The sequence below is a fragment of the Balaenoptera acutorostrata genome, chromosome 10 (assembly GCF_949987535.1).
Source record: "Balaenoptera acutorostrata chromosome 10, mBalAcu1.1, whole genome shotgun sequence".
NCBI classification, from domain to species: domain Eukaryota; kingdom Metazoa; phylum Chordata; class Mammalia; order Artiodactyla; family Balaenopteridae; genus Balaenoptera; species Balaenoptera acutorostrata.
In genome coordinates, this window is record NC_080073.1 from 85,822,123 (window position 1) to 86,975,555 (window position 1,153,433).

A 1,153,433-nucleotide genomic window follows, 5' to 3' on the forward strand; every position below is an offset into this window, starting at 1 on the left:
ATGTTGTATAAAAAGTAATAGAATGGCATGATTTGCAAGGGAATGTGAAAGTAGAATCCGTTCACATCCATCGAGAGCCAGCGCACGATCAGGAAGATACAGTTTATGAAAATGTTTCACTGTCTCCTACTGGATCTGGCTATCTCCAGAGTAGCAACGCTGTAGCTGAGTTGCTCTGGGGCACAGTACTCTCGCTTTTTCCATCTTCCTTAAACACTAGAGCTGAGTTTTCCTGTTCACATTTCTTTTCTTCTCGCCTCTTCCATCCCGGGCTCTCTCCAAAACTAAACGACCCCAGCAATTCCTAGGACGACCACTCTTTCCGAATAGGCAGAAGAGGATCCGAGCTCTCGGCCAGACCAGGAACCGCAGAGAAAGCCGAGGAGCAGCGCGACCAGCAAAGTCCTCAGGGAACCCTCGCTAGGAAATGTCGGGGTCCCGTGGAGTAAACTCCGCCGTCACCAGGGACGAAGTCTATAATTCAGTTCATTTGCCCGCTTTTCCAGGACAAGAAAATTTCCTGGTGCAAACGCCAAAAGCAGCGCGTGCAGCATTCCTGCTTCATTTCCTCCCACCTCCCACTCGCTTTGGTCAGGTATTTCATGTCCCTCCCAGATACTCGAGTGTTCTTGCTTGGCTGGCTGAGAGCAATGGCTCTCTACTCTTAGAGCGTGATTTACTGCTTATCTCATCACATCTCACACATGGAAGTGATGTGGCCTCGACCTCTTGGGGACCCATAGGAAAGGTGTCTTGAAGGCGTAAACCCTCCCTTCCATCACATGGTGGCACAAGTTGCAGAGCCAAAGGACCCAGAGTTTTGGTCAGAACCTGGCTATTCCCTCCTCTGAACAATTTAGAGGGTAAGCAGGCAAAATAAGTTGAAGAGTGTTGGTTTAGTGGACGCCCAAATAAGAACACCTTCAAAGCAACAGGTAAAGGAAGAGAACAGGTCCCTCTACCCCCATCTTCACCTTATTTCTATATTTCCGTTTGATTTTTTAAAATTCTCATTATTTAGGGTGCTTCCTGTTTGGAGGAATTTATACTTCCTTGTCATAATGTAAGGACTCGTTAAAGAGTACTTTCACTAAAAAGTTTTCCTCAAAAAACGGAAAAAAATTTTTTTCCTAAGACGTCCATGTGTGTGTTCCCCACCCCCCCCCCCCGAGCTTGACAGTTAGATAGTGATGCACAGATCTTTTTATTTTAACACATTCATTTCATTTTCTCCTGCCATTTCACATTTAACTCCTTTGCTTCTGTTTTTCCCATAGAGTGCACGCGAATGGTGTCTTCATGGTAATTGCAACATGTATTGCTTTCAAAAAGGATTCACAAAACATTCACATTAACTTGATCTAAATTTGATAAATCATGCATAGGAGCGAAAAAAGAGGCGACAAAGGGTAGGAGACTCGCGCCCAAGTAAAAATGCAACATAGTCATCGGGCAGAAATCAGGAAAAAATGTTTTTCTTTCGAGTGTAAAGAAAATATAAAACCCTAACTGGAGTGAAGTGTGTATTTTATTTCCTGGAAGAAATAATACTGATCCATTGGAAATGAACGGTAAAATTTTAAACTATTCTCGAGTGAGAAGAGCTAGAGATTCGCCTCTCTTTTGAAATGAGTGAGGAGGATGGATTGTTCCCCACCTCCGTCCCCCCCCCCCAACTGGCAAAAGAAAAAAGAAAAAAAGAAAAGGAAAGGAAAGGAAAAGGAGGGGAAAGGAAAACGCTAACTGGTTTGCAACGATTAGGTAGGGGCTGGCAATGGATTCTAGAGGTGGTGGAAGAAGAAGGTGCATCTGTAAGTTGACGAAATTTCTTCATGCTACGTTGTGCCTGCGATCCAGGAGAAAAGAACTGGGCGTTAGAAGAAGGAAGCTTAGCAGAGGATGGTTTCGATCCATCGACCTCTGGGTTATGGGCCCAGCACGCTCCCGCTGCGCCACTCTGCTGACAGGCCGTCCCACCGAGCTCCTTTTTTCCCACTATGAACATCATGAGCTATGTCATGTGTCCTCGTATATACAGATACATTTTGGTTTGTCTATAAAATCGAAAGAATAAACTTCCCAGCAATAAGAGGAACAAAGTTCTGTGACATTGCACGTGTAAGGACTCAGATCACTCTCAAAAATATCATGCTGGACCCCCAAAATGCCTCACAATAGGATATGCTGTATGATTCCACTTCTATGAAGTTCAAGAGCAGGCAAACTGTCTGGTACTAGAAATCAGACAGCGATTAGCTTGCAGGATGCAATATTGACTGGTAAGGGGGCATAAGGCGATTTTCTGGACTAATGGGAATGTTCTCAGTCTCCAGCTGGGTGGTGGTCACATGGGAGTAGGATACATCGGTAAAGTTTATCAGCTCAAGCTACACATAAACTCTTTTCATTTAAAAATATACTTCAATAAAGTATTGGGAAAAGGGTACCACAGAGAAGTAGTAACCTAATGGAAAGGAGAGACGGGCGTGTGTGTGGGGAGAGAGAGAGAAAGAAAGGGGACTAGAGGCAGCAAGGGAAGGAAGGACGGAGCGGGGTCATCCCGGTGGACTCAGGTGCTGGGCGGGTCCCACTGATTCATCCAATCTCAGCCTCTGAGGCTGTGCTAAGTGGCAGTCATCACCAGGCCACCGAGAGGACGACCGGAATTCACGCACGGGGAGGCACTGACGGAGCACGTAGGTGTTCCGATGCCCCGCGGGCGACAGCGGGACGGCGATAAGGAAAGAGCGCCCGGATCCCACGCCCTCCAAGGCTCCCACCCCCTCATCAGAAAACTCCCACCTTCAGCCCGCCAGCCGGACAGAGATCCGAATGCCCGTTTTGGCGGCCTCAGCCCCTCAGCACTCCTGGACTCAGCCCTGCTCTCACACAAGAGCCCTCCTCTCCCTCAAACAGCCCTGGCCCAAACCCCGCCCCCCCCGCCCCCCAACACACACACACATCACACTCACACACCAGAGGAGACCATCTGACCAGCGCTGAGGCCTGTAGCCTGAGCCCTCCAGACAGGTTGGCCCAGTTGGAGCCTGGAGGCCCAGTGCAATACCTGTGCACACTGCTTGCCACACGCAACATGAGGCCCCACGTTTCCCAGAAAGGCAATGCCAACTGCCCTGAGACAGGCCGCTGCACTAACCAGCCCGCCCCTCTCTGCTCCCCCGGAGCCTGCAACCCGCAGCACACACCGAAGAGGCCTCAGCTTTCCCCCTTCGTCCTCCAAAGGGCAGAAAGTCCTGTTTCCAGCTAAGACGAAATCTCAAGGATCAGATACACCCTCCTGCTTGAAAGAAGCAAAACCTGACAAAACAGACGAAACAGTTTTCAAGACACCAAACATCAGGCAAAGAAGGATGGTACTCCCTGACAGAAAAAAAGGAATGAGCGATTTTGCTGGGAATGAGGTGAGATCTAGGACGGCACCCTAGTCCTTACCGCCTTGAGAGAGTTTCCGGGCCCCAGTGCATGCAACAGGAACCCAGGCGGAGGCTGGTGAACTCCCTGAGTTGAAGTGACGGGGCGGATAGTCCAGGAGACCAAGGCAGCTAGAGCTGGCAGGACAGAGTACCGGAAAGGAGAGAGCCGTGAGAAGAGAAACCTCCAGAAAGCACTCCACGTGGAGCTTAGCACTGGTCAGCGCACGCAGGTAGGGAAACTGTACAAGTCTGGGGAAGGACTTCCCACAAAGATCAGAGAAGTTACCATGATACTGAACTGTCCTTTCAAGTCAGAAGCAACGATATGAGATGCACGTCTGTCCAAGGAATCCAGATTCGATTCCTGTCCTTAAAAGAAAAGAAAAGAAAAGAGAAGAGAAGTCTGTGTTTTGTGTTTCTTGCTCAAAGTGTTCAAAGTGCTGCCGACATGGAGGGAACAGGAAGTATCCTGAACCAGTCCAGCTGGCGTGGTCCTTCCTCACAGGGCAATCTCGGCTGTCAGTTCCTCTGAAAGAGTCGTCGGAGACGTGGAAAGAACGACCTTTGAAGAACGCCTCCTTACTTTGTATCTCTTGAGGATTTGAGACAGGACGTTGATTGCGCAACTACTTTGGAAAGAGAATTTAAAAGCGAATAAGCTTGTAACAAAAGGTTGCAAGTAATCTTTTCCACTTTTTCCCGCCCAGTTTTCGTGTTAGGTCGAGCTGCCACTCTTGTGCCCTCTGGCCCTGCACGTCTCTCTGTCCTCAGCCACTGGTCCCGGAGGAAAGAGAACACTGCCTGCCGGGAAGAATGTTCACGTTGTAGTAGGCCGAGAGCCGAGTTGGCTAAGGAGTGGATAAAAGGTATGCGAGGGAGGTGGATTTGGAACGTGTTATTATAGAGAGGACTCTACATTCCTCGCAGTCGCGTGTAGGTTAAGAAGCAAGTTTCCTCTGAGAAAGAGTTAGCAGGTGAGGGTCCCTGCAGAGGTGACCGAAGGAAGTGGCCAGTACGGGGATCGAACCCGCGACCTTGGCGTTATTAGCACCACGCTCTAACCAACTGAGCTAACCGGCCCCCGGGGGCCGGGGCGTTCTTCTCTTCTTTCGTTCCTCTTGCGCCCTCTCTCCCTCCCCGCCCCCAACCCCGAACCCCTTTAAAAGGTTCAGTTCCAAGTGTAGCTTCTCTCAGGAGAATTTGGTTATTGTTGTTGCTTTCCACCCTTAATAAACAGAATGAGACGCTTTCTCTTGAAAGAAAACCAAAGGGAAAGAAGGCACACTGGTTTTCAGTCGTATTCCTGGACGTGAAAGAAGAAGCCGACGTTTTTGGAGGAAGCTGCGGCCAACGGCCGGGGGAATTCATGGAAGTATGTGCTGTTGTGTAAATGGCTGGCAGTCAGCCCCTGAACTAGGAGTGAGTGCAGGCTCTGTCATACAAGACGGAATATGGTGCCTGAAGGATATTCCGACGGGTCCGATTGTCGATGCTCGCGGAGTCCTCCAGGTTTCCGGGTGAGACTTGGTCGGCGTTCGGGAGCCGTTCGTAACCAGCCGCCTACCTGGTTTCTCGGAAGATTCCTGAGAGGTTCAGGAGGATGCTTCAAAAAGCAAACTCCAGAGAGGTGAGATGTTTCCGCCCGGTTTCGAACCGGGGCCCTTTCGCGTGTGAGGCGAACGTGATAACCACTACACTACGGAAACTGCGCTTCCCCTGCTTGTGCTTATTCCCCCCCACCCCACCCCACCCCCACCCCCACCCCCCCGCTGGTGTGTCTAAGAGAGAAGAGACTTTCTGGCTAGCCCAGGTTCGGCCACGTTGAATTGCTTCTCTCTTCCAGGAAATGATCGGGGGTACTGCGCTTTTGCATTAAAACCAATAATACTAAAGTCAATGAGTCACACCAGGCAAATACTACCCTTAAGCGAAGAATTCCTTTCCAAAGGCAGGACAGACATTTTAGGCAGCGTCCGGGTACAGTAGATTTCTGAAAATTGCTCGATTTTGTCCTATGTGGGTTATGTGACCTTAGGAAGTTCTGTGATCACCATCTCTTAGGTGCCAGAACATGATCGCAGAAAAGTAACGGGGATTCGGTGCCCTTGAACTCTGGCAGCTGCCCATTCTGTGCCGCGGCAGTGTTTGACCGACAGAAACCGAGGGACGACGGAGAGGGGGAAATGCTCACTGGTCTGCCAGGCCGTCCTTTCTTGTCCCCTCTGACCTCAATTCTGTGCCAATTGAGCACTAATCAACCAGAGTCAGACTAAAATTGCTGTTGTTGATAACATCGTTAATGTAGTAAAATTGCTGTTATAGATATCATCACTAACGTCCAACGTCAGTTTGTTTCTGCAGGGCAAGTTGAGCTAAGAGATCCCCGAGCCGTGGACCACCTGGCCAGAGCATGGTAAACCGGAAACATCCTGACTCCTGAAGCAATGATTCCGAAATGTCAGAAGTCGGTGGTCAATGCCAGCTTCTTTGTTCCCCCTCCCCTTTAAAAACACCCGTATCTCAAAGACGAAGGCGGAGTGGACGTGAGACTTGTCTCGCAGTCCCTTGCTTGGCGCCGTGCAACCCAAGGCTTCCTTTTGGACAAAGGGCTGCTGTCCGAGTTTGGCTTTCTGTGTAGAGGGCACAGCAGATCTTTGGTGGGTTACACATGGAGCAGCTAGGTATCCGAGGACCGTGAAAAGTAAACGTTTGTCTTTGCCCGAAGAGGTACTGCGGGAAATGGTGGTTAAAAGTTTTAAGCGAAAGGCTGTGTTGTGTCGCGGCCGGTTAGCTCAGTTGGTTAGAGCGTGGTGCTAATAACGCCAAGGTCGCGGGTTCGATCCCCGTACTGGCCACGGTCGCTTTTACTCCTTACCGCTCAAGGCGGTTACACGTCTCTAGCTGAGACGTAGAAAGCTCAGGTTACTTAAAGAAAAGAAAAAGAAAAAATTTCAACACGTCACTCACCTTACCCCCTCGTTTTGGAACTGTCGAACCAGCGCTCTTCTGGAAATCGCGGTGCTGGGAAGCAAGCTGCGGCCTGGAATCTTGAGTGCGTGGTGGTCAGGACCAGCTCCGATATCCGGTCCGCACAAGCCTGGCCTTTCTGGATTTAACCATTGCCTCAGACATAGCCTCTTGTCTTTCTATTCGGAAGGGGTTGAGGGGTAAACCAGTGAGGCTAATATTGGTGAAGACGCTCGTAGATCCACATTGTTTCTTTCTTTCTTCTTGTTCTTCCTCCTCCTCTTCTGTTTTCTTAAAACCTCTGTGATTTGAATCTGTGTATAGGTGTCTCTGCGTGATCCTTTCTCCATATTTGCGGTATGAGATTGAAACCAGAAAACGTTAGATTGTGAACGTTCCTGTGATCGCCTTTGAAGGGTCCTTCCGAGTTGCGCAAGAGGCGGGATTGATTGCCCTGCGGGGCAACAAGAAGCAAGGTGAGGGAGCTTTTCCCAGCACGTCATTGTGATCCGAGAAAGTTTGAAGAACTGGTCGGCGTGTCGATTGCAAGGCGATTGGGTGTCAAAAGGGCTCCGAGCCAGCCAGGAGTCGAACCTAGACTCTTCTGATCCGTAGTCAGACGCGTTATCCATTGCGCCACTGGCCCCCTCGGGAAACAAGCGCTTAAGTATGCCTGTTTAATTAAATGAGACCTCCGAAGTCGCTGGTTCCGGAATGAGGATAGAAATAACCGCAAAACCTTTGACTCCGACAGATTCATGTAATTTGCGGTGAGTGTACATAATACAACGTTGTTTTCAATTTCTATATTTAAAATCATAAGAATTGTAACCCTTAGAACATTCCATACGTGATAGCAAGAATGTCATTCCCTGAAAGCAAGTTTTCGCCTGCGAGTGCTCTTTGCTAATTTTTGCAATCAATCTGTTGATCTGCCATGCTTCCACCCGCGTCATATATCCTTATGTACTTCTATTGGACCCTGAGGATGTGTGCGCGGATGACTAATGACTGCCCTGTATTCTCTTTAATTAAGTGTTATAAAGTAGTGCACATTTATTTGGTTTGGAAATGCATTCGGCTGTAAGAATCACATCTTTTCCTCTTACTGTTAAAAGAGTAAGCCTCACTAAGAGGGAGAATCATGGGCAAATTCTGTGATAAACCATGCATCGGATAAAAGCATGCAAAAGTCAACGGTAAAGGCAAAAAGAGGCAAGAATTCAGTCATTCAGTAAAGGTACACACATTCCAGAAATCAAATTTGACACAGAATGTGGGAAGTTAGCAACTGATTTAATACCACATACATTTCAAACACACAGACATGCTCTTTTTAGACAACTTGGTTGTATGTTTATTTTAGTTTTCAAACTGGGCAAAAGAGACGCCTCAAAATGTACAACTGCCTCGAGAGAAGGATCTTGGATGTTGAGAGAGAGACACGGTATGGTAATGTTCTTGACGGCACAAACTTGGAATCCAGAATGCAATGCTTTCTCATCCCAGCTTTGCCATCTTTCACCAAACTGGCTTTTGCCATGAAAGACAGGTGTACAGTGCTAACAGAAATGTGAAGATTTACTTAGAAAGTTTTATCTGAAGGAGTAATGGTGGAGGTCAAGTTTCAAGGTTGAGGAGATGTTCACTAGGTATAGAGAAGTATTTGAGGTAGAACAAATAATATGTGCACACATCCCTGGGAAATAAGAGGAACTGCTTGCAAGTAGGACAGTGTGGTTGGGAGAGAGGGGGCAGTGAGGTACGAAATGAAGCTGAAGACATAGGAGTGGCCATGGAGAGGATTTCAGGCCATAATCTTCAGGGCCACATAATAAAATAGCCATCAGATGTTTAGGTCATAGGCAACTCTTTTAGAAACACTGCTTTCTGTCTGTCATACTTTTGTCCTCTCAAAGTTCACAGAATCTGAGATCTAGTCTGACCTAATCTAAGCAAAAGCCAGCTAAAATCCCCCCAAACATTTGAGAAAACTCCCAGGCATTCAGATCATGTGACTCCCCTTAGTCCACGAGGGACAAGAGCCAGGGTCCCTGTAGAGAGGAAGTACTACTGGCACTGGCGTCCCAGGAAAGGAGGCGTTTAATCTCCATCTTTAAAATAGACATTTTTACTTCTGGTAATGGTAAAAGTTAAATGGTTAAAGCAGATGTAATGGTATGGTTTTTGGGGTTTTTTTAATGGTTAAAGCAGATGTAAAAGGTATGTTTAATAGGTCGAAAAACAGGCTGTTCTAGTCAGGGTTAAGTTTTAGTTAAATCATATGTAAGCCATAATGACTTCCCCATATCTTAATATGTGAACATTTCTTCCATAACCATCAAGTAGAAATACTGTATGCGGTACTTCATGTGTTTTTGTAAATAAGAAAATCGGTGCCTAAAACACACACGCCACCAGCTCAATATACTATCAGGACATTTCCCCCTGTCCTTTCTCTCTTCTGAGAAATCCCTCACACAGCCCGGCAAATCCAGAGTGCGCTGTTCATGGTCCTGACTCCGGGAAGAGGCGGGCTTCCTGGTGGCAACGCGGGCCATCTCCGCCCGCCGGGCACGCACCTTGAGTTGAGCGGGATGCCGAGCCCCTGAAGCGTCCGAGAGGAGCCCCTGCCGGCCTCGGTACCCTGCCTGCGAGGGCCCCCGCGCCCCATTCCGCGTACGTCTGTCCCACAGACTTGTCTCTAAACACACGCGCCGGTAAACCCACCCTCACCCCTTTCCGAGCCCGGCCGGGACTGTTCTGTGCCTACAAGGCAACTGCCTTTTGAACCCACGCAAGCGACAGGTCTCTGCGCCCAAAGGACAACTCGTGGCAGCGAGCGGCCACCCCTCGCAGGCAAGCCTAGGTGGCTGAGGCGAGTCGGCCTACGGATCCCGGCGCGCAGCCTGGGCTTCCGGAGAAGGGGCGGCTTGGCCTTGACCGCGTTGTGGAAGCACCTGAGCAGAGAGACCCGGATCAAGGCGGGCTGCAGACCGAGTCCCTGAGGGTATTGACGGGGGTACGAACGCGGACCCCGGGAACTAGGAGAAAAAGGAAAGGACAGTGAGGTTAAGCAACGGCCTCTGCCGGACACGAAATCCCCGTGTAGTTTCTGGGGACGGGAAACGTTTCTGATTCATTTCCTCCGCCCCCTCCTCCATTCCTTTCCACCCTCTCCACACACAAATTTTATACTGAAGGTTTCTGAAAATGTTTCTGGCAAGGAAAAAAGAAAATGCCAGAGATGGAAGACATCTGGAAACATCACCTTTTGTTTTTCGTTTGTTTGTTTTACATCCTTGTTTGTCTGATGGCATTCATTCACTTATTCAATTCTAATTGCGGTAAGCACACCTCAGCTGCTTCCTGGCCATTTGCTTGCATTTCAAATCATTTGCCTATACAGTGAAAGTGAAAACAGTAAGGTCTGTTGAAGAAAATTTAGCAAAATACTCCACGCCTTTGAGATGAGCAACTATATGTTAGACAGGACATAATAAGGACTAAGCATACAAGAAAGATTGCTACACTGTATCCCCCCCAAAACTGAACACGTTTTTCCTCAAAAGTCCATTAGGAGAGAAAAACATTAGGCACAGACTGGAAGGACATACTCATAATTCACACATTGTAAAAGGTGTTGGAGTCTGAGGAACCTACAGATACGTGAAAATACAGTAAGTACTTTAACAAGATGTAGGTCTGAGCACTGCTGCTGTGAGGATAGGTTGGAAGCCCTTTGTTTTGAAGTCGGGCACCTTAGAGAGGGCAGCAAGGTAGTAAGGAAGTAGTTGCACTTGTGGGTAAAGTGTCAAAAGCCTAGGCAGAGAGCTGTTTCCGCCCGGTTTCGAACCGGGGACCTTTCGCGTGTAAGGCGAACGTGCTGACCACTACACCACGGAAACGTCGCACGCACGTCGCCTTTTACAAGTCCAATAAAACGGCATTTCTTTGGTGCTCCCCAAGTCTAATAATTTTGAGTATTTCTCTTTTAGTATATTTTCACTCACTCACCTTGCTTTCCCTCCTTTTGAAAAACGTGCTAAAACAAGAATATAGGAACTCTACGACTCATAACCAAACGTAACTCAAAAGCAGAGTCCAAATTCCTTCCCCAACATCAGGCAGGGTAACCTCAGGCTCCTAGGGCATGTGATTACAAGGAACTACCCGATAGTACCCTGTGACTTTCATTTCCATCTCTCTTGCTCATCGTAGGACCCAGGACATAACACACAGAGCCCTGAAGACCCCCAAACTACCGAGAGGGCATGCTTGTCTGGAGGAGACTGCTGAGCGGGGCGGGGTGGGCTGTGCCCCAGGAGGGAGTGACGAAAGGAGTAGTGTTTGGGAATTCATGGGACCGGACTTTGTGCCGAGTAGGTTGAGGTGGGAGTCGTCAGTCAACTTCTTATCCAGTGTCACTCACACTGCCCTGGAACGCCTGTGCTTCGAGCCATGTCAATCTGTGCAACAGCTGACGTACTAGCCTATACTTTATTTTTCTCCTCACTTCACCTGCCCTTCGTCACTGTATTTGTCCACTTCCCAGCTTTTACCTCAAGGATCAGGAAGTTGCTCGGCAGCAAAACCGTGGTCTTTCCTCGAATTCTCTGTGAGAAATTCGTGATAGGACAGCTCTGCATCAGCACGTCTGACAAAGAGCAAAGCTGAAAACTCCTGCTCTCAGCAACTCACACTTGGATTGGTCACAAGACTGCAGGAAACAGAGAAGAGAGACAGTATTTCCCAGCTAGCAAGATTGGAGTCCGTTTTTTCCCTGATATCGAGTTGGCAGCATAAATGATGATTTATTATTGTCCAATAATTTGATTAGAAGTTTATTGTTAAGCAAGTAATGAGTAGCCCCCAACGTGGCCAATCCTGACCCTACCAGATGTCCTGAAAAAGTATGCAAGCCTGAGGTAGCAAAGGGCGCATGCACTGAGTATTATAATAAGTTTGCATGAAATCAGTTAATTACTTTTAAAATTGCCAAATGAAACCACAGAGATAAATGGTCGCTCATTTTCTGGTACAGATTAACTTATTTGCAAGGCAGAAATAGAGACAAAGATGTAGGGAGCAAAGTTATGGATACCAAGGTGGGAAGGGGGAGTGAGATGAATTGGGAGATTGGGATTGACATATATACACGACTATGTATAAAAGACATAACTAATGAGAACCTACCATATAGCACAGGGAGCTCTACTCAATGCTTGTGGTGACCTGAGTGGGAAGGAAATCTGAAAAAGAGGGGATATATGTGTACGTATAACTGATTCACTTTGCTGTACAGTGGAAACAGACACAACATTGTAAAGCAACTACACTCCAGTAAAAATAAACTAAAAACAAAAAAAGAGGAAACGGTTATAACACTACTTGGTTTACACTACTCTAATTTATATTAGAATTTTTTTCTTGTTCTTTTATTTGTTTTGGATTAGATTTGACTAAAGGCAAATGAGTGAAAACAACTCCAGATTAAGTAATGGGTGTGGAAAATAGCTGTAAACATATGAAAGTGCAGAAATTGAAAGCACACCCATTGAAACTAGATCACTAATTCAGTAGCCTTGCCTCACACTGTATGGTCCACGTAACAGTAATGTAGATGTCACTCATCTGGGAGACTGTAGAAATGGTGACTTTCAGGCCCTGTTGCAGATGTAGTAATCTAAAATCCTCACTGTAATGGACCATACCAGGTCATTCATGTGCTCACAAAATTTTGAGAAGCATGGCTCTAAGGCGCTATTCAATGTGCCAAAAAGTTATCGGGCGCAAAACTGGGGGGATCTGAGGGGAGAGGTTGACCATTCAATGAATCAATCAAGAAAAACGAACGTCTCCGTTGTGTTAAAAGTTCTAGGAGGCAAAAATAATTGAAGAGGTCACACAAAACCGAACTGGCAATGTCTGACACCTGATCTAAAAGGTAAAGGAAAGACCAAGAAGCAATCACTCTAGGCAATTCTAATCTTCATCTCATGATTTCAGGGCAAGTATTCTGGGTTTTTAGCACCTTTCAACACTCTTGGGAGAGTTGTTGATATTATATTTATTTTGTAAGCAAGGGGACTAATGCTGTCCCCTCTCCTCGTAGAACTTCAACGCATATTAACTCCAAGTTAATTCCAATTTGTACTTGTCATATTTAAAACATTGCCTCCTAAGGCCCCGCTGGGATTCGAACCCAGGATCTCCTGTTTACTAGACAGGTGCTTTCACCAACTAAGCCACAGAGCCAATTATGACACAGTGCTGATTCTGATAGTATTTGAAGTAGATGTCACTTTCCTGTTTCACCAATGCATTTCTCAAGAATTTTTGACTAATGCTAGAGTCTCGGGACTATTTCTCAGAATTTCTATCAAGTTCTTTTACTTTCTCTCGCCTGAAATATGCACAGAAGTTTACATGCTGTGCCAAGACACGAAAAACTTTCTGAGCCTCTGGACCCTTGAAATAGGTAGCCAAACCACTTCACTTCTAGGAGCTTCTTCAACTTCGTTATAGGAGATTCTTCTCAGTTTCAAATCTGCAATTGGGAAATGATGGTGCTTATCGGTCTTGAAACATAACATGAACTGGAGCACTTTGAAGGACTTCACCACACCTTTTGCTACTCTTACTGTGAAAAAGCAATATCTTACAAAAGAGAACTGTGCTTTCCAATATTGATATTGGAGCTATGTGGCAGGTAAAGGCATGCAAAAGGAAAAAAGAAGGTAAGAATTCAGCAAATGTATACACGTTAAGAACGATGTTTGACACAGAGATATAGACAATATAAAACTTAGGTAGATATGTCTTACTTAAAAATGTCATAAAGTTCTTAACTGGTCCTAGTTCCTGAAATAAACAATCAATGCATAAATATCAGAGAGTTATCCTCTCCTTTGAGAATGAGAGGCAGTATGGAATGATGCTTGAGAGCACAGACTGTGATGCCAGGCTCCATTGGTTCTTTGTTCCAAACCTGTCATTGTATTTGTGACCTTGAGAAAATAATGTAAAATCTCTATTTCTTGTTTTCATTTACTCAAATTCTCTGGGGAGTGCTGGCAGATAGTGTAGGTTATGACTAGCCTCAATCTATAAGACTTCTACAAGCGTGTTATATCTAGGCCAGGTACACAACATTGCTTCCTGAGCTGATAGAGAATAGTGTAAGGAAACTGCCTGTATCTCTTGCAATAGCAGGCAATTTGTTTCCTTTTGTTGTTTATTTCAACAGCTATAGCTGCCTTCTGTAAAGGTAGGTCACATTTTCCACTCATTTCTATTTGAAGAACTCCTTTGTTGTAATCAAATCTGTATGATTTAAAATTTTCTGCCCAATGCAATACACCTCTCCTATTGTATTTTAAGTGTCAGGTATTATGTGTATTAATGGGAAGACTAAGTTAAATTAGGAACCACCTGCATTTATGCATATCAGAGATGCCTAAAACTTACACACACACACACACACACACACACAAATCCACCCAGCATTAAAGTAATCTATGAAGTCTTTAAGAACAAAAAAGAAGGCGTGATGAATATTACCTGGGAGAAGTCTGAGCTCTGTGAAGAACCCACCAAAGAACATTGAACTGGCCGCTGTTCTTTCTGAAAAACTTGGATTTTATAATGGGACCATGGTGTGATAGATAAACCCAGTTTTGTGGGGCAGGATGTAACAAAGAGAAGTGGTTCAGATGTTTATTGGCCCAAATGGAAATAGTTTAGGGCCAAGATAGGAAAGAAAACACTTTGGGTGTGATTTGAAACTTTGTGAGAGAAACCCACCAAACTTCAAGTTCAACATAAACCAGATGGCTCCATTTCAGATGTCTTTTACAGGCTAAAGACAAATCTCCTTGGTCTGGTTTGCATTTCAGTGTGTGAATGGGACTCTAGGAGAGTATTTGGCAGGACAAGTATACATCATCTAGCACAGATAACCATATAAATATCTCTGCCATGTCCCTCACCAAAATAAGACAACAATATCACATTCCTTCAGCTTTGAACAACTACTTATCATGGACCTACTGTCAACCAGGCGTTTGCCTCAACACTGGTTTCAGTGGTGGCAAAGAGATATGTTCCTTATTGTAATTTTTAAAATTAAATTTTTATTTTGGAATAATTTTAGAAAAGTTGCAAAGACAATACAGAGAATTGCCTTATACCCATTACCTAGTTTCCCTTAATATTAGCTCCTTCCATTACCATGGTACCTTTGTTAAAACTAAGAAACCAACGTGGGTACTTTACTAATAACTAAACTCCTGACTTTGTCTATATCACATCAGTTTTCACACTGATGTCCCTTTTGTTTCCAGGATCCTACATTGTATTCAGCCTCCTCTAGTCTGTGACAGTTTCTCAGTGTTGATGAAGTATTTCTGTAGTATACTTGACTGTTTTCCAATCTGGGTTTGTCTGATATTTTTTACATGATTGGTTTGGGGTTATAGGTTTTTGTGGGAGACCACAGAGATAAAGTACTGGTCCCATCGCACCATAGCAGATGTTACATGATAGGAGCATAGCTTACCATTGGTGATGCCAACCCTGATCATTTTGAAGGTAGTGTTTGCCATTTTTCTCCCTTGTGAAGTTCCTATTTTTTTTCCTACTTCCTACTCTACTATTCAGAAGTTAGTCACTAAGTATGGCCCATATACCGGAAGGGAGGGGATTAAGCTTCATCTCCTGGGGTGGGGGTGGGGGGGGTGGGGGGGGGAGTATTTACTTATATTAGTTGGAATTCTTCTGTAAGGAAAATGTTTCCCTTCTCCTGTATTCATTGATTGATTTATATCAGTATGGACTCGTGAATATGTATTTTATACTTCGGATGATAATCCAAAACCACACTATCTGTTGTTCAAACTGTTCCAGCTTTGGTCATTGGGAGCGCTTTCCCTGTTATAAAGAGACAATTGGCAAAGCTCTTTCTTTCCTACTGTGTTGATATTAATAATTTTTTTTTCACACATCATATAAAAAAATCGTGTTTCATCTTTCGCTGAACTAGTTAAGACCCAAGTGTGGAAGTGTAGAAAGTGTGGATGGTTTCCCAGTTTATTTTTGGACGAAAATAATCCAATAGGGTCAGTTTCTTTGCAAGAATCAGTTACCCAGAGGAAAAATAATACGCCCAAAGCAGCTCTATTTCCCTTGCTGGTCACTCACTACTATCCTTTCGCCCTGTAGATGGGATTCAAACGAGGACTCCAACCTTGAGGGAAATCAAAGATGTACGTCTAAATTTTTTTAAGTTCTCCGCGCGAGGTTTGCCTCTCACCCTGACGTTGATTGTGACATCGCAGTGGACCTGAGACTGGAAGAACTCTCATCTGTGTTGAAATCTAAGAGGAAAGCCTTGCGGCACAAATTGCCCGGTACGGGGACCGAACCCACGACCTTGGCGTTATTAGCAGACAGGCTCTAACCAAACTGAGCTAACCGCTAGTAGGCTTCTCTGTAAGCAATTAAATGAAAAGGAAACAAAATGGTTTCTTCAAATTCTCGGGGCGGGGTGCCGGGGGGCTGGGGGGCCGGAGGGGTGGGGCGTGGGAAGGCGGGGAGGGAGGAGAAGGAGAGGGAACACAAAGAACCGAAACAACTGAAAAGTAACGTTAATTTTTTAAATCTCCACATTCTTCCTATTTCACTCTCCCCCATCTCGGAGTTACGAAAAAGAAAAAGAGAAAAAAAAAAAAACATTTGGCCTGATTGAACTCTGCTTCTTGGAGGCCTCCCTCTAACTGACGACTCTGAGCCCCCCCTAAAGATCAGATTCAAAGTCCCCGAGTGAGGCTTCCTTCCTCCTACCTATTTAAAATAATTTATAAAAATAAATTATTTTTAAAATAATTTTATTTCATACTATCAGAGTCCTTAATCCATCTGGAATTCATTTCTGTTAATTGTATGAGATGAAGCAATTTTCTTTTCTTTGAAGAGTTTAGCTACTTGTACCAACTGCACTTGAAAAGTTCATTAACTTCCTGCCGTTCTAAAACGACGAATTTAGCCCTGTTTTTCATATTCTATACCCTCCCCGTAAGGGATCTCACCTTTTCCGAAGGTTTCGGTATTCTAAGGTACATTGACAATGCTCCAATCTTTCCCTAGCCCTCACCAGACACTCCATACATTCATTTGCTCTAACCAAAAACCTTTGCTTTATCCCGGATTCCTCTCTTCATCTCACACCTCACAACCCCTTTAAGAGCAAATCGATTAAATATATATATAAATCTGACCACTTCTCACCACTTGCATTGTAAGCGTCCTCGGCTGGGCCACCTTTGAATCCCACCTGGATTCCTGCAGAACCCTCCTCCCAGTCTCCCCGCTTTCACTCCTCTACCGTCCCATCTCAGCCAGCAGCCAGAACAATCCTAAAAATGAGTCAAGTCATGTCATCTATTTGTCCCAAAGCCTCTACTTGTTCCACATCTCACTCTTGGGGACTTCCACCAGGTTTTCTCTTTGCCTGGAATCCTCTTCCCTCATACTCTGGCATGGCTAAGTCTGTCAGTGAATTCAAGTCTTTGCTCAGATGTCAACCTCTCATAAGAGCTCAGATGAAACTGTAGCGCCATCTTAATCCACCTACCCTGCTCTATATTTTTGTCATGCCGGTTACAATCTCTTTCACATGGTAGTTATTTCCTATTATGTTTATTGTTTATTTTTTAATCACGCCCCCTACTAGAACATAAACTCCACAAGAACAGGAATTTTATCTGTCACTGAGAACATCCCAAATATTAGAAGAGTGCCTAGTAACCAGCATCAGACGCCCAGTATTTTTTGAGTGAATGAATGATTGAATGTGACAAATATTTCCTTCATATTCCTTGGTCATTTCACACTCAGTCTATACAAAATTCCATGTATTCTGCCAAAATTACATTTTCCATCCTCCAAGTCAGATGGCTAAGGGTCGGTCTTCTCCAACTCCCCCTTACCCTTATTCTGCCCATCTCCTCTGCCCACACGGTGCAATCTGTCACCAAGTCCTGCTTCTTAATCCCTCCTCTCTCTACTGCCTCCCCACGCCCACTCTTAACTACCTGGTTAACAATCCCTGTTAACCAGGTAATTAATTACCTAGTTGGAATGTATTGTATCTTTCATCTTTGTTGGTGTCTCCGCAGTCTCCCACACATTTCCAAGCCTCCAGCCTGTCCCCATTTGACTCCTCCCTCACATGACAGCCAGAGCAATCTAAACCCAAGCTTGTCTCTTTCCTACTTAAAATCTTTCCATGACTCTCCATTGCATTTGGAATCCTGTGCACACTGCACGATATGGTTTATAAGCATATCCATAATCTGCCCCTTCTTCTCCCAAACCATGTCTGACTCCTTGAAAGTTATCCAGATAGATGCGTTCTGTCTTCCAGACCCTCCTTTGCACGTGTTTTGTCTTTGGCCTGAAATACCCTTCTCCAGTTGCTAGAACTGGAGAACACACACCGTAAAACAGAATTCAAGTTTCAAGACTTAGATAAGAAAGGACCTTCTGCCCTGCTTCCATTCCCTTAGTACCTGTCGCTTGTTATGGAATCACTGGCTTATTTACCAGTCTCCCCACTAAGTTGTAATCTCCAAAGCAGAAGTTTTCCTTCACCTCTGAATGTCTGGTGCAAAGCACGATACAAGGTATATAGGCATCACCGTATAAATGTTAAATTATCATGTAAAGAGCTGTAGAAATTGTCTAATACTTTTCCTCTTGCCCCCCTCTGTAAGATGGCAATCTTGGGTTGTGGAATGCCTTTCAAAGTAGAAACAGCATGGATATTTAGAGTCGTATATACCTGGGTTAGAGGTCTGACTTTGGTGATTTGCTGTAGTGAGGGAGAAGCGAACACAGACTTTGGAGCCAATAGGGTTGAAATCCCAAATCTAACCTTTTCTAACTGGTTGACCTTGGGCAAGTTTCTTAATATCTTTCTGCCTCTGAATAGATATGAGTTTTATAGCAATTCCTGTATCATAAACTCATTTCAACAATTTATTTTTATTTTATCAACCAACTTAAGATTGCTTATTTTTCCAATGAGGTCTCTTCCAATGTATCCATAAAACAGGAGACAGATGTATTCAGGGAGTCATTCTTGCCTTTTCTTTTTTCCCATCAGGATGACATGTGCTAAGGAATATATCGTAGCTACTCAAAGACCTCCCATTGGTTACAGTACAGAGGTCAGCTTAGGTATCTGCTCTTCCTCCCTTTCTCCCTTTGTTCTCAGGCCCAAGAGTTTTCCTGCCCTACCCACCCTATCTGGGGGAGATGTGAGGTAGAGGGTGATTTTATAAGGTACACATTAAAAGAAAAGTAGAAGCTTTGGTTCCTTAATTGAGCATTTCTCACTCGTAATTATGGAGGAATTATGACCTATGGTGTAAGGAAAAGAAGCAAGGTTACACCACTCTGTTTTTTCCTCCCCTGGCCCTCCCACGGATGCTCTCATGGGTAGACCATTGATCCTCAAGGAAAAGTTGGCTTCAAGGTCAAATTGCATTAAAAGCTTCTCCAAAATAAATAAATTAAATTAAAAAAAATCTTCCCCAAGAACCAACTGAGGAGCAAAATGGCAAGAAATGAGGAATTGGCCTCCCTAGGGGACCAGATAAAGGAACCACTTCTTTGAGCCAAATAAAAGCAGGCTAAGATTTAGAGAGAATCTATTCCTCTTCCCGAAGATGCAAGAGAATATGGGTTGTACTTTTTGCCTCCCTGGCACGTTTGTTCCCAGAGAAAAAAGCAGGAGGCAGTGTCCTGACTGAGCTCACCCTTGACACAGAAAGGAGTGGGTAGGGAGGGGAAGGCAAGTCTCCGTTCAATTCCAAAGCTTTGGGTCCACTCATTTTCATTCTGCTATCACCACTAGATACTTTAGTCCTTCATTTTCCTCTAGAATGTAGGTTAGGACCACAAGGTGAATGTGTAAAGCTCTCACCTTAGATCTGGGGTATTTTTGCTGTAGAAAATTAGAAGTGACTGAGGCACTTCACTATGCTGAGGTCCAAATCAGAGTACGAATGGCAAGGAACACAAGTTATTTTGTGTGGGCATGAGGCCTTCGGGAATGCCCTTGCTCCCTATTCTTTGGGGATTTTGATTTTGCACCAATGGAAAATGAAGGGGCTGACAGTCTGAAAGATCTTCTCCCAACAGAGCCCTGGGGTGGTGGAGAGGGCATCCCAAAGCCAAGGCTGCTGCCTGCCTTAACTGATCCAGTGACAGGGGTGCTCTGAGCAAAGGGGGTCATGGAGGGGTCCCCAAACATAGTTTTTCTTGCAGAAATGCTGGCCTTCCCCAAGGCAAAATGTGTGCCCTGGCTGGTCCGACCCTGGTTGTTTGGGCCGCAGCCTGTTCCCAAGGGTGTGATGCTGCTAGTGGTCCCACTTGGCTCTGCTCCAGTGCTGAATGCTCCAGGGTTGGAGCTCATGTCTGGGGCAGTGACGCCCATCCAAGTCTCCTCACAGTCTATAGGGGTCACCAATCCCCCAAAGTCAAAAGGTCGTGGGGCTGTACTGCCAAACACTGAGCCACAAGCCCCACTCCGGTGGGTTGGGGTGACAACTCCCAAACCGTTCGTATTAGCTTGACTGGAGTGCTGCCAAAGGCCGGCCGGAAGCTGGCGGGGATGTGAAAGGTGGAGGCTGATGGTGCCAAACCCCCAAAGGCTGACTGCGTGGTACCGCTGAAGGATGGCTGGGCTGGAGTCGGTGTTGGGATTGAGGAGCCACTGGTGAGCTTCCAAAAATGAAAGAGCTACTGAAGCTTGGGCCAAGGGCTGGTTGGGGGACTTCTTGCTTCTGCACATATGCAGCCCCAAACGCAGGTTGGGGAGTGGCTCCCAGGGATAGTGGGAAAGGTGGCCTTGAGCTTGACTCCAAGGGAATTGTGAATGCTGCGGTCGAACTGGAGATCCTGGATGACAATGCAGGCTGGTTGGTGGTTACTAGGGCTGACGTTGCCAGAGGGCTACCCACAGCGCTACAATTGGCAGTGCTCCTGGTAGGGGATATCTGGACAGCACTGGGAAGAACCTGGCTAAAGATGGTGACTGTGTGCACAGTAGGAACGGTTGGACGCTGGCATAGTGGGAAAGTGAAGACTGCAGCTGGGGAGAAGCTGGCCCTGAAGGCACAGGCAGCCCTGAGAGGGAAAGGCGGGCAAGTGGAAGGGATGGAGCAAGTGTTGCCCATGGTACTGGTAACATTCACTACACCAAGATCCAAAGGTGGCTTAAAAGAGCCTTTGGATGTGCTGGCTGGGGTGGTGGACACGACTACAGAGGTAGCCTTGACCAGGCCATGGAAGAGACGGGTAGAAGCAGGAGTAGGTGGAGGAGAGGTCTGCTTGAAAGAGAAAGGAGCTCTCACGGGCATAGTTTTAAGTGGTCTTAGGCTGCCAAAGATAGCCTTGAAGGTGGGAGTTGAGATACCCGGAGGTGTAAGATGCTGTAAGATGCTGCAGCTGTGCTTGAAATTCTGGAATATGAGGAGCCTCCTATCTCACTATTGGCTGGGAGCCCCAAAATGGGCTTTGACAAGCGTTCAGCAGAAGTTGCAACAGGAGGTGCAGATGCAGGAAGATGAGGACCTGGGCTGCTCATCAATCCAAACAAAGTGCTTTGCATAGTGGGTGCTGCAGGGATAATGGCAGGTGAGTCTCAGGGTATGGCAGCCTGAGACGTTGAAGGTGGCCACGTGGTGTCAGTGACTGGTGATGTGGGAAAACAAGGGTCAGAAGGATGAAAGTAGTTGTGGGTTTTGAGTCTGAAGAGGTGCCTGAAAGGGGCTCTGACTGTGAGCACCCACGTGGGGCCAGCAGGCTCGCTGTCTTCAGAGGCGAGTGGGCCACACTGATTGCCTCTCCGGTAGGTTGTGGGAAGGCCAGTGGACTTGGAGACTTCTGCATTTTATGTAAGCTTTCCAGCGGAGGATCAGCGCCCTGGGACAGGGAAGGCTGAAGAGCAGACCAAGTGTCAGGGACAGAGTCTGTGGTGACCTCAGCCGTATCCTCTCTGGCTTTGTTGCTCCGTTGGAGTCCAGCTTTCTTCCCTAAGGCCAGGTCTTCAGGGACTGCATAACCAAGCTGAGGAGGTGGAGTCAGGGACAGCAGGCTGCCAGGGCTTGATAGAAGCAGGGGAATCTGATTTTGCTGCCCAGAGCTGCCAGAGGTTTCTCGGGACTCATCTGATACCGGTGGGACTGGAGAGTGAGACGGATGGCCATGTTCTTTCCTTGTTATTGGCCACTCTGGTATCTGGAGTGATGTACTGGGAATACTTCTCTTCCAAGGCTCAGAGAAATCTCTAGAAGAGCTGTAAGAGCTTGTAATAGCATTTCTTTGGGAGCTAAGGGGGCCACCTGTGTGTGTGCTGGCCAAGGAGTCCACGGAGGAGCAGCTGGGCCTGTTATTCAAGCTGTGATCCGAGCCCCAGCAGTCGAGGCTTCTCTGCAGAGGCCCAGGCCTGGGCACAAAAGAAGTGAGGACTCCATTTTTCGTCAGAGGCTTAAACGCAGATGGTCTGGTCTCTGGAATCCTTCTCCTACTGTCCAAGCTCTCATGGAACAGTCGTTCTTCCCACCTCACTTTCCCCTTCTTGCACTCTCTGAGGGCCCTCAGCACTGTCTCCTTCGCACATGGGTCTGGGGGCTTCTCAGAAGGTGAGACCCCTGCAGTGTTCGTTTCCTCTGCTGGGGCAGTGGAGGGGGGCGCTGTCCGCTCACGAGGAGCGAGCCTGGTGGTCACCGGGCTCCAGATTGCCCTGGGGTGCCGAAGAGACCGGATACTCCGCTTGAAGTAACTTTCCCACCCGTCTGAGGGAAGAGGCCCCATGATGGAGCTCCGGGACCTGTTCATGGGAAAGCGCCTCCAAGCCTCGTTGACCACCCACGCGTTGGGACTGGTAGGATCCCCGTTCGGCAGCCTCCTCGCAGGTCTGTGCCGAGGGGCAGGGTGGGCACGATGGACGTGCTGAACCCGGGGGACCTGATGAAGGGGCTGAGCTGGCCGGCCGTTCAAGGGCCTCTCCGACAAGTCTGTGCGCCCCTCTGCTGGGGACGACGGCGAGAGTCCCAGCTTGCCCACGTAAGTGTCCATGTGGAGCAGTGAGGCGGAGTCGGTGACTCTGACTTCGGGTTTGGGCTCCCGAGGTTTCTGACGCCTGCTGACTCAGCCGCAGTCGAAGTGTTCCGGTGACGGTTGGGATCCCTGCGCGAGGAGAGTGAAAGGGTCTCGGGGCGCTCCTCACCCTCCAGGTCCTGCATCCGAAAGTGAGCGGCCGGTGGAAACAGAGGACACGCGGGACCTCGGCAGCCCCCGTAGCCTGCTCTGCTAGTTTGAGGCCTAAGCTGGCCGCTCTGGCCTCTCTTCTCTCCTCCCCGGGTTGCAGCGCGCGGCACGAGGAGTGGGATTGGAGAGGAAGCGCGCGGCCGGAGTCCCAGAGCTAGAGTCGAGCAGGCGCCGGGTCTCCAGACTCCGGCTCCCGGCCCCGGCATCGATCCCTCCGCCCGCCCGTCCGCCCGTCCCCCGGAGTCGGAGTAGGGAGGGCAGTCCGAGCCCCTCAGCGTGAGTCGGTGGAGGTTGGGGGCGGGGGGCGGGGCGCTGGCGGGAGCGCGGGACCGGAGACCCGGGCGCGTGGACCTGGGCAGCCCAGACGGCGTTCGTGGCGCCAGCAGCAGGGAATAACGGAGGCCGGGTTTGCTGCTTGGGGATTCCCGCCCTTCTTCCGTTCCTTTGCCCTTTCCTTTCTGCAGCCAGTAGGTGTCAGTCATTTGCCTCCGGGATGACAAGCTCCGGACGCAGCCACCATGCAGGGTCGCCTCCCCGAGGCTGAATGTGTGTCGCCCTCAGATTGTTCGCACTTTGAGTATGCAGGTACGATGGCACCGTGGCGGGGTCTCGAGGCTCCGGAGGGGGCCAAAGGGATTTCTTGTCTACCGACCGAGAACCTGAGCGCCTCCGCAGGCACCCGGCTTTGTCCCTCGCTCAGCAACCCCCCTGCCCCCCCGCCCCGGCCACCCTCTCCAATGGCGATCCTCACCTAGCCCAGTGGGGTCGGAGCTCCAGGAGGGGAGCAAAGAAGTGGGAGATTTTTTTTTTTTTTTTTTCCACACACACACACTGTATTTTATTTTTACAAGAGATAGATAGACTGACACCAAGCATTGTACATGGATGACCACAACAAAAGCAACAATGATTGCAATTACCAAACATGAAACACACTTATACTATGTCATAACATTGACATTCAGTCCAGTAATCCTCCACTGTAACAGCTCCTTTACTTTGCAGAGAAAATTGATTTGTATATTCTTTTCCTCTGAGTCCTTGTGGGATTTTTTTTTTTTTAATTCAGACAGAAAGTCACAAAAATTATACTCATCCTCATCAGTTCACTCAGTCCCATGTAATTAATTTCTTTTTTTTCATCTTGATCTTTTGTTAGCACTTTTATGAGTTCATCAGTTTTTCATTAGAGTTCTGAAAATGCTTATTCATTCAGTTCAGCAGTACAGTCAGTTACCAGAAACCTGTACTTGTCAGAGTCTTTTCCATGAATTTCTTGAAGATGAAACTCTTTTATAGGAACATATTTGCAAAATCATCAGAGTACACCCAGAACTGTCTGTAAATGACAAAAGACTTAAAAATGACCATGGTTAAAGATTTGATGAAAGTTCATAATAATGCAGTTGACAAGAAAATTAGTTATTTCTGAGATATACATTTTAAAGTAATAACTAGGATTATTACTTATAACATTATACCAGAACATATAAGATTTTTAGACGTTTCCTGTAATGTCTGAAACATTTATATTAACATATTTCCATACATATTTCCATACAAATACAAATATAAGATTTTTAGAAATTTCATGTAATGAGAAGTGGGAGATTTAATTTGCGGCTGAATATTCAGGCTAAGCCAGAGTGAACTAGGGCACTAACATTCTGAGAAATTCAAAAACGAATAACGTTTTAAGATTTCTAATACCATTCCTTCCAATAACGATAAAAATGACACGGATTGAATACGATTCTTTCAAGAAAGGTCATTTTTTTTTTTAAGAAAGGTCATTTTAAGGTTGTTAAGTTAAGGAACTCGGAGAACGAGTTCCATTCAAAACCCACACTGTCCAAAAATGGGTCCAGACATATCCCACTTCATCGATCTCTTTCTCCTTGAATTTGTATTTCCACAGAATTTTCCTCAATATAATGTATGTTTAAGCTTAAAGTCTTTATTCGATCGTCCTACTATACTAGTCTGCACCAAATAGAGGTACAGACACTGAAATCTGAAATTTTGATATGTGACGGAACCACAAATCTGTTATAATTAATTCTTTTGGTTTCATTTATATTTGCATTTACTAATAGAATGCAATCAATCAAAACATCGTAAGGACATAATAAATTTGAAAGGCCCTTTACTGGAAGTTGTAACAGAAGTAAATATGGAATGTATCACCTCTTTCTCCAAGAGGTCGCATACAATATATTGATATAAGACCACCTCCACTGAAGGAATATTTCCATTGCTCCTCTACTGGACACCAGGGATGGAAGGAAGTTTACAATTCGGGGCAGTGTGTCCCTTCAGACAGGTAGAAGAGTTTTGGAACTGCCTAGTGAGAGAATGGTGGGATTTCAAAGTAAGGTGGGAAGCAAGAAGCCCAACTAGAGGATTCTCAAACTCGTGAATGTTAACTGGTTGAACATGGAAGAGGTAGAAATTGATTCGGTTTTTGTGCGTGCTTGTAGCCTAGTTAGAGTAAAGTTGAGCAAGGGACGGAAAAAGCTCTGTAGCAGAGGATGGTTTCGACCCATCGACCTCTGGGTTATGGGCCCAGCACGCTTCCGCTGCGCCACTCTGCTTCACCTCGGAAAGCTGCCACTGTTCTTCCCTTCGATGATTATGTCACCGTTTCTGCGCTGAACATTTTTTTCGATTTCCTTTCTTTCTGATGGTTTTCGTCGCCTCTCTCTCTCTCGAGGCACGTAAGAGATCAGCTCTTCCGCAACCAGATGACCTCGGGTCATCACCTTCGGGTCTGCAATTTTCCAACCTGCCCAAGAGTGCCCAAGCTCGTCATTGAACCCCCTCGCCAGCACCCCTCCCCACTCCCTGGAGCCGCTAGCCTCTCGGAGCGGAGGAAGAGCCCGCGGAGCAAAACTCTGGGTGGACCCTTCTCGGGGAGAAGATCGGAGGTCGTGGAGCCAACTCTGCTGCCGCCGGAAAGGAAACGTGTTAACCATCTCCTCTGTTACCCGTCGAAAAATCTTAGATAACACTTTGAGTAAAAGAGAGGCATTTTGTTTGCTCGCAAGGGCGCAAGATTTTCAGGACGGTGAGCCTGAAATAGAGTTAACCCAATTTGCTTCTCAAATTATTACACGGGGGTCACAATTTCGATTGTATCTCGTTTGGGGCCGTTTGGACTAAACACAGTTTTTAAAAGATAGGACCTTCCTTTTCTCGAGGCTTATATTAGAAAGCAGAGCCTTTGGGAAGTTCCTGGACACAGCTCTCATTTGCAGCTGCCTCTGCGATGACGCTAGAAGGGGCCGGTCTGGAAGGTTGTAAATCTTTTCTCTTTAGTACTGGAAGCTTTTGGAGAGTGAGCGTAGAGTGTTCCTTCAGTCACATGGCTAGGCCGAGGCTTGTATGCTAGTGTGTTTTTGTTTGTTTTTTCTCCTTGTACTCCATGTCCCCGTCCACAATAAAACTTAAGGAGCGATGGTGGAGTGGCGAGCTTAGCAGCTCGCACCAGCAGAGGACCCTCCTCGGGTCCCAGCCACGCGCACTGCCCTACCTGAGCCCAGCTATGCAGCTACCCCAGCCAAGGAAAGCGAAACTCGATTATTCCTTTGGGGCCCTTACCCCGACCCCCCACCCCGAGATCTTTGTCATCTCAGGGAGATGCTGCCATCTTCAAATTGTACCCTCTCAAGAAAGTCTTTTTTCAAAACTTTTCTGACTGCAACTCAGTGTCGAAATACATTTTAAGTCACAACTCAATATAATATGCAAACAAATGTATGTATATATATATATATATACATTTATACATATGAGAGATTTATATATATAAATGAGAAAGATAACTATCTGAATCTATCTCTATCAATAATCTATACCAATATCGATATAGCTATAGATAGATGATAGATATTTGGAGAGTCAGAGAGTCCAAACTCTACCAAACAGTATTTTACTGCATGGGTTTATTCTGATATTTCCTATTTCTATTCCTATATCTTCTATTTCATTTATTAAAATACCATTCATGACCTTTTTTTACATTGATTTTACACCCATTCACTTCTGAGTGATTTCAAAAACACTGTCACTTATATAATGGTATTCGAAATGTCTCTTCCTTTTAGAGTCAGATAAGGAAGATGTGAAAGACAGTGACCGTTCCACAGTGGTCAAAGAATTAAGGAAATGGTTCTAATGCCACCAGCATTTTTTTGGTATCAAACAGGACACAGTGTTAACTCTCCCAGAGACTACACTCCACATGCCCCTATCTGTGATTATTCCTGCAGTTAGTGAAGGGAAATCACACTTATTCTAAACAGTCCTCTCTGATTAGGGTTTTGTTTTGTTTTTTTTCCCACCTCTATTTCACAGTTGTGATGTGGATTCTTTTTCTCCTCTTCTGCTGAAGGATTCTTGCCTGTGTGACTAAGTAGGTATTTGCCCTCACCTCTTAGAGAATATTTTGCTTTATTTCTCTATTTTACCATGTCCAACATATTGTTCTGATGCTGTTTCCTCTGTGTAGAGAATTCTTACCTCAGATATCTATAAGATTTACTCCCTGGCTTCCTTCAAGCTTTTGTTCAAATGTTGGGATCAATGGATCCAAAGGTTTTGGACAAATGCGGTCTGCCCTCCATTTTCCATGACTACTTCAAACGATTTGTCTATGAAGTTCCCCTAACATTTCTTCTAGGATGAATAATTCTCACCTTCCTTTGCTGTGTTGTCACAGTACACTGGTTGCAGTGTTACCCCATTCATTTAACATTTACTCTTGCTAGCTGTGGTTTATGGCTCTCTAGAATCAGTTAGATGTTTGTATACTGGAAATTTCAACCTTAAAGTATTTGGGATCATTTGAGATACTTGGAGACATGACTCACCACACTTCAGCCCCACACCGAGAAGAAAAAAAAAATAATAATAATAAGAGGGTTAAAAACCTTCCTTCAATCTTTTAATAATATTTTAAAATAAGAAATTCCTGTTATTGATGTCTGAGGGTGATGACATCTACTGGATGAGTTGATCTGTCCAGCTAATTGTTCAGTGGCTGTTCTGAAGTAGATTTTATCTGGTAGGTATTAATAAATGATAAAAGATCCTCAACATTGTGACAATTCCCACAAGTCAATCCACATGCATTTCTCCACACCTCTGGTCTCTAATCTTCAAAGCTTACTCTTTTCAGATTCCTGACCTTCCAGCCAACCATTCCCTTTTGCCTAGGATTCCGTATACAGCTTTATCTTAGGCCACTTCTCTCTCCAGGTAAAGGGGATCATCAAATGAACCATCCAAAGCTCTAACCACTGGGAGGATTTCTTTTCACCACTATCTTGCAGGGTTACTTCTGAGTGGGAGATTGTGTCACAGCAGTTCATTTAAAGCTCACAGCACCATACAGAACTCACCTATCTATGAACCAAGTGATTTGATTACCAAGGGCTCTTCTACCTAATTCCCCACATAATGGTTCTTAACTTCTCTGATATGTCAGACTGGACATTTCCACGGACATTTCATTAGTCAAACCAAGTCACATGGCCAAGTTCATGAAGAAGAGGAAGTGTTTATATTATATAATAAATGTATTATTTCAATGAAATAATCATAAATAATTATAAATTCACATGAAGTAATTATACTTATAGCTATAAATTCACATGAAGTTGCAAAGATAATGTATCAAGGTGGCATGTATCAATAGTTCATTTTTTTTACTTTTGAGTAGTAATCCATAGTATAGATGGACCACAGCTTTTTTAACCTATTCACCTATTAAGGAACATTTTGGTTGTTTTCAGGTTTGAACTATTACAAATAAAGCTCCTATAAATAATAATGCACAGGGTTTTGTGTGGATATAAGTTTTCATTGTTCTGGGATCAATGCCTAGGAGTGGAATTGCTGAGTTGTATGGTAAGTGTGTGTTTAGTTCTTTAAGAAACTGACAAACTACTTTTCAGAGTGGCTACACCATTCTACATTCCTATGAGCAATGTATAACAGATCCAGTTTCTCTGTATTCTTACCAACCTTTGGCAGTTGTTACCATTTGTTATTTTATCTCTTACAATAGGTGTGTAATGATATCTCACCATGGTCTTAATATATATTTCCTAAATGACTAGTGATATTGAACATCTTTTCATGTATTTATTTCCCATTTGTATATCCTCTTTGGTGAAATATCTTTTCATGTTTCTTGCCCATTTTTGATTTGGATTGAGTGTTGTTAATGTGGAGTTTTGAGAGGTCTTTGTATATTCTAGATACATCTTAGCCAGATATGTGATTTGCAAATATTTTCTCCCAGTCTGTAGTTTGCTTTTTTTATTTTCTTAACAGAGTCCTTTGCAGAGCAAAAGTTTTTAATTTTGATGAAATCCAGTTAGTCAAATTTGGCTTTTATGGATTGTGTGTTTGGTGTTATGTCTAGGAATTCTCCACCAAGCCCCAGGTCCCCCAAATTTTCTTATATTTTTTCTAAAAGTTTTAGAGTTTTATATTTTATTTTAAATCTATGAACCATTTTCAGTTACTTTTTAAATAAAGTGTGAGGTTTAGGCTGCAGTTGGCTTCTTTTGCCTATGGATTGCTCCACCCCAATCTTGTGAAAAGACTTTTCTTCCTCTACTGAATTGCTTCTGCACTTCTGTAAAAAATAATTTAGATGTACTTGCATGTGGTGCTTTCTGGATTCTCTATACTCTTTCATCGAAATATATCTCTCCCTCTGCCAAAAATGTACACTCTTTTTTACTGTGGCTGTATAATAAGTCTTGAAATAATAAGAATGTTTTCTTCCACTTTATTCCTGTTTCTCAGAATCATTCTAGTTATTCTAACTCATTTGTCTTCCTATATAAATTTTAGAATAGTCATGTCTATAGCTACAAAAATATCTTACCTGGATCTTGATAGGAATTATGTTAAATTATGTTAAACCTCTATATCATTTTCAGGAGAGTTGACATCTTAGCTATGTTGAGTTTTATAATCCCAGAATCTCTCTGCACTTATTTAGGTCTTTGATTTATTTCATCAGAATTTTATAGTTTTGTTCTTTCCAGCATGTACATGTTCACATGTCTGGATAGATTTTCATCTAAGTGTTCCTTTCCTTTTTTAAAAAAAGTACTGTCTTTTAATTCTGGGGTCCACATGTTTATTGTTAGTATATAAAAATACAATTGATTTTTCTATTTTGATCTCCTATTCTGTGACTTTGCTGGACATAATTATTAGTTCCAGGAGGATTTTTGTTTGTTTGTTTGTTTTTAGATTACTTAGGATTTTCTATGAAGACCATCACATAATCTTCAAATGGCATGGGAAGTACAATCCTTCCACAGAGAGGGAGGGGGGAAATGTATATTTCTAAAGAGAAATACAATCCACTGAGCAAGAAATTGCACCATCAACACACAACAGGACAAAATTGCAGAAACGTACGGTAAAGTATGCCAATATTTCTGGGTAGGGTGAGCATTTCACCTAAAGATCATACTGCAGTATTTGTGAAATAACTCCCTACCATTTGGGTTTATCATTAGAATGTGACATTTCCATGGTTTAGTGGAGGGCTTTCCCATCTGCCAAGTAGCTCAGTTGTGAGAGTGAATAACTGAAAATCTAAAGGTCCTGACCCAGAGAATACTTTACCCAACAAATATAGTTTCCAGTTCCTTTTCTAAAACACCCTAGTCTAGAGGGATAGCTTTCTTATATTTCATGGGCTATAAGGGTTTTGTACTGTGTTCCTCAGGAAGTCTCTATTATTAAAAACTGCTAAAATCATCTTTTGTTTGGAACAGAATATCAAATTTCAACCACTAGTTAAGGCTGAAGGTAACTGACTTCTTGGCATTTTCTCACTGTAGGTACTGACTTCTTGGCATTTTCTCACTGTAGGTAGATAAAACTCATCAAAGTTTAACCCAAATTTTCTTGGGAGAAAAGCTTGAGCACCACTGACCCATGGAAACACAGGTCTATAACGCCTGGACAGGGACTTGAACCCTGGACCCTCAGATTAAAAGTCTGATGCTCTACCGACTGAGCTACCCAGGCTCCAGAGGTAGCTCTTTATTCGGTCTCCTTTGTACACTTCAATTGCTTTGGGGGCATTCTTAACCACCATCACAATTTTGATAAATTCGATATTCCCCCTCACATTTTTTTTTCAGTGGACATGTAACATTTTTCTTCGTAAGGTTCAATTTTTCTGAAGGATAGAGTAACTTATATCAAAGGAATTTTAAAACTATAGTAATTTAATACTTACCAACATCTCTTGAGAAAGAGAGAGAAGAGAAAGCCCTTGTTAAACTTCTGTGAAAGATTTTCCTTTGATCTTTTATTTCCTTGAATTCGTGATTGCCATCCCGTGTCTCTCATAAAATTTTATTCCAATACAACATCTTTATATATTTAGTATCTTCTTGATTTTCCTACCATGCTTCTCTGTACCAAATACAGGTATAAACATTGAAGTCTGATGTTTTTCTTTTGAACCCAAATCTGTATTAAAAATACTTCTTGTGGATTGTGCTATATCTGCATCTACTTGCACATAATTAATCAAAGCATAATAAACAGATAATAATTTAAAGACCCTTTAATGGAGGACATAATGGAAATAAATGTGGAATTTGTCCTCCTCCCTCCTCCATGAAATCGTGTACAAGACTACGTCTACTGAAGGATTCAGTTCTTCCCATTGTTCCCGTGATGGGAATCCGGGAGGAGAGCATATTTACAGCCCGGGTCACTGTGCCACAGCCAAATGTGTCTTAATTTATCAGAAATGTCTTAATTTATCAAGCAGAAGGGCGAGATTTTTCCATGAAAGGTGAGAACGTGGGACTTACGTGCCACACTTCTATGGCAGGCTGATCCTCTGAGAGGCGACTTTTGAAAGGTAAATACCGTAGGAAAGGTGAAATATGTAAGATCTAGAAGTAGATTTAGTTCAACTGTTTGAATACAGCTTAACGATGGAGTTGCTATAAAACTTGCAGCCAAGGTTGGTTCCGATGCATCGATCTCTGTGTTTCCTGTCCAACACGCTTCAGCTGGTCCATTCTGCTTATAAACGGATGTTCCCTCGTCGATATTCAACTCCGTTATCACAACTGGGTTTTCAAACACAAGAATGGCTTCTTTTCTTTCCTTCTTTCCCCCATCTTTTTCTTCCTCCCCCCTAGCTCAGCTCACTGCTCCCTTTACTCGGCCTCTTTTCGGTCCCCTTGAGAACCACAGGGTTCCAGCAGCGCCCCCAGGTCTGCTCGTTTCCAATCCGCCAAATATTCAGTCTCTGAACCCGCTTCTTCAGAAGCTTGTCTGGGCTCACAGGAGGAGCTGCAGGGGGAACCGAGGAGGGGGCGGCGGGGCAAAGCCTTGAGGAAAACCCTCGCTTGAGAAGAACCTGTCAAAAATTTCAAGAGGTTTTTCTTTGCCTGCAAGGGAGCCAGATTTTCAGAATTCCATTTCCGATTGGATAACGTTTGGATCCGTTCTGACAGAGGACAGGAGTTCCTGTGTCTGAAAACAGGATTTTCGTTTTCGGAGTTGGTCTCGGAATAGGGCTTTTGGAAGTCTCTGCACATCAAGGCTCCTGTTGTTCGCGGCTGCCTCTGCGTGCTACCTTCCAGAAATTGCACTGCTAGATGCCGAATAAGAACTTCACTCCACACAGAAGTAACTAGAAGCCACTAAAATATTGCTCACCAAATCCAAATCTTAAATCTCTCTAATTTAACTTCCCTCCAAATGTCTATAGTCCTTCCTCCAGCAGGAGGGTGAATGTGACAGAGAAGTTGGAGTGGAAAGGGGCAGGGCAATTCCCGACTGTTTCGTGTCCTCTCTTGCTTGTGGACGTCGAGGTTGCATTTCCCCTGGAATTCCTTCTCCCTTTCCCATTTGCCAGTTCCTACTTGTCCTTTGGATCTCAGTTCAGACATTACCCACTACCTCTTCCCCGAAGCTTTTGCTGACTCCTCAAGACTTGTTTAGAAACTCCTAGAATACACCCAGGATTCCTGAAGTTATTTCAATCTTATTAATAGTCCTATTTACATGTTGTATTATAACTATCTCTTGTATGAATCTTACATTTGCACGCTCAGGGCTCAGTCCTTAAATACCACGTATATGCAAATGTCTTTCCATCTTGGACTGCTCCTTCAAACTCCAAATTCACATACGCAGCTGCCTTCTCGACAAGTATTTTATACTTAACATTGCCAAAGACTGAATTACTAATCTTCCCCCCAAACATTCTCCTCCCCAATCTTCCCCCATCTCAGTAAACAACTACTCCATCTGTGCAGTTATCTGTGAATCTTTGCTTTTGCTCAGATCTTACATCTCATCTAACAGCTCCACCTTCAAAATATATCCATAATTCAACCAGTTTTTACTATTTCCTTTACTATCATACAAGAAGGCCTATCAATCTCTTGCCTAATTTAAAAAAAATCTTTAGTTTATATTAGAGTATAGTTGATTTACAATGTGTTAGTTTCAGGTATACAGCAAAGTGGTTCAGTTATACATATACATATATCTATTCTTCTTTCAGATTATTTTCCCACATAGGTTATTACAGCATATTGAGTAGAGATCCCTGTGCTATACAGTAGGTCCTTGTTGAATATTTATTTTATATATAGTAGTGTGTATATGTTAATCCCAACCTCCTCCCCTCTCCTTTTTTTTCCTTTAACACAATTTTACATTAATTTTTGTTTCCTTTCTACAAAACCATTTTAAAGGCATTTTACTGATTGAGCACCTCAGGTTTTATGTGAAGTTGCTCCTGTCGTGAATAAAGAGGGAGTTCTTTATTCTGGAATTTTGCTTCTGTCTTTTCCTCCAGGCCAGTTCTACCTGGCAACAAGATACAATTTGAGGTGAAGTCCAAACAGTCCTCATTTCACTTAAGAAAGAACAGAGTCTTAGCCTGCCCTGTGACCAATAGTGGTTGTGACCATAGCTGGCCATTGGGAACATTTCCAGTATGTAGATCCGCAGGTGTTTCTCGGGTCCGTCACTTCAATTTTTGCAGTAGGCCCGTCACTGGTCCCCTGGTTTCTAGAAACCTTGCCCCTTTCCTGTCTATTCTACACACAGAAGTAGTGCAAAATTCCCCAAGGGTTTGAAACTCTCCAAGAGTTTCCCTCCTGTTCAGTAAAGAAACTGAAGTGTTTCTAGTGGCCTGCAAGAGCCCTCCCCTCCTCCCCTCCACCCTCCTCTCTAGTTCCTTGCTCTTCCTCAACAAGTCAGACATACTTCTGCCTCAGTCCTTTGCACAGACTGCTTCCTCTGCCTGGAAACACCCTTTCCCAAATACGTGCCTAACTCATTTCCTCATATCCTTCAGGTCTGCTCAGATATCACTTTCTCAGTGCAGGCTTACCTGTTCAACATATTTAAAATTACAAGACATTAAAAAGAAAAAAAAAGCCATCCCTATTATCTTTTTGCTATATTTTTTAATTCATACTTATCACCATCTACTGCACTATACATTTTACTTATTCATTGGTCTGCATTTCCCATTACAATGCAAACTCCATGAGGATAGAGTTTTGCCCATTTTGTTTGCATGTTTAGTCCCAGTATCTCGAGGAGTACATGTTAAATAGCAGCTACTCATTAACAATTTGTTGAATACATGTTGAATGAATGGTCTACCAGGGTACAATAAATTAGTTTTTCCACAGGTGGATATACAAGCAAATTTCAAAAGTTTAACCTTGAAAGGGGACAGGAATGGTCTGTTCATAGGTAAAGGTTCTGAATTCCATTTATATAGCTCCCTGTTGTGGGTGTGTGTACAAACCTGACTGAGTTGCTAACCGTGGGTCTTCTGTTTAATTATGTGACCCACCATTGCTAGTCAGTGCTTGTGCAAGGACTTAAAGCTTGACCCTGCAGTTAGGACTAAGCACCTAAGACTTCTAATCCCATCTGGAGAGGTGCAGATGTTCATCTGTGTAATCACTAGTTGTTCCACTTTCTAAACCTTCAACTGTCCAGGAATAAACCCTGACTCCTGAGCTACTGGAGCTAAGGCTGGATGAAGATAATACATGAGGCTCCGAGGGAGTGGGAATCTGTTCTAAAGAGGACACATTTTCCTATAAGGCTTCTGAATAGTGCTTTTAAGAAATTGTATTTATTTGGTTGTTTTGTATTTTGAAAAAGTAATATAGAGTTCAAAAATTTATAAATAGTTATACAGTTAAAAGTTTCCTTCCCATCCCTGTTACTCACCTACATGGTTCCTTCTCTTTTCTCCACCATCCACAGGTTTCTACTATTATTAATTTGTTACTTAACCTTCTGGAGTTTCTTTGTCCACTTGCATGTAAATATATAGATTCATATGTTCTGGGTCTTGCTTTTGATACCTCACAATATATTTTGGAAAACGTTATGCATTGATAACATAGAAAGCTTCCTTGTTTGTCTTTGCTTAGTTTTACACTTTGTTGCAAAACAAACATACAGAGAAGTAAATAAAACCTTATTTCTACAACTTAACAATTAATTACAAATTGAACACCCATTTAACCATTACTCAGGAGCAAAAAAAAAAAAAAAAAAAAAAGAGCATTGCTGCACTCCAGAAGCCCTCAGTATGTCCCTTCCACTCACCCTGCCTTCCACACTCTTCTTATCCCCCCAGAAAACCACAATCCTGACTTTTATGGTAACCATTTTTTACATTCTTAATACATTTTACCATCTACACATACATCCCTAAACAATATACCATAATTTTGTGGTTTTTAAATTTATATAAGTATAATCATACTAAATGTTTCCTTTGTGTCTTCTTTTCACAAAATTATGCTTGTAAGATTCATCCATAGTTTTGTGTATAGCTCTGATCTGTTCATTGTCAACTGTTGAATAGTATTCAACATTATTTATCCAATTTACTGTAAAGGGTCATTCAGGTTGTTTCCAGTTCTTGGCTATACACACAATACTACTATGAACATTCTTATACAGATCTCCTTTTGCACATATTTCCTTTGGGTATATGTCTAGGATAATAGGGTATGTATATCTTCAACTTACTAGATAGAGTCTAACTGTTTTCTAAAGTAGTTGTATCAGTTTAGACAATAGTGGTGATGAAAGTTCTTATTATGTCACATCCTTGCCAAATAGTACTTCTTGTCATATTAATTTTAGTAATTCTGGTGGAAGATCAGTAGTATTTAATTATAGGATAACTTGCATTTTCCTAATTTCTAATAAAGTTGGTTGCTGTAGTTTTAAAAATATATATTTCCACAAATTCTTTGGCACTCCTCTTATCAAAAGGTGGAATCTGATTGCCTTCTCCTTGACTATGGGCTGGGCTTAGTGACTCGCTTCTAAGAAAGAATGAAGCCGAGGTGACGCTGTTTGACGTCTCAAGCTAAATAAAAGACAAACATCTTCTGCCTGGCTCACTCTCTCAAGAAGTCATAGACTTCATAGAGTCATGGACTCATAGAAGTTCTTTATACCATATTTTCATGCTAGTCCTTTTCATTATTTATATTGGAAATATCTTCTCCCATTCTGTGTTTCATTATTTTATAGTTTTTTTTGATAAACAGAGTTCTTCATTTCACTTAAATTTATCAAATTTCCCCTTATGTTTAGTGCTGTTGTGTCTTATTCCTTTAGAAACCTTCTCCTATCCCAAAGTATAAATATAAGTGTCTCTTACAAAAAGGTAACTTCTATAATCCAAAACCACACTATTTGTTGTTCAAACTGTTCCAGGTTTGGTCATTGGGAGCTCTTTCCCTGTTATAAAGAGACGATTGTCAAAGCTGTTTCTTTTTTAGTGTTGATATTAATATATTTTTTTCACACGTCATATAAAAGATCTTGTTTCATCTTTCGCTGAACTAGTTAAGACCCAAGTGTGGAAGTGTAGAAAGTGTGGATGGTTTCCCAGCTTTTTTTTGGACGAAAATAATCCAATAGGGTCAGTTTCTTTGCAAGAACCAGTTACCCAGTGGAAAAATAATATGCTCAAAACGGCTCTATTTCCCTTGCTGGGTCACTCACTGCTAACCTTTCTCCCTGCAGATGGGAGTCAAAACAGGACTTCAACCTTGGGGCACATCAAAGATGTGTGTTGAGATTCTTTAGAGTTCTCAGCGAGAGGTTTGTCTTCTAGACATTAATTGTGACATCGTAGTGGACCTGAAACTGGCAGAACTCTCATCTGTGTGTAAGTGTAAGAAAGTGGTCTATCTTACACAGCTTGGCCCCTACGGGGATCGAACCCGGGACCTTGGCGTTATTAGCACCACGCTCTAACCAACTGAGCTAACCGGCCACTAGACATCAAAGGTATTCCTCCTTAGATAATTAAATGAAAACGAAATAAAACGGTTTCTTCAAATTCTTCTGGGGCTGGGGAAAAGGGAACATAAAGAACCAAAATAACCCAAAATTAACATTAAAAATAAAATCACATTCTTCCTATTTCACTCTCCCCTATCGTGAGTTAGGAAAAAGAAAAAGAGAAAAACTTAACATTTGGCCTGAATGTACTCTACTTCTTGGGGGCCTCTCTCAAACTGACAGTTCTGACCCCAAACGATCAGAGCCCCGGAGTGAGGTGTCCTTCCTCCTACTCAGGGAAGCCCGGGGGCCAACGAGAAGATGCTCCAAGCCAGATTTGGCGGCGGGCGGATCACGGAACTGACCACGGAGCGGCCACGGAGCGGCCACGGAGCAGGGCTCCGAGGGCTCGGCCCCTGCGCGCGCCTCTTGCGGATGTACTTCGCTCCTGGAGACCCATTCGGACAGCTCCCAGGACATGAGACCTGCGAACTTGCACTCTCTTGCCGCCGGCCTCGGCCTCGGCCTCGGAGTGATCCTGAAATGCCTTCCGCCCCGCGCACTGTGTGGTGGGCCCTGACCCGGAGCAGAACTACGTCCCCAGAATCAGGGGCCTTTATCTGGACCAGAAGAGAAACATCTAGATCTGAGAAGGGTGGCAGCGTCGAGACTCAAATTGAGCAACTTCAGAGGAAAGAGGCAGAAACACCTGCACCTGCCAGGTGCAGAGCAGCCCCGGCTTTTTTCACTGGCCAAAGGGCCTCCAGAGAAAACCCTCAAAGGCTGAGGTAATCAATATTCTGGAATACCTGAGAGCTAGCCCTGGCACCACAGACACATTGGTAGGGAAGTTCTGAGAATACTTAAGGGAAGGTAGCCCAGCACCAAACCCAAACCCATTCGAATAATAAATGGAGAAGAAGTTTGCAAAGGAAAATGAAAGAAGTTGCATTCAGCAAAGTAGGAGGAAAACCAAAAGTATGTGAAGAGTTGAGGGTTGACCTCATTCTTTCATTTCTCAACAGGTACTGAGCACCCACGATGTGTCAGACCATGGTGCACATGCTAAATATATAAAGGGACACACTGAGGCTAGACCTCAGCATGAGGGGCTGTGGTTAAAGAGCAGTAAGTGGTACAGGGTAGCACCCGGTAAGCGGGGCTGGGATTAATCCTCAGAAGAAAAAAAAAAAGTTACTCCTCAGGGTTTGGAGTCAAGAAAGGCAGGGAGTGACTTCCTCACAGAATGGGCTTTATGGCTTCTGTTACCATCCCAGCCCCCAACCCCTTGTCCTGACTTGCCTTTACTTCTCCTCCACTTCCCAGCTTCCCAGAGGCACTCAGTCGCCCTGACTTGGTAATTCCTGCTCCTGGTGGCTGCTGCTCCGAGTGGTGAACAGGGCACTGCTGGCAGTGCTAAAGCAGGCTAAGCGGGACCCTTAGTACTGGGGTTGGACCCCTTGGTACTGGGCCCAACCTCTTAGAACTTGGGGGTGTCCCCATCAAGAAGGTTTGACCAGAACCCTAAATCCCTAGGGTTGGAAGCTGAAAATGCCCGAGAGTGACATTTAATTATGGAAAAAGATGGTGAGTGAAAAAGATGGAAAACTGAAAGACAGAGAAAGACAAAGATTAAGTGACAGGAAGAGAAATAGAGACAGTGGGGAAGAGCATAAGGGACAGAAACAGAGCCTGAGGGAGAGAGATATTGAGAAGATAACGAAGGAGAGATGGAAAGTCTGAAGAGAGGGAAATAGAGGCAGAGAGAGAGAGTGAGAGAGAAAGTGACTAAAGGGACACAGGGACCAGAAATGAGAGACAGGAGTAGAGCAGTGGAGATAACTAAGGACCGAGCAAGAAAGAGAGGAGAAGAGTAGAGGAGATACTGACTGAGAGACAGGGACAGAGACACAGACACAGAGAAATAAACAGAAACAGACTAAGACACAGAGAGAGACAGAAAGGAAGATATCCAGAGAAACAGGAGGAGGTGGAGAGACAATTAGAGACAGAGACAAGTTAGACAGGAAGAGACTGAGGGAGGAGGGCACAGTGAGACAAACAGTGAGAAGCAGAGACAGGTCAGGGTCTGAGGTCCAGAGAGAGACATGAAGCAAGGCACCCAGTCCAGGAGCTGAGCAGAATTTGAGCCAGAAGCTGATTTGCAGGGGGAGGAGAGGAGCATAAAGAGCCATATTTCTTTGACATTTAAAATAACAATATTCACGATGAGAATAATCACTTATATTCACATAACTCTTTGTCTGTAACAAAGCACTTTTAGTTGGGAGTGAGGACGTTTGCAGACACAAGTCAGTTTTATGCAGAACAGGTGCTAAATCTGAATTGCTGGGAATTTCCTCTTTCAAAACAAGCTTTCTCTTGTCCAATAAGTGTATACATCCAGGACTGAGGTGGCCACACAGGGAATGGTGAGGATGTGGGGCTCAGACCCCACCCCTAACCTGGCTCTTCTTTGCCAGACCAAGCCAGGTCTGCAGCTGCTGGAAGATGTTCTGTGGTGAGGTGGAGAGAATTTGGACAGTCAGACTCCAGCACTTGTAGAGAGCAGGAACATGCAAATTAGTATGCAAGTGACAATGCAAATCACCCAGAGCTTTTTCTCTCTTACCTGGCGTGCTAGGCGGAGGCTGGGGGAGTCTGAGGGTCTCTCAGGTGCCATGTCCAAGCAATGAGAAGCACTAGGGATGAGAAGGGCTGACTCTGAGGGTCCCAAAGGCTGTGTTATACTTAGCACATGCCAGGGGTCTATATCCCCTGGAAAGAAAGGAGAGAATGGTGTGTTGAGCTAGGGCCAGGTAGACACTAAGGAGTCAGGTTCTGATAGCATGCTCACCATTAACAAACAGCACTTGGGTGGCCCCTGGGGTCTGGCCACCATAGTAGGAGTTCGTCTGGGACACAGCCTGGGCTATGGATGAGGCTGAAAACCCGAACACCTGCTCACATAGCTCTAGTTTGGAAGGCAGAGCTGGGAGCTGGGAGAAAGGGCATCCAGGGACCTCACAGGTGACATCTGTGGAGAGAGGTATCCATAAGTGTGGAGTACATAGCCATCCCCCTACCTCTTTAATAATCATTTACAGAGCTCTCCCCACTGATGACCAAGACAGCTCTAGACCCTCCTTTCAATGAGTTCACGGTCCTGTCAGAGACATACTCAGCCCCAGACAGCGATGGCCCAGAATGATCAGGGATGTTATGGACAAAGGCCTGGAGTAGGGGTGGGGCCGTCTCAGAGGGAGCACAGTGGGCTCAGGGACAGCATCCTGCAAGGGATAAGACCTTAAGGAATTAGCTGGTGTGAGGCAAACAAAGAGAGAAAAGAGGAAACCGCATGTGCAAAGGTCTAGAGGTGAGAAGGAGCCTGGAGTGCTGAAAGCACAAATTGGACACCTGCTTAATATCCATAGCTCCCCTGTGCTTTCAGGGTAAATCTAACTTCTCAGCCTCACATTAATTCATTCCTTCCTTCACCATTTATTTGAGCACCTACCATGTAGTCAGATATATGTTGAACAATATATTGGGAACATAGTGACAACAAAACAGCCCCAGGCTTTGCTGTCACAGGACTTACCATCCAGAGGGGAGACAGGCAATAAAGAATGTATGATAAGACTGTGGAAAGTGCTAAGGAGAAGAACACGGAGCTAATGGGGTAGGGGGCAGGGAGGCAGACTTATCTTGAGAGATCGTGCCCCCCTTCCTGAGGAGGGGACATCCTGTGTTGAGACTTGGAAACGAGTAAATTGTGTGAAGAGGGGAAAATAAGTAATCCAAGAAAATGCCTGAGGATTAGGAAGATTGGTGTATCGGGCAGGGGGTGTCAAAATATGCAAAGCCCTGTGAGGGAGTTGCATTGTATCGGTGAAGGGAAGGCCTAGAGACCAGAGAAGAGGCTGTGTCAGGAATCCAGGCAGGAGAGCATGGGGACCCCTACCAGGACAGCAGAGGTGGGAAGAGAAAGGGGTTGGGTGAACTACCGAGTTGTCCAGGATAAACAGTGGGCAAGACTCAGTGATTGACAAGCTATGGGGATGACAGGAAGGAGGCATGCAAAGCACTGTTAGGGTTTCTAGCCTGGTAACTGGAGAGGGTAGGGCCATTCCTGGGACAGGCACATAGATGAAGAGCAGATTGAAGGGACAATCACTCATGTTGAGGGCTAAGTGTGTGAGTGAGAAGGTACGTGAGGGTCAAGCACACATGCACACTCTAGTACGGCTGTTCACCCCACACCCCACACCTGCAGGTTAAACGAGGCCCAGCAGTCCGGCTAGTTGTCCTATGGAAATGAAAACGAGTCCAGACTACCTGTTAGATAGCTTGTCTGGGCAAAGCACAGAATGTATGTTTTGGGGGTGAGGGTTAGTCCAGTCACTCACAGTAGCCAAACTCGGTACAGGTCTGGTACAACCACTGCCGGTCGCCAACGCCGGCCACTTGGGGTTCTGTGACCTTCAGCTGTGCCACTGTCTCTGCTCGAGAAAAGCTTAAACACTTCTGGCCCAGGCTGTGTGTGACAACCTAGGGGACAATATACATACATACATACATACATTCCTCCCTTCCTCCCATCAAGCCAGAGCATAGAGCCATAGATCCCTACAAGTCAAAAGTCAGAAGTCAGAAGAGTGAGTCCCTGAGTTCTCCTGGGAGTCAGTCGTCAGAGGTGGTGGGGACCTAGGTCCCTGTGCGTTAGAGATTAAGGTACTAGATGACCAAGAACATCTTACCTGTGAGATCTTGGACATGTGAGAATATCTTAGATCTCAGTTTCCTCAGCTGTGCCTACCTCGAACTATTGTGAGAATTCAATGAAATAATAAATGTGAAGCACACTGCACACTACTTGGTGCAGACAGCGCTGGAAAAGTGACAGCTGGATTGTAGCTGTGGATTCCGAGGCTGGGAGCCCGGTCTCTAGGAGAACTGTGTCCCCAAGGCTACCTTTTTTCATTCTATAAATACTAATTGAGAGCTTGCCGTGTGCTAGACGCTTTTGCAGGCTCCAGGAAGAGGCCAGAACAAGGTAGGCAAGCTAGATAGTAAGCATAGTCGTTAACATTTGCATACGGTGTGCCAGGCTCCCTGTTGAGTGTTTTCCATGCCCCTACTTCATTTCACCTCCGAGGTCCCTGAGATGTCATACCCATTTTACAGATGAGGAAACTAAGGTGCAGAAGGCTTTACGCTTGCGGAAGATCACACAGCGGAGGTGGAGCAGGAACCCTTGTCTGCCGACGCCTGGCGGTGCTCAGGGGTGCTCACCTGCACTGCCCGACGAAGCCCGCGGTAGGGCGCAGGCCTGCTGCAGTTGTCCCGGTCCCCGAGGAGGAGTCCGCAGAGCTGTCGCACACTCAGCGGCGCTCCCGCTTGCCCGTCGTACTGCACCGCCCCTCCCACGAGTGCCTGCAGCGCCCCCAGAAGCTCTGCCTGGTCCGCAGCGCGCCCCAGGGACCCACATGCGCCCAGCTCCGCTCGCAGCGCTGCCTGAGCCGAGCCGCCCGCGCGCAGCCGTCGCTCCACCTCCGCAAAGGCTGCGGACGCAGCAGCCCGGCACTGTTGGGAGCGAGAGGCAGCGTTGGCGAAAACTCGGACCCTGGCCCCGGCCTTTCCCTTTCCATGACCTGCATCCTCCCCGGGCTCCCACACTTTCCCGGCGCCAGATTCATCCCGGGGGCAGTTGAACGCCACTCAGACCCGAGGCCCCGCCCTCTTCCGGCTCCTCCTCCGGGTCGTCCCCCAGGCCCCGCCCCACAGTGGAACAGCCTCCTGATAGGGTGTTCTGTCCCCAGGCCCCGCCTCCGTATCAGCCCCGCCCCTGTTGGGTCTCCTCCCTTCTTGGTACCCGGACCCATCTTCAGCTCCCGCCTTCTTCCCAAATCCACCCATCTCTCGGGGATCCCAAGTCCCTCAGACCCCGACACCTTGCAAGCTTCAACCTTTTCTTTTGGCCCCCATCCTCAAGGCCTCTTCTCTCTCCCTATCCCCCTCGGACTGGGTCCCACATCCTACCTCCGGGGATCCGCCAATCGCAGTGTTCATTAGGCTTCTAGACACCACCTAAAAGTCCGACCGCCGGAGAGTATCAGGTGACTCCGACCACTGAGGCCCTCCTCCCCACCCGGACCCACCGCCCGCCATCCTTACGTCATTATACTCGGAGAAATCCAGTATGGCCCGCACCGGAGCGGAAGAGGCGACGGAGGCGAAAATGAGATGGGGAAACTGAGGGAAGAGAAGTTGTCAGCCTGGGGGCTTAGGGACTGGGATCCCATATCTTCCTGCCCCTGTGTCACTCACTCGTTGTGTGATCTTAGGCAAGCCCCTACCTTCTATACACGGGACTCCCGTGAAGGCAGATTGTAGGAAGCTCTTCTGGGCGGAAAGGAGGGTGTGGGAGGAGGGAGTGTGGTGGGCAGGTATTCTATTATCTGAGTTGGGGACCCCGGAGTCCAAGTTCCCTCCCCCCAGTCCTCTCAGAGGGGTCCCGGGACCTTCAGCCTGGCCCAGGCAGCCAGGGAGCCGGCATAGGAGCCTCCGAAGCAGAGCCAGGGGCTGGAGAAGGAGACGTTGAAGAGGCGGGAGAGTGCGAGGCGGGCAGAGACCACATCGGCCAGCCTAGGGTCAGAGGGGAGGCTGGGTCAGTCCCCATCACTGGGAATCCCTGAAGATTCCCCCATTGTATAGGCGGGAATGGAGAGTGGAGGGAGTCTGGCCAGAAGCTAGGGCTCTTTTCTCATGATGTATTTCTGAGGACTCCCCATGCCCACAAACTCATTTCTACATGAGTGCCTAGGTCAGGGGAGACCCATCTGGAAAGCCTCCACCATTCTCTTCCAGACTAGGTGGGAGAGGAAAAACCTCCAAGGCAGTTTGGGTGAAAATCTAGCCTGTAGGAGAGATCAGAGAGTTAACTGGGGAGCCAGAGCCAATCAGACCTTGTGGCCACTGCAAAGCTTTTGTCTCTACTCTGAGTGTGATGAGAGACATGTGAGGGATTTGAGCCGGGAGAGAGGTGATCTGGTTTATGCTCTAATGATCACTCTGCTTCATCTGGAGAATAGACTGGAGGGATCAAGGGCAGAAACAAGGAGACCAGTGAGGAGGCTGTGTCATCCAGGTAAGAGATGCTGGTGGGCTGGACCAACAGGCCATAGTGAGACAGCAAAACGTAAGAATACAGTGGAAGGGGGGATTGGGGGAAAGGGAAGGAGAGAGACCCAGAGATGGGGAAAGAAAGAACAGGGCACTGAAAGACAGAGGCAAAAACATGGGACCAGAGACTCAGAGGTCAACTTCGGGCAGTGGAAGAGAGAGACACAGATGCAGAGATGCCAAAACACAGACATCCTCAGTGCCATGACCCCAAACACTTTCCCGATCCCTACTCACGCATGGCGGCTGGACAAGAAGCGGAGCTGGGCCACGTCGAGCCCCTCAGCGGGTATACTCAGGCCATAAAATCTATGTTCCAGACCTATCACCAGGGCCCCCCAGACTGGGGCCAGGGTTGCAGGGTGCCCTGTGAAGAGTCCAAAGGGGGTGTGTGTGAAGTGGGTGTCAACTCCTGCAACCTTCAGACCTCATAGCACTGCAATATGCAACTCCCCTTCCTGGCCTCCACCAATTCCTCAGCTATGTCTCTCCTCACCCTTGCATCTTACCTCTCATCACTGAGCCAGGTCCAAGGCTGCCTTCGCCTCCCAGATGCAGGAATACAGGCCCATCCTGGCTGGTCCAATGTTGGTCATTTACCCAATACCGCTAAGAGGTAGGATGGGGAAGAAGAAATGGGATTGTGAGAGTTCTGACCTGTTCTTTATTCCCTGTTCGCTCCAGTCTCTCTCCCTAATGGATCTCTGTATACTTATAGTATCTGAAATAGGTTTGTTTATTTACGTGTTCATTTCTCTCCTGTTTGTCTCCTCATCTAGAATGTAAGATCTACAAGAGCAGATATTTTTGTCAGCTTTTCCACTCTTATATCCCCAGGGTCAAGAGTAGTGGCTAACACTTGGTAGGCACTTGCAGTATACTGAAATAATAATTGTAGAATAAGTAATGAATGCAGATGGATTTAGGAATAGGGCCTACGTGAGATGACCTCTGGAGACTGTGGATAGAGTAGGTGTGAAAAATGGTAAATCTGTTCATTCATTCAGTAGATATCTTCAAGTGCCTATTGTGAGCCAGGTCTGGTTCCAAAGACGGTCCAGATTTTTGCTCCATACTGAGACTTGGTGGTGGGTTTAGTGTTTAATCTGAAGGATGTGGGGGCGGTGTTGAGGGGCAGTGAGGGAGTGAGAGTGAATGACAGGGAAAAGGAAAGACTGAAGGACAGGACCTGAGGGACAAAAAAAGTGGGAGGCTGAAGAAAGGAAGGGGAGACTAGGGGCTAGAGGGCAAATCCAAAAAACAGAGGGGCTAGACTAAAGGGCCATAAGGGATTCTGACAGCAGGCATCGGATAAGACTGAGGGGGAGAGGGATGTGGAGACAGAGGTGTAGAGATAGGAATGGAAAGCAGAGACTGAGGGGCAGGGTAGGGAGACTGAGGAAGGGGGCAGGGGACACAGTGGACTCCCCTTCTCCAGGCCTCACCTGCAGGAAGGATCGTCTGTCAGAGGCATTGAAGGGGTCCAGTGGCTGGTCCAGCCACCGCTCTTTTGGGAGGGCCACACCTCCCTGGTCCAGGCTCAGGCCCAGGCCAGAGCTCTCCTGAAACCGCTGAATGTGCTCACCTAGGCGCCTAAGGAGGGAAGCTGTGGGACGTGGAGGGGAAAGAGTCAGTCCAGGCCCCCTTAGGAGCCCCTGCCTGACCCTCAGGATCCTCCTACCTGGAGCTGAGGACCCCCAGAGGGAAATCATGAGCAGAGGGCCCAGCCACGGGACAGGCCCAATGGCCATGCCGTCCAGTCCTCCGTGCAAGGGCTCTAGGTGCTGTGTTCTCCCCGCTCACTCAAGACTTCAGCTAACATTCCCAGGGCTGGCCTTCAAATTTATAGTCTTTGATCAGGAGCTCAGGTTTCTTTTCTGACTCCTGTCCTGGGACAGGTCAAGCTTCTGTTGGAACCACTAAAGCGAGGAAGGGACGCCAGAGTCTGTATATAGAGACCTGCTGGTGTGTCCCCTGGATATCCAATTACTTCTCTCTCTGCTCCCGATTTTCTCCTCTCTTGCCCCCTGATCTCCCTCCCCTCTGGCCCTCAGTCTCCCTGCCTGCGCCTCAGTCTCTTCTTTCCTTCAGTCACCACTTCTTTCTACCTCAGGACCCCCTCTTGCCCTCTTCCTCTCTCTGCCCTCAGCACACTTTCAGTCCCCCTCAGTTGCCCCAACACTCAGTCTGTCCCTCTCTTTGTTTCTCGCTTCTCTTTCAGTCTTCTCTCTACTTCAGTCTCTCTCTCATTTAGTCTCACCATGTCTATTTTCCAGTCTCCCCCTTTTCTGCCCCTCATCAACCCCACCCCCAACCTTCTGACCCACAATCTCACCACGTTCCTTACAGTCCTTAGAACACTTTGAATATCTCAGGCTTGCTCCTGCCTCAGAATGCTTGCTTCTGCCGTTCTCACTCTGTGGATTCCTATTTCTCCATAAACACTCATGTCATGCTCCCTCACCTCAGTCAGATCTCTATTCAAAGGTCAGACAGGTCTTCCATGGTCAGCCCTTTACAAATTGTCAAACCTGTAGGTCTCCTTTATTCTTTACTCTTCTTCATAGCAACTTATCACTATCAGAAGTATACATATTTTATATGGTTCATCATCTGTCTCCCAGACTAGAAAGTAAGCTCCATGGGGCTATGGATTTTCATCTCTTTTGTCCATTGCTAAATGTTGGGTCCTTACTACAGTGTACATAGTGGGCAATCAATAAGTGTTTGTTGAGGGAATGACTAATACATCAACTAATGTTGCTGGTTCTACTCTAAAAATTTATCCAGAATCCAATGACTTCTCCCCATGTCCAGCACTATCACTTTCTTCTAGCCACCATCATCTCTGACTTGGACTATCAACAAGCCTCTTAGCTTTATCTCTATCTTCAAAACGGACATATTTTACTTCTGGACAATGCACCCTTTTTAATGGTTAAAGCAGATGTATAAGGTATGTTTGATGGGCCACAAGACAGGCTGTTCTAGTTAGCATAAAGTTCACGCCAAATCATGTATAAGTCACAATGACTTCCCCATATCTCAATATATGAGGTGGCAACCTTGTCTGGGTTTGATTTCAGGGTAATGCTTGCCTAGTAAAATGTGTTTGGAAGAGTCTCCCCCTCTTCTACTTTTTGGACGAGTTTGAGAAGGACTGGTCTTAATTCTTCTTTGAATGTTTGGTAGAATTTACCAGTGAAGCCGTCTGGTCCTAGACATTTGTTTGTTGGGAGGTTTTTGGTTACTGATTCAATCTCCTTGTTAGTAATAGGACTGTTCAGATTTTCTGTTTCATCACGATTCAGTGTCGGTAGGTTGTATATTTCTAGGAATCTATTTCTTCTAGGTTGTCCAATTTGTGGACGTATCATTTAGTCTTAGGCAGGCACAAGAAGGTGAAACTTATTGTTATTTTATGTGAAAAGTAACTTTTGTCACATGGCCGGTTAGCTCAGTTGGTTAGAGCGTGGTGCTAATAACGCCAAGGTCGCGGGTTCGATCCCCGTATGGGCCAACTTGTGCTTTTGGCTCTTCACTTACTAAATAATCTTGCTGCAGGCACCTATCAAATTGGAAATAACCTCGCAGACGTAAAATTGGGATTAAATGTTGACTTCATTTGTTCTTCAGCAATGGCACCCACCTTCCTTGTCTCCTCCCCAGGCCCCGCCCCCAGCAAACATAGTCCCAGCAAGAAATGAAATTTAGATGTTTCAGGTTTGACAAAGGTGCATTTTCATCACTCGATACTTGAAATACAAAACCAAAGTTCATTTAAGGAGGGAGCAATGTTGGTAAGGCACAGTCCCTTTGAAAGAGCTGATGGCTGATGTTTTCTGGGAGGGGGCTTAACACAGGCTTTCAGAGGCTAAGTGGGTTGACGTATTCTATGGAAGCATGGTTATTGGGAGGAACTGCTGTTGTTTGGTTGGCACTCAAAGATATGTTTATTGGAGTGAGTGCATCCCTGGCTGGCTCACTTTCAGAAAGCAGGGGTTGACAGTGATTGGTTGTCATACAAAAGTATGTTCACAAAACAATTGTCATGGATAGATTGAATTGGTCTAAATTCAGGTCTGGTGGCTACTTGTCACCACTGCTACAGGACAATCAGTCTTTTCCTAAGTTTATGATTAGTATGTGTTCTCAATATTTTACTTTGGCATAAAGCAAAATTAGTTGTTTAAATATGCAAGTAATGTATAATAAAACACTGATTTTTACTATTAATGACTTTTCATTAATTTTTTAATTACCTTGAGGGTATTATGCTAAGTGAAGATAAGTGAGACAGAAACAGACAAATTTTGTATGATCTCACTTACATGTGGAATCTAAAAAACAAAAACAAAATCAAAATCCAGTTCACAGACACAGAGAACAGATTGGTGGTTGCCAGAGGCGGGGTGTTGGGAGATGGGCTAAATGAATGAAAGGGGTCAAAGGTACAAATTTCCAGTTATTAAATAAGTTATGGGGATGTAAGGTACACCATGGTAGAATAGTTAATCACTTATTATAAAATAAGTTATAGGGATGTAAGGTACACCATGGTAGAATAGTTAATAGCACTGTGTTGAATATTTGAAAGTTGCTAAGAGAATAAATCCTAAAAGTTTTCATCACACAAAGAAATATGTAACAATGTATAGTGATGGATGTTAACTAGACTTATTGTGGTGATCATTTTGTAGTATATACAAATATCAAATCATTACATTTTATACTTGAAATTAATATAAGGTTTATGTCAATTATACCTCAATAAAAATACTGACCAAAAAAGAATTACAATAATAGAATAATAGAAAAACTCTTGTGTATGTAAACGTATGGGGACTCCTTTCTCTGATATGCCCTTTCTTGCACCCACTACTCACCCCTCCCAATTCAGCTCTGACCCAGACACTGACAGGCCTGGATTTCCCTCAATATGCAAAGGCAAGAATCTCTCAGGCCATGTCTTTGCTCATTAGCACATAGTATCTAAAAGGCCAGAGACAGAACCTGGCACTGGATGGACCAATGAAGTGAGTGACATATTCCTTTCTTCTGGTTTTATAAGGCAGTGGAGGACATAGGTTTTTGAACTCAGTTGTGCATTGCCAACAAGGGATGGACTCCTTCTGCATCAGTGGTTTTAAGCTTGAGGAGAGTTACCCTTGGACCTTTTGTGCTTGTATGTTACAGCTGACACAATCCTCTCATATTATCTCATATTATTGTATGGGATACAGAACCCACAGACAGGGAGAGCCGACTGTAAGGAACTTAATCAGCCACAAATTTTGGTATCTGAGGGGGTTTCAGGAACCAGTCTCCGCAGATGCAGATACCAAGGGGTGACTGTATTTAATTATTTTTGTGGCTTGCAATAGATGTTTTATGATGTTTATAAATTAATTCTGTTCCAAACCCTACTTCAGGATTTAATTTCATCTCTGGTTCCAGAAGCCTTCACAGACTTTCAACACAACTCCCCAAATACCCATCTGAAACCTGTTTTAATGAGTTCTGAAACAACCCAGTACCCCAACCCCGAAGTGTCTGGCAGCATCTTACTGACTTGGTAGATTATGTACACCTGGCTCAGTACTTAGCACATAGTAAGTACTCAGGAAAGAAATTTCATTAGTGGAGAGATAGAACTTCTGGTTAAAATACTTCCTTATTAAAACCAATGTCCTGTATTCAAATTCCAAACTCCATATGCTTGCACTAGGGTTTTCCAAATGTACTCCAAGAGGAACTTGTCTCGATATTAACTGTCCTCTGATTCCAAACCTGAAGCCCTTACCTGGGCAATTAGATTCAGTGGGTTTGGAATGGGGCAAAACAGTGTTCTGTAGTGAGTAATAAAACATGTACGTTCCACCTTTGTAGAGTTGTGAGACATGGTTCATGAGGCTGCATTCTCACCACCTCTGTTATACCACTTCCTTTCCTCTTTGGTTTCCACTAAAAGAAGTGTCTTCTCTTGAGCATAGTGAGTTGGGTCTGGAAAAGTATGTATTCCTGTAGCATCATGTGCTTTTTTTTTTTTTTTTTGTCATAATATTCCTCATCTTAATGTAAGTCCATAAGATCAGGGGTGGTTCCGTGTTTCCCTAACCCTGGTTAAAGCGTGGCACAAACTTTGTGATTAGATAAACTAATAAACTAGTGAAAATAAACGTTTTCATTAGTTTTTTCCAAGAAACATTACAAGGATTTGTTTTCTCTCTTTAAAGCTTGGTCCCAGATTTCATGCGTGTAAAATTATTCATAATCTTCCAGGGACTAGGAAGTCTAATTAATTTTAACCCAGTAATACTTGACATGTTGCTTTTAGTAGTCGCGACCGGGATGGCCGAGTGGTTAAGGCGTTGGACTTAAGATCCAATGGACGTGTGTCCGCGTGGGTTCGAACCCCACTCCCGGTAGGCTTCTTTTAGCGGGTGTCTTACCTGAAAATGAAAATTCCTTGTGCAAAGTTGGAAGATAGTACAGCATGTAGATTGCTCTGAACTTCTTTTATCCAATCTGACAGGATCTATCTATAATTGGGTGATTTAGATAATTTAGATATAATGTAAATATTGACATATTTGTATAAAAATCCGCTATCTAATTAGTTGTTTTCTATGTGTTCCTTTTGTCCTTTGTTCCTTTCTTGTATCTCTTTCTTCCTGTCTTTGAAATGTATGAGCATTTTGCATGATTTGATCATATCTCCAGCATTGCCTTATCATTTGTATGTCTTAAAAAAATCATTAGTCGTTTCCCTAGGGTTTTCTATATACAGCTACAATTAATCAAAGTCCACCTTCAAATAAGGTGGAGACTCCTTTCTCTGATATGCCCTTTCTTGCACCCACTACTCACCCCTCCCAATTCAGCTCTCAATATTTTGTTATGCTGCTTCCGGTGCAGTGTAAGAAGCTTGCAATAATATTCTCCCTCCTATATTGTGTGTTATTGTTGTCATAGATTTTGCCTTCATGTATGCTGTAACTGTACAATACGTCAGTACTACTTTTGCTTAATGCAGTCTATCATTTTTAGAGTGATTAAAATTGGGAAAAAGTATTCCTTATATGTACCTCCATTATATGTACAGAAATGAATATTCATTCTTTTGTATTCCTTTTTCCTGAAGTCCATCTTATAACATTTCCTATTTTGCAGGTCTGATAGTAATGCACTCTTCAGTTTTTGTTTGTCTGGAAAGACCTTTATTTCTTCTTCGCTTTTGGAAAATATTTTTTGCTTTTTTTTTTAGCCTCTCATCACTTTAAAATGTCATTCCGTTATCTTCTGGTATACTTAATTTCTGATAAGTCTGCTGTTTTAGATAGATAGATAGATAGATGATAGATAGATAGATAAATGATAGATAGATAGATAGATAGATAGATAGATAGATAGATAGTTAGATAGATAGATAGATGGCTTGGAATTCTCTGACCTTGGAGCTGAGGTTTGATGTACAGGTTTCCTCTGCTATCGGGAAGTAGAGCATTCCTATAAAGCCTTTCACAAGCTGAATTGGTGTGAAGTGAAGAAGCAGTTACCTTAGGACACTTCTTGCACATGGATGCACAAAATAAATGTAGGTAAAGCGCAGATGCTCACAGACACAGTTCAAAGCTATAGCGGCTTGATGCTGAGATGCTGACTGTAGTTCCTGGGGGAGGAGCTTGGCGGTCCCACCCTTGCTGCTCCTGATGCGCGCTGCCTCTATAATGGCTTTCTACAAAACAGGTACAAACGTAGGTCTTTCCTAAAAATGAAGTGGAAGCAAAGTGAAATTTTGAAAAGTGAGGGACACCTGTATTTCATTATCTTGGGAAAATACTCGGCCATAAACTCTTCAAATATTTTTTCTGCTCTTTTCTCTCTCTCTTCACCTTCTGGGATTCTGATTACGAATATATTAATCAATAATTCTTCAGTGCTCTTTTTTCCTTTTTTTTCTTGGTGTTTCAGCTTGGGTAGTTTTTAGGCTTACCTTCAAGTTTATCACTTCTTTTCTCAGCTCTATAGAGTCTACTAGTTAGTCTATCAAAGGCATTTGATAGACTAACTAGTAGACTAGTTAGTCTTACTGTGTATGTGTGTTTAAATTTAACATATTTATTGGACTTCTAGTTTGCAACAATCTACTGAAATGTGTCATCTGTTTATGTGTTGGGGTAACGTGGGGACCTACTACTTTCCATTGGCATCTGAAATGGGTGCGGTCTCGAGGGACTAAGCCTGTAACCTGTGGGATCTGATGCTATCTCCAGATAAATAGTGTCAGAATTGAGTTAAACTGTAGGACACTCAGCTAGTGCTGTAGAATTGCTTGGTGGGGGGAAAACTCCCATGTAGTTGGTGGCCAGAAGTGTCAGATGCAGTGTTCTTGTGCGAGTAGTGAAGGAGACACACAGGAGGAAAAACAGGTTTTTTTCTAATGCACTTCTCAGCCACAAATTCACCCTTTTAGACTACTGTTTGAAAAGGGTTCTGGGCCTTTTAAACATTTATTTTCTTGTGCCAGCTGGCACTGAAATTTTGTCAGTAGAGGGTGCAGGAGAGACACAGTAGGAGGAAAGAGTTTTGCTTTCTGGTTCCAGGAGCTCCTGCAGCCATCTGCATCTCCAGCATCCAGCTCCATTCTACTGACTTCCAAAATAGTAGAGAAAAGAAACTGGATATTCACAAATCCATTCACAAATATTTATTGACCACATCATGTGTGGTAAATATTCCAGGATGCAAAAAAGAATTAAGACTGTTTGTGGGAATCATACAAAATAAAAAACAGTGGTTTCCAGTAACTGCTGTAGCTCTCATTGCAAACTCTCAGATGGTAAAGTCATTGATTAGATACAAAATATCCAATGATTTGCAAAGCAAATCACTGATAATCTCATTGCATATGAGAGGGGCATTGTCATCTGATGAGAATTCTGAACTGTTTGGTGTCCAAATAATAATTTACAGTGCTTCATTCATGCCATGTATGGAATGATTTTTCATGCAACTTTTTACATAGCCCATCCAGTCTTTCCCTCTCTTCTTTGAAAATTTCCAGTGCCTGCCACCTTCAGAAACCACATCTATAAAGTAAACATCAGGCTCTTAGTTTTCCACATCATACAGCAATTGAACAACACGGGTTTGATCAAGGATCAATTCCCCAAACTGTGTTCAACAAAATGAGGGCTAACACTTTTCAAAATTATAAAACCTATGGAGATAGCCCCGCCAAATTGCAATCCAGGATCTTTTGTTTACTAAGCATGCTCTTTAACCAGCCAACCCACAGAGCCCTCTTGAACAGAAAAAGAAAAACAGGTAAAGAAATATAGTGTGAGAAAGTTTTCATTTTCACATACTAAGAATTGCATTGGAGAAGAATACACATATTTTTTGAAGTAAAGAACAAACAACTTCTTTGGAATATGACACTGCCATGGTGCCTGCTTCAAAGAACCACATCTTTGGCAAGCTGATCACACTTTACTGATGTTGCTACATCAAAAACCGCAAGAAGATGGGAGAGTTAACAAATAATATCACATAAGAAGTAAGTTAATTTTTCTAGTAGTCATATTTTAAGAAGTAGAAATAAACAAGTGGAATTAATTTCAATGTTTTAACTCCAAATATTATCATTTCAACATGCAATCAATAAAAAAATTAATGAGATATTGTACATTCTTTTTTAAAAAAACTAAATTTTAGAAACGTGTTAATGGGTATTTTTTTGGACAGGGCACTTCTACAACATTCTGGGGGAAAGGAAAAATTACTCACTTCACAGTATAATCTCTGTAGATTATTTGGGGGGGGGCAGGGACGTTCCCAATACGCAGAGTTTTGAAAAAACCTAACTTATCTCCTTTAAGTCCAAGAGTGATTTATTATATCAAAGGTCTTTTTGTTTATTTGAGAGGGAGTTTGAAATGGGCGTCTTTCTAAAACAAGCTTCCACCACCAAAAAAAAAGTATTCAATGAAACTTACATGTTTATAAAAGAGAAAAACAAACCAAAAATCTTGAGAGTAGAAAAGTCGGTTACCTTGGCTGATTAAAGCCTAGTGGAATAATACTAAAGTTGTGAGCGTCTCCATATAGATGTTCTATTTTTTTTTTCTTCTACCGTGGAAGTTCCCTGTTGATGTTAGCTGGAAAAAGTGGGTAATAAAATACAACGCACTAGTCCAGTGCTGCTTAAAGTATGGTCGGCGGAATAGCAGCAGAAGCATCACCTTGCTAAAAATTCATGGGCTGCATCCTAGTACCAATATAGAATCTCTGGGGGGGGGGGGGGAGCGGGGTGAAGCCTAGAAAACTGGGCTTAATACTTTTTCTTAGCGATTCTTCTCCGCGCTAAGTTTTGAGAAGCATTTACATCAGGAAGTTCCAAATCCTTTGGACCTTTCTTCTCTCCCCACCCCGCTCCCCTTTTAAGTCGGTAACAGCCCAACAGATGATGTATCAAACGAGGTCTAGACGCGTGGCAGGTTCATTCTTTCGGTTGCCGGCACCCCTCACAACGCACACTGTCCAGAGTCAATCAACTTTTGTAAGATAAATACATGAATACCAACAAATGAAAGTCTCCTTTGCATGTTTTTGTTCCTTTCCCAGCTTCACCTTGATTTCCTTCCCAGGCTCCTCCACTCGGCCCCAAGCGTCTGAAGTCACGCCCCAGGAACACCTAGAAAGGAGATCCAGCTGTTGAAAGAGACACCACCCCCAAACTGCCACTTTCCTCTTCTCCTTTGACACCGTCGCCCTTTTCTTGTCTGTTTAACTTTTGTCCAGGATCGCTTACAACTCGGAACACTTTCTTAGTCTCAGTCTTCGGCGGTGAGGCTGCCGCGCTCTTCTAGTTGAGATCCGGAGCTGGGCGGGGAGATAAGAGTCTGAATAGCTTTCTCGGGTGTCAGGGCAGATCTTTGCCAAGATCGCTGAATTGAGGGCCTAAGGGGGACGCTATGATTTCGTTTGTCCACAGAAGCGTCTTTCCTGCTTCAGTTTCTCCAGTTGATGTCCCTTCTTTTTCCTCTAGGACCGATGCTCAGAGACAGAAAGTGTGCAGGGGAAGAGCCGGAAGAGTGAGAGCCCTGCCCAATGGGGGAAAAATTAATGAAGAAAATACTGGTCAGACTTTGTTTCTTTTCTTTGACACTTCTTTGATCTTTAAAAACTAATATATACTTCACATTCTATAATATTCACATAAAAGTGTACAATTCAATGTTTTTGAGTATATTCCCAGAGTTGTGAAACCATCACCATTATCGAGTTTCAAAACATTTCCATCACCCGCAAACCAACTCTGTACCCTTTCCCCAGCTCTTGGCAACTACTACTGCCGCTGTGGATTTACCTATTCCGGACATTTCATATAAATGGAATCATACAACGTATGGCTTTTTGTGTCTGGCTTCTTTCATTTAGCATGAAGTCTTCAAGTTTCACTCATGTGGTAGCATGTATCAGAAATTCATTCCTTTTTATGGTCAAATAATATTCCGTATTTAATTTTTTAAAGTTGTCTTTCTAAAGACCTTTCCGTCAACTCCCCTTCTCAGTATCATTAAAAGAAACGAGATTAAAAGGACATTTCAGAAGAGAGATAACTTACGCATCCATTCAGACTTAAAGGACAGCCAAAATTGCACTGTGTGGCGGGCACCATGCAAGGCGAAGAACCAGGTCGAAGGAGGTTAAGAATTTGTTTATTATCAATTTGAAACATGTACACAGAGACATACTTTTATTTTTTCCTAAAAGGCAAGGGGAAGTCGAGCCAGCCAGGAGTCGAACCTGGAATCTTCTGATCCGTAGTCAGACGCGTTATCCATTGCACCACTGGCCCCCCCCCTTGTCACAAACCTCTCTATTACTCATTATTCACTAGAATCATTGAGAAAACAGTTGATTCATGATATAGACGGAAGTTAGTTGTACAAGAAAGACCTATGGATTCTAGTAAAACTGATTGGTTATCTTCGGGGTCAATTTGTATAAGTTACATTCACTTAAAATATTTATAATTATGAAAGAATTTTCTGCCTTGGAGCATCATGTATGTGATAGAACGACTGTGGTTAGCATTCCCCCCCCCCCCCAATTATGTGCGTGATTGTCTGTGTTGTTTCTACTTATGAACGCTTCTTTAACTTCTGCAGTCGGTTCATCTGTCCATTCATCAAGTCATTTCATTTTCCTTTGGCACTTACTGATGTTGAGTATGGGTCAAAAATTAGTGACCCATTTAATTTTCAATTTTGATATAGTGAAAGAGAAAGTGGAATAAAACACATTCTTGAGGTATTAATCATATTTTTCAATCTCACTCTCCAAAGAGTCGAAACTCTTTACACAGGAAATAATTTCAGACTCTATGCAGCAGAAAAACATTCCGAAACACCCATCCTCCCAAATTGGGCGAAATGGGGATAATAATTTAATAAAGGTAAACACTTTAAGAACCAAATTCATATAGGAACTTAGAAGTTCAGAGTTAATATAATTATAAAATTAGAGAATACCGGTATCATTACATAAATTGGCTAGTTATATTTAAGGGCTCAATGTAGGCGAAATAGATATGTGGAAATACAAAAGTGTTTATAAGTGAGGGCAGTTCTTTGAGCGAGAAGTACAATAGTTTGGGTCCGAGTGCAGTCACGGTGCCCACAGCTTTTATCCATACTCTTCCCTCGTTAGATTTATTGCGTTGGCCCAAGTTGTGTATCTTCTCTTTGCCTCGGTTTCCTCATTTCTATAGCACAATGTTTTAAAGAGCGCGCGCGCGCGCGCGCACACACACACACACACACACACACACACAGATATTTATGATCCTAGACCTTCATGGTTCTCACTAGCCTGTTTTATTTGTTTGTTTTTTTAAATACCAGAGGACTCTTTAAGGAAGCTACCTGCATCTCCATTAACAGAGCGGGGAATTTTATTACAGATTTTTAAAAACAGAATTTCTTGTTTCTCTTTGCCATTGGGACCTGCTGCTACTTTTAGATTTAACAGAATGGATACAAAACAAGCAGCTGTTTTGAGCGTTCACTAAGTCTCTAGCTTCCCGGGTACTGAGGGGTAGCTGCAGATAGTTGGGCTGAAGGAAGCCCCGCCCCCGCGCTCAAGGGAGTCACAGGTGCCCGCCCAGTTTGGAGGAGGATGGAAGACCCAAAATACTGAGAGTGTACTCGGGACGGGACGGAAAGCTGCCTCCTTACTCCTCAGTTTGTTTATGGAATAAGACGAATAGTCGAAAACCACACTGAGAAAGTCATCTCGTAATTTGAATAGAAAAGCACTGAGAAACGCTGTGAGCAGGATTTGAACCTGCGCGGGGAAGCCCCATTGGATTTCGAATCCAACGCCTTAACCACTCGGCCATCACAGCTTGACTCACTGTTCTTATCTAGGTATTAAAAAAACACCATCTAGGTCCCTGATTTATAATCCTGTTTATCAATTCTAGCTATCCTTGCTTATTTGGCGTGTTTACTTTAAGCAGTACGTAAAAGGAGATCACTCCTCAAGTCCCCTCATCAGATCTCTCCACTCAGCCTCATCCAACTTGTCCCCATCCTGCCAGGCTCCAGGCTGCGAAGTCTCACCTCCTTGAGAGAAGGCAATATTCCAGCATCACAAGAATCCTTGATTTTCTAAAATTTTCTACTGTCTCCATGGATTGCCTGGTTTAGCTTCATACTGGGCATGGAATGAAGTAAGAGTTGTATTAAGTGTGTCTACGATCCTGCTCATTTGTGTTCTCCACAAATACACTATGCCTTGCTGCTAGGAGGACAATGTGGCAGGATCTACCAATATTTCAAACGCATATACTCTTTGAAACAGCATTTCCACAAATGTAAAACACAGACTTGAACACATAAGAAATTATATTGTGTTCTAACTTATTCTCTGCAGCATTAACTGTAATAGTAAGATTGAGAAAAACCTAGTTAGTCAGAACTATTAATTAGATAAATTATGGCATAACTACACCGTGGAATGCTATGCATATTTAAAACAAAATGATAAAGATCACTATGTACATACATATACTATAAAATAGAAGCAAGGTTCAGAGCAATCTCTATAGAATGATACTATTGGAGATATATTTGTGTTAGATTATATATGCACTTTACAAAAACAAAACAAAACAAAAACCAAAAAAAAAACCCCCAAACTCTCAAGGATAATCAGTAAACTCACAACAAAGTTCCCAGTTGAGGGGCTGGAGACTAAGGAGGTGGAATTCTTTGGAAGCAGGAGGAAGAAATTTACTGCATGTCACATTAGACTTTAGATGCTACCTATTTAAAAAATCAAATAAAAGCTCAAGAAAACACTATAAATGAGGAAGTGGAGGAGAAAATTTTTCTTACCAGAGTTCTCCTCTGGAATGGTGACTAGCCCTTCCTTTCTGGAACTCAGCAATAGCCAGCACTCTGAAGGAAGCCTCACTTCGAGCCTCAGAAGGAGCTAATCACACAAATAAGATTTGAAGCCACTCAGGAAGCCTGAGGCAAAAAGGCAAGAAGGTTCTGGAATGCTGTCCAAGCCTAGCCCTGGACACACAGGGCACGGGAGACCTGGGAGTCTCTAGGAGAATCACCTGACCCAAGATCAAACGATTCTGGAATGTTCTTCAGACACTGAATTGGATCTTCCATTTGTGAGCAACCAGGACCAGCTCAGTAGGTCCATCTTCACACCCTGACTTCAAGGCCCTTGATTTGCTCTAGGATGTTCTGAAGGAAGTGGAAGAATTAGCAGAATTTAAATAGCTTAAACTTTCTCCTTTGGGTCTAGAAATACAACTTTAAAAGTTGTTTTTGTGTGTGTCTTGTTTTGTTGATTTGTTTTTGCAGAGAAAAGAGCATAGCTCTCTTTTTATTTTCTGTCTTGGCCAGAGTGTAGTTCTCTTTACAGCGGACAGTGCCCAGGAGTTGTTTTCACAGGAAATCCTTTCCCGGGGCAAAGAGAACTGAGTGAAGTGACTCTCTATAAATCTCCAGTGTCCTGTCCCCAGTTTTGTCATTTAACCAGTGCACAGTTCTGGCGGTTTCATAGCTCTTCCAACAGAACACTTTGGAGAATTAAATAATCTTGGGGTGAAGACTGTGAAATCCACTCACAAATTAAAAAGCTCTTTTGAAATGTTTGTGTTTTTTTCTCAGCTAGATCTTGATTTTCTTCCTAGTACTTCTACTCTACTAAGGAATTCACCCCCAAGTGGAGGTGGGGACAGAAAAAGGAGGTTGTTTAAAATAACGTCATCCAAAAGCAGTCACTGTTCACCCCGTCCTCCCTGTGTCCACCTTGGGAGTTTAACTTTTGTCAGGGATTCTTTTCAGTTCTAAATGGTACCACATTCTTCTACACATCAACATTCCCCCAGGAGATGTTCTTTCTCTTTCCTCCTGGATTGATGTCTGCCGACTGGTATTTTCTTTAAAGCGTCTTTGATTTTAAAATTTGTCCAAGCGTCTTTCTCAGTCAACTTCCTTTCTCAATTTCAGGAAGAAATGGGAGGTAAAAAGATATCTTAGAAAATGCCTCCTTTGATGGCTACAAAGACTCTTTCAGACTCAACTGACAGTCAGGACTGTATGGTGCGGCAGCGCTTCTGGATGTGAAGGACCAGTTCAGGATAATTTCCTTTCAAAATGTTTTAATAATTGGTTGCAACATCACTCATTGGCCACTGGCCTCCCTGCACAAAAAGTCAATATCAACTTATACTTGACTAAACGTAGTTGAAGTCAGAAAAGGAAATGGATGTTTTGGTGATTGCTATAGACTGAACGTGCCTCTCTCCCCCAAATTACGTTGAAACCTAATCCCCAATGAGATGGTATTTGGAGGCAGGGGCTTTAGGTCATGAGGATGGAGTCCTCATGAGTGGGATTAGGTCCTCATAAAAGAGATGTCAGAGAGCTCTTTCACCCTTTTCTTCATCTGAGGACACAGTGAGAAGACTGCTGTCTATGAGACAGGGAGCCAGGAGGCAAACTTTCACCAGACTGAGAATCGACACTAGCCTCCGGAACTGTGAGAAATAAATGTTTGTCCTTTAAGCCACCTGGTCTATGGTATTTTTGTTACAGCAGCCCATATGGACTAAAACTGGGATAGAGATGCAAATGAGGCACACAAGACTCAGCCAATTCTGGAAAGGTAGACCCATTCACTTGTGATCAGTTTGCACAATATACATTTGCCTACAGTGTTCATATTTAAAACAACAAAAATCAGCTTTCAACTTTAGAACAAATGGTAAGGTGGTGAAGGTCTGTGTAGACTAATTTATAACATATGATTGAAGAGCTGATATACCCCTGAGGTAGCGTAGGTAAGGTGTACTGTTGGCTCAGCCAGCTGAAGGCTCACTGCTTCTGATGGTCTTTCTGACTGGGTATAGAGAAAATAGCACTAACCATATCAGTAGCTGCATACCAGGTGCCAGGGCATGTGTTAATTTTCTCCATTAATAAAAGAACATCTGGAATAGCAGATGCAATGGAAATAATCACTTGACTAGATCTACAATAACTGTCATTTTCCACAACCCATTTACCTTCTACAGTTGAGTAAGTGAGTTGAATAGAAATTTGGTGAATCTCTGTCCCTGTATCTTTCAAGTTTTTGATGTTGGCACTAATCTCTGAATCGGTCCAGGAATACCAGTATTGCGTTTTGTTTAATTATTTTCACAGAGGAATTTCTGGTGGCCTCTAATTGGTCTTTTATGCCATAATAGCCTTCACTCCATTAGTCATGGAAATGATATAGAGATTCTGTCTGGAATTGGGAAAGTAACCACAGGGTGGGCTCAGGGATCCACTGTGCCCACAGTGAAATGGACAGGGGGCAAAACTTCATTGGTTGTCTGACCTTCATGAGTACCTACTGCCTGGGGACAGCAATGATGTTTTTTATCTCTAGCAAGTAATGCCGGTTCCGAGCCATTGTCTAGGAATTCCTGAAAAGTCTGATTTTTTCCTTTTTCCCTAATGCACAATCACTTTGGTACATGAGCGCAGGTCCCTTTAGGAAAGGCTAGGAAGAAGAATAACAGTATAAGTTTTTGGCAATGTGCCGGTAGTCTTTCTCGAGGGGAAACAGATTTCTCTTCATTCAAAATTGGCTTGAGTCTGGGAGACTTTTCTGCTACAGATCAGGTCCAAGATCAAGCTGCCCTCAGGGTCGGTTCCTGGTGAAGCCTCTTTTCGTAGAAATCCAAATTCCGAAGAGAGCAACCACTTCCGCGGCGCCGGCTCATCTCTGATATTTTCCCAGGGACCCTCACAGGCCTCGTCGGAACCCAGCAGAGGAGAGAAGGGAAAAAGGGGAAAACTGCCCCGTGTGAACAGCGAAACCATGCATCGGCGCGGGACTCTCAGGATAATTTCTTCTTTCAAACAAAGAATAAGTGCGAAGATATGTGGGGTTTGTTATTTTTTAATATAAGCAAGTTTTCGAAATCAAGCAGAAAGTACATAACATTTCAGGAAAAACAACTTGTTTTTGTGTAGTTTTGAACTGGGAATCTTTTGTGTGTGAGGCGAACGTGATAACCACTACACTAAGGAAACACCTGCTTGTGTCTGGCCCAGCCCTTATACATAACTGAGTAGACTTTGCCTGTAGAGCCCAGGTTTGTTAACTTCATGCCTGTTGAGGAAATGTTCATTGTTGCAGCGCATTTCTCTCCCCTTTCCTCCATTTATGAAAACAAAAACAAAAACAAAAACCTTTCATAATCCCAATTCTTGAAAAAATTCCAGTCTTGGAAAGCTAAGGCAGCATCCTGGAGAATTTTTTTTTTTTTTTTTGGTGAATTAAGGATGTAAGTTTGTTGTTGTTGTTGTTGTTTGTTTTTGTTTATTTGTTTTACTTTTTTGTTTGCTTGTTTTTTAATGCTCTGATGCTTGCATTCAGACTCCACTGCTCTCCATAATATATTGGTGTTACGGAATGAGAATGCTGCAGCCTACAGTTTCCAAGACAGAATTTAAGGTACTCTTTTGAGGCCCCACTGGGAGTGATTTTTCACGCAGTCTTTTATATGAACGAATCCTTCCACCTCAGCATTTCTATACAAAATACCCCACTGTCATCTCCTGACCTCAGGATCCTCATTTCCTAGCTGACAACAGGTTCACAATTTTCTCCATCATTTAACTTCTAAAAATATCTGCTTTATCAAGCTGTCTTCAACATTGCTGGTGATATTATTCTCCAAAATTACAAAAAGCAAGAGATAGGATTCCAAACAGGATATTCTGTTTAAGCAGATGTGCCGAGATATGGAAGATACGTGCCCATATATGGAAGTTTTCCATGGCGCATAGTATAAGTGCTTTCACTGGATAATGTTGCTAATCTGTCCTGATCATTTGTGTAGAAAATACACCAGTATCAGATGCAAAAGACTGAAGAAGATATTTCTTAAAGTAAAATGAAGATACCGCTTCTGTGGAGAAGGCCATCTCCACTGTTAGACAACTAATCAGAAGTCATGGTGGTATTGGATTTTAAGCTCTGGGAGGGTGAGGAAGGGATCATGTGTGGCTTTGGGACCATTATACTGGTAGTTCTCAATAAACATTTGTCAAATCAGGGGACAATATTCGAGGTAACTTTCTGAAATGTATCCAAATTCTATGTGACATTATTTTTCCCTGCAAGTGCCCAGCAGTATCACCTGGAAGTCTAAGTAAAATCTGGCAACATACCTGCAGGTGGTCACTCATTTCACTTCTTGACGTTTTCATGGTGTCGTATGGATATTATATCTCACTTCTTCTCACTTCAATATAAGAACAAAACTGGCTATTTTAAAATATCAATTGAATAAATGACATGTGACATAAGGATTACCTGAAACAATATGCAAAGCACCTGGCAACATGGTTAATTTCCTTATTGAGAGAGATTAGTCTGTTGCTATATATTTTAAAGGAAATAGTTTCAAGGAATGACAAAAGTACTTTTGGCACAGAAATTTGGAAATATTTTAAAAATACAAAGCACTGAGTTCCATTTTGGTTAAGTTGTAGGAAGTTGCAAGTGTGTGTCCCTATCAACCTACTAACTAAAGCAAAGCCATAAGCTTAAGGGGAGTAGATTTTCTGAACCCATCAGGAGCTGAGGATACAAAAGAATCAACATAAACTAAATTCTAGAAAGAGGCCTTCATAGGAGGAAAGAAGCCTCTGGCTGTCCTTATTCCTAGCAGATGGGCAGCGGCACAGAGGAGGAAAAACCTGTGAAGACCAGATTAGGAGAAACCAGAAGAAACTTAGACATTTTTAAGGTTTGCTTGTGGGCTTGCTTGACCCAAACAGAATTTCAAGTAGCCAAAACCAGTTCTGGTTGTCGCTGATGAGGAGAGTAGGTCAAAAGGGGGTGAGGAAAAAGGCCAGAAAGTGGAAATACCCACTGAGGCACTCTCAAGTTCAAAACATTCTGAAGTTGGGGACCACCGCAGGAACACAAAGAGCAAACAGTACAAGGCACTTTGTGTTTTAGCTGCCAACAGCCAGGACTGGAGAGCTGAGAGAAATCTCTCCAAGGCTTACTGAATGGAGAGAGATCTCACAGCCAAAGAAACCTGGGGGAGGACAGGAGAGCAAAGAGAATGTCCAGTCACCCAAACAGCTGACATTCTGGCTGTTAAGCAGAGAGAGGTTTCTCAAGGTTTGGAAATCCGGGAGAGTGGCAGTAAAGCACAAAGGGAGGAGAAAAGACTACAGATCAAGTACTGTAGTAAAAAAAAATTTTTAATAAAAATAAATAAATACATACAATTAGATTTTAAAAATTGGTTTTTCCACTCACTTTCCACCGAATTTTTACTAAAGGACAAAGAAAATGAAGACAGCTACTAGTTCATAAGGTGGATGCTGATACAAAGTTAAAGAAATGTACTAAAGATAAGAAATACCATCTTGCAGCTTTTTAAACAATTAAAACCAAAATTTATAAATTGCATAATGTAAAACAAGTAAATGAATAGTTAACTTGCCTTATTAAAAGAAATAGCTCTCTTTAGAATAGTCTTTCAAATCTTACTCGATATACTATATATATAAAATGAGTCAATTAACTTCAGATGCAAAAAAAATAGAAAAAAAAAAAAGAGAGAGAGAGAGAGAGAGGGTTGTAGAGTCCAACAGAGAAAAGAAAGCAAGCAGAAATTTGCTGCTCTACTGGTCCCTGCCATCGTTGACACCTGCTTGCAGGTAGATCAGGCCAGGCTCAAAAGGGCAAAGGTTTCCCAACTCCTTCCTCTGAGTTGCCTGACCTTGGCTTCAGTTCCCCTACTCCTCTCAGATTCCGGTGTTTCTCCCTGGTCCGGAACAAGGCCCTAACTCCGGACTCGCTGTGGTCTCGACTTCCCTCGTCATCGATCTGGAGATTTTGGGGGGGATGGGGAGGGGTCAGAGGTTCAGGACGGGGGCGGTCTTCACAGTCCTTTTGCCTCAGACCTCAGCCTTGCACTCGGGCGCCACCAAGTGGCCTATGGCTGGCATTGCAGCGTCAGGTCCCTGTCTTATTCCGCTCGGACGAACGGCTACAGATTTAGCTTAAAGGCGACTGCGGAACCACCCTGAAGCCAAGCGGCTAAAGGCCTCTGGGAAGAGATGACCCGCCCGGTATGACCTCCGAGAGCAGAGAATCCGCACCCCGTGCCCGGAAGCTGAGTCCACCAAGCTCTGCTCTGTGCTCAGTTCCGTGATCCGCCCGCCACCATCTCAGGCTTGCAGGGGCTTCGCGTTTCCCGAGGCCTTCTGGGAATAGTTGCAAGGAGGTAGTTGCTCCCGGACATTGATCTGAGTCTTCCTCGGTCGGTTTGAGAAAGACTGAGTTTTCCTGGGGAGAAGCACGGTTCATCCGTGCAGGCAACTGGGATTTGTCTTTTCCTTTTTGATAGAAAAAAGAACATATTTAAAAACATTTTACAAAGAAGACCGCCGACTTTAATTAGGTATGACTTTAAAACATGTAAGTGAAAACCTTTTTTGCGGGGTGGCCGGTTAGCTCAGTTGGTTAGAGCGTGGTGCTAATAACGCCAAGGTCGCGGGTTCGATCCCCGTACGGGCCAGTACTCTCCGCATTCTTTTTCTCGTCCTACCTATAGACCTACATCACCGGTGGAAATTGCACCCGTACATCCAATTACAGACAGTCCTAATATCACTACCGCTGAACGATTTGATTGTGGGTTTTTTTTTGGTTTTTAAAGAAATAAAGTACCAGAGTCAGGATGGAGAGCTTTTAAAGAAAATTGAATGAGGTAAGGTGGATGTATTTAGGGGAAGAGGAAACTGGGAGAATTAGAGAAATGTCTTGCATCATTCTGTAAAAAACTTCAGGCAATAATGTTTTGATATAGTTTATACTTCTGAAATGTAAAAGCATCATTCCTCTTCATGGTAAGTTGCTCAGTTGGTTAGGGTATTTATTGTTTTTATAATGTCAAGGTCGCTGATTCGATTCCTCTTGAAGAATATGCCTCGTGGTATTTCGGTTTTCTTTTTCTCAGTGTGGGAATATCTCAGGCTTGTGGCGTAGCCTCAGACCAGCAACCGAATGCTCTGCGATAAAATGGAGCAATGGTCAGCCTTTGGGTTATATTTGACCGTTACCTCGGTGCTGCCAGTTACGAAGCCATTTACAACTCGTCTAAATTGTTTTCGAACGTTTATCATAAAAGCGTTGGATTTAAGATTTGAATCCAAAATGAAAACGGGGTGCGCAGTGGGGGATAGGAGGGCAAGAGCCCCTGGGGCTACTCTCAGTCTAAGTGCCTCACTCTCCCTGTCTGTCCTTTTCTTGAAGTCTGGCGCCTGGGTCTCCGTGTGCCCAGCACGAGACTCCTGTTTCTCTCCTCGACCCTTGCAATGTCCCTCAGACTCCCAGCATATGTTTACTCTTTCTCTTGTTTAAAAGTATGGGGTTACTTTGAAAATGACATACATGATATTGATTAAATAATGACATAAGTAATGTCTCAAGCACAGTGCCAGGGACATAGTGGGTGCTCAATAAGTCCAAGAAAGCAAGGCCTTCCTCTGCTTTGGTCAGTGCTGCATCCTTCGTGTCAAGTACTGTGACTGGCTCAAAGCCAGCGCCTGAAAAAATGTTTTTAATTAATAAAGGGCATCCACTACTCCATTGCATATTAAATAATATACTTACAGATTTTAAGTATGAGAAGGCCTCGACAGGTCATTGCTAACTTTGAAGATGAAGGCGGCCACCAGCCATGGAATGTGGACATTCACTAGAAACCGAGAATGACCGCTAGCTGACAGCCTTCAAGGAATGGGAAATTCCTAGAGATTTATCAGTACCCACTGTTCATAACATATTTCCATTTGTCAGAGTCCTGGTGTTGTTTTGCCTGATATTAGACAACATCAGTAGAATACAATGAGTCATAATTTCAGTTATCTTTCTAAATGTTAACTTGGTACACTTTGAATCTAACATCTAGGCAACTGGCTTTCAATTGAAGATTTACATTACTTACCTGTGAAACCTTATTAATATATAAATGTGTAGGACCTACTCCAGACTTATTGAATCTCTCTGCTTGATGTTGTTGATATATTGTTTATATATTCTTATTACATGGTTTGGATATTCATGGCATATTGTGTCTCAGAATTATTATATGTTATGTATCAAGAATTTTTTTCTCTGTAAAGATTATGTTCATTCACATTTATAAATTAGATGCACTATTTTCTGTCTTCTTTGAAAATATGGTTGATTGTTATGTCTAAAGAGATTTTTGTCTAAAATTTATTTTGGAATGGCTCTGTTATTCCTTGCTATTCTTGTTCCAAAATTCCTTGTTAGTGGCATTAGTCTTGTTATAAACTCTCATCAGATCTTTCACTTCAGAAAGGCTAGTTAGTAAAATTTGTTATTTAGATTCCAGGCTGATAGGGTCTAAAGTTGTCTCTGGGGATTAATCTTTGCCCTTCTTGGTGGTGGGGGGGGGACTTTTTAAATGTATTATGTCCTTTGTATGTCCTGCTTTATAGGCAAATAGGGAAAGTGCAGTGAGCTTTTCTTGTATCTGCTTCTTCTCATTTGTCTTCAGCTCACAATGGTCCTTATGCCAAAGTGGTATATTTTGGGGTGGCATAATCTGCTACCCTTCATGACTACCTTTTTTGCTCACATTCCTTGGGAAGTAGATGGGGAAGAACTCTATGGATAAACTGAGGAAAATGAAACCAGGTTTCCAGTGAAGTATAAACAGGATTTCAGGCATAGTGCAGGACTATTTCTACTAAAGTGAAAAGACAGTGACTCTGGTGGAACTCCAGTCATAATCTTTGAAATTTCTCTAGATAAAAGGGAAAAGCCCAATGTATAGACCAGTGCTACACAGTGTACATTTTAGCTATAAACTACAATGTCACTTAAGATTCAAGAAAGTGATAATCTACTTGTAATTTATTTCCTCAAAATGTCATTGAGCTCCAATTTTCCCCCTGTGCACTCAGTAGGTTCTCCTGATGCACAAACAAATACAGTTCTTAGGGCTGTACAAAACCAAAATGATGAGGGTCTACATTTGACATTGCTCTCTTGTTCTCAAAAATAAAAATGAGTCTGATTCCAAACCAAATGTCGTGGCTTATTAATTCTTTGCCTGACACTGATAACCAAACTCCATCATTTAGCTGACTATGTTGGATGTCACAGGTTAAGAGAGCTGAGACTGAACTTCCAAGACAGAATTTGAAATCTTACTCTCTATCAGGTACTGCAAGATAATTTGTGCTTAATTCATATACCTATCATTAGCAAATCCATCACTTTCTATCAATTATGGGAAACTTATTCACTTTTCCCTTCATCACAACTCTTCATATTGTGATGCTATTATCTGGAAAAAGACTCTCCACAATTGGAATAACAATTCAATATAGACTTTACCAGCAATATAAATTCCTCAATGCATCTCCAGCATGTTTAGTGGCAACTACACTGTTGAAATACAAAAACTGAAAGGGAAAGGCCCCGCTGGGATTCGAACCCAGGATCTCCTGTTTACTAGACAGGCGCTTTGACCAGCTAAGCCACAGGGCCCCCTCTCAAACTACAATTCAGTTATATCATATTTGTAATATTTTCTGTGAAGTGTAGCATTTTGCCAGAAACATACTTGCTTTTGTGACAGAGAGAACGCACCTGTATTTCTGAACTATATTTCTACACTAAAGCAGAAACTTCAACATTAAAAAATAAAAATGCGTTCTTCAGCGCGAGGTTTTAAAAATTATTTTAAATTGGAGTGAAATTCCTATTTCATGGTGACTATCGCCCTCTAGAGGAAATATTGGATATTGCAACACATTTAAAAATTTTCTCCGTTAATTCATTTTGTCCACAAATGTGGTCACTACTGTATTTCAGGTAATTTTCTAGGTATTGGAGATAGAGCAGCGAACCAACCAAACAAAAACTTCTTCATCTATAGGATTTGTATTCTAGAAGCAGGGAAATAAAGCAAGTTTTAAAAATTTCTCCCTCCAACCCCCTCCCCCCGCCCCAAACGAGAGATGTAAGCACTAATTCCGCTACCGCAAGGTTACAGAGCCCACGGTGCTACTTTCTGAGCTAATTCACTGCACATGAGCAAGACTATCATGCTTCCTTCTATTTTATCTAACCTGGCACAAGAAAGCAAGCAAAGATAAGGACACGCTGATGCACAGGAGATTCTGCTCATTGCACCGTTGAGTTAAAACTGACTTGATTCCTGTCTTCATAGGTTGTAAAAATGAGTGGAGGATGCAGAGAATTAAAGAGAAAATTAGGGTACAATGTGGTAAATAACTCCCGCAGGATGCCGTGGGAGCCTCTAACTTGGGCAAGATGCAGGGCGTGTCTTAGCAGAGTCACATGACCTCTCCTCAGTTTCCAGGTCAGGTTGATGATTGCAGAAGGGGTTGTGGCAGGTTGGCCGAATACAGCTTAGCGTGGGGGAAGAATAGATGAGACCATCATTCTGAAATGTTTAAATAACCGCCTTGTGCCTTGTGCTTTATGCGAAAGGACGAGGGATTATGTATTCACTGAACATCCATAAAATGCAAGACCCTGGAGAAAAGAGAAATCACTTAGGAGATCCTGTGACAGATCTACACACCCGATTTCCTCTAGGCAGCCCTCAGCTCTTCCCTGCCTGTCTAGCCTGTACCTAATCTACTTGCCCTTTCTTACAAAAAGATTTATTCATTCCCTTTGTCCCTATGTCCTGCTGCCATTCCTCTTCTTACATAAACAACTTTTCTAATTTGTTTATTGTGTATCACTTTGATCATATTTTTTTTTTGCAAAATTGACATTTTTGTTTTGTGCACATATATTATAAATTTATATAAATGATATATTATATATTCTTATGCCTTTAAAAGAACATTATGACTTTAAGATCCATCAAAGTTGCTCTGTGTGCACTTAAATCATTGCTTCTAATTGCTATGTAAGATCCCATAATGGGCACTGTATTTCCTTTCTTCTGTCCCAGTGATGGGCTCACAGGTTGCCTCCATTGTCCCCCCACTCCATATAACACCACTTCCTCATCCATCCCCCTTTATGTACTTGTGCGAGTGTGTATATATATGTGTGTATATATATACGCACACTGATTAGTGTATATATATATGTATACTAATTAATCCCAGTTTATTTTTGTAAGTCTACACTCCCACCAGCACTGCATATCCCTTTATCCCTGCCCAGGCTTAACATTATTCAGCTTTCTACTTTGTAATCTAATATGTGTAGAGTGATAAATCTCATCATTGTTTTCTTTAAAATTTTATTTATGTTTTCTAAAGATTTTGAGCATCTGTCTATATGTTTTTTAGTCATTCGAATTGCATCTTATGTACACTGATACTTTTCTTATCATTTGTCCATATTCGTATAGAGGTTGGTGTATTTTTCATGTCGATATACCTGGGGTACATTGTATATTGTAGTTATTAGTCTATTGTGAATTTTAGACCTTGCAGTATTGTCTACCGTTATGTTACCTGTCTGTTGACTTTGACAGAACTTCATGGCAGAGCCTTGATTTTATTAAGGATTTATCTTTTTTTCCCCTACTGGTTTGTACTTTTGAGGTTATGCTTAAAGGGTCTTTCTCTGCTACTAGGTTAAAAAATATTCTCTCTTTTAAAAAGTATAGATTTTCTTTTTTATATTTGAGACATGATCTGTCTAGATATCTAGAGAAGTGTACTGGGGTTTTAAATGATAGTCTATTGGGGTTGTGTCTTCTAGTGTCCTAAGTTTTGGTTTAGTAAGGGTCTCCAGGATGTGTTGGTGGTCATGTAGCATCCTACACTTCCTTTACTTAGCCTTCTCACATTTTCATGACATTATGTATTTAGTAAAATTGTGTGCTTTTCCTGTTAAAATATATGTCTGCAAGGTCAGGGAGAGTCTAACAACCCAGCACAAGTCATAGCACATAAATAGTAAATTTTATGAAAATAATTGTTTGAATTATGTTTTATGAATTTCCCATCAAAGAACCTTCCAAAGATTTGTTTTTTGTTTATATTCTTGTAAGCCTGGGCCAATGTTTCATGGACCTATGAGGTCAATCCTAGACTCCCCAGATTGTAAACAAATACTTTTTGGTTTCTTATAAGAAAAGATATGAGAACAAGAATCCTATGTTGCAGTGATCGGTGAGTGGGAAGGTTTTGAACTTAAAGTTTATAAATTGCATACCTGCTTGGGTTCAATCCTTGCTTCTGGCACATGAGCTTATTTTCTAATTTGTCCTTTTCGATAAGAACTGGAAACCTCTCACGTTTGTTCCAGAAAACTTATGAGTTTCTGTTTTGTGCTCAGGCTATTTGGTTATTTTTCGCTCTCCTATAATCCTACACCTTACCTCCAGAGCATAGAAAAAAAATCCAAGTAGGCAGTGTTTAATAGGTACATGGTTGAATCTTTCTACTGTGGTCCTTGCCCACCATCAGTTTGGTATAACCACCCCAAGCCCATCAGTTTTTAAGTCTACTGTAAATTGATTCTAAAGAGAAATGAAAACTGAGAAGACCTTGAACAGCTAGGATTATGTGACCTGCAAACAACCTCCTCAGTCTGGTGGCCCTCACCAGTGACTCGATTTCCAAAAGGCTCCCGACTCTTCAAGAAGGCTCTGGAAATCAGGGCCCAGAGTTTGAAAGAGATGTGTTGGACCAATATTATATCACAAGGAAGGAGGGAGGGAAGAGAGAGAGATTGTGAACGGGAAGTAAAATTTCCCCTCTATTCTTAGGGTTTCTGGCTGGGCCTGAGAAGTAAACTAGCATAAAACAGATAAATAGGAGAAAAACATACAAATTTTATTAAGTAAGTTTTACATGTACGTGGGAGCCCTCACAAGAAAAATGAAGACTCAAAGAAGCAATCAGAGCCCAACGCTTATGCACTAGGTTGGACAAACGTTGTGAAAGCGTGCCAAGACGAAAGGGTTTGGACTAGGGCAATTATGTGGAAAAGTGACTAGGAAGATAAGGGTTAGTTTAAGGAGGTTTTTTGGTACAGATTTCTCTCGGCTTGGACTCCCCAGTCTCTGGTGATAAGAATGCTTCCTTCCTTCTGGTACAGAGAGGGCATATGGGTATTTTATCTCCTGCTTTTGGAAAGAAAAAGGAAGGTAAGAGTGCCCTTCTTGCATCTGCTGTTTTTCAAGTGTCTTTAGCTTAAAACAATCAACATATCACAGAGGCATATTTTGGGGTGGCATGCTCTGAACCCCTACAATTGAAAACATTTTTTTTGCCTCCCATCTTAATGCACAAATATCCCAAGTTTAACTTAGTGAGCAGTCCCCAATTGGCCAGCTCTAACCCAGCTGCAAAAAAAGGGAGGTCATGTGAGTGCTGTTAACTTCGTTTATAATTCCCTTGAAATAAAGATACGTTTATTCAGTCCCGGTTATTTGCTAGGAACTACAGCAAAAGATGCGTACACACAGGGGTTTTAATTGTTGCACTTCTCTATCTGCAGCACTTCGACAAGTGCTTGGCACGTAGGCTCAAAATAAATACTCTCTGAGTGACTGGATAAATATAGATTACTTTAGAAGTGTTCAAAGGGGCACAAATCAAGAATCATGTGTTCACAGATGATGCAATTTGAGGACATATTTCAAGCTTGTGCGTGAGTGAGATGCACTAGAAATGTAATTAAGCTCCAAAATTTCCTGTGTTCAAAGTTATCTATCTTTGAATCGAATAGCTATATTTTCTGATGTATTTTTCTGGAAACTTTTGTATCTGGGGACAGAAAGCTCACATACTTCTGGTTCCATAGTGTAGTGGTTAGCACATCTATTTTACACGCAGAAGGTCCTGGGTTCGATCCCCAGTAGAACCAACTTATAAACTGGGTGTCTTTTTGTTTTTTGTGTTTCCTTTTCCTTCTCTCACTCCAAGGCTAACAGAGTGGGTTTTCGCTTTCGTTTTTGTTTTTCTAGATTAGGCTTCTGAGAGCTATTTATGAAACAGAATTGCAGATTCTCTCCCGACTTTTCTTTGGGAGCTCCACTTTCATACACTGCTTAGTTCTCTGAGGCAGTGTGGAGCATCGGGTTGTTACCGAAAAATAGTCTTGTTATTTCTGTTATCTCCAGTCATCATAAAAGTCAAGCAGAAATAGATTTCAATGAGGCCTGAGCGCTGGGGACAATAAACGTCTCACCTCAAGAGTGAGAGAGCCTAATCAGAAAGAATTTCTAAAATTGTAAAACTGGGCGGAGGGGCGAGGATCCGATTTTAGGTCAAAAGGGTGTAGCCTGGGCCTCAGATTGGGAACAGTGCCAAAGAAATGTGTGGACGGGTCTCAACAGAGGCTGAACCCTACAGCATTTCCCAATTCTTCAGAGGACTCAGGTTCTCTCTCCTAGAAAGTCAAGCTCTCCTAGCTCCTGCCTGGAAGTGTCAGGAAGAAGGCTCCAGGTTTATGCTCCTAAAAGGATAAAACAGTGATCTCTGTCCTGAGAGGCATTTGATGTGTTTGATGGCTGAGGTTCCAGACTAAAGACATGAGACATCTATGAAAACCTTGACCTTACCCAGTGATCTTCCCAACCCTCTTCGACCCCACTTCCACTCAAAATAAGCAAGCACCATCCAAAGGGTCAGAGTTTGCAATAGACTTTCACATATCCTGCTCTAAACCATGAATAGAAAGTCAGAATCATGATATTTCTGAAGAATGTATTAAAGAAATGTAACAAAAACAGAAACAAAAAGCAACTTATGGACAAAGGCTACATAGGTAGAACAATGCTGAGAATAAACTAATATTAATATACTCAGAGAGATGGGAGACAACATTGAATACTGAAATAAAGATAAGTGTATTTGCACAAGGAAAGAGGCTTTTGTAAAATAAAAATATATTATCAGAAATGAAAATTTTAATAAATAGATCATAAAGTGTGATAATATCCTGGAATATCAAGCAAAAAAGTTAGTGATACAGAGAAAAAAAATAAGTTCATTAGAGGAAAAGTCTAGGATGTGCAATATCTAAGTAGTATTACTTCCTGATATAAAGAATAGGGAAAATGCAAGGATGATAAACCTCAAAAAATTAGGTACATATTACAACACTAAAAAAAAAATCTAGATAGGCAGGGATCACTGAGTAGTCCATAAAAAGGATTTTTGAAAAGTCACAGAAGGGATAAGTTAACAGAGTAGCTGACTTTTCAAAATTGGCACCAGAAGCTAGATGACAATAAAGCAATGGATTCAAATCTGAAAGAAAATGAAATCCACCCTAGAATCCTATATGAAACCCAAGTATCCATCAAGTATGAGTGTAAAAGAGAGACATTTTCAAATATACACTGCCTTGTATAATTTACCTTCAGTACTTCCTTTCTTGGGATCCATGGGAGGATACGTTCTACCAAAATGAAAGTGTGGGTTAAGAAGTAGGAAGACTTGGGATACAGAAAGAATGAGATGCAAGTGCAACATAGGAGATAAGTGAAGGGACAGTCCAGGATGACGGGAATATCATACATATGGAGTGTTAAGGGGAGCAAGACCAGACTGTAAGAGTTCAGAAATGTCTGGGGAAGAATTCTTCAAGGAGATGAAGTTGAGAGAAACCTGGATGTGGATAAACACCCTGAAAAGAGATTTAAATAACTGGTGGATGGATTTGGGGGTGAAATAATAAGACCTATTGAAAATTGTGCAAATAAAAATATGATTAATTATTCCATGTGGGAGGAGTAATAGTAGTTCATTAGGCTGGTTTAAAATTAGAAAATATGTATAAGGAGTGAAAAGGAATAAATAAGTAATCATTAGTTGCAGATGACATGATATCTACAGAGAAAACTGGAGAATCAATAAATGTTTAAAATCAATAAATGAGTTTAGCACATTTGCTAGATAACTTCATAATTTTAATTCAGAAATACATAGAAAATAAGGTTTAAAAAATTATACTTAAGAATAAATCTGACAAATTATGTACAGTACTTTCACAGGGAAAGTTATAAAATATTATGGAAAGATATAAAAAACTACCTAAATAAATGCAGTGATACAACATATTAATGAGAGCAAAAGTTCTATAAAATAAAAATACAAAATTTCTTTAAAATTATATAAAATTATATATATACAATGAGATTTCAATCAAAATTCCAACAGATTCTAATACTTGGAAGAACTAGAGAGCTTTAGCAAACTAAATTATTTTAAAAAAGAAAAGAATGTTAGTGGTGTTTTCTTTTCTAACGTCAGTTGTATTTTAAAGGATAGTAATTAATATGTGTGGTATTTTTGCAGAGATAGATAAACCAATGGAACAGAATAGATAGCACAAATAGTCCAAGGCAAATAATGAAACACCAAATACCTATATAGGACAGTGGAGGTAGAAGGGAGGGAATTGGAAAGAGTGGGTGGAATATTCATGACTTATCTGAGAACACGGGTGTGGTTTAGGCCCAGAACTGATGCAATCCTCCTTTTCAGTCCTTGTATGAGCTTTTCCCATTGTTGTCATGGTAACTCTCAACTGTCAAGGTGCTGGTGGGTGTGTCATTTAGCATGCTAATGTATTCTAATAAACATATAATGAGGCTCAAGGTCTACTGGAAGTCAAATCTTCTGCCATCTTGCGTGTAGTTGGTTCTAAACAGTTCTTGTATTTTTTCTCTTTGCAGCTTCCTCCTGAAACTTAGATAAGAGTAGTTGGTTTCTATTTGAGGGAGGGGGTAGGGGTATGATTCTGGGGAAACAGCCTTGGTAACACTATGGCAAACATTTTGGCAGGCATGGGGCCGAAAAATAGCCTAGCTGAAATCTTGAAGTGAACCTTAATTCTGAGGACAGACAAAACTCTTCCTGCCATGGCTGGAATTAACTTATCACCATCAAAATAGCTGAGGACTGTAGTCGATTTAAGTAGATGCTGAGTTCAGCATCAGTGTTTACAACATTACTACTACAAAGGCACAGATAGCAATCCTATTTATTTACTTATTTATTTAACAATAACAACAATGGCTTATTTTATCATGTTTTTGGTTTGTACCTCACTGAGTTAGTGCCCCATGCATATCATGTCCTTAAATCTTTAGAACAATTGTCGAAAGTGGTAACTCTCATTAACTTCCATTGAGAGATGAGGATGATGAGCCACAGAGAAATTAAAAAGCAGACCATGAGTGCCATAGATAGAGGAGGGCAGTTTTCCCTCTGCAAACGTGATTGGCAGGTTGTGAATGATGCTCCCAACCAATATTCAAACAATCATAAAAGGACATCTGGAAAATGCAAATTTTTAACCTTATAATTCCCCTGCTCAGTTTATATCAGATTTGCTAGTGATGTCATACAAAGCTACACAATATAATTGTGAACCAGAGAAACTGACAAGTCTAGTAGAAATGTATTGGCACTAAGTATCATGTGGTGCATGCCAAGCAAATTCTCTACTTTTTGAGCAAATCACCAAGTGTAGGTCTTCTTTAACCCATTACTAGCCTGGCACTACAAGTTCATTCTGTGCCAGATTTAGGACCCTAACCCTCTTACCAAGAAGTAGCCTCTGGGCCATAGTACATGGATTTCCTCTACTCAGGCCAGTAAGTGCTGGAGAAAGTATGTTCTAGAGAATTGAAAGATCAAGATGTTTGTCTCTGTTCTAAATCTGAGTTTCCTCACTCACTGGTGGGAAAAAAAAATTGGTAGGAGCCAGTCTGGGTTAATACATACTTGATCCCTGAACTCACCCTTATAAAACTGAGTAGAAATAACACACACAAAAGAGAAAATTGAAGTAGATGTGAGCCAAATGAACATGGATGGTCATTGTGAATATTGTTAGACTACTGGGAAGCAGCCTCAAACCTGGGCTGCTTAAGGGATGACACTGAAAATATAAGGCATTTCAGCTTAATTACAATATCTCTGAAGCTTTGTTGGTTCGAGTTTCAGAATCCGTGTCAGGTGGACACTTGGGGACGAAGTGGGGGCTATTTTAGCCCTATGAATGGAAGGCTTTAGGAAATCGAAGACTATATCTTCATGCTGAAACTTCTAATAAGCTGCTAAAAATATGAGAAAGAAGACAGAAGACAGTATTTTTTTGAGCACTGAAAATTTACAAGGCCCAGGGGAGATGAGGTACCATATCTGTATTCTCAGAGTGCTGTGCTATGAGAAGTGAACTCACCGCTCCTCTGGGGATCTGCTTCTTTTTAGTCACCTCACTGTGGTCCCCAGGTAGCATCCACTGCTTCTGCTTTCCAGCCACCTCCCCACCTCAGATCAACGCTCTTCCACTCCCACCTGACCCAGTCCACTTGCCTCTTTCTAACTCACTCAAGAAACTGAAGAGGCTAGAGATAGTGGCTATTCTTCTGAGTCATGATCCCCACCCCCCCAAAAGTTCCTCTAATTTTTCCCAGATTATCAAAGTTTACAGTTTCTCAGCACTGACCTAGCCACAATACTTATACACCCTACTATATATAAAATAGATAACTAATAAGGACCTACTGTATATATAGCACAGGGAACTCTATTCAATACTCTGTAATGACCTATATGGGAAAAGAATCTTTAAAAAGAGTGGATATATGTATATGTATAACTGATTCACTTTGCTGTACAGCAGAAACTAACACAACATTGTAAATCAACTATGCTCCAAGAAAAATTAAAAAAACAATAAAATGCATCTAAAAGAAGAAAAAAAAGAAATGTGTGATTCATAATCAGTCCTTTGTGTGCTAGAAAAGATTGCCACAATAAACCGGATCTGCATTTGAACAGTCATTTCATCGTGTTTAGAAGAAAAAGTTTTCTATTTTTATTGTTATTACCTCAACTTCTTCATTGAGACTTCCAGGCAATGCCAATAGGAGTGTTGGACATGGGTATGGTTGGGAAGAGAAGAATTGGAGAAAAACAAACAAACATAAAAACCCCCCAAAACCATGGATACTTTCTGTTTGGCTGGCCAGTGGGGGCAGGATGCTGAACATTTGTCTTCAATTTTGCAAAGGTTTTAGAGAGGCTGTCTCCATGGCAGTGTTGAAAAAAATCGGTGATGTGCATATGAGGAATAAAGCTACTGCCATGACTCGGTTTCGAACCGAGGTTACTGCGGCCACAACGCAGAGTACTACCCACTATACGATCACAGCATGCCTTCAGGAAGCATCTACTTTAGAGCTGTACCTCTGCTCTTTTCTCAGGAACGTCTATTCCTGTCATCTAAATAAACATGCACTTTGTTTTCCATCTTTAGTTAGAAATGCCTTCTCAGTTTATTGCCTTATTCTGCTCCTCCACTTGCTAATACAGTATGTTGCTCCTGGCAAACAAACCAAAAGGAACAAAAATTAAGTTTCACTACATGGAATTTTCCAAATATGATGGCTCCTCTCTGGGGTTGCTAACACTTGCGGACTGACTACTCTCACTTCCATTTCAGCCCATGCAGGTCTCTTGCTTAGTTTTAAAAAGCGTGGTCCTCAGACCTCCAGCGATAGAATGGAGAGGGTGTCGCTTCGAATTGAACCTTACTGGGTCCCATTTTTGGCCAAACTGGTCAGAATCTCCAGGTGCTTGGCGTAGAATCTGGCATCATATCAGGTGCCAAAAGTGAGTTCAAAGGAAGGGATATGGCGCCATCCTGACCCACACATCTGTGACTCTGGCACGCCCCTGGGCTCAGCCTGCCCAACTGAGAAAATGTTCAGGGCCTCGGGGTGCTTACACCTCATTGAAACTTGTTTCTCCCAGTTTTGCCAGTTGCCCGAGGGGGACAGGGGACAGTGCTTCTTGTATGGCCTGGAAGCTCTATGGGCCGCCCGCACCCCGTCACAGACACCTCTGCCTGCGCACCGTAGAGTCAGGGTCCTGGACATGCTCTTTCCTTGGTACAGAATGATTTCCTTTCTTCTCTTTACCTGGTTAAATTCCATTCATGCTTCAGCTCTCCACGGAATTCACTGGGGAAGCTTTTCCTGAACTCCACTCCACACAACACGTTCCTCTCGGTCTAAGTCAAATTTATTTTCTCTGTTCCATGATTCTTTTTTTATTTTTCCATCAGTGTCCCCATATCAGTTTCTTATGATGTATTAGTTACTGGAGTTATTTTAAATTAATGTCAGTCTCCTCCCTCCCTCCCTCCCCTCCCCAGCTGTGCTCCAAGAGGAGATAACTGTCGTGTTCAATATAGTCTATCGCCAGGGTTCCACATTTAGTAAGTTCTTTATGAATATTGCTCGGGCGCACAATGAATGAATGAATGCACAGAGATTCCAATCCAATCCTTTATGGAGGCAACTTCTCCCAACAGCATGTGGCCAGGCACATGGCTTTATTGTGTGCAGAGGCTGTGGGTAGGAAAGATCGTTAGAAAATGAAGGCAAAGGAGTTCAGAATTACCTCAGCAGCTGACCATATAAAGCTTCTCAGCAGAGCCAAAATGATGTCTTTAATTTTCTGAGATTTTCTTTATCTCCTTTCTTCTAGATCACACAAAGCCACCCTAATTACTGGCAGGTTTGCTGAAGAATTACCTGCTTCCCAGTATTAATTTGATCAGGGAAGAGAGCTAGGGATTTTCTGTCTCAAGGAAATGAGCTCAGTTAAGCTGAAGGAAAGGAAATGCTGCCTGTACAGGGAATGCAGGCTGCTTTTGTCTCAGGCCTGTTTGAGTTGGACCTCTCCTTCCTTTCTTTCCCTCAGGGACTTCCTCTCACCCTATTTAGAAAGCACCCTATTTATGGACACAAGTGCTTTTCTGCATTTTCTGCTGGGGTGTTTTTGGCAATTGGACTGATTTGCATGTGCTTCTCTATAAGAAGAGAGAAAAGCCAATCCTGTGTGTTAGTCCTTGGTGTGGCACAGGCCTAGAAAATGGCCTCTCTTCTTGTGCTTTTTATTTTTGAAAGCCTTTCTGAGGATTTTGCCTGACACTTTTACTACAGTGATTCTGAGTAGGATAAGAGACAGGGTGGCCTAATCCAACCTGCTAGCTCTATGTTTATCAATGCCATGGACTTTTCTACTTCTGACTTTCCTAAATTTTCTATTAAAAGTAAATTTAAAACTCTCTCTCTTACTCAGGAGCATAGCTCCAGCAACCCTTCCCTCTCTTTCCTATATTATTTAAATAAAATCTCTGTAGGGGGAGTTCCCTGATGGTCCAATGGTTAGGACTCCATGCTTTCACTGCCTTGGGCCCAGGTTCAATCCCTGGTTGGGGAACTAAGATGCCATGTAATGTGGCCAAATAATAATAGTAATAATAATAATAACCTCTGTAGGATCTTTCCTATCAGCTTTTATTTCTTTCATCTGAAATGTTTTCTTGCTACCCTTTGAGCTACTAACATTATTGTCCTTCAGTTAACAGTCATATTTCCCCAAAGTGACATGTACCATATCTGGATATGCTACCCTCACCAGCTATCAGATAATTTGTAAGCCTGCTGGTTTTCAGTTGGCCCCACTTTGAAGTGCATATCCTGCCACTTGGGCTTTATGATGCATAAGAGTCATTGGTCTGGAGTTATGCATGGCAGACAGAAATGCTCTAAGGAGACTCTTGCAGAACTCATGAAGAGTATCACACCTGGGGATTTAGAATAAGGCCAAGTCTTACGCTGATGGCAACTATTATTTATTTGAAAAGTAGCTTCTAGCATCTACTGAGCCATTTTAATTACTGAATGCCTGACAGTGGGACATAAAGCAAATATGTGCCCCAAAATATTCACCAGGAACTGGGTGTCCTATGATCTACCAAATTATAAAGATGGATATCACAGTAGCATTTCATTTTAAAATGAAATTCTATAGACAAGACCAGATCTGTGATGGTCTGAGCAAGATGTGTGATGCCCAGACTCCTGTGCTATCTGTTTCTATTGCTTTGCTACCTCTCCTTCAACTCTTTTTTATAACCTCTTGGTAAACTCCCTATGACCAGTTAAAAAAGGATTAACAATCATGGCCTTGTTTTAGAGTGGCTTTGCAGAGCATTTTAGCACTAGTAGAATTGGATAGCTGTGCGCTACTAGTTATGCCTCCACTTAGAGATGGGAGGTCTTGAGAGAGAGTAGTGAAAAGAAATCCCCCCTGTCAGCAGAATATTGGGTGGTACATCTGGTTGTCCACTTCTTATGGTAGGGAATCTGGCCTGATGCAGGAAAAGCGAGTCTATATGTATCTTTACTAATTTATAGACAGTGACTAGTGAGTTATCCAGCTAATCAAGGACATGGAAAACATGACTAGAAAATTATTATCATGAAGGTCTTGTGGAGTGTAATGTACAAGGACACAGTCAGTATATGAGTTACCCCAAAATGACCACCAGAGGGCTTCCACCATGAAGGAGGCTCTTAAGGATGGGGTAGAAATGATGATCTATCCTGTGGATATTAGTCAACCTCTTTCCCCAACCAATCAGTGATTGCAAAATTGCCCATGTACAAATTTTTCAACATCTCTCTTTAACATTCCTACTCATACCTTAGACCAAAGTGTATAAGACCAGGTAGTTAAGAGAAGGCAGTTATGTGTGGGTTCTGTGTTGAGGTAGCTAATATCTTGATTTATAGCTTTATCTCTTACAAATTGAGAATCTGATTGAATAAATTACATTGTGCTTTCTTGTCTTACTCAGTTTGGGCTGCTATGACAAATATTATAGGATGGGTGGCTTAAACAACAAACATTTATTTCTCATAGTTCTGGAATCTGGGAAGTCCAAGAGCAAGGTGCCAACAGATTCCATGTCTGGTGAAGACCTGCTTCCTGGTTTGTAGGTGCTGCCATCTCTCTGTGTGCTCATGTGATTTCTTCTTTGTGGGCTCCAGGAGTGCGTGGGGAGCTCTGGTCTCTTCTTCTTACAAGAGTGCTAATCCCACCATGAGGATTCTACCTTCATGACCTCATCTAAACCCATTTACCTCCCAAGCCCCCATCTCCAAATACCACCACATTGGGGGGTTAGGATTTCAATATATGAAAGGGGGGCAGGGGGCTCAAACATTCAGTCCCATAGCATTTCTTTTCTAAATTGTAACTGGAACGATACCCACCTAAAGTGCATTCATGTTACATATGTAGCCCATAAATGGTCTGTACTGAATATCTCTTCCATGTTTTCTTTAAAGCCTCATTCTCTTCTCTTTTGGGGCCTCAACTATTCACTTTGAAGCCTTCACATTATGGTACAAAACTGGAACCCAGGACTGGATAAGTGAAGTGATTGCTGGATCTGGAGGAGGGAGAAAAGGCCAATGGAAGATTCTCTCTTATTCCTTATTGTTTTATATCACCTTCCATTTGCAATGACTGTGGCGTCTAAAACTCTTACAGGAGTATATGAAATTAGTAAAGATTTTTAGAAAGTAAGTTTTCTCATTTCTCTAAAAAGAAAACACATCCCTTTTAAATTCCCCAATGAAGGTAAAGAAACCATGTATGCTAAAGTCAGTTTTACAAATACCATCATAGACATTACTCAACACTGATACTTATATTCATGTTAATGTATGTCATAGACATGGAAATGCAGTATCTAGATCCCCCACCAAGGAAAGAATTGCTGCCCAACTGTAGAATGCACTTAGTAGATAGGCAGCAGCTCTTATCTCCAGGGTTCGCCAGAGTTGCAGATCTCCACCCAACTCAAGGCACGCCCTTCCTCAGGGCAGTCCACATCAGTGGCAGAAGTAAAGCCTGATCCAGGGACATTTTCACCGAATGTGGGGCAACTCTGACAGGCAATACAGGCTCCATTGCTCCCCCCATGTTTGTCTGGCCTGTATCACAGTTTGACATTCTCTGTCCAATCCTAGTTCCTTCCTCCCTTCACAGATGTTGGTCCCTAATAAACATCTTGCACCCCAAACTCCATCTCAGCATCTGCTTCCAGAGAACTCAAGCTACATCACTATATCACCATAATTTTTTTCCTGGGTGTCTTGCATTTTGTTATCACTTCATTCGACAGGGCTTCTGCAAGCAAAGACTAGGAGTAGCAAATAAATCCTGTATTGAATTATAAACTATGTTCTCAATCTTTCAGTTTTTGAACCACATAATAAAGTCGATATTATTTTTTTAATTAATTTTTATTGGAGTGTAGTTGTTTTACAATGTTGTTAGTTTCTACTGTACAGCAAAGTGAATCATCTGTACGTATACGTATATCCCCTCTTTTTTGCATTTCCTTCCCATTTAGGTCACCAGAGAGCATTGAGTAGAGTTCCCTGAGCTATATTGTAGGTTCTCATTAGTTATCTATTTTATACATAGTATCAATAGTGTATATATGTCAATCCCAATCTCCCAATTCATCCCCCCCCCACCCAGTCAATACTATTTTTATGGTGTCTTTTTTAAAAGGTGGGTTGGATTCCACAGCTTTTTCTATCTAGCTAATCTGTATTATCAAATTATCTCAGAGATCAGGGTTGCTATTGCTTTTGATTACTTATACACATTAATTTACACACCCGAAGTCCTATATTATGGTGTCCTCCCCCCCGCCCCCTTTAAGTTCATCGCCTAATGGGCCTTCTGGCTGTTCCCAAGAAAAACACATTTTCTGTCCTAAGGCTTTTGCATTTTCAGTTCCCTCTACTTGAAATACTCTTCCTCTAGTATCTGCCTGTCTCGTTCTTTTTTTTAATTTATGTATGTCTCTGAGCAAGTAACACTTTTAAGAGGTAATCTCCATTTACCCCCTATCTAAAATGAGTACCCATAATGCTCTATGGCTTATCTTCTCACTGTGTTTTTCACAGGATGTGTGTCATCTTACATATTATATATTCACATGTTTATTTATGGCTCCCTCACCTAGAGTAAATTTCAGGGAGGTAGATTTTCTAGGTTTGAATTGACTGTTGTATTCTGAGTTACAAGAGTGCGTTAAATGAACATGAGTCCCAAAGAAATAGGACCAAGGATTTACTAATGTGGGATTAAATAACTTCTGCATATTTTTAATCGACAAACTCTAGTTCCCATTAGAATTAAATCTTAAAGAAAATGTAAACGGCTGCTGAGTGGAATTTTAAGAATTTCATCATCTGATGTAACTATCCTTTAGTTAGGTCACTTAACCAGGATGCTCTTTCAAAGGACTTTTCTAAACAGTACATTCAGAATTGCTAAGTTTCCTAAAAGTAATCAGTGCATCCGTATTTTGGCTGCCTGAGGACACTACTTGTAGATAACATTAGCTTTATTAACTGACTTCAGATACTTGCCTATCGGATTCATCTCCCAACTTCTGAACAAGCCTCTCCACATACTATCACTCAAAACACAAAATTGTGTGTACCAGCTTTCTCTTTGACAGTGTAGGTGGCTCTGAAAAGAGCCTTTGTTTTTCAGCTTTTCTCACCTTGTTACTTATTTGGTCTTGTGGTGGCTCTCGGTCTTCTTAGGCAGCAGCACGGCCTGGATGTTGGGCAAGACGCCGCCCTGAGCGATGGTGACTTTGCCCAGCAGCTTGTTGAGCTCCTCGTCGTTGCGGATGGCCAGCTGCAGGTGGCGCGGGATGATACGCGTCTTTTTATTGTCGCGGGCCGCGTTGCCCGCCAGCTCCAGGATCTCGGCCGTCAGGTACTCCAGCACCGCCGCCAGGTACACCGGCGCGCCGGCCCCAACCCGCTCGGCGTAGTTGCCCTTGCGGAGCAAGCGGTGCACCCGGCCCACGGGGAACTGAAGCCCGGCCCGCGAAGACCGAGTCTTAGCCTTAGCGCGAGCCTTACCGCTTTGTTTGCCTCGTCCGGACATCACGAGCTGACCAACGTCTCCTCAAATAGCTATCAAAAAAAAAAGGGCAAGGGCAGCACTTTTTATAACCCTATTGGGCGCGAAAAAGAAAGCGTGTCATTGGTTAGGATGTGGCTTCATTTTAACCAATGGAAAGGCGAAATTGGGATTCTTGCGTTCTGATTGGGCAGAACTAATTTCTGACGGCTTCTTGAACAGTCACCAATCAGACATAGGACTTCAACTTACCTTATTTGCATAAGAGGTTCTATATAAATGAGGTACGGTGGGTTTCTATTATTTTTTCGTCGCTGTACGTTGCTTGATTTTATAGATCATGCCTGAGCTGGCGAAGTCCGCTCTGGCCCCGAAGAAGGGTTCTAAGAAGGCGGTGACCAAAGCGCAGAAGAAGGATGGCAAGAAACGGAAGCGCAGCCGCAAGGAGAGCTACTCCGTGTACGTGTACAAGGTGCTGAAGCAGGTCCACCCAGACACCGGCATCTCGTCCAAAGCCATGGGCATCATGAACTCGTTCGTTAATGACATCTTCGAGCGCATCGCGGGCGAGGCGTCGCGCCTGGCGCACTACAACAAGCGCTCGACCATCACGTCCAGGGAGATTCAGACGGCCGTACGCCTGCTGTTGCCCGGGGAGCTGGCGAAGCACGCTGTGTCCGAGGGTACCAAGGCTGTTACCAAGTACACCAGCGCCAAGTAAACTTGTCAAGTAACTGTTTTTTAGATCTAACCCCAAAGGCTCTTTTAAGAGCCACTAAGTTGTCAGTATTAGAGCTGAAAATACGAACTCTGAATTTAGGTTTAAGTTCTAGCAATAATGTGAGCGACTGAGAATTCTATTGTACTGAATCATATGTACTGTGGTCGTAATTTGCCTCTGAATAGAAGGAAACCAAGTGCCTCAGAAACACGGCCCGTAGACCTGGTAAGTTAACACGTGAACACAAAGCGAATCATTCTTGTTTCGGGGGTCTTCTGTATGTATTAGTAAACTTGGTCTCCAATGACCTCCCAAAATGTAGCCTTTTAACTCAGCAGTTATCTCATGTCCCTGGCCGTACGATGTACTTAAAAAGAATGGCGGGAAGAGCATTAAATTGGCAAAACAATGCTTTCCCTCGGCTTTTAAATTTTGGCCTTTCCAGCCCATTTGCGGTCAGGACAATGCTAGAACTCTCCGTCGCCCTCCCTGCCCCCCCCGCCCCCCCCCACCCCCCCCCCCAGCCAGGAGGAATAAAGTCTGCAAGGCAAAGAGAAACATGTCTTCAGAGTAAAGATATGTAATATGAGGGCCCACAAAAAAGATTTTATGTGGCCAATTTACTAGTTTTTAAAAACCATATACGGCTAGAGAAACAAGTAACGGGTGGTAAAATGGGGAAAAACAAGGTCATACCCTTCACCCCTGACATTAAGAAATATAAAGGACTGGAGGGAGGTTTTAGAGTTGGGCCTGAGTCCAGGCCTCTGGTCTCATAAAACTCAGGCCTCCAGACAAATCCAACCCGCAGCCGAGAAGCTTGTTGGAGGCCCCACCCGTGCCCGGGGGAATCTTGGCCCGCGATCACTAAATACTGTGCTCTGCCCATATTTTCCACACCCTAGAGTTAACTATGTGAACTGCCTTGAGCGATCTATTTTAAATGGTTTAAGACACCAGCGTACAGACGGATTGTTACTTTAGCCCTTTCCTTGAAAAGTTGGGGGCCCTAAAAAGGGCCTTTTTAATAAACAAACAGGATCCAACTTTTTTCTTTTAGCCGCCGAAGCCGTAGAGAGTACGTCCTTGGCGCTTGAGCGCGTAGACTACGTCCATGGCCGTGACCGTCTTGCGCTTGGCGTGCTCGGTGTAGGTGACGGCGTCCCGGATCACGTTCTCCAAGAACACTTTCAGCACCCCACGGGTCTCCTCGTAGATGAGACCAGAAATGCGCTTGACACCTCCACGCCGGGCCAGGCGGCGGATGGCGGGCTTGGTGATGCCCTGGATATTGTCGCGCAAGACTTTGCGGTGGCGCTTGGCGCCCCCTTTCCCCAAACCTTTCCCCCCCTTACCACGTCCGGACATTCTCAGGAAATGAGCAGAAAACTGCATTCAACTTGTCGCAGCTCCTTTTAAAAAGTAACCTCTGCGGACCAGAGTGAAAACCAAAAGAGCTGTGGCGGGAATCCCTCTGGGTTGGGGGAGGGGACCTAAAGACCTAAAGGAACAAGCCGGCCATACTACTCCTGTTTGTTCTCTTTCAGTTAATTCTTTTGATTCCTCAAGACCTAGGGTATTTTTCTCCCCTTTTCTCATTTAATGTGTTTCGCTCCTCATCCTCGTTAAACAACAAAACTTTAACATTGTAGATGATACATAAAATAGCACAGAGAATAAAATATTCTGCTTTTATCTATACCTATATACATGTGTCTTCTTCTTCTACCAGTATTTGCATACGGTTAATACCATTTTATGAAGTTTTTCTCCTAATATATGGGGGAAATATACTACCTAGAAATAGAGCAAGATGGGCTAATAAAATAGAGAATTTCAAGATCTTCCAGGTATATTGCTAAATTCTCTTCCACCAAATGTGTGTCAATTTTCATTTTTAATATAAGTTCCTATTATTATTTTACTGATAATGGGTAGAATCATTAAAAATTTTAACTCTATAATAATCCAGACTTGGTTTCTTGTATAGAGAATTAACTTTTAAAAAATTAACCAGCTGGCTAATCAGTATAACATAGTAAATATTTTCTCCACTGATTTGAGGAACTTAAGTGATCGTTTCTTGAATATTTCACTTAAAATTATTTCGAGTTTTTATTGTTCTGCTGATCAGTCTATGTATAGTGCTCTAGCATTTTAATTATTTGTAATGTTGAAAAATAAGTATTTGCCTGTGAATTCATACCTCATAATTATTTATTTCAAATTAATTTCTACTATTATAGAAAAATAAATCATTTTATCTAGCTGCAACAAAGTAGTTTTTTGGTACTCTTAACTGTATTAAATCTATACAATTTATTAGGGTAAATTTGTTATTTTTGAAGTACTGTGTCCTCCTAACCTCCAAAATACCGAATCTGGGTCTTTAAATGTCTCAGTAGATTTTTTTTTCTAGGTAACATATAATTTAAAAAAAATTTTTAACTTTCATTAATTAGGAGAGCAGTTAATTTGTCATTAGTGAACAAGTAGAAAATTCAAATGCAGAGAAAAGAAAGTCTACCTTTGTCTAAGAAAGCCTTTATTAAAAGAATGATTATATATTTCAAATATTCTTGGTTATATATACTTAATTTAAAAAATATATACTATTTTACTATTAAATTCTGAGAAATTTTAATCCCGTCTTTCAGCATTAGCATATAATCCCATTGTTATTCAATGATTTTCTTTCACTTTATTTCAATGAGAGTTACTTTCAGCAAGGTTGCAATACAGTATTTTCAAAGTATTCCTATAAACTATAAATTTCATAAAATAAATAAAAACCTTTGCAAAAACAAAACTGATTCAACCAACAGGAACAAAATTCAGTATATATTACAGAGATGGGTATAGAGCCAGCATAATTCAACAAGTTAAGTTAAGGCCAAATACAAATTGAATATAAGAAGCTTAATTCTCCCCAAGGGTCCCTTTCCTTTCCTTTTTCTCTTTCAAAATTTCTTTCTCTGTTCTTTTCAAATGTACTTAAAATGGCTAAAAAAGCCCTTTGCCAGCCTCTTAACTCAGGAAAGTTTCCTCAAGGACCTTAGAGTCCTCTCTTTAATCATCAAGGAAAATAGTACTCTATTTCCCAGTTTCCTGACTCCAGATTGCAAAACCTACCTAATGTAATGGGTAGTATCTACTTACCTATATAAAAGAGTGAGATTTTTTTCTCTCTCTTTGCAATCTCTTTAAAAGATTGCCCGTGTAGAGCATAATATTTTGAATAAGCATTAAGCTTATTCAATAATAAACTTTCTTCTTTTGTTTTACATTATATTTTCCCAACATTAGTTAACTGGAATATATTTTACAGACCCTTCTCTACTTTAAAAAAAAAAAAAATTATTTATTTGGCTGAGCCGGGTCTTATGCGGCACGCGGGACCTTCGTTGCAGCCTGTGGGGTCTTTAGCTGCGGCATGCAGGGATGGAACCCAGGCCCTTTGCATTGTGAGCGCGGGGTCTTAACCACTGGACCAACAGGGGAGGCCCCCTTCTCTACTTTAAAAATGAGTAAAATTCCCACCAACTATCTGATTTCATAAGTTTTTGCATAACAACTAGTGATTATAAGACTAGCAATGGATGGATATCTGAAAAGTTTGTCAGATTCTTTATAATTTCTGAAATTCATAAGCGAAGGTTTATTGTTCTATAAACATACAATATATTATTTTATAAAAAGACAATGCTCTTCGGGCCATTTTCTAACATAGTAACTGACTTAATATGTCGAGATGAACAGTTCAAATAAAGTATTTTCTTTGTATCTTTATGTTCTTTCACTGTTGAAGGGCAGCTGAATATGCCACCCCAAACTATGCCTCTTTGTCATAAGGGTTATTTTGAACTAATTATTTTTGAGAAACAGCATAGACAGGTGAATCTCTGAAAACAGAAGTTACCTTTTTGTAAGAAACACATATTTATAGAGGAAAGCTCCATTTGTGTCTCCCTCTCTATACTATGAAGAGAAGGATGATTCTAAATCATGAAAAAGATCTTATGGGAGAAGACACCCACTTTAACCTGCATAACAAACCCTTGTTTATTATGCTTTTTTCTGATAATGTGTCTCCCCTCCCCTACACAACTTTCTTTTGTCTTTAGCTAAAGATGGTGTGTAAGGTGGTGGCTTGGGCCATCTTGAGGAGTTTACTCATTTTTCCTGTGTCTCTCCTGTATACATGAGGTATACATGTTAATAAAATTTTGGTGGTTTTTCTCTTTTTAACTTGTCTTTTATTCTAGGCAGTCGCAGCCAAGAATTCAAAGGGAAAATTTTTTTTTCCTCTCCTACACAGTACAAATCAAATCCAGCAGCAAACTTTATTGGTTACACTTGTGAAATATATCCTATACCTAACCATTGTCTATTACTCCAATTTAAGCCAAACCACCATTATCTCTCAAAAAGACCACTGCAATAGCTTCCTAATTTATATCATTACTTCTAAACTTTGTATTCACCATACAGTTGCCTTAGTGAACTTTCAAAGAAATGTAAATCAGGTTATGCCATTCCTCTGTTCAAAACTCTTAGAATGATTTGCAAAAACTTATAGCATGGCATATAAAACCCTACATGATCATAAAGCCCTACATGATCTGACCTCTGCCTATCTCTGTGAACTCACTTTCTACCCTTGCTTTCTCTGCTCTTGATCTTCCTTAAATATTCTTAATCTTAAACTTGATCTTTAACTTTCTATCTCAAAATGCCCAAATAGATGGGCAAATGCCCAAATAGTTTGGGCAGAATAGATGCCCAAACTGACTGTAACGGATATACACACAACTAGTAAAACAACTTTAGACCCTTATCAATGGAGAAGGCATCAATTTAAATATGCCTAACAAAGCTTACCCTTGTTTCCCTGGTAACCTCCCTGTACCTGACCTCCCTTCCATCTTTAGCAGAAGATGGTATTTAAGCTGGAGTTCTTTTTGTTTGTTTTGTTTTGTTTTTTGGCCGCACCTCACAGCTTGCGGGATCTTAATTCCCTGACCAGGGATTGAACTCGCGACCTTGTCAGTGAAAGCCACCAGGGAATTCCCTGGAATTCTAAGGCACCTCTAGAGGTACTCATTTTTCCCTGGGTTTCTCCCATGTATACATGAGGTATAGTTGTTAAGAAACCTGTTTTTCTCTTTCGAATTTGGCTTTTATTACAGGGCTTGTTACCCGAAAACTGGGTTCGCCTCTTGGTGGGTGTCGCACCAAAAGACACAACCAAGCCAAAGATCAGGGGAAGGAAGAAAGAATTTATTACTACTTGCAGCAAGTAAGGAGAACACTAGGGATCTTCCCAAAGCAGTGTCTCCCTGAACAGCAAAACTGGGGAAGTTTTAAGCTAAGGGTACATGCATATTCATGAAGGGGCTCAAGCAGAGAATTCAGCACAGAATTGGGGCAAAGGCTGACATAGTCCAAGCTTTAGTTGATCTGAAGTCACTAGGGGCAAAATTATCATTCCATTCTCCACCTAGGTGGGGGCCTTAGTTCCTGCAGAACTCAAAGACTGTATCAGATTTTTATCTATATCCCTTGAGGAGGAACTAGGACTTTGTTTTTATTGTTGAACTATTTTTTCTTGACTGCTTTTCCTTTGTTCCTGCACTCCCTTACTTTCCTTAAGATCATTGATTACTGAGACACGTTCAAGGGCAAGCATTGCGGCCACGCTTAGATCACAAAATGGCTTAGGCCAAAATGGCTTCTCATGTAAATAAAGCCATTCCTGGGAATTCCCCGGTGGTCCAGTGGTTAGGATTCCACGCTTTCACTGCCAAGGGCCCGGGTTCAATCCCTTGTCAGGTGCGGGGACCCCCCTAACCTATCTGCTTACAGGCTCTCAGCCAGAAACTCAGAAGGGTGGAGGAAAAATTATTTTTCTTCCCTACAATTGGAAGACATATTTAAAGACAGAACAATTGAATAATGAATGAAATCATTTGGGTTACCTAACTTCTAAAAAGCCTATGAAAAGTCAAATATTTTACTGCTTTTTGATGGGTCATTTGAGTGTCTATCATTGTTAGATATTGTTGTTGGCATTTCTTTTTATTTCAAGAAGTCTTATTTATACTAGGATTGGAAGTAGTTCTCTTTTAAGTACAAAAAACAGAGACAATAAAAGGGTATGAATAACTATATGAGATATTAGTAGACTTAAGTGCTAAAGAAATTCCAGCTATGAAGAGGCAGCGTCAGTGAAAAATCATAATTAAGTTGCAAAAGAATAGGTTAGATTGACCAAATCTTACAGCAAGGGTTTTTCACCTGGGATCCATATATGCCACAATACCTCTGAGGATAAAAATCAGCAGGATGTGGATGGGGTGGTGGCGGTAGTGGTGAGGGGGGAAGTCCATGAGTTTAGATGGAGAAAAATATATATTTTAATTAACCTTTAACTGAACTTTGGCATTTCACTTTATTATGAATTTAGGCCTCAAACCTCAGTACCTGTTACTTTGTTACCCGTGGAAATCACAGATGTTTCATTTTTCATAGCAATTGCTGAGTTATCTTAAACCATCTTTTATACTTATTACTGATGGCAGTTAGGCTCCCTAAAAGATTGTGTTATGTACTGTGTTAACTATATAAGCACATATGTCACTCTATCAAATTTACTTTTAAAAATACTTTGATAACTGTAATGTAATAAATTTTTTTGCAACTTTTGCATTTTGTACACTTAAAACATTATTCTGAGAATTTTCCAATTAGTCACCACACAGCCAAAGGTGTTCACGATATTCAAGAAAAAAAAAAGTTAACGTCTTTTATTTTGAGATGACATCAATTAAAAGAGTTCAGTGAGTGGAGAGTAAGAGGCTAGATTCTGCGACCTAGGCAGTAAAAACCATTGGCAGGGGTATTCCTTATTTGGTTACAGCAACAGAAGTTACTTGTAATGTCACATCAAATAACTCTTTCAAAGGTAACCCTGTCAGTTTTGCTGACTTGGTTTCTGTCAGGAGCCCACAACACACATTTCTCCACTACTTACCAACTATTTTGTCGAAACATATCATAATCCTCTATATTATTTTCCTTACCCCACACTTACTTTAAGTCTACGAGGCAGAAGTTTAAGTCTGCGTGATTGGCAACACTTTACATTTCAATAGCAAAAGTTATGGAAAACATTTCCTCAAATGTCTTGATCGGTTTAAAGTTTGTTAGAAATAACTAACCTGTCAAGTTCTCCTGAGGCAACAGCACTTGATATTTAGGCCGCATCCCAAATATGAGAAACCTTTCTCGGGCTCCAGAGTGGTGTCCCATCTACAGATGTAATCCCAATATTTTAACGTAGCAACATTGCCTCGTGGCACATGTACTGTTAGGGAAAACGTATGTGGCTGACAGTATTTGGGTGGGGGAGACTATTGTGCCACGAAGCTCTCCGTTGATCTGTAGGGGAACTGGATGTCCTTGGGCATGATGGTGACGCGCTTGGCGTGGATGGCATACAGGTTGGTGTCCTCGAAGAGCCCCACCAGTTAGGCCTCGCACGCCTCCTGCAGCGCCATCACGGCCGAGCTCTGGAAGAGCAGGTCGGTCTTGAAGTCCTGCGCGATCTCGCGCACCAACCGCTGGAACGGCAGCTTGCGGATCAGCAGCTCCGTGGACTTCTGGTAGCGGCGGATCTCGCGCAGGGCCACCGTGCCGGGCCGGTAGCGGTGCGGCTTCTTCACGCTGCCCGTGGCCGGCGCGCTCTCGCAAGCCGCCTTGTCAGGTCCTTGCTGCACCGTCTGCCAAATTCGAGTCAGGGTAGTGCCTCTTTTGTACCAAAATATTTCAGAAACTGATGATGCTAATGGTTACCTGTGGACGCACACCTATTAAAGATTAGCGATAAAGTCCTAATAAATCCGTAGACAATCACTGCAGCTAACTTTCTTTAAAACGTGATGAAATGTTTTTACCTTACTTTGCTTTCAACAAGGCAGAAAATGGTAAAGTGACTCAAGCTTTTATTAAATCCCACTACCCCGTTTCATCGTCCAACGTAACAAATGTTAAGCTCTCCTACAGAAAATATGGGTGGCCCTGAAAAGAGCCTTTGGTTTTAACTTATTCCAGTTGCTATAATCTGGGCAATTACTTGCCCTTGGCCTTGTGGTGGCTCTCGGTCTTTTTGGGCAGCAGCACAGCCTGGATATTGGGCAGTACGCCACCCTGAGCGATGGTGACTTTGCCCAGTAGCTTGTTAAGCTCCTCGTCGTTTCGAATAGCCAGCTGCAGATGACGCGGAATGATACGCGTCTTCTTGTTGTCGCGGGCCGCGTTGCCCGCCAACTCCAGAATCTCCGCGGTCAGGTACTCCAGCACCGCCGCCAGGTACACCGGCGCGCCAGCCCCGACTCGCTCGGCGTAGTTGCCCTTGCGGAGCAGGCGGTGCACTCGGCCCACGGGGAACTGGAGCCCGGCCCGTGAAGAGCGGGTCTTGGCCTTGGCGCGTACTTTCCCGCCTTGCTTGCCCCGTCCAGACATCATAAAACGATACGACTACACCTCAGAAGGCTAACAGAACAAAAGCATAGGGGCAGCACTTTTTATATCCCTTATTGGGCGCGAAAAAGGAGGTATGTCATTGGTTAGGATTGTGGCTTCATTTTAACCAATGGAAAGGCGGCATTAGGATTCTTGCGTTGTGATTGGGCAGAACTAATTTCTGACGGCTTCTTGAACAGCCACCAATCAGACACAAGACTTTAACTTATCACCTTATTTGCATAAGAGGTTCTATATAAAAAGGACACATCGTATCTTTCATCCCGCTATTTTTCTTTCTCCTGAGTGCTTTTGAGTTGCTTTTTATCATGCCGGAAGCGGCTAAATCTGCTCCTGCTCCGAAGAAGGGATCCAAGAAGGCGGTTACTAAAGCGCAGAAGAAGGATGGTAAAAAGCGCAAACGCAGCCGCAAAGAGAGTTATTCCATCTATGTGTACAAGGTGCTGAAGCAGGTTCACCCGGACACCGGTATTTCGTCTAAGGCCATGGGCATCATGAACTCGTTTGTCAACGACATTTTCGAGCGCATCGCGGGCGAGGCGTCGCGCCTCGCGCATTACAACAAGCGGTCGACCATCACGTCCAGGGAAATCCAGACGGCCGTGCGCCTACTGCTGCCCGGGGAGCTGGCCAAGCACGCCGTGTCCGAGGGCACCAAGGCTGTCACCAAGTACACCAGCGCCAAGTAAACAGTGAGTGGGTTGCAAACAGTTTTAACGGCTCTTTTAAGAGCCACCATATGCTCAGAGAGAGAGCTGGTGCTGGTTCTGTTTCTGCGCTGGGCCTTCGTAGCTCATTACAGTATTTAGTGTGCGAAGTAGAGCAATTACTGAGCAGTTCTTTAGGACTTTCCTGTCACGGTAAGCTTGAGATACGCTAACTACAAAAACGCTAACTACAAAGATGATGTTACCTGACCCTGGCAAAACTCTGAAACTCCTTGTAACCCTGCCCTGGCCTTTTCATTGTCGTTTAGGTACTTCGTATGTTTAAAAGGGCTCAGGTACCAATTCTGATATCTATTAGGGTTACCATTTAGGGTTAAGTAACGAGGGAGGAGTTAATTTTTAAATTCGTAGTAAATCCAAAACGGCTCTGGGACAAAGAATTGGATTCCCGCGGGGGTGCAGAGATTGCGCGGGCAGTTTAAATTTGCCCGGGCGCCCGCTCTTTCCCTCCACGGCCTGATTGGTTGCCGGCATCCAGGAAGAGACAGGGGGTTTCGGTGCGCGGGAGGAATCCACTTCCTGTTTCTCAGTCTAGCACACAGAAGCTCCTTAAATAAACGTTTTTGGGTAGTTCCTGCTTTTTTCATTTTTGTCTTTTTCTTAGTTCTTTTTCCCTTTCGAGAATGAGATTTATTTAAAAATCGAAATTTTCTTTGGAGAGAAAGGAGCTTGGTGGATGTGATTTTCAGCTTGAGAAATACCAACGGTTTATTTCTAATGAGAATATTGTTTTCGTTTTGCGCTATATCCATATAATAGGAAACATTACAAGACTAAACATGACTATTTGGGGTCCGATGAAGGCGAGAACCTTGAGGGCGTTTATCTCAAACTTTTTTCTGAAAAAAATCCGTTTCTATTTTAAAGTTGCTTTGGTTGGTATTTTAAATGCTGTTTTAACATTGCCTGGAACCAGTGAAGAAAAACAAATTCCGCGTCGTTCAGGTTGTCATAAATGAGAACCAGGCACTCAACAAACAATGCTTCTCTAGATTACGGTTGTTTAAAATTACGTGTCTCTTTTAGGTCAAAAGCCATTATCTATAAAGTTTGGAAGCTTCCACTATGGCTGTTTTTTGATTTAGGTCGTGATTTTCAATGAATTTAATTTACGTAAATAAAGCACCTAGTTTATCTAAAATGGATCTAAATTTAGCATAGTAATAATGTCTAAAAGCAATTAATATTTGTTAAATCCACTATCAAATGTACTCTTCCCCTTTGTTGACCCAAAGCCTACCCATGTTTCAACGCCCACTTTAGCCTTGCCTGCTCTCTGAAATTTCTTCCCTTTTTTGAGCTTTTTCTAACAGCTTGTCCAGAATTTGGAAACTGCTTCCACAGTGTCTCATATATCTATTTGAGTTGCTGCTAACTGGCTTGTTGTGTGTTTCCATATAGAGAATGTACACTCATTATGACATGAAAAATAAAGAAAGAAAGGAAGAAAGAAAAAAGTTCTTTTCTTTCACCATCTCTATCCAACACTAATGGTAACCGAGTCCTGTAAATAAACAGAACATAAATGATTTTTGTTTCTTGTTGTGTCATGTGTCACGTGAACCTCCCATCTTCTCCATTAATCCAAACAATTAGATGATAATTTCCAAGCTAAATACTTTTTTGGTTGTTTCTTTGTCTTTTAGTATATAGCAATCAGAATAAAATCTGTGGAAGAAGGAGAGGGATTGGAATAGAAGGTGAGTCATCCTTTATCCCCAGATGAAAATTCATAAAGACTAAATTTTTTAAAACTACAAAGTTGAAAAGGTCCCAGCCAATTCTCCTGTTACGCAGAAAATGAAACTGCCTAAGAGATAAATAAACCAGGTAAATAAATCAAATTTTCATCTTTTGGGTTGTTTGCACCTTGATGGAATCCCCTTATTAGTAAGGGGAGGATTTACTCCTTTGCTTGAAAAACCAAATGCTATCAGTTTATCTCATTGGTAATCAGCTTCAGAAGAACTGGTTCAAGGCTAAACTAACACAGTATGTCATTTGAAAAAATGTACGTTGTGATGTATCTTATCACAAAATAAATAGACATTTGTTGCTCACAATACTTAGAACTAATTGCCAGGTCTTCCCCAGAGGTCACAAATCAAAATGATGCCTTGACTATTGCCTTAGATGAACCAGCTGGTTGTAAAGGACTTTTTTTCAAGGTACATTAAATGATTATATTTCCTTTTCTACTGTACACATTTTTTTTTTAAACTAATCTACAATGGTTATTGAAATCAGGGCACCCATTCCCTCAGAAGTTAATAGAGACACACTGACAGAGTCTGTCAAAAGATTAGTGGCCCTATATGTAGATACCATGCAGATATCTGTTCTTCAATTATAACCTTATCTTTGCTATGTTAGAGTTAATTTCATTATAATATAAATTTCCGTTAATTTTATTTTCAATTGTTGATGATATATGGAAAATACTCAATTAGTAATAACTACATTTACAAACTATCCATTGATTTCAATAAATTTTGTCCTGGATGAGGCAGGGATTTGTCTCCGACGAGGTAGACACTTACTCTAGATTTGGATGTGCTTCGCTTTCTCTTATGTTGTTGCTAGCAAGACTATCTGTGGACCTCTTGAATACTTTATACCTCATCTCTCACAACATTTTTTTAACCGATCTCAATACATTATAGAGAAAAAGTAAGGCGATGTACAAATGGCAATGAGACTTACTGCAATCTTTTTTTTTTTTAACATCTTTATTGGAGTATAATTGCTTTACAATGGTGTGTTAGTTTCTGCTTTATGACAAAGTAAATCAGTTATACATATACATATGTCCCCATATCTCTTCTCTCTTGCATCTCCCTCCCTCCCACCCTCCCTATCCCACCCCTCTAGGTGGTCACAAAGCACCGAGCTGATCTCCCTGCGCTATGCCACTGCTTCCCACTAGCTATCTATTTTACGTTTGGTAGTGTATATATGTCCATGCCACTCTCTCACTTTGTCCCAGCTTACCCTTCCCCCTCCCTGTATCCTCAAGTCCATTCTCTAGTAGGTCTGCATCTTTATTCCCATCTTGCCCCTAGGTTCTTCATGACCATTTTTTTTTTTTTAGATTCCATACATATGTGTTAGCATACGGTATTTGTTTTTCTCTTTCTGACTTACTTCACTCTGCATGACAGTCTCTAGGTCCATCCACCTCACTACAAATAACTCAGTTTCTTTCCTTTTTATGGCTGAGTAATATTCCATTGTATATATGTGCCACATCTTCTTTATCCATTCATCTGTTGATGGACACTTCAGTTGCTTCCATGTCCTGGCTATTGTAAATAGAGCTGCAATGAACATTGTGGTACATGACTCTTTTTGAATTATGGTTTTCTCAGGGTATATGTCCAGTAGTGGGATTGCTGGGTCGTATGGTAGTTCTATTTTTAGTTTTTTAAGGAACCTCCATACTGTTCTCCATAGTGGCTGTATCAATTTACATTCCCACCAACAGTGCAAGAGGGTTCCCTTTTCTCCACACCCTTTCCAGCATTTATTGTTTCTAGATTTTTTGATGATGGCCATTCTGACTGGTGTGACATGATATCTCATTGTAGTTTTGATTTGCATTTCTCTAATGATTAATGATGTTGAGCATTCTTTCATGTGTCTGTTGGCAATCTGTATATCTTCTTTGGAGAAATGTTTATTTAGGTCTTCTGCCCATTTTTGGATTGGGTTTTTTTTTTTTTTTAATGTTGAGCTGCATGAGCTGCTTGTAAATTTTGGAGATCAATCCTTTGTCAGCTGCTTCGTTTGCAAATATTTTCTCCCATTCTGAAGGTTGTCTTTTCGTCTTGTTTATGGTTTCCTTTGCTGTGCAAAAGCTTTTAAGTTTCATTAGGTCCCATTTGTTGATTTTTGTTTTTATTTCCATTTCTCTAGGAGGTGGGTCAAAAAGGATCTTGCTGTGATTTATGTCATAGAGTGTTCTGCCTATGTTTTCCTCTAAGAGTTTGATGGTGTCTGGCCTTACATTTAGGTCTTTGATCCATTTTGAGTTTATTTTTGTGTGTGGTGTTAGGGAGTGTTCTAATTTCATTCTTTTACATGTAGCTGTCCAGTTTTCCCAGCACCACTTATTGAAGAGGCTGTCTTTTCTCCACTGTATATTCTTGCCTCCTTTATCAAAGATAAGGTGACCATATGTGCGTCGGTTTATCTCTGGGCTTTCTATCCTGTTCCATTGATCTATATTTCTGTTTCTGTGTCAGTACCATACTGTCTTGATTACTGTAGCTTTGTAGTATAGTCTGAAGTCAGGGAGCCTGATTCCTCCAGCTCCCGTTTTTCTTTCTCAAGATTGCTTTGGCTATTCGGGGTCTTTTGTGTTTCCATACAAATTGTGAAATTTTTTGTTCTAGTTCTGTGAAAAATGCTAGTGGTAGTTTGATAGGGACTGCATTGAATCTGTAGATTGCTTTGGGTAGTAGAGTCATTTTCACAATGTTGATTCTTCCAATCCAAGAACATGGTATATCTGTCCATCTATTTGTATCATCTTTAATTTCTTTCATCAGTGTCTTATAATTTTCTGCATACAGGTCTTTTGTCTCCTTAGGTAGGTTTATTCCTAGATATTTTATTCTTTTTGTTGCAATGGTAAATGGGAATGTTTTCCTAATTTCACTTTCAGATTTTTCATCATTAGTGTATAGGAATGCAAGAGATTTCTGTGCATTAATTTTGTGTCCTGCTACTTTACCAAATTCATTGATTAACTCTATTAGTTTTCTGGTAGCATCTTTAGGATTCTCTATGTATAGTATCATGTCATCTGCCAACAGTGACAGCTTTACTTCTTTTCCAGTTTGGATTCCTTTTATTTTTTTTTCTTCTCTGATTGCTGTTGGTAAAACTTCCAAAACTATGTTGAATAATAGTGGTGAGAGTGGGCAACCTTGTCTTGTTCCTGATCTTAGTGGAAATGGTTTCAGTTTTTCACCATTGAGGACGATGTTGGCTGTGGGTTTGTCATACATGGCCTTTATTATGTTGAGGAAAGTTCCCTCTATGCCTACTTTCTGGAGCGTTTGTATCATAAATGGGTGTTGAATTTTCTCGAAAGCTTTCTCTGCATCTATTGAGATGATCATATGGTTTTTCTCCTTCAGTTTGTTAATATGGTGTATCACGTTGATTGATTTGCGCATATTGAAGAATCCTTGCATGCCTGGGATAAACCCCACTTGATCATAGTGTATGATCCTTTTAATGTGCTGTTGGATTCTGTTTGCTAGTATTTTGTTGAGGATTTTTGCATCTATTTTCATCAGTGATATTGGCCTGTAGTTTTCTTTCTTTGTGACATCTTTTTCTGGTTTTGGTATCAGAGTGATGGTGGCCTCGTAGAATGAGTTTGGGAGTGTTCCTCCCTCTGCTATATTTTGGAAGAGTTTGAGAAGGATGGGTGTTAGCTCTTCTCTAAATGTTTGATAGAATTCGCCTGTGAAGCCATCTGGTCCTGGGCTTTTGTTTGTTGGAAGATTTTTAATCACAGTTTCAATTTCAGTGCCTGTGATTGGTCTGTTCATATTTTCTATTTCTTCCTGGTTCAGTCTCGGCAGGTTATGCATTTCTAAGAATTTGTCCATTTCTTCCAGGTTGTCCGTTTTACTGGCATAGAGTTGCTTGTAGTAATCTCTCATGATCCTTTGTATTTATGCAGTGACAGTTGTTACTTCTCCTTTTTCATTTCTAATTCTATTGATTTGAATCTTCTCCCTTTTTTTCTTGATAAGTCTGGGTAATGGTTTATCAATTTTGTTTATCTTCTCAAAGAACCAGCTTTTAGTTTTATTGAGCTTTGCTATCATTTCCTTCATTTCGTCTTCATTTATTTCTAATCCGATCTTTATGATTTCTTTCCTTCTGCTAACTTTGGGGGTTTTTTGTTCTTCTTTCTCTAATTGCTTTAGGTGTAAGGTTAGGTTGTTTATTTGAGATGTTTCTTGTTTCTTAAGGTAGGATTGTATTGCTATAAACTTCCTTCTTAGAAATGCTTTTGCTGCATCCCATAGGTTTTGGGTCATCGTGTTTTCATTGTCATTTGTTTCTAGGTATTTTTTGATTTCCTCTGATTTCTTCAGTGATCTCTTGGTTATCAAGTAGTGTGTTGTTTAGCCTCCATGTGTTTGTATTTCTTACAGATTTTTTCCTGTAATTGATATCTAGTCTCATAGCGTTGTGGTCGGAAAAGATACTTGATACGATTTCAATTTTCTTAAATTTACCAAGGCTTGATTTGTGACCCAAAGTATGGTCTATCCTGGAGAATGTTCCATGAGCACTTGAGAAGAATGTGTATTGTGTTGTTTTTGGATGGAATGTCCTATAAATATCAATTAAGTCCATCTTGTTTAATGTATCATTTAAAGTTTGTGTTTCCTTATTTATTTTCATTTTGGATGATCTGTCCACTGGTGAAAGTGGGGTGTTAAAGTCCCCTACTATGATTGTGTTACTGTCAATTTCCCCTTTTATGGCTGTTAGTATTTGCCTTATGTATTGAGGTGCTCCTATGTTGGGTGCATAAATATTTACAATTGTTATATCTTCTTCTTGGATTGATCCCTTGATCATTATGTAGTGTCCTTCTTTGTCTCTTGTAATCGTCTTTATTTTAAAGTCTATTTTGTCTGATATGAGAATTGTTACTCCAGCTTTCTTTTGATTTCCATTTCCATGGAATATCTTATTCCATCCTCTCACTTTCCATCTGTATGTGTCCCTAGGTGTGAAGTGGGTCTCTTGTAGACAGCATATATACGGGTCTTGTTTTTGTGTCCATTCAGCCAATCTGTGTCTTTTGGTGGGAGCATTTAATCCATTTACATTTAAGGTAATTATCGATATGTATGTTCCTATTTTATTGCAGTCTTAATGTGTACCACATCCTTCGTTGATAAAGAAGCAGCCTTATCAATTATTGGGAGACTCAAAGTGGCACCTAGCAGTTTGGCACATTACTGGAGTCCTGTTCAACTGGATACTGTATGTGTGCTGAATAGTGACAAAGAATTGGCATAATTTCTCCCCTTCCCCTTGTCAAAACACATTTGTTAAAGAACTAAGAGGTAGAAATGGAGTGGTACCACTGCTATTATTACACTTACTTAATTACCAACTTGAAAAATTTCACTTTCCATCCTTGCATCTCTGCTGTGTTTATTTTACTTTATTTTTTTAGAAGTTTTAGTATCCAAAGGAGGACTGACAAAATCAGGTAATTTCAGTCAAAATCCTAGCTTTGGAATTTTGGAAGTTAATTCTAACATTTATTTGAGGATCAAAAGGGTAAAAAAAAAATCCAAGAAACTCCTGATGAGGTAGAATATGATTCAGTGTTAAAAAAAGAGTCATATAGCTATAATACTGGGTGGTATTGCACAGAGATGGACACATTTACCAGCTGAATTAGATAGAAAGGCAAAGATCATATCTAATATTTTGTTGAATCTTTAGAAGTGAAAATGGTGAGGTAAGTGAGGAAAAGATAAGCTGTTCAAAAATTTATCAGGACGATTGGTTACCCACAGGGGAAAAAAGACCCTTAAATGTAACAGGAAAACCATTAAGCCTTTTTAGAGGGTAAGATAAGAAAATATCTCACAGTACCAAAGGATTTCTTAAACAAGAAACAAAAGTACTAACCGTGAAGATAAGAGTGTTATGTTACACTTCATTAGAGGAGGCATTTTCTTTTTAAACTATTTTGCAGCGTCAAGACTTCTATGTTCTTAATTTGGGAAGGACAGAATATTAGTGAATATCAATTTTAAATGAGGAAAGAGTTGAAAAGTCTATTTCTACTAAAATCTGACCTTGACCTCACTCGAGGTCAGATTTTAGTAGGTTCAAACCTTTCTTTTCTTTTTCATTCTAGTTTCTAATTCAGAATAATTAAAGTGTTAAGATGTCTTTTCTTATTTTGTCTATAGAGAAAACAAGTCTTTTTTTATCATATAAGAAACTAAGTTTTTCAGAATAAAAGAATTTCAATTATAACCTTAAAGATGTTAAGTAAAAAAAAAACAAAATGGTGCTGATGAACCTAGTGGCAGGGCAGGAATAAAGACGTAGACATAGAGAATGGACTTGAGGACACAGTGGGGAGGGGGAAGTTGGGGCGAAGTGAGAGTAGCATTGACATATATACACTAACAAATGTAAAATAGTTGACTAGTGGAAAGTGGCAGCATAGCACAGGGAGATCAGCTCAGTGCTTTGCGAAGACCTAGAGGGGTGGGATAGCGAGGGTGGCAGGGAGGCTCAAGAGGGAGGGGATATGGGGATATATGTATGCATATGGCTGATTCACTTTGTTGTACAACAGAAACTAACACAGTATTGTGAAGCAATTATACTCCAAGAAAAATCTATTAAAAAATGTTAAGTAAAAAACTCTTTTGACTTAAATTTGAATGGAAAATATCAGTATGATCTTTTTTTTTTTTTTCTTTTAAGAAAACCCTTATTTCCCCCATCACTTTTCAGAGAAAAGGTCTGCAAGCAGTGACCACCCATGGACAATGAGAATTCCCATCACCCAGATTATAGTTTCTCAACTCCTTTTCCAAAGAGCAAACTCAGATTTGGTTAAACATCATGAATTAAAATAGATTTAAGAGACACAGTAACCAAATGCCATTTGTAGATCTTATGGAATACCATTCAGACAAAATCATTGTAAAAAAATATTTGAGGCCATTGAGGATTTTTTTTTAGTACTAGATATTGGATGATGTTACAAATCATTTACAATTTTTCTTAGGTGAGAAAATCTTGTATTTTGTTTAACTCTGTATCCGTTAGGATGTTTGTGAAAATATTCATGATTGAAAAAAACATGTTTATGATTTCTTTACATTGCTACCCTCCCCCACAATGTATGCCTGGATAATGAAACAAAGCAGATGTTGGTAATTGTTGAAGCTTGTCTGATGGACACCTGGAGGTACGTTTTCGTGTACTTTTGGGTATACTTCAAGACCTCCATAATCCTTTCCCCGCCTCCCTCCCCCTTACCCTCCTCCCCAAAAAAAGGTTTCAAGAAAGCTGGCCCAATTAACGAACATAATTCTCTTTCAGTCAACAAGGGGTGACAATGAGAGGAATCAAGTGCTGGCAAAGAGAAATTCTGGCGACTGAACTAAGGGAACAAGAAGGCCATTTGCACAAGGGAGGAGCTCATAGCAGCAGCCGTCCCCTCCTCCCATCTCACAGGCTCGACAATCAAGAAACGCTATCGCCATCTTGTGGCCCTTTAAGAAAATGTAGCTAATATTGTTTTGTGGTTTCTACTAGGCAGTCCATTGCTAGGGTTTAATAATTGCATATATAAATAATACAATAAACAATCCTATTTCAAACACAGCCCTCATCTGCCCAGTTCCCCCATCAATAACAAAGAACCACATTTATTAGTTTCCTGTGTACCCATCTGGAATTTCTTTATACAAACACAAATATGTAAGGGTGAATTCTGTTATGTCTCCATTAACATAAATGGCCAGTGGCTATATTCCTTTCACGGTTCTGTGCCTTGCTTTTCTCATTATCTAGCTTGGAACTCTTTCCTATTAGTAAGTAGAGTGGCTGAAACTTCTCAGCAGGTGCACCTGAGCCAGTGATCCTAGGAGTGTAACCTGAGGCCAAACCTTTTCCTACACTGGCTGCATCTTCCCTGAAAATAAGCCTGATGCTTATTTGAGAGGAAGCCTGGGACTCTTCGATGAGCTGCCCAGGGGCTGAACCTGGTCCGGAAAGCTCTGGGGTGGCTGAATTCCTGTTCCCTTCCTGAGATGGGACTTCCATGCTTTGTAATAAGGGGCATTGAGGTCCTAATGCAAGTATTCGTCTTGTCAGTGAGGCCGCCTTTGACTGTCATCTTTAATAATTAAGCCACCCCATGCAAATTTCCTATTTCTATTACTATATTTTTCTTCATAATGCGTATCAAGATCTGGCATGCTATATACTTATTCTTTTGCTTATAATCTTCACCATACTGCCCTCTTCACCAGAATGTAAGTCCCTTGGGAGATGTATTTTTCTGTTTTGGTCTACTTTGATCACTACTGTATCCCCAAGCTTCTAGAACGGTGCTTGGCACAAAGTATATCTGGATAAAGTAATATTCCTTGGCTCCACTGCTGTTATGGGAAACCCTCAAAGAATTTTCTTTACTTCCTTGGGTGTAAAGGAAGTAAAGAAATCCTTCCTTGGGATTCAACAGATCAAAGACAAATTGTTTTCACTTCCTGCCATTCTCTGAGTGCTCCTTCTGGTGACTCCCAGTTTTCTCTCCCCTGCAAAAACCTTTGGTTTTGTTAAAACTCAGATTGCTTCTTCTTCCTAAATATTTTTCATTAATGGTTATTGGTACATACATTATTTTATTTTTATATGCCAAATAAGGCAAGTGACACATTGTGTCACATCAAGATAGTCTGCCCTCTCAGAATTTCAAACTTAGCGCCATTCTGTCAGGAAAAACATGCAGCCTGGTTGGTTTCAGGGGTTGTGGCTAACAGGAAATGACAAATCTCCCTCCCCTCAAAGTACTGTTTTCTGAATTAACATTTCTCCCAGTAGAGAAACACTGGTATCTAAGGACTTCTCCACATGGGCCAAGGCTTCCATTTCACCCCTGCAGTTAGAGGGACCCAGCACTAGAGGGCAGTGCTGTCGATGCCATTCGCTGCTCATCCAGCGGGAGGACCCTGTGGACATGTGAGTGGAGACAGTTGTGTTCGCATTTGGCTAGTCTTTTTTCTTCACCTGAACTCCCTTGCCTTCCGAAATTTCAATCACTCTTTCACTGCCCATAGTCTCCTCTCTGGCCATAGTAGATGGAGTATTCTATCTAGTCCAACCAATGAAGGGACGAATTACTGCCAAACTTGTCTCCAGCCTAAACGCCTTTAAATCTGCACTTCCAACCAAGTGGCCTGAGATCCTCTTCAAAATACCATCAAAAGGACCTCATAGCAATAATCGCCACTATCTGTCCAGTGCTGTGTACCACAGAAATATAAAAATCTAATTACTCACATTGCTTTATTTAATCTAATTTAATTTATTCATGAACATATATCATTATCCCCATTTTAGATGTGAAGCTGAGGCTCAGGGGAAAATAAATTCTTCAAGTCACATGGCTGATAAGTGGCAAAGCCAGTACTGGAAAGCAAATTTTTTTGATTCTAAAATGTGTGTTCTTTCTTCCATCTCAGCTCATGTTCTCTCCATGTTCCTTCTCCATGTGTCCTTGCAAGTTCTCTTAACACATATTTACAGATTTGAGGATTTCTTCACCAGTTAAAGAGATATCCCCACCTCCGAGGGCTTGCCAGATCTTGTAGATTATTCCTGCACATTCTTTTTCTTTTCACTCATTCCTTCAGCCATTCGTGGTACATAGTACTGTAGAGGAAATGCTGTGTCACATATAGGCCACCTCTTACTTCAGAGGCTGATGGAAGGAACATGGCCCAGCATCTGGGGCCCTTCCATGTTTGAATAGCTTCTGGTTTCTTCACCTCTAGACACACCATCTTGTAATCTTTCTGACACAGCTAAAGAAGTGTACTTCAAAACTCAGTTTGAAATGTAACTCCTCTGCTCAAAGTTCTTCAAAAGATCTTCCATCCCCTTAATCTGAATTTCAAACCATTACTCAACATTATGTGCAACTTTCGAGCTTACTAAAAATTCATTTCTATCCTGAATGAATGTTTTATACCCAATTAAACAAGTTCTTCTTTCCTCAGAGAGAAGTTCCCATTTCCATGCTTGTGGCCTCTACGCTCTTTTCTTGCTTCAGTTTTATTCTTTAATGCCCATTCTTGATTGCTTTGATCTGATACATTGTTTTTCTCTAAACTCCCCACAGCTTTTTATTTATACTTGTTTGGTGTTTTTACTTTCCCACCATATATTTTTTTGGGGGTGTGTGTGGCTTCTTTTCTGAACATCTCCATCTCCCCAAGAGCAGTAACTATCACACTGTAACCTAGCACATTTTCAACACCTAGCTTGTAAACTTCAGTATTTGTTGATTTGTCCTGGAGAGTGGAAAGACCTGTGTTTGTTTTTTTTTTTTTTGGAACAACTTTTTATAGCTGTCAAGATAGGAAATGAAAAACAGACAATTTGTATCTTTCCTTTTCCACAATTGACAGCTTCCTTTGTTCAGGCCTTGACAGTGTTTTGTACCAAGGAGCTTTGTCTTGGTATGTTTCCTGCTCCAAACAATATGTGACTTAATGACAAATTCTAAAATTCTACTGGCATGCTCTTAAAAGTTGTCCATATGATGCATATCAAATAAATTAATTTTAATACAATATAAGGATTGTTGTTTGTTGTACATTCTACTGGTAAGCAAGAGGTGTTGGATTCAAATCTGTACAGGATTTTGTTTTTGCATTGTCTAGTACTGCCTGATACTCATTTCTTTCCACAAAACTGTTGCCCTGGATTGTCTCATTTGTTTTATTTAGGGGAGAGAGACAGAGAGAGAAAGAGAGGGAGAGAAAGGGAGGAGAAGAGAGAGAGAACAGGAAAGAGAAAGAAAGAGTCATCTAAACTGGAAAGGAAGTCCACCCCTGAAACTTTCCAGTTTTTCCCCATAGAACCCTTTTCACTCTAACTGGCGACTTGGAGATGGTTTTTGGGAGGCAAGTCTGCCATCTCCCCAGGTTGCCTGCTTCCTAAATAAAGCATCTTTCTTTTTCCATCAACGCTTGTCTCTCGAACATTGACTTTTGAGCAATGAGCAGCCAAATATGAGTTCTGTTCCGGCTCCAGCCAGTAACATTCTGGCTGGTGTAAGAATTAAATGGACATGAGACAGCTTAACAAGAGAAAAATCAAACAAAACTTTAATAACATGTATATGTGGGAGAGACCCAGGAAAACTGAGTAACTTGACAAAATGATCAAAATCCTCATCTTAAATACCATTTTCAGCTAAAGACAAAAGAGGATGTTGGGGTAGTGGTTTGGCACGTCAGTGGGGAGGGAGACAATTCACATGGAGGTGGGAAAACATATGCTTGGTAAACAAATGTTCCCTGGGCTAGGCAGAGACAATGGGAAATGGAGTGAGGTCTGATCTCTATGCCCTGCCAAGTTTCCCCTGCCACAACTCGCCCAGATATTTTGTAGATACCTCTGGTGATAGCTCTAGTCTGGAACAGGCCTTTTATCTAAATTCTTTTAGGCAATTAAGGAGGAGGTAACAAGGAAAACTCCCCAAGTCTTGTTTCTTAAAAATAATCAGCCTAAATGAATCCTCATGCCAAAGGGATGCACTTGGGTTGGCAAATTTGGCTCCCCTACAACATGTTTACCTTGTATATACATGGGAGATACCCAGGAAAACTGAGTACAACTCCCTGAAATGCCCCGAGCCACTACATTAAGTGCCATCTTCAGCTAAAGACAAAAGAAAGATGGTGGTGATTGGGGACATCAGTTACAGGAGGTTATCAGGAAAAACACAGTAAGCAAGGGTAATGTTCTTATGCACATTTAAGTCGGGTACTTTCTCCATTGATAAGAGTTTCTCTTCCTGGTAGGGATTCACCCTTACAAGTGGAGACTTCCCTTATAAATGTAAAGTTCCCTTATAAAAGGGTAAAGTCTACTGTTTTTTAGTGCATCTCCTGTGTCTGTTTTCTTCTCAAAAATAATCAGCTCAAAATAATCCTTATGCCAAAGAGGCGTATTTTGGGGTGGCGTATTCTGCTGCCCTTCAATTGCCTAGGGAAGAATCTGCTTCCAAGCCCCCTCAGGTTGTTGACAGAATTTATTTCCTTGCAGCTTTAGGACTGAAGGCACAGGCTTCTTGCTGGTTGTTAGCTGGAAGTATCTTTCAGTTTTCAGGGGCTACCTGCACTTCCTAGAGGTGCCTGAAGCTCCTTGCCAAGTGGGCTTTCCCTCCTTGACCATTTACACCATGAAGCCAGCAAGGATACTCTCTAGAGTGAATCAGCTAGCAAGAATGAGTCTTATATAGCTCAGTATAATCACAGGAATGATCCAATCATCTTTGCCATATTCTATTAGTTAAACTAAGTCCCAGGTCCAACTCACACTCAAGGGGAGGACATAGACAAAAGCCCAAACACCTGGATGTGGGGCTCATGGGAGGGGTCTGTCCACCACACACATAAAATGGATAAATCTCAGAATAATTAGGCTGAATGAAAGGAGTCAATCAAAGTAAAGTACATACTGAACTATATTTATACAAAACTTTAGAAAAAGTGAGCTAATCTATAGTGACAAAATGCAGATCAGTTATCCTGTGGGGATGGGGGACAGAGGGAGCAGGAGAAAAGAATTAAAAAGGGGGACAATGAGATTTTAGGGCTGATAAGTTCACTATCTTGATTGGGATCATGGTTTCATGTGTATACATATGTCAAAATTCATTAAAATGTACTCTTTAAATATATGCAGTTCATCATATGCCAATTATACTTTAATAAAGCTGTTTTTAAAAATAAAAGCAAAAATTCAATTCTTTGGTCAACTTAAAATATAATAGGAAAAGGAAAATTTGCAATATACTTTCTTAAAATTAGTTATGAAAAGCCTACAAGTAAGGAACAAGAACTCTAGTTCACAAGTGGAAATGCATTAGAGCCTGCAAAGTACTTCCAGGAAAATTTGTCTGGTGTCCACTTGGTGGCTTATGAGAGTCCCACCCTATGTATAGTAAAGGATGTCACTTCCTAGCAGGCTAAGAACATTAAATATGTGTACCTCAGGGAAAGAGGACACCCTTTCTTTCAGTTTGGGGTACTTTAGTGGCAATGTGGTAGAGTGAAGAACATGTATGTAGCATCTATTACCAAAAAGAACAAATATTAATCTCAGAATGGGGTAAAATATTGCTTTATTGTTTCCTATTGATTCAACCTTCAATTCATTTAAAGTTGGGCTCAGATAGGTCCTACAAGTCACTCTTCCCAGACTTTCCGACCATCTCCCCTACCAAATCCTGGGACACTGTGTTCCTCTGAATCTCTCTAAACCATGCATCTCCTTACCATGTGGCCCTTACATGGGGCATCTTCATTTTCAAGTCCTCAGGGGTACGGTCTGGGAATGTCCAACCCAATCAATCTTCAGCAACAGGTTCTTGGTTCCATCCTTAAGCCGCATCCTGCCTGTGGCCTCTTGGAAAGAGGTTTGTGTGGTTGTCACTTGAAACCAACTTACCGCTGAATTTCTTAATTTTTAAAAAACTCGTGTACTCATCTCTTCAGTGCTATACATTTCTTCGATTTTGGTCAGTAGATTTGTTTTTGAGAATCTAAGTAATTGAAATTCTACCTTGGTGTGTTTGTCCTGTTGAATATCTTTTTGATGAATTTATTTTACTGCTCATTGGAGTAATGACTTCTAAAATGAGGGACTAGAGAGACCAGACTCCAGTTTCTACCAGCTTCATCTGTCTTTCACTTTCTTCTCCTCCTCCACCTACATGAAGGAACTTTATCAAATGACAGTAGCCAATCAACTATCAATGGGAACCATCATTGGGAAAATCCACACATATGACAGTTGGGAGTAGGGAAGGGAGGGCAGGTTTCTCCTAGGTGGATTCAAAGTTGAGATCTCGGCAGATGGTCTTCCTTTCTCCTTAACAAAAGGCCAAGCCGACGAAGGTGGGATTCGAACCCACGCGTGCAGAGCACAATGGATTAGCAGTCCATCCCCTTAACCACTCGGCCACCTCGTCCACGTATGCTCGCTCCTTGGCGTGCTTTATTTCAGAATTTATACTCGGGAACTCGCTGGCTATCCCGGAGAGAAAGACGCTTAGGAGACGGCTTAGACACGTCTGGGAGACGTGGAGGTGGCTAGCTTCCACACGAATGGACAAAGAACTGGGATGGAAAAGCTGCGACGGGGGCAAAAAACGGGCTTAGCTTTCACAGGAGTCATAAAATTGGTGGAGACGTTGTAGAAACACATCTGCCTGGGCTTTCACTCCCCTTTCTCGGGCTGCCTGGTCGCCGGCAGGAGGCGCCTCAGCGTCAAGTCCTGGCAGGCGGTGGGCGTGACGCGGCCAACCTGGGCTGAACCAGTTTGCTGTCACCGTCCCTCGTCAGGGGAGCCTGGGCCCGCGGGCCGAGAGCGCGGCCGGGTGTCCGCAGGGGCAGAGCTTCCCAGAGCCGGTTCCACTGGAGTCGCTGCCAGGGGAAATGGCGAATGTGGACTCCTAATTCGTGGTTAACGAGACCGTCTGGAAAATTAGACGACGGATCTGAATAGGGCTCAATTTCTATTCCGTGTTATTGCCGCTTCTACAATACTTTCGGGTGAAATTGCAGAGAAGAATCTTTAACTTCGTGGGGCTCTCCTCCCGGGTCATCCGCATCTGAGGAACCATGAATTCTGTTTTCCTTCCAAATTCCTGTGCGTTTCTTGAGTGGCTTTCTAGGGGAAATGTTTCCCAACTTTCATTCTATATTCCAAGGGATGCGGTGCTAAAAATGTTGAGACTCACTTCTAGAGAGAAAATGATTCTGGGAAAGGGTGAAAAAAAGCTATTTTAGCTGCTTTTTTTTTTTTTTTTTTTTTGGTTTTTGATTGGTTTGTTTCATGGAATGAATAAAATGCACATGAATGAACACGAGTAGGGACTAATTCTGACTAATCATAATGAATCATAAATGTCTGACAAAAGAAGGTAATATCGAAGGTGAGTCTTGAAGAGCAAATTTTCTAGAGGTGCAAAAAATGAGGGTGTCCAGACTGAGGAAAGCACGTGATCAAAGGTGAGTAGTATCTAGAAAACTGTTGGAAATCACTGTGGCTGGAGCGTTGAAGCACGTGAGTGGCTGATCAGGAAGCATCAATAAATCTGAGAATGGAAGGTGGTCATGAAGATTTTTCTTTAGAAGCCCAAGCAAATCAACCACAACAGGATGAACAACAGGAAACGTGGGGGAAATCCTGTAGGAACGGATCCCTGCGGCATTTTCACACTCTAAGTGTGGGGACACTACCTTAGGTTGCTCTAACATCTTCTTGAGTGAAGACCACCCTTTGCTTGTTCCAAAAAATTAATCTCTCTTCTTAACCTGGACAAGTCCTTATATTTTAGTGTTTGTTGCATTGTCCTGCCTGGATCTTCAACCTCAATTTAACCCACTTCCCTCCACCTTGTTTTCTATGCTTAGTCCAATTTATGATTTTGTATCAAGAAGAATCTATTTCCCGTCTCTTCCGACAAGTCATTTTCCCTCACGGGGTGCTCTTGACCTTTTTCATTTTAACCTGGATAAATGTTTTTATCCATACCTGGTTGTCAGTTTAAAGCTTATTTTTTTTAATTAAAAATTTAAAACCAAAGTTAACCACACATGTTTAAAAATATCAAGTAATTCAGAAATATGTGCATGTAAAAAAGTGTTCCTCCCCCGCTGTGGTAGAGGCAAAGATTTTCAGCCATTTGGCTTTTTGTTTGTGTTGTTGTTTCTGTTTTTACCAACATGTCTCCAAATATCATGCTATGGCAGAGATGGCTAGTTGCCATCAACATTTGTGCTTTCCTTCCAAGAAATGGAAATTTAGCAGAGTTCATAGCCACCCATGAGAAGATTACAATGCACAACTTTCCTTGATGTATGGTCATGTGGCCAATTTCTAAACTAGGGCATTAGAGAGAAAGTGGATGTAAAACTTCCAGGTTATGTCCAGAAGAGGAAAGAAATACCATTCACTTCTCTCTTCTTACTGTATCTGCTTGCTGGAAAAGGCAACATCATAGGAATGAAGGTGTCATGAAATATAAAGAGATTGGACCCAGCAACCCATAGAAAGGAGGGATCCATGAGATAGAAGACTGGAACCAACACCCTGGAGCCGAAGTATCACCCTGCTCTTGATTATAGCTTCAAACTATTACATGAGAAATCAGTAAACTTCTGCTTCCTTCAAGCTACAGTTCATTGGGGTCTTTGTTACAAAGATAAAACTGTATTCTAATTAATACTGATGCTTTTATTTCTACTTTTTGATTTTTTAAGTTTAGTATTTTCTATTGATTACCCCTTATACAAAAAGAAGATTCACTTCTCTTTCCTCACCTTAAACACCACCATATACAGATACTCTTCCTATCAAATTTTCTTCCAAATATAATTATACCATAATGTGTATTGAATTAGTATCACTGTTCATATATTATGATTGGCAAATATCATTCACTGATCTCTCATGATATTTTGTTTCATGAACATTAGATTTTTTTCTCAAATTACCACAAATAACCATAAGTTTTTGCCAAAAGAAATTGGGTGTTTTCTATACTTGCTATACGGTTTTCATCCTGAGGTCTTCCTTCACCATCATCTGCATACTTTCTTCCCCTGGAGACCCCATTTCCCAAGTAAGTAGCTTCCTGAGAAAGAGTTTATTGGAGATAAGACTTTGGAATATTTGGGTATTGGAGAATATCTTTCAAGTTTCTCTAACACTTGATTGAATACTTGGTTGGGTATGGAATGCTAGGCTGGGGAGTATTTTCTTTCAGAATTTTGAAAGAGTTCTCCATTTTCTTCTAGCTTCCAGCATTGCTTTTGAGAATTACAAAGTCATTCTAATTACTATGCTTCATTTGTAATTAGTTTTTCTCTCTTTCAGGATGATTTCTTTGTCCTAAATGCTCTGAAATGTCTGAAAGATATGCCTTTGTATGTTTGTATTTTCATTCACTGTTCTGGGACCTCCATTACATCATTAAATTTGGAAAATCATGTATTTCAGTTTGAGAAATTAGCTTGAATTATTTGTTTCTAATTTTCTCACTTATGTGTTCTCTATATTCTCACTTTACCTTTTTTCTGGAATTTCTTATTCTTGGATTTTAAACCTCCAGGATGTCTCCTCTACTTTAAAAAAAAAAATTATTATTCTGTCCTAGTTACATTCTGTTTATACTTTTTAAATAGACTCTATTTTTTAAGGTAGTTTTAGGTTTACAGAAAAATTAATTCAAAAGTACAGAGTTCTCACATACCTCCTCCCATGCCCCACAGCTTCTCCTATTATTTACGTCTTATATTATTTTGGCACATTTGTTACAACTGATGAACCAATATTAATATATTATTATTAACATGATTCATGTTAGGGTTTACTCTTCCCTTTAGACAATCTATGGGTTTTGACAAATGTATAATGACATGTGTCCATCATTACTGCATCATACAGAATAGTTACGCTGCCCTGTGCTCCACGTCTTCATCCCTACAGCTCCCATACCCCTGAGAACTCCTGATATTTTGTCTTTATAGTTTTATTTTTTCCAGAATGTCGTATAGCTGGAATCATACAATATGCAACCTTTTCAAATTGGCTTCTTTCACTTAGTAATATGCTTTTAAGTTTCCTTCATGTCCTTTTGTGGCTTGATAGCTTATTTCTTCTTATTACTGAATAATAGTCCATTGTACGGATGTACCACAGTTTGTTTATCCATTCATTTATTGAAGGACATTTTGGTTGTTTCCAAGTATTGACAATTATGAATAAAGCTGCTATAAACATTCATGTGCAGGTTTTTTTGTGGACATAAGTTTTCAACTTATTTGGGTATATAACCAAGGAGCATGACTGCTGGAGTGTGCCTTTATATTTTTACTCTACATTCTGGAGGATGTCTTTTACATTTTATTCCAATTACTCCATTACGTTTTTCGTACCTACTCTCACAATTTCAACTTTAAGAGACATCTGTACTTAAGAGTTACCCAGCATTCTCTTAAAAAAACAAGAATAGATATAATAACTTTCCTGAATGCTTTCTCCTCTCTGCATTATATTTTCCTCTATTTTTTTAGTTCACTTTTATCTCTGTCTTTCATATTAGACATTAACTTTAGATGTCTAGTGATCTTTGGTTGCTGATCTATAGATATAATTCGGCCCTACAAATAACTGAAAATGAGATTATGAGGCCAATTTATTGATTGTGGGCTATATGATAAAGTGATCTGCCTGTGCCATTTACTATCAGACAATATATTTAACTCATCCTGCTTGGGATAGTAAAATCCCTTGAAGAAGGATCATTCATTCAATCTGCTTAGATGGCATAAAACTGACTTCTTGCATTCTGAGAAAATTCTTAAAGGACAGGAGTTGGAGGAAATTCTTTTTGAATCTCAAGCTTAATGAATGACACCATCTACTCCAAATTATAGTTAAATTACAAATAAATTATAAATTTATATTCGTATATACAAAGAGACAATATATACACACCACTTCTGAATAAGGACCTGTATCTTCATACTTAATGGGTTCCCAAAGCTGATCAAGGAAAGATTAAACAGAACAAGGAAAGGTAAAAGGATCCATACTATTTCAGAATACCAAGATGAGCAGGGCCAGGTCAGCCTCTGTGGTGTCATGAAGCAAGGAAGAAACTGCGGTGGTGTGTGTATATGTGTGTGTCCACTTTCAGTTTTGGCCACATAACCACACGGTTATTCTGAGGAAATAATTTAGCTAGCATGAGTAAAGTAACTGGATTAATACCTTCCTCTCCATCTATTTTTCGTCTTCCAAATTTCCATACTAATCAATTCACCTGAGCGTTTTCAACAATTCCAAAGTGAGAGCTTTTCCTGGGGCCAAGGATAAGGGTACTGGTAAGTTTCCACGTTTGGGGTGGGGAAGACCTTGAACTTCCAGTATTAGCGATTGCTCCTCGTGGTTTTTCTCCCCGGGGGGAAAAACTCTGGCCCGCAATATTCCCCGGAATCTACAGGTAGGCTCTGGTGCTATGTGCTTCTGTGGGAATTCTACACTTCTTCATAGGACGCATGATAATTGTAAACATTTAGTTACTTGTGATATTAAATTCCATTGAAACAAAACCTTCTTCTTCTTTTTTTTTTTTTTTTAATTCCTGGTCCTCCATCGCATTCCTGGCATCCAGCAGAGTCTGACACGCAGTATTCACTGAATATCGATTCGTTGAGTGAATAAGTGAATGAACTTTGACCAGGGAATGCAGGTCCATGGCGCAACGCAGGAAAAGAAAGAGGCAGATTACAGTGGGATTAAATGTAAACGGTTGATTACAATGGGAGCCGTGGCAGCAGCAGCTGGGGTGACTTTTACTTTAGTCAGTGCGGTAGCAGTAAATGCTGCGAATCCGAAAATGATCACTCAAGTTGGACGTAGCAGTGGAAATGAAAATTCACGTCTCTACGAGAGGAAGGAAGGTACGGGTTGACCGTAATTCACGCTTCCCCGCCCTACTCAGTCAAGTACGCACACGCACGTACGTATGCACGTACACACGTACGCGCAGACTAGATGCCCAAGGCCTTCCTTCTTGACTTTTTTTGGGAAGGGATCCACAGGAGAACTGGAACTGGGCCGGCGCCAGCAAACTCGCATCAACACTCCTGATACCTCCCAGTCAAGGAGATCTGGAATTAAGCACCCAGCTTCTCCGAAGGCAATCCTGCTGCCAATGTAATGAAAGCCCATCTTTCTGGCAATAATACTAGAGAAAATACTTTTTCTGATTCCTTATTCCAATTGGTCGAAAAGGAGGCGGGCTCGTCCGGGATTTGAACCCGGGACCTCTCGCACCCGAAGCGAGAATCATACCCCTAGACCAACGAGCCACCTCTGAAAGTAAGAAAATAAAGTATCCCCATACTTAATATAAAGAGAATTAGAATCATTTCTTTTTCCACACTTTGAGTCAGAAGGATGAGCCCCAATTTTCCTATTTAATCAATATAACTGTATTTAACTTGCAACTAATATACATTTTGGGGCCTTATGATGACCTCTTAGCTTAGGCTCAAGTTACTAAATTTTTCATCCTTCCTCCGGTCAGTTGTGTAATAACCACTCCTAAGTGAATTCCCTCAGTAGACTAATCTGTGATTTAATTGACATGATTACATGATAAAGGTTACATTAGGGCAGTACTCTATTTTTCATCCTTATTTTTTAAATTGAAATATAGTTGAGTACAATATTATGTTAGTTTCTGGTTTGATCCATATTTTTATCTAAAGTGGTACATATTCCAAATTTCATTATGTATTGATACTTCGTGGTGTGACAAATAATTTGAGTGACATTCATGTTAGTTTTCTATACTTTACTTTCATAGCGGAAATTGTCTGACATTTTCTTTGACAAGTCCCCTAAAAACTTGCTTTTTCATAAGTAAGCATTTTTGTCAAGATATTATTTCAATATGTGGTCCCCTAAAACAGGATTGTACCCCAAGTACAGGTCATTATTATTGCATCTGTTTTATGATTTTGAAATCTCTATATTCTGCTAGGACTAAGAACAGAATCCTTCAAAGATTTAACACTTTAGAAAACAGCTTGCAAAGACCTTCTCTTCAGCGCAAGCAGTTGTCTTCAAATTCTTTATAGATTGGCATCCCTGCTTGCTGAGTTTCCCATAAGACTTCTCTGAAAAGTGGCAATGCTGGCAGATGAATGCTTAGTTTGGCTCCCTCTTGTATATCTCTTTAGCTTTAGAAGAAGGTTTTGGCTTTTCAGAAAGGATTGAGAGAGAGGAATCTGAAGTGCCAGCTCCTTTGAAAGATGGTTCTTTTTCCCTGTTTATGTCACATCCTTATGACACCTCATAATCATAGCTAAAACCTCATAGCTAACTCCTGTTCGTTCATCATAAACCAGCCATTATGAATGTTTGTTTCCCCCCAGATTCGTATGTTGAAATCCTAACCCCTAATGTGATGGTATTAGGAGGTGGGGCCTTTGGGAGGTAATTAGGTTTAAATGAAGTCATGAAGGTGGAGCTTCCATGATGGGATTACTGCCCTTATAAGAAGAGACCATAGCCCCCTCTCTTTCCCACACCCACAAAGAAGAAATCATGTGAGCAACAGCAAGATGATGCCTACAAGCTAGGAAGTGGACTTCACCCAACACTGAATCAACTGGACCTTGATCTTGGACATCCCAGCCTCCAGAACTGTGGTAAATAAACTTCTATTGTTTAAACCATCCAGTCTCCAGTATTTTGTTATAGCAGCCTGAGCAGACTAAGACACCAGCTTAGACTTCCCTTGCCTAATAAGCCCTCACTAAATTCATTGAACTGTGATGCTGTTGCTTCTCGCTTTTCTTCCTCCACTTCTAAGCTACACGGGTAACTTACTCTCCACCTAGTATCTAAATTACCAGGCTCTGTATCTGCAAAATAATATTAAATAAACAGTCTAAAAATAAACAATCAAAATGAGGCATGGAGTTATGGTTGTAAAAGTACATGTTAATGACAGAGATGAAGTTAGGGGCCAATTAGGAGAGGGATTTGAGGAGATTCTTTTTCTTTATGAATCTAAAAGTCGGTGACTTGGAGAACTCAAGTCAATCTATGTTGAGTGGCACATTTATTGGGGACCTCAGTGTCTCCTCAGATAAATAGGTGGGTTTGAACTTCAAGGCTCCCATTAATGTTATCGGCTCCAATAAGACACATGTGCCATCTTTCAAGAGACAGCAAAATCTGACAAATTTACACTTAGCCTTTCACTGCTTCTGATTAAATAGTTGTTACTTGACAGACACACCACTCTAAGACACCCAGAGCAGTTTTTGGATTGAGAATTTTTTTCTTTGCTATCCACAAGAGGATGAAAAATGGACTGGGCAGGTGTTACTTTTATATCTACTCTGGTTGCTGGGAGGGGTGAGAGGTTACATAAATTTCTAAAAAACCTTTGCAAGGCATTTTCAGCCAGCATTTAAGGATCAACTAAAGGCAATCTGCAAACATGCTATACTCCTCCTGGAGTTCTTTGGCAGAGCCTTTCTACATGAGGACCAGCATAACCCAGAAGAGATATCTGGCCATGAGGCCTAGTGATGTTTAAATCTCTGCCGATGTAGCTTCACTAGTGAGATTATTTTTCAAACCTATAATTAAGGAACATGGGTTCAGTATCAAGAAGGAGAATTTCCAGAAGTTTTAAACATTTAATCATGGTACATATAAAGCCCAACTTATCTTCTGATTCTGACCTAAAGTCTTCATTTATCATCATCTATATATCTCTATCTATCTATCTCACTAGTAAACATTTTTCTGATTTGAGACTTTCAAAATGGGTTAGACTCAGATACTATCCCGAAGTACATAATGGATCAGCTCCCTCATGGACTAAAAAAAACCCAGATGTTTCTGGATGGCAGCTGGGAAATGATCAGCTGTTTTTGCCCTGGGTTCTGGCAGCTTCCTCTTCCATAAGTGACAAAAGAGCTCAGAGTCTTCTCTCTTACAACCTGCCCCTCACCAGCCCTGCCTCCAATGGCCTCTCTTCCAAAGCCAAAGGCTGTCCCAATCCACGGTTGTCAGGTATACTCACCTTGGTGCAGCACTGGGCAGTGTTCTGGCAGAGCAGCACCAGCCAGGCCCTGTTTGTAGTTCCCAAAGTCCCAGTACTCATGCCTAACTCTCACTGTTGTCAAGATGTCAACATCATCAGTTTTGCCTTCACAAGGGGTAAAGAGCTTCTTCTGCACAATGTTGATCCCTGGGGCACATCTCTCTCCTCTCCCTAATGCTCCATAATTTGCTGAGCCCAGAAACATTCCAAAGCCAGTTACAGTCAGTGGACAGTAATGAGTAGGAGGCACTGTGAGTGTGAGTAGTTACCACTGCACAGCTCCCTGAGAGATTCAGGTTTCCTAGACTTTATTACAGCCTCCTGCCATGCCCTCCACTCACCACCAAAGCTCAGCAACAATTTGGAAGAAACATCTGAGAATCAGAAGTGGCCATTTAAAAAAAAATGTATAACTATCCTCTTCATTGATAATGAAAAAATCATTCAGTGTTAGAAGAAGGATACTGGATACCCATGATAGGTAGTAACTAGAAGACAGCAAAAGAGGAAACTTCTGGAGTGCTGGTTTCTTGATATGGGTGCTGGATATATGCATATGAATCAGTTCACACAACCAATTGAGATGTTCACTTATGATTTATGTACTTCCTTGTATGTTTATTTCTATTAAAAATGTACTGCCATTATATAGAAACCCTCTCTGGTCACAATAATGCTCTTTTATCTTAACTATTTTGCCTTGTATTAATATGGGTTCTCCAACATTCTTATTGTTTGGTATTAGTCAAGCCACCTTGGGCTTCCCTGGTGGCGCAGTGGTCGAGAATCCGCCTGCCAATGCAGGGGACACAGGTTCGAACGCTGATCGAGTCGGGGAAGATCCCACAGGCAGCGGAGCGGCTGGGCCCGTGAGCCATAATTACTAAGCCTGCGCGTCTGGAGCCTGTGCTCCGCAACAAGAGCGATAGTGAGAGGCCCGCGCACCGCAATGAACAGTGGCCCCCGCTTGCCACAACTAGAGAAAGACCTCACACAGAAACGAAGACCCAACACAGCCATAAGTAAATAAATGAAAATTAAAAAAATAAAAAAGATATCTTATTCCATAATTTTATTGTCAACCTAATCTCTCGTTATGTGTTGGATAGGTCTCTTGAAAATGGAAAATAGCAGCACTTAATATCTAGTTTTATATAATATAATATAATATGATATGATATAATATAATATTCACAGGCAGAAAAGAATAATGGTTTGATCTATGGCCTCTAGAATTACTTTTCCTGAGTTTGATGCCACTAATTGCTAGCTCTGAGACCTTGGGAAAATTACTTTGTGCTTTCTCACCAGTAAATTGATGATAGTGAAATTAAAATTTTAATATATAGGAAGCATTGTATAAATGTTTAATGTTTGAAAGAGTAAAGCTTGTCTGGATTGAAAGAGTAAAAAATCAGCTCATACTGAAAAAGGAAAAAAAAAAAAAAAACCCAAACACTGCCATTCACCAGGCTGGGAGAACATATACAGATAAAGCAGGCTGCAAAATTAATAGGAAGCATTTTTGCATGTGCCTGTTGGTCATCTGTACGTCTTCTTTGGAGAAATGTCTATTTAGGTCTTCTGCCCATTTTTTGACTGGGTTCTTTGTTTTTTAGATGTTGAGCTGTATGAGCTATTTGTATATTTTTGGATATTAACCCCTTGTCAGTCACATTGGTTGCAAATATTTTCTCCCATTCCATAGGTTGTCTTTTCATTTTGTTCACGGTTTCCTTTGCTGTGCAAAACCTTTTAAGTTTGATTAGGTCGCATTTGTTTAGTTTTGCCTTTATTTTATTTTGCCTTTGGAGACTGATTTAAGAAAAGATCGCTATGATTTATGTCCAAGAATAGTTTGCCTATGTTCTCTTCTAGGAGTCTTATGGTGTCATGTCTTATATTTAGGTATTTAAATCATTTTGAGTTTATTTTTGTGTATGGTGTGAGGGAGTGTTCTAATTTCATTGATGTACATGCAGCTCTCCAGCTTTCCCGACACCACTTGTTGAAGAGAATGATTGTATCTTGTTTTAATGAATAAATAAATTGGAAATAGGGGGGGTTTTTTAAGACATCATTTGATAGTTTCCTGGTACTCCCTACAATACAATCAGCCTTTTCATTATCAAAGAGTTACAAAGTAATCCGGCTCTACCTTAATTTAACTGAAGGATTCTTAAATTAGAGCCATTAAATATAGGTATTTGGTACAATGCATAGTTCTGGCAATAAGATATCTGATGAATCCATTTGGAAAAATACCTGATGCTTTTAAATTTGTTACACATGTTTATGGTACAAAATCTTAGAACTGATATAAGCAGGCTTTACTCCATTTTTAAGACTCTCTACCGTATTCCATTATTGTCCTTGTACGCTAAGGTTTTTTATCCCTGTACTAAACAATGGTAAGTGCCTACTTTTTGGCTTCATTATACCATGTCCACACAGTTTTTGAATAACTCAGCTATATTATTATGTTATAGTAAATTTGTTTAAGAGCTTATTTTCCTCACATTACTGTGGTTTGCTTGAAGGCAAGGACTATGTTATTTACCTTAGTTTCATAGCTTTCCTGTGAAAGTTTCACAACCTTTTCCTAATATCTAGCATGGAGAACAAGAAAAAACACTCTCCAAGTTGTCATTGGAAATTGTTGGAAAAGCAAGGGATATAAGAGCCTGGAACAAATTAAGAGCATCATTTTAAAATTTAATCATGAAGAAAAGATTATTGAGCACTAAGAACAGACAGGAAGTATCTATATAAATAAGGAGACGTTGTGTGATTGCTGGCACAAAATGGTTAATGGTAAATTGAAATCTAAGTTCTCCAAATAAGTGCTATTCTGTGCTTACCTCTTAAAAATTCGAATTGAATTTAGAAATTTAAATTAACTCTAGAATCTTAAAAAGAAAATAATTTGAAATAGAAGAACACATGACTAAATTGTTACATATCTAAAGGAGTGTCAGGTAGGAGGCAGAAACTGATAATAATTTTAGAACACACAGATATGGCTGGTGGACATGTCAACTGCCTCTTACCTTTCATGTATTTATAATTTTTGTTACCAGTAGGAAAGAAGTAAGACGATGAACTCTGCATCAATTTTTCCTGTGAAATCGCACATGAAATTAAAGGAAATAATGGCTGAAAAATCTCAAATTTGGTAAAAGACATAAAGCTCCAGATTTTAAAAATCTCAGAGAACTCAAAACTGTTTATACTCAGGCCAATCACAGTCAAGTTTGTAAAAATTAAAACATAGAAAAAATCTTGTAAATGGCCCAAGAGAAGCAGTATTTTTACCTATAAGGGAACAAAAAATTCTCAAATGACAGTGAATTTCTTACAAGAAATGATGGACTTGAGACAAAACTCCATTGATCACCTGATCCTATAAAATCCCTTACTCTAACTGGTGGTCCACAATGACACTATGGATCTTCAGGAATTATTGTCAATTCAGAGCCAGTGTCTATTAATCTCTGAAAATACTGATTACATTTCCTTTCCCATTACATAGTGCTCTAGTAAATGACTGCAGGTCCTTTTGGGGAAGGCTGAGAGGTAGATTAACAGTATACAATTTTGGCAGTGTAGCAGGGATGGGTTCCAGTCTTCTCCTTCATCCCAGGCGTTCCGGATCTGTGAATTGGCTGAAGTCTGGGAATTGATTGATGATCTGTTTTAGTGATTCATGTCACATTTCTGTTCACCACATCTGAGGCTTTTCTCCTTATACAGTTCAAGTAAGACTTCGGTAGACCTCTCATATGCTTCAGCTCTACAGACACCATGATCAAACAGTCATTACCAAAGGTTTCTGTCAGTCAGCCTATTCTGATTAACATCTGTAATCGTACCCACTTTGTCTTTGATGATTAAGTGCTATCACTGGCCCCTGTCACCTTGAGTTCCAGTCATCACCATTATGTTTAGGGATTCCAGTACAATAGGGAAGACCCACGATAGAGGTCTTCTTTTATGCTGGGGCTATCCTCATGAATTTACTAGTCACAGCCATGGTGAAAGGCATTCCTCCGGAACCCCTTGGTTTGGATGAACAGAACCAACAAAAACACTGTCTCTAGCACCCCTAAGACTTTGGGTACTTCCCTCTACAGTATAGTAAGAAGGTCCTGAGATTTCAACTTCATTTAGTGTAGGCCATATGTGGGTCTATTTTTTAATCAACAAACATAGAAAACTTTTAGAGTCATTCCTAGGCCCTCAAGTTAAAATTTTGAATTCATAATCTCTGCTCAGTAGTCCCATATCAATATATTTTACCTGATCTAACTTTATATTACTTTCAGCTTGATCCTGCACCCTTAAGATCCATTCCCACACGTATATCTCTAGCTGGAATCACAAGCAATCTGGGAACTGTTTCTGAATTCGTTTCTGCATTGCAGATGGCTTTGCTCTAAAACCTGTTCCAGGATTTTCATGTTTCCAAAGAGCATACTGAACTGCCATGGTCATGTGGGTCATAATTAGATCACCTATTTCATAAGCCCCCTAATGGAAAACCTACCTCCTTCATGTCTGGACCTGACCAAAACCAAAACATCACACTGAATCCAATCAAGCTTATACATCTAGTTTTGAATTTACAGGAAATATGGGGGATGACAGCATATTTAATGACACCATGGGAATGAATAATATTCAGATGTCAAAAGTTCTGTTGCACAACAGTCCTGGTTTCAGAAAAAAGTAAATGATATGAAATTTAAAAAGAGGAGTGAAAATTTTACAGACACTTGTTAAAGAGACTTAACAGACAATTGAAAAGAACACAGTGTTGGATCTTTCTGGAGTCTTGTTTCAAATAAATCATATGACTACTGCTACTAATAACAACAATATAGTTACAAAGATTACTGAAGGTCTGCTTCGTATTAGGTGTTATTAAAGAATTAGTATAATTGTTGGGTGTGATATTGGCACAGTATCATTTTGTAGTATGTATTAGCAATGTATCCTGAAGTATTTACTATGGAATAAAATAATATCCTGAATTTACTCTAAAATATTCTAGCGTGGTAGGGAAAAAAGAGACAGGATACTTGAAAAGGACTGCCATTATGTTACTGATGGATGCTGAGGGATGGGCCCGTGGTCGTCGTAAGTCATTACATTCTTCTGTATTTGAGTGTATGTTTCACATTTTTCATATTAAATATAAAGGCTCAAGGGCCACATTCTGGAAGGCTGAAGCTTGAGGGGGTTCTACAGCTCTCCCAAGCCAGCCGGGACCTGGCAGGGGAGCTTGGGTCTGATCTGGTAGGGGAGCAGAGTCTCGTGGAAACTGAGGATCTGGAAGACAGAAGCGACAGGAAGCCACAGAGCCACCGCCTCCACCCTCCGGACACATTGGCCATAATCACATTACAACTACAATTGTAAATATTATAATATTATAAATATTATTGTAAATTGTAAATAGAGCCTTTGGGATCTGCAGCACTATTTAGCCCGGAAGTAACCAGCAAGGTCTTCCGTAGCTGGGACCTGTTTGCTCTCTGCTCCTCTTACAATTCAGGATCTTGAAACTAGCGAATCAGAGCTTTCCCGCCGCCACCTTCACTTTTCTAAGTGCTGAGCAATGAAGGGTCCCCTTGGCCTTGGCCGAGCCCTCCTTTTTAAAGACTTAAAGCCTCCTTAAGTTCAGATGGGTTTGTATGGTACTGAGACTGAACCCACGTCAGGCAAAGGTTTCTAAGGGAGGGAGTTTGCCTGGAAAGTTCTGGTGGGACATGGCATCTAACGCTCTGAAATTAAGGGATACAACTGGTACTCGGGAGGAATAGTTCAAATGGTAGATGCCAGCGGACACGAAACAGGAGGATCAATGCCCATGTTCCCCAAAGTTTCTCTTCTTGTGGTAGGTGCGTTGTGGGTTCTTTGTAGAACTGTAGCCATAGCATAAGATGCTCTATCTTGAGCAGCACGAATTTTTTAACTTACATATGTTTTCCTTTCTTGCTGACCCTGACATGTCTTAGATAATGACTAGTTAACTAGGTGAGAATTAACCTTGCTTGTTTAAGAATTCCAGGGACTGGCCTTAAAGAGGTGGAAGATGGCTGAACTTGGGATAGAAGATTAATTGCACATAAAACCATCAGAGGATGCTGATCAGACCACCCCACAACCAGTTTCGAGATGATTATCAGAGCTGACTGTGCTCTTCTGCACCTAGTTCCCCCACCTGTGCACCCCTGACACTCCCTTTTAAAACTGTTGTCCTCTAACTGGTAACTTGGAGATGGTCTCAGGACATGAGTCCACAATCTCCCCAGGTTGCTGGCCTCCTGAATAAAGCAACTTTTCCTTTTCCACCAACACCTGTCTCTCCAATATTAGCCCTTCTGGCAGTGAGCAGCAGAACCTGAGTTGGACACTGGCCTCCTCCAGTCACAGAACTTAATGTGTAGGTAGTGTAAAAGGCAGGAACCGTGCGGCTTGTAGAGAGGGGAATATTTTATAAACTTCTGGTTTTGCTCAGATCAATGTAGAACACAGGAAGATGAAAGTTTTAATCAGTTCTTCAAATTAATGTCTATGAGTCATAAAGGAAGACACTAAGGTAGCAGTGGGTCCATGTTTAGAAAGCCCGTATGTGTTGGACATTTTCCTCTCAGGGTTCAAATGACCTTCAGCAAATCTTACTTCCACCCCTTCCTTCCTTGCTCTCCGTACCTTAAAGAAGCCAACTTGTTCTCTCCTTGGATACTTTCCAATACTACACATCTCTCTGCTCTTCCAATGCCTCTGTAGACCCTCCTAACACTTTTTCTTTCTTTTTTTTTTTTTCCCTAACACTTCCAATGACTTGTTTTAGGTTTAGATTTAGAGCCCTTGAGATTGATGAGGGCAGGAGCACTTGGTTCATCCCATCATCACCAGGGCCCAATCCTCCACCTTCAAGAAGAAATTATTGAGTGAATGTGAGAATGAGTGAATGAGTTAAAATATATGTCATACAGGGTTGGTAAGTAATGTAAGATAAAGTTCTCTTCCAGTTACTCTTTAGGACAAGTATTAAAAATGTTTGTAGAGAGAAATGACAAGGATAAAGAATCATTTGGGGTATGAAGATGAGGGAGGAAAGATAAAAAAAAAAAATGAGAAGTTTGGAAAGGTGCATTGCAGTCAGCCAGAAACCACCATCTTTAAGTATAAAAACACACTGCCTTATTGCACTGCTATAAACCACAACCTGGATATGATTTTCACCAAAAATGATACTATACACTGGAGTACTTTTATTTGAAAGAAAAATATTTGCTTCAAATTGGCTTTCCACAGAGCACTTGCTTCTGTGAAGCCAAGTGTTTCATCAAAGAGTCATATATTCAGATTTCCTTTCCCATTAATGCAGTTTCTTTTTCTCTTCTTCATAAATAACCAAAGACTCTAAATAGGTTTGCAAGCAAGCCTAATGAAGTTTGTAGGTGGTAACTGCTCTAGGGGATGTGGAAGAGGGGCTGCCAAGTTTCAGTTTCCTGATGAGAGGTTAATTTCCCAAAGAGAGGCATTGGGAAAAGCAGACCAGGAGGAGACTCATAGGCGAGTCCAGGCAATAGAGGGGTTAACTGAAGCTCTGAGATGAGTTTGCAGATACTTTTTACATTATGTCTAATTTTCAATATGTTTTAAAATTGCCAAAATAAAATGTTTTTACTTTTTCTTTTCAAAAAGGAAGAGTTTGGAAAAATATTTTTACTAAATAATCTTTAAGATAATAATTTTAAAAGAGAAGATAATGTAATTGGAAAAACTATGTAAGATAATGTAATTGAAATTTGAGGAGGGAAAAAATCCTCCAGTCATTCTCCTAATTGGATAGACCTCAAACATTTATACATACATAACCTATACTCTATTGTTATGTAAATATAAAATACTAAAATCATTGTGAAACTAGATTGTCCTTTGTACTGAAGAATCTGGCTTACTCAAGTATGAGTGGAGGCGTTGGAAAAAGAAACAAAAAATATGGAAACAAAATTGGTCGATTGTTAAAAAGATCCATAGAGTTCAAAGCCCTTAACCAATTAATTCTCCTAGATACGAGTTGCTTGAAAACAAAAGCTCCTTCAAGAAGTCTGTTAAATATCAAGAGAACAATATGTTATGGTAGAGCTGAAGAATAATCTGCAAAACCTGTTCTAAGAAGTCAGCACCTTAAATGCAAGTGCGTGCACACTTACAGAGGGGAGGGAAACACGACAGAGATCATAGAAAGTGGAGAGAAGGGCAAACCTCATTAGGCCAAACTCAGAATACTGAACAAATACTTAAAGAGAGCATAACTGGAAATGCTAGGAAACTTTCGAAAACACTCCCACTTCTTCACACCAAAAGCACACGCCCGACGAAGGTGGGATTCGAACCCACGCGTGCAGAGCACAATGGATTAGCAGTCCATCGCCTTAACCACTCGGCCACCTCGTCCACGTGTACTCACCCCTTGGCGTGCTTTATTTCAGAGTTTATACTCGGGAACTCGCTGGCTATCCCGGAGAGAAAGACGCTTAGGAGACGGCTTAGACACGTCTGGGAGACGTGGAGGTGGCTAGCTTCCACACGAATGGACAAAGAACTGGGATGGAAAAGCTGCGACGGGGGCAAAAAACGGGCTTAGCTTTCACAGGAGTCATAAAATTGGTGGAGACGTGGTAGAAACACACCTGCCTGGGCTTTCACTCCCGTTTCTCGGTCTGCCTAGTCCCCGGCAGGAGGCGCCTCAGCGTCAAGTCCTGGCAGGCGGTGGGCGTGACGCGGCCAACCTGGGCTGAACCAGTTTGCTGTCACCGTCCCTCGTCAGGGGAGCCTGGGCCCGCGGCCCGTGAGCGCGGCCGGGTGTCCGCAGGGGCAGAGGTTCCCAGAGCCGGTTCCACTGGAGTCGCTGTCAGGGGAGCTGGCGAATGTGGACTCCTAATTCGTGGTTAATGAGACAGTCTGGAAAATTAGACGACGGATCTGAATAGTGCTCAATTTCTATTCCGTGTTATTGCCGCTTCTACAATACTTTCGGGTGAAATTGCATAGAGAAGAATCTTTAACTTCGTGGGGCTCTCCTCCCGCGTCATCCGCATCTGAGGAACCACGAATTCTGATTCCTCCACGGCCTCCGCGCCCCCCCAGATACCTGTGTGTTTTCTAGGGAGGGTTTGTCCAACTTTCACTAGGTTTTCCAAGCGTTCTGGTACTGAAAACGTCAAGAAACTCAACACTAGCGAGAAAATAATTCGAAGGAAGAAAGAGGGAAAAAAAGAGTGTTCAGCTCCATCTCGTTGTTTCATAAGAATGAACACAACGGACAGATGAACGAACAAGAATAGGAACTAATTCTGACTAATCAGATTGATCATAAGTGCCCAGGAAAAGAAGGTAACATTGAAGATGAGTCTTGACGAGCAAGTTTTCTAGCGGTGGTGAAGAATGAGGTTGTCCCAGACTGAGGAAAGGGCCTGAGCAAAGGCAAGGAGGCGTACAAAGCAATCATAGGATTCATCCTGTTGTCAATTCTGATAGCAAAGGGTAAAAGAATTATATTCCTTTCACAAGGAAGGACAGTATAATTAACAGGAAAATTGTCAAAAGTGGGCCTTTCACAGGAAGGGGTGGTGAATCATTGGGAAAGTAATACACTAACTCTCATGTATTTAAAATTATTAAAGAGGAATTTGAAAATTAAAACACTGAAAACATATACTTAAACAGATTTATTAGATGGCAGATTAGATAGAGCAGAAAGGAGAATTAGGACACTGGAAGTTAGATTTGAGGGAACTATGTAAAATACTATCCACTGATACAGGTAGTTGGAAATTAGGAAAGAGGAATGGGAAAAATGAAGGCTAGGAGAGAAGTTCTACCATATATCTAATCAAAGTCCCAAAACAAATTATTGAGAGAATAGGAAAGAGTCAAGTATCTCCAAGTACGCATCACATATGCTTCATCAATTATCAACATTTTGCCAAACTGGTTTTCCATATTATTGTAAGGTTAATCTCAGGCATTATATTATTTTGTGTTTCCTTTCATCTGTTCAATAAGAATCTTTAATAGATAAAGAGGGTGTTCATTCGTCTTCAAAATTCTAGAAGTTATCAGTATAATTTGTTGAATAAATAGTTTTCAATCAGCCAATTCTGCCACTATTTTCAGGAACAGCTGTGGAGAGAACAACAGTTTTTGTTTGTTTGTTTATGATGCTATTGTCTATTACCTGTGTTTCCATTTATTTTCTATTGCCATTAAAAGTCTACAAAGTAGGAATGCTTCTAGATTTCACTGTTTAAAATGAGATGATCTATTCGTAAAACAAGAAGCAAAATTATTCTCAGTAGATTTCTACAAAAGTGCAAGGCTTGAGGAACATAAGCTTGCAAGTTCAAGACTACTACCTTCCTAATAATCTGCCCTGCCGCTCTCTTCCACTCCCGCATTTTAAAATCAAGACTAAAGTTGCTCCTCATTGCCTTCATCCATCTCTTCCCTCTTTAGGCATCCAGTCCAACTATTCTTGTGGTGACTTAACTCTCAAATACCTGACTGAGTTATCTCACTCTCTGGCCATGCTCTGTGGATGCCAGAGGTCTCCTGGTTAAGTAATCAGCATGCCAGCTCCAGCCCACTGTCTACCCAGACATCAAGACTGTAAACTGGCACCCTGAGCATACTATAAGCCTGATTAAAACCCTTTAATAACTATCGATGACCTACACCCTGGCGATAGACTTCTGCCCTCTCTCACCAGCCTCCCTTGCACTCTTCCACTCACACTCTGGCTGCATCCCGTATTTGGTAGCGATGTACTTGGGGAAAATCAAAATACCTTCTTTGGGGAAAATGTGTGAGAGTAGCTCATATTTTTTCAGAAGTCACATGTGGAAAAGCCTGGAGTGTGAGGCTGTGCTGGAGCTTTGCTCTTCTTTACACCTGCAGAAGTCTCTAAACTTCTCTATTCAGTGATAGCCCGCCTTTTATTACAAAAGAAGAGCGCAGAGCATTTGGAGAGAGCTAAGTGATGGGTCGGTGGTCCTGCTCAGGGCTTCCTCTTCCTCTGCGGAGAGGTCCAGGAAGTTAAAATAGGGCGAAGCTAGAGCTTTCCTAGAGCGACCTTCCAGGTCTAGCTGTTTTTCACTCTCCTTTGCTCGGTGGTCGGGGATTCCTGCCCGAGGCTGCTTATGAGTTGTCTCAACTCCATTCCGTACAGTTTGGCCTTGGTGGACATAAAATTACCAACAGATCCTAGAGGGCCTGAAAGACATATGGATATAGAGATGACATCGATGACGCCAACTTATAGAGGAAGGGGAATTAGCTCAAATGGGAGAGCACTCGCTTTGCATGCGAGGGGTAGCGGGATCGATACCTGCATTCTCCATCTGCAGTTTTGCGTCAGCGGCTTATGAGGCAGATTCAAAGCCAGGAATAATTGGATGTGTTAAAGGGAGGTAGTTAAAACATTCATGTTTTTTCTATGAGGTTGTTTACCATTCTACAACACCCAAGACAAGAGCACAGTGGTGGGGAACAAATCTAGAGCAAGTGATGACACTTAGGAAAAAAAGAAGGCCGTGGTGCATATATTTATTTTAGTCCCTGTAATTATAGAAGTTTTAAGGATTAGAATTGAAACCTAAGTGGAGCCTTGACAGGATCATATAAACTTTAAGATATCTCATTTTCATTATTTTCTGACTATATTATGCTCTGACTACATTTTTCTTTTTTCTCAAAAAAAAAAAAGCATTTGAAAATATATATTAGTAGAACTACTTTGTTTTCTATGTGCTACGGTCTGAATATTTGTGCCCCCCTAAAATTTATATTTTGAAAATCTAATGGTCAGGGTGATGGTATTAGGAGGTAGGGCCTTTGGGAGATGATCAGCTAATGAGGGCAGAGCCTTCATGAATGGGATTTGTGCCTTCATTTACAAGGCCCCAGAGTATAACTGATTCACTTCACTGTACAGCAGAAACTAACACAACATTGTAAATCAACTACACCCCAATAAAAAAAAATTTTTTAAGGCCCCAGAGAGCTTGCTTGCCCCTTCCACCATGTAGGAAGTCAGCAAAACCAGAAGGCTCTCACCAGACACCTGATCAGCTGGTGTCTTAATCTTGGTCTTTCCAGCCTCCATCACTGTGAGAAATAAATGTTGGGTTTTTTTACAAGCCACGCAGTCTATGTATTTCTGTTATAGCAGCCCAAACCAACTAAGACACCATATTTACTCTTTTCATGTAAGTTTCTAATTTTATAAAGCCCAATTTTATTTTACTAAGTTTACAATGTATGTTTACTGTATGTTTTTATACTATTCTGTAAAAGGAAAGCACAATTTGGTAGGACTTTGTTAAAGTAATTAAACAAGGAGACCATTAGACTGAGGTGGCTCTAAATGCCTTGGTGGATTAGGTAAGCAAACCAAAACTGGAATCTGAGAAAATGAAATTTAAGAACAGCTTATCACAATGAGCCAGCTAGGCTTTCCCACATAAAGCAGTCTTAAGCTATAGCCAATCAAATAATTGCTTTGCTTTGCTTCTGACATATCTACAGAAGTCTCCCCTCTAGCTTCTGCCTGCAGAGCCTCCTAACCACTTTTTGTTTGGCACTCCCTAATTTGAATGGGTGCTTGCTCAAATAAACCCTTGTAAATTTTAATGTGCTTCAGTTTATGTTTCAATGGGTGCAATGGTTAAGTTTTTAAATCTAAGGAATTAAAATCATATTAAATAAAACAAAATGTCTAGTATGATACAAAATACTGCATATAGCCTAAATATATACTTTGACAGCTTCCAAGATACTCTGGTGGCTTAGCAGGAGCTATGAAGTGATAAAGCGTCCACTTTATTATCTGGTGCTTTTCTGGATGGGACCTCCCTACCTTTCCCAAAGAGATGACTCTGCGACTGGACAATGTCCTGGTACATGCAGGACATATTTAGGAATCCAGACCTCAAGAGAGAGTTCTCTGGACCCAGCTTTATTCCATGCACCTTCTGTGACTTGTCCTGGGTGGGACATACATGCTTTCAAGTATGGGATAATATTTACAGCTAGGAAAAGTACTCTAAATTACTTAGCTCAATTCACCCTCTTGGGGTGAAGTAAGGAGGCATGTGATAAGATGTATGACCAGGCAGACTCCTTGCGTCATTGTGGAGGGGGGAGCATAATTTTAAGTCAAAATCACTACCTACTTCCTATCTACCCCACTCACAACAATATGCTTTTTCCTGTAATGTTGTTCTACAGATTTCTGGTTTCTGGGCCTCATTATCACTCATCCTTTTCCAGGCCCAGACAGTTGGATCATATGAGGATGCCAGGTTTTGTTTCTCAGTTGATAAAAGCTGCATGGCTGTTAGTTCATCAGGGTGAAATTAAATGGGAAAAATACTACAGGTGACTCTCTTTTCAGAAAACAGTATTTTAGTTTCCCCCAAAACCAGAGATTTAATCAAGCAGGAACTCCATGCAAGTTCCCACTTTTGATTCCCTCTAATGGAGTTCAATGCTTATCACCTCTGGGAAGTTACTTAGCGATTTCTAAGTACGCACCAGGGGATCCCTGAGGAATGATGGTCATAAGAGCAAAGTGACTATCTTGATGTGAACTTCTATGTTTAACTGATGATTTTAATAATCGGTTAAATTATGCAGTCACACTTCCAAACTCCTACTTCCTCACTGACTTTTCTCTATCAGTAATCTTGTCCTGAATGCTTCCTTAGCCAATTACTCCCATTGCCACACCCTGAGTTATTGTATACAATACTACTAGCAATTGTAATTTTAGTCACACCACCCTCTGTGACCACTATGTCTAGATCCAGCAATTAACTCCACTTAACTTGAACTTAAAGTCAGAAAGAGAAAAAGAAATATCGTATAATATTGCTTAAATGTGGAATTTAGAAAAATGGTGCAGATTAACTTATTTGCAAAGCAGAAATAGAGACACAGATGTAGAGAACAAAGATATGGATGGATACAAGGGGGAGGGGGTGGGATGAATTGGGAGATTGGGATTGACATATATACACTACTATGTATAAAATAGATAAATAATAACCTACTGTATAGCACAGGGAACTCTATTCAATGCTCTGTGGTGACCTAAATTGGAAGGAAATCTAAAAAAGAGGCGATATATGTATACGTATAGCTGATTCACTTTGCCGTACAGCTGAAACTAACACAACGTTGTAAAGCAACTATACTCCAATAAAAATTTTTTTTAAATGAAAAAAACAAAAAAAGAGCAAAGTGAGCCGGGGGGTGGGAGGGAGGTCAGGAAATGTTCTTTATTTGAGATCAGCTTGCAAGACAAGGTGGGGATAAAGAATTAGAGAAACTAACCCACTGCAGCACAAAAGATTCATTCAGTCGGTAATTGCTTGACGCTAATTGGCGCTAAGGGAGCGGTAAGAATAAATGCTATAGGACAAATTCAAACACATCAAAGATGGTGTAGTAGACAGGAAAGCAAAGGGAAAGGGTCTCTTCAAGGGATGCTATCTCCGATTGGAAAATAATGCTCCAGGTGAGGATCGAACTCACAACCTCGGCATCACTCGCACACATACTGCCATATAAGTACCGCGCGCTGTCCGATTGCGCCACTGGAGCTTCTATACCCTCGCTTCCGGTCACCCATTACATGGCCTACGCAGGAATATTCAGAGTTTTTCTCCGGTAGTAAAGGTCCAAGTACCTCCATCCTTCCCGGAGTCCCGCAACTGCATCTTGCGCACAAAGGCGGACTGTGGTCAGCTGCAGACGCCACCTGGCCACCAATCCTGAAGACGCGGAGGGTGCTCTGCTAGCGGAAACGGGGGCGGATACTTTCAAGACGACCGCGAAAAGTGTAGACACTCGGGAGACTCCGACCTCCTCGAGCATTCGAAGGAGGACTTTCAGTGGGCAGAGTGGGCGGGAGAGACTTCTGCTGCTGTGTGGGTCCCGGAGCCTTTCCATTTGTCTCTCTCCGGGATGCTTCTCCTCGGGGCGTCGGAGGGAGGCTTGCTCTCTGAGCCTGGGAAGGGGGTGAATGTGGGAGGACCACGAAGCCGTTGCAGGCTGTCTCAGAGTGTGTGAACATCCAGAATTCCTGTGGGCTTTCAGAGCACATTTGCTTAGTGCTCTTTACTTTGGTGGTAATCTTTCACGAGTTAGAAGACAATCTACCCCCAAGGTACACCTCTTATTGAATGTCTTTGACTTTTTTAAATGTAATATTTGGATAACTTCAGAAAGCAGTATTTGAACCTAAAACGCACTTGTATCATCGGCCTGCTGGGATCCAGTTGACTTTCAAGTATTCCGAATCCAAGCATATAGTTTCAAATATGCGCAACGATAGCTCATTCGGCCTGTGTGCTGCTAGATTTTAAATTTGGGCAAGAATACAAACTACCTGGTGTATAAATTTTTATACTATCCTAGGAGATTCTTTAAAATACTTAGTTTCTTTCTAGTCACTTCTTTAAGTTACTTAATTTTCTTAATGAGATAATAGCAATCTCCATGGAGCAATGCTTAGTGTCAAATTTTGGTATGATGTTTAAAAATGGAGCAAAGGATTCAAATTTCCGATAATAATTATGATGATGGCTTGAAGTAGAATTTATACAGGGCTTCTTTTTTTTTAAATACTTTTACATTTATTTTCTCAGTCTAGTTCTATAGCAATCCTACAGGGGTAGTTTTTTTTATTGAAATAATACATAAACAATATTCTCTGACCACTTACTGTGTTTAATAAAAGATAAGTGTAAATGAACAAAACAGTCAATCTCTTGTGGAGTTTATATCTGAGAGACCCAGAAAAGTCATAGAATTTTAAAAATGTATCAGTGAGCATAATTGAATATAATAGAGAGCAGGTAGCATTTTCAGTCATGTGAGCAGAGCGTTTACAAAAGAAAAAGAAATTAGCTTCTAGCCTTTTAGGTGACTGAGATGTCAAATTTATATTTCTAAACATATTATTATGGAAATTTTCAAGCATAATGAAGTTGACGTAGTTAAAGAACTCCCATGTAATCGATCTTACGATCATTAACATGTTACCAGTCTCGTTTCCTCTGTCTTACCAGTACTATTTTTGTGTTGGGGGTAGGCGGTTGGAGGTGGGAGTGAAAGTAAAATCTAGACATATCATTTCACCCTAACTTCTTCAGTTTGTATGCTTAGAGATAAGAACTCTTTTTCTTTTATTTCACTTTCTTTTCTTTATATGAGTGCAATATTTCTATTACATTCAGCAAATTTAGCAGCAATCTCTCACTATGAGAAGTGACTTAGCCAAAAAGTAAGTGACAAAACTAGGATTTGAATCAAGGTTCTCTGTCTCTAGCTTCTCCTACTTGATTCCTTTTCCAAGTCATTTTAAACAAAGAACTGTCGTCTTATATTAAGGGAGTGTGTGCCTTCAAGTGAACGTGGAGTAATTAATTAATTCATTTTTTTAATGTGTAGACTGAGAAGTTGTCTATAAGGGAAAGAGTAAGTGACCCACTGTTTACAGTAAACAATTTGCTTGCTAAATATATTTATAGTTTCCCTTTATTCCTTTTTTGACATCAACAGAAATCTATTTGCCTGCATACTTTGTTTTCTGGGGTCAGTTCAAAGCTCAGGAGAAAGTATGGTGCTCTTCTCAATGGGGACCCCACCAACCTTGAGACTTAAAGATATTGTCTTGCAATATCTACTCTTCCTAAGTCTCAGGGCTGGGTTTCCATGTGCACATGATTGTCAAAAGCAGTCTTTACCTTGTTGAGTTACCTCTGGTTTCATAAATAGTCCTTCTCTTCCCAGCCAATAGAGTTATCATGCTATCCTCTTTTAATAGTTTAACTGATTGACACATAAACCTATAGTGCTAAGCTGGAAATGTATTACTATTGCACACTCTAACATCCTAGTTTATCCTAGGAATATGTTGGTATATAGTGCACATACATCAAAAAAAGTCAGTTGAGGGAAACTGACAGATATGCCAACCCTCTGTCCTAAGAATGATCCTTTTGTTCCTGAATTAGTCATCGATTCCACAAATATTTATTTAACACCTGCCTTGTGCCAGAAGTCATTCGTGAATAGAAGAGACAAATAGAATCCCTGCATTCCCAGAGCTTACATTTAAGAAAATTTTAAACAGAGGTTCCTAGCAACCCTCTGCTTTTTTGTCTCACTTCCATTTATTCATTTATTTGCTAATTCCTTCATCAACAAACATGCAGAATGTCCACCATTGCCAAGCAGTGTGTTAGACAAAAGGTTGAGATCAAAAGGCATTACGTGTCTTAATATCATTCTGGTGAAGGAATTGAAGGGTGTAGTATGAACCACTGTACCCTTAACACAAAACGGATTTCCATTTAAATCTTCCCAGTTATTTCCCTGATTATCCCATTTTCTCTCTCAAGTGTCCTTTAGTCTTGTACGAGAATACAGTACTCTTGCTTATTCTGTATTAGAAGTTAGAACTAAGGACACAAGCCATAACTTTTGAAGCACACATGTATCAAAGAAAACAAAGGCCTTGCTGGGTGGAGGGGGTTGGGAGATGACATATTTTTTAAAAACAGGGCCAGCAGGATAGGATCTCACATTTTTGTTGGGATGTAGAGTTCACATACTTATGATGTCACTAAATGTTTCTGCCAATGAGGAGACGGGAAGGCACCACAAGGTTCTACTCTTGAAGAGAAGGCTAGGATGGGCCTCTGTGTTAAAAAGTGCTGTAGAAAACAAAGTATAATCAAAAGATGAAAGCTGACACAGAAATATTAAAAGAAGAAATAAGAGAAAAGGTAAGCTGGGATCATTAACAGTGAGAGAAGAGGGGAAGGGGGCTGTGATTTGAGGGGAGTGATGATGGAGGGGAACGTTGAGGCTGCAGAGCATCAGAAAATTGTTACTTCTCTTGACATCACTAGGGAATGTATTTGGTATATGCTATGTTTTTTTTTCCCGTTCTGTTAACAGATATTCACTGAGATCCTGTTACATGTAAAGCACTACGCTAAATGTGGTGGGAGATTAACAAGTTGGGCTGTTGTTTTCCAGGGACTTCTAGTGTAGGTGATGAGACAGGATACCTGGACACCCAGGAAAAGCATAGTAACAATACAAGGCTGTGGACGGTTGTGTACAAGTGGTTCAGAGAAGACGTATAGATCAAGGAGAAAGATCTCAGTTCTTGCTGGTGAGGGACACAGGGTCAGTCTGTGACCTGGAGAGGATTTGGTTAGGAGATGAGGAGGGAGAGCTCTGCAAGCTGAGTATGAGAAAAGACAAGGAGGTTGGACTTATATGGGTGTTTAAGAATGGACAGAAATCCCAAAGAAACTGAGGAAATCTAACTCTGTGCCTCCTCCCCACCCACCCCCCGCCTTTTTTTTTTTTTCAGTCAGCACCCTTTTGTGTGAAATGTGGGATAGTTAAACCATATCGCATTCTTATCCTCATCTGTACTTTCACTGGTTCTGCCCTTCTGTGGTGGGCCTTCAGCCTTTCTCCCTGGGTGAGGATAGAAATCCCAAGCAATTCCCAAGTCCTGTTCAGCGCCCTCTTTGCAATATGCAGTGGTGAGATCAAATGTTGGATCCTACCATCAAAATCAAGTAAGTTCTGGCCTTGAAAGGGAGGGCTCTGCTCCAGCCCTGTCCCTTCCCAGAATTTTCAGCCTCCTTTCCTGCCCCAGTACACCTGAAGGAAGCAGTTATATTCCCATCAGTAACATTGGCTCATTTCAGAATGAGCCAGGGGATCAGGCCTCTCTAGGGATACCAGCCCAGCTAGAATCACTATTCTGGATCTTTTTGCACCTTACTTCTCCCTCCATCCCTAAGCTTCCCACCAGTTGTCATTGGTTCCTACCTTAAAGTCTCTGCACCGCTTCTTTAGTATTCTGGGGATTCAGACCCAGAAAAAGGGGGACCCTAGAGGGAGTTCCTGGCCTTTCTCCCCTCTCCCTACCCAATTCAGACTGCTATATATTTGGTCGAATTTTCATGATCAGCGCCCTCCTTCTCTCCTTCTTCCTGAGCTTTATACTCCTGGCCTTCCCTCATTCCCTTCCTGATACCCGGAAACAGTATTTTGTCTTCACAATCACCTTCTTCATCGTAGGTAAGCGATGAAAGAAAGAGGATTCCTTCAATCATTCTGGTTCTGGGCTGGGGTGGTTGTCCACTGGGCATAGCCGCTTAGAAACTGTTCAGGGACTGTAAAGGAAAAAGGTAATACAATGATAACAAAAGGAAAGAAATAGTGTATGGGGAGTTAAAAAGGCAACTTAAGGTCTTGGGAATTAACCTGAAGGCCATAGACTAAGCTAACTAGATGGGTTGTTGCCCCACCCCCTTTTTTTCTGAGTAACAGGTATCTGTGTGTTCCTTGCACTACTGCTGCACTCTCTGCATGTTTTGAAAGTAACTGACTTTTACAAGGACACGAAAATCGCCTTTCTCTACCCCTCTTTCATCCTTTCATTCAGCACCGCACTGTTTTTCTTATCTGGTGAGTGTTTTTGGGGCTCTCTGAGTTTGGGGGGTAGGTCCTGAATTCAGAACAATTATATTTGTGGGTTTCAAATATTTCCCTTGAGTACTGTTAATTTTTGGACATGGATTTGGTGCAATGACATCTCATTTGCTCATTGCAGCTGCTCCTACTCTACAATGTTAGAATTTTGACTTTATAGAAAACATAGAGTCCATTGCCCCTGTACATACTGTAAGAACCATGTCTTGGAGATTGAGAGAGAAAGTGTAAGATAGATGGTAGAAGGGCACAGGGTGGGTGGAGTAAAGAATGGGATTGACAGAGTAATCTGCACTTTAGGTTCCTAGACCATTCTCTCATTTGTTAAGCCCATTTAAGAACTGTAAATTTCATAATAAATATCAAGTGTTGTCATTTTCATCTTCAACATCGTCATTCTTTCCTCAGGAATTCTCTGCTTGTTCAGCTCCCATCATTGTTGGCTTCAGTGTGTCTTAGTGCAACCAATCCAAGTGAAACCCTTGCAAATATCAGTGGCCAATGGGAACTCAATAACAGTCACAGAAAGGACACCGGGTAGAGATGGCTAGCCTAACCTCGGTGGTGGTGAGAAGGTTAATTTGAGAAGAAAAATCACGTCTAGCTTGTAATTCAAGACTTCACAACTATACACACACTCTTGTTTAATTACTGTGTAAGACTGGAAAACGTTGGCCTGTTACTAATCATTGTTCAGATATGGATTAGGATTCCGGGAACTTAGATTTTCACAAGAGAGAAGACACAGTTGGGGTGTGGGGAGGGTTGAGTGTGTTTGGCCTTGGAGACTTGGAATGGAAAAACTTCTCCTCACCTTGAAAATTCTCTAGGCACCTACCTCCCAACCCTTTCACTGGTATTGGGGGTCTCCTGGCAGTAGTTTTTTTTAACAGTAGCAAAACTCTTTCTTCACCTATGAAGCCTGAGTTTTGATAAAAATTTTCTGTTCCCTGGGAATTTTATGAGTGGAATCTATTCACTACTGTATTGTTCAGGACTCTTTTTGTTGCAGGTAACAAAACCTTATCCAAAGTACCTCATACAACAATGACAACAAGTGAATTTATTGGAAAGATGAAGGGGGTAGCTCATAGACTCAAAGAAAGTTCTGGTAGAATCGGGGCTACATGAGAGACTTTGGGGACTAGAATTGGAGCTCATTTCCTTCAGGAAACTATGTTTTTTACTATTCATTAAAGGTTAAAGGAATTTCCTGATCCATAAATGCAAGCACTCGCCTAATAACCCCTTGCTCATCACTTTCAATGAATCATCAAAGCCTGTCCTTTCCACTTCAACCAAACCTTTGTTCCCCTCTCTGAGCCCTCCTCACACCTAGTCATCTGGACCAGGCCTTTGTTATCCCTGCCCAGACTGCGGTCTACCTCTACAAATGCTGCTCAACTCTAACTTCCTGAAACACAGAGCTGAGAAGTTTCTCCTTAAAAACCTATTTTGCCTTCTTCTTGCCTTCAGGATAAATTCCTTATCTTGATAAATAAAGTTATTTATAAATTGGCACCAACCTATCTTTCGAAATGTTTTAACTTTTTTATTGTGATGCATCTCATGCATGTCATACATGCAAAAAGTATTAAAATGTATATGCACAGTTGGAAGGATAAGAAATGAACCACCATATCTAGAAAAAAATAATATTCCCAGTATATTAGAACCCCCTAGTGTGCCCCATCAAGCTGGCTTTCCAGCCACTTTTCCTATTCCTCCTCTCCATGCCAATTAAAACTGTAGTTCTACCACATGACACTGCTTTCTTCAAATATACCAGGCAACTTTTGTAACTTTTAGTCATACAGGTACTGAACCCTCTGGCTCTTTATTTCTTCCTTCTTCACAAAGTCAAATTTGTTTCTCCTTCAAGATTAAGTTGAAATGCAATGTCATGAAGAGCTTCCCCTGACTTCCCCTCCAGAGCTAATTGCTGTACTTCCATGCTGCTGGCACATTTTCTTCTTTATTTCTGGAGTAGCATTTCTCCTGTTGTATTGTAATTATGAATTTAGATTTGTCTCTCTGACTTGATGTTAGTTTTTTGAGGAATTTGGATTAAACTTTACCTATGAATCCTTAGGTTTTCACATTTTGCTCGGTAAATGAATATTTGATATATGCTTTTTGAGTTATCAAGATTAAGCTTTAGAAGACTGGGAAGCGGTTGGACATTGCTATCAATGACGTCTACTTTTTATTGACAGCCTAAATAGTTGCCAGGACTTTACCTGCTTTGTGTAATTTAATCTCACCACAAACCTGCAAAGTAAGTATCATCCCATTTTGCATATAAGGTAGTGGGGTGACTAAAAAGTAAAGTGATTTGTCCAAATTCACATATTCCAGTAAAAGGCAGAGTCTCTCTCTAAGTCTGCTCTTTTTTTTTCCATATCAAGTTTCTTCTACATGAACAGTGATAAGAATAGAGAGTAAACATTAAGACAGAAAACGTTAAACTATGCTTATTCTGGAAATGAACAGATTGTGATGAAGAAACAAATTTAAACTGCCAACTGTTATTTAAAAAGCTGCAAAAATAAGCCTGGGACCACTGAGTGTTATATACTTTACAGACAAGTTTAGGTAGCATAAACTACTGATCTCCAGAGTTAGGAATTTAAGATTCCTGCCCTGTTCTGGAACTATTTAAGGTTGAGCTTCAGACCTCTACACTATTATACATGTGTCAGCCTCTGACAGTTCAAATTCAGAAACTGTAGTGTCATTTTACTATGCAGTCATGAAGATCGGTGATGTATGGCATTATTAATAGCCAAACTTAACACAATTCTGATTTATAAGTCAATATGTCATCATGTACAATTAATGTACTTGTTCTAAATACAAATACTGAATATAAGCTGTGTATCAAATGTCTTTTATGATGGTTAGATCTGGAATTATCTATGTCTAATGTGAATTAATAATGTAAGGAATGGAGCTCTTAAAAATGCTTTTAAAAAGTATTTCATTTTATTCCAAATATGGGGATGGTGTAGGGTATAACAGCTAATACTGCTTGCCTATTCCACCACCAGTCACCAACACCAGCGCCCCCATTCCTCCTTTCCAACAGAAACATGATTTGATTCACATAGCCTTCTCTATACTGCCTTGGCTTTCAGGAGGTGGGCCCAATTCTCAGCTCCTGAGGCAGAATCATGATTGATCTAATTAATCACAGTGGTCACATTCTTGGCAGTACTTGGATTAGGTGAGAATATATGATACAAATTTAGCCAATGTGGGGGAAATCCACTGGGAAGCATATCAGAGAAATTGTTCTCAACAAGAGATACAGTAAAGAAGTCTGGTTTCTTTTCTGGACTTTACCTTGATATTGTGAGAGTTTGAGGTACTGCAAGGAAACCAGCTGGAGTATGAGATCCATGTATTGAGAACGACAGAACACAAAGATTCAGAAAATCTTGGTCCTGATAACATCATGGAGCCACCGAGTTAACGAGGCACGTCGCCTCTCTACCTTCCTGACTTGTTATGTGAGATAATAAATCCAGTTTGTTTAAGCCAATTGAATGCAGTTGTTTGAATTATTGTAGAGCTATTACCGAAAGTTTCCTTGACTGGGGAGGGATCTTTGGGCTAGATGTCTTATAGTTTTATAAGCATTGTGTTGTAAGTCTTCCTGATGACTGGCATCATGAAAAACTCGAAGCCAACCACTAAGTGGTATTAAATATATCAGTCTGGTGCGCACTTGGTTCACTAAGTTTTTTTCTTTTATATCAGCAGACTAGACATTCTCTTCACTTAGAAAGCCTACTTCTCAGCCACTAGCTCCAGCCCAGCCCTACCGTCTGATTGTCGCTGGCTTTAGACTTAATGGACCCATGCCCAGCCTCAGCCCCTGAGCACATAAACAGCCACTGTGAGCCGCAAACCTATATTCGGGAAACTAGAATTCTGCTGCTGTATACGGCACTCCACTGCTCTTCCAATTAAACACCCGGGTTGAGATAGCATGGAATCATAGACTCGTGATGCCTACCTGTACCATAAATTATTTTCCTGTTGCTCACTGACATTTTTCTCACTCAACCCTTCATTCACGCATGCAGACTTTTAATGTAAGATTAGTCCTTGTAGATACGGAGCGTGCTGCCCTTAAGGAATATAAAATTGAGTGGGGAGGACCGCTGAGGAAACAGCTGTTCACAACACTGTGATAACTGCCAAAATGAGGGGGGTGTTCTGCAGCCTAGGAGTGCAGGAAAGAACACCATCCAAACTGGGGAAGAATTAGTAACTCTATTAGGTTTGCGAGTATTTCCGCTATTCCGTTTGTTTACTCTGGTCCCTGTTTCCTGGTTTCCTTCCTTCATTAGCAAAGCCCTAAAAACTCCATCATTTGCTACTTCCAGGTCCCTCACCACGAGGTCAAGGACCTGAGGCTGGCAGGTTATTGCTATAATGAGGCTTCAAAGTAGACTGCGAATCTTTATATTCCATCATCTGGCAGAGAAGAGGGCAGACAAGTCAGAAGAGGGACAGTGCACATCAGCCACATCCAGAAATTCGATGGTATGAAAATGCGAAAACCTCTTAAAGGCTAATTAATAATAGTTTAAAAAGTGCTCGCAGTAGCAGGGCCAGTGGCGCAATGGATAACGCGTCTGACTACGGATCAGAAGACTCCAGGTTCGACCCCTGGCTGGCTCGGGGCTATCGTTCCATGTTTTCGGGGAAGCCACGTGCTGTGTTATTTACAAACCACTTAAGGCTGTTTTATTATGAGGAGGTCCTTATAAAACCTGTGTTGTTATTCTTGTTCAATCACCACACAACCGAGAAGAATGGAGGGAAGATGGGGCGGGGCGGGGCGGGGCGGGGCGGGGCGGGGCGGGGCGGGGCGGGACTAGAAAACATGTACAAAAGACTAGGACAAGAATCTTGCGCAAATCGACTAATAATGTCTTCTGTACCCGGCCGTGTTGCCTGAAAAACTCTCCCTTTTCAGGACACTTGCCTCATGAGAACCCAGTGCTCTCTTGAGAGTTAGTATCAATAGAATCCTCGACGAATCCTGCTAAATTTTCTCCAGTGTTCAGCTGTCCGAGTCCACACCGAAACAAACTACAGCGATGTCATAAACAACAAAGGAGAGAAACGTAACTAGGGAGGGAATCAGCAGTCGGGTGTTAAAGGAACCACGAGTGAGGAGAAGCAGCTCGTAAGCGATGAGACCTTCACACAGTAAACGAGAACGATGTGGATCTTGTGTCTATGAAGTGACTGAGATGGGTTTGGGATCTGCTGGGAAGAGCAAGCAGCAAGTTTACCTGCCCCGCAGGTATCTGCAGAACATCAATCCAACGCCGCGCATCGCGTGCATCAAGCGCAGCCCAAGCTTCACGGCTCAAAGGTGAGGAGTCCCTGCGGTCTCTGCCCTCGAGAAGAGCCTTCTCGTGAAGGTCAAGGATGCACAGCATCCGGGTCCGCTGACAGAAGAAGGGCACGAGTTTTTCCATCCTTGTCTACTGAGACCCACGCTGAAAGAGCGCGGGAGGCGGCTGATGGAATTCGGGCGACAAGCAAAGCAAAGAAAGAAGAGAAAAGAAGGAGAGCAGCTCCTTTCAATCCCTGCTGCGTTGTGGCCTTTTAGGATAATCCAGCTCAAACCTTTTCTCTAAAAGCTTGGAATAGGAGATACATTTCTGGAGTCAAAAGGCAGACGCCACCAATACCACTGCCCAGGTTGCTGAGCCAATGACAACCACTATTAATAGCAATTGTGTGTGTCGTGTAGGAGACAAGTCTTTACGAATTTACATTCTCATTCCCTTCCTACTTTCAAACTCATTGGTACTGACACCCCCCCCCCCACACACACACCTTGTAGTTATGCTTCACTCTGTTTCAGGGATTTCTAACAAGGTAATGGCTATTTAGGTTATCCAGATTACTGACAAGGTAATGGCTGTTAACCGCAGGCTGTAACCAACAGAACCATAAGAAAACGAACACCCTAATCAGATCTCTCAAGTGTTGCCCAGAAAAGTGAATAATAGACCACGTTCCAGTATTTTCCCCCCTTCAAATTCATTAGGAAGATTGGAAGACTTTATCATCTCCTTTTTATTATCAGCCTGAAACCTTGGTCACTATGAAACTTTACAGCTGGAAAGTTCAGATGTCATCTGTTCAGTGTGATGAGCAGGAGTTAGGGTAAAAGAGCCTAAATGGTGATAAGGTTTCCACATTCCACTTAAATTATAAAATATTTATTCTAAATACACTGTGAAAATTTAAGTGTTTATATGGAAATCCCTAGAGCAAGTATTTGGACACTTTCTGTAAGCAAAGTTTGCTGGTAAATGAATTTAGGCTGGGCTGTAACTAAATTTGCACTTCAGTACCATTCCAACAGGGTACAGAATTGGAGGAGGAGGAAAATAGAAGAATGAAAAGAGAAGAAACAAACAGAAAACAAATTATAAAATGGTAGACCTCTATTCAAAAATAGCAATAATTACCTTAAAGGTAAATGGTCTAAATACATCAATTAAAAATCACAAATTGTCAGAATGGATTAAATATAAACAGTGACCATAAGAAACTCACTTCAAATGTAATGACAGAGGTAGGTTTAAAATGAGAGAATAGGAAAAGATACAACATGAAATCACTAATCAAAAGAAAGCTTAAGTGAATGTATTGGTATCAGCCAAAGTAGACTTCAAAGCAAAGAAATTTACCAGCAGTAATGAAGAATGTTACACAATTATAAAGGGTCAATTGACCACGAAGACACAACAATCCTAAAAGTGTAGTCCCTGGCCACAGAGCTTCAAAACCATTCTCTTTCAATAATTAATAGATCTAGTAGACAAAAAAAAATCATCGAAGAGATTGAAGAACTGAACAATGCCATCAACCAATGGATCTAATTGATCAAGATCACAATGCAAGTAGAAACAAGGATCAGTGATCGAAAGAGAGACAAGATCATAGTAGAATTAAGGAATCAAGAATGGTTAGAGAATAGAAGAATGGTATCATGAAACTCATATTTTAGAAAGAGTTTCTTAGCTGTAAATACCTGGAGATTCAATTGGAGAATCTGGAAGCTGAGCATCCCACATCCACATTTTTTTTCTGCTATCTCTTGAGGCCAGGGTAGTATGATCCCTTTAGAACCCCAGAAGCTACTGCAGTGTCTGGCAAAGCGCAGCTCCCCAGTGAATTATGTACCAAATGAATGGAAAGGAAGTGCCAGATTCAAAAGAGCTGCACAAGAATAACGTTCAATATTTGGCAAGTCATTGGATATGGGGTTTGAAGGAGGAGAATGAGTCAAAGTTGACTTGGAAGTCTAAGCCCAAAGGCCAGTACAGAGGAGGTTGGGAATTGGCTAGCTGGTGCGTGGATGAATGGACTACTGTGGAGAAGAACAGACAGTGAGATCATGAGCTGGAGTAGAGAAAGAGCTCATGTTTTGCAATCTAATAATCTGGTTCTCAATTCAGGCTTTGCCATTTAGCAGAATGGAACCTTAAGAACATAACTTCTCTGAGCTTCCATTATATCTGGAAAGTGCAAATTATTGAAACCGAGCAGGACCCTGCAGGGCCTACCTGGGGACAGATTCCCCCCCCCATCCCCCATATCCCCTGCCTGCCTCTTGTTTGTAGAAAAGCTTTAGCATCCTAGGCCTTCCCCCAGTTCAAAGAGCAAATTTAATCAGAGAAGTGAGAAAATGAAGACACAAAGGAAAGCAGTCAAACAAGACAAATATTAATATTGATAGTTTAGCCATAAAACAAACTCAAGAGCATTTAGTTCCTCCTTAAGGGCTATGGATAATATTCTGAGCCATATCTTTCAGTTATTTTGAAGGTACTAAAATTCCCACCAGATGGAAAAAGTTGACTGCATGCTGACCAGTAGTATGTAGATCCCAGACTTGTTGGAGCCAGAAAATTGATAATTGAGTTTCCCGAAATACCACCTTGTTACCTCACCATCAGTTAATCAGGGAATTTCGCATTGGCTGTATACACCCTGTGAATGTCTCCCTCACACTGTGTTTAAAAACCCTTCTCTGAAAGCTTTTGGGGCGTTTGGGTCTTTTGAGCCAGTTCTCCTTGCTTGGCACCCTGCAATAAATGCTGTACTTTCCTTCACCACAACCTGATGTCAGCAGACTGGCTTTGCTGCACTGGGGCCATTGGCCCCAAGTTTGGTTTGGTAACATTATGATAAATAGTTTTGTTTCCAAAATTCAATTAGACTACATGAAATAATCTCCATAAATCTCTTAGCGTGATGAATGACACATACAGCTGGAAAAAAAAAAAAAAGCAGGGAGACTTTTCATTAAGTTCAGTTTAAGTTTTTGTAGGGAAGAATGTCTCCAGTCATGTAGATGCAAGTGGAGATGTAGACTAAGACAGAGAAATATGGACTGTAGACAAATTTGAGGGCTATTGATTCATTCAGTCAGTGAACTAATGTTAACTGGGCACCTCCTACTTTTCTTTCAACAAAGGAGATCATGAAAGGTGTAAGATCCACTGAGATCTCTGAGGGCAGGAAATACGACGTCATTCGAACACAAGACCAGCAAAAGACAGACACAATGAATTGTCCCTAGTGCCGAGGTCCAGATGGTCCTATCTTAGGGTGAATATCGGAAAGACATGGACTCCACCTTTCATAGGTGTGGAATCTTACCCGGGTAACATTGGTTTAAACGGAGTGGTTTTCAAGTAACATTGAGTACATACACTCTTTAAAAGCTGGAAACAGATGTTCTTAGAAAATACTATTTCTTATTTTACTTTCAAAGCAAAAATCATAGAACATCTGCCCTCTTAGCGCAGTGGGCAGCGCGTCAGTCTCATAATCTGAAGGTCCTGAGTTCGAGCCTCAGAGAGGGCAGGTCGAATTCTTTTCACAGTCAGCCTGGCGAAGTATGTGTCATCTGTGCTTAAAGAAATCAACAGAAAGGAAAATTAGCAAATGTTTCCAGGTAAGCATTTGATAAGTGTTTCAATATTCTATATTTGCTCAAGAGGATGAAATCAGCTTTCTGGTTTGTTGCACCTCTCAGTGGTTTGAGTGAAATAGACAAGAAATTTAGATTACACCAGAAAACAAAATCTATACCATATTTTTGGTCTTCCTCTCCACCCGATGGAAGAAGCAGGGGAATTTTCTTTTCTAAATTCGTGCTCTAAATGTCGTCTAACCACAGTTAAGGGATGGGGAAGGGCAAAATCATTTATTCTTTTAATTATGCAACAAATATTTCTTGTTAATGCACTGTTCTGGGTGCAGTTAGAAAGTTGGAGCTCTTCCACACATCGTGTATTTCTCTATAAAAACAGCTGTGGTTGTTACGAGATTTTGGAAATATGGCACATAGGAGGAGGAAGTGGGGTAGCTTCTGTAGATCTCACATCTGCACCACATTCTAGAAATGGTACTAAAAGTTTATTAATTGTATGCAAGTCATTTGATTTAGCCTTGCAGCTAACCCAAATATCATTATTTCTATTTGAAAGATGAAATTGAATTTCAGAGGAGTTGAATCATTTTTCTCAGGTCTAATAGCTCTAAGGAGCAAAACCAGACATGAAAAGTTGTTTTTTTCTGTATGAAAAGATGTGAGCTTCTCTTTTAATTTAAGGTATAGTCTCATAAGCAGTTTTTCTCCATACCACTTCCTTTCTTCCTTCATACATTCATAGAACAAATATTTTTAAATAAGTGGATTCATTTTTCCATTCATCAGACATTAATTCAAAATCACTTCTGTGTCTGCCACCCAGGTTCAAGACTTCTAATTGTCCTTGACTCCTTCTTCTCCCTCAAATCTCTACATCCAGTGTCTTGAGACATCGTCAAATACTGTAGATCTTTCCTGCACAACCTCTCCAGAGTCTTTCTCTTTCTTCTCATTCATCTATGCCTTCATCCATTCTATAATGTTTATGGAGAATGGATTCTGTGCCAGACAGTGTACTGAGCTGGAGATGCAGAAAGACTCATGTTATTTCTAATCTTAGGAGCTAAAAGAATAAACCTCACTCAATCCCTTAATATCTTATAACTTCTTTTTCATTCTCTTCAATTCTGGTTTCCCTATTTCCTACCTATTTGGCATTCAAAATTAAAAACCTTTCATAAAATGTTACCTTGATCACGTAAGCCATCTGCGTGGAATTTTTTCAAGGGTTCTTAAGCCTCCACAATGTTTTCTCCAATGTATCTTCATGTGTCCAGGTTTTTCAATCACTGTTTCCCTCCATGTCTATTTTACACACACGCACACGCACTTACACCCCCTCCAACTGAACCGATATATTTCTGAACACAGGATCCCTACCTCCACGCCTGTTCCTTCCATCCTGTGTTCACTCTTCATCTGTACACTTCAATGTCCATATATTTTTCCTTCGCTCTGATACTTGTGGCTTCTAAATTCCTATGGCTCTTGTATGTAACAGTATGTATTTTTGTTCTTGCATATGGTGTAAATATGTAACGTCTCAAGACCCGACTCAGCAAGAATCCAAAAACTATCTCAGAAAAAACTTAAAGCGGAGGTTTCCGTGGTGTAGTGGTTATCACGCTCGCCTAACACGCGAGAGGTCCTTGGTTCAAAACCAAGCGGAAACAAGTGCTGCCTTTTGCTTTCCACCATCGGGGAAATTCAGCCCACCGCCTCCCCTAAAAGGAACCAGTGATCATCCCACTTATGTTCCTTTGCTGCTTTAGTTTCGTGCTTAAGAAACAGGTAATCAACCTGAGATAGTCCTCCCGCATTAGCCTGGTGTTCTGCGTGAGTCCTCTCAACTGGGACGTGATCTTTTCCGTCCCGGAAAATCTGAAACCTGTACTTTTGCGGCCAGACTTTTCCCAAGGCGACTTTCTCCCTTCCTTACCAGAGGAATAGGTACCAACCGCCCGCTTGCCTCAGAGTATCTTTGAGAGGATGTGCCCTTACTCCAGCGTAATGGCCTTGACTTTTCCTGACCTTCTGGCCGGCCCCAGAAGAAGGAATGACGTGGATGGAGATGGTCCTCTGAAAAATGGGAGGAAAAGCAGAAAGCTGGAGGTGGGGAATTAGCTCAAGTGGTAGAGCGCTCGCTTAGCATGTGAGAGGTAGCGGGATCGATGCCCACATTCTCCAGCCTTTTACTGGCTCAACTGAGGAGCTCTCGTTGATAACCGCAAATCTTCCAAACTATAGAAAGAAATGAAAAAGCTATACACTTTGGACCCTTTTCTGGGCAAGGACAAAACGGGGCAACGCTGGTTCTACTGGCCTTTGGTATGTACATGTCTCATTAATGATAAGTCTAATAGATTTAAAAAATCAACAAACACATTGAGAAAATAACACCATGCACCAATGGGTGGAATTGACCTTATAAAGCAAAATCACAGTGAGGTTCTACCAAAGAGTTGTAAGAAAAGCAAGATCATATCAAAACTTAAGAAATCAAAAATGGTCAGAGTGAAGCAGAGGGACATTATGAAAACAAATATTTTTAAAAGCATTATTTAGTTGCAAATGCCAGGGAGACTGAAAGTAGTGAAACCGGAAGAGGTTTCATTCCTTGTCCATATTTATCCTTCTAGCTCCAGAGATCTGTGTGGTCAGATTCGTTCTGAATCACCTGAGCCTACTGCCCAGCACAGAGCAGCTCCCCAATGAATATGTACTAACCGAATGGAAAGGAAGGGATAGATTCAAGAGAGCGTCACAAGAATAATGTTCAGTATTTGGCACGGCAGTGGATGTGGATTTTGAAGGAGGAGAATGAGCCAAAATTGACTTGGAAGTCTAAGTCCAAAAGGCCAGCACAGAGGAGGTTGGGAATTAGATAGAGTGTGGATGAATGAGCTACTGTGGAGAAGAACAGACAGTGAGATCACGAGCCAGAGCAGGAAAAAAGATCACAATTTGGAATCTAAAAGTCTGTTTCTCAATTCATACTTTGCTGCTTAGCAGCTCTAGGACCTTAGAAACATTACTTAACTTCTCTGAGACTCCATTATATCTGAAAAATGCAAATCATGATACATACTTTTGTTGCCAAAATTCAATTTGAATATATGAAATCATCTCCATAAATTTCTTAGTATAATTATAAGGCTGAAACAAACGAGGAGGTTTTTTTATTAAGTTCAGTTTGTGTTTTTTGTAAGGATAATGTCTCCAGTCATGTATATCCAAGTGGAGATTTAGAGTGAGACAGAGAAATATGGACTGTAGACAAATGTGAGGAGTATTCATTCACTAAGTCTGTCAGGGAACTAATATTAACTGGGCACTGTTCAAAAGTTTCTTTTGAACATAAGGTACGAAGGAAAGTATAAGAGTGACTGAGATCTCTGAAGGTGGGGAGAGGCAGATCACTGGAACACAAGAGGGAAAAAGAGCAGCAAAAGACCTGTACAATTCTTGGGTACGGCAAGCCAGAGTGTCCAATTGCTGGGTGTATACTGGAAAGGTGTGGACTCCACAGTTCCTGGATGTGGAACACTTCAGGTGCAGCACTGGTTTAAATGGAACGATTTACAAGTAACATTGATTACATTCTTCAAAAGCTGGAAACTGATGGACATACCTGGAAAATAAAATTTCATATTTTATTTTCAAAGCCAAAAGCAATGAACATCTGCCCTCTTAGCGCAGTAGGCAGCGCGTCAGTCTCATAATCTGAAGGTCCTGAGTTCGAGCCTCAGGGAGGGCAGGCATCTTCATCTTTTATCAAGCAACAAATATCTCTTGTTAGTCCCTTCCTCGTGGAGCTACACCCCAGTCGGGAGGAGTGGGAGAAACTGAACAAGAAGCAAGTAAGAAAAAAATGCATCATAAGCACAGGAGAAAATGTGTGCTGGGGTGTAATCATTAGGCAGTACAGCGGCTCGGGAGTGTGGAGGTGGCACGTTCAGCTTTCAGAGGGAGAGTCAGGAAAGATATCGCGTTGAAGATGCCTTTTAGTCTCTCCTTTCACGCTTGCTGAAATCCTTGTGTCCGAAGTTTTTCTAATTCAGCTCAGTTTCAGTCTTCAAGGAATGAATGCTCTGTGTCATTGGTCTATAGACAAGGAAGGAAAACCTGAAAAAAGCTGTGAGGGAGTGAACATGGTCTGTACTGGACAGTGCTGGCCTTTCCATCTCAACGTTCATGGTTTTTGGCCAGCGGGAGGGTGGACCTCCCACATCTGTTGCCGAACAGAGAGATCCTGGTGAAAACAAGGCCTTTCCACTATTTTGTACTTGAATTTTATGGGGCAGTTGGCCTGAGGAAAGAAGGAAGGCTGTTGAGGGACACCTAGAGAGACAAGGCATACAGCAGAACTTGTCCTCCTGAGGTCTGAGTAGCCTAGGTCTGCGAGAGAATCAGAAAGACCCAGACGGTCAAACGACAAAAACAACAACAACAAGAAAAAAAAGAAAATTGTGAAACCAGGGGAATTCTTAGGAAAACTCATGAAAGAAGAATAGGAGTAGGATCTTTGGGTAGTTCTTCCTTAAGAAGGTTTCTTACCCATCTGTCCCAACCCAATCATCACAGTCCAAATCAACACCTTCAGAAATATCTCCAAAAAAATGAAACAATCAGGTGGTATTTAATTTCCACACAAACAACCCCAGATAGAATTTTTCCTCTTTGCACAGGCAGCTTAAATATGGTTTAAAATGGGGGTGGGGATGATCCCAGGAGATAATGCAGGAAATACATTAATCAGCATTAGTGATCAGATCCTGATGAGGACCAAAAACATTGAGAAAAGAGAGCATCATGATTCTGCCATGCTGAGCTGTGAACAGCCCTTGCACTTTGTTTTTCACTGAGAGACTTCCTTTTCCCTCAACTTGAACTTAAGCTTCTTCAGACACAAAGAATCCTTTGGGTGAAGTTCTTCGAGACTCTGTGAATAGGTGGGACTTCAGCAAACCCAACATTTGCTTAAGTCAGTGGCACACAGTCTTGCAAAAAGATAGAAAATGTCTTACATTTTGACTCTGTTGTGGGTATTTGGTAACCGGGCTCTGTCTGGGCTAGTTTCCCAGTTGCCCACAGAGGGCCTTTCTTCACCTCTCAGCTCCTGACTAATACATCTTCTCATTTTGAATCAGACTTAGTAATAAGGTGCCTACTTCTAGGTACTCAGTCCCTGAATCACATGTCACTTTACTACTGACACCACCCCCCCATAGCTAATGCCTCTTACTGTGATTTCAATCTATTACATCAACTTATGCCACCTTCCTCACAAAGTGTCTTATGAAGTGTTTTAGAAAGTGTCTTATGAAGTTTTAGAAAGTGTCTTATGAAGTTTTTCTTTTTAAATTTCTTGTCTCTCCTCTAGAATATAAGGATCTTTAGGCTCAAATCACTGTGTCCTCAGTGCCTAGAGTTAAGGCATAAATATGGCCTCTGTCTTGAAATGGAAGTAATAGGTAAATGGAGTTAATAGGCAGATCAAATACAAGTTAATAATTTAATAAATCATTGTATTAACTTCCAAAATATTAATCTCTGCATCTTTCAATTCATTTCGTTCTTTCTTTATGACTTATTTGTTTTGACTTTTATTGATGAATGGCAGTTTATTTATAATGCATAATTTTAATTTTTCCCAGACAGAATTTTCTACCTTCTAATTAGTGAATAACAAATAAAGGTGTAAGGGACCACAGATGTTTAGGACTCCTCTTATAAAAGTCACAACTGATAACAGTTTGAAGTTGGGTGAAAACTAGAACCGAATTTAAAGCCTATTTCCTTTTGCATGTATTTCCTCCAAACATTTTCTTCTACACAGGTTCTTAATTTCCACTTTCTTTCTCTTTTCAACAGTGAAGCCCAAAAATGTTCCCTCGTCTCTTCTTCTAGGTTTCAGGATGAAGAGAGCTTGAGGATTTGGAGGCTTGTGAGAATTCTTATACAGGTAGACCACAAATCTTTGACATTGCGCAGCTTAGAGGCTGCAGGGAAGAAGAGGAGACGGTAGTCATGTCCGGAATGATGACAATGTAGACAGTGTAGCAGCCGTTTCAGGATAATCAAGTATCTTGAAAACAGTTTATTCTTTGTGGGACCAATGACAAAATGGTGACATATATGATTATAGTTTGTAGGATCCCAACTATTTCTCCATGATTTTCTTTTAGGGAGTGGGGACTTGGAATACAGGTGAAGAAAGATTAAAAAGGAATGAAATAAATCCTCTTTCAGAACCATGTGCTAGAAATTGTACTAAAATTTTATTAATTTATGCAACTTGTTTGATTTAGCATTGCAGCTAATCCATGCATCTATGCCTTTATCCATTCTATGTTTATGGAGGATGGATTCTGTGCCAGACAGTGTACTGAGCTGGAGATGCAGAAAGACTCATGCTACTGCTAACCCCAGGAGCTAAAAGAATAAACCTCAATCCCTTAATAATTTATAACTTCTTTTTCGTTCTCTTCAATTCTGGTTTCCCCCACCTTTCATAAAATGTTACCTTGATTATGTAAGCTTTGTGCCTGGATTTTTTTCAAAGGTTTTTAAGCCTCCACAGTTTTCTCCCTAGTGTATCTTCATGTGTACAGGCTTTTCAATCACTTTCCTTCCATGTCTATTTTACACACATACACACACATACACACACACACACACACACACACTAGCACTCCAATTGAACAGGTATATTTCTGAACACAGGAATTCCTACCTCCATGCCTGTTCCTTCCACCGTGTGCACCCTGTTCCCTCCATCTTCACCCCTAAATGTCCGTATTTTTTCCTTCACTATGATATGCTCTCGCGTCTTATTTCCGATGGCTCTTGTCTGTAATATCTTGTATTTTTTATTGTTCTGCCCTATGGTGTAGATATGTAAATCCTCATGACCTGCCTCAGTAACAACGGAAAAATATTTTAAAATGATGTGAGACACGAGTTTCCGTAGTGTAGTGGTCATCACACTCGCCTAACATGCGAGAGGTCCCCGGTTCGAAACCAAGCGGAAACAACTGATGCTTTTTTGCCTTCCACCATGCGGCGAAAATCAGCCCTCCGCCTCACCTAAAAGGAACCAGTGGTCATCCCACTCCTGTTGGTTTGTCGTTTTCATTTCGTTTTTAAGAAACAGATAAACATCCTGAGATAGTCCTGTTGCGTTAGCCGGCTGTTCTGGGTGACTCCTCCCAACTGGGACGTTTTCCTTTCTATCTCAGAAAATCTGAAACGTGAACTTTTGGGACGCCAAGCTTTTCCCATGGCTACTCCCCGCCTCCTTTTCCTTAGATGAGGAGTGGGTACCAACCGTGCTCTTGCCTCAGGGCATCTTTGAGAAGACTTGCCCTTAGTAGAGTCAGGGTTTCAAGTGAATGATGGAGATGGGACTCTGAAACTCGGGTAAAAAGGCAGAGGAATGGTGGGGGATTAGCTCAAGTGGTAGAGCGCTCGCTTAGCATGTGAGAGGTACTGGGATCGATGCCCACATTCTCCAGCTTTCGCTCTCAGTCAAGGAGCTGTGGCTGATAACCGCAAATCTTCCAACCAGTAGAAAGAAATGAGAAAAGTAGACACTTTGCACCCAGCTCTGGTCAAGGCCATGACAGAGCAGCGCTGGCTCACTGGCCTTTGGTATGTACCTTTACTATCAGCCTATAGTTTATTCTCTGTTTTTTCAGAATAGCTGGTCATCTCAAGGGATATGCCCAATTCCTCTTTTTATTCCTGTTTCTTCCTGCTACTTAGCCGCAAGGTGGTACAGTCCTGAGAGGCACAGGGCAGAGCGGGGTCAATAAAGCCCCAGCTGTCTTGTCAGGGACTGAAACCGAGTGCCCCAAGTAACCAGAAAATATCAGGAAAGACACTGTGGAAAGCAAACACGTGAAGTTATTAGTGAATTTCTGGATGAACCCAAGATCTATGTATAAGTGACTCAGGTCCTAAACAGCATAAACTTTGAGAACTGAAGTGATAGCGCACTGCCCAAGTCCACACTGGTCACTGGATTGCACACACTCCAGAGACCTCCAAATAGCATCAGAAAGGCTTTGGAAATGGATTGGACTATGAAACCACAACACACAGAAGGCTGTTCCGTACTTGGAATTTGAACACAAGGCAGTCAGGTGCCTGCCAAAGCAAGATTGGCAATATTCTCCATAAGCTTTGAACAAGACATAAAGCCTTATAATGTAATACAAAAATGGCCAGGTTATAATCTAAAATTATTCAGCATATGAAGAACCAAGAAAAATCTTAATTCACTTGAAAAGAGAATCAGCAGATTCCAATACTGAGATGACACAGATGTTGGAATCCTCTGACAAATATTTTCAATGCTCTGAGAATTAGGGGTGAGAACTCTTTGAAATGAATGTAATGTTAGGAAGTCTTAGCAAAAAATGGGAAGATATACATCCAAATTGCAACTTCAGAACTGAAAAATATATTAACCAAAATTATAAAGAACATCTCACTGGATTGTCTCAATAGGAGAAGAAGATGACTGGAAAAAGTCAGTGAATGTGTAGATAGAACAATAGTAACTACTCAATCAAAATGACATAGGGAAAAGTGTATTTCAAAAGATGGACGGAGCCTTAGGGACAAATAGGAAAATAGCAAAGTTCTTATAGTCACATCATTGGAAACCCAACAGAGGAAGAGAAAGAGGTCCTTGAAAAGAGGGGGAGGGGGGGAACACTGGAAATATTAATGGTTGAAAACTCCCCAAATTTGGCAAAAGATATAAACCAGAATAAAAACATTCAGCAACCCTAAAGCAGCATAAAACCAAATAAATCCACACCCAGACATATGACAATTAAACTGCTGGAAACAAAAAAGGGAAAAAATGCTTGAAAGCACCAGAAGAAAATGAAAGGGAAACTGCAATCTGAATGATTGTGGATTTCTCATCAGAAACCATAAGAACTGTAAAGAAATGACATGACTTTTATTAAATGCTGAAAGAAAAGGCCTGTCACTCCAATAGCTAAATATAACAAAAATACCCTTCAGACATAAAGGTGAAAGAAACACATTCTCATTTGAGGTAAACTGAGAGAATTCATTGCTAACAGAAGTGCTAGAAAAGAGTAATGTCGTGAGACAAGATAAAATGATACCAGAAGGAAACAGAATAGCATAAATGAAGGAACAGTTAACCAAAATTTCAGAAACAGAAACCTGTTTGAAATAAAATGATGTTTATTGGGACTGCAGCCCGGGAGATACAGATTTAAGAAGCACATGAGTGGTGTTCCACTGGACTACAAAATGAAGGAAGCTTATTAAAGGGAAAAACTGCAAGGCCACACAGTTAGTTACATAAGTTGTTTGTCCGTAATTATAATTGGAACTGGCAAGAAGCAAGACTGCTTGTTAAGCAAGAATTGGTTAGGGTCTGCAATGGTTACATAGTTACAAGGGGGAACCTTGAGACTATAAGTTTGCAGCTTGTGGAAGTTGCTCCAAATATGGCTGGTGGTGTCCTTGGGTTTGGTACAGTTCAAAGTTCAAATTCTCAGTGATGTAGGGACTGGTCTAAGACCAGATCCTCGGTGGATGTCCACCCTATTTTTATATGCCTGAACTATGATTACTCCATTATGATTTCAGTTTGTCATCAGAACCATAACAAATAAGGAAATAACTGGGTAAATATAATAGACTCTTATGTTACTCTTCAGTTCTTTAAAGTATATTTGATGCTTGAAAGTGAAAATTATTACATTATCTGGTGGAGTTTTCATTGTATCTATATGTATTATATACATAACATAAAGGGGTTATGGTAAAGGGACTGAATGGTGGTGAGGTTTCTATACTCAACTTGAATGGTAATTTACTGATTCTAAGTATACTGTGAAATATTAAGGATGTGTATGGTATCACTAGACCAGCTACTATGTTTAAATAAGTCAAGTGAAGGTAGGAAGGAAGAGGAACAAAGAAATATGAAAAATAAAGGGAACAAACCATTAATAAATTATTAAATAGTAAATGCAAACTTATTAGTAATAATATGATGTGAGTTTCTTATAGTCAGCATATTTATTTTTAATATATTCTGACAATCCAGATATATCAATTAAAAATCAGAGTTTGTCAGTGTATTAAAAATAAATATGCTGATTATAAGAAACCCATTTCAAATATAGTTAAATGTGAGATTAAAAGCTATATTAAAGAATAAAGGAGATATAGGAGATTAAAAGAAAAGAATGGGAAAAGAGACCCCACACGAGCATTAATCAAAAAAGATAAAGTGGATATATTAATATAAGACGAAGTGGATTTGAAAGCAAAGAAAATTGCCAGGTATTGATTGGGAAGGTATACAATTATAAGATGTCAGCTCACTAACAAAATAACTATCCTAAATGTGTATGCCTCTGACCACAGAGCTTCAAAACCCATAAACAATAGCTAATGAAACTGAAAAGAAAAATAGAAAAATCCACAATTATCGTTGCAGATGTCAACAATCCTATCTCTTTCACTGATAGACCTAGTAGATAACAAATCAGGGAATAAATACATCAAGGAACTAAACACTATCCACCACTGGATCTAAATCACCTTATTAAGTAAAATTGCAATGTAGGTAGAAGAAGTTGAGAGAAAAGCAAAATCATATCAAAATTAGGAAATCAAAAATGGTCAGTCTGAAGCAGAAAACTGGTATTTTAGAAAGAGTTACTTAGCAACCAATGCCAGGGAGACTGAAAGTGGTGAAACCGGAAGTGGATCATTCTGTGTCCATATTTATCCTCCCTGCTCCTGAGGTATGGGTGGTCAGATTCCTTCTCAGTGGCCTGAGCCTACTGCAGTGCCTGGCACAGAACAGCTTCCCAACGAATATGCACTGAATGAATGGAAAGGAGGTGATGGATTCAAAAAAGCTGCACAAGAATAATGTTCAGTATTTGGCAAGTCATTTGATGTAGGTTTTGAAGGAGGAGAATGAGCCAAAGTTGACTTGGAAGTAGAAGCCCAGAAGTCCAGCACAGAGGTTGGGAATTATACAGTTGATGTGTGGATGAATGGGCTACTGTGGAGATGAACAGACAGAGAGATCATGAGCTGGAGCTGAGAAAGAGCTCACAGTTTGGAATCTAATAATTTTTCTCGATTCATACTTTGCTGTTTAGCAGCTCTGGGACCTTAGAAAAACTACCTAACTTCTCTGAGCCTCCATTTTATCTGGAAAGTGCAAAATATGATACATAGTTTTGTTGCCAAAATTCAACTGGACTACATGAAATAATCTCCATAAATCTCTTGGTATGATTTAGCCCGTAAGGTTGAAAAAACAAGGTGGCTTTTTGTTAAGTTCAGTTTGTGGTTTTTGTAGGGAGAATGTCTCCAGTCATATAGCTACAAATGGAGATGTAGAGTAAGACAGAGAAGTACAGACTGTAGACAAATTTGAGGACTATTGATTCACTCAGTGAAATAATATTAACTGGGCAGCTCCTATGTTTCTTTCAACAAAGGAGATCATGAAGGGTGTAAGATTGACTGAGATCTCTGAGCGCATCACTGGAACACAAGACTAACAAAAGACAGTACATTGTCTCCAGTCAAGCAACCCAGATGATCTTATCTGTAGGTGAATACTGGAAGGGCATAGACTGCATCATTCCTGATCTGGAGATTGGCTTACTGGAATGATTTTCAAGTACCATTGATTGTATTTATTAAAAGCTAGAAACTGATAAAATAGTGGTGGTTGGAAAGTACTGTCTCCTATTTTATTCTCAATGAGTAGAACTCAAACTATCTGTCCTCTTAGTACAGCAGGCAGCGCGTCAGTTTCATAATCTGAAAGTCCTGAGTTTGAGCCTCAGAGAGGGCAGGCAGGTCGTTATCTTTACACAGTCCTTTGAAAAATGAGCCTGCGTTTGCTTAAAAGGGTGAAATTACATTTCAAGTTTGTTGCATTTCCCAGTAACTTCAGTAAAATCATTGGTGAAAACACTTAGATTACACCAGAAAACACGAGTTATATCACACTTTTGATCTTCCTTTCCATCTGATGGAAGAAGCAGGGGAGAGTTCTCTTCCAAATTTGGGCCCGGGAGGTCAGCCATTGGCAGTTAAGGAATGGGGAGGTGTAAAATCATTTATTCTCTTAATCATGCAACAAATATTATTAGTGGACCCCTCTAGGTGCAGTGATTCAAGAGTGAATAAAACCTCAAACTTTCCTCCCTTATAGAGCTACATCCCAGTTAAGAGGCGTGGGAGACACAGACAAGACGCAAATAAGAAAACTGCATAATAAGCTAGGTGAGGAGATGTCTGCCGTGGGGTAATCATTAGGCCGTAGTGGGGCTGGGAGAGTGGAGGTTCAGCTTTCAGGGGAGAGTCAGGAAAGTTGTCACCTTGAGATACGTTTTAGTCTCTTCTTCCTTCTTGCTTGCTGAAATCCTTGCGCCCCAATTTTTCTAACACTGTCAGTAGAGTCAGCTTTACCTGTCCAGGCAAGCGGGGGTTACAAGAGCTTTTTGCACATAAGGCAGGTGGGCTTCGCTGGATAAATAGTGGTACCCGATACATCCTTCACATGTTTCTTCACATGGAAAATGAGACCTCCAGAATTCTCTAGGTGGTTCACAGCAACTGGTGCAGGGTCAGAACAATAGGAAATGATTAGCAAGCATTAGCTACTGCTTTTGCCTGTGGAGTGCTGCCCTTACTCACTGAGTTTGTACTATGGACGCCCATTAGAGGCTTGAAGAATGGATTTACAGATTGAGATTAGAACCCACTAGGGTTCTGTTCTTGGAAAGAACAGGCTAAGGTTTCCCTTAGTCCCTGGGTAAGGAAAGAGCCCTAAATGAGTTTGAAAAAATGAATGTTCCCTGGGAAAAGCAGGAAGCTTTTCAGTCTGATCACATACTGGGTCTCAGGATACTGGTGACTGCTCAGGATGTCAGGATGCTTAAGCAGCCAATCTGAGCAGAATGTCCAAGGTGGAGAGAATCAATCTTGGTTTCATATCCACAACTTGAAAGGCAAATGCAACAGAGTTGTTGTCTACTGACCTTAGGAATGAAACAAATAAAAGAAACTTTGTTTCTTTCATGATGAAAAAAAAACAAAATCAAAACCCAAAATCTTTACCATTATATCTGACTAAAATTGTGACTAGAAAACTCAAAATATCTGACAGATATTTAGGATGAGAAGGGATTCTGACCTGTGGAGCATCAGTGTTTTTGTTGAACTTTTCTTGTTTGATCAGTTTTTTCTTGATTTTGTGTTGATATTTCCTGACCATTCCTTCATTTCTTTAAAATTAAAGACTGAGTAAAAGCCCTGATTTCCAGTTTCCAATGTTCTCTTGAAAATTCTTCCTCTTCCCTCTGCTACCTCATCCTTGTCCAGGATCCCAGTGTCTTACTATGCCAATCCTATCTTTCTCTGGAAGACAGGAGGAGGGATGAAGCCCTACCCCGCAACCTGGGCCACGTTGGGAGGGCTTAACTGTGCAGGTGAGAGGGCTGCAGAAGCCGCCCCTCCTCCTCCTCCTCCTCCTCCTCCTCCTCCTAGGTGGCCATATTTCCAAAATCTCTAACAATCACAACTCTGTTTTATAGAGAAATACATGACATATGAGACAGCCCCCCGCAATTCCACCTGGGCACCCCACCCAGCTGGGACCTTTACTCGCTTTCTGGCAATTCAAAAGAGTGAAATGGTTTCAGAGCTAGATCATTCCCATGATGAAATACTATAGATCTCACTTCCCCCCGACTCCTTAATAGAAACAGTAGTTTTTCATTGTGCTTTTGCTGAAGTCACATTTCTGATGTTCTGCTCTCTCAGGTCCTCTTTGGTGGCAATGAAATAACCTTGTGGCACCAGGTTAGACCCACACAACTGATTAGGGCACATGTCTAGAATGACCCCAGGTCAAAAAGAGGGTTAGAGCATGGGAATTAGGTTGAATGTTACAAAGCCTTCTTGGCACTGGGAGCTAGTGAGAAAGATATCTATTTTCCCCAGTTTTGCTCCTTCATTCCTTCTCCACAGGCACCTGAGTCCTCAGAGCTTCTCTCCTGAACCCAACTCCAGGAAATATTGGATTGCCTTTAAAAATGACAATTTATACATTTATATTTCACACAGAAGACAGCACAGACTCAGTCTTTAACCAATACTCTTTGTCATTGTACTACAACAAGGAAGGAAAACCTGCTGTGGAGAGAGTGAACATGATCTGTACTGGACTGTGCTGGCCTTTCCATCTCAACATTCATGGTTTTGGGCTAGTGGGAGGGTGGACCTCCCACCCCTGTTTTCCAAACAGAGAGATCCTGGTGAAAAGAAGGCCTTTCCACTATTTGTAATTGACCTTTATGGGGTCTATTGACCTAGGGGAAGAGGGAATGCTGTTGAGGGACACCTAGAGAGACAAGATGTACAACAGAATTCGTGGGTGTGAGGTCTGAGCTTCCTGGGTCTGGGAGGGGACGAAAAAGACCCAGATTGTCAAAAACAAAAAACAAAACAAAAAAGAAAATATGAAATTAGGGGAATTCTTAGAGAAAACTCATAAAGAAGAATAGGAGTAGGATCTTTGGGTAGTTCTTCCTTAAGGAGGTTCCTTACCCACCTATCTCAACCCAAACATCGTAGTACCTGCAATGACAGTTCAAATCAACACCTTCAGAAATATCTCTCAAATTATGAAACAATCAGGTGGTATTTACTTTCCACACATAGAATCCAAAATAGATTTTTCCTCTTTGCACAGGCAGCTGAAATATGATTTAAAATGGGGGTGGGGGGATCCCAGCAGGTAATGCAGGAAATATATTTATCAACATTAGTGATCAGAACCAGATGAGGTCCAAAGACAGGAAGGAAAGATAAAGAGGGTCATGATTCTGCCATGCTGAGCTGTGAACAGCCCTTGCACTTTGCTTTTCACTGAAAGACTTCCCTCACCTTCAACTTGATCTTAAACATCTTCAGGCACAAAGAATCCTATGGATGATGCTCTTGGAGACTCCGTGGATGGGTGCTCCTTCAGCACACCCAATATTTGGTTAGGCCAGAGTCACACAGTCTTCAAATGAGATGGAAAATTTCTCACATTTTGGCTCTGCTGTGGGTATTTGGTAACCGGGCTCTGTCTGGGCTAGTTTCCCAGTTGTCCACAGAGGGCCTTTCTTCACCTCTCAGCTCCTGACTAATACGTCTTCTCATTTTGAATCAGACCTAGTAAGGTGCCTACTTCTTGGCATTCAGCCCCTAAATCAAATGTTACTTTGCTACTGAGACCACCCCCCCCCATAGCTAATGCCTCTTATCGTGATTTCAGTCTATCACATCAATTTATGTCACCTTCCTCACAAACACTCTCTGTTTCAGAAAGTGACTTATGAAGTTTTTCTTTTTAAATTTCCTGTCTCTCCTCTAGAATATAAGGATCTTTAGGCTCAAATCACTGTTTTGCCCTCACCGTGTCTGAAGTTAAGGCATAAATACGGCTTCTGTCTTGAAATGAAAGTATTAGGTAAGGCTAAGGAATAGGCAGATCAAATATTGAACAGTTAATAATTTAATAAATGATTTCATTAACTTCCAAAATGTTAATCTCTGCATCTGTCGATTTATTTTACTCTTTCTTTATGCCTTATTTGATGTTTTTAATTTTATAGATGAATGACAACTTATTTATAGTGTATAATTTAAAATGTTCCCAGACAGAATCTTCTACTTTCTAATTAGTGAATAACAAATAAAGATGTAAGGGAACACAAATGTTTAGGACTCCCGTTATAAAACAGTCACAACTGATAACAGTTTAAAGTTGGGTGAAAACTAGAACAGAGTTAAAACCCTATTTCCTTTTGCATGTATTTTCTTCTAACCATTTTCTTCTACACAGGTTCTTAATTTCCAGTTTCTCTTCAACAGTGAAGTCCAAAAGTGTTCCCTCTGTCTCTTCTTCTTTTTCCCACAGCCACTCTCTCTCCTCTTCCTTAGCAGAGGAATAGGAACCAATCATGCTCTTGCCTCAGGGCGTCTTTGAGTAGATGTGCCCTGAGTCCAGTCCTGGTTTCACAATAAGGACCTTGAAATCTGAAGTTTGGGGCACCCGGAAGAGTGAATAATGAAGTGGAGACATTACTCTAAAACACTTGAGGAAAAAACCTAGAGGTGGAAGTGGGGGATTAGCTCAAGTGGTAGAGCGCTCGCTTAGCATGTGAGAGGTAGTGGGATCGATGCCCACATTCTCCAACTTTTACTCTTTCAACCACGGAGCTCCAGCTGACAACTGCAAATCTTCCAACCTGTAGAAAGAAATGAGAAAATTAGACACTTTGGATCCTTCTCTGGGCAAGGACAAGACAGGACAGCATTGGCTCTACTGGCCTTTTTTATGTACCTCTACTATCAACCTATAATTTATTTTCTGTTTCTTCAGAATAGCTGGTCATCTCAAGGGATATGCCCAATTCCTCTTTTTATTCCTGTTTCTTCCTGCTACTTGGCAGCAAGGCGGCAGAGTCCTGAGAAGCGCAGGGCAGAGCGGGGTCAATAAAGCCCCAGCTTTCCTGTCACTGATTGAAACCAGGAACCTCAAGTAACCAGAAAATATCAGGAAAGACACTGTGGAAAGCAAACACATGAAGTTATTAGTGAACTTCTGGATGCACCTGTGAGTTGTGAATAAATGGCTCTGATCCTAAACAACATACCATAGACTTTGAGAACTGGCTAAGCAAGGTTTGGTTGGGGTCTGCAATGGTTACATAGTTACAAGGGGGAACCTTGAGACCATAAAGTTGCATAAAGTTGGTTATGTTGTTCTCAACAGGGCAAATGGCATCCTTGGGTTTGGCAAAGTTCAAAAAAAATTCAGGTTCTCACTGATGTAAGGAGGTGTCTGAGACCAGATTCTCAATGGCAGACGTCTCCATTTTTATATGCCTGAACTATGATGACTCCATTCTCATCAGAACAATAGCAGAGAAGGAAACATCTGGATGAATAGGATAGACTATTATGTTTCTCTTGAGTTCTTTGAAGTATGTTTAATGTTTGAAAGTGAAAAGTACAGCATTGTCTCATGGAGTTTTCATTGTATCTACATGTACTATATACATGACATAAAATGATTAAGGTAAAGGGACTAAATGGCAGTGAGTTTTCTAAATTCAACTTGAATAGTAATTTATTGATTCTAAATATACTGTGAAGTATTAAGGATGTATAGAATAATCACTAGAGCACCTACGGACAATGTTTAAATAAGCTGAAAGAAGGTAGGAAAAGAAACAAAGAATAAAAAATAAGGGAACAAACCATTAATAAACTATTAAATAGTAAATCTATATGCAAATTTATCAATAATAACATTAAATATACATTATCTAGACACATCCATAAAAATCAGAGATTGTCAGAATATACTAAAAATAAATATGCTGACCTTAAGAAACTCTTTTCAAAGGTGTTAATATGCGAGATTAAATGTCATAAACAAGATTAAAGTTACACAGGAGATTGATAGTAAAGAATGGGAAAAGAGACACCACGCAAGCATTAATCAAAAAGAGCCAAAGTGGATATATTAATATCAGACAAATTGGATTTCAAATTTCCAGTTATTAAGTGAGAAGTTACATAATGATAAGGTGTCAGCTCACCAACGAAATAAACTATCCTAAGTGTATATGCCCCTGACCACCAAGCTTCAAAATTCATAAACCGAAGCTGATAAACTTGAAAAGAAAAACAGAGAAATCCACAGTTATCATTGTAGATGTCAACACTTCTCTCTCATTAATGTCAGATCTAGTAGTTAACTAAACAATACCATCCACCAATGGATCTAACTGACCTTATAGAGCAAAATCGCAATGTAGGTAGAAAGAAGGGCCAAAGAGTTGAGAGAAAAGCAAGATCATTTCAAAACTAAGAAATCAAGAATGGTCAGAGTGAAGCCGAGGGACGTTATGAACATAAATATTTTTAAAAGCATTATCTAGCTGTAAATGCCAGGGAGACTGAAAGTGTGAAACCGGAAGTGGATTGTCCCTTGTCTCTATATATCCTCCTAGCTCCAGATGTCTGGGTGGTCAGATTCCTTCTGAATCACCTGAGCCTACTGCCCTGCACAGAGCAGCTCCCCAGTGAATATGTACTGACTGAATGGAAAGGAAGGGATAGATTCAAGAGAGCTTCACGAAATAATGTTCAGATTTGTTAATAATGTTCAAGGGATGTGGGTTTTGAAGGAAGAGAATGGGCCAAAGTTGACTTGGAAGGCTAAGCCCAAAAGGCCAGCACAGTGGAGGCTGGGAATTAGATAGTTAGGGAATACATGAATGGGCTACTGTGGAGAAGAACAGGCAGAGAGATCATGAGATGGAGCAGAAAAAAAAGATCACAATTTGGAATCTAATAATCTGTTTCTCAATTCAGGCTTTACTGCTTAGAAGAAATATTACTTAACTTCTCTGAGCTGCCAACATATCTGGAAAATGCAAATTATGATACATAGTTGTTGTCAAAATTCAACTGGAATACACAAAATAATCTCCATAAATCTCTTAGTCTAATTAATGGCACAAAAGGCTGGAAAAAAAAAAAAAAACCAGGGAGGTTTTTTGTTAAGTTCAGTTTGTGATTTTTGTAAAGAGAATGTCTCCAGTTGTATCAATGCAAGCGGAGATGTAGAATGAGACAAAAGTATGAACTGTAGACAAATTTGAGGAGTATTCATTCACTCAGTCAGTGAACTAATATTAACTGGGTACCTCCTAAGTTTCTTTTTAACATAAGGTACCAAGGAAAGTGTTAAGAGGGGTTGAGATCTCTGAGTGAGGGAAGAGGCAGATCTCTGGAACACAAAAGGGGAAAAGAGCAGCAAAAGACAGGTATGATTGTTCCTGGTCTTGCTGTCCAGAGTGTCCAAGACCTCTGGGTCTGCGCTGGAAAGGTGTGGACTCCTCCATTTCAGAATGTAGAATCCATCAGGTGCTTAGGTGCTTATAAGGAATGATTTTCAAAGAACATTGATTACATTCTTTAAAAGTTGGAAACTGATAGACATGCCTGGAAAATGTTATTTCATATTTTAAGTAGAATGTGGGAACTTAAGCTTGTGTTCCTTCTTAGCACAGTTGGCAGTGTGTCAGTCTCATAATATGAAGGTCCGGAGTTCAAGCCTCAGAGAGGGCAAAGCAGTTCACTTGTCTTATGTTGCTAAAAAGAAAAGGTATGTAGACTGTACCAAAACAAACAAACAAAAAAACAAAGTAAAATGATCAAATGCTGCCAGCTAAGCTTTGATAAATTATCCAATTTTTGCTCAGGAGGGTGAAACCAGATTTCAAGTTTGTTGCACTTCCCCGTAACTTCTGTAAAATCGTTGGTGAAGTAATTTAGATCACACCAGAAAATACAAGCTATATCATATTTTTGTGTCTTCTTCTCCCTCTGATGGAAGAAGCCAGGGAAATTTCTCTTCCAAATTGGTGCTGTGAAGGTCGCCTAACAGCAGTTAAGCAATGAGGATGTGTAAAATTATTTATTCTTTTAATCATGCAATAAATAATTCTTGTTAGTGGACTCTTCTGGGTGCAGTGATTCAAGAGTGAATAAAACCCCCTAATTCCCTTCCTCATGGAGCTATACCCCTCCATCTTCTGCTTCTTCTAGAGTGGCAGGATCCAAGGAGCTTGAGGATTTGATTAATGAGGTTTGTGAGGGTTCTTACACTAGGTAAACTATAACTCTTTGACATTCTGTGAGCTTGGAAGCTGGAGGGAGAAAGCGGAGACAGTGGTCACATCTGGAATGCTGACAGTGTAGACAGTGTAGTAGCCTTTTCAGGATAATAAAATATCTTGAAACCACTTTATTCTTTGCGGAACCAGTGACAGTATGGTGACATATATGATTATGGGTTGTAGGATTCCAACTTTGCCCAGTTGATTTTCTTTTAAAATGTGAAAGAGAAGTGATGTTCTGTTTTACTTCTTATACACATGTTACCAAAATGATACCCAGAGATGGATTTCTGAAGGTTAGCTTGTCTAGAGCGTGCTTCCTAAAGATCAGACCATGCTGTTTCTTCCCCTTAAGGGCTCAAGGAAGGGAGGCATCTTCAGGCTGGAGAAAGCACCGCAGTGGTTACGAGGGGATTACCTCTTTCCATCTGCTGCCTCTCTGAGCCTTTGAGAGAAGGATGACCACCACTGGGGACTTGGAATACAGGCTACGAAAGAATGAAAAAAAAATACTTTTTCAGCACCATATGCTAAAAATTGTACTAAATGTTTATTAATTTTATGGAAGTTGTTTGATTTAGGCTTTGCAGTTCATCCAAATATCATTATTCCCATTTTACAGATAAAATTGAAGCTCAGAGTAGTTGAACCATTTTTTTCTCAGTTCGAATGGCTGTATGGAGCAAAACCGGAAGTGGAAAACTGATTTTTTTTTTCCTATATTAAAATGTAGGCTTTTCCTTTAGCCCTGTGCATAGTCTTATCACTTTTTCTCCAGACCAATTCATTCATTAATTCATTATTAAAACAAATACTTATAAATGAGTGGATTTAATCTTCCACGCATCAGATATTAATTCAAAATCACTTGTGTCTACCACCCAGGTTCAAGTATTCTATACATGGCTTTGACACTTTCTTCTCCCTCAAAATCTCTACATCCAGTGTCTTGACACATACTCAAATACTGTAGATCCTTCCTGGACAACCTCTCCAGAATCTTTCTCTTTCCTCTCACGTATCTATGCCTCTATCCATTCTATGTTTATGGAGAATGTATTCTGTACCAGACAGTGTACTGGGCTGGAGATGCAGAAAGACTCATGCTACTGCTAATTTCAGGAGCTAAAAGAATAAACCTCGATTCTTTAATATCTTATAACTTCTTTTTCTCTCTCTCTAATTCTAGTTTCTCCATTTCCTGCCTATTTGGCATTCAAAATAAAAGCGTTTCATAAAATGTTTTGATTTTAAAGCCATGTGCCTGGATTTTTTTTCAAAGGTTCTTAAGCCTCCACAATTTTCTCCCTAGTGTATCTTCATGTGTCCAGGCTTTTCAATCACTGTTTCCCTCCATGTCTATTTTACACACACACACGCACACACACACTCCACTACACTCCAACTAAACAGGTAATTGCTAAACACAGGAATTCCTACCTCCATGCCTGTTCCTTCCACCCTGTTCACTCTTCATATTCACCCCTCAATGTCCCTATTTTATATCTTCTCTCTGATATGATCTCGCTTCCTATTTCCGATGGGTCTTGCTTGTAATAGTTTGTAGTGTGGGCTTATTCTCTCACACGGTGTAGATGTGAAACCTTTCATGACCCACCTCAGCAAGAATTGAATAAATATGCCGGGAAAGAAGCAGAGCATGAGTTTCTGTAGTGTAGTGGTTATCACGCTCGCCTAACACGCGAGAGATCCTCGGTTTGAAACCGAGCGGAAACAACTGGTGTTTCTTCTACCTTCCACCATCTGGGAAAAAATCAGTGTACCACCTGCCCTAAAAGGGACAAGTGATCATCCAACTTCTTTTGGTTTGTTGTTTCGGTCTCCTTTTCAAGACACAGATAATCATCCTGAGATAGTCTTGTCGCATTAGCCAACTGTTCTGGGTGACTCCTCCCAAGTGAGACGTGTTCTCTTCTGTCCCAGAAAATCTGAAACGTGAACTTCTGGGGTATCAAACTTTTCCCGTGGCTACTTTCTTTTCTTAGCGGAGGAATAGGTACCAACCGCGCTCTTGCTTTGGGGCATCTTTGAGAAGATGTGCCTTTAGTCTAAATTCTGGTTTCGCATTAATGGCCTTGACATTTCCTGAAGTTTGGGCCTACCAAAAGAGCGAATAATGAAGTACTCTGAAAAACTGAAGGAGGAAGGGTGATGGGGGAGGGGGGGGGAAAAAAAGAGAACAAACTTGCCACAGGGGAATTAGCTTAAGTGGTAGAGCACTCGCTTAGCATGCGAGAGGTAGTGGGATCGATGCCCACATTCTCCAGGTTTTACTCTTTCTACCGAGGAGTGCCAATCTTCCAGCCTGTAGTAAGAAATGAGAAAATTAGACACTTTGGACCCTTCCTTGGGCAAGTTCAAGGCAGAGCAGCGCTGGCTCTACTGGCCTTCGGTATGTACAGATACTTTCAGCCTATAATTTGTTTTGTTTCTTCAGAATAGCTGGTCATCTAAAGGGATATGCCCAATTCGTCCTTTTATTCCAGTTTCTTCCTGCAACTTGGCCACAAGGAGGCACAGTCCTGAGAAGCTCAGGACAGAGCGGGGTTCAATAAAGCCGCAGCTTTCTTATCAGGGACTGAAACCGAGTGCCCCAAGTAACCAGAAAATATCGAGAAAGACACTGTGGAAAGCAAATACGTGAAGTTATTAGTGAATTTCTGGATGAACACATAGTCTATGTATAAGTGACTCAGGTCCTAAACAGCATAAACTTTGAGAACTGAAGTGATAGCGCACTGCCCAAGTCCACACTGGTCACTGGATTGCACACACTCCAGAGACCTCCAAATAGCATCAGAAAGGCTTTGGAAATGGATTGGACTATGAAACCACAACACACAGAAGGCTGGTTGGTACTTGGAACTTGAACACAAGGCAGTCAATTGACTGCAAAAACAAAAGTAGCAATATTCTCCATAAAATTTGAACAAGACACAAAGTCTGATGCAAAAATGGCCAGGTTATAATCCAACATTATTCAGCAAATGAAGAACCAAGAAAATTGGTTAACTGACTTGGAAAAGAGAATCAACAGATATCAATACTGAGATGACACAGATGTTGAAATCTTCTAATAAATACTTTGAAGTAGTGATTATTCAGTGCTCTGAGAATTAGGGGTGAGAACTGTTTGAAATGAATTGAATGTTAGAAAGTCTTAGCAAAAAAATGGGACATATAAGTCCAAATTGAAACTTCAGAACTGAAAATGTATTAACCAAAATTATAAACAACAATGCCTCAATGGATTGTCCTAATAGCAGACAATGACTGAGAAAAAGTCAGTGAATGTGAAGATAGACAATAGTAACTATCCAGTCTAAATGACAGAGTGAAAAGTATATTTTAAAGGATGGCTGGTGCTTCAGGGACAAATTGGAAAATAACAAAGATCTTATATTCACATCATTGGAGACACAAAACAAGAGGAGAGAGAGGACCTTGAAAAAAGGGGAAATTTTTTTTGAATTTCCAAATTTGAAAACTTTCCAAATTTGGCAAAAGACCTAAACCAGATTCAAAACGTTCAGTAAACTTGAAGCAGGATATACTCCTATAAATCCACACCCAAACATGTTACTATTAAACTGCTGAAAACCAAAGGAAAAAAATAAAAACTTCTTGAAAGCAACCCGAGCAAAACTAAAGGCAAACTGCGATCTGAATGGTTTTGGAGTTCTCATCAGAAACCACAGAGGCCATAAAGAAATGACATGACTTTCTTAAATGTTGAAAGAATAGACCAGAATGCTGATACAGCAAAAATATCATTCAGACAAAGAGCTGAAAAATACATTTTGATTTGAAGGTAAACTGAGATAATCCATTGCCAGCAGAAGTGCTAGAAAAAAGTAAAGTGTGAGACAAGAAAAATGATACCAGAAGGACACTTGGAACAGCATGATTGAACAATAGCAGAGCTAGGAAAGATCTGGGTAAAAATGACAGACTGTTATTCTCTTGAGTTCTTTAAAGTATGTTTGATGATTGAAAGTGAAAATTACAACACTGTCTCATAGAGTTTCATTATATCTACATGTACTTTATACATAACATAAAGGGCTTATGGCAAAGATACATAATGGTGGTATAGGTTTCTATACTCAACTTGAATGGTAATTTATTGATTCTAAGTATGCTGTGAGATGTTAAAGATGTATAGGGTAATCACTAGACCACCTACTAACAATGCTTAAATAAGTCAAATGAAGGTAGGAAGGAAGAGGAACAAAGAAATATGAAAAACAAAGGGAACAAACCCTTAATAAATTATTAAATAGTAAATCTGTATTCAAACTTATTAGTAACTATATTACATGAGTTTCTTATAGTCAGTATATTTATTTTTTACTAGTTATCCATTTTATACATATTAGTGTATATATGTCAGTCCCAATCTCCCAATTCATCCCACCACCACCCCCAGTATGTTTATTTTTTAATAATTCTGACAATCTAGACATGTCAGACTGTACTAAAAATAAATATGCTGACGGAATTGCTTCTCAGCATTTTCTGCTGTGAAGTTTTTGCATATCTGTGTCTATCTCCAGGAACCTCTAAAACAAAAGAGGAAAAACTATCCAAGTTTTGTGTGTAGCACATGAGAATGGCCTCTTTGTTTCCTTTTATGATTTTGAAGGGTTTCTAAAGTTATTGCTCAGGACCGGCATTACAGTTGAAATACAGAGGCAGGGACGGTAATCATGGGGTCCTAGGCAGATGGGTAAGCATCTCTTTAAGGACAGACTTCCCAACACTCTCTTTCTTCCCCCTTTTCCTGCGTGAATTCATTTTCTATAAATTCCACTGGGCGTCAGAACCTTCCTTTGCCCGACTCTCTGGCTCTTTGTCATCCCCTCCCCGACCGGCATCTACTAGGAGACCTTAGACCCGCAAGTCCCCTCGTAATCTAGCTTCTCTAGGTCCCCGTCATTGGCCATTTAATTAACTTTTCACCATTAAAATTAACTTATCTCGGTTTCTATAACAAGGGGTTGAGGACCCACCCGACATACAGCACCGCGCATTGCTGTGATGGAAAATGACCAGCCCAGCCTCGCACAGACCTTCTTCCTCTTTGAGCATCTATCTCTGCCTGCTCCGAGATCCCCCATCTCTCTTCCACTGTTTTCCTCCACCGGCTACAAAGTTGGAGTGTCAGTTAAGACATCGCCAGCCCTGTCATGTGTGGAACCATACGAGGAAAAAAATCAGAAAGATTCGATTTACTACACTTCCAATATTTCAATGTCCAATATTTCCCTGTCTTCTACGGGCTCATAAAAAATTTTTTTAAGACACCCGCCCCCCCCAAAAAAGTCAATGTTTTCTATATCTGTATTGAGCTGTAGTCAACTGGGAAGTTGCTGTTACCGACCAAGAGGGCAAGGAGATGCACAGCCGAAGACCGCGGGCGTAGACCCTGCAGGCACCAGCCAGAGAAGTTAGTGAAGTACAACTTCTGCCCTATTGGCTATTTTGAGCACGTGGTTATTTCGGCACTAGAAGTTTTATGCCCCGCGTGGTTTTTCAGGACTAGTCTGGAGTCCCAAGCGTCACCGCCCTCAAGGCAGAGCTTCTCCAGAACCCCTCGGGAAACAGCCGTTGTGCGGAGCGGCGAGCGCGTGTCTACTGGGGACCCTAACGGTTATTGTAGGAAAACTCTGGCTCTGATACCATCTCACTTCTTGATACTTCAGAGCAGAAGAAAATACGTCCCAGAGGTAAATAAGTGCAAAAACAAAGAAAACGAACACGCGGAATAAAGGAAAGCGTGCCTTCTCTGAGGCTCGAACTCAGGACCTTCAGATTATGAGACTGACGCGCTGCCCACTGCGCTAAGAAGGCGCTGGAAGAACGATTTTCGCGAGACTGTAAAGGAATTATCTAATTTCTTTCCCTTGAAACGGACTACTTTCTGGATTTTCAGTTTTCTTGGTCCAGAGTGACTGGCTATCCAAGATATTTCCAAATATCTAGATTCCTTTCTAGCCCCGCTCTCAAAAGAGCTTCATACCTGGAAACTAGTGTATCCACTGAACAATTGCGCCTGACCTCTGGTTGGTGCTGTCCTTATTTTCTAATCATCTGGATTGTCGTTCCCTCAGTTATCACTCGATTTTTTACCATCCATAGTCTCCTCTGTTGGAATAGTAGACTCTCACCAAATAGTAGTTGGATGAATGCATAACTCCCAAACATATCTAAAGTCTACACTTACGTGTCTTCATTTAAATCTACATTTCCACCTATGTTGCCTGAGATGTTCCCCTCAGTATATCACAAACTGATTTTGTAAGTCTGCATGTTTTCTTCACTTCTATGTACCAAAAATCCTATTAAAGATTCTATTCACTCAATTTCATTTAGTCCAATTTAATTTTTTGCCATAAATCTGTATATCATTATCCACATTTTACTGATGAAACTGAGGCTCAGTAGAATCAGATTCACAGCTGCTAAATGGCAAAGCCAGATGTTGAAAGCAGATTTTGCTGATTACAAAAAGTGTGCTTTCTTCACTCTAGATTATGTTCTTTCCACCATTCTTCCCCACATCACCACATTCACTCGTTACACAAATATTTATAGAATTATGAGTTCTTCAGTCCATTCAACAGACATTAATTCACAACCTGCCATGTGCCTGGCACCTGAGTTCAAAACTTCCAAGACAGCCTTGACCTTTTGTCCCTCAAATCCTGACAAATACCTTAGACTATCAGTGCTCAAAGTGTGGTGTCCAGACCCATGGGGGTTCTGAGACACTTTCAGGGTATCTGTGAGGCCAACAATTTTTTCATAATTATCAAGGCTTTATTTGCTATGAAAAAAAAATCCGATGGCGCAAAAACAGCAACGCATAAAGCTTCTGGTGCCTGCTATGGATCAAGGCAGTGACATCAAGCTGTGCTAGCAACCACTGTGTCTATCTGCCACACACTCAGAAAAAAAAAACATATTTTACTTAAGAATATCCTTGATGGAGCAGTAAAAAATATTTACTAACTCTCACCCTTAAGTACATGTCTTTTTAATAATTTGTGTGAATAAATGAGAAGTGCAGAAAAAGCCCTTCAGCTGTGCACCACAGTAGAATGATTATCTCTAAGAAAAGCACTTGGGTGACTTTTGAGTTGTGAACTGTTCTAGTTATAGGTTTTGTTTTGGTTTTTTTTCATGAACACCACTTTTATTTGAAAGAAGTAACAGACAAAACTATGACATATTCAGGCATTTTCTCAAGAATAAAAAAATTCAGCCTGTCACTTCAAAGAAAATAACTGACAGAATTTGTTTGCAATGATAAAATATTAGCCTTCAAGTGAAAATTAGCATTTAGGAAACTTCATGAATTTACAGCTTCCCAATATTTAGAGATGTTTCTGATGAGATTGGTGATGGTACCAATGAATGTTCTTTTCTGTTTGTTTGATATTGTATACTGAAACGTTTCAACATTTGGAAGAACTATATATCTCAGTGGACCAATATAACCAAGTTGTTACCAAATCACACATGGGTAAAATATCCATTCAAAGTTAGCAATAAGGCGTCAGATTCTACTTTACAACCAACCCTAAAGAAGGTACTGCTTGTCAAGTATTGGTGTAAAATCAAAGAAGGATGTCCACAATTACCTGAAAAGGTTATTAAAATACCCTTTCCTTTTCTAACAGCATATATGTATGAAGCCAAACTTTCTTCATATGCTTGAAACAAAACATTATATCTCAAGATTTTTTTGAATGTGGAAGCAGATATAAAAATCTGTCTTCTATTAAGCCAGTCATTAGAGTTTAAAATTATATAGTTATTTTCCATAAAATTATATTACTTATGATAACATCTAATAGGTTGATCATGTTATTTTAAAAATCAAATAAACATTTTAAATCTTAACATAATAAACATTGACAGATAAAATTCACAAAGATCTTTGGGTTTCATTATAAAGTTTTTAAGAGTGTGATGAGTCCTGACACCAGAAAGCTTGAGAACTACTACACTAGATTATTTTTTACAGAACCTCTCTTGAATCTCCCTCTTCCTTTTCATTCCATCATTCTTTCTACTCATAATTATTGAGGACGTGTTCTGTGCCAGGCTTGGGGAGTCAGAGGCAATTGGGCAACCCCGACCTCAGGAGCTGACGGGATAAACAAAGGCCCCGTTCCCACACTCTCAAACTTCCTCAATCTCTCAGCTAAAAACAGCCTCTTAAATATATCATTTTGATAATGTAACCCTTCTGCTCTGTATTAATTTGCTAGAGATGCCATAACAAAATACCACAGACTGGGTGGCTTAAACAACAGAAATTTTTCTCACAGTTCGGGAGGCTACAAGTTCAAAATCAAGGCGTCGGCAGGTCTGGTTTCTTCTCAGGCCCCTTGACTTGCAGATGGCCACCTTCTTGCTGTGTCCTCACATGGTCTTTCCTCTGGGCACATGTCCGGTATCTCTCTCTTTGTGTCCTAATTGTCCCTTCTTTTAAGGACACCAGTCAGTTTGGATTAGGGCCCACTCTAATGACCTCATTGTAACCTAACCACCTCCTTAAAGGCCCTGTCTCCAAATACAGTCATGTTCTGAGATACCACGTGCTAGACTTTCAACATATGAATTTGGAGGGGCAAAATTCAGCCCATAACACGCTCAGATTTTTTATATTTTCAACTCCAAATTTTCACCCTTTGCTGTCATTACTTCCCTTCATGAGTATTTTAAAGCCCCCTCAATTAGAAAGGCCATACACTTTTTCTCATAGAGGAGTTCCCACTTCCATGCCTGGTTCACACATCCATGATTTCTCCTCATCTTCATTCTCTAAGGCCCATTCTTGACACTTCCATTCTTATATGATCTTGACTTTTTTTCTGGAATCCATGACTCCTTTTCAGTAACCATCTTATGGTTTTTGCTGTTACAGTATTCAGTATGGATGTGCCCCATCTTTCATTAACATCTTCCATCTAGCAGTCACTGTATCCATAAGGAAGTGCAGCCAGTGGAGCTACACTCCAAAACCTTACGTATACATAGACTAATTATTGAGTTGGCCAAAAATTTCCTTTGGTCTTTAAGTAAAAATAAAAGACACATTTTTCATTTTCACCAAGAACTTTATTGAACAACGTATTCACCGTTTTGTTCCACTACCTTCTGCCATTTTCCAGGCAACTTCATGATTCCATCTTCCCAAAATGTTTTATCTTTTTGAGCAAAGAACTGTTCCAGGTGCCTTTTACAGTCGTCCAGGGAATTGAAATTTTTTCCCTTAAGAAAATTTTGTAAAGGAATAAATGGAAATCCAAAGGTGTAATGTCTGGTGAATATGAGGATGAATCAGAACTTCCCAGCCAAGCTGTAACAGTTTTTGCCTGGTCATCAAAGAAACATGCAGTCTTGTGTTATCCTGATGGAAGATTACGCATTTTCTGTTGACTAATACTGGATGCTTTTCATCGAATGCCTCTTTCAGTTGGTCTAACTGGGAGCAGTACTTGTTGGAATTAATCGTTTGGTTTTCCAGAAGGAGCTCATAATAGAGGACTCCCTTCCAATCCCACCATATACACAGCATTACCTTCTTTGGATGAAGACTGGCCTTCGGTGTGGTTGGTGGTGGTTCATTTCGCTTGCCCCACGATCTCTTCCGTTCCACATTATTGTACAGTATCCACTTTTCATCACCCGTGACAATTTGTTTTAAAAACGGAACGTTTTTGTTATGTTTAAGTAGAGACTTGCATGCGGAAATATGGTCAAGAAGGTTTTTTTTGCTTAACTTCTGTGGAACCCAAACATCAAAGCGATGGACATAACCAAGCTGGTGCAAATGATTTTCAGCGCTTGATTTGGATATTTTGAGTATGTCAGCTATCCCCTGCGTGGTATAACATTGATTGTTCTCAATTAATGTCTCAATTTGACTGCTATCAACTTCAACTGGTCTACCCGACTGTGGAGCAACATCCAGTGAGAAATCTCCAGCACGAAACTTCGCAAACCACTTTTGACATGCTCAATCAGTCACAGCACCTTCTCCATACACTGCACAAATCTTTTTTTTGTGTTTCAGTTGCGTTTTTACCTTTCTTGAAATAATAAAGCATAATATGTCAAAAATGTTCCTTTTTTCTTCCATCTTCAATATTAAAATGGCTACACAAAAATTCACCAGTTTTGATAAGTTTTTCTTTAAATGCACGCTGATAAGACAGCTGTCACAATACAATCTAACAAAATTGCTTCGAATGAAGTTAAAGGCAACTAAGCGCTACTAGAGACATCTTACGGAAAACCAAATGAACTTTTTGGCCAACCCAATATTTATATTGCCTAAAGAAATTCCTGACTCTGAGTCCTGATTCTGAAGGTAGCCATTTGTTATCTTCTTATTCACTCAGGTTCTTGCCAAGCTTACAGGATCCAATGCAGGTCCCAGGAAAGTGGGAGGAAGGTAATGCAACCCCGCTTCTGTTTCTACCTACCTGGTTCCTTTAGCTGGAAGCTCTGTAGCATCCATGTCATGGGATGATTTATGCCATAGTCTCAGGAGTTTTTCTAATGTTAAGAGTATCTTTTCTAATGAACTCTTTTGTTGGTGAACTCTTGTCATTTGTCTTGGTCAATGCCAGTAACAGGTCTGCATGTCAAAATGTTTGTAGGTACTTGGGATGTTCTTCTCTTCCTCCATATTTGGGTGAATCATTTTCTCTTAATTAGGGAAGTTCTTTCACTCTTGTTTCAAAGTCTAGTCCAGTATGCTTCTTTTACAAAACCTCTTCCTCCATGCTACATTTCTCTTCAGATTCTTTTCAGACCCTCTTAGATCTTTGGGGTGATGGTTGTGGGGATCCTGGCTATAACTACTTTCTACATTGCTACACATCTCTATTTAAATTTGAATAGGGACATAAAATGAGAAAAAAATACACATTCGTATCTCAAAATATATAGCACAAATGCAAATAGGGAACAGCTGACAATAGACCAGGAATTATCTACTTTCTGCTCTGGTTTTAAACAGTTTTTATGTTGTGGCATGTTAAAGACAAATAAATGGGAGTTATTGGCTAGAACAAGATATTATTCCAAAAGTGCAAGTAACTGGGACACATGAAATTCATGGCTTTTTATTTTATTTGCCATCTCTAAACAGAAATTATATTTACACCAATACTCAGAAATTGAAAATGTCAAGTAGATTTACATTATAAACATTGTTGTATCTGCCATGTGTTTGGAATAACCCAAATGGAGCACTGCCTCTTAGATATCTGAGATGTCATTTTTTGGTATGATAGTAATAATAACAAAACTGATTAACAGATAGCCATATAACTTTATCAATTGGACCTCTCCAAATTCTGTGACATGAAAATGACCAATCTCTGGGATAGAATAATACAGAAGATATATTTAGGTCTTCCATTATCATTTTACTTTTATTCACTGGATGCATTCTTTTCCTACCTCCATATGAAGTTTTATGACTTATCCTGACTCATACCATCTCAGTCTCAAAAATTAAAGTGCTAAGCTCCATGTAACACTCTAAAATGCAAACTTGACCTAAAGATAAAACTTCTCCCTTCACCCACTGGGGATTTTGAGTCATGGCTACTTGGATAACTGCTAGGGAAAATATTTCATCTCTCTTTGCTTCCCTGAACTCCTACCCTTCCCCTGCCATCTTGGTAACTAAGGCTTTGACCCTTCCAAGTTTGAGTGTAGTGGAGGGATGAGTTAAGGCAGAGCGAGGTGAGATTAAGGGGACGGGGGTACAGTAAAATTCTTACTTAAATGGTGATGTCATTAGTGTGACCCTCTCTGGTTGTTCAGATTTTAAATATGAATAATTCTTCTTTGAACAACACACAGGATTGTGGGTTCTCTTTTGCATTTCCCCTGATGATGATGTATTCTCCTCCACTTCCTTCCCTGTGACTTCCTTTTCAGCAGCTGTGAAACTCAAAGTTTCCTCCTGCTTCTTTTTTCCTAAGCTGCTTTCTTTTCTCCACTCAGCCCACTTGAACCGGCTTTAAGTCGATCCCCTGCCATTGCTCCCTCTCTCCTGCTTCCCACACATGTTTTGTGGGAAATGCCCATGCCTGGTTGTCCCTGATAAGCTCTGGAACTACAGGCCAATCCCAAGAAAAGAGCAACTTCAGGCAGTCAAGCTGCCCATCTCTTGCCTTTATATTACCCATGCCCCTCTCCACCGTGTCTCCCATATTTTGATGACATTGACTGGCCTTGCTGACACCTCTCTTGTGCAGATTTAGTAAAAGGGCAGAGACACCGCAATCTGCACCTTCATGTGTAGGGAATGTGCAGAAATAATAGCATACCAACAGCTCACTCCAAAATCCTTTTCATAAATTCTATTTCCATTGCCATCGTTTTGTACTATACGGATGCTCTCCTCACCCTGCTCAGGATCTGATGCCACTGGCTGGGCTCCTGCTTCCCACAGACACATCCCTCCTGCTGATTAGGCTTCAACACCTCATGCTGAGCTACCCTCTTCATCTCACTGGGGCTCCAACACTGTGCTTGGAGCCCCCTTCTTAATTAAGTGGATGCCTTCTGCACTACGCTTGGGTTGAACAACCAGCAATAGGCAGTTCTCCTTGATACTTGTCTATGCATTTTCTCACCATGATTTGCATTGCAAGTCTGATAGAATGTAAATTCTTTGTCATTTTTGTTTACTGATTGGTCCAAAAAGTCTAGAACAGTGTCTCTGAAAATATTTGCTGAAGAATATATCTGTGAAAATTTCCTTCTTTCTATAGTATATTATTGAGATTTCCTTTATTGAGGATCACTTGTGGGATAAACTCTCAAATTTTCTTTTGTCTTCTGGTATCTTTATGTCACTAATGTTCTTCAAAAATAGATTCACTAAATAAAATTTTAGTTGAAGAGTAATTTTATTTCTTCAATTTGAAAATTCTAATAAGGTATTTTCTAGCTAACAGTGTCACCTTTGCAGGCAATCTCTTTTCTATTTTTTGAGGATTGTCATTAGTCTCTAGTGCCATTTTGATCCTTTTTTCCCCCTCCTCCCCCTCCCCCCTCCTCCTCCTCCTTCTCCTCCTCCTCCTTCTTTTTGCTCTCCTCTTTTTCTTTTACAGTTTCACTATGATGTAACTGGCTATGGATTTCTTTTTATATTTCCAGCTTTTGATGAATTGGACTTCTTGAATCTTCTCTCTCCTATAAATCTTGAAGTAATAGGTAAAAAATTCTCATGTATTATGTGTTCAGTTTTTCATTGTGGATCTCACACCCAACCTCCTCTCCTGTAGATAGAAGTTATCACAATTGTCACTGAACATGCCAGTGTTCAGTCAGATGACCATCCCTGATAATCAGCAGAAAAGAACTGATGGAGGCATAGCCAAGAGTTAGAAATGTTTGAATACTAAAGAGCATTAACTTATTGCTTAAAATGAAATCCATATAGAAGAAAGTAACAAAACCTCCCCAGATTATATTACCATCAGAAGCAGCCTCCTCAAATGAATAGCAAATATAAATTCTAGAGCTTTAAATTATAATGCTGGCAAGGGGTGACATCAGCAAGATGGCAAAATAGAAAGCCTTGTTCCCTGACAGAGACACCAACTTAACATCAATATATGGTCCAAAAAGCTTTTATGAGAGCTCCAGAAACCAGTTGAGAAGTTGCAGTACGCCAAGTACTGCAAAGCCAAGAATGGCTACATTGAAATGAATAAATAAAACCATTGCATTCTACCCACTGTAGACTTTCCTCCAAGCTGACAGAGCCCAGCAAGATCAGGAGAAAATGCTCAACTTATTGTTTCCCTCTTGGGAAGGAAAGGAAAGAATGGAACATATGTCCAACATTTTGGTTTTCGGGGGGGGTGCAGGGGAGGCTGCCCAAGGGACAAGTTTCTGTCTCACGTGATTACGAGCACTGACACGGAACCATCATACTTCGGAGGCCTGGGGCCACAGAGAACACCAGAGAGTTTGGCAGCTTGTGGCAGCTCCACAGAACCTGCAGCACCACAGATAAACACCAGAGGGAGCAAGAGACTATGAGCTCCAGAAAAAGAATCTGCTGTGGAATGCCTCTAGTGTATTTTTCGGTTCAGTTACTGTATTCTTCAGTTCTATGCCTTCTGTTTGGTACTTTCTTATATTTTCTATGTCTTTGTTGAGGTTTTCATTGCGTTCATCCATTCTTCTCCCAAGCTTGCTGATCATCTTTATGACTATTACTTTAAACTCTTTATCAGGTAAATTACTTATTCCTTTTTACTGGGTCTGCCCCCCGCCCCCAGAGGTTTTATCTTGTTTTCTCCTTTAGAACATATTCCTCTGTTTTCTCATTTTGCTACTCGGTGTTTTTTCTATATATTACATAAAACAGCCCTTTCCTAGTCTTGAAGGAGTGGCCTCACGTAGATGAACCTTATCTTCAACCTTGCCCTAGCTCTTTTTTTCACACATAAAGACATTTATTTCTTGGAATTATTCTTGTGGTTGCCTGGACTGGCAGGTTCGAATTCTGTAGGGTTTACTTTTGCTTCTTTTTTTTTTTGCTCGTGTTTTAGGTGTCATACCTAGACTCATTCTTTGACCTCTTCAGCTGGCTCAGCCCTGGCATTTGGGGTTCCTAGCTGAGGACCAGGCTCCAGGGAGGACTGGTCATACTCCTAGGTGTAGTTCTCTTAGTGAACCTGGTAAAGTGCTCTCTCAAAAGGACAGAAAGTCTCTGCCAGTGAGCTGCATCTGCACAGGTTGTTCAGGGAACCCACTGGACCCAGTTATGCTTCCAAATATGAGGTAGACTAGGGTCCTACCAGATCTGACATGCTTTATCTATTGTTTCAGTAGATTTGGGGTGGATTCTTGAGAAAGGCAGTCTCGTGTGCACAGTCTTTCAGCCCCTGCTTGGTCAGATAAGAATGGGCCTTGTGCCTGGAACACATCCTTACCAAGAGATAAAGAGCCCACACAGTCTGTGCCAGGCTTATTGCCTTATGTGGGAATCTATTTCCCTGTTTCATAATGTGTATTCCTTTGTTCTGCTTAAGCACATGCATCAGTGACCCTCAGGCATGCTCCCAGCTTCCAGTATTTCAGACCCCACGAGAAAGGGGTTGTGGTCCTCCTACTGTGGCATGAGAGGGGTGAGCATAGCTGCTGTGGGGACCTGCTAGACATGGGGGACGGACACACATATTAAAGCTGACCTTGCTCTGTCTCTTCGCTGTGTAAGTAAAGTGTTGTTCCATCCTGTGCTTGACTGTGTTGTGTTTTCCCTGGTGACTCTGATAGCAAGATGTAGTGAGCAGACTTGTTTGGACTTCTATTTCTGGTGGTTGGCAATAATGATGAACTTTGTTACCCTCCAAGTCGTTAGAGTCCTCCCCTGACATGAGCAATCAGTACAGGAGGAACATGTGAATATATTACCATGATGGCAAAAAGGACTTTGCGGATGTGATCAAGTTTACAACCTTGAGATGGGGAGATCATCCGGGTGAGCCCAATCTAATCATATGAGTCCTTAAGAGTGGAGAAATTTTCCTGGCTGTAGTCAGAGAGTTTTGCAGTGACAGAAGGCTTGGAGAGATGTGACATAGAAGAAATTGGTCCTTCATTGCAGGCTTTGGAGATGGAAGAAGAAGGCTATGAGCCAAAAGCTGCAGGAAACCTAGAAGCTGGAAAGAGCGAGGAAGCAGATTCTCCAGAAAGCAATGCAGCACTGCAAACACCTTGATTTTAACCCAGTGTGCCCTGAATTAGACTTCTGAACTACAGAACTGTAAGATAAGAAATTTGTATTGTTTAATCCACTAAGTACATGGTCATTTGTTAAAGGAGCCATAAAGAACTGACTCACACCCCTTTCAGGGAATACAAAGGATTCTACAATCATGTCTCTCTTGAGAACTGCCACTTCTTTCATTCACAGCAATTTTGGGGCATGATGTCTGTCACATGCATAGCCCCTCAGTTAGTGTCTGATACATATTAGCTGAATGAGTAAATTAAAACTGTTTGCCCCAATTGTGTTCAGGCTGTGTACCTAGATCATTGGCTAGGCTGATGTTGAGTTAATACATAATTGTTCTCTAAAAAGAAGAGCCCATGTATCAGCTTACAAAACAATCTGTTGAGCCCTAACTTATTTCTCTACTATGTTTTACCTGATTTTTCTTTTTCTTTTTTCTTCCTTATCCCCCAAATTCCAAAGGTTCTTCTTTATTTGTTTTGAAGGTTTCTGTTGTCTTAAACACATCAGCAAACATCAATATCAACAACACATCAACAAAAGCACAAAAGTTTTTATTAACCTAAGAATATTGTTCCTCAGCCTGCAGAAGGGGAAGGATTCTTCAGTTATGTTCACATGTTTTGTGAATTAATATTGCAGAATTTCTTTGGAAGAGTTTGAGATGCTCTATAAAAACATTTGGGGCAAGGAAGCAGAGCAGACAGCTCTAAGTTCCTGTCCCTTGACAAAAACATTTAAAAACAAGCAGAAAATGTGAAAGCTAATTTCATGAGAATTCTGGAAGGTAGTCCAAACTTTACAGCAACCAATGAAATCTGAATCAAGAAAAAGTCAACTAAAATATGGTAGGAATCTTTGTGGCATGTTTACTTGCTCTTGCCCCACTCCCCCTCTGGCTCAGCAGCAGACTTAAAGACAGAAGTGTGTGTTCCCAGTGTGGGAGCCCGCTGCCTGATTCCAAAGAAAGCAGAACAGTCCTTGTTCTCAAATTATCATATAGGTCTGTTCTAACCTGTCTGGGGGCTACCTGGAGGACTGATGCAACGTGCTCATCTTGGTTTGGTTTGGTTTGGTTTGGTTTAACTCAAAACTCATGCCAAAAAAAAAAAGTGGCAACCATTAGTTGAAAAAATTTTAAGTTAGAAAAACAACCTGAAGACACTTGAGGCAGAAGATTATACTTGAGATTTATGATAGATCTCCTCAAGCATAGGAGGAGAACTTTTTTTGAAAATTAGGGCTATCAAAGCATCTGTGTATGTAGGCTTGAGTCAGTAATACCCACCTAATAAAGACCTAGCCTGCAACAAAGTAACCACTCTCTCTATAGCCGTCCCGGGTTGCAAAGGGTAAGTGATCTTGCTTACCCTTTGCACCAGGGGAAAGCCAAAGATCATGTTCAAAACAGATGTCCCAGACACTGCTAAATGTCAGTGTCTAAGAACAAGATTTGTACTCAGTAAGGGGAGATAGAAGTCTATTTCAGCAAGAGGGGAGCCTCGAGGTTGAGGGCCAAGACAGAAACTCAACTTAGTTCCTTGAGTTCTCCTTGAGAGAGAAACATGTTCTGGTAAGGAAGGAATGGAGCCACTAACAGGATAAAACAAAACACACTCAGAAATTTCCCTCTGCTCTTTCTCCCCTCCAGACTTGAGCTAGCTCCCTCCACTTGAGCTCTTTTAAAAGGAGACTTCAGATATGGCCAAATCCCTGGTGGCTTTTCATCAGATTTCCCAAAGGAAGTTCTGCCCTCTTCACATAATTCACTCCCTCTTTATCTACTGGACCCTGCATACTACCAACTTCATTTTTTGCTTCTTCAAGCTGATTCTCTCCAGATTTCCTTACCTTTGTTACCCTTCTTATTTAGTGACTATCATTGTCTCATTATGCTCTGTAACTGCAAGGGAGTTAATTTTTATTCTGCTGTCCATATGCTTTCCAAAAATATTGGGTTCTATTCCTATGGAAGAAGATGAACATGCATATTATGGGGGGGGGGGTTATAGCTACAAGAGTCATGCAGAAAATGAAAAATAGACCACTTGATTTAATCCAGTATTTAACAAAGCAACTTCCCTTCTTCCTTCCCCCCATCCCAGATTCCCATGTAATATCCATATTCACCTTCATCCATAGGATTAGTACTTGCTACTCCATGTGACAGTGTGACTGAGGTCTGGCCAATGAGATGCAGGTGGAATGATTGTGTGGCAGCTTCTTGGAAACTTCCTTTACTAAAAGCTGGCACATGCCCTTTGCCTTTTCTTCTTTGTCTCTTCCACCATCTTTCTGTCTCAAATGTGAATGTGATGGTTAGAATTCTACCTACCAGATAAAGGCAACATTCCAAGGAATAGGGGACAATGAACTGGAAGAAACCTGGCTCTCTGAAGAGTTGTGGAACAAAGCAATCATAACAGCCATAGACTGCCTATCTCTTTTTGTAAAGTCTCCTCTGATCCCTCCAGACAGAATAACCCACTTCCTTCAACATTCTTATGGTACTTTGTACAGATCTTTCCTCTAGTTCATATGCTATTGAATTAAACTTCTCTCATGCACAGGGGTAGCAAAGCAAAATCCATCCTGATTGACTGACAGTGGATATTGTATTGAGAAGGTACCTGAGCTTAAGTTTTTGTAAAGTGGAAAAGAGAATTCACAACTGATTGGTGTTAGTGCCATGGATATGGGGGAGGAAATTAGTAATTTACCCCATAGATTTGCCACCTCTGAACTAGGCAAATATCTATTTCATTTTTCAACTATGATTTATTAATGATAGGAATGAATTTTTTTTAATTTTCTATTTCCAGTGCCAACTAGATCACAGGGTAGAATGCAAATTGCATGAGTTTTAAAGATAAAATGAGACACCCAAATTAACTTTCCAACTGTGAGAAGCCACTTTGAGGTACTTGTTCATTCTCCTCTTGCTTGGTAATCCTTCAGTGGCAAAATCTGAGATACCCTAGGAAATCGGGAGCTGAAGAACAGCAATGCTATCCTACTGGAATTGTTGAAACATGAACATGGTGATTTATTTTCTAAAAATATATCACTGATTTTTATCTTTGGATTCAATCAGACAGAAGATTATTTCTTATGAGAAAAATCCTCTGAATCAGGGTTCTGGCGAATGACTAATAGAATAGATGGGAGCCTGATGAATACAGTATCTATGGCTAGTTGGGGTTCCTCCCTCCAAATTCTAAAGGTAAGGGTTTCTGAACAAGACCAAAGCAACACAGATATATTTTCCTGCTCTGATCTCAGATTCCTTCTCCCATTCAAGGCTAGTTCTTCTTCGTACTGCAGACCTCAGCTTCTCCTGTCTCCTAAGTGGCCTCTCTACATCATATACTCCTTTCCTGAATCCTCATCCTTTCTATGAACTTGTTTCCTTTAGCAACATATTAAAATCTCCCCCACCCTGAAGCCCTAGGCCCTGCTCACTGTTTAAGTCCTGTGTTCCATGCTAGAGATGGTCTTTCTTTGTTCTTCTTCATAGCCAAGCTTCTGAAAGAAAAGATGATGCTACCTGCATTCTCTACTTCCCTTTCCACCACACTCCGCAGAAGCTGCCCTTACTAAAGAAAAAAACCTCTTTTTTTTCTAAACTCCGCAGAACCTCTTTAGAGAGGCAGGATAGGGTAGTGGTAACAACACAGACTCAGAAGCCAGACTCCCAGTGTTTAAATCCCCATTCTGCCTCTTATCAGCTGCATGATTTTGCCCAGATTACTTATCCTCCTTGTACCTCATCTTCCTCATCTATAATATGGGATTATTGTGGGAATTAAAGCACACAGGGTTGTTGGATGATTAAGTGAGCTAATACTATAAGGTGCCTATAACAGCACTTAGAACATAGTAATTCTCATGTAAACTTTATCCAATGTTCTTTGGTGACATCTCATCTGATCTCTTTGACATTGCTCTCAATAACCTTTTAATTGAACCTCTCCTCCCTTGGTTGCCATGACCCATTTTTTTCATTTTCCTAATTTTCAGGCTACTCTACCTTATTCTTTATCCTTGTCTCCAGGCTTCCTGTTTTGCTTCTCTCTATATGTAAAACTAAAATAAAATCATCCTTCTAAAGATTTTAAGATTGGGGATAATTGAGCTACTCCAAGAATGGATTCCCATTTCTTACAAGATAAAGTCCATTAACTGAAATCGCATTAAAACATCTCTGACCTATTTCCCATCTTCCATTCCAGTCCCATCTTCAACTCCTTGCTACCATTCCTTCAAGCCTCACCTCATGCCCCACGTTCTACAGAGTCATTTCTGACCCTTTCTCAAACAAGTGCTCCTTCTCTCTGCTCCCACACTACCTTATGTAACTTCTACCTCTATCACACCACTTGCTCTCTCCATAGTAGGCTGTGAACCGTTAGAGGAATGGGACTGATTCTTTACTGCCTTTAAATTCCTAATACTCAGCATCGTGTCAGGTGAATTGGAAGTGCTCAATAAACATGTGTTGAGTGAATGAAACAATGAATAAAATGAGCTCTTTGCTTGGGTCAATGTATCTTCAAAGAAAAAGCTGAAGAGTTCAATTCAACAATTATTGAGACCTTCCTATACACAGTGCAGGAATCAGAACTCAGTACTTTTCCACTATACAGTCACCACTATTGATACAGCCCTATAAGTACAATGATGGCAAACACAGGCTCTGGTATGAATGTTCATATTTCAGCTTCACTAGTTACTAAATGTGTGATCTTGGGCAAGGTACTCAATCTCTTCCTGCACCAGTTTTCTCCTAAGATAAAAATAATAATAAACATCTCATAGAATTTTTTTTGAATTTTATTTTATTTATTTTTTTATATATCAGGTTCTTATTAGTTATCCATTTTATACATAGTGCATATATGTCAATCCCAATCTCCCAATTCATCACTCATAGAATTTTTGTTACAAGTTAAAGGGATAATACGTGTAAAATGATGAGAACAATGTCTGGAACATATCACATACTCTAAAGTTATTAAAAATTATTTCAAATATTAAGAAGGCTCTGGATAGAATATTTGGGCTTTACTTGGAAGTTTTGATTAAAAACAAACATGAAACTAAGCTGCAACTACTCTGGGGAAGAATTCCAGAATTAGGAACATGATTAGTTAATCTTGAATAAACGACTGTTATGACTCTGATGATACTCTCACCACTCCCTAAACTCAGTATTTTTCTCCCAATCCAAGTTCTTGGTCTCATTACCCAGTTTTTTGTCCTCTATATTCCTAGTACTAATCCTTCCCCTTTGATGTCTGAGGGATTTTAGGAAACTTTTTTTTCATTGAACAACTGAGCAAGGGGAGATGTAGATATAGGTATATTTACTTCTCTCTGAAGGAAATCTCATTTCTGCTCCAACCCAAACATAGGTGATTACTTAAGTTGATTCCAGCCCATAAACAATCAGGAAGGACTGGGAAACCTACAATCAGAGCAGTCCTATCCTCCTCTGCAGTTTTCTCTACCCACACAAAGCCAACACTATCCCCCCTTTAAAGCATTTCATTCATCTCTCTGGCCACATCTTGGGTGACGGAGCGCTTCCACTGTGTTTTGGGATCCTCCATTTCTTCCAGATCCTTCGGGGTGTTTTCCACTGGGTCGGTGGCATCCATGTCTTCTGAGGCTCCTCCTGCCTCGAGTCCTCTTTTAACAGCCTTCAGGAAAGAGAACATAAGTCGGAAACTGTAATATAAACAGGGTTGCTTCTTCTTAGACAAGGTGGCAGTGGGGTCCTCTCGTCACCCCCAGACGTCCGTAGCATCAGAAAGTATTCCTAAATAAAGTCCTCCACTGCTCCGCCCCGAAACACCAAGGGCCCCGGGGCGCAGGCGCCCCAGGGCCCCGCCCCCTGTCCAGAGGCTCGGCCCCTATTGGCCCAGAGGCCGGGGGTGGAGCGCCCTAGTGGCTGAACAGGGGGTGATCATGTGATTCGAGGGGGCGGGGCTGCGCCGGCCGCTTCCCAGCTAGGCTGAAAGGGCTCGGGTAGCTGGCCTTGTCGGCCCTTAAAGCGCCCCCTGGATGGCCTGGCCCTAACTGCCCTCGCCGAGCCACGCAAAGGGGGCTGCTTCTGGCTCTCGTCGGCCTCCCAGGTTGGCTTTCCTTCTTTTCCCGAAGGTGGGCCCTTAGGTTTACCGCCCGGAGCCTGCGGCCGCCGGGAAACCCAAACCCGAGTGTCCGGAGAGTAACCGGAAGTGCCGTCCCAGGCGGAGAGGCGGCGCCGGCTGCTGCCGTGGTAAGCGCGGCCCGCGGGGCCTGGGAGGGGCATGGCCTGCGGGGCCCAGGGATCGGGGGAGGGGTTCTGCGGGACCGGAGACCCCCTCGGCCTCCGCCTGGTAGGAGCAGCCTATGGTCCTCGCAACAGAGCAGGGTCTGGGACCCCCCCCCGCGACGACGACTGAAAGGAGGTCAATGAAAAGTTGAAGGAAGAGAAGCTTAGTACTATCGTTGCTGGAGATAATAGTAAACACTGCCAGGCACTTTTCTAAGTGATCTAAGTGTATCTTTCACTTTGGGGGGAAAAAACAAAACAAGGACGTTGAATGTTCTCCACCCACCGCCCACCCCTATCTTTAAGGCAGAGATTGGTCATGTTGCATCGAATCTGTATGCACAAAAATCTGGTTTGTTTAATCATTCCATAACCATTTTTGGAAACAGGCATTCTATATAGCTTTGTATCATATGCCCTTATCAACTGCATCTTGAGGTTTATAGTGGTAGAAGAATGGGTCATTGATCTCAGAAGTTGAGGTAAAAATTGAAACAAGTAGAACAGGACTCAGGGCTTTATTATGAAGTTAAGGTTAGTCATTACCCAGAGGGATTCTCGATGTTTTGTCTAGAGCTGTTGGGAAGGAACTGATGGCTACCAGTGGCAGGTGCTTCTCGCAGGAGAAAACAGAATGTAAGGAAAGGTGGGAAGAGGTAAGTTACGGTTGAAAGATACTGACCAGACTGGGGAGTAAATGGAACCAATTTTTTGATGTCCAAGCCTCAGAAAAGTTATAAATTTCACAAAAATTATAAATTTCTACATTATTGATTTTTTTTCCTTTAGGAGAGGGAAGAATTGAGTGTTGTGAATAGTTATGGACTAGAGACCTTTTGGAGCCAAAAGGAAGATAGTCTTGAGTCTTTGTTGTTAGGGTAAGTAACATACCAGGCTGTATGTTTCTATATAAACGGTGGATTTTTGAGGGCGGAGGAGAGGGAAACTGGGGGAGATAAGGAGGAATGGGAGAAGATACATGGAAAGAAGATACATGACCCTTTCTTAGCTCCTGAGATAGCAGAGTGCTAAAACCGAGTCCTGTCCTACGAATTTAAGTGTATTTTCTACTCCTTTTCAACAGGTTTATTCACAATAGGCTTTTAGTAATTCCTTTGTGATTGATTTGCAGCCCCCAAAAGGCAGTATGCCCTATGCTTAAGCAGGCCCTGGAGTCAGAAGATGGAGATTTAGATACTGGCTTTGCTACTTACTAGCTGTGAGTTCTTACGTAGTTATTTAACTGCCCTGAGCATCAGGTTTTCTATCTGTAAGGCGAAAACATTGGTATTCATACCTATTTTACAATCTTGGGAAGATTAAATGAGATAATCCATGTAATCAATGAAAAATAAATGAGGCAATCCCTAGCCTGGGACCTGATACAGTAATCATTATCTAGTTTTTTAGATAACACTTTATCGACTTTATCTGCTTGTCACGTACATCCTTTAACTGTAAGGGTAGCCTTGGGCTTTGAAGTTCTGTACTCAACCTGTCTGCCTATTCTGTGTACTCTGATCCTAGCCATGGAAGAGAGAACCAGTCTTTTCCTAGGAAGAGGTAAGAGAAACCTCTTAGCGAAGGGTACCCTGAAGCTAAGACTTGAAGTATATATTTGGGTTTGCCAGATGGACCAGCCAGGGCTACTAGCCTAGCCTGTTATATTGCTACTGAGGCTTAGAGGATGACGATGGCTCTTTTTTGGTTCTGATATTCATTCATATTTTTCATTCATTCTACAAATGTATTCTAGATGCTAGGACTATTACAGTGAACAAAAGACTAAGTCCTAACCCTAATGGAAGTTATATTCTAGTAGGAGAGAGACAAGTTAACAAATATAAGATATATACCACAAAGTTGGATGATGATAAGTGCTATGAAGAGAAATATTGTAAAACAGGCTAAGGGGACGTAGCTATTTTAGATGAAGTAGTCAGGGTGTGCCTCTTTTTGAGGAAATAATTTTCAGTCAGAGACTTGATCAAATAAAGGAGCAAGCTACTTGGGGGGAGAGCATTCTAGGCAGAAGGAGCAAGTGTAAAGATTCTGATGTGCTGTGTGAGGCTGAAGGTAGGGAGAGGTACCACATTATGCAGCGCAGTGAAAATTTTAGGTTTTATTCTTAGAGTGGTAGGAAGCAGTTATAGTATTTTGAACTAGGGAAGTGTCATGGATTACTTTAAATTTTGACAGCCAGACTGTATTTTATTTTCTAGGTGCTGACCTCTAAAAGACTTCCTTATTTTTAATTTTTTCCTTATTTTTAATTTTTTTCCTTGGTGCCCTACAATTGATTGGCTATTTAGGGCAAATATGATACCCTGGGCTGATAAAATTAGGGAATATTGTAATTCATTTACCAGGCTATGACCATGCTCAGAATCGTTTATTTCCACTCTACTCTCCTTTTGACCTTAACAGTAATACACCTTTTAAAAGACAAAACTCCCATACAGCCAGCATCTTAGAGTAGCTATTTGTCTGTATGGATGCATATCTTTACTTAGTTGTGATTCTAAAGTCTTCCTTTTCCTCCTAGCATTCTCCATAAATGTTTTTCTGGTTTTTGCTTAATCTTCATATTAATCATTAACTGATTATTATTTATTATTTAGTTAACTCTTTTAAATGGATTTTGAACAAGGCTTTGCATAAGAGACAGGCACAGAGGATGAGCTCAAGAAATGTTAGTGTTTTTGTGACTGTGAAGATGGAATTAAGAAAATAATAGAACCTACCATTTATTGAGCATCTGTTGAGACCCAGGCATTGAGCCACGTCCTTTATTGACAGTGTCTCGGTTCCCATGGCAACTCCTTAAGATATGTAATGGTATCTTAGTTATTTTATCGAAATTGAAGTTTGAAGCTGAAGGAAGTAACTTACCCAAGTTCTCATAGCTACAAAAGAGCACAGTGGGAAGTTGAGCCAAAATCTGATTCCAGAGTTTGAACATTCAGCTTTAACTATCACAATATACTAACTCTCAGCTCCCATGTTCTTTTTTTTTTAATTTATATATATATATATATTTTTTTTAATTTATTTATTTTTGGCTGCATTGGGTCTTCCTTGCTGCACGCTGTCCCTCTCCAGCTGCAGCGAGTGGGGTCTACTCTTCATTGTGGTGCACAGGCTTCTCATTGCGGTGGCTTCTCCTGTTGCGGAGCACAGGCTCTAGGCGTGCAGGCTTCAGTGGTTGTGGCAGTGGGCTCAGTAGTTGTGGCTTGGGGGCTGTAGAGCACAGGCTCAGTAGTTGTGGCGCACGGGCTTAGCTGCTCCACGGCATGTGGGATCCTCCCGGACCAGGGCTCGAACCCGTGTCCCATGCATTGGCAGGCGGACTCTTAACCACTGCGCCACAAGGGAAGCCCTCAGCTCCCATGTTCTTAAAAAACAAAATAAGATACATTTAAATTTTGAAGTAATTTCAGATTTACAAAAAAGTTATAAAATAATATAAAGAATACCCATACACCCTTCACCCACAGCCCCTAAATGTTTACATTTTACTATGTTTGTTTTATAAGTCTGTCTATACTAATTTCTCTATACATACATGTACCTATATGTACATTTTTTCTGAACCTTTTGAGAGTAAGTTATAGACATAATACCTCATCTCAAACTACGAGAGAATTAGGCCCTAAAGTCCTAAGACATGCTAAGCCCTGAAGTAATAGGTATGCAATGAATTAACTTCTCTCCCATGTGTGTTCAGTGCTACTAGCTACATGCCATCCTTGGGAGAATTGAAAAAATAGTTACTCAAGTCATTTTCTGTAGGGCTTCGTTCTTTGCCAGAACTCTAGTTGAGAAAGCCTGTCCTAAATACTCAATTGTTTATTCCCTGAAGACAAGGCTATTGTCTTATATTATCATTACAGTTATCACAGTCAAAAAATTAACATTCATATAATACTATTATCTGATCGCCAGACATTATTGGAGTTTAGCCAATTGTTCCACTAACGTCCTTTGTAGGAAAAGAAAAATAAGTTTTTTTTGTTGTCCAGGATCCATTCCACCATCACCCATTTCATTTAATTTTCATGTCTTTATTGTGGAACATATCCTCAGACTTTGTCTTTAGACTTTTTTTCTTTTAAGTTTAGGCCATTTATTTGGCAGAATTTTCCTCAGTTTGGGTTTGTCTGATGTTTCCTCATGATTAGATTCAGGTTATACATTTTTGGCAAGATAGCACAGAAGTGATGTTCTGTTCTTCTCTTTGCATCATATTAGGAGGCAACTATATATCTTGTTACTGGTGATGTTAACTCTGATCATTTGGTTAAGGTGGTGTCTTCCAGGTTTCTATACTGTGAAGTTACTTCTTTTGTCTTTGTAATTATTAAATATCTAGTGGGGAGATATATTCAGATTGTGTAAATATCATGATTCTCATAAAACTTTCATCCACTATATTTTTGCCTGAAACAGTTGTTACTCTTCATTGGACATGTGATGTCTTTAATTCCATCATTTATTCTACATTTAATTGTTGGCTTTTTTAATATAATAAAAAACTTTCCCTTCTCGCTCACTATTTATTCACTTTTTTTGGGGGGGGGGATAAATAAAACCAAACGTTTATTTACACCAAAGAATTCCAACACTGGATCTTTCACATATGAAGGACAAAGTATTATGTATATACAGACAGCAAGGGGTGGCAGGGCTGTAACAAGAGAGTTTAGTTTTCCCACAATTACAGGTCTACCATTTCAGTTTTACTGGAAATAGTGGCTCTGCTCCTACCTCTCAGGTACATTTACAAGACTGAGGGGCAGGTCTTCTCAATGGATGGCATGTGAGGGAAGGGGAAGGTAGGAGGAAAAGAAGGTAGAAAGCTTAAAATAAAATGCAGTGGCCACGTCTCTCATTAGCTCTTCAAGAGTTGCTAGCATGAAACCAACATAGACAGTGTTTTTTTCTTTTGTAAAAAGCAGTAATTATACACAGTAACTAACTGAATTCAAAAGGGCCAAGTCAAAGAAAACTGAAAAAGATTTTGCCTTCCCCCTCCTACCAGCTGTAGAGCATGTTGGGAGATGAAAGGGGAGAGGACCAAGGTAAGGAGCCTGGGAGGGACGGTATTAAAGTTTTAAACTGAACTGAAACTAAATTATAAGTGAGTTGCATTTAGGTTAGGTCAGTAAGACATGATTCATACTGAACAGTCGTTTTCAGGACCTGTCTGCACTTTGGGTAGATTTTCAGCATCTCAGTGTAACTAAGACATATTTCCACTAGATTCACCAGTATAACCCCACTGAAGCACTTTCGGAGTAAAGTGATATAAGTGACTAGCAGTACACTGCTCTTGTAGGTTGGGTCCTTTCTTCCTCCTTCCTTCCCACCTCCCTTCAAAAAGCTGCATTTTTGTAATCTCTGGAGGAGAGCATGAAATACAAACCCCTCAAGGTGTGGGATGGTAGGGGAGCAATGGTGGGCATGGGAAGAAATCTCCACCCAAACGCAACAGCCAGAATTGAGACTGGTTTATTTTTGTTCTTTAGGGATGAGGAACTGAATTTGGAAGGGGAGAAAAAAAATTTGTCCGTGAAATATTCCACCTGCAGATAATTTTTCAGGGACTCCCCTGAGTTATGAAAAGTTCGAGTTAAAAAAAAAGAAAGAAAAAAGAAAAAAAAAATCAGCCTATTATAATTTTTTTTTTTATAACTGAACTACTATAAATCCACAAGCAACGGTTCAGACACGGTGCTTCTGAAGTGTTTCACTCCTCCCTGCCAGGCGCAAGCTGCATCAAGGGAGTGAGTGGACTCCCCAGCCTCTGCTCAGGCATCAGGAGACAGAAGGGGCCATTACTGCTGAGCGCCAGCGGCAGCTGGAACAGGCACCTCGAGGGGGTTGGCAGCAGCAATCACTGGTGTAGTCTGCCCGAGGTCCAAGGGGTGAAGGGGTTGGCACTGAAGAAATCCCTGACATCATATTGGCGCTGCTGACAGGCATACTGCCCCCTGGCATGCTAGATGAGCCCATTCAAGCCTGGTCCTTCACAACAGTGTAGAAATAGGGGTGCTCCATGGCCTCTCTTGCGGTGAGCCATGACTGGTGGTCGTACCGCAGCAGCTTGTCCAGGAAATCCAAGGCCTCAGGGCTGACCAGGTGCTGGTTTTCACTGTGGACAAAGCGTTCCCATCGCTTACAGGAATGTCTGCCCAAGATATCGTTAAAACGTGGATCTAATTCAATGTTGTATTTGTCAATATAGTCATGTAAATCTTCTGTCCCCAGAACCTTGGCTGTCCTCACCAACTGATCATAATTGTCATGTCCATGGAAAAATGGCTCCTTTCGGAAGATCACACTTGCCAGCATACAACCCAAGCTCCACATACCCAAACTATAATCATACATCTGAAAGTCTGCAAGTAGCTCAGGACTTTTGAAATATCGGGAAGCAACTTGGACGTTATGTTCTTGGCCAGGATGGTAAAACTCAGCCAAAGCCCGGTCTATTAGCCGTAGCTTTCTGTGCTCATGATCAATCACAACATTATAGGGCTTTACATCTCTGTGCATAATCCCCATCCTGTGACAGTAATCCAGGGCCTTCAGAATCATACATGTAAAATCGAATATCATAGTCTGTTAACGTCTGGTACAATTGCTTGAAGTCTGTGTTGTTTACGTGTTCAAAAACCAAGGCGGGAGTTCGTGACACAGGGTCTTTTACAATGTCTGCCAGTGTGATGATGTTGGGACCGCCTTGCAAATTCTCCAAAATCTTTATTTCACGCTTGATTTTCTTCTTCTTTACCGGCTTGAGAATTTTAACACAACTTTTTCATTATTTGTGATGTTGATGGCTTCAAATACTTCACTGTATTTACCCGGGCCTAATTTTCTAACCAGCTGGTAGTCATCTTGATTTCCCCATTCCACCACATGTGACTTGTAATCCCAGTACTCTCAGGGTCTGTGCGTATTAACATCTGTGTAAACTCTGGCCCTGCTTGGCATGGGTCCCGACATGTCAGACAGGTTGGCGGACAAAGCTGGACTTGACATTTGGAGAGATGGCAGTCACTGTGTTGAGAGGCAGCTGGGGGTAAGACCTTGTTTCAGAACTGTTTCCTTCAAACTGTGGTGGAAGCTGCAGTGGAGGCGGCCACTCTCCCCTCTCTTCACACAGACAATATGGCGGCGGCAGACTATTTATTCACTTTTTAAATGAGTATGGATTCATGGATTCTTATTGTGTTACTAATTTATCACTACCATTATTTATTTTGATGTTGTTTGTTCCAGATTTGTATAGTGGCAGCCCCTTCAGCCTGGCTCCTGGGTCCACTTGGCATATTGTCACCACTTTTTGAGCACTTCCTTATTTTCTGACACAACAAGATGTTCCAGGTTCATCTTGTACTTTCTAAACCCTGGAATTAGCCATTTCTCCAGTGAGCCTTGATTCCTTTCAATGGGAAATGGTGTTTAGAAACCACGCTCTAAGTGCTTGGTGTGCTCATTACTACTGGGATTTCATCGTTTCTGTGACCTCTCAGCTAGACATTAGTAGAAAAAAAGTACACACTTTCACACATACACACATTTCTATTTTTTCTGTATATACTTAGAAACCTTGACCTCATACTGATACTTCTAATTCCAGTTAAACACTACAGATGCAGAATTCATTCTAGCCTTTCCCTTTTCTGTGTTTGTAACCCCCTTCGCTGACAGTGAAGCATCTGGGTGCCGTTATATTTATTTATTTGTTCATTCCTAGGCTATACATTAAGTAGTGAACCTTTTCCACTCTGGGGGAAAACTCCTACTAATTAGAGTTCAGTAATTGTTTATAGTCCTTTTTATCTTTAGTTTGAGTTTATATAATCCTAATACTGTATTATAAAATTATTTGAGTTATTTTTCCCCCTCCTGGGTGGTTTTGTTATTAATTTGATATACAGACTTGTTTGTTTTATTTGTATTCCATTTTAATTTTTTTCTCCCCCTGCTTTTCTATTTATTTATGTATTTATGTATTTGTTGAATATGTGAAATGTAACAGTTTAAAAAGTAAAAATGTGTGTTTTACAAAAATGTATATACTAACAGAAGTATGACTCTCTTTCCATCCACCCTTTGATACCAGTTTCATTTTCCTGTCCTTTTGATCCCATTTACACCTACCTTGTGATGATAACCAAACTCATTAGTTTCTTCTTTTCTGAGCTTCTTTTTGGCCAAATGAATAGATACATGTGTAGTTTCTCGTTTCTACTTCATTCTTACACAAAATGTAGCATACTTTTTTACACCGTTGCTTTCTAAAATTTACGGTTTATCCTAGAAATTGCTCCACATCAATTCATAAAGGTTATCTTCATCCTGTTTTACAGCTACAAAGTACCTCATTATATGTGAACATACCTCCTCTGTGTCAGGCACTGTCCCAGGTGCTAGGGAAACAGCAGCAAATGAAATGAACTAAAATCCTTGTCCTTTAGGGGCTTACATTCTATGGAGAAAAATAAAACAGGAAAGGAGAGAAGGAATGTTGTATGTGCGGGTCAGCTGGGGTGGAGGTGTGTCATAATTTAAAATAGGATGGTCAGTCAGGCCTTACTGAGACTATGACAGTTTACCAAAGATTTGAGTGAGGTGAGAGAGGGAGCCTTGAAGATCTAAAGGAAGAGCACTTTAGCAGGGAGAGACTACAAGCACAAAGACCTTGAAATGGGAATGGACCTGGCTTGTTTGAACAACAGCAAGGAAGCCAAGGTGACTAGCGTGCAGTACACACGAGAAGAGCAGGGAAGTGTGTCGGAGTGGTAACTAGGAGTCAGATTTCCTAGGGACTGGTAGGTTCTAATAGGAGCAGTTTTGGTGGAGTAGTGAGGGTATTTGATTGGAGTATGTTCCAGAAACCTTGGAAAGTAAGAATTAAAGACAATAAACAGGTTGATTTCTTTTGAGGAATTTTGCTGTAAAGAGAAACAGAAGTGAGACAATAGATCGAGCGTGAGGTGGTTGAGAGAAGTTTCTTGTTAGTGCTTTTGTTTTAGGAGAGAGGTAACAGCTAGTTTGCTGATTAGTGTGATCCAATAGGAAAGAACAAATTGATATTGCAGGAGAGAGAGGATAGAATTGCAGGAGTGATGTCTTTGTGGCAAAAAGGGGTGGAATCCAGTACACCAATGGACAGGTTGTCCTTAGATTGAGCAGGGGCAGTTTGTTATCTGTGGTAACAGAAGGAAAGATGGAGAGTGCATGACCACACTTGGAAGAGGTTGGTTGATGTGGTGGGAGCATGTGGAAGTGTTTTTTTTATGTTTTTGGTTTTTGGCTTCCTTAGATTTTCTCAGTAAAATAGGAAGCAAAGTCATCCTATTTTTTTTTTTATCAGCAGTAAGTTGGGATTTTTCTTTTTGAGCAAGCTTTGTGCTCATACGACCATATCAAAGCAGAATCTTAGGCCCCTTTATCATAATAATAGTTATTATAATAGCTAACACAGAGTGCTTACCATGAGATAGATCGTGATTAATTTATTATTCACCTCAATGATGTGAGATAATTTCCATCATTAATCCATTTTATAGATGAGGAAACTACATACAGAGTGATTAAGTAACTTACCTGACATCACACAGCTAGGATGATAGTCATAGAAACTTACTTTCTCTCTCTTTGCACTGGGAATTCTAATGATCATTAACCATTTTCTTCCAAACCTCACTATAGAAGGGACTGCACACATACTCATAGCCCCTTTTGGATTGTTTTCTTCATGAGCAGGCGTACTAATTATTAGGCGTCTTGATTATTCAGTTGAACCAAAGGAAGAGGAGGAATCCTGGTTTTGAGATCACCTGAGTTCATTAAAGAAACAATTCTTCCTGGTACTTGCCCTGTATGTGTTGCTGATTGGTTTTATACTAGCAAAGAGGAAAACTAACTGCTTTCAACCCCTGTAAAACCTAGAGCACTTGTGGACTTTGATGCAGAAATTCTGTCTTTTCTGCAGCAATTTTAATTTTGAGCATTTTTTCTTAGTTAAAGGAATATAAATAATACTTCTTCTTTGTCTCACAGGGTTGGAAATACCAAGTAAAGAATTAGTATATATGATGCTGGAAACTTGCAGAGAGGAGCTGCTCATGACTGAAAGGTCTAAAACAGATGTATCTTTCAAGTTCTCATCGAGAAAATGACTGTGAAGAAAATGATGGGTCAGGAAGACCAGTGGAAAACTCCCTAGGAGAGAGCCATAGAAAATGTACACTTCAGAAGAGAGGTATAATCAGAGAACTCAAAAAAGGAAAATATATCATGTGTGCCCTCAGAAGGGTAAAAAGATTTTTATTCATGTGCATGAGATTGCTCAAATAGATGATCAGATATACCAGTGCCTTGAACGTGAGCAAAACTTCTGTGAAAACTTAGCTCTTATTATGTGTGAGAGAACCCATACTGGGGAGAAACCTTATAGATGTGATATGTGTGAGAAAACCTTCATCCAAAGCTCAGATCTTATTTCACACCAGAGGATCCACAATTATGAGAAACCTTATAAATGTAGCAAATGTGAGAAGAGCTTTTGGCACCACTTAGCCCTTTCAGGACACCAGAGAACACATGCAGGTAAAAAATTCTATACATGTGATATTTGTGGCAAGAATTTTGGTCAGAGCTCTGATCTGCTTGTCCACCAGCGAAGCCATACAGGCGAGAAACCGTATCTATGTAGTGAGTGTGACAAATGCTTCAGCCGAAGTACAAACCTCATAAGACACCGAAGAACTCACACAGGTGAGAAACCATTTAAGTGTCTGGAGTGTGAAAAAGCTTTTAGTGGGAAATCAGATCTTATTAGCCACCAGAGAACTCATACTGGTGAAAGGCCCTACAAATGTAATAAGTGTGAGAAAAGTTACCGACACCGTTCAGCCTTCATTGTTCATAAAAGAGTTCATACTGGGGAGAAGCCCTATAAGTGTGGTGCCTGTGAGAAATGCTTTGGCCAGAAATCAGACCTTATTGTACACCAGAGAGTCCACACAGGTGAGAAGCCGTATAAATGCTTAGAATGTATGCGAAGTTTTACTCGGAGCGCCAACCTAATCAGGCACCAGGCAACTCACACTCACACTTTTAAATGCCTGGAATATGAGAAGAGTTTCAGCTGTAGTTCAGACCTTATTGTGCATCAAAGAATTCACATGGAAGAGAAACCACATCAGTGGTCTGCATGTGAGAGTGGCTTCCTCCTGGGCATGGACTTTGTTGCCCAACAGAAAATGAGAACTCAGACAGAGGAGCTGCATTATAAATACGGTGTCTGTGATAAAAGCTTTCACCAGAGCTCAGCCCTTCTTCAACATCAGACAATCCACATCGGTGAAAAACCATATATCTGTGATGTGGGTGAAAAAGGTCTTGAGCTCAGCCCTCCCCATGCATCAGAAGCCTCACAAATGTCTTGACCAGACAAGAAGTTATAATGCCATAAAAAATGTATTTACAATGTAAGAGAACTCCTTAAGATGAAGAACTCTAAGCAAATCTCAGACTTTCCTCAGAGCTCAGATTTCACTGCGGACCAGAGAATCTGCAGTTGTAGGAAGTTGAGAAATGGTTTGCCCAGAGAGCTGTCCTTACAGAACCTTATCAACCACTCCAATGAGAAACCTTACAAATGCTCTGAGTTTGGGAAAACCTTTAGTCCAAGCTTGTATCTGATCACCCACAAGAGGATTCATACAGGTGGGAAACCTTACAAATTTGGTGAATGTGAGAAAGCTTTCTAGCAATGGTCACCTCTTCTCATTCCAAGAGAATTCACATTGGTGGACAGCATTTTTAATACCCTGTGTCAACAGTGCTTCAGAGAGTGTGCACATTTCGTTGGACGTCAGAACGCCCCACTGGGGAGAGACCCCCACAAGTGTGAAGAAAGCTTCTAACAGAACTATGACTTTCTTACCTATCAGAGAAGCCATACAGGTGAAAATTTCTATATTTACCTTGAAGGTGGCAAAAGCATTAGGTGGAGAGCCTTCTTGGGTTTGCACCCCCCCCCAAAAAAAAAAAAACAATCTGAGGAAAGACCTTATGAATTCTCTGAATGAGGAAAGCTTCTGTCAGTGATTGGTTTTTGTGGTATACTGGGGAACTCACATAAGTGAAAAACCCTATAAATAACCTTGAGTCTAAAAAAAAGCCTTGCAGGAAATCCCTACCTTATTGTGCCCCAAAGAACCTACTCTGCAGATAATTTTGTTCTAGTAAGAGATCTAACTGAGGACTCTGTACATTTAATAGGTATGAGAAGAACTGTTCTCATAGTTAGTTGACCCATATAGTAGAGATGACTTTTAATGAGTCAATATGTAAACTTTTTTTTAGATACCCAGAAACTTTTTCTGGGAGGAGCTAGGGCAGGTCAGAGTAGGCCTGATGGGAAACTCAGGTAAAGATGCTTTTCTTTTATCTGAACCACTTAATGATTGCTTTACTTACAGTTTTTAAAATTTGGAACTCCAATAAAGAAAAGGACTGTAACCTTGAGATAGATGGTGTGGCATGTGTTACTGTTGGGGGAAAGAAGTACATTTATTTTGCCTCTGTCGATTTTGTAATTCTTGGCTGGAATGGGGACTAGTGTGTTGATAGCAGCATGGGAACCTTTTGCTGGTTGTGAAAAGAACTAAGCAGCTAGGGAGTAGTTATCATAGATCAAAACTTCCCAAGGCTTCCCCTTTGGAGGGCCAACCTCATAACGAGGTAGAATACTCAGCTTTTTACTTGTGAGTTGAGGCATACCCTCACAAGTTTCCTTTCCCTAAAATCTTTCAAATTATTACTGGTATTTGCAGTTTCAGCTTTAGAGATTCATTTCTTCTCAACTCAGAGATGCACGTTCCAGGATAATAGTTATGATTTTTGCTAGTACCCATACTTTTGTGACTTCATTTATCATGTGTCTTTCAATGGTAAGATATCCTCATCAGCTCCTTGCAAAATAATTAAGGGAAAGCTGAAAGAAAGGTTTAAGCCTGAGTAGGCTTTAAACTTTACAGAGTAAAACACATCATGATGCATTATTAATGGAGAAGCTAGACTTTGATTTTGAGAATCATGACTCAAAAGCTGGTGTTTTGTTTTTTTTTTTCCACTCCATTATCCTGCTGTTTATAGCAAATCAAGCCGCATAATGACATGCCTTTCATTTACTTCGGTTCTGCCAAGGAAAGAGAATACTTTTTATTCCTAGGGAAAAGACTGCAATCACCACAATATAAGGTATATATTTCGCTTGTAATGTAGGATTCTAAATGCTAGAAGGGAAAAGTAGTTAGCAGATTCATCAGAGGTTTAAGGATAAGCACTTATCTCCAACTTAACAGAATAATTATGATTACCTTTAATATTCTCCAGAAATACTCTAATTAATCTAGGGATCTGTAAGTGGACACTTCTGAGGTTTTTTTCTTCCCTCAGATTAAAATACATTTAATATAAATACTTAAAACTTCTACAGTATTTGGGACTGTAGGCTTGGTGAATAAGTATTTTGAGTCCTCTGGTTTATCTTAGCAAATCCTGAACTCCGGAGAGCGTTGGTGTTCGGACTCATGGCGGTGGCCAACTGTTGCACTGCCACCTTGTGTATGGCTCTAAGCTTTGATCCTGATGACTGGTTGATGACCTTGATAATCTTAGGGTCAGAGGATATAGCTCATAGTGATAATAAGGAATCTGATTCTAGGGTGTTTTTTTCTTTCTTCTTTTAGAAAACAGGTCCTAGAAGTTTATTTGATCTGATGTATTTTAGTAATTTTCATAAATAGCTCTTATACCATAAATAGTTGCTCGGTGTGATAAAACACACAAGATGTATTTGTTTCTCTTTGGTGAAAATCATGCCTATCACTAGTATATGTTTGACAATTGTAATTCTTAAAATAGTATTGGGTGTATGGCTTGGTGGTGATGAAAATTAGTCCTTATGGCTACTTGTTAGTCATTAGAGAGAACTTGGAGAAGGGAACAGAGTTTGTATCTTTGGCAGGGCAATGACTTGCCCCTTCTTTCAACTAATCTTCCTGGTAATTGTCTCTAGTCTTTAAGTAAATTAAGAATGGACCATCCCTCAGACAGAGAACTTTGGGGGTATGAAACAGGTCTGAGGGCTTTTAACCATGGGGGGAAAAAGGTGTTGGTATTACTCATATAGAATAACCTGAGGTTGGAAAGGACCACTTGGGAGCCTGTAACCAAAACTAGAAGGTAACTTCTGGGATGGATGGAGGTTCTCTTGAAACAGTGCCAACCTAAATCTACCTCAGGTAAGTAGTCAGAGTGACTTTTTCACGATTTCAGACCAAACGAGACACTTGTATTCAGTCAATGTATTCCTATGCTTTAATGTTTTTGTTTTCCCTTAATTCTTAAATAAAAGCATTGTTCTGAAAACTCCATTTTTGCCTCCACTGTACTAAGAAAAAGCATTTCCCCTATACTTGCGTTAGAATAAAGCAGATGTTCAGGAGTCCTTTCACAGTGTATACATATATCAAACTATCATAGTGTACACTTTAAATACCTTACATTTTTATTTGTCAGTTATATCTCAGTAAAGCTGAGGGGAAAAAGAATAAAGTGGATATTCATGTGACCCTTTGGCCTGGTGGTGATGATAGCCATTGGACCATCTCTAGAATTCCAAGATTTTTTTTTTTTTAAGAATTCCAGGAATTTTTGATGCTAAGGCAAATAATGAATGGAAACCTGGAAGGAGTTATTGTCTTTGCTCTGCTGTAGGCATTGGATCCTTTTGGAGCCTCCCCATTGCATTACATACAGAGCACAGGGAGGAGTAATAGCTTAAACTGACCGTATTTGGGACTAAAATTCAGAAACAACAAAACTTCTGTCTATACCCTCAAAATAAAGGACAATTTTGAATTTTCAATTCCCAGTGGAATTCATGTATGACTCCAGTTCTACCTCTTATCACCTCATCTTACCATGTGTTGGAGTGAGGCAAAGGAGATGGTGTAAAAAGGGTGGCACTGATTTACCTCCCATTATGAAGTTTGCCCCAGTTTACATCTGTTTGCTCTGCCACAGAATAGGTCCCAGCGTTTTAAGTGGCTCTCATTGTGGGAAAAGAAAAGTTAAGACAATTTGGATGGATGAAAAGGGGAAGGGAAAATGGTACAATTTCAAGTTTTGTTTTTTCTTTTGACATAAAGTGGTGTGGCTAAAACAAGGCCTGTGGCCTTTATGCTTATCCCCCCGCTTAAAGTGATGCTACATCCCAACGTTTAGCTGGGCTGTGGCGAGAAATATTTCTGGGAAAAACACTAGTCATGGCCCTTACAAGTAATTAGAAGAGAAACGGTGCCACACTCGGGTAGAAGAAGGGAAAGGTGCCTCCCAGTACACGGGTATGCCCCAAGAGTTTCTTGAAAGAGTTCTTCACATTGCTTCCTGACGGGCTGGGGAGGACTTGTATGTGACTGAAGCTTTGTTGTTCCATGCCCAAAATATTAGCTTGTGTCATTACCCAAGCAGAGATTTGGACTTTAAAGTGAGGGAGACTGAAGGCAGTTAACGCTTGCAGAGAGAATCCTTTTTCCATCTGGCACAGGACACTTTAAAAATAGGGGTATAGGAATCCAACTCTCAGTAGTAACTGATAACATCAAATAATTGGTAATTAGTGAAGAAAGGAGAAGTCTCTTGGAGTAACTCCTGTTGTTTATCTTTTATACCCACTTTCAAATTCTCTGCAACCCTCTTGTATCCAGGAATCTTGGTCTTAATTGCCTGGCTCAGCAATTTGCATTAATGTATCTGAAAATGAGAAGTCTTTTGTATGGAATTCAAAGTGAACCTCCTCACTATTGAATCCAGCACCTCGTCTAGATGAGGAGCCTCAGTCTTGCAGATGAAGTTGGAGCTGCTTTGGGAGACATGAGGGCAATTGGTTCGGGGGCAGTAGGGCCATATCATGATTTACCAACAGGCAGTTTAAAACACATCAGTTGTTTCTGACTGAGCAGGGGACTGATAAGGGAGTTGTTTGGAACAGTCACAGTTGTTTGGAACAGGGCTGCAGTGACCTGTCTTCTCTCCTCTGTCAATGTCATAAGCCCACACTCTCAGCCCTCATTCTCCAGCCCTATTCAGCCACCACCACCCCTGCATAGGATCATCTACTCCAATGAGAAAAATCTCTAGTAGAGGCCTCCTGACCACTTCAAAACAAATCTCTTTATCCTGCCTTTCTTCTCCCAAAGGAATAAACGTCCTGACTCCTTTAACATGCCAAGCACATTCTCTTCAACAACCTCTGAAACCTTCCTCATTTATCTCTCTCTAGATTTTTTCATTTATTTCCTTCATTGAGATTTCCCCTCATGTCTTCAAATATGTATAGATGTCCTTTCATTCCCTGTCTTTTTTTTTTTTTAAGCTTTAGGTTGCCCTTAATAGGCTAGTGTTTCTCTTAATTTTCCCCCTTCCAGAATTCACCAGCTTAAAATCTATACTGCCTCCGTTTCTAAGTGTTCATTTCCTATCATGCTATAATCTGGCTTTACACAGTTTCCTGCCTAGCTATTCTCTCAAAGATCATGAGCGACCTTTGAAACAACGTGGATGATGTGCTCGCCAACACGGCACATCAGTTGCCTGCCTCTTTTTTTTTGTCCTTAGCAACACAGTATAGTACTGATTCTCACCCTCTCTTTCTGACATTTCTTTCTGTTGACGCCTATGTTGGCTCCTTTTTTCCTAATCTCATAAAGCATAGGGGCTGATTACCTGCTTTTTCTTAGAAAATGTATTCATCTGTATTGTATGTCTTTTACTCAGATGTAAGTAACCTCCAAATTCTCATTCCCATAAGAGCTAATTTTAGTTTTCCAGCATCCTGAGTCATTTCTCTTAAAGGTTCAAACCATGTAAAATCCGACTCATTTCCATTTCCAACCACTGACCCATGTCCCAATTTTTCCATTAGGATTGATGGCACCACCTTTGCTGAGCCAGGGTATCATCTTTGACTCTTTCTTTTCTCTCCCTTGTCACCAGATCCTGTTATACTTTCTTCATGTCTCTCACCCTTATTCCTTCATTTGCATTCTCATTATAACCACTCTAGTCCAGAAACTTATTAGTTTTGATTTTTACAATAATCTCTCTTATCTCTCCTCTTTCTCTCCATCCTACTCAGTTCAGTAGGTTTACCTGCTTTTTACACTGTCTTATGCAACCTTAAATAGATTACTTTCCATTACTTATAGCATCAACTGTACGTTTTCTAACCTAGCTTTTACGGAGCCTAAAATTTGATCCCTTTTTAGATATATTTTCTGAAATTAATCTAGAGCTGACATTTCACCCTCATCTGTTGTGCGGCAGGAGTGTGGTTTGATGAATCGAGGGCAACTTCAAGCATGAAATACCATTTCCTTTGGTTTGTGAGCCCAAGTTTAAGCTAATTTAGCACCTAGCATTATCCTGATTAGCATTATGGGTCTAAGGTGGGCACATAAACTATGTTGGCCCAAATAGACTAAAGGAAAAATCTTATATAAACTCCTCCCCACTCATTCCACAGGCATGGTTGATCTGGCTCTGGGGAGTGACAGAAAGCAGAGCTGAGAAAATTGCCAAGAGATGGGTCAAGAACCATGGCTGAAAAAAAGATGAGAAAAAAAGTCCTTTTTGATGACGTCTTATTGAGTTGGGTTTCTATTACTTATAACTGAAAACATTTTCATATATTCCATAAACTCTTACCTAGTTAGGCAGTTTTCCTTGCTATCCACTGAACATACTTGTTTTTTGTTTACTGTGCTTTCTGTACTTGGACTGTGTTTCATATTGCTTTCTAGCTACTCAAATCTAAATATCTGAATATAAATATCTGTACAAAATATGAATTTATATGGAACTCATACATCCTTGGAAGGCTCTCTGGTATCTGTTCTCTGATGACCGGAAGTGACTATGGAAGATATCCATGGATGAAGGACTCTACTGGGCTTGCACAATTTTATGGATTATGCGTCAGATGATACTCAATATCTAAAAGGAAGCTCAGGTCACATGGCCATCCTTTGTATCCCATTGTGTAGCATTAAGTCTCTACAAAGCCCAGTAAAGAGTGAGGAGCTTTTTCTCAGTTATTCTTTTCCTGTGAATTGACAGAGGCTTCATAGAGCATCTCTATTTAACATGGACCCTTGATGCACCATTGGATCTGGTATCATAAAGCCCAGTTACACAGCAACTTGTTCAATACTCTAAATCAGCTACAAAGTAGCTTAATGGATTTGGGGACTGAGATGAAATAAGGTAGGTAGAGTTTTGGTAAGGCTCCATCTATCCCTCATTTGGCACTTATAGGGAGGAGCTCTCCAACTATTCTTACTCATGGTGTTACTGGGGCTTCTGAGTGTTTACTGGACTTCTCCTCCCATGGGTCCTTCTCATGGAAATGATAGGACTCCACATTTCCCGGTGATCAGAACTAACACGTATCCCCAAACTGTCCAACTGATGATAAGTATCAGGCATTTGAATCTGAGCTTTTAAAGATTTCTAATTAGGGTCAGGCAGGAAATTTTAGTGGGAGCCATACAAAGAGAGAACTAAGAATGTAATGACTGTTGAGTGAAGGTCCAATATTTGAATCACTCCTGTCATAAGGAAAAAGAGGCCAATAGTGACTGGTGTTGTCTATTTTAAGACAATGTGTGGCCATTATTGAACATTCGAAATATTCCCCAAAAAGTAATAATTAAAAAAGTGATACAGAAGGGAATATCCCTCATCAACTCAGCAATCATCTCAGACTCTGAATTAGCAAATAATTCTGCTCTTTTTCTTAACCATAGTAAAGTAAAATATCACTGGCAGCAAGCCTATGCATTATATGAAAGCTGTTTAATGAAGAACAAGCATGTTTGAGGCTTATTAGTAGCTTAATCTAAAAGTGTCAACTGACAAAGAAAATAGGGTGAATGAAAAAAGCTTATTGAACAAGTTTTTCCATGGGATAGAGAACAATGAAATCCAGGGACCAAGATGTCATTGTTAACTTTGGAAGAAGAGAGCCTGCACAATAGAATCAACTGGGAAGATTTTTAACATAGCAATGCCTGGTTTCTTCCGAAGAGATTCTGATTCAATGAGTCCAGAAAGGTCAGGTACTAGAAAACATTTTTGAATCATCTCCTCAAAAGATTCTAGTAAGTATCTAAGTTTGAGAACCACTCAGAGGCAGGAGAAATTGTGAAGATGTTTAAAGCCAGACATTAGGTGACTATTTCAAGCAGTCTGTATTATTAATGATGAAAGAAACAGATCATTCTCTACTACCTGGTATCAAAAACAAAGCTTATGCTGGAAACAGAAGCAATTACCTTGATGACCTTGGAAAAAATTGAAGATAACTTCACCAGTGGAATTAAAGGCAAGAGACTAAATCCCTATGGACTAAGAAATTTAACTAGGGGAAAAAATCCTAGGAATTTAAGCCTTTTTATTTACTCAGTGCTATTGTTTCTTCTTGGGAAACACCAGAAGGTAAGATTGGAAAAAGAAGTTTAAATTTCAAAATTTCTAGCACCTTCATGGTTTCAATGAGGCAGAAATGGATGACAACCTATACTATTTTAGATACTTTCAAAGCAGTAGATACATTTTCATCTTAACTTGGCCTACCTTAATTCATCTCATATTTAAAAGTTGAGAAATATTAGTCTTGTCTAGGTCTTGGGTTCTTTTTAAAGAATATTATGTGAATATAAGACATTATGATTTGACTGTACTATAATGTACACAACTTTAAAACTCATTCAGAGAATCTCTTCATGGATCTATTTAATTAAATCTACACTTTTTTTCCCCTAAGAAGCACATATTGAACTCTTTGTAAAGCAAAGTTCTGTTTGATTAAAACAGTACTTTTTAAAATGACATTATCTTTTAGTGACCTATACTCTAGTTTAGAGAATAAGTCATTATACAAAATAATAGGATAAAAATAAAGATGGAAGTTAATATATGTTTTATGGATTGAATTGTGTCCCTCAAAATGTATATGTTGAAGTCCCAGTACCTCAGAATGTGACCTTATTTGGAGATTTGGTCCTTACAGAGGTAATCAAGTTAAAATAAGGTCAATAGGGTGAGTGTTAATCCAGATGACTAGTGGCCTTATAAAAAGAGGAAATTTGGAAACAGACACAAAACAGCAAGATTGCCATGCGAAGGTGGAGGACACATCAGGGTTACTTTCTACTAGCCAGGGAATGCCAAAGGTTGCCAGCAACCACCAGAAGCTAGGTGAGAGGCATGGAACTGATTCTTCCTTGCAGCACTCAGAAGGAACCAGTCTTGCTGACACCTTGATTTGACACTTCTGGCCTTCAGAACTGTAAGACAGGAAGGTTTGATTGTTTAGTCCTCCTGGTTTTCGGTACCTTGTTATGGCAGTCTAGCAAACTAATACAATATGATTAAATACCAAAAGTATGGTAATGGTAATAAGATGGTTGAAGCTTATATTTTCTGAGTTTGTATGTTTTGGATTAAGCTTTATGCTGAGTTATCTTTTATTATCTTTGCAACAACACTGAGGGATGATATTGGTCTCACTATAGAATTTTTTTTTTAAAGAGGATTCTTGAGAATATCACTGTTGGCAGTAGAGCAATGATTCAATCACAGACCCATCTGATCTCAAAATCCCAGTGCAGCACTCTGGTCCAAGAGCAGTAGAAGAGACCATATGACTGAATTTAGTGAATGGGGAGCATATGATCTATTAAAATGAAATAGAGTTCATGAGGGTGATGTGGTTGTTCTAGAGCTGGAATGAAGGAACGAACTGAAAATGTTGGGGTGAGTTGGAGAACAAAGCTGCTTCTTCATGAGGGAACTAACCTGAGCCAAGACCTCATATTAGAAAATATTTGGGGATGAAAGAGTAGAATTCTCAGGGTTTGTGTCGAAAAACAATGAGGAGAAACCTCCTGAGATGGTGGGAGTAACCTCTTGTGCAGTATCCTGACCCCCAAAAGAAATAGTTGTCATTCGATTTTCTGACAGTTTGGAGCCTGTGGAGGTCTCTGACAAGGAGAGTGACATAACTCAATGGTACTAAAAAAAAAAAGCTATCAGAGAATATTGTATCCACGAGAGGGGAAGTAAAGGATTTACTTTATTGGAAATTTAACAATGTTACTGGGAGAGGCAGAGGAAATTTTCAGAAGTAGCCCTGTGTTTCCAATAGGTACTAGCTTTTCTCTATATGGAATGCCATGAGAGGGATCTCTTCGAAAGCAGGAAGATGGACTACAGCAGTGGTTCTCAAACAGTAGCCAGCATCCAAATCACCTGGAGGCTTGTTAAAACATATTTCTGATTCAGTAGGGCAGAGGTGGGGCCTGGAAATGTGCATTTCCTGCAAGTTCCCAGGGGATGTTGATGCTACTTTGTTGGGGGATCGCACTGTGAGAATCACGGCGCTAAGTGAGTACTTTCCATCTGTCCTGGGGCAGGCTTTTTACTGTGTTCTGCAGGAGGAGGATGTTGCTGTGTTATAACTAAGAGAAAATACAAGTTAGTCTGGCATCCACAGAGGAATTGACCTCTTCATACTTGGTATGCCCTGACCATGTCCAAATTTTTATCTGTCCTCTCCATGTGGTTTCTCCTCAGTTTCTTATTCCTTCCAAGTGTCATTTTTGCTCAAAATTTAAACTAATTCAGTCATCTTCCTCAGCAGAGGTTTTTCTCTGTTCCTCCTCTCTCCAGTTTTCCTTTTACATATATATGTATTTAATTTATATTTGGAAGGTCCTCCTCTTGGAACTAGGAATACAGGTAAACTCAATCTCATTCTGTACTCTAATGAAGTAATTAGGCATAGCCATATAGTGTTTAATGATACATTGTTTGTAATGATCAATGACACGTGGGCCCTTAATTCAGGATTATATAGCAGAAAGCATTTTGCGAGCATTTGGATGTGGATTTTCTTTTGTGCGAAAGAAAGTAAAATACAAAAGATTGAACTAACACAGTTTAAGATTTTAGGTGTATTACTATATAAAACCCTTTGTATTACTATTTGTATAACTAAAGACAGTCTAAGATGTTCTTGAAAATTATTGAACCACAATTTTTTTGACCACTAGTGTTGCTGCAAGATATAGTTTTGCAGGTGTGACAATACAGAGAAGTTTTAATCAGCTGTTACTTTAAGCTCTCTAGCAAATTTTAAAGATTAGTTTTTGATCAGAAATTCTTATCGTTGGAAGGAATGAAGAAACACTACATGTTCCCATGAATAGTGACACACACACACACACATAAACACAGAGACAAACACAGGTACATTCCCTGTATTAAATAATTCTTGGGAGAGTCTGTTAAACAATGCCTTTGTATGATATTGAAAAGCAATGCCAACTGCCTTTTTGCCTTATTTCAACGTTTCGATACTGTTACTTAACACGTGTCAAGAATAGGAAATATGCCAACTGAGTGAGGTACAATATTCCTATGGAAAATTAAACTCTATTTAGTAAGTTGATTACATCCTTGAACACGCTGAATGTTAGGTTGAAGTTTCTGGAGTTTTTTGAAGTACAGTAATGGCCACTAATATATATGTAAAGGATGAGCTGGAAACTTAAGGATCTTCAGAAATAAGGGTTAATTAGCTTGTATAGTAACTATCAACATATGAGGATTAGGATTGTGGATTTTGGGTATAAAAACAGATGCACTTGTATGAATGAGAGAGTTAGTTTTGATAACAAATTTGTATGACTGTGTGACTGAGTCTTTGGGGATAAAAAGGAGTGAAGAAACCAAAATTATGGTTTATGATTATTGAGATGTACAGTTAAAGAATTAAGGGACACTATGGTTATAAATATTTTCAGAAGACAGAATAAAGAAATGGCTAAGGACACTGGTAACAAAGTATTTATGTTTCATGGAGGTGAGAACATATATGTGCATATACCTTTGGGTATCTGTACATATGTAATAATTATTACAATACAATTTGAAAAGTGCTGTTGTAAAGGTGTGTTTAGAAAGTGTTGGGAGGGTTTCCAACTCAAGAGTACTGAAGAGTATGTGTAGCAATAAACAAGGACAATGATTTAGGGGGAAGAGAGGATCAGCAAAATAAACATTACAAGGGATACATGGAAGGATCAAAGCACAGGGGTATCTGATGAACAAAACAAACCAGAGTTGATGCAGTCGTGAGTTACACACAAAGGTCCCACGTGAAAAGGCATTAACTGAAGATCTGCTCAAAGAATGCTGTTCCAGTCAGCCCCACCACCATTCTCTCTCCAACCCTCATTCCTCATGCAGAGCAGTTGGCAGCCAAGTGCATACCTGGAAGCAAAACAAATGAAACCGGTACTGCTCTGTAGGACAATAATGACATTGGCTCAGAACATTAAGAGTTCTCCTAGGGTGTTGGCACCCCTACATAAAGTTCTCCTTATTTAGGTATTTGGCCATTTTAAGTGTTAGCTCTCCTCTTACAATGCCCACATCTAATTTTCTCATTTGCAGGCTCCCCTTAAGTAACCAGTGTTCACAATTCAGTTACCCCTTCAGGGTAGAAACCTGTAGTTAATCAGAGAGTAATCCGTGCTCCTACTGTTTGCATTGTTTTAATATCACAAAATTTCAATTGGCTCAAGTTTTAAATCAATAAACAATCATCATAAGATCTTTCAAAAAGACATTCTAATAAATGTTGTCAATAGGAACAATAGTTAGTGAAGTAACACAGTGAGAGATATAGGTACTCATCTTTCTCTCTAATGAATCCAGTAAAAAGAGAAATAGACTTTTAATAATGTTTTACAAAATTAGAGAGATAATAGAAGAAACAGATATAAAAAATACTATAATTATCAAAATGTATGATGAAAATGGGAAAGGAGAAGAAAGGCTGTTTAAGAGAATATTTTATTATTGAAATATAGTTGATATACAATATTGTTAGTTTCAGGTGTACTACATAGTGATTTGACATTTGCATACATTATGAAACGATCACCAAGATGTCTAGTAACCATCTGTCCACATACAGAGTTATTACAATATTACTGTCCATATTCCTTATGCTGTATATTATATCCCCATGGCTTATTTATTTCGTAAATGGAGGTTTTTACCTCTTATTCCCCTTCACCTATTTCACCCAGTCCCCACGTCCTCCCATCTGGCAACCATCCATTTTTTTTCTCTGTATCTATGAGTTTGTTTTCAATTTGTTTTGTTTTCTAGATTCTATATGTAAGTGAGAGTATGCAATGTTTGTCTTTCACTTTTAATTTCAATTAGCATACTACCCTCAAGATCCATCCATGTTGTTGCAAATGGCAAGGTTTCAGGGGTTTTTTTAAGGCTGAGTAACACTCCATTGCATATGTATGCCACATCTTCTTTATCCAGTCATCTATGGATGGACATTTCAGTTGCTTCCATATCTTTGGTATGTAAATAATGCTGCAGTGAACATCGGGGTCATATAACTTTGGGGATTAGATTCAAATCAATAGAATCAAATGCAATAGAATATGACTGATCATATCGCAGTTCTATTTATAATTTGAGGAACTTCCATACTGCTATCTATAGTGCCTGCACCAATTTACAATCCCACCAACAGTGCACGAGAGTTCCCTTTTCTCCACATCCTGGCCAACAACTGTTACTTGTTGTAAAAGACATAAATTTGTGACTTTCGTGTCAAGTCTGACATGAGGAAAAGTGTATTATTATGGCTGTAACCAGCGGGTGAAATAAATTATTAAAAACTGTATACCTGTGGGGAACAAGATATGAGAATTTCCATTTTAATATGTGCATTTTAATTACAGCCTTTTTAAAAATTAAAGTTAAAACAAATAATATGGGAGAATAGCAGAAAACTCTAGAGATAGTTGAAATACCCTGATTAATAAAAACCAAGAATTTGAAATTTGTTATCTTCATTGATTGTATTAAGATGAGAACTCCATATTTTTGGTAACACTTGTTTTGTAAACTTGTCTATTTTTCTAATAACTTATTTAGAAAATAATTTTGCATAGATATCTGAAAAGTAAAACTCTTGTTAGTTAATGCTATCATTAGTAAATAGGGATATTGATTATTTGATGTTTCCAAAATAATTTTCTGAACATGGTAAAAGTTTTAAGTATTAGCTGAGTGAATACTGATTGAATTAATTTAATCAAGACATTAATTTGTGTATTTTTATTGAAATAATCTGCACAGTTGATTTCATTTGAATGTTATTCAGCATAAAATACTACAATAAAATTGAAGTGTTATTAGGTTAAAAGTAAATATACCATTACGTTATTATCATGAAGGCTCTGGATCTAAAACCTAGTGTATTCCAGAAAAAGCAAAAGGCTAAATATGGATTTGATCAGTGTTCTTAATTAGTACTAGTGTCTAAGTAGACTAGATCAAAGCGCATTATAGCCCTCATAGTCTCCTCCCACAAACCACACACACAGATGCTAATTTCACCACAAAATTTGGAGGAAGGGCAGTCTAGAGTGGACATGAATCTCCAGAGCAGGGAGGATGAGAGTAGGAGAAAACAGGAAAGATACCGTTTGCAAAGGATACCCACAGTGCAATAATGGGTCACTTGCCACAGTCCAACATCAAGGCAGGAGATGCAGACAGTCTCTGAATGATAGAATCACATAGGCCTTCTACCAATGAAGGGATGAGAGCAAGGACAGGCCAATTCTGGCTGGGCTTGAAACTTCTAAAACACTGAGGGGCCCTCTTTAAGAAAAAAAGAATATACAATGGTGAATAAAAAACTGCTAGGTCCTTCTAATGGACTTAAGCTTCAGTTAAATCCTCCTCTGGGTAGGGAAATCTCAAGAACTGCCCTTTCAGACTGAAACATAAATCATAATTTTGATTTTTTTACTTCCTCATCCACAATTAAATCATCTATTCATGATGTATAAATTACTTGCAGTTATTTACCAATTATTCTGAACTGGAAGTTCATCATCTATGTAATTGTATAAGTAGTAGTCCTGTTTAGTCTCTAAGTTTGGTGCACAAATAAGATTACATAAATACAAAAGTTAATATCTCTTGGAAACAACAGAATATTAGTCGTTATTTTACTTTACTATATAGGCAATGACATTCAAAATGCTCTCATCCTCTGTTACAGAATTCACTACATACTGACATATGATAAATTTATGGATATAATCCTGTCTAATAATAGCTTATATGTTTCTTGAGAAGTCAGATGCCCTGTCCAGATGCTGTGGTTTGCATTGATATCTTGTTTAATAATCACAACTTAACTAAAAAGTTATCTCTACTATGTAAAGGAAGTAAAATGAAGCACGTAGAAATAACTTGTCAGAGGACATGCACGTTGGTAGTGGTGGAGCTTGAGTGTGATTAACGCCACCTGACTGCAAAGTCTCTGCTCATCCTTTTCCCGTCCTGACCGTATCGTGTATGTTGGTTTACCAGGGTACCACACATAGAGTGGACAGTGAATAAGTAACTGTCCCAGATATTTAACATTTATAACTTCTTGTGGTTCTAGATAAAGAAAATATTCATCATGGAATGGGTGAATCAGACATTTAGCTCTGACTTCACCTTGATGGGAATTTTTAGTCACACGCCACTCATATCTTTCTGTTCTCTCTGGTCCTGGGCCTCTTCACAGTGGTGCTCTTGGCAAACGCTGTCATGGTTCTCCTCATCTACCTGGACACCTGGCTCCACACCCCCATGTACTTCCTCCTCAGCCAGCTCTCCCTCATGGACCTCATGCTCATCTGCACCACTGTACCCAAGATGGCCTGCAACTACCTCTCTGGCAGGAAGTCCATTTCTGTAGCAGGATGTGAAGCCCAGATATTCGTCTATGTGTCCCTATTTGGCGCTGAGGGCTTCTTGTTTGCTGTCATGGCCTATGACCACTATGTTGCCATCTGCTACCCTCTTCAGTACCCTAATCTCGTGAAGTGGAAAGTTTGTGGGCTCATGGCTGCCTCCTCATGGATCCTTGGTGTCTTTGATGGGATTGTTGATGTAGCTGCTACTTTGTCCTTTTTGCATTGTTGCCAAGAAATATCCCAGTTCTTCTGTGAAGTCCCAGCACCCTATGTCTCTCATACACAGATGCTTCCACATTTGAAACACATTTATCTGTTGTGCATTAATGCTCGTCTTCCCTTTGTCACTCATCATCATCTCCTACACACATGTAATTATAACTGTTGTTTGCATGAGTTCTGGGGAGGGTCAGCACAAGGCTTTCACCACCTGTACTTCACACCTTATTGTTGTAGTGATGTATTATGGAGCAGCTATATTCATATATATGAGGCCCACTTCTAATCTTTCCCCAACCCAGGACAAGATGGTGTCAGCCTTTTACACCATTCTCACTGCCATGCTGAATCCCCTTATATACAGCCTCCAGAAGAAAGACTAGGGAAGTACTAGGGAAGGGGAAATCTAGAGAATAAATTGAATAATGGTTTACAGGGATTATTTTTCTCTCATAACTACTCTCTCTTGCACATTTATTTATGAAAAAAAGGCCCCATATAATTTAACAACAAATACACAAACATATATATTTTATATATACATATTAGTATATGTGTGTGTGTGTGTGTGTATACAAAACAAACAAACAAGCAACCCTCCCATATATTCCTTACTGAAATGTTCTCAGGTGTTCCCTGGGGTACATTCTCACTTGCCTCAGAAAGCTAAGTAAGTCTAACTTTTTTTTTTTTATAAATTTATTCATTTATTTATTTATTTTGGCTGTGTTGGGTCTTCATTTCTGTGCAAGGGCTTTCTCTAGTTGCGGCGAGCGGGGGCCACTCTTCATCACGGTGCGTGGGCCTCTCACTATCGCGGTCTCTCTTGTTGCGGAGCACAGGCTCCAGACGTGCAGGCTCAGTAGTTGTGGCTCACGGACCCAGTTGCTCCGCGGCATGTGGGATCTTCCCAGACCAGGGCTCGAACCCATGTCCCTTGTATTGGCAGGCGGATTCTCAACCACTGCACCACCAGGGAAGCCCTAAATCTAACTTTCTTTAACTATAGGTGTGTTCCTGCTGGCCTTTGCTGGTGGGTTTTTGTATTGGGTGTTATCCAATAAGAAGAATTATGAAATGACTGACAAAAAATAGAACATATTTGGGACCTAGGTCTAGGCTAAGAGTTCTTCAACTTGACAACAAAAGCACGATTCATAAAAGTAAAACAAAAAAATGATAAATTTATGCCCCCTCCTGGCAACCACTCATCTTTTTACTGTCTCCATAGTTTTGCCTTTTCCCAAATGTCATACAGTTTGAATCATAGAGAAGCCTTTTCAGATTGGCTTATTTCACTTAGTAGTGTGCATTTAAGATTCCTCCATGTCTTTTCAGGACTTGATAGCTTATTTCCTTTTAGTGCTAAATAATATTCTATTGTCTGGACACACCACAGTTTGTCATTCCTTTCACATAATGAAGGACATTTTTGTTGCTCCCAAGTTGTGGCAATTATGAATAAAGCTGCTACAAACATTCATGTGCAGGTTTTTGTGTGAACACAAGTTTTTAAGTCATGGCTGCATCATATATTAACACTATTTTAGCTTTGTAAGAAACTGTCAAATTGTCTTCCAAAGTGGTTGCACCATTTTGCATTCCCATCAACAAAGAATGAGAGTTCTTATTGCTCCGCATTCTTGCCAGCATTTGGTGTTGTCAGTGTTTTGAATTTTAGCCATTCTGATAAGTATGAAGTGGTATCTCATTTTTGTTTTAATTTTCAATTCCCTAATGACATATAAGGTGGAGTGTCTTTTCATAAGCTAATTTTCCATCTACAGATCCTTTTTTGGTGAGGTGTTTATTTAGATCTTTGGCCCTTTTTAAAACTGGGCTGTTAGGATTTCCCTTTGGTGACATCATCAGCTTCACAACGACATAGAACATCTCTCCTTTCTGTCCCTCTTTTTTTTTCAAACTACTAATGCATTGTAATATTTCAATTAAAAACAAATTTTTTTTTTTTTGGCCATGCTGCACGGTCTATGGGATCTTAGTTCTCCGACCAGGGATCGAACCCAGGATCTTGGCAGTGAAAGCACCGGGTCCTAATCACTGGACTGCCAGGGACTTCCTGATTTTTTTAATTAATGTTTTTATTTTTCACAGATTGTAGATTCATAGACAATTATAAGAAATAATACAGAGACATCCCAGTTTCTCACAGTGGTAAGTTACATCTTGTAAAACTAGAGTACAGTAATACAACCAGAATGTTGACATTGATACAGTCAAGAAACAGAACATCTTTGAAACCACCAAGATCCCTCATGTGGCCTTAAATCACACCCACCTCCCTACCTCATCCTTACCCATCGAAAACACTAAGCTGTTCTCTATTTGTATAATTTTGTAATTTTAAGAATGCCATTTATGTGGAATTATACAGTTGTTTGTAACCTTTTGGGATTGACTTTTTTCACCTAGAGAGGTTCTTTCAATATTTTTTATTATTAAGTAGATTATTTTTCTACTTGTGCTCTTAAAATTTATTTTTCTAAAGGCAAGACAATGTGGAAGCACTATCAACTTTCATTGTTTATTAACTGGATAATTATAATTTGTTTTTGAATAAATTGACAGTATCTCCTCATTGCATGGCATTTATTCCTATGTAGTATCATTATGACTACTGAACTTCACTTTTTTAGTCATCAATTTCTACTTTTCTTAAAAACAGATGACCAAAATCTGTGGAGTTGGTTGTCATTGCTGAGAAGTATCACAGGGCTTAATAAGGTAAAACTCACCCTGATGAACTTCTTAGCATTCAAAGACACAGGTTAAGTTTTTGAAAAATAACCTAGACTGAAGGAAAAAAATTATATCAAGCTTATAGACAGAGATGAAACACAGAGTCAAATTGATTATCTTTTTAGTTGCTCTCATCTCAGGGCTCATTTTGAAATGAGTGCTTGACCTGTGAAGGTGCTGTATTTGCTTACGATGTCTGTAGAGGCGAAGCATCATATATCCACTAGTCCAGCACATAGAACCCAGGAAGGAGGCATCTCGAAGGACCATGAATGTGAGAAAGAATCACCTAGTTAGGTCATCCATTTCCAAAATGAAGCAAGATTTGACAATGACTCTGGATAGAGACCCATTCCTTAAGACTGTAACTGAGATTATTAAGTTAGAAGATATGAGTAGATTAAGCATCCAGATGAATATAAAGGAGTAAAAGATGTACAATGGGTTTCTGGCTTTAAATGCTGCCCAGTAAGACCTACCAGGACCCATGGTGATAGCTTGAAGAATGCTTAAAAGACTTGTCAAACAGGTGGAAAGGCCATGTGACACTCTGTGTAGGTAAGTATTTGCCTTACATATAATATTATCCATGAGAGTCCTGAAGCCCAAAGCTGCTCCTGCCTCAGGGATACCTGAGTATCCCTGAGTATAGTACAAACTAGTAACATATGAACCAAGGATAAGTGGGTTATTATGAAGCATATGGGCCTCTGTTTGATACTCAACAGTGAAAATATGAGCACAGCACACAAAGAGAATGGCATTCCCAAAGACACCAAGTCCAGTTTGAAGGAGAAAAGCAATTCCCAGGGTGCCATCCATTGAAATCATTCTGACATTTCATGGACTGCAGAATTTTCAGGATGAACTTCTGTAACCTGTTTTTAAAAATTCCTCATTTTAGTAATTATTACCTGTGACCTCAAGAGGCATTAAACTGGTGGAGAGTAAAGGGAGATGGAAGTATACAAAGAAGTACCATGTGGGCATTAGAAGAAAAATAGTAAGTATGGGAAAAAGAGAAAGAGATACAAACTATGTGTATAAGAAGAAAGTGAAAAGGAAAGCATCCACAGAAGAAAGAGGGAAAGGGTGAGGAGGGAAAGTGGGGAACTCAGGAGAAACAGTAAAAGGAAAATGACAAAAAAGAAAGTTGTGGAGGGGAGGTTACCGTTGAAAAACATATCAATAAGGGAAATTAAAACCCATCAAAATATAGTGGGAAAGGAAGAAAGGAAAGAAAAAGTGCGAGTACTGGAGACGGGGGTGAGAGAACCAGCCACTTGGCATGCTCTTCCTTTTTCCTGCAATCATGACCCTCAGGGATTTTCTGCTCCTTCTTCTGCCACCAGGTTACTGGTAAAAGCATAGTGATTTATTTAGGAGGATAAATAAAGTGCTGTTTTGTGAGCAGTAAATTTAAGGCAGTGCACTTACAGTTTTCGGGCTCTGCGTTTGAAGCAACAAATTTCCCACATCCGAACATCTTCTTACTGAATGAACTGGTATGCAGAAAGCTTGAAAATTTAAATGTGTCTGGATCTATTACTTTAGATTGAGAAAGAAACACACACACACACACAGACACACACAGTCTCACATTCTGAAAATGCATATGCTGTCTATACATATGCTCATTACCATTTCTGTAAGTGCTTTGCCCCTTATCAAAGCAAATATGAATTTAAAATTATTCCACCTCTAGCCTGCAATACAATGAAAATGCTCTGCATGCATACTTCCTGTGCGTGCATGTGTGGGTATGGTTGTATGAGGAATGGGGGTGTAGATGGTCACGCGTTTCTTTAAAGAGCAGCAACAAATCAATTATAGAGCCCTCACAGGGGTGATAACGCATATCTTCATGCATTGTTACTCTGGTTCTTCTTTTAATACCATCTTCTCTGTCCTTTACTCCCTGTCCTGTACTAATGTGATAATTTCAAAGTACAACTCCTGGGCATATCTCAGGTACTTCAATCAGCTCTCTCTGGATACCACATTATTTAAGAGACAAAATATGCAGAAATATGCTGCCAGGATTACACAATTTATTTCCATGGAAAGCTGTATTTTCATTTCTTGGAACTAGTGTTGAGGATTTACTTTGGTTAGAATCATCACTTACATTTTGTTGTGGAACTATATTGTGACACTCTTGGAATGAAGAGTATTGCTAAGTATTGCTCAGTCCCAGTAAAGAATACTGGTTAATCTCTAAGAGGATGGATTAGAAGTGTGTGTGTGTCTGTGTGGGGTTTTTTTGTTTTTTGTTTGTTTTGGCTGCATTAGGCCTTCATTGCTGCATGCAGGCTTTCTCTAGTTGCGGCGAGCCGGGGCTACTCTACTGCAGTGCGTGAGCTTCTCACTGCAATAGCTTCTCTTGTTTTGGCGCCCGGGCTCTAGGCTCGCGGGCTTCAGTAGCTGTGGCACACAGGCTCAGTAGTTGTGGCTCGAGGGCTCTAGAGCACAGGCTCTTTAGTTGTGGCGCACAGGCTTAGTTGCTCCACGTCATGTGGAATCTTCCCGGACCAGGGCTCGAATCCATGTCCCTGCATTGGCAGGAGGATTCTTAACCACTGCGCCACCAGGGAAGTCCTGTCTATGTGTTTTAAAAACATACTTTTTAAGAGTTTGAAAATATGTTTAGGTATTTATATAAATTTAGAATAAATATGTAAATTGTTCTCAAGTTGTTTTAAATCAGCAAAATTCTTTATCAAGAATGACAAGAAGAAAATTCACCAAAATGTTATTAATGGGTGATCATATTCTTTGTTCAAGTATGAGTGCTTTTTTTTTTTTCTATTCATTCATTCATTCATTCACTTCGCATTTGACAAATTTAAGAACAAGCATTGGTTTTTCCATTGAGAAATAAGTAAAACTGAAATTTAAAAAATAAATGTAAAAGATAGTTTAAAAAGGGAAATTGGTAGTAGCCTGCTAGGAAATTACAAGTGTGATTTTGAGGATATTTAAACATTTTGAGTCATTTTTTCAAATATAAATCTCACATTTTCCCACTCACTAGGGAGGTAGCCTCCCACTTAATCTTTTAAGATCTTCCAAAGAGTAATATGTGTTTACTGTCCAATTCTTGATTCACTTTGTATGATACTGATATATCAAGTAAAAAAAGAAGATAAGAAAAGACTTATATGTTTAAGACAAACAGGAAAAAAATCCCACCGAAGTCATCAGAACTGTAATGAGACTATAGGAAAATTGAATAATAAATATTCAATAATAAACAACACTATGAGGTGAGTATAATGATTATTTCAATGTTATAGAAGAAGAAACTGAGATACAGTGAGGTTAATATATTGCCTAAATTCATAAAACTAGTAGATGACAGAATCAGGATGTAAACCCTGGCAGTCTGTCTGCAGATACATGCTGTTAATACCTACTCATACATGTGATCTTACATATTTAAAGACTCATTCCTATCAGATCCTAATAGAGTAAGGCATTATTGGACAGCACTAAAATAGTACCAAATGGAATAAAAAACTTTTGCAGTCGCACTCAAGGAAACTTAGTCTCCTTTTCAGCCATCAAGTTTATAATATATGAGGATTATATTCAAGTTTTCATTCTCACTTGAGCTCTGATACTTCCTGACTTACTTGCCTCCAATGCTCAAATAGCACTTTCTATTCTTGACCCACCATTATTACTGCTTTAATTAATTTTTATTTTTGGCCTCTTTTTTTCAAATCCTAAATTTTCATTTTACTCACCCAAGAGAGTGAAGGCTCTTATTTGCTGTGAATCTTGGCTCTGGGTTTAGTTTGTATTTGTCGTATAAGGTGCAATTATACCTTTTGAACTCGCTGAGTACATGTGTTTGCTGCAACCTCCTCACACAATTGTCATGAGCTCAACTGTGAGATTCAGAGGTAAGATTTCTCTGGAGAGGCTCCCGTCCATGGAAAATAAGAATTATAATTGTACTAGCTAACATACACTTAACAGCAGTGATTAGGATGCTGTCAAAAGACAAGGAATTGCACCCAATGTAGCTGCCTTGTTGGTTAGACTTGAGTGAAATTTTTCTTCTTTTTAATTTGTGTACTTGTCAAAAATTTCATGAATGCACAATATGTTTTATGATGCAAAAGTTACATGTAGATTATTGTTACATGGTCAAGGTTATGGAAGTGAGAAACATTGTCTCTATTTGGGAAATCTCTGGTTAAAATTAAAAGAGAAGTTAAATGGTCCACATGTTTTCCAGGTTTTCAAGGTAGGTGAAACCCCGGTTTCTATTTCTATCAGTTCATAGTTTCTGAGTTAAAAAATGGTTTACATGAATGCAACCTCTATATAAGATTTTAGAAATTGGATTTCTCCCCAAAACTAAATATACGCTGTAAAGAAAAAAATTAGGAAAGCAAGGACCATATAGACCATATAGAGCCCCTTAATTCTTCAGAATAGTGTCACAGTGTCAATGACATAGGAATACAATAGGTTATTTAGCTGTTATCATCTGATTAGAGTAGGTTGATTCAAGAGTTTTGTTGTACATTTTTTAGGAATCAAACTTACTATGAAATGTTATGAATATATCTTTAAATTGTTATGCTAGTGATTTTATTCAAAAGAATCCTAAACTTTGTTGGATCATAAAAGTTTTTTAATGTTAAATACTATCTAGTAGTACTCCAATAGTATTGACTAAATTTACACAATCTTACCAATAGGTTAAAATGTCCATCCCTCCACTGCCTGTCTATAACAACAGTGAATATAAACAGTCACTTTTTACATTTTTGTCAAGTTGGTGATCAACTAGTTATTTTAAATTATACTTCATAAATCAGAAGGGAGAGAAGCCCATATTTTTATATGTTTACATGAAATTTGTTTTCCTAAAAAATTGGGAGATTGCTTCTTCATAAGTGCCGCATAGTTTCTTTGGGGGTGTTTTTTATCGATTGAAGGACCTCCTGTCAGATTATTAATATTTCACTTTTGTTATATATTTGCAGATATTTCCTCTAATTAATTATTTGTCCTGCCTCCTTTTTTATGGATCCTTTGACTCTATAGAAATTCTAAATTGTCACGTAGTCAAGTCAGACAATTTATAATGGCTTCTGGGTTTGGGAAAGTCCTTAGATTAATTTACCCGACAACAAGTTTATAATATTCTTAATATATTTCTTTATTAGTATCTTAAAGTTATATTATATTTAAGCCATGACTTACTTTGAGATATAGTGTAGGATGTAATATATGGATCTAACTTTGTTTTCTTCCAAAAGACAGTAATTTGCCTCAAAACCACTAATCCAAAATTTCTCTATATCTTCTTTTTTTAAAAAAAAATTGAAATATATATGACAAAAGTATAGAACACTTCATGGCTTGCATGTCATCCTTGATTAGGGGTATGCTAATCTTCTCTGTATCCTTCTAATTTAAGTGTATGTGCTTCCCAAGCAAGCACCAAGATTTCTCCAAACCTATGCCATATTTTATGTTAAACACCGTTTGTTTATATTTTTTCTGAATTGTGACCTCTATTCTATTAACCTATCATAATTATGTTTTTCATCAAAGCTATACTTGAACATATTCAAAAATACAAATAGTTCCAAACGCTTTGTTTCATTCAGTCTTTCAACATAGTATCACGTCGGCTGTAAGAATTTTTGTAGGTGCTTTTTATCCAGTTGAGGAAGTTCACAGCTATTTCTAGTTTGCTGAGAATTTTGTTTGTTTGTTTGTTTTTGACCATGAATGAGTGTTGAATTTTGTCAAATGTTTTTTTTCTACATCAATTGATATAATCATGTGATTTTTCTTTAGCCAGTTGTGATATAACTGACTACTTTTTGATTATTGAAACTGTCCGTAAATTTCTGAAAAAAATTCCACCTGACAGTGGTATATAATTCTCTTAATTTATCTGGGGTTTGATTTGCTAACAAATTGTTGAGGATGTTTGAATGTTTGTTCATGTGGGTGTGAATTTTCTTTTTTTACTGTGTTTGTGTACTCTTGGGAATAGGGTAATATTAACCTCCTAAAATGGGTTAGAAAGTGATCTCTCCTTTTTTATTTTCTTGAAGACTTTGTGTAAAATAGGTGCTATTCTCATTTAAAGTTAGGAGTAATTAATAATTGTGGTAAAATTGAACAATATGCAAAGTTTTACAAAAGCTCAAAATTTAATCAAAGAGAAGCAATAAGGCAAACCTAGCTAAATATATTCCTTAATGATGTCAACTTTGTATTATTTGAATTACAACTTGAGGACTTTCATGAAAAATGAGCATTTTTTATTGGAACAAAATACATACATAATAGAACAAAGCACAATACCCAATATCTTCTTTAATACTAAGAATTATGGTCTCCTCTTACTGTGGAATGCTTGAATGTAGAATTACCATTCCTTAACCTTGAAAGTGTTAAATATGTTTTTGTTGACAAAACAAATAAGTAAATGATAGAGAAATAGAACATGCCAGGAGGGCTGTCAGTATCTAATCAATCAATTGTCAGTTTTTGTTACAAGAGGAGCGAAGTCAGTTGTGATGGACTATATTTTGATGGAGGAAGTCGGGGTACAAATATTGATCCCAAATCAGAGGAAGGCAAAAATGTAAATGTCTTGAAAGAAAGTCATGGAAAAACTAACAGATAAATGTATTACTTTACAATTGTTCCAGAGGCAAATGATTAATAGAATACAGATACCATTACCTTACACATGCACTTAAGGTCAAAGTTCCTTCCTGAATCTTTCGGGCCTTGATTGTTTTCAGCTTGAAATAATCTGCATAGTCTAAAATAATCAAGATATCAAAGTTGGACAAATATATCATAGAAACAAAAGTATAGAACTTTATATTATATATAATTTTAAAAATCCTAAATAAATTAACTAGCAAATTCACTGTAGTAATATCCACATATTTCCAATGTCATAATTGAAAGGGTTTATCTCATAAAGAGGAGAATACCAATAAATACATTAGCCTGTATTATCAAATTCAATGGAAAAAAACACAATCATCACAATACTTGCAAAAAAAAGTTCAACTAAATTTAACACTCTATAATGATAGAAACCTTTAGCAATCCAATTAAAAAAATACCTCTTAATCTTATGAGGGGCATCCAGGAAGATCTTACTTAAAACCTCAAAATTAATTGTGAAACATTTTAAATATTCTAATTAAAATCAGGAATAAGCAAAGACACTCACTATTACCACTACTATTCATACATTGTCCTAGAAATCCTGGTGATTCAAAGAGATAAAAAATAAAAATTAAAAATTAAAATAATTTAAAAGAATGACATAAAATTGACATCATTTGCAGGTTGTATGATTTCAAGATTAAAAATCTCCAGAAAGTCAGTTTTGTTGTTGGATTTGAGCATAATACTGTACATGAAAGTAAATAGCATTCTGATACACCATATAAAGATGCCACACATATAAAAGACAGTGCGCTGAAATAGATACACAAGTGGGTAATGAACTTATAAAAGATGTTCAACCTCACTACTAAGACAACAGTCAGTTATATAGAGCTGTGGAGAAAAGGAAATCCTATACACTGTTGGTGGGAATGTAAATTGGTGCAGCCAATTACAATGCAGTATGGCGGTTCCTCAAAAACCTAAAAATAGAACTACCACATGAAAAGAGCTCTCACCAGACACCAAATCTGCCCATGCCTTGACCTTTGACTTCCCAGCCTCCAGAACTGTGAGAAATAAACTGCTGCTGCTATAAAAAAAAAAAAAAAAAGAACTACCACATGATCCAGAAATTCCACTTCTGGATATATATCTGAAGAAAATGAAAACACTAATTCGAAAAGGTATATGCACCCCAATGTTCACAGCAGCATTATTCACAATAGCTAAGATATGGAAGCAACCTAAGTGTCCATCAACAGAAAAATGAATAAAGAAAATGTGGTATATATATATGTGTATATATATATATATATATATATATATATATATATATATATATACACACACACACACATATACACACACACACAATGGAATACTAGTCAGCCATAAAAAAGAATGAAATTTTGCCATTTCCAACAACATGGAGGGACCTGAAGGATATTACGCTTAGTGAAATAAGTTAGAGAGAAAGACAAACACTATATGCAATCAGTTATATGTGGAATCTAAAAAATTAAACAAACTAGTGAATATAACAAAAAAGAAACAGACCCACAGATATAGAGAACAAACTGGTAGTGCTTACCAGTGGGGAGGGGCAAGATAAGGGTAGGGACTTAACAGTACAAACTACGATGTATAAAATAAATAAGCCAGAAGGATATATTGTACAGCACAGGGAATATAGCCAATATTTTATAATAACTATAAATGGAATATAATATACAAAGATTTTGAATCACTTTCACTATATTGTACACATGAAACTAATATAATATTGCAAATTGTTATACCTCAATAAAAACTAAATAGAATATAGGATAATGCTACTGTAGTAACTGCCAAAACTCTGGAATATAAGTGGTTCCACCATAACATAATCTTCAATTACAGAAATGCTCAGTGCATCAGGGAAGTCAAAAACTAAGCAAGAGAGCGAGAGAGAGAGGGAATAAAGAAAAAAAATTGTTTTCCTCTGGCAAAATAAGTAACATTCATTATAGGACAAGCTTTTTGGTAAATGAAAAATATCCATGACTTACTTGCTGGTTAGACTATTTATTTAAAATGAAATAATAACAAAATGAATTAGACAAGTGTGGTATTTAACTTATTACATAAGTCATAATATAAGCACTTCAACAAGACACTGGGTTTTAAAAATAAGGAAAAGCATATAATGCAGTTTATTTACTATTTAGTTCGATAAACAGAAGTATATCTGTTTATTAACATAATTTTTCAGTTTTCAAGAACTTTAATTGATTTATGCTTAAAACCAAGATGAATATACAGTGAATGCAAAATATACCAATTAACTGAATGTGTACCCAGAGTCCATCAACTCTGATGGCTGTAAATAACTTAGGAAAATGGTCTGTATATTTGTTGCTAAATCATGTGTTTGTTTTTCATAAATGAATGTGCAAGAGAGAGAGTAGTTATGAGAGAAAAGAAGTCCTTGTAAACCATTATTCAATTTATTCTCTAGATTTCCCCTTCCTTAGTACCTTTGGCCACATCTTTGTTCCAGAGGCTATATATAAGGGGATTCAGCATGGGAGTGAGAATGGTGTAGAAGGTTGACACCATCCTGTCCTGGGTTGGGGAATGCTTAGAAGTGGGCCACATATACATGAACGTAGCTGCTCCATAATATATCCCCACAACAATAAGGTGTGAAGTACAGGTGGTGAAAGCCTTGTGCCTACCCTCCCCAGAACTCATGCGACCCACACGTTATAATTACATGTGTGTAGGAGATAATGATGAGTGACAAAGGGAAGAGGAGCATTAATACACAACAGCTAAAAATAGGTGTTTCAAATGTGGAAGTATCTGTGCATGAGAGACGTAGGAGTGCCGGGATATCACAGAAGAACAGGGATATTTCTCGGGAGCTGCAACAGGAGAAGGACAAAGTAGCAACTACATCAACAATCCCATCAGAGACACCAAGGATCCATGAGGAGGCAGCCATGAGTCCACAGACTTTCCAGTTCATGAGATTAGGGTACTGAAGAGGGTAGCAGATGGCAACATAGTGGTCATAGGCCATGACAGCAAACAAGAAGCCCTCAGCGCCAAATAGGGACACATAGAAGAATACCTGGGCTTCACATCCTGCTACAGAAATGGACTTCCTGCCAGAGAGGTAGTTGCAGGCCATCTTAGGTACAGTGGTGCAGATGAGCATGAGGTCCATGATGGAGAGCTGGCTGAGGAGGAAGTACGTGGGGGTGTGGAGCCAGGTGTCCAGGTAGATGAGGAGAACCATGACAGCGTTTGCCAAGAGCGCCACTGTGAAGAGGCCCAGGACCAGAGAGAACAGAAAGATATGAGTGGCGTGTGACTAAAAATTCCCATCAAGGTGAAGTCAGAGCTAAATGTCTGATTCACCCATACCATGATGAATATTTTCTTTATCTAGAACCACAAGAAGTTATAAATGTTAAATATCTGGGACAGTTACTTATTCACTGTCCACTCTATGTGTGGTACCCTGGTAAACCAACATACACGATACGGTCAGGACAGGAAAAGGATGAGCAGAGACTTTGCAGTCAGGTGGCGTTAATCACACTCAAGCTCCACCACTACCAACGTGCATGTCCTCTGACAAGTTATTTCTACGTGCTTCATTTTATTTCGTTTACATAGTAGAGATAACTTTTTAATTAAGTTGTGATTATTAAACAAGATATCAGTGCAAGCCACAGCATCTGGACAGGGCATCTGACTTCTCAAGAAACATATAAGCTATTATTAGACAGGATTATATCCATAAATTTATCATATGTCAGTATGTAGTGAATTCTGTAACAGAGGATTAGAACATTTTGAATGTCATTGCCTACATAGTAAAGTAAAATAACAAATAATCTGCTATTTCCAAGAAATACTGACATATACATTTACATATTTGCACACCCAACTTAGAGATCAAACGGGACTACTAGTTATAAAAGTATATTAATGATGAACTTCCAGTGCAGAATAATTGGTGAATGATTGCAAGCAATTTATACATCATGAATAGATTTAATTATAGATGAGGAAGTAGAAAACCAAAATTATCATTTATGTTTCAGTAGGAGAAAGACACTATCTGGGGATTTCTTTTCATATTCACCAAAATGAAGAAACTTTAAGAAGGTATAGGAAAGTACCCAAATTCCATACCCTGTGGTTCTGCTGAATTCCCTAAATCAGCATCTAATATGGGAAAAATAAATAAATGTCTTGGTATATCTCTATCAGTGTAGGAGTGAGCTAAGACCAGCTTGTTGTGGTTAGGGAAAATACGGAATTATGCTACAAAAGATTAGACTAAAAGAAACTGAAGAGAGACAGCTTTTATGTTGTTGAAACATCAAGGAAGAGGAACCCAGCCAACCTCATGACATGATTTATTTTGTCATTAAAGGAAAGGTGTTCTCTCATGCTACCTACCACTGCCTCAACCTAACTGTGCTTAAAGATTGGACAGGTTTCATGCCTTTACTCCAGAATGCTGTTGAAGCCAGCTTTCACTGGCCCTGGTCTAAATGTCTCTGGCTTCTACAGTATGGCCCCATTCCAAGAAATTTTTCAGGCAAAGAGTTAGCACATTTTAAAATTTCCTTATTCTCAAATCTCTTTATGTTTTGTCATCCTTACCCAGAGGAGAATTGATTTAATTGAAGCTTAAATCCATTACAAGAACCTAACAGTTCTGTATTCATCATTTTATATTCTTTTTTTTCTTAAGGAGGGCCGTCAAAGTTGTATAAGTTTTTACTTACGATAGTATTAGCTGACAAGAATTTTACTTCTCACATATTTATACAAAATTATTTTTCTAAATAAATGGTTAGAGAAATAGGGAAGTTTACACAGGAAGAGTGTTGCCAAAAATATAAAGACTTCTTAGTGAGAATACAAATTTCAAATTCTTGGTTTTCATTAATCAGGTTATTTCAATTATCTGTAGTATTTTCTACTATTCTCCCATATTATCTGTCTTAACTTTAATGTTAAAATGTTTGTAATTAAAATAAAATGCCCATGTAAATGTGAAATCCTCAGTCATATCTTGTTCTCTAGAGGCAGTTTTTTTTTTTAATTTATTATTTCACTCACTGGCTACAGTCATAATAATATGCTTTTTCCTCTATTTTATAATTCACCATACCTGACATGAAAGTTAAGAATTTATGTATTTTACAACAAATGACAAGTGTTGGTGAAGATGTAGGGGAAATGGAACTCAAGTGCAGGTGGAATGGTACATTGGTACAGCCACTATGAAAAGCGGCGTGGAGGTTCATCAAAAAATTAAAAGCAGCACTGCCATATGAGCCAGCAATTTCACTTCTGGATGTTTACCCAAAGAAAACAAAAACACTGATTCAAAAAGGTATATGCATCCCAACATTCATTGCAGCATTATTTGCAATATCAAAGATGGAAGCAACTGAAACGTCTACCAATAGATAAATGGATAAAGATGTGGTATATATTATACACAATGGAATATTACTCAGCCATTTAAAAAAATGAAATCTTGCCATTTGCCATCTATTCCTTTACTATTAGGAACGTAGTTAATAATAATTTATTAACTTTATATGGGGACAGACAGTTACAAGACTTACCATGGTGATCATTTCATACTGTATGCAAATGTCAAATCACTATGGAGTCAACCTGAAACTAACATAATATTGTACCTCAACTATATTTCAATAATTTAAAAAAAGAATTTGTCTTTCAACATCCTTTCATCTCTTTTGACATTTTCTTCATACAGTTTGATAATTATAGTATTTTTCATATCTGTTTCTTCTATTATCTCTCTTTCTACATTCATAAAACATTATTAAAACTCTATTTCTATTTTTGTTGGATTCATAAGAAATGTGAATACCTAATATCTCTGACTGTGTTACTTCACCATCCCTTCCATAACCAGTATTGTCCCTGTTGACAACATTTACTAGAATATCTTTTTGAGAGATTGTATTATGATTGTCTATCAATTTAAATATTGTTTAACTCCAATGCAACTTTTATAATTTTAGACAATAATTATAATTTTAGGAGCACAAATTCCTCTGCTTTTGTAAAGACAGGACTGATTTTTTAGAGACCTGATATTTTACCTTGGAGGGGTAGCTGAATTGTGAAAGCTGGTTACTTAAGTGGAGCCTGAAAATGAGAAAATTAGATGTGAGCATTGTAAGTGGAGTTAACCCTTAAGATGGGACTTGCTGAATACCTAAATGAGGAGAGCTTTATGTGGGGGTGCCAACCCCTATGAGAACTCTTAATGTTCCGAGTCAATTTGATTGTTGTCCTACAGGGCAGTACTGGTTTCATTTGTTTTGCTTCCAGGTATGCACTTGGCTGCCAACTGCTCTGCATGAGGAGCGAGGGTGGGAGAGAATGGTGGTGGGGCTGACTGGAACAGCATTCTTTGAACAGATCTTCAGTTAATGTCTTTTCACGTGGGACCTTTGCGTTTAACTCACGACTGCATCAATCTCTGGTTTGTTTTGTTCATCAAATAGCCATGTGTTTTGATCCTTCCATCTATCCCTTGTAATATTTAGTTTGCTGATCATCTCTTCATAATCATTGTCCTTGTTTACTGCTACATATACTCCTCAGTACTATTGAGCTGGAAACCCTCCCACTACTTTCTAAACACACCTAAACAGCACCTATCAAATTGTATTGTTATAATTATTGTATATGTACAGGTACCCAAAGGTATATGCACGTATATGTTCTCACTTCCATGAGACATCAATACATTGTTGCCAGTGTCCTTACCCATTTCTATATTCTGTCTACTCCAAATATTTATACCATAGTCTTCCTTAATTCTTTAACTGTATATCTCAGTATTCATAAATTGCAACTTTGAATTCTTCACTTCTTTTCTTATTTCCAATGACTCAGTCACACAGTCATACAAATTTGTTATTAAAACTCTCTCATTCATACAAATGCATCTGGTCTTATATTCATAATCCACAACCCTAATCCTTATATGTTGATAGTTACTATACAAGCTAATTAACCTTTATTTCTGAAGACCCTTAAGTTTCCAGCTCATCCTGCACATACATATTTGTGGCCATTAGAAACTTCAACTTAGCATTCAGAGTGTTCAAGGATGTACTTGATTTACTAAATAAAGCTTAATTTTCCATAGGAAACTTGTATCTCACTCAAACTAACTGTTTTTGATATATGTTAAGTTACAATATTGACAACATTGAAATAAGGCAAAAAGGCAGTTGGCATCTCTTTTCAATATCATACAAGGGCATTGTTTAACAGACTCTCCCAAGGGTGATTTAATTTGGGGAATGTACCTGTGTTTGTGTATGTGCTTGTGTGTGTGTCACTATCCCTGGGAATACCTAGTATTTACAATGATAAGAATTTCTAATCAAAAACTGATCTTTTAGGGCTTCCCTGGTGGCGCAGTGGTTGAGAATCTGCCTGCCAATGCAGGGGACACGGGTTCGAGCCCTGGTCTGGGAAGATCCCACATGCCGCGGAGCAACTAGGCCCGTGAGCCACAATTACTGAGCCTGCGCGTCTGGAGCCTGTGCTCCGCAACAAGAGAGGACACGATAGTGAGAGGCCCGCGCACCGCGATGAAGAGTGGCCCCCGCTTGCCACAACTAGAGAAAGCTCTCGCACAGAAACGAAGACCCAACACAGCCATAAATAAAATAAATAATTAAAAAAAAAAAAAAAACTGATCTTTTAAATTTGCTAGAAGGTTTAAAGAAATAATTGATTTTTAAAATCTCAGTATTGTCACACCTGCAAAGCTATATCATGCATAATATTAGTGGCCAAAAAATTGTGGTTTAGTAATTTTCAAAAGTACCTTTGACTGTCTTTAGTTAGACAAATAGTAATACAAAGGACTTTACAGAGTAATACACCCAAAATCTTAAAGTGTGCTAGTTCAATCTTCGGTGAAGTAGTTTGCTTTTTTCTCACAAAAGAAAATCCATATCCAAGTGCTCACAAAATGCTTCATGCTATACAATCTTAAATTAAGGGCTCTAGTGCCACTGGTCATTACAAACACAACATCATAAAACACTATATGGCTATACCTAATTAATTCTTTTGAATACAGAATGAAACTGAGCTTACATTTATTCCTACTTACTAAATGAGGATTATTCATATACATATATATATGTAAAAGGAAACCTGGAGAAAAGAGGAAAAGAAGAAAACCTGTGTTGAGGAAGATGACTGAATTCGTATCAATTTTGAGGAAAAATGTACTCTTGAGAGGAATAAGAAATAGAGAAGAGACCATATAGAGAGGACAGATAAAAATTTGAACATGGTCAGGGCATATCACGCTTGAAGAGGTCAATTTATCTGTGGATGCCAGAGTCCCTCCTAACTTGCATTTTCCCTTATAAGCCAGCAAAACCATCCTCCTGCAGAACACAGTAAAAGCCTGCAGGAAGTCAGTTGAATTTTCATATCACACAAGCATGACCTAAGATGGTCATCTAGTGCAGTGGTTCTCACAGTGTGATCCCCCCAAACAAGCAGCATCAACATCACCTGGGAGCTTGTGGGAAATGCACATTCCCAGGCACCACCCCAGACCTACTGAATCAGAAATATGTTTTAACAAGCCTCCAGGTGATTTGGATGCTGGCTACTGTTTGAGAACCACTGCTGTAGTCCATCTTCCTGCCTTCGAAGAGGACTCTCTCATGGTATTCCATATAGAGAAAAGCTAGTACCTATTGGAAACACAGGGCTACTTCTGAAAATTTCCTCTGCCTCTCCCAGTAACATTGTTAAATTTCCAATAAAGTAAATCCTTTACTTCCCATCCCGCGGATACAATATTCTCAATTCAATTCAATATTCTCAAATATTCAATTTTTTTTTTTTTTTAGTACCATTGAGTTATGTTACTTTCCTCCTCAAAAGCCTCCCCAGCTCCAAACTGTCAGAGAAGCAAATGGCAACTATTTCTTGGGGGGGTCAGGATATTGCACAAGAGGTTATTTCCACCATCTCATGAAGTTTCTCCTCATTTTTTTCCAACACAAACCCTACTTTTCATCCCAAACACTCCACCACATTTTCTGACGTAAGGTCTTGGCTCAGATTACTTCCCTCATGAAGAGTAAGTTTTGTTCTCCAAGCCACCCCAACATTTTCAGTTCATGACTTCATTCCAGCTCTAGAACAACTTCATTATCCCATGAACTCTACTTCATTTTAATAGATAATATGCTCCCCACTCACTAAATTCAGTCATGTGGCCTCTTCGACTGCTCTTTACCAAAACTGTTGCAGAGTGCTGCACAGGGACATCAGTTTTGAGATCAGACATATCTGGGTTTGAATCACTGCTCTACTGCCAACAGTGATACTATCAGGCTTCCTCTATTTTTTTTTTAAGTTCTATAGCGAGACTAATATCTATCTCTCAGGATTGTTGCAAAGATTACAAAAGATAACTTTTATAAATTACACAGCATAAAGCTTAATCCAAAATATGAACTCAGAAAAGATAAGCTTCAACAATCTTAATCATTATTATTATCATCACAATTTTGGTATTTAATCATATTGTATTAGTTTGTTAGACTGCCATAACAAAGTACTAAAAATCAGGTAGACTAAACAATAGGAACTTATTGTCTCACAATTCTGGAGGCTAGAAGTGTGAGATCAATGTGTCAACAAGATTGGTTCCTTCTGAGGGCTACAAGGAAGAATCAGTTCCATGCCTCTCACCTAACTTCTAGTGGTTGCTGGCAATCTCTGATATTCCCTGGTTTGTGGAAATATAACCTTGATCTCTTCCTTCATCTTCACATAGCATTCTTGCCCTGTTCACGTCTGTCTCCAAATTTCCTCTTTTTATAAGTACACCAGTCATTTGGATTAATACCAGCCCTAGTGATCTCTTTTTAATTTTATTACCTTTGTAAAGACTGTATCTCTGAAGAAGGTCACATTCTGAGGTACTGGGGTTTAGGACTTCAACATATACATTTTAAGGAAACACAGTTCAATCCATAACACATACATTGATTTGCATCTTTACTTTCACCTATTATTTTATGTAATGACTTATTCTCTAAACTAGAGTATAGGCCACTAAAAAGTAAAGTAATGGCTTACCTTTTTAAGATACTATCTTAATCAAACAGAACTGTGCTTTACACACATTTGGACATGTGCCTCTTAGGGGAAAACAAACTGTCTTGAACTTATAAATGAGATCCATGAAGAAATTCTCTGAATGAATTTAAGGTAGTGTACATTGTATTGATGGAACAACCAAATCATAATAATGTCTTACATTCACATAGTATCCTTTTAAAAACTCCAAGATCTAGTCAACACTAATATTACTCAAGTTTTAAATATGGGATGAAGTAATGTATCTCAAATTAGAGAAGAAAATATATTTATTGCTAAAATAGTATAGGTTTTCATCCATTTCTGCCTCATTGAAACCAGGAAGGTGCTAGAAATTTTGTAATTTAAACTTCATTTTCCAATCTTACCTTGTGGTGTTTCCCAAGAAGATACAATAGCACTGACTGAGTAAATAAAAGGGCCCAAGTTCTTAGCGCCTTTTTTTTTCCTTGTTAAATTTCTTAGTCCACAGGGATTTAGTCCTTTGCCTTTAATTACAGTAGTGAAATTATCTTCCAATTTTTTCTTAGGTCACCAAGCTAATTGTTCCTGTTTCCAGTATAAGCTTTATTTTTTATACCAGGTAGTAAAGAATGATCTGTTTCTTTCATCATTAATAATATAGACTGCTTGAAATATTCACCTAATGTCTGGCTTTTAAAATCTTAACAATTTATCACACCTCTATCCCAATGGTTCTCAAACGTAAACACTTATTAGAATCTTTTGAGGAGATTCAAAAATATTTTCTAGGACCAGACCCTTCTGAGTCCAATTGAAACAGCATCTCTTGGGAAGAGGCCAGGCATTGCTAATTTCAAAATCTTCCCAGTTGATTCTATTGTGCAGGCTCTATTCTTTCCAAAGTTAACAATGCCATCTTGGTCCTTGGAGTCTACTGTTCTCTATTTCATGGCAAAGCTTTTTCAATAAGCTTTTTTAGTCCTTCATATTTTCTTTGTCAGTTGACACTTTTAGATTGAGCTACTAATAAGCCAAAAACATGCTTGTTCTTCATTAAATAACTTCCATACAATGGATAGTTTGCTACCAGAGACATTTTACTTTACTATGGCTGAGAAAAGGAGCAGAATTATATGCTAATTCATCAGTATAGAGCCTGAGATGATTACTGAGTTGATGAGGGATTTTCCTTTTTGTACCACTTTATTATTATTATTATTTTGGAGGAATATTTCAATGTACAATAATGGTCATACATTGTCTTAAAATAGATGCCACTACTCACTATTGGTCTCTTTTTTCTTATGACACTAGTGATTCAAATATTGGGGCTTCACTCAACAGTCTTTACATTCTTAGTTCTCTCTCTGCATGGCTCCCCCTAAAACTTCCTGCCCAATCCAATTAATATTGTTTAGATGGCCATACTACCCAAGGTGATCTACATTATGCAATCCCTATCAAAATCTCAATGACATTTTCCACAGAAAGAGGACAAACAAGCCTAAAATTTGTTTGGAATCACAAAAGACCATGAATGGCCAAAGCAATTCTTGAGAAAGAAAACAAAGCTAGAGGCATCACACTTACTGATTTCAACTATATTACAAAGCTATAGTAATCAAATCAGTATGACACTGGCATAAAAACAGACACACAAATCAATGGAACAGAACAGACAGCCCAGAAATAAACCCATGCCTATAAGGTCAATTAATTTATGACAAAGGAGCCAAGAATACACAGTAGAGATAGGATGGTCTCTTCAATAAATGTTTTGGGAAAATTTGATAGTCACATGCAAAGAATGAAACTGGACCCCTATCTTATACCATACACAAAAATCAACTCAAAATGGATTAGGGACTAAAATGTAAAACCAGAAACCATAAATCTCCTAGTAGAAAACATTGGAGGTAAGCTCCTTGACATTGGTCTTAGCAATGATTTTTTGGATTTGACACCAAAATAAAGGCAACAAAGGCAAAAATAAACAATTGAGACTACATCAAACTAAGAAGCTTCTGTAGAGCTAAGGAAACCATCAAGAAAATGAAAAGGCAACCTACCAAATGGGAGAAAATATTTGCAAATCATATTCTAATAGGGGTTAATATCTAAAATATATAAAGAACTCATATAACTCAATAGAAAAAAAAACAATCTGATTATAAAATGGGTAGAGGAGCTGAATAGATGTTTTTCCAAAGAAGACGTACAACATGGAGTATGTTCATCTCCATGTTAAGCAATGAATTCTTTCTAGATCAAATATTCTCTGGAATCGCATTTCATTTTCTTGAATGCCACTAACTTTCTCCTGAAGACTTTGAAACTCACTTTCAAATGGAGCATTCTGTCTGCATAGATTCTTCCCAAGCTTGTATATATACAGTATGACCTGGAAGTGCTTCTTTTGTATTCTTTTTCAGCCAATTTAGTACATTTGATTTCTTTCTCCTTTAAGAGTTTTTCAAGAAGTATTTGATTTAGAAGCATAAACAAGTTTCTTCAATGATTCTTTTAAAGCAACACAGAAGAATATCTATTTTCTGACTTAGTTTTTGTTTTATTCTTTATTTTTCTGACAATTCCATCAATTTACAACATCCATGTTATCTTCTCCAAGTACAGCAGCCAGATCTGTCAACTTTAAGTTACTCTTGAGAGAACTGATCTGACATTCCTTATCAGTAAGACTTTATACATATTACAGGGTTTCAAACATTTTGTTTTTCCTTCTGTTCTTCTGTTTCTTATGAAAGCAGATTGAGACTTTTCTGAAAGTGGGTCTTTCTATCCAAACCAGTGTTTTTTTAAACTATCAGAAGGTGTTCTTCCTATTTCTGATATATGTTGAAGGCTTCAGCCGCTTGGTATTGAAAGCTGTCAATTCATCTTCTAGTTCTCTGTCCTTGTGAAAGTTGACATCAAATCACCTTGTTTGGGATATTGAGATTTCTCGTCTTCCATTTTTTTAATTTCAGTTTTGATAAAGAGCTGAATATGTTCAATTTTTCCTTAATTGGTCCCAGACTTAGTGATCATGAAAGCTTGTTCTCAAGGCTTCCTCCCTTAAAAATGACTCTACACCTTCATACTCCCTTCTAATAAGACTAAATCCTTAAGATTTTTACAATTTTTGGTCCTCTAAAGCAGAAAATATTACAGAAAGCTGATTTTTCAAACTTACCTAAATAGACTTTTAACTGTTTTTAAAAATTACAGCTACACAAACCACCAATTCCCACTGACCCTACATCCTTAAGTAATGCTGTCACAGCCTCCCACGGCTTCTTCAGAACTTGATCAAAGTAAAGCTGCTCACCAATCCACAGGCTCTCCATGTTTACCACAGCACTACTGGGCAACAGCAGACCGCACGACACAAAGGTGAGCATTGTCTTTGGAATCAGAGCAGTGCTGGCAACCAGAACAGACCACCTGTGAGGCCAACGGAGGGGGCTTAACATGTTTAGTAAAGTAACACTTGTCAATCTCTTTCTGTAGGTGTCACACACAGTTATCATTGCTCCATTGTCAGCACATGGCACACACTTCAAACTATTTTCTTGCAGAATCAGTGAATAGGGTGCCCTGGTTAACCAAATATTCTGGTCAGTGGTGTTTTTGCTTGCCCAGCATTTTTCCTTTAGAGAAATAATGCATTCTCCACTAGATGTGATTCTGATTGTTTTTAAATGGTAGAACATGAGTACCCTAACCACAACTGTCAGTTTGTAACACAATATAGATGAAGCAGATTGCTCTTTACAGGACCTGAGTGGAAATGACACAGAGAAGGATGCACACTAGTAGCCAAGGGCAGGCTATTGGGGCTGGAAGGTGCGAAAGGGGGATCCTGCTATTAATCAAGCATTAAACAGGTTGCTAGGACCATATTGCTGCAGGGGGTTTGTAATCATGGAATCTATTCCTAGGGCAGTGTTTTAAGGAGGGAGGCTCTGCCTCTCTCAGTTTCAAATTAAATTGTATCTGTCTTCATTGACCCCAGGCTTTTTTTTTTTTTTTTTTTTGCCTCTGGGTTTCTGCTCCTATATCTCTGAATCTCTGTCTCTCCACATCTCTGAAGGTCTCTCAATATCTCTCCATGACTCTCTTTCGCCTGTCTCTCTGCCTCCCTCTCTCTCCTTGTCTGTCATTTGTACCATGTCCTTCTGTCTCTCTTCATCTCTAGACCACCTCACTGAGGTCCCCATAAATCCTACACCTGTCTCTGTATAAGGAGCAGAGGGATATGAAAATATTTGTGTCTCCAAATTGGTTCCTCATGCACCCACAGATGCCCTTAAATTAGTGACTTCCTGAGACCTCCCTCCCAGTTTTTACTTTTAAGATCTTAATTACTGATTTCTGCAGACAACTCTACCCTGACTGTAAAGACTCCTGTTCTCTGACCGCAAAGAGCTCCCAATTATTAAACCCTATAAAACTTCAGTCATTGACCGCAAAGCCAATCCCTGAATTCTGCGGATCATTCTCCCCAACTCTACCCCTCAGTTATCACACACGCCTGTGTGATATTCGATGAACCTATCCCAAAGACAACTCGAGGAAACATGTTCGTTAGATTTTCATTTACAGTAATTTGTGAAAAGTATCGAATCTGATATTGTCAGACACAAATTCGAAAGTAAAACACGTGCAGAAATTTCTTAAGGAAGCTGTCTATAGCCAAGAAACCGTCCCTGGGTGGGCTTGAACCACCAACCTCTCGGTTAACAGCCGAACGCGCTAACCAATTGCGCCACAGGGACAGCGACGCTGGCATCCTTTTTCTCCAACAATATTATTTTATTGTTTTCAGTCTAAATTTTATGACATATTTTAGAAATGCACCCTTTGCTGAGTACATATATTGGAAAAATGTTCTTTCACTTCTTGATTTTCACTGTTCTTATGTTAATGGTGTGTTTTAAAAACAGAAGTTATAATAATATAGATATTATTCTTAGAGAGGAAAATCAGAGTATTGACTGGGTGGGAGCAGGACGCGGGACTGTTGTTTACCCGAATAAGTGTGAGCATAGTCTAAGGAAAGACACGCGGACAGAATTTACTCTCAGTTCAATGAGAGAGTTTTCGCTAATAATTCACCTGATGGAGAAGCCCCTGGAAGGATTCCGTATACATGAAGATACATTAAATGGGAAAGACACCAGTAAGAGCAAAGAGGAGGTGGAAATCATTTAGGGGAAAATCTGTTGCAAGGTTTCCAACAGAAAGTTGGAAAAGGAGTTGAGAGGAAGCAAATGACCATCACGAAAGCCAAGCCAAGCAAGTTGTTCCTTGTAAAGGACTCGGGCGAGGGCTTGTTTTCTTTCTATTTTGTATTCCTTTAGGTGAATAAAGTTCTATCTTTGGGCACTTTCACGTTTAATTAAGTGAAAACCATAGCTCTGGACTCCGTTGTCTTTTTCTTTATTCCACAGTAACTAGTGCTTCATTTTAAAGTTCTGCCCAGAATGTTCAAATGGTGCCATAGTAAAGTGTACCCAGAAGTGCAAGACATTTTTCATTAGGTTATTTTCTCTTTATATAAAAAACTATACCATAAATGTCGTGTTCTATTGATTTCCAAGAAAAAGCCCCTTTCTTCTGAAGAATTAGTATTTAATTTCTATCTTATCCTAATATCTTTATTTTCCTTGCCCTTTTGCATATAACAAAATGCATTTCTGTTTCTATATGATTATCATACAATTTTTTGCCTCCCCTTCATTTTTTATTTACTGGCTCTATCAGAAAGCAATACTTATTGAACTATGTTACCCTTCATATTTACTTCATGTACATGTTTACTCTTCATGTACCCTTAGTTCATAAGTGAACTAATACTTACTGCTCAATTAATGTATTTGGACTCTGAACAACCTCTTCCTAAATAGGTTTGGATACCCCTTACCCCTGCTCCCATGTATTTTTAAAGGTTTGTAGCTGACTTCTCAACAGCAACTGTGGAAGTATATTTACAATTTGCTAAAGTAGTTACCAACCAACATCATAATGTCTGCTTCAGTTTCCTGTGACTGCTGTAACCAATTACCACAAACTTGGTAGCTTAAAACAACACATTTATTCTCTTAGAGTTCCAAAGGTCAAACGTTTCACTGGGCCAAAATCAAGATGTTTGCAGGGCCACTCTCCTTCCAGAGGCTTTAAAGGAGAATCCCTTTCCTTGCCTTTTCCAGTTTCTAGAGCTCATTCCTATGTTCTTTGGCTCATAGGCTATTCCTCCATCTTAAACTGAAGTAACATCTTCTGTCTCTGACTCTGTTTTCCTCTCCTTCCATTATTATATGGACTTCTCTTCTGTGTCAAATCTCTGCTGCCTCCTTCTTATAAAAACACTTGTAATTAAATTTAGGGCCCATCCAGATAATCCAGGATGAGCTTCCTATCTCAATATCCTTAACTCAGCACATACAGTAGCCCATCGGCGGAGGAGAGTGGGCAGGAACAGATGCGAGTGCAGGTTATTCTCAGGCCCACCTTAGGACCAGTCCTGGGGCATGGCAGCCGCGTCCTTGTGCTGGAAGCGGCCACCCATTGAAGGCCCTCTAAACTGGTTAGAAGACGTGCTTCTCAAATACATTTTCCTGTCCCTCCCTCTCCTTTTGTCCTTTCCCTGTGGTTTTCACGCTAACCCCAGCCCGCCTTCCCTGACCCTGCTGTGAAGGCTTTGGGACCCAACTGTTTGGTGTTCCTGCCTGCATCAGGCTCCTTTGTAAGTTCTGCATTCTCCTGAGTGTCTTCACGCCTGAGAGGGGAGGCTGAGGACAGGGAAAACCGAAAAACTACATTGCTGTTCACGGAAGCTTAGTTCAAGTCTCAGGGGTTTTCAGGATTTTGATATATATTTTTTAAAATTAGAGCCCAGAAAAGCACACAATTTAACCCATTTCTTTCCATTTCATTCTTCTGGCTGAGTTACTAGTCAGCATCTCAGATAATTTTGTGTGGCCATTGAGAGTGATGGATGCATTTACCAAAAAGGAGATTACCGCTTTTGCTGGGAATTGCAACTCCCTCTTAAAGGTTGGGAAATCAAATACAGATCTTCCTCTATTGAGGATGGGGTTACACTGGATAAACCCATCGAAGTTGAAAATATCTGTAATTCAAAAATGCATTTAATACACCTAACCTACTGAACAGCATAGCTTAGTCTAGCCTACCCTAAATGTGCTCAGAACACTTCCATTAGCCTACTGTTGGGCAAAATCATCTAACACAAAGCCTATTTCATAACAGTGTTGAATATGTCATGTAATTTATTGAATACTATACTGAAAGAGAAAAACAGAATGGTTTATCCTTATGATTGGCTTCCCAGCACCGGGAGAGAGTATCACACCACTTATCACTAGCCATGGAAAAGATCAAAATTCAAAATTGGAAGTACAGTTTCTACTGAATGTGTACAGCCTTCACACTACCCTAAAGTTGAAAAATTATACATTTAACCATTGTAAGTCAGGGACCACAAACAATCTGCTAAAACATTAACTCTCCTGTGGGAACAGGGCACATCCCTGAGGCTTACACAAAGAGTTTTTCCCTTCAACTCTACTGTAATAACAGCAAGACAACTTGCAGAGATATGAGGAACCTTGGAAAAGTAAACTGAAGAAGAGTGCTCTAATTGTGACTTTTGGACATTTTCAGGAATAATTTCACATGCCTAGACACACCCTATTAAAAGCCCTCTTACTCTCTTAAGGCAGATCCCTTCCTTCATTTTACTAATTTACTCTTTGTGGCAAATGCAGAGTCCCAGCTTCTTGGATGGTGTGGAACTAAGCTGATTTAGAGTATTCATTGCAACAATAGGTTCATAACTTAATCTAATCGTATAGGGGATGATTGAGAGTTAAATCACCCAGTTTGCAGCACTTGGTATTACATAAATCCATTCATATTTGCTGTAACTCTTCCCTCTATAAGTTTATGTCACATGAGATTCATGCAAAAAGCACTTACCATATACACACTGGGAAAGCAACTGGGGAAGATGTTGGTAATGAAAAATATTAAGTGGCAAATTATGTCAATTCTGAGGCTAGTTTTAACGATGGAAATGTGGGGATAATATGATTTTGTATGGTTGTGCATTAAATATTAATTCACATAAAAAGGTAAGTGCTGTTCAAATGGGAACAAAATTCTAAGTGTAAAAGGTATTTTCCTGCTTTCAAAGGGCTTAGAATTGAGGAAATCAAGATTATAGCTCCTGGAAAACTGATTACCTTCCACCTAGTCTTATTGTCATTCCTCACTCCAACCGTAACTTACCCAGCTTTTCTGGCTGCAGGTGTGAGCTCTTTGTGCAGAACTGTTTAAACTTGAGCCTGAAATGCTGACCTTGAATATATTGGTATCTAAGGCCAACCTGGGAACACAATTTCATTCATTCAAGAAATTAAGCCCTAATGTGTTTTACTTTCTAAGCTGTTAGAACTTAAGAATTTTCTTCTTCTTGGTATTCACTTTATCTAGCAAAGGTGACAATGGGCACTCAGAACTTTGAATAAATGAATATGACAGCTTGTCAAATTCTGAAACTCAAATCTTCCTGGTTCGCTTGGAAGACATCATGACCTTAGGAATCCACATAGAACAAACTCACAAGAAATGAACACAAACAAGAATACCAAGTTCCTAAGATGAGGGTATAACATTACACAGATGTGTTTGTGTGCTGGGTGTGAGGAGTATGGATTGTGAGAAATGTTACACCAAGCAGACCATAATTTTTTTATTGTTTGGTCATTTTTATTCTCCCAAATAAACTGCACCTCTCAAATTGAGATCTTAACATGGCTAAGTTATTTTAGAGCCAAAGTGGATGAATCCACTTCATCCAAAGAACACATAGATAATTATACTGATGACAGTGAAGGGAAAAACAAAAAAACAAACACAGCACAAGCAAAACTCAAATTATTTATTATTATCACTCTAACACCTCCTGTAAGTTTAAAAGCCTGGTACTGACCAAAGTTTTAATCTGTTATGAGGCTGTGTGTAGATTTTTCTCAGTTTATTGTAACACCTCAGTTTTCAGTTCCCCTTAGTGGCTTACACGGATTCTTTGTCACCTCCAGAGCTGCTTTGCATGTTGCTTATGAACTTTCTCGTCTAAGCGTAGACAACATGTATAAGTGCACCAGAGGGACATCATGTGTACACCTCCTAGGCTTTGCCTAACTTTACAATGGTTTGAACCCAACACTCCATCTGTGGAGCTTTGTTTGCAGTTATAGGAATACACTAGGCTCTTTCAGACTTCTGTTCACTTTTCAGGAATGATCTGAAAAACTTGGTGAAAACTGACCCATGTCAGAAGCCTCTGATCAGAAATCAACTCCACATTGAGAGCATTGCTTCCCTTCCCAGATAGAGTCATCCATGCCTTCCCATGGCCCCACTCTACCCCTTATACACATCTATGATGATGCCTGTAGTACTTCTGTGCATTTATTTCTTAAACACTTATCTTTTTTTAAGTGGTCTGTAACAGCGGTCCCCAACCTTTTTGGCACCAGGGACCGGTTCCGTGAAAGACAATTTTTCTACGGACAGGGGCGGGGTGGGGTGCGGGAATGGTTCAGGCGGCAATGCGAGTGATGGGGAGCGGCAGATGAAGCTTCGCTCGCTTGCCCACCGCTCACCTCCTGCTGTGCTGCCAATACCGGTCCGAGGCCCAAGGGCTGGGGACCCCTGGTCTATAAGACTTACAGCAAGGGCCATGTGAACCACTGTCACTCTATGTCCTCATACAGCGACTTAGTAAATGCTGAATTAGATAACTATTAATAACATGGCCTAAGAAATTGATTAGATACATAGAAAAGGGTCCAGATTGAATTCGGGGGCGTGGGGGGGGGGGGGTCCGAGATCAGGAGATGGAGTGAAGGTGAGTGAATGGGACACAGACAGAAGTTGGAACTTATCCAATGACCATCCCCACCCCCCATAAACTACAAAGGCATATAAAAAATATACATATTTTTTCTTTTCTATAAATACATTTGGAAGGTGGCTCCCAAGCCACTCTAACGCATTAACCCCTGTCCCTATTAATCTTTTCTAAACAAAAAGGATGTTGCTGATGCCCAGTAATGTGGTGGGTAAACAGCTGTCTGGACTAGCCATTATCAGTCTCGTTCAAAGTAAAGGCTCTTCCTGGGGCCAGAAAGCAGGATTTTTAGAGGGCCCCAGTGGGCAGGAGGCAGGTAGCCAAGAATCAAACAAGGCAAAACAGATATGTGCAGTAGTCATAATCATGCTAGTAAGAACTAAGTGCCTCAGCGAGGCATGTATAGGAATTGGAGGGGGAAGGAGAGGCCTTCAAAACTTTTATATCTGAGCACTCACCAGAGACTCCTGGTTCGAGAAACACAACAAAATGTCTGCCTGGGTAGTCATTATCAGGTAGATAGGACGCTGGGCTGGGCTAGGAGGTGGAAGGGGCCTCCCTGCCCCTCAAGAGTTCCTGACTAGTGAGGAGTCCTCCATGCTCTCTGAGGGGGTAGGGGATCCAAAGATCTTGGCCAGAAGCCCTCTGTTGGAGCGGGCCTGATCCTGAGCGTTAGCCAGGCGAGCCCGTTCACGTCCTCCTGGCCGAGCTGCCTTCCGGGCCCTCAGCTCCTGCTCAGTAGGACGCTGGGCAAAGGCCCAGGAGCCGTTCGGGCGGGTAGAGTCCCCATCAGCGGCAAGGAAACGCTGTCCGCGCTCCACGCTTCGAAGATAGAAGTCAGTCTCACGCTTGGCCTGGGCAACCTCAGCCCTCAGGCGCTGCCTGCGTACCTGGCGCTCAAAAGCAAGATGCTCGCTGAGGTGGGACCAGGTAAAACGGTGCAGGTACTGCGGAAGGGAAAACAAGAAAAGATCTGAGTAGGGCAGATCTGGGATGGAGAGGAGATGGGAGGGCCGGGGCCAACAAGAGGTGAAGGGGTGCGCCGGCTAGGGCTGGGAAGATGGAAGGCTGAGCGGTGCGGCAGACAAGCCGATCCCCTCACCCTGAGGTTCCACAGGTCATAACGGAAGGGGCTGCGCCTGCGGGAGCCCATGGGCGTGTTGTGAAGACTGGCCGCCACACGCTTGGCTACTCGCTTGTCCCGGAACTCCACCCAGCCCTCGGTGTAGTCCTTGCTGTACTTGGACCGCTTTTTTCCTCCCGCAGCGGGGGCTGCCGCTGCCTTCTTCTTGCGTCTCACGAACCCGTCTGCGAAGCAAAGACAGAGCAGTGGTCAAGGAGGCCAATACAGCACCCACTCAACTGCACCTCCCATTCGCCGAATTCTCCAAACCTTCCCTCAGGCCAGAGTCCCACCTCAAGGTCTTTGCTCGGAAGCGGATAACTGCAAAGTCCACCCTTTTCCCCTTGTCTAACTCAATCCTTTCCTCAAATGTTAACTCCTTTATCAGGTCTGCCCTAAACGCTCTCTTTAAAACCCGCACAGGCCCCCAACCCCAATTCCAATTAGTGTCTGTATGCGAGCTGGGGGCGGCCGATCATAAACCTTCTCTTGACCTGGGCCGCGATGACAAAGAGATACGTTCAGTTTTGTGGAAAAACCACTGAGATTTTAATTCAGGCTGTACCCATTTAACAAACTGGTAAATTCGGCTCAGGAAAGAAGGGTGGGCGGAGCCGAAATTAAAATCCAAAAATTAGCTATCCGAGAACTAAGGCTCAGCGAGGTATACTGCGCTATCCACATCCCATCGCCGCCTCCTAAGAGACATGCGCGCTACCGATTTACCAAAGAAGCCAGACGCCGGTCCCCGGCTCCGTCAGCGCCTCGGACCAGGGCAGCTGAGGCAACAGAACACGCATTGAGTGCTCACTGCCAGCGAGCATCACCCTCCTACCCTCACCGCCAAGGCCTGAGCACTTACCTTCCGGCTGGAAAAAAACGCGCCCGACCTCGCCGTAGGCGCTGAGAAGGTTCCGTACGTGCAAAGGCCTAAAGCGGGGCGGTATGTGGCCCAGGTACACAATACCTGGCACTACCCGTTTCTTGCTGCCGCCAGCCGCCTCTTCGGATTCCTCCTGTCCCTCCCCTGCCTCTGATTTCTGGTCACTCCCTTCCAGAGGTTCCAGCTCAGCGGCTCCCTTCTCGGATTCCTCTGTCTCCATGCTTGCGGGTAGGTAAAGCAAGGCAGCCGTAAAACGCCGCGCCTCTGACGCGCACAGTGTGCGACGGCCTGTGTCGAGGGGGCGGGGTCGGTCCGGGTGACGACAAAGGAAAGGACAAGATTGGGCGGTGCCCGAGAGTCTAGGCCTAGAGGAGAGGGCGGAAGTGGGCCCCGGGTCTGCCGGGAGGTTCAAAGCGTGAGAGAACTTGAGCTGAGGAGGCAGAACCGGAGAGGTAGAGCCCCAAGTAGAACATACCCTATAGCACTCCTCGGTGAGATGCAAAAGGACGGGATGAGGCAGGCTCTTCCGGAAATTTTGTAGAACTGTTTTGGGAGTGAGGGGATGTTTCTTTGTGTTCTAGCGGTCAAAATAGCATTTTACCCAAGGGACTCGGGTGAGACTCAGGTTGGGGGATGACTCAACTTTTAAAGGTTACTTAAATTTCAATTTTTTAATTAATTAAGTTTGAAGTTTTAATTATTTTTCAAAATTTAACTTAGAGATTTGAATATTTTAAATTTAAGTTTTGAAAATGTAATTTAACTTTGCAAATATAAGTTTTGGAAATTTAGTTGAGATTTAATTTTTGAAAATTTCATCTGTGACCTTTTCATTTAGTTAAAAAAAATTTAGTTTAAGATATTAATTTAAAATTTGATTTTGTGAATAAAATGTCTAAAAAATTTTAATGTTTGACAATTATTTCTTTCAGAAACTTATTTGGCGCCTGTTTTACATTTGTGTTGATGCATGGTTCGTATTTATACTTATGTTACAAATACCTATTGTCAAATGTATACATGGCCCTGATTTAGGCGACTGCCTGTACCGCGAGCTTTATTCTCTCCAGGACTTGTTTTCAGTGTTGGGGTCCAGGGTAGGCCACCCAAAAATATGCCTCAGTGGTGTACTCATTATTTTGAATTAAAGGTACTGAAGAAATGGTCACCACAAGAGGACACTCTGACTCACCTTCTGTCTCGCTGAAGCAACCTTTGACAGGCTCCTGGGCGTACCTGAGGATCGCTTCTTTGTTTATACACTCATTCCTACAAGAGCTGAGCACAAATCACTGTTCACTGTTCAATTTTTCTATCGTGTTCAGGCCTGCAGTGTCAATGACAACCTTTCAAAAAGGTGAGTCCTTCGAGCCGGATTCGAACCAGCGACCTAAGGATGACAGATGATGAAGCCACCTACAGTCCTCCGCTCTACCAACTGAGCTATCGAAGGGCCTTTAAGGGGTGGTCTTAGAATACTTTAAATAATCTTTACCTCAATCCTGTAGTTTTGTTTTGACTATAAGTTTATTTCAAAACTAGAAGCAAACATGAAGGGTGCTAGAAATATTCTAAAACTGATATGGGTAGTGATTATAGGAGTATATTAAAAAATTAATGCCCTTGAACACTAAAGAGTTGTGCTTTAATTCATTATCCTGCTCCCTTGGGTACAATACAGATAGGACCATTACCCTTGACACTCCTGCTGTCTCATCAGCTTAGCGCCTTCTCTGTCAATCAGAAGTGAGCCATAAATGAAAGGGTTTTCCTAAATAGGTTGAAGAGGGAGCTATTATCTTGAAGCGGAGTTACTATCCAGTTTATTCTTTTGGACCGGAAAGAGTTCATTCGCTTTATGTGTATGTTTGATTTGTTTCGGTCTACAATTTTCAAAATTCTTGTCCTTCGAGCCGGATTCGAACCAGCGACCTAAGGATATCCAACATGTTGTACCTACAGTCCTCCGCTCTACCAACTGAGCTATCGAAGGGCCACTTATGACCATTATTTTAGAGTCCCTCTCCTAATGTCTACCCAGATGGTTTCCGCTTCGATAATATTCATATTCACTTTTGAAAGTATAATCAAATTTAAGCAGTCTTTTAAGACACTGAATGGGTTCTATGTCATCATCTGGGTAGTTGGTTTCCTGGGTTTAATAAACATGTAAAATCCATTGAGTTGTACATTTAAGACGTTAGGATATTGTTCTATGTATATCTCAAAACAAAAACCCTACGGGTATCCCATGTCCTCCTCCCTAAGTATTATATACCTAGGGTGAATTCCCTGGATTACGCCCGATTTCCTGCTGTCCCCTCTAATTACTTTCTCCTTTTTCTCTCAAAAGTGTCTAGGTTGGCTCAATAAATGATATAATTACGTAAACACAGACATCTGGGTTGCAGAGGATCCCAAAGTTGTGAACAGAGCAATATCCAGTGCATTTTGGTATCATTGTGATCCTCCTTTCTGAAAATCTCATGGGAAATTGTGTGTATTCATAGCTCTAATGATGAAATATGTGGAGTGTGTGTGTGTGTGTGTGTGTGTGTGTGAATTTTCTTACTTGGATAAATAATTTGGGTGGTTCATATATTGCATAATTATTGTGGAGCAATTAAGGTGAAACAAAAACCCCTAAAAAATTTAAATGCAAATATATTCTTTTTTCAAAGAAAATCATCAAACATCGAGGTTCAACAGAGATTGCCTTACACTTGTGCCTAAAGCAGAAATAGACACAAATGGAGAATACACTAAATTATCTGGAGAGAAAAGGCTTTCTTTGGAAATATGCTTAAGGAAAAGATTAAGTGTATTTCTCTATAAAATATCTGTGCTTATTTCTACAAATTTATACAAGACTATTATTTCTACAAAATGATATTATTTTTAAAATTCCAAATTTTTTTTTTCCAAATGGCAATCGCCAATGCATTCTATTAGGGGTACTGAGAGGACGTAGTCGATACTGAACTCAGTAATTAAATCCCTTTCCATGACAAACTAAGAAAATATCATCTAGCAACTTTCAGTGTTCCTGACCTAATAGAGAATTAGCAGCGGGAGAAGAGAGATTGTAGGACGTGGAGTTTCTCTTTTATTGTCAAGTGTCCTCCTATCTGTGCCTTGAATACAAGGTGGAAAATAGCGGAGATGCCAACAAGTGTAAAATTTCAGCATGGTGCTGGATTCAATTGCTGCTACAGAATTGTCATCTCTTGGGATGCAGAAGTCTTCCTGGGATGATACTTAGAGGAACAGGAAGCTCTCTGAAAGGAAACAGAAAAGACAAGTCCACCTTTCCTCTTCCTCCTCCAGCCTTGCATTCTCCCTCTAGCTTCCTTTTTGGCAAAGCCTAATATGGAGCCAAGTAGTAAATCAGCAGTGTGGTTTACAGAGTCCTACCTCCTTTATCACAAGGCAGATTAAAGAAGGATGAGTGTCTTAGTCTGCTCTGGCTGCTATGACAAAATACCACAGACTGGGTGGCTTAAATAACAGAAATTTATTTTCTCACAGTTCTGGAGGCTGGGATGCCCAAGATCAAGATGACAGCCATTTAATTCCCAGTGAGAGCTCTCTTCCTGACTTGAGAGAACTCTGGTGTTTCCCATTATGAGAATAGTAATATTATGGGATCAGGACCCCACCCTAAGGACTGCATTAACCTTAATTACTTTCCAGTTTTGAATACAGTCACATTTGGATTTTGGAAGAACACAATTCAGTCCAGAACAGCGAGCCTAAAGTTGAGTCAGTAGTTTAACAACTGGGAAAACTTCCATGTGAATTTTAAGATATTATTTTTGATCTTCATTTTACCTCTGTGCAAGCTAAGCTGTTGAAATTTTAATACCTAATCCAATGTTATTGGAAACAAGAACTCCCAGCTCATGGTTGAAAGCCCCCAGTTGCTCCCAGTTCACAGTCAGTCATCCCAAAGCTTTATCCATGGATCTGAGCTATGGAATTAGTCCACTTTCTTTCACTCCAGTTCCACACTTGCACCCCTAATAGAATCATGGAAAATAAATGGAGAAAAAAAAATGAGTGGAGGCCAAATTGACTTCTGTAGCTGGGTAAATTCTGTCCAAGGAGAAGGAGAGAACACCCAGATGGTGGAGAGAATCAAGGCAAGGCTGACCTTGAGCCAAGTTTTGAGATGAATGGTGGGTTTCTACACACCCACTTAGAACACCTGAGTTTTGAACTCTTTTGTCTCAAATGGAGGGGGTGCAGGAAGGTGGAGGATTTCTTTCCACAGAAGGTTATTCACTTTTTTGTCAGCCCTGACTGCAATGAAAAAGAAAAGAGAAGAGCAAGCATTAAGGGCATTAAAAGGGTCCTGGAGAGGCCTGTGCAGCGTGCCTGCACAGCATAGGGACATAGAGTCACTTTCTTAAGTAAAATGTTTTATCTTCTCCATTTCATCACCTTGTCCCAATTTCATTGAGACTAGAAAATAACATTAAACCAAAAAAAAAAAAAAAAGTTTCTAATGATGGAATTTCAGACAAAGAAGCAGTTGACGGGAAGGGTCTTCACTTGGCTTTCCTGCAAGTGATGGGTCTCTGGCAATGCTCCAGAGTTCTCTTCAGAACTAGCTCTGTGAAGTACCAGCACCTAGCACAGTACCTGGTACCTAGTACTCCACAGGCCCAGAAGAAAAAGAGGCAACTACTACTTTCGGTTTTTTGCAAGGAATCCAGATCTAAGCCTGCAGCCATGATTATATTCACTTCTCCTATTAGTGCTTACCTTAGAAAAATAACTTGTACACCCTTGATCGAAATCGGGACTACGAAGCCAGAATGAAGGGAGAAATTAACTGGGACGCTCGCCCCCTCGTGACCTTGTGTCCACCGACGGTGGTTTTTATCGATAAAAAAAGCCAGACAGAAAGCAGATCTTAGGGGACATTCGTAGGAACTCTGGAGCATCTGTTTCTGGTGCTAGCAGAATCAATTGGTGGAAAATTTAGGAGTGCGGGGATTGGCAGGAACTATTGGGATGGCCAAAAGCCGAGTCTCATTGCCTGAGAAACTTGATTTGCCCTCCTGGATGTACCTACAATTTCCTTCCGGTCCCCGGTTTCCGTAGATATGATTCCAGTGTTAAACTCTTGCCCAATTTCGAAGACAGGTGTTTCTATGGATTCCACGCCCTGGTCCACCTGCACTCTGCAGTCTTCTCTCAACAGGATCCAGCACCGTAGAACAGATTATAGGTGGCGCCCCAGGGGCTGTTTGATAACCCGTACTTTGTCCTATTGTCTAACGACTAGAAGCCAAGGTGGCCACGAGTTCTGAATTACATTCGGATATTAAAGTATGGGAGGCAGAAGTGCCTAACAGGCGGGGGAATTAGCTCAAGTGGTAGAGCGCTCGCTTAGCATGCGAGAGGTAGCGGGATCGATGCCCGCATTCTCCAGCTTTATGTTGCGCCTACCCTTCGGCCTTTATTTCCCTACTTCTGTAAATAAACACCTTGCTACAAAGTTACTACGTAAGGGCCCAATTCCTAATTGATGGCCTCTCCCTTGTCTCCAGTGACAGGATAGGGAAGGTTGGATTCTTTAAGATTTCTCTCGCATTTTGAAGATTTGAATATTGGTCTCTGCCAGGTGGATTTACAAATCTACACTTCAATTATTTATGCATTAATATTACATTTTTATTCTCAGAATCTATTTCCCACATGTATGACCTATTGAGGGCCACCTCAAGTTCTTACAACTGGAACAAATAATTTCCACTTCTTAATGAAATTTTGAAGAGCCAAAAATATGTAGGTATGTTTGAGGTTTGTTGTTTTTACATTCACTCGTCCTCTTCTGGAGTCATCTGGCTGTTTCTACGGGAGTCGTGGGGCCGCTACTGCCAATTGATACTGGAATATTGCAGAATATGGCCCAATTATGGGAGGGAAATTGCAGTGGAGAACTTGTTTGGGTTGGAATCTATGGTGCGTTGGTGAGAAGCTCAGTCCAGGACTATCTAATAAAATTTGCAACCAAGGCCCATGTTATCTTTGAAAATTGGACAATTTTTCTTGTTTACTCTTTTGCCCTCGATTCGCTTTCAAAGAGCAAGGGAGCTACCAGTTTAGACCAAAGTGGGTAGAAAATTCTATCAATTTCCCCCTTGTCTATTATTTTTAATTCTAAAATTTTTCTCTTCTGCAGTGGTTCTCAAACCTTGCAACACATTAAAATCACCTGGGAGCTTTTAAAACTACCAATGCCTGGGTCCCACCTTCAAAGTGGCGCAACTATAGGCGCTTTGTAAAATAGTCCTAGGTGCTTCTGACATCCACCCACTTTTCTGCGCCAGGGTTGAGAATCACCTTTACATAATTAAACGGAGAAGGGGGAGTAGTGCCCCAGGGTCTGTGGGCGACTGCCAGTAGTTGAGCATCCACCTGGGAAAAAAACAAACAAAACCTTCGGAGAGACTCAGGACTCTAACACCACGAGGGGGCGCCCGTGCCCAACCAGTTACTAACCTTTGGTCAGCTACGTTCCTAGCAGGCCGCCCCTCCCCTAGTCTTGGGATGCCGGGTAGGGTGGCGGAGACTTGTCACAGGATCCCTTGCTTAGTGGGCCCACCTCTGATCCGCCTGGTCGGGGCTCGGGACTTCTTTGCGGCACGGGCCCTTTATGAACCATGGACCTGAAGTTTGATCGCGTATTAGTAATTATTACGGAGAATAATAATTTAAAAAATTAGATTCGTTGCACACTGAGATTAGTCTTAAATAGATGCTAAAGAGATGAACAGCAAGGATATATATAGGTGAGATACAGCTTTTTAAGGGTGAGGGTGAAAAAAACTCACACACAAAACGTGAACTCCTTCGAGCCGGATTCGAACCAGCGACCTAAGGATGCCTGGTTGGGGGGTTATTCACTACAGTCCTCCGCTCTACCAACTGAGCTATCGAAGGAATCACAACGACATTTCCCCCCGCAGAGCATGCCATCTCTACACGAGGTTGGAGAGCCGTTGGCGCTTATTGTTTTATTCACCAGTGCTGTTGATTAGGTCTGCTCTAGTGGCCTCCACATTTTTTTTGTAACCCAGCACTTCTTCACAGGACCACTGCCCTGGACCAAGGAGAAAACGGTAGCACCCACTGGTTTGCAAAAAGAAAATAAAATAATGAGGTATGAGGAACTGACAAAAATTTAGCAATGAGTGTCTTTTACTGTGATGAATGAATTTAAATAACCAATCTTAGATAGAATTTGAAGTACTTTAATCTGCAATTTTAACAGATAATTAACAGAAGGAGGAGGAGGAAGAAAACAAGCACAGGGTTAAACTCTTCAAAACCATACTAAGACGTTCTTAATTGACATTTAGTCCCTGTAGATAAACCAGACGAACACACTAATTCTAAACTCAGAAAAAACCTGTCGATGGGAAGCTAAAATATTTTTTAAATTATCTTAACAAGGTACAAAGTAATGTCATTCAAACACTAATTTTACAAAGTGTGAGTCTAGTCTAATTTTCTGTGACAGTCTGAAGCTCAGAATGGCTATTACTCTCATGTAAGTGAAATCCACTTGAGGTGGCAACCGACATCAGGAATCTTTGTTCTTCACGTTCCACCAAAAATCATTACATTGTCATACAGTGGAGCCATACACATAGGACAAACGATCCCCCTTGTGCAAGTAGAACATTCAGACCAGTGTTCACTCCTCTACGGCACAAGATTTTTTTTTTTTTCTGAATTGAAATTAAAAGCAAGTTGCTAATCACTTAATTTAGCCATTTAGCTCCTCAAGTCTTCATTAAACGTCTGTTTTGAGGGGGCTAGTCTGAATAAATTAAATATAAAATTTTATCTCCTCCCCAACCCCAATTGACTGAATAAGTTGTCCTATTTTATAAATGTATTTAGTACTATCCATTTTGTAAAAATACGCTTTTACAAAAAGGATCCATTCCTTCCTTCCTTTTCTCCCACTCCACATTATAGAAGATTCAGACAGAGAGAAAGCTAGACAGGCCTTAAGGAGCCTTGAGAAAAGAACAAGCAGCAGATTTGAGGGATTCTGAGGTGTGTGTGTGTATGCGAATAAATTGAATTCTCGTAGGTCAAGAATCACGTCTGGTTCTTCCATATATATCTAGCCTTCTTTTCCATATATTTACACAATAAAATATAACAGTGTGAAAATATAAGAAGCAGGAAAGTTTTGGTGTTCATTTCTTTTTCCCCTTCCTCAGCACTCTTAGATGCAGGTGGGAGATGAATTTCGAATCCTACCACAATAGGGAAGAACAAATATGACTCCATACTGGATATGTTTCTTTTTCTTTAACTTTTGCATTCTATTAGTTTTGCTATAAATTAATCACTAGAGGGACGTTGCCTAAGGCTTAAAGTACACATAATGGCCCGTCTCCTGGAACCCTGCCTCCCATGCCTGAGGGGTTAAGCTAAAACTACCTTTGCTTAGCTCCCAGGGAAACATCCTGACCCAGCCTCCCTGTGAATGGCTGCAGGAAAGAAGAAATTAACATATCCCCTTCTAAGTCTGGCCAGAATCAGGAAATATTTGCAACAACTTATCGCCTTTTTTACTTTATCTCCTCACCTCCCCCTCTTTTTTCCATAAAAGAAACTAGCATCCAAACCCCGGCAAGATGGTTCTTGAGGACTTTTGTCTTCCATCTTCTCGGTCCGCCGGCCTTGCCCCAATACTGTAACAGGGGAGAGCAAAATCTGACTGCAATGTTGGATCTGTTTCTTTTACTTTGACCTTTGCTTTCCATTGCTTTTATTCGGTCTATAGCTATAGGCATACATAATGGCCTGCCTCGGGGAACCCTGCCCCTCTGCCTGAATGTTAAAGTGCCTTTGTTCACCCCACAGGGAAACACCCTGACCCTGCCCACCTGTGAATGGCTGCAGAAAAGCAGAAATTAAAGCATCCCCTCCCCGAGGATGGCCAAAACCGGGAGATATTTTGCAAGACTTAAGGCCTTTTTACTTTACTTCCTCATCCCCTCCCCCTCTCTGTTCTATAAAAGAAACCAGCGTCCAGCCCCTGATAAGATGGTACTCCGGGACGCTAGATCACCATCTTATCTGACGCCTGGCTTTCCGAATAAAGTCACTATTCCGAGCCCCCAAAACTTGTCTCTCAATTTGTTGACCTGTCATGCGGCAAGCAGTGGGAACTTGAACTCGGTAACATATACACAACAGTGACCTTTAATATTCACAGACATGCATTGAGCACTGACTATTCCAGGCACCATGCTAAGTGCTGGGAACACACAGAGGCAAATAAGATAAACTCTGTCCCCAAAAGGTGTCAAATTGAAAAGCTCAAAGAGTAAGTTTGAGTCATGGAGGTAAAGATTTTCAGCTTTGAAGGCTCTGACTCAAAACGCTTGGTATTTAAGTTAATGGGACCTCTCTTGTTGGTAGTTTAGACCATACTATATATTAAAAGTGTATTCTGCTAATGTAAACATTTATCTTTTAGAAAAAGTCCTAGTACTCTGAACTCTGGAATCCAGCTGAATATGAAAATATGTTCTGGCATACATATATTTTCCTCTTTATTCCATGTTCAAAAAATAATACTGGCTTGTTTCTGGAATGCCTGAGCTATTGTCACCTTGGGCTGCTGGTGCAGATAATACTCTTGAGTAGAATACTTCCTTTTTCCTTTACCTATGACCCCAGCTTTCCAAGTCTGCTCTGGAACAGGGTTAAACCCCTGACTTCTGTGTCTTGTTTACTCTTCTCAACTACCAAGACTTCCTGAAGCACACCTGACTATACAATTTGCTGTTGGTAACCTTCTCTGAACGGACCTGTGTATTCACAAAATTGTGGTTGTGTCTGTCTTTGCTTTTCTTCCAGAGACTGTCCTCCCAAGTTCAGACCTAACTGTAGGCTAACATGTTCTTGTAGGCAGCCTCCAAATTACTGACCTCTGGCTTTTCTTTCATATCTGGCTCAGTCCAGTATCAGTCAAGCTCTAGTTATGAATAGAGAGTCTGTGGGCTCCGCTTTCAGATTATCTATCCCAAGGAAAAGCCACTAAGTTTTTTTTTTTAGTTAATTTGATAAGATTTATTAAACAATGTTATCTATATAAAAGATTGTTAAGTATCCTAAAGGCAATGCAACTAAGTTATTCTTTCAACAAATATGTGAGAGCTTACTGTGTGTCAAATTCCTGAATTCCGAAATGTCGTAGTGTGTTTTGCTTTTTTTGTCCCCCCTACTGTAGACTGAATATTGTCCCCCCCAAACTTATATGTTGAAACCTTAACACCCACCCAACAGTGTGGCAGTATTTGGAGTAAGGAAGTAATTAAGGTTGGATTGGTGTTCTTTAAAGAAGAGACATCTGGAAGCTCACTCCCTCTTTCTTCCACTGAGGACGTGGCAAGAAGGCAGCCCTCTACAAGCCAAGAAGAGAGCTCTCACCAGAAATGGAATCAGCTAGTGCCTTTATCATGGATTCTTCAGCCTCTAGAACTGCAAGAAAATAAAATTTTTCAGTTAAGCCACCCAGTCTCTGGTATTTTGTTCTGGTAGCCCAAGCAGACTAAGACACCAGCCCCCAGCCCGTGCCCTTTTTAACCACCTTTAATCAAGGACTCCTTTGCAGTTGAAGTGTTATGTCTAAGGAGTTAGGTTAGCTTGTGCTCAGGACCAAGCTCAGGATGGCCTTGGCCTTGGAGATGTTGGCACAGGTCTTGAGTTCAGAAATGCAATTTTTAAGTATGTCAACTCAATTTTAACAATATAGTCAAAGGGCCATAAGAATGGGAAAAAGCAGTCTGTTCCAAGCAACTCAAAAAATGTTTATAAACCAGAAATCCATTAAGTTAATTGACAACAGGACATGTGGCTTATTAACACCAGCAATACTTGTTCCTCTATCTAGGACATCCCTTTATAGTTTTCATCATACCAGGAAACCAAAACATTAAGCTGAGGCTGCTGGGTGATCAAGAGTTCAGGCTTTACAATAAGACTTAGGGCTTAATACCCACAACATGTAGTCTGTAAATCTTCAATGATTGTTCTCTCTAGTAAGTAGAATATTCATATGAGTCAGATACAGGGTCTCTGTTCCCTTGATTTTACTGGATAAACACCGGTAATTTCTTAACTCCGTTTCTGTCACCATCACCTATTTTTTAAAACAGTCACTCCAAGCACCTTCATTTCCTAATGCCAGACAGTTAAAATACCACTGAGAATTTAATTTTCACTTGAGTCAGTTACATTCACCCAGTAAGTAAATGACAGCATTCTTGAAGGCACGGCCCATGTTATATGCATGTTTTCATTTTAAGTATCCAACAGGGAAAAGGCGCTTAATAAAAATATGTTCATCAATTAATTTGAAAGATGTCTTGAGACATGGAAAACAGTCAAGGCTCAGTGTACTCTTCTAGGAAAGTTGTTTCTTGTCCATCCATTTTAAGTTGACCCGTGATTCTCGGTTTCATCGTGTATATACTGACAATACTCCCAAATTGTAGGGAGTCTACCTAGTTTAAAACATGTGATTCCATGTGCCCAACCATAGGTGCTATTGATCTAAATAGGTAAAATATGGAACAGTTTTAAAACTGAATATAACATCACATGGAGCAAGGGATATATTAACAATATTCAGGTTCCTGAGTAAAGAATAAAGGAAGGTTTAGATGGGGGAGGATGGAGAGTGGTAAATTGTCCTGTCTCCAGCATGCTCAGAAGTGGGCATTCTTTCAATACAATATTGATAGTTCTGGGGCTCTTGCTCTCAATGGGTGCAGACAGGATTATCAGGTTTTCAAAGCGACATAAATATTGTTAACATCTAACTCGTTTTGCTCTGATTATACACTAGGCAACCTTTCATATGAATTTTGCCTTCCCAAATTTGAGGGCAAATAAAAATACACTGCGCCACTTAGTTTTTTTTCTTAGTATAAACTTATAAAGCTGGTATTCTGACTTTAAAGTTATTCCTGACTATCCTTCACACTCCCATTCAAGAGAGAATGACAGAAATGCAATTTGGACTATAAAAACGAGGCTTAAGTCTTTAGATTTTATTTTGTAGGCAGTTGCAACCTGTTGTGGGTTGGTTGGTTATTTTACTTGCCGAAGGAAGGGAAGAAAGGTTGGAAACAGCATTATCTATAAGGAGGTCCATTGTGTTGTTTCGGTGTGGTTGATCAGGAGCTGAAAGGGTGTATGAGGTACTGGTAATAGAAAATCTGTCTCCCGTTATTACATAATGACACTTGCTTGGGCCAGAAAGTAGTCACCATTCTCAAAACTCTCCATGGACATTGCTGCTTCTGAGCCTCTGCCCATCAAACTGTTTCCTTTGTTTGGATCGTCTCCACCTTCACACTACCTTTTCCAACATCCCTGCATCCTAAACCTTTTTCGGTGGGGATAGTGCTTCAGAATCATCCCAGGAGCCCAAATGCCCTACCAGAGACCATTTATCTCTAGTTATCCAAACAAAAGCGCTAAGCCAGAGAAGTGCGTTGCCGCCAGGGGGCGATGAGGCTTAACGCTGCAGGAGTCATAGAGCTGGCCGGAATAGTTCAACAGAGCCAGTAAACCACAGCTGGTCACGGATTCCACAATTCAATACTTTCTAAAACTTCTCGTTTGACAACGGTGAGGCACTTTGTTTTGGAGATTAGAGGAAGGTGGCGAAATGTAGCTGACAACAAAATACTAATGGAGTACTCGCCCAACGTGGGGCTCGAACCCACGACCCTGAGATTAAGAGTCTCATGCTCTACCGACTGAGCTAGCCGGGCACCCCGTGAAAACATCTTCCCTCAGTGAATTAAGAGACCATAAAATTCTTCCTGGACCGACAGGGATGAATAGGATTCTAGATTTTTTGACTGTTTCTGTTATATAAGATGACATGAAACGCAAAGAATGTAAGCATTATCTGAAATTACTGGCATGCATTCCATTCGCTTTCACTACATCTTCCCTCTTCCCCTCATTCTCACCAACATGTCTTGATAGACCACAAAATGCTTCCGGAATCCAAGATTCGGAATCTCTGAACGCGCTGAGGGTGAGCCCAACTCTGGCACTCCCAGAGCTCCAGGCCTGGTTGCCAATGTGGCTCCAAGCTCAGTCCCAAAGGTACCAGGTCCTCGAACCAAAACACTGCACTGGGCCGTCTCCGTAACCCACTGAGACATTCCTGTTTCTATCACCTGTCAACTCTGGCCCCTCTTACCACGCTGTGTAAATGTGGTCCTAAAGGAATTCCCTGCGGTTTTCTCCCTACTTTTCAGGCCGCTTGTTCTTGTTCATTTGTTGTTCTTCTCCACAATCAAGGCTTGCACACACAAAAAAGGGAGGCGGGAAGGGGTGTTGCAACTGCATTTTAATATAAAATATTTGACAACCACTGGAATATAGGATCCAGTGATTTTTGTGTATTTTGTTTACCACAGACTGCAAAAGCTCACTTATTATAGTAGATGCTAAACAAATATCTGTTTAAAGAGTGTACCAACAGTACGCTCCGGGAAGAGAGAAAAAGTGCCCCTTCTCAATAATGAAGCAGAGCCCCTATTCCTGAATGATGGAGGAATACGCAACGAGGAAAGCCGAAATAACTTGTATAAAGGTTTCCAGCACCCCAACTCTATAGGTCAATATTTGATTTTTCCACTTGAACCCATTTCTTTGATGTGATGAATGAATGATGGATGACATTGAATTGAGATATGACCATCGTCTTCCTATACTTTTTTTTTAATTTTAAAAATATAATGTTTATTACCTGGATTTTTAAAAATTAACTTTTATTGGAGTATAGTTGCTTTACAATGTTGTTTCCTATACATTTCATATGACCACAACCGTGGAGTCGAACTTCTAGAATAACCAGAAACCCTTGCTTTTGCAAGAGTCAATTTAGAACTGATGGAAAACTGAGTAAGAGCCAAAACTGAAAAGTACTTGTCTCTCTTAATTAGAAGAGTTATCTAGTTACTTATTGGAATCAAGTGCATATACAGCCTACATATTTCTACATGAAAATATAGCAGTTTAATTTAACAGCAGAGGTACCAATTTCTTTTGAGTGAGTTTAATAAAAATTCAATAGCGGGGGTAGGCTGCAAAACCTGGGCTCGTCCGGGATTTGAACCCGGGACCTCTCGCACCCTAAGCGAGAATCATACCCCTAGACCAACGAGCCATCTGTTGGAAAAAAAAGTTCTTCGAAACAGATTAAATATTTACTTCTCCGTTTTTCTTTCGTACTTGAATATGTAACATTTTTTTCCGCCTCTGTTTCTCTCTATTTCTGTCTCCCTGCTACCCTCCCTTCCTAGTTTTAAAACCAGATCGACTTGGCTCAGAAGTTCCCTGGATCTCCCCGCAACCGAATCCTTCGAAGACTGGTCTGTATAAAGCCTTATTTCTCAGAGATCGCTGATCCACCCTTTGTAAGAAACAACCGTGGCGTTTATTTAAAATGCAGAAACCTGTAGTCTTCCTCAAATCTACTGAGTCAAAGTCCCTGGGGGTGAGGCCCAATAAGCTGCATTTTTGACAAGCTCCCGAACTCCTCTTGGCTTGATCTCAGTATTTTCCACGGAAAATAGTGAAAATTCACTCAACGGGATATAAAGTTCTGAGGTCGTGAATGAATAAAGAAAATTCGTTGTACAAGGAACAAGGGGATACATAATTAGTGTTCAGAAAGTCGGTTTTGGGGGAAAATGAGACATTCAAGAGGCATAACATCGAGAAGTGGACGAAACAGAGGGTCTGCTGGTGTCGGTCAACGTAGACCAACTGGTTGGTGACAGACGGCAAAGTAGATTCTGGAAAAGGGCTTAGTCCTTTCTTACCTAAAAAAATCAAAGTAACAAGAAAACACTTTTCCCAATATGGGAGTTCTCCCTTCATGTGAGGGATGATCTAACCGAATAGAAATCCTCAACTGAGCAATCGGAGATGATGAACACTGCCTTTTCACACTTGCCCCGCATCTCAGTATGTTTTCAGACTATTTCGAGGGCAGTGTTTGGCCACTAAACAAACTGGTGACAGTGTTTCCTTCTAATAAACTTAATAACTCCTAAGGTGTCTTGCTGCTTTTCTGCTTCTCTTGGACAAAATTTTGAGCAATCTGTCTTGCTCAAAGACGTGTGCTCTGGACTCCCTAGGATGGTTTGGACTTGTGGCACAATGTCTTTTGTGTAGATACCGCGGGTTGTCTCGTAGGACAGTCCTTGGACAGTTCGTTCTTCTGGCTGGGGGGAAGTAATCAAAACTATTTCACAGTTGTGCTTAAAAAGGGACTCTGGCCCGTACGGGGATCGAACCCGCGACCTTGGCGTTATTAGCACCACGCTCTAACCGACTGAGCTAACCGGCCACTCGCTTGGAGGTTTTTTTGGAAGCTTTTACAAGAAACTTTTCTCGTTTTGATGTTTTGATAATAGGAACACTATGGTGCATCTGAGCTGCTGGATTCGCCTACACCAAACAAGGCTTCGTCCTTTTTCCAACATTTGTCCTACTTTTCAGTACCATGACTCAGCAACAATACCCCCTCCTCCCCTTTGAGTGTTTTCAGACCAGTTACCTCAGCTAGCCGTTCATTAATGGATCCTGGGCAAGTTTCCAGGTTCTTCGGCCATCTGTCCATTGGGTGTGTTTTTCTGCGTTTTCGATTTCATTCATTACAGATATCCTAAAAAACCTCAAAGGTATCCTGTTTCCCTCTCTACGTATACAGTTATATACGCCGTGGCTAAAAGAGTACCGAGAAAATTAGAGGAGTATACAAAGTAGGCATTAATGTTTTTAAAGTGCAATTTCTGATTATGTAGATAAAAGGACCTGGAGATGCCGGGGATCGAACCCGGGGCCTCATACATGCGAAGCATGCGCTCTACCACTGAGCTACATCCCCGCCCTGCGTAAAGGACGTTTGTAGCCCTTCCCAATTCTTTGAATCTGAATTTCTTTTTTTTCCCCTTCTGCAACTCTAAGATTTTCTGAATGCTTAAATTAAATTCTCCTTTGCTTATTCAGCAAAATCTTGAAATGGTTAATGGGGCAACGTTCATGGGCATTCCGAGTGGAGAAAGCCTTCCAGTCATTGGACCCTTGTCAAGCACTTAACTTAGAGACGGAACGAAATCTGACGAGAAAAAAGAGAGTGGGACTCTCCTTTAAAAGCTTCTTTCCTTTTTTCTTTTTCCTTTTTTTCCCCTCTCTAAAGACAGCTGAGACCCAGCACGAAATCGAATCGCTCCCTCAGTCCCTAGACCCATATTTAGGTATCCAAAGCGCGGCCGAAAGGTGATTTAATTATCCCTTAAAAGCATCAGCATTGGATTGGCTTCCTTTTGAAAGTGTTTGGGCCCAAATGTAAAATATTTGACTTGTTTCTCTGGGAAGCCTAGGAACTAAAGGCCAACCTTCTGCAGTTTTTGACTGCACTGAATTCTATATGGTACTATAGAATATATCTCTATATGCTACATAGAGATATAGTGTTTATACATATAGCATATATCTAAACTAGAGAGAGAAAGAAAGATACAATTTGGGGAGACATTATAATTAATGTAATATGGTTTTATCGCGGCCTTAAAGACCTTCACTGTGGCTGAGTTTCTATGCCAAGCATTTTCTGAATAACCAGCTCTGAACTGGCATCACAGGCGAAATGCCCAAAATCGTTCTTCCGAATGTATGCATAAATTGACTATAGTTGATGTGGAACAGCATTTGTTGTGTGAGCCCGGATAGCTCAGTCGGCAGAGCATCAGACTTTTAATCTGAGGGTCCAGGGTTCAAGTCCCTGTTCGGGCGTTGTCGTTTTCTTTTTCTATTCCTATATATTCATCACAGAAAAATAGTGACAGAAAGGAAGGTAAACTCAAATCACAAGCTGATTTACCTGAAAAAAAAAAAAAAGAGGGGACCCTGAGTATGGCATAGTTATCACAACCTAGGACCTGTTCAGAAAATAGAAGGGCCTTTTAGCCAGAAGCCACAGCACAAAACATTTCATCTAGAGCACGAGTAAAAGTTTCATTAACAATGGTCACAAATTATCAAAGGCCAAACTCTTTCTTGAAAAGCAACCAATGTGCAGAACTGCTCGCTCTTCTCTACATTGGTGTGCTCCTCTCGGAGCTCAGCTCTGGGGATGCCCAGGTAAACTGTATGGAGGAGGTGGTGCCATACTCAGAATTCATGGCCTAGGGGCAATGCTTTCCAAACATTTTTGGCCATGACCAGTTTGTAGTTTAGTTTACATCTGGACCCATACACACACGTGTAACAGGAACAAAGGTTGCCTGAATTACCACTTAGCACATGCATTGCATTCTATTTCAGATTCCATGTTATTCTCAAAAATGCTGGGTGATACCCATGCTTAAATTCATTTTATATCTCCCTCATTGAGAAACACTGGGCTGTAGGGTGATCATAAAGATGAAACGTAACATATAGTACAGAACAATGGGTACTGTGCTTGTTGCCGAGTCCAAGCTCAGACCGCTAGCAGAATCACAGGCCAATAAATTGAGAAACGAGTTGCTGGGGCAAGGAATAGCGACATTATTCAGAAAGCCAGCAGACGGAGAAGATGGTGGACTAGTGTCCCAAAGAACCATCTTCCCTGAGTTAGAATTCAGGCTTCTTTTACACTAAAAGGGGAGGGGGCAAAGTCCTGGTTCTAGGATGTGTTAATTTCTTCCTTCCTGCTGCCATTCACAGGTGGGCCTGGTCAGGAGGTTTCCTGTGAGCTCAACAAAGGTATTTTAGCTTAACGCTCATTACATGGGAGGAAGGGTTCCCAGAGATGAGCCATAATGTATAAGCTAAGCTTATAGGCAACATCCCTTTAGTGACTAACTTGTAGCAAAAGCAATAGAATACAAAGGTTAAAGTAAATTATTCTTCCCCATTACATGCTGAGTAACCTGCCTATACTGCCTTTTCCTCTAAATCCAAGTTCACTCTTCTAGAGGACCCAAAGCCTCAAGTCACCTGAGCACAGGGGCACCAACACCATCTCTGCCCTGCTAGCAACTACTGAAGCAGCCTAACTTGGCGGCCCTTGATTGAGACCTCGTTTGGTAACTCCCCAAAGCAGAAATTTCATCCTAATGGATCCAGCAGATAACAGACAAATAAGATTTTACTTTGCTATTAAAAATTATCAAACAAGATATAAAACCTCTAGAAAAGAATAACAGAACACTCCTGTCATTTGCCTTGTTGGCATGGTAGGCAGCATATGAGCCTCATAATGTGAGAGCCTCGAGGCCAATCCTCAGAGAGTGTAGCATTTTGCAGCAAGAAAATACTGCAGAAGAAGTAACCCAATGTGATCATCATTATTATTGCTGTTAGAGTCACACAAGAAATCTTTTCTTTAAGCGCTTGTCACCTTGTAACTTTGATAAGGCCACACACCTGTAGACGAAAGCTTTTTCTGTCTGTAAGGAAGCCCATTTGGGCTGTGACCCCACAAGTTTTTTTTTCGTTTTGTTTTTTACAATGCTCCGAGCTTTTTTTTTTTTTTTAAGATTTCTTTATTGATTGATTGATTGATTGCTATGTTGGGTCTTCGTTTTTTTGTTTTTTTTTTTGTGCTAGGGCTTTCTCCAGTTGTGGCAAGTGGGGGCCACTCTTCATCGCGGTGCGCGGGCCTCTCACTATTGTGGCCTCTCTTGTTGCGGAGCACAGGCTCCAGACGCGCAGGCTCAGTAGTTGTGGCTCACGGGCCTAGTTGCTCCGCGGCATGTGGGATCTTCCCAGACCAGGGCTCGAACCCGTGTTTCCTGCATTAGCAGGCAGATTCTCAACCACTGCGCCACCAGGAAGCCCCCGCTCCGAGCTTTTTGAAAAGAAAAGAAACTTCCTCTAACTTTAATTAAACATTCCTCTTTCTCACAACATTTTAAAAATGTTTCTCACAACATTTTTAAAATAAGCGGTGACGGGGGGTGATCACAAAATTGAATATTTCCAGATGATTCCCACCTGGTCTCAGAGAGTGTCCCAAGCAGTAAAATCATAAATGTTGAGCTGCTACACTTCTTGAGAAGATGAAGGACTTACCGATATGTCAGTGTGTATGATTAGCTGAGAGTCAAAAGATTCTATTCGCAGCCTTTGGGGGAAGTTTGAGATAGAAAGGGAAGACAATCACTTGAGCTTTTACATTTTGCAGCTTGGATCTTAGTGGGCTGAAACACCAGCCTTCCTGAGCTGACTGTTATCTGTGTGCAACCTGGATGCGATTGGTTGACTGACAGACTTGCCAAGAATGTTACTCCAATTCCAGGAGTCAAGCAGCTTATATAATAGGTAGTTACAAAATGGCACTGGATTAAATTAACAGATAAATTATATCTCCATCCTACACTATTCTCTCGATCTCTAAACCTGTCCCCATTAGCCTGGATATCTTCAAACACTTAAAATCAATGAGTTCTGGGTAGGGGATTAAGAGGTGCAAACTACTACGTATAAAATAAATAAGCTACAAGGATGTATTGTACAGCACAGGGAATATAACCAATGTTTTATAATAACTATAAATGGAGTATCATCTTTAAAAATTATGAATCACTATGTTGTACACCTGAAACTTAAATACTATTGTAAATCAACTATACCTCAATTTAAAAACAAATTAAAAAAAAAAAACTCAACTAATTCTAATAATTTGCTTTACCAGTCAAAACCTGCATCCTCCATTCAAGAAGCCTAGGTACCTTGAGGTAGTGCCTAGAGGGAAAAGCTACTAGAAGATTCCATGGGTCATTTACCCTTTTATTAGGCAGGTGACTTTAGATAAACCTTCAGATTCCCAAGCTACACTGTCAACCACACTTCTTTTCTACTGTTTATTAAAATATATATATATTTTAAAAAACCAGAAAAAGCATACAAATAACTAATGTAGATGTCAACAGTTCTGTGGAGGTTCTTTGGAGCTTCTGGCCTGTTAAGGTAAACTGGCCTCACTCTATTTCACTTTTGAAATCTCACGTACCCTCTACCCAACTCATCTAGTCTTGGAAGACTTTGTTTAAAAAACAGAACTCAGCTAGTGAAAACAACTCATTGTTACGAGATAATTAGTCATGGATCTCTCACATTTCTGCATGTATTGCTAGTGACGAACTGACTGTCCTTTGTTCTGGATTATCTTTTCAAGGATGCTTATATAGCAAACACCGTTGGAAGACAGAGATAATGTTTCTCTCCAGAGCAACAGGCAGGCATGCTTACTGCTCATTATTAAAGAATTGGGATCCCCAGGTTCAGGGTTTCTGTCCTGTAACACAATCCACTGAATGTACAGATGTCATGTGTTGCCCTCTGGAAACTGGAGGCGGGGAATCAGAGAAAGTATGCTGATAATCTGGTTATTGCTATTCCTGGAATAATAAACTGTGCATTGTCTCTGACCCAGGAGTCTCGTGAGTTGAACCAGCATCCATGAAACTGTGTGTGTGGCAGGCTAACTTAACAAGCTGAGCTCGCAAGTTGGGTAAATTTCAGAGCTTTCACATTTCTTTACACTCATCAGTCTCTCCCCTCTCCTCTTCTCTCTCGTATATTCCTTCTCTCAGTTAGTTTTACAACTGTCCACATAAATGCCAAAGCTAGGAATTAGGGTCCCTTCTCAGACTCCTTTCCCTCCCTTACCCCACTCTTTCATATCCAATCCCTAACTAAGTCTACCTTTTAAATACTTAAGAGAGAGGATGCAGGGAATTTTGTGAAACATTTTCCATTTCTGCTCCCAACCTACCACCCAAATTCAAGTTCTTGCCATCTCGTGTGAGGAGCATTGCAATTGTCTTATAACTATCTTTTTTAGCAAGGGAGGCATGTGTTCTGCCTCATCCTCCTGAAAGTCCTTTTCTTAGGCCTGGATAAAGCAGTATACTTTACAGGCGGGAAACCTCCACTTCCAATATCCTCCTTCTAATTCAACCATACAAAGGCCAACGACACAGAGGTTTTTGTAAAATGCAAATCTGATCTGGCTTTTCCCCAGGGCTAAAACTTTCAAGATCAGCAGGATAAAACTGAAATCCTTTGCAAGAGAAAGACCTTTCTGAACTGCTTTGCCTCTGATGTATTTCTCCCCACAACCTACTTCTTTGCTCTTATGCATCATCTTACCTCAACTTAACCTGTGGCTGCAGGGTTGTGGAAGGATATGGGCACTTACTAGGTCTTCTCATCAAAGGTCATGCCTAGAGCTAAATCCTTTGGGCAAAGCAGCCTTTGAGTCTTTCCTTGCAAGGATGGATGGTCTAGAAACGACAGAGTCAAACTTTGGAGCTTTTCACTTTTGCTTTTTTCTACTCTTCCTTCAGATGCGAGAGCCTTTTCTCTGTCTCTGGGAGCTGAGTACCATCGCTCTTTGGTGAAGGCAAGGCCCTTGGGCCTGCCTTGTAGTCTTGGCACATAATCGAAGCTCTAAAAATATTTGCTGGATAAATCAAGGAATTAATCCTTAAAAACATGTCATCCTCTCTTTCTCTTCGAGTTGCCAACCCCCCACTCCCTACAACCACCAAATTCACATTTTTCTTTCCTTTATACCTCAGCTGGAGTGTGCAGACAGCACTCTTTTAGAACTCACATCTAAATGACTGAATTTATATATATATATGTATATATATATATATATATAAAATAAAATATATGTTATATATATGTAACCCATATATAACATATATTTAGTTACATTTGTTATATGTTATTAACTAAAATTAATATAGTTAATAATGCTGCATTACATCTTTGAAAGTTGCTAAGAAAGTAAATCTTAAAAGTTGTCATAAGAAAAAAAATGTTTGTAACTATGTAAGGTGATGGATGTTAACTAGATTTATTGTAGTGATCATTTCACAATGTATACAAACATCGAATCATTATGTTGTACATCTGAAACTAATACAATATTATATGTCAGTTATACCTCAATAAAAAATAATTTAAAAAAAAATGACTGAATTAATGGGTTGAACTCTTGATTTATCTTCGTGCTCCTTCAAGAGTTCATTTGATTAACTTCATCATGGTCACCTAAAAGAAATTTGAACAGATGCGAGAAAAGTACTAATAAAATTACTAATATCTACATGTTAAGAGGGGACTTTGTGCCAGGCACTGTGTTAAGCACTTTTGCAGGTTTTCTTAACTTGGGGACTGGTGAACTTGGATAGGAAAAAGAAATTACATTTTTAATATCTCTAACCTCTAACTGAAATTTAGCATGTCCTTCACGGATGAATGTTGGCAACAAATTACAGTCAGAAGATAAGTACCTGCGGCTTTGTCACTAAGAAAAGTTACATTTTCATACCCCATATTTGAGATATGAAGTATGTTACAAATATCTCATCCTTAACTGTTTCGAAGTTACAGTAGTTATAAGACGGGTCTTGATGTTTAATATTTAATATATTAATGAAGAAGCACACGTGTTACTATACCGCAAATTATTTTAATTGTTTAATAACTGTTTCTGTAGTACAACTGGTTTTCTTTATCCTATTTTAATGCTTTTTAAAATATGAGAAGGGCTCCATTGGCTTCGTCACGAAGCCAGAGGGCTCCCAGGCATCTAAAAGGTTAAGAAGCCCCGCGCCCGCAGCGACCTCCGGGTGCTGGCAACGCCCTTGGCCCAGACTAGGGCGGGGCGTTGGAGACCGGGACCGGAAGCCCGAGCAAGGTCTGCGAAGGGTCTGAGGAGTAACCCAGGGAAAGAACTTCATGGTCCCAGCCTTCAGCCGGGCCGGCGCGAGGCGACTCCGAGCAGCGCGGACTTCGGGGCGGCCTAGAAGGGCTCGGAAGTGTGTCCCGGAGCCGTGCGGCCGCAGGGGAGGGGCGTCGGGGTGCGCGTCTGGCCGCGTCTGCGGACAGTTCAAGTACGGCGTTTGTAGGTCATTTGCATGACCCCGGGTGGAAGCCATTGCAGGGTCAGCAAGGGAATGACGTACATTTCCCAAGGAGCACAGTGACCACTGTTGAGACTAGAACGAGGAGGGGACAGGGCAGATACGAAAAATGTTTCCCTCCCTCTTCTTTCCAACTCTTCCGGGACCAATGCCTCAATTCTGATGGTCAGAAATTTGATTACTGAAAACTCTGGATCACTCAGGCTGTTTCATGTCAGACACCCAAATTCTCAGAGTATTAATAAACCAGGAATGTTAATTTATGAATTTACAGATAGGAATGTAAATGCCAAATGGATCAGAAGAGTGGGCAAGAGAGATTTAAAGGCTAATTTATAATGTCCTAATTTGTTCTTCTCCACTTCATAAGTATTTGTCTAAAAAATTATCATCCTTGTACAGAAATAATATCCCTTCTAGCTTTATGTTGCTAGAGATACAGTAAAATTCTAAATTCCATATGACCACTTTTCCCCTGGAATTTATTGTCCTTGCATTACTAATCTTCTTCGTTGGAAATTACAACTGTTTAGCTTGTAGAATATTATTACTTACATTTGACTGTTTTCTAGTGGTATCTTGGGAAATTCCTTAATTTACTCAGAAACACCAAATATATTTTTGGATGGATTACCTTTGAGGTTATACCAATGATCTTTTTAACAATGAGGAGCCTTCTAGGCCTTGGAGTTCTAGACATGGGTCTTAATCTGGATTTTACTCTCACTGTATGATCTCAGGGCAAATTATTTAATCTCTGTCTCAGTTTCACTAAATATAAAAATGGGAATAGTAATATGATTCAGTTCATAGGGTCATGGAAATAAAATTATGCATGTATTATAAATCACTGAGCAGAACAGTGTTTGGCAAACAAATTAGCACTTAATGAGAAATACCTTATTATTGTAAAAAGCCCAATATAACTTATTTGGTTACACATTTAAACTTTTTTTGATTCAAGAATACTTTATGGAACACCTACTATGCACAATATTCTCTTAACATCTTTGCAAATGTTACTACTCTTACTAGAAGCCTTTTACCCACTCCTTGCTTGGCCAACTTCTCTTTTCATTTTGCTGCTTAGGTGTCAATTATGCCTCAGAAAGTGCTTCCTAATACCCTTTCATGCTCTGGCATCAGAGTCAGGGCCTCCTGCAGTATTATCAAAACACCAAGCACACAGTGGTGACTTTCCTGAATTTGACTTTGGATTCTTGACAACAGGGAATGTTTATCTTTGATCCTGTTCTATTGTTTGGCAAAGAGAAAGCACAGATAATATTTGTAATTTACCAGTTAAAATGGGGTGGGAATAGTTGAGCAGAGGAAGGATGGTAATATTGCAGGACAAAGTAGAATTTCCAGCAATTCAGTTGTGACAGCCATCTAACTGGTCTTCCTCTTTCAACTCTTTCCCCCCTTACACCCTATTGCCCATGCATCAGCCATACATACACACACACACACACACACACACACACACACAGACACACACTGATAACTTATACTGTGTGGTTTCTCTATTCAAAACTCTAATGGCATCCCATCATTTTCAGAGAAAAGTGACAATGTGGAGAATCTTCCATTTTCTGGCCCCTGGCTATCTCTGCAATCATATCAACTTTCACTCTTACCCTCTCTCACGCCAATTCAGCCACTTCTGCCTCCTTGTTCTTCCTCAGTATGCCAAACACATTTTCACCTAATCTCTGCAATCATATCAACTTTCACTCTTACCCTCTCTCACGCCAATTCAGCCACTTCTGCCTCCTTGTTCTTCCTCAGTATGCCAAACACATTTTCACCTCATCTCTGCATTTGCTTTTCCCTCTGCTGGAATGTTTTCCCCTCAGAGTCACCTCTCTTATTCCTTTACTTCATTAAAAGCTTATTCTTTTACTTCATTAAGAGCCCTGCTCAAATGTCATCTCATCAGAGAGGACTTCTCTAACCACCCTATCTAAATAGCACCCACTTACACTTGTTTATTTAAAGCACCCTGACACATAAATTTGTGCATCTTCTACACCCTCCCCCACTAGAGTATAAGCTTGGTGAAAGCAGAGACTTTGTTTTGTTCACTGTTGTACCTCCAGCACTTAGACAATGCCTAGAACAAGAAAAAGGAAAAGAAGGTATAATGACTGTGAAGAAACAAAACAAAACAAAAAGAATATACGGTTATCTATGTAGAAAGCCCCAAAGAATATACAGACATTAAGAATTAATGAGTTTAGCAAGGTTGTTGAATATAAAAATCAACTTTAGCTGAAAACAGAAAACGTAGCAACTAAAAACATACCATATAAAGTAACATCCAAAAGTGTACAGTCCCTAAGAAATATTAACAAAAGAAAATGTTTATGGAGAATTATAAAACTTTATTGAAAGACATTTAGAAAGCCTAAATAAATGGAGAATTACACCATGTTCACGGATCGGAAGACTCAATATTATAATTAATCTATAAATTCAATACAAATCCAATAAAAATTCCACCTTTTGTTAGTTTGATTTGGAACTTGTCAATCTAATTCTAGAAGTTGTATGCAAAAGCAGTTGGCTAAGAATATAGCCAAGACACTCCAACGAAGAAAAGTTTGGTGGTGATGTTAAAGGTGGAGGTGGTATTTGTCCTGAGATATCAAGACCTTTTTCTAAAGTTGTAGTACTCAAGATTGTATAGTATTGCCACAAGGTTAGACAAATTGACCAGTGAGTCAGAATCGAAACCATCAACAGACACCCCCCCCCCCCGCAGAAGAAACTTGATTTATGAAAAGAGCCAGTATTACAGATCAGTGGGGAAAGGAAGAACTTTTCAGAAAAGTTGGGACAACCAAGTGGTTGAGACAACCACTTACCGTATGGAAAAAATATTATTTTGAATTACTATCTCATATTTTTGCAAAAAATCAGTTCAGGGAAGACTAAAGACAAATGTGAAAAGCAAAACTATAAAACTTTTACAATGCAGTAAAGGATATCTTTATGACTTGGAGTAGGAAATGATCCCTCCCCTCCCATGAAGCCAAAGTGTATCCAGCTTTATAAGATACTTTTCAAAAATAGTTACTTCCAGCAGGACATGGGTGACAATCCATAACATCTTACAACTTTCAAACTCCCCTCTCCAAAAAGTCAACAAAGTTTGCTGCTGCAATGAACAGGAAAAGTTTTCAGAAAGGGTGAATATTTCACATGAGGCATATAAGAGCTTTTCACAGGTCACCTCTGACATGGAGGAAAGGAACTAAAAACTCCAGGATTATTAATGAGATGATCCACAAACTACAAACAGGAATCCTGGCTCTTTTGAGCAACACCATCTTGATGTCATCACCAGAAATCCTGAGTATTGTTACCTGACGCAGCTGATTCTAGGGGTGCCAAGGCCGCATCATGACTCTTGGTTTCAGGAAGTCAAGGATGTGTTGATGGCATCAGGAAAGGAGAAGACATGAAGTTTTGCTTCCCCACACGGTAAGGCTTCTGAGCCATAGTGGCTGTCACGTGTGAATGTCGGAGAATCTCTCCTGGGAACCAAGAATAATCTTCAAATATGAGGATAGAAAATTCTGTTTTCCCCCATTTCAATCCAGCTTCTGAAACATTCTACTAGTGGTTATTTTGCCCTTTCCACAAAAGATAACAACAAAGCGTCTTGTGTGCTAACAACATAACTTAAAAAAAAAAATCTACGTTTTTACAAAATTTGATTTAAAAAAAATAGTATTTCAAACAGTAGAGTCACTAGAAGTACAGAGCTATCAAAAAAGTACACTTCACTTGGCATCCCCGGTGCCTTCTGCTTTCTGTGACTGGACTGTGGAGGCATCTCGGTTTTTTGCAGGGTTGTTCCCATCTTTGTTGCCTTCTGCTTTCCCCTTTCTCCCTTTGGCCAGCTTCTCTCCCTTCTTTGCAGGGGCCTTTTTTGCCCTGGACTCTGGTTTTGGAGGGGCAGGTTTAGCAGACAACCGTGCCGATCTCCTCTGTGGCTCTTCCTTCACCTTTGCTTTGTCACCTTTAGCATCTCCTTTTGCCTTTCTCTTGGGCATGGTGGCAGTAGTGCCTGGCAGATGGCTTTACCAGCCCAAGCGGTTCTTCTGTCTTCCTCACTGCTCCTAGAAAGATTTCTTTAACAAGACACAAAAAGTGTAAACCGTAAAGGAAAAGACTGACAAATTTAATTACATTAAAATTCAAATTTGACTATATTAAAATTAGTAATTTTTATATAGCAAAAAGATGCATAAAAAGTAAGAAGATAAGTTACAAGCTGGGGAAAAGATATTCATAACACATATAACTGACAAAGGATGAGAGTCCAGGATATGTAAAGAATTCCTGCAGATCTATGAGAAAAGGACAAAATGAAAATTTAAAAACAATGGGCAAAAGTGTTAATACGTACTTCTTAGAAAAAGCGTGAATGGTGAATAAGCAAAAAAAAAAAAAAAAAGTCAACTTCATTAGTAATATGGGAATGAATACAAAAATCACAGGATATAACATTTCACATCCATCAAATTGGTGAAAACTATATTGTCTGACAATATTAAGGGCTCAGCAGATGTGGAACAATTAAAACACATACACTGCTAGAGTGTGTGTTTATATGTGTGTAAATTAGTGTATGGCATTATTTAAAGCAATTTCACTTCTAGGTGTTTACCTGGAGGAATTCTTGGGGCTGTGCACAGGAGACCCCTACAAGAATGTTTCTAGCAACCCTGTAATTTCAAAAACCTGGAAACCATTCAGTGTCCTTCAATAGAATAGATAAATACATTTTGATAATATCTAAGCAAGGGAATACTATTCAGCAGCAGAAATGAATAGATTACAGCTATATGCAAAACCATGGACGAATCTCAAGAACATAATGTTGAGCAAAAAAAAGCGAGTTACAAAATGGATCTACAGTATGGATCCATTTATAAGTGTAAAACTAAATGACTTGTTTAGGCTACAAGTATGTAGTCAAAAAAGCAAGAGATAAATATAAAAATCAGGACAGTAGTCACCTCAGGGAATTAAGAAAAGGATGGTGGTTGGAGAGGGCATGGGAGTTCTCTTCCTTAAACTGGAGGTGGGTGGGAAACAACACAGGGGTAATACACCATTATTCTCTGTATTTTACAGAGAGTAATTTTATGTGTCTGCTCAAGAATAAAAACCACTTTAAGAAGGTGCGTAGCCCCGAGCACAGATTCAAGGGCACACAAATAGACGTGATTTATTTTGATTTGGGGCAATTAGGACCTGGGTCCATGGCTGGCATTCAAACACTGTGGGACATTTTTAAAGCTCTGGGACAAAACTAGCCACTCACACCTTCTGCCCCACCCCTGAAAATGTTTCCTGGGGAAGTCTGTAACCCTATGCCCTGACCTACTCCACAATGTTTTATTTCAAGAAAAAAAAAAATTATCTTTTCTCTAAATTGCTCCAGAGTTTTGTTTTGTGTTTTTGCTGGACCTCACCATCTAGATAGAATGGGCAAACATGGTCCTTGAGCAAACTTAGATTTTTTTTTTTTTGAGCAACCTTATATTTGATTTTTATGTTCTTCGGCTAACAAAGGCAACCACCTGTAAATGGTGCTAAAACATCAAATTATCACTTGATAATTTGGTTATATGATAATTTCATTATCTATTATCTATTTTTCTATTTTCTATCTACTTTCATTATCTATTCTTCCCCCATTTTTCCACTATGACTAGAATTTCTGGAAATTTTGCAGTTTTCCTTCTTTCTCATGGAACAGAGGGAGAAATGAGAGTTAGTATAAAGAAGAGGGAAGGAACCAAAGTGGGAGTGCGCCTTCAATCAGTCATTATTTCCCTTGATACCTTGTAAGGAACTTTGGGAACAGAGATTAAAAATTGAGAGGAGAAACAGTTCTAATCTCATGTTGAACAGTAGTTCACTGAAAAGCTAATAAGAAATTAGCTGGACCCTTCTCTTCCCCTGCTGTGCTCTTGCCTTGCCTCTAAATATTCTAAATTACTGGTGGGTCCAAAAGTCCCGGTTGCCACAGAGACACCCTGCAATTCTGCTGACCCAGCCAGACCCAACCTGCTCGCTCCCGAGGACATCTTTCCCTAGATGTTACATGAATTTATGCCTAGTTTACTCCTCTCCCAAATGCACCACTAAAGAAATGTTTGGACAATTCTTTTTTTTTTTTTTTTTTTTTTTAAGTTATACAATTTTTATTTATTTATTTATTTATGGCTGTGTTGGGTCTTCGTTTCTGTGCGAGGGCTTTCTCTAGTTGCGGCAAGTGGGGGCCACTCTTCATCGCGGTGCGCGGGCCTTTCATTATTGCGGCCTCTCTTGTTGCGGAGCACAGGCTCCAGACGCGCAGGCTCAGTAATTGTGGCTCACGGGCCTAGTTGCTCCGCGGCATGTGGGATCTTCCCAGACCAGGGCTCGAACCCGTGTGCCCTGCATTGGCAGGCAGATTCTCAACCACTGCGCCACCAGGGAAGCCCCTGGACAATTTTTAAAGAACAAAAGTGTTGTTTTTTTTTGTTGTTATTGTTGTTTTATCTGAAATCGAACACAATGAAGAAAAAAAAATGTGTAAAGAAAATAATTGAGAAGGATGCCAGAGATCACAAAGGTCAACTCTGGGTATGGTAATGGTGTATCCAGAAAGGAACAGGGAGGAAAAGACAGCTGTTCTTACCATGAAGAAAGCAATATTGAGAGATTTTTTACGGCATGAAAATCATTTGGTCTAATATTTGGGTGACTTGTTTTGCGCCTGTTGCCCTAGTATATTATTAATAATGCTCCCTTTTACTCTCAAAAGTGTGCCAACTTGGACAATAAATAAGGTCACCCTAAATAATCTGCATATATTCTTAGAGGCCTTTTTGTTACCAGAGAATGAGAGAGGAAACCAAAGGGTGAGCTTCTGTTCTACGACACACCTCCCTAAACAATGGACACTCCATACCATTCTCCTTCCATCTCACTCCAAAATTGTGTTTCTTAGCCCATGTCCTGCCCTGGGAATGCTCACAGTCTGTTTCCTAGGCTCAGTCTTCATGTTAGATCCCTTGCAGTCCATCCCAAGCAGGGGAACCACGATCGGCACGTGTCAAAGGCCCAAACACAGCAGGTGACAATAAAGATAAATTCAAGGAAAAGAGGCCACTAGCTGGATTCTGGATCTGAGTATGTGAATATGGATTAGTTCCCTGAAACTCACATTTAGGAAGCTTATCAGGAGAACAGGTGGCTGACCTTACAAATATAGGAGACAGATGCACAAATAATGAAAAAGGGCTGGTGGGATAAAAGGTTATTTCATTTTCATGAAGGCCAAGGAGGTTGGAGAGGGAGAGGCTCTCACCACACAGTGGTGTTAATTTAAAAGAAATTATTTGAGATGGAGTACAGGGAAGTTTCTTAGGGCAATGAAATTATTCTGTATGCTACTGACTGTAATGGTGGATACATGACATTATGCACTGGACAAAACCCATAGAACTGTATACAAAGCATGGAACCCTAATGTAAATAATAATAATAATTAGTTAACAATAATAATTAGTTAATAATAATGTATAAATATTGGCTCATCCATTGTAACAAAAGTACCACACCAATGCAAGTAGTTAATAATGGAGAAACTGAGGTAGAGGGAGAAGAAATATATGAGACTCTATACTTTCTGCCCAATTTTTCTGTAAACCTGAAACTGTTCTAAACAAATAAAGTCTACTAACTAAAAACAAACAAATACATTTTAAGAATTAAAAAAAATAATAATTTGTTAGGTAATAAAATATATAAGTCATAGGATTACAAATATTCTATCATGCATGTGAATGAAAAGAAAAATTATTAACTGGCAGATAAATCTTTTTTTAAAGACTTTTTTTTTACTTTAAAAATTTTATAGTTTTTTAAATTGAAATATAGTTGATGTGCAATATTACTTTAGTTTCAGGAGTGGCAGATAAATCTTTTAAGTATATAACTTTTGGGAACACAGAGATTTATCAATGAGGCAAGAAATTATCAAGACAGATACTGAGGTTATTTTCCCAAGACATGGCAACAATTTTAAAAGTTTTAGGAATCTAACAATTCCCTTTTGTTAAAATAACACTTTCCAGGGCAAAATTATATTAACAGACAACAGAACAAGTTAGTGAAATTTTTGAACAACATGTCTTCATATTGTAAAGAACTGGACTGAAATTCTTGTAAAGTCTCAGTTTAACTCTTCATTTAATGAACTTGCTGGTTTTAGGATGTGGAAAGGTATCCCTCTTAACAGCCTCAAGGGGGGAGGGAACATCCATTTCTTAAAGTCCTTTTCTTACCTATGAAGACTTGAATTTTTTTAATTTTAGAAAAAGACCTATGAAATTTAAATGTACTGACAGAAATAGCCTAAAAAAAAGACTAATAGAGAAATAAAAAGGAAATGACGTATTTCTTCTACAATAAAAATATGCAAATGATTAGTAAGATGAGGAGATGCAGGTATGCTAAAATCTTCTGCGAAGTTAACTTCTGGGAATTCCCCAAACTGTTTCAATAATATACAAAACACATCAATCTCTGTCCCCAGAAACGGGATGAATTTCTGTGTCCCACCCCCCGCAAATTCATAAGTTGAAGTCCTAACCCTCAGTACCTCAGACTGTGACTGTACTGGGAGATGGCGCCTTTAAAGAGGTGATTAAGGTAAAATGAAGTCTTATGGGTAGGTCTTAATCCAATATGACTAATGTCATACTGGCGATTAGGACACAGACAACACAAACAGAGAGAGGACCAGGTAAGGATACAGCAAGAAAACCAAACCTGCCACCACCTTGATCTTGGACTTCCAGTCTCCAGGACTGTGAGAAAATAAATTTCTGTTATTTAAGATATTCAGTCTGTGACGTTTTGTTATGGCAGTCCTAGAAAACTAATACAGAAGGAAAGAGTATAAAGATCTCAATGACCTATGACGCATCTCAGATTAGATTAATTTTGATGTTTTGCCCAGCTCTCAGAATTTTTTTCCATGTTTTTTTTTCTCTTTCACCATGAGTCTGTCTCCAGTATCCAAGGACCAAATCCCACCTCATCCGATACACACTCCCACGCCATCCCCAGAAGAGGCACATTTTAGCAACGTCCTTTCTCTCCCTTGACTGTTACTGAACTGGGTTCCAAGGAGTTTGTTCTAACTTGGGTTTTAGTCTCAATGCCACCCCAAAGCCAGAAGGCCACCCTCTTCTCTCTGCCTCTTATTTATGGCAAGATAGTGCCTTGGGGTTGGACAGAAGACTTGGAAGAAGATTACAACACCAAGCTTAGGAAGGAGAGAATAGAGGATATAGTAAAAAAACCAAACAAATAAAAGACTCTATTCAAGGTGCAGTGCTATACAGGAGCAAGAGGTCACACAGTGTCAGTCACTCCCCAGGGCCTATTTGTTCTCCACCTTTCAAAGAAAATATCAGACAAGGTGAGCAGCTTCCATTTGAGGTTAAATGAGGGAGACTGGGGGAGGGAGGGAGGGATAGTAGGAGAAGGTGAGAAAGGGCAGAGTGTCTAAAATGGTAGGGCTGCTGCTTCATCTTGCCAGAACACACCTGGTTTAAAGAGAAGGAGAGAGCCACAAGCTTCAAACAAACTGTCACCCATCTGCAACAGGTTGGCGTGGGGCACACTCAGCTTCCCAGCTAATGTATTCCTGCCCCTTGGCATCAGAGAAAGATGGAGAGGACAAATCCCCATCACCTCCTGGGCCCCTGAGACCCTTGCTCCTCGCAGGGCACCACATTAACTCACTGTATTTCTGAGTGGTATAGAGGGAATTTTTTTTATTTTTAAAAAAATTTTTAACATCTTTAAAAATGTATTCACTGTATTTCTGAGTGGTATAGAGGGAATTTTTTTATTTAAAAAAATTTTTTTAACATCTTTATTGGAGTATAATTGCTTTACAATGGTGTGTTAGTTTCTGCTGTATAACAAAGTGAATCAGCTATACATATACATATATCTCCATACCTCCTCCCTCTTGCGTCTCCCTATAGAGGGAATTTTAAATGAAAATGTCTTAGACAAATTTGCATTGAGCACCTGCCAAACTTATTGTCTTGCTAACAAGGGAAACTACAAGATGATAAAAGCATGGGTCTTTCAGAGAAGGTATGAAAATGGAGGAATAATAGGGCTGGGGAAGGGATGCCTATAAAAGTTGCCTGTAAAAAAAAAAAAAAGGAAGAAACGAAGGGAGGGAGGGAGGGAGGAAGGGAGGAAAACAGTTTATTAGGTAAGGATTGCCCTTTCTTGTCTCATGGCCATAAAAAATCACATTCCTATCAGTCATTTGAGGGAACCTGGAGCAATGCGATCTCAGAGACCAGGCTTGGCTAACTCTTAGAAATAGGAATAATAATAATAATAATAATAATAATAATAATAATAATAATAATATATCTAAGAAGAAGATCCTGAGAATATACCTGAGGCTGTTTGGTGTTATATCAAGAGTACTTTCCCAGAAAAGCGTTTGATAGATCCAATCAACATGGAACCAGGCCATGTCAGAAACAGACGTAAGAGGCCAGACACCAGGGCACAAGTCCTGATTTTAAACAAGTGCTGTCAGTGACCTTTCTCAAGCTTCAAGGCAGTACGCAAAATCCACAGTTGCCCCATTTCTTAACTTTGGAATCTTTTTTTTCTTTTTGACAGGAAGAGCAGAAGGCCAAAGCGGAGGAAGACTCAGCCCTTCGGTGTCCCCTCAGGAGGGGGGCACCTCGTAAGCTGGGGAGGGGAGGCGAGAAAGAGCCCAGGCCAGGGCAGCCCAGCACCCCCGCCACGACCTCTTCCAGGCCACGGCCCTGCTGGCCCAAAGCTTTCAAATCCCCTCCTCGCCTCCCGTTTTTCTGCCCTAGAGTCTCTGTGGGGATTTATGCCAGAAGGGCCTGCGATCTTCACCTCCCGGCTTCCGCTTTTCCCAGAGATTCACAGTCGAAGCCCGGGAGAGCCACTGCAGCTGTTCTGGAGAGTGGAAAGCAAGGTGGAAATGTCGGGAGCCCGAGGTCACCTAATCACGACGAGGGCCAGATCGCAGGAGGGTCCCAAATCTGGAGGGCGGCGGGACTACCCCATTCTCCGGAGACGCACGCTAAGGCCCCCAAGGTACTCACCCGAGTCTCGCGGCCGTGTGAGGGGCGCGAGGCTGCCAGCTGCGGGCCTGCCGCGCAGGTGCTCTCGGCTGGGGCAGGGCCGGCGCGGACAGTGGGCCAGCGAAGAGACGCCCGGAGCTGGGCGCTGCCGGGAACAGGAAGGCAAGGCGAGGATGCGCTTCCGGGGCTGCGGGCGTCGGGCCGCCTTGCAGAGCCGGGGACAGCCCGGTTCTCCCCCTCGCGATGCGTGTGTCCGCCTCCGGGGCCGCGGGCTCCGGACCCACCTTGAGCAGCGTCGCTTCACAACCTGGGGCAAGAGAGACAAGAAAAGGAGGCGTGCAGAGTTTTTTTAAATAAATGGATTTTTCAAGAAAAGCCACATATTTAGGGAAAAAAGGGAACAAACCTTGTTTCCGCCCGGTTTCGAACCGGGGACCTTTCGCGTGTGAGGCGAACGTGATAACCACTACACTACGGAAACTCGGTGAAAACCTTCTTCCTCTGTCGACAGTTCTCCCTACAGAACACGCCCCTCCCTCCCTCCCTCCCTCCCTCCCTCCCTCCCACTTCCTCACTTCCTCCCACCCGCCCCTCCCCGCCCCGCCCAGCAAATGTGCGTCGTTAATATGCGCATGCGTCTTGTACCACTCTCCCAAACCGGAGAGGCGAATTAGATGCTCAAACCAAGCCCGTGCAGCGTACATATCTGAAGCGAAATTCTTAATAATTTATTCTGGAAATGACCGGATGGGGGAGAACAAAAGAGACTTCAGTCCCTTCGCTATTACTTCTCATTCTGAACTTCTGGATCTTAATTTCTTCCTCATTGCTTACCAGGTTACCTCAAACCCATCCTTAAGCAGGAATGGACTGGTGGGGCTGGACGTGACACGGGGCCCACGCACATTTCTCAGTCTGGCTTTGGCTAGCGCCACCGCATGGCCGGACGCGGAATTTGCTCTGCAAAGGAATGATGACCCTGGCTGTGGTCAAAAGCGGGGCCTTCTCGCTCGTGAGACTTCCAGGCAAAGTTCACCTTGTAATGGATTTTCTAACTCCATTGGGTTCCTCAGTGGTCGGCAGAGGAAAGAAGTAAAACGGTGAGGCGTACTCCGAGCCAGCCAGGAGTCGAACCTGGAATCTTCTGATCCGTAGTCAGACGCGTTATCCATTGCGCCACTGGCCCCGCTCATAAACGTTTTGTAGGCGGACATGCCTTCATCAGAAACCAGGCGGCAGCAACCGGTCCACTTTGTGGGGTCTGCGCCTGGCCGTGAAAGCCCCGTCCTCCTGGCTAGCTCAGACTGCAGCGTGTGGACTCCCCAGGCAGCCAGTTCGCCTGCACGCGCCCTAGCATCTGTGCTGCTTTCTCAGTCTGTCTGTACAGACCCCGGCATTCTCTGCCCCAGTATCATCTCTTCGTTCATGCATTCATTCATTCAACCAATATGGCACCGGAAATACAACTGTGAAGAAAACAGAGGTGATCCTTGCTCTCAAGAAGATTGCATGGAAGTAGCGAAGACGATAATAAAGCACTAAATAAATAAAATAATGGTGATAAGCACTTAGAGGGAAAAAGACAAACGGGAAAGAGAATAGAAAAGCCCAGCAGGAAAGGTGATGAACAATAAATACGGGTATCAGGGAAAAGAGCGACCTGGAACTGGGGAAATCTCCAGGGCAAAGGCATGGAGGTGGGAGCGTGCATGGGATGTTCCAGCAATGTCGAGGAGGCCAGTGCTGAGCGGAAAGGGCTAGGAGACCTCTGGGAGATGACCTCTGGCCTTGTACACCCTTGTATGGGCTTTGGCTGTTACTGTGTAGGAAATTGGAAGCCGTTGCAGGGTGACAATATATCTGACATTCTTTCTTGTCTCTCCTTGGGTCGTTGAAAACATTTTATTTCCAATATTTACTTAAGCAAGACTCTATGCTAAGCACCCTCACCGCATGCTGCTCCTACCTCAGGACATACATTTCAGAATTTGACACCTTTAAAAGGAGCATTTGTTTGCTTTCTCAGGAAGCGTCTCTTATGTGTGCCTTTCAGCCTGTCTGTATTTCTGAGAAGGAATCATTATCTCCATGCCTGGTGAGCATCGTAAATAAGTTGAGGGCTGGGGACACACAGTTTTGAGAGCATTAGCCCTCTGTGGCCCCCTTTGCCTGGCAAAGCAATAAAGCTATTCATTTCTACTTCACCCCCCCCCCCAAAAAAAACTAAGTTGAGGGCTACTAAACAGAGTAAAACTGCCTGACATTGAGAATGTACACATTGTGTTTAGAAAATCTTTGTTTACAGTTCATAAGGTTGCAACAGCCCTTAAGAAAAATGTACATGTTCCTGTTTCTGCATAAACATTAAGGTAGATCTAGTTAGGGATTTCTCCCTAGATAGTAAATAGGGGTCTTCTGACCAGATTTGGTATTATGTACTCCTAGGAACTTTGGTGGTTATGGACTCCATCACAGAATAATACTTTTAAATATAAATTAAAAAGATAAATACATAAGATTTCAAGGGGAAAACAATTATATTGAAATATGTTATCAAACTATTAAAAATTTATATTATAATATTTATGCTCCTTTATTAATGCACCAAATGATAATATCCAGCAGGAGTTCTAATAAATACTATAATTCAAAGCAGTAATGAGCATAAATGATATTTTAAGAAATTTGCAACAACTGTAATTTTCTGTGAAAATATTTGTGATTGCCAATAGTGAAAAAGTGAAAAGGACTGAAATACACTGTGCTTTGTTGCCTACATTCATAATGGAAGAAAATACAAAATTTCAGTAAAAAGTTAGTCAAAATAAAAATTTATTTTCCCATCCAAGCTTACAGACTATCCCCTCCCCATCAGAAGAAAAAGAGATTTCTGTTCTAAAGAGGAGTTTGGAAACATGAACAATTGCACCTGAATTTTCAGAAATGAAGCTGTATGATTAGGCCACCCAAGATGGCTGTTCTCTGCTCTCTGTACATCCCCTGCTCTACCAGTGCCTGCTTCACCTACACGCTACTTACTTACGTGACTGACCTTCCCTCCTAATTGTAGAGCCAAATCAGTAAATGCCTACATACTCACCCGGGGACCCAGCTACTAATTGTTCTAATCTTTAGATCAGAACATCTCCACCAAGATAGCTTATCAAAGGGGTGGTGAGGGGTATGCTCCTCAGCTGGTTTCCCTGGTAACCGATGAGCCAACCCGATGCCAATTCCCCGTGTAACTGGTAACCTCCCTCTTCCCCTGGGAGCGAAGGCTACTGCCAAGTACCGAACACGGTGGGGTGTCACTCCAGGACCTGGCTTCAGATGTGTAAGATCCCCCATCCATTAAACCACTGATGTCTCTGTAGCTGACTCTGAGCTCTTTCTTCCGTCTTGAGGTGGGGCAAGTACAGGGCTTGCAGGCTTGTGGGGTGCAGCCCAACAGAAGCAAACTGAGGTACCTCTTGACTCTATTTTATCCTCATCACATACCCAGGATGGGAAGGCTAGATTCCAGGGCATCCCTGGAAGTCACAGGTCCCATCTTGCTCCTGTAAAATGGGTTTAAACCCAGCTAGCTGGAGGCCATGTTCACATCTGCTCTCCTCATGTCTGCAAAGACCTCCCTTTGTTTTAGAGGGGTTTTGTTTTTGTTTTTGTTTTGCTTTGAAGGTTTTGAAAGCTTATTTTGGCTGCCTCAGATTTCTCTGCTCATGCTCTGACATGAGCTGAGGCATGCTTTCATTTTGTTTTTAGATATCTTTCTACTGGGTCTTCTTTCTGAGAGTTCCAGTTTCCAGCTTCCAGTCTTTTCTTCAGTAGTTGTTCCAGTCAGAGAAAGAGAAACAGAGAGTCCAGAAAAAACAGAACCAGTAGGAAAATATACATGTATTTCTAGGAGTTGGCTTATGTGATTGTGGGGACTGGGAAGTCTGAAATCTGTAGTGCAGGCTAGCAGTCTAGAAAATCTCAGGCAGGAGCTGATGCTACAGTCTTGAGACAGAATTTCTTCTTCCTTAGGAAAACCTCCATTTTGCTCTTAAAGTCTTTAACTTCTTGGATAAGGCCCATCCACATTACTGAGGATAATCTCTTTTACTTTTCGTCAGCTAATTGTAGAAGTTAACCACATGTACAAAAATACCTTTACAGCAACATCTAGATTAATGTTTAATTGAATAACTGGGCTCTGTAGACTAAGTTGACATGTAAAACCAGCCATCACTGCGGTGGACTCTCCTCCTCCTCTGGGTCACAGTGCACTATTCTTCCAGTTTCTCTCCCAAGCATTTGGAAAATAGTAGCACTGCCAGCCATTTCCACTGTCAGCAGTCTGTGACACCACGATCTGCACCTTCTCCAATTTCAGTTGTATGGAACAGAGCCATTGTGAGGGGCCTTTCCATGGTCTTTGCAGGTCACACCCAGATTTCTGGAAGTGATTGCTCTGAGTCTTAATTTTTCTCCCAAGACTTGTCTCTGGCTTGTTAAAAAACTCCTTTGACTTCCCAGAATTACTGTGCAAATTTTGACAGCTGCCAGTCAAAGGAAAAACCCAAACCAAATATTGTTGGCTCTGTTGTCTTTCTGAATGTCTACCACAGTTTGGTCAAAGCCATGTTAGGTGTGACTCTGCTGTTTATGATTATCTTGGCTCCAAGCACATTAATAATACAATGGTTAATCTTATACTGTGAAAGAAATCGGTGCTTATTTCATGGAGTGAATCAGACTGTGTGTTGAGTTCATAGACTTTCAATCGTTTTATGAAAAAGAAATCTAGCAGAGTCATGGGCTTTTTAACCTCTCCCCCAAATCATGTTTGCAGGCAGAGATTAGTGCCAATGGCTGGTTTAGAGTGAGACAGAGAAATCCTTCAATATTGATACAGTTCAGAAATACTGAAATGTTAATTTCAACATTTTCAGAACGGCAACAGATTTCAAGCAAGCAGCCAATCATAATTACAGGTTTCATTTGGGAAGTTACTTTCACAGCTATGGCAACAACTTGTAAACTCTTCCGAATTCCACTAAAGCCCTTTGCCTAAGGACGGTTCTATTTCACAGAGAATAGAATAAATTTGGAACAGTTACAAACACACAAGCCCCCATGAAAATATAGAAATTTTTGTGAATGCTTTCAATTTGACAGCTTGTCAAGCAGATCCTTTGGACAAGTTTTCGGACAAGAAAGCGTCTCTCTTCCTCTAGCTGCAGAGGAGAGGAGACTGCTCCTTTATCTCTTTCCAAACTAGGTTTTAATGATGAAGTCTTGAATTTTTTAAAGATGCAGCTTAGTTAAGCAAGAAGCAGGCAGGTGGAACCCAATTTTACGGAAAGAAATGGGGTAAGGAAGAGCTGGAATTTTAATTAAAATCCGTGAACTAAAGAACACATAGCTTGCTTCCTGCAGGAACCAGTTCTTGGTGTTGGAAGTGTTCTGGTGTAAATGTGGCCGATTTCCTCTCCTCCAGGGGCCCCAGGTCATAATTCACCCAAGGAAGCTGCAGCTGCTGAACTCTTGCCCTTCCTGGCAGTTCCTGGAAGACTCCTCTGGCGCCGCCTGAGGGTTCAGGCTCGCGCCAGAGCTTCCCTCACCCCACCCCCGCGCGGAGGGTCTCAGTTTTCCTATGGCTGCGCGGTCTCTTAGGTCTTTGGGGGCGAAGCAGAGGTTCATCTTTAGGGTCTGAGAGACCACCTGGGAGGGCTCGTGAACCTCAATAACGAGGAAACAGATGCACAGAACAAAAGCTAAGATCATTCCTTTTCTATGTCGATTTGGGAGCTGGCGAACGGATTGGCTCCGTGGCTTAGCTGGTTAAAGCGCCTGTCTAGTAAACAGGAGATCCTGGGTTCGAATCCCAGCGGGGCCTTTTGTGGTTTTCCTGCCTTCGAAAAGGGTATGGGGGATTAAAATGTAATCAATCTTGAAGGTAAATTTTTCCTACGGAGTTTCACGGGGCTGTATTATATGAGTCTGAGAGTGGGGACAGTTTTATCGTTTACAAAAAAGAAAAAGAAGAGACAAAGATGAATTTGTTTTTCTTTCAGAAGAATATCTACCTTTCTTGACGTTCTTACATTTTTATGCAATGTTTTTTCAGCAAACAAAAAAGGAACCAGGGAAAGCAGAAGGCAAAGTCGCCAGATTTAAACTGTAAGCAACATCATAATCTCTGGTCATTCTATTATTTTTCCTGGGGAAATCCCAAATGGATGCACTTTCATAATCTACAGGCAATATTTTTTTAGCAAGATCAACCTCTGGAATGACTGATAAATGTGTTGTTGAGAAGTTTGCAGCATCTCAATTCATAGCAGCCACTAAAATCCAACTATACAATGCAAGTTGTAAATAACTATTTTTAAAGGTGGTCTTGTGCTCAGAGATTTTTGGAAAGGAAAATCAAAGAGAAAAATATTTGTCCCCGTGATTTCAGAAAAGAAGCTGTGAGGGAGAAGCATCCTATTGATTGCATATCCACGGAGTGGATAGCCCACTAGAACAGACGGACCTGAAGCTGTTAGCATGCAGGCTGACTTGAAGAAGCAGTCCAGGAAGGGCTGAGGTGCCTTCTTCCAAACTCTCTAAGAGAGAGGAAGGAAACATGAGAGGTGGAAAAGAAGTCTGGAGTTTTAATCATTACTGGGCCCCTTTACATAGAAACTCAAGACCAGGGAAATGAAGTTCACTGTAACTGTTACCCTCTTACTCATCTCCCAAGACCAAGCCCCCCTCCACCTGGCCCAGAAAGTCCCTACCAACCTGGCTTTTACCTTCAGACCACATTATTTTATGTAGATGGTCAAGGGTTGAAATATGATCTCCTGTTCTATCTGCAGAAACAAAATGTCCCAACACTTTGAAGAATAGTTCAGGAAACAATTCTACTTTTATGGAGACTTTCTCCACTCACTCTGAAGCTTGATTCCCCACTTTTCTTTATAAGCATCACACAACAATGGAGACTATCAATGAAAATTCAATTAATAATCAAGTTGAGAAGGAAAAAAAGGGGATTTTATTTGAGCTAAACTGAGGATTATAACCAGGAGACAGATTCTCAGAAAACTCTGAGAAATGTTCCACCTGTTCGAAGTCGAATGCACAGTCATATACATTTTTGAGACAAAGGATAATACATCAAAATGTACAGATATGTATGCTGATATTTTACATAAAATTCACCAAGCCTATACATAGTCCATATAAGCACATACAAAGTGAGCAGCAAGTCACCATGACCCCCTACAAATTTGGTAAAGAACGCTATTCTTTTAAGAAGTTACAGCGCTAGCATCAGCAGAAAGAGGGAAAATACGATCTTTATGGCGGAGCAGTCACTCCCATCTTTGAGGTGCTCTGGTTAATGTGTAATGCAAATGCACACTGCACATGAGGGAGGAGCTCCAAACAAACACAGAGAGAGAATATTATGTTTAATTTTTCTTGCCCTGCCTTAAAATATAAATTTTATTTCGTCAAAAGACAGACACTCTTTTTCACATTCTCCTATCTTCTGCTCAAAAAAGCCTTCTTCCCAGGCCCGGATTACACACCTCCCTCAAATGGTGAGGCCAGCTGTGTCCCAGTGTAGATGTCAACACTAGACCACTCCTTCATCCTGTTACCAAACCTGCCTTAACCTTCACCTTTCTGCTCCATCAGGCTCTAGGAATACCTTTACAAGGATGCTTCCAGCCAAGTGGCCCTCAATAGATTGCCTGATCTGTACGAGTGAGGTAGTGTTGCTGGCTACTGAAGCTATAGAATATTCCAGGTGAGGAATCTAACCATCTCTCCCAAAAGCCTAAAAATCTTCCTAACTAACTCTCCATGTATCAATCATGAAAATGATTTACGTGTACAAGTGGAAATGGTTTACAATCAAATGCTTGTTTATCCACCTCGTGCCTATCATGTGGCAGGCACCATGCTAATCTCACATGGGTCATGAGTTCCGTCCTAAAGAGGCTGGTGGGAGGATGCGTCAAATAGTTCAATAGCAATTACAGTAGAATGGGATATAACACCATTGGGAGTGGAGGGTACTGTAGGCCACGCTTTGATACTTAACTCAGACTGGGTGGAGATAGAAGGAGGTGGGGAAGACGTCATGGAAGAAGTGACACCCAAACTGAGCATGGAGGAGATGTAGGCAAGATCGAGGCAAGAGAGTGGGCTGGAGAGAGAAGTGGAAGAGGTGCTCCAGGCAAAGGGAACAGTGTGTGCCTAGAGGTGAGAAAGAGGATGCTCAGTTCAGGTAAGCGGAAGCAACTAGAGAATGGGGTGTGCAGATCTTGAAATTCTTCTTTGTCTGGCAATGACCATAGATCCATAGGCATCCTCATAATTTGTGGCAGGGGTCCCCAACCCCCGGGCCACGGACCAGTACCGGTCGTGGCCTGTTAGGAACTGGGCCGCACAGCAAGAGGTGAGTGGCGGGCGAGCAAGCAAAGCTTCATCTGTATTTACAGCTGCTCCCCATCACTCGCATTACCGCCTGAGCTCCGCCTCCTGTCAGATCAGCAGCGGCATTAGATTCTCATAGGAGCTTGAACCCTACTGTGAACTGCCCATGTGAAGTTGCGCGCTCCTTATGAGAATCTAACGCCTGTTGGTCTTAGGTGGAGCTGAGGCGGTGATGCTAGCGCTGGGGAACGGCTGCAAATACAGATTACCATTAGCAGAGAGGTCTGACTGCACAAAGACCGTAATAAATCAATTGCTTGCAGACTCATATCAAAACCCTATCAGTGAGTGGCAAGTGAAAACAAGCTCAGGGCTCCCACTGATTCTGCATTATGGTGAGTTGTATAATTATTTCATTATATATTACAATGTAATAATAATAGAAATAAAGTGCACAATAAAGGTAATGCACTCGAATCATCCCGAAAACATCCTGCAACCCCCTCCTTGGAAAAACTGTCTTCCACGAAACCAGTCCCTGGTGCCAAAAAGATTGGGAACTGCTGATTTATGGCATCAAGAAAACCACAACTGGACTTGGTTTGACAGTTGCTAAGTCTCAAGTGTTTCATGTTTTCTTTTGAAAAGACCATACATTACCAAAGCAGTATGGATGGAACTTGAATTTACAAGTTGTGGATTAAGTGGGACCTCTAGCTGGGCTGCTGAGGTTCTCCTATGGAGATGTAAAGCTAAAAGGGTCTTTATTTCCCATTTCTTCCTGGGTAGCAACACTCATCTACTTGCTCCATACCTGCTTTTGCTGCCAACATGTCTATTCCTCGGGGTAGGAGCTGCACCTGTCCTGTTCAGAGGCCTTGGCAAACAGCGGGTGCTCAATTACAACAACAACAAAAAGATTTATTAGGCATTTATGCCAGGGATTTATCAGGCCTTTATTATTTGCCAAGCACTTTGTATATACCAAATCATGCAATCTCACAGCATACATATGGTGTAAGTTTCAATTATTTCCTCCATTTTAAAGAGGAAGTCACCAAGGCAAGGGATACAAAGTCATTTGACTGGAAGGTCATACAGCTCATAAGTGGCAGAGCCCAGGTAGCCTGAATAGCGTTGGACCCACCTAGTGACCCTCCAGGCACTTCTGAGTGCTTCTCTTATTACCCTAGGAGTTGTGCCTATTTGCCATTTCCTCCTTTCTCATATGTTTCCAGGGCCCACGTGGGGACCCTAAATGGGCAGAAATGGACAATATGTGGTCACCTAGACAATAAAGGGAAACTTCATTTGTTTGTTCTTTTCTAGCCTTGCTAATGACCATCTTTCTAAGACATACCAATTCACTTTTCTTTCAGTGTATGTATGAGCCCTTCTGTGAGTTCTGAGGAATTTAGAGGAGAGAGAGGGCAGAACAATTCTAAATATCAATGATCATAAGAGATTCACCCTGTTTTCTGCCTTTGTAAACTGTTATTAGATTTCTTTTTTAAAAAAGGAATGGAGAGGAGAAAATTCCAGTCACCTGAGGTTTTTGATTTTGGGGGGCTTTGCAATAAATTATGTAAAAATAATATTCGCTATCCAAGTTTTGAGTTCAGAATAGAAACACTGCAGGTTAATATTTGTAACTGTAGTATTAATGCTCAAAATAAGCAGGCTGGACGTCAGGAAAATTGAATTTGAGGGATGTTTCTGGAGATGTCACTAAACATGAATTTGTGTGTGTCTAAATCTCCCTTCCTGGGTCCTGGGTCCTGGGTCCTGGGTGCTGTTCTGAACTGCAAAATTTGTAAACTGTCAGACCCTCATGACCTGCAAGTCAATCCTGCGGAAAATCTTACACAGCTTCATAATGGAATACATAGGAAGATGTTCATTGATGGCACCCTTATTTGTGGTGGGAGGGCGTTGGACCTAATCTGGGAGTCATCCCTGTGTGAGGACACACATTGCAGACCTCTGTACAGTAATTAAAAATAATAGTTCTAGATGGGGTCTAGAGGTACGCACAGCAACACAGATTAAAAAACTGTGGCACGAAAGGGACAAAGTAAAAATAGAATGAGATATATGACACAGCGTCACTTATATAAATTAAAAACGCATGTACCGAAACCAAAAATACATGTTCTACAAAAACATATAGCAAGAAAGAAAGGGATGATCTTTCCAGTGATTTCTTATGGGGGTGGGAGACGAAAAAATGAAATTGAAAGGCAATTAAAAAGGAATCCATAAATAAATAAAACAAAAGAAGGGCCCTGTGGACATCAGTGATAATTGAGGAGTAACATTCATTCGACTCCTTGAATGTGAAGGAGAGAGAGAGGGACAGACAACTAGAGACAGTGAAAGGAGATGAAGATTAAAATGACTAGATCTTAAATTGTGTTCTGGGTACAGAGTGCTTTCATTCTAGAGCTCGGATCGTTTCTTTTTTTTAAATATTTTAATTTTTTTATTTCGGAAATTTATTTAAAAAAAAAAAAAAAGGATGAATCCACGAGATGAACATGGAAGAATGTAAGTAAGTGATACACATACAATCGTTAACGATTTAAAAAAGCGAGCTGTCAGGAGTGGGATTCGAACCCACGCCTCCAGGGGAGACTGCGACCTGAACGCAGCGCCTTAGACCGCTCGGCCATCCTGACTAACTGCTCACAAGTTGCGCTCGGATTTCATTTCCGTGTTTACCTGAACGCTAGTCAACTTTTTTTTTTTTTTCTGAGGATTTGGAAATTCTTCGGTTAAAAAGCGAAACCACAAGTTTGCGAACTGCCCTGGACGCCGACCCTGGATGGAAGTGCGGAATAAGTGCCGGGTTGCCGGGGCCCCCGGGGGGCGTCTTCTTCATGAAAGCGGATTCGATGCCTGGCTGCCGCGGGAGTGGCGGCGCAGGCCTGGGTACCCAAGAGTAAGGGAACTTTTTCTCCATTCTCGACAGAATTCTTGTTCAAATAATGGCACCCACGTTGCTGAAGTTGCCTTACTTAAATTGACACCTGCTCCGGGAGGTTTTAGGCTATTTATTCAGTTTGATGCTCGCCGAGGCCCAGCCCTCTCGGGTGCTCGCTCACTCCTCCCTCCTGTCCTTTCTGTTGTAAATCTCCCCGCTGGGGTTTACGCTGGGGACCGGTGTAAGGGTGTCCGGGTGTCTTGCTTCTTGTTCCGAATTATCAAGCTGTACACTGAGGATTTGTGGACTTTTCTGTATGTATGTTATACTATTCTCAGAAGGAGGCATCAAACTGAGACCAGTTCTGCCTTTCACTTTCTACAAGTGTATCGCTTTATCTTCCATTAATTCTTATGGCTTTCCTAAATCTCTGTTTATGTCCAGCAAAGCTACCAGATCTGTACCACAAAGAGTTTCTAATTGGTATGGAACACTCCTCAAAGAGAATTTAGTTTAGGTCCTTAGAACTAAACCATGGAGATATAGTTTTGTTTTGTTTTTTTAAGGAGAAGATAAACCCAAATTTTGACATCGGTTATATTTGAATGATGAGATTTTGATCATTTTTATTTTTTAAAATGAACTTCCATATGTATTCAAGGAAAAAGGCTATTTCCATTTTAAATTTTAAAATGAGAGTAAATGTGCGTGTAGTTGGGAGCGGACTCAGGTTTTGAGAAGTTTTGAGGAGACCTGAGTGGGTCTGGAGGCAGAAGGGACAGACGAATTGGGATATGCAGAGAGATGGCGCGGAAGAGCTGTTGTTGATAAGGGGTGATAGAAGTTGTACAGTTATTTTTCTCTTAATTTGAATGTCTGAGCTCAACTATCTCACAGAATCTCTGTTAAAGAGAGGCAGGCCCAAATGAGACAATGCAGGAACAAGAAAAAAAAAAAAAAAAGAAGTGTAGGAATTTTATTACAACAAGGACATTTTCAACTGGAGCTTTGGAAGCGACACAAAATTAATTGCTATAAAATTGCCTTTGGTTGTATTTGATATTTCAGATAACATTTATACATTTTGTATTTAATAGCTTAGAATGGAGCATGTCTAAAACCATATTCTGCTCAAGTACAAATCACCCTGAACCCTCCCTTTAAATGGTGCACAATGTGAAAACTCAGTAGATTTCTAAGTAGTTCCACAACTTTCCTAATTTAATTATCCCCCACCAGATTCACAGGAATTTCTTGACCTGATTTCTTGTCATTATAAAAGCAATTCAGAACTGATGTAGAGGATTTGCAAAATACTGTAAAGTACAAAGTAGAAAATAAAAGTTACTCAGAAATCCGCTACTGTGAAACGAAAAAAAAAAAAAAAAAAAAAAGAATTTATAACCTTTACTCTTTTTAGCATCTGCTGTCAGATGCTATCAGATGATACACTGAAAGTAAGGTTCCTGGTGGAAAGAACATGATTAGCTGAACTTTGGTCACCCTGTCTATCTTTAAGGCATGAAGGCTGGGTCTAGGATCAGGATGGGAGAGGAAGTTAGGAATATTGGCCTGAAAGTAAGTAGCTACTTTATGTTATTATGTTTCCCTGCATCTCTGAAGATGAGTCTAGTGATCCACTTTGGACGTGTACTTAAAAAACCAGTGAGGTATTGTTGGGCCATAACATTTTGTGGGCCACATACCTTAATAATTGGAGTACACATATATATGAGCTAAATGAATGGGACCATGTATATCATCCATTATGGAAAAAAATTATTGTTAACAAGCCCACATGTAAATACAAAACACATGATTTTGACTTCATCCTGGATGATGATGATGATGATGGTGATGGTGATGATAATGATTATAATACTGGTAACAGTCTGAGTAATTCCTAACTGTGTGGTGTTTTGCAAGTTACTTAATCTTTCTGAGATATTTTCTTCCTTTGTAGAGATAACTACTGTATATATCAGAATAATATATATAAATTCAGTTTCTGAGATGTGCTCAAAAAAAAAAAAAAAAAAAGAGAGGCAGGCCCTTTCAAACATGTGATGACCAGAGTTGGCATTTGGTGTGTGAAATGAAGTCTATTACTATCATTACAGTAGCATTTGCGTTTTGGGGCTGATCTTTAGCTGTGGGGTGAGAGGCTTTTGTTTCTGATTAAAAAAGAAAATCAGGCCTTGGAAATACTACAATTAATTATTTGCAGTGGTGGAAGAGAGGCCTTTTTGGTGCTTCTAAAATCACAGTATCACCGATTCTGCTTCAGGTGATTAAGACGGGCTTTGGCAAAGCACCAGCAAGGCCACCTTTCTTCTCTTTTGGAAGATATGAAAATAAAGCCAGAACGACCAAGACTGTTAATTTCTTCCAGGCACTGGTAGCTGGTGCCAGCTGGAAAGAAAGCCTCAAGGCTCATCAGATAAGTTCTCCCTCAGGGTGCCTCATGTAAAGAGGCTAAAAACCTGGGAGGGGGGGTGAACACAGATGTTTCCTAATAATCTACTACCAGCTCAGTACTGTGTTTGGTAACCATTTTCCTTGAAGATCATGAGGAAATAGGAAGGGGAGGGAAGTCGCAGAACTAATTAAAACCTATGACGATTTCTCTTTCTACTCTCAGAGAAGGGTTCCTGTGGCAGTCCCATCTATTCGGAGTGAGATTTTACATATACATTTCAGGATACACACTGTACATTAAACTAGCAAAACAACTGCTTGAGCTTCTCAAGTATTTTTAAAGAAGTTTGGACTTTGTTTTTTGAACTTTTTTACTTTCTAAAAGTACAATTTGAACACAAATGAATACTTTTAAAGCAGGGGTAAATGATGTTCTTCTCCCAGGAGTACAGTGTAGAGCGGGGTGAGTAGGGTTTGAAGAAGGGGCAAGGAGAGGAGGACCTTGGGTGCTGGGGGGTCCATGAAATAATGGAGGGAGGAGCCCTTTTTATCTGGTTCTCCAGGTACCGGCCCTCAGTTCCACCTTGGTAATTCCTCTAAACAATTTTCTGAAGCTCCAGTCCCCAGATGAACTTAATCTATCCTCCTATTCAACTGTGGTTTGCTCAGTGGAAGATAGCAAGGACCCCTGCTTTCAGGTCCTGGCATGGGCACATACTATGTGCCTTTAATCAAATCATTTCATTTCTCTTACCTTCAATTTCCTCATCTGTGAAAGGAGGCAGTTGGAGTTAATGTTGACAGTCGCTTCTCATCTATTACATTTTCTTCTTGACCCCTTCCCAAAGTAAGACCTCTGTGGTCTCCTGATTCATAAGCCTGGATGTGGATTCACTTAAAAATAATCTAGCAATACATCCATGAACATATGATTATCTAGATATTGTTATGTAGGTCCCAAGTCAGTAGGGGGACACCAAAATCATAACCAAAACCTAAGTGGAGCCGACAATGACGAAAAGTGAGTGGTGGAATATTGTTGTCCTTGTCATATTTCACTTAAAGTATCCTGAATGTGATGATAATAGACCTGTCTGGTGTTCAGAATTTCCACCTAAGAGAGAATGCTTGGTTTTAATTTGTCATAGTCCTCTATGAGGGTAGCAGGTAGACTGAAAACTTATAAAAGTTGGTTTTTAGCTTAATCATGAGAAATATAATGTGGTGCAATAATGGAAATAATATGTTAGTAAGAACATAATTTGGAGTTCTTGTCTGATGAGTAGAGCTCTGATTTTAATAATTTCTCAGCAAGAGGCATACATAGGAGATGATCTCCCACCACTCGGTGAACCTTTGGAGACTCACAGTCTGTCCCTTTGGGCAACAGAGCTGCTTGATTTGCATTAAGGTCAGACCCTCTGTGAGGGGGACTATTCCTGATCCTTGCTTGGGGCAACATAGGGAAAAGTGGGCATCTCACTGAACTATCAGGACCTTCAAAGTAGGAATCCAAAGGGCCTTTCCTCTGGAACAGCGGTTTAAAGATCACCCAAGTTTGTTTGTTTTTCCAATTATGAGGCATCACCACTAAAATTTCCCCAACATTTCCTCCAGAGGCTAAGGGTAGGTAGCCATTGGCACTGTGGCCTTATTGTAAGTAGCTGGACCATCCTTGGACAATAGCCCCTTCCCTGGTGAGCCCACTGCCATCAGGTCTGGGGATGGGTCTTGGATAAACAGAACCACACTGCTTTGGCTCACTGCATACCCACGCAGGTTTCTTTCCTCTGTTTTTGCTTCAGTCCCACTTGTTGGGATAAAGAAAGGAAGGTGCCGATGCTGTTTTCAGCAATCAGACAGACTTATTTATTAGGTTAAGACCATGGGCGACATCTATCCTGGAAACTGGAAAACCCAGTGGAAATGGAAGCTGGGAGCCTGGATAAATTTGCAGTCTATTGGCAAGACAAGACACACGTATACAGGAAAATGCAAATGCAGGCAACTGTGATCAATCCAGCTGTGCTGAGCACAATGATGCAGCCTTCAGGGACCCTGAGGAGAAGCAGCGTGTAGGAAAGCTGGGTGGGGAGAGTGCGATTGGTGGTGCGGTGTGGAAGTGGGTGGTGGTCGAAGCTAATTAAAAGTATGGTGGAGGCTTTAAACCAAATGTTGGGCTGAAGCTGAGACAATGGCTGATGAAGTGGTGATATTACTGAATGATGATGCCTGGAAAAGCCTCTGAAATGGATAGATTCTAGATCAAGAAGAAGAAGAGAACCTGAGACTTGTGGAGTCAACAAAGTGAGGTTGAGATGAGCCCCAGGCAAGGGAGAAACACGGGTGCAGAGAGGGGAACAGGGCCGAGGCATGGCTGTGAACACAACCTTTGAATTTTATCTAAAATTCTCTCCTCTATCAAACGTTCTGTCTGATCCCTTAGCCCTGTTCATTTCATCTCTTCTTTACTCTCCTCACCAATTGCTCAGATCCACCCCAGAGGATATGACTTAAAAAATTTGACATATAGGCCCTAAAACTCTAGGGGCAGGCCAGATGTCCATCACTGGCCTGGGTTCACTTCACTTTCTTCTATCATGACTTCCCCTCCAAGTTCCTTTATGGGATTTCAGCCTCGGATCTTCCCTTCCCAGGGTCCTTTGGGTTTTCTGCTTGCCTAAAACCTGTTCCTCTACATATTCCTATTCTGGACACCAAGATGTTTCTGTCACAACCCTAGGCCAGCCTAAGCCCATCTCGATCCCTGAGCTTCAAGTGCCTTCCTATAGGCTTTGGCCTCAAGGGCCAGGAGAACGTGAGAAGTAGTTTGAGTCACCTCTCCGCCCCCTGAATATTGAAACAGAAACGGAAACAGATTAGGAAGGTCCTGCACCCCACACTCTATCAGCAGCAACACAATCTTCTCAAGAGTAATTAATCCCTACCCAACAGAAGAAACAGGGGCTGGGTACAGCTGGCAGATGAAGCCCCAGGGGATGATAGAGAAGGGGGTAAGAGCGAAGGGAAACGGTTGAGCTGGGGTATTCCTTAAGGTACCCGTTGGCTGGGCTGGGGAGGGATCAGTTTAGAATGGAGGGTGTCTGTATCCCCAGAGGCAGAGTCCTGCCCCATGGGCGAGAGTGGGATGTCCTTAGAAAGGTCCTTGGGATCAGCAACTACTGTGACTCCCTCAAGCCCATCAGTGATTGGGCAGATGGTCAGGGGCTTTTTACCGCAGGACCACAGGCAGAAGAAGGGCCGGAGGGGGCCTGAGAAAGAGGCATTAGAGAAAGTATAGATATGGGATCCATCAGTCATGTTGTAGAAGCAGATGTCTCCTGATTCACAGTCCAGGAAGATCCCAACTCGGCGGGGGGGTCCCGCCAATGGGAGAGGGGTCCGCAGGGGGGTGAGAGCCCAGTACCCGTTTCCATACAACTCCACAGCCCAGAACCCATTCTCGGGAGTCATGGGGTCAAATCCTTTCTTCATCACGTTCTCCCTACACACCCCGATTGCCCAGTCAGTCCTGTCTCCCACCTCCACCTCCCAGTAATGTCTCCCCGAGGTGAAGGCCTCACGACCCAACACACAAGGCCAGGAGTCAAATCTCTCTGGTTTCTCAGGCAGTTTCTGACGTGAATCTTCCAATCGGACGGATTTTGAATTCTCATACAGAAAGAGGTGGGGGTGGGCGGTATCTGGATCCAGAGTCACATCAACTAGAGACAGAGAGAAAGTGAGTCTGAACATCAGTGAATGGTAAAGGTTGAAAGAACTATCCTTTCTTCTCCAAAGAAGTGGGACACTGCTCTAGCAGTTGACAGGTCTCCTCAGGAAGAGAGCTGCCTGGCCTGCTCAGCTGCCTCTAGTCCCCTCTTCCATCCACAGCCACAGGGTGATGTATGAACTGACTGTCCCCAGTGCCCCATGGGACCCTGTCAGAGGGGACTTGTCTTCTAGCCATCTTCCAAGGGCCCTCTGTGTGCCTCAAGGAAAATGTTGAGGCCATTTGCCATCGTCTATCCCTTCTATATCCTCATCACTAAAATATGTTAGTGGTTTTTATTTCCAAGTACTGTAGGACTTTGAATCCCTGCAAGGTAGATCCTCGGAGCCCTTGAGATATTTAGAGTCACTGACCTGCATGCAATGTAGCCTTTTTCCATTCTGCAAGGGGGGAGGGGGGAAACAGTGTTATTGACATGTTTTATAATAAGAGAGAGAAAACCTTGTGGATGAAATAATTAGAAGAAGATAGAACTTACTGAGCTCTTCCAGGAGTTTCTCTGGAAAACAAACAGAAGTATCTTAGTGACCTTCTAGAGTGGGCATGAGGGAGGGGACAAAACAGGTGTAAGAAACACACAAAGGAGTAACTGTTTACTTCATGACTACCTGATTGTTGAAGCATTATCAATAAATGAAGAACAAGGATTATGTTTTGTTTTCTAAGAAATATGCAGGAAGTTCCTACTGGCTTGGGATCAGATCTTTAGTCGTTACTGGGAAACCAAGTTAAAAGTAAGGATAGAGTCTGAAGGTGAGTAGTGAATAAACATCAGGTCTATTCTCTCAGAATTGGTTTTGACTCGTCGTGTACCCCAAACCTCTGTTATTCTTCATATTGGGTGCCACTGACTTCAGGAGCCTTATAATCCCCTCTGACTTTCAGAATTCTAGAATCAATTATCTTCCCATTGGCAGTCATCCTAAAGGACTTGGATCCAATCCCACTTGGAAGCACTCCCAAAAAGAAGACTGGGATTCTATGACTTACCTTTAGAGCTGAATTCATGCCTCCTCTGTCGGGATCTTTCCTTGTATAGTCTCCAAGTGAAAAATATGGACCCAATTGTGAGAAGTCCTAGGACCATCAAGACCACAGCCACAGCCACCATCCAGGGAGTCAGCCTTGGGAAGAAGGGAGCTAAAACAAAATCCCCAAGAAGGACATTTGTTGAGAAACTCAGAGCAAGTCCAGCTCCTCTCCTGATTCCAAAAGGGAGTGGAAGAGAGGATGACCTGGGCCTCTCACATTCCTCCCATGGCAAAATAGTCCCTCCAATGCCACTCTGAGCTTTTCAGATAAATTTAGTCTTAAGTAACAGAGAGCAGAGAAAGAGAGGAATGAAGATGAACAAGAGTCATTTGGGGACAGGACCTGTGAGATAAAGAATATAATGGACCAATTCCTGTTTTCATGGAAATCTCTCCTTAGCTATCAATGCAGGATGGGAGCCAAGGGGTTGAGGGAAGTAAATAAGGAAGGGGAAATGGCACATCTGAGTGCAACAGAATGGAACTCAAGGACCAAAGAATAAGGAAAATTTCCTGCCTGAACCAGAGATAGTGTGTAGGGAATAATGAGAAGATTTGCTTCCCTGAGGACCCTGGAAACTTAGACAGAGCTCTAGCATGGAATGGGGAGGAAGGGGAGGCAAGGGTGGAAACAGGAGAACTAACTTAGTTAGATCCATAAGACCCCCCCAGAGACAAAGCTTCTCTACCAAGATATATCTCCCAAGATGGAAAGTCTGGAATTTGCATGAGATCTAGGTAAAATGTATACCTTCAGAATCTCTACTACTCTAGTGAGGCTGGTGGGGCTCGGTGGGCAAGAGTTTAGGTGGGGGAAAGCTTAAGGTGAGGAAAATAGACAAGTCTGCCATGAGGTTACAGCCGGGCAGGGGTCCCATGTGATGTGCCCCTGAAGCTGTGTCAAAAAGGAACCTAGCACTGATTTCATTGACCTGGTATAGAAATCTCTACTTCTTTCTCTTGGCCGAGAAGGAGGTTCTGGATACAGCAGGATACATTCTTCATGGAGGTGTCCCTGATGATCACTGAAGCTGCCACGGTGAACAGACCTTCTTCATCAGGGTTCCTGGACTCTGACACGGATGGAAACTCCTCTCCCTTGGGAGTTCGCCACTGTACCTGGGGCTCTGGGTACCATCCTACTGAGGTACACTCCAGCCAGATGTCTCCACTCTCTTGAACTTCCATGTGGATGTGAGGATCAGAACCCAGAGCTATGGAGAAAGGAGGCAACTTACTCTTTTAGCGGACATCCTCTGGGAGCCTTATAACCACAGGACTACATAGTTTGAGAAAGAGAAACCCCAGGGAACTGGGGATGAGAGGGACTCATCTCCATATTTTATTACACAAGGAAACAGAGGTATCAATAAAAGAATACATCTTATCAGAAAGGGGTGCTGTGTTGGGATTTAGTGTTGGAATTGTGGGCAGGAGTTTGATGGACAGACATGGGGTGCTTGTCCAGTCAGCGGGAACAGCAAGCCCAATGGCTTAGGGGTGGGTTAGTGAGTCTAGGCTGGGAGCTCCAGAGATGCGAGAGAGCTCTGTGGTTGGAAGTATCATGAGAAGGCTTTGGGTAGGAAAAGGGCTAGGATTGAGAATGTAAGGATGAACAGAGAAGGAGTATCCTTGAGGAGAAGGGGGATTGGAGGTTCTTTGCACTGAGATTGTAGCTGACAATTTAAGTTTCACTTACCTGTGATACTGATTCAGGAATTTTCTTAAATGATTTCAACCTCATCTACCCCCACCCCCCAATTAAATTCTGACATAAATCAACATGAAGCTGTTTTTCCTTTCTGTTCAGCCTAATTATTTTCTTACAATTCCACAAAGTACAGAAAAACAGCAAGCTTCAGAGAAGAGTTCTTAAACACATATCCACAAGTATTGGTTTAAATCCATATCCCAAGTTGTGCATGTACGTGAAAATGTGTATTCTTTTCATGAAAAGGGCCACCACCCTCAGCAGATTCTCAAAGGTGTCTGTCACTCAGAAAAGGTAACAATGACAGCTTTATGCTATCAAATCTCTAGGGCTTTATAACCAACCTTTAAGATACTTCCCTAAAAAGGAAATATGAGTTATATATGATGCTGCCACGTGGGGCACTCTATTATGAGGCAGGGACCCAGATTTCACCCAGGTATTTTTCAAACTTTATCTTTTTTTGACTACATACATGAAAAGCAATATACTTGTATATTATACATTGTAGGGCAGTTCAAGGCACAGTAATAATATCTTACAAGTACATAATGCTTTTAGAATTGACAAAGCAGTTTCTCATATATTGTCTCATTTTATTTCATTTCTGCAAAACCTTGTTTGAGAGGTGGTGCTTCCCCAGTTTTACAGTAGGGAATATAGCTCAGAAAGAGATTTGTTTGATGCCAAGTGGGAAAGTCAGACCTCAATGCATACTTTCCTCCTGAGTGTATACCATTTTCCTTGTTGTTTTACTCTGAAATTTGGCTTGAAAGGAAGAAGGAAACAAAAACAAAAACTTTTGTAGGTAGATCAAGACCCTTAACAAGCAGCCATGCTCCATGATTTTAGGAAATTGGTCTTTGGGTACTAATCCATAAAGCAGCGTCAAAGTATGCATTGAGGTTGCTCACCACAGCCTTAATGTAATGGTGAAAAATAGACACAACTGAAATGCTTAATTCTGGGCTTTGATCAAGCAAATTATGGTCTATTAATAGAAGAGAATGTTATACAGTCATCACATCTTACACTTATTTAATTAATAACATGGGGAAATGCTTATGCTATAATTGAGAGAGAAAGGCAGGACATCATTGAAATAAAGCTCCGCCCAGAAAGATAATTCCGCTGCTCCCTCTCCACGCTCAACTCAAACCCCCTTCCTACCCATCTCCTACTCTAGGCCTGCCAACCTCTTCCAACCTAAAAGGGATTTGGGGAATGAATCCGATGGCTTCCAAAGTAACAGATCCATAGGAAAATATATCCCTCATGGAGTCACCGGAGAAAGTCAAAACGGGTCTACTCACCCGCCACCTTCAGATGCACGGTGGCCTCTTCGTAGTTTTCGTCCTGCCTGAAAAAGCATCGGTACTCCCCATCATCAGAGGCCTTGACATCCTGTATCCTCACAGCGACGCGCCCCTCCGCGATGCGGTCCTCCACCAGCGTCACTCTCCCCCGGTACTCGGCCATCTGCTCTCCGGGCTGCTCTCGCCCTTCCCGGCGCACGAACACCGCGGGAGAGACCTTCTCTCGGAACCACCGCAACTCCATGCGCTCGGCGCTCACGTTGGGGGAGAGGTGACAGGGCAGCTCGGCATCTTCACCTACCACCGCCAGGATGGGCTCCGGGGGTCCAATCACGTCAAAGGGAGCTGCCAAAAAACCAGGAGGATCAGACAGAATGTGGAGGTGGGAGTTGAGGACTGATACAGACCAGGATCCTGCCAAATGGATTGTTTACAATTACTGAGAAATTTCAACCTTGTAGGCCAGAGAGAGAGAGAGAGAGAGAGAGAGAGAGAGAGAGAGAGAGACAGGGGAGACCTACCAGAATCCAGCTCGGGCACCTGGAGGAGAATGAAGACGAGCAGACACCCGGGGAGACAGGAGTTTGGAAAGACTGCCATCTCCAACCTTTGTGGGCAGCAAGATGCTGGCGGACTCGAGTTTGTCAGGAGCTTCAGCCTAGGAGAGAGATGAACGGATAGGAGATAGCTATGGGTTGTTGAGACACTGTTCTCCCGAGTCCTCCCAGCACTTCTTTCCAACTTGGAAAGAGTCATTTGCACCTGAAGCTTCCTCCTCACCTCCCCCCACAGGGCAGACTTTCAGTCCAGGCGGCCCTCAGCACTCTCTCACCGACCACCCTAAGTCTGGTCAATCTTGTCTGTATAAAACAACAAAATGGGCCCTAAACCCCCAAGAGAGACTTAGGAGAAGGGAATTGTGAGGCATAGTACCCATTAATGGGTTTCATATAAATAGACAAACCTTGGAACCACTGCCCTAAAAAACCTCTTCTTTCAAATACAATAATTTGGCATTTGCTTTTAGCAATGATAGTAAAGATACTGTGATGGAGGTAGAGATGGAGACCAGGGGAATAAGTTGGAGGAGAAAGGAAGAAAGATTGGGAGCAGATGGAACGAGAAAGGGGAGCTGAAGAGAGCTAAAGGGCTTGAAGAGTAGAGCACCTAGGACTAGGGAGGAAGGAGCCAGGGGGAGAGAAAATGCCTCCTGGCTGCTGGCTCTCTCAGGGGGTGAGAGTAATCCCAGATACTGACCTCTGATGTTGGAGGAAAAGGCACCAACAAGCTTCTGCTACCAAATGAGAAAGCTGGTTGTGGCCCCAGGGGCAAAAGTTAAAGGAGAAGGAAGGGGGAAGTGCTCTCAGGAAAGCCTGCCCCCAGGTCCCTGATGTATTTACTTTGGGGAAAAAATAAAGTTTTCCAGGGAGGAGAAGTGTCTGTGGATTTGTGGTCTTCAGCTGAGAAATCAGGATATGCATTGATGACCTGGGCTAAACAGAAGGGGACAGGGCAAAAAAGAAAAAGGATTCAAGAAAACACTAAAAGAAAATGTAAGGCCTTGGGCCGTTAATTCACCTCTGGAAGCCTCAGTTCTTTTATCTCTAAAATGGGAGTATTGTTAATAATACCTTCTTTGGAGTGGTGTTGCAAGGATTAAATGAGATTAAGCATGTTAAGTGCTTAGCATATAATAGGGACTTAGAAGAGAGAAAGTTGTTATTCTATTATTATTTATGTGAGTTGAAAATTAAAGATAGGCTAGGAATACATTTGTGTGATTCAGTTTTCAGGGCCCCAAAGTTGTCTCTCTGCCAAAGCTGCTTCCCTAAAAGCAATTCATGAGGCCTGCAATTTCTTGTTTTGGGTTAAACCCCTTATCATTATGGAAAATTAAAAAATATGTATATTTTTGAAAGTAGAAATCACTCATAATGTCAGCAAATAATGACAGCCTCTGGCAGAATTGTTGATACTTTTGTAAATATAATTTGAAACATTGTTAATAGCTACACAATATCATATTGAAGGTTCCTATAATTCCCAAGATTGTGGGACATCTTGAGTTTTTTGCCTATTATAAGTAGTGTGCTTTACACACAAGTCTTTGTCCACATCTTTGATAGTTTCCTGATAAACTTTCTGATGAATTCCCAGAAATATTGTCATCAGGTCAAATGGTATGAACATATTGTCAAAGTTTCTTCCTGAAATGTCAAGCCTATCACACCATCAACTGAAATGTCCTTCTCACCTAATTCCTGCCAGCATTGAGGGCTATTATTCCTCATCATCACTAATGGAATGGATGACGTTGACCAAATTATTACTTCACAATGCATTTATATAATGAGGCTGGTCATTTTTCATGTTTATATATTTTAATATATTCCAGAAGTGAATTTTTCAAGCTAATTGCCTTTTTTTTCTAGATAGATTCTGGAGCTCTTTTTTTTTTTTTTTTAATCTAAACGTCTGAACTTTTTAGAAATTATAGACATCAACCCTGTATTATATGTGTGGCAAAAACCCTTCACCACCCGTTTGTTCTTTGCCTTTTAATTGGGACGATGATCAAGACCAACAAAAAACAGTTCCTCCAGTGGACCCACCTGAGTGCTAGGAGAATGAATTTTCTCAAATACAAATCTGATCTTGTCACTTTTTGCTTAAAAATCACTACATGTCTACTTAGTGGACCCCAACTCCCAGTTCTGGCACCTTAATCTGGTCAAGAAAATGCTGTAAGATCTAGTGGCCTCCCCTCTTTCCTTCCTCTCAGCCTCTTCTCCCCAGAGCCTCTGAGTACTGTCCAACTCACATGAGAAACACTTTTGAAGTCTTTGGTCTTATCTATAATGTTTAAAGTAAATTAAACAATTTGCTGCATTACACATGAAATTTAAAAAAAATATGACTCTGGCTAGACATTGCCCCCTCCAAGTGAAATCAACTCTCCAGGAAGATGGGCCAGGTTTATTCTGTGACATGGACAACTTCCTGGTCCCTCTTTGCTGGCACAAATCTGACCTGAATCCTACTGTGTGATGCAGATGTGTTTATTTTTGTCTTTTGTTTCCAGGTCTTTCTTCCCCTCCTAAACTGAGCTCTTTGAGGTCTCTGACCTCTTATCAGCATATAGACCCGAAGTAGAATTTGCAGCTTAAATCACACCCACCAGTCCTTGGCTTTCCTAGTTTGAAACGTGCCTGCCTCATTCTCAGCTCCCATTTGTGCTTAACTTTCAAAAATATCACCGATAATGTGTTTCCTCTCCTCAACCCATTCTGATTAGACTTCTATCCCTTGCTCTACATTGTCAAAATATCTTATAGGAAAATTTGGGGCAGGGGGAAGAGCTTTTACTTGCACGCAAGAGAGCTAGACTGAAAGAAAGGGGTTGGGGAAATAGAGAGCAAATGGTATTCAAGGTATTATGTGGCAGCCAAGGTTCTGACTGGATAATACCTGAGTCATTTCGACAGAAACTAGCAGTTTTGGACAATCAGTGGCAGGATCTCTGAATTGTCCAGGCTCAATCAGGGAACAGAGATTCTAGATGCCCCCAGTTTTCATGGCTCCCATTGTTTTTTAGGTGCCTTTGTGATGTGGGGCTGCTATGAGCAAGTTCCTGTTATTCTGGGGCCCTAGAAACATAAACTGTTTCCTCTTAGACATGAAACTATTTGGGCTGAGGAGTGTGATGTGCTCCGGATAAGAGCAAATGCAATGACAAGACGTCAGGGCTTCTCCCCCTACACTCCCCTTTTCACCACACACGATTCAAATTTCCTAATATTATAAATTGTCAGATCCAATGATTATTCTCTTCCTCGTCTTACTTGACATCCAGCAGCATTTGACTGAGGCAACCACTTACTCCTTTTCTTTAAGAAGTAGTTTTTATTCTGTCAAAGTAATTCATACAAAGCATTAAAAAAAACAAGTATAAAAAGCTTTTAAGAAAAGCACTAGTCCCACTTCCACCCTATCCTTCCTCATCCCCTAGAAATAGCCTCTTCAAATGCTTTGCGGTTTTGTCTGGTATTTATCTAGATATGTCTCAGGAGTAACATTTATGTTGCTATTTCTTGATGAATCCATTTTTAGATATTACTTTTTGATGCTCTATTATGATCAGTGATGATTTCGTTCTTGTGATGGTTGAGTTTATGTGTCAACTTGACTGGGCTAAGGACTACCCAGGTAACTGGTAAAAGGTCATTTCTGGTTGTGTTTGTGAGGCTGTTTCCAGAAGAGAGAAGCATTTGAATCAGTAAGTGAAGAGATTGTCCTCACCAATGCAGGTGGGAATCATCCAATCCTTTGAGGGCCTGAATAGAATAAAAAGATGCAGGAAGGGCGAATTTGCTCTGTGCTTGAGCTGGGACTTCCAGCTCCTTCCCTCAGACATTAACACTTCTTGTTCTCTGGCATTTGGACTCTGACCTGAACTTACATCATTGGCTCCCCTGGTTCACAGTTCTTCGAGTTTGGACTGGAATTATACCACCAGTTTTCCTGGGCCTCCAGGTTCCAGAGGGCAGATTGTAGGATTTCTTTGCCTCTATAATCACGTGAGCCTATCCCTCATAATAAATCTCCTTCTATATATCTGTATACTGTATATCCTATTGGTCCTGTCTCTCTGGAGAACTCTGACTAATACCATTCTTTTATATCACCAATAGAAATATATCATTTTTGTTCAGCGTTTCCAATACCATGGTTTTGTGGCTACATTTTTATGGAGCTGAGGATCACATATGATTACATTTATTTTCCTGTACAACTTTTTGTGTTTGAGGGGGATGGGGGAGGGACGGAGTTAAATGATTCACCTTATTTCCTTTGTTTAGTTTTCTGTGTTCCCATCACAGATTTTTCCCAGCCCTTAACAGTCTCTAAGTACAGTTTCCATAGTCAGACGTCTCAGGTAATTTATTAGCGCTATTACAATCCCTCCCTAGCCCCATCCCTATCCCTCCCAGGGATTTAGGTCTGGACTGCTACCAGGATTCTCCCTGCTGGCTGCTGCCGGTCCACAGGAGCTTTTTCCTCTTCTTATTCAGAAGCCGCAGCTGAAGAGGCAGCTGCTGGCTCTACATGAATTGCGGAGATGACCCTGGGGGATGGTTCTGGCTCAGAGTCTTGGGCTTTTCTTTTGCACGTGGCTAAACCGAGCTAAGACAAAGGGCTGGGTGCGAATGGGCACATCATGCACAGCACTGTATTCTGTGGCTTGTAGTGACCTTTGAGGTCAGCTGCTCTTTCTCAGGGCACACACTACTGGCATACTGGTAATAACTAGATGTGACCTCATGATATGTTGACATTATAATACTGACATAATCCCCCTATTTACCAAGCCTGTATTAAATTTATGCGCATCTTGTAGTGATCGCTTTGTAATGTATAGAGATATTGAATCACTGTGTTGTGCAGCATGGACTAACATAGTGCTGTAGGTCAATTATACTTCAAAACAAACAAACAAACAAACTCATAGAAAAAGAGATCAGATGTGTGGTTATCAGAAGTGGAGGGTGGGGAGAGGGGGAATTGGGTGAAGGTGGTCAAAATGTACAAACTTCCAGTTATAAGCTAAATAAGTACTAGGGATGTAATGTACAACATGATAAATATAATTAACACTGTTGTATAATATATATGAAAGTTGTTAAGAGAATAAATCCGGAGTTCTCAACACAAGGAAAACATTTTTTCTTTTTCTTTGATTTTGTATCTATATATGATGGTGGGTGTTCACTAAACTTATCGTGGTAATCATTTTACGATATACATAAGTGAAATCATTGTGCTGTACACCTTAAACATATACAGTGCTGTACATGAATTATGTCTCAATAAAACTGGAAGAAAATAAATTATGTGCATTGTAGCCCAACAGAGTTTGCATATGTGAATGGGGGTTAGAAAGAAATTGAAGAGGTCTGAAGAAGATGCGATGGATTTCTGTGTAGAAGGGGGTGCATGGGGATGGAGTGATGTGTTCCCAGGGAGCAAGAGGCTGAGGTCTGGTTGAGTGGTGACATCTCTGAGTCACATCCCGGGAAATGCTTTTGAAATGGAGAGTTCCTAGAACAAAGAAGAGGGTTAGGAAAGGAACGTATGGGAGTCAATAAAGTGAGGTTGGATTGTGCAAGGGAAAAATTAGAAGATTTAGGGAAGGGGAACAGTTGTATGGACCACTCTGAGTTCTTCCCAGAATCCACCCCATTGCACCCTCTCTTCCTGTTACCTGGTGGGGCAAATTCCTCCAAAGCAGGGCTCTATTCACCCTCTGGAGGACAGGCTATAGAAAACATGAAAACACAGAGTTTATAGTGTTTTAGAAGCAGGCCATGAATTCATTACTGGTCTGACTTCACCTTGTTTTCCTCTTATCACAGATGTCACTCCATGTTCCCTGATCAGACCTTGTCTTAGTTTGAGTTCTTCCCAAAACAGACCCTCAGACACAGATATGGATGCAAGTAATTTACTTGGGAGGTGATCCTAGAAAACATGGTGGGGAAGGCAAGAAATGAGATAGGGGAGAGCCAATAAAGAGTGTGATAACACCCGGATTACTGTTATGGGTCCCTGGGACTCAGTCTTGCTAGGGACTCTCTGAGAGATTGTGTGGAACTGGAAACTACCCAATTCAGAGTTGTCAACAAGGGAGGAGAAAGCAGAAGGATTTATCCATAATCCAGCCCCTCATTGGCTGAGGATTTTCTAGGTGAACACCAATAGGAAGGGTATGCAGGTGACCACCAAGGAGAGAGAGAGAGAGAGAGAGAGAGACAGAGAGAGAGGAGACTGAGAATCAGTGAATGTGAGAGATTCAGAGGGCATCTCTTTTTCTCCAAAGAAATGAGACACCGTGGTAGGAATTGTCAGGTATCCCCAGGAGACATTTTTCCGCCTGCCCCCTGGTCGCCACTCCCAGCCTTCCCCACTCCAGCCCCACACCAACTTCTTTCCTGATTATCAACTACTGATTAGTGTGCCTGAACTTCAAGTTTCTTGGGTTAGCTAATCTTATGGTCATATTCCAAGGGACCTGTATGTCTCCTAAGGAGAATGTTGAGGCAATTTACCACCATCTCTGTTCTCTCCACCCTCATCAGTGAAATGCTGTCAGTATTTTTCATTTTTGTGCCCTGAGGCTGTGAATCCCTGGGAGATATAAGCTCTGAGTCCCAGAGAAATGAAGAGCCATTGACCTGCACACAATTGTACTTTTTTCTATTCTGTAGTAACAGAGAGGTTTTATAAGAGATACAAAGCCTCATTTATAGAACAATGGAGGGAACACCAGAATTCTCTAAGCTCTTTTATGAGTTTCTTTGGAAAATAAACAGAACAAAACCAGTTAAGATTTGAGTTAAAGATGGGGGAAGGAGGATGGAATGTGAGCATGAAACACACAATGGAGTGACTGTTCCCTTCTGTGAATACTTGATTATTGAAAAATTATCAATAAGTCCTGAACAAAGAATGCTTTTTGTTTCAATTTTTGTTCTGAGAAATCTGCAGGAAGTTCCTCTTGGCTTTAGATAATGAGAGATTTTGTTGTATATGGAGAACTGAAAGTCTGGGGCCAAATTTGGGGTGGATGGGAGTGAGCACGGGAGGCTGATAGTGGGGTTCTGCTTGCCTGTGACCATGTTGAAGGCCACCAGCCAAAGCCCAACTGCAGTTGAACGAAATTGGATTTGTTGCTACTTGTTACAGCAGCGTGGATTCAACACACCATGGGGGGTTGGAGGTGTATGTCTCAGTGATAGGGTGTGGAAGAACTTATTACAGGATTTAGGTTTGTGTTGGGTGATTTGGGGGAGGTTCAAAGAATGAAGGGTTTGCTCTTGATGACTGCTGTAAGAAAGCAGCAGACTGATGTATGATTGAATATTCCAATTTTTATTAGGAAGTGGAGGAACAGAGTGGGCTGGAATTTCCTGGTGGTCCAATGGTTAGGACTCCATGCTTCCACTGCAGGGGGCCGGGTTCAGTCCCTGGTCGGGGAAATAAGATCCCACAAGCCGAAGGGCACCGTCAAAAAAAAAAAAAAAAAAAAAAGATTTAAGTGGTAAAGAAGCAGCAATTACTGCAGTCAGCCGAGAGAGGGAGGTGTATGGTGACTACAGACTGACGTGACTGCAGAGTGGATTTGTTTTTGTCTCACTCCATCACAATCACAGAACGGTCTTGCCTGATGTTGGTGTCTGTGAAATGTTTAAGTGGAGAACACTGGAGCCACTGCCAGGCTTGTTTCTTTCTTCCTCAGTCAGAGGCTGCGTTTTCCTTCAGATCTAAAGGTATTTGGGGCTTTATAACCTTTAGAGTCCCTTCCAACTTTGAAAAATCTAGAATCATATTTCTAAGTTTCTAAACTAGGATGACTTTTGAGTGGAAGTCATCTCAGAGGGTATGGCATCCCAGCACATGTCTACAGATGGGAGGAGTCCTGTGGATGGAAATACTAAGAGAAGGCTTTGAGGAGGATGTAGAAATTTGGTTGGATCTTGAACAATGGTGTGAAAGATTGAATGACTGACCTCAATCCTTCACTCCTCCCTGAATCCTCATCTTTGGTATGGCCTCATCCTGGGCAAGTCACCCCTTGACTTTGCCTTTGCCTTTGCCCACATGATTTGCTTTGGCCAATGGCATGTGAGTGAAAGTGACAATGTGTCTGTTCCAAGACCTCTTAAGAGGCCTTGCATGTTTCTACTCACTCGTGAACACCATAAGGAACTGTTTGTCATAAGAAGAAACTGCTCTGATCAGCCCTCTAGTCTTAGGAGGATAGGAGACAAGTGGAATTGTTGTCCAGGCCAACTCATAGAGCTGTTTAGCCACTGCAGCTTGAAGCAGAAAAGCCCAGCTGAGCTGAGTAGATTAGCCACACTCAACTGACACCCGGACATAGGAACAATAACAAATGAGTGTTATTTTAAGCCAGTAAGTTGTGGGGTGATTTGTTGCTCAGTAATAAGTACCCAATGTAGAAACTGGTTCCTAGAAGTGCCGTGCTATCATGTTCAAAAACAACCTTCTAGCGGGGAGGAGCAATATAGAGGTTGGGGTATGCTATTAGGTATAAAATGAACTACAAGGATATATTGTACAACATGGGGGATATAGCCAATATTTTATAATAACTATAAATGGAGTATAACCTTTAAAAATTGCGAATCACTATATTGTACACCTGTAACTTATATAATATTGTACAGCAACTATACTTCAACAAAAATTTCTTTTAACAAAAAATAAAAAACAGGGCTTCCCTGGTGGCGCAGTGGTTGAGAATCTGCCTGCCAATGCAGGGCACACGGGTTCGAGCCCTGGTCTGGGAAGATCCCACATGCCGCGGAGCAACTAGGCCCGTGAGCCACAATTACTGAGCCTGCGCGTCTGGAGCCTGTGCTCCGCAACAAGAGAGGCCGCGATAGTGAGAGGCCCACGCACCGCGATGAAGAGTGGCCCCCACTTGCCGCAACTAGAGAAAGCCCTCGCACAGAAACAAAGACCCAACAGAGCCATTAATAATAAATAAATAAATAAATAAAATTTAAAAATAAAAAATAAATAAATAAAATAAATAAATAAATAAAAAATAAAATAAAAAACAACCCTCTGAGGGTCTTTGGCTGGGTGTGAAAATTAAACTGATAAGGACAGATTAACAGGAGAAGAGCATCCACATTTTATTGAATTTTTACATGTACATGAGAACCCTCACAAGAGGATGAAGACCTGAAGAAATGACCAAAGCAGGAAGCTTTAATACATTTTAGGCAAAGAAACAATAAATGTGTGAAAAATTGACATGGCGAAGGGGCTTGGGCTAGGGGTAGTAAATGGTTAAGAAGTAGCAAGGTTTGTTTATATAGCCTTCTCTCTGGTGATAAGGATATCTCCCTTCCTCCTGGTACAGGGAGGGTACCTTTCATATGCGAGATTTATTTCCTGCTTTCAGGGAAAAAAGGCGAGAGTGGGAAGCCTTCCTCCTGCAGTTTTCTCAGACTTTTTGGAGTAGCGTGCCCAATACCAGCTTCTATAGGCTACCCATTTCTCCAACTTCAAGTCTAGTAGCATAGCATCTTCAAATCTTTCTATCTCTATCCTCTGCTTCTGTTGTTCTGTCTCCTCTGACTCTCTTTTAGAAGGAAATCATTAGGTGTTTCTTTTTTTTGGTTTTGTTTTCTTGTATTTGGCTGCGGCGCGACCAGGAATTGAACCCGCTCCCTCGGCAGTGAAAGCGGGGAGTTCTAACCACGGGACCGCCAGGGAATTACCGGAAATCATTATGTTTCTTCCTTGTTTAAAATCATACAGTGGCTTCCCATTGTATTTAGAAGAAAACACAAACTTCTTTCGCTGCCCCAAGAGTCTACACTGATCTGGCTCTCCCTGTTTCTCTGGTCTGCCCACTCTTTTTCCTACCATCCCTTGACTGCTCTCACCTTTTTGTTCAGGTAGTACCCCAAATCCAATTGCACCCTAGTCCTTTGCCCTTGATGTTCTTTCTCAAACTGTGTAGTAAGAGGTCTGGCCTTTGTTCAGGCTCCTGGGAAATAACCTAAACCCTTGGAATTTCCCGAGTGTTAAGAGTGTTGTGTTATTCCTGGTGAGCTCTCTGGATTGTACCTGATAGTTTACTCTAATGAGATGACTCATGGGGAATCACCAAGCCAGAAAGTCCAATCATGTGATTAGGGGGTTGGGGCTTTGGGCTATGTGCTGTCAGCTCGACTCAGGAAGAGAGAGGGGCTGGAGATGGAGTTCAATCACTATGTGGTCAATGATTCAATCAATCAAGCCTACATAATGAAGCCTCAATAGAAAGTATGGCCATCGAAGCTTGGGTGTACTTCCTGGGTTGGCAATACCCCACGCATGTCACCTGCCCTAGTCACTATTATTTTCCTCAGCGCCTAGACAGTGCTTGGCTCATGGCCAACAGCCAGCGATTGTTGGATGGATGTAAGAATAAGCTGCAGGTGTGTTGACTCATTCTCACCAGAAACTGCTTGGATATAAATGTTAGCTTATTTACTGATCATTGTACATGTACCTTATCTGTGTCAGATTACTTCTGTCTCTGATACCAAAGTCCTCTAAGTTTGATCAGTAACTGTAATTGAAAGGTCTGGGATAATTATACATGTGCCTTGTGCTTTGTGGTACAAAAGGGTTGGTTTGGGGTCAAGCATGGGGGAGGCTGGGGAGAAAATGAAATGATCCTGTGAACCAGCCTGGCAGCAATGTGCCTGACTGCTTCCTGTCAGACCTGGGTAAATGGTTATATGATTAACCAAAAGCTCTTCATGAGTCCAGGGATATGTAAGTTTCACTTTCCCAGAAGTTGGGAAAACTTCTAATTATGGTAGGATATGCCAAGAAGGCCTAACTTCCAATATCCCCACCCCATCTCCCTCCTTGGCCCAGCCTACTCTCTCCCACACGGGGATCAAAGGGTAACAAGATTAACCATTGCCCAGCAATAACCACTGATGATAACTCTCAGCCCATCTGAGGTAAAAGATTAAAGTCTCTCTTTAATCCAACATGCCAAAATCTGAAAAACTTCCACTGGAAGGTCTTGATTCAGAATTCTTTTTTTTCCCCCTCCTCTTGGGGTTGATCTAAGTTACAGAGCCAAGAGGGCAGGTGGGATCACAGATACCGTGGATCTCAGCCACTGAGGGCGCTGGGATCACTACGCCAGGCCTGAGCCATGACACCCAAAGAAGGGGAAGAGTCCCTGGGGGGGCGTTCCCCTTTTCTCCATACTCTACTCCACCCAGCCCCCAAACCCAGGAAAAAGGAAATTCTGGAAAATTAAATTACTCATACTGCTAAGAATGAGTAACCCAGGAATTGCCTGGCGGTTGGGCGGTTAGGCCTCCGTGCTTTCACTGCCAGGGCGGAGCCTGGGTTCAGTCCCTGGTCGAGGATCCAGCAAGATGCGCAGAGCAGCCAAAAAAAAAAAAGGTAATCCTTCTGGGAAAAGGAAATAAAAATAACTCTCGGGTGACTCCAGACATCTTCTGTTCATTTGAGCTTTGGTTTTCAGTAAGACTCTGTTTGATTCTCAGCACTTTGCTACGAGGTCCCAGATAGTCTGCTTTCTACTTGTTTCCTGCCTGTCCCATTCTCAATCTTTGCTCTGACTGTAGGGGTTTATGTTCCTTTAACTAGTTAGTTTATTTCTGCTTTGGGGCTCGTAATGCACAAGATTCCCGATGGTCGGGAATCTTTCTTAGTCCTCAAGTCTCAGAAAAACCATCACTTCCTCTAGGAAGCCCTCCTTAACATTGCCATCTAAAGTGGTCCCCCTCAGCCCCCACCCATTCCTCTCCATAATATCACCCTGTTTATTTCCTTCGTGGCACAACAGACTGTACATGGTCGACACATTAAAGGTGATAAATTTGTTGAGAGTGAATGAATAAGTAAAGATATGAAAGAAGACAGTAAAGGATAGGAGCCGAGTTTTATACTATTTACATATTTTATACAGTGACTAGCAGAGCATTGGGTTCATGCTTAGTTTCAATAAATACTTAAAACATTTGAAATTTATGTTTATAAGGCACCTTAAAGATGAGGCATGATTTATCAAAAAAAAAAGTATGAATGAAAACTCTATTTTCCTTGAACAAAAAAAAAAAATCGCTTTAACTTACTAGACCTCACTATTTCACTGTGAAATGGGGATCAATATATTTGCAATGAGAAAGCAAGGATACTGCATGAGTGAAAGTGTTTTGTAAACTATAATAAAAGATATGCAAACCCACTCAAAGCCTTATTTTACAGAATATCAAAACACCGAAAAGCTGTAACTTGCCTAAGATTAATATAGGCAGTTATTAGTAGTACTTGTTTCCTGACTCGCAGTCTGGTGCTTTTAGTTAAAACTGTTCAAATATTATTATAACAACAATACCAAAAATAAAAACAACACACACACATACACATTAATAAGCCAGTCTTCCATCTCAACAAATCACCTATTTCAATGTTCCTGATTTTTTCCAGAATGTCTCCATTTGAAACTGCAGTAAAACAATTTTGAACTTTAGAAATACCTTTTAAAGTTTTCAGCCAAGTTTTACAATTGGATGGCTGAATTATGTAAAGTCCAAAATACTGCCATTTATGTCATCATTTTAGATGACTGACTCAATTCCAGGATCCTCTATCCTGGTTCTCAAAAGATGTTTTGCAGATTTCTGGGTGGTCCCCGTAATACTTGCAAGGAGTCTACAAGATTAATACTATTCCATAATAATGATACTAAGATACTATTTGTCATTTTTGCTCTCATTCTCTCACTAGTGTACAGTTACATTCTTTAGAGCCTACATGACCTGTGATATCCCAGTACTGAATACAGAGGCAGATGTGAGGATCTAGCCACCTTCAAGAAGCCAGACATTAGATTTGCAAAAACGTTAAAGAATACCACACTTCTCAATAAACTTTATTTTGCATTGGGAACAACAGACAGTTATTTTTCATGAAATGTTTTTTTATATTAACCTATAATTGGCTTGTTGCTATTTTTAATATAAATTAATAAATAAATACATTTTAAACATTTCTCAGTTCCAATCTCTAATGCCACAAATATTGATAGATATATAACCCAAATGAGCAAAAGCTCTCTAGGGTCCTCAGTAATTTTTAAGTGTCTAAAGGCATCCTGAGGCCAAAAAGCTGGAAAGCACTGCTCTCCCCACTGAACCTGAACCTTGAGATCCACTTGGTCCGATGCTTACCTGCTCAGCTGGGACCTTAAACCTTAGGCCACTCTCAATAACTAAGTACTGACACCTTTTATTGTAGGGACACCTGAGCCAGGCCATGTCCAGAAGTATCCTCATCCTTCATCCTTCCTCATCCAGATCTAGGCCTGGGGAGCTTTACTGTATGCCCTGGAAATCTTGGGGGTGGGTTGGAAATGGCCCATCAGCTCCTGGGACCCCTTACCTGTAATGGTGGGGCTTAACCACATCCATAGCCTCGGCCCACCTCTCAGGTCTCACTTCCTCTATCTCTGACTTCCATCTGTGGTTCCCGCTTCCCTCTTACATCCTAGTGCGTCCTCACCCCAAATCCACAGTATCTGGTGTCAACTCCAGTCTCAGGCTGAATGTGTCACTCTGATGTTAAAGCAACCGGTTTTCCGCCTGTCAATTTCTCACACTTCTTGGTTGGGAGCCATGTGGCAGCACTCGTGTTCCTGAGACTGGCCCCTGCCCCATCGTTACGTGCAAATGAGTTACTAAAGCAACAGCCTAATGAGGGAGAGATGGGGCTAGGGCTTGAGGAGGTGTCCAGGGGACCTCTGGAGGAGATTCTCTTCTGTGACCAGAAGGAAGGAGGGTGGTTTTCCTCCAGGGGGTGCTGTGCTGTGGCAGTAGAGGTGGCCTGGGTTCTCTACTTGGCTCTGAGACCAGGGAATTGGTCCTGGAGGCTGTGGTGGGTCTCTGTCCTGTGAAGGACCAGGCCGCCCTCAGGCACCGTGACCCCCTGGGCCCCTGTAAACGCTGGACAGATAAAGAGGGGGCTGTCATCAGACCCCAGCCTGAAGAAGGGCCTCAGGGGCCCAGAGAAGGGCGAACGGGGACACGTGTAGATGTGCGACCTGTCCCTCATGTTATAGAAGGACACATCTCCAGCTTCGTAGTCCAGGAAGATGCCCACCCGGCGAAGGCGCTCTTTCAGGGGGAGAATCTTCTCCGGGGAGGACAGGGCGCGGTACTGGTTCTCAAACATCTCCAGGGTCCAGAAGCCATTCTGAGGAACCAGTAGGGCCTCCCCTTTCCTCTCAACACTGTCTCTACAAACACCCACAGCCCAAACCATCACGTTTTCGACCTCCACCTCCCAGTAATGTCTCCCTGAGGAGTAGTTCTCTAGGCCCAGGACACAAGGCTGACAGTCAAATCTCTCCGGGTTGTCAGGCATGCTCTGCCTGGAGGGACCCCGTCTCACACCTCTCCGGTCCTCTGACAGGAAGAGCTCGGGATGAGCGGTGTCCGGGTCCAGGACCACATCAGCTGCAGAGGAAGTCTCAGGTTTAGGCCTAGGATCTCAGGAGATTGTGAGATTCCTGGTCCCCAGAGAGATCCCAGAAAGCTGGTGGGAGATTCCCCCATGTAACCGCCTTTTCCGTGAAGGCCCCTCGATCCCAGATCCCAGGCAGCTCACAGAGAAAATTCCTGAGGCTGCACTTCTGTCTCTTAAGTGGCAGGAGCGCTGCCTCAGATCGAGGAGAACTGGGGCTCTAAGAAATATAGAAAGTTCAGCAAATGAGCTGAAATTAATGGCTCCTGCTTTCTCTCAATGTTCTCAGATCTGCCCCCTTTTCTATTCAAAATATATGGTCTCTGGGACTCTCTTTAGTTAAAAAGCTTCCCACATGGCTTAAACCAGCAAAGAGGACCTATCCCCTCCCCCTCCGCCTCCCCCAATTAAGCCATTAAGGCCAATTTTTCCCTGCACAGATAAGGGCGATAAAGTGTCCCTACACTGGTCCTCTGTGTTCTACCAGTTTAACCAGGTGACAACTGATTTACATGACTAATAAGCGCACCCTTCAAAGGGTAAAAAAGAAGGATAATGTCCCCCAAAGTCTACCTGCCACACTTGCCTGAGAGGTGAGTATGGCAAAAGGTAGTTTTGCTTTAATAACGTTGGTGTGACATCTACAGCTATGACCTCTCTGGATATAAGAAATGCCTCAGACCCCCGACGTTCTGCAGCCCTCTCCCATCTGCAGTTACTATTACTTAGTCAGTCTACATCTAACACAAAATCATTGTGTTAAAATGATTTTCTTCTTTCTCCAAGTTGTTATGTCTGATGGTGATAATTTTGAAATTCGAAAGAGGAAAGGTCCAAGTGCCGTGGGATCTAGTAAAGCCTGCATTCTTTGATGCTTGTGAGCAGAAGGTGACAAATCATAAAACTCAAAGTGCTCATTAGGACCAGGCAATTGGACCCTGTGTTCTCCCACCTGCTCAGGTCCTCTCCGCTGGCAGGCTATACACAGAGTTATCAGCATTCTCTTGGAGCAGGAAGGCATTTCTGGTCCCTATTTGTACACCCGTCAGCCAGGCCTGGGAAGCTTATTGCTTTTCCCACACGTGGCTCTTCCACTGTGCAGTCTATACCATCTCCCAGGTTATAAATAGCTAAGCCAGTATTGTCTTCTTTCAAATTAATCCAGGATCCAAAGAGCAACAGCTACTAAAAGGTAACCTTTCGGGACGTCTATTATGTATGGCAGACCTTTGGTAATCATGGATGAAATTATTCTAAAAAAGAAAGGATGGTGGGAAGTAAGCTATAGTTGGTTAAGAGCTGCAGGGCTTCCCTGACAGCAGAGGTAGGCTCCGGCATTGGGTGGGATACTGCTAGTGAACCGACCCCAGGCTCCTGCTCCCCCTAGCCAGCCTTGGGTCTCCTTGTTCATCTCCTCTAATGTGTCCTGTTGGCTGCCTGGTGGGGAGAAAGCTCGGGATCTGAGGGAATGTCAGAGGTGCTCACCCGCATGTAAGAGGCTTCTTCTCCATCCTGCAATGGGACAGGCAGAGAGGTGAGCTTCAGGAGATAATGCAGGGCAGAATGCAAATCATGCAGGGAGTAGTTCAGGAAATGCTCAACTTACGCAGTTCTTCATGAAGTTGCTCTGAAAAAGAAACAGAAACAAATGAATGTCCTCAAGAGAAGAACTAAGAGAATTTGAGTTTGTCTTAAATGATGATGGCTGGTGTTCTATTTGAATACCACTGTCCCCCTCCCCCGCTGCCTTGGGAATTGTCAAGATACCAGAAATAATATATGATCAGGTGGCTGGAAATTATCAGTACTTATTTGGGTTTGCTCTTGTCCAACAATATAGGGCTGTACGTAGCCAGGTGAACGGATGCAACATTTGCAGAATGGAAGAAAGCGAGGTCTGAGGGATTCATTACTAGGACATGAAGAGTTCTAAGCCCTTGCCACTGCCTTTATTCATGTCCTCTCTCTCTTTCCCAGGCTTTTAGCTGCCCGAGCTGTGTCCTTTTGTATGACAGTGAACTGTCTTCCTACTCTTTTACCTTTTATTTGACGTTCTTTCTCTTTTTCCACACGTTCTTTCCCCAGTTCCTTACGTGCAATTTCTTTCTCTTCATTTTCAACCTCTATTTGCATGGACAGAATCTTTTTTTCCATTCGGAGTTTCTTGATGAGACAGATGCCCCCAGCGATGAGGAGGAGCAGAGAAGGCAGGATGACAGTCAGGGCCACCATCCAGGGAGATGTGCTGGGAATAAAGGATTCTGAAAAGGGAGCCCAAAAGTCCCATTTAGTGAGAAAAAGGAGCCCTGGGATTAGAGCCCTTCTGGGTGCAGATCTGAAGAGCGCCTCTCCTGCACCCCCTGGCCCCCACCAGCTCACTGCTCTGTCAGCTTCTGTCTCAGGAACCCCAGCTAGGGAAGGAGACTTTGGCTCTGCACTGGCTCGCTCCACAGTGATTGCCAGGGTTGGGGCCCCAGCAGACAAAAAAGCAGTAACATCTGGAGTCACCATGGGTAAGACCAGGGTGACTAAAAGCTAACCAGCCATACGGCCACCACATGGTATAAGCCACCATCCCTTCTTGCCTAGAATATTGCAATGCCTTCTCCCTGCTTCTGTCCATATCCTCTGCGGTCTGTCCTCAGCACAGAGGCCTAAGTGAGATCATGTTATTTCTCTGCTCAAAACCCTGCAATGTTTCCTATCTCACTCAGACTAACAGCCAAAGTCCATTTGTGGCCTACACTGCCTCATATGATCCGGATCCATTGTCTCTCTTAATTCATCTCCTCCAACTCTCCCTGCCCTCAATCCATTCCAGTCACACCTGTGTCTTGGCGGGGGGTCCTTGAAACTGCCAGATATGCTCCTGCCTCAGCCCTGTGCATATGCTGTTCCTGCTACCTGGCTTGCTCAGTCCTCAAACATCTGCATGGCTCACTCCTCACTTCCCCAACTGCCATCTTTTCCGTGAAGCTTTCCCCGATCGCCCTATTTACAATTACAACTGCCTTATGCCCCTGATACTCTCTATCCCCCACTCACTAATTTTTTTCTAGGGTACTTATCACCAACTGATATAATCCACAGTTTAATTAATTATTTCACTCCTTGTTTTAATTCATGATTTCATTTATTGCCTTCTGCTGTTCTAGAATGTGAGCCCCATGAGGGCAGGTATCTTCATGTATTTTGTTCACTGATTTACCTTCGGTTTCTAGAACAGTGTCTTGAACATATGAGACTCTTGTTCAGTATTTAATGAATTTATGAATGTCTACAGACAGAGAATTTCTCCAGCTCTGTCCCTTGGGAAATCTCTTGGGCAGGAAGGGAGGGCTTCAGCAGATACTACCTGCCCATACCACTGTCCATTGAGTTATGATTGTTCTAAATGTTTGAAAATTGCTGCAGGATAAGGACCATAACAGAGAAAAACAAAACTATCAGATTTACCCTCAGAGAAGAGGCTTCCTATTCCTGTGTTTTGAGACGATTTGATTTTCCTCTTGTGACAAGGGGAGAGGCCTCAGCTCAGCTGTAGCCTCTAGCTCTTCAGGGCCCAGGACCCTTCCACTCCACGCCCCTACTCCCCATCCCCACGCTGGGCTCCAGTCTGTCTGCTGGGGATCCCGCCTCCATGAGATGAGCCTCCAGAGAGCAGGGAACTAACCTGGAATGAAAATCACAGTTTGCTTCTCCTGGTTGAGCAGGGTGTTGTTGACAGAGCAGGACACGTTCCTCACAGACTGGTCCCTGATGATCACAGCCATGGTGACCATGAAGAGGCCATCTGCATTCGTAGTGTAAGCCTCCTCCAGGGGGGGCATGATCTCACCATAAGGGTCCCTCCACATGGCACAGGGCTCTGGATACCACCCTATAGATGTGCATTCCAGCCGGATGCCTCCATCCTCATGGCCCTTCATTTCAATAACGGGCTTAGAACCCAGGCCTGGGGAGAGAGACCAGCTAAAGAGGTAATGGTGTCTTAGCCGAAGTGTCTTAGTAGATCAGCTCTTAGTGATGAGAGCCAAGGGATGCGGGGAGAGAGCAAGAGGCTGGTGTCCGGAGAAACTGATTACGCACATTCCATGCACTCCCTTCTGTGAAGGGAGAAAGGAAGGAAGGAAAGGAGGGAGGGATTGAGGAAGGAAGGAAGGAGACAGTAAGGAGGAAAGGAAGGAAGAAAACCTTGATGTTGGAGAACACCAGGAGACCAAGATGTCAAAAAAATTGTGAGATCTCTAAGTGGGGAAAGGATTACATTGTACTTTTCTTTGTGCTCCACCTACGGACCCCATCACGGGAGCAAGCATTTATCTGCCTCCTAATAAATGTTGGTTGATTGATTCATTCAGCTAGAGATTTTAATTTTCTCACTTCCGGGTGGGTGTGTCCACTCTGACCAGAAAGAAGCAGGCTTTCACTTTCTGCCCTGAGAGGACTTCTCAGTAGCTCTGGCTTCCTGAAGTTCTAGGTCAATACAATAAGGACAGAAACCTGCCAGGCTGGCAGAATCTTAAGAAACTTTTTGACTTCAAGGCACTGACCCTCTTCTCCTGGTTTAGGACTTCACATCGCCACAGCTATCTGATAATCATAAGCAGCTGTTGGATTTTAGGAAAATTGACAGAGCCAGTGTGCAAAGCCAACCCTTACCCCAATTCAGAGATGTTTACCTTCCAGTCAATTGGGCTCAGTCAATTAGGTAATTTTCTTACCGTCCCTTGACAACATTCTCCTATTAGATCTGGATGCTCCTGGGATCCTTAAGATAAAAACATCACCTCCTTAATGTCAGCAGATCATCGTCAAAAGTCCTAAGAATCCAGACTCTTCCTAACTTATTCTATCTTTCAGAGAATCCTCAATAAAAGAGAATACTGGGTATGAGAGAGCTGCAAATGCATGGTCCTGGGAGACTTCTGCCCCTTTAGCCAGGTATCCAGCAATCATCCAAACTTCTTTCAAGGAGTTCCTTTGTTAAGCCTATCCAACAAATTATACCAAAGACAAAATTAAAGCAGTCACTTAAGTCTTACTGCTTCTTGCTCAATTTGATCTTTTCAAGATGGAAAATAAAAAACAACTAGTTGCGTATTGAAAGGCTCACACAGAAACTTTGAAGTGGGATAAGATTCAAAAGAACTTGGTAAGATGGAAAGAAATCCTACAAAATGTTCCAGGGGGGGTTCGATAAGGGCAAGCAGGAGACAACAGACTTAAGGACAAAACCAGCCAGCCAATTAACCAAACCGGAAAACAGTAAACAAACAAACAAGCAAACAATTGTACACCAACTCACTTCAGAGTGGGGCAGGTCAGGGTCATGTTTACAGGGGAAGAATGGAAAATTCCTGCCACATACAAACACATGGTGGTCAGCTCTGTAGTGCTGCTGTGAACAGAGTCAGGACACAAGGGTGGAGAAACCCTTCTTCCATGATATTCTACATTAATCAGATACAAAACTGCCCTTCTGAGTAACGAAGATGGGATCTCCTGCCAGTTATGTTGGAGGCCCACTGGGAAGGTCGCACTGTCCACAAACCTCCATTGGTCTGGTGGACTGAAATGCCATTGATTTATGTGTGTCTTAAAGGCATTTTCATTCTTCAAACATTTCTTTTAAAGTATAATACTCTGACACCAGAAGCGAGGTCATACCTTAAAGCCAATAAACTTGTAGAAATCCCCATTTAAATGCCATTTCTATCCTGAAGCCTGGCCAAATTCTCACTCACTTTCTCTGTGGGACCAGTAGGCTTAGTATATAATTTATATGTCAGTCACTCTCACGACAACTAGTATTTGAGGAAAGGGAAAGAAGGCAAACTTAATATTTATCAAGAAATGAGATGTCCATATATGCTGTAGTTTCCTGGGCAGTCCTTGTTGATTCCACTTGTCCCTGTGCAATTATTGACAGTGCCTCCTCTCACTCTCAAAAGTGTACAGTTTGAGTGATAAACTATATGGTCCCCTATCAGGAGCCCACACGCCCTGTGTTGTGCTAGATGGGATTTCACACTGGATGCCCTCAGCAGCCCTAGACGTGCATGGCTCACTTCCTCACTTCATTCTGGTTTTGTTCAATTACCATCTTTTCCATGAAGCTTTTCCTGACCATTCTATTTCTAATTACCTTACCTCCATGCCTCCTAGAACTTTCCATCTCTTCCCTGCTTTATTTTTTTCTATAGTACTCGTTGCCATCTGATATAAAATCCAGTTTGATTATTTCATGTATTGCTCTGTGCACCCTCCAGAATGTCAGTTCCACCAGGGTCGGGATCTTCATGTATTTTGTTCACTGATTTATCCTCAGTTTCTAAAACAGTGACTTGAACGTAAGAGACGCTTGTTAAGTATTTGTGGAATGAATTTATGAATGTCCGCAATGAGGGGTGCCCAAGGGTAGATTTTTCCACTCTGATTTTGATATCAGCAATTCATCTTTTTCAGTCCTTCATTTTGCAAGTACTTATTAAGTACCTGCTAGGTGCCAAGCAATTTGCTAGATGCTGGAGACATAGCTGTGAATAATTTCTGGTCCTGATTGGTTCTGATTGTGATGTGGACTATAACGCTTTAAAAGAATGTCTAGTAACAAAAACCTGAAAGAGTACTTTTTAGTGCTGTCTACAAAAATGTTCAGTTCACCTGGGCCCATGGTTAGGCTTGTACTTCCCTCTCCTGTATAGTTAGGCATAACCATGTGACCTGCTTTGGTCAATGAAATGTGAGTATAAATAACATGTAGCACCCCCCAGGGAGAAGCTTTACAAACCAGTGAGTAATTTGCCGGGCTCTCTTTCCCTCTGCTCAGGTGAACCACAAAGCTCCAGGCAGATCTGTATGAAGTAGAGCCCCACCAGACTCATGAAGGATATATTTCATGTGTTAGAAATAGACCTTTGTTGATTTAACGTATTAAGATTTGAGGGCTGCTTGTGACCAGAGCATAACCTTGACAATCCTGACTAATGCATACTTCAAAGATGATTAAAAGCATGGACTGGTAAGAGGCTCATGGAGAAAGGTTAAAAAAAAGCAGATCTCAGGCTTAGAATAGAGATAGCTCAGGCACGATGTGATGACCACTTACAGCTTTATGGAGCAGATTCATTTAATCCTTCAATAATATTTGTTGAGCACCTGTTATGCTCCAGGTTCTGTTCTAAAGATGTGGATACAGCAGGAGCAAAATAGAAAACAATCCCTTATGAAATCTACATTCTAGTGGAAGAGCCATAATAATCTGGATAAATAAGTAAAATGCATATACGTAAGAAGGTGATAGGTGCTAAGGAAAAAAGTAGGGAAGGAGGGTAAAAAGGGTCAAGGATGGTGTTTGATCCTCACAGTCATGGAAAATAACTTATGAAAAAGAAAAAAATAGATTGAAATCACATGTGAAAAACTTCTCTTTGGACTTAATGAAAAAGGTACGGAGCATCATATACGATTGGCGAGTGTATATTGGTACAAACACTTTGGAGAACAAATGTGTAGTACCTATTAAGGATGTATATTTCTCATTATACAGCATGTCTCTTCCTAGGAACCTGTCTAAGTTGGGGATTTTGAGAAGCGGCATGTTGTGGACTGAACTGTGCCCTCGCAAAATTCATATGTTGAAGCCCTAACCCCCAGTCCCTTAGAATGTGCATGTATTTGGAGAGAGGGCCTTTAAAGAGGTAATTAAGTTAAAATGAGGCTGTTAGGGTGGGCCCTAATCCAATCTGACTGGTGTCCTTATAAGAAGAGGAGATTAGGACACACAGAGAAAGACACCAGGAACATGGACCCACAGAGGAAAGGCCACATGAAGACACAGAGAGAAGACCACGTGAGGACCCAGTGAGAAGGTGGCCGTCTGCAGGCCAAGGAGAGAGGCCTCAGAAGAAACCAAACCTGCTGACAGCTTGATCTTGGACTTCCAGCCTCCAGAACTGTGAGAAAATACATTTCTGTTGTTTAAGCCACCCAGTCTGTGGTTCTTTTGTTATGGCAGCCCTAGCAAACTAACACAGTCAGTAGAAGGCAGTGTTCTAGTTCTTGACGTGAGTAGTGGTTACATGGGTTATAGCTCATAATAATTCAGTAATCTGTACATTAATGTTTTATGAGTTTTTCTGTATGAGTATAATACTTCACAATAAAGATGTCTAATTCTAAAACATGTTACTGAGGAAGATGCTTAGAGATCTCTCACAAGTAGGCATAAGAATAATTTGTAGGGATTAAGCATTTGCCCCTACTCAAGGTGACAGCTGAGTTCCGTGTGTACGTCTCAAGAGTCGATGCCCACTGTTTAGCAGAGCAAACCCACTCACTGGGTCCTTGAGCAGGGGAAAGCCACCCTCCCTGTTTAAAGGAGATTCTAGGCAAAAATCTGCTGGTCTGCAGGGGGCCTGAGGGGAGGAGAAAAACTTTCCCTAAGAGTCAGTCTGTGAAAAAGCAACGGAACAAAATGAAAGGACGTACCTGCCACCATCAGGTGCATGATGGCCTCGTCGTAGGATCTGCCTTCTTGGAAATAACAGCGGTAGATGCCGTTTTCGCCGGCTGTGATGTTGTGTATGATCAGCCCCACGCTCCCTTTGCTGATAGCTTCGCTCACAAAGGTTGTTCTTCCCCGGTACTCCTCCATCTGCTCCTCCGTTCTCTCTCGCTGGCCCTTGTACACGAACACTGCAGGGGAGAACTGCGTCCGGAACCACCGCACCTCCATGCCCTCAGCGTTTTTCTCAGGTGACAGGTGGCAGTGTAACTTGGTGTCTTCTCCCACCATGGCCAGGATTGGATCAGCTGGTCCCAGGACAGTAAATTGGACTGTTCAACAAAGCGGTAGAGTCAGACAAGGGCACCAGCCATCAACTCTCTAAGGTGGGAAAAGAAGTGGATATACCAGGGCACAGACATGTTCTTTCTAAGGGGCTTCCTGGGCTCAGGATTCTGGGGGCCAAGAGATGTGGCTGGTCGATAGTAACAGACACCTAGCAGGGGTAGGAGGGGTGTCTATTGAGGATGCTAATGCTTCTTGAACAACACATTGAGAAGCATACCCTGATACCCCCCCCCCCCATGGACCCTGAGCTTACAGAGATCTTTTTCTATTTCCCAAACCAGCACAGTGCCTGGAGTATACTATAAACTTGAGCTGTCCAATATGATAGCCATTAGCTAGTCCCAATTGGAGTGTGCTGTAAATGTACAATACACACAATTTTGAAAATTTAGGAAAAAAATGTTAAATATCTCACTGTTAATATTTTACATTAATTAAAAGTTTAAATAATAATATTTTGGTTATGTGGAGTTAAAATAGATTATGAAAAGTTGTTTTATCTGTTTCTTTTTACTTTTTTAAACGTAGCTACTAAGAATTTTAAGTTATATATGCAGCTCGCCTTTGTGGCTCTCACTGGATTGCTAATGGAGGGCGCTGGGATCCGTTCGAAGACCATATGCAGAACGAAAAGGTGAGCGAACACAACTGCAGCCCTTCTTTACCCTTCTTCTTTGCAGACTGAAGTGCTGATTTTCCTTTCTGAGAAGCTGATAGGAGTTAGTGGCATGCACCCCTACCTGAGACCGCTGCAAACAAGCTGAGGAGGTGGAAGAAGAGAAGGGAGCCTGGCAGGGAGAAATGCAGAGAAGCAACTGGCTCCATAAGCACCCACGAGAGGCAGGGACGGGAAGCCTAGAGAGACGTGGAGAATCAGCCAGGGAGACTCGGCACTACAGTTCTGATCTAGGTCAAACTTTCCTGTAACCCGTGTTGGTTATCATCAGCGCCCCAACTGCTGTCTTGGGCAGTCCCCTTCCTTTCCCGGTTCAGGTATTTCCCGATAGATGGCTTCATTAAACATTCCATGGAATAAGCCAACAATGCAACGATCGGGAAAACAGTTTTCCGCCCTCCTCGGCTCACTTCTCCGGCCAGAGTTGAGTTTCTTCAGACGTCACTTGATATTCTTCTAAATCCATCCTCCCTCCCTTCCCTTCCTCCTCGCCGCGAATCTGGCTCGGCACCAAGTCAAGACAGGGGTGGAGAGCCTCCCTCCACTCGCCCCCGCCCCCGGAAGCATCCCCTACCCGGGACCCCGCCTGTTCCTCCCGCCTACTGCCCCCCACTCCCCGCCCCACCCCGAGCGGTAGCGCGTCCCCTCCGTTTCTTACCTTCTAGAATTAACTTCCGCGTTTTCTTTTCTCCTCTGACGCTCAAATGATGATTTTCCGGTTGTCCGTCTTCCCCCTAAACCCGCCCATGGGCACAGGCACAACCAGACCAAACCTTCCCGAAAGCGGAGAAGGAACTTTTCTTCGCCTCCTGTTAGTCACGGCCTGGGGGCTGCGGTCCCTGGGACCCGGTCCACTCGGGGACCACAAAGTCACAAGATCTCCAATGAATGATTTAGAGCAGGCCGTGGGTCAGCCAGCCAATGGCATCCCTGAACCTGCTTTCTCACCAGTTACTGGGTAGAATACACAGAAACAGCTTAGGACTTAAAAACGCACAGCTGCACGGAGCCTTTAAAAAACTTTCCGTTTTCTTTCTTCAGAAGCGAGATACTTTTCATGTTTTTATTGAAAAGCCTTGAGATTCCCCGAGGATTTTGGCGTTGCTGCTAATCACCAGGAGAGGCCTGCCGTGTGTAGAAGTGTGTGTGTGTGTGTGTGTGTGTGTGTGTGTGTGTGTGTAGTGTTTGGGGTTGGGGGTGTGATGATGTAAGCATAAGCATATCTCACAGTTTCACATGTTTCTTAGTCTTGGGTGGGATGGAGCCCAGTTGCCCACATGATAACCAACTGATTAATGTACCCTTTATGTAATTTTTCTCTCAGTTAGCTTTTCTCTTTTTATTTATTTTCGAACTTGAGTTTCCTGGGATCAGTTCTCAAGTAGACAACGTGACTCCGAGTCCTTGACTCAGAGTCAGCTTTTGGGGAACCCAAAGTAAGAGATGGATTTGGTAGAAAGTTCACCAGACATCATCAACAGTGAGAATTATCTTTTCTGCAAAAGGACACTCTGACATGTATACCTGGGTTTAGTAAGTGAACGAAGGGCTACAGATAAAATTTCCAAAACGAGTCACTCATTGAGATTCACGGGAATCTCCAATCATGGAGGCCCTTAGTGTATACAGGACGGAGGCCTCCTCCAGAGTGAGTGAGGCTGTGACTACGTGTGCTAGCCTGAAGAGTTCACACCAGAATCTTTTTTTTTTTTTTTTTAATTCAGACAGAAAGTCCACACCAGAATCTTTACAACCTGTGTTTATGACGCATTACATGGCAAAAGAGACCTTAAGGTTATGGATCTTAATGTAGAGAGATTATCCTGGATTCATAGGAAGATTATCCTGGATTATCTGGTTGGACATATCTAATTACATAAATTCTTAAAAGTGGAAAAAGGCAGGAGAGTCAAAGAGATTCAGTGGAAGAAGAACCAGGGTGGATTCAAAGACTGAGAGGGATTCAATCTGCCATTACTGCTTTGAAGCTGGAGGAAGAGGACCACGAGCTGAGGAACGTGGCAGCCTCCAGAAACTGGCATTAGCCCTCAGCTGACAGCCAGCAGGAAATGACAGACTCAGTCCTACAACTGCAAGAAACTAAATTCTGCCAACAATCCGAATGAGCAAGGAAACAGATTCTTCCCGAGAGCCTCCAGAAAGGAATGCAGCCTGCAGACATCTTGATTTTAGCCCACTGAGACCCATGTTGGGCTTCTGACCTACAAAACTGTGAGATAACAAATTTATTTTGTTTTAGGTCACAAAATTTATGGTAATTTATTATGGCAGCAATAGAAAACTAATACAATAAGGACTTTGTGAAAATGTTGCCGTGAGGTAAATTGTGAAACTGTGGTGAGTAAACTGTAGGGGCTTAAAATCTAGAAAATGCTCAGTTGAAGAGTGAAGATTATTAACACATTTATTTAACAAATGTAACTTGACAACCACACGCCCGGTAGAGGGGATACACTGGTGAACAAAATAGTGATGATAATGAAGAGTAACTTCTGCCCGGTACCCATAGCTGCAAGGAACATCCATTAACATCAGTAACTGATCAGGCGTGGAAATATCCCTTTCCTGGAGATGGACTCTACAGCGCGATCAAAATACTGCTAAAGTTCATCTAGCTTCATTCCTCCCAAATTCTTGTTCCACAGGCAGTCTTTAGGTATTAAGTTAGGCTTTCTAGAGACGTGAAACGTAGGAGGACTGGTTCTGGCTCCACGATTACCTATCACATTGGCTGGGGGGTGGAGGGGGGTGGGGCGGTGGTGGTTCTCATGCCCTTTAGTAGTTAAGATTTTGGCCTTTAGTCCCTTTGCAGTCCTGTGTGATGTAGTCACTGTGAATTCATTCTCTGGACCAACTCACCCGGCAGAGCCAATCCAGCGAAGCGCTGGACCTGTGGCTCTGACTGTTGACCTTGAAGGAACCCAGTGGGGTGTGGCCTCCATAGACACCTACAGTGATCCTTACCCTGGGGTGCCCTGGGAAGGGACACTCAGGGCTGCACATGGTCCCTTCCCCACAGGGGCAATCGGGCTGGAAAACAGGCTAGGGGGTAGAGGGTGGGTGGAGGTGGGGGACAGGGGCCAAACATCCCCCATCAGCACAAACTGATGAATTATATAAGTCGCTTAACTCGGCCCTACCTCAGTTTCCACACTCGCGCAATGAGGCTATATCACAGGGTTGCTGTAAGGGTTAAAGGAGTACATTTATTTAAAGCTTTGACACAACCCCCAGTACACTTACATCATCCGTAAATGTTTTATATTCAAATCCCAGCTGTCATTTACTAGCTGAGTGACCTTTGGGAAGTGAATTCACTTTTCTGCACCCTGGTTTCTTTCTCTATATAAAGGAGACAATAAAACGGTGTCAAACTCAACTGTCCATATGGAATAAATAATTGTATTAATATTAGTGAAGTGCTTCACACAGTGTGTGTCGTCAGTATTTTATGGTTGTGATTTGTTGCTGTTAGGGAAGAGGCCCTCAGCTTCAGGCCGGGCAGGGAGAAGCAAGGACTTTACTTCAGCCTGAGGCTCCCCATGCTCATCAGCTGAGCCCAGGGCCACTGGGGTCTCCAGAGAAAGGTCAGGCTCTAGGTCAGGAACACCGGAATTCTCCACTCCTGTCAATGCTGGGCAAATGGTCAAGGCAGTGGGCTCCAAGGTCAAAATCCTGAAAACAGGCCACAGAGGCCCAGAGAAGGAGGTGTGCGGGAAGGTGTAGACATGAGATCCATCCGCGGCGTTGTAGAAGGAGACCTCACCAGTCTCGTAGTCCAGGAAAATCCCCACTTTTTGAGGAGGGTTGGCAATTGTCAGTTTGGTCCGGGGGTCAGTGAGAGCCCGATAGTCATTCCCATCAGACAGCCCCATAGTCCAGAAGCCATTCTCAGGTGTCATTTTAATCCAACATTTTCTCTCCACGTTCTCCCTGCACACCCCGACGTGCCACTCTTTCCTGTCCCCAACCTCTACCTCCCAGTAATGTCTCCCTGACGTGAAGCTCTTGCAGCCAAGCACACAGTAATGCCAATCAAATCTCTCGGGGTTGTCTGGCAGATTCTGTCGTTCGCCTGCTCGCTGCAAGCTCCTCTGGTCATCAGAAACAAGCAGGATGGGGTTTGCTGTGTTCGGATCCAATATCACATCCGCTGCAGAAAGTTTGGGGATGGGGTCATGGGTCAGCCATTGTTCCTAGATCTCAGAGTCTCAGCCCTCAAGGCCTGGGTCTGGTTGAGGAAGCCCAAGTCCAGAGCTGGGTGTCCCCAGCCTGCCCTGAATGTGACCCCCTTAGCAATACCAAAAGAAAGCCCCCAGGGGTCTTAAGTTCAGTGGGAAAGAGGAGGGTGATGAGGGTCAGGGTCTTCTTAACTGACACCTGGAGCTGGCTCTTTCCTTCTACCTTTTTCCTGTTTCCCTCCCCGAAATGACTCTGCCCACCTGTGCTTCACAGGCACATAGGTTTAAATTTCAATCCTTGTGCTACCACTCGTGAACTGAATGTCTTTTCCTTTTCTCTTTTCCCATAGACCCAAGCTATATAATATCTTTAAGCCTCAACTTTCTTAACTGAAAAATGGGGATAAAAATACTAATCTCTAGGGTAGGAAGACAACACATGTTGTGTATTTGGCTCAGGGCTGGGCATGGAGGAAGTGGCCTGATGTTATAAAAGCTGCCAGGCCTTTTCTGTGCTAAGGGCCATGTTGGGGGCTTTATGTGCTCCCAGACCCACTCTCCATCTTTCTCCACCCTCTTCTGGGCCCTGGCAATCTGTCCTCTATGGACAGTGTCACTGGGTTCTCTTGCCTCTGGTCACCTGCTGGATTTGGCCAATGGGAGGTACTAGCTGAAGCCTGGAAGGAGAAAGAAGAGAGGCACAGCATTTATTTTTCCCCCTTTCTTCCCTGCCAGCTTCAGATGGTGATGCTCTAACAAAAGGATGACTTTTCTCAGGCAGCCCTCTCCTTGAGCTATAGCTTCCTCTGGGCCGCACCCTCTCCCTATCTCTTCAGGCCCAGGGGTGGTGACAGCTCCCCACTGTTGTGAGTCCTGGGGGACAGAATGTTCCTTTGTCGGCTTCCCTTTACTCTCTTTTTTGCCTCTGTAAATAGTTCCTTCTTTAAACTCTCTTCAGCCACCCATTTTGAATATACCATCTCTTTCTTGCTGTTTTTTTGACCAAATACACATTCATTAGCTCATTTAGTCTTTACCTCAACTCTCACATAAATAGGAATTACAATCATCATCTACAATTGAGGAGACTGAAGCTCAAAACATCAAGTAACTTGAGGACACACAGCGACAGGAGGTGGCATACGGAGCTTGGGAAAGGACAAGATCTTTGAGCATTGTTTTCTCTCCTTGGTCACGTTGCATCCCCGCTCTCCCTGTAGTATTAGTTCACTCTGCCTGTCCTTCCCCTCAGCTCCACCTTTGATGCCTCTTCCTTCCCATAAAGGTCTATGGAAGCCCAGGAGAGCAATTCTCCCTGGTTCTCTGGGCTCTCAGTGGGAGGGCATGGGAGATGGGCACAACCTTGAGATCGAGACCTCAAGTCATCCGCCCAGAACTCTCCCAGTCATGGGGACTGACTTGTCCCAGAATCTCAAGACTTGGAGAAGAAAAAGGGAATATGGTCCCTCGGGTTGTTGTCCTAGGGGACATAGTGATTCACTCACCAGCTTGGAAGAGGGCCTTCTTCCACTCTGCAAGAAAAGAGACACAATAAGGAAAGGTCATTAATTCTGATCTTTCCCTTATCCATTCTCCTCAATAAGCCTTTTCTGTGTCCCTTCAGTCTCTTCCAGTATCCGGCTTCCTTCATCTACAGCTCTGACAGATTAGGCATAAGAGGTCTCAAAAATGGTGGACTTCCTCATCATGCTGGGGCTGCAGGTGACATGGCCAGGCTATAGTAGGCTGTGTGCTTGTGTGCCAGCAGGGTGGGGAGTGGCTGAAAGTGCCCAGATGCTGTATCTGAAGGGCCTCTCTGAGGCTGCAGAAAAGCAGGGGTGGTATTCCCAACAGAAAATGAGCTTCTTGGTTAGATCTGAGTATTCCTACTGGGAACGCCAATGGGTCACACAGCAAGGAAAAAGTTTGAATGCTTATATACATGTGCCAGGAAACTCAGAGGACATGCAGGTCACTCACCAGGATAGGCCTGAGACTTCTCCCCACCTACAAGGGAAGAAAGGCAGAGACGTCAACTGAACTCTGTCATTTCGGAGTCATTTCCTTTCTCCTCCTTTTGCACCCATCTCTCCTTCTTTTTAACCGCCTACCCTTCTTACTTCCTCCCTCTGCCTGTTCAACTCTCTCCTCCCCTCTCTTCCTTACGGGGGCAGCGGGCGAGAATGAAGGCCCCTTTCTCCATTAAAAAACAAAACAAAACACTCATGAGTCTCTCCTCCTTTCTCCCCAACAACCACTTCCCCCCAGTCGGCCTCCCATATTTCTTTTCTTGGGAAAAAGGATCCAGAACATTCCTTCAGCCCAGGGCAGAGTTAGGGGCTGAGGAAACCGGCTGGAAAATACTCAGGCAAAGACAGTCTTAGATGAGAATTCGGAGAAAATGTCAGAGCCACTCACGAGCCATGTACTGGATCTTTCTCCACTCTGCAATGGAAGAAAGGTGATGAGTCATTACGAGGCCCAGCGGGGGATACGAAGATGAGCTTGGGTCCCCGGGGGCATCAGAACTTACTGAGTTCATACTCGAGTGTCTCTGGAAAAGAAGCAGAAAAGAAAAAAAGTACTGTTATGGGGATGGAGGGAGGAGGACCTCTAGAAAACAAACCTTAAAAATGACCTAGTGGGCTTCCCTGGTGGCGCAGTGGTTGAGAGTCTGCCTGCCAATGCGGGGGACACGGGTTCGAGCCCTGGTCTGGGAAGATCTCACATGCCGCGGAGCAACAAGGCCCGTGAGCCACAATTACTGAGCCTGCGCGTCTGGAGCCTGTGCTCCACAACAAGAGAGGCCGCGATAGTGAGAGGCCCGTGCACCGCGATGAAGAGTGGTCCCCGATTGCAACAACTAGAGAAAGCCCTCGCACAGAAACGAGGACCCAACACAGCCATAAATGGATAAATAAATAAACGCAAAAGTAAAAAAAAAAAAAAAAAAAAAAAATGACCTAGTGCCGGGTTGGGTGCGCAGGATGGGGATGGGGTGAGGTAGTAAGTACTGCTCCCTCCTGTAGGCACAACAGGCCTTAGATTCCCTCTCGGTGTCGGATACCTTTTATTCTTTGTTCCTGCTCTTTCTCTGCCCGTGCCGTTTCTTTTTCCTCTTCTGCTCTCTCTTTCTGCATGAATAGAGCCTCCTTTTCTTTCCTCTGTAGCCACAGGAAGTAACCAGCCCCTGCGAGAAGCAGCAGACAGACAGGCAGCGTCCCCGCGAAGGCAGCGATCCAGCGCTGGGCCCTCCTGAAGAAGGGATCTGCAATGGGATCCAGTCTTAGCCTCTCACCCTCAGGACAGGGATCATGGAGTTTATCTCCTGCCGTCAAATGATCTTTCTCTTCCTAAGTTCTCAGAGAACTTTAGGGAAGACTGCAGTAAACCCTAGTAAGGGTTTATAGTTATAGCAATAACAAGTACCATTATTTGTCTTGAAATGTCTGCCTCTCACAAGTAAATGATACTTGACCATCAAGTTTTTTCTAATTAAAATTTACAATAGGTTATATTCACGTGGCTCAAATATCAAATAAAAAAACATAAAACATCACCCAAGTCTCCTATTCACTTTCTCTGCCCGCCTCCTTTAATTAGACTCATTTAATCAGCCTAGTATGGTGACTAAGAATGTGCACTTGGGAGCTGGGGGGACTGGGTTCAAATTCTGATTCCTCCACCTGACTAGCAGTGTGACCTTGGACTAATTACTTAACCATTCTATTCCAGGTGTCCTAATCTGTAAAACGGGGGCGATAATAAAATTAATAATAATAATAATAGAATAATAAAACCTAACTCATAAGGTTAAAGCATTAAGTTAATGTTTATAAAGCATTATAAACACATAGTGAGTGCTATGCAAGTGTATATTAAATTTAAAAATATAAACGTATTCTTATTTTTTCTTGTTTACTCCAAAGATAACATTCTGTATAAACTGCTCTGTATCTTGCTTGTTCTGTTTACGTTGTATCTTGCAAATCTTTCCACATTAGTACAGACAGAATGGCTGTGTTTCCTTTCAGAGCTGGGCAATATTCCATTGCATAAAAATTCCCCATTGGGCTTCCCTGGTGGTGCAGTGGTTGAGAATCTGCCTGCCAAGCAGGGGACACGGGTTCGAGCTCTGGTCTGGGAAGATCCCACATGCCGCGGAGCAACTGGGCCCGTGAGCCACAATTACTGAGCCTGCGCGTCTGGAGCCTGTGCTCCGCAATAACAGAGGCCGCGATAGTGAGAGGCCCGCGCACTGCGATGAAGAGTGGCCCCCACTTGCCACAGCTAGAGAAAGCCCTCGCACAGAAACGAAGACCCAACACAGCCATAAAAAAAAAAAAAAAAAAAAAAAAAAAAATTCCCCATTAGTGGATATTTGCATAGTCGCTAACTTTTTGCTCTTATAATTAATGCTATAAGTAATAACTTTTTACATGGGTAGTTTTCTACACATGCAAGCATATCTGTCAGATAAATTCCTAGAAGTGGGATTTTGGATCAATAAGTAGGTAGTTTGGATATATATTGCTATATTGCCCCCAATAGCAATTGTGCCAATTCATACCAAAAATATATCAAATTATGTATACCAAAAAATGTCTAAGAGTGACTGTCTCACCACAATCCTACCATCAGAATGTTTTATCAACCAGCACTGTTTTGTTTTGTTTTATCTTGTTGCCAGTCTCCCAAGTGGAAAATGTTTTTTTTTTTTTAATTTATTTTTTATTTTTTTAATGCTATTCTTGTCTGATTACATTCTTTTTTTATTTATGTATGTATGTATGTACGTATGGCTGTGTTGGGTCTTCGTTTCTGTGCGAGGGCTTTCTCTGGTTGTGGCAAGCAGGGGCCACTCTTCATCGCGGTGCGCGGGCCTCTCACCATCGTGGCCTCTCGTTGCCAAGCACAGGCTCCAGACGCGCAGGCCCAGCAATTGTGGCTCACGGGCCAAGCCGCTCCGTGGCATGTGGGATCTTCCCAGACCAGGGCTCGAACCCGCGTCCCCTGCATTGGCAGGCAAACTCTCAACCACTGCGCCACCAGGGAAGCCCGGAAAATGTTTTAATACACATTTCTCTGTTGAGTGAGGCTGGACACTCTTTCATATGTCATTCCTCTTCTGTGAACGAATAATTTATATCCTTGCTTTTCTTCTACTGGTTTGTTTTATATTTTAAGGAGATTAGTGCTTTCTCTAAATTATGAGTTGTACATATTCCCCCCGCCCCCACTTTGTCATTTGTCTTTGCTTAAGGATTTGATCTTTACCATTTCTCCCCCAATTCCCATTGCCTGTCACAGTTTCTGGCACATAGGAAATGCTCAGTAAATACTTGTGACATAAACAGGGAAAAAGAAACATCCCTGGAGCAAGAAGACGACTCTGGAACCCTGCTCAGTGCCTCGTTTTCACTGCAAAGTCAGCACAGAGAATCACACGTCCTCCTTCTTTCTTTTCTTTTTTCCTTTTTTAAAATTCATTTTTATTTCATTTTATTTATTTTTATACTCTTTTTAATATGGCTATGCTAGATTTCAATTGGTTAATGTTTAAATTGTCATTTTTTCTAATTTTCTACAGATTAAATTTTACATATGCCTCTTTTAAGGTGCATTTAATGGAATTTTAAAAATTGAAGTATAATTGACTTATAATATTATATTAGTTCCAGGTGTTCACATCTTTCTTCTTCTAATAGGCACAGCTCAATATACCTGAGGCTAAGCAGGGTACTGACCTGCAATGGAAATCTGGGCTGTCTTTTCCTGGTTGAGGAGGGGATTTCTGATGATACAGGACACCCCTTCTCCAGAGCTGCTTTTCACCATTAGAGATGACGTGACTGCATACAGGCCCGCTCCATCTGTAGCTGGAGGTGCTGCCACAGCTGGCATGTTCTGGCCCTTGGCATCTCTCCACTGTATTTGGGGCTGGGGATACCAGCCGGTGGATGTGCACCCCAGGTGAATCCCTCCATCCTCATGGCCCTTCATTTCAATGTGAAGATCCGAACCCAGCGCTGTGGAAGGGACAAGTGAGCCTCAGTTCTTGGGAGCCTCCAGTATCAGTGAGGGTCTCAGCAGGAATTGGAGGGCACACCCACATTAGATAATTAAAGTAGGGTTTCATTAAGAAGCTGTTTACAAAAGGGTGGTCATTAGTGAGGAGAAAACTATATGGGGTAGAGCAATACCCCAGTGCCAGGAACAATAGAACTGTTACCACCCACCCCTAAACCCAAAGGGAGGTAGAGAGGAAGCTGTTTTGAAGACCTAAAAGGAGAGAGTCAGGTAGAAGGGACTTTCATAAGAGGAGCTGTGATCTTTGGGAAGAGCACGCAGCCAGCTAGAGGTGGCCCTGCAGGGAGAAATCCAGGGGCATAAGTACCCGGACTTCTCTCCTCCTTCCCTCCTCTATCTTCAGCTATGGCTCCCCATTGACCAAACTCAGCCAGAAGCCACAGTGCAAGAGAATGCTCTGAGAAAGAGAAATGCAACCTTTGACATTGGACATGGGCCTGGTCTTGGTGTTCTCCTGGGGAACACAAGCCATTTCATGGAACGTCAGCATCAAAGGGCCCTTTGTCACTATGACGGGTCAAGACAAAAACAAGACCAACAACAATCATGTTTGAACAGAGAGAAAAACACGAACAGTGTCCAAAACACAACAAAGACCAAACATCCTCCTGTCCTGGCTGTGAGTGACGATGCTCCTTTACCAGTCCCAGCTTTAGCTTCACTCTAGTCTTCCTCCTGGGTAAGATTTATGAAGATACCCACCCACAGAATTACACCCCCCTCCTCCCTGACAGCATCCAATCCAGAGCAAAGCCTACTTCCATAAACGCTGCCCCAAATCCCCTAACAGAAGCCCAAAGTCTGTACCAAGTCTCCTCTAACAGCCTCTTCCTGAGACCCCCAGTTCCCACATGGCATGGACTCCCCCCTCCTGCAACAAGGATTAAAGTCAACTGGTGCAACTGCAGGGGTGTTCCTGGGAACTCGGGTTGGGGAACAGTGGCTGTACAGACGCTGTCCCTGCAGGTCAGCCTCCCAGGGCTCACAGCAGCGTGTACCTGGAGGGGCGCCAGAAGCCACAGGGAATGCAACTGAACCCACACCACTGTGCACCATCTCTGAGGAGATGTTTTCTTATCCTTCTCATCCCCGACCTTCCACTTCCCAGCTTAGACCCTGGCGACCAGCAGGAGGGAGTTCTCTACTTGATATGATAGGGTACAGGAGGGAGTCTTCCTGGAGGAAGACCTGCATCTTTCCCGGGGGCCTCAGAGAAACAAAGTTGGAAGGCAGCGGAGGCAGTTCCTGGTGATCAACCAGGAGCTCTGCGAGGTGGATTTGGAGCACGAGCTCTGCCAGGGCCCACAGAGGAATGAGCTCAGAACAAAACCCGGAGGCTCACCTGCAACTTTCAGCTCCACCAAGGCTTTTTCGTAGAAGTTGCCATCCTGGAAATAACACAGGTAGTTTCCACTGTCAGAGGCTCTGACGCTGTGAATTCGGAGAGCAGCCTTCCCTGCAGTGATGCCATCTCTTAAAAACTCAGTTCTCCCTCGATACTCTGCTGTCTGTCTGTCTTCTACTTCCTTGCCATGTGCATACATGAAAACTACTTGCCTGAAGCTGGATCTCACCCACTTCAGTTCCATGTTCTCTGCGCTCATCTTCGGGGACAGGTGACAGGGCAGCTCAGCATCTTCACCCACCATGGCCAGGATGGGCCCGGGGGGTCCAATCACAGCAAACTGAGCTGGTCAGCAAAAGGGGGAAGCTCCATGAGAGGGAGTTGGGGCCATGATGGTAAGGGGGTGTCTCAGGCAGAAAAACCTAGAGAGGAACAGGATCCTGACAGAAGGACATTTGTCTTAATGGCATGTGTACTTTCAGTTTGTGACGGGACTTCCAGGAATGAACGGTCAAATGTTCTGACTGGGCGTTAACAGGTAATTGTCTGCTTCCGATACATAAAAGCAGCATCGTTCCCTACCTGAGCAAGAGGTGAGCAGCTGGACCAAGATGATGCAGACAAGGAGGTGGAGCAGAGGGGAGTCTAGGGACCGTGCCATTTTCATCTGTGCTGCAAACAGAGAGATGCCAGGAGTCAGGCAGAAATACGGCCTGGAAGAAGATGGATAATTCTGCGTGGAATTCTGAGGTTTCCGCGCAGAATTCTCCACATCAACAGGGCCAACTCAGGGCGAAACACAGGATCACTAGTGTGATGACCCAAGATCTTCCTCTGCCAAAATGTCTGCTTGTCTCTTCACCTTTGAGTTCCAATATGGAAAATCTCCCATAAAAGTATGTATGTTAAGTGTACAGACAGTAACCCTAACCCATCAGGAAATCCTTGGCGCTACTGTCTGAATATGTTCAGAATCTTCACCCTTGCCCACACTTCCCCAGCTACGCCAGGTCCAAGCCTCCACCATCACACTCTGATTAATACGGGACCCTCCTCTCTGGGTCCCCTGATTCTGCATGTATCCCCTACAGTCTCAACACAACATCCAGAACATTCCTTGAGTCACATCCTGTCACTCCTCTGCTCAGCACTTTCCAGTGGCTCCCATTTCACTCAGAGTAGATGCTGAAGTCCTTCCAGTGGCCGGCATGGTCCTCCAGGACCTGAACTCCTCACTTCATCTCCCCTGTTCTCCCTGTCTCTGCTCCAGCCACACCGCCCTTCCTGCTGCTCCTTGAACAGGACATGACAGAGGACCTCGACCTCAACTCTTCCCTCTACCTGGAACCCTCTTCCCTGCATATTCACAAGCTCACCCTCTTGCCTCCTTCAAGTCTTTCCTTTAAAGTCAGTTCCTCTATGGGACCTTCTCTGACCACAGAAATATGGCAAACTGCTCCCATCTCCCTGAACCCGCTCTGTTTTTCCCATTGAATTTTCACCAGTGAACATATCATACATTTATCGTCTGTCTCCACCTGCTAGAATGTAAGCTCCACAAAGCAATGATATTGGTCTGTTTTGTTTCCTGATGTGTAAGAAGCCTGTAGCACGGTGGTGGTTCACATGGAAACCTCAGTAAATATTTGTTGAATGAGTGAATGGATGAGGGGTTACATATTAAACCATCAATACTCACTAGCATTTTAGTTCACTTTAGATGATCAGATTAGTTGGTGGTCATCCAACTAATGGATGGAGAGGAGGGGAGGTGGAGAATTTATGAGGATAAGTGTTTTTCTCCATAATGACAGTGCTCTTTTGGTCTGGCTTAGAGAGCAGAGCCTGGCCTCCTGTGGTCCCACTGGGCCTTGCCTATATTAATGTGTTTGTTCTTATTTTTCAATAAAGTGGTTTCAAGGAGCAAGCCTGTCCTGCACATGCAAGTGTTGCAACTTGATGTGCCTTAGTGCACTCTTTTCACAATTGTTCTGGGAATTCCCTGGCGGTCCAGTGGTTAGTACTCTGCTCTTTCACTGCTGGGTTTGATCCCTGGTTGGGGAGCTAATCCCATGCGTGGCCCCCAAAAAGTTGTTCTTTGGGGGAGAAACATCTGTTCTTTGGGGGAGAAACATTTCTGGAAAGGAAATGATTCCTTTCTTTCTTCCCTTTCCTCATGTGTTCACCAACGCTCCTTGGCAGATGGCCTGCCTCTGGGCTCACCAGCAATGGATAATTTTCCTATCTTGGTCTTTGCACTGCTAGAGAAGTGCCTTTTAGGGGCAGAGATGTATGTGCTAGCACTTGCACAGAAGGGGCAAATATGTCAACCGAGAAGCACACAGCAGCCCAACACAGCTCACACCTCTATGCAGTGCTGGCGTTCTTCCAGCTCAGAGGCAGGGCCCCTGCAACTCCCCAGTCCCAGACCAGTGTTTCCAAATGTATCTTGGCTCAGAAAAGCACCTTTACCTCCTTTTAGGCATGGTCTGTGGCATCACTGTGAACTTTAGTGATAAGGGAAGTGTGTGGCCCTTGCCGACTAGCCAGGCTTGATTCTAGCTGGAGTTCTAACTCGGCTTCCATCCCAGCCACCCCAGAGTTGTCTGCGTCCCTAAATAGTAGAGACCCTGAGAGTCTGCCTAGGTGGATTACTCCAAGACAGGACTGAGAACTCCAGAAGTAGCCCCCGCCATTCTCCCATCATGTATTCTTTCCTTCCCTGAAAATGTCAGATGGAATGGTGTGCCGACAAATGACTCAGGGTGTGCCCGTCTGTGGAGCAATACTGCCGTCTCCTCTAGGCCCCAGCCCATGGCCACCACCAAGTTCAAATCACTCTTCCATCAGACTCTGGTCAAGATCCTGGCAGATTCCCTGGGTCACCCAGAGGCTGAACTTACCACTTCTTTTTTTTTTTTTTTTTAATTTTGGCCAAGCTGCACAGCTTACAGGATCTCAGTTCCCCGACCAGGGACTGAATCCGGGCCACTGCAGTGAAAGTGCCGAAACCTAACCACTGGACCGCCAGGGAACTCCTATGAACCTACCACCTCTTAATCCCAAGGCAAGTGAATGGGAGAGTTAGGAATAAGACCAGGTCTCACCCGTGTGTTTTCATTCATTCAACAAATGTTTACTGAGCACTCACTGTGTGCCAGGCCCACTACAGGTTAGGTGTCGGAAATAAAAAGGGTGTGGGAAGTGAGTAATGGCACTATGATTCACAAGCTTTGTGATCTCAGTCATGTGACAAAACCTATTTGAACTTCAGTTACTCATGAAACATTGTGAAATAGGAACTTTAGAATGTACATAATTGGCTCAGCAATTTCACTTCCAGATATCTGGTCCAGCAAAGCACTTGCATGGGTGCAGAGAGAATTATGTGTAAGGATGACACTGAAGCGTTATTTTTAAAAGTAAAAAAAAAAAAAAAGATAAACAACCTAACCAGCCACTCTAACCACTAACAAGAGACTGGTTAGTTAAATAAAGGCTCATCTATGTGAGGGAATTCAATATGGCAGTTAAGAGTGATTTAGTCACTAACCCAGATAATCAAGATATATTAAACAAAAAGCACACTGCAGAAAAATACGAATGATTCTATTAAAAAACAAAAACAAAGCTATAAATCTGTATATACATTTTTATGGGATCGCCTTAAAAGAGTTCTGAAGGGCTACATGCTAAAATGAAAATCAGAGATTGAGTGAGAGACACTTGTCCTTTGCCCCCTATACTTTGAAAAGTGTTTGGATGTTTTCAATTTTAAAAGTTTTCACGTTTTACTTAACAATTAAAAATTGTTACAAATAATTATTGTGACTGCAACATATTCGTTGTTCAGAAAATACCGACTCCTGTAAATCGACTATATGTCAATAAATAAATAAATAAAAATAAAATACCAACTCTTCACACCAATTCCCCCAAAACAAACCAGCATGAGGCCCGCAGTCATAGTACCTGCTGCCATGATAACCTGCGCCGGGAACAAGGCCCGCAGAGGGGGTGGGTTGAAGAGGAGCTGGGAGCAGAAATCTGTGCTGCTGGGAATTCTCTGGAGCCTGCCTGAAACCCAGACAACCCTTAGACAAAAGATTGCCTTTCACCATATCGTCTGCTCTTCAAAACTACTCTCTAAGCTGCTAGAGAGAGGACAGTATTATTATTATTATTATTATTATATAGGTAACAATTTCAGTGCTGTCCTCAGAGTGAGGAATATATTTTCACTAAATTTTTTAGGATATTTATTGGTTTTTGTTCCTGACTATAGGCAACTTCAAAATGGAGAAAAATATGAAGGAATAAAATTTAAATAATCTGTGATGGTAATCATATACTTTGCTTCATGGGAATATAAGTATTTCTGGAAGTATTTTGGCCATAGATATATACTAAATGCCTGAAAATTGTCAAAATTATAATTTGACCCAGAAATTCCACTTGTAGAAATTACTCCTAAAGAAAAAAAAAATCAGGTATTAACACAAACATTCATGTTTAAAGCTGTTCATCATAAGTACAATAGCAAAATCTACAATAGCAAAATGTAGAGACAATTTATATCTCCAAATTCGATCCAGTTTTGTTACAATTAGAAATAAAAACTCTTTATTAAAAATATGATTCCTAATGACTATATGAAAATCCCTTTTATGATTGGACAGTGTGTTTGTATCCATTCTCCAACTCTTGTATATGCAGGCTGGCTCAGATTTTTGTAATTACAAATAATTCTGTAATGCACAGCTTTACATATAAATCTTTAAGGCACATCTCTTTTTAGAATCTCTTAGAACAGATTCCCAGAGATGACTAAGAGAAATAAGAGTCCTTTGCTCCTTTCTGACCACAGTAAGCTCCTAAGAACATGCAGTTAGCAAGGTTTTTCATTCACGTTGTCTCCTTCCCACAAATTTTCCAATTCAGGTCTTTAGCCTTTGCATTGTCCTGCTGCCTCCACCCCCTCATCCTCTGACTGGGGCACACACAAGCACTAATCCCTTTGTCTGGATGCAGGTCTCCCTGGAGGCCCACTGTCAGCTCTTCAGCCTCTCTTCTTCTAGGGCTCGTGGCCCTGGCGTTTTACCCATTTTCCCACACTTACCTCTTGGCTATCCCATCTGAAAATCACAGCCCTCAGAATAAAGGTAATCAATAGAGGCTCTGTTACCTGGAAGAAAGGAAAAAGAAATATGCCTGCTCACTATGAGAAGCAGTAACAGGGTCATTCTGTGGAAGAATTAGTTTTTGGATTGGCTCAGAGGGGTGTTTCTCATCAGTTGCTGGGCAGAAACCAGTGAGGAAGTTTAAAATGAAAACTGAAACTGTATTGGATTGTACGGGGTGAAGAAAAATTCCAGCCTAATTCTCACACTGTGTCACTCTGTTTTCCTAATTGAACCACTTATGTATATGTATGTGTATAATTAGTTTCTCATTATATATACCTGTTTTACATCTTCTATATGATAATAGATTTATTTTATATCATAAAAGATTTACTGAGTAGAGAAATAAAAGATTTTAACATGTGAAGAGAGGAAGATGTGTGTTAATTAAAATGTTTCTGTGGCTATTTGCTAACATCTGTTTGCATGTACACAGGCACATGGGGGAGGATTTATCTTTTACAATAAGCCAAATGAGAGTATGAACAGAAAACCAGACCCACTCCACCTTTTTTAGCACCTCTGAAATTCAGGTCTCAGATCCATTACCAAATAACATAATTTTCAGATTTCCCAAAGCAGTGTTGCCGGTGACCAATTGGCATGTTTTACATTTTTCAGAAAAATTCTTATTTGGGGTGTTGCTCAGAAGCCTCATTCACCCTCTGAGCCTTATTTGTGCTACATTTGTATTTTCATGTGTATTTCTTTCTACTCTGCCAGCAGGATTCTGTATTTTCCGAGGTTAGATTCTGGATAGTCTGTGGATACTGTTTCTATAAGGGGCCTTTGGGACAAAGTGGTCTTACCTGTGGCCTAGCGCCTCCCAAGACAATTTATTTGCCTCTTGAGACAATGATTAAAGCTCAAAGGACTTTGATATGACTTGACTGATGGAATTTATTTATATATGGGTTGGCCAAAAAGTTTGTTCGGGTTTTTCTGTAAGATATTATGGAAAAAGCTGAACGAACTTTTTGGCCAACTCTCTCTCTCTCTCTCTCTCTCTCTCTCTCTCTCTCTCTCACTCTCTCTCTCTCTCTCTGTGTATATATATATATATTTTTATTTTTTTATTTTTCCCCCGACCAGGGATTGAACCTGGGCCCACAGCAGTGAAAGCATGGAGTTCCCAACCACTGGACTGCCAGGGAATTCCCAGAATTTAATTATATTACAACAGTTTGAATTTAGGCTCCGTGGTAGAGCTGGCTGGTTGCTTGTGCAAGTTCTATTTCCTGCTTTTTTTTTTTTTTTTTTTTTTTTGATGTACAAAGAGCTAGCATTCTTTCTGTGGTAAGGTAGATGTCTTGGATGGCCCATTCAAGGAAGTTCACGGAGTCCAGCTTAATGAAGCCTACGTACCTCGCATACTGATGGAACACTGGCAGCCCATATTGAGGCAGTATTTCTGGATCAGACTGTGAGGGTTCGAGCAGAAACGGCAAGACAACCCTGGCCAAATTTTCTCAGATGGCTCCAGTAGAGCTGGTGGTGACCCATCTTGCTTTCTCATTTCCAATGAGGCAAAAGGTCCCTGCTTCTTAGTACTCAAACCCAATTTTGGGGAGTAGTGCAATGTGCCCATCCTTATAGATAAGAGAGGCCAAGGGACTAAGTTTGAGCCAATGATTTGCAGGCGGAAGTTGTTGGGTTATGTTTCTCAAGACAGGCCCACGATCTTCTACCTCTTTCTTCCTCTTGCCTAGAACATGGTCTTTGGAGCTGGAGTGCAGTGACCAACTTGTGACCATTAGGCAACCTTGAGAATGGAAACTACATGCTGAGAGGGCAGAGAATAAAGACAGAAGGAGGCTGGGGCATGGATGCATCTCTGAGCTGCTGGACCAGCTCTGGACAGCTGCCCTCTGAATTCACCTTACATGAAAGGAAAAGAAATCTTGTTTTATTTGAGCCAGAAGTACTTCTGGTCTCTATCATCAGCAGCAAAATACAATTCATCCCTTCCCAGTCCCCACTTATCAACACTTTATCTTGAAACTTTTCAAACGGATAGCAAAGTTGAAAGAATTTTTCAGTGAATGTCTAATATACCTGTGGTCTAGATTCTACAGTGAACATTTTACTATACTTGCTTTATTATAATCTATCTTTCTGTTCACATCACTATCCATCCTTATTTATTATTTATTCCAATATTTATTGATTTATTTGGTACCTTCTAAAGTAAGTTGCAAACATCAGTGCACTTTCCCTTGGAAACTTCAGCAGGCCTATCAGGTAGAACATAGTTCTGAAATGCTTGAGGCACCAATGCTATGTCTGAAATATAAATGTAGGAGTATCTTTCAGTTATATGTTCTAAAATGATCAGGGGGTTATTTTTATCTGGCTATCCCTAGCTCCTAAATGCCCAGCCATCCCCAAAGATATTGATGGTCTGGACCCAGGTACCTGGCCACTCTTACTAAGAGTCAGGGCTACCTCCAACAGGCTATGTGTAAGCAGGAGAGCTCCAGGACCGCCTGTCAGGAACAACCTGAGGCAGGGACAAGCACTGCCTCAGGTCCCTTTTGTCCCTTCCCTGGCACCTACTCAGAGAAATGCTCCTTTCTCTGCTGATACCACAAGAAGGGACTTGAGGTTCTTGAGGACCTGTAGGATTTAGGCCCCCAAATCACATGAAGAATGGCAGGCATAAAACCACTTATAAAGGAAACTGAGGAAAGGCATGGGATTGAGTTCAGAAATAAAATAAAATAAATAAAATAAAATAGAAGAGTGGGCATGATATCACAGAGGGGTGAGAAGGTAAAACTTAGCTCAGAAAGTAAAAATCTGCCCTCCCAGTCATCAGGCTGGGATAACAGACATGCCTGATAAAGCCAACTCCATACTTAACAGGAAATAGTATTTCTCTCGAGGTCATGTTGCAGCTGCAAAGGGGCAAAACAGCCCCCTTCTCTAAGTGCTTCCTGCTTTCTGACTCACTGGGAAATTTCGTTTTTAAAATTCACAGTCTATCAAAAAGCTTTGCTGCTGGAAATCATATCAACGAGAATGAAATATTCCCCTCTTGTCTGGAGGATCCAAGCTACTTTGACACAGAGAAGCAGCCTTGATTTCCAGCCTAGATGCTAAACTTCAGAGAAGGTGTTTCTAAGCACAACATTTTGTACCTCTTAACTTTATGGTTTCCAAAGAAACCAAACACCTGAAACTAACACAATATTGTAAATAAACTATACTCCAATTAATACAATTTTTTAATCTAAAAAAAGGCATTTTAAGTTATGCAAGGTCACCAAGAAAAGAAGAAGATACAGAGGAGCAAAAAGAATAAGTTATATTTCTAGCCCTGACCTCCTGTATGGACTGAGCACTTGGTTATCCAGCTGCCTACTCTGCATCTCCATTGGATCACTGATACCCTCTTCCACCTTTCCATTCCATGCTACCTACTCCCCTTGCCCCCGCTAGCTGTTTCTTTATCGGTTTCCTACCGCAGAAAATGGCAATTCCATCTTTACAGTTTCTTAGGCCTTGGACCTTGGCGTCATCCTTGATCCACTCCTTTACTTGCACGCCACATTGAAGTCTATCAGCAAGGCTTTTTTACTCTATTTTTAAAATAACTCCAGCACTGACCCCTTCTCACCACTTCCAGCACTCCCCCTCTGTATAAGCCATCCTCACTTCTCCCCTTGATCTCTGCAGCAGCTCCCAGCTGGTCTTCAGGCTTCTATCCTGCCCCTCCTAGCCTCTCCCTTTTCCCCCCCATCCCAGTCTCAGTTTAGCATCTAAAGTAATTTCTCAAAACGTTAAGTCAAGCTCAGTTCCTCCTCTGCTCAAAACTCACTGGTGGCTCCTTTCTCAGAGGCAAAGCCAAGGCCAGCATGATGACTTTCAAGGCCGTATGTGATCTGGCCCTCCAGGCCCCTCTGATCCTACCCCTTCTGATTCTCCTGGTCGCTCCCTGTCCGCTGGCTACACTGGCTCCTTTGTTACTCTTCAGACAAACCAGTGTGCTTCTGCCTCTGGGCTTTGGCACTGCGGTTCTCCCTTCTTGGAATGCTTTTCCCCCAGCTATTCCTGTGGCTTGCTCCCCTACTTCATCATCACCCTATTTTATTTTAATTTTTTAAATTGAAGTATAGTTGATGTACAATATTTTATCAGTTCCAGGTGTACAATTCATCACCCTATTTTAAACGACACCTTCCAATGCAATATTCTGTTATCTCCTGAGTATATATTAACGTGTGCCAAACTGTATATTTTACTATTTCTTTTTTTTTTTTTTTTTCTGTCTTCTTCCACTGGAAGGTAGGTTCTTTGTGAATGGGAAAGTTCTGTGGTGTTCATTTCTGTGCCCTGGGCACTTAGAAGAGTAACTGGCACATAGTTAATAGTCGTGGATCTTTGCTGAGTTGATGAATGAATGAATGAAATGAATAGGGAATCCCTGAGGGAAGCTGGAGAGTGAGGGGTCTAGGACGAGAATGGGGAAATAGCCTCAGAAAGGAAAAAAGACATCTGCTCTGTTGCAATCAGAGCAAACAGATTAGAAAGGGCAGGTGCAGGTCGTGGGGCAGGAAGTTTGGCAACTCCCACTTCTCTTTTCTCTCTGAGGTTCCATTACCTTCAGAGATGTGGGAAAAGGATGTGGTGATGAAGGATCACAGCTAATGTTCACTGAACTTAGCTACGTGCTACGTCTGTACTGGGTGTCCTCCACACCTTTATCTCATTTCCTAACATCTGCTCAAAGTAGTAGTTGTAATTAAATCAATTTCTGGGTGGGAAAAATAGAACTTCAGAGAGGTTAAGAAGCCTGTCCCAGTTTGTCTGTATGAGTAGAATAAACAAGGTCAACCAGGTGTGGTGAACAGGCAGAGGAAATGGGCACAGAAGTAAGAAACGGAATGATGGATTTGGGGCACTGCAGGTGGTGTGGTCAGGCCAGTGTAGGGTGGTGCGTGTCATGGAGTGTCCAGGGATGGAGCAGAAATAGGACTGGACCACCGAGTGACTGCACTGCGGGGTTAAAAAGTGCACGGATTGGACTTTACCTTTTCGTGTAGTGTTTCTTCAACTGAGTTACGTAAGAAACTTGGTTGGGCAAAAATTAATTTCCAAATACATTTGAAAATATACCTTCAAAGTCCTGAGGGAGCCAATTAAAAAATGTAGCATTAAAAGTTAAAATCTGTCATTAGGGAGTTCCTTTGTCACTAATGCAATTATGAACATAGCAGTTAGCTTGGAAACTGGAACCACTCAGCAATAATTGATTACAAGGATGTTAAACAGGTGATATAGGATCTGCTTAGGTTGTGTTTGTTTTGATTAAAATTAAGACAATTTTTCAAAAAAAAAAATTGAAAATCCTTTTAGGATTTACAAATGTCCATAGCATCCCCCCTCCCAATTAGACTGCAGAAGGCAATGGGAAGCCACAGAAGGTTTGGGACTTGAGAGGAATGTAATCGGGTTTCTATTTTAGCAAGTCTACTTTGAAACCCTAGACAATGGTAAACTTTTCAGAAGCAATGTCTTGTTTATGCTGGTTGTTTTTCAGATTTCTTGTCTGTTTCCTAATATTTATTTAAACTAAAAGTCTTAAAAGGAAAAGGGCAGCAGCAGCTCTTGGGGGAGTGGAAGCAGCTTGCTGTTAAGAGAACGGTCTTGGTAACCTAATCCCAGGGATCTGTGATAAAAGAAGAAAGAAAAATTGAGGGAGGTATTCTATGCCTCAGAAGGGGTCCTGGGCTAAGCAGTAACAGGACTTGCCCTGAGGGGAGGAGAGGAGGTTCCTTGGGTGGGTGCTGGCAGCATTGTGCAGCATGGGTTCGAGGAGGAAGGGCCGGTTGACAGCAAAGGAGATGGAGTTCAGTTTTGGCCACAGGTTTGAATACCTTTGGGGGACTTCCCTGGTGGCGCAGTGGTTAAGAATCCGCCTGCCTACAGGGTTCGAGCCCTGGTCTGGGAAGATCTTGCCGCGGAGCAACTAATGAGCAACTAAGCCCGCGTGCGGCAACCTCAGAAGCCCGAGCGCTGCAACAAGAGAAGCCGGTGCAATAAGAACCACGTGCTCCGCAATGAAGACCCAATGCAGCGGAAAAAAAAAAAAAAAGAGAAGAAAAACCTTTGGGGCATCCATGAGGTATGAACAGAACTATTGGGATTCTATGGCGTAACTCCAGATAGTGTAAGAGTAAGCAAGGCCTCAGGGGAAAGAATCAGGAGAAAGGCACCTATTAAATGAAGCGCATAAAGTCTTAGATGAAAAAGAAAAATTCCAATTTACTCACCATCCACTTTCTGGGCTTTTCTCCAGCCTGAAGCAGAACAAAGAAACCTCATGAGATAAATGGCACATGAGAGGGTCTCAAATCGTATACACAGGGGAGGGAAGCACAGAACTTACGGAGCTCTCTTTGGAGTTTCTCTGAGAAAGGACAAGAAATGAATCAGTACCGTCCACAGGAGATGAGCCAGGTTTACGTGGAAAGGGCCTCAGGGAGACCCATTCCTGCATCATGTGTGCAGTGAGTCCTGTGAGCTGTCCTAGAACTAGGAAAGCTAGGGCACGGTCAGCGGCACAGGGTGGGGGAACTAATGAGGTAGGGTTGCTGGTTTTGAGGGAGGAAGGACTGAATTAAAAACCTCACCTTCAAATCCCCTAATCCTCTTCATCCTTGTCCTCTCCCTTACCCTCTGTCCAATCCCTTTTCCACAGTCTTCTTTGGACCTCACTGTCTCGGTCTTCTGATTGCTTTACCTTTGGTCCAGCATTCTCTCTCTTCCTCCCGGTGAAGCTTCCAGCTGAAACCAAGAGCAGCCAGCAGGAGAAGTTCCAGAAGAAGCAAGAGTGAAGTCTGAGCTGCTGCCCAAGGAAAGTCCTTCAGCAAGAGAGTACCTGAGCCGGAAGTGCTGGGCGTTATTCCTGCAGAGAAAAGCAGGAAACGGCCAAGGACTGTGGGTGCTGGAGCGCACAGAGGATGTCTCCGGACTCTCCGAGATTCCTGGGCCAGCCCAGTGGCAGAGGGGCCTGGCTGGGAGAGTGACTCCAGCTTTGCCCCATTCTCTCCCACAGGATGGTTGGGAAACCAAGATACCTTGAGAGTCATCATGGAAAACAACAACAACAAATAAACATAAAGGCTCTGGGACCCATTGTTAAATCAAGGAGGGGCAAATCACTCCTGAAATATGGAACTGAAACTGGGATCCAGAGGAAGGGATGGAAATTGTTCCCTTTTTCTCAGATCATGAGAAGAGGAGCCTTCCACTGAGAATCACCCCGAATGTGGGAGCCCCTCAAGTTACTTGCAATCGTTGAGAGAAGTATATTTTTGGTAGGGAACTGGATGCTGCTGGGAATCAGAAGCCCTGGGTACTAGTTCCACCCCCACTGCTGTTTCCACCTGTGGTTTCAGCCAAGCCATCCAGTGTCCCTCTGTCTTGATTCCTATAAAGTGGAGAGTTCAATAATATTACCTGTGCAATCAACACCACCAGCTCAATAAGAAATTGTGAGAAGAGAACTTGGCTATCTATATGAACTTTTATGCATGTGTTTCTTTTCAATCTCCCTTAGCACCCAGCCCATGGGATTCATTGAGTTAGCATCCAATAAACACCACTGAGTTGAAAAAGAAAAGTGAGAGTGTAAACCCTTTATTTCTCTATCAGAAAAAGGATTCCATGTGCATAGAGAGATTTTCCAAAGAGGTTTTACAAATTCAGTGACACATTATATGTGTAGAAAAAGTTAAATTAACAAAATAAAAACTACCTGTACAGCCAGAACAGAGTCATAACTGGACATAAACGTAACAGCCTAAGGTCAATGCATGGAGCATAAGCAAATTTCCTCCCAATATCTGACAAATGTCATTGTCGTGAGGATTAAAGGAACAGTGAAAAATCAGTTGTTGTTACCTTCCTAATACAGTAGAATTTTTATTGACAGAGTAGGTTCTGGCAATTTTTCCTGAAACTAAAGCATCATGTTTTTTTGTTTGACTAGTCATTATTTCCCACAGCAACCTACAGAGGACTTCCCCATTTCTGTACTTTTGTTCTTCCTCCATAAAATTTAACCCTAGATTGTGTACTGTTTTGTACCATTTCCTAGCTATTTTGTACTGGTAATGGCTTTACAGTGAAAACCCTGTATGTCCTAATAAAGGATAATTTTTTTAAAAGGTAAATATATAAAAAGAACGTGTCAATGATTCATTTAACTTATTAATTAATAAGAAAACCAGTAAAAATGTTAAAAGTGGTTCAAATGAGGATTTGATTTATAAAATCTTATATTCTCTATCAGAGAGAAGTAATCTGCATCACCAAGCACAGGAACCATTTGTATTACTCTCACTGTTCTATAAGTTAACATCTGTCTCTACAAAGTTGTAAATGGTCTAGAAAAAGAGACAAGGGCTCAGTCCTACAGAATCAGAGATCTCCAGTGTGAGGTCTGCTAGACAATGTCAGTATTCCATTGAAGAGATACCCAGTAATCTTTTTTGACCATTAAAAGTCTTTCACAAATTTTCCTGGCAGTTCTTTCTTTCCCCTACAGTGTTGAATACAAACAGACAGTGGAGGTTTACACAAAGGCAGCGAATATTTGATAAACAGACCATTTCCCAAGAAATACTGCCTAAGTAGTGCTTTTAAAAGAGACCAAAAGGAATTTCCAGAAATGATTCAGACCGTTTGCAAAGAGGCTAAAATGAAGAGAGAGAACTACACATGTGCACAGCTCTCTGTCCCTTTAAAGAGCAAACTCACCTGCTTCCTTCTGCCCAGCAGTGGCTTCAGTGAAGTCCCATTGCTGGGAAAATGGTGAGTGTTCAGGGACTCCGACTTGGCATCTCCCGGTGGAAGAGCTGCAGGCCTGCCCTGTGTGGTGCTGATGGGTCCCATCCTTGTCCAAGCTCATGACCTAAGAGGACTGCTCCTGCTGGACGTCCATGGGCCCCAGTCTCACCTCGGGGGAGAGGGGACAGGGGAGCTCGCTGTCCTCTACACCTTGGCTGGAAAGTCAGTCACCTCGGGGGTTACTTCCTGCCGAATGAGCTGCTTCCCAACCAGTAAGAGGGAGAAGAGGTGGAGGCAGGTGTGAATAAAGGAAGGACACTGGACTAACCTAAAGATGGGTCACACCTCTCCCTCAGGAGTCTGGGAGAACAGACGCATCTGAGACCCTGCTTTATTTTTGTCCGTAACACTTACCATGTTATCATCAACATATATGTATAGTTGATTATCTAGCTCCCTGCTCTAGAATATAATCTCCACAGAGACAGAAGTTTTGGGCTGTTTTGGCTTCTGCTGGATTCCCATCACCTAAAACAGAAGGTTGGTAGGGTCGCCAGGTAAAATACATTGTATTTCAATTTGCTAAATCGGGTACCTTAAACACAGGAGACTCTCAGTAAATATTTTGTGGAATGAATGAATACTGTTTTCTGCCTGGAGCTTTAATGGGGAAACAGAGAACCCAAGCAAGGCAGCAGGCAGAGGGGAGCTGGTCTGGGAGACAAAGGAAGCTGGGTTGAGTTTATAAGCAGAGCACCCTGTCTGTTTGATGTGAGCCAGACCCTGTGCTGAGCACGGAGGTAGAAGCAGTGGAGTGAGGAGAGGATTCAGAGAGTCCGGGCTTCCCAGGAGCCCACAGACCTCACGCTCACACCCGCCGTCCCTTGCCCACAACGGCTGGCTGCCTCCGCACCATGAATCCTCATGCACTCACATTTCTCTGCTCCTCTGATTGACTCTGTCTTTGGATCCCTTGGTGATTCAGACACTAGGCTGCACCAGGGCTCTAGTCAGGACTCTCCACTGCCTGGTGTCTCAGGGGGGAGCACAGGCAGAGGCCAGGGAGTGCTCACAGGCTGGGCGTGGCCATCGGCAGGGCTCCCCTGAGGACCCCGAGCAGATGTGTGTGTGGTCAGGGTGCCACGTCTCCACGCCTGCCCCCTGGTGCTGACACCAACTATGACAGCGATGAACTCTGGACTGTGAACCCCTTTACTCTGCATTTATGATGTAAGATATTGATGTTTTCAGGGAAAAAAGCCAAGTCTAGAGATCGGCCTACACACACCTGCGTTGGTCACTTTCGCCACAGCACTGCCTACTTGGAGCTCACAACACCTGGCACAAGGCCTTTGAGCTCAGCCGGCCTATTGGCAATACCTCATGTGTCACCAGAGAGAGCCGGTGACGTGGCTGGGGGACCTGGGAATGAAGAACAAGCTGTAGAAAAACAATTTTATATTAAAACAAAACCAAAAAATAAAGTGCAATGCAGGATGCATCTGAGAAACACTTTTCACATCTTTAGTCCTACAGGGATTTGCAGGAAGGTTGGGGGGACAATGGGGACAAGGAGCTGGTGCTAGGAAGCAAGGTCGGGTAGGGTCAGAATCAGAGATGGTGTGCTTTTCTTATTAGGAGGGAACTTTCACAGCCGGCAGGTAAAATGGCTAAAGCTGCTAAAATGATGCTCCACAGGAGTTAGAATCTAGGAAAGACACAGATCAGGGGAATCACCAACTATTAATACCCTCAGTAAACTTCAGTGGGATAAATGGTTTGCAAGCTTCCCTTCCAAATCTGAACCTCTCTCTGGTTGTGGCAGCATTTAAGGTCAACAGACCCAGATGCAGGGAGTAAACGTGTTCTTGACCAAGAGGCATAGCATTTTGGCTAAAAGGGTGAGCATTTCTAGGGTTACACCATCTGGATTCATGTTTGGCTCCCCCTCGCTTTGCTGGCTGTGTGACCCTGGGCATGTTATTTACTTCTCTAAGCCTCCTCTACAAAACGTGCTGAATTGTAGTGATGGCTTCACGGGAAGGCTGTGAAGATGGAACCCGGGTGCACGTGTGAAGCCTCTGGTGTGGTGCCTGGTACAGACGCTCAGTAAGTATTAGTTACGGCTCTGTTAACTCTTACTCCAATTGACCCAACACTGTGGTTGTTGATTAACATCTAGCTATCCCTCTAGATGGCAAATCCTTGAAGAGAGATGTCTGGGCTGGTTAATTTTATTTGCACTTCTCTCCCCCTCCCCCTCTCCCAATCCACTCGCTACTTTTTTTTCCAGTGGCTGACCCCTGAGGGCTGATTCAGCAGTCTTTGCAATCTGGCTTCTGGGGGGGACCTGCCAAGAGGAGACAACACCAAAAGATCCAAAGGGCATAACAGAGACTCCAGGGTCTCTATTCCCCTGTCTCAGTCCCTACTGGGCAGCAGGTGACAGTGGCTGCCTGCCTGCTCTAGAGCCACAGCTCTTTTGGGACACTTCCATGGCTACAACTCTCCCCTGCTTTGGAAATACTCTCCCTTTGCTCCTTCAGACCCACTGGGGTTGCTCCTGCTGTAGCCCCAGAGCATGTCACAGTTCCTTGCTGGTCTCTCTTCCCTGACCTTTGCAAATGGTCCCTCCATTAAACTCTGTTCAATTGCTTTTCTGGACTGTGGCCTATTTCCTGCCAGGGCTGTGACTGGTTTGGTGCTTTATCTCACTCATTTGTTCATGTCTTCAAATATCACCCCATCCGTGAAAGTCTTCCTTGATCCTTACAGCCAGAAAAAAAAATCTCTTTCCTATGCACCTTCAAAACAATTTATAAGGCAGGAGAGGGGACCTGGAACTCCACTACCCCTATCAACTCAACCATTTTAGAGCTCAGGCTTTCTCAGAATTCACAATATCACTGATCTCATCTAGTTCCCCTCCCTTTCACCTTATCTTTTTTTTTTTTAAATAAATTTATTTATTTACTTTTGGCTGCGTTGAGTCTTCGTTGCTACGCGCAGGCTTTCTCTAGTTGCGGTGAGCGGGGGCTACTCTTCGTCGCGGTGCGCGGGCTTCTCATCTCGCTGGCTTCATTTTGTTGTGGATCAGGGGCTCTAGGCTCTAGGCGCACGGGCTTCAGTAGTTGTGGCTCACAGGCTTAGTTGCTCCGCGGCATGTGGGATCTTCCTGGAGCAGGGCTCGAACCCATGTGCCCTGCATTGGTAGGCAGATTCTTAACCACTGCACCACCAGGGAAGTTCTCTTATCCTTTTGCAGAAGACAATCTGAGGCTAAGATGCTTTAATGGACGTATCCAAGGTCATAGCTAATTGGTTTTCAGATTTTTAGCCCAGTGATCTTTCCCTGGCCCCAAGCTGCTCCTGTTTAAATCTGAGAGCCTGATCTGGAGGCTTCCTAGGGGGAAATAGTCCCTGGTCCCTGGTATTTGGAGACAGGAATTGGCAGTTTTGCCTTTGCATCAGTCACAGAGATCTCCCACGGAAGGGATCATTCCATGAATAGGAAATGAAAGCAGCCCCTGATGGTGCAAAGGCAGGGGCCTAGATAGAACAGGTGACCCGTGGGCACAGGAAAGGAATGCACTGAAATGGACCGGAGAGGCGGGGCCTGCAGAGGAGCAGAGGCGGTGGAGGGCAGGGTTGTCAGCTCACTTCTGTTGTGACGTCTTGCTGTGGGCAGCACCCATTACACCCCACCATTGGTCTCCTTCCAAAATGCTTCCCTCTCAAGTCTTTCTCTTCTCCATTCCCTCTTCCCATCTCTGCTTATGGCTCACATTTTCATGTGAGACCCATCATTCCCCCCAATTTCTTTTACAGCTTGAAAAGCTGCCGCCCCAACAATGGGATTAACATCCCCACAATTGGCTGCAGACGGTTCTTCCCAGAACAGCATGTGTCTTCAGGATATTCTCATTCAACCTTGCTGCTACTATGGGTCTGGGGATGCTGAGACTCTAGGATCCTTATAGGTTTTCAGTCCAATCCCTGCCCCTCAACTTATACAAACAAAGCAAACACCAAGATCCAGGGAGGCTGAAGGTCTTTTCCTTAACATCCCTTAACGTGATGACAGCTCTTAATCTCTCTAAAGTGAGTTACTTTTATTGCAATTCACTGCCAGTGTTCTTTATACTCAGCCTGGCCTTCCTAATCATTTTTAATGTGAAAACATATTTAACAAATTTGGGGACTATTGGGGACTAACATATTTGGGACTGTGCCTCCCAAACCTTCAACATCTTTTACATTCTTGACATTTTTTTTTTCAATAGTATGAGAAGGTCTGTGCAGATGCAGCTTCAGGCCTCCCAGGACATATACACACATCTGCCCTCTATATAGAATTCTGAAGCCTCCTCTCGCTTTCTCACAAGAAAACTACAGAGTTCTCTGAAGTGAATCAGATCACAGAAAAGGAGGGAAGAATCTCATTCATTCCAACTTTGCTCCTTTTTAGGAGCAGATCACATTTCAGAATCCTACTGTACCCTCTTTCTAAGATACCAATCATAAAAGCCGATAGTTATCCAGTGCTCTCCCTGCTCTAGGAGCTGTGTGCATCCCCAGGACTCAAGTAAGCCCCAGGGGTACAAGTTTTTGTTTATTCTCCTCTCTGCACAAAATCTGCCAGGGAGGTATCATGGTCCCAATTTTTGCATAAAATTGAGGCTGAGAGAAGTTGAATAATGGAGCAGTCACTCAGCCAGCGAGTAGCAATGCCGGAGTGAACCTGGCTCAGTCTGGCACAACGCCTGACCTCTAAACCCATTCAGCTGTGCAGCAGGCCTGCCCTGTTGCTGTGGTCGCCTGCGCTGACCCCGAGGAACAGGACCTCAGCTCAGACCAGCCAGTTAGGGGGCAAATCTGCTTCTCTGCAGGCCCATGAGCCAGCCAGTGAGGGCAGGAGAGGAAGCTCTGGCCAGCTGAGAAGTGTCACACAACAGCGCAAAGTTCCTTGGCTCAAGCCCAGCGGGTCTTTTTCCTGCCCGAACAGAGTTTATTTGGCCAGAGAATAACATGAAAGGGATAATATGGTTTTCTTGTTCCTTCTTTCAGACTTTTATCTACATTTACCGCCCACACATGTTCCTGCCCATCTCCCCTTTCTCCTCTGCTCCCCGTTTCTAGCACCTTGGCTTCAGTGATAGGAAACGTTTCTTCTCCGGAGTTTGTCAGAATTGGGTCACAGGAGCAGAAGAGTCTGGCCCAGATGCTGGACCAGGAGAGGCCAGGCAGTGGAGGTGCACAATATCGCCCCCCACCCCCTGGCGCCTGCAGAGCGGGGCTCAGCTCCACATCCAGCAACACGGCTGCTGAGACAGGAGAAGGGAAGAGCCAGGGCGGTGACGAGGCCTAGAAACAGGGAGTGTGTGGAAGTAACAGAAGCCAGGGTGGAGAGCTGCCCCAGGAGGACCCCCAGGGGCCTGGGGAGGAAAGAGCCCTGTCAACAGGAGCCTTCCTGGTCCCTGGATAAAGCCTTAGGTCGGGAAAGGTTTTTATAATCTTCCTTCTCAAAGTTCAGGTTGGCATTTAAAGCAGATACGTTCATTCAACAAGCACTCCTCATTTGTGTGCCAGGTATTGTATTAGGAGCCAAGGGTGCAATAAATAGAACACAGGTTCTGCTGGCCAGGAATCCACAGCAAAGAATTACCATTTATTACGTGCCAGCCATCATTCTAAGTGGTTTACACATGTACCAACTTGCGAGTCCTTAAAAGAACCCTGGGAAGCAGGCACTGTTACCCTCATCACCACCATCCTCACCATGCTCACTTTATCGATGCAGGAAGTGAGGCAGAAAGAGATTCAGTGACTTGTCACAATTAGAGGAGAGTGACTCCAGACTTTGATATCAGGCTGCTTGGCCCCAGATCTGCTGGGGGCCAAACATCACGGACCAAAGAGAGCAATGTGTTGGTGTTGTGATGAAGGAAGTGACAGGAAACCCAGGGAGACTTCCAGGAGGGGGCAGCCTCTGAGGTGTAACTTGGAGAAAAAGAGAGATCCAGTGGCTAATTCAGTTAACATCCAGTTCAAATTTGAATGTCAGATAAATAACAAATAATATTTTTGGTTAATATGTCCCAAATATGCATGAGACAAATTTAAATGGGCATCCTGGATTTTTATTTGCGAAATCTGGCAACAGTACTCATCAGTCAAATGTTTGCTTGGATAAAGACTACTTTGTCAGGGGTTGAGTGTTGGAGTAGGTGAAACTGTAGGGCTGATGGGGACAGGTCACCGAGGGCCTTGGATGCCATGCTTAGTGTTTTATACTTTATTGTCATAAAAGGACGTAAAAGGAGAGGGGTTAGAAGGACCAGATTCAATGTGTGCTTTATGAAGGTCTCTCTCAGGACAACATGGAGGAAGGACAGGGAAGGCAACAGGAAGTAGGGAAACTATTGTAACAGCTGCGAGAGAGGTTCCAGTGACTTGGATGGAGACCAAGGGGCTGAAAAGGAGAGGGCAGGTCCAGGAGAGTGTAAGGTGACTAGGCCGGCTTCAGAGGCGCGTCACGTATGCAGGGTCATGGGATCCACACTCAGTAGGGTGCCACTCTTGGGTTAATACTCTGCTGTTGCCATCTTGAAATTCTTAATAATTTTATCTTTGAACTTGTGTATTTTAAGTGAAGTCCAGTGGGGCACCAGAGCATGCTCATGAGGGGAGGATGTACGCAGAATATGTGTGTCCACCATTTCAGCAGCTGCATTCCAGTTACTGTCTTTGCGATGCTCCATGAGCACAGAATTCCAGGGGGCCCACAGAGCATGCGAATTCAGTGAGACTCAGGGTGAGTACAAGGTAAGCAAGTTACACATACAACTGAGTAAACGGGGTGCTGACAGCCCCTAGGGGCCATGCTTCCCTTTTGAACCAAACTTTGTTTCAGATGCAAAAAAAGCCAATGAAGTCCTAAGAAACACAATCCTATCATACCCTTTCATGTGTTACTTCCTTGTATTTGCCAACCACTTATGCTTAAAATGATGACAGAGAAGGTCAGGAAAAGATAGGGCAATACATCGTTCCTTTTCCCTCAGTCCTTCCTCATTTATCAATAAGTCGAAGAGTGTGTTGGTAGGATGTACATATATGAAGAAGAGAAATAAAAACAGTGGAGTTAGTTTTGTTCATGGTTTCCATTGTTCTGGTAAGAGTGGAATACGTGTACACTCTATGAGATACAAATGGTGTAATTTTAGTGATTCTACTCCGGAGTTAAATGCTCTGATATTTGCCTTTACAACTGACATTGCACATTATAAAGATGGACAGTGAAATTCATGTTAAGAATTAAAAATCTAATCTTTCTTTACTCAGAACAGTATTAACTAACAAATAAAAGCCACTGTGATGAGTTGAGGGAAAGACAGACTGTAGAGGGAAGAGAAAAGCTTTCTATTTTGTATTTTTAAAGGCTCTTTCCCTGAGTTTTGAACAAGGGGCTCCACATTTTCGTTGTGTCCTGTAAAATCCATTGCCTCAGCTCTGGGTAGAAATGGCACCTGCTGGAGGAGGGGGTAGAGAGAATGACTTTGCTGGCTTATTCCAAGGTCATGGTTTGGTGACTGAGGAAGGCAGTAGTACTTCTACTACTGTTAGGGACAGGGCAGCCAGGAGGAGGAGTAGGGCAGGTGGTGATGGCATCTCAGTATCTCTTGTGTTGGAGGTGCCTGGGAGACGTTTAGACAGAACAATCCTCAGCTGGAGAGGCAGGCCTGGTGCTTAAGAGAGAGATGGGTTATTCATGGGAGGCGGGCCTCGGGTAAATGGTCAAGGTCTTTCAGGGAGCAGTCAGAGAGAGGGAGGGAGAAGAGCTGTCCACATTTGCAGAGCACTTGCTAAGGCCTGTAACTCATTTGTTCCTCACCGGAACCTTAGGAGGTGAGGGCTACTGTCCACGTTTTACAGGTGAGGAGGTAGCTCAAAACCTTCCCTGACCACTCCCTCCTCCTCTGCCTCTCTTTCTCTCTCTTCTGTGCTTAATTTTTCTCCATAACATTTAGGTCACCATCTGACATATTGTATATGTTACTTATTTATTTTCTCTCTCTCTCTCACTAGCATGCCACTCCCTGAGGGCAGACTTTTGGTACATTTTGAGTACTGCTCTATCTTTTTGTCTCAATTGAGCTTGGACATGAGGACCCGTGGGTGACGGGTTTTTCAGAATTACCAAAGAAATGGATTTAATAAAACTGTAAGATAGGGTAAAGGTCCATTACTCTTGATACCCCTCTCGCATGTGTCTCTTCATTTTGTCATGTATAAAGCATACTTGTTTTTCTTTGATCCTCAACATTTCAGGTTGAGATAAAATAAAATGTATCAATATTAACATATACACACTACTATATATAAAATAGATAAACAACAAGGACCTATTGTATAGCACAGGGAACTATACTCAATATCTTGTAATAACATATAATGGAAAAGAATCCGAAAAAGAATATATATATACATATATATGTATATAACCAGATCACTTTGCTGTAAACTTGAAACTAACACAACATTGTAAATTACCTATACTTCAAAAAAAAAAAAAATCTCAGAAAAAAAGGTGGGTAGGAATGATTATCCAGCTGGGTTGTTTTTGTGAGGCAAAAATGAAACAGTATGTATTACATGTTGTAATATGTAAGGTCCCTATGAATGTCATAACCGCTGTCCAGAAAATTATTTTTTCCCTTCAATAACTTGCTTGTCCCTCTCTCCTGCTCTACGTCTCATTCCTCCTTCCAGCCCTCCTACGCCACCTCTTCCTCCTTCCTCCCCTTCCTTCCCATTCTCCACGCCCCCCACCCCCGCCGCGCTTTCCTCCTCCCTCTCTTTCCTCCCTCCGCCTCCCTCTTCCTCTTCTGGGCTCTAGTCCCTTCCCCCACGTCTCCTTCCGCCCCCTCCGCCGCCTCTGACTTCTGATGATAATCTTTAGGTTTTTCCGCCTCCTGGTGGCCAATATGCATCAGTGCATGTGCTACGTGCCTGGGAAACAGTCTCCGTCTCTCTACCAGTATGTAAGGAGTGGGTAATAAACAGGCAAGCCAAGGGCTGTGCTGTGCAGAATCCCAAAAGCCGAAAGACGTGGTGTTTTCCCGCAAGAACATTATAAAAGATTTAGAAGGTCTCATGAATAGATTAGGATTCTGTAGGCCACAAATTCAGGAGTTAATTCTGTATGTTTATTTAATATACAATATAAACTGAGGTATATCTCAGTCCCCAGCCCTTTTCTGCTTAGTGGCAGGACCTTAGCCAAATCGGGCTACACCTAAGTCAGTGGGCTTTGTCTTAGTCAATTCAGGACTTTATCAACTAATTTGGGGACTCCACGTCTTTTCGGAATTTTATGTCAGTTTGCGCATGAAGAGAAGAGCTCTTTGTCCAGGTACCCGGAAGAGTTGCCGGCTCTCAACTGATATCTGCCCACTAGGAGATCTGCCTCTACATCCCTGTGCTTCGGTTTCTCAGCGTGGAACCCCGCAAATCCCCGCGTCTTTCCTCTGCATCCTGGCGAGGTGTCCTGGGGACTCTGCGCCTCTCAGCCACATGCACACCGAGCGGGACCCGGAAACCTGCTTCCGTGGAGCTTCCGTTCCACGCTGTGGTTCTGCCTCAGCTCCTCCGGAAGCCGGGTCCGCTGGGTTCCTACATCTTTTTCTCTAAAGTAATCTTGATTTTTTTTTTTTTTTTTTACTGTGATCCACAGTAAGAAATACATTTTATATTGTAACTCAAGACAGCATCCATATTTATATACATACCATTTGCTCTTATACCTTTTTGTTCTATTTGATATTTTTAAAATGTTGGTCGCTACTCAATGTATTGATTTTACAATCCAGTAATGAACCAGGACCTGCAGGTTGAAAAGAGGGTGAAAAACACTGTCCTATGATTATTGTCTGTGGCATAAACGTTATGCCTCAAGTCCTGCAGGGCTCTGCTTTGTTACCCAAAAGACAGGATTTTGAGGCTCGAAAGTTTACTTTCAAATTATAGTTTTTGACATGGATATTTAAAAATGATTTTGAAAGTAAAAAGGCACTTAATGTCATCATATTAATGCTGTAAGAACACTTTTATTCTGGCATGAGGACGAACAGAGAGTTTTCTGATGCAAAAGGATAAATACATGAGTTAATATTTCTTAATATTTTCTTGCCTACACCTTCTCCCAAATATGCCAACGTGGCATATTGATTATTTTGCATTAAAGTTACTTGAGAAACGTTCAGTACAAGAAGAATACTCTGACCCTCCTTTTCTTCACTGAGAAACAAAGTTTCTATGGAAAGGTATCCTCCCTATGCAGAGAGGATGGAGGGCATCCTTATCTGGGGAGACAAGGAATTGGAGGCTGAGAAAGCTGTATACACAAACTTTGTTACTTCTTCATTAATTTGCTACCCCAAGCAAAAAACCCTTTGTTTTGTCAAATCTTCGCAAATAATTGATTATTTGTCTAAAAAGGAACATAAAGAGCCTGCTTTGGTCACTTTCTAGGTCCTATGCCTAAGGGGCTTCCATATATACCAAATTAAATTTCTTTTTCTCCTTTTAATCTGTCTTATATCAATTTGATTGTTAGACCAGCCAAAAGAACCTAGAAGGGTAAAGGAAAATTGTTCCTCGCCTACACGAGGGATCTGGAATTTTTTCTGTAAAAGGCTGAATATTATATATTTTTGGCTTTTCAGGCCATGTGGTCTCTGTCATAACTACACTTGTGTCGCAGCCATAGATAAATGGACATGGCCATGTCCCAATGAAACCTTATTTATTTATGGGTGCTAAAATTTGAATATTATATAATTTCGATGTGTCACAGAATATTATTCTTCTTTCCATTTATATTCAACCATCTAAAAATGTAAAAACAGCTGTGAGTGATACAAAAACAGGTGATGGGCTAGATTTGGCCCAAGGACTATGCTTGCCGACGCTTGCTTTAATCTAACGACTTGACAGTTGAGAACTTTCCCAAGGCCTGGTTTTAAAATTCTACAAAAAAATTGGGAAGTGATTTACTCAAATGAAGGAAATCTGGTGAAGGAACTGACCTTAAATCATAGCTTGACTCTTTGTTAAAGTGCTTTATATTTAATACAAATCAAAATGCATAAGTGAATTATTAGCATTTCTATGCCTGGGATCTAGTGTGTGTTTTATATACTGGACGCTTATATCTTAAAAAGGAAAACTTTCTGCTTAGTGGAATATTTGTAATTTGTTGTTCTCTATGATGTTTATGCCATAAAACTTAGGCACTTCTATAAATACATATAAAATGTAAATGTGTGCAATACTAGAATTCTTATAAGTGTTACTGCATACTAAAAGGAATTGGTCCAAAGGGCAAACTCTAATGAGAAGATTCATTTATAGATTTCTTAAAAAAATTTTTTTTTTGTAGATTTCATACTTTGATCATAGCTGGGGCGGGGGCGGAGGGTGTGGGTATTGTGTCAGTCAAGTTGCCTGTTGTCAGGTTCATCCCCTACCCTTCTCTTGCTCTGCTCTGTACCACAAGGAACTACGTTTCCCAGGCTTCCTTCCCCTCTGGCTTCTGGGTAGGTGTAGCCAATGGGAGGACTGACAAAAGATTGGAATGCGGGAGGAAGGCAGAAGCCAGGGCATTTCTCCATCTCTCTGCTTTCTATAGCATTTTCTGCTGCAGCTGCATCTGTTCTCAGACTAGAGCTCCTCCCTCTGGCATCCTAGCTCCTGCTGCTCGTCCCTGGGTCATCCTCTGTTCTAGCCCCCGCTCTGGGCTCTAACGCCACCTCTTCCCGTTGTCCCTCCATCTTTAGGAGAATAACAGCTTCTTGCTGTTGGTAATCTCTGCATTACCCTCCTGTGAGTCCCTATACTGACAGCCAGTTCATTTTGCGCTCTCTTACAATGTCTTTCAAATACGGCCCAGACCATCTGCTCCTTGAAGGTCGGGAAGGCAATCTCTGATATGAAATCATAACTCAAAAGACAGACTCCTAAGGACTCTTAAGTGTAAACTTTAATTTTCTCTCCTGAAACGTCAGGTTACTGACACTGGTAAAGTCCGCTGACCAAAGACCTCCAGGAATACGCTTGTAGTCAAAGTTAGGTTTGGGGAGAGAACACACTGGAGGAATCTTGGGGCATCTAACTAAGAGGGAGTTGGGAGAAGCTTATTATTCTGAGGAGGGTGTGAGGAAATCAGACATAAGTTATGGATTGGGTGTTGTCAGGAAGCAGGGCAATTCAGTGAGTAGGTATTTCAGTAATCTTTATGTAGGAGGAAGGAGGACTAAAGTGAGGCTGGAGCTGTTACTGGTCAGAAAGCACAGTCACTTAAGCTGGAAAGGGGTTTACTTATCTCTGTGATTGCAGAGTATCCTTATCTCTTTCCTGTTTCAGACATAGTTATGGAGGGACCTTGTCTCCACCTTGTTCTATCACAGGTAACAGAGTGGCCTTGTCTGATTATTGTTGATACTGTAAAACATTGTGTTCAAGTGTCCTAGCGTTTAGCTTCCAGCTCCTGGAATTTTTCTCTTTTTTAATAGTTTTAACACCAACCTCACAGACGTATTGATAAGATTGAAAATAATTATATAACACCATATGAAAATTCAGAGAAATGTTTTCGGGCACATAGTAAGTGCTTAAAATAAATATTAGCTTCTTTTTATTGTCGTTATTGCTAAGCAATGATAGACTAGACCTTGGAGCCAGCTTGTACTAGTTTGCAGGAGCCAACTGTACACATCTCTACCTAGCTCAACATTCAATGATTTCAGTGACTTCACAGCTGTAGCTTGAGTCAGCTATGGTAGGAGAGTCTATACCAGAATAGTGTTTTTCCCTGGAGAGCTGGTTATTAAACATATCAACATACCACTGCCTGGGATGACCAGGAGCCTCAATAGCCCAGTGAGAAATGAATGTGGAAATGGAAGGGCACTTAAGAAAAGTATTTGTTTTGATTGGAGTCAGAAGAAATTGGAAAGTCAGTCTAAAGTAAAGTCATACCTAATATGAAGTCCACATTATTATGAGACTTTTAGGGTAGTGTAACATTTGCAGAGCACCACTATCCATTTCTATATTTCTTTTTTTTTTAATGTGTACAAAGCTTTATTTTTTCTTGATCAATATTTTTTTATTGAAGTATAGTTGATTTACAATGTTGTGTTAATTTCTGCTGTATAGCAAAGTGATTCAGTTATATATATATATATATATATATATATTTATATATATATACATTCTTTTTTAAAATATTCTTTCCCATTATGGTTTATCATAGGCTATGGAATATAGTTCTCTGTGCTATACAGTAGGACCTTGTTGTTTATCCATTCTATATATAAAAGCTTACATCTGCTGACCTCAACCTCCCACTCCATCCCTCTCCCAACCTCCTCTCCCTTGGCAACCACCAGTCTGTTCTCTATGTCTGTGATTCTGTTTTTGTTTCATAGTTAGGTTCATTTGTGTCATATTTTAGATTCCACATATAAGTGATACCATACGGTATTTGTCTTTCTCTTTCTGACTTACTTCACTTAGTATGATAATCTCTAGTTGCACGTTTCTATATTTCTGCCCAGCTTGGATTTATAAGGTGAGGAAGTGAAGTGCAGGAAGAATCCTAAATTAGTTTACAAAATAATTATACATTATTAACGAGGTAATAATTTTTAGAATTTTGGAGAAATTTGTGTATTTTCTGCCATATTTGTAGCATGTGTGTGCTAATGACTCCCATTACTTTATCACTTGTTGTATTATGAGAAAGATGTAATTATGATATTTAGAGTTAAGCACTAAAATGTGGGACATTAATAAGCAAGCGATAATAAAACACTACTGTATTAGTGATGTGTTAGTGATACCAGTTGCTTTATAGCACCCGTAAAAAACCCATAAATAAAAAAACCCCCATAAATCTCAGTTTTTCACCTCAATAAATGTTTTTCTCTCAGGCAACATCTAGTGCAGATTTTCTGGTTGGTCTTCACATGTTCGCTAAGAGACTATCGTGTGACTTTGGAGTCTAGGACCACGGAGTCCTCTGTGTTTGACAGATAGAAAGGCAAAGGGACATAGAGAGGAACCTCCCAAACCAGGAGAGGTTTTCCTGGGTCAAGGCTCAAAGTTTCAAACTGGCTGGGTACAATTCTTTCCACATTCCATTGTCCAGATCTCAGCCACATGGCCGAAACTAATTGCAAGGGAGGCTAGGAAATGTAGTTTAGAGTGAATGTTTGTGTCCTCCCCCCCACCCCACCCCCCCCCCCCCCCCCCCGCCCCAAGATTCATATGTTGAAACCTAATGCCCAGTGTGATGGTATTTGGAGGTGGGGCCTTCGGGAGGTGAGTCGGTGGAGCCCTCATGAACGGGATTAGTGTCCTTATAAAAGAGACCCCAGAGGACTCCCTGGCCCCTTCCACCATATGAGGACACAGCCATACTGAACTGCTGATGCCTTGATCTTGGACTTCCCAGCCTCCAGAACTGTGAGAAATAAATGTTTTTGTTGTTGTTGTTGTTTAAGCCACCTAGTCTATGATATTTTGTGATAGCACCCCAAACAGACCAAGACAATTGTATTTCCAAGAAGAAAAGGAAAGAGACTTTGATAACTACTCTAGCAGCCTCTGCTGCAATAATTTACCACGTGTTCTGTGCCACAGGGGATCCACAACCAAAATGAGGGACATATATCAAGTCTGAGAGTCTGATTTCTTAGAGAGGCCACCATCCCTCTGGGTCAACTTCCTGGTGTTTGTTCTTAGCAGGGAGTGATAGCCATGCTATGGTGAGGTGGGTGTGGTAGCCAAAGGGGATATGTTACGTGGAGGGCAAGCTGACCTCTCAGATGGGCCCCTAAAGAGGCTGTGCCTTAGCTTTTAGTTTAGTTATTTTCAATAGGTAATCAATAAATATATAAGTAAAATATATGGTATACTAGATGCTGATTTATAGTATGCAGCATCTAGCCTAGGAAAAGCAAGGAAAAGAGATAAGGAGAATCAGAGGTACACAATTTTGAGACTACTGGACAGGATATTCTGAAAAATGATCCACTACTGTAAAACAGACGCACCTCTCTCTGAAAATTAAAGTTTCCAGTTCTTAATCTTGAAAAATGGGTCCAGAGCTCAGAATTCATTTTTCAGAATATCTTTTTCTAGGCGTTCAAAGCGACCTCTCCCTTATTTACATCTCGGGAAAAAATCTCATTGAGATTCGAACCCCGCCTGCAGTTTCCCAGACAGGCGCTTTAACCAGTCAAACCATGGTGCCGGGATCACTTGCTTCCTCCGGCAAAAAAGATTTCCTGCTCTTCTTAGGGGCAGTTTCAGATCCAGTGATCAGATTCGAAAGAACTCTCGCAGTATGAAATCGATGATTTCAACTAAGGACAAGAGCGGGTGTAAGGAGACGCCGTTGTCTCGCATATGGGAGGCGGCACAATTAAACCGGCCGACCCTGGGTGAATTCATTTCACGGAAACACTAGTATGTGGTTAGAATCTACCATTAACTTTGGAAACAAATTCAAAACCCTGGTCAGCGTCCCTGATTAGGGAGAGGGGTAAGAGTAACACTTGTTGTTACGCTTACTCCAATCCCAAAAGCCCGACTTTACAACCGAATGTCTATTATTTCTAAAAAGACAAAAACGAAAAAACTTCCCCAAACGTCTATTTTTGACGTATACGGAGAAAACTAGGAAAGAAAAGGAATGAAATAGAACAGGAAGCAATGAAAATATCAATAGAAGTAATTCGGAGGCAGAGAGAATCAGGAAGTGGGCGGATGGACCGCGTTTTGACCCAGGAGGCCACTAGGCATCATTTTGTATCCAGCTGCGTGGTCTTCACTTAGTACAGATAATTAATTTCATAGATCATGTTGACAGGTAAAGGAGCAGAGGGGCTCTCGCAGGACCTCGTGGCGCAACGGTAGCGCGTCTGACTCCAGATCAGAAGGTTGCGTGTTCAAATCACGTCGGGGTCAACTGTTTTAGTGTCTGTGGGGTGTACTGGTCTATGAAGTGAAACGTAGAGAAAGACAAAAATGCCTTCTCTGCTTTCTCCAAAGTTGGATACCCTTAAAACACCTTTAGAAAGTAAATAAATAGGTAGGTGTACACTACTGTTACGTGCTTTGGGGGTTTATCTCTGGGCCCATAAAGACATTTTTATTCTTTTATTGCAAAAGACATTTTTCTTTCATTGCAAACGTTCTGAATTTCACTCTTCGCTAACTCCCAGCCTTCTCTCCACGCTCACTTCTGTGCTCCCTGACCCATCTCCTCATCCACATCTCTCTCCAACCGCCAGCAGCTTAGCAGATCTTCTGAGACAACTAGTCAGGTTCGGTGGGGTGACCTCAGCTCACCTGCTTCACACCTGGGTCAGCTTTTCCTTGCTAGAGAGCTTACATAGCAAGCAGATTCTTGGCTCTCTGCAATTCCCCTACTCCTGCAAACCATGGAAAGAGTCAGTTCATTTCCGGATGCAGAAAACCTGAACGTAGTTTTTTGTTTGTTTGTTTTGTTTTGCCAAATTGAGACGAGAGGAAATGAACCATTACATCAGAGAAAGTTAATCCTCTGGGCTAGAAGTTCCGTGAACCCCCTAAAACTCTATGTTAAAAAAAAATGTACAGGAATGTGCATTTTTTCTTACCTGGAACTCGAGAACCCTCCAACAGATTATGAACCATCACATGACAGCATGGAAGAAAGGGAAAGCACAATTATTTCAACAGAGCCTATTATTTTGTATAACTTAGAATGACTTTAAAACATGACATATGGAATATCAGCAGATATTTTGTTATAGATGTAATGTACACATTCACATAGTACCCAGTAACAGACATTACATCTAAGCATGCTTTTGTGCACGGGGAAGAGTATCCAAAGCAATATTTATCCATTTCTTATTAACCCTATTCTTAGTAGTTAGTTCAGGCCCTTGGCCATCGCATTACAAATGACAGATTCCTGGTATGGGGGAAGAGAAAGAGACAGAAACAGAGAGAGAGACAGCGCGAGAACACATTTAATTCTGCAGGTTGGGGAAAAAAAAAAAAAGACAAGTCTGAAAAAAGCTGAATACTAACTATGTGAGGGTGTGTGTGTGAGTGGGCGTGGGGATGCGTGTGTTCACAGCAGAGTGGCGCAGCGGGAGCGTGCTGGGCCCATAACCCAGAGGTCGATGGATCGAAACCATCCTCTGCTAGAGGCGGTTACTTTTCCTCCTGAAGAGACCCTTGGGAGAAGAGAGTTTATTAAGAAAATTTGCCTTGTGTACATCCTCTTTGGTGAGGTGTCTGTTGAGATCTTTGGCCCATTTTTTAAGCATATGAAAAGCATATATCTTGAGAAGAATGCAAATTAAAACAACAATGAGATACCACTACACATCTATTAGAATAGCCAAAATCCAGGACACTGAAGATCAAATGCTGGTGAAGAGGAGGAGCAACAGGAACTCTCATTCATTCCTAGTGCAAATGCAAAATGTTAGAGCCACTGTGGAAGATGGTTTGGCAGTTCATACCATCCAGCAATTGCCCTCCTTGTTAAATTGCCCAAAGGAGTTGAAACTTACGTCCACACAAAAACCTGCGCACAGATGTTTATAACAGCTTTATTCATAATTGCAAAAACTTGGAAGCAACCAAGATGCCCTTCAGTAGGTGAATGGATAGATAAACTGTGGTACGTGCAGACAATGGAATATTATTCAGCATTAAAAAGAAATGAGCAAAAAAAAAAAAAAAAAAAAAAAAAAAAAAAAGAAATGAGCTACCAAGCCATGAGAAACATGGAGGAAACTTAAATGCACATTACTAAGTGAAACAAGCCTATCTGAAAGGCTACATACTGGTCAGCTCTACCCACCACCAGAGCCTCCCATCAAGGCTCTTAGATAGCCTCAACCACCAGAGAGCAGACAGCAGAAGCAAGAAAAACTACAATCCTGTAGCCTGTGGAACAAAAACCACATTCACAGAAAGATAGACAAGATGAAAAGGCAGAGGGCTATATACTAGATGAAGGAACAAGATAAAACCCCAGAAAAACAACTAAATGAAGTGGAGATAGGCAACCTTCCAGAAAAAGAATTCAGAATAATGATAGTGAAGATGATCCAGGACCTCGGAATAAGAATGGAGGCAAAGATCGAGAAGATGCAAGAAATGTTTAACAAAGACCTAGAAGAATTAAAGAACAAACAAATAGAGATGAGCAATACAATAACTGAAATGAAAACTACACTAGAAGGAATCAATAGCAGAATAACTGAGGCAGAAGAACGGGTAAGTGACCTGGAAGACAGAATGGTGGAATTCACTGCTGTGGAACAGACGAAAGAAAAAAGAATGAAAAGAAATGAAGACAGCCTAGGAGACCTCTGGGACAACATTAAACGCAACAACATTCACATTATAGGGGTCCCAGAAGGAGAAGAGAGAGAGAAAGGACCAGAGAAAATATTTGAAGAGATTATAGTCGAAAACTTCCCTAACATGGGAAAGGCAATAGCCACCCAAGTCCAGGAAGCGCAGAGAGTCCCATACAGGATAAACCCAAGGAGAAACATGCCGAGACACATATTAATCAAATTGGCAAAAATTAAAGACAATGAAAGGCTACATACTGTATCATTCCAATATATGACATTCTGGAAAAGGCAAAACTACAGAAACAGTAAAATGATCATTGGTTGCTAGGGGTTGGTGAGGGGAAGAAGGATGAATAGGCAAAGCACAGAGGATTTTTCAGGCAGTGAAAATCCTCTGCGTGATACTGTAACACTGGGTACATGTCATTCTACATTTGTTCAGACCGATAGAATGTACAACATCAAGGGCGAACTATAATGAAAACTGTGGACTTTGGTACATAGTAGATTCATCGATTGTAGCAAATGTACCTGCTCTGTTGATAATGGGGGAGGCTATGCATGTGTGAAGGTGTGTGTGCTTTCCTCTCAATTTTGCTGTGAACCAGTAACTGCTCTAAAAAACTAAATTCTAAAAAAAGAAAGAAGAAAAATTGCTATCTAGAAGTCTTCTCTTTGTGAGACTTCCAATCTTAACTCTCAAAGAATGATGCATTTGAAAGGTCCCCTCTTTTAATTTCCTTCACACATCTAATGAAAGGATTCGTCAGTTTCGAAAACAATCAATTTAGGGATGTGATTTAAAGAAAATGTGTGTATGTAAAAGAAGAGTAGCAAACTATAGCTGAAGTCTGTTTATTAACATTTTTGTCATTTTGTATTAAGTGATATTATAAAATAAATACATTTTTAAATTAAAAAAAATTAACGCAGAGTCCTGGGAAAGATGGGAATTTGTGGAACTTCAAAGAGTTACGAAAGTAGCGAGCCAGCCAGGAGTCGAACCTGGAATCTTCTGATCCGTAGTCAGACGCGTTATCCATTGCGCCACTGGCCCACCCACAATGAGTGGCAGCTTACAGTTTTAGAAAAAGGAAGTAGCAGCATTACTGTTGCTCTAAATATGAATGTGTGAAATCTTTCCTTTCAGCTTGCGAACCTCAAAACCTCAGAACTGAACTAAAAGAAAGTCTTACTGGTTCTTCTTTCTCACTCATGCAGTAGGATTCCTTCGTGGTCTATGAGAACTCTATTTTGATGTAGCTTGAAAAAGGTCTGAGAGAATGTTTAATATTTTAAAAAGTATGTGGAAATTTCTGAAGGTCCATCCTACCTCTCAAAAAGGCACACAATTTTGTATGTTACAGAGGGAAGCGTAGTCGGCAGGATTCGAACCTGCGCGGGGAAACCCCAATGGATTTCTAGTCCATCGCCTTAACCACTCGGCCACGACTACACACACAAACTTACTTCCTCAATCTTCTTCATGTTACTATGTATCATTTATTCTAAGCTACTTCAGTATTTAGTAATTAAAAAGGGCAAAACAAAGGAGGCTAAGTTCCATTAATAGTTGATGAAACCGAAGAGGATTCAACCAACTTCAATTCCAGCATGTGGTAAACTGAGAATGCTCTTTGGTCTTTTCTAGAAAGCAAATCACCATATATTGCAATACTTTAAAAAAATCCCTATTTTTGCTGGAGTAGGAGACTTATCCTCAATAAATAATCTGACAAAGCTGTTCCTTACAGGTACCCTATGTCTTCAGACATTTAGTCTAGTGCCTGGAATATAGTAAGGGCTCAACAAATGTCAGCAGCTATTGTAATCCTCATTTTAAAATTCAAGAATGAGGATCTATCAAAATGTTCCACAGGGAACCCTATCTTCTGTCTCTCTGCAAAGCTAAAAATATTTTAAAGCAGTAGACAGAATATTTTTGAATAAAATAGGAAAGTAGAAAATATTTCTGAGAAACAGATCCACTTCATTGCATGGGGCCTTTTCTCACAAGAGGAAAAACAACTTTATCTGATACTCTATGGATAATGTTTAAAAATATTTGCAAAGACCACCTCCAAAGCAAGAACAGAACCTCAGGATCTCCACTTTTCTGAAACTATACAACCATTATCACAATCTTATCTGTATGTGTATGCATGTGGGTGTATTAATGTGTAAGTAGAAGATTCTGTTTTTCATCAACAGCTTCATTCCATGAACAGAAGAAGGACAGGGCATGATTGATAAACCACAGCTTATGTGCTGATGGATTGAAAATTATCTCTAGCCCAGATCTCTCTTCTGGGCTCCAGAATATACAATTGTCCTAGTTATTTCTTTTTGCATGTCCATGGGCATCTCAAAAGCAACACATCCCCAAACGAACGCTCTATCCTTTCCCCCAAAACTTGAAACTCGTCCAACAACCCAAATTTTTGACAGGAGCACTCAGGTACCAAACCCAAAGACTCAGAAGTCCCCTTATCCCTCCTCTCTCTGACTTTCTCTCCACAGCCCACAGGTTACCAGGTCTTTGGTTCAACCTCCTAATTTTTTCTCAGATCTGGCTCTTCCTCCCAACCGTCAGACCCATTTTCTTAGATCGGGTTCTAACAGTTTCTCATAGGAGTTACTGCAACGACTTCTTGGAAGTCTTTTGGCCTCCGGTCCCTTGTCCCTGAACAGATTCATTCTTCATTCATTTCTTCATTGTTTCAAAATTTTTATTCTGGGCACAATCGCATGCCAGACACTTGGCTAGGTGCTGCTCATTTAGTGGAGAGCAAGAAAAGTGTGGCCACTCTTTCTGAGGGATTTCTAGAATAAACGATTACAGAAGTAAACATTTACCATGGAGTATAAGTGAGAGGTCCACTGTGCTGTAGTAGCCCACAGGAAGAGTGTAGATCCCAGTCATGAAGGTCTTAGGTGGCTGCCTGGAGAGAGTCACTCATTAGACTCCAAGTTTCACGAAGAAATATTCCAGTTATACATTGATTACTTCTGAATGGGCAAATGGACACATTAAATATATGTGGAATGAATCATATTTAAACTCAGATCTGAAGGATGTGTGGGAGTGAACCAAATTGGAGAGGGGAGTGGTGGTCTAGACTTAAACCTCATAGAATAGGGGAGAAATGGAAGAAAGTGCTGTCTGGCTGGAACGTTGCTTTTTGGAGGCGTACAGAGAGGGGCAGCAACGAGAGATAACACCAGAGACGTAGTTTAGGGCAGATTACGTAGGTAGGGCTATGTCAACACTAACTGCTGTGTTCATCTGAGAACGCAAATCAGATTGGGTCCCTTCCCTCCTTTAAAGTCTTTAAAATTACTCTGTAGCTGGCGGGGAAGATCACAGATGGCATAGGAGGCCCTCATCACGGGCATCTATCTAACCTTCTCAGATCTCTTTCTGGCCACTCTGTCAAGGGAGCCTGGACTCCTGAGGCATAAAGGATCTGTCCTTCCTCACAGGGTGCTGGTTTCTTGATGCTGACCCTCTGTTTTGTCTCCTAGGAGCCCTGTGCTCTTCCATCAGAGCTTTTCTTTAAACAGGACAGCTTCTGTCAAGCTTTTTTTTTAAAAATTAAACTTTTATTATAAAAATTTTCAAACATTTAAAAAAGTTGAAAGAATAGGGAATTATCTGTATAGCCACCACCCAGATTCAATAATTGTTAACAATTTGCCCTCTTAGTCTTATCTGCCTTTTTCTGTTGAATCCTACGAAATTCATTTGCAGACATCATACCCTATATACATAAACATGTAACGTCTAAACATGTCTCATATAACCACAATACCATTATCATAACTAAAAATATCTAGCAATTCTTTATAAAAACATCTAATATCCCGTCCTTATTTAAATTTCTTTAATATGTCTTTTGGAGCCAGTTTCTCTTACCTGGATCCCACCAAAGTTCATTCACTGTTTTGGGTTGTAATGTTTCCTTAGTTCCCTTTAGCTTAGAACAGGCTCCCAGCTTTCTGTTGATGTTGTTATTGTTTTGACATTGACTTTTTAAGAAGTCCAAGCCTCTTCTAGAATGTCCCACATTCTGAATTTTTCTCACTGATTCCTCATGGCAACTTTTAGTTTATTCCTCTACTCTAAACTAGAAGTTAAGTCTAAATGATTGGTTAGAACCCTTTGATGGCTTACATTAGATTCAGGTTAAAAATTGTGGGCTTGACACTGTGCACTTTATACAGTACTTCACAACAGGAGGCACTTGTCAGGATACCCCACTGATGGTGAAGATAAAGTAGTGCCCCCAGGGCTCTTTCTTTTTCTCTTTGCAACTAGCAAATAATCTTGGGGTGATACTTGACCACACACATATTGTTTTCCAATAACCTTTTCCTAAGGGTTTTAAGATCATTAATGCTCTTTGCCTGGGTCTGTTATTTCTCTAAGGATTACAGATGATGAGTCTTCTACTATTTTCCTGCATTTGTTAGAAGGCAGTTTGGCAAATTTTTTGACCTTTTTCTTGCCTTTCCCTGCAGCCCGGACTTCCCTCGGTGTTCTATGGCAGCTTCACATTTCCCCTATTGTAACAGTCTTAGAATGCAGGTAGGTACAAACTACTATGTATAAAACAAATAAGCTACAAAGATACGTTGTACAGCACAGGTAATATAGCCAATATTTTATAACTTTAAATGGAGTATAACCTATAAAAAATTTTAATCACTATGTTGTACACCTGAAACTAATATAATATTGTAAATCAACTATACCTCAACAACAAAAAAATATGTACATTCAAAAAATAAAGTAAGCTGATGGACTAAGTGTCCAATGGAGAAATCTCATCGTAAAGATAACTAAATCAACCCCATCTCCGAGGAAGCAAACTGCACCTGCAAAAAAAAAAAAAAGAAAAAGAAAAAAAAAAACGCCAGGTAGTTGGCGTGAAATCATGAAAGGCTGTGTCTGAGGTATTTGCACCACTGTCGAGTGGGCTGGAGGAACCTGAGAGACGTTACTCAGCCTCTAAGGTCCAGAATGGTTCTCACACTCGAGTGTGTATAGGACTCAGTTTTGGGTAGTTGGTTAAAACCCAGATTCCTGAGCCCCACTCCCCAAATTCTAATTTTGTAGTTCAAGTGTAGTGCTGAGACGGACCTGGGACTGGCTGGGAAACCTTGCATTTCTAAGAAGCTCCCGGATGTTGCCACTGGTCCGCAGACCAAATTTTGCGAAGAGCAGACCGGGAGAACCGAGAACCGACTGTTTGGTGGATACTGTGGAGACAGAGATAAGCAGACACTGGGTGGGTAAAAAGAAACAAAAACAAAGGAAAGGGTGTGGAGCGGAAGTACATGGAGTATAAAACTATCAAGATGAAAAGGAGATTTCTGATTACCGACTTTAACTAAGAAATTTTAGGAACGATCACCATGCATGTCCTCAGGTAATTGGTAAAGTAGCAATAGGTTGACCCCTAGCAACCACGAAGGGATTCGAACCCTCAATCTTCTGATCCGAAGTCAGACGCCTTATCCATTAGGCCACGTGGTCCTGCTCTGGCAACAGGAATCTGTTTGAATAATTTGTTCAAAGAAAATAATCTCAATTATAATTGTAACACTGAAACTACTATTGCAAACGAAAGCATTTCCAACGCCTCAAAAATCTTACAGTCTAGCTGGGGAAACAAATTGAACCCAACGGTCAAAAGTACTGCAAAGTTACAACCGACATAACTACCAAGGAGTTATAACTAATAATAACAAAAAATAGAGTTCTTTACCTTTTGATGGAAATCAGGGAGAAAGGCCACAGCAGGGAAGGAACGCTTGAGCTGAGAGCTGAAGGAGAGGAAAAGATAGAGCCGGACTGCTTTATATACTCAGGGAACCACCGCTGCCTTGCGGTGCTTTCAGGTAAAGATTGTGGATGAAAGACAAGAATTCACTTTTGTGCACTCCAGAAATCCCACTCAAAACAACTCTAAAACATAAATTCAAATTGGACCAAAAGTTCGGGAGAGGAGATAATAGCAACAAAATTATGTAATCTGGAAAGCCGATTGAAGTGTGATAGTTGCCTTGTCAGACCCGAGAAAGCTGAATCCTAAAGAGGTCGTGTAGGAAAAGCGAAGAGGCTATGAGATTTACACCACAGAACCTCCATCCTCACGCTCCATGCCAGGCTCAGGAATTGTCAGCAGTAGCTTCACCTGGGAATTGCCTGTTAGGAGCTGAATTGTGTCCTCGTGTCACCCCCCCTACCCCAAATATGTCGAAGTTCTAACTCCCAGTACCTCAGAGTGTGACTTTGTTTGGAGATAGGGTTTTTTAAAAGGTAATTAAAGTAAAATGAGGTCATATGGGTGGACCCTGATACAGTGACTGGTGTCCTTATCAAACAAAGAACAGGACACAGATACACAGAGGAAAGACCATGTGAAGACGCACGGAGAAGACCGCCATCTACAAACCTGTTGACAGGTTTGTTCTCGGACTTCTAGCCTCCAGAACTGTGAGAAAATAAACTTGTTGTTTAAGTCACTCAATCTGTGGTCCTTTGCTATGGCAGCAAACTAATACCACATTGCCCCTCCACCGTCCTGGAAGAAGACTGAAAGTTAATCTTTTTTTGTTTTTTTGAGTGAGCAAAGTTTCGGGTGGCTAGGCTGGGGCAGTGATTCTCAAACTTTTCCCTGCATCACAATCAGGGAGGACTTGTTAAAACACAGACTGCTGGGGTCTGCCTCCAGAGTTTCTGATTCTGTAGGCCTGGGGTGTGGCCGAGGACTTGTATTGCTAACAAGTTCCCAGCTGATGCACGTGCTCCTGATCCCGAGCACTTTTTAAGAATCACTGGCTGGAGGAAGATCTACCAGCACAGGACTGGTAGAAAATGGCAAGAACTCAGTAAATATTAGCGATTTGCTTCGAGTTGTTGTGAACTGAATGGCACGTGTACACTGTAGAGACCCGAAGGCCCACGGAATCCCACTGAGAAGTGAGGGTTTTGGGAAGACATGCCATCTACACTAGGCTTTTGAGGATAAAGCAGTTTTTTTTTTTTTTTTTTTTTTTTTTTTTTGATAAAGCAGTTTTTCACCAGGTTGAGAATGAGGTCAGGCGAGCGCTAAGAAAAGAGGGGAGGGGGAGTGGGAGGCGAGGCCTGACACCGCAGGGCAGTGCAAGGCTGGTAGTTTTTTCAGAAGAGGAGAAGTCTAGTGAACTTATAGGAAAAGTGGTAGTTCGAACATCGTGGCAATTCTTATTCCTGTTTCATTGCGTATCTAAACTCAGTACGTACACAGTTTTTTCTCAAAACAGGAAAATTCCGACAAGTGGAAAGATCGAACGCGAGAAACCACTGAGTTTCCCCTACATGGAGCACCTAGGCTCTTTGGATTAATATTTAATCTGGTTAATCCCTTATTTTTTTCCACCAAGCATTAGCGAAGCTATGAATAGTGGCGAGAAAAATGATCAAATCTACCAATAAAAAGGAATAAATCTTTAGACTGGGGGCGAGGAGAAAGCATTATTTAAATTCTAATTTAGAAGAAAGGCTTCCTTTTGTGTGTGACCTCGTGGCGCAACGGTAGCGCATCTGACTCCAGATCAGAAGGTTGCGTGTTCAAGTCACGTCGGGGTCAAAATCTTGGGTTGCCTTTTGAGTAGGGGGAGAAATAAAGAGCAAGGCTTCTTCCCTCTTCGGGATGTGTAGTCGGTCTTGAGACCAGTTAAGGCTTCCAAACCCAAGATGCGGTAAAGAAAACAGATTATCTGCTCTGACAGTTTCAGTGGCATATGTCTGCCCTTAACTTGCCATTGGAATTCTAGAACGAGGACGAATTGCCCTAATGGGCAACTTTCTTTAACCGAGAGATTTAATTTAAACACGCTCCCTTTTGGCGCCAGAGAATGCATAGTCTTCTGGTTTCCCTTTCTTCTATGATCGTTTCTTTCCGCGTCTTTAACTGCTGAGGACCCCTAAGGCCCTAAAATGTTGGCGTTTTCCCAGGGTCACCCTCGGCACTCTTTTGCCTCCTGACTGTTCCTTTGCCTATCTGCCTACAACAAGTCGTGCGTTTTTCTCAGATTCATTGCCCGCCACTACCCCGCTTAGCCTGGAGCCTGGAACCATCCTGGACACTTCTTCTTCTCCTCCTCCCTCCCACTCCCCCCACCCCGTCCATCCTTTTCCCAATCCGAGCAGGGAGTTCGGGAGTTTTACCTCCTAAAGTGTTATATCCCATGTATCCTCTTCTCTCCGTTACCACAATGGCCTCCTTCCTTCCATCATATGTCTTGTCCGGGTGTTAACATGAACCTCTTAAGTCCTCGTCGCAGACCTCCTCCTTCTCAGTTAGATCAGTGTCCTTATTATGCTTTTTTTTAAAAAAATGCAAATCTTATCCTGACATTCCCAGCTTAAAACAAAATAATAAGCAACCATTCTGATTAACCCTGTCCCACAGGTCTTCTTTCAGTTCCCCAAATAGTGTTGCTCTGTCCCAGGGCAGGACCTTACTTTCTTTTCCTCTGATAGTGTTAAAGAGAAATTGCACTGGACACTTGTTAAAAAGGATCTGACAGATTTTTATTCAAGCTAGGATGGTAAGAGACTCCAGTACACAACTGAACTCAACTCTGAATAATAGCAAGGACAGCTGGGGATTTATAGCAAGTGGGCAGGGTGAGGGGGGGCGGTCAGAGGATGGAAAATTACAAACAGGAGCTTGATTAGTTATCAGGGGTAGAGGGATTCTCAATAAACTGGCTTAGCAGGATTCTTGCTAAAATTGGACTCAGTAGACCAAGGTTAAGGCCTAGCAGAGAGGAGGGCTCAGAGGAGCCTGAGTAAAGTTTGGTCAAAGAGGGAGTCCTTGTCAATGGTATGTCATAAGGCCTCCTTCTTATTACTAAGTTGGCCTCTAGAGAGCCTCAGGACCAGGATCAAGGCAATCTGAATTGTGGCTATGAGTATTACAGTCTTGAAAAGTTATAAACTCCCTTCTATATTAATAAATTGTATTCTGATTTGTAACATCAGGATCCTGTGAGTCCTACTAGGGAGAATCAGTTTCTAGGGCCTAATTCCCTTCAGGTGATAATTTCACTGAGTTTGCTCTACCAGTAAATCTGAGGTCTAAACCTTATAACAGGTGGTCATGACGAGGCAGTAATCAGGTCTGGATGACTGATTTTCATAAATGACATTTTTACTCTATCTCACACATGGATTTCCCAATTTTAGATTTTCTATATGCTCTTCTCTTTTCACTAGATTTATCTTGAGCCAAGCATTTGGGTCTCATTCTCCACCTCCATCCCCAGCATATCGTCTAGTTAGAGTATCTGACATAATTATATATTATAACCATATTTATTGACTCCAATATTTATTTGATAAGGGCATGTTATATTCTCATCTGTTTCGGTGTAGAAGCCAACATATCATTTCCATAAAATGTCAAACCAAATCTTCATTAAAAAATTCAGAATACTAGGAAGTAGGTTTTAACACCCAGTAGAAGGGGACTCTTGCTCAGAAAGATAAAAATTGCACGTAACTTTGTTTATTCCAAGAACTTTATTGTTTATTCCAGGAATCTCTTGAAAGATCCATCAACTTCTTAATAGAAGGCAACAAATGACAGTTTACCAGACTACATGCAGTACTCTTTCAGCCCTTGCTTTTGTTTCAAAACATGTTCACTCCTTCAAGACATGGAGATTAATTTTCCTCCCTTGTGTGTGGACTGGACTTGGTGACTTGCTTTGAGTGAATAGAATAATGTGGAAGTTGGCATTGTCATACTAAGTACTAAGAGGCTGCAGCTTCTTCAAGTTTCTGTCTTGGACCACTTGATCTGATGGAAGCCAGCTGCCCTGTCAGGAGGATACCCCCATGGAGAGACCCATGTGGTGAAAAACTGAAGTTTCAATTCAATAGCCAAGTGATTGAGTTTAGAAGAGAATTCTCCAGAATGGTTGGCAGCGGCAGGAAGCACAGGCAGGTTGGGGAGGGGCAACAGTGTGAAAAAGCAGTTGGTGTGAAGATGAGTAAATGAAGCTGATATCTCTGGTGATCTTTAAAAAGAACTAGAAAAGCATTATAATCTTTCTCTGCTTCATGATTTCTATCACTTCTGGAAGTTCTATGAAGAACGTGATCCTGAAAAACCAGCTGATTCACTGTCCGCAAGCCTTGTATTCAATTACTGGGTCCTTATGATGTCCTTGCTAAAAAATGTAAAATGAAGAAAAAATCAGCAAGGCTGAATTTTAACCTTAAGTGGAAATAGTACTATGATACTCCTGAGTACCACACCATTTATTGGAGATAATAAAACTCAGTTCCACATGAGGTAATTCAAGAATTCTCCTGATGAACCTCCTGTATATGTGAGCACAAATGAAGCAAAGAAAAATTATATAATTGTTCAAAATGAAGATAAAGTGTTTGTTGTAGTCAATTATTTTTGATGAAAAGGCTTAAAGAAGTAACAGATAAAAAGAAAACTAGTGTCTTGAAAAACACAGATGAAAAGCTCACAGAAACAGCCAGAGAGACAAGAAACCAGGGACATAAGAAAGTTGTGACAAAGACCATTCCTGGTGCTGGCTTGATTGACCCAGTAAATAAAAATGATGTTGGGTACAGAGAGCTCCCTGAAACAGATGCCAACCTCAAGAGAATTTGCAAGACAACTGTTGAGGCAACAAGTGATGAAGAGAGACTAAAAGTTTTTGCCCCCATTCAGGAAATGATGACTTCTGTGCATTTTGCTAATGATGAAGGTGATTATGGCATGGGGCTTGAGTTGGGAATGGACCTCTTTTGCTAGAGTTCACACTATTTTCATAAAGTTGCTGGCCAGCTTTTACCTCCTGTATGTAATCTATTGAAGAGGAATCTCTTCCCAGAAATCATTGAAGATCATCTGGCAAATAGAAGTAAAGAAAATATAGACCAACTTAAAGCATTGGTATTAAACTTGTGATTTTAATTTTGTTTTTAAGGAATACAGAGGAGTAAATTGATGGACACATTGAAGAAGAGGAAGAGGAAGAAGAAGAGGAAGAGGAAGAAGGAGAAGGAGAAGGAGAAGGAGAAGAAGGAGAAGGAGAAGGAGAAGAAGGAGAAGGAGAAGGAGGAGGAGGAGGAGGAGAAGGAGGAGGAGGAGGAGGAGGAGGAGGAGGAGGAGGAGGAGGAGGAGGAGGAGAAGGAGAAGGAGAAGGAGAAGGAGAAGGAGAAGGAGGAGAAGGAGAAGGAGAAGGAGAAGGAGAAGGAGAAGGAGAAGGAGAAGGAGAAGGAGAAGGAGAAGAAGAAGAAGAAGAAGAAGAAGAAGAAGAAGAAGAAGAAGAAGAAGAAGAAGAAGAAGAAGAAGAAGAAGAAGAAGAAGAAGGGGAGGGGGAGGAGATGGAGAAAATTCTCTAGCCCCAAGTAAGCAGATGTCTGCAACTTCTGTCAACATCTTGTTTGCAACCTCGTAAGAGACACCCTACCTGGGTAAGCCACTCCTGAATTTAAGACCCACAGAAAATATGAGATAGTAAATTTTTGTTGTTTTAAGCCACTAAGTTTTAGGGCAATGTGTTATACAGCAATAAATAATAAATACAACATTCTACCTCAAAATCATCTCCTAACTGTGTCTACCAATCCTAAAATATATCATGATCCTTATCCTGTCCTTACTACTTTGACTCACCTAATAATCCAGATTTTGAAAATCTCACTAAATAGCTAAACTTTTTCCTCTCCCCTCTGAGACACTATTAAGACTCCTGAGATAGTGTTCTCTCTTGTCCAATAAACTTAGCTTTGTTCTTTCGGTGAGGTTTTTGGTGACATTTTGAGGCGGTAGCATTTGAGAAATCGTAAATAAAATCTGAGGAAATAGAGTGAACATTGTAAAGATTATTTTTATATCACACACAAAGAACATACTTTAGATATTTGTTTTAGAAGAGCCTACACTATGCAACCAATTCAATACAACTAACATGAGCATCATCTATGATCATTATACTGAAGATTTCTGTTTATAACAGAAGATAAAACTTCTGACTTTCAGTGGTTCATTAAAAAGTTCCATGGAATAAAAAATCAGTAGCTAATATTTATCTGGTGGTTTTATACTATTTTTCAAGGCTTTAATAGGCATCATTTTAATTTACAATACCTTTACAGTCTTTAGAGGAATGTAAGTCAACTACTGCTAGGCTCCATTTACGTATGAATAAACAAACAAATTAGGTAACTTGACCAAGTTTATTTATATCTCTCATACTGTTCAGTTATGTATTATTCTGTTGCTAGGATTTGGTGAAACCTAATTTATGGCCCAAATTCTTCCTTTAAGAGCAACATTAATAACCTCCTAATTTGCTAAAAGTCTTTCTGCAATTCTTTCCCTTCAAAGCATCCTAATCACAGCTGCCAAATAAATACTACCACTTCTCTATTCTGAAGAAGAGGTGAAGAGATAGAAACTAGAGTGAAAAACCTCCTGGCTTTCACATGCTTTATAACCCAGGCTATCAGAGTCCATTACTTTCCTAAAGCCCAAACTCAAGACTCATTTCAGTAGATTATTTTCATTGATCGTCAGTGGTTTTCTCATGTTGGTTTTTTCTCCAAACGAACTGGAAAGTCCTGAAAAACAGAGATGATAACTCTTATTTATTTCCAGGCCCCTTTTGGCTTTTTGCTCCAAAGGGCCACAGCGACCTCGGCAACTGGTGGTCATCCTCTCCAGGGACAAGTAAGGAGAAGGAATTGGGAGAATTATTTTTTTCCTTTTTTATTTTCTTTGTTATCCTGCTTCCGTTGACAATACCCTCCGTGCCAAACTTGGGTCTCCATAAACAGAAGGACAATAGAAGGTCTTTTTTCCAAAATGAAGTAACTTGGTGTTTCAAACTTGAACTGAGCACTTTGGCCTAGTAATTAACCGAACTTGCTTGCATCCTAAATGAGAGATTTTCAGAAAGTGTTTTCATTAAAGATATAAATTGAGGGAGGGATGGAGAAAGATATTTTTATATGTCGGGTATTTATAGGTGTTTTTCATTTTCAAAAGCCTCCAAGAGTCACATATCAGCAGTTTCAGCTTCCTTCTAGTTCACAGGTTTTCCTAGAAAATTTAGATATAGTATTTTATTTAATTGGATTTAAGAAAATCCTAGGGAAAAGAACATACATCTTCACTATTTTACTAACGATTTAGGGACAATATAATTGTAACTATATGAAGACAAAGAAAAAAGGGGGTGAACGGGTAGGGCATTGGTGGTTCAGTGGTAGAATTCTCGCCTGCCACGCGGGAGGCCCGGGTTCGATTCCCGGCCAATGCATCTTTCGTTTATCCCCCGGCTGCGGAGTAAAATATTTTCCCTGAAATATAACAAACAAAAAATGTTTAAAGATAATTACGGTTCTGGTATCCGGGTGTGGCTGAGAGAAGCCAAAGTTAATCCTCCTTTTACAATTTCACCTTTATAAATTGTACCCATTGACGTGCATTTGGTTTTCCAATAACCTGGAAAGTCATGTTGTCCGAGCTCAAGGAAACTCCGACTTCAATTGATAGAAGTCTTTCGAAGGTGAATTCTAAGTCGGTAGTATTTGGAGGTGGAGTGTAGCCACGTGTGGACATAAATATAGTATTCCTACTCTTACAGCCGTAGAAAGATATTCACAATCTCTTAGAGCCAAGAAAGTGCCAAAATTTATCCCCTTGAAATATGAATTGAAAAGTTTGAAGCTCCGTGTTAGCAGAGTGGCGCAGCGGAAGCGTGCTGGGCCCATAACCCAGAGGTCGATGGATCGAAACCATCCTCTGCTAGCAGTGGGGTTTTTCGAGAAACTTGATTTTAGAAAGAAAGAAATAAAGGAATTGAATAAAGATTACAAGAGACTCTCAGATGGAGCTTGTGGGACAGTTCGGGCTGTGTAAGAATCCCCAAAGTGGTTTGTTAAAAATACGTATTTCCCGTTTTTAACAGAGGTAAATTTTATTCATTATGTCTGGTAACTTGATCTCTCAGATTTGGAGATCACTACACCTCTTAGGGATTGGAATGTGACCTTGGTAAGGTCTTTGGTATCTTGTCAGACAAGTGTTACAATTTGTAATTACGTCTGTAACCAACATCTCAATCTGCAAATTGCTGAGCTTTTTACCATGATGACAGGCATTCCAGAACTGTTGTCGAAATTAAAGGACGTTTGTAAGAGGAAAGATATTATTCCTCATGGGAATATATCTAGACAAGTTAGTCAGTTATGTAGTCGTGGCCGAGTGGTTAAGGCGATGGACTTGAAATCCATTGGGGTCTCCCCGCGCAGGTTCGAATCCTGCCGGCTACGGAGCTTCGTTTTTCCCTCCAGGTAAAAATACCTGCTGTACCAGCTATAGAAACGGTAAAACAACACGGAATATACTGTTTTACTGATTATTATTATCTTTCTCCATAAAATTGGAAGCAGGTAGTTCTAGTCCTTTAGTATAACTGTATGTAGAGAAAATGTTTGAAAATTACTTTAGTAAACGGTAGGGATTTCTGAGACCATCATAAATATGCTGAAAAAATGTTCAGGCTTTAATTCATTTTGAATTGCTATCTCCCTATCCGAAATTCAGCTCAGGTCTGACTTCCGAACCTCGACTGCCTCTATTTTTTCGATGTTCTTCCAAGAATTTGGGTATATCCAGTGCATCACTATTCCACTCGTGAGTATTTTGATGTTTGGGAATCAGTATCTCAAACAGAAACTTCCAATATTTCCTCCTTCTGGAGCCCTCTTATCATTCCACTTAGGAGGCCAGATTGTAGGGAGGAAGTACCAGTTAAAGAATTTTCAAAACTGTTTTCTGATTTTGGCTTAATTTTATTACAAAACAACAACAACCACAAAACTGTTTTGCTCGCTAAAACTCTAATACATACACATACAGTATATGCAACATAAATAAGAGTAAATATAACAAAAATTCATCTTGTATTAAACTTGCAATCGATCCACTAGGAAATGCGGATAAGCAAAAAGAAGGATGTAAAAATACTCAAAAAGGAAAAAGTTTTTTCTTATTCCCTAAATTACCAGTAATTTCCTATCTTATCTTGAACTTTTTTTTTTCTTCTTGCGTTTTTCGATATTCACACATGTCCTAAGGGATTTTTAAGTGTTGACACAATATGTAGACAAACGTTCATGGCCCAGGTTAGAAATTCAGTAAAGGCACAGTTTTGATTTTGCAAGGAACGCCGGTACTCAAACCCTCCGGGGGCCCTGAGAAAAAAATTCCAAGCAAAGTGAGCTCTGCTAGGCTTTTCGCATTGCGGAGCGCTGAAGGTGAGGCCTTCGCTCATCTCAGACAAATCTTTCCAATGAAGCGCATACGACGCACAGCAGACACGTTCCTAAAAGCGTGGGCCGAGATTACGGCAGGGGCCCCATGGTGTAATGGTTAGCACTCTGGACTTTGAATCCAGCGATCCGAGTTCAAATCTCGGTGGGACCTAGTAGTCTTTTAGTGTCTCCCCTCCTCGTCTCTTAAATCTCCGTGGTACCTCGAGGAGGCTAGAGACACCTAAGCACTTGCACAAGGTACCCCATCCCTGTCAGCAAGGAGACGCTGTCCTGCAGAACAGCTTTCCTTACCCTTTCCTCTGGGATTCCACATCTGTCCTCTTTTGCTCCTCCTCCTTCTCTAGGCCACAGAATCTCCTCCGATCCTCGTAATTTAGATTACCCCCTGGGTGACTATTCACGTTTTCCACCCCTGACCTCAGTCCTGGGTTCAAGTTCCATCAGTTTCTAACACGAACTGGGTCCTGAGAAGTTCGTAGTGCCTGTGAACCCTGGTCGTCGCGTTTCACTTGGAGCTTCTGCTGATTGGCATACAGCAGATTCTCTATGAATATTTTTTAAATGAAAACGGTAGTCCATAAAACCCTGAATAGAATGACAGACTCTTCAATGAATATTCATAAACCTTTCAGCAAGAGGTGGCCCCATGGTGTAATGGTTAGCACTCTGGACTTTGAATCCAGCGATCCGAGTTCAAATCTCGGTGGGACCTACTGTTGTTTTGGTGGCCAGCCTATTTCCTCCGTGTTTCCCTCAAATCGATAATGTACACTGGTTTCTGGGCATAACCTTCCCACTCAGGTTTCCTTCTCCCGAGGAGCATCCTTACTTACTCTATTCTCGGACTCCTGTGAAGTACACTCTTCGGGCTCCTTGGAACACCATTCACTCTCTCGACAACTACTCTTGCCTGGGTTCCCGAAGACAGTCAGATCCTAAGTAATTTGCATGCTCAGGGTCTTAACACTTCATGTCTCAGAGGCTCCTCTCGCAAATCTTTTCTTCTCTGAAGCCTCCTCAAAACGTATCAGCCTAATGTAAAAATATATATCTATATAAATTATATATATAATTTATATATAATATGTATGCTATATACAATAATATATAACATATATAATATATGTTATACATATATAATATATATAATTAATATGTAATATATATAATTTATATATAATGTGTATGTTATATATAATATATATAACATATATAATGTGTATGTTATATATAACAATATATATAATTTATATATAATGTATATAATTTACATGTAATATAATTTATATATATATATTTTATATATATATAAAAATTGCAGTAGCAAGTAGAAAGTTCCTCATGTAAGGACCCCACGGTTAGCATTCTGGACTCTGAATCCAGCAATTTGAGTCCAAATCTCTTTGGGACCTCAGCAACATCTTAGCAATTTTCCCCCTATGGTTCCCCTAAATCGTTAGCCAGATGTACATATCTGGCTGTAGGCGCTGCTAGTTACTTCCAAGTCAACAACCAAAGCAACATAGAGCCACTGGCCAAGAGAAGATTGTCTCTGATTACCTTCCTCCAGAATTCTAGCCCTACTTCCCCTTACACCTGATGGCCCTTTTTGCCTTTTGCCCAGAGTTCCTCAGATTCTGCTAAATTAGAATCCTGGTTCCAATGATTAGGTGTTCATGTTTTACAGCCCCTCTAACTCAGGTCCTTCCTTTCCTGGAGCCTACTTTAAGTGCTCCATCGGCTTCCGGACACTAACACTGTCCTGAGAAAGTTCCTACTACACAGCAGTACCCTTGTTGAGTACATCTTAGAGCTGTACCCATGACAGGCTCTGTTCAAACTCCACAAGTTTATGTGTTGCCTACTTTATTTTGAAGATAAATTGACCTGTTAGGAGTACACATCAATCTTTCGGTAGAGACCTAACTTCAAGGGCCTCATGATGTAATGGTTAGCGCCTGGACTTCAAATCTCAGTGGACTTGTCTCAGTTTTGGTAACGTTGCCCTCACATTTTCCCTAACCAGGAGTACACTCTGATGTATAGACACTCTCTTAGACTTGCATTTCTTCTCTCCCATCAACGTCCAACTCCTTGCTCTTTCCTCTGGCTACTGAAAATTTCCCTCTCCCCATCACCCTCACCTCCCCCCTAAAATCTCTCCTCTTGATGTTTTTTGCTTTGCCTGGTGCCGGCCTAAAATCAATCAGATCCCTACAAGTCAATTACGTGTTTGGGTGATTAGGAGTTCATATGTCACAGGCCCCACCTGTGACTTTTTTCTCCTCTGGAACTCAGGCAAATGCTCTGTAGGCTGCAGAACTCTGAACACAGACCTGAAAATATCCAAACCATAGAGTGAGACCCTAGCTATTGTAGTCACCTGAGAGCCTCCACTGTCTCCTTAGAGGAGGCTCTCTCTTAATATTCCTTAGATTGAATCTATGCTGAAACATTTTAAAGATCAACAGACCAGATGCATTAGTATACAAGTCTTAACCTTGAAGGTTTGTTATACCAAGGTCCCATGGTGTGATGGCTAACCCTCTTGTCCCTGAATACAGCAGTCCCAGCTGTCAGTGCGACTCTAAATGCTTTCTGTTGACTTTCTCCACAGTTTAAACATGTATCCTTCAGTGCTCTGTGACAGCAAAACAAGAGCACCCATGAATGCCTCTGGTTTCTAAAAATTGTTCCAGAAAAAGCCCTGCAAGCTTCCTTCCACCTATTAAGCCCCAGTCATGTCAGTGCCTTAGAACCTCTGTCTTAGCTTCCTATTGCTGCTGTAGCAAATCACCACAAATTTAGCGACTTAAAACAACACAAATTTACTCTCTTACAGTTCTGGAGTTCAAAAGATTACAATCAAGTTGTCAGCATGGCTGTGTTCCCTCTGGAGACTTCAGGGAAGAATATTTCCTCGCTTTTTTTCACGTAGTGGCCTCTTCCTTGTATCGCCTCTTGCTTCTGCAGTCACGTTTCCTACTAATGAATCTGATCCTCCTTTAGGTTCACTTAGATAATCCAGGATAATCTTCCATCTAGAAATCCTCAATTTAATCATATCTGCAAAATCACTTTTACCATGTAAGGCAACATATTTTTAGATTCCACATATAAGTGACATCATATAGTATTTGTCTTTCTCTGTATGACTTACCTCTTTTAGCATAATGCCCTCAAGATCCATGTTGTTGTGAATGGCAGGGTTTCCTTCTTTCTCATGGCTGAGTAATATTCCTTTGTATATATATACAACCACATTTTCTTTATCTATTCATCCGTTGACAGACACAATTTCTTTCCATATCTTGGCTATTGTGAAAAATGCTGCAATAAACATGGGAGTGCAGATATCATTTTAGTATCTTGTTTTCATTTCTTTTGGATAAATACCTAGAACTGGGATTGCTGGATCATACAGTAGATCTATTTTTAATTTTTTGAGGATCCTTCATGCTATTTTCCTCAGTGGCTGGACCTCAGCCCCTTCTTTATTTTTTCTTCCTTTATCAAAGCAAGAGGGCCATTTATAGGGAGAAAAGACATTATCTTCATTAATAATAATATAAAAAACCAAAATAATAATATTATTTGGCAAATAGAACGCTGCTGAGTAAAGAAATACAATTTTAATCAAAACCTCCTACGCAAGTGACGAGGTGGCCGAGTGGTTAAGGCGATGGACTGCTAATCCATTGTGCTCTGCACGCGTGGGTTCGAATCCCATCCTCGTCGTTCAATTTCCCCGCTGAACTGTGGGAGTGTGGTTTTAGTACCTTGTAAACAAGGTATTTCGCCAGCACTTGTCGGTAGGTGCTGTGTTAGAGACAAACTAACGTAACCAATAACTTTCACTCTCAATAACGTCACTTTTTAGCCCCTTTTATACAGAGATTAGGATTTGAGTCACGTCACGTGGATGAGAGAGTTAAGAAACTCTGCTGCCTCCGCTCAGACACAGGTGTGCTCACGTATTCTCCAGCTTCTCCACCGTTGTCAAAAACTGATGTCTGGCCCTCTGACTTCCGTTATGCTTGTTGACCCCCTCCCCAACCAGCCCATCTTCCTGCCTGCGTTCCTAACACTGGTAGCAAATTACAAGCAACTAGCGAGTTTTCTCAAGATGTCCACCTTTCCTCCACCCCTCGGCACAGTTGAATCAGTATCTCCGAGGGTGACGTCCAGGCGTGGCTGCAGGGGCCACAGGTGATTCTGATGGGTTTCTTGAGCTGAGAACCACTGGCCATTCGCCTCTCTTCACTCCCTGCTCCCACCCGCTCCCCAGCTTTGATTCCCCGTCTCGGCAGTTTTTGTTGATTTTTTTTTTTTTTTTTTTTTTTGCCTCTTAAATTCTAGACACGTTTCCAGGTGCAAGGCGCTCCCTCTTTACACCTTATCACTCCCTATCCTCCCAAACTTCATCAAACTCTAGTTTTATCTGACCACTGGTCCCTGTCTTCAGGAGCAGAAGCTGTTTACATGCTCTGCTTTTGCTCAAGTAGTTCCTTTTGCCTGGAGAGTCTCTGCCCCGTTGCTGCAAAATCCTCTTGCAAGACCCACATCAAATGCACCTTTTCCGTGAATCCTCAGATGAAAGCATCACTCTCCTCTTTGTATTTTACATGAATGAATTTAATCAAAGATCTTTTCCAGGTGTTCCAGCCTCTATTAGTTTCTTCCTTCTTTGATCATCTTCTGACACTTATATCTTAATTTTAGCACATAATACCATAAAATCTCACCAGTTCCCTCTTTTCACCTTATAGCAAACTATAGCAAAGGGCTGAGTGCACGGTGTAGAATAACAAAATTTGAAGGGACTGTAAAGATGATCTCTCTGAAAATTCCCATCCCCCCTCATCACCTGTCTCTATTTTACACCTGAGAAAACTGAGGTAGAGACCAGACAAATTAATTGTTTTTAAAAAAATCATATAACCAACGTTTCCTTACGAAGGTTCATGGGAACCAAGTTCTTTAAGATCAAGTGGTTAAGGTGATAAGATCTTTCTCACATGTTCAAATCCAGTGACTGGGATTGTGACTTTTCATACCTGGAAAATCCTTCTGAAGTACACTTGTCATAGATCAGCAGAGCTCCAAAGGCTCCTGAGGACTGAGACCTATGAAGCACAAATTTTGAAGTAAAATCTGTTTTTGAATTTTACCTAACAATATATGGCTTATGTAGTACCTGTGATTCAAAGATAGTTCACAAATTTTAACCCATTTTATCTTGAAAATAAAAACTCAGGAAATGCTGATCCAGACTGGAGGCCAAAGTGGGGTCTTGAGGAATTGGGTGATATGCTTTTTATATTTTTGAATTTTCTCCAAAAAAGAATCAGGGATATTGGATGCCTGAGCAGTCTTATCCCTCTTGTCCCTTCAACCCCATGTTACCTTGTTTGAGAATAAGGTTGTAGGGGTACCACCCTTTTATATCCTTGTCTCTCCAGCTTTGCACACTGTAAACATTTAACAGATATTTATAAAATAAACACAGGCATATTGTATATGTGTGTATGTGTATGTGTGTGTGCGCATGATGGTGACATGGTAGGGATTGAAATTTTGTCCAGGCAGAATATACCTTAGGGTATTTGTCACTCCTTTTAATACACATTAAAGGATAATTTTAAATGTGCTAATCTCTTGTATTGTTTCCAAAATAGGGAGGTAGATCTGGAGCAATTTTGCCTCTGCCCCTCACCTCTTTTAAACCCAAAGGGTATGTTTTTTCCTTAACTACCAAAGAGAGAAGGAAAGAGGGATACATTAAGTAGAAAAGAGTTAAGCCTCCGTGTGATTTGAACCAGCGTTTGAATCTGAAAACACCGTATGTTTCACTAGGAAGTCATCAACTGGAAATGAGATTTTCTTCATCCTAAATTATTAATCAATTCAGTTATTTAAGCACGGAAAAATGTTTTTGTATATTTTGCCCAGCTCTGCCTTCCTGTTTGTATACACACTCCGCAAACAGTCCGGCTCTTTCAATGACCTTAGTATTCTGTTCTGTAATTTAGGTTTGAATATAAGCTGTTCTCATCCTTTTGACGGCAGCAAAACCAAAGGAAAACAAGAAAGTTAAGATGGAAAAGATAGGGGAAGAGTGGAAACCAGTGACAGATTCCAGCTGCCGGAACTCAGACTAGAAGAGAACTGTGAAGAGGTTGTGGCCTTGGGCGAAGCCACAGGGAAGGAGAAGCAGCAGGTTTCCGCCCCCCCGCCCCCGTGCTACCCACTGGGGGCTCAGTTCGAGAGAGCTCTGTTTACCGATCGGAATTCCCTTTTCAAGGACAAGCCGAGCCTGTGAAAATGAAACTCAGGAGCTCAAATCCAAATTTGGGGAGAGCTTGAGAGCCCCAAATTATTGGAAGGCCTTATTTCGGTTTTGACTTCCAGCCACTCTTTACACTGGTTCTCCCAAGGCTTTTGAGAATAACCTCTTTAAAATAGGGCAGGAAGAAAAGGGTTCGAAAAACACATTATTTTCTATCCGCCTACCCATGAGATGTGGCTATCGATTACTAGAAGAGGGCATAAAAGCTGACACTAACCACGAAGGGATTCGAACCCTCAATCTTCTGATCCGAAGTCAGACGCCTTATCCGTTAGGCCACGTGGTCCCCGAGTCTATTGTCTTGCTGCGACACTTAGGAAGTAAGTTTTCTGCCCCGTTCTGAGTCGTGAAAGTTAGGTAATGACAAAAAGACAATGGCCCCCACGCCGCCAGCACTCTCTGTCATTGGAAAAATAGAAACTCGAGATTACGGGGGTTATCTCGGGCCAAGGAGTAGGGCCTTGTGAAGGGTAAGAACAATTATTTCGGTCTTGGGTACTCCATGGAGGGAAAAGTCATTGACTGGACGACTCCCGAGCAGAAAAACTGGAGTTTATGGCACCCAAAGGATGCCAAAATACTGCATATTGCCTGCATCGAGGGATATTTTAAAAAAAGAGAACTCAGAGTTTCTTCCCTATTAATATTCAGTCACGCTCACAATTTTCAAACTTTAGGTACTTGGGATGTCTGCCTGGACAGTTGTCAGTAAGAAGGCAGTCTTACTACATAAGGCAGCATCTACACGATTGTCTTTCTTGTCACCCGGCATGGATATCTGCAGGCCCCCAGGCATAACAATTTCCCCTTTCCCATGGTTTTCTGGTATTTTCCCTGATTGTCATAATGTGACATCAAAGCACTTTTCACAGTATATTTCTATCTGTTTGAAAAGAGAATGCTTTTTTTTGGGGGGGGGGTGGGGTTTCTCAGGGTTTAGGGGAGTCCAGTGCCATTACTATTATTTGAGGCTTCCATATACTAAGAAATAAGCACTACGGTACAATTACAAAAATTTTGACTGTGACAATTTTTACATTTAATAGATGAATCAACACAAAAACGTGTTACAATAAAATCATTCTATGGTCAAAATATTTATAGAATTTATAATGTTTTGTAGAGGGCTTGGCCCAATGATGTGATATAAAGTTATATTTTGGATGGCTTCTTTTAAGTTTGTCAGTGAATCTCTATGACCTCATGCACCTCGTTTGAAGATAATGTCAACATTATTAGTCTACACATTAGGCATTTCCTTAATTTTCTTAAATTCTAGACCCTGGGAGCATTGGCCTTCCTGGCTTATTTGTGGTAGGTCTTGGCTTTTCTTGACTAGTAAATTAGCAGCTTTCTGGAGTACAGAAACGGGCCCTTTCACACAGTGTTTCTTCCCTGTCCACGGAATAACATGTGGCAAATAGTAGGAGCTCAATAAAAATGTGCTGAATTTCTCATATACATACGTTTTTGAATTTTGAGATTATCTTTAAGGTGGAGATTATTTAACAAGATCCTTCTCTCCTGAAAATATTTGAACATGGACTTGTTTTCTCTCTTTCTCTCTTCCTGGAAGCAGGAAGATGGTGGCTAAACCATCATGGGTAGTGTTGGTGGAAGTGGTAAGAAGTGGTTGAAATCTGGATATGTTTTGAAGGATTTGCTGATTGGATTGAGGGTGTGAGAGAAATAGGGAAGTCATACATAGCTCCACGATTTTTTGCTTTAACAACAGTTTCCATTTACTGAGATGCGGACCACCACAGGAGGAGAGGAAGGAGCATTTTGGGGGTGGTGTGTGTGGGGTTAGGATAAGTTCTGTTTGGACATGTTAAGTTTGAGTTGTGCACTTAACATCCAAGTTTGGAGTGGTCAAATTAGGATTTTATATGTATACATACATAACATTGTGAATATACATATTGAAATGGATATATATATATATTAATATATATATTATATATATATATTATATATATACCATATATATATATATATATATATATATATATATATATATATATATATCTCCAGTCTGTTGAAGACTCCATCTTTGAGAAGATTATCGGCAAGGAAATACAGTCAAAATAATTTTTGACCATGCCTGGTGTGTTGCTTTCCATGACTTTTCCCCTCAAGCAAGAAAGAGCATCTGTGCCATCCCTGAAGATGGAGGACAAGAAAGCCTTCTCCAGTATTTCCTTGTGTATATCTTTTTCTTTTGTGTCTGCACTTTTTCCTTTGCTGTAATAAATCTTAACCTTGGGTAAATGTTGATTCATGTGACTCCTTCCAGCGAATCACCAACTACTAGGTGGTCATAGGGCTACCGGGAAACAACCATCCTTTTCCCTTGTTTCCACTGCACTTAATGTACAATCTTTTTAAAGAAATATCTGTACTATACATACTTGCACTATACATATGTATTTACTTGTTTAAAAGCATGTCTACACTGTAGGCTACTTAATGCCTTTTCTTAGCGCCTAGCACAGTATCTAACACATAAATATATGAATAGGAATCCTTTCTGAGAGAGAGAAAACTATAAAACAGTCCACACATATATTTAAAAAATGAGCATAGCACATTCACAGAAAGATAGACAAGATGAAAAGGCAGAGGGCTACATACCAGATGAAGGAATAAGATAAAACCCCAGAAAAACAACTAAATGAAGTGGGGATAGGCAACCTTCCAGAAAAAGAATTCAGAATAACGATAATGAAGATGATCCAGGACCTCGGAATAAGAATGGAGGCAAAAATCGAGAAGATGCAAGAAATGTTTAACAAAGACCTAGAAGAATTAAAGAACAAACAAACAGAGATGAACAGTACAATAACTAAAATGAAAACTACACTAGAAGGAATCAATAGCAGAATAACTGAGGCAGAAGAACGGATAAGTGACCTAGAAGACAGAATGGTGGAATTCACTACTGTGGAACAGACTAAAGAAAAAAGAATGAAAAGAAATGAAGACAGCCTAAGAGACCTCTGGGACAACATTAAACGCAACAACATTCGCATTATAGGGGTCCCAGAAGGAGAAGAGAGAGAGAAAGGACCAGAGAAAATATTTGAAGAGATTATAGTTGAAAACTTCCCTAACATGGGAAAGGAAATAGCCACCCAAGTCCAGAAAGTGCAGTGAGTCCCATACAGGATAAACCCAAGGAGAAACATGCCGAGACACATAGTAATCAAATTGGCAAAAATTAAAGACAAAGAAAAATTATTGAAAGCAGCAAGGGAAAAACGACAAATAACACACAAGGGAACTCCCATAAGGATAACAGCTGATTTCTCAGCAGAAACTCTACAAGCCAGAAGGGAGTGGCATGATATACTTAAAGTGATGAAAGGGAAGAACCTACAACCAAGATTACTCTATCCGGCAAGGATTTCATTCAGATTTGATGGAGAAATCAAAAGCTTTACAGACAAGCAAAAGCTAAGAGAATTCAGCGCCACCAAACCAGCTCTACAACAAATGCTAAAGGAACTTCTCTAAGTGGGAAACACAAGAGAAGAAAAGGACCTACAAAAACAAACCCAAAACAATTAAGAAAATGGTCATAGGAACATACATATCGATAATTACCTTAAACGTGAATGGATTAAATGCTCCAACCAAAAGACACAGGCTTGCTGAATGGATACAAAGACAAGACCCATATATATGCTGTCTACAAGAGACCCACTTCAGACCTAGGGACACATACAGACTGAAAGTGAGGGGATGGAAAAAGATATTCCATGCAAATGGAAATCAAAAGAAAGCTGGAGTAGCTATACTCATATCAGATAAAATAGACTTTAAAATAAAGAATGTTACAAGAGACAAGGAAGGACACTACATAATGATCAAGGGATCAATCCAAGAAGAAGGTATAACAATTATAAATATATATGCACCCAACATAGGAGCACCTCAATACATAAGGCAACTGCTAACAGCTATAAAAGAGGAAATCAACAGTAACACAATAATAGTGGGGGACTTTAACACCTCACTTACACCAATGGACAGATCATCCAAAATGAAAATAAATAAGGAAACAGAAGCTTTAAATGACACAATAGACCAGATAGATTTAATTGATATTTATAGGACATTCCATCCAAAAACAGCAGATTACACTTTCTTCACAAGTGCGCACGGAACATTCTCCAGGATAGATCACATCTTGGGTCACAAATCAAGCCTCAGTAAATTTAAGAAAATTGAAATCATATCAAGCATCTTTTCTGACCACAACGCTATGAGATTAGAAATCAATTACAGGGTAACAAACGTAAAAAACACAAAGACATGGAGGCCAAACAATACGTTACTAAATAACCAAGAGATCACTGAAGAAATCAAAGAGGAAATCAAAAAATACCTAGAGACAAATGACAATGAACACACAATGATCCAAAGCCTATGGGATGCAGCAAAAGCAGTTCTAAGAGGGAAGTTTATAGCTATACAAGCCTACTTAAAGAAACAAGAAAAATCTCAAGTAAACAATCTAAGCTTACACCTAAAGGAACTAGAGAAAGAAGAACAAACAAAACCCAAAGTTAGCAGAAGGAAAGAAATCATAAAGATCAGAGCGGAAATAAATGAAATAGAAACAAAGAAAACAACAGCAAAGATCAATAAAACTAAAAGCTGGTTCTTTGAGAAGATAAACAAAATTGATAAGCCATTAGCCAGACTCATCAAGAAAAAGAGGGAAAGGACTCAAATCAATAAAATTAGAAATGAAAAAGGAGAAGTTACAACAGACACCGCAGAAATACAAAACATCCTAAGAGACTACTACAAGCAACTCTATGCCAATAAAATGGACAACCTGGAAGAAATGGACAAATTCTTAGAAAGGTATAACCTTGCAAGACTGAACCAGGAAGAAACAGAAAATATGAACAGACCAAACACAAGTAATGAAATTGAAACTGTGATTAAAAATCTTCCAACAAACAAAAGTCCAGGACCAGATGGCTTCACAGGTGAATTCTATCAAACATTTAGAGAAGAGCTAACACCCATCCTTCTCAAGCTCTTCCAAAAAATTGCAGAGGAAGGAACACTCCCAAACTCATTCTATGAGGCCACCATCACCCTGATACCAAAACCAGACAAAGATACTACAAAAAAAGAAAATTAGAGACCAATATCACTGATGAATATAGATGCAAAAATCCTCAACAAAATACTGGCAAACAGAATCCAACAACACATTAAAAGGATCATACACCAAGGTCAAGTGGGATTTATCCCAAGGATGCAAGGATTCTTCAATATACGCAAATCAATCAATGTGATACACCATATTAACAAATTGAAGAATAAAAACCATATGATCATCTCAATAGATGCAGAAAAAGCTTTTGACAAAATTCAACACCCATTTATAATAAAAACTCTCCAGAAAGTGGGCATAGAGGGAACTTTCCTCAACATAATAAAGGCCATATACGACAAACCCACAGCGAACATCATTCTCAATGGTGAAAAACTGGAAGCATTTCCTCTAAGATCAGGAACGAGACAAGGATGTCCACTCTCACCACTATTATTCAACATAGTTCTGGAAGTCCTAGCCACGGCAATCAGAGAGGAAAAAGAAATAAAAGGAATACAAATTGGAAAAGAAGAAGTAAAACTGTCACTGTTTGCAGATGACATGATACTATACATAGAGAATCCTAAAAATGCCACCAGAAAACTAATAGAGCTAATCAATGAATTTGGTAAAGTTGCAGGATACAAAATTAATGCACAGAAATCTCTTGCATTCCTATACACTAATGATGAAAAATCTGAAAGAGAAATTAAGGACACACTCCCATTTACCATTGCAACAAAAAGAATAAAATATCTAGGAATAAACCTACCTAGGGAGACAAAAGACCTGTATGCAGAAAACTATAAGAAACTGATGAAAGAAATTAAAGATGATACCAACAGGTGGAGAGATATACCATGTTCTTGGATTGGAAGAATCAATATTGTGAAAATGACTATACTACCCAAAGCAATCTACAGATTCAATGCAATCCCTATCAAATTACCAATGGCATTTTTTACAGAACTAGAACAAGTCATCTTAAAATTTGTATGGAGACAAAAAAGACCCCAAATAGCCAAAGCAGTCTTGAGGGAAAAAAACGGAGCTGGAGGAATCAGACTCTCAGACTATACTACAAAGCTACAGTAATCAAGACAATATGGTAGTGGCACAAAAACAGAAACATAGATCAGTGGAACAGGATAGAAAGACCAGAGATTAACCCACGCACCTATGGTCAACTAATCTATGACAAAGGAGGCAAAGATATACAATGGAGAAAAGACAGTCTCTTTAATAAGTGGTGCTGGGAAAACTAGACAGCTACATGTAAAAGAATGAAATTAGAACACTCCCTAACACCATACACAAAAATAAACTCAAAATGGATTTGAGACCTAAATGTAAGACCGGACACTATAAAACTCTTAGTGGAAAACATAGAAAGGACACTCTTTGACATCAATCACAGCAAGATCTTTTTTGATCCACCTCCTAGAGTAATGGAAATAAAAACAAAAATAAACAAGTGGGACCTAATGAAACTTCAAAGCTTTTGCACAGCAAAGGAAACCATAAACAAGACGAAAAGACAACCCTCAGAATGGGAGAAAATATTTGCAAATGAATCAACGGACAAAGGATTAATCTCCAAAATATATAAACAGCTTATGCAGCTCAATATTAAAGAAACAAACACCCCAATCAAAAAATGGGCAGAAGGTCTAAATAAACATTTCTCCAAAGAAGACATACAGATGGCCAAGAAGCACATGAAAAAATGCTCAACATCACTAATTATTAGAGAAATGCAAATCAAAACTACAATGAGGTATCACTTCACACCAGTTAGAATGGGCATCATCAGAAAATCTACAAACAACAAATGCTGGAGAGGGTGTGGAGAAAAGGGAACCCTCTTGCACTGTTGGTGGGAATGTAAATTGATACAGCCACTATGGAGAACAGTATGGAGGTTCCTTAAGAAACTAAAAATAGATTTACCATATGATCCAGCAATCCCACTACTGGGCGTATACCCAGAGAAAACCATAATTCAAAAAGACACATGCACCCCAATGTTCATTGCAGCACTATTTACAATAGCCAGGTCATGGAAGCAACCTAAATGCCCATCGACAGACGAATGGTTAAAGAAGTTGTGGTACATATATACAATGGAATGTTACTCAGCCATCAAAAGGAACAAAATTGAGTCATTTGCTGAGACGTGGATAGATCTAGAGACTGAAATACAGAGTGAAGTAAGTCAGAAAGAGAAAAACAAATATCGTATATTAACGCATGTATGTGGAACCTAGAAAAATGGTACAGATGAGCCAGTTTGCAGGGCAGAAGTTGAGACACAGATGTAGAGAACAGACATATGGACACCAAGTGGGGAAAACTGCGGTGGGGTGGGGATGGTGGTGTGCTGAATTGGGCGATTGGGATTGACATATATACACTGATGTGTATAAAATTGATGAGTAACAAGAACCTGCAGTATAAAAACAAACAAAACAACTCATAGTAAACTTTCATTGGGTTATTTGTATGGAAATATGTTAATATAAATGTTTGAGACATTACATGAAATTTCTAAAAATCTTATATGTTCTGGTATAATGTTATAAGTCATAATTCTAGTTATTACTTTAAAATGTATATCTCAGAAATAAAAAAAAAAAAGATTAACTATGAGTTGAACCTGGATAATGGATACAGAAGAGTTCATTATACTGCTATTTTTGTTTATATTTTATTGTTTTTATTGTTTTCTATAATAAAATGTTTTTAAAAATTAAAAAAAAAAAAAAAGAGCATAGAGAATAGTTTTGTTAGAGATTGTAAAGCAAGGTAGAGCGTAGAGACACATTTACCAGTAGCCGCCAAAGTGGTTTTCTCAGGTCAAAGTACAATCATGGGCACCCAAACTCTGCACTCTGTCCCAAACTGCTACTTATTTACTCCAAAGATTAAAACTCTAGTAGTTGCAAAGAATCTGGGCCGGGATGGCCCAGGAGATTTCTAGTCTATCACCTTAACCACATGGCCACAATTACCTAAAAGTAGTGCTTTCCGAATTATGTTATAGAAGGAAATGTAACTCAAGATCTTGGCTTCCACCCCTGCCCTCAGTTTAATTCAGCTTTTCGCAGCTTCATAGGGCAACGAGAACTGTCGTGATAAAATAGCACGGTTACTTTGGCAACCAGAAGAAATCACGTAAACGGTTTCACGTTTATTTTCAGGGAGTCATTTTAGCTCCAGAAGTTAAAAAAAAAAAAAAAAAAAAAGGGTGGGGCGCCATTTTATTTTCTTTCCTTACTGTGAAACAGAGTTACACAGTTTTAACTACAGAAGGAAAAATAGCAGAGGATGGTTTCGATCCATCGACCTCTGGGTTATGGGCCCAGCACGCTTCCGCTGCGCCACTCTGCTGCCTGTTAACAACCTGTCTCCTAATAACACACTTAGCTCTATACAGAAGCGACTTGGCCTCTAAATTTAGAGGACTGTAAGAAGGCGCCTATTTATTTCAATTCCTTGGCTACAAGTTGCCAAGTCTCTGGAATAATGTCGCTACCAGAATCACAGGAAACAACGAGGAGTAGAAAAGTAAACATTAACAGAGTTAAGTTACTGGGCGCAGAGGTGAGGGGTGGTTAGATAATTAAGTGAGAATTACAGGTTTTAATAAACAGGGAAGGAAACGAAAACAAGAGGAAAAGGAACACGGGCGTCCGCGCGGCGGGCGAGAATTCTACCACGGAATCACTAACCAATCATGTATTCGCCTTTGGGAAGAAAATCCTTTTGGTCAGATTTCCCTTGGCTTCGTGATGGAGAGGGTGAAGTCCTGCAGTTTTAAAAGTCCTCCGGAGCGGGGGTTTCGGTTTGAAGGGATTTTGTTGTAGGGAGGAGTAATGCTGGAAGCACCGTAAACTTGGGGGCAAAGCGGGGCTCCGCATTCCAGCGAAGGTTGCAGCAGTTCCGGTCGTGTGGGCCAAGGCTCCTGAGCAACCGTTCCAAAGCATCCCAAGCAGCAAAAGATAATTAGTAAAAAAAAAATGTTAACTTTTTTAGTCTGACGCAGCTGTTAAATAGGTCCGAAAAGTCCCACTTAGGAACGGAGAACCTGCTGGAGACTCCGTGAAGGGCACACTCGGTGAGCGGGGACTAAGTCATCATGACGTCATCGAGAACTGAGACGCGAGGAGAGGGGCCGGAGGGCTAAATGAAAGTGCCGGCGAGCGCGCTTTCAGTTTTCAATTCGGTCCGAAACCCGCTCATATAAGGGAATTGCCTCGGGGTTTCTGTCGCTGTTTTGAAAGTTGTCAGAGCAGTATTATCATGTCTGGACGAGGCAAAGGTGGTAAAGGACTGGGGAAGGGGGGCGCTAAGCGCCATCGTAAGGTTTTGCGTGACAATATCCAGGGTATCACCAAGCCCGCCATCCGGCGTCTGGCCCGCCGAGGTGGGGTCAAGCGCATATCTGGTCTGATTTATGAAGAGACCCGCGGGGTACTGAAGGTGTTTTTGGAGAACGTGATCCGGGACGCGGTCACTTACACGGAGCACGCCAAGCGGAAGACCGTCACCGCCATGGACGTAGTGTACGCCCTCAAACGCCAGGGACGCACCCTCTACGGCTTCGGCGGTTAGGTCCCTCGTTTTCAGCGATTTAACATCTTTTACCACCAAAGGCCCTTTTCAGGGCCGCCCAAATGTTTCGGTGAAAGAGCTAGCACTTTTTGCTGGTTTTTCTTGGTTTTTATAAGGTGTACTGCATTTACTTTTAATTAGTCAAAAGTTATTTTTCGTGCTTTCTAATTTCTAGTTCACATTTTAGGAGGGCGGAAGTTGGCTGATCTGTGTATGTTTCTGCTTTGTGGAAGTGGTTTCGGGTATAAGTGGGCATTTTAAACGTTTCGTGGGGCAGTGAAGAAACTCGCAGAGCACTGTCTTCCCTAGAAAGATTCCATTTCAGTTCTGATGTATTTCAAGTTTGAAATCGTGTATGCATAGTGCTTGAATACTGGAGAGAAGTCGGCTTACACTGCCCGCAGTGTAGTGATGCGAGGCTCCCTTCCCCCGCCTGTGGTCCGTGCTCAAAATGGCGGCGAGGACGAGGAACAAAGAAAGCCTGCGCCCATGGCGGAAAGCGGGGCCCGGAACAAAGGCGAATTTACGAGTGGGGCGGGTCGTCCCCTGCGCGGGGGGCGCGTTCCTGAGCTCTGCTGGAGTTGTGGCCCTGCTGCTCGGCTCTGCAGACTTAAAACCCTTGTACCAGTGCTTTGGGGGTAAAATTAAAATGCACAGGCGGGGAAAGCTAGCACGTGTTGCTAGGCATAGAGAACACTATATTCTGACTTAGTATTAAGAAAATTTTAAAAAGCCGATAGGAAGTATGTTACTTAATGAACAACATAAATGTTACCTAAGCTTGACAGTTAAGTAGACATGATTTTAAAAAAATACTACACAGGCATCAGTATATTTTACCTCAAATTAAGTACGCACTATTTTTTTATTTTTTAAAAAAGCTCCCATATAATCACTGCCAAACTAAAACCAGATTCCCTAATATCTAATACTGGGTTCACAGTAACAAATCCCAGTTATGCCCCAAAATGTCTTAGATATCTGGTTTGCTTAGGAGGATCCAATCACGCCTTTTCAGTCTCAGGTTTCTCTCTCTCTTTTTTTTTGTCTCAGGTCTTTTAATCTACAAGTTTTCTCCTCTCCTCCTTGATCTCGTTTAGTTTTTTGATATTGATTTGCTGTAGACCTGGCCTATAGGATGTCTTGGTTTGGCTTGTTTCCTGATGGGGTTATTTTCCTTGACTTCTGTACCCTGAATGCCCTACAAGTGATTTTCCCTAGACTTGACTGAAATCACGTTAATTTTCTTGTCAAGGAACAGTTACAGATGATTGTATGTAAATACTATTGTACATCGGGGTTATCCAGATTCGATATGATAGATCAATTACTGGTTTAGGGTAGTTAGTTTCTTTGTAAAAGCAGGTTTTTCCTCCTTGTGGCCTGCAAGTAATTTGTAGGGTGATACTTTGCGAGCCAGGAATCAATGGAGTCATTTGTAATCTCATCTGTTTTAAAGATACAGGCTCTGGTGCTTAAATATGAAAAGGATCAGATGTTATTTGAGCTAAGGCACTGGTTTGAGGAAACAAATTCATATGATGATAATTTAATAAACAAACAAAATTGAGCACATGGCATATACCAGGCACTGTCTGATGCTATGGAATCATAGCAGTGAACAACTGTGAACAAAACAATATATCTATATTCATGGAGCTTATATTTTGTTGGAGGGGGCACAAACAAAACAGGTAAAACAGTATGTAAGATGGTGCTATGAGGACCACTGAAGCTGGGAAAGGCATTAAAGTATGGAGGAAGGAGGTGACATTTTAAATGATATGGTCATAGAAGGCTTTACTCATAAGTGATGCTTGAGGGCAAAAAAGATTGAGAAAGTGAAGTTCCAAATGGAAGGAAGACCAAGAAGGAAAGCCTGGATGTAGAAAGGAAGTATTGTGGTTGGGCGGAGGGAGGTGAGTAGTTCTTATATGGTCTTCTTTATAACCCAACACATCTGACTATTAAAAGAGGTACCTCTAATCCTAGTGAGGCATGAGAAGGCCCTTGGAAAGTAAGGCACATGTTGCTTGAATTGGCCATCAAAGGCAGGGAAGACTTACAGTCACAGGCACTAGGTTGTCCTCAGAACAGTTCAGGGGAAAGAACTGGTTTCAAAGAGGGGCTTGGACTGTTAGAAGTGGTTTGGATTGTTCACACTGCCAGACAAGGAATCCTAATTGGTGTTAAATGCTAGTAGGCTTTCCGGCCTACTGCCTTGTTTATGGCTTCAAGATTCTGAGACTCCAAATTGGGCAGGACTAAGAGCAGCTTCCCAGCACTTCAACCAGAGGCTTTAGCCAACAGCTAATATTTTAGAAGACCTTCTCTGTGCAGTCACCACCCTGAGTACTTTACTTGTGCTCTTTTATTGATCACCCCAGCAATGCCACACAGTAGTTGCTAATTATTATTCCCATTTTAGAAGGAAATGCTCACAGAGGGTTTAAGTAAGATGCCCAGATTTAGCATGCAAAGAGGCAGTCAGGACTGTATCTTATGCTGGGGGATTTCCCCTTAAACCATGCTTATCCATTTCTCAAATATACTTATGTATTTGTTTTCAAGAATACATTATTTTAAAATGTATTTAAAGTTAACTTCGGAAAGAAATGAATGCCTTAATTATATGTGGAGTTTAGGAAATTTTCTTCACAAGCACCATTCAAAATATAGTAACTTATTTAATGTTCACAAAAATCACTGTGTAGATGTAGGGAAGAAATTTTTTTTCCTTCTTCCCTTCTAGATTCTTTGGCTGGCCTAATAATTTATAGAAGACAGGTTGACAGGAGAAAAACAAAAGGTAACAACCTGTATCTCCTGTATACATTGGAGAGCCCCAGTAAAACAGAAAATCTACAAAATGGCTGCGGCCACCACCTTAAATACCATCTTCAGCTAAAAACTAAAAACGATGGGGATGGGTAGTCAGTTGTGGGAGGCAACCAGGAAAAGCACAGGGAACACGGGTAACGTTGTTATGCAGATTTAAGTTGTGGGCTTTTCCATAGATAACAGATTCGGCCATCCTCCTCTTCCTGGTACAGTAAGAGACACCCATACAAAAAGGATATTTCTCTTATAAATGTAAACGTCTCTTACGAAAGAGTAACTTTCCGAAGCTTTCAGAGCTTTTTCTCTTTCCTTGATGGTCATACATAAATATAATTTTGAAGTCTTGAGTTACAGACCCTTAAGAGACAATGGGGGTGGCTCTTAAAAGAGCCTTGAGTTATTAGAGAGGAAGCGAGCTTATTTGGAGCTGGTGTACTTGGTAACAGCCTTGGTGCCCTCGGACACGGCATGCTTGGCCAACTCCCCGGGCAACAACAGGCGCACGGCCGTCTGGATCTCCCTGGACGTGATGGTCGAGCGTTTGTTGTAATGCGCCAAACGCGACGCCTCGCCCGCGATGCGCTCGAAGATGTCGTTGACAAATGAATTCATGATACCCATGGCCTTGGAAGAAATACCGGTATCCGGGTGAACCTGCTTCAACACCTTATACACATATACGGAATAGCTCTCCTTGCGACTGCGCTTGCGCTTCTTGCCGTCCTTTTTCTGAGCCTTGGCCACCGCCTTTTTAGAGCCCTTCTTCGGAGCAGAAGCGGACTTAGCTGGCTCAGGCATCGCAAAACCAAAACCCCACCACGTAACGAACGAGAAACAAATACGCCCACCAGCAACCGGCCTCAGTATTTGTTTGGTCTGTATGCAAATTAGAGATGGCAGAATTACGATTTGTGATTGGTCTTTTCAGCATCCTAATCTCTGATAGGCTCTTTATTACAAAGTCTCATTGGCTCTTCCCTTAGCTCAACCTTACATAATTTGACCTTTCAATTACAAACTCTCTATGTAAATTAGTAACGTTGTTGTTTTAGAACTGGCTTTTGATTGGCTAAGGTTTGTGTTCGGCCAATCGCACAGGCTGTTTTACCAAACCGCCGCAGAGTATAATAGTTTAGTTTCTTGTGTTCTGAGGGTCGTTTTCTTTGGTTTCTGTCTTGTTCTTAGTGTTTCGTCATGTCTGGTCGGGGAAAACAGAGTGGTAAGGTACGTGCCAAGGCCAAGACTCGCTCTTCGCGGGCCGGGCTGCAGTTTCCCGTGGGTCGTGTGCACCGCCTGCTCCGCAAGGGCAACTACGCCGAGCGGGTCGGGGCCGGCGCTCCGGTGTACCTGGCAGCGGTGCTGGAGTATCTGACGGCCGAGATCCTGGAGTTGGCGGGTAACGCGGCCCGCGACAACAAGAAGACGCGCATCATCCCGCGTCACCTGCAGTTGGCTATCCGCAACGACGAGGAGCTCAACAAGCTGCTGGGCAAAGTCACTATCGCTCAGGGCGGCGTCCTGCCCAACATCCAGGCTGTACTGCTGCCCAAGAAGACTGAGAGCCACCACAAGGCCAAGGGCAAGTGAACGTATCCCAATATCAGTGCGTGTCTATAACTTTTTACCCAAAGGCTCTTTTCAGAGCCGTCCACATTTTCACACTTAAAAAAGCTTGTAACTAAACTTGGGCTGGGTCTATGAAACTTACGCGGTTAAAGCCACTGGATAATCGCCACAGATTATTATCGCAAATTATCTTTGCTATCTAAAGGGACTGCTTGAAATGTGATTCAGGGAAGCAGGACTTTTACAAAAAAATGGTTAGTACCGTAAGCAAGGGCTTTTAGTAGCAATGAAGGAGCAAGTTTTGGTAACGTTTTTAAAACCTGGGGTAGTTTGGTTATTTAGTGAGAAGGGAAACATTCTATCCTGCGGAAAAGGCGGGTGGGGGGTGGTAGCTTAGAATGTCACTAAGACATTTGAAACAGCCAAACGAAAGAACGGCTGGCAAATCAGATCAGCGCGGGCTTTTCAAGTTCTGAACTTGTTGCCGAAACTCGGCCTCTGTTCACCCGTGCCGAATAGTAAGCGGCGACATAGTTTTGGGTGAAGTAGAAAAGAGTAGCTTTTATTGCTTTGCCAGGCAAAGGAGACCACGTCAGACTAGTGCTCTCAAGACTGTGCCCTCCCTTGAGAGAATAGGAAGGAATCTTACACAGTCTAAGAGTGGAAAATAGGGCCGCAGATAAGAATGCAATTTTGCGTTCTTTTTTACTTCAGGAAAATTTCAAAATCATCAAAGATGGCGTCCGGCGGTCGTGGGACTGGCTCTGGTGGTGCTTGAGGTTATCGCACCGTGATCTTTCTGGAATGAAAAATGTTCACTGAGGAAGGGAGTGTTTTCTCGGAGAAGTAAACACCAGGTGCATAGTACAATTCTAACTAGAAAATAATCATTTTCAAAGTGAAGTTAAGTAAAAAAGAAATCTCTGAGAGACTGGCTGACTGGGCTAAAAGAATAGAGTTCAACATGATGGAGGCTATCTTAACTAATTTCTGCTGGAACAAACTGAAGCAAAATCCCATTTGGCCACCATAGGAAAGTCAAACATTTGTTGCGCACTGTTTGCCGTTCGTCCCCGGCCCGTCGCTTTCCCCGTGGTTTCCCAGTGGAGATAGGGAGTGGCAGCCCAGGGGAATCTAAGTTCAGTTCAGAAAAAGTAACCACGGAGAAAAAAGAATATAGGTAAATCTGTTCTTAAAGCGTAGTCCTCGGAATTCTAGGCCCCATTACATAGATTTGAATCAGAATTGGCATCTTCCACGATCCCCAAGTGGTTCCTTATTTATAATTTGAGATGCGCTGAACTAGAACATTAGAAAATTAGTTCGTTTGGGTCGCAGACTATAACAAAAAGAGGGATTGAAATGTGGAGTATTTCATCCAATCAGAGTCTCTAGTACTTCACCAATCACTGCGTTGACTCTTCAGCCAATGGTTTTGTTTCGCGGGGCTTTTGAAATAGCGCAAGGCCAATCGGAACGTTTCTGAGGGTATATAAAGGAGGACCTCTTCCTACTAATTTACCGACTTTGTTTCTTTTGTTTTGTTTTCTTACGATGGCTCGAACTAAACAAACTGCGCGTAAGTCCACCGGCGGTAAGGCGCCGCGCAAGCAGCTGGCCACCAAGGCGGCCCGCAAGAGCGCACCGGCCACGGGCGGCGTGAAGAAGCCGCACCGCTACCGGCCCGGCACGGTGGCTCTGCGCGAGATCCGCCGCTACCAGAAGTCCACGGAGCTGCTGATCCGCAAGCTGCCGTTCCAGCGGCTGGTGCGCGAGATCGCGCAGGACTTCAAGACCGACCTGCGCTTCCAGAGCTCGGCCGTGATGGCGCTGCAGGAGGCGTGCGAGGCCTACCTGGTGGGGCTCTTCGAGGACACCAACCTGTGTGCCATCCACGCCAAGCGCGTCACCATCATGCCCAAGGACATCCAGCTTGCTCGCCGCATCCGCGGGGAGAGGGCGTAAAGCTTCCCCAGCTATCTCAATCCAACTAAAAAGGCTCTTCTAAGGGCCACCCACAGTTTCTTTAAAATAGCTGTCATTTAGTCTGTTCTGTTTCAGTGAGTTTTGGTTTGGGATGTTAAGGTGGAGATTTCCTCATGAGTTACTGGGTAAACTTGTTTTTTGGGAGTGTCGTGTAACTTTACAACTGTCTACTATTTCAGTTAATTAAATTCTGGCAGCTTTGTATACCTTCAATTGGTAGGTTATGTGCAAAAGTTGCTCAAAAGTAGGAACTTAGCTGTCTCGTGGGAAATGTAGTATAAGCACATGCAGGTGGACTGGGGGATTGGTAGGATTGGCAATAGAATAAGCCGTGTTTTAGGTAGTTTGGAAGGAGCAGTAATCGTGATGTGAAGGTTGGGTTATTTGATTACGTGGATTATGTATGGAAGGTGAGCTGCTTTACCCACAAAAGGTTGAATTTGGGTGAAGGTGGGTGTGGATTTGCTGTTTACCCCTTCTAAAGCTTTGTTCCCACATGTTTGGGCATTGACAATTGAGAAGCTAGAGCGTTTGTCTTTGCTTTCTAATTTCTCTGAGACCTCAATTTATTCAGTTCCAATCTCTGCCAAGTTAAAAGAAACAGTTTTGGCTTTCCCGCGAAATGTTTGACCTTTTACACAGAGAACAGTGAGGGCGTTGTTTTGCTGATAGTTGACTTATATAAAAAAAATTAGACCTCTCAGTCAGGATTTCTAATAAACTTATTGGTAGCAGAACCCAAGACAGAGAACCCTGCTGGCTTCTACAGTTTCACTACTCAAAGTGTGGTCTACCACCAGCAGCATGTACATCACTTGGGAATTTGCTAGAAACGTCGATTTTCAGACCCAACCCAGGTCTACTGAGTCAGAATCTACGTTGTACCCAGTTCACCCCAAGTGATTCTTATGAACGCTAGATTAAGAAGTCTATTTTTTAAAATGGTGTTTTTGGTCTCATCAAGAAAAGCAACCTGTGTGTGAACTCTTACCAGGAGAAAGCATTTGCAAACTACACTTATTTATGTAATAGAATGAAATTTCTGTCAAGCAGTTGCACATAACAAGGTGCCTCTAGAGTTTGATTTCATTGTGGATCAGTGGTCTCAGTGGTGACTGCACATTACAGTCAACTGGAGTTTTTATTAAAATATTTTTGCTTGGGGTCCAATCAGTATGACTATAATTGTATGAGGTGGGCCCAGGCAACAGTAATTATTAAAACTCAGGTGCTTCCAATAGGTAGCTAGGGCCGGGACTAAATATTGCATAAATTCCAATCTTGTGGTTAGCTCCTGTTGGACTCCAGGCTTAGCAAGGAGTTACCTAACTGAATCAGGCTTTCCTTGTAGTTCCAAAGGAGGACTTTCTGGCTTGCTTGATGACAGTTTATCTCACTGCAATGAATCAAATAGTATTTGGCTTTTATAGCAATTTCTGAGGACAGGGGTAATGTGAGTCTATATTGAGAAATGTAGCTGCTTTCAGTGGTTGACATTACTAGGTTTTCAGGGATGCTACACGGAGGAACATCCTGGAGAGTGGACACCTCTCTGTCTTCACATTGGGCTTTCCTGTACAGATTAGCACAAGGTCCTGTTTGGTCTTTCAGATGGCCTTTCTCCATAGCCTTTTTTTTTTTTAAAAATTATTTAGGTATTTATCTCCCCACCCCCACCCCCCACCCTGGATATTGTTTCATTTTTTAAAACTTAAAAAAAAATTTTTTTATTATGCAACATTTGAGAATATATGGAAGTAGAAATAATAGTTTAACAGACCCTAGGTACTCCTCACCCAGCCTCAACATCAACATTGGCCAAATTTATCTATACCTCTTCTACCTTGATTATTGCCTTGATTATTGTCAAGCAAATCATATCATTTCCTCTCTCAACATTTTAATATACATCTATTTTAAAACCTAATTGTGATGCCATGATTACTCCCCCAACAAACAGCATTTAACATTGATGACTTTTTAAATTTATTTATTCCACATACATTTGTTGAGTTTACAATGTGCCAGATGCTGTTCTGTGCACTGGGAATATACTTGGAGAACAAAACAGACAAGATTCTTTGCTCTCATGGAATTTACATTTGACCCTGGGATAGACAATAAATCAGATAAATAAGTATCATATGTAGTATCTAAGATGGCGAGAAGAACAATAAAGCAAGAATAAGGATTGTCATGGGGAGTTGAAATTTAGATAAGGTGACCAATGAAGACGGCAGTAAGGAGGTAGTTATTTCAGCAAAGAGTTGTGAGGAAGAAGTTGTGGAAAGAGAGAACAAGAGTCTTCCCTGATGAGTGCCGCAGTGGTTAAGAATCCACCTGCCAAGGCAAGGAACGCGGGTTCGAGCCCTGGTCTGGGAAAATCCCACATGCCGCGGAGCAACTAAACCCATGCGCCACTACTACTGAGCCTGCGCTCTTGAGCCCGCGTGCTGCAACTTACTGAGCCCGCGTGCCGCAACTACTGAAGCCCGCACGCCTAGAGCCCGTGCTCCGCAACAAGAGAAGCCACTGCAATGAGAAGCCCACGCACCGCAACGAAGAGGAGCCCCCGCTCGCCGCAACTAGAGAAAGCCCGCATGCAGCAACAAAGACCCAACGCAGCCAAAAATCAATCAATCAATAAATTCTAAAAAAAAAAAAAAAGAGAGAGAGAAGGAGGAATGTTGAGGGGCCGGGGTGGCTATGTGAAGTGGAGTGGGCTGGGCGCTGTAGGAGGAAATAATGGCAGAGAAATGAAAGGAAGCCCGATCATGCAAGGGCTTGTAAGTCACGGTAAGGAATTAGGCTTTTCCTGAGTGAGATGGAAGGTCTTGAGAGGAGTTGCGCATAGGAGTTTTGTGTCCCTCTCTCTCATTTAATCAGGTTCTGCTTTACTTTCAGGTGGTCTCAGTTGTGCTCCAGCACAAAAATCAAGGCCTATTTTTCTTTATTTTGTGCTATTCAAACCTTGAAAATAGAAGCTGACCTGGAGGATTTATAGTTAAGGAGAAAAGAGAAAATCATTTATAAAATATAAACATTTGGGGTTAAAGGTGACTCATAGCATAGTACTTCAATTTACTAGTTTTATGGCCACAGGCAAATTGTTTACCCTCAGGTAACAAACGATTTATTTGAATTGAAAATCAAATGTCTTCAGGAACCAGGCAAGGGGTTTTTGTATCAGGAACAGTGGTGAGCTATCCAGCTTTATATCACTGGGTCAGTCACTAGTGACCTTCTGGCTGAATGCAAGCCCCCTGAGTTGCAAGGTCCATGTAGCACTCTTGGTCTTTATTATGTCATTTACCAAGTAGAGATGTTAACAATACCGGCCTTGGGAACTGTCCAGGTGGTAAGAGATTCATGATTTTATCAATTCAAAGTCTATAATTTAGTTCCTATATGGATTATTTAATTTAATCCTCACAATAACTCTGTGGGTTGGGGGGCCGTTATCAGCTCAAACATGATGATGAAGAAATGGAAGCATAGTGAAGGGAACTACCTCTCACAGGGGTTCATTTGGATAAAACTGTCATGGACTTTATCTCCAGCACTAGAGAATGGATGGACATTTTGTGTTATGTGCATATGTACATTTTACTTCATCCATCCATCCATTCATCAAAAACTTTTTGAGTGCTTATTATGTGCTCAACAATGTTCTAGGCGCTGGAAAGAGCAATGCGTAACATGGCAAAGATCCTACTGTGCAGAGCTCACCAACGATTCTTGTGGGAGACAGAAAATAAAGATAAACAGTCTTTTGGTAGGTAAAGAGGATTAAGAAAACACAAAGAAAACAGACTAAGGGGATTAAGGACTGCCACAGAGTGGGAGATGGGTGGTGGATAGTTGTCATTTTAAATAAGGTGGGTGGGGAAAGCTTCACAACTGAGATGAGACATGAAAGCCAGTGTCATGAAGCTTGGAAAGGAGAGGGGTCTTCATACATCTGTAAGAAGATCATTCCACAGAGAAGAAACCGTGATTGCGAAGGTCCTATGTTGGGACCATCACTTGGAATGATGGTCGCAGGTCTGATAACCAACTAGATAGAACCAGGTTCCTCTTCTGTTTTCTCAAGCTGGAGTTTCAAGTCTCAAGCTCAGCAGTGATTTTACACATTTTTTTTTTTTCCCCCAAAAGTATTGTTCTAGTTTCCTGAGCACACCCAATTCAGATGGTAAACTGAGGCCGGGGCAGGAAGAGATGAGTACTAATCCCAGGAAGGACTGCCAGCCTGATTCAAGGATACCAGTGATTAAGGAAAGACTATTAATTATTTGATAATTTATTTAAAATAAAAAGTAAGATATTTTGAGGTTCCAAATAATCACCATCATCGTTTTACTTTTCAGAAAAAAGAGAATCCAAATGTAATATTTCTAAAAAGGCCTTATACACTGTAACAAGTAAATTTTCTGAGATTACATTGGCTAATTATGGATAAGTCCCCAAATATAAATAAAACTGCTCATCTGTTGGCTCATGGCCAATAGAACTCTATATTAAAACCTTCAAAATGGTGATGATTTGATGGCCAAACCCATGATTTAAAAAATAAAACAAAATTAAAATAAATTTATTTATTTATGATAAAGGTGTTACATGTTCTCAGCTGCAGATCTTGAGCTATAGCTGTGTCTTGGCACAGAACTAAGAGATCACATCTCTTCTGAACCCTTCCTATTGGGAGAGACTGCAGTCCAAATGCAGGGATTTTCATTATGGTGTGTAAACTATTAATTACTTTCATTTTTAATAAGTAGTGTTCAAGGAAAGAATGGAAAACTGGTGTCCTTCAGGTTTTGCCAGATAACTATGAAACTGTCGGGAAGGAAGAAAATGTCCTCTATCCTTTGCCAACTAAAGAATGTAGCTAGCCATCTGGTTCTACAAGGTTTGAGATCCAGGAACAAGTAACAGAACTTCCTTTTAGAAAATAGAGATTGGGACCCTTCCTTGGTGGAGGGTATATTAAGATAAACCCCCAAACCTTGTGGACGAAGAATGTCACCTGCCATATCAGTAAACTAAGGATGTGGCGGCCATCAAGCCATCAGCCCCTGCAACCGCCCCAACTGTGCACCCTGAGGGGCTTCAGGATGGAGAAAAACAGGATACTGGCCCTAGATAGTTAAGCTACATATGTATCAAAGGAATGATTTCAGTGAGCCCAGACTCTTGCATCTTCCCAGATATAGAAAAGGGCTAAATTCATTAACTTGAGATGGCTGTTTTCTTTAACAGTAATCTTTTGACGTTGCAACTACCTGTTTTTTTTGTGTTGTTGTTTTTTTGTTTGTTTGTTTCGTTTTTGTTTTTTTTCAAAAACTCCTATATATCCTGGCTCCTCCTTTACCTCTTCAGGACAAGTCCCTCAGAGCTATCTGAGAGGCTGTCTCCTGGGCTTAAGTCCTCCATATACCTGCTGAATATAACATAATTCTCAACTTTTATGTTATTATTATTATTATTTTTTCAATTGACAACCTTACAGCTTATTGCAAGTTTATTCTCTGCTTTTATGAGGTCCAGAAAGGGTGTTCTAGATCAGCAGGTAGCTCTTTCTTCCAAGCAGTGGTTCTGGAGCCCAGGTGTCTCAATCATCCTAAACACATTGCTTTCACATGTTAAAAAATAAAATTCAATGGAGTAAATTTTAAAGATCTTATTGGCTTTATTCAGTGATTCATGAATCAGGCAGCATCCAGTCTAGCAGATAGAAGAGAGCTGTGAGGAGCTGTACAAAATAAAAGATTTTTCTAGGCAGAAGGGAGCAGGAACAGGGAAGTTACACTAGGAAAAAAAGTGGGTAGCTTATTGCAAGGTTGCTTTCCTTTAGGGTTTGGCAGGGGTCTGGCCGGCTGATTACCTAACTGGTGCTGATCAGGCAATTCCTGATTGACTAGTTTAAGATTTCATTTCTGGGGAAGCCAAAACTGTAATTAAGTCTTGGTGTGATGACATAACTCTATTTTGGGCCTGTTTTGTTTCTAAAACACTTTTGTCTTGGGAGGGGTAAGAGCTTGGAAAGTCTTCGTGGGAGGTTATTATGCCCCAGACCTGAAAATGTCAAAGTACTTTTATTTACATTCCATTGTTAGGAACTCAGCTATGTGGCCTAAGAAGGCCACACCCAACTGCAAGGGAAGCTGGGAAACAAGGTCTCTGAGGGCTCAGGAAGAAGAGGTTAACAGCCAGTGTGCCTCTACCTCTTAAGGTTTATAGAGTTTATCTGTGCAGAACTGGGGCCCTGAAGTTAGTATCATGCATCTGTCACTTCAGATATCCACACTTGCCCTAATTCTCTTTCCAGAAAACCTGTGTATCTTCTAAAATCACTATGCACAAGTCCTCTGTTCTTTCCTGATAGTGGTAGACAGACCATTGAAACAACAGAGTTCTGGGGTAGTCCCAACACTAAATATGCTTGAGCAAGTCACCTATAAGAGTTACTGTATTATCTCTACAGATGGGGAAGCATGCTGAATGATTCTGCATAATGCCCAAGGTCACCTGGCTAGTAAATGGTGACAACAAATTTCAGCCCAGGTAGTGAGCCTCAAAGCCCTTCAATTTTAAGCATATTTCATTACTGTTCTATATTTGTATACATTATTATTTGCTCTATAGGACAATGTTATATGTCCTAGGTAACAGGGACCATATCTTATTAAGAATGACAACTAGAATGACATGTGAGAAATTACCTTAATGCAGTGGTAGCCTCCAAATACACTACCGGGCAGGCCATTTCCAAGGTCATAGAACATAAAGTCTCACAGACCGATTTAAGTTCCCTGATTAATTTTATTGAATCAATTTTAAATATATAGCAAGAAACAAGGGAAAAGATACTGGACAAATGAACACATTTCAGATAGGTTGCAAAAGATCAGTTGAATCCTTGGTTTCACTTTTCATGTGAAACCTCCCCTTCCTCCTCTTCTCCCCCTTCTCCTCCCCCTCCCTCTCTCCTATCTCTCTCTGACCCTCCCCTCTCCCTCTCTCTCCTCTCACTCCCTGCCTTCCTTTGAATTTCTTCTCTGCTGAGAACTAGGTTGGACTTTGAGCAAAGGGATCCAGCAGATGGAAGTGATTTGGAGCCAACACATGCTTGCTCTGTTGGAGAGATGCAGGGCTGAGTATACAGCCTCCCATCTAGGGAGGTCACCAGTGACATAACAAGCAAACATATCTTTTATGTGCGTGTTGTTTGTAGAGGGCAAATGGTACCAAAATAGGAGTCACCAATGGGTGGTCAGTTTAAGAACTCATAAATATTGGGTACTTCATAAATACTTAGTGTCTTACAAATACTTGGCCCTTCTTGGTTCTTTCATCACTTTCTATCTCCATGTAGCACACACAAGCTCTACTTTCTCTATGTCTAACATCTCACGAGGTACTAACTTCATGACTTACAGTAAATACAGCTTCTGAATTTTGTATCTCATAAATGCCTTGCTTACCTATCCAACATTTCTTATATGTTTCCTACTTATGAATTACCTACTTAATATTTATGAATTTCATCCATCCAGTTTGTTCTTGGTAGGCTCTCCGTAGTAGAATTCAATAGAATATATTTGAGAATATTCTCAAATAATAGAGCGAACATACCTTATACATAGAAAGGGATGAGTTCCCTAAGGAGAGTGGAGCGCCCATTCCAGGCCTGAGCTACATATAGAGAAAAAGACTTTAATTTTGCTTAACCACTGACTATTTTAGGCTGTCTGTCACTTTTAGGGGTATCTAATACTAAGTCATACAGGTACACATTAAAAAAAGAAGAAATCTTATTAAGGAGAATCTTTAAGAGGAATAATGGACAAGATCTGTTAGTATAGTGTTCCTTTCTACATTTCAGTAAGATCCTACATTTCAGTAAGTCACAGCACTAGGACCAATACAAAATTCTTGTAGACCAATGATAAAACATGGTCACCTGAAAATGTAAATATATAACATCTGTTGTTAACCATAGTCCTTAAATACAAACTTGAACTCTGCACATTTTTGTGATTCCTTTCTCTCCTTTACTGTCTCCTCTTCCCTTGCCATCTCTCTTACTCCTCCTCCTTTCCAGAATTGCCTCCAGGGAAATTAAAAATTTAAGGTTAAGTCAGTTCAGCTTTTGGCAATGCTAAAGTGACGTTTAGACTGATGCTTCCCTTCTGTTCGTTTGGGTACCGTCTAAATATTCATTTTAGACTATGAGCCCTGTGAGGAGAGAGATTGTTTCTATCCTGCTCATTGCTCTGTCCCTAGTACCTGTCACTTTTTGAAACTTAATAGGCTCTCAATGAATGAATGAATAAACTCAGAGTCCTAGTTTTTCAACTCAAGAGTTCATTTAGAGAAGAATCTTGGGCACACTCAGATCTATGATCTCACAATACTCTGCAACTCCCCCCCACCCTCCCGAATCCAGAAGAGAAATGGCCACGAGTGGACTTACCAAAAGTGAGGACAGCAACTAAAGAGCTCTGATCGACATTGCAGGTAGCCTGTCGTGTATGATCCTTAGTCTCAGGGTATTTTGAAAATCTGTAGCTGAAATTGTATTGTTGCTAATTACAATCAGCCTTAAGGAAAGACTGACTAACCGACTCACTGGGCTGCCAGACAAGGACTACCCAAAAATAAAGAGGTTTTATTTCCAGGCTACTTGAGGTTTCTTACCTCTTCCTTTTCTCTATTACGTGAGCAACTAAAGATTTAACAATTATTTGATGGTCCGACTAGTGAAATTCTTAATAGCTCAGCAAGTAAAACTGACTTCTCAGTTCTTAATATAAAACTGTTTCTCTGCTCTGTGCTTGCTAAAGTTATTTCTGCTCAGTAAAAAGAGCCCTATTTCTGAAAAAATTAGAATGGTAAAGATGCTTATTAGTCAATTTTCAAATCTGACCTTCTCTCTAGAAACGAATAGTATGCAGTATTAGAGCCCCTTTTGAAACTGTGAGTGGCTCTGAAAAGAGCCTTTGGGTTTAACAACACCAGGAAACATTTACTTGGAGCTGGTGTACTTGGTGACAGCCTTGGTACCCTCGGACACGGCGTGCTTGGCCAGCTCCCCGGGCAGCAGCAGGCGTACGGCCGTCTGGATCTCCCTGGAGGTGATAGTCGAGCGCTTGTTGTAATGCGCCAGGCGCGACGCCTCGCCCGCGATGCGCTCAAAGATGTCATTGACGAACGAATTCATGATGCCCATGGCCTTAGACGAGATGCCAGTGTCCGGGTGGACCTGCTTTAGCACCTTGTACACGTATACGGAGTAGCTCTCCTTGCGGCTACGCTTGCGCTTCTTGCCATCCTTCTTCTGCGCCTTGGTCACCGCCTTCTTAGAACCCTTCTTGGAAGCAGGAGCAGATTTAGCCAGTTCAGGCATGGTGTACAGTTATCAAACAGACAAAAACTGACAACACCTGTTACAATGTTGGCCTATTTTTGTAGGGCTTCTATGCAAATAGGTGCTTAATCTATCTCAATTCCTGATTGGGTCAAATCAGCCTGTAGAAGTCTTTTATGCAAATAAGGTGATTTCAAATCTGCTTTTTGATTGGCTGTTTAACTGGAACTAACACTAGATATCCCCACCCCCACCATCAGAAAAAATAACTTTCGTTTTCAAAATAGTGCAAAAAATTAATGTCTTGTCCGGAAGTATCTACTTGTGAGCCTTGTTTCTCTCTAGATCCGGCACTAAAGAGACAAACGCCCGATACAAATTTATGACTAGTTTTCTGCCAAAATTCAGTTACCGGGTTAGTGATTCTAGAAAACAGAACATAGAAATTAGCTAAATATATAAATATTTTCAAAATTATGCCATTGGCATTCCCAATTCGGCTTGATCAAAGTCGGCAACACTTAAGCTTTACCAAGAATTAAAGATCGTCACATTTCAACGGCGGTAGTATTTTCATGTTTCCTAGGAACAGTGTCTGGAAGTGATGCCAGCGTTTGTTGGAGGGCTGGGAATTATGTAATATGGTGCTTGCATTGCTAAAATAAAACGTTATTCAAAATCAGAACCTTTGATAAGTGACGAAACTGGACTCGATCAATTACATTCAAAACCGGAGTTTTTGAAAGGGCTCAGAACTCTGGAACGTTCATTTTCGTCTCTTTCCAAACTTAATCCCGAGCAAGCAGATTAAAACAAAACCAATTAAGGTATATATAAAACATGTAACATACAGGGTGAATAAATGGCGGAGGACTTTAAGCGAGAAAATATTGAGCATACTGCAACAGATCTAGATTTTCTAAAGTGAGACCTGGTATCCAATCACAAGGCTTATCCAGTTACTTAATTCATGGCGCGGAATTTGAAGATTCGGACCAATCAGGAGGACTTCGCCTTTATAAATAAGAGCAAGAACAGCACACTTTGTAGTTGTAGCAGTGTTTGCAATCTCTCATTATGGCTCGTACTAAGCAGACCGCTCGCAAGTCTACCGGCGGCAAGGCGCCGCGCAAGCAGCTGGCCACCAAGGCGGCCCGCAAGAGCGCACCGGCCACGGGCGGCGTGAAGAAGCCGCACCGCTACCGGCCCGGCACGGTGGCCCTGCGCGAGATCCGCCGCTACCAGAAGTCCACGGAGCTGCTCATCCGCAAGCTGCCGTTCCAGCGGCTGGTGCGCGAGATCGCGCAGGATTTCAAGACCGACCTGCGCTTCCAGAGCTCGGCCGTGATGGCGCTGCAGGAGGCGTGCGAGGCCTACCTGGTGGGGCTCTTCGAGGACACCAACCTGTGTGCCATCCACGCCAAGCGCGTCACTATCATGCCCAAGGACATCCAGCTTGCTCGCCGCATCCGCGGGGAGAGGGCGTAAATTGGCTTTTTTAATCGAGTGATAACTAAAACCCAAAGGCTCTTTTCAGAGCCAATCACTTTATCTATAAAAGGTGCGGTAGTACTTGGTCATTAAGAGCACAAATTTCGCGCAGTCCCGAGAGACCTTTGCGGAGAGAGTCTCGGAATTAAGCTCTTTAAAAGGCCTATGGTGTTTATTTTTGGGGGGGGGGTTGTGTTGGGTCTTAAGTGCTGCATGTGGGCTTTCTCTAGTTGCGGCGAGCGGGGGCTACTCTTCGTTGTGGTGCGCGGGCTTCTCATTGCAGTAGCTTCTCTTGCAGAGCACGGGCTCTAGGCCTTCAGTAGTTGCAGCACGTGGACTACGTAGTTGCAGTGTGTGGGCTCAGCAGTTCTGGCACACAGGCTTAGTTGCTCCGTGGCATGTGGGATCTTCCTGGACCAGGGCTCAAGCCCGTGTCCCCTGTATTGGCAGGCGGTCTTAACCACTGCACCACCAGGGAAGTCCTAAAAAGCCTGTTATTTTTAAGTTTCAGTGTAGGAACTGCCTCCACGGCTTTACTTGCACACCTGTTTGGCTTATTTTGTGTAGGTTTGGTACATTTAGGCGTGTCTAAACGCTTGGTCTACACCAGGGTGCCCTTGCTCACCAGAATTGTGAGGCCCAGCTCGCTAGCAACCACCAGGACCCTGTTGAGAATGGTCACGGATATACCACGACCACCCCTAAAACGGAGTCAAGGCTTAGGTTATTAGCTTTATCACCAAAGGGAAGACCCTGACAGCTCCTGAGAACTTGGTGGCGGTCTTTACCCACCAGGTCTTCTCTACAAAGGGCCAAAGCAACCAACAGGGGCAGCTGGGTGGGTCTCTGAGTAGGAAAAAGTTGAATGAACTCGAATGCAGGAATCATGAGCCTTTCAGCAGACGCCATTAAAGGTGTCTTTTTCTGTTTTCCTAAATTCCCTATCTTAATCTCTAAATCAAATCTTATGAAAGTACCTCATATTTGTCAGTAAAACATGAAAATCAGCTGTAAGCTTGAGAGTTCTCTATTGCAGAAAATATTGTCTTTGCTTTCTTCTCATCCCTACAAAACAGCAGTGTTATACTATTCTGTATAGAAACGATATTCCCTTCTTGTGGAAGTAACAAATTCTTCACTATTTCTAAACTGGTAGCTGAAGGGAAAAAAGTAAGGAATTTTGTTCTGAAACTATACAGTCTGTTATTTGGAAATGTAGAAAGGTTGTTACTAATTGGGTTACTGTAGACCGTTTGGAAGGATTTTATGTCTATTCAAACACTTCAGCAAATTTCAGGTTCAAGATGGGTGAGGTATCAACTACAAAATTGAGAGCCTTCTATTAATCTTTTGTTTTTTAATGGGCTGTTTCCCCTTGAGGATCACTAAGGAAAAAGGTCATGTGGTAAATTTAACAGAAACAAAGCTGTAAATAAATACACAGGCCAAGTTAGCCATTGTAAGTCCTAGAGGTTTTATAAAAGAAATCTTTGTTCTTGGAAGTCTGTCAGGCATTGAGACTCAGGTGCTGAGATCTGGGGAGCCTGGCCCCATATAAAGAAAAAAGTTTAACTATTCATAATTTCAATAATGGAGTGTTAGATATTTGTAACGCTACATAAAGTCATTCCATATTAGAACGTACTTTCCCATATCCTGTACTTTCTTTGAGATTCTAGCACAGTAAGTTTTTTAATGTCTGTTTCTGTCTCACCAGATGGTGGATGTCAAGATATGAGGACCAAGGGGGCACATAAAACACCTAGTTGTATTATTAAATCCATCAGAACATCTAGAACAGTCCTTTGCCTAAAACAAACCCTCAGGAAATTATTTAGTCAAATTGGAATTTAAAATAAAAATTATTGAACAAACAGGAATTACCATTCAGTTTATTCCTGATTACAGAAGTAAAAGATTGATAGAGTTCATGTAACTTTAATACTATATAGTTTTACCACGTAGAAATAATCAACATTAATTGAGTGGTTGCATTACTGAGTTGGCCAGAAGTCATGTATTAGTCTATGAAGTCTCCAAAATATAAGGTAAATTCAATAGTTCTCTACTAATATACATAATTATTATTCTATTAGTTCTTTACAGATGAGGAAACTGAAACTAAGTTTCAGTTAAAAAGGATAGAGCCAAAACTTTTCCCCTTTGGCATTGCTATAATAAACAATAGCATCAGTATGATCCTCAACAGTTACCTCTGAGGCTTTATTCCTTGGAAGAGCTGTCATAGGAAGACTGATATGTTTATCTTAATATTTTCATAATACGTTAAAGGAAATGGGTGGATTTTGAAAATGTACAGGATCATATAAAACTGTGTTCTATTATACTACAATTATTACAGCCAATGGCACAGAAATATAATTGATGCACAGCAATAAAAATATAACATTAACTTGGACAATTTTTAGCCTTTCTGTCCATCATCCAAACAATGATCTTGATTGTTAAGATACATACACACACACACACTTTTTTTTTAATCTTAAAGGCATACATTGAAATGGTAGTGTTTAACATGAGATTTTTTTAATGAATTTTGATTTTCTTGGGGAAATATCACAAATCTAAATCATGTCACATTTTATTTGTACCTGTTGGAAAATTAAGTTGTATAACCATTTCAGGCTTGCCTGGTTGCCTATAAGTGCATGTAATTTAAAAACAAACAAGTATATAATCTCTGAATGGCCAGTAGCTTTATTTTATGGAAGTGATAGCTAAAAATCAAGACAGTTCAGAAATGCCATTTCATTCTTTTTCCACATCCTGCCTATCCCATATGTACACAGGTAAATATTGATATTTTACATCTGAAGACTTTTATACTGCAAAGGTTTTTTTTTTTTTTTTTTTTTTTCAGTAGCCCCAACACCTTGGATGGCATACCTCAGAAAGTAAGGGAGCTAGTGCCTAAGTCAAGCCATGAGGAGGGTCATAGAAGGGGCAGAGATTTATTACACTTAGCTTTCCACAGAAAAACAGAAAATCACTGAATCTGATTATTATGGGGATAATTCCACCCATTTGACAGGATTTTAAAGCTCAGTCAATTAAAACACACCTAGAGTAGTGGGAAAACAAGATAAAGAAGACTAATGCCCTAGGGTTTAGTTTAATGACAGAAAAGAATAGATGCATTATAAATTTTCCATTGATAATAATGGTACCCAATTATTGTCATCAAAGCACATTATCAGAGAAACTAGATTTTTCTAATTAGGGGAATTTATTCATGGAGTTGGAACTTGAGATGAAATTGGAAAGATTCTCCCAGGTAGAAGGAGAGAAGGAATTGCAGATGAGTAAAGTTGTTCAAAAAACAAAAAACAAACAACAACAAAAAGGAATAGAAAGGTAAATTTGAGTTATTAGTGCTGGTTAGTGTGAGCAGAAAGTATCAGTATGAAAAAAGGCTAGTGTGAGCAGAAAGTATCAGTATGAAAAAAGGCTATAAAGTTCTCACTTGAACCTAAGGCAAGAGTGACAATTTTTATAAGACAGAATGACCAGAATTTAGGAATTAGGGGCTGGAGAAACTGGTTAGGAAGAACCAGTTAGGAAGAAACTGGTTAGGATACTGGTTAAGAAACATGGAATCATCCAGGTATGAGAGGATAAGGAGAGAATGTGAGAGGAGAGAAACTGTCAGTTACTGAAACTTATTTAAACATCTACCTAATTTAGTGACTGAGTGACATGAGTAATCAAGGCCTCCACACAGTGACATGAATTCCATCTGCCTCCTCCAGTTAAAAGGAGTCAGGCAATTATTAAGTAGAAGGGAGAAAGTAGTGACTTCAGCCTGGCCCCCAAAATTACTTTTGGCTTAGACCTATGCCATATGCATAAGTACCCTCCTGCAGCTAAGAAAATATGAACATGCCCTTCACACCTTCCATGCTAAGACGTCCTTTTTTCTTTCTTTCTTTCTTTCTTTTTTTTTTTTTGGTATATTTTGGAGACAACTACTCACACAGGCTCCTGCTTGATATTTGCCGTCTTTAAGTGTAGATCTGTTGAGTTTTTCTAAACCTGGGTTTTTGCCACTGTGATTGACAGACCACCTTTGTTCAGCAAAAGAACATCAGAAATCCAAGGATGAGTGTTTCAGGAGACCCTCCTAGGTATGTGGTTTACTGATGAAACACAGGGACTAGGAATGAGCTTTCTGATCCCTCATCATCCTGCTGCAGAATATCAAGACCATCCCAAGATGTTCATTTTAACCTGCTTTAACTGCAACAAAAAATTTGGGAGATGGAGTAAGAGTTAAACAAGTTCTGATTTCCTTGTAAATTAGAAACTGTCCCAAGGAAAGGAATATGAATATTAACTTACATAAACCAGTGTAAAACTAGAAGAGCATTGATTGAATCGTGTTTAATCCCTTCTGGTGCATTCCAAAGGGATTGTGAATTGGATAGCTCACAAAGGGCCTAAAATAGAAATACATGAATGTTATGTTTTTCTGGATGAGCCTAAGAAGGAAATAGAGAACTCTACTCCTTTTCCAGTTGACATAATAGATGGGAAGCAGTGCTCAGAAAATGACACTAGGAATAAAGAAACTCGTGTTTGAGACCCAGGTCCATCATTTATTGACAAGGTGATTCTGGCCATTTCATCTTTCTAAGCCACAATTTTCTTAACTTTAAAACAAGTAGTTTAGGGAATTCCCTGGCAGTCCAGTGGTTAGGACTTTCACTGCCATGGACTGGGTTCAATCCCTGGTTGGGGAACTAAGATCCCGCAAGCCACGCAGTGCAGTCTAATAATAATCAAGCAGCTTAGCTATACCTACTGCAAATGCTTTATAGTGAGGCAGGCATAGAAGTGGTTTGTAAAATGTAACGAACTACAGAGATACTATATAGTAACCACTCTTGTTGAATGTCACATTCCTACATAATACTTATTCCTAATCACTCATAATCAAAAGTCAAACTCTCTCATTCTGGGTATTAAAGACCTTACAGGTCTCTTCCCCCTTATCTTTCCCCCTTGATGCAATCTCTTATTTTCAAAAAGATTCTTCTGAGTAACCATTTCACATCTTCCCATTTATCCAAATCACCTTCTCAACCAAACCAGTCTTCTAAGAGGAGGGTTTTTTGGCCCTTTCTAGAAAGAAGAAAGTATGGAATACAGTTGTGATGGGGAAAAGATGAACTCCTGCTTAGAAAAGCTAGAAAGGTAATCACAGGCTACCTCCTTTTTTTTTTTTTAAAGAAAGTTTAAATAATAAAATTTAATAAACTATTAACCAGTAAGTTGTGTGTGTGTGTGTATGTGTAGCTGGGGGCGGGGGGCGGGGGCCGCTGGGTATGTTGTAAACAAAGAAATAAGACGAAGTCTTTCAACCATGAGGTATTTGCCACTGAAGATCTGCTCAGGGACTCATGACTTGTTTTGTATAGTGGACTCTGGATAGTCTGGAGAAACCTATAAACAAATATCTTCTCAATACAATGTTTTAAAATACTTAAAGCATACAGGATAAGAAAATTAGCCACATTAAAATACAGCTGTCAAAATGTATTTCTTTTACGTAAAATGTGTTTCATTAGTCACATCAAATAACAAGGAGCAACAGGTGGAATAACAAATGTCACTTTCAAGGAATAGGTAAATTTTATTACAAGATATCTGCAATATCTTCAAAGTGATCCAAAAACATCTGTGATGGCCACTGTTGAAAAAGTCAGAGGCACTGCATAATCCATTGTGATTAGCTGCCTACAGATATACTTGAAGGAAATGCTTAGCTGCATTTAGAATTTGGTAAAATAAAGATGTAATTTTTCCCCATCCATGTTTACAACCCCCTAATGGTCTGCAGAACTCAGATTTTGGTCAAGATTTGCCAGTAAAATCGAGTGGCCTTCCCCAGAAATTAAAATAACAACAACAAAAACAGGGATGAAGGGGAAATGATGTAATATCAGGTCAACCCATCTTCCTAGAGCCATTTATTTTGCCCTAATTACTCCAGCTCCAGGAGCTCTCTAAGCAATCTCGTTGCCTTTACCAACGGTTTTTATTTGTTTCTGCCTCCCTGTTTGTTGCCTATTCACCAAAAGGTATTAGACCACCTACCCAGCTCCCTGGGTCTTGTCAACATCTGAGGGGGAAAAAATCTGGCAAAGAAAAGGGTAAATTATAAACCGCCAGGGGTAGCTTACTTTTTTACTATCCCTTGGTGTCAGGGTGGTAGCAACATTATGCAGATTTAGGCAGAATAACAATAGCATGACTACTCCCCCCAAATAGGACTACATTCATCAAGCGGAATAATCCAAACTTTTCAACTGCTTCAAAGTATGTATCAATACAAGTCAATATCTCAACCTCTAATTGGTGCAGTATTTTCTCCTGGAGCCCATGCAAGTAACTCCAGAAGTGCGTTCTGATTGGCTAACTCTCTGAGTAGCCTCTACAAACCAATGGGAATGGAAATTTTAGAAACATCCAGAAACTATAATAACCTCTTCCTCAAGCTGCAGTATTTCTTTCCTAACATGTCTGGACGAGGAAAACAGGGCGGCAAAGCGCGAGCAAAGGCCAGGAGTCGCTCCTCGCGGGGCGGGCTCCAGTTCCCCGTGGGCCGAGTCCACGGCCTGTTTCGCAAGGGTAACTATGCCGAGCGGGTCGGGGCCGGCGCGCCTGTGTACCTGGCGGCGGTGCTGGAGTACCTGACGGTCGAGATCCTGGAGCTGGCGGGCAACGCGGCCCGCGCATCATCCCGCGTCACCGGCAGCTGGCCATCCGCAACGACGAGGAGCTCAACAAGCTGCTGGGCAAAGTCACCATCTTTCAGGGCGGCGTCCTGCTGCCCAAGAAGACCGAGAGCCACCACAGGGCCAAGGGCAAGTGAATCTGCCGCAAAGGCTCTTTTGAGAGCCACTAAACTCTCCTTAGAGGACTGTGATCACAACATTCGGATAGTTCTGAACGTGGCGGTGCGCGCGCACCCTGACGCACAGCCAATCACATTAGGGCGGCAAGTTTAAAAAAATTGCTTAAGTTTAAAAAAGAATTACATTACAAGGCTTGTTGTATTACCTACGGAGACACATATCCGGTTAAGCTCTTTACCTGAAATTAGTGGGTGGCTCTGAAAAGAGCCTTTGAGATTTATCAAAGTAGGACGTCCCGCTACCGATTTACTTCTTCTTGGAGACCGCCTTCTTGGCCTTTGTAGCCTTGGGCTTGGCAGCTTTAGGTTTGGCTGCCTTGGGCTTGGGGGCTTTGGCCTTGGCCGGACTCTTAGCCGCCTTCTTTGGCTTGGCTGCCTTCGCCTTTTTCGGGCTCTTAGCCACTTTCTTGGCCCCAGCAGCCACCCCCGGTTTCTTGGCTTTCTTCGGGGTCTTCTTAGCGGCCTTCTTGGGGGTGGCCGCGCCCGTGGCCTTCTTGGGCTTCTTAGCTGCCCCAGCAACCTTCTTGGGCTTGGCCGCGCCCGCCTTCTTAGCCTTGGGCTTAGTTTCCCCGGTGGCCGCCTTTTTGTTGAGCCTGAAGGAACCTGAGGCGCCAGTGCCCTTGGTCTGCACCAGGGTGCCCTTGCTCACCAAGTTCTTGAGACCCAACTTGATGCGGCTGTTGTTCTTCTCCACGTCATAACCAGCGACCGCCAGCGCTTTCTTCAGCGCGGCCAAGGACACGCCGCTGCGCTCCTTGGAGGCGGCAACAGCCTTGGTGATGAGCTCAGACACCGGGGGCCCGGACGCCTTGCGTTTTCCAGCAGCTGCGCCCGTTTTCTTCGTCTTCTTCTTAACAGGTGTTTTCTCTGTAGGTGCAGGAACAGCAGGAGCAACTGGAGCAGTTTCCGACATTTTTCTGTTTAGCCAGGAAAGACAAAAAGTAACCTTAAACTGTCAGAACGGCGTGTCCCGGGCGTCGCCGGCTGGGGGTTTATATAGAGAGTCGCTGCGTGATGATTGGTTGCCTGTTCGGTGCGCCGCGCTGCTACGAAGGGCTCCTCGGCTCTGCCGAATGGCTGTGTTTTTTGCCCCTTAAAAAAGAAGAAAAATATAAGAAGTCTGGGCACGAAATAATTAGGGATTTGGGGGAAACTGATCCGAGACTCTTCAGGCTTCATTCCTGCCTTATTTGCTATACCTAGTTTCAAAGCCGGCCCCCTGAACCTTTCCTGATTCCCCCAACTCTCTTGGAAACTTCGGTCAAATTGAGACAACTTTCAGATTTTCCTTAAAATTACTAGTTCTCTCTGCTTCCTTTGCAAATCTTTCTTCCAGGGCATTGTCATACACATTGTTTTCTTTTCAACCTTATATAAATAACCTCATTTTTACTCAAATATACAAGGAAAATCGGTTTTTTCGCGGGAGCAATAGCACAGCTCTCCTGCAACTTGTTTGCTCTAAGCACTGGGAATTGGCACTGGGGTAGAAAATTCTACGTACAAGATGGATAACTATTTTAAAAAAGATAGATTTAAAAAAAAAGTATTTGAGTGACCAGTGTGTAAACTGGGTTTGCTCCCAGTGTTTCGGTGATTTAAACATTTTTGGAAGGATGGGGTGTGAGGCTGCTCCATTTATTTTCTAGATAAACAGCTCCAAATAGAGTCACCAACCTTCTCTAAAAATTAGTATAATAGATTTTTCTGACCTAGAATGGGCATTAGAGATCAATCACACCATCTATAAAGAAGAAAAGTGAATCATGAAGCAATAGATTGGCAGTTCTACATCATTTTACCAGCTCTGAGCTCAAGAACTCTGTAAGATCACGTGGGTTAAAATTGTAAATTGCCTAATGATATTCCATCCATAAGATTTTTTTCCTCCAATATTTAGCACAGAATTACGTACATATTTCCTATATTTCAAAATGATACTTAAAATACAAATTTGATTTAACTTTTTTCAACATTGCAAATAGGGACACAGAGGACTAGAAAGTAAAAAAAAATTCTCATTAAACTAACTTTCTGAATCTTCATAAGTTTCCTTGGGATTTTTACTAACAAAATATGAACCAGGCTATCATGACCTAAATTAATTGGCTGAATGTGTCCACTAAGGAGTTGAATAAACATTTCATAGCAAACATGACTGATTTACTACTCCATCTCTTTGTAACACAGAGAGCTAATGGAATTCGATAAATATTGGATAATTAAGCACAAAATTAATATCCACCAAATAATCAGATACTGAAATCAATCCTCATGTTTGTCAAAATAAATAAACAAGAAAAGTATTTTGGTGTTGTGTTTTTTTTAAATAAATACCCCTACTTCCAAAAATCTATTTATTCTACATTCAATAGTGACCTGAGAATTTTCTCATATAACTCCAAGACAGGATAATCAACTTAAAAGATGTCATCTCTCTGCACAGAACTAATTCCATAAAACTGACTTGGCTTGTTTTTAAATAGTCATTATTGGCTGGCACTGTCTGAAACTAAGTCTCTGGGACTTGAGACCATGTTATATACCAATTACAAATAGGGTGTATAAAGAGGGAAGCTTATAGGATTGGATCTAGAACATTCCAATTTTCCCAGGGAAGGCATTTTACATCTGTCTGGAGGATGGGGCTACTTGTCATCCTCAATATCATCACTGTCAATAGCAATAGTAACAAACATTATATACGCCCTTTTCCTTTTCAGCCCAGAGCCTAATACTATCTAGACCTAAAGATAAAATTAAAATTCAGATTTTTAAACCCTTACCATTTTGGTGATCATTGTAGTCATGATATCAGTTGTTGAATACTTGTTGGAATTGTTCCCTAAGTTGTATGTACTCAATTTAAGATAGGTGAAAAGTTCTTCCTGCAGCAGATGCCACCATTTCTTTCTTGTGCAACTGTTACTGGTTCCCATGGCTATTTAGGTTCCAAATAAGTGAGAAGACATTGGGGCTTAGGGTCATTTGCTTAATTGTTTATAGGTAATCTCTGCCCTTCCTGGAGGGCAATAACTGAGACTTGATTTCACCTGAAAAGTTCTTCCTTAGCTGTGTATAGGAGGATGGAGCTGTGCTGTGTGTAGGTACTGTTATCTCTTGAGATCCAGGTATTACGCTCTCTCTAACTGTAGCATTGACAAGGTTCTTGAAAGCTGGATCACCCCATGGGACTATAAAGCTGAAAAGTTTCACCTATTTCTTGGTAGCCCACAAAAAAGTTGTCTGTATTACTTCTGAATCCTAAATCTGTATATATTCTAAAACCATGGATTTTTTGCTAGACTAAGACTTGAACTATTTTTACTTTATAGATGTAAAAAATAAATAAGAAAAACTAAAGTTAAACAAGTGATGGATGTCTCACGACTTCATGTTCTCTCAATTTTGGTGTCAAGTCTCCACTCACCATAGTAAATGACTGTGAAAGAGATAGGTAGGGCTCACCAGGGCAATCCACAGGGGCTGTACTTAAGTGTTCCAAAATTCAGTAAATTTCAAACATTTAAGGAGAAGAGTGACTATGTTGACTAAATATCAAAAAGGCCAAATTAAAAATAAGGGCTAGAGAGCAAATAGAGCATTGTGTTACAATGTAATGTGTTCAGAAGGGTAATGAGAAATCACATCTATTTTAATTTCCTATCAGATGGTCTCACCTGAGGACACTCTACCACTTGAAACTCCCCTTCAAGCACAACTATATATCAATATTATTCATTTTATTTCCTAAAAAGGACACTACTACTCTCAAACTTCCACTTTCCTTTTTACATGTCCCTCTGTGTATCTGTAATATCTGGTACACACAGAAGATGACTAATTTCTATTATACCTCAAAAATACTCCAATCCTCTTTTCCTGCAGCAAGCCTCATTCTCAGATACCTACCACACTCTCTTTCCCAGTCTGGACTAGAAGTTCTCCAGAAGAAGTTCTCTATCACAATACAGCCCAATGCAACCCATTGCAATGATGGAAATGTTCCGTATCTGCACTGTAGAACAGAAAACAACTACACTTGCCTGTGATTATTGAGCACTTACCTAAAGGTAGTTAGAGTGACTGAAGAAATTAATTTTTAATTTTATTTAATTTTAATTAATTTAAATTTAAATGAGCATATGTGGCTAGTGGCTAATATAATATAGCAAAGCACAACTCTAAAACAATTCTTCTCAAACTTGAATGAGCAAACCACTCACTTGAGGATCTTAAAAATGTCCTATCAATTCAGTAGATTTGGGGTTGGTCCTGAAATTCTGAATGTCTAACAAGCTCCCAGGTGATGCTGATGTTGCTGGGATACGGCTGCTCCACCCATCACTACCAGGATGAATCTAGGAGGATGCTGGGCTGATTATATGGCCTCTCACCCCGAGTTTACTTTTCTCTTCCTTCTGCTAGATTGTGAGTTCTTTAAAAGAATGTGTGATTGTCTTTGTAAACCTGGTATTTGTACACCATTCTTGGCGTATAGTAGACCCTAAATTGTTGAATGAATGCATGCAATGAATCAATGATTTTTGTTTAGTGCTTTTCTCAAAAAGGAGAGCAGGGGAGATCATAATGTCTAAATCCACAGGTAACTGCACCTGAACTGAATCTCAAAAAGTTTGTGACTCAAGGAAGTTAATAATCCTCTGACTGCCTATATGGTAAGCACCAGCAGAGAAGGCTTTTTTTTTTTTATTTAATCACCTCTGTAGTTACATAGAAGGCACTCAATGTGAATCTGTGGACTGTGAGTAATGTTGGCATTTGTCTATTAAACATATCAATACTTATCTGTGTGTAGAACTTCAGTTCCCCTTTTTACTTGGACAGTATTTCACTCTAGTTATTTTTTTAAAATTCTGTTAATTTGCAAACTTATTCATCCTAATGTATCTTCAATGCTTTAATGACATAGCTCGGTGGTAGGTGGCAAGGACATAAGGCCACAGAATCAGAAGGCCTCAGTTCTAACCCCAACAATACCACTTATTAGAACAGGATTATGTCTTCAATCCTGGGATTCTTCATCCTCACAATGTAAATAGTGCTTTATAAATTGGGGAGAAAAGAGCGGACATTCATTTAACGTTGGCTCCCCTTCCTAGACCTCGCTCTTTATCAGGAATGCTGAAAAACGATGGTTATGTAAACGCTTTGCCAAACGGAAACGTTCAGGATCAGCCAAACTTAATAAGTGTTACTAGAGTTTTTAAGAATACTTACATTTTTTTAAAGTATCTTCATGTTTTCAAATTAATTTTATTCTGCTTTCTCTCCCTTTTGTAGACAAATGTGGCGGTACTGCCTCCTTTTGTTAAATAACAAAAGTGGTGAGGAGACTTGTACAATATTAATTGAGAAATCCCACAGGCACACGACTAGAGTCCACAAAACCAACGACTCTGGACCCCAACCAGGAAACAGGAAACAGATACTGAGTCGCATTTCCCCGCCCCCTTCCCTGCTAGGCAATAGCAGACGGCCAGTGAGGAGGGGAAGAGGCGGGGGCAGAGGTCTCGTTCCCGCCCCCGCCGTTTCAGTTTCCTAATAGGTCCGTAAAACTGATATATAAGAGGCTGCAGGCCACTGTTAAGCGCTGTAAGAGTTTAGTAGTAGTTGGTAGCTATGTCTGGCCGAGGCAAGGGCGGGAAGGGTTTGGGCAAGGGGGGTGCGAAGCGTCACCGTAAAGTTCTCCGCGATAACATCCAGGGCATCACCAAACCTGCTATCCGCCGCCTGGCCCGGCGTGGTGGAGTGAAGCGTATTTCTGGTCTCATCTATGAGGAGACCCGCGGGGTGCTGAAGGTGTTCTTGGAGAATGTCATTCGCGACGCTGTCACCTACACCGAGCACGCCAAGCGCAAGACTGTCACCGCTATGGACGTGGTTTACGCGCTCAAACGCCAGGGACGCACTCTGTATGGTTTCGGCGGCTAAGTTTCTACGCGGTCTTCGTCTGTAAAGCTCTTGTTTACTCACAAAAGGCCCTTCTCAGGGCCACCCACTTGGTCATATGAAGGGCTGTTATCTAACACAAAGGAAAACCAAAGGTAATATTTGATGCTTTATATTAATATTGGGTGCCGATTTTAATTAAGGCAGTCACTCTTTTTTTGTAGACTCCGGCTGTCGCGTTTATTTGGTCTTTTCCGAGTTAGACATCATCTCAAGATGGCGGCTCTCAGACATGCCAAAAACAAAATCTCTTATAGTAGAACTGCTGGAGTTTTTACTCAGATTCAACAGAAGTGAACTGCATTTGACGTGGCATCAGTTTTCTAATTTCAACATGTTTGAGTTTGTTTTACTCCGGAAGCATTAAAATTAACTTGTCCAGAGTGTCCCAATGACCCAGCATCTACTGTCCTGAAGAGGGCACCTGGGGCCTTTAAGCAGCCTTCTTCCTACAGAAAACGTTGCAGATACCTCTGAATAGATAGAGCCATAGTTAGTGAACTCAAATCGGGTGGAAGAGACATTATAAAGTTTTGTCTTATCTAGTGTACTCCTGAGGACGCGTTGGAACTCTAATATGACTAAGAGGTCAGCAATCTTAATGCTTTGTTTACAAAATGTTGATAATGCGACAAATTCTTTCATATGGCCATCCCACCTCTGACTGCATCCTTACCTCTCTGTTTTCCCACCAGGCGGAAGAGATGCTCTTCAGACCTTCTCATGCTCACCCTGCCACCTGTGTTCTAAATCTTTCACTCCCAGAAGCTTTGTGTTTGTGTCAGTGAAAACACACCCAGAGACAGTTTCATTCTGTCCCTGTTATCTTAAGATAGTTATTAATGGAGCCAACTTCCACTATCAATAACTTATTTGCACAGTAAATTAGTTGGTCATCCTGATCTAATCATAGTGATATCCCAGCTTAAAATTTTATTCCTCTTTCTACTGGCTCCTTCCCATCCACATATAAATATGTTTCAGTGTCTCTCAATTTAATCCATACCTCTACCAATTACTAGATCCTTCCCATTTATCAAATCTCCAAGCCCTTGGGTAATCTGGAGTCACTATCCTCATGTCTTTTCATGATTATATGACTTCTTCACAAATCACTCACTGAATATATCCTTGGCATAGTTACCAGTGACCTTCGAATGGCCAAAACCACGCACAACTGACGCTGTTTATTACTCCTGCCTTCACAATCTTCTCACAGTGTTTTGTGGTACCTTTCTTCCTAACCCGGATCCTATTGTTCTCCATGATCCTTCTCAGTTTGCTTCTTTGGGTCCTATTCCTCTGTTCTGTGGTTCCACTCAATTAACAAACTCTTGTTCTCCATTATCAGTTCATAGATCCTCCTTGAGCCGTCTCTTCCACAGTGTGCCATAAATGGTGAGGCATCTTTGCACCCCAAAAATTGAATATCAGCTGAAATGGAGCAGAATATGCCACCCCAAAATATGCCTCTTTGGCATAAGGATTTTTTTGAGCTAAGGCGCTTGAAAACCAGCTAATGCAAGAATGGGGCTCTGATCTCCCCTTTTCTTCTCGAAAGCAGATAATTATCCCATGTGAAAGGTGCCATCCCTATACCAGGAGGAAATGAACATTCTTATCACCAGAAATGGGGAGTCCCGGATGAGAGAATCTATACAAACAGACCTTGTTAAAATAATCCTTATCTTCCTTTAGTCTCCCCATATATTTTAGTTGCTATTTCACAATTACTACTCTTTGTTCAACCTAGTATATAAGCACTTAGGCTTAACTGCTTTTTGGGTCTTCATTTTCCTGTGAAGACTCCCATGTACATGTAAAAAGATTAAATAAAATGTGTGTGCTTTTCTCCTGTTAATCTGTTTTATGTCAACTTAATTCTCAGGCCCAGCTAGAGACCCTAAAAGGGTAGAGGAAAGTTTTGTTTCTCCTATACAGCTTTCTAATCCCTATAGTGGCCTGACAGGTCTCTCTACCTGCATTATTCCCAATCTACAATCACTCTCTCCCACTGCAGAAATCTGAGTGAGTTGCAAAGTTCATCATGCCGTGTAGGAAAAGAGAGAGAGAGAGAGAGAGAGAGAGAGAGAGAGAGAGAAAGAGAGATTCTGAGGCTGGACAGCCTAACATTTATTCCAGGCCTGATAGTGCCACCAAGAGGGGCAGACAGCTATTGAGGATCTCCCTGGAATAAAATGCTGCACTGGCACCCTCTCTCTCTCCCCCACCCCTTCTCCTCCTCCTCCTCCCCCTCCCTCTCCACCTCGCTGCCTTCTCCTTCTTTCTTCTTCTCCTTCTCCTTCTCCTTCTTCTTCTTCTTCTTCTTCTCCTTCTTCTTCACTTTGTGTCAGAGTTTGTGAAGAGTCTGGGATCTTACCCTACTTACAAGATAATAAGATAACCTGTAAGTCTTTCATGGCTGCTGGCAGTAGACACAACACTCCTAGGTCAGAGACAAGAGGCTTTATTACAGCACAGCACAGCAAGCAGCAATTTTGCATTGGATCTCCTTGTCCACCAAGTCCCACAGGGGCGACCTGGAGGAGCCCAGGCGGATACTGCACACACAGTGGGTTTGCATCACAGCCACGGTACAGCTTGGGGGATTGAACTGAGTGTACTAAGCAAATTTGCTCTTTGTCTGGGGATAGCCACTACCCCATTCTTTAAGGTTCCTCAACCCTGATAAATGGCATTCTTGGCACACCCAGTAAGAACCCTCAGGGCCCGTGGCAGATTGCCTCTGCCAACGCTGGGTTCGAAGGCTACACAATAAGGGTGTAATTGTGTTTTGCCCCAAGTTAGTGTAACCTCCTTGAATATTCAGTCTATGCATTGAAATATGAGTGACACCAGGAAAGAAGAAAGCTTAGCCCTAACTTCCAGTAATTTATAGCTTGGTTGAACCAGAAGGTTAAACAAAAACAATTAGAAAAAATAAAGTTAGACTATATTCAAGTAGGAACACTGATCGTCAGAAATTTCATTGTTAGAGCCCTTTGCAGGAAAGGGAACGATGAGGATATGAGGAAGAAGGTCATATTGTAACCGAAAGTGGGGTCTGGCTGCTTGCTGCTCAGAAGCCAATAAAGAGGCAAGGTTGGTAGAAAGGAAAGTTTGCTTTATTTTGGATGCCAGCAACTGGGGTGGGGGGAGGGGGAGGGCGAACGCCTGTCCAAAGGCTGACTCCCCCCCACTGACAATCAGTGGGCAAGAGCTTTTCCAGGCTGAGGGAGGGCGCTACATGCAGAAACAGTAGTCAGCTCTCACAGGCATCTTGAAATGAGTCAAGTGGTGGTCTGACCAGCATCATCTTGATTATTAAGTACAGTTAGTCTTTACTTCCAGGGTCGGTTTGTTCCCATTTCTTTGAGGCCATTTCTCGGATTTGTGGCAGCTTATGTCATGGCTACAGTCTGGTCATCATGTAGTTAACTTCTTCCACCTGGCGGGGGTTTCAGTACCTACAAGACAGGTTACAGGACGTGGCTCAGAATATTATCTACAGCCCTTGAGGAGGAACTAAAGGTCCTTGACTATGCTTAAGGACTAAACTATTATTATTTGGTCTTCTTTGACAGTTTTCCTTTGTTTCTGTATTTTCTCACTTCTCTGATTAAACTTATTCTTTGGCTAAAGTCTTTCCACAGACAAAAGTCAGGCTGAGGACCTGGGGGGGGAGGGGGGTGGGCAAGAACCATAGGGTCCTGCCCCTTTTCAACATGACAGCCGGGCCCAGAAGGAGTAGCAGGTATTTGGCTGAGGGAAGAGCAGGGAAGAGTGAGGGGAGAGGAGGCAGGTGTAAGGGGGATTCTCTATGTTACTGAAGAGTGCTCAGTTCTGCGAAGGACTGAGTATACGTTAAGTTACGTCTAAGTATACGTTAGACTCAGAGACTAAACGTGTGCTGAACACAGAGGGGATGGGATTGAAGGACCAAGTAGGCACCACACATTCATGAGTCACATAAAATTCTCAGTATCTATGAGGCATCTCATACTTGATATCTTAAGTCAGCCACCCACTTGACCTCTGTCCATAGGATGAAGACAAAACCCATTGGTGAGTGACAACTATAGACCAAGCAAATATACCCCTGGATGTTTAATAGAGCAACTGTGTGTGATTGGCCCAGCTACCTTCCACCTGCTCAGTCCCCTTGTTCAACTTAACTCTGGTCCTCAGAAGCCCATCATCAGGAAGGAAGGCTGATGTGGCAGAGAGCAAAGGAGATTATATGAACATTGTGTAAATAACAGGATTCATCTAGTGAGGACCTTCCACCTGCTTGTCTTATCCTAAGTATGCTGTGCTGTCCATCTATTTCCCCATGCTTTTTGCAACATGGTTTAAATTGATTAAAATTTCTAAGCATTTTAATTTGGTCTGTGAGCCTTTCTGCTCTGTGACCTCTGGGAAAGTTGCCTGGTAGTGTGCTTGGAGGTGAAGGGTGGCAGAATATGTCACCCTAAAATATGCCACTTTGGTTTATTTTGAGCTAAAGGCACTTGAAAAACAGCAGGTGCAAAAGAGCACTCTGACCTATTTTCCTTCTAAAAACAGGAAATCAAACTCCCATATGGAAGATTCCCTCCCTGTACCAGGAAGAAAATAGCATTCTTATCACCAGATAGGAAGCTTAAAGCAGAAAGAACTCTGCATTGTTAAACTAGCCCTTATCTTCCTAGTTCCTTTTCTACCATTAACTATCCTAGCCCAAGCTCCTTTGTCTTGTCACATTTTCATAATTTAGTTTAATTTAGTATATATATAAACCAGGTAAGAGCTGTACTCTAGTGTCTGTGGAGACACCCCAAATATTTCTACTCAAAGAACTCATGACCCTTTACTTACCAGTTGCGTGTCCACATTTAGCCACTAGACACCTGTTGGTTCTCAGAGTTAATCTATACATCAGCAACGGCGATAGTAACACCTCCAGCATTGTGAAAACACCTTAGGGACTGAAGACCCAACTATGGCTAAGCAACGTTTTTGTGCTTCATTTCTCCCATCTGTACCGAACTACCCTACAGGCTACCAAATGGTAAGTGTGAACTCTTTCATAGAAAGAGTAGGTGGCCCTGAAAAGGGCCTTTTAACTTTGCTACAGAAAAGAAAAAACCTTACAAAGCTCAATCTTAGCCGCCGAAGCCATAGAGAGTGCGTCCCTGGCGCTTGAGCGCGTAGACCACATCCATGGCGGTGACAGTCTTGCGCTTGGCGTGCTCGGTGTAGGTGACGGCGTCCCGGATCACGTTCTCCAGGAACACCTTCAGCACCCCGCGGGTCTCCTCGTAGATGAGACCGGAAATGCGCTTCACCCCGCCACGCCGGGCCAGGCGGCGGATGGCAGGTTTCGTGATGCCCTGGATGTTATCACGCAGAACCTTGCGGTGACGCTTGGCTCCCCCTTTCCCCAGGCCTTTCCCGCCCTTGCCGCGTCCAGACATGGTAGAAGAAAAACTAAACACAGCAGCTAAAAGAGTAACGCTAACAACCTGCAGCCCATTATGTAGCGATTGTGCGGACCTTTCTGAAAACTGAAAGACCAGAAAGGCGGGAAACCGTACTGAGTCCCCGCCCCTTGCTTCTAAGACCTGAAGTGAACAGGCGCTAGGGCGTTTTACTGGTATTCAGAAAATAAGAATCTTTAAACAGAAGCATCAAATGTATACACAAAGGGAATTGCCTCGTTTAAGTATGTTTGTATGTGTTTAAAGACTTATCCATTCCATATATTCTTGGATCTTTGCCACTGGCCTTTAAGCCCAAATTCCCAAAACAAATTTATAAATATATTGACAAGCAACCACGCCAGGCTTTGGGCTTGGAATCCATGAGCAAGCTGCTCTCAAACTGTATTATCGGGCATGTTTATTAATCTACCTGAGACTCAGTGGCCTTATCCATAAAATAGGATCAATACTATGGATAATGGAGTTATTGTAAACAAAATAGCATCTAGTTCGTGAACAATAAATTCCTATCGCCCTGGACTTTGTTCTTAAAAACAAAGTATTTATAATACCGACAGGCCTAAGACACATGGAAAGATTTCAGAACATTTCTAATATAACACCAGTTTGTACAGTGTGCTTTCACTTATACAGAGTAAGCATATAAATTTGAACAATGAAGGATTTCAGAGGAAAAGAATGTAAATTGTCAGGGGCTAATAATACCCTGTTCTTATATAGAGGACAGAGGGTGGAGGGGTGATTGTCCTTTCCTGTGGTTGGTGCATGGAACTCATGCAAAGCTATCATAAACGCCAATGTTAGGCAAAGAGATTTTATGTAAGTGCCAGAAGTAAAAATGTGATCTTTCCTAGATTTTTATATTATTTAAAAAAAATTGTCGAGCACATGGGAGCACTAAGATTTAAATGATGTCCTTGGAATAAATAGAATGTTCAAAATAAGAGATTATTTTTACTTCACACTATGATATACCAAGCACACTGTCCTAAGATCTGAGCAGTAGCTCAACCAAATTACCCCATCAGTAAATCTGAGATTACAAATATCAAATTTCAAAACTCAATTTACTTTTGAGGTAGTGGCAGCAATAGCTAAAAAAATCACACACCAACATAAACGAACCAAACTTCTGTTCAATGGACATCACTAGAACAATTCATCACTAGAACAACCAGAAGAAAGGAAAACACTGCTATTTATGCAAAAACAAAACAAAACACACCAAAAAAAGAACATTAATTTGTTAAACAAGCCTTGGAATCCAAAGCAATACACAGTAGCAATTGCTAAAGAAAGATCACAGCTCTTTTTACATTGTTATTTTGAAATAACTAAATTCACAAAAAGTTGCTCCAATAGTACCTAGAGTTCCTCGAACCTAGTTTCCCTTAATGGTGAAATCTTATTATATTATAATATCAAAGGCAGGTAATTGACATTGGCAAAGTACTTTTAACTAGCCTACAGGCCTTATTCAGCTCTCACCAATTTTTCCATGCACCCATTTGTGTGTGTGTGTGTGTGTGTGTGTGTGTGTGTGTGTGTGTGTGTAGCCCTGTGCAATTTTATGTGTCACTACCATCTCAACGCTGACACAAAACTGTTCCGTGATCACCAACGAACTCTTTAATGTAACACTTTTATATTCACATCCACCCACTTCTCCCCTGTCCTGGGGCAATCACTAATCTGTTATCCACCTCTAGAATTGCCATTTTGATAATGTTATATACATGGAATAATACAAAATGTAACATTTTGAGACTGGCTTTTTTCACTAAGCATTACCCATCTAGGTAGTTGCATGTATCAATAGCCTCCCTTTTTATTGCTGAGTAGGGCTGCATTGCATGGGGTATGAGAATTTACTTAACCATTCACCAGCTGAAAGATATTAAGTTGTTTCTAATTTATAAATAAAGCTGTTATGGACTTTCATGCACAGAATTTTTGTTGTTTCTCCCCAGCTGCTCCGCCCCCCCAATTTTGGTTTGCTTTTTGTATTTCCTGCATTCCACCTGAAAATTACATTTTTTAAAATGGCAGAAGTGCTGCGATGATGACTGGGAGCCTAAAAAGCCTTTCAATAGTCACATAGAAATCACATTGCATTGCCATTATCACTTGCAGCTTTGCTTCAAGGTTCAAAAACATTGCACTGAGCTATTCCCACTGTTTCTGAAGTGTGACTTCTGGTTTCTGTAGCTGAGGATTTGCTCCAGTAACAGTCTGCAACATTTGTTAAATTAACTGTTGGTGTCCAGTTTCTTTGGTTCCTGCCACGGGACGTGTGTTCTCACTTTTCTGCAGAGGTATTCACTTAGCTCCTGAAGAGCCTCCAGTGTTGCCTAATCCCCCTAGACCTGGAGTAAACCCAGGAATAAGGCTGGGCGTTCCCATTGCCAACGTCTGTAAAACCTAACTGAATCTACAAACCTGGCATTGCTCTAGGGTTTGTCCTAGGATTCTGCATTTGTTAGAGGAAAGTTAGGAGCTGTTGTCTCATTGGCTCTTTGAGGATGAATAATAGGTGATTATGGCAAAGCCTAAGTTCTGCCTTAGTGACTATATCATGTTTCTCATGCGGGTTGCAGACACATTCTGCACAATCTGAATTTTCAGTTATATGCTGCAACAACCTATAAATTCCTGGTGTGCTGAACATACTTATTAGTTCAGGCCCCAGATTTGGTGCACTAGTGCTATGCCCAACTGTATCACTGACAGCCCTGCTGCCCACTCTGCTGGTGGTGCTGCTGGAAGTTGAACTCTGGAAATCCCATGGAACCCATTTTTTGGGTACCAGGTCTCTATTTTCAGTACAGAAAGTATGACGACCTTTACCAGAGGATGTATTGCTCAGTACAGAAGCAAATAAGTTAACACCAAACTGCTCTCCAGTAGTACTCAGCCTGGGTTCTTGAATATGTTCATGTTCATGTGCACACACGTGTATGTGTGTGCATGTCACATAAAGCATCCCTAGGATGCTTTCCAGGTTGCTCAAGGACCCACTCTTTTTCTCATACCTGATGTCATCCCTGGACTTCTTGTATCAGGGAGAGGGAAATTTGAATTATTTTGCCTGATCTTATAATTAAATTGACATAGATTAACGGGGGAAAAAAACAATTTGTACGCACGGAGGTCATTCAGAAATGAGACCACCGAAGTAACCAAAGCAGGCTATATATATATTTACATTATATATATATGCCATATATATATATATATATATACATACATATATATATATATACACACACATACATATGGCTTGTACTTGGGGTAGCAGACAAATGAAGTTTGCTTATACAGCTTTCTTAGCATTAATTCCCAAATTCTATTAAGGATACTTTCTATTCTCATACTGGTATAAGGATATCTTCACATGGGAGGTTTATTTCTCTTTTAGGGGTTAAGAGGATAAGAATATTTATATATCACCTATTTTCCCCTGGCTGTTTCTCAAATAACTTTAAGGATTGCAGAGGAAAAGTAGTTTCAGGGGTCAATGTCCTGTTCTTATATGGAAGACAGAGTGTGCAGGGGTGACTGTCCTTTCCTGGGATTGGTACATAGAATACTTGGGGGGGGGGAAGGGAGTTCTGCCCTCCTCCAGCCTTGTCTTGGTGGGGGTCGCGGGGATTTTCTGTTCCCTTGCGATACAGTTCCTCAAAGTGAAATTATAGGTGGCTCTGAAAAGAGCCTTTGGGTTTTAAGTTGGCACTTGTTGGCAATAATAATTTATGCTCTCTCCCCGCGGATGCGGCGCGCAAGCTGGATGTCCTTGGGCATGATGGTGACGCGCTTGGCGTGGATGGCACACAGGTTGGTGTCCTCGAAGAGCCCCACCAGGTAGGCCTCGCACGCCTCCTGCAGCGCCATCACGGCCGAGCTCTGGAAGCGCAGGTCGGTCTTGAAGTCCTGCGCGATCTCGCGCACCAGCCGCTGGAACGGCAGCTTGCGGATGAGCAGCTCCGTGGACTTCTGGTAGCGGCGGATCTCGCGCAGGGCCACCGTGCCGGGCCGGTAGCGGTGCGGCTTCTTCACGCCGCCCGTGGCCGGTGCGCTCTTGCGGGCCGCCTTGGTGGCCAGCTGCTTGCGCGGCGCTTTGCCGCCAGTCGACTTACGAGCGGTTTGCTTTGTACGCGCCATTACTTATTTGCAAAATAAAGGGACTAAACTGGAAGGTTTGCTTCTATATTTATACAGGAACAGAATCACTCTGATTGGATTGTGAGCAATTCCTGTTAGTCATCCGCTGCTAAATTACGGAAGTGCTCCGAGCGATTTAGGATTGGTTTATCTTCGGTGCAAGTTTGGGATTGGTGAATTTCAATTAGCAGACATCTTCCCAGCCCCTTAAAAAAAAAAAATTTTTTTTTTCCGAGCCGTTTTATCGATAATACCCACACACTCAAGTATTGTCCAAAAACACATTACTCATTTAATATTCTTCAACTTTTCTCCTGTTTGGATATACAAAATAGAATGTGTTCGGAAAAGTTCTTTAGACTTTAGACACCCGCCATTTTCTGCAGTTAACCCGTTTTCATCGGATCTTAGTCCCAGGCCTTCCCCCTATTTAAAAATCCATCGTCTAAGCATCTCATGAATCCTGTTCCACATTGACCGTAAACATCTAGTTCACTGTAACATGGTCTTCTAAGAAATACTGTTAAGATGTAAGAAATTTTGTATTATTCAGGGGACACGCAGCAAAATCCCAATATCCTGGAATCCCTGGATCTTTAGTGTCGTGTTTGACTCAAAACTGGTTATTTGGCTCTGTTGTTTGGTTTTGATGCATTTAAGATGTCAGCCTGGGTCTAATGGTGAGAGCCGTCATGAAAAGCTTTGCGATGTGGAACCTTAAAAAGATGGCGGCGATCGAGTCTTTCTTGATAACACTGCAATGGGCCGGCATTTCGGGACTCTTTCCGAGAGTCCCAAGGTGTCCCGGACAAACCCGACAGAGCTGCGGTCAGCACTGGACTAGGCTAGATAACAGGATTTCCTTACCTGGTTTCCGCATCCAAACGCGAAGACTTTCATTTAATTAAAAAAAAAAAAAGTGTTTTTTTTGTGTGAATGAATTTATAGTCTTATAACAGTGTTGTAAATCAACCAATAGGAATGTACAAAAGGGTTCGTTCTTGATCCAATAAAAAAGGGAGTTTTTGAATCCTAGTTTACGTACTAGTAATCTATTGGTCGACTTTTGTCCAATCAAAGTTTAGCTTTGTGAGTGTTCGTTTGTATATCCTTGCTATAAATACTCGCGATGTCCCTTTTGTTCTCGTTCTTTTAATCCACCAGTTTTGCTTACTTTGTTTACCATGCCAGAGCCGGCTAAGTCTGTGCCAACGCAAAAAAGGGCTCCAAAAAGGCACTGACTCAGGTTTAGAAAAAAAATGGTAAGAAACGCAAGTGCGGCCATAAGGAGGGCTATTCTATCTTTATCTGTGTCTGTAAAGTGAAGTAGGTCCACTCGGACCCCGGCATCTCGTCCAAGGCCATGGGCGTCATGAACTCGTTCGTCAGTAACTTCTTTGCATCGCGGGCGAGGCGTCGCTCCTGGCGCATTGAAACAAGCACTTGACCATCACATTCAGGGAGATTCAGAAGGCCGTGGGCCTGCTGCTGCCCGGGGTGCTGGCCAAGCACGCCGTGTCCGAGGGCACCAAGGCTGTCACCAAGTACACCAGCTCCAAGTAAATTTTTCTATGCCTCTAGCACTTCACAATAGTTCTTTTTGAGCCACTCATTTTTGCATATGGAGAGCTATAATATCAAGATTTGTCAGTATTTTAAAAACATGTTTTTTTCTTTTTTTTTTTACAGTCATTCTTTAAAGCGCAGGAAACAGTATTGCACTATGAGAGGTTTATTTGAATTTTTGTTCTTCAGTGCAGCAAAGAATTTGAAATGTGTGTTCTATGAACCAGTAGGAAGTTCTAGTATTCTGGGTTTTGTGTTTTTATTTCTTAAAATCTTTAAATTGTTCTTGTAGCTAGTCATTGCTTAGATTGAAAATTTTATAGTGCGTAGCTGTGGACTTAAAGTTGTGTAATGCTGGTACTTGTATTTGGGTTCCTTGTTTTAAATATAATGCCCATGTTACAACAAAATAATTTTATGTGCTTCACAAATATTAACTCATGAGAAGGTGTTCGTACTTTACAAAGGCTCGGAATCTCAGTTATACAGTATATACTGGACTAGGCCTGGGGTATTTACTGGAACCTCAGAGTTTAATCTCAACTACAAGTATACTCTCAAAGGTGAATTTTCAAATTTGTATTAAAAAGAAAAAATTTTCACTTTATTTGGTCTTGAGGCTATTATTGATATAATCAACCCTACATGGTACTGAAGCGGGGTCTGAAATACTCAATTTGACTCATTTTTCTTTTATATTTCATTTTTGTATTCCTTGCCTTCAGTCAGTGTTAGGTTCAGTATTCATTTACACAGGAGGAAAAAAAAAAAGAAGAAACAAAAAACAGGAGTAAGAGAAGATGTACAAGTGCAGGGAGAACAGGGTATATGGAATGAAATGTACAGTTTTCCTGAGTTAATATTTTCATAGTTTCTGTATTGCTGAAAGCAAAATGACTTCGATAAATTGCTTTTAGTGCTTCTAACGGCTTATAGACTTGCTATTTGGGCGGCCAGCAAGACACTATCAATGTATGTGCCAGGTCAGTATTGGGTGTGTGAGTAGAGGTTCACATAGTTGTGAAACAATGTTGTTCACATTAAAGTTTTTTTTTTTTTTTTTTTTTTAATGTAGGTCTTCTGTTAGATAAAGATTGCAGTTTCAGTTCATCATATCTGTCATTTTCTATGACATGGATTGATGAAGATGCCAAATGTGTTGGCTGTCTTTATTGCTGCATAACAGATTGCCTTGAAATTTCTAGCTTCAGACAACACACGTGTATTATCTCACAGATTCTGTGGGTCTGGGCAGGGTTTAGCTGGGTCCTCTGTGAGGATGCGATTGAGGTGTTATGCAGGACTGAGGTCTCTTGGATGTTTGGGGAAATATCCGCTTCCAAACTCATTTACTGGTTGGTTCTTTGTAGTTTTAAGACTGAGGGTCTTATTTTCTTGTTGGCTGTTGGCTTGAAGCCCTTATGGGCTGTTAGTTGAAGGCCTCCCTCAGTTCCTAAATAGCCCTGTGAGTTTCTTGTCATTTGGGCCTGACAACAGGGTTAATTGATTCATCAAAACCAGCATGCAAGAGTCAAGGATGTTACAATCCTAGATAACATAGTCATATACACAAATTTTTTTACATCCTGTCACCTATGGTCACCTGGTTTGATGGTTAAAAGCAAGTCACAGGTCACATCCACACTCAAGGGACTTGATCACACAAGGGTGAACCTCAAGAGGGGAAATCCTGGGGGCCACCTTAAGAGACCATCACAGGACCCAGCAGGACCAAAAGACAGTTAACTAACAATTGCTCCTTCTTTCCCAACCCCCTCCCCACACCCCTGCCGCCACAGTACTGGGATTGGTTCAAATGGCCTGCAGGCAGGAAACCTATGTAAGGAAAAGGCACCTAATACCTTGAACTCCTTTTAAACAGGCCTCTTCCAGTGACTTTCTTTTGAAGCCAAGACGCAGAAGAATTTGTTCATTCATTAATTTGGGGACTTCTTTCCCCTTTTCCTTTGCAAATACTGACAACATGAGAAAACCTTTGGTGTGGCGGCGTCCCAGCACAGGGCTAGATGCCCATGTAGCTCGGTTTCTGACATTATAGTTGAGAAAAGAAACCGGAGGATTCTTGAGATGAATTAAAGTTGTTGCTTTATTACAGACTACCAGGGAATAGATTTGAAAAGGCAGGAGACAAATCCCAAATTCTTTGTAGATTAAAAAACATCTGGTAATCAGTTTATATAATCCAAATATAAATGCTTTTAAGGGAGAGAAGAAACGGCCCATGTGCCACCTGGGCCTCCTCATGGGTGCCTTCACTCTCTACAGTCTTAGCTTCTTTCATTATACCTCTTCCCTTGAGTTGCCCTACTAGGGGCTGAATAAAATTTACCAAAGTTTTGAGTGAGATTTGAGCAGGCCAATAAGGCATTGCCTTTATTTGTCCCCCAACACTATTCATAGTTTGTCAAACAGTAATTCTGTATTTTGGAAAACCTAATAAATTAGTAAAATCTTAAAGTTCACTGGTTAATTTTGCAAGACCGAGAATTCCTAAGAATCAGAAATACTATTCAAACAATGTGAGACGCTTAAGGGTTCTACACTGGAAAAGCCGTCGTGGGGCATTAAAACTGCAACACGGTGTAAACGTTTGATGCACTCAAACCTAAGCAAACATGAGCTGCATTAAAGCAACTGCACCCAAAAATGTAACAAACTTCAGAACTCAAGTTCCTGACAAAAAAAACTGAAAACCAATTCAGTGCAACGAACTCTTTCAAGCGAAGAGTTAGGTGGCCCTGAAAAGGGCCTTGGGCATTGTTACAGAAAACTAGTTTGTGGGTGCCGACTTAACCGCCAAATCCGTAAAGGGTGCGTCCCTGGCGCTTGAGCGCGTAGACCACGTCCATGGCCGTGACAGTCTTGCGCTTGGCGTGCTCGGTGTAGGTGACCGCGTCCCGAATTACGTTCTCCAGAAACACTTTCAAAACCCCGCGGGTCTCTTCATAAATAAGACCTGAGATGCGCTTTACTCCACCGCGACGAGCCAGGCGACGGATTGCAGGTTTTGTGATCCCTTGAATGTTATCCCGCAGGACTTTGCGGTGGCGCTTGGCGCCCCCTTTACCCAAGCCCTTCCCGCCTTTGCCACGTCCAGACATCACTGCAACTAGTTCAGGTACTGTACTCACAAATATGGAGAACAAACCGAAATTCGCATTTAAAACCCGGCAGCGGACCTTTTTGAAAACTGCAAATGAGGGTGGGGAGGGGGAGGGACTAGTTCGTAACCTAATTTATCCCCGCCCACCATGCCTGAGAGTCAGTGGGGCGGAGCCGAAAAGAGAAGATTGCTTTGTCTGCTCATTCTCTGAATTCAGTTTAACACCTCCTGTTTAAGGGCATTTAAAAAAGTTCTCTTGTTTATCAAGGGAATGAAATAATTGTACCTCTTAAGCCAGCATCTGTTTTTCAAGTTTGGATATTTAGGCCAAGTCATTAACCGAAATTGTACATTGCCTCTCATTTTAAACGCATATCTGAAATGCAAACGAGTCCCTGCCTTCTCCCTTCCCAGAGAAGCATTTTTGTATACTTTAAATGAAGGTGAAATAGTTATGGTGGTAAACTTGTCTTAGGGAGCGAGGAAATTTCTGAAATCCATTGGGCAACAAGGCTTTACCGCTGGCGTGTTTGTTTTGGGGAGGTATGACTCCATTGCTTGCGCCCTCAGTACTTGCTAGCTTTCACCTTCTGACGTCCAGGACCTGTTTTGTGACAGGTGTTTTCTTATTTTTTGGTTTATTTTTTTCATTTGTAGAATGGAAATGTTAACCACGACATCACAAAGGTGTTCTGAAAATCAAAAGGTGAATTTTGGGTCAAATGCTCAACACAGTCATTGAGGACTACTGTAATTACCTGCGGAAATTCCATCTTCACGATTCCATCTTCACAGATTGACTTTCTCCCCAATATTCTTAAATCTCTCAATCTAGGATTTTGCCATCTGGGCCTATGTTCAGTTGCTTTCATAATCTCCATATCTTTTTGTGTGCAAACTTTTTATTTAAGAAGTTAGTGCTAAACTTACATGATTACATTTAAATTTATATAACTCCCCCAATTTAACCAGCAGTCTCCATTGCCATCTCCACGCTCCGAACACAATTCCCCCTAGGACTGTATTGTCTGATAAAGTAGTCAGGAATAACTTTTGAGCATTTGGAATGGGATTGATGTTGCTGAGGAGCTGAATTTTTAATTTTACTTAATTTTAATTAATTTAAATTTAAAGGCTGATACTCCATTTCAGTTATTGGAAATTTTTAGGTGTGTTTGAACAACCTGGGCATGTGAACTTAATTTTAAACAACAAAGTGTATGTAATTTAAATACAAATAATTTCCAGTAAAAAATTAGTGTCCAAATGACTAAAATATAAACCCAATTTGGTAGATTTAAATTGAAAAAAAGAATGTAAGATATTGCATTAATAATATCTCTATATTTATTACATGTTGAAATGAACATATCTTGGATGTTTTGGGTTAAATGCAATATATTATTTAAAATATTGCATCTCTTTGCTTTTTAAAATGTGGCTACTGAAAATTTTTTCATTAAATGTTTGCCTTGCATTGTTTTCTTTGGTCAGTGGTGCTCTAGAATTTTTCCTTTCCCCTCTCTGTTTCTTGCTCTGTATCCAACCTTGCTATCATGGGCTTTGGAACACAGTGGACATTCAATGTATTTCTAAGAAACCCAATTACAGATACTCGTCTCAACTAGAATGAAGCATTGCAAAAATAAATAAAAAAATAAAATCACATTAGAGAACTAAGGCAGGCTTGTGGAATAAACCATTACTTATCAAGGCAAGAAAAGATGAATACTAGAAACACTGTTGACCTTAGAATTCTTCAAGGGCAGAATATCAGGAAATGGAGAGTACCTGAAAATTTATGCTTATTTTTTTTTCCCAAAAGTGTGTTTCTTGAGAGGGAACATTCAGAACTGATTATGAAAGCAATGAGTGTTCTTTGATTGATAGATTGTGTTTGATAGATTGTGCACTCAGTGGTTTTATTAAAAAAAAGAAGAAAAGAAATCATTTAGTAGAAGTACGAAAGCATTTCCTTAAAAGAAGGAAGGCCAGAAAACAATTTACTATTTCTGGAAAGTAGGTAAAGACCAAGAGAGAATGAGGTTAAAAAATCAGGTAAATTACTTTGGAGTCTAGAAAGAATAAAAAGTTAAAGTGTCCATTATTTGATTCATGAGTAAAATAAGAATGTCAAGGAGTTACACCACGGTGTGTCATAGAAATTTATCTTGAAAGTTTATATATATATATATTTATATACATATATGTGTGTGTGTGTATATATATATATATATATTTTTTTTTTTTTTTTTTTTTTTGGTAAGGATTCACTGTGTTGATCTTGGGTGGCCTCAGCCTGCAGGATTTCAGTTCCCCGGGCTAGAGACCGAAGTCAGGCCACGGTAGTGAGAGTGCTGAATCCCAGCCACCAGACCACCAGGGACAGTGGCCAGTGACAAGGCCCCTGGCCCCCTGGCTTTGCAGAAATGAATTCCCACAAAGAGACGGGAAGTAGTGAAACAACTAAAGTGTTTATGAGGAGGAAAAAGAGTACTCGTGAATAGTGTGGACTTAAAAAATATTCACCGCCTAAAAATTGAGAGTTATGTTTTATTCGGCGGAGATTTATTTTTAATTAATTAATTATTTTTGGCTGTGTTGGGTCTTCGTTTCTGTGCGAGGGCTTTCTCTAGTTGCGGCAAGCGCGAGCCTCTCACTATCGTGGCCTCTCTTGTTGCGGAGCACAGGCTCCAGACGCGCAGGCTCAGTAGTTGTGGCTCACGGGCCTAGCTGCTCCGCGGCATGTGGGATGTTCCCAGACCAGGGCTCGAACCCGTGTCCCCTGCATTAGCAGGCAAATTCTCAACCACTGCGCACTAGGGAAGCCCCTCGGCGGAGATTTTTAGGACTTAAAAGCCTGGGAGGCAGCATCTCAAGTAACCCTGAGAGAACCGCTCCTAGGAGGCTAGGGGAGAGCCAGGTTTTATAGACATTTTGCAACAAAGGGCAGGTAGTCAGGAACATCAAAAGATTATTGTTAATTAAAGGAAACTAGATATCTCAAGTTAAGTAATTTAGCTCTTTTCTATGTATGGGAAGATGCAAGAGTCTGGGCTTACCGAACTCATTCCTTTGATATGCACCTCACCTGTCTGGGGCCAGTATCCTGTATTTTCACATCCTGAGTTTCCTCAGGGCTCACTGTATGGAGTGGCTGCAGTCTGATGGCTGCTAGATGGCGGGTATTCTTTCCTTCCTAAGTTCCCTCAGGGCTCAGCAGCTCACATTGGAGGGCTGCAAGCGCTGCTGACTGTGACATCCTTTGTTTACTGATATGGCAGGAAATATTCCATTTCTCAATAGGTACACATGGGTGAACTCAGAGAGAATGTTGAGTGCTCGCAGTAGTTTAAATCACTTATACGGGGCATCTCTTCCAGGTTTCTTTTGGCCAATCATCTTGCTTTTCTTGGTTCTGAGTCGTATTTGGATTATCTCAGGGTCCTGCCATGTGTGCTCCTGCATCTCTTAGCCAAGATGGATTCTAGCAAAGAGGCCTATGGGTAGGTTGACATCACTTACTATGGGATGGTGCCCCCTCCTTATTTGACCTCCAAGGAGTGTTTCTGCGCATGTGTAGTCTGGAAGGTTTCCTTGACCTCGAGAATGAGGTATATGTGGTCTCTTTATCTTTTATCTGGGCAGGACTCAGCTCCTCTCTGCTCCTGCTATTATCTTGGTCTTGGAGTATCTGTCCACAGGCGACAAGCTCCAGCTGCTCAGCCTGGGGCTCATCTATCTCCTGCCTCAGTGTGAGAAAAATTGTCTGAGACTTGGAAGTAAGGAAAAAAGGAGGGCCCATGATGTCCAATATACAAGGTTATAGACCACACAAGGATTCTATAAAAATGTACTTAGATCATCTATTTACTATTGACTGTAGGTACCAAAATTAGTGAAGTTACTTAACTGGCAGAGCTTTGTTTGGCAGAGAGGCAAATAATTTCTGTCCAGTGGAAGATTTATGACCTATTGGATAATAAAATAATTTTATTTTAAACTAATTTAACAGTCCTGTTCTAACATATCTTTGTTACATTTTCTGTAAGTACCCTAATTTATTAAATGTTCTTTGAACCTACCATGGCATTTTACCTGTTGGTTCATTTATTGAAAAGTGAAGCTCTTTGACACATGCTCATTTTTATTTGCTGAATCCTGATTTTGCCTTTTTGAAAAAAAATGCAAGTGAGATATCATGTGATTGTGACTTGATTGGAAATAAAGGGGGATTTAGGAGAGGTGCTGGTTCTTTTCACCTTTTTCTTTAGGCCCGGGAAATTGAACACTTGTCACTCAACGTCATGGCAAATCATCATTGGTAAGCAGCATACAGGAAGGTGGAAATTGCAGACAGGAAAGCATACTCTTTATCAGGCATGGGCTCACTGAGGATAAAGGAAAGGTTCTGGTCACTGCAGAACAGCTCTGAAATCTGTTAAGATATATATAAATATCAAATTAAGGTAAAGGAACCGACTGAATTTCGTTTTGTTGTCATATGAGAACATAGTCTAAAAAGCCTGCCCAAGTGTTTTTTAGTTATTCGACGGGAAAGAGTTTCTGTTTAACTATTTATTAGGGTCTAATATCTGAAGTGTCTATGAATTTAGATGCTAATTTATAGGATATTGAAAATGTCAATGATTTTTGTCCATTAGAGATGACTATTATCTCTTTCCAGTAGAAAAGATAACGTAAAGGTAATAATATAATTGTACCATAGGACAATAAACCTTTTCCATCTAAATTTGCTCATTTGATTTTAATTCAATCTTCTTTCCTTTTCCCAGGTGGAGGGCGGGTGGTGGTGGTGGTGGTCACGAATTTTCCCGCTGTATATCTTGGTTCTCAGCTGGGGCCCCTGCAACAAAACACAGATTAGCAAAGGAAAAATAAACAGGTTTGTTAACATGTATATTTCATACATACAGTAGCAGAGACCCAGGAGAAAGTAATCCAAAGAGGTGGCTTATAACTCCACTTTACATAGCATCTTCAACAAAGACTAGATTTGTAGAGAAATGACAGGACAAAGAAAAGCACTTTTAGGCTTCTAAGGTCAACAAACTTTGAGAAGGTAAATATATGGGAGGAAACGAACAGCGAGGTTTGTTAGATTCCTCTGGAGCCTCTCTGGTCTAAACAGCCTGTGCAGTCTCCAGTACAGAATTTATATCCTGCTATAAGGCAGAAAGAAAGAGTAGAGAGAGGTTTTTCTTCGGATTATTGCTTATTAACTGCCTAGGGAGGTAAAATAAGGGAAAGCATTACAACAGTTCTATCGACAAAGTAAGTGGCTCTAAAAAGAGCCTTTTTCAGTTCAGAGTAAGCAATAGCCTTGGGTTACGCCCTCTCCCCGCGGATGCGGCGGGCAAGCTGGATGTCCTTAGGCATGATGGTGACGCGCTTGGCGTGGATGGCACACAGGTTGGTGTCCTCGAAGAGCCCCACCAGGTAGGCCTCGCACGCCTCCTGCAGCGCCATCACGGCCGAGCTCTGGAAGCGCAGGTCGGTCTTGAAGTCCTGCGCGATCTCGCGCACCAGCCGCTGGAACAGCAGCTTGCGGATCAGCAGCTCCGTGGACTTCTGGTAGCGGCGGATCTCGCGCAGGGCCACCGTGCCAGGCCGGTAGCGGTGCGGCTTCTTCACGCCGCCCGTGGCCGGTGCGCTCTTGCGGGCCGCCTTGGTGGCCAGCTGCTTGCGCGGCGCCTTGCCGCCGGTGGACTTGCGAGCGGTCTGCTTTGTACGAGCCATGACGATAACAGAAAAGAAAACTGGCTTGAGAGTAGTATGGTGCTGTTGCCGGTTCTGACCTTATTTATAGGTGCAGATCAGTCTGATTCCTAGTTCCCGCGCTGTGATCCAATTGGTTGTCACATTGCCTTCAGGAGAAATATGGTTGGATTCCATTAAAGATTAAATGAGCTATCGAAATTTTATTTCAAGTTTACAGTCCACTTTGAATTGAGTTCATAACAGTAAGGTTTCCTTTAGTATAGATTTTAGTGTACTTCATTCATTGCATTTTTCTGAAAAGAGAAACAACAAATGGACTAAACAATTCTAATGATGGCGTCATTCGCAGAATTTAAAAAGCCCGCCCAGACATGTCATTGGTCAGCTATTCCTCCTTTGTTCTCCCATTTATTTTATTCATATATTACTTTTGGACACCAAGTTCGTTTGACTATACATGTATATGTAATAATGTATATACCTCGTGCACATACAAAACCACCACTCAACATGAGGCATTATGGTCTGTCTTGTCATTTACATACATATACGTTATCCATAGCCTACAAGCCCTAATTTATGTCCTGACACAGAATTCCCTTAACAGGGATTCTTTACGTGAGTTTACAAACGTATTGCATCTTTTCAGCTAAAGGAATGGCAGAAAGCTAGTTTCATAAATTTTTCTAAGAATTTATGGTGCATAAAATGTGACCAACGGCTAACAATTTAACCCCTTTGTGGCAAAGATGGGAGCGGTTTCCCAGTTTTAAATGCAAAACTTTTAACAGGCTAGTATAAACAAAACTTAAGCGTAACGACACATTAAAACTTGAACACGTCTCCTACACTTACGAAGTATTTCAGCGCTTTCCGGGAAAAAGTGGGTGGCTCTGAAAAGAGCCTTTGATTTTCAGAACGGAGACTGAAGACCTGCTAAACGTTTCACTTGCCCTTGGCCTTGTGGTGGCTCTCGGTCTTCTTAGGCAGCAGCACAGCCTGGATGTTGGGCAGGACGCCACCCTGAGCGATGGTCACGCGACCTAGGAGCTTGTTGAGCTCCTCGTCGTTGCGGATGGCCAGCTGCAGGTGGCGCGGGATGATACGCGTCTTCTTGTTGTCGCGGGCCGCGTTGCCCGCCAGCTCCAGGATCTCAGCCGTCAGATACTCCAGCACCGCCGCCAAGTACACGGGGGCCCCGGCACCTACCCGCTCAGAGTAGTTGCCCTTGCGGAGCAGGCGGTGCACTCGCCCTACGGGAAATTGGAGCCCAGCTCGCGAGGAGCGGGTCTTAGCCTTGGCGCGAGCTTTGCCTCCTTGCTTCCCGCGCCCAGACATACTGAGAGCTAACAGGGGAAAAACAGCCACAAGAAAAGCGAAAAAGAAATGTTCTATAAAGAGCAACAAGATGACAGTTATAGAGCTGGGTGGAATTGTCAAATACGAGGTAGGATTGGTTAAAATCGTCTTTTTACTAGACAACCAATAAGAAAGGAGATGTGATGCAAGTAAATTTACATAATCTCGTCATTAATGCATTATCAAATCAGTTCTGGATATTCTTGAATACCTTATTTGCATAGGTCGCCTATAAAAGACGAGATTCTAGACGTAAGCGGGCATATCAAAGTTATACTTTAGTGTGCGTTTTGAATTCGGCAAATATGCCTGAACCGGCGAAGTCCGCTCTTGCCCCGAAGAAGGGATCCAAGAAGGCGGTGACCAAAGCCCAGAAGAAAGATGGCAAGAAGCGCAAGCGCAGCCGCAAGGAGAGCTATTCTGTATATGTGTACAAGGTGCTGAAGCAGGTCCATCCGGACACCGGCATTTCGTCCAAAGCCATGGGCATCATGAATTCGTTTGTCAACGATATTTTTGAGCGCATTGCTGGCGAGGCGTCGCGCCTGGCTCATTATAACAAGCGTTCGACCATCACGTCTAGGGAGATCCAGACGGCCGTGCGCCTGTTGCTGCCTGGGGAGCTGGCCAAGCACGCCGTGTCTGAGGGCACCAAGGCTGTCACCAAGTACACCAGCTCTAAGTAAATGTTGATAGGTGCTGTTAAAACAAAGGTTCTTTTCAGAGCCACTTACATTTTCATCGGAGGAGTTGTGATGCCCTCTTGTTGCCCGTTTTGGGGATGTTATCTAAACACAGTTAGATACCAGAGTTGGCTGAGCTGTTTCTTTAAATAAGTTTATGTATAAAGAAGCCCTTGTGCTTATTAAAACAGGCTCTTTCTGTTTCACCTCTTTCCCAAACCTTCCTATATTTTATACTAAAAAAGCCAGAGTTTCTGTCCACCGCGCCTTATTTTCAATTAGGAAAGCAAGGGAGGCTGGCTGGGTGGGATTAGGAAAGGGAACTCTTTCTATCCTAGCCATGGTTTGGCACTCTGGTACCAGGAGTTGGTTTCAGTTCCCAGCTTCCCCCGGCCCTTTCCCCAGAATGGATTCTACACTCCCAGAATCATGCCCCACCACACAGAATTCAGAGCCTTACCTCCACCTGGCCTCCCCTCCAAACTTCGACATTCTAGTACCTCTGCCTTCTCCTGTGTGCCCGGACCCCTATATGTGGTCCAGTTTCAGTTGTTTCTGAAACACTTCAGCTCGGATTTTGCTCTTTCTTCCAAAACCTGTTTAACTTTTATTAAATTATCTTTGTAAAAATAACCAATAGTTTTCTCTTTTTCTGACTGGACACTAATGCATGGTGCCAAGCCTCCCTTGATTTAAACCTTTTGCTTATTTCACTTCGTTTCAGCATCAGGCACTTTGATAATCATACATTTTCTTTACTCTCGATCTCAGAAGGGTTTATCACCATCAGTTCTCCCAGGTAGGTAAAGCATTTATTCCAGGAGACAAAAGAAGTGAGTCGAATTTGAGTGCAGCCTGCAGGCCTTTGGGATCTGGAGCTTCATCTCCTAGCCTAACCATGTCTTTTTGGCTGATTCGGGACACTTCATGAAAGATGAATAAGAAATGCACCAAGAAAAGGGATGTAGCCTAGTGCTGGGAGAGGAGGTAATTCATGCAAAAATACTTCCTAAAGTGTTAAGAAATCTGTACATGTGAAGTGTTTTTGAGTTCTATCTAGACGTCTTTGAAAGAAAATTGCATCAGAAGACATTGGTTGGAATTTGAGTTCTGTGAGGTAAATAATCTTTGGTTCTCACAGCCTCTGTTCCTTACTTTAAAAATGAGAATGTTGGGCTTCCCTGGTTGCGCAGTGGTTAGGAATCTGCCTGCCAAATGCAGGGGACACGGGTTAGAGCCCTGGTCCAGGAAGATCCCACATGCCTCGGAGCCACTAAGCCAGTGTGCCACAACTACTGAGCCTGCGCTCTAGAGACCGCGAGCCACAACTACTGAGCCTGTGTGTCACAACTACTAGAGCCCGTGCTCTGCAACAAGAGAAGCCACTGCAATAAGAAGCCCGCGCACCGCAACGAAGAGTAGCCCCCCCTCGCCACAACCAGAGAAAAGCCCGCGTGCAGCAGTGAAGACCCAACACAGCCAAAAATAAAATAAAATAAATTTATTTTAAAAAAAAAAAGAGAATGTTATGGGAGTTCCCAGGATGTCCAGTGGTTAGGGATGCGCTCTTCCAACTGCCTTGGCCCCGGGTTCAATCCCTGGTCGGGGAATTAAGATCCCAGAAGCCGCGTGGTACGACCAAAAACAAAAAAAAGCAAACAAAAAAGGATATTACTGAAACCAACTCATTGACAGTTTTGTGTAAACAAATGCAGTAGTTACAATGAAAGCAAACATTACAATTTGATTTGTAATTCATGAAGTTATTTATGGACATTATGAGGTAAAATTTCCCATTAGTCCTACACTTTACATATAATGAAGACAAGCTTTTTGATATAGTATTATAATCAGAAGTAATAATACTATAATGAATGAACAAAGTGCTGCTCCATGAAATTAGACTTTCTGCTGTTAAAATCAGACACCCTAGACACACTAGCTAAAAAGGAAACGTAGGGTACTTCCCTGGTGGCGCAGTGGTTAAGAATCCGCCTCCCAATGCAGGAGACACGGGTTCGAGCCCCCGTCCTGGAAGATCCTACATGGAGCAACCAAGCCCGTGCGCCACAACTACTGAGCCTGAGCCTGAACTCTAGAGCCCGTGAGCCACAACTACCGAAACCCGCGTGCTCCGCAACAAGAGAGACCACCGCAATGAGAAGCCCGCGCACCGCAACAAAGCGTAGCCCCCGCAACAAAGGCCACCCGCAAGAGGCCACCGCAACTAGAGAAAGCCCGCGCGCAGCCGCGGCAACGAAGACCCAACTTAGCCAAAAGTAAATAAAAATTTTAAAAAAAGGAAATGTAAATTGCCGCTGTTAAAATTAAAGCAATGTCAAAATTATGTGAGCCTGCAATTTTAGGAAGAATTTACTTGTATCTATAGTCATTTTTATATTTACACTTTTAAATTTAAACGTATGTAGTTATAATCTTAAAGATCATTGAATACATTAATCAATAATTCTTAAACGTGAGTGCCTTGATTTTCAATTGGTGGTCTGACAAATTATCACAAATACAGTGGCTTACAACAATACATTTATAATTTTATGGTTCTTTAGATCAATATTCTGAAATGAATTTCATTGAGCTAAAATGGTGTCAGAGGGCTTGGGCCTCTAACAGTGAAAATCTGTTTCCTGTCTTTTCCAGCTCCTGGAGGGTTTTCCTTGTTCCTTGGCTCACAGCCCTTTGCTAGATTTGAAAGCCAGCAGTATCTTGCCAAATTCTTCTCACACTGCCATCTCTCTGGTTCTGTACTATGATTCCCTCTTCCATTGTTAAGGGCCCTTGTAATTATATTGGGTTCGCTTGGATTCTCTAGGATAATCCTATTTATTTATTTGGCCATGCCGCGCAGCATGCGGGATCTTAATTCCCCGAACAGGGATTGAACCCATGTCCCCTGCAGTGGAAGTGCGGAGCCCTAACCGCTGGACCTCCAGGGAATTCCCTAGGATAATCCTATTTAAAGTCAGGTGATTAGCAACCTTAGTGCCATCTGCCACCTTAATTCCCATTTGTTATGTATCCTAACATATTCACAGACTCCAGAGATTAAAAGGTAGACATAAGTGGGGAGGCATCATTCTGCCTAGCACAGTAAGTGACAGTATTTTTAGAATTTGACAGAATGCTATATACTTTCTGTTCTGGTGGGAGGACAAACATATGGACACACTACTGTATGTAGTTTCTTGGATTTCATATACTCCCCTAAAGCTCATATAGACCTGGTGTAGATGTTTACCTCTGGGACTACAGAAAGCAAAAGTTGACTATTTACAATAACATAAACTCTCATATACAGCCATCTGGTATTTTTAGTTTTCATTCTTTTACATTTTTTTATTTTTGCTTTTGTTCTTTATATGTATTGTTTGAATGTTTATGTATTTTTTTGTGTATGTTGTGTGTGTATATTTATGTGTTGTGTTGGGAGTGGGAAGCCTGGTAGTCATTAATTACACAAGATTATAGACTATTAGTACTTTTTTCCTACCAGGGTTGAAATCCTAAAAATATGTTGTAAATACATTCTTAGCATTTGATCCATATGGGATGCCGTTTATGGCAGGTTATAAACTTAAGCAGGTTTGTAATTATGAGAAAAGTGTCAACTTTCATGACCGTTATATATGTATACATAGGACAGGAGAGTGGTGGCGGTGTGAATTATTTTCATTTAAAAAGTTTTTTTTTTTTTTTTTTTTTCTGACTAGGACAAAATAATCATAACATCCACCCTGAGAGAAAATAATATAATTTAAGGGAGAGGAGGCACCAAAATATTTTAAGGGTATTTCTTTCCTGAACTGCCAGTGTCATCAGCCCCAACATGGTGGTTCAGCAATGGTCTAACTTTTCATTAGCCAAACCTTGGAAAAATTCTCCTTACAATTAAATGGCCCTATCCTGGAACCGGTGATACTCGCTTTTCAATTTCTATACACATTAACTGTGCTGCTCCCATTAATACTTAGAAAAGTTACATTGTTTTAATTAAATAAATCGAATCCATGTACATATTCTTCTTACTACCACACAGCACTAACAAGGCATTGCCAAGGATTTAAGAGGATTTCTTAAATCCTCTTCACTTTTCATGGAGTCAGTTCGTAGGGCACACTGCATCACAGCAGTTCAAATGATACTTACATGTCCACACTTGGCTAGCCTTGTAGCCAAAGTGAGCTGTGAAAGCAATAGAAGGCCATTTACCTAGAATGTAAATACATGTTTTGTTTTCAAACCAAAATGCTGTGTACTTCAAATGTTAGCACCATACAGCAACAAGTTCGTTTCAATATATTAAAATTGAGTATTATGGCAGTCATATCAGAGACAAATCATTACAGCTCTTTTGCTGAAAAAGTGGGTGGCTCTTAAAAGAGCCTTTGAAACTAACCACGAAAAGCACTTTCTTGCTAAGGTTACTTGGAGCTGGTGTACTTGGTGACAGCCTTGGTACCCTCGGACACGGCGTGCTTGGCCAGCTCCCCGGGTAGCAGCAGGCGCACGGCCGTCTGGATCTCCCTCGACGTGATGGTCGAGCGCTTGTTGTAATGTGCCAGGCGCGACGCCTCGCCCGCGATGCGCTCGAAAATGTCATTGACGAACGAGTTCATGATACCCATGGCCTTGGACGAGATGCCAGTGTCCGGGTGGACCTGCTTCAGCACCTTGTACACGTACACAGAATAGCTCTCCTTGCGGCTGCGCTTGCGCTTCTTGCCATCTTTCTTCTGGGCTTTGGTCACCGCCTTCTTGGAGCCCTTCTTCGGGGCGGGAACGGACTTGGCCGGCTCAGGCATGACGAACACCGTGCCAAGTTAAAGAAAAAAGTAACTCGCGAAAACATCACTCAGCATATTTGTAGAGCTACTATGCAAATATGGTATTTAAAACTTTACACTTTGATTGGATAAATTTTCCACGTTGTTCGGTGGTATGCAAATTATGTGATATCAGTTCTCCTTTTTAATTGGTTGCAAGCTTTTAGACCCTTTTAACCAATCAAACAGTGTAATTTACAATTCGGCTTCGAAGTATAATTGCTTCTCATTTGTTAAGAGAATTTGTACTTTCGTTTTGCTTCTTCTTTGCTAAGCACCTTGATTAGATTGATCAGATGTCGGGACGCGGAAAACAAGGTGGTAAGGCTCGTGCCAAGGCTAAGACCCGTTCTTCTCGGGCTGGGCTTCAGTTCCCCGTGGGCCGAGTGCACCGCCTGCTCCGAAAGGGCAACTACGCCGAGCGGGTCGGGGCCGGCGCGCCCGTGTACCTGGCGGCGGTGCTGGAGTACCTGACGGCCGAGATCCTGGAGCTGGCGGGCAACGCGGCCCGCGACAACAAGAAGACGCGCATCATCCCGCGTCACCTGCAGCTGGCCATCCGCAACGATGAGGAGCTCAACAAGCTGCTGGGCAAAGTCACTATCGCTCAGGGCGGCGTCCTGCCCAACATTCAGGCCGTGCTGCTGCCTAAGAAGACCGAGAGCCACCACAAGGCCAAGGGCAAGTAAACTGCAGTATTCAAATTCTTGATCCTTGAGGAATCAGTCTTAACCAAAGGCTCTTTTCAGAGCCACCCACGTATTCGTTAAAAGGGCTTACATTTTCCTTATTTAAGCAGGTTGTTGAAAATGATTTTCAACACATTTTGTCAACTTAGAAGATGTATTTACACTCTTAGGAAATGAAAACTAATCATACAGTTTAAAGTAATCAAAAAAGTACTCTTTAGCTAAGTAAAAATGATATAGAGAGACTTTGTGTCACAAGTAATTAAGTCGATCAATGCAGCAAGCCCTCAGTTGTTAACCCTCAGGAAAAGATAATGGTAGCATAATACTTGGTAAATGTTGAAAGTTTAGGTGCAAATCTAGTTAGTGATCTACAAGATCATTTAAACCACTCCTTTAGTACTATCTCATGTTGAAAGGAATTGTTTTGCATCCTAATGGGACAAGTTGATCTGTAATTCATACTTATGTTTTTAATAGCCAATCTCAACTCTACTGAGCTGGGCCCTAATCAATTGTAAATAGGAATACAATACTGCATAGCCTGGAGCTAGAATTTGTTTAGGCAGAGCTTAACAAAGGTTTCAGCATGACTTTAAGGGACATACAGTAACACTTGTGTACCATTTACAAGTTTGAGTTTTTCTTAACACCATTTTACACGAAGGTCAGTTGAAATTGTGAAACGTAGTGGGGTGCTTTTATGTGAGAATGTTATAGTGAAAAGTAAACATTTGTTAATATAGTTATAATAGCAAACATGAAATTAATTCAGAGTTAATGGTTTTAGTGCATTCCGAAAATCTCGAAGAATTGAGGCCTGCCCAGGTCCCAACCTGTCTGTGGTTTGGGGTTGCTATCTACCTCATAAAGCAGAGGGTTTGTCTTCTGGGAAGACAGAGTCGTCCTCTCCTCTGATAAAACCTCTCACACAGTTGGCTTTGGCATCTTCCATGAAGAGGACTTCAGAGATTGAGGACTCATGCGGCTAGGCTTTCATTTGAGGTAGAGAGAGAAGACCGTGGTTATAACCAGACTGTCCAGAGTTGGGTGTAGTTACCTCCAGAACTTTTCACTGTTAACCCAGCCTGGGATTCATGGTAGTCATACAAGTAGATTCCTTAATAGTAAATAATAATATTAATAGTTTCCAAAAAGTTTTATTTCTTTCTCCTTTCCTCTCCCCCCTCTCTCTTTTTTAATATGGCCCTAAAGAACCCTCAGACATATGATCAGATCACAAGCTATATAGGTGTAAATTCTTTAGTCTTTGTAAAATCTGAAACTTACATATATCTTTAAAACACAATGCATCTTAATAGTAGGGATTCCTTTCTCCTCCTGTGGCCACAGCTCTTACCCCAAGCCAGAAAACTGACAGTGGAGCATGATAGCTTGGAATGCAGTGCAAGGGCTCATCATAAGACTTACAGGCAAGCCACGTTAAGTCGTATGGGGAAGGTAGAGGAGGGTGTATTCAGGGGGCCTGGATTGGGGATAACAATAAGTGTTCGGGATTCTTTCCGAGTTCTGCTTTCATATGATCTCTGGACCCCTAAACTGATGGTTCTCAATTCTATCAGATCCAACACTCTTTTTCTATAACAAATACTGTAACTACCCCCTTTACTATCCTGAAATGAAATTCATAGATAATATAATCTACCAAAACACGACTTAACTAATATAAAAGGGGAAATAAAAGGAAAGTATTTTGTTATTTTAAAAAATCTCTTAAGAGTTTAAAAAGAGAAATCAAGAAATTGACGTAAAATTAGCCTTACTACATTTGAATTAGGGTATAAAAATCTCTTGGCGCCAATCACATCCAACACACGCCTTTTCAAAAAGTTGATCAAAAGAAAGCCAGTTTCACGTACCAAAGTTTAAAAAATTTATTCTGCAAACAAGATTAAGCATTGTAATAATTTGTGTTAAGTTCTGCGGAGAAAAGCCAAAGAACATTGTAAAGAAACTGCATAAGGAAGATAGAGGCGAGAAAGGGTTGAAAACAGCCATTCAAAGGGAGGCTGATGTCGGAGAGTGAACCTCGCTACCAATACCTTCACTGCAAGCCGTAAGGAACAAATGCCTTGTCCAATCAGAAAGGAACTCTCTTTATATATACCGGTGCGGGGGGGGGGGCGGGGGGCAGGCTTTCATTTTTCCACCAGCTAGCTGCTTTCGGGGAATCTGTCACGGCTCGTACAAAGCAGACCGCTCGCAAGTCCACCGGCGGCAAGGCGCCGCGCAAGCAGCTGGCCACCAAGGCGGCCCGCAAGAGCGCACCGGCCACGGGCGGCGTGAAGAAGCCGCACCGCTACCGGCCCGGCACGGTGGCCCTGCGCGAGATCCGCCGCTACCAGAAGTCCACGGAGCTGCTGATCCGCAAGCTGCCGTTCCAGCGGCTGGTGCGCGAGATCGCGCAGGACTTCAAGACCGACCTGCGCTTCCAGAGCTCGGCCGTGATGGCGCTGCAGGAGGCGTGCGAGGCCTACCTGGTGGGGCTCTTCGAGGACACCAACCTGTGTGCCATCCACACCAAGCGCGTCACCGTCATGCCCAAAGACATCCAACTTGCCCGCCGCATCCGCGGGGAGAGGGCGTAGATTTGTGTCTCCCGATTAAGTGCCAACCTCTGAAAAACCCAAAGGCTCTTTTCAGAGCCAACCACCTTTTCTGTGAAAGATTCCTGTGCACTGGGACCTCCATTCCGAGCGAGGAAATAAAACCTCTCCTCCCAACCTCCGCCTCCGGCAAAAATGGTGTTACAAGTTCTTTAAGATTAATTGGGTGGCTCTGAAAAGAGCCTTTAAGGTACTCAAGTCTTTTTTTTCTCTTACTTCTTTTTGGGGGCCGCCTTCTTTGGCTTGACCGCTTTAAGCTTGGCTACCTTGTGCTTATGAATTCTGGCCTTGGCTGGACTCTTGGCCATCTTCGGTTTGGCTGTCTTCACCTTTTTCGGGCTCTTGACCACTTTCTTGGCCCCGGTACCTGCTAATGGTTTCTTTGCCTTTGGGGTCTTCTTGGCGGTTTTTTTCGGACTGGCAGCGCCTGTGGCCTTCCTGGGCTTCTTTGCCCCAGTAGCCTTCTTGGGGTTGGTCGCGCTCGCTTTCTTGGCTTTGGGCTTCGCTTCCTCGGTGGCCGACTTCTTGTTGAGCTTGAAAGAGCCAGAGGCGCCGGTGCCCTTGGTCTGCACCAGGGTGCCCTTACTCACCAGGCTCTTGAGACCTAGCTTGATCCGACTGTTGTTCTTCTCCACGTCGTAGCCGCCAGCTGCCAGCGCCTTCTTGAGCGCAGCCAGGGACATGCCGCTGCGCTCCTTGGAAGCGGAGACAGCCTTGGTGATGAGCTCGGATACCGGGGGCCTGGACGCCTTGCGCTTCACGGCACCAGCAGACTTGCGAGCCTTCTTCACAGGCGTCTTTTCCGCAGAAGTAACAGGAGGCGCAGCAGGTACGGTTTCAGACATGGTTGTTGATGTGGATGCCTAGCAGTAAGAAATTAAAGACTCAGAGTTGAGTACCCAGACCGGGAATGTGTGTGTTATATATACACACAGCGCCACTGCGCGCTGATTGGTTCCCAGCTGGCTTCCAGCTTGACAGCAACCTAGTCTCAGCTCTGTCTCGGAGTTGTGTTTGTTACAATTCAGGAAAGCAAAAAATTAAAGATCTCCTGTGGAGGAACCACACCAATTATATTGTACAATGAACCGGGACAGCTCAAGCTTTGAGACCTTTATAGTTTCTTCTTCCAGTTTTTATCACTTTGGTCTCAGCCTTTTTCAAAATCCCCCGACACTCCTACAGATTCACAGGTCAGAGAGACAACTTTTTGAGTTTCGTTTAAAATATAAATTCTTCTCTTTGTGTCTTCAATAGCTTGCTCTCAAGTGACATTCTATACATTCTTGGCTTTTCATACCTTCAACAACTGCTTGATTCTCATTGACATTTACCTGGAAAATTTGTTTCATGTGAGGAGAAATAACACAGGCTCTTTCAGGATTTTTCTACAAGAACTGTAGTAAAGGCTGCTTGGAATAACAGCAATATCTGATAAGAAAAGTCATTATTTAGTTTGGAAAAGTTTTATCATAGCTTTTTTGTGACTACATAGAGGGTTAGTTAATTTGGGGGCTTTAAGCATTCAAAATTTATGTAGGAAAATAGCAAAAGCAATAATCAATGATCCTCTTGACCTGGTAGTTGGGCTTGTGTTGCACAAGCTGATGGCAGAGGAGGTCCAGGTACAGGCATAAAATAGAGTTGGACTGCTTTATGGGGTTTTAAAGATTCATTTATTTACATTGACTTTATTAGGAAGGATCAGTTATTAAAATGTTCACAAGCTCTTGGGTTCAGGGTTCTGTCATGCTTCTGGAAGATAAACTTTGGCGAAGTATCCAAGTAAAAGAATTAAGGAATATACACACGCACAATACTCTCACACATACTTATATAGAATTCCCTTAAGACAGGGAAATTGAAAAGCATTTATATTCATTACTACATTTCTTATTTAAGCAAGGATACAGGTTTATAGGAAACACATTATAGGTTATGCATTATGTTCAGTAGGAAATAGATTGATGGTAGAAAGTGCTTTGATTTTCTTCTTCAGGCCTCAAACTGTTCGTCTTTAACATATTATGTTTATTTTGAAGCAGCCATGGATTTCTTTGTATTTCTGGTAAACCTTATGAGCCCCTTCGCAGAATAATGCTTTTCAGTGCTTAAGATAATATACATAGGATTACAAAGGAAAACAGTTGTATTAAAATACCATTATCAAATTTATCAAAAATTCAAACTGGTGAAACATTAACATGTGCTTCTTTATTAACACATTAAATAACAAGATTACCCATATGACCAAGAATTACCACAGTTTAGAAGGTGTAATATTTTAAACAATATTAGAGATTGAGATATTGACAGCTGCAACTGCAACATGGTATGAATATAGCACAGGTCCTGCCACTCACACTGTTTGTTGCCTGCATTCACAAGTGGAGGAAATGCTAAGGTTCACTTGGAGTATAAAGTAAAGATAAAGATGGAGTTTTTGTTCAATACAAGTTTCCAGATGCTCTGAATCTATCTATATAGCCGAGGTTAAGAACGCCTTTCTGGAATTTGTTTCTGTGCAGTGTAAACTCATGGAACTGTTTTGATGAACTTGGGCCTCTTCACAGACCATGGAGAAAAAGCCAAAGCTATCCAAGTCAGCTGGAACTCAAGGGAATTAACCATAAATTAAATCTTTACATATTTATTATTTTGAGGAGTTCTCAAAAAGAAGGTTTTAGTAAATTAGATAATCACTTAGACTTTCACTTTAGAGGAGTGAATCTTGAGTGGAGGAGTTAAGAGCAGACATGATACTATAATGTGTCATAATAAATAATGCTGAGTGATTACTTATTTACAGATATTATTTTAAGAAATCTGGATTATCTCTTTTAAATTCAAGTGCTCTATAATTTACACTTTCTTATACATTTATCGATAAAAGGAAAAAACTGAGTATAAGCTGCCCAAGGTCACAAGCTAGTATGTAGAGAAGGCTGTCTCCAGAGCTTGACTGGACACTGTAATGCCACCTGGTTGCAGAAATAGAATGCGGTGACAGATACAATGCCAGATACAAACTGTCCACAATTAAATATATAATCAAACCATAAATCTTAGACTTACAGCAGAACAAGGTTTTTTATCACTTTGGGATATACATATTTATAAATCTCCAATGTAGCGCTCAGTGATTTTTAACCTGACTTGACCTCTTAAACGCGTAACCTTCTTATATTCTTAGTTCCCTCTGTGGGGTCATCCAGCCTGCATACCAAAGAGCTCTGCTTAGTTAACCAAACATAAATGGACAAAACTAATGGAAGCTTAAACAATAAAGATATGATTTATTTAAAACCGTATTTAAAGCATTTTATAAGGGACAATAGCGTGTACTAACTGATTATTTCATATTTTGGAAAGTCTGAAGAACAAGTATCAGGCTTCTTTGTGGAAAGTGTATGATCTGTTGCCCCACTTAACGGCTGCCCGCATTGTACGGATGCACAAACACACGTATCCATATACAGGAGCATTTATTAAATCCCATCTCCAGGATCTACTGTCCCTTCAGGCGCCTCTCATAGCTGCCATAGCTCTGAGCAAGGGACAAATAAGCGAAGGGTGGGAACTGAATGTGGTTACCGCCCCTCCTCTTGCAGTTTTCAAACAGGTCCGTCACATTACTATAAAACTTGTAAGTGGCGCTGTGGAGATCACTTCGCTGCGGGTGTGATAGCTGTATTTTCGCGATGTCTGGGCGTGGTAAAGGTGGAAAGGGGTTGGGGAAGGGTGGTGCCAAGCGCCATCGCAAAGTTCTGCGAGATAACATCCAGGGCATCACTAAGCCGGCTATCCGTCGCTTAGCCCGACGTGGTGGCGTCAAGCGTATCTCTGGTCTTATCTACGAGGAGACCCGCGGGGTGTTGAAAGTGTTTCTGGAGAACGTGATCCGGGATGCTGTTACCTACACCGAGCACGCCAAGCGCAAGACTGTCACCGCCATGGACGTGGTCTACGCGCTCAAGCGGCAGGGCCGCACTCTTTACGGCTTTGGTGGCTGAACTCCAGTTGGCCATCTCCGTGAGCCTACTAAAACCAAAGGCCCTTTTCAGGGCCACCTATTCTTTCACTCAAAAAGAGTTTTGCGCTTTCTGTTCTAATTTTTTGTTAAGATGTTTGGGTCAGTACTGTTTACAATATGTAAATTTAAATTGATTTTATCTGATTCGTTTTTGGTATGTTTCAGATTAGTCGCAGGTATGTAAAGCTGGTCCATAACTTCAGGTCGAATTGCATATTCAATGTATTTAGTGTGCTTATAGCTAGGAGACCAACAGGACAGTAAACTGCAGGTGACATTTTGTGCAACTGTCAGTGAAAAAAGGTGGAGAACATCACAGAAGAGGTAAGAGGTAAACCATGATGCTAGGAAAATGGAAAATGGAACGTAGACACTTCTGTGGGCTGAAGACATTAAAACAGTCTTGCCTTCTTGGACATCACATGATAAATGGTGGGGGAGAAAAGGGGAATGATCAATCAACATAAAATATGTCGAAGACAGTCAAGTTCTACCAGAGAAACAATAAGAGTACTTGGAAATTAACATTGTGAATCAACTATACTTAAGTAAAATAAGAGTACTTGGGGTTCTCTCTTGTTTAAAAGTGGAATGGAGACAGGACAACTTGTCTCTGCTTCTCTGAGCTGTCTTCCCATGTCCAAAGCTACTGGTTTCTCAATCGAAAAGAAGCTTTTATTAAGGTTGATATAAATGCTTGATATAAATATACAGGTTTATGTTTACCAACTTGTTATTATGTTGACTCTTTATCTTGAATATTCTTAGACTTGATTACAAGCAGATTTACCTTAAATTATAGATGAGAGTTGCATAACACCTATCCTGACAAAATGCTGGACTGGGCCTTTCAAATTCAGGTCTTCCTGAGTCAAATCCCACCTTGTTCTCTACACATCAGGAAATGAGGCAAAATAAGCAGTTCTCAAGTGGGTTACCCATTTCTTTTTCTTACCTACTGTAAACTTTCTACAGTCTCTCAGGATTGTCAGCATGCCACTGTATTCTTTGGTGTCCTCAGAATGGGCTTTATTCTGTGAAAAAATCTTGGGTTATTGTGATACAACTGGTATTTTTTTCCAATGAAAGTGGTTCACTGTATTATAATAACGTATAGCTGGACAGGAGGCTCCCTAGTGTGAGATAACATTCCTGGCTTGTCTGGGAGCAGAGGGGAGTATGTGACTAAGTGCTCTTTTTGGAGTGTAAGTAGAAGACACTCCCAGGCTTTAAAACCTTTCCTCTTCCTGCCGGCTATGAAGGTGCTGATCTTGTTTGACCCAGCAGACACCATCAGGCTCTAGGGGTGGCAGAACCATGACTTGTAAGGAACAAGAGTTCCTGATTGATCAGGATGGGCAGAGCTGCCCCACAGAGCTGGACTAATCATAATGTATCTGTTCCATGAACAAGACTGTTTTTAAGCTAACTTATTTTTGAGTCTCTGTTACAGCAATGTAACTTTATCATACCAAATACTGTTTTCTCAACTTATTTACCAGTATGACTGTCCTTCCATTGGCCAGAAAGCTCTTTTAAGGAAAGCTAATGCCAAGTGAGCCTCTCTCCTTGACATCTCTTCCACTGTGTTCCATGCTAGACAGAACACAGAATAGGGGCTCATTACATGTTAGAGACGGGTGGGTGGGCTATCCGTATGTCTTAAGCAGTTGTAATCTGGATATTTCAGAGTACTGTTTCCCCGAGGAGAGTAGTTCTTAACAACATGTGGATCAGAAGCTCCTCTGAGCAACTGGTAAAAAGTTCACATTTTGGACATAGATATTTCATGGGGCTCATACAAGGAATTTCCAGGGCTCCATGGATTCCTGTCAACAGCTTGGAGTCTAGGATTTGAGAGTCTGAGGTGTAAAGATCCAAAATTTAAGGCTAGAGAGGAAGGGACAGACAAAATGCATAAAGAACAGATTGAACAAGAGTAAATTTGTCACCATTCATTCACTATGTGCAATAGACCTATATATTCTCGAGAAGTTAGGTCAGGTCTTAACACTTCATAACTCAGAATGCAAGATAGCCCATTTGGAAAAATTTTGATTCTCAGAGGCCTGAAGGCCCAAAATGACTGTATCTCATGAGATTTAAAAGTAAATAAAAACAGTGGGGTGTTTATTTTTTAGCCTGATTAAGGAGGAAGTCCATGAATTTCTTCTTAAGGCCCTTTGAACTTGTCTTCCATTGCTAGTCTTGGTAAATATATTCAACAGGGTCTATGCCATTGAATAAATCATTTATTAAGTTTACAAGAAACATTCCCAATACCCCTTTTCAGAGATAAAAAGGAGCTGGAAAGCTTGTACAGAGGGATGCTTATTCTTTGTCTCTGTGTCTTAACCAACCGCTCTATGCCCGTTTCCTCATAAATGGAGATAACAGTAGTTCCTATCTTATATGTTTGGGGGTGAATAACATTAAATATTTGTTAAGCATTTTGGCCAGTGCATGGCACATGGTAAATGCTCCATGTTTGGGCTATTATAATTGCTATTATTAGCATTCTTATTTCTCATGACATTTCTCAGAGGCCCAGAGGAAAAAAAAGTGGCATTTGAACCACGAAGACACACACTTGAAGTCTTGAGTTACCATTTTCTATCTTTGTGGTCTGTGGTAAATTACTAACCACTGTTCCCTTATCTGTAATGTAGGCAAAAATTCATATTTTCGTGAGGACTGAGTGAAAACATAGGATTATGTGTTTATGCATATGTTTGACAAGTATAGTTTACATATATTCTTAAGAAGTTGCAAGTGCATAAATGGAAGTTCTTTTGGTTGTAAACATAAAAAAAAAAAAATTCCAGATTATTTAAACAAAAAAAATTCTCTCGAAAGTTAAGTTTGCTGACCACACTTAAGCAATTACTGAACACTTTGTCCTGTCTTTTTCTTCAGTTCCTTTTCCTAATTTCTACGAAAACAAATCTGATTGATCCAGCTGGGCAGATGCCTGCATCGATCAAATATGATGGCCCAAGACAGAGGGTAAAAACATAATGGCCACACATGGCGCTCAGCCCTGAGTGGAGCTGTTCCTAGGAAAGAAGTAATAATTGAGTCCTGAAGTTGTCCCAGATGATGTCTGGGCCGTCCTTCAGTACCCATAACCCGAGTTCCCAGGGATCTCTATTAACTATATCCAAAGCTTATGTTTGTTCTTAGCCTTCTAGACATCACACCAACTTGGTCATGTCCTCCTTGGTGAAATACATTATTTTCTTGACTTTTGTGACTCCGCTCTCCTGATTTTCTCCCAAACTCACTTGTCACTCTTTAGAATCTTTTGCTGTCTCTTTTTCTCTAAGGTTTGGAATGCTTCCAGGATAAACTCACTTCTTTTTTCTTCCTCCATGGGTAATCTCCAACTCATGCCATGCTGACATTAAAATATCTATTTCCAAAATTTTCAAAAATTTCTATGTCCAGTCCCCATTTGCCTTTGAATTCCAGACTCGCATATACAACTACTCACTTGACATCTAGAATGGAGTGCTAAGGGGATTTAAAAATTGTCATGTTCCAGTCTCAGAAAACTCATTCTCTCCTAGAATTCTTGATTACCCAAGACCTTCATTAGCACCGCAGGGCAGCAGATAAGCACAGAACCTCCGCAGCCACACTGCCTTGGGTCTAACACCAGCCGCACACTTTGCTCAATTAAAAGGAGAGAAAAGTTGCATCTAGATAATGTGGATGTTGAGCAGATGAAGTGAGTTAACGTTTCTAAAGAGCTTGGCATAGTTTCCTAAACATATAAAGGGCTCAACAAATGTTAGCTACTTGATTCTTCACCCATAAAACCTAACTCTTCAATAAATCCTTTTGACTTTCTCCTCCTAAATCTAATTCTAATAATTTCACCAGAATTATTGCAATAAGCTTTCAATTTTATTCCCTGCTTCTTTCTACTTTTGATCCCATAAAATTCATTCTCCCCATAGTGGCTAGAGTTATTAAAAATTCTAAGAGTTTCCCATGACACCATAAGAATCTGGTGCTTTCTTTAGGCCTATAAGGTCCAACATGTTCAGGTACCTGTTTAATCCCCAGCCTCATTTTTTACCCCTTTACCTTACTAATCTCCTAGCATACAGACCTTATATTCCTTGAGCACAAACTCCTCCCTGCCTTGGCCTGGAACTTTTATTCCCTGGGTTGTGGGTTCCCTTATCTAAAGCATCACGTAGTTACTATCACAGCACCTGGTCTTATTTCAAATAATTTCACAGGCCTCAGAACTTCTCTCTATTTGAAATATCTTGCTGAGTTATCAATGTGTTGATTATCTCTCTCCTCCCACTTGGATATCAGCCCCAGAAGATCAGCCTGTCTGTCTCACCGCTGTAAATAAGGCCTCTCACAGAGAAAATCCAATCATTATTTGACAAAATACTGAATGGAATCGCTTCTCTACTGCCATTATAGACACCTTCCTAACACTGGAGCCAATTATGTCAGTCCCTGCTCTGAAGCTTTCTATAACTTTTTGTCGTCTGCAAAATAAATCTAAACTTCATTGTTTGACATCCACACCCTTTACCTTCTTCTATCATAAACTTATCTTTGCCACCAGGAAGCTCATGTGGGCAGGGGCTTTGGTAGCTTGTTCTTCACCATATATTAGATGTTCTCAAAGCCTCCTAGCAAATAAGCAGCACTGTATCTGCTGGGCACTTTTTAGTAAGCCGAGTTCTCAGATCTCCCCCAGAGCTAATGAAACAGAAACTGTGGGAATGGGACCAGCAATCTGTCCTTTAACAAGCCCTCTGGGTGATTATGATGCACACTCAAGTCCTTTATGTCCTCAGTACATAATTTAGTGCTTGGCACTTGAATATGAATGAACTTGGTGGATGCTCCTTCTATCTGCCTAGAAGGTCCTTACATCAGGCAGTGCAAGTGCCTTGCCAAAAGTCATCTGCCCTCTTCCCTTCTAATATAGCCTCAATTTTGTTAAGGTCTCCCTTTCCTCCCTGCCTTGTGCTCCAGAGAAGGCAGAGTCCGTCTCTTAGCCTCAGGAATGGGGTTCTGATTCAACCACATCAATCCTAAGAGTCCCATGTCCCCTTAGTAATGATTAATTTGGGGGGCTGGGTATACATCCAGTTGTTTGTGACTGTGAGAGCCTTTAACAATGGAGGCCAGCTTCCCTAAGGATATAATAATGATTAAGCTGAAATTGAAGTTGTTGATCAATAAACTGTGTGTGTGCTGGGGATGGATGTGGAATCAGGGGCATTTCAGACAGAGAAAAACGGCAAAGGCCTGGAAAAAAACCAAACCAAAAAACAATGAAGAAACACAAAACAAAAGGGAGAAAAAGAATCCTCTGAGGTTGGGTTGGAGAGTTAGGTGAGGGCCAGACTTTTCAGGGCTTGGGGCCATAGCACAGATTTTTGATTTTTGTGAGGTGGGTGATCATCCAAAGGCTGTGAGCAGGTAAAAAACAAAAAGCCCCCACGGTGACTCTGGAATGGAAACTAAATACCCTATGAACAGAGGAGTTTTAGTATGACCTCAGACTAAAATCAAGGTGATCAGAAACAGTCGAAATGCAATTGTAATTCAGTAACCTGAAAATAAAGACTTGTTTGTATCTTCGTGCTTATTTTATTATCTACCTTTTTGAGACAATAAAATGGAGACCAGATAGACTGGCCCTGGAGGCTGGCTAGGAGTTTTTCTCAAGGAGAGTGATAGCAATTCTTGGGTGGATTTGGCATTTCCATTTATGGGTGAAGTGCCCTCAACTGAACCTTTTTCACCTGGCTTCCTGAAGGACACCTCTACCTTGCAGTTTCCGGAGAAATGAGGGAAGAGCCCTGCTCTTTATTTCCCAGGGTTTAATCTCCTGGGCACTATGCGATCACAAACCGTAGAGTTCCAAACCTCAGTGTTCAGCTCACATTAAAAAGCATCTCTACTTCCACAGTTCTTCCTCTCTGCGTTCTGAGCCGACCCTGGGTCCCTCTCTTCTTCCTTGCCAGGATCCCTCCACAGTTTCTGAACTGAGCAGAGGGAGGAGATCTGGAGGCAGGATAGGGCGATGGGCTCAGAAGGGAGCTCACCGGGGACAGAAAAGGACAGATTGGAGGCGGCAGAGCCAATCTTTATATTATGTGGCTACTCTAGTGAGAAGACAGGTGGCTGAATACAGAATTCTGTGAATTTTGCAGGTCTAGTTTGTAAAACGAGTCAGGAGAGTGGGGAGAAGACTGCATTCTTCAAACAAAAATCTAATGACCAGGAAAGAGATAAAACAAAATAAAAAGTTAGTAACTATTTTCCCCTTCCTGGAGAGCTGCAGCCACCCAACATAATATGCTTGTAAAGAATCTTAGATAAAATGTTCAGCCAGGACTTGAAAGCCCTAGGCAAAGGGCTGGGGGTGAGGGAGTGTGAGGAAAAAGAATTAGATCCACACAAATGAACCTAGGCGGAAGACCCGCAAAGTTATACTAAGAAAGTGCTGGTTTTAGACAGTGGGATTTTCAAACATAACTGTGGTCTCTTGGACGTTACAGCCTGACGCTTTACATAAAACCAAGACCAGAGCGTCACAAAGCGCCGATTCCAGCCCAGAGAGCACCCTGTACAAAGTTTATAAAGGTGACCAAGAGGTCCAAGGATTGGGGTTAGCACTAAGTGGTTTCAGTGCACGTTCGCTTTGGCAGTTGGGAAGCAACCCTCGTACGCGGAACAGTTGTCAGTAACCATATACAGTAGATTCGCCACCCGAGGATCGCTAACTTTTTAAGTACTTTGCTAAGCGTTACCCTTGACGCTAATTTAAAGCCCAGAGTTCACAAAACCGCACAAGCTAGTGCTCAGCTCTGATTGTGAAAACGTGAAATGGCTCTGAAAAGTGGCTATAAACATTTACTTGGAGCTGGTATACTTGGTGACAACCTTGGTGCCGCCGGACACAGCGTGCTTGGCCAGCTCCCCGGGCAGCAGCAGTCGTACGGCCATCTGGATTTCTCTGGAAGTGATGGTCGAGCGCTTGTTGTAACGCGCCAGGCGCGACGCTTCTCCCACTCCCGCGATGCGCTCCAAGATGTCATTGACGAACGAGTTCATGATGCCCATGGCCTTGCACCAGATGCCGGGGTCCGGGTGGCCCTGATTCAGCACCTTGTACAAGTACATGGAGTAGCTCTCCTTACGGCTACACTTGCGCTTCTTCCCATCTCTTTCCTGGGCCATGGTCACCGCCTTCTTGCAGCCCTTCTTCGGGACCAGAGACTTCACTAGTTCAGGCATCGTACCGTCGATGTCTTCTGAAAGACAAGAAAACTGTGTCCGCGCCACCGGATCCTGCTTATTTGTAGGCAACGTTATGCAAATAAAGACTTAGTTATGCAATTGCTGATTCGTTCGTCTTGAGGTATGCATGCAAATAAATCATTCCAGATATACTGTCTCACTGGTCATATCCTGAGACAGTTTGCCAGCAATCAGGCCACCTTCTTTAATCCAGTTAACCTATTTTATAATGAGTTCTGATTCGTTTATAACAATTCAGATTAGTCTGTTAATTTTAAAAACTGGAAGTCACTCTCTCCAGTGTTTTGAAATACCAAGGAGGCAAAGCTCGTGGCACGGTTAGTCTCCGATTTGCAAGGCCCGTTTACAGCTCCTGGAAAAGCTGTATCTTTACATTTGAATCCAGTGAGAGGGAAAGGAAGAACTGAGAAAAAATAGGCGATTATCCAGACAATTCCGAGTACAGTGTTTCCCACTGTACAGAAAATGCAGAAATACAGCGTAAAAACAAAGGGCAGGGAAATAAAATTACATCACTTGAAGGGAGATAAGAAAGAAAAGAATTTCGTAGCCTCTATGGCTATAAACCTTCGAACTGGAAAGGAGCAAATCACATCCAGTTTAGCCACAAAGGAGGGTCAGAAATAGTTCTTCAGTCTAACTAGTGAAATGATAAAACAAACAAAAAACCCAAAAACTTACTAAAAGTTAAGAACCCGGTGTTTAACACATTTATTTTAAATTTATTATTATTATTACCATCATCATCTTCATCTGAAACCAGCTTCTTAGTTAGTTCTTTCAGTACCCTCTTTCCTTTCTGCAGAGAGGTGTCCTCCCTGAATTTGACTTTTTTTCCTAACATTCCTCAGGCTCCCCAACCTTCCGCTCCCCCCCACCCCGCCCCCACCGTGTTTCAGTGAAAGCTTCCTGAAATTAGTAACCTAGGTTCATAGCGCCTCCTAGTGACTTGTGAAGGCAAACATAAACACCTTCAAGAAGGAAGCATCGTGAACCCAAGTTCTCTAGATATACTGTACACAGATTGATTGTGATTTATTTATTCAGTAATTATTTAGCATCTATTACGTGCCAGGCATTCTACCAGGAACTTGGAATGTCCAAATATAAGCTTATAATAAATGTTATCAAATCGAAGAGGAAAACAGACACTATGGAGGGTCAGGCATCCAAACAAACAAGAGCTTTAGATTCCCTCTCTTTCCCTCGGGCAGTGAATTTCAGATATTGAAATTATCAGAGACCATAAAATAACTGTTTACTGGAAGTTTGAAGAAATAAAAATGTAATAATACAATCAAGGAACAAGGGACAATCAAAACCAGGCTAAATTTAAAAAAATAATAAAATAGAACTAAAAATAAAAAAGAGCTATATTCCATAATGATAAAATAAAAATCCACTGATAAGATGTAACATTCAGGACCTTATATGCACCTGACCACACAACCACTAACTATATAAGCAACAACTGGCAGAATTAGCAAGAGAACTTCAAGTTTACAGCTGTAGGGCAAGCTTTCATATACTACTCTTATAAATTCACGTAACAAGCAGAGGAAAACATGTATGGTTATAGAAGATTTGGACAACACAATGAACAAACTTGATCTATCTGTGATTGCTGCACTTAACACAAAGAGAATGTCCAATTTTTAAAAGCATGCATTTAATAATTTCAAAAATTCAACACCGAGTTTAGAAAAAGTCACAAAGGATACAAAAAAAACAGTTTCATATATACGGTACTCTTTTATCAGCTAATTAAAGAGCAATAGAAAATATTTTTTTTAAGATAGTAAAAATAAAACAATCTTCCCATATGCTTGGAAACTAAAAGTGCACTTCTAAATACCATGGATTAGAATATCGTAAGGGAAATTATGTAATATTATGAGATAAATATGAATGAGAGTAATACATATAAAATGTGTTGAATGTATCTGAAGCTGTACTAAAAGGGAAATATATAATATTATATGCATATATTAAGGAACAAGAAACACTAAAGATATGCAAACTAGGTGTTCAACAAAAAAAGCTAAAAAAAGAACAGGAAAATAAATCAAATAAAGTAGAAAGAATCAGCCTTAGAATTCTTAGAATGTGTTGTACTGTTGTGAATGATGTTCTATTTCAATTCCAGATAGGTCATTGCTAATATAAGAAAGGTCATGAATTTTTATGTGGTGAGCATATTTACCAACCCTCTTGAGCTCTTATTAGAGCTCATTGTTTATAGAGTCTCATGGATTTTCACATTGACATATTATTTTAAATATGTCAACCCTGACCTGAAATTAAAAAAAATAATAATTAAAGAAAAAAATGGAGATAATCCATAAACCACAAGCTTGTTCTTTGAAAAACCTTATAACAATAGACAAACATCTAGAAAAACTAGTGAGGAAAAAAAAAGAGAGAGTGTGTGTGTGTGTGTGTGTGTGTGTGAATAAATCATAGGAATAGAAAAGGGAAAGTAGCTACCAAAAAAGAGATATAAAGAACCACAAGAATGCTATGAATAACTTTTACAAAAAATTAAACTTAACAGAAAAGGATAATTTTCAAGAAAAAAATTAAGTAATGGGTTGAATAAACAAGTTATGATTATGGAAATATGACAGGCAGTTAAAAAAAAAAAAGCTCTCCTGTACTCTTCAATCTAAATGATACCAAGCACAACTGGGTTTTACAGGTATTAGTGAAATTTAAGTAATTGATAAGCCCTATTTTACAGAAGCTATTTCAATAGAAAAATAGCTCTCCTTTTTTTTCTTTTGAAATTGTGTACACTTACCTAAACTGGACAGGAACAACACAGAACGAAAACAAAGGGAGAAAGAAAGAGAGAGATGAGAGAAAATTATAGTCTCATTTTACTCATGAAATTCATTTTTTTAAAGAAAAGCTCTAGTTGAAATGCAAGCAAATGGAAACCAAGAGACCACATTATTAAAAAAAAAAAATAGTATACCATATAGGGTTTACTCCAAGAATGGAGGAAAAGTTTAACATCAAATCTGCCAGTGTAAGAAATTAATAGAGAAAAACTGTTATCATTTGCATAGATACTGGGAAAATATTTGTTTGAATATGACACTCCATCTTTATAAACATTTTTAACAAACTAGAAGGATAAGGAGTAGCTACTTACTTCTAAGGAGTAGCTACAGTGAGCACAACATTTAATAGTGTAATTTTAGAATGATTCCCAAAGAGTCAAAAGAAAGACAAAATTTGGTGGTACTACTCCTATTCAACATGGCACCAAGGGTCTGGCCAATAGCATGAGACAAGTACAAGTAAGAAGGGTAAGGATGCAATAAGAAAAGATGTTATCTTTATTGTCTGAAAATAATATGTCATTGTAAAAATTCATGAAAATCTATAAACAAATAATTAGACCTTACAGAGCTTAAAAGCATTGGTTGCTACATGAGCATCACATAAAAATTCATGGCCTTTCTGGGATCGAAACAGAAAAACCAGAAATCATTTACAACAGAACAACACTTTCTAAGGATTCTAAGTCCAGGAAAAAATATTCCAGATCTGTATGAATAAAACTATGAAATGCGATTGGAGGATACAAAACAAGATTCACTCAAATTAAGAAATAGATATACACTATACTATGTTTTGTGATGACTCAATATGCTAAAATGTTCATAAACTCCAAAATAACCTAAAAATTCAATGTTATGCCACAAAACAGCACTGTATTTTTGGTAAAGCACTGTAAAATTCATGTTAATGAGCAAAAATAGTGAAGATGATTCTCCGAAACAAAATAAAACAAATCAAAAAGAAAAGAAAGAAAAAAGAAATAGTGGGGCAGGGAACCTAAGAGAGGCTAGGATCATCAGACCTTGAGCTGTCAGAAACTATATTAAGCATTTGTTCAAATCTTTGTAGGCCAAGTCAAGAAGAGGGCTCAAAGTAGCCTGGCTAGTTTGCTCTAAATTTTACCTGCTATGATTGATTCAGATTGCTTAGCGTTACCAAGAGATAATGTCTCTAGTGCAATGGTTTAGAGCAGGGACCCTGGAGCTAAGCTGCTTGGGTCAGAATCCCCTTTGCCATTTATTAGAGGACATTGGATAAATTATTTTAAGCTCTAAGTGACTCAATCTATCTGGGTAAAATTGGGATAACAATAGTTCATAGGTGTGTTACGAGTATTAAAGGAGTTAACATCTGGAAAGCACTTGGAAATGTGTCTAGGTGTCTGCCAAAAAAAAAATTTTTTTAAGTAAATAAAAATAACTGGAGATGGTTGTGTGCAAACTGCACCCAGGGCTGCATTATGTTTTGCGGGCCCTATGCACTTTTGCCTTCCTGGGCCCTCTCCTCCATAAAAATAATAAGAAAAATAATAACATTATTAAAATTATATAAACATTAAAATATTAGTATTACACAAAACGTTTTCATCGACCTAAAAGTTCATTTTTAATTCTGATTTTAGAAGAAATTAAAATATTTTCGTCAACCTCTAAGAGTACTGTGGGCCATAGGGTCTGTGTCTACCGTAGCCTAATAAATGTAGGCCCTTCGTGCATCTCAAGATGAAATTTAAAACACATATAGTTATTCAAGTGGGAAGTAATAATAATTCACACACACATACATATACACGCACTTAATCCTCACACAAAGTGCCCTAGAAATGTGCTGATAATAAACAGGGGTGGTGCAAGGAAGGTGTCCTGGGGATCAGTTATGAGGGAAAGCGTCAGCTCAGAAAAAGTCGAGAGAGGAGGAAAAAACTACCGGAGGTCTGCTGCCCTGTTCCTCGGTCTTCAAACTGCTCGGTTCCTCGTTTTAATCTGCGCATGTCCTCATGGACTGTTGGGACTCTCCAGTAACCAGGGGTAGCGGGGAGAAGCTGGGTCCGCAGAGCCTGCGCATCAGCAGGTGGCTGCCACGCGAAATCTCGCGCGCGGAAGGGGCTGGCGGAAGCCTGCAGCTTACTGGAGACCCCGGGGCGGTGGCGGTGGGGGGAGCCGAAGTGACGTAACGTGGCGTATGCGTAACGTGGGTTCTGGGAGAAGCAGCGGAACGTGAAGTTGGGTGAGACGATCCAATGAGGGAGCCGGCGTGGAGCGGCGTGGCGGGACGGCCCTTTGACAGACCCTGCGTGGGGGGGCGTGGCTACGGGCGGGAGCAGACAGAGGCCGGGCGTGGAACGCCACGTTATTCTTTCCACCCTTAGGTGGCTGTACCGGAAGGAGGTGCGAATTTTCAGGACTTGACACTTCCAGTTTAAACCTCAAGGTGATTTTTCAGTTTTGTGCGGCTATTGGGAGTATCATTTCAGGGACATCCCAAGTCGTAATTTAAAGCACAGTTCTCCAGGTGTGATCCCTGACCAGCAGCATCAGCACCACCTTGATAATTTAGAAATGCAAATTACTGGATCCTACTCCAGGTCTAGTGAATCAGAAACTGTGAGGTGGGGCCCAGCAATCTGTTTTTAAAAATCCCTCAAGGGAATTCCCTGGCAGTCCAGTGTTTAGAGCTTCGCGCTTTCACTGCCGAGGACGCGGGTTCAGTCCCTGATTGGGGAACTAAGACCCCGCAAGCCGCGAGGCGCGGCCAAAAAACAAGAAAAAAATCCTTCAGGTGAGAAGTAATGTGTTCCCCTTAATTCAGATGTTGAAGGTGACCTTTTAAATGTCAGCTTAGCTAAACTAAGTTTTTACCTTCGAGATCGTTAACAAAGCCAAAACAGTTCTTAGGTCTTACCCACTCAGAACTTAATGCCAGAAAATAAACTGAAATATAAATAAATTGTCTGTCCAGAAAGGGGAGCGCTTAGGAGAAGAATTTGAATCAACAATGAAAGCGGAATTTCAATTATCCATAGAGTTTATTAAATATAGCATCTCATTTACAAATGTTTTGCCATCCTTTCAGACTTGCCCCAGCAAAGGTAGTCCACGGTAAATAATGAGTTCCCAGTAATTACGCCTGTAACAGAAGTAAATTCTATTTTTATAATGTAAATAAAAATAAAATGAAAAAGATAAAACACCTTGTTTAGGATCTTCCACTCAGGTAGTGATCTCCTTTTGATAAGTCAGTGTGCAGCAAATCAGAATGGGTAGGATTTTGGTGGGATATACACACTAATCTATCATCTCAGACAGGTCAGACATCATACTTCATAACTTCTATGGCCAGATTCTCATTTTCAGTTACTGTTTGCATTCATTTCTTCTCTGCACTTATATCTCTCCCCTGATTGAAGAAATAAAAAAGGTTTATATGTTAGGTGCCATTTTGCCATCAACATTAATATCTGCTATACAAAGAAGAGGGTTCTGTTTACATACGCTTGTATAATGTGCTATGAGGAATCTCTGCTCCAGAGTTACCTACACTTTAGTCATTATTAGCATTAACAGGTAATGACTCAAACCATGCTCAGTCAAGAGATATTTCTCAATAATATAATCTTTGTTCCAAATCTCCCAACTACTCTTACTGGGATGGAATTCAAATAGTTTAAAAGCTTATATTCTCTCCCTTTAGTTTTTGACCTGAAGAGTCACTCTGATTTTCATTTTAATTCAGAGATTAAGGAAAATATAACAATTGCTAACAACTGCTAAATGCTTACGAAATGACTATAACTGTTTTAAGAGCTTTACACAAATTATCTCAATCCTTAAAATAACTCTAAGAAGTAATGCATTATTATTATTCTCCTTGTATAGATGAAGAAAGTGAGACCCAGAAAGGCTGAGTCACTCATTCAACTGAACCATTTCAACAACCAGATCTGGCCTCTATTCCTGTTGTTGCAGACGTATGTGTATTTTAATTAATTAATTAATTATGTCATGCTGCAAATGGTTACTGAGAGCCTACTCTGTGTCTGAAACAGTCAAGGCATTAGGGAGTCAGTAGCAAAAAAGACTAACCCTGCTCCAATGAGCTTACAGTCTTGAGAATGGGGAGGGGAAACAAATAATAAACAAATTTATGTCAATAAGTACTAAGTATAACAAAGAAGAATGAATGGAGGAAAGTAAAAAATGGGATAGGGAGGTACCATTTTACATCTGCTGGTCAGAAAAGTCTCCCAGATATGATACCATTTTGATTAATCCACTCAACCTAAAACCCAAAAAATGTGAAGAATATTTCAGTTATGTAACAGGTATTATACCCAGCTGAAATACCAAATACATGACTAGGTCTGTCCACCCACTGCCTCTCTCCTATCACAGTCTTTTATAGGCTTCTCTTTGGTCGCTAGGCCCTTTCTCTCCCTTTTGTAGTAGTTTGCTTCTTCCATTCTTTTTCTGAGTCCTCATTTTCTCTCACCTTTCTTCTTTTCCCCATGCTCCTCCTCCTTCTTTCCTAAAAAAAATAGCCATAATTTGGCTATGATACTTCTGTTGTTTTGTATTTATGAAATACAGCTTAACATTCACTGTTAAAACTTTTAAACAAAATTCTAAAGCATAACTCCTTTAGTTTTCTACAATTCCTGTTCCCTGTGCATGATGGCAAATTTCATGGTTTATGAAAGGAAGAGCCACTCAAATGCTGCTTTTCATGTAAAGAAAAGGAGCCTTTTCTTCTATTTAGCACTAAATGCTCATGCCACCAACATGAAACTTTCCCCAAACTTTTCCCAAAGTTGAACTCTACCTCTCCTAAGTCTTCTTTTCCTGCAGCTAGGGTTTGGAGGGAAGTTGGGAGTATGAATCGAGACTACTGCTGAAGTTGTTCATCTGAATAAAGTACAAAAATTAGTCTTCCAAAAGAAACCTCCTTATAATTTCTGGGTTCACAGTTGATCTAAGTATGCAAAAATATGTGACAGAACAATCATAAAAAGCAAATAGTTGTAGAACTCAAGTTACAGTTGATAGATATCTAATTCAAAATTGTAAAAATATAGTTTTTCTTATGACTTTGTTCAGAATTAACCTTATCCAAGGAGGTATGTCCTTTGCCCTTTGCTGAAATGTGATCTGTAGGCCCTTGGAATGTCCTGCATGATAAGAATTATCTTTGTTTACCAGGAGGCATTGAGCTACGCTGGATAGTGTAATAGGATCATTTATGTTGGGTGCTTTGGGCCATGCCATATCTGTACTCGATCCAGAGGAACTGGATACTAAAGATCCAGTCTGGACACCAAGGCTTGCGTGAGTTTCCCTAGTTGGCAATACATATTGTGTTGTCACACATTGTTGCAGGAAGGTGTTGTTAACACTCCATGACTCCACTGGGAAAGGGTTACCGGAAGCTCTGAGTTTGGAACCTTCCTAGAGGATGCTCCATGTGTCTCTTCCCTTTGCTGATTTTGCTTTGTGTTCTTTTGCTATAATAAACCCTAACCTTGAGTATAATAGCTTTTAGTGAGTTCTGTGAGTCCTTCTAATAAATTATCTAATCTGAGGGTAGTTTTGGAGAGACCTCTGAACCCTGAAGTTGGTGTCAGATGTGTGAGTGCAGCCTTATGGACTGTTCTTAGCTTTGCACTATGTCAAAATGGTATTATTATTATTTTTATATGCAGTTTTTATGTTTTTAATATTTATTTGGTTACACCAGGTCTTTGTTGTGGCAGGTGGGCTCCTTAGTTGTGACTTGTTGGCTCCTTAGTTGCAGCACACAGGCTCCTTAGTTGCGGCATGTATGTGGGACCTAGTTCCCTGACCAGGGATCGAACCCAGTCCCCCTGCACTGGGAGCGTGGAGTCTTATCCACTGCGCCAGCAGGGAAGTCCCACAATGGTATTAATATTACTATATTTTTTTATCACTCAAAAATTAGGATGATTTTTTTTTGCCTTAATTTAATGAATTTGGTAGTTCCCACATGAGCCTAAGTCTATTCACCTAACTGCAGATTTCCAAAGAGTGATAAACACTTGTTTGGGCCTTAGTGAAAGATAAAGGGAAATGAAAGCAGTTAACTGTAAGCTTCCTTGACGATCTTACAAAACTGAGGGCTCCTGGAAGTCAAGGACAACCTTATTTCTCTTTGTATCTCCAGTGCCCATGCCAGTGACTAGCCCAGAAACATTCAATGACTATCTCTTAAATAAATTGATTTATAAATAAATATGCTAACTACTGCCATGGTACAATTTGCTAGGACATTTTGACACACATCAAGAATCTCCTTATAAACCTTCATAACTGAATTCTTCAGTTTAGTTTCTTCTTTTACAGAGTTTCTGCAAACTCTTAATCTGTTACCTTACACTTTAAACGTTGAATTTTTTTACTCATCATCAATCTTCACTCCTATATTTTAAATAAATTTTTGTTACCTTTAATTTCTTGTCAATTTTAAATTTCATTACTATTTTCTATATTATTATTTTCTCCTATTTTCTTTTTTATTTTAATTTATTTATTTTTGGCTGTGTTGGGTCTTCCTTGCCGTGCGGGGGCTTCTCATTCCCGTGGCTTCTCCCGTTGCGGAGCACCAGCTCTAAGCGCGCGGGCTTCAGCAGTTGTGGCTCGCGGGCTGTAGAGCGCAGGCTCAGCAGTTGTGGCGCATGGGCCTAGTTGCTCCGTGGCATGCGGGATCTTCCCGGACCAGGGCTCGAACCCGTGTGCCCTGCACCGGCAGGAGGATCCCAACCATTGCGCCACCAGGGAAGCCCTATTTTCTCCTATTTTCATATGCCACAGTATTTTCTGAAATTTTAATTTTTTACTATATTTATTTTCTTCTTTGTTTTCTTTTTCAAAAAGACCAAACGTATTAGTTTGTTGGACATTCCAAAACAATCGTGCACCAGAGATTTGCTTTCCTGATTGCAGTTTAGGATTTCTCAGATGAATTAATTCAATTCATTCAATATTTTAAAAAGTACCTGCTATGTGCTGAGAGAATGTTTTATTTAACTGCAGAGGCCGCTATTTTGTCCTTTACAATCTCAGAGAAAAGTCCATCAGGACATCATGTGGGAGTTTTATTGACTTTGTCTCTGTGGATAGTGGTTTATTATAGTCTAGGTTGCTGGAATTCCTAAAAATCTACTAAGTATAAAGGTATTAAGTTCAGGTGATTTTACAACTTATTTCTATCTAATCTTTAAAGCAAAAATACTTTTTACATTCAAGTATTTAAAGCATAAAAAGAATGATGTGGTGGTTTTAAAATATGTCCACAAATTTTTAAAATATCCTTACCTCAAAAGTGGATTCTAATTCCCCTTCTGAATATATGCTAGGTTTAAGTGACTTGCTTCTAATGAATAGAAAGTGGCAGAAGCATCAGTGTGTGATGTTCGAAACTAGGTCGCAGAAGGCATTCCTGACACTCTCTCTTTCTCTCTATAATTTCTCTTTCTGTGGGATAACAGCTACCGTGTTTTGAAGACAGTCATTTAGCCCTCCAGAGAGGTCCATGTGGCAAGGAGCGGAGTTCCTCCTGCCACCAGCCACCAGGAACTTGTCTGGCATCCAAGATGGCATTCAAGCCATCTTGGAAGGGAATCCTCCAGCTACAGTCTGGAGCCTATGCTCCAGATGACTGCAGCCTATGCTTACATCTTGACTTCAACCTCCCGAGAGACCCTGAGTCATAACCACCCAGCTAAGTCACTTCTGGATTCCTGATCACAGAAACTGAATGAGATAATAAATGTTCATTGATTTAAGCTGCTCAGTTTGGGGATAATTTATTATACAGCAGTAAGTAATAAAGGAGAGCCCTACAGTGAAGTTTATGAAGCTACCATAACCTTAAGGACAAAATCTGATGAAGGTAAACCCAAAAGAGAAAATCATAGAATGATTTTATGTATGAATAGTAGAGATTTTTTAAATCCATGTAAAATATTAAAATTTATCCAGCCATTATTTAAGATAATAATACAACATGACCAAATAAGATTTGTCCTAGGACTGGAAGCATGGATTAACATTAGAAAATCTACATGTACTTTATTGCAAAAGGTTAAAGGAGAAAAAGGACATTATTTCATCAGATGACAAAACTTCATAAATCATTCCTAATAAAAACTCTTAAAAAAGAATTAAAAGGAAACTACATCAATACAATAAAGACTACTCTCACACACACACACAGGTATTATTATAAATAATGAACTACCAAAGCTATTTCCTTGAAAAGGAGGAAAAAGATGGTGACATCTAATAGCATGTCTAATATGAAACAGTTTGTGATTTTAGTTAACACAATAACAAGATAAAAGAGATTAAGAGAAATTGTTACTGGAAAGAATATCAAAGATTTTTTATTTGCTAATGATAGTATTATATGCAATGAAAATCAAGATAGTCCATTAAATATGGATTAGCATTAACAGAATTTTTAGCTAGATACAACATGCATGTAAATAATCAATCACTCAAGTCCCCTCCCCCCAAGAATTTCAAACAGTGCTTTGGTCTGATGCCATGTGTCCACACGGATTAGAAGGCACAACCCTATGAAAATCAGCATTATATTTGTTGTAAGAATGTATATGGCTTAGTTTAGTGTCACACAGTAACCCTTTCTGTTGTATCATTTTTCACTACATTTATTTTTCATTGTATGAGTAATCCATCAATTCTAAAAAACTGTCAGCCATGATCATTTAAATCTCACATCTGCATCATTTTCTGCGTGTCCTGCTACTATGATTAGATGCATGCCAGACAATTTTACTACTAATTCCAGATCTCTTAAACTCACTTTGACATTCCTCTCTTTTCATTTTGGATAATTTCTTGTGATCTGGTTATATAATTCATGAAAATTCTTCAGCTGGGTCCAGTTGGCTATTAAAATAATCCAGGGCTTCCCTGTTGGTGCAGTGGTTGAGAGTCTGCCTGCCAATGCAGGGGACACAGGTTCGACCCCTGGTCTGGGAGGATCCCGCATGCCGCGGAGCAAGTGGGCCCGTAAGCCACAATTGCTGAGCCTGCGCGTCTGGAGCCTGTGCTCCGCAACAAGGGAGGCCGCGATAGTGAGAGGCCCGCGCACCGCGATGAAGAGTGGCCCCCGCTTGCCACAACTAGAGAAAGCCCTCGCACAGAGACGAGGACCCAACACAGCCATAAATAAATAAATTAAATAAAAAAAAAAAAATCATCCAGTAAGCTTTTAATTTCAGTTCTGTTAAAATTTTATATGTATATATATAATTTGTTATATATATATATAATTTTATATGTATTATATAAATTTATGTTTATATATTTATATAATATATAATTATATATATAATTTATTATAGAATAGTAACATTTGTTTCTATAGAAAACAAATAGAAATTCTGGAAATAAATGTATATATATTTCTAGAATTTCTATTTGTTTTTTTCAAATCTATGTGATAATTCTTTGTATTCTCTTAATCCCGCACATATTTTTTTTTTTTTTAAGATTTTAAAGTTAGTCACTTGAAGTCTGTATCTGTTAATTTGTGCTTTTGTTTTCATTGTCTATTGCTCTTGGTCATGGTGCCTTGTTTCATGGTGTGTTTGGTTAATTTTGGTTGTGAAGCTGCTAATTCATTTTCTTGGATATTTATCTGTGAAGATTTATTGAGGCCTAAAATGAAGCTTATTCTTCCAGAGAGGATTTGTATTTGCTTTTACCAGGTGCTCAGGGGCACCAAACCAGTTTGGGATATCCCTAAATTAAATTCTCAGCCTGGGTGTCTTGAATCCTTGTGGTACTAAAGCCGAAACAAGTAAGTATGAAGTCTGGCTTGTAGTCCAAATTCTCAGCAGTGGAATCTACTCAGCACCAAGGTTCAGGGCAGACTCTTTGCCATCATCTATGGTGTGTTTGTGTGTTTATTTCTAGTTCATTTTGGTCTGGTGTCTCAGCTTCACTGGGAAAGTGTTCTTATCATGCTCTCCACCATGGCCAGGCATCACATAACATCCTAAAAAACGAAGCGCAGGTTTGGGTGAAGTCAGCTGTGGTGCTTTGGGTTTCACGTGGGCCAAGCCCCTGGGACCGAGAGTTCCTTACTTTTGTGGTGGCTCTTCGTTACTTTTATAAATTAAAAAAAATATTATTCTGGATTTTAATCGTTCATCCAAGTACCCAGCTTGCCATATTATGTAAAATCTATCCCCATAATCCATGAATCCCTGTTTCTTTGGGAGATCGTGAGAACCCTAGAGTTTCTAAATTCATTCCTCCCTCAGTCAACAATACCCTCCACCTAAATTTTCCATCTCAACCAGCACTTCATTCCCAGCCCAGCCTCATCTACCTGGCAATTTTCTTGGTGATCTCTGACTATTGATTCCTTTCCTCCCGGCCACTCCCTCCCGGCCCCTCTGAACCTCTTTTCAGAGATTTATCTTCCCGACAAAATCTATTCCGCAGCAGTGAAAACCGTTACCCCTATCCTACCTAGTGCAGCAAAAGCCACATCCTGCCAGAAAGGGCTTTCCTTCTCATTCTACTTCCTCTCCATCCTTGACGCTCGGGGACATCAGGGAAAGCGGAGAGGGTGCTGAAAATGGGGCCTCAGACCTTAATCAGGCGCCTTAACTGATTGAGTACTGTGCTTCCCTCTTGTGACCCACAGGACTTTAAAGCTGAATGCTGCCCCCAAAGAACTATATATTAAATGTGACTTTCTGGGAAAGAAGATATAGTAGCTGACAGGGTTTGAAGGCTTCCCTTTCCCTTTCCTCGGTGCCTTTAGGATAGTGTAGGCTCCTCCTCTCCCTCCCCCACCCGCTGCTCAGAACCTCAAGCAGAAACTGCACCAATTACAAAGCAAGAAAACCAGAAAAACCTGTGTAACATTTCAGTGAAAACTCCCATTTTCTTCAGCATTTTTTCCAGAAATACATGTCTATATGGTTTTTTTAAAAAAGGGAAAGAGAAATGGAAAAGCTCTGAGCAGAATTAAGTTATCAGAGCATGCTCTTTCGTGCTCTGGGTAAGGGGTCATCGCCAAATTCTGGATCAACCTCAGGATCAACTTGGAGACCTACGCACGAAAAGGAAAGCTGTACACTTGAAATGGCATTTTCAGTGCAAATTGATATCTGGTTATGTGGTATCATGGTTCTATAGAAATGTACTTGCCCATAGTGAGCGCGCAATTAACGGCACATATTGTTATTTTCTAAGTTCCTCATAAGTATTTTAAACGCGACTGTATTAGAATATTAAAGAACAGTAGCGAAGCTTTAAATTTGGCAGGAGACATCCGAAAATAGCCTTTGGAATGAAAGGATTACAACTCATCTGCTGAAAGCATGCGTGGCTCTTAAAAGAGCCTTTGGGGTTAGGTGTAAAGACGCTTACTTGGCAAGTTTACTTGGAGCTGGTGTACTTGGTGACAGCCTTGGTGCCCTCAGACACGGCGTGCTTGGCCAGCTCCCCGGGCAGCAGCAGGCGCACGGCCGTCTGGATCTCTCTGGACGTGATGGTCGAGCGCTTGTTATAATGCGCCAAGCGCGACGCCTCGCCCGCGATGCGCTCGAAGATGTCGTTGACGAACGAGTTCATGATGCCCATGGCCTTGGACGAGATGCCGGTGTCTGGGTGGACCTGCTTCAGCACCTTGTACACGTACACGGAGTAACTCTCCTTGCGACTGCGCTTGCGCTTCTTGCCATCCTTCTTCTGCGCCTTGGTTACCGCCTTCTTGGAGCCCTTCTTCGGGGCCGGAGCGGACTTGGTGGGTTCAGGCATTGTAGCGTTAAAAATTCGAACCCTAATGCTAACACACACCTGGGAAAAGAATCGCCCCCGCTGAGGCCACATTTACTTATAGATGCGGTATTCAAATTAGGTTAGTAAGATTTCGCTCATGATTGGATTAATTTTATTGTGGCGTCACAAACAGGAATGTAAATGATACTAGCAGGTCTACTTTTTCATTGGCTGTTTAGTTAGTGTGCTTTGACCCAATCAGAGGGGCCTAGACTAGACTACCCATAGCTAGTACAAATAGCCTTTTGAAGCACCTGCACGGTATATTTCACAGCAAGGAGATGAAAGGAAGTGACAACACGCTAGCTTTAAGTTTGTAACTGAAAGCAACTTCTCTTTTCCTCTGGATAACTTCGTGCATTGGTCCGGGCCCCGCAACTAGTCGCCGTGTTAATGTCCAGCTGGGGCTGGGGAACAAGCTCGATAAACACATTACCCCGCGCCCTGGGCAGCTAATCAATAAGCAACCACCACTTGCACATAATGTGCTGGGCTGGGTCACTCTCTTAAAAGTTCACAATCCTTAATCTCTTCGCTCTCCATCAGAAGTCCTGATGATTTTTGTTACTTATTAAAAAACCATGATGCTTAAAATACCTGGGAGTATTTTTCCCGCAAACATGCCAATTTTGCCTGTCGGCATGTCCTTGTTAACCAAAGAAAATGCAAGTGGCTCATTAAATGATAAACCATCTTTCATGCAATGGAGTAAACATTTAAATTTCACTTTAGTAGTCTCCAGACACCTACAGAACGTAGTGCCTGGTATACTGGGGGGAGAGTTCCTGCCCCTAAGTTTGTGCTCTCTCTTACCGCGCCCTTTGGGGCGAAGTGGGGTCAACTTCCAACCAGCGATCTCCAATCCCTCCGCACCCTGGAGCCTAAAACAAAATGCTTACACTCAGGCCTGTTCCCTGGTCAGTCTAATCACGCTATTACCAGTTTCCTAAAAGGGACTGTCACGTTGTACTACAGCTGCTGCCATCAAGACCCACCCTGGGGAGGACTGCCCCTCACTTGCTGCCTTTTTCTCCCAGCCACGCCCCCTTAATAATGTGCCAACAGCTCTTTTCCTGATATCTTTGGGTGGCTCTGAAAAGAGCCTTTGGGTTGTGTCGAACTTCTAAGCCTTAGGCCAAAGGAACTTCCTATTTCTTCTTGGCTGCTGCCTTCTTTGGCTTGGCTGCCTTAGGTTTGGCGGGCTTAGGTTTAGCCGCCTTGGGTTTCACCGCCTTAGCTTTCGCTGGGCTCTTAGGCGCCTTCTTCGGCTTGGCTGCTTTCGCTTTTTTCGGACTTTTTGCTTTTTTGGCTCCAGCAGCGGCGACAGGCTTCTTCGCCTTCTTTGGGGTCTTCTTGGCGCTCTTCTTGGGGGTGGCCGCCCCCGTCGCCTTCTTGGGCTTCTTAGCTCCTCCTGCGGGCTTCTTAGGCTTGGCCGCGCCCGCCTTCTTGGCTTTGGGCTTAGCCTCCCCGGTGGCCGCCCTCTTGTTGAGCTTGAAAGAACCCGAGGCGCCGGTGCCCTTGGTCTGTACCAAAGTGCCCTTGCTCACCAGGCTCTTGAGACCCAGCTTGATGCGACTGTTATTCTTCTCCACATCATACCCCGCGGCCGCCAGCGCCTTCTTGAGCGCAGCCAAAGACACGCCGCTGCGCTCCTTGGAGGCGGCGACAGCCTTAGTGATGAGCTCGGACACCGGGGGCCCGGACGCCTTGCGTTTTGCGGCACCTGCAGCCTTACGGGCCTTCTTTTTCACCGGCGTCTTCTCGGCAGGGGCCGGTGCGGCAGGCGCGGCGGGCGCAGTCTCGGACATGTTGAAGGCGGGTGTTGGGAAAGCAATTCGAGCCGGAAGCAGAGGCACTGGCCGGGACTCGGGCCGCGCCGCTGCGCCCGCCCGTTTATATAGGGCGGAGCTGCGCCGTGATTGGTGCGCTGTCCAGCCCGCCTCGCTGGCAGCCTCAGAGTGTCCTCTCGGATCCCGAGTTGTGTTTGTTACACCTCAAAAAATGCCAAAAATATCAAAATTCTCTGCACTGAATTGCCCAATTTTTCCCAGAAAATGATCCCCGAAGTCTCAGGCTTCACTCAGGTCTCAAATTATGAGGAAAGCACAAAACCTTATGCCAAAACCCAGCAATATTTCCCGCCGTGCTTGTCAAATTTCAACTCAGAGAAACAAAACTTTCTATTTTCTTCGTAAATTATAAACCGATCTTTAACTGTGGAGTTTTCTGACCTCTCAAATATGATTCTCCAAGTGGTTAGGTTCTTATAGGTCCAAAAAGCATGTAACTGGCATTAGGATTTTTATTACAAATCTGCACTTAAGTGAGGGAAGTAACACAGGCTCCTCTGAGAGTCCTGCCTATTGAGCCGAGGGCATTTGAGTTCATCAAACTGGTTTAGTTTAATGCTAAACAAATTATTGCCCATATGAGGTTAAATGTTGGACCCCTGGGACATCAACGTATGCAGCCATGGTTTTATTTCTGTCTGCTGCGTCTGGGTTTTTAAACAATTCCTTAGGATATTTCTTTTCCTGTCTGTTCCCAGGGGTTGGGGGAGGGGCGGTTGCTTCTCCTCCTCTGGACAACTGCTCCATGAGTTTAGATACCTTGAATTCAGGATATTTGGGAAGGAAAGGGAGTCCAAAACACAGGATACACAGATGGAAAAGGATTAATTTTCAAATAACACGCAGATGTTTTCTGTGAAGTCACTGGAAGCGGAGGTGCACTTGGAAGAATTTGTTTGCGGTCTTGCCGAGTTCTTTTGGCAAATGCTTCAGGATCAAACAGAAATATACTCTACAGAATTGGAATTCAAGCGTTGATCATAAGGGGAACTAAATGGAAACTGTAGATTATAACATATCTATTCCCTTTACTGGAGAAACCCAGACCCTGTTATCACTGAATAACTGATGAATGACTAGTCCACACAGCAAATATGGCTTCACTCATGAAGATTATGGCCCTATGCTTCCCGGAGCTCCATCAGAAAGAAAACAAGTTCCGTGTAGGATCGAATGAGAAGTTCAGATTTCCAGCTCGGAAGCAGAGCTTTGAGGGACCATCCACGTTAAGTTTTTGTCCTCTGAAGATATCCTTTGCAAGGTCTTTGAAAAAGTGGTTTTATTTAGGTAGTACATATTGGCAATCACCAAAGTGTACACGTTGGCAATGAAAACCCAACTAAAGGAATTATTCCTGGAAAATGATCTGGATGGAATTGTCTTTAAAAACTGCAAGCCATGTACTTGAAATTTTGGCCAGCGCTATAAGGTGATAGGATACAATTCTGTGGGTGTAGCTGGTTGTAACATGGCATTTGACATCACATTAATTTTTAGTTCCATTGCCCCTAATTTTCTCCACACACAACAGACTCTACTACTGAAATAAAAGAATACAGATCTTTGATTCAACATTAATGAAATGTCTCAACATTAATGAAATGTCTCAAAAGAGTCTTGTTTAAGTTAATGCTGAATCTGGTATAAAAGACATATAAATTATCAATATTTTTTAAACCCTTAATGTGTAAACATTTTCAATGTAATTTGTGCATGCTAGTGAAAAATAAATATGCGCTTTGTTATATATTAAAATAAAAAGGGAGGGGATTAGGGTCCAAAACAGACCAATTGATGGTTACTACAGAAATTGATTTTATGGGCACTTTAATCCCAGAGCAGTGGGGTTATGCTCATTTGCAATGACAAGCAAAACCACTCCCCTACATAGTTGAAATTTGCAGAGCACACTGGAATTTTCTCTCAAATGCCTCACTTTTTTCTATGTATCCCTAACGACTTCTGATTTGGGGGTACTTAAATTCTTCAAATTCTGTGATCTTTTAACTCATCTATGCTCATCTCCTATGGTGCAGTGCGTTTTCTATAAATAAAACTATTTGACAGGCTTAAAGAAGATGTAGAGGATCTGCCACTGTTACATCAAGCATTTATTTGAAATAGAAGTAACACCAAAGGCTCTATTTTCCTATTGATCTGTCAGTTATATCAGAACTACCTAGGGTGTTTGTATGTGTGTGTGTGTATATGTGTGTGTTGTACCTGTGCTTTAAATATAGATTCCAAAGTCTTGCCCCAGATAATTCTGAATCCTCCCAAGAAGACTGCTGGTAAGAGGTGCATCCAGGATTCCAGCTCACATCTGTTTGACTTCAAAGCATTTGCTCAGTGTTTTTCAGGCTGCAGGTCTGAACAATCATTAAAGGTTGCAAAATCAATTTTGTAGCACAAGGCCAAAATGTTTCCTTTTTAATGAACTAGAATGGAATACAAAGTATCAGAGCCCAAAGCATGTAGTTTCAGTTATCTGCATAGCTTTTTGATTGTGTGCTGGATGCCACCGTGTAAAATGTATTTCTTACAGTACAATCTCATATGGCCAGAGTGGGAGGAGTCTTCCTCATGCAATTTCTTGAACTTTTATAGCCATGAAATATTCTCAAGTGTATTAATCGCTAATGATCTACAAAAAGTAATTTCCTATTATTGGCGTTTTTAAGCCTCTAAGAAACCCCAAGTCATAAAAAATGGGAAGCACTCTGCAAACATTTCCATTTTTTCCCCCCCCGGGGAACAGAGGACCCCAGGCCCTGAATTTTTTTCTTTTTTAATTAATTAATTAATTAATTAATTTTTTGGGCTGTGTTGGGTCCTCGTTTCTGTGCGAGGGGTTTTTCTAGTTGCGGCAAGCGGGGGCCACTCTTCATCGCGGTGCGCGGGCCTCTCACTATCGCGGCCTCTCTTGTTGTGGAGCCTGTGCTCCAGACGCGCAGGCTCAGTAGTTGTGGCTTACGGGCCCAGTTGCTCCGCGGCATGTGGGATCTTCCCACAACAGGGCTCGAACCCTTGTCCCCTGCATTGGCAGGCAGATTCTCAACCACTGCGCCACCAAGGAAGCCCAAACATTTCCATTTTGAACACGATAGCAACTGTGCTAAGAGTAATGACGAGATTTGTGGAAAAGCTGAAAGGAAAGGGAGGCTTATACTTGATTCCGTTTACTCCAAAATTCTGGGCTCCAGAATCAAGCACTTGGTTCTGGACTTTTCTATTTCAGTAGGTTACCATGATTGCATTACTCAAGACAGAGTTTGGGCAAGAGGCGCTTTTTTGCTAAACAAATTAGCCCTTCTCCAGCTTCCTCAGAGCAGGCATGTTGTATGATCGCAGCCATGGTGACGCTAAGAAGACCACCTGTAGATCTCTATCTGTTGGGACAGCCTCCCCTTTGTAGACTCTTTTAAGAGGCACTCTATCTTGGCTTTTGGTATAGAGCATTTCTGGAAAACTTCTTAAAATAGGCTATATATTATTTCAGAAATTGTTATTATTTTTATTTAATTCAACAAATAAAACTGGGGCATGGTGCATACTCAAGGTTATTCATTGCAGCATTCTTTGGAACTGTAAAATATTGGAGCAAACTTTAATATCCACATATAAAAGTGATTGAATAAACTAGGACACATATGTACAATTGGGTAATATATAGCTACAAAAATGAATGAGGAAGATCTCTATGAGTTATTAAGGAATGAATTCCAGGATAGATGGTTAAGTGAAAAAGCCAAGTGCAGAAGAGTATCTATAGTATGATACCCTCTGTAAGAGAAAGATGAAGATATAAGAAAATACATTTTTTTCCCATTTGTGCAAAAGATACACAGGAAGAATAAACCAAAAATGAAAGGGATTTGTTATCTATGGGGGTGGGGATTATAAAGGAATGGAAAGAAGGGAGAAATGGGAACAGAGTCGCAGGGATGAGAAGGGAGTGACAGTTTTCTGAGTATGTCTTTTTGTATAACTCTGACCCTTAAAACTATAGTAATGCTTCATATACCAGCAAAATAGTCACACTATTAAAAGCAGTAGAGATGAGGGAACTCAGAATGGAATATAAGCACTAACAAATTAACCAAACTATATTAAATTACAGTTATTACATAATAACACTAAAGGGATTGGGGAAGATAAAAATTAACTTAAGTAACTGTAGAAAACAGTATCTTGATTGGATACTATAAGGCTAAAGACAAAAGCAACTACACATAAAGGTTGTAATCTAATAATAGTGTTTTTCTCAGGGTTACGGGTTAACAATTCTGAAACTACTTATGTGTCTAGAGTTGAACAAAGAAGTAAACACAGTGTAGAAAATGAGATCCAGTGTTCTCACTAGTGCAAAAAGAAGTATTTGGCTAAAATGAAACTTGTGCTGGATTAGAATCAGAAGTATTAATATAAACTCATATTTTAAAATACATCTCCAGTTTAATAGATATAGACACCTAGAAGTGTGTGTATGTGATTGGGTTAACATACAGATATACTTCCTTGCTCTGTCAGTGGAGCAGACCTAAAAGCAGTGACACCCTAGTAGCAATTAGCACACCTGGAAGACAATCTTTGGTTTTTAAGCATCATTCTCTAATCAAAGGAACCAGGACCACCTGGAGAAGTGATTGGCTCCAAGGCTGGCGTAGGGAAAATACAGGGTGGGCCTGGAACATCTTGTGGTGCCAGAAAAGCAAGATGCTTAAAATAAAATGAAAATTTGTTGAAACACCATGCAAGCCACTCTCAAGGAGCTACTAATTGCTAAAGCTGGTACCATTTGAGCAACAAAATAAAAATTGATAATATTGGATGTTAACTCATAGATAAAATATATATCCATAAATAAATACATACATACATAAGGAAAATGGACAACTTTTCCTTGTTGCAGATGAAATCCACAGGTGGATACTAAAATCATTGAGTGAAATTTGAAGGACAATCAGGATTTGCATAGTTTCAAAGTATCTTCCCCAAGATATCTATCTACTACAAAGAGAAAGGTAATGAATTTACAGTGGAGAAACCCAGACACCACCTTAACTAAGCCCCACAAATAGTAAGACATATCAACATCATGAACTCCTTGCATTGAGAAGGATACTTCATCGTTTTTGTGATATTTCCTGGCAAAATGCATAAACTCATTCCAGGGATGAGAAAACATCAGACAAATTCAACTCAAGGAACATTTAAAAAAATAACTGATCAATACTCCAAAAATGTGAAGGCCATGAAAGGACAGGACAGACTAAGGAATTGTTACAGACTGGAGGAGACTAAGGAAAAGCATTAAGTAAATTCAATGTGAGATCCTGAATAAGATCCTGGAAAAGAAAAAGGACTTGGTGGAAAAGTTTGTGAAATTTGAATAAAGTCTAAAGTTTAGTTAACACGGCGGTGGGGATGGGGTGGGTGGGTGGGGGTGGGATGAATTGGGAGATTGGGATTTACATGTTTACACTAATATGTATAAAATAGATAACTAATAAGAACCTGCTGTATAAAAAAATTAAATTAAATTTTAAAAAAGAATTAAAAAATAAATAAAATGAAGTTTAGTTAGCAATATTGCACCAACATCCATTTCTTGTTCTCCATAACTGTACAATGGTTATGTAAGACATTAACATTAGGGAAAGCCAGTTGAGGAATATAAGGAAACATTTTGTACTGTTTTTGCAACTTTCTTGTAAATCTAAAATTAGTTCAAAATAAAAAGTTTCCTTAAAAAAAAAAGTTTCTCTTCATATCTCACCATGTTATAACACTTTTCATAGAAGGGGGAAATATACCTAAATGTGACATAGATTTGCCAAAGTGGCGGAAATGTAGGTGATTTTTATTCTTGTGTCCAAACTTGAATCGTTTTTCAAAGTTTCTACCATAAGCACAATTACTTTATTATTAGCAAACAACATGTTTCTCTTTAAAATATGATGAAGCTTATATGGGTGCTGAGTTTCTCAGACATTCAGGTACTATCTGTCCCCTCTTTCTGCTCTTTATCTGGACTTTCACGGAAATTATATACTTGTTTTTTCATTTACAGATTCATCATTTATCCATAAACAATGCTTTAGTTTGGCCTGATTTTGTTATGTATACGTGCAAAATCACAGTGTATTTAATCTTTCATGTATTGCTTTTTTTCCCTGAACAAGATCCATCCCTCTGTATTATACTGGTGCAGAGAGCTCTAGTTTGGTGATTTGCACTGCAGTTTAATATTTCTTTTATACATGTGGCCCAATGTATTTACTTGTCTAGTCTACCAATCCTGGACATTCTCGTGGTTATATAATATGGCAAATTTAATTTCTCAAAAACGGTCGCAACTATTTCTCCTGACCCACATTCCCTTCTCCAATGTGTCTTGTCACTCCCCCATCAGGTCTAGTTCTGGTCCCCTTGAATCTGAGTGACCTTGTGACAGCTTGTACCAATAGAATGTGAAGGAAGGGAGGCTGTGTGACCTCCACCGCTAGGTCTTAAAAAGCAATGGAGGGCTTCCCTGGTGGCGCAGTGGTTGAGAATCTGCCTGCTAATGCAGGGGACGCGGGTTCGAGCCCTGGTCTGGGAGGATCCCACATGCCACGGAGCAGCTGGGCCCGTGAGCCACAATTGCTGAGCCTGCGCGTCTGGAGCCTGTGCCCCGCGACGGGAGGGGCCGCGATAGAGAGAGGCCCGCGCACCGCGATGAAGAGCGGTCCCCGCACCGCGATGAAGAGTGGCCCCCGCTTGCCGCAACTGGAGAAAGCCCTCGCACGAACCGAAGACCCAACACAGCCAAAAATAAATAAATAAATAAATAAGAAAATCCTTTAAAAAAAAAAAAAAAAAAAAAAGCAATGGAGCTTCTGCCTTATTTGCTGGAACACTTAGGCTTCTGTTTCTGAACTATCTATCTCATAAGAATTTCGGTAGTTCTGAGACCACGTTGTGAGAAAGTCAAGCGGCCTGTGGAGACCACGTTTGGGCACTCTGGTTAGTCATAGCAGTTTTTGAACCATCCTAATACAAGGACCAGCAATGTGAGAGAAGGAGTCTCCAGCTGATTCCAGCTTCCAGTGGTCAAATCTTTTCAGGTGAAGTCCCAAACATCATGGCAAAGAGACAAGCCAACTCCACTCTGCTCTATCAGAAATCCTGATTTGAAGAATCTATGGGTATAATAAAATAGTTGTTTTAAGCCACTAAGTTTTGGGTGCTTTGTAGCCTAAATGGTAATGGTTTCAGTTTATTTCAAATATTCAATAGCTGGCCAGTTATTTATTTTTTTTTAAGAACTCTTTTTGACTATAACCTACAGTAAGAAACACATTTTACATCATACACTCACACTCATATGCACTCATGCTTGCCCTAACTGAAACAAAACTTTGAGGGAGAAATAGAAATTCCTTTTAAATGCAATTTGCTTTGCTATTTCTTCTTCTCATCTCTTCCCTCTCCTCTTTTCTCTTTTATTTCAATAGAGAAATCTATTGATTTCTGATCACAACCAAATAAATTGATTTAATAAATAATAGGTCTTAATCAGCAGATTGAAGGTATAGTTTAAGAGGTGATCTTAATCTCTTTATCTTTATATCTTGCAGAGTATGTATATATTTTGGTATCTTATGTATTTTGCATTACACACAAGCTCACACACATTTTGCGCTCTAAACTCAGAGTTAAATTGTTCACTGGCCTAAGTCTAAATAAATCAATAAAACCGAAACAAAAAAATATGAAAAGAGTGAATCTAATAAATGATTCTAAACTTAATTTGGATGTTGAAGCATATGGAAACTCCAAGAACCCATTATTGTTTCAAAACGAAAGCCTGAGAGAGGTTAGTGATTTGTCCCCTGGGCTGTCAGGAAGGGAATCCTGTGGCATCTGGAAGGAGGCAGGGTCCTTGCAGAAGGTGCAGGTGGAGAGCAGTTTGGATCTGGCGATGGGATGGAGGATTGGGTATCCTTTCTTGGCCCAAAAGAGCTTAAGAATATAAAACATAAGTGACTACATATATACTCTTAAGAGTCAAAACACAGATCCTTTAATTCTGGCAAGAGCTTGAGAAATATTCTCTTCTGTCTAGAAAGTGGACCCTGTGAGAAAGAATGACTTCAGAGATATTAACTACCTTTCCATTAACCTTAATATTGAACTCATAATCATTTTCCTAATCAATCTCTTCAACATTTATTTATTCAAAGATGTTGCTGGTGTCTTCAAAAGAGGTGGTTCAAAGAACAAGAATAGATTGCATTTGAGCCTGTGTATCTTTTCTCTGTTCTTGACTTTTCTCTCTTTGTCTTACTTCCTATTATTCCCTCAGCATCCCTTTACATTTCCCTCTCTGTTCCCCCTAAATTATATGAATTTGCTGGTTTGTAAATGTAAGTTCCATCCACTTACACAATATTGTTAATTCATACCTGGTGACAGTTTGGCATAGTTATCCATTGCTGTATAACAAATTATCCCAGAATTTAGTGGCTTAAAATAATAATGAGCATTTATTATCTCACACAGTTTCCATGGGTCAGGAATTTGGGGGTGACTTAACTGGGTAGTTTTGACTTGGGATCTCTGATAAAATTGCAGTCAAAATGTTACTCTGGCTGCAGTCATCTGAAAACTTGACTGAGAATAGAAGATCCAATTCCCAGATGTCTCATATGGCTCACATGGCTGGCAAGTCAGTGTTGGCTATTGGCAGAAAGCCTCAGTTCCTTGGCATGTGTACCTGTTCATCGGGCTGCTTGAGAGCACACTCCATCACAGCTGGCTTCTCCAAGAATGAGTGATCCAAGAGAGTGCAAAACAGAAGTCACAATATCCTTTATGACATAACTACAGAAATCACAATATTCTATTAGTTCTATAGGTCCGTCCTATTTAGTTTGGGAGTCTGCACATGTGCATGCATATCAGAGGATGAGAATTACCAGGGCCATGTTGGAGTCTGGCTATCACAGTTCTGTAGATGAACAGCTCTATTTCAGATCCCAATCCTATCACTTACTAGGTTTGCAACTTTAAGAAATTTACCAAACGCTATTTCTCAAGTTTCTCATGTCTAAAATTTGCATGAGGATAGTGCAGTAGATTTCACTTTTACTCCCAATTTTTGCTGCCCTTTTTGGGAGAATTATACATCCCTGCCCACTGATATCGATTTATGACATGCCTACCCCTGTGAGGAGTATACTTCCACACCAACTCGATATCAGTCACTGCCATGGGAGTTGCTTTGGTAGATCAAATGTGAGTAGAAGTGAGGTGTACTCACTTTCCAGCAGAATTGTTAGGAGCAATGAGATCTTTTCATGTCGTGTCCCTTTAGTCTGGGTCCCTCCATGAAGAAAATGTGGAGCAGAACCACAACTGATCTATAAAAAAATGCAATGTGAGCCTGAAATAATCCTTGACATTGTCATCCACTTAGATTTGGTGTTTTTTTGTTATATAATTTAGCAAAATCTAACTGATACAGCTATTATCTACTCAGGAGTATGCTGAGATTTGATAAAATATTTTTGAAGTGCTTATAATACTGAGACATAGTAAACAACCCTGCATATTACATATTATCTATCACCTATTACTATGATTATACAAACCTAAATTCACATGAAATGAGTTTATAAGCCATGCCATTAATTAATTTATAATGAGATGCCCTTGATATTGAAAATAAATATCAGAGGTGTACATACTTTCTGGTCAGGAGACCAAGATACAGATTAGAGGATGCTTTTTGAGCATATAGTTCGAATAAGGGATATTTTTATAAAGCAGTGGTCACCCAATCAATCAGCTCCTCCACCCTGAGGACACCCGTGTACTGTGTTTTGTTTTGTGGAAAAGACACACTGAACAAGTTACCATTCTACAAACTCTTCTTTTTCTAGGTGATCACCAACCTCCCTTTTCTCACAGTTGCTCTTATATGAATTCTCCAGACTTACAGTAACCATGATATTCCAATATAATTTATATCAGTTACAGTACAAATATAGTCAGTTATAATTTAGAATATTGCAATATATTTATAAAGTTTACCATAGAGTAAATACAATATGCCAGTAAATACAATATGTTCTAAGCACTTTACAAATACTCACTTAATCCTTGTAATAACAAGGATTATTACAAGTCACTGGCACAATGGTGCTATTATTACACCATTTTCCAGAAGACAAAACTGCATCCAAAGATGTTAAGTAACTTGCCCAAGGACTTAAACTATGAGAGCTTTCCTGTACTGTCTCTCCACCTTGTAAGATTATTCCAGTGACTAATTGTGCCATCCTTTATAAATTATTGTTATACCAAGTACAGTAAAATTTTATTCTCATGTTTTGAAACTTTATTTCTTTTTTTTAAAATAGATTTATTTTATTTATTTATTTAGGCTGCGTTGGGTCTTCGTTGCTGCGCGTGGGCTTTCTCTAGTTGCGGCGAGCAGGGGCTCCTCTTCGTTGCGGTGCACGGGCTTCTCATTGCGGTGGCTTCTCTTGTTGCGGAGCAGGGACTCTAGGCCTGCGGGCTTCAGTAGTTGTGGCACGTGGGCTCAGTAGCTGTGGCTCGAGGGCTCTAGAGTGCAGGCTCAGTAGTTGTGGCGCACGGGCTTAGTTGCTCCGCGGCATGTGGGAATCTTCCTGGACTAGGGCTCGAACCCGTGTTCCCTGCATTGGCAGGCGGATTCTTAACCACTGCACCACCAGGGAGGCCCTGAAGCTTTATTTCTAAGCACTATTCTTTGATTTGGGGTGGGGTAGAAAGCAGGGGCTGGAGTAGGAAATGGGAAGCAATTTGTAGGACAACAGTAGTTTATGAAGTCATAGTACAATCCTCATTAACTTCCCCCTCTCCACCAGTGACCCCCCTCTTCTGTGACATGGACAACTTAGGGTTTGGGGTTTTTGTTTGTTTTCTTTTCTTCTCCTTCACCCCAACTTTGGTCTCATATAAAGTGCCTCCACCCACTTCCCAAAATATGGTTCCTAAACTTTCCCTATTGGAGAAATTCTGGAGACCCTAATATTCAGGGATTTAAGAGACCACAGATGTCACAAAGCCTCTCACTTTGTAAAACAGGAAACTTAAGCCCAGAGTGGTGAAGTTACATTCTGAATAAGCAATCACCCTCTGGACTTCCAGCAGCATGAGGACTAGGGCAGATATTTAGCATCGCAAATGCTTTAGAAAACTTTTGCTGCAAACACTGCTCTGTACATGAGTTGCTCAGGAAAGACCAATGTTTATCAGTTGGGTTCAGTCCCACTGTTTGTCAGTGTATTAAAAACTGCTCCAGGGATTTTATATACGATGAATTTAATAGAGGTAATCAGTGAAACCGATCATGAAAGAGTTAAGAAACCAAAAGAGAGATGAGGAGTAACCAAAGATAAGCAGCAGCAAGAAGTTGCCACTTCTCCAAGAGCTAGGACAAAGGAAAAAGAGGTGCTGCTATCATCTAGGACTTGGGGCTGGATCTCCAGTGAAGCTGGAACAACACAGGCTGGTAAGACAGGAGTGGAGACCACCAAGAGACCAGCTCTCTGGTGGGACTGGAACCAAAGAGTGCCAATGAGGCTGGAGAAACCCCAGGAAGCAAAGGCAGGAACGGCAGAAATACCTTGGTCTCACCATGTTCCACTGGGGCCTCCCATTGGTCATATCTACTGGAAGACAGAGAGCAAGGGAGCCTGGGAATTGTAGTTTCCAGTGACATACAGCAGCTTCAGAGAATAAACAGGCAAATGACCGAAACAATCAGAAATTCAAATATTTCTGCGAATCTGATGCCTGAGCATGAGTCCTTGTATCTGAACTCAACCAGAGGTACACTTCCATCTTTAAAGACGCGGGATCAAGAAGACAGTTTCACCTTCTTTTAATCAGGTTGTGATATATCCAGTGTGGTGGGGATCCTCTGACAGAATCAAAACGATCCCTGCCTCTGAGGGTTCATATCCCTAAGTTATCCCCTTTTCTTGAGTGTGTGCTGCACCTGGTGACTTGCTTCTAACAAAGAGGATATGTCGGGGCTTCCCTGGTGGCACAGTGGTTAAGAATCCGCCTGCCAATGCAGGGGACACGGGTTTGAGCCCTGCACCTGGAAGATCCCACATGCTACAGAGCAGCTTGAGCCCGCGTGCCGCAACTAATGAAGCCCACGCTCCTAGAGCCCGTGCTCCGGAACAAGAGAAACCACCGCAATGAGAAACCCGAGCACCACAAGGAAGAGTAGCCCACACTGCCGCAACTAAAGAAAGCCCACGCACAACAACGAAGACCCAACGCAGCCAAAAATAATAAATAAATAAATAAAAAATTTTTAAAAAGCACAGACTCTTAAAAAAAAATAGAATATGTCAAAAGCTATGGTGTGTCATTTTTGAGATTAGTTTACAAAAGGTTGTAGCTTCTATCTTGGGCCCCCACTTGCACTCTCTCACTTGCTCATTTCCTCAGAAGAAAGTCATTAAGCCACCGACATGACAAGAAACAAGAACTTGAGGACTTCAGTCTAACAAACAGCCCTTGAGGAACTGAGTCCCTCCAACAACCATGTGCACGGGTTTGGATGTGGATCAATCCCACATTGAGCTTTGAGGTGATTGCAGTCCTGGCCACATCCTAACTGCAGCTTTGTGAGAGACCCGGAGGACCCAGCTCAGCTACTCTCAGATCCTGAAGCTGCTAAGTTTGAGGATAATTTGTGATGCAGCAATAGATAACGGATACATCCAGAGATAAGCCAAAGACATACAAGGGGAAATAAAGGGAAGAGAGGGCATGGTTTTCAGTGTCTATTATGTACCGAGCACATTATCCCCGCTTAATCTTTGCATCTATCCTCTGAGGTGGGCGATCATCATTGGTTCCATTTTCCAGACAAGGAAACTGAAGATGAAAAGGGAAAATAGTTTGCTCAAGGTCGCATTGTAGGGTTGCAATGGAAGGGTTGCAAAGTAGGGTCTGATGGATGGCCACATCTGTGTTTTCATTTTCATTATTTCACACTGTTCCAGAACTCAAAACAACCAGCCTTCAAAGTTGCAGTCACTTCATTTGGATTGAGTACAAATAAAAAGAGTAAATTGTTTAAAATCAAATGCCTTCTTGCTTTCTTAAAATTGTATACCCACTTCTTTCCATCACAGAATATCATAACTCAGCTAAAAATTAAAAAAAGGAGCAGGGCCTTATTTCTGCTCCTTTCTGCACTTCAGGATGGAAGTGTACCTCTGGTTGAGTGCAGATACAAGGTCTCATGCTCAGGCATCAGATTTTCAGAAATATTTGTTTGAATTTCTCATTGTTTCCCTCATTTGCCTGTTAACTCTCCGAAGCCGCTGCCACTGGAAACTACATTTCCCAGGCTCCCTTGCTCTCTGGCTTCCAGTAGATTTGACCAATGGGAGGCCCCGGTGGAACATGTTGATGAGGCCAGGGTATTTCTTAAAGACTAAAGTCCAGAGAACAATATAAAATTGGTGTAACAAATAACCAAATTAAAGCAAACAAAGCCTCCAAAGAGACAGACAGTTTTTAGCTCTTTGGGCTACTAGACCACTGGTTGCATTGTGTAATTAGATAATTACTGTTATGATAATAGCAGCAAACAGCAACTAGCATTTGTCGAGGGTTCCCTTCGGATTGGGCGCTCTTCTGAGGTTTTTACCTGTATTACCTCATTTGCCTTCCCAATAACACTATGAAGCTGCTTCCCTGTGTGCGTCTTATTCTCATCTGCACACTTCCCCCATCCGTCCTTTTTACCAGGTACATGACCTGGGCAAGTTAGGTAATCTCTCTGTGCCTTGGTCTCCCAATCTACAAAATGGGACAATAATAGCACCTACCTCATGACATTATGAAGATTAAATAAGTTAGTGCTTGAGTGAGCATTATAATCTAATGAAGTGAGGTAGGAATCACATTCTTCCCAATCCAACTCTAGTTTAGATAGCAGTAAATTTGGATAACAAGTAATATTTGTCTGATTCTGAGGCACAGCTTCTGAGTCACAGGTGAGATCCGAGCGGCGTGGTTCTTACTGATGGAGCCAGAGGACCGTTCTGCGGCTCCATAACACAGACGCCGGCACCGGAAACCCGAGCTGAGCCTGTAGTTCCGGCGTGACTGGGTCCCACTGGGGCATGCGCGGAGTGCAGCGGTGGCAGAGTCTCCACGTATTTCAACACTGACCACCTAGTGTGAAAACAAGGTACTTTTAAAAAGTGCTCCTTAAAAAATAGCTGATGCTAAATGGAGAGGAAAGAGAGCAGGAAAACGGGCAAAGGAAAGGGTGGCGGGTGTGGGGGTGGGGTGGGGGAGGAATACAAAGGGATAAATAAGAAATTTCAGAAAGAGCTGTTGGTTTGTAGCGTTCGTGGAGAACATTTGAGAAGATGAGACACAAGGTGATTAGAATAATGATTAAAAAGTTCGATCTCAGCCCATAATGAAGGCTGTTTATAGCCACTCCTTCCCACCGACTCCCTCCTCTAGAGGTCATTAACTCCTCCTAACAGGTCTTCGTACTTTGGGCTCCTGTCCGGTTGGCAGGCACAGTGTCAGTTGTGTCTGCTGGAACTCGTGGGCAGAAGTCGGCAGATGCGCAGTGCCTGCTCTCCTGCAGCTCTGAGTCACGTGCCAGGGAAGGGAACAGCCTGATGCACAGAGGGGCTGTGCTCCAGAAGGGGACCCAGTGCCTGTGCTGTTCCTTTTCATAGAGAAAACACGAGACCAGACTTGAATGAGAAGAAACCTTTTCTGTGTGGGTTTCAGCTGGGAGCACCAGCCTCCCAGCACCTGAGAACATTGGCTGATTCTCCCACAGGGAGAGAAGCAGCCATTGTTCCCAGTTCATTGCCAGGCAACCCAGAGGAAATCCCTGGGGTCACTGGTTAAACAGCCCTGCTTGTGTCCTAGCAGTGCCTTTGTTCATGACATTCCTAGCCATGCTGTACTGACAGTCCACACTCCCAGCATCACTCTCCGCCAGACCTTGGCCACCCTCCCAGCAGGCATCTCTCCCCTCTGGGAGTAGGAGGAAGGCTAGGGAGGGTCTCACTGAGAAGGTGACATTTGAGCAAAAGCCTGAAGGAAGTGAGGGGTGAGGCAGGTGAGGATGGGTGAGAAGAGTGTGTCAGGGTTCCTCATAAAATTTGGGAAGTCGATATGAGAACCCAGCAGATGGGAAACAATGCAGAATAATCCACAATAGGTGCGGATCATAGGACTGTGGGAATTAAATCAGCCCAGAGACATGGGGCTCATTTGGGAGGTGAGACAGAACCCTTTTAGGTAGGAAAACAGCACAATAGTGTGAGCCAACTTGTGTGCACGAGAGAGAGACAGAGACAGAGAGAGTCATGAGAGGTATGAGAGTATCTTTATGGGGTAGAAACAAAGGATGTTTAAGGTAGTGGTGTGCTGGTAAAGGTTTAACAACTGATTCTTAAGGAAAACTCCCCCAATACTGACTTGTAGCCAGTTCTTGTTGTGTATATACTCCCGCTATGGCCAATTCCAGGCTACCCATGTTACCCTGAACACAGAATAGAATGCAAGGAAGGTTCAAAATGACATGTAGATTTTCCACTGGACGCCTGAGAGGATGAAGACGGCGAGGGCAGAAATATAACTCTGTGGGTGACGTGTACAAACCGCTGATCTGTTTTGTGACCACACAGAGACCAGCTGCTCAGGGCCCCAGTCTCTTCATCCACAGCCTGAAGGACTGAGCTAAAGGAAATCGAAGTTTCCTTCTGTGCTCTTCCCTTCCTTTATTCTTTCCTCCCAAAGAACCACTGTACCTAGGCCCCCTTTCCTTAATGGTCTTGCACATATTTCTCTTCTCTGCCAAAGTTGCACAGGTAACCAGTAGGGGCGATGCTCCATATCCAGGGAGTCAAGCTGAGCGCAAACTGGAGTAGCCACAGTTTGGAGCATCCCTGTCTTAGGAGTCTCTGCTCTTGGAAAGGTGGCTCAGCTGAGTTCAAAGTGCCCATCCAGTCCACTGGGGCTGCTGCTTCTGCACCTGGAAGAGACCTCGTGGCAGGTGAGTGGGTGCGTCCACTGCCATTTCAACACCACATGTCTGCCAGGCCCACTCCTCTGGAAGCTTCCTCCAGCCATGGGGGAGTGGCTGCCAGAAGCAGGCAGTGATCTGGCTTATCACAACCTAAGTCACCTCAATCTCTGCAGGTGGAAGCTGGCAAATCCCAACTTGGAAATCCCAGCATCCTCTTCAACTTCCCACATTTGTGAATAGATCAACAGGTGAGAGATAATTTCTATCTCTACTTCTATCTTTATATAATCTTACACATGTTTATGTTAGGTTTTACAAGGAACAAAGTGCTTTCTCATGTGCTCTCTTTTGACTGGTTTTTCAAAACTCTGGGAGGTACTATTATCCCATTTTACAGATGAAAAGCCTGATTTTTCAGGGATGGCAGGTGACTCACCCCCAGTCAGACACTTGGTAAATGGCAGAGCTGGAATACAGACCCAAGTATTTTCATTCCAGATTCGCATGTCTTTCCAGAATATTTCACTGCATGTCTGTGCTGTGTGTACATGCATATGTATATGTATGTGTGTACACACACAAACCATTTTGTATAGACTTATATAGGTATTTTTTAAGACTAAGTTGTGTGTGTCCTTCTTACAACCCAGCCTTAGGAATTCATCAGCTATTTCCTGAGTGATTAGTACATGCCAGGCAATGTCAGACACCAGCTGAGAGCTGGCAATACAGCAGTGGACCATCCAGGCCCCCAGTCCCCAATACACAGACACTAGAGTAGCAGAAACATTCTTAAAACCTGACCTTGACTTAAGATGAAAGAGCAGAAGGGGCAAAGGGGCAGGCAGATTGGGAGGGTGTGCCTTCTAACTCCTGTGTGAGGAAATGTCCATTTAACCAGGTAATTAATGAAACTATCTTCCTCTGTCTTGGTACCATATTAGCCTGATCCTATTACAATTTATTATATATAACTCTCACAAAAGAAGTTGAAAAATTAAATAATTTTGTTTGTGCTGTTCTTTAGAATTCCAAACATTTTTTTTTTCATTTTCATAGTTACTTAAGGTACGTATTACCTCCATTTTACAGATGAAGAAACTGGGGTTCAAAATGAGCTTGGCTAAAGCCACAGTTTTTAAGGAGAAGAACCTTGAGTCCAAGCCAAGAGTGACTTGAATTTCTGTTCATTTTCCACCATCCCAGAGGAATATTAGAACAATTTCCATTTTGCTGTACATCAGGGTTTGTTATTCTGGAATTGCTTTATGTGCCTACCAACAGGAGACAGGTTCCATGAACTGTGCTGTACTGGGTGATGCATTCACAGTACAATACCATGAGACAGTGTACAGGATGCCCCCTATGTTCATATCTGGAAAGTTTTCCAAGATACACTGTTCTAGAAACGAGTAAGTGTATACAGTCTGCTATCTTTTAAGAATGAAAATTGGGGGAGATAAAATGCATTCATTCTTGACTCACATCAGCATGAATTAACAATAGGCAAATACACAAGGAAAATAACGTTACCTAGGGAGCAGTGGGGTAATCCAGTGAGGAGTGGATTCTCCACATATACCTTGGTATTTTGATTTGGTTGAACCCTGTGAATGTATTACTTATTCAAGAAATTAGGTACATTTTGTACTAAAGAGAGCTTCTCCACAGTAATATTTACCACCCCTTCCCTTTTACTCTCCTTATCCCCAAGACACACAGTACACACGAAGAAAGAAACCCAGAGTGAGTTTTTAATTGGAAAAAATTTGCAGGTGCGGAATCAATCAAAGATGTCAGAACACAGATGCCAATCCATTTATTTCTGAGAATTGATGAGTTTGACAGACACTCTGGATCTAGGCGTCTCTTTGTAGTGAGAAGCTTTTGAAACCTAAGGGGAGAGAAGAAACCAAAGTAAATGTATTTGGGAACTTCTTTCTTAACCTTCCTCAACATATGCAGAAAAACTTACAAACCTCTTTCCTCATAATGAGTTTGGTTCATTCTGTGTATCAGCCCTTTTATTTCCTCATATACACACTCCCCATGGTAAGAGGACCCAGCCTCCCCGGGAAGATGCTCTAATTTTGCTCTTCAGATAGGGTTGCCAGATTTGGCAAATGAAAATACAAGATGCCTAGTTAAATCTGAATTTCAGATAAACAACATTTTTTGTTGAATTATAGCATGTTTCATGCCATATTTGGGGGCATACTTATACTAAAACAATTACTTGTCACTTAACTGAAATTCAATTTTAACTGAGCATTCTATATTTTATCAGGCAACTGTATCCTCAGATGCTACCTGGAGGGAGCTGGTTAAGTGCACTTGAACATGTTAGCTCAGAGGGACAAAAAGTACCTAGCCCAGTGTGCTACCAATAGAACTTTCTGCATTGACAGACATGTTCTACATCTATCCGTCCAATGTAGAAGCCACCAGCAACTTGAAATAGGGTTAGTGCAACTGAGTACCTGAATTTTTAGTTTCATTATTATTATTATTTTTTTGGCTGTGTTGGGTCTTCGTTTCTGTGCGTGGGCTTCCTCTAGTTGCGGCAAGCGGGGGCCACTCTTCATCGTGGTGCACGGGCCTCTCACTATCGCGGCCTCTCTTGTTGCGGAGCACAGGCTCCAGACGCGCAGGCTCAGTAGTTGTGGCTCACGGGCCCAGTTGCTCCGCGGCATGTGGGATCTTCCCAGACCAGGGCTCAAACCCGTGTCTCCTGCATTGTCAGGCGGACTCTCAACCACTGCACCACCAGGGAAGCCCCTCATTATTTTATTTAAATTTAAAATGTCACATGTGGTCAGTGGCCTATCTTGGACAAAGTAGCTCAAATACCAGTCATGTATCTCCCTCCAAATGTAGCAACTGGAATTTAAAACCGAGTGGTGGCTGAAAAGGTACATCACCCGGAAATAAACTCACAAATCCCTGCAGCTTAGTGATTATTCCGTTTCCGTGCAGATATAAGTTCCGTTGCCAACACATTAATTCTGAGCATTCATTCCGAGTATTTACTGAGGATGTGACATGCCAGGGCGTGGAGATGTATGATAGAAATTTTCAACAAACTCACCCTGTAGATGATCGTGTTAACTGTATAATCCAGCATTAGACTGTAAAAGCCACCAAGGTACCCTTATGTGCAGAGCAGGCATTGTAAGGGGATGAAACAGCATTGATTTGGTCACACACATCAGCTGTGTGATCTTTTCCTTCCATGACTCTAAGCAAGCATTAGTAACCACAGACCCAGTAGGGTATTAAAGAGGATTCTTTTATACATGGTATCAGCCAGCAGAGAAAACAGGCCCTTAAAGGAAATTGGGCTTCCTGGGTCACTGAGGCTTATCAGGAGACATTAAGTCTGGTGAGGTTAGTGCAGAAACCTGGCAAAAGGTAGAGTGTGGAAAACAAATGGTGTATATGGTACTTCCAAATTTCACAGCTGTCCTAGTAGCTGCGTAGGGCAGTAGGCAGTGTATTAACAATGGTTAGTGGGCATTTTTATACAGAAATTCAGATACACATGTGCTTTCTGGGCTCTGAGAAGGCTTTTGGGGCTACAACATCCATTCCCTGGTTCATTCACCAGCGAGTTGAGTCCCAGGCCTTCTGTTAGATGTTAGGATGTCACAGACCAGGTCCCACTTCATGGAACAGAGAGTATAATGGGGAGAGGCAAACAACAAGGGATCTGATAAATAAAATCTTAGACTGTATTTTAAAGAATCTCAACAAGATGATTGATAGAAAGTAACTTGGAGTGAGACGTGAGCAGAGGGAGGTAACTTTTTTATTTTACTTTCTATATTTGAAGTTACAAACTTAATTCATGCTCCTTTTAACACTTTACACACATGTTTATACAGGTTAACAATCTCTCCTCATATAACCTCACATAATGGGGCTTTTATTTCTAGATGGTAGACCCCCTCTCTTCCCTAGTTTCTACTATCTATCTATCTATCTATCTATCTATCTATCTATCTATCTGTCTGTCTGATACTGCTTTGCTTTACAAAAGGTTGAGTGTCTCTTAATAAATTTTCATATATATTGCCAGGAAATTTTCTCAAAAGATAATATGACTGTGGCACTCATCCTCAGCATCCTAAGTATTATTGGTTTTAGTGGTTGTCTATCCATAGGTAAGAAATGCTATTCCTTTGTTGCTATGATATGCATAACCTAACTTTTAGGAAGGTGAACAGTTGTATGTATTTTGGTTTGTTTTTTCTCATATGCACTATTTGAATTTAATAAAAGGTATAAAATATCCTGTTCAGTAATTTTTTTCTATTATTGTTTGCCCTTTTCTTAGCAGCTTGCAGGTCTTCCTTGTAAATTAAAGTCATTAACCTTTTGTGTATAATGTTTTACAAATCCTTTATCCCAATTTACTGCTTGTTTTCTACTCTTTTTATGGAATATTGCATCTTAAATTTATTTTTGTCCTATGTGGTCTGTGTCCCTTCCTATATGGCATTTGTATTTCCTGCCTGGCTTAATAATGACACCTCCCCCTCAAAATACACACATACAAAACTGAGGTTATACAAAGTGTTCCCTAAAATATCATCTAGTATTTGTATTTTATCCTTAGATCTTTAATACATCGGGGTAGGTCTATTTCAGATAGGCCCGTCTGGAGAAGAGCTGAGAACATGCTCGCCAGAAGAAAAATCAGAGGATGGGCACTGCAGAGAAAGAGACCAACAGTACAGATTTCTTGAAGCAGCAAAGGGCTTGGCAGGTGGAAGAGAGACCAGTGTAGCTGGACAGGGAGATGGAGATGAAGTCAGGGAGGTGGGCAGAGGCCAGGGTGGTCATGGATGGCTCTTCAGGTCATGGTAAGGAGTATGGTAAATAAATTAAGATATGTATTAAAGGTATAGGTGAAGTGACTTACAGATAGTTTGTATTTGTGGAGATGAAGGAAAGGGAGCAAGGCTCATTCCTAGAATTTTCGCTTGAGCAAATGGACTTACAAGTAATGTCATTTACGGAGCTGGGGAGGATTGGAGGGAATAACAGGCTTAAGAAGCATAATGTAAACTCTTGTGTCTTGAATATATTTAGGTTGAGAGGCCTGGTAGGGTTTCAAGTGAAGGTGTCAAGTAGAAATTTGTATGCACACATTTGCATTTCAGGGAAGACAGCAGGACTGGAGATGTAAAATTGGAAGTTTATTGCATATAGACAGACTTTGAAACTACACTACTGATAAAATCATCAAGGAGACAGAGTAAACAGGGGCTAGTACTGAGCTCCAAGGTTCTAAAATTTAGAGCATTTTGAGATAGAGCCATTCTGAGATAGATTTTGAATGCAAGGGCAATTTGTCATGGTGTAAAGTCAAGGCCTGTACTTTCAGCTCAGGCTATCACTGAGTACAGGAAAGAATAGACATGCTCAGCTGCTGCTGCCTGGTGCCATGAGAGTGAGGAATGTGGTAAAACTTTAAGCTCCAACTGGCAGACCAGCAACATACAACAGAGACCCTGAAGCTTAGCACACTTGCTTCTTTCAGGAAGAACCTCTACTGTAAGTAACATGTGTAAGTCTAAGTCTTAAGAGATGCTTGTTCTTTCACCCTGCCTAAACTACAACTTAACTAACAACTGTAATCTAATTAAGTCCAATGAATTTCTGATATTTTTTTTCAATATGACTACATTAATTCCATGTCCTAGAATTCGTTTTATTTTAAAGTATACATGTTATGTTCCAAATTCTTTTGGTGTTATAATGATTATACTTATTGAGTTTTTTCATAAATTTGTCTACTTATGAATAATACAGTTTTATGGATATAAATATAGACTATAATCTGCCTTTTGATAGATCTCCTGATGATGCTAATCTTAGTTTGCTACAAGATCAAGGTACTGAAATAAAATATAGAGGGAAGAATACTGGGGCTACATGTGAGCCCTTATTCTCAATTTTGGTATGTATGGGGATTCCGCAATTAAATTCCTAATGTCTTCTAGTAACCCACATGCATTATACTTAACAGGTGTATTTACATTTATAATTATAATTCAGGCTCAACAGATGACAAACCCCTAGAAGGTAACCTACTTCTAACCTTAAAATATACAATTTTTTTTTTTTTACAACTGGTTATAAAATGTATCACACTTGTAAAAAAGAGTTCAAATGACACATTTAAAAAATAGAACGTGAATGGATAATGGATGGAGTAAAGGAAAGGATATTGCTGCATAGATTATTTGGAAATTTTAAAGATGATTTTATAATTGGCGATTTTGTATCAAAGTGATCTGTGTTGTTCGGAATACGCTATATGATTGAACGATGATTCTGTTTCAGCCTCACATCTCTATAAATCCCTTTAATACATATCTTGTCCCTGATGCCCAGGTGTCTTCAGTAACTGGAAGCCCTGGGTTTACGATTCACATCAACTTGCCCCAGTTTAAATGGTCCTCTCCAGGACCCTTGAGGCATGGCAGATGGAGACCTACTCAAGGGCTGGAAACCAACTAAAGCTACTGAGAGTTTACTGCCCACTACAGAATTTTCCCAAGTGGTAACTAGGGCTTTTGGATATAAACAGTGACATTTCAAAGTAGGAGGCGAAGAACTATGTTGGAGAGGAGAAGCTAGGCCAGAGCTGTGAGGAATGTCCTCTGGGGAGTAGCCCCTTAGCAGTACCTGTTAGGTAAGAGCTTATCAATTGGCACCTTCTGTGTTTCTTTGAAGCTCCCAAAATAAGTTGCCAATGCAAACTGGATTTTTCAGAAGGGATTTTCTACTGGTAGGAGAAGATATTATTAGCAGTTAGTCTGGTGTGTAATTAATGTCTCCTCTGGTAATAAACTGACCCTCTAGAACAAAGAGTACTTCCTGATGGCCCAGCCACTGACTCAGCTCAACGTTTACTCAGTGTCCGATTATCAAGTGTTTATTGTATGCCAGGGTCTATGCTATCAACAATTTAACAAGATGTGGTCCTTGACTTTAAGGAGGTCTCAATGAAACACACAAAATTAACACAATGTATCATTCACTCTTAAGTAATCCAATACAAAGTTTTGCTGTTGAAGCCCAGAGGGGAGAATTCAAATTCAAGCCCTGTCTAACTCCTTTCTTCACTTACCACAATAAATTAGTTTATCAAGTCCTTTGGTTCTTTACTAAACCATCTCCCCACTTGTCCCCTTGTTTCACTTGTCACATACTAAATCAAAAGTGTATTGGTTAACACAAAAATATGTGGCCAGCACACTGTCAGGATTTACCTCCCTCCCTTTATGTAGATTCCAGGGAGATTACCTCTCCTCCTTCTCTTAAATTTCTCAGAGTTTAGGATACAATTAGTAACATTCTGGTATGTGGGCAAAGTTACATCCATTATGTATTGAATTTTTACTCGTTTCATTATTCTGACAACCTCTTAGGGAGCAGTTGGTTATAAAATAGCCAGTGATTAGAAGTACTGGCTTCCTGACCTTGGGGCTCAGACAAGTTCTTTATGCTGTCTTCCTGTTTCCTCATCTTTAATATTGGGATATAGAAATGGTACTTATCTCTAAGATTGTTGGGTTAAATTAATATGCTGGAAGCATGTTGACACACAGTAAGTGCTTACTAAGTGTTGGCCATTACCCGAGCACCCCGTGTTCTAATTTCAGAACCCACACTGCTGAGCCCACTCCTTTCATCACAAGACAAGCAAAGGCATATAGGAAGAAATGGATGCAGGGAGAAGTTAAGCACTTAGCCCAAGGTCACCCACCTAGTTAAGTGTTGGAGCTGGGTTCCAAGGCAACCTGGAAAGTCAATGAAAAGTATCCCAAGACTTATATAAAGCAATTGCAATCTAAGGATCCAAGTTCTCCAACATACAAGAAATGCTTGGCGTAAAGAACCCGGTCCTCTCAGTGGACCCCTACCTGAAATGCTGTGAGGCCGGACCTTCTCCAAACTGATTGTTTCATTCCGGCTATCCTTAAAAATTCAGGAAATTCTAACGTGCGGCCATCAAGGTGCTCACTTCTTTTTCCGCCAATTTGCCTTCACCAAACACCCAGACCCTCTAGCCCCAGTTCTTTGGCTGGTAGTTTCAAGGCCAGGGTGGGGGTGGTGGGTAGGGGGTTGCGCGGGAGGAGGGGAAGAGGGATGGAGGCTGCCTCAAGACCGCAGAATGTCTGTGCCACCATGAGAATGAGAAAAGTGCGTTCACGGGAACCAGCTTCTGTTTAGATTCTCTCTCCCCACACACTCGGATTTGAATGGTCCAAAAGAACTGATGCCACGCAAAATGCTTCAGTGAAGCTCCAGGAGTGTTTGAATGAGGGTGCGTTTCCCTGGGCCGCACAGGTCCCAAGTTTTGGCCTACTCAGCCTCCTTGCCTACTCATCCAAGCACAAACTGAGTCATGCAGAAGAAATGTTTACTTGATGAGACTCAATCCCGGAAAATAGGATCCTAGGAATTTTTGCACAGTACCAGATCGACACTTTTGGGTTGGAGCAGCTAATTTACCAGATCCTTAGTAGTTAACTATTTTAGGGAGGCCTGCAGCCCTATTCTATCCCTTTTGGGGCTGCATTAGGAGCCTAGGCATTTGAACCTCTATTAATTTTAGTTCATTGAATGTCAGGCACTAATCTAGGTTACGGGTGTTAAGGGGTTTGTCAAAAAAAAAAAAACCGCCATCATTCTATCCCCAATTTACATACAACAAAACTACCAGGTTAGAAATTGGCCCCAAATCTCACAATTTGTAAATGTGGGGAGAAGCCACAATTCGAGTCTAGATTTAGTCTGTTCTAAGCTACCATATGTTAACTCCAGGTAATCAATTTTTCAAAAGCCCCTATCAGTACGTGGTAAATTTCAGATGACACGTTGAAAGTTAGCGGGAGCAGAGCCTAACTCCCTTGCGGGATTAGGAAAGACGAGTTGTCTGCAGCCTAGAACAAGGCGTCTAAGAGGTTCTGGCCATTGCACTCGGCATGTTAGTTTGAGACCACCATGTATCCATTCCTGCAGTTAAACCGTGCTTAGGCTTTACTGACTAAAGGCAGATCACTCGACTGTCTGAAATGCCTAACCACTTCGTGGATCATTAGGCCTTAACCGATTTACCACTTTCTGCAAAGAGAGGCAGATTTCTAGTAACAGTGAGAGCCTTCTCTAAAGATCTAGAAAATTTTTTCTTCCATTTCTTATCTTGGATAAAAATTAACTTACCTTCCTTTTTTTTTAATATTCCAAGTGGTGTTAGCTCTTCCTTTGAAATAGTGGGGGGCTCTGAAAAGAGCCTTTGGGTTTGAAAGCACTTCCGGAAACTCAAATCCCTGTCAAATCACTTGCCCTTGGCCTTGTGGTGGCTCTCGGTCTTCTTAGGCAACAGCACCGCCTGGATGTTCGGCAAGACCCCGCCCTGAGCGATGGTCACGCGGCCCAGCAGTTTGTTAAGCTCCTCATCGTTGCGGATGGCCAGCTGCAGGTGACGTGGGATGATGCGAGTCTTCTTGTTGTCGCGCGCCGCATTACCGGCCAACTCTAGTATCTCTGCCGTCAAGTATTCCAACACCGCTGCAAGATACACCGGCGCACCAGCCCCGACCCGCTCAGCGTAGTTGCCCTTCCGGAGCAGGCGATGCACTCGGCCCACGGGAAACTGGAGGCCAGCCCGCGAAGAGCGAGACTTCGCTTTAGCGCGAGCTTTACCACCTTGCTTGCCACGTCCAGACATTGCAAAAAAAAAAAAACAACAACAAACAAACAAAAAAAAATATTTCCCAAAGCAAACCAAGTTTGAAAACACATAGAACACTGCTGCTTTTATAGGCATTTCCTGGGGAGTAAGTCCGGTTGTCTGATTGGTTAGTACCAAGATTCACCTAAGTGGCCAATAGAAAAGCTCTATTTCCATACCTCATTTGCATAGTTCTGCCCATAGATGACAGCCTTGCTGTTTGTCTTCCAATTAACTAAGACGCAGTCTGCATCCTTCATTAGCATAAAGGCCCTATAAATAGCAGAAATCCGCTTTTTATTTTCATTTTATTTTTGGTGTTTTGAGGTTTTAAAATGCCGGAGTCAGCGAAATCCGTTCCTGCCCCAAAGAAGGGCTCCAAGAAGGCGGTGACCAAAGCGCAGAAGAAAGATGGCAAGAAGCGCAAGCGCAGCCGCAAGGAGAGTTATTCCGTGTACGTGTACAAGGTACTGAAACAGGTCCACCCGGACACTGGCATTTCATCCAAGGCCATGGGCATCATGAACTCTTTCGTCAACGATATCTTTGAGCGCATCGCGGGCGAGGCGTCGCGTCTGGCGCATTATAACAAGCGCTCGACCATCACGTCCAGAGAGATCCAGACGGCCGTGCGCCTGCTGCTGCCCGGGGAGCTGGCCAAGCACGCTGTGTCCGAGGGCACCAAGGCTGTCACCAAGTACACTAGCTCCAAGTAAAACTTGCCAAGTAAGCGTCTTTGTATCTAACCCCAAAGGCTCTTTTAAGAGCCACCCACATGTCCACAAAGAGTTGTAATCTGCTGCTTATATTCTGTAAGTTGGAGTTTGGGCAAAAGTGCATTAATTAGAAGACAAAGGTTTGGGCAAAAGCGCATTAATTAGAAGACAAAGATAGATAAATTTGTAAGTCCTATTAATGGGTATAAGGAATGACAACTGAATTTGTTAAAAGCACTGCAAGGTTGTTGGTTTTGGCATTGTTGTGTCAAATGTTATCCATTACCCTTTGCAATTAGGGGCTCACCCCAAGTATAAAGTCAGCTATTTTTTGAGTCCCAGTGATCAATGTACTGTAATTGACCTCCAGGTATCTGAACATGAAAATTAACTGCGTAGGTGGCTGGTGGCTTGTAATACGCAGTCGGGGTTCACGAACTGCTTTAGGAGATGCTTGCAACTTGGCAAATTTCCATGGAGGTTGAACTGAGGGCTGGCACCGAAAGGCGGGGAAACTAGGCGGGAAGAGAAAGGACACTGTTGAACTTGGCATACAAAGTCTCTAGAAGAGAACCTTCCCAAACCAGGTAGTCGCGCGGCGGGGAGGTGGGGTGGCGGGAGGGAGGGAGTTGGCAAGTTCCACCTTCCCTTAAGCAGTTTAATCTTTGTTCCAGGGGAAGATTTTAAGGTGAAAGAAACGCATTTTCCATTTAATTTATCCAAGTCTAGAACACATTTTCAGCACCTAGGAGTCAACTTTGCTTTCTCTGTAAAAAAGTGGGAGGCTACAAGAATAAAATTTATGTTACAAGGAAAACAGGGTTTTTTGTTGTTGTTTAACGATTTGAGGTAAGATACAATGTGATTTAGATTACTTAACATTAAGACCCCGTGATTCTAAATGTGCAGTTTTGATACCTGGGGAAGATACTAAGGCCTGTCTGGCGCTAGACAGGCGTCCATTGGAACACGGCTCCACAATTACTGGCTGCCTAACCTGGAAGTTACCTGAGAAATGAAGTGCAGCCCTGGCTTAATTAAGGTAGAATTGCAAATATAGGACAATGGCACATGCTTATCACACAAGCTCTTCAGCCAAACTATAAGGTTTCCCAAGTCCTTCAACAACTGAAATTGGATTTTTTTCTATACCCCTAGTGAGCCTGCCCAAGGACTGATCATCCAAATCAGACTAACCTCTCCTCACTGCCAACTAATCAGTTTACCCAAAAAATGTGCAAACATTCACTATCCCAGGCTGACTACAAGGTTTTGTTTTGTCTTTGTTTTCTCCTTCTCTTCCCCTCTTTTCCTCACATATAAATTCTGGTTTGCCTTTGTTGGATGAAATAACAACTATTGCTTGATTTCTCTTCAATACAAGAGCAGTCTGGCTAATCATTAACACTTGGACCATTTATTTCTGAAGATTCCACCAAGACGTTGTTTACCAGAGCCCTATCTTAGGAATCAATAGAAATGTGAACTGAAAATGTACCTTGTCTAGCCCTGGGCACTTTGAGTTTTCTGTTCATCTTCCTTTGGCTCTTGTATGCTAAAATTTATTTTTGCCCAAGTTTGTTTCTTATTTTGGTTCTTAGACTGTACTTTGTCGATTGGATACACATTAGTGGTTTTATCGCTAGATCATTAATTAGTTGGTGGCAGAGGACAGGGTATCTGGAATCTGGTTCATTTGTTCATCTTTTTTGGGTTGCTTGTGTTTGTCTGAGGATTCTGATCATCTCTGGCATTTGAGAACACAGGACCAGGAAGTTGGTGTTTTTCTTTCTGGCCTTTGATGGGATCCACTGTGTTTGGTGTTTTGTGTTTGTATACTGTGGGTTCTTTTAACTAAAAATCAGAGTTTCTTTCTTCCTCTCAAAACTGTCTGTTTTCGTGATTACTCAGTATGAGTCCAAATAATTGTCAGTATCTGCAAAAATAACATTCCTGCTTCAAAGATAAATGAATATAAAATGGCCGCCTAAAACTGTTAACTTTAATAAAGCGTTAGACCTAACAGGAGACTTAAGACAAGAAAGGAAACAAGGAAACAGAATCTCCAGCCTACAATTGGCCTGTCTCTTGCTATGCTGAAGCCTCTAAAGTTTATTATTCAATAATTCCAAAAAAATATTGTCCCTTCTTGCTCTTTAAGTAAGGTCAGAGAGGAGAGAGAAGAAATATGTCATTATAAATAGAGCTGAGTCAGAAAAAAGAGAGGGCTTCCAATACCTGTATAAAACAAACATTAAATAGTTTATTAACCTTAATGAGTTTATTGTGAGGGATATGGCACTGGAAACTAGAATTTCCTACCAAACTTAGAAGGATATCAGAGAATTTACTCATATTCCCAGCAGTGGTGTTCCCTGAGGGATCTCTGATCTTAATCACAATTGTTTCTTTAACTGATCAACATACTTAAATCTCTGGTTGCTTTTAAATTAAATCTCTTTAAGTTTTGTTCCAGTTTCACAATTAGCTCCTCTAACTTGTACAATGATTGAGAATGTTTTCTGCTTTATGAATACAAATAATTTTGAGCAAATTATCTACCTCAGCAGAAAATTTTAAAAGTTATAATGTAAACGTAAATAGCTTATATAAAGACTAAAAAACATACATCAATTTAAAATAAGAGCAAAATCAAATTCTCCAGATGCTTTAAATGTGCTACCTCTTTAAGTTGTAACTCAGACAGAAAAAGAAAGTTTAACTGAATTTAATTAGTGGTCTTAGTTAACACTTTACAAGATAAGAAACAAAACAGAACTACTCCATTATTTTTGAACAACTTAAATATTTTAATACATGGCATGTAATTCTATAGGAAATTTTAAAATCACATATTTCTAATCAAGTTAACCCTTAGGATAAATTTACTGGCTTAACAATTTTGCTTTACAAAATGGCTCTACATCTTTTTCTTTATTATTGTCATAATGTAAGAATAATGTTAGTATAGTATTCTAGTTTACACAAGTTTAGGGGTTATTTTCTTTAAAAAAAAACTAAGTTAAAATTACTAAATTTCTTTAACTCTACTAATTAGATGAGTTATCATCACTTTATTTAAAATTTTACATTATGTAAATTACGCATTGAACTAAATTATCACAAAATAGTGATAATGTAGATAGGTAATGTCATTTTTAAAATGGAATTAATTTTTATAATGTTACAAATCATAAGGACTCATTGTGTCAGCTTAAATACTGAATTCAAAGTCTATAGATAACTTTAAAATTTTAGATAAATATTAAATTGAGTAAATTAAATAAATTGGAGGGTACAAAATACACATCACTAAAAACAGATCTATGCAAGTCTTTTATTTTCACACAGTTGAGAATGACCATAGATTAACAGGTTAGAGAACATATAGATGCCGTAAGAGAATAGAAATAGGTATGCTTGTTTTTGCTACTTTAAATTTGTAGAAGGGATATGTAAAGTGTATATGTGGTCTGAGAGGACAAGGCAGGTTTTGGACGGCCTCCCGGTTTCCTTATGCCTATGAGGGAACACAGTTGCCTGCTTTTCTAAAGGGCTGTCGTTAATACAAACAGCTCTGACTCTACCAAGTACTATAGCTGCAGAGAAACACAAATATGTACACAAGCAATGGCTATGTTTGGTCTGTTTATTTATTAGAAAGTTGTTACTGTTCATTAATGTAGTAAATTCAATTTTATATGTATTGTCTTATTTATGCTGATAAGGTAAAAATACGTTAGAGCTGCCAATAAAGACTGAATTTATAACTATATTAATTTATCAACCACCCCCCAATAAAAATTGACTATCCAAATCTCTCATCTCTCTGTAGCCCAACCACCTCCAGACTTCATGGTCATGTAACAAAAAATAACTCCAACAACAAGCACAAACTAGTTCAAGTTTTACAAAGATACTGATTATCTCAAAGACTTGGCAAGTGATTGAATCTTGCCATATATCCAATTAGTACAAATTGAAAATCAATAAAGGTGGGACAGTGCTTCAACCATATCTCAAGAACCACAGCATTAACAAATCAATTTCATGTTATTGCTTTGAAATATATGGATCTTTTTTGCCACCTGGGAATACTTGTAATAGTTTTAAATAATAAAAAATGAGATCATGGATAAAATATAAAACTATTCTTATTAGAACATATCGATCTATATCAACCCCTAACTGCTGAGAAGATAATACAAATAATTTAAAGTAAAATTCCCAAAAGAACATAAACTTACTGTGCCAAAATTTTACTTCTAACCTTAATAATAATGATAATATGACCTACATCTAAATATTCCCATAAATTCTCATCATTTGAAATTGTACCACAAGATCCATGTGACTTGTCTTTTCTTCTCTTTTGACATGTTTCAGGTGTCAGATATTATCTAAAACTAATGTAGGCTACACTGTCATATATACAACAAATGCAATCTACATTTCAAAAAAAGACTTCAACAGACACACCTCTACATAATATACAATTAAAGATTGTATTAAAAGAGACTCCCCAAAGTGTCAACTTTTAACAGTGCTAGAAAAGGCCATTTCCAGTATTTTTAACTACAAATGTTGTTTTTAAGCTTCAGGACAAATGGAGTTTCTGTTTTTTTTCACAGCATAAACATGTTTAGAATCCTACCACTTGGATATACACTCTCATTGGAAAGCCAATCTTGACACATTAAAAGATTTCCAGAATTTTGGAAGTAGGAAGCTTCCTCCTAAGGTTCTACAGATCAAGATGAGATCTAGAATAGATAGCTTTTTCCTTCTCCTTCCATTGTTTTATTCTTTGTCCTTTTCTCCATTATCAGTTTTTCCAAAGATTAGATTTCGGATTTGTTCTTCCCAAGTATTAGAAAAAAATTAAAAATCCTCAGAGCCTAGCCCTCTATCTATACCTTGACTAAAATTTCCTGAACAAAAGAATGTGTACCGCATAATTTATTTCTGAGTATGGCTCAAATTAGAGTTGAAACTGTGGTTAGGAAAAATGACACATTTAACTTAAATCCATCAAGGTAATCTTTGAGGCCTGTTCTTCTAATTAAGACACGTCAATTAAGTACTTGAAGATAATAGAGATTTCAAATATTTCTTATTATATTTGTGATTGTCCTCATAACTTTTTTGTCTTCCTCCTCTGTCTAATATGCAGATGACTAAGTGTTACAAAGAGGAGACTAAAACCCGCTACTCTATTATGAGAGTCTTGACCAAAGTGGGGAAGTTGAGAGACTCTGATGCCAGAAATGGTGAAGATATGACCTACCTAAGATGGAAATGCTGACTGAGAGTCAGTGGACCATATTATACAGAGGCAGCCTGTCACATATTCTTCACAGCCAGTCTTGAGAGTTTTTAGACAATCACTCTTTTTCTTTTTTTTTAAAATCCTCTTTGGTCTGTGTAAGAACAGATTGTCCACACTGAACTCTTTCCTACTGAAAATAATGTACAAACATGACATCCTGTTCCTAGACAATCCAAAGACATTTCCTCCCCTCTTTCTCTTTCATAGTCATCTTTTTTGACTTTGTTGGATGAAATCAATCTATTGCTTGGCACACCTTATACACAAGTTAACAGTGTGCTAATAATTAACTAAATGTCTTTGAGTTACTGTTTGACAAACCTAGTACTCTGAGCCTGTGGGGTGATAGTAATTACCTACTTGAGAAGATGGGGTGAGGATTAAATGAAATAGCAAATATAAAATATTTGTCCTAGAAATGGTATGGATGCCAGTAAAATGGCTGCACAGCATTGCTCCCTGTTGACAGAAGTGTAGCCCCTGGAGATAGAACCTCCAGGTTTGACTCCCAGCTTGCCACCTATTAGCTGTGAGACTGATGCAAGTCATTAATCTCTCTGTGCCTCTTCTATATCTTGAGGATGATGGTAATAACACCTACCTTCTAGATGTTTGTGATGATCAAAGACCTTTAATGCATAGAACACACTTTGAAGAGTGCCTGGCACATGGTAGGTGCTCAGTTTTTGTGTGATGTTTGACAAGTTTCATTTATAACCTTCTTAGTACCCTAAAGGGAACTAAGGCAGCTTGTGACTGAAGACCTCAGTCGGTAGGAGCTGGTCTTTCTTAAATGATAGGAATTTCACAAGTGATATAAAAAGATTGCCAGCGGATTCCTTTGCATTTACCTTGGTCCAACAGGTTGAAAGAAAATGCATTTTTTTCCCCACACTTGTACTTAATTAGCTCTCTAGGCGTATACCTAAAGACATAAGGAATGATAGCTATCACTTGTCTTGAAGCGTCCAGATTTCGAAGGGTGTGTAGATTCAGTACTTTGCAGTCCAACAGTCCTAAATTTAAAAGGTATTAAAAATTATTTAGCTTTTCCAAACTTTCACCCTGTGCAATCCTGGATGACTAAGCGTAAAATTAATTGGGTCAAATACACAGCTGCCTTTGACCTTGCCAGCAAGACATTCTAGGCTCTGGCTAAATTCTTTGGACTCTGAAAATCAGCTTGACATATCTTCAGGTACTATGGGTTTATTATAAATTAGGAAAAAGTGAGTAAATATGGAGAGTCAACTACTTTCTTATTGTCCCATCTCAGTTCTGAGGAAGGAAAATGAAGCTTTGGTTTGCTCATTTAAAGCCTTACATAACCTTATCATTCCAATAAGCAATTTGTATAGTATTTAATGGAAAGAGCTGGTTTCTTCTTGCTATGGGTATTCATGGTATTAGATCTCCCCAGCTGCAGGCTCCAAGGGATGAAGGAACAGAAATGATGGGACTTGTCTCATTCTATGAAGAGACTGATATACTTAGAGGAAGCAATACTGGGATGAAACCTTGACTTCATCACTTACAGCTTTAAACTTGTCTTCTGACAAGATCGAGTTCTCCAACAGTAAAAGAAGTGGCTTCAAAAGCAATAAGGAAGAAACTTTGTTCTCATTTTCTTTTCTCTCTCCTCTCCTCCCCTCCTCCCTTCTTTTCTTTTCTTTTTTCCTTTATTTTCTTTTCACTTTTTTCCCCTACTATAATTGGCCCAAACTCAGCTGTAGGACAGGATATAAAAATATCAAAGATAAAATGTGCCCCTTTTAGGACTCCCCTGGTGGTCCAGTGGTTAAGACTTCGCCTTCCAATGCAGGGGGTGTGGGTTCGATCCCTGGTCAGGGAGCTAAGATCCCACATGCCTCGTGGCCAAAAAACCAAAACATGAGACAGAAGCAATATTGTAACAAATTCAATAAAGACTTTAAAAAACGGTCCACATCAAAAAAAATAAAAAGAAATCTTAAAAAAAATGTGCCCCTTTTATTGTTAGATTTGCTTAAACAATTAAGGTGGTAGATGCTGGTCACTAGATTTTTAAACACATGCATTTGGGCTTTAATGCACTGAAATACATATATTTTAAAAAATTGAAATAAATAAACAAATAACAATTGTGTGTTTAAGAATTCTACAGAGATGATGCAAGTTCTGAGATCTTGAATGGAAGAAAGGCTGCTAGCCTCAAAGGTGGGTCAAGGATACCCAGCAAGCATCAGGATAAGAGCTTTTTGGAGGTTTTGGAAAGCACTTGGCCTCCCTGACTCTAAGCATCAGAGACTGAGCCTGGCCCCATCGATTCTAGACATAAATAATGCTGAATGGATTGGAATTTTTTTTCCTATATACTTTTTTTATAAGTTTTTTTTTTAGAGCAGTTTTAGGTTTACAACAAAATTGAGAGGGAGGTACAGAGATTCCTCAAATACTCCCTACACGCACACACCCACACATGCATAGCCTTTCCCATTATCAGCATCACTCACCAGAATGGTACTTTTTTTTTTTTTTTTAAACCAAGGATGAACCTATATTGACATAGCATAATCACCCAAAGTCCATAGTTGACCTTAGGGTTCATTCTTGATGTTGTACATTCTATGGGTTTGGTCAAATGTATAATGACATATTCATTGTTATAATATCATACAGAATTTTTTACGGTCCTAAAATGATCAGAAATTTTAATAAGCTGGAAATGAGGGGAAGGGGCTGTGGGGTCTTTATCCTTCTGGCATGTGAGCTGGGGCATCATGGATGGTCTGGAATGGGTCTGAAAGAGCTGTATCTTCCTTTAGGATACTCCAAAGACCTGAAACACGGTTTGATGGACTCTTCCCCTGCCCACTGTCTGTGGCCTCTTTCTCTCATGTTCTGTACTGCAGCCAGATTTGCACACACTCTGCTTTTCCTGGTTTTCATCCTCCCACATATGCTGGACCTCGTCTTTGATATTTTCACCACAGAGGGAATGAAGACAGAGTTTTGGGATGGTCTAAGGAGGGGATTTCTTCCCTTTCTCTTCTGGTCCTAAGGACCACCTTCTGGTTTTTGTTCCTCCGGCCATCTTCAGTGACTGTCTCCTTGGAAAAGGACAAAGTCACTGTCCTCCTGGAGCTTACATCTCAGCTGGGGAAGAGAGACAACAAACAATCGTTACTATGAGTAATTATATAGAAAATGAGAAAGGAATAAATGCTATGGAAAGGGAAAATGGAAAACAGGAAACGGGGGGATCAAGAGGGGCGGTAGATATAATTTGCACATTAGCACTAATTAAAATGCTTAATATAACAAGAGTAGCTAACACTAGTGTAGCACTTAGTATGGGCCAGGTACTGTTCTGAGTGCTTTACACTATTAACTCAATTTATTCTCAGACAATAAAATGTTATTTGGAAAGCACATACAAAACTCTTGGAGGAAGACCCAGTAATGAAGAAAAGAAGAGAAATCAAAGCCCTATTGATTCTACCTTGAGTACCTGTCCCTCTTTTTCTAGTACCACCGTCACTGCCCTCATTCTGGGCGTGAGCTGGTGAGAAGAGCTGTGCTTCCCTCCAGCACAGTCCTTCAATTTGGTGCATTTTCAACAGTGTTTAAGATAACACGTACCACTTGCAATTGTTAAGGCTGCTAAATCTGAAGCAACAGTGAGTTTGTTAAACTACTGGAACATCAGAGATCACACCATGAGTCAGCAGAGATGGTCAATGGTTTGTGTGGGAGACTGTGACCCTCACCAGCTAAAGAGAGGACTGCTTCCCCCTTGCCCACCCGCCACTACCACCAGGATCTGCTTCCAGGCAGAGCTTTCTCAAAACTTAAATGTGTAACTGTGACTACATTTTTACAAGCACACACAAACCATGTAGCAAGAGCCTCTCTCTGTAAAGTAGAGTGATGGCCTGAGTGTAAGCTGTGTCAAGCGTGGCTTATAATTACGAGTATTCACATTACCCAAATGTGCGACCAATTTTCACAGAAATCCATATGTCCCTGCCCCACTAATGTGTCAGCCCACGGGTAGTAAAGCGGACTCCTAAGTAAGCAAACCCTGCATATATTTCCTTGCACTGAATTTGGACACCAAGGGAGCATAAAATCAGGTTTGCCTCTGTCTACTTGTGAAGAGGAGTTGGAAAAATGCATTTTAGAACAACCCAAGAAAGAGACTAAGCATTTATTTGGGTACATTTCCATTAGATGTTTGATTTGGCTTATTTGAGAGTGGGGAATGATTTCATCTGCCAGCAGCCCAGAGAGATGAGCATGTGAGAGAAGGGAGGCTTTTGGGAACTGTTAAAACTGCTTCATGTGGGAATAACAAGCTTGAACTCTTCAACCTGTTGTCATGCAAGGGCCTTCCTCATCCTTCACGAGTGGTTCTACAAGGCTCACCCCCAAGCACCTCACCCTAGACAGCCCCCACCACCTGGCCTTTGTCACTATGTCTCCTTTGTGAAAAGCCCTAATACCCTTTCCTCACCTGACAAATTCCTACCCGCCCTTCAAGACTTAGCTCAAATGTAAGTTATGGGACACTGATGAGATCATGCTCGTCTTTTATTTACGAGTGCACATAGACTCAAATGCTAGAGGGTGTGGGTTTACTGTAGAGCATGGCTCACCATCCAACAGCTGTGCCACCTGGGAAACTCAGTCTCTCTGAGCCTTAATTTCCTCATGTATAAAGCAGGGAGGACCATCATAACGTACCTCAGAAGGTTGTTGCAAGATTAAATGCATTGGTATCTAAAGTGCTTAGAGCACTGCTTGGCACAGAACAAACACCAATGAACATTAGCCATCGCCATTATTACTGTTCTCAGAATCAAGTACAATATCAGATATTTGATGAATTATAGAAGTGAATTAATTAATCAATCTCTCTTTTTACAGGAGGAGCAAATGGGCTTTAGAAATGTATTTTCCCACCCCTGGTCACTGCTGGACACTGTTGCACCTCACAAATAAGTCAATGAAAATGACTGATACTAGAAGAAGATAAAAAGAGGTATTTTTAACAATCACGGAAGGATCAATAAGAACTTGGCTAAAACATTTATTTTGACTATAAAAATATTAAATGGTAATTGCAGAAATTTGTAAGAAGAGAAATATATAACAAGCAAAATTAAAATAAATCTTAGTATCTTTTCTATATGTATATAAGATATATGTATATATGAATATGAACATATATATGAGATCCATCTCTAATAAATACATATCATATATAAAGCAAATTTAGGTATCATGCTACATATACACATATAGCTAATTTTCTAGGTAACATGCCTAGAAACACACATTTTTTATAGATGTATTATTACTTATTAATTAGTCCTCTGTTACTGGCTATTTAGACTGAGTTCCATTTTTATGCATTATAAATCATACAGATCACACTTCTTTTTACATAAATCTTTGTTTAAGTATTTGATTATTTCCTTGGGACAGACTTCTAGAAGTAGAAATACTATATCACAAGGTAAAACCATTTTTTAAGGCTCCTAATATATACATTCATCAAACTGCCATTCAGAAGGACCATGCCAACTTATAATACCAACATAATACAAAATTTCCTATTTTACAGCAGTCATATTTACTGAGAATATTTTTAAAACACTGTTAATCAGATAGACCAAAAAAAAATATTGAAATGTAATTTCCTTCATTATGAGTGAAGGTAGTTTTTTCCCCATATTTTTATTAGCCATGACCCCATAAGAAATAAGCTGCTGCAAACAATGAACAGGATTGCAATCGTTCCATGGGAAAGCACTCTGTAAAGAATAAGTAAGATCTTAGGGATCTTACCAAAAAAGGGAATATTTATCAGGTGCCTCCTTTGCCCAGGACTGTGCTGGAATAATCAACCATGTTTGGCTATGTGTAACTAAAACTACTTTTACCTAGGTTGTCTCTAATAAGCCTCCTAATCATTCCATAAGAAAAGTATCTGCTATGGATTGATTTATGCCCACCCCTCCTCCGAAATTCATATGCTGAAGCCCTAACCCCCAATGTGACTATATTTGGAGACAGGGCTTTTAGGAGGTAATTTAGGCGAAAGAGGTCATAGAGGTGGGGCCCTAATCCAATAGGATTCATGGCCTTATAAGAAGAGGAAGAGAGAGCCATCACTCTCCTGGTGTGCATGCACTCATGAAAGGCCATGTAAGGACACAGCAAGAAGGCAGCCATCTATAGGGTAGGAAAAGAGGTCTCACCAGAACCTGAGCATGCTGGCACCCTGACCTCGGATTTCTAGCCTCCAGAGCTTTGAGGAAATAAATTTCTATTGTTTAAGCCACGCACTCTGGAGTATTTTGTTTGAGTAGCCTGAGCAGGCTAAGAGTGAGATGGGAGGAGAGCCTTTTGAAGCCAGATTTCTTGAAATCAAATCCCAGCCTTTCCTGCTCACTAGCTCTAAGACTTTGGGCAAGTTATGTGACTTTTCTGTGACTCAGTTTCCTCATCTATAAAATGATTTCCTACATTTTTTTTTCTAATTTTTTTGGGGGAAAATACTTGGGACAATGACTGGCACATATATACGGTGTATATGTGTGTGAGCTTGTTTTTATGGTATCTTTTAGATTTATAATGCAAAATATGAATCATGGTTTTTTCTCTGGATCTTAAATTATGGAATCTAAGAATTTTAGAAAAGTATCCAATTCTCTGTTACTTTTACAGCGATGAGTGATATGTTCTGTCAACCTGTAAATATAAGGATCAATCCACTCATACCCGACCCTAAGCCACTGACATTTAATGGTACGACCTCTCAGGGATCACCGAGGTTCAGAGAAACCAAATAACACGTTAAAATAGAGCTCTTGGTAAGATGCACCCGTAATCTCTCTAAGGAGAAAAAAATTTTCAAACTGAGGGTCACAATGTATTAGTAGGCTGTGAAATCAATCTCATGATTTGCAACCAGCATTTTTTAAAAAATAAAATAAACTAGATGAAAATATATCAGAATGCACTTAAGGTAGTATTGTTTTCAGAATTTATGTTTCAAATGTGTGTGTAAGTGCACATGTAAGCATGTATGTGAGACAGAGAGAGTGAAAGAGACTTTTCTACCTCACTTTGCAATCAGAAGTTTGAAAGTCTCATCATCTCGTTTCCTCTTCAGAAGTATTTCAAATGTAGACTCTCTCTTTTCCCACACTCTCCTTAAATGAAGCTCTTGTCTTTCTTCTGAGACTGTTACAACAGACTACCAACCTCTGACATTAGGCTCTCCACAATAATTGTTTATGTGAAAAATTGAAAATCAAGGCAACTACAACAACCATACAAGAAGACAACTACTACAAAAATACACAAACTCTCTCCTTAAAAGCCTCCAGTGGTTGCCCAGCCTGTAGAATGTTACCAAATTTCTCATGCAGGCATTTGTGGATCTTTACAAGATGGTCCTTATGGGATTTTCCTTTGCTGAACCCTGGACTCTGGTCATATTACACCGTTCCCTCAACATCCTCCTGGAAGGCCGGGCCTTGAAACTCTTATACACCTCTGAGAAAGGTGAGTCCTAGAACAAGCCCAGAGAAGCATCCTAGACATTATTCCAATAACTCTTTTCCCACAGCTCTGCAGGACACCTGCCAGCCCAGTCCTGTTATAGATCTGGGTCTGTCGTTTCCACTGAGCTCTTCAGACCAAGGTTCCTGCCTCATATTTTATAGTTAATTAAGTGCAGGGATTGTATCTGTTTCCTTACATTTTTTTTCTGAGGGTGGAGGATGAAGGGGGTGGGGGTGGGTATAGGGGTAAGGTTTGAACTAATGAAACCAGAAGCAAAACTCAGTTCAAGATGCCCTCCACAAGGGGGACCTGATTTTGGCCAAGCAGATTATCATGTGTGAGATCCATGTAATTTACTCCATGCTTGAGGGTCTGCTATCAAGCCTTAGGGACTGAGAAGTGGTTTTAGTCACAAGCAATCCACATGCCTGTAGATCATCGTTTATTAGATTGTTTGCCCAAATGAGGTGTCATCCTGAAGTTTTTTGACAATTCTAAAAGCATCTTCCAACTCTGCAGTGAGACATCTAAGATATCTGTGTTGCTTCCCTCATATACATAAATATTTTTCAATAAAAATCAGGGCGTGAATAATTTATTTTCTCCACCAACTGAAAGCCAACCATTTGGAAGACCACTTAAAAGAGATGAGATAAGTCATTCGTTAAAAATTACTTTTATATTTACACGGAAAAGAGGAAGTTTTGTTCTTCCCTTTGAATTTTGTTGAAAATCGAGGGCTTTATTGAATAGTTTTGGCATGCAGGGTCATTTTTCATTAAAAGGCGAAAAGGCATCTGAAATCTGTATCTCTATGGATTATTCGTCAGTGGAACCAGGGCGATTCCGTGCAGAGGGTATTCGAGGCGTTCAACTTTTGGGAGTGAAACAAACACAAATGCTCCTTCCCCAAGGGGCGGGGGCGGTGCCTGAGCGACGCACCAATCACAGCGCGCCCTGCCCTATATAAGGCCCTGAGGCCCGTGCAGCAGTTTACGCTACTTGCTAGGTGGTACTTATTCCTGTATTCTAAGGCAATGTCTGAGATGGTACGTGCTGCTCTAGCGGATTCGGTTCCACCGTCCATCGAGAAACGTCCCCCCAAAAAGCGGGGCAAGAAGCCGGTTGGCTTGAAGGGTGAAAGTCACAAGACCACAAGCGTCTCATTGTCCAAGTTGATCATTGAGGCCCTTTCTATTTCTCAAGAGAGAGCTGGCATGTCTTTGGCAGCGCTGAAAAAGGCGCTAGCAGCCGTGGGCTATGACGTGGAGAAGAACAACAGCCGCATCAAGCTGGGTCTCAAGAGCCTGGTTAGCAAAGGAATTCTGGTGCAGACCAGGGGTACCGGTGCTTCCGGCTCTTTCAAGCTCAGCAAGAAGGTTGCCACTGAGCCCACCAAGGGAAAGGTCAAGAAGCCTGCTTCTACCAAGACGAAGAAGCGGGTTTTGGCCAGAGACTCCAAGTCTCCACAGAAAGCAAAGACCAACAAAAGAGCAAAGACGCTGAGGACAACAATGGCTGAGAAAGCTGGTAAGAGTGGCAGAAAAGCTAAAGGTGCCAAGGGCAAACAACAACAGGAAAGTCAGCGAAGGCCAGAGCAGGGAAGCCGAAGGCTGGGAATTCTAAACTGACCCAGTCGAAGTCTAATCCGAGGAAAGCAACAACCAAGAAGTAAAATTTCTGCAACGGCCAGTTTACATAGAACCCAAAGGCTCTTTTAAGAGCCACCCAAATGATTTTAAGAGGGTGTAACATTGCGTTTTCAGAAGACTCCGGAAGAAAAGACTATTCGTCAACCTTATCGCTTGCCAATAAGCAAGTTTGTGATGCAGTGATAGTGTCTTGTCAGACAAACGGTACAGACTCTGAAGAGCTTCAGATACTTAATGGTATACTGACTGCCCAGTTGCAGAAAGTTAGGTTGTCCATCCTAATAAAAATAAGGCACATTCCTTGTATGTAAGTTCCTAAATGCTTAGAGAAGTGCTGGATTTTAAGTCTAGAGAGGAGAGGAGATCAGCTCCGTGCCCAACCATACCTGACCATGTTTTTTCACCTAATGCTACTCTAGTATATGATTTAATGTGCCTTTCCATGTAAGATTTCTGAGCTCAGTCTCCATGGACTTTACAGGGGTTAATATACAGAAACCAAGGTCTCAATTTGGATTAGTGAGAAGTTTACTTCTCGTTAAACAGATTTCTTTCCACTATGAGTGATTAGTTGTGTAAATCACAGACGTTTCCGTTTTACATTTGCAAGAATATTGAAATGCCTTTCACCTTCATTAGTTTGCAAGTAGTTACCAGATGACTTTATATATTAAGCACATACTGTTACATTAAAATTTGGTTTGATAATATAATTAGTCTTAATGTAATTGTTCTCTATTTATGAAGAGAATGATAGGCTTGTTCAGATTGTGCTACACAGGCTGAAAAATGTTAACTCTAAAACATGTATGGAGATGTTGGAGGTTCAAATATTAGGGTGTGATCTTTAAATCACAAACCTGCTTGTACTAGGAAACGCTCAGGGTCGGAGTTAAAGCATCTTTTTCGCTTTAAACAGTTTAGTTTGTTTTCACTTAGTTTGTAATTTAGCATTCTTAAAGATCCTCGTAAAAAAAAAAAAAAAAAAAAAAAAATCCTCGTAAATAAATTTATACTGTTAATCTTATTTTGGGCCTTGGTATTGGGGGCGACTTCGAACAAAGCCCAGTGCAAAACTACGTTAATTAATGCATCCTCCCATGCAAACATGTTCTATATCCTGTCTGAATTCATTTGTATTATCGGGCCACAGGAAAAAAAAAAATTAATTGTATCCTATATGGAAAACGACTAAATACAATGGTTTCTTTGTTTGGATAAGGTGGCCATTGTTTCCCTCTGAAGTTGGAGTTGGGATAGTGCAGGAAAATTCTTCACTTGCCGGACAAGGCAGTGAGCTACTTCTCTGTGCCCAGCAGTGGACTGACCCCAGACTATCATCGCAGAGGGAAAGGAGGAACAGCTGGCTTCATCCCGCCCAGAAGCCAGCCGACCTCCCAGCACTACTCCAACCTGTGTAGAACCGGCTCGACCACTCTGCGATTTTGCTCCTCGGGCCCTTTAGCGCCTGGCAGGCATCGGATTAAAGAGTTAACCAATGAAGGTTTTCCCTTAAGTTCCGGGTACCGGTATGAAACCCCTTGTTTTGGCCAATAGGAAAACAGCCTTGTAACACCACCCTCCGCAATTTAACAGTGGTTTCTTCGCCACACTGAGAACCAGCCAATGAAAGCTTGTCCCCGAAGAGCCTTCATTTGCATAGCTGTGTGTTGTGTGGGTGATACTGTGAACTTTTGTGCCATGGATGCCTCCAGCCGTCCACTTAAGGACAGTTCTCAGAATATTTCCAGATGCACAAAATAGGCACATTTCTCTCATGGATCCAATCTTATATCACTTCGCGTTTCACCGTTTCGGCTAAGCCTACTTTCTTCATAAAGACCCAAGTTTCTTACCACCTTAGTACAAGCGCAAAGCCCTAAATAGTTACATAACTGCGTTGTTAATGCAGCTTCCGACCATACTTCACATGTGAAATTAACTCTGACATTTGGCTTTCACACACCTCCGCAACGTCCAACAGCCCTTCAGCGAGTTTGTGGGCGGCCCTGAAAAGGGCCTTTTTGTTTTTTTTTAGATGTCGAGGTCTGTCTCAGCTGATGCCGTGATCAACCACCGAAGCCGTAAAGGGTGCGGCCCTGGCGTTTGAGTGCGTAAACCACGTCCATGGCGGTAACAGTCTTCCGCTTGGCGTGCTCGGTGTAGGTAACAGCGTCCCGAATCACGTTCTCCAAAAACACTTTCAGCACCCCGCGAGTCTCCTCGTAAATTAGCCCAGAAATGCGCTTGACACCACCACGGCGGGCCAAGCGACGGATAGCCGGTTTGGTGATGCCCTGGATGTTGTCCCGTAAGACCTTGCGGTGACGCTTAGCGCCGCCTTTACCGAGACCTTTACCACCCTTACCGCGACCAGACATGGCTACTGTCGCAGTAACTTTTTGAACTTAGCACTGCTCTTTAAATAGCATTCTTCCGGACCTGATTGAAAACGAGAGCCCTGGTGGATTTTTTTCCAAATTAGGTCATCAAGGGGTGGGGCAAGGAGGGGCTTATTAACATTTCAATGTTTTGATTGGTCGAAATACCTCGCTCTTCGTCTGGCGGGCCGGAAGGTGAGGTGGCCTTCAATCGGCTGAAAAGCTTTAGTTTCTCTTTTGCCTTGCCCTATTTTTTTTCTGTGCGCGTTTGCAAGTTGAGTGTATTCAGCTCAAAGACACGGAGCAAAGAGCTTCACTCCACATTTCCTTTTGGTAACTTGGTAACTAATAAGTTAGATAATGGTTCCTTGGGGAAGGTAAAAATAATGTGTAAACGAAGATAGAGTTATAGGTCAAGGGACTTTCCCTTTCAGTCCTTTTAATGTTTCAATTTTAAAAGACGCATTTTGATGGGGCGAAGTATAAGCCGGCCATGAAGAGGCTCTCGTCCTAAAAGATCTGTGTTTGGAAAGACAAAAAGGTAGACAAACGACTGCAAATTAAAACTTCTTCCTTTTCTTCTCTTCCTCCATTCAAACATGTACTGGGTGACTCCTTTTTCTGCAAATGCATGTGAGAGAAGGAATTTAAAACTAGGCTTGGGCAATCAGTTACCTCTGGACCCTCTTCCTGGCCTTCTGCGCCTCATTGGCCTGCAGTTCCTAAAAGCTCCTTTCCTTCTTTCATTAATCCTTTCTCAACCTCCTCTAGTTTTAGAGACAAGAACATACGTTTGTTTTGTAGAGTCCAGGATTAATAGTAAGATAGGGCTAATACTTGATTAAGGCCATTACAAAGCCTACAGGGCCCTCCCCTGGGAGGCCTATGATGAGATTATGGGTGTTTTGAACAGGTTAATCCCATTTTTGTTTTCATTCTTTTTTTAAAAAAGCCGAACAGAACAGAACTGGATCTGAATATGGTTTGAAGAGAAGGATTTCTCAAATCAAAAAGTTTCTCTTTGGCTTCCTGACAACTTTTAAAAATTTCCACAGTAAGAGTCACTCTAGTTAAATTGGAAAAAAAAAAGACACCCCTCCCCCCCACCTCCTGGTTAGTAAATAAATGTCTGTTGGGGAGATTTAGAATGAGATTATGGCCTGAGAGAGACCTCATATAATAACCTAAGACTTAGGTAAAAAGGGAGAAGAGACCGAAAGATGGAGACAAAAGACCCAGGAGAGGGCAGGAAAGCTCTGGATGACACATGGTTTTATCACTTCTGAAATAATTAGATGGTTACATTCTTCTGCCCCAAAGTGAGTGTTTTTAGGCTCCTGACTTTCACTACCCTTTCCCACCACAAACATGCACCTTATAAGCGGAGACTTAGCTAGGAAGAAATGCCATTCATTACAGAGGAAAAGTGCAAGGTCAGAGTTCACAGGTAAACATGAAATCTCAACATGCTTTTTAATTCATGAAAATAAATTTAAAATAATGTGTATGACATGGTTCTTTTTTTCTTATTCCCTTCTCCTAATTTCTTGTTTTCTAACTTTTTCTCAATGACATTGACTCAAAAATCATGAATGTCAAAACAGAAATATTGGGCTTCCCTGGTGGTGCAGTGGTTGAGAGTCTGCCTGCCAGTGCAGTGGACGCGGGTTCGAGCCCTGGTCTGGGAAGATCCCACATGCCGCGGAGCCTGCGCGTCTGGAGCCTGTGCTCGGCAACAAGAGAGGCCGCGATGGTGGGAGGCCCGCGCACCGCTATGAAGAGTGGCCCCCGCTTGCCGCAACTAGAGAAAGCCCTCGCACAGAAAGGAAGACCCAACACAGCCAAAAATAAATAAATAAATAAAAATAAAAATAAAGGAATTCCTTTAAAAAAAACCAAATATTTAAGAGGTATACAATTATAGATTTACATTAAAAATGGATTCTTCCACTCTAGGAAGAGTTCAGGTATTCCTTGGTCCTGTAGCTTGGGAAAAGGTGGGTCACCCTGGAACTCTCATTCTCAGAGTGAACCTGGCTTCACAGAGCCCCATTCATGTGAGCGAGGCTCTCCAAATAAAAACCCTACAAACAAGTTGTGGCTAAATGGACACATGAAATATTCACACAAATAAAACTGTGATGTTAAACAAAAGTCTTCTAAAAATATAAAATGCCCAGAACCACTCTCCACAAACTAACTCAATCAGAATATCAACGTTGAGGAATATATATATATATAATATATATATAAATATGAGGAATATATATACACATATCATCCCATGGAATATATATGTATTCAAAAGACAATTCTGATACTTAGCCAGAGTTGAAAACTACCAGAATATACCAACACTTTTCAGGGTACAGTTGTACTTTAGGAAAAAGAAATCCCAGGGTAGAAATACTTTTGAGCAATATTATAGTTGCAGAAATACATAAGTACAATCTCGCCCCACTTAGCCTGACAGGGATTTATAACATGACAGTAGTTAGCTCTGGGCATTTGGGGACACCACTCCTGGTCTGGGGCAGACAGCTCTTCTGACCCCTGGCTGATTTATCTCCTTCTCACCTAAGTCTTTAATGCATTTCTCTTTTTTCAGCCACCTGATCTTTACTTTGGTATGATGTATTTTCTTATTCATTTTTCCTGAATTAAACTGTCATTCCCACTGGCATGTTTTTGGTTCCATAACATACATATACTGTGTCTCTCCATATTTTTCTCACTTCCTCTCCTTATCCTTCTAGGAAAACGTTCCTGCTTTTTCTCCTTATTTTATTTTTTAATTTTGGCTGTGCCATGTGGCTTGCGGGATCTCAGTTCCCCATCCAGGGATTGAACCCGGGCCACAGCAGTGAAAGTGCTGAATCCTGACCATTAGACCGCCAGGGAACTCCCTGCTTTTTCTCTTTAGTTCAAACTCTTTTACTAAAAGTTCTTGGCACTTGCACTTTCTAGGCCTGCTGTCCTTGTGTGGGTTTTCTCCCCTAAATATTCATAATACATTTTGACCTACTAAAGAAAATGTTATTTGGAAAGAGAATTTCTAACAGTATCCTTTCTTAAACATTTGCTTCAAAATTTTTATAAACATGTTTGTAGTTAAATTTGATTTTCAAAATTCCATTGAATACTTCCTTAATCACACACACAAAGCCCGAAGAAAGGATTTTGCATTTTTTTAATGGTGAAAACTGAACACAAAAGTACACAAAGCAAAGATCATTAACTGTTACATCCATGTTTAAAACAGGTGCTTTCTTGCACACATAGTGAAGCTCCTTTGGCAGTATCCAAGTTGCTTGCTGACTATCTTATGAAAATGCCATTGTGGTCACTCTGTTTACAGAATAAGATCCAGGATATTTCATCAACTCATAGGGTAAGGTCAACTGACAAGACTTTCACTGAAGTTTATACAAATATTGGTGTTATCCTCACCTCCCCCTCCACACACAAATGCACTGAAGGCTCCAAAATTCTATTTTAGAATCTTTGGGTCAAAAGCCAGAATTTGTTTTTTTTTTTTTACTTTATTACTTTATTTACAATACTTTCTACGCAAATCTGGTGAAAAATGATTCACAGGTGCTTCAGTGCTACCCATCCCATAATACCTCCCTGAATGATAAATAGAATAAATAAAAATGTGAATTTGATAGTTAGAATTTTGTGTGTGAACAGAAAAAAAAAATTCCCAAATGTTTCAAATATTTATGAAAAAATTATAGAGTATATTCTGAAATGTTAAAACAGGTTCTCTCCTCACTCAGGAAATAATCAGAGATGCTGCCACTAGGCAGCAGAATGGATACTCAAAGGAGTATCCTAAAAAGATGCAACAATGCCAACCACACGTTTTCTTGATTCAGAGAGAGGGATTGTGTAGTGGCTATGAATCTGAGCCAGGCTAGCTGGGAAAAAAATCAATACAATCATCTTCCAGCTGTGTAACCTTCAGCAAGTTAACCAACCTCTCTGTGCCTTGGTTTCCATACAGCAAAATAAGGGTAGCAGAATAAGAAGAGTTTCTACCTCACAGGATTCTTACAAAGAATTAATATTTAGAACAGGGCCTGACATCTAGTAAGTACTCGGTAATTATTAGCTGAAAAAAAATTAGTTTTAGAAAATATTTAAGCCTAAGAAGACTTTTCTGAGAATGAAAATTCATTCAGCCAAGAAATAGAAGCTACAGAAGCATCTGCTTAAAACACATCATATGTATCTCTCGTACACATGAGTAAACACCTTAGAGAATTACTCAGAATCAGCATATGTAAGATACCAGCATGCATGCCAGGCCAAGTAATAAATGCACGCAGGATGTCAAGGCAACCCAGGCTTTTTAATCAAATTGTCACATGAAATGATTTAATATTGTATTAATATTCTACATGTTAATCACTGATTCAAAAAGGGAGAAGAAAAAATGATGACCCAAAGTCCACAGAAAGAAATCAAAATTAAAAATATCACTCCACGCATGTGAAAATTTTCCATGGTTAAAGTCATGCATTTTAAAATTCTAGTTATTATTAGAGTGTGTAGCTTATAAGAACCTTGCAACATTTTAGAGAAGGTCTTTTGTTTTTAAGTGTGTGTGTGTACCTGAAGAATGTATCAAGTACATGGTACTCTAAGACTATATTATTATAACTTAAGCCGAAGTTTTGCCTGTACCGCCCAGCAGCCTTAACCAACTGCTGGCAGGTTGCCTCAAAGATCACCAGGTTTGTTCGTTTTCCTTCTGTTCTGTTCCCAGTTCTGGTAGCTCAACATTGCCTTGTGATTCCAGCGATTCAAATAGCTGGTGAATAGTTTCAGCTTTGCTCTCTCAAATTTTCAGGGGCTTTTCTCCAAAAGTGATCCCCAGCGCCCCACCCCTTGTTTATTCTTTCCTCCTGAGGAACCCCCGCCCCCCACCCCATAGTCGAAAGACCACTGTGACATTTTGGGCCACCAGATGGCGCGCTTCTCCTTACGACCACCCTTGTAAATGGTTTTGCCAGAGGCAAAATAAGATACAGATTTTTAAATGTACAGATTTTTAAATCTGACTTTTCAAATGTAGTTGACCTTAAGAATTGATGAACAAGGCCAGAAAAATTAAGCTAAGAAACACTGAGAGAAAATGGAGATTTATAACTACGGTTATTAAAAAAAAAATTAGCAGGCCACAGTTGCCGACTGTTAATAAATGTGTATTACTGTGAAGAGTAGAATGTTTCTTGAAATTTTGGCCTGTGTGAAACAAAACCAATATAAGACAAAGGTTGCCTAATTAATTGTAACATATCCTTAATGAGGTAGGAAGCTCAGTATGAGCCAGGAAGCTTTTTGGCAGTCTGATTTGAGTATAGGATGATGTTTAAGGAGAAAGAATTTGTCAGTGTGCTTCCACCATGGTTTGGAGGTAAAATGACCAATGTGTTACAGCTTAGATGGTAATGTGTCTAGTGTGAAGAAAAGCAATTAATTCAGTTACCATGGTTTAATGAAAATATTCCATGAAACAAACCATTAAGAAATTAGAAGCAGTAAAATGTCCCCAAAATAACGTGATGATTAAGTCGATTAAGTATATACATAAGATGGACAAATACATCAGGAAAACCATGCAGTACACAACACAATGAATTATGCATTTATTAAAATATATGTATCTACTAATTTTATATATTTTAATATAGCAATAATAGTGAGAGGAAATACGCAAATTTTTAATAGACTTTATTACTGGCTAATGGAATAATAGTTTCAATTTAATTCATTTTCAACTTTTCTGTAGTAAGCACAAATCCTATATACTTTTATCCACTTAACTTTGGGAACTGCAAAAAAAGAAAAGTTTAAAAAAATAGTTGAGATCTCTTTGCCCGAGTTCAATATCTACCAAACAAATGTTTGAGCTGTATTTGGTCTGAGGCAGCTGCCCTCCAAGACAGAAAGCCTTGTTCACAGTTATGCCGCCAAATACACGTGGCAGCACAAAGTAAACACAAGTTTCCTGCATGTATATATTAGTACTCTTTTGAATATGGTCAGACAAATTATTTTCCCAGAATCGACTAATTCCTGAGTGACCTGGTTAGATTAATTTTTTGAACGTGCACAGCTGGGGATGAGAACCAGACTCTCAAGGACCCCAGGAAGATGCTGGGGTCAGCATCTTGGTGCTGACCAAGGCCACTTGGTGGCTTCTAGTTTTCTATCTTTAATATGAGAGAAGTTGCTCCAGTTTTTGGAGGGAAATGCCTCCACCCTGGTGGTCCTGATTGGAGCAGGACACTGTGAGGTCCAACACAGTAACTAATTGACACCCCCACTCACAGTCCCATGAGTGATGCCAGATAGAGCTGGCCGGTGGTGGCAACAGGCGTCACATTCCAGGGTTCTTCCCTCAGGGACTTTGAAAGGAAACAGGGCTGATATTGTTTTCTGCTGCTTTTTCCCTTCATTTGGGTCGAACTCACCGAGAATATAGACAATGAGACAAGAGAAGAGCTATCTCCACAGCCATCTCCTTCCTTCCCCATTTACTCCAGGCATCTAACCATCTGAATACAGCGCCAAAGAGCTGGATCAAAGAGCCAGATTGACTGAGTTTGAGACCTGTCTCTGTCCCTGGCAAGCTGTGAGATACTCTACTTTTTATTTCACTTTCTTCATCTTAAAAAAAAAAAGAGGATAATAGTACTTACATCAAAGAACTATTGAGATAATGTATGTAAGTAGGCACTCAGAACTAAGTCTGGCACCAAGGAAGAGCTTTATAAATAAGTGTCAGCCACCTTAGCATTATCGTCATCATCTTAATTATCATTTTCATTGTCAGAACAAGGAGAGGGTGTGAGCAGAGATCAAATCCTGTGCTACTTCAAGTCTGGCATTGTAAGTGCGGGTATCATTAACCTAAGGAAACCTACATGGCACCTTTGTGCAAATTAGAAAAAGACATTCCCTCCTCAAGACACTTCCCACCCATTTTTGGGAAGACTATCATAATGCGCACAAACATCCATGATGCCTCTTCTGGGAAAGGTGCCTCCTCGGGTTGTGCAGTGCACAACCTTCACGCTGTACAAAGGTCCAGGTCTCCCTCTGATGGAAGAGACCATGGGGCTTGGAGACAGGTGAGTTCTTTGCATAACAGAGAGAGGGTTAAAAGGAAACTTGAGTGGGTCCAGGAAATGCCTGGATGTGTGTGTCAAATTCTGGTAGGGGTATTAGAGTGTATGTCCCGAGGAGAAGGTTCAAAGCTATTCTCAGATGTTTAAAGGAATCACAAGTCCCCCCAAATTTAAGGAGCCTCATTCCACCATTAGGAGATGAGATGACGTAGGTGTATGGAGTCTGAGGTGATGCAGGAAATGAAGGCAGGCTCTAGATGCAGCTTGGGATTCAGGAGAATCAGTTCTCGGGGAGAGGTCACAACTGGGGCCCTTTAACAAGCAGGAACTCAGAAACCTAGATGGGGAACGTTTTGACAGTGAACGGGGAAGGCTAAAAGCAGAGAATTCCTGAGACAGTTCCTATTTCTTAGGTCCAGCTGTCCGGAAACATGAAGAATGCCTCAAGTGCACCCTCTCTTTCCCCACAAGGAGTCTGCAGGCTGCACTTCATTCACATTCGGCTAGGACATAGTCCCCTGCGGCTCCTCCTGTAAAGACAAGATCCAGGAAAGAAGCATCACAGACCTGCGATCCTCTTGCCTCCTCCCCTCCCCGGCCACTCATGTCAACTCTTACCACCCCCTTCCCAAGGAACTCCTGGATTTCAGGCACCATTATCTCTCATCTGGAATTGCTGAATAGCTTCCTAACTGGTCTCCTTGTCTCCCATCTCACCTCCTAACAACTCACTCTCCATATCGAGGAGACTGGGTCCCTCCTTGCTTATTTAAGTCCTTGCATTGATCGCCGCCCCTCCAGTGCTCATAACATAACATCCCAAAGGCCCCCAGGGCTCTACAGGAGTTGGCTTCTGTCTGCCCCTCTTTCCCCTGCACCACCAATGTTCAGGGAGTAGAAATGCAGACTGAAAAGTACGTAAAGTCAAGGGTCAAATTGATAATAATTTCTCACCTCCCAGCATGCCTCACACTCTCCCACTTGCACGGTTGCTTCATCTGCATTGACTTCCCCTCGTCCTCAACCTCACCTAAAGAAATCTTACTTCTTCAAGATCCAGAAGCCTTTCTTGATCCCCAGATGAACGTGGTCATCCCTTCCCTTGACACCCCAGAGCATTTGCTTCATATCTGCCTTAGGATCTTTGGGGGTCTTTAACTGCATTTACCTGTCATGGATTTCATTCCTTACTAGACCTGGGTTCTGAGATAGCAAAGGTGACTTAACCTCAAAGCACCTGCACTACCTAAAACAGCACCTTGCAAAATAAGAGGCGTTCAAAAGATGTCTGTTGAATTAGGAGCTTTCATTCTGAGGGAAATCATTAATTCCTGCTCCCAGGGAGATGCCAGGGCTCCCAGAGAAAGACAGATGAGAAGGCTTCTCATGGATGCCAACTCCCCTTTGCCCTCCCCCTGCTCCACTTCCTGCAGGAGGGTCAGTGTGTCCTGGGGGCAGAGATGCTAAGAGGCTTCCTCCTTCTTCCTACTCACTGGAAGCCTGCCTTCTCCTCAAGATTCTGAACAAAATTCCAATAAGGAAGAGGATGATACAGACAGCAATTCCACTGATGATTCCAGTGACCAGGGTGCCAGACAGCGAGGGCTCTAAAATAGCAAAAGCAAGGGAAAGCCCATGATCACTGCCCCATCCCAGAGCCAACCCTCCCCTCTCTGCCCTGTTGACCACTCCCATCCCACCCACACCAGGTTTTCTCAGCCCCTGGCTCTCATCCTACCCCAGGTGGCAGTGAGGGGCTGATCCAGGCCTGGGTGTTCCACCTGGCAGCTGTATCTCTGCTCTTCCCCAGGGAGCACGGCCAAAGCCACCCAGCCCTGGTAGGTTCCGTCCCCGTTGGGCAGCACGTCCTCAGGCTCAACGTCCTTGGCATCCAGTGGCTGCCTGTCCTTCAACCACCTCATGGTGATGTCCTGGGGGTAGAAGTTCAGAGCCTGACACCGTAGAGTGGTCACTGCAGAGGCCACGTGATGAGTCACTTTCACCAAAGGAAGTGCTGAACAGGAAGGAGGGAGGATCTGGAGGGGGGATTCCTACCCACGCCAGGAAGACCAAAACTTTCACTTCACTTTCTCTACAGGTTGGAGGAAGGAATTTCCCTGTGCAGATAGAGCAAGTTGTAGGAGAGACACACCATTTTGTGCCCTAAAACATGTTCCACGATTGGGTTCTGATGTGGTGTCACATGGAGAACAGTCACAGTCATATCAGCCTGTTCTCCGGTCCCACATGTAAATATGCATACCTGTTGCCCATGTCTTACGTTCTTTGTTAATACATTAAGTGGAATCAGATGAAATTGCCCCTATGAGGCTCAAAAGTGATTGAATATGTACTACTGGTAATTTCACCTGGTTCAACCCAGTAAGTATTCTTGTAAGAAGGGGCCTTGTAAGATAGGCAGCCTACGTGACTACTGCCATGTTCTGTGAACGTAACCTTTACCCTCCAAGATTCTGTTACTCTGACCGGTTGCCTCCTTGGTATTCATCTCTTGCCTTGGTATTCATGTAATAATTGGCATCTCTGAATTCCTAAAAGTTATAAATATACATAGCGGTCTTGGTTAAATCAAGAGAAAAATCACAGTTACTTCTTCTTTAGCTACGTGCATGGAAAAAAAATGAACACCATGACTCATGGCTGGATGATACATTTCAATTGTAAGGTGGAGACCTCAGAGCTGGAGACCTCAGGGTGGAAAACTCAGACCTCATTACTTTCCCAGAGAGTTACACAACCTCGACCATCTCTGAACACCCAGCCGGGGATCCCATGCCCTGCATCCGCCTCCCCTCCCTCACAAGAGGGGCAGAGGGCGCTCCCGCCATACCTTGCTGGTCCAGGGCCCCTCTCCCCAGCTCCAGCAAGCGCCGCAGCTGCTCTGGGCAGTCCCGCTCGAGGTAGGCCCTGTTCTGCTTGGCCCGAATCTTGTTCACTTCCCATTCCAGCTTGGTGGTCTGAGCCCTGGGCTCTGCTGCTCTCCAATCCAGCATCTCAGGGCGGAATTCAAGATGGTCCTGCCCATCGTACCCGTACTTCCAGAACCCTCTGGTGCTGTTGTCCTCTTGCACCTCACAGCCCAGGATCACCTGCAGGGTGTGGGACTCTGGCAGCACTCCCAGCTTCGTTACTGAAACCAAAGGAGCAGGCCCCTGTTTTCGCCATTACAGGGACCCAGTGACCTCAGGAATCAAACTCCTGCCCTCTTCCCTGCCCCCGGATCTCAAATAGCCAGTTCTCTCCCTCAAGATGCATCCCTGAGGCAGGGACACACTCCGCCCACCTCGGGAAGGCAAGGCGCGCTCTCCACATACCCTTGCTTTGGTTGTGGTTGTCCATGATGGTCCAGAAGTCCACGATGAACATGTGATCCCAGCCTTTCAGGCTCTGGCTCAGCTGCAGCCAGAGCTGGCTGGTGGCCCTGCCCCAGCGCCACGGGGCACGAGGCTCTACACGGCGACTCTCGTGATCGTAGGACACGAACAGCTGGTCGTCCACGTAGCCCAAGGCCTCAAACAGGGGCAGCCCAAGGTCTGGCTCGGAGGCACCCATGAAGAGGAAGCGCAGGGAGTGTGACCCTGGGGAGAGGGCGACAGGCCTTCTCAGTGGGCTGCCTGGGGAACTGGGAGGCAGACCTTCTGAATCAACTGGTACCAGCTGTGTCTGGTCCCACCCTGTGAAAGTGACATGCGGTGCCTGCCTTCCCTCCGCATGCCCCTCCCGTCTGCTCTCCCCTTGTGCCCATCTGCCACGTGTGCCTGCCACCCCGTTGCAGGCCCCAGCCTCTGCCCCAGTAGTCACGATTACAGCAGCCTCCTTTGGACCCAACAGACTCTAGAAAATCCCAAGGTCTGTCTAGCTAGGGCAGTTGAGATCAAGAGTTAGTGCTCAGAGCCAATTAGATCCAAGTCCAGAGGAATTATTGTTGGTTTTTATCACTACTTCCATCTCTAAATGCTTTACTGTGTACAGGCAGACTTCGTTTCATTGCACTTTGCAGCTAATGTGTTTTTTACAAATTGAAGGTTTGTGGCAACCCTGAGTCAAGCAAGTCTATCAGCACCACTTTTCCAACAGCCTTTGCTCACTTCATGTCTCTGTGTCACATTTTGGTAATTCTCGCAAGATTTCCAGCTTTTTCATTATTATTATATTTGTTATGGTGATCTGTGATCAGTGATCTTTGATGTTACTATTATAAAAAGATTTTGCCTCACTGAAGGCTCACATGATGGTTAACGTTTCTCAGCAATAAAGTACTTTTAAATTAAGGTATGTATGTTGTTTTTTTAAGACAATGCTATTGCACACTTAATAGAATACAGTGTAGTAAACATAATTTGAATATGTACTGGGAAACCAAAAACTTCATGTGAGTAGCTTTACTGTGACATTCCCTTTATTGTGGTGGTCTGAAACCGAACCCACAATATTTCTGAGGTCTGCCTGTAAATGTTTCCTGTCAAATGCTGGAAGATGTGCTGATAAACAGCTCAGGGCAGCTTTTCAGCAACAAAACAGTTCCAAATCAAATGCAAATATAGAAAAACCCCAGTAAGCCCAAGAGGACAGATCTCTGGGCAGGTGAGAGCTTCCTTACACCTCCCCTCAATTCTAGAGTGAGGGAGTTCAGGGATGTATCCGCAATGCCTAGAACAGTGTCTGGCACGTAGTACATGCTTAATACATACTTGTTGGGTGACCAAATGCTGACTTCTAGATTTTTGTCTCTGGCCGTGAACTCTAGACTCTTACACTCCAACTGCCTACATGATACCACCAGTTGGATGACTCACTGGAATCTCAAACTTGAGCAAGTCCAAAACCAGGCTCTTGATTTCCCCCAAAATGCTCTTTCTTCTGCCTTCACCATCTCAGGAATGGCATCACCTATCCCCCTGTTGCTCAGGCCGATAAAATAAAAATAAAAATAAAATAAAATAATAACAGAGGCACCTTCGACTTTGTCTGTCATGTGATCCTGCATAGATCCCTCAGCAACTTCCTTCAAAATAGATTCAGAATACAACCGTTTCTCACCACCACTTCCGCTCCCACCGGCCCAGTCCATCAACTCCTGCCTGCCTGCTTGCCCTGTTTTTATCGTTGCCGCCTTCACTACGCTTTCCACAGAGCAGCTGGAGCAATCTTTTCAACAGCTGTGCTCGATCACATCACTCCTGGGCTGGAATCCACACTGTAGCCTGTGAGGCCCCAGGAGACTCACCCGCAGCTCCTCTGCTGAGCCCATTGCCTATCCTAGGCCTCCGGCTCCTGCGCTCCTGCTGCACCGGCGCCCTTACTCTTTCTTCAACCAGGACATTCCGTCTCTTAAGGGACATCTGGCAATGTCTGGGCACATTTTCGGTTGTCTCAGCTGGGGAGTGTACTAACATCCAGTGAGTAAAGGTCAGGGATGCTGCTAAACATCCTACAGCTCACACGACAGTCCCCACAACAAAAAAAATGTCAGCAGTGCCGAGGCTGCAAGTCCTTGCCAGCTCTCCCCAGCCTGTCCGGGACGCGCTGCTCCCAGGCAGCGTCACCTCTATTTCCTTCAGGTCTCTGTTCAAACCCAGCCAGGGGGCTTCCCTGGTGGCGCAGTGGTTGAGAATCTGCCTGCCAATGCAGGGGACACGGGTTCGAGCCCTGGTCTGGGAAGATCCCACATGCCGCGGAGCAACTAGGCCCGTGAGCCACAACTACTGAGCTTGCGCGTCTGGAGCCTGTGCTCCTCAACAAGAGAGGCCGCAACAGTGAGAGGCCCGCGCACCGCGATGAAGAGTGGCCCCCACTTGCCGCAACTAGAGAAAGCCCTCACACAGAAACGAAGACCCAACACAGCCAAAAATAAATAAATAAATAAATAAATAAAAATTAAAAAACAAACAAACAACTCACATTATTAAAAAAAAAAAAAACCCAGCCAGGGAGAGTGGCCTGCCCTGATCTCTGTGCGTCCCACGCCTCAGGGCACCCATTACCTGATGCTCTCTATCCCTTTGTGTATTGTCATCACCATCTACTTGAATGCAAAGCACCAGAGGACTAGTCTCCCCGCTCTCTCCTGGGTCTAGAACAGCGTAACACATGGGTGGTGTTCCTTCAATACTTGTGAACAGTGAAGACTTGTGTCCAACAAATTTTATGGTTCAACCCCTAATGCAGTGTGACTTTTAGGAATCGCAGCTATGAAGCGGAGACACGGGCTCTGCCTCAAAAGCCCTGAGTAACGTTGAACAAAGTCACCACCTGTGAGCAAGTCTTATCTCATTCTCGTCATCTATAAAGTGTGGATACACATACTACCTACCCTCCAAGTGTGGTTCTGAGGCTACCTGACAAAGTATAAAGCATCCAGAGCTGTGCCAGTCAACAGTAAGGGCAAACACTGCCAGCTAAGATTAGAACCAGTGATACTTCATTTAATGTCAGAAAACCAGATTGCCTGAATTCTTTGTAACCTGGGGAAAGGATTTAACCTGAGGTCGTTAACCACTAGTAAAATCAACATACGAATAGCTCCTACCTCCCAAATGCATAGTAGAGTCAAACAAGATCACAGATCTGAAGGTGATTTAAAACTGAGGTCATTACTTACATGTTAATTACCATTCCTTTGGCATCCTTTAGTAAAGGCCGGTTAATTATACAATACTATTAACACTGCAAATCAACAAACCAGGGCTGAAAAGGAGAACTGTGAGATTCAGTTCAAAAGTTCAAAAACAGCAGATATGTTATTTTTCCAGGCAAAAGAACAATCACCAAGAGTCAGTCAGTCCCTAGGCCGACCTCTGTCAAGAACCTCCCACCCACAGCGCCAGTGGTTCTGAAATGGAAACCCGGCTGGGTCCGCCGTGCGTTCGCTCGTCCCAAAGTCTCCCAACCCTTAGAGCGCCCGAGGAAGGAAACACCGAGGGGGCGCTCCGGCCGAGGTCGCCCTTGGTGAAAAGAACTTCCTGTTTGGGGATGATCGGGGGTAAACCGACACAACCACCAGTAGAAACAAGAATACCGAGATCCGAGTCCAAGGACCCGTAATCCGAGCTTGGCCTCGATGAGAAAAGGTTTATATCTAAACACGGCACAGTCGGAGGAGGGAGTGGGTGGTTCCGAGCGTGACTCCATAGCAGCAGGGACAGCGAGCGGGCCGGGGGTGGGGGTGAAGGTCTTGGGGCGAGAGGCCCCGTAACCCCATCTGCACCCCAGTGACTCACGTCCCCTCCGGGGAAAGTTGGGGGAGGGGACCGCGCACAGGGCTGAGCAGTCGTTCCGAGCTTAGCGAACTCCCAATCGCTAAGAAAAGCTAGTTTCGATTTTTCCTCCCCCCCACCGCCCGCCGCTCCCCTCTCTGGCCCGCAGCCCCCGGACTCACGCGGCGATCGCCCCTGCGTGGCCACCGTCCGCAGGAGGATCAGGAGGAGAAGCGCCGGCCGGGCTCGCGGGCCCATTTCGCCGGCTCGGACCGTCCGTCCTGGCGCTTTTCAGCCGCTTGGGTAGGGCGGAAAAACGGGGGTGGCCCAAGAAGTCACCCTGGAGCCATTGCCGAGGCTCCGGGGATCCCAGATGAAACTTCCTGGACAGTGGGAACCTTTTCCGGGTCCACTGGCGAAAAGAAATGGGTCTCCTGCACTTGAACTCTCTCTCTCCTGCAATCCAGAGTACCTGCTTGGGAAACACTCGGTGACGCAGCTGTCCTTCTGGTTTTTAAACCCAGAGAGGAGGTTGCTGACTGGGGAAAGTATATTTCACGATTTTCTGATCTAAATATTTAAATATTGAATAACTTGAATTTTTAATTATACATTTTCAAAAATTTTAAGTTCAACTTTCCAAGCCTGATGTTTTTGCATAAAAATTTTATTTTATTCTTTGATCAGAATTAGTTAAATCATAAGATTAACAGATTAGATCCTATCTATCGAAACATCTTTCACAATTTATGTATTTAAATTATATGTCACAAACTACTGCACATTGGAATCACCTGGAGAATCGTTAAACCTATTGATGCCCTGCTATAGCCCCCAGACACTCTGATTTAATTGCTGTATGGTGCAACCAGAGCAATGGGATTTTAAATACCCCTCTTCCCGCCAATACACACAACAAAGTTTGAGAACTACTGTCTGATAAATTTCAAAAGGATATTAATATCTGATTTTCCTGAAACCTTTAAGTGCCTAATAAATATAAGTGATACCTTTTAAAGCATGTATGCAAATTTTGGCCATCTCAGAAAAAATCAGAGTTGGAAATTAAGACCTCTTAACTGTGTGGGGATATGAAATAGGGTGGGGAAAATGTTGAATATTGCTGATGAGCACATGGGGGTTGATTGTACAATTACTTTTTTTTCTTGGTAACAGCTTTATGGAGATATAATTCACGTACATACAATTCACCCATTTAAAGTATAAAATTCTACGGCTTTAGTATATTCATAAAGGTGAGCAACCATACCACAATCAATTTTAGAACATTTGTCATCCCCTCCACAATGAAACATTTTAGTACCGTTTAGTCATCATCTCCAAATTCCACCATCCTCCCTCTCTCTCCCCTTACCCAGTCACTAAGCTGCTGCTAAAAAACATAATTCAGCAAAGTAAATTTTAAAGATTGAATTGGCTTTATTGAATGATTCATGAATCAGGCAGCATAACATCTAGCAAGCAGAGGAGAGCTCCAAAGAGCTACAAAAAGGGAAAGATTTAACGGTACTATGGCCTTACTCCAGTTTCTCTGAACCTCAGTTTGCTCATCTGTGAAATGGGGATAATTTCTGATCACCAAATAATACTCTATGTGAATGACCTCTTACAGCTGTTAACAGATATGGACACCCCTAGAAGGTAATAATTACAGACCGGCAGATTAGGAATAAACTGTATGTTGTACGTTTTGGTTTAGAGTGCCATCAGAACTAACGAGATACCATGGTATAAATGTCTCTTTCATTTGGGAAAAGTTTGGGACGATTGCAATGACTATTTTTGTCAATTGTTATCTTTCAGCTCTTCCAAGAGCCTTAGAAATTTTAAGGGAGAAAATGTCCTCGATATTTAATATCTTCTAATGAAAACTGTCGTGTATATTTTTTTCATTACCGATGAGAAAAACAACAAAGTCTACTCTTGCTCACTTTAGTATAATCAGAGTTTTTGTAAACTACCCTATTGTATCTCATTTCTGATGAGTATATATGTGTGCTTTAGAGGCACATAAATTATAATCAATCTTCAAGGCAAAGTTATACTGCAAAGCCACTGAAACTCTCCGTCTCAACTTTCTCATTTGTAAAGAGGTGATAATAACAGCTACTTCATAAAATGATTTTTAGAATTAAATGAAAAAGAATAAAAATTGATAAATGAAGCCCTCAACAAGTGCCTGGCAAATAAACAAGGCTAAACCATGTTTATTATTAGTACATATTCTAATATCATACTAATATTATCAATGACATTTTTTATCTGAGGATGCTGCTCCCTACCAGGTGATAGGTCAGTATCCTCTTACAGATTGCCTGTATTGTGGTTATCTCACTATCAAAATAATAATAATTTAAAAAAGATAAAACATATGCAGTCTCTTTAGGTCTTTGGAGTTCTTATGCCTAATTTGCTACTCACATTTAAGACACAGTTGAAGTGGTTTCTGCACAAGACTGTTTCTACCCCCTGTGATTTGGTAAAATTGGCCATATCCTCCTTTAGTCTCTACTCCACACTCTACTGCCAGATGTAAAACATTTCTGTCCATTCTCTTTCCATACCTTTCCCCCTTACTCTAAACTGTATGCACTTTGAGGGTAGTTATCTGTGCTTCTCCTCCTTATTAATTGCTTGAGGAGGTGAATGAATCAACCATGGGTTTCTTGTCCATTTGACAATTTATTTCTCTTTATAAAGATTATTGACTCCAAAGGTCCCGGTAGCCAGCTTGGTACTTGACTGCTCTGGGCCTTTACTTCAGTCTCACAGCTTCTCAATACTGTCACTGTCAACTGTAGGTAATAATCATTTCTTTCCATCAAAAGACTATATATGAATGAGTTTTGAAATCTTCTGGGTAATATGTCAACTCAGAGTTAATGATTGATGACTTAGCCCGGCTATAAGGAGCATCAGCTGTCCACCAAGGACAGTGTTAATTTGGAGCGCCATCTAGTGCCTATTGGTACCAACGACATCCTACATTGTAAATGCCCTTGGGCAGGGAAGGGTAAACCAAAACAAACCCATTTATTAAATTGTTAATTGGACTTTTACACAACCTACACTTCAGTGCAGTCTACTTCTTGGGGCTTTGTTTGGAGCGTGTGTGTTACAATGAAGGTGCTGGATTGATCTTAGGCACATTGCAAAGTCCCAAACCCTTTAAACCTTTTTATCCTTATTAGCACATAGTGTGTAATAAATTTGCTATTACTATCACCATTGTCGTAATTGATATACCTTAACCAAGATAGTACCAGTGTTGTTATCTTTGCACAATAGTGTTTTCTTCTGTCATCTTCCTCCTCACTGTGGTCATTTTTACTTTAAGAAAGGAAAGAAAAATAATTTAGTATTTTAAAAGTTGCCTTTGTAAGACTATGGCTAACCTCCATGCCTGGGGAAAGTCGACTGTTTCCTCCTTTTCATGTCCACTCTGACCTTTTCCACAGCCATTATTCCATATCATTTTCTAGGTCCCCATCCTCCAAATTCCACCATAAGGGTAGAGCCTGTCTTATTTACTTCCTTATTCCCTAAACCCAGATGGGATTATCGAAGGTGCAGATTAATTTTTTGTGGAATGAAATAATTATCCAGCGTGATATTTCTGGACTACTTAGACAACTGTCAGTCCAAGCCACTTAATTTGTTCCTGCCTTGCCTTGCCTGGCTATAGACTTGCTGAAGTCTCAGGGCTTCACAGTGGTGTCAGGATCACCATCTGTCAAATGGGAATAAAAATTTCTGTTCACCAAAAGAGACAGAAAAGTGTTAAGTTATAACTAAAGGTTAAAAATTACATAAGGGCCTGGAGAAATTGTAACATGCCAGCCGCCAAAATGAGCTTTGGTTGGTTGGGATCGCCATCTAGTGTCCGTCAGAACAGACAGCAAGATGTGTTGTAAACACCTTTGATTCTACCGGAAGGGTATGATATTCATGCAGAATTCTTTGCAGGGGTGAAAACACTTTCTGCCTACAACTCATTAAACAGACTAGTAAGTAATTAATAGTTATGGGAGTATTTTAATTTTATACACTTTATAATAGAAAAACAAAGGTCTTTGACTTTAGTTCAGTTGATATTTGTGTGTGTGTGTGTGTGTGTGTGTGTGTGTGTGTTCAGGGTACATGAATTGTAATCAGTCTGCAGGGCTCTCCTAGGAGAAATCTGAAGTCTCAATCTCCATTTCCTTATTGGTGAAGTGCTAATGCTTGTAATGGTAGTCATAGGATGGTGGTGAAGACAATGAAAATAGTGCATATAATGCCTGGTGCATAGAAAGTGTTCAGTTAACTGTTATCTTTATTAGTATTATTGACACTCTTAAACCAACAGTTACAGAATGGTGTTGTGTTTATAAGAATGTATGTATAACTTTTAAAATAATTTTAAAAATATGTATATAAAAATTTGTACTTACAACATGGCAGGTACTATTCTTAGAACTGTATAAACATTAACTCATTAATTCTCATAGCAACCTATAAAACAAGTACAACTATTGCCACTTTATAGATGAGAAAACTGAGGCATAGAGAAGGTAATAAAATTATCTAATGGCAAAGTTGAGTTTGAACTCAGGCATTCCAGCTTCTGAGCCAGTCCTTTTGATAAATATACTATGCCACATCTGTATTTTTCCTGGACTATTTTATAAAATTAAGAGGAAAATATAAGTGCTACTATCATTAACCATGAAAAGTGTAAGAAATCTATGTATTAACTGAAGCATAGCTACAAATTCTTAGGTAAGCTAACATTGTAAGGATTTGGTCCCAGCCAGAAATTTTGTTTAACTTAAGAAGGTTTAGGTGAGTTCAGTAGTAAAAAATGCAGGGTGATGGGATACCTTGGTCCCTCTTCTGTATTGACAACACACGGTTCTCCCTGACAGCTATGCCTGTCTGCTGTTGGAAGTATGCACACACTTAGGACGCAGAATGCAAGGAGGAGGTGACTATGTGAATGTCATCATAATCTTTTCCTTTTGAGTTTTGGTCAAGGAGTGAGCTCCAAGAACAGCAATGCAGGGGGTAGATTCTGAGTGACAGTGTTCGTCCTTGATTATGTTCTCTCCTCTCACTCCCCAGTACACATACACACACACATCTCCCATCTCTAATGGGCAAGCTTCTTCTCTTCTTATTAGAATCTCTTCTTGAGGTCTTCCTTGGGTTAGTTCCTAGGTCTGGTGACCTTTCAGAAGCTGCCAGGGGAAGCATACATAATTGGAAAGAGAGAACCAGCTTGTTGGGCTTGCTCTACTCTTACCCACTCCTCCAAATGAAGGAGAGTATCAACTATCTCAGGGTCACCCCAAGACAGGAGACTCCCATGGTACAAGGATGTAGTGGAAATAAACCTCAAATAAGAGGCTACTGTGTGCTCCGTCCAATCCCAGGAACTGTACGCACATTATCTAATTCAATCTTCACTATATTCCTGGGGCGAGGGAGCAGTGGGGAGTGTTACAGAGGAGGAAATGAGTGTGCTGGCTCCAAAGCTGCTGTCTTGCCTTCCGCTCTTTTGCACTAACAACTCAGCTGTGTTCCCAACCTTCAGGCAGCCTTACAAGTCTCAGATTAGCCTGGGGCTGCCAGGATTTTGAATGGTCTAGGGAATGAGGAAATTTCCTGAGTTGACCTTCTATCATTTACATTTATAATACATATTATATATATAGTATTACATATTATAGATTTCATATCCAAGTCTACATATAGCATATATAGTATATATAAAATATACATACTATGTAGAGATTTATATGTAATATATAGTAGTATGTATTTAATATTATATATTTATACTACTATATATTTTACATATAAATCTCTATATAGTATATATAGTATTATGTGCTATACTTTTTTTTAAATTAATTTATTAATTAATTAATTTATTTATTTATGGCTGTGTTGGGTCTTCGTTTCTGTGCGAGGGCTTTCTCTAGCTGCGGCAAGCGGGGACCGCTCTTCATCGCGGTGCGCGGGCCTCTCACTATCGCGGCCTCTCTTGTTGCGGAGCACAGGCTCCAGGAGCGCAGGCTCAGTAGTTGTGGCTCACGGGCCCAGTTGCTCCGTGGCATGTGGGATCTTCCCAGACCAGGGCCCGAACCCGTGTCCCCTGCATTGGCAGGCAGATTCTCAACCACTGCGCCACCAGGGAAGCCCAATTACATGCTATACATTTTATGTACAAATCTATAGTATATAATGTAAATGAATATATTATATGCTGTTTGTTATATATAATTATGAATAGATATAATTAATTTTATAGGTAGTAAACATCATATACATGTGATTATTAAATTTAATACTCAGTTTTAATTTCTAAAGTAGTAAATATCTACATATATATGTAACTTACATTAACAAAACTTACCGGGGGGCTACTAATTTTTAGAAATGTGAAGGGGTCCTGAAATCTGAATTTTGAGAACCACTCTTCTAGCCTGTTCTCTGATGTCTTAATTTCCCAATTGGATTGGTAAGTACTTGAAGGCAAATGTTTAAGCAGCACATGAACATTTTTGGTTTTTATACTTTTGTTCTCTCAGTGGTTTGTGTCTTTCTTATCAGATTTATCACACTGTATGATAATTATACTTGTCTGTGTCAGTCTCAAAACGTATAATTCCTTAAGAGGAGACACTTCGCTTGGCTTATCTTTGCTTTTGTTACCTCCTGGTGTCCTTTGCTTAACAAGTGCTCAGTAAGCATATGTGAAAAGCTTATGCATGGCATAGTGATGAGCTAGGAAATAAAAAGCAATAACATGTCCTAACAAATCTACCAAAATTTGTATGCCCCTGTTTCCTCCAAAATAGTCATCGTGTAAAGCCATATATTTATTCTGATTAAGGCTATTGCCTAATATATGTTTTCATCTTATGCTTTATAATTGCCTTCATTAGCGGCCTAAACTGAGAAAGTGTAAAAATGTATATCTTCTTGGTATTGACAAATCCTTTTCTTTTGAAGGTAGGTTTCATTTTTGAAACCACTTAAAATCATTTGAAAACAAGCTTGAAAAATAAGGTGGCTATTAATGCCCTAGTTTCTTGTGTCACTTATGTGCTTCTAATAGCAGTTCCAAATGTTTTGCAATGTACTGTTCCTTTTGTAATACTCTCTATGTATTAACTGAGCTCCCACTATGTGCTTTACTACTATATTCTGTGTTGGTTTCCGCAGTGTATTTTGAGAGTGTGTCAGGGAATAAGATACAGAAACTTTAGTCTCAACCGAAAGTTTCCTTGGCGAGTCAGGAAAAAACAGGTTTTAATAACTTCCAGTTGGGGCCTATAACGAACAGACAGAACACTCTTCTGGCATGGTAGAAGGAGGAAGTGAAAGAAAAATCAGTTGTCAGCCCCTGATCCATACACCTGTCCCAACAACTCCTCTCACTCTCCTTTGAGTGTGTCTTGCTGTTTGAGTCTCCCTCTCTCTCTCTCTCCAGCTCCATTTAGGCTTGACATTCTGCTCTGCATCTTTAACTTTGTCCACCAGCTTTCCTGACCCGAAGAACATGAAACAAAATTAGCCAACCCATAATATTTAGGATGTGTGTAAATACAAGAAAACACAATTTATTGCATGGCAACGTTTAACTTTGTCCTCAGTTTATTGCTGGCTATCTTGACACCATCAATTTTGAGTGGGCAGACCACACCCTTAATCTGAATTTTCCCTGGAGCTAATTTTAGTAGGTCTTTTGTTGCTCACAGGTTTGTTCAATCTTATTTCAAAGACTGAGACTTCATGGGACATCTACAAGATCTAAGGTGGCTTTATAGCTCATGGTCAAAAAATCTTGTATCTTCCAATTTTTTAGAATGGTTTCTAGAGATTCTGATTCAGAGTTTGTAGGACAAACTGAATAACCAAGTGTCAAAGTATAATTTTCAAAACATGACTCTCATACAAGTACTGTGTATAGTGAGCTTGTGCATGGGTCAGAGAATGATTTCAGTATTAATGACGGAGCAAGCAGAATGACAAAGTTAGTTCAAAGCAGGATACAGGAGAATGAAATATGTGTTCAGTCAGGGCAACAAAGAATGCTGGGAGGCTGAAAAATCAGATACAAAATTGTTTAATGTCCTATTAGGCAATGCAATCATAACTTTTAGGGTTATCTTTTCTACCAGAAAGAATTCACTTGCATCTCTACTGAACAAAACCTTTATTAATGTATCAGTCTTCTACAAGTAAACGTATAATTTTGCGTACTCTGAGCCCAATCGAAAAGGAAATATTAAGTCATAGTGGACAGCGTGCTGTTCAGTATGACAGCTATTAGTCACGTGTGGTCATTGAGCACTTGTAATGTGGCTAGTCTGAAATTTTACAAATGTAAAATACACACCAGACTTTGAAGACTTACCATATGAAAAAAAGAAGAGAAACTGTCTTATTTTTTTAAATATCGATTACATGTTGAAGTGATAGTAGTTTGGATATACAGAGTTAAGTAAAATATATTATTAAAATTAGATTCACCTATTTCTTCTTATTTTTTCATTGTGACTACTAGAAAGCTTAAAATTACGTGTATGACTCACATTCTATTTTACTGTATAGCATGGCCTTAGAGCATTAGATGAACCACAAGTGGACTTGTGGAGAATTCTCTACTACAGCTTGAAAAGACATGAAGAAATATCTTTGCTTTGTTTTTGACTTTTCTCAACACAAGTTACAGGGATCTAGAGAAGGGCTACTTGTTTTTCTGCCTTCCGGCCTCTACTATGTAGCCAGGAGGTTGAGAGCAAGAATTTGAGTGGCTGGTGGCTGGTTCTGGACTTCAGATTTGCATATAGAGAGATGTGATTTGATTGATTTAAACTGAGTGGTCATATCAGAAAACTGAATTACAGTAATCAAATTTACATGCTGCTGATTTGTAAAAAGGGACACCAATTTATAGTGAAGGGAGGTTCAGTGACCTGGTAATCAAGACTCCACACAGCTCTTTTCCTGGTGGTTATGCACACTTAGCTGAGTTTCAGATGAAGAGGGGGCTCATTGCACATAGAATCAGAACAAAATGGCATGTTCTTTTTTTTTTTTTTTACCAAAACATATTAGTATGATGAAGGTGCTTTAGTTGTTCATACACTTTCAATGATTTCTTACAATTCCTATGCCCAAAGTCACACTGATGGATGGCAGGTCTAAAGCGATTTTTTGTGGTTGCTAATTCATCCATCACTAATCTTATTAGGCTGTTAATTCCCAGAGGACATGACCAGTAGTAGACATAGTTTCCAAATGTTGAATGAATGTTATTCAGTGAAACCATGGGGTTATCCTTAGTCTAAAAGAAGATACCTCATTTTTCATTCATCACTGAACTTAATTTGTATAACCCCTTTTGACTATCACATCTAAGACTGACATCTTTAGTACATATTTTCATCTAGATGTAGTAGTAGTAAAGGGAGCTTTAGAATAGAATACATATGGCCGGCTTTAGAGGGGATAAGAGGTGAGCTTATCAGCAAAAAGTGGCATAATAATTTATTTGTTCTAGTACTTTTCCTCTATTTCTGTTAAAATTTTGCCATTTCATGATTTCTGTTTCAAATCTATAGTTCATCTTAAAAGTCAAAAGTGTATCTTGTTGAAGTCAGTTGCTTTATTTCCATCTGTATCTTTGGGTTCCCAGCTAGAGAGTGTCCTGTACCACGACATGTGTTAGATATTGTTACTGGAAGTAACCTAGAATTTTCATGTGCTGAAATTCATCTTTATTGCAGCATGCAAAAATAAATAAATAAATGCTTGTTTTCTCTGAAAACAGATCATCTACACGTCCCTAGCTGCCAAGTCTATTTGGGGGTTATTTGCAGGCTTAGGGGGTCTCCTTTCTTCCCTCATTATCCCTATTCTTGAGGGCCAGACCCCCTGTCTTGCACAACCCAAAGGGAAACCTAAGAGCTTTTAAAAAACAGCCCAATTTCTCGCCTTTGGAGAAGTGAGAAGAGTGCCCCGCCCCCATCTATGAAAAGAGGGATTTGATAGAGTTTCAATGTCTTCAAATCAAAGATTTAAGTCTCTAACCCCCCATCATCCAGAACCCCCCCCCAAGGCTTACGAACCCCCTCCCATCCCGCCCTAACTGCTTTGGACTGGTCCCAGTCCACAGTTCCTGTGGGTCTGTACGCAGAATTCACAGAGGATCTGTGTTACTTCCCTTGCGAAGAAACAGAATTATGGTGAAAATTTAGGTGGAAACCATTTCGTTTTTGGCTCCAAAAGAAGGGAAGCATGTACCCAACCACCCCTGAGAAAAAGAACTTTCAGGGGCAAAGGAGCGAACAGGTAATTTAGAAGAAAAACAGAAAGTGGTCTCCGACTGCCCAGGACTTCCCTAGGAGTTGGGGGAGTTGGGGACGACTGGACGAGTAGTCTTTGCGGTTGCGGAAAAAATAAATGGAGAGCACGAAGGCTGAGGCTTCTCGGATCCTTTCCCGACCAAACTCGGGTGATTTGGTGCTGGGTATTTTAATATTTTCCCCCTTTTGTGAAGTGGAACAAACACAACTTGGGCGCACCGCTGCGACTCAGAGCCTGCCAGCCAGGCGGGCGACCGGAGCACCAATCAGCGCGCGCCTGCGCTCTATATATACGGCGGCCCGGGCCGAGCGTAGTTCTATCGGCGTTTTGCCACTTGTACCCGAATCCTAGATCTTCACCATTCAGCATGTCGGAGACTGCTCCTGCTGCTCCCGCTGCCGCGCCTCCTGCGGAGAAGACCCCGGTTAAGAAAAAGGCGTCCAAGAAGCCGGCCGGGACGCGCCGGAAGGCGTCTGGGCCACCGGTGTCCGAGCTCATCACGAAGGCTGTCGCCGCTTCCAAAGAGCGGAGCGGTGTGTCTCTGGCTGCACTCAAGAAGGCGCTGGCGGCTGCGGGCTACGATGTGGAGAAGAATAATAGCCGCATCAAGCTGGGTCTTAGGAGCTTGGTGAGTAAGGGCACTCTGGTGCAGACCAAGGGCACCGGTGCTTCCGGCTCCTTTAAGCTCAACAGGAAGGTGGCCACTGGGGAAGCCAAGCCCAAGGCTAAGAAGGCGGGTGTGACCAAGCCCAAGAAGGCTGCTGGGGCAGCTAAAAAGCCCAAGAAAGCCACGGGTGCGGCCACTCCGAAAAAAACCGCCAAGAAGACCCCGAAAAAGGCCAAGAAGCCAGCTGCAGCTACTGTGACCAAGAAAGTTGCCAAGAGTCCAAGGAAAGCTAAAGCTGCTAAACCCAAGAAGGTTGCCAAGAGCTCAGCTAAGGCAGTGAAGCCCAAGGCCACCAAGCCTAAGGCTGCGAAGCCCAAGAAGACTGCACCCAAAAAGAAGTAGGCTGTTAATCGTCTGCTTCTAAAACCCAAAAAGGCTCTTTTCAGAGCCACCACTGATCTCAAAAAAAAAAAAAGACCTGTATACTCCTTCCATACTTGCTGTTTCTGTGTATACCTATCACCTTTGGCCTTTTAATCTAGATCAAGGTTGCGCAGGAGTCGTTGCAGAAGGCTGCTCACACTACACTAAGATGGGCAGCGAGGGCTTGGAAGGGTGACTGCGGTGAGGTTGCAGGGTGTAGACCCATCCCTGTGGGTTGTTCCTTGCTCTGCGGTGCTTTTGGTTAGTCTCCTGGTCAGCAATTACAAGCGCTGTCCGGAGGCTTGCGTACTTCGGCTATCCGCCTGCCCCACTCGACTCCTGTGAGCAGCAAATACAACCACAAAGAAATCCAGCCAGTTTCTTAGTCTTAACGAGATATTCCGATTGGGCTAAGAACTCATTCAAAAGTCCCGCCCTGCTCGCGGGTTGGCTCACTTCTCCAGCCCGTGATTTTCACCCCGTATTTAATTGGATGGTGGCCGGCCTCCATCCTTAGTCTCCAATGTTTGTTTTCCTTTCGTTGGGTTAGCACTATTCGCTTAATACAGAAATGTATCTGGTATTTCGGACATTTTCCATGTTTCGAAAGTCAAGTTGCTGGCTCTCGGGGACGTTGGTATCATCCGATCCGGGGAGGAGTGTGGGTGCAGGCACTCTGGCCTCGCATTCTTTTGTTAATTCCTGTGGGCTGTGGCAGCAAAGGAACATTTGAAAAACTGCTACAGCGGTGGCAATGACTCTTCCACCCAGGGCAAGGCTGGACCAGGGATCTTTCTGTTCCTCGCATCGTGTAACTTAAAACAAATGTGTGATGGATTTGAGCGCATGAAAAACAACTTTTAGTCGGCCATTTTGTCCTGGCCGGCCAGTCAAGGATCCTCATTTTAGGTGGACTTTAAACTTCTAAAACTCGAAGATGCTTTAAACGCATTTTTGTGCAATCCAAAATTTTCTACGCGAAGGAGAAAAAATATATTGGTAAAGTTTTGGAAATAGTGTGTGTATTGGGGGGGGGAGGTGATGTCTCTAATAAAGGGCTTTAGTTTTCATTAACAGTATTATATGTGGATTCTTTCATATTCATGGCGTTTCTCCTGGATAGAGAAAGTCCAGCGTCCTATTCCTATTCTGGTGGGCAGAGAATTTCTCAAGACAATTTCCCGGGTCAGGGGCTTCTGCAGACCTGCAGCTCAGTTCTTCAACCATTGCCACAAGGACGAATCTGTGAATTGAGTTATTTCCTGCATTAGTGGTAGTGGCAATAGAGTTCATTCCTCGTCTTAGTCACTGTGTAGGAGAAACCAAGAGATCTACTGGATAAAAAGAGTAGAATGGAGCCAAAGTGCGTAGAAAAGCAGAGATGAGAGATGTACAGAGAGTGCTGCAAGATCTGGGTTCCTGACACCTCCTGAGTTCCTGGTTCTTTGAGCCACCTGAACTCCTGCCACCGGGGCCTCTCCACTTAGCTCAGGTTGGGTCAAGTTGCAACAACCAGGAAACCTAATAAAGACACTCCAAATATAATCACAGATAGGGCTTATAGCAATAGCACCATGTACTTCTATTTTCCCTTTCTCCTTCAAATAATTTCAAGTCCACCCATTTGCTTGATTTCACATCAGCTCTAAGAGGCAGGGAAGGAATCAACCTAAGCAAAGAGAGTTGATTCTCTAATTTTTCTTCAAACCTCTTGTGAATGCCCTTTGGGGTGTAAATTTATTGGGTTTATATACAGTTGATCCTGTCATTGAATGTTTCCTGCAAACGTATTTGCATAGTTGAAACATGTCCTTTACTTTCAAGTAAAACATATTCCTCAAAAACAAATATAACCATTCTTTAGTAAGGCTGCAGGAAGAGTTCATTCACAGAGAGCTAAGTTATTGTTAAAAATCTCTAATTTTACCTAGTCTTTAGATAGTCTTCAACAATGTTTCCTCAATTTTGTCCGTGTTCTTTTTGTTCCATTCCCTCACAACTGTTCACATAGTTTACTGGCTTGGGTCTAATAAGACATTCAATTCTAAAAATTGGCTAGTTTAACGAAAAGGTCTTTGTCACGATTTTGTTTAGTTTATAAAACCTATATTTTATTTTTACATTATTAATATTATTTTCAGTATTCACTTATTATTATAAAATAATATTGACAACATCAATAATATACTCAAATCATTGGCCAAACATGCTGATTAGCCAAAAATAGCAATGAATACTGCATAAACTAAACTGCTGACTGATAAGGATGAAAATTCATGAAATGTTCTTGTACTTTGGAAGTGTACACAGAAGTTAAAGGCTCCTTGTAATGCATTATTGTAAAAAAAGCTTTTTTTGTACATACACAGTGCTCTCATGGCTGAAAAATTAAATATCCCATTACTTCCCCTAGGCAGTGCTCTAGATATCATTTCTTCTAAGCCTGAGGGAGATGTAAAAGGTAACTTTGTGGTTGAAATCCATGCCAGAGAGGAACAGGTCCAGTACAAGATGTGATTACATCATTAGAGAATTTCAGAAGGGAACAGGGATATAGGGCACAGTGGTAACAGCAATACTGTTGACAGCTAGCATTTCTTTTTTTTTTTTTTTTTTTAACATTACTTCCAATTTCCAATGTACTTAACTTTTTAAAATTTATTTATTTATTTATTTTATTTTTGGCTGTGTTGGGTCTTCGTTTCTGTGCGAGGGCTTTCTCTAGTTGTGGCAACCGGGAATCACTCTTCATGAATCGCGGTGCGCGGGCCTCTCACTATCGCGGCCTCTCTTGTTGCGGAGCACAGGCTCCAGACGCGCAGGCTCAGTAGTTGTAGCTCACGGGCCTAGCTGCTCCGTGGCATGTGGGATCTTCCCAGACCAGGGCCCGAACCTGTGTCCCCTGCATTAGCAGGCAGATTCTCAACCACTGCGCCACCAGGGAAGCCCAGCTAGCATTTCTTGAGCACTAATTTACAAGGGTGCCAAGCACTATTGCTGAACACTCTTCATTTATTTTCAAACACATTCTTGTCACAGCACCTTGAGGTAGGTGCCATTATTACTGAGGCTTGGTCAGATTAAGGACATAATGAGTTAATATCTGATCAGTGAGCCAGTATAATTATCCTCCATGTATGAGTGCTGTTCCTCACAAATATAATGAGCCACATAAGTAATCAAACATTTTCTAGTAGCCACATTTTAGAAAAGTAAAACAAGTAAAATCTATTTTAATAATATTTTAACCCACTAAAATAAAAATATTTCAACAAGTCATCTAAGGTAAATATATTAAGGAGATTTTAAATTCTATTTTTCATACTAACTCTTTGAAATTTGGTATGTATTTTTACACTTAAGCTCATCTCAATTTGGACTAGCCGTGTTTCAAGTGCTCAATAGCCACATATGGCTAGTGGCTACCGTCTTGAACAATATAGATCTATAGTAAATGCTGAAAGGAACACACAAGAGGATACTTGCTCTGGAGTAGAATCTAGATGTTTCCAAGGAAATAATTATGCTGACCTGATCCTATAATTATGCTGACTCTATCTCAGAGTCCTGAGTCATCTGAGACTAGTGTTTCTCAACAGGGCACTCTGCTGAGGTGTGGTATAACAGAGTGGTAGGAGGGCAAGGAAGGCCATATGTCATTTGGAAAAGCATAGCAAGTGCTGAGAAGCAGATTTACCCTGAAGATAATGAAACTCAAGTGTCAGACCCTGTACTTCCAAGGTCCTGGGAGGGGCCCCTGGGAGTATAGTATGTTCACTTGCCCTCATTTAAAAAATACTTTTTTTTTTAAATTGCAGTGTTGACAGATTTTAATCACAGCTGGTAAAAACCATTTATTTCCATTCAATCTTCTCTTCTGTTACAATTCACCTTTTGTCTGATTATGTTGGGATGTTGATGAGAATATTTGGGACTTGAGAAAATTTACCTGCATCTATATTGTTTGGGGTTAATGACATATATAAAGTGATGTGCAGATGTGCTCATATATATTGATAGTTCTGTTGTTGCTAGCCAGTCTGATCTAAGAATGGCTTCAAGGAATACTCCTACTGCCCACTGATAAACTCACCTGGATTAATGGCAAGGAAATATGGGACTAGATGTCATATAGCCATGTACCTAGCACTGGGAGTGAGTGCATAGGGGAGAATTGAGATTTGAAATGTATAGAGCCAGAAGCTAGTCTGTGAAGAATTCTCCCAAATTTTACAATTCACATATGAAAGAAGCTTGACAGAGGATTTTCCAAATTTGAAAACAATCCTAAAAACTTGACACCACCTACAGTGCTTTGAAGCTGAAATTCTTCTAAGTTATCAAGGGAATAAAACAAATTGTGATCAACCACCGTAGAGGGAATACTGAATTCTCTTCCCACTGTCTACACTCTATAGAAAATATTACTAAACAATTTTCCTTTAAAGAGGGAATCAGAGTATGCTGTCAAAAATATAGGAAAATAAAGCATTACAGTGTGTATTCAACTTAATAAAATGTGCTATTTTTCTGAATCTTGTGATAGCTATGGTTTTGTCTTTTTGTAGAATTGTAATTTGTTAATTTATTTTCTCATTATAAATATTCAGTATCTACTTTGTAATTTTGTTTGTAGTTTTAAGTCACCGCGTTGTGTAAGCCTTAAACCTCAGAAAACCATCTGCTCCATCAGTTACATTGTACATCAATATGTGGAAATGTTTTTAAAAAATTAACATTTAAATAAATGTTCTTTGTATTAAAAGGGGGCATGGGTAAAAAAAGCTCTACAGTTGGTACCCTTCAATATCTCAAACCCCCTTGATTTTAAGATGCATAGGCAAATCTTAAGGTTACATAAATTTAGTGGATCTCTGCTGGTGAGTACTGAGGTCAGTTCCTATTGCCTGAGCTACAATTCCATTTTAGGTAGACCAATTGACCTTAAGACAGTATTTTAATTATCAGAGATAATTCCCTGAATAACTCTAACCCGAATAAAGGCTTACTTTGGTTTTTACGAATACTAAATTCCCTTACTTGAATTTTTACTATACGCTTTCCACCATTAGTGATTTCTAACGCCTCAGCAATCATGTCACAACCGCCTTTAAGTAAAGTTGTGGGTGGCTCTTAAAAGAGCCTTTTTTCAATTAGGAAGATAACTTTATGCCCTCTCCCCGCGGATGCGGCGCGCAAGCTGGATGTCCTTAGGCATGATGGTGACGCGCTTGGCGTGGATAGCACACAGGTTGGTGTCCTCGAAGAGCCCCACCAGGTAGGCCTCGCACGCCTCCTGCAGCGCCATCACGGCCGAGCTCTGGAAGCGCAGGTCGGTCTTGAAGTCCTGCGCGATCTCGCGCACCAGCCGCTGGAACGGCAGCTTGCGGATCAGCAGCTCCGTGGACTTCTGGTAGCGGCGGATCTCGCGCAGAGCCACCGTGCCGGGCCGGTAGCGGTGCGGCTTCTTCACGCCGCCCGTGGCCGGTGCGCTCTTCCGGGCCGCCTTGGTGGCCAGCTGTTTGCGCGGGGCCTTGCCGCCGGTGGACTTGCGAGCGGTCTGTTTAGTGCGAGCCATAACAAATGATTGACCACACACCCACAGTCTGATGCAGGCTTAGGCAGTTGTCTTTAAATATAGTTAGAAGCATTCTGATTGGTCTTGTAGTTTTTCAAAAGTACCGCGCGATAAAACCATTGGCTGAAAGGTGACCGGGAAGGAGAATTAATTACTAGAGAATCTGATTGGATGAATTACTTTACCACCCATTGCCGGTGCCTTTTTTTGCCTCTGGGATCTGAAGGAATTTTCATATGTTCTATTTCATCCTGCCGACAACTACAGCGTGCATAACGAGACATTTAAGGACCATGTTAACTTCCGACTCAGTTAATGAGTTCCCCTGATATTCTCAATTCTTGACACGCTCGCGGGTTGTCAATAGTGCTGGTCCACACACTAAATTGAGTACAATTGTTTTTTCTCCCCCAGACAGCTGGGTTAGGTTTAAATAAATCTCGAACCGCTAGGACTGCCACTTTCTCTGGTCATCACAGCTCCCCTAACCCCGAGTTTTTCTTTTGTGAAACTACATGGCAGTGTCACTGGGTGGATGATTCAAAAAATCACATGTAAAGACCGATTTGATGACAGCTACACACTGGACCGCAACCAAACATTCGTCATAAAAAAATAGATTTTGCTTAAATTTACAACCTTGAGAGCCCGAACAGGGTTATTACTGGCAAAAGGAAAATTTCTTTGCTTTTTGTTATTCTCAAGCCCGAGCGATGCTCCGCCTCCTCTTTAGAGAAACGCTTTTGTTGACTACAGAAGTTTCACCCGGTATGCACTAAAATAATGCTTGTGGGAAGTCCAATTTCCCTGGAAGTCAGTATTTTGACGTCACTTTGTCTTTTACAAAACAGAGACAGATAACCTGGCTACCAGCTTTTTTAATGAAAACGTAGATGGCTCTGAAAAGAACTTCTAGACAGTTTATAAAAAAGAATTTCGTATTTTGTCTAGGCTTTACTTGCCCTTGGTCTTGCGGTGGCTATCAGTCTTCTTGGGCAGCAGCACAGCCTGGATGTTGGGCAGAACGCCGCCCTGAGCGATGGTGACTTTACCGAGCAGCTTATTGAACTCCTCCTCCTCATTATAGATGGCCAGCTGCAGGTGGGGCGGAACGACCCGCGTCTTGTTGTCGCGGGTCGGGCTGCCCGCCAACTCCAAAATCTCGGCCGTCAGGTACACGGGGGCCCCGACACCGACCCGTTTGGAGTAGTTGCCCTTACGGAGCAACCAGTGTACGCGGCCTACTGGGAACTGCAAACCAGCTGGGGAAGATCGAGTTTTAGCTTTAGCCCTAATCTTGCCTACTTATTCACCACGTCCAAACGTAATTACCTTATACAATTTAACAACAAACATTGTGAGCAAAAGGAGAAAACGCTGGATGACATGTGAACAAATCATTTTACGGACAGTACAGGGATGCCCCAGTAAGCTATCCGATTGGTCAAAAGTATGCTGTTTTTCTATCCAATAGAAAAACAAATAGTGTATCCTTTATTTGCATAAACTACCCCTCCCGCCCTTAGTGAACCAGTACTACTGTTATCCAATCAAAAGTGAGAACTCTTGATTGCTCATTTGCATTGAACAACTATAAATAAATGGGTTCTGAACTCTTCACACTACTAGTTTTAGTTGTGGAGAAGGCGGTTTAACGTTTACTGCAGCTCTTCGGAAGAACTATGCCAGAGCCATCGAAATCTGCTCCGGCCCCTAAAAAGGGTTCTAAGAAGACCATCACTAAGGCGCAGAAGAAAGACGGGAAGAAACGCAAGCGTAGTCGTAAAGAGAGTTATTCCATTTACGTATACAAAGTTCTGAAGCAGGTCCACCCAGACACCGGCATCTCATCAAAGGCCATGGGAATCATGAACTCCTTCGTCAACGACATCTTTGAGCGCATCGCGGGTGAGGCGTCGCGCTTGGCGCATTACAACAAGCGCTCCACGATCACATCTAGGGAGATCCAGACGGCTGTGCGCCTACTGCTCCCTGGGGAGCTGGCCAAGCATGCTGTTTCCGAGGGCACCAAAGCCGTTACCAAGTACACCAGCTCCAAGTAAGTGCTTGTATAGGCACTTCTTAATCCAAAGGCTCTTTTCAGAGCCACCCACTTTTTCGAAGAAGAGCTGAAACTTCCGTTTTTTTGATGATGAATGCAGTTCTCTACTGGTTATATTTACTTTCAGGTTTTTTTTTCCGGTGGTGTTGATAGCTGAAGCAATTTTGGAGCCATGAGCCCCAAGCGACTTGGAAGGTTTATCGGCTTTAAAAGACATGAATTACTGTGTCGCATTACTCAAAAAAAACTCACTTTTTCCCCAGGGATTAAATTTCCAGATGCTTATTAAGCTCTTGGAAGTGTTCACTCCTTTCTACAAAGCCTCCTGAAATTTCTAATGGTGATGGGAATGTCCCTCCTTGGTAAGGAATCGGTTAGGGGATTTCAGAGAGTAGAGACCCTGAGGAGATGATTATCCAGGCTGTCTTTTCAGGGGTAGGGGTGGGGGTGGGGGGGGCGGGGGGTGAGGGGGAGGGATGGGGGCGGGGGGGAGGGGCGGGGGAACGGGGGGAGGGGCGAGGGGGCGAGGGGAGGTGTGGGGGAGCGGGGGAGCGGGGGGGAGGGGATGTGAGAGAGAAGGAGGGGAGGGGAGGAGGAGAGGGGAGGGGAGGAGTCCCGACGGAACAAAGGGCAGGTAAGTGGCATTTTCTCCGGTAGCCTGAACTCCCCTGGGATTGTAGAAACAAGCAAAATTGCCTGTTGTTCCTTTAACAAGCTGTGGGCACTTCTGTAGGGTATTACCTCAAGCTCTCTTCACACGGTTGAAATGAGATTTTCTAATTTCGCATTAGAATTGTTTACTGATGGCAACAGCCAATCTAAAGCCGTTGCAATTTTTCTTTCATTCCTGAAATCTGGGGTCCCGTTTCTTGGGTCATTTACCGTTCAGGGATGCCTCTAGAAGAGCTTGAAAGGGTGGCACTCTAGCTCTAGGAGGGACAAAGGATTTGAATTTCCCGCCCCCCCCATCTGGTGTCACCTCGTCGCAGAGCGGGAGGGCCCCAGTTGGAGACGAAAATGTGCTGATTTTTCTTGGAAACCCTTTTCAAAGAACCCGCGACTCCAAAAATAATCCCGATAGGAAGGGCCTTGGTTGAGGAAAAGGAGTCAGTTGGGGCTGGTCTAGGCCTCGGACTGGGGGAGGGGAAAAAGAGCCGGGAAAAGGGGCAGCAGTTAACTGCCTATTAAAAAGGTGGGGAAAAGTCTCTTCCTTTGGTTTATGAGCAGCACCGTATGTAGGTGACATACAACAGTGTGTCTGGATGAAGAAATAAAACTTGAAGTAGAATTTCTCAAAAAGGACCACTTTTAAAAGAAAATTTAAATTTAAATGAGCTTTTCCCAGCTCCCACACAAATCAGGTGACTGCTATATGAGAAGCATTTCTTATCTCAGCGTACACAAAACATAGTTGTGAAAGAGAAGCTTGTCTTAGAAGTTAAAATTTTTGTTTTTTAGATTATAACTTCCCCCCCCCTACCCCCGTAAAAAAAATTATTGAACTCAAGCTGCAGTTTAAGAATCACTCCCTGGAGGGGTGAGATCTGGGAAATAATATCTCAGCCTCTTCAAAATGATCTCCTGAGGTAAGAATTATTTTTTCCCCATCTTGCCTTTCATAATATTTGCCTACTTGCTTGCTTCTATCTTTCTTCTCTCCTCTCTCCCCCTTCTTCCTAATAGTTGATATTTTACCTAAAACTATACCCTTAAATAAGAAGCCCAAACCAAAACCTGGGTCCCCTAAGCTCAAAGCTAGGCCTTTTTGACATCTATACTGATACCTGGCTGATCTTTAACAAGCAAAAAGGACATTAAAAATCAGATTCCTGGACTCAGGGCTAGACTCCAAAACTATGTGGGGAGTGGTGAAAAGCCAGAAATAAAATTCATACATCTCCCCAGCTGATTCTGATGAGGCACCAACTTTGCTCATTTAAGTGTTTTTATGATGGCTGGTTTAGAATCCTAGTTGGAGAATTCTAACATATGTGTCTCTTGGTCTTAATATATGTTGATTATCTTTATTCACTCAAATGGAGGCTTTGGTATGACAGTGATCTTTTTGTAAAATAAACTTATCCTGGGCATCTTGGGTATTGTTATGAGACTCTACATCTTATTTAAATTTAAGGTTTAGGAGACCTGCCCCCCTTCCCAGCCCCCTTCCCGCCTGGGGTAGAAGGAGGGGCACTGCCTCATTGTCAGGTGGGAGTGGCATCCAAGTTTCTTGCTCAGCCTGTTTGACATTGACAGGGAAGAGGTGCCTCATTATTGCTATTGCTGGGGAGGGGTTGGAAGTTCAGGATCCCCATGTGGCCTCTGTAGGAGGGGGAACAATTTTCTTTGGTTGGTCTAATAATTAAACTGATATGGCAGTGATGGGTTTCAGGGCAGGCCTTCCCAAGATGTGCCACTTTGTCATGCAGAGAATTTAGAGCTGAAAGCAATCAAGGCCCAAAAGATGCAAGAAGAAGCTTTGACCTTCCCCCTAAATGCTTAAAAGAATTTTAGATGGAGAACCTGTTCCAGGAAGGCAGCTCTCACCCTAGATAACTACAGTATAATTTGAACGAGGTGTGCAGACAGGGGGGAGCCTAGCAAAGACTGTTCATTAAAATTTTTTTCTGGGTGCCATTGTTTCTGTTTGGCCCAGCAAATATTTGTTCACAAAACATTTTCTTTTTTTCATCTTCCTGTGAATTGCCTTCCTACCCTTTGAAGTCCCAAGCCCCTAACCTCTTCTCTCAGATGGCGTAACAAGCCTCAACTGCCTAACTTGTCCTTGGGTCTCATTTTTCTTATTGTGTCCGACCCCCAAATGAAATGAAATTTAACTTTTTCCTGTTAATTTGTCTCATGTCAATTTAATTCTTAGACCAGCCAGAAGAACCTAGAAGGGTAGAGGAAAATTTTTTCCTCCCCAGCGACCCCAAGGTCACACCATGTCATCACCTGGAACACTTTGGCACTACTTATTTATGTTGAATAAATGCTAAATGTACATCTCTTTCAAGTTCTCTTGACCCTTCTGATTCACAGTGATTACTCTTCTCCATGTGCTCTTATAATATTTATTGCTTAAAACCTTCAGTTTTGGATGCAAAAAATGCTGTACTATTTAAACTTCAGGTATACAACCCCCCACCTCCCCACCCCCTGCCCTTTTCAAAAGAGAGTATGAAGTCTTCAAGGCAGCACCTGAAATACCTTTTTACATCTCCATCACGGTTTTTGAAACATTTCAGACACGGCTGAGCCAGTGTTGATGTATATTGCTGTTGTCCATGGTGAAGATAATAAAAAATAAGGAAGTGAATATTGTTAAGAGAAAACGTCATAGAAGTCAAAAGACTTGAGAGAAGGTAAAAAAAGAAACAGGAAATGAGCATCTTTACTCTCCTGCTTGGTTGCCTGGATCAAAATATAGTTCTCTGACCGAGTTGGTTTAGAAGTAATTTTCTCACACCCAGGCTCTTGTTCCTTTTACCATCCTGTTAGTTAGTAGACTTTTAGGCTGGAGTCCTCAGAAATTCCTGAAATAGTAATCCGCCTCCATCTGGGCCCCATCTATTTCTATTTCATGGACCATTAAAAGAAAAAACGGCAAGATCTCCCTCGGTAATTTCTCTTAATTTTATGTTCCTCAACATGAGAGCTTAAGACCAAACACTCTGTAGTAATATTAATATAGTGTTTTATATTAATATACTGTAATCTCATTTTGAGTATTTATGTGCTGTGGGGTGTTTGTTCTCTCTCATTTCTTAGGAGTCCTCATGTACTGCAAAATTTTCAGCACTCTAACTGCAAGAAGTGCAGTACGATATGGAGAATGATGGAGGAGTTTTCTAAAGTAATTAGAATCCTGTGTGTGGTAGCCAAGTGAGAAAAGAGGGAGGGTAGGAAGGTTGAGAGGTGGCACTGGGGAACGACGACAAAGTTTTTCAGCCAGGATTTTGTTGTCCTTGGTCCCATTAATCTTGGCCAAGGCAAACAAACTGGGTCTCTCAGTTTCACAATCTCTAAAATGAGGACAGTACTCACTCTACATACCTCCCAGGTGATCCTGGAAGGCCTCATAGGTAAGCTATGAATGAAACGGAAGACTTACTGGATCATCCAGTTCTTGCCTTCAGTTTTCATTGTTCAGAGAGTTTAAGACTTGGGCCAGGACAAAAAATTAATTGTTTCCTCTTCTCCCTCTTTCCTGTCAAACGAGTTAAAGAGTTAGGTAAGTTAAAGTAACACTGGGAATAGAAGTACCTCCCTCTTAAATATTATGTTTCGAAATTGTTCTGCGTTTATTCCTTTCCAAAAATCATGAGGCACAATTTCAATAGCAAAAAGTCAGAACAATAAGAATAATCACTCCTGCTTCTGACTGCATTTAAGAACAGTGCTTTGAAAAAACCAAATAGACTCCATTATTAACAGTATTAAAAGCCCACCAGACTGTATGAGATTGGAGCAAACGGAAAACTCACACTAGACGGAAGCCTCGTATGCAAATGAAGGATGCAGGTTCTGATTTCCCATTGGTTCTTAAATAGTAGCCAATGGGAAACTAGCACAAACCTACCTCTGGTTAGTATAAATATTGCTCTCGCCGTAGCTTGCTTTATTGTTTGCTTTTTGTTTTGAAGGTTTAAATTTGAGGGGTAATAGTTATGTCTGGCCGTGGTAAACAGGGTGGCAAGGTTCGTTCTAAGGCTAAGACCCGCTCCTCGCGAGCTGGGCTCCAATTCCCCGTAGGCCGAGTGCACCGCCTGCTCCGCAAGGGTAACTACTCCGAGCGAGTCGGCGCCGGGGCGCCGGTGTACCTGGCGGCGGTGCTGGAGTACCTGACGGCCGAGATCCTGGAGCTGGCGGGCAACGCGGCCCGCGACAACAAGAAGACGCGCATCATTCCGCGCCACCTGCAGCTGGCCATCCGCAATGACGAGGAGCTTAACAAGTTGCTGGGGCGCGTGACCATCGCTCAGGGCGGCGTCCTGCCCAACATCCAGGCGGTACTGCTCCCCAAGAAGACTGAGAGCCACCACAAGGCCAAGGGCAAATAAAGCGTTTATTACTTTTGCACGGCATTTTTGTTTTCCATTATCCAAGAAAAAGAAAAAAGTCAACTTACAAAGGCTCTTCTCAGAGCCACCCACCCTTTTCTTTTAAAGAGCTGTCATGCTTTTCAGTTCTGCCCATACGAGGGTTGTGACATCAGAAGAAAAATCACGGCTAATAAGTGAGTGTCCTAAGGGAAATCAATAAGAATATGTGCGAAAACACCAGCTGTGAGGAAAGCCACACGAGTTTAAATTGACCGGATTAAGTAGGTGAATCAGTTTATAGTCCAACTACTTTCCTCTTCGTTCCAGAGGTGACTTTTGGAAAGTTTTTCGCACTGGAGAGTGAGGAAAGTATACTCACTTTCAGTATAGTGAAAAGCGCTGTATTCTTCAAAGTTAACCTTCAACATTTTTTATTGACTTGAACACCCCAAACCTCTGCATCTATTCAACTTTATAAAAAACATTACACATTTCCTGAAGGGATTGAGTAAATTACAGATCCTTGGTACTTCGCGCTCGTGTCAGAAACATCTTCCTGACTCTCCACAGTGTTTGTGCCAGACTCAAGAAAATCTGAGTATCATTTTAGATGCAGCCCATCTAATTTTTCTAAGCACTTCCAAAATATCTTTGGTGATTGTACTTTAAAAAAAAAAAATACACAAAAAATCAATCCGTTGGCGGTGCCCGCGTTGCTTTGTGTAACTGCTGTACGTTTTGGAAGCGAAAGCGTAAATAAAATGATGTCAGGGCGTCGGAGTCGCTATAGTTAAAGGGCAGGGTTTAGGATTCATTCACCAACCCGAAAGCAGCTCTTAATTCTTCCGGGCCAGGCACAGAAATGGACCAATCCGAGGAGGGCGCGGGTACTTTTGAATGTTCTTGGGTCCAATAGTTGGTGGCCTGGCTGTATAAAAGAAGGGCGGCTGAGTGCTTTCCACTGGCATTCGGGAGAACATTCATCGTGAGGTTTTGTCATGGCTCGTACTAAGCAGACCGCTCGCAAGTCCACCGGCGGCAAGGCCCCGCGCAAACAGCTGGCCACCAAGGCGGCACGGAAGAGCGCACCGGCCACGGGCGGCGTGAAGAAGCCACACCGCTACCGGCCCGGCACGGTGGCTCTGCGCGAGATCCGCCGCTACCAGAAGTCCACGGAGCTGCTGATCCGCAAGCTGCCGTTCCAGCGGCTGGTGCGCGAGATCGCGCAGGACTTCAAGACCGACCTGCGCTTCCAGAGCTCGGCCGTGATGGCGCTGCAGGAGGCGTGCGAGGCCTACCTGGTGGGGCTCTTCGAGGACACCAACCTGTGTGCTATCCACGCCAAGCGCGTCACCATCATGCCCAAGGACATCCAGCTTGCGCGCCGCATCCGCGGGGAGAGGGCATAAACTTGTTTTTCCGTTAAAGTGCCAATCTTAAACCCAAAGGCTCTTTTCAGAGCCACCTACAGCTTCATTTTGAAGAGCTGTACCGTAAGGAAGTAAGATTCTCCCCTCAACTAGGGTGAGTTAGGGTAGAATTCTTCCCGTCCCACCCCCTTCCCCCACAGCCAAACATTTCTGGAGTTGTGTGAAGCGAGGGTCTAACCATACTTCCTTAACAGGTAGCCATCCAGGCATAGTTTACCAAACCTTATTTATGACCCTGCTTGTAAATAGTCCAGTTGATTGCATTGCTTTATCTCACATTGCTTTTGTCTCTTCTAGGGCTATGTACCATGGTATGCTATGCTGTACAATTTTTTCACATTTCTTTGCTGTAGTTATTACTCAAATATAGGACTTTAGCCATTTGACTCAGTGATCTTGCTTCTACGTTTTTTCGGTTTGGGGATTCAGTACTGGGTGAAAAGTGACACATGGGATAGTGACCAAATGTGAGAAGGAAAATAACCTTTTAATTGTGTAGCTTTTACACTATATTTTACAAACTATAAAACAATAGAGAATGCTAAAAACATGACAGCCACCAATTCTGAAGGCTTTGCTTCAGTTTTTTCCATACCTTATTCCTAGTAGTCTATGCCTAGCTCTGAGATGAGAATTGATTCACCTTGCTAAAATGATTTGCCCAACTCCCACCTACAACAAAACCCACAAAATACACAGAAGAGTAATGTGTGTTGTGTTGTTCACTTGGATTTATTTACATTTCAGGGTTTCAATAAAAACTTTTGGTTTACAAAATAATGTATTTTTTTAAATGACAAAGTTATTTCTCTCTGTGTATATTGTTTTAACATTTTATTTTTTCCAGACTGGTATAAGCCTCTGCCTGGCACAGACCTTTGTTACCCATATAAGGGGTCTGTCAGAGGCACCAATGCCCTTGGCTTAAACCAAGGTGATTTTGCCCCTCAACTCTTGGCCCCTGAAGTCCAGGTATCTTGGTTTTTCTTGTTTATTGCTGTGCTGGCTCTTATGTACACTGTTTGACTTTTTCCTTTAATATTTTATGTATCTTGGGAAAAAAGTGTTTTATGTACAGGGCCTGATAGGATAGCTTTAAAAAAGTAAAAGTGCCCATTGCTGGTTGAGGATCATATAGGCAGGGGACAATGGCTGGGACTGGCTGATCCTTCCCCTCCCCAGCCAAGGAACATGAATTTGGCTTTAAGTCTTCATTTACTTGAGCCCCTCAACAGAACAACTATGCAGTATCTAGGAAAAAAAGGTTAACACAGTCTTACAATTCATAACCTTGTTAATTTTTCTCGGGTATACTCAGCAAGCTGGCAGCACTTGGATGCTAGCTTACCTGGGTTCATATCCCAGCTTTACTACTTAATGTGTCATCTTAGACAAATCACCTTCTTCATCATCAGAAAAAATGGGGGTAACACTACCCACTTCGTAGGGTTGTTATTGGAATAATATGCATCAAGTTTTGGACACATAGCATCATATAAATGCTATTAATTTTCCTGAACTGTGTATAATTTTCTCTCATACTCTAGGATTTTTCGAAATTTGAAATAAAGACAAACTTTAGCTTCTAAATTTCCTTTTTATTTGGCATTACTTACTTGCGTAGATTCTGCTCAGTTTAGAAATAAAATTCAGCAGACATTTTAAAATCAAACGTGGAAGAAAATCAAATTTGTGAAAGAAAATTTACTGAACACTTTGGGCAGGGGGGTGCTGCCAGCATTTTAATATCATTGCATTAAGCATCTATTATTTTATATTAGGGGAGTGACTAAGGTCGGGCTGAAGACAAAAGGGGGTGTTTAATGTACAGATTGTATCTTTTAAATGGCTGCTGCAAGGTCTTCATTCAAAAAGGGTTTTTCTTACCCAGGCTGCAGAGTGATGTTACACCACAGGTTGAAGTTTACAGCTAATGCTGTTGGAGTCTAGAATGAGTTTTGGTTTGTTATAAAGACTCTCAAAGGAAAGGAGGAGGAAGTCAAGGTCAGGGTGAATTTTTCAGACTTAAAAATTTAGTAGTAGGCTTTCCAGTTGTCCCAGTAGAAGTGAGTTACTGCTCAATGAGTGTTTTCAAGAAATTTAACACAATAGTGGGAAACTGGTATGGAGATTTGAACAGCACCCCAGCCTTGGCTGCAGGAAAGCTAGAAGCCTGAGATTGTCAGTGCACCTTTGGAGAGGGCCCAAAGGAACATATTTGGACCCACCATGTTAAACATGTCACGTATGAAAAACAAAACAATGCTTTGATGCTTTGTCCTTTATTAGATGCTGTGATTTACAAAAAAAATTCTCGGGGCTTCCCTGGTGGCGCAGTGGTTGAGAATCTGCCTGCTAATGCAGAGGACACGGATTCGAGCCCTGGTCTGGGAAGATCCCACATGCCGCGGAGCAACTACGCCCGTGAGCCACAACTACTGAGCCTGCGCGTCTGGAGCCTGTGCTCCGCAACAAGAGAGACCGCGATAGTGAGAGGCCCGCGCACCGCGATGAAGAGTGGCCCCCACTTGCCACAACTGGAGAAAGCCCTCGCACAGAAACGAAGACCCAACACAGCCAAAAATAAATAAATAATTAATTTAAAATGAACATCTGCTTATAAATAAATAAATAAATATGGGGAGGAATAATATTAAAAAAAAATATCCTCAAGAGTAAATGCATATTTGTGTGATTGATACTGTGTTAGGAGTAAAGATGAGACCTCAGGGCAATATCTCAAGTCCAGGAAGATTCTTTAAGAAATAATACCAGGGTTTCCCTGGTGGCCCAGTGGTTGAGAGTCTGCCTGCCAATGCAGGGGACACGGGTTCGAGTCCTGGTCTGGGAAGATCCCACATGCCGCGGAGCAACTGGGCCCGTGAGCCACAACTACTGAGCCTGCGCGTCTGGAGCCTGTGCTCTGCAACAAGAGAGACCGCGGTAGTGAGAGGCCCGCGCACCGCGATGAAGAGTGGCCCCCGCTTGCCACAACTAGAGAAAGCCCTTGCACAGAAACGAAGACCCAACACAGCTAAAAATAAATAAATGAATAAATAAATAAATAATTTTTAAAATAATAATAAAGGAATTCCTTTAAAAAAGAAAAAAGAAATAATACCAACTGAAAACAAGTCACATTTATATAGGACTTCATGGGCCAATCTCTGTTCCAATGCTTTGCTTACAATAGCTAAATTAAATCTTCACTAGAATTCCATCAGTGTTATCATTACCCAGTTTTACAGATAAAGAAAACAAAGGCAAGGTTAAAGGTCACACAGCTGTAGGGAAGGAAAAATAATTCTCCCTCTATGAGACCCCTGAAATAAAAGACAAATTAACAAGAGAAAAACAAAACAGAAGTAACATGTAGCCCTCATGTATACATGGGAGATACCCAGGGAAAAATGAGTAACTCCTCAAGGTGGCTTAAAATTCAGACTTAAACACCATCTTAATAGGGAAAAGGGGTTGGGGGTGGTATGTATGTAGGTCTCTTGGGGGAGAGTAAATAATTTTTAGGAAAGATGATTGGGCCCTTAGAAGAATAGATGGGAGAGGTATGACAGGATAAAATAAAATTATGTTTAAGGCAGGATAAGAAAATTTCTAAACATAAAATTTTCTCTCTGCTTATTTGGGCCACTACCCCTCTTTAGTGTGTATTGTGCACATTACAGATTGACCAGACTTCCTTAGAAGACACAGGAATGCCTGCTTCATTGAAAAGAGCAATTTTCTCCTGGTTCCAGCAAGGTAACTCCTTAGGAGATAACATTCCTTTCTCAATCCTGTAAGGGATTGTGATGCCCCACTACTCACCTTGTACGTGAAGGTCTGGACTATGTAGACTCAATATGTAACTTTGATATATGACTCTTTGTCTCAAAAACTTATATAGCTGTGCTTTGACCTCTGACAAGCAGAACAGTCCTCAGAGTTTTCTGAAAGACTGTCTCCCAGGTTATAATCCTCAGGTTGGCTCTAATAAAATCCTCTATTTCTGTCTTAGATTGACAATTAATTTTTGTGGACAATAGGTTGTGCCAAGGTTTGTCTGGGTGTGGTGTCAATTTTTAGTGTCCTTTCCTCAGATAAGTGTCACTCTTCCCTAGTTAATGAAACTCCTTGGGAAGGGATTTATGACAATTGAGTTCCTTTTGGAGGATCTGTCTTTAGGCAGATAATGGGAGTTCAGAGAAATCTTCCCTCTACATTTGCTGTTTTTCTGCTACAGCTCAAAATAATCAATATACCTATAGGTATAATCAATATACCTATATATATACCTATATAATCAATATACCTTGGCTGAGAACCACTGTATAAAAGGTAGATTAACAAGAGAAAAGCAAACAGAAGCTTAATAACATGTATACCTCACATAGGCTTGAGAAATACCTAGAAAAACTGAGTAAACTCCCAAAATTGGCCCAAGCCACCACCTTAAATACCATCTTCAGCTAAGAAGTGGGTGGGAGCCAGTTATGAGAGGTTACCAGGAAAAGGAACAACAAGGGTAAGGTTGTTATACAGAATTAAGTCTAGTGCCTCCTCACTGATGAGATTCTCTGGTGATTTAGTCATCCTTCTCTTCCTGGTACAGAGAAAGAGACACAAATCAAAATTCCCTTTATAAATGTAAATGTCCCTCACAAAAGAGTAAATTCTACTCTGTTTTTAGAAATGTTTTTGTGTATGGTGTTTTTAAAAAAATAATCAGCTCAAAAATAGTCCTTCTGCCAAAGAAGCATATGGGAGTGGGGGAATGGGGAGTCATATTCTGCTACCCTTAGCAACTATCACTTCCTCCTGAATGAGAAAGTACAGTATTTGCCATAAAATACTGTATAAGCCTCCACTAAAATTCTCAGCCGAAGAAATAAACAGCCTCAGATGCAAAGAGCAAAGGGAGCAAAACAATCCAGTTTAAAAGTGAACCTCTTTACTAGCTTCTCTCCCACATAGTCATTGGATCACTGCCGAGAGGGGCGGAGCCAAAGGGGCGCTGTCAGTGCCTCTTTTCCCGCCTGCGCTTTCAGTTCTCAACGAGGTCCGACTATAGCTTATAATTACTCTTGACCAAGTAATAGCCTGTTGCATTCTGTACGTTTGCGATAATTTAGGTAATCATGTCTGGGCGCGGCAAAGGCGGCAAGGGTCTGGGTAAGGGAGGCGCTAAGCGCCACCGCAAGGTTCTGCGCGACAACATCCAGGGCATCACCAAGCCAGCTATCCGCCGCCTGGCCCGGCGTGGCGGCGTTAAGCGCATTTCCGGCCTCATCTACGAAGAGACCCGCGGGGTGCTGAAAGTGTTCCTGGAGAACGTGATTCGGGACGCCGTCACCTACACCGAGCACGCCAAGCGCAAGACTGTCACCGCCATGGACGTGGTCTATGCGCTTAAGCGCCAGGGACGCACTCTCTACGGCTTCGGTGGCTAAAGTCTCATTCTATACATTTTTTTTAAAGGCCCTTTTCAGGGCCGCCCACCTCCGCTCAGGAAGAGCTGTATGCGACTTACGTGCTCAAAACGTATCTCTTTTGAAAAAAAAGTGGTTCTGTTTTAAGGCTACCGTGGCCTTAACTACAGGCCAAACGGTTCGCTTTCACTGCCGGTCTCCATCAGCCAATCTTTGGGCACCTGCTAAGAGTAGCGGTACCTTCGCCTAATCAGGCTGCGAGGGCTTGCTTGTGGGTGGGGCTAACTCTGGACTAAGGAAAGCTAATGAGAGGGGTCTGGAAGTCCCGGTAACCTCGATGAAGGACTTATGGCCCGGCGTCCCCGGCTCTTTCTAGTGGGAGGGATCCTGCCTACCCCACATCGTCTGTAAAAGGAGCATCAGTTGCCGGCCGGAGTTTCGTCGAGGAGGCAGTTTCTTTCCTGGGAAGCGGGCATTACTGAATCGCCGCCGATCTTGTTTTTAGTCCTGGGAGGGTTCAGTAGATATTTGTACAAATTGCCAGAACCTGCGAGGGTGCTGCTTCGCTCACAAGAAGTCAGAAGGCAGATCAATTAAAATACATTGCCAGCAAGACGCCAGGTGTTAATTCCTAGTGTATTTGCCTTTAGCAACGTCAGGAAAGATCTGCCTTCTATGATCTCTCCCTTCCCACCACCTCCCCGTCCTCCGCTGGGTCGGCCCCAGACCCTGGCCTCAGGTACCTCTAGAGTTTGAGCCAGGCATCATGCTGAGTGTCGTCACCCCCCTGTAAAGCCAGTGATCTCGGGTTTAAAAATGCCTCGGCATTGCTGATTTTCATCCTCGGGCTGGGGGCCCTCCCTAAGCCCCTGGCTAAGCAGAGTTTTTAAGTTCCCATTTACTAGACTAAGGGAGTCTGTTCTGAACCCCTAGGCCTCTGTCAGGGCCTTTGAGGTTGTAAGGGAGAAGCTCCCTCCTTTGCAGTTAAGTGGCTCTTAGGTGGCTCTCTTGCACCTTCACCTTCCTTCCAGCTCATCTCTTTCCTCTGTCTGCAGTAAACTGTATTTTTTTTAATGAAACTTTCAAACATGACAATATGGTTATTATAAAAGGTTTTTTAAAGTATGTCCTCAAATTGATAAACCAGCTAACTGCATAATCAGCATCTTTGATTTAATGTTTGAAAAGGGTGTACTGATGGCTGCTCTAGAAAACACTTTGCTGCCTGGTTACTCTGCTAATGTCTCTCTCTTGACACTGGAGGAGATACTGACTAGGTGGTTGGGAAAGCGAGATTCTAAAGTTCAGGTGAGAGGTCTGGACTAGATAAAAATTTTGGGACTCATCAACATACAAACGGTGAGACTGGATGAGATCACTAAGAACTTAAACATGGTTTCATGCAGCACATTGTTTGTAATAGTAAATGAGTGGAAACAATGTAAATTGTCATGAGAAGGGACCAGATAAAGAAAATATTATCTATATCCATAAAATGGTGTTTTGGTTCAGGCTGCTATAATAAAAACACCATAGACTGTGTGCTTTAACAACAAACATTTCTCACAGTTCTGGAGACTGAAGTCCAAGATCAAGGCACTGGACAGATGCAGACAGATCTGGTGTCTGATGACCCATTTCCTGCTTCATAGACTGCTGTCTTCCCTTGTGTCCTTTCATGGCAGAGTTGAATGAATGCATGCATGAATTTTCTACACAAGCGCTCAGGCCCTCTCCCACCCACCTAGCCCACCAGAGGGCTGCCATAATCAATCCCCCATCTACAATTCCTTGACTTGGCACTGCCTGAATCAGTCAGCATGCCAGGTTTTCTCTGGCTCTTAGGAATGATGCAGGAGTGGCAAATCAGGCAGCATTATCTTTGTTCTGAACAAGGACTTCATGACTGTTAGGCCTGAGGAAGGCTCACAGGTTTTTCACTCAGGTAGTGGGTATGACTAAAATGAGTGTGATACTACCTACACGGCTTATGAACTAAAAAAGACAGGCCAACCATAACAGAAGCTGGTCTATTGAGCAACCACACCTCCCTCCAGTGTAGGAAAACTATCCACACACTTCATTACATATGCTCTGAATGGAGGACAGGAAATTCTAATTTGCTTACTGGTGTACCCCAATGCCTACAACAGTATCTGGCACATTACATGAAATCAATACATATCTCCCGACGGACACCAGGACACCAGCTAAGGAAAACATAAAGTGACCACTCTCCCAACCAGGCCCACTTTTGCTCCTCTGGTCATCTAGGATACAGCCTTGAACTCTCCCCATTGTCAGTTTAAATTAAGCCAGGCTCTGTACTTTTATCATTCCCCCCAAAATCTTGGAGGACAGTTATCACGTGGGAAATGGGACCAAAAAAGCTAGGAGAAATAGTGACTGAAACTAACACACTGAGGCTGAAATCAGCCTTCTATAAAAATGATACAAAAAGGAACCCAATGATAGAGGCATTTGTAAATATCTTTTTAGATGAGGATAAGCTGTTTCCCTTTTAGCTAACTTCAAGTGAATTCACATCCCTTCTCCAGCTGAGTTCTAAAGTCTGGTATGCTACTGAAACATATAATTGGACTAGGGATATTCTTGCTTAAAAACCTGTGGCTATAATGACAGACTAGACCAAGCAGGCCATACTTTCAACTTTAGCAAGAGAACCTCTTCACAGACCAACAGTGCCTACCCTACAATCTCCTGCTACCCTGCCTGGTGATTATATGTGTGTGTGTGTGTGTGTGTGTGTGTGTATATACACACATATACATATATATACACACACACATACATATACATATATACATATATGTAAAACAGCTTTATTGAGATATAACTTACATACCATAAAATTCACCCACTTTAAGTGTACAACTCAATGAATTTTAGTATATTTACTTAGTTGTACAACCACCACTACAATCTATTTAATTTTAGAACATTTCCATCACCCTAATTTCCATTCCTCTGTGAAGTAAGGAAAAAAGTACGGCTAACTGCTGAGGGCTGTGTTGACACCGAAAGAGAAGGAAGCGCGTTTTCTTCATAAACGAGATTTTAATTTCGCCTGAATTCATTGCCCTGGGTTTGCTGGCAGTCTGAATTCGGTTTCCCCTTCTGCCTAACATTTGAGATTATTTTTTTAATCGAGACAAATCATCCTATTAGCGGCGGTAATTTCAGTACTGTTCTCAGGACATGACTGAGAGCCATTCAGATGTCTCGTCGGAGTCTATTTCATAACCCGTAAAAACACAAATTAAAAAAAATTCTCTAAACAAGGGCTTTGGCGTTTCTCGCCCGATTTCCCATCCCCCAAATTTGTGTCGCCGCGGGGAACCACATGAGATCATCAGTTCTGATTGGTTGAAATCCATGGATGGGGCTTGCTGATTGGGCAGTGCTTCTCTTTGTTCCTGCAAACCGATTCAAGTTTCTCGCCATACTTGGTTTTTTTCCACTTTTCTTTAGTAAGTTTGAGTATCATCTTTCCCCCCTACCTGTGTCCAGTGAATGGAGCCGAGAGTGGGAGTTACATGGATATATACAGACATTAATTCCCGCAATGTTTTCTGACTCGGGGATGTCTCAGTTTTCATTTTAACCACACCATTGAGCTGCAGACTCCTGTGCCTTGGCTAATGGTTACAGCTTTCTTTTATGAGTAGTTGGGTGGCCCTGAAAAGGGCCTTTGGTTGAGAAATGCTAATTCTTGATGGCGAAATCGGAAAGCTTAACCGCCGAAGCCGTAGAGAGTGCGTCCCTGACGCTTAAGCGCATAGACCACGTCCATGGCGGTGACAGTCTTGCGCTTGGCGTGCTCGGTGTAGGTGACGGCGTCCCGGATCACGTTCTCCAGGAACACTTTCAGCACCCCACGGGTCTCTTCGTAGATGAGGCCGGAGATGCGCTTCACACCGCCACGCCGGGCCAGGCGGCGGATGGCAGGTTTGGTGATGCCCTGGATGTTGTCGCGCAGAACCTTGCGGTGGCGCTTAGCGCCTCCCTTACCCAGACCCTTGCCGCCTTTGCCGCGCCCAGACATGGTTTTGAGAGAAGCAAACCAACAGCAACTGACAAAGAAGGGGAGAGCGGATCCTTATATACCTACCACCTCTCCCCCGCCCAACCCCCCCCAAAGAGAGAATGGAAAGCGCGCAAACCGGAAGTGTGACGCCAACAGTCCCCTCCCTTAATCCCGCCTCCAAGCCGCGGGAACTCACGCGGAAGGGCGGGGAGGGCGGGGAGGGCCGGGAGGGTGGGGCAGGTGGGAAGAGATCAGTTTGACCAATAGTCTTTGCTTCCGTGACTGGGCTACTGTTTTAACTACAGTACTTGGAGGAATTAGGTTTAGAGGAAACATGATTCCAAATATCCTAAGTAGAAGAAATACTTAAAAAGGGGAAAATTTATTATCAATAAATTTTGATAATCGTAAAAAATATCAAGATCAAAGTTAGAAACGTAAAAATGTTTATACTCATACTATTACTGTTTGTTTCACAACTAATACAAGGCCATGTTTTTAAAATGCTCTGCAAATGCCAATCATTTCGCGTGCCTCTGAAACTCTGGCTCTTTACTAAGGTAAGAGAAAACAGTACTATTTACATAAACACTTATAAAGGGCCAGTGTGTTCGCATACGCAGTGGATATTTAGACAAAAATTATCCATAATCCGATAAGTGTTGATGCATGTCTTTTCATTCCCAAGCAGATGCAAAGTTATACTGAACAACTTGAGTTGGAAAGTTAGTTTCTTACAGCCCTTACTTGAAAACGTGGGTGGCTCTGAAAAGAGCCTTTGGTTGAAATTTCAGAGAAAAGCAGTAATTATGCCCGCTCCCCGCGGATCCGGCGGGCTAACTGGATGTCCTTGGGCATGATGGTAACACGCTTAGCGTGGATGGCGCACAGATTGGTGTCCTCGAAAAGACCCACCAGATAGGCTTCGCATGCCTCCTGCAGTGCCATCACCGCTGAACTCTGGAAGCGCAGATCGGTCTTGAAATCCTGGGCAATCTCACGCACAAGGCGCTGAAAAGGCAGTTTACGGATAAGAAGCTCCGTGGACTTTTGGTAGCGGCGGATCTCGCGCAAGGCCACCGTGCCGGGTCGGTAGCGGTGGGGTTTTTTCACGCCGCCGGTGGCCGGCGCACTCTTGCGAGCCGCCTTGGTGGCCAGCTGCTTGCGAGGCGCCTTGCCGCCAGTGGACTTACGAGCAGTTTGCTTAGTGCGAGCCATGACAAGTGACAGGTACACAGACGTACCGAATATTAGCGCAAAAATATCGCCCAGCAGTTTGCTAGTATTTATAGTACCTAAGGGGAAGTGATTGGGCGAGAAAAATGTTTAAATATTACGTTACAGGCTCTGATTGGTCTACATTGAAACTTTACAACAACCGTGCAGTTTCATTGGCCACTACGTTATATCCTCGGCTCTTTCGAAATTGTTTTGTTCTTTTCCGCACACGATTTTCATGCGAATGCAATGCCTTGAGCGTTACCTTTTCGAAAAAACAGACCTTAACTTCATTGGTACTGTAGTTCTGTATATTTATTTAGGTTCTGGGGGGGAGGGGAGATTGAGGGAATATTGCCCTAATGTACTCTACATTCCCTGCTCGATAACCCGATAACGGATTATAAATTTCCAAAACCATTTCACAAAAAAAGTAATCCCTCTGTAACGCTTAAACTGACTGAGAAACTTCTTTGAAACCTACAAGATGTAAACTCAAGCATAGTAAAATCAAACTAGCATTTCCAGAAATATTTCCTGTAACAAGGCACTTTTTTGTTAAGTGTTTATGCTCTGACTTTACACTTGGTACTTCCTGAAACTTAAGTTTTCTAAAGTTTAGAATACATTTAGCCGGGTACAACGCCGGACACACAATCACGCCATGCACGACGTCTCAGAAGTTCACCTATGAGGAGCAGGCGATGGAGTAGGGCCTATGAATGGATTACGGACCAAAACGAGGACAGCTTAATATTGCCAACGACTGATCCTATACGTCATGTAAAATAGTCGACTTTAAGAACACCGAATGAGAACCTTTTATACGAAGAGGCGGTAACCCAGATTCTACCTTCTGATTGGCTAAGTTTATTATAGTGGGTAGCCATTAAGAAAGGAGATATAGCATCCTTCATTTGCATGGAGCGTTTCTATTGCATTTGAAGCTGTTTAACCCGTTAGACACGGGAGGTACAATTATCTAAATAAGAAAATGCTGCGTGCATATTTTCTCTTTTAAAAGCTTTGTTTGATTAGAAGCCACGTTTATTACTCTAAGAAAAATTTGTCTTTCCAGAAATTTTCACCTACGAAACCTTCAGCTTGGAGAAAGATTGTATACCTGTGTTATAAATGACTATCCTTCAAACTAAGACGCATAGTTCCAACTGTTCTTTTTCAAGTTCTTAGAAATTACATAATGCATTTTGTAAATACAGACTCTCAAGAAAACAAGTTACAAAGGGTGGTAAAGAAGATGGACGAATCGTGCGTCTGGAACCCTTACGTTATTGGCCACAAGCCGAAAACAAGCTCTTATGTTATTTGAGGGCTACCAGGGAAGCGCCGGTTACTGAGGCCCGTGCGGACTTGTTTGAAAACCGCAGTCGCGCGCGCGGGAATGGCTCGTCATTGCATTCTCCCTGCTGCTAGGCGATCCCAGGGTAGAATTGTGAGGGGATGTCATCCAGAACGGGGCTGTGAGAGGGGCATTTTATTCTTTCAGTAGTTAGCCTGATTTGCAGTCTGAAGTCGTTTTAGCATTGTTGACGCTTTTACAACCACAAACAAGTTCTAAAATGTTATCCCCGGGCTGTGCTTCCACACTAAAGCAACGTATCCCCCACCCTCGCCCCGACACCCACACCCACACTTCCCCGCGTGCAATGCCTGTCCGGGAACAATTCAGTCCACCCAGTGCTTACTTGATGTTTCTCTTGTGCTAGCTTTTGAGCTTGGGATATGTTGTGAGGATGAAAAGGGGTCGAAAGTTCGTTAAGTGCATTAGACTGTAGAAGCAAGTTGCAATTACAGAAATTGCGTGCTGTTTTCCACCGGTGCAGCTTGAGTGTTAATTGCGGTGTTAGCCAGTTCTTTTGCTTTCTACAATTCTTTGCCCCAAATAGATGCACGCTGGTTCAGACCAAGGGCACCGGCGTCTCGGGTCTACCACACATCACTCAGCGCTGCCAGGAAAGGCAATGGCATCGATGAGAACTTGTCCCAAACCTGCAGACCAGGCCTACATCCCCTCGCTTTCTGCTCTCCCTCCCCAGTCACTCAAGACACGTTTTGCATTTATTGCAGATTAGAAACAAATGTTCTTTTGACATTGCTTCCTAGAGGCGAGGTTTCACGTGAAACTCCTTAGATTCTTACGTGATTGCCTTCTTTACAGCTCTTTCCCACCCCACCTCCCCCTAGGAAAAAACCCTGCTTTTTTAAAGAGAAGTAGCACCCTCTGATGGTAATGGGCGGCAGAGCCGTACCCTTCCCTGCCTAGTATTTCTGTCTCCATTAGGCGACCGGCGGGGGGGATGGGGGGAGGAGGGGGGCAGGGTGCTGTCTGGGTGCCTCAGTGCAAGCGGCAGGGAAGAAGGCCTATAGGCCCCAGCGGCCGGCATTGGCCTTCGGAGACCCGGCGGGGCGCGCAGGGGGCGCTAGGGTGCCGGGGGCGGGCGCCAGAGCGCACCAATCACAGCTCAGCCTCGCCCTATAAATACCGCGCGCTGGAGCCGCTCGCGTTTTACTGCCTTGTCAGGTCTTAGTAGTTTGTTTAGTCTTTCTTTGTTTCCGTCATGTCCGAGACCGTACCGCCCGTTCCAGCTGCTTCCACTCCCCCCGAAAAGCCTTCAGCTGGCAGGAAAGCGAAGAAGCCTGCGAAGGCTGCAGCAGGCGCCAAGAAGAAACCTGCGGGTCCTTCAGTCTCGGAGCTGATTGTGCAGGCCGTTTCTTCTTCTAAGGAGCGCAGCGGCGTGTCCTTGGCTGCGCTCAAGAAGGCGCTGGCGGCCGCCGGCTACGACGTGGAGAAGAACAACAGCCGTATCAAGCTGGGCCTTAGGAGCCTGGTGAGCAAAGGCACTCTGGTGCAGACCAAGGGCACCGGCGCCTCGGGGTCTTTCAAGCTCAACAAGAGAGTAGCCTCGGTGGATAGCAAGCCCAGCTCCACAAAGGTGGCAGCGAAAGCGAAGGTAACAAGTTCTTCTAAGAAGCCCAAGAAGGCCACCGGGGCGGCTGCTGGCAAAAAAGGTGTCAAGACTCCAAAGAAGGCTAAAAAGCCTGCGGCGACAAAGAAGTCCTCCAAGAGTCCCAAGAAGTCCAGGGTTGTGAAGCCTAAGAAAATAGGTAAGAGTCCTGCTAAAGCCAAGGCTGTGAAACCCAAAGCGGCCAAAGCGAAGGTGACCAAGCCAAAAACTGCCGCCAAGCCCAAGAAGGCAGCACCGAAGAAAAAGTAAAAGTCCCACTTGGAAGCTGCTTCCAATAACCCAACGGCTCTTTTAAGAGCCACCTACTTATTTCAGGGAAAGAGCTTTAAGTACACAGCTCTCCTGTCTTACAAGTTTCATAAATTTCAGCCCCCATGCAAATGCAGTGTGTTTAAGCCAATCCTTGCTCCACGTCAGAATTCTTTTGAGGTTAAGTTAAATTCTCGCTGTGGGATTTGTAAATTGATTCCTGAGGAAGCTGGTGTTTTTGTTTTTGTTTTGGTCTCCCACGTGATTTAAACTTCAACGCTCAGGAGCTTATTTCCCTAGTCCCGTTTTAACCTGAAGCTTACATCTCTACCTGTACGTTAGAAATACCTGGGGGAGCTTTTTGAACCGATTCTGAAGTCCCACACCCCAAACATTCGTCCTCAGTGGTAACTACCTGTAACTGCGATTGAACCCGTGGCTGAGGCTGGGTCCGTGTACTATGTGCTCGTTTGTCTACTCAACATTTCCCTGGCGTTCTCTGCGAGACCAAAGTGGGGACATTATGTTCTTGGGCAATATTGCTAAATCGGCTTTTTCCAAAATTGGGTGGCCCTGAAAAATGCTTTTGAGATGTGGCTCAAGAGCTGTCTGACCTTGGGAATGACGGTGATCCTCTGGCTTACATGGCACTCAGATTGGTGTCCTTGAGCTCACCAGGTAGGCCTCACACGCCTCCTGCAGCGACATCACAGTCGAGCTCTGACCTTGCAGATCGTCCATGCTCGGCGACTTACCCTGGGTCCATTTGCAGGTTGTCAGCTAGTCCTGGTTTCTCTTTATAGAAACAGAACTGCCCTGATTGGATAATATTTGAAGCTCCCACTCTGTGTCTAACTAGATCGTATTTCTCCGCCTGCAGGGTTTTCAACCCTGGTGCGCTGCACCACGTTAAATACTCTGGGACACTTTCATAGAATTGCCCCTTTAAGCTTTTGAAATTTTAATTCTGGGATTCATTTTAATAACGTCTTTTTTCACATCCGAGAAAAAAAAAGTACCATATGTTGAGCCAGGTTTACTCACTTTCACTTAATGAAGCTCAAATAGTTGTAAAACTTTTACATATGTGCATACAAATTCTTTAATAGTCAATTGTTTTATGTTTTGTCTTTTTTTCCCCATTGTTTTGCATGGCTCCTTTCATCCCCTTAATGTCTGCCTTACTGTCACTTCACATCCCTACTCCCCTTCCCCAAACAGGTATGTAGCTATTCATGTTTTCCTTTGAATTCAGTCTTTTACATACACTTATGCATAAACATGCATGATTGTTTTCTTTTTCTGGCAGGGTTTTATTATTATTTACAAAATGGCGGTATATACGCTTCTCTGCTTTTCTCTTAACCCTAAAGGAAATCCTTTCAAGTCAAATCTTTTTTTTTTTTAATGTCCTGCATGTGGAGTAGAATAATTTATTCATCCATTTCATATTGATAAGTATTGACGTCTCTATTTACAACTGCTGAGCATGGTGCAATAAACAATAGAATTCCAAAGCTGAAATTGCTAGATTAGTTAGAGTGTATTTTAAATTTCAGTTGGCCCTGACATAGCCTGAAAATGGCTCCCCCTCCTGCATTCCAACCATCAGCGTGTGATCTCATTAATTTCTGCCAGTCTAAAGGGGGTAAAATTATTTCACATTGTCACTTTGATTTGCATTACCATGACCACCAGTGCATCCTTTCTTTAGGTTTATTGGCCATTTGAATAAGCTTTTCAGAGAATTTCCATTTATATATCTGTTAATTTTTCATTAGGCAGTTTGTCTTTTTCCTGCCTAATTGTGTTTTTTATATGATAGAAAAATGAACCTTATACTTATCACCTGTGTTGCAGATAGTTTTCTACTCTTGGCTTTTATCTCTATATTTCCTTTGTTTATGGTATATTTTCCATTTATATGTATTATATAAAATTTATTAGATATATATAAATTTTGAATATTAGACATTTTAATCACAAATGTATCTTTTATAGCTTCTAGATTTCCACTCTTGGTTTAGAAACTGAATCCCACCCCTCCATTATTTATTCACCTCCTAGCTCTTCTTCTAAAATTGTTTGCTTCTTAAAAAATGTTTACTTTCTAATCCATCTAGAATTTGTTTTATGTAGTTTAAGATAGAATCCAAGTTTACATCCTTCCAGATGGATGGCCAGTTGTTTTAACACCATTTGTTAAATAATCCATTCACTTCTCACACTGAAGTGAAATATATCATTTTTGTTATTTATTAAATTCTTATATAATGAGATCTATTTCTGTATTCTCATTCTTTTCTACTGTTCTCTCTGTATGAGTCATGTGTCCTTCTCAATTCTATTCCTAATTAATTTATTTCCTTGTTTCTATTGTGAATGGAATACTCATTTCCTATTTTTAGGTCTTACTGCTAGGAAGGAAAAAATGTATTGATATGTTATATCCAGCAAACTTACTAATTTCTATAATTCTACTTCCTTTACTCCTTAAACTGAGAGCCCCTTGAGTTTTTCCTAGTCATTAGCAAAATAATTTTAACTTTTTTTGTTTTCCTTAAATGTGAATACCAAACATTTAATTTTCTTTTTGTATAGCATTTGCTAAGAATTTCCAAAATAAAGTTGAATAATATTTTTAGGAGGCATCCCTTTTTAGTTCTTGGTTTTCATTAGCATGGTATTAAGTGTTGTCCTTTAGAATAATATCTGTTATTAACTTTTTGTATCTCCATTATATTTAAATGGTTAGCTTCAATTCCTATTTTACTTTAAAAAAAAATTTTTAATGGCTGCCGTACTTCTTGTATTGATATAATCATATGGTTTTTCTCTTTTAATTTGTTCAGTGCTTTCTTAGATGTTAAGCCCTCAAACTCAATGTGGCTGAAAGAATGAGATGAGTTTTCCTAAGACGGTCATCTATAAGAGAGAAGCAAGTGTGTTATGGTGGAGTTGGGGAGAGTGAATCAGAAATTCTGTTGTGAAATTTGCAGAGTCCAAGAGATTACCAAGTGGATAAGGGAGTAATCAACTGGGTTCAAATGTTGATGATAGACTGAAGTGATTAGAAGCCTGAGAATAGTTCCTTGATTTAGCAGTATGGAGGTCAGTAGTTTTGACAAGAGAAGTTTTGGGGAGGATGGAGTTGAATTAAGATGGAGTCATTGGTCTATGGATGGCATTTAAAGTCATGAGACTTGGTGAGGTCACCAAGGGGGCGACTGAGGTAGAGAAGAATATAAAGAAAGGGGAAAGGACAGAGGAAACCTGGCCCTGATCATTTATCATCCATAAATCTGAATCATTATTCTACCTCTTTGTGCTTCCATTTGCTTATTTAAAAGCAAAATGGTTAGATTAGTGTTTTTCATGGCCTGTTAGGAATAGAATCGACTAGAACATATTAATTAATTTATTTATTTATTTGGCTGTGTTGGGTCTTCGTTTCTGTGCGAGGGCTTTCTCTAGTTGTGGCGAGCGGGGGCCACTCTTCATCGCTTTGCTCAGGCCTCTCACTGTCGCGGCCTCTCCCGTTGCGGAGCACAGGCTCCAGACGCGCAGGCTCAGTAGTTGTGGCTCACGGGCCTAGTTGCTCCGCGGCATGTGGGATCTTCCCAGACCAGGGCTCGAACCCATGTCCCCTGCATTGGCAGGCAGATTCTCAACCACTGCGCCACCAGGGAAGCCCGACTAGAACATATTAGAGTGTGCACATTGTAAGGATAAATACGGCTTCCTGGAATTTAGGCTTCAGACACTTATGTTGTTAGGCATATGCGTGTACGTTCTGGGTCATAAAGAAGAAAGCATATCTTATTGGGGTTACAATCAAAGAAGTCTGAAACCCAGTGGTTAACATGCTCTTTATGGTCTTTTACAATTCCAGGAGTCTATTGTTTTGATGTTCTGACCACAGAATTATATCAGCTCTAACATCCATGTAAGAGGAGACAGACTTGAAATCAATCTCATTGATTGTCTGAGAGATCTTCTGAGACAAGTAGGTAAGAGTGGTGACACAGAAATTATATTCTTTACTAATAATTGGTTTGATTATCCCTGCCTGTGGGGTTTTTTGAAAGAAAAGAGAAAAGAGAGGGACAGAGAAAAGAACAGAAGGTTATATGACTTCCAGAACAATTGAAGACCAGTGGGGCCTCCTTAAGAAGATATAAACCATAAATAAGGGGTTTTGCTGTGTAAGATGTACAATAATAACACATAAAAGAAAAAAAAAAAAAAAGATGAAGGGAGAACTCTCTCATCTTGATGCTACAAGTTTTATTGTATCCTATGTGGCCAAAGTAAAAACGGGGAGTATTGGGAGAGGAGAAGGGAATTTGTTCTTTTCTTTATACCATAACATATTTTTCAGCTCTTCAACAATGTGCCCATGTAGAAAACTATAATTATTCTGCATATAAAAACAGAACTGGATTAAAAAAGAAGTACTAACTCCTAAATAGTAAAATGGCGGCCTTGCAAATACCCACAGTATTCCACTGTGCGATGCTACATAGTTTATTTCACCAGTCACCTATTGCTGGATTCTTAAAAATTTAGTTAACAACAATTACATAATCATTTTCAAGTGTGTCTCAAAAGTAGGTCCTCAGAAGTGGGAATTCTATTTCAAAGGGTGAAAAGTAACATTGCAAATAACAGGGCATGGTAAAAGTATAACGATGGAAGCTTAAAAACAAATACAAATACCTAAAGACAAGAATATTACTAGATTTCAACTATCATGGGTCACATCTTTTTTAATTTTATTTTTTAATAAATAATTTGATTCAAAAATCAAAACCGTATGAAAAGATATGCACCTAGAAGTCAAGTTCCACACCACTGTCCCTGACAACACAGTTCCCCTTCCACTATTTCTTTATGCAAATAGAAATGAAAAATATATATACTCTTCCTTCTCACCCTTTCATAGGATAATATATACATGTTCTCTACCATTGTTCGCTTAGCAGTATGTCCTGGAGCTGTGCCTACAACAGGAAACAGAGGTCTTCCTTTTTCTTTCCATGGGTACATGATATTCATTGTGTAAAGGAACAACGGTTTATTCTGGTTTCAGAAGCTCTCTGTATATTAGTGAGATTAGCCCTTTATAATAAGAGTTGCAAAATATTTTTTTCAGATAGTCATTTGTCGTTTAACTTTGATTATGATAAAATTTGTTATGCAGCCTTTTTATTTTTACGTAATTGAATTTACCAATATTTTCTTTCATGACTTTTGGATTTTGAGTAATATTTAGAAACATCTTTCCCACTTCAAGAATCAAAGGAATTCGCCTATATTTTCTTTAAGTACTTCTGGCTTTTTGTTTTGTTTCGCTTTTATGTTTCAATCTTTGATCTACTTGAAGTTCCTTCTGGTGTTTTACAAATGGCTATCTAGTTGTCTCAGCACTATTAAAAAAGTCCATCTTTACTCCTAGTGATTAGAAATGCTTTCTTTATTGGATACAAAATTCCTGTATTACTTGTCTATTTCTAGACTTTCTATTCTGTTGTGTCAGTCTTTCTGTTAAGCACTAATACCACATTGTTTTAATTGAGAATTGATGATCCTTTATAAAATATGAATAAGATCATCCACTCTTCCTGTTCTTATTTTTCAATTATAGGGCAATTGTAGGACAATTCCAGCTTTTCAAAGAACTGTGGAATTCTTAGAGCTAGAAAAGCCTTGGAAGTCATTTAGTTTTTGTTTCTGCCAGGGAAAATTCTGTAGGAACTAACGTGCTCTCTGAACTCCACCCCACAGCATCTCTTTACCAGCTATTAAAGGCCAATAATACCTTAAGGGTAGTACGCTGTTATGTCAAATCTATACTGAGCCATGGTCAATGCAAAAAAGTGAGAAGAAAGGGGAGTACGTTTTATAATTTGTAGGTGCTCTCTTTGAACTAATTTATCACTTCTTCCTCTAAACTCTCTGGAGGGTCACGATGCTTCCCTTTCCACATGGGAACTCCTAACTACAAAGGGAGTATGTAAGGAAGTAGGTGAAATATTCTCATTCCAGTGCCTAGGAAGACGATGTAGGTTTGGTAAACAGCCACTCTCTGCCACACTTCTGTATGTTTCTGTTTTTTAAAGGCTCATTCACTTATTTGTTGACTCTTCAGAGAGAGGGCAAAGTCCAAGTGTGCAAGCCTAGACAATGTGTAGGTTGAATTATGTCCCACCCACCCCCCCTTCCCCCAAAAGTTATGTTTAAATCATAACCCCCATTGCTTCAGAATGTAACCTTATTTGGAAATAGGGTGGTTGCAAATGTAATTCAGTTAAAATGAGGCCACGGTAGAATAGAAAGGGCCCCTCTGATTGGCAATTCCTCGTAGACCAGCTCCGGCCAGTTCGCGGAACGCAGGGAGGCCTCGACTCCATCCTGCGGCCGCCCGGCCGCCCGTCCCACCTGCCACCCGCCCGCCAATGTGGAAGGGAGGCCGCAGCCCAAGGGCAGTCCCCAGGGGTCCTGCCGCCCGCCCGCCCTGCTTTAGCTGGGGGGACACACGTGGCCCGAGTGGGGGTGGGACCTTGAACACCCCCAGGACCCGCATCTGGAGATAAGTGAGAGTGCCCCGTGGAGGGGGGGAGGTGCTGAAGTTATCTTGTGGCTCATCTGGGGTGTGGTGGGCCTGGGTAAGGCCAAAGAAGTGACACCTGGAGACACTCCCCGGGGAGAAGACCCTTCAGCGTCACCTACAGAACCGCAGGATGTCAGTCCTCTGCCTGAGCTCCCCTCCCTCACGTCCACATCCCTTTTTAATTTGTCTGGAGCAGGCCAGTCTTCAGTAAGTTATTTAAAAGCTCTCTAGGTACCGGAATTTGCTTCAAGGGTTGAGAACCACTGATCTGGGCGCAGCCCCTCACAGTAGTGAATGTTGTTTCTTCGTCGATCTCTAAAACTGAGTTAATATTTTTCTGGAGTAATGGTAGGCCCAGAGAAAGAATTGAATTACCCAGGATTCCACAAAGAATAAGTGATGGTGGCCCAAGAATTCCTCTTCAGCAGGTCAGAAGTATAAAAGTGCTTTGCAATCATTATATAAATTAACAAAAATCCTGTTTATTGTGTTGTATACCTAGGGCTTTGTGCCTGAGCACTTCTCACTACAAACTGGGATTACTGCCCCACTATTACACTTGAGGAAGAGGATGGAGGCAGAGAGGGGTGGTGTCACTTGTCCACTTGTAAGTAAAATCAGAAATTGGACATAGATCTGGCTGGACCATAGAAAGGTGGAAATTTCTATTTTTAAACTTTACCTAATATCTTTAATGGATTACAGGATGTCCAGAGAACTAAAACAGGAACTCAGGAGTGGCATCAAGATTGAAAAAAGGAAAAAAACCAGTCCCATCCTCAGAGAACCTAGAGAAAAGAGACACAGGGAGACTGATGGCGGAGATACAAGATGTGGGAAAGAGAAGGAGCTCTGAAGACTGGAGGCCCTGCCCATGAATTGGAGTGATGAGCGGACACCCAGTTCCTGGAATATGACAGATTGGATCATTTTTACTTGTCCAGGGGCATCAGGATAAACTCAAGGAGATTAGCATAGTCTCTTGGCCACAAGCTAATTAATATGCTAATCAAGCACCTTCTTGAAAAATGATCGCTGTCTTCCTTATTCCTGGTGAAGAAGGGACTTTTTTGGGGTGAAGAGCCTATGTGCAGAGCTTCCTGCATTTCCAATCCCAGCTGACTGATAACGCCGTTCCCTCCCTGCGAGTCCCAGAGAACCGGTGCACAGACTCCACTTGAGGCTGTTGGTGTGAGTGGGCATGAGAGGCAAGGCTGAGAGAGGAGGATATGAGGAGCCATTCTCACAGAATCCCAGGCACTGAGGCTGTTTGTGTGGATGAAGAAAGTGCAATTATTGATGGCGCTGAGAGCTCTAATAGACCTTGTCTTTGGGGAGAAACTGGTGCTGAATCTATGGAGGACCAGGGACTCAGAATGTCTCTGCATCTCTGTCCCTCCTTAATGTAGATTTTGAGACTGTATGCAGCAAATTTCTTATGATAGATTGCAAAAATTGTTCTAAATTTATCTCATCCTATTGCTCGTTACAATGTGACATTGTAGCTCCTCTCATCAAGAGGTGGAGTTTATATCTCTGTCCATTGAATCTGGGCTTGGCCAAGTGTTTTAACAAATGTGACCTGAGCAGATGCTTGAAAAGAGCCTGGCACATTGCAGCTTGTCCCTGTCTTGGTTCTCCGACAGCCCTGAAACACCCATGTTATGAAAGAGACTGAGCTTGTCTGCTGGAGAATGAAGCACCCAGTCAACAGCCTACCAACTGCCAGACTTGCAGGTGAGGCCATCCTATATTACCCAATGCCAGCTGACTCTCCAGTTGATAGAGGCACAGGAGAAGAACCAGCAGAATTCAACCCTGACTACAAGAACCACCAGCTGACCTACAGAATTGTAAGTGAATAAATGGTAGTAGTTTTAAGCAAATAAGTTTTGGGGTGGCTTGATACTCATCAAAAATTGGCATGTGCTTAGTGAATGGCCATGAATTAGTCTTCTAGGACAGTGACAGCTTTGCCTGTCCTTCAGGAGAAGCAACCATGCTTCTGCAGCAAATCCCAGATGCATCCAGCTCCTTGTTCTCTCCCCTCCCCCTCCTTTTTTTTTGTTTTTCATTTTTATATCCCTCCCTTTCCTACGTTAGGAAACAGAAGTGGGGATTAATGAAGTGGTCTAGGCTCCAGTGATGTTTTCACCTGCAAACTTTAGCATTCTCCATTCCCATCTCCTCGGAAAGATTCTCCCATCTGATTCACCAGCCCATAGTTTTCCACATTATCAAAGCCCCTCCAGGTTCCCAGCTCCTGGAGGGGTTGGCTGATGACAGTGAGTTATGGAAACAGAAGAGGTGGGTAGGGGAAGTGGGGGAAAGGGAAAGAGGGAGATAAGAATATATCAATAGTATTTTAAATAAATGTTCATATACTGTGACTTGGAAACTTTCTTTCAAAAACCCACCCTGAGGAAAACAAGAGAAGTGAAAACCTACTTACATACAATGATGTTCATTTGAACATAAGTTATAATTGCAAGAAACAACCTGAGCGTATGTGCAATTAGATCACTACAGTCATTTAAAACCATATATTAGCATGTTTAATGCCATGGGGGAATGCTCACACTGAGAAAAACATGCAAGATCAAATATATGTATGGGGAAGGTGATTTACCACCACAGTAGGAGTGTTCATTCCTTAGAACTGAGAGTATAATTTATTGTATTTTACAGTATTCCATAATAAATATCTGTTAATTTAATCATTTAATATCTATATCTTTCTATACATATATTTATATATAGAAAGCGGACAAGAGTGGGGGAGGTAGCAGTGGTTGCTGTCTCTGAAAAGTTGAGCTCAGATCTGGTTGTGGGTGAAGGTGGTAACTAAGATGTGACCCCAGAATGCAGGGTGCTGGCACAGGGAAGGTGGAAAAGGCAGTCACAGGTGCATTCCTGACCTGGTTCCCACTTTGAGCACTTGCTTTCATTTCCCTGGATGTCCTCTGAGGCACTGTGTAGATGGGGTCTCAGAATTGTTCGTCTGAAGCTCATCTGGTTGAAGCTTTATCCATCCACACCATTCCCTCTTCAGTTGAAGTTTTACTCCTGGGATGTTAATTCTCTAACACTTCCTGTCTGCCAAGCTGGTGATCCAAATGAGCTCACCCAGCTTCAGAAAAAGCTGGGAAAGACTACTCTGAACCTAGAACACATTATGCTCAAAGGCTCTTGGACCAGAATGACCTTGGCGTTGTCTAGGACCGAAGAGGAGGCCACTGTATATGGAAAATGAGAAGTGGGAAGAACAGATTATTAATCCAGGATGGCAAGGTCTGTGGGGCCAGAATTTGCCTTCTAGGCCGTTATAAGGAGTTTAGACGTTACCTGAGAACAGACTCTTTCTGTGTCAGTTGGACTGTTTATGTTCCTCTGCCTCCCTCAGTTGCTATCCTGTCTGTCATTCCTGCTGTTCCCTGCCTGTCTGTGTCTCTGGTCCTCTGCCGCAGCACCACGTACACTACACATACCTGACCCTTCGTGCAATTACAGGGGGAGGGGGTGTCAAAAAAGTATGAGGAAGGGGCACCAGAGGGCCCTCTTCTTTTGTTTCCTGGCTAAATATGTACCAGATGCTGAGGGTTTTCCAGACTGGACACGTGAGACATTAGGCTGGGTGGTTGTGGGAGCCGCACTCCCTGTAGCTCTCTGATGAATCTTGCTCAGAATTCTAACAACGTAGAGCTAAGCTGCCCGAGTTCATGTACTGCCTCACCAAGGTGGAAGGTGGCTTTGGACTAAGTTCTGGCTAATGGGATGCAAGCAGAAGGTTGTAGGGTAGGTAGTAAAAGATAGCTCTTGGATACATGCCCTTTGCTCAACTTCTGTATCTCTTTCTCCATCTTACCTCTTGGAATGAAGGTGTGATGCCTGGAGCTTTAGAAGCTGTCTTGGATCCTAGGGATGGTGGGAGGGTTGCTGGAAGGCTTGGCGATTTTGTGGAGTTGCCATACCAGCCCTGGACTTTCTGGATTTCCTGCACTTCCCCATCTGGACTGCCTTTACATGAGAGAGACATGAACTTGTTTCAGCCACTATCCTTTTGGGTTTTCTATTCTATAGAACTTAATTGAGTCTTCAGTGGTACAATGAGTTGCTATGCTTAAAAAAAAATGCAGTCATAAATCCATCTGCTCTTTATTTGTTTTGCTTTTTTTCCCTTATTTAATTGGAATTCTGTAACTTTCTGAATTTCACTTCTACGTATTAGTCTGTTTAAATTTTCTTTCCCCTTCTTCGGTCAGTTAGGTCTTTTAGTTTCTTTTTTAAAAAGTCACTTAGTCAAGATTTTCAGTTTTATATGCACATAATTCTTCAAATTGTTCTCAAAATTATCTCCAGTATATGCTTTCTCATGTTTCCATTTTTTCCGTATTCTCCTTTTAAAAAAATCTTTATTAGAGCAGCCAATGGTTTATCTAATACAGTAGAACTTTTAACCCATAAGGACAAGCAGGACTTATTTTTCTTTCTATAACTTGCCTGCACCACAATCAACTTGTAATTTTATCTTTATTATCCTATAGTTTCCAAAGATTTACTTTGTTAATTAAAAAATTTTTTTCTTTAGTTGAATGGTTATCATCATTTTTTCTTGGTCAACAATTTAAGTGTTTAAGGACATAGAATTTTCTCTGAGCAAAGCATTCTAGGCCCTGCCACCGTTTTAAGGAGGCCACCCCTCACTGGACAGGACTATACTTGGATAAGACAGGACTGCAGGGCACCTAGAGGTAGAGATGAACTTAGCAATATCCAGATGGTGCCTTCATTTATCCTGCACGAAGGCGGGGTCTCAGTTATCCAGTGGGTCTGAGGCTCCAGAGTGGGTACGTGTGCTTGGACTATGGGGACAGAGAACAAATAACATTGGGGTTGCTTGTATAGGGGAGGAAACAATCATTTTCCTCTACCCATCTTAGGTTCTCCAACTAGGAACCTGTAAATTAGACTAACAAGAGAAAAACAATAAGTTTATTAACATGTTGTGAAATAATAATAAAACATATGTATGTGTATATATATATATATATACACACACATATACATGAATACACACACACACACACACACACACACACACACACACACATTGGCCTCTTCCCTTGGTTCCTAGTACAGAGCTCCTAAATCCCTTGGAACTTCCTAGGTGATAGGAATGTCTCTTGCTCTAATGAGGCAACTCTTGGTGGGCTCCTGGATAGATCAGGATGGGGGCTGATCACCAGAAGAACCAGGCCATGATTAGTTGCTTGGAACTTTCAGCCTCACTCCCTAGCCTTCGGGAACGGAGGAGGGGCTGGAAATTAAATTGATGGTTGATCATGCCCACATGATGAAGCCGCCATAAAAGTCCTCAAAGTACAGGGTTTGGAGAGCTTCAGAGTTGGCGAACACATCCACGTGCTGGGAGGGTGATGTACTCCAACTCCATGCGGACAGAAGCTCCTGTGCTAGGGACCTTTCTGGACCTCATCCTATGTATCTTTTCATTTGGTTGTTTATTTGTATCCTTTATCATATCTTTTATTATATAAGAGACCAGTAAACAAAGTGTTTCTCAGAGTTCTGTGAGCTATTCTAACAAATGATCAAACCCAAAGAGGGGATCATGGGAACCTCCAATGTATAGCCAGTCAGTCAGAAGCACAGGTGACAACCTGGACTTGCAACTGGCTTCTGAGATGGGGGTAGGAGAGTGGTTATTGCTCAAGCAGATCTCACCAGGTCTGGTAGCCATCCAAACTTACTACATCGGATTATTGATGGCTCAGATTATTAATGGCTTACTATGGCTCAGATTATTAATCATGTCAGTGGTTAGATGAGTCATTGCATTTTTGATTTTCTTGCTCTTTTCTGCAGTTGACAGAGACAATTGAAGCTTTTCCTCATCCCCCATCTATGAGTTTAAATGGCACCAAACAAACTGGGAGAAGTCAGACCTCCTGGTCTCTGAGTCACCCTCCTGGTCACTCAAGAAACTCTGAACCCATTGAAGAGGGATGGAGAGGACAAAGCATAATCATCACTATTATCTTGCTTTTCCTCAGCTCAGGCTGACCACTTGGGGTATTTTTACAGTCATTATAGTCATTTATTCAAGGCAGATTTATTAAGTATACACTAAAAACCCAGCATTGTTTTAGGTACAAGGAAATAGCAGCGAAGAAAAGAGACCACATTTCTGCCCTCATGGGATTCAAATTATACTCTCTATGCTAGTTAAATCAAGGAGGAGACTTTGCTCCTTCCCTTACTCATCTGGGGGAGGCAGGAACAAAGGAGAATATTGATAGACCTGGAAATAGGGCCGGAGAGTGTCAAAGAAGGAGGCCTTTGGGAAGGTGAAGATGTGGGAACCAGTGGTCATGTTGTAAAAGGATACAACTCCAGCCTCAAAGTCCAGAAAAATCCCCACAACCAGGGGCTGCTCCCTCAGCTGAAGGGAAGTTAGGGGAGAGGTAAGCGCTACATAGCCTTTCTTTTTGCACAATCTGATGGCCCAGAATCCAGACTGAGGCGTCTGCACCATGACAGTGTCCCTCTGCACATTTTCCATACAGACTCCTAAATCCCACCCAGTCCCTTCTCCCACATCCACTTCAAAGTAATGTTTTCCTGAGGTGAAGCCTTCACAGCCCAGGATACAGGGTAAGGCACTAAATCTCCTAGAAGAAATATTAAGATTCTCCTGGGGGCATCCACGAGTCACTTGTCTCCGATCCTCAGACAGAATTAGTTCGTAATAAGCTGTATCTGGATCCAGAGTCACGCTGACTGGGGGGAGAAAAAAGGACATGATTTTTGTAGCTGAAAGCACAGTTTATTTTAAATAAAACCAGCCTGCATTCAAATCCAAGCATTGTTTCTTTTTTTATTTTTATTTTTATTGGAGTATAGTTGCTTTACAATGTTGTGTTAGTTTCAGGTGTACAGCAAAGTGAATCTGTTATACATATACATATAACCACTCTTTTTAAGATTCTTTTCCCATATAGGCCATTACAGAGTATTGAGTAGAGTTCCCTGTGCTATACAGTAGGTCCTTATTAGTTATCTATTTTTTATATAGTAGTGAAAATATGTCAATCCCAATCTCCCAATTTATCCCTCCCCCCACTTGCCCCGCTGGTAACCATAAGTTTGTTTTCTATGCCTGTGACTCTATTTCTATTATGTAAATAGGTTCATTTGTACCATTTTTTTAGATTCCACATATAAGGGATATCATATGATATTTGTCTTTCTCTGTCTTACTTCACTCAGTATGACAATCTCTAGGTCTATCCACGTTGCCACAAATGGCATCATTTCGTTCTTTTTTATGGCTGAGTAATATTCCACTGTATATATGTACCACATTGTTTCTTACTAGCTGTTGTGAGCTTAGGCAAATCATTCTCTGAGCCTCAGTTCTGTTAAATATAAAGTGGAAATCATTGTATCTGTCACCAAGCATGGTGGGGAGGATTGAAGGAGCTAATGTATGCTTAGTGCTTAGTAAAATTCCTGGTATATAGTAAGTGCCCTGTAAATGGTAGTAATAATAATGATATCATCATCATCATCTTCAACATCATCACCATCTTAGTCACTCAGAGAAGCCAAGGAGCAGAACTAACCAGAGTTAACGTGGTTATGGTCCTCTCCAAAGCCCTTCCTCTCCCTTGTAGGACTTCTAGGAATCATGGAATATTGGAGCAGAAATGAGCCCTTCATCATCTCTACTAAATTACCATTAACACTGAGGATCAGAGAAGGAAAACGACACAACTAATGTCATAGCTTGTTATTGGAAAACCCAAAATTTTACCCAGGCTTCAGGACACACACCTAGTCCCCTGACTTTTAAGTGTAAGCTCTTCTTTCTTGCTTCAGGTAATGCTCTATAGGGATTAGTATAAAGTAACACACCAGAGACCAATATACATGAAAAATATCTGACTAGAGTCAAGTAAGACATAAAAAAGTATAATAAAGTGTGATATTGGCCAGCAATGCAATTTTAAAAATGAAAGGTGGTAATGGGGTGGTCCAGCAAGAGAGTTAGCAAACCACTGTGTTACTGGGTTAAACACTGATCATTTGGGCTGTGGCAATACAGGAAATCAAGTATTAGGAAACACTTCCACTGCTGGATGTCCTCCACTTGCCCCTACAGATCACTCCCCACCTTTCTCCAGCCTGCTCTGTGTCCAGGAAGGCTAACCCCTATGGACACATCAACCAGGCTCCCTTCCCTCTGACTGCTATTTGGTTAAGCCAATGAGAAGCACTAGAGGAGACCACAGGGCAAAAAGAAATAGAGTTAGAAGTATTTAGTACCCCAAGTCCCTCCCCACTAGCTATGATTTGGAGGGTCTGCATTCCTCTGCCTCTGGTTATAGCTCCCTCCATCTGTTACCGAAGCCTTGGGGAGGTGATGACTCCCTACCTATTCCTAGCCCTGGTTTGCTTCACTGTTCCTTGATGATCACCCAAATCCTCGTCTTTGTAAATAATCCCTTTATTAAACTCTCTTCAGTCAGTCCTTATCATGAGCCTGACTCACAAAAGTTTTGGGCTTCATTAATATTCCCTGAATGATCCAGGAAAACCAAGCTGAGAAATTAAAATGTTTACAGGTTGGTAATACCACTAGAAAGATGGTTGATGCCTGAGCTCTTTGGAAACAAAAGTCATAGACCTTGAAGACAAATGTGTCTACTCTAAGTTTGAATCTCTATACATCAAAAGATAGGATGAAAATGTAAAATGCCATACACATAACAGAAGATATTGGCTATAATAAGCTCCCATAAATCAATAAGGAAAAGAACCCAAAAGAAAAATTCTTAAAACACAGAAAAAGCCTGAAGGGCTAATGGACTTACTGAAAGAAGCTCAACCTCACTAGTGACACTGGAGAAACTCAAATTAAGTCCACAATTAGGTACCGTTTCAAATCCATCAGATGGCCAAAAATTATAAGCAGAGAGTCAGGGAGATGAGAAACAGTGGGATCTCTTATGTTGCTGGTAGGGTATAAAGTGATACAATTTCAAGATCTGTAGTATCTAGTAAAATTAGATGTGCATCCCTACACAGCAGCATTTTTAATTCAAGGTATATCCCCAGAGGAAACCATTCACAGGACACAAGAAAGCATGGACAAGAAAGTTCACAGTAGTATTGTGTGTAATAGCAACAAACAAACAAAAACCAACTACACATACCTTCAGTGTCCACTCCACAAGACAATGAATTAAAAAATACATCATTTTCATTTTTTGCCACATTGCAGAGTGATTAAGAGAGTGAGTTCTAGAGAGATACTACCTGAGTTACCACCTGCTGGTTGTGGGAATTTACAACAGTCACGTAACCTCTCTGTGTTTTGGTTTCCTTATCTATAAAGTAAAAAATGCTTCCTACAGAGAGGCTTGTGGTGTAAAACAAGATAACACACGTGAAGCTCTTCTCATCTGTCACAGAAAGAGTGTTCAGTATATGTGAATCGTTTTTCTTGGTGCTGGTGAGAGAGTGCATGTTGCTACATTGGAACAAGTAATCTGGTAACATGTGTTAAGATTAACAACAATCCCAGCTTTAGGTATACACCCTACAGGAATGAAAGCACCAGGATATAAGATTGCATGGACCAGAAAGTTATTGGTGCAAATGTTATAATACCCAAGTGCTGAAAGCAGCCTGAAGCTCCATCAGTAGGAATATGGTTACATATAGTTATGATGTACTATGGAATATTAGACAGCTTTAAAAAGCAATGGGTGAATAGGAAGAGACGATCTATGTATTAAATGTTTGTAAAAACATAGAGAAAGACCTAGGTCTTGTTACCTGCAGAAGGGTAAGAGAAACCTTGAACTTTTTTTTTCATAGCTCTCTATACTGTTTGACTGATTACAATTTATTTATATTACTTTTTTAATAAGAAAAGCTTTAATAATGAGGGTTTCAAAAAGAAGAATTATCTAGTTAAAAGATGAGCTCATTTTAGAAACAGATTGACTTGAACCATGTTGTAATGCCTTCTGTGAAAGATAAGAGTAGAAAAATCAACTCAGTTAAATCTGGACATAATCAATATAAAGTCCTTCCTTGCATCTGTATAGGATCAAATACAGAGTTGCTATTTTTTGGTAGTTGTTATTGTTGTTTGTTCTTGTTAACTTGAGGGGAAACTGAATACAGGTTCATAATCCTTATCTGAAACCCCTGGAGCCAAATGAGTTTTGAAATTCAGAATATTTTTGATGTTATAAAGGCAAACAATACAGATGCTCTAAATTATGTGCCCACCCCTGGAAGGGTCTAAGGCATTGTCTTGTAATCTAATGCATCAATATTTCTGCAGTAAAACATAAATTCAAACTAAGCGGGATAAATAAAGACTTTAAATAATCTCATATCAGTGCAGTTCAGGTTTGGCCACCGTGTCACTCAGACACAAGGGTAGCCTTCCGTGATCCTGCCTCTTGGTGTTCATACCCTTATGCAGTTCCTTTCCTTTGAGTGTGGGCAGGACCTGTGAATTGCTTCTGACCAATAGAATATGACAAAAATGATAGGATGTGACTCCTGTGACTATATTTCATTTTATAAGCCTCCATCTTTCTGGCAGACTTGCTCTAGGGACTCTCTCCTGAGCTTACTTTGAAGAAATAATTGGCCATGTTGGGAGGCCCATGTGCAAGCAGCTGATGGCTCGCTTCTAGAAGCTGAGGGCAACCTCTGGCCAACAGCCAGCAAGAAGCCAGGGCCTTAAGTCCCATAACCATAAAGAAATAAATTCTGCCAACAACCTGAGTGAGCTTGGGAGAGGATTCTTCCCCAGTCTAGCTTCCAGGTAAGAACACATCCAGGCTAACACCTTATTTTATTACTTATTTATTTATTTATTTATGGCTGTGTTGGGTCTTCGTTTCTGTGCGAGGGCTTCTCTAGTTGTGGCAAGTGGGGGCCACTCTTCACCGCGGTGCGCAGGCCTCTCACTATCGCAGCCTCTCTTGTTGTGGAGCACAGGCTCCAGACACGCAGGCTCGGTAATTGTGGCTCACGGGCCTAGCTGCTCTGCGGCATGTGGGATCTTCCCAGACCAGGGCTCGAGCCTGTGTCCCCTGCATTAGCAGGCAGATTCTCAACCACTGCGCCACCAGGGAAGTCCCCAGGCTAACACCTTAATTGCAGCCTTGTAAGACCCTAAGCAAAGGACCCAGCTAAGCTGTGCCAGGCTTTATCTCACAAAACCTGTGAGATAATATATGTGTGTTCCTTTAAACCACTAAATTTGTCTGCAGCAATAGATAATTAATACAGCCACCAAATCATTTTAGGTTAGGTCCAATTTTGCAGCCAAACAAGTTATGAAAAAATTGTCAGTTTTCAGAACTTTTGGAATCTTGTAGTTGTGGATAAGGGATGGTGGAAATATAGCAAGCACTGATGAAGAGAATCAAAGGAGCAGGAAGCTCAGGCTTTGGAATTGGTAAAACTTGGTTTTTGTCGTGGTTCTAACATTTACCATCTGTGTTATCTGGGCCAAGGCCCTAAAACATTTGGACCACAGTCATAATACTCACCTACCTTTCTTGCATTGCTCTGAGAATTGACCAAAATATTAACAATAAACACTATGTCCCAGACACTGCTAAGCACTTTACACATGTTGACGTATTTAATTTTCCCGACAACCCAATGAAGTGAGAGTTGTTAATATTTTCATTTTTCAGATGGGGAAACTGAGGAGGTTATTTGCCTGGAATGACATAGCTGATAAGTGAGAGAGCAGGAATTTGAAGGGTCTGCACAGATAACCAGTACGCCATGTCCCTGTCTAAGCACTGGAGCAAACTAACAAGGGACAGGGTGACAGCTCAACTGAAAATATCTGAATGACCCCTCTGGCTGTGAACCTGCCCAGGGATAGGTGGTGAACTTGGTTACCACTTAAGGTCCCTTCTGTCCGTAGCATTTAGGGCTTCTTCACCTACCTTGGTAGCTCCTTAACACTTTCTTCACATCAAAGTAAAGCTCAGAAACATTGCACACAGTATGAAGGTCCAAAGAGAGGGCCTCTGGTTGTTCTAGCTTCACAGCCCAACTCCTAGAATAAGCAGAGACCAAGAATTCTTCAGTGGTAAATTCCATTCAGCTCTATATACCCACACCCCTTCCCTCCTGCATTTGTACAGGACTCACCTGCTCAAAGTATCTTTCACATCCTATGGAGAAAGACAAAATGTAAGTGTGGGAACATCAGCATTTCATGGGACTTGGCATGTGGGGCTGTTCTCTATAAACACTCCTTACAAAGAATTAAAGAGAGTAACCCTGGCCTTAGATATTGATGGATACCCAGATAGAATGATTTCCATCCCGGCCCCCTGGGATATTCAGCATATCAGAATGTTTATCTGTTATCTTCCTTGCTGTGGTCTGTGGAGAGCTGCAGTGTCTGCAATCACATCTACCTGCGGGCTGCTTAGGATAGAGGGCCAAGAGCTTTGCCCATGCTCCCTCTGGAAAGACTTGCTTTCAGTGACCTAATTTCCTTCAGAGTGAGCCCACAGTAGAGACCATTCATTGCAAAGGTCCGTAGTGGTGAATCCATGCATAGCCCCTGTGACTGGGCCATTAAGATGGTAGCAGCAGGTATCACATGGTGGTGGGGCAGTCATGCTACATTCTCAGGCTACAGTGTGACCTCCATTTCTATTAGTGGGGAATAGAAAAAACAGCTCCAGTCGTAGTTTGTCTTAATGGGCTGGATCCATTATGCAGCTGAAGGAAGGCCCCAAAAGAGCTCTGGAGGGCTCTACAAGCAAATCAGGGAGAAGGTTATCACTCATAACCTTCTTTTGGCTGCCCCACTTTGTCACCCACCAGTCATCTGGAGGAGTATTTCAGGAGACAGTTTGACAGTCAGAGTTTTGTGAACATGGGACAGAGGCAAATGGTAGCAAAAGTTATCCCATGGTTCCATTTGGCCAAGGAGCCCACCATATCCATATATTTTCTGATTCACCTAAAGCCGCTCTATAGACTAGTGAAGGCCATCTTGCAAATATTGATGTGTATCCAAAAGAAACATTACTTTAAATTCCCTACACTAATGTGCCATTTTTGAGTGAAACAGACAGGCCTCACCCAGCTTCCCATGCTTCCTCACCATTCTCCTCCTAAAAGCTCAGGAACAGATACCTTCCTTCCCTTCTCCAAGTGCATGGCCTTACCTGCAGCAAATTTTGGGCTGAGCCCTGACATTTATGCTCTAGTTCCAGGATGTAGCACTCGAGTTCATGGCTCTTCTGTTCAAGCTTGGCCTCATTGTCCCTCAGTCTCCTCAGAGTCTGCTCTTTTTCTTTCTCCAGTTTCCATAGGTAAGACTTCTCTTCCTCATGAAGGAAGCTCTGGAGATTCTTAAAGTCAGACTGGATTTTTTGTTTCTGAACTTCTGTCTTCTCCTAGAGTCAAGAAAGGTGGAAACAAACCAAATGTCCATTGATGGATGAACTGATAAACAAAATGCAGTATATAGATATAGTGGAATACTATTCAGCCTTAAAAATGAATGAAATTCTGATACATGCTAAAATATGGATGAATCTTGAAGGCATTATGCTAAGTGAAATAAGCCAGAAAAAAAAAGAACAAATATTTTATGATTCCACTTATATGAGGTATCTAGAATAGTCAAATTTATAGAGACAGAAAGTAGAATAGTGGTTACCTTGAGTTACGAGGAAGAACTGTGCACATAAAAATAGTTAAACAGTAAATTTCATTATGCATATTTTAACACATACATACACAAAAGAAAGTTTGCTCAGCTACCATAACATTATTTTCCCATGAATCATTCAAGCTGGAAGAACGTCGCAAATTGCCCGCTGCAGAGTCATGCCCGAAAGGCAGGTACTCAGATGTGGGAGAGGTTATCACCTTATTAATTTCCTTCTTCAGCCAAGGTGCAGGAGTGCTAGATAATTTAATCATGGGACTAGGGCCAAGGTTAAAAACTTTATCAGTTACAAAGATAAAAATGAGTTTTTATTCAGGATATAAGAAAGTAGCTCTGAGTCTGAGGGAATTTCTTGAAGCAAAAGCTTGTAATGAACATCACCAAGACTGGACTTTAAGACAACCAGGCTATTAGGAGAGTCCATGATTCTCAGCAGCGGGAGGTCTGGGTATCAGGCATTTGTCATAGTTAACTATGAAATAGTCATCCACCAACTCGGGTCCACCTACTCATCCTTATATATAAGAAACCAAATGGTACAGCTTGTCAGACTCAGCTTTCATTTGGGGAGATAAGAATTGCAATTTCCATGAGTGCTTTTTCAATTCATGCAGTGTTTTGATGACTGTGATGTTGTGGTAGAGGGTCATTGACAGGGTTTCCATATGTATTAGTTATAATCAAGATCCTCCCCATTGCCCAAGATCCCAGAAATGAGGGAAGCAAGAGTGTCCTCTGAGAGTTCGTTTAACAACTGTACACAAAGGATTGGGCAGAGGTTGGAAGGTTGGAAGAGACCTCTGAAAGAGGCAAAATGGCTCACTGGCCTGTGGGATTTGACTGTAAGCTGATTAATTACATAAATAGTTCCATAAAGGAATGCATCTCTGATCATGGGGAAGCTGGTCAGCCACGGAAACAGTCTTTCAGACCCTAGAGGCTACAGTGCCAAGTGTGTAGGTTCTTGGAGCACTCTGGTCCTCCTTATAAATCAGATAGATTTCCTTCTTCAGTCTAATGAGCTTGAGTAATACGAACCTCAACCTGGAGTGATTCTGTTTTCTTAGTGCTCACAAAGGGTGGCTTCTGAACCTGTAAGGCTGAAAGCCATACCCTGCACTGTGGTACATGTGCCAAAGCAATAAGGTTAATAAGGCCTTCAAATCCAGAAGGTACTTTGAGATATTAAGAACTGAAACCCAGTCAAGAATGGCTCTAGGTAAATGGGCACACCAGTTCTGCTTCTCCTAACTGAGGTTTCGGAATCCTAGCCGGTTACTACTGAAAGGTTGAAGAGGTTGGAGATAAATGCTCATAGATATTAGACAATGAGGGACATAAAAACAAATGTGTTTTCTTCTTTGGGTTTTATCTGTTTGGTCTCGTTTAGTGAGAATAAGCCATCACTATGCTTTGCTCAATCGTCCCCTGTACCTAAGCTCTAGGATGGAAACTAGCTTGAGATCAGTAAACCCAAACTCTTACATTCCATTCGGTTATTTGCTTTGCCGTGAACACCTTCAAGTTCATACATTCCTCTTCCAGTTGCCTCAATTTTGTCACAGCTTCCTGGAGCTTTTCCTGAAGGAAAAATTGGGTGAATAAAGTCTTTTCAATTCAACAATTCTTCATTAGGCACCTAAGGAGCATCCCAGCCCTCCAAGACTATTAGAATAGCATGACTACTGAATATGTATTGAGTCCTTACACTTTGCCAGGAAGCATGCTGAAGGCTGTATAGGCAGTAACATATTTGATTCCCTTGGCAACACTGAGCAGTTAGTAGGATTTTTAACATCATTTCTGTGCCGCAGAAACTGAAGCTTAGAAAGGGGATAAATAACTTGCTCAAGATGCTGTAACTGGTGGGTGGTTGGGCTGTGATTCCAGCTCATCTGCTGACCCTGAGCCTGAGCTATATGCACCACTAACAGTCTTGCCAGGGAAATTCTACACATAAAACAAGATAATAATCACCTGAAAAGATTTTATGAAGTAATGTGCTGACCCAAACAGAACCAATACCAGAGTGTTTGGCACACATGGAACTTTGTATGTATTATGGTGAGTCAGGAAGGAAAGACAGACCAAGATGCCAGCTTAAGTTATTAGAAACAGTTAATGGAGGAGGGGAGCTCTGAGACCTTTTGAAGAATGGTATCATGAAGCCCTTTAAAAATGATTTAGTATCCATATCAAGCTTTTAGGTTATTTTTCAAAATAGTTTCTCACATTTTCATGGAAAGCAAGTTTAAGCTAAACCGAATTGCTACTTGTGATCAACACTAAAAGAACTGGCTCTTGGGACTTCCCTGGTGGTCCAGTGGTTAAGAATCTGCCTTCTAATGCAGGGGACACAGGTTTGATTCCTGGTTGGGAAACTAAGATCCCACATGCCGCGGGGCAACTAAGCAACTAAGCCTGTGCACTCTAGAGCCTGCACGCCGAAACTAAGACCCGACACAGCCAAATTAATTAATTAATTAATTAGAAAAAAGAGAAATTTTATCTTGATTTAAAAAGAAAAAGAATCGGCTCTTGTCCTAAAGCCAATAAGTATACTCAATTCTCACGTGCTCTCGAGAAAGGGTTCTATAGAACTTGTTAGCAAAAGACTGTATTGCCCTCACTATGTGCCAAGTGCTATTCTAAGCTTTACATGTATTAATGTCCCGAAAGCTTATAACAACCTCCTGAGCATGTATGTTGGAGAGGAAGGGAACTACTGTTATCCCCATTGATAGTTGGGGAAACCAAGGCATGAAGACATTAAATAACTTTGCTCAAAGTCACCCATCTAATAAGTAGCAGAACTAAGATTTCAAACTAAGCAGTCTGACTCTCAAGGCTTAGAACCATCACCCCGTGCTGCTCCTTTTACTACTTGGTGGGAAAATAACTCCAATGGGAATATCCCCATTACAGTAATTAGCTGCTCCATGGAGTTTAAGGAAGAGTTGCCATGTGGCAAGTGGTGGTCAGTATTGACGTGTCCTGATGAAGGACCCAGAACCTTAATAGAAGACCACCTCCACGTCATAGGGGAGGGAACAAGGAGCTCACACTGGGGGCAACAATTTTCTCAAATCTAGCCAGGGCAGAGAAGGAATAAGGCAGCAGGACCATGTCCCCTCCTTCGTTCCACAATAGCAAAGGTCAGCCTTCCTTTATATGCTCTTAAGTGATAAACAGGAGTTGCCCAAAACCTCTCCCTCCATTTCATACTCCATGACCAATCACTTCCAAACCCTTCCACTCATTCCCCTTCCTGAATCTTGCTTGGAACTGCTCCCTTTCCCCCTTCTTATAAGAGTAATCTGACTTTTACTCTTTGGTATTCCTTTCATTGTATCTGTACCAGAATGTTCTTTTCAATGTCAACCTGATCCTTCACTGTGCAAATGAAAATCCCCCCGTGGCCAGGACTACTCTGGGCTAGGGCTTAGACTCCAAGCGGATACCAAGTTCTGGGCCCTGACTTCCTTTCCCATGACATCACCTGCCTTCCCCGCACACACCCTCTGGCCTGGTCACAGCGAGTCAGGTACACTCTCATGGCTGTGCCTTTGCACATGTGGGCCCCTCGGTCTGGAATGCCCTCTCTCTTCTCCATACTTCTATATCTGGTTAATTTTTATGTGTTCTTCAAGTGTCACTTTTGGGAAGATTCCTCAGTTACCACTCCACACCCCTTGGTGCTCCTCTCCACCATCCAAATCAGGGGACTCCAGGCAGCCTTTTTGCTGGTTTGTCTGCGCTACTAGACTGTAGGATACCTAAAAGGGGGTGTGTCTTCATCCCCTGTGTTTTCAGACTCTATCCCATGGACTTGCACATTGTGGTTTCTCAAATTACACACACGGTGTGAGGCAATAAAACATGCAGGTGTGCATTGGAGCACATGGCGTTCTAGAGCAGGGAGGAGTTCATCAGAGCAAGAGTGGATAGGGACAAGAGTGACCGTCAGGCCTTGATTCAGTGAGGACCCATCATAAACTACTTTTCAGAAGAATGACATGATGAAAGCTGTATTTCAGGATCCTAATCTTGGGCTTCAGGCTAAATAATCTCAGGTCTTAGGGGGCAACATGAGGCCGGGTATTCGCCAAGGACCTCTGGGCCACCACTCACCTTGTAACCTTGGCATGCATCTTCCACCAGAGCTGTGGTGTGCCCTTTGTGCTGCAGTCCTCGATCACAGCGCCAGCAGATGAGCTGGCCCTCGTCTTCACAGAACAGATGGAGCTTCTCTCCATGCTCCTCACATGACATTTCCTGGTCCACCTCCTTGATGGCTTCAATGAGGTTTCCCAGCTGCTTGTTGGGTCGGAGGCTCGCCATTTTAAATGGCACCCGACACTGGGGACAGGAGAACAACTCCAGCCATGGTTGCATCTCACAGAAGCTCATGATGCACCAGTGGCAGTAGCTGTGACCACAGCTGATGCTCATTGGCTCGGTCATCAGTTGCAGACAGATGGAACAGGTGGCTTCCTCCCTCATCTTCTTGGTGATTGGGGTTGAGGCCATGGCTTTTCCTGAAAATCTCTAATATTGGATCCAGAGGCCGAGATGAAGCAGCCAGAACTTTCCCACAGTGATGGAACTTCACCTTGTCTGAGGCTCTTGCCGATGCACTGGCTGCCACTGGCCTCCACAGGTCACGTGGTCTTCTCTCTGGCGAGAAGAAATAGATTGGAATATAGAAGACGCATCAAATGTAGCTCTGCTGTGGAATATGGTAGTGACTGTTACATGTGGCCACTTTGAATTAATAACAATTAAATAGTATTTAAAATTCTGTTTCTCACACCCATTAGCCACATTTCAGTGCTTAATAGGTGCCGGTGATTGGTGGCTACACGAAAGCCCAGATACAGGACATTCCTTTACTGTGAAAAGTTTTCTTGGACCAAGCACTGAGAGAGATAGAGAAATGAGGCAGACTTCTTCAGCAAAGTTGCAGTAAGAGAGAGAACTCAGTGAGGGATTGTCAAACTCTTTACTGTTCTAATGAATATTAAGAATAATTAGTACCAGAGTTATTTCTTTGTAACTGCTAGTAACACTTACATCCAGGTAACCCAGGTAACTGGGTGGTCTATGAAGGATTTCATTGAGACAATCACATTTGATTCTAATTTTTTGTTGTTGCTTCTCTGTTTGTTTTGGCCGTGCCTCTCAGCTAGTGGGATCTTAGTTCCCCGACCAGGGATTGAACCCGAGCCCTTGGAAGGGAAAGCGAGGAGTCCTAACCACTGGACCGCCAGGAATTCCCTAAATTTGACTCTAATTAAACCCTCACTCCCACCCCACAAAGAACAAAAGACACCAGGTTAATAAAGTCCCCAGTGGAGACCCAACCAGTATGATAATGAAAGTAAAAAAGACAACCAGAAAAACCAACAAGTTTTTTTTGCCCTCCCTGACCTGAGGAAAAGAGAATTGGAAAGAGAACTGGGAAGAGAAGTGGTTGGTCCTGGGGTGCAGAGCTCCTGGAGAGCTAGGGAGGTGACTATCTATCTTTTCAGGCCAGGACTTTTCTCTCAGGAGAAGTTCAGGGTGACTGGAACACAGGGGGTTGGCAGAACCCAGGATGTGGGGAGGTGGGAAGCAGATGGGGAAGGTGGGGCCTCTGTAGGATCCTGGGTGCTGGACACCTAGTGTCCACCAGCGAGGACCTGACAACCAATAGACAAAGGAGGAGTGACTAGGAACAAAGGACTCGGTCCCTTCAGCCACTGCTCCGGCTGCTTCGTGAACCTAGCCCTGCTCCCTGCTTCCCCATTCCTGGGAGTTTGTCAGGGAGGGCAGCAGAGGCTGGAGGAAGAGAGTGGCCTTTCCTTTGAACTGACAGTGGCAGAATTAAAAGCAGGGATTCAACTAAAGTTACTGGATAGGCTATGTCCCTCTAATAACCAGGACCAGTCTCTTGGATCCGTAGAGAATTTCTTCCGGAGACTTCTATTCTTTGGCAGGTTATCTCCCCCAAGAGATACACTAGGCTCCACTCTGCCAGGGGTGCTTTGCTCCCAAGGAGAAGGACCTCCCCTCCTCTGAGGCCCCACGGTTCCTGTCCTGGGCCTTCACTCACCTCACATCCTGGATCTTCGGAGATCTGACATGGAGTCTGGCGAAAGAGAAAGCAGACAGGGTGTGAGAGCTATGAAGCAAAGTCCTAACCATTTTCAGAGTTCCAGCAGCTCTTATCAGGAAACAAACTCCCTTCCCCGTGCCGCCACACACACACACACACACACACACACACACACACACACACACACACACACACACACACACACACACACACACACGTCTCCTTTCCCTCCACCGAAAAAACCTGGGCCTGGACCCTTCTCACTCCCTTCACCATGCAGCGAGCACATATGCACTGCTAGCTCCCTCCGTCGCTGGTCGCTGCCGTTTCCTGTGATCTGGGTGAGGAAGTTAACTCAGACTGGTCTAAACTCAGAAGTGAAACTGCTGTGGGAGGTGCCGCCCTGTAGATCCAGGGAGGAAGCTCGTGAAATTGCCCGTAGCTTTTACACTCAGCTTGTCCTGAAAGGGAGGGGAGACAGTAGGAAAAATATTTTTCTTTTACAGCAATAAAAGGAAGCAACAAGTTAATAATTCAGTAAAATCTTTTGTGACCCCAGCACAGAGGATCTAAAAGCAGGAAGTCTGCAGAGTTCACAGACTCTGACGTGAGATCTTTCTACTTTTGCCACCAACCCCCTTGGGATTTATAAGCCTTTCTGGCTGATGTTATGCTTTACTATTTTTAGTCGCTGATTGTTTTATAACTGCTCTGAAGGGTATGGTGAAAAAAGGGGCGGTACAATAATAGGGCGCATCGGTATCAGAGAATTTGCTCAAGCCGTTCTCCCATTCTTTTCTGTCCTGATGCTGTGTCTCATTTTCCTCCTCGGTATCCCTCCGCAAGATTCAAATACTTATCAAATACTTATCGGAGTCAGGCACCAAGGCCAGCAAACGGGAGCCACTAATGGCCCAGAGTTAGAGTTATTATTTAATGGTCAAAAAATAAATAAGACACTGCCACATTTATAGCCTTAGGTGTAAGAGGTATTTATGATAAGTGCACAATAAGTGTTTGCTTAGGAAATACATATATGCAGTGGCCCAAAGGAGCCAGTAAGGAAGGCTGAGGACACAGGCAGGGGAAGTTAAACTTGGCTTCTGAGAGCTGCCTGGGGTAAACTCTGGGCCCCTGGCCCGGCAGGTCAGCTGCTGACCCTGAAAGCTCGTGGAAGCCCGTGCTCAGGGCAGCGGACCCACAGATGGAGCCTGGGGAGGGGGGGGTGTTGGGTGCAGCCACAGTCCTGCTGGTCCAGCAGCTCAGGCTGGAGGCAAAATTGTGAAACAGGCTCCTCTCTTCCCACCCAAACAGGAGTCTCTCTTCAGCACTGCATCCTCCTGGGTGCCCACAGGGCCTTCTGCCATTTTGCCACCAGGTGACTGAATCATCGTGCTCAGGCATGTCCTGTGGTAGCAGGCCCTGTACACAGTACAGGACAGATCTACTCCTGAGGCAACCAGCACACAGACAGAAGAGAAAGAACGAGCCCCTGTATCCCTGATCCAATGATGACTCCTTACAGATTCCCACGACTTTCATTGTTGTGGCTGTGACTCTGGACGTAGGCACAGCTCACTCCAAATTTGTCCTGTCAAAGGATCAGGAAAAGGAAGCTAGTGAATGCCCAAAAGAAAACAGACTGCCACTACAGGCAACAAAAGCAAGACAAAAGCATCAAGCTCATGATGGGGACTGTCTTGTGAGAGCCGCCCCATCTTGCACCTGTTTCTTGTTGCATGAAGGAGGGACAGGTTCACACAGAGAGCTGCAGGTCTTAAAGGGGAGAGGGATGCAGATGAGGCTTCAGAGATCTGTTCTCCAAAGGTGAGCCTAGGGAGAGACCAATCGGAGCTGCCCCCTGGGGGATGCATCCCCTCCAGTAAGTGAGGCTGGGCTTGACCCTGCGAGTCTGGGCTGTAGGAAGCTGAAGACCCAGAATGGGGAGTGGGTCACTGGAGTCTCCTTAAAAAGGCCTGGACTCTGGCTGTTCCTTCTGTGGGGAGCAGTCATCCCTTAGATATCCCTAGGGTGCCTTCCCTCAACTCCTTCAGGTGTCTCTTCTCAGTCAGGCTTACTCCAACCACCTAGTTTACAGTTGCACCCCTGCCCCACTCCCAAGCCCTCTAACAGTGCTCTCTTTTGTTCCCATGGCACTTATTACTGAATATTTTATTTATGTATCTTGCTTATTGTCTGCTTCCTGCATGAGAATGCAAATTCCACAGAGGTAGAGAGTTTTGTCTGTGTTTTTAATTGATGAATCTCGAGTGTCTAGAGTGGTTCCAGGCATAGTGGTATGTGTTAAACAAGAGAGTAACTTTCTATGCTGCACTAAACACACATCATAGGAGGTGTGCACACATGTGTGTAATGTATGTAGTGTGGCGTGGGTGATATGTGAGATGTGTGATGGTTTGTGCTATATGTAGTCTGTGATGCATGCTTGCATGTGTGTGATTCGTGTGATATGGTGTCTGGTATGCGTGTGTATGTGTGTGTGTACAGTGTATGTTGAGGGGTGTGGGGTGGTGTGTGCTAGGTGTGGACTGTGATACATGGTTTGTGTTTGTGTGATACGTGCGATGGGGTGTGTCTGTGAAGTGTGAGCAGAGTGTGTGTATGTACATGTTGGAGGCGGTGGGCAAGTTAACATGGCGAATAGTGCCAGAAAATACCAGAATCCATGATGGCTACTGGTTTTCTAGAGAGCTGTTTCTCTCTCCTGTAGGATATATTAATGATTTGAACTGGAAGAAAATGAAAATGAAAGAGAAGACCTAGGCTTCTGAGAAAGAGAGCTTAGCAGAGGTTTGATAAGAGCACACTGCAAAAGTGATCTTGAGGACAAACTTTTCAGATGAGCAAAGGGGAGAGAGGAAGCAACACCCAGAGGTAAGAAGAGAGGACACAGGATTATAGGTTTAAAAAAAAAAGCCTGAGAGAAGACTTATCTGAGCTATTCAGAATGATGAGCATAACAAAGACTTCTCCAAAGAAGTCTAGCACCCTTTGCAAATAGTTTGTACCTATATCTCTCATAATATAGATGACTGTTTCACTGAAGCCTGCTCTGAGGTGAGCTGGGACTTAAAGAGGAGCATTTTCCTTGGCTGGCCCTAGGAAGAGCTGATAATAGCACACCTAACAAGAAAAGGATGTGTGCTCTTACCATTTCTATTCAACATTGTACCGAAGGTTCAAGGAAATAAAAGGCATCCAGATTTAAAAGGAAGAAGACAAATACTCTATTTGCCAATAACATAATTTTGTATATAGAAAATCTTAAGGAATCCGTATACAGAAAATATAGATCTAATAAATGAGTTCAGCAAGGTTGCAGGATACAAGATCAATATATAAAATTTCATTGTATGTCAATATACTAGCAATGAACAATCTGAAAATAAAATTAAGGAAATAATCATTTATAATAGCATCAAAAATAACAAAATACTTAGGAATAAAATTAACAAAATCAAAACAAAATTGTACACTGAAATTTGCAAAACATCATTGAAAGAAATTAAATTGACCTAAATAAATAGACATTGCATGTTCATGGATTAGAAGGCTTCACATTGTTAATTAGCAGTACTTCCCAAGTTGTTCTACAGACTCAGTGCATGCCTATCAAAATTCCAGCTGGCTTTTTTTTAGACATTGGCAAGCTTATCCTAAAATTCATCTGGAAATACAAGAGGCCCACAATAACCAAAACAATCTTTAAAAAGATCAAAGTTGCAGGACTCGCAGTTTGCAATTTCAAAACTTACTATAACACTACAATAATCAAGGCTATGTGGTACTATCATAAGGATAAACCTATAGAGTAATAAAATTTAGTAAAGAGTCTAGAAATAAACCCATACGTTTATGGTCAATTAGTTTTAACAAGAGTGCCAAAACAGTTCAATGTACAAAGAATAATCTTATTAACAAACAATAGTGGGACAACTGGATAATCCATATGCAAAAGAATGTATTTGGAGCCCTACCTCACACCATATACAAAAATTAACTCAAAATGAAACAAAGATCTAAGTGTAAGCACTAAAACTCCATAAAACACTGAGAAGAAAACTTTGGGGCAAATCTTTGTAATCTTAGCTTAGCAATGGTTTTTTGGATGACACCAAAAACACAAGCAATAAAAGAAAAAATAGGTGAGTTGGAGAGCATCAAAATTAAAGACTTTTGAGCTTCATAGGACTCCATTAAGAAAATGAGATGGCAGCCCAGAGAATGGGAGAAAATTTTTGTGAATTATATATCTGACAAGGGACTTGTATCTAGAATTGTAACTTGTATATAAAAAGTTCCTACAACCCAATAACAAAAAGATAAATAATCCAACTTAAAAATGGGCAAAGGATCTAAGTATACATTATTCCAAAGAAGACATACAAGTACCCAATAAGCACCTGAAAAGATACTCAACAACATTAGTCATTATGTAAATACAAAACAAAACCACGAGATACCACTTCACATCCTCTAGGATAGCTATAATAATAATAATAATAATAATAATAAAAAACCAGACAATAACAAGTGGAGAAGTTGGAACCCCATACATTGCTTGTGGGGATGTAAAATGGTGCAATGTTTTTGGAAAACAGTTTGGTAGTTCTCTAAAAAGTTAAACATAGAGTTATCATATGATCCAGCAATTCTACTTCTATGTAAATACCTAAGAGAATTGAAAACATACTCATGTAGAAACTTGTATATGATTGTTTATAGTAGCATTATTCACAGTACCCCCAAAGTGGAAACAACCCAAATGTCCATCTACTGATCAATGGACACATACAATGTGTTAAATCCATACAGTGGAATATTATTCAGCCATAAAAAAGAATGAAGTACTGATACACGTTCCAACACTGATGGACCTTGAAAACATACTAAATGAAAGAAGCCAGACACAAAAATAACACATATTGTATGAGTCTTTTTACATTACATGTCTAAGATAGGCAAACTCATAGAGACAGAAGGTAGGTTAGTAGTTGCCAGGGGCTGAGAGGAGGTAATGGGGAATTGCTACTTAAGGATATAGGGCTTCTTGTTGAAGATCTTGAAATGTTCTGGAATTTAGTTAGTGATAATGATTGTACAACTTTGTGAATACACTATAACCACTGAATTGTACACTTTAAAAAGGTGTGTTTTATGGTATATGAAATATATCTTGATAAAAATTTAATATTGGAAAAACACAGATATGCAAACAAGAAGGAAAATATATCCTAGGATAAGAGAGGAATCAATCCATCAAAATTCACCCAGAACTGACACAGGTGTTGGGATCAGCAGATAAAGACATTTAGAATGTTTTTATAACTGCATTCCATATGTTCAAAAAGTTAAATAGAGACCTGAAAGATTTTTAGAAGACGCAAATTAAACTTCTAGAGATGGAAACTATGAGATAAAAAGTACTCTGGATAGGATTAATGACAGATTAGACTTTGCAAAAGAAACAAGTAGTGAACTAGAAGGCATAGCAATAGAAACTATATAAATGAAATGCAGAGAGAAAAGAGAATAAAAATAAAAAGTGACTACGGCACCAATGAGCCGTGGAAAAGCTTTAAGTCTCAAATATATATGTACTTGCTGTCCCTAAAGGAGAGGAAAAATTGGAAGAAGAGACAAAAAAGAATATATGAAAAAATAATGGCTGAAGTGTTTTGAAATTTGGTGAAAACTATAAACCTACTAATCCATGAATCTCAATGAACCATAAGCATGAGAAACAGGAGCAAAACTAAACCAATACATAACATAACCAAATTACTCAAAATCAATAATAAAGAAAAGATTCTTAAAAGTAACCAAGAACAAAAGTCATATTATGTATAGAGGAACAAACATAGATCACAGATTTCTCATTGGAAACAATGCAAGCAAGAATACAGTGGAGTAAAATCTGTAAAGTAATGAAAGGCCTAGAATATTTTACCTAGCAAAAATATTTTTCAAAAATGAAGGTGAAATAAGGACTATTTCAGATACATGAAAGATAAAGGAATTCGTCTAGTCACATGTAGGAATTGAATGATGTTCATTACACCATAGATGTAAGTTTTCTGTTTTATTTTTAAAAATCACCTGTACAATTAAGTATTTTGTTAGTGGATAATCTTGTTTTTTAAAATTGACTCAGCCCTTAACTGAAATATTGTAAAATATTTTTTCTTTATCTGACCAAAAGCAATAAACACCTAATCAGCAGATTAGAACTACGAGAAATATTAAAGGAAGTTCTTTAGACAGAAGATACCAAATTGAAATACCAATCTGCACAAAAGAATAAAGAGCACCAGCAATTGTGACTTCACGGGAAAATAGGTTAAAAAATTTTAAATGTTATTTAAATCTCTGTAAAAAGTGGTCGACTGTTTTAGCAGAAATAGTAACAATGTAATGTGGAATTTATAAGATGTAAAAGTAAAATGCAAGGTAACACCAGCACAAAAGTAAGAAAGAGAGATGGAATAACAATTTTAAGGTTCTTATTCTATATAAATGGTATATCACCTGAAAATGGACTGTGATAAATTAATGATGTACACTATAAAGTCTAAAGTAACCACTGAAATTACAAAACAAAGAATTATGGCTAATAAACCACAAAAAGAAATAAAATAGAATCAAAAACTATTCAAGTTGTTCAATAGAAGAGAATAATGAGGGAAAAGGGAACAAAGAATAGATGGAACAAATGGAAAAGTAATAATAAGGTGACAGACTTAAATCTACACATATCAATAATCACATTTTTTACAAATAAATTTATTTATTTATTTTTGGCTGCATTGGGTCTTTGTTGCTGCGCGTGGGCTTGTCTCTGGTTGCGGTGCGCAGGCTTCTCATTGCGGTGGCTTCTCTTGTGGAGCACGGGCTCTAGGCACGCGGGCTTCAGTAGTTGTCACACGCAGGCTCAGTAGTTGTGGCTTGTAGGCTCTAGAGCACAGGATCAGTAGTTGTGGCACACGGGCTTAGTTGCCCCACGGCATGTGGGATCTTTCCGGACCAGGGCTTGAACCCGTGTCGCCTGCATTGGCAGGTAGATTCTCAACCACTGCGCCACCAGGGAAGCCCTCAATAATCACATTTAACATAAATGATCTAAATACTCCAATTCAAAGGCAGAGGTTGTCAGATTGAATACACACACACACACAGATCAAGCCCCCTCTATATGTTGTCTACAAGAAACTCACTTTAAACAGAAATACACAAATCGTCCACCGTCACTTTTCACAGGTTTATTGAAACTTCCTAACTAGTCTCTCTTCATCTATTCTTGCTTCTCGCCCTCCAGTCCATTCTGTGTGCTTGGTTGTTTTACTATTATTTTCTTCATTGTTCTCGTAAAATTATTTGTGGTTTTGAGGACTGGGATGAAAGTGCTTTCCTTCAGAGGTGATTTGTGTTTGCTTTTGCCTGGCAGCTAGCATACTACCAGTCAAGAAGTAAACTCAGTTCATGGCTTGAGGGTTTTTTGCTTTTGTTGTTGTTGTTTTTTTGATAACCCAAGTGACGTGAAATTTTACCCCAAATATGTATAAAAATTGGCTTGTGGTTACAACTTACCAGAGTGTCTTTCTCTCTCTCTCTCTCTCTCTCTCTCTCTCTCTCTCTCTCTCTTTCTTTTCTTTGTTCCCTGCTCTGCTCAGCACCAGAGTTCCCAGAATTCTTGCAGTTTCCAGGAAGTGAGATCTGTTTACTTCTAGTTCACCTTTATCATCCTTTGGGATCTCAGTTTTATAGGTGGTGATGGAGGTGTGTGTCTTCTCTTAAATATACCACCTTCACAGGATCTAAGCTCTGATTTTTTATTATCTTTGTTTTCTAATGTAAACAGTTTAAGCTATAAACTTTCCTCTAGGCACTGTTTTAGTTGCCTGTCACAAAGTTTTGTATGCTTTGTTTTCATTATTCTGTAGTTCAAAATACTTTATAATTTTTCTTATGATTTTTAAAGTGGTAGATTATTTAGAAGTATGTTTGATTTCCAAATATTGGGGGTTTTCCCCTAGATATCTTATTTTTTATTGATTTCTAACTTATCTCTCCTGAGGTCAGATAACATACTCTATAGGATTTAAATCCCTCTAAATTTATTGACTTGTATAGTGGCCCAGAATATGGTCTATCATTATGAATGTAACCATGTGTACTTGAAAAAAATGTGGATGCAAATATTCAGTATAGTATCCTATAAGAATTCATTCAAGGTGATAGATAGGGCTTTTCAGATCTTCTATGACTTTTCATATATTTTATCTAGTTATTCAATCATTACTGTAGGAAAGGTACTAAAATCTCCAACTGGGATTGTAGAATTGCTTATTTTTCCCTTTAATTCTTTCCATTTTTACTTCATGTATTTTGAAACTTTGTCATTAAGTTCATACACATTTATGATTATGCTATCCTGGTGAACTGACCCTTTTACCAATATAAAATGTCACTCTTTATCTCTGAAAATGTTCTCTGTCTTCAACTCTACTTTATCTGTTTTTAATATAGATAATCCAGTCTTTTTATGCTTACTGTTTGCATAGTACATGTTTTTCTATACATTTATTTTAAACGTATCTGTATTTTTATATTTCAGGTGTTTTTGTTCTAGCTAACATATGTTCTGTTCTTACATTTTTAAAAGCCATTCTAATAATCTTTGCCTTTTAATTGAAGTACTTAGACAATTAACATTTAACATTAACCTTTATTTTTCTTCCCATACTACAATGGCTAGTATATCTCATAAAACATTGAACATAAATTGAAATAGTTGGCATCCTAATTTTATTCCTAATCTAGGGGGGAAGGACAGAAGTGGAAAAAACTTTCAATAGTTTATCATTTTGTATAATGTTTCTTGTTTTACTGGTTTCTTTTTCATTTAAAAATATCTTTACATTTTGCATAAATTACTAGTATAAAATATTTTCCAGGAAAATATCATATAACATCTGTCAATTTTGCTCCCATCTTTCTTTCACATTTTATACAAGCTACATAAGGGACACATTATTCAAAGTAAACATATTTTACCTGGCTTCTTAGTGCCTTATCTGTTTATATGTTTACCAATAGATGGCACTCTTGCATTTTTGGTGGCTTATGTTCCTATGGTTTTGTCTTTATGAAAGCATAACTACTTCTTTGACCAATATTAAAGAAATGTAAATTTAATCTGGCTCTTATGAATGATTTTAAGTGAGTCATACTAACAATGGCAATTAAATCCACTCATTTAAAAATGTATTCATTTATTCACCCAATGAGCATTTATTGAACAGCTTTTTTATGGCAGACACTAGTCTGGACCCTATGGATATATCAACTAAAAAAAATGTATTTCCTTTAAAAGTTTCCAGGAGGTTAAAATATTTTTTTAAAAAATAATTATATTCTATATGTTATACAAGGTAAGAAAAAGTGTTGAGGCTGAGGAAGGAAAACAAAGAAGCAAGTAACTCTTGGCAGAACTTGGATACTTCTGCAGAGGTGATAACCTCTGAGCTATGTTCTGAAGAAGAAGTAAAATTTCACCAGCAGAAGAAGGGAGTCCAGGAGTTACAGAAAGACTCTTGTAAAAATGTCAAGGGTCATTAAAAATATTCCATATTATTTGGAAGTTCAGGACTGAGAGCCTGGATTACATGAGGTGGATTGATTTCAAACAAATCTGGCGGGACTTCCCTGGTGGTCCAGTGGTAAAGAATCCGCCTTCCAATGCAGGGGGAACGTGGGTTCGATCCCTGTTCGGGGAACTAAGATCCCACATGCCGTGGGGCCACTAAGCCCGCGTGCCACAACTACTGAGCCCACAGGCGCCTCAGTGAGAGAGCCCGCAGGCTGCAAACTACAGAGCCCACGTGCCACAACTAGAGAGAGAAAAACCCACACGCCACAACCAGAGAGAAGCCCGCACGCTGCAATGACTGATCCCACACGCCGCAACTAAGACCCAACACAGCCAAAAAAACCAAAAAACAAAAACAAATAAATCTGGGAATGAAATAGTCAGGCATTCAGCAGAGCTCACATCTCCTTCCTCCCCTTTCCCGTGCACATTTCCTTTATGGAGTGATTACATGGCTGGGAAAATTCATAATCACCGTTGGTCCAGAGTGCTGGGGTAAGGTGGAGAATGAACCTGTTTGTTTGCTCATTCCAAGCTAGGCCCTTCCTCTTTCTCACCCAATCCCCTCCCCTCAAAGGGGCCCAGGCAGCTTAAGTCTAGATCTCAAGGACCCCTTACCTACAGACAGAACCTGATTCCATCCAGAGATGAACAAAAACCCTTCCTTGACTCAGCCACAGCCAAACTCAATCTCAGCCTCCCTTCCCATAAGTCTCCCACCTCTAGGAAGACTCCTCTACATTCTAACACCCTTCAGGACAGTGAAGGTGCTGCCAGGTCCCTAGATCTATACCTGATAAAGCAGTAGTGGGATGATAAGGCCTTCAGCCCTTGGATCAGACCCTTTTCTGTGGTTCCTATGTATCTTACACTTGTTTCAAACTCTGCTGCCAATACATCTTTGGTCTTCAAGGGCACATTGCTGGGAAGTTTTAAAAATCAATCTATAAAACACCTCACCAATAATCTTTAAAAACTCACTGTCATGAAAGATAAAGAAGCTGAGGAACTTTTCCAGATTAAAAGAGACTAAAGAAACATGACAACTAAATGCAATGTGTGATCCTGAATTGAGGGAGGGAAATGTTATAAGAGACACATTGGGACAGCAGGCAAAGTTCAAATTTAGGGATAAAGTATTAAAGCTAAAAAAGGATGAGACCTACAACTTATTCTCAGATGCTTCAGCAATTATATATATAGAGAGAGATACAGATCTATAAATAGATGGATAGGTGGAGAGAAGAGTAATATTAACAATAGGTGAATCTAGGTAAAGGTTATATATGAGAGTTCTTTGTATTCTTGTAACTTTTCTGTAAGTCTGAAATTATTTCAAAATAAAAAGTTTTTAAAAGCCACAAGTCCCGTTGACCCTTGACCCATATCACTAAGAGTGCAGGCCAAGTAGGGGCCCTGTGTCTTTAGGCTGCAAGATGGAGGGATCCTAGGAAAGAGATAAGCTGTTTGGTTCCTCCCTATTGGGGCTGGGGCTCTACCTCTCATTTTGTCTCTGTCTATGTCTGTCTCTGTCTCTCTGTTTCTCTCTCTCTCTCTCTCAAACACACACACACACACACACACACACACACACACACACACACCCCTCTGAATATCAAATCACACTATCACTCCTTAGTCCGGTCTTCCTCTCTCTCCCCTCCACGGTTTTGTGTTGTGGTGGCTTGTTTGCTTGCTTGCTTGTTTTGTTCTTTTTCTCTTTCTGCAGCTGGGAGAACTTCCAGACCAGCCTTTTGCCCATTAGAGTTATGATGGCTCCATTCAGCCTTCAGAGAGAGAGATCTGGGTCAACCCAGGGTCGGGCACTTGGGGTTCAGCAGTGGGGAGCATTTATCCAGTTCAAAATAATGCATTCTCTCCAAGATATAATTTGAAATAAAACAATACTAAAACACAAAACTTGATATATGCTGAAAGTTGAATCATATTTTTCTGTATGTCTGGGGTAGAAAGTCATGCACGCACACCCACACACACTCCTGCTTTGCCGATTGACACAGTGGTCAGTTTGGTAACACTTCACTGGGAATTAGTTTTAGAGTGGGAGAGGGTACAGTCTAAAGCCAAGACTCCTATTGCTTCATCCAGCATTTTCTGGAGTATCTGTCCTGGGTCTGCTTTACATACAGTGTGTCCAGGGCTTCTTTATACATCTAGAAGAGGACAACGGCTTTCTTTGGGAAATGAGTCTGTGGCCTCTCTTTTATTTCTGGTGACTGATCCATGGTCTAGTTCAGCTGTCCAGAATAAAATTTCCATGTGAAGGGTTTTAATAATTTCAATAATGTTCAGCCTGGCTGAACATTAGAATCACCTGAGGAGCTTTTAAAATTCTCATCACCGAGGACACACTTGAGAATAATTACAACAGGATCTCTGGGGTTTGACTCAGGCACTAGTGCTCTTTAAAGCTCCCCAGGCAGTTTGAATGTTTATCCAAGGTTGAGAACCACTAGGTTAAGGCCAAGCTTTATAATAAAAATTTTAAAAGCTGTCTTCATTTGTCTAGAGATGCAGCATCTTATTTTTTAAAGGGGAAGTTTTGCTGCCATCCACATGCTTAAGCTTCACTCCTGAGAAGCCTGGCACCTGTCTTTTCTTAAAATTCCCCAGGTGATTCTGAAGCTCCCTCCTAGATAAGAGCCAGTGACCCTGGAATGTCTCCACTGCCAGTCTCCCCCATGAAACTTGGGAAGTGGTAAGTTGATTGTTGGAAGATCTTGGGCCTTTAAATCCTGAAAAATATTTTCTATCTCATTCAGACTAACATTTGGTACAGTGCAGCAAGTTAAGTGAATTTTGGAGACCGAGTCCTTTCGCAGATTTTGCATTGGAAGATGCTCAGGTGGTAATTATGTAGTTAAAACTATAAGCTCGGCTGAAGGCTTGAGAGGCAGTGTGTTCCGTTGGATGTGGTCTAAAGTTTCAGTTAAGAATTCAGACAAATCCAGGTATCAAACTTCAGGGGTAACTGCCTATCCTGAGACCCAAGTCATGCAAAGAAATTAGGTGGAAAATGACATTGGAGAGACTTGAGGTTATGACGGATGGACATTTTTCTAAGAGGAACTTCTGCCTCTGTTCTGGAGGAGATAGAGTTGGTACTCCCAACAGAATCAACACAGGGTTACTGAGGACTTGGGGTGTTGCATAAATTAGAGAAATAAAAGTAGAAGAACTGGAGACTAGTATTGCATAAAGTACAAGGACATGGGCCTTGTTGGAGAATTGCCTGTTGTAAATGTGAAGTAATGACCACCCTGGAAGGCAGTCTGGTAGTAAATTTTACAACTGAGCCAGTTACTTTACTTCCAAGACATTATCTGAAGAAAATAATCAGACCAGTGTGTAAAAATATGTTTTTTTTTTAGTTTTTAAGTGTCTTTTATTTTTTTAATATCTTTACTGAAGTATAATTCCTTTACAATGTTGTTACAATGTTAGTTTCTGCTATACAACAAAGTGAATGAGCTATATGCAATACATATATCCCCATATCCCCTCCCTCTTGAGCCTCCCTCCCACCCTCTGTATCCCACCCCTCTAGGTGGTCACAAAGCATTGAACTGATTTCCCTGTGCTATGCAGCAGCTTCCCACTAGCCATCCATTTTACATTTGATAGTGTATATATGTCAATGCTACTTTATCACTTCATCCCAGCTTCTCCTTCCCCCCTGTGTCCTCAAGTCCATTCTCTACCTCTGTGTCTTTATTCCTGTCTTGCCACTAGGTTCATCAGTACCGTTTTCTTAGATTCCATAAATATATGGTTTATAATAGCATATGTTTAGGTAGGCATATATTTATGATAGAAAAACATTGGAAACAAATTGCATGCTAAGAAATAATAAGTTAAATAAATTATGATTCATCTATACAATATATTATATACATATTTAAAAAGGAAGGTGCTCATATATACAAAGATTCAATATTATATAAAGATCTCAACAAAATATTAAGTAAAGAATATGTCACAAGACAACATGAATACTTTAATCCTATTTTTCCCTTAAAAAGTGCATGTTTTAATGACAATGAAAACACGACAACCCAAAATCTATGGGATGCAGCAAAAGCAGTTCTAAGAGGGAAGTTTATGCAATACAATCCTACCTCAAGAAAGAAGAAACATCTCAAATAAACAACCTAATCTTACACCTAAAGCAATTAGACAAAGAAGAACCAAAAAAAACAAAGTTAGCAGAAGGAAAGAAATCATAAAGATCAGATCAGAAATAAATGAAAAAGAAATGAAGGAAACGATAACAAAGATCAATAAAACTAAAAGCTGGTTCTTTGAGAAGATAAACAAAATTGATAAACCATTAGCCAGACTCATCAAGAAAAAAATGGAGAAGACTCAAATCAATAGAATTAGAAATGAAAAGGAGAAGTAACAACTGGCACTGCAGAAATACAAAGGATCATGAGAGATTACTACAAGCAACTATATGCCAATAAAATGGACAACCTGGAAGAAATGGAAAAATCCTTAGAAAAGCACAACCTTCCAAGGCTGAACCAGGAAGAAATAGAAAATATAAACAGACCAATCACAAGCACTGAAGTTGAAACTGTGATTAAAAGTCATCCAAAAAACAAAAGCCCAGGACCAGATGGCTTCACAGATGAATTCTATCAAACATTTAGAGACGAGCTAACACCTATCCTTCTCAAACTCTTCCAAAATATAGCAGAGGGAGGAACACTCCCAAACTCATTCTACGAGGCCGCCATCACCCTGATACCAAAATGAGACAAAGATGTCACAAAGAAAGAAAACTACAGGCCAATATCACTGATGAGCATAGATGCAAAAATCCTCAACAAAATACTAGCAAACAGAATCCAAGAGCACATTAAAAGGATCATACACCATGATCAAGTGGGGTTTATCCCAAGAATTCAAGGATTCTTCAATATATGCCAATCAATCAATGTGATAAACCAAATTAACAAATTGAAGGAGAAAAGCCATGTGATCATCTCAATAGATGCAGAAAAAGCTTTTGACAAAATTCAACACCCATTTATGATAAAAACCCTCCAGAAAGTAGGCATAGAGGGAACTTACCTCAACATATTAAAGGCCATATATGACAAACCCACAGCCAACATCGTTCTCAATGGTGAAAAACTGAAACCACTTCCACTAAGATCAGGAACAAGACAAGGTTGCCCACTCTCACCACTATTATTCAACATAGTTTTGGAAGTTTTAGCCACAGCAATCAGAGAAGAAAAAGAAATAAAAGGAATCCAATTTAGAAAAGAGGTAAAGCTGTCACTGTTTGCAGATGACATGATACTATACATAGAGAATCCTAAAGATGCTACCAGAAAACTACTAGAGCTAATCAGTGAATTTGGTAAAGTAGCAGGATACAAAATTAATGCACAGAAATCTCTTGCATTCCTATACACTAATGATGAAATATCTGAAAGAGAAAATAAGGAAACACTCTCATTTACCATTACAACAAAAAGAATAAAATACCTAGGAATAAATCTACCTAAGGAGACAAAAGACCTGTATGCAGAAAACTATAAGACACTGATGAAAGAAATTAAAGATGATACCAACAGATGGAGAGATACACCATGTTCTTGGATTGGAAGAATCAACATTGTGAAAATGACTATACTACCTAAAGGAATCTACAGATTCAATGCAATCCCTATCAAACTACCAAAGGCATTTTTCACAGAACTAGAACAAAAAATTTCACAGTTTGTATGGAAACACAAAAGACCCCGAATAGCCAAAGCAATCTTGAGAAAGAAAAACAGAGCTGGAGGAATCAGGCTCCTGGACTTCAGACTATACTACAAAGCTACAGTAATCAAGACAGTATGGTTCTGGCACAAAAACAGAAATATAGATCAATGGAACAGGATAGAAAGCCCAGAGATAAACCCACGCACCTATGGTTAACTAATCTATGACAAAGGAGGCAAGGATATACAATGGAGAAAAGACAGCCTCTTCAATAAGTGGTGCTGGGAAAACTGGACAGCCACATATAAAAAAATGAAATTAGAACACTCCTTAACACCATACACAAAAATAAACTCAAAATGGATTAAAGACTTAAATGTAAGGCCAGACAATATAAAACTCTTAGAGGAAAACATAGGCAGAGCACTCTATGACATAAATCACAGCAAGACCCTTTTTGACCCACCTCCTAGAGAAATGGAAATAAAAACAAAAATAAACAAATGGGACCAAATGACTCTTAAAAGCTTTTGCACAGCAAAGGAAACCATAAAAAAGACGAAAAGACAACCCTCAGAATGGAGTTATATTTCAAAAAAGTATTTGCAAATGAAGCAACTGACAAAGGATTCATCTCCAAAATTTACAAGCAGCTCATGCATCTCAAAAAAATATCAAAAAAACAAACAACCCCATCCAAAAATGGGCAGAAGACCTAATTAGACATTTCTCCAAAGAAGATATACAGATTGCCAACAAACACATGAAAGAATGCTCAATATCACTAATCATTAGAGAAATGCAAATCAAAACTACAATGAGGTATCACCTCACACCAGTCAGAATGGCCATCATCAAAAAATAAATGCTGCAGAGGGTGTGGAGAAAAGGGAACCCTCTTGCACTGTTGATGGGAATGTAAATTGATACGGCCACTATGGAGAACAGTATGGATGTTCCTTAAAAAACTAAAAATAGAACTACCATACGACCCAGCAATCCCACTACTGGGCATATACCCTGAGAAAACCATAATTCAAAAAGAGTCATGTACCACAATGTTCATTGCAGCTCTGTTTACAATAGCCAGGACATGGAAGCAACCTAAGTGTCCATTGACAGATGAATGGATAAAGAAGATGTGGCACATATATACAAAGGAATATTACTCAGCCATAAAAAGAAACGAAATTGAGTTATTTGTAGTGAGGTGGATGGACCTAGAGTCTGTCATACAGAATGAAGTAAGTCAGGTAGAGAAAAACAAATACCGTATGCTAACACATATATAAGGAATCTAAAAAAAAAAAAAAAAAAAAAGTCCTGAAGAATGTAGGGACAGGAATAAAGATGCTGACGAAGAGAATAGACTTGAGGACACGGGGAAGGGGACGGGTAAACTGGGACGAAGTCAGAGTGGCATGGACATATATACACTACCAAATGTAAAATAGATAGCTAGTGGGAAGCAGCAGCATAGCACAGGGAGATCATCTCAGTGCTTTGTGTCCACCTAGTGGGGTGGGATAGGGAGGGTGGGAGGGAGATACAAGAGAGAGGAGATATGGGGATATATGTACACATATAGCTGATTCACTTTCTTATACAGCAGAAACTAACACACCATTGCAAAGAAGTTATACTCCAATAAAGATGTTAAAAAATGCATGTTTTTATGAATATGTGATTTGTCTGTGCACCAGAACAAATTGTAAGTAATAAACACCAAAACTATGATTATCTCTTGATTACTATTACTGGTGATGCTTATTCTCTTCTTGATAGTTCCTGTATTACCTTTATTATTTTTAGAATCTGTATTTTACTCCTTTGGGTATAGAAGCCTTATTGGCGTATAGATTCTTTTATCCTTCCTCATTTATGTTTTAGTCATCTTTTGTATTACATCTGCATACATCGATAATCCCATCAAAAAATGTTATAAACTTTGCTTCCAATGTCAAACATATTTTAAGGAACCAAAGAAGAGAAGAGTGGTCTACTACTCAATATATTTACCTAGGTATTCACTATTTCTGTTGCTCTTTCTTCATTCCTAGTGTCCAAGTTTCCTTCTGGTATCAGTTCCCTCCACCTGAAGAACTTTAGCAATTCTTTTTGAGCAGGTTGGCTGTGAGTTCTCTTGTTTTTCCTTCATTTGAGAAAGCCTTTATTTCATCCTCATTCCCGAGGGATATTTTTACTGGATATATAACTCTGCCTTGACAATTCTTTTCTCTCAGCACTTGAAAAATGTGATGCTACTCCTTTCTGGCTTTTTTGGTTTCCGATAAGAAATATGTAGTCTTCAAATCACTGTTGCCTTCTAAGTTTTCCTCTGGCTGATTTCAAGATTATTTCTTGGTCTTTATCTTTCAGTAGTTTGATTATGGGCATAGATTTCTTCGGTTTTATCTTGTTTAGAGTTTTCTGATCTTCACAAATCTGTACACTTATATTTTTCAGTGTATTTGAGACTTTTTCAGCCAATATTTCTTCAAATATTTTTTTCTGCTTCTCCTCTGAGACTCTGATGACACAAATGTTAGAGTTTTTCAAGATTGTTCCACAGGCTCCCCAGTCTCTGTCCATTTTTTTAAAATCTTTTCTTCCCCCTTTCTCTCTAGTTCAGATTGGACTTGAAGATAGAACACTACAAATTATTCACTGATTCCTTCCTCTGTCATCTGCATTCTGCCATTGAGCCATTCAGTAAGGTTTTTGAGGGGAGGGGGTATTGTATTTTTCAGTTCTAAAATTTCCATTTGGTCCTTCTTTATATCTTCTGCTTCTTTGCTAGACTTTCTATCTTTCCAGTCATTTCAAGAGGATTTGCAATTTTTTGCTGGAGTGTTTTTTAAAAATAGTTGCTTTAAGTCTTGCCAGAAAAATTTCACATCTGTGTCATTTAAGTATTGGCATCTGTTGATTGCCTTTTCCCTTGTGAAATGTTGCCATTTTTCTGATTCTTCATATGCCTAGTATGTTTGGTTTGTATCCTGGCCATTTTGAACATTGTCTTATGAAATCCTAGCTGTCGTTTAAGTTCTGTTGAGAAGGTTGATATTTTTCCCTCAGTAAACAATGAACCTAATTAGATTCAGGCTGTATGTCCCCATCAGCTTGCTGTGGGTCAGTTCAGTTTTCAAGGCTCTTGCAATGCTATTCAGGTTTACCGCACATGTGTGCCACCCAGTGGTCAGTCAAAGTCCTTGGTGATAATATATCCATAGTTCGTTTCTCAATTCTATAGTATACTGTACTATAGAATTGAGAAATTCAATTGAGAACTTCAATTTCTCAATTCTCAATTCATTTCTCAATTCTATAGTATACTGTTTAAGTTCGGATCCATGCACATGCTGCTTGGAGGTGAGCCCAGGGGTTCATAAACAATCTCATGGGATTGATTTTCCAAGCCCCTCTTTCTTCAAGATCTCCCTGGCACTTTCAATTTCTTGGTTCTCCCCTTCGAGAATCCCTTTGTCTGGAAAGCTGGGACTTTATTTACTCCATTCTGCTGCGTTCTTCCTGTGACTGCACCTTTGTCCAGGGCTAAATATCAGAAACACTGAAAAAAGAAATGGGCATTCACCACATCATTTTGAGACCCCTGACATGAGATGAAGTTTCACTTTACTTGGAGTTTTGGCTATGGGATTGCTTGAGGGCTAGGGTTGGAGAGAACGGAGAAAAGAAAAAATGGGTTTACTGCCACTCTTTTTAAGGGTTAGAAGAGCCTTTTTCCAGTTGAGCCACAACTGGAGGGCATCTTTTGAATTTGTCTTTGTGTCCCTGTGCCCACTTCTGGGTTGTGAGCTGCCTGGAGTCCAGGTCAAGGGATACTGAAGAAAAATAAATGACTAATTCACTCCAGCTCAGTGGTACTTCAGATTCTCTTCTTCCCCTCTCTGCCTGCTACTGTTTATATTTCAGAGTCCGCAGTTGCATTATTCCAGTATGCATTATTTCCAGGTTTTATGGCTGAAGTCAATGGAGGGACAGCATGGAGTATGCTTATCCACCTTACCCTGAAACTCCCAGGGTAGTTTTAAGGCAGAAGTTAACAAATAAGTTATCTATTTCTTTTGTAAACAGAAAACAATGAAACTACTTTTATTTAAAAAAAAAAAAAAAACTTTGGTTAAGATGAATATAGGGCTTCCCTGGTGGCGCAGTGATTAAGAATCTGCCTGCCAATACAGAGGACACGGGTTCGAGCCCTGGTTTGGGAAGATCCCACATGCCGCGGAGCAACTAAGCCCGTGAGCCACAACTACTGAGCCTCCGCGTGTAGAGCCTGTGCTCCGCAACAAGAGAGGCCGCGATAGTGAGAGGCCCACGCACCGCGATTAAGAGTAGCCCCCGCTTGCCGCAACTAGAGAAAGCCCTCACACAGAAACGAAGACCCAACACAGCCAAAAATAAATAAATAAAATAAATAAATTTAAAAAAAAAGATGAATATAAAATTCATTCTCCTTTATTTCACTTCATTATATTTTATCTATTTAATAGGTAAATTATAAATAGAGGAGGGAAATAACAAAACTTAGAAACAGTATAAACATCTCTGTAAGCTAGAAAGTAAGGAGAAATCTTTGCACAGGGCTGAGGCCACAGGCCTGCTGAACCCCAGGACTGAGAGCTGGTAGTAGTGTCTGGGAATTTGACCTCTCAGCATTAAGAGGACAGAGATAAAGAGTGGTCTCTGTAAGGACATGGGACCAGAGACAGGCTCACTGTTTGACATCTAGTGCTGATAGACTCTACTGCTCATGGGTATTAGTTATCTACTGCTGCAAAATGAATTACTAGAAACTTAGGGGCTTGAAACAATGCATATTTATTTTTACCCAGTGTCTGTAGGTCAGTTCAGACATGGCTTAGCTGGGTTCTCTGCTTCAGGGTCTCACCTGGCTGCAGTCCAGGTGTTGGATGAGCCTGAAGTCTCATCAGAGGCATGATCGGGGAAATATCCACTTCCAAGCTCCCTTGAGTTGTTGGCAAAATCCAGTTCCTTGCAGCTACAGAACTGAAGGTTTAAATTTCTTGGTGGAGGCTGCCTCAGCTCCTACAGGCTCCTAGTTTCTGCCTGGGTGGGTGTTCCCCAATACAACCACTTGCCTCCGCCAAGCCAACAAAAGAGTAAGAGAGCAAACTTGTTAGCAAGATGGAGGATGATATAATATAATATAATAAATATAATATAATATAATATAATATAATATAATATAATATAATAATGGAAATGACATTCCTTCACCTTTTCTATATTCTGTTGGTTGGAAGCAAATCACAGGTCACACCCATACTCAAGGGCATGAACACAGGTATGAACATGGAGGAGACAGGGGTGACTGAGGTCATCTTAGAGTCTAACACATGATGAAAGAGGCGGCATATCATTCTGTGACTGATGACATCCAGGGCTATGGGCCTTAGCAAGATAGAGTCCTGAGGAGGCAGGGGGCCAAACACAGACTAAGGCTGGCAACTGGGACCTCAATCAAGCTGCCCACAGGATCAGAGACCAGATTTGGGATGACCAGAATATTATCACAGAGCAGGAGACCTGGAATGCTAGGGTAAGCCCTGGAATGGTTCTGGAACATGAACCTTAAAATGCAGATGAAGGAGACACAAAAAATTCTAGGCAGTGTAGGGTAAGCAGTGAGAGAGACAGTGAGGGGAGAGAAGAGAGAGACTGAGAAAGAGAGATAAGTAAAGACACTAATTTGGTTTGTACCCCAAAATTTCAAAATTTATGAATATAGACCTAAAAGACAGCAGTCAAACTCAACAAACGGAACATGAATTTACTTTAAAAGAAAATAATTTTAGTCAGACAAAGGTAACTATGTTTAGACTGCTCAAGGAAATAAGTGAAGGATTAACTTCCAGTTAAAATCACCAGGAAATTACGAAATTGAAATAAGTAGAAATTAAACAAGAAAAGTTGACTATTTTTACAATTTAGAAATCCTAGGAAAAATATGGGCATTGAAAGAAGGACCTCTATTGCTAAATAAATTTTTGACTAAATATTATTCCTGGAATGAATTATAGACTAAATACAATGGAAGAGAGTATGAGAGCATTTCTTTCTACACAAAGTAACAATGGGCCAGCAGCATGGGAACTTGCACCATCTGGAAGCTTGATACAAATGCTAAACCTCAGGCCCACCCAGACCCATATATTTAACACTTTAATAAGTTCCCTATGTAATTCATATGCACATTAAATTTAAGAAGTGCTATTTTAGGGCAGTGGAAGAAAATTTTGAGAGATTTGTTCAGAACACAGAACAGAAAAACAAAGAAACTCATACATACATATATGTATGTAGATGTACGTACACACATAGACAAATGTGTGCATATGTAAATTTACACACACACACACACAATTCTACATGCACAGGCTATAACTGTTGCTTTTTTGTAGCCACCTTTTTGTTTAGTTTTATAGGTTTCTTTTAGCATCTCACTAGTTACCCAAATCAGATAACCAAAGTTAACAGCCAGGTCTGGCTCATAGAATCTCATACAAAAATACTCATAGAGGCTTTTCTTGGGTAAATAAATTAGAAATTGGATAAATAAATAAAAAATTTAGAAAAATGGATCTCTTTCTATGTACTCTGCATCTGCTTTACTCATTTAAAATTACATGACATTGTACAAAAGCATCCAAGTCAAATGGTATAGATGCAACTCATTCTTTTAAACTGTTGCTTAATTTTCTGTGATAAGGCTGTATCACAATGTATTCTGTTAGTCCCACTGATGAACATTTAGACTATTTCCAGTTTGTCCTTCCATCTTTTCTTCTTCTAGTTGGATTTTTACTGAATCTGTCTATTAATTCAGAGGAGATCAATATTTTTATGATATTAAGTTCTCCCACCCAATCATATAGTATATAGTTCCATTTAGCCAGATCTTGTTTTATGTCTTTTAATGCAATTTTATTGTTTTCTTCCTTTGAGTCATACTTTTCTTGTTCAAATAATTCCTAAAAATTTTAGAGTTTTTGTTGCTAGAGAACATTAAAAGCTTCTTTCAATTTCCATTCTTGGCTAGTTATTTCTACTACTGAGAAAAGCAATTGATTTTTTTTTTAGTGTTTGTCATGTTTCCCGTCAGTTGACCAAATTTCCTTTATGCTTTTGTACTTTAATCCCCAGGGATGTTGAACAATTCTAATTCCCCACACCTGCCTCTATGGCCTTGTTCTTTCTGGAAAGTCCTTTCCCTATATTACTGGCTCTTTCACGGCACCCATAAAGACTGACCAGACTGCCTTCTCCAGAAGGCCTTCCTCTGACACCCCTCTGTTGACAGGGGTCCTTATTTGTTCTCTCCTAGTGCTTTGTGCATGCTTATATTGTTAGTTTTTATTACTTTTCATCCTAGTTGTCTGTCTTTGTGTATAGTCTCGCTCAGTGGCCTCTGAACTCTGTGGAGTCATGGGTCAGGTCTTAAACAAATTGATATTCTCAGAAGCTAGCATCCTGTCTGGAATATAATAAATTCTCAAAAAAGAGTGTGGGATTGAACTGCTCTGATTAGAAACAGCTGCTAATGCCAGGCCAAAGAGACTTAACTTTTTAAGATTCTGATCTTTTCTGCTACATTACTCTTGATATTTGTAAATAAGTTATAGATACTTATTAAGTGTGGAGCTCACTGAGTTGATTTAACACTTTGTTATGTGAAAATCATGATGGGGGCTAAGGGGTTTGGACCAGCTACAGAAATCTTGATTTTTAATGGCAAGCGTGACTCAAGAATTCATCCATTCAATGAACTAATGTTTACTGAATATATTCTATAGTCCAAATACTGTGCCAAGAGCTATGGATATAGAAATTCTCAAAATATACAAGATTCCTTCAGGGAACTTGCAAAATCCAACTATAGGATTACGCTATTTAAACAAAATATGTAGCTTGAAAAATATAGTTTAAATCTTACTTCTGGCATTGGACACTGTTGATCACTCTTTCCTTATTATATTTAGTCCTATTTTGGGGATCCAGTCTCAGCTACTTTTTCTGCCAAGGCTGCTGCCAGGTCATGCTGTACTTTTGCACAAGTTAGAAAATGTCACACCTTCATTGGGGCAAACTAGGCAAAAGAAGTTCTCATTTGCCCTCTTTTTAACTATTTTTATTGGCTGACCAAGTACAGAATGACTTTATAATAAGTCATAACCAGAATTTTCAATTACAGGAAGGAGGGCACTGTTGTTTCAGCTCTCCATGCTACTTCTGCACTTTTCAAAAGTGGGCTGCGGTAGGCTGAGTAATGCCACCTGAAGATTTTCACATCCTAATCCCCGGAACCTGTGAATATGTTACCTTGTATGGCAAAGGGGACTTTGTGTGTATGATTAAGGATTTTGAGACGTGAAGATTATCCTGGATTTTCCAAGTGAGCCCGATATAATTACAAGGGTCCTTATAAAGAGGGAGATAGGAGGGTCAGAGTTAGAAAGATTTGAAGATGTTATGCTGCTGCCTTTAAAGATGGAGGAAGCGGCCATGAGCCAAGGAAGGCAGGTGACATCTAGAAGCCAGAGAAAAAGAAATAGATTCTCCCCTAAAGCCTCCAGGGAGAGTGTGGCCCTGACGGCGTCTTGATTTTTGGCCCAGGGAAACCCATGTGGGACTTCTGACCTCCAGAACTGTAAGAATAAATATGTGTTGCTTTAAGTCACTAAGTTTGTGGTAATTGATTACAGCCACAATAGAACACTAATACAGAGGAACCAAGTAGCTAATCTAAGGTGCTGGTTCCAATAGGCTCCTTGGGCAAGACTAACTGGGACAGGGAAACTCAACTAAGGCAGTTTAAAGCTAACAAAGGCAGAAAGGGTAGGACTTCACCCCGTTTTATAAGGGCTGAGAGTCAAACTGGGAAGACCGAGTAGCAACCACAGTCCAAAATTTAAGAATCTCAAATAAAACACAAGTCCAGGGGCTTCCCTGGTGGCACAGTGGTTGGGAATCTGCCTGCCAATGCAGGGGACATGGGTTCGAGCCCTGGTCTGGGAGGATCCCACGTGCCACGGAGCAGCTGGGCCTGTGAGTCACAACTACTGAGCCTGGACGTCTGGAGCCCATGCTCTGCAACAAGAGAGGCCGCGATAATGAGAGGCCCGCGCACCGCGATGAAGAGTGGCCCCCGCTTGCCGCAACTAGAGAAAGCCCTCGCACAGAAACGAAGACCCAACACAGCCATAAATAAATAAAAATAAATAAATAAAAATTAAAAAAAAAAACACAAGTCCAAATACCAAGCGTCAAGCAGAGACTGGATGAGAAAGAGCACAGATAAGAAGCAGGAAGGAAGGATGCAGGGTAGCTTCATGGGAAGATGTCAGAGTAGCCAAAGTTCACATTTATTAAGCTGTGGGCACCAAATGCTTAAGGAAAGTCTAGGTGATTTAACAGAACCCTTTTATGGGAGCATCTCATTTATTGAGGACCTATTACTGGTTAGCATATGTATTTCATTTTATTTGCCCAATAACCCCATGAGCTGAGCATTAAACCCCTGTTTTACTAAGGTAGAAACCAGTTCAAGGAGGTTAAATGACTTGTCCAAGGCCACAGAAAACACTAGGAAGTGAAGGTGGGGTTGACCTCATTCCTGCAGTCCCAGGAGCCCTGATCTTTCTTCCACATCATGCTGCCTTCCCTTCAGGAAAAAGTCGTGTTGACTTTTTCAGCTGTCTGCAGAGTTCAAAGCAGAAAAACATGGTGTCATCTTTTGAGATATTCTACCAGTGAGAACTTGAAAATGAAGTTAAAAATTAAGCAGCAAAGCCAAACCCAGGCTCTCTGCTCCAAGAACGTAGGGCTAAACCTGATGCAGTCTGCCTGCCATGTGACGTGTTATTTATCCTTGTGAAACTGTGGAATTATTTGAAAGAGAAGAAAGGACGAAAATGCCTTCTTTCTTCAAGGTAGCCTATAGTCTAGGGCTTACAATACTGGTTTAACGGTGAAGGTAAGTGCATTTCTTCTTTTGGGGTCAGAGGATAATTACTAATCAATCAGAGATCCATTAAAGGGAGGGAACAGTTTAAGGGGAAGTCAGAGGAAAACATTATCAGCAGCCTAAGGATCTCCACCTGGGAATGGTTTCTGATTTCAAAACTAAGAAGAAACTTTCTAAAAAATGTAATCCACTCAATCAAGACCCTACAGCAAGGCTTGAGAGGCCACCAGTGTCAATAGACTCTGTGGACAATTATCACTTCTCCAAGGATTCCATAAGTATTTACTGTGACACCTTGATGAGTCGAACAGGCTTTGGCTGCAGAATAAAATACTGGATCAGAACTAACAAAGTTTGGGATTGGGGACTGTGATTCATGGGCCTTTTCAGATTTCTGTATATAGTTGACATTGTCTCTCAGGAAAAGGAGAATATGAACAAAGTTGTGGATAAGACTGAAGGCAAGAAAACTTGTACACTTGTGGAGATCACCTGTTCTGTTGCCCTCATTGTACAGCTGAGGAAAGGTGCCCCAAGAGATTATGGTTAGTACCTATCAGTGCTGTGATGGGAAGCCCTAGGGGAAAAGAAGGAGGGAAGGTGCCCTCTCCCAACCTGCCCAGAGAAAATCCCAATTCCATAGCATAGATGGACTCATACAGGCCTGGAAGACAGCCTGAGGTTGTTCCTTGGAGGAAAGGTGCCCAGGCACTCCTGTGTTATTGCTTGGTGAGCAGAGCTGTGAGTCCCCTGTGGGCAGGGCCCCAGTTGCACCTTAATTTTGACCTAACCCTGCCTTCTAGGATTACCTACTATTGGTGCTTAGTACATTTTTCTTTTTCTTTTTTTCATGATTACATTCACATGAACTAACAGCATGATGTAAATGATCTACTGGAATAACCAATTTTATTCCAGAACTACCAATCTTTCAGAAAAGTAAACAGGTGATAAAAGAGGCCTCAGTTTTACTAGCATGGAAGAAATTACTTCTTGGCATGTTCTCTGATGTTGGTAGCAAGCTGCATCCCTTCTTCATCCATCTTCTGGATTCTAGTCCAGAAGAACCCACTTCTAAAAGGAAACATTTAAAACCAATTTAACAATCAATCAAAAGCATTTTTATAGAAAGATATTTCATTTGCTGTAAACCTGTATTTATTAATCTGAGAGGGCCCAAGTGCCAATCTTGTGACTACTTATTATTATTTCTGTTGTTAATATCAATAACATTTTACAATGTATGATATTTTACATTGAGAAGGCATGTCTCATACCTTTGTTTTCATTCCCAATAGTCCTGTGAAGTAATATTATCCCCATTTTTCCTATGAAACTGTGACAGCTCTGGGATCTTATAAAATCTGCTCTGCTTTACTCAGACTGTGAAAGACAGAGAAGAATTGGTCCTTGGATACCCTTTGACCTGCAGGTTCCTGATCTTTCAACCACATGTAACATTTACCCTGAGTAAACTAGGGGACTCGGCTAACAGAGGTGATGCAAGACAGGCTCAGTATTAAGGGAAATCTAAGAGCAACAGAAAGACCATTATAACAAAATAGTGAGTTCTAGACTAAGAGTAAGAGGATAAAAATTATTTTGCTTATGCATAAGTCATCTTGTCTATGTCTATATTGTTTTTATACCAAATATAACTCTATTTTGTGTCATAAAATTATTTTTAAAGTATAGAACTTTTCTTTTACTTAATTTTAATTCAATTTTTCTATGTCTATTTACAGCTTTGACACTAGGATTCACTCTTTTTTAGAAATGTCACTCCTGAGTAGGAAGGTCCTTGACAATGTTTATAATTGGGCTAAAACTCATTCCACTGTCTCTAAGTGATATCAATTTTGCCAATTCTCAGATCCCATACTATCATATGCTTCTGTGATTATTTTAGAAAAATAGTTGCCATTACTATGTCACAGAAGGACCCTCTTTTCGATTAGTTTGGGATGTCTGCCTGATTTCTGCATTTGTCTCATACACAGGAAACAGGGCAATTAACAACTGAAGTTAGCTATTAAGGCTAATTTCAAAGTAGCATTTGAAATGATGAAAGCCAAGGTAGGGATGGCAGCAGATGGAATGAGAACTGAAGTGATGGGTTTGTGATATAATTCCACTATCAAAAAAGCAAGAAAGAGTAGTCTTTTTTATTTTTTTAAATATTCAAAGCTCAACCTGAAAGTATTTTCATCATCAAATTTCCTTCTGGAATAAATGATTAAAACTTAATTTAAAATCATAGATAAACAACAAGGATATACTGTAGAGCAGAGGGAATTATGGCAATTATCTTGTAATAACCTAGAATGGAGTATAATCTGCAAAAATACTGAATCACTATGCTGTACACCTGAAACTAATATAATATTGTAAATCAACTATACTTCAATTTTTTTTAAAAACCTTAACTTAAAATCATATAAATTCCTATCTGGAATACCTTAAAATGAAACTACCCTATTGTATTTTAAGCTTGTGCTTAAAATATGACCATAAAGAGGAAGTAGTATTAACAGACAGAAAAAAGCAGCAGTCTGGACATCGGGAGACCTGGTGCTGACTCAGTATACTCTGTGACTCGAAGCAACTTTTCAAGCATTCTGCACATCAGTCTTATCATCAAAAAAAAAAAAAAAAAAGAACGGTTGGGTCAGAGAATCTCCAAGTCTCTTTCAGCTCTAGAGCTCAATGTTTGTCAGATTGGTTGGAGAGGTTGGTGGGAAACCTTTAAGTGGAGTACAAGTACTTGTAGCTGAGTGTACAGTTGAAAAATTGCCTTCTGCCAAGTCTTGGGATCTTACATAACAAGAGAGATCAAATAGAAAATGGTCCAAACTCCGGGTCAACCAGGTGGCCGCTCCCGTTTATTCAGCTAAGATCTGAGTGTAGAGCCCTGAACTGAACTGATATCATCCAGATGTTAGCAGGACTGGAAAGCCTTCCAAAGCACAGCAAAACTTTTTGACCCACCTCCTAGGGAAATGGAAATAAAAACAAAAATAAACAAATGGGAACTAATGAAACTTAAAAGCTTTTGTAGAGCAAAGGAAACCATAAAAAAAGACTAAAAGACAACCCTCAGAATGGGGGAAAATATTTGCAAATGAAGCAACTGACAAAGGATTAATCTCCAAAATTTACAAGCAGCTCAATATCAAAAAACAAACAACCCAATCCAAAAATGGGCAAAAGACCTAAATAGACATTTCTCCAAAGAAGATATACAGAATGCCAACAAACACATGAAAGAATGCTCAATATCATTAGTGATTTCTCACTAATCATTAGAGAAATGCAAATGAAAACTACAATGAGCCACATCTTTTTTATCCATTCATCTGTCGATGGACACTTAGGTTGCTTCCATGTCCTGGATAGCACAGAGAGATCAACTTGGTGCTTTGTGACCACCTGGAAGGGTGGGAGGGAGGGAGATGCAAGAGGGAAGAGATATGGGGATATATGTATATGTATAGCTGATTCACTTTGTGATAAAGCAGAAACTAACACATCATTGCAAAGCAATTATACTCCAATAAAGATGTAAAACATAATTAAATAAAATAAAAACTACAATGAGGTATCACCTCACACCAGTCAGAATGGCTATCATCAAAAAATCTACAAACAATAAACGCTGGAGAGGGTGTGGAGAAAAGGGAACCCTCTTGCACTGTTGGTGGGAATGTAAATTGATACAGCCACTATGGAGAACAGTATGGAGGTTCCTTAAAAAACTAAAAATAGAACTACCCTATGACCCAGCAATCCCACTACTGGGCATATACCCTGAGAAAACCATAATTCAAAAAGAGTCATGTACCACAATGTTCATTGCAACTCTGTTTACAATAGCCAGGACATGGAAGCAACCTAAGTGTCCATTGACAGATGAATGGATAAAGAAGGTATAGCACATATATACAATGGAATATTACTCAGCCATATAAAGAAACGAAATTGAGTTATTTGTAGAGGTGGATGGACCTAGAGTCTGTCATACAGAATGAAATAAGTCAGATAGAGAAAAACAAATACCATGTGCTAACACATATATGGAATCAAAAAAAAAAAAAAAATGGTTCCGAAGAATGTAGGGGCAGGCCAGGAATAAAGACGCAGGCGTAGAGAATGGACTTGAGGACATGGGGAGGGGAAGGGTAAGCTGGGACGAAATGAGAGAGTGGCATGGACATATATACACTCCCAAATGTAAAATAGATAGCTAGTGGGAAGCAGCCACATAGCACAGGGAGATCAACTCGGTGCTTTGTGACCACCTAGAGGTGTGGGATAGGGAGGGTGGGAGGGAGATGCAAGAGGGAGGAGATATGGGGATATATGTATACGTATAGCTGATTCACTTTGTTATAAAGCAGAAACTAACACACCATTGTAAAGCAATTATACTCCAGTAAAGATGTTTTAAAAAAGCACAGCAAAAGCCAACATGTTTCCTTGTGCTGACATTCTCTTGTTGGCAACTGGGCATCTATTTGGGTCCATTGTAACAAAAAAAGAAAATTTCAAAACTCAGATGGGGTGATCTTGTTCTCAGAATTCTAGAGCCATTTGACAAGCAGAAAACTATCCTGACTGGCTTTATGAAGCCTAATTATTGTTCCTTCAAAGACACTGGGTATAAAATAACTACTAATTGTTTAAAAAATCACTAGATAAATATGGAAAATCATAAATAATTACATGACCACAGTGTGTTCTGTAACCCAGAAATAGCCATTGCTGGCACTTGTGTGAATCCATTTCTCTCTTCTTGGATGTGCGTGTATTAACACAGGCATAGTGCTTGTTTGTATACTAGAGTACAGGCATTTCCTTAATATTATTCCATATCTTTGAAAACATCATTTTAATAAAGTCCACTATAAGAATCTATTAAAATTGACTCACCAAACCCTTACGGTTAGGTTAATTTGTCTCCAATATTATGTTGTAATAATACTGCAAAGAATATTTTTGAACAAAATTCTTCACCTGTCTCTTCCATTATGATCCTCCATCCTAAGGTCATAGATCATAAACATTCTTAAGTGTGCAGATAAGTCTTGTTAAATTTATGTGCAGAAAGAATGCAAAGCTTTGAATGATGCAATATAAGCATGATACATGTGTTTGTGAGGCCATGGATGCTTCAGTTTAGGAATGACTGCAAAACTGATGATATTCTTAGCATGAAGATTGTACCTAAAAGAAAAAAATGTATGAATCCCCAAATATTGGGGTACAGATATCAAATTAGATGTGTCCATTTCAAGGTCATGAATTCTCTTTACCTGTCAAGTAGCTGGATTTATTCATAATTATAGTAGAAAGCCCTCATTCAGGTGATTTGAAGAACTTTTCAGCCCAGTAAAGTGTCCAAATTTGTTAGCAAAGACAAGAATAAACATTTTAAACCATTAAATACTACTAGTATTATATAAATGTGTTATGCAATGTCATTCTTCATGTTCAAAGAAGGAACCATGGGACATTGTTCTGGTTGTGCAGAAAGATGTACAGAAACATGGTCAAAATGAAAGAAAGGGCTGCTCTGGAACTTTCCTCCCCAGCTCTTGAGCTTAATTTAATTTTCCTGTCTTCTGACCTTGCTTCAAGCCATAATATGCCTTACCTTTGCATGGTTCTCTGTGGTTTGCAATTTTCTCATTCAGTTCTTGCAGCACCACTCAGAAAGGAGATTTATTTTTATTGAACAGACAAGGAAATGGCCAATTAGAGAATTTAAATGACTAGCTCTACGTCACTTAGCTGGGACTTAGCCAGATTTCTTATAAAAATCGAGTCCTCCGTAAGCATAGCAATAAGGAAGCGTACTGCAAAATGTAAATCATATACCTGTGTTGGGTCAAAACTTTCATTGATGCTGAGAGAATGCAACATTAACACGAGAAAATTATTTGTGTGTCTTGTTTTGGATTGTTGTTCTTCCCCATAGATAAAAGTCCATCGTGGTAAAAGAGATTCAGGACAGAGGGAATCTCCACCACAAAGTGTGGTACAATTTCCCAGAGGAGCCAGATGGATGAGAAGCCTTCCACCAGGAAAAGTAAAGTCACATCTCTCTCTCTCTCTCTTTTGCTTTAATATTAATTTATTTATTTGGCTGCACCAGGTCTTAGTTGCGGCACGCAGGACCTTTAGTTGCGGCATGCGGGCTCTAGTTCCCTGACCAGGGATCGAACTCGGGCCCCCCTGCATCGGGAGCATGGAGTCTTAACCACTGGACCACCAGGGAAGTCCCAAGTCACATCTTGTATTTGCAGGCTACCTTATGGAAGAGTGGAAGCTTTATTTCCACATCCTCGTTCTCCATTCCTTCTCCTTTGTTTTTTATCAAGCCTCCCTGTTGTGGAGATTCTCCCATTATAACACTGGACCAGATCCAGCCCCTCATCCTGTTACCTGCTACTTTTCCCTTAGGGAGCCCCAATGAGTTATCTATGAGAAATTACGTCAAATGATCACTGAATCCCAGGACATAAGGAATGGAATGAGTCCAGAAAAAGTCATTTTAAACAAACCCCTAACCCATATATGAGTTCCTGCTACAATATCTTTGCTATGTAGCTGGTTATTTCCCATGAGCTTTGGAAACCTCCAGTAATAGGGAAATAATTCTTTTGCAGGCAACCAAATCTCATCCCTGAGCCTATTTGGCCATTAAAAATTATTTCTCCCATTATATATATATTTTTATATGTTTATCTGTCTCTTCACAGGTTCTCTCTTTGTTTCTCTTTAGTCCCAGTTCTCCAAATGTGCAAAAAAATTTAATCCATCATTCACATGGGAACCCTTTCAATGTAGGCCCATTGTTCCACTTCACGGGGACCTAAAAGAACGTGTTGCTCTTGTAACAGAATGACAGTTCCTCCAGTACCATATCACCTACAAACAGTAAAAATGGTTCCCCATATTAGTTTTTTTTAAGCTGAATATATGTGAAGGCAGAGCCTAGTGACATACAACAAAAATACTTCCAAGTGAACATTACACTAAGGAGTTAGTGGTTGTGCTCATCTATACACTATATATCAGGTATTTTAAAAGAGAACCCTTGGATGTTAGCTTAATTCAAAGGCAGCTCTCTAAGTATAAACTTTCAAGCTTTATGGTAGATGAATATGCAAAACAGATGGGACCACAGACTTGAGACTAGGAGACTCAGGTTCTGTGACTGGCTCTTCCCCATCTTCCTCATTCACTTTATTTTGGAACAATGTGACATAAATGCCTTCATTTAATTTTTCTTATATTTTCATCTGCTTCCCACACCTCTGAAAAAAGGCCATATTTGTTTTGCTTGATGGTAAGATCCCCGATTTATTGTCTTGAAGCCAACTAAAGAATATGACAAAGAAGGGTTGTAGTCATGATTATTTCGGTGAAAAAAGATAGTGGGACTGCGTGAAATCATCTGTAGTTTTCTCAGACTTAGCAGTGGGCGAAATGGAAAGAAGGTGATCTCAGTCAGGATACTCACTGCAGACATCTGTGTTATTCTCTAGTTCCCAAATTCTGTTCATTACGCTATGGACTGGCTCTCATCATGCACTTCTCAAACTTTACCGTGATAACCCAGCGTGTGAGTCTGAGCATTGCAATCATTGCCATGGTGAATAGCACTCAGCAGCCTGGTTTATTCAATGCCTCCACAGAAAGACCTCTTGCATTCACCCTCAATCGCTCCAACAGATCCACCAAGGAATTTAATTCAGGAGTAAGTATAATGGAGACCAAGGCTCTTTGTTGAGAGGGAAAACCCAGTTTGAAAGGAAGACTTGTATCTTGATTCTGTGGCATATAGAAGCATGAATTTTCAGTGGCAAACTAAAAAGGACTAGAATTATTTTTCTTTGAGATATTGCTTACCTCTGTGATTAAAATGGTCTCACTGAGATTATTATGATTACAAGGTTGGGAGTGGGGACTATAGGAAAAAATTGTGAACACTTCTAGAAAGGAATAGATTACTGGGTATCTTCAATGAAAAACTAGGCACTAGGATGTATCTAAGCACATCCTTCTGCCTGATTCTAAGCAGGTCTCTGTACTTTTCATAGTCTTTGAGCCATTTTACAACTCAGTAAGTTCTATGTAATAAATAGTAATGCAAATGATTCTTGCCCATAGCTCTGCAAATGAATCTTGTTCTGTGAAAAATCAATTGCTACTCTCCTCCACTTGCCCCTCAGTTGAATAAGCCAGTTTTGCTATATATTTAAAATCTATTTCAGCATTACTTCCCACTTATAAACGTGTGGGTCTTTGAATTCTCCTTTGGGCCAGTTGTAACATCTTACCAATTCCCCCATTAATCAATGAGTTAAATAAAATCTTTATTACATGTTCATTTTTTATTTGTATAAGGATCATGATTATAACCCATTTAAATTTTTTCTTTAAACTAACATTTATTTCACATTTCTAAAGTCATCCTCGTATTTTATGATTTTGTTACCTTGAAGCCAGCTTATTTATAATGACCTCTCTGTCTCCAGTCTTTCTTCCATCATTCATTCTACACATTCACACACCTGTGCTCAAGAATCCAGGATACCTTCAAGTCACGAACTCCTCTCTTGAGATGCTGTACTTCTCCAGAACCTGGGCGCACTTCTCAGCACACTCATATCTGCTATCCATGGCCCAGGGAGAGTCTTTGAGCAAGTCAGAGTTCCAGTTAGTTTCATTGGGTATCATTCCAAATACTGCAAGTCCACTTTTGCTGTTTTTCTTCAATAAGAATGAGTTTTCCTATTTCTCTTTATACAAATCATAGGCATTCTTCAAAGAATGGTTCAAGTACTTCTTCCTTCCTGGGACCTTCCCAAATTGTTCTTCCCTCTTCTCAAAGTCCCTATTTTACTGCCATTCATCCTCAAACTTGAATTCTGACATGAGTCATATATCTTGTATTATTTATAGTTATTTTAAGTGGACAAAATATTTCATATTTTACATTTTTTGGCTCTTTACTTCAATTTGTACCATGATGCCATGTATCTAGTGGTCTATCAAAATTATTTATTGGGTTACATCAGAAGAAAATGTGATCTTATTAATGTGTAATATGTGTTTTAGGAAGTCACCTCTGCTAGGGCAGACCATGATTCCTAAACTTGATTTTAGGGACTAATTTTGATAAGCATTCAGTAAAGATGTGTTTTCCTTATTTTTTGAAATGAGAGTCAGCATGTCACCTGAATTATTTACTAGAACCAAAATAGTTAAAAGAAACTCTTTCACTATATTTCGTTTACATCTTCCTATCAACTACCTATGTAATCATTTCTTTATCTCTTTTCTTCTTCATTTCTCTATTTTTTTTCCTTTTCTTCTTCATTTCTCTGTTTTTTTCTCCCTCTGAGAGGAGCAAATTAGAGATATAATTGGTTGTTTGGAAAAGGTGGAATATTTGTTTGGTTAAAAAATGGAGGAAAGCCAAAATTGGTATTTTATAGGAGGGTCAAAACCCCAAGCAGCTCTGGCTATAAATTAGAATTTTTATAAAAGAAATTCTTAGCAAAGAATTTTCCTTTTTTTCCCCCCAGGCCTCTGTATATGAATGGAGCCCAGAGACTCAGGGTATCATCTTTAGCTCCATCAGCTATGGGATAATACTGACTCTGATCCCAAGTGGCTATTTAGCAGGGATATTTGGAGCAAAGCAGATGCTTGGTGCTGGTTTGCTGATCTCCTCCCTTCTCACCCTCCTTACACCACTGGCTGCTGACTTTGGAGTGATTCTGGTTATTGTGATTCGGACAGTCCAGGGCATGGCCCAGGTAGCCGGTTACTTTCTCATTCTGTGTGCGATATGGATTCCTGAATTCTACTAGAGATCAAGAGTCTTAATGATTTTCATTTCAGGGAATGGCATGGACAGGTCAGTTTACAATTTGGGCAAAATGGGCTCCCCCACTTGAACGAAGCAAACTCACCAGCATTGCAGGATCAGGTAAGGATATACATACAGATCACAAGTTTGTAATCTGCTTCACCCTATTACATCTTTCCTTCTATGCATAGGATGGTTTGGGGGACAGGGAGGAAAGTGCTGTAAAAATATTCAGCAATATAAGACAGTCACATAACAAATAAGACAGATACATCTGTGCTGTAAAGCCACCAAGACTCAGAAGCAGAAAAGACCATTGTGAGCATTGTGAGGTTAGTCAGAAAAGCCTTGTAGGGAAAAGTTTAGAACTTTAAGAATTTGAAAAAATAGAAAAAAAAAAACAAAACAAAACCCAAGTAAACTGCATAAACACCATTTTAGCAAAGATATGCAAATGAGAATTAAGACTATCAGTGGTAAGGAGATAAATCAGTCTGGAAAGCAGAGTTTCAAGAGCCCACATTATTCTGAGTTCTTTACTCTTCTGAGCTAATATTCACAACATCCCTTTGAAGATAATTTTTAACTCTCAATTTCTTTTCTTTTGAATTTTATTTTATTTATTTTTTTATACAGCAGGTTCTTGTTAGTCATCCATTTTATACACATCACTGTATACATGTCAATCCCAATCTCCCAATTCATCACACCCCCACCCCCACCCCCCACTGCTTTCCCCCCTTGGTGTCCATATGTTTGTTTTCTACATCTGTGTCTCTATTTCTGCCCTGCAAACCAGTTCATCTGTACCATTTTTCTAGGTTCCACATATATGCGTTAATATACAATATTTGTTTTTCTCTTTCTGACTTACTTCACTCTGTATGACAGTCTCTAGATTCATCCACGTCTCTACAAATGACTCAATTTCCTTCCTTTTTTGGCTGAGTAATATTCCATTGTATATATGTACCACATCTTCTTTATCCATTCGTCTGTCTATGGGCATTTAGGTTGCTTCCATGACCTGGCTATTGTAAATAGAGCTGCAGTGAACATTGGGGTGCATGTGTCTTTTTATGTTATTGTTTTCTCTTGGTATATGCCCAGTAGTGGGATTGCTGGGTCGTATGGTAGTTCTATGTTTGTTTGTTTTTTTTTAATTAATTAATTTATTTATTTATTTTTGGCTGTGTTGGGTCTTTGTTTCTGTGCAAGGGCTTTCTCTAGTTGCGGCAAGTGGGGGCCACTCTTCATCGCGGTGTGTGGGCCTCTCACTATCGCGGCCTCTCTTGTTGCGGAGCACACGCTCCAGACGTGCAGGCTCAGTAGTTGTGGCTCACGGGCCTAGTTGCTCCGCGGCATGTGGGATCTTCCCAGGCCACGGCTCGAACCCGTGTCCCCTGCATTGGCAGGCAGATTCCCAACCACTGCGCCACCAGGGAAGCCCCCAATGTTTAGTTTTTTAAGGAACTTCCATACTGTTCTCCATAGTGGCTGTATCAATTTACATTCCCACCAACAGTGCAAGAGGGTTCCCTTTTCTCCACACCCTCTCCAGCATTTATTGTTTGTAGGTTTTTTGATGATAGCCATTCTGACTGGTGTGAGGTGATACCTCATTGTAGTTTTGATTTGCATTTCTCTAATAATTAATGATGTTGAGCAGCTTTTCATGTGCTTCTTGGCCATCTGTATGTACTCTTTGGAGAAATCTCTATTTAGGTCTTCTGCCCATTTTCTGATTGGGTTGTTTGCTTTTTTAATATTGAGCTGCATGAGCTGTTTATATATTTTGGAGATTAATCCTTTGTCCATTGATTCATTTGCAAATATTTTTTCCTTTTCTGAGGGTTGTCTTTTCATCTTGTTTGTAGTTTCCTTGGCTTTGCCAAAGCTTTTAAGTTTCATTAGGTCCCACTTGTTTATTTTTGTTTTTATTTCCATTACTCTAGGAGGTGGATCAAAAAAGATCTTGCTGTGATTTATGTCAAAGAGTGTTCTTCCTATGTTTTCCTCTAAGAGTTTTATAGTGTCTGGTCTTACATTTACGTCTCTAATCCATTTTCAGTTTCTTTTTATGTATGGTGTTAGGGAGTGTTCTAATTTCATTCTTTTACATGTAGCTGTCCAGTTTTCCCAGCACCACTTATTGAAGAGACTTTCTTTTCTCCATTGTATATCCTTGCCTCCTTTGTCATAGATTAGTTGACCATAGGTGTGTGGGTTAATCTCTGGGCTTTCTATCTTGTTCCACTGATCTATGTTTCTGTTTTTGTGCCAGTACCCTATTGTCTTGATTACTGTAGCTTTGTAGTATAGTCTGAAGTCAGGGAGTCTGATTCCTCCAGCTCCATTTTTTTCCCTCAAGACTGCTTTGGCTATTTGGGGTCTTTTGTGTCTCCATGCAAATTTTAAGATTTTTTTGTTCAAGTTCTATAAAAAATGCCCTTGGTAATTTGACAGGGATTGCATTGAATCTGTAGATTGCTTTGGGTAGTATAGTCATTTTAACAGTATTGATTCTTCCAATCCAAGAACATGGAATATCTCTCCATCTGTTGGTATCATCTTTAATTTCTTTCATCAGTGTCTTATAGTTTTCTGCACACAGGTCTTTTGTCTTCCTAAGTAGGTTTATTCCTAGGTATTTTATTCTTTTTGTTGCAATGGTAAATGGGAGTGTTTCCTTAATTTCTCTTTCAGATTTTTCATCATTAATGTATAAGAATGCAAGAGATTTTGGTGCATTAATTTTGTATCCTGCAACTTTACCAAATTCATTGATTAGCTCTAGTAGTTTTCTGGTGGCATCTTTAGGATTCTCTATGTATAGTATCATGTCATCTGCAAACAGTGTCAGTTTTACTTCTTCTTTTCCAAATTGTATTACTTTTATTTCTTTTTCTTCTCTGATTGCCGTGGCTAGGACTTCCAAAACTATGTTGAATAATAGTGGCAAGAGTGGACATCCTTGTCTTGTTCCTGATCTTAGAGGAAATGCTTTCAGTTTTTCACCATTGAGAATGATGTTTGCTCTGGGTTTGTCATACATGACCTTTATTATGTTGAGGTAGACTCCCTCTATGCCCACTTTCTGGAGAGTTTTTATCATAAATGGGTGTTGAATTTTGTCAAAAGCTTTTTCTGCATCTATTGAGAGGATCATATGGTTTTTCTTCCTCAATTTGTTAATATGGTGTATCACATTGATTGATTTGTGTATATTGAAGAATCCTTGCATCCCTGGGATAAATCCCACTTGATCGTGGTGTATGATCCTTTTAATGTGTTGTTGGATTCTGTTTGCTAGTATTTTGTTGAGGATTTTTGCATCTATATTCATCAGTGATATTGGTCTGTAATTTTCTTTTTTTGTAGTGTCTTTGTCTGGTTTTGGTATCAGGGTGACGGTGGCCTCATAGAAGGAGTTTGGGAGTGTTCCTTCCTCTGAAATTTTTTGGAAGAGTTTGAGAAGGAAGCGTGTTAGCTCTTCTCTAAATGTTTGGTAGAATTCACCTGTGAAGCCATCTGGTCCTAGACTTTTGTGTGTTGGAAGATTTTTAATAACAGTTTCAGTTTCATTACTTGTGATTGATCTGTTCATATTTTATATTTCTTCCTGGTTCAGTCTTGGAAGTTTATACCTTTCTAAGAATTTGTCCATTTCTTCCAGGTTGTCCATTTTATTGGCATAGAGTTGCTTGTAGTAGTCTCTTATGATGTTTTGTATTTCTGTGATGTCTGTTGTAACTTCTCCTTTTTCATTTCTAATTTTATTGATTTGAGTCCTTTCCCTCTTTTTCTTGAGTCTGGCTAAATGTTTATCATTTTTATTTATCTTCTCAAAGAACCAGCTTTTAGTTTTATTGATCTTTGCTACTGTTTTCTTTGTTTCTATTTCATTTATTTCTGCTCTGATCTTTATGATTTCTTTCCTTCTGCTAACTTTGAGTTTTGTTTGTTCTTCTTTTTCTAGTTCCTTTAGGTGTAAGTTTAGATTGTTTATCTGAGATTTTTCTCGTTTCTTGAGGTAGGCTTGTAAAGCTATAAACTTCCCTCTTAGAACTGTTTTTGCTGCATCGCATAGGTTTTGGATCGTCGTGTTTTCATTGTCATTTGTCTCTAGGTATTTTTTGATTTCCTCTTTGATTTCTTCAGTGATCTCTTGGTTATTTAGTCACGTACTGTTTAGCCTCCATGTGGTTGTGCTTTTTACGTTTTATCCCCTGTTATTGATTTCTAATCTCATAGCGTTGTGGTCAGAAAAGATGCTTGATATGATTTCAATTTTCTTAAATTTACTGAGGCTTGATTTATGACCCAATATGTGATCTGTCCTGGAGAAGATTCCATGCACACTTGAGAAGAAAGTGTAATCTGCTATTTTTGGATGGAATGTCCTATAAATATCAATTAAATATATCCGGTCTATTGTGTCATTTAAAGCTTCTGTTTCCTAATTAATTTTCTGTCTGGATGATCTGTCCATTGGTGTAAGTGAGGTGTTAAAGTCCCCCACTATTATTGTGTTACTGTCAATTTCCTCTTTTAGAGCTGTTAGCAGTTGCCTTATGTACTGAGGTGCTCCTATGTTGGGTGCATATATATTTATAATTGTTATATCTTCTTCTTGGATTGATCCCTTGATCATTATGTAGCGTCCTTGCTCGTCTCTTGTAACATTCTTTATTTTAAAGTCTATTTTATCTGATATCAGTATTGCTGCTCCAGCTTTCTTTTGATTTCCTTTTGCATGGAATATCTTTTTCCATCCCCTCACTTTCAGTCTGAATGTGTCCCTGGGTCTGAAGTGGGTCTCTTGTAGACATTTATATATGGGTCTTGTTTTTGTATCCATTCAGCATGCCTGTGTCTTTTGGGTGGAGCATTTAATCCATTCACGTTTAAGGTAATTATTGATAGGTATGTTCCTATGACCATTTTCTTAATTGTTTTGGGTTTGTTTTCATAGGTCCTTTTCTCCTCTTGTGTTTCCCACTTAGAGAAGTTCCTTTAGCATTTGTTGTAGAGCTGGTTTGGTGGTGCTGAATTCTCTTAGCTTTTGCTTGTCTGTAAAGCTTTTGATTTCTCCATCAAATCTGAATGAGATCCTTGCTGGGTAGAGTAATCTTGGTTGTAGGTTCTTCCTTTTCATCACTTTAAGTATATCATGCCACTCCCTTCTGGCTTGTAAAGTTTCTGCTGAGAAATCAGCTGTTAACCTTATGGGAGTTCCCTTGAATGTTATTTGTTGTTTTTCCCTGGCTGCTTTCAATAATTTTTCTTTGTCTTTAATTTTTGCCAATTTGATTACTGTGTGTCTTGGCGTGTTTCTCCTTGGGTTTATCCTGTATGGGACTCTCTGCACTTCCTAGACTTGGGTGGTTATTTCCTTTCCCATGTTAAGGAAGTTTTTGACCATAATCTCTTCAAATATATTCTCGGGTCCTTTCTCTCTCTCTTTTCCTTCTGGAACCCCTATAATGCGAATGTTGTTGTGTTTAATGTTGTCCCAGAGGTCTCTTAGGCTGTCTTCATTTCTTTTCATTCTTCTTCTTTATTCTGTTCTGCAGCAGTGAATTCCACCATTCTGTCTTCCAGGTCATTTATCCGTTCTTCTGCCTCAGTTATTCTGCTATTGATTCCTTCTAGTGTATTTTTCATTTCAGTTATTGTGTTGTTCATCTCTGTTTGTTTGTTCTTTAATTCTTCTAGGTCCTTGTTAAACATTTCTTGCATCTTCTCGATCTTTGCCTCCATTCTTTTTCCGAGGTCTTGGATTATCTTCACTATCATTATTCTGAATTCTTTTTCTGGAAGGTTGCCTATCTCCACTTCATTTTGTCGTGTTTCTGGGGTTTTATCTTGTTCCTTCATCTGGTACATAGCCCTCTGCCTTTTCATCTTGTCTATCTTTCTGTGAACGAGGTTTTTGTTCCACAGGCTGCAGGATTATAGTTCTTCTTGCTTCTGCTGTCTGCCCTCTGGTGGATGAGGCTATCTAAGAGGCTTGTGCAAGTTTCCTGATGGGAGGGACTGGTGGTGGGTAGAGCTGGCTGTTGCTTTGGTGGGCAGAGCTCAGTAAAACTTTAATCCACTTGTCCGCTGATGGGTGGGGCTGATTTCCCTCCCTGTTGGTTGTTTGGCCTGAGGCAACCCAACACTGGAGCCTACCCAGGCTTTTTGGTGGGGCTAATGGCAGACTCTGGGAGGGCTCACGCCAAGGAGTACTTCCCAGAACTTCTGCTGCCAGTGTCCTTGTACTCACAGTGACACACAGCCACCCCCCACCTCTGCAGGAGACCCTCCAACACTAGCAGGTATGTCTGCTTCAGTCTCCTATGGGGTCACTGCTCCTTCCCCTGGGTTCCGATGAGCACACTACTTTGTGTGTGCCCTCCAAGAGTGGAGTCTCTGTTTCCCCCAGTCCTGTCGAAGTCCTGCAATCAAATCCCGCTAGCCTTCAAAGTCTGATTCTCTAGGAATTCCTCCTCCTGTTGCCGGACCCCCAGATTGGGAAGCCTGACATGGTGCTCACAACTTTCACTCCAGTGGGTGGACTTCTGTGGTATAACTGTTCTCCAGTTTGTGAGTCACCCACCCAGCAGTTATGGGATTTGATTTTATTGTGCTTGCACCCCTCCTACCATCTCATTGTGACTTCTCCTTTGTCTTTGGATGTAGGCTATCTTTTTTGCTGAGTTCCAGTGTCTTCCTGTCGATGATTGTTCAGCAGTTAGTTGTGATTCTGGTGTTCTCACAAGAGGGAGTGAGAGCATGTCCTTCTACTCCGCCACCTTGAACCAATCTTAACTCTCATTTTACAAAGGAGGGAATTAAAGTATGCAGAGATTAAGTAAATTGCCCAGAGACAAATAACTAGCTGACAGTAGAACTGAGATTTGAGCCCCGGCAATTTGGTCCCAGAGTGCACCTTCTCAATCACCATGTTACACTCCCCCACCAGAGCGTGTGATCATAAGGACTTGACAACTACATCATTGCTATTTGCCCCAACTGGTAGCACTGAGAATGTGTACTTGAAGAACAGAACTGAGGGTCATCAAGCCTCTCACTCCCCAGTCCAATGCATGACTGCATCCTGCAGATTTTTACTCTAAAGCCACCGTCCTGTGTGGCTCCTTCCGTTGCAGTTGTCACCATCTCCTCTATCTACAAATGCTCAGTTGGTCTTCTCTCTCCTCTAGCTTTGTTTCCTTCAAACTTCTCATCAAAGCCAAGTTATCTCCCTAAAGCACAGACAGGGCATTTTTGCTAACCTGCTTAGGAATCTTCAGTGTGTGCCTTCATGATTACAGAAGAAGACTGACCCCCTTATTGCATGGATATAAAGATGCTCTACCATTTGGTCCCAACCTGCCTTTGTGCTCAACATCCCTCTGTAAGCAGTGCTCAGATTGTAGCATGTACAGTCTGCACTTAACTTCTCTCCTACTCTATTTCTACTGGCTCATTTTCCTGGAAGGTCTTTTGCTCCCAGCTTCTTTTACCAAAATTCCATCCATCCTACTATTAGCTCATGTAAACAATTTGTGAATCTTATCATCAGTTTTAATTTTCTCCTCATGTATACTTTCAAAGAAAATTGTAGTTTTATTGTCATATTTATATTCCACATTCTTTTTTTTCAAATTGCATATTGGGACCCATTGAAGGGGTCATAAAATCAATTAAGTAGGTCAAAACCAGTATTTTTAAAATGAAAGTGAATAGAATAGAATGGAAAATTTTGGAGTGAGTTGCACACGGTAAGATTAAGTATTGATTCATGAAACTCTTGTTTGAAGTGTGTGTGTGTGTGTGTGTGTGTGTATTTGTGTATATATTGTGTTGCCATGAAAGATACATTTCTTATTATGGGTCTCTGAAAAATATGTTCAGACTCCAAGGTCTACCTTGTATTACACTTATAATAGTGAATTTTGTTCACGTTTTTCTCTGCAACTGGGCTGAAATCCCCTTGAGGTCAAGGACTTTATCTTATTAGTTTTTGTAAGAGTTTCCTTTTCTGTTGCCAACCTCATATTGCCCCTGCCAGAATGTAACTCTAATTATAAGGAAATACTTGTGGGCTATGTTTGCAGAGAGTTTCTATGACAAACAAAGGGATTTGTATTTGGTCACATTGGAGTTAAGGAGCCATTGAAGTATCAGGTGGCATATTGTTATTATTTATTAATTCTAACTACTTCTCATGACTTCTCAAGATCTCTTATCGGGGTAGATCTGTGAGCTGGAAGAAAGACTCTCATCACCCAGTAATTCTAAGTCTGCCACCTCTTTGTTGGGACAACATCCAGGGAAGTCACTCAGTCTCAACCTTTGCTATTTTCCTCAGTGTTTTTTATCCCTCTTCTCTTCAGGGGCAGCGTTTGGGTCCTTCACCATCCTCTGTGTGGGGGGACTAATCTCACAGGCATTGGGCTGGCCTTTTATCTTCTACATCTTTGGTGAGTCACTTTCTCTTAACTCCTAACACCTCCACTTCCCAGGCATTTGTTTTTATGCTTACATTACCTATCGCCCACATTCTTCCCATTTGAGAGAAAATGTCCATTGTTAAATGGAAGATGACGAAGAATGTTGAGGATTGGTAGATTTCTTAGTCTAGTCTAAGAGATGACCATCTTCATGGTGCTGACTTCTGAGATATCAGGAGTGTAGCCTTACACACCCACCCCAGGCATCTTCTGTAGAATCTCTGCCACCACGTCTGAAACACCAGGTCTAGTTGCTCTATGTGGTTAACATGTCAGAGCTGGTGAAGCACATTTTCAATATGTCTTCATATTTTATTATAATTATTGTTTCTGCCAAGATGCCCTTAACCTATTTTCTACCAGGTGAATCTTGCAAAGCTCAAATTAAACGTACACCTCCCTATGGGGACTACCAAGACTTATCCCATCAGATTAAGTCTTTCTGTCCTCTATGATGCTTACTGATAATTTCTTTTCTAGGCTGTGTTGGCATGTAATTATTTATTTCCCCTTGTCCCTCTCCACTAGATTATGAAATGACTGAGGCAAGAAATTCATTCCATATTTTTTTTATCACTTTGGTACTATCATAGTGCCTGACTTATAGATTTATAAATAAAAGAATGGATAAATCCAGTAATTAGAGGAAATTTAAAGAACATTAGTCCACAGAGTCTTTTAACATAGAACCTCTTCAGGTGACAAATCTCAGCAATGAGACAAGTTTCTATTCTCAATATGGTTCCAGCTAGGATGGCTTTCTCATTAATGATGCTAATCCCAGGTCATTTTTGTCCACACATGTTGATCAGGTACTGTCAATAAATATTTTTCTGGAAATCCATAATGGATGTATTGTTTGAATACAGATAACACTGTCTTTTGCAAATGTGTTGGAAAATTTTCCTCGCCACACTCATTTTATGGCAGGTTGTTTTGTATATGGTTGAATACCTTTCTCTTCAATCCTGACTATTCAGATCTTCTAAAATAAGACAGTAATGTGTGTATTAAGAAGTTGTTGCTAATGACACACCACGATATATCCACTGGAGTCTGAAGAGTAACTGATCAACTATACAGTGGTACGTTCATGCTCCTGCTCTGTCGAGAGGGCTCTGACATTCACAAATGGCACTCTACATTTAGTCAAAAGGGGAGTTGTAGATGAGTTGAGATGAAGAAGTGGGAAACTTTAGGTCATGATGGTGGAACAACCATGAATTGATATGTGTGTTTTGGGGTGAGGTGTGCTACTTCAGAGGAAACTCCCTTCCCCTAGCACACAAATCTACCTGAAAACTAATTGGATCCCAGCTTCCCAGGTAGCATTGGCTGCGTCTGCTGTCTCCTGTGGTTCATGGTGATTTATGATGACCCCATGCATCACCCATGCATAAGCGTCAGGGAAAAGGACCACATCGTGTCTTCACTGGCTCAACAGGTACAGTGCAGCCCTTCTACCTGTGGGCCATGCAGAGATCTCCAGGGTAGGGTGTGGGGCTCTCAGGAGAGGCATCCTCTGTCCTGTTCCAATACCCATACTGATTAGATATTTCCTTTCAGTCCAGTTCTCCTAGACGATCTGTCCCCATAAAGGCTATGGTCAGATGCCTACCACTTTGGGCCATTTTCACGGGTTTTTTCAGCCATTTCTGGTTATGCACCATAATCATAACTTACCTACCAACGTACATCAGTTCTGTGCTCCATGTCAACATCAGAGATGTGAGTATGCTTCCTGTACTTCTATGAACATGATAATGGCAATAAGAAGAAACTGTTCTGTGCTGCCTACTACATTCTGGCTTTACACATAACCACTCCTTTAACCCTCACAATGATTGAGAGACATTGTAATGATTTCCTTTGCACAGGTGTAGAAATGGGGACACAGAGGGGAGATGACTTGCCCTGGATTACACAATTACTGAGTGGTAGAGCTGCTGCGGTATCTGTGTTCTTAACCACTATGCAACGCTGCCATACTAGCTGATGCTTCAATTTCTCTTAGAAATGAGTAGTGCTTTTCTCTGGAGACCAGTGTAACGCAAGTGCTGGCTCTCTTACCTGAGAAAGTGTTCTCCTCATGTGGAAAAGGATGCTAATTTCCTTAAAGCAACTCCAAGTGTCAGGAGGGTGGGCTAACGGTTGGTCTGTGTAACTGATGAACTCTGGTGCCATCTGCACCTCATATGTAACTACTCACTGTATACATTTCCTTCCTTCAGAGTGGGGTTCTGTCCTCCCTGCCTTTTATTGCTGCCTCAAGTTGTACGATTCTAGGAGGTCAGTTGGCAGATTTCCTCCTGTCCAGGAATCTTCTCAGATTAATCACTGTCCGAAAACTCTTTTCATCCCTAGGTAAGGATGGGGGGACTCGGTTAACCAATCCCTTTTTCCACACATGGTCAGAGAAGTTTCCTGATGGTGTGTCCCCATTGCCCAGGGCTCCTCCTTCCATCGCTGTGTGCTGTTGCCCTGCCTTTTGTGGCTTCCAGTTACACAACAACTATTATTTTGCTGATACTTATTCCTGGGACCAGCAACCTGTGTGATTCAGGATTCATCGTCAACACCTTAGATGTCGCTCCCAGGTAAGATTTTACCTCTTTTATCTCCTCCCCCAGGCCCTTCCGGAGGTTTAGGCCTCAGTCTTCTTGCAACTACTTCTTGTTGTTGACATGCACAAAATGATGGCAGAGTAATAGCAAATAACTAGAAATGTCAGTACGTGGCCATGACCTAAGGCGTTTTTAGAACAACGGTGCCCAATCTTGGCCAGTAACAAGTAGATGAAACTTCCTTAGCTTCTCCACTAGAGATTGGACTGTGCGTTCTGGGAAATGACCCACACATGTGTTTTGGAAAAGCTTCCAGAGTGTTGATGATATTAGCTACCACATATGTATACACTTGCCCTGAGCCAGGTCCTATTCAAAGGACTTCTCATATATCAGCACATCTGATCGGCATAACTACATGTCCTATTGTTATCCTCACTTTATAAGGGAGATGACTGAGGCACAAGAAGTTTAAGTGACATGTCTGAGGTCACACAAAGGCAGAGCCAGGATTTGGACCCAGGCTGTCTGTCCAGTGTATGTTGTCTCGTCCACTGCACAAACTGCCTGCCATGCTGAGATGCTGTGGTGGGAACCTGGGCTCCTGAGAGACAGAATTGTTTCCTAGTTGTTGAGTCGGTGGATAGGTGATTTCAGGTTTGGCAAACAGACATTGCCCTAACTATCTTGAAGTGAACAGAAAAAACTGAATTAGGCTAAATGACTTTGCTATTAGAGCTGAACTGCATTAAAGTTGAGTTGCTGAAAAGCAATAGGCAGCTTTCTATATACAATCATCTCCCCGCAGGTATGCAAGTTTCCTCATGGGAATCTCAAGGGGATTTGGGCTCATCGCAGGAATCATCTCTTCCACTGCCACCGGATTCCTTATCAGTCAGGTTGGGCCAGTTTATTGAACATCTGAAAGTGGCAGGTATTGTTTTAGGCACTGGGGATTCACAACAGGGCCTCTGTTCTCAAGGATTTTATGGTCTGATGGGGAAAGTAAGCCTGGATGCCAACACAATTACTCTGTTTGTAGGGGACTCTAAATCAGAGTCTGGGAGTTCACATTTCCCAGGGAAAGAGAAGTAAAAGCTGAATTTCTAAAAATGAATAGGTATTAGATTAATGAAAATGAGCAGTTCAGGCACAGAAAATAGCACATGTGACTTCCTAGAGGAACAAAAGTATGAAACAGCTCTTAGTTATGACCAGAGTGAATGATACATGTCAAGGATAAGAGATGAAGACACAGGAGCAGAAGGGGAAGGTTATGAACAGTCTGTTCAGATTAATTCCAATTTCTAAAAAAAATCACAAAATGGAAACCCAAAGGGTCCCAAGGCCAGCTTGAAGAGAGGTTAAATCGTGGGTGGAAAGAGAAAGGCTGTGACACAGAGCAGGGAGCATAGCCCATGAGGCTTGCTCAGTACCAAGTGTGGGCTGGTAGGGAGGATGGAAAGGCAGAACCAGGCTGGGATGGCAGGATGGCAGGAGCCAACTTACAGAAAAAGATTTGTTTTGTTTTCAGTACATCTCTAGGTGATCTATTTTCAGGTTGCTTTTTGACCAAATTGCTAGGAATCCACTTTGACTATAATGCCAGAAATGAACTGTGACTTACAAGGGCTGTATGAGGAAAATCATACAGTCAGACCAAGTGTAACTCACATCATATTGAGATGTCCGTCCAGGGGGTTGTTGTGACTGATGTCGACAGTCAAAAACAAAACAAATCAGAGAGAGCACAAGAGTGAAAATCTTAAAGCTGTTGTTTTAGGCATAATTTTAAATGAGTAATACGATATTTTCAAGAATGCTGAGATCCAAATTTCGAGAAAAACATTAGTGTAGGTTAATTTATTTGGGTTTAAAGAAAAGTTCATCCCAAGCCAGAACCCAGTGTTCATTTTAGCATCCTCTTGTTTCCATCAGTTTCATAAAACCTTCTTTGAGAATTCAAGGTGCTCAGTGGTTATTGCATATTGTTCCCTAGATTCTTTGTGATCAGTGTTGCAATATACAAAATGGAGGATTTCTAGAACTAGTGGAGAAGGAAATGTGAGGCTGATAATTCTGTGTATTTTTTAAAATTTTCTCCAGGATTCTGTGTCTGGATGGAGGAATGTCTTTTTCCTTGCTGCTGCTGTCAACATGTTTGGCCTGGTTTTTTACCTCACATTTGGACAAGCAGAAATCCAGCACTGGGCCAAAGAGAGGACTCTTACCCGTCTCTGAGGATATAGTTGCAGACTTAAATGTAGTACTGACCATTAACTTTTTCAACATTTTTCACTTATCGTCATTCTCTTTTCATATTCTTGGCCATAGGCTCAGCAGTTCTCAATTTCGGTTACATGTTAGATTTCCCTGGGGAGTTTCTAAAATATACAGATGAATGGGCTCTACTCAGGGGATTCTGAATGAATTGCTCTGGGATAGAGCCCAGATATCACTAATTTTTAGACACTCCCCAGGATTTCTAACATGCAGCCAGGGTTGACAAACTGCTAGACAAACATGAAACATCAATTCCTGTTGCCTTTGAATTTTCCTTTTTGTAAGAAACTAGATAAAAAACTGTGTGAAAATAATCACTGATAAGTACCTTCATGAGGGTGATTATAGACACAGAGAAGATCTACTAGAACCAGAGTTGTATGTTCTAGAGCTCAGCACAGAATCTTAAGGCTGTAATCCACAGTGTTAACATTTTTATTGTTTTTATACATTGAGAAACATGGATGTTTATTTATGTGGTTGCATTCTATTAAAATTCACATGCTAAAATTAAATGGGCCATTTAAAAATTATTTACATTAGGATTATTTCCATCAGGCAAAATAGATATTTATTTATCTTAGGTAATTTCCAGGAGATTAACAACCAGGAAATGAAAAGGAGAAGATTAAATTAGGCTAACTGAAAATCATGGGAGAGAGAAGATAGAATTGGAAAGCTTACAATGTAAAAAGAATGGATGTGAAGGGAGGCAATGTGGGCAGTTCTAGAAGAGACATTGAGATAGTTTGGTCCATAGAATGAAAATTAGAGGAAGATGACAGAGGCACTTTCAAATGAAATGAAGACTTAAATGGAGGAGAAGAATACTGAAGGTATAACAAGATGGAAGAAATCATGGAACAATATCACACACCAGAGAAATTCCTTTTTAGGATTGAAAAAGATCATTTGATCTTCTTCAGATTTTCCTTATTTGCCCGAGATTCTCAGATAGTCATCATCAACCCCAACAGGAATTAATTCTATCTCCTAACCCTTAAAACACATCCTCTAGGTTGTCTCTACACAGAAAGCTGATGTCAGTTTTGCTGCAACTATTCCAGAGGAGAAATTCTTAGCATGTTTAGAAGCCAAGTAGAACCACAGGGACTAAAGCCTTGGGCTAATTTAGCAGATAAAGAGAATCTCCTAATGCAAATCAACAGGTATTTTTGAGCAGGTGCTTTAAAGAAAACAGATTGACAGGCTATGAGAGTGATACTGAGATAAGAACACTCTGGCTCTGTCTTCTAGGTATTTACAATTTAGAGAGGAAGGAGAGTTTGTAGTAAACAAAATGAAGAAAAAAAGAGAGGAGTAGTAAAATTAATTAAATTAAATATAGGCAAATTAAATACAGGCAAAAAAAAACCAGACAACACAATAGGCAAATATTTTGAACAAAGACTTCATAATAGAGAAATTCTAAGTGGTCTATAAACATATAAATCGGTGCTCAACTTCCTTAGACATTAGATAAATGAACATCAAAACCACAGTGAGATACCAGTACATGCTTAACAGAAAGAACAAAATAGAAGATGGAAAACAGCAAACGTTGGCAAGGTGTGGAGCAACTGGAATTTTCACACCCTATGACTGTAAGTATAAATCGGAACTCGGGGAAAGCTTCTTGGCAATATCTCCTAAAGCTAAATTTAGACATTCCAATGACTTAGACATTTCACTTAGAAACGTACATAGACATTTGGAAAAAGATGTACAACAGTGTTCATAGGAGCACTACTTATAGTAGCCCAACAGCAAACAAATTGTCAAGAGAAGAATGAGTAAAATAAAATGATGGTGTATTCATACAGCAATGAGAATAAATAGACCACAATACACAACACCATGGATGGATCTCATAAACACAATTTTAAATGAAAGAAGACAAAAAAAACTTCTTTAAGAAGTTTAAATAGTTTTAAAAAAACAGACAAAACTAATCTATCCAATTAAAAATCAAGTTAGGAATTCCCCTTGAATAGGAGTGGAAGGGGGCACTTCAAGGAGGCTCCTGAGGTGCTGGTAATGACCTATTACTCGGGTGCTAGTCACATGGGTGTTTTTACTTTGTGAAAAGTGTATATTTATGATTCGTACGTTTTTGTGTATATAAAAAGTAAAACATTTACTTAAATTCAGTGTTTCATCCACTTCAAAGTTTCTCCTCTCTCTTCAGCTTACGTCTGACAAATGGAGCAGTTGGGAAGGAGGCGTGGTCTCTACTTTCACGTGCTCCCTGATTCTCTGTCTCCTCCTCCTTTGCCCGACCCTCCAGCATCAGAGCAGGGAGGAAGGCAGCACGACAGTCTGTGTTGTCAGCTTTTGGATTAAAGTCTAAGTTCCCAAACAGCAAAATGAATGAGCTTGTTCTTCCTAAGAAACCCAGTCCCTGGAAGCATTGGTTGTCATCGGTGGTAAAGGTAAGAATAATGGCTCAGCACTTCTAGGCTTTCTGAGCACCTGCTATGATTGATTCCTGACAAATAACATCTGTGTGTCAGAGACACTTCAGTTATCTTTCTCCATTTGATGGTTTGAAAAAGTTACCATCCACTTTTCCTAATGGCTTCAGAATAGATGCATTCTGAGTTGATAGGAAGCATCTCTAACCCATCTCCCCCATCCTAAAGAGTTGTTTCTGATTTAACAATTCTTTTCTAATATTCATTTCTAACATTAATGTGAGTTAATTCGCTTTTCTCGAATAGCTTACTGACATCTATTGAACAATGAGATGATCTGCTTTTTCTCTTTTGACTGTTAAATATTGAGTTATATTAATATAGTTCTTAATGTTGAGCAAACTGTTCCTTGAGTATCCTTTCGATAAGCCAGAGGATTTGATTCACTGTTTATTTAGGACTTTGGCTGCTGTATTGGTATATGACACTGGCTCTGTATGCGTGCATGTCATATCTAGATATGGGGCTTATGCTGATTTCAAAAAAAGAAAGGGAAACTTATTCCCCAGTACTCTGAAAAAATTAACTAGAACAGAAATTTTATCATTGTTATTATTATCTGAAGGATTGAAAGCATTGCTTTGTAAAATTATGCAGACTTAAAGCTACTTTGAGGAAAGTTCTTTGATAAAGTTCTTAATTTACTTCATGGTATGGGCCTGTTAAGGGGTTCTATATTTTCTTCCATCAGTTTTGACAACTTAAGATATCTTGGAAGATCATCCATTTTATACACAATTTAAATTATATTTGCAAAATATAATTATTATGTTTATCAAGTATCTTTTTACAATATATTCATTTTTTCTGTAGCTGAGGTTTGAGCTTCTTTTGTACCTCTGACATGATTCATGTGTGCTTTCTTTCTGCTTCTTCATTAGACCACTTATGATTTATTTATTTCTAAGAGAGCTTGTCTTTTATTTTTTAATATATTAGCTTAATCTTTTGTCATTCTTACTTCCTATTTCCCTTTGTTTTACTTCCTGTAAATTTTGTTTTGAATATTGAGTTCATTTATTTTTATTTAATTATGAAAGAATTTAAAGCGTAGAGGAAGGCTTCTACTCTAAGTCCTCTTGTGTGGGAAGATTACATTTTACTGTGTTGTGACCCCAAATTTATTGTTTTCTAAATGCATTATTCCTTAAGTTAATAACCTGTGGAGTAAAAGAGCAATTGTTGACTCCTACCTTACATACAATGAGGAAACTTGTTCACTGAGACATCCGAATATCTCACCTAAGTACAGTCCCTTGTTTTCATTGCTGTTCTCTGAAATTTTGCTCTAACTTGTTGCAGTTAATGTATTAGTGTTGCATTAAGTACTTTGCATACAAGAACTGCATTCTATCGAGCATCATAATTGTCACTGTTACTTGGATATAATTCAAGGGTCAGTAGGGTGAGGCAAGCCAGGTGCCCAGGGAGGCACTCTTCCTCAGGCTCATTTCGTGCAAGCACAAGATTGGCACATGAGAGTGAGTATCTCCTTAATTTTGCACCATGGACACCTCTCGCTTACCTTAGCATAGCCCAGCCCTCGCCACTGACATTTTTTTTCATGAACCGACCCCCCTCCCACTTCTCAAAATATTTCAGTGGAGATTATTTTGGAACAGTACTTGGATAATCCTCTGAATCCCATAATAGTGGAGAATTTCTGTTTTCATATGTCATACTATCATTATGGAGCCTTAATACATTAAAATATTAACTTAGCCAGTATTGACTTCCTTCAAGTCTTTTCTGGTGTCTAATATAATAAGGAAGTCTGGTTAGCCAGCTAACTTTTGTAGGAGAGATATATTTAGGCTCAGTGGTGCAGGATTCTCTCTTTAACCTGGAATTCCATACTTTCCCCAAAATGTTATAAAGTGTAAATTACTTTCAACCAATGTTGCCTTGAACATTATGAATAATTTGCTTTTCAGCTAGTAGTCTTAAGAGTTTCTTTCCTTGTATCTTTTTTTTCTTTTCTTTTACTTTGCTTTCTTCATGGACTTCTCAGTGCTGAAAGCACATGAACACATTTCCCAAGGTCTTCCCCGACTTCCATAAGTTCCAACTTATTTCCTAAAATTGCCTGAAAATATGCCTATGTTCACACTATCCCTCTTTCCATTAAAAAAGAAAAAAGGCATCCACGATCTATTGTGGAACAATACCTAGAATGTAAACAAATCGTTTCCAAATATTGCTTTGGGGATTACCTATTAATGATTAATATTCATCTGGCTTTTGGTTTTCCTGCCTTTCCTTGTCTGCTGTGTGTGCTCTTATTAGAGACTGGCCAGAGTTGGAATGTTCTGAGTTCAGAACAACTGAAGCAAGGCAGGTTAGGGAACTGGTTCTTTCAAATGAAGTTGGAATCTTTTCCTAAAGTACAAAGTTTCAAGATATATTCGATAAAATCTTCAGACAAAAAAGTTATGTGATTTCTTCTAGATTTGCTATAAATTATACAATAAGATGGTTAAAACTTTTTTATTAAAATCATGTCATGAAATATTTATTCTAATTGTAGTCATTCCTCATTTTATGTTTCATATTTTCTTTTATTTACAAAGCAAGTCATTTCTATTTTTGATGAAAAGTTTTAGATGTCAAGTTAAAAATATTCAAGGGAGTACCTGAAGTTTTCAAAATTCTTTCATGTGGTACACAATCAAAAGAGTTTGAAAACCACTTCTCTATACAAATTATCTATTTTTAAGCAGTAACCATTCTGATATTTACTATTTCCGGTTTGCTTTAAAAATTTGCCATAGCATTATTTGTTAATTAAAATCTTTCTTTAATACTATCAGTTTCTTTTTCCTCTCAGCGAGTGTCATATTTTAATTTTTATAACTTGCCTCAGAAAGTACATATTTGTTCTGAGTTCTTTAAAAAAGTTTTAGGAACTTACTCTTACTTCCTTGAGAACGTTTTAGGAATTTACTCTTACTTCCTTGAGAAAATCTCAAGAAAAATGTGCCCATCATCTATACCCCATGATGTTGATTTCCTTTTTTTCATATTGAGAATTTTTTTAAAATGTTTTCATCAATGAGGCTGGATTGTTTAAGCCACAGTGGATTTATTCAAAGAAATTGAAGGAGGGGCTGCTGCAAGAAACCTGAAGCGAAACCTGAAGAAGCGGGCAGCCTCAAAAGGTCTGAGCTACAGCAGCTCGCTCCATTGCTAAAATATATGGTTTACCCTATGTTCTCCATTCTCCTGTCCCTCTCCTCAATAGTTAAGGTCTCAGGAGAGAATTTAATTGGTGGAATTTAGGTAAAGTGCTCACTCCTTGGCTTTAACAGAGCCTGGAAAGCTGATGAGCAGAGTCTCAACTGACCCTTTCAGCTTCCAGAAGGAGATCAGAGCACCATGATTCACTATCACAATATGGTTACACACAACGGGCAAGAGATAGTTCCCCCAAATAAAGTTGTGATGCAAGTAAGAAGGAGTAAGAAATATTGGAAATAGATTTATATAAAATCTAATTTTTTTCCTTTTTATTATTGTGGAATAGAACTAGTTCTACCCAAGCCAGCTGTTTGCCCAACTAAAGCAGGGATGGTTTCTCCTCGGGAACCCCCCTTGCTGCTCCGACTGCCACTACGATTCTTAGGACCTGAGCTCTTTGCCAAGTGATATCAGTTTATATGATGAATAATTCATTTAAATGACTCAGTTGTGCCAAGGGAGCAGAGGCATGGACATCCCCAGCAGGTGAATGTAACGGCTTCCCTCAGTTTGTGTTGAGACCACTTTCAGAGTGGTCATGTCCTGTTGTTTTTCTGAAACCAGGGGAGTGCCCACTCCCTGTTTATATGTGATTCTTTGGTTCCAGAAAGCACTCCCTAGTTTCAAGGGTGAATTATCCCCAATGGTCCAGCCCTACGGACCCATCTCCACCTCTAACCCTGGCCCCTAGGGAACCAGAAGAGAAATTGGGTACCGTAGACATAGTCTCAGTAAAGCACAGAGGCTGAACATCACTGAGATTAGTGGACAGTAGCCATACTTACAACTCTGTTATCACCCAGGAGCTAGAGAATTCCAGCCAGTTTGGCAACTGAAGCTATAAATTTTGTTGAGGCTCTTGGAACCAATCCTGAGAATGAGCTGTTTAGCCATTTCAGGGTATGGTGTATGTTGATGCTGCCATCCAGAAGTTGTATGTAAAGGGGTCTTTGACCTCACATACAGATATAGGGAAGAACCAAAATGTGTCAGACAGGTTCAGATTGGTGGCCTAGAATATTATTTACACGTGAGGTACAATGAAATTGAGGAACTATTTCTTTTCATGCAGGTATCATCATTATTCATATATTTCTTCAAAGTCAATTTTTATCAATCTTTATGAGTTCTTTTACTCTTTCAGTAATTCAATAGTTTCTTCTCAAGATTAGTCTTTAGTCTTAAGGTTGAACCTCTCCATGTTATTTCATAAAATGATTGGTTGCTCATGATGTATCCTGGCCTCCAGATGGGATTCTCCTGTTTTGTTGTTCATTTATCTATGCTTTGAGCCACTTCTGGGTGACTGGAGGTGAGGTGCTGGAGGTAGAGTGATAAGTGATATCATTGTTGTTCTCACCACAGAAGTCAACATCCTAAATGGGGGCTTATACGCCAGTTCCAAAAATACACGTCACATGCCTGCCATGTAACCTACTTGGGCGAAAGTAGTGACAGGGACAGACACACAGTCCCATGTGAAATGGAGGAAGACATTAAATAAACTGCATATTGTATACAAGTGATAAACACTAAGGAGAAAAACTTAAACAGGGAAGCAGGACTCATTGAAAAGGTGACATTTGGGTAAAGTCCTAAAGAGGGGAAGGGAAAGAGGGGAATTGGCTTTGGGGGAAGAGCACTCCAGGTAGAAGGTTAAACAGTGGATTCTAAATCAATCACATATTACAATTAGGGTGAGAACTAAGGGAATGTAATGAAGAAGAATTAAAAGGATTGGAGGGAGAAGAGGGTGGCCAAGGAAGACCTCACTGAGAAAGTGATCGTTGAGTTGAGCTGAGCTCTGAAAGTTAAGGAGAATTACTAGATAAAGGAAAATGGTAAGTACGTTCCAGGTAAAAGAACCATCATGAATAAGAAGAAAAATGATAAAAATAATAGTATAATAGCCAGCATTTTTGGAGTGCTTATTATGTGCCAGTTAATTCTTACAACAATCCAACAGGTAGGTAGGATTTTTACCATCATTTTATAATGAGGCAACAGGGGCAAATAAGATATTACATAACGGGATTTAGAATCTTGGCAGTCTGGTTGGATCTTAATGATCAAGAAAATTTGGAAGATATGAAATGGTTCTTTTCAGAAACTGAGGATAGCAATGGTTTTGAATAAGTTGACACCCTTCTGGAGGTTACTGGTTTATGATACTATGCAGGGTGCTGAGAGCCTTCTTAGTGTGTAACCAGTGTTTTAAGAGAACTTGTAGAGAAGTAACAAACAGTTGGGAGAAAATTTAATCCAACTTTAAGCCTTGCTTTAGTTAAAGTGGCTCCACTTACAAGACAGAAAGTTATTATCTGGCATTTGACTTCCAGTGAAGGCTAATAAGACTAATTAACGAAAAGCTTTCAGAACACAACAGAGCACAAAGAAACCAGAACTTTTATGGTGTGCGTAATAGTTCTGCACCCCACAGTGTGCAGAACTCCAAGTGTGCATGAGTGGTGTGCACAGAGGCAGCCTGAGGTTAACGCCTGCTTATCTTGTAGGTTGCCCATTTCTCTCCTAAAATCAATGTTCCCAGCTGATCAGCTGATCAAGAGCCCTAACTAAACACAGCAGCAACAGTGGGAAGGGGTTGCTTTTGGTAGGCAGTTGCCTGACTATGCTGTGTGGTGAACATGCTCTACCAGGATCCAACCATGTCTCCTGGTTCCCCAGTGTTCCTGGTGCCTGGAAGGGACCCCGGTACCCTCATAAGCTGAATGGGTTCTCCTGTCTGCTTTACTACTGATAACTCTTCTCTAGGTCTGGGCTTTTGTCCGCTTCTATTTGATTTGTTTTCCAGCACATGATTTGGCACCGGATATGTCACTGCTGCTAGCTCAGCAATTCCAGGGTCATTGCCCCATTGCCCCATAAAAGGATTTCATAGCATCTGCCAGCCTCCTCCTTCTTTATACTTAGATTTCAGCATTGCCATTTCTCCCCTCAGGTGTTACAGCTCTCTTTTCCCCTTCCCCATGTGTTATTGGCTTTCCACTAACTCCTCCTTTCCCTAGATTTGTGTTTTCCTTGCTCGTAATCATCCCACCTATCCAGAAGCACCTGCAAACCTTAATTCTTTGGAGGCATCAAACCCTAAGACTCTCCACTAGTCATAATATAGACTCCCCAATTCCCAAGCCAGCACAGTCTTTTATATATATTCTCCATTGCACACGCTTTCCCACCTGGAAAACTCTTATGCCAACACTCCTTCCCCTAGGAAGCCTTTTAAAATATTCCCAGGCAGTCAGTCACCCTACTTGGTCCTTTTCATGTCTCATTTTAAAGTTCTGCACTTTTATTTGTTCTATTTGAATGAAATCTCCTGGAGGGTGGTAATCATCTTTTCCTTTTCAGCTTTTAACAAATAGCTTGATACAAAATGGATGTGTGATAATAACATTTTGAATGGTACATAACTGAACGAATATTTCAAGATTCCCTGGTGCTCTCAATGTTTTGTAATACAAGAGAAAAAGAAACATCTTGAAGTACTTGCCTTAAATTTTATCTACACTGTGATTTCCAAACAAATGAAAAAATAAGTAGGGGTAAAAAAAACAACAAGGAAAATACATATAACTGAAATTTGTGGGTGGGGGTGAGGATGATGAATCTTGGGTAATTTTCCTGTTTCCCAAGTTTATTTGAAATCGTATTAAAGTTTTTTTAAATGTATACTAATTTATTTAAAAAGAGGTAGCCTGTCATCCTTTCTGTTAACAAGAAAAAAATATGTTAAAAAATTGTCTCTGGAAGGATACGAGGAAACATTACTCTGGTTTTTTTCAAGAGGGAAATGAAGAATTGGAAAACATCACTAAGCAGGGTTTTTTAATTTGTTTTAATTTTGTTTGCTTGCTTTTTATTATCTTCTTTTATAGGTTTGAATTTCAAACCACATGAATGCGTTACATGTTCAAAATAATGTTATGTTTCAGATAGAACTTTTGAGAGTTCCCTGGTGGCCTAGTGGTTAGGATTCAAGGCTTTCACTGCCGAGGCCCAGGTTCAATCCCTGGGTGAGGAACTAAGATCCTGCAAGGCACATGGTGCAGCAAAAAAAAAAACAACTTTTGTTTCAAACTATGCAATATTTAGTACTAAATAATTCTGAATTTTAGAGTTAGAAGTACTTAGGGGACAGTTAATAACAATGGTCTCATTTTAAATGATTTTTATTGAAGGATCATTTATAACAGGAAAGTTATACATATCAACAAGCTAAATTTTCACAAAGGACAGGCCCATATAATTAGTTCCCAGATTAAGAAGAGAACCACTACTACCATCTAATAAGACCCTTCAGGCTCCATTCCAGTCCCTAGGCCTCTCAAGGTGATCCTTATCCTGACTTAAATTAGCATACAGTTTTTTATTTTGGAGTAATTTTAATTTTCAGAAAAGTTGCAAAGATAGTACAGAGAGTTCCCATATACTTCTCACCCAGTTCCCCCCCCTCGTTAGCATTTTACACTATTGTGGTACATTTGTCAAAAATAAGAAACTAACACTAATACATTAATATTAACTAAACTCCAGAGTTTATTTAGATTTTACCACTTTTTCATCAATATTTTCTTCTGTCCCAGGGTCCAATCCAGAGTACCACATTGCATTTAGTTGTCATATTTCTTTAGTCTTTCTTGTTTTTCAGAACCTTAGCAGTACTGAAGAGTCCTAGCTAGGTACCTTGTAGAATGTTACCCAATCTGGGTTTGTTTGTTTTTCTTATGATTGGAAGCAAGTTATGGATTTTTTGAAATAATACCGGGGAAGTGAAGTGCCCTTCTCATTTCATGATATCAGAGAGTACATAATGTTCACATGACATCATTGTGATGTCAACCTTCATCACCTGGCTGAGGTGATATTTGCCAGGTTTCTCCCCTGTAAAGTTATTATCTTTTCCTCACTCTATTCTTTGAAAGTGAGTCACTAAATCTAGCCCAGCCTCAGCTTATCAATTTTTCCTCCCATGGATCATACTTTTGGTATTATAGCTAAAACTGTATGCCAAATCTCAAACTATAGCTAAAACTATATGCCAAATCTCAAACCATACATATTTTCTCCTATATTTTACTTTAAAAGTGTGATAATGTTATGTATTACATTTAGGTCTATGATCTATTTTTAGTTAGTTTTTGTGTAAAGTGTGAGGAATGTCTCTAGGTTCTTTTATTGGCATATGCACATCCAACTGTTCCAGCACCATTTGTTGGAAAGATTATCCTCTCTCCATGTCATTCCCTATGCTCCTTTGTCAAAAATCAGTTGATAATATTTGTGGGGGATTATTGACTCCAAATTGCCAAAGCAGTCTTGATTTAAAGAAACAAAACTAGAGGTATCATGCTCCCTGACTTCAGACTATACTACAAAGCTATAGTAATCAAAACAGCATGGTACTGGCACAAAAACAGACACATAGATCAATGGAACAGAATAGAGAGCCCAGAAATAAAGCCACATACCTATGGTCAATTAGTTTATGACAAAGAAGGCAAGAATATACAATGGAGAAAAGACAATCTCTTCAACAAGTGGTGCTGGGAAAACTGGACAGCTACATGTAAAAGAATGAGATTAGAACATTTCCTCACACCACATACAAAAATAAACTCAAAATGAATTAAAGACCTAAATGTAAGATCTAAGACCGTAAAACTCCTACAAGAGAACATAGGCAGAATGCTCTTTGACATAAATCATAGCAATATTATTTTGGATCTCTATCCTAAGGCAAAAGAGATAAAAGCAAAATAAACAAATGGGGCCTAATTAAACTTAAAAGCTTTTGAACAGCAAAGGAAACCATGGACAAAATGAAAAGACAACCTAACAAATGGGAGAAAATACTTGCACATGATAAGACTGAAAAAGAGTTAATTTTCAAAGTATATTTACAGCTTGTACAACTCAATATAAAAAAAAAAAATCAGAAAATGGGCAGAAGACCTGAACAGACATTTTTCCAAGGAAGATATACAGATGGCCAACAGGCACATGAAATGATGCTCAACATTGCTAATCATCAAAGCAATGTAAATCAAAACCAAAATGAGATATCACCTCACACCTGTCAGAATGGCTATCATCAAAAAATCTACAAATAACAAATGCAGGCAAAGATGTGGAGAAAGGGAAACCTATTACACTGGTGGTGGGAATATAAATTGGTGCAGCCACTATGGAAAATTGTATGGCAGTTCCTCAAAAAACTAAAGAGAGAACTACCATGATAGAATTCAGCAAGGTGGCCAAATACAATATTACAGCACAAATTATCAGTAACATTCCAACATAGAAAAGCAATAAAAAATATAATGGAAAAATTCCTTATTATATTTCCACCCAGATAAATTAATTTTTATCAGATAAGGTAATAGACATTTTAAATAGAAAGGATAAGAGTTTACAAAGAATGTCAACTTTACAGAACCCTGGACAATTCACAAAGAGGTAACACAGATATTTATATTAGAAATATAAATTCATTATAACTATTAAATGAAAATGTTGATGGCTCTGAAAAGAGCTTTTGTCTTATGTTGTTTAAATCCTCCTAACAGCAGCTCATTTGGGTAGAACTGGTGTACTTGATGATGGCCTTGATATCATCAGATACAACATGCTTAGTCAATTCCCTGGGCAGGAGCAGGCTCACAGACAATCGGATCTCCCTGGATGGTCCAGAACCTGTAACAAGGAGCCAGGTAGGAAGCATCTCCTACTAAGTGCTTGAAGGTATCTTTGGCAAAATACTTCTCCGTACACTTGGATGAAGTGCCCATGTTGGGGGTATACCTGTTTCAAAAGGTTAATAAGGTAAATGGACATCTACATGTCTCTAAGCCATCTCTCCTGCAAATCTGAGTTTTGGTAAAATTTTCTTAGAGTCGTTTTTAGAGACAGCAAACAATTTTTCTTAGAATCATCTATGGAGATAGCAAAATCCTTAAGGGAAGACCCAGGTATAATATATGCAGCCTTCCACTACTTCGAGGTAAAGAAAATGGCAGATAGGACAAAGTGGGACCTATTTACAATTGCTGTAGTCAAATGAGGTGTTGGGGCAACCCAATCTTTGATTGGATGAAAAGTAGAAAAAAGAATACATGTAAATGAGCTGCTTGAAGTTCACCCTGATTGGATAGTATTAATACTTGGCATCAACCACTCAGGAAGCAAAAGTCAACCAGACAGCCTAATAGCTGACTGTGGCTTCTACCAAGAGCACTTTGAAATGATTCTCTCTACAGCACCTACATTTTGTAGATTTCAGTTTCAACCACTTGAGAGAGACTGACCCCCTTAATCTAAATCCATGAGGAATAATGTTGGCCTACTTTGGGTCATATATCCACCCACCCACAACCAACTGTTGTTAGACTGGACCACCCTTAGATTGAGCAAGAACTATTTGACCTGGGGGAGGAGAATGATCTTGGAAAACATGGCACCTGGGCTGAGGCCCCAGTGTCTCCAGGACTAATTGAAAACCTCAGTAAGTTGGAAAAATACTACACAATTTATAGAGAAGGAATTGGACTAGCATATTAGGTAACAGATTAAATCAAGGCACTATCAAAGATTGAGAACATCATGAAGATGTTATTTAAACACTGAAGAAAAGCTTTAAACATGGCATGAAATGACATTCAAAGCCTCTAATCAAAAAGTAAAGGATTGAAGTTATCATTTCATAACTGGTACATCAGAGCACATGCACACAGTACTATACAACCTTGGAAATAAAAAACTGCAAAAGACCTATTTTATTCATAAGGAAAGGTGTCAATGCCGAGAGAAAAATTAAACTGCCTTTTTTCCCTGCCGTGTTAACTTACTAGTTGACTGGGTGATTCACAACCAATGAATTATTAGCAAAAACACATGCTAACTAGAACTTTAATGTTAAACACTAAGATGGCTCTTAAGAATGTCTTTGGTTTATGATATTCAAGTCTGGTTAAAAACAACTTGCAGCTGGTGTAGTTGTTGATGGCTTTGGCACCCTCAGACACAGTGTGCTTGGCCACTTCTCCAGGCAGTAGGATTCATAAATGTCTGCACATGTGGTAGAAGTTAGTCTAAAACTTGCTTTTATTAAACCTAACGCTAGACTACCTTAAGCTTCTTTAACAACTGCCATTGTCTAACAACCAGAATGTAAGGTCAGTTCCCAGACTGGACTGTGGAATAGAGTCTGATCTGGAGTGAAGAATGAGGCACACCTGCAAACCTTTGACCTTGGAGTTCAGAGGAGAAATGGATGTATATTGCCATTAATCTCTGTAGAATAATGAAAAGTGATTATGTGATTAAGCAATCATTTTCTTTTCTTTTTTTGGAACATCAAAAGCACAAATTTTAATTTATTATCCGAATTGTAATAGAATTTCCTGTGTTTTGGTCTTTTCTTTCCTATGACTGCTATCTTCAATAGCATAAGATTTTGCAGTTTGAGTTAGGCATTCCTGTTACTGTGGTTGCAGAAGTAAGGGGCATTGAAACTAGAAAGTAGAGTAAAAGAAAGCCATATCTAAGGACAAAAGCAAGGAGTATTTGCAGTATGGCAATCTAGCACATACTTGAATGTGTTGTGTAGATAACAAAAGACATACCATACTGCTCAGGTGATAAAAGTCACAATAATAGAGATGGTCTTCCAATATGAGCTTGATGACCGGATTGACCACATTTGTTTATAGCGATGGTGAGGCAAACAGGAGTTTGACTTGAACTTGGAGAAGAAAGGATTTGCCAGTACCATGATGTGGACTTAAGATTCTGAGCAGACATAACACATCATTTGGGTTCATGGTTTCCAACCTTTCGAGTGTGTGTGAAAAAGCATCCAAGCTCCAGAGAGTGACCGTTATCATTTAGTCAAGTCTTTCATTTCAGGATTCAGATTCATCCGACAGCTGTCCCTGAATCACCGCTAGACATTATGAGGATTGGGGCAGAGTGTGCACATGAGAGGTGCTTCCTTTGCTGGAGCCTCCTAGACTAGAAACAGCAGGCTTTCTGTGTTTACAACGGGACTATACACTGGTGCCCTCTGAAATATCAGCCAGACTCAGAGCCCACATCTTGCCGAGCTGTCGTATGTCTAATTTTTTTTTTTATGCCTTTTTTTAAAAATAAATTTATTTATTTATTTATTTTTGGCTGTGTTGGGTATTCGTTGCTGCACGCGGGCTTTCTCTAGTTGCAGTGAGTGGGGGCTACTCTTCATTGTGGTGCGCTGTCTTCTCATTGCGGTGGCTTCTCTTGTTGTGGAGCACAGGCTCTAGGTACACAGGCTTCCATAGTTGTGGCACTCAGGCTCACTAGTTGTGGCTCACGGGCTCTAGAGCGCAGGCTCAGTAGTTGTGGTGCATGGGCTTAGTTGCTCTGCAGCATGTGAGATCTTCCCGGACCAGGGCTTGAACCCATGTCCCCTGCATTGGCAGGCGCATTCTTAACCACTGTGCCACCAGGGAAGTCCCCATGTGTCTAATTATTAATGACAGTTGTTCAAAGTCTTATGAAAACAGCTCTGAGGATAACTTCAACAGTTACCACAGGAGAAATGTGCACCCAATCCTTTCTAATAATTCTAGCTACTAAAAGAAAGCAATTTAAAAACCAACCCTTTTCAAAAGGAAAACATAAAATTTTTAAAAGGTAGATATCACAATCTAAGTCAAGGTAATATTTCTATCTATTTCTATCTATATTCAAGTGTTTGAAAATTAATTATAGAAATGAAGCGAAGTTGGAATTTTTCCCACACAGAGACAACTTACTTCTATTTCTACCAAATCAAAACAAGTTGAATACAAGAATGCTCCAAGTTGAGCATTTTAAGATGAAGTTAAAAATTAAATTGCAAAATCAAGTCACATTTTCTGACTTGGATAATAATTCAAGGTTAGATGTATTTGAATTCTAAAGTTGTTGATTATTTATCGCAGGGTACAGAGTCCTTCAGAAAATGACTCAGGGAAAAATCTTTTACACAGGAAGGTGAAATTTTCATCCCTTTCTTCTATATAATGGACTTAGATTATCCATGCTTAAAGTCCCAAAGTGCAGATGGAACAAATCTGTTTTTCTTTTCTCTTCTTATCTCATAATGAATATAATAAGACTTACCTGAAAGAATTGTGAGGAGGACATAAAATAAATGCTTGAAAAATAGTAGCTTGGAGGACTTCCCTGGTGACGCAGTAGTTAAGAACCCGCCTGCCAATGCAGGGGACACGGGCTTGATCCCTGGTCTAAGAAGAACCCACATGCCACGGAGCAACTAAGCCCGCGGGCCACAACTACTGAGCCCGTGTGCCACAACTACTGAAGCCCGTGCGCCTATAGCCCATGCTCTGCAACAAGAGAAGCCACCACAATGAGAGGCCCAAGCACCACAACGAAGAGTAGCCCCTGCTCACCACAACTAGAGAAAGCCCACACACAGCAATGAAGACCCAACACAGCCAAAAAAGAAAAGAAAAATAGTAGCTTGGACTCCCCAAGACCCAGGGACCTCCTTCAGAATCCTTGATCTCAGTAATAGACTTTGCCAGGATCCCACTCCTCCACCAGAATGCTGGGAGGTGATTTACTCTCCTATGATATAGTCCAAATAGGTATAAAGAGTCAAACTCAAAATCAAAAGGAGATCTCCTCAGGGGCCATAAACTAAGAACTAAGAAGGAACTTAAAATCAAAGTGATGAGCCGGAGCTTAAGCCAGGAAAGCTCAAAGGAATGCAGAACCAGCTTTAATTCTCCATGGCTGGAGACTGACTCTCATGCTCACACAGGGAAAGGTGTCTGGGTTGCAAGCACAGAGCATACAGGGAGCTGGAAATGAACTATCTACATAAAGCTGGGGATCTGAAGGCATTGCTTCATCTCTGAGACAAAGACAAGTAGAATCATATGCGAACTTGGAAAGCAGTGAGGATGTTTTCAACTGCATGGGCATGTAGTTAAAAAGAAGTCAACGTAAACTGAGAGAGGTTGGCTTCCACTGTGCCCATATGGGTGTTCCAAATGCATGTTGTTTATTCTCCAAAGTGAGTTATAGTGTGGCCCATACCGCATGATAGCATGTACACAAATTTAGAAATGATACAAAACATTATTTTATATAGTTTGTGAACATACCTATAGATAGCAAAAACAGAAAAATGTAGAGAAACCTCACTAAATTTATGTGAGACATATTATTGTTCGTGTGTGTGTGTGTGTGTGTGTGTGTAAAAGAGAAAGGATCAGGGAAAGCAATAGAGTAAAGTTCAACTTTATCTGTTATAGTTCAGTATTTCAAAGAAAAAATTAAAATTTCAAAGAGAAAAAAACCCAAAAACAACAAAGAAGGGAAAAAAGTACTAAACTGCATTTAATTATAATATTCTCTTTTTTTAACCTTTTCAAAAGAGAACTAAAGTCATCGAAGACACAGTAATTCAACGTAAAAACCACACGCAAATGTCTGAACTAGAGAAGGCATCTGAAGTTTTGAGGAGATACACCTGAGGAGAAAGGTCGAGAATCACACGTTGGCAGAGAAGCAGGCAGAACTGCAGAGGGGGTTCAGATTCCGAGTACTCAAGGCACACTTTTCTGAAAATTTCCCCAAAGGCCACTTGGCAAGAAGCCTTCTCATTCAACTTCTAGTTTGATGAATCTCATTAATGATTACCGAGTCAAGCCCCAGGTGGCCAAGCATCTTCAGCTGCCTGCTGGCAAAGCTGTGGAGGGACAGAGCGTGAAGGGAGAGCAGGTTCTAAGTTGAAGTCCTTCCTCAGACACCAAGTAAGTCACTTACCTTGGTGTTGCTACGAAAGCTCTCGAAGGGTCCTTTCTGTGTAACAATCGGCAGTTTTTGTATACCCCCCAAGTCGCAGGTTTTCTCATATTGAGTTTTAAAAAAGAGTGAATGAAGATGTAAAAGCCTTATCTCCTTAACAAGGCAGAGAAGAGAGGTAGAAGCAGGAAGCTGAAGTTTTGTGCCCGATCAGCCATAAGCTTTGAGAAAATGCCAACCGTGGAAGACATTTCCAAGAAACAGGCGCTCTAGTGAAATGTTTAAAAGGCTGAGTTTGGGGAGTTTAATTTTGGGGCTTGTGAGCAAACATCAACTCTTTCATTTGCCAACGGATGATCTGGCTGAAAAGGGTCAGTAATAGCTCCATCTGGGGTTGATGTAAACTGCCTGGGTTAGTAGTTAATTACAGTAGCTATCATAGTTTCTTTTGTAGCAACAGCTGGTGGGAGAAGAGCTGCAGAGTGGTTGTGAAGGAACACTTCAGATAAGAAACCCTTGGCAATCACAGCTCCATCTCTTACGTGAAGATTCATTGCCCCCGCGAAGGTTGTGCAGGGCTTTTCTCCTGGGCAGATTCACAGCAGCAACAGGACTATTGCCAGTGTCCTGAGGGACTCCATCCTTTTGTAATCAAGTTCTTTGCCTTAGTTTCCCACCCAGATCAATTAGGGTCCAGGGCTTTGACACAAGACAGGGCTGGGGGTGACTCTAGTCTAAGACAGCATCTAGAAGAATGCTGAGTCAGAACCAGTGAGATGGTGTGAAATTTAACCAAACTAAAATGGCTGGGGATAGAAGAAGAAATGTCGAGATGAGGCAATGGAACAGTCACCAGGGCCACCAGAAAATGGTAGGTGGGCTGAAGACAGTTGGAAGGAGGTGATCAGGGAGAGTCCTCAAGGCAAAGATGTAGAAGTTACAACTTTTTGATGACACTTGTGCCCTCACAGATGTATAGGGAGGGTACTATTGGTTGCACACCCCCAGCCTTTAAACCCAGTGGTCTCTGCAGGAAGGTGAACCTCAGTATAATTCCTGTGAACACTGCTTCGAACCAGAAACATCTCAGGATGCCATATACAGTCTCTGACTCAGGCAACCCGCAGCGTTTTCTGGACCAGTAATGGAAAATAAGGTAGCTGTTAAAAAATATGTGTGCGTGTGTGTGTGTATACACACACATATACAAAACATATATAATATTTAAATATATATATGTAGTTTCTTTTGTATAGTCCTATGCCTTGGAGGCTAGCGGGAGTGGAATTGTATTACCCTTGCAACCTCACTGCCGGGACATCCAGCCAGAAAACTTTCTTGAGGTCACCAACCTTCCCTGGAATTCAGATGTTCCCTTGGCAGCCACTTGCTCTCAGAACTTTCCCTTATGTGGATCCCTGTTTGTTGCCTATACTCAACCACCTGTTTAGCTGTGTGAGTGAATGCTTGTAAAATCTCCTGGGAGAATGATCTCTGTGTATTGAATATATGGTCACATCTGCTGGGACTGGGCACTCAGGTTTCCAAGACAAGGCATGCCTGGTTGTCTAGAATAGAGATAATAGAAAACTGGAAGTAATCTGACATTCAGAATGTTCCAGTCCAAACAGTCCCACAGCAGGGGGATGGGAAAGTCTCACAGCCACAGAGTTACATTGACTGACATCATAGCAGAACATGGAAGTGAGAATAAATATCACTCATGGGGAAAAGGTGTTAATAAAAACAACTTATTCCTGTTCAGCATTGCCAGGCTGTGCAAGACAGTGCAGGTGGCCACATCTTTGTCTTTAGTAAAGTATCTCCCAAGCAATCTTTGCAATTAAAATCAGGGCAATTTCCCTAGGTACAAAAGCCCTGTTTTTTTCAATTGAAGTATACTTGATTTACAATGTTGTGTTAGTTTCACGTTTAAAAGACCTATTTTTGAAATGTTCCAGCCACACCAGGGAATTAGAATGCCCAGTGCCAAGATTTGAAGAGACACCTCTCCAAAGAAGGTATATTGATAGCAAATAAACACATGGAAAGATGCTCAACCTCATTAGAGAAATGCAACTTAAAACTGTGATGAGATATTACTACGCATCCTTTAGAATGTCTAAAACTAAAAAGACTGACCACATCAAATTGTTGAGTACGTAGAGGATCTGGAACTCTCTCATACACTGTTAGTGAGAGTGTAAAATGGTACAACCACTTTGGAAAACAATTCATCATTTTCTCAAAAAGTTAAACATATACTTACCATATGGTATTTATCCACTCATAGGTACCACTCGTAAGTATTGATCTAAGAGAAATGAAAGCACATGTCTAAACAAAGACCTGTACATGAATGTTCATAGCATCTTTATTTGTAATGGCCATGAACGGCAAGCAATGCAATTTTCATCAAAAGATGAATGGATAAACAAATTGTGGTATAACTGTGCAATGAAATATTACTCAGCAATAAAAAGGAATGAAGTATTAATGTACACAACATAGATGAATTTCAAAATAATTATGCTGAGTGAAATAAGCCAGGAAAAAAGTGAGGACATACTATATGATTCCATTTCTATCAAATTGCTAGAAAATGCAAGCTAATCTATAGCACAGAAAGCAGATCTTTTGTTTCCAGGGGTAGAAGAGCAGGATGAATGGGCAGGAGCTGGGAAATGCTGCGGAGAAGGATTACAAAAGGACAGGATGAAACTTACAGGGGGTAATGTATAAGTTACTATTTTGATTGCATTGATTGTCTCATGGGTATACATCCTTCAAAACTTACAGAATTGTACACTTTAAATAAGCATAGTTCATTGTCAGTTATACCTCAATGAAGCTGTTTAAGAAAAACAATGAATAAAAACAGAGAGGAGACATCCAAAGGCCACACTCTGAACTTGACCTGCACCCAAGTAGGATAATTATAACATGAAAAGAAAATAGAATTACATTGAAATGGAATCGTTTTAAAACCATGATTCCATAATAACTCTCTAAAATGAAGGTATTAATGTAAGAAATGCTCATATAATAGTTATAACACAAAGAAGGATAGCATTATTAGGGATGTTTTAAAAGTAAAATTTCAATATGTAGAGGGGAATAGACAGAAGTGTGCCCCATTTTTTAAAGTACATATGTCTTCTTACAAAGTTCATTTATACAAAGAATGGTTGGATTTGTGTCCTGGAAGTAGGGCAAGCAGTTGAGGGAAAGTGGGATCAGGAACAGGAAAGACCAATCAACCCTGGTAACCCCACACTCTCACAAAGTGAGAAAGAGACGCAACATTGCTGGCCGTGTGCCACCAGAGAGGGTCTAACTTTATATCCTAAGGGGGCAGCCTATGGCACGTGCAGTAATGAAACTTTTACTGCACTAATGAAACTTTTAATTTTTATAAATGCTAAGAAGCCATGCCTTAGTTTGCAACACTGGTTTTAGACCAGGTCTAGTTAAGTGCCAGTGTTTAAATGTTTAAGAGGATATTACTTATTGAACCAACAACTTTGATTTATTAGTGGCATAAATAGTTACATGTTTTGAAACTTTTCCTTTAAGAGGTTTAACATTTAATAAATTGAGCACTAAACATAGCACAAATATTGTAATTCTATACACAGTACCATACAAAAATCCCCTTGGGTATTAAAGATCTTAAAATTGTATGTAGGAAAGATTTTTTTACTTCTCTTGTAAGCAGAAAGGTCAAGATCTCTGTGTTAGTTTTTTCTATAACTCTGTAGACATATCATCAACTTGTGGCCAAAAATGATCAGGATTAGAATTGTATCATCTTGTGGTATATACACAATGGCATATTACTCAGCTATGAGGAAAAAGGACATCCTGCCTTTTGCAACAGCATGGATGGATACTGAGCACATTATGCTGAATCAGATAAGCCAGACAGAGACAGACAAATACAGTACGATATCACTTGCACGTGGAATCTTTAAAATCAAACATGTAAAAAATCCACAGAGAGTAAAACAGTGGTTACCAGGGGATGGAGGGTAGGGAGTAACATTGATGGTATTTAAGGGTACAAATTTGTACCAAGTACTAAAATAGCCATAGAGATTTAATGTACAGTTTATTGAACATAGGCAACAATATTGTACTAAGTATATAATGTGATAAATATCATCACAACGGCAACCATTTTACAATATATAAATGTATCAAAGTAACATGAGATGTACACCTTAAATTTACACAACATTACATGTCAAATTTATCCAATTAAAAATCATATCATCTCATTATGCAAATTTGGTCTCCAATTATTGATGACACATGCTAGTGACACTCACAGTGGGTCAAACGGGGAAGCAGTGTAGGAGTCATCAGGGGTACCAGAAGCCAGGTTCTCAGGTGCAGTAGAGGATGCCAGAAGGACACAGCTCCGAGGTGACCCACATCTGTAGTAGCTCCAACAACGATGGCAATAAACCACATAGCAACCACTTGCCGAGCACCAGGCACGTGCAGTCTATTGAATCCTTACAGATCCTTGATGAAGGTGCTGCTGCCGCGCTGTTGTTGTCATTGTTCTTGTTAACAGCAGATGGGAAACTGAAACACAAATTTGTTCCTGGTAGCACTCAGCACATTAGGTAAATCACAAGCCTGGATTTGAACTTAGAAATGCCTAGCTCCAAATCCAGCGCTCTTAAATTGGCAAACAGTGAGTACTCCAGATCCTAAATAATAAACAGTTCCACGCCTTAGGCACAGTACACCTGTTGTATTGAGCCAAGAGTAGGTAATGATCCTCCTTATACCCCATCCAGATGGAATGGCCCAGCTTCTGTTTGCCTGTTGCCCACTTTTTAAATGTTTCAAAGAAGTCTCATTTCTCGTGGCTGACACCTTGGATAACATATCACCCTGTAGGTGAAAAACAGTCATCAGGAGAGAAGAACGCAATGGCCACCATGACAGAATTGAGTCCCACGGCAGGGAAGTACTCCCAAGATGTACAAGGGGATGAGAAGCTCAGTCCTGGGAAAGGTAAACTCAACCTCGACTATGTGGTTTTAGGATTTTATGGTGGATTTTTACAATATCGTAATACGAAGAAATGAATTCATGTCTTTTAAGGTGTTTAATTGTTTTTAAAAATCAAGTACTATTAATGTACATTTCTAAAAAAGTATTTTATTTTTGATGATTACCTCCGAATCTTAGTCCATATGCACTTGCGTTCTTGATAAATGCTACCAAATCGTCTACACATAGTATTGTGTATTCTGCTTGTTATTGCATGTAATATTGTAAGCATAATTGTATTGCTTAATTAAGTAAAGTACAAAAAGTTATTTACAGAAACCTCAAAAAATCAAGATATGAAAAAAGATGTTACTAAGCTTAATGTAACCACTGTAATTTGTTTTTATTGCCTTCCTTTACATGTATATTTTATATAGTTCTGTGCTGTATATATTATGTTGTATGTTTTAGACCACACATAGTTTTCAATTTGCTTTATAATACAATCATTATTCTTAAAGGATACATGTTATTATTCCAATATATCCAATAGATAAAATATTATTTACCTGAAAAATCCCTGTGGTTGGATATTTAAGTTGTGGAGTTTTGGGGGTTTTTGCTTACCTAGCATACAGATAGATTAATTGATAGATATAGTTATATAGATATAACATATTGTATATGTTTTCTATAACATATCTATCTATCTATATATATATATCTCATGATATCCTGTAACATAACACTTGTCTACAGTTCGAATTATTACTTCCTCAGGGCTTTTTCCTAAGAAAAATAAAAATTTTAAGCAAAGGTTATAAATACTTCATTTCCATTGGCCACTATAAAGACCTTAGTTTTTAATCTGAAAAAAAGTGTGGCCACGTAGAGAATTTTGAGCAGAAAATGGCGTAATCAAATTTATGGAATGACTAGAGCGCTCCGAATGCTGTAATGAGAGTAGACTGGAAGCAGGAAGTCAAGTTGAAGGCTATTGCAAAAATCTAGGCAAGAGATGTTGGTAGCTAGAACCACATGGAAGAGGCTTTAAACAAAAAGATAGCAGTGGCCGAAGTGGTTGAATTCTACATATATTTTGAATGTAAAGAAAGCAGTATGTTCTAGATAGATTGGATGTAGGCTGTGAAAGAAAGAAATCAAGGATAAATTGCAAAGTGTTTGGAAGGATGGAATTTCTATCACCTGAGTTGGGAAGGAATTCGGGTGGAGCAAGATTGGGAGGGGGAACTTAGGAGTTTAGTTTTGGATCTATTAAGTTTGATTTGTTGATTAGTTGATCACTTGATTTTTAGTAGAGCAAAAAATGATGCATTTTAAATCAATGACAACTTCGATTTGACAAAAGGCAGTATTATTATGTTATATATTGAGTTTTTAAATTTTAAGACATGAGATGTACCAACATTATTTTTCATATATCTTAACTAGACACGGGAAACAAATAACTTTTTTTTTTTTTTTTTGGCTGTGTTGGGTCTTCGACTCTGTGCGAGGGCCCTCTCCAGCCGCGGAAAGCAGGGGCCACTCCCCACCAGGGTGCGCGGGCCTCTCACTATTGCGGCCCCTCCCGCCGCGGAGCACAGGCTCCAGACGCGCAGGCTCAGTAGCCGTGGCTCACGATCCCAGCTGCTCCGCGGCACGCGGGATCCTCCCAGACCAGGGCTCGAACCCGCGTCCCCTGCATTGGCAGGTAGACTCCCAACCACTGCGCCACCAGGGAAGCCCACAAATAACTTTTAAGGACACACGTAGTAGCCTGTAGGGAACGCTTAATATGCAGCAAGCACCAGACTAAGCCGTTTAAATACAGCGTCTAGTGGATCTTTCAGCAATCTCATGAGGCAGGTGTTCACTCCACCCATTTGTGAGCCATTAGTCTCCTGGTTTGCTGATACTCGCTTTCTGTAGCCTTTGGCCTCTAGGATCCCAAAGCAAGTTGGGGAGATCAGAGGCCAAAGAACTGATAAATTATTAGTTGATTTGATTGACATAGGAAGTCATCACCCAGCCCTGAAAAAGAAAGGAAGACCTTTACAAAGATATTATTTTTTAGCTCCTCGCTCTAATTACAGTACACTTACCAGTTTCTTCCAAATTCTTCCTTCCCCACTACATTCACTACAAGATTTGTGTTCTACTTAAGGAGAAGAGAGTATGGTCTTGAGGGAAAGGCTCTTTTGTAAACCTCAAGGCACCTCTTTTCTTGAAGTTTTGAAGACTTCTTGATGATGCATGATGTTGTTCTCCCCTACACCATACAGCCATACAAACCCCATAGATGAGTGCACTTGGGTTGTGGCAAAGGTATTCTCATGGAATCATCTGGGACAAAATAAAAGCCACCACACACATGCAGTGCAGTGGTTAAGAGCAGAGACACTTGAGCTATACTATTAGCTGACCGCTCTGCACCTGTAAAATTGGAATAGTAGTAGTAGCTGCTTCATAGGATTATTGTGAGGATTAAATGAGTTAATTCTCAGTCATCATGTTACATAACCTATCAGAAACATCTGACACACCTACTGACTCCCTCCTCCCTGTAGCCCTTTTCCCCGTGGCTTCCAGGACACCACACTTTCCTGGTTTTCTTCCTACCCCACTGACCATTCCTTTTCAGTTTCCATTGCCAGTTTCTTCCCATTTATCCAACCTCTAAGCATTGGAGAGCCCTAGAGTCAGTCCTTGGTTATCTTCCCTGTTTATTCTCATTCCCTAAATACCATGGCTTCAAGTATCATCTTGAAGGTTATTAACTCCCACTGTTTTGCCTCAGCCTCTACCTCTCTTCTAAACTCTAGAGTTTTATATGCAACAACATTCTCAACATCTCTTGGGTGCTTAAAAGGCATCTTTGTCTTAACTGTCCAATAATAAGCTCTTTATCAACCCCACTGCCCCTGCTTTTTCTGCAGAACTCTCTTCCTCATTGAACAGCAACTCCATTCTTCCAGCTGTTTAGAACAAGAAACTCTCCAATGCCTTTCCCTCACCCATCTGTAAAATTGAAACCAAGATTCAGTTATTCCCCTACTGCAATCTATCTAGGATCTTATCACATCTTAGTTCCTCTACTGCTACCACCCTAGTTCACGGTTCTTCACTTCTTTTCTGGATTGTTGCAATAGTTTCTTCCTGGCAATAGCCGTCTTTCCTGGAAGTACAAAAACAGATTATGTTAATTTTGTGCTCATTTCTTCTTCTGTTATTTTTTCACTTTCACTATATTTTTTCATAGTTTGTCAGTGTCAATTTTTCTCTATTGAGAAAATCTTTCTAGAGGTTTAATTTCAAAATTTAAATGAAAGTTTGCCCTCACTGCCTGAGACATATGAGAAGAATAATAAATCTACACCAATGAACAACTCCTTCACCGTTTAAAATTTACATTATATATGTATATAATATAGTACATATAGTAAATTATATAATTTAAATATGTATACTATACATATTTCATTTATATGTATATATTTACTTTTAATATATATATTCTATATATCCATATCTATATATATTTAAATATGAGTAATTTCATCAACCATAGAATACAATAACCTAGGAATGGGAGAGACAAAATTGCAGGAAGAACAGAACACCCCAGAGCAAGTCAGGGTCTATAAAGCTGTGGTATAAAACACCCTTGACTCAACTCAGTCATTTTCTGCTTTTGTAATCTTTCTTTCCCAAAGACAATAGAAGTGCCACTTAAATCATTAGGTGATACCTTTCTGTATTATAACTTGTGAAAAATAAATGATGGTTCAATAAAGAAAGCACTAATATAATGTCATAATATTTCCAGCTCCAAGCTTATGTTCCACTCGCTATGGAATAGCCTTCATCACACATCTCTGCAACTTCACAGTAATGGCACAAAATGTTTTCATGAACATCACCATGGTAACCATGGCCAACAGCACAAACCATCAGTCCCAGTTTAACAGGTCCACTGAGGGGCTGCCTGTTGACTCATTTGATGACCCAAATAATTCCCCAAAAAGTCTTCCTGTGGGGGTAAGCAATGCAAGATTTAAGTTGTGTTCTTGTTTTTGCTATTTGTTTGTTTGGATATTTATTTTTTCTAGAGTTTATATGTTAATAAGTTTTAATTGAGGAAATAGTGATTTGAAAGCAAGTGGAAGATCTAAAGAGGCTTCTAAGTTATGCAACAGCCTTCCTGTAAATGGCTTACCAAAGCATTCTCTGTTTCTTTAAGGCCCCTGTGTATGATTGGAGGCCTCAAATCCAGATCATCATCTTTAGTTCTATCAACTATGGCATGATCCTGACACTGGCTCCCAGTGGATACCTGGCTGGAAGAGTAGGAACAAAGCGAGTGGTTGGTGCTGCTCTGTTTGGATCCTCATTTCTTGTTCTCTTCACCCCTCTGGCAGCTGACCTTGGACTAGGTTTCCTCATTGCAACTCGAATACTTCAGGGCATGAGCCTGGTACCCAGATATTTTATAAATATGCGCTGGATATGAATTTCTCTATGGGACCACATATCAAGAACTCTATTTTTATTTCAGGGGTTACGATATGGGGGTCAGTTTGCACTCTGGGAAAGATGGAGTCCTCCACATGAACGAAGCCGACTCTGCAGCATTGCTTTCTGAGGTAAAAACATAAAACGGAAATGAGTCCACTACAATCCAACATTCTTTCACTGAGTTCTTCGACTTTTTTTATTGCAGGGTTCTTTGTCTTCTGCTCAATGTCAATCAAGTATTTATAAACTAGGGGGATGGGTCCTTTGTGACATGACTTTTAGTTATTTTCCCCAGGTTGTCATTTGTGATTTGACTTTGCTTATAATGCCTTTTGCCATTTTTTAAAAATACATTTTTATGTAGTCAAATTGATCATTCTTTTCTTTTACGGTTTCTGGATTTGAGTCATAGTTAGAAATGTTACAAAAGCATCCAACCATGGCTTTTATCGAATATGTATGATTTCATTTTTTATATTTAAATTTTTGACATATTGGAGTTTATACTAGTGTTCAGTGTGAGGCATGAACCCAACTTAACCTTCTTTGGAATTGCTCTCAGTTGTCCTGAGAACTGCTTTCTGATAATGATCTGTCTGGACAGTGTACCTGGAATGAATATTCTGGAGGAAGAAAGCTTCAGTTACATTGAGTGAAAATGAAAAATGGAAAGAGTAGGGCTAACAAACTGGAAATTGCCAAAGTATGGGTGCTGGGTAAGAAAAGAAGGGTAGGAGAGCCAGGGATTCTTCAATTCCAGAAAACGAGTCACGTGCACACACATACACACTCTGCCTGACCTTGTGCCTCTCTAGAGCACTTCACAACCCTGGAGGATTAGTCTTTGTCATCAGAGCTCATATCCACTGATGGGGAATGGAGGCTCCAGTCTGGACTAAGGAAACTCACTTTGGTTATCACAGCTGACTAAGGGATATCCTCAAATATAAACAAGGATTGGCTTTCCCAAATCCTCAAACATTTGAAGGAAATCAAGAGCATGAAAGAGAGAAACCAAACTCAAAAACTGCAAGAACTAACCCAAATGAAAAAGAAATTAATAAAGGAATTGAAAGAAGATTTTAAATAATTAACAAATAACATCAGAGAGATCCACGGGAATATGTGTAGATGATATTCATTTTAAAAGAACATACTGCTATAAAAAACAGTTGTTGCTGGGACTTCCCTGGTGGCACAGTGGTTAAGAATCCACCTGCCAATGCAGAGGACACAGGTCCAAGCCCGGGTCTGATTTTCTTTTTTTTAAACTGTGAGATCAGGAAAGCCCTTTTAAGCAAAGGAGTAAATCTAGAAGTCATTACAGAGGAAACTTACAGATCTGACCCCATGAAAACTCACAACTGCTAGATTACAAAAGACACCATAAACAAAGTTTAAATTGGGAGAATAGAATTGCAGCCAGCATGACAGACAGAGGGTTATTATTCACAACATAAAGATTCTAGGGCTTCCCTGGTGGCGCAGTGGTTGAGAATCTGCCTGCTAATGCAGGGGACACGGGTTCGAGCCCTGGTCTGGGAAGATCCCACATGCCGCGGAGCAACTAGGCCCGTGAGCCACAACTACTGAGCCTGCATGTCTGGAGCCTGTGCTCCGCAACAAGAGAGGCCGCGATAGTGAGAGACCCATGCGCCGCGATGAAGAGTGGCCCCCGCTTGCCACAACTAGAGAAAGCCCTCGCACAGAAACGAAGACCCAACACAGCCAAAAATAAAAAAAAATAAAAAAAAAAGATTCTATAAATTAAGACAAAGTTAAACAAGTGAAAGAAACAAAAAAAAGATTATGAACAGTTCACAAAAGAAATAAAAATGAAAAAAATATTCAACTTCACTATAAAAAGAAAAAATGATATACTGTTTTGCACTCATATTTGGAAAACTATTTAGGAGCTTTGAGGATGTCCAATGTTGTCAAGAGATGAGGAAAACAATCTTTGTTGTCAGTTTAATTTAGTATGGACTTTTAGCAGGATACTTCAGCAGTTCTGTCAAAAAATGCACAGTCTTTGGTTTAGCAAGCCTACTTCTGATATTTTACTGTACAGAAATAAATTATGTTTAAGTTCAGAAGTGATAATTAAGTTTATGTTCATAAATAACAACTAGGTAGAATCTACAGTGACATGGAAATATTTACAAGACCAATTGTTAAATAAAAAATAAATGTAGGGCTTCCCTGGTGGCGCAGTGGTTGGGAGTCTGCCTGCCAATGCAGGGGACGTGGGTTCGAGCCCTGGTCTGGGAAGATCCCACATGCCGCGGAGCAACTGGGCCCGTGAGCCACGGTTGCTGAGCCTGCGCATCTGGAGCCTGTGCTCCGCAAAAAGAGAGGCCCGCGCACCGCGATGAGGAGTGGCCCCCACTTGCCGCAACTAGAGAGAGCCCTCGCACAGAAACGAAGACCAACACAGACATAAATAAATAATAAATAAATTTTAAAAAAAAAAGAAACATTTTGAAAAAATAAATAAATAAATAAATAAATGTCACAGGACAATAGGTACATTATGGTCCTGCTTATTTAAAATTAATAATAACTCACATACATATATATAAAAGTTGACAAGTTGATGTTAATGTTCATCTGGAAAATTTAAAAAAGCATAATAGTCTAGTTTTGAAGAAGTTGTAAAGGGAAATGCGCCTCACAATATATGAGAATACTCGATAAAGCCATGGAAATTAAAACAGTGGTATTAACACATTAATAGACAAATCTATCTTTCTGTCTACATATTACATAAGTGCATTTACCAAGAGATGCATGTATGTATAGATATACATTATGTATGTGTACAGAGAGGAAAATGTATGCAATTATACATCATATAATAAACTGTAGCTGTTGGTTAACATTCGAGTGGGGATGGATTGGGGGGCATGTGAGGGGAACCTTGGTTCTTTGCAGTAATTTACTTTTACAATAACATATATTATATGAATTGTGTAATTAAAAATTAAAACAGCATAAAAGGAAGCATGGTTGTCATCTGCAATGTTACTAGGGAACTGCCAGAAAAATGGGTCCTCAGGAGAACATATGAACTCAATCACAAGTTTGAAGTTCATATATTCTACTATGCTTATCTCTTTGTGGTGATAATGCTTTGTAACATGTCATCTGTCATTCTATAGGCATCTATCAGGTGGCAGTCCAGAGCCCCACAGCTTATTCTCTCTTTGCAGGATTGATGCCGGGAAGCTGCATTGCCATCCTCCTGGGTGGCATCATCAGTCAAGCCCTCGGGTGGCCTTTTGTCTTCTATATCTTTGGTAAGCTGCTGTCTCCCCACTCCTAGGTTTTCATATTCAGGGAGATTCTTCTGAGTATCTATCTGTGTGTACTTTTCTGGAGGAAATGAATCGAGACAGAAAGATCCTAGTAAAAGAAAATGTCTTAATATAATAGTAGGGAAGAATTAACTTATACCATCAAAGGATTTGGAAGTCCTCCTGCCTATGATGCTGTTAACCTGCCATGATGCATTATTAACACACAGTGATTGGGCAAAATCTGCTGCCCTAGCAGGCAGTAGGGGACAGACTTACAGAGCGGTGGTTTGTGAGAGACAGAAGAATCAGAGTTGAGGAGATGGAGGTAAGAGCCCTGAGAAAGTAAGGCAGGTAGAGCTCACAGGAAAGAGTGCCTAACAGGAGACAACTGTACCCAGAGAAAACCCTGGCTGTCTGCAGAGTCCCCCTTGATACTCAGCAGAGCACTGATTAGAATACCTGTGTGGAGACATCAACTGAGGCCGGTGTGGGGGGGGGGGGCGGTGCCGGAAATCATTGAAAAAAATTAAAGAATAGTGTCCAGTACTTATAGAGAATCAGGGATAGTGCCTGTTTCCACAAGACAGAATGAAAAAATGTATAATTCTTGGGCCATTGGGCAGAATACTGATAAATGTCTTTCCTCAATCGTGAGAAATAATTAGCTCTAGAGGACACACTATTGTGGATCCCTCTAACAAATGATGATGACCAGACCCAAAGTGTCAGTGTTTCCATGTAATTTAACTGTACCCCAAAACAAAGCTCAAAAATATTTATAGGAACACAAAAATATTCAGCACCCAACAAGATATAATTCGTAATGTCTGGCTCAAAGCATAAGTTACCAGGTATGGACAAAGGCAGGAAAACACAATCCATAATAAGGAGAATAATCAATCAATCAAAACCAACCCAGAACTGACACAAATGTTAGAACTAGCACACAAGAATAGTTACTATAACTATAACATAACTTTATTTGTTCAAAATTTAAGTAGAGACATGCAAAATACATTTTTAAAGACCCTAAATCAAACTTCTAGAGATAAAAACTACAATATAAGGATTGAATTAATGACAGACGATACAACAGAAGAAAAGATTAATGAACTTAAAAGTAGCAATAGAAACCATCCAGAATGACCTACACAGAGAAAAAAGTAATAATAAAATGAGAACATAAGTAAGGTGTGTAGTGCCCAAAGGAGAGGAGTGGGATGGGGGAACAGAAACCTTTGAAGAAATGATGGCTGAAAGTTTTCCAAGTTTGTTGGAAACTATAAACTCACAGATCCAAAAAAGTCAATGAATCTCAAGCACAGGAAATATGAAGAAATCTGTACCAAGTTATACCATAATAAAATGGCTCAAAACCAGTGATAAAGATAAAATCTTAAAAGCAGCCAAAGTTTAAAAATAGAGAGAGAAGAACAAAGATATGATGACTGCAGCTTTCCCATCAGAAACAATAAAAGCAAGAAAGCAGTGGAACAACATCTTTCAAATACTGCAAGAAAAAAGAAAAAAAAAATCTGTTAACATAGAATTCTAGAGACAAAGAAAAACTTTTCAAAAACAAAGGCAAAATAAGGACATTTTTAGACATACAAAAGTTGAAAGAATCAGAAATTTAAATTAAACAGAACAGTACCATTTTCAATAGCATCAAAAAATATGTAACATTGCTAAATCTGACAAAATATGTGAAACATGCACTGAAAACTAAATTATCATGAAAATAAAAAGATCCTAGAATAGCCAATTTTGGAAATTAATGACAAAGTTGTAAGACTAACACAGTCTGATGTCAAGGTATATTATAAAATTACAGTCATCAAGACATTGTGGTATTGGCATAGAGAAAAACAGATCAGCGAAACAGAATACAGTCATAAATAGACATAAACATAAATGATAAACTGATTTTTGACAAAGATGCAAAAGCAATTCAATGGAGAAAGGAGAGTCTTTTTAACACATGGTGCTCAAAAAAAAAAAAAGAAAAAGAATTTTGATCCATATCTTGCAATCTATACAAAAACTCAAAATGAATGTTGGATGTAATTGTAAGATCTGAAATTATCATTCTTTTAAAAGGAAACATATGAGAAAATCTTCGTTCTTTATTTAGGCAAAGATTTCTTAGCTATGACACCAAAGGCTTGATCCATAAAATAACAAGTTGATAGATTGGATTTCATCCAAAAGATATTATTAGAATAATAAAGAGACAAGTTGAGACAGAGAGAAAATACTTGCAAAACACATATACAATAAGGACTTTTATCCAGAGTGTGTAAATAATTCTCAAAACTCAATAACAAAACAAAAACCCAATTTAAAAATGGGCAAAGACACCTCACTAAAGAGGATAGGGAGAGGGAAAATAAGCATGTGAAAAGGTGGTCAACTCAACATCCTTAATGATTAGGGAAATGCAAATAAAAACAATGAGCTACCTCTACACACCTATTAGAATGGCTAACTGTGACATAATAAGAAATATATAGGTATGGTTTCTGCCACCATTTCCTGACCCAGAGCTCCTAAAACTCTTGTAATTTCGTGGTGAGTGGTGGGGATGATAGGAGCTCTAAGCAGAGTTCCTAAATCCCTTGGAATTTCTTGAGTTATAGGAACATCTTTTGTCTAATGAGGTGACTCTTGGTAGCCTCCTGGATAGCTTCAGGCTAGAGGCCACCAGAAAGGCCAAGCCGTGATTAGAAGCTTGGAACTTTTAGCCCCACCCTCCATCCTCCCAGGAGGAGAGGGTGCATCAGATTGTGTTAATAATCAATTATGCCGACATGATACAGCCTCCATAAAAATCCCTAAACTGTGGGGTTCTAAGAGCCTCCAGGTTGGTGAACACATCCACGTGCTGGGACGGTAGCATATCCCCAACTCCACAGGGTCAGAAACTCCTGCACTCAGGACCCTTCCAGACCTCACCCTATGTATCTCTTCATCTGGGTGTTCATCAGTATCCTTTATCATATTTTTTATAATAAACCAATAAAGATAAATGAATATTTCCCTGACTTTTGTGAGCTGTTCCAGCAAATTATCAGGCTAAGAGGGAGTTGTGGGAACCTCTGAATTTGTAGTAAAGTTGAACAGAAGTGTGGGTAATTTGAGGACTCACTACTTGCAATTAGTATCTGAAGTAGGGGGCAGCCTGTGTGACTGAGCCCTTACTCTGTAGGGTCTGTGCTAATGCCAGATAGTGTCAGAACTGAACTAAACTATAGGATGCCAGGTTGGTGTCTGTAGAGAGTTAGAGAATTTCTTAGTGTGAAACCCCCACACATTTGGTGTCAGAAGGGGTGTGAGTAGAGAAATAGTTTTCCTTTATTAGTATTAAAAAGGTTGAGATATCAAGTTTAGTGCCATTCTTAGGGTCTGTGATTTTTGTGCACACAGATAATCAAGAAATATAAAGGAATGGGTTCTAGAAAGCTGTGATATTCATGTGAATATTTTGAGAAATGGGAAGAAGATATTAAGAGCAAGAGCTTTTCCCAGGAACCATACCAGAAAATATCCCAATGTAAAAGAAATTCACACAGAAGTTTACCAATTTTACCTCTGCTTGCAGGAGGTGTTGGCTGTGTCTCCTGCCTTCTCTGGTTTGTTTTGATTTATGATGACCCCGTCACTCACCCATGGATAAACATCACAGAGAAAGAATACATCATATCCTCCTTGGCCCAACAGGTACACATAAAAACTCTGACCTTCTCCAGAGATCTTGTATCAGCATCTGGATTTATCAGGGTGACTAAAACGTGTGAGCATGTCTCAGATCTTACTTTTCTAATCAGTAAATTTGTTTTCAGGTCAGCTCTTCTAAGCAACCTCTTCCCATCAAAGCTATGGTCAGATCTCTACCCCTCTGGTCCTTGTGTTTTTGCTGTTTCAGCCATCAATGGTTAATTAACATAATGGTTGTATACACACCAACTTAATCAGCTCTGTGTTCAATGTTGATATCTGAGATGTGAGTATATTTCCCTCCACCTGTTTCTCCTGTTTGCATGACTCTCGAATTACTCTGCCTTCACAAATCATCCCATCTAGAAAAATGTATCTTTTATTACCAAGAGATAATGTAACAGTCATGTGAGTAGCTTTCTGAGGGTATGATGGAAGAGGCTACTGATTTTCTTAGGAAAGTATGATTTCAGAGTTGTCGGTATGATTATTAGTGCTTTATCAATACAAGGTGTGATCTCACAGCCTTTATTATGATGGTTTACTCAAGTTTTTCCCCTCAGAGTGGCTTCCTGTCTGCCCTTCCTTTTATTTTTGCCTGGGTCGTTGGCATCCTGGGAGGTTACCTGGCAGATTTCCTTCTGACCAAGAATTTTAGGCTTGTTACAGTGAGGAAAATTGCCACAGTTCTAGGTAAGAACAAGACCAAAAGCTCTGATAATTCATAAGGCATACAACAGCCAAATATGTATCTTGGTTAATTCGTCTGTTCCTGGTTCCATAGGAAGTCTCCCCTCTTCAGCATCCCTTGTGGTTCTGCCATGCGTTGCCTCCAGCTATATCACAGCAGTGAGCCTTCTGACACTCTCCTGTGGACTAAGCCTGTTTAGTCAGCCAGGGATCTATATCAATGCCTTAGATATTGCTCCAAGGTAGGACTATAATTTCCACTCTCATTTTCATATTTTCTGAAAAAGATTTAGCCCGCAGCCTTCCAGGAGCCCCAAACTTTGTGAAATTATAAATCATGGGCAAGGACCACTGATAACCTGTGGTCATTTTTTCAAGTATGTGGGAGGAGGGTGTTGTTGATTTGCCTCAGTACCTTTCAATGAATATACACAGAGAGTCCTTTTTGACATAATTACTATATGATGGATTCATATGCTAAGCAGGGCTGAAGTGTCTGTGGATCAGCTTTCTCATGGGAGCCTCGAGGGGGTTTGCACAGATATCTGCTATCCTGGCACCCACTGTCAGTGGATTTCTTCTCAGTCAGGTAAAGTTTTCTTGTCAAGGATTCTTAAAACACTCTGCTGAATCTATTCATAAAGGTAATAGCATAAAAAAATGTTTTCACATTTTGGATAATAAAATTAAATTGTGGGTAACTTTGTCATAAAGATCAACTTGGCAAAGAAAAATATAAAAGAATTTCCTTCATGACCTCAATCTTTACTTATTCTGAAACCAAAGCACTCACTAGCGATCCACTGGTAATATCCAGTCTTTGAAATCACACAGCCACATAGATGTCCTGTGAGAAGATGATGAATCCATGCATATATGCAACTTGCCATGTCTTCTGCAACACTTTGAAATTTTCATTTGCATAACCATGCAAAAGCAAAGAGATAATAAAATCAAATATGTTTAAGTGCCTGATACATGCAGGTATTATTACAGGTATTTCATATGCAGTAATCTCATTTAATTATTGATTCTCCCACCAATTATGAAAATGAAACATTATTATCCTCATTTCCTGATGATTAAAATCTGATAGAATATGTCTTTCCACTAAGAGGATGTAGAATCAGAATTCTCCTAACTTAGACCTGTCTAGCTCCAAAGCCCACAATCTTCTTCCTGCAAGATTCTTCTTGCACTGCAAGAAGAAATATTACTGGCATATATATAGTCATGATTCGCACAAAAGAGAAAATGTATGGCACTTTGATAAATAGGGACAAATACAATTCTGGAGGTTAATTGTAATGGTCCTTAAGTCCATTTTATGAAGAACATTCTGAATCCATTTTGAAATTCTTTCCACCAAACTATTAAGTTGTGTTCAGGAAATGAATTTCTACATGAAAACCCACTGGTGAACGTTGTCTTCTAAACTATTAATGAGTTTCATAGAAAAAGGGATGAAAGGGGTAATATTTACTTGAACTTTTGTCTCCTCAGGACCCTGAATTTGGGTGGAGGAATGTCTTCTCCTTGTCATTTGCCATTAACACATTAGGACTGATCCTCTACCTTATATTTGGAAAAGCAGATGTCCAAGACTGGGCTAAAGAAAGGAAACGCACTCATTTATGAAGGTAAAGAAAAATGATTTCATCTATGGTTATAACCAGAGAAGCACTATTTAAATATTTTTAATTTTTATTTTATATTGGAGAATAGTTGATTTACAATTTTTTTAATTTTTATTTCATGTTGGAGTATTAAATTTTTAATTCTATGCCATTTTTCCTTCTTAGTTACCCCACCTTGTATGGAAAGTCATTAGGCACCTTATTTCATAAACGAGAAGCCTTCAGTGATGAAAATACCAACAAAAAAAATTTTCTTTGCTGTAGCTCTTTTCAAATCTGAGATCAGTTCTTTATTTTACTCAGATTTCGTTTTGAGAAAAATATAAGACGAATGAAAACTCAAATATAATGATAGCCAAGAACAAAGTTGTCATCTTCATAGAATTAACGATGGATTCAGAGGAGCTGCTGTATGGGAGCCAGCAGGCTAGATTCACAGTTTTTGAATCTCTAAACAGGAAACTATGTTTTGAAACTCTTAAGCGAGGGCAGTAACCTCCCTAGGGCAATGATTCCTCCTATTTGTGAAAATGAATATTAACTTATATATTTGTTGGGCTGGATATTGTCCATGTGTCCCTCCCTTTGTGTGCTCCACTCTCCTGCATCCTGCTTGGGCCCCAGAAGGCTGACCTGAGTGCTTTGCATCCCACACTTCCTTGTCCACTGCCTTCTGCTGGATTTTCAGTGGAGACAGGAGAGTGAGGATAGGGAGTATTTATCTCTAAAGTTCCTCCTCACGGGGACTGCAGGTGGCTGATCCTTCCTGTATAGTTCACAGCTCCTAGCAGACAGCCCTCTCCACATAGTCTGGTAATTTCCTCTCTTCCCATGTCCCATCAAACCTTTTTTGACCTTTATGTTGCAAGTTCTGGGATTCTCGAGAATTATCTTGTGGTTTCCTTCCCACCTTCCCAATCCTGTGTAAATTGTGTCATTTAACACTGTCCTCAAGTTACCCAGTGTGAGTCTGTTATGTTTCTCTTTCTAGGATCCAACTAATTTCAGTAGTTAAGTCATATATAAAGCTCAAAACATGAAATAGTTCAGTATTTCTTTAAATTATAATTTGGGTCATAGGTCATAGCATGTTCAGAGGGGCCAAAACTATGTTCTAGGTTGCTCCCCATGGTGATCTCTACTGTGTTGAATAGAGATTATAGCCATAAAGTTATTTTGTATAGACATGATGTGATGGACGCTAGTTCTGAGTGAAAAATTAGGGCAAGGATATAGAAGGTCAAATTTGAATAAGCAACAGCAATTACTGAGATTTTGCATAGTCTAGAATCTAGGCCCTTGGAACACTAGAGTAAATTAGACACAGTCACTATTGTCCATTCAGATGCAGAAGACAGACATAATAATACATGGCAAGTGCATTGTCCCAGCTACAATAGCAGGGGGACATGCAGGTCATTACAGGAGACCAGATGAGGGGTTCTAATCCTAAGCTGAAGAGCACAGGGGAGATCTCCTTCTGCAAGTAATTCCTGATCTAAATGTTAAAAGAGGAGTGTTATGGTAGAATTTTCCACATTGGAGCCCAACTTGCACAAAAGCATGAAAAAAAAAAAAAAAGGAGGATTCTGAAGGGAATCACTTGCCTACACGGTCAGTTAGGGAAGGGCAAAAGATTAAGTTAGGGAGGTGGGTGTGACTAGAACATGGAGTTCTTGTTTGCCATGTCAGGGAGCTACAAGCAATAGTGACATGGGCAGATTTTCTCTCTAGGTAGGACACTCTGGCCCAATTCCAGAATCAGGAAGACTAGTTAGTGGTCCACACAGCAGCGGTGAGGACTGGACTAGGGCTGGAAGAGCTGTGATGGAAAGAAGAGAGACATGAATAACGTTTAGGAGATAGAAGTGAAAGATCATGGCATTTGGTTAGATAGATGCAGGAGAAGAGAGGAGTTAGGAGTCCTGAGCCTCTAACCTGAGATACTGAATAGAGAGTGGTCTGAATAAGTAAGCCAGAGAATGCAGGAAGAGTCCTTTTCAGAGGGAAGATAATGAGTTGACTTTGGACATGTGTTAGCAGTAATACTGGGATAAACAAGTGGGTGTGTGTATTAGTTTCCTGGGCTGCCATAACAAAATACCACAGCGTGTGGCTTAAGCAATAGTAATTTATTGTCTCACAATTCTAGAAGTCCAAAATCAAAATGTCAGCAGAGTTGGTTCCTTCTGAGGTTTGTGAGGGAGAATCTGTCCCATGCCTCTCTTCTGGTAGCCTCAGGCATTCTTTGGCTTACAGGTAGCTTTCTCTCTGTGTCTTTGTCTCATCTTCCCTCTCTACATATCTGTCTCTGTGTCAGAATTTCCCTGTTTTATAAAGACACCAGTCATGTTTGATTAGGGCCCACCTTAAGGACTTCATCTTAACTTGATCATCTGCAAAGACCCTATTTCCAAATGAGGTGACATTTGGTACTGTGGGTTAGGACTTCAGCATCTTTTTGGGAGACACAGTTCAATGCACAACAGCAAGCCCAAGAAAAGCCAGACCATAAATCTGAAACTTGTAAAAAGAACCGGGATGGAGACAAAGATATAAAAGTACAGATGTTCAGTACTAAAGACATGAATGTTTAGTGCTCAGGAGGAGCCTGTGAATGAAAAAATACCAAGCCAAAGACAGAATGCCAACATTCAAGGAGTGGGCAGAATAAGAAATGCCCACACATAACAGAACCAAAAGGGTCAGGCTTGTACATGTGAGGAACAATGGGAGGACACAACTATTATAGAAACGCATGAACATGGCCTTTAAGAAAGATGACAGATCAGCAATAAGTACACTGCAATTCAATTAGATGAGGTCAGGAAAGGAACATGGTCAACTTGTGGTTAGAAGTTCACTGGTGGCTTTTTCATGACACATTTAGCAGAGATATGGGTGTGCAGGTCACTTTGCAGTTTGTTGGTGAGTGAATGGGAATGAGAGAGTAGAGAAAGCAAGAAAAATATTTTCAGGAAGGGATGGGAATATAGCCAGAGGAGAATAGAGGGAAAGGAAGAGTGACCTAAGTGGGAAAAGGACTGGCCCAGGGGAGGCTTTGGGGAAGAAACAGTGGAGTGGGAGTGAAGATATGGAAGGACAGGGTGAAGAGGTGGAGCAAGGTCTTTGAAGACACAATAAGGATTCAGATACAGGTTTGTCTTGAACATATAGAAAGAAAATATGAAATCAAAAACATGAATTTTCTCTTTAAGAAAGGGAGTCCAGGGAACCAGCAACAAACGAAAAAGCAACCTACTTAATGGGAGAGAATATTTGCAAATCATATATTTGATAAGGGGTTAATATTGAAAGTACATAAAGAACTCATACAACTCAATAACAAAAAAACAAAACAATCTGATTTAAAAATGGGCAGAAAAACTGAATAGACATTTTCCAAAAGAAGACATACAAGTGGCCAAAAAGTACATGAAAAGGTGCTCAACATCATTCATCATCAGTGAAATGCAAATCAAAACCACAAGATATCATTTCATACCTATTAGAATGGCCATTATCAAAAAGACAAGAGATAACAAGTGTTGAGGAGGATACGGAGAAAAGGGACTCCTTGTACAATGTTGATGGGAAGGTAGATTGGTGCAGCCACTATGGAAAACAGTATGGCAGGTCCTCAAAAAATTAAAAATAGAACTACCTCATGATCCAGCAATCCCAGTTCTGAGAATACATCTAAAGGAAATGAAAACAGTATCTCAAAGAGATATCTACACTCCTATGTTCACTGCAGCATTATTCACAATAGCCAAGATATGGAAACAACCCATCAATGATAAATGAATAAAGAAGATATATCTATATATACACACACACACATATACATATATTTCAGCCATGAGAATGAAAGACATTCTGCACATGGATGGACTTTGAAGGCATTATGCAAAGTGAAATAAGTCAGATAAAGACAAATACATATTACTTACATGGGAAATCTGAGAAAGCCAAACTCATAGAAACAGAGATTAGAATGGAGGTTACTAGGGGGTGGGGGATAGGGGGGGAAGGGGAGATGTTTGTCAAACAGTATAAACTTTCAGTTATATGAAAAATAACTTCTGGGGATCTAATGTACAGCATAGTGATTATAGTTAATAATACTGTCTTATACACTTGAATGTTGCTAAGAGAGCAACATTTTAAATCTTAAACTTTTAAATCTTAAAAGTTCTCAACACAAAAAAAGAAATGGTAATTATGTGACGTGATGGAGGTGTTAGCTAACACTATGGTGGTAATCATTTTGCAATATAAGTGTCTCTAATCAACACAATGTATACCTTAAACTTACACAATGTTAAATGTCAATTATATCTCAATAAAGCTGGGGGCGGGGAAGAAAAAGAGTCTATTTTTTTTCTCAGTAAAATGCCTGCTGACTATACTTGTTGAACTAAATTAAGGAGTTCCAAAGTAGATACATTTTTGTTTGATGAACCCTCTTTGTTCCTTATGATATTGATGTCCCAAAAGAAAAAGAAAATCCAGTTGGTGCTAATGAAACCTCTACGTTTTCCTTGTTGAGCAGTGTAACCTAAAGGCTCCATATGCTCGTATCAGCTGCAAGATCTTGATTATTAAATATATTATTAAAACTTCTACCTTGAAATGAAAGGTGACTTAAAATTGAATCAGTTGATTAAAATGATTCTACCTTTAGGTGTATTATTTTTTAAAATATTACAGACTATACAGTGAAAGCTCCTAAAGTTTAGGATAGCAATTTTACTCGTCCTATTGCAATCAAGTTTTTAAGAGTGATTTCTGCTATCTTTTCTGAAATCCAGAACACATACAAAAATGTTTTCCCCATCCCGTTGTTTTGTTTTTTGACTCTAATCTTCCCTAAATAGAGGATGCACACCTGTATTGCTTGACAATAAAGAAGAAGAGGTAAAAATGGGTGCAGTGATGATGATTATGAGAGAGGGAAGACATTGGATGGGATTATGGTGCCGCTTTGCCTTTGTGAGTGAAAGGTTGATCTGTGCACATGGAAGTTCATTCATGCAAGTCCACATGCCAGTGCCGTGGTGGGTTAGATGGGAGTCCATACGACAATATATTGGGTTATACAGGCCTGAATCACAGTACAACAAGGGTTGGTAACTCCATATGAGATGATACTGGGTATTAAAAGGTCCATGTGGGAGCTTACTGATGGGTTTGTAGGTCTAGATGACTATACATTGGGCGTTGTCTTGTGTGATATTGTGATTTATAATAAGAATTTTATATTTGGTCTTTGTCCCTTCCTAGCTTCCTAGCTCCTAAAAACCTCGGAATGTCCCAAGTGGAGAGGTATCTTTTGTTATGTTAATGTGGTTACTTTTGGAATGCACCAAAAGATGGGGGCTGCTTGCCAAGGGAATCCAATCTGGATTAGGGGGTGGAATTTTCAGTCCCACTCCTGTGACCTTTGGGGAGGGGAGAGGGGCTGGAAGTTGAATCAATTGCCAACGGCTAATGTTTTAACCAATCATACTTACATACATAACGAAGCCTCCATAAAAACCCAAAGGAGTTGAGTTCAGAGAGCTTTCAGGTTGTTGAACCAGAGCATGTCCATGTGCTGGGCTCCCAACCCCATAGGGAAAAAGCTCTTGTGTTTGGGACCCTTCTGGACCTCACTGTATGTATCTCTTCATCTGGCTGTTCCTTTGTAGCCATTAATGTCCTTTGTAATAAACTGATAATCCAGTAGATAACTGTATTCCTGAGTTCTGTGAGCAACTCCAGCAAATTAATTGAACCAGAGGAGGGGATTGTAGGAACCTCTGATTTACAGCCAATATGTCAGAAGCACAGGTAACAACCTAGGTTTATGAGGAGCATCTGAAGTGGGGGCAGCCTTGTGGGTTTGAGCCCTTAAGCTGTGGGATCTGATGCTACATCCAAGTAGACAGTGTCAGAATTGAGTTAAATTGTAAGACACCTGGTCAGTGTCCATTGAGAACTGGAGAATTGCTTGGCAGTGTGTGAAAAAAGTCCACATTGTACCTTGTGCATATGACAGCGTGCAAGAGGAAGTAAGCCAGCTTGGAAGCATATCATGTGTTGATTTATTCATTTGTCAACACATCGGGTGTTGGTTGCATATGACAGCACATTATTTGACAGGACATTATTTCAGCACAGCCATTGTAGAATTTGTGATTTCATGAGACCTGTTCATCCTCTTCCTTTTCTCTAGATGAACCCACAGGTGTGAGGACAATAGTGCAAGTGGGTGTGTGCTGATCTCCAGAACAACCCAGTATTTGCAGCAGCCTCTCTGAGTGAGAGTTTTTCAAGAAAAGGGAACTGATTTTTCTTGAATAATAACAGTAGTGAACATTTTCTAAAAGTTGCAGAATGGTTAAGTTGCTTGTCCAGGGTCACAGCAGTGAGTAGCAGAACTGAGATTCAGTCTCAGGCAGTCTGACTGAAGAGTGAGTGCCTGAAACTTCTACCCTAAACTGCCCCTTAAAAGTGTATTTTACTTGGATCAGGAATAGCTACTAGCTATCAAAAATTATAAAATTTAATATAAAATATTTTATTAAATCTTCACAACCTTATGGATTAAGAAATTATTTCCATTTCCTCACAGGGAAGAGATTGAAGGGCCAGAAGGTTAAATGGCTTCCTCAAATGCTATTTGTGTTAGGGGCAAGAATTTTACAGCAGCCAAAATTCCATTGTATAGATTGATATAAATGTTAATCAAGACTGATATTTCCGTTGTTCTTCAAGTACATTGTTGATGTTGCACTGAGCACTTCATCATTTTATCCTCCTGGGTTGCTATCAAAGACTGTTTGCCATGAGCTATAAGTTTCATCTGCTGGTCCACATTAGCTCAAGTCTCACCCCAGAACTAAGTGCCCATCAACCTGCTGGTCCTTCTGCACACACATTTCATTAGTTGCTATTTCACCACCAGAGTAAATTCTGAATCAGAAAGCAGGAAGGCCACATAAGGGTAGGTCAGCCATCGAGGTCTGACTCAACCTCACGGAGGAGGTCTCTTCTCAGAAACTAGGTCCTAGAATTGTTCCAATCAAGGGCAAGGGAGTCTTACCCTTCTGCTCTTCGTATGTGCTCACCTTTATCATTTCTGAATTCTTCAATTTGGGTCATTTGGGCAGAAGTGACCAGTGTCCTCCATAAAGACTTCAGCCATCTGGCCTCCCCATTTGAGCACATATATGACCAGAGATGTGCTGACTGAGGATGGATTTTTGTTTGTATTCTGTATCCTTGCCTTCAGCCTATACACTCTGATCTCCCTTCTCATCACTCTGTCTGCAAACAATTCATTACCAGGCATACACACAGCCTCTAGTACAACATCTTTCTTATAGTAGTTTTAACGTGAATTTTTAAGTAGGCATAATTTACATGATACAAGGAGCGAGCTTTTAAGTGTAAAACTACTGAGCTACTTTATTAAGATCAGAAGTTTACAGGTGATATTCAAAAAAGAATGACATGTATTGTGAAACTTTTGTTTCCCCAGGCAACACCAACCTGGGGCGGAAGTGGGGGAAAATGATTCACACTTACAGGGGAAAGATTACACTGATCTGACTCCAGCCACAACCTGTTCCTACCAAGACTTCACCCTCCAATAAAGCTCAAATATTTCTGAGAATCCCAATGAGGGACTTATTATCATGAGTTTTATATTATCATTGCTATGTCAATATTTGGTGTCAAACCAACAAGAAATTTAAAACCATTTCCAATATGTTCATTTGATTCACTCCTTTTCATTATTTGTAAATTCCATTACACACATGAGTAGTCATTGTGGATGATATAATAAGTATCCCAGGAAGCTGTTCCTATACCAGATTGGCTAGCAGTAATTTAACTCTATCCATTTTTGACCCAAACCACATAAATGTAGCCGAATTTTTAGCCCAAATTAAGTATATTCCCACTTAAGCTTTGCCTTAGCAATATTCAACCATTCCCTCCATTACTTCATCACCCATCACTAGGGGGAGTCCAAGAGAATGGTGATGGATGGTGGCCTTACACAATTGTGGTTAAAACTGGTTAAAATTTTCAAACACCTAAGACTATGTGAACACATTTCTAGTGCCCTGCCCCCCTCCACCGGAAGTTTGGAAACAGCCCATGCAAATGACAGGTTCTTAATCTTGTCACTGAGAGTACTACATGGATATGACTGACCGCTGAAGGCCCTGACATGGCCGTGCCATGCTTCTTTGTCTTCAAAGTAAGCACATAATGAATATCTAGTGAACTGAACTGAAGCACCAGTGTACGGTCAGCCCACTCAGGATGGCTGTTCTCTTGCTCTCTGTACATCTCCTGCTCGACCTACACCTGCTTCACCTACGCCCTACTCACAGAAACGTGCTTTCCCCCTGCCCCTTAGGCCAGAATGGCTTCACCTGCTAGTTTATGAAAGGGAAACAGCTGTCCTCAAGACGGTCGTTAACCTGAGGGGCTGCGAGGGACGTGCCCCAGCTGCTGGTTTCCCTGGTAACTGATGAGCCAACCTGACATCATTCCCCCTATAAATAGTAGCCTCTCCACGCCCGCCCCCTCCACGGCGAAGGCTGCTACCATGTCCTGCTCGCTGGCGGCCGCACACGGTGGGGTGTTGCTCCAGGACCTGGCTTCAGACATGTAAGAGCCCCTGTCCAATAAGCCATTGATGTCTCTGTCGCTGTCTCCAAGCTATTTCTTCGGTCTCGAGGCTGGGCAACTACAAGGCTTGCAGGCCTGCGGGGTGCAGACTGGTGAGTCAGCCAGAAGGCCAGGGAAACTCCTGTGAGCGCCACGATGTTGGGAAATAAGGACAAGGCATGGAAAGTTGCGGGGAAAGATGTGGCTGTCCGCTCGCGTGTGGGGGCCCGTAGCAGCTGTCTGCCATGAGAGGTATCTTGCTCTTTCCAGTATATTCATGATATCCTGTTAACCTCGGAGTCTCTTTCTAGTTTAAAAGTAGCACCCCCATGCTAGTGACTCATCTGATTGCACGGAGATGGCTGGTGAATAAGCCACTGTTTGGGGTCTAGAAGAGCTATGTGTGACCTACAGGACCCCCATGGACATCAGTAGTGACCAAGGGATCCACTTTGTCGGCCATGAAGTTCAGGAATGGGCCGATAAGAATGACACACACCGGCATCTCCCCCCGCCTCACAACCCCACTGCTGCTGGGCTGTGAATGAGCTGCTTCAACACCAACTGAGACGGGAAACCCGCTCCTTCAATGTGTGGACACATCCCAGGAGCGATCGTCCCAGTGCTGACGCCATGTTAACCCAGAGGCAACTAGTCAACGCCATTCGGGTTCAACTGTTGACCACTGAAGGACCGTTGCCAACTGCTGGCCAGGACGATAACTCACTTCTGCCCTCGCCACAGGCTCTACTCCCAGGAGAACACATTATAACATGGCCCTGGGACTGGCAGGTAAGTCTCTGTGGTTTGGGTTTGCTGCCTCATGGGGAAGAGGATTAGAAAGGGACTTAGAGCTTTCACCTGTCTCCTACCCAGCCCCACCTAAGAGGACTAAGGTAATTAATCCGGGCCCCCTACTGGAGAAGGGCACCGTTACACTAACCCTGCGGTCTGTTGTTCTATGGCCTCTCCAGTACTCGGCACTGGCTGTGGGGACTGAGGGTAGACAGGCTGTGTGGTCCTGCAGGCCAGGACAGAAGCCACGGTCAGGGGGGATGGTATCTCAGAATGCTGTTACTGCTTGTATTTTGCTCAGTGGTCATCATCTCCCCTGTACTGTGCCTGTTAAACACCTTTCATTTCACCCCTAGTCTGAGCAGAGGGGATCTGTCCACAGACTGGGCGACAACAGTGGCTCACTGTGAAATGAGTCTGATGGCTGGGTCTACAGGGAGATGCCGTCGTGGTCCTCCTCTGGCCCCTCCATGACCTGATAAGCACCTGACTCCATACGTTTGCCCACCTCTTGGCCTCCTGGTCCTCTTTAGCTGCTGTTGTCTGTATTGCATTTGTGGTAGCTGGTTGCAGTTTGCCTCTGTATACCTGACCCCTTGGACCCCTCTCTCCTCAACGTCTGAGGGGACAACGCGGAAGGTGGGGGGGCAAGATTGTAAGGGTCCTGCGGGGTGTATAAGGGTGGAGTATATGGAGGCTGCTCAAGAAGGCTGTTCTCTTGCTCTCCGCCCATCCCCTGCTCGACCAGCGCCTGCTTCACCTACACCCTACTCACATGACTGACCTTCCTACACACCTGCCCCGGCCCCAGCTAATGATTGTTCTAGCTTTAGATCAGGACATCTCCATCATAATAACTTAGCAAAGGGGCCATGAGGGGCATGCCCCTTTGCTGGTTTTCCTGGTAACCGATGAACCAACCTGACGTCAATTCCCCACCTGAACGTGCTTTCCCCCTGCCCCTCAGGCCAGAATGGCTCTACCTGCTAGTTTATTAAAGGGAAACATCTGCCCTCGTGATGGCTGTTAACCTGAGGGGCTGTGAGGAAAGTGCCCCCACTGCTGGTTTCCCTTGGTAGCTGATGAGCCAACGTGATGTCAAATCCCCCTATAAACAGTAGCCTCCCCCTCCCCACCCCCACACAGCGAAGACTGCTGTCATGTCCTGCCTGCCTTCCGCCCCCCATGGCGCCACTCCAGGACCTTGCTTCAAACACGTAAGATTCCCGATCCATTATACCACTGATGTCCCTGTCACTGACTCCAGGCTCTTTCCTCGGTCTCGAGGATGGGCAAGTACAGGGCTTGCAGGCCTGAGGGGTGCAGCCCCTCAGTGTCTTCCAAATGTCCTATTCCACTTCATCATATGAGTTTCCAAGCAGAACTACCTTGTCCACTGTGCCTTAAAGAAGTTTTGGTAAAATTGCTCCTTTAGTTTTTACCTGCAAACCCCTCGGAACCCTCTTCCCTCAGAGTCTGAGGGGCTGAACCACACTCACTTTTTCTCTCCCAGTAATTGCCTCTCTTTATTTCCTATGCAATTGTTACTGAATCAGCAATATTGAAATTGTGTGCCTGCCTTCATCATCCCTTTGGGTAAGGTCTTTTCCCAATTGTCCTCATTCCCAGGGGGTCTTTAGTCACTTATGAAGAGGTTCCCATCGGATTCCTCCATAAAACAAGCATATTTGGATTTTACTGATTATTATCAATAAAAACAGCTTAGGTTCATCCTGAGACAATCTCTACCTTAGCTGTATGTGTGCTTAAAAAAAAAAATCAATGTAGAGGTTCTTTCCCATCAAAAATTAAGAAGTCTTTCAATTAGTCAGTAACTGCAGTACACATTCTCAGTTCCCTTTGCCAGAACTACATACCAATTTGCAGTGAGCTTTCATTCCCAACACCTGGCACCTATTTGCCTTATTGGGTTATAGGAGCCTGTTTTGCCTGCCAGCATGAATGTGCCTGGGAATTTATGTCCTCCTGGGAACAGGAGGCCAATAATTCATTGCCACAGAGATATAAATACTCCAGCTCCCTTGCTCCGACTTGGGACGTCTCTGAGGCAAAACCTATACTGTCTCCCAAACTCCTAAGAATTGATCTGGACCTTACTTGATATCCCTTCTAGATCTTCTCTTCTCTGCCAGTTTTTCCTGGGAATGTGTCCTAACAGATCATTTTCACAGGAATCCTCATTTCAGGATCTGGTTCTTGAGAATTTGATCTAAGACAGTTGTTTCTGCAAGGGAACCTAGGATGCAGACTCTCAGGATAGACTTCTGGAGTTAAATCACTCACAGGCCAGATGGCACAAGGACCCTCTTGATGTTAGTAAGAGCAGTGGTAATAATCCTGGCCTACTGTAGCAGTATGATTACTAAGACCCTCTCCTGTGGAACACTGGGATGGGAAATGGGATACTGGTGAAAGGACATGCACTGGCTTGGTTAATACTTCTAGTGTTGAGAGATATGGGGACGTAGCAATTATAACAACTTCGAAGTTGGCTCTTTGTTGGTCAGTACCACTGAGGGACTCAAGCAGGAGAATTACATCAGAGCATGATATGAAAGTCAGAAAGTCTCCCTGGCAGCACTTAAAGATACCACGATCTCCAATAGCCAGAAGGAAGACCTGTTCTGAAGATCAGACTCAGGATTTGATGGTCAGACTAGCAGAAACACAAAGAAGACTGGATTTAAAGGCACAAAAATTATCTTATACTAAAGACAAGTTATGGGTAAACCTGAAACTTATCCTGCAGGAGTGGCCATACCTGGTGCTGGAAGATTACAGCCTCTTTGTCTGAAGACCACATAGAAAGCACAGTTGATACAGATGCCTTGCAAGAAAAAGCTTACTTGGTCAGTTTCTCTTATAGTTTCCTCTAATATCTGACAAATAATAAACCTAATGCTAGACAAATAACTAGGTCAGGTCTTAGTATGTCCTAACTGGTATAGTACTGGTCTCACTAAGGGAGGGAAGGGATTTTTCACCAATAAAGTGTCAGGAATAAGGAGAGTGTGTCTGGAATATGGGACCAGGGTTTTGGGGCAGAATGTAAGACTGGATAAGGGAGACTTTGTCAATACGGGGATACAGTGCTGTGACTCAGGACTTAATGTTATATAAGCCTAAATGGGATGCCTGAAATGGTCCACTCGTGGAAAATTAGTAACTCAAAAGCAATACTGCATGCCAGGTGGAATGGCGGAGAGTAATGCCATTTTAAAAGATTTACAGGATGCTAGGATGATGGCCTCTATCATATTCCCATTCAACTCACCATTTTGTGGCCCCAGCAAAAATGAATTGTAACAGAAGATGAAGGATTACCACAGACTTAATCCAATGGTAGTCTTAATTGCGTGTGTTGTGCCAGATGGCATATTTTTAATAGAACAACTTTATTTTCAGCATGTATAGAAGTCCTAGTTCCCAGAAGAGAGGAATGCTTCCAGGAACGGGCTTAGTAAGGCTTCCAATAAGCCTAAAACTATGAATGCTGACTTGTCATGTTGGGATCCTCTTGCTGGTAGACCAAGAGTGAAAGAAAGAAGTCGCCATACTGGCCAGGAGTATTTAACCCTGATCATTATGAGACGGTTGGTTGCTACCACATAATAGGGACAGGGACAAGTATGTCCAGAGCTCAGGGAATCCCACGTCCATTTTAACTATGAAAAGGTAATTACAACACCTACATCAAAGTTATGGCATGAAACCTTCAGAGATGAATTATTGGGTTACCCCACTCTGCAGGCAACCCAAAGCAGCAAAAGTGCTGGCCAAGAGAGGAGACCTGTAATGGGTAGATGAAGAAAGATCATGAATATCAGTTAAGTCCTTGGGACTGATTACAGCAGCAGGGGTGTAAATGTTTCATTAATCTTTTCTTCCTGAAGAATCAGTGCTATGAACTTAATGTGAAGAGAGAATGGAACTGAAGAGTGTGAAGGGTGACAGAAGCTGTTGGTGCTCTGCCCTTATCTCCTGGGGTCCTTTATATTTTGGAGCACACAAATTCCCCTTGTGCTTTCACCGGCAACAGCCAGCACACCCATCACTTGGTTCTAGGGCTGTCCTTGGGCTGCTGGAACCTACTTGATCTGTACTCACTGAAAGATAAAATTGTCTGGGGACTCAGGACCTCCCGGAGGCAGCCCTTAGCCAGGGATTAATGGGTGCTGGCGTATACATACTCCAACTTCTTTAGCTTTGGTTAGGAAAACTCTGAGGTATGGTCAAGACTATGCCCGCTGCTCCCTTGCAGAATGAACCCAAAATTACCTTCCTCCAGATTTAGCTTGTTACCACACACCTGTTTACTCTCCTTTCTTTTTCTGCCCACTTCCCTCCTTCCCTGCTGTTTTCATTGTTTTTCTGAAAATACTACCTATTAAATCACTTTTACAGGAATCTTAATGTCAAGGTCTGCTTCTAGGAGAGGCAACAAATTTATTTTGGTAATAATGTTAGTGTTATTTTGATGTTAATATGGGTATATTATAATAAAGCAAGAAAATTAATTATATTAACTAAGATGTTCAACATAAGGGGAAAATGCAAGAGTATAAAATTAACGAACTTTAAAAGAAATCACTCTAACATTCAATTTGAATTGGAAATATTAGAATTTATGATTTTTCTCTTAAAAACTGTTTCCAGATTCTTCCACTGAAAAGGCCTAGACGCAATGAGCACCCCAGTGCCCAGTGTGTGGTCTCCAAATGTTATTTCTTTCTGAAAGGAACCAGCACTCCTTAAAGTCCAGGTCTGGGAAGATAAAATATTTGGGGACTCTAGAATATAATTTGTGCTGGAAAATAAGGAAGCTAACCAAGATCATTAGGGTCATGTCATAATGACATAGAAGCCAGCTTGAAGGGACTCTTGCTGGCCAAAGAGGAGACAATCTGAGAATCAAAATAGAGTAAGGATTGTGATGGATTGAAACACATCAAATTCCATGAGGTCATAATTTTACTTGGTCATCTTTGCTAAGGCACTAAATTATTATTCTGGAATTTTATAAAGTATTTATCCTGACTTTCCTATTAAATCTGTATTTAAGGGTAACCAAATATTTGATTAAGTATATTTCCTGTTTTGTAGAAAATTCCAGCTCATAAATGAAGGCATGATAGAATTACAAAATCACCATTTTGCAACTTCTAATGAAATAACAGTTCTAGGTAATATTAACAACAGCTAAAATCACAGGTGAAAGGTTAAGTACTTTATTAGTGGATAAGTCAGAGAATATCTGAACCCCCTGATCAATCTTACCAAAAGTGAGACAACCTGTTATGGTGAAAACATCCAGCACCCCTACGAAGTATTCTTGTCCTGAATCTAACCAAGTCTCTCTATATACTTAGCAGTTCCCAGGATGTAAGGGGATAAAGAAATATATCAAATGACACAGGAAGTAATTAGCCAAATCAATTATGAGAGTCATTGCAAATGACTCTTGTATTATTGTTGCTTTAAATAACAGCAAGTAGAAAATAGGGGGAGGAATTGTTATGAAATTAAAGAGAGCCGAGAGCCATAACAATTAAGTGTCATATGTGGATCTTGTTTGGATCTTCATTTAAATAAATCAAGTATAAATGGATAACCTTGAAGCAATTAGGAAAATTTTCATAATGACTGAATATTAGATGATATTAAGGAGTTATTGTTTATTTATTAGATGTGCTGATGGCATGTTATGTTTTCAAAAGTCCTAATGAACTATGTAGTCATGCTATACTTTTTGCAGGAGAAATGACATGATATCATACAGAAAACAACCTTTGGATATATGGAAACTTGAATGGCCAATTACTGAAAATTGTGGAAACTGGTTAATGGGTACATGGTTATATTAGACTGGTCTACTTTTTTTTTTTATGTTTGAAACTTTCCATAATAAAACATTAAACTTAAAAACTTAATAAGGAAAACACAGAATCCAGTTGTAGAATCCAGAAGTAATTTCAAAGGGTATGACCGAGCAGTGTAAAGCTTTGGGGCCAGCAAATAGAATGATGGTTCCCTCCTGGGTAATCAGTACCTAGAACTGGGGATATTGACACCAGATAGGAAGGTTGTTTGCTTAAAACATGGACATTAAACAGCTGCTGACCTGGGACTTTCAATCAATAAAAGGGCCCCTTCCCAGAAAATGTCAGAAATTGCCAGCCTTCGTGTCAGACAGGACAAACAGCACAAACATCCTGGAATAGCCAGATGAAAATCAGCAGAACCTAGACTTCAGAAAAAGAAAAAAAAAATCCAGCTGTATATGACAAGACATCAAAGCCTCTTGGGCAAATGGGTTAAGGTTTTCAACATTTTAAACTTTTTATTGGAGTATAGCTGATTTACAATGTTGTGTTATTTTCAGGTGTACAACAAAGTGAATCAGTTATACATATACATATATCCACTTTTTTTAGATTCTTTTCCCATACAGTTCATTACAGAGTATTGAGTAGAGTTCCCCGTGCTATACAGTAGGTCCTTATTAGTTATCTATGTTATATATAGTAGCAAGTATATGTCAATCCCAATCTCCCAATTTATCCCTCACCCCCTTACCCCCTGGTAACCATAAATTTGTTTTCTACATCTGTGACTCTACTTCCATTTCAACATTTCTTTAGAGAGAAAATAACTTGTTTAATTTATAGAGCATCTTCTATGTGCCAAACATTTATTGGGCACTTTAAAAGTACAATAAAAAAATTTTAAATGCTTAAGTATGTAAGAAACTATAGTGCAAAATTTTTTATTTAAGGGTTTAGATGTCCCTATCTGCTCAGTAGTTTGACTTTAAAGAGTTCCAAGGTAAAATGCTCCCAACTACTGCTATAGATAGGAGGCTGAACCAGCAGAACTTACAGTCAATGCAGGAGAAGCCACAAGGGAATTCATACTCTTCAGAGGACACACCTCAATAAAATGTACCTCATTCTGAGTAGCTTGAATATCAAACAGATGTGACCTTTGGAAGAGATGAGGAAAGGAGTGTGGGGGGAGGAGGGATGAGACAAAGGGAGAGGAAGGGAAGAGGAAAGGAGAGGAGAGGCAGAAGGGAAAGGAGGGAAGAAGGAAGGATGGAAAGGAGGGAGGGAAGAAGGGGGAAAAAGCCAATAGGTCATTTATAAGGCATTTAGAAAGCCATAGCATGCCTGTCAAAATAGTACTGTACACACAGAGCCATCCTCAATAGAAAAATCCTGGAAGCTCTTATGGAGCAGGCAGGTTTTACTTCCTGGTAGGGACAGAGACTGGTGGTGTCTGTCTGTCATGGTCATGAAATTACTGGCAGATTTCTAGGAGGTTTCTGGTCCATTGCATGACTTTAAGACTTGCACTCCTCCCCTGAAGATTCAAGGCAAGAATGTAAGTGAAGTTAAAAATTAAGTTTTCAACTTTGACCTAGGGAGATCAAAAGATATGGTGAAGAATTTAAATGGCTGAAATTAGCAAATCCAGTAATTCAGTATTTTTAAAAGTTGAGAGGAAAGTCTTCACAGGGGAAGAAGGAATCGCTTTTCTGTCCTGAATCAGGTTAGTGACTATATGCTTATCTGCTATTCATTAAATGAAATTTACAATTAATTAATTCCCCAGAAGGATTAATCAGGAGGGCTCCTTTGTTAGAGATCTGATCAAAGGTATTTAGCAATCTGGGGAAATCTGGGGGGAAAATATGTATTTTCCCAAGTTTTTCACAAGGGAAAGAAAAAAAAGCTCGTAGGGATGAATGTGAGCTGGACAGTCATGTGGATAGACAAGGAAAGAGAAGCGTGTATTGTGTAGTGGATGGTGCTTGTGTATTTGTGAGTGGTGTGTATGTGGTGGAGAGTACATGTGCGTTCGTGATGTGTGTGATGGTGGTGGTGTGTGTGTGTGTACTGAAAAACACAACAGCCAGATGTTCCAATGTGTAATAATGGTAGTTGACAAACTGCTCATTTAAATACACTTTGCAAATCCAATCTTAGGAATTTTAAGTGTCTTTTGAGCATCTGATGTCATATATGCTGATATGGTCAAAATTCTTCGTTTGATTCGCCCACTTTTCTGAGCTTCCTACCAGCAAAGGCAGACCTGGCAGCAGGAGTCGTTTTGTCCAAGGTAGTAGGGAGAATGATTTGCCTCTCCTTATAAGGGTGCTATTAAAAAGCAGATCTTTAACTCTATGAAGATATAAGAAAAATAAAGGAATTTATTTTATCTTTAATTCCTTTTCTGACATCTTTCCTTTCTTTTTGTACATCCAAGTTTCTGACCTTTAGCAATCTCCTTCTGCCTGAAAAACTTCTTTTCATATTCCCTGCAAGGTAGGTTTCCTGGCAATAAATTCCCTCATGTTTTATGTGTTTCATAGTCTTTATTTCTCTTTCACATTTTTAAAAATTCATTCACATTCTTGCATGTAGCTCAAGTTTCTTTTCTTTTTTTTTTTAAAATCTTTATTGGAGTATAATTGCTTTACAGTGTTGTGTTAGTTTCTGCTGTATAACTAAATGAATCAGCTATATGTATACATATATTCCCATATCCCCTCCCTCTTGCGTCTCCCTCCCACCCTCCCTATCCCACCCCTCTAGGTGGTCACAAAGCACTGAGCTGATCTTTCTTTTTTCAGAACCTTTTTTTTTTTTTAGATTCCATATATATGTGTTAGCATACGGAATTTGTTTTTCTCTTTCTGACTTACTTCACTCTGTATGACAGACTCTAGGTCCATCCACCTCACTACAAATAATTCAATTTCATTTCTTTTTATGGCTGAGTAATATTCCATTGTATATATGTGCCACATCTTCTTTTTTTTTTTTTAACATCTTTATTGGAGTATAATTGCTTTACAATAGTGTGTTAGTTTCTGCTGTATAACAAAGTGAATCAGCTATACATATACATATGTTCCCATATCTCTTCCCTCTTGCATCTCCCTCTGTCCCACCCTCCCTATCCCACCCCTCTAGGTGGTCACAAAGCACTGAGCTGATCTCCCTGTGCTATGCGGCTGCTTCCCACTAGCTATCTATTTTACGTTTGGTATGTATATATGTCCATGCCACTCTCTCCCTTTGTCACAGCTTACCCTTCCCCCTCCCCATATCCACAAGTCCATTCTCTAGTAGGTCTGTGTCTTTATTCCCATCTTGCCCCTAGGTTCTTCATGACCTTTTTTTTTTTTTTTTCTTAGATTCCATATATATGTGTTAGCATACGGTATTTGTTTTTCTCTTTCTGACTTACTTCACTCTGTATGATAGACTCTAGGTGCACCCACCTCACTACAAATAATTCATTTCTTTTTATGGCTGAGTAATATTCCATTGTATATATGTGCCACATCTTCTTTATCCATTCATCTGTCGATGGACACTTAGGTTGCTTCCATGTCCTGGCTATTGTAAATAGTGCTGCAATGAACATTGTGGTACATGACTCTTTTTGAATTATGGTTTTTGCAGGGTATATGCCCAGTAGTGGGATTGCTGGGTCGTATGGTAGTTCTATTTTTAGTTTTTTAAGGAACCTCCATACTGTTCTCCATAGTGGCTGTATCAATTTACATTCCCACCAACAGTGCAAGAGGGTTCCCTTTTCTCCACAGTCTCTCCAGCATTTATTGTTTGTAGATTTTTTGATGATGGCCATTCTGACCAGTGTGAGGTGATACCTCATTGCAGTTTTGATTTGCATTTCTCTAATGATTAGTGATGTTGAGCATTCTTTCATGTGTTTGTTGGCAATCTGTATATCTTCTTTAGAGAAATGTCTATTTCGGTCTTCTGCCCATTTTTGGATTGGGTTGTTTGTTTTTTTGATATTGAGCTGCATGTGCTGCTTGTAAATTTTGGAGATTAATCCTTTGTCCGTTGTTTCATTTGCAAATATTTTCTCCCATTCTGAGGGTTGTCTTTTGTCTTGTTTATAGTTTCCTTTGCTGTGCAAAAGCTTTTAAGTTTCATTATGTCCCATTTGTTTATTTTTGTTTTTATTTCCATTCCTCTAGGAGGTGGGTCAAAAAGGATCTTGCTGTGATTTGTCATAGAGTGTTCTGCCTATGTTTTCCTCTAAGAGTTTTATAGTGTCTGGCCTTATATCTAGGTCTTTAATCCATTTTGAGTTTATTTTTGTGTATGGTGTTAGGGAGTGTTCTAATTTCATTCTTTTACATGTGGCTGTCCAGTTTTCCCAGCACCACTTATTGAAGAGACTCTCTTTCCTCCATTGTATATTCTTGCCTCCTTTATCAAAGATAAGGTGACCATATGTGTGTGTGTGTTTATCTCTGGGCTTTTTATCCCGTTCCATTAATCTGTATTTCTGTTTTTGTGCCAGTACCATACTGTCTTCATCACTGTAGCTTTGTAGTATAGTCTGAAGCCAGGGAATCTGATTCCTCCAGCTCCGTTTTTTCCCCTCAGGATTGCTTTGGCTATTCAGGGTCTTTTGTGTTTCCATACAAATTGTGAAATTTTTTGTTCTAGTTCTGTGAAAAAATGCCATTGGTAGTTTGATAGGGATTGCATTGAATCTGTAGATTGCTTTGGGTAGTATAGTCATTTTCACAGTGTTGATTCTTCCAATCCAAGAACATGGTATATCTCTCCATCTGTTTGTATCATCTTTAATTTCTTTCATCAGTGTCATAGTTTTCTGCATACAGGTCTTTTGTCTCCCTAGGTAGGTTTATTCCTAGGTATTTTATTCTTTTTGTTGCAATGGTAAATGGGAGTGTTTTCTTAATTTCACTTTCAGATTTTTCATCATTAGTGTATAGGAATGCAAGAGATTTCTGTGCATTAATTTTGTATCCTGCTATTTTACCAAATTCATTGATTAGCTCTAGTAGTTTTCTGGTAGCATCTTTAGGATTCTCTATGTATAGTATCATGTCATCTGCAAACAGTGACACTTTTACTTCTCTTTCACTTTTGAGGGATATTGTCACTGGATTTAGAATTATAGTTTAGCAGGATCTGTTTGTTTTCTATAGTTTTCAGCTTTTCTGTATATTTAGTAATCAACAAATACATCATAAAAATGAAATGTGAAAGCAAGAACGTGATAGAGTTGAAAGGGTACTGGTATGACAAAGCAAATTTCCCTTGGATTAATGTTTTAAATCAGAGAGGAGTGCTAGATGGATTTTGCTCAGTTCCTCCCTGAGTTATGCTGACATCAGTGTGTTTTGCACTTGCAGTGGATAGAGAACAAACCCTTCAGCAAGAAGAGAAGCAACCGGAACACCCTTATGTAAATGGATAACCAGGTCCCTCCCAGGAAAGGTAGAAATTATTCTCTGCTCTGTCACATAGGTTTTCTCCTTCTCAAATATGACACCATAGATTCCATGTGAGAGGCTTTTGTCCATAAAAGTATGTGTGGGGTCTTAGAAATGTTCAGGAAAGGAGGTGAAAGAAAAAAAACAAAGAGTCCTGCTATGGTTTTCCATTAGAAAAACCCTAAATAAAAGAATCCATGTACCTAGATTGTTCACACTTTGTTATTTTGATTCTTATACACTTGTCAGTTTATCACTTGATGGAGAATATCAGAAAGAGGTGCACTATTTTGGTTTTATCTCGAGGAGAAAGAGACAGATCCATGTATGCAAGTGAGGCAGGATGAATGTTCTTGAGTCGCTGCACCCTTGTATATCAACAGGTGGATATTTACAGAATATTTTTTTAGACTAACTGTTTATCTCAAGCAGGGCAGGAGAAAAACAATACGGAATTACTGCTATCAGATTAGTGTTAGGTCCATGTCATGGGGGACAAAATTCTAGAAGAGAGGGTGGGCAACAGATTGCATACCCTTTCAACTTATATAAATGTTAGTGGGCTATTAAATTTTATATTTCTTGTTGTATCAATTTTGATATCTTTATATTCCTTTGAATTTGAATCTATATTCAAATTTATACATGAACATATAAAAGATATAAACATGTATAAGATATAAGCATATATACATATATATATATATATATATAATTGATTTCTGCCTTTATGCTTAACATTTCCTCCCTTTTAGGTTCTTTGGGTTTGTCCCTTTGTTCATTTTCCAAGTCTTTGAGTTCTCTCTTCTTTTCTGATAAATATGTTTAGGAGTGTACAATTTGCTCTAACTTTCCATGAGTTTGACATGTAGTATCTTACCATTACTCAGTCCCAAGCACTTTAGAACACCCCTTGTGATTCTTTTTTTTTTGATTTTTAGATTTTTAAATTTTTTATTGAAATATAGTAGATTTACAATGTTGTGCTGATTTCTGCTGTACAGCAAAGTGACTCAGTTATACACATATATATATATTACACATAAATATACATATACACATATATATATATTATTTTTCTATATTCTTTTCTAATTTCCTATGATTTCTTTAATTCAAGACTTATTTAGAAGTAAAGCATGTTCTTCCTGGAGCAATGTAGAGGAAAACAAAACACAAAAGGACACCCTTTACTGACCATGACAAGCCCTCCTCCATACATGGTGAGGATTAGGTTGTTTAGAAAGCTTTGGAGCAAGTCATCTTGGTGTATGTGTGTACATGTGTGGTTTGAGATGTTTTTCAGATGACCCAAGGCCAGTGAGTTTAAAGTGAAAGGAAGGGCTCGGTAATGATTAAATTTCTGAGGCAATCTTTTCTTCCTTCTGCTCAGTTCCAAGGTTCAAACAGGGTAAAAGTTTTTGCCTGTCTCCCTGCAAAGTTAGGAGGCAGTGTATTTACCCTTCACTGACTCAGTAAGTCTTTGGCATCTAAACGTTTAGGGAAGGCGTCTCTTACTAGACCTTCCCACTGCCAGGGCTTTGGTAGCTGACTCCTGTTGTCCCCATTCCCTGGGAATCCAAAAAAACCCCTGAGATCAAATGTCTTCAGGGTAAAATCTGCCTTCAATGATCAGTTTATGCCCTGAAGACTGTCTTCACAAAATCTTTGGCCTGAATATCTCATCTTTCCTGCCAGATCATCCACACTTTCAATGAAATGTTATTTTAAATATATTTTATCTAATATTCTTATCTGTTTACAAAAGGAATCAGTCCAGAAAACTTATTTTCCAGGCACTAATGTTTCTCTTTTCACTTAATATATCTAAATAGTATCCCACATTTGTACCTAAAGAGCTTCCTCATCATTTTTTAGAGTTGCATATGAATTTGGTATGAATATATTATAATTTATTTAACTAATTATTGATTTATCTAATTTGTTTAAAATCTTTTACTGTTTCAAACAATTCTTCAAAAATGGATAATGATATAAAATTCAATTCATTGAGATTACTGAAAAAATATTTATGCAACTAAATAAAATAGCCTCAAATATATAAAAGCAAAATTAACAGTATGTTAGAAAGATACAAAAATCCTAATAAAATATTAGCAAAACAAATTGAAGAATTTATAAAAACATTTTTAAAAATCATGAACACTAAGTCCAGCTTAACCTAGGAAAGGAAGAATAGTTTTTTTTTTTTTTTTTTTTTTTTTTAAGAATAGTTTTATATTAGAAAGTAGATATCTGTCATTCAACACAAATTAATTTAAAGAGGAAAACTGTATGATGATCTCAATAGATATACAAAAATATCTTTATGAAATTAACATTCATTCCCAATGAACACTATTAGGTAACTAGTAATATGTGATGGACAAAACTCTAAGATGGCCCCTTTGCACTCTTGGGTGGAACCAAAGTGCAAAGGACAAAGCAGAGAGCTCAGAGGACAGAGCCAAGAGCCACAGGGATTATCCCCAGGCCTTGAGAAAGATTCAACATTTGTCTAGCTGAACTTCAAAACTCTTATGGATCAATGACTCCTTTTTATTCTCCATTTTTACCCTTTGGAACTCGAATGTCTGTATCAGTTATTCTGTGCCTGTCCCACCACTGTACAGTGGAAGTTTTGGGGGCATGTAACTTGTGTCCTTAGTTTCACAAGTCCACAGATAGATACTGCACCAAGGGTGGTTTACTTTTAGAAGCCTCATCCACACCTGTTTTAGATGATTTGGATCATGAGATTTTGGAAATTTGAGCTAATGAGATTTTGATGAGGCTTTGGACTTGAGTTGACGCTATAATGAGATGAGACCTTTAGGAACCTTGGGAATGGGGTGAGTATGTTTTGCATACAGGAAGAACATGGATCTTCCGGGACCAGATGGTGAACTGAAGTAGGTAGAATTCTAAGCCTGCCCACAAGATCCTGGCCCCTGGTATACATACACCTTCCTCCAGTTTTTTAAGCAAACACTAATCTACGTGCTGCTTGAAGGGATTTTGCAGATCTAATCATGGTCCCTAATCAGCTGATCTTAAAATAGGGAAATTATCCAGGTAGGACTGATCTAATCATGAGAGCTCTTCAAATCTGGGTCTAGAGGTCAGAGAGCAGTTAGAGAGGTTCAAAGCATGAGAGGGATTCAACGTAAGAGAGATTCTACCTTGCTGGCTTTGGGGATGGAGGGGACCATGTGAGAAGGAATGTGCACAGCCTCTTAAAACTAGCAGCTCTTAGCTGACAGCCAGCAGGAAAATGGCAATTTTTGTACTACAACCATGGAAAACTGAATTCTTCCAATAGCCTGAATGAGCTTGGAAATAGATCTTTCCTTAGAACCCATCTTGGCTGATCCCTTGCTTTTAGCCTTTGAGACCAGGAGTGGAATATCCAACCATATCATGCTAAAACTTCTGACCTACAGAACTATGAGCTAATAAATGTGTGTTGTTTTAAGCCATTAAGTTTGTGAATTTTTTTTGCATAGGAATAGAAAACGAATACACTTCATAAAGCATATCTACAACAGAAACTTCAACAAACATTATCCAAAATGTAGAAACATTAGAATCACTCTGTATAAATCAGGAGCAATGGCATAAAACCAGGATGCTTAATGCAATCAGTAATACACCAGTGCTTCTGATCCAGTGAGACCATGAAATTAAAGACAGGAAGATAGGAAAAGAAGAAATAAAATCGTCATTATTTGCACACACCCTACATAGAAGACCTTCTCAAATTAGCAGATGAATTTTTAGAAACAATACTAACTTTGGCTAGCTAGCTGGATATAACGTCAATATTTAAAAGTCAAATTTATTTCTTTATACCAACCACAGACAATTTAAAAATATAACCTCCATTGGGTTGTAACAATGTAGGTTCGCTCCTCTTTTCTTTCAGGCTGGCCAACAAATGTGCTTTTGAATCTATGCCAATCTGACATGTCATCATAGTTTCTCTCTCTACACAAATGTTTTTGGTGTGTGGGGGGCCATTATTCTGCTTACCACACATCCCATAACAGTTATTTGAGTTATAACAAGTTCAACCCACAATAACAAATTCTACTTAATTTAAGTTATAATTTTATTTCTAGAAATCTAATTGGCACAAACTTTTCTGGAACATATTTATTACTTAGACATTAAACCACATAATTTCCTACAGATTTTTTTCTTTCTTCCCTCCTGTCCTTTCTTTTTTTGTACCTCCTTAACCCATTTTTTGTACCACCCTCCTCACCACTGGCAACCACTAATCTGTTCTCTGTATATACGAGCTTGATTTCTTTTTTTTTTTTTAAGATTCCACATATAAGAGAGATCATACAGTATTTGTCTTTCTCTGTCTGACCTATTTAACTTAGTGTTAATGTCCTTGAGGTCCATCCATGTTGTCCCAAATGGCTAGATTTCATTCTTTTTAAATAAAAACACTAATTCAAAAAGATACATGTACCCAATGTTCATAGCAGCATTATTTACAATCACCAAGATATGGAGGCAAACTAAGTGCCCATCAACAGATGAATGGATAAAGAAGATGTAGTATATATGTACAATGGAATGTTATTCATCCATTAAAAAATCAAATTCGGCCATTCGTAACAACATGGATGGACCTAAAGGGTATTATGCTTAGTGAAATAAGTCAGACAAAGACAAATATTATATATTACCACTTATATAAGGAATCTAAAGAATAAAACAATTTAATGAATATAACAAAACAGAAACAGACTCACAGATATAGAGAACAAACTAGTGGTTACCCAGTGGGAAGAGGGAAGGGGGGAAGGGGCCAGATAGGGTTAGGAGATTAAGAGATACAAACTACCATGTATAAAATAAATAAGCAACAAGGATATATTGTACAGTACAAGGAAGTATAGCCATTATTTTGTAAAAACTTTAAAAGGAGTATAATTTTAAAATATTGAATTACTGTGATGTATACCTGAAACTAAAATAATATTATAAATCAACTATACTTCAGTTAAAGGAATTTTATTCTTTTTTAAGGCTTAATAATCTTCCATCATATATATAACCACATTTTCTTTATCTATTCATCCATCAGTAGATACTTAGGTTGTTTCCATATCTTGGTTATTGTAAACAATGCTGCAATGTACGTGGGGGTATAGATACATTTTCAAGTTAGTGTTTTCATTTTCCTTGAATAAGTACCCAGAAATGGAATTGCTGGATCATACAGTAGGTTTTTTTTTTTCTTTTCTGTAATTTAATTTTAATTTTTTTTAATTTAATTTTATTTTTTTAATACAGCAGGTTCTTATTAGTTATCTATTTTATACATATTAGTGATACATGTCAATCCCAATCTCCCAATTCATACCACCACTACCACCCCCCCCCACCTTCCACGTTCCCTCCTTGTGTCCACATGTTTGTTCTCTACATCTGTGTCTCTATTTCTGCCTTGCAAACCAGTTCATCTGTACCATTTTTCTAGATTCCACATATATGTGTTAATATACAATATTTGTTCTTCTCTTTCTGACTTACTTCACTCTGTATGACAGTCTCTAGGTCCATCCACGTCTCTACAAGTGACCAAATTTCATTCCTTTTTATGGCTGAGTAATATTCCATTGTATATATGTACCACATCTTCTTTACCCATCTGTCCGTCAATGGGCATTTAGGTTGCTTCCATGACCTGACTATTGTAAATAGTGTTGCGGTGAACATTGGGGTGCATGCGTCTTTTTGAATTATGGTTTTCTCTGGGTATATGCCCAGTAGTGGGTGTTGGGTCATATGGTAATTCTGTTTTTAGTTTTTTAAAGAACCTCCATACTGTTCTCCATAGTGGCTGTATCAACTTACATTCCTACCAACAGTGCAAGAGGGTTCCCTTTTCTGCACACCCTCTCCAGCACTTTATTGTTTGTAGATTTTTTGATGATGGCCATTCTGACCAGTGTGAGGTGATACCTCATTGTAGTTTTGATTTGCATTTCTCCAATAATTAGTGATGTTGAGCAGCTTTTCATGTGTCTCTTGGCCATCTGTATGTCTTCTTTGGAGAAATGTCTATTTAGGTCTTCTGCCCATTTTTTGACTGGGTTGTTTTTTTAATATTGAGCTGCATGAGCTCTTTATATATTTTGGAGGTTAATCCTTTGTTGATTTGTTTGCAAGTATAGTCTCCCATTCTGAGGGTTGTCTTTTTGTCCTGTTTATAGTTTCCTTTGCTGTACAGTAACTTTTAGTTTCGTTAGGTCCCATTTTTTAATTTTTGTTTTTATTTCCATTACTCTAGGAGGTAGGTCAAAAAAGATCTTGCTGTGATTTATGTCAAAGAGTGTTCTTCCCATGTTTTCCTCTAATTTTATAGTATCCGGTCTTACATTTAGGTCTTTAATCCATTTTGAGTTTATTTTTGTGTACAGTGTTAGGGAGTATTCTAATTTCATTCTTTTACATGTGGCTGTCCAGTTTTCCCAGCACCACTTACTGAAGAGACTGTCTTTTCTCCATTGTATATCCTTGCCTCCTTTATCATAGATTAGTTGAACATAGGTGCGTGGATTTATCTCTGGGTTTCTATCCTGTTCCATTAATCTATATTTCTGTTTTTGTGCCAGTACCATATTGTCTTGATTACTGTAGCTTTGTAGTATAGTCTGAAGTCAAGGAGTCTGATTCCTCCAGCTCGGTTTTTTCCCCTCAGGATTGCTTTGCCTATTCAGGGTCTTTTGTGTCTTCATACAAATTTTAAGATTTTTTGTTCTAGTTCTGTAAAAACTGCCATTGGTAATTTGATAGGGATTGCATTGAATCTGTTGATTGCTTTGGGTAGTATAGTCATTTTCACAATATTGATTCTTCCAATCCAAGAAGATGGTATATCTCTCCGTCTGTTTGTGTCATCTGATTTCTTTCATCAGTGTCTTATAGTTTTCTGAGTACAGGTCTTTTACCTCCTTAGGTAGGTTTATTCCTAGGTATTTTATTCTTTTTGTTGCAGTGGTGAATGGGATTGTTTTCTTAATTACACTTTCTGATCTTTCTATGTTACTGTATAGGAATGCAAGAGATTTCTGTGCATTAATTTTGTATCTTGCAAGTTCACCAAATTCATTGATTAGCTCTAGTAGTTTTCTGGTGGCATCTTTAGGATTATCTATGTATAGATATCCTGTCATCTGCAAACACTGTCAGTTTTACTTCTTCTTTTTCAATTTGTATTCCTTTTATTTCTTTTTCTTATCTGATTGCCTGGCTAGGACTTCTAAAACTATGTTGAATAAGAGTGGCAAGAGTGCACATCCTTGTCTTGTTCCTGATCTTAGAGGAATGCTTTCAGTTTTTCACCACTAAGAATGATGTTTGCTGTGGGTTTGTCATATATGGCCTTTATTATGTTGAGGTAGCTTCCTTCTATGCCACTTTCTGGTGTAATGTGTTGTTGGATTCTGTTTGCTGGTATTTTGTTGAGGATTTTTGCATCTATATTCATCAGTGATATTGGTCTGTAATTTTCTTTTTTTATAGTATCTTTGTCTGGTTCTGGTATCAGGGTAATGGTGGCCTCATAGAATGAGTTTGGGAGTGTTCCTTCCTCTGCAATTTTTTGGAAGAGTTTGAGAAGGATGGGTGTTAGCTCTTCTCTAAATGTTTCATAGAATTCACCGTGAAGCCACCTGGTCCTGGACTTTTGTTTGTTGGAAGATTTTTAATCACAGTTTCAATTTCATTACTTGCAATTGGTCTGTTTATATTTTCTATTTCTTCCTGGTTCAGTCTTGGAAGGTTATACCTTTATAAGAATTTGTCCATTTCTTCCAGGTTGTCCATTTTGTTGGCATAGAGTTGCTTGTAGTAGTCTCTTAGGATGCTTTGTATTTCTGCGGTGTCTGTTGTAACTTCTCCTTTTTCATTTCTAATTTTATTGATTTGAGTCCTCTCCCTCTTTTTCTTGATGAGTCTGGCTAATGGTTTATCAATTTTGTTTATCTTCTCAAAGAACCAGCTTTTAATTTTATTGATCTTTGCTATTGTTTTCTTTGTTTCTATTTCATTTATTTCTGCTCTGATCTTTAGGATTTCTTTCCTTCTGCTAACTTTGGGTTTTGTTTGTTCTTCTTTCTCTAGTTCCTTCAGGTGTAAGGTTAGATTGTTTATTTGAGATTTTTCTTGTTTCTTGAGGTAGGCTTGTATAGCTGTAAACTTCCTTCTTAGAACTGCATTTGCTGCATCCCATAGGTTTTGGATCATCGTGTTTTCATTGTCATTTGTCTCTAGGTATTTTTTGATTTCCTCTTTGATTTCTTCAGTGATCTCTTGGTTATTTAGTAACGTATTGTTTAGCCTCCATGTGGTTGTGTTTTTTACGGTTTTTTTCCCTGTAATTCATCTCTAATCTCATAGCGTTTTGGTCAGAAAAGACGCTTGATATGGTTTCAATTTTCTTAAATTTACTGAGGCTTGATTTGTGACCCAAGATGTGATCTATTCTGTAGAATGTTCCGTGCACACTTGAGAAGAAAGTGTAATCTGCTGTTTTTGGATGGAATGTCCTATAACTATCAATTAAATCTATCTGTTCTATTGTGTCATTTAAAGCTTCTGTTTCCTTATTTTTTTCATTTTGGGTGATCTGTCCATTGGTGTAAGTGAGGTGTTAAATTTGCCCACTATTATTGTGTTACTGTTGATTTCCTCTTTTAGAGCTGTTAGCAGTTGCCTTATGTATTGAGGTGCTCCTATGTTGGGTGCATACATATTTATAATTGTTATATCTTCTTCTTGGATTGATCCCTTGATCACTGTGTAGTGTCCTTCCTTGTCTCTTGTAACATTCTTTATTTTAAAGTCTATTTTATCTGATATGCGTATTGCTGCTCCAGCTTTCTTTTGATTTCCATTTGCATGGGATATCTTTTTCCATCCCCTCACTTTCACTCTGTATGTGTCCCTTAGGTCTGAAGTGGGTCTCTTGTAGACAGCTTATATATGGGTCTTGTTTTTGTATCCATTCAGCAAGCCTGTGTTTTGTTTGGAGCATTTAATCCATTCACCTTTAAGATAATTATTGATATGTATGTCCTATGACCATTTTCTTAATTGTTTTGGGTTTGTTTTTGTAGGTCCTTTTCTTCTCTTGTGTTTCCCACTTAGAGAAGTTCCTTAGCATTTGTTGTAGAGCTGGTTTGGTGGTGCTGAATTCTCTTAGCTTTTGCTTGTCTGTAAAGCTTTTGATTTCTCCATCGAATCTCAATGAGATCCTTGCCGGGTAGAGTAATCTTGGTTGTAGGTTCTTCTTTTCATTACTTTGAGTCTATCATGCCACGCCCTTCAGGCTTGTAAAGTTTCTGCTGAGAAATCAGCTGTTAACCTTATGGGAGTTCCCTTGTATATTATTTGTTGCTTTTCCCTTGCTGCTTTCAATAATTTTTCTTTGTCTTTAATTTTTGCCAATTTGATTACTATGTGTCTTGGCATGTTTCTCCTTGGGTTTATCCTGTATGGGAGTTGCTGCGCTTCCTGGACTTGGGTAGCTATTTCCTTTCCCACGTTAGGGAAATTTTCGACTATAATCTTTTCAAATATTTTCTCTGGTCCTTTCTCTCTCTCTTCTCCTTCTGGGACCCCTATAATGCGAAAGTTGTTGCATTTATTGTTGTCCCAGTTGTCTCTTAGGCTGTCTTCATTTCTTTTCATTCTTTTTTCTTTATTCTCTTCCACAACAGTGAATTCCACCATTCTGTCTTCTAGGTCACTTATCCGTTCTTCTGCCTCAGTTTTTCTGCTATTGATTCCTTCTAGTGTAGTTTTCATTTCAGTTATTGTATTGTTCATCTCTGTTTGTTTGTTCTTTAATTCTTCTAGATCTTTGTTAAACATTTATTGCGTCTTCTCAATCTTTGCCTCCATTCTTTTTCCGAGGTCCTGGATCATCTTCACTATTGTTATTCTGAATTCTTTTTCTGAAAGGTTGCCTCTCTCCACTTCATTTAGTTGTATTTCTGGGGTTTTATCTTGTTCCTTCATCTGGTACATAGCCCTCTGCCTTTTCATCTTGTCTATCTTTCTGTGAGTGTGGTTTTTGTTCCACAGGCTGCAGGATTGTAGTTCTTCTTGCTTCTGCTGTCTGCCTTCTGGTGGATGAGGCTATCTAAGAGGCTTGTGTAAGTTTCCTGAAGGGAGGGAGTGGTGGTGGGTAGAGCTGGCTGTTGCTCTGGTGAGCAGAGCTCAGTAAAACTTTAATCTACTTGACTGTTGATGGGTGGGGCTGGGTTCCCTCCCTGTTGGTTGTCTTGTCTGAGGCAACCCAACACTGGAGCCTACCTGGGCTCTTTGGTGGCGCTAATGACAGACTCTGGGAGGGCTCGCGCCAAGGAGTACTTCCCAGAACTTCTTCTGCCAGTGTCCTTTTCCCCATGGTGAGCCACAGCCACCCCCTGCCTCTGCAGGAGACCCTCCAACACTAGCAGGTAGCTCTGGTTCATTCTCCCCTGGGGTCACTGCTACTTCCCCTGGGGCCCGAGGCGCACACTACTTTGTGTGTGCCCTCCAAGAGTGGAGTCTCTGTTTCCCTAGTCCTGTCAAAGTCCTTCAATCAAATCCCGCTAGCCTTCAAAGTCTGATTCTCTAGGAATTTCTCCTCCTGTTGCCGGACCCCCAGGTTGGGAAGCCTGACGTGGGGTTCAGAACCTTCACTCCAGTGGGTGGACTTCTGTGGTATAAGTGTTCTGCAGTGTGTGAGTCACCAACCCAGCAGTTATGGGATTTGATTTTACTGTGATTGCGACCCTCCTACCATCTCATTGTGGCTTCTCCTTTGTCTTTGGATGTGGGGTATTTTTTTGGTGCGTTCCAGTGTCTTCCTATCGATGACTGTCTAGCAACTAGTTGTGATTCTGGTGTTCTCGCAAGAGGGAGTGAGAGCACGTCCTTCTACTCTGCCATCTTGGTTCCTCTCCTAATGCCAGTTGTGGTTGTGGTTCTTGTTGCTGTTGGATAATCTTAGATGTGTTTTGAAAAATGTATAAACTTACAAACAAGACTCATAGAACACTACATTAAAGTCCCTTCATGTCCTTTTGCCCTCCTCCCCAAGAGGGAATTGTTTTTGTAATATCTAGCCACATAAATTAATATTGCCCATTTTTGAAATTCATAGAAATAGTATGCATAAAAATAGTATGCACTCTTTGGTGTCTAGCTTCTTCAGCTGAGCATATTTTTTTTGAGATTCATCCAGACTGTTAAGTGTATCAGTGTTTCCTTACTTTGTATTTCTGAGTAATATCCATCGTATTAATACACTATGGTATGTTCATCCATTCCAAATATCCAGCTATTTTGAATAAAGCTGCTATAAACATTTCAGTACAAGCCTTTTGTAGACACATATTTTTATTTCTCTTAAGAAAGTGCCGTTTGTTGAAAAGACTGTACTTGCCTCCATTGATTTGCATTAGTGTATTTATTCAAAAGCATATGATTATTTATACTCCTCTCTTTCTGGACTCCCTACTTTCTCCTATTGATGAATTTGTTTGGCCTTACACCAACACTACACTGATTACTCTAGCTTGAAACTACTTCAAATACATTACATTTTTTAAGTGCTGTTTTTCTCTGCAATGTGCACATATGAGTTTCTCAACCAGACTAGTCATATAAGTTTTGAGAATGCAGCAGTTTACTTGAGGGAAGGTCTTTTTTGTTGTTCAGGGGACTTAATTCCAAGAGTAACTCAGGGTATTTGTAAATGGTCCCTTTAAAATAGACATGAGCCAAAGTACTTCAAAGACTGGCTCAATTTTCTGGGACATTCTATTAGGGATTATATTTTAGTTGGTATGAAATTATAAGATCAGTCCCACATCTTCTTATTGTGTCATAACTTCTCAAAAGCCAGTTAGTACAATAAAATTTTAAATTAATGTATAGGGGTCCAAATTTCTAAGTGGCACTTCCTAAAGTTAAAATATGTTATTACCTCAGATGTGTTAACGATGCATACTTTCTGTTCTACATTCCAGTTCCAAATTTTTGTTCCATTCGTTATGGAATTGCTCTCTTACTGCTCCTCTGTAATGTTATAATAATGTCACAGCGTGTGTGTATGAGCCTCACAATGATAACCATGGTGAACAGCACAGAGCCACATGGTTTGTCCAATACCTCCACAAAGGAGCCACAGGATAACATAAAGGTATATCAAAAATATTATAGACAGTCATAAGTTTAAAATCCTATCTTGCTAACTAATTTGTGGAGAGGTTGAATGTTATCATAATTGATATGACAGTAATTATTAGAGAAAGAAGCTCAAGTCTTGATCTGCCTTGCCAGTAATAACCTAAATAAACATGTCTCACAACTAAAATATGTCTCAGTATTTGTAAAGGGCAAGAGAAGTTTGGACAGGAGAAAAAAGGAAAGCATCTTAAATGAGAAGTAGAAGTCAAGACACTTTTTCTTTCTTATTTACATTTTTAACATACAGTACATTTACATGTTTCATTAATTTCATCTATGGAAGGTAATGAGTTGATACCTGTCTGAAGATATAGTACAGAAAAAAATGAAAATAGGTGGGAAAAATATTTTCCACTATACTCTTCCTATGTTCCTTTATGAATACACAGGCAAATAAGAAAATATTTTCTTATTATCACCCCTATTTACATTAAAAATAACACTATATGAAGTATACTGCACCCTGATTTTTTTTAACATAAGCATCAGAACCAGGCTCAGATTTGACACATATGTAGGAATTCCTAGACAGGGAATTTAAAATAACTATAATTAATATGTCAAGGGCTCTAATGGGAAAAAAAATGACAACATACAATACCAGATAGGTAATGTTAGTAGAGAGATAGATATTATTAGAAAGCATAAAAAAGAAATAGTAGAAATCATGGCAACTGTAACAGGTACAAAGAATGCCTTGATGGGCTTATAAGTAATCTCAACACAGTTGGGGAAAGGATCAATGAACTTGAATATAGGTCAATAGGAACTTCCCAAGCTGAAATGAAAGAGAATTTAACAAATAAACAAACAGAACATTGCAGAACTGTGGACAATACCAAAAGTTGTAACATATGCATGACTAGAACACCAGGAAGAGTAGGAAAGAATGGGAAGAAGAAATATTTGAAAAATTAATGGCTGAGAACTTTTTGAAATTAATGGCAGACACCAAGCCACAAATCCAAGAAGCTCAGAGAACACCAAACAGGATAAATACTAAAAAGAAAAATAATCAACAACAACAAGAACAACCACCCAGACATACATATTTAAATTGCAGAAAACTAAGACAAAGAGAAATCTTGAATGAAGCTAGAGGAAAGAATCACCTACAGAGGAACAAGGATAAGAATTACGGAAGACTTCTTATCAGACACCACTCAAACATGAAGAGAGAAATGAATTCTTTAAAGTATTGAAAGAAAAAAAAAAGACACCTGCCAAACTAGAATTCTATATCCAATGAAATTACCTCAAAAGTCACAGAGAATAAAGACATTTTCAGGCAAAGAAAAACTGAGGGAGCTATATTAATTTCAGACATAGCAGAATTTATAGCAAGGAAGATTATTAGAGTTAAAGAGGACACTGTCTAATGATAATGGGGTCAATTCTCCAAGAAGACATAATAATCCTAACCATGTATGTCTCTAACAACAATCCTAAACATGTATGTCTCTAACAAAGCAGCAAAATACAGAAGGCTAAAACTGCTAGAACTAAAAGGAGAAAAGGCAAATATAAAATTGGTAACTGTTTTCTATTTATTACATCTGTTCTTTGTTACCTTTCTTTTTTCCACTCCTTTTTTTGCCTTATCTTGGTATAATTGAGCATTTTATATGATTCAATTTTATTTCTTCTCTTGATGTATCATTTATACTTCAAAAAACCTGTTTTAGTAGTTTCCCTAGGGTTTACAATATACATTTTTTAATAATAGAAATCCACCATCAAATAACACTTTACTGCTTCATGTGTAGTGCAGGCACTTTATAACAGAGTATTCTTAATTCCTCTCTCCCATCTTTTGTGACACTGCTGCTATTCATTTCCCTTATCCATATGATATAAATACCCAATACAGAATTACATTATTGCTTTAAACAAGTAGGTATCTTTTGCATCAATTCAAAATAAAATAATTTACACCTTCATTTATTCTTTCTTCATGCTCTTCTTTTTTAAATGTACATCCAAGTTTCTGAACTATATAATTTTCCTTCTGCATAAAGAACTTCTATTGGTTTTACCAAAACTTCTTCTGGCTTTATATCTAATAAATCTTTGCATAGCCCAAAGTAAAAATATCTGTTATGTTTTCTTCTAGAAGTTTTATAATTTCAGGTTTTACATTTAAATATGATTCATTTTTTTCAATTTTTGTATATGTTGTGTTGAAGATCCTTTTTTACATATGTATATACAACTGTTCTAGCATCATTTGTTGAAAAGACTTCTTTCTCCACTGAATTGTCTTTTAAGTTTGGTAAAAAATCAGTAGTTATAGGAATAACGCTACCTACCTGATTTTAAGACTTTGTTATAAAGCTACAGTAATCAAGACAGTGTGTTATTAGCATAAAGACAGAAAAGTAATCATTGAAATAGAACAGAGTGTCCAGAAATAGACTCACACACATATGAACTACTGATTTTTTTCATGATCCACAAAAGAACAAACAAAAAAATTAGACTTCACCAAAATTCTAAAAACACTGTTAAAAGACTGAAAAGACAAACCAGAGACAGTGGTAAATTTTTGAAAATCATATCTAGTAAAGGAAGTTTATCAAAACTCAGTAATAAATGAAACCAACAATGCAGCACAAAAATGGGGAAAAGATGTGAATAGGTACTTCATCAAAGATGATACATGGATGTCAAATACATGAAAATATGCTCCACCTCATTAGTCATTAGACATAAACAAATTAAATCCACAAAGGTATATGACTACACACCAATTCAAATGGCCAAAATTATAAAGATTGGACATAAGTGTTGGTAAGAATGTGGAGGAACTGGAAGTCTTCTACACTGCTGGTGATAATTCACAATGGTACAACCACTTTAGTTAAGCATACAGCTACCGTATGATCCAGCCATTCCACTGCTACTAAAGAGAAATGAAAGCATGTGTCCATACAGAGATGTATATATAGATTCTCATTGTAGCTTTATTTGTAATAGCCAAAAACTGGAAACAACCAACATGTTCATCAATAGGTGAATGAATGCACAAACTATGGCCCGTCCATAAAATGGAGTACTGCTTAGTACTAAAAAGGGATGAACTATTGATACACAGGACAACATGGATGCCACTCTAATTATGCTGAGTCAACTAAGCTAGACAAAATGAAATAGTACATACTGTATGACTCCATTTATATATATAAAACTTCTAGGAAATGATGACAAAGCAGATCATTGGCAGCGGAGGAGCAGAAGGGAGGAATTACAAGGAATAAGAAAACTTTTGGAGGTGAATAATATGTTCATCATCTTGGTTCTGATGATGGTTTCATGAGTGTACACATTTAAAAATTTAGCAAGTTGTACACTTTATGACAAAGATTAAATATACAGTTTACTGTGTCAATTGTACCTCAAAAAATCTGCCAAATCTATTCAAAATTTTTTTCTTTAATTCTTAAATATTTGTAGTATTCCATTGCCTTGGTTTAAAAATCGAGAACCCCATTTTCTAGAGAGATGACTATTCACAAAGCCTGTGTTTTATTTCCTTCACTGTAGCAAAAGAAGAGGCAAGAGAGATGGCTACTCACAAAGGCTGTATTTTATTTCCTTCACTGTAGAAAAAGAAGAGGCAGCTCAAGCTGTGGAGCTTGGAACATTTCTTTGGCACATTCACCCCCACCCCACCCCCCATGGAACCTGCTGCTATAATCCAGGACAGTTGATCTTCTTCAAATATGAGTCACAGAAAAGGATTTCAGTTTGTTGCTCTACAAAGGTACTAGATGAAGAAACAGAGCACATAATTATTCTCAAGTATGAAAACTCACCAGGATATCATTTTCCCAAAGCAGATCTAAATTGTAACCTGAAATTACAAATGAACCTAAAAACTAGGAAAGCAACTCTAGCTATGGAAGGAACACTACAGTGCAGCATATCCAGGAGCTCAAAGCAGAGATAGCCAGGGGGTAGCAGTCTATGCTCAGACAGCAGATGAATGGGGGAAAAAAAAAGGAAATTAACAGAACTCAGAAAAGGATTATGATAAAATGAGACAGAACATTTTAGGAAAGAAGACAAAATAACAAGGAAAACAAGAGAGAATAGGAACCACAGAGACCACAGTAAGGGACACTGAGTATAGAAAGGAAAAGGAAGGAAGATGAGAAAAAGTGTGACATATAAATGAGGAGTATTCTCTATCAGTCTTCCCTCTGCCACAACAGCCAAGGAGTATGTATAATTATTCTATTTAAAATTTACCATTCTGATAGAAATTGTGCCATAACTTGAAATTTTTTATTATTAATGAATGTGCACATTTTTATATTTCTGTGACCTATACTTATTGATCATTTCCATTTTTCTCTCATAAATTATCTATTGATACCCTTAGTCCATTTTACAAGTAGATATTATCTACTTGTTATTCATTTATGTGACTCATACAGATGTATATATATTTATTCCTAAGATTTATATAGGATAATGTAAACATTTATATATGTGGCACTTTGTTTAATGACAACTAGTTAATGCAACTTAGGTTTTATCCTTCTGGTGTGGGGAGTTTATGAGTTCAGCAGTTTTAATTCAACTATGGTGGGCTTTTTTTCTTTTTTTTTACATCCTGCTGTGAAGAGTGATGGCTTTATGCTATTAGAAAAACAACTCAATATTCTGAATAATCTGCACAGGGAGAGTTGAACAAATGTGTGGTGGACCACCTGATATGGGTAAGGGTGAATATTGATTTCCTTGGCGTAATTCCTGTGATTTAGAAAAAAATGGCAGAGCATCTTGTTCCATCCTCTGAGTAGCTTCCCACCAATGGAAAAGATCTGGAGCTTCCATGCTCCCTTGGCTACTCTATGGATGCCTCTCACTATTCAATATTCTCAGAGTTGTACTCCTACCAGATCTCTCATGAAAGTCCTTTCCATCAGAAAGAGACATCACTATACAGAGGCCACAGCTACAGGATGACAGAGATTTGAGAAAGGGAGGGGAAAAAAAGGGGTGAAGGGTGAAAGATAACAGTGATGAGAGAACAAACACATAGACTCCTACCTATTTCATTATTTCATAGTCAGCCAAAAATTTCATTAAGAACATTCATTATTTAACAAAACTCTTCATTTCTTAATATAAAAACTAATTATGCAAGTGCAGAGAAAGTTTAGAGAAGCAGACTATCATACACATTACCAAAGAGGCTTTATCTTGTCCTCACCTACTAAAATTAAGGCTTCTCCCTGTTCAGTGGGTCCAAAAATAACACAGCCTCTTCATAGTCCAAAGTATAAGTTCAATGTTCAGAATATCTTATATCAACTTTAATAATGCAACAAATTTATGCAAGACCACCTAGCCTAAAAATTGACAGAGGAAACCACTCCCAAGACACAACAAAACATGCCACATCAGAGCCAAGCAAAAGAAGAGAAATGGTCTTTTTCCTTCACTATCCCATTTAATTATTTCCATAGTTCAGCCTGAGAACTTCTCTTCATGATTTGATATTCTCTCAATTGCTGCTTTTCTCTCTGGGATCATGTGTGTGTGGGAAAAATGTTGTTTTGTGAATGAGGTTAACTGAATAGAGAAATTAGAGGGTGAGAAGGGGCAAGAGGAAATTAATGATTGCAGTAAATGTAGTATTACATGACACTCTACAGAAGAGTTTACATGTTTTTTAGCAACATTCAAGAAATAAGTATTAGAGATGTTGAAGATGGAGAGGTAGAAAGGTCCTGGACTCACCTCTTCATACAGACACACCAAATATACAGCTACATATGGAACAACTTCCTCTGGAAAGAAAATTGAAAGCTGAGTAACTCCTACACATCGGGCGAACAAGAAAAAGCCCACAACCAAGAGGAAATGCTGAGACACAATCTTACTGTAAACCCCACTCCTGGCAAGGCGACCCAGCAAGGCAACCCTGAGGAGTGAAGAGTTTGAACCCCACAGTGGGCATGCCAACTTTTAAGACCTGCGCCTGAGAGATACGCCACCCAAATATCTAGCTCTGAAAGCCAACAGGGCTCGTATACACAAGTCCCACAGGGTATAGCGAACTGAGAAGTGGTTCTTAAAGGGCTTGCACATGGACTCACCTACCCCAGAGCACAGAACAGAAGCAGCCATTTGAAAAGCACCAAGATGTTCTATGAAAGAGGCTTATTTGCTTACCATAAACTATTGGCCTGAGGGGCGGGCATCTAATTTAACACACATCTAGGGCCTGCTGGAGTTCTCTTTGGGGATGGAGACCAGCAGATGCCATCCTTGTGTTCTCTCTTTGCTGTGCTCTGGAGAGCCAGTATCTCCCAAAGGGGAGCTTTTATATTCATCTGGCCTCTTGTTCTGGCACCCGATTTTATTTTTCTTTTTAACAGCTGCCGCCTTGATCATCTGGCTCTGGTGGCCATCAGGGTTTGACAAAATTAATATCCAAAATTCTAAACAAGTGAGTATAGAGGGAATGTACCTCAACATAATAAAGGCCATGTATAACAAGACCACAGATAACATCATACTCAATGGTGAAAATCTGAAAGCTTGTCCTCTAATATCAGGAATAAAACAGTGATTCCCACTCCCACCACTTTTATTCAACATAGTATTGGAAGTCCTCACCGGAGCAATTAGGCAAGGAAAAAAAAAATGCATCCAAATTGAAAAGGAAGAAGTAAAATTGTCACTATTTGCAGATGACATGATATTATATATAGAAAATCCTGAAGACTCCACTAAGGAAACTGTTAGAAATAAAAATGAATTCAGTAAAGTTGTAAGATACAAAATCAATATACAAAAATCTGTTGCATTTCTATACACTATTAACAAACTAGCAGAAACAAAATTAAGAAAACAATTCTAATTGCATCAAAAAGACTAAAATATACAGGAATAAATTTAACCAAGAAGGTTAAACACCTATGCACTGAAAACTGTATGACGCTGATGAAAGAAACTGAAGAAGACACAAGTAAATGGAAAGATATTTTGTGCTCATGAATTGAAAGAATTCATATTGTTAAAATGTCTACAGATTAGATGTAATCATCAAAATTCCGATTGCCTTTTTCACAGAAATAGAACAAACAGTACTACAATTTGTATGGAACTACAAAAGGCCCAGAATAGCCAAAGCAATAATGAGAAAGAAAAACAAAGCTAGAGGCATCAATCTCCCTGATTTCAAACTACATTCCAAAGCTATAGTAATCCAAAAAGTATGGTATTTGCATAAACTCAGACACGTCAATCAGCGAAGCAGTGTAGGTAGCCCAGAAATAAACCCGTACGTATTTGGGCAATTTATCTATGACAAAGGAGGCAAGAATATAAAATGATGAAAAGACAATCTCTTCAATATATAGTGTTGGGAAAACTGAGCCACTATCTTATAATGCACACAAAAATTAACTCCAAATGAATCCAACATTGGAACATTAAGACCTAAAAATATAAAACTAGAAGAAAACATAGGTGAAAAGCTCACTGACATTAGTCCTGGCTATGATTTTTTGGATTTTACATCAAAATCAATGGCAACAAAAGCAAAAATAAACAAGTGAGACTACATCAAACTAAAAAGCTTCTGCACGACAAAGGAAACCGTCAACAAAATGAAAAGGCAACCTACTGAATGAGAGAAAATATTTGCAAATCATATCTGATAAGAGATTGGTATCCAAAATATATGAAGAACTCATTTAACTCTATTGCAAAAAAAAAAAAAATCTAATTAAAAAATGGGCAGAGGATCTGAATAGACATTTTTCCAGAAAAGATGTACAAATTGTCAATAGACACATGAGAAGGTGCCCAACATCATCAGGGAAATGCAAATCAAACCCACAAGGTATCACCTCATACCTGTCAACATGGATATTATCAAAAAGACAAGAAATATCAAGTGTTGACTAAGATGTGGAGAGAAGAGAACCCTAGTGCACTGACGGTATAATGTAAATTAGTACAGTCACTATGGAAAACAGTATGAAGGTTCTTCAAAAAATTAAAAATTAAATTACCATATCCAGCAATTCTAGTTCTGGGTATTTATCCTAAGAAAATAAAAACACTAACTTGAAAAAATATCTACACCCCCATGTTCATTGCAGCATTATTTACAACAGCCTAAGGATCCATCCAAGGATGAATGGATAATGCAAATGTGGTGTATATATACAATGGAATATTATTCAGTCATAAAAAGTAAGAAATCTTGCCATTTGCAACAACATGAATGGACCTTGAGTGTATTATGCTAAGTGAAATAAATCAGACAAAGAAAGACAAATACTATACGATCTTGTTTATATGTGGAATCTAAACAAACAAATGAAACTGAGCTCCTGGTTACAGAGAATAGGCTGGTGGTTGCCAGTAGCGGGGGGTCGGGGGAGGGCGGTGTTGGGCAAAATGGGTAAAGAGTGTTAAAAAATGTAAACTTCCAGCTATAAAATAAGTTATGGGGGGACCTCCCTGGTGGTCCAGTGGTTAAGACTTTGCCTTCCAATGAGGGGGTATGGTTTCAATCCCTGGTTGGGGAGCTAAGATCCCATGTGGCTGGCAGCCAAAAAACCAAAACAGAAGCAATGTTGTAACAAATTCAATAAAAACTTTTAAAAAATGGTCCACATCAAAATAAATCTTTAAAAAAATTGTTATGGGGGTGTAGCATATAGCATGGTGACTATAGTTAATGATATTGTATTGTATAGTTGAAAGTTGCTAAGAGAGTAGATCCTAAAAGTTTTCATCACAACTATATATATGGTGATGGATGTTAACTAGACTTGTGATCATTTCTCAATATATACAAATATCGAATCATTATGTTGTACAACTTAAACTAATATAATATGCCAATTATATCTAAATTTTTTTAAAAAGGCAATTATTAAACGTCTATGCTGTGACAGGTATGGGTGGTACAAATGATGCCCTTGACTGCAAAGACTTTTCGTTATAGTTGAGGGTACTGATGATAAAATGTAATTACACACAGAGAATGATGTTATTAGGAATAAAGAAGTCCCATAATAGAGGATATTAGGCAGAGGGCAGCTATTTTACATGGGGTAAGCTGGAAGACCAGTTTTCCCATATTCCTGAACATCATAGAAAATCATCTGCAGAGTGGCTAGATGTGTCTCCTTTTTCCTTTCAGAACCCTGTGTATAACTGGAGCACTGAAATCCAGGGGATCATGTTAAGTTCCATCTTCTACGGTATACTCATCAGCCAAATTCCTGCTGGATATTTATCTGGAATATACTCCTTAAAGAAAATGGTTGGTTCTGCATTGTTCCTCAGCTCTCTATTTACTCTGCTCATCCCACTGGCAGCTGAATTTGGAGAAGCTTTGGTCATCATATGCCGAGTAATCCAGGGACTATTCCAGGTATTAAGATAATACAAAAACTGAACCAAGAGTTTAAATTCACAGAAAGTGTCGGAGATCAAATGTTCTAATTATTCTTCTTTCAGGGGATAGCATTAACAACTCAGCAAGTAGTATGGATCAAGTGGGCTCCTCCCTTGGAACAAGTCCGACTTACCTCTCTGAGTTTATCAGGTAATGACTACGGGCCCAGAATGTTTAATCTCATTGTCATCTCATGGTAGCATGTGCTGCCCTAGAGCCGTAAGAAACATGTATGTTTTGAACTGTCAAGGGCTTTGGAAACCATCCTCACTTTAAAGATATGGAAATTGTCTGGGATGGAGAAGAGGCTTCCTTATCTCAAACAACAGAGAAAAGAGAGAAAAGCAAATATTTTATTATTTTCTTCTGTTCGGTGTTATGTTATACAAATATTTCACTATAAATTGTTCACTGCTACCATGAGACTACATTATTTCTACTTCCAGATGCCTGCATTCATTGGGGGTGTTCTTTGTGCCTTCTGATTAGGACTTCTGCTAGGACCCTGTGTTGTCCTACTTATAACTGGATTCATCTGTGACTCCCTGGGATGGCCTATGGTCTTTTATATTTTTGGTGAGTCTCTTTCTATAAAAATCCCAGTCATTATTCAGAATTTTTAAAACTTAAAAATAAAAATGGAATATAGTAGTTTATATGAAGTTAGCAATATTAAAAATCATAAATCCCGTTGAAGGAAAAAGAGCAGTCAACATTCATGAATTTCTTATTACAAGCAAGACATCATGCTCAAAACTATATATGCATTACTGTACATAATTTCACAATTCTACAACATCGATGCTACAGATACATATCCCTTACATGAAACTCTTGGGGAAAGGGATGATCAGAATAGATCAAAGATAATACGAGTATACTATTTATACTTAACATCCCAAGCAAAAATTAGAGCATCATCTCATAATCAAACACATTAATTTCTGAAGTGAAACCTGAAATTCTCATAAATTGGAATAAATGAAAAACTATAAAGGATTGGGGTTTCTAAATACGTTAGAAACTCACTTGTGGCTTTCAAATCTTGGTTTCAGATTTGTGGATAAGGGACTGCGGATGGGTGCTATTGTGCTCATTTGATACGTAAGGAAAATTACAGAGGCTTCATTCAGAAGGATCTGTTACAAAGTGATTCTTTAAAATGGTAAATAAAGATGTGGCAGAATCAAATGGATAGAGCAGTAATCAGGTGCTAGCAAAATGGAAGCTAATACCATCCCCAGGTCCAAAAGGGCAAGCAAGGGTGTAGTCGATGGGAATCTACTAGGAGAGGGTCCTGTAGAGATGGCTGCCTTGAGAGGACCCATGACTTTTCATAAAAGAGCATATAGACGGAGGCAATGCTAGGGAAGGTGATAACTAGAGAAAGAGACACCCTAATCTCATTGAACTCTCTCCCTCTCATCTTCTGCTCAAGCTTTCTGCTGCCTAAATATATCTGGAAAGCAGAGAACATAGGGGCTGGTTGATATTCATTCAAGTCTGCCATCTGTGGCCAAAGCAGGGTAAAGAAGGGTGGAGAGTGGATCTAGAGGGACAAACGGAACCCCCAATACCCACAGTGAGCAAATGGCAGAGGCATGTCTTCCATCCTCACAATTTCATTGTTCTTCATCACTGCATTAATCATCAGTAGTAAGTAATGGTCAGTATAGTGATATTACACAAACCGTATGTCAGGAAAGGGCTGGAAGACTTGTAACTGTCTAACCTGGTGAAATGAAAACTTGAGCAGGCATGCCTTGCAGGACTCTCATGTAAGAGAAATGCATACCTGCTCTGCATTGCAAAACTAAAACTAATACGCAGGAAATTATAGGGAGGTGAAGTTTCGGCTCCATGTAAGAAAAACTTTTCAATAATTAACGCTGCCCAACATTGCTGATCAAAAGTTGGGTGAGCTCCAGTATTCATGTTGTATTCATATTTCAACATCATATACATGTATACAGCAACATTTGTCATTTGCAATTCTCATGGGTGGGCTCTATGAAGCGCAAAGAAAGGGCCTATGCATTAATACTATGATAACAGCTTTACCATGAATTGCCCCATCTGCTTTTTCTTATCACTTAGAATAGGGGAAGAGTGCCATCACTTAGATGGCAGCAGTATAGGGATTTGGGTGTTGCCTCTACAACTCTTACAGTGAGTCATACGGTGCCCATAGATGTGAAATAACCTGCCCAAGTTAGTGGCAGAGGCAAACTAAAGCCAGGATGTTTTGTGGTTCCATTTGAATGCTCTTCTCAATAAAGTTAAATAAATCTAATCAATACTATTTTAAAGAACAAAATAATACCTGCTTTTAAGCAGCTGATAATTGCTGGGGAAAATTACCATACAGAACAAATTGAACCATACACTTACATTTGCACTTAAAAGGGCCTGACTGTCCTGCCATGTTTCTCTCTATAAATACTATTTCAAACCTCTCAAAACTTCTCTACTCTCCTCAAATCTCTAAAATGGCTCCCTTTCCCTGCCGTCTCTTTCAAGTTACCTCCCTTTTAAGAGTCAAAATTATTGAACAACCTGTCTACACCCACTGCCCCCATTTCCTAGCCACCCACTGTCTCCCCAACTTACATCTGACTAAGTGTCTGACCCATTCTACTATCAAGAGAGCCCTTGCCAAGATCACTTATGGCTTCCATCAGAGCTAGAGCTGCCCTGAAGCCCAGGCAGGAGGGGCCTTGCCTTGGATTCTACACTGTAGTGAGCCCATTCTGGCCCCCTTCAGCCAAGCCTTCTTCATAGGGTAGAAGTCTATGGCATCAAAAGTATAGGCTCATAAGAGCCCATGACCTTCCTTCTAATCATCACTCCCAGAATTTTTTGCTCATATACAACCAAGGCTTTTTCAGACCTGGCAGGACTCTTCCCCACATTCACTGAATTGAGGCTGGGCCGGGAGGTGACAGGTAAAACTGTTTGCAGAGAATGTAGATGGAGCATGATGGGGAAGCCAAGAATTTCTATACAGAGCCATTCAAAACCCCTAGTGGTGTGGGACTGGATCTGGGTGGGAACAGAAGTGGTCAAGTGCCAGATCAGTGACCAGGGATTTGTGACCAGTGGAATCTAAGAATTCTAAATTTAAACCCGACTCCCCAGGTCATTTTCTTTCCTCTGGCTTCTATCAAAATTTTGTCTTTTATTTTCTGCAGTTTGAATATGATATGCCTAGGTGTAAATTGATTGATTGATTGATTGATATTCATCCTTTTTGTGTTCTCTGAGCTTCCTCTATCGGTGGTTTTGTGTCTATCATTACTTTTGGGAAATTCTCAGTAATTATTGCTTCAAATATTTCTTCTGTTCCTTTCTCTTACTTCTCTTTCTGATATTCCCATTACATGTATACTACACTATTGTAATTGTCCAACAATTCTTGGATATTCTGTTCTTTTTTATTCTTTTACTCTATTTGCAATTCAGGTTTGGAAGTTTCTATGGACATTTCTTGAAGCTCAGTGATTTTTCCTCGACTGTGTCTAGTCTCTTAATGAGCTCATTAAAGGCATTCTTCATTTCTGTTACAGTGTTTTTGATTTCTAGCATTTTCTTTTGATTCCTTATTAGCGTTTCCATCTCTCTACTTACATTACTCATGTTTTTGTATGTTGTCTGCTTTTTCCATAAGCATTTTAATCATAGTTGTTTTAAATTCTTGATCTGATCATTCCAATACCTCTGCTATGTCTCAGTCTGGATCTGATGCTTGCTCTGTCTCTTCAAACTACATATTTTGTCTGTTAGTGTGCCTCATGTTTTTCTTGTTGAAAGCTAACAAGATATACTAGGTAAAAGGAACTGAGAAAAATAGCCCTTTAGTGTGAGGTTTTATGTTTTTCTGGTTAGGGGTTAGGCTGTGCTTACTGTGTGCTATAGTTATAAGTTTCAGAGGCTACAGCTTCCTCTGGTGTCTTTATTTTTGTCTTTCCTTGTCTTTGAGTTTCTCTAGAGACTTCTTAAATAAGGTTTGTGATGTGCAGTTCTTCTAGGTGGATTCCCAGTAACATGCAGGACACTTTTGATGTGGTGGTAAGGTGTGTACGTGGGGAGACAGTGTTCTATAGTCCTGTGATTAGCTGTCAGTATTTTAGTGAGCCTCTGCCCCGAACTTGACCTTCACAAGTCCTTCTCAGTTTTTTTTTCCCCTCCTTAAGTGAGACAGGAAGAAGGGGCTGGAATTGGATATTTCTCTTCCCTTAAGTTGGTTAGGCTCTGGTAAAACAGTTTCCCTTTGAGCAGTTTTTGTTAAGAACAGAATGCTCTAGACATAATTCAGAATAGCTACTTTTCCCTTCCTCTCCTGGAAGGATGGAGGGATTTTTCTCTTATATTCACTGTGAGAACCTGGTAGGTGTTCTTGAGATAAAACTCACAAAAGTGTGAGGGGTCTTCTTAGGACTGGGCCCCCTATCCCCAGACTTTTCATCTTTCAAACTTGTCTACACTGAACCTAAAGCAAGCCATCAATTGCTAGGTTTTTCTACCCTAGAACTGACTGGTTCCAATGGAGTTTTCTGTTTCTGGGCTTCTGTTCTGGGAAGTTGTAATTCTTTGTATCTGCCTGTCTGTCTCTCTAGAAACAGGAGGGCAGTGGTTTGCCCTGTGACCTCAATTCTCTGATGGATCAAAGAAGAGTTATTGATTTTTAGTTTGTTCAACATTTTCCTTGTTGTAAGGATGGGAGTGATAACTTCTAAACTCCTTATATGCCTCCCAAATGCTGGCCAAGCTCCATGCCCATAAATCAAGTGGAAGTTTTTCAGTCCACATTTGACCTGAACTCTCAATCATATTCAACAATACCTTTCTTTCCCTCGTGCCTTTGCCTCTGACTCCATGCACTGAACCTCAGTGATTGGACATTTCCTTCTCATCTCAGTCTCTCTGACCCTGTTCTTCCTGCGGTGGACTTTATCCTTCTGGCCATTCCCTCTCAGTCTCCTTTACAGACTTCTCCTCTTCTACTTGCCATTAACTCTTGTCTTTCTTCAAAGCTTTTCTCCAGCCTCCTCCTCTAGGGCTATTTTCCCTCCCTAGACAATATAATCCATGCTTAAGTGTCAGTTACCACTTACTAATCATGTGTCCCTGGGTAAGCAAGCAGATCTTTCCGAGCATCAGTTTTCTTATTTTGAAAAAGAGCTAATAGTATCAAATGTATTTTCTGAGGGTTGAGTACAATAACATAGAGAAATATATGTATTGCATGTGTATTTATTAGGTGCTCACTTTTCTTCATTTACATTTTGCCTTGGGTTTGGGCTCTCAGGTCACAGAATGAGGTGGAAATGGTATATTGTCAAAGTATTCTTTTAATGTTGTCTTAAAGTGTGTTGTAAACATCTGAGATCTTACAGTGGCTCCAGGTTTCCACATGGTCTGATCTCATTACCTCTCATCCTCATCCATTTCCACCCTCACCTTGCTCCCTGCCCAGTGACACTGGCCTCATAACTCTGGGCTTTGGTACTTATTTCTCCCTCTGCCTGGAGTGTCTGTGCCCCAACCACGTCCTAGCCTTCCCTGAACATGGTACTCCTTCCTTCCTCTCCCCATAACTCTCCTCCATAGCTCTTTTCACTGACATTCACTACCTTTTATTTAATTACTTTTCATTATCTTTGTCTCATCCATTAGAAACTAAAGTCTGTGAAGGCAGGGCTTTGTCTGTTTTATTCACTGTTGTATTCCCAGGACCTAGAATGGTTCATGGTACATAACGGACATTTAACCAATATTTGTCTAATGAATGAATGCAATTCTGGAAGCCTGACTACTGAGTACTACATACGCCCTGTCCTAACAGAGGATTCCTTATGATCAGATCATTAGTATAAAAAACTGAAAAACAACAAATAATTTGGCAAACTCTTATGGGACTTGGGCAATCCCTAAGGCCTGGACTGCATCTTAGGAGCATAGCTAAGGCCTAGCTCTCAAAACTTGGCGATTGTCAAGCCCTGTGTGGGCTCAGCTATGCCATACTCTCACAGTAGAACACATTAGGAATCTGTAGAGATGATGGCCTAAGAGCAGGGAGGTCCAGCTGTCCTGCGTGGAGAAAAATAGAGGTTAGGAGATCAGGAGAGGCCAGAGGGTTTACCACCATTTCTGTAAAATTCATTCTGTTGAGAGACGCAGCTATGGATACAGAGAAAACTATCAAAATGTGAGCTTTGTTGCAAAGTTCCAAAAAAGAAAAGAGGAGGTCTAGGTTCTCAGCCCAATAATGAAAAATGCCAGTTTGGAAAAGAAACTCACTATAGACAGAAGCAATTCCAATTCTAACTTGTCCTGTTCCAATAGGTGCTTGTGGTTGTGCCTTAAGTCTTCTCTGGTTCGTTCTGTTTTATGAGGACCCAAAGGACCACCCGTGTATAAGCAAAAGTGAGAAGGAATACATCACGTCCGCCCTCACCCAGCAGGTAGAACACGCATGCTCCACTTTGGTATCTCCCAGATTCTGTGCTAAATAAAATGTGTTCCATCTTGTCCTAATGTGCTAATGATTAATGGGTTCCTTTCCAGGTCAGTTCAAGTGCACCATCTCTGCCCATCAAGGCTATGCTTAAGTCTCCTCCACTATGGGTCATTTCCCTCTGTAATTTTGCTTTTTTCTGGGCAAATAGCTTCCTGAGTCTGTATACACCAATGTTTATCAACTCCAAGTTTCATATTAATGTAAAAGAGGTAAGTACACCTTCTGTTCTTCACTTTATGAAGGACTTTGCACCCATTTCCTTTTCTCCCATGACTCTAGTCCTAGCTCTTGCCCACCCCTATACTACTTAGCTGAAGTTCTTTACCTGGAGACGTCACTGTTTCCAATTATTAGGTCAACATTGCCCAGAACAAAAGGTGTAGACATGGTGTCTAGCACTCCCACAACAATACCACACTCACCCACATTCCCACAGATTCCCTATCTCCCATTCCCTGTATAATCACCCTTATGTATTCCTTAAGGCTCAACACCATTGTTCCCTGCAGGGTCGGATCCTTTCCTGAAAGTCAGTTGGCCAGGCTCTACCACCCTTTCCAGCTCATACCAATCCTCTCCCGTGGGGAAAGGCAGAGTCCTGGGTTGTGAACCCATGACCCACAGCTTGCTCTGAAAGGACTGGCACTTTCATTGGTTGTCTGACTTGGAGAATTACTGATGCCTGGAACCTTCTGTTGTTTGATGTCGTAATAACCAGAAAAGACTCCTTTAGAAATGGAGTCTGGGCTTGCCATTTTGAGACATTCTATAATGAACTTCCAGTAACCCAGCCTAGGGACCAGTGTAACAGTGAGGTCACTTAAGCTCTCTAAGATTCAATTTTATCTTCCACGAGATCATGGACTTGCTGCTAGGACTAACAGCAGCTGGTCCACAATAAGCACCATATACATGTTTTCAATTGTTAGCATTATCATCTCTATCATTTTCCCCACAGACAGCATTTCCCATTCCCAACATAGTTTTCCTCTCTACCATCTAGGACTTTCAGGTCCCAACAGAAAACTAGGCAGATTGTGATGACTGTTTCTGATGTCAAAACTATTTTTCTCTTTCTCTTGGGTAGTGTGTCCCCAGAAGTAACTCTGGGATTGTACGTTGATGGTTTCCTATATGACAGTACAAATTTTAGATACTGAATTTCAGTGTAGGGATTATCCTGTTTCTTATACTCACTCACAATAACATTCCCTCCTCAGAATGGGCTGCTGTCTTCCCTCCCCCATTTGTTTGCCTGGATTTTTGCTATCCTAGCAGGTCATATGTCAGACGTCTTCCTGTCCAAGAATATCCTCAGCCTACTCACCATCCGGAAACTCTTCACCTTGCTAGGTAAGAAACAGCCAGGACATTCAAGCACTTTGGGGTATTTCACCTCCATCTTTGGGATGCACCTGACTGTGTTGTCTGAATCACTCCCCAGGACTTCTCCTGCCTGCCCTCTTCAGCCTGTGCCTGCTTTACCTGAGTTCCAGCTTCCATGGCACTATGATTTTCCTGATACTTGCTAATGCAACAGGAAGCTTTTGTATGGGTGGAATATTAATAAATGTCTTGGATATTGCTCCCAGGTAGGGTTTTAAAAATCTCTTTCTTTCTTGTATCCAAGTTCTTAAAGTTTTAAGATTTCAAGTATTTTGGAACTGATGGTCAGCAGGCCAAAAGTTCTGAAGAAGCATCTATATAGGTCAGACATATAACTTAAATAATATTTATATACCAAATGATATATGCAAATGTATGCAACTCTCACATGTGTATGAAGAAGTATAGTCCAGTGATCAGGAGAACAGATTCTAGAGTCAGACTATTGGGTTTCATGACCATTTTCCTCAAGCAAATTACTTACTTTCTCAACACGTGTTTCTCACCTATAAAACGGGAGTAATAAGAAAATGCTTACCTCATAAAGTTATCCTCACAAGAGGATTAAACAAGTTAATATAGTCAAGTACATAGAAAGTGCCTGGAACATAGCAAACATGTATAAGGGTTAGCTGATCCATTAAAATGGTTATTATACCATGTTTATATATTATTACTCATGAAGAAAAGCCATCAGTTAGTAATATTTATTTTGTAACTAAGGAAACTGAGTTTCAGATACTTAATTGTCAGCCTAAGATCTCACCACTGGCTTGGATATTAGCTAGGATTTTAATCCAGATCTCTGTGACAAAGAACTTTTCCTCTTTTTACTATGTTATGCCTTTTTTTAGATATAATAAGTGTGACTAATGGAAGCAGTTCTGTCATTTGCACAACTCTAGGGGACACTCTTCACATTGTACTTTATGGGGCTAGCACTCTCTGGAGAACATAGATCCAATATGAACAGAATTCTTTGAAGTTTTGTAAAGCAGTAACCTGGGATAGAGAGGCAAAAATAAACCAAGAATAATCTACTTTGTCACAATTCTGTAAAGAATCTTGCCCATCAGATCTACACTAGGTGAAGGCCAGAGTAATGAAGACATGTATCCATTTGATTTATTGAGTTCTGAGACCCTCCTTAAAAATGCCTGCAGGTATTCTGATTACTTGGAATTATATAAAGACATAAAAGGATTATTTGATATAGAATACACAATTCCACTTGAGCCATATGCACTCTGAAAAACAGGTAAATTAAGAATGTATATACAAATAGATAAAGGAAATTATAAATAGCTACCATTTATTGAGTATTTTTTATGTGCCTGTTATGCCCCAATGTGAGATAATATTGTCCACATAGTGTGGGTAAGGAAACAAAAGACCAGGGAAATGAATGTATGTAAAGTCACATGATTAGTAATAAGTAGAGGGAAGGTTCATACTTAGATATGTCTGCCTTCGGAGCCGTCTAGATGTAGTAAATGCCTCACTAGTGTTATTTGCCAGTACCTGGTCACTAAGATGGGAACTATCTCAGCCAGCAATGGCTTGGATAACATAGAACTTGACCTGAGTTGCATCATTCTAATGGGCCCAAATACCATGTTAGCCAGGTAATTTTGTAGCATCAGAGAAGATATACTAATAGACAATTTGGAAATATTCTTAGTCTCTTAAGCTAATTCATCCTCAATATTTAAGGCATATGTGCATTATGTCACAAACATATTAATTTATAATGCTTAAACTTTTTAATGGTTGGGGATGAAATTTATTCCTAATATTCCTAACCATATACTTCCCTTGCCTATTAAAAAGAGTCCCCTTAGAGGATAAATTACTCAACTGTCCTTTTAGGAGAATTTGGCCTTTGCTAGAACTGAGGAATAGGACAAGTGATTATATTTTTTGAGCATAATGAAGGTGTCAAGGAAGAAGAGGAGACACAGATGTGGTTCTGTGAGAATATTGTTTGGGAAATGAAATTGAGTGAGACAGAGAAGACCTGGGAATGTAGTGACCATCTCTTTGGTGGGTAGCATGAGTAGAAAAGCACAGAGGATTCTAAAGATGCTGTGTGATGCATTAAGCAGGCACTGTCATCCCCTTGACATTCTTAAAGGGAGGCTCCAAAACTTTTTTTAATTACTTTTAATTATTTTTGACTGATGGATGGGTCATGCACCCTTGAATTTCCCCCCATGTGGGACTGAAGTATAGTTCAGGTATCTGAATCTTATTTAGGTTCTACTAAATCATTATTACACCAAAATATTAAATCAATTAAATTGAAAGTCGACTTCAGCAGCTATTTACCCTTCCAAAATGCTTTTACCATGGGTTATTGCAGCTGAAGAATAAGCAATTTTAGAGCTAATAGCTGTCCAGGAAACTGTCCTGCATTAAAACAATCTCAAGGTTGTTTTCATTCCCCATATCAAATACCTACTGTTTGGGATTTGGGTGGCATGAGGTATGGAGCATATAAAGCTCTCACCTTGCTACTCTCAGATTAGTGAACTGCTCCATACTGTGGATGTGTAATGATTTTCAGAGTAATTGTCGTGGCACTCAGGACTCTTGACACTGGGGATTTTGTTTATATCTCTAATTATGGAATGAAAGCACCTCTTTCAGTAAAAATAGGTTAAATCCTTTCCAACCACCACAGCATGCCAAAGACTTCTGAATCTGAAAAGAGATCATAGTCATTAAAGGTGCTATAGTTACTGAATAAATAATAGGATAAATACAAAGAAATCCACAGCTAGACTTGTTATTGCAAAACTGTGAAAAAAGAGAGAGCTCTTTTAAAAACAGCTGTATACAAAAGACACATTACTTTCAAAGGAGCAATAGTAATACTGACAACTGCCTTCTCAACAGAAACTATGAACTCTAGAAGCCAATTCCTAACATGTTTTAAAAAAAAAAAATCATTGTTAACCTAGAAGTCTTTGTCCAACAAACATTTCCTTCAAGAATTAAGGTAATAGAAAAACATTTTTCAGACAAACTGGGAATTCATCAGCAACAGACCTCCAGTGAAAGAATTATTAAATGGGAATTCTTCAGGCAGAAGTAGAATAATCACAGATGAAACATAGAGGTATAGAAACAAATGAAGAGAGAAGGAGAGGAAAAATATTAGCGTAAATCCAGTAATTACTGAATTCACAAAACAAAAACAATAATACCCTATAGGGTATAAAATATATAAATTAAAATGCATAACAATAAATAGCCCATAAGATGAGAAGGTATAAGTGAATTCAAGTGTCCCAAGGTGCTTTCATTAATGGGAATTTTTAAAATATTAATTTATATTAGAGCATAATAAGTTGAGGATACATGTTTTAACTTCTAAGGTAACTACTGAGGGATAATAAAAGTGTAAAGGAATGATATTTTTTTAAAAATTAATGAAAAAGAAATCGAGTGAAATTATAAAGGAAGATAGGATAGAAGGGAAAAAAATAGAATGATGATCATTTTAAGTCAAATGTGTCAGAAAAACATGAAATATAAAAGAACTAATTCTTCCAAATTTTAAGTTAATCTGGATTGAAATAAAAGCAAAATCAAAATGTAGTAGATTAAAAGTAAAATAAAGGAAACTAGATCAGACAATGTAGACTTTAAGACAAGATACATTACTAGAGATAAAGAAGGATATTTTATAATTATTTTAATCCACTAGAAGATATTTCTATGCATCTAACATTTTACAACCATAAAGCAAAATTTGAGAAAACTGGTAAACCTCCTCATGGGATTGAGCAGCTTGTGTATGACTGACATTCTGGCTGGGAAAAACTGGAAAAGTCCAGATAAAATACCATGAGTATTCACTAAAAGGTATCAGACAGCAGCAGAAGCCAGTAGGACCAAAGACATCAGAGGCTAGCACCTCTGAGAGGTGAGCTGACAATCCCCACCATTTTTTCCTTGGGGCTATTTGTCAATTCTGGAAATTGGCAAAAGGCTGATAATCCAGCTTTGGCCCTGGTACAAACCTGCAGCTCTGGACATAGAAATTAGCCAAGCATTTGTCAGTTGCACAGGGCTAGAGTGGCAAAATTGGAAATTAAGGGAACTTAAACACAAAGTCAGTTTCTCTCCTTGAGATGTTTTTTGAATTCTGAAGTTTAATAGGGTAAGGGGCAAAAAAAATCTAAGCTAAAAATCAATAAGAAACATGGCAGAATTTCCCATACCATCTGTGCTAAGGAGACAAGATCTACCAGGGCCTGGAGGGACCCAGCTGAGTATACCAAGCTCTCTATTTAACACCATGGAGGGCTATATTCAAGGAATGGGGGTACCAGAGGTAAACTGAGTCTTATCAAAATTGAAGCCTAGCCTCATCTCATCTCATTCCCTATTTAGGTTAGAGTGTTCAATTTCCTCCCCTCCAAATCTATCTATTAGAGAAAAGAGTAAATCTTTTCTGGCAAAATACAATATATTCTAAAGTCTATAGCTTCTTTATTTAATGTCCATCATTAAATAAAAATTACTAGGCATGCCAAGGGACAGGGCCATTTGATTAATAACCATAAAATGCCATTAGATATAGTCATACAAATGATACAGATATTAAAGTTATCAGGTAAGAGCTTCCCTGGTGGTGCAGTGGTTAAGAATCTGCCTTCCAATGCAGGGGACACAGGTTTGATCCCTGGTCCAGGGAGATCCCACACACTGCGGAGCAACTAAGCCTGTGTGCCACAACTACTGAGTCCGCATGCCACAACTACTGAAGCCCGTGAGCCTAGAACCCATGCTCTGCAACAAGAGAAGCCACCACATTGAGAAGCCCCCTGCTCACTGCAAATAGGAAAGCCCGCACGCAGCAATGAAGACCCAATGCAGCCAAAAATAAATAAATAATAAATAAAGCCAAAAATAAATAAATAATAAAGATCTCTCAGATCTTTATTAAAAATAAATAAATAAATAAATAAATAAATAATAAATAAATAAAGTTATCAGGCAAAATGAACTTCAAAATATCTATGATAATATACCCAAGAAACCAGGGAGAAAGCTGAAGAAAATAGACAGAAAGATAAACAATTGACCAGCACTGGAATCTATAAAAACAATCGAATGGAAATTCTAGAACTGAAAATAAATTGTCTGAAATTAAGATCTTCATAGATAGGTTTAATAACAAATAGCCACAAGAGAAGATAGATTGGTAAACTGGAAAACATCATTAACAAAATCCAAATTGAAACATACAGAGAAAAAAATAGAAAATAAAGAAATTAGCAGAAATGCGGAATTAAGTGAAAAGGCTAACAAATCTGTACTTAAGTCTCAAAAGGAAAAAACAGATAAAATGTGACATAAGCAGTATTTTAACAGAAAACAGCCCCAAATAGCTCAAAAGTAATAAAAGACCATAAGCCACACATGCACAAAGCTCTGCAAATTTAAATCATGATACAATGTAAATTTATATATATATATATATTATATATATAGTAAGAATGCTGAAAGTCAAAGATAAAGAGAAAAATCTTAAAAGGAACTACAGAGAAAAGACATGCTACTTTCAAGTAGCAAGAATAAGCCTGACATCTGACTTTTCAACAGAAACTATGAAAGCCAGAAGATAATGAAATGAGTTCTATAAAATGCTGAAAAATAAATGCCAACCTAGAATTTTATGCCTAGTGAAAATATTCTTCAAAAATCAAAGCAAAATAAAAATGTTTTCAGACAGGCAAACAGAAATTTTCATCAGCAGATTTTCACTAAAAGAAATATTAAAAGGAATTTTTCAGTCAGAAAGAAATTATGCCTGATGAAACCTGAAAATGCAAGATGCACTGAGGAGCAATAGGGGGGTAAATATGTGTATAATTAGGAGACCATTGATCTTTAAAACAACAGAGAGTATCTTATGGGTTGAAATGTATATAGAAATAAAATACACTAAAGAATGAAAATACAGGATGAACTAAAGCAAAGAACTAAAAATGTTCTCATATTCTGGCATTATAATGAAAATAGTAAAAGTATAATTCATAATAAACTTAAGTAAAGTGCATGTTATATCTTCAGTGCTGAAAAGAATAGTGAAATAATGTCATAGAAGGAAAAATGAAATGAAAATGGATTAATCTGAAAGAAAAAAAGTGCAATGAGAAAGGGTAGGTCAAATAGAAAATAAATAGTGAGCAGATAATCACAAATATATCAGTAATTATATTAAATTAATATGGATGAAATACTCCAAGTAAGTATCAAGATTGTCAAGCTCAATAAAAAAGGAAATGCAGCTCTATGCTGCAAATAAAAGACAAATTAAACATGAGGATACAGAAAGGATGAAATAAAAGGATGGGTAAAGATATGCCAAACAAATATTAACCCCAAGAAACCTGGAATAACTATGTTAATATCAAATAAAATAGACTTTAATTCATGAAACATTACTAGAAATAGTGATATTTCATAATGGTAAAGAGAAAAATATCAGAATTCTACTTCTTTTGGAACCCAATCATACAGCTTTAATTTATACTCATCATGAATTGAGCAAACTCAAAGAACTAGACAAATTTACAATGAAAGAAGAGACTTTCACACACTTCTTTCAATAGCTTATACCAAAAAAGAGGTAGGCAAAAAGTAAGGATATGGATAATTAAACAACAACATCAACAATGAACAGAGTTGACCTAATTGACATATGTAGAACACTGCACTCAATAAGGAGAGAATTCACATTCAGTTGCCCATGGGACATTTTTTCTGAAATTAACAATATGCTGGATCATAAAGCAAGCTGCAATTCATTTAAATGACTAAAACCATTCAGAATACATTCTTTAATCACTGTGAAATTAAGGTTGCTATCAAAAGCAAAAGATAGGTAACTCCCATTGCTTTGAAACTAATGTTTAGGTCAAAGAAGAAATTGCATTTGAAATTAGAAAATATTTTAAATTACAATGAAATATGACATATCAAAGCATGTGGGATGCATTTAAAATCATGCCCAGAGAAATGTATAGCTTTAAACATATATACTGAAAGACAATTAAGTCTTAATATCAATAATCATGTTTGTATCTCAGGTATTATAGGTAGGGAAAAAAAGCAGCAAATTAAACCCAAAGAAAGTAGAAGGAAAGAAATTATGAAGAGTAGGACAAAAAAATGATATATAAAGCCAACCATATCAAAAGTTGCTTCTTTGAAAATTAATAAAATTAGTGAAATAAAGATTGATCAAGAAAAAGGGAAAAATTGTCAATATAAGTGATGAAAAAGGGTGCATTGTAATAACTCTTAGCACATAATAAAGAAAATAACAGAATATTATAAACAAGTTCATACCAATAAATCTGACAATTTAGATGAAATTGAGAAGTTCCACAACACATAGACAGAGTCATAAAATAAAATTGTAAGTATCTTTTATGGTGGAAGGTGATTATGAAGGCAAAAGTAACAAGGGCTCCCAAAGGCATAAGGGGCCCTATTACCACTGAAAACCCAGGGGTTCTATTGCTAAAATGAAAAAGGAAACAATGAATACTGGAGACAAGTGATGGTTTCTGCCCCAATCTGCACCTGTGGCTGCTCATAACCATAAATGTTCTTCTTCACACATTAAAAGACACTTTCCAGCTCCCGCCAAAAAGAGACAACTCAAATTTCCACCATGTGACTGCATACAGCTCCACAATCCAGGGACTCTAGGTCCAGATGCTTCTCTGACCCAGGACCCATAAACTAATAAACTATACACTCACTCCCGTATTCAACAGGTAAAGGCAGAGTAAGAATGGAATAGACCCAAGGAAATAAAATAAGAGACAGAACAAAACAAACAAAAAGCCCTCACTCTCATAAAAGGGAAGAATTGAAAACAGAGAACATTTAATGGTGAAATCTGTTGGGCAGGAAAGGCACAGACTCCCTGTCCTGGAGTGAACTAATTTCTTGATTAGACACGGATTCTGTTCTGCAAGAGGCACTTGCTTGTTCTTTATGGCTGATGGATTTGATCCCTACTTTATCTATTATTCTCTGTGGCTTCCCTGCTTTTTTTTTTTTTTTTTTTTTTTTTTTTTTTTGCTTCCCTGCTTTTGTAGCTCACTCTCTGCTGAAGTTGGTTTTGGCGCTCAGGAATAGCCAATCACAGTTGCTTGTAAACAAGTTTCTGGTTTCCTTGCCTGAATAATGGGAGCAATCATTGGGGCCAGTAGTTCTGGTACTGTGAGAATAAGTTAGGTGAACAGAGCCCTTCAATTTTGTATTAATCCCAAACCTGTTCCTATTACCAACACACATCACCTTTGGAATTTCTCAACTACTTTTATAGATTTCCTAACTCTGCTGGCTTTCACTCTAATATGGCCTCATTTTCTCAATATATTAATATTCTTTACTGCTAAAGCCAACCTTTCTGGCTCTGCAGTGCAACCAGAAAGTTACTTATATCCATATACTTTTTCAGACATTGTAATGGAATTTGAATAGTGGAAATGGGAAATTTAGGAAGTCAACAGTTATCTCTCTTAAGTCTCATTTCATTAGGTTTCTCCTGCAGCACTTGTATTACTTTACATCTGTGTATTATCATTCATTTTTGTATAGATATTATGGATTTCTTAAAGGATTTACAAATGTAATTGGACTAACAGGAGGACTGGTTGCTTCCACTGTGACTGGAGTGATCCTTAGTCAGGTAAAGAACACCCAGACACGGGTAGTTATTTTTCTCATATTAACTGTGCAGACAAAGAAAGTGTAATGCATACAAAAAGTTGCAGAGGAGACATCAGCAAGAGGTGAGTTATGAGTTTTTGTGTCATATTAAACTTGGCATTCCCTCCAAACTTACAGATAATACAAGTTCTTTCTTGCTATATGTCAATTAGTTGTGCTGGTAACTCTTTAATCATTGGTTATTGAAACAGAAGTGGACCTCTGTGATTTTTAACAATTAATGTGTGCCTTTATCAAAACAGGTAGTTGACTGGGTGAATGGTAATATAAGTAAGAAGGTATAGTTTTGTCAGGAAAGGAATGAAAAATCAGGAACAAATACAATTTTAAAATGACCAAAAGAAACAATTCTGTGAAGGCTGGCTTCTGTTTATATGGATGAGGTTACCTGAAATTCTCCTCTTAAAAATACTTAAAATGCCTTATCTTGTGCTGAAGGAAAATAACTGCTAGTCTAGAATTCTACAATCCATCAAAAAAATCCATCATAAAAAAAGAAGTTTAAATTCATCCATTTTCAAACAGAAACAGAGAATTCATCAAAAGTAGGCTAGCACTGAGAAAAAAAGCTAAAGTTAGTTTTTTAGGGAGAAATAAAATTATCCCAGATGGTAGATTGGAGATACAAAAAGGCAAAGAGGCAACAGAAATGATCAATACGTGGATGATTCTAAAGGAATATTGTATAAATTGATAGTATTATGTAAAGAAACCCCAGTTCTCAAAGCTGGTTACCTAGTGGAGGCAAAACCACTGTCGTCACCCAGGTGATAACTGGAAACATGTGCACGTTCCTCAACCATCACATTTACTCTGACTTTTCTTCTTAAGCCACAGATAATTTACCCGCTAACCATTAATACTAAGTTTCTTTATTATTTGTTAGATTAGTTCATCTTTGACCAGGATTTATTGATCTGTTATGATGATTCTGTTCTTTTTTTTTTCTCACACACACACACACACACACACACACACACTGTATTTTATTTTTACAAGAGATAAATAGACTGACACCAAGCATTGTACATGGATGACCACAACAAAAGCAACAATGATTGCAATTACCAAACATGAAACACACTCATACTATTTCATAATATTGACATTCAGTCCAGTAAGATGACTCTGTTCTGATACACCTGAACATGCCTTCTCCAACACACTATATACAAATGGCTGTACAATCTTTGCCAACACATTCTGATGAATTCTGTGGTCCCAGAATCTAATAATATATATTCAAAAAATTTTAAATGCCTTATCAAATTTTAACAATCATGTTAAATGCATGCCTGATCTTGAGGGAAAAAAAAAAAAGTAAGGGAAAATTTCAGAGATTGAACATGAAGGAAGAGCTTGATTCCAGAGAGGTAAATGACCATCAAAGCCACTGGCTGCCTTGGAGAAATTGCCCATCCTGGGTGTTATAATGGACACCCAGTTATAATGGACAAACAGAGCATAAGAGATAATATCCCAAAACCACTCATAAAAGAAGAGTCAGAATGAAAATGCTGATATATACCTGTAACCACTAAGGACTACAGCCTCACACCACTACTACAATGTAGCTCATATATAAACTTGGAGGAAAGTTTTGGAGGAAAATCTCCAAGCTGAGAGGTAGCAGTGTTCAGGCAAATACTCCAATTGCTCCTTGTCCCACAACTTTGGCCAAGGAGAGACAATTTGTACTCACCATGGCCAAATTTCCCATAGAGAGGAGCCCCCCCACCATCATGTGCTAGGACTTATGGTATCAGAAGGGCTAGGAACATCACTATAACCATGGAAGCTCCCTGATCAGAGAGGTAGCCTTACTGAAAAAGAACTCCAGGAGACCAGGGTGCGTTTTCTCCCCCTGAGCACGGAGCCCACTCAGCCTGTTCTTCCAATGAACTCGTTCAGACCTGCTGAGCTGACTTCCCCCAAAGTTGGCAGGAAACATGGCTCCAGAACCGTCCGAAGTTGTCTCTGCCCAGTGAGGAAACTTATCTATTTCAGCCTCAGCTACAAAGGGAGAGGAAAACTGAATAAAGACTCTTCTGAACGTTTGAAACAATAAACCAATCTTCACAATGGTTTGAGGCCCTAATTCAAATTCTATCGTGTCCAAATGCCATAAGCCAAGAATTGAATTTCTAGTAGTCCACAGATGCCTAGTAAAAGTAAATAAATTTTTTTTTCTGGAGAAACTCTAAATTCATACTCCAGAATTTCCTTATGCATAAAGTTTTTTTTTAAACATCTTTATTGGAGTATAATTGCTTTACAATGGTGTGTTAGTTTCTGCTTTATAACAAAGTGAATCAGTTATACATATACATATGTTCCCATATCTCTTCCCTCTTGCGTCTTCCTCCCTCCCACCCTCCCTATCCCACCCCTCTAGGTGGTCACAAAGCACCGAGCTGGTCTCCCTGTGCTATATGCATAAAGTTTTGATGAATATGGTTTCACAATCAATCAAAAATTATAAAATGCTTGAGGAAATAATGTGTTATGTGAGAGATGAATAAAAACCACCGAATCAGATCCTCAGAGATATTGGACATATATGTATATATTTAAAGAAGTAAAAGAGAGGATTGAAAATATAAATAAAATATAAATAAGAAAAAAGATATAAATATAAACTTAACAAACATAAGTTTAGGGCTTCCCTGGTGGGGCAGTGGTTGAGAATCTGCCTGCCAATGCAGGGGACACAGGTTCGAGCCCTGGTCTGGGAAGATCCCACCTGCCACGGAGCAACTAGGCCCGTGAACCACAACTACTGAGCCTGCGCGTCTGGAGCTTATGCTCCACAGCAAGAGAGGCCGCGATGGTGAGAGGCCCGCGCACCGCGATGAAGAGTGGCCCCCGCTCGCCGCAACTAGAGAAAGCCCTTGCACAGAAACGAAGACCCAACACAGACAAAATAAATAAATAAATAAATAGCGTTCCCTTTAAAAAAAAAAAAGAAAGAAACAAGTTTAGACAAAGAACTAAATCAAACCTCTGGCAATTAAAAATATAAAAATTAAAAATTCAGATTAAGTACAGCTAATAAGAGAATTAGTGAGGCTGCTGCCTCCATTAATGGGAGAGTAAGTAATTTGGACCAATTCTTTTAATTCAATTTAAAAGCCTGAAAAAATGTATAAGCCTACATGCACAACAATTTTACTCCTTCCATTAGCGAGTCAACAGACATCCAAAGTCCCACCTAGTTATGGCATCAAGTTCAAAGTGCAGAATGTAACACCCTTTACTGGGGGATAATGCATAATGGCCCTCTGTATCAGGAATTACGTGCTCCATCATGCTGTATACAATGGTAGCATAGCAATCCAATAGCTGCAATAAATACTTCCTTTCAGAAAAGGAGGATTGGAAAACAAACAGCAATCATTTGTCCTTAGTAATGCTGACACACTGCTAGGCAGACATTTTGAGAGTCACATCCTGATGAATGTTTGAATGGTCTTCAATCAGGCTCTGAAACAGACGAAGGTAGGGACTGGAGGGTCTTTGGAGTGGTCTCCCTTGATTAGTGTGTTTGGCATAGAGGAAGGTGAGTGAATCCAATGTTTGTGGAGCAGAGGGCAGGCTGGAAAGTAACTATTGCAGATACAATAATTTTTTTGGTTCTCTTCTTGGGCATTTCCCCACTTCCTTGAAGTTAGATATATTTATATAACTTATTTTGGCCAGTGACACATGAGAGAAAGTGATATGCATTCATTCTGAAGAGAAGCATTGAGAACTAAGAGGCCACTCTCTCGGACACAGCAACTGGCAACAATCAGAATGTCAACTGCAACTCCGTTGACCAGGATCCAGGAATGAAGAGATGTGGAGCATAACCTCTAGCCAACTTGCTATGGACATTTAGTTTAAACAAAAACCAAATCTCTGCCATTAAAAGCCACTAGGAATTGCGGGGTGGGGGTGGGGGACGGTGGGTATTGGTTACTGTAGTATAACCTACTCTATCTAGACTGGTCAGGAGGATCTATCCAGAATGAATCACATTAAGAAAAAAATTATAGAAAATACAGAATATGTGGACTCAGTGAGAAGGCCCAACATATACTTAACTGGAGTTCCAGAAAACAGAATAGGGCAGAAGTTAAATTTGAAGAGAAAATGATTGTTTTCTAGTTTTTCAGAAATATAGCAATTCACATCTTTAAGAAGTCCATTAATGACAAGTAGGATAAACAAAAGAAATCCACAGTTGCACACCTCATAGAGAATTTACAGAAAAGTAAAGACAAAAAGAAAGTCATACAATCAGTAAGAGAAATAAGAAAGTTGCCTTCAAATGAACAACAGTTAAACTAATCTCTGACTCTTCATCCACAAAAAAGGAAGCCCAGAAGACAGTAGAATGATATCTTCAGTATACTAAATGAAAATAACTGCCAACTTAAATTTGTAAACTCAGTGAAAATGTTTTTTTAAAGGAGATAACATATTTCAAGCAAACAAAAATCAAGGAAGTTCAATTCATTAATGGGCATTTAAAGAATGTTTTTAAGCATAAGAAAGTTGGAGGTACAAACAGGAATGAAGAACAGTAAAACTGGTGTGTGCAAATCCACTTATTTACTTATTTGTTTTATTGTACAAAATAATAAAAGTGTCTTGTGGAGTTTTTAAAAAACTACGTGTATAGAATGAATGAAGTAGAGTAGACAGTAACAATAGTAAATTAATCAGGAGAGGATAAATGGAATAAATTATTCCAAAGACTTCATTTTCTCTTGCCATAGGATAAAAGTATTAATAGAGTTTGGTGCACCAAGGATACATGTTGTAATTTCTAGGGTAATAATTTTTAAAATACAGAAAAATGTGTATAAATTTCAAAGTAACTGGAAAATGAAATAAAAAGCACTTTCTTTAATAAAATAGGGCAAGAAACAAGAGAAAAAGCAGTATAGACCAGGAGTTGTCAATGTAAAGCCAACAAACTAAGTAGGTAAATTAAGATACATCACTATTCAGAGACTACAGAATTATTCTCCAGCTTTCGTTTTTAAATTGCGTAAGTGTGTGTATATGTGTGTGTGTGTTAAAATAAAAACCACATAACATAAATTTACCCTCTTAACAAATTTTGAGTGTACATTACAATATTGTATAGTTAGTATTGTTAACTATATGCACATCGTTGTATAATAGATCTTTAGAACTTTGTCATCTTGCATGATTGAAGCTCTATACCCACTGAACAAGAACTCCCTGTTTCCCCTCCTCCTGGACCCTCTTATTTTTTAATACATAAAGATTAGTATTAAATTTTGGGGCTATGTGTATTAAAATTCCAAGACATAGAGTGTGGAGCTTTCAAACCAGGAGAGAGGGGAAAACATGGAATAAAAAAATTTTTTAAAAAGGAAGCAAAAGCCCCTCAATGTGAAAGAAGATAAGAAATGGTGTGGGGGTTGGGGGTAGGGCTATAGGTAGAAGATAGAACAAATTGAAAGCACAAAGACAGATGGTAGAAATAAATACAAATGTACCAAAGATCGCAATAAATATAGATGGACTAAACTCTGCAATTAAAGGACACATTTTGTAAGACTAAAAACAAAAGCCATTCATATGCTATTTATATATAAAATACATACTAAAATAAAGACATAGAAACATTGAAAGTTGTAAGGACAGCATAAACAATGAAGTAAACATTAACCAACAAAAGATGATATTATTATATTATCAGGAAAAAAGTTTTTCTTTAAGCAAAAATACTAGAGACAATGAGAATCAGCTACTTAGTAGTTTACAGTGTATATTTCCCCAGCAAAACTATCTTGTTCAAGTCTTAGCTCACCTACTTATAAGATATGTGTCCTGGAAACATTTCTTAATCGAAGTCTCAGTGTCTCCAGCTGTAAATGGCTAAGATGACATAGAAACCTCATGGGGTTAAGGTAATTACCAAATCAGATCATGTATGCAAGTATCAGATGTTTATGTGTTCAATGCATAACAGCTATAAGTATTTTTAGTCTCATATACTTTTAAATCAGGAAAAATAAAAGTGTGTTTGTGATCCTATTGTTTAGCATTCTGAAAATGTTAGCAAACACAATTGTCAAGAAAACTTAATTACGGATATATACAATGTAAGTGTAGAGGAAAAATATAACATGTACAGAGAATGCCAACTGTCTTCCTGGGGGAAAAAAAATTAAAGTTAGGTAGCATACTGTGGAAAAATCTAAGCACAGTATCAACCAATATTGCAAAATACCTATGGGTATTTTGAAAATTGTACAAAGTCCATATGAAGTCCAAATTGTACAAAGTCCAAAAAGTTGCTGCACACCTATTGAGCAACATCAGTGAAAATATTAGACGGGAGAGTCACATCAAGTTTCTAGGTTGGAAATGTATAATATCGCTTATATGTGGAATCTAGAAAAATGGCAGAGATGAACTTATTTGCAAAGGAGAAATAGATCTACAGATGTAGAAGACAAACTTATGGTTACCAAGGAGGGAAGGGGGTATGGGATGAATTGGGCTATTGGGATTAACATATATACACTACTATATATAAAATAGATAACTAATGAGAACCTACTGTATAGCACAGGGAACTCTACTCAATGCTCTGTGGTGACCTAAATGGGAAGGAAATCTAAAAAAGAGTGGATATATGATTCACTTCGCTGTACAGCAGAAACTAACACAACATTGTAAAGCAACTATGCTCCAATAAAAATTAATTTTTAAAAAGTTTCTAGGTTGGATTTCAATTCCAAATTGCAATAGATTCTATTAACTTAAAATTACCACAAGCTTTATTATTTATCATTAAATTTCTAAGCACATCTTGGTTTTTTCCTCCACTTTCTGTTTGCCTACTACCTGTCAAATTTGTCAAATTTGGCATGTTTGATTATAGAAATCACTATAATTAAATATATTTAATGTCTAGTTTGTCAGGAAACATTGTTTTATTATTTTCAGTGTCTACTCTTAATTATATTTTAAATGAAATTGATGATGATTTAATAATGGTCAAGTTCTGAAAAGAATACATTCTATATAATAGTTTCATTTCAAAACAGAAGGAATGGATTGATTTTTTTAAAAACATAGTGGCAAGCCCACCTGAAAAATACAATTACACTCTGTTCTCATATTTACCCCCAAGTTAATTCTAGGTGATTAAAAAATGTAAATGAAGAAAGGAAACAATAAAGATACTAAAGTAAAATAGGAGTTAATAATTATTTAAGCTTTAGGCAGGACATCCTTGAAAAGCATAGCACCAGAGACCAAAACCCAATCACAATGCATTTTACATTTAACTACATAAAATCTAACCTCAGCTGATGAAAAAGTAAAGGGTAAAGTGGTAAAGAAAATCTGAAACATAACTGAAACTTAATGTCATCTTTGAATATGGATTCCAAAAATAAATTACCTGTGCACAGAATCCACCAACATATTAAAATATATATGACACCATGATTAAGTAGGCCATTTTCTGTGAAAGTAAAAGTGACTCTATCTATTAATAAAATCTGTTAATGAAACTGATCATATTAATAGGCTGAAAGAGAAAATGTGTCAACAATTTTTATAAATAAGGAAAGCATATTTGACAAATCTTATTCAAAAGCGTTGCTATATATGTAATTAACCACCAATATATTCAAATTTATAGCAACAAGAAGTGAAAAACAACTCTAAAGAAATAAGGGATGCTTTTGTAAATTTTGTAAGACTAAACTCTGGATTACTAATCAGACAGTAACAGTTATGATATAGTCAAATATTTCCTGATATGCAAACATGTTTATGAGATATTTCTAAATGAAAAGCCATATGCATTCTTGGCTTTAGCACTATATACATACAATGTCCTTTTTATACATGAAAAATTATATATACATAGATCTAAATCAAAACATGGAAAGATAAATAATGATTATCTTTGTAGAGTGAAATGGCTTTTTTTGTTCCTCATGTTAGTGTTTTGCCTTGTTTTAGTGACCTGCGTTGAGCATATATTAATTTTAATATTACATTTTAAATGTTACAAAACACAATTTATAATTTTTTGCACTTTAATTCCTCAGGATCAAGACTCTCCCTGGCTTAAAATCTTCTTCATGATGGTAGCCAATAATGTGATAAGCCTAATCTTCTACCTTATATTTGCTAAGGCAGAAATTCAAGACTGGGCTAAAGAAACACAAAACACTTATCTCTGAAGGTAAGAAGTGATCCGATTAAGGGCAGATTTTGAAACTGGGGATGCAGGAAAGAGAGGAGCTAAAGATGGCCCCTGAGCAAACTGTGGTGTTGCTGACTAAGATGGGAAAAAATAAGGGGTGCAGGTTTGGGGGAGAAGAGGGGGCCATGTAAAGTCTGAAACTATTTGACATCCTGATGAGATGGCATGCAGCCCAGCGGATATACTGGTCTAGAATTCTTGAGAGATACTGGGGCTAGAGATATAAATTTGGGAGCCTGGGCCTCTCTAGCATCTAAAGGTGAGGAAGAGAGGGGAATGCTTGCAAGGGAAACTGGGAAGGGCCTTTGGTGAAGTAGGAAAGACAGTTGAGGAATGTGGTGTCTAAGAAAAAAAGTGAAAAAGGTGGGAATTTGTACCCGTGGCAAATGCTATCAAGGGATCAAATTATATAAGGTCTGTGAATTTATTAATGTGTTTGGCAAGAGGTACTTTAAAGGTGATCCTGACTAGAGTGGTTTTCAAATGAATGATGGAGACAAAGCATCCATTAAAGTTCAAAGGAGACTCTGATATTGTGCCTTTCTTCTCTAAACTCTGTCAGTGGTAAATAAATAAGTAGGAAAAATGTATTTTTGTAGAATTAGTTCAGCTAGTACACAAATAAGAATTGATAGATGTAGAAAATCCCCATTTTGCAAACCCCAGTGAATTAAGGGATCTAGGGTTGAGCATCAGTGGCTGATATCACAAAGAGAGACATAGAGACATTGTGTACATCCTGGTGAAAAAACGCACCACCACCAAGGTTTTGCTAAAAAGATCAAACTGAATGTGATCAAGCCTCAGGATACAGCTACTGTTTTGTAATAAATACAGAAAATAGAGAATATGTTGAACTAAATCCTAATGATATCATCAGTGAATCTAAACTGTCTTATAATTGTCTTTAACAAATGAATTATAAGGAAAAAGAAGAGTGATGGAGGGGGAGTCTCTAGATTCAAAGAGACTTAAAAGACGTACAAAATTTTTTAAAACTTGCAAAACTAAAGTCTACAGTGATACATATGTGGGTAATAAATCTACAAAGACGTGATACATATGTGGGTAATAAATCTACAAAGACATGCACAGAAGACATTACACTAAATGTCAGGATACTCATTACCTTTAGGGGGAGGGAGAGGTTGTGATTAGGAGAGACCACATGGAAAACTGCTGGGATCCTGGTGGTAGTCTGTTTTTCATACCCAAAGTTATTATTAAAAGATTGTTCATTGGGTGGAGACTTTAGGGTTCTCTATATCAAGTACCATGTCATCTTCAAATGATGACAGTTTTACCTCTTCCCTTCTGATTTGGATACCTTTTATTTATTTCTCTTGTCTGATTGCTATGGCTAAGGAAGTGGAGACAGCAAGAATAGACAGCCCTATAAAGGAGAGCTGAGAAACGGCATGGTACAGCAGGGAGTTTTTTATATGTTTGTTGTTTTAGAATTAGATGTAATAGTATATAAACTGATGGTATAATCCAATAGTGAGGTTTCACAACGTTGGAGAGAAAATGCACATGCAGAATTAAACTACTTGATTTACCAGGACTCATGCATACTATGAGACTCAGGTTGAAGCAGCAGCTGAGGCCCTGTCCATAGGGAACTTAGAGAGCATGGCACAGAGGATGGAGGTGTGCCTCGGTGGGCACTTGCAGTAGAGCTCTCCTTGAAGACTGTGAGCTTCTGCAAGGTACAGCCTAATGGCTTCACCCACTGAAAATCATCCCAGGTCTTCACCCAGGTCCCCTCTTCCTCTCCCTAAAAAACCACCATGAGAGAGAGAGAGAGAGAGGCAGGCTGGTGAAGGGGCTCTGACCACCATGCACATGTGTACATCCACAGGAAAAAAAAGGGGGAGCAATGCACCAGGCTGTAGAAGTCTGGAGAGTTCTGCCTTTCTTGGCCAGGAAGTGTTGCTGCTACTGATAACAGCAATTTTATAGGCAAAGAAAGTATTTGTGCTCAAGTAAACTTTGATTATACAAATCATGTACATATTAAAAAACAGTGTGTATGATTCCTCGTTAAAAAAAAAAAAGAAGTCCAGAGGTGATGAAATCCAAGCACAGTGCAGAGGCTGGCCTTGGATACAAACCCAGAGTTTACCTATAGTAGCTGAGAGAAAGTAGGGTTTATGGACACAGACTTGGTAGGTCAGCACATAGGTTGGCATTTTGTCTGTGCAATAAACAGTGAGGTTTTCACTTAAACTGTCCTCACTTCTTTTCATTCTTTTTTCTTTTTTTCTGTTCAGCGGCAGTGATTTCTCCTGCTCTGTCTTCCAGCTCACTGATCTGTTCCTCTGTATCATTTAGTCTACTATTGATTCCTTCTAGTATATTCTTCATTTCAGTTATTGTATTCTTCATCTCTGTTTGGTTGTTCTTTTATATTTTCTAACTCTTTGTTGAAAACTTCTAATTTCTCATTCTGTGCATCCATTCTTCTCCCGAGTTCTTTCATCACCTTTATGATCATTACTCTGAACTCTTTCTCAGGTAGATTGCCTATCTCCACTTCACTTAGTTCTTCTTCTGGGGTTTTATCTTGTTCCTTCATCTGGGACATGTTCTTCTGCCACCTCATTTTGTCTCAGTTGCTATTAGTATCTTTATGTATGTAGTTGGTTAGTTATATTTCTCAACCTTGGAGAAGTGGCCTTCTGTAGGAGAAGTCCTATGCATTCTTGCAGCATACTCCTCTCTTGTCACCCAAGGTATAAGCTTTAGGGATTCCCCCTAAAAGGGCTGTGTGTTGTGGTCCTTCTGTTGTGGCAGTCTGACTATGTGGGTGGTCTGTCTTGGTTGGCCCCTGGCCCAGTTGGTTGCCAGGCCTTGCCTTGTGTGGATGCTGTTGCCTAGTAGGGCCTGGTCACAGGTGGCTGACTGCAGAGCCCCTCACAGGGCCCCAGGGTTAGTGCTGGCTCACTGGTGGGTGGAGTAAGGGTCCAGAAGGCTCCAGTGCTGTTCCCCCCCACCATTGGTGGGTGAAGCCAGGTCCTAGTGTTAGTGCTGGACTACTGGCAGGCAGAGCCAGGTCCTGGAGTCTGGCTGCAGGGCCCAGGGATCCCAGAGCTGCTTCCAGATTGCTGGGGGAGGGGGTGGGGCTCCTGACACAGTTGCATATGAGGTCCTTCATGTCCCTGTGTTGTCCTGCTAGTGGGCAGGGCTGGGGCCCAGCTGGTCCCAGGGTAGGGTGTGGCCTGCTACGAGTGTGCTGTGTGGCGCTCAGGCTGTGGGACTGTGGTTTTCTTGTGTCTGGTGTCTGCCCCCTGGTGGGTGAGGCTGGTCTGGAAGCTAGTGCAGGCTTTCTGGAGGGCAGGGTCAGTGCCTGCCCACTGGTGGGAGGAGCTGGGTCTTGGTCTTCTGGTGGGCAGGGCTGTGTGTAGACACCATGTCTAGAGGCAGCTGTGGGCTCAGGAAGTTTTTAGGCAGCCTGTCTGCTGATGGATGGGGTTGTGTCCCCACCCAGTTAGTTGTTTGGTCTGAGGCATCCAGCATTCCAGACTGCTGGGTGGGGCCAGGTCTTGGTGCTAACAAGCCAGAGAGAGGATCCCACACAGTGGCACCCGCCAGCAACAGTGGCTCCCAAATATGTATGCCACCAGTGTCTGTGTCCCCAGGGTGAGCCGCAGCTGCCCCTCACCTCTCCAGGAGACTCTCCAAGACCAGCAGGTAAGTCTGGCCCGGGCTTGTATCAAATTACCGCTTGTGCCCTGGGTCCTGGTGCGTGTGAGGTTTTGTGTGCATCCCTTAAGAGTGAAGCCGTGAAGCCTCTATTTCCCGCAGTCCATTGGGACTCCTGAAATTAAGACCCACAGGCCTTCAAAGCCAAATGCTCTGGGGGCTTGTCTTCCTGGTGTAGGACCCCCAGGCTGGGGAGCCTGATGTGGGGCTCAGAACTCTCCTATGGGGAAACCTCTGTACTATAATTATTCTCCAGTTTGTGGGTTGCCCACCTGAGCATATAGGACTTGATTACATTGTGAGTCCTCCCCTCCTACCCATCTCATTGTGGTTCTTCTTTCTGCCTTCAGTTGTAGATCTTTTTCTGATAGGTTTCAGTCATTTTCATAGATGATTATTCTGCAAGTAGTGATTCTGATGTGTTTGTGAGAGGAGGTGAGCTCAGGGTCTTTCTACTCCCACATCTTGGCCAATCTCCAAGGTTTTTACTTAAGAGACAGGAGTTGAGAGAAATGGAAAGAAAAGGAATCCACATTGGAAAAGGGTAAAATTACCATTATGAGTTGATGATATGACTGTTTACCTAGAAAATATAACTGGGTTGGCTGGAAAGCTACAGAAACAATAAGTGCACACAGTAAGTTTCCTGACTAACCTATTAATACAGAAAATTTTTTTCATGTTAAAAAATAACTAGTTAGCAAATTTATTGAAAGAAATGATCCAATTGATGGTTGGAGGGAAATCTGATGTGATCAATCAAAAATGTACTTGACTCAGTTTGCCAGCACCAAGAAATTTCCAAAATGGTGCACTCACAAAAATTCACCAGGATGCATTTATGCTCAAGATTGCTGATTAGAAATAACAAAAATCTGGATCTGGAATTAAACATGTCTACCAATGGCGTCTTTGTTAATAAATTTTGTAAGTGAATGGAATATAACCAGCAGCTGAAAAATATAGGATCTCATACAAATATTTTAATATAGAAATTACTGAGGCCATTGCTATGAATAAGCACATAACAACACTAGGAAATATTCCATAGGTGTTAGCAAAAGTTTGTCTTCTATTTCCAAGGTACAGAGTTGGGCACAGCTATGGAAGCAATCACACTACTTTATTCAGACCCTATAAATCTTACTTGTTTCTATATATTTGACCTATTTAAATACTAAAAGTTATACTAAAGTTTTCCATGATTGTTATTTCTATTCATTTCTGTTTATGTCCAAGCAGTCATTATTGAATATTCTGATGTTGTATTATAATTTCAAAAAGATTTTGACAAGTATATCTTAATTGAAAATTTAATTTTGATTTTGTAAAGTTATCAGCCTTTTCCATTTTATGATTTTTACTCAATTGACTTTCTGATATTGATATTGCATCCTCAAATTTTATGCGTGTGCGTGCTTGTTTTAGATTCCCAGGAATACTTTTTCATAGCCTTTAAATTCCGCCTTTCTGAGTCATTTCATTTAGTATGTGTTTCTTACAAAGGGTATATAGTTGGGTTCAATAATTTCACCCATTCCGAGACTTGTCTCCTATGTTAGCTGAGTTTAACCCAACTGCATTCATTATGTTTACAAATATACTTCATTTTCTGTCATTTTATTTTATATTCCCTTTAAAAAAAAGTCCTCCTCCTCCTGCCCCCTTGCCTGCTTCTAGTAATTTGGAAGGTTTATGGAATATTGTAAGTTTGGGTTGTGCTTACACTCTAATGAAATCTTTGAAAATGTGTTCATTTTCCATTACCATGCTACATTCTTTTCCTGCCTTCTTTTCCTTCCAAAATATTTAACATATTCGACGTTTCTAATTACTTTTCTCTGGCTAGGACCGATTCTCCCTGAGCTTGTAATTCCCCAAGCATGGTTTGGGTAGAATTTTCTCAGTTCTCCTGTTTACCTGGTCGCTGTTTCCATCTTCCTATCAGGCTGCAGCTGGAGGTCTGGGAGTTTGAATCCACTTTTCAGACCCTAGGCAAGAGGACAGCTCAGGGAACACCAGCCCGGGTAACGGGGTAGTTCCGCAGATGTTTTCCTTAGCTTTGCTTTTTGTTTTGATGTGCTGATGGTTGTTTCTTCAGTCATCTGCGTCTTCAGGTCTGTCAGCCATAATCAACGGTATTTTTCCCTGTCAGTCAAACTGACACACTGTTGCAAAGGTGATCAATCCCAACTTCCCATCTTTATTTAAGAAATTGGGGGAAAACAAGAAAGAGCTGAGTCACAGCCACGTGTTTCTCCTCCAGCCCAGAAGCCATTGCCAAAAGACCTGGGACACCAGGATTGCAAGGGTCCACCTGGTTCCCAGATGCCCTGGCCCTGGTTCATTACCCTCTCTTACTTCCAGACGAATGTACCAAACTTTTGAGTCTGGTAGGCATCGTGAGTTGATTTCCAATGTCGCTTTTTCATTTGATCCCCATTGTTTTGAATTTAGCAAATAGTCCTTGTTGTTTTTGGCATGGTGTAGTGCTCTAGTCTTTGTAATTTTCTGATTTTGCTTCTTTGAATTTATTTCAGTGGGTTCCAGATATAGTAGTTGTGTAAAGGGACATACATTCTGCCTGTGAAAGTTCATTTAGAGCAAGGCTTCTCAACTTTTTTGTGATGGACCTCAATTCACAATATAATGCCCAGAACTCCAAAGGAGAAAGATTATAGTGAAATAGTTATCAAGATATTTTAAAAACATGTTTATGATCATATATATACTCCTTTATTAATTCATTAAATAATGAGAACTAATTACAGGTCTAATAGAACCATTGTAATTTCAAAACAGTGTTGAGCAAAACAGCATATTTTGCAATATTGGTAATAACTGTAATGACATAAGAAGATATCTGTGATTTCTTATGGTGTCAGTCATCAGTACCGCTAATATTACTGTGGTTTGTTGCCTACATTCATAATAGATAGAAATGTTAAATTTCAGCCAGAGGTTGGGGATATAAAGATATAATTTTTTTCTATAAAGTTCGCAGATCCCAGATTAAGAACCCCTGCTTTCTAATATTCAACCAGATAAAAAAAATACTTTTAAAGCATTTTTATAAGTGCTGAGAAGTGAGCTACATCGTCAGGACTTCTATTCCTAAAGGAGCTTTATGTTTTGTTGTGTGTGGTAGGGTGTGTGGGGAGGGGGGTATAGGGAGAGAAGATGAATGATATCTATAGTTTAAAAGTTAAGACAGTTCCAGGTACTAATAGCCCATAAAGAACATGAAAGAGGGTAACATCATAGAGAGAGTCCAGGAGAGCTGCTTTAGATGCAGATATAGGACGTGACATTTGTGTTGAGACTTCAGTGATGAGAAGGAGAGCCTCCTGGCAATCAGGGGAAAGGGTGCTCCGAGCATCAAAAATAACCAAGGGAAGGACCTAGAGATGGGAATGAGCTCAGGCTACCTAAGAGGGAGAGCAGAGGGCAGTGTGGTTGGAATCTAGTGAGTGACAGGAAGTGGGATTGGGAACTAGTTAAGGGCCAGATCCTGTAGAGCTTGAAGATCATGGTAAGAGCTTGGTCTGAATGTAATTCTATTTATAATTGGATCAATTCAGTACTTTTGAGGAGGGAGGTGACTTGCCTAATTAATGCTGTATAGAGATCCTCTGGCTACCTTCTAGAAAAGGGTCTCTAGGAAAACAAGAGTGGAGGGAGGGAGGCAGGCTGTTTCAGAAGTTCATGTCAAAGATGTTCACGGTGTGGGCTAAGATGGAGGCAGAAGGAATGGTGAGAAGCAGTTAGATGTAGACTCTGCAGGGAGAGCTGGGCAGATATGGCAGGGAGATTATGGATTGTGCAGGAGAGAGAAGAAACAAGGATGGGACCTAGATTTTGGTTTTAACAACTAAGTGAATAAGGAAGTACATTACACAGAGCTCTCAGCATTTTGTTCCTGGTGTGTTGTCATACTTGCCTTTGCCTCCTAAATGTTTTCCATAGCGGCAGTACCATTTTACATTTCCACAAGCAATGTGTGAGGGTTCCAATTCTCTGCATCCTTGCATTTGTTATTTCCTGTTTTGTTGTTTTATTATAGCCATCTTATTGGGTTTGAAGTGGTTTTGATTTGTGTTTCTCTAATGATTTCTTTTTAACATCTTGATTGGAGTATAATTGCTTTACAATGCTGTGTTAGTTTCTGCTGTATAACAAAGTGAATCAGCTATATACATATATCACAATATCCCCTCCCTCTTGCGTCTCCCTCCCACCCTCCCTATCCCACACCTCTAGGTGGTCACAAAGCACCAAGCTGATCTCCCTGTGCTATGTGGCTGCTTTGCACTAGCTATCTATTTTACATTTGGGAGTGTATATATGTAAATGCCACTCTCTCACTTCATCCAAGCTTACCCTTCCTCCTCCTCATGTCCTCAACTCCATTCTCTATGTCTGTGTCTTTATTCCTGTCCTGCCCCTAGGTTCTTCAAACCATTTTTTTTTAGACTCCGTATATATGTGTTAGCATACGATATTTGTTTTTCTCTTTCTGACTTACTTCACTCTGTATGACAGACTCTAGGTCCATCCACCTCATAACAAATAACTCAATTTCATTTCTTTTTATGGCTGAGTAATATTCCATTGTATATATGTGCCACATCTTCTTTATCCATTCATCTGTTGATGGACACTTAGGTTGCGTCCATGTCCTGGCTATTGTAAATAGAGCTGCAATGAACATTGTGGTACATGACTCTTTTTGAGTTATGGTTTTCTCAGGGTATATGCCCAGTAGTGGGATTGCTGGGTCACACAGTAGTTCTATTTTTAGTTTTTTAAGGAACCTCCATACTGTTCTCCATAGTGGCTGTATCAATTTACTTTCCCACCAACAGTGCAAGAAGGTTCCCTTTTCTCCACACCCTCTCCATCATTATTGTTTCTAGATTTTTTGATGATGGCCATTCTGACTGGTGTGAGGTGATACCTCGTTGTAGTTTAGACTTGCATTTCTCTAATGATTAGTGATGTTGAGCATCCTTTCATGTGTTTGTTGGCAATCCATATATCTTCTTTGGAGAAATGTCTATTTAAGTTTTCTGCCCATTTTTGGATTGGGTTGTTTGTTTTTTTGATATTGAGTTGCATGAGCTGCTTGTAAATTTTGGAGATTAATCTTTTGTCAGTTGCTTCATTTGCACATATTTTCTCCCATTCTGAGGGTTGTCTTTGCATTTTGTTTATGGTTTCCTTTGCTGTGCAAAAGCTTTTAAATTTCATTAGGTTCCATTTGTTTACTTTTGTCTTTATTTCCATTTCTCTAGGAGGTGGGTCAAAAAGGATCTTGCTGTGATTTATGTCATAGAGTGTTCTGCCTATGTTTTCTTCTAAGAGTTTGCTAGTGTCTGGCCTTACATTTATGTCTGTAATCTATTTTGAGTTTAATTTTGTGTTTGGTGTTAGGGAGTGTTCTAATTTCATTCTTTGACATGTAGCTGTCCAGTTTTCGCAGCACCGCTTATTGAAGAGGCTGTCTTTTCTCCATTGTATAGTCAGGCCTCCTTTATCAAAAATAAGGTGATCATAGGTGCATGGGTTTATCTCTGGGCTTTCTATCCTGTTCCATTGATCTATATTTCTGTTTTTGTGCCAGTATCATACTGTCTTGATTACTGTAGCTTTGTAGTATAGTCTGAAGTCTGGGAGCCTGATTCCTCCAGCTCCGTTTTTCTATCTCAAGATTGCTTTGGCTATTCAGGGTCTTTTGTGTTTCCATACAAATTGTGAAATTTTTTGTTCTAGTTCTGTGAAAAATGCCATTGGTAGTTTGATAGGGATTGCACTGAATCTGTAGATTGTTTTGGGTATATAGGCATTTTCACAGTGTTGATTCTTCCAATCCAAGAACATGGTATATCTCTCCATCTGTTTGTATCATCTTTAATTTCTTTCATCAGTGTCTTATAGTTTTCTGCATACAGGTCTTTTGTCTCCCTAAGTAGGTTTATTCCTAGGTATTTTATTCTTTTTTTGCAATGGTAAATGGGAATGTTTCCTTAATTACTCTTTCAGATTTTTCATCATTAGTGTATAGGAATGCAAGAGATTTCTGTGCATTAAGTTTGTATCCTGCTACTTTACCAATTCTTTAATTAGCTCTACTAGTTTTCTGGTGGCATCTTTAGGATTCTCTATGTATAGTATCAATTCATCTGTAAACAGTGACAGCTTTACTTCTTCTTTTCCAATTTGGATTCCTTTTATTTCCTTTTCTTCTCTGATGGCTGTTGCTAAAACTTCCAAAGCTATGTTGAATAATAGTGATGAGAGTGGACAAACTTGTCTTGTTCCTGATCTTAGAGGAAATGGTTTCAGTTTTTCACCATTGAGAATGATGTTGGCTGTGGGTTTGTCATATATGGGCTTTATTATGTTGAGGTAAGTTCCCTCCATGCCTAGTTTCTGGAGGGTTTTTATCATAAATGGGTGTTGGATTTTGTTGAAAGCTTTTTCTGCATCTATTGAGATGATCACATGGTTTTTTTCCTTCAGTTTGTTAATATGGTGTATCACATTGATTGATTTTCATATATTGAAGAATCCTTGCATTCCTGGGATAAATCTCACTTGATCCTGGTGTATGATCCTTTGAATGTGCTGTTAGATTCTGTTTGCTAGTCTTTTGTTGAGGATTTTTGCATCTATGTTCGTCAGTGATATTGGCCTGTAGTTTTCTTTCTTTGTGATATCTTTGTCTGGTTTTGGTATCAGGGTGATGGTGGCCTCATAGAATGAGTTTGGGAGTGTTCCTCCCTCTGCTATATTTTGGAAGAGTTTGAGAAGGATAGGTGTTAGCTCTTCTTTATATGTTTGATAGAATTTGCCTGTGAAGCCATCTGGTCCTGGGCTTTTGTTTGTTGGAAAATTTTTAATCACAGTCTCAATTTCAGTGTTTATGGTTGGTCTGTTTATATTTTCTATTTCTTCCTGGTTCAGTCTTGGAAAGTTGTACTTTTCTAAGAATTTTCCCATTTCTTCCAGGTTGTCCAATTTATTGGCATATAGTTGCTTGCAGTAATCTCTCTGATCCTTTGTATTTCTGCAGTGTCAGTTGTTACTTCTCCTTTTTCATTTCTAATTCTATTGATTTGAGTCTTCTCCCTTTTTTTCTTGATGAATCTGGCTAATGGTTTATCAATTTTGTTTATCTTCTCAAAGAACCAGCTTTTAGTTTTATTGATCTTTGCTATTGTTTCTTTCATGCCTTTTTCATTTATTTCTGATCTGATCTTTATGATTTCTTTCCTTCTGCTAACTTTGGGGTTTTTTTTTTTTTGTTCTATCTCTAATTGCTTTAGGTGTAAGCTTGGGTTTTCTATTTGAGATGTTTCTTGTTTCTTGAGGTAGGATTGTATTGCTATAAACTTCCCTCTTAGAACTGCTTTTGCTGAATCCCATTTGATTTTGGATCATTGTGTTTTCATTGTCATTTGTCTCTAGGTATTTTTTGATTTCCTCTTTGATTTCTTCAGTGATCTCTTGGTTATTTAGTAGGGTATTGTTTAGCCTCCAAGTGTTTGTATTTTTTACAAATTTTTTTCCCTGTAATTGGTATCTAGTCTCATAGCATTGTGATTGGAAAAGACTTGATATGATTTCAATTTTCTTAAATTTACGAAGGCTTGACTTGTGAACCAAGATATGATCTATCCTGGAGAATGTTCCATGAGCACTTGAGAAGAAACTGTATTCTGTTGTTTTTGGATGGAATGTCCTATAAATATCAATTAAGTCCATCTTGTTTAATGTGTTCTTTAAAGCTTGTGTTTATTTATTTTCATTTTGGATGATCTGTCCATTGGTGAAAGTGCGCTGTTAAAGTCCCCTACTATGATTGTGTTAACGTTGATTTCCCTTTTTATGGCTGTTAGCATTTGCTTTATGTATTGAGGTGCTCCTGTGTTGAGTGCATAAATATTTACAATTGTTATATCTTCTTGGATTGATCCCTTGATCATTATGTAGTGTCTTTCTTTGTCTCATGTAATAGTCTTTATTTTAAAGTGTATTTTTTCTGATATGAGTATTTCTACTCCAGCTTTCTTCTGATTTCCATTTGCATGGAATATCTTTTTCCATCCCCTCACTTTCAGTCTGTATGTGTCTCTAGGTCTGAAGTGGGTTTCTTGTAGCTAGCATATATATGGGTCTTGTTTTTGTATCCATTCAACCAGTCTATGTCTTTTTGTTGCGGCATTAAATGCATTTACATTTAAGGTAATTAGTGATATGTATGTACCTATGACCATTTTCTTAATTGTTTTGGGTTTGTTATTGTAGGTCTTTTCCTTCCCTTTTGTTTCGTGCCTAGAGAAGTTCCTTTAGCATTTGTTGTAAAGCTCGTTTGGTGGTGCTGAATTCTCTTAGCTTTTGCTTGTCTGTAAAGGTTTTAATTTCTCCATCAAATCTGAATGAGATCCTTGTTGGGTAGAGTAATCTTGCTTGTAGGTTTTCCCCTTTCATCACTTTAAATATGTCCTGCCACTCCCTTCTGGCTTGCAGGGTTTCTGCTGAAAGATCAGCTGTTAACCTTATGGGGATTCCTTTGTATGTTATTTGTTGCTTTTCCCTTGCTGCTTTTAATATTTTTTTCTTTGTATTTAATTTTTGATAGTTTGATTAATATGTGTCTTGACGTGTTTCTCCTTGGATTTATCCTGTATGGGACTCTCTGTGCTTCCTGGACTTGATTAACTATTTCCTTTCCCATATTAAGGAGGTTTTCAACTATAATCTCTTCAAATATTTTCTCAGTCCCTTTCTTTTTCTCTTCTTCTTCTGGGACCCCTATAATTCAAATATTGGTGTGTTTAATGTTGTCCCAGAGGTCTCTGAGACTGTGCTCAATTCTTTTCAATCTTTTTTCTTTATTCTGCTCTGTGGTAGTTATTTCCACTATTTTATCTTCCAGGTCACTTATCCGTTCTTCTGCCTCAGTTATTCTGCTATTGATTCTTTCTAGAGAATTTTTAATTTCATTTATTGTGTTGTTCACCATTGTTTGTTTGCTCTTTAGTTTTTCTAGGTCTTTGTTAAAAGTTTCTTGCATTTTCTCCATTCTCTTTCCAAGATTTTGGATCATCTTTACTATCATTACTCTGAATTCTTTTTCAGGTAGACTGCCTATTTCCTCTTCATTTGTTTGGTCTCTTGGGTTTTTACTTTGCTCCTTCATCTGCTGTGCATTTTTCTGTCTTCTCATTTTGTTTAACCTACTGTCTTTGGGGTCTCCTTTTCACAGGCTGCAGGTTCATACTTTCCATGGTTTTTGGTGTCTGCCCCCAGTGGGTAAGGTTGGTTCAGTGGGTTGTGTAGGTTTCCTGGTGGAGGGGACTAGTGCCTGTGTTCTGGTGGATGAGGCTGGATCTTGTCTTTCTGGTAGGCAGGACCACATGCAGTTGTGTGTTTTGGGGTGTCTATGAACTTATTATCATTTTAGGTAGCCTCTCTGCTAATGGGTTGGATTTTGTTCCTGTCTTGCTAGTTGTTTGGCATGGGGTGTCCAGCACTGGAGGTTGCTGGTCGTTGAGTGGAGCTGGGTCTTAGCATTGAGATGGAGATCTCTGGGAGAGCTCTCACTGATTGATATTACATGGGGCCAGGAGGTCTCTGATGGTCCATTTTTCTGAACTCAGCTCTCCCACTTCAGATGCTCAGGCCTGATACCCAGCCGGAGCACCAGGACCCTGTCAGCCACACAGCATACCTCCTCAGTGAGCCCAGGAATGGCTGATCTCTGCTAAATGACCTGATGCGAGTTGTCCTGATGCCTCTCTTACCCAAACTCAGAGGCAGAGCACCACTTGGATGAGCACAGGAAGGAAAGTCACGCAGACCAAGCCCTGACCTTTGCTGCGGCCTTCACAGCAAGGCCTGGGCCCTGGGCGTTGCTGGTTCAGAAGTGGCTCATTTTAATACATTCTGGCCTAAAGTTACAGCTGGTTTCTAGAAAGGGAACCAAAAACACCGCCTCCCTAATGATTAATGATGGTGAGCATCTTTTCATTACATATTGGTCATTTTTATATCTTCTTCAAAAAAATGTTTATTAAAGCTTTGCCCATTTTTTAAATGGGTTGTTTGTCTTTTTGTTGTTGAGTTTATATAGTCTATATATAAGACCCTTATCAGATATGTGACTTGCACATAGTTTCTCCCATTCGGAGGTTGTCTTTTCACCTTCTTGATAGTGTTCTTTGCCACACAAAAGTTTTTAGTATTTATGAAGTCTACTTTATCAAATTTTTCTTTTGTTGCTTATGCTTTTGGTGTTATATCTAAGAAACCATTGCCAAGTCTGAGGTTGTGAAGAATTTACACCTATGTTCTCTTCAAAGAATTTTATTGTTTCAGCTCTTACATTTAGATCTTTTTGATCTATTTTAATTTTTGTAAATTGTGTGAACTAAAGGTCCAGATTCATTCTTTAGAATGTAGCTATCCAGTTATCCCAGGACAATTTGTTTAAAAGACTATTCTTTCCCCAGTGAATGGTCTTGGCATGTTTGTCAAAAATCAGTTGACCATAGACACTTTGGTTTATTTCTGGACTCTTAATTTGATTCCACTGGTCTATATATTTATCCTTATGCTAGTACAACTCTGTCTTGATTACTGTTGCTTTGTAGAGAGCTTTGAAGTGTGAGTCCTCCAACTTGGTTCTTCTTTTTCAAGAATGTTGTGGCTATTCTGGGTCCCTTGCAATTCTGTATTAATTTTGGAATCAGCTTGTCAATTTCCACAGAGAAATTGCTGGGATTCTGATAGAAATTGCATTAAATCTATGGATCAATTTCAGGAGTTTTGCCATTTTAACAGTATTGAAGTCTTCCACTCCATGAACATCGATTCTTTTCATTCATTTAAATCTTCTCTCATTTCTTTCAACAATGTTTTATACTTTTTGGAGTATAAGTCTTACATTTCTATTGTTAATTTTATTCCTAAATTTATTCTTTTTTATGCTACTTTAAATGAAATTAGTTTAATTTTTGGATTGTCCATTGCAAGTATATAGAAATATGACTGATTTATGTATATCAATCTTGTATCCTGAAACCTTGCTGAACTCATTTATTAGTTCAAATAGTTTTTTAGTGGTTCTTTACAATTTCTATGTAGAAGATTATGCCATCTGTGAATATAGTTTTATTTCTTCTGTTCCAGCCTAGGTACCTTTTATTTCTTTTTCTTGCCTAGATGCCCTGCCTAGAACCTCTACTAGGATGTTTAATAGAAATGGCAAGAGTGAACATCCTTGTCTTGTTCTTGATCTTATAGGGAAAACACACATTTTAAAATTTTTTCAAAGCCTTTCTCTAACTCCACTCTCCTGAGGCTTTTACTTTTATGTAATCCTAAATTGTTTTAGAATCATATGACTTTTTAAAAATCACATCCTGAGCAATATCTGTGAGGTACCCTAACACCTCATGTTGGAATTTCATGTCTGTTATATATGGCCACCCACAGCAAGTCTTCAATGTAACATCATCATACACCCTGTTACAGAATTAGTCACCATAAATTTGGCCAAATACAGGCCATGCTAGAAAAGAGGAAACAGAGAAATCTTTATTTCTTCCGATGGACTATGTGCACTTAAAGCAGTGACATTTTGGTGAGAGATGTCAACTTTTTTCTCAGTCGTGGGTGAAATACCTGTGTTGCCTAGCATTTTCCCTCCTGTGGATAAAACGCAACATGGTTGCTGACGTTAAAGGAATGTTTATATTCATTTAACACGTAGAAACACATGTGGGGGTACTTACTGGTAGTTATTAGGCAACGTAAGTAACTGTTTCTACTGGGAAACACAGAAAACATCTGTTCGTATGAATGGCATGTTTTAGTGTGCCTTCCTCATCATTGCCCCAGATAGGCTCCCGTACTGATACCCAAATTAAGCACCTTGGCCACTTCCCCTTTTTGGGTTTTGGAGAACATTACATCAGATGAGTTGATCTGGACACCTGCTAACCAGGTGAAGCTGGGTTTCAGTCCAGTTTTCCAGATAGCACTGTCCCAATTGCCACAGGTTTTGGTAGCTTGTTCTTTGAAAGGACTGGGAATGCTTCTGAGCAGAACCAGAGTGTGTAGTTGGTGGAGGATCACAAAAAGAAGTTTCATTTTCATTTTCTTAGTAACAAATAGTTACAAAGAATGGGAATTTGGTCAAGTACAAAAAGTGTGCCTTGTGAATGCTGTGGATAAAATGTATTCCTATTAGGGAGAGCAGCAATATCAAACTACCTGAGTCCCAAACCCCAGGAGTGTGCAGTGTTTTTATTTTCAGGATACAGCATAGGTATAGAGCAAATGGTGGATGGTTTCATACCACGTGCTTGGACCTAGCAAGATATTGGAATTGTTCAGACCTCTTACTCAGAGACTTTTGGGAGTAGGAACGAGTAAGGAGGATAAAATTGCACCATTTTTATGTCAAGAGATGAGAAGTGTAACAAATGCCTAGGATAAACTAATTGGGACAAAGAAAACAACTTGAAAAAATATACTAAGCCAGACTATTCCTTCAAACTGTTGTAAAGCTTTCTTATATCCACTGGGTATCAGGACTCAGTGACATTTATGTGTGCTTTTTTCTTTCTCTACAAAACTTAGTGTAAAACAGAGCACTAGGAGAGCCTGAGACTGAACTCCTTATTGAGGGGGAGAGGGGCCAGCACACAAGCTGGGACTGAGGGGCAGTCACCAGCCCAAGGAAGAAGATGGCATGGAGATTCCTAGGAGGCCAGTCCCCGCCCCCACCCCCTGCCACCACGCACACCCTGTGGGCATCTCTTTTGTCCATGTATTATTTGTAACAAGTAACACATCTGAATTTTAAATTGGGGTTTATTTGTCTTCCGCTCTGCATTAGTTGCCTTATAAATGATTGTTAAATAAACCGAAAACAAGCAGAAGAAGATAAAATTTTATTCTAAGACTTTATGAAAGAGCCTTTCCATAATTTGCAACTCTCACTCCTCCATGTCCTAGGTGTATGGGCCAGTGGAAAATCTGAGATTTCTGTACTTTAAGGACAGCCCATTTTGGGGTAGAACTGTAAGTCAGGGGAATGTCCATGAGGGCAAACAGTGAACAACTAAGCACCGGCATCTAATTTGTCACTCGGTTTGCTCAGAAGCGGGTACACATCTACCTTTAGCCCAGTCCTGCACCTCTGCTTGGCCGAAGATGAGGTAGAAAAACAGGACTGCTATGTTCACAGCAGCTGAAAGCAAGAAGACATTCCTCCAACCGAACTCTGAGTTCTGGAGGCAGGAAACTACAAGTTATTAACAGTCTCCTAGTTCTTGTCCCTCCTGGTTCAGAAAGGCTTTGGCACCATGTTCTACTGCCCTCATCCCCAATTCTGCCCCACATTATATGTTCCTGGTTGTTCTTAGAATATGCAGGTACATTTCTGGTGACCTGGCCTTTCCCTCTGCTGGAATATTCCTCCCCTAAAGTAGTCATTTGTCTCACCCATGTACTTGCTTCCCATAAATATTACTTTTTCAATGAGACTTCCTCGGCCACCCTACTTAAAACTGAAATCTCACCCCCTCTTATGTGCCCTATTCTCCTCTCCTGCCCTACTCTTTTCTTAGCGCTTACCACCATTCACTATACCATGTTTTCGTTTAGTGTGTTAGTTTTCTATCGGTTTCTTTCCTACCAACTTCATAAGGGCAGGGACTTCTGTTCTTTTTATTCACTTAAACAGTGCATGGCATATGCTAATGTTCATTGCATATATGTCGAATTAATGAAGAGATAAATGAGTGAGTGAGTGAGTAATAAGGGAAACAAGCAGTTTGAGAATTTCCGTTTTAAACAGTGTGTTAGTCAGTGGCTGGAAGAGAACTGAAGCTTCAAAAAAAAAAAGGACTTGGTGTCAAAAGTAATACCCTTTCTTTGTTATTCTCCATTCATTTTCCTGGCTTACTGGTGGAAACCACAGGAAACTTAAAGAATGATAGTCGTGTGAATGTCATATGCATGTTTCTTCACATAAAGTCTGTATCAGCCTGATTCTTATGAAATTGTCATCAGATGAATTTGTTTATTCTGACAACTTTAAATGTATCTCCCAGGATGGAAGGCTGTATGAATGTAAAAACACTATGTAAGCAATACTGGAAAGAGGAATTTCTGTACTAACCACTGATGAGCATACATGTAATGTACAGGTTGCTCCTTCGCTCTGTCATTCACTCATCCACTCAGCATCTCGTTCATTTGTTCTATAAATATTTGTTGGGTTTCTACATACGGTGACCAACTCTTTCCAGATTGCCCGGAACTTTCAAGGTTTTAGTGTTGAAAGTCCCACATCCCAGGAAACCCCTCAGCCCCAGCCAATCAGAATGGTTGGCCATTCTATACTTCACAAGAAAAGCCATGATTATTGCTAGAAAATGTGATGATTAGCATGAGAAACTCATTCTAAGAACTCATAAAGCATAAACTCATACAATGGAGCATTCTCCTTCACTCCATACCCGGAACATGTGGGAATTTTTCTGCATGAGCTGAGCCTAGGGTCAGAATGAGAGGCTGGATGATCTTTTGAGGTGACTCTTGTGAATATCATAATCATCAGAACATTTGACCTTACCTGACTGATAAAAAATCCGGCAACTGTGGGAGAGATGGCTCCCGCTATGTAAGAAAAGATTTGTGATAGTCCCCTGAGTAAGGCACTGTACCTGCGAGACAGAAAGTGTGAGAAAACAATATTCCTCTGTAAGCAAAGGGTTAATCTCAGCTGATCTGTTGCAACTCTATGATTATCCCTGGGGATTGCTGGAGTTGTGCTGACCCTTAGTCAAACCTGAATGAAATGTACTGACTAGTGATCAGTATAATCCAGTGCTAGGATCTGGGATTTCCAAGGGGTAACCTGCACTAACTTGTCAACATTCATTATACAAAATGTACAGATTGATGGTTGGCAGCTGGTTTATATGTTCTCTTGTCTTCTGCTATGGAGCCTGATCTTTCAGCCTTGTTTTTAGGTATAAAAGACCTCCCATTGGATGAGACATTGGCTTCCCTGAGACCAAGGTATCTCCCATGTAACTTGGTGGTTCATTACCTGAAGATGAAGTGTGTCCTATTGACTGTGAATGGTCCATGGATGGTCCCTGGGAGCTATATTTGGAAGTCTCAGTCATCTGATATTTACCTATATCAGAGGTGAATGTTTCTCCTGCTATCCTGTATCCTCTACCTTTATTAAAGCCTTACATGAGTACGCCCTCTGAAGTTTACAAGTCCTTTCAGTGATCCAGCCCTGTGTAACTGCTGCGTTCTCCAACAGAAAGAAATTGGTGTGAGTCTCCCACAGTTGAACTGTGAGTGTGGCCACTGACTTCTCCTGTCTTCATCTGGAAAAACTAAGTTCACAGAGGTTGGCTAGCTTTGGGTCCCTTCCAGGAATTATTTGGATGTACGGCTGGTGCTGAAATTTCCTGTGACCCATTGCATGTATCACATTTTACCCATGTGTCAGAGCATGTTTAGGGATGATCACAGGTCCCTACCGAGGAGCAATATCCATGAAGTTGACAAGGGCTCCTGATTGGCTGAGGCTTTTGGTGGAAGAAGACAGTATCAAGAAGGCCATGGTGGCGCTGAAGCTGGATCTGACCCAGAAAAGGGACACGAAGAACGCACATGGGAGGAGAACCCCTGGGGCAGGAGAACAAACACAGAGTGAATAGGAAGCTGCCATGAGCATCCCACATCCACCCCCCACCCCCATGTCTACCTTGGTTCTTACCTATGGCAGTGAAGAGTTTCCTGATGGTATTGAGTCTGAGGATTTTTCTGGAGAGGAGAAAATCTGCCAGTAGACCTCCAGGGACAATGCAGATACCAGCAGAAACAAACGGCAGGGCTGACAGCATCCCACTCTGAGAACCAGAGCGGAGGTGAGGTGCATGCCTCACTACACCCACCATGACACAGATTGATCCCTGGGTGAATTGTCTACATCTATAGCTTTTCTTTTATTTACACATCACCTTTAATATGAATTTCTGGAATGAGCCAATATAATTTTAGTGCCTGAGGAAAAATATGCATACAGTTTAATTTGAAAAAAAAATGGACCAATGCTGTCTTCATATATAAGGATCATGTAGAAATAGATATTAAAAAGAACAAAAGCCAGTAGAAAAATAGTCAAAGGATATGAATGGATCATTTACAAAAAAGAAAAATAAGTGATTTCTAAGCATATTAAAAGGTATCCACCCTCATAATAGTAAAACTACTGTGAGATACAATTTTATCAAACTTGCAAAAGTACAACAGTTTTTTGGCATGATCTGTGGTGATGCCGGGGGGAATCAGGCACTTCCAAATATTATCAATGCCCAATGGAGGGCAGTTTGATAATAAATATAAAAGTTTATAGAGGAGATAGATCAAGATAGTGGAGTAAGAGGACGTGGAGCTCACCTCCCCCCATGAAACATCAAAAATACATCTACATGTGGAGCAATTCTCACTGAAAACAAACTGGAGACTGGCAGAAAGACTCTTATACAACCAAGTCTGTAAGAAAGTTTTGCATGTAATTGGGTAGGAAGGGAGAGAAGTGATCAGATCGGGACCTACACCCCTGGGAGGGTACACAGAAGAGGAGGGGGAATTACACAGGCTCAGAGATCCTCCCTGGGGAGTGAGTGGTGAGAACCACTGAGCACTACGCCCTAGGGTCTGGCACCAGGAGGACAAGTCCCCTTAGCTGATTCAAAAAACTGTGGGATTGATAGCAGGACTATAAAAAACCAAGACTCCGCTTATGAAGAGTATGCACACACTGGCTTACTCCCCAGAAAAAGGAAGAGGAAGCAGATTGAAACTGATAGGGACTCTGGCTGGTTTCCCACCACTGCCTAACACACACCCCAGCCTGAGCAGAGCACCTGCTCCAGCCCCTCTTGCTCCCAGTGCAGCTCCACACTGGAGAGAGGGCTGCCATGGCTGAGAGGAGTATGCAGTTGTGAGGGAAAGAGGCAGCTCAGACTTAGCACAGCATCTGGACATTGCTGGTGCCTATGAAGGCAGAAGATCAGGAGCTGTCCAGGACTCCGACTAGTGCCGTCGCTACCACAGCCTGCACTACAACCCATACCAAGCACCCACTCCAGCTCCTCTTGCTCCAGTACTGTTCCCCTCTGGGTGAGTGTGCCTGTGCTGGGAGGGGGAAGAGCACACACGTAGAGGGAATGGAGCCAGATCAGACCAACCCTCAGGTCTTCTGACCCAGCAACGTGGGACCCACCCCCACCCTGATAGCATGGTGTTGGCCACCAAACCGAGGAGAAGCCCTGGCTCACAACTGGCTCTTGCTCTAGCCTTTCTACCTCCAGCCCTACCTCCTACCCTGGTGATAGCTGCCAGCACACCATGGGGGAAGAGTGACTTATGCTCATTGTCAGATGTAGCTGTACCACCAAAGACACTGGGCACATACAGACTGCACAGGGATGCTTCCACACAAGGACACCCCTTCAAGTCCAGGATAGCTAAATGTTTCACCTAATTTCATAGAGACAGAGAACGTTAAGCAAAATGAAAAGATAGAGAAATTTAATTCAAAGGAAAGAACAAGAGGAAACCCCTGAAAAACAAGTAATGAAACAGAAATAATGTACCACATAAGAGTTCAAAGTATTAGTAATAAGAATGCTAACTAAATTAAAGAGTAGATGAACACAGTGATAATTTTAATAAGGAAATAGAAAACATAAAAAAGAGCCAGCCAGAACCGAAGAATACAATAACTGAAGTGAAAAACACAGTAAAAGGAATTAACAGCTGACTAGGTGATACAAAAGAATGCATATGTGATCTGGAAGATAGAATAATGGAAATCGCCCAATCAGAGCTGCAAAAAGAAAAACAGAAGAGTTTAAGAGATCTCTAGGATAACATTAAGCAAACCATGATTTGCACTATAGGAGTCCTAGAAGGAGAAGAGAGAGAGAGAGAGAGAGAGACAGGTCAAAAATGTATTTGATAAAATTATGGCTGAAAACTTCCCAAACCTGAAGAAAGAAACAGATATCCAGATACAGGAAACACAGAGGGTCCCAAACAAGATGAACCTAAACAGACCTACACCAAGACATATCATAATTAAAATGGAAAAATTAAAGATAAAAAAAGAATTCTAAAGGCAGCAAGAGAAAAACAGTCACATACAAGAGAACCCCCATAAGACTATCAGCTGATTTTTCTGCAGAAACTTTGCAGGCCAGAGGTAGTGGCATGATATATTTAAAGTGCCAAAAAGGAAAAACCTGCAACTAGGATACTCTACCCAGCAAGATGATCATTTAGAATTGAAGGAGAGATAAAGAACTTCTCAGACAAACAAAAACTAAAAGAGTTAATCAATACCAAACCTACCCAAAAAGAAATGTTAAAGGGTCATCTCTAAGTGGAAAAGACAAGGCTACAACAAGAAGTAAGAATCTGTAGGAAAGCAAAAAATCCCACTAGTAAAAGAAAATAGTAAAGACTGTGGATCAACCACTTAAATAGGCTAGCATGAAGATTAAAAGACAAAAAATTGTAAAATCAACTATAAATACAATTAACAGTGAAGGGATAAACATGAAGATGTAAAATATGACATCAAAACACAGAACATGGAGGAGGGGAGTAAAAAATGTAGATCTTTTAGAATGTGTTTGAACTTAAGTGACTACCAGTTTAAAACAAGTAGATATAGGTAAATATACATGAACCTCATAGTAACCACAAATTAGAAACCTACAATAGACACAAAAAAATGAGAGAAAGGAACACAAGACCACTTAAAAAATCATCAAACCACAAGGGAATAAACTAAAAGAAAAATAAAGGAACAGAAAAGAACTATAAAAACAATCAGAAAACAAGAAACAAAACGGCAATAAGTACATACCTACCAATAATCACTTAAAATGTCAATGGACTAAATGCTCTAATCAAAAGACATAAGGTGGCTAATTGGATTAAAAAACAAGACCCATCTGTATGCTGCCCACAAAGACTCACTTCAGAGCTAAAAACACATACAGATTGAAAGTGAGGGGATGGAAAAAGATATTTCATGCAAATGGAAATGACACAAAATGGGGGTAGCAATACTCATATCAGTCAAAATAGACTTTAAAACAAAGTTTATAACAAAAGACAAAGAAGGGCATTATATAATGATAAAGGAATCAATACAAGAAGATATAACACTTTCTAACATATATGGACCTAATATAGGAGCACCTAAATATATAAAGCAAATATTAACAGACATAAAGGGAGAAATTGACAATGATACAATAATAGTAGGAGACTTTAATACCTCACATCAATGGACAGATAATTCAGACAGAAAATCAATAAGGAAACAGTGGTCTTAAATGACACAACAGACCAGTTGGACTTACAGGACATTCCATCCAAAACCAGCAGAATACACATTCTTTTCAAGTGCACATGGAATGTTCTCCAGAATGGATCACATGCCAGGTTACAAAAGAAGTTTCAACAAACTTAAGAGGATAGCAATTATATCTGGCATTTGTTCCAACCACAATGGTATGAAACTAGAAATCAATTACAGGAAGAAAAATGGGAAAAACACAAACATGTGGAGACTAAAGAACATGCTACTTAAAAAAAAAAAGGGTCAATGAAGACATCAAAGAGGACATAAGAAATACCTTGAGACAAATGAAAATGGAAACACAGTACTCCAAAATCTATGAGATGCAGCAAAAGCAGTTAGTTTATGGCAGTATAGGCCTTCCTCAAGAAACAAGAAAAATCTCAAAATCTGGTATTTGAAAGAGAACGAAAAAAGCCCAAAGTCAGCAGAAGGAAGGAAATAATAAAGATCAGAGAGGAAATAAATAAAACATAGACCAAAAATAAATAAATAGCTATAGAAAAGATCAGTGAAACCAAGACTTGGTTTTCTGAAACGGTAAACAAACTTGATAAACCTTTAGCCAAGATCATCGAGAAGAAAAGGGAGAGGACCCAAATAAACAAAATAAGAAATGAAAGAGGAAAAATACCACCCAATACCACAGAGGTACAAAAAAAATCATAAGAGAATACTATGAACAGTTATATGCCAACAATTTGGACAACCTAGAAGAAATAGATAATTTCTAGAAACATACATGACTGAACCAAAAATAGACAATCTGAACAGACCAATCACTGGTAGTGAAATTGAATTCATAATTTTAAAAATAACTCCCAGTAACAAAAGTCCAGGACCAAATGGCTTCACAGGGGAGTTCTACAAAAAATTAAAGAAGAGCTCATACCTATCTTTCTCAAACTATTCCAAAAATTGGAGAGGGAGGAATACTCCCAAATTCATTCTATGAGACCACCAGTACCCTATACCAAAATCAGACAAAGACACTACAAAAAAGAAAATTATAGGCCAATATCTCTGATGAATATAGAAGCAAATATCCTCAACAAAATATTAGCAAACCAAATTCAACAATATATAAAAAGGATCATACCCCCATGATAAAGTGATTTATTCCAGGAAGGCAAGGATGGTTCAATGTTCACAAACCAATCAATGTGAGACATCATATTAACAAAAGGAAGGATGAAAATCACATAATCATCTCAATAGATGCAGAAAAAAGCATGTGACAAAACTTAATATCCATTCATGATAAAAACTTCCATCAAAATTGGAACATAACATAATAAAGGCTGAGAAAACAGGGCAGATTGGGGACAGGAATGAGAGTAAGATTTTTCTCTCTTTTACCTTTTTATATATATTTTTTAAATGTTGATCCCTGTTTTTATCAATTCAACTCCTAAATTAAATTGCCATTAAAGAAAATGCAAGGAAAGGAGGCCATTCTTTGTTGTATGTAACCCAAACAATGAAAAGGATCTCACTGTCAACTGGTCCAAGATGTTTATTTTACAGATGAGTAAACCAAGGCCATCAAGGTAATGTGAGTTACTGAGAAAAATACCCTGAGAGCAATGGGAGTCCAGATCTCTTGACTTCTCAAGCTGGGAAAACTCTACTGTCTGTTCTCAACTTGTCCTAATCATTCCCTCATCCTCCTCTTCCTCAGCCTTGGCCTCTGAGGATAAAGAGCTTACCCCGCTTCATGCCAGGGACCAATCACTTCCAACAGCCAGCCTCAGGATGTCTAGATCTCAGCACTGGCATCCTGCTTGTCTGGCCCTCCTGTCCCTGATTCCCTGGCCTGGGATTCTGGTTAGATTGCCCGCTGCTGCCCACCCCACTCCTTTGGGAAGACCCATAGCTACTCTATCCTTGGGCTTTCTGATATCAGTACCTCCAGCCTGCTTACATGCATGCTCCCCAGACTCTGACCTCTGCTAAGAAGGTCAGTTCTCTGTTGACCACTCAGCGTGTTTTCACCAGATGAGCCCAGTCAACATGAGAGAACTGCTTTTTGAATACAAAGGACAAGAATAAAACACTAATTCAATGACCTAGTGAACTGTCACTAATAAGCTAGGAGATGATACACTCTTCACCAATTTTCACATTCATCTGGCAGGAATTGACAGGCTCCTCTCAGCCAATCAGAGCATCTGTTCATTTTTTGAAAAGTCAGAGAGATGTACACATATGTGCACTTTTCTTTTTATATGTTATACTTGAATAAAATGTTTTTCTAAAAAGACATTGTCCACAAGTTTTTGGTATAAGTCCTATTTAGGACTTTATGTGCTATTAATGTCTTACTTTCAGCATATGTTGTTTATGCTTCTCTGTCACAGCTTTCTCGAAGGCAGACTTTGTTTTGTTAATGCTTTATTATGCTTTATTATTTATGCTGCCAGCAGAATGTCTTGTTTGCAGATGTTGATTGGACTGAACATTAAATTTCTGCATAAGTTCCTTAAAAATATGATATTCTATGAATGGCAAGTTGACCTAGAGCCATACTACTCTGCCCCCAATAAGCAGTAGGACACATTGAGTTGAATCAGAATTCAAGTGAATCAGGTTGCGTTTCCTACATGAAGGTCCTTGGCCTAAGCCCATGACCATAGGAGAAAGAAAGGTTATATATGAAGCAACAGAAGAGCAGAATGAGTTTTCTCCGTACTTACATCTCTGATGTTAGCTTGAAGTACAGAACTGATGTATGTTGGTAGGTATGACCTGATTACAAAATAATGCCAGTAGTCACTGAAATAAAAGACGAGAATGCTCCAAAGCGGTAGGGATTTGATCATAGCCTTAATGGGAAGAGACCAGCCTGGTGGGAATCCTGGAAGAAAGTACATATAAATATCCCCTCCATCTAAAGACCAGAACTTTGCTCTACTGAACTCTTCACCACTGAGACATAGGGGAATGGCAGAGGAGTTCCCCTGTGCACCTCTTGAGCCAGTGAACAGATGATGTATTCCTTCTCGCTAGTGCTGATAAACGGATGATTCACGGGGTCATCATAAATGAGAGCAAACCAGAGAAAAGAACAGATGCAGCCAATGACACCTAAAAAAAAAAAAAAAAAAAAAAAAAACGAGGACCTGCTTAGCAAGGGATTGGAGTTCTATCAGTTTGATTCTGCCCTGAGATGATTCCTGTGGTTAACAGAATGGCCCCCATACTCCACTCCTTCCTGCATCTATCCCTTGCATAGCCCTATCATAGGTGGAGGGTACTTCCTCACCACTCGTCTTTGGTCTTGGCCATGTAACTTGCTTTTGCCAATGACATGGGGCAGTTCAGAGCCTAGGCTTCAAGAAGCACTTCATTTTTTCACTCGTCCTCTCGAGTCTTATCAATTGGTATAGGAACAACATGCTCCAGCTCACCCATTGTCCAAGACAGATGAGAGACACAGAGAGCAGAGCTGCCTAGCTGTCCCACAAAACTAAGAGACTAAACATTTGTTGTTTAAAATCACTGAGTTTGGGGAGGTTTTGAAATGCACCAATAATAAGGCTGTACGTTGTTGTTAAAAGTTATCAGTGTGTTTGCCCCATGTGCTTGAAAACGCCCTCACTGTTGAAGTACCAGTCAGCATCCCTCCTGCTAGTCATGCTTCTGCAAAGTTTATGTCTTCATTAAATCTTTTCTTATCTATCTCTAACACTTAAGAGTTAGCAGCAGTACATATATGCAGCTGATTGCCCAGATAATTTCTGGATATGGAATGAAATTCATCCTCAGCAAAGAAATTTCTCTAATATACACATTATTACAGTGTTGGACAACTCAACATTATTAGTATTGAGTGGAAATATGATTCATCTTAAAACTCCCTTTTTAGACTCTTAAAGTCTTGAGTTCTCTTCACTTGTTAGCTTGTTGTTTACACGGTCTTTCACGAATATAGAACAGCCACCATACAGCAGGCATTTTGCTAGATTTTGAGAATATAAGAATACAAAGACATAATTTTGTCATCAAGGAACTTAAAAGCAAGTGGGGAGTGAGAGATATGAAAATTAGCACTGTTGCACATTGAGGATGGAGGATATTAACACTGATTCAACAAATATTTAGTGAGTTCTTATTTTATACACATTGCTTACATTTTCTCAAAACCAGGAGCACAGTAAGCCTCTCTCATTCCTTGAAAATTTTGTAACCCGCCCTTTTGAAGTTTCCATGACAGACCCTTTGAAAGGTGATATGCTATAGTAATCAATCTTCATACACTTTTTTTTTTCTAGCAGATATATTGGCCTGATGCTATAAGAATCCTGGATCTAAGAGTATTATCCTCTAATGAAAATCCCAGTGGGATTTACTGGTCCCACTGGAATCAGGGGGTTTGCAGATGGGATTCCAGAGAATGTTTCAAAAATCAAACAAACACAAACATTAGCTGAAAGCATCTGGGAAGATCCCACCCAGGGCTGGGTAAAGGCAAAATTGCGAAGCAGTAGAATATTGTCTCTGAAACACTCTGATCTTTGGAAACTTCCACAGCATCTCTCTGTCTATTATGTTCAATCCTAAACCTCATATGATCTGCTCTGTCCTGCAGCCTTTACGGGTTGATTCTCTACTCCAATCAGTATTTTACCTATGATTAGGTCACGTTCCCACAATTTTCTGGTTGTATTAATAATAGGAAAATTTAAAAGAATGTATTAAATAAATAGCATAATTAAAAATATAATCCTACCAAGGTTACATTTTCAGCATCTTATGAAAGAAATCCCTCCGAGATCCTTTGTGGGTTCAATTTAGAAGCAGGATGGAATGTTACAATGCCTTTAAAGTCATCAGGTTATTCTAGCTGTACACTCAGGATATTGAAACTTAAATATCATTTGCAAGATTCACAACATGATTAGCTCTGAACATTATCAACTTTAGTTATATATTTATATCTACTAGGATTTGGTTAACCATAAATGACTTGCATCACAGAAATCATGCACAGCAATCTCTGTCATAAAACAAGATTCTGAGATTTGAAAAGCACAAACTTACCAAAGATATAGAAGACATAAGGCCATCCTATGGTCTGGCAGAGGTGACCACCAACCAGGAGGATGATGAAGGAGGCCAGCACTGACCCTAAACAGAAGATGTGAGGATATTCTGGGTGAGAAGGTCAGGCTTGGGACTCTCTGTGCTTCCTGCAGATTGACTTGATCACAAAGCTAAGTTGCAACCCAGGCTACCTAGGTTCAGATTCTGCTCCTACCCTCAGTAGCTGTGTGATTTTAGACAAGTTATTAGTCTATTTGTGTCTCAAATTCCCTTATGTGTGAAATGGAAGTAATTATATATAACTGAGTTGGAAGATTGTTCTGAGACTGAAAGGAAATTAAAAGCATTTGCAAGAATGTTTGGTGTCCAGTAAACATTTGGTTATGATCAAGAAAGATAGTATAGGGTAGTGCTTTAGAGCAAGGAGACAGAGTAGTTAGGATGTAAGGTTTGGCTTCTGTTGATAGGCCATGGAAGAGTACTCTTGGACAGTGCACATAAGGTGACAATTAAGTTATCAGTTACTTGATACAGCAATGGTGATGAGTTGACTCCTTTCCGTTGGTGGAGCCCATCTGGCCCAGATTGAATACTGACTTGTTAATAACATAACCTGAAAAAAAAAGTTGATTCTTGGCTATCTGAGGTCACTTTGGAACCTATATACTACTCGTACTTAGAAAACATCTCGGTACCTGGACAATACCTTGGATGATCTGTAGGACAATGAGCAAAGTCACTCCAGTATCAGCTGCTAGTGGAGTGAAGAGGGTCAGGACTGAGGTAGTAAACGTGCCAGCACCAGCCAAGTACTTGGTTCCAAATATTTCAGCCAGATAGCCACTGGGGATTGGAGCCAAGAATGAGCCATAGTTGAGTGAGCTAAGGATGATTCCCTGGATTTCAGGACTCCAGTCATACATAGCAGCCTAGATGACAAAGAGAAACTCACTGTTTATCTTTGTCTAGAGAGTTGACAATTTTTATCATGAGGACTTGAGATACAAGAAAATAATTGGCAGTTCTCTTTCCTTTTACTTCTCTCCAGTTCCTCCAATCTACCAATTTTATCAAGAAAACCTAAATATATGCCCAATATACTCTTTCCCCTTTCACAGTTTCCCCAGCTACACAATTAACTGACCAATTAAAATAGAGTCTGTGAAGAAAGAAAACCTATAAAGAAGAAAGCATCATAGGCAAGGTAATAAAAAAATATGTGAAGGAAGAAAGAGAAAGTAGACATAAATCTGTGAAACTTATTTTGTGGTGATTTTCATCATTGTAAGGGAAGAATTTACCTCCACTAAATGGTAAAAATCTGTTTCCTTCATTCTAATTTTAGTCCCCAGTCAAACTTACAGACACTAAGTCAGGATAAAATCTCAGATACGTGTTATGTTCTTGTGTAATATCGTTCCTTGAACATAGTAGATTCTCAATGCACTAAGTCCCCTACATACGTACCTTCAAGTTGCAAACTTTCAAAGATGCAAAGGTGCATTTGCATGTCCAGTCATGTAAGTTAGTTCACGTGTCTGGCATACATTGTCACGTGCATGTATCCTCTACAGTTGGTTGTGCTTTTGTGTACTTTACTGTATAGGGTACAGTAGTACAGTATCTTTACTTCAAGCCCAGGATGTGCGGAAGCAAGCGTAAAAGCAGTGGTGATGTATCTGGTACTGCTAAGAAGCACCAAGAGATGATGATGGAAACAAAAGTGAAAATAATTAACAGAATGGAGTGAGGCGAGAAGAAGGTAGGCATCACTCGTTCTTATGACATGAATCATTCAACCATCAGCACGATTCTAAAGAACAAGGACTAGATCGTGGAACATGTGAAGTCTGCTGTGCTGATGATGTCAACAGTAATATCGAAGAAGCATAGAAAAATGATGGAGGAGATGCAGAAACTGCTCAGTGTGTGGATGCAAGATCAGCATCAGCATCGAGTCCCATTCAGCTTAATGCTGAGTCAAGAGGAAGCTAAAAGCCTTTATGAATACTTGAAGAAGAAACACGATGAAGAATCAGAGGGCGCATCTTTTAATGCCAGCCATGACTGGGTTCATTGGTTCAATGCTAGAGCCAACCTTCACAACGTAAAAGTAAGTGGCAAGGCAGCAAATGCAGATACATTAACTGCCCAGGAATTTCCTGAAATGCTTCGAGAAATTATTGATGAAGGTGTGTATTTACCTGAGGAGGTTTTTAATGTGGATGAGACAGGACTGTACTGGAAGAGGATGCCAGACCAAAGTTACATCAGCAAGGAGGAAAAATTGATGCCAGGCTATAAAGCAGCAAAGGACAGGTTAACTCTGTTGCTTGGTGGCAATGCTTCCGGCTATATGAAGCTGAAGCCTCTCTTAGTTTATCATTCAGAGAACCCAAGAGCCCTTAAAAACATAGCCAAGGCCTCTCTTCCTGTTGTGTGGAAGAACAACCCCAATGCCTGGGTTACACAGGCTATTTTCCAGGACTGGTTTTTCCACCACTTTACCCCAGAGGTAGAGAAATATTGCTTGGAGAAGGATGTCCCATTCAACATTCTTTTGCTGCTCGACAATGCTCCATGCCAACCCCATTCATGGACGACTTTCATCCCAACGTCAAAGTAGTGCATCTGCCACTGAATACTACGTCGCGCATCCATCCAACCTATGGACCAGGAAGTTATAGCGACTTTCAAGAAATATTATTTATGTCACACTTTTCGTCAGTTAGTAAAGATGAGTGATGAATCAGGAACAACCTTGCAACAATTTTGGAAGGACTATAACATCTACAAGGCCATAAAAAACATTGACTTTGCTTGGAGTGAGGTTACGGCCATCACCATGAATGGGGTTTGGAAGAACCTTTGCTTGCAGTTTGTTCACGATTTTCGTGGATTTAAGAAGGTGGATGAGGAGTCCAAAGAGGTCTTCAGCAACATAGTGACCCTCAGCGAGAAGATGGAGCTAGATCTGCAAGAGGATGACTTCATTGAATCCTTGCTGTGCAACACGAGGAGCTTACTAATGAAGACCTGGTGGAATTGGAGGCCCAGAGAAAGAACAAAGAGAGACAAGAGAAAGAAGAAGTAACTGTAGAACCGAAGGGATTCATGATTCAGGAAACGGCAAGGGGGTTTCTTTGTTTGAGGAAGCACTGTTAGTTTTGAGGCACAGGACCCAAACATAGAACGGTGCACGAAGGTTGCAGCAGCCGTTCAGAATGCAATCCGGTGCTACTATGTCATCTATGATAAGAAAAAAAGAGCTACTACCCAGACATCCTGGATCATTTTTTCAATAGAGTAGAATTGAATACAGCAAGGAGCCAGAACCTGTGCCATCAACGTCAGGAGTGAGTGAAATTGCAGCTTGCCCTCCATCTCCTTTTGCTGACAATCCTTCAGCTCTACCATCTCCCACCTCCTCTCCCTCCTCCAGTCAGTAACTCTCCTTGACTGTTCACTTGATGCCAGCCTCTGTATGCCAGCTGTTGTACTGTGCTACTGTACTTTTCAAGGTATTGTACTGTAAGATTAAAAATGTTTTATTTTTTGTTTGTTTGTTATGTATTATTTGTGCAAAAAGTATTATAAACCTATTACAGTACAGTACCATAGAGCCAATTGTGTTAGTTGGGTACCTAGGCTTTGTTGGACTTACGAACGAGCTCTTGGAACAGAACTCGCTCGTATGTAGGGGACTTACTGTACATAACTCTTTAGGTCCAAACATTTGAGCCAAAGAAAGGATTCAGAGTCTCATTAGACTTACCACTGCCTTAAATTCATTCAGAGTTTCACTCCAGTTGTCCTGGAAGTCAGTGGGCGGCCGCTCTGTGGAGATACTGGGTGGGCTGGGTGGAGCTGTGTTGTTCACTATAGCTGGCAAGGCAATGCTCATGTTCATTTGTTGGGTGGAAATCGAAAAATTACAGAGATGCACAATAAGGGCCAGCCCATGTCGGACTGAACAAAAGCCTAAGAAAAGAGGGTACAGAGAGTCTTACATTCAGGGTGCTTTTCTCCCACCCTTTCTAAGTCTGGAAGTGGGAGAAGATTGCAGTCTGTCTGTGAAGCAGAAATAGAGAGCAGATGTGACTTTGTAGGTGTCTGGGAGTATAGAGGGTGGATAATTCCCTCAGAAGCGTTACTTAAGCAGAGACTTAAAGAATGTACGGAACTGGCCAGAGCAAGCATTAAGAAAGAGTTTTCCAGGCAGGGTCCTGGGATGAGCTGATGAGAGCAGGAATGGAAAGAAGTGAATTTAGAGAAAGAATTAGCTGGAAGCTGTGATTGATTGGATATGGATAGTAAGAGAGAGAAGTTGTTGGAAATGATTCCCAAGTGCCCCACTTGGGCAGCTGGGATGGCTTCTGGTACCATATGTAACCAGGAACATGGCAGATTAATATGTTCGGGGGCTCAGAGAAGATGAGGTTTGGAAGGAAGGTTAGGTTAGACTATAGAAGTATTTAAACATCATCTCAGTATTATAATCTAGGCTTGCAAAAAATTTTCCAGTGATACCTGGGAACTCTGGGGTTATCCCTGGGGTTGAGTCCTGATAGATTAGTTTGACAACAGCTGGCAGGATTGATTGATTATCCCTGGAGAGAAATCTCAGGGGTATAATGTGTGGTCACTGTCCTCAAGGCATGTGGGCGCCCCGTTTCCTGGCTCCTGCAAGGGAGCAAACATAGCTGGAGTGGCCAGCACTGTTCCCTCGTGTGTAGCAATATTCTTGTTAAGTTCCAGGAATTGACAGATCCCTACCTTTGGTTTAATTCTGGGAACATTTAGTTGACTCTCCCCTCCCCATCCACAAAATTTACACTAGAATTTTGATCAATATCATATTGATATGGCAGATTAAATTAGGAGGGATTGCCATATTTATAGTATTGCCTTCTCTCAGCCAAGAACAGGGATGGCTCCCCATGTATTCAAGTCTTTTTCTCTGTCCCAGGGTGGAATTTTATAATTATCTTCAGTTAAGTCACACACAGGTTTTTAAAGTACTTCTTGTTGGTTCCATAACTGTGTCCTTTTCCCTATCATTTTCATCTTGTTTTTCCCCCTTAGGTTTAGACAAGAAAATTAAACACATACACACGTTATGTGCAAATAATGGAAAAAATAGGTGATTCTTTTTGCCGTTTGTAACACGTACTCTATTCTCTTGGGTAATTTTATTCACTGGCAGTTTCTAAACAATGGTAAATAGGAACGGAGAGAGTGGGCACTCCTGCCATATCTGAATCTACTGGGAATACTTCTCACATTACACCATTAGGTATGTTGCTGGTGTTGGTGGCTCTTGTACTTTTATGGCATTAAGCTATCCCATTTTGATTTTTTACTTTTATGGGAAAGTAATGAGTTTGATCAAATGTATTTTAATCATAGAACCAGACTCCTGGATCTGCTCTCTTTACAGCTGTGTGTTCTTGGGCAAGTGACTTCACTCTCTGTGGCTTCAGTATTTCACCTGTAAAATGGGGTTAATAATAGAGCCTCAAGGTGCTGTGATGAAATTTGAATAAGTTTATGTAAGTTCATCATAGTTATTATTAATAATATTTGACTAGCCTTATATTCTTGGAATGATCTCTTCTTAATAGGCTGTTTTAATGAAAACACATGATTTATTTTGCTAATATTTTAGCTAGAATTTTACATTAGCATATATAATTGAGCTTAATTTGTAGTTTGTGAATGTGTGTGTGTATGTGTATGTGATTTTTTGCCATGCTAGCTTTGTAAAGAAAGGAAGTTTTAAGCTTTCCATTTCAGTCTGTGATCTGAAGTATTTAAGGTACATAGTCATTTTCTTTTTTCTTAATACATTTTTGTTTTAGAACAGTTTTAGACTTACAGAATTACTGAGTTCCTGTATACGTCACACCCAGTTTCCCCTATTAATTAACATCTTATATTAATATGGCACATTTGTCACAATTAATGAACCTACATTAATGTATTATTATTATTAGCTAAAGCCGATTCTTCATTCAGGCTTCTTACTTTTCACCTAACATATTTTTTTCTGTCCCAGAATACCATTCAGGATACCATAGTATGTTTAATCGTCACATCTCCTTGGGATCCTTTTGGCTGTGACAGTTTCTCAGCCTTTCCTTGTTTTTGATGACTTTGACAGTTTTGAAGAGTATCAGTCACATATTTTGTAGTGTATCCTTCGACTGGGATTCGTCTGACATTTTCCTCATGATTAGACTGAGATAATGTGCTTTTGAGAGGTTGACCATAGGGGTAAACTGCCATTCTCATCACATCATATCAAGGATACATGCTATCAATGTGATCTATCACTGCTGATATTAACCTTGATCACCTGGCTTGAGATAGTACTTGCTAGGTTTCTTAACTGTGAAGTTACTCTTTTTTTCACCCTTTTCATGCTGGGCTCTGAAAGAAGTCACATGCACAGTCCACACTTAAGGAGTGAGGAGCTATATTTCACCTTCTTAAGGTGGGTATCTATATAAATTATTTGGATTTCTCCTGCATAGGAAACATAAGCATTTTCTGCTCCTTAAAAATCTCATAGAATTTTTCTAGTGAATCTACCAGGACACAATTCGTTTGTTTTGTTAAAAGGGATAACTTTTGGACAACTTTCTCAGCTTATTACACAGTTTTTTTGACATGTACAATTTTTCTGAATTCAAACTTATAGTTTCATAGAAAATCATGTACTGTATCTATTTCCCCATAATTAGTACCTTATACATTTTAAATGCTTCTGTCTCCCTTTTCCCCATGATTGCTTGTGTTTAATCTCTTTGATCAATCTGAATAGTGAATTGTTTGTTTTATTGCTGTGAATGGAATCTTCTTTACCAAGGAATCAGCTCTTATATATTTTTTCCATTTCAATTCCCTTCATGATTTGATTTTACATTTTTTCTACATTTGAGTTGTCTACTTTGTTTTTACACATACTTTCCTTGGAGTTGTAAACTCAGCAAACTGATGCTTAATTAAGTTGCTTTTATTTATTTTTGTACGATCTTTGTTTTCTTCCCTTCTTCACATCCATTATCTTTTGATCCACGGCCTTACTACCCCTCTGCTTTTTCCATGACTGAGTCAAGCCTCAGCTCTGCATTGCTGATTTGATTTTGTATAGTGATAATTTCTTTCCTTGCTACTACTAATTCTGTTTTAATTTTAAAGTGACATTTTTTCCTCTTTAGTTTTCTTTCTCATCTTCTTTCATATTTTCCTGTTGATTCACTTCATACACTCTAAGCTTTTTTAATTATTATTAGTCTTGAGAACTTGGAGAAATCGGAAATGAAAATATTCTTCAATTTCCCCAGATAAAATAAGCACAGCACTGTAATATAATGGTTAATAATCAGACCACTCTGGTTTGAATCAGATAGCACCTGTTTGTGCCTGGATGACTTCAATGAGTTACTCAGTCCCCCTGTGCTTGAGTTCTTGCTCCTGTAAAGTGGAGATGGTGCTGGTAGTACCTTCCTTGAAGGACTGTTGTGAGGATTCAATGAATTAATCCATACAAAGTGCTTGCCTGATAGGCATGCCCTCATTATGCAATGATCTCTCTTTTATTTAATGTATTTGTTTCCTCTTTTTTGTGCTGAAGTACTTACATAGGTCCCTTGTGGGTCCTACCCACACGCCCAGTCTTGGACTGTAAAAGCCAAGCATGTGTGACTTTGTTCTCATGTGTTGTAACCCTTGCAGTGGGCCACCTTGGCTGGTTGGAGTCCTGTTGTCATGTGCTGGTAACAGTGTGTATGTGTGTGGGCAAGAGGCAGCTGGTGGGAGGATGGCATCTTGGAACTCTTTCACCAATACAAGGGAAACTAGCTATTCTTCCACTTTAATTCTGCAATGACATCCCCCAAATTTCCAAGTTAATTCCTGCAATCATGCATGTTTTCCTCTGCTCTGTTGCACTGGCCCCAAGATGCTAAGCGGCAGATGTTTAGAAAGACTGGTGAGCGGTCGAGAGGAAAACATCAGGATGTGGGCACAGAGAAGCTTCACCCACCATATCCTAGCACTGAAGACCTCACCTTGCCTGTGGTCCACCAGCCTCAAGACGCTGCCGCTCTCAGCTGGGGAGCATGAGCTGGGGCTTCCCCGTGCCCGCCCCTTTCTTCCTATAATGTTGGGCCATGCTCCAAGGATGAGAGTTTTGTCTGCTCTTGGCATCCTCTCAATTCATCCAAATTGTATTAAATCTATCAACAAGCCTTAGAGTTTGTAGTGTGTAGTAGGAATAATTCCCAAGTTTTAACATTTCTCAAACTGCTGTGCTTGTTTTATTGGTTTCTGTGACTTTCAGAAAGGAATATTATTGCAGATTCATCTTTAGGTGACATTCCTAACATAGGCCAGGGTGTATTTACCTCCGTGCAGGTTTTTGATAGGGAGCAAGGAAGCGGTGCCCAATATTGTTTATTAATTCTCACTGCTCTCTCTACCCTTCTCAGTTCTTCACAGTAACAGACAAATACTTGGAAACTACAATCCTCAACCTACACGCAAACAGGGTTCCAATAATGAGGGCATTCGGGCAGGGTTTGGAAGGCTGAACACAGTGAGAAGCCACTGTGCCGCAGAGGCCGCTACAGGCAGGAATATGAGAATCGGTGATGGTAGATGTGGGGTTTTTGCCTGGGCCTTGTGTGAATCCTCCTGAAAAGTGCCTACTATGTGCTACACAGGATCGCTAGTGGTTTCCCATCCATCCTATACTTCAGGATTTCCTGAAAGTGACTAACTTGACTTTTGCTTCCCCAGTCTCCCAAAGTCTGTGGACTATTTCCATCCCCTATATTAAACCTCTTTTTTTCTGGAATTATAAAGTGGCTTCCATTTATTTGATTGAACCCAGGCAGAAGCTCAAGGGCCTCTGGGAGAAAAGGGATAGGAAGGTCAAGATGATATCTGTCCCTACCCTGCCCCATGAACCCTTAACTGAGCCTGATAGAGAGAAATCACTGACCTTCTGGCGGAAACTGAAGGTCCAGCTTTTTTCACCCAGGGTCTCTAGGGATACAGGAGCATAAGCAACTCTGTTCTGTGGCCATGTGGTCAGACGTGACATATAATGGGGGAGGGGGCATTTCCCCACGTGCCATGGAACACCTGGATTTGATTCTGTGAGTGTCTTAGAATCACAGTCATGCCCAGTAAAGATATCAGTAGTCTTTGGGGGTCCGGTACTGGGAGAAAGCCCCAGAAGGGTCCTAAGGGTGTGATACAGAGGACCCAGCAATGCCCAGTGAGTATGGGCTAGAACGAGAGATGAGAGGAAAATTGATGTTGGACACCAACTGACAAAGCAGCCAGCAGGGTTTATTCATAAGCACTTATGAGAAATACTTGGACACTCAACAAAATAACCAGGTGGGACTTTAAGAGGTAGTTGAGGGTCTGCCTTATCAGGTAGGATGAGATTTAGCCAAAAAAGGATTAATATTATTAGCATAATGCCATTTGTGATAACAGGCTGGGGTCGAGGGGTGGTCACCAGGGGACTAAGCAGCATGGTTGGGTGGATGCCCTAGAAGACTGTGGAAGAAACTAGAAAGACCACATTGAGTCCCACTTTTAGACAAATTATGACAGAGAGTTCCAATGACTACTGAAAAGTGGGCTGAGGAGGGAAACCTGTGTGAGAGGTGATAATGATAGCTAAGTTTATGTAGTGCTTACTACGTGCCCGGCATTGTCCTAAGTGGTTCACATACTATAACTAATTTAATCCTCATGGAAATCCTATGAGATAAATACTATTGTTAGTGTCTCATTTTTACAAATTAGGAAACTGAGACACAGAAAGCTTAAGTAACTTGCCTAAAGTCACACAGCTCATAAATTGCGAAATCAGGATTGCAAACACAGGCAGTCTGGCATCTTAATCCATACTCTTACCCAACATGCTATATTGTGCCATGGAAAATGTTTATATGTAAGTTCTCTGTGTTACTGATTTTTAGAGAGAAAGAGTTAGGTTAGGATAGGAGAATTTGACCAATGGTATATAGTCCAATAGGCTCCTAAATATTTAGAAATGGATGGAATCTTAGAGATACAAACCCTTCCATTTTATGGATGAGGAAGCTGAGGCAATGGAACAGTATTCATTCCATGCCAAATGGTAGTTTATTGTAGGGTGAGTATTAGAATGCACGTCTCCTGATTTCTTCTTTGATAGATAAGATTAGGAGAATCCTCTTTTCTTTAAGGCATGTTCATTTCCCAGCAGACATACTGGCTAAAATGTTGAGTCTTGCAAAGCATTCCATCTTGGTTAATGTTTTACTTTTTAAAGGCATTATCTTATGAAAAGCCTATATCTTAAGAGAATTAATGAATAAAATAGTTATTAAGTCATCAAGAGTTTAGAGTAAAATAAGGTGTTCAACAGTTTCCCTTCTGACATATTATTGAAAAGCACTAAGTTGTAGCATAACTGAGAGGAAGGAGGAAACGTGACCTCCGTGGTATGGTGTAAAGAAAAAGCCTGTTCTCCTTGAGGTAGGTCTGGATCCGATATGAGCTGAAAGATCAAATGGGGGTGCTCCCTGGACTAAGAATCAGAAAAGCCAAGATTGGTTTCCATATTTTCTACTTAGCATCTGCTCTGAATTTTTTTCTTTATCTCTAACTAACGTCTTGATACCTACCTATCCTATATACCTTCAAGGTTTCTCGCAAGAAATGAAGTAATTCTCAGTAAAAAGGCTTTACAGCTATATAAAATTCTTGGCAATTGATGGTAGCAAGAAGATGCTGTGCATCACCAAAGGGTGATATAGATCCCGGTTTTATCCTCACCCCAGTACATGATTTTACCTTTCTTGAAGGTTTGAACTTGAGCTGTGTTTAAAGTACCATCATTGACAATACCTCCCACTGTGGCTTCAGCTTCTACTGTAGTAAACATTTTGGTTCTCTTCTCCCAGACACTGGTGTTTACCTACTGAAATAAAAGAATGCAAAAGCAAATACAGAAAGAGGTGTCCTGTATCATACGTGGCACGGCCCCAGTTCTTCTAAGAATTAGGAGGAAATATTTGGTGGAAAAAGTGCTAGATTAGGGTTCAGGAGACATGATTTGTTGTCCAGATTCTATCACTATCCAAATGTGTGGCCTTGAGAATGTCACATCTCTGCTTCTCTAAAATGAGGAATCTTGTCTGGATTGCCTTAACAGATTGTAATATACTTTCCAGTTCTGTGTTCCCATGTCTCTCAACTGATATCAGTATCAATTGGATGTTAAAACCTGACAATCTTCTTTGAAATTTCATCTGGAAGGTTCCAATGGATTAAATTACCTGAAAAACTAGATCTACTAAATACAATCTAGGTATACTAGATAAAACCTAGCAAACATCTTTTTAAATACATGGATCCAGGGACTTCCCTGGTGGCCCACTGGTTAAGACTTCTCCTTCCAGTGCAGGGGGTGCAGGTTAGATCCCTGGTCAGGGAGCTAAGATCCCACATGCCTTGCAGCCAAAAAACCAAAACATACAGAAGCAATATTGTAACAAATTCAACAAAGACTTTTAAAAATGGTCCACATCAAAATAAATAAATAAATAATAAATACATAGATCCAAAGATAGTAAGAGATATCACCATGGATGTAATGAAAAGTTAGAGGTATGAGCTTACTCTTCAGAGATCTTGGGCCTGGGGACAAGGCATCAATTTCAGTGATGCAGGGGCTTGTGACCCAGGTCCCTATTAGGATGAAGGATAAAGCCTTAGACTCATGCCAGGAAGGCAGTTATAATAGAGGTCTTAAGATAGAGCCAGAAGCCTCAAGTAGGTTCAAAACTGAGTTGGAGGCTCTGCCCTTTGCAACAAGTGAGACAGTGACAAGTCTCATCTACATTGTCCTGAGCCTCTCCTGAAAATTACAAAAATTCATAACTATGTTATGGGGAGTTAGGGGTTAGAATTCACACTGTCTTCACTATCTGAGAGCTCTTCCTCCACTGAAAAATTGAAGTAAGAATTGGGCCTAGCCTGATTTGCTCAACAGAGATCACACAGAACTACTGAAGATGAAGCTCCTCTTAATATGACCTCAAGATCCAAAATTATAAACCCTCAAAGAAGTGATCATCCAAAGCAAGTCCTTAGACTCAACACACAGCAGGATTAAACTGATGAGAACTTCAAAAAAGAATAGAATACACTGATAAAAACATTATATAAGCACGCTTAAAATCATTGAAGAAATAAAAGATAGACTCTAAAACATAAGAAGATACCAAAAAGAACAGGCAGATTTAAGAAAGATACTGCTTGAAATACAAAAGACAGATTTAGGCATTGAAATTGGAAACTAGGTGACTAGACATAGCTAATGAAAGAATTAGTGAAATAGAAGATAGAGCTAAGTAAATTATATCAAATAAGGCTGAGTGAGATAATGAGGTATGATAGCAAAATTAAGAGATCTGGAAAATGCAGTGAAAAGGTCCAACATACGTTGAATAAGACTTCTAGGAGGAGAAAATAAAGAGAATTGAGGACAGGCAATACTTTTAAAAATAATGAATAGGGCTCCTTCAGAATAGATGAAACACAAGCTTTCTCAGATTCAAGAATCACAAAGAGTGTCAAGCCAAAGAAATGAAATGAAATTTACACCTAGACATATCATAAGGCTGCAGTATATGTATACTGCTTTTTGTATACTGCAGGATACAAAAAGCACAGGCCTTATTTATAATAATAGCTGCCATTAAAGGTCATTGACAAAAGGGGAGAAATCCATCTCAGTATGATATCAGACAGGGGAGAGGTGTTTTTTAAACTTCTTCAAAATAATTTTAAAAAGACAAAATATAGGAAAATGGGTAAAGAGCAGGTAACTATCAGAAGAATAGATAAATACAGATGAAGAACAAACAGTGGGAAATGCAGTCTGCCTTACTTTAAAGGAAGGCCATGGATGTCAAAAGAACAATATCATACTATCTCTTACCCATCAACCTTCATAAATATTTAAAAGACTTTTATCACCAAGTTTAGGCAGAAGTGTGAGTAATAAGCTGTTATTTATGGTGGTCAAACTGCATTCCTTCCACCTGATATGGCTGCTTCACGGTGTCTGCACAGCCACACAGAGTATGTCCCAAGACACTCCTTGTAGCAATATTTGTAAAAGCAAAAAATCAGGAACAACTAATGATCATTAATATTTAAATAGTTAAGTAAAGTACATGTAAATTTTAGAATACTATACAGCAGTCAAAAAGAATTAATTATATCTATATTAAAAAGCATATAAAGATTCAAAAGACATTAGGTGGAAAAAGTACATTGTAGAATAGTAAGTATAAGATAATAAGTAAAACATACATATACATAATATTCCATTATGTAATTTATGTGTTATAAGTGAATAGAAAATTATGAAAAGAAAATTTACAATGCTGAGAGAGTGACGGCTCTCATCTACATTGTCCCGAGCTCTGGTTTTAAAGTTAAGATGCATGAATCTGGTAACACTGGTCATCTGTATTTAAGGGAATGCAGAGGACCACTCCCTTGGGGAGGGATGGCCACGGGGGGATTTAATTCTATCTATGGTGTTTAAATGTGTTACAGCAATAATGTATTTGTGAGTTATTACTGTGATTAAAAAACACATTTACAATTGCAACAACAGAAAGCTGTCACAAAAACTGGGGTCACAATGTGTGGAATCTTTCATCCTGACACCTTCAGAAATTGTGTGCACCTGTGTACGTGTGCGGTAACATGTCTAAGTGTAAATGGATGTTCAAATAGCACTCTCCTGACTCCAATTTGATTGAACATATCCTATTCTGAGAGGAAAACAGTACATGTTGCCTTCATTCCAAAACGATGGGAAAGACTGGAGAAGGAGGAGGCTGCTGAGCCCGCTTCAAGGGCACAAACTGACTGAGATGAAGAAGCTGAGAGGGTTTCTTTAGAGGTAGTTGCTGGTACGCTCCGTCTCTTATTCACCCTGCCTTCATGAAAGAGGGGAAGTGGGTGACGCCCCTCACCTCAAGTCAAACGATAGCTGCTGCCTGCAAAGGGGTCGCCCAGAGATTGACTTATGTCCCCTGCAGGTTGTGTGTGTGCATGCCGGTGTGTATGTGTGAGAGAGAGAAGGGGACTGATGAGTGACACAGGCCTCAGAATCTAAGGCCTTGGGGCTGTGATTCTTGGCCTGAGGCTGCAGAGCAGAGAAGGGCCCACAGCACACCGAGAGGTCATGAGACCTCCCACAGCAGCAGATGCAAAGATGCCTGGACAGAGACCTGCAGGTTCCTTCTGAACCAGATACGGACGATTCAGGAGAGGTCCAGTTTACAGCCTTTTAAAATCCTGCCCAAGAGAACTGTCTCGAGGGGCCACATAGCCCAAAAAAGGTGGGGTGGACTGCAGGATGCCCAACAGGTGAGGGGGGAACAGTAAGGGCTGAGCAGTGGGCATGCATCACCTGTGACATGGGGGAGACTGATGGGCGTCCCCTGTGGGGAACTCTCCAAAAGATCAGCACTGAACATCCACCCAAGCCCAGAGAGCCCCAAGGCCAGATCACAAGAGTCCCAGTCAAAACCCACACTTCCTGCCTCTTATCCACCAACCCATTATCTCCCTAACCGCCAGCCCTAGAAGGATCAGACACCTCAGCTAGCAAGAGGGGGGAGGGGAGGAGCTGACAGAGAAGAGAATAAGAAGCCAAACCAAATCATCCACCACTCCCCTCCCCAATCAGACCCAAGCTGCAGATGGGGAAAAGCTCCACTTTTAGATAAAATTTGGAGTTTTATGCTTTTCATCAGACTGGAGCTATTAATTATAACATGAGATTATTTGGAGGCTGAAAATAACCAATGGACTTTTCACTCTCTGAAAGTGATCAGAAAAGTTATGGGGCTGAGCAGATATAAAGGGAAGTGAGGGCAGGGCAGGAGTTGCCGGTAAAATAAAACTTCTAATTTCTCTCTATGGAGTACTACTTTTAGTAACATAAAAGCAAGTATATATCTGATTCTTTGATGATTTGTTTTTAAGTATAAGTGGAAACATTGCATAATGTCTGTGTATGTCACAACTACAGTAGGTAGTGGTTAACTAACAGAACAGTTGCCCAATTCCATCATTCAAAAGCACAGATGCTGGAGACCAAGGAGCCCTCCGGTCCACACTGAAATTCAGAAACAAACTGAAAGTTGAATTGAAATCCAAATCATTGTTCATTGGCAAAACAGAGTGGCTCTGCTAACTGAGAAGAAACCTGTCACAAGAAGGGACTGAATATCCTGCTGTATAAGTAATTTGCTTATCATGTCTGTCTACACCTTAGGGCAATTAGTTTAATTGACAGGGTTATTAGCAGTCACAGAATTGAAGACATAGCTTTCAGAGTAACATTTTCCCCCAAGGGTTATACCTATAAGGACTCTTCTAGTGTACCAGTGCCTAAGAGTTCACTGACCACTTGTTCCTTCATTGATTCAGTAAATATTTGTTGAGCCAATAAGTGGAATGTTCTGCTACCTTAGCCCTTTCTCTTGCATTTGTGACTGAAGGACTCCATTCTCATTAAATTTCCTCTCTCTGTACTTATTATTACAGAAGCGCTTGCTAGTTTTTCTGGCAACCGGCAATAATGCCAGCATACTGTCCATACCAGCATCCTTGCCCTATATCAGATTTGTCCCAACTTCTACTGCCTTGTTAACTCCAGCAAAGTCTCCAGGAGGGGCACAAAATGAAAAGAAAGAGGAATGACAATTTGCTATGAAGAAAATGAGAGTAGCAGTGACAGTGACTTAGTAACTAGCATCTGGAGAAGAGGGCAACTACTTTGCCAAATCTAACTACTTTACCTGGTTGTGTGAGAAAGTTACATGCGAGCTGAAATGGGAATGATGAGAAAGAGGCAGCTCTGAGCAAGAGCATTCCAGGCAAAGGAACCAGCAAGTTTGTCCAACGTAGCCAGTGCAGAGTGAGTGAGGAGGTTAATGGTGGGAGATGAGATCAAAGTGGCGGTCAGGGCCACATCATGAAGGGTCCTATGGGGTGGATAAGGGGACTGGCTTTCCCTTGGCTGCTGTGGGGTGCATGGTCTACAAGGCACAATACTAGGAACCAAGAACCTGGAGAAGAGGCTGTCGTAGTCACCTATTCAAGGGTTGATGGTGTCTGGGCTAGGCTGTCGTGGTGCAAAAGACAAGATTGGGAATCTATTTTGGAGCTAGACCCAAGAAGAATTGCTGATAAGGTGGATAGTAGGATGAGAAAAGAGGTGGGGGGTGATTTTTGGAGACTTCTAGATTTATGGCTTGAGCAAATGAGTGAATGGTAGTGTGCTCAATGGAGGTGGGGAAATGAGCGAGAGGGGAGCAGGTTTCCAGAAGAAAAACAAGGGTTTCATTTTGGACATGTTGGGTTTGAGATGCCTGTTAGACCCAGAAGGGAAGATTGCCAAGTAGGCATTGTGTCTATGAGTTGGTAGCTTGGGACAGAGGGCCCAGGTAGAAATATAAATTTGAAAGTCATCAGCCTTATTTATTTAGAGACCAGGTAAATGAGGAAGAACCAGCAAAGAAATTGGACCATTCATTCTTATATCAATTTCCTGGCAGTTTCTCTGGCCAAGATTGTTTCTGTGTCTCTTACCTTTGCATTAAGTATACCCTGCTTTTCCGCCATTGATTAGTTCACTGTAGAATGAGACTTTTCTTTAAGGTACCATGCAGAGTTATTAATAACTCAAATGTTATCTCTGTCTGGTCTCAGCACTGAGCATTTCTTCCATATAAGAACAGTTTGTGGCTCTTATTCATAGCCCCAGAATAAAAGTTCTCTGCCCCAAACTCTTCACTCACTACCTACTTCCCAAAGCCATGTGGGATTTCATTTTGTTTTACTCTTCCCCCTACATAAATTAATTGGAAAGGTCTAGTCTGTTTTGATTATTTGATGTTTTAGCCCCGATGAAAATCTCCCTTTGCCAGAATATACATTGACTGTCTCACCATAGATGTGATCAATGTCTTTTTTTTTAATTAATGTGTCCCACAAAAACAAGCCCAGTTTAGGAATCTTAAGCTGGCCATCTAGCCTAACGCCAATAAATGGGTGATATTAACTCTAAAAAGCATAATTTAAAATTGTTGGTTTATCTCCAGGTCTCTGTAGCCATCCCTTTGGATAATTTTGCTCCCAGAGTTTTGTTCCCTGGAGTTCTGCGGCTCTGGTTTCTCTTAGGAAAAGGTGACACCTTCTCTCACTTTTCAGAATTATCTCAGGAAAGAAGAGGTCTCTTCCCCACTCCAACAATCTCTACCCCAAAACAGCAAATTAAGCTCCTCTCTATGGGAAAACTCATTCCCATCACCTCAAAAGCAGAATATTAAAGAGCAAAACATTGAAGGCTAATCTGAGGGAGGTGCAGTGCAGGGTCCTCATTCCATTCAAATAAATTTCTCTAAACGTCTGCAAATTTCCTAGTCTTCAGGAGGTTAATGATTACCCCAAACCTTTAGCATCTATGTTACCAAAGGGGAGAATTTTATTGGCTTAATGGTTTAAATTTTAACTTCACTTTCATTGTCTCACTGACAAGTAGATCGAACTCATTAAATCTTCCTCATGCTTCAAGCCCAGATGAGGCCAATGCCATCTTCCCTGATCTCCCATTTGGAACTGATGCCCACTTCTTGTAGGAACCTGACAGCCCATGCTCCTTGTTTAAGCACTGCTACCTTATGGGGTCTCTCAGCGTTAGTATGTTCTTCATGAGGATGGGATATGTCTTGTCCCTTTTTGGTCCTCTCCCCATTATCCTCCTGTTTAATAGAACTGGGCTCTCCACAGAGTGGAGACTTAATATATTTTGGTTAACTTGAATGATTTTTGTGGTTTTCTGATTATACCTATTTGCACAAAGGCCATTGAGTTTTCTGTGAAAATTGACACCCTGTGATTCTGCTCCCTTTTGTAGCAAAATATTTCATAAGACTCAGGCATGCTTGTTTGTTTCCTCACCTCCAATTCTTTCTCTCTCTTTAAATTGAACTATAGTTGACTTACAATATTATATTAGTTTCAGGTGAACAACATAGTAATTCGATATTTTTCTAGATGATACTCCATATATAGTTATATTCTCTCTTGAGCCCACCAGCAACAAGACAGCCCTTGGCAAAGCCTTACCGACCTCCATACTGGCAAATCCAGTGGTCACTTCTCAGGCCTTATCTGTCGATACTTAACAGCTTTCATCACTCACTCCTTCCTGTTTCCCTTGATTGCCACATGCCATTCAGGTCTGATTTTTCTCATGCCTTATTGGTTGCTCTTTCTGAATCCTTTTTGCTGAATCACCATCTTTTCCTTCACCTCTAATGTTCGTGTACCCAGAACTCTGTTCTTGAACTCCTTCCCTATCTAAACTCACTCCCAAGGTGATCCCATGCAGTCTCCTTTCCTTACATGCCCTCCCTCTGAGATCCAAACTTTCTCTCTTCAGCTGCCTTCACCTGTTGTTGAGGTTGGATTTCCACCAAGTGACACAAAACCACAGCAGCTCCTCTACCATCCAGTGAGCTACACATGTGCCCTCTCCCAGAAGGTCTGGATCTCAGTCCTTGGTGCTCCCCTTTGGCCCTATGGGTAGTAACTGCCCCTTATCTCCGCTAGTCCTCTACTATTTAGAGTTATTTTTACTGCTTATTAGCCAGTCCCAAGTCCTTACTCCAATTCCCTGAATTCATTCTTTATATTCAAGTTTCCCTCTTCAGATAACTGTTGGTTTCTCTCTCCTGATTGGATCTAGTGGTATAACCGTTGACTTATTTTTTGTGTATTTACTGAATATTAAACCATTGGGATCATAGGGTGTCCTTGTGTGCTATTTATTTAATGTTCTCATAGAGTTGACTTTTAATATTTAACATAGGAAATAGGTCACTCTGAACAATTTTGAGCATGTTGTTTTCATTAGGTTTCAACATACTGTTATATTTTCTACATAAATAGAAATGAAGTGTATTTTTGCATATTTTTTCTGGGGTTCAATTTTCTCTCTATATTTCCCAGAATTTCTTTCCCTCTTTTTGGGAAAAAGAAAACTGTAGCCCACACACACACACACACACACACACACACACACATGCAGAGGGAGGGCATATGTGCTTAATTCAAGGAACAATTGACTCTCATAAGTTTGATTATTCTTAGCTATCAAATTACATCATTACTTCTAATCTTATGTTAATCCTCTTAGAAAGCTTTAGACTTTTCTTCACAACATCACTGCACATTTTTGTTGTTTGTCCCAAATCTCTGTACCTTTTGATCATATGTGATAATTAGTAGGTGTATGGATTACATTGTTTTACCTCATAGCCTCATAGTTAAAAAGGAGCTTTTTTTTTTTTTTACAGTAATGTACAGTAATGTATTTGGATTTCTATTTTCATTTCTTTCTTTAGATGTTTCTCTATACTCAATGCAATAAATCAACTCCTTGGAAAATTCCTTGACTACTATTCCTGAATATATCACAAAATGTCATCAAATAACGATGGTGGTACAAAGATTTCTTGTCACATTCCTGACTCTCTGGGGAACAGTACTGATATTTCACCATCAAACATGATATTGGGCTTTAGGTTGAGATATACTTGGTCCATGTGTTAAGAATACTATTAGTCTTGTTTTACTAAGCACTTTTTTTAATGTAAAATAAGTATTAATTATACCCTTTTAGCAAATTTTGAATTTAACAGAGTTTTTTGGGGATTTTGGGGGGTTTTGTTGTTAGCACTGTCAGGGAGGAGGAAATTTCCCCCTACCCCTCTCAAGTTCTTTTGGCTGGTCTAATAATTAAATTGACACAAGAGAGATTAACAGGAGAGAAAAACACCAATTTAATTCGTACTCATTGGGGGTCTCATAGAAATGGGAAACCCAAATTCTCAAAGAAGTCTGTTTATATAGCATTTTTAGACAAAGAAACAATTATTTGTGAAGATTTAACAAAACAAAGGGGCTTGTGCTTGGGGTAGCTGACTAACGAAGAGTAACAAAATTTGTTTATACAGCTTTTTTAGCCTTGAATTCCCTAACTCTGGTGATATATTCTACCCTCCTGGTACAGGGAGGGTACCTTTACATGAAAGATTTATTTTCCGCTTTCAGGGGGAAAGTAGAGGATCAGAGTGGGTTTTTTAATCATTTTTTTTCCCCACTGGCTGTTTCTCAAGTAACTTTAATTCAAAATAATATATACTGTTTTCCATAGTGGTTGTACCAATTTACATTCCCGCCAACAATACACTAAGATTCCCTTTTCTCCACATCATTTGTAATTTGTGGTCTTTCTGATGACAGCCATTCTGACAGGTGTGAGGTGATATCTCATTGTGGTTTTGATTTGCATTTTCCTGATGATTAGTTATGTTGAGCATCTTTTCATGTAAAAAAGAAACAGACCCACAGATATAGAGAACAAACTAGTGGTTACCAGTGGGGAGAGGAAAAGTAGGGGAGGAGCTTTAGGGGATTAAGAGGTACAAACTAATATGTTTAAAATAAATAAGCTACAAGGATATTTGTACAGCACAGGGAATATAGCCAATATTCTATAATAACTTTAAATGGAGTATAATGTATAAAAATACTGAATCACTATGTTGTATACCTGAAACTAATATTGTAAAGCAACTATACCTCAATTAAAAAAAATAATCAATATGCCATTGAGGCATATTTTGGGGCAGCCTGCCCTGGGCCCCAACAGCACAAATATTACATTTAATTTGAAAACAAAAACTAAAACCAGCTATAAAAAATTTTCAGAAAATTGGGCAAATTTGAAAATAGACTAGGTATTAGGAAATTATTGTTAATTTTCCTAGATATGAGAATGATACTGAGACTATCCTCTCTTAGGAGAGGCATACTGAAATTGAAGTTTCCATAATGTGTCAATGTGGGTGTTCATCATACTATTCTTTCAAATTTATATTTGAAAAATATAACAATAAATAGTTGAGAAAATTAATAAAATAACATAAAAAGTGAATGACAGGGTTGGGAAGGGGATATTATTGAAAATAACATTTTCAGGCTATATGTAATTTTGTGGTCTACTCCTATTTAAAATTTCTGTGTAACTTTTGTATGTTATATATACACAATTTTGTTTACTAGAAAAAAAATAGACTAACTGCTGTCAAGTCAATATTAAAATGACTGGTGTTAAAAAATATAGTACCCGTTTACTGAATAATGGGCTTCAGGAACTTGTATTGGAAGACAATGAAGTAAAGAAATGATTTTTTTATGTGCAACTTAAGACGATAAAATGACTTGTAAAGGTAAGAAGGGTATTCTGAGGAACTATAGCACTGGTGTGGAAAAAATGAGCAAATACTTTTAGGAACAATTTGTTAAAACAAAGCAAACACAAAATCTATAAATATGTTTGTATAAAATATTAGTTCTAAGAGAAGAATTGAGAAGTCTTTGTGCCTGCTGGGGTTTTTTGAGGAGGGATAATAATATATCAATCTCACCCCTACTTCACAGCTCCCTTATCACTTCCCTCTCAAATGAGGTTATGTCAGAGACATCAATAAATTATGTTTATTTTAAGTAAAAAGGATTTCAAGTTTTAATAAAATGGGTGCTTTCAAAAAAGCAAAAAAGACAATTTCATTATCAGTTATGTGGCATATGTTCTATAAATCTGACTTTACTCTCACTTTAGTTTTAGAACCTAGTGTGATAAACCATGATCACGCTGCAGTTACCTGTGATTTCACTACAGCTCTTAGTGAAGGGCTTTGCTGTAGGGCTTTGCTTTTTCCATAGTTAGGCTTCTTTTCAAATCATGGATCTTTTATATTTGCTCTCTCAGTGGAATAAGTAGATTTTATGTACATAAATTTAAAACCATTTAAATATAAATTATCTCTCAAACTTGAAAATTGACGACCAATATCTCAAAATTACAAGACCAAGTTGTTACATTCTAATATTTACCCAGAGCAAAATGTTCGTATAATTCACTTGTCCGCTGTCTCAAGAGCCATAAGCCGGAGCAAAATTAATTTTTATGGAGAAGAAAACTGAATAAAATGGGGATGAGGACCAGCTCTGGGTTCTCAGTACTGTTGGTGAATTGGAAAAAAAGGCGTTTAACACAATTTTTGGAATCTTTTTGGCTTGGTATTATAGATCCCATATTATAGATGCTCTAATGTTAATATACGCTAAGTTTCTTGGAAGAATATTCCTAACTAGACGTATGAAGAATTTACACAGCCTTGGAGGTGTGGTGTTATCTGCCGACATCCTGTGGGCATACACTCCCATCAGACAGTTGAGCTGAAAGCTGAAAGTTTACATGTCTCCTTCCACCGCTTCTAATCTCATCGGCATTTAAGCCTAGCTCCTTACATCATTGAAATATAAGCCCTAAAATAAGATTTACCCACTCATCCACTATGATCTGTTTTTATTGTCCTTTCTGAAGAACTACGCTGCTGTCACAATGCATAAGCAATTGTACTTTACTCCAATACCCTAGAATAGCTCCATGAGTGCCCTAACCAAGACTCAAATGGTAATATTGCTGCCAGATCCTGCTGGGCCCAGCTGCTCTGCCTACCCGCAGGAGGTGCTAAGATAGATCCACTTCCAAACCTGCATCCTCTCTGAAGCCACAGGCATCAAGGGTTCCTCTGTTGGTGATATTCTTGGTGAATAGCTTTGGGAGGCCCCTGTCATTCAAATCAAAGATTCTTTTTAGGTTACTGTGAATTTGTAAAAGAAAAGTTGTGATAAAGTATCTCTTTTTATTGGCAGTCTATTGCTGGGAATCAATCAATTGCTCCCTTGATTCTCTTTCCTACTTTGTGACTAAAAGAAAATACGTTATCTATTATAACCTAATCTCCACCGTGACATATTCTAACTTCTGCTGTATTGTATTTTCTGAGTCCCATAGACTAACCCTCGTACAACGTGGGAAGGGGCTGCTCAAGGGTGCCAATACCAGGAGGTAGGGGTAATGGAGTGCCATCTTAGAAACTGGCTACCACACTAGGTCTGCAATGAAGTCATCCAAAAGTATGAGATTGGCTTAGAGTTGACCATGGTTAAATTCCGTGCCTACTATCTTTGTCTAATATTTCACAATAAGACATATGGTGGTGATAGGGACTTTTGGGGGCAGGTTCCTGACTCTAATGACAGTAAAACTATTATTTCACTACTGGACATACGATGCTGGGTTTTCTTTGGGGATGTATCCAATTCAACAACTTCTAGAATTTATGCCATTATCTTCAGTTTGCCAAAAGTTTTTAACTGTACAGTAACTATAGAGAGTATTTTCAAATGCATTTTTAGTAACCATTGTTATGAATATAATGCTTTATCAGTATTGACTTGCTAATTTGGTGAATCACCTTTATGGATGTTCCAGTACTGAATCATCCTTGGATTCTGGGGAGGAACTCTATGAGGCAGTCATCAAGGACTCCAGCTGCAGATAAGCTAATTAAAGATCATCAGAAACCAAAGTATTTTCAGAGCAATTAAGTTTCCATAATAATAGCTGTAATTAACTGTGTTTTTCTTGTTTATATGCTCGTGGCTCTGAATCACATAGTTCATTGGATAATACATGATATATTTTTTTGTTGAGTTTATTATTTGCAGATGTGGTAAACATTCATGCTCACCAGGTAGATGACATTTAATTCTACCTATTATTAAGGTTGCAAAATCTTCTCATGAGTGATCCTCTCTGTCGTGAAGTCAAACATGCGAATTTATTTCCAAGCGTGTCTTCTAATACTTCTGAAACGGTCTTGTGCAATAGGACCGTTTCTAGAAAGCCTCTGAGGATTTGTTTATTGGATGGAGTATAGGAAAGGCAATTTTTCAAATAGAGGAGGAGCTCTAGAGAGACAAACTAATGCCTCCATAGTGCCCATTTGTTTTGGCCTTTAGTACTTTCCCAGATTTTCTGGAAAGAGGCCAGATCATCTGTTTTTGTTATTTTGATGACTGTTATTCTGTAAGTCTGAGATAGAAGGATCTCCTGATCCTGAGAACAAGCCTCCAACTTTGGAATGGGAATAATAAGCACCAATTTTCTTTAGTATAGGAAAAAGGAGTTCTTCCCATGATCTGGCCTCCCTCCCCTCAGGAAACATGCCGAGGTTTGAGGCTACAGAACAAGTGAGTGTTAAAAGTATTCCTTTTCCTCTCATTGCCCTCTGTACATTTGTTTCATTTCGGGGCCTCTCTCAAATGTCTGGAGTGAGGGTTATAGACAGTGATGTGCTGGTAAATGTTAAACAACTGGCTCTAACAGAAAAACAAATACACACACAAAACATACTCACACACACACGCATACATATACATGTTAATAAAACCCTTGATACCGCTCAAGGGTTAAGGTAAAAAAAACTCTGTTAAATATTTTCATACAGTTTTAGAAATAGATTTTAGCTAAAACCTCCTTGATTTTCAGATTAGAGCTATAATTTCAAAGGAATTGCTATTTCTTGCAAAATCTACTTACCGTTTTTATAATTTTATTGCCCACAATAGTGTCATAAAATCAGACTGCAAATAACTGCTTGATTACTATCCATTTCATCACAGAAGTCACTCACACCACTGACCAATGAATATAGTCCTGACATAAATGTTGATTCTTTTTTTTAAAATTTCACCAAGAAAGAAAAAACTATGTCAGAGCATTGCTCAGATGTCATTGACATGAGGGACTCCTTTGCTGAATCAGATAATAGTTTCTGAATACTAGAAAAATATTTCCTTAATATTTGGGGTTATTCACAGTGTAACAGCTGCAGATACACCACACTTCTAAGTTTAATGCACATTTTCTCCAAGATGTTTTTAAATCTAGATAATCAACAAACTTAAATCTAGATAATCACCAAAACAATAAGTTAAGTCCTGCCTTTATAGCATTTGTTGATTTCCATGGCGTAAAAAAATCCCACCAGGCTGATTTCCAGCTATCAGCACTTCTCTGAAATCAGAACTGGGAAGAAAGCACAATAGCAAGCCATTAAATGGCATGTCTATCATTTAGATAGAATTAACGAAAATAACCTCAAGGGCATAGGTAATAGTAAACACTGGCAAAAATTAGAAAGTGATGTATATTTTTACCTGTTCTAAATTTATTTAATTGTAGTTTTATACGATTTAATTTTTAGTAATGGTCTTATTTAACACCAGCTTGCAAAATTCCTCCAGATTTAATGGTTGACCCTTGCAAGCAGGTTTGCTCTCACTGGAGCCTAATCCATCACAACACTGGCTCCGTGAGTGACAATTTGTAGGGATTAGGGACAGAGTTCAATGCTTAAGAGAATCCCAAGGATCTGGCTGAAGCAAACTCATTAGATGTGTTTCTTCAAACTTCCCTACCTCCCCATTACAATCCATCCTCATTGGTGCCAACAGTCTCTCAATAACTCACACATCTGACCATTTCACTCTCATACTCAGAAGCTTTGAACAGCTACCCTTTTGATTAGCGGTTCCAATCTCTTTAGCATCCCACACAAAAGTTTGTGTCAACCATCCCCAAGCTGCCATCCGGTCAAGTCTTCCCACTGTGTGCCTGTGTTGTCTAGTCATACTGGACTCTTTATTACGCAGAGAGGCCATTCTCGCCACACCTCAGGGCCTTTGATGATGCTCTTCTATATCCCTCAGTCGGTCCTGCCCCTTCCTCTGCATGGCATTTAGTAACTCCCTCATCCAGGTCTGGCTTACACAACCTTCTCCTTGGAAAACTTTTCTTTACCTTCCTCTCCCGAATGAACCAGACTTTCAATCCAGTAGCTCTCGTACACTTTTGTACATATTATCTGCTATACAATAGGGGTTTTTTTCTTAAGCACTTATGATTTTTCTAAAATTATCTGGTTCATTTATTTGTTCATTTCCACATCCATAAGTTCTTTGAAACATTGTCTGGTTTGCCACCAATTCCCCGGGGCCAGGAACAGTTATCATTGGCATGTGCATGCTCTGTAACCCTTGTTTAATGAGTGGGTGGAAGACATTTTAAGTCCTTAAGTATACTGGCACTCCAAGGTTCAACCATCTGGCTTCACAAGGTATTTTTCCTTAATAAACTGCTTGCTTAGATTATATTATTCTGTTTAGGACTTTTGCATCTACTCAAGTAATTGAGATTAACTTTGAGTTTTCTTGTGCTACCTTTGTCTAATTCTGGTTTCAGAGTAATGTTAGCTCATAGAACCCCACAGAAGTTGCTTCATTTTTCTGTTAGTTTACAAAACCTGGAATTTAAATTTTTAATTTATTTTCTTATTATTTTAATTTCTGACAGAAATAGAAGGCATCCCAATAAGAATATATCATCAGAGAACTGTGTTCAGAAGTCACTGGAAATAATCCATTCTTTGTGTATTCATGTTACCAATATGATATACAGTCACCTTCATTCATGTCAGTCTGTTTTCAGAATCTGCTTATTTTCCTTTTGATGTAGTTTTTTTCTTGAACCTGTGAAGTATGAACATGGTTCAAAATTTCTGTCCTTTACCCAAAAGTAGCACTCAATATGTATTTTTTCTGCATTTCTTTCTTCACCTCACAGTATATCATGGAGCTCTTTCCCTACCAGCACATGAAGATGATTCTCATTCATTTTCATGGCTTCCCAGGTGCTCCAGTGTGAGTCTGTCCTGGAGATTATTCAACCTTTCCCCTATGGATGGACATTAACATTATTTCCATTTTATAATATATCACAAATAATGCTGCCTGAGCAACTTCATACATTTTTGTTAATTCATATATGTAGAATCATATTTTTCAGGTAGATTCTTAGAAGTGGAATTCCTGAGTCCAAGGTTAAGGCATATGTTACTTTGTTAGATATTACTAAAGTTTCCCACCATATGTATTATATCATTTTACACTCCCACCAGCAATGTACATGTATGCCCATTTCTCCTTAGCATTGTCAGCTGGGTGGGTTGTAGGATTTTTGACTATCTGGTAGGCAAGAATTGATATCCCAGTGTAGTTTTAACTTGCCCTTTATTTTGATTATAGATGAATATCTTTTCATGTATTTAAGGGTCATTTGCCTTTTTCTCCACTGTGAACTTTGTTTTCATCTTGTTAAATAAATAGGACTACACTGAATTTGACATCTTTAGGATGTTATATCATCCTGTCCACAAGTATAAGATGCTTTCTTGTTTATTTAAATCTCCTTTTGATTCTTTTAGGAGTATTTAAAGTTTTTCTTATATAGGATTTACATTTCTTATTAAGTTTACTCCTAGATATTTCACATATTTTGCTTCTTTTGAAAATTTGGTCTTTTCCTTTTTTATAATTTCTAACTGGTTATAGTTTATACTTAATGCTATTGACTTTTGTCTTAGTTTCATATCCTGCCACTTTATTGAATTATCTTGCTTTTCACTGGTTCTCTTGGGTTATCTTCAAGAAAGTTCTGTTAACCTGTTGCCTACAGATAGAGTGTGCCCTTTATTAATCTGATTCTTGGGCTCCCATTTGCTCCCTTTCCAGTGCTCCTTATGAGAGCACTTATACAACACTTTCTATGCGTTGGTCAATGTTTGAAGCACTTTACAGACATTTATACTTTTAATACTCACAACAAATCTACAAAATACTGTCATTATCCTTATTTCACAGAGAGGTTAAGTAACTTGCTTGTATGGAATGGAGTCAGGATACCAGCCCTTGACCCTGGCTATAGGGTCTGTCCTCTTACCCTCCACCTATTACAAAATAAAATCGTTTCCCTTAAATTTTCCTTCTTTTAGTTCAACCACCTTGGAATTCTTAGATTGGAGACAAAAGCAAGAGGAGTTTATTTTCTTTCTTTTTTTCTTCGTTTTCTTTTTCTAATACCCACTGTTCTCTTTAAGAATGTCAGGCATCCCTTCAGACTCTACTTGACTACTTTCCACTACAACCATTTACTTTAAAGCTTTTCAGTGGGTTTAATGCCATCAGGCTCCTCTCTCTCTCACTCTAATTTTCACTTCCCTTTCAATGAAAGGTAAGTATTAAGAGCAAAGACATCAGTATTGTTGCTACAGAAAAAGAAAGGGCAGAATGCACTTATTTGTTCACTATGCTAGTAAATGTGGAATTCTCATTGTGTTGAGTTAGTTTTGGCTTGGATTTGTCACACAATCTCTTGTTAGCGACAGAAGTCAAATTGAAATAGCATTTTAAAAAGAGAGACGGACAAAAGTGGAAGGTGGTGGTTTGTGCTAAGTAGACTGAGACACCTCACATTATAAGAGCCTTTGGAACAAGCACACCTGCTGAGACTGGATATAAATGTATCTCTCCGTTCTTCACCCCAAACTTCCAAACTCATTTTTGTTGTTCCCCTTCACTTCACCTTTCTTCTCAATCTTTTCCAAGAGGCCGGAGACACTTCCTCAGCCCCTCCAGTCTCATTCACACCCTCATAAAAGAAAGAAAAATTATGTTCAAGCTGCTGAAAATCTCAGAAAGCTCTTTCACTGGCTCAGCTCAGGCCACTTCCCTACTTTTGGGCCAATCTCTGTGGCCCAGGAGAGCAGTTCTATTGGCAATAAGCCTGTGTAATTATCCCAGCATTTTTCAAACTGCAGTGTCCTACCCTGCCTTGAAATCAATTTAGTGAGCACCCAGAGCATGGTTTTTAAGAAATGTAAAAGGTTAGAACAGGATTAAAAATCTAATGACAATCTAAATTTCAAGAAAAACTAACTTTCACAGAGTAGTCACAAACAAAATTTACAAGGAAGGTGTCAAGATAACATTTTTAACTGGACTGTTTTATTGAAAGATTGTATATTGTTCTTTGGAATCTAGCCACAGCTCTTTCTCAGAAACTATGTGCTTAGCCTTTGGTTTTTGGTTTGTTTCCGTTCCCCAGAAATGCATATTACTTACTGGGCTTTGCTAACTGGAGACTTTACTGGCACTTGCCTCTGTGGTGGTGGCCCTTGGTTTCCTTTAATATCGGACTGAATGCCCGCCCTGGGCGATGGTTGTGCAGAGTCGGGCAGGATGATGCCTGACTTGTAGCTGCCATGTTGTTTGCCAGCCCTTGCATGGACCATCGCTCCGAGCAGACTCGCTCCTTGCCAGCCAGGGAGAAGACATGATAAACCTTTGCCTACCTGCTCGCCAGCTTCAAAAGAGAGAAAGCTGAAAAACAAGAGTTAACACACGATTGAGGGAAATACCCGCAGGCTATTTTATCTACTTGACTAAGGTATAAGGTGTGGTTAGTGTTCTGATTGGCTGAAGTCAGGGAGGCATTTATCCAATCAGAGAGTTGAATTGGCAGTCCTACTTTTACTTTTATTCTACTATAATCATCCTCCAATCAGACCTGGTTGTTTCAAAACTTCATTTGAATACACGGACTATAAATAAATCCCTCCCACCGCGTGCATGTAAATCGTCAATCTTTCTTAGAGAGCAAGTTGCGTTACAATGACTGATTTTCTGAGGGGTTTTTGTGAGTCTCTAAGAAAGGCGATTGAAAAGCGAGGACTGCAAATGTTGACATTACAATAGGATTTGTGTTTGTTTTGCGAGTTCCTAAAGCAAGTTTGCTTCAAAATCCAGCTGTGGTAGTTGGGTCAAGTTTTCTGGGAAACACCGGAAGTTATAGAATTCGGTGCCTCTAGTACTGCCCAGAGAACTGCAAGGCTATTGGGCTGTTTTACTAGAACCCAAAGGGTTTATTCTGAGCCATTTCAAGTCCTTTCGTCAAAGGAGTGTTTCCTGTTTAATCACCATCTAGGACATCAGCAAGAAATGAGTAATAATTTATAATTTATCTCTATAATTTCGTTATTTTGGAATGTTATATGAATGAGATCATACAGTATGTAACCTTTTGAGATTGACTTTATTTTCACACAACATAATTCCCCAGAGATCCATCCAAGTTGTTGCATGTATCAGTAGCTTGTTCCTTTTTATTGTTGAATAGTATTCCATGGTATGGATAAACAACAGCATATTTAACATTCACCTATTAAAGGACATATTAGTGTTTTTCCAAGCTTTGACCACTACAAAATAAACAAATCAAAAACAAATAAACAAAACCCTGGTATAAACATTCACCCGCAGGTTTTTGTGTCAATGTAAATTTTCGTTTCTCTGGGATGGATGCTCAGTAGTGGGAGAGCTGGATCACACAGTAAGCATATGTTTAGTTTTTTAAGAAACTACCAAAATATTTTCCTCCATCTTCATGCCAGCATTTAATTTTTGTCACTATTTTTAATTTCAGTTGCCTAATAGGTATATATTAACATCTCATCATAGTCTTAATCTCATTTCTCTAATGTTATTAATGTTAAACAGCTTTTCATGTGCTTTGCTTGCCATCTGTATATCTTCTGTGAAATGTCTCTGTGACTTCTGCACATTTTTTAATGGGATAATTTGGGTTTGGGTTTTTGTTGTTGTTGTTGTTTTTAACTATTGAGCTTGGAAAGCTCTTTATATACTCTAAAAATAAGCCTTTTGTCATATATATAGTTTGCATATATTTCTTTTATGTCTATAGTTTGTCTTTTTATCCTTTCCACAGGGACTTTCACAAAACAGAAGTTTGTACTTTTGATGAGATTTACCAACTTTTTCTTTTCTGGATCATTTGGGTTTCATTTTTGCCTAGCTCTAGATCCCAAATATTTTTATATCTTTTCTTCTAAAAGGTTCATAGATTTATATTTTACATTTAAATCTACCATCCATTTTGAGTTACTTTTTGTAAGTGGTTTGAGGCTTAAGTGGAGGTTCTTATTTTTGCCTAGTGCTCCATCATCATTTGTTGAAAAAACTATTCTTCCTTCATTGTATTTCTCTTCATCATTGTCAAAAATCGGTTGGCCATACTTGTGTGGGACAATTTGTGGGTTCTCTGTTTTGGTCCACTGATACATTTATCTATTCCTTTCCTGTTACTATACAGCCTTGATTACTGTAATACATAATAAATCTTGAAATTGGGGAGAGTGATTCTTCCCACTTTATTCTTCTTTTTCAAAATTATTTTAGACATTGTGGTTCCTTTACCTGGCAGCTATTAGTTTTAGGAGGTCTTTTGTTTTTTTTGCTTTGTTTTGTTTGTAGATTCCTTGTTTTCTTCTACACAGACCATCATGTCATCTTTGAACAGAAGGAATTTTGTTTCCTTCTTTCAGATCCATATGCCTTTAGTTTCTTTTTCTTGCCTGATTGTGCAATGGAGGACTTCAGAGTGAAGTTGAATTTAATGGTGAGGATGGATATCCTTGCCTTGTTCCTGACCTTATGGGGAGGCACTGAGTCTCTCTTCATTAGTTATGGTGTTACCTGTAGGATATCTGTAGATGCCCTTCATTAGACACAGAAAGTTCTCTTTCTACTAGTCTGTTGAGAGTTTTTAATCAGATAAGGTTGATGAATTTTGTCAAATGTTTTTTCTGCATTCACTGATGTGATCATGTTGTTTTTCTTTATACCATTAATATGGTGGGTTACACTGATTGATTTTGAATATTGAACCAGTCTTACATTCTTTGATCTACATTGCTGGACTTGATTTGCTAATATTGTATCAATGTTCATAAGGAATATTGGCCTAGTTTTGGTTTGTACTGTTTTTGTCTGATTTTAGTATTAGGGTAATTTTGGACTCATAAAATGAGTTGGGAAGTATTTTATCTTCTTTTATATTCTGGAAGAGATTGTGTGAAATCAGTGTTATTTCTTCTTTAAACATTCGGTAGAATTCTCCAGTGAAACCATCTGGATCTAGCGGTTTCATTTCCTGAAGGGTTTTAATTACTATTTCAGTTTCTTTGAGATATAAGAATATTTAATTTCTATACTTTATCTTAGATGAATTCTGCTAGTTTCTATTCCCTTATTATCATTTTAATAGTCTGTTATTTTATCCCCTGTTTTGAGATTGGTAATTTGTGTCTTCTCTCTTTTATTATCAGTCTTGATACAGCTTTTTCAATTGTACTGGTCTTTTTAAAAGACTTTTTGTTTCAGTGATTTTTCTGTTTTAATCTCATTGAGTTCTCCTCTTGTTTTTATTTTCTTTATGCTTAATTGAACTTACTTGCTCTTCTTTTTCCATGTCTTAACATTGAAACTTAGATTAATGATTTGAGAACTTTTACCTTCTCTGATATAAACATTTAGTGCTAAATTTCCCTCTAAGCATGGCTTTCACTGCATTCTACAAATTTTTTAAATTAAACTTTTTTATTTTGAGATCATGGTAGATTCACATGCAGTTGTAAGAAATAATGCAGAGAGATACCATGCACCCTTTACTCAGTTTCCCCCAAAGGTAACATCTTGCAAAACTTAGTACAATATCACAACCAGGATATTGCTATTGATTTAATCAGGATATAGAATACTGCCATCACCGCAAGGATTTCTCTTGTTGCCTTTTTATAGCCACAGATACTTCTCTGCTACCACCTCCTCAACTCTTGGGCCACTAATATATTCTCTGTTTCTTATGTCATTTCAAGAATGTACTATAAATTGAATTTATAGTAGGTAATCTTTTGGAGTTGGCTTTTTTTTTAATAGACTTTATTTTTTAAAGCAGTTTTAAGTTTAAAGCAGAAAAATTGTGCAGAAAGTACAGCGACTTCTCATATACCTCCTCTTCTTCTACATTAGTGTGGTACATTTGTTACAACTAATGAACCACTATTGATATGTTATTATTAATTAAAGTCTATAGTTTGTGTTAGGATTCACTCTTTTTTTTTTTAAAGAATTTTTTTTAATTTATTTTATTTTATTATTTATGGGTGTGTTGGGTCTTCGTTTCTGTGCGAGGGCTTTCTCTAGTTGTGGCAAGTGGGGGCCACTCTTCATCGCGGTGCGCGGGCCTCTCGTTATCGTGGTCTCTCTTGTTGCAGAGCACAGGCTCCAGACGCGCAGGCTCAGTAATTGTGGCTCACGGGCCTAGTTGCTCCGCGGCATATGGGATCTTCCCAGACTGGGGCTCGAACCCGTGTCCCCTGCATTGGCAGGCAGATTCTCATCCGCTGCGCCACCAGGGAAGCCCTAGGATTCACTCTTTATGTTGTAAAGGTCTATGGGTTTTGACAAATGCATAATGTCGTGTATCTACCTTATAGTATCATACAGAGTGGCTTCCCTGCCCTAAAAATCCTGTGTGCTCCACCTGTTCATCCTTGCCCCCTCCCACCACCAAACCCTGGCAGCTGCTGGCCTTTTTACTATCTCTATCGTTTTACCTTTTCCATGATATTATTAGTTGGACTCATATAGTATATAGTCTTTTCAGACTGGCTTCTTTCACTTAGCAGTATGCATTTAAGATTCCTCCATGCCTTTCCATGGCTTGATAGTTCATTTCTTTTTATCACTGAATAATACTCCATTGTATGGGTGTAACATAGTTTATTTATCCATTCACCTGTTGAACAACATCTTGGTTGTTTCCAGTTTTTGGCAATTGTGCATAAAGCTGCTATAAACATTTTGTGTGTATGTGTGTGAATGTACATATAAACTCATTTGGATAAATACCTAGGAGCACTGTTACTGGATCAAATAGCCAATATTTACTATTGTAAGAAACTGTGTCTTCCAAAGTGGCCATACCATTGTGTGTTACAAACAGCAATGAATGGGTGTTCCTGTTGCTTCATCTCCTACTTAGCATTTGGTATTGTCAGTGTTTTGGATTTTGGTCATTCTAATAGGCGTGAGATAATAGTGGTATCTGTATACCCTTTTTGGTGAAATGTCCCTTCATGGTTTTTGCCCATTTTCTAATTGGATTCTTTAACATTTTCTAACTGTTGAATTTTGGAAGTTCTTTATATATTCTAGATACTAGCCCTTTATCAAATATGTATTTTGCAACTATTTTCTTTGAACCTGTATCTTGTCTTTTCATCCTCTTAACAGAGTGTATTTCTTATGGTCGCCATAACAGATTTTCACAAACTGGGTAGTTTAAAACAACAGAAATTTGTTCTCATGTAATATTGGCAGGACGAAGTCCAAAATCAGGTGCTGGCAGAATTGGTTCTTTCTGGATGCTCTGAGAGATAATTTGTCCCATGCTTCCCTTCTAGTTTCTGGTGGCTTCCAGGAATCTTTTGTGTTGCTTGATTTGTAGCTGCATCTCTTCAATCTCTGCCTTCACCTTCCACGCAATCTTCTCTTCTGTGTGTCTTCTCTTCTGTCTCTTATAAGAATACTTGTTATTGGACTTAGGCCCTACTGGGGCCCTTGAGATGATCTGAGATCCTGGATAACCCAGAATGAACACAGATACCAACTAGAATCCAAGCAGAACCTGAAAAGTTGGGATTAAGGAGAATCAGAAGAAAGGTATCAGGAATGAAATGACTTATATCACACAGGATTTATTTTTTATATTTCTTTATGGTAACAAGAGGAGAGACTATTCATTTGGGAAAACCTAAATTTTGCTGCCAGATTTTTTTAAGGGGGAAACTGTGATCTAATATCACTATTATATTTCAGTGAATGCAGCAAGCTTAGTTCTTATTTCCAGCATCACGTTATTTGGGTGCCATTAGTATATGATGGTCATATATTATTGGTTGATTAACAGACTGATGAGTTTAGTTGGACCATGTAAGAAAGTAAAGTTCAAGATCAAAAGACAAGAGGGTGTCACTTTTATTTCTACTGGGTAGAAAGGGCTTGGAGGCAAACTTAGTTAAATGTGATCCAGGTCTGATAAAATTTCAAGATTTTAGATGACTCATTGGGTAAGAGAAGGAACCATGAGTGACAGATTGACGTTATCTCACTGCCCTCATACGGATTCTGGCAATAGAGGTAAGGATTGAAAAGATGACTCCATGGAATGGATCCCCACCCAGAAAGGATGACCCCGTCAGAATGTTCTGATGATCCACAAATACTCTCAAAGGGCCAGCCATACTCCTTTTTAGGTGTTAAATTTGTCTTTTAATTGCCTTATATCATTAGAAGAAGGAGGAAATTTCCATCCCTTAACTAAATTTCATCCTTCTCCTCTGCCTCTCTCTCCCTTATTCTGTATTTATCTCTCAGTGGTACACCATGATTAAAAACAAGGCCATCTTCATTTCAGTACTAAAAAAAGTACTCAGATGAAGGACCCAGGTTAATGACCAAACACATTTCATTGACAGTGGTGCTGGACAGAGGGTTTTCGTTGTGCCAAGTTGAAAGCTGTCCCTTGAATTTGCCAGAAAAATGTGCTTGCAAGTGAAACACGTAGTTGAAATATATTAAGGAAAAATAGGGGAGACATTAAAAGTAGCCTGAATAACCCTGAGAACAGAAAGAAAAGCTACTGGGACTAAGTCCTTAGAGAGTGGACTCTCAGCAGCCACAGAATTTCTTTTTTCTGATGTTGCCTTCATTTTCTTAATTTGGTCTAAGAACAAGAGATTAGCCACTGACAGTTCTAGATTAATTTTCTAAAGTCTTCAGATTGCCCTGCACCTGTACAAATGCGTCCCTTCGATTTCCAGGTCTGAGAATCCCAGGAAAGATTGGGTGGCATTCCCACTTTTTGAAAGAATATTTTGGCCAGAGAGTGCAGTTTCTTTATTGGCTAAACCTGTGTGCCTCATGAGCTGCTTGGATCAGCCAGCCATTCCTATCATTTCAGCGTTCCAAACAGCAAATCATGAACCATTTGTGAAATAGGATACTCAAGAGAACAGTTGAACAAAATGGAATAATTAAGAACAGTAATCTCCGAATCCTTCCACAGTGGCATATTGTTTATGAAAACTTTTAAGTTATTTGTATGCATGTGTATTTCTGAGTGTGATCTTGCTCATATAGTAAAACAGATTTCTTAATGTATTGTAGTAAAAAAAAGAAAAAGTCACTGTACTGCATTGAATATAAATTTGTGTATTTGAATTCTGTCAGTGCTGCTGATGCTTGTGTAACTCATTACTCACAGCAGTAAGGCAGTTTCCCCTGTTTTGCGTAATAGACTGCATTAGCGCATGATTGCTCACTTAACCCCTGGGCTCCTCATTTACCCATTTAGATAGTAATCAGATGTACTTATTTCCCCCTCTGGGCTTCAGCATCAAGCTTCATTTATCCTTGTTTCTCCTGATTTCATTTGTCTTTAACCCCCCTTCTTCTCCCCAATTTTTCCATAGTCTGATTCCAGTGGAATATTACAATTCTTTTACTAAGTGTTTGCTATGGCTTTCTGAAATTATAAATGAAAAACTGCTATCAATCACCAAAAAGTCTGATTTTATTTTACTTATTAAAATGGCTTCTCATATAACAGTTTAGATGAACTGAGGATAATAGATTAATACCAGCATTTAAATTTTTTTTTTAATTTTTATTCTATTTTGGAGTGTAGTTGATTAACAAATGTTATGTTAGTTTTCGGTGTACAGCATAGTGATTGAGTTATACGTGTATCTATTCTTTTTCAAGTTCTTTTCCCAGTTAGGTTATTACAGAATATTGAGCAGAGTTCCCTGTGACATACAGTAGGTCCTTGCTGGTTACCTATTTTAAATACAGCAGTGTGTATATGTCAGTCCCCAACTCCCAATCTATCCCTCTCCCCTACTTTTCCCCCTCTCCCCCCTCCCCCATAACCATAAGTTCATTCTCTAATTCTGTGAGTCTGTTTCTGTTTTGTAAATAAGTTCATTTATATCATTTTCTTCTGGATTTCACATGTAAGAGATATCATATGATGTTTGTCTTTCTCTGTCCAACTTACTGCACTTAGTATGATAATCTCCAGGTCCATCCATGTTGCTGCATATGGCATGATTTCATCCTTTTTAATGGCTAATATTCCATTGTATATATGTACCACATCTTCTTTATCCATTCATCTGTTGATGGACATTTAGGTTGCTTCCATGTCTTGGCTATTGTAAATAGTGCTTCAGTGAACACTGGGGTGCATGTATCTTTTTGAATTATGGTTTCCTCTGGATATATGCCCAGGACTGGGATTGCTGGATCATACGGTAGCTCTATTTTTAGTTTTTTAAGGAACCTCCATACTGTTCTCCATAGTGGCTGTATCAATTTACATTCCCACCAACAGTGTAGAATGTACTGTTGGTGGGAATGTAAACCAACCTTTTCTCCACACCCTCTCCAGCACTGATTATTTCTAGACTTTCTGATGATGGCCATTCTGACTGATGTAAGGTGATATCTCATTGTAGTTTTGATTTGCATTTCTCTAATAATTAGCGATGTTGAGCATCTTTTCATGTACCTCTTGGCCATCTGTACATCTTCTTTGGAGAAATGTCTATTTAGGTCTTCTGCCCATTTTTTGATTGGGTTGTTTGGTTTTTTGATATTGAGCAGCGTGAGCTGTTTGTAAATTTTGGAGGTTAATCCCTTGTCAGTCGTATTGTTTGCAAATTTTTCTCCCATTCTGTGGGTTGTCTTTTCGTTTTGTTTATGGTTTCCTTTGCTGTGCAAAAGCTTTTGAGTTTAATTAGGTCCCATTTATTTATTTTTGTTTTTATTTCCATTACTCTAGGAGATGGATCAAAAAAGATATTGCTGCGATTTATGTCAAACAGTGTTCTGCCTATGTTTTCCTCTTAAGTTTTTTAGTATCCGGTCCTACATTTAAGGCCTTTAATCCATTTTGAGTTTATTTTTGTGTATGGTGTTAAAGAATGTTCTAATTTCAACACCAGCATTTTGAAGTAGCTATAATTAAAATTACATTGAATATAAATGACTCATTGAAATGCTATTTTTTTTGAAACTTGGTCACAGCTCCTTTTCTGAAAGATGGCTCTGAAGAGAACTGTTGATTTCCAATATAATTATTTCCCAGTTAATTGTGAAGCATTACCCTGCAGGTGTTACTTGCACCTAATTTTATTTTCCTTCTGTTACAGCAGAATCCTTTCAATATTTCTAAATGATTTGTCTAACATAGTCCAGAATAATATTAAAATATAATGATAAGAAAAAGTCTGCTAACAGTAACTACTCTTATTCCACTAAGAAACAAAAACTATCCAACTAAACATACTAGCAAATGTTAAGCATCTTCTGAGTTTAACAAGACTATTTTTCCCTTTGGCTTTATAAAGTGAATTGCTTGCTTTCACTCAACATTGAAACAACCTCACATTCTTAGATCCCCATTTGTCATTGTTTGGTAATTTTTTAATGGGCTGCCAAAGTTAGTTCACATTTAATGGAGATTTATGGGTTATTTAAAACTTATATTGCACTGCACTTAGTAGCATGCTTTTTTCATTACATTTTATATTTCTTCAAAAATACTTTTTTTCTTAATCTGGAACCACTTCCTTAGCCATAGATTTCTACTTTCCTTAAATATCTAAGAGGATGGTAGCTCATCGATGACTTTTTTTCCCATTTATCTTAGTCCTCACTGCTTTCTAGGTTCAATTTAAGCAATTTATATTTTTCCAGAAACTCTTACATTTCATCATTATTTTTAAATGTGTTAACATAGTTTTTTTAAAACTGTGTTTTTGTAATTTTAGAACACTTCAATTCTATATATAGGTTTGGGTATACGTTTATAGACAAGAGTAGTGTTCAAATTTTTGGTCTAAATTTTAACTTGGCAACTGTTTAAGGAATTTTTAAATTATAAACATGTAGATCTTTGTTTTGTGTTGTGTTTGGAAATTTTTGATACTTTCATTTTCGTACAAGAATTTTGTATTTGGCTGCTTTCTTATTTGTCAGTTGTCTCTGTGGGTGTTTACGCATAGGCAGTGCTAAAGGATCAACAAAATATTTTGCTTCATTTTCAGTGGTTAAATCTGTTGAATTCAGTGCCTACTATTCCTGAATAATTGGTGGTAGAAAGCTGCCTTGTCACATTACTTACCCACTCTAATATTGATAGTATTTTACCATAAAAATGGTATGTCTTGTTTGAGATTTATCCTACACACTATCAACCTGTTTGCTGTTTTTCACGTAATTAGCTGTCAAGTATGTCTTTTATCTTTTGGCTTAGCATGTCATGCTTAGAGATTTCAGGATATGGAACCATCCTAGAACTCTTGGAAATCCCTTGCTAGAAAGCACTTGAGAGAACAAGAAGCCATGATGCATGCTCATTTGTTAGCTGCTTGGCTGACATTCTGTAGACATGCTCTCCAAACATGAGTTAAGCCAAAAGCTGCAACTTCACAAGTCTTTCTTTGCTTCTAACCCATTCATTTAGTCTAATTTTATCCTCACTAAAGATTATGCGTCTTAATTCTTCTTCTTCGGAATTGTGTTCATTGTCAGAACAGTCCTAAATTTGCTCCTTCCCCCAAGGAGAATGGCATCTCCTCCAACCCCACCCCTATCCCGCCAGAAGCCCGCCAGGATGTTTGCTCTACCTACCCTGAAATGTAAAAACTTTACACCCAAGTTCACGAGTTTTGTTGTAAAAATTTTTATGAAGTTAAACTGTTTCAGAGGTGTCAGTCACCGGAGCTAGATGCTTTCCAGAGTCCTGTTAGCGTTAGGAGTTGTGGTCAGTTCTTTTTTGGTGCCAGTCACTGCTCTGTAGTCTCTGTAAACCTAAGCTGCTTCTCAGTAATTGTGAGTGGCTTTAGTTTCAGTTTGGGGCTTTTCTCCTTTAGACGTTCAGGTTACTTGCTTGGCTTTGCAACTTGTGAGGTGTTACTTGCACTGGACCTTGTGGTGGTGGCTCTCGGTCTTCTTGGGCAGCAGCACCGCCTGGATGTTGGGTAGGACGCCGCCTTGCGCAGTGGTCACACCGCCCAGCAGCTTGTTGAGTTCTTCGTCATTACGGATGGCCAACTGCAGGTGACGCGGGATGATGCGCATCTTCTTGTTGTCGCGGGCCGCGTTGCCCGCCAGCTCCAGGACTTCGGCCGTCAGGTACTCCAGCACCGCTGCCAGGTAAATCGGCGCACCGGCCCCAATCCGCTCCATGTAATTGCCCTTGCAGAGAAGGTGGTGGACTCGGCCCACAGGGAACTGCTGATCGGCTCTGGACGAACGACATTTGGTCTTAGTACGTGCCTTGCCACCCTGCTTGCCACGTCCAGCCGTTACTATAAGAATACTGATCTGTTATAATGGAAAGAAATACTATTAGGGTAGGTACGGTGGGTTGTGATTTACTATTTGATTGGCTGATACCCTTATATCCAATCAGAGAACCATACTGGAATCACCTCATTTGCATACACGCCACTACCCATTACCCAATCAGATGTGAGCTCCCCAATACGTCATCTGAGCTCCGCGCCTATAAATATCACGCTTCAGCGGAATGACTGCTGCTGGTTTGCTGTCATAAAGCTGTAGACTGATGATGCTGGAGCAGAGTATTAAGGGTAGTGCTATTTCTAAGAAAGGCTTCAAGAAAGCCGTGACTGAAACTCAGAAAAAGGGGAAAAAGTGCAGGAGATGTCGCAAAGAAAGCTATTCACTTTATATCTATAAAGTACTGAAACAAGTTCATCCGGATGCTGGTATTTCTTCGAAAGCCATGAGCGTTATTAATTCTTTTGTTACTGATATGTTTGAGCGCATTGCGGGGGAGGCATCCCGCCTGGCGCATTACAACAAGCGTTCGACCGTCACATCCAGGGAGATCCAGACAGCAGTGTGCTTGCTGCTTCCTGGGGAATTGGCCAAGCACGCGGTGTGCGAGGGCAGCAAGGCCGTCACTAAATACAGTAATTCCAAGTAAAGAGAATCAACCACCAGACGACTTTTGTAACCCAAAGGCTCTTTTAAGAGCCACTTAACTTTCTAGAGAGTTGTAGGCTTTTTACTTGGCTGCTCAGTGTATGTGGGCAGGCTTACTCTTAGAGTGAGATATAGCTGTTACACTAGTAACTATTTATTAGATTCACTTTGCTGCCTTTAGTGTGGTTAAGAAATACGTAGGTAACTCGTCCGTCTCACGTGACTATTAGCCAGAATGATTTCAGGTGAAATCCCGGATCTCTTAAGCATGTCAAAGAATAGAGCTCTCTGAGTTGAAGGCAGCTCCTTTAAGTCTGTCTTAAGGGAGGATGGGCCGAGTGCCATGAGAAACGTGGCTTGCTCTTCTCTGGGGTATGTCCTGTTTTAAGTACTTTCAAGAGACTGAAAGGGAACTTAAGCTGTGGAAAGACAAAGAACATAGGCAAGTTCAACATGGGAGCGTTAAGGCTGTTTTGCTTCCGCTCTACATTTTCTGTAGTGTGTGAAAATTCTTCCTATGGATCAGGTTAGATGCCCTGCAGCTGCTGAGATTTCGAGTCCAATAGTTCCTTGGTCTGGTGGTGTCATCTGTACATTATTGGGGTGTCTAAACGAGGCTGTTTGTTTGAAACAGCTTGATATTGGAGTGTGGAGGTCTTGCCATATCAAGTAATCCGTATTGGAGTCAAACAATCTGGCTAACCACAACCGACTGGCAAACAGAAGTAACACTGACTGAATTTTTTGGGGGCGTTACGTTTCTTCCAAGTTACAATAGGATCACTTGCATTTTGTTTTATGAGAGGATCATTAAATTGGTGTTTGTGTCCTATATTACTGGACTCCAATACTAACATGTTCCAAATTGGGTCATAATGGGTGTTTATCAAGTCAGGGAACTTTGGGTGCAAGATCTACTCTGTCACGATCGTCTGGACTCTTAGCAGACAAGCATTAAAAAGTGACAAATGACACTGAAATTAACATTAAAAAAGATCAAATTATTACTACTTCCCACAAACCAGTGGTTTAGCTGGACTCAATTCGTTAAGTTATATTTTTCATTCTTCCCTTTTAAAAACAAGATTTCGTGCTCATGTGTGTCTTCCTTACAGTTAAAAAATACTTTAGTATCATTTGGTAGAATATGTGTACTAAAACTCCACAGGAAAAAAAAAAAAGTGCCCTACATTTCTGCACAGTAACAGCCCCTACAAGAACCTCTGAATATCTTAACTGGGAATCATCCAAGGAGTTAACAGATGGGGCATTTGTGCCACATTGTCTGGGAGGGGAGGCATCATCTCCAAGCAGGGGTCCCAGCTGCCCTCATAAGATCTTGTGAAACAGCAGATGTCTGTATAGCTCCCAAATCCTTGTCAAATCTTGAGTTGAAAAGCATGCAGTTTTTCCACGCTGGTTTTTGCCTTAGCAGCATGTGTTTAGATTCACCCATTTTGTTATGTGAATTAAGAGCTTGTTCCTTTCAATGGTTGACTAGTATTCCATTGTATGGATAAACCACAGTTTGTCTATCCATTCATCTAATGAAGTGATCTTAGTTGCTTCCACTTTTTAGCCGTTATGAATGAAGTTGTTATATAACTATTCACATGCAGGTTTTTGTGTGGACATAAGTTTTCAAATCAGTTGGGTAAGTATTATCAGGAGCACAGTTGCTGGATGGTAGGCTCAAGAGTATGTTTAGCTTTATAAGAAACTGTCAAACTGTCTTCCAAAGTGGCTGTGCCATTTTGCATTACTACCAACAATGAATGAGAGTTCCTGTTGCTCCATAGCCGCCTCAGCATTTGGTAATGTACAATATTTTGGATGTTATCCATTCTAATCGATGTTTAATATCTCATTGTTTTAATTTGCATTTTCCTAGTAAATGATATTGAGGATCTTTTGGTATGCTAATTTACCATCTGTAAATTTGTTTGGTGAAATGTCTGTCCAGTTCATTTGCCCATTCTTTAATTGGGTTATTTTCTTATTGTTTAGTTACAAGCATTCTTTTTTCTATTTTCTTGGACACAAATCCTGTTTCAGATAAATGATTTGAAAATATTTTCTCCTGGTCTGTGGTCTATTTTTACAGTATCCTAGCAGAAGTTTTTAATTTCACAAATGTCTGGTAGAAATATAATGCAAGCCACAAATACTGATCACATATGTCACGTTAAACGTTCCAGTACCCACATAGCATAAAAAAAAGTGAAATTAATTTTAATCAAATATTTTGTTTAGTCCAGTTTATCTAAAATGTCAATGTGTAATAAGGGTTAAATTATAATAATTTACATTTTTAAAAATAAGGACTTTGAAATTCAATGTGTGTTTTATACTTAACAGCATATCTCATGCAATATTCCAAGTGCTCAGTAACCACATCTGGCTAGTGGCCACCATATTGGACACTGTAGCACTAAACTCTTTCTCTAGGCAACCTAAGTCATACCCTTGCTCTAAATACCTACAGCAGATGATTCACAAATTATATCTGCAGTCCAGGGCTCTCCATGAACTGCAGACCAGTAACTGCTTACTTAATATCACCACCCTGATGGTGCTCATCCATCTCAAACAATTTCTCTCCACAAGGGTTTCCAATGTATCCTGACAGACCTGTTGTCAAATTCCAATGTTCCCTATATCCGTGGGGCCACCCCAATCACATGGTTGTCCAAGCCAGAAATGTATTTTTTCCTTGATAGTACCTCTGTTCAACCTCCATTTCAATCTTTTGACAACATATGGAGATTTTATTTCCTAAATATTTTATTATTATCTGACTTCTTTTGTCATCTCCACTGCCACCATTTTTGTCCAAGCCCCCATCATCTCTCACCTGGGTTACTGTCTCTAACTAGACTCACTGCTCCTAGTGTTTTCTTTCTAAAATCCACTCTCCACACAACTGACAAAGTAATCTTAGATAAGAAAAATATGGTCACTAACCCTTAACTGAAAGTTAGCATTTCTTTTAGTTTTGAATATAGCAAATAGACCAGTCGCATTAGCTATACCTGTGACTTTATTGTCAATGAAAACCATAGCTATAGTCCTAGCACTTAACCATGGTTACAGATATATCAAAATATTGTTTATGCTCATCCCAACCTCAGAATATTATAATTTTTTTTTTTTTTTTTTTTTTTTGGCTGTGTTGGGTCTTCGTTTCTGTGCGAGGGCTTTCTCTAGTTGTGGCAAGTGGGGGCCACTCTTCATCGCAGTGCGCGGGCCGTTCACTATCGTGGCCTCTCTTGTTGCAGAGTACAGGCTCCAGACGCGCAGGCTCAGGAGTTGTGGCTCACGGGCCTAGTTGCTCCGCGGCATGTGGGATCTTCCCAGACCAGGGCTCGAACCCGTGTCCCCTGCATTAGCAGGCAGATTCTCAACCACTGCGCCACCAGGGAAGCCCAGAATATTATAATTTTGATCTTGCTATTTGAAGCACAAATAAAGAAGCACAAATATTACTGTATCAAACAATATTTTTAAAACTGTTTCAACCTGGCATTGTTTTATTATTAAAATTCATATTTTACTTTATGTATTTAGAAATTTATTTTAAGAAGATGTATATAGGGTCAACTAGACTTTCAAAGAAATTCATAATACAATAAAAGCTAAGAACCCCTGTTTAAGGATTCCAGCAAATACCTTACATATAAAGTAGACTAGAGACAGATGATATAAAAATCAGATGGCAGAATTCCACTAATAATCCAGCTGGGAGCAGATAACTGAATCTTCCTTAGCTGTTAGACTGATTCCTTCATCAAGGATGCCAATTCTACAGCCACAGGATACTGGGGTTACTAGGGTATCCCACTCAATTCATGCATGTGTGTCTGCTGGAAACACACATCTTGATTATTATTGTTTTTATCACTGAAACAATTTCTCACATTACTTCTGCTAACCATCAGCCCTCTAGTGTGACTGGAGATGAAGAGCTAAAGAACTTGTAGTGGGTGAAAAGAACTTGTAGAGGGTCAAATGATGACTAACCTCTTCTGGAGAGTAAATTCCTCATTAGGAAAGTCCATTTATTAGTTTCCTAGGGCTGCTGCAACAAGTTACCAAAAACTGGTTGGCGTAAAACAGAAATATATTCTTGCACTGTTTTGGAGGCCAAGAAGTCCAAAATCACAGTGTCAGTAGGGCTGATTCCTTGTGGAGGCGCTGAGGGAGAATCTGTTCTATGCCTCTTACCTGGCTTCTGGTGGCAGCTGGCAATCTTCGGTGTTCCTTGGCTTGCAGCTGCATCACTCCAATCTCTGCCTGCCTCAGTTTTCATATGGTCCTCCACTTTGCATCTCTGATGCCCCTCTCCCTTCTCTTATAAGTATACCCTAAATCCAGGATGATCTCATTTCAAGATTCTTAACTACACCCTATTTCCAAACAAGGGTCACATTCATAGGTGCCAGGGGTTAAGACTTGGACATGTCCTTTTTCAGGACACTCAACCTACTACACTTCACAGAGCCTAAGGTTTAGCTTAACATTGACTCACACAAAATTTACATCACGCTATCTGGATAGAAGTATTTTAGAGTAAATTACAGACAATACAAAGCTTTCCTTAGGCACCTTATTATCTCTCTCATTCATAATCAGCTGAAATGACCTTGTGTGTTTATATCTGCCTCACTAAACTAGAAAGGAAACAATGAGAGTAAGGACCTCCTCTCTTACACACACAAACACACACTCTCTTTCTCTCTCTCTCTCTGTGAATGTTTGAAGAGTGAAGAAAAGGGAAACAATTTTTTAAAACCTTTTTGGAAAACAAAATAAGGAAAAATAACAAAATGCAGCCACTTGTCTATGACCAGCCCTGCACTGAAGAGCTAGCAGTGTCCACCTGCCGGAACAATGTAGTGAGGGCTTGATGTGGTCTAGCTCCCTCTGGCCCTGCTCCTTGGGAGGGTTTACCTTGCCCTGTAGACCTCAGGGACCCATCTGAGGTGAGAATAGAAAATCTCTTTTTTGAGGGCTACACCAGCCCTCTTTCTCCTTTTCTGAATTCAGAGGCACTGTGGTGGCTTTTGGGTAATTACAGCATCTGGGTTTCTAAACAGGCCTAGTTGCTCTGCTCTTTTTCCAGCCCTCATCTTACTGGCATCCATTATGTTCTCTGTTCTGCGGCACAACAAAACCACAGCCTAGAATCAGGGAAAGACAGCAAATGTCTCCCCTGCTTCCATGGCAAATCTCAATGGGTAACCATTGCAATGATTTTAGGGTGAAGTTAACAGCCAGATGTAGCTTAGGGAGGGTAGCACCTAAAGGATCTGCTTTCCCCAGTTCTGAAACCAAACCTTATCATATTTAAAGCAGAGTCCTAACTTTGCTGTGGCCCTTTTCTCAGAAAATTCTGTCTTGCCAGTCCTTTATAACTTAGGGATTGAGATGTGGGTGGACAAACAGCACCTTTCTTAAACATTTTAACCTAAAAAAAACCCAAAAAAAATCCTGTGTTTTCTCTGCTTTCACATGAATTGTCTTGGACTAAAGCTTTACTCTTATTTCTCTGAGATTATTAAAGTCTTTGAAGGTTGCAAACCCATCCCAACGTCCTGTGTTTGTCCCACCAAGTTCCGTAAAGCTGGGTCCTTGGTCTGCATTTGGTCTGCATCTCTGATGGAAGGAGAATTTGACCAGCTGCTTTGCTCATCAATAACAGTGATTTCCAGGTTCCTAATAGGAAGTGAAGGAATCTGCTTTTTCTAGCGTCTCTCTCACATTAATGAAAATTCAGAATATATACAGAACTTGTGGGAATAAAGTGAAGCCTGGCTCAAAGGAAAAATGATAGATTTAAATGCTGCTTACATTAATAAATTAGAAAGTGTAAATGCAGGCAGTCCTTCAGGTAGTGTGAAATCTTAAAAGTGACTATGCAAAGCAGTCTTAATAATCAATGGGAAAAATCATGATTGTTCCATGATCTTTAAAATTTTTTATCAAAACATTAAAAACTCACCATCTATCATAAATATAAAGGGAAGTGAAAAACTAATATTAAGGACATTGTAATTTTAAATATTAAAACAATGAGAATTAGTGTCATTTCTTTTTTAAAAACTTACCAAAAGTAGTTGAATGGTGCTTGATTTTTTTCTTATCATGTAACTTATGATACAGAGTGAGTGTCCTTCCTATGCTTTGGTGAATTGTCATGTTTCTTTCTAAGTTTGGATTAACTTCCAACATTTTATCCTTTGCATTTTTAATGCCATGAAATATCTCTGAGAATTCGTTTAATATGAAGTATTTTGCCAGTGTCACTTTCTTTGGAAAGTATTTATTGAAGTATAAACTGTAAATGATCCATTGGCAACCAGAGTTCAACAGAACATTAAATGAGTAACATATGATGCCCAAGCAGGGGGTTATATAAAAAAATGCAAAGATGACTATTAAGAAGTTTATTAAAATAACTCATCATAATATATATTAAAGAGGGAAGGCCTATGCTCATTCTTCAGAGATGCTCAAACGGCATTTTATAAATTTCAACATGCATTCTTAACAATTCTCAATAAAGCAGACATAGAATTCTTCCTCATTGTATGATATATCTAATGAGGAATAGTGCAGATCTTCCGCAAAGTGAGGGATAAAACAAGAATGGCCACCCTATTTAACATTGATATGAAGGTATGAGGCACTGAAATCAGGTGAAAGAAATTAGAAGTGAACTAATTGAAAGGAAGCAGTGAAATGTTTACTATTTTCAGACATCATTGCAAACATGTAAAACCCAACAGAATTATATCAGAAAGCCAATGCAAAAATTAGTCAATTCAGTAAGATATAATAGGATATAAAAATGCACAAAAATCAGTACTTTCATATAAAACAAGATGCTGGAAGATATGAATTGGGAAATACACTACTTATGGAAACGAAAACAAAATACCTAGAGCTAAATGTAATAAATATGCCATACATATTAAGTAAACTGGTCCACATCAATCGCATTGTCCCAATTTCCCTTCAGATGAATGACTCAGGCAGCATCTGGGACTAGGCTCAGTCTTAGAAAAGGGACTTGAGAGGAAATCCTCTGGGGAGGCTTTCATTTGCTCTCAATTGGAAACGCAGGGAGATAGACTGTCTTCCTGCCACTACTTTGACCTGTGTGAACACTTGGAACTGTGACCAGCATGAGAGTGTAAAGCCAGGGTCGGGAAAAGAGCAGTAAGACTGCACAGCCTTGGAGCCTGGGCTCTGATCCATGATTGTTACCACTGATGTTTCTTTAATGCTTGTCTGAGTGGAGTCCAGGTGGTTCAGTAATACAGGACACCAACATCTTTTTAAGTGATTCATCATACAAAACACCCACAAATGATCACACCGTAATTTATAGGAAAAATCAAAAAAGGAGTTTGTTACTGTTTTCTAATCAATTGTGGTTAGCCAGATTGCTGGCTTCCGGTATGAGACAGAAAGCAATATTCCCACATTCCAGCTCAACATGCCCTGGACAACGTAGGTCACCAGGGCAAAAAGACCCCAAGCTGAGGACCTCAAGCCACTTGAGATTTCAAACAACTTCACTGGCCTACAGGCTCCAAATTTTTCAGATACAGAAGTAGAAAAAAACAGGATAATGTCCCTTACACGATCTCTCCACAACTTCAGACCCTTTATAGAATCCTCAGTTATTTGTAGAGGCAAATGCATCTTCTATACTTTACAGCTCCTTCACTCTAAGAACACTCTGTATATGTTATTAACCATAAACTTCCCTGTAAAAAGTATTTTGAAGAATTTCTTTTGCCGCAGTTGACTTCTGAAAGACCGTTGGAGCCTCAAGGGAGCTTCTTTACCGTAAAGAGTCAGTCACTGAATTACATACACCAGTTGAGTACTGAAGCTTACAATGTAAGTATCCTACTTAACGTTGAGTCCACAGCTCTCTTTCAGGAACGTGAGTGGCTCTGAAAAGAGCCTTTGGGTTAACTGGAGCAGTGCTTATACTTCACAAGTTTACTTGGAGCTGGTGTACTTCGTAACAGCCTTGGTGCCTTCAGACACAGCGTGCTTAGCCAGCTCTCCTGGCAGCAACAGGCGGACGGCCGTTTGAATCTCCCTGGATGTGATAGTCGATTGCTTACTGTAATGGGCCAAGCGAGACGCCTCGCTTGAAATACGCTCAAAGATATCAGACACGAAAGAATTCATGATACTCATGGCTTTCGAGGAGATACCGGTTTCCGGATGTACTTGTTTCAGCACTTTATAGATATAAACCGAATAACTCTCTTTCCTGCATCTTTTGCGCTTCTTTCCTTCTTTCTTTGGAGTTTTCGTTCCAGCTTTCTTAAATCCTTTCTTAGAGACAGCAGTACTTCTTGAAAACAGCTCTGGCATGATTAATGTTAAGCTCTATAGTGTTAACAGCCCCAGCGTTACAACTCCAACAGCTCCCGTCAACGCCAAGAAAACGAAGCGACCTGCTGGCCCGAAAGGGTGGTATTTATAGGGGCAGCACTCAAGTGACGTGTGGAGAGGCCAGTATCTGATTGGATAGCTGGGACTGTCGTGTATGTAAATGAGGTGATTCCTGTGAGCCTTTCTGATTGGATAGACGGCCATCAGCCAATCAGAAAGCAAAGCACACCCTACCGGCAGACTATAAATAGGCCCAGTCGTCGGGGTTATACTTTGTTGTACCGGCTTGGCACGTCGCTTGGTAGGTATTTGTGGGTGTGGGGAACGAAGCGGTAAAGCTCGCGGTGAAGGTGAGTCTCGCTGATCTGGAGCGAGCTTGCAGTTTCCAGTGGGTCAGATTCATCGTCTGCTCTGCAGCGGTAACTATGCGGAGCGCATTGGGGCTGATTCGCCTGTGTATTTGGCAGCGGTGTTGGAGCTCCTAACGGTTCACATCTTGGAGTCGGCGGGCAATGCCTGTGGTGACAACAAGGGGCCATGCATTAGCCTGGGCCACTTGTAGTTGGCAGTCCGCAATAATGAGGAGCTCGACAACTTGCTGGGTGGTGTGGCTATCGCTCAGGGCGGCGTTTTGGAACAGCCACGCCGTGCTGCTGCCCGGGAAGACTGAGAGCCACTATCAGAAAGTGCAGAGCAAGTAATCCAAGCGGAAGTTACCAGGGAGCAGTCTAAACGTCTGGTGAAGTAACAGAAACCAAAGGCTCTTTTCAGAGCCACTTAAATTATCATTGAGGGCTGTGCCTGGGCTGTCTGGGTCTGTGATTGTGACGTGTTCCAAAGGTAGGCCACCAAAAAGATCCATTAATCGTGACTTTATCATGTTGATTCTAACACGTGAGGTTCTTCGCGGCTTTTTTATTACTGAAGGGCAAGTTCATGGGCCTTCAAGATGCCTTTCGGGTGAGAGAAAGAGAAAGCAAAGCTTCAGTATTCTAATACCCTTTTTAAGACTCATTTTGATAAGTATTCGCGATGCCTATGGTTTAACACGTGCTTAGAAAATGTTTCTTAACATGTAATGTCCATCAAAAACCTAAATGGCACATGTGGGGGAGGGATACTAGTGTCTCACTAGAGGTAGGAGTGTGACATCGTATATCATAGTTGGAATTATTAGGGAGGTTTTGTCAGATCTTTCAAATGGTTTCATTTGATCTGTATTATAAACACCAAGAAAAATTGGAAAGTAAATGAACAGGTAGGCTGTCATAAAGTTACAGAAAATTCAGCAGTTTGCCTTATCTCAAGGAGAAAGTCTCGCTGGTTATTTTTTTAAAGTCATTGTTAGACACGTGAGAGTTAAATACGTAAGACATACAGAAGCAGGTACGAAGTATAGAGTTCTGTAAGAAATTAAAAGATGAAAGTAAACTACGTAATATGTTGATGAGGAACAATCAAATTACGAAAAAGCCAACCATGTCTTAATGTACATAGATAAGGCATGTGATTAAGAAGGGCACAGAAGGAAGGGAAAATTTTGAAAACAAAGAAGATTGTACAGATATATTGAACAAAATTAGATTATGTTTAGAACATGGCATTAAAAACTAAAATGTGAAAATTTTAAATCTGAGAATGCTGATGTAAGTGATTGACTAAATGAGGTATATGTGAAAAATCTCCTAAACAGAAGAATTTCAAATCATTTATATAGATGCTCCCCCATCAAGCAGTTGGAACTTAACTCCCCAGACTTACCGAAGTGGAGTATGGAAAGGCAGGGGAAAACAGGAGTGACTTCACAGTAGAGAAACCTGGCAAACACTACTGCAAATGATCAGTGTTAAGATCATCAGTGATAAACCACGTGGTTTGCATGTGCCATTAATATGCACTTGATCTTAGCCAAAAGGCCGAGAAGCGACGTGTGCCATTAATATGATGTGTTGAGAAGGGCAATTCACTTCTCTGGTCTTCCTCCCGGCAACACATAATCTCGGTCTAAACATGAGAAAAACGTCAGACAAATACAAGTTGAGGAACATTCTAAAGAATATGAGTCCTCAAAATTATCAAGTTCATCGAAAACAAGGAAATTCTGAGAAACTGTCAGCCCAGAGCAGTTAAGGAGACATTACAAGTAAATGTCATGTACAACATGACATGGGATTAATCAGCATATACCTTATAGTCGGATTCCATATTCAAGGTTCTTCCACATCCACATATTCAACCACAGACTGTATAGCACTGTAGTATTTACTATTGAAAAGTATCTGCGTATAAGTATACCCGCACAGTTCAAACCCCGAGTTGTTCAAGAGTCAACTGTATTTTGGATTGGATCCTGGAACAGAAAAAGAGCATTAGGTAAAATCTAATGAAACCCAAAGTTTAGAGTTTAATTCACAGTAAAGTACCAGTGTTATTTCCTAGGTTGTGACAAATGCATAAATGTTGACAACAGAGGAAATGGTGAGAGGTATATGGGAACTACCTTTACAACTTTTTATGTAAATCTAAAATTGTTCCAAGTTAGAAAGCTTATTGAAAAAAACAAAAGAAAAACACATTTTTTTTAATCAAAGAAGAGTCCCAAATCCATAACAAATGAAGAAATCTTAATAGACTATCGCTCATAAGCTGAAAGTATGAGTGGCTCTGAAAAGAGCCTCTGGTTTCAGATGTTGGTGTCCTCAAAAAAGCTCTCTTGTAGCTGTTGTACTTGGTGACGAGACATAGTGCCTTGCACACAGCATGCTTGGCTGGTTCCCCAGTCATCAACAGGCATTAGTTCTCTGGAATTCCCTGTAGAGCAGGGGTCCCCAAGCCCTGGACCATGGACCGGTACGGGTCATGGCCTGTTAGGAACAGGGCCACACAGCAGGAGGTGAGTGGCGGGCAAGCAAGCAAAGCTTCATCTGTATTTACAGCTGCTCCCCATCACTCGCATTACCACCTGAGCTCCGCCTCCTGTCAGATCAGCAGCGTCGTTAGATTCTCATAGGAGTGTGCAACCTACTCTGAACTACGCATGCGAGAGATCTAGGTTGCGCGCTCCTTATGAGAATCTAATGCCTGGTGATCTGAGGTGGAGCTGAGGCGGTGATGCCAGCGCTGAGGAGCACCTGCAAATACAGATCATCATTAGCAGAGAGGTTTCACTGCACAGAGACCATAATAAGTCAATTGCTTGCAGACCCACATCAAAACCCTATCAGTGACTGACAAGTGAAAACAAGCTCAGGGCTCCCACTGATTCTGCATTATGGTGGGTTGTATAATTATTTCATTATATATTTCAAGGTAATAATAATAGAAATAAAGTGCACAATAAAGGTAATGCACTTGAATTATCCTGAAACCACCCCTCCCCTCCACCATCCATAGAAAAATTGTCTTCCTTGAAACCGGTCCCTGGTGCCAAAAAGGTTGGGGACCACTGCTGTAGAGGATAGTCAAGAGTCTGTTGTAATGAGCCAAGTAGGTTGACTCACCAGTGATGTGCTCAAAGGTCACAAACGAGTTCAGTATTCACATGGCGTCCATAGAGATGCCAGGGTTGGGGCAAACCGCAGCACTGTCTGTGACATCTCTGGTGCTTCTTGCCTTTCTTTTCATCTTGAGGATAGCTTCTTGGACGTGACAGTAAATTTAGAGAAAGACTGGGAGATAGGAGACACAGCCATTATCTACCTTGAGAAAAGAAGGATGGCAGTCTGTGAAGCCACAGCTTATTTATATACTGTGTATTCAAATGAGGTATTGAATAAACAATTTCTGATTGGAATAAAAGCAAGAGGCAAATGAATGCAAATAAAGTATCTCAGGTCAACTCTGATTGGATAGTACTCCTACTGGCATCAACCGCTCAGAAAGCAGAAGGCTATCATGTGGGGTCTTGCTCAAGAGCATTTGAACCCAGGGGCCCCTACAGCTGCTCAGTTTTGTAGATTTCAGCCTCAGCTTGTTTTGAGAGAGACCAACTTCCTTAACCCAAGCTTAAATTTCCAAAGAAATGGATCTGGCCCAGTGTGAATCGTTATGTCCACTCGCTGTCCATCAATAGTAGTCAGAAGAGAATGATCCTGAAAACAGTGCATCGGAATTGACACATTAATGTTAGGATTATTTGTTCTCAGTTTCCCTGATGCTGAATAGTATTTGCTTATACTTGCCTGTTTTAAAAACCCTGTCCTGTGGTCAAACGTGGTTCTTATCTACTACCTGAGCAAGTGAAGGTGACTCACTGCTATTCAAGTTATTAGCCTGATTGAATTTCCATTTTTTTAATAGTGAGGTGAGGCATCATTTCATGTTTGGTGGTATCTTTTTGACGTTTTTCTTCCTCCTGGTTTTAAAGACTACCATAATGTAAGTACTTTCTGTCAAATGGTGTAAGTTGCCTTTTGTACTTTTCAGAATCAACCTATGCGTTCTCTTTTTTCATATGCATTTCTTAATCCTTTTCCCATTATAATGAAATCCTATTTGAGTTATATTAAAGTAAAAGCTTGTATAGAATAAAATATTTGTAAACAACGTGAATACATGTTTAGGGTGACATGTGCCTTGACTTTTTCAAACCTTTTGTGTATCTCTTATAAAACTTTATGATTTTCCTTATAGAGCTTTTACACATATTTCATGGAGTTTATATCCAGGTGCCCTTCTTTTTATTTTATTTTAGGGGCATTTTGTTGTTGTTGTTGTTCTTGTTGTTAGCTTATACCTTTATTTCTTAAAATAATTTTTCACCCGCTGAAAGGAAACAGAGCACCTTGAAAGGCTGATTTCAGGCCTGTGGCAGGAAATTAAGAGGAGTCTGGGACATCTTGCTGTACTGGAAAGCAAGGAACCTATCAGGAACTAATGGGTCAGGTCAGGAAGACACAAGAACCAGCAGGGGTAAGATACTGGTAAAGGAATGAAAGGAAAGAAAGGAAAAAGGGAGAGAGGGAGCAAATATGGCAAAATCTTGATCATTGTTTAATCTGGGTGACGTGTATGTGGGATTCATTTTAATATTCTTTCTTGTATTTGAATTTTTTCATTATAAGATAAACATTTACATATTTAGGCCTTCTTTAATGCAAAGCAATACATATGTATTATCAATAAAATTAAGTAACACAGATGGGTAAAATAAAAAGCATTGATAATTCTATCACTCAGATAATTACTGAACTACTACTACTAATTTGTTGTGATGCTTTCTCAATATTCTTCACTACATATGCAAATTTTTTAAAACTAATTTCATATTCAATTTCTCATATCATCTATGGCCTAAAAGCACCACTTTGATTATACTATTGGCCTGCTTTCTAATCCATTAGGACTTTCCACAATTACCAAGTACATTCTGGGCTCCTTGACATTAAAGGTCTTCCAACGTTCTTTCCAGAATTCTTTCTACTACCTTGTCTCCATAAACCCCCCTATGCTCTAGCCACTCTGGATCACCTACATTTCAATTCGTATTGGTTTCTGTATAAATGTCATAATTTATCATCTGAACGAGCACTCAAGACCTTTAAAATAATATATTTGGGGATTTCAAAGTTTAAGACTCCTGATACAACTAGCAACTTGTCCCAGCACAGAGCCTAATTTCTGTCAAAAGGCCAAGCTGTTACATAAGCATTGAGCCGAGATCCATGAAAAGAAATCAAGAGAATGCATCTCAGCCTGTAAGGGATGGCTTGAAAACTAAAAAAAAAAGTGAGAATCTACCTCCACAAGTCACAGTGCTTCTGCAATATTTGTTTCTGCTGGTGGTGTTAGAAGAAGAAATAACATGCCTGTTTTGCTGAATACAGGGAGTGTGAGGTCCCCCAAAGGTCCTAGGCATCACACTCTTTCAGAATTGGGAATTTTGGTCCCAGGAATAAGCTTGTCCCTTGTTCAGCTATGCTGCATTCACTGCACTTCTGCAACTTTGAGAGGTTATAGTTTTGGTCTGAAAAAATGTAACTCCAATGTTGTTTCTAAACTTAAACAGTCTTGTATGTCAATTTTTTTTTTAATATCAGTATTGGAGTATAATTGCTTTAAAATGGTGTTAAGTTTCTGCTTTATAACAAAGTGAATCAGATATACATATACATATATCCCCATATCTCCTCCCTTTTGTGTCTCCCTCCCACCCTCCCTATCCCACCCCTCTAGGTGGTCACAAAGCACCGAGCTGATCTCCCTGTGCTATGCGGATTCTTCCCACTAGCAATCTATTTTACGTTTGGTAGTCTATATAAGTCCATGCCACTCTCTCATTTCGACCCAGCTTACCGTTCCCCCTCCCCGTGTCCTCAAGTCCATTCTCTACGTCTGCATCTTTATTCCTGTACTGCCCCAGGTACTTCCTAACCTTTTTTTTTTTTTTTTTAGATTCCATATATATGTGTTAGCATACGGAATTTGTTTTTCTCTTTCTGACTTACTTCACTCTGTATGACAGACTCTAGTTTCACCCACCTCACTACAAATAACTCAATTTCATTTCTTTTTATGGCTGAGTAATATTCCATTGTATATATGTGCCACATCTTCTTTATCCATTCATCTGTTGATGGACACTTAGGTTGCGTCCATGTCCCGGCTATTGTAAATAGAGCTGCAATGAACACTCTCATACATGACTCTTTTTGAATTATGGTTTTCTCAGGGTATATGTCCAGTAATGGGATTGCTGGGTCACATGGTAGTTCTATTTTTAGTTTCTTAAGGAACCTCCATACTGTTCTCCATAGTGGCTGTATCAATTTACATTCCCATCAACGGTGCAAGAGGGTTCCCTTTTCTCCACAGCCTCTCCAGCATTTATTGTTTGTAGATTTTTTGATGATGGCCATTCTGACTGGTGTGAGGTGATACCTCACTGTAGTTTAGATTTGCATTTCTCTAATGATTGGTGATGTTGAACATTCTTTCATGTGTTTGCCGGCAATCTGTGTATCTTCTTTGGAGAAATGTCTATTTACGCCTTCTGCCCATTTTTGGATTGGGTTGTTTGTTTGTTTAGTATTGAGCTGCATGAGCCGCTTGTAAATTTTGGAGATTAATCCTTTGTCAGTTGCTTCATTTGCACATATTTTCTCCCATTCTGAGGGTTGTCTTTTCATCTTGTTTATAGTTTCCTTTGCTGTGCAAAAGCTTTTAAGTTTCATTAGGTCCCATTTGTTTATTTTTGTTTTTATTTCCATTCCTCTAGGAGGTGGGTCAAAAAGGATCTTGCTGTGATTTATGTCATAGAGTGTTCTGCCTATGTTTTCCTCTAAGAGTTTGATAGTGTCTGGCCTTACATTTAGGTCTTTAATCCATTTGGAGTTTATTTTTGTGTATGGTGTTAGGGAGTGTTCTAATTTCATTCTTTTACATGTGGCTGTCCAGTTCACCCAGCATCACTTATTGAAGAGACTCTCTTTCCTCCATTGTATATTCTTGCCTCCTTTATCAAAGATAAGGTGACCATATGTGCATGGGTTTATCTCTGGGCTTTATATCCTGCTCCATTAATCTGTATTTCTGTTTTTGTGCCAGTACCATACTGTCTTCATTACTGTGGCTTTGTAGTATAGTCTGAAGTCAGGGAGTCTGATTCCTCCAGCTCCGTTTTTCTTTCTCAAGATTGCTTTGGCTATTCGTGGTCTTTTGTGTTTCCATACAAATTGTGAAATTTTTTGTTCTAGTTCTGTGAAAAATGCCATTGGTAGTTTGATAGGGATTGCATTGAATCTGTAGATTGCTTTGGGTAGTATAGTCATTTTCACCATGTTGATTCTTCCAATCCAAGAACATGGTATATCTCTCCATCTGTTTGTATCATCTTTAATTTCTTTCATCTGTGTCTTATAGTTTTCTGCATACAGGTCTTTTGTCTCCTTAGGTAGGTTCATTCCTAGGTATTTTATTCTTTTAGTTGCAATGGTAAATGGGAATGTTTCCTTAATTTCTCTTTCAGATTTTTCATCATTAGTGTATAGGAATGCAAGAGATTTCTGTGCATTAATTTTGGATCCTGCAGCTTTACCAAATTCAGTGATTAGCTCTAGTAGCTTTCTGGTAGAGTCCTTAGGATTCTCTATGTATAGTATCATGTCATATGCAAACAGTGACAGGTTTACTTCTTCTTTTCCGATTTGAATTCCCTTTATTTCTTTTTCGTCTCTGATTGCTGTTGGTAAAACTTCCAAAACTATGTTGAATACTAGTGGTGAGAGTGGGCAACCTTGTCTTGTTCCTGATCTTAGAGGAAATGGTTTCAGTTTTTCACCAATAAGAACGATGTTGGCTGTGGGTTTGTCATATATGACCTTTATTATGTTGAGGTAAGTTCCCTGTATGCCTACTTTCTGGAGACTTTATCATAAATGGGTGTTGATTTTGTCAAAATCTTTTTTCTGCAACTATTGAGATGATCACATGGTTTTTCTCCTTCAATTTGTTAATTTGGTTTATCACATTGATTGATTTGCATACATTGAAGAATCCTTGCATTCCTGGGATAAACCCCACTTGATCATGGTATATGATCCTTTTAATGTGCTGCTGGATTCTGTTTGCTAGTCTTTTGTTGAGGATTTTTGCATCTATGTTCGTCAGTGATATTGGCCTGAAGTTTTCTTTCTTTGTGACATCTCTGTCTGGTTTTGGTATCAGGGTGATGTGGTCTTGTAGAATGAGTTTGGGAGTGTTCCTCTCTTTGCTATATTTTGAAGAGTTTGAGAAGGATAGGTGTTAGCTCTTCTCTAAATGTTTGATAGAATTCGCCTGTGAAGCCATCTGGTCCTGAGCTTTTGTTTGTTGGAAGATGTTTAATCACAGTCTCAATTTGAGTGCTTGCGATTTGTCTGTTTATATTTCCTGTTTCTTCCTGGTTCAGTCTCGGCAGGTTGTGCTTTTCTAAGAATTTGTCCATTTTTTCCAGGTTGACCATTTTATTGGCATAGAGTTGCTTGTAGTAATCTCTCATGATCATTTGTATCTCTGCAGTCTCAGTTGTCACTTCTCCATTTTCATTTCTAATTCTATTGATTTGAGTCTTCTCCCTTTTTTTCTTGATGAGTCTGGCTAATGGTTTATCAATTTTGTTTATCTTCTCAAAGAACCAGCTTTTAGTTTTATTGATCTTTGCTATTGTTTCCTTCATTTCTTTTTCATTTATTTCTGATCTGATCTTTATGATTTCTTTCCTTCTGCTAACTTTGGGGTCTTTTTGTTCTTCTTTCTCTAATTGCTTTAGGTGCAAGGTTAGGTTGTTTATTCAAGATGTTTCCTGTTTCTTGAGGTAGGCTTGTATTGCTATAAACTTCCCTCTTAGAACTGCTTTTGCTGCATCTCATAGGCTTTGGGTCGTCGTGTCTCCATTGTCATTTGTTTCTAGGTATTTTTTGATTTCCCCTTTGATTTCTTCAGTGATCACTTCGTTATTAAGTAGTGTATTGTGTAGCCTCCATGTGTTTGTATTTTTTACAGATCTTTTCCTGTAATTGATATCTAGTCTCATAGCGTTGTGGTTGGAAAAGATACTTGATATGATTTCAATTTTCTTAAATTTACCAAGGCTTGATTTGTGACCCAAGATATGATCTATCCTGGAGAATGTTCCATGAGCACTTGAGAAAAATGTGTATTCTGTTGTTTTTGGGTGGAATGTCCTATAAATATCAATTAAGTCCATCTTGTTTAATGTATCATTTAAAGCTTGTGTTTCCTGATTTATTTTCATTTTGGATGATCTGTCCATTGGTGAAAGTGGGGTGTTAAAGTCCCCTACTATGATTGCGTTACTGTTGGTTTCTCCTTTTATGGTGTTAGCATTTGCCGTATGTATTGAAGTGCTTCTATGTTGGGTGCATAAATATTTACAATGGTTATATCTTCTTCTTGGATTGATCCCTTGATCATTATGTAGTGTCCTTCTTTGTCTCTTGTAATAGTCTTTATTTTAAAGTCTATTTTGTCTGATATGAGAATTGCTACTCCACGTTTCTCATGATTTTCATTTGCATGGAATATCTTTTTCCATCCCCTCACTTTCAGTCTATATGTGTCCCTAGGTCTGAACTGGTTCTCTTGTAGACAGCATTTATACTGGTCTTGTTTTTGTATCCATTCAGCCAGTCTATGTCTTTTGGTTGGAGCATTTAATCCATTTACATTTAAGGTAATTATTGATATGTATGTTCCTATGACCATTTTATTAATTGGGTTTGTTACTGTAGGTCTTTTCCTTCCCTTTTGTTTCCTGTCTAGAGAAGTTCCTTTAGCATTTGTTGTAAAGCTGGTTTGGTGGTGCTGAATTCTCTTAGCTTTTGTTTGTCTGTTAAGGTTTGAATTTCTCCATCAAATCTGAATGAGATCCTTGCTGGGTAGAGTAATCTTGCTTGTAGGTTTTCCCCTTTCATCACTTTAAATATGTCCTGCCACTCTCTTCTGGCTTTCAGAGTTTCTGCTGAAAGATCAGCTGTTAACCTTATGTGGATTCCCTTGTATGTTATTTGTTGTTTTTCACATGCTGCTTTTTTTTTTTTTTTATTTTTGATTTATTTATTTATTTATGGCTGTGTTGGGTCTTCGTTTCTGTGCGAGGGCTTTCTCTAGTTGCGGCAAGTGGGGGCCACTCTTCATCGCGGTGCGCGGGGCCTCTCACTATCGTGGCCTCTCTTGTTGCGGAGCACAGGCTCCAGACGCGCAGGCTCAGCAATTGTGGCTCACGGGCCTAGTTGCTCCGCGGCATGTGGGATCTTCCCAGACCAGGGCTCGAACCCGTGTCCCCTGAATTGGCAGGCAGATTCTCAACCACTGCGCCACCAGGGAAGCCCCACATGCTGCTTTTAATATTTTTTCTTTGTGTTTAATTTTTGATAGTTGGATTAATATGTGTCTTGGCGTGTTTCTCCTTGGATTTATCTTGTATGGGACTCTCTGCGCTTTCTGGACTTGATTAACTATTTCCTTTCCCATATTCGGGAAGTTTTCAACTATAATCTCTTCAAATATTTTCTCAGTCCCTTTCTTTTTCTCTTCTTCTTCTGGGATCCCTATAATTCGAATGTTGGTGCACTTAATGTTGTCCCAGAGGTCTCTGAGACTGTGCTCAATTCTTTTCAGTCTTTTTTCTTTATTCTGCTCTGTGGTAGTTATTTCCACTATTTTATCTTCCAGGTGTCTTATCCTCAGTTATTCTGCTATTGATTCTTTCTAGAGAATTTTTAGTTTCATTTATTGTATTGCTCATCATTGTTTGTTCTTTAGTTCTTCTAGATCCTTGTTAAACGTTTCTTGTATTATCTCCATTCTCTTTCCAAGATTTTCGATCATCTTTACTATCATTACTCTGAATTCTTTTTCAGGTATACTGCCTATTTCCTCTTCATTTGTTTGGTCTCGTGGGTTTTTACCTTGCTCCGTCATCTGCTGTGTATTTCTCTGTCTTCTCATTTTGTTTAACTTACTGTCTTTGGGGTCTCCTTTTCACAGGCTGCAGGTTCGTACTTTCCATTGTTTTTGGTGTCTGCCCCCAGTGGCTAAGGTTGGTTCAGTGGGTTGTGTAGGCTTCCTGGTGGAGGGGACTAGTGCCTGTGTTCTGGTGGATGAGGCTGGATCTTGTCTTTCTGGTGGGCAGGGCCACGTCCGGTGGTGTGTTTTGCGGTGTCTGTGAACTTAGTATGATTTTAGGCAGCCTCTCTACTAATGGGTGGGGTTGTGTTACTGTCTTGCTAGTTGTTTGGCATGGGGTATCCAGCACTGTAGCTTGCTGGTCGTTGAGTGGAGCTGGGTCTTAGCGTTGAGATGGAGATATCTGGGAGAGCTTTCACCGTTTGATATTACATGGGGCTGGGAGGTCTCTGGTGGACCAGTGTCCTGAACTCGGCTGTCCCACCTCAGAGGCACAGGCCTGACACCCAGCCAGAGCACCAAGACCCTGTCAGCCACACGGCTCAGAAGAAAAGGGAGAAAACAAGAAAGAAAGAAGGAAAGAAAGAAATAAATAAAATAAAGTTATTAAAATAAAAAAGGATTATTAAAAATAAAAAAAATTTTTTAATAAAAAAAGAAAGAAGAAAGAAAGAAGAGAGCAACCAAATCAAAAAACAAATCCACCTATGATAACAAGCGCTAAAAACTATACAAAAAAAATAAAAATAATAACAAAAAAAACACACGGACAGACAGAACCCTAGGACAAATGGTAAAAGCAAAGCTATACAGACAAAATCACACACAGAAGCATACAGATACACACTCACAAAAAGGGAAAAAGGAAAAATATATATATATATATCATTGCTCCCAAAGTCCACCTCCTCAATATTGGGATGATTCGTTGTCTATTCAGGTATTCGGTATTCCACAGATGCAGGGTACATCAGGTTGATTGTGGAGATTTAATCCACTGCTCCTGAGGCTGCTGGGAGAGATTTCCCTTTCTCTTCCTTGTTTGCACAGCTCCCGGGGTTCAGCTTTGGATTTGGACCTGCCTCTGCGTGTAGGTCTCCTGAGGGCATCTGTTCTTCACCCAGACAGGACGGGGTTAAAGGAGCAGCTGATTCGGGGGCTCCGGCTCACTCAGGTCGGGGGGAGGGAGGGGTATGGATGCGGGGCGAGCCTGCGGCGGCAGAGGCCGGTGTGACGTTGCAGCAGCCTGACGCGCTGTGTGTTCTCCCGGGGAAGTTGTCCCTGTGGCGGGCTGCACAGGCTACCGGGAGGGGCGGTGTGGAGAGTGACCTGGGCTCGCACACAGGCTTCTTGGTGGCAGCAGCAGCAGCCTTAGCGTCCCATGCCCGTCTCTGGGGTCCGTGCTGATAGCCGCGGCTCGCGCCCATCTCTGCAGCTCATTTAGGCGGCGCTCTGAATCCCCTCTCCTCCTGCACCCCGCAACAATGGTCTCTTGCCTCTTCAGCAGGTCCAGACTTTTTCCCGGACTCCCTCCCGGCTAGCTGTGGCGCACTAGCCCCCTTCAGGCTGTGTTCACGCCGCCAACCTCAGTCCCCTCCCTGGGATCTGACCGAAGCCCGAGCCTCAGCTCCCAGCACCCGCCCACCCCGGCGGGTGAGCAGACGAGCCTCTCGGGCTGGTGAGTGCTGGTCGGCACCGATCCTCTGTGCGGGAATCTCTCCACTTTGCCCTCCGCACCCCTGTGGCTGCGCTCTCCTCCGTGGCCCCGAAGCTCCCCCCCTCCACCACCCGCAGTCTCTGCCCACAAAGGGGCTTCCTAGTGTGTGGAAACCTTTCCTCCTTCACGGCTCCCTCCCACTGGTTCAGGTCCCATCCCTATTCTTTGTCTCTGTTTGTTCTTTTTTCTTTTACCCTACACAGGTTCGTGGGGAGTTTCTTGCCTTTTGGGAGGTCTGATGTCTTCTGCCAGCGTTCAGTAGGTGTTCTGTAGGAGTTGTTCCACATGTAGATGTATTTCTGATGTATTTGTGGGGAGGAAGGTGATCTCCATGTCTTACTCTTCAGCCATCTTGAAGGTCTCTCACATTTTAGGGACATATTAAAAGGGACTTTTTATTATGTTTTCTGACTGTTTTTTATAGGTAGAAACTTATCGAGTTTTGTATTGTAATTTCGTATTTAGCTTCCTTATTGAATTCTGTCATTTCCATTTTCTACCTTTTTTTCCCCTAGGGTTTTCAAGTAGGCAAGAAAATCATATAATGTTGCTCCTGTCATTTTCAATAGTTAACTTTCTTGTCTAAATGAATTGTCTAATAGTGAGGAATGATGATAAATAAAAGTGGTGATTGGGGGCTTTCTCATCTTACTGCTGATTATAATCAGAATAATATGACATTGGTGCAGTTCTAGGATTGTTTCTCCTATTTCCTTACCACCACCACCCCCACCCCAGGCAATTTATATTGCTTCACAGTTACCACTCTACTTGAGGGTGGTAGACTTACTGGTTCCCAGTTGACATTTCCCCTCAGTACTGGTTTGATTACTCTAACCGGAAGTGGGAGTCACAGATAGAGGTTTGCAGAGTTTGACCTTGTAGAATATCAGTGCCCAGTATGTTCTCTGAAATTGGAGAGATAAAAACCTCATGTTCTCATGGGGGAGAGTGCTCAATGTCAGTGTCAAAAGGACCTTCCTGGCCATAATTGTTTGCCATCTGTAACTATCAATGGCACTGAGGGGCCAGAAAACCCCTGAGGGTGACCGTGTATTAGAGTACATTCGGTTCCAGTGTCAACCAGAGCCATCACCTTCTGTTTACTTCTGGGGAACAATGAATAGTGAGCACAACATGGAGCCTCCATTCCCCCACAACGGCCCTCTCCTGGAGACAGTATTGGCCACATCCTAAACCCAGTATGTGGGGGCACCCACCATGAATAGGACCGTGTCTCTGAGGTCTCTGCTGGAGCAGGTGGAACATCAGGGAAGGTAAGGGCAGGTGGGACAGGTCTGAACTGTGGTTCAGGTTTTAAGGCTTTTTACCAGCTGACCAACACAGCATTGGGTTGTTGGTCTATCTTTTCAGGTGGAGTCCTTGCAGCAATGAGGTCAAACCCCACTTGCTTCCAGGTTACTTTTACCAGAAACTTTACAGCTGATTGGGATAACCTACTGGCTTCTCCAGCTTCCTCTCTGTCTCAGGTCTTTCCCACAGCCTGTACCCACTCCCAGGGTTTGTCAGTTTCCCCTAAGATTAGCAATGGATCGCCCAACATAAATATCTTGTCCCACGGCTGGACCCAACATGGACATCGGTGTACATACCGGGTGCTGGGGGAAGACTGGAGTATCATGGCTTTCACTCCTGCAGTGAATGTAGCCCAGTCAGGGCCTTCAGAGATCAGGGGCATAGATGACCTGACTCATTCCTAACTCCTTAAGAATTTGTTGTACCTTCTGTATAGATTTCTAGAATCCCGCGTACCCGGCGATATCTCCCCCCTGCCCCCAACTGGGTCAAGCCTCTCTGTAGGATAGAATGACTCAATCTATAAAGGAGCGAGTACCTTGAACCCCCACACGACGCAGGTGCTGCCAGAGGGCAGGGTGTGTGGGGATGTTGCTCATTTTCTCTGCCTCCTGCCCAGTCAGAGAAACACCATTGCCCCCTGTATCCCATAGCTGTGCTAATAATGCCTGGATACTTTCCCTGGCCTCTGGCTGGAACATTGCAGCTATATTAATAAGCTCAGCAGGTATATAGTCTCTCATCATGAACATTTCCTGAACTGGGGACTGCCCCGCTGACTGACATTGTTGTTGCTATGCTTTTGCTTTTTTGAATTAGGGGTTGGACAGCATGGGACGTTCTGTCCATTTCACTGTCACTCACCTCTTCATCCTCTTCATCAACATCCTCTTCATTCTCCTCACTTTCCTAGGCATTCCACCTTTTAGTGTCCCAATCTGGCTTTGTCACTTCTCAGACCTTAATCTGTAGTAGCTTGTGCCCTCCTAGCTTTGCAAAATGGCACCCTAAAGTCTGGACCTTATCCTGCTCTCCTACCTTGCCTGCCAGCTCTGAAGCCAGCAGAGTAGTGGACACCCACATGTCCTTCCTAAATCTCAGCTCTTCTTCCAGCTTTCTAACAGTGCACTCTGTGCAGTACCTCAGTCAAGCAAATTCAATCAGACCGAGTTTTTAGGGCATCCCAGTACTCATGCAACAGTCCACAAGCATCTAACATACAGGCCACCCTCCCCACACAGAGGTTGATGACCAACCTGGGATTCCCCCCAGGTGCCCCTTTCCCAAGACCCATTTCTTTAGTCTCCTGGTTGGCTCACCAATTATTGGTTCGCAACCTTGGTAGTTCCCCAGGTGAAATTCAAAACTGGCCATCGTTACAGAGGGCAAGGGGAGACTGAAAAAAGAAGCAGACAACTCCAGATTGGTGGGTGGCAGTTTTAATAAGCAAGGGAACTTACATATGAGGCTTGTCTTGTGCAGCTGCAAGACGAGCAGATCCCTGCATCTGCCCACCAGAATCTTAAAGAGTTTATATAGCGGCCTTAAGGGGGTTCAGCCACGAATACAGTCCAGGTGGCCTCAGTAACACATTACTCTCTCAAGGCTGCATCTTTGAAGTGGCTCCTAGTACAGGGACAATGGGTGGAAAGTTCATTCCAAGGACAGGGGAGGGGTGAGGAGTCTCCAGTTCAAGGGTCAACTAGTGGTCACATCCTCTTGATGACCTCCTCCAACAATATCTCTCAACTGCTCCCCCCTAGCTTTCAGGACAAAATTCAGATTCCAAGCTAAGCTGTGGAATCTAGCCCCTGCCTACCTCACTGGGCTTTTTTCTTATCACAGTCTCCCATTTGTGGTTATATCAATATACTTGCAGTTCCATGAATTTAATTCACTTTTGTCTTTCTTAGTTGTATTTCCCCCCGGAATGTTCTTCCTGCCCTTCTTCATTTAGTTTCTGAAAATCATTCAGGATTATGGTCTTGTAATAATATTTCATTATTTCAGTCAATGCTGTAATGAACATGTACATGCAAATAGCTTTTGCCTCCTTCTGAAGTAGTTGCCTTAAACCATTCCTAGATATAGGATGATTGGATCAAAGAGTGTACATGATTTTAGGGCTTTGTCCGCAATTGTTAAATGATTCTTCCAAACGGTTGCATCAAAATGCCACAGCCAAGCATGAAAGTATATCTGTTTTATTTCGCTCTCAGAGAAGTTGGTGTTGTTTAAATAAAGGTTTGCTTAAGTGTTAGGGTAAAGTGCTACCACATTATTGTTTTAATTTGTATTTCTTTTGATCATTGTGAGACTGCACGTTTTCATTCATATATATTTGTTTTTTCCAGTTAGTTCCATCTTGTGAAATGTCTTTCGATCCATTAAAAAATAATTTAAACAACAAATTCACATTTGTTGTTCTCTAACATTATAAAACCTAAGTTATGTTGGACCCTTAATAGAATATTTGTGAAATCTGAATGAAACAATTTACAATATGGTCAGTAAGAGCCAGCTGAAATTTTTAAATTGCCGCTTGACGAAGAACATATTCCTCATTAACTTGAAATGTGGTTACACATGAGCTCCTTTAAAGGCAAATATAATCTTAGCTGACACCAGAGGGAGCCCGATAGGCATTCCATGCGAAAGTATATCCAATTTTTAGTGCATTTCTGAAATGACACTGGAGAAAATATACAGTGAAATTATGAATACTGCACTTAACAGTCCTAGAGAGAAAAACAGAAATCAGTTCTTAAAATATATTTTCAGACTTCAACCTTTCTTGAACTAGGGAAGATATAAAATAAGAATGGTGATTAAATGAACAATTGTAGAACACCCACAAATGCCTTTACTGATCTTGTTTTAATTGTTATTTCTGGCTCCTGTGAGCATGGGAATCAGTCAGACCTGCTTCACAGCCCAGCTCTGCTGCTTCTGAGTTGAGTGTTCTTAACCTCTCTGCCTCTCAGTCTCTTCACTTGCACATTGTAATACCTACCTCACAGGGTTACTGTGAAGGTCAAATTGTAGATCACATCAATAAAGCATCTGGTGCATAGCACATGCTTCAGATATGTTAGTTCTTCATCTAGTGCAGTGGTTCTCAACCAGGGGTGATTTTGCCACCCAAAGAACATTTGGCAATATCTGGAGACATGTTTGGCTGATGGAGCCTGGGAGAAGAAGCCTTTGAGTTAGAAGTCCTGAATTTGAGTCCTGGCTCTGCCCCTTTCTACCTGGGTGACCTCTCTTGATATCTCAAGCCTCTTTCCCCATCTATAGCATGGAAGGAAGACTCCCTCATGAGGTTTATGTGGACTTTATCCATTCAGTGCTTCACAAGCATTACCTATAATTCTCTCCTTTGCTTGTCAGGTTCTGCCTCACAAAGGAGTCTTGTGGCCAAGCTCAGAAGTTGCCACAGAATTACTATTGTATGGCCTTAAGTTGCCAGTGAGAGGCAGGTGGATTCACACTTACTGAGCATCTACTATGTGAGGATTCCATGTTCAGCACTTCAAGCCCATTGTTTAAGATGCAAAAAATGGCAAAGCATTAAAAGGCAGCCAAGGGGCTGATCCAAGGAGCTATCTACTTTTTCAATGGACAAAGGGTAAGTGACTAAAATGTAATTGATGGCTTCCTAGGCCCTAGAATGGGAACGTTAATTTAGTTCCCTTTTTTTTTTTGGTTCACCTGCCCTGCTCACCTCAAAACTTGCTTAAAGGAAGAGGCCACAAATGAATCAACTAGATACCTGCGAAGTAGGAGATAGACTGAGGTGAGAAAAGGCTGAAGAAAGGAGATCTTAGGTAGAGGGCCCTTTCCTCCAGCAGCGGGGATTCCAGGGCTGGGGGCAGAGCTGTAAGTACACAGCCATTCTACTCCCTCCTCATCTTGGCTTCTCTCTTCTCCTGAGCTGACCCTCTCTGTCCATCTACCTCCCTTGTCTACATATGTCTCTACCTGCAGATCTACCTCTCCCAGGCTCAAGCTTATCAAGAGTAGTGGGTTGTGGTGAATGCTGACAGAAAGAATGCATACAAAACACATGGGTAGCCTGTTTCCAAAAGAAGGCTTGGGGCAGGGAGTTTAGCTTTACATTCTCACAGTTAATGGATTTAATCTTGTTGGAGGGAGAGGGAAGTGTTTCTCTCCAAAAAAAAAAGTGAAAATGAAAATCAAAAAATGGTTCAAGGGTCTGGCAAAAATGGGAGTGGTTTTGGTTGATTTGACCTCGGGGATACCCAAGCACAAGATCTGCTGGTGGGGCTGCTGGTCTGGTTCCTTAAAAGTTTTCAACCAAAGATGCTTATCCAAGCAGAGATGGAAGGATGAGGCAGCCAGCTACAAAGACTCACTCATTTATCTGCTCTGGACTGAAGGGTTTTTATATTGAGAATCTACAACTGTTAAAGGTCATCATCAATCCTAGGGCATGTGAACCAGGCCTGCCAGCCCCCTGGTGACAGCGTGTTTGAGATAATTGCAGGCTGTCCTCTTCGACAGCTCCTTTTGACTGAACAAGTGCTGCCTTTCCCAGCACTGGCTGAATTTGGAGTTAAACAAATGCTGTAATCCTGATGCAGCAGCTGAGAGTGGTTCTCAGATAATCACTGTGCAAAGCGATATTATTAGCAATATTAGTGCTTGTTGGCAGATTACTATAATTGTGCCCGTGGTAATCAATGCTGACTCAGAATGACACAGATTTATAAATAAGACAAAAAAGTGCGTGCCAAGCAAGGATTTCCATGCCAGACAGCCTCTCCCTCCCCCATCATATGTTCAACAACATTCTCACTCAGTTCTTCTACCATCTGCACTCAGATAACTAGGGAAGTAAAATTTTGTTTTACTGTCTAGGAGAAAATGATCATTATATTTTGATAGATGAAATTGGGCTGCCTCATTATTTAAGCGGAAAATGTTGATCTCAAGACAGTGCAACAGAGCGGGACAATGGAAGGATTTGAGGGTCTCAAGTCTCATAGTCAAGGCTGGCCATGCCATGAGGTGGAGAAGACCACTGCCCACTTTGGAAGGTTTGGGAAGGCCAGAATTCTCCAAAATTATTCTTCCAACTGATTATTGAAGTCTGAAATGCCTTTAACCAGGGACAAAACCTCTCATACTAGCAATAAGAAATGAGGTTGTTTTCTACATACATTATTTCACTAAAATGTCCTAACAATCTATGCTCTTGTTCTTTCATTATCCCCCACTTTGCAAGAAGTTTAGAGAAGTAAAATCACACACAGCTAATTATATGATAGTAGCCAGGATAAACCTATTACGTGCTGGTTCCTGACCCCATCTGACTGTTCTGCACCCCTATTTTACACTAGTGGCACCAGATTTTTCCCTGAAACCTGGCAACAAGGAGAAAACGTGAGAGAAGAACGGGTTTCTGAAGCAAAAGTCCCCTCAAAGGAACAATAAAATACAGACGGAAAGAGTAGGTGCCCCTGGGGACCATGAAGACAAGTTGTCACTTCCCACCTGTGCTGAGGACTGACCCTGGGCAGTGTTTCCCTCCTTGACTTTGGCAGGAGTCATGGAACACTATAGTCCTGTAACAAAAGTCACGAGAGGCCTGCTTTGCCTGGGCACATTCTTTTGGAGACTAACACTGGTGTGACTAAATAGACCCCACCAGACCTCAGAGGCCCCAGCCTGGGGAAAAGGAAGTCTTGGTGATTTCTTTTATTGTGGTTATTTTCTTTACATTTTTCCCTTTCCATTTGTCCTCAAATACCTTTCTTTAGTCTTTAATTGACTGGAAACAGTTGCCAGTAAGGAAGAGAAGTATATTGCAAACTATTTGTAGGGATTCCATATTTGTCCAGAAATTGCTCTCTTGCTTCATTTCTTGTGGATAATTTTTGGCCCCCATTTACAATGGCTGCTTGGTCCTCCCCAACAAAATTCATGGTATAATATTCCATTGTATATATGTGCCACATCTTCTTTATCCGTTCATCTGTCACTCAGCCATAAAAAGAAATGAAATTGAGTTATTTGTCGTGAGGTGGATGGACCTAGAGTCTGTCATACAGAGTGAAGTAAGTCAGAAAGAGAAAAACAAATACCTTAAGCTAACACATATATATGGAATCTAAAAAAAGAAAATGGTTCTGAGGAACCTAGGGGCAGGACAGGAATAAAGATGCAGACGTGGAGGGTGGACTTGAGGACATGGGGTGGGGGGCAGAGTGGTGGGCTGGGACAAGGTGAGAGAGTGGCACGGACATGTATACACTACCAAATGTAGAACGGATGGCTGGTGGGGAGCAGCTGCATAACACAGGGAGATCCGCTCGGTGCTTTGTGACAACCTGGAGGAGTGGGATAGGGAGGGTGGGAGGGAGACGCAAGAGGGAGGGGATATGGGGATATGTGTATATGTATGGCTGATTCACTTTGTTACACAGAAGAAGCTAACGCACCATTGTAGAGGAATTATACTCCAATAAAGATGTTGGAAAAAAATTCATGGTATAAAAGACTAAATATGGGAGTTCAGGTCTTTTGAGCAAGAGATGCCCATTCTCCTTGCTGAGCCCTGTAATAAAACTTTCTCTGCTCCAGACTCCAATATTTTGGGATTTGGGGCGTCACTGTGTGTCAGGCGCACAAACTTGTGTTTGTCAACGCTTCCTGTAATAATCTGTGCTGGTTAATAACCCTCAGATGGAAGGGAGGAGGACTCAGGTGATTTCAATCTCTTTTCTTTGGTATTTACCCTGATTGGTGTTCTCTGTGCTTCCTGGGTCTGTGGTTTGGTATCTGAAATTAATTGGGGGAAATTCTCAGTCATTATTGTTTCAAACATTTCTTCTGTTCCTTTTATCTCTTTCTTCTTCTATTTCCCTTACACATATGTTACACCTTTTGTAATTGTCCCACAGTCCCTGGAGAGTCTGTTCTGTCTTTTTAAGTCTTTGTTCTCTTTGCTTTTATCTTTTAAAGTTTTCTGGGGGATATCCTCAAGCGCAGATATTCTTCTTTCCTCAGCCATGTCTAGTCTGCTAATAAATCCATCAAAGGCATGGCATTCTTTATTCCTGGTACAGTGTTTTTGATCTCTAGCATTTCTTTTTGGTTCTTTCTTAGGATTTCCATTTCTCTGCTTACATTGTCCATTTGTTCTTGCATCCTGTCTACTTTATCCATTAGAGCCCCTACCATATAAATCATAGTTTTAAATTCCGGGTCTGATAATTTCAACATCCCTGCCATGTCTGGTTCTGATGATTGCTCTGTCTCTTCAAATTGTCTTTTGTGATGTTTGGTATGCTTTGTCATTTTTTTCTTGGTAGCTTAACATGATGTACCAGGTAAAAAGAACTGCTGTAAATAAGCCTATAGTCATGTGGTGGTGCGGTGTGGGGCAGGAGAAGCATTCTGTAGTCCGGTGGTCAGGTCTCAGTCTTTTGGTGAGCTTAGGCCACTGGACGGTGAACTTCGCAAGAGTTTCTCGGTTTTTTTCTCCCCCCCTTAGGTGGAACAGGGTGGCTAGAGTGGGCTGGAGTTGGGTATTTCCCTTCCCCCAAGTCAATCAGGCTCTGATAATAACCCAGCAGGTGAGGCTCTGGTTAACTAGTTTCCCCTGCGGGCAGGCTTTTTAAGTAGAACAGAGTACGCTGGGAAATTTCAAAATGGCTCCTTTTCTCCTTCCCTGTGCTGGAAGCAGGAGAGGATTTTTCACTGATGTTTCCTGGGGGAATCTGCTCGGGCTTCCGGAGGTAGAGCTCACAGTATTACTGGGTCCCTGTGGAGTTTTAACTCTCAGACTTGTTCCTGCTGAGCCTCCAGAAATTCGTCAATTACAGTTCCTGGTTTCCTGCCCAGAATGTCGGTTCCCAAAGGTAATCCCTTATATTTGCTTGTCTCTCTAATCTTGGGGGCAGTGGTTTGCTCTGCGTTCTCTCCTCTGTTATGGGTATGAGTTGTTGCTTTTTGTCTGTTCAGCTTTTTACTTGTTTGAATGGGGTTGCGCCTTCCACGCTCCTTACATGGGGAACCAGAAATCAGACCCCATCCCGCACTCGCCCTCCATCCCAGTTAAAACAGAGAGCTGCCTGAATAGTAGTAGAAAAAAAAAAAAAAAAAGGACTAAGCATACGTGTGGGAGTAGGGAGGTGTGGAAAAAATTACCTAAATCAAGTGTCTATTATGTTTTAGATCTTTAAACAATGTGTGTCTTTACTCATCACAAAAGTCATATGCTGTGTTTTACTGCCAGACGTACCCCTTCCTTTTTCTGATAATCAAATGCTCTGTTGTGAAACGTTCAGGGTCTTTTAGGAAGGTCAAACTCTGCACCAGAGGCAGCTGGACCACCTAGACAAGCAATCAGCAAACTTTTTCTGTAAAGAACATGAAAAGATGTTCAGCACCACTAATTATTAGGGAAATACAAATCAAAACCACAATAAGATATCACCTCACACCTGTTAGAATGGCTACTATCAAAAAGACAAGAAATAATAAATATTGGAGAGGATGTGGAGAAAAGGGAACCTTTTGGTAGGATTTAAAATTGATGCAGCCACTATGGAAACCAATACGAAGATTCCTCAAAAAATTAAGAATAGAGTTACCATATGATCCAGCAATTTCACTTCTGGGTATTTATCCAAAGAACATGAAAACACTAATTCAAAAAGATACCTGCACCCCCATGTTCATTGCAGCATTATTTACAGTAGCCAACATATGGAAACAATCTAAGTGCCCATCAATGGATGAATAGCTAAAGAAGATGTAGTATATATATACACAATGGAATTCCACTCAGCCATGAGAAAGAATGAAATCCTGCCATTTGTGACAACATGGACAGATCTTGAGGGCATTATGCAAAATGAAATAAGTCAGAGAAAGACAAATACAATATGATTTCAACCATATGTGGAATCTTAAAAAAGCAAAACAAGCAACTCACAGATACAGAAATCAGAGTAGTGGTTACCAGAGGGAAGCAGGGGAGGAATGGGGGAAATGGGCGAAGGGGGTCAACTGAATGGTGATAGATGGTAACTAGCCTTGTGGTGGTGATCATTTTGTAGTGTATACAGATATAGAATTATAATATTGTATACCTGTAACTTATGTAATAATAATTATATACACACACACACACCCCCCCAGATAGAACATATTTTTGGCTTTGCAAGACATACTGTCTCTGTCATAACTACTCACCTCTACTGGTATAGTATAGCATGAAAACAGCCATAGACAGTATAAATGAATGAGCATGACCAGATGTGGCCCATGTGGGGCTGGATTTGGCCCCAGGGTCATACTTTGTCCGCTCCTGATCTAGACCTTACCAGTTGAAGTGCCCTGCCCTCTGGCCACTGTAATTGGCTCAGGGATAGTACGTAATCCAAGCTAGACCAATCAGAATACGCCCTGGAATTTTTCTATTGAAGCTACGGAAAAGTTGGCCCCGCAGTTAGTTGTGAAGATGTGGATCTGTAACTGCCAAGGGCCATCTTCTTTGCATGTTAGAAAGGTTCTGGCTGAGAAATGGAGAAAATAGAGAGAGAATTATTGGTGTTTCTTGAGCCCCTAATCCCAGTCAAGGATCCAGATCTTCCTTTATGATTTATAGTTCTATGCACACAACTTTTTGTGGAAGCTAGTTTGAGTCTGGTTTGGCTCTTAAAACTAAAATATCCTGGCTAATATACTATAAGAAATCAACATTATTCCTGTTTTACAAACTAATTTGTATTCTGCTCTGTCACTTACTAACTGGGAGACCTTCAACAGTTTAATTACCCTCTCTAAGCCCAAATTTTCTGATTTGTAAAATAGGAATAATAATGTACATTCATCCCATGATTGAATGGGATAATTTATGTGTAGCATGTATGAATCTCTGTTCACAGATTCAGGTGATCAAGGAATATCACTTTATCTTCTATGACTTCATTTTACTCTGAGGCCCCTTTTTTCCTGGCTAGTTAAAATTTCTCTGGCATTCTTGGGTGTCCTTGCCCCTTACCATCATTGTATTACAACTCCAGTGAGTGTGTGTGAGTGTGAGAGTGTGTGTGTGTGTGGGTGTATTATGTGGAGGGTATTTGTCATTTGGTCTCATAGAAGTAGGACTTAAGAAGTGGCCAAAGGAGGCAGCTTTTATATTTTTTTAAGACAAAGAAACAAATTTGAGGGGAATTGACAGGACAAAGGAACGAGGTTTGGGCTTTTAATGATAAGGAACATCAGCAAAGTTTGGTCTTGTGTGGTAAATTAAAGAAGTAACAAGGTTTGTTCATAGGGGCCTCTCACCCAAATTCTTCTGGAGATAAGGGTGTCCTTCTACCTCCAGATGCACAGAGGGCACCATCCATATGAAAGATTTATTTCCTGCTTTCAGGGAGACAGAGAGGAGGGTCAGAGTGTTCTTCTTGCATTGGCTCTTTCTTTAAGTAACTTTAATTCAAAATAATCAATATGCTGTTGAGGCACATTTTGGGGCCACCCACCCTGAGTCCCAGCAACTGCATGGTTACGAAATCAGGACTCACAGTCAGCATGCATGTGTGACGTACAGACCCACAAGATAACGTTGAGTAACTGTAAGCGATTTGGGGAGCAGGGATGGGACAAGGGAATGACAGAACTTTTTGGTTTGTTTTTAAGTATAGTTGATTTACAGTATTGTATTAATTTCAGGTGTACAGCTTGATGATTTGGGTTTTTTGCAGATCATATTCCATTATAGGTTATTATAAGATATTGGATATAATTCCCTGTGCTAAACAGTTAAGCATTGTTCCTTATCTATTTTATGTATAGTAGTTTGTGTCTGCTAATCCCATACCCCTAACTTGTCCCCCCACCCCCTTTGATAACCATTAGTTTGCTTTCTATGTCTGTCTGTTTCTGTTTTGTATATATATTCATTTGTATTATTTTTTAGATTCCACATATAAGTGATATCATATAGTATTTGTCTTTCTCTGTCTGACTTATTTCACCGAGCATTATATTCTCTAGGTCCATCAGTGTTGCTGCAGATGGCAATATTTCATTCTTTTTTATGGCTGAGTAATATTCTCTTGTATATATATACACCACATCTTTTTTTTCATTGAAGTATAGTTGATTTACAATGTTGTGTTAATTTCTCCTGTACAAAGTGACTCAAACATATATATACATATATATTCTTTTTCATATTCTTTTCCATTATGGTTTGCCACAGAATATTGAATATAGTTCTCTGTGCTGTACAATAGGACCTTGTGGTTTATCCATCCTATATATAATAGTTTGTCTCTGCTAATCCCAAACTCCCAATCCTTCCCTCCCCTACCCCCCATTCCCCTTGGCAACCACAAGTTCTCTATATCTGTCAGTCTGTTTTTGTTTCATAGATATGTTGATTTGTGTCGTGTTTTAGATTCCTCATATAAGTGATATCATATGGTATTTGTCTTTCTCTTTCTGACTTACTTCCCTTAGTATGATAATCTCTAGGTCCATCCATGTTGCTGCAAATGGCATTATTTCATTCTTTTTAATGGCTGAGTAATGTTCCGCTGTGTGTGTGTGTGTGTGTATATATATATATATATGTATATATATATACCTCGTCTTCTTTATCCATTCATCTGTCAGTGGACATTTATATTGCTTCTGTGTCTTGGCTATTGTAAATAGTGCTGCTATGAAGATAGGGTGCTTGTATCTTTTTGAATTATAGTTTTGTCTGGGTATATGCCCAGGAGTGAGATTGCTGGATCATATGGCAGCTCTTTTTTTTCGTTTCTTGAGGAACCTCCATACTGTTTTCCATAGTGGCTGCACTAGTTTACATTTCCACCAACAGTGTAGGAAGGTTCCCTTTTCTCCACACCCTCTCCAGCATTTGTTATTTGTAGACTTTTTAATGATGGCCATTCTGACAGGTGTGAGGTGGTACCTCATTGCAGTTTTGATTTGCATCTCTCTAATAATTAGTGGTATTGAGCATCTTTCATGTGCCTACTGTCCATCTGTATGTCTTCTTTGGAGACATGTCTGTCAAGGTCTTCTGCCCATTTTTTGACTGGGTTCTTTGGTTTTTGATATTGAGACACATGAGCTGTTTGTAAATTTTGGAGGTTAATCCCTGGTCAGTCGCATCATTTGCAAATATTTGCAAGAGCTTGTAAGTTTAAGTCAAACTTTTGTTTATTTTTGCTTTTATTTCTATTGCCTTAGGAGATTGACCTAAGAAAACATTGGTACGATTTGTGTCAGAGAATGTTTTGCCTATGTTCTCTTCTAGGAGTTTTATGGTGTCTTGTCTTATATTTAGGTCTTTAAGCCATTTTGAGTTTATTTTGTATATGGTGTTAGCGTGTGTTCTAACTTCATTGATTTACATGTGGCTGTCCAACTTTCCCAACACCACTTGCTGAAGAGACTGTCTTTTCCCCATTGTATATTCTTGCCTCCTTTGTTGAAGATTAATTGTCCCTAGTTGTGTGAGTTTATTTCTGGGCTCTCTATTCTGTTCCATTTGATCCATATGTCTGTTTTTGTGCCAGTACCATGCTGTTTTGATTACTGTAGCCTTGCAATATTGTCTGAAGTTTGGGAGGGTTATACCTCCTGGTTTTTTCCTTTTCCTCAAGATTGCTTTGGCAATTCTGTGTCTTTTATGGTTCCATATAAATGTCAGTATTACTTGTTATTTCTATGAAAAATGTCATGGGTAATTTAATAGGGATCACATTAAATCTGTAGATTGCTTTGGGTAGTATAGCCATTTTAACAATATTAATTCTTCTAATCGAAGAGCATGGGATATCTTTCCATTTCTTTGAATCATCTTTAATTTCCTTCATTAATGTTTTATAGCTCTCAGCATATAATCTTTATCTCCTTGGTGAGGTTTGTTCCTAAGTATTTTTTTTTTGGTGCAATTTTAAAAGGGATTGTTTGTTTACATTCACTTTCTGATATTTCATTGTTAGTGTAAAGAAATGCAACCGTTTTCTGTATGTTGATTTCTGTCTACCACATCTTAAGCCAACTGTCTGTTGATGAACACTTGGGTAGCTTCCATGTTTGGCTCTTGTAAATAGTGCATGACAGACGGTTTTAAGCTTTATTACTTAAGATGGTGATGAAACAAACATCCCCCTTTCCTCCCCACTATTATTGTCTCACCTACCTAATGTTTGTGCAAAGCATCACAGTTTATAAAATGTTTTCATGTACATTAGTTCATTCAGTCACACAGTCTTTTCACCAATCATGTGAGGTAAGTATTTTTATTACTGTTATTATTTCCATTTAACAGATGAGGAAGCTGAGGTTCAAACAGGTTGGACATGAGTATCCATATAGCACATAGCTTGTGAGAACTTAACCAGGTTTCCTGATGCCAAGTTCAGTTACTTTTCTTCTCATTTGTATAGGTTTTTTGTTTTGTTTTGTTTTTACATGTCCTTTCTGACCTGGAGTATCCTAGCATTTTCTGCACATTGGAGACATTTGTTTGGTCCAAATGTCCTGCACTTTCTCTCTCTTGTATATAACATACAGACAGGCTCCATGAAGCCATTTAGTTCATAAAAGCAACTTTCAGCTTTGAATCATCTTTGGGACAACAGTTGTTAAGCAAGTAATTTTAAACAATAATATCTGTAATTAAAATACAGAATGAAAACATTTGCTTACACTTCCATCATAGCAGATGTTTCCATGATGTTGGCTGCTCTGCTACCTTGCAAGCTATTGTTTTTATTAATAATGGTATTTTGTCATTCTACAAACAACCATAAGCAAGGGAAGGAGAGAAAGAGAGAGACATCAAAACAACCTGTTGGTTTTTATATTGTCAAGTACTTTTTTTTCCCTTAAAATTTTTTTTGGCAAGTGAGGGAACTAGAAAATTGTTTTCTATTTCTGTCTTAGCAGGAGTCAAAACTGGTAAGGATTTCTCCAGACACGCCCTAATTTATTCATGGTTTTTAGGACTATTAGATTAAATGAGAATATTTATCTGACTCTTTTCCTTTAGAATATTGCAGCATTAGAAACATATCATGAAATTGTCTCCCTTAAGAATGTACCTATCTGATTAATTTTGAATAATAGTTCAACTCATATATTCTCTTACCCTAATGTGAAATGCGTCAGGCCATGCAAAACAGTGACACCGAAACTAGACCAGAGGGGAATAGGGGAGGAGGAGAGAATAGGAGTCTGGGGTCTGGTCTAGAATCACATGCCTACCCGCCTCCTTCCCAACCAATAACTTACTCTGAGCTCCTGGCCAAGACATGGTCTCTCTAGACTTAAGAACTGTGTTAATATAAATATGAATAGTTATGTAAAATAACTTAACTTACATATTCACAAGGATATTGGGGAGGAAAATAAGAAACCAATCCCTGCTTTTCATTCAGTGGGGAAGCTTAATATGTCTTCTTACTAAAGACAAATAGGGGAATTGATGGTGTTAATTCTATTGGATTTTTCAATGTACTTGATTTTTTTTCTTTACTTTTCAAAATAGACTAAATTCTCTAGTTCTGTTTAACTCAGGCTATGGTAAAAATTCATCGGAACCCTTCAAATCTACCGTGGCTGGCAGTGGGCCGGGCTAAAGAGGAGAGTGACAGGAACACACTATAAATGAGTGGGGCCTGGTGACGTGAAAGGGGGCCCCTGGGGCAAATCCCTGGTGAAGAGTTTGAGCCAGATCCTCCTGACTCAGGGGTTGTGATAGGCAGGTCACAAAAATGGCTCCAATTCTTCTCTCCTTAAATCCATGCCCTTGCCATGTAATTTTGCAGTGCCCTCGTCCTCTTGGTCCTACTCTTTGATGCTGCTTTGCTTTGGTCATGGGACATTAGCAAATACTGCTCAAGAAGAAGCTTGAGCAGTGCCTGCCCACTCATATTTCTGCAGTTGCCATGAGGATAACATGGGCAGACTAGCCTCCTAGAGAATGAGACACACAGAGCTGAGCTGAGTTATCCCAGTTGCCCAAGCTAAGGCCAGCCTCTATCAGCCAGTGGCCAGCCGATCCCCAGATATCTGAGCCAGCCTAGCCAAGATCAGCAAAGTGATTAGCTGATCTTAGACTGGTGAGCAGTAAACACTTAAAGTTATGTTACTTAGATTATGTGGTTGTTTGTTTCAAGGGAAATGCTAATTGATACAGCCTCCACCCCCCAAGTTTTCTACCTGGACCCAAACCTAGTGGCCCTGGTGATGGGGAAAACTAACTTGGAGCTTATCCAGAATACCAATTAGTAGTAGGGGAAAGTCAGCCAGTGACTTACAATTGAGCCAGGATGGTTCTCAGCGGGACTCCTTCCCATGTGACCAGTTGAGCTTTGACCACGTTTGTTATTTTCAATTTCTCCTTCCATCTGGGGACTGAGAAATGTTCTTTCTTTCATGTTCCCTTTTCATTCCTAAGACTTTTCTAAAGAGCTGAAACAAAGAAACACATACAGGAAACTAGAGAGGCAATCATTCATGTTGCTTGTTGTTAGGAACTCCAAGATGTATCCGTGTCCCCCAGAAAGGCAGTCATTCATGTTGCTTGTTGTTAGGAACTCCAAGATGTATCCGTGTCCCCCAGAATCTTTTCCACTGGCCTGTGTTTCAGAAAGCCTATCCACTCTTTTGAGAGAAAACATTGTTCTCAAAAAACAATAACAAAATGATTACAGTGCTAGTATGCTCACCAAAAGGCAATTCATTAAGTTATCAATTCTGCCACACGGTTGTCATCAAGTATGTGGTTACAATAGAAGGAACCTTAGAAATCTATCAGTCTCATCTTTGATTTTATGTAAAAGAAGCATAATCCTAGGAAAGTTAGGTGACTTTGTTCAAAATAAAATAACCTAAGTTGAAGCTCACATTCAGGATTTCAGACCCCAGGTCTGAGGCCTCTCCCACCATGCTGCTGCATTTCAGGCAGCAACTCCCAGCTCCTCAGAGGAGAAGAACCCATACGTATCAGAAGGCCTCTCTGGGTACTACCGAGTGTTACCGAATTAAAATTAAGCAGCCTTGTGGCTTACTTATACACAGTGGTTTACTCAAGGAAACACCAATCTGATAACCAAAAAAAACTTAAAAAGAAACTTAAATCATTATTGAACTATTCCACTAAACATCAAAGGGGGATTCCATTAATAAAATCCAGTGAACTGTCTTCCTCCCTTTATACCCCTCACACATAGCTGCCCCCATTCTCTCCTCCCTCTTTTCAAACTCTCCCAAACTGTGCCCCAATTCCAGCCCACACAGCTGCTTCATTTCTTCCCTCCCTTCTCTTTTGGATCTGTTCCTCTCCCAACGACTCCAGCCCTTTCCAACGAAAACCAGTTGGAATTCTTGACTTCTGCGATTCTGTCTCTACCTAATACCCTTATTTTGTGTAACAGGGTCTTGGGAATCTAGTGGGCAAAATAAAATTCTCCTCAGTGGATGCGAGTGAGAGAGAAGCTATACACACACCAGGATATAAGACCAGAGAGCAGGACTTTGTGTCTGTGACCCTGCTATATACTGATCGCCCAGAAGAGTGATGGTATATTGTATTAATTAAATGCATAAATATTTGCTAAATAAAGAAATGTCACACATGCAATGAAAGCTCCAGGAGGTACAGAAGAACAAAGGCTGTCAAATTGTATTGTCAGTCACGTGGACACTGTTGCAGCAAAGTGGCTGGTGTCAGGGAGAGGATCTTATAATCTAGCAAAGTACGTTGTGCCAAAGACATTAATCCTGTTGATTCCAAGTAATGAAGTCACGTTAGGAGCAAAGGATCATATTTTCACCACCATGCGGTCTTCCTGGTAATAGGTGAGCACAAGATGGCAGACAAGCCACTGGTTTTTGCCCCACCTTTTATGGTGTGTATGAAAAGAAAAAGATGTTCCCTCTACTGTAATCTGGGGGACAAAAAACAGAATTTATCATTTCATGCTCTAACAAATTAATGATCACAGTTATTAAAGGAAGACTGTGAGGTACAAGCTCTAATCCTCTGGAAATGATTTCCCTATGAAAATGATTACCTCAGCTCTGTTGCAATATCATCATTTTCACATAAAGAATGAAAGTTGAGAAAATGTTTTAAAAAAAATTAGATTCCAGGAAAGTTAATTAGACAAGCACTAATTCTATTTTAAGAGGAAGATAATAAATAGTTTTATGACAAGACAAAGTGGAGGGTGGGGGGAAATCACATCAGAAGAAATGCCATGAAATGCTTCAGTGTTTTTAAAGACCAACTTCCCCAAGACATGCTGCCCCCAACTTTCTCACATCGCCATTGTCAATCTCCACAGAGAGTTGGGAGCATTTCCTAGTAATGTGACATAATGGAATAGAGTCATGACAGATCCATCTCTTTTGTCTAAAGAATGTCTCTAAATGACTGAAATGCTCCTTCTAAAAGGTTGAATCATTCAATCTCTGCTTTGGATATATTTCCTAATTCATTCCAGTCTGCCTTTTGTCATTTCCTGTTTGTACTCTCAATGATCTGAAAATGTCTTTGCACAGTTTTTAAAGTTGTATAATACTAATTGGAGAAAAAAATAATTATCTTCATTCTCTACTGTCAGGAAAATATAAAGAATAAAGAATGAAAAAACTTTTTACCACAAAGGCATTTTCTGAGATGCTTATGTAATAAGCTTACTTGGAAATGTTCCCTTGTCTTTGGCATCTAGCTTTGCTGATAAAAATCTGCTTACGATAATTATCATTTACTAAATATTTTTCTCCTTTTCTCAGATAGCTTTTGAGGTTTTACATTTTAACCTTTATTTTCGACAGTTTTGCTAGAAAGTGTCTGGTGAGTTTATTTTTATTTGCTAGGTTTAATATTCAAGCTGTATTCCTATTCTGAGGACTCATGTCTTTCTTCATTTCTGGAAACTCTCAACCATTATCTCTTCAAGTTTTATTTATCCATCATTCCTTCTGTTCTTTTTGTTTGGAATTGCTGTAGACACACATTGTGGACTCTTAATATAGCTACCATCTTTCTTTTTCATATTTATTATCTCACTACATCTGTGTGGCTTTCTGTGTGAATTATCTGCTCTATTTCTATTCACTAATTACTTCCAACTGTGACCAGTCAAAAGTTATTTCTTGCATTGATATTGTCTCAGTGATTATACTTTGGGCAAAGGTGATCAAAAGGTACAAACTTCCAGTTATATAATAAGTAAGTCCTGGAGATGTAATGCAGCAGGGTGACTATAGTTAATAATACTGTATTGTATATTTGATGCCAGCCCCTGGTGTCAAGCAGTGAAACCAACTCCTGCCTTCCAATCCCTTTTAATGCCTGATGCTAACCCTCTTGATTCAGAATTGGGAGCCCAGCAAGACCTCTGGCCCTGTGTTATCTTACAGAAAGATTATTTTGTTTGTGAGCATCATTTTTAGAGGTCTTTTTTATTGCTTGCTGGGACACTGCTATGCATTTGGAGTGGTGGCCTGGGGAGAGATGTGCTCAAAGCCTGAACATACAGCATAATTTTCACTGGAAGTCAACACGGTTATTTTACAGATGAGGAAATTGATGTGTAGAGAGATTAGGTAATCTTTCCCTAGGAACAGACAGAATTAGAACTAAATGCCAGACTACTGTGTAGTCTTATAATTGAGACTCTTTCCATTACACAGTAATATTTTAAGTTTCTAATTGGTGCTGGTGTTGACCAAAAATAATTCAATAGTCAATCTAAGAAAGAAATGGAAAATTTTATTCAAGTCAAACTGAGGAGTATAACCCAGGAGACAGTCTCTCAGAGAGCTCAGAACAGTTCCAAAGAGGTAAAGGGAGAGGCCAGTTCATATGTGATTTTGGCAAATGGGTACGTGCAATCAGGCACTCATCTTGGTAGAAGATTTTGCTATTTGTGAGGAACAGATATCTTAGTTAATGGTTTAGTGCTTTTCTAAGTACGAGAAGATGCAAGAAACTGGGATCACACAGTCTTCTCCTGAAAATATCTATCTCAGAGCCAGTTCTGTCAGTTTTCCCGGAACACAAAGTGCCTCATCCTGATCTTCACCCTGAATTCCTTTCAAGGTGTATTATAGGACAGTGACTGCAGTGGCTGATGACTTGATTCTTGTAGAGCTGGATGGTGGGCAACATTCTATATTTTACAATCTCCTCTCTTTGGGTCTTAATTTCAACCAAGGTTTGGGAGGCATTTCATGACCACTTTGTCCCATGGTGCTAAGATTGCTCATTCCCAGGTCAGGTGAGGATTTCCTTGATAGGCTAGTCAGTGTGCTGTTACTGGACCTAGGCCCTGTTAAAGTAGCCAGAAGCCTCTGGACCACCTGTCTTACTAGTCTGTTATGGTCCAGGAAATGTTTCCCTTTTGTTGCTTCTTCCCATATCTAGAGTTATAATATTACAATCATTGATCTTATAGAGCTGGATATTTGATCAACTGTTTCAAGTCACCTAATTATTAATTTTATCTGAGGCTCAGTCACACATTTAGTAATGCAAGAAACAATCTTATAAAATAAGCAGAATACAAGTAATATAGCTAGTAACATTAATAAGGTCATAAGTAAATATTTAAACTAAGAACTTACATTCAGTATGGCCCAGTGTCTCACCAGGTTATCTGACCAGTCTGTTCTGCCCCAATCACAGTCTTTAAGGGAAATGATATATTGGCTGCACCTGTAGGTGGTCTGCACCTATAAGGTGAGTGGTGAGTCATCATGACCCCTTATAAGTTAGAGAAACAAATATTATAGTCTAAAGAGTTACACAGCTGGCATCAGAGGGAGAAAAATTGATCTTTATGGTTGAGCAGGTATTTCTGCCACTGGGGAGTCTGGTTAATGCAGAATGCAGATAGATGCATGATGCACACTAGAGGGGAGGGAGGAGGCCCAAATTGGCAGAGAAAATTTTTGTTTGAATTCTTCTTGTCATGCCTTAAACTGTGAATTTCTGTTTCATTACTGGGCACTGTGCTAAGAGATGTATGTGTGTGTGTAGTGGTCAGGTAGGGCCAGCTTCTGGAAGAAATCTAAAACAAGGTTTTCTGATCTTAAAAGAAGCTTATCACTTCATTGGAAATGACAAAACCAGACGTATAAAACAACTACAGAAGGATTAGAATCAAATTATAGAGTATTGGTTAAACAATGACAGAAATTGGGGGGTAAAAGGACATCGGTGGAGAGTATTGGGGCAGGCTCTATGGGAAAGTTGACGCTTGAGCAGACCTTTGAAGAAAGGGTGGATTTTAATTGGTCAAGGGGAAGAGGAATGAGGTGGGAGGTGCGAAGGGACTAGAGACCAGACAGAGGTAAAGAAGAGGGAATGGGCAGCTGTAGGCACCGCAGTGAGAGGCGGGAAGGGGCAGCTGAGGAGAGCAGAGCCGACCCTCAGGGAAAGGAGCCCACCTGGGAGGCACTGAGATGTCCTAGGGATGTGGAGATGCAGAGAACCAGTGAAGAGGGAAGGTTAGCAGTCATGATAATTAGTTCCTCTAAACCTGGAGGGAAAGAAGAGATAGGATCAATTAGGGAATAGAAACACATTTTTATCTGCCAGGTTGATTGTTTGTTTTCATAGTTAGAAACTTATATTGTCCTAGAAGTCTCATAGACTCTAAGTATCTTTACCAGAATAAAGCAGAAATATGCCGACTATTGCTGTTCCTAAAACTTACAGACTTTCAGAACTTATAAGTTCATAAGCAATCAAGAAGCAGAATTAAAGCCTATGGGTCTGGTAATAGGGCCTCTGAAGCTGTTTTTTTGGTTTGTTTGTTTTTTGTTTTTTTTTTTAATGCCAAGTCTTGTCTGAGTTCAGTCAGAAAGTCTGTTATTTGTGCAACTATTAAATTCATTCAAACTGCTGGATTTCATAGGATTTTTGGCTGAACTGATCAGATACTGCAGTGTCAGGATAAAGTAAAGCTGGTACCCACACCAGTTTTACTGAAATTTTACAGAAATGAATGATTGGATTCTATCACTCAACCTTTTATTTTAGGCTACATTATGCAGCAAATATAATCACATTCTTTTTTGCTTTAATGTCATGTAGACATATATTAAAGCAAAATAGAATGTAATATATATATGTATATACATGTAGAAGAAGATTATATGTATATAATCTTTTTTATTTATGTATCCATTGATGGGCACTTAGATGGTCTTTGCATCTTGGCTGTTGTGAATGATGCTGCAAAGAAACATGAAAGTGAAGGTACCTCTTCAAGATCCTGATTTTATTTCCTTTGGCTGTATACCCAGAAGTAGAATTGCTGGATCCTATGGTAGTTCTGTTTTTATTTTTTTGAGGAACCTCCGTACTGTTTTCCACACTAGCTGAACCAATTTACATTCCCACCAAGAGTGCACAAGCGTTCCCTTTTCTCCACATCCTTACAAACACTTATCGCTTGTCTTTTTGATAATGGCCATTCTAATAGGTGTGAGGTAATATCTCATTGTGGTTTTGATTTGTATTTCTCTGATGATTAGTAATGTTGAGCACCTTTTGACATACCTGTTGTTCATTTGTATGTCTTCTTTGGCAAAATGTCTATTCAGATCCTCTTCCCATTTTTTAACCAGATTGTTTGTTTTTTGCTACTGAGTTGTATGAGTTTCTTGTATATTTTGGATATTAATCCCTTATTTGACAGATGGTTTGCAAATATTTTCTCCCATTCTGTAGGTTGCCTCTTCATTTTAACTGTTTTTACTGCTGTGCAGAAGCTTTTTCGTTCGATGTAATTCCACTTACTGACTTTTGCTCCTGTTGCTTGTGCTTTTGGTGTCATATCCAAAAAAATCATTGCCAAGACCAATGTCAAGGAGCTCTTTCTGTGTTTTTGTCTAGTAGTTTTATAGTTTCAGGTCTTACATTTAAATCTTTAATCCATTTCACGTTAATTTTTGTCGAGTGGTATAAGATGAGTATCCAATTTCATTCTTGTGCATGTGGCTATCCAGTTTCCCCAACACCATTTATTGAAGACACTATTCTTTCCCTTGAGCATTCTTGGCTCCCTTGCCAAATATTAGTTGACCATATATGCGAGGGTTTATTTCTGGCCTCTCAATTCTGTTCCATTGGTCTATGTGTCTGTTTTTTTATGCCATACCATACCATTCTGATAACTGTAGCTTTGTAATATAGTTTGAAATCAGGAAGTGTGATGTCTCCAGCTTTGGTCTTCTTTCTTAGGCTTGCTTTAGTTATTTGTGGTCTTTTGTGGTTCCATACAAATTTTAAGATTACTTTTTCTGCCTATATGAAAAATGCTATTGGAATTTTGATATGGATTGCATTGAATATTAGATGGCTCTGGGTAGTATTGACATTTTAACAATATTAATTCTTCCAAATGATAAACACAGGATATCTTTCCATTTATTTGCGCCTTCTTCAATTTCTTTCATCAAAGTCTTACAGTTTTCAATGTACATATCTTTCACTTCCTTGGTTAAATTTATTCCTAAGTATTTTATTATGTTTGATGCTATTGTAAATGGGATTGTTTTCTTTGTTCCTTTTTCATGTATTTTGTTGTTAGAATGTAAAAATGCTATATACTACAGCATTTTGCATGTTGATTTTGTATACTGCAACTTTACTGAATTCATTTATTAGTTCTAACAGGTTTTTGGTGGAGTCTTTAGGATTTTCTCTATATAAGATCACATCATCAGCAAATAGAGACAATTCTACTTCTTCCTTTCTGATTTGGAATGAATGAGCAAACATCTTCAGCAAGGAGCACAGCTTTCTGGGGTGCCATCACACCTTTCCCCAACCCATCAAATATTTACAGCATGGGTTTTTTTTTTTTTTTTTAATATTTATTTATTTATTTATTTATTTTTGGCTGTGTTGGGTCTTCGTTTCTGTGCGTGGGCTTTCTCCAGTTGCGGCAAGCGGGGGCCACTCTTCATCGCGGCGCGCGGGCCTCTCACTATCGTGGCCTCTCCTGTTGTGGAGCACAGGCTCCAGACGCACGGGCTCAGTAGTTGTGGCTCACGGGCCTAGTTGCTCCGCGGCATGTGGGATCTTCCCAGACCAGGGCTCGAACCCGTGTCCCCTGCATTGGCAGGCAGATTCTCAACCACTGCGCCACCAGGGAAGCCCTACAGCATGGGTTTTGATAAGAGACTTCTGCCTTCTGTCAGTCCCTTATTCAGCACTCTGTTCCCCTTTGGTGCTCCAGCAAAGGGCTAAGACCAGTTATTTTCCTTGGCCATTGCTATAGACTGAATGTTTGTGTCCCTCCAAAATTTATATGGTGAAGCTTAATCCCCAACATGTTGACATTTGGAGATTTGACCTTTGGGAGGTGATTAGGTCACAGCACAGAGTCCTCCTCATAAATGAGATTACTGCCCTTATAAAAGAGACTACAGAGAGTTCATTTCTCCTTCTACCATTGGAGGACACAGGAATAGACATCTGTCTATGAACCAAGAAGCAGGTTCTCACCAGACACTGAATCTACCAGGACCTTGAATTTGGACTTACCAGCCTCTAGAACTGTGAAAAATAAATGTTTGTTGCTTAAGCCACCCAGTCAATAGTATTTTTGTTATAGTAGCCAGAATGGACTGAGATAACTATCCATTAATGTGCATACCAGCACCTATATTATAGGACATGAGGCTCAAACTTCTTGAGAATGTTTTTGAGTGAACTCATTCCTTAAGTGGAACAAACCCACCTTCCTTCCACTTAAAGATCTCCACCAGCCCTTTCTTTGGATGCTGGGAAAGGTCTTTGCCAACCTAAGGTTATGACTGAGCAAGAAACCTGAGAGCTTCTGATAGAATCTCAGCCATATGCCGTGACCGAAAGCTTGCTGGTGCTCAAGGCAAGTAGCTGCCCTCAATGAATCTTAACAAATTACCCTTAAAAGACTAAAGCTTCCCTTCCCCACTCACTTCCACCTCCATTATCTCCAGAAAGACACTGAGGACCCTTTGGCTAAGAATTTATACAGTCATGGCTGGAGCAGTAACCTCAAAAGTTCTCCTCATGTAGCTAAAGGGAGAGTCATGAATTAAATGAATATATGTCAGCTTTGGGTCCAGTTTTTATTTTTTCCTTCTTGTGAGCTTAGGTTGTCTCAACCCTGGAAACAAATGTTTTCTCTTTGAAGGGTGTGTGGGTACACAGCTCAACATTTGGACAATGAGGAGAAGTCTGCCTTCTTGGCTTGCCCTGTACTCCTTCCTGGGCTCTCTTTAAGCTCCCATGAAGCATTAATCCACACTGAATGACCCAGACTTAGAGAAATGTTCTGCTGGGGGCTGCTGTGGACCCCACAGTGAGACCAAACCTGTGGGGAAGAGCCAAGGTTTCCTGAAAGGTGCATGAAAATTGGCCATTATTTGTATAAATGTCCCACATCTTCTTTATCCATTCATCTGTCGATGGACATTTAGGTTGTTTCCATGTTTTGGCTATTGTGAATAGTGCTGCTATGAACATAGGGATGCATGTATCTTTTGAATTATAGTTTTGTCTGGGTATATTCCCAGGAGTGGGATTGCTGGGTCATAGGGTAATTCTATTTTCAGTTTTCTGAGGAACCTCCATACTGTTCTCCATAGTGGCTGCACCAACTTGCATTCCCACCAACAGTGTAGGAGGGTTCCGTTTTCTCCACACCCTCTGCAGCATTTGTCATTTGTAGATGTTTTAATGATGGCCATTCTGACAGGTATGAGGTGGTGACTCATTGTAGTTTTGATTTGCATCTCTCTAATAATTAGTGATGTTGAGCATCATTTTAGTGCCTACTGGCCATCTGTATGTCTTCTTTGGAGAAATGTTTATCAAGGTCTTCTGCCCATTATTCAATTGGGTTGTTTGCTTTTTTGTTGTTGAGTTGTATGAACTGTTTGTATATTTTGGAGATTAAGCCCTTTTCTGTCGCATCATTTGAAAATCGGCCATTGTTGACCCCCTGACTCCCAACCTCTGATATGTATGAGCACAGACATGCTGCTTAGCTTCTATTTGCCTCAGTTTCTTCATCTCTAAGGTGGGTGTCGTGAGAGTACCTACCTCATAGGGTTTGGTGAGGACTAAATTAGTTAAGGTATGGAAAGCATCTAGAAGTACATGGCACATAGAAAGCACTTGATCAAATAGTAATTATGGATACTAATTATCTGTATGTTGGAAGTAAGGGGCACCTAAGAGGAAGGGAACCAGGTTAGGACCTGTGTGTGCCAGTGAGGGAGAGCTCTGTGAGTGGTAGAATTTCTTGGGTTATGGTCAGCTCTAAGTGAACCATGCTACACTGTAATTTTTCTGAATTACCTACAACACTTCGTTAAACCTGACATTCCTGCACAGTCTGGTATAAGGTAGGGGTGTTCTGGAAAATAAAGTGTCAGGACAGCAGAGGAATCAATCTGTCTGCCCCTGCCCCAGGGGGACTGAGTCAAGAGTTCCAGGAGTGAAGGGAGGGGGTCTGGTCCATGGGGGATCCAGCAGCCTGCAGAGGGGCCCACAATAGTCACAGGCATAGGAGGAGGCCTCAGGGGTCCCAGATTTGCCAGAGGAAACTGTTGGAAGGGGAATGGTTGGAGGGGGTGACGGATGCTTGGGTTACCTGGGAAAGATTTTCTCCAGATTTCTTCTGTATTCCTGCCTGCTTGGCCATGTGAGTTCGCAAAGCACCTAAGAGCAAAACCCAGCCGAGGATGAGTGTTCTGGTCTTCTCCACGCAGTGAGATAAAAGTGACTATTGGCAACTCCTACTTTGACTCCAACTCATCCGGGCACCTGAGAACTACAGAAGGACTGGTGATGTGGACTCCATCCAGGATCTTGCCCTTCTCTCTCCTTCTCCTCTTTCCCCCACCCCAGTTAGAGAAGTAGTTCATCCATCCAACCATCAGGTAGAACCCTCCAAAGGTCACAACACAAAAACAGTTATCAGTGCATCTTTGTTTCCAGCTGCAGGTTTATTTCCACTTCAAAATCTATTTGTAAAAGTCACGGGACTGCCACGAATGCCACAGACCATTCAGCAGAAAGCCGAAAAGAAGAGCGCAGATAGATGGACTCAGCTGCCCCACCTCCGCAGTGACTGGGGGAGGACAAGCCAAGCAGATCCTGGAGGTCAGCTGAGTCTTTAGGGGGACAGGAAAGCCCAGGGTCAAGCGGAATATAACACAGACCCTGCGTGGGGGGCTTCCAGTAAAGGCAGGAAAACACCAGGCCATTAAAAAGAAGGCCCTCAGGTCCTCCCCTTGCCCAAGAACACCACACCATTTGTTAGAACGTTTGCCTTCTGTGTCCCCAGTAGCAAAGCACAGATACAGTTTTACCAGCAGGAGCTCAGAAACACGCTAAGAGCAAAAGGCAAAGCGGTGTGGGGATTAGGGGTTGATTTTCAGCCCAAGACACAAAGCCAGCTCAGACTTCTGAATTTTTCCATCCTTATTCACATCGCAGTGACGCAAAAGAATCTCCCGGAACTTATCAAGGTCCACGCCGCTGATGCTGGGCTGAGGACAATAAAAATAACATGTCAGTAGGCAAGCCAATGGCAGTCCCACCCTTTGATGCCACCCTGCCTCCCCTCCATGTTTGCTAAGCTTAGGGGACACCCTGCCTTCTGAGAGCCCCTCCCTGGAAACAGGCCATGAGGGAGTGATTCTATCTCCTCATCCCACCAAATGTTGCCAAGGATAAGTTTTCTGCCCACAAGTTCATTTCTCAGCATGTCCCTTCAGGCAAAAGAATGTCTATTCCCACATCATTTCTCTGCAGTTCTAACAGAAAGCCTGCCTTTTTCTCAACCATAATAAAGATATTTTGCCTTAGAGCAGAGGATCGTCACCAAAAATTCTGTCTCACTACACCGCTGGGAGAAGGCACATTTATTATCTATCTCCCTGTGGGAGGTTTCTGTGCCTCTAGTTTTTAAAAGGGTTACAATGCATGAAAATCTAACTAAAGAATTATGTTGTTGAGCTAGATAGGCCCCATCACATTTATTCCAAGGGGATATTTCAGGGGCTAAGGAGGAATTGTGAATCAGGTCAGCTAGGAAAATATTCTAAACTCAAAGGCCTGCAAAAGTGAGCAATGCTGGAACTAAGTGATTCTCCCTAGGTTATTTTATTTAATCCTCGTGGTAACTTTGCAAAGTAAATGATTATGCCTTGTTTACAGATTATGCCTCGTTTACAGATTAGGACACGGAGGCTCAGAAAGAGCTGAGACATCTTGCCAAGCTAGAAAGAGGCAACAGCATTTTTGATCCCAAGTCTTTTGTCTCCAGTTAAGTGCTTATTTCACCAGTTCTCACTGCTCTCATGGCGAAATCGCTGGCCTAATGAAGCTGTATGCATGGTGATGAATCTAAATTTAAAAGTCAGTGTCCGGAGAGAAAGGAAAACATCAGATTTCCAAACCCCTTGATCGTGGACTAGTTATGAGTGAGCAGCAGAGGCTCACTCTGCAGGGTTTGATTTCAGGAACTCTTGGAAGCAGCCCTCATCACCCAACCCCACCCCAAGGTTTCCTCACTTCCAAAGAAAGCTCTAGAAAACCTGCAATAGGAAACAAAACCTTTCATTCTGCAACTAGACAGCCATAGTAAGACAAGCTAATTTGCACCGTCCCACAGGGTAAATGACTGACACGAAATCTACCCCTGATAGCAGGTTTTAACAGAGCGATGGAGGGGAGGGAACAGCAGGAACGGGGAGCCATACGGCAGAGCAAGAAGAAAAAATGCCGAAGTGGGGCAGGATTCTGGGAGATATCAGGAGGTGAAAGGGTCTGGGGCCAGAAGCTAAACTTGGCGAACTTCACTCCTCTGCCAAGAATACCTGAGTGTTTGGACTAAGAGGCTAACACGTAACACATTGTCAATAGGTTCTCTTTGTCGGGGCTCTAGAGGATAGCTCCCTGGGTGTCAGTGCCAGGCAGGTATAGATGTGGCCTGAGGAAACGTGGCCTAGAGGTCCTGAACACAGCAAGCTACACTCTGTGGCTCTGTATTAGAGGCTTATTTGTTGTACGGTTACAAGTGGGGATATTTGGTTTTCAGTATCCTCAAACCACGTTTGCTAAATCCTTTCTGCAGCAAGTGACACCCTGCCCCAGGATCCTTTTAGTAAATTCCCACACTTAGAAAAGACTCGGGTGGTAGTCATGTACATATTAGCATATATTAATTTGCCAAGGCATTTATGCGATACCAAACTATTCTAAGCTTTTTTTTTTTTTCTAATTTGTTTCCTTTAAGTGAGTAGAAATATCTTAGGTTGTGTGCAGGCATGTGTCGGGGAGGCAGTTGTGGGTATGAATGTGGGTGTGTGTATAAAGGAAGTTTCTTTGGATCTTTTGAGTTGTGGGTTTTGGGTTCTGTGGGGTTTTTAAAAATTTGTTTATTTTTGGCTGCGTTGGGTCTTTTTTGCTGCACACGGGCTTTCTCTAGTTGCGGCAAGCGGGGACCACTCCTCGTTGCGGTGGGTGTGCTTCTCATTGTGGTGGCTTCTCTTGTTGCGGAGCATGGGCTCTAGGCATGTGGGCTTCAGTAGTTGTGGCACGAGGGCTCAGTAGTTGTGGCTCGCAGGCTCAGTAGTTGTGGCGCACGGGCTTAGCTGCTCCACAGCATGTGGGATCTTTCCGGACCAGGACTCGACCCCGTGACCCCTGCATTGGCAGGCTAATTCCCAACCACTGCGCCACCAGGGAAGCCCTTGAGTTATGTTTTTAATGCTTGACAAATCACCAGGAGTCAGGAGGACTGAATGCCACTGCTAAAAAAATGCTTGGATCACAGAAGACAAATCATTTGAAACCACTGAGGGCTTCTATTTTAATAACAAGTTGCCAATATAAATGCATGCAGGTTCCTGATCTAAGGCCTCTATGAGTCCCCTCTTGCCAACCATCTTCTTGTCAACAACAGAGAAAAGCAGATGGTGTATCTAGCAGGGAAAAGAATAAACTTTTGGAGGCCTGGGGGCAGGACCTCTCATCATCTCCAGGCAGACACCCTGGTCATCTCTGGCATCGCTTTTATTTGGTTTCCAACATTTTTGTTCACATTGCTACTTCTCCTTGGTGGGTGCTTGGAATCTTCAATGTCTTGCCTTCCCACTTTCTAGTTTAGGTTGTAGATTCTTGTGTTGATTTTCTTGCTGTGCTAAGTGAGCTACAGGCTTTCAGAAAGTCTTCTGTAGAAATTATGGTGTCTGCTCCCTCAGGGACTTGCTATCTGATCACACTGATGGAGGACAGCCTAGGGTAGCATTTTCCAGAGGTTAAAGAAAAGGGTGGGTGTTCTGGTAACCAAATAATTTTGTTAACACAAATTCAACATATGCATCATATATGACTGTACAAGAACTAAAAGGCTATAAAATAAGCTTACTTCAGGGTTATTATTGCAAACACTGGGGATCCTGACCAGGACTGTATGTTTAGAAACTGAACCAGCTCCCTGCTGACCCCATGGCATGCTCTGATAGTTGCTTTTAAAATAAATCCCAGATACTGGTTTAATTGTCCTGTGGCCCTTTCTTTTTTTTGTTTTAAATTAATTAATTTATTTATTTTTGGCTGTGTTGGGTCTTCATTTCTGTGCGAGGGCTTTCTCCAGTTGCGGCAAGCAGGGGCCACTCTTCATCGCGGTGCGCGGGCCTCTCACTGTCGCGGCCTCTCCCATTGCGGAGCACGGGCTCCAGACGTGCAGGCTCAGTAGTTGTGGCTCACGGGCTTAGTTGCTCCGCGGCATGTGGGATCCTCCCAGACCAGGGCTCGAACCCGTGTCCCCTGCATTGGCAGGCGGATTCCCAACCACTGCGCTGTGACCCTTTCTTATAAGATGAAAATAAAGAAAATAGTCACAGGAGATGGCTCTAGCTTATGAAGCTGAGAAATGTCAGATCTTCAGTGGTCTCAATGTCAGGGTCTCAGTGACCCAATGGTCATACTTCACTACATCTTTCAAATTGTATGTGAATATATATTTAAGCAACCTGGAAGACTAGAAAGATCCAATAAAGATAGGCACCCTCAATCATCTGGCTTCAGGGGAGAACATTAGTAACTAATTACTGCGTACATACTTTTTAGCTCAACAGATCAGCCTCCTATAAACTGCTTTTGTATTACTGACCACAGTCTGACCCAACCCTTAGAAACCAGCTGTCTCATATTGTCTGGTACTGACATGGAGAAGTGCTTTTTAGTTGCCCCAGTAGCCCCACAGAAATAGAGGGGCAAGGACAAAAGTGGTGGGGAGCCTCTGATTTCCCATAGAGGTGATACAAGTCCATCAAAGAGTGAGGCGGACTTCTGCCTCCAGCTCAGGGTTTTAGATGGTCATGAATTTTTCCCTTTAATTTTCTCTAGAAAAATGTCTTCTCTGCTCCGTTGCTGGTTTAGGTTTTACTTCCATCATCTCCCATTAACCTTTGGAAGCCATTGCCGAACCCAGAGACAGCTGAAAGATAATTGAAAGGATCTGTACGGATCTGAAGGCTCTGGGCTCTACACTCAGGCAATCAGGGACCCTGGCTCCACAGCAAAGAGGAGGCCACACAGCTCTGGAAAACAGGCTCCCCATCCCATCATTCTATCAAAAGCAACCTAAAACTCCAGTTAGGCAAGGGCTTCTGCTGTGCACCTTTAGTGTCCCATGGATAATTGCTCACTTTCTATTATAGAAGTCATTCTGGCATTAAATAGGTAATGAGTGAAATGGGATTTTAATTTAGCAAGCAGTGTAAAAGGCAATATCACACCAACACCCAGCAACTATCCTGGCTGTGCAAATGTTGGTGAAATCTCCAACAGGAGCACCACGTGAAGGGGACAAAGAAGTGGCAAGGGGCCAGTTGGGATGGGACTAATGAGAGTTAGGAGGCATCCTGATAAGAGAAATCTCATCCATGCCTGCTTAACTGCAGTATGTAAACTTCCTGGAGATTTACACAAAAATCGGTATCTGGGCATTTTTCCATGGCAAAACTCCATAGTTTTAATCAGGTTTTTCAAAAAGATCTGAGACTCCAAAAACCGTTAATAATTGTTGCTATTCAAATTTATTGCCATCTGGGCCAATCAGGAAACGACCATTGTGTCCTATACAGACCTCAAAAGAAATCCCTAAGGATATGAGACTATGAAATTCAGTGTCTATACAGTCTCATAGAAAAACACCCACACAGGAGTTGGAAAGTACCTGTTTAACTGGATCGTGCAGCCAGTCAGTACAATTCATCAGGATCTCAAAGGAGACTGCTTTTTTAAACATTGTTTACCCTACGTGAAACAGCTCTGTGATGTAGATATAATCTAAATATCATCAGTCCCAATTACTGCCTTGCTAGGTAAAACAGCCATCTTAGGCTAGGTGTTAGAGCAGCCCCTTGGTGTAAAAAAAAAAAAAAGAGAGAGAGAGAGAGAATCCCAAGTATGGGATTTATTACATGATATTAAAAGTTTTAGTTATTCTAATAACCAAGTCCACAGGAGAAGGACTTTCTGTAATCGAAAAATAAAGCAGTAAGATATATAGTGGCACTGTGCTCCTTTGGTAAAATAGATGACATTAAAGTGATGGTAACAAGAAGCTTCTATGGGGACTTCACTTAATTGAAACTACAAATGATCTTAAGAGAGAAGAGAGATTTTTTGGGCTTCAAAGTTTGAAAGCTCAAAGTTTGTTAAACAGACTACATCCCTAGATTTTCTCCAGCATTAATCTTTGGCCCTACTGATTCCCCAAAATAAACAGTGGAGTCAAAACGTCAACCCCAATCCATGATGGGGATGATCTACACAGCCTCGTGAAGTTACCTGGACAAGCTCCATCATGTCTTTGACAAACCCATCCACTTCTGGGCCTTCTAGGGCTCCAGTTTTACTCTGAAAAATAAAAGATCCAATCAACCAAATATCATTTTCTTAAGTCAGAAAGCTTAAAGAATAAATTATACAAATAGATCAAATCAGTATTCTTTTGTGACTGCAAACAAGTTTGGAAATGGCATGTTCCAACTTATCGTCTCTCTGCAGGATGTGAATGCTCCACATAAATCAGAAGCGCTCACTGTAAATAACTCCCTCCATTTAACCAAATAGGAAGCAGTAGTTTTGAGTTCCTTGGCTCTTACAAATAGCATTAATATGACATGTACTGACTTTATTTGCTTCCCAAATACTAGGACTCAGTTCAGACTAGTGCTAATTGAACATCCACTGATCCTTTGAAGGATAGGTTGACATTTTTAAATTTTGCTTTATGATTTAGCAATGATTTAATGAGTATCAAAACACATTTTAAATTCAAGAGAGACTAGACTGAGTGAGCATATTAGAATTACTATATGGTTCATGCATAAAATCTTTTATTTTTTCTACCCATTTTATAAGAATGCCTATAAAATATAATACATATTAACATATTTCAGTTTCTTCTCTAAAGTTCCAGTTAATGATAAGTCGTCCATTCTCTTCAAGGTTTTCTAATCCTGAACCTTTAAAATATTATAAAAACTCATTCCCTTAGTGTATTTACCAGACACTAATACAGTACTTGCCACATGCCAGGAACTCCTTGAAGAGCTTACGAACATGAATTCATTTAATTCTCATATAAGAAGTCCATGAGGTAGGTATTATCATTATCCCCATCACCCTAATTTTATAGATAAGGAAAATGAGGCACAGAGAGGTTAAGAAATTTGCCCAAGGTCACACAGCTCATGAGCCGTGATTCAAAGCCAGGTAATTGGTCACAGAGTCCTATATACTTAAACAGTTTGCTAGGCTGCCTCTTCCAGGTGATTTTCTTTTCTGCTCAGAGTATGACACACAGATATCCAGTCTGATTAGTTTCAGGATCTCTTATGACCTTTCTCAACTTTCTTTTTGTTTTCCTTGCTCCGTGCATTGTCCCACCTTGTCCTCAAGAAATTCAATCTCTTTGCCATACTTTGTTCTTTAGAATTATTATTTTCTCCCCTCTAAAGAAGGACCAAATAATAGTCTTATAAGAGAAATAGATTTTGTGCCAAATATGCCTGACTTTCCCCCTATTTCTTTAGGTGGTTGTGTTTTTTTATTTGACTGTTTGCTTTTGTGTTTGAGCATACTATGATAGATAGACACCAAGAAGGAGAAACTTTCTTTTAGCTTGGTTACAAGGAGCAAAATAATAATAATTATAATGTGATTTTATTCTCTTCTCCACCATAAGTACTCCTATGTCTATTTTTACTTAGTTCTCAGAAGTTTCATAGAGAAGCTGAGGGTACCTTGACATAGCAACACACATGTGCGATTGCTGTTCATTATATAAATTTAGGGTCTGTAAGTAGGATGACCCCACATAAGGGCTAAAAAAGCTTCCTACCTAAAGATGCCCAGCACAATATATTGAAAGGGCACACTTACGACATCATAGTGAGCAAAGATTTTCTCAAAGTCCCTCTTTCTTTCTTCAGTGGAACAAGCCTGTATATGGAGAAAGCACTATGTCAATCAGCAGTGTGAAACTTCCGTTGTACAGTTCTTCCAGGGTCTTAGACAACTTTTATAAACTTTGAGTCAACAGTTCCTAACCCCTTAATTCTGACACTGAGCCTTATCAGTCTCTAGATAAATTAAAGGCAATACAATTAGTTACCTTTCTTCCCTCCTTCTCAAATCTATAGAGCAACATGAATGATACAAATCCACCTAGAGAAATGCCACCACTTACATCCATTTTAAAGTGGAGAAGGAAGTTTTCCTGAAGAGCCAGAATCCTAAATGGGGGGGAAAAAAAAAAACCCAAAAACGTCATCCACATGATGATCTATCAGCTCTCAATTACAAGTAGATTTATAACTCTGGTGTGAGGAAAGGGCAGGCAATGTCCAGGTTATTCTGCAGAATAGGGTAGGTGCTTAAAAAATAGGAATTTGTACAATATAAAAACAAATAAAGACGGGAAAGACTTTCACAGGGATTAGTAGTCGCCATAGAGAGACATCTAAAAATTCCAGCAAGGTTTTAGGTACACGATCAATATGCAAAATTCAGTTGTATTTCGATATACTAGTAATGGCCAATCCAAAAGAGAAATTAAGAATACCATTCCATTTACAACAGTATCAAGAAGGATAAAATACTTAGGAATAAATATGATAAAAGAGACCTAAGACTTATAGACTGAAAACTATAAAACAATGTTGAAGAAAAACAAAGAAGAACTAAATAATAGTATTAAGGACATCCTGTGATCATGAGTTAGAAGACTTAATATTTTTAAGATGGCAATGCTCCTCAAATTTATCTACAGATCCAACACAATTCCTATAAAAATCCCAGTTGCCTTTTTTTGCAGAAATTGATAATCTGATAATTGATGATCTGCAATTCATGTGGAAATGCAAGGGATTCAGAATAGCCATAACTACACTTTTTAAAAGGGTAAATTATATAGTATATAAATTATACTCAATAAAAAATTATGTATTTCTCTTTCCTGCATAACTACAATTGTACTTCAGTGGAATAGAATCAGTTTCAAAAGACTAAAGCATTGGATTTGTGTTGAATTTATAATCACGGGTATATAGAGAGAAAGGCAGAAAAAATATCATACAACAATTTGGAAAGTTTTACTCCTTTGGATGCCCAGGGTAGAGAGAATTAAGTTGAGCCAAATAGAGGGTAGAATATCCTGAGACTCTGCAAGGAATACTGTCCTCATCTATTTTCTGGCACCAAGAAGTCTAAAGTATGTTGCCAGTTAGAGGACATATACTCGAGAGGTGATTGTATAGGAGTAATAGGGCTACATTTCACAGCTGGGGGTAGAGAAAGAAGATTCCCATGTGTAAATGTTTTAAGACCTTTTGTCATTGAATTAGTTTCTTATTGCTGCTATAACAAATTACCACAAACTTAGTGGCTTAAAACAACACAAATTAATATCTTACAGTACTGGAACTCAGAAGTCTGAAATGGATTTCACTGGTGTTTCAAGGTGTTGACGGGGCTGTATTCCTTCTGGAGGCTCTAGGGGAGAATCTGTTTCCCTGCCCTTTTCAGCTTCTAGAAGCTGCCTGCATTCTTTGGCTTATGGCCCCTTCCTCTACTTCAAAGCCAGCAATATAACATCTTCAAATTTCTCTGTGATTCTGATCTTTTGCCTCCTCCTTACATGTTTAAAGGTCCCTTGTTATCACACTGCACCTACCCAGGTACTCCAGAATAATCTCTTTATTTTAAGGTTTTTAATTAGCAACCTTAATTCTATCTGCAACCTTAGTTATCTTTGCCATATAACATAAAGTATTCACTGGTCCTGGGAATTAGGACATGAACATCTTTATTCTGCTTACCCTAATTGTCATTTTCAAATTCCATAGCAAAGTGGTTTTAAAATAATGTAGTAACTGTCTTATTGCTTTGCATCTCAATGCCACTTAACCCTTTCTTCAGTCCAGAACTATTCATTGAATCCTCCCATGTAGCTCTCACTGCGTGAGAAGCTATTCAGGAGATTAAGACATAGTCCCTACCAGCTAGGTAGGACTATAGTAGGGGTGTTTGTAAATCTGCAGAGGGGCTTTTTGTTTATCACAGGGATAGAATGGCCATGACTAGTGCTCTGCTTCACTGTTCAGTGTACAATTGCCATCCAGCCTGACCCTGAGGAACCTGGTATTATAGTTGCTCCCCCTAAGGGTTCTATCCATGTATTCTTTTTTTTTTTAATATCTTTATTAGAGTATAATTGCTTTACAATGGTGTGTCAGTTTCTGCTTTATAACAAAGTGAATCAGTTATACATATACATATGTCCCCGTATCTCTTCCCTCTTGCATCTCCCTCCCTCCCACCCTCCCTATCACACCCCTCTAGGTGGTCACAAAGCACCGAGCTGATCTCCCTGTGCTATGCGGCTGCTTCCCACACATTTGGTAGTATATATAAGTCCATGCCACTCTCTCACTTCGTCCCAGCTTACCCTTACCCCTTCCCATGTCCTCAAGTCCATTCTCTACGTCTGTGTCTTTATTCCTGTCCTGCCCCTAGGTTCTTCAGAACCATCTTTTTTTTTTTTTTTTAGATTCCATATATATGTGTTAGCATATGGTATTTATTTTTCTCTTTCTGACTTACTTCACTCTGTATGACAGTCTCTAGGTCCATCCACCTCACTACAAATAACTCGGTTTCATTCCTTTTTATGACTGAGTAATATTCCATTGTATGTATGTGCCACATCTTCTTTATCCATTCATCTGTTGATGGGCACGTAAGTTGCTTCCATGTCCTGGCTATTGTAAATAGAGCTGCAATGAACACTCTGGTACATGACTCTTTTTGAATTATGGTTTTCTCAGGGTATATGCCCAGTAGGGGGACTGCTGGGTCGTGTGGTTCTATTTTTAGTTTTTTAAGGAACCTCCATACTGTTCTCCATAGTGGCTGTGTCAATTTACATTCCCACCAACAGGGCAAGAGGGTTCCCTTCTCTCCACAGCCTCTCCAGCATTTATTGTTTGTAGATTTTTTGATGATGGCCATTCTGACTGGTGTGAGATGATATCTCATTGTAGTTTTGTTTTTTTTTTTAATTTTTATTTATTATTTATTTATTATGTTTATTTTTGGCTGTGTTGGGTCTTCGTTTCTGTGTGAGGGCTTTCTCCAGTTGCGGCGAGTGGGGGCCACTCTTCATCGCGGTGCGCGGGCCTGTCACCATCGCGGCCTCTCTTGTGGCGGAGCACAGGCTCCAGACGCGCAGGCTCAGTAGTTGTGGCTCACGGGCTTAGTTGCTCCGCGGCATGTGGGATCCTCCCAGACCAGGGCTCGAACCCGTGTCCCCTGCATTGGCAGGCAGATTCTCAACCACTGCGCCGCCAGGGAAGCCCCCTCATTGTAGTTTTGATTTGCATTTCTCTAATGATTAATGATGTTGAGCATTCTTTCATGTGTTTGTTGGCAATCTGTATATCTTCTTTGGAGAACTGTCTATTTAGGTCTTCTGCCCATTTTTGGATTGGGTTGTTTGTTTTTTTGATATTGAGCTGCATGAGTGGCTTGTATATTTTGGAGATTAATCCTTTGTCAGTTGCTTCATTTGCAAATATTTCTCCCATTCTGAGGGTTGTCTTTTCATCTTGTTTATGGTTTCCTTTGCTGTGCAAAAGCTTTTACGTTTCATTAGGTCCCATTTGTTTATTTTTGTTTGTATTTCCATTTCTCTAGGAGGTGGGTCAAAAAGGATCTTGCTGTGATTTATGTCATAGAGTGTTCTGCCTATGTTTTCCTCTAAGAGTTTGATGGTGTCTGGCCTTACATTTAGGTCTTTAATCCATTTTGAGTTTATTTTTGTGTATGGTGTTAGGGAGTGTTCTAATTTCATTCTTTTACATGTAGCTGTCCAGTTTTCCCAGCACCACTTATCGAAGAAGCTGTCTTTTCTCCACTGTATATTCTTGCCTCCTTTATCAAAGATAAGGTGACCATATGTGCGTGGGTTTATCTCTGGGCTTTCTATCCTATTCCATTGATCTATATTTCTGTTTTTGTGCCAGTACCATAGTGTCTTGATTATGTAGCTTTTTTTTTTTTTTTTTTTTTTTTTTTTTTTTTTTTGGGCTATAGAACTTTATCTTCTGATGATAACAGTTTTGTATACTTAGATTACACTTACTGGTAATTTTTTTTTTTTTTTTTTTTTTTTTTTTTGTTCCACACACACACACACTGTATTTTATTTTTACAAGAGATAGACTGACACCAAGCATTGTACATGGATGACCACAACAAAAGCAACAATGATTGCAATTACCAAACATGAAACACACTTATACTATGTCATAATATTGACATTCAGTCCAGTAATCCTCCACTGTAACAGCTCCTTTACTTTGCAGTGAAAATTGATTTGTATATTCTTTGCCTCTGAGTCCTTGTGGGATTTTTTTTTTTTTAATTCAGACAGAAAGTCACAAAAATTATACTCATCCTCATCAGTTCACTCAGTCCCATGTAATTAATTTCTTTTTTTTTCATCTTGATCTTTTGTTAGCACTTTTATGAGTTCATCAGTTTTTCATTAGAGTTCTGAAAATGCTTATTCATTCAGTTCAGCAGTACAGTCAGTTACCAGAAACCTGTACTTGTCAGAGTCTTTTCCATGAATTTCTTGAAGATGAAACTCTTTTATAGGAACATATTTGCAAAATCATCAGAGTACACCCAGAACTGTCTGTAAATGACAAAAGACTTAAAAATGACCATGGTTAAAGATTTGATGAAAGTTCATAATAATGCAGTTGACAAGAAAATTAGTTATTTCTGAGATATACATTTTAAAGTAATAACTAGGATTATTACTTATAACATTATACCAGAACATATAAGATTTTTAGACGTTTCCTGTAATGTCTGAAACATTTATATTAACATATTTCCATACATATTTCCATACAAATACAAATATAAGATTTTTAGAAATTTCATGTAATGTCTGAAACATTTATATTAACATATTTCCATACATATTTCCATACAAATACAAATATAAGATTTTTAGAAATTTCATGTAATGTCTGAAACATTTATATTAACATATTTCCATACATATTTCCATACAAATACAAGATTTTTAGAAATTTCATGTAATGTCTGAAACATTTATATTAACATATTTCCATACATATTTCCATACAAATACAAATATAAGATTTTTAGAAATTTCATGTAATGTCTGAAACATTTATATTAACATATTTCCATACATATTTCCATACAAATGCAAATATAAGATTTTTAGAAATTTCATGTAATGTCTGAAACATTTATATTAACATATTTCCATACAAATAACCCAATGAAAGTTTAGTATTAGTTGTTTTGTTTGTTTTTTTATACTGCAGGTTCTTATTAGGCATCAGTTTTATACACATCAGTGTATACATGTCAATCCCAATCGCCCAATTCAGCACATCACCATCCCCACCTCATCGCAGTTTTCCCCCCTTGGTGTCCATATGTCCATTCTCTACATCTGTGTCTCAACTTCTGCCCTGCAAACTGGCTCATCTGTACCATTTTTCTACGTTCCACATACATGCATTAACATACGATATTTGTTTTTCTCTTTCTGACTTACTTCACTCTGTATGACAGTCTCTAGATCCATCCACTTCTCAACAAATGACTCAATTTCGTTCCTTTTTATGGCTGAATAATATTCCATCGTATATATGTACCACAACTTCTTTATCCATTCGTCTGTTGATGGGCATTTAGGTTGCTTCCATGACCTGGCTATTGTAAATAGTGCTGCAATGAACATTCGGGTGCACGTGTCTTTTTGAATTACGGTTTTCTCTGGGTATATGCCCAGTAGTGGGATTGCTGGGTCATATGGTAATTCTATTTTTAGTTTTTTAAGGAACCTCCATATTGTTCTCCATAGTGGCTGTATCAATTTACATTCCCACCAACAGTGCAAGAGGGTTCCCTTTTCTCCACACCCTCTCCAGCATTTGTTGTTTGTAGATTTTCTGATGATGCCCATTCTAACAGGAGTGAGGTGATACCTCATTGTAGTTTTGATTTGCATTTCTCTAATAATTAGTGATGTTGAGCATCTTTTCATGTGCTTCGTGGCCGTCTGTATGTCTTCTTTGGAGAAATGTCTATGTAGGTCTTCTGCCCATTTTTGGATTGGGGTGTTTGTTTCTTTGATATTGAGCTGAATGAGCTGTTTATATATTTTGGAGATTAATCCTTTGTCCGTTGATTCATTTGCAAATATTTTCTCCCATTCTGAGGGTTGTCTTTTCGTCTTGTTTATGGTTTCCTTTGCTGTGCAAAAGCTTTGAAGTTTCATTAGGTCCCACTTGTTTATTTTTGTTTTTATTTCCATTACTCTAGGAGGTGGATCGAAAAAGATCTTGCTGTGATTTATGTCAAAGAGTGTTCTTCCTATGTTTTCCTCTAAGAGTTTTATAGTGTCCAGTCTTATATTTAGGTCTCTAATCCATTTTGAGTTTATTTTTGTGCATGGTGTTAGGGAGTATTCTAATTTCATTCTTTTACATGTGGCTGTCCAGTTTTCCCAGCACCACTTATTGAAGAGACTGTCTTTTCTCCATTGTATATCTTTGCCTCCTTTGTCATAGATTAGTTGACCATAGGTGCGTGGGTTAATCTCTGGGCTTTCGATCTTGTTCCATTGATCTATGTTTCTGTTTTTGTGCCAGTACCATATTGTCTTGATTACTGTAGCTTTGTAGTATAGTCTGAAGTCAGGGAGTCTGATTCCTCCAGCTCCATTTTTTTGCCTCAAGACTGCTTTGGCTATTCGGGGTCTTTTGTGTCTCCATACAAATTTTAAGATGATTTGTTCTAGCTCCGTAAAAAATGCCATTGGTAATTTGATAGGGATTGCATTGAATCTGTAGATTGCTTTGGGTAGTATACTCATTTTCACAATGTTGATTCTTCCAATCCAAGAACATGGTATATCTCTCCATCTGTTGGTATCATCTTTAATTTCTTTCATCAGTGTCTTATAGTTTTCTGCATACAGGTCTTTTGTCTCCCTAGGTAGGTTTATTCCTAGGTATTTTATTCTTTTTGTTGCAATGGTAAATGGGAGTGTTTCCATAATTTCTCTTTCAGATTTTTCATCATTAGTGTATAGGAATGCAAGAGATTTCTGTGCATTAATTTTGTAACCTGCAACTTTACCATATTCATTAATTAGCTCTAGCAGTTTTCTGATGGCAGTTTTAGGATTCTCTATGTATAGTATCATGTCATCCGCAAACAGTGACAGTTTTACTTCTTCTTTTCCAATTTGGATTCCTTTTATTTCTTTTTCTTCTCTGATTGCCGTGGCTAGGACTTCCAGAACTATGTTGAATAATAGTGGTGAGAGTGGACATCCTTGTCTCGTTCCTGATCTTAGAGGAAATGCTTTCAGTTTTTCACCATTGAGAATGATGTTTGCTGTGGGTTTGTCATATATGGCCTTTATTATGTTGAGGTAGGTTCCCTCTATGCCCACTTTCTGGAGAGTTTTTATCAGAAATGGGTGTTGAATTTTGTCAAAAGCTTTTTCTGCATCTATTGAGATGATCATATGGTTTTTCTTCTTCAATTTGTTAATATGGTGTATCACATTGATTGATTTGCGTATATTGAAGAATCCTTGCATCCCTGGGATAAATCCCACTTGATCGTGGTGTATGATCCTTTTAATGTGTTGTTGGATTCTGTTTGCTAGTATTTTGTTGAGGATTTTTGCATCTATATTCATCAGTGATATTGGTCTGTAATTTTCTTTTTTTGTAGTGTCTTTGTCTGGTTTTGGTATCAGGGTGATGGTGGCCTCATAGAATGAGTTTGGGAGAGTTCCTTCCTCTGCAATTTTTTGGAAGAGTTTGAGAAGGATGGGTGTTAGCTCTTCTCTAAATGTTTGATAGAATTCACCTGTGAAGCCATCTGGTCCTGGACTTTTGTTTGTTGGAAGGTTTTTAATCACAGTTTCAATTTCATTACTTGTGATTGGTCTGTTGATATTTTCTGTTTCTTCCTGATTCAGTCTTGGAAGGTTATACCTTTCTAAGAATTTGTCCATTTCTTCCAGGTTGTCCATTTTATTGGCATAAAGTTGCTTGTAGTAGTCTCTTAGGATGTTTTGTATTTCTGCGGTGTCTGTTGTAACTTCTCCTTTTTCATTTCTGATTTTATTGATTTGAGTCCTCTCCCTCTTTTTCTTGATGAGTCTGGCTAATGGCTTATCAATTTTGTTTATCTTCTCAAAGAACCAACTTTTAGTTTTATTGATCTTTGCTATTGTTTTCTTTGTTTCTATTTCATTTATTTCTGCTCTGATCTTTATGATTTCTTTCCTTCTGCTAACTTTGGGTTTTGTTTGTTCTTCTTTCTCTAGTTTCTTTAGGTGTAAAGTTAGATTGTTTACTTGAGATTTTTCTTGTTTCTTTAGGTAGGCTTGTATAGCTATAAACTTCCCTCTTAGAACCGCTTTTGCTGCATCCCATAGGTTTTGGGTCGTCGTGTTTTCATTGTCATTTGTCTCTAGGTATTTTTTTATTTCCTGTTTGATTTCTTCAGTGATCTCTTGGTTATTTAGTAACGTATTGTTTAGCCTCCATGTGTTTGTCTTTTTTACGTTTTTTTCCCTGTAATTCATTTCTAATCTCATAGCGTTGTGGTCAGAAAAGATGCTTGATATGATTTCAATTTTCTTAAATTTACTGAGGCTTGATTTGTGACCCAAGATGTGATCTATCCTGGAGAATGTTCCGTGTGCACTTGAGAAGAACGTGTAATCTGCCGTTTTTGGATGGAATGTCCTATATATATCAATTAAATCTATCTGGTCTATTGTGTCATTTAAAGCTTGTGTTTCCTTATTTATTTTCATTTTGGATGATCTGTCCATTGGTGTAAGTGAGGTGTTAAAGTCCCCCACTATTATTGTGTTACTGTCGATTTCCTCTTTTATAGCTGTTAGCAGTTGCCTTATGTATTGAGGTGCTCCTATGTTGGGTGCATATATATTTATAATTGTTATATCTTCTTCTTGGATTGATCCCTGGATCATTATGTAGTGTCCTTCCTTGTCTCTTGTAACATTCTTTATTTTAAAGTCTATTTTATCTGATATGAGTATAGCTACTCCAGCTTTCTTTTGATTTCCATTTGCATGGAATATCTTTTTCCATCCCCTCACTTTCAGTCTGTATGTGTCCCTAGGTCTGAAGTGGGTCTCTTGTAGACAGCATATATATGGGTCTTGTTTTTGTATCCATTCAGCCAGTCTATGTCTTTTGGTTGGGGCATTTAATCCATTCACGTTTAAGGTAATTATCGATATGTATGTTCCTATGACCATTTTCTTAATTGTTTTGGGTTTGTTTTTGTAGGTCCTTTTCTTCTCTTGTGTTTCCCACTTAGAGAAGTTCCTTTAGCATTTGTTGTAGAGCTGGTTTGGTGGTGCTGAATTCTCTTAGCTTTTGCTTGTCTGTAAAGCTTTTGATTTCTCCATCAAATCTAAATGAGATCCTTGCTGGGTAGAGTAATCTTGGTTGTAGGTTCTTCCCTTTCATCACTTTAAGTATTTCATGCCACTCCCTTCTGGCTTGCAGAGTTTCTGCTGAGAAATCAGCTGTTAACCTTATGGGGGTTCCCTTGTATGTTATTTGTCGTTTTTCCCTTGCTGCTTTCAATAATTTTTCTTTGTCTTTAATTTTTGCCACTTTGATTACTATGTGTCTCGGCGTGTTTCTCCTTGGGTTTATTCTGTATGGGACTCTCTGCGCTTCCTGGACTTGGGTGGCTATTTCCTTTCCCATGTTAGGGAAGTTTTCGACTATAATCTCTTCAAATATTTTCTCTGGTCCTTTCTCTCTCTCTTCTCCTTCTGGGACCCCTATAATGCGAATGTTGTTGCGTTTAATGTTGTCCCAGAGGTCTCTTAGGCTGTCTTCATTTCTTTTTATTCTTTTTTCTTTAGTCTGTTCCGCAGCAGTGAATTCCACCATTCTGTCTTCCAGGTCACTTATCCGTTCTTCTGCCTCAGTTATTCTGCTATTGATTCCTTCTAGTGTAGTTTTCATTTCAGTTATTGTATTGGTCATCTCTGTTTGTTTGTTCTTTAATTCTTCTAGGTCTTTGTTAATCATTTCTTGCATCTTCTCAATCTTTGCCTCCATTCTTATTCCGAGGTCCTGGATCATCTTCACTATCATTATTCTGAATTCTTTTTCTGGAAGGTTGCCTATCTCCACTTCATTTAGTTGTTTTTCTGGGGTTTTTTCTTGTTCCTTCATCTGGTACATAGCCCTCTGCCTTTTCATCTTCTCTGTCTTTCTGTAACTGTGGGTTTTGGTCCACAGGCTGCAGGATTGTAGTTTTTCTTGCTTCTGTTGTCTGCCCTCTGGTGGTTGAGGCTATCTAAGAGGCTTGATGGGAGGCTCTGGTGGTGGGTAGAGCTGACTGTTGCTGTGGCGGTCAGAGCTCAGTAAAACCTTAATCCACTTGACTGTTGATGGGTGGGGCTGGGTTCCCTCCCTGTTGCTGTGGCGATCAGAGCCCAGTAAAACCTTAATCCACTTGACTGTTGATGGGTGGGGCTGGGTTCCCTCCCTGTTGGTTGTTTTGCCTGAGGCAACCCAACACTGGAGCCTACCCGTGCTCTTTGGTGGGGTTAATGGCAGACTCTGGGAGGGCTCACGCCAAGGAGAACTTCCCAGGACCTCTGCTGCCAGTGTCCTTATCCCCACGGTGAAACAGAGCCACCACTCGCCTCTGCAGGAGACCCCCCAACACCAGCAGGTACGTCTGGTTCAGTCTCCCCCAGGGTCACTGCTCCTTCCCCTGGGTCCCGATGCACACATTACTTTGTGTGTGCCCTCCAAGAGTGGGGTCTCTGTTTCCCCCAGTCCTGTCACAGTCCTGCAATCAATTCCCACTAGACTTCAAAGTCTGATTCTCTAGGAATTCCTCCTCCCTTTGCCGGACCCCCAGGTTGGGAAGCCTGAGGTGGGGCTCAGAACCTTCACTCCAGTGGGTGGACTTCTGTGGTATAAGTGTTCGCCAGTCTGTGAGTCACCCACCCAGCAGTTATGGGATTTGATTTTACTCTGATTGCGCCCCTCCTACCGTCTCACTGTGGCTTCTCCTCTGTCCTTGGACGTGGGGTGTCCTCCTTGGTGAAGTCCAGGGTCTTCCTGTCAATGATTGTCCAGCAGCCAGTTGTGATTCTGGTGCTCTCGCAAGAGGGAGTGAGAGCACGTCCTTCTACTCCGCCATCTTGGTTAATCTCCCCGATTATGTAGCTTTGTAGTATAGTCTGAAGTCAGGGAGCCTGATTCCTCCAGCTCTGTTTTTCTTTCTCAAGATTGCTTTGGCTATTCATGGCCTTTTGTGTTTCTATACAAATTGTGAAATTTTTTGTTCTAGTTCTGTGAAAAATGCCATTGGTAGTTTGATAAGGATTGCATTGAATCTGTAGATTGCTTTGGGCAGTATAGTCGTTTTCACAATATTGATTCTTCCAGTCCAAGAACATGGTATATCTCTCCATCTGTTGGTATCATCTTTAATTTCTTTCATCAGTGTCTTATAATTTTCTGCATACAAGTTTTTTGTCTCCTTAGGTAGGTTTATTCCTAGATATTCTTTTTGTTGCAATGGTAAATGGGAGTGTTTAATTTCACTTTCAGATTTTTCATTATTAGTGTATAGGGATGCAAGAGATTTCTGTGCATTAATTTTGTATCCTGCTACTTTACCAAATTCATTGATTAGCTCTAGTAGTTTTCTGGTAGCATCTTTAGGATTCTCTATGTATAGTATCATGTCATCTGCAAACAGTGACAGTTTTACTTCTTCTTTTCCAGTTTGGATTCCTTTTATTTCTTTTTCTTCTCTGATTGCTGTTGGTAAAACTTCCAAAACTATGTTGTATAATAGTGGTGAGAGTGGGCAGCCTTGTCTTGTTGCTGATATTAGTGGAAATGGTTTCAGTTTTTCACCATTGAGGATGATGTTGGCTGTGTGTTTGTCATATATGGCTTTTATTATGTTGAGGAAAGTTCCCTCTATGCCTACTCTCTGGAGGGTTTTTATCATAAATGGGTGTTGAATTTTGTTGAAAGCTTTCTTTGCATCTATTGAGATGATCATATGGCTTTTCTCCTTCAATTTGTTAATATGGTGTATCACATTGATTGATTTGCGTATATTGAAGAATCCTTGCATTCCTGGGATAAACCCCACTTGATCATAGTTTATGATCCTTTTAATGTGCTGTTGGATTCTGTTTGCTAGTATTTTGTTGAGGATTTTTGCATCTGTGTTCATCAGTGATATTGGCCCGTAGTTTTCTTTCCTTGTGAAATCTTTGTCTGGTTTTGGTATCAGAGTGATGGTGGCCTCGTAGAATGAGTTTGGGAGTGTTCCTCCCTTATCCATGTATTCTTGATCCAATGATTTCAACTCTCTATCTGCTCAGAATCTCTTTTTTCCTTTTTGTGGACAATCAGAGGTTGTTTTGGGGTCGGCTAGACTTGACAGAAACATGCTGACATCATCATGTGTCACAATACCAGCCTCACAGGCAGTACTTTTGCAGATACTGGACCACTTCTGCTGTCATCCTCCCCTCTTCCACTTCTAGCCTGCAGACACTTGGTGCCCCACAGAGGATACACCAGCACTCAGACCACAGGGTGCAGCTGTGAGTCTGACTCTGTTGTTCTCTGTCCTGAACTAACTATTCAGTATTCTCAGAACCAGTGAATGGGATTCAGGACCTTTTTGTTGTTGTGGGATCCTTATGTAGGACCATGAATGTCTGGCCTTTGAGGGCAGGGCTGGTTCATTTATAAAATATTTTGAAAATGTTGTGCATTGTGCTTTTCCGGGGAGAAGTGCTTTTATGATCTTCACAAAGGTATCTGTTACCCCTAAAGATTCACCTATTCTTTAAGACTTCAGGTGAGACTTGATCTCTGCCTTTCAAAAAGAAGTGTATGCTGTCAGTAAACCCCTAGGAACATGTTTCTGAATCTATGACACCATTTTCACACTACTCACCTTGCCAAGTCATTAAGATCCAACCGGCCATCATTATTTTTGTCAAAGATCTTCATCTGGAATGCAGAAGGGGAAAGGAGTGTAAGAAATACTTGTAATGGGAATTTATTTTGAAAGTCATTAAAGTGCTTTTCTGTTTTGCTCTTCTGGTTCTATATTTGTCTGAATTGGCTGAGGTTGACTCATATCATAGAGTACTCTCTATAGAGTATAGCAGAAATAGTTTTCCATGAAAGCAAAAGTAGCTGAGGGGGATATGATGAAGGAGAAAGTCTGCCCTGTGTAGGCCTCAGAGGATTGTAGGAAGGAAAAGAGAGAGAGAAGCAGAAATGCAGAGTAAAGTAGATGTGTGACCTCGCTCTGCTGGAAGGGGATCTGGAGGGAGAGGAGAACTAGCTAAGGAAGGACAACATTGAGTGGACAGAGTTGCTGGGGCTTAGCTTTCCTGGGACCCTCTGAGCACCCAAGGGTTTGGAGGCTGAGTCAAGGACTAGTGGACCTTCCATGGGGCCAGCTGAGTATGAGATGATGCTGGAAGAGGATGCGGGTGGATCACAGAGTCAGCAAGCTGGAAGGAGGATATGGCAGAGAATTAGTGATCTGCATCCAGCAAGAGTTAGAGGATGGCTTCAACCATGAATGTCAGCCAAGTAGCAGCAACTGTGTGGTCAACAGGCATCACCATGGAAACCAGAGCATTGTGACTTGGGACCTCGACTCCTCCCCTTCACCATGAGGTCCTATAAGCTGTTTTTTCTCTACTTACCCAGCTTGATGACATTTTTAGAGAAGGGTCTGGGTTGGATCCAGAGGACTGAGAAATCTAAGAGACTGAGCTTTTCCTTTTGCAGAGACTTAGCCTTATTCAAAGAGGCTGTTTGAATTTATTAGATCAGGCTAAATTTGGTTTTTTTTAACATCTTTATTGGACTATAATTGCTTTATAGTGGTGTGTTAGTTTCTGCTTCATAACAAAGTGAATCAGCTATACATATACATATATCCCCATATCTCCTTCCTCTTGTGTAGATCAGACAAAGTTTTAAGCAAGATATAAGAGGTTCATTCTTAGAAAGCTAGATTATCTTGAGTTTTAAGCAAATAATAGCTCACCTTGAAAGACATGGGCCCATCTTCATTGGTGTGCAAATTTACACAGCAAATGTAAGGGGGAAAAGCCCTTTGCTCAAAATTGGCTCAAGGAAGAACTGAACACTAATGTGTAAATTATGCTTCTGCCCATCAGAAAATTGGTTATGTGGTTCACTTAAGGATCAGAATCAGAAAAAAAAAATCACTTGCTTAATTTTACTATCCCTGTGTGTGTACACATGGGGGTGATTAATACACCTATTCCCCTGTGTCTCCTCTTCTAGTTGACTGGGACATCTTTGACTACAAGAAATAATCATAACAAGGGAAGCTTGAGACATGCCTATTGCACCAGACCAGAAATCAGACCTCTTGTCACATTAGTAAAGTCATATGATCTCTTTGGGTGCAGCTTCTTCACCTATTACTGTGCCCATGATTTTAACTTTCCTTATCAGAAGAACCCTATTTTCAAATGAAATTCTGCGTGGTGCTTGAATGTATAAAGCAAAGAAATGGAGCTGTACAAGTAGTGGCTGGAAGTGGGCTGGAGCTTTGTCCTCTAGGTTCCCTCTCAATCCTGAAGTATTGCCTCTGAGCCCAAGGGTTTCTTGGAACCCAACAGTCCAATAACCACTGACCGAATTAGGGCCCAGATTGCATCCAGCTCTGAAAATTAATGATTTCATGACTTTGTCAAAGCAGTTGAAGGGGAGTAAGATTGATGCTGAGCACTTTTCCTGGTAAAGTCAGCAAACAGAGTCCTTCAGAGCAGGTTCCGGTGTGGCTAATGGGAGGACTGAGTTCTTGGGAAGACTGGGTTCTTAGGTATCCAGGGACCTCGGTGGCACCTGCCCTTGCACTTCACCCCTGAGTAATTGATGGTCAGCATCTCCTCAGAGGATGCTATATATGACTACTGAACGGTGGTGTTCAGAACACCCAAATTACACGCACCACAGCACTGTTTCATATGCAAGTTCACTGCAACCACCACGAGGGTATCTTCCACCAGAAGCCATCAGTAGAGTAGCAGCTGGTTGCTAATCCAGGTATATGAATTTACCAGGATTTTCTTCCTCCCAAAACTTGATTATGAAAAAGAAAAAGCCTCAGAAAATGACCGGTTTCTAAGAAGGAGGGAAGAGTAGGCTCCGATAGTTCATGATCTCAGTAAGTGAGAAAGTTGTTTGTAAACAGGTCCATACTAACTCATGGAAGTTACTAACGACCTTTGATGAATTTTGAATGTTTGGCAGTTTGGTGGTGGGGGGGATGGGCATAATGGCTTCTTAATTTTTAAAACTCTAATAGTGACCATTTGTAGAGCAGCCAAAACTTTCTATGTTATTTCATTTAATCATCACCACATTCTCAGAAGGTAAGAAATAGCTGCATGCCACACATGCAAGAAACTGGAATGTAGAAAGATTGATTTGTCTAAGAAAGTAGCAAGATTTGAATCTAAGCATATCTGTCACCAGAGCTCTAGAGCTCTTCCCATAAACCAGGCTCTTAGCTTTATAGAGTCTGGGTAGCTTATGGTTAATGTAGTTTGCTTCATGGTTGGTTATGAAATAAAACATCTGGTGCTATAGATTATGCCAGAGATGTGGTGTTTACCTTTTCTGATTGCCCTTCTTTCCCTGGGAAAGCAAAAAAAGATTCTATTTATGTGAGTTTCTCTCTGACCTTAGTGGTCACGTGCTCGTGGCACAAGTCCCTCCTGGAGGGCTGTGGTGATTCACAGTGCTGGTGGTGGGGACAAGATTCCTTTCTGAAGGGCTGATTGTTGAAAGGTTGTGAAGGGCCCTTAACCACTGTTCTCACTTCTGCCACTGCCTTTTCCAAGATTGAACATCCACACATTTTGAGTACTAAGTACATGAAAGGTTCTATAAAGTCTCCTGGAAATGGAACACAATGACTTACTGACAAACTCCTTAAAATTCTGTAGACCTATAGTTCCCCACGAGAGACCCCTCAGAGACTATAGATCTACCCAGCATTCTCCTTAGATTGAATAATAGGTTTACCTTAATTTTTTGATTATTTAAAGATGCCATGGTGATTGTGAAATGTAAATTCATTTAAAACCATTGCTGGGTTAATATCGGTTTGGCCAAAAAGTTCATTAAGGTTTTTCCGTAACATCTTACAGAAAAACCTGAACCAACTTTTTGGCCAACCCAAATAGTAACTTCTTACCAGAAACAGTAGATCCAAAGTATGACTATTGTCATGTGGTGAGAGAGGCAGTCCGTGAATTTTTTAAACAATTGCTAAATGATAATTTGAGATGCAGTGCAAGGTCAAAATTATGCAGATAGTTCAGCAGAGTGAAGAGTACAAAGTATAAGTCCTTCCCGTCCCTGTTGTAAAGGTAACTACCATTCACAGGACTGTGTGTCCTTCCAGAAACTTTTTAAACATTTTAATATGTCCATCTTTATTTTTTGGACAAATAGGACCACATTCTATGTATTATTTTGCAACTTGCTTTTTTTCATTAAGCAGTATTCTTAGAAGTCACTCCTTATCGGTTATCATTTTTTTTTTACTTAAAAAGAGTTCCTCATTCTTAAAAAGTCTGGCAATTGTTGCCATACACAATCTCAAAAAGGATTTAGAGGGCCCCCCCCCATATTACTGAATCAACAATTGTGTGTTGAATAATTACCATGTGTCTAACAACATGTGAGGCACTGTGAGAGATTCTCAAATATCATTAAGGTGGTACAGGCTTTTAGGAGCTTACAATGTAATTGGAGAGGCAAAAATGAATATCTGAAATAAGATTCAGCATTATCTCCATGACCACTGAGTCAAAGAAACAGAACAATGTGTTAGAATATTGAAGAACACTGAGAGAGGAGATGGGACTTCAGACAAATCTTGAAGGAGGGGCAACTTGAAAGGTATAGTTCACATTCACTGGGCTGAGGAAGATCACCAATGGAACAGGACTGGGGGGGAAGGTCAGAATGTCAGTTTTGGACATGCTACGTTTGAGAGGCTTATTGGGCATCAAAGTGGAGACACACATCCAAGTGGAGACACACATCCAAGTATATGCAGGCAGCTCAGAGAAGTGCTCTGAGTCAGAGCTATAAATTGGAGGCAGTCACCTTTAGTTAGTATTCAAAACCATCAGACTGGTTGAGATCAACAGTAGAGTGAGGGTGGACGTGGAATAGAAGAGATTTCAAGACAACCTGGTGGCGGAGGGGGGGATAAATTGGGAGATTGGGACTGACATATACACACTACTATATATAAAATAGATAACTAATAAGAACCTACTATATAGCACAGGGAACTCTACTCAATACTCTGTAATGGCCTATATGGGAAAAGAATCTAAAAAAAGAGTGGATATATGTATATGTACAACTGATTCACTTTGATGTACACCTGAAACTAACACAGCATTGTAAATCAACTAGACTCCAATAAAAATTAAATTAAAAAAAAAAAAAAAAGCACAGACATGTCTCAGATTGGCCTGGATCAGAGACCTAGGGGGAAGGAAGCAGCTAGGAAGTCAGGTGTTTTAATCCAGGCATGAAGGATGAGAGCTGGGACCAGGGTAGAGGATGGGGGTATTCTCTTTGCCTGCCACATTCTCAGATTTTAATTTATTGTTTTACAGTAGTTCAAGTTCCATGCTCTAATTAGGTACATGAGCTTAATATCTCCCACATGTATTAGCTTACATTTTACAAAGCTCAGTATTACCAAATAATATTCTACTCAGACAGCTAATCTTTCCCCCTGCCAGGTGTTGGCAGCATCTCTTAATTAGATGTCATAATTGGATTTTGTTAATAGTTTCCTTCCTTGTACAGAACATTAATTACGAGTTTAGATGAGACAAGGTCTGCAGACCTCAACTTTTCTCTTCTGATTGGATGTTCTGCCTTGACTTGTTGATTGTTACGTTTCAGACAGCTTTCAAGTGTGCCAATCCTTATTTGGGTCAATTTGAATTCATTAGTAGGTTACATCTCTTAAGTAAAGCATTTGATGCTAAACCTCAGAACCAAATCTTTAATGCAATGTTGCTGTGACTGTGTCCATTGCTCATTAAAAAGCCATTAAAGCAGCAGTAAAGTGATTTCACACTTGGTGTATCACTTAGAGCTCAGATCCTAGAAGTTTTTTTTCAGAATGTTGAGTTTCTAAAAGTCAGTATACCCAAAAGTCTCTAAGGAAATGTAAAGAGTCTTTTAAAAAACCCACAAAACTGTAGTCCAGTTCCCATATCTGTTCATTGGAAAAGTATAAGTCGCCTTTACAATTTAAGAAAGAAAAATGAAATGGATGGGCCAAAATCTCATTAAACTCATCTAGTCTTCAGGGCAAACTCAGATCCTTGGGTGGAAACTCTTTCACTAGATTCCTCAACACTTACGTATCACCCCAGCACATAAAGAACCAGTGAGGGGCTGCCTGGAGTTTAATTGATCATGGGCCTTCATGGGACAATTTAGAGCAAAAATGAATACTTAACTGCAGCACACATGAGCAGAAGAGCCACAGGGTTCTAGCAATGAAACAGACACATATAACAGGAGAAACAGGACAGTCTTGGTCAACTGTCATTTCTCAACCTCTAGATACTCAAAAGTTGGCTAAGACCACTCGGATTCCCCTCAACTCCTTCACAGGACTCTAAGCTTCTGGGTCCAAGCTCAAAGCCATCAAAAGTGTACATTGCCATTTCTTTTTTCATTTCATAGGTTTTCTTCAGCTCAGGGCATTCCATCGTAAGAGCTGCCAGCCTGAGGTTTCTTAAATGTAAACTGTAGAGCTGTGAAGAAAAGAGCTCTGGGCAACTAGGGCTGCGGGGCTGATGCGTGATGTGCAGAATCCCTTTTCAGCCCAGTACCGACTTTCTAAGCAGTCTACATTTCTCCTCCCTGCCTGTCCTGCCCCTTATAATGGGATGTTTGGCTGAGGTGACCCCTGGGGCTTTATGCGGCCACAATTCACTCTTCTTCTCTTTCTCCCTTCCCCAGTTTAATCAGTGTTCCTCTTTTCTCCAGAACAATTTTGTGGAACCCTTTCTTGTTTCTTTCATTCATTTGTGTCCTTTTTGGTGTTTAAGAAGTTGTCAATTCTTAGGAGTATTTAGGGACTTCAGGAGGAGAAAAATCCATCTTTCTGGGTAATAAATTCTGTTGTGGCTGTCAGAGCTCCTGTATTATCTTATCTTTAAAAATACTAAGAGAATCCTAATCTCCTAACATGGCTTTGCCCTCACCTTGCTCTTCACTTTATTCATAGGGATTTGTATCTCTTCTTGATCTCTCATAGAGCTCAGCCCTCCCTCTTTTGAAAGTTTTCATTTTAATAATTTGACATTTAGACTTTCAGACGCGAATGTTACGGTTTGAATACAGTTTGAAGATGGATTTGGGTCTGAATTTCCACTCCATCCTTATCATCTCTGACCTGTAATCCTCAGTTTTTTCATTTACAAAATAGAGGTTTAAAAATACTTATTTCATAAGGTTCATGTGAGAATCAAATAAGATGCTTGAAAAGTGCTTCACACAGGGCCCAGCACAGAAGGAACTCTCAATTATTAGGATTAAAATATTTAATACTAGAACAAACACTGGCTACGTTTCAATGAAAATAAAGTACTGTGTGTACTCTGTTAAGAAGACATCTTTTAAAAAATTTAACTTTAATTCTTTTCACCTACCTTTTTTTTTAAATTGAAGTATAGTTGATTTACAATGTTTCAGGTATATAGCAAAGTGATTCAGTTATACATATATGTGTGTATATATATATTTTTCAGATTCTTTTCCATTATAGGTTATTACAAGATATTAAATATAGTTCCCTGTGCTATACAGTAGGTCCTTGTTGTTTATCTATTTTATATATAGTAGTGTGTATCTGTTAATCCCAAGTTCCTAATTTATCCCTCTCCTGGCCTTTCCCCTTTGTCCACCTACCTTTTCTTGTCCTGCCTTTGCTGAAGCTCTAGAATTGCTGCTTCATTGCAGTCCATCTTATTTTTTTTAAAATCCAGAAAACTGTTCAAGAATCTTTTAATTGGATCTCAAGGTGAAATTGCTGTATTTAAGGGCTGAAAGGAAAATTGAACTCAATTCCTACTTATGGGTCAATACTCTAGGGCAGTGATACACACACTGGGGATGAAAGGGAGGGACCAGAGGGAATGTTTGCTCCCTTTCCCATTCTTACCAAATTTCCTCCCAGTTGGAAGACTCCATAAGGTCAGAGACCGTATCTTCCTTGGTAGGTTCTCCCTAAATATTTGTTGAAGGAACGAGCTCACATCTTTGTATGATCTAGTTTACTAGAGCATTCTAACCTGAGAGAGCAGCATTAAGAGAGTGGGGTTTTGGTGAGGGAGGGGATATTCTCGGTCACTTTGAGACCCTACCTTTCAGCCCAGAAAAACCATCTCAGACCCAGCTTAAGAAAAGGAGCAGAGTGACGTGACTTGTGAATCCACAGGGGCATATACTAGGCTCACCCTGCTCTGACTGTCCCTTCTGGATTTGCTCTGTTCTGTCTCCATGCCTCCAGCTCTAGCCCTCATTCCTGTCCCTCCTATACCTCCCATCATCAGCTCGGGGCTCCCATCTCCCTGTCTGTCTCTGTCCCCTGGGCTCAGCACGGCTCCTACCCACTGCCTGGTTGGGATCCTTCTGGGTGACTCTTTGTGATGAAGGGCCCCAGTGAGAGACATAAGGAGGGAGCTCAGCAATTCCAGGCTCCCTTTCTGGTTCTGCCCTGGAGGGTCTGGTTTTAAACAAGGAAAGAGAAAAAGGAGAATTTCGGAACATGAAGCACTGCTTGAGGAAAGCTGGGTCTGTGCAAAATGCTGCGATGTGCATTATGCAGTATGCGAGGCACCTCAAGAGGGATCAAGAGTCAAGAGGGAGCTGGAGGGTCCCAAGGAACACAGACAATGGAGGCGGGAGGGTCCCAAGGGCAAATTTTACTCATATTGTTAGGGTTTATTCATAGCTGTTTATGAGGTAATAACTGAAAATTCAGTTCAGACAATTCGCATTAAGTAGCCCACTGTGTGCCAGGCTCCATGGGAGGGCTGAGAACACAAAGGTAAGATGCCATCTTGCCCTTGAGGAATCACAGCCTAGTGGAGTACAAGATCCATAAACAGTGTCAGCGTCATCCTTGACTCCCAGCTGCTTCATCAGGAAATCCTACTGATTCCGTCTTCAGACAGATCTAGTTCTCATCTCTTCTGCTACCTGACCCTGGTCCAAGCTGCCATCCTCTCTCACCTGGACGGAGCAATGGCCTCTTAACAGGTCTTCCTGATTCCCTCCTTGCCCATTTCGGGCTCTTCTCAACACAGCAGCCAGATCATGGCATCCTCTGCTTCAAATCCTCCAGTGGCTCTCCATCTCCCTCCAACTAAATCCCCAAGTTCTCACAGTGGCCCCAAAAGCCCAACCTGGTCTGGCCTACATCTCATCCTTGCTTACTCTGCTCCAGCCACACAGGTCTCTTCCTGTTCTGGAAATCCCAGGCACACCCCTGACCCAGGGACTCTGCTTGCTGCACCTTTGGTCCTTTCTCATGTTCCGTCTTCTTGAAGGGCCTCCCCTGACCACCCTGTTGAAAATTACACCTCCCCAAACTCCCATCCTAGCTGCCCTGCTGGCACTGCCTGGTCTACTTTTCAATTTTTTCCATAACGCTATTACCCTCTATCAGGCAATGTAATTTATTATTTATTGTGCTTATTGTTAGTGTCAGTCTCTCCTTTGTCTATTTCACCCACTGCTGAATCCTTGATGACTAGAATAGTGCCTGAGGCATAGCAGGTATTTGAGGAATATTTGTGGAATGAATTAAATGGATGACTATGATGTTAAGACAGTGAAATACACAAGATACTATAGGGACACAGAGGAGAGGCACTTGGATCCACTATAGAAGAAGGTTATGGAAGATCTGCTAGGGCAAGATGACGTCTAACTAAATCTTGAAGGATGAGTGAGAACCAGGTGGAGAAAAGTAAGGAAAAAATAGCCAAGCTATGTTAAAAAGTCAGAAAGCAGTGGCTTAGTATTCTAGTTGGAGGTGGAGGGAAGCCCCTCAGAGTGAAAGGTATTCAAAGAAATACTGGAAACATGCTGGAGATTCTAAATGCAAGCATTTCATTGTGTAGGGCCTGTTTTAAACATTAATGAAATCAAGATAACAACAGCCAGTGCTAACATTGTTAAATCAATGTTGAAAAAAATGCCCAACTGGAAGAATAATCTCCTTGTTATTCTCTCCCCCAGGCAGTTTCAGTCTAATTTCCTTTTTCAGATTATTCATTCTATTAAAGGGTTTCACTGGAATTTAGATCAAAAGGAAACTAGAGATATTCCTGTAGCTGGGAACCTGCTTCCTGCTTCTCAGGGATTTCCCATGTCACTCTTTAGTGCTAAGTACCTATTTACTCAGGATTTCAAACAGCGTTTTGCATGCTATTACAACAAGTCAACATAGTAAGAAGCCAGCTAATTTCCTTGATTGAGATCCTGGCCTGGGGTGTGATTCTGTCCTTGGCATCAGCTTTGCTCCTGTCCAGCCCATTTACAAGGTATCATGGTCAAGAGCACATTCTTCCTTCCCGGGGCTGATGCCCTTGGCTGGAAGCAGCGTTCGGAGTAGTCAGAGTACAGAGTGAGAGCCAGGAGGATGCAGGGTTGAAAGCCAGGAGAGCCCAACATCCAGTTTAACTGGTGCCTTAGGCTAGGCAACTTAACATTTCCCAGTTAATCTGATTTTTATAAAACAAGTCTAGGGATTCAACTTGGTGGTGACTTAGTTACTTACCCTTTCCAAGCCTCAATCATCAGATGTACAAAATAGCAGGAACAATGCCAGTGCTATAGAGGAGTCGTTAGAATTAATACAGTATTCGGAAACATCAATTAAAGGCCTAAATAGATGAACCTAGTGGTACACATTTTAACAGGGATCCATAAAACTCTTCTCAGTGATATGCTTCCGTGGCTGTTCACCAGAAGGTTCAGTAAGATGTGTCTACTCAAGAACTCTTTCTATAATAAGTGTAGCAATTGCACAAGTAATTAAACCTTTACCAGCAATTTCCTTGCTTGTTAATTACGAAACCTACAGAGTTTGATTGGAATGAAACACACATCTGGGGATGGGAAGGGGCTCGGGGGGAGACAAATGGTAGAGAAGCCAGATCCAATTCAATACAGATTGTTGATTAGCACTGGGAGAAAAGCATCAAGTTAGGAACTGAAACAGAATATGAGGATGAGTTCACCAAAGGCAGCTTCTCCTACTTCACCGTTTTCCAGGGAGCTTTGATGCTGAAATAGTCCTGGGGTCACATGATGGTATGAGGGGCAAGTGAAATAATGACAACAAGGACCACAACAACCACTACAGGAAGAGCTCACATGTACTGAACATTTCTTATTTCCGTGATGCTCTGCAAAGTGCTTCATATGCGTCCACTCACTTGCCCTCTCAGTAACTAGATACTATTAATCTCCATTTTTCAGATGAAGTAAATAAAGTTGAGAGGCTGGACAGTTTCTCAAGGCCATGGCTAAAGATGGCAGAGGTGGGACACACATCTCCCATCTATCTGATTCCCAATTGCTCTAAATCAACTTGCTAAATGAGTAGAATCGTCCACTGTACCAGACAATGTTTCTGGGCCGTGAGGAGGCAGCGGAGAAGCTGTCCTCATGGAGATCGCATTGCTCGGTTACTCACCATGGTGCCAGTATATTCTTCCAGCTTAGCCTCAGAAATGGCCTTCTTGTGGTGGCGGAAGAGGTCTCGGAGGAAGTTCTGTGACATCAAGAGAAGAGCTGCATTTTATCTAGTGAGCAAATAAACCTAAAAATCTCAAGAGGCTGTATTTTAAGAATTGTGGTTCGTTTGTTTTAGGAAGGAACTGAAATGCTTTTAGCAAGCAATAAATCCAACATACAGTTTCTAAACCTTCTAAACACGAATCAGTTTTTTTAAGTAACATATTCATATCCATGTTTCTTGGAAACACAGAAATCAAACTCATGATGCACATATATCAAATTCCCAGCGATGAGCAAACCTGCCCTTCACCCAGACACAGCTCCCGGCAACACTTACACGAAGCTCAGCAGCTGATATAAAGCCACTGCTGTCAGCATCATATTTGCGCCAAATCTGAAATACACAAAAGCCATTAATCCATTTATCCTCAAATAATTTGGGGTCAACTTATGCTGCTGTCTACTATGGTTCAGCATCTGATAACAGTACTTAACTGGGTGCAACTAAGACTTTGCATGGAGAATTTTAGGCTTTCTTTGGTGACAGCTATTGTTTGGGCAGAACTCACTAGAAATGACTCACTGCATTCACTTAGAGCCACTTAGGAGGACCACAGTGCACTCACTGAAAGGGAGCTATGGAAAGTTCAAAATGGAAAGATATCAAGGGATGGCCTTCAGTGGGAGGCAATATGGCAAACTATGAAATCTTCTTTGTACTAAATTCCTAAAAATGCAGAGTACTCTAAAAAACAACTCTTTAAATACATAGCTCAGCTGGCAAGAAAGTGAGGGGACTTCTAAGAGGTCTGACATGATAGGAAAGCACAAAATGCATGACAGAAACCAAAGTCTGTCCTAGGTACATCTACTGATCTCTGATAACTTAGCCTGTAGCTTTATCAGGAAACTGCACACAAGGTAGACAGGAGACAAATCCTGGGGCTACCCAAGGTGGGAAGTCAAACTGAGGCATCTACATAAGACTAAAACCCCGAACAGCAATAACCGTAATGCAAAGGTGAACTTCCCCAAAATAAATTGCACGGCAGAAAGGGCCCCTAAGGAATCTTGCCTTTGTGGTCTTGGCTCCAGGTAAAGGGAATAAAACATCTCTGATAATTCCCAGTAGCAAGCCAACCCTTTCATTGGTTTAAGAACAGCATTCATGGGACTTCCCTGGCAGTCCAGTGGTTAAGACTCTGCGCTGCCAATGCAGGTGGCTCGGGTTCGATATCTGGTCAGGGAACTAAGATCCCACATGCTGTGCAGTGTGGCCAAAAAACCCCACAAAAAACAGCATTCATCCAGCTGAAGATACAGTTACTTAAACTGGAAGACAGAACAGCTGAATATTTTTAAGGAAACATTGAACTGCTTTCTTTAGTAAATGGTGTGATTTTGACCACCTCTGATTTTTTCCATATCCAAGCCTCACAAGTTAACAAGTTCCCTAACTCCTATACAGAATGAAAAAGTAGCATTAAGTATTTTTTTTAATTGACAGATGTTTCATTGATGTGGAATGGGTTACCTGAGTCATCAACTGCAGGGACCTTAATTCTAGATCACAGCTAGGGTCCTGCCTGAATATCCTGCAGGGATAGTAGGAGATGCTGATATTTAGTGAGAAGTGTTCAGAAACATTGCCCCTTTCAGTCCCTGTCACCAACGTTTCTGCCTGAATCTAACCAGGCTTAGAAAATCAACTGGTTAAATGTGATTTATATCCTAACTTTAATGGTGTGACTATACCAGAACTAAGAATGAGAATTTCAAATAACAAAAACATTTTTACCTGCTTTTTTATGCTGTTCCCCAAACAGTTTCCATCTAAATGATCTTACAGTTTTACTGCACCTGAGCTATTGGTGGGCCAAAGATCTTTATGTGACTACTATATATGCCTGTCTTTAAAGAATAAAAGCAAAATAAAGAGGTTTCCAGGCAAACAAAAACAGAATTTATTACCAACAGTCTCTTGGTAAAGGATATACTCCAGGAAGGAAGAACACAAAGGAGGAAAATCTAAGATGAAGAAGGAATGATGTACAAACACAATGGGAAACATGTGGGCAAATGGAAACATATCTTGTTAACGTAAAATTTGTGGGATTAACGAAAACAAGATAGAACTAATATTCTGGACAATAATGGCAAGTGAGCTGATAGTTAAAGTGTCTTAAGGTCCTGTAGTTCAGGGGGAATATAAAGACATTAAGGTAGGATTTCTTAAAATATATAGGAGAGTACATAGGTTATAACTAATTTAAAAATAAAGAATTCAAGAATCCAAAATATTTTCTTTAATTGGGTAGAGAAAGAGAAAGCACTTCTTTACAGAAGAAATTGACAAACTAGAAGGGAGGGAGGAAAAATGGAGAAAGTTTTTTTTTTTTTAAAAGATGGAAATGGCATTATGGAACCTTTCTTTTTCCCATTTCTCAAGATTATTCAAGCCTACATAGGCATAACATTTTAATACTTTCTGCTGATTATAAAAGCAAATCATATTTATTGTGCAAAATACTGAAATAAAAAACACTACAATCTTCTGAAATTCCTACCCCAAGATAGTCACTTGTCATTTCTATGTGTTTCCTTTTCATTGTGTTTCTATTATATATGTGACAAATGAAGGGGAAGTCATATGGCCTACACACTTGGGTAGTCTACTATTTTCATTTAAAATTTTCTGTGAGCATTCTTAAACACAATTAAAATTATTTTGAAAATGTCATTTAAAATAATCTGTAAATAATAGAACAATGATTCTACACAATTGGAAAATACAAAAGTACAGAGAACATAAAGATTATCCAAAATCTTACCCCTAAAAAAACCCAATATTTATCTAGTGTGTATTTACCCGTTGTCTTATTTACGTGGGTGTTAGGGTAAATAATTTTTTAAGCAAAGTTAAGATCATAATGCATATACAATTTTGTTTCTTAACACCATAACGCATTTCCTTCTTGTCATTAGATAGTCTTTGAAAACTTGATTTTCAGTGATGCATAAAGTTCCACAATGGGGTTTTTCTCTCATGAATCTCCAGGGCCTAGAGCAGTTTCTGGCATACTGCAGGGGCACATAAGTATTTGTGGAATGAATGAATTGTATGAATGTATCATAATTTACCTAATTTTTCTTTCATTGTTAAGCATTTATGTTGTTATCAGTTTTAACTATACTAAGTAACAGAAATATTTAATGTACATCATTGTGTAGAAAACTTGTCTGCATCTCTGATTATATCCTTAACATAGATGCTTGGAGAAGTAGAATTATTAAGTCAAAGGGTAAAGATTTTTTTAAATTAACTCTGGATTATGAAATTTTAAAGAATCCTGATTACATTTTTGCAAAATCGCTTTCCATAAAATTATCCCAGTGTGCGTGCCTGCCCGGAGAGCACGAGCCACAGTCTCAGTGCTTGCTTGCCAGCGCTGTATCTTTTTGTTGATCCTCTTAAAATCTTTACCACTTTGGAAAAGTTAGTTGTTTCTAATTTGCATTTCTTTGGTTGCTGTTGTATATCAATTGTCTATTCATATTTCTTCTGTGAATTGTCTATGCAAGTGCTTGCTCCATTTCTCATAACTTCCACTTGGCCAGAAGATAAATAAAGTAGTGCACAAGGGTGCTAAGTTATTATCTCCTAAGTGGGGACCTGGTAAGTCTTTCAGGAATGGGGCCCTGGGTGCAGGAGCTGTCTTGAATCTGCCGCTCTGGCCTTGAAGACACCCTGCTCTGCCTTCCCTGGTCTTTTTTCACCCACAGACAGTAACACCTAGAGGCTGAAAGAGGAGATAAGAGGAGCCATTGATTCTGCCTTTTGTTTTTATTCTGGCACAATGATTGCAAAGAGATGCCTGCTGGCTGCATCAGCCCTCTAATAAGTTATATTTTGACCATACTGTGCCATCAAAACTAGAATTAGTTGCCAACATTTAATAATAAGTAATTTCCCATAGAGTCTAGATGCCTAGGCTGCATTCCCAGAAGGCAGCAGTTGGCTGGAGCTCACAGGACTCTGGGCTCTTGATGGGCATGTGCTCTCCAGGCTCCACGGCCCCCACCCTACCCTCCCATTACATGCCTCAGGTGCCTGCCGGGCCCCTCGTCTAAGCCTTCCTCTAGCCCAGGCTAAGGAGTTTGTCAGCTCGGGGGCAGCCCGGGCCAGCACACTGAGAGAGCACATTGGGGCTTGGGGCCAGGCTCGACACAAGGGCTTCTTTGCTTGGTCTTGTCCTCTGTGGGCAGCCGTCCCTTGGGGACTGGGCAGGAGTGGTGGCAACCACAGCAGGTGGCTGGGATCCTGGCCTCACCCTCCATAGAGACACAACCAAACGCTTACCTGCATAAACTCCACACTGCTGTCCAAGGGGGTTTCCCGGCGAAAGAGCAGAAGAAAGTTTTCATCCTCAGACAAGAACATGCAGGCAAGCTAAAGGAAAAGGGAGAGATAGCAGCTGGTGACACTGGCCAGGGCTCCGTGGGTAAAAGGCATCAAGGAACATATTAGAGGGCAGAAGGGCTTGGATCTCTCAGGATGGAGAGCCCAACACGTAGTTCCGTGCCCTTGATTGTCATTTTGGATTCATTGATTCTTTCAAGAAGTATTGCACCCTTCTAGGTATGAAACACTGTGAGTATCTGTCTTCCATGAGCTTACAATCCAAAATAATAATAATCATCTTTATTATTATTTAATAATAAATGTGTTAGTGCGTAAAATGTTCCAGACCTTATTCTGAGAGTCTCCAATTTTATATTAACAACTCTATAATTATAGTAGAAAATAAAAATACCCAGTAATTTTTATATGTGCCATGAATTGTTCTAAATGCTTATATATGCTAACTCATTTAATCCTAACAACCTATAGGGTGCATAACACATCATTATTATTATTTATTAGTTAAGGAAACTGGGCTACACAGAGATAAGGAACTTGCCATCATTATGTAGTTAGTAAGTGGTGGAGTCAGGACTTCAACTAAGCCCACACTTTTAACCCCTATGCTGTGCTGGTGAGATGTTGTGTATACAGATCACTTCGGTGCCGAACACAAAAGCAGGAATGATTGCTGTCTGGCTTGATTCTTGAGTTGGCTATGGTTTATATTCTTTTATATTATTAGCATCTATATTGATACTTTAAAAGTTGGTTCACTTGTGGTAAATTTAACCGTCCAGCTGTCTATATGAGCACCAGTTCTATTGATTTACTTCCCTTGCTCCCATGAACAAAGGTAACATGTTCTTCCCCTATGTGACGGTAACACTTGTTTCAGCTCATAGGCATGTTTGGCTGGGTTCTTTGCCAAACCTATGGTATTTCAGTGTGTACTGTCTTCTTTCTGAATTGTCCCCCATAAACAGTGGCCATTTCTTCTATAGCCATAGTTCTCCCAGCATCTTGTTCAATGCTACAGAGGAAGTCCAGAGCAAATGCTTCTGCTAGGTTGTAGGAATGATTAGCCCACGCTCCCATTCATATTCTCTAGTTGGATGTAGGTCAGCTCAAGGGCACATCGTGTTAATAACAGCTGTCATATATTGCATACCTACTCCATGGCAGGCACTGGCAATGTACTTTTCATTTATCATCTCATTAAATTCTCACACCAGTCCTTCAGGTAAGTATAAGTATTGGCATTTTAATACTAATGGGACGCAGCACAATGCAGTATGTGGTTGGCTTTAGTGTGGATCCAAATTCCTTCTCTGTATTCACCTATTATTTGATCTTGGACAATTTAATTGATACCTCTGTGCCTCAATTTCCTCATTTGTAAAATGGAGATAATAATATTTATATCCTGGTGCTTATGTGAAGACTAAAAGTCAGGTGAGGCACTGTTTATAAACTGTTTAGCAAAGTCCCTGGTACCTATTAAAAATTTAGTCAGTGGTAACTTCTCTGTGGATGAAGATGATGAACTTGAGGCTCAGAGAGATGAAGTCACTTGGCCAAGGTTTCATATATTACCTGTTGACTTTGTGTTTTTCCTACCCACCCACACAAGGTCAGCTGAGAACTGCTCTTCAGGACTGAGTGTGTTTTCGCATGGGGTGGCACAGGCTAAGAAACCAAATTAAAATGTAATTCACCAGCCCTAAGTCTTTAGAACGCACTCTGTCTTCAGTTTGACCAGAGTGGCACAGAGGAGCCCTGGACAAATCAAGTACACAGATCATCCCCAAGCTTCACTTTGGCTCTTAGATGTGACTCCTTTCCCATTTTGTTTTGTGCTAAAATATCTAAAATGTGTGCAGGTGAGCTGATTTTATGTCACAAGTACCTGTAATTGGAGTACGCGAAATGGCCAGCGGTATAGCAGGAGGCAGTAGGAGAGACCTTGCTACTCTTTACACTCACAGACTCATGAGGTTTTAAGGGGACCAAAGCAGTCCTATACCATCAGCTTCTCTGCAAACAACCTCAGTTATGCTCATTGGCAGGACTCCATGACAGGTTGGTTGGCATGGATGTCAAAGTTTTAGCCAAGTTCCCAGTTGCTTCAGGAAGGTCTACCAGTAATTGGTAAGATAATGGCATAGTTTTTCATTATTTACCATGTTTCATTCATTTATTATTAAGTTAACAAATATTTGTTGAGCGCCACTATACGCTATGCTCCGTTCTGTGGGCTGGAGAATGCAACCGTGAACATGTAATTATGAATACTTTGGTATTTTTAGCTTGATGCTTACAATTACTTTTCCATTAATCAATACACTGATATGTTTACATCAATTATAATGCAATTATTATTGGTTATATAAATAATTTTTGCCTTTTAGTGAAAACTTTGGAAACAGCTACACTCATAAATCTGGAGTTTAGCTTAGTAGTTTTCTGAAAAGGCAGCCCCCTGCTGTGAACATGTCTATTTTTTATAAGAAGACATAATCTTGCCTTATTATCATAACTTTCTGAAGAAAAATTACTGTTTTCACCAACAATATTGACTAAGTACAACAGCATTAAGAGACTAGCTCTTCAGATTTCAGGTAATATGTCTAGCAGGCACTTTTGTCTATGAAATTAATATCTTACTTTCATAGCAGCTCATTTTTATGTATGGATTTATAACTCTATAGAATACACCTGTATAGATTCATACCTATAAGTGTGTTACAACTTAAACCAGTGCCACTTACTGGCCATACGATGCTAGGAAAGTAACTTAGTTTCCTCATCAGTAAAATAGAGATAATGTTCCATGCCCATTTTCTATAGCTACTGTGGGGATAAAGTAACATAATATGTGTGGAAATCCTTTCTAAACTGTAAACCTTTTTGTAACTGGAAGGAAAAATTATCAGGTTAAAGATAGACTATGCCTGGCACTGCATGCCTAACACAGTTCCTTGCTTTAGTAGGTACTTAATAAGTGTGGGTTGAGTTGAAGTAGAGGCGGCTGCTCTCTGTTTTGTTTTTAATGATGTTCACAGACAGATCTTTCCAATCTCCATTGGGAACTGATACTGAAGTTTAAACTCATTTATTGTCAGTACGTTTTCCCTTATGTCAAGGTTGAATTTGAACAGGACACTGTGGAAAGAGACAAATATTAGATCAAGTAACTGAAAAGCCTCCAGCATATCAATTCCCCAATTATAAAATAAGTATAAATATTGATTGACCTAAATAAAATGATGGAAGCATCATATACTCTTTGTTATTAAGCTGATGAAAAAGGAAAAGTGAGTACTTCAGAAATGTTATGTAACCCAGCTGCCTTGCAGAGGGTTCTAATTTTCCAATCAAATGTAAAACTTTCATTATCCTTCAGAGAAAATTATAGCCCAAGAAGGTAGAGTCAAGAAAGTTACAGTCATAAAAGGTACCTCTTCCATCTGTATGCGACCGTCTTTAGAGACATTGTGGGCAGACATAAATTGTTGTTTCATCTTCTGCACATTTTCTTCCATGACTACATCCTACAGTGGACCAGACAGAACCACATTAAAGCCACTGAGATTCCAAAAATGTAGTTAGGATATCAAATATTCAGAGTATATAGCCTGATAATTATGTTAGTCTAACCTGGAAAGTAAGTTACTTAGCCATTGAAAGTGATCCCACCAAGTTGCACGAGAGAGAGAGAGAGAGAGAGAGAGAGAGAGAGATGGAGATTTCTTAAACAAATAACCACTAATCAGAATCCTAACTAGGTAAGACTATGTAGCTAGTGAGCTCCTAAAATATGAATGAAGAGAAGCTTAGAGACTAGACTGTTGATAGAATGAATTTGAACATCATTCTATATTTGGTTGTGACAAAAGATTGTGTTGTAATGAACGTATAAACTTTCTTCCCAAGAACTCAGAGGTTTTTTTTATTCTTTTCTATTTGAAAAGTCCAGCTCTTCCGGGTCCCCAGTTTGCTAGAGTTTATTCTTTTAATCTTGGTCTCGCCAAGGAAAAAAATAATTAGGGGAAAATAATTAAAGAGGAAACCAAATAGATAATCATTGAACTACCAAAGACGTCACATATCCCTTCCTTGTACAACCTTTTCCACACATTAAATTGTTCTTCATCAATGGACTGCAGGGTTATTACAAAGAGAGGTGACATGTATAATCAACAGTGGAGAATGAATATTGATGTAGGGGCTGAGAGGCTCAGATACTCCCAAACAGTGCCGTATTCCTAGACTTCAGACTAGATCAGTTATACTAAATTTATTCTCCCTAATACTACTACACTATGCCTGCCAACCAGGTTTCCTCATTTGACACTCCACTAAGTATCGAGAGATTAGCCTCTTTAGTCTTGGCGCCATAGATTGTGTGGTTTGTTTGCTTGTATGAGTGTGTATGTGCATCATACAGAAAAATCACAATGGAAATCACGCAAGAAAGTGGGTCTTCGCTTTGAATTTCAGCTTGGCCTTCTACCTTTAGTTTGAAGGCACAGAAACTTGACCTCCGTCCTCTCAGACCTCTAACTCCGAAGTCCATGATTATCCCTTGGACCTAAAGCAAAAGAGTCTAGGGCTCCCTCTGTTGTAATTTCCCATCAGCACCAACCCTGCTCACCTTGTCTGAGACTCTAGGCCCCAGCAGAATATTCATCTCTCATTGAAACAGGCCCAGGATGTGCTACAATCTGTACGCGAAGAATGCATACACAGCCCCAGAAAGCAATGCTATGCAACAGACTGGCTAGATCTGGACCTAGTTCAGAGGCCAGTTCTGAGTATTTGAAAAGACAAAAGGCAGAGATATGAGGGGAGTGGGTAACAGAAACAGCAGCAAGAGCAGCCGATGGTTCCATTAAGTCAAGACCCTCAGAGGCTGTGAGGAACAGGTAATTACAAGCAGGCTGGTTGCTCTCCAAGGTTGACTAGCAGGCAGCTTGCTGTTAGAAATCTTCAAATTCCTTCCCCCAAGGTCTCTGTGACTCGCTAATCAGGGCAGGAAAGTAGAGCTATTCAGGCCTCTGATGAACTGCTTGTCACACTTAAACACCAGGGTGAGGGGCTTCCTGGTCATGGAGGCCCCCCCTGCTGCTGCTTCTGTACCCAGTGGGGCATCACTGATTAAAAGTAGGTGTCACAAATGGTGATTATCCCTCCGCTGAGAGGGACGTGTCTTCTTGTTAAGGACATACTTAGGGCCTATTCATTTCTCAGCAGGAAAAAAAGTCCAGAGTTAGGAACAGTCTCCTTAATCATGGTTGTCCCGGTATCGTGGAGCGCCCAGTGAAGGTCCCTGTAACTATATTCCCTGGGGTAATGCCTCAGCATTTTGAAAGGAAACAATGGCAGATGACAGCATTTCTGATTAACAGTTTAAACAGCTTATCCCCTGGCTCCAAAACCTCTCTCCTTTGCCAAGTGCTGAGGAGGGGCACCTGGGGCTACAGCCACAACTCAGCAGGACTGGCCTAATTATATTACAGTCCCCTGTCTGACAGGTAATCACTGTTCCTGGAGGGAACAGAGTGAAAGAAGATGCAGTGTGACTCAGGGTACTTTTAAAATGCAAGACCCCAGACAGACCCCCAAATGTACTGAAATACCTAAGAGGTGGGACCTGGGGCTTTGCATGTTAACAAATACAGGTAATTCTTAAGCACACCAAAATTTTATTTTCACTAGCCTAAGGACTCTACAAGCCTTCCAAGCCCTTCGCCTCTGGACTCAGGAGTGCCTGCACTGAACACAGTTGCACAGCAGACTGGTGAGTCATTTGTTGTTTCCTTTCCTCCGAGGACCATGCCTGCCCATGTGTGAGAAGGTGAGGCCATGGGCCAGATCTGAGGGAGGGGTGATGGTAAGATCAGCCAAGCTACGGGAGATGGCATCCACCTTCTCCCTCACTAATGGGAACGATGCCTTTAAAGTCAGCCCAAGCCCCAGAAGAAGGCAGCTCGCAGTGTCCTCAGTCTAGAGCAGACCCCAGTGTTTGAGTAGCCTTACCCCTCATCCCATGACTGAAAATTAGACACTTTCGGTTTCAATAGTGACAGCAACTTTTCTCCTCCTTTTCTTTAAATCACTAAAGCAAGGAGCTTCTGAAAAGGTGTGAAGTTCCAAGTCTCTGGGGTTTACTTTTTTCCACCATCCAGTTTATTGCAAGACTTTGAATGGCTTTGCCTTCATCTTTTTGTTTTCCTGAAATACTCCTGTCATGTTTGACAAAATGGCGTCAGACCCATGGGTTCTGGAATGACATGAGCCTTTGCATTTACAGTAGTTAAGTGGCAGCAAAGCAGAGAAAGAGAGAGACAGAGAGATAAGGGAAGGAAAGAGAAAAGGAGAGGAGAGAAACTGATAAAAGAAAAGAAATGAAGGGCTAAGAGAGATAGGAAAGAGAGGAGCGACAATGAGAGAGCTTGAGAAACAGACTGAAGAGAGAAAGCAGGAGAAACAAAGAGACAGGAGAGGGACAAAGACAGATGGAGAGACATGAGAAATAGAGCTGAGAGAGAGAGATGAGAGACAGAGAAGTCACAGAGAAAGTCAAGAGATGATGGGAGAGGAGCCCATGAAACACAGAATGAGAAACAGAAATGGGCAGAAACATAAGAGAAACAGAGATCAGAAGAGAGATGGAAAATGAGAGCCAGACAGGCTGGGGGCGAGAGGGGGAGACTACGAGTTCTGTGTATGGCTGTTAGAGGCAGATGGCAGCCTCTCTTATTCTGAGCTGACTGCCCTTCCCCCAGAAACAGCGTCCCCAAGCTGCTTGTTCCCCGCACTGGGCTCCTACGTGAAAGTGTGATGCACTCCAGTATTCTTCCATGTAAACAACTATAGCTGAGGATAAGCTGTCGCCACAATTCATTTTAAACGCTACTATCTCCAGAGCTACTCCTCTTACCATGTATCCCCTGATAGAGTCTTTACCAGGTTATCCCAGCCCCAGGCTGGTGCGTCTCTGTGTGCATTTTTCCTCTGCTTTGGTACAGGGCTCATCAAAAGGTAATCTGCATCTCTCAAGGCCAGATTTACCATCAGGGAGGGATATGGACACTGGATGGATTGGTTTACATTTATACTTGGGCTCTGGGTATGTTTATTATTTTCTGGTTTGCCATTTCCTAAGAAATTTGTAACCTTTCTGACAAAATGAAAAATGATTTTGAATGGTTTGTTTGTGGTTTGCTATCCAAGTAATATCAAAGGCACTAAACACCCAGAGCCTGAAAAGCTCTTAACATCTTTTCCACCTTTCTGAACAAAGTAAGCTACCTTATCTCTAGGTTTAAATCCATTAGCAGAGACATAACCAAGGAGACGTTCAAAACAGGGTTGTTTGAATCTACAGTTAAAATCTCTGAGTGGATGACAAATGTCACACTAAAAGTCAGTGACCAGCATGTCAGGTGCTACAGCTGAACCTCATAAAACCTACCTAAATCCCTCTGTGCTGCTAGGAGAGGGAGAAAAATTACATGCAGGGAAGAAAAGAGGTCAGATGTGATTAATAGGTACAAATCAACATAAGAGTTGGATGCTTTTTATAATTCACTAAGAGACACATAAATTAATGCTTAGTGGCACAAGTACTTACATCAGTACAAAATTGCAGCAACATGTGGTAAAAGAAAGCATCAAGCTCCTTCTCTTCTATGTAACCTTTTTCTAAATGCAAGAAGGTATCCATAAATAATAGTCACTTACACAGAATAACATGTGACATTTAGTATTTAACATTTAACATCTAAGTTTGTTTTTAGTCTCAAATTTATAAAATCCCCATGGACACTATCTACTGTAACTCTAATTAAGTGCCAGTATCTACCTCTAGATGACATGGATGTGAATAGCAAATACACATTTGAGAGTAAATGCTTTGTGCTGGGGTTTGTATAAATATTGGGGAAAGGAAAGCTATTTATACATGAATTTTAATCCACAAATAAACATGAGTTTTAGAATAAACTCTAACCCAAGGATTTTGCAGTCTTGGAAAAATTTAAGAGATGTAAGTTTGCAAGGTTAAAACACACACTTTAGATATTTTCTTTATGTTTCTTTTTTAATGAAGACAAAGCAAATGCAATTAGTTCTTTTCAAATAGTTTTTTGGGGAGTGAGGGTAGTGTCTTTTTGAAAGTTGATAAAATTCACCCTCTCTTTGAGAGGGTGAATACAGGGTGTTGTGTAACTCTGGGGGTTACACAACAAAGTCATTGAGTAAAAATGAGCATTTGAGTAAAAATGTCAGAGAGGGCTGACTTCAGATACCCGAGTGTCAGCCCACAAGCCTCTAATATATACAATGATATTTGTCATTATATATACGGTATATCACTGCACACACACACACAGGTTGGGGGGTGGGGGCCGGGGTGTAGTTTCAGGTCTCTCCTCCCACCCTGAACTTTCACAAGGTATCAAGAAGTGCAGCTTCAGTATACCAAACGTCTGTTAGGTATACTGCGTTAGGTATATTGCATTAACAGCGCTGGAAGACAACTTCTTCTGCAGGGAAAGACGTATGGGGAAGAGGAAACTCTAGGTCCTTTCAGCAAGGCTGTACAGGTGGCTTGTTTTACTCACCCTCCGCGTCAAAGCGCTGCCAGACCTGCCAGAAGCCAGCGGCGTCCAAGCGCCCCTGAGTTGTTTCGCGGGTGCTGTCCATGGTATTGACAACGAAGCGCAGGCACCCGCCGGCAAGAAACAGCTAGAGAACTTAGATAAGGACTCCTTTACGGTATCTTCTGACACTCTTGCCTGCTTCTTTCGCCCTCTGATTTCCTTTGAGCACCAGTCTGAGGGGCGGGCACGGGGGCAGCTGGCGAGGCAGCTGCTGGCGCCTTAGCGTCGCTGTGCCGTCCCCAAGGCCCCACCGCGGACTCGGGGAAACCAGCTGCTGGGAACCCGCCCTCTTCATGGCGCGTTGTCCCTGACCCGCCCAGCGCGCTGTCTGCCCTGGGCACATCAGCGGGGAGCTCTTGTCTGCCTCAGCGCTGTGGGGAAGTGGGGGAGAAAGGATCTGTCTCCGGGCGGTCATGGTTCACTCTCTTTGCCCCTTAACTTGTTTGTCAAACTCAGAGAGAGTATCCCCCTTATGTTTCACTCACCTTCCAAACGTGTGTCTCAACGGGTTTTCTAGAGACAGCTCCCCCATTTAAAGGGTTGGAAGGGTGTCAGTGTTAGGATCCTTTGGCCTGATGATTTAGAAATGTCGTGTGTGGGGAGGGTGGGGGTGAGGAGGAGAGGGGTAATAGTTCTGGGGCGGGTAAGTTACCAGTAAGCAAGGAGACAGTCAACAGGGCAATTACTGAGCTCTGATTGTAGAGGGCACGCAAGTTGCAGAGCTGTAATGCACTATAAGGACTTGCATCTACATAGAGATTCTGCAGGGAACTGTGGTCTAAATCAGGCTATTAAGATGCTGAGGGAAGTTCATACTATGCCATGCTCTTCCAGGAAAGGATTGTCTAGGGGGAGACATGGTGGCCGACTGCAGAGTTCTTAGGTAGAAGTTTAGGTGATTGTGTTTGGCTCCTCAGAACCACACTAAGACCAAAGGAAAAACCATTTGGAAGAACACAGAGCTCTCGTGATCAGAATTGTTCAAAACTTGACTGGATGTTTTGTGAAATAGTGAGCTGAGTGATACTGATGGCTTCTGACCATGTGCTTAGAACCTTTTGTTGAGGAATCTATAGAAGGAGCTTGGGCAGTAGGAGAGTTGGACCAAATATCGATCTTTATGGCACTCTAACTCTGCTATTAACATTTAATTTTATTTTTTAAAAGCACATGTACATAAGCCACCTAAATTAGAGTATTGAAAAGAACATGACACTAATGGTCAGACAGTCCCGGGTTAGGATCCCAGCTCCATCACTTACTAGCTTTGTGACCTGCATCATTAGTTTTCATCTCTAAGTCTCGGTTTTCTCAACTGTAGAATGAGGATTATAATAGCTTTGGAGAGTTTCTGTGAGGACCAAAGCCACTCTCAACAGTGCACAATAAATTGTAATTGCTATGGTCTTGTAAAGGATAAGAGGTGACTATATTGTAAAAAAAAAAAAAAAAAAAAAAAAAAAAAGCAAAGGTTTAGAGAAAACAAGCAAAGTCTGAGAAACTGTCACAGCCAAGAGAAGTCTAAGAAGACATGATTAAATGAAACATTGTATCCTGGGTGGTATTCTAGAGCAGAAAAAGGACATTAGGCAAAAACTAAGAAAATTTGAATAAAAATGGACTTTAGTTAATAATAATAATAAATTATGTAGAAGCAAACAGGTCTGGGTTTAGGACCAGCTTTACCTCTTACTAGCTGTGATATTAGTCAAGTTACTCAAAAGAAGCCTCACTTTCTTCACCTGTAGAAGGGAGATAATAGTAGTATTTGCCTTGTATTACTGTCATAAAGTTTAAATGAAAAAAATTCTTATAAACCTCTAAGCACAGAAAACACAGTAAATATTCAGTGTAGGTTAGCTACTGAAATGATGAATCTTCCCTACATACACATTTGGAAGATGGTGATATAGACTTCAGGATTTTTGAGGAATGTGGCTTAGGTTGAAGGAAGAAAAACAATATCTTCACTCTTGGGGAAAATGTTGGGTACAAAAATTGGAGAACAAAGCAGGAGGAGAGGATAAGGGACTCAGTATCCATATATCCACATATCACATGTGGTCCTGGGAAACTATTGGATATAATGTCAAACATCAGTCAGGAAGACTGATAAATATGGACTCACAAGGTTGGTGACTGTTTTCTGATAAATAGTGGGAAAAAAGAAAACACAAGGCAAATGTCAGAAGTAATAATCAAGGTCTAATGTAGTGGATGGTTAAATGATGGTAAGTCACTATGATAGTCTTTGCTGCATACACAGAAATCTTGATTTTCAAGCCTGACAACACACAAAAAATGCTCAGAACATAAGGTTAAGATTAAAAAGCAAGTTACAAAAATGCACGTATTGCATGACCCAAATCTTTAAAATAAAATACATGTTTCTACACATAGGAAAACAATGGAAGAATATGAACTAATAATGTAAATGATTATCTCTGGAATGGGGAAGAGGGAGAATAATGGGTGATTTTAATTTTGTTATTTGTAATTCTTCTACTTTAAAACTTTCTACAAAAGCATATAATGCAAACATAGTTTTTAAAAGTTGTAAAGGTGAAATCTAGAGAAAGAAGGAAAGAAGTACAGCTACAAGGACTGCTGTTCTTCTTAGAACTCCAGAACAAATGGAACTTGGACCAATTTCCAGGAGCCTGGCATGTGGAGCTCTCTGGGGAGTTGTAATTTCCATTCAATGGCTTACTTTTTTTTTTAAATTTTATTTATTTTTTTATACATCAGTTTCTTATTAGTCATCCATTTTATACACATCAGTGTATACATGTCAATCCCAATCTCCCAATTCATCACACCACCACCCCCACCCCCCACTGCTTTCCCCCCTTGGTGTCCACACGTTTGTGCTCTACATCTGTGTCTCTATTTCTGCCCTGCAAACCAGTTCATCTGTACCATTTTTCTAGGTTCCACATATATGTGTTAATATACGATATTTGTTTTTCTCTTTCTGACTTACTTCACTCTCTATGACAGTCTCTAGATCCATCCACATCTCTACAAATGACCCAATTTCGTTCCTTTTTATAGCTGAGTAATATTCCATTGTATATATGTACCACATCTTCTTTATCCATTCGTCTGCCTATGGGCATTTAGGTTACTTCCATGACCTGGCTATTGTAAATAGTGCTGCAATGAACATTGGGGTGCATGTGTCTTTTTGAATTACGGTTTTCTCTTGGTATATGCCCAGTAGGGGGATTGCTGTGTCATATGGTAATTCTATTTTTAGTTTTTTAAGGAACCTACATACTGTTCTCCACAGTGGCTGTATCAATTTACATTCCCACCAACAGTGCAAGAGGGTTCCCTTTTCGCCACACCCTCTCCAGCATTTGTTGTTTATAGATTTTTTGATGATGCCCATTCTAACTGGTGTGAGGTGATACCTCATTGTAGTTTTGATTTGCATTTCTCTAATAATTAGTGATGCTGAGCAGCTTTTCATGTGCTTCTTGGCCATCTGTATGTCTTCTTTGGAGAAATGTCTATTTAGGTCTTCTGCCCATTTTTGGATTGGGTTGCTTGTTTTTTTAATATTGAGCTGCATGAGCTGTTTACATATTTTGGAGATTAATCCTTTGTCCGTTGGTTCGTTTGCAAATATTTTCTCCCATTCTGAGGGTTGTGTTTTCGTCTTGTTTATGGTTTCCTTTGCTGTGCAAAAGCTTTGAAGTTTCATTAGGTCCCATTTGGGTTTTTTTGGTTTGTTTGTTTTTGTTTTTTTTAAACATCTTTATTGGAGTATAATTGCTTTACAATGGTGTGTTAGTTTCTGCTTTATAACAAAGTGAATCAGTTATACATATACGTATGTCCCTCAGAATGTGAGAAAATATTTGCAAATGAAGCAACTGACAAAGGATTAATCTCCAAAATATACAAGCAGCTCAGGCAGCTCAATATCAAAAAAACAAAAAACCTAATCCAAAAATGGGCAGAAGACCTAAATAGACATTTCTCCAAAGAAGATAAACAGATTGCCAACAAACACATGAAAGAATGCTCAACATCATTAATCATTAGAGAAATGCAAATGAAAACTACAATGAGATATCATCTCACACCAGTCAGAATGGCCATCATCAAAAAATCTACAAACAATAAATGCTGGAGAGGGTGTGAGAAAAGGGAACCCTCTTGCACTGTTGGTGGGAATGTAAATTGATACAGCCACTATGGAGAACAGTATGGAGGTTCCTTAAAAAACTAAAAATAGAACTACCATACAACCCAGCAATCCCCCTACTGGACATATACCCTGAGAAAACCATAATTCAAAAAGAGTCATGTACCAAAATGTTCATTGCAGCTCTATTTACAATAGTCAGGACATGGAAGCAATCCATTGGTTTATTTTATTTTTATTTCCATTACTCTAGGAGGTGGATCAAAAAAGATCTTGCTGTGATTTATGTCAAAGAGTGTTCTTCCTACGTTTTCTGCTAAGAGTTTTATAGTGTCCGGTCTTACATTTAGGTCTCTAATCCATTTTGAGTTTATTTTTGTGTATGGTGTTAAGGAGTGTTCTAATTTCATTCTTTTACATGTAGCTGTCCAGTTTTCCCAGCACCACTTATTGAAGAGACTGTCTTCTCTCCATTGTATATCTTTGCCTCCTTTGTCATAGATTAGTTGACCATAGGTGAGTGGGTTTATCTCTGGGCTTTCTATCTTGTTCCATTGATCTATGTTTCTGTTTTTGTGCCAGTACCATATTGTCTTGATTACTGTAGCTTTGTAGTATAGTCTGAAGTCAGGGAGTCTGATTCCTCCAGATCCGCTTTTTCCCTCAAGATTGCTTTGGCTATTCGGGGTCTTTTGTGTCTCCATACAAATTTTAAGATTTTTTGTTTCAGTTCTGTAAAAAATGCCATTGGTAATTTGATAGGGATTGCATTGAATCTGTAGACTGCTTTGGGTAGTATAGTCATTTTCACAATATTGATTCTTCCAATCCAAGAACATGGTATATCTCTCCATTTGTTGGTGTCATCTTTAATTTCTTTCATCAGTGTCTTATAGTTTTCTGCATACAGGTCTTTTGTCTCCCTAGGTAGGTTTATTCCTAGGTATTTTATTCGTTTTGTTGCAATGGTAAGTGGGAGTGTTTCCTTAATTTATCCTTCAGATTTTTCATCATTAGTATATAGGAATGCAAGAGATTTCTGTGCGTTAATTTTGTATCCTGCAACTTTACCAAAATTAATTGATTAGCTCTACTAGTTTTCTGGTAGCATCTTTAGGATTCTCTATGTATAGTATCATGTCATCTGCAAACAGTGACAGTTTTACTTCTTGTTTTCCAATTTGTATTCCTTTTATTTCTTTTTCTTCTCTGATTGTCATGGCTAGGACTTCCAAAACTATGTTGTATAATAGTGGTGAGAGTGGACATCCTTGTCTTGTTCCTGATCTTAGAGGAAATGCTTTCAGTGTTTCACCATTGAGAATGATGTTTGCTGTGGGTTTGTCATACATGGCCTTTATTATGTTGAGGTAGGTTCCCTCTATGCGTACTTTCTGGAGAGTTTTTATCATAAATGGGTGCTGAATTTTGTCAAAAGCTTTTTCTGCATCTATTGAGAGGATCATATGATTTTTATTCTTCAATTTGTTAATATGGTGTATCACATTGATTGGTTTGCATATATTGAAGAATTCTTGCATCCCTGGGATAAATTAAAAGGTGTATGATCCTTTTAATCTGTTGCTGGATTCTGTTTGCTAGTATTTTGTTGAGAATTTTTGCATCTATATTTATCAGTGATATTGGTCTCTAATTTTCTTTTTTTGTAGTATCTTCGTCTGGTTTTGGTATCAGGGTGATGGTGGCCTCATAGAATGAGTTTGGGAGTGTTCCTCCCTCCGCAATTTTTTGGAAGAGTTTGAGAAAGATGGGTGTTAGCTCTTCTCTAAATGTTTGATAGAATTCACCTGTGAAGCCACCTGGTCCTGGACTTTTGTTTGTTGGAAGATTTTTAATCACAGTTTCAATTTCATTACTTGTGATTGGTCTGTTCATATTTTCTATTTCTTCCTGGTTCAGTCTTGGAAGGTTACACCTTTGTGAGAATTTTTCCATTTCTTCCAGGTTGCCCATTTTATTGGCATAGTGTTGCTTGTAGTAGTCTCTTAGGATGCTTTGTATTTCTGCGGTGTCTGTTGTAACTTCTCCTTTTTCATTTCTAATTTTATTGATTTGAGTCCTCTTCCTCTTTTTCTTGATGAGTCTGGCTAATGGTTTATCAATTTTGTTTATCTTCTCAAAGAAGCAGCTTTTAGTTTTATTGATCTTTGCTATTGTTTTCTTTGTTTCTATTTCATTTATTTCTGCTCTGAACTTTATGATTTGTTTCCTTCTGCTAACTTTGGGTTTTCTTTGTTCTTCTTCTCTAGTTCCTTTAGGTGTAAGGTGAGAGTGTTTATTTGAGATTTTTCTTGTTTCTTGAGGTAGGCTTGTATAGCTATAAACGTCCCTCTTAGAACTGCGTTTGCTGCATCCCATAGGTTTTCGATCGCCGTGTTTTCATTGTCATTTGTCTCTAGGTATTTTTTTATTTCCTCTTTGATTTCTTCAGTGATCTCTTGGTTATTTAGTAACGTATTGTTTAGCCTCCATGTGTTTGTGTTTTTTACGTTTTTTCCCCTGTAATTGATTTCTAATCTCATAGTGTTGTGGTCAGAAAAGATGCTTGATATGATTTCAATTTTCTTAAATTTACTGAGGCTTGATTTGTGACCCAAGATGTGATCTATCCTGGAGAATGTTCCGTGCGCACTTGAGAAGAAAGTGTAATCTGCTGTTTTTGGATGGAATGTCCTATAAATCAATTAAATCTATCTGGTCTATTGTGTCATTTAAAACTTGTGTTTCCTTCTTAATTTTCTGTCTGGATGATCTGTCCATTGGTGTAAGTGAGGTGTTAAAGTCCCCCACTATTACTGTGTTACTGTTGATTTCCTCTTTTATAGCTGTTAGTATCTGCCTTATGTATTGAGGTGCTCCTATGTTGGGTGCATACATATTTATAATTGTTATATCTTCTTCTTGGATTGATCCCTTGATCACTGTGTAGTGTCCTTCCTTGTCTCTTGTAACATTCTTTATTTTAAAGTCTATTTTATCTGATATGCGTATTGCTACTCCAGCTTTCTTTTGATTTCCACTTGCATGGAATATCTTTTTCCATCCCCTCACTTTCAGTCTGTATGTGTCCCTAGGTCTGAAGTGGGTCTCTTGTAGACAGCATATATATGGGTCTTATTTTTGTATCCATTCAGCAAGCCTGTGTCTTTTGGTTGGAGCATTTAATCCATTCACGTTTAAGGTAATTATTGATATGTATGTTCCTATAACCATTTTCTTAATTGTTTTGGGTTTGTTTTTGTAGGTCATTTTCTTCTCTTGTGTTTCCCACTTAGAGAAATTCCTTTAGCATTTGTTGTAGAGCTGGCTTGGTGGTACTGAATTCTCTTAGCTTTTGCTTGTCTGTAAAGCTTTTGATTTCTCCATCAAATCTGAATGAGATCCTTGCCAGGTAGAGTAATTTTGGTTGTAGGTTCTTCCTTTTCATTACTTTAAGTATATCATGCCACTCCCTTCTGGCTTGTAAAGTTTCTGCTGAGAAAACAGCTGTTAACCTTATGGGAGTTCCCTTATATGTTATTTGTCGTTTTTCCCTGGCTGCTTTCAATAAGTTTTTCTTTGTCTTTAATTTTTGCCAATTTGATTACTATGTGTCTCAGCGTGTTTCTCCTTGGGTTTATCCTGTATGGGACTCTCTGAGCTTCCTGGACTTGGGTGGCTATTGCCTTTCCCACGTTAGGGAAGTTTTCCACTATAATCTCTTCAAATATTTTCTCTGGTCCTTTCTCTCTCTCTTCTCCTTCTGGGACCCCTATAATGCGAAAGTTGTTGCATTTATTGTTGTCCCAGTTGTCTCTTAGGCTGTCTTCATTTCTTTTCATTCTTTTTTCTTTATTCTCTTCCACAGCAGTGAATTCCACCATTCTGTCTTCCAGGTCACTTATCCATTCTTCTGCCTCAGTTTTTCTGCTATTGATTCCTTCTAGTGTAGTTTTCCTTTCAGTTATTGTATTGTTCATCTCTGTTTGTTTGTTCTTTAATTCTTCTAGGTCTTTGTTAAACATTTCTTGCATCTTCTCGATCTTTGCCTCCATTCTTTGTCCGAGGTCCTGGAATATCTTCACTATCATTATTCTGAATTCTTTTTCTGGAAGGTTGCCTATCTCCACTTCATTTAGTTGTTTTTCTGGGGTTTTATCTTGTTCCTTCATCTGGTACATAGCCCTCTGCTTTTTCATCTTGTCTGTCTTTCTGTGAATGAGGTTTTTGTTCCACAGGCTGCAGGATTGTAGTTCTTCTTGCTTCTGCTGTCTGCCCTCTGGTGGATGAGGCTATCTAAGAGGCTTGTGCAAGTTTCCTAATGGGGGGGACTGGTGGTGGGTAGAGCTGGGTGTTGCTCTGGTGGGCAGAGCTCAGTAAAACTTTAATCTATTTGACTGCTGATGGGTGGGGCTGGGTTCCCTCCCTGTTGGTTGTTTGGCCTGAGGCGACCCAACACTGGAACCTACCCGGGCTTTTTGGTGGGGCTAATGGCGGACTCTGGGAGGGCTCACGCCAAGGAGTACTTCCCAGAACTTCTGTTGCCAGTGTCCTTGTACTCACGGTGGCACACAGCCACCCCCCGCCTCTGCAGGAGACCCTCCAACACTAGCAGGTATGTCTGCTTCAGTCTCCTATGGGGTCACTGCTCCTTCCCCTGGGTTCTGATGAGCACACTACTTTGTGTGTGCCCTCCAAGAGTGGAGTCTCTTTTTCCTCCAGTCCTGTCGAAGTCCTGCAATCAAATCCCGCTAGCCTTCAAAGTCTGATTTTCTAGGAATTCCTCCTCCCGTTGCTGGACCCCCAGATTGGGAAGCCTGACGTGGGGCTCAGAACTTTCACTCCAGTGGGTGGACTTCTGTGGTATAAGTGTTCTGCAGTTTGTGAGTCACCCACCCAGCAGTTATGGGATTTGATTTTTATTGTGATTGTGCCCCTCCTCCCGTCTCATTGTGGCTTCTCCTTTGTCTTTGGATGGGGTATCTTTTTTGGTGAGTTCCAGTGTCTTCCTGTCGATGACTGTTCAGCAGTTAGTTGTGATTCTGGTGTTCTTGCAAGAGGGAGTGAGAGCACTTCCTTCTACTCCGCCATCTTGTTTCCAGGAATTGTCCAATGACTTACTTTCATTTTCTTGTTATCCAAATATCTATCATGGCACTAGGTAGATACTGTTCTGATACTTTGCATTCTCCCATTCAGAGATTTCCTTCTGGGAAAATTATCCAAACTCTTGACAGAGAAGAGAGCCATTAGGAAGGTACTTAAAGATACTGGATCAGCAGGAGTCATCTTTAAGACTGTCTCACTTGAAAGGTTTTCCTGCCTGGGAATGGAGTGATGGGAGTAGGGGTGAAAGAACCAAAGGTGATTTACTTGAGTCCCTGACTGTCCAACCAGAGAACTCAGAGTAAAGCAAATACAAAGGAGCTAGAATTAACTTGAGATAAATTATGCAATTTATAGATTAATTTAGCCCCTTCCACAGAGATTCTGATTTAAATGGTCTGCAGGAGGACTCTGCATTGATACTTTTTTAAAGCTCCCCTAGGGATTATATTAGAACTACCAACTAGTCTTTTGTCTCTAAGTTTCCTACTGCTTATATTTTGGTCATTTTATTCTTTGGGTAGGGCTTCTCTGAAGGACAGTCTGGGAAAGGAAAAGACTTCTAAGGAATTAATATTATTTTTTATTAACACCCCAACTCTTTCAAAAAAAGCTTAGAATTTACATTGTATGTCACTCTGGTAAATTTTAACAACTGATGGCTGAAACTAAGGGCTTCAATGAGTTGTTTTTCTTTTTTAATCCCTGCTGATTTCATTTTCTCCTGCAATCATTTCCTGCTTTCCTCATTAACATAGCTAATTGATGGTTAGTTGTACAAGAAACATCAGTAGTGTCTAATTTGAAGCATTGCTATTTAACCCTGATGCATGCATTAAACTTTGAGTTAGAGTATCTGCATCTTTTTACAAACTCAGAATGATATTTCTAGCTGGAAATATAAACAATGCTTTTCTTAATGTCATCACCCAGTAGTTATTAAACATTCAAACATGGGAGACACCTCACAGACTATATAGTAGACCTTAGGATTCAAAGAGATTGCCTTGGTTTGATGGTACACCAACTCCAAAGGGCAAAGAAAGTCGACTAGAAGAAATCAGACAATGTTTATCATAAGAAAATGCTGGAAATAGAGTTAATGCTTTTTTAAAAATATACCTTTTATTGTTTCTTTGGTAATCACATGAAAAATACAGATAATTAAATAATAAAGATCAGAAAATTCAAAAGAAATATATTCTCCCATAATTTCACCACCAGAGATATCCAAGAATAATAAGATATTAGTGTATATCCTTCCAGTCTTTTTTTTATATGCACAAAAATTGGATTATACTGCTCTGTAACTTGCTTGTTTCACTTACTATTATGAACGCCTCTCCATGTCATTAAATTTTCTTCAGTGACATCATTGTAAGGGTGGGATTGCCATAATGTATTTAACTAATGTCCTCTTTTTGGACTTTTAAATTATCTGTAGGTTTTCAATATCATAGTGCTGTGAGAGCTAAATATTTGCACACTCTCATTATTATTTCTCTAAGATAAAATTCTAAATGCAGAAGTTCTGGACTGAACAATACATAGCATTTTAAGTCTTCAAAATACATTGTTAAAAAGACCTCCTCCATCTTAATTTTACCAATTTATCCTGCCATTAGCAGTGGAAAAGTGTAATCCACCCCCCCCCCACATTAACAATAAAAGCAAAAATCTTTAAATGGGATGAATTTTAAAGTAGTAGTTAATAGTTATTTTATAGTGAATGTTTCACGTAGTTTAGGATTTATTAAGAGGTGGGCTATGTGTTAAAGTCTGTGATACTCAAGTGGCTGATCAGAATCTCTGTGCTCTCTCCCTGCCCCTCAACACATAGCTTCTGTCACAGTATCTTGAAAACAGTGGCTAATATTTCTATATTGCACCAATAATACCACTTAATGTATTATATTTCACTAAATTATGGAAGGAGACTTTGATAGCCTATAAAAAAGAGCAAAGCCAGGGATAGTGACGAGTTGCCGAGGGTATAGGGGAGGATGGGGGCGTCGGCTGCTTCTTCTAGATGCTAGGTAATGCAGTTGGACCTGGATCCAAAACAGGCTATCCATATCAACCAGGCCCAGAGGACAAGGCCCAGCTGGAGGACCGAGCGGAGCGCAGAAGGCCAGCCACCCTGTGCCTTTGGATTGGAGAATTTAACCCATTTACATGTAAGCTGTGTGGCTGACAAGGTCTTGGTGCTCCGGCCGGGTGTCAGGCCTGAGCCTCTGAGGTGGGAGAGCTGAGTTCAGGACATTGGACCACCAGAGACCTCCTGGCTCCATGTAATATCAATCAGCAAGAGCTCTACCAGAGATCTCCGTCTCAACACTAAGACCCAGCTCCACTCAACGACCAGCAAGCTCCAGTGCTGGACACTCCATGCCAAACAATTAGCAAGACAGGAACACAACCCCACCTGTTAGCAGAGAGGCTACCTAAAATCATACTAAGTTCACAGACACCTCAAAACACACCACCGGACGTGGTCCTGCCCACCAGAAAGACAAGATCCAGCCTCATCCACCAGAACACAGGCACCAGTCCCTTCCACCAGGAAGTCTACACAACCCACTGAACCAACCTTACCCACTGGGGGCAAACACCAAAAACAACGGGAACTACGAACCTGCAGCCTGTGAAAAGGAGACCCCAAACACAGTAAGTTAAGCAAAATGAGAAGACAGAGAAATACGCAGCAGATGAATGAGCAAAGTAAAAACCCACCAGACAAACAAATGAAGAGGAAATAGGCAGTCTACCTAAAAAAGAATTCAGAGTAAAGATAGTAAAGATGATCCAAAATCTTGGAAATAGAATGGAGAAAATACAAGAAACGTTTAACAAGAACCTAGAAGAACTAAAGAGCAAACAAACAATGATGAACAACACAATAAATGCAATTAAAAATTCTCTTGAAGGAATGAATGGCAGAATAACTGAGGCAGAAGAACGGATAAGTGACCTGGAAGATAAAATAGTGGAAATAACTATCACAGAGCAGAATAAAGAAAAAAAGAATGAAAAGAATTGAGGACAGTCTCAGAGACCTCTGGGACAACATTAAACACACCAACATTCAAATTATAGGGGTCCCAGAAGAAGAAGAGAAAAAGAAAGGGACTGAGAAAAGATTTGAGGAGATTATAGTTGAAAACTTCCCTAATATGGGAAAGAAAATAGTCAATGAAGTCCAGGAAGCTCCAAGAGTCCCATACAAGATAAATCCAAGGAAAATATGCCAAGACACATATTAAACTATGAAAAATAAAATACAAAGAAAAAAATATTAAAAGCAGCAAGGGAAAAACAACAAATAACATACAAAGGAATCCCCATAAGGTTAACAGCTGATCTTTCAGCAGAAACTCTGCAAGCCAGAAGGGAGTGGCAGGACATATTTAAAGTGATGAAAGGGAAAAACCTACAAGCAAGATTACTCTACCTAGCAAGGATCTCATTCAGATTCTACGGAGAAATTAAAACCTTTACAGATAAGCAAAAGCTAAGAGAATTCAGCACCACCAAAGCAGTTTTACAACAAATGCTAAAGGAAGTTCTCTAGGCAGGAAACACAAGAGAAGGAAGAAACCTACAATAACAAACCCAAAACAATTAAGAAAATGGTAATAGGAACATACATATAGATAATTACCTTAAATGGAAATGGTTTAAATGCTCCAACCAAAAGACATAGACTGGCTGAATGGGTACAAAAACAAGGCCCATACATACGCTATCTACAAGAGACCCACTTCAGACCTAGGGACACATACAGACTGAAAGTGAGGGGATGGAAAAAGATACTCCATGCAAATGGAAATTAAAAGAAAGCTGGAGTAGCAATTCTCATATCAGACAAAATAGACTTTAAAATAAAGACTATTACAAGAGACAAAGAAGGACAATACATAATAATCAAGGGATCAATACAAGAAGAAGATATAAGAATTGTAAATATCTACGCACTCAACTTAGGAGCACCTCAGTACATAAGGAAAATGCTAACAGCCATAAAAGGGGAAATCGACAATAACACAATCATAGTAGGGGACTTTAACACCCCACTTTCACCAATGGACAGATCATCCAAAATGAAAATAAATCAGGAAGCACAAGCTTTAAAAGACACATTAAACAAGATGGACTTAATGGATATTTACAGGACATTCCATCCAAAAACAACAGAATACACTGTCTTCTCAAATGCTCATGGAACATTCTCCAGGATAGGTCATATCTTGGGTCACAAATCAAGCCTTGGTAAATTTAAGAAAATTGAAATTGTATGAAGTATCTTTTCCAATCACAATGCGATGAGACTAGATATCAATTACAGGAAAAACTGTAAAAAATACAAACACATGGAGGCTAAACAATACACTACTAAATAACTAAGAGATCACTGAAGAAATCAAAGAGGAAATCAAAAAATACCTAGAAACAAATGACAATGAAAACATGATGACCCAAAACCTATGGGGAGTAGCAAAAGCAGTTCTAAGAGGGAAGTTTATAGCAATACAATCTTACCTCAAGAAACAAGAAACATCTCAAATAAACAACCTAACCTTATACCTAAAGCAATTAGAGAAAGAAGAACAAAAATATCCAAAGTTAGCAGAAGGAAAGAAATCATAAAAATCAGATGAGAAATAAATGAAAAAGACATGAAGGAAACAATAGCAAAGATCAATAAACTAAAAGCTGGTTCTTTGAGAAGATAAACAAAATTGATAAACCATTAGCCAGACTCATCAAGAAAAAAAGGGAGAAGACTCAAATCAATAGACTTGGAAATGAAAAAGGAGCAGTAACAACTGACACTGCAGAAATACAAAGGATCATGAGAGATTACTACAAGCAACTATATGCCAATAAAATGGACAACCTGGAAGAAATGGACAAATTCTTAGAAAGGTATAACCTTCCAAGACTGAACCAGGAAGAAATAGAAAATATAAACAGATGAATCAGAAGCACTGAATCTGAGACTGTGATTAAAAGTTTTCCAACAAACAAAAGCCCAGGACCACACAGGTGAATTCTATCAAACATTTAGAGAAGAGCTAACACCTATCCTCCTCAAATTCTTCCAAAATATAGCAGAGGGAGGAACACTCCCAAACTCATTCTACGAGGCCACCATCACCCTGATACCAACACCAGACAAAGATGCCACAAAAAAAGAAAACTACAGGCCAATATCATTGATGAACATAGTTGCAAAAATCCTCAACAAAAGACTAGCAAACAGAATCCAGCAGCACATTAAAAGGATCATACACCATGATCAAGTGGGGTGAATGCAAGGATTCTTCAATAGACGTAAATCAGTCAATGTGATACAACATATTAACAAATTGAAGGATAAAAACAATATGATAAGCTCAATAGATGCAGAAAAAGCTTTCAACAAAATTCAACACCGATTTATGATAAAAACCCTCTAGAATGTAGGCATGGAGGGAACTTAACAAAGGCCACATATGACAAACCCACAGCCAACATCGTTCTCAATGGTGAAAAACTGAAACTATTTCCACTAAGATCAGGAACAAGACAAGGTTGCCCACACTCACCACTATTATTCAGCATAGTTTTGGAAGTTTTAGCCACAGCAATCAGAGAAAAAAAAAGAAATAAAAGGAATTCAAATCAGAAAAGAAGTAAAACTGTCACTGTTTTCAGATGACATGATACTATACATAGAGAATCCTAAAGATGCTACCAGAAAACTACTAGAGCTAATCAATGAATTTGGTAAAGTTGCAGGATACAAAATTAATGCACAGAAATCTCTTGCATTCCTATACACTAATGATGAAAAGTCTGAAACAGAAAATAAGAAAACACTCCCATTTACCATTGCAAAAAAACGAATAAAATACCTGGGAATAAACCTACCTAAGGAGACAAAAGACCTGTATGCAGAAAACTATAAGACACTGATGAAGGAAATTAACGATGATGCAAACAGATGGAGAGAGATACCGTGTTCTTGGATTAGAAGAATCAACATTGTGAAAATGACTATACTACCCAAAGTAATCTATAGATTCAATGCAATCCCTATCAAACTACCAATGGCATTTTTCACAGAACTAGAACAAAAAATTTCACAATTTTTATGGAAACACAAAAGACCCCAAATAGCCAAAGCAATCTTGAGAAAGAAAAACGGAGCTGGAGGAATCAGGCTCCCAGACTTCAGACTATACTACAAAGCTACAGTAATCAAGACACTATGGTACTGGCACAGAAACAGAAATATAGATCAATGGAACAGGATAGAAAGCCCAGAGATAAACCCATGCACATAAGGTCACCTTATCTTTGATAAAGGAGGCAAGAATATACAATGCAGAAAAGACAGCCTCTTCAATAAGTGGTGCTGGGAAAACTGGACAGCTACATGTAAAAGAATGAAATTAGAACACTCCCTAACACCATACACAAAAATAAACTCAAAATGGATTGAAGACCTAAATGTAAGGCCAAACACTATAAAACTCTTAGAGGAAAACATAGGCAGAACACTCTGTGACATAAATCACAGCAAGACCCTTTTTGACCCACCTCCTAGAGAAATGGAAATAAAAACCCAAATAAACAAATGACACCTAATGAAGCTTAAAAGCTTTTGCACAACAAAGGAAACTGTAAACAAGACGAAAAGACAACCCTCAGAATGGGAGAAAATATTTGCAAACGAAGCAACTGACAAAGGATTAATCCAAAATAAAAAACCCAATCCAAAAATGGGCAGAAGACCTACATAGACATTTCTCCAAAGTAGATATACAGATTGCCAACAAACACATGAAAGGATGCTCAACATCACTAGTCATTAGAGAAATGCAAATCAAAACTACAATGAGGTATCACCTCACACCAGTCAGAATGGCTATCATCAAAAAATCTACAAACAGTAAATGCTGGAGAGGGTGTGGAGAAAAGGGAACCCTCTTGCACTGTTGGTGGGAATGTAAATTGATACAGCCACTATGGAGAACAGTATGGAGGTTCCTTAAAAAACTAAAAATAGAACTACCATATGACCCAGCAATCCCACTACTGGGCATACACCCTGAGAAAACCATAATTCAAAAAGAGTCATGTACCACAATGTTCACTGCAGCTCTATTTACAATAGCCAGGACATGGAAGCAACCTCTGTGTCCATTGACAGATGAATGGATAAAGAAGATGTGGCACGGATATACAATGGAATATTACTCAGCCATAAAAAGAAACGAAATTCAGTTATTTTTAGTGAGGTGGGTGAAACTAGAGTCTGTCATACAGAGTGAAGTAAGTCAGAAAGAGAAAAACAAATACCGTGTGCTAAGACATATATATGGAATCTAAAAAAAAAAAAGTGGTTCTGAAGACCCTTGGGGCAGGACAGGAATAAAGACACAGACGTAGAGAATGGACTTGAGGACACGGGGAGGGGGAAGGGTAAGCTGGGACTAAGTGAGAGAGTGGCATGGACATATATACACGACCAAATGTAAAACAGATAGCTAGTGAGAAGCAGCCACATAGCACAGGGAGATCAGCTCTGTGCTTTGTGACCACCTGGAGAGGTGCGATAGGGAGGGTGGGAGGGAGACCAAGAAGGGAGGGGATATGGGGATATACGTATACGTATAGCTTATTCACTTTGTTATACAGCAGAAACTAACACAACACTGTAAAGCAATTATACTCCAATAAAGATGTTAAAAAAAAGCATTTGCCAACATTAATTCTATTCTGTATCATTAGTCTTTATTGTTTCTCACTTCTCTAAAGACAGAAGGTGGACACATCAGGATGTGATGTTAAGCCTTTCTCACGAGTGGTCTGTGTTCACAGAGCTTTTTAAAATGGCCAATTTATTCCTAGCTTGTCCATAAGGAAAATTAGGCCTATTGAAAGCCCTTAGGGCCCCAGGAACCCACCTTCATTCAAGAAGTCAATTTGGTTCAATTTTCTAAGTGTTTGTTGCCTGCCCAGTTAATGCCAGACACTGAGCAAGATTGTGCAGGGCAGTCTGGGACGGTCGCTAGCAGCAGGTAATCGGTACCAAACTGAAAATAGACGACCTGAGGTTTGTGGCCCAGGAGCTAGGGTCTCAAGGACGAGTAACCAATAGAAGCAGATATAGTGTATATGACTTAACTCATTGGTGAAATCTCTGCAAAAACATTAATTCTTTTAACTTAGTAGCATATTAATCATTGATTATTTTTTGTCTACAAACAGCATGTAATATAAGTGAAGTTTCCAGTAATAAAGCACAAGATCCAAGTTAATTACATAAAATGATAAACCTTTCTGTAATGAGACAGTGGTCATTGAAGCTCTTCTTTTTTATGGGATGACTTAGAACTCATTTTCAGCTCTGCTGCTTGCTGCCAGGCATTTCTCTACTCAACACTGCGTATGTCATGCTCTGTGTTCTATCTAGGGCTCCCTTCCAGGGTAACATTCTTTTTATTCTCTTCCAACAAAGGTCTGCCTGGTATCTGCCTCAGAGCTCACCCAAAAGAAACTTGGCAATGGAGGTAAGTCCCATCTTTTCATCCGAACTGCGACTTCTCCATGGTGGTTTTTCTCAGTTATCTATTGCCAGGTAACAAATCACTCCAAACCTTAGAGAAGCAATCATTTAATTGCTTATAATTCTGCTATTTGGCCTTGGGCCCAGCAAAAGAGGCTTACTGCTGCTCCTGGTGGCATCACCCTGATTGGGCCTGAAAGGTCCAACGAATGGCCTCCCTCACATGGCTGGTAGTTGGAACTGTCAGCCAGGAGCTCAGCTGGGACTGTCTATAGACATCCCTCCGTCCTCCTCCACGTGGCTCACTTGGGCTTCTCCTAGCATGGTACCTGGGCTCAAAGAGGGAGCGTCCCAAGAGACAAATACAGCAGCTGCAGATCCTTTAAGGCCCGGCTTTGTAAGTTATGTAGCATCATTATTGCCATATTCTATTTGTCAGAACAGGGTGAGAGGCCCGCCCAGACTCTGCTTTTCAAAGGGAGGAATTGCAAAAAAAAATTTGCACCTGCCTTTAATCCTCTTTAATCTTTCTGACTTTGAAAAAATGCCTGTTCCTTTAAAAATAAATTCCTGCGTTTGTCTTGTGGATTCTCTTCCTTTATATATATATGTGTATATTTTTGACATTCATTTTTAAGTCCCCTTCAGATAGCTTATTATCACTGGTGGTGAGTTTCCTTGTTGCTTTTTAACTTTTGCCTGTGAGCTCATCTTGATGGGAGTCCCATGCAAGCCCCCTATTTTGTGGAGGCAGTCTTATACAGTGGATAATTCTCCAGCCCAACGAGGAAGTGTTTTTCTTATGCTCGTACACGGAAAGGACAACCCCTTTCTGGCTCCTGGGTTTTTGGTGTTAGGTGTTAGGATAAGAGGGAGGGGTTCCCACATCAGCTCAGTCCATTATCTTAGTCTGAAGTTCTTGTGATGATCTATTTCCAATGACAACAAAATCTCTTGTTTACAACCTGGCCTCTGCCAGTGGTTTGCAGTTCCTTTTCAGATTTAAAATCACACCTCAGAACGGTAGCAATTAATTTTAAAAGTTAACAGTGATTTCTTCTCTAGGATGAGAAAACCAGTAACACTCTTCAGTTAAATAAATAATGATGTAGCCAGTATCTGTGATATAAGTGGCAAACATTTTTCCCAGTTTACCATTTATTTTTTGACTTTCCTCATGGACATGTTTGACACACAGATTTTTTTTTATGTTATTAAGAATTGGAGTTGTCAAATTTTTCTTTTATGTCTTTGGTTTGGTGAGAAAGGAAGGTTTTAATCATTCTAATTATTTTTATCAGTGTCTTTACTATTGGATCACCTTCCCGTTTACCGACTGTACATAATTTTGCAATTTTATTACTTCTTCTAAGTAATATGGTTATTCCTAGTACATGCTGTATGGCTATTAGCATAACTGATGCCCTCTTGGGCCTGTACAGTTCCTTCCATCCTTTCGCTGACTCCACCCAGGACTGTACTGTGCGATAAATCACTTCTCTATCATCAAGAGCTTTGTAGTTAATAGATATTGTTTAATAATCATTAGGACCAGGTGGCCACTATGCTCAGCTAGTCCCCAATCAATGATGAAGACCTCTGCTGTTGTATTCCTGGCACCTGCAAGACTATTTACCCATTCATAAATCTGGACTTTAGGAATGCACTTTCTGTTTCCAAGTGGCATACCCCCATACCTTAGGTTAACTATAAAGTTGTCCCAATGATTCATCAAGAGAGTCAGCAATGGCTTCAGAGACCTTAATTGGTCCATACTTACTATAGTCACATAGTAGCCCCTATGACTGATTTAGTCAGGATTCATTTTGTTGAAAGAAACAACCACAGTCAAACTAGCTTAGGTAAAAAAGGTTTATGGTAGGATATATAAGACCATCACAGGGATGGAGCATGAGAAAGACGCATGTGTCTCATGGATATTGGAAGGTCATCAGGCCCTTTCTGCCCTTTCTCCTCTGAGTTGCTTAGTTCTTGTCTGCTCTTGGCAACCTCTCTTGCATAATCTCTCTCCCCCTCCTCCTCCTCCCCTCTCTCCCCCCCTCCACACCCCAAGTCTCTGAGCACAGCTGCTTCTCTTCTGAATGCATATGACCCTCCTGCCCCCAAATGGTGGTCACAGCATCCATGTCTCTGTGACCTTCTCTTTCAGGAAGTGGAAAATTTTGTAAAGGACAGATAGTAAATATTTTAGACTTTCTGGACCCATAGATCTCTGTCGCAAGCATGGACAGTCATAGATAATATGTAAACTAGTGGGTGTTGCCAGATTGAGCTGATGGGCAATAGTTTGCCAACCCCTGAACTAATTCTTCTTTACTTTTCCAAATTATTTGGAGAGAGAGAACTTGATGGGTTCCCTGTGGGTCAGATGTTCAATCCTGATTCAGTCATTTAGGGAAGAAGGTCTAGATTTGCCCTTCTGGGCTTATGGGCTGGGAGGACAGATCTTTCTAGCAGAGTAGCTCAACTTTGTTATCTGTGAATTGGGGTAGAGAGAGTTTGCATGTCTCACTTCCAGACTTCAGTATGATTATGGATGAGGAAAATTTCCTAAATGCTGGGGCATCCTGGGTCCACATTAAACTCCATAGGAAAAATAAGCAGTTCCTATTCTAAAATGCCTGGATCCCCATGATAGTGGCCCAGACCCCTTCCTGGTTAGAGCTTCCAGCTGTACAGCATAAGGAATGAAGTCTCTGTTGCAGGGATAGAGGGGGTTTTTTTTTTTTGTTTTTTCTTTTTGACTGAGTTGTTGTCACGTGTCACACCTTCTGATGTAACCTAAAAACCAACCATTAGGTGTTCTACTTTAATAAAATAGCTGTGCCCTGCTCCATCCTATGTCGTCCTTAAGCCAGCGTTGGCATGGAATGAGCTGAGGCTCAGGAATGGGGTGTGAGCATCTGGTGGTGGTAAAAAAGGAGCACTTTTACATATTGATACATCCAAAGGTCCTTTTTGTACACTGCTTCACTTTTTTAAAAAATTCTTATTCAATTTTTATAGTAACCCTAATTGGAAGATAATCAGTACTCCTAATTTTCAGGTGAGGAAACTCCTCTGTGGATTTAGATCCAGCAGTTAGGTGGGATGGCTGGGAGTTGGGGGAAACCACTGATGTTGCTTTCCTACTCACCCCTCCTTCCCACTTGTAGGACAAGCGTAGTGCATATCACATCTCTGCCCCCAAGCTCTACCTATGTCCCTGCTCCCTGTGGCCCCTCATTTCTTTACACCCTCCGTATTCCAGACTCTGCACCACACTCACCTCATCCCATGACGGCCGCCTCATCAGCAAGAAGAGCCAGCACAGGGGTTCCATCAGACAAGGATTGGCCACGCTGCATCCCAGCTCCCAGAGCCCAGGACCTGGGCTGTGCTGAGAGCAGGTGGCAGGGCTGTTGGGCACGCAGAGCTGTCTCAATGCCCAGTTTACTCTGGACACCTTCCATATGTGGAAGAAAAGCCAAGTCACTTCCTCCAGACTCCACAGACTAGCTAGCAGTGGTCCCTGTGCCAACAAAAAGTCAGGAGCCATGGCGCCCAAGATGCTCCACCAACATGGTGCTGCCCTTCCTACTTCCTTTCCTGCTCACTCATGGCTGTGGGTCTGAAAAGTCAGGAGGAGAAACTACCTACACTGTGCTTTTTTATTTTTTTAAGAGACCATATACATTCGCAGCCTTTTCTCCAGGTCTTTCTCCACTTATGAAACAATCTAGGCTGAACAACTTTTGCACCTCACCCCGCCCCCCCCCCACCCAACCCCGACCTGACCACCACCACCAAGCTATCTGGACTTGATCACAAAAAGGGATGAGGCTGAGCCTTGGGGGCTGGAGGTGTGGAAGAAATCAAAGGCTAGCTCCTCTGATTGCCTCCTGCATGCCTTAGATGGACCAGCCACTTCCTTGACTTTTCCTGGGGAGGGAGTTGGAAGCTAATCAGTGCCCCTTCCCTGCAGGTAATTGGTGTTAAAGCTACAATCAGTGCTTTTACCAGATTGGCTGCTCTGGGCTCCTGGGGCTCCTGATTGTAATGAAATAACCCCTTTTCTGGAGTGGGACCTTGCTCCCTCCGCTTCTCCCCAGTGTGATCTCGCTGCAGAGGGAATACTGGAGGATCCAGCATTATTAGTTAATGCCAGGCAAGAAGGGGCTTTTTTTTCTGGAAAAAGACAGGATGCCCTATTCGCATCAGCATAGTGGGGCAAACCTTGGGACTTACGCAGCCACGCACTTTCCCATCACTCGCAAGGCTTCATCTCCTGCCTCCCAGAGCTCCGGACTGGAAATCAGGAGATGGGCTCTTCCCCTTGGTAAGGTAGCTTAGTGCTAAGGAGTAAGCGATTTTGGCGATACACTGGATCACAAACTGTGTGACCTTGGGTAAGTTACTCAACTTCTTTAAACCTTGAATTCCTTATTTGTAAATGGGGATGGTAATGCTCTCTACTTCACAGGGTTGCTCTGAGGTTTAAATCAGGGGTAACGCGTGTAAAATGCCTGGCATGTTGCCAAACTCAATTAATGTTTACAATTCTTATTATCATCTTCTCCATCTTTCTGGAGGAATTTCAGAAAGCCCCTGTTTCCTTTCTCAGTTTCTTCACCTACAAATTGTGAATATCTGTGCATTTGGAAACATTTAACAAATGCCAGGAACTTTTGAGTACCAAGACCATCATATTGGCATATAGCATAGAAGGTAACAAGAAAACAGAGGTAGGGAGGCCAGTGGGAAGAGGAAGTCATTGTGGATAAGAGAGGGGGAAAAAAAGATGAAATGGAAAGAAATGAAAGAGCAAACTCAAGCTAAAAGGATTAATGCCCCTCAATCAACCCCAGCAACTTTGAAAGGTTCCCAAGAGGCTTAAGCTCTCTGGGGCGGCTCCAGGTTGGGCGGCTCTGGTAATGACGGACCAGGTGTGGTTTCCAAGGAGAGAGGAGACTCACAGGCTAGTGTTCGGCACACAGCAGATACTCTGTAAATATTTGTTAATGGTTAACGAAGAGATCACAGCCCGGTTCTTCAAGGTGGAAAAGAGAGATGGCAGTGGCACCAGGGAGAAGCTGAGAGAGAATTTCTGGATGTTTCCAGAACCCAATTTATGCAGCCTCTGCTACTGGAAGATGAGTTTGCGCTCCTCGAGGGGCTGCAGGGGCAGCCCCTCCCCCCAAAGAGCATCATCCGTCAGGCCAGGAAGTTCCAAGAGGCTGAATGAGAAGAGCAGATTCCTCTAGTCTCCCAGCCCTCCTGGGAAAAAGAATAGAATGCTACAGTGTTTGCAGGGGAGGGAAACCCCGTTTGCAGGGACTGGATTTGCAGTCCCAGGAGGTTTTAGAGGCTCTCTGAGGCTAACCCAATGAGTATTTATGAACTATAAATATGTTCTGTCAAATAAGCTCAACATAACTACTTTAAGTACTTTAAATTCATTTTGTTCAAAACTGTCACTGATTGGGTTCACCAGAAAGCCATCTCCAGGATGGAGATTGGTGTGTACGAGGGTTATTGGGAAGTTTTCTTGGGATCAAAGGAAGGAAGGCACCAGGACGGGGCAGAGGGAGAAACTGAGCTGTGACGCTGTCTCAATGAAGGCCTCAGCCCACCCTGTGGAGGGCTCTGAGATGGGGTCACTTTTTCACGGCTGTTGTGAGTTGGGGTGAGGGGCTGGGCCTTCATCAGCCACCGGATGAGCCACCAGGGAAGGGGTGTGACCTTGGGCAGGTTGGCTCTCTTCAGTAGAGGAAGGTCCCCCAAGGAGCAGACAGTCGAAGTGATAAATCTGTTATTCCTAAAATAAGGAGATCCGGGTGGTACCTCCTTGTGTACCCTCAAGGGAGCCGCCTACGTGCTAGTGGTCACTCAGCCCTGCTCCCCATAGCCTGAACACCTGGAATTTCAAAAGCAAGATGCCGGCGTGAAATTTGCAAGAAACCCACATGGCACGTGGGGTTCTTGCTGCTTTGCTTGTGTTTCGGTCATGGTCACTGTGGCTCCTTGTGCATCATTGCTGGTAACGGGAGGTGCCAGCAGTCTTGGCTCTACTGACATCACCTCGCTCACCTCGGGGTCTTGCTTTCTTTGTCTTTCAGGATTGGTTGGAGGGCTAACTTCAGGCCAGTATTCAATGAAATAAAATTGAATTTAGTGGAGTGGAAGTTTCTTCCTCTTGCCCTTTCCAGGAAGAATCAATCTCATTAACATGTTCATGCTCCCAGGACTTTTTTTTTTTTATCTCCTCCTCCGTTTTTCAATTGAACTCATTAATGACACAGAATTTTTTTTTGAAGCTATTCAGTGGTTGGAGTGGCTGGCAAAGCTTGTTCAGGGCAAGCTGTCTGCATAGCAGTCCTCCCAGGATGGGCACTCCTTTGGCAACAAGACTGAATTGATTGCTTTCCTACTTGAACAGGCTCAGTCCCCAAGGCCTCTCTGGGCCAGCCCCTTCTGGACCATAAGATTGCCCTCAGACCCCAGGGCACTAGGGGCACTCGTTTCCAACCCTCTGCTCCTCTCCTTGGGCCTCTGAGGTCCCCAGAACCCACGAATCCAGACACGCTGAGCCCCTTTCCCACCCACTAGCCCAGCAGGAGGACGAGGAGTATGGAGAAGGGTGGGAAGAGGCCAGGGTGCTGGGAACGTACGCCAAAGGCCTATTTCCACCCGAACATTCGGCTCTGTAAGTCTGGCCCGACCATCCTGCTCAGGTGTCTGCTAAGGGACCGTCAGCATGCTCTCATAGGAAGCTACAGAAGCAGACCTTCTCCCAGAGTGCACCCCTGCAGCCAGGAGTCTTAGGGGGCCTCTGTATTAATCATGCCTTTTTATTTTCTGTAAATATGATGCATTGACATCTTGGGGCCTTGCTGACACTGGAGAAACTGCCCCTCCCAGGGCTGGCCAATTCCTAGAGATAGTAAACAGTGTCTGCCATCTGCCGGGAGTGTGCCTTTCATTTGCAAAGTAACCAATCCAGAACCCACACACTCACCACCTACCTCCCCACTCAGGGCCACTATTCCCCTGCCCTAATCACTCCAGGGCCAGGTACCAGCAAACTTGGGATGGCCACCGTACTCCAGAACCCACTGAAATTATTCAAATTAACCAATCCAAAACCTCCTTACCCTGCCTTGCCTGTTCCTTCCCACAGAAACTATAAGCACCTCATTTTATTGCACTTTGCACATGCAGTTTTTTTTTTTTTTACAAATTGAAGGTTTGTGGCATCTCTGCATTGTCAGATGATACATTTTTTAGATTAGCACTTTTTAGCAATAGAGTATTTTTTAATTATGGTGTGTACCTTATTTTTTTAGATATAATGCTATTGCACACTTAATAGACTACAGTATAGTTTAAACGTAACTTTTATGTGCACTGGGAAACCAAAAAATTCGTGTGGCTTGCTTTATTGTGACATTTTCTCGCTTTATTGCAGCGCTCTGGAGCCGAATCCGCAATCTCCGAGGTATGCCTGTACCATATAGACTCTTGCCCATGTTCCCCTCCACCACCCCGCTCCCCAGAGGCGGAAGATGGGGTGTTGGGGGTGGGTGAAATGGTGAAAGGCGTCAAAAGGTACAAACTTCCAGTTATAAAATAAGTCATGGGAATATAATGTACGGCATGGTGACTGTAGTTAATAGTACTGTATTGCATATTTGAAAGTTGCTGCACACGGTGTGGGTGCCGCTCCAGGACCTGGCTTCAGACCTGTAAGATCCCCTGTGCAGTAAGCCATTGATGTCTCTGTCACAACAGGTGGAAGACATTATAAAAGGCCTATCCGAGTTGTCTAGTCACGCAAAAACAAACAGTGTTTGGGGCCTAGAAGAGCTGTATGCACGACATACAAGACCCCCATGGACATCAATAGTGACCAAGGGATCCACTTTGTCGGCCATGAAGTTCAGGAATGGGCCGATAAGAATGACACACACCGGCATCTCCCCCCGCCTCACAACCCCACTGCTGCTGGGCTGTGAATGAGCTGCTTCAGCAACAACTGAGACGGGAAACCCGCTCCTTCAACGTGTGGACACATCCCAGGAGCGATCGTCCCAGTGCTGACGCCATGTTAACCCAGAGGCAACTAGTCAACGCCATTCGGGTTCAACTGTTGACCACTGAAGGACCGTTGCCAACTGCTGGCCAGGACGATAACTCACTTCTGCCCTCGCCACAGGCTCTACGCCCAGGGGAACACATCATAACATGGCCCTGGGACTGGCAGGTAAGTCTCTGTGGTTTGGGTTTGCTGCCTCATGGGGAAGAGGATTAGAAAGGGACTTAGAGCTTTCACCTGTCTCCTACCCAGCCCCACCTAAGAGGACTAAGGTGATTAATCCGGGCCCCCTACTGGAGAAGGGCACCGTTACACTAACCCTGCGGTCTGTTGTTCTATGGCCTCTCCAGTACTCGGCACTGGCTGTGGGGACTGAGGGTAGACAGGCCGTGTGGTCCTGCAGGCCAGGACAGAAGCCACGGGCAGGGGGGATGGTATCTCAGAACGCTGTTACTGCTTGTATTTTGCTCAGTGGTCATCATCTCCCCTGTATTGTGCCTGTTAAACACCTTACATTTCACCCCTAGTCTGAGCAGAGGGGATCTGTCCACAGACTGGGCGACAACAGTGGCTCACTGTGAAATGAGTCTGATGGCTGGGTCTACAGGGAGATGCCGTCGTGGTCCTCCTCTGGCCCCTCCGTGACCCGATAAGCACCTGACTCCATACGTTTGCCCACCTCTTGGCCTCCTGGTCCTCTTTAGCTGCTGTTGTCTGTATTGCGTTTGTGGTAGCTGGTTGCAGCTCGCCTCTGTATACCTGACCCCTCGGAAGAGGGACAACGAGGAAGAGGGCTCGGCCAGGACGGTGAGGGTCGTGCAGGGTGTTTAGGGATGGAGTGTATGGTCAGGTCGCTCAAGATGGCTGTTGCTCCCTGCACATCCCCTGCTCGGCCGACACCTGAGTCACCTACGCCATGCTCATAGGAACGTGCTTTCCCCCTGCCCCTTAGGCCAGAATGGCTTCACCTGCTAGTTTATTAAAAGGAAACATCGGCCCTCATGAGGGCCTGTGTGGGAGGTGCCCCAGCTGCCGGTTTCCCTGGTAACTGATGAGCCAAACTAACGTTGGTCAATTTCCCCTATAAATGGTAGACCACCCACCACCACCGCTACCACCACTGTAGGAAAGACTGCTGTTGTGTCCTGCTCGCTGGCGGCCGCACACGGTGGGGTGCTGCTCCAGGACCTGGCTTCAGACTTGTAAGATCCCCTGGCCAATAAGCCGTTGATGTGTCTGTCGTTGTCTTCCGGGTCTTACTTAGGTCTTGAGGCTGGGCAACTACAAGGCTTGCAGGCCTGCGGGGTGCAGCCCAACAGAGTATTACAGTGGAAACTAATTACACTGATGTGTACAGTTACTAAAAATATTTTTAAGGCAAGTTTTGATTTAAAAGTGAATGTGCTTTAGAGGTGAACGTGCTTTATCAATTTATTAAATAACACGATCTAGCAGGATATCTCACAATTACCATAATTCTGAGTTGTGATGAGTGTGAAGGATATCTTGCAACGCCTGCAATGATTGTAAACTGATAGGAAAATATCCCAAGTGTTGCTAATACAACCGTGGCTTGTTGCATATCCTCAAACTGAAGGAAATGCTAAATTGCAAACGAGGTTAAAGAAAATAAGGATGTAATTTTCACGATCCAAGTTCACAGATGCCTTGAATCCTACCCAGCCCGTGGCCTGCAGGTTAAGGACCTTGTTTAGAGTTTGGAAAATCAGTGGCAGGTGGACAAGCTGGTCTCCTCTTTGGACTAAGTCTGGCTTCAGCTCAGGGGCACTCTCCAGGAGCCCAGCAGTTCAGGCCAGCAAATCATATCTTTGTTAGCAAATGGTCCCCCCTGCCCTCTGGCCTGGAGTGGGGAAAAAGCCATGCTTTTCCTTTGCAATCGTGGGCAATGAGGGTGCCATCAAGGTATCTGGGATGGGATAGAGCAAGCTCGGCAACCTTTGCAAAATCAGTTTCCGCTCTATAGAAATGGAAGGGCATGGTGCTTCTCACCCCTTATCTCCGTCAAGAGTTGGGTCTTGTGAGTCCTAGATCTCTACAGTTATCACAAAGTTTGATTTTTGTCATTACTGGGCATGCCTCATGGTCACTCTACACTCATGAATCACTGGTATTGGACACGATTATTTCTTTTTTTTTAATTAATTTTTTTAGAGTACAGTTGCTTTACAATGTTGTGTTAATTTCAGGTGTACAGCAAAGTGAATCAGTTATATGTATACCTATATCCACTCTTTTTTAAATTCCCTTCCCATTTAGGTCACCACAGAGCATTGAGTAGAGTTCCCTGTGCTATACAGTAGGTTCTCATTAGTTATCTATTTTATACATAGTAGTGTGTATATATGTCAATCCCAATCTCCTAGTTCATCTCACCCTCCCTTCCCCCTTTGGTAACCATAAGTTTTTCTCTACATCTGTGATTGTATTTCTGCTTTGCAAATAACTTTATCTGTATCATTTATCTAGATTCCACATGTAAGCGATATATTTGTTTTTCTCTTTCTGACTTCATTCACTCTATGACAATCTCTAGGTCCATCCATATCTCTGCAAAGGGCACTATTTCCTTTTTATGGCTGAGTAATATTCCATTGTATATATGTACCACATCTTCTTTATCCATTCCTCTGTCAGTGGACATTTAGGTTGCTTCCATGTCTTGGCTATTGTAAGTAGTGCTGCAATGAACACTGGGGTGCATGTAATCTTTTTGAATTATGGTTTTCTTCAGATATATGCCCAGGAGTGGGATTGCTGGATCATAAGGTAGCTCTGTTTTTAGTTTTTTGGATTTTTAAAAAATTAATTAATTATTTATTTATTTTTGGGTGGTGTTGGGTCTTCGTTTCTGTGTGAGGGCTTTCTCTAGTTGCAGCAAGCGGGGGCCACTCTTCATCGCGGTGCATGGGCCTCTCACTGTCGCGGCCTCTTGTTGCGGAGCACAGGCTCCAGACGCGCAGGCTCAGTAGTTGTGGCTCACAGGCCCATTTGCTCCGCGGCATGTGGGATCTTCCCAGACCAGGGCTCGAACCCGTGTCCCCTGCATTGGCAGGCAGATTCTCAACCACTGCGCCACCAGGGAAGCCCAACATGTATCTTTTTGAATTATGGTTTTCTCCAGATATATGCCCAGGAGTGGGATTGCTGGATCATATGGTAGCTCTATTCTTAAGTTCTTAAGGAACCTCCATACTGTTCTCCACAGTGGCTACACCAATTTACATTCCCACCAACAGTGTAGGAGGGTTCTCTTTTCTCCATACCCTCTCCAGCATTTATTGCTTGTAGATTTTTTGGTGATGGCCATTCTAACTGGTGCGAGGTGATACCTCATTGCAGTTTTGATTTGCATTTCTCTAATAATTAGTGACGTTGAGCATCTTTTCATGTGTCTGTTGGCCATCTGTATGTCTTCTTTGGAGAAATGTCTGTTTAGATCTTCTGCCCATTTTTTGATTGGGTTGTTTGGTTTTTTGATATTCAGCTGCATGAGCTGTTTGTATATTTTGGAGATTAATCCCTTGTCAGTTGCTTCATTTACAAATATTTTTTCCCATTCTGTGGGTTGTCTTTTCATTTTGTTTATGGTTTCCTTTGCTGTGCAAAAGCTTGTAAGTTTCAAAAGGTCCAATTTGTTTATTTTGTTTTTATTTTCATTACTCTAGGAGGTGGATCAAAAAAGATCTTGCTGCGATTTATGTCAGAGTGTTTTTCTCTGAGAGTTTTATAATATCCAGCATTACATTTAGGTCTTTAATCCATTTTGAGCTTATTTTTGTGGATGATGTTAAGGAGTGTTCTGATTTCATTTTTTTACATGTAGCTGTCCAGTTTTCCCAGCACCACTTATTGAAGAGACTGTAGCAGGGATTTTATAGTTCTACTTTGTCCAGTCAAAACTCAGGAGAGACAAATCAAATGCAAGAGAAGAAAAAAATACACTCTCTTCATCCTTCCATTTTCCTTTGTCTTCCTTACTCTGTCTTCCTACTCTGGTCTTCAGCAATTTGGCCAAGGGGTTGGGTTCTGGGCTAAAGTGAGAGTTGGGAATGCAGGTTTCTAGTTGACTGTGTACCTTAGGAAGAGCAGGACCCCAAACACAGCAGTGACAACCCTTGAGGGTCTGAAACCTCTATTTCCTTAGCACCTTATAGAGTGGACATGAGGGTCAGCCTCATAATCTAGAGCCTTCTACCAAAACCTCCCACTGGGCTCCTTCAACAATCTATAGAAGGTGTTGGTTAATGTTCTTGCTCTGAAGAAAAAAAAGAGGAACAGGCAGAATGAACTCCCAATGGTTTCTACAGCAGGGCCACACTTGGGCAGTGCTTTTAATCTAGCAAGTAAAAAATGCTAAATCTTTTCATGGCCATCTCAATTTAGGATTTGCACACTAGGGGTTGAGGACAGGTGCAACATTTTTGACAAACCAGGGCTGCCCTGCCTCCTTAGATTTTGTTGTAATTTTCCCACATATTTTCTTTCAGCAAAAAAGAAACAAGTCATTGTTTTCCCTTCAAGTTGGCAAAATTTCCTCTGGGAATACTATTTTGCAAATGGAGGTGTTAAAGTGCATCGTGAACAGAAGAAGCTGGATCACACGGGGAAACAAGCCAGCATGGGGCAGGGTCAAAGGCATGAGAACATCTTTTCTACCACAGGTGGAGCTCCCCATCGTAAGTAACCAGGTGTCGGTTATCCTCCTCCTGGATTTTCAGTGGCCATTTTTTAATTGCAGTTTGACTTCTTTCCAACACCTGACACATGCCTGCCCAATTGTTGGCCAATGGCCTCTGCAAAGTAGACCCAGACCAACCAATGTTAAACTGAGGAAAAATAAAGTTGGAAGGTCAGCCTGCCCGATCTAGCCATACAACGATGCGTCCTCAAAACAAAGTGATTCCTGGCTTTTTTGGCCCCTGTTTGGTATATCTGAGATGGGGTGTGAATTACTGATAGCCTGATTCTTACTTTAGGGCTTGCACACGGCACCAATAGGAAAACCATGGTCTGTAACTTAGGTGAAGATTCCCAGACCCCTCCTAGCAGTAGTCCTGCTCATCTCACAGTGCCTTAGTATTTTCTGAGTGACTCAGGCCCCCACTCCATCATCTGGCCCTGTCATTTGTCCTGAGTGGGCTCTCTTGGACACTCATAATATAACCTTTCGATGAATTTCATCCTTTCGCCAAAGGTGAGAGCAGGCCATGGAATTAGCAAGTTGCATTTATTTGGACTGTAATAGGTTTTTGATTATCTGGGAACTGTGATTATTGTGGATTTTTGGAAAACAGTTCATCACCACAAGCCAATCCTCACTAAAAAAGTCACTGGAGAAAGTCACAATTCCACTTGTAAAATCATTTTATTGGTATAAATATACATATGGATAAAATACCTTCAGCATGTAATGTAAGTGAATATTTGTGAAATGTCTTAAAAAGTAGTAGTTTGATTTTTTTTACAGGTGTCAAAGTATTCTCTCTTAATCACACGTTAAAAGCTAATATGCAGACAGAAATTAAAGGCCTTCAAAAAACACGAATATTCATAAAACCTCATTCCAGTCAACTATATACATTAATCTGGGCACATGGTAGAATCAGCCACGGGCCTTTCACTCAGTTCTTAACTTGCTTGTCGATGGTATCGTAAAGGTCACCAGACCAAGTTTAAATGTACAATTCCACATCGGGAAGGAAGAAGTTCCCCATGGGAGAATGCAAAAACCATACCCAAGATCTAATATATATAATTTATACAAATTATTAGTGTGCTCTGTTAATATAATTACAGTGTGCAATTGCATACATCAAGAATAAATTGCTCTATCAAGTCAAGTGCAGATTTGACACAGGTACGTGCAGCAGTACCCCAGGGTCAGCTGGATGGTGTTACTTGTGAGTGTGTGTCCAGTTACTTTGTTTGATTACGTCCCAAAACTCATCTTACAGGGCAAACTGTAGCTGCCTCAGAGAAATTCAAGTAGGGCCCATGGGATAATTGCTGGCATTCATTGAAGGCATATGAAGGAATGCATAGAAATCAAATGCCAAGGGTTGGGAGAAGACCAGACATGTGCTTTGATTACTGAGAGATGGATCTGTTTCAGTTTTGGGGGGGAAAAAAGGACAAAGGAAAAAGCACCAAGAGAAGATGCTTAGGAAGTAGGAAGAGGTGTTGCCCTTGGTTCCTCTCTGATGGCCAGCAAACGCACCCCGCATGGTAAGACTTCTACATGGGTGACCGTTACACAAAAATAAACTCTTTTTCTGCTTCTTCCCCAGAGTCACTGGATTTGCTGCCTTGCTGGCCATCTTTACTGGAGGACCACTGCTTCTGTTCTTGACACTCCTGGGCCTGCTGGCCCCAGCTTCTCCTGGACACTGAAACAGAAAGGAAAGGAAGTCATTATAGTTGATGAACAAGAAGATGCCAGTGGCCTGAGCAGTAACGGGGTGAGATGCAGGGGCCCTGAAGAGTGGGAGGGTTCGGGATGAACTTTCTCAAAAACAACTTGCCAAGTACATTTCAAGACTCTAGACAGAAATTAAAAACAAACCAACAAAACAAAACAGAAAACAGAAAAACCCCAGTCTATGAGAGGGTGAGCCTCTCATAGACGTGGTTGACCATCTGAGGGCAAGGACCCCAGGAGGTGAGGGTGTGGGTGGGAGCAAAGGGAGAGGCCAGGAAGGAGGAGCACTGAAGCCACTCTGCCCCAGGTGACCTCCTCAGTCATAGCTGCCCCCTCATGCAGCACAGAGCACAGGAAACAGAGCCCTGAGGTGGACCATTTAGGGTTGGCCATCCCTGCTTCGGGGACGGGATATAAGCAGAGGCCCCAGTAATCCTTGTCAGGGTTTTCTATGTCTTAGAAAACCTCAGTTTCACTTGCTAGGAAATGAATAAAGTCTTGTAGAAATGAATTAATACTGCCTGTATTCAATCCTCTAGGAACCAGCCTCCAGGTAAAAGAACTGCCATTTTTGTTGCCTGTTCTGATCACATATAAATATGAAGGATCTGCTGTGTCTCTACAAAGCAATGATGAGAGAACAATCACCAGACTGAGCCTTTGTGATGTGTCCTGCCAGGCGCTCTGTTTTATCATTGCTACTCTTCACAGCTACGGGGTAGGTTCCATAAAACTTGGAATCGGGATTTAAACCAAATCTTTCTCCAATGCCCACGTTCTTTCCAGCTAGATCATAGCTTCACTGCTACTGTACCTTGGGAAAGGTTCAGATGCCACACCCCAGCATGGCTGTTAAGGGTTATTAAATATTACTCACCAAGTCTATTGTAGAGACACCACTTAAGCTAAAAATACCAAACCCATGCACTTCGTGTGGCTTGAAAGAGTACAGCTACCTCACTACTCAGAAGTTTAAATGATCCAAACAGGAACATAGTCCTGGAAAAGCAAGAGGATTCATTTGATGCTTCTAATCATTTTGATGTTAGCATTATGCTAAAAAACTCATCTTGGCTACTTAAATGTTTACGCTGCTAAAGAATGGTGTTTCAGGAAGTGAAAGCTCATGAAACCTAATAGTCAAAATGCAAACATAATAAAGTACTTCTCCTGCCCCTCCTGCTGTCAGGGCCAGATTCTGACCTCTAGACAATAAAAATTTAAGTTTAGTTAATTACATTAAATTGAAATTACTCAATTCTGAAAAGGATAAACTTTCAAATCTCACCATACAAGTAAGTAATTTTTTAAAATTTTTTGACTTCTTTTTACCCAACAGCTTTGAGCAAATTCTCAGATGGAGGGGAAAAGCAATGAATAAATGTTATGTTGATTTTTATATCTTACCTTGAATTGGGTAAAAAAATTAAATGTGTTTGGTCCTTTGAAAGTTGTTAACAAGCCAGGTTTTGGAAAAGTAAATAATTTTCTATAAATAGTTTGCCCTTTATCACAAAGCCAATTTGATAGTATTCAATAATACTCAAAGTATTTAAGTTCTCAACTTGTGTGTATATTATGAACAGGAGTTAACAGAGAAAATTTATAATATTTTCATCTTGAAATACTGTGCAATAAATAATCTAACCTCAAAGTAGAGCATTACTAGTGAAAACTGCTAGAAAATTTTATTCATTCATGTTAAAACTAAAATAAAAGTATTACTCAGAAATGTCCAACACTACAAGTTCTAAGGAAGAAATAAGTATGGTGATACATTGCTCATCTGTCTTCAGAGCAAACATATTAGCTTTCTTTCTTAGATTAAAACTTTTCATCCTGCCCAATATTTTAGGCTTCCTCGAAATCCCAGGTCTAATTGATGTTACATGATATGTACATCAGACTACTACTACTACTACTACTACTACTACTACTACTACTACTACTACTACTATATACATCAGACTACTCTCTAAAAATGGAGAAATTCATGCAATCAAATATGTTTCTGTCACAGATAAAAACCGAGAACCCTGGACCAGGGCTAAGCGAAACTGAGAGAAATCCAACACAGGAATCTTCCTGAAAAAAGTAAGACTGTCCTTTAGCCTCCATCCAAGTGACACTAGTTTTTGAGTCCTCCAGGGATGGGGGGGGGTGGACGGGGGGCAAGTTAACAGGCTGGTTTCTGAGTTGGTAACATAGACCCGACCTGGTACCAGTCATGAAAGCAAAAATTTTAATTTGTCCGACATAGTCACTGAGAGGAATGACAACATGCTCTTCCTGGGGGACTGTGAAAGCAGTTCACTAGGGTGGCGCCATTATCTAAAACTATTCACGTTCATTGATTTAACTCTACCAATTGTGAATGTGACAATGAGTCTAGTACCAGGCTGACATTTTCTTTGTATCATAGGTAGGCACCTTTCTTGGAGAGGAAAACTGAGGCATGGTGAGATCAAGGAACTAGTTGCACAACTAACTGGTTTGAGTTTGGAAGCCAAAGCACTCAGTATTAGTCCAGATCACGAGTGCAAACAACTTTGTAGGGGGAATGTTCTTTGTCAAGCTTGTTTTCCAGCCTTTAGGCAGCATTATTTGATTGCATGTGATTAGGATGTTAATTACAATTATATTGAAGTAGGTTCAATATTTCTGAATTTAGACTCTACTAATTCAGAGGAATCTTAGGCAGCCTGCTTTAATGTGTGAATTCTTACATTAAAGAAGTGTAGTAAAACAATCTAATTTTTTTTTTTTATACCGTATAAAGTCAAGCATAAAGTGCTGGAGCATCTCTATATATGTGTCTATACACATATTTATTACCATTCCAGGTACCATTAAAATTATAAAAGATACTTAAGTAAACAGGCAATTTATTCAACACAGACACTCCATGTATATTCATATCCTGTCTACAGTGTTGATAACTGGCACAGAGAGGCTCAAATGTGAAATCTGTCATTCTTGAAGATGATCTGATTTTGCATATATATATATATATGCAAATACATACATATGCTAATTTTAAAGCTTCTGAAATGTGCATATAAATTCAGAATTAGAGATTCATATAAAAAGTTGAGCTTTTCTTCATTTTAAGCTCCACTGACCTCCATATTTCCAAGGAGAAAACATTATGATGACCTTAAAATAATACTCAGTAGTCGGCCCTGGTTTTTTTAATACTTTCTGGCAAGGGCCCAAAGTGCCAACCAACCATTAAATTTCATTTGACGAATTCACATAGGGGTAGTAGAACCCAGATCTGGTGAAAAATGGGGAACAGAGCACTGGCTTACAGATGATAAGCCACAGCCAAATATTTGTTGGCTATAGGTTGAATTATGGAAGAAGCAAGTGATATATATAAAAGGAATCTCAGAATAAGATGGCCTGTACAAATAGGATACATTACAATGCATATAAAGCCAAAACCGACTGTTTTCTTCAAGAAAACAGGACATACTCTAATAAAAACATCACAGCTTATGATTAAACGTAGAGAGGAAATGATATGAAATTCATATCACTCGATGCAGTTACAAGTACTTCCAGGAAAAGAAAGTAAGCATTTTACCTGTCACATCAATATTAAAATAGCCACACAATTAAAACATAATAATCATGATAAAGATAGGTAGCGTGCTTTGAGAACAATAGCCTCTGTTTCACGGATACATGATTTAGGAAAATAAGAAAGCTATTTTAGCATAAACAAAGCTGTTCTTAAAACACTTAAAGAAAAATACACACCATGGTTTAATAGAATTGCTCTGCTGAATGCTATTTGTTAACCAGGAAACTATTCAGAAAGACTGCTACGCAGTTCTCAGGGGTGAAGACAAGTGCTGGGAATCGGCACTAACAAAACAGGATTAAAATATTATACATAAAATTACTTTAATTGAAGCTCCTGTAAAAATTACATTTTTGGTTTCCTGTCCATAGTTCAAGAAATCAAGGCAGCAAAGCAAATCAAGATGGTCCTATTTAATTCCATCAAAATTTGATGCAGCCCATCACAATGAGAATTTTAAGCCGAAGAGGTCATGAAAAAATCAGAGAGACACAGAATTTCTTGCCTTTCTAGGATTTGGCTTATCTCTGGCTTCATCTTATTTTTACTCTAACTCAAAGCCTCGCTGGCTGATCCATGTGGTACTGGCTGTCGGGCTCCTCCTCTGTGTGTTGTATAAAGTGCTCTAGTGTCCTCTTGAAGAAGGAACATTACTTTGTATCAAGGGTGCTTTGTTACTAACAAGTGATATAAGTCAACTGATGTAATAGTTCAAATGTAAATTTCCAAAATCTAGAAACATCTTTGTAACCTTGGGTGTCCTTATCAAAAGAGGCACTATATAGAGATAGAGCTTCTGATTTAACATACTCTAAGAATTAATTCTCTCTCCCCAGAAAATAAGTGTCTTAGGTGTTCATTTATGTAATTTTTCTGTGACTTGAAGACAACAGATTTTCTTAGAAAATCTCTTGCAGGGAAAAGAGTTATTGTAATCGTGTGTCTATGAACACACCTACCACAAAGGAAGTACTTTTAAAAGTGAAGGACCAAGTTGGTTGGTTTCCTCTAGGGCAAGTGCTACTCGTCCCAAACAGAACGCTCCATGCGTATCTACAGACTACGGACATCGCTTTATGTGGTGGGCATGTCCTCAACTCCACCCTGTCATGGGGCCAGTGTGTGCCGGGCCACCAGGCAAGTCAGAGTACATGGCTCATCCAACAGTGCTGGCCAAGAAGGCTGATTCCAAATGCTGTTGCTCGTGGAGGGCTGGTAGATGCTTTCTTTGTTGTTTTTGTGTTTAAATCTGTTGAGGAAAGTCCTCAAAGACAATAGTTCCTACCTGAGAAGTCGTAACTCACTGGGCTACTAAGCTCTAAGGTGGGAGAGGTTTATCATCAATAATCAAGTGCTAAAGTTTAAGAATGGTTTAGCCTTTTAAAATAAAGGGAAATTATCCCTATTATAAGGTCACTTCCAGTGCCCTGCCCTCTTGAGGGATGTGGGGTTATGGCTAGACTGCGGGGCTGTGGGCACTTTATCCCTGGAGCAAAGACACTCATATGTTAACCTCTGATAAAGTTTTACATTAAGAAACAAAAGCCTTCTTCTAAGGGAAAAAGTCCCTTAAGGAAATTTCACATACCAGAATATTTTATATTCTTTTTCTTGTATTATACTAAAATTTCCTTTAAAAGACTTTTCAAGTCATATTTATAAAAAGTTATTAACCAGGGAGAGGATGAATAGTCATAGAAAAGCCATTTCCTCTCTGAATCAGCAGTGCTTTTTCTAAAATTTCCCATTGGAGATGAAAGCTGATTTAAAATCTGTCTCCTTTTTCTCTCCTGGGACTGTCCTCACCTGAAAATAACTTTACAGAATTTACTACAGTGTCAAATGGCAGACAGAAGTCATTGAGTAACTGCTGTAAAATAGTATAAATTGTTCCTAGAGGTTGAAAAGTTAATTAGTACTTTTCCTTTCTTACTAAAGGGTCATAAAATGTCCCCTAAAAGATCATGTGCATCCTTCCCTAAAAGAGTGTAAGGTAAGGTGTTAGACCAACATTGTCTAAAGGATAAACTGTGCTACTCTAAGAATTTCTGACCCCATCCCAGTTGAAATCTAAGACAAAAGAGAGAAAGGGAGACATGACCCTGAATATAAAAATAAACCTCGACGATCACAGAAATTTGAAAGGACAAGTCACCATACTCGAAAGTAACTTGATCCTCCTCATAAGAATTTCTAAATTTAGATTTTTAAGTCAATACTTTTTTGCCACCAATGGAAGGACCATCCTGTTGCCATTCAGAAAAAAAAAAACCAGTTTATGAATAATCCCTGACCCAGGCCCAGGACAGAAGTTACTCAATTAAAGTTTGTTTTTGTTAGTGCCAGTTCATAAGCTTTGGGACAGTGGGGGATGATAATTGAAGACTCTAACCATTTGTTGGCTGTGACTTCCTGTGCCCAATTGCATTCACTTCCTCTTCTGCAATGGTGGAGTACAGTTTTGAAGGTCTTTTCCCTCTACTGGAAGGCTTGCCACTGTCATGATCTGAATGCCTTTTGTAATAATCTCCTCTTTGCACTACTGAGGAAAAGGGATTCATTTTACCCTTTGTAGTAGCAAATAACATCATGTTGACATTAATATTAAAAAATATTAATATATAAAACTTAAATATCAGCTTACCCACCCCACTTAAGATTCAAGGAACCTCCAGTGTTGGTCCTGAACAGATACACCATTATCTACAGAATTCAACAGCCAACATTATGGAAATGTCGTGCAAAATGAGGTGAGTGCTGAGTCTGCCCCCAAAAGATACTAATAAAAAGGCCCCCGCATTACCATTTCGATTCCAAGATGGATTAACGAAAGTCACATTCACTATGGAATAATCCAGAAGAATCACAGCCATTTACCTGTTTCAGAAATGAGTTGGGCACGCTAGTCCAAAGGGAGGCACAGAACAAGGAAATGAAGTAACCAGCATGAATAATGTACAAGAAAATAGGAATGAGCACAGCAGGAACATTTTTCTAAAGAAAAAGAGAGGGCTCACACAAGCGGCTCTCATTCCTGGGCCAGCTTAGTGGACAAGCTGAAAAATAAACTGAAGTCAAAATAATACCACCTCAGACATTTACAAACCGTGCTCAGACCTCACATAGATTTTCAGTCCAATTTCAGTATCAAGCGACACCATCAGAATGATCTCGGTGATTAACTTATCCTGGATGCCAGAGGGGAAAGCAATGGTTTCCCCAGCTCTACAGTCTTTTTAGCTGGAAAGATGGGGTCGCAAACCATCCATAGTATTTGCTGTTGGGGGGAGTAAGGAAGGGAATCAAACATCTATCCCTGAAGCTATGAAATGTCTGAGAAGCAACTCATTCATTCCTAAGTTCCTGGGGAAAGAACACCTGAATTTTTCAAAGCAGCAGTGGGCACACAAGCAGCATCCAGTATTTCACCCACTTCGTTAACTAGAGGCTCCATGGTACGTGCTGTTACTCATGAGGCTGGTGGGTGACTCTAGGCCTTGTCTGATCATATAGCCAGGCATCTTAGAAAACATCATTTTTCAAAAATGTTAAGCAATTATTTCTTGTTCAGCCTTCTCCCCCTTTCTTTTTAATCCTTCCATATTTCCAACGGCTTTTTGATGAGAGGAGCATTCCTACTTACCCCTACCACCCCTCCATGCCTCCCCATTTCTCTCCAACAAAATTCTCTCAGGCATTTTCAAAGCTTCCTTATAAGTAAAGACGCAAAGTCAGCAGTTGCAGAAAGAAGGGCAAATGAGGGGTGGGGCTGTGTGGTGTGAGCGGGCCTATCAGGGACACTCGCTGGCTCCAGTGTCTCTGACCTGGCACCACCAAAGTGTCCTCTTCCTACACCAAAACTTCCAAAGGCCGTGGCTGTAATACCAAGCCCTGTATTTATTGATTACCCCGTGTGAAATGACTATAGGTGTCAGCCCTTGTTCATGGCTTTAGTTTCTCTGACAGAAGTGCTTTGTCAGCTTTGGTCAAAAACCTCACCTTTTTAAATTTATAGCCAATAGGTGAGTGAAGCTTGTACCCACCAAGTAAATCTGCAGAATGGAGATGAGAAAGCAGTCTGTGTTATTTTTTATTCGACTCCCAATTAACAAAGACAGTACTCACAAACACTTTCTATTAACTTCAACCCAAGACCATCATGAATAAAAGAAAATGGCCCAAAGGAGGAAGATGTCAGAGTGGTCAAAGAATTCTAAAGCATCAAATAAAATAAAACCAAGCAACTCCAAACCACGCTGAGAGCTATCTGGACATGGGTGACGATGGCTCTAGAATTTCTTTATAGGTGGTGCTTAGAGATGGCAATTACATTACACTTTATGAAGGACAGAACCCCAAAGGCAACTGTGCATTGAACAGAATGGGAGGAGTGGGGGAAAGACCTGGTGGGGTGCGGAAGACACCCCGAACCCACCTCGCCTCCACTGATACCGACATTTGATCTGATTCTGGGAGATGAGATTCAAGTCCCGGGACTACCTTGTTCTGCTCCCACCTCAGCAAATCTGAAGGAACACACTGGTGCCAAGATGCCCTGCGTCCACGCAGGTGACACACTTCTGAGGATGAGGAGCATCTGACCTCACGACTGAGCAAGCTAACAAGCCACAGGGTCTCCCAGGCCTGTGTGAGCCGCTCCTGAACCATAGCAACGGTGACTGACAACCAGGGGGAGCTCTTCTGAGCAACGATGGGACCTAGAAACCCACAGGTAGCACCAAATGAGTCACAGAACAATGTGTGTGCACTTCTGATACACTGGGAGTCAGTTCAGGAGCATCTAGAGATTATTATTACAAAGATCTTCGGGCTGAGTGTCTCAGTTACGCTTTTATTCCCTGTATATGGTCCTTCTTTAAGACCCAGTGTCACCAACAATGTTGAATCAAGTTTCTGAACAAAACTGCACTGGTTCCAAAGTTTAATCCAAGGGACGCTGGGCTGACCGACAAACTCTATAAGTTGAGTCCAAGATTAATTCCTTCCCCTTGAAATGACTCTCCTTGGGGAGAGCTCACGCAGAGGAAAAATGTCTTACCTTCCCGGGAAAACGTCCTGGGACTGGGCTGTGGGCTGCCCTGGCTCTCTCTCTCCTTGTCCGAAGGAACCTTTTTCAGGACAGGCGGAAGAAGCGCGACTTTAGGGGAACCCGGGCTGGATGGAGAGTCTGGGATGTCCTCTACGGAGACACAAAGACATGAATCAACCTGTCCCACAAACTGGATTCCTAAAGCATAAGCTGGGTTAATCTTTGAAAACAAATGACTAATAATCTTTTAAAACGCAGCAGAGAATTTTTCTGGCCAAAAACTAGCTTCACAGCTCAGTTGAAGTAACAAACAATAGAGAGAAAAATAATGAAAACTTACGAAGAGTTAAAATCTGCAGATGTGAATCTATCTTGCAGATAGAATTTCAATTTCAGAATCTCAGTGAGCTGGTATTTGAAAATTAGACTGTAAGTGAACTAAATACTCCCTCTGCCTCAAACACAAAGGCTATTTGATTTTCTTAAAATACGTGATAGTTATAACCCATTGCCTTTACCTGTTGCCAAATCCAGTAAAGTGGTCACCATATGTATATAACGTGTATTTGCGCTTTCAGGAGTGGAGGTGCACGTACCTACATACACATACTGAGATCAGTAAGAATAACTTAGAATCATGGACTTTGAGAACCAGATAGGACTGTGGTGAGCACTGTACAACTGGAGAGACTGAACGACCTGCTACGCTAAAAAGATGGCAAAACAGGTAGGATTAGAAGTCTCGTCTCTTGATTCTAAAGGCTGTCCTGTTTCAGTCTAATGGAAAGGATTAACTGCATTGCACTCCTTTCTCTGCTCTATCAGCAGCAGAGTAATTCTCAGTTTGGTGTGTGTGTGTGGGCCGGGCTGTGGTATACACAGACGGTGGGGCTGTGTGCCCATGACATGTTATTTACAAAAACAGGCCCACAGTTTGCAGAGCCCTGTTCTAAACCCTAAATATTTCACAGGATATGGGATTAAAAACACAGCAACTTATGCGTTCTCTAGTTGTGGCCCTCATCCTTAAACTGTGGCCTTCTGAAGGGTCGGAGAACCAGGACACAGCTTTCAGAAAGCTACACCGAGCCCTGTCAAGGGGTAAGGGGTCAGCACCCCACGAGGCTGCTTTATCCATCCTGCCTCCGAGCCGGAGCCCTGAGCGCAAGGACAGTCCCTGAGTGGGTGACCTCAGCGCTGAATGAAGGCACCCTTCAGCCTCTGTCACGCTGGCAGGTTTCTCACGGCCCCTCCCACACACACGCCCCCCTCCACGTTCACCAGCCGCCCTGGAAACCAGCTGTGGAGGCCCGGTCCTGCCGCCCGGTCACGGTGGCACTTCCTGACCAGCAAAACCCTTACCAGGCCGCGAGGCGGTTCTCGGTTTCTGCGGGATGGTGGGCCGCACCGACAGGCCGGGTTTGGGGGACTGCAGGAGGGGCTTCGGGCTGGTGGGCCTGCTGGAAAAGCTCCGGGACCTGGAGCCCGCCTCCACCTTGAGCTCTGCTTTGGTGTTCTTTTCTGGTGTTCCCAAACCGAAGCGGTTCTCTGGATGCACTTTAGGCACTTTTAAAATGAAAATGAGTACAAAAAGCACTTTACTGTAAAAACCAAAGGTGAAAGAAACCAGTCCTTTGAAGGTAGAAGTCTGGTGCAAACTGCTATAATGGTTTCTTGTCATTTCTCATCAGATATTTTATTTAATTGAAGTATAGTTGACTTACAATATTACATTAGTTTCATGTGTACAACACAGTGACTCAATACTTTTATAGATTATACTCCATGTAACGTTATTATAAAATATTGGCTATATTCCCTGTGCTGTACATTACAGCCCTGTATCTTAGTTATCTTGTACCTAGCCGTCTATACCTCTTAATCCCTAATCTTGCCCCTCCTCCCACCCCTCACCCCACTGGTAACCGCTAGTTTGTTTTCTGTATCTGTCATCAAAGATATTTTAGAACAGGAACATGCTATTCTAGCATGTTTTTAGAATCAAAACACGCTGGTGGAAGACAAAAATTCTTGCTAGAAAAGTGGTGAATTTGGTGGTGCTCTTCCGATCACCCTTGACTATTCCAGAGATGACAAGCCTCATATTTAATAGGGTACATGTCCATACGAGTGTATAGGGGGGAGAGCAGGCCTCAATCCATTTGAAGCCGTCAGATCTTCCTTAGATCTGGCACAAGGTACAGGTCTAACCAACTGCAGGTGCCTCCGTTCTGGAGGACAGTCAGTTAGGGGTCTGGCTGCAGGTCCTGGGAGAGGAGTGCTGTGCTGATGCCCAGAACCTCAATCTACTGAGAACCACTCCAGGGGCATCAGCTCATGCCCCGCCTCCACAGCTTCTGCTGCCTTAATTATCCAGATAACAGGCAGAAATAAGCCAGTTGAATATGAGTTTTAGTCCAACTCTTACCTTATGAAGATACTAAAGCCAAACACAAGAACGTCAAACAGTAAAATGAGGTAATTTCTGCACAATTTACAAGTTACTCTCCAGTTTGCATCTAAAGTATCTTACTCTCTTTCTGCACCTGAAAAGTCCGAGGGTCAAAGGAAATCAGATATTCAGGAATATTCAAGCTGAAAGAAAAGAGCATCCCCTCATGTCAGTTAAAAGGGCCTCCTCCCATATACCATGTATGGTGTATTTTTAAAAACATCAGTAAAACCGAAGCAGATTCATAGATACAGAAAACAAGCAGGTGGATTCTAGAGAAGAAATGGGTAGAGGGATGAGTGAAATTAGGTGAGGGAGATTAAGAGGTACAATCTTCCAGGGACAAAATAAATGAGTCACAGGGATGAAATGTACAGCATGGGGAATATAGTCAGTGGATTTTGGCATAACTTTGTACAGTGGCAGATGGTACTTGACTTATCATGGTGATCATTTTGTAATAGAAATATCAAATCACGGTGGTGTGCACCTGGAACTAACACAGTGTTGTAGGTCAATTATACTTCCATGATTAATTAATTTAATTAAATTAATTCATCAGCCATGTCCCCTCTCCAAATGCCCACAGTTTAGGAGTTCTTCTCAATGAAGTCTCTTCCCTTTGGGAAACAGGGAAAGGTGCCCTGCCCAGGTGCCAGGCTACTATGGTGGGAGGTGTCGGGCAGGTGAAGGGCTGTGGTCTTTTAGGTGAAGGCTGAGAACATGTAACACAGAGGCCCATCCTTGCTCTCCATCTTTATTTGCCTTCTGTCAATCACATTTGACGCATGGAATCAGAACGTGTTTTTCTTAAGGGGGTGACGGCAATGGCCTGACTTACCTGCCCCACCTCCATCCAACCGTTCTGTGCTGCTCAAGGCCAGGCTGGAAGAATCCTGGGAGATGGCATCATTTCCAAGTTTCTAAAAAATTCAAGTGCCCCACCCCAAAAGTGCATAGTTTTTTAAAGTGTAAGAAAAAGAACAAAGCAGATAATAACTGGCAACAAATAATGGCTCCTTAACTCTACTGTCATTACACTGACTGTGTCCGACCTCCCCATCTCCCTGAGGCTCTGCTGCTGGGACAAAACCATGAGAGACACGCTCTGTTCTGTGTTTACAATCAGGGCTCTGGGGTCCAAAGTGCGGCCAGTTCCTCAGGATGCTCCCCATGGACAGGGGGGCGGGGCCAGAGGGAGCCAGTGGGCGTGGTGACATCTCCTGTTTTTCTGATTGAACACCTAGGCGGGCTCTGCAGCCCCTGATGCTCCACGTGATGGGGGCACTGATACTCTAATTGTTTCCAGGACCCTCTCCAGATTGGGTTCCACTGATCTAAAAGCAGTGGAAACCTTCCCAACCTCAGTGTACAAAATAGGTAGGAAGGGGCCTGAAATGGGCAGGGTCTTCCTTGCCACTGAGGCAGAAGCACAAGACACACATCTATAGTTTAGGAGGCAAGTATAAATAGGTCTGAATTAATTTTTTTAAAATCTGCAGGTAGGAGGAGTTTATGATGGCAAAGACAAGGAAGGTGAGATGGCCAGGGAGGAATCAGCCTCTGCTTTATGGGGCAGGAAGTCCACAAGAGCGTGAGGCATTTAGATACAAAAAAGATATGAAGAAAAAAAAAGGCTAGCGTTTGCTCAATCATACCCGAGAACCCTATTGGAAGAGATGACCCACATCTGCCTCCCGTCTAAAAAACAAAAATAAGAGGGGCGGGTGGACCAGGAGGCACGACGATTCCTAAGCCAGTTCGAGCTTCAGCCTGCCGGTTCCTGCTCAACTCACGCTTCTGACAAACCTAAAAAGCAAATATCTGCTGCCAGTTCCGAGCTTTAAATTGTTACCGATGATACAGGAGAGATGATCTGAAACACAGTTGAGATCTGCCTCGTTACAATCTGCCACAGCCGCGCATCCGCCGGGAGTGCCAGCTGTGTCAGGAGGGAGCGGGGAGCATGGCAGGAGTGCCGAGGAATTTCTCAGCGAGCCCATGGAAGTTCCACTTTCACTAGTGGTGGTTACTGAGCAGGTCTCAGAGGAAGTGTGGACACAAGTACCACAGTGAGAACGGCACGTTATTTGACATCATTATGGAAAAGTGACCCCAAGAAAGGGAAGCCCCGTGCCAGGGGCAGCACGTGGAGCCCTCTGAGCCCGGACGCAGGTCCGCAGGGCCAGGAGCTAGCCATGAACTGCCAGCCAAAACCAGCAGGGGGCGCTTTAGTTCCCCCCCCCCCAGATGTCTAGAGGCTGGGCCAAACCGGTCCTCAAATGCAGAGTGCCTGACCTAGCCTTTTATAGCTTCTTAGAAGGCAAGGGCGTGGGTATCCAAGCTCAGATAAAAATGATAAAGTGGAGTATTTAAACAGGGCCAGGAATGAAGAGGAGTTAAATTTGTGCCCTGAGCACCTTGCTTAAGGAGAAACTGCCTTTTAGGCTCATGCGAGTGCAGGGCTGGCATCTGAGAGTAAGGGCCTCCTTAAATTTTATACCCTGGGCACCTCATTTGCCTACATTTAAAATCTAATCCTAGGAGTTGTTTTCACTTTTTCCTTCCAGGCTTTCTGAGGTAGTTATAAATCCCCAAAATGACTGTGCGGAATGAGGATGAAATAACCTGATGTCAGTTGTCTCTGAGTGCAGGCAGCTGACGAGGTGGCCCCAGAAGAAAAGATATGGCTGCTAAGCTTTCAATACCTGCTACTCTCCTTTGTTAATAAATAATAAACACCATACTTTCATTTTCACAGCTCTTTCTGTGAAAATATACGTATTTTTTTAATAAATACATATATTAAAAGTAAGTAGTGTAAAGAGAATTACTCCAGAGGAAAGTGAAGGCTATATATATACATACACACACATATATATTATATATATATATTTTTTTTTTATCATAGTATATTCACTTCTGGTGCTTATGTTGCTAACTTTATATGGAACACAGTCATGGGATTTTAGGGGAAAATATTCTAAAACTAATTTTCAAAACACGTTCTCATTATTTTATAGTTCTGATAGAACACCCTTGACTGGTTCCAATTTTAAATACTAAGAATTTTTATTCTTGTTTTAATAGACACTAGATGGTGCTCAAAGATCATCAGTATGAGTCTTGAACAAATTAAACCATAAGAATTTTGTCACTTGGAGCCAATTTATCGAATCCAAAGCACCTGGAAAAAAACCGTCCAGCACTTCTCATCTTTTTACCTAAAGGCAGCTATTCATCCATGGAAACAGTGATAAAAATAAACCGCTCATTAGTGAAAACAGCACATGCCTTGTTTTAAGGAAAGTCTATGAAACAGGTTGAAATTTAAACATTTCCTTGGGTGTCTGACTCACCAATGATGTGTTCAGTGTTCAGAATTCTGAGCAGTGAAGGCCACAACATGCCTCCCATGTTAACAGAGTATAGTTTTAGCTCAACCCTTCTCTGCAGGCTAGTGAGTGAGTGAGGAGGGATCCGTAACTAGAAAATTGCTAGATAAAGATGGTGCTGGTGGAAGAACTATGGTGAACAGCTGTAAAATCATGCGGGGTGCAGGATTTAAAGAAAAAATAATCAGTTGTTTAGAAATAATATAAAACAGCCCTGCATGTCCTGGTAAACAGTTAACCATTTACTTTCTGAAAATCAAGGGTTCATTGGGATGAACTATTTTATTCTGATTCAAATAAAAATCGACGTGCAATTTTCCTTTCATTGAAGAACCCAGTTTTACAAACATAAAAGAGCTCAGGATAGTGCATAGTAACCAAAACCTGGGTTAAACATATTGATCTTAGTGATCACAATAAGGATACAATCCTCAAGTAGCTGCAGGAAAAAATAGAGGTAAAAGGAGAAAAACAATAAATACACAACTTATATTTTAAAAAGAAGTTCAAAAATAAGTAATGCATTAAGTCAGATTTTGGGGGGACTCAGCAATTTTTAAATGATAAAGTGCTTCTTCATAGCAATAGACAACATAATCTCAATGGTCAAGTATTCAATTAATTCTAACAGAATACTTTGACTTTTAAACCTGGAATTTAGCAAGGAACTTTCAGGTTTGGAAAAGGACATAAATTCTGAAATAACTGAAAAATAGATCTCTCTTGATATAACTAGAATCTGGTTTCAATAATTTTATTTGCCTCTGTCAGCTTTCCTATCTCTAATCACCCTCAGGTCTCCATTTGGATTCAACAGACAGTCTTTCCCCAGAGTGGAGCACGTCCCTGGCACAGCTGTCACATGTTTCTATGACACGCACAGGAGCACCTGAGCAGGTGAGACAAGGCCCGTGGACCTTCAGCCACTGCCTGACCTTCCCAGGCTGAGGCTCTCTGGGAGAGCGTGACCCTCATGCCAGCGGGAAAACATGGGAAGACCAGGCCCTCTGGTCTGTGTTCCAGGTTCTTTAGGAAAAAGTCGTGTTTTCGGATTTTTATTTAACCCACAGGTTATTTTTCTGTACCTGTCTTGCCCATAAAAACCGAGTGGAGACAAAAACGACAAAGCAACCAAGTCAAAACAGACCCTCCTCCCTTACCTTCAGCGAGCAAGCAGCCTTGGCTTTCATCTCCTGCTTGGCCTTCATCTCCGCCAGCAGCCCGCTGCCCATCATTTGGACCCTGTACCTTCGCCCTCCTTGGGGGCTGCCCTTGCTGTCACTCCGGTCCACCTTCCCCACGTCTTCCCCTTGACTTTCTTCTAGGGAGTCAGGTGTTTTGATCTCCTCTACCCGATCAGCACTGCCATTGTACTCTGCTGGCTTCGTGTCCTTCCTGGGGGTGTCCACAGCTGGGCTTCTGACTCCTGCCTTTGGAGAGGAGAGTTCTTCTGTCATCAAGACTGTTGGTGACCGCTCAGGTTTGGTCCGGGGTTTGATTAAGTTGAGAAAGCCACTTTTCCGAAAGTCTCGCTTTTTCTTCTCGTCTCCTCCTTCACTAAGCTCGTGGGACTCTAAGCCTCTTGCTGACCCTCTCCTGTGATTCAAAAGAACAAATCCTGTTGGGTTTACTGTAATTAAAGCTCCAGCAAGAATCAGTCAAAATTGAAATAGGGAGATTGCTGCTTATACAACAACCATTCTGAAGCATTTAAAAAAAAGTTGACTTTGGAAATACAAAGGAATGTTGAGTATCATCATATCCACACAAATCAACAATGGGAATGTGATGTGACTGGGAGGACTGAGAGCAGAGGTGAGTTTATGTTTAAATGCTGTATATAGTCAAGCGCCTCTCCACTCGCAAGAACTTCCAGAAAAGGTGACTCCACCCAAGACATAGGTGGGCGACAGACTGCCTTATTTACTCTGGCGGGCACTGGAAAGGGCCAGATTTCCCCTTAAGCCCCTAAAATCCTTCCATGGTCATTAGATAACATCTGAAATCCCACCCTAAGTGCTCAAACCAAGATCCGGATCCCTGCTTAAATGTAATACCACTGAAAGAGGCAACAACATGAAAAAGCAGACAATAAGCTTTGGGTAGAGGTCTGTCAGGAAATGGATGGGGAGAAAGTGTAAATGATGTGGGTTGAGGGGGAGGTATCATCACTGCCTTTCACTTAAAGCTGGAAGGATGAATACCCGTTTAGCTCCCCTGAGTCCCCGGGAAAATCCCAGTAAGGGATTGAAAAAAAAAAAAAAAGGGCATAAGCCCCAGAGGGGAGAAAAGGCAAAAACAACAGTTTGGAAGCCAAAATAGTTAGGAGTGAAAACTGACTTAATCTGGGAAAGTTGACCTCTAAAGCATTAGTAGGGGAGGCCCTGAAGCAAATGGATTTCAGGTGAAGGGGAGCAAAATGTACCACCGCAAAATAATGCCTCTTTGGCACAGGATTATTTGAGACTGATTATTTTTAAGGAACAGCAGACACAGGAGAAGCTCTAAAAACAGAGTAGTTACCCTTTTGTAAGAGAAATTTACATTTCTAAGGAAAATCTCCATTTGTAAGGGTGTATTCCTTTCAGTACCAGGAAAAAAAGAATCACTAAATCCCTAAACATTTATCAATGGAGAAGGCAGGGACTTAAACCTGCATAATGACCTTACCTTTGTTTATCTGGTCCAGGGTAACCTCCCCAAACTGTCCCCAACCCCATCTTTCTTCTGCCTTTAGCTGAAGATGGTATTTAAGGTGGTAGTGTGGGCCATTTCAGGGAATTATTGTTTTCCTTGGGATCTCCCATGTATACAGGGGGTATACATGTTAATAAACGCCATGAAACAAGAAAAATAGAAAAATGTGATAGCATAAGTGGAAGACTCAAGGTTGGAAGATAAGACTGAGGAAATCGCACAGAAAGTTGATGGGGGGAGGCTAAGAAAAAGAATGAAAAAATAGAAGAGAAACAGTAAAACAAAAAACAAAAAAACTAGTGGATTAATAGAGGAAACAATAATGGGAGCTTAAGAAAAAGAATATAGAGAAAAAGGAAGCAAAGAAATTATAAAAGAAATAATTCACGAAAAACTCTAGAACCAAACAATATAAATTCCCAGATTGAAATGGCTCATGAGTGCCTAGCAAATGGGTTTCAGCAAAACAAAATCAAAAAACCCACACAGAGGATATCCTCATAAAATGTCAATATACCAGGAGCAGAAAGAAGATCCCAAATGCTTCCTGAGAAGAGGAGAAAAAGAACAAACCACAAACAAAGGATCAGGACTCAAGATGACATTGGATTCTTAGAGCAACACCAGAAGCTTAAGGATAATGGGACCAGGTTTTCAAAATTCTGAAGAAAAATGGATTCCAATCTAGAGTTCTGTACCTAGTCACACTATTAAGCAAAATGCAAGACATATGCATTTCAGAAACTCACTTCCCGTGCTTCCTTTCTCAGCAAGCAACCCGAGGAGGTGCTGCACCAAACAAGAGAGTGAAGTAAGGAAGACGACGACCGGGCCAAAGGAAACAGGAAAGACACAGGAATGAGTGAGGGGAGGCCCCCAGCAGACAGCGAAGGGACATCCCAGGAGGACAGCAGGGGATGAGGCCTACAGGTCACCCTGGGGCGATCAGACAGCAGTGAAGGATGTGCCCAGGAAGATGAAACTGAGAAGATTTGAGGAAATTTATACCTTTACTGGAGACTCAGGAGATATGTCAGAGATAGGAATACAGAAAACTAAGCAAAGGCAAAAGGAGACAATTGTTAACTCCAGGGAAAATAAAAAGTTGTATAGCAGATGAACCTATTTGCAAAGCAGAAATAGAGACACAGACATAGAGAACAAACGTATGGACACCATGGAGGGGAAGGGGGGGGTGGGATGAATTGGGAGATTGGGATTGACATATATACACACTACTATGTATAAAATAGATAACTAATGAGAACCTACTGTACAGCACAGGGAACTCTACTCAATGCTCTGTGGTGACCTAAATGGGAAGGAAATCCAAAAATATGGTGATATATGTATACGTATAGCTGATTCACTCTGCTGTACAGCAGAAACTAACACAACATTGTAGAGCAACTATACCCCAATAAAAATTTTAAAAGTTGTATAGGAAAGGAAATGTAATCATACCATACTGTATAACTCAGCTGTGAATATTTACATGCTTATAATGAAGTAAACATTAAACACTGATGTAACCAACAGTTATGACATAACTAAATAAGATGGCAGGAAGAGGAAAAGTGTGTGTGTGTATGAGTTTGCCTGCATGCGTTTGGTGGACAGAAGGGTCAGACTGTATAAGAGCTAAAGTATCATCCTCTATATAGTAAGAAGTCACCAGTTATGGTTACTATTTAAAACTGAAAAATAAGAAATAGCAACAACAACAAAAAAGTTAAGAAATATGGAAGCAAAATCAAAAGTAAACAGCTAAAGGAAGAGGAATTAATTGCCTCTGGGGAATAGGGAAAGAAACAGCCCCCCGCGTGTTTTTGTTAATAAAAACCCTTGAAGAACATCTGACATTTTAAACTATGAGGAGCATGTGCAACTTTGATTTTCAAACTTCCTTCATACAACCTGACGGTCTGACCTGTGCCTACACCTCTCGTAACAAACTGACAATGGTCTGTTCTATATAACAAAATAAAACAAATCACAGCTTTTAGTGGATTCCATCATTATTCGACAAAATTTGATGTACCTAGTTCTATGTGTGCACTTGGACATGAAGAGAATCCTCCTAGAGCAGTATCTTTGTAGAAAGTGGGTTTTACACCTTATAAAGTTTGCCCAACTTTCATTCAGAACCTATTGAAGAAGGAGGCAGCTTTAAGGGCAGAGGACCTCACACTGGCGGTGACACCACAGATGATCCAGATCTAACGCGCACAGATCTCTCCACTAACTCAATTTCCAAAGTTTGGGAAGAGGAGAGCCTACAATATTATCTGTTTGTACAGATACAGGCCAAGACTGTCTTGATTCATTCAACCAATAGTGACTGAGGGCAGATGATACATTATGGGCTGTGTCAGACACTGAAGTTGTAATGAAAAATAAGACCCAGGCATTGTTTGTGAAGAACAGCATTCTTTGGGAAGAAAAGACTTGAAAGCCAGTCATTAAGAAGGCTTTTCCCGTTTGGCTCAGTTTATGTTGGTATTGCTTGAATCTTCTGCGCTGAGAATATGTCCATCTATTCCCCACGCTGTAAAAAAATTAAAAACCAAACAAACTCTGGAAGGATTATGTTGCCCTAACAGATGTGTGCAGAGGATGAAAAAAAAAGGGGAGGGGGTGGTTGACTCAGCACTAGAGAAAGAGCAATTAATTTGGGGGGTTGGGGGGTGGGGGGTGGGGGAGGAATAGTCAGGGCTTTCCCCTGACTAGAATAAATGACATTTATTTTGAATAAATGACATTTACATTGGATCTTGAAGGAGAGGAGAATAGAATTTTCCCTAGTATGCCAAGCTTCAAGTGTCAAAAAGACAAATAATTGGGTCCTAAAGCTTATAACATTAGGTAAGTTATACTGGTATGGACACAAAAATTTAACTTATTCCCACCTCGCCATCCTGCTAAGGCAAGATAAGGCATATCAATCTACAGAACGGACTAGCTTCTTCCTTCCCGGTGCCTGGCCTGTTCACCCTCAGCTTATCAGGATGGTTAAATTCGTGCTTGAATTTGATATATCTCAAGGTGAAGAATACTTCACAGACACAAATCCATATTCAGAATGTACTTGGGGATGAATGTGCATATAGTTGGGGATTAAGTAACTTGGTACAAGTCATGCTTAAAGGCTGGAGTGTTTCAAGTTAAGCTCTTACTAAAAGTACTCTTGAATTGTCTTCTAAGGAAACTCCATGTTGTTAATAAGAAAATACAGAGAAAACTTTTTAGCGGCTAACTCTGAAGCCTCTTCACTAATTCTGTTGTCATTTTGACACTGTCTGTTAAAGCTGTGCCGTTTAGCAACGATGTCGGGCCCCCAGATACATCACATTATGAACGTGAGGAATTTTAAAATACAGCTGACCCTTGAACAACGAGGGGGTTAATTCACGTATAACTTAGAGTAGGTCCTCAGTATCCGAGTTTGTCCACATCCACAGATCAACCAACCACAGCCTGTGCAGTACTGTAGTATTTACTGTTGAAAAAAATCCACAAATAAGTGGACCCGTGCCGTTTAAACCTGCGGAGTTCAAGGGTCCACTGTAAGTAACTTCAGCCTGCCAACGCCCACTGTCCTAGACATACCCAGGTGAATGTGATGATGCCCTAAAAAAAATACCTTGGGGAGGTACATTTTCTGGTCTGATTTAGAAGAGTACAGTGGTTCTTCAACTTGAGCGTGCCTCAGTGTACCCTGGAGGGCTTATTAAAACACTGGCTGCTGGGCCCCACCTCTAGCTTCTGATTCAGTAGGTCTGGGGTAGAGGTTTGAGAATTTGCATTTCCAATAAGTTCCCAGTTGATAGTGATGTTGCTGACCTGAAGATCACATCTGCAAACCACCAGAACAGTAAATCCCCTGTAAAATGTGTCTATTTTATATATTTATATGAAATAATAGCCTTAGTACATACTAAGTTTAATTGTAATTGTTAGTAATTTAAATATGAATTAAATAGTATGATTAGTGAAATGACTCTGAACTCACTTGGAATCCATTTTGGTCACCTTCTTGGTGAAAAATTCATCTACACCTTCATCCACTCTCCCCATAAGACCATTCTGTTCACCATCTTGGGAGACTAGGCTGGTAGCACAGCCCTGCAAACCAAACAGGTGTGATATTAATTTACATTCAACTTAATTCGGCAAACATGTATTGCTAGATTCAAGGCACTGTGATAAAGGCCATGGGAAGGACAAGACTGACTGACATAGGGCCCTTATATTCTACTGGAATAGAAGTCACATTACAACTGTAACAAGGGTAGAAAGAAACAAAAGTGAGAAATGCACTATAAACACAAAGCCTGCTGGAAGATTAAGGCTGACTGCTGTCTCAGAAGCAGCTTGGAACCTAGCAGGCTATGAAGAGCCATGTGTTCCTGAAGCAGAGGAAGGCATTGCGGGCATATTGGTAAGGGAAGAGAGAATGCATGAGAAAATGATACATACACTAAGTTTTGAGAACAGTAATAATTCCAGTGGCCGGGGCCTGAGGTTTAGGGATAGAGTTAACTGCTGAGTATTAACCCTAGCAGATACTAAAAATGGCCACTCCAAACACCACCCCCCAACCCCCACCACCTGCTTTCTTTCTTGCTTGCTGGAAAAACCCTGATTTCAAGATGGAATACTTATCTGAACAAGTCAAATACTATAATTCTATCTCCTTGTCTGTGACTGGTAGGCATGGGCATGTGATACAGTTCTGGTCAGTGAGTTACAAGGTGGTTCACGGGCAGGTTTTCCTGCAGAGGAAGGGATGCATTTTTTTATGCATGGTTGTGGGAGACAGGATGTGATGTCTGAGCTGCAGCAGCCACCTGGAGTTCAAGAGGAAGCAAACCTGAGGACAAAATCCACCATGCTGAGGATGAAAGAGCAGAACAGTGGAAACCACCTGGGTGCTTATGCTGTGCTGAACAAACCAGTCTTGGATCCCGAGACTTCTGGATTTCTTGTTAAGTAAGAAAATAAGTATTTCTCATGATTTAAGTCATTTTTAATTCAGTATCTCTCATTATCTCTAGTTGAATGAATACTTCCCAACTAATAATACAAGGACTGACAGTGAACAACCTTGAATCCTATGCTAAAAAGTGCGGAATTTACTTTGTAGGTGAGAGGGAGCCCCAAAGAAATGCCATGGCCCAACCTGTATTTTGGTCAGATGATCCTGGGGCAGCATGAAGGATATACTGGAGAAGCCAGGGATTATAACTAGGGAAATCTGTTCAGGAACACAAACAAAAGACTTCTGTGACTGTTTAGTCTAATCTGGAGGAGATGAGGAACTAAGTACTAGGGAAATGAGAAGAGAAAGAAAGACGTTGCCCAAGATGAGGTTGAACTTTCCAGGCTGGGTGAATGGGAGCATCGTTCTAGGGAACATAGTTCAAAGATCCGACTTGGGGAAAAAGATGATGAGTCCAATTTCAGGCAGTGTTATTTGAGGTGCTGTGGAAATCCAGGGGCAGGTGTCGAAAGCTTGAGTCTCAGGACAGAAGCTGGTGAGAAGGTATATGGAAATTATTCATCAATCTAGCATTTCTCTTTGAATGGACAACTCATAGTGAACTCAGTAACATACTTGGTTTGTGTCTGCAATAGTGTATTAAAATTTCACACAGATAGGGTGTGGGCCATTGAGAAAGGACATGTATCTTCCCCATTCTGTTGGGCAGAGGACAAATTCCCATGTGGTTGCGATATCTGGGCGGGATGTCTTGCCATAGAGCGGTGGGAAAGTTCCTTTCTGTAATCTTGATTTGCAAGTCTCAAATTGCCTCTGGGGGAACCTGGCTCTTGTCTGCACAAGCACTGTTTAAAGAAAAGACCCATCAATTGCTTTAAACAATCATTCACTGGCAACGTCCACTATAAAATTGAGCTGTGTGTTTGAGTTCACATTTGTGAAATGCTGAAAAGTGAGCAGATAATATGTAATAGACCAAGAACCCTGTGAAATGTGAATAATGAAAGCAATTAGACCTCTCCTCTGAATGGTGATTTATAGTGGAGCAAGGCTTTCTTGTGAATTTCAAGAGAGCAGAGAATCAGCCAAGTTCGAGAATTCAGTTATGGAGAGAAAGCAGCTCACTGAATAACTTCTGTTTTAATTACAAAAGACAAAGTAGCACAGAACTTGTTTGGACTGTCATTTTTCCTTTTGTAAAAGAATGGAATCTCTACAGTAATAATAGCTCCCTAAGTTTGTACAGTGCTCGATAGTTTACTATTTCATCTTCACACCTACCCTTTGAACTGAAAAGGAAAGATAGCTTTATCCTAGGTTTTGGTTAGTACCAGATCAAACCATGGCTCAGAGGTGAGGGGTGCCCACACAGGTCACCTGACGAATGGATGAGAAGGATGTGACCCCAGGACATGTGGTCCTAACACAGGGCTTCCTTCCAGGGCGCCCTCGCTTGCCCTCAGAGGCTGCCTCTCAAATTCCTCTTCCCATTTTGAGGGGGAAAAAAAAGTTTTACTAGTATAATTTCTCCATTCAGCCCTTTTCTTTTTTGCCTGCTTTGAAACAATTCACAGCTAGCATAAAAGGTCTCTGGGGATGTGAAGAACAATCAATGATTTCAGAGATGGAGGCACATGGGGCTCAACAAAGCAATCTGGTTTCCCGTCCTGTAGGACAGGCCAGTTTTTAGGGCTGGACAGGACCTTAGAGACCCCACCCACCACCCTGGGTCCAACCCTGTCATTTTAGAGATAAAGAGACTGGGAGTAGAGAGATTAAGAGAAGTCCAGGATCACTGGGAGACCTTGAGCGAGATGCAGCTTAAAATGCATCTGTTAAAAGCAAGAGGTGTCAGCAGCCTGTAAGAAAAGCAGCAGAGAAGCTGAAGACTAAAATGACATGCGGTTTGTCAGGAGAGTTCAAAGCCAAACACACATGCTGTTTTAGCTCAATATCCAGCAAAAGGAAAGGAAAGGACATACAGACATTGGAAGTTCTCAAAATTCCGTTTGATTTTGGTCTTTAATGTCAAGGAGGATAAATTTCAGACTAAAAAGGGGAGCCGAGCTATTGGAAAGGGAGAGCAGAAACCTTAGCCCTGAGCGAGTTGGAACTGACTGCACCTGTGCTCAGAAGCAGGCTTTTGCAAATAAAATCAGAAATTGCTGTTGTTAGTATCTGAGAAATAAAGAAGGTAGATTTCACACCTCTGGTGTATAAGTAAATGCTAATAGGATAATTTGTGAATGCTTAGAAGATAAGCCAGTGATTATGAAGACTAAAGACGATCAGACCACCCTCCGTTCTCCTCTTCCTGGATTATTAAGACGATTGCCCCAGGACAGCACTGTCAGGGGTGCACCTGGATTTTGACAAGGCAGCTGCCAAATCTCTCAAGTCTCCACAGGCGGGGGCGGGGGAGAGAGCTGGGCAGGAAGGAAGGACGATTAGGTACATTAGGGACTCTGAGCAAAAAAAACCCCTTAGAGTGCTAATTAGTGAGTGGAATAATCTTGAAATTTTACGTGCATACATTAGACAGTAAGAAACATGGAAAATTAAGAGCCAAGCAATCAAGCCAGGAAAAAAGGAATCCAAGAGGAAGTAAAAGAAACAAAATATAATAAAAAAAAAAAAGACAAAAATTAATGAACTTGAGAGGACTAGTAAAGCTAATTCTTTGAAAAAGACTAGTAAACGAGACCTTGCAAAATTAGGAGAGAGGAATTAAGATATATTAGAAATGGAAAAATGGGACACAGCTATTGATACAGAAGAGATTTAAAATGCAAAAGAATTCTATAAACAACTAAATGAACTATTAGACTAAGTGGACAATATCCTAGAAAAATAGAAATTACCAAAGTGGTCTCAAGGAGAATTAGGTAATCTGAATAGATCTGATGAAATAAAATTCATATTTTATGGCAAGATGAGAAAAATTTAAACACAAAATTTTTCTCCGCCCGTTTGGACCTCCCTCCCTCCCTCCCCTTTAGAGTGTATTGTGCATTCTGCCTTAACCAGACCTCCTGAGGCGATAACCTTCCTTTTTAATCTTGTAAGGGGTCAGGATGACCCACTTCTCACTTTGTTCATGCAGGTCTGGATTGTGTAAACTGTCAGTATACCATTTGACATATAACCCTTTGTCTCAAAAACTTATATAATGTGTTTTGACCTCTAACAGGCAGAAGAGTCCTCAGAGCTTTCTGAAAAACTGTCTCCCGGGTTATAATCCTCAGGGTGGCTGAAATAAAATTTTCCATTTCTTTCTTAGATTGACTATTAGTCTTTTTCATCAACAGATCTATAACAAAAGAAATCAAATCCCTAGTTTAAAAAAATCGACATATCAGCATGACATGCACCCAGACAGCACATCAGGCCCAGGTGGCTTCCCGGGAGAGGAACAGAAAATCTATAATACACGCAAACTGTTCCAGAGACTAGGAAAGGAGAGAGAGCATCCCAACTATGTTATGAAGAGAGTTGTGATGTAGTGATTTACAGTAAGAAATACATATTTGGTCTTCATCCCCATTTCTGGCCCAGAGCTCCTAAACGCTTGGAATTTCCTAACTAATGAGAGCCATAAAGGTGTTTGGGTTATGTTAATGAGGTGACTTTGGAACCCACCTAAAAATGGGGGCTGATAGCCAGGAGACCCAACCACGTGATTAGAGGGTTTGAACTTTCAGTCCCACCCCCTGCACTTTAGGGAGCTGATAGGGCCCAGAATTTCAATCAGTCACCAATGGCCAGTGATTTACTCAGTTATGACTGTGTAATGAAGTCTCCATAGAAACCCCAAAGGACAAGGTTCGGAGAGCTTCTGGGTTGGTGAACACGTGGAGATGCAGGGAGTGGGATGTGCTGGGGGAGGGCATGGAAGCTCTGTGCCCCTTCTCGCATATCTTTCCCTAAGCATCTCCTCCATCTGGCTGTTCCTGAGTTATATCCTTTTATAATAAACTAGTAATCCAGTAAGTAATGTCTGGGTTCCGTGAGCTGCTATAACAAATACATCAAACCCAAGAAGGATTGTGGGAACCTTTGATTTATAGCCAGTTGGTCAGTATGGGTAACAACTGCCAACTAAAGATTGTCGCTTGCCATGTGGCTCTACAAGAATTAAGCCGTTAGCCACTGCAGTCGCTGACCTTCAACACACCCAAAAGGAGTTCAGGGTGCAGATCAGGAATGAGGCCCTCTGTGCTCTGGGAAAACTGGCAGAACAGGCCTTCAGATAGTTAAATATTTTCAAGAGAAAATTTTATGAACCCAATTTCTTGCATCTTCCCATACTTAGAAAAGCACTACAATCATTAAGATATCTGTGCCCCATGACCAGCAGCAACCTTCTACCAAGATATGTGCTTGACTGCACGTACCCGTTCTCCAAAATCACACGTATGCTGACCTTCCCCCCACCTCTTTGAGCAGTTCCTCAGAGTCTTTGGAGAGGCTGTCTCCCAGGCTATAGTCCTCAGAAAGTCCCCAAATAAAACTGAATCTCACAGCTCTCACACTGCATGTTTTTATTTCAGTGGACAGTATCCTTTATAATAAACCAGTAATAGTAAGTAAAGTGTCCTCTTGAGTATTCTGAGCCATTCTAGCAAATAATCTAACCTAAGGAGGGGGGCATGGGAACCTCCATGAAGTCGGTTGGTCAGAAGTACCGGAGGCGACCTGAGACTGGTATCTGAAGTGAGGGTACCGCTGAGCCCTTCACCTGAGGGGTCAGAATTGAATTGAATCGTGGGACACCCAGTTGTTGTCCAGAGTTGAAGAATTAGCAGGTGTCAGGGGAAGAAAACCACACATTTGGTATTAGAAATGCTGAAAGTAAAAACAGCCTCCATACCTTGGCTTTGAGAGTTCTGACATCCAGAAAAGCTCATTAGGGGCATTAGGGGTCAAGGACAAGCTCTAGAAAAGCTAAGATCGATTTAAGGTGGACTAAGGCTACTCAATCCATCAAAAGAAAACCGGAACAATAATATCAAATGACTGCTGCTACTAAATCCTGCAGCCTTCTCACCTGCCTCCACTGGAAAATGCGTACAATGGGGCCAGTGTGGCAGTTTCACGGAGGCGTTCGACGTGAGAGCACTCTGAAAATCACAAGCTCTGTGAAACCATTAGGCAGCATGTTTCCACTGTGAAACCAAGGGAGAACAAGCTGTGCACGTTTCTCAGGCTACCAAGCCTCTGGGGAGATCTCTTTAGACCCAGGACCATAATCCGTTATCCTAGGACACACCTTGTGCTACAGGGTCCCTAGGATGGCGCAGCCTGGGGTTTGCCAACCCTGCGAGTCTGAGCTTTTCCGTGGACAAAGTTGAAATCGCTCTAGAATAGACCTAAGTACACTCCTCCACCAAGACGCTGTCACAGCTTTCTTCCCTTCTTTCTCGTTTTTCAAATGGGTAAAGAAAAAAAGGACACGACGTTCTCTTTCCCTGGGTCACCGACTTCATCAAGGGGAACCTTAAACCATCATGTCACATACAAGCTATACTGCTAATGACCCTCCACAGGGAAAGAGCCAGAGGAACCATTTATTCAGTAACCGTGTAGAATCTGGAGTGTGGGATGCTGTCTTTTTCCCCATCTGAAAGGCCCTTCCCTTATTTAAAAAAGAAAAAAGTTTATTCCTCGAAGAATATGTAACAGTGCAATAAAAAGTTAAAATCAAGTAAGTTGGAAAAGGAAACAACTTACTAAAATTTTTTTCTTTTGTTTTTTTGAAACCATGTCAAGATATTCAGAATCAAATGAGAGAAATCAACCAAAGACACCCAACCTGGATCTGGAATGAGCAAACGACTGACCATGCAGATAACTGGTTGTGACTTTTATCCATCTACGACTCCAGTCATCCACCTATCATCCAGTGAGTACTGAACGCCTGCTACATTGTATTGAATAAATTCATACTAAGCGCTCACTATACAACCATGCATAATAAACCACACACCTTCCTACACAGAGCTTATACACAAGGAGGAAAGCGTGCTTAGAAAACACTGTATGGCGAGGGCTGTAACAGGGTGAAAGGCAGGCACTGGGGGAGCAGGGCCTCCACGGAAGGTTGCTCAGGCTGTGCACAACTAGTGTGGGAGAACGACCTTCCCTGGAGTCGTGCACCCCCAGCCATGTGGGAGAACAGAGGCAGAGACAGGGAGGGCTTCCTGGGAGAAGTCTTGCCTCAGTGGAGGTCTGCAAAATGAGTAGTTATCCACCTAGGAGCTAAGGGTAGGGGGATGGAGAGGTGGGGGCGGGGGGGAGAGAGGAAGCAATGACAAAAAGGCTGCATCACTGGAGGCCTGAAACAGGATGAGAGTGAGGGATGCAGGGGTGCTGAGGAGAAAGGAAGAAGGTGAGGAGCAAGTAGGGCTGGCAGTGGGGAGCTGGTGTTCGGGATCATATCCGGGTTTCTAGCTTGTTGACTGGTGGTGCTCCTTGTGGGGCAGGGCAGGTTTATAGAGAAAGATAGGCTCCCAGTTTTGAATTTGTTGAACCTGAGGTGCTCCGGGACTCTCAAGTTCAGGGGGCAGGTGAATATCTGAATATGGAGTTCAGCAGAGGAGGCAGGAGTCAACAACAGGGAAACTGAAACCACAGGTTTAGATGACATCACCGAGACAAATAATACACTCAAAGGCCAGGCAGAGGAAAACTGAAAAGGCATCACTGGAGAGGTGAATAGGAAAGAAAAGAGAGTGATGACTCAGAGGCCCACAGAAGGATGGAGCTTTCTGGGCCAAGTAACTGCGGAGATGTCAAGTAGGCTGACAGCTGACAAGTGTCCACAGGATTAGGTTAGGAGTGACCTTGGCAGGGTAGTTTCAGAGGTGGGTAGGTACAGAATGAAGATTTTGGTGGGTTGCAGAGTGACAGGAAGGTGAGGGAGAAAGACCACAGGCAAAGACAAACTTTTTCAAGAAGTCTGACTGCAAAGGAGAGAAAAGACACTAACCAAAGAGAGACATGGGGTCAACTGCATTAAGGTTCCTTAGTGCAAACAATTCAGTCCTCTCCTGAGTGGAGAGCAGGATGCTGAGAAGCATGCCGCCTGCATGGTCCTCCCAGGTATGGCCTCTTCTCCACCACTCAGCTTGTGGGTTATCAAAAGCCAGGGCACCAGAGCCCTGAACACCAGGTCAGAACACGGAGGTGGGGGAGTATATGGGTGCAGTCCAAAATCAAATGCAAACAACTTTTAATCACAAATCAATTCTTTGGTACTTATTTTCCATCTTTTCACACCCAGACACTATAAAATTCTATAGATGTAGCCTTTTTATCTCACCCATGTGACTGATATTTTTCTAACGACTTCCAAGGGGCAACTCTGTTCTAAAGAGTTGAAAACCTTACAGTGTTGTCTTTTCCAAAATTGTTGAGCACCACATGAGACATTTTATGTGAACATCACACACACGTAGAGGTTCTATTCTCCTGAACTACAAGCTTTCAGGTATGCAACGCGCTTTTATAAGACTCTCCAGGTTTCCCCGGAGGAGGACAGGGTGAGGGAGAGACGGGGCCCCTCCAGCCCACCTACCGCTGCGTGCGAGGACTGCTGCTTCTTAGTCCGTTTTGGTCTTAACTTGGTAAAGTGCTCCAGCTTCTTTCCTTCCTCGGACGGCAAGTCAGAGATAAACCCTGAGCTCTGCTTCTCTTGTCTGATGGATGGGAAAGGCGGGTCTTCAATGTGAATTGGCACTTCTTCCAGGGCTTTATCAAGATCAAATTCCATTTCTAAAATAAAGCAAAGCCCCAGGTTGAAGCTTACTGCATACAGATGGATAAAAAAGTTCCTAAAAGTAATTTTAAGTCTGTCACTGAATAGCAAACACCCATTCACAAATCACTTAACTCTTTCTCAATATTTACTCACTTAGAGCATCCCTAAGAAACATCCATGAAGTGGTCCGAGGTTCTTGCTGAGGGGTGTTTCATAGTTATAAGGAAATGACTGGCATTAGCAAAATACTCACTTACCAAATGCCCTGGAAACAGGCCGCAGCATTCGGCTATGGATAGTCTTCCTTTTGGATTTAGGAGTCATCTAGCAATAAAATAAAGAAAGTACTTAGACAGGTATTCCCAGAAAACTTAACTTTCAAAGTTTAGAAACATTGTTGGGGGGGGGGTAATATTTGGGATCAATTGTTTTATGCTCAGTATTTACTTCTTCAGAGGATGGTTAGTAACATTTGACAGCCAAACTGAAAAGACCAAGCCAAGACATTTCTAAATGTTTACCACTTTCTCAAATGATATAGCCAACTTCTTTCCCCCAGCCCTATTCAGTTAAATTCTATTTTTATAGCTAAAAGGAACAATGAACGATACAGGATTTAACTCCAAGCTGCACACGAGGATGTTAAAACAGATATAAGGAATAAGAATGAAAGACTGTAAAAATCAGTCGCTAAAAATTGAAAACACAGTTATTCACTGTTCATTATCACAGCAACATCAATATAAGCAACACCAAACTCTGTCATCTTAATGATTTAAGCAGTTTAACTGTTTTGTTTCACATTTCTGCCACAAAAATTTTGATCTTTACATTATGAGCAAAGACCAAAGACCAAAGAAAAACGTTGCCATGATTTAGAAGTCTATCTGCTGTCACTTCTCAGTAAGACATCTTTGTTCCTTCTTTTCCTTTTAAAAAAGGAGACCAAAACCCAAACCATGGCCAAAACTTCTTAGAGCATTTTTCTAGCATTGGTGTCAACTGTTGATCATGTTAAGTCAAACCTTAAGGAAGACATTAGCTTCTCCCTCAACACGATAACTCGTGTCAAAGCTGGAGGGGACCTTTGTCATCACCTCCACAAACAAATTGCAAGGAAGAAACTGAGTCATGGAGATGATAAGGACAACCACTCAAGTCAAGAGGAGCAGGGCCAGGGACAGAGCCAGTTATTAAGGTCAGCCCAGCATCCCTCCTGCCTCACCACTTGTGATCAATAAACGGATGGATTTTAGGGGTGTTAACTGCTTTGATACTGGAAACTGGTATTCTTGTAAACTAAGATATAACATAACTGAAAGAACTTAGTTTGTGGACTTTGATTTCACTTAATAGGTTGTCATCTAAAGCTTTCTCCAAAAAAAAAAAAAATCCACAGGTTGATAACAAGGTTCAAAGGATAAATTGTTTCATACTGACCTTTAAAGCAAACAGCTTTACAGTTTTGACAGTCTTATGTCATTTTTAACAATAATATCCTTTTGCTATTATTTATTATTGAGAGAAAAAGGAGATTAAAAATGGTGAGCAGGGTGGTGCATTACCCCCCGGGCAGGCCCCCTCCGCTCTCCCTCTCCCAGGCGCTAGAGCTGGTTGGAACCCCCGGTTTCCGCAGCGGCGTCCAGGGGGGCCAGCGGAGAGGGAGAAGAAAGTTTCGCTTCCTTCCCTCCGGTGGCCAGGAAGGTGTGACGCCCCTCCGGAAAGCCCCCTGCCAGCGGGTAGGGGCCACCTCAGGGCTCACACTGACGCCATCTCCCAGAGACCTACACAAAGACCTTGCCAACACAAGCAGCTACTCCCTGAGGACCACTACATTCCTGTCCCCAACCCCCCCCCCCGCCAATGGAGACCCTGCCAGGCCCCCTCTCATGTATTCCTGCCCCTCCGCCAAAAATTTGCTCTTCTCGTGCACATTTGGAGCATACTCGTGTCCCCCACTCCCAACCCCTGCACACACACACACACACACACACACACACACACACACACAAAAATGGTGAGCAATAGAACTTAAATCCAGACTGGTCTTCCTGAACATAATGAAACTTGCTGATTTGGTTCTTTCAAGGTTTTTTTAAAGGCAGACAATCAGAGGAAAATCTTTTTATAAAGCATCGGGCTTTGCAGGTTCAATAAAAATACAACCAATCCAATGCAACTGGAAAGGAATCCAGTTTCAAGGTAGTTCTCCCCGAAACAGGCCTTACAGGTGGTTGAAGGTGGTGTGACTGGTCTATTCATAAGTGAAACCTCTAAAAATAATTTTCAAGGAGACACAAACTATCAAAATATATGCTGTGTTTGGTCATGAAAACTTCTTCAGTATTGTATCCACCTTGTGCACAACCGATAGGTAAAATGATTAAGAAGTAGCTTGGGATATAATTTCCAGCCAATTCATCTAGATAGTCACAGATAAATTGGAAGGAAGTTTAAAAATGCATAGAATGAAGATGTCTTCCAAAATTTTTTCCTGTGACTACTGATTAGATTTTATAAGAAAAAGTGTTTGTGGGCAAAAATAATCTGGGTCAAGTTTCCCTATGTAGCCTTTATAATGAATACCAAATACATGTTAAAACATATGATAATAATGACATTTCAACCATATTATAATTTTTAAATATATAAAAAGAAATACATATAGAATTACATATAAGAGAATATATATAACATATATAAAAAATAGAAACTCATTTACAAACTGATGTAAATGGACCATTCTGCTCAATCTAATTTTATAGACACACTGAGAAACATACAAAATCATCAGGATTTTTGATGGCTGACATTAATCAAAGGGAAACCAGTTTGCCTTTCTTGGTCTAGCTTTCTAATGCCTCCAAACCTAGTACACAAAATCTGAATATCAGAAAGATGCATTCTAATGCATTTTCATTGCTTTCCTTCATTTCATATGCTCTTTACAAGAGCATATAACTTCCAGTTGCATTCTGCATAAAACTCTCTCTGTGTTTGACGTATCTGAATTCTGAAGTTTTGCCATGTTTGGACAGGGCCAACGGCCTTTTGCTAAAATGGTCAGAGCTTGCAATCAGGCTGGTTTCTACAATTGGTGTTAAGAACGCAACCTGATTTTATACATTTCTTTCGATGGATGAACTGTTTTACAATCTCTTTCATGAGAAAGAATAAGTATGGATTTAAGTATAACAATGGAGAAAAAAAGTGAGTTTTATTTCTTCATAGTTTTCTTTCTTTTCTTTACAATTGTTTCTTCCCTAACAGTTTTACAGACAGTGTGGACTTGCTCAGTCTTATTGGCTCATTCCTACGATTGGATTACATATAAATCTAAAGCAAGAGGAAATGTAAGAATGATATGATTATCCACCACACATACTGTATGTTTCTCTAGAAAGATGGTTTCTATGCACTCTCTTCTCCCTTCTCACACCTGTTGGTTAGATGAATTGAATCCTAGAAAAAAAAAATCTGGCTTTACCATCCAGATTTACATTTACTCTCTTCCCTTTTTGAACCAAAATGAAAGGGTTAATTTTCTCACACTATGTCTTAGTCCTTGTTTACTCTTCCTGGACATCTGTCAATGCCTAAGTATTTTCTGATCAGAGAAATCACAAAGTGCCCAACAGATGAAGGGGGTCAGCAATGGAAGCAGAAGAGGTACACACGCCAAAGGGATCCTTCACAAATCGATGTATGATTAACATTGCCAACTATTACTTCAGGCCTAGACAAAATTACTTTGTCTTTAAAAGTGCATTTTATGAGTAGTAAGTAATTTTCAATATTCACATCCTCAGGAAATAAGAGGAACAATGTGTTAAACCCTTTAAAATATAACTTTAGAAGGAAAACTCTAAACATAGACTTATTCTGATATCACAAACATCAGTAAATCCCCATCGTGGCAGACAGTGAATGAAATTCATGGCTCTATTCCCTAAGCATCCAAAAGCAGCACAATGTCTACATTGCTTGGAAATCTTACTCGTTTGATCCAATTTTTATAATGGATTTATAACTATTCTCCATGTAGCTCAATAGTGATACATATCCACTTTTACCATAAGTTAAGGACTAATGTTAGAACCTTATATAAACAACACAACATATTTTTCCTGTTAAACTCATTTTTAACACATAATGCCTAGACATACTAATTTTTTTTTTAATGAGAGTTAAATTGTTTCTATCACCAGAAAAATAGGATGGAGTAGTTTCCTTGTTCATTTTACCAAGTTTGCGCAAAGAATAATAAACAACACCCTCACTACAAAGCTCAAGAATCCTTAATTACTTTTCTTTTCCTTGAGGTTAAAAAAAAAAAAGAAAACAAAAACAGTTGGAAAGCAGATTAGTAAAAATCTTCTAATACAAGAAGGTATTATGATGCCAGTTTTCTACAACTCTGGGAAACAAGTAATATGACAAGAATCAGAAATTTAAAACCTTGGAAGTTTAAGTAATCATGTCTTTTTTTTTTTTTCTTTAAACATGAATGGAAGAAGCACTTTTCTCCTCTTGAATGTTTATACCCTCTTCATCAACACTCTGCTTGCTTTCAGGCACATGGCTGGGAATATTTTAAATTCATCCCCTGTTTTGCTAAGCTGAACCATTTTGTAAAGTTCAATCTTGTCTCTAAATTGCTGCCTATTTTATTCAGGATCCACAGATGGATGACGACACTACAGTCTCCTGGGAGATCAGCCAGGCAGCACGGAAGCAAATGGAGCACAAGAATGTAAACTAGTACGGCCAGAATCTGCAGAGCCACCAAAAAATACTTACACTTGTACAGCAGAGAGTCTCCATGCAGCAAAAAGAAAGGAAAAAAAAAAATTTGAATGGAAGAGAAATAAAGCAACAGCATTACAAGAAATGGGGAGGGAGAGACACCATACACAAATAAACAGAAAAGCTACATAAAAAGCCTTCATAGCAAAGGAATGAGGCAAGAATGAGGCCAAACTATTATTAGCTTAAGGCATCCAACCTAGCTTTTCTTAAGCAGAAGCACAATTACAGCTTGAAAACTGCAGAAACTCTTAGAGATATTACCTCTTCTGCTAAGTGCATGCAAAATGCCATCTACCAACCCCGTAAGGTATTAATCCCACTTGGGAGATGGAGATGTCATCAGCTCCAAAGGCACATGGTAGACAGAACACTGGATGGACATTAGCAAACACCATGCAGGTGTTGGTTCTTGGGCCACAGGGCTAGTCCCAGCAACTAAGTGGGGACAACATGTCTTCGGGCACATGTAAGCATCCCTTCTGGGGGTCTTTACATCATTCTGTCCTCCCCACTGTAGCAGCAGCTTTGAGTTCTCTCTCCCCCTCAGTCATCAGAGCATTTCGGGCAAGGATCTGATACCAGGACCTAGCACAGTTACCTACCTATAGTGTCATTAACATTGATAGTACCTTATACCTCAGTGGGAATTTAGGTCACCTTACATTTCACATTAAATCTCTAATTAAAGAATTTTTAAAACCTCATTGGTCACCATTATTAACAGTTGTTAGGGCATGTTAATATTCTGAACATTTATAAAAGAATTTTTAAAAGCATAACAAAACCGAAAAAGTCCCATTGTAGAATGTCAGATCTCTGTGAAGATGGGGGGCATCTTTTCCAAACTTCCTGAAAACACACTCTGAGGAAGGCCACCTACTCCATCTACCTGGGGCTGACCTTTTTCCTTCAAGTTCCTTATTTTGTGTGTGTCAATTCTTCTCAATATACAGCAGGATGAAAATACAGGGCTTCTCAGTTTGTGACTGTAAACCGGTGGTGGCACACAAGTAAAAGGTTTCCCATAACCATCACCACCATCATTATGATCATCCTCAGTATTATTTGCTTATCAGAAAGGCTTCCATCAGCAAGGTCCTGAAAAAGTCTCAATCCACAGACTTCTAATTTCATATTTCATTAGGCAATTTTCTTCAAATATACCTCATTTTATGATACCTTAGATTGAAAACAGCCTTGCTGAATGAAAGGAGAAAAAGTACAAATGTATTTTCAAATATTCCTGAATGGCCCGAAATAAAGACTCTTGCCCCTGTCTTAACTATACATCCCCTCAAAAGCTTCCTTAAAGATGTGACTATGGATACATACGTACGAGAGTTATAGCTGATGGTTAAGTCCCACAGATAATTTTAGACTTTCTCTTTGTGAAAGGTTAATTCAACATGACAAGTACTCTGTCCCAATTATCCACCTAAAGGTCATTATAAGTGAAGGTAAGGAACCTTTCAGTTGGTTTAACTCCTAAAATGACAGGCAAGCAAAAAAATGTTTCTATGAAGAGGGAAACCATGGCAACAGACATTTCAACTTTTCAAAGGAATCAAGATCATTAGTTCTCTACTCCTTCAGCACACTTTTTGGAACTCATTTACCTATACTGACTTCAATGTCTCCCCATCAGGGCAAGGGAAGGACTAGTGAGTACAGAGAGCTCATCCTCTCCCGAGAGTATGTCCCATGCTCAAGGTTTTGGCATCCAAGAACTGAGCTCGAATCAGTTAAGGGGTTGTGGAACATTGGCCAATGTTTTTATAAAGTCAGGTCTAGTTTTCTAGTTTGTAAAATAAACTGTTGTGAGGATTAAACAAGATCATGAATATAAAGTGTTTAGCACAGAGCCTGGCAATATAGTGCCAGTCAATGGCCCCACAGTGCTTCAACAACTGGCAGTGATTATGAGCATTAGTCATATTATCATTTTTTCATTTTGCTATTCCCAAGGAGAAAAACTGAGGGGAGAGGAAGCATTTATTAGTAGATTTATAATGGCAAAAATCTGGGAACAATCTAAAAGCCTATTAAACACAGGAATGGATAACTAAAATGAAGTATATTCAAATGATGGAACAGCAGTTAAAAGGAGAAAAAACTTTATAGATAGCAACATGAAAAATCTCAAAAGGTAATACTGAGTGAAAAAAGCAAGTTTCAGAAAGATACACATGGTATGATGCCATTTATGTAAATTTTAAAACATACAAAATAACACTATATACTGTTACGAATACATTATGTTTGGAACATACAAAATAAACAGAAAGCATCCAAAATTGTGACAGTGGTACTTCTGAGGAAAGGGGGAGAAGAGTGAGACTGTCAGGAGAGGTCAAATGAGGCTATAATTTTATCAATAATGTTTCATATTATTTGAAATTCAACAAATATTTACTGAGCACCTACTGTGCACGGGGCACTCTTGGAGAAGGGGTGTGGGTATAGCAGTGAAGAAGATCGATGAGGTCCCTGCATTCCTAGAGTTCATATTCTGGTATCAAAAAAACACTGGCAAGACAAAGATGCTAACGTGTTATCTGTTCAGGCTGGTGGGAACACAGGTGCTTGACATTTTTTTGGTGTGCTTTTTTGTAATTTTGTAGGAACTCTCCAAAAAGCTTATTTAGGAATATTTAAAGGCATCACTCAGGTCACTTGGTGCTGACTGATTGCCTGGACTTACTCTGCAGACACCCCAGTAGAAGCTCATCTGCAGGACCATATGCCACCACCACTGTGGCCACCTCTTGATGGGTAATGACAAGGGACAAATTTGATCATCAGGTGGAAACTGACCAACTGTAATATATGTGAAGAAACTTTAAAGATTCTTAAAGCAACTCAGGGTTACATGTACCAGTGTTTTACAAGTGTTATTATTGCCATGAAGTGTTCAAGAATAACTGCCATCTCACAGGCACATGAAAAGATGCTCAACATCACTAATTATTAGAGAAATGCAAATAAAAACCACGATGCGGTATCACCTCACACGGGTCAGAATGGCCATCATCAAAAAGTCTACAAAGAACAAATGTTGGAGAAGGTGTGGAGAAAAGGGAACCAACACTGTTGGTGGGAATGTGAATTGGTGCAGCCTCTGTGGAGAACAGTACAGAGGTTTCTTAGAAAACTAAAAATAGAACTACCATATGATCCAGCAATTCCACTCTTGGGTATTTATCTGGAAAAAACCGAAAACACCAATTCAAAAAGACACATGTACCCCCAAGTGGATAGCAGCATTATTTACAATAGCCAAGACATGGAAGCAACCCAAGTGCCCATCAACAGATGAGTGGATTAAGTGATATGTATACACATGGAATGTTACTCAGCCATAAAAAGGAATCAAATACTGCCATCTGCAGCAACACGAATGGACCTAGAGAACAGTATAATGAAATAAATCAGACAGGAAAAGACAAATACTATGTGATATCACTTAAACGTGGAATTTAAAAAATAATACAAGTGAATGTATATCCAAACTAAAACAGACTCACAGACATAGAAAACAAACTTGTGGTTACTAAAGGGGAGAGGGAAGTGGGGGAGGGACAAATTAGGGGTATGAGATTAACAGATACAAACTACTATATATAAAATAGATACACAACAAGGATCTACAGTATAGCACAGGGTATTATACCCGTTATCTTGTAATGACCTACAATGGAATATAATCTGCAAAAATACTGAATCACTATGCTGTACACCTGAAACTAACACAATACTGTAAATCAACTATACTTCAATTAAAAAAATAATTAAAAATCAATAATAATTAAAAAAATAGCTGCCATCTCAACATTTAGGAGCCCAAGAAGCCAAATTAAAACAAGAACTTGGTACCGCTTCTAACTTTTTCATTTTCTTTACCACAAAACTCACATTTGAGGGAGTAAAAAAATTCAACATGCACCTGGATGGGATTCACTCTAACAAAACAATGTAAATGTTTTGCCGGCCACTTTAGTAATTCATTTCAACAAGAACACGGAGATGGCGATTTGGTGTTCAAGAACCGGCCCAGACTGGGTGAGGAAGAAAAGCCATTTAGTTAAAAAAAAATAAGCAAATGAAGGAGTTTACCTCTAAGCACAGAAATTTAGGCAAATCTCCCCAAAGACTGCAGAGGTGCCTTTTGGCTCCCACCTCATCAGCCCTCCCTCAGCTTCCATGGGCTGAAACAGCATCACATCTATGAGGACTTCAACTATGGATAGTTGCCTAGTCTATACTCACTTTTTAAAACTTTTGCAGAGATAAACTCTTTTTACAAGTTAATGGCCAAAGACATTTATTACGGGATCCTATATCACACACAAAAAAAGGGATTTTTTCCAAGTTTTTTTTTCTTTTTAATATATGGCAGAATTCTTTTTGAAACATGTTAAACAGTATCTCAAAAATACAGAAGAGTGAAATGGAATTAACTTGGCTGAAATAGGAAAACGCCTAGAGGTTGACTCAGGAGGTTTCCTTTAAGTGACCCCTCCCTACCCTTGTGGCCACAAGCATCCTTGGGGGAAACAAACTGAACATCTTTGGGTGGAAAGGATAAGCCAGGATTCTGTCTTGCTCACCTCTAAATCCCCGCAGCCTGGAGAAAGCCTGGCAAGTAGTGGGCATTCAATAACTGGTGAATGAATGAGTGAACTGACCCACTGTTTTAACCCAGCGCTCCCCCGCACTTGGATTTTATAGACTTGTTTAAAAGAGAACATCTGTCACTACTACCACCATCACTTCCATAAAGGGAATTTAGGCACAAAGATAGAAAGGCACAATCTATTATAAAGAACAGGCCTTTAAATTAGATACATTTACGTTCATGTAAAGTTTTTCTCTGTTGTCCTTATTTTTCCCATTTCATGTTAGATTGACAAAAAACTTCCTAATGGACCCTAGTGGTTCATGGATTGGTGTCCACTTCTTTAACTTCAAATACGTACACCTACTCTTTGCTCCCCAACTATTCTTAACATTTTCAAATTTATCACAAAAATAGTATAATAAATACAGGTATACTCTTCACATGGATTCTCTAACATTTTGTCACATTATTTCCTCCATTTTCTCTTTTTATCACAAACACACAAATTTTTGGTTGAACCATTTAAGTTGTTGACATCTTGACATTTCACCTTTAAATACTTCTGCGTGAATATCCTAAGAAGTATATTCTCCTACATAACCATACACCTAACAAAATTAATAGCAATTACATAGTATCTATGTACATACCATGATCCACATTCAAATTGCCCCAATTGTCCCTTACATGTGTTACAACACTCCCCCTCCCCTTTTTAGATGCAGGATCTAATGGAGAATTCACCCACGATATATGGTTATGTTTCTCTCATCTTTTTTATCTAGCAAACCCTCCTTCCCCCACCCCCAATCCTGTCTTTCTTTTTCATGATACTGACTTTCTTGAAGAATTCAGGCCAATTGTTTCACAGACTCTCCCACATTCTATATTTGTCTGATTGTCCCCCATAATTAGATTCAGGTGAACTATTTTTAGCAAAAATGCCAAACGGGCAATGCTGTAAACAACTGAATCACAACAGGTGGCGCCCAGATCAAGTTGTTCCACTCTTGGTGACACTAAATTTGATCACTTCAATAGGACAGGAACCTCCCAACTGCTTCGCAGGAAAGGTACCTTGTCCCTTGGTAATTTGTAAAGGTACCTTGTCTCTTGATAATTAATAATAACTCTGTGAGGTGATACTTTCAGTTTATGCGGATGAGCCCATTTGTAAACAACCATTGACAATCTTTGCCTGAATGAATGAATATAAGAGAGCTACAAAACTGTCACTTTCTACTTCTATCATTATTCCCACATTTTATTAGGTGCCGTTCCTCTGTAAGGATCAAATTTCCCTTTTTTAAATCTTCTGTACCATCCTCTCTCTTTTATTTCCCTAGTATTACTATGGACTTAAGGATTTTTTTAAATTAATTCAATGTATCCTAAACTATTACTGTCATTACTGTTTTGGTTGCAGGGAGTATCCCAGTGGAAGCCATTTCAATCTGGATTTTGTATCCTTTGCAATGATCCCATTGGATTTAGAGCCAATCCTTGCTTTTTGATTCAAGATATCCTAGTGTCATCTTGTGCTTTCCTGTGCATTTTTCAAATGAATATGGGTAATCCCTGTTTAATGAACTAGATTATAATAATTAAATATTTCCTACCAGATTGTCATCTGAGTCAATGATCAAGGGGAACCCAAAGTTAGTCATTATTGTTTTTACCCTCAAAATATCGAACCAAACAGTATCATCACATTTGTAGTTTCAAAAGTAATTTTTATGCATTTCTACTTGTTAAAGTTTGAGGCGGTATAAATCTTACTGAGAAAATGAGATACCTAACCCTTCCTATGATGACTGTTGGAGAGCAACAATCTTTAATATCTAGGAAGAGTAGTATATGGAAGCCATAACTCTGAGAGAGCCACTATAAATCAATGGACAAAAGGAGGAATGATGTGGAGATTTAGTGAGGCACCACATTTCCTACTGAATGCAATATTAAATCCAGCTATTCACATCACACTCATTAACTTTTATATCCAGAATCTCATTTCATATAAAAGTTAAAATGGCATCATGATGTTAAAACAAAAACATTCAGGGAGCTGTACTGATGAGACTTGTGAAGATCACAGTAGAGTACTATTTTTAAATGAACATGGTTTGTTTCCTTGTTTTCCAGATCTGCACAATTTTTTTGATACAAGAAAATTAAATCTTTATCTTTGTCATGTTTTCTCCAGGAAACAGCCCACTTTTTATTCATTTTAACTAATCTTGCAACCAAGCTATAGAGGAAAGTTGGATAAATTGTCTATCAAACACACTTTTTACATGCCACTGTGATGTTGTATTACAACCAAAGAAGAATGGCTTTCAGAGCATATGTGTGTAATCTCTGTTGTCCTGACTTAATATTAACTATAACAAACCCTGTCTTGTCAATGACTGTCTTTCATTAACACTTTCCAACATTTAAGGCTTCAGCATCAAATAACAGGTTACAGATGGTCAACGGATTCAGTTACCTGGGGAGTGGAGGCCACACACTGCACAACTAGAAGCCCTTTCTGAGGTTTTGCTACGGCTGTGATAGAGGATGCTCTGAAATCTTTTTCAGGGAAGGGCCATTTTGGCCATGCTGAACTGGGTATGGCATTGGAGATTTCAACTGGGTACAGTTGACCCTTGAACAACATAGCTTTGAACTTGTGCAGGTCCACTTAAGTGGGGATTTTTTTCAATAAATACATACTAGAGTACTAGTCAATCCGAGGTTGGTTGAATCCGCAGAGGCAGAACAACAGACATAGAGAGCTGGCTGTACAGAGTTATAGCCCAATTTTCGGGGGGGGGGGTGTCGGCGCCCCTAACCACCGCGTCATTCAAAGGTCCAGTGCACTCGTGCAAGGGCTGAAGTGGAATGAAGGCTGCTCCCAGGGAATCCTGGCTTGACTTACAGGTACCCACCCTACCGTTCAGCTCTGGTTAGTTGATCTCCTGTCTGGGAGAGCAAAATGACCACATACGTCAATTTTGATAATCAAAGTCAGATCAGTTAGGTCTAAAGCTTGTAGCACTAGTTCCCAAGGTTAAGGCTCCACCTTACCCAGCAAGCAAAACAGAGCACCATGGAGTCATAGATAGGGACTGATCTTGAACTTTGGTGTATCATAACTTCATTCCCTCCTTAGCAAGCCTTTATTTTCAGGAGATATTTGGCTAACCCTCAAATTCTCCTAGGCAAGAAGGAAAACTGTCTAACTGAAAGTCAGGGCCAGTGGCATGGCCTGAGTAAGCAGGACTGAACTGGGGATAATCATGTGTGTTCTCAGTATGCAGCTTCCAGAGGCAGACAGCCCTCTTTTCTCGGTTTTTTTGCTGCTTGTTCCCATCAGTTCAGACACCTACAACTCGAGCCATCACTTGCCCCATTATTTCAAGAGGTGGGATTTGCCACCACAGGTTAGAATCCCTCCCAGTTCACTAAGAGGAAGAGTAAAACCCTGGAGGGACAGAGTTGGCCTGCAGTTAGAGACACCACCCACCAAACTCAGTGCAAACCCTCCGTGAAAAGGCTCTTCCCCAACCCAGCCTTCCCTGGACTTTTCTTCCAGTGACCTGGTCCAGCCTGAAGACCAGGGATGCAGCAGAGAGAATACAGGCTTGGGAACTGGATCATTTGGAGTTGAGCCCTCCGCTCTGACTACCCCTAAACCAGCCGTGTGATATGGGGCAAGTGTATTAACGTCTCTGAGCGCTGAGCTCTCATCTGAAAAATAGGTTAAAATAGTTACCACATACGGCTGCCATGACAAAGCAGAGGGCACCGCGCATGTCTCACAGCGGGTACGTGGTTTTCTCCTTTTTTCCTATACAACTTGCTGAGAGCTTGGATCACTGAGGATATAACCTATAATATTCTCATTAATAGAACCTCATAGGTTTAAAGATAGCCTTTTCAGGCCAAGAATCATTTTCTAGAGTTCCCAGAGAAATCTGTTACTGACATTTATTGCTGGCATTAGCTGTACAGAATTCAAAGACGTAACTCCCGTACCCTCAAGGAGCATAGAATCTAGCAGGAAAGTTGAGCTAAGCAAGGAACTGCAATGCAAAGCCAAGGCATTAAACAAAATGTACTGAGCAATTATTATGTGCCAGGTACTGGGCACTAGATACTGGGATTATGTGGTCCAAGCACAATCCCAGCCTCTGCCCTCTAGGAGCGTATGCTCCAGTGGGGAGATGGCAAAAAGTACCTGCACGAGTAAACAGGATCATTTCAAGTACTGATAAGTGCTGAGCAGATAAAACAGGATAATATGGTAGAGAGACTGGAGGGTTTCTTCGGCTCAGAGGGTCAAGGAAAACTTTTGAGAGATCTGAGTTAAGACCTGAGTGGCGGGGAAAAGGTAGCTGAGGGAAGATCTGGTGAAGCATGTTCCAAGCTGAAGGAAGAAAAGGATGAGATGGGAGCCAGGGCAAGTTCTAGAGAAAAGCAATGAGACCACAGTGGCTTGAGGGAAGTGCACAAAGGAGAGAGTAGAGCACATAGAGAGAGGGAGGCCAGATCACGGAGGACCTTGTGAACCCGTGGGGAAGAGACTCCATTTATTCTGGGTGCAACGGGAAGCCATCAAAGGATCTGACACCTCACACACTGATCTGTTCTCTACTTTAGAAAGTTCCTGGGCTACTGAGAGGGGATTGATTGATTGCAGAGAGGCCAGAGTGGAAGCAGAAGTATAAGCTACAAGTCTATTTCAGGAGTACAGGCAAGGGTGGCTAGGGTGAGGGGCCGCAGTGGATACGGACAGTAAGGGAAAGGGTAAGACTGAGACTGACTGTGGAGTTAGGAATAAACGGGTAGAATAGAAGGTGGTGTCCCACACTGAGAAGACAAATGCTCCAGTAGGGGAAGGGGAAATCAATGATCCTGTTTTGGACACATTAAGTTTGAGATACCCAGTAGACATCTAATTGAGATGTCGAGTAGGCAGATGAATATACAAGTCTGTAGCTCAAGGTAAGCTGAGATAAATGTCATGAATGTAGGAAAAGAAAAGTGCTTATAGAGTTGAAGGGACAGCAGTCAGGTGAGGGAAGGTGTCTGGTGAGCGCATCTGTACCATGGCTGTGCGTGGATGACTTACCAATCCAGCCCTGGCTACTGAGCTCCAAGGCCGCCTCTACAATTCCCTACTGGACATCTCAAGCCAGGGTCTTGCAAACACCTCACCTCAACATAACCAAAATGGGAATCACTAACGTTTGTTTCTGCCAAAATCTGCCCCTTCTCCCATATTCCTCACCTTCAGTGTTGCCTTCAAAATAAATAAACAATATAGAGACAACTAAACCCTTAGTGAGCTCTACAAGGCTCTTTGTGATATGGCCTTCACCCTCATCACCTATCCTCTCTCCTACCCTTTATTCCCGTTGTACCATAATCCCACAATAGTTCCTCAAATCGTGATGCTCTCTCCTCACGCCAAGCCTCTCTATAAGTGCTATTCTCTCTGCTAAATTTACTTACTCATTTTCCTCCCGGCCAACTTCTCCTTCAAATGCTAACTCTCATTATACCAACAGTTACTAAGGGCCTATTATGTACCAAACACGATGCTCAGAACTTTCCTCCAGGAAGGCTTCCTTGACAACGGCCCTCCCCAGGCTGGGCTGGGCACCCCTGCTCTGTGCTTCCATAGCAACCTACACATCTCTATCAGAGCTCTTTCCCACCATATCTCATATTTCACTGTATTAATGGATAACAACCTCAGTCAAAAAGTGAACTGAGGCTCATGAAGAACAGCAAGTTGTTTTTCTGTTTTGTTATGTTTTTGTTTTGTTTTTTTAGTTTATACCCTTTTACTAACCTATATCTATTCCCCAACCTCCCAGCCCCTGCCCTGGCAACCACTTTTCTACTCAGTTTCTATGAGTTTGACTCTTTTTTTTTTTTTGAATTTTATTTTTTTATACAGCAGGTTCTTATTAGTCATCCATTTTATACACATCAGTGTATACATGTCAATCCCAATCGCACAATTCATCACATCACCACCCCCACCCCCCCGCCACTTTCCCCCCTTAGTGTCCACATGTTTGTTCTCTACATCTGTGTCTCAAATTTCCGTCCTGCAAACCGGTTCATCTGTACCATTTTTCTAGGTTCCACATATATGTGTTAATATACGATATTTGTTTTTCTCTTTCTGACTTACTTCACTCTGTATGACAGTCTCTAGATCCATCCATGTCTCTACAAATGACCCAATTTCATTCCTTTCTATGGCTGAGTAATATTCCATTGTATATATGTACCACATCTTTATCCATTCGTCTGTCAATGGGCATTTAGGTCGCTTCCATGATCTGGCTATTGTAAATAGTGCTGCAATGAACATTGGGGTGCATGTGTCTTTTTGAATTATGGTTTTCTATGGGTATATGCCCTGTAGGGGGATTGCTGGGTCATATGGTAATTCTATTTTTAGTTTCTTAAGGAACCTCCATACTGTTCTCCATACTGGCTGTATCAATTTACATTCCCACCGACAGTGCAAAAGGGTTCCCTTTTCTCCACACCCTCTCCAGCATTTCTGTTTGTAGATTTTCTGATGATGCCCATTCTAACTGGTGTGAGGTGATACCTCATTGTAGTTTTGATTTGCATTTCTCTAATAATTAGTGATGATGAGCAGCTTTTCATGTGCTTCTTGGCCATCTGTATGTCTTCTTTGGAGAAATGTCTATTTAGGTCTTCTGCCCATTTCTGGATTGCGTTGTTTGTTTCTTTAATATTGAGCTGCATGAGCTGTTTATATATTTTGAAGATTAATCCTTTGTCCATTGATTCATTTGCAAATATTTTCTCCCATTCTGAGGGTTGTGTTTTCGTCTTGTTTATGGTTTCCTTTGCTGTGCAAAAGCTTTGAAGTTTCATTAGGTCCCATTCGTTTATTTTTGTTTTTATTTCCATTCCTCTAGGAGGTGGATCAAAAAAGATCTTGCTGTGATTTATGTCACAGAGTGTTCTTCCTATGTTTTCCTCTAAGAGTTTTATAGTGTCCAGTCATACATTTAGGTCTCTAACCCATTTTGAGTTAATTTCTGTGTATGGTGTTATGGAGTGTTCTAATTTCATTCTTTTACATGTAGCTGTCCAGTTTTCCCAGCACCACTTATTGAAGAGACTGTCTTCTCTCCATTGTATATCCTTGCCTCCTTTGTCATAGATTAGTTGACCATAGGTGCATGGGTTTATATCTGGGCTTTCTATCTTGTTCCATTGATCTATGTTTCTGTTTTTGTGCCAGTACCATATTGTCTTCGATACTGTAGCTTTGTAGTATAGTCTGAAGTCAGGGAGTCTGATTCCTCCAGCTCTGTTTTTTTTCGTCAAGACTGCTTTGGCTATTCGGGGTCGTTTGTGTCTCCATACAAATTTTAAGATTTTTTATTCCAGTTCCATAAAAAATGCCATTGGTAATTTGATAAGGATTGCATTGAATCTGTAGATTGCTTTGGGTAGTATAGTCATTTTCACAATATTGATTCTTCCAATCCAAGAACATGGTATATCTCTCCATCTGTTTGTATCATCTTTAATTTCTTTCATCAGTGTCTTATACTTTTCTGCATACAGGTCTTTTGTCTCCCTAGGTAGGTTTATTCCTAGGTATTTTATTCTTTTTGTTGCAGTGGTAAATGGGAATGTTTCCTTAATTTCTCTTTCAGATTTTTCATCATTTGTGTATAGGAATGCAAGAGATTTCTGTGCATTAATTTTGTATCCTGCAACTTCACCAAATTCACTGATTAGCTCTAGTAGTTTTCTGGTGGCATCTTTAGGATTCTCCATGTATAGTAGCATGTCATCTGCAAACAGTGACAGTTTTACTTCTTCTTTTTTCAATTTGTATTCCTTTTATTTCTTTTACTTCTCTGATTGCCGTGGCTAGAACTTCCAAAACTATGTTGAATAATAGTGGTGAGAGTGGACATCCTTGTCTCGTTCCTGATCTTAGAGGAAATGCTTTCAGTTTTTCACCACTGAGAATGATGTTTGCTGTGGGTTTGTCATATATGGCCTTTATTATGTTGAGGTAGGTTCCCTCATGCCCACTTTCTGAAGAGTTTTTATCATAAATGGGTGTTGAATTTTGTCAAAAGCTTTTTCTGCATCTATTGAGATGATCGTATGGTTTTTCTTCTTCAAGTTGTTAATATGGTGAATCACATTGATTGATTTGCATATACTGAAGAATCCTTGCATCCCTGGGATAAATCCCACTTGATCATGATGTATGATCCTTTTAATGTGTTGCTGGATTCTGTTTGCTAGTATTTTGTTGAGGATTTTTGCATCTATATTCATCAGTGATATTGGTCTGTAATTTTCTTTTTTTGTAGTATCTTTGTCTGGTTTTGGTATCAGGGTGATGGTGGCCTCATAGAATGAGTTTGGGAGTGTTCCTTCCTCTGCAATTTTTTGGAAGAGTTTGAGAAAGATGGGTGTTAGCTCTTCTCTAAATGTTTGATAGAATTCACCTGTGAAGCCACCTGGTCCTGGACTTTTGTTTGTTGGCAGATTTTTAATCACAGTTTCAATTTCATTACTTGTGATTGGTCTGTTCATATTTTCTGTTTCTTCCTGGTTCAGTCTTGGAAGGTTATACCTTTCTAAGAATTTGTCCATTTCTTCCAAGTTGTACATTTTATTGGCATAGAGCTGCTTGTAGTAGTCTCTTAGGATGCTTTGTATTTCTGTGGTATCTGTTGTAACTCCTCCTTTTTCATTTCTAATTTTATTGATTTCAGTCCTCTCCCTCTTTTTCTTGATGAGTCTGGCTATGGTTTATCAATTTTGTTTATGTTCTCAAAGAACCAGCTTTTAGTTTTATTGATCTTTGCTATTGTTTTCTTTGTTTCTATTTCAGTTATTTCTGCTCTGATCTTTATGATTTCTTTCCTTCTGCTAACTTTGGGTTTTGTTTGTTCTCCTTTCTCTAGTTCCTTTAGGTGTAAGGTTAGATTGTTTATTTGAAATTTTTCTTGTTTCTTGAGGTAGGCTTGTGTAGCTATAAACTTCCCTCTTAGAACTGCTTTTGCTGCATCATCCCATAGGTTTTGGATCGTCGTGTTTTCATTGTCATTTGTCTCTAGGTATTTTTTGATTTCCTCTTTGATTTCTTCAGTGATCGCTTGGTCATTTAGTAACGTATTGTTTAGCCTCCATGTGCTTGTGTTTTTTATGATTTTTTCCCTGTAATTGATTTCTAATCTCATAGCGTTATAGTCAGAAAAGATGCTTGATATGATTTCAATTTTCTTAAATTTACTGAGGCTTGATTTGTGACCCAAGATGTGATCTATCCTGGATAATGTTCCATGCGCATTTGAGAAGAAAGTGTAATCTGCTGTTTTTGGTTGGAATGTCCTATAAATACCAATTAAATCTATCTGGTCTACTGTGTCATTTAAAGATTGTGTTTCCTTATTAATTTTGTTTGAATGATCTGTCCATTGGTGTAAGTGAGGTGTTAAAGTCCCCCACTATTATTGTGTCACTGTCGATTTCCTCTTTTATAGCTGTTAGCAGTTGCCTTATGTATTGAGGTGCTCCTATGTTGGGTGCATATATATTTGTAATTGTTATATCTTCTTCTTGGATTAATCCCTTGATCGCTATGTAGTGTCCTTCCTTGTCTCTTGTAACATTCTTTATTTTAAAGTCTATTTTATCTGATATGAGTATTGCTACTCCAGCTTTCTTTTGATTTTCATTTGCATGGAATATCTTTTTCCATCCCCTCACTTTGTCTGTATGTGTCCCTAGGTCTGAAGTGGGTCTCTTGTAGACAGCATATATATGGGTCTTGTTTTTGTATCCATTCAGCAAGGCTGTGTCTTTTGGTTGGAGCACTTAATCCATTCACGTTTAAGGTAATTATTGATACGTATGTTCCTATTACCATTTTCTTAATTGTTTTGCATTTGTTTTTGTAGGTCCTTTTCTTCTCTTGTGTTTCCCACTTAGAGAAGTTCCTTTAGCATTTGTTGTAGAGCTGGTTTGGTGGTGCTGAATTCTCTTAGCTTTGCTTGTCTGTAAAGCTTTTGATTTCTCCAACATATCTGAATGAGATCCTTTCCGGGTAGAGTAATCTTGGTTGTAGGTTCTCCTTTTCATTACTTTAAGTATATCATGCCACTCCCTTCTGGCTTGCAGAGTTTCTGCTGAGAAATCAGCTGTTAACCTTATGGGAGTTCCCTTGTGTGTTATTTGTCATTTTTCCCTTGCTGCTTTCAATAATTTTTCTTTGTCTTTAATTTTTGCCAATTTGATTACTATGTGTCTCGGCGTGTTTCTCCTTGGGTTTATCCTGTATGGGACTCTCTGCACTTCCTGGACTTGGGTGGCTATTTCCTTTCCCATGTTATGGAAGTTTTCAACTATAATCTCTTCAAATATTTTCTCTGGTCCTTTCTCTCTCTCTTCTCCTTCTGGGACCCCTATAATGCAAATGTTGTTGCGTTTAATGTTGTCCCAGAGGTCTCTTAGGCTGTCTTCATTTCTTTTCATTCTTTTTTCTTTATTCTGTTCTGCAGCAGTGAATTCCACCATTCTGTCTTCCAGGTCACTTATCCGTTCTTCTGCCTCAGTGATTCTGCTATGGATTCCTTCTAGTGTATTTTTCATTTCAATTATTGTATTGTTCATCTCTGTTTGTTTGTTCTTTAATTCTTCTAGGTCTTTGTTAAACATTTCTCGCATCTTCTCGATCTTTGCCTCCATTCTTTTTCCGAGGTCCTGGATCATCTTCACTATCATTATTCTGAATTCTTTTTCTGGAAGGTTGCCTATCTCCCTTCATTTAGTTGTTTTTCTGGGGTTTTATCTTGTTCCTTCATCTGGTACATAGCCCTCTGCCTTTTCATCTTGTCTGTCTTTCTGTGAGTGTGGTTTTTGTTCCACAGGCTGCAGGATTGTAGTTCTTCTTGCTTCTGCTGTCTGCCCTCTGGTGGATGAGGCTATCTAATAGGCTTGTGCAAGTTCCCTGATGGGAGGGACTGGTGGTGGGTAGAGCTGGCTGTTGCTTTGGTGGGCAGAGCTCAGTAAAACTTTATTCCACTTGTCTGCTGATGGGTGGGGCTGGGTTCCCTCCCTGTTGGTTGTTTGGCCTGAGGCGACCCAATACTGGAGCCTACCCGGGCTCTTTGGTGGGGCGAATGGTGGACTCTGGGAGGGCTCATGCCAAGGAGTACTTCCCAGAACTTCTGCTGCCAGTGTCCTTGTACTCACAGTGAGACAAAGCCACCTCCTGCCTCTGCAGGAGCCCCTCCAACACTAGCAGGTAGGTCTGGTTCAGTCTCTATGGGGTCACTGCTCCTTCCCCTGGGTCCCAATGCACACACTACTTTGTGTGTGCCCTCCAAGAGTGGAGTCTCTTTTCCCCCCAGTCCTGTTGAAGTCCTGCAATCAAATCCCGCTAGCCTTCAAAGTCTGATTCTCTAGTAATTCCTCCTCCCGTTGCCCGACCCCCAGGTTGGGAAGCCTGACGTGGGGCTCAGAACCTTCACTCCAGTGGGTGGGCTTCTGTGGTATAAGTGTTCTCCAGTTTGTGAGTCACCCACCCAGCAGTTATGGGACTTGATTTTATTGTGATCGCGCCCCTCCTACCGTCTCACTGTGGCTTCTCCTTTGTCTTTGGATGTGGAGTATCTTTTTTGGTGAGTTCCAGTGTCTTCCTATCAATGACTGTTCAGCAGTTAGTTGTGATTCCAGTGTTCCTTGTTTTGTTTTTAATGAGTAAATTAGGATAAAAATGGGGAAAAAATGAAGCCAGAATTAAGACTGAATACAACAAACTATACTTCTTTAGGCCTGGAACTGCACCCCCGCCCCTATTTTTTTGATGTGGACCATTTTTTAAAGTCTCTGTTGAATTTGTTACCGTATTGCTTCTGTTTTATGTTTTTGGTTTTTTGGCCACGAGGTATGTGGGATCTTAGCTCACCGACCAGGGATCGAACCCACACCTCCTGCATTGGAAGGCGAAGTCCTAACCACTGGACTGCCAAGGAATTCCCAGGCCCAGAACCCTTTTATTAGGTCAAGTGCACATTCAGCTCTGAGCCACTCAACTTACAGTACCAAAGGCAGGCATAAGTCATAGCACAATTCACTGTGTCTGAGACAGAGCAAACTAACGGCTCCAGGTTTCCACTCCTCTTGACAAAGAACTGCAACTTCTTCTGCATAGATTTGCAACAAAGGCATCTGGGGATGAAACTGAACAGTGCCCACAACAGTGGTACAGCCAGTAAAAAGAGCACATATGGTAACAATTTTTATAGGGATATTAAAGCAGCCCTTAATGAAAGTCAATGACATGATGCAAAAGCACAACACAGTAAAAGCAATGCTGTGAGGCCCAAAACAATAGGAAAAAAAGGGGTTGAGTCTGTTTAGCAGAGATTCTCCAGGGCACCATACCCTGTGCTATCCTCGAATCTCTGCTCAAAGCCCTTCTGGACCTTGGTCCTGAAGGAATGAGACCTGGAATGTGCTTCTGGCACTTCCACAAAGGGCTGTCAAAAAAATTACTAGAAATTTTAAGGAACATACATTTTAGCTGAATTATACAGATGGTATCATAGTTCTGAAATTTAGAATTTGGAAATTAAGGTTTTCATATGTTGCTTTCTAGTGATTAATAAGTTAAGCCTCCATTTTTCCAGAGTGATATCAATATGAAAATGACAGTACAGAATAAATAAAACTGTAAGAGGAAACAAACAGGACTTGACCTACCTTCTGTGCACAATTAATATCAGTGTGACTAATTTTAAATGAGATATCCACTTAATAGTCTGTGCTTGGCAACACTGTTAATAGATTAGTTCAATTAATAACTGTTGGTATGTGAAAATGAGATGATTTGTTTAAAAATAAAATATCATTTTGACCAAGACAAATGGATCTTCACTGAATTTTAATCTATGTTAAAAAGCTTAAAAATTATATATGGAAATTTGAGGTTGAATTTGTCAAGGGAAAATAATTGCTATTTGGTCATTGGAGCAAGGATTCACAAGATATATTCTGTAACAATTCAAGCCTTTTAAAATTGTTTTCCTAGGAAAGAGCAGTAAGCAGATGACCTGTTCCTCTGCATGAATACATTTTGATTTAAAACTGGTATGACACTCATTAAAATAATTGAAAGAATTACACACAATTAGTGAGCTAGTTCTGCCTAAGAAGCAGATACTGACTCTTCACCACTTGGCACATTATTTGAAACCCCAAACTTATGCGATTTTTTAAAGGTAGTAGACTATATATAGTGACAAATTAAATATGTAGACATTACCAGTCAGTAGAAGGAGAACTGTATCCTTTTATACCCCAAGGGCCAATGACAAACCAAAGTTTAAAGATATGGTGGGAAATACTGATTTCCTAAGAGCACCTGATTGCAGGAAAAGAACAGATGGTCTACAGACAATAAAGACTCTAAGTGAATACACGTTTCAGCTTGACATACAAGGCATGTATGTTGAAATGACAAGAAGCACATTGGAAAGCTAATTAATCACTGTCAGCAACAAAATAACACATGGAGAGGCACCGAATGTTCCAGGTAAGCCAAAAGTAGACAGATTCATTTCTAACAATTGGATAACAATTAAGTGGATCAGATCCTTGATGCAGTTGTTTCCAATAATGTTTAAAAACTATGGGCTTACATTATGGCTAAATGGCACACATTTTTCACTTGTGTTTCTGTTCACATATTAATTTAGTATGGAAATAGTAAGCAGATATTTTGCATAAAACAATGCAGTCTATTTAAATCTAACTTGGAATTTAATTCTGATTGCAGGAAATGTACCAGATATGAAATCAGTATACAGATTATAGCAGACCAGTTAAACATGCAATGGTCTACAGACCATTGGGCGCCTGCCTTTGGGTGACCTTAGATCATCTCGGCCAAGTTACTTAATGTTTCCATGCCTCAGTTTCCTCATCTGTTAAATAGAAGGTATTAACAACACCTATCCTTCATAGGTTGTCATGAGAATTAAACTGGTTGCTATTTAATAAAAAGCTTAGACTAGTGCCTAGCATGTCATAGGTGCTATGTAAGTGTTAAATAAATGAATAAGAAGACTTTTCAAGCCATCTGATTCCCAGCTCTGGAGTTAAAGGGTTATCAGAATCTCTGGCCCTACGACAGTGGATACAGGTTGAAAAACCCTGCAGGTTATTCTAACAGTTCTTGTTCTACGCTGCCCTCCTCCCCACCAAGTAAACTAAATTACCTCTTAGTTTCTTTCTAGTTAAAAGGAAAAAAAAAAAATTACTTGATTGGAGACAGAGTTTTTAAAAATGATTCCTCTTTCTGCCATTTTGTTTAAAGAAATCAGCGTTTTTCTTCAACTTTATGAAATTAAGGTTGATGAGAAGCTCTCAGTCATCCTCCTAGCAGGTAACAGTCCCCATCAAATCATTCAATCATCCCTATTTCAGCCCTCAAAGTGCAAGTTTAATAGGTGTTGACTAAGTGAAGAATTTCCTTCTAAGAAATCAATCATTGTTTCCATCTCCACGAAGGCAATCCTTAAGTTCAAACTAATATGTATTTCAACAACTAATCTACAGCTCTGAACCTTCCCTAGTGCTATCATAGCTATCGGTTCTTTAAAGAGACTTAAGCACTGAAATGGAATTGACTTTTGGACCACAGAGAAATGGAGGAAAACATAAAGATATCCAGGAACAGGGGAAAAAAGAGATGCCCAGAATCTCCACTAAGTCTGTTAAAGAAAGGTTCAAAAATGGATTTAGTAGATACCATGAACATCACAAATAGAAAATGCCAGGATGTGTTAACAATCTTGAATCTATAAGTAGAAGGTTGGTGATGAGTCAGAGTTACTTTGGAATGTCCTAGGGAAACTATTTCAGGGCTTTGGACTACAAACAAACATTTTAGGGAATAAAGTTATAGCATCTCCCAGAGCAGTCACATTCAAGAGTGCTCTGGCTCCATGTGGCACAATTTCTACCTGCCAGGGATGCATAATTACATGTGGGAAAGGTTGTATGCATGTACTTAAATGCTTCTAGAATTTTCTATGCAACAGTTTATCTTGTGTCCTTACTTCCTGGACCACTTAAGATCTAAACGCTGCCAAAGAATACATATAGGCTCATTTAGAAAATCATCACCAATTAAATGTCTCTCCCTTTGAAATATGTACTTCAAAAAACTTTTTAAATCGCACCACATAAGGATAACAACTTGAAATATGTGGTAAGATGTCAATGAGAAACAAAAATGATTTGCTACTTTGATTATGGAAGGTGGCAGTGCAAGTAACTTAAAAAGGCAAATCTAATGCTCTTTCCAATTAGTTGTGAGTTTGTACCACTGGCTTAGGGTAAGAAGTCCAGAGCTTAGAAAGCTGATTTTCTTTCAGAGTGGGACCTTTGCACCTGGGGTAACTGCCCATGTAAATGGGGCTATCTTTGGGTGGCTTAGAATCAATAGTTAGGCTGAGAGTATAGAGGAAATTATTACAGCACAAAATCCACTGACTTGCACTTTCTACACAAAAATGTTCTTTTTCATTAAACTAACATCAAACTTGGCTCTGGTTTTCTGCTACTTAACAATTCATTAGCCTCGTTAAAACAATGATCAAAGACAAAATTTTTAGAACTGAAAAAAATGCTATTTTTAATGGCTTAAAAATTCTGCCCAAGTATTTGTTTTCTTTATAGAGAGTTCTGTTTTGTCTCAACAAGACACTCGACACCAGAGGCCCTGCTTCTGGTCCTAGGATTTAGTAGGTGCTCACGTCAGGAATGGCCCTAACTGCTTGCCTCCCAGCCGTCTGAACCAGAAAAAGACCACCCTTCTAACCTGGGTCATCCTTTGAGTGAAGTTCAGAGAGATCTCCATCTAGTTCTGCCTCTTTCTGCATCACGGCAACAAGACAGTTTTTACAAAATGGAAGCCACACGGTGCTGGATGTGCCTGCAGCATGGTTTGCCCTTTGGTCCTCACAGTGGTCCTGTATCTGCATTTCTTTTTTAAAGTACAAACTTCCAGTTATAATAAGTCCTGGCGATGTAAAGTACAGCATGGTGACTGTAGTTAACAATACTGTACTGCATATTTGAAGTTGCTAAGAGAGTAGAGCATAAAAGTTCTCATCACAAGGAAAAAAATCATACCTATGTGTGATGATGATGTTAATTAAACTTGTTACAATCACTCTGCAATATATACATATATTGAATCATTATGTTGTACACCTAAAACTAATACAATGTTATGTCAATTGTATCTCAATAAATACTAAATTTTAAAAAAGGGTTCTTTTCCTCTATCCTCACCCCACCCACTTTATTTAAGAACAACTTTTTTTTCTTTCACATAACAAAAGCAAATTAGTCAATCAAACAAAAACAAACCAAGCTTATACGATTTAAAACCATCCTTACATGAGCTAAGCCAATCTTTTTTAACCAACACTCCATCACCCAAAACCACATGACTTATGAATTCAAAAACTCATGTTTCCTATACCCCTTTCCAACTCACACACAACCAGATAATTCTGGCAGAAAACATCATATGTAGAGTTAATTTAAAATTTTTAATTCAAATCTATTTCCTATTACTGCTTTTTTTTTTTTAGGGTTAGCCTAAGACGTTTCCAGAATAATTACCCTATGATAACTTAGTGTCTATTGCCTCAAAGTGTAAACAAAATTTAAAATATTTATTAAACATACATTTTATAACATACTGGACAAGCAAGTTTTAAAAAACTTGATATTCCCTCTACATAGACCAAATATATTTATAGATTTATACAGTTATATATTAACAGAAAATTATTTATCTTTAGTTATACTAGAATGTTACTAGTTGAAATATATACTAACATACTAATGTTGAAATCTAAGATATATTTTAGTCTTTCTTTGCTAGTCTCCTTGTATATGATAAGGTTTTATCTGGAGGGCATTTAACTATTTTATTCACAGATTTTAAAAGATGATAGTAATGGTTTATAAATAAGGAACTACTTAAAGCATATTCTCTTCTGGGCTAGAAAAATAGTATCAGTCTCATCAGATCTTTGGTTTTGAAAGTTAAAAACAAGTACCATTTCTTTACAATGGCTGCATTGAAAAATTACTAAAATCAGAAGCTGATAAAGAAATATTTGGGCACATAAGTAGACCAAACCTAGTCTCACCAGCACCCTCTCAGATTATAAGAAATTACTAAAAATGAATGTTTTAGTAAAACATAAAAATACTAAATACAGAGGATGAAAACATATTTAATACAGAGGTATATACAACTATATTAATGGTAAAATGAGAAATAACTATACTAATACCACAAATTTTAGAATAATAAAATAAAAACTGACATCAAATTATCCCCAGAAAAATGAAGTATCAACAACCTGAATACTCTAGTTTTATGGTCAGATGGATGCACCACGTGGATGTACCATATTCCATCTTCTAAAGCACATCAAGTCAAGTCAATGAAAGAATATGAACTAAACAGGAAATGCAAATCTTAGGGTGTACCCCAAAATTGTGTAAAGAAAAAACAGGAAGAAGCAAGAGATTCAAAAAAAAAAACCCTATAGGACCAACAAAGAGATAATCACCCTACGTATTTTTGGGGGGAAAAAGTCCTTCCCCACGTTTTTCTGAAGGCTTATTTATTTAAAGATATTTTCCTGTCACAAATGACCTTTAAAAGGTAAATAAATAATTTCTCCTAGTTAATTTAGGAATTCCCACCCCCCACTATGGCTTTAGGGACAGATCCAAGTTTTATGTTCACTGCAATTTTCACAATTTTTCGTTTTTTGGGGGGTGAGTGGGGTGGGTGGAGGTACTCGTTAAGAAAAGTTTTACAAAATTACAGATAAAAAGTGAGTTATAGGGCCTTCGTGGGAACCAGAAGGTTAAGCTTTATCAGCGTCATTAACAGACTATATTCAGCAACAAGTTTCTGAAAGAACTGTCTCTGCAGGGAAGTTTTGTTTGGTCTGGTTTGTAAAGGTGAGATTTTTTTTTAAAAAAACAATAGCAAATCCAGTGAATGGGATAATGCTGTCACCAAAAGATGTGTCTTACCATACAAGTATCCAGATCTTCCAAACGTTCTATCTCTGTGAGCTCCTCCACCATGATGATGGAGCGTTTAACGGGCTTCTCCTCAGGCAGCTCGATCTCCAAGGAATCTTGCTGAGGAAGGGCCTTGCCACGTCTGCTGAAATGGTCGGCCTAGAGAGTCAAGACACATCCAAGGAGAAATGAAAGCCCAGAGACAAGGGAACAGCAGGTCAGCTGAATTCCAGAAGATACCTTCCACAAGGTGGCGAGTGAAGGATACTGTCTGCACTTGGTTAATGGCGACTCTTAATACATTCACACTGGAGTACGTTACCTCTTTTATCATCTTTCTTTGCAAGGTGGAGTATTTTAAACAAGAAATTACAAAATCTCTTTTTAAACATCTTTTGAGACGTTAGTTGAAAAATAGGTAATTCATAAATCTTTGCCATGTTCGTGTAAATATGCACAAAGTAGGCATGTATTTTTGTTTTCCAAAAGATGCATTATGAACATTTTCAGGAAGTTGATGTCATTTTTTTCAGCTTTCAGTCTTCAATACAATCACCTAAATGTCCGTCGACAGATGAACGGATACAGAAGATGTGGCACATATATACAATGGAATATTACTCAGCCATAAAAAGGAACGAAATTGAGTTATTTGTAGTGAGGTGGATGGACCTAGAGTCTGTCATACAGAGTGAAGTAAGTCAGAAAGAGAAAAACAAATACCGCATGCTAATACATATATATGGAATCTAAAAAAAAAAAAAAGAAATGGTACTGATGAACCTAGTTGCAGGGCAGGAATAAAGATGTAGACATAGGGAATAGATCTGAGGACACGGTGGGGAAGCTGGGATGAAGTGAGAGAGTGGCATGGACATATATACACTACCAAATGTAAAATAGATAGCTAGTGGAAGCAGCTGCACAGCACAGGGAGATCAGCTCGGTGCTTTGTGACCACCTAGAGGGGTGGGATAGGAGGGAGGGAGGGAGGCTCAAGAGGGAGGAGATATGGGGACATATGTAAGCATATGGCTGATTCACTTTGGTGTACAACAGAAACTAACACAGTATTGTGAAGCAATTATACTCCAATAAAGATCTATTAAAAAAGAAAAAAAAAACACTAGGAAGGAAAGAAGTCAAAGGGGAAGGACAGATTGAAGTCGCTGGATTAGACCCACAACCGTAGCAACTCGGGGCTGGTCTGGATGCTGATTCCAACATTTTAACTGTAAGAAGACATCTCTGAGTCAATTGGGGAAATCTGAATAGAAAGTGGATTCTCACTGTTAATAAGGAATCTTTGTTGATTTTGTTAGGTGTGACTGTTTCGGCAATCATGTAAAAATCATGCTGCCAGTTAGAGACGCCTTCTGAAGTATTTACAGCAAAATGGCATGGTATACGAGAGATGCTTTAAAATAGGCCAGAAAAAATTGTGTGTGTGTGTGTGTGTGTGTGTGTGTGTGTGTGTGTGGTGTGAGAGAGAGAAGGGGGGGGAGAGAGAGAGGTAGAAAAAGCAAAGAAAGATCAGCAAAATATTGGGATAATTGTTAAAACTGAATAGTGGGCAAAGGAGGGCTCATTGTCATACTTTCTCTGTTCTTGTCTGTGTTTGAAATTTTCAACAATAAAAATGTTTTCTCCCCCTTGGGAAAACAAAAAGTAAGTGAAGCATGATGTCATTGCCACCAACATTACTGGTGGAAATATAAGGGAAATTTAAACCAGAAAAATAACTGACACAGGGTAAATGAGGAGACCACTTAGTACAAAAGAAAATAAGTATTCTTTTTTGTTAATTTTATTTCGTATTTCCTCTGAAAGAATTTCTTTCTATATCTAGTGCTCAAAAGTATCTAACGAGGGGAAATAAAATGATTCCAACCTTCATTATTTTTAAAGGACTGAAAGGAAAGAAATTGCTAATAAAAATTTTAATTATTGCTAGCTTTCATTGTTTTCATGTAATAATTATTATATTTTACATAACTTATTAATTACCAGTGTTGTACTTTAGATAAACCTAAAAAAAGTAAATGGTAAGAGATGAAATAAACTGGGCTGAAATTAATAAGCTCTAGTGCTGAGCTGATTCATCACCAGGAACTTTGAAACGTTGAGAACCAGTTGACAATTCTATGGAACCTTCGGGAATATTTCTAAACTTAAGTCGGAGAAAATATTAATGCTACTGGAATGTCTTTGAAAGCAGTGTTTCACTTTGAAGGTACAATTTCTTTCACACAGCAGTTAAGCTCTCAACTTACAATCCAAATCAGCAGTAAGAAATTCAAAACGAAAGTGCATTCACACAATTCTTTTTCGATTGTAAAAAGAAAATGTCAGTACTTAGAGTTACCATATTCTTCAAAGAAGGACAAATGCAAAACAAGTGAAAATATTCAAAGTGTCAGTGTAGTTCTCACATGCAGCCATATTCATACAACATCTAGTATTTGTGTCATCAAGTAGGCATCTTGAGACAGTCCCTGGAGCTGTAGGTTATCAATAAACTTTCTATAAAGGATGCTTTATTGATTTTGTTTTTGCTTTTTTAAAAAAAAAGTTTGAATTGTGATCCCTTGACAAGGTTGTAGCTCTTTATTGTGCAACGAACTGCAAACCAGTGCTTCTTAAAATCTCTGTGGTGAGGAACCAGTTTTTTGTATTTCCAATTTGCCACAAACCAGTATATTGATAAAATACAATACAAATTTTAAAAAAAATTTAAATAACATGTGTTTGGACATTATTGCCATGTCAAATTGCTCTAGAAGTCTCTCCACGCTTCCTCTTAGTTTCTGAACTTGCCTTGTCATGGACAAGTGGGCCAGCTCCAGTCCATAGGCAGTACTGGGAGTAGCTAGAGACGTCCAGCTTATCTTTTAGATTTTAGAGAAGAGTCAGATATTTTTCTCAAATGAATTTTTCAAAATACTCATTTTGTCTGCCTCGCAGAAGAAGCTGTTGCTGCTCCTGTGACTTTGGTGTTCTCTACCGTCACCCAACAACTCAATGCCATAAAACTGTAGGGTATCTACAGCCTACCTAGTTAACCTGCAATTCTTCTCTGGAGAAAACACTGTCATAACTTGTTTGGGAGATTTCTACTGCATCATATCACAAATATTTTCGAGACACAAGATATAGCCACTTATAAAACTTGCATCTGCACCTCAGAGGACTTCGTGAAGTTTCTGATATATTTTTCATATGCACTGATATTGGAAATAGTTCTACCTAGTTTCTACCTTGATGTAGAACCAGTCTCTAGATGAAGAAAATTTTAGTTTTTCACCTTGGTGAATCCAAAAGGCCTAGTTAGACACTCGGCAGCTATCAATTGCTGGAATATGTCTATTTTACTCTTGCACTCTCTTTGGACTCCAAACATTTCATTTCCGTCATGTTTTTAAGAATACTCTGTTATCAGATAATCATATCAGAGAACAACAAAACGAGCACAGATACATTAAATACAGGTGAGCCTTGGACTACATGGGTTTGAGCTGTGCAGGCCCACTTACACGAGAATTTTTTTTAGTAGTAAATACTACAGTACTACACGATCCGGGTTGGCTGAATCCTCGGATGTGGAGAGCCAACTATAAGTTATATGTGGATTTTCAACTGCAGGGAGGGTCCTGCTCCAAGCCCCCGGTGTTGTTCAAGGGTCAACTATAATCTAAAAAAAAATTCTCAATTTTAGACCTTAGTCCCAAAATCATTTCCTATCAAAATTTTTGACCTGTACACATTATAAATGAACAACAACAATTCTGAATACCGTCGCTTCTGCTTTGCCCTGCCATTCTCTCTGGAGAAATTCTAACATGCTCTAGAACAGCTGGAAGCAATGAAGAAGGAGGAGGAAAACCAGGATTTTAACCCATAAAGCTGCAAAGGAATAAAATGTAGAAAAGCAACCACATCCCCACGCCGGAGGCTGCCCTGCATTACCGCAGACCAGACCAGGGGTTAGGATAAGGGTTCAAGATGTCCACAGCACTTACCAGTTTGTGATGGCAGTGTGAAAGTGCATCCAGAATTTCATCCACGATTCGGTCAGATAGGAAGGAGGCCACGGTCAACTTCACTTCACTGTGTGAAAATCAAAAGCACAGAGTGGCATTTTAATTTGTGCAAGAAGGAAAAAAAATCACCCACCCTTGATACTATGTTGATAAGGTCAACTGTGATTTAGTTTCTGTCTTTGAAAATGGCATATAAGAATGTGCAAACAGGGCTAAGGATTTCCAAAAATAAGCCTTAAACACTGCCATAAACACACAGGTAATAGACTTTCTTCACCAATTCCAACCTGCCTCTGCAATTTCAAAACTCAAGATTTAGCGGTAGAAATGAAAAACATCTGGATAAAGACAAGCTTAATGGGAACCATATGTACCATGTGGGAGGAACAATTCATCCATTGACATAAATGAAAACAAACTTGGGCTGGAGTAAATTAAGAAAATCTAGTCTGGTTGTGACGTCTTGGTTATTTCTTTCATATGCATATCCACCGCCTTCTACAAAACTTTTTACCAGTCAAATGGTACCATATTGAACTGCTTCTGCTTTGACTTGCCATCAAGTCAAATTCACTGTTCTCTTGCCTTTTATGAACAGAAGTTATCAAAATGTTTAGTTTTAGTGCCTCTTACCTAACCTTACAAAGATGCCCAGACAACAAGAAGTAGCTTGTAGTTTTTACTAATAAATGACTCAGCCACTAAGGTTTCCATCAGAGGGCTGGTATTTTAGTTAGCATTTTAGCTATTTGGCATTCCCAAGAATTCAACTTCCATGTGTGTCTTCAGTCTAAATAACCCTACCTAAATGCACACACGCACAAATGTGCATAAATGCACAATACACTGAAAGGTAAATGTGCTGGAGAGATACATACCCATGTTCCAACATCGTCACATAATTTCAGCCTACTTCTGAAGTCAATAATTTAAAAAATTTTCGAGCAGGGAAAGAAGTTATCAAAATAAGATTATTTATTCCTAAAACTAAAGTTGAAAGTATATTTGTGTAATAGGGAAAAATCTTTCTAACTGAAAGGCAATAATTTGCATTGCAATGTTTCTGCTCAGAAGATTTCTGATGGCAGTGCAGAGGGGAAGCACCAACTCTTTGATGACTACACTAAAAATTTTCCTGGGCTCCATAAAAAGGAATGTTTCTTTAATTCCTGCCTCTGAAACAAGGTCTCACTAGCTACTTGGTTTATCTATACTATATTATTCCCCAGAGGTGTCCATTGATAAGATTCACCTGGGTTGCTTATGAAAAATACAGATAACTAGGTCCCACCCCAAACATCCAGAGAGGCCTGGGAATGTAATGTTAACAAGTACTTCCCCTGATGCTTTCAGACATGTTTGGAAATTTTGCTTCCTTCTAAGACTACAGAGTCAGTAGTTTGTTTCTCTTCCCCACCCCGCCCCCCTCTGAGGTCGGAAGGGAAAGTTTATTGCAAGTTATAACATCAAAAAAAGGTTCTTAAAAAGAAAACAATAGATACATGTATATGTATAACTGAATCATTTTGCTGTGCACCTGAAACTAACATACATTGTTAATCAACTATGCTCCAATATAAAATAAAATTTTTTTAAAAAAGCAATTATTTTTTAATGTTTCAGGACCATTCTATCATTTTGCTACTGGACGCTCCACTTCCTTCCTGATTGAACTTCCAGTTTGCAAAAATTTTAAAGGAAAAGATTTAATTTAGCTTGTATGTGCCTATTTTCATTCTATCAGTGCTCAGTATAATGCATTATAAGAAGCCAAGTAAGGAGTTAGTGGACATATAACTGATTTATTTAAGTGAGGAGTTTTATACTGCTATTCAACTTTTAGAATTTGCCCATTTTCAAGGGAAATGAGCATATTTGACAGAATCTGGTACTCCAGGAAAGGCAGAATATGATCTACTGGTGGTTCAATCTACTATTATGAAAAATGGTGGTCAATACATTTTTTTTCTCCTTAATACTTAAGGGGCTTCAATAAAAATTCTGAAACTACAGGTTACAGAAATATGTAAGCATACCTGGGCTAGAGTTCATAAAATCACAATCTGTGGGGTCCTAAAAACCCTCTGAAAGTCTTTTCTTAATTTCTCAAGTCCTTCCAGTTGCCTTGCAATTCAGTTGAATAGGCATTAGGATCTTTGTTTAAAAGACACACACACACACACACACACACACACACACACACACACACACACACACACACACACACACACACTACAGCTGTATCTTAGACCTGAAACTGTCTAGTTACTACAGAATTCCTAAACCCTCAAAGTTCTATAGTCTAGCTTTAAGGTTATCAGCCTTTGATATCTATATTGTGATGATATAATTTTTTTTGCATATTTTGTTTTTAACTCTTATTTTTCTTGCAGGCTGTCATCAAGCTACATCATGATGTGTCAGTACCTCTCTGAACTCTCCAGATAGGAGCTGTTATTTTTGCTACTCCTAATTATTCTTATCAAGATTTGGACATGGTTAAAATGGGAAATTTTAAACGCTTCTGAATTTGGTTTTTAGTCACCTGACTTTCCAACTAGAAAACATAATGAGAATTAGCTGAGCTATAATGTAATACTGGTGATCATCCCAGAGTTTCTACGTAAAAATCCAGGAAAGTTTGTTGGTGACCACACCTTCTAAATATTTATACCTAGGCATAATTTTCAAACTTTATCAAGCAGAAATCTATGTAAACACTCCAGAGCACCATTAGCACATACAGAGTCTCACAGACCCATCAAAGAACCCAAAGGAAAATATGGTGAAGTCCTAGTGGGCCTCTTTGCCTATTTATAGGCTGTGCATTGGCTCCGAATAGTCTGGCGGTAGAAAGCTAACTGACCTCACTCTTCAAAAGTTAGTGATTTATAAAGGTGAAAGATAAGCTTCAGAAGCAGAGAAAAAGAGGGGGTTACAAACATGTACCCCTCCCTTAAAAAAAAGAAAACTCTTAAAAAGAGCAGGTAACTGGGGCATATCTGGGGTCATCTGATTTTGGAAATGTATTAAACCTATGCATTTATGTACAGCTATATCTGTATATAGTCGCTGCCTCTTAGACATGTCTAAACACATTCTGTACAAATAAAGCCAACGATAACGCTCTTCACAGCTGCCTCAACTGCATTCACAGACACTGCAGCTCCTCGGTTTATTAACATTATAAACCTACCTAATTTTGTTAAGGATATCAATTCCAGACTGCTCCAACAGGACATTTTTAACAAAGGTACGTGGGATGGAAATCTTTTCAGTGCTGGCATGAATCAAGTCTTGCCGAATGTGGGCTTTTTTCATCACATTGGGACAAAGATTCTCGGCAGCATCAACCATGGACTCAAGCAACGCCTGCAATGCAGCACAAGTGGAGAGAGAGAGATGATGACACAGCCCCGGCGGCGCCCGCCATAAAACTGAAAGGTGGTTATATATGACGCCAAGCTCTTGGAGAACAGGGACACAACAGAGTCCCAGGTGCGACTTGGGATTCGGAGCTGCCCTGGGGTGACTTGTGACTGCTGGGTGATCACTGATCTCAGGTGATCACTTTAAGTCAGACACCTGGCAGATCCACGCAGGCTTCACCCTGGCATCTGAAGCATGATGGTGTGCTAGCTGTACTTAACACAGAGGCATTCATGATAAGATTTAGAAAGACACATATATACCAATTTACCACACCAGACTGTTCTCCTGGGTATTAGCAAATAAAGTTACAGATGTCCCTAGAACATACATCAAGTTAGAACTCTTGTGCAATTTCACAAATCACAGAAACCTCAAATCAGGGTGAAGCATTCAATAGCTCCATCAAAAGAGCAGTCATAGCAAACCACTATATAACAACTGCTAGTTTTCCCCTTTTAAAAGAAAAGCTTTAGTGTTAAGTAAAATTATAATTGTTATCGGAACAATAAAAAACATGAATAACAGACAAAAATATTAACAGAGCACTTTATAAACAACATTAATAATAACAGTCAAAACCTACTTATATAGCACTTCAGAATTTTAAAAATATTTCCGTCCATTTTATCCTTCCAACATCTGTGAAGATGGGTACAGAAGCTATTCGTGTGATCACCATTTTATAGTTGAAGAATGTGAGCTAAGGGAAGTTAAACGATTTGCCTGAGATGGATGGCATGGCTGGTAAGTGTGGAAAGGGCACCCAAGTTAGCGTCAGACCTAAATTTGAATCCCAGCTGAGTGACACTGGGCTAAGTTACTGATCTCTCAATTTTACTTTCCTCATCTATAAAATGGCAAATAAAAAAGTTCTTGCCTCATAGGATTACTGAAGATAAAATGATATTACATATGTAAAGTGTTCAGTATCGTGTCTAGCATACAATAAAAGTTCAGTATATCACAGATAATGTTATTAATTTGTTTTCAAAGATGCTAATCTTCATGATAAGATCCCAGCATATACCCTGAGAAAACCATAATTCGAAAAGAGTCATGTACCGAAGTGTTCATTGCAGCTCTATTTACAATAGCCAGGACATGGAAGCAACCTAAGTGTCCATCAACAGATGAATGGATAAAGAAGATGTGGCACATATATACAATGGAATATTACTCAGCCATAAAAAGAAATGAAATTGAGTTATTTGTAGTGAGGTGGATGGACCTAGAGTCTGTCATACAGAGTGAAGTAAGTCAGAAAGAGAAAAACAAATACAGTATGCTAACACATACATATGGAATCTAAGAAGAAAAAAAAAAAGTCATGAAGAACCTAGGGGCAAGATGGGAATAAAGACATAGACCTACTAGAGAATGGACCTGAGGATATGGGGAGGGGGAAGGGTGAGATGTGACAGGGTGAGAGAGTGGCATGGACACATATACACTACCAAACGTAAAATAGATAGCTAGTGGGAAGCAGCCACATAGCACAGGGAGATCAGCTCGGTGCTTTGTGACCACCTAGAGGGGTGGGATAAGGAGGGTGGGAGGGAGGGAGCCGCAAGAGGGAAGAGATATGGGAACATATGTATATGTATAACTGATTCACTTTGTTATAAAACAGAAACTAACACACCATTGTAAAGCGATTATACTCCAATAAGGATGTTAAAAAAAAAAAAAAGAAAGCCAAGCTTGATCCCATTACTATTGCAGTATGAAGGGGACTAGTGGAGCATTATTATGGAAAGACTAGTCTCTCTGCTCATATATTCACATGCAAAGCACGATGCCAATAGTACAATCCCTCATCACGCTGTAGGATGAGCAGCAGGGCAGCAGGATGTTTATAAAGATCTTGTGAAAAGCAGGAGAGGAGTGGCGGAGGCAGCCACTTGAGAAGTTTCCAAAAGCCACTCGTATTCTGACAGGGCTCTGTCCCTGTGAGAACTCTGACTAATCACTCATTTAGTACATTATTCCAAGAGAGCTACAAGCAATGCCAAATGAGTCCGTTTAAGACAAATCATTTTCCTCTTTGGCATTAAAATAAACACATTCTGTTCCAGATGGAGTAGCAGAGTCCAGCACTCCTGATAAGAACGACCTCAGGTATCAATATGCTGTTTGAATTCTGTCACGTTCATCAATATAGCGTGACTTTCTGAAAGGTCCCCTGCATGACAGTGCTAATTCAGTTAGAATGAACTCCAGACCTAAGGAGGGAAGCCTGGCTTCCGATGCAGACCATGATGTGAAATTTCTGTGGAATGTTAAGTGCGCAGCGTTAAGTGAAGAACCTTTTCAGATCTCTGCTTTCTGACCTATAAAATTATTTCTAAGGTCTCTTTCTGCTCTACAAATCGACTACTGCATGGTTTTTGACCCTATGAAAAGGAATTTCATCCTGCCCTGGGCATCCAATTCGACAGATATTTTGCAGTTAGTCCCCTACCACCACCTCTAGCCCGACACTTTATACTCTACAAAGTGATTTCATCCATGATTTCCTTTGATCCACATAACAACCCTGTGAGTAGAGGTAGATTTTAGCAAACCCATTTTATAGATGAGAAAATGGAGACTCGGAGGAGATAAGTGACTTCCTCAAGGTCACTCAGCTGGTTACTGGAATAAGTGAGAAGGGGACTCAGGTGTTTCGTCTTCTACTCTTGTTTCGTACTCCAGCCACCCTTTTCCAATGCTCTGCCCATTGCCCAAAGGTGTGTCCCTTTCGGCTCTCTTCATTACCTACAATTTTCATCCCCTAATGCTGGTACCTAATGCCACCATGGTGGATTTTCTGGTGACAGGGCTGGTAAAAAGGGGAGAAAGGATCACAGGATAAATTTGTAATGCAGCCCCTGACCACTTCTTTGTGTCTAGCCCCCAGCTCAGGTCCTTAAACAGCATCTCCTTCCAAGTCCCATGGCCCTCTACACACCAAACCATATTCTTCAACATCCATCCTTCCCATGGCTTCAAATTACTACCTATATTCCAATGGTTCTCAACTAAATGTTTACCTATAGCCACCTACTCAAAACATCCAATGCATATATAATACAGCCTATTAGGAATTTCCACCTGGATATTCTACCATGGCAACGTCAACTACAACATGTTTGGCCTCCCGTTAACCCCACCTGAACAGTAACTGCAACAGCAGAATCAACCATTCTTGCAAAGTTTTTATTGTGAGGTACGGTGCCAAACTAGGGCAGAAATGTGCAACTCTCCTTACACTCCACCTACCTCAACTCCTTCCACCACAACTATCTCTAAAACATGTTAAATTTACTCCTAGACATTTTCTCAAAAGTGGAAATATGCCAAAAATATTACTCATTAGCACAGAATAGAAATCCCTGAAATATCTGGTAAATGCTCCATTTTCTAGCCTCATTTTTCGTCATATCTCTATATTCTCCTTCTAACTATTCATATCCAGTTATAGAGCAGTTCCCCACATGATCCAGGCCCTGTCTCCATGCTTTCTACAACTGTTCTCTTAGCCTAGAATCCTGTTCCCCTCTGTAGCCGGAATAAATCATCTGTACTCCTCCCTACTCAGCTCAGCTCAAGCACCACCTCCTGGAGGAGATGTTCTTGCTCTTGTTCCTTCCGCGCCCTTCACACTCCAAACTGTGTTTGATGATCTCATAGCATCCAGTGGGGACCTCAGTAATCAAATGTGTTAGAAAACGGTCAAGAATGCAGTAATCTGGGGATCCAAGGACGCCTTTGAGAATCGATGCACACTCACCCAGAAAAATTGGTATGAGATTTTACACATAACTTTGGAAGTTCATGGAGAGCTAGAGGCACCAGACTCCAGATACACAACTTGTACCTGAGAGCAACTGTGAAGCCCTGCCCTCTCTCCCCAGGGCCTAGCACACTTCTTGGAACAATCTCTAAGAAACATATAAAAAGTATTATAAGCCCAGGAACTTACTGAATGTGGGTTCTGAATAGTCCATCATTTTTCTATTGATCAATGATAACTCACTGAAGGTAGCATTATGAAAATTTGCATAGATGTATGGGTCCATTTCTGGGATCTCTCTGTCGCACTGGTCTGTCTACCTCTGCATACTGTCCTAATTATGATAAGTCCTAATATGTGGTAGGGCAAGACTACCAACCTTCTTGTTCTTCCTCATAAGTGTCTGGGCTTATGAAGCCATATACTTCACTCTAAGTACTGGTTTAGCGGCATCTCACAGGTTCTGATTACTAACTACTTTATTGTTTAATTATAAATATCCTCTAATTCAAATTATGCCCTCCCCTTTGACCCTTGGGTTACAAGTAATTTTTAAATGTATAAACGTGAGGTTTTTCCCTTTTTTAAATTGTTATTAATTTCTAATTTATTTTAAATGAAACCAGAGAATACCGCCTTTGAAAATTGTTGAGATGTTCTTATAGACCTCATGTCAAATATTTCACGTATCCTTGCAAAGAACTGATAGTCTCCTATTATTGGTGCACTGATCACATAGGTCCACTAGGTCATAATTGAGAATTCTATTGTTCAAATATTCTTTATCATTATAAAGAATTTTTTCAAATATTCTTTATCATTACTTTATTTACTTGATCTATCAGATACTGGCAGTCATTTTGAAAGATCTCTACCATAATAGTAAATGTTATCAATTTTTCTTTGTAATTTTGTCCACTTACTCATATTTATAAAGCCATACAATTAAATACATACACAGTTGAAATTATCTCTGGCAAATTGGATCATTTGTCATTATTCACTTATCTATTTTATCTCTAGTAATGCCTTTTTTTTTTTGGCCACACTGTGCAGCATGCAGGACCTTAGTTCCCTGACCAGGGATCGAACCCATGCCGCCTGCAGTGGAAGCGTGGAGTCTTAACCACTGGACCGCCAGGAAAGTCCTAGCGATGCCTTTTCTACTGCATCACTAGATTTTGAGTGAGAGCATTCCTTCTGGTGTGGAATTGAACCTTGTATTACAGGATGTTTAGGATCATTATCACCTGCCCATGCCAACCCAAAATAATCCCAAACATTTCCTAATGCTCCCTTGGTATGCAGTATGATCCCTGGTATACTGCCTCTGTTTTGGTGGTTACACTAGAAATTTTAACCTGCATACTTTACTTCATGTCTAAAGCAGCACTGTCCAATAGAACTTTCTGAGATGATGGGAATACGTGCGCTGTGCAATATGGGAGCCACTAGCCACAGGTGGTTATTGAGCCCTTTAAATGTGGCTAGTGCAACTGAGAAACTGAATTTTAAATTTCATTGAATTTTAATTAATTTACATTTAAATGACCATATGTGGCTAATGGACAAGACAATGGACAACCCAGATCTAATGTTGATCCCTTAAATCTTTTCCAGAATAAAACTAGGATGTTAGACTTCTTTTACTCACTCCTAACTGACTTAGATGCTCACTTCTAGTATTTTACTTGCATTTATTCTTAATTTGACAGCAAAAATTAGACATCAATATTGTTGTCTCATACAGTTGATGTTTCACATTTGGCATTTTCCCTGCTCACTATTCTTTCCTGCAGCTCAGACCCTCTTTCTTTGATAATGTTTCCTTTGTCCTAAAGCATATCCTTTAGATGTTTATTTAGTGTGGTCTACTGGCAGTAAACTATCTTGGATTTTGTTTGGATGAAATGTTTTCATTTCATCCTCATTCTTAATAGTAGGTTTACTGAGTATATAATTCTTGATTTGTTCTCTCAGAAGCATGAAGATATTGTCTTTTTAGCTTCCTGTCAAGAAATGAGCTGTCCTGTCAGTCTTCAGTTTGATCTTTTTAAAGTAATATGGCTTTTCCTTCCCTCTGGCTCCTTTTAAGATCTTCTCTTTGTCTTCAGTGTTTTCCACTTTTCATTACGATGATTCGAGACATGGATTTGCTTCTGTCTTTCCTGCCTGGGTTTCGCTGGACTTCCTGAATCTGAAGATTCTAGCCTTTCATCAATCCCTGAAATTCTCAGCCACCATCCCCTCAATTGTTACCTTCTCCTATTTATCTTCTCTTTCCTTCTGGAAATCTAATTTGGCTTATGTTAAATTTTCTCACTCTATCCATGTTTCTTAACTTTTCTTACATATTCTCCATTTTGTGAGTCTATGTGTCCTACCTTGAGACAACTTGAATGACCAGGCCCTGTATTTGAAATGTGATAATCAGATTTCATTTTGCATGTATCTTCCAAATGATAGTTAGGAGAATCTATATTTCTTAACTGTAAAAATAACTAATGGTACTTAAAAAACCCTGTACAATATTTGTAAAATAAATTGAGTTAATATCCTTAACATGGCAGCTATGCTCACATATTCTTGCAGTGAGCAAATGACTAGCTGTAATTCATTACAAGCAAATACAACTTCCACACTGAATTGCTCTGAAATTTCTCTTTCTTTTGCTTTGGAAAATATTATATAAAATGTAGGAAAATAAGAAAACTCAGAGAACTCTCCCAGCAAACTGAGTTAGTACTTGCCAAAATGCCACCTACACCCCTAAGGCCTCATTTCCTTGGTAAACCTGATATTTACCAGTGAAGTATTTCACAGTTGAAGCCCTGAGGGAAATGAAGCATTTTCAAGGCCAAAACAAGCATTCTAAAATTTAAGTCCAGAAGGGGAAAATGAAAGTTCCCTTATGTTAAAACATTCAAATCCCACTTATTCATCTACGATTACCCCAGGAGTAAATGTTAGGATCAAAAACAGGGAAAACAGGAGGTGAGTTGTCATTTAAAAACACCTAAAACAGGCCAGTCCAGAGAAAATATCACCTCGTTTCAAAGAAGGACTTTCTCCACACTTACTGCTTTCTTCTCCTCCAGGAAGTTTGCTAAGAAGGCTGGCTCTTCCGGCCATTTCTTTGGCTTTTCTGAACTAGTATTTTTTTGACAGATGACTCAAAGAGCTATTTGAACTTATTCTTATCCAGAATTCAAAATGTGTACTACTGACCATGATACAGGATGAGTAAATATTAAGGATAAAATCTCCCTAATTATCTCGAGACAAAGACAATCTTGTGCAAGGAGGCTCAGTCCCGACAAATTAGGTGACTTGCTTGGAGCAAACAGCTCGTAGCAAACCCAGGTCACAAATCCAGCCTTGCTAGTCCCATTTTTTTAAATTCACTACAATAAAAACATATTTTTACAAAATAATACATTCACTTTAGCTTTTGCTAGTATAACATGTTAATCTTAGAGAATTTCAGAAATAGAGAAAGGACTCTTTTTTAACCAAACAAAATATAATACTACTAGTGAAATAAATAAGGATACAGTTGTTTAAGAAACTGAATATTGATTGTAGTAAAAATACATTTTTTTCCTACATAATTTTAAGAAAATCAAGGTGCTGGAAAGCTATATAAATAGATAAATGGGGATTTTTTTTTTTTTAATCATAAAATGATGTCCACTTGTCAGGTCAACTGGAAGGAAAAAGAAAGGAAGTAACTGCCTATAGTCTGTTGAAAGTATCAAAAACTGTGAACTCAGTGAAAGAGAAATTAATAAGTAACATTTAATTAAGAAGTTGTGGTTGAGGATGTGCTTTGATTCATGCCACAAGTCCCTGAAGGGAAGAGAAGGGAAGAGAACTTGCAACTCAAAAGGATTGAGAGTAAAGAAAACAAAGGAGTGGGGAATAGAAAAACTCAGGGCATTTGGAAGCCGGGGACCTCAGAGATAGAATGAGAGAAAAGCAGGCGATGACACTTGCAAATAAGGAAGCTGTAATGAACGGAGAACACTGGTGACACTGACAAGGGGCCAGAAAGGTCAGCCTCAAAAAATTCGGGGATGGGCTTCCCTGGTGGCGCAGTGGTTGAGAGTCTGCCTGCCAATGCAGGGGACACGGGTTCGAGCCCTGGTCTGGGAAGATCCCACATGCCGCGGAGCAACTAGGCCCATGAGCCACAATTACTGAGCCTGCGCGTCTGGAGCCTGTGCTCCGCAATGGGAGAGGCCGCGATAATGAGAGGCCCGCGCACCGCGATGAAGAGTGGCCCCCGCTTGCCCCAACTAGAGAAAGCCCTCGCACAGAAACGAAGACCCAACACAGCCATAAATAAATAAATAAATAAAATTTTTAAAAAGTTTAAAAAAAAAATTCGGGGAATGTCTATTTACTGAAAAATATTTTTGGTCCTAAATATATTGTTATTATTTCAGGCTTTTAAAAATTCAAATGCCTTTTACTTTAGACCTCTGCCTTCTACTCCCTCCCAAGAATGACTGGCAAAAGTCAATTCCAACCATCTGGTGTGCTGGGGAGGAAATGGACCAAAATTTCAAGGGATAACTTGTGGTTTAGACCAGTTGAAACAAGTGCCCGTAGGAAGCCATTTGACAGGAAAGTTCCAGTTGCAATGTTTCGTGCTGATTTAAATGACAGCCCATTCTTAGTATATAAGGAATTCTTACAAAAACTTTAAAGGAAAAAGTTAGGCAATAGATACAAATATGTAATTTACAAAAGAAGAAATACAAATGGATAATAAAATTACTTGATGCATCACTGGTTATTAAAGAAATCCAAAAGACAAAATAAGATTTTTTTTAACCTGTTACACTGACAAATATTAAAAGGTTAACATGCTTAGTATTGGTGAGGGTGTGACAAAACAAGCAATTGGGTACACTACCGGAAAACAGTTTGTGAATACATACGAACGTATAAAATGTGCGTACCATTTGACCTTGGAATGGATCAACTACAGGCATTGACTCTAATAGGATTCATCAGAAATTAGAAAATAAATTATGCTGGCTGTGAGATAATAGAAAATGTATATTGGTCTCTGCCCCCAGTTTCTGGCACAGAGCTCCTGAAACCCTTGTAATTTCCTAAGTGATAAGAACACTAGGAGCATCTTTTGTTCTAACATTTGATCCTTGATCCTGGTTCCTGACACAGGGCTCCTGAAACCCTTGTAATTTCCTGGGTGATGGGGGTGTCTTTTGCTTTATTGGGTGGGCTCTTGGATGGCTCCTGGATGAGGGCTGGTCACTGGAAAGACCAAGACATGATTAGAAGCTTGGAATTTTCAGCTCCACACCCGCCTCCTAAGGAGGGCTAAAAATGGATTTAATGACTGGCCATGCCTACATGACAAAGCCTCCATCAAAACCCCAAAAGTATGGGTTCAGAGGGTTGGTGAACACGTGGAGGTGCTGGGAGAGTGGTGTGCTCCAAGAGAGCATGGAAGCCCTGAAACCTTTCCCACATACCTTGCCCTGTACATTTCTTCCATCTGGCTGTTCATCTATATCTTTTATCATATCCTTTAATAAACTGGTAAACATAAGTGTTTCCCTGAGTTCTGGGAGCCACTCTGGCAAGTCAACTGAACTGGAGGAGGGGTTATAAGAACCTCGGATTTATTGCCAATTGGTCAGGAGCTCAGGTACAAACTGGACTCCCAGTTGGTATCTGAAGTGGGGCGGGGGCAGTCTCGTGGGACTGAGCCCTTAAACTGTGGGATCTAATGCTATCTCCAGGTAGATAGTGTCTGAATTGAGTTAAATAGTAGGACACCCAGCTGGGGGGTGGGGGGGAACCCGTCACATCTGGTGACCAGAAGTGTCAAAACTGAGGAGTTCTGTGTGAAAGTAAAGGAGAGACACAGAGGAGGACTGAGCTTCCCCAGTACACTGGTACATCTATACAATGAAATACCGTGTAGCCACTAAAATGATGATGAGTACTCACTGATCTAGAATTGTATTCACGATATTGTACCAAATATAAAAAAGTACGTATAGTATGATCACATACGTAAAATTGTGTGTGTAGACAGAGAATGTTTGGAAATTCACTAAAATATTAAGAATGATGCTGTCCCCGGGATTTCAAGTGATTTTTACTATTCAAATGTTTCACAAAGAGTAGTTTCATTTTTACAGTCAGAAGTAAATAAGCAACAAAGATGACTTTATTTTAAATGTGTAAGAAAGTATCCTTTTTACATATTTGATCCTTCATGGAGGATAAAACAAGTGCCGTTAGGTAACAACTGATCTGGCAGAACTCTGTACCAACCAACCAATCCTTTTTCTACCCCTTTGTCTTTGCTCAGAATGTACTCAAAATAACCACAGTTAAGTAAAATAAAAATGATACACAAGAGTCTCTCTGTATTGTACGTACAGGAAGAAAGGGGCTTAAACTCCTAAATAATCCACAACGTTCTCTCCCACATTAATTAAATTTACAAACAGAATAATTAGCATGTTGCAAAGTTATGATTGAGTTGCTCATCAAATCCCTCCGAGCTACAGCAATTGTGTTCTCAGAAGAAAACGAACCAAATAAATATAGAAATTTAGACAAGGTCTTTTTAAGGCATCCTTGAACAGACAGATCGAAAATGATGAAAACTTTCGGAAAGTGAAATGTCTTCTGCTGTAGCTGTTTTTTGAAGTTACCTTAGGAAAAAGCTGGTCTTAGGTTACTCTCGTCACTTAAATTTCAAAGACTTTTTTTTTTTTTTTTCAACCTATGAGCCTACAGACAAGTCTCCGCTACTTTGGGTGCCTTGTAACTTCATTCTAAATCCCTTTTTAATCTTTCAACCAGCTCTTTACCTAGTGGCAAACTCTCCATATACGCAGCAGCCTGGCACTAAGCACACAGCTCCTGTCATCTCTCCCATTCTCTAAATCAAATGTAATAACAGGAGATACTTTTTCGCGAAGCAGACTTCTCTTTCTAAGCAAAAATCAATCTTTCCCTTATCAGTGGCAACCTGTCATACGTTAAATACGGTTAGAGATTTACCATCAGAAACAAAATTGAATTTGATAGGTTTTACTTGATCTTATTATGCAAAAAGTTATTCCAAAAATTATAATGAAGCTGGGAAAGGCACGGTATTCAATTTTTACTACACATGCACACATGCGTGCACACACGCGCCTATAAAACATAGGATAGAATGGTATGAAATGCTATCATACATAGTTAAGTCATAACGATTTCATTTTCCAAAATAACAGAAACCACAAACCTTGAGTTGTTCATCTACAACTCTCGTAACTTCTCCGGCCATTGATTCCAGGGTCTCCTGAATTGGACTGGATAACAAGCCACTGGCTCCCGCCCAAGATGCACCACCAACGTGGTATAAATTTGGTAACAACTGTAAGAAAAATAAAAGTAACCTCTCCATAATAAATATTTAAATAAGCACCAAAGTCACTGCAGAGTTCATAAAACAGGGTGGAGAAATACTAGCGATAAACAAAGATCGTCTTGATGAAAGGCCCTTTATACCAATTAAAAAACTGAGGTCCAGCTTTGAAACCAGAGGAACAGTACCTTACCTGTTTGTGGCTTAATGTCTTCATCTCGGGTGTGAGAGTATTTGACTAATCCACGAGGTTCCTCCTACTTATAAAATTCAATGACTGTGTGATTCTAATAGCAGAGCCTGGACCAGATCTCAGGTTTTCTGACTCCCAGTTAGTCCTTTCTCTATGAAGTCACACTTTGGGGACCACAGTCTAAGTTGAGAGAAGCTTCCTTTTAGAGGTGACAGAGGAGAGTTTCGTGCTATCAGTTTGGCAGTAGAATCATGTGCAATGAGTTGCTACTCAATGAAACTACAACTACCTCCCAGTTACCTAGAACCTGATTATACCCTTTGTAAATCACACTGACCCTCTGCTTTTAATTCTATACAGCCGGCTGGCTGTATCCGAGGCTGCAGAACCCGTGGATAAGGAGGCCCACCTGTGCTATGCCATTTTATATATAAGGGATTTGAGCATCCACAGAGTTTGGTATCTGCAGGGGGTCCTGGAACCAATCCCCCCACAGATTCTGAGGGACAACTGTATTTTGATTATTGGTAATTAGCACGGGTACAGAAAGGAGGCAAAGACTAACTCAGTTCACCTTGCCACTTGTTAGTAACCTTGAAATTGGGTAGAAAAGTAAATTTAGTTAGAACGAGTTCCTAAAACTGAAGTTTACGAAGTCTTTTTATTCCACGGGACTCACGTAGCTGGAAGTGAAACTCACCGTTTTAGAGTTCTTAGCATCACGCATGAGCCTCTCCGCTGATTTCAGATCTTCCTGGACAGCACCTCCCCCACAGTTTCGTAAAGAGTTGAGATGATCTTGTACTTTCACACATATTCTGTCAATCATCTGCTCCACACGTAACAATGAGAGCAAGCATCCAAGTCAGCACAGCCAATGTTCAGACAAAAGGAAACACTGAATGAGGATGAATACTTCTCCTAATTGGAATCTTCAAGAAGACAGCTTAGAGCCAATTATTAATTTATCTATTTCTATAAGAAACCTTTAGCAACGTTAATTCCAAACAAACATGTAAGGGATTTTGGTCCCCTCTCCTGCCTTAGGAAATGCAGCATGTAGAACAAAAGTGAATACTTCTTGATGATTCAGAATCTCATAGCTACTCAGTGATATTTTGCTTGATAGTAACTCTCCTTCATTAATTTTTATTGAGTACCCTCTATGTGTCAGACATAGTGCTGGGTACTGAGGAAACGGAAAAAGGAGATGTACAATTCTGAGGCAGTTGATGACAAAATGATGCCCACAGCCAGTTGGTCTCAATATTATGGAAATCAGAACATCCCTGGAAATTAATATTTTTTAATTAGTTCAATTATATCAGGTAATTTTCTACCAAAAAAAGCACAAGCTGAGGTTTTATTATATTAACATAGGCAATAATAAAGTTAATAACATCTAGTTTCTATTCTATTAAGGTCCTTCTCCCATGTTAATTACATCTGAATCACTTTCAGATGTTTCATGGATTTAAACATAAAACCCACAGGGTAGTGGCAGATCACTACTGTGGACAAAAACTAGTACACAAGGGTAAGATTATGCTCTATTCTATTTGTATGTATAAAGAGAAACATGAACAAAGCTAAGACGTCTGAAGAAAAAGACAACTACAGTGTGGTTTTAAAAGTTTCTCCGATATTTTTTTTAATAGATCTTTATTGGAGTATAATTGCTTCACAATACTGTGTTAGTTTCTGTTGTACAACAAAGTGAATCAGCCATATGCATACACATATCCCCATATCCCCTCCCTCTAGAGCCTCCCTCCCACCCTCCCTATCCCACCTCTCTAGGTCATCGCAAAGCTAATCTCCCTGTGCTATGCGGCTGCTTCCCACTAGCCATCCATTTTACATTTGGTAGTGTATATATGTCAATGCTACTCTCTCACTTCATCCCAGCTTCCCACCCCTCCACCCCAGGTCCTCAAGTCTATTTCTCCATGTCTACACCTTTATTCCTGCCCTGCCACTAGGTTCATCAGTACCATTTTTTTTTTTTTAGATTCCATATATATGTGTTGATCAGAGCCGCAGGTTGTCTATTCTTAAAAAAAAAATTATTTATTCCCCAGAGACCCTACATATCAAGTCCTATCCTACCTGATAATTCATTCGGCAGAGGTGACGATCCAGCAACAATCTTTTTTATTTAAATTCACACTTCTCTATTTATTTTGAATTACTTGGTACAACAGCTATAGGAAGCCAAAATCAGCCCTCCTTCCCCCGTAAATTCCACCATAATAGAAACTTTACTACACTGCTCCGCAAACTGAAGGTCTGATTATAGAGCCCGCATCTACTTGCTGCAGCATCACCAATTCTCCTGCCTTTCTCTTTTAAAAAATCAGGTTCGTAACGTCTACTCCATCTTCTTTTCTAGTGTATGATGAAGACAACCCAGTAAAATAACACCACTCAAAGCACTTAGTCTCTTGACAAAGGGTCAGTGATGCCAATGTTAATGTATGACCTCTAAAAATGGTTCATTATTCACCTGACCCAGAAAACCCCACAAAATCATGCAAGTCAAGAGGTTCAAATCTTCGCGTTCACTTTAAGAACACTCGTGAAACTGCCCAGGCCATTAAGGGTACGCGTATCCGAAAAGCCACCAAGCATCTGAAGGATGTCACCTTAAAGAAGCAATGTGTGCCATTCCGCCGTTACAGTGGTGGAGCTGGTACGTGTGCCCAGGCCAAACAATGCGGCTGGACGCAGGGCTGGTGGCCCAAAAAAGAGTGCTGAATTTTTACTGCACATGCTCAAAAATGCAGAGAGTAATGCTGAACTTAAGGGCCTAGATGTAAATTCTCTGGTCATTGAGCACATCCAGGTGAACAAAGCCCCCAGGATGGGGTGCAGGACTTAGAGAGCTCATGGTCAGATCAACCCGTACATGAGCTCTCCCTGCCACACTGAGATGATCCTCACTGAAAAAGAACAGATTGTTCCTAAACCAGAAGAGGAGGTTGCACAGAAGAAAAAGATATCCCAGAAGAAACTGAAGAAACAAAAACTTATGGCCCGGTAATAAATGACACAAAAAATAAATGCAAAGTAAAAAAAAAAAAAAAAAGAAAAAAAGAAAAAAAGAACAGCTCCTATGACTGTAAAATGTACTGAGGCTACATAAGGGAACTATGTGCAACTCCCGTAGGAAAAAGAAGTTACATGAATAATGCTTCTCATGTAATAATCATCTCCCTGACCAAAATCTAAGCTTGTAGGCAGGGATCATATCTTAATTTTCTGCATTTACACAGCACCCTGAAGAGAACTATGTTTTTTTTAATCTTAATTGATATAAATTCCAGCTCTTCCAACTATTGTATTGATCTGTGCTTCCTGAAACATAAATGGTCATCAATAATTCATATCTCGGGCTTCCCTGGTGGCGCAGTGGTTGAGAATCTGCCTGCCAATGCAGGGAATATGGGTTCGAGCCCTGGTCTGGGAAGATCCCACATGCCGCGGAGCAACTGGGCCCGTGAGCCACAACTACTGAGCCTGAGCGTCTGGAGCCTGTGCTCCCCAACAAGAGAGGCCGCGATAGTGAGAGGCCCGCGCACCGCGATGAAGAGCGGCCCCCACTCGCCGCAACTGGAGAAAGCCCTCACACAGAAACGAAGACCCAACACAGCCAAAAATAAAAATAATAAATAAATAATAAATAAAAAAATTCATATCTCATGAAGAATGAATACCTAATTTCAAGAAACAAAATGAACCCCATACTAAGAAAGGAACTGATATACATCTGAGGCCACAAAAGACTAATTTGAGAGGCATGTGGATGTGGCACTATAAAATTGATCATCTTTAATAATCATGAGAGACCAGAGACCCTTGAAGCGCGTGCCATTAAGCATACACCAAGGAGAGAGGGTCTAAATGAACTCAGCAAAATGGTCTTTAAGTAGAACTTTTAAAATCACATCCAAAAGAAACATAAAAATTTCGTTCTTCGATTCAAATAAGACATTAAATCTCACAAGTCTCAAAGATTCTTCTGTACACACACTTGCTAAGGGTCAGCACAGCCCAATAGATCACATTCAGATGCTTTGCAACTAAAGACCGCAAGGCCCAGAAAAGTGAAACTATTTAAGATGACACAGAATGATTACACAGAGTACCAACTGGAAATTTTGAAAACAGGAAACCAAGGATTTTGACTCTCAGTTCATATTCAAGTCCCTAAGATACACAAATAAAAACAAAGGAAACTGCAGTCTGAAAGACTGTCATCTCTTTGGTTATCTCATGAAAGACCTCAGGGTAGATGACTGCATTTGGGCTCTTGATTTTCAACTCCCTACTTTACCCTAACCCCTAGTGTTCCATTTTCTAAAGCACCCCAGGAAAGTTGTTAACTGCCACAGTTTGAGAAGCTCAGTTCTTTCCAAGGAAATGTACTTGGACTTGGTCTTCTTTGAGTCCTCATCTGTCTTCCCATGTTCTTCTACAGGTCACATGTCTTCCCCCTTGAGAGCACTCTAAACAGTCACAAGCTCTCTTCCATGTGACAGTCTTGCCCATGTTTGAACACAACTATCTTTTCTTCTCTAATCTTTTCTTCTTCAGGCTTAACATTCCCAGTTCCTTCTACCATTCTACTGTGACACCATTGTGTGGTCCCTGACTGCCACCTCCCCCAGTCCACCCCAGGTCACTTTTCTGAATTCTCCCTCCATCTAAGACCGTCACAAAACATGCCCCCCCCCTCAATAAAATAGACTGTAACACAGGAAGAGTGGATCAGTAAGCTGAACGGGGCTATCACCTTTCTTACCGTAGAAAGTATACTTTCATTAATGTGGTATAAGTCAAATTGGCTTCTTTGGCAACTAAATCACACAGCAACTCACATCTCCCTTGGTGGTGACCACTTAGGCTTTTCCAAACATACTGGGCTATAGAACCCAAGTGCAGAACTTAGAACCATTAGCAATAAATGCCATCTTTGGTTGCTTGCAACTTGTTACAACTGTTCTCAGTCCCAGCAAATAGCTTACTTGTGGAAAATTTTATCTTCCTCCACGTCTATTTCTTTATTCAATTCAAAAGAAATATACTCAACACCGTGCATTGAATGAGATACAGTCCTGAGTAAGATATACCCTTTGCCACCAAGCAACGTAAAAATCTAGAAGTGGAAAGAAATATTCACAATTAACAATAACACAAGATATAAACATTGCATAATGTAATATCCACAAAGACAGGCACATTTTATTCACTGCCAAAGCTCCATCTCCTATAATAGTGCCTGCCATATCATAGACCCTTGTAAGTGTTTATTCAATGACTAAATAAATGATAGAAAGTTCTAAAGGATTTCAGTCAAGGAAGGGATCACATGTAGCTGATGCTGAAGGTAGCTTTTAGACTGGGTCCTGAAAGATTTCTACAAACTGAGAAAAGTGAAGGGAATTTTAAAAGCAAAGAATGAACATAAGCAATGGCATATCCAGACACCTGTGATTCCTATTTCCTGATTAGGAACAGAAGTACTTTATTGTGGGAGATCAGATTGGAATGCTGAGTTGAGGCAAGATAGTATAAGACTTAGGCACAGGCTAAGGAGTTCAAACACCGTGTACAAGGCATAGAGCATCTATTCCCCCAGCTTCTCCCACAATTGTGAAGATTTAAAAATTCCTTACCCCATAACACTCACAGTGACTCGGCTTCCCTGATACAAAGGAAAAGGGCTGTAAAAAGCACAAGGAGACATGGAAGATGAATAAACTAGTTCTTGCAGTGCTTGTAAAAGAAGACATAGGAGGGAGTTAATACAAAGCCTTAACAAGAGGAGAGGCAATAGAAACGGAAAGAAAAGAATGGCTGTAAAAGACACCTTGAAGGTAAATGGGCAGTAAATAGTGACCTTGGATGAATAAAGCAAACGAGGCATCCAAGATGACTCCAGGAGTTCTATCCTCAGTGAATGATGATGTCACTGAGAAAAATGGCAAAATCGGTTGTTCCAAGGGATGAGTTTGGTCTTAGTGACCGTGCTATCTCAGAGGGTCATCTGGATGAAGATGCTGAACAAGCAGTTGAAAAAAAGGATTTTCTGGAAAGAAACAGGGACTGAGGGGATAGATACAGGAGTCATCCACAGATGAGAGAGTTAAAATGGCAGAAGCAGATCAGATAGCACTAAGTACAAAACTCTGAAAAATGATTGCATTTGAAGGATAAAAAGGGAAAGTTATGTAGAAAGGAGACAAAGAGCAGCAGAAAAATATTCAGAACAGCACACTGTCGATGAACCAAGAAGTGCGTCTTAAGAAAGACGAAACAGTCTATAATAATGATAATAATCGTAATAATAAAAATATAGCTACAAACAATGTTTACTAGTGAGGAGCCAAGTACTTTGCATGCATTACCTCACTGAATTGTCACAGCACCTTCTGAGTCATTTCCCCCATTTTTACAGATGAAATCAAGCCTTAAAGAGGTTAGTAAATGACTAACAACATTTCCCACTAAGAGGGAATAGCAGAGCCTGTACTTAAATCCAGGTCATCTGACTTGAGAGCCCAAGTTCCTGACCACTACACATACGGAGGGCCTCTTTTCATCAAAAGACGAAGAGGGAGAAAAGGCCTCTGACTCGGTGACCAGGTCCATTGAGAGCCATCTCAGCAGACAGATTGGGACAGAGGGCACATTCTGAAAGGTTGCAAAGTGAGTGGGTAGCAAAGAAGTCATGAAAGCAAGTATAAAAATCTGCGCATGAAAGGAAGGAAAGAGAGTGTGCTAAGTAAATAGGTCTAGGCAATAAAATTATTTTGTTTTTTCTTTTAAGGGTGAGAAGACTTAGCATAGGTTGTCAATTCTGGGCCTGTCTTTGTAAATAAAGCTTTATTGGAACAGCCACACTCATTCATGAAGATATTGTCTATGGCTTCTTTTGCTCTACAATAGCACAGCTGAGTAGTTGCAACAGAGACCATACAGGTGGTAAAGCCTATTTACTGTTTGGTGTTTTATAGAAGAAGTTTGCTAACTCTTGATTAAGAGGGTTTATAAGATGGAAAAGAAGAGATCAAAAGCAGAGGTGGAATGTTGAGTCATGTGAAGGTCAGAGGTGGAGTGTTGTCATGTGAAGGTCTTTCCTAAACAAAGACTAGAGACAAAAACAAATATGTGAACAATTATGAGACTTCAATGTTTCATTGAAACATATTTTAATCCCTCAGTGTCACCCGGGAATGATGACTGGCTATGCGTTTGGCAGAAGTAGTCACAGAGGGTCTATTCTTTCTGTGTTCCTATTTCTGGAAACTTCAATAAGAAGTTCCAATAAGAAGGAGATGACTCTCTCCTAAGGTGACTGAAACAATTAAAGTCTGAAAACTGCTAATCATCATGTCCTAAGAAATCCCCAAAGCGAAAAGGTGGCAGTATACCTACTACATAATGACTCAAATAATTCAGAATGATGTCACCCATGCAGAATGAAACATCTGTATATGCCTCCTGTGTATAATTTCCTCTTGACTGAGAAGACAAAACTTACTTTTAAGAATTAGCATTAAAGGTTGTGGCAGTAATTTTTTTGGATGAGCAAAACCCCTGTAAATGAGGAAAAAAGTTAAAAGGATATTGTATTAAGAAAAGCCTGCATTATGGTAGCTCATAAAGGAACCCAAGGCAAAGGTTCAATGTAAGATTTTAGCACTCTCATTGCTTTTAATGTTAAACACTAAAACCAGGAAATAACAGTAAACCATAAAGTACTAAAGGCTAATATTAGTCCCTTGCAGGAAAAAAATTTAGATTTTTTAAAGCACTGGTAAGGTCAAAATAATGTTTTCCTTCTCAAAACTCCCTGTTACTTCACTAATATTCATAATTATTGTTTTTCTTTTTCTCAACACATACCGCTTTACTTTTTCTTATATAAATAATACATGCTTACTATAAAGCATTCAAACAATACTGTGAAGTATAAGAGAATAAAAATCACCTAATCACAGCACCTGAAAGAACCATCATTAACATTTTGGTGAACACTCTTCCACAAATCTCTATGCATATCTATGCAGTCATCCATATAATCTTACCTACTTAAAAGATTACACACAACTCATTTATTATGGACATCTTTCCTTCATTCTCTTTTAAGAAAAAGGAACAACAAAAAATTAAAATGACACTCCATCCCAAAGCAGTAAAATACATATTCTTTTCAAGAGCACATGGAACGTGCTCCAGGATAGATCACATGCTGGGCCACAAAACAATTCTCAATATATTTAAGAAGATTGAAATCATATCAAGCATCTTTTCTGACCAGTATAAGACTAGAAATCAACTACAAGAAAAAAAGTGCAAAACCACAAACATGTGGAGGCTAAACAATATGCAACTAAACAACCAATGGGTCACTGAAGAAGTCAAAGAGGAAATCAAAAAACACCTGTAGACAAATGAAAATGGAAACACAACGATCCAAAATCTATGGGATGCAGCAAAAGCAGTTCTAAGAGGGAGGTTTATAGCAATACAAGCCTATCCTGGGAAACAAGAACAATCTCAAATAAATAACCTAACTTTGCACCTAAAGGAACTAGAAAAAGGAGAACAAACAAAACCAAAGTTAGTAGAAGGAAAGAAATCCTAAAGATCAGAGCAGAAATAAAAGAAATAGAGACTAAAAAAAAAAAAAGAAAATATTAATGAAACTAAGAGCTGGTTCTTTGAAAATATCAACAAAACTGATAAACCTTTAGCCAGACTAATCAAGAAAAAAGAGAGAGAGGGCTCAAATAAATAAATCTGAAATGAAAGAGAAGTTACAAGTGACATCACAGAAATACAAACGATAAGAGATTACTACAAACAAATATACCCCAATAAAATGGACAACCTAGAAGAAATAAATTCCTAGAAACATACAATCTCCCACAACTGAATCAGTAAGAAATAAAAAACATGAACAGACCAATTACCAGTAATGAAATTAAATCGGTAATAAAAAAAATAAACTCCCAACAAACAAAAGTCCAGGACCAGATGGCTTCACAGGTGAATTCTACCAAACACTGAGAGAAGACTTAACACTTATCCTTCTCAAAGTATACCAAAAATTGAAGAGGAAGAAACGCTTCCAAAGTCATTCTATGAGATGAGCGTTACCCTCATTTGGTTTTGATACCAAAACCAAAGACACCACAAAAAATTAAAATGACATCTGCCCAAGGTAAGAAAATAGAACAAACCATACAAAATGGTCTCAAATGACAAAACCTTCCCTACCAGTCAGTTCCTCTCAATCTGCTGAAATAAACATTTTTGAAAACCCTCTGTTTTAATCCTTTTGGTGGCTTCCATTTTAAATTTAAATAGTAGATTTACATCTGTATTTTTGACTTCTGAATTATAGAATAGAGGATTATTCCATGAAACAAGTAAAAATTTAGTATACTTATACTACCACTCACCTTTCTCCCTCTTCAACTCCTAATTTTAATTAGTTTCATTACTTTTACATTAAAATTTCCAACATGTACATTTTTTAGTATAGCAATAATTAGGTGTTCCCTTGCTGTCTAAGTTGATCTTAAAATTTTAAATCTACTAAAATGCAGGTACAGAATTATGATTATGGGATTCATAGAGAAAGAAATGTAATCCTGTATCTTTTAATTATGCAGCTCAAAGCAGATTTTCCCAAAGTGGCAACTTTTTAAAGCTTTCTTTCAGCTCTTATAACTCCTATGATTTCGTTTCTTATTTATACCTCATATTGTATACTTTCTTATTTTTCTTTGTTACGCTGGAGAATTTCCTCAAAAAGCCTTTTTTCGTATGGAATATTGGGGGTAAAATTTCTGGGTCCATGTGCGAGGACAGTTTTAGTCTGCCCTCGCATCTGTTTGATAAAATGACTAGATATAGAATTCTTGGTCCAAAACAAATTCCCCTCTGAACCTCATTTGTTTCTAGTAATTGAGATTGATGCTAAGAATTGGTTCCAGTTCCCTTGTAAGATAGTCTTTTTATTCTGTCTGGAACTCTTTAAGATGTTTTTTCTTTATTCTCGGTGTTCTGACCAGGTGTGGGCCTTCACCCATTCATCCATATCAATTTCAGTAGGTCATATCAACCCCAAGATTCATATGAAATGCTTTTCTATTATTTTCTCTTTTTTAACTTTTTCTATTATGTCTCTTTTTAAATTTCGACGTTCCTATTAGAAGGCTATTGGTCACTTTTAATCTCTTCAAGATTCTGACTTACTTTTCTCTCATATTTTTTATGTCTTTTTACTGCATGTTTTAAGATTTTCTCTTGTTTTCTACCAGAGAAACAGCTTAATTTGTGCCCTATTGGTTAATTTAAGTCTATATTACAGTTTTCATATTTTCAACTGTTAAGCATTGTTTCTTATTCTCTGATTATTCTTTTTCATAGCAGCTCATTCCTATTTTATGGATATAATATTGTCTCAATTCCTTCTGAACTTACTAATTACAATATTTTTTTAAAGTCCTCTGCTGTACTCTGAATTATCTGAGCTCAGTTCTTTGGTTTATCTTCTTCTTTCTTTGACATCCTATAGGTTTTCCTCAAATATCTTATGATCCTTGGTTTTGGTTAATATTTTTGGAGGAAAACATTCCATACTTTTTTTATTCTAAAGTTGGGTAGAGAGAAGAGGAATGAAGTAAAAAACAGTTTAGTTTCTCTTCAGCACTTGTGTTAATTAATATTCAACAAATTCTTAATTATTCAGAAGAATCTGGGAATTTGTTTCCTACTCATAGAAGTGAGAGGGAGTAGAAGAAAAGGAATAGGATGTCTCCAAAGTAGCAAATTTGATTACCCTCAGACTTTTATCATCTGTAATCCAGGGTTCCTAATAGTTGTATATAAATCTAAGATACACCTTACTGACAATCTTAAAAGGCACAAAATCATCAACAATGAAAAGTGCATATTTAGCATTAGAATTAACCTCCCCCAAACTCTACTTAACATTTGTTGTCATTTTCAGAAACAGGTTCTTACTGCCCCATTGGGAATGATTCAAACGATAAAAATCCTTGGTCCCTGGCTCTTAAAATGGTCAGTTCAGCATGAGTAAGAGGAGGAACTGTCACTGGGAGAAGACTGGCACCTTCTTACCTGCTGCGTGGTGCTGGTGACAATGCCCTGCTGTAGGCGGTAGGCCTGCTCTTGAAGGTATTTTCTAGTCTCGTGATTCCGGAGCAGATAGTTTTCTATCTGGAAATTAAGCACATGTCTCTCTCAAGAACACATTTCGACAGCAGAGAGTAAAGTCATAAGTGCAACAGCCAGCTGCTAACCTGAAGACCCAAGCAACTAATTCACACATCCTGCCAGGGCCTTGACCCCACAAAACGTATGAGATGGGGAAACTGGCTATTGTCGTGATGCATTATGGGTGTTTTTAGTTAGAAATGTCACTCGCAGGTAACCAGGGTAATTTTTATGTCACTCAGTAGTTGACAAAGATGAGCAAGTGTTTAATTGCCTGCAGGGTTAGAGACCCCTTTTAGTGACTTCTCATCACTTTCCTGTACACGATCACAATCTTTCTCTCTCACAAATTTTTAACCACTAAACAGTTCAGAAGCTAAATAAATACCCCTATAGTGTATGGACGGTCCTTTCTGAACCTCTTGGCCTTATCCACCAGCACTCAGAAAATTCTTTATTTTAAGGGAAAAAAGGAGAAAATAGGTACAAAATTGGAAAGATACAGGCTGGTACAACTCAAAACCATATACCAATTTCCTTAATCCACCAGGTTTACATGTTTTCTCAAAAACAGGAATGGTTTTAGCACAATTACCAAAAATAAGAAAATGGATTTCTACAGAAAATGAGAAATCTTGAAGTTGCTTGACAATCTATATTTTTATACATAGACAATGTTTTATGAAAAATTCAAACATACAAATGGTAACTAGATTGAAATAAAGTATTGAAGAAGAACAATATACAATGGATATATAATACATTGAAAAATGTAAACTATTGATTATAATGAATACCTATTAATGTGTTTTTTTAAAGAATGATTTGAGATGATTAAGTATGCCATCTATTTTTTTTCAGTTGTTGTTTTTATTTGTTTTCATAATGCAACTTAACCATTTGGCCTCTAATTTGTCACTACAGTTCCCTGGTTAAGAATTTCTAGTAACTGTGAGGCTTTCAGGATTATTACATTTTCATTTTCATTTTGCATATGCTAAAATGATTACTATTAATACCAATTAGGAACAATTAAAATACAGGCTATAATTATTATCATCCTTGGAAACCATAAAGCAGAACAAAATGTACCATTCTACTAAACGTAAATGAAGATATTATAAAAACAAAAAGACCCCTGAAATGAAGCATCATTAAAGTGACACATTAATACCATGACATTATATTACATTAATTTTCTCTTGCTGCTTCCCAAGAAGTCATCTCTTTCCAAGGTGACATTACCATCAAGATAGAATGTCTTTGCTAAAAAAAGATTCTGCCTGAAATATGACAGGTACACACTGCCACCCAGCTTTGGGTGGTTTTGTTTTGTTCTTCTACATTTGGCCTCATTAAGCCCTGGCCATGGGCCAGTTCTAAGAGCAGCTTGTTTATTCAGGAGGCTCAGCTCACACACAGGCAGTGCACCAAGGCTGGCCCACATGCTTCCAGGCCTTCCCCAGGTGCACCAACAGTGCTTCACAGACTGAGCCTAGAGGGAATATTTTAGAAAAAAAAATAATATTCAAAGCTCATTTCTAAAAGCTAGTGCAAGGGGAAGGAAGAAAAACAATGCTGAAGTGTCTTTAATAACGGTCAGGTACACATCACTGCTGAAAGTATTTGCATCTGGAAAGTTTACAAGGTAAACTTTCCTTCTGTGCACTATTAGAGACCAAGACAGAGAACCAGGACAGGACAGGGGGTTGACTCAGGTCAAAAGGAAAGAGGAAGAGCCAAAAGTGTCATTAATCACATTTGCCAGTACTCCTGGGCAGCAGTGACCTGGGAGACAGTCTACAGTCAGTCAGACATCTTCAGTCTCATTGCTCAAAAGAGCAGCAGCACAGAAGGCAAAAAAATGCTGTGCTGTGTTTTAATAAAGCAATCTTATATTTTAAAAAAATAAAGATTGAGTATAGAATCACAATATTGTTTTTCAGTAGAGTAAAATTAAAGAGCCATAATTCTTCCAGAGGACAGTTCTGTTAAAATGAAAACTTGAATATGTAAGAGCATAGTTAAATACTATAGGGAAAAAAACCCAATAAATATGAGATTTAAAGTCACCGATTTTCATTTTAAAAAAACACAACTTTTATAATTAATATATTTGCATATTCTGCATTTATTCTTTGTTTCTTCTTTTATCCTCCTCTCTTTTTCTGCCTTCTCTGGTTTTAAGTATTGTATATGATTGCACTCTTCTCTCCTTTCTTAGAATATTAAGTGTACTTCTTTATAAATATTTTAGTGGTTTCCCTAGTGTCTGCAATATACATTTACAATTCTCCAACTCCTCTTTCAAATAACACTGCAGTTGTCCCTTGAACAAACAGGTTTGAACTGCACAGGTCTGCTTATAAGTGGATATTTTTCAGTAGTAAATACTACAGCATACATGGTCCATGGTTGGTTGAATCCATGGATGCAGACAAGAAGGGCCAACTATAAGGTATACTCAGATTAAGCCCCGTGCTGTCCACGGGCCAACTGTATACCGTTTCACAAATAGTGCAGGTACAGGTACATTATAAGGGAGTATCACCAATTTCTCCCTTTCACCCCTTGTAACACTGCTGTCTTAGAAAGTATTTCTTCTTTATTTTTGAAGGAAAATATTGCTAGATGCAGAATTCTAGGCTGCTGGGTTTTTTGGGTTTTTTTCAACACTTTAAATAAATATTTCACTCCACTTTCTTCTTGCTTGCATGTTTTGTGACTCAAAGTCTGATATAATTCTTACCCTTATTTCTCAATATGTAAGGTATATTTTTCCTCTGGCTTCCTTCAAGATTTTCTCTGTCTTTGGTTTTCTGCAGTTTGAATATGATATGCCTACACATCAATTTTTTGGGGGGGGGGGCGGTATTTATCCTGCTTGGTGTTCTCTGAGATCCCTGGATCTGTGGTTTGGTGTCTGTCATTAATTTTAGAAAATTGTAAGTCATTATTACTTCAGACATTTCTTCTGTTCTTTTCTCTTTCTTCTCTTTCTGGTATTCCCATTACCAGGATGTTCAATGTTTTGTAATTGTCCCACAGTTTTGGGATCTTCTGTTCTTTTTTCCCCCTATTCTTTTTCTCCTCTTTGCATTTCAGTCTGGGAAGTTTCTACTGACATATCTTCAAGCTCAATGATTCTTTCCTCAGCTGTGTCCAGTCCACTGATGAGCTCATAAAAGGCATTTTTTTGCTTGTTACAGCATTTCTGATCTCTAGCATTTCCTTTCAATTTTTTCTTAGAGTTCCTGTCTCTCTGCTTTTATTACCTATCTGTTCTTGCTGTTTTTTTTTACTTTTTCCATTAGAGCCCTTAACATATTTGATCATAGTTATTCTAAATTACCTGTCTGATAATTCTAAAATCTGTGTCATATCTGAGTCTGGTTCTGATGTTTGCTTTGTCTCTTCATACTGTGTTTTTTCGTGTCTTTTAGCTTGTCTTGTAATTTTTTGTTGAAAGCCAGATATGATGTAGCTAGTAATAGGAACTGAGGTAATCAGTCTTTTAATGCGAGGCTTTTATGTTCCTCTGGCTAGAAGCTGAGGTGTGTTGAATGTCTGCTGTAACTGTATATGCCAGTTAATTTCTTCTATTGACCTTGTTTATGTCTCCCCTGCTGTTTTGGGGTTTCCCTAGAAATGCCTCCTTAAATAAAGTGTCTTACAGCTTTGCTTAGTTGTAATTCAGTGTTATTATAATTGATACGTGATGTAAGTATAATAGGGAGGGGAAGCACTCTATAATCTTATGATTAAATTTAGGCTTTTTTTTTTTTTTTTAACCAGGCCTGAGTCCCTGGACTGTGACCATCAGTAGTGTTTCTTGGCCTTTTTTTTTTTTCCTCCCTTATGTGAAACAGGAAGGCTGGAAGGGGCTGCAGTGGTCTAATTGTCTTCTACTAGGTCAGATAAGGCTCTGGTAGAATAGTTTCTCTTGAGGGTAGGCCTTTGTTATGGAGAACAGCATGCTCTGAGTGTATTTCAAAATGGTTACTTTTTCCCTTCCCCCTGCCAGAAACATGAGTGAATTATCCTCCTCCAATCTTCACTGTGATAACCTGGGGTTCTTGTAACTAAAACCCATGCAAAGGTCAGGGCCTCTCTAAGACTAAGCACCTAGGAGTATTTAGCTTCTTTTTTTTTTTTTTTTTTTTAAGCTCTTAACTAGTCCACACTAAGCCTCCAGCAATTCATCAATTACTGTTTAAGCACTCCTCTGAGTTACCAGCTCCATTAGCTTCTGCCCCTGGTAAGCTGATCTCAGCTTTGATTCTCTGTGATTCTCTGTATCACCATCTCTCCAGTTTCCAGGGTGACAGTTTGCCTTGTAACCTCAATTCTCTGGCAGACCTAAGAAAAGTCACTGATTTTGTTTGTTAAGCTTATTTTTTCTTGTTGTGAGGATAGGAACGATGACTTCCAAACTCTTTACATGTCTAATCTGAAACCAGAAACCTTGTTTCTGTAGAATATGTCTTTTGTTATAAGCTGACTAATATCCTTTAGCAAAGTGTAAAGATATCGAACATTTGTATATTGCTTTATGGTCTACAAACTGCTTTTCACATATACCACCTCATTTGATCCTCATGGACACCTTAGGCAAATTACTTAATCACTCTGTCCTTCAGTTTTCTTATCTGTAAAATGAGCATATAATAGAACCTACCTCATGGGTTTATTTTAAAGATGACAGATGTTAATTTATGTAAATCATTTAAAATAGTGTCAGGCACCCAGTATAAACTATATGCTAAGTGTCAGCTAAATAGTTATCGTGTAGCTTTATTTTTTATGTAGATGGAGAAACTAAAGTTCAGGAAAATTAAATACATACTGAACTTACAATGCTGGGAAGAGTTTCATTTAGTCAGATCTTCTGAATCCAAACCTTAGATGGTTTCTTTTGCTACACCACAGCTTCCTCTCCCCTCCACTCCCAACCTTACTCTCTTTAATTCATTGAATGTCTGAAGAACATCCATCCAAGCATGCATGCCAGGTACTGCACTAGCTTCTGAGAATAAAACAAGATGAAAAGTATAGGCTCTGCCTTCAAAGAGCTCATAGTCGCTGGGAGGAAAAAAAAAAAAAAAAATAGAGGCAGGTAACTTAAAACAATGTCACAAGGCCAGTGACAGAGAGAACCACAGGAAATTCTGAGAAGACCACCTACCTAGCAGGGAAAAGGGACTCCGAGAAGTCTTTCTGGATGAACTGACCCTTGATTTCAATCTCAACAGATATGCACAGTAGTGGGGAAAGCACGAGTATCATCTAGATTCGAGCATTGATTCTCAGTGATTCTCAAATGTTACAATCACCAGGACAACTCAGAAAAACACAGATGTATAATTCCCACCCCAGTTTCTAAGGCCCAAGAATTTGCATTTCTAATAAGTTCCCTGAGGTAGAGCAAAACAAAGACTAAGGGTTGGTAAGAGATGAAATTGGTGGTGAATAGGAGGCAGATTCTGGGCAGAAATTCATGATAAGTTAAGGAGATTAGGCTTTAATCCTAAAAGCCACCAGGAGGAATGGATTGAAGGTTTTAGTCTGATCAACTTCACCATGAAGGAAGATGGCTATTTTTGACTGCAGCATGGAAAACAGACAAGAGGATGTAATCATCCTGGTGAGAGAGGATGAGGTTTGAATAAAGGCATCTGTTATAGGAATAGAGGGAAGGAGAGTTAATGAAGAGATTTATGCGCTAGAATCAGTAAACTTGGTGACTGACTGGCTACAGAAGATATAGAGGGAAAAAAGTCAAGCTTAGGAGATTGGACAGAGGGTGGTACCACCAGATGAAAGAACAAAGAGGGAAGAAAGATATAGAAGATTTCCCAAATAACACCATAATAAAGGTGGAGTAGGCTTCCTCGGATGGGAAATATTTGAGCACATCTAAAAGTAGAGAGAAAGGTAGCCATAACCATAGAACGAGAAGGATGAAGATATGAAAAAGCGAGGGAATGACTCACAAGGCAAGTTTCCAGCACAGGGCAGAGATGTTGGGGTCAAAGGCACTGAAGATGGCTGGGCTTTGAAGGGGAAGGTACCCATCATCCTCTGGGGTTGCCAGAAAGGAGGTGGGCATGGGTGTGGATTCAGACACATTTATAGACAAAGGTGGTAAAACGAGATCTCAGTAATACCCTAAATTTCTCGATGAAGAAGGAAGGGAAGGCTCTAGCTGTTGAGGATGAAGGGGATGAAGGTTGTGTTAGTTGTCATTCACATGTACACATTCTCCAATGGACGAAGAGGGAGTTATCCATGCCTAAGTCTGGCATGTTGATGCTGTAAGAATGTTATTTTACTCCACTTAACTTTCATGACAAGTTTTAGTCTTTATTTTATTCCTCCCCCAGTCACGCATTATGCCAGTCGTGACCATAAGAATACAAGCTAATGTGAAAAAAGCTTTGTAAAATACAAAGCACTGTTCATGTGTTCAGAATGTATTATCCACACAATTCCACTCGAATGTGAATTTATTATAATTAAGTTACTGATCCTTCAATACCTTCTGCAGAGCCTCTTCTGTTTTTTCAGGGTTTGTTTTTAAGGCTTGAGAAGCATCATACATAGGAATTGGCATAAATCTCAACGTGTAGTTCCTAGAAAAAGGAGAAAATGGTATGTTTATTTGAAAATAACTTCCTATTATCTTAATTCAGCACTCTTTTTTAAAATCCGAAAAGAGAGTTGCCAGAGTGTCTTAGAAAATTCTAAACTACCGGACCAGCTTAGGCCCCTCGACTGCAGGTCAGCCTTCTTTCCTACCACCTGTGCGACACCGCGAGTGACCTCGCCAATTCACGCTGTCTACAAAACCTACACAACTTGAAGGAATCTGGTTTTGTTGTTTTGCTTTCAGTTTTCAATTACAGCAAGGACAGGATTTTCAAACTGGAACTGGAGAGATGGCCTGAGAGAAAGGCTAGGAAAAAAGTCCAGCATCAACTTGCTACTTGGATTTTAGTCACCAACAGATCTGAAGGTAACTTGATTACCACAGTGACAACGTGACAGACAGACCCAGAACGGTAGAGGAAAAACCCAAAATAGAACCAAAACATTTGCTCACCAAGCCAAGGATGTGAGCATCCACAAAAACAGTCTGTTCAGGCTCTGGCTCCTTTAAATAACCAAGTCCAAGACCAGTGACTGTCTTTAGAAAACCTTCCTGCTGGCTCAACACCCTGACCTCTGCAGGTTCTGGCAGTTGGCACCCCAAATCAGCCCAAGTGCCCCAGGCTCTAGACACCAAGTAAAGCAACTGTGGAACTCTGGGTCTATCTAACACCTCACACGGCTGTTGCCTGGCTGATTAGACACAAGAATGCAAGGGTGAGTCATTTTTGCGTGAGAACTCTAAATCTGCACTCTGGCCTCTGCTCTTGAACTTGCTACAAAGTGCTATGTGTCTGGATGAATACTCACACCTGCTTCCCTACCACAAACTCTAGCCCTGGAGATGCCTCCTCTCTCCCAACCAGAATGCATCTGTTTCTACAACAAGACACTCAGGAAGGATGACCTTGTGGGCCACGTGTTGGCAACTGGTACCTCGGCATCCCACAGCTGGCTTGTTTCCGGTCTCTAAACAACAAGCAGCACTCATGGTGTGACTCTTATGGATAGTCAGATGGCTTCTACTGGAAGAATAAATTAACAACTAACTCCTAAAATAGGTACTAATAATGAAGAAATAATAAAGAAAATAAACAGTCATCTTAATAAAAGCAGCCAATCTGGATGGTTACCTAATGGGAAAAAAAAAACAACTGTTCTTCATCCAGTCCAACTGACAAGATGGCTTAAAGTAAAATAATCTGCAAAGACAAGGCTGTTATTTCTATAACTTTAATTTTTACCTTAGCTTTGTTTGAGCAAAATTGCTTTTGTTTGACTTAAGAGGAACCAGCCAACTGAAACTAAGAGATAATACGTCTCTTTCTGCAGCCCTGAAGATTTTCTTTTCCCTCATCCACTTTTCATCATGCTTCAGACCAGCGTGGTTTATTTAAACCAAATGTGATTTCACACCATTGGCATCTTGGAGCACAGAGTACATAACAGACTGTGATCAGGGAGTTCTACTTTCAGTCTGGAAACGTGGAGTGTTGGGGGTACATCCTCTTGGCTTCTCACAAAGACCCGCCTGGGCTGGCAGTCTGCAACGTCATTAGAGTGGCAGCTGTGCTGTTAGCACCCAAATGCAGCAATCTGTACATATATGTTTCCATTCAAAGGTGTTGTGTGCAACAGGTGTAATTACAGGAGGTTCTGCAGTCACAGAAGGCTCCCGGGAGAGGTGGCCATGATGACTGATGGTATAAGCTGCCTTGTTTAGTGACGTTTAGTGATGGCCAGTGGTGGCAGCAACTTTGACTTCCTGGCTAAAGGAGAACCACGGGATTTAGAACTGAAGCCACTTAGAGATAATTTACTGTGATTTCTCACTTTATAAAAGAAAAATTCATCAATGAGGTGAAATGATCATAGGCTCAAGATCACAGGCTTATTGGTGACAGAGCTGGGGACTGAATGGAGGGCTCCTAATTCCAGGCCTAGGCTTTTATCCAGGTCACCATGTTGGGCATGACAGCTCCACCTGAGGGGCCGTGAATGGAGGAAAACAAAATAATAAGCACCCCCTCCCCCTCCTAAGAGGCCCAACTTCTATGCTACTGGCCCCTAATTTCCCTCCTACATTTTGTAACCTCTCGTTTTTAATGCTATAGATCTGCTTTGATCATTTCTACCATTAGAATACAATATGAGGATTGAAAAGCTCAGAAAGAACCAGATTTCTAGCATTTTTTTTCAGCCACGTTTGTATTCTTCTTTCCTCATTTAGTTTACTACGAAAGTAAATTTGACAATAAATAATAGTTGCAGACTTTAGTTACGAAGGTAATAAAAAAAAGCCTTTTACAGAAATGAGACCAGTGAGCCCTAGCCTTGCCATTTCATCAATTTCATTTTTATTCTCTGGACCTCAGCTTTCTTCTCACCACTGGATTCAGAGTTGTCATCCTGGGCAAAAAAAGTGAGATCCAGTGGAAGGAGATTTAAAACCACAAGGAGAAAGAAGCAAGGTGACCGCTGTGTAGCCCCCTCCACCCCAGGCCCCTGCAACCATGATCTTGTGTGTTCGGTGGAATAAGCATCTCTGCTCTCATTTTATAGATGAAGAAACTCACACCAGAGGAAAGTCAGCGTCTTCCCAGGTCCCATGGCTGGTTAGCAGGAGACTAACCAGACCCAGATCTTCTGATTCCCAATCTATTGCTACTTGTATTACCCCACAGAGACACAAACACCATTGGTTCTTTTCTATTTTTCTAGAAAGAAATCCTAAGTAAAACTTACTTTTCCATAGCAACAGCTATATCTTGAAAGCCTTGGGCAGTAATGTTGTTCTTGTCCCATATAACAGTCCTGTTTGGAAACCAAATCACATAAATGATCAGATACTTAAGAATGGAGGAAATGATTCTCCCATTGCAGATAAATCTCTTATAGGCAACACCGTCTAGGTATTTTAGTACAATGAGCAAGGAATAATGTTCCGCTTTGTTTCAAACAAAGCAAGGATGAGCATTTCCCCCAACATTAGATTCCAAAGCCATCCTCTGCTCAAGTACTATGAAAAAAACCATACTTAAAAGCAACAGCACACACATTAACTTACCATTAAGTCACCTAATGCTTTGCTGGCCAGAAAGCCCTAAAACCTGATTTCCCTGATATTCTCCCAACATATTCTCCAAACAGCATTCTAGTATTCAAGTCTGAGGCTGAAGCTATTTATACAAGAGGCTAAACAGTCTCATGTCCAACATAAAGAATTCCAGATACTGAGACTTTTTTCTATTCTAAACAACTAGAGGGACAAAGTGGTCATATTTTCTGACATTTCATCATTGCCCTGACATGATATGATCAGCAATCCCAGCAACTGAGTTCACTCTGATGATAAACCTCAGTTACCCTAGGAGGTGGTTTACTTTTTAAATACAAAATCTCTTTTGGAAGAAAAGTATTACTTTCCTTTCAGAATGTGAATACTTCAGAAGTATTTTAGGATCTGTCAATTCACCCGACACATGAAATGGCTTTTATTTGTCTGAACGCTCCCAGGATCACAACCTCTAATTGCTTTCTCTTCTTAACCTCAACGACCTTCTTCACGTACACACTGACCTTCAAAGAAACTGCTGATTTTGGCTTTTGCCTTCTGTTTAGACAGAAGGTGCAGGCTCTGCCTTACACTGGGAAGCAAGGGAAACAGCCAGAAAAAGCCCTTGAGGAGCAGTGTGAATTATTAACTCTTCCTTCACCAGACTGCTGGGCTAGGTAGCAACTGGATCTCTCTGAACGATGGATGGTAACATGGTGACCAGATAACTAGTCCCTAAGAGAAGTGGTTACTGCATAGCTCATCCTTAAGAAAAGCCATGCTTGGGAAGCACTACGGATGAAAACCACTGAAAAGAAGAGTTCGCATCCAGTACAAACTTGCCGTCGACCCAGAGGACTTCATGGATCCCTTGGGTTTTAGGTCTTTATGTCGCAGGAGTGGGAAGGGAAGATAAGACGCTGGGCTCACAACCAAGTACAGGGAAGCCCCTCGTGTTATTCCTCCAGTCTTCCCAGCTCTGCCCCCAAACCCCTCCTCTGCTGCCCCCTGCCTTTCCCGACACATCAGTCAGCTGTCAATGCTGCTGTGAAATGGGAAACTGCAATGGTTCTCAGTCGGGTTTGCCTCGTAGTGGAAACCTTTAAGACAGCAGTTTGAAGGAATGACTGTCTAAATTTGGGAACACCCTCCTCCATATTTTGAAAACAGACTTGAAGCTGTCGCTTCTGCTCTCCAGCTGGTCGCCTGGGAAACTGAGGCCTCACGCGAACACAGCCGGCCCCGCAGTGGTTGCTGGGTCAGACCCTCTTCCAGACCTTCCTTTGAACCAGCATCCACTCCTCGGGGCCGAGGGCCCGGCCTGCGTACCTGAGCTTGGTGTTGATCTGCAGCGCTTTGGCCAGCATCTTTGCCCCCATGTCCCCCATGCCATTCCCACTGATGTCCACTGTGGTCAGGGACGTGTTGCTTCCCAGGGCGTTGATGATGATGGTGACCTCGGTCTTGAGTTTCGAGTCAGCCAGGGACAAGGACTGCAGAGGCTGTGGAGGGAACACCAGGCAGCGCTCACACAGTGTTGTCAGAGCTGCTGCCGCTCGCTGGGACCAGCTTCATGGAGAACCATCAGGGGAGGGACCCACCGCACAAACACAAAGTGCCTCATTTGGAAACTTCTGGCCAAAAGACACTGATGAATGGGACCTGAAGGTTCTGGACCTTTGGAGTCAAACATGAAGAGCGTGTGTCTTAATGCTGAATATCAGCCACCTCTCTTCTAAGGGAAGCTGTGGCAGATGTGGCAGATGCAGCTCTTTTGCAGTGGAGGATGGGAAGAAAGAAATAAAAATACTACACAAAAATGTCTGCGCTTCAGTATGGCAACACCATCCCTTGACCCATTTTATTTCTATGCAAGGTAAAATGACGTCTTAAAATACTAGTAGAGAGCTTCCCTGGTGGCGCAGTGGTTGAGAATCTGCCTGCCAATGCAGGGGACACGGGTTCGAGCCCTGGTCTGGGAAGATCTCACATGCCGCGGAGCAACTAGGCCCGTGAGCCACAATTACTGAGCCTGCACATCTGGAGCCTGTGCTCCGCAACAAAAGAGGCCACGATAGTGAGAGGCCCGCGCACCGCGATGAAGAGTGGCCCCCGCTTGCCACAACTAGAGAAAGCCCTCGCACAGAAACGAAGACCCAACACAGCCATAAATAAATAAATAAATAATTAATTAAAAATAAATAAATAAAATAAAATAAAATAAAATACTAGTAGAGGAATACTAGTACTAAATTACTAGAAGTAGTAAATGCAAAATAAAACCCAGCCAAGATCAATAATAACTGACATTTATTGAACACTTAACCACTATTTAAGCTTTTTACATATATTTACTCATTTAATCCTCCCAGTAACCCAATACTTAAGTATTATTACATTAGGTATTGTTAACCCTACTTCTCAAGTAAGAAACGAAAAGGTTAAGTGATTCAACCAAGGTCACACAGAACGTAGCTGAACAGGAACCAGACAGGCCGGTTGCAGATTTTGTGTTTTCAGCTCCTGCACAACATTGCCCCTGTTGGCTTATCCGAGATCTTTTTGATCCTCGCTCTTAGCTTTGTCTCATAAGATCCAATCAAAAACACACTTAAAATTTAAAAAAAAAAAAAGTCAAGTGTGTGTGACCTTTCCATTACTGTAAGCTGTGTGGTGAACCCAAGCCAATCCACTCACTGTCTATTTAAACCAGAGACTGAAAGCCCTCTGCCTGGAGGCATGTTTTGTTTGGCCTACAGAGTATCTGACAAAAAAAAAAAGAATGGGCTCCCTACTTACACCCAGCTCACACTTGTTTATGTCACCTTCCTAGCCCTGTGGGTATTTAAATTGCAATCCCTGATTTCAGCCATAACTGAATTAATGACGTGGTGCGAATTCCAGGACTTAAGACAATGTTGCTCTAAAAGTCAGAACTAAGACTTCTCCGGGGGATTTGGATGTCTTCTGGGTTGCCTGCGGTGGTCTACACTGGCCCAGCCATATTCAACAATTGTATACGCTAACTCCATAAGCAGTTCGGACATTACAGGGAGGTGGATGCTGGAAGCAGCTTCTAGGATCATCTATGACCAGGTTCCATGGTGGCCCGTGGGACTGGGGTTCTTGAGATGTGCCTAGGTGGTCTGTAGGACTCCCGCACAAATCGCGGGGTGTATTCGTGTCCACTTAACCACTGAACATGGACTTCTAATCGAACACCTGTTCCAGGCACATCTGCCAAAAGGCTCAGGAGGCAGAATGAGAGTGTTGACAGTTTCAAGACTCATATGTCCACAAACTGGCATTATTATGCATTTGGTTCTAGTTTTCCCGAGCGATTGTTCTTATTGTCCAAATTTGATCATGTTTTCTAAACGTAATACATCTATGGTAAAATCAAAAGGTAATATTATATAAATTAGAATCAAATTTTTTAAGGTTAAATGGCATAGTAAGTGCCAAGTCAATTAAAACCTCAGCCCAAAAGCCTGCATAATCTTAGACTCAGGCAGGTTTAGGGAGGGAGCTTCAATTTTCTTAAGAGTCTACGTTCCAGTAGATAGAAAAAAAACTAAACAAAAAATGCTTCAGATTCCGGAAACTTCATGTTTTAAATGAAAACATAAGCAATGTTGCTTTAATAAAAAGCTGTAATCGCATCTCCCATCATTTCAATAAGCTCTATTCAATGCCTACAAAAATGACACATTACGGCTTCTTCCTAATACTGGAAAACTGCCAAGTCTCCAAGCTGGAGAGCACCAATTCCAGTACTATATTCAAACCCTAATACACCCCAGTTAACACTTAAAAGTAATAGGCAGAGCCATTAATGCGAACAGAACAGCCGGAATTGCATGCATATTTATAAGGTCATCCCTTCTTGATTTACTGCACTTCCAGGAAACATTACTATTTGAAATCTTACTATTCCTGTTCATAGCTGAACATGCCTAACCTGACAATCTGTCTCCTTGCTACAGGGACTCCAAAGACAAACACATACTGTTGTATTGTTCACAACACAGGTTTGTATGTAATACTTCAGAACAAGAGTCCCTGTCATCTTGGCCCTTCAATGTTACCGCCCCTCGACTCTGGGAGCAGCAGCCTGACAACCACTGTCTAGAGTTGAAGGCGACACTGAAGCCCATGCGTCTAGGTTGTCCAAGTGAACGTATTGTGCAATATCGGAAAATTCCACACGCTGTCTAAGAATAAGCTCTACAGACACAAGGTCAGAATGTAAAAAGCAAAGAGTTTACTTTTTATATGTAAAAACCTTTAAAAACATAAAACCAGAAAATGAGCCCAGTGGTGCCAGTTATGGGTGGAATTTTTATAGTCACAAGACTGAACTCCTAATCATTTTAAATAGTTTTGCACATTACTGATTCAGAAGTAGAAAAAAAATAAAAAGAAGGTAATTACTTATTGAAAAAGCCACCTACTTTTCTGTGACATGAACATAAAAGGCTTTTCACTGTACATTATTAGCGGCAACTTTTCAAATTTATAACAGAGTTCACATTTTTGTAGCAAACTTTACCGTCTGCGAATATGTTTTTCGGTGTACTTTAAATATCAAGATTATCTTTGAGTAAGAGACTTTGAAAATTATAGGAACAGAGTTTGAAGACCCTCGTGTAATAAGCAAAACATGAAATTGAGAAATATATTTTTCATAACATATAAATTTTCCTAAAATATGTGCTAAGGAACAAATATTTGGGAATGATTATTAAATATGATTCTGCAATACTGGCTTCCCCAACCTTTTAAAACTAGGCCAATACTAGGAAATCAAAATCTCAAATACAGCAGGGTGGTATAAAGTCAAATTAAATATGTAAAACAAACTGCATGAATTCTGAAAAGTATAAATTACATTCTAATTATGCCTCTAACTTTAATAACCCAGTATAAGAGTAACAAAATATGGGGTTTATTAGCAAATGAGGACAAAGAGAAGTGTCTGAATTCATTAAATAATAATAAGTTTCATTTCTAGTCCACAGGTTGGAAATTATATCCACACAATGAAGAGGCAGGACAACAGAATTTTGTCATGCCCTCCAGATCAGAGCTCCACAAAGAGATGTGGGCAAGGGTAAGCAAGGAAAAGTACCAGTCTCCATCTCTCCTGACCGCATGGCTTTCTCCAAAAATTTAGCTTACAGTTATAGTAGAATTTGCTATAACCCTATATGAATTCAAAATGGGAAATGATACTTTTTTTTTTAATGATTTTTTTTTTGGTGTGGACCATTTTTAAAGTCTTTACTGAATATGTTACAATATTGCTTCTGTTTTATGTCTTGGTTTTTTGGTCGCGAGGCATGTGGTATCCTAGTTCCCCCACCAGGGATTGAACCTGCACCCCCTGCACTGGAAGGCAATGTCTTAACCACTGGACCGTCAGGGAAGTCCCGAAATGATACTTTTTTTAAATGTGACATATCTCACATGATTAATACAGGAAATCACTCTTATGACCTACAAAAGTAGCTATCACCAAACATGAATAATATGAATCTTCATTATACAAATTGATTTGGATGTTAGGAACCACAAAAGCTCTTTGGTGGCTGAATAGGACTAAGATAGGAAAGGGACAAAATCTTAAAGAGCATCAGTAAAATATAAGATGTGATGCACCAGGTTTCCATGAAAGGAATTAATGGTAGAGCGCTTCTCACTTTGTCCATAAAATATCTTCCTTTATCCTAATGCACTTCTAAGGGCAGCTAAATAGGATACTATTTGAAATTAAATTTCTTTACCCTGAACCGAGTCTTAGCCAGGAACAACTAAAGGGAATAAAAATATAAGAAGGATTATTAGAGCTCTAGACACAATTTAAGATGGGGGATAACTTTCTTAGTCTTTTGTAATTCTGCATAATTACTAGATGAAATTCAAATTAGCAACATCATGTTTCTCAGCATGACAGAAGGTTATAAAGTCAACTAGAGAGTAAAAATTCACACTTGCAGATTACTGTATTAGCTGAAGCTAGGAAGTAGTAAGGCTTGTTAAAAGATGGGCTTAGGAGTCAATGTATACATCTTTTCATCTATTAGTTACAATCTTCCTTTAATAAGTGATAAGCTGAATAAAGTGAAGAGTAGGTAAATTTTAAGTACACTCTAAAACTGTACTAAAGCATAAATATTTATTGCACTTAAAAACAATAACAATAGAAAATGTATACAATGATAAAATTATCTGAAAGCATATCTGCATTAACCCAGCAGACATAATTAGTAAGAACAGCAACAAACGGCAGATTTTAGGTGAGAGTGTTAAAAATAATACTCACTGATTCTTCATCTTGAATCATCTGTACTAAGTTGTCCAACACAGGTGTCAGATTTCTAAAGAGATTTTAAAGATGTGGACAGTGGAATCAAATCAAAAGCTTTCAGGAGGCTGGTTATTTTCATCATTGTCATATAAAAAATGCAAAACTCTTACTTGGATTTCATATTATTAAAATTTTTGCCTAACGCCAGGTGTTGTATGGATCTGTTTTTACTGAGCCACACTATTAAGGTAGATAGGTCAGATTCTAAACCTGGAAAGAATCAGAGTAAATGGAGAATCAACACACATGTGGATAAGTAAATTCTCAGGTGCAGCACAATTAAACAAAGGTGCAAGGCAGTGGATGACTTTCTGTACTGTCTTGAGAGCCCTGAGATGCTAATCTTTTTTCCCCCAACCCCCGCCAAACGAACTTTTTGTCCTCTTTTTATGTCCTCTTATTTCACAGGGATAAACTCATTCTCCACAAAGACTTATCTAAATCTCTTATGCAATCAGTGGCTAAATAAAGTCAACAAGGAATGGGGAGGTATGACAGCAGAAAATTTCATCTCTCCCCATCCCTTTGTGAAGGAAGATTCTGACATACTGCTCACTGGAAAGTAACTGCAGTTAAAGTTGTCTATGCAAATTCATACTGCATTCTTGTCTATGCAAGTTCATATGCACATGCTACTATAACCAGTAGAAATAAAGCTAATGAAACAAGTTTCTGAATAAATAAACAAGACCTCAATTTTATTACCACTAAGCATGCAAAGGGTTGGACTCAGATCTTTATCAATGTATTGATGATAACTTTTTTTTTCTTGGTCTGAATTGTTTTACTGCATAGACTTTTCATTTTTGGCCATGGAAAAATTTTAGTAAGACTTTGGCACAGAATTATTCCATAAATAAACTCTGTTAAATTAAAAGGTCCTCTAGTCAAGAAGTGAAATAACAATTTTATTAAGGTGTCATCTAGATTGGGCTAGAAGATTATTTTCCCTTTACCAACTTGCTTCAAATAACATTTCTATGTCTTTTCTTCTCTGATTTCTGACTTACCATTATCGGAGATGTCTAGGCTGGTGATGTTGTGGATTTCGGCGATGCAGCCTTCTAATACCTGCGCACCTCCAGATCTCAGCTAGAGAAACACAAACCAAACAGGTAAAGGGGTCACTGTAGGGGTAAAGCCAAAAAAATGAAAAATAGGAGATATAGTCTCAAACTTAGCACCAAAGAAAAAGTGAAAACTTATCAACTCCAAAAACGCTATCATCAGTGTAAAGAGCTAATCACTAGTCATTATATGGTTTCCCATCTCACATAAGTCTGAAAATCATTAGAAAAAGAAACAGAAGACAGAGGCCACCCCGCATCACCACTGCCAAGACGGTCTCCGTCAACTCACAAGAATTTTCTTCATTTCTGACTTTTGGAAAGCTAACAAATCCCTTTTATACATTAGATACGGCTACTATTTTATTTGATTATTACAGATTTCAAGGTATAACTCTCCACCATGTAGCAGCAAAACAACCAAAGGGGACAGTAAAGACCTATAAAATCCTTTTCATCTTTTCCCATAAAACCAAAAGCATATTTTACAGAGGTCAGAGTATTATTGTTTTCCGTGCAGCAACTATCTGAGTTCCTACTATGTGTAAAACACTGTGCAGGATGCAGTTTCCCAAGCTGTGGCCCTTTGTTCAGTAAACTTACGATCTAATAAGGGAAAAGAAACTCATTTATTGGGAACCTACTATGTGCCAAGGAACATGGTAGTTTCTCTATTCACTTAAGAAAATTAAAATTTATGTAAAAATTCTATACCAAATTGATAACACTTTCTACTTGTTCAAGTTTTGATGTAAAAATTTAAAGAATCCTTATTTCACTATTTTAGATGAAATATGTCAGTGGTACTCTGGACCAAACCCTGCCAATTTCCCTGGCTGCTTACATGTTAAGCAGAATTTTGCACAGATCTTTGGAATTGCTTTATTCAGGAGTATTTCAGCTGGGTGTTTAAATTCAGTCCTTTCTACTTTTTCAGGTAACAGTAGATCACGGTGAGGTGCCTGATGTGAACTCTGACGGGGTGTGTCACACAGAGGCAGACATCCCCAGGAGGCTGGTCTACACACTTCAGGGAAACCAAGGCCAACCAACTCCACAGCTGCAGGGCTACGAATCCAGTGTGTAGAGCTACGGCCATTTTTATTATATTTTTGCCAAAGTACTGGTTTATGATTGGTGGTAAATTAAAAAACAACACCCAGGTTCTTCACAAATAGATTTGAGAAACACTGTTCCAGGTCACAGTTTGTTAATATTTGAAGAAGTGAATGTTATATGTAGACTATGTCAACATTAAAGCAGGAAATAATTTAGGCAAACACTTCCAAGGAACATAATTTGATTTTCAGAGCATGAAAAAAATTATGCTTTTGAGAAGACAAACATAAGTTTTTACAATTTCATTATTTGCTGTTAGTGATTTCTCTGCTGAGAAGTCAAATTTCTACAACAAAATCTCTACTTCTTATTATAATGTATAGTAAAAATATTCCATTTGCAAAAATGGAAAATAAAGGTGAGATTTCAGTGCTCAATTCTGTTTATTTTATAAATACTCCTGACTGATATTTGTAGCATAATACTAACATTTTCCAATACTAAAAAATGTCATCATACCCTAATTTATTAATTCATAAAGTACTTACACAATGGCCAAGCTAAGGAAAGCCCAAGGAGAAAAAACAAAAAATGTTAAGTAAGCAGAATAAGAACAGAGAAATAGAAGTCTCTATCAACACATGATGTAAAAAAGCAGAGTCAGAAAAAACACTTCAACTAAAATAAATTCCCAAAACTAAAATCCAAAACTTAAATAAGAAAATAACTGACCTTCAGTCACAAGAACATTCGATTGAACTCACAGGTTATTAGATGCCTAAAATTCCCCCAAAGCTTAAGGCTTTCCCAAAACAGTAAAAGCTTTTCCATTACTGTAAATGAAAATCCTTTTAAATAAATTTGCATAATTAGAGGCTGTGTCTGCATGTAAAACTGGTTTTAAATTACCCTCATTTGGATCCCACACACTAGCATTATTTAAAAAGAAAGCAAGATCAAAGAGGAGTAAATGTGACTGAATCACTCAATACTTTTTGAAATGTTAAAAATAAAATCACATTTCTTTCAAGAGAGAAGTGTGGTCTCACTCAAGGAAGGTGAATATTTCAGCTATTACTCATAGTTCTAAGTGAATAGTTCTATCTAATACAAAAACATCCATAATGGGTACAGAAACAAGGAAAACTAAAATCTAGAGAACTTTTAATAATTCATTTTCCTTCCTCAAGAGCACTTGCCATTTAAAAAGAGGTAGCAAATATTACAGGTTTATATATAAAATAACCTCCCTATTTATCACTTGTCCTCTATAGGGGTTCCATTTTTAATGAAAAAATAATTTCTATCCTGGGAAATTTTCTCACATGAAACTGTGAATACTGTAAGATTCTCTAAGAACAGAAAATGGTTTAACATGATCCAGTTCAACATATCCTCGCTAACAGGGTTTGATGCCAAAAGGTAAGTTAGGACCCAAGAAAGATGTATAATACAATTGACCCTTGAACAACTCTGGGGTGAGGGGAGTTGGGGGGGGCCAACCCTCCACACAATCAGAAATCCAAGTATAACTTTACAGTTGGCCCTCAGTATCCGTGGCTCCTTCCCCACGTGCAGATTCAACCAACCACGATGTAGAACTATAGGAGGTATTTCGTGAAAAAAAATTCACATATAAGTGGACCCATGCAGTTCAAACCCATGTTGTTCAAGGGTCAACTGTATATATACTGTCATTTCCAAGAGAATGGAAATACTTGCATTTCCAAATAGTTGCATGCATTATATTGCTTATGTCCATCCTGTGGTGAAACATTTTGCATCTTGCGTTCCATACCCAGCCTAAGAGGAAAGTGATAGCAAGGGGTACAGCAATGATGGTGCTCAAACACACAAGCAAACCCACCTTCTCACCTCAAAGCTGGCTGAATGACTATCAAATTGAATGGAGTTGTCTGAAAAGTTACTAGTGACTTGCTGCAATGTCCTACTTGTTACAAATTTTAATATCTGATGCTTTTCTACTCATCATCAAAGCACATTGCAATGAATATGGCATAATGTGCAGGAAAATTTCTCCTTAAAAGAACCAACTCCCACATCCAGACTGCAACAAATCCTCAGTTATGGCTAGCCTTTACGTCTTCTCTGAAGTATCAGAGATTTTCCTCTCTCACTTGGAAGGAGATTAAGCTTGAAGAATTCAGTCCCAGCACTGACTTGTTCTTCCCTTGAAGTATGACTATGAAGTAATAAGATTTTTAAACACAAGCCAGGATGCATACACCCATTGCCTCCTTTCAGGCAAAGGGGTACATGGGGAGAATGCACATGAATGTCAACATCACTATCACCATATATAAGAGAGTTTTGAAACTCTTGTTTTGGAACTAACCTTGAGGACAAGGGAACACACACATTTCTCTGAACATCTGCACAGATGCTAAGTCCTTACGCTTTGAGAGTGAGTTGGGATCAGCCACAGGCCGTTCAGAGCCTGGCCGTAGAGGGTAATGCTGTTTTGTGTCCAAAACCAAGTGTGCCTATAAATTGATGAGACTGATTATTCTTCAGAGATTTAAAACAGCTTTGAAGGTGATTTTTTTTTAATGGTTTAATGAAGATAGTTACCCTAGGCTTGGCATTATGCCAAATACTATCTCAGCAAACTATTACAGTCAGCCCTCCGCAAAATTTCAGTCCTAGGTTGGTTGAATCTGCAGATGCAAAACCTGCAGATATGGAAGCCAACTGTATTTATTGTACTCCACTATTTTACATGGGGGACTTGAGCATCTGTGCATTTTGATATCTGTGGGAGCTCCCCAAACCCATCCCCAGAGGATACTGAGGGATGACTGTATAATTCCCATTCCACAGGTGAAAAATGAGGGCTGAAAGAAGGGAACCTTTTGGATTCCAAAGTGCCCACCCTTTGTTTGCTATGACAATCTCTTGCCGTCCATGACTACTTTTTCTTATTCTTCTCAAAGAAAACCTTTCTGGTACTAAAAGACCGAGAAAATGAAATGATAACATAATTAATGTGAAACAGGTAAGTTTTTTCTCTAAGTACAGAAGTTATCTGTAAATGAAAGGTTAATTTCAGTACTGACTAGCTGAGCCCTCACAGAGCAAAAGATTACAGCCCCAAATTCTGGATTGAAGTTTCTAAATAACAAGGATGTTTGTGTTGTAGGAAAGCAACTCCATAATTTATAAATATCTGCATGACACTTTTTTTTTTAATAGCATGAAGTGTAAATCTCTCTCATTCAAACTGATGAATGTGAAATGCCTCTTTCAGGGCAGTACTGAAGGATAACGCACCAAGAAAGGTAAACGTGAAGAGTAAAGGAACCAGTAAATGGTAAAAACAAAATAATTTGCTTACGGAAAGTTATTCTAAGTTTCCTGTCTAGACACTTTTAATTCCTGTTTCAAGGTTACATTCTCTCTCCTCCAAATAAACTCGACCACGATTTTAGATGATGGTCGTTTACTTTCTAGGACACCCATATAAACCTAATTTTAAAGTTAATAAGTGGAGAGCAGCTGTTTTATAATAAAATAAGTGATCTATTTATAAATATGAAAAAAAATTTCATGGTATTTCACATTTGTTCTTTGCTTCCATGGTTTGGGTAGACTATTGTACTTAGAGGCATTTGTAGGGGGCACTGAACTCATACAGTGCCCACATCTGAAACTCCCCAGTATTATACAACAGACATTTGCCCTTTTAGGTCTGTCAGTCCCTCATCTTGAGTAAGCCACCCCTGTAGAAATGACTTCCCGAGATGATTATGGCATCAGGGTGAAGCTTCTTTCCCCCCAACCCACCACAGGTGGGGGCATTTATCTGATCATCAGTTTCTTTTTATTCATCATGAAGTGATGAATTCTTCCATGGTTTTGACTGGCATGATAAGAGTAAAGAAGACTGTCTACTGTGGCTAAATAGAGAATGAACAAAAAAAAATTCACATATGCATAATTTTAAACTTCCAAGTTAGTGAAAGCTTTTTTCCGAGAGCATTACATATGTTCTGAATCAATGAATGATTTAAGGAGTAGTAGTTAATACTCTAAGTGCCAAGCATTCTAAACAGAAAATATCGTAACTTCTAGTACCTTTATAGGAAAGAGGTTTACTGTATCATGGAGATGAGCAAAGTGAAACCTAGTTAAATTTGGACATCTAGCTTTAAGAAGAAAAATGTCACAAGACACCTTAATTTACAAAAATAATTTTGTGTTTCATTAATTTTTATGAGCAGCAACACAATGTGTGACTTTATAAACGTGGTCACCAGTACTGTGATTCAAGCTGTAAGATGGTGGAACAACATGGCACTAAGGTAGTATTAAGGGGTCCCCATCTCAGCAGTATCATTTTATCATATAATTCATAAATGAATGGCCAAAATGAAGTTGGAATTATCACAATAATGGTCAATCCTACCATCAGAATTTGATCTGGATTCCTGCTTTATTAAGAAAAATTATAAAGGAAAAAGTCTACTAGCCATTTGATGGATCCATATGAAACGGCCAATAGTCTGCCATTTTTTTCTTCCATTTGTGTAAAATATTTTTTTAACATCTTTATTGGAGTATAATTGCTTTACAATGGTGTGTTAGTTTCTGCTTTATAACAAAGTGAATCAGCTATACATATACATATATCCCCATATCCCCTCCCTCTTGCGTCTCCCTCCCATCCTCCCTATCCCACCCCTCTAGGTGGACACAAAGCACCGAGCTGACCTCCCTGTGCTATGTGGCTACTTCCCACTAGCTATCTATTTTACATCTGGTAGTGTATATATGTCCATGCCACTCTCTCACTTCGTCCCAGCTTACCCTTCCCCCTTCCTGTGTCCTCAAGTCCATTCTCTACGTCTGTGTCTTTATTCCTGTCCTGCCCCTAGATTCTTCAGAACCATTTTTTCTTTTTTTAAGATTCCATATATATGTGTTAGCATATGGTATTTGTTTTTCTCTTTCTGACTTCTTCACTCTCTATGACAGACTCTAGGTCCATCCACCTCATTACAAATAACTCAATTTCGTTTCATTTTATGGCTGTGTAATATTCCACTGTATATATGTGCCACATCTTCTTTATCCATTCATCTGTTGATGGACACTTAGGTTGCTTCCATCTCCTGGCTATTGTAAAGAGAGCTGCAATGAACATTGTGGTACATGACCCTTTTTGAATTATTGTTTTCTCAGGGTATATGCCCAGTAGTGGGATTGCTGGGTCGTATGGTAGTTCTATATTTAGTTTTTTAAGGAACCTCCATACTGTTCTCCATAGTTGTCTGCCATTTTTGACCCACAAAAATGTTAGTTAGTTTTATATGGTTCACCAAATATAACTGTCTCTGAAAGTTATTCTGAATAGGATCACAAAGGAGTTTAAAAAACAAGCTGTGTGACAATCTAACACAGTGTTCTTTGGGCATATGGTACCTATCAACTTATTTGAGAAGAAAATGTCTAATTGTATAATATTCTAATAATTACTAGTATTAACAACAATCAGGAGAGCATACTTTGATTATGACTCTGCCATTAGTGAGCTGGATTATTTCAGCTTCTTTAGACCTCAGTTTCCTCATCAATAAGCATGAGAATCAGATGATCACTTATGTCCATTCCAGTTTTTTTTTTTTTTTTTTTTTTTTTTATTTATTTTTGGCTGTGCTGGGTCTTCGGTTCTTGCGAGGGCTTTCTCTAGTTGCGGCAAGTGGGGGCCACTCTTCATCGCGGTGCGGGGACCGCTCTTCATCGCGGTGCGCGGGCCTTTCACTATCGCGGCCCCTCCCGTTGCGGGGCACAGGCTCCAGACGCGCAGGCTCAGCAGCTGTGGCTCACGGGCCCAGCTGCTCCGTGGCATGTGGGATCTTCCCAGACCAGGGCTCGAACCCGTGTCTCCTGCATTAGCAGGCAGATTCTCAACCACTGCGCCACCAGGGAAGCCCCATTCCAGTTTTGATTACAGAATTAAATGAATGATGTTATATTGGTAGCAATCACGATCTTTAATCAGGATAGTAAAGCATATGGGTTATTGCTAATTCAGTATTTTGATCTAACAGAGCAATCAAGGTTATACCAACTTGCTTTTTTAATAGAATAACCCTTTCTATCCTCATTCGTCTTACGCCTTCCCTCATAAGGAATTTTTATTATTGGCATGCCCTTAATATTAAGTGCTGGTAAACAAATAATTAATTCATATTACCAGAGCTAGTTTCTGTTTTATGGTCTGTCTTTATAAATGAAAGAGCATTAATTTGCACATGAAAATTTCACAATGCCAGGTTAGGTTTTTAGGATTTTCCCTTTCCTCCACTCCCCCCAACAAACAAAAAGGCTAGTAAATCACACACAGTTGGTGTTCACCCCAGCTCAAAATTAATAAAAAAATCCTGCACTAACAATTTATATGGCTGATTTCAGACTTGTCAGTTTCTAGAATTTTCCGAGAGGTAAAGCATTAATCTTCATTATTTAGTGTTGGCTTAGTGCTCAGCATTTTGTTAGTGGCTAAAGGAAACACAAAGCAAAGTAAGACACAAATACTGCCTTCCATAAAGTCACAACCCAGCTGGGAAAGCATACAGGAGCCAATTTAATAATTGTGCAAGGCACTACATGGTTCACTGTCCAAATATATGTCACCGTTATTAAGTACTAGACAATTAGAAAAAAACAAGACCACAAAGTGCTGAAGCAGTCAGGGAAGAAACGTACAGACAGATAAGCAACAATAGTGAACAACCTTTATAGGTACTGGACGTTCTAAGCATCACATTTCAAAGAAGAGCTCTTTTAAACCTCATAACAACCTACTAGGAGAGGCACTAATGTTGTTTCCTTTTCGCAGATGCAGTAATTGAGATGTAATGCTATCAAGTAATTCACCCAGGATCGCATAGCTAGTCATGGCCAAACTCAGATCAAACAGTAGGAATCTGATGCAGGTACAGAGGAGACAGGACCTGAACTAGATCCTCAAAGAGAGGGAGGCCTTGGGGAAAAAGAGGGACATGGCAGGAGTGTTCCAGAAAGAGAGAAGAGTGGGCATAAAGGCCCAAGAATAGGAATGAATAAACTCCCACCTCCAGCCCTGAGAAAAGGCACCAAGTTTGACATGGTGGGTAAAGTCAGGCTCTGAAGAGGCTGGATAGTTTGTACCCGGGTATTTTCTTACTAATCTCCACACAAACTAAAAGTTTCAAGATAGCGAAAAAGTTCAGGTACCCTCTAAAATGTAGAAGCTTTTAGTCTCAATTCTTCTGTGTGTACTTTGATAGAAACTGCTTGTAGTTACTATAATTTTGAGAAGCATCTTAATTTTCCTGTTTTAAAATGAAGATATTAAAAAGCAAAATTAATGACAAAGATCTTCCCTTTCACACTCTCCAAATCCAAGTTAGGCTGTACACATCTGGCCCCTGCAAGGAAGGCTGTATGGTACAATTTTCCTGATGGTAAAGCTAGTTTAAGGCTTGATATCTCCAAGTTTCATCATAAAATACTTAAGCAACTGGCATGAAGAAGGGGAAAAAAAGAAAAGTCATTAAAAGCACATTTGACTGCTTTCTGAATGGTGTTCCATGGCTGTTTGTAGATAACACTCACAATATACAAACATCAGAGATTTCTATAAAGCGTGGTATTCTGCTTGTTGTATACCGTCTGGAATCACAGTATCACACTGTTTCCAGCAAAAAGACAAAGCAATTTTCAGGCTATTATCTATCCTAGTGCATCATCTAAAGGTGTTCTTACCTCACAGTTGCTGAGATCAAGAGAAACTCTCTTCAGGTTATGATTACAAGCCAGGCCCAATAACAGCGCTCTGAGGGGAGGAAACACACACACTTTAGATAAAAATTCCATTTGTTGCTCTAAAAATGTGTAAGCACACTGAACAAAACCCAGAGAAAGAAGAAGGCCTTTTCTGAATCATAGGTCAAGCACCAAGCAGCATTTCACTTTTTAAAATGCCAACCGCATTTCCGCCCACCAAGAGTAGTGACAAAAATGACAGGGAAACATTCTTCTGTTTGACACGGAGCAGGTCCCTCATAAATGCAAAACCCGACAGGGTTGCTATTCCTAAGGAAATAAACCAACAGTGCTCCTAATTGCACACTGAAATTAAATTGCGTTCATCACAGATAAACTGCCCCCTGCATCTGCTTGAGAACACCTTTAATAATGTTTAGAATATTATTAGGCAATTGCTATTAGAATAGCAAAGTAAAGCTAGTTTTCCCTAAGGGTTATGTTAATGGGGGAAGGCAGGCTCTAGAGTATTCTAGGATGTGAAATCATATCTAGATGAGTTTGTTAAAGGACTTACAGAGGTGGGATGGGTAAGGGTGTGACAGCATGGAAGGCAAGGTGCTAGTCTTCAGTTTGAGCGCAGGATCCTGCCTGTCTATCCAACTACTTGCTGGTCACAGGATAAACACCATCACCACTCTGCAAAGGATTTTTCTTATCTGCTTATGGAGGAGACTGGACTCATCACATGGATCTCATATGTAAGAGAATGAATTGACTCCACTTTTACAAGTCAGTCCTGTAAAATCCAACACCACTGAACAGGCTTGAAACAAAAACTTCATACATGCACCCATATCCATTAATTACACCGAAAGGAATAGAGACCCTCAACTAGGCCCTGTGAGGAGTACAAAGATGAGCATGAGAGGGTTGCCAATCTCAAGCAAAGGAAACAAATATGCGTGCAAATAACCAAAATGCTAGGCAGACAGTTGTAAATACTAGAGAGTAGAACCAAGGCAACTGCCACCTGGGGGTGACTACCTGTTCTCAATGTTCCCAGGAAAGGCACCTCTACTAGCAGACTCCAAAAATACCCCAGGGGAACGGGGAGGTGGGAAAGTAGGGAATTACTTCATGCCAAAGTCTCTGAGACTTTCCCCCATCCAGTGATTCTCTGGTCTCATCCACTGAGAGAGAATCCCCGAGGTGGGCAGAGCGCAAGAACTTGGCTGCTCCCAGCTGCGAAAACGACCCGTGTGGGTAAGAAGGTCGAGGGGACTGCGTGTCTCTTCATTCCTTTAATCCAGTTCACTGTCCCCTCTTCTAAAGCACTATCCTATGAAAAAGGCTGGGCATGTCTCATCTGTGTGTGTGCCTCTGTTCAATTAATTATTCAAGCGTTTCTCTGTTCCTAAAAAGTGCCTTTTCGCCCTTTCTTTCTTGGGGGCAGTATTGAGCTACTGAAAGCTATTGGTACTAAGAACCAAAAGGCCTGTCCTCAGGTCCTGATTCTGTTACTGAGCATTGGGTAGCCTGAAGGACATCACTTTTCCTCTCTGTGTCTCAGGTTCTCATCAGCAAAATGGGAGAGTCAGGACATTACCAAAGAGGTCCCTACATTTCTAAGTTTTAAGTTTCTAGCACTTAGCCACATATTTTCACATTGTATTTGTATAATGCTTAGATGGAGGGAAAACTCTTCCTACTTTTCTGACGTGTAGGTTAAGGACAAGGAAATAAATGGTGCCCTTTAAGATACTTAACTATAGAAGGCCAATGATTAAGAGGTAACGACTCATGAGACAAATATAAATAACCCACAGAAACTGTCCCTAGTAAAACAAAACAGAACAACTACAACAAAACATAGCAGGCTCTGGGGGAAAACTCTATCACAAGGTGTGTTGTTTATTTTAACCCAGTGTGAACGGCCTTCGCAGTGTGATTCTCTTGGTCCTCAATCATTAGCGCCAAACTGACTAACAGAAGAATTTGTATTTCATTTCCACGGCTCTGGCAGCGTCACCATGTTCTTACAAAGCCCTGAAATACTTTAACGTGGACAGAAAAGAGCCTCCAAGGAAAAACACAACTATGAAATAAGCAATTACATCAAAAGAAGTTGCATTTCTTTAGCTTACTCTCTTATGGCTACTGATCTCCTTTTAAGAAAATGAGGGCCTCCCTCTGCCCCTCTTGGTGCCTGGGGATACAATGTGGGCTTAGGAACAGGACTGAGCCAGTGTCCGCTGGCTGACAGCAGTGGACTCTGCAATGTACCTCCCAGAGCCCCCTCAGCTGTCGGTCCTCGTTGGGGGCTGCCTCAGCCCAAGATAAGTGCCTCGCCCAAGGTCACATCTGATTCTGGGGCAGCCTGTATCCAAGGACTGATCAACACAGGGGTATAAAGGCCCAGCCTCCTCGCCCCAGCTCAGGGACATTCCAGCAACAAAGCTCCCATCGGGTTGGCTGAGGTCTTCACTGTGACAGCCCCAGTTCAACTTGCCCTCTGTCCCATCCTGCTTTCTTCCTGCTCCCCCTCCAGAGATGGGATTCCAAGAGCACTTCCTAATAAACATCCTACATGCTAATCTCCATCTCTAACTTGGCTTCCCAGAAAACCCAACCTGCGATGGCAGTGAGTTTTCACAGATTACTTAGCTTCTCTGAGCTTCAATTTCCTCAGCTGTAAAATAGGGATAATGATACCTTCCCACGGCTGTTGTCAACACTGCAGGTGACAGTTTGTGGGTAAGTACCCAGTTGTGTGTCCAAGCACTTAGGGCAGTGCTTGGCAAGTTCCCTTCCATCTTCACCCCCTCACAGGCAAACCCAAGCACCTCAGTTTTGTTATATCTTTTCAAATTATAGTATCACATTAAATGTACATCTGGAATTTTGTTTACAGAATCTTTGGCCATGAAGGCTTTTTCCTCATATTAAAATTTTTACTGAGTAAAACACAGACCTGAAGAGACTACGGGCATACCTCATCGTATTACATTTCACAGATACTGCGTTTTTTTTACAAATTGAAGGTTTACAGCAATTCGCATGAAGCAAGTCTATTGGTGTCACTTTTTCAACAGCATTTGCTCACTTCATGTCTCTGTGTCACATTTTGGTAATCCTCACAATATTTCAAACCCTCCACCAGCAAAAAGATTACGACTCGCTGATGGCTCAGATGATGGTTAGCATTGTTTAGCAATAAAGTGTTTTTTATTTAAGATATGTACATTTTTTTGGACATAATGCTATTGCACTTAATAAACTACACTATAGTGTAAACATAACTTTTAAATGCACTGGGAAACCCCCAAATTCGTGTGACTCGCTTTATTGCAATATTCATTTTATTGCAGTGATCTGGAACCAAACCCGCAACAGCTCCGAGGTCTGCCAGTACTGATTTATTATTAAACATTAACATAAATAACAACAGGTCACAAGATTTAACACTGACCTATAATAAAGTACAGTAAATCCAGTGTTGTTGTGGTGAGGATTATTCTATAAAATCAATTGTACTAATCAATGAAGAACTACTCTATATTTTACAGGAACCAGCAACATTGAATTAGTATACCATGTACCTATCACTAAAACTACTTTGAATATGCTAATCTCCCGCTGATACGATATGATAAAAGCAAGTCTGGCTTTGCTTTCTACTCAGTGCCCTCCTGGCATCTAGTCTGTTGTAAATGCTCAATAAATATCAGTTGAATGAATGAGTGTGGTTAAGTTATAATGGATCCCCTTTAGAATATTGATGCTGATAGCTTTATTAACATCCATACAAACAGCCTAATCATGATGTTTTTACAATTTGCAGTTGTTATATTTAGAGATCTCTAATACAAAGATTCAATTCTTCCTCTTTTTTTTTTTTTTTTTTAAAAACAGGCTGCTATAACATCAGGAGTTTTTTTTTTTTTTGCACAGGTGGATCAACTGTTCTTAAAGGCATCCATTGTTTTAGTCATATGGTACTTTGTAGAAAACTAATCAAGAATTTCACACCTCTCAAAAAGAAAAGAAAAGGCAATTTACAAATTAGATGATTAATTTTCTAGTAGAACGAATAGCAGACATTGATTTTAACATTTCATACAAATTGCAAGGGAACAATTGAATGCTGATTTACATGTCAGCTGGGGAAAGGAGAAATCCGTGCATACATTTGAACACATCTGACAACGTAGATATTCATAACTACTTGAAAATGTTCTTTTGACTCAAAGAGAATTAGATTCTATAGCTCTTTTGATTATTTCTGGCACTGGTGAAAAGAAATTCAAGGATAACAAATTATTCTAAAAAGTTCAACTTTACCATGACACCTACACTGAGGATATTAACCCATAAGTTGCCTGCCAAGTAAAAATACCAAACAAATAGATACCTAGGTAATTCAGAAAACAAAGCACCTAAAAATTGTTTCTGTTGTACACACGTGTATAGCCTTTGATTATTACTGTTAGTAGAAATATTGAGAATTAATAGATTTTAAAATGCACACAAGAATATACCTAAAATGGACTGAACAGAGGTCAATAGAAAGGTGATGGTACCCAGAAACACAACTTTTATAGATCAGTGACTACTGCCAAGGCCACAAACCAAAGGAAGATTTTTTTTTTCATAGAAGATGCAATAATATCAACAGCGTACAATGTACTCAGAAAGAATTTGACTTCCTTTGTGACCCAAAGTAAAAAGGCATTTTTATCTGCCTTGTCTGTCTTAGGATTGTACTTCTTTTTCCCTTCCCTCAAGCACATTCCTAATAACAAATTGAACTTTAAAAGCTCTGGATAAAATGAATTAACCACTCACTTTAAGGGCTCAGGAGACAGTTTTGTGCCTGAAAGGTTGATTTGCATCAGAGCCAGAGAACTACTAAAAAACTGCTTGAAAGATGGAGGTACTTCTTTTCCTTTCCTGAAAAACAAAACATGAGAGTCTTACATGAAGTTAAACTTCCATCTCTGCACCCCACTTCCAAACTGACACAATTATTCATCGGTAAATTCAAAGACTGTGAAATAATCCACGAACTGGTTGTGTTTCAGTAGAAATTTAAAGGTAAAAAGAAACAAAATGTCTGAAAGTTAAATAAATTAATTCAGTGTACTTTCGAAAATGATGTAGGAGAGGTTAAGAAATGTCATTAAGTCTTTAAAACATTTTATTCCTATTCTTTGTAGCCAAAGAACTCATTGTGTTCCACCCCCTAGTTCTTCAGGAAACTCCATATTTGAATCTTTAAGAAATAATTCAAAGAAGATACATACTTCTCAACAACTTAAAGAGCCTTCCCACTGGGTGGCATCAGATTGTTAAGGATCACTACCTGTGTTTGGCTATGTTTTCAGATGCAGCAGGTCTCAGACGCAACGAGATTGTGACCAGATGTCAAGTCTGATTGGCAAGAAGCCTGCATGACAAATATCCTACTCGGCTCTTATATCCACACCACAGATCTAACTATTTCAGGCCAAATATTAGAATAAAGACAAAACTCCAAAAAGAAATGCTTATAACCTCCAAATACATCCCCTTGCTATTCCAGTGGGAAGTACATGAATCAAATCATACAACTCAATAAGAAGACAGAGTCAACACTGCACTATGAGGATTTAAGAAAAGATTCCAGAGTCAAAATTGGAATACGAATGCTTTGTTTGTTTTGTTCTATCTGATAGAATTGTTGGAAGGTTTGAGTAAGTACAGCATTTAGCCTGATACATTGTAAACACTTATTCAATGATAGTTATTCATATTCTGTGGAGGGAATCATAGACTCTCAGGGCAGAGGCCGTCCTAGGGGTCGAACTCAACCACATAACATTCAACAGTATTTTATGTACAGAGGTCTAGGAAACCTGTCAATATCTGAAAAAGGTTTTAAAACAGGACAATTTCAGGCTGAGAAGAAATACCTAAGCAACCAGAATATCTATTTAAGAGGATGAAAAATACACTTAAGAGGAAAGAGAATTCTGGTAGAATACATATTAGACGTTTCAAACAACTCTGGTCCCCCGACAGACGCTTGTATACTCAGGTTATTTTCTTTTTCTTTTTTTTTTTAATTGAATAACTGAAGTAAAGGTGAATTACAATGTTGTGTTAATTACTGCTGTATAGCGAAGTGACTCAGTTATACATATATATATACCTTCTTTTTCTGATGAGCAGACTTTGGCAGACTTCAGAAATGGAGTCTTGGCAACACGAATAAACTGAGGGTGGCTAGCAGCCAAAATCTCAGGAAAAACAAAAAAATTAACCTGCCTTGTATTCCCTGAAGTACAATGGGATGTGAGTGGAAGTGATGTGTGTGATTTCCAGAGACAAGTTTTACCATGATTCTTTCTCCTCTACTATGTGACTGTCAACGTACTAGAAAGAGGCTGCTCTGCCTCCCAGAGTGATGCGACTAACCCATAAGGGACATGTCACAAAATTGCTGTTGCTGAAGGCTGTGGAGAGGGTGGTGGGTTGGGGGGATCATTTGTTACTGGAACAACCTGACCTATCCTGACTGCTACACTTATGAAATTATCTGTGAACCAAAGTATGAATAGCCTGGCTAACAATCCACAAGTCAGTGTAAATGCAGCAATTTCTACATAATTACTAAGGGCTTTCTATGGTTATATCTAGGTAAGGTAGTGGGTACTAAACAGTTTAATCACAACCTCTCATTTGGAAGACAAGGAAATTTGTTAGCACAATTCCGCTCTATAAGCTTAATAGCTCTACTTAGGACCAGTCATCACAGAACTCACAGTATTATGAATTCAAAAGAGCTGATTAGATGAAAATCCTTATCGTCTATGATATCATTTCTAACCCAGTTCCTCAGTCTATTATAGCTCCACCAAAGCATGGCTTCATAAGCTGACTTCAAATACATGAGTGGTCTGGGTGGTCAAGTTAATACCCTCTAAGGCCTTTGAAATAAAGTATCTTAGAAAACTCTCAACTTCTCCCACCATTTAATCTCCTACATTTTACTCTCTCTGATCTTATCCTTTTGAGGTATATGTGGCATATTTTTGCTATTGTAGACATTTACATACTGTAGAAGTAATGGACCAAGAATACTTTAAAATATAGAATAACTCACTATGAGGTATAATTGTAGAATAAAGCATGCTGAATTGTGAATTTTCCAAACAAGTGACTGTTATCCCTTTGAATATGTAAAGTTTTCAAAAAGTTAACCAATAAAAAAGGAGGTATTTCTAATATTAAGCAATTCTCCATGTTATTAAAGAGCATATAATGACTAAAATATTGTTTACGACTTGTGGTAATAATTACAAATGGTAAGTGTTGAACTGTATTAATACACTAGATGGTTCCAGAATTCCACAGTTACATAACCCATGTACTTTTCATAATTTTTCTGCATTCTGCCATTCTAAGTTGCTGCTGTGTGTGAATACTTTGCTTCTAATCTACTGCCTGATTCTGCAAACAATTCTAAGTCGGGAAGGTACAAGTGAGGTACTTAGGCGGGCCCTCCACTTCTACAAATCAGAATGTATGAGCTCTGGGATGACGATTCTCTTTATCTCCCAGACACAGCTGATACTTAATTCAAAGTGCATTATTGAGAAACACCCACAGAAGTTTCTAAAAGGGTCTTTACCATATTAAGAGAGAATGCCTGTCCACATATGAGAAATAGTACATTATTACATCGTTCATATAGGCAGTCTGGAGTTATTGATAAGAACACTGTCCTGCAGGGAAAAAAGATATAATAAAAACTTGAACTTTCAAGGTCTAATATTCATAGCTAATGGTTTAGGACCATCTCCTTTCATGCACAACATTCACCCTTTATCACTCTGTTTTCATCTCACTACAACTTTCTCTGAGACAAAGACACTTCTAGATGATAATGATAGCAGGAATAAAACCATACCGGTGAGAAAAGACAGTTCTGGCGAGATTGAGCACAGCTAAATACTGAAGGCAGCCACGGAGAAGAGCTCCACAGACCTGGGAAAGAAACAAGGCTCTCTTATTTTCAAATATTTCTAGGACTCGGAGAATATTTTATTGGGAAGAAAGCCCATTGTTTCCCATCTAAATATGGGACCCCCATAATTGAGACCCCCCCCCGAGCAATATAAAAAAATATTACCATGTCCAGGGAACATTCTGTATTGGACAAATCCAGATGAGCAATGGCATTTGGCTGGGCCAAAAAACTGTACATGGACTTGAATAAAAAGCAAAAACCAAATGTTAGGATCCAGAAACAGACACGCACACGCTCGCACGCGCACACACGATGTTAATATTTTAAAATCAAGTTGCCCAAATCCACTGAGGATCATCCTCTACTCTTCCCAAGAGGATGGCAGAATTTTCTGTCATTCCATTACCTTCCCTGAGAGCAAAATTCCAAAGAATATTTTAAAGTATGTTTACGTTTAAAAAAGGCCCAATGGAGTCTTGGCTACCAAACCCCCTTTTTGTTACACATGACTTAGTTTTCCTGATTAGCTCCATTTTTATTATACAATTTGGAACAGTGCTAATTAATTTTAACTGCTGAGATTGAAATACCACCTGAATTGCAGCCACCCTATCAAAATGCTAATCACTTTTGAAAGTGTTTAAGGAGCCACTAATTTGAATTTGAACCACAGGATGGTGGTCTCGGGCTGTACTCTCTTCAGTTCAAGAAAATAATTTTTCTATCCTTAGTTACTTCCAAAATCTAACAAGGGCCTGACAGTACTATTAAGCTTTTTTTTTTTTTCTTAATCTCACTTATAACTAAGACCCTTCAGTTTCTAGAGTGTCACAATGCCTAAACTATACCCTCATCCCCGTGCAAGGCTATCAAAACAATAAAATTAATAACTCTCTGTTATTCTCTAATAGCCCTGTGTGAGTAGTAACTGCCAGCATCCACCAATAGCACACCAAATCCAAGCTCCTGCCACCAAGCAAATAGCTAAATTCTGCTTTGCTTCACTGGATGCCACGAGATACTTGAAAAAACAAACAAGCTTACATTGAGATGTCCTAGTCCTTGGCAAAGACTCATAAGTGTAGCAGCTTAGCTATAGATGCTTGAGAAAACTCCTCTCGACCAAGGAATTCAGAATAGCAAAAGACAGGCCTATAAATATTTTAGAATGACCAGACATACAATGTACTGTATTATGAAAAGTTCTGATCCAGAAAAATAATCTTGTTCTGACTTAATGAAGATCTGATTCTCTGTCTTTGCCTGGCACTGTGATTTTACTCCTGGCCACCAGCTGGGGAAGTTCTAATCACCCTCAAGCGGTGACAAGACCCTACCTGGCCAACACTTCTCCAGCAGCCCCTGCTAGGCTGCTCTCCCAGAAAGCACAGGGCCAGGTAAGCCCCTCCCTGCACCTGCTGAATGGCTCTCAGAACCTCAGCCTCTCAGGGCTAGAAGCCCACCGTCACTCGGCTTCATCATTCCACTTGCCCTTCCCCAGAGGCAAGCTGGGACAGGACTCCTGGCTGGCTACTTTGCTGTCTTGGGTGACTATCAATGGCCCTATGTTAGCAGCCTTCTTGTTTAATCTGCAGGCTGTTCTTTTACCTTTCTCTCTATTCTGCTAGTTTGTCACTGTAATGTTTTGGTGGTTTCACATCGGAATCCTTGTTTCATCTTGGGAGGGAGCAGATTTATGAATCCTCAGTGAAAGTGACAGCTACAATTGGACAACACACTGAAAAAGTCATGGTACACCAGGAAGCAAGTATTAATATTATGTAAATGAGTTCAAGTGTAAGGGAGAGGAAAATAACTACAAAAAGGGCTGTGGCAACATTCCCTGTCTTACAGGGAAAAGGAAAACAGAAGAGAAATGAGAATACATGTCACAGTGTTTTTCACTCCCATAAAGCAATGGAATGTAAATTAAGGTCCTTTGAAGAGGTCCATGTGCTGTGGGTCCCACCCCATTGGTAAGGGAGCATTTCTTCTAAATTCTATCCTGTGACTAGAGGGCACTATTCACCCCATCTGGCAATGAGATCATACCTAATTCACTGTATCAATAAGATCTGCCAAACATTTATATTACTGATTCAGCTGCATGAAAAATCTTGTTGTAGTTGAGGGGAAACATTTTGCCTTCACACTCAAACTTTCAAGAGTGGCCCCAGCTGACTCCTAACCCTCCCCCCCCCCCCCACTGTAATCATGGAATATGGGACTGAAGTTCATCCCAATATCCCCTTTCCATCACAAACTATTTTTTTAAAAAGCCACCAGTCTTCTTAACAATATTATTTAATGATGAAATAATTCATTTTACGTTTCCAGTCTTTCTTATCAGGCAATTTTAACAGGTGCAATAATGTTTTGAAGTGGAGAAAAAAATTCCTTCAGAATAAGTATTTCCAAAAAGAATTTAAACTTCAACAATCTTAAGTGAGGGGGGAATAAAATCTCTAGAATAGGCTACATTTAGTAAAGGAAGGCTCTGGAACATTTCTCTAAAACTCTTCATAAGCTCATGACTAAATGATTTGAAGGTGTCATGATAAAGGGAGATGTGGGGAAATATGTTTCGAAATTATTCCAGGGTTAGTAAGTACAGCTTCTTTGAAGATGGCAGTAAGGAAAAGAAAACCTACCGAGAGGTCATCTCCGCGAAGGATGTTCCCTGAGAGGTCCAGATGGATAAGAGTGGTGGCGGTCAACAGGTTGGCACTGAGTGACTGAGAAAGGCTATTCACCCCTGCAACATTGATGAGATCCAGGCTCAGTTTCCACTCCAGGAACCAAAGTGAGGTTTGTGAGTTTCTTTAAATGGTCTAGCAGCCCCATCAACTTGCAGGACTGAGGTTAACCATAAGCCCTGTCCCCAAAAGGCAGCTCTAGGATGGTCTTTTGACATCTTCTCAGGAAGAACAGGTTAGTCACAGACACGACCAACTCACCGAGTAGGAGAAAGAAACAGAATCAACTTCATTTTGTTCTACTTCTAATGATGTGGAGGGAAAGGATTTTACTTTGAAGTCTTAAAATGATGCAAGCAGTCTAACTGATCATTTTCGTCCTTCTCTTAATCCTGCCAGGTGACTCTTGCCTTAATGTACAGTATTGAAAGGATGCAGATGCAAATTCAGATACTTTAGGCTACTGAAAGTACTTGGAAGTTAATACAGGAATGTACTGCTCTACTTAACATATTATACTCAAGGCAAAATTTAGATTGAAATGGACTTTACAAAGAGCTAATGACCTGTACACAATGGAAGAAGCAATCAAAAGGAAAAACTGATAATTAACACTCTACACATTATTTATATACATAACATAAATGGTTCAAGTTAAAGTCAACTGAAATAAACTGATAATACCACCTCAAAAAACAAAGAATGAACACATGAGGAGGGTAAGATTATTCTGTGGAGAGAGAGGTATGGTCTACTATCTGTGGGTAACAGGAATTGCAACAGGCCTGTTAGTCAGGAACTTGTGGTGGGTAGATTTTCATCAGGCCACTTCAAAATGGGAGCCCAGAAGAGGCTGGTCCCTCCCTGGGATTCAAAGAGGTCAATACACACAATTATCACTGATGATTATTCTTCAGATAACTGGGATATGGATACTGCAAAGCTCTTCATGTTTCTACTGAAAGTCCATGGTTCTAAATCGTATATTTTGGAAATATGGCTATTTCTAAGGTGGGTATACTTTCATAAATCATTCTGTTTTTCTTGTTTTTCAGTAAAGTTCTTCTTGAAAATCCCAGCCTATCTTAACCACCCAAAAGGGAAACAGGGAATGGGGTTTTTGTCTGTACATGGACAGAGCCTTCATCAGGATAAGGGGCGAGGGTCAGGCCAGAACTGGTCACGGCTGCAGAACCCAAGGAGGCACTCCAAGAAAAAGAAAAAAAGCTGAGGGTTACAACTACCACCCCACACTGGAGCAGTTTGGTGCATGGCACTCATGGAGGGGTTACTACCTCATCCTTCAGCTTTGGCGGGTTACAGAGAACCAACTCCAGTGTGTGTCCAATAAAGGCTACTGAGCCATTTCTTGATGGTGAGTGTGCATTTGGGTTTGTAGAGAGAAGACTCAGAGGCAGAGAGGGGAAAATGTTTTACTTAAGTACGTGGAAGAATTTCTTGGCCATCAAGTCAACATTTATTAAGTGCTCGTAACATGTTTATCAAATGCTGGGGATTTGGGAGATATGTGTAAATAAGACCCATTCTTTGCCCTCAAAAAGTTCAAAGACCACCACGAAAGAAGCTAAATAAATTCCAGGATGAAAATCCAGTGTTACACGAGGAATATTTATTCAATACAACAGATCTTTATTTAAGGCCTACTGTATACCAGGCATGGGCTTCTGAGACCCAGGGGATACTCTTTTACCCTCTCAAAGCCAGTCCAGTGGGAGACCCAGACAGTTGAATAATCATAATCTAGTGAGGTCAATACTATCAAAGAGGTAAGAGACAAGAGCTTTGCAGTGAAGGAGGTGGAGATTTGATTAACTGTGTTAGATAAAAGGAACTTGCAACGGCCCATAGAAAAGGTTAATTTCTGGAGGCAACTTCTATGATTGTTTAAATGACCAACTTCCTTCAGTTTGTCCTGTTATTGGTAGTATCAATGTATTTTGAAATGGAATAATTGAGTCCAAAACCTGTGGAAAATATCAGACTCTCATCAAGAAAATCATTTGTAAAATTATGTCCTTAGTGCGGTATAACAAAACTCAATAAATAAATTCCGAAATTAGAAGGTGAAATTAGTCTTGACAGCAAAACGCTCCTTGACAAGCGTGGGTGCTTGGCAGTTGCCCAACATCTGAATAGAACTGGGAGAGAATCAGGTTATCAGCTCAGCTTCAAGCTACTGAAACAGAATGAAGGATTTCCTCCCCCACCTCTGGAGCCTACATCCACATGAGGCCTGTGTTAATAACACACTAATAGCAGGAAATGACAAAAATATAGGATGGAAAAAATCAGGGCTCTTCCAACCCAAACTGTGCACAGATTTTCATGTTATCCTCGATTCTGGCTGTCAAGTCATTTTGACCATTCTTCATATTTATTATTGGAGTGTTTACAGCTGGATAAAGGTGGTACCAGATGGCCCTGCATTGACATAATCTGGCAACCAGCAGGACATTTACTAGAAATCCAGAAAACTATCACTTAGCTAACATCTGAGGAAGAGAAAGGATATTTGGAGACAGTGTGGGTGTCATGGGCAGATTAAAAAAAAAAATCTGTCTTGAATTATGAGCCATGAATATAAATGTTTTCATAGAACGAAAATATAAATGTGAGTCAAATTCAGCAAAGGCTTAAAACTGCAATTTAATCTGAGTTATTCTGAACCTGCAAAACCTTTCAGATCCTTTGTGACAGTCTGCAAGAGTACTGAAAACCTTTAAGAAATCACTTTTTTTAAAAAACAACATTTCAAGATATACATCTTAGGAAGGGCAACTTAAAATTCTTTGGGTCACATGTTATAAAACAATATTAATTCTCAAACACATTTTATTGCAGAGAAGAGATAAAGGTGTTGATCTTTATTTGTGAAGGGTATAGGGCATGTGGGGCTGTCCTGATTCACAAGGAAGCTGAGGAACCCAGCTCTGCCTAGGGAATCTGCCCACTCTCATCACACTGGGAGGGACAGGGCATCAGCGAGTGGGTAGCACTCAGGTGCCTCAGAACCCAAACCTGCCCTCAGAAGGATCAATGATCATAACATCCCTCTATCTGTCTTATAGTAATGAACAAATAAGTTAAATAAATATAATCAAGTTTAAAAACAAAAAGCAAAAAAACCTCTACCTAAAAAAAGAGTTAGACTTATGAAGCACATAATAAATGATTGACATTTTAATGTGTGGAGAATTCAAATGAATAAAGAAAAAATTGACACTGTAAACAGAAGAGTAACAGAGGAGGGGGACTAGCAATTTCCTCCAAAAGAAATACAAGTGACTAAGGAACAAGGCGGGAAAAGCTACGTAAACAATAACTGAAGAAACTAAAATTAAAATATCAGAACACTTTTGTTCATACGCTTGATAAGCAATTAAAAAAGAGAACAATATCCACTGATAGTGAGAGTGTAAAGAGGGTTATATGAAATACTTGGAGGACAACTCAACAATAAATATCAGAAAAAGCTTTTAAAAATGTTTGCAAACTCTGATCTAGCAATTCTACTTACAGGAATTTATCCTAAAGAAGAAATTAACACATGACCATTAACTAGATATAGAAGTCATTTTAGTGTTCTTTGCACTACTGAAGAATTTTAAATGATCTAAATGTACGACAGATCATTTAAATAAATTAGGGAACATTTTGCATACGCTGAACTATGGCATAGCCTTTGAAAGTGGACCAAGTATTTACTGACATAAATGATCACGATTTACTACAGGGGGCAGGGGAGGAAGCTTATGAGATAGTAAGCACAGTATAATCGCATATATGCATGTGAGTGTTTTTTGTAGGTATGTATATAAATAAACTATGTACAGGCAGAAAACAGTGTGGAAGGATGGGTACCAAGTTGTCAACAGTGACAGTCTTGTAATGGCTTGGTACTGGCATTACAAGTAATTTTTGCTTTCTCGTTTATACTTTTCAGTATCTTCTAAATCTTTACCATAAATATGTAATGCATTGATAATCATCAGAAAAAAAGGTTTTTATGAAACTAATTTGCTGAGGTAGAACAGTGATAACAAAAAGGGACTACACACACTTAGCTTTAAGATCTGTAGATGGCTTCAGGCATCAAGACAGAAAACACTGGCTCCCGGGGAAATGTTTCCCTTTGGAAAGTTCCTTTTATGCCTTCATCTTAAACATGTGGGTACAAGTGTGTGCACATAAAATCATGGAACGTACGGAACCAACCCCAATTTCAAATCACTCAGTGTAACTGTATGGTCAGGATAAAGTATGACTAGATGGATAGAAAACCATTCCGGGACCACTTTGCTTCACCCACTCATCCACGACACATTTAGTGAGAACTTGCAGTGTGTTGGGTGCCAGGGACATGGCAATGAATGAGGCAAAGCCCTTACCATCCAGAACCTCCCAGGCTAGGACACAACCAAAATACAATGGGAGATGCACTAAAATTGAGGAATTTACAAATTCCTGTGCTGTGGAACACAGAGAAGGGAACATCTAGTCCCACAGGGTGTGGTGAGAGGAGGTCGTCTGAGAGGCTTCAAAGAGAAAATGAGATAGAAACTGAATCTTCCAGGAGGAGCAGTCATTCACCAGATTTGTAGGTGTGACACTGCGGTTGTCCCAGGCGAAATGAAAGCATATAAAAACATACAACAGAGGGAAGGAAGGAAGGGAGGGAGAGAGGGGAGGAGGGAGGGAGGGAGGAAGGAGAGGAGGAGGAGAGGGAGAGGGAGGAGAGGGAGAGGGAGGAGAGGGAGAGGGAGGAGAGGGGAGAAGGAAGAGGAAGAAGATGATGGCGGCAGGAATAGCACGGCCCTTTGTGCCAAAAACTGCACTGTATGCCTATTAACGCATTTAATCCTACCGCCTCTGATGAAGCAGATGCTCCTATTTCCATATTACAGATGAGGTAGGTAAAACCAAGAGATTGTAAAAGCATATTTATAGTAAGCAAAAAAGTTAGGATTCAAACCTAGGCAATCTGCAAGAGAACCGGCAATCGCTACACATACTGCCCTCAAAAGATAGTGATATAGTTAAGGAATGGGAAATTATCCAATTCAAGAAACTTCCACTAAACACCCACAATGGTCCAGGCACTATGCCAGGTGCTGGAGATACGGAGACGAGAGATACAGAGGCTGCACGGAGAGCCCCCTTCGAGTAGGGAAGACACCACATGTATACCATAATGTTAGGTATGATCTAGAAGTGACACAAAGGAAAGAGAAATTGATTCTGTTGAGGCCTCAGGAATAAGGAAGACGTCTCAGAAGAGATGATCACAGATGAGGGTTTTATAAAATAAACTGAGGCTCTCCAAGAATATTTGCAGATGTGTGAGATAAGAGAAAATATATATGGGTCTCTGTCTCCCATGCCCGTTCCTAGCAGAGAGCTCCTCAAACCCTTGTAATTTCCTAGGTGATAAGAGCACTAGAAACATCCCTTGTTCTGATATTTGTCTTTGACCCTGACACTGACCCAGGTCTCCTTAAACTCCTGTAAATTCTTAAGTGGTAAGAGCATTAGGAGCATCTTTTGTTCTAATGAGGTAACCCTGGTGGGCTCCTGGATGGGGGCTGGTCACCAGGAAGACCAAGCCATGCTGAGAAGCCCCACCCCCACCCAGCAACACTTCTGCAGAAAAGGGAGAGGGCCTGGAAATGCAGTTAATAACTGACCATGCCTACGTGATGCAGCCTCCATGAACATCCCAATGGTATGGGTTCTGGAGAGCTTCCAGGTTGATGGACACATCCACACCAGCAGAGTGACACACCCCGACTCCACAGGAACAGAAGCTCCCGGGGTCAGGAACCCCCCCAGACCTCACCCTAAATATCTCTTCATCTGGCTGTTCATCTGTATCCTTGATGATACCCTTTAATAAACTAGTAAACGTAAGTAAGTGTTTCCCTGAGTTCTGTGGACCACTCTAGCAAATTAATCAAACTCAAGGAGGGGGGTCTTTGGAACCTCTGATAACCTGGGCGTGTGAATTGGTATCTAAAGGCGGTCGGGGGGCATGGCAGTTTTGTGGGACTGAGCCCTTAACCTGTAGGATCTCGTGCCATCTCCAGGTAGATACTGAGCTGAATTGTAGGACACCCAGGTGGTGTCACAGAGAATTGCCTGTTGTGAGGGAAAAACTTCCACACATCTGGTGACCAGAGGTGTCAGAAGTGAGACGTTTTGTGTGAGTAGTAAAAGGAGGTGCACAGGAAAGAGAAACACAGAAGGAAGGCAAGAATGGAGGTTTTCCCTATACAAGATGAAAGAAAAGCTTTTCAAGCAGTATACGACGCGTGTACAAAGGCATGGCGTATGCAGGGAAATTTTAATTATTACTGTGACGGTGCTGATGTAGCAAAATAAGAAAACTGAAAAACTGAGAGGATGGTGAGTGGAGTCAGGAAAGAACCTGGGGAAGGAAAGGCAATTTCCAGGACAGGAAATAGAGCAGGTAGAGCTACAGCGGTGACTGGGACTGGGCAGTTAGGCCCAACTGTTTTCTGTGCAGCAGACAGTCCATCTGGAGGGGAAGGGGGAACTGGGAAGTGGGGGTGGCTGATGTCTTTCCAAGGATGAACCAAGAAAAACACAACCAGTGGTGACCATTTTGTCATGTACAGAAATATCGAATCACTATCTTACGCACTTGGACCTAACAGAGTGTTGTAGGTCAATTATACTTCAATAAAAACAACAAAACATTGCTAAATCAAAAACAAAAACAACAACAGCAAAACACAACCAGCTACCTCTAGGAATGTGAGGCAGGAGGCAGCCAGGTGAGCGTGCCCTGACTCAAAGTTTAAAAAGTTGGAGACCACAGGTATACTTGAAAATTATTCCCTACTCTGAAAGCATTTCACTTTAGAACACCAGAAGTCCAATCAGATAACTTCTTTATCTTAAAACTGCCAGAGTACTATAATACACATACAGCTGACCCCTGAACAACGCAGGGATTAATCTGCGTGTAACTAATCGTCAGCTCTCTGTATACACGGTTCCTCCATTTCCGCAGATTTAACCAACAGTGGACCGTGTACTACTGTAGTATTTACTGTTGAAAAATATATGCATGTAAGTGGACCCGGGAAGTTCAAAGCACATTGTTCAAGGGTCAACTACATTTTTAAATGCAGATACACAACGAGTAATAATTCTAACTATGTAAGGTACCATGGAGCAGCAGAAATATTATAGACACACAGTTAAGTAAATAAGATATACTGTACCTTTAGGTGACAATGAGGTTTTAGATAAATTTAAATGCTTTAATCCCTTTGGGAGTTTGGCAAACTGAATACTTAAAGACGACACACCTGAGAAAGAAAGGGAAAATGGGGATTGTTAGAATTTTTAAGTTGTCAGGATTGCATTTGTTTTACAATGCCTGAAAATTAACTTTGATTCCAATTTAAGTGAGCATTTTTTCTTTCTAATGTTAGACACTGTTTTCTAATCATCTACCATCATGGCTCCTTTACTTTCAGTCCTACCTATAGGGTAAGAGAAAAGCACAATTATCAAAACTTTACCATTAGAGATGTTTTTCTTTGGACCAAGTATTATCCTCTCCTCATAGTGCTATTTCAAATGCAAATAGTCTTGGGAAGAGTTATATAATTTCGACCCTTTTCTTTTTAACCTGTGTCTTAATGAGCTGATCACTCTTCTGGGTGAGCGGATGCATGCTATTTAATTATTGTCAAGAAAAACAATGTGATATTAACTATTCAGATAACAGCTTCACTTTAAGCAGATGGATTCCAATATTTAATTGGCTTATGGCTAACAACCTCAGACAAAGCAACAGAGCATGTTTTAAACTACCTTTAACCTACGTTTGGTAACATAAAATTAATCCCAAGGAATTTACAGTAATAAAAATCAGGTGGTCTCTAAATTTAATGGCCAGAGTAGGCTACTGTGAAAACCAGCTCACTCACCCAAGGACTGTAATGAATGTAGACTTTTCTGGGAGGAAATAAGTAATAGATGAATGTATGCTCTTCCTACAGGTCCTTCAACCAACCTCCTGCTGTATCTAAGTTATCACCTTCCCAGGGGGCATGTTTTGGGAAGAATCCTAAAACAGTATTAACTGTATGGTCCCACAGACTGATTCTCAAACTCCAGGCACCAATAAGGAACAACCGTGCTGGCTGCTGTCCTATCACATAACCTCAAATTATATATAAATTTTATCAATTAATATGTACTACTCTAGAAATAACCTAAACGTCATTCAGCTTGACGAAGCTTCTAGATGGGCATTTCCCCAAGGACGGTAGGGTACTGGGAGACCCTACCTATCTCCCACAGCATTTCCCAAATAAGTTTGACAATCACTGGATTAAATAACGTTAAACAGGTTTTTTAATTAAAAATATTTCTAGAGATTTGAAAATGTTAATCCATAATGTTAATTGCAGAGAGGCAATAGGCCTGATATTTAGTCAATACATTCTTGTAAAATGTATTGGGGTGGGAGGGGAGAGAGGAAAAAGATAGAGAAATTTTGAAATTTTGATTAATACAAAAGTCAAAAAAAGAGAGAGGAAAAGGGAACAAAAAAAAGTGATAAAGAGAAAACAGATATATAGTGGATTGTCACACAAATAAATCAATAATTACATTAAATATAAATGTACTAAGTATTCAGACTAAAACTTAAAGATGGATTAGCTAAACAATAACATCAGATGGTTTCGAGAGACACACTTAGAAATGCATGTATTCCAAAGTGAACCTAAAAGCATGGAAAAAGATATATGCTGCAAATCTAACCAAAAGAAAGCTGGTTTATCTGTAATAATATAAAACACGTTAGATTTTAAGAAGTACTACTAGGGATAAATGAGATATTTCTTTAATGAAGAAGATGTAATAGTTTTAAATCTGCACAATCTGAATATCATAGTCTCAAAATATATAAAGTAAATCTAATGGCAAAAAAAGAAAATACATGTATTTTTATACATATATATGTGTGTATACACACACACACACATACACACTCAATAGTGGGAGATTTTTAAACACATCTCTGTCAGTAGCTGATAAATGGACAAAAAAAGCTATAAAATATACAAGATATCAAGAGCATAATGAAAAAACTCTATTTGATATATTTAAAACACTGCACCTAATAACTACAGAATATATTTCTTCAAAGTACACAAGGAAAATTTACCAAAAGTGACCATCTACTGAGTCATAAAGCAAGTCTCAACAAACAGTATATTCCTTAACTTCTGTGAAATCATACAGAGTATATTTTCAAACTATTAGTACGTTTTCTAACTGCTACCATTACTATGGAATTAAGATAGGAATTATAAAAAAAATTACAATTAGAAAATTATAGAAATTATAGAAAATTATAGAAAAATTATAGAAAATCCCCCAATAATTAGAACTTAAGCAATATATTCCTACATAACAAATGAGTCCAAGAAAAAAAATCACAATGGAAATCTTTTAAAAATTTTTATTTAAATTTTAAAAATTATGACATCAAATTTTGGGGATATAACTCAAGCCCTCCGTGAAGTCTACACTCCTAAATACATATGTGAATAAAGAAGAAAAGCTGGAAACTAATTATCTAAGTATCCATCTCAAGATGTGTTTAAAAAAAAAAAAAAAAAAGCAAATTAATCCCCACTCCATCCCTATAAACAGAAGGAAAGAAATAACAGAGAGAAGACATCATTAAACAGAAAGCAGTCATAAAATAAGTAAATTTACCAAAGCTTGTTCTTCAAAAAAAAACCAATAAAGTTAATAAATCCCAGCAAGACTTTAAAAAAGAGAAAGAAAAGGATCAAATTATATAAATCAGAAATGAAAACAGAATGCCAGTAGAGATCCTGCAGACACTACAAATAGACCTGAAGGGTATAAAAAAATCTACAGATCAAAAAATGTATCATTTTAGAAGAAATTCCACATGAAAAATACAACTTAGCAAAATTTACATAAGAAGAAATAATCTCCTCTATTTAAGAAAATAATAAATCTAGTATTAAAAACCTCTCAACAAAGAAAAGCAAAAGAAGACAAATATAAAAGAGTATGTATTATATAATTCTATAGTGGTGAGGTTCCAGAATAAATAAAGCTAATCTATCATAACAGAAGTCAGAATAGTAGTTATCTTTTCCGGGTGGTGGAGGGGAAGGGTGGGGCAAAACAAAAGAGAAGCTTGTGCAGTGCTGGTAAAGTCCTATTTCTTGATCCTTGTAGAGGTTGCATGAGAGCATCCTCTTTGTAAAAATTCATTAAGATGTAAACTTGGGATTCACAAACTTTTATCAATGTACATTATACTTCAATGAAAAAAGTTACTTCAGAAAATTAGGTACGGAAGATAACAGAGGAGAAAATCTAGATGTCTGTGGGTGGCAATGACTTTTTAGATACAACAGCAAAGGCACAGTCGATGAGAGAAATCATTGATAAGCTGGACTTCATTAAAATTAAAAAGTTCTGTTGGTTACCAAGGAGGGGGAAGGATAAATTGGGAGATTGGGATTGACATATACACATGACTATATATAAAATAGATAATTAATAAGAACCTACTGTATGGCACAGGAAACTCTACTCAACACTCTATAATGTCCTATATGGGAAAAGAATCTAAAAAAGAGTGGCTATATATATATGTATAACTGATTCACTTTGCTGTACAGCAGAAACTAACACAACATTGTAAATCAACTATACTCCAATAAAAATTAATTTTAAAAAATCAAAAAGTTCTGCTCTGCAAAAGACAATGTCAAGAGAATAAGAAGACAAGCCACAGACTGAGAGGAAATCTTTGCAAAAGGCACAACTGATAAAAGACTGTTATTCAAAATATACAAGAACTCTTTTTTTTTTTTTTTAATTTATTTATTTAATTAATTTATTTATTTATTTTTGGCTGTGCTGGGTCTTCGGTTCGTGCGAGGGCTTTCTCTAGTTGCGGCAAGTGGGGGCCACTCTTCATCGCGGTGCGGGGACCGCTCTTCATCGCGGTGCGCGGGCCTCTCACTATCGCGGCCCCTCCCGTTGCGGGGCACAGGCTCCAGACGCGCAGGCTCAGCAGCTGTGGCTCACGGGCCCAGCCGCTCCGTGGCATGTGGGATCTTCCCAGACCAGGGCTCGAACCCGTGTCTCCTGCATTAGCAGGCAGATTCTCAACCACTGCGCCACCAGGGAAGCCCTACAAGAACTCTTAAAACTCCACAGTAAGAAAATAAACAACCTAATCAAAAAATGAGCCAAAGACCTTAATAGATATCTCACCAAAGAAGATATACAGGTGGCAAATAAGCATATGAAAAGATGCTCTACATCATATGTCATCAGGGAAATGCAAATTAAAACAACAATGAGATACTACTACACGCCTATTAGGATGGCCAAAATCTGGAACACTGACAACATCAAATGTTCCAGGATGTGGAGCAAGAGGAACACTCACTCATTGCTGGTGGGAATGCAAAATGGTACAGCTGCTTTGGAAGACAGTTTGGTGATTCCTTATAAAACTCAACTTATTATTACCATGTAATTCAGCAATCACACACCTTGGTATTTACCCATAGTAGTTGAAAACTACACGAAATTCTGGAAAAGGCGAAACGTTGGAGACAGTAGAAAGACCAGTGATTGCCAGGGGTTGGGCATGGGGGTGCATGGGGAGGAAGGATAAACAGGTAGAACACAGAATTTTTCAGGCAGTGAAAATACTCTGCATGATACTATAATGAGGGATGCATGTCATTATACATTTGTCCAAACCCATTCAACACCAAGAGTGAACCCTAATGAAAACTATGGACTTTGGGTGATTACGATGCATTAATGGAGGGTCATCAATCGTAACAAATGTCTTAACTCTGCTGATGGATGTTGATAACGAGGGAGGCTATGCCTATGTGGGCCCAGGGAATATATGAAATCTCTCTACATTTCTCTCAATTGTGCTGTGAACCTAAAACTACTCTAAAAAAGTTAAGTCTTTTAAAAAAATTAGGTATGGAAGAGGAAAGGACACCAGATTCTTACTTTAAATATTGACAAGAGTTATCATGGACTACTCATGACCAATTCTTTCACGTATTTTTTCACTCAGCAAAGTATATGCTACAACAATGTTTTAAAATGTATATATATACCCCCAAATCATGCTGAAAATATCTGTTAGATCAAAATTAAACTTCAAATTTGTTTCACTCAGGTTGACTTGAGTTGTTTTGCTTTGTTCTTTGAGAAAATGATAATTTCTAAACTTTCAATATTTTCTTTTCTGTCAGACACACCTGGAACACTACATAAAACTGTAAATGCCTACAACAAAATGCAAGGCCAGAATGGAACAATTATTTTACACTACTGGTGACACCCACCCATCTGTTCATTCCTTAATCGTAAACTTTCTTTTAAAAAGGAAGGTAGGGCTTCCCTGGTGGCGCAGTGGTTGAGAGTCTGCCTGCCAATGCAGGGGACGCGGGTTCGAGCCCTGGTCTGGGAGGATCCCACGTGCCGCGGAGCGGCTGGGCCCGTGAGCCACAATTACTGAGCCTGCGCGTCTGGAGCCTGTGCCCCGCAACGGGAGGGGCCGCGATGGTGAGAGGCCCGCGCACCGCGATAAGGAGTGGCCCCCGCTTGCCGCAACTGGGGAAGGCCCTCGCACAGAAACGAAGACCCAACACAGCCATAAATAAATAAATAAATAAATATTTAAAAAAAATAAAAAATAAAAAAAATAAAAAGGAAGGTAGACAAAAAAGAATAATCCAACAATACTTTTCTCTAGAAATAGAACTATCACACCCTAAGTAATGAAAGTAATAAAAAGTGAAGCTCCTAAGTTAGAATAAAGGTGAATAAAGTCATGTTTGAGCATTTATTTTAAACGAAAAAAGCAGGATTAAAGGTAAACAGGATTAAAGGTAAAAAGGACTAAAGTCTCAGATACAAGATTTGGTTAAAGTATTTTTTATTTAATCCCAGACTAAGTTACTAGCTTCTTTTTTTCTTGATGAAATGTTTTGTTTTAGTTTCCTAGGCATCCACAACTCATAAGTATATTATATTTCGTCTTTAAAGAAACACCCTTGCTAAGTGCTAATGGAATGAAAGGCATAACTGGGGTCAGTACTGTTCAGTTTTTTGAAAATGAAAAAACTAAATTCATTTTTGATAAAAAGGTAACATTATTACACAAAGGGTCCTCCACTTCGGCAGACTTCAGAAATGGGGTCTTGGCAACATGAATAAACTGAGGGTGGCTGGCAGCCAAAATCTCAGGAAAAACAAAAAAATTAACCTGCCTTGTACTTCCTCAAGTTAGTTACTCAATAGTGCCATGGAAGAAACTGATCATCAAGAAAACATTTCCCGACAAAGAAAGGACAGAACAGACTTTTCAACCTCTGGCCAAAACTATTCAATTCTGCCCCCCAAATAAAGCAAAACTTAGCCTTCAGAGCTGTGAATTAAAACGGAATTTATCACCAAAAGCTTTCATCTGGACACTCTACTGGATGAATAACCCTTCTTGTAATTTATTTTTGTTTTACTATGTGTCAAATTTAGAAGAAAAAAATGGTCGAATTTTTATTTCTCCTTTCAAAACAAAACTATTATCGAAATATTTATGACTAATAAAAAAGTAATTATAAAATGTTTAGAATTATAATTTGCCATCTGATGTAATTAACTTCCTAAGACAGGAAATTAAATTTGACATTGCAGTCTTAACCCATTAATCATGCATGTACTTAAAAGCCTATGACAATAACATATAAAACTCTAAAATTTTGATATTCTGCAATCAGTGTGATTCACATGGTTGAAAAAAACGGTTTAAGGTGGGTCCTTGTTGACTGAAAGCATAATATTAATAATTTAACAAAATCCTGCAATGGAGTTCTAGCAACATGATACAGGGAAACACAAGACCTCTTTCTTGTCTGTTAGGAAGCATACAGATTTGACACTGTAGATGTCAGAACACAGGTGAGAGTTAAAATCTTTAGATTTCTACTAATTCCAATGGCTTCCCTGGAGAGTTCAGAAACACTAAAAAAAAATAATAATAAGTAAATAAATAAAACGCGATGGAGTATTTCCATTTCAAAAATAAGGCTGAGTGAAAGAGAATCAAGAACTAGGAATATAGGAATAAAAGACTAGTGGGAAAAAACAGTCAACACACTTAATTTTTGAATGCCCTAAAATCCAAATCTATGCAGTTTTTAAAATGCTGTTTTACCCTGTATAACCATAAAAATATCAATTAAATATGGCTGAAATCATGACTCTAAACAAAAGTACTTTCTGCTGAGTAGCTGTCACGCAGAAACCTGGCCTCTTTAAATATCAAAGTGATTAAGAAAATGCATTGACGTGCTATGGAAAAAGCCAATGTTTTCCAAATCGCATACACAAAATTATTTCCTTCCACTTCCAAGGGAAATTTAGACAGCCAAATCAGAAAATCCCAACCACAGTATAAGAGGCTGATTGATTGATCACTAAGGCAATTCTCAACAAGAGTCTGTCGGTACTAGGTATGACTCTGCAAGCTTTTCCAAATTATGTAAACATGGTTTCCTCATCTGTAAAGGGGAATAATAACATTTGTGCTATTTAACTTCACAAGACTATTTTATGAATCAAATATGGTAGTAAAAGTTAACACGTATTGAGTGCATAGTATGTGACAGGTGATTCTTATGGCTTTTATGTATATTATCTCATTTAATCCTTAGAACACCGTTATGTGGGAGGTGCTATTATTATTTTAGAGATCGGGAATCTTGAGGCATAGAGAAGTTAGGTAACTAGTCCAAGGAAACTCAGATGTAAAGTAGAGAAGCCGAGATTTGAACCTATGTATTTTGACTCCAGAATCCACTGGTATACACTGAGATATGAAAGATCTACAGCACCCCAAAATGTAAGGGACAATTCTAGAATCTATTTATCTTGTCTCATCCAGAAAATCAAATCAGAGCCACCACCAGATGGCTGGAGAAAAAAAAAAATATTTGGGTGCTTCAGGTCAACATTTCCAAAAGAAAAACACTCCAAGACAGGATTCTAAATCATCTTTAAACAAAATAATCCAATTTAGAACAAAGTGAGTGGAGGAAATAAGGACAGACATTCCTGATGAGGCTAAGATCATAAAATCTAGGATAACTGGGAAGGGTAACTAGGGAGAACAGAACACAGAGCTTGTGACATTTAGGGAAGGAAAGTGTGTGAAATGAGCAGAGAGAGAAGAGCCGCATTCCCCAAAAACACTCAACTTTGATCCAAAAAGTCATCAGATCCAAAGGATTAGTCACGAGGTGATGACTGAAACACCCTGGTTCAGATACTAGGTCAGCCCAGAGGACTCACCACAGAACTAGTTAATGAAGTTCAGTTAGAACAGGGAGTTTCAAGCCTTTTCGACCATGACCCACATAAAGAAAGAGATTTGCCATCATGATGCAGGAACCTCATACCAAAATAAACACATACACATGTAATAGAAAACTAAAACCCAAGTTTTCCTGAAAAATGCACTCTGATATTTTCTATTCTATTTCTTCTTTTTTTTTTTTTAAATGCTTACCAGGTCTTGACCTACAATCTGAAAACACACTGGGCTAGAAGGCCGAGAGCAAGCTGGGGAGCAGGGCCGGCCCCACAACCAGGGTAAGAGGAGCTCGTGCATGTGTGTGGTCTGTTCACTGCCCTGTGGGGCTCTCGCAGAGCGGAAGCAGGGCATCCAGCATTGGAAACATTGCCCATACACACTACACCCCTCCTACTAAATCATACTTCAGCCTCCTCCACCCCAAGCCCCTTAACAACAGAAGGCTGCCTGTCCTCTGCACACGAGCCTGACAGGGAAGCTGAGCTGTAAATATCAGGGCTTTGCTGCATCAACTTTCATATCATAAAGCAAGGAGCCAAACTTCCTCTCTAGAGTTTCCAAATAAGTCCCTGAAAGGATGGTTCAGGTACAAAATCAAATTCCACTTGGTGCTTAAATTCCTCAGAATTCTAGGCTGCCAAACTGCCTTGTGTTTCTTTGCAATTCCTTGTAAATAATCTTCCTGGGCTCGGGCTCTCTTTATAGACTAAACAATTCAATTGCAAACTCCTCCCCCATGCTTTTTTATTGTTTTCCATTGAAAAGCTCAGAAAAAAAGTCATGAAAATTTTTCCCTATTTTGAAGTTTCTGTAAATATTTTACACTCAGTCGGATTTCTTGTGGACTTTCCATCCAGGAGCAGAAAAGCTACTAATCACTTTCAGATATTTAGCCTGGATGAAAAAAAAGCCTGTAAAGAATTTGTGTTCAGGAGGCTCAGCCCCAAGAGTGAAAAAAGGTGGGGAATACAGGTGCTGGCAATTGTCCCAGAGCACTGGCAAACACAGCAACGAATGAATTAGACGGGGCAGAAACGTGTCAGGAGTGTCAAAGCTTGAATGTAAGTGAGCAGAAAACACCCCGAACAGTCGGTATCTACACATCAAGCTGTGGAAAACATCCTTGGAAGGATTCATGGTTCTAACACCTGGGAACAGACTGCAGGTAGGTGAAAAGATGCACAAAATCAGGTCACACAGGTAGGAAAGTGGAGGAAAGAGGCAGGGAAATGTCATCTCTGAATACATGTTCTGACTCTGTACAAAAGAAATCTCTATAAACTTCACCATGGTTTTCAACTGCAATTTAAAAACCACAAAAGGGAATTCGATTAAATGAAATCAAATTCAATTTAAAGAAAATATTTATTGATTACGTACAAGGTCTTAGGCTAGATGTAGTGTGTCTTCGAAGGTTAGGAGAGAATGACGGACAGAAGTAGGGAAGAGAACTAAGCTGGTGGAGAAACATCCACATCTAATTACAATGCGGCAGAATGAAGGAAGCACTGTTGCAGGAGTTTAAACCAAAGGAGAGGGTCCAATAGATAAGGTTGTCCAGTAGGGCTGCACCTCAGGGCATACGACGCACATTATAAGAAAGATGAAGGGCCTCAGACTCATTCTGCCCCTCACTGCCTCCCAAACCCAAACAATAACAAGAGGTCTTTGGGGTCTGGCTTCTTTAACTGAGCGTGACGTTTCTGGGGGTTCAACCGTGTCTTAGGCAGGATCAGTGCCACGTTCTCTCGTGCTACTGAGTAGTGTTCCACAGTACAGATACACCATATTTTGTTTATCCCCTCACCAGTAATGGGCATTTGGGTTTCCACTTTGGGGCGATCATGAATAACACTGCTATCAACATTCATTCACGAGTCTTCTTGTGGACATACGTTTCATTTCTCTTGGGTAACACCTAGAAGTGGAATTGCTGGGTCATCAAGCAAATTTGTGTTTAACTTTTGAAGCAACTGGTTAACCAGTATCCAAAGAGGCTGCCCCATTTTACACTCCCGCCAGTAATGCATGAGTTCCCACTTCCCACATCCTCTCCAACACTTATGTTGATTATAGGCAAACTATTGGCTCTGAAGTGGTATCTCAATGTGGTTTGAATTTGTGTTTGCCTGATGACTAAGGAGTGTCCCTTACTGCACTCTGGATTTCACATCCTTAGCAACTGGCATTTAACAACTACTGATTTTGTCCTGTCAGTAGATAAAAATGTTCGAGTCCCTTCCATCTTAAAAACAAAAGCCAAACAGCCCTCATGTCTATAAAAGGTGATCTGCATGGTTTCCACTTTGTTATAGTGACCTCTTTGTAGCATTCGACTAATAGAACAGTTGCCTTTCTTAAAGAAAAGACTAAACCCCAGAGAAACTCCTGTTGCAGGGATATGTATCCATTATTTTCAGCTTTGCCCTATATATCTATGAGAGTGTCTTTCATGTGAACTAGTCTTCCAATTCAGTCTCAACCTTCCTTTAGGTTCACTACTTCAGGTGCTGGGAAGTTCCTCTTCGAATGTTTGTTTGGATACCACATGGGTATCTTTTTCAATGAAGAACAATGTCAATATCAGGAATAAAAAAGCAGAATTGAATGTCTATATCAGTATCTTCAGCTCAGTTTAATAATTAATCCTCATCAAATATATAACATCACAAGATGAAAGGCCCTTATTCAACAATGCTGGAAAACATCTGCAACAGATAATGAAAACGAAGTATTCCCTCTAGAGATAAAGCTACTTCATCTTAAACCTCATCCATCAATGTTCTCCTACTGAGAATTCAAACTCTCAAGTTTCACTTTCTAAACCTACTGACTCTTCCCTCTACTCACACAAACACTTTTAATGAAAACTTCTTTTGCCTCATCATGAAATCTAGTCCTTCAACTTCTCTCTATTCTTACATTCAAATCTTGTTAAAAATTAAAAAACATTTGTGATGGTCAGAATTGTAAGATGGTCCTCAAAATTCCTGCCCCCTGGTAAACACACCCACTAGAATTTCTTCAAGTGTGTGGGACAGACCAATGAATATGCTGGGATATTATGAATGTGATTAGGTTACTAATCAGTTGACTCCAAGTTAATCAAAAGGGAGATTGTCTTGGGTGGGTCTGACTCAAACAGGTGAGTAGTCTAAAAGAAAGTAGAGCATCAGAGAGATGTGCTTCTGCTGGCCTGGAACGCGAGGCAGACAGGCATGTTGTGAGAGGAGGGGACTACATGCCAAGGACCTGAACACAGCCTCCAGGTGCCAGGAGTGGTCCCTGGCAAGCAGCGAGCAAGAAAATAATGACCTAGTCCTACAGCCTCAGGAGACTGATTCTGCCAACAACCAGTGAGCTTGAGGAAGACCCCGGGTCACAGATAAGATCACAGCCCCAGCTAACAACTTGATTTCTGCCTCATGACACTGAGAACCCACCTAACCTCTACCCAGACTTCTGACCCCAAAACACTGTGTCATAATAAATCTGTGTCACCTTAAGCTGCCACGTTTGTGGTAATTTTTTACCCAGTAATAAAAAACCAATACAATAGTTTAAAAATAATATCCTCTTTCCGAGAAAGACAAATACTGTATCACTTATATGTAGAATCTAAAATATGACACAAATGAACATATCTACAAAACAGAAACAGACTCACAGACATAGAGAACAGACATGTGGTTGCCAAGGGGGAGGGGAGGTGGGGGAGGGATGGACTGGGAGTCTGGGGTTAGCAGATGCAAACTATTTCATTTGGAATGGAGAGATAACATGGTCCTAGTGTATAGCACAGGGAACTATATTCAGTATCCTGGGATAAACCATAATGGAAAAGAATATAAAAGAGAATGTATATATGTGTATAACTGAGTCACTTGGTGGTTGGTACAGCAGAAATTAACACAACATTGTAAATCAACTAGACCTCAATAAAAATAATAAATAAAAATAATATCCTCCTTTCCATCTGTGTCACTTCAAGAATAGTTTATCAGCTGATAAAATCGTAGCATGAGTATTTTCACCAAAGGGTGGAAAGAATGAGAAGCCAACAAGAGCATCAGCAGCATTTATAACATAATTACAACTACGCTTGACACTATTCTTCAGGCACGGCTCAGTTAAAACTCCCTAACCCCCTCACAGTTCTGGCATCAATGGTCATGTAAATGTCACGGTACCTCGATCCTCCAGTGGGTTGCCAGCAAGGTTAATCGTATGGAGTCCTGAGTTGGGATTATGTGCTAGAGCACTGGCCAGTTTTTGTGCAAAATCTCTGCAAGTAAACAAAACAGTCAGATGAAATAACACAAAGTGTAAAACTGCTCAAATAAAAAAGTTAAAGCTAGAATAGCTAGGGTGAAATCTAAAAAGAGAAAAACATTCTTTACAATATTAACCTATATATCATATATTTGTTAAGAACCAATCTATTTACACTAGTTCATATCCTCATTAGAGAGTCTGTAAAGCCATAGCTAGAACATGGTTCATCTTGATCAGTCAAAACCTCATTCAAAAGAAAAAAGAAAATACATAATTGTCCCTTTAAAGACACACTGCAGGATGCTATTAGTAGTACTATTTGGCTCCTTCATGACTTAAAAAACAAATCCTGAACTGAACCTGCTTTTCATGAAAAGTACAATAGGCTATTTACTATATCAGTCCTAATTCCATGCAATAACCATGAATGCAAAACTGATTGCCCATATCATTGAATTCAAAGGCTACAGTTGCTAGCACTATATTTTAACAAAAGTCAAAATCACTATTTCAGGTGTGTTTAACGTAAAATAACGCACTAAGTGCTATGATTATGAAACTGTCAACCCTCCTCACGTAGTAGCAGTAAAGTCTTTACTCCAGCAGATTCAAACTCGCCTGCCCCTGGTAAGGCTTGGGTATTGGTTACTGAACCACTAGATGAAGATTATTTAAGTGTGAATTTGAAAAGGGAGAGAAATGGCTAAAACAGCTCAAAACAAAGCAGTAACATCCTATGAAATGTGTTATTACTATGACTACCATTAATGATACTAGTAAAATCTAACACATAGCATCTATAATATGAAAGATACTTTTCTAAACACTTCCCATGTATTAATTCATTTATCCTTACTACCATATTCTATAAAGTAGGCATTATTATTATCTCCACCTTAAAGATGAAGAGACTGAGGCACAGAGAACTGAAACAATTTGCCCAAAGCCATCAGGCATCTGGCTCAAGGGTCCATGCTCTTAACCACTATGCTTATGTACCCTCAAAAATACCATGTGACACAACCGCAAAAGATGTTAGAAAATCCGTGGCCTTCATGATAATGATGGGGATCACAGGGACTTTTTTTAAGGAGGGAATACACTATACTCTATATGTGAGTAGCCTAACTTTTTTCTCAAAGCTATATATTAATTTTAGAGGAAATGGCAAAATGTTTTAAAGCAACACATTCATGTATTCAGGAAATACTCACGTTCTAAGTCCAGCGTTTTCCAACACCAGTTCTTCCAGTCGATTGGACCTACTCACCACCCTCAAGATCTGTTCGCAGACATCAGTGGACTATAACAGAAGATATTCTTTGACCAAGTCATAAGCCTAAAAATAATCTCACTTCACTGTCATAAATCTATGCAGATGCAAAGTTTTAGTTAAATAAATCATTCATTCAACAAACTATGACTCAACATCTACTACTACACACCCCCATGATGAAGGTCCTGGGAATACAACGCAGAGGACAAAGTCTCTGCCTTCAAGACTGTACCCTCCGGAAGGCAATCAGACAAGAAGGAAATAACACAATTATGATAGAAAAATAGAAAGGCCATTTTTGGTAGTGCTATGGGCATACAGAGGCGTATCTCACCCAATCTTGGGAAAACCAAAAGGAATTCCCAAGAAAGTGATATCCAAAATAACAAACTAAAGACTGAGTGGTAGCAACAATGGTGATGGTGATGAGGAGGAGGCTCTCTTTTACTGAGCTAAGCCCTTTACGTGTATTTCATTATAAAACTGTTAATTAAGTATTATTATTCCCTTTTTGTAGATAAGAAAATTAGATTAAAGATGTCATGTACTTTAAAAGGGAGGTTGAATAACCACTTGATAATCGTTAGGTATTACGATGTTCCTACTAGTAATCTCTAAACTAGGGTAAGGTAATAAGAAAGACTTCAGTAATTAATGGTCTCATGTTAATAAACCTCATGTTTACAAAAATTATGTAGTTGTAAACTTACATCTGTCAAAATATTTTAAATTCTTACGATATAATGTTAAACAAAAATGCATAATTAAAATAAAATGTTTAATAAAGATTACAACAATTGAAATAGGTAAGGTATGTAGCAAAAGTCTTGAGGGGACTATGAAAAATGAAGAGCTGTGCCCTGGTAGAATTGTGCATAATTTTTTCTTTTAAATTTTTATTTATTAATGTTTTATATTTACTTATATCCTGCCTTATTCCAAAAGTAATTTAAGGTGGCTCCTGACCTTAAAATTATTTGGATATTAAAAAGTGATATTTAAATGTCATTATAATCTAGGGTCTATTTAAATCCTTTATATTATTTTAAAAAGAGAGAGAGAGAGAAATCATTTTCTGTGTCATGCATACAAATGTCAAAGCAGTTTCTTATCTTAAAATACCACATAAAAATATTATAGTTCTTTGATTTATCAGATCATAAATACCCAACTGGATTAACCATTATGGGAACAGTATAAAATACAGCAAAAGTTCTCCAGTCAAGTAGACTTTAGAAAAACTGACTTGGAAAAACTACCAAGTCACCCAGCATTTAAGGCTGTTATAATTCTTCTGTGCTGCTTGATCCCACTGGGTCTATAACGTTGCTTTCACACTATTCCTGGGCTTCTAATGCGTCCCACAGATTAATGAGGGGAGAGGAAAATTAATTCCAAGTGACCCAATGCCTGCAATTTATATTATGCTGACAGGGGTGATTTTCAAAATGGTGACCCCTTATCAGTATAATTCTTCGCCTTACAATATACAACCAGAGGAACTGATCTTATTCTGTGTCGTCATGATAAAAAGTGATTACTCAGACATGTTTTTGCGAAGATTATTCTAATTTCCAGAAACAATCCATGGTATCATTACCGTTCCAGGGCTACCTCAGAGCATCCAGAAAAGTAATTTACCAAAGCCAGGATGTGAAGCAGGGCATAATTACTGTAATAAAAGTTTTTTTTTTAAATGTATGAAAAGTGTGTCCAACTTTTCTTTAAGATGCCAGTAGGGTAGAGGTGTAATAAGTCGTTCATGATTACATTAATTTGCTACTTTTTATTAAGTGCCAACTACATGAAAAGCATTATTTGCTACACCAAAGAATATAAAGTGATGGACATCTTAAAGAGATACACACACAAACCTAGATAACAAGTAAATGTTACCATTACGTTGTCTTCCCCAAATGTCTACTTCATGTTCAGCACTACATTTACAGATTTAGGGAAAAATTTTTAAAACAAATTAATACAATGACTCTCTAAGAGCTTGTATTTATTTAAAAATTAAATGTAGGACTTCCCTGGTGGTGCAGTGGTTAAGAATCCACTTGCCAATGCAGGGGACACGGGTTCAAGCCCTGGTCCAGGAAGATCCCACATGCTGCAAAGCAACTAAGCCCATGCACCACAACTACTAAGCCTGCACTCTAGAGTCCGCAAGCCACAACTACTGAGCCCGCGCACCACAACTACTGAAGCCCGCATGCCTAGAGCCCACGCTGTGCAACAAGAGAAGTCACTGCAGTGAGAAGCCCGCGCACCACAACTAAGAGTAGCCCCGTTCACCTCAACTAGAGAAAGCCCGCGCGCAGCAATGAAGACCCAACGCAGCCAAAAAAATAAAAATAAATAAAATAAATTAAAAAAAAAAGAAAATCAACTTTTAAAAAAAATTTAAAAATAAAATGTACAGTATAAAAACTAGAAGAATCACTATAAAATAACAAATGAACTAATCCAAAATAAAACAAATATGAAAATTTGGAACTAAGAGGAACCACGTACATTATCCAGCCCAACCATATCATTTTTAAAAGATTTAAAAAGACCCAATGATGCTCACTGACTTGCCTAAATTCTAAACCTGAGAGCATTGAGCAAGACCTCAATTCTACTGCTAACTTAATGAGTCCAGAATCTTGGTCCTAATTGCATATTCAGCATATCTTCAAAAAAAAAAAAATCCCTCTATCCCTCCATTTAAATTTAGGATCCTGACTGCTAACTGGCTTCATAAGATTAGCATAAAGCATGTGTCACATTTTTCCTGTGCTGCCTTAAGCTCAGGAGACTTCTACTGAGCAAGCAGCAATCTTAACAACCCGGAGAATTCATATAACTTGAGAGGAGGTTACTTCTTTTTACACTTCGTGTTTTAAAAAAATTCACAGAAGGTGTAATGCCTTCCTTTGCCTCAAATAGACCAGGTGTTAGAAAATGTTCTGAGATTGCATACTGTAGAAGCCATCAAAGGGGAAAGTTTCTTTTCTTTTTTATTTTTATTTTTTTTAATTTCTCTTTTTGGCTGTGTTGGGTCTTCGTTGCTGTGTGCGGGCTTTCTCTAGTTGCGGCGAGCAGGGGCTACTCTTCGTTGCAGTGTGCAGGCTTCTTATTGCGATGGCTTCTCTTGTTGTGGAGCACGGGCTCTAGGCACACAGGCTTCAATAGTTGCAGCATGAGGGCTCAACAGTTGTGGCTCATGGGCTCTAGAGCGCAGGCTCAGTAGTTGTGGCACACGAGCTTAGTTGCTCTACGGCATGTGGGATCTTCCCGGACCAGGGCTCGAACCCGTGTCCCCTGCATGGGCAGGTGGATTCTTAACCACTGCACCACCAGGGAAGCCCCTATCATTTCTTTTTAACTTTGAGTAACAAACATGGAAGAGTTGCTAGTATTCTTTTTGAAAACTTGCAGAGAAATAGCCCAAAGACCATTTTTCATTTTTAAATACCAAATATTAAAAATATGCACATTTGCATTTTTATGTTTAAATCTCAGTTAATAGATAAGCAGTGAGGGCAATCCTCAAATCCTGTCACTCCACTTCCTGCCATCCCGGGACACCCAAGAAAGCATACGAACACTTACATGCTTTGTCTGGCCAAGACTGAAATAATTAGGTGCGTGGTTTCTTCCCTAAACATCTAAGGCAGTTAAAAGGAGATACTGCCTGGGAGGAATAATGACAGAATGGCAGCACCGGTGGCCTGGTACTAATGATTTGGGACAACTTCCGAAAATGGGATATCCACAACCTCCTCATAGCTCTCTTGTGCCCCATTTTTTTTTTTTTTTTTTTTTTTTTTTTAGGATTTTCTTATTTATTTATTTATTTATTTATTTTTGGCTGTGTTGGGTCTTCGGTTCGTGCGAGGGCTTTCTCCAGTTGCGGCAAGCGGGGGCCACTCTTCATCGCGGTGCGGGGACCGCTCTTCATCGCGGTGCGCGGGCCTTTCTCTATCGCGGCCCCTCCCGTCGCGGGGCACAGGCTCCAGACGCGCAGGCTCAGCAATTGTGGCTCACGGGCCCAGCTGCTCCGTGGCATGTGGGATCTTCCCAGACCAGGGCTCGAACCCGTGTCCCCTGCATTAGCAGGCAGATTCTCAACCACTGCGCCACCAGGGAAGCCCTCTTGTGCCCCATTTTGAAAATCATGGGCTTAGGTGAATGTCTGAATGAACCAGGAAAACAGACTTGGTAGCAAAGCATTGTTCTCTCTGATCCCACAATCCCTGGGCTAATCTACTTCTCATTCCTCAAAATGGCTCCCCTCGCGCACCTGGAATCTCTGCTGGTTCAGTCCTGCAAATGGTCCCCATCCCTGCAAATAGCAATGAGAGGCTTCTGTTCCCAGGTCTCCCATCACGGCTGTCTGTTTGTTCCGTGAGAGGTCACCATCCGTACCTCAATCATCACTGACCTCAGACACCACCACCACCCCCGGCCGTGTAGCTGATACAGTTTCCATAATTCATGCTCCCCCATTTGTTCATTTCTCAGCCTCTTTGCTAATCTGATTGTGACATGCCTGTAATATGTTAGGCATTGTTAGAATTTCTATACACATTATTTACTCATCTCAATAACCTGCAAAATAGTTATATTGCTATGTCCATTCATTCATTCAACAAACTCATTTGACAACTATTTATTAAACCAATTTTTACTGTGTAGCTATTGAGTTACAGATTCTGATAAGACATGAGCTCCAACTAGCTCACAATAATAGGGATGCAGGAAACAGAGGCCCTGGAAGGTCAAGTAATGTATCTAAGGTCACACAGTCTTGTAATAAGAGTCAGAATCTGAAACCCAAATTTCTGGGTTTCCAAGCCCACACTCTTTTTGTCTACCGCATTGGCTCTTAATAATCCCCAAATGAGTTCTGCCCATGCTCATACCTATAACGTCTTAAGCCACTCACACGCCAGGCAAGTTCAGAGAACCAGAAGGCTGGCCGCCAGCAAACCTCAACCCTCCACTTTCAATAGATCCATGTCTCAATCCAAATCCTATCTCTTCGCTTTTAAAATCTTAAACCCCCAGTTTCTATGACCTCTGAAAGTTGGAGGCTTGAATGTAAGTCTCCAATAAAACAACATCTAAATTATCTTCTGTGCTAAAATGAAGCAGCAGAAACCTAACTCATGGATAAGCATCTGTCCATATGGCTGCTTTGAAATTGCAAAAAAAACAAACAAACCCAACAGAGCATCTTATTTCCAATAGTAAAACAGACCAAAACTTTGGCTCCCCCATGCCTTATGAAAACTAACGGATTTCACTTTGATTTCATTTTGCTTACATATAAATCTGCCCAAAAACTCATCTAGAAAATTAATGTTAACTATCATAATTCAACCAGACCAACTCTACCTTAGTAACGTTTTCCTAAATTCTCAGGAAGGGAAGCTTTGTGGAGATGGAATGCAAGATAGGAACATAAAACCTGCTATCTGCAGCTGTGCAAATGTAACTTTAATAGTCTTTGCCAACAGAGTGAGTGTGTACTGAAGGTTCCACTAAATGTGTCTTTCTGCTCATCATCTAAAATTGCCTGTCGCAGCTGAAAACATGAGGAAGTACTTCTCTGAAGCATCTCACATTACAAACTTTATAAAATGTTCTGCAGATCATTTATAAGAAAATATCCCCCTAAGAAATAACATGTATGCAGCTCACCAGTGTGGTAGAAAAACAAATGTGTGTTGTGTTTTTATATAATTATCAGGTTTTGAAATTCAGCAAAGCTAAGCAACATCTTCAATTACTTACCAGTTTTAGATCCTTAGAGGACAGCTTAGTGAACCACTGATTGTATTCCAGAGCAGCAATGATAGGTATTAGGTCCCTAGAAGCAGAAATAACAAAATACATGAAAGTGCTCTTACAGTAGCCATATTGGCGCTTGACTTTTTAACCCATGACATCCCAGTTTACCTGTTAATTTCTATTATTTATAAGCACAACATTCAGCTATATCTATTTTGACCCCCAGACAACAAATTCTCTAGGACAGATCTTCAGGATGATGTAAGCAGAATTCCTAAAAGTTGAAGGTAAATTACTTCTAGGGACTCTGATTCCTATTTCCAAAGAAAAAGAGGTTGGTAGCAGTGTTTGTTTGAAGAACCTCCTTACTCTAAGAGAAATCATACGTCTAATTCCATACTAACAGGTTCTATTTCTTTAGACTGCTCCTTCATAAATTCTTTCACCATCAAGTATATCATATGCTCTCTAGCTAGAGGAGTTTATATGGTAAGCAAGGACAGTATCTAGCCTGATAATAAGTGACATCGGATGGGATCCCCAATGCGTATTGGCAAGCATCCCACAGCCATTTGGTACCTTGCTTGCAGTTCTTAGTACTGATTATACACATGAGATAGCCCAGGTGTTTTTTTTGTCTTATGCTTCATACAAGTTCTTCAGCCATAGAGTGAAGCTATTTGTATCAGAGATCTGCCACCACACTATTTTTCCAGCCCCTAACTCATGCTCAAGCCAAAAAGCAGACAATTCACTAATCACCAAACATATGCAATTTCACAATCAGAGTTATCTTTTACTAGGGGGGAAGAAGGGTGGGGGGAAGGAATAGTTAGGGAGTTTGGGACTGACATGTACACACTGCTATATTTAAAATGGATAACCAACAAGGGCCTACTGTATAGCCTAGGGAACTCTGCTCAGTATTATGCAACAACCTAAATGGGAAAATGTATAACTGAACCACTTTGCTCTACACCTGAAACTATCACAACATTGTTAATCAACTATACTCCAGTATAAAATTAAAAGTTAAAAAAAATTTAAAAGTAAAAGAAAAGCTGTGTTCAGCTATGAAAATCCATGTATCTTTCAATGCCTATATCATAATCCTCTCCTCTATAAGTTCCCCCAGGTCACCTCAACCAGCACAGTATTTACACCTCTACTTCGCATTTATTTTATTCTGTCTTATAGTATAGTTTGATGCTTTAACATCTATTCCTTATCACCCCAGGTTGTAAGTTCTTTGAAAACAACATCCCTGTCTATTTCAGTTTTGTGGCTTCAGGGAGGCCATATCAGTTTTACCCTCAGGGCATGACAAACAGCAAATGAACAAATTTTTACTGAAATAGAAATGAAAGGCAGAAGGTGGAAAGAGAACTGAAAATCACTATTATTTCAAGCTTCAAGGTACCAGGCCCCATGCTAGGCACTTTACATTTAAATCTCAGACAACAGCTCATTTAAATCTCAAAACAACCCTAGGAGGTACTATTGTTTACATTTTACAGATGAAGAAATAGATGCTCAGAGAAATATAGTGAAACTAGGCCAAAGGGACAGGACTACAGTCGAAACCCAGCCTCTGAAGCACGTGTGTGTAGTTTCATCAGATTTGCTTTAAAAAGTGAAATGAGCACCCACAGGAGTTAGAAAAAACGCCAAGGAATTAGTCTTAGTCATGTGGTTCCACGTGCCATCTTTTCCACCAAAAAGCCTCTTTATTAACTTTGCTAAGTTTTAAATTAAAAAAAGAAGTTTCAGATTAAAAAACAAAAACAACTCTTCCCATAGTTGTTTTAGGGTCTCCACTCTCTCATCTCTCTCCACCGACCAAGGGCTCAGAACAAGTCCCCGCATTTCTCCCTGACGTCTAATGACAGTTGCAGCTTCTCTGGGAGTGAATTCCACCTTATAATACAGGGCCCCCCCCCAAGCCCACGGTATCTGAGAGTCCTCGCCTGTACTTCTCCATTCAGGAACTATGGCAAATCATTCTCGTCTCATCTCCTTTTGTGGATTTAATGTCAAGTAGTGACTACACTTCAGAACCTCTTTACTGTGTATTTTGTTCTGTCACTTGATGTGACTTGAAGTACAGCTGGCTTTTGTCATAATGAATTCATTTCCAGGAGTTGAAGAGCACACCATCAACAGAACCAGGGTTCACGTTAATGCAGTGGGTAGGACAGCATTATCTCTATATATGACATGCAAAAACCTTGAAAATAATATTCTGGTACACTAAAAGTCAAACCTAACACTTAATGACACCAGAAATGTCTGGAGTACAATATTAAATTTTAAAAATATACAGCGTTACAGGTGCATACTTGTGTGATCAGAGCCAATGAGTGTAACTGGTAAAAACTACATATAAAATGATAGATATAAATGCTCACAAATACAGACACTGTGTGTTTTTTTTTTTTAAGAAGAAAAATATAGCAAAATATTACGAGAAGACCTTGCCTGGGTGGTAGCATTAAAGGTGATATGAATATTTTTCTAACAGAATTGTTATACTATATTTTTAAATTTATCTATAATGATCCATATTCATAATCTAAAAGAATCATGAAAGTAAATGTTCTATGGATGGTGTAAATAAAATTTTATAGCTACTTTATTTATTTATTTTTGGCTGTGTTGGGTCTTCGGTTCGTGCGAGGGCTTTCTCTGGTTACGGCAAGTGGGGGCCACTCTTCATCGCGGTGCGGGGACCACTCTTCATCGCGGTGCGCGGGCCTTTCACTATCGCGGCCCCTCCCGTTGCGGGGCACAGGCTCCAGACGCGCAGGCTCAGTAGTTGTGGCTCACGGGCCCAGCTGCTCCGTGGCATGTGGGATCTTCCCAGACCAGGGCTCGAACCCGTGTCCCCTGCATTAGCAGGCAGATTCTCAACCACTGCGCCACCAGGGAAGCCCAATAAAATTTTATTATAGAAAAAATGTTCATGAAGATGATGGAGACTCGTGCATGCTGGCATGGTCTGCCCACCGTGTTTCTCTAAATTATGTTAATGCCTAGGCTTTTTAATGTTAAAAATAAATTAGAAAAGGACAAACATATACGGTAATTCACTCAATAAACATTTATTTAGTACCTACTAAGTCCTAGGTAGGGATATTAGGGTCTGAGGGTTAAGTGATGAGTAAGGGCAGCTCTCCAGTGGTGGAGAAAGACCCCTCCTCAGCTACCTGCAGCACCACGGGAGACACGGTGAAAAGGGAGCATGTTCAAAGTGCCCTAAGAACACAAGAGGACATAAGCACTTCATCCTGGAGCAAATGGGGAAGGGTCCACAAGCCTTGAGAGATAGGAAGGGGCCAATCAGGCAGGGAAAAGGGAAGAGAGTATTTCAAGTCATTAGGAAGAGCATGTGCAAAGGCATGGGAACTCGAAAATGACCAGCAACTCCATCCATTCACAGATCCAGTGAGTGCCACCCACTGTGCATGAATCGCTGGGTTGAGGCAACAATGAACACAGCAAGATAGCCCCTCCCCTTGTGATACTAACCGCCCAGCACAGCCTAGCAGAAGGCTCAGAAAATAAAAGCAACTCTAATAGAGCGAAATAATCCCTCTGGCACAGGGCGAATATGAAGTACTACTGTGCAAATAAGAGAGATGTTAATCACGAAAAAGCAGTCACAAAAGATTCTTACGGGAAGTTAGTGAGCCTTCTAGATGAGACACATCGCCATCCCAGAAGAAATGGTCAACAGAGTAATGCATGGCTTAGTCAAAGAGTCAAAGAGTTTTTATATCTGACGCCAAAAGCAAAGAAAAAAAACATTGATCCACTGGACTTTATCAAAGTCAAAAACTCTTGCTCAGCAACAGATGCTGTTGAGAGAAGGGTAAGACAACCATATTCTGGGAGAAAATATTTGCAAATCCCAGTTCTGACAAAGGACTTGGTATTCAAAGTGTATAAAGTAATAAGAAACAATTAACTCAGTTTTTTTCAAATGAGCAGAAAGATCTAAACAGACACTTCATCAAAGAAAATATACTGAAGGCAAATTAAGTACATGAAAGGTTTTCAAAATTATTAGCCATTAGAGAAATGCAATTTAAAGCCAAAATAAGATGCCACTACACACCTACTGAATTGCTTACACACAAAAAAAGTGACAATATCAAGTGCTGACCAGGATGCAAAGCGACTGAAACCTCATACACTGCTGATGGGAAAGCAAATGGCACGCTCAAGGTAGACAACAGTATGACGGTGGCTTATTAAGCTTTATGTACATTTACCACGATCCAGCAACCTCAATTCTGGGTATTCACCCAAGAGAAAGAAAAACTTTTATTTACACAAAAACTTACATACTGGGTTGGCCAAGAAGTTCCTTTGAGTTTTTCCATAAGATGTTACAGAAACACCCAAACGAACTTTTTGGCCAACCCAATAGTATTGTTGATAATAGCTGTATTCGTAATTGTCAAAAATTGGAAACAACACAGAGGTAGATGTCGTCCAGTGATGCTGAGTGACACCAGGTTAGAAAAGGTAATAATATGGCTGCTGCTTAGCCCATTCTCCCTGTGTCTGTCTCCCTCTTCCTCTGATTTGGCCCCCCTTAAATAGAAAATCCACAAGACACTCCATAACTAATTTCATTTCTGAGAGTTCATTTTCCGGGACGGCTTTCTCAGAACACAGTTATCAGTGAGCACATAAGCAAATCTTGGATAAATACTCAATTTGCATTCACATGCGTCTCCCAACTGCTGTGCTGATGCCACCTAACTGCAGAGAACTCCCTGCACTTCCCTGACGGGGGTCTGTGTCACTCAGCAACAATCCTTGCCCATGTTTTCACTAAGTACTGCTTATATTACATAATGATTATATTACACAATGTAGAAAGCTTTCCAAACACCCGTGCTAGTCATCTTGACTGATTTTCTCATGGTGGGAAGTGGTTAACAGCTTTTTGCCATCAGTTCATGGCATTTATTGTATATCCCACTATGTTTTGCTTTGACTTCCTAACTGACTCTTCATTACCATGTGACTTCTGATCTGAAGTTAGCCTTGAAGAGTTACAGCCGTTGAGGGAAGCCTCTCCCGAGTCTTGGCAACCTCACAACACAGTATTCTCATGTATGTTCTCATGTGACACTTCTACCAGTTCCTTAAAGTGGGAGCAAAAACCTTTCAAGACTCCAAACCCTGAGAAGGAAGAGCCAGTGTGAATATCCTGGAGGGCCACATGGCAGAATTGTTTCTTATACTCTGCTGAACAGAGACAAGACAGTTCCTACCCCCTAACTTTTTACTGACGTAAACGTACTACATATAGAGTTGGTTTGTTGTTGTTGTTAGTCCAGCCTCTAGTTGGGGTTGGTAATAAAAGTTGGGATCCTTATTTCTCATTTCAGTTGACACCTTTGAATAATCCAAATTTTCCCTTAAAACTCAAAAGAACCAAGTTTTTCGCTTTTATCTTTCTAGAAGAAAATACCAGCATAAAACTGACAAGACAGAAGCAACATAGAAAAGACCATAAACTAGTCTCTGAAATATCTAAAATTTTCTGTAATGTAGGGATTTTGTAACTCTAATCCTTTTTCTTTCAGTGAAGAAAACTGGTCACTTAATATAGTTGTTCATTTAAAAAGAGGGCAAATCTTGTAGGATATAAAAATAGCAAGTATTTACTTAAACATTTTTATGTACTAGCACGAAGTGTTTTAAATACATTAATCCATGTAGTCTTCACAGTAACTCCAGGAGGGAGGCACTGTCATTAACACCACTTTATAGATGGAGACCCACCCTCCTCTCCCAAGGCACAGAGAGGTTAGCGAGCTGCCAATGGTCACAAAGTTAGTCTGGACAGAGAGGATTCAGACCCAGGCACTGTGACCTATGACCTGGTTGTCTCAACCACTGTGCTATCATCTCGCTAATGGGTCAGATGCTTTCCATATTGTCAAGAGTCTTCAACCTACTCTACAGGGGAATCCAGGGTGGCATATCCATGGGTTTTCAAATCAAAAATTTCAAACCCTTTTCATTACATCCAACCAACCACTTAGTTTCTAATTTGAAAGCCAACACTAAGATGTATTCTGAGGTGATTTCTTAAACAACTGTCCTCTTATTCCTTTGGACATCAAAAATAAACTAATATTTGGGGGCTATAAAAAGAAGTTAAAATGCAAAAACAAAGAAGTTGGCAAGCAATCTGGAGTCTAAATCACTTGCCAAATTCTTTGCCACTCTAGATTCTAGATATTCTATTGAATTAGAATTTCTCACCTGATCTTTCTGATCTAGATGACTTCATAAGAATTCAATTTTTCCAGTTATTATTTTGGGGCCAAATTTCCCTCCTTACTCCTTCGCCCCCGCCCGCCTCCTCCCTGAAACTGTAAAAACACTGTGACTTTCAAATAGTGTGAAATACTCCAGGACAGTGTTAACGAACAAAAATGACTGACAGATTGGAAGAATGTCTAGCAGGCCCCGTAATCTACAATGCGAGAAAAGCACAAAGGTACAGAGTAATAATCCAATGAACAACACTGTGATTATCTGAGTGTGCCCACACACCACAGGATTGAAGAGTTCCCCCCAATAAATCTTACAAACATTTAAAGGCTCGAAGGAAGTGTTTCATGCAAGAATACAGAGTTCTGCCACTCTCCTGCTTTCTGTGTGCACACAATGAAATACGCTCTGTAGTAGAAAGGCTGGTAAAACTCAGAACCACAGCAGTCTGTTCCTGACATATTCATTTGACAGCCTTTCTGGGGATAATTTAGACTTTTCTCCTTTACATCTAGTTTGAAAATGGGAGTGGGAGAGCTTTAAAATTTTTTAAATGTCATGGATACCAATCCTGCCTGATATTCTAATTCATATAGATGTATGTTGATGTTCAGGGACATCAACATATAAATGCATACGTCTATATAAATGAGTTGATGAGTTGGACCACTCACCAACTCTGTGAAGGATATGACAACCTGAAACACTTCCCAGATGAGGACATGCCAGAGGCCTAAAGGGGTATTCTCTAAATTTTTTGATCGTTCACTCCTAACTGAAAAGTATTTTGAGCACACATCTCCCCCAAATCTGTGTGTTAATCTGTAAATTATATACATGTGCTACTATATTAATATATTAGGCTCAGTAAAAAAAAAAAAAAAAAAAATGCATACTCACACACATAAAATGGATAAGAAAAAAATAAGCATAAAACAAGTTCTACTCTTTTCTCCACATTCCTCGACATATCATCACTTACTCTGTTCACCACACAGTCCATCTGACCAGGGCTGCAGACCACTGTTTTACAGAATTATTTATAGAAATTTAGGAATGGAAATAGAAGCTAATGCTTCTGATTCCACACTCCAAACAGCATTTCTTCTTTTTTAAATGAGAGCAGGAATAAAGAGAAGGAGCTTAGATTAGGAAAGAATTATACCAGTGTCTTCAGGACAACCTTGACAAACACTAATCCACACTCCAGACTCTTCCCTGAAAGCATCAGGCACATGAATGTCACCTTGATGAGTATGAAATATGACAACACAAAAACATAAGTCTGAAGGGGATGGACTGCTGGCTGGGCTCTCATGAGCCAAGTTTAAGCTCGATGATGCATGTCGCCGAGGCTTTAGAGGATGGAGAAGATTAGCTCCTCTTAAAAATCTTCAGGGAACAAGAAAAATCGATGTAGTTAAAGCTATATATTCTCTTCTCCTCGGCACCACTACCTCTAACTTCATCGTTCCCTGCCACTCCAAATTACAGTGTAATTACATTTTTAACATGTCAGCTCACAGGCCATTGAGAGATCCCATGAGAAATGTATAACAAAGCCTTCTTCAATCTGTGCCATCTTTTTGGCCCACTGATACCTAAACTAGAATAAATTTTAAGAATACACTTAAATAAAATTTTGGAAGCTATAAGTAATAACTGAATGGGCATTTTTCCAAGTACTTCCTAATTCCTATTCTCCTCCAGAGACGAGCTGGATGGATCCAGAATGATCGCTGTCATCCTCATACCTGAATGCTTATTCAGCAACAACAGGGCACCTGGCCCTACATTTAATTCTGATAGAGCCATAGTTCGTTAGTTAGAATCAATTAATTCATTAATCAGTTACAGCATTCAAGTTGCTTATAAATCTACCTTGAAGCTCCTGGGCAGACCTAGTGAGGTAGCAGAATATATAGGAACAGAGAGGCTGGTCTACAGTGAAGAGAGAATAGCATGCTGGATGACTCCTAAGAAGCCTCAATACGATGTATATATGCTTCTCTATTTCTCAGTACATGAGGCTCTATAGGTCATGTGATATAACATGTATCATACCACTGGGCATGTCTCTGAAGAAGAGCAGATCCCAGGCAAATCAGAGGGTGAGGACATTAGTAAGGTCTCTGTGATGAGACTAATGACAAGGGCACGGCCCTGTCCCTAGATCTGCACCTTCTTCTAAATCCGTCTCCTATGTGCGATGATGGGGTCACACAGAGATTACTGTTTCTTCCATCTCTGCGCTCCAGATGATAAAGCTGCCAAAACCATGTTTGGTCCTCCCTGTTACTAGACCTACAACATTAACATCAGTACCGCACACACGACCCAGATCTCCCACTTTGTATCTGAGCTGGTCCTAGAAAACGGTAGTTACAAACCCCTGGGTGCAAAAAGACAATGAACTGGGCGAGTGAACTGAAAAAAACAGATGAAATTGCATAGGAATCCAGACAGGATTTAGCCCTGGATTGGAGTAGATAACACAGAGCAAAATTGGGTGCCGTTACAGCAATAATTGCCAACTTGAGTATGGGGAAGAAAGTATTTGAGTAATCTGATAGACTCGTAACACATTATTGACTAGGGGATTTTTGCAGAAACTAACACCTGTGGCTGTTAATACATCTCTGGTCAAAAATGTGTTAAAATTAATCCGCTCAGCCTCCCAGGATTCCGATCTGCTATCCTAGAGCAGTTCAGTTTCCCTTGAAAAACTCTGAGCCACTGGTTTGACTGAGGAGTATCAGGTCATACAGTGTGAACAAGACAGAGAGAGCCCAGCCCCCATGGAACTTCCACCCTGGGAGCACTAATGATTTCAAGGACCCTTAAGTCATCTACCTCTGATGACTAAATGCAATGGGGAGAAAGAATGGAATGAAAAATAAAGCTTTGAATGAGGGACAATCAGGAGAGCTTTCAGACTGACTATATGAAATGTGTACAGCTTTCTAGAAGGAAGTCTGCTGAAATGATCAGGTTCAGGGACGTCAACATATAAATGCATGCAGAATCTCATTTTAATTGTAAACAAAATTGCTTATTTGTATCTGAATTATGATCAAATAGAGATACATGGGAGCCAACTGCCACAGTGGGAAAATTCATCAGTACATATGAGAACTATTGCCCCTATTTTCTACCAAACTCCAGCTCAACACACGGCCCATTTAATCTCCCATCTTGCACCTCTAATTCCTCCGTTCTCTTCTCCCTAACTCATACCCAAATGAGAAAAATACAAACATAGCGTGTTGTAAAACCTCTCAAATGACCCCCATAACACTCAAATTCTGCCATTATGAATCCTTCCAAACTCCTGTGCCATTTAAGTACAGACTGTTCCTTCATGGGTAAGCATGCTCATTCTAATATAGAGAAATGTTCAGCCAATATAATTTGTTGCAACTTGATTAGAAAAATACTATTGGGCTTCCCTGGTGGCGCAGTGGTTGAGAATCTGCCTGCCAATGCAGGGGACACAGGTTCGAGCCCTGGTCTGGGAAGATCCCACATGCCACGGAGCAACTGGGCCCGTAAGCCACAATTACTGAGCCTGCGTGCCTGGAGCCTGTGCTCCGCAACAAGAGAGGCCGCGATGGTGAGAGGCCCGTGCACCGCGATGAAGAGTGGTCCCCACTTGCTGCAACTAGAGAAAGCCCTCGCACAGAAACGAAGACTCAACACAGTCATAAATAAATAAATAAATAAATAAATAAAAGAACGTGAATTTCTAAAAAGAAAAATACTATTAATACAGGCCATCTAACAGGACTGGGGGTAGCCTCTTTACACAGACGCTGGCTTCAATTTTAACAGTAAGAACCATGGGAAAAAATTAAATCCTCAAGAAGAGGAGATAAACTTTAAAGATTTGGGTTATTAAGATAGAGATCTGAAAAAAGCCAACTACTTAGGCATTAGCAGGAAAGATGACATCTAGAGCAGTGGTCCCCATTCTTATTAATCAAGCCCACTACAGTAAAAAAGTTTTCAGTACTCTAATTTTTTAACATTCAGTTATTATATACTAAATAGATCATTGTCATTATTTATTATAAAACTAAGATAGAAATCTTAAAAGGAGTCAACAATAAAAATAAATAGAAGTTCTAATGTTTTTTGTAGCTCATCTTGCATTTTCCTTTGGTTACATACATCCCACATAAGAAGCCACAGAGCTACAGCAAGAGTCAGCAAGCTACAGCCCACAACATACATATATTTTTTTTAACAATTCTTTTTAAGGATTTACTTATTATTTATTTATTTCTGGCTGCGTTGTGTCTCTTAGTAGCGGCACGTGGGATCTTTGTTGAAGCACACAGGCTCTTTGTCGCAGCACGCGGGCTTCCTCTCTAGTTGAGGCACCTGCGGACTCAATAGCTGTGCCACGCAGGCTTAGTTGCCCTGTGGCATGGGGGATCTTAGTTCCCTGACTAGGGATCGAACCCGTGTCCCCTGCATTTGAAGGCGAATTCTTTACCATTGGACCACCACGGAAGTCCCCACAACATATATTTTTGCAAATAAAGTTTCACTGAAACACAGTCACACTCATTCAGTTACATACTGGCTAGAAGTGCTTACAAGCTACAGCAGCAGTGATGCATAATTGTAACAGTGCCTGTCTCATAAAGCCTGAGATATTTACTATCTGGCCCTTTAAAGAAAATATTTCCAACTTCTGATCTAGAGTCTCAGGAATGAAAAAGTCCTTCTAGCCCTTAATGAAGTAAGAAAAGCAGATGATGATGATCCACCCCATTAATGTGCTGTTCACTGATGAAATAAAAATTCTCCAGCTAAGAAATCAGGAAAAATCTACTCATGGGAAAATTCTAAGTTTTGACAGAGTTTCTCAATTTTGGACAGTACTCTACATATTTCAAGTAACTGTATTTAGTAGCTTCTCTAGATGTAGTTTAATCACCAAATTAAGCACAGGGGATAAACTGGAAAGTTTAGCACTGATGCCACACATAATCTATCAACAGTGTAAAAATCATGAAGAGTATACGAAGGAAAGCTGGAGAAACACCTCAGGCTGCCCTACATGTCTTCACTCCTACAGACCAGCTGTTCTCCAAGTATGGTCCATGGACCCCTGGGGGACCCTGAGACTCACTTAGAGGTTCACAAGTTCAAAACAATTTTCATACTAATACTAAAACAAATTTGTCCTTTCTATCATGTTGACATTGCATGGATGGTGGAAAAGCCATGGTGGCGAAAACTGCTGGTGCCTTAGCACAAACCAAGGCAGTAGCATCAAACTGTGCTAGTCATCACTGTATTCTTTACCACCACACAAACAAACGACAATTTCATTTAAGAATGTCCTTGATGGGACTTCCCTGGTGGTCCAGGGGCTAAGACTCTGCGTTCCCAATGCAGGGGCCAGGGTTTCATCCCTGGTCAGGGAACTAGACCCCGCATGCCGCAATTAGGAATTTGCATGCCAAAACTAAAGATCCCACATGCCGCAACAGAAGATCCCACACACGGCAACTAAGATCCGGTGCAGCCAAAATAAATAAATAAATAAATAAATAAATATTTTAAAGAAAAAAGAAATCAAAGTGATCTGCCAGACTGGTGGAGTTTCAAGATGGCAGAAGAGTAAGACGCAGAGATCACCTTCCTCCCCACAAATACATCAGAAATACATCTACATGTGGAACAACTCCTACAGAACACCTACTAAATGCTGGCAGAAGACCTCAGACCTCCCAAAAAGCAAGAAACTCCCCCATGTACCTGGGTAGGGTAAAAGAAAAAAGAAAAAACAGAGACAAAGAATAGGGACTTTTTTAAATCTTTCCTTGGGTACATGCCTGTGTTGGGTTAACAGTGTACTTAATAAATAATTTAGTGTTGAAAAAAAAGAATAGGGATGGGACCTGCACCAGTAGGAGGGAACTGTGAAGGAGGAAAGGTTTCCGCACACTAGGAAGCCCCTACGCCGGCGGAGACTATGGGTGGCAGAGGGGGGAAGCTTCGGAGCCACGGAGGAGAGCGCAGCCACAGGGGTGCAGAGGGCAAAGCGGAAAGATTCCCGCACAGAGGATCGGTGCCAACCAGCACCCACCAGCCCAAAAGGCTTGTCTGCTCACCCGCCGGGGCGGACGGGGGCTGGGAGCTGAGGCTCGGGCTTCGGTCGGATCCCAGGGAGAGGACTGGGGTTGGCGGCGTGAACACAGCCTGAAGGGGCTAGTGCGCCACAGCTAGCTGGGAGGGAGTCCGGGAAAAAGTCTGGAGCTACCGAAGAGGCAAGAGACTTTTTCTTGCCTCTTTGTTTCCTGGTGCGCGAGGAGAGGGGATTCAGAGCGCCGCCTAAACGAGCTCCAGAGATGGGCCCGAGCCGCGGCTATCAGCGCGGACCCCAGAGACAGGCATGAGATGCTAAGGCTGCTGCTGCCGCCACCAAGAAGCCTGTGTGCGAGCACAGGTCACTCTCCACACCGCCCCTCCCGGGAGCCGGTGCAGCCCGCCACTGCCAGGGTCCCGTGACCCAGGGACAACTTCCCCGGGAGAACGCACGGCGCGCCTCAGGATGGTGCAACGTCACGCTGGCCTCTGCCACTGCAGGCTCACCCCGCATCAGTACCCCAGCCTGAGTGAGCCAGAGCCCTCAAAGCAGCTGCTCCTTTAACCCCGTCCTGTCTGAGCGAAGAACAGATGCCCTCAGGCGACCTACACGCAGAGGCGGCGCCAAATCCAAAGCTGAACCCCAGGAGCTGTGGGAACAAAGAAGAGAAAGGGAAATCTCTCCCAGCAGCCTCAGGAGCAGCGGATTAAAGCTCCACAATCAACTTGATGTACCCTGCATCTGTGGAATACCTGAATAGACAACGAATCATCCCAAATTGAGGAGGTGGACTTTGGGAGCAACGATATATATATTTTTTCCCGTTTTTCTCTTTTTGTGAGTGTGTGTGTGCATGCTTCTGTGTGTGATTTTGTCTGTATAGCTTTGCTTTTACCATTTGTCCTAGGGTTCTGTCTGTCTGCTTTTTTTTTTATTTAAATAAATTTTTTTTCTTAATAATTATTTTTTATTTTAATAACTTTATTTTATTTTATTTTACTTTATTTTATTTTATCTTCTTCTCTCTTTCTTTCTTTTTTTTTCCCTTTTATTCTGAGCCATGTGGAGGACAGGCTCTTGATGCTCCAGCCAGGTGTCAGGGCTGTGCTACTGAGGTGGGAGAGCCAAGTTCAGGACACTGGTCCACAAGAGACCTCCCAGCTCCACGTAATATCAAACGGCAAAAATCTCACAGAGATCTCCATCTCAACGCCAAGACCCAGCTCCACTCAATGACCAGCAAGCTACAGTGCAGGACACCCTATCCCAAACAACTAGCAAGACAGGAACACAACCCCATCCATTAGCACAGAGGCAGCCTAAAATCATAATAAGGCCACAGACACCCCAAAACACACCACCAGACGTGGACATGCCCACCAGAAAGACAAGATCCAGCCTCATCCACCAGAACACAGGCACCAGTCCCCTCCACAAGGAAGCCTACACAACCCACTGAACCAACCTTAGCCACTGGGGACAGACACCAAAAACAACGGGAACTAGGAACATGTAGCCTGTGAAAAGGAGACCCCAAACACAGTAAGTTAAGCAAAATGAGAAGACAAAGAAACACACAGCAGATGAAGGAGCAAGGCAAAAACCCAGCAGACCTAACAAATGAAGAGGAAATAAGCAGTATACCTGAAAAAGAATTCAGAATAATGATACTAAAGATGATCCAAAATCTTGGAAGTAGAATGGAGAAAATACAAGAAACGTTTAACAAGGACCTAGAAGAACTGAAGAGCAAACAAACAGAGATGAACAACACAATAAATGAAATTAAAAATTCTCTAGAAGGGATCAATAGCAGAATAACTGAGGCAGAAGAACGAATAAGTGACCTGGAAGATAAAATAGTGGAAATAACTACTGCAGAGCAGAATAAAGAAAAAAGAATGAAAAGAATAGAGGACAGTCTCAGAGACCTCTGGGACAACATTAAACGCACCAACATTCGAACTATAGGGGTAGCAGAAGGAGAAGAGAAGAAGAAAGGGACTGAGAAAATATTTGAAGAAATTATAGTTGAAAACTTCCCTAATATGGGAAACGAAACAGATAATCAAGTCCAGGAAGCACAGTGCGCCCCATACAGGATAAATCCAAGGAGAAACACGCCAAGACACATATTAATCCAACTATCAAAAATTAAACACAAAGAAAAAATATTAAAAGCAGCAAAGGAAAAACAACAAATAACATACGAGGTAATCCCCATAAGGTTAACAGCTGATCTTTCAGCAGAAACTCTGAAAGCCAGAAGGGAGTGGCAGAACATATTTAAAGTGATGAAAGGGAAAAACCTACAAGCAAGATTACTCTACCCAGCAAGTATCTCATTCAGATTTGACAGAGAAATTCAAACCTTAACAGACAAACAAAAGCTAAGAGAATTCAGCACCACCAAACCAGCTTTACAAAAAATGCTAAAGGAACTTCTCTAGGCAGGAAACAAAAGGGAAGGAAAAGACCTACAATAATAAACCCAACACAATTAATAAAATGGTCATAGGAACATACATATCAATAATTACCTTAAATGTAAATGGATTAAATGCTCCAACCAAAAGACACAGACTGGCTGAATGGATACAAAAACAAGATCCGTATATATGCTGTCTACAAGAGACCCACTTCAGACCTAGGGACACATACAGACTGAAAGTGAGGGGATGGAAAAAGATACTCCATGCAAATGGAAATCAAAAGAAAGCTGGAGTAGCAATTCTCATATCAGACAAAATAGACTTTAAAACAAAGACTATTACAAGAGACAAAGAAGGACACTACATAATGATCAAGGGATCAATCCAAGAAGAAGATATTAACAACTGTAAATATTTATGCACTCAACATAGGAGCACCTCAATACATAAGGCAAATACTAACAGCGATAAAAGGGGAAATCGACAGTAACACAATCATAGTAGGGGACTTTACCACCCCACTTTCACCAATGGACAGATCATCCAAAATGAAAATAAATAAGGAAACACAAGCTTTAAATGATACATTAAACAAGATGGACTTAACTGATATTTATAGGACATTCCATCCAAACACAACAGAATACACATTCTTCTCAAGTGCTCATGGAACATTCTCCAGGATAGATCATATCTTGGGTCACAAATCAAGCCTTGGTAAATTTAAGAAAATTGAAATCGTACCAAGTATGTTTTCCGACCACAACACTATGAGACTAGATATCAATTACAGGAAAAAGATCTGAAAGAAATACAAACACTTGGAGGCTAAACAACACACTACTTAATAACCAAGAGATCACTGAAGAAATCAAAGAGGAAATCAAAAAATACCTAGAAACAAATGACAATGAAAACACAACTACCCAAAACCTATGGGATGCAGCAAAAGCAGTTCTAAGAGGGAAGTTTATAGCTATACAAGCCTACCTTAAGAAACAAGAAACATCTCAAATAAACAACCTAACCTTACACCTAAAGCAATTAGAGAAAGAAGAACAAAAAAACCCCAAAGGTAGCAGAAGGAAAGAAATCACAAAGATCAGATCAGAAATAAATGAAAAAGAAATTAAGGAAAGGATAGCAAAGATCAATAAAACTAAAAGCTGGTTCTTTGAGAAGATAAACAAAATTGATAAACCATTAGCCAGACTTCTCAAGAAAAAAAGGGAGAAGACTCAAATCAACAGAATTAGAAATAAAAAAGGAAAAGTAACAACTGACACTGCAGAAATACAAAGGATCATGAGAGATTATTACAAGCAACTATATGCCAATAAAATGGACAACCTAGAAGAAATGGACAAATTCTTAGAAATACACAACCTTCTGAGACTGAACCAGGAAGAAATAGAAAATATGAACAGACCAATCACAAGCACTGAAATTGAGACTGTGATTAAAAATCTTCCAACAAACAAAAGCCCAGGACCAGATGGCTTCACAGGCGAATTCTATCAAACATTTAGAGAAGAGCTAACACCTATCCTTCTCAAACTCTTCCAAAATATAGCAGAGACAGGAACACTCCCAAACTCATTCTACGAGGCCACCATCACTCTGATACCAAAACCAGACAAAGATGTCACAAAGAAAGAAAACTACAGGCCAATATTGCTGATGAACATAGATGCAAAAATCCTCAACAAAATACTAGCAAACAGAATCCAACAGCACATTAAAAGGATCATACATTATGATCAAGTGGCGTTTATCCCATGAATGCAAGGATTTTTCAATATACGCAAATCAATCAACATGATAAACTATATTAACAAATTGAAGGAGAAAAACCATATGATCATCTCAATAGATGCAGAGAAAGCTTTCGACAATATTCAACACCTATTTATGATAAAAACCCTCCAGAAAGTAGGCATAGAGGGAACTTTCCTCAGCATAATAAAGGCCATATATGACAAACCCACAGCCAACATCATCCTCAATGGTGAAAAACAGAAACCATTTCCACTAAGATCAGGAACAAGACAAGGTTGCCCACTCTCACCACTATTATTCAACATAGTTTTGGAAGTTTTAGCCACAGCAATCAGAGAAGAAAAAGAAATAAAAGGAATCCAGATTGGAAAAGAAGAAGTAAAGCTGTCACTATTTGCAGATGACATGATACTATACATAGAGAATCCTAAAGATGCTACCAGAAAACTACTAGAGCTAATCAATGAATTTGGTAAAGTAGCAGGATACAAAATTAATGCACAGAAATCTCTTGCATTCCTATATACTAATGATGAAAAATCTGTAAGTGAAATTAAGAAAACACTCCCATTTACCACTGCAACAAAAAGAATAAAATACCTACGAATAAACCTACCTAAGGAGACAAAAGACCTGTATGCAGAAAATTATAAGACACTGATGAAAGAAATTAAAGATGATACAAACGGATGGAGAGATATACCATGTTCTTGAACTGGAAGAATCAGCACTGTGAAAATGACTATACTACCCAAAGCAATCTACAGATTCAATGCAATCCCTATCAAACTACCAGTGGCATTTTTCACAGAACTAGAACAAAATATTTCACAGTTTGTATGGAAACACAAAAGACACCGAATAGCCAAAGCAATCTTGAGAAAGAAAAACGGAGCTCGAGGAATCAGGCTCCCTGACTTCAGACTATACTACAAAGCTACAGTAATCAAGACAGTTTGGTACTGGCACAAAAACAGAAATATAGATCAATGGAACAGGATAGAAAGCCCAGAGATAAACCACGCACATATGGTCCCCTTATCTTTGATAAAGGAGGCAAGAATATACAGTGGAGAAAAGACAGCCTTTTCAATAAGTGGTGCTGGGAAAACTGGACAGCTACATGTAAAAGAATGAAATTAGAACACTCCCTAACACCATACACAAAAATAAACTCAAAATGGATTAAAGACCTAAATGTAAGGCCAGACACCATCAAACTCTTAGAGGAAAACATAGGCAGAACACTCTATGACATAAATCACAACAAGATCCTTTTTGATCCACCTCCTAGAGAAATGGAAATAAAAACAAAAATAAACAAATGGGACCTAATGAAACTTAAAATCTTTTGCACAGCAAAGGAAACCATAAACAAGACCAAAAGACAACCCTCAGAATGGGAGAAAATATTTGCTAATGAAGCAACTGACAAAGGATTAATCTCCAAAACATACAAGCAACTCATGCAGCTCAATATCAAAAAAACAAACAACCCAATCCAAAAATGGGCAGAAGACCTAAATAGACATTTCTCCAAAGAAGATATACAGATTGCCAACAAACACATGAAAGAATGGTCAACATCACTAATCATTAGAGAAATGGAAATCAAAACTACAATTAGATATCATCTCACACCGATCAGAATGGCCATCATCAAAAAATCTACGAACAATAAATGCTGGAGAGGGTGTGGAGAAAAGGGAACCCTCTTGCACTGTTGGTGGGAATGTAAATTGATACAGCCACTATGGAGAACAGTATGGAGGTTCCTTAAAAAACTACAAATAGAACTACCATACGACCCAGCAATCCCACTACTGGGCATAAACCCTGAGAAAACCATAATTCAAAAAGGGTCATGTACCAAAATGTTCACTGCAGCTCTATTTACAATAGCCAGGACATGGAAGCAACCTAAATGTCCATCGACAGATGAATGGATAAAGAAGATGTGGCACATATATACAATGGAATATTACTCAGCCATAAAAAGGAACGAAACTGAGTTATTTGTAGTGAGGTGGATGGACCTAGAGACTGTCATACAGAGTGAAGCAAGTCAGAAAGAGAAAAACAAATACCGTATGCTAACACATATATATGGAATCTAAAAAAAGAAAATGGTCAGAAGAACCTAGGGGCAAGATGGGAATAAAGATGCAGACCTACTGGAGAATAGACTTGAGGATACGGGGAGGGGGAAGGGTAAGCTGGTACAAAGTGAGAGAGTGGCCGGGACATATATATACTACCAAAATAGATAGCTAGTGGGAAGCAGCCGCATAGCACAGGGAGATCAGCTCGGTGCTTTGTGACCACCTAGAGGGGTGGGATAGGGAGGGTGGGAGGAAGGGAGATGCAAGAGGGAAGAGATATGGGGACATATGTATATGTATAACTGATTCACTTTGTTATAAAGCAGAAACTGACACACTATTGTAAAGCAATTGTACTCTAATAAAGATGTTAAAAAAAAAAAAAAGGTGATCTGCCAAATAGGTAAACTGATGCCACTTTTCTTGCTGACTGATTTTTGTTTTGGAAAATAGTTATTTTTTTATAAAAATGGTATCTATGTTAGCATGCAATAGGTTTACTAACATTATTTTTAAAGGACTTAATAAACTTTTTATTTTAGTTTTAATTTCCAATATGATAAATACCAAAAGATAAAACCCACATAAACGATGCAACAATTTTTAAGAATATAAAGAGATCCTGGGACCAAAAACATCAAGACTGGATATTGTAGGCCTACCTACTCCTATCTTATTCTACATACAATTTTCTGTTTTTATTGAAAAATACTTACAAAATAAAATATCTCCCCTTTATGTTTCTCAGTTCACTTTTTCATGAGCTACACAGGAAACATCTTGCCTAAATGGGAGTATGACTTTCCCTCAAATATAGGAAGAGGGAGAACGGCTCTAAGCAAGAGAAAACTGCCTGTTCCACAGAAAGGAATCAAATCTGAGCTTGAGAACTGGGGGCTTTAGGCTTTAGCCACATCTACAGACACAACTGAGCCTGCTTCACCGTCCACCGTAGACCCAGGCTGTGCACAGAGGCCATATCCATCCAGCACAATTTTTCTTTGCTCAATTCAGTTGGCCAGAATTCTTTGGGGACTCTGCTACAATTCTGGACTCCCTTCCAGGTAAGTGGAAAAATAATTTGACAAGGTATTTTGGGGGCAAGATGCTGGTGCTAAAAAGAGGCAACCATCCTCTCTACAATTCCAATCGTCCAAATGGCATGAAAGGTACAGCTGGAATCTCAGATTTCTCTCTCTGCATTCCAAACAGAGAGAAAAGATTTCTCAAGCTGGGATTCACTGCGATGGAGCTATCATATCTGCCCACCTAAAATAAGTAGCAGCATCTCCAGGGTTGAGGAGATAGGCCGGGATAGATGACTAGAAAGACTTGCCAGGGGCAGGGGGGGTGGGGTGACAGGGGAGTTCCAACGCTCAGCTTTGTCAGGGATCAGAATCACTTTGCTAGGTCTGCTCTTACAGAGAGAAGGGGAATGGAATGAAGTTTCTTCTCCGGGGCCTGATCACACAAGCCACAGCCCTAAATATAGTAAAGTCGACATCTTAAAACCTAGAAGTCTCTCAAATAACTTGTAACAGGTTTCATCGTTTTATTATCACTATCATAAGGTAGATATTGGCAAACTGATTTCCACCAGTATATGCATATAAACCCTAGCCATCCCCAATAAAGGAATTGTAAACTCAAAGTCATTTGTTAGGATTTTAGCATAAAGTTCCCTTATAGAAAAATGTTCTAAATGGCAATTAGACAAAATAATACTGTATTTTATATACAGGGTAGATTAAATAGATTTGTGGGCTGGCATAAGAACCTAAGAATTAAATTGTTTCCACAGTTTATAAGTGTAAATCCTGGACTTGAGGTATACTCACGCACCACCATCCCAAACCAGTCGTAGTGATAAACACACTGGAAACTCTTACTTAAAAGGCAAAATCCAGAGATTCTTAGGTTCTCCTGATTCCCCTTATAAAAAATGGATTCTCTGGAGATAATGTACACCTGTAAGTACCGACAGACAAGGGCAGCTCTGAAAGCAAAATCAGAAGTGAAAGAAAGGAAAGAAAGAAGCTTACCTGTGGTCAAGATGACTGAAGTCTTGTAAATTCAGTTCCCTGGTGTCTTGTGTCAGATAAATTGTATCCACATCCTATTTGAAACATAATTCAGTCATATAAACAGTCCCCGCAGAGGATCAGGGAAGCAAGAGAGATGCAAAGAGAATCAGACAATGACACAGGCAGATTTTTATGTAATCTGAGGAAGGAAGATTTTAAGCAAGCAATGAATGGTGGAGGGGAAAAAGAGAGAGACAGCGAAATAAGCCAGTCAAATACTGGAATATTCTCCAGGTGTGTGTGTGTGAGAAAGTGTGTGTGTGCATGCATACAGATACACTTACCCATTGTACTTCTTCCCTGTATGAAAATCCAAGCCAGTCACAAACACAGGCATACATCTGAGAAAATCCACCTGAATTATACAATAGAAATGTGACAGGTTTTCAACTAAATGTTTTTTAAGTTAACATTTAAAAGCTTAAATATGGTCGATGTTGACAATGCTGATTATTCTCTCCTTTCGGGAAAACAGCAAAGATTCTCCCCCCTGTTCTACAGTAAGTACATAGCAGGATGCAATATAGCTTAAATATAGGATGTTTGTCCACCAATCTAAAGTCTGTGCAGTGCTAATTACACCTTAAAAGTAATTGTACCTTTACGGTAGCACACTAGGAATAGACTTAGCTTCCTGGCAAAACGGCAGCCATCCAGCCATTTATTTTTTGGTTTTAAAATGCATGCTCACCACAGGGGCCCTGCTCGGCCACAGTCTGGCTGTCCCACAGAGCCTGGAGACTGGCCAGTCGCTCAGATGGCTCCATGCAGACTTTTTTCATGATTCTCCTGTAAGATCAACAAAAACAACGATACATTTCAAAAATCAAGTTTTCTGAAGTACACTCAGAAATTTATTTTGTGATACACCATTTTTTTTTTTTTTTTTTAAACAAAGATGGGTTTCGGGACTTCCTTGGTGGTCCAGTGATAAAGAATCCGCCTTCCAATGCAGGGGATGCGGCTTCCATCCTTGGTCAGGGAACTAAGATCCCACATGCCGCGGGGCAACTAACCCTGCGCGCCGCAACTACTGAGCTCACACACCTCAACTAGAGAGCCCGCGTGCCGCGAACTACAGAGCCCACGTGCTCTGGAACCCGCACACCACAACTAGAGAGAAGCCCAGGCGCTGCAACAAAAGATCCCACATGCCTCAACGAAGATCCCGTGTGCCGCAACTAAGACCCGACGCAGCCAAAAAAAAAAAAAGATGGGTATCACTTCAATTTTGGTAAATATAATTTCATTTTTTGAGTACCAGGAGCTGGAGAGCTATAGGAACTTAATAATAAAGCCCTTTATTTAACGCCCATTTGTAGCTAAAGGTATCTAACAATATAAATATTCTCCGTGTTTAGTTCTTTCACAACATTAGATTTTATTAGAATAGTTAGAAAATGGTGTGTTGCACTTAATAAATTATCTAATTTATCTAATAATAATTTATTAGATTATGTGTACACTAAATATAAATTACTAATTTTCAAGGAATTAAAGTACAAATCTCCTCTTCTGTCCTTCCATGGTACAAACAGTACAAATGTCCATCAAGAAACTGGGCATTTCATATTGGAAGAGCTGTCCCTTTTACTCTCTCTTCCCCTAGACTACAACTCCTAGGGAGCCTGTGCTTTCCAGAGACTGAACACAGTTCAAATCAGTTAGCAAATAACGTGTAGTAGGGAGGGGATGACAGAGGAATCTAGGAGCTAAGTGGGAACCAGGTCACAGTGAGCCTCAGAGGTCAAAGGAAGGGGTTGGGATTTTATTCTCAGGGCAACGAGGAGCCACAGAAAGGCTACACAGGGAGTATGAGATGATCAGATAGCACTGTAAACAAACATCTACAGGGGTGGGGGATAAGCCTGCGGCAAACTTGGGAAATAAAGAGATAAAATAGCTGGAGAAATTATAAAAGAACGTCCTGGGATCGTTAAGAGCCCAGTGAGAGTGAAGGTCATGAATTGTTGGTGACACCAAGCTGAACAGCTGTGTGATCTTCTCCTGCAGCTCCCAGCAGCCCAAATGTGTGTGGAGAAAGGGCAGTTGGCTTGCTGCAGGGATGCAGGCTTTCCAGGCAGGCGAGCCAGAAAAGCAGTGGGGACAGAAGGAGTGGAGGATACTGACAGAGCCCCACTGAAGTGATGGACACCACGGGGCTTGGCGGTCAGGAGAGGAAGGGAAGGCAGGAAGGAGATGGAAAGAAGGGGAAAGCCAAGGGATCTGTGGCCTGGAGGCCCCCCCAGAAGTCCAAGCACGGGTACCGCCAAGGGAGAGAAAGTAAAAGACTAGAGGCTGTGGTCCGAGAGAGATGACTAAATGATGATTTCACCCCAGGAGAAGCCGTTCCAGGAGATGACAAGGTCTAGGGTGTGGCCATCAAGCGTAAAGCGGGGTGGACGGGAAGAGGTCAGGGACTGTGAGGAAGGCTGCTGGCAGGTCGAAGTCACCCAGGACCCTGACAGGCCCTGGGTGCAAAGTGGTGAAAGAAACATACTAAGTCATACTGAACATCATTTTAATCTTTCTTTAATGATTTAAAGCACTTTGGCTATGTGTATAATGCTCATCCTTATGAATTTCAATCACCTTGTAGAGTATTAGAAGAGAATGGTCCCAATTATTTCCACTTTCTGATTGGATGAATATTCCAGATAAAATGTGCTAGAGCCTGACAAGTTGCCTGGTTGGCCTGTTCTACTCCTAGAAAAAACTTCAAATACATACCCAAGCATTTAAATACAAGCATTCTGCTAGCATTGAAAAATACTCCTACTTCTTTATAATTTTTTTGACTGAAGCATAAGCAGGTATTACCAATTGATGTCAAATATCAGTGATCCCTTCAAATTCTTGTGTAAATGCATGACATCTACAAATGCAGCATGATTTTTCTCTATTTTACCTGAACACACATATGATTAACTCTCATTATTCTAAAAGTTCTTAATTTGGGGACAACTGTGGGTTAAAGAAGATGTTCATAATGAAAGTGATGTTACAGAATCTGGCAAATCAGCATGGTTCATCGCGGTTCAATACCATCATTCTGGTATTGCAGTGGCACTATTTTCTGGCTACAAGACAGCGAAGCCGGATATTATGTAAAGAAGGAGCAGAGTGGCTGGAAGCAGATGCATTTCCACAGATGAATTAAGTAAACCTTGGACACACCAAGCTGGATTTATGTCTGACTTCATCTGAGATCACATTTCTCTTCTAAAATTCTTGCTTTATTTCAGCTGAAGTGTAGGGCATGTTGTTTCAATAACACACAGGATGAAGTTGAGCTAGTCCAAAACAGACAGAAAGTAAGGCAGGAAGCTGGTAGGATTAAGAATAGGAAGGTGGCTGTCTAGGATTATAGGGAGAAATAAACTAATCCTTACGGCAGGTTCAGAAACCAGAGCCTAATTTTACTCCAAAAACAGCACTGGACAGTCACACTCAGAAGTCGGAGGAAATGATCTGGAGAGTGAGGGAAGCGGCTAGTGTAGACATCCATGTGAACAGGGCCCTGCTGTGAGGAGGCTACACCTGGCATTTTCCCTAAACTTCAAATCACCCTTCAAAAGTATCAGTCTGAGCTTTTCCAAGTAGCTCCCCTTCTGTAACAGTTTTCATCTTTCTTTTTTCAGGAAGGAAAAAAAATCAGGTATCAGGAACTAAAGGAGTATCATGAAACAAGTGCATTTATTTACCTAAGATGTAAAGTCATAAGAACTAAACTTACAGAAGGCGGCAACTGTTTCTTACGTATTCTAACGCTAGACAGAGACAACAAGGAAAAGAAAAATCTACCCCACATGAGTTCTGCCTGTAGCTAAATAACAGCAAAGAGCCATCTGTGTATGCACCACAGGGCACCCGCTCACACATACACACACAAAAAGAGCGCGTGTGTGTCAGACACAGACAGACAAAGGAGTTGCTGTCAGAATAAGTGCCCTAAGAGGTAAACCAAAATCCTAGCAAACAGATATGTACATCCTGTCACTCACTAACAGGCGGCACTATACAGCTGAACCAACTACATTTACATTATGTGCATTTAATTTACACAAGACTCAGAAAATAGTTCTATGTGGTAAGAACAGTGAACTTGGTGACAAGCATGCCCACTCTCTATGCAAATCTCATGCTTAAATCGTTGACATGGAAAAAAAATCTGCAAATTATTTTAATCCAGGTAAATTAATTGGTTTATCAAAAATTCAATTCCAGTGCTGATCCTATACCATATGGCAGTTGTCTCCAGAAGAGGACATGTTTTATTGACGTAAACCACACCACACAATGCTACCTACTGCTTTAGAAGAGTATAGAAACTGCCACAGCCTGTAAAGCACCTTTCTGTTGTTTAACCATAAACTTCTATTTTGCCACTTCTCTTCACTTAATAATAACCTCACCTTTTCATACTTAACCGGCTTTCGACTTGAAAAGGGATTTGCAATTCCATTTTTATCATGGTAGTAAAGACGCATTGTCCTAACATACCAACACTAATACCCAGCCAACTTTCAAATTGTCACATACGTGAAAGAATAATCCAATATGATGAAAGCCTAGAAGAAAATCATGTTAGAAGGTTACTGTTCTGTCACCTAAAACGGTGTTATGAGCCACATTTAACAAGAATCAAAGTAGAGAAATGCAACCAACTTACATAGAAACATATAATAATAATAAAAAATCATAAACATCAAAGAAATACCCTACGGATGTCACCCATTTCCTTTCCAACAGTGGAGGCTTTCATTCCAGGGCCTCTGGGTAAGAACAGCAACGGGCTATACAGCTAAGACTTGTGGAGCACTTGTTAAGCAGTCAGCACGAGTTAATTTAATCCTCACAAAACTGCATGAGTATCATTATTCCCATTTTACAGAGGAGGACACTGAGGCATTGAGAAGTGCATTAATTTGCCAAGAGTCTCACCCCCTAAAGTAACCAGACAATCTGACACCTTCCAGTTCCACCTCGAGGCTCTCTTCCCCCAGGTTCATAAATCAGTGCTACAAGACTGACTCTCCCTTAAGTGTAACTGTCATTTCATTCTAAAGTTCAAAAGCCTTCACCAGCTCCCTACTGCCTATCCCAGAGGCTTTTATTCAGGCCCTCTCCAGGTGTGCCTTACCTTTGTCTCACGGTGATATCTGCAGGCTCCCAATTCTAACTGCTTTAGGCTGGCTGCTGTCCTCCTAAGGCAAGTTAAGTTACAGCTGCACCTGCCCTCGCCTCTGCCTCCAGCCTCCAACCTCTGCCATTTGCCCCACAGAACTCTCCCTGGAGCTCACCCCCAACAAAAGCCCACCTCTCAAAACAAAGAGGAAAACAGACACAAATCAAACATTATTTTCTTGACATCCCAAGTTACATGGAACTTTCCCTTCTCTGAAATCTGAGGATGTTTCTCTCTCTTCATGATATTGTTTGTGGAACTTTCTTACACTACCTTTAGACAATAAACTCTTAGATGGCAGGAAACATTTCACTCATCTATGTTCTCTAGTAAGCATTTTCTAAATTAGTTCTAACTCGCCCTAATGACTTAATTTAATATTTAAAAAAAAAAAATCTAGCTTGGTTTTGGAAAACAGCCAGGGTTCTTGGTATTAGAAAAGCTAAAGGCCATAACACAAAACAGCTTCCTGAAGGGAACTGCCATTACAGACATCTCTGTGAAACGGATTAAACAACACTTAGGCTACAAATATTTCCCTAGTTTCCTCCCAATATCACTGCCTTAGAGATGAGGCCTCCAGTGATAGTGACTATCACACAGCAAAGATGAGAACGTTGACAAAACAATGCTAATGGTGATTTGATTTTTAAATTTAAATTTTCTTCTTGAATCTTTACATTTTCTCTATATTTTAAAATAAACTTTCCTTATTTAATGGGGGGGTGGGGGCAGGGAAATGGCAGTCTGTGAGGGAAGAGAGGGAGAGAGGGAGAGAGAAACATCCTAACACATACATGTAGCAGGGAGGTGAAGATTCTAGGTGTAAAAACTTAATTTTAATTAAAATTCTTCATTTTTTTTTTCCTACCAGCATTCTCTTGACTATAGTCAAGGGGATTGGTTATATTTTATAGATATATATACTATTTTTATATATTTGATTTTGAACATGGATGTTATTTCAAAATTATATTTAAAACCAGAAATTCAGGTCCTGGCAGGTTATCATTTCATTTATAATATATACAGCCAACCTTAGGTTATTCAAGAACGTATTATGTTAACTGAGGCCCTGGCTGTGTTTGTCCTCCTGATTCACCCAGTTTCTGGTATCTGCTCATCAGACTTTTCCCCGATGATCAGGCTCTACCTGAGTAAGGAAGGAGGTGAGGGCTAAGGACCCAACGGCCCCACGATGGGCTCAGGTAATACATTTGATGGGACAAATGACTCAAACAAGGCTTGAGAATTCCAAATACAGTATCATATTCTCCAACTTACTATGAGTAGGTCGTATGACGTTACCAGGGACCTATTTTCTTTTGCGTGTTCTATATTATTTACATAAAGGATCTATTTCCCTTCCTGACAGCGTTGACTACTAGGAACGTAGAAGAAAGGGTATGATTACCTCCTCCTTCCACTCTCTCTAGTCACAATAACCAACACCAATAGAATTATACATTTCCCCGGCCAACCTCATGCAAAACAATCTAAGGAACTTCACGAGTAAAGGCAGAACATGCAAGTCACAAAATATTAAGAGTTTATTTTGACAAGCTAACTGTGCATGTTGGGTAAGAAAGCGAAATGGAAGTCAAGTACATTTATTTAAATTCTCTGCCCAGTCATTTTCTAAATTATAATCTATACCGTCTTCCACGTTGGTATATTCATTTGAACCGCCTCTCCTTTCCCTACCCTTTCCTATAAATTCTCTCCATCCTTTCCAGGTAGATCTCCTCTGCACAGCCAGCCTCCACTCACTCACCGCCCACTTACACCCAATCACTTTCAGTTCAAGAGTCCATGGTTTGAGGGCAGAGCTACCATCTTGTAAGTTCTATACACTCTCAGGGCACCTCTCCCAACAATGTACTAGGCACAGAGGAAGCACAAAATGTATGTGCTCATCCAAAACCTCAGTGACTATCTACTATGTGCCAAGGGCTAGGGACTTAAGATTAAGAAAAAAATTTGGCCTTTGCTCAAGCAGCGCCCAGGCTAGAAGGAAGGTCAGGTGTGTCTTGTGATCTGTACCCCTCTTACCTTCTCAAGGATATTGCTGGTTTATTACCAATGTCTCCAGCAACGATCTCTTTCTACTACATCATTCCCCTTGTTACAGCCATATACTTCAATATCTCCCATTCTGAGTACCAAACAGAAGTTCCCTGCAATTCCTCATACTCGTCATAGCTAAACTTCTCTACGAAGTTTTCTACACATACCACATCCACATTCTCACGTCTGAGTTCATCCTACAGCCACGGCAGTCTGCCTCTCCCAATCAGAACACGTGAACTGCTCTGGTCAAGGTCGTCTGTGCCCTTCATGGTGCCAACCCACTGGACACCTCTCTGCCCTTGGCTTAGTCAATGCCCAGTAGCATTCTGCAATCACCCACTCCTTCCTCCAGAAAATTCTCCCAGGCTCTGCTTTCCCACTGGAATCCACCAAAAACTCTGGTTTTCTAACTAGAGTAACCCAGCTCCCTTTGTGGTTCTTCCTCTTTTGCTTGACCTCTAAACGTTGGGACATTTTCTCTTCTAGGTCCACATCTCTCTCCAGGTGATCTTATCAACAGTCATGAATTCAAGACCCTCTTTACACTGATGACTCTCACATTTGCAACATCTCCAGACTTGGACCTCTCCTCCAAGCATATCTAACTGCCTATCTGATTTCCCCACCTAGATGCCCCAGATTTCACATTTTGCATGCGTACAACAAAATGGTTGGTAATTTTTCCCCCAAAAAAACTTGCCCCACCCTACTCTAGGCCCTCTTCACCTCACTGAAAAGTAGTGTCAGTCACTAAGTTATTAAACCAGAAACCTAAGAGCCATCCTTGGTTCTTCCCTTTCCTCACTGCTGTCACCTATCTACCTAATCCATCATCATGTCTTATATCCAAAATAAATCTTAATAAATCTACTGTCGCTCTCATCTTTATCTCTAATAGCATTACCTTTAGCTATTAGCTTTCAAATTAGCTTAGCTTTGGATAATTTCCAAATTAGCTTTCTACTTCTACTCTTTCCCCTTCACAACCCACTCTATCTAGAAGCAAAAATAATTTCCATAAAATATATAAGGAACCATGTCTTTCCTTACTTATAATCTTACAGTGACTTCCTAGTGGAATGCTACTAAATTCCAAACTCTTTACCAGGAGTCTCTATAAAAACTGACCAGGGCCTATGTTTCCAGCCTGATCTTACACAATTTCTCATTTTTCTTTTTTGGGGGGTTTCTTTCCCAGTGTAAGTAATGCAACTTCCCAATGTAAGTTCCATGTGGTCAGGGACCATATTCACTGTTGGGCCCCAACACTTAGCACTCTGCCTAGCGTATAGTAGAAAGTCAATAAATACTCACTGAATGTATAAATGTATAAACAAACAATTATAACACGATGTGCTTTGTGGTAGTATAGGCAGTAATCACAAAGTTCTATGGAAACATAAACTCTTGACTGATGAGAAACTCTTCACATATTTCGGCTAGTCTTTTGGAGTGGGAGTCTGTCAGGATTAGGAGCCTATATAAAAGGCATGAAAATATAAAAGAGGCTGATGTGTTCAACAACAGGCTGGACTATGGGGCAAGACGGCAGTGGTTTTCTATGCCAGGCTACGCATTTGGATTTTATCAGGAAGGATAGCCATTAAAGAGCTTAGGCAAGGAATAGAGACTATGTGAATTATGGAAAGATAATTCTGGCGACAGTACGGAAGATCAGTTGGAAGGACAAGAACTAGAGACAGAGAAACTAGCTAGAAAGATGCTGCACTGGGCAAGTGAGAAGAAAGACAAAGGACCAAAGAGCTATTAAGACAGAAGCAAAAGAGCTTGGCAACTAATCAGATGGGCAAGTAAGGAACAAGAAATCAAAGCAGCTCAGCTTTTCACTTGGGAGACTATGTAAATGAAGAAGACACTCACTGAGATAGAATATCCAATACAGGGAGGTTTTAGGGGAAACAGTAAGAAGTTCCGTTTGGGACATACTAAGTGTGAGGTGCGTGGGGACATCCTTGTGGGGATGTCTGATAAGCAGCTGGGGGACAGAAATGAAGATCAGGGTGAGGTGGAGGGTCATGGATTTAGAAACCTCTCTAGAGGTAACTGCCTCTCTAGAAATGGTGCTGCTTATTTAAGACTTGTGGTTTAATATTTGCTGCCTAAACATTTTAGCAAGAAGTTAAATGGAAGATAAAAGAGAAAACACTTTTCGTACACAACTTTCTCCAGGAAAAAAAATGGGAGAAACCAAACCAAAAATAAAACCGATAATTTCCCCCCTGACCCCGACAAATTCCTAGAGTATTAAACAAAGTTGCCTTTTAAACAAAATAGAGATTCTAACTATCACTCTGAGGGTCTTATAAGCCCTTGATCAATAAGGCTGTACTTTTCTTATTCCATCGGTGTTGATTTGGAATGAAAGGAAGGACACTGTTAGGAACCTCGTGTCCAAAGTCACATTACTCAAATGCAGTTTCAGGAAAACGGGTTGTATAATTACTGCTAACTCATGATTACCCCGGACAGTTCTCTGGCCACTCTAAGGATGATGTGGAAAGCATTCCTGAGACTGTTCTGCTTCTGGGTATTTCCCCACTGCCATGCCTCACCTCATCCCACCAACCCATCCCGGCCCTCGCGTCCCCTCCACACACACGAGACGAGAGACAGGTGGCCTTTCAGACACCTCAGACCCGGAGGTGGCGCCCCGGCTCCCCGCTCCACTCCACTGGGACGGGGCTGGGACCACTTAGCTCCCTCGGCAACCAGCTACCTGGATACTCAGAGCAGCACAAGGTGACTTAAGCTTCAGGAAGGAGGAAGTCCTTTCTGAACAGCCAGAAAGCACGGGGCCAGCCCCTCCACTGTGGTGTGTGAAGGGAGGGAAGGGACCAGGGAAGAGCTGTGAGAAGGACCAAGCAGGTCCCCTGAAGCCGAAGAGCCTGAAGGGAAGCGCCCATCCCCCAGGAGCCACTTTCCGCTCATCAAAAAGGTTTGAAAGACACGAAGGCCGGGTTTTCCTGCTGCTTTGCCTCCTAATTTACAGGCAGCAGCAGTGGAGGGACACGTTCCATAAAGGACGACAGTCCCCCAAATTCCCCTCCTGCCCCCACCAACCAAGGCACACAGCTACCCATCTCTGTGCTCTATGTGAGGTTTCATGGCCTCCTCGGCAGGGATTTCCTTCGATCTGTGTATCATCTCCTTCCATCAGAAAGGTATTCTGAATATGCGCTATTATTTTAGGGAGCTTTCTGACATACGGATCTCTCTGTCTTTCCACTTCAGCCAATTTAACTCCCCCTTTCCAACAAGCTACACATTCCCTATGTTCAAACTCTGTTACCCAAGCACAGAATCCTGGTTTAAAATGCTTGACAAAAAAATATGAGGGCATGTACAGACAAAATGTACTCATATCCTTAATGTGTATTCCAGAAAAGTGAGAGGAAAATGAAAGAGGCTAATTTTGATGTTCAGTTTTGGCTTTTTAAGTTTCCTCTTACTGAACAGAAAAAAATAAGGAAAATGAAGCACTCTCACTCGTCATTAATACTCACTGCCTTCCTTTCAAAGCATGCAGCTCCTGGCATGCTGCTAATAGCTGTGAGTAAAATTCACACTAGGGTAAATCTCAGGTTACATTAAAAAGGCTTCTGTTTTAGTCTTAGGAGTAGAGGTTAAAGGATTGCCAAATCCCTTCATCACTCCAGCTCTCTAAAGAGCAGCCATATAGAAAATCTCAGACATAAACACAAAGGTTTGAGCGAGGGTTGTAACATGTAATGTTTAAGAGAAGAAGAAAGTATGAGAGAGGAACCAAGTGAAGGGGCAAGAGGAAGGCTGTTTTCATTTTGCGGGAGACCAGGTCTCTGCTCTCCTCATCCTCCCGCGGGAGAACTCACACCGGGGAGAAGCCAGGGAAGATCTTCCGCAGGCTGGTGCCGATGTGCGCCAGCACCTCGGTCACGTCCTCAGGTGATGCCATCTTCAGGGAGATGCTGCACTTCTCAGTTTCCACAACCATCTGCAACAACCAGGTTGGACACTGCTTAATAATGAGTCCAATTCCCTCCATTTTTTTATTTTAAATAATGTAAACTATATACAGCAGTCCCCCCTTAGCCGTGGGGAAACATTCTAAGACCCCCAATGGAAGCCTGAAACCTCGGATAGTACCGAACCCTATATATGCTGTTTTTTCCTATACATACATGCCTGTGATAGAGTTTAATTTATAAATGAGGCACACTAAGGGATTAACAACAATTAACTAATAATAAAATAGAACAATTATAACAATACACTATAATAAAATTTATGTGAATGTGGTCTCTCTCAAAACATCTTACTGTATAAATTTAATGCCTTTTCCATTTTTTTAATTGAAGTATTGATGTACATATTATATAAGTAACAGGTATACAAGATAGTGATTCACAATTTTTAAAGTTTACACTCCATTTATAATTATTATAAAATATTGGCTATATTCCTTCCTGTGTTGTACAATATATTCTTGTAGCTTATTTTCTACCTAATAGTTGTACCTCTTAATCCCCCACTCATATACTGCCCCTTCGCCTTCCCCCTCCCCACTGGTAACCACTAGTTTGTTCTCTATATCTGTGAGTCTGTTTCTTTTTTGTTATATTTGCTAGTTTGTTGTATTTTTCAGATTGCACATATAAGTGATATCACACAGTATTTGTCTTTCTCTGTCTGATTTATTTCACTTAGCATGATGCCCTCCAAGTTCAACCATGCTGCTGCAAAAGGCAAAATTTCATTCTTTTTTATGGCTGAGTAGTATTCCCGTGTGTGTGTGTGTGTGTGTGTGTGTACACATACCACATCTTCTTTATCCATTCATCTGTTGGTGAATACTTAGGTTGCTTCCATATCTTGGCTATGTAAATAGTGCTGCTATGAACACTGGGGTACATGTGTCTTTTCAAATTAGTGTTTTTGGGTTTTTAGGATATATACCCAGGACTGAAACTGCTGGATCATAAGGTAGTTATATTTTTAGTTTTTTTGAGACACCTCCATACTGTTTTCTACAGGGGCTGCACCAATTTACATTCCCACCAATCATGTACATGGGTTCTCTCTTTTCTCCACATCCTTGCCAGTATTTGTTATTTGTGTTCTTTTTGATGACAGCCATTCTGTCAGGTATGAGGTGTATCTCGTTGTTTTGATTTGCATTTCCCTGATGATTAACGATGTTTTGCATCTTTTCATGTGCCTTTTTGCCATCTGTATTTCCTCTTTGGAAAAATGTCTATTCACGTCTTATGCCCAGTTTTTAATCAGGTTGTTTGTTTTTTTGATGTTGAGTTGTGTGAGCTGTTTATATATGTTGGATATTAACTCCTTATCGGTCATATCATTTGCAAATATTTTCTCCCATTCAGCAGGCTGTCTTTTCACTTTGTTGATGATTTTCTTTAATACCTTTTTCATCTTAATTAAGCAGTTATCACACTCTGTGGTCATAACTTCGGCAATTTGAGGTGCAAGAGCAAAACTCACACAAATTTCTTTTTCCTGCTTCACAATTTCACAGATAGAAGATTCGTTCTTCCCTTAGATCTTAGCATCCTCAGCATACAAATTTTTTTCTTTCCTTATTAAGTCAAGAACTTTCACCTTTTCTCTTAAAGGGAGCACTTTATGACTTCTCTTTGCCACTTCCAAATTGCCAATGTCATGACTCTTGTGCTTTGGGGCCATTATTAAGTAAAATAAGGGTTACTTGAACACAAGCACTGCAATACCACAACAGTAGATCTGATAACCTAGCTAGCTACTAAACGACTAACGGGTGGGAAACGCTGGATGAAGAGATGATTCAAGTCCTGGGTGGGAAGGGGCAGGACAGCGTAAGATTTCATCACGCTACTCAGAACAGCATGAAATTTAAGATTTATGAATTGTTTATTTCTGGATTTTTCCATTTTCCAACCATAGTTGACCACAGGTAACTGAAACCACAGAAAGTGAAACTGCAGATATGGGGGAACTTCTGTACTCATGCTGATATATACTAATACAATACCAGCTTTTTAAGAAGCACTTCCTTAAAATAATGCTCTTAACCTTAAGACTCAAAGAACTGTTTGGGTAGAGGGTGGTTAGTTTGTCAGAAACGTCCAGAAACTGAAGCAAGTTTCTAAGGGCCAAACTGCAGATTCAAACAGACCACCCCGCCCTGCACCCCCCCTCCGCCCCCAGTGATGGAAACTGAATAGCCACATTTGCAGGTGAGTTCTCCTTTTACCAAGATTTCGTCTTGCCTTACAAAGTCTGTCATATCCCTAGTATCTAGTGTAAGTAAGAATACCTCCTTCAGTGAGCACCGGAGGATACCCCAATAGTCACTTTTTTGTAAAATGTGTTTTAAAAACAAGACATATCATGAGATATTTAAATGAAATGGTAAAACCTTTTGCCTGATAACAAAAGAAAAATCAAGTGCTTATAAAAGCTTCAACTTTTCTAAGAAGACAGGATACTTGGAAAGGATTATACAAAGGGAACAAAGTAATAAAGTTTATGCTAGGCAGAGACTCATTCCTATAATTAACTGCTGGAGGTGTCCAAAAATGCTGAACAGAGGTCATATAGCTAGTCCTACAGATAAGTCTAAAACAACCTGATAAAAAGGGCAGGTCACAAAAGGGAAGACAGGTTGATTATAAACACGTTCCAAATAAAAAGAACTGACTTCAATCACTCTTTTAAAAAAAAAATGCTATTTATTATCTTGGATCTCAAAAATATTCATGTATAATTCAATCCTTTTGATGATCACTGCATCAAAATATCCTTATACATTTACCTCCTGTTGTTACTTAATTTGTGCAAAAATATGATGGGGAAACACACCCTTAATGTGCGACTAGCCAACTGGATTGACAAAGAAGCCTTTAGATTTGCTTTAGGTTGTCCTACGATTAGCTGAATTTTAAAAAAATAATCTGTCTTTCAAAGTGTTTATGTTAAAAGAAAAAGCAATCCAATTTATTTGTCAAAATGATGAGATCAAAGAAAAAGACTTCAGTGATTTGAGTCCTTAAAATGTTACTTCCTCGTAAGTACCCCTAGAGGCATCTGTTAACAGGTATTTAATACATACCACCTTTGTACCAGTTAGTTGGCTCCCTATATAAAAAACATTTTTTTAATCCTAATTCTCAGCACATTCATTCCTCACGGAATTAATGGCACTGCCTTTGAAATTCTCTAGACAAAGATCGCCCCGGTCTTGTAGAAGCTGGTCCAAGAGATATTTCCCCCCAAAAAGGCAGCAAGCAGTATTGTACTTGGAGGTATTTACTGATATGACACTTCAGTGATGTGTCTTAAGTAAGACTAAAACTGCTTTATGCAATTAGGCTCAGATATTTTATATGTACCTATCTGGGCGAATGTATGTTTTAACAAGCCAGATACTTTGGGATGCAGCCACCTTATCTATGTTCCACACCCCACCCCCTACCTTCCCACCACAGGTAATTATATTTTTCACTATAAGGTCCTTCTTCTTTCTTCACATCTAGTGCATCTATTCAGTTCACAGTTTGGGTACGAGTAATTAGTAATTAGCTTATTCTAATTCCACTTAATCTTAACACCTAATCATCCTTAATTGCACAGGATTGAATAGAATGACAGGGAAGAAGAAAAGGTGGCAGGTGGGAAGAAATGAGGCCTTTAAATTCAACTTCACATAAAAGCATTCATCCAGCCCTGCATAATATGTCACCACCTTTGCATAATGTGTCACCACCTTTGCATAATGTAAAGAATTACAACAAAGTGATAGAGGTGAGACTAACACAGTAAATCATTTCATCAGGAAAAATAACTCCCTCTCAAATATATCTTTCCCTCCTATTTCAGCTGGGGAAAAATAGAATGTTTGAAACAATTTTTGCTTAGGCACCTAGCAGAACATAATTCATGACCACCAATACACATTTAAAATAATAGTGATATAAGCCCTAGTATCCTATTTAAGACTCAAGTTTCCAAACCCACTCTGCCTCTTGTTTTAAGGTAGAACCACCTGACTAACCTTTAAGAAAAGCATTTTTTTCTCTATCTTTTTTTTTTTTTTTTTGGCTGCATTGGGTCTTCGTTGCTGCGCACCGGCTTTCTCTAGTTACAGCAAGCGGGGCCTACTCTTTGTTGCGGTGCGTGGGCTTCTAATTGCGGTGGCTTCTCTTGTTGCAGAGCATGGGCTCTAGGTCCGTGGGCTTCAGTAGCTGCAGCACGCAGGCTCAGTAGTTGCAGCATGTGGGCCCTAGAGCACGGGGGCTTCAGTAGTTGAGGTGCGTGGGCTCAGTAGTTGTGGCTCACGGGCTCTAGAGCGCAGGCTCGGTAGTTGTGGCGCACGGGCTTAGCTGCTCCATGGGACGTGGGATCTTCCCAGACCCGGGATCGAACCACTATCCCCTGCATTGGCAGGCGGATTCTTAACAACTGCGTCACCAGGGAAGTCCAAGAAAAGCACTTTTTACTAACCCCCAGCCAACAGATCTGTAAAGTGTTTTTCTTTCTTCTAACAAAAACAGCCAGGGGTGGTTTACCAAGATCATTCTATGACGTAGCAAATAATTAACTTATAATTTAAAAAAAATTTTTAGCAGGTACTTCAGTTGTACAAAAAAAGGTCCAAAACTTCTGTAACTATAAAACTATACAACTGTTGGTCTCTATTTATTGACTGTGACAGCAAGAGAACTTGAACACCAGAAAGTGTGATGGCAAGGAGACTTGTCAAGTAAGATGAAGGTCTCCCCCATTTTCACAAGAAAGAGGAAAAGAGCAATAGTAAAGTCACACTTCACAAACTCAATAACACGTTCACTCACATACCATGAAATGCGTATACCCCCTGGCATTTTATTGGAATTTACAAACGTAATTAAATAATGATAAAAATAGCAATGACAGAGAAGTTAATAAACACCAGAGAACATTAGAAAAAAATGTTCTAATCAAGGCTAGACTGCAAGTGCCACGGGCAGACACCATCATCCTTATGATTTCACATCAGGAAAAATCAAAACCAGAGACATCAAGGGTCCTGAGGTTATACAGGTTATTCATATTCAACCTTTGGGACACAACAGAATCAAATGCCCACCCCAGACATATCGAAGCCTAACTGTCATGAGTGTATAAGTGTGTGTGTGTGAGAGAGAAAGTGTGTGTGTGTGTGTGTGTGTGTGTGTGTGTGTGGCAGGGGGGTGGGGTAGGGCTGCTGGATGTATCAGCATCTTTTTGATTTTTTTTTCAATTTTTAAAGGTTACACTCCATTTATAGTTATTAGAAAATATTGGCTATATTTCCCATGTAGCACAATACATCCCTGTAGCCTGTCTTACACCCAATAGCTGAGGTATCAGTATTTTTAAAAAGCACCACAGGCAATTTTGAAACATCAAATTTTGAATACCACTAAGTGACTCGTATTCCAAGTATCTGGATTGCTAGCTCCTCTGTGAAGTAGTACCACTGTTTCACTATATAGTAATTTCATTTCCAAGGTCCGTACCATGGGACAAAGTCAAACTGAGGTCATGTTGTAGAGCTATTTTTGTGGTACTTACAACCACAGAACAGCTCCATGGGACTGAGGTGGATTGCTTTACACCCAGTTCCTCTGAATGCTGGACATATTGAAGGGACAGGACCACAAGTGTGGTAAGAGCAGTTCCAGCAGCCACATGGGAAAATTAGTCTTGCTATATCAACATCCTTTCTCATAATTAATACCACAGTCTAATCATATTCTGAATATAACCTTGGCACTGGCATTTCAATAGCACCCTTCTATTCCCATCCCAACCCCGAAATCATAAACATTCCTGAATTAAGACCATCAAGAAGGCCCTGGTTATGTCATCATTCATGAGTTATCACTCACTCCTGCATATGTTTGCCCATTTGGGCAAATATATGGTGCTGTAATTTTTCTTCCAAACTCCAGTTCTTGGAGAATGATAAACATAGGATAAAACATTGCTCTAAGATGAACTATGGAAAAGTTCCAAGGATTTGTATGTAATCTCAATCAACACAAAGTGATGATTTTGACAATTTCTTTTACGAATGCTATCAACAAACTACACACACATACACACACACACACACATTTTCTTTAGAGTTTTAAAAACCAAAAAAACGTAAGTAGAAGGAAGGAAATAAAAAGATCAGAGTAAGAATCAATGAAATAGAAAATAATCAATGAAATCAATAGAGAAAAATTAATGCAACCGAAAAGCAAGTTCTTTGAGAAGATCAAAAGAATTGATAAACCTCTAGCCAGACTGATACGGAAAAGAAAACAGAGAAGAACCAAATTATCAATATCAGGAATGATATTCTACAGATATTTAAAGGATAACAAGTGGATACTATGAACAACTTTATACCAATAAATCTGACAACTGAGATGAAATGTATAAATTTCTTGGGAGACACAA

At 40.5% G+C, this 1,153,433-nt stretch overlaps 55 protein-coding genes, 5 long non-coding RNA genes, 58 other non-coding genes and 8 pseudogenes across 177 annotated transcripts in view; 56 read left to right on the forward strand and 70 right to left on the reverse strand.

The window, feature by feature from the left end:
- Positions 1-1,890: 1,890 nt before the first annotated feature.
- TRNAM-CAU (transfer RNA methionine (anticodon CAU)) lies at positions 1,891-1,962 on the reverse strand. The gene has a single exon. It is a non-coding gene; the product is annotated as a tRNA-Met (tRNA).
- Positions 1,963-4,440: 2,478 nt separating this feature from the next.
- On the reverse strand, positions 4,441-4,514 carry TRNAI-AAU (transfer RNA isoleucine (anticodon AAU)). Its single transcript has one exon. It is a non-coding gene; the product is annotated as a tRNA-Ile (tRNA).
- Positions 4,515-5,067: 553 nt separating this feature from the next.
- On the reverse strand, positions 5,068-5,140 carry TRNAV-CAC (transfer RNA valine (anticodon CAC)). The gene has a single exon. It is a non-coding gene; the product is annotated as a tRNA-Val (tRNA).
- A 1,075-nt stretch (positions 5,141-6,215) lies between these two features.
- Positions 6,216-6,289, forward strand: TRNAI-AAU (transfer RNA isoleucine (anticodon AAU)). Its single transcript has one exon. It is a non-coding gene; the product is annotated as a tRNA-Ile (tRNA).
- Positions 6,290-6,974: 685 nt separating this feature from the next.
- On the reverse strand, positions 6,975-7,047 carry TRNAR-ACG (transfer RNA arginine (anticodon ACG)). Its single transcript has one exon. It is a non-coding gene; the product is annotated as a tRNA-Arg (tRNA).
- A 3,189-nt stretch (positions 7,048-10,236) lies between these two features.
- TRNAV-UAC (transfer RNA valine (anticodon UAC)) lies at positions 10,237-10,309 on the reverse strand. Its single transcript has one exon. It is a non-coding gene; the product is annotated as a tRNA-Val (tRNA).
- Positions 10,310-12,585: 2,276 nt separating this feature from the next.
- Positions 12,586-12,659, reverse strand: TRNAT-AGU (transfer RNA threonine (anticodon AGU)). Its single transcript has one exon. It is a non-coding gene; the product is annotated as a tRNA-Thr (tRNA).
- A 6,829-nt stretch (positions 12,660-19,488) lies between these two features.
- On the reverse strand, positions 19,489-22,547 carry LOC102998069 (POM121-like protein 2). The gene is given in 5 exon segments (XM_007198528.3): positions 19,489-20,042; positions 20,045-20,176; positions 20,179-20,895; positions 20,898-21,185; positions 21,188-22,547. Coding segments are annotated over 5 exon segments (3,051 nt in total).
- Positions 22,548-22,629: 82 nt separating this feature from the next.
- LOC130709009 (uncharacterized) lies at positions 22,630-26,479 on the forward strand. The gene is made up of 4 exons (XR_009009418.1): positions 22,630-22,720; positions 22,840-23,015; positions 23,204-23,324; positions 25,453-26,479. It is a non-coding gene; the product is annotated as an uncharacterized LOC130709009 (long non-coding RNA).
- Positions 25,262-25,333, reverse strand: TRNAM-CAU (transfer RNA methionine (anticodon CAU)). The gene has a single exon. It is a non-coding gene; the product is annotated as a tRNA-Met (tRNA).
- Positions 26,480-30,730: 4,251 nt separating the features above from the next.
- On the reverse strand, positions 30,731-30,803 carry TRNAK-UUU (transfer RNA lysine (anticodon UUU)). Its single transcript has one exon. It is a non-coding gene; the product is annotated as a tRNA-Lys (tRNA).
- Positions 30,804-37,015: 6,212 nt separating this feature from the next.
- Positions 37,016-37,089, reverse strand: TRNAI-AAU (transfer RNA isoleucine (anticodon AAU)). The gene has a single exon. It is a non-coding gene; the product is annotated as a tRNA-Ile (tRNA).
- Positions 37,090-39,544: 2,455 nt separating this feature from the next.
- Positions 39,545-46,033, reverse strand: PRSS16 (serine protease 16). The gene is made up of 12 exons (XM_007179047.3): positions 45,964-46,033; positions 45,728-45,888; positions 44,792-44,891; positions 44,520-44,649; positions 43,622-43,745; positions 43,275-43,352; positions 43,140-43,187; positions 42,393-42,683; positions 41,507-41,648; positions 39,955-40,134; positions 39,730-39,875; positions 39,545-39,613 (listed from the first exon to the last, which is right to left on the reverse strand). The coding sequence occupies exons 1-12, from the start codon at positions 46,031-46,033 to the stop codon at positions 39,545-39,547; spliced, it is 1,539 nt and encodes a 512-aa protein (XP_007179109.1).
- Positions 46,034-47,728: 1,695 nt separating this feature from the next.
- TRNAI-AAU (transfer RNA isoleucine (anticodon AAU)) lies at positions 47,729-47,802 on the forward strand. The gene has a single exon. It is a non-coding gene; the product is annotated as a tRNA-Ile (tRNA).
- Positions 47,803-50,627: 2,825 nt separating this feature from the next.
- On the forward strand, positions 50,628-50,710 carry TRNAL-UAA (transfer RNA leucine (anticodon UAA)). The gene has a single exon. It is a non-coding gene; the product is annotated as a tRNA-Leu (tRNA).
- Positions 50,711-56,075: 5,365 nt separating this feature from the next.
- TRNAR-ACG (transfer RNA arginine (anticodon ACG)) lies at positions 56,076-56,148 on the reverse strand. The gene has a single exon. It is a non-coding gene; the product is annotated as a tRNA-Arg (tRNA).
- A 1,469-nt stretch (positions 56,149-57,617) lies between these two features.
- On the reverse strand, positions 57,618-57,699 carry TRNAS-CGA (transfer RNA serine (anticodon CGA)). The gene has a single exon. It is a non-coding gene; the product is annotated as a tRNA-Ser (tRNA).
- A 7,432-nt stretch (positions 57,700-65,131) lies between these two features.
- On the reverse strand, positions 65,132-84,719 carry LOC103003770 (histone H2A type 1-J). 8 transcript variants are annotated; one of them, XR_009009415.1, is made up of 3 exons: positions 84,297-84,719; positions 81,979-82,157; positions 74,890-75,583 (listed from the first exon to the last, which is right to left on the reverse strand). XR_009009415.1 is itself a non-coding variant. In XM_057554217.1 (2 exons), exon 1 carries the CDS (start codon positions 84,689-84,691, stop codon positions 84,305-84,307), a length of 387 nt encoding a protein of 128 aa, XP_057410200.1. In that variant the 5' UTR covers positions 84,692-84,719; the 3' UTR covers positions 65,132-65,239; positions 84,297-84,304. The 8 variants fall into 8 exon arrangements, 6 of the variants coding, with proteins under 6 accessions (XP_057410200.1, XP_057410198.1, XP_057410199.1 ...); XR_009009414.1 differs by lacking the exon at positions 74,890-75,583 and adding an exon at positions 79,063-79,260; XM_057554217.1 differs by lacking the exons at positions 74,890-75,583; positions 81,979-82,157 and adding an exon at positions 65,132-65,239.
- TRNAI-AAU (transfer RNA isoleucine (anticodon AAU)) lies at positions 65,348-65,421 on the forward strand. Its single transcript has one exon. It is a non-coding gene; the product is annotated as a tRNA-Ile (tRNA).
- TRNAT-AGU (transfer RNA threonine (anticodon AGU)) lies at positions 68,356-68,429 on the reverse strand. Its single transcript has one exon. It is a non-coding gene; the product is annotated as a tRNA-Thr (tRNA).
- TRNAV-UAC (transfer RNA valine (anticodon UAC)) lies at positions 72,680-72,752 on the forward strand. Its single transcript has one exon. It is a non-coding gene; the product is annotated as a tRNA-Val (tRNA).
- A 288-nt stretch (positions 84,720-85,007) lies between the features above and the next one.
- Positions 85,008-86,501, forward strand: LOC103004037 (histone H2B type 1-K-like). Its single transcript, XM_007179045.3, has 2 exons — positions 85,008-85,613; positions 86,449-86,501. The coding sequence occupies exon 1, from the start codon at positions 85,008-85,010 to the stop codon at positions 85,386-85,388; it is 381 nt and encodes a 126-aa protein (XP_007179107.3). The 3' UTR covers positions 85,389-85,613; positions 86,449-86,501.
- LOC103004316 (uncharacterized) lies at positions 86,445-440,009 on the reverse strand. Its single transcript, XM_007179046.2, is given in 7 exon segments — positions 86,445-86,757; positions 92,871-93,160; positions 125,530-125,549; positions 149,606-149,624; positions 363,124-363,151; positions 437,163-437,196; positions 439,623-440,009. Coding segments are annotated over 7 exon segments (990 nt in total). The 5' UTR covers positions 439,909-440,009.
- Positions 93,519-93,914, reverse strand: LOC103003484 (histone H2A type 1-like). The gene has a single exon (XM_007179043.2). The coding sequence runs from the start codon at positions 93,912-93,914 to the stop codon at positions 93,519-93,521; it is 396 nt and encodes a 131-aa protein (XP_007179105.1).
- LOC103003205 (histone H2B type 1-J-like) lies at positions 94,224-107,014 on the forward strand. 5 transcript variants are annotated; one of them, XM_057554220.1, is made up of 4 exons: positions 94,224-94,792; positions 96,307-96,360; positions 103,606-103,646; positions 103,781-107,014. In XM_057554220.1, the coding sequence occupies exon 1, from the start codon at positions 94,241-94,243 to the stop codon at positions 94,619-94,621; it is 381 nt and encodes a 126-aa protein (XP_057410203.1). In that variant the 5' UTR covers positions 94,224-94,240; the 3' UTR covers positions 94,622-94,792; positions 96,307-96,360; positions 103,606-103,646; positions 103,781-107,014. The 5 variants fall into 5 exon arrangements, with proteins under 5 accessions (XP_057410203.1, XP_057410205.1, XP_057410204.1 ...); XM_057554222.1 differs by having other exon boundaries at positions 94,224-94,624; positions 96,307-96,490; XM_057554221.1 differs by having other exon boundaries at positions 94,224-94,624; positions 103,603-103,646.
- On the reverse strand, positions 110,369-110,450 carry TRNAS-GCU (transfer RNA serine (anticodon GCU)). The gene has a single exon. It is a non-coding gene; the product is annotated as a tRNA-Ser (tRNA).
- On the reverse strand, positions 116,293-116,364 carry TRNAP-CGG (transfer RNA proline (anticodon CGG)). Its single transcript has one exon. It is a non-coding gene; the product is annotated as a tRNA-Pro (tRNA).
- Positions 127,517-127,598, reverse strand: TRNAS-GCU (transfer RNA serine (anticodon GCU)). The gene has a single exon. It is a non-coding gene; the product is annotated as a tRNA-Ser (tRNA).
- On the reverse strand, positions 133,715-133,808 carry TRNAI-UAU (transfer RNA isoleucine (anticodon UAU)). Its single transcript has 2 exons — positions 133,771-133,808; positions 133,715-133,750 (listed from the first exon to the last, which is right to left on the reverse strand). It is a non-coding gene; the product is annotated as a tRNA-Ile (tRNA).
- On the forward strand, positions 143,354-143,426 carry TRNAR-ACG (transfer RNA arginine (anticodon ACG)). Its single transcript has one exon. It is a non-coding gene; the product is annotated as a tRNA-Arg (tRNA).
- TRNAM-CAU (transfer RNA methionine (anticodon CAU)) lies at positions 147,575-147,647 on the forward strand. Its single transcript has one exon. It is a non-coding gene; the product is annotated as a tRNA-Met (tRNA).
- On the forward strand, positions 149,318-149,390 carry TRNAV-AAC (transfer RNA valine (anticodon AAC)). Its single transcript has one exon. It is a non-coding gene; the product is annotated as a tRNA-Val (tRNA).
- On the forward strand, positions 151,402-151,474 carry TRNAM-CAU (transfer RNA methionine (anticodon CAU)). Its single transcript has one exon. It is a non-coding gene; the product is annotated as a tRNA-Met (tRNA).
- On the forward strand, positions 154,681-154,753 carry TRNAV-AAC (transfer RNA valine (anticodon AAC)). The gene has a single exon. It is a non-coding gene; the product is annotated as a tRNA-Val (tRNA).
- On the forward strand, positions 169,166-169,238 carry TRNAV-AAC (transfer RNA valine (anticodon AAC)). Its single transcript has one exon. It is a non-coding gene; the product is annotated as a tRNA-Val (tRNA).
- TRNAA-AGC (transfer RNA alanine (anticodon AGC)) lies at positions 169,716-169,788 on the forward strand. The gene has a single exon. It is a non-coding gene; the product is annotated as a tRNA-Ala (tRNA).
- Positions 173,303-173,375, reverse strand: TRNAM-CAU (transfer RNA methionine (anticodon CAU)). The gene has a single exon. It is a non-coding gene; the product is annotated as a tRNA-Met (tRNA).
- Positions 189,303-204,096, forward strand: ZNF322 (zinc finger protein 322). Of its 4 annotated transcripts, XM_057554191.1 has the most exons (4): positions 189,303-189,595; positions 190,206-190,287; positions 190,421-190,509; positions 199,709-204,096. In XM_057554191.1, the coding sequence occupies exon 4, from the start codon at positions 199,891-199,893 to the stop codon at positions 201,097-201,099; it is 1,209 nt and encodes a 402-aa protein (XP_057410174.1). In that variant the 5' UTR covers positions 189,303-189,595; positions 190,206-190,287; positions 190,421-190,509; positions 199,709-199,890; the 3' UTR covers positions 201,100-204,096. The 4 variants fall into 4 exon arrangements, with proteins under 4 accessions (XP_057410174.1, XP_057410177.1, XP_057410175.1 ...); XM_057554194.1 differs by lacking the exon at positions 190,421-190,509; XM_057554192.1 differs by lacking the exon at positions 190,206-190,287.
- Positions 195,392-196,763, reverse strand: LOC103002467 (casein kinase II subunit alpha-like; annotated as a pseudogene).
- On the forward strand, positions 216,306-217,187 carry LOC103002199 (olfactory receptor 2M2-like; annotated as a pseudogene).
- Positions 224,924-225,028, reverse strand: LOC114237385 (U6 spliceosomal RNA). The gene has a single exon (XR_003623058.1). It is a non-coding gene; the product is annotated as a U6 spliceosomal RNA (small nuclear RNA).
- On the reverse strand, positions 228,730-229,650 carry LOC102997217 (olfactory receptor 2M2-like). The gene is given in 3 exon segments (XM_028165687.2): positions 228,730-228,978; positions 228,980-229,584; positions 229,587-229,650. Coding segments are annotated over 3 exon segments (918 nt in total).
- TRNAN-GUU (transfer RNA asparagine (anticodon GUU)) lies at positions 241,111-241,184 on the reverse strand. Its single transcript has one exon. It is a non-coding gene; the product is annotated as a tRNA-Asn (tRNA).
- Positions 245,354-248,632, reverse strand: ABT1 (activator of basal transcription 1). Its single transcript, XM_007179039.2, has 3 exons — positions 248,335-248,632; positions 247,452-247,657; positions 245,354-247,296 (listed from the first exon to the last, which is right to left on the reverse strand). Exons 1-3 carry the CDS (start codon positions 248,573-248,575, stop codon positions 246,916-246,918), a joined length of 828 nt encoding a protein of 275 aa, XP_007179101.1. The 5' UTR covers positions 248,576-248,632; the 3' UTR covers positions 245,354-246,915.
- TRNAY-GUA (transfer RNA tyrosine (anticodon GUA)) lies at positions 249,718-249,808 on the reverse strand. Its single transcript is given in 2 exon segments — positions 249,718-249,753; positions 249,772-249,808. It is a non-coding gene; the product is annotated as a tRNA-Tyr (tRNA).
- TRNAY-GUA (transfer RNA tyrosine (anticodon GUA)) lies at positions 250,260-250,348 on the reverse strand. The gene is given in 2 exon segments: positions 250,260-250,295; positions 250,312-250,348. It is a non-coding gene; the product is annotated as a tRNA-Tyr (tRNA).
- Positions 253,722-253,794, forward strand: TRNAA-AGC (transfer RNA alanine (anticodon AGC)). The gene has a single exon. It is a non-coding gene; the product is annotated as a tRNA-Ala (tRNA).
- TRNAY-GUA (transfer RNA tyrosine (anticodon GUA)) lies at positions 255,216-255,309 on the reverse strand. Its single transcript has 2 exons — positions 255,273-255,309; positions 255,216-255,251 (listed from the first exon to the last, which is right to left on the reverse strand). It is a non-coding gene; the product is annotated as a tRNA-Tyr (tRNA).
- On the reverse strand, positions 261,110-261,182 carry TRNAK-CUU (transfer RNA lysine (anticodon CUU)). The gene has a single exon. It is a non-coding gene; the product is annotated as a tRNA-Lys (tRNA).
- Positions 262,523-262,594, reverse strand: TRNAP-AGG (transfer RNA proline (anticodon AGG)). Its single transcript has one exon. It is a non-coding gene; the product is annotated as a tRNA-Pro (tRNA).
- Positions 263,709-263,782, reverse strand: TRNAI-AAU (transfer RNA isoleucine (anticodon AAU)). The gene has a single exon. It is a non-coding gene; the product is annotated as a tRNA-Ile (tRNA).
- TRNAA-CGC (transfer RNA alanine (anticodon CGC)) lies at positions 264,251-264,322 on the reverse strand. The gene has a single exon. It is a non-coding gene; the product is annotated as a tRNA-Ala (tRNA).
- TRNAK-UUU (transfer RNA lysine (anticodon UUU)) lies at positions 265,158-265,230 on the forward strand. Its single transcript has one exon. It is a non-coding gene; the product is annotated as a tRNA-Lys (tRNA).
- Positions 273,731-283,056, reverse strand: HMGN4 (high mobility group nucleosomal binding domain 4). 2 transcript variants are annotated; one of them, XM_057554226.1, is made up of 3 exons: positions 282,945-283,056; positions 282,560-282,845; positions 273,731-275,506 (listed from the first exon to the last, which is right to left on the reverse strand). In XM_057554226.1, the coding sequence occupies exon 3, from the start codon at positions 275,426-275,428 to the stop codon at positions 275,156-275,158; it is 273 nt and encodes a 90-aa protein (XP_057410209.1). In that variant the 5' UTR covers positions 275,429-275,506; positions 282,560-282,845; positions 282,945-283,056; the 3' UTR covers positions 273,731-275,155. The 2 variants fall into 2 exon arrangements, with proteins under 2 accessions (XP_057410209.1, XP_028021480.1); XM_028165679.2 differs by lacking the exons at positions 282,560-282,845; positions 282,945-283,056 and adding an exon at positions 281,870-282,004.
- Positions 282,947-283,019, reverse strand: TRNAV-CAC (transfer RNA valine (anticodon CAC)). Its single transcript has one exon. It is a non-coding gene; the product is annotated as a tRNA-Val (tRNA).
- TRNAR-ACG (transfer RNA arginine (anticodon ACG)) lies at positions 283,652-283,724 on the reverse strand. The gene has a single exon. It is a non-coding gene; the product is annotated as a tRNA-Arg (tRNA).
- Positions 288,346-288,419, forward strand: TRNAT-AGU (transfer RNA threonine (anticodon AGU)). The gene has a single exon. It is a non-coding gene; the product is annotated as a tRNA-Thr (tRNA).
- On the reverse strand, positions 293,555-293,637 carry TRNAL-CAG (transfer RNA leucine (anticodon CAG)). Its single transcript has one exon. It is a non-coding gene; the product is annotated as a tRNA-Leu (tRNA).
- BTN1A1 (butyrophilin subfamily 1 member A1) lies at positions 297,312-304,789 on the reverse strand. Its single transcript, XM_007179038.2, has 7 exons — positions 304,673-304,789; positions 304,149-304,496; positions 302,057-302,338; positions 301,084-301,233; positions 300,572-300,592; positions 300,447-300,473; positions 297,312-300,025 (listed from the first exon to the last, which is right to left on the reverse strand). The coding sequence occupies exons 1-7, from the start codon at positions 304,749-304,751 to the stop codon at positions 299,352-299,354; spliced, it is 1,581 nt and encodes a 526-aa protein (XP_007179100.1). The 5' UTR covers positions 304,752-304,789; the 3' UTR covers positions 297,312-299,351.
- On the reverse strand, positions 317,614-329,648 carry LOC103001295 (butyrophilin subfamily 2 member A2-like). Of its 8 annotated transcripts, XM_007179037.3 has the most exons (8): positions 329,439-329,648; positions 328,845-328,959; positions 327,741-328,088; positions 322,921-323,202; positions 321,287-321,508; positions 320,854-320,874; positions 320,733-320,759; positions 317,616-319,240 (listed from the first exon to the last, which is right to left on the reverse strand). In XM_007179037.3, the coding sequence occupies exons 2-8, from the start codon at positions 328,927-328,929 to the stop codon at positions 318,618-318,620; spliced, it is 1,608 nt and encodes a 535-aa protein (XP_007179099.3). In that variant the 5' UTR covers positions 328,930-328,959; positions 329,439-329,648; the 3' UTR covers positions 317,616-318,617. The 8 variants fall into 8 exon arrangements, with proteins under 8 accessions (XP_028021462.1, XP_028021458.2, XP_028021461.1 ...); XM_028165657.2 differs by lacking the exon at positions 329,439-329,648 and having other exon boundaries at positions 317,615-319,240; positions 321,341-321,508; positions 328,845-329,316; XM_028165656.2 differs by lacking the exon at positions 329,439-329,648 and having other exon boundaries at positions 328,845-329,316.
- On the reverse strand, positions 331,234-345,674 carry LOC103000273 (butyrophilin subfamily 3 member A1). 7 transcript variants are annotated; one of them, XM_007179032.2, is made up of 11 exons: positions 345,537-345,674; positions 341,000-341,089; positions 340,415-340,762; positions 339,490-339,579; positions 338,730-339,011; positions 336,050-336,250; positions 335,516-335,536; positions 335,401-335,427; positions 334,963-334,989; positions 334,488-334,514; positions 331,234-332,954 (listed from the first exon to the last, which is right to left on the reverse strand). In XM_007179032.2, the coding sequence occupies exons 2-11, from the start codon at positions 341,082-341,084 to the stop codon at positions 332,251-332,253; spliced, it is 1,812 nt and encodes a 603-aa protein (XP_007179094.1). In that variant the 5' UTR covers positions 341,085-341,089; positions 345,537-345,674; the 3' UTR covers positions 331,234-332,250. The 7 variants fall into 7 exon arrangements, with proteins under 7 accessions (XP_007179094.1, XP_007179095.1, XP_007179097.1 ...); XM_007179033.2 differs by having other exon boundaries at positions 341,000-341,084; positions 345,537-345,653; XM_007179035.2 differs by having other exon boundaries at positions 340,415-340,757; positions 345,537-345,653.
- Positions 370,363-370,434, forward strand: TRNAW-CCA (transfer RNA tryptophan (anticodon CCA)). The gene has a single exon. It is a non-coding gene; the product is annotated as a tRNA-Trp (tRNA).
- On the forward strand, positions 371,595-371,666 carry TRNAM-CAU (transfer RNA methionine (anticodon CAU)). The gene has a single exon. It is a non-coding gene; the product is annotated as a tRNA-Met (tRNA).
- On the reverse strand, positions 373,821-373,893 carry TRNAR-ACG (transfer RNA arginine (anticodon ACG)). The gene has a single exon. It is a non-coding gene; the product is annotated as a tRNA-Arg (tRNA).
- TRNAS-AGA (transfer RNA serine (anticodon AGA)) lies at positions 374,211-374,292 on the reverse strand. Its single transcript has one exon. It is a non-coding gene; the product is annotated as a tRNA-Ser (tRNA).
- Positions 378,303-378,375, reverse strand: TRNAR-UCG (transfer RNA arginine (anticodon UCG)). The gene has a single exon. It is a non-coding gene; the product is annotated as a tRNA-Arg (tRNA).
- Positions 380,402-380,473, forward strand: TRNAW-CCA (transfer RNA tryptophan (anticodon CCA)). The gene has a single exon. It is a non-coding gene; the product is annotated as a tRNA-Trp (tRNA).
- LOC103020970 (histone PARylation factor 1-like) lies at positions 382,811-383,827 on the forward strand (annotated as a pseudogene).
- TRNAG-GCC (transfer RNA glycine (anticodon GCC)) lies at positions 386,116-386,186 on the forward strand. The gene has a single exon. It is a non-coding gene; the product is annotated as a tRNA-Gly (tRNA).
- Positions 386,606-386,677, forward strand: TRNAM-CAU (transfer RNA methionine (anticodon CAU)). Its single transcript has one exon. It is a non-coding gene; the product is annotated as a tRNA-Met (tRNA).
- On the forward strand, positions 387,120-387,201 carry TRNAS-UGA (transfer RNA serine (anticodon UGA)). The gene has a single exon. It is a non-coding gene; the product is annotated as a tRNA-Ser (tRNA).
- TRNAQ-UUG (transfer RNA glutamine (anticodon UUG)) lies at positions 388,286-388,357 on the forward strand. Its single transcript has one exon. It is a non-coding gene; the product is annotated as a tRNA-Gln (tRNA).
- Positions 388,847-388,918, forward strand: TRNAQ-UUG (transfer RNA glutamine (anticodon UUG)). Its single transcript has one exon. It is a non-coding gene; the product is annotated as a tRNA-Gln (tRNA).
- TRNAS-GCU (transfer RNA serine (anticodon GCU)) lies at positions 391,863-391,944 on the forward strand. Its single transcript has one exon. It is a non-coding gene; the product is annotated as a tRNA-Ser (tRNA).
- Positions 394,769-394,841, reverse strand: TRNAR-UCG (transfer RNA arginine (anticodon UCG)). Its single transcript has one exon. It is a non-coding gene; the product is annotated as a tRNA-Arg (tRNA).
- TRNAM-CAU (transfer RNA methionine (anticodon CAU)) lies at positions 402,993-403,064 on the reverse strand. Its single transcript has one exon. It is a non-coding gene; the product is annotated as a tRNA-Met (tRNA).
- On the forward strand, positions 403,968-404,288 carry LOC103000003 (histone H4). Its single transcript, XM_007179031.3, has one exon. It carries the CDS (start codon positions 403,977-403,979, stop codon positions 404,286-404,288), a length of 312 nt encoding a protein of 103 aa, XP_007179093.1. The 5' UTR covers positions 403,968-403,976.
- LOC103020690 (histone H2B type 1-C/E/F/G/I-like) lies at positions 407,547-407,929 on the reverse strand. Its single transcript, XM_028165675.2, has one exon. It carries the CDS (start codon positions 407,925-407,927, stop codon positions 407,547-407,549), a length of 381 nt encoding a protein of 126 aa, XP_028021476.1. The 5' UTR covers positions 407,928-407,929.
- LOC102998434 (histone H2A type 1-like) lies at positions 408,289-410,420 on the forward strand. Of its 3 annotated transcripts, none has more exons than XM_007179027.2 (2): positions 408,289-408,732; positions 410,280-410,420. In XM_007179027.2, exon 1 carries the CDS (start codon positions 408,324-408,326, stop codon positions 408,714-408,716), a length of 393 nt encoding a protein of 130 aa, XP_007179089.1. In that variant the 5' UTR covers positions 408,289-408,323; the 3' UTR covers positions 408,717-408,732; positions 410,280-410,420. The 3 variants fall into 3 exon arrangements, with proteins under 3 accessions (XP_007179089.1, XP_007179088.1, XP_057410189.1); XM_007179026.3 differs by lacking the exon at positions 410,280-410,420 and adding an exon at positions 409,410-409,550; XM_057554206.1 differs by lacking the exon at positions 410,280-410,420 and adding an exon at positions 409,410-409,548 and having other exon boundaries at positions 408,289-408,708.
- On the forward strand, positions 410,236-421,539 carry LOC103020402 (uncharacterized). Its single transcript, XM_057554887.1, has 3 exons — positions 410,236-410,656; positions 419,703-419,940; positions 421,108-421,539. Exons 1-3 carry the CDS (start codon positions 410,250-410,252, stop codon positions 421,537-421,539), a joined length of 1,077 nt encoding a protein of 358 aa, XP_057410870.1. The 5' UTR covers positions 410,236-410,249.
- On the reverse strand, positions 419,710-420,338 carry LOC102998884 (histone H2B type 1-L-like). Its single transcript, XM_007179028.2, has one exon. The coding sequence runs from the start codon at positions 420,088-420,090 to the stop codon at positions 419,710-419,712; it is 381 nt and encodes a 126-aa protein (XP_007179090.1). The 5' UTR covers positions 420,091-420,338.
- On the reverse strand, positions 423,421-429,459 carry LOC102999450 (histone H1.3). Its single transcript, XM_057554204.1, has one exon. It carries the CDS (start codon positions 429,390-429,392, stop codon positions 428,727-428,729), a length of 666 nt encoding a protein of 221 aa, XP_057410187.1. The 5' UTR covers positions 429,393-429,459; the 3' UTR covers positions 423,421-428,726.
- LOC130709005 (histone H2A type 1-like) lies at positions 428,007-428,437 on the forward strand (annotated as a pseudogene).
- On the forward strand, positions 434,120-435,523 carry LOC102999720 (histone H4). The gene is made up of 2 exons (XM_028165682.2): positions 434,120-434,547; positions 435,148-435,523. The coding sequence occupies exon 1, from the start codon at positions 434,123-434,125 to the stop codon at positions 434,432-434,434; it is 312 nt and encodes a 103-aa protein (XP_028021483.1). The 5' UTR covers positions 434,120-434,122; the 3' UTR covers positions 434,435-434,547; positions 435,148-435,523.
- An 889-nt stretch (positions 440,010-440,898) lies between the features above and the next one.
- Positions 440,899-454,609, reverse strand: LOC103020394 (uncharacterized). Its single transcript, XM_057555779.1, has 3 exons — positions 454,138-454,609; positions 448,478-448,804; positions 440,899-444,098 (listed from the first exon to the last, which is right to left on the reverse strand). Exons 1-3 carry the CDS (start codon positions 454,544-454,546, stop codon positions 443,686-443,688), a joined length of 1,149 nt encoding a protein of 382 aa, XP_057411762.1. The 5' UTR covers positions 454,547-454,609; the 3' UTR covers positions 440,899-443,685.
- LOC114237375 (histone H2B type 1-H-like) lies at positions 445,281-445,659 on the forward strand (annotated as a pseudogene).
- LOC102997883 (histone H4) lies at positions 448,453-448,791 on the reverse strand. The gene has a single exon (XM_007179024.2). It carries the CDS (start codon positions 448,782-448,784, stop codon positions 448,473-448,475), a length of 312 nt encoding a protein of 103 aa, XP_007179086.1. The 5' UTR covers positions 448,785-448,791; the 3' UTR covers positions 448,453-448,472.
- LOC103020116 (histone H2A type 1-B) lies at positions 452,985-455,868 on the reverse strand. 2 transcript variants are annotated; one of them, XM_057554208.1, is made up of 3 exons: positions 455,384-455,868; positions 454,606-454,674; positions 452,985-453,653 (listed from the first exon to the last, which is right to left on the reverse strand). In XM_057554208.1, the coding sequence occupies exon 1, from the start codon at positions 455,864-455,866 to the stop codon at positions 455,474-455,476; it is 393 nt and encodes a 130-aa protein (XP_057410191.1). In that variant the 5' UTR covers positions 455,867-455,868; the 3' UTR covers positions 452,985-453,653; positions 454,606-454,674; positions 455,384-455,473. The 2 variants fall into 2 exon arrangements, with proteins under 2 accessions (XP_057410191.1, XP_007177445.1); XM_007177383.2 differs by lacking the exons at positions 452,985-453,653; positions 454,606-454,674 and adding an exon at positions 454,722-454,821.
- Positions 455,869-456,169: 301 nt separating this feature from the next.
- On the forward strand, positions 456,170-456,573 carry LOC103019838 (histone H2B type 1-C/E/F/G/I-like). The gene has a single exon (XM_007177382.2). The coding sequence runs from the start codon at positions 456,193-456,195 to the stop codon at positions 456,571-456,573; it is 381 nt and encodes a 126-aa protein (XP_007177444.1). The 5' UTR covers positions 456,170-456,192.
- A 1,516-nt stretch (positions 456,574-458,089) lies between these two features.
- Positions 458,090-461,784, reverse strand: LOC103019568 (histone H2B type 1-C/E/F/G/I-like). The gene is made up of 2 exons (XM_007177381.3): positions 460,985-461,784; positions 458,090-458,168 (listed from the first exon to the last, which is right to left on the reverse strand). Exon 1 carries the CDS (start codon positions 461,388-461,390, stop codon positions 461,010-461,012), a length of 381 nt encoding a protein of 126 aa, XP_007177443.1. The 5' UTR covers positions 461,391-461,784; the 3' UTR covers positions 458,090-458,168; positions 460,985-461,009.
- On the forward strand, positions 461,680-463,894 carry LOC103019303 (histone H2A type 1). Its single transcript, XM_057554210.1, has one exon. The coding sequence runs from the start codon at positions 461,708-461,710 to the stop codon at positions 462,098-462,100; it is 393 nt and encodes a 130-aa protein (XP_057410193.1). The 5' UTR covers positions 461,680-461,707; the 3' UTR covers positions 462,101-463,894.
- On the forward strand, positions 463,553-464,709 carry LOC130709132 (histone H3.1-like). Its single transcript, XM_057555780.1, has 2 exons — positions 463,553-463,561; positions 464,206-464,709. The coding sequence occupies exons 1-2, from the start codon at positions 463,553-463,555 to the stop codon at positions 464,707-464,709; spliced, it is 513 nt and encodes a 170-aa protein (XP_057411763.1).
- A 230-nt stretch (positions 464,710-464,939) lies between these two features.
- LOC103018756 (histone H1.4-like) lies at positions 464,940-465,622 on the reverse strand. The gene has a single exon (XM_007177378.2). It carries the CDS (start codon positions 465,570-465,572, stop codon positions 464,940-464,942), a length of 633 nt encoding a protein of 210 aa, XP_007177440.2. The 5' UTR covers positions 465,573-465,622.
- On the forward strand, positions 465,602-581,394 carry LOC103016137 (uncharacterized). Its single transcript, XM_057554202.1, is given in 5 exon segments — positions 465,602-468,714; positions 545,617-545,629; positions 575,470-575,846; positions 576,920-576,927; positions 581,077-581,394. Coding segments are annotated over 5 exon segments (1,002 nt in total). The 5' UTR covers positions 465,602-468,428.
- On the reverse strand, positions 474,506-481,194 carry LOC103018292 (histone H2B type 1-L-like). Its single transcript, XM_007177376.2, has 2 exons — positions 480,845-481,194; positions 474,506-476,061 (listed from the first exon to the last, which is right to left on the reverse strand). Exons 1-2 carry the CDS (start codon positions 480,906-480,908, stop codon positions 475,661-475,663), a joined length of 465 nt encoding a protein of 154 aa, XP_007177438.1. The 5' UTR covers positions 480,909-481,194; the 3' UTR covers positions 474,506-475,660.
- LOC130709010 (uncharacterized) lies at positions 481,067-482,905 on the forward strand. Its single transcript, XR_009009419.1, has 3 exons — positions 481,067-481,144; positions 481,287-481,348; positions 482,794-482,905. It is a non-coding gene; the product is annotated as an uncharacterized LOC130709010 (long non-coding RNA).
- On the reverse strand, positions 481,920-490,821 carry LOC103018003 (histone H2B type 1-M-like). The gene is made up of 2 exons (XM_007177375.3): positions 490,345-490,821; positions 481,920-482,314 (listed from the first exon to the last, which is right to left on the reverse strand). Exon 1 carries the CDS (start codon positions 490,804-490,806, stop codon positions 490,354-490,356), a length of 453 nt encoding a protein of 150 aa, XP_007177437.2. The 5' UTR covers positions 490,807-490,821; the 3' UTR covers positions 481,920-482,314; positions 490,345-490,353.
- Positions 491,148-492,606, reverse strand: H1-4 (H1.4 linker histone, cluster member). Its single transcript, XM_007177374.3, has one exon. It carries the CDS (start codon positions 492,561-492,563, stop codon positions 491,904-491,906), a length of 660 nt encoding a protein of 219 aa, XP_007177436.1. The 5' UTR covers positions 492,564-492,606; the 3' UTR covers positions 491,148-491,903.
- On the forward strand, positions 506,778-510,413 carry LOC103017519 (uncharacterized). Its single transcript, XR_450561.2, has 4 exons — positions 506,778-506,862; positions 508,509-508,701; positions 508,848-508,922; positions 509,767-510,413. It is a non-coding gene; the product is annotated as an uncharacterized LOC103017519 (long non-coding RNA).
- LOC103017252 (histone H2A type 1-C) lies at positions 510,411-518,473 on the reverse strand. The gene is made up of 2 exons (XM_007177373.2): positions 517,915-518,473; positions 510,411-510,568 (listed from the first exon to the last, which is right to left on the reverse strand). Exon 1 carries the CDS (start codon positions 518,420-518,422, stop codon positions 518,030-518,032), a length of 393 nt encoding a protein of 130 aa, XP_007177435.1. The 5' UTR covers positions 518,423-518,473; the 3' UTR covers positions 510,411-510,568; positions 517,915-518,029.
- On the forward strand, positions 518,720-532,233 carry LOC103016974 (histone H2B type 1-C/E/F/G/I-like). Its single transcript, XM_007177372.3, has 2 exons — positions 518,720-519,151; positions 529,379-532,233. Exon 1 carries the CDS (start codon positions 518,761-518,763, stop codon positions 519,139-519,141), a length of 381 nt encoding a protein of 126 aa, XP_007177434.1. The 5' UTR covers positions 518,720-518,760; the 3' UTR covers positions 519,142-519,151; positions 529,379-532,233.
- On the forward strand, positions 532,284-534,639 carry H1-6 (H1.6 linker histone, cluster member). Its single transcript, XM_028165262.2, has one exon. It carries the CDS (start codon positions 533,065-533,067, stop codon positions 533,656-533,658), a length of 594 nt encoding a protein of 197 aa, XP_028021063.2. The 5' UTR covers positions 532,284-533,064; the 3' UTR covers positions 533,659-534,639.
- On the reverse strand, positions 535,717-536,063 carry LOC130704544 (histone H4). The gene has a single exon (XM_057554227.1). The coding sequence runs from the start codon at positions 536,058-536,060 to the stop codon at positions 535,749-535,751; it is 312 nt and encodes a 103-aa protein (XP_057410210.1). The 5' UTR covers positions 536,061-536,063; the 3' UTR covers positions 535,717-535,748.
- On the reverse strand, positions 541,694-550,906 carry HFE (homeostatic iron regulator). 6 transcript variants are annotated; one of them, XM_007177366.3, is made up of 7 exons: positions 550,602-550,906; positions 548,020-548,121; positions 546,538-546,801; positions 546,054-546,353; positions 544,941-545,216; positions 544,696-544,809; positions 541,694-543,732 (listed from the first exon to the last, which is right to left on the reverse strand). In XM_007177366.3, the coding sequence occupies exons 3-7, from the start codon at positions 546,773-546,775 to the stop codon at positions 543,692-543,694; spliced, it is 969 nt and encodes a 322-aa protein (XP_007177428.1). In that variant the 5' UTR covers positions 546,776-546,801; positions 548,020-548,121; positions 550,602-550,906; the 3' UTR covers positions 541,694-543,691. The 6 variants fall into 6 exon arrangements, with proteins under 6 accessions (XP_007177428.1, XP_007177427.1, XP_057410179.1 ...); XM_007177365.2 differs by lacking the exon at positions 548,020-548,121; XM_057554196.1 differs by lacking the exons at positions 548,020-548,121; positions 550,602-550,906 and adding an exon at positions 548,451-548,935.
- On the forward strand, positions 561,132-562,906 carry H1-2 (H1.2 linker histone, cluster member). The gene has a single exon (XM_007177368.2). The coding sequence runs from the start codon at positions 561,170-561,172 to the stop codon at positions 561,809-561,811; it is 642 nt and encodes a 213-aa protein (XP_007177430.1). The 5' UTR covers positions 561,132-561,169; the 3' UTR covers positions 561,812-562,906.
- On the reverse strand, positions 567,000-567,410 carry LOC103016424 (histone H3-like). The gene is made up of 2 exons (XM_057554224.1): positions 567,144-567,410; positions 567,000-567,092 (listed from the first exon to the last, which is right to left on the reverse strand). Exons 1-2 carry the CDS (start codon positions 567,408-567,410, stop codon positions 567,000-567,002), a joined length of 360 nt encoding a protein of 119 aa, XP_057410207.1.
- Positions 568,365-568,766, reverse strand: LOC102997502 (histone H2A type 1-D-like; annotated as a pseudogene).
- Positions 569,041-569,761, forward strand: LOC103015570 (histone H2B type 1-B-like). The gene has a single exon (XM_007177369.2). It carries the CDS (start codon positions 569,093-569,095, stop codon positions 569,471-569,473), a length of 381 nt encoding a protein of 126 aa, XP_007177431.1. The 5' UTR covers positions 569,041-569,092; the 3' UTR covers positions 569,474-569,761.
- On the forward strand, positions 573,128-575,492 carry LOC103015848 (histone H2A type 1-B-like). The gene has a single exon (XM_057554209.1). It carries the CDS (start codon positions 574,143-574,145, stop codon positions 574,533-574,535), a length of 393 nt encoding a protein of 130 aa, XP_057410192.1. The 5' UTR covers positions 573,128-574,142; the 3' UTR covers positions 574,536-575,492.
- Positions 581,395-584,389: 2,995 nt separating the features above from the next.
- On the reverse strand, positions 584,390-585,442 carry LOC130709006 (histone H4). Its single transcript, XM_057554228.1, has one exon. It carries the CDS (start codon positions 585,437-585,439, stop codon positions 585,128-585,130), a length of 312 nt encoding a protein of 103 aa, XP_057410211.1. The 5' UTR covers positions 585,440-585,442; the 3' UTR covers positions 584,390-585,127.
- Positions 585,443-586,125: 683 nt separating this feature from the next.
- On the reverse strand, positions 586,126-591,924 carry LOC103014184 (histone H3.1). 2 transcript variants are annotated; one of them, XM_007177363.2, is made up of 2 exons: positions 591,890-591,924; positions 586,126-586,646 (listed from the first exon to the last, which is right to left on the reverse strand). In XM_007177363.2, exons 1-2 carry the CDS (start codon positions 591,922-591,924, stop codon positions 586,229-586,231), a joined length of 453 nt encoding a protein of 150 aa, XP_007177425.1. In that variant the 3' UTR covers positions 586,126-586,228. The 2 variants fall into 2 exon arrangements, with proteins under 2 accessions (XP_007177425.1, XP_057410190.1); XM_057554207.1 differs by lacking the exon at positions 591,890-591,924 and having other exon boundaries at positions 586,126-586,669.
- Positions 589,197-589,875, forward strand: H1-1 (H1.1 linker histone, cluster member). Its single transcript, XM_007177362.2, has one exon. The coding sequence runs from the start codon at positions 589,219-589,221 to the stop codon at positions 589,873-589,875; it is 657 nt and encodes a 218-aa protein (XP_007177424.2). The 5' UTR covers positions 589,197-589,218.
- Positions 591,925-598,015: 6,091 nt separating the features above from the next.
- SLC17A2 (solute carrier family 17 member 2) lies at positions 598,016-665,096 on the forward strand. Its single transcript, XM_007177356.2, has 12 exons — positions 598,016-598,341; positions 647,755-647,865; positions 649,328-649,539; positions 651,374-651,607; positions 651,693-651,780; positions 660,048-660,134; positions 661,490-661,608; positions 661,731-661,892; positions 662,396-662,528; positions 662,614-662,761; positions 663,537-663,627; positions 664,835-665,096. Exons 2-12 carry the CDS (start codon positions 647,838-647,840, stop codon positions 664,967-664,969), a joined length of 1,437 nt encoding a protein of 478 aa, XP_007177418.1. The 5' UTR covers positions 598,016-598,341; positions 647,755-647,837; the 3' UTR covers positions 664,970-665,096.
- TRIM38 (tripartite motif containing 38) lies at positions 601,498-616,904 on the reverse strand. 4 transcript variants are annotated; one of them, XM_007177359.3, is made up of 8 exons: positions 616,624-616,904; positions 616,348-616,383; positions 614,385-614,930; positions 611,739-611,834; positions 609,745-609,975; positions 608,711-608,733; positions 608,503-608,615; positions 601,498-603,286 (listed from the first exon to the last, which is right to left on the reverse strand). In XM_007177359.3, exons 3-8 carry the CDS (start codon positions 614,781-614,783, stop codon positions 602,763-602,765), a joined length of 1,386 nt encoding a protein of 461 aa, XP_007177421.1. In that variant the 5' UTR covers positions 614,784-614,930; positions 616,348-616,383; positions 616,624-616,904; the 3' UTR covers positions 601,498-602,762. The 4 variants fall into 4 exon arrangements, with proteins under 4 accessions (XP_007177421.1, XP_057411468.1, XP_007177420.1 ...); XM_057555485.1 differs by having other exon boundaries at positions 616,615-616,904; XM_007177358.3 differs by having other exon boundaries at positions 616,594-616,904.
- Positions 665,097-686,707: 21,611 nt separating the features above from the next.
- SLC17A3 (solute carrier family 17 member 3) lies at positions 686,708-701,411 on the forward strand. The gene is given in 13 exon segments (XM_028165266.2): positions 686,708-687,570; positions 691,379-691,590; positions 691,793-692,026; positions 692,108-692,195; positions 695,280-695,366; positions 698,968-699,086; positions 699,209-699,332; positions 699,335-699,369; positions 699,647-699,776; positions 699,868-700,015; positions 700,061-700,069; positions 700,281-700,362; positions 701,277-701,411. Coding segments are annotated over 13 exon segments (1,623 nt in total). The 5' UTR covers positions 686,708-687,350.
- A 16,635-nt stretch (positions 701,412-718,046) lies between these two features.
- SLC17A1 (solute carrier family 17 member 1) lies at positions 718,047-787,826 on the forward strand. Of its 12 annotated transcripts, none has more exons than XR_009009535.1 (14): positions 718,048-718,450; positions 722,112-722,196; positions 734,240-734,412; positions 743,638-743,871; positions 743,958-744,045; positions 744,385-744,471; positions 750,241-750,359; positions 750,463-750,624; positions 751,636-751,768; positions 751,860-752,007; positions 760,436-760,526; positions 768,661-768,797; positions 782,189-782,543; positions 787,577-787,826. XR_009009535.1 is itself a non-coding variant. In XM_007186286.2 (13 exons), the coding sequence occupies exons 2-12, from the start codon at positions 722,169-722,171 to the stop codon at positions 768,793-768,795; spliced, it is 1,383 nt and encodes a 460-aa protein (XP_007186348.2). In that variant the 5' UTR covers positions 718,047-718,450; positions 722,112-722,168; the 3' UTR covers positions 768,796-768,797; positions 787,577-787,826. The 12 variants fall into 12 exon arrangements, 10 of the variants coding, with proteins under 10 accessions (XP_007186348.2, XP_057411040.1, XP_007186346.2 ...); XR_451349.2 differs by having other exon boundaries at positions 782,203-782,543; XM_007186286.2 differs by lacking the exons at positions 734,240-734,412; positions 782,189-782,543 and adding an exon at positions 738,065-738,222 and having other exon boundaries at positions 718,047-718,450.
- Positions 785,652-808,009, reverse strand: SLC17A4 (solute carrier family 17 member 4). Its single transcript, XM_057554072.1, has 12 exons — positions 807,919-808,009; positions 800,828-801,033; positions 797,748-797,981; positions 797,578-797,665; positions 797,050-797,136; positions 794,975-795,093; position 794,926; positions 794,703-794,863; positions 788,344-788,476; positions 788,105-788,252; positions 787,177-787,267; positions 785,652-785,827 (listed from the first exon to the last, which is right to left on the reverse strand). The coding sequence occupies exons 1-12, from the start codon at positions 808,007-808,009 to the stop codon at positions 785,681-785,683; spliced, it is 1,506 nt and encodes a 501-aa protein (XP_057410055.1). The 3' UTR covers positions 785,652-785,680.
- A 28,874-nt stretch (positions 808,010-836,883) lies between these two features.
- On the reverse strand, positions 836,884-837,431 carry LOC103006229 (histone H2A type 1-A-like). Its single transcript, XM_007186294.2, has 2 exons — positions 837,396-837,431; positions 836,884-837,297 (listed from the first exon to the last, which is right to left on the reverse strand). The coding sequence occupies exons 1-2, from the start codon at positions 837,429-837,431 to the stop codon at positions 836,884-836,886; spliced, it is 450 nt and encodes a 149-aa protein (XP_007186356.2).
- A 113-nt stretch (positions 837,432-837,544) lies between these two features.
- Positions 837,545-837,925, forward strand: LOC103002676 (histone H2B type 1-A-like). Its single transcript, XM_007186281.1, has one exon. The coding sequence runs from the start codon at positions 837,545-837,547 to the stop codon at positions 837,923-837,925; it is 381 nt and encodes a 126-aa protein (XP_007186343.1).
- Positions 837,926-845,940: 8,015 nt separating this feature from the next.
- On the reverse strand, positions 845,941-846,324 carry LOC103002948 (histone H2B type 1-A). Its single transcript, XM_007186282.2, has one exon. It carries the CDS (start codon positions 846,322-846,324, stop codon positions 845,941-845,943), a length of 384 nt encoding a protein of 127 aa, XP_007186344.1.
- A 5-nt stretch (positions 846,325-846,329) lies between these two features.
- LOC103005945 (histone H2A type 1-A-like) lies at positions 846,330-847,046 on the forward strand (annotated as a pseudogene).
- Positions 847,047-887,230: 40,184 nt separating this feature from the next.
- On the reverse strand, positions 887,231-931,490 carry SCGN (secretagogin, EF-hand calcium binding protein). Its single transcript, XM_007186293.2, has 11 exons — positions 931,409-931,490; positions 930,418-930,488; positions 926,240-926,332; positions 922,737-922,826; positions 918,714-918,770; positions 918,333-918,410; positions 907,470-907,525; positions 894,583-894,628; positions 894,276-894,335; positions 892,677-892,745; positions 887,231-887,359 (listed from the first exon to the last, which is right to left on the reverse strand). The coding sequence occupies exons 1-11, from the start codon at positions 931,488-931,490 to the stop codon at positions 887,231-887,233; spliced, it is 831 nt and encodes a 276-aa protein (XP_007186355.2).
- A 31,244-nt stretch (positions 931,491-962,734) lies between these two features.
- The window catches only part of CARMIL1 (capping protein regulator and myosin 1 linker 1), a 316,754-nt gene continuing 126,055 nt past the window's right edge, over positions 962,735-1,153,433 (reverse strand). For 6 of the 9 annotated variants that reach the window (XM_057554259.1, XM_057554263.1, XM_057554262.1 and 3 more), the window contains 34 exons: positions 1,146,836-1,146,957; positions 1,136,400-1,136,497; positions 1,135,993-1,136,063; positions 1,135,667-1,135,740; positions 1,114,912-1,114,987; positions 1,109,063-1,109,151; positions 1,107,764-1,107,858; positions 1,095,373-1,095,459; positions 1,088,060-1,088,163; positions 1,085,571-1,085,648; positions 1,085,349-1,085,425; positions 1,082,243-1,082,347; positions 1,077,395-1,077,464; positions 1,068,509-1,068,590; positions 1,067,609-1,067,708; positions 1,067,454-1,067,508; positions 1,062,458-1,062,630; positions 1,060,819-1,060,887; positions 1,057,964-1,058,057; positions 1,051,330-1,051,428; positions 1,040,870-1,040,998; positions 1,039,854-1,039,985; positions 1,028,558-1,028,733; positions 1,025,341-1,025,428; positions 1,021,331-1,021,480; positions 994,002-994,068; positions 993,562-993,758; positions 984,996-985,108; positions 979,447-979,882; positions 975,733-975,814; positions 973,802-974,005; positions 972,449-972,589; positions 969,782-969,931; positions 962,735-963,768 (listed from right to left, as the gene is read on the reverse strand). In XM_057554259.1, the coding sequence (XP_057410242.1) occupies positions 963,632-963,768; positions 969,782-969,931; positions 972,449-972,589; positions 973,802-974,005; positions 975,733-975,814; positions 979,447-979,882; positions 984,996-985,108; positions 993,562-993,758; positions 994,002-994,068; positions 1,021,331-1,021,480; positions 1,025,341-1,025,428; positions 1,028,558-1,028,733; positions 1,039,854-1,039,985; positions 1,040,870-1,040,998; positions 1,051,330-1,051,428; positions 1,057,964-1,058,057; positions 1,060,819-1,060,887; positions 1,062,458-1,062,630; positions 1,067,454-1,067,508; positions 1,067,609-1,067,708; positions 1,068,509-1,068,590; positions 1,077,395-1,077,464; positions 1,082,243-1,082,347; positions 1,085,349-1,085,425; positions 1,085,571-1,085,648; positions 1,088,060-1,088,163; positions 1,095,373-1,095,459; positions 1,107,764-1,107,858; positions 1,109,063-1,109,151; positions 1,114,912-1,114,987; positions 1,135,667-1,135,740; positions 1,135,993-1,136,063; positions 1,136,400-1,136,497; positions 1,146,836-1,146,957 (4,020 nt within the window). In that variant the 3' untranslated portion in view covers positions 962,735-963,631. The remainder of the gene's footprint in view (positions 963,769-969,781; positions 969,932-972,448; positions 972,590-973,801; positions 974,006-975,732; positions 975,815-979,446; positions 979,883-984,995; positions 985,109-993,561; positions 993,759-994,001; positions 994,069-1,021,330; positions 1,021,481-1,025,340; positions 1,025,429-1,028,557; positions 1,028,734-1,039,853; positions 1,039,986-1,040,869; positions 1,040,999-1,051,329; positions 1,051,429-1,057,963; positions 1,058,058-1,060,818; positions 1,060,888-1,062,457; positions 1,062,631-1,067,453; positions 1,067,509-1,067,608; positions 1,067,709-1,068,508; positions 1,068,591-1,077,394; positions 1,077,465-1,082,242; positions 1,082,348-1,085,348; positions 1,085,426-1,085,570; positions 1,085,649-1,088,059; positions 1,088,164-1,095,372; positions 1,095,460-1,107,763; positions 1,107,859-1,109,062; positions 1,109,152-1,114,911; positions 1,114,988-1,135,666; positions 1,135,741-1,135,992; positions 1,136,064-1,136,399; positions 1,136,498-1,146,835; positions 1,146,958-1,153,433) is intronic. The other 3 variants (XM_057554258.1, XM_057554260.1, XM_057554261.1) reach the window with 3 other exon arrangements.
- Positions 963,765-973,097, forward strand: LOC102999364 (uncharacterized). The gene is made up of 4 exons (XR_003621950.2): positions 963,765-963,840; positions 964,340-964,518; positions 965,821-965,894; positions 973,018-973,097. It is a non-coding gene; the product is annotated as an uncharacterized LOC102999364 (long non-coding RNA).
- LOC102997973 (uncharacterized) lies at positions 985,514-999,257 on the forward strand. The gene is made up of 3 exons (XR_452447.3): positions 985,514-985,975; positions 991,755-991,887; positions 998,420-999,257. It is a non-coding gene; the product is annotated as an uncharacterized LOC102997973 (long non-coding RNA).
- LOC114235875 (60S ribosomal protein L17-like) lies at positions 1,042,660-1,043,212 on the forward strand (annotated as a pseudogene).

Excerpts from the sequence above, each read along its gene's own strand:
- SLC17A1 (XM_057555057.1), top strand. The coding sequence starts at position 722,169 with ATGGATAACCAGGTCCCTCCCAGGAAAG. Across the intron at positions 743,872-743,957 it reads TAATCCAGGGACTATTCCAG|GGGATAGCATTAACAACTCA; the intron begins GTATTAAGATAA and ends TTCTTCTTTCAG. Across the intron at positions 744,046-744,384 it reads TACCTCTCTGAGTTTATCAG|GACTTCTGCTAGGACCCTGT; the intron begins GTAATGACTACG and ends CCTTCTGATTAG.
- PRSS16 (XM_007179047.3), bottom strand. The coding sequence starts at position 46,033 with ATGGCCATTGGGCCTGTCCCGTGGCTGGGCCCTCTGCTCATGATTTCC. Across the intron at positions 45,889-45,963 it reads CTGGGGGTCCTCAGCTCCAG|CTTCCCTCCTTAGGCGCCTA; the intron begins GTAGGAGGATCC and ends CACGTCCCACAG. Across the intron at positions 41,649-42,392 it reads GGCTTCGTCGGGCAGTGCAG|GTTGTCACACACAGCCTGGG; the intron begins GTGAGCACCCCT and ends ATTGTCCCCTAG.
- LOC102998434 (XM_057554206.1), top strand. The coding sequence starts at position 408,324 with ATGTCTGGTCGGGGAAAACAGAGTGGTAAGGTACGTGCCAAGGCCAAG. Across the intron at positions 408,709-409,409 it reads GAGCCACCACAAGGCCAAGG|GAAAATTTCAAAATCATCAA; the intron begins GCAAGTGAACGT and ends TTTTTACTTCAG.
- LOC103020394 (XM_057555779.1), bottom strand. The coding sequence starts at position 454,546 with ATGGCTCGTACAAAGCAGACCGCTCGCAAGTCCACCGGCGGCAAGGCG. Across the intron at positions 448,805-454,137 it reads CATCCGCGGGGAGAGGGCGT|TACCTGAACTAGTTGCAGTG; the intron begins AACCCAAGGCTA and ends TTGTGAGTACAG. Across the intron at positions 444,099-448,477 it reads CACCCTTTACGGATTTGGCG|TAATGGCGCGTACAAAGCAA; the intron begins GTTAAGTCGGCA and ends TTTGCAAATAAG.
- ZNF322 (XM_057554191.1), top strand. The coding sequence starts at position 199,891 with ATGTACACTTCAGAAGAGAGGTATAATCAGAGAACTCAAAAAAGGAAA.
- H1-1 (XM_007177362.2), top strand. The coding sequence starts at position 589,219 with ATGTCCGAGACCGTACCGCCCGTTCCAGCTGCTTCCACTCCCCCCGAA.
- LOC102999450 (XM_057554204.1), bottom strand. The coding sequence starts at position 429,392 with ATGTCGGAAACTGCTCCAGTTGCTCCTGCTGTTCCTGCACCTACAGAG.
- LOC103001295 (XM_007179037.3), bottom strand. The coding sequence starts at position 328,929 with ATGGAGCCAGTTGCTTCTCTGCATTTCTCCCTGCCAGGCTCCCTTCTC. Across the intron at positions 323,203-327,740 it reads CATGCACCTGATGGTGGCAG|GCCTGGGTTCTAAGCCCGTT; the intron begins GTACGTCCTTTC and ends CTCTCTCCCCAG. Across the intron at positions 319,241-320,732 it reads AAGAAGCCTCTTACATGCGG|CTGATGTGGTCCTGGACCCG; the intron begins GTGAGCACCTCT and ends CTTCCTCTGCAG.
- BTN1A1 (XM_007179038.2), bottom strand. The coding sequence starts at position 304,751 with ATGGCAGTCTTTCCAAACTCCTGTCTCCCCGGGTGTCTGCTCGTCTTC. Across the intron at positions 302,339-304,148 it reads CGTGCATCTGAAGGTGGCGG|CTCTGGGTTCTGATCCTCAC; the intron begins GTGAGTAGACCC and ends CTTTCTCCATAG. Across the intron at positions 301,234-302,056 it reads AGTAGAGATTTCTATACCAG|CTCCCTTCTTCCCAAGGCTG; the intron begins GTCAATGAAATC and ends ATTTTGTTTTAG.
- SLC17A2 (XM_007177356.2), top strand. The coding sequence starts at position 647,838 with ATGGATGAGAAGCCTTCCACCAGGAAAA. Across the intron at positions 647,866-649,327 it reads GAAGCCTTCCACCAGGAAAA|TTCCCAAATTCTGTTCATTA; the intron begins GTAAAGTCACAT and ends GTTATTCTCTAG. Across the intron at positions 649,540-651,373 it reads CCAAGGAATTTAATTCAGGA|GCCTCTGTATATGAATGGAG; the intron begins GTAAGTATAATG and ends TTTTCCCCCCAG.
- LOC103016424 (XM_057554224.1), bottom strand. The coding sequence starts at position 567,410 with ATGGCTCGCACTAAACAGACCGCTCGCAAGTCCACCGGCGGCAAGGCC. Across the intron at positions 567,093-567,143 it reads TGCGCTTCCAGAGCTCGGCC|GACACCAACCTGTGTGCTAT; the intron begins GTGATGGCGCTG and ends GGGCTCTTCGAG.
- LOC103019303 (XM_057554210.1), top strand. The coding sequence starts at position 461,708 with ATGTCGGGACGCGGAAAACAAGGTGGTAAGGCTCGTGCCAAGGCTAAG.
- LOC130704544 (XM_057554227.1), bottom strand. The coding sequence starts at position 536,060 with ATGTCTGGTCGCGGTAAGGGTGGTAAAGGTCTCGGTAAAGGCGGCGCT.
- LOC103018003 (XM_007177375.3), bottom strand. The coding sequence starts at position 490,806 with ATGTGGCCTCAGCGGGGGCGATTCTTTTCCCAGGTGTGTGTTAGCATT.
- LOC103003205 (XM_057554220.1), top strand. The coding sequence starts at position 94,241 with ATGCCGGAAGCGGCTAAATCTGCTCCTGCTCCGAAGAAGGGATCCAAG.
- LOC102997883 (XM_007179024.2), bottom strand. The coding sequence starts at position 448,784 with ATGTCTGGACGTGGCAAAGGCGGGAAGGGCTTGGGTAAAGGGGGCGCC.
- LOC103018756 (XM_007177378.2), bottom strand. The coding sequence starts at position 465,572 with ATGTCTGAAACCGTACCTGCTGCGCCTCCTGTTACTTCTGCGGAAAAG.
- LOC103020690 (XM_028165675.2), bottom strand. The coding sequence starts at position 407,927 with ATGCCTGAGCCAGCTAAGTCCGCTTCTGCTCCGAAGAAGGGCTCTAAA.
- H1-4 (XM_007177374.3), bottom strand. The coding sequence starts at position 492,563 with ATGTCCGAGACTGCGCCCGCCGCGCCTGCCGCACCGGCCCCTGCCGAG.
- H1-2 (XM_007177368.2), top strand. The coding sequence starts at position 561,170 with ATGTCGGAGACTGCTCCTGCTGCTCCCGCTGCCGCGCCTCCTGCGGAG.
- LOC103003484 (XM_007179043.2), bottom strand. The coding sequence starts at position 93,914 with ATGATGTCTGGACGGGGCAAGCAAGGCGGGAAAGTACGCGCCAAGGCC.
- LOC103020402 (XM_057554887.1), top strand. The coding sequence starts at position 410,250 with ATGGCTCGAACTAAACAAACTGCGCGTAAGTCCACCGGCGGTAAGGCG. Across the intron at positions 410,657-419,702 it reads CGCATCCGCGGGGAGAGGGC|GAAACATTTACTTGGAGCTG; the intron begins GTAAAGCTTCCC and ends TAACAACACCAG. Across the intron at positions 419,941-421,107 it reads GACGAGATGCCAGTGTCCGG|CAGTGTTTGCAATCTCTCAT; the intron begins GTGGACCTGCTT and ends TTGTAGTTGTAG.
- H1-6 (XM_028165262.2), top strand. The coding sequence starts at position 533,065 with ATGTCTGAGATGGTACGTGCTGCTCTAGCGGATTCGGTTCCACCGTCC.
- LOC102999720 (XM_028165682.2), top strand. The coding sequence starts at position 434,123 with ATGTCTGGCCGAGGCAAGGGCGGGAAGGGTTTGGGCAAGGGGGGTGCG.
- HFE (XM_057554196.1), bottom strand. The coding sequence starts at position 548,619 with ATGTTAGTACACTCCCCAGCTGAGACAACCGAAAATGTGCCCAGACAT. Across the intron at positions 546,802-548,450 it reads GCTCAGCAGAGGAGCTGCGG|GGTCACACTCCCTGCGCTTC; the intron begins GTGAGTCTCCTG and ends CCCTCTCCCCAG. Across the intron at positions 545,217-546,053 it reads AGGGGCCCTGGACCAGCAAG|CACTTCCTTTGGTGAAAGTG; the intron begins GTATGGCGGGAG and ends CTTCCTGTTCAG.
- LOC103019838 (XM_007177382.2), top strand. The coding sequence starts at position 456,193 with ATGCCTGAACCGGCGAAGTCCGCTCTTGCCCCGAAGAAGGGATCCAAG.
- LOC103014184 (XM_007177363.2), bottom strand. The coding sequence starts at position 591,924 with ATGGAGGGGTGGGATTCAGTTTCTAAACCAAGAGT. Across the intron at positions 586,647-591,889 it reads TCAGTTTCTAAACCAAGAGT|ACTTGTCATGGCTCGCACTA; the intron begins GGAAATCTAGAA and ends TGTGTACCTGTC.
- LOC103018292 (XM_007177376.2), bottom strand. The coding sequence starts at position 480,908 with ATGCGCAGATTAAAACGAGGAACCGAGCAGTTTGAAGACCGAGGAACA. Across the intron at positions 476,062-480,844 it reads AACAGGGCAGCAGACCTCCG|AAGACATCGACGGTACGATG; the intron begins GTAGTTTTTTCC and ends CTTGTCTTTCAG.
- TRIM38 (XM_007177359.3), bottom strand. The coding sequence starts at position 614,783 with ATGGCCTCAACCCCAATCACCAAGAAGATGAGGGAGGAAGCCACCTGT. Across the intron at positions 608,734-609,744 it reads CAGCCCAAAATTTGCTGCAG|GATGTGAAAGATACTTTGAG; the intron begins GTAAGGCCATGC and ends CTTTCTCCATAG. Across the intron at positions 608,616-608,710 it reads GTGAAAGATACTTTGAGCAG|GAGTTGGGCTGTGAAGCTAG; the intron begins GTGAGTCCTGTA and ends TGCTTATTCTAG.
- LOC103015570 (XM_007177369.2), top strand. The coding sequence starts at position 569,093 with ATGCCAGAGCCATCGAAATCTGCTCCGGCCCCTAAAAAGGGTTCTAAG.
- LOC103020116 (XM_057554208.1), bottom strand. The coding sequence starts at position 455,866 with ATGTCTGGGCGCGGGAAGCAAGGAGGCAAAGCTCGCGCCAAGGCTAAG.
- HMGN4 (XM_057554226.1), bottom strand. The coding sequence starts at position 275,428 with ATGCCCAAGAGAAAGGCAAAAGGAGATGCTAAAGGTGACAAAGCAAAG.
- LOC103002948 (XM_007186282.2), bottom strand. The coding sequence starts at position 846,324 with ATGCCAGAGCTGTTTTCAAGAAGTACTGCTGTCTCTAAGAAAGGATTT.
- LOC103016974 (XM_007177372.3), top strand. The coding sequence starts at position 518,761 with ATGCCGGAGTCAGCGAAATCCGTTCCTGCCCCAAAGAAGGGCTCCAAG.
- SLC17A4 (XM_057554072.1), bottom strand. The coding sequence starts at position 808,009 with ATGTTTACTACAGTAGAAGCTGAAGCCACAGTGGGAGGTATTGTCAAT. Across the intron at positions 797,137-797,577 it reads CATCACCATTGCTGTATCAA|GGTCAGTGCTGGCCTCCTTC; the intron begins GTAACTGATAAC and ends TCTTCTGTTTAG. Across the intron at positions 788,477-794,702 it reads TTCAAGCTAACATCAGAGAT|AGTGGGATGCTGTCAGCCCT; the intron begins GTAAGTACGGAG and ends TCTGGTTCTCAG.
- LOC130709006 (XM_057554228.1), bottom strand. The coding sequence starts at position 585,439 with ATGTCTGGGCGCGGCAAAGGCGGCAAGGGTCTGGGTAAGGGAGGCGCT.
- LOC103017252 (XM_007177373.2), bottom strand. The coding sequence starts at position 518,422 with ATGTCTGGACGTGGCAAGCAAGGTGGTAAAGCTCGCGCTAAAGCGAAG.
- LOC103000273 (XM_007179032.2), bottom strand. The coding sequence starts at position 341,084 with ATGAAAATGGCACGGTCCCTAGACTCCCCTCTGCTCCACCTCCTTGTC. Across the intron at positions 339,012-339,489 it reads GCCCATGTCCAATGTCAAAG|CGCTGGGTTCGGATCTTCAC; the intron begins GTTGCATTTCTC and ends TCCCTTCCACAG. Across the intron at positions 336,251-338,729 it reads AGCCCAGATTTCCATTGCAG|ATCCCTTCTTCAGGAGGGCC; the intron begins GTCAGTACCCTG and ends ATCCCATTGCAG.
- LOC103000003 (XM_007179031.3), top strand. The coding sequence starts at position 403,977 with ATGTCTGGACGAGGCAAAGGTGGTAAAGGACTGGGGAAGGGGGGCGCT.
- ABT1 (XM_007179039.2), bottom strand. The coding sequence starts at position 248,575 with ATGGAGACAGAGGAATCCGAGAAGGGAGCCGCTGAGCTGGAACCTCTG. Across the intron at positions 247,658-248,334 it reads CGTTTTTTTCCAGCCGGAAG|ACGGGTTCGTGAGACGCAAG; the intron begins GTAAGTGCTCAG and ends TTTGCTTCGCAG. Across the intron at positions 247,297-247,451 it reads ATGACCTGTGGAACCTCAGG|TACCTGCACCGTTTTACCTG; the intron begins GTGAGGGGATCG and ends TCCCTTCCGCAG.
- LOC102998884 (XM_007179028.2), bottom strand. The coding sequence starts at position 420,090 with ATGCCTGAACTGGCTAAATCTGCTCCTGCTTCCAAGAAGGGTTCTAAG.
- LOC103019568 (XM_007177381.3), bottom strand. The coding sequence starts at position 461,390 with ATGCCTGAGCCGGCCAAGTCCGTTCCCGCCCCGAAGAAGGGCTCCAAG.
- LOC103006229 (XM_007186294.2), bottom strand. The coding sequence starts at position 837,431 with ATGGGTAGTGGCGTGTATGCAAATGAGGTGATTCCA. Across the intron at positions 837,298-837,395 it reads ATGCAAATGAGGTGATTCCA|ATCAGTATTCTTATAGTAAC; the intron begins GTATGGTTCTCT and ends CCATTATAACAG.
- LOC103004037 (XM_007179045.3), top strand. The coding sequence starts at position 85,008 with ATGCCTGAGCTGGCGAAGTCCGCTCTGGCCCCGAAGAAGGGTTCTAAG.
- LOC103003770 (XM_057554217.1), bottom strand. The coding sequence starts at position 84,691 with ATGTCCGGACGAGGCAAACAAAGCGGTAAGGCTCGCGCTAAGGCTAAG.
- LOC103015848 (XM_057554209.1), top strand. The coding sequence starts at position 574,143 with ATGTCTGGCCGTGGTAAACAGGGTGGCAAGGTTCGTTCTAAGGCTAAG.
- LOC103002676 (XM_007186281.1), top strand. The coding sequence starts at position 837,545 with ATGCTGGAGCAGAGTATTAAGGGTAGTGCTATTTCTAAGAAAGGCTTC.
- SCGN (XM_007186293.2), bottom strand. The coding sequence starts at position 931,490 with ATGGACAGCACCCGCGAAACAACTCAGGGGCGCTTGGACGCCGCTGGC. Across the intron at positions 907,526-918,332 it reads AAGAATATACTGGCACCATG|ATGAAGATCTTTGACAAAAA; the intron begins GTGAGTAACCGA and ends TCTGCATTCCAG. Across the intron at positions 894,336-894,582 it reads TTCTCCACTTTAAAATGGAT|GCTTGTTCCACTGAAGAAAG; the intron begins GTAAGTGGTGGC and ends CTCCATATACAG.